Source organism: Parasteatoda tepidariorum, chromosome 3 (genome assembly GCF_982258835.1).
Source record: "Parasteatoda tepidariorum strain Cologne lab strain chromosome 3, Ptep-v5.0, whole genome shotgun sequence".
Classification (NCBI taxonomy): Eukaryota; Metazoa; Arthropoda; class Arachnida; order Araneae; family Theridiidae; genus Parasteatoda; species Parasteatoda tepidariorum.
The window spans coordinates 83909081-85031179 of NC_141757.1; the positions used below are offsets into that span (position 1 = coordinate 83909081).

At 28.7% G+C, this 1122099-nt stretch overlaps 10 protein-coding genes and 3 long non-coding RNA genes across 30 annotated transcripts; 6 read left to right on the forward strand and 7 right to left on the reverse strand.

Annotated features, from left to right (window-relative positions):
• Positions 1–10797: 10797 nt before the first annotated feature.
• Positions 10798–18557, reverse strand: LOC147813930 (uncharacterized). Its single transcript, XR_015432620.1, has 3 exons — positions 15343–18557; positions 14670–14714; positions 10798–10967 (listed from the first exon to the last, which is right to left on the reverse strand). It is a non-coding gene; the product is annotated as an uncharacterized LOC147813930 (long non-coding RNA).
• A 66848-nt stretch (positions 18558–85405) lies between these two features.
• LOC107449157 (P-selectin) lies at positions 85406–125119 on the forward strand. 8 transcript variants are annotated; one of them, XM_087159718.1, is made up of 11 exons: positions 85406–85513; positions 87356–87394; positions 97262–97519; positions 99450–99620; positions 102274–102471; positions 103214–103390; positions 105009–105197; positions 111559–111741; positions 113751–113939; positions 116153–116424; positions 124905–125119. In XM_087159718.1, exons 1-10 carry the CDS (start codon positions 85462–85464, stop codon positions 116413–116415), a joined length of 1719 nt encoding a protein of 572 aa, XP_087015844.1. In that variant the 5' UTR covers positions 85406–85461; the 3' UTR covers positions 116416–116424; positions 124905–125119. The 8 variants fall into 8 exon arrangements, with proteins under 8 accessions (XP_087015844.1, XP_087015845.1, XP_087015846.1 ...); XM_087159719.1 differs by having other exon boundaries at positions 124908–125119; XM_087159720.1 differs by lacking the exon at positions 111559–111741.
• A 98223-nt stretch (positions 125120–223342) lies between these two features.
• Tmtc2 (Transmembrane O-mannosyltransferase targeting cadherins 2) lies at positions 223343–574101 on the reverse strand. Of its 2 annotated transcripts, XM_087159729.1 has the most exons (16): positions 573946–574101; positions 474164–474267; positions 412814–413059; positions 253773–254334; positions 249817–250738; positions 244401–244515; positions 243396–243481; positions 240670–240731; positions 240069–240191; positions 237892–237970; positions 235355–235476; positions 234570–234651; positions 233504–233618; positions 232623–232686; positions 226267–226439; positions 224682–225687 (listed from the first exon to the last, which is right to left on the reverse strand). In XM_087159729.1, the coding sequence occupies exons 3-16, from the start codon at positions 413032–413034 to the stop codon at positions 225681–225683; spliced, it is 2733 nt and encodes a 910-aa protein (XP_087015855.1). In that variant the 5' UTR covers positions 413035–413059; positions 474164–474267; positions 573946–574101; the 3' UTR covers positions 224682–225680. The 2 variants fall into 2 exon arrangements, with proteins under 2 accessions (XP_087015856.1, XP_087015855.1); XM_087159730.1 differs by lacking the exon at positions 226267–226439 and having other exon boundaries at positions 223343–225687.
• LOC122268859 (uncharacterized) lies at positions 412981–815105 on the forward strand. Of its 3 annotated transcripts, none has more exons than XR_015432628.1 (3): positions 412981–413113; positions 809157–809267; positions 814969–815105. It is a non-coding gene; the product is annotated as an uncharacterized LOC122268859 (long non-coding RNA). The 3 variants fall into 3 exon arrangements; XR_006224727.3 differs by lacking the exon at positions 412981–413113 and adding an exon at positions 756561–756682; XR_015432629.1 differs by lacking the exon at positions 412981–413113 and adding an exon at positions 770235–770360.
• Positions 815106–848182: 33077 nt separating this feature from the next.
• LOC122268860 (uncharacterized) lies at positions 848183–851466 on the forward strand. 3 transcript variants are annotated; one of them, XR_011637034.2, is made up of 3 exons: positions 848183–848604; positions 849587–849637; positions 850925–851466. It is a non-coding gene; the product is annotated as an uncharacterized LOC122268860 (long non-coding RNA). The 3 variants fall into 3 exon arrangements; XR_015432630.1 differs by lacking the exon at positions 849587–849637 and having other exon boundaries at positions 848337–848604; XR_006224728.3 differs by lacking the exon at positions 848183–848604 and having other exon boundaries at positions 848615–849637.
• Positions 851467–855321: 3855 nt separating this feature from the next.
• LOC107449162 (uncharacterized) lies at positions 855322–858745 on the forward strand. The gene is made up of 2 exons (XM_087159731.1): positions 855322–855462; positions 858313–858745. Exon 2 carries the CDS (start codon positions 858313–858315, stop codon positions 858622–858624), a length of 312 nt encoding a protein of 103 aa, XP_087015857.1. The 5' UTR covers positions 855322–855462; the 3' UTR covers positions 858625–858745.
• A 2538-nt stretch (positions 858746–861283) lies between these two features.
• LOC107449170 (uncharacterized) lies at positions 861284–901365 on the reverse strand. The gene is made up of 23 exons (XM_087159732.1): positions 901230–901365; positions 897671–897799; positions 896322–896388; positions 894291–894373; positions 892580–892678; positions 891475–891618; positions 890179–890256; positions 889391–889470; positions 889213–889318; positions 887751–887831; positions 886591–886677; positions 886290–886415; positions 880850–881121; positions 878497–878546; positions 877501–877573; positions 876769–876850; positions 870369–870613; positions 867980–868094; positions 865575–865763; positions 863913–864012; positions 862672–862778; positions 862319–862442; positions 861284–861479 (listed from the first exon to the last, which is right to left on the reverse strand). The coding sequence occupies exons 2-23, from the start codon at positions 897794–897796 to the stop codon at positions 861358–861360; spliced, it is 2556 nt and encodes an 851-aa protein (XP_087015858.1). The 5' UTR covers positions 897797–897799; positions 901230–901365; the 3' UTR covers positions 861284–861357.
• Positions 901366–906964: 5599 nt separating this feature from the next.
• On the reverse strand, positions 906965–963254 carry LOC107449158 (uncharacterized). Its single transcript, XM_087159735.1, has 22 exons — positions 963126–963254; positions 953541–953607; positions 952324–952406; positions 951649–951747; positions 949314–949460; positions 947870–947947; positions 946514–946593; positions 946323–946428; positions 945227–945307; positions 942147–942233; positions 940474–940599; positions 929371–929642; positions 927317–927366; positions 925910–925982; positions 925219–925300; positions 921997–922241; positions 919966–920080; positions 917978–918166; positions 917036–917135; positions 914724–914830; positions 912221–912344; positions 906965–909984 (listed from the first exon to the last, which is right to left on the reverse strand). Exons 1-22 carry the CDS (start codon positions 963249–963251, stop codon positions 909863–909865), a joined length of 2559 nt encoding a protein of 852 aa, XP_087015861.1. The 5' UTR covers positions 963252–963254; the 3' UTR covers positions 906965–909862.
• Positions 963255–969208: 5954 nt separating this feature from the next.
• Positions 969209–1012622, reverse strand: LOC107444258 (uncharacterized). Of its 2 annotated transcripts, XM_087159733.1 has the most exons (23): positions 1012454–1012622; positions 1010759–1010887; positions 1007193–1007259; positions 1006514–1006596; positions 1005566–1005664; positions 1004374–1004520; positions 1002969–1003046; positions 999527–999606; positions 999332–999437; positions 999023–999103; positions 998044–998130; positions 991679–991804; positions 988884–989155; positions 986046–986095; positions 984673–984745; positions 981634–981715; positions 979647–979891; positions 978410–978524; positions 978097–978285; positions 976013–976112; positions 974745–974851; positions 973669–973792; positions 969209–971475 (listed from the first exon to the last, which is right to left on the reverse strand). In XM_087159733.1, exons 2-23 carry the CDS (start codon positions 1010882–1010884, stop codon positions 971354–971356), a joined length of 2559 nt encoding a protein of 852 aa, XP_087015859.1. In that variant the 5' UTR covers positions 1010885–1010887; positions 1012454–1012622; the 3' UTR covers positions 969209–971353. The 2 variants fall into 2 exon arrangements, with proteins under 2 accessions (XP_087015859.1, XP_087015860.1); XM_087159734.1 differs by lacking the exon at positions 1005566–1005664 and having other exon boundaries at positions 1012454–1012584.
• A 2613-nt stretch (positions 1012623–1015235) lies between these two features.
• Positions 1015236–1028266, forward strand: LOC107444265 (noggin-2). Of its 3 annotated transcripts, XR_015432631.1 has the most exons (5): positions 1015236–1015554; positions 1017097–1017302; positions 1021971–1022279; positions 1025865–1026573; positions 1026638–1028266. XR_015432631.1 is itself a non-coding variant. In XM_071182435.2 (4 exons), the coding sequence occupies exons 3-4, from the start codon at positions 1021995–1021997 to the stop codon at positions 1026429–1026431; spliced, it is 852 nt and encodes a 283-aa protein (XP_071038536.1). In that variant the 5' UTR covers positions 1015281–1015554; positions 1017097–1017239; positions 1021971–1021994; the 3' UTR covers positions 1026432–1028266. The 3 variants fall into 3 exon arrangements, 2 of the variants coding, with proteins under 2 accessions (XP_071038536.1, XP_071038534.1); XM_071182435.2 differs by having other exon boundaries at positions 1015281–1015554; positions 1017097–1017239; positions 1025865–1028266; XM_071182433.2 differs by having other exon boundaries at positions 1015416–1015554; positions 1025865–1028266.
• Positions 1028267–1035088: 6822 nt separating this feature from the next.
• Positions 1035089–1061751, reverse strand: LOC107437902 (A disintegrin and metalloproteinase with thrombospondin motifs adt-1). Its single transcript, XM_043054803.3, has 17 exons — positions 1061599–1061751; positions 1059756–1059833; positions 1059077–1059152; positions 1056316–1056635; positions 1054266–1054443; positions 1052143–1052435; positions 1051078–1051161; positions 1050872–1050999; positions 1049790–1049839; positions 1048378–1048519; positions 1047361–1047492; positions 1046497–1046656; positions 1043374–1043469; positions 1042631–1042785; positions 1039539–1039605; positions 1037748–1037859; positions 1035089–1035533 (listed from the first exon to the last, which is right to left on the reverse strand). Exons 2-17 carry the CDS (start codon positions 1059813–1059815, stop codon positions 1035124–1035126), a joined length of 2463 nt encoding a protein of 820 aa, XP_042910737.1. The 5' UTR covers positions 1059816–1059833; positions 1061599–1061751; the 3' UTR covers positions 1035089–1035123.
• A 6408-nt stretch (positions 1061752–1068159) lies between these two features.
• LOC107444261 (uncharacterized) lies at positions 1068160–1092542 on the forward strand. 3 transcript variants are annotated; one of them, XM_071182453.2, is made up of 15 exons: positions 1068160–1068450; positions 1069817–1070096; positions 1072447–1072656; positions 1073686–1073937; positions 1074410–1074581; positions 1075916–1076538; positions 1076934–1077020; positions 1077869–1078061; positions 1080396–1080796; positions 1082775–1082856; positions 1083661–1083873; positions 1084602–1084643; positions 1087488–1087576; positions 1088953–1089186; positions 1091577–1092542. In XM_071182453.2, the coding sequence occupies exons 2-15, from the start codon at positions 1069845–1069847 to the stop codon at positions 1091775–1091777; spliced, it is 3051 nt and encodes a 1016-aa protein (XP_071038554.2). In that variant the 5' UTR covers positions 1068160–1068450; positions 1069817–1069844; the 3' UTR covers positions 1091778–1092542. The 3 variants fall into 3 exon arrangements, with proteins under 3 accessions (XP_071038554.2, XP_071038558.2, XP_071038557.2); XM_071182457.2 differs by having other exon boundaries at positions 1068164–1068223; XM_071182456.2 differs by having other exon boundaries at positions 1068174–1068454.
• Positions 1092543–1105414: 12872 nt separating this feature from the next.
• LOC147813931 (uncharacterized) lies at positions 1105415–1118536 on the reverse strand. The gene is made up of 2 exons (XM_087159736.1): positions 1117829–1118536; positions 1105415–1105798 (listed from the first exon to the last, which is right to left on the reverse strand). The coding sequence occupies exon 1, from the start codon at positions 1118494–1118496 to the stop codon at positions 1118155–1118157; it is 342 nt and encodes a 113-aa protein (XP_087015862.1). The 5' UTR covers positions 1118497–1118536; the 3' UTR covers positions 1105415–1105798; positions 1117829–1118154.
• Between the last annotated feature and the right edge of the window lie 3563 nt (positions 1118537–1122099).

Sequence of the window (1122099 nt, forward strand, 5' to 3'; positions counted from 1 at the left end):
TTCCACGCTTGTGACTGCGCTAGTTTGTCGCCTACTGAAATATTTGTAACATAGAAAATTGATTTGGTGTTAATTTTCCAGTTTGAAGCACCAGTTATTTCATATCTAATATTTTAGCTTTAACTTGATTTGAATGGTTTTGTGCTTATGATCGCAAATATTCTATTGTTTACGTTTATGAGTATCAGTGTTTACATTACAGTATCAGTTTTATCAGTATTTACATTTATTATGAGTAATTTATTACATTGTACATTTAGTTTTGTAGGCATGCGAAGTGGCAAAAAAGTCTCCTCACAGTCAAAACGTTGTAACTGATTTTTTTTCTGTATTCTCTCTGTATTTTTCGTTGTTGTTTGTTGTTTTCGTATGCCTGTTTAGGCAGAGGGGTGCGAGTGTTTTCGTTTTCCAGTGGCGCCATCTATGCACAGGAATTCAACTTCTGCCACACCCATGCGTCACACCCGTTTATAAGGCGAACCCATTCATACATCCATTCATTCATCCACAGATCGTACTTTTGATTTGAATCAGAGAACGATCGATCTCCAATCCAGTACCCAAAGAGGTATTGATTTGTTATGGGAACTTGGAGGACTTTAGCGACTCGACAAATTTAACGCGCATCAGTAACCATTTACTGCACGGGGCCGGCTGAGTTCGAACCCACTAACTCTCAGACATGGGCCCAGCGCCTTACCAACCAGGCTATCCCGACCCTGTATTTTTCGATCAATCCATTAAATTGAAGATATCGTTATTCACTTAAGTATGGAGTGAAGGTTTAAGATTTCATACGTTAAAAGAAACAAAAAATAGTAGGATCCCCCATAAATAATGCACGTAATGAAGAAAAAAAAACAGCAGTTAGTGATTATATGAAGCAAGAATAAAATTATTACCGATTTATTGCCCTTCTAAATAGTTTCCAAATGTCTTTAGGTATTTTTCCTAAAGATTGGGTTCTTTTCCCTCAGTGAGAAACTCTCGGTTGCAGAGAACTCCATCAATCGCAACTGTTTAGGTACGTAGCCAGAAAAAAACTTTCTTGCCGTAAATTAGCTACGAGGTAACCTTTAAGCAAAATTAAACAACATTGCAAAGAAATGTTGTAATAAATTACCAAATAAATGGTTAAATAGATAATAGTTCTGGAGAAGATTTTGGTAGTTTTATTGTTGTATTTAAGAGCGTTTCCTAAAAACCATTTATTCTGTTAAATTTACTTTTAACTTTTATATTTTTATTAAATGTGCAGTAGTAAGAGCGATATTTTTAAAAAACAATTCTGGAAAACCATTACTATACCGGGTAAAATAATTACGAAATTAAAAGTTAAAATACCGTAAAAATGTCTTTTGCCATAATTTTACTTCCTTTTTTTAAATATATTTTACCAGAAATGCTTTTACAATACTAGTATATTAATTTTGCCAGAATTTTTTTACTCAGTGCATAATGTAAAAAAAAAAAAAAAAAAAAAAGCAGCTAATGATAATATGAAACAAAAATGAAAACTTTACCGACTTATTACTTTATTTCCCAAGCATGTTCAGGTGGCAGTCCCAAAAATGTGTTAGTTTGAAGCTTCATGTCTTATAAAACTTCAACCATAGACAATTTTTCAAGTTACACAGCCAAAATAAACTTTCTGCTAAAACTCAGCTACGAGAGAACACTTGAACCAGATTAAAGACCGATGCAAAGGAATGATACAGCTAGCAACATTTTTCATAGATCTGCCTAGGCCATGGATAATTAAAGGTAAATAAAAGTTAATTCTCACTAGGTTTAATAACAACAGTCTTCAGTATTATTAATTTTAGGAACATGATATTGATTTTTGAGTTTATTTTTATATAATTAAGAAATATTTATAATTATAATTAAGAAACATAATTATAATTATAATAAAGAAACATAATTATAATTATAATTAAGAAACATAATTATAATTAAGAAACATTATTATAATTAAGAAACATAATTATAATTAAGAAACATTATTATAATTAAGAAACATAATTATAATTATATAAAAAGTTACATATTTCATTTGCTTTCTAGATTTCGCTTGCTATGTAAGATTGAGTATGCATGACTTGAATTGAAGACTAAAAAGTAAAAAAACGCTAAAGTTACTAAAAGGTGATTTAATGAAAATTTGTCTTAAATGACAAGCTCAATAAACTGGAGAAAATGTGCAGTGTTAACTCTAGTAATAGTAAAAAGAAATGTCAAGAGTCGTCACTATAGCAAATTGTAAATTCAATGCTGTGAAAATACTGAAAGTTTTCTTGATGGACTTTCAGCTTTTCCCATTTTCGTCTTTATTTGTTGATTTCTTAACGGAAACGTGCTATTAATACTAAGAAATGTAACCCTAGATCTTATTCTTAATTTAGTCCTAATTTATTCCTAATAGATCATTTCCTAATTTCACCATTAATATGTTACAAGTTACCGAAATTTTTCGTTTTCAAAAATTTAGTCCTTATAACCACACATTTTGTAAAAAAATACAAAACTGAAAGGTAAATTTAAATAAAAAAATGGTTTTTCCGTCAAGTTTTTAGGTGTTCCCAAAGAGAAAAAACATGGTAAATTTTACTATTTTCTAGTAGTTTTGACCATATTTTTTTCCTCAGTAAATGAAAATAGCATATTTCATAACTTCCAAAGCGAAAAAATATTTTGCATAAGTCATTGATAATTGAATTATTTATTTTATAGCAACAAAAAGTAATGCTGAATTTAATCTGAAATTTTCTAAAGATTACTTTCAGATACAGGAGAAATTAAGAGTTGCTTTAGATTATTAATGTAATAAGTCTTCAGACATTCTATTTTATTTTTGATGTCTCATTGATAACCACAAAGTGTAACTTTTGTCACGCGAATTCGTAATGATTCATGGGCAAAAACCGTTTTTGTGAGAAAATTGTAAGGTGTAAAGAGGGGCGCAACTTTAATTTTGTCACGTCATCTTTCAAAGAATAGATTAACTCCTAACCTATTTTAAAAGAAAAGAAAGCTGGTTAAGTTCGCTAACCAACAGTTTGGTTATTAGAATAGTTATATCCATGTTATCTTCAATTTTGAAAATTTGCATAACAAAAGAAGTATAAAATTTTGTGATAAAGTTAAAATGTATAACGGAAAGAAATGGTGATATTACTAAATGCTAATAAATTTCATAGAGTGGTTGGGTAATTTTCTTTTAATGTCATACTAGTCGTTCTTTGATATGGGGTGAATAAAAAGTTAAAGAATCAATATATCAGTGCTGAGAAACACTACGAAATCATGAACTAAACTGAAAGGCATATGCTGACACAATTAAAGAACTTGATGGAAGAACAAGGTAAGTGAAATTTTTAGAGGAATTAAGGTAACAGAGAAAATAACAAAAAGTGGCTGTATCAATATGAGTACGTTTAATGTAACAGACCTGTTTTTGCCTTCACTTTAGTATTATAATAACTAAGCGCAGCAGTTTTAATTTAAAATTAAAAAAAAATGGCTTAAAATAGTTGCAAAATGTCTTAATTCAAACATATAATTTAAAACAATGGCTAACGTTTAACCAATCAGAAAATTTCATTTCGTTTTTATCTCATCCAGCTTGAATGGTATGCCGTAGAATGTGCTTCAAACTATCTGTATTTCAAATTCCATCAATTTTGGTTTTATGGCTTAGGAGCCTATAGAGAACACACCCACCCACTTACAGAAATACAAACAGAAATTCATTCTTGAACTAAAAAGAAAATTACAGTTAGTTCCATAATCATTATCTTATTAACATTTTAGATATTTAAAGAGCTATATCTATATTATCTAGGATTTTATAAGGGTGCTTTATAAAATGAATCTATGATTATGCAATAAAATTGAAATGTATATCGAAATGATATAGTGATAACAATTATAGTTAATTGTTGCTGTTGTTGAAATTCATTTACGTCACACTAGAGCTGCACAATTGGCTATTGGCGACGGTCTGGGAAACATCCCTGAGGACGATCCGAAGATATGCCATCGCAATTTTGATCCTCTGCACAGGAGATGGCACCCCCGCTTCGGTAGCCCAACGACCTGCACGCGAAATCGAGCACTTTACGGTAGCAAAGTTTAACGAGGACCAATACCACACACCCTCAGTCCCTACTATTATTGTTAATAGTTTTGTAAATACAGTTTTTAGGTACAGTGGTTTTGTCATATATTTTCCAAATTTTGAGTTTAAAAAAGGCCATTTAGAAGTACACCCTGACTAAAGTATGGTCAAATATATCAAATATGGTAAAATTTACCGTCTTTCTAGCACTAAGGAAACACCAAAAAGCTCGTTAATTTGTATAAAAGCAGTTTGGAAATGATTTTGGTAAAATTAACCATAAAATATGTGATAAAGTTAAATAAAATTTTGCAAAATTTCATCATGATGCCTTAGAGCTAGACATAGGAACCATTTATTCAGTTAAATCTATTTTTCAGTTTCGTAATTTTCACTAAATTTGTGGTAATATGGACTATAATTTTAAAAACCTGAAATTCACTTTCTCAGATTTTCCAGTAAATTGTTGCCATACGAAAGGAAAAATACCAAATGAATGGTTTAAATATTGTACATTTTGGTTTTATGTTTTTTTTTTGAATTATGGTTTTTGTTACTAGAAATGTCTTATTACTGGAATACTAGGCTTGGACCATATTATCGTGTAATAAAATTTTAAAAGGCTCAATTTGAGGATAATATGCGTTAAATTTGGCATCCAATAAGATTACAGCAAATTTGAACAAGCTGTGGTTCATCAACCCCCAAGATTTTTAAAAGATGTAGATAATCAAATAATAGAAATATCATGAATACGAAAATTTTTTAATCTGAAGAGAAATCAATAACTTATTTTTACATATAAAATTAACAACAGAAAATATTATGAGCTTGTAAGCAATATTCAATTTTCTTTTCAACTTAACTTTTTAATGCTTACAATGTTTCTTTAATGTTACCTTCCCATGCTTGAATGAAATGTTAATTTGAATTTTTAATGCATGCACGCAATAAAATACAAGTTATGCTGAGATAAAATGTAAGTTTATACACAATGAAATACAAGTGTACTATAAAATACAAGTTTGCATCCGTTCGCTTGTTACATAATATTGTTGATCTAATACGAAATAAACAGCTACATTTCGTATTAAACCAAAATTGGGAAACAAAGAAAAGGAAGCAATTTGTATAATTATACTATTAAGTTTACTCAATACAAATTCCAAATTCTCATAATACTAAGCACCAAAAATATGAAAAATCCCTTTTAAAGTATTTTTGTACTCAAGTAGAAATCCCCACGCTTTATTAAAAGCTTAATATAAAATCAAAACTAAATAAAGTATGTGAATAACATATAATTTTGACAAAATCTTGAAATGGTAAAACGAGGTAATGGGTCATGCTTTATGGGATATAAATCACTTAAATCAGACACTATTTTTATTCGAAAAAAATTAATTTCCTGACATCTAGGCAAAGGTCAAAAAATAATATCATTTCATTAGCGAACAAACTTGCTTGAAGAAATAATTACGAAAAAGCATAATTGGATTTTGCTTGTTGAAACTAATTAATTTTCGGTGGAAAATTAAATGTATCTAATATTGCTTAGAGAAACAATATTTTTCCCCGATGCACTTTTATCGCCTGTTTGGCGGTATCCTTTGCGAATCGATTCTTTTTCTTCTGCAACTTTCTCTAAATATCCTCTGGAGTTAACCGGAACAGGAAACGATAGAAAGTTGAGCCACGTTCCCGGAATCCTTTGCAAATTATCGGCGATTTGTCGTTGATAAACCAGAGCCAAATATCCCGAAGAGACTACGAGAAAATTTATGTTTTTCCTAAAAATAAAGTATTTTTTTTTGTGATAAGAGGTTACATTGAAGTCCAGATTCTTTTAAAGCTAGTAGAAGACAAGATATCAGGAGGGTAATATTTTTCTCTTTTAAGGTTTTTATATCATTCTGAAGTTCTTATCAAATAGGAATTTACGGAAACGTTGAAAATCGTGTTGCTTTCTATATTTACTTTTAGTGTTTATGAAAAGGAAAGTGGTTGAAAAAAAAGAAAAATTGAAATAAAGTAATCTTTTTTTCTATACCAAGAAGTTTGCAGTAGAATAGCCATAAAAACCATCAATTCGAGACTTTTTTTTACCACGTTTATATTAACTTGCCTTCGTGTATGTCTGTTCGTGTGGAATTTTGTAATTGATTTTAAACTAACTTCCCGACTAGCTACAGACTTCGAATTTGGCACATAGTTCAGGAATTGGATGACAATGCATGAAAATGAGGAGAAAAAAGACATACAAAGTAAAATAAAATTAAAATCAAAGACAAATTAATATTTTCGCGATTGTCTTTTGTTGCCGATTCGATTATTTCAAATTAGTGTCACATGTCAGTTGAAAAGTTTTGTGTACAGTTAGTGAAAAAATTGAGAGTTTGGAAGTGAGTACAAAAAAAAAAAATCAAAATAAAATAATATTTTTAAAAACCACGTTTTTGTAGTGGAGAATAATAATTAAAAACAAAAACTTGAAAAACGAAAAATGTGGGGCGCATGAAATACATAAAAGTACATATACACATTTTCTTACGCATACACATGCACAACCACATATACATCCACAAACACATGCATATACACAAACATATTCCATATACACACCAACATTCAGATACAATTACAGATATACATACACGTATTCTCATGAGCACACATACTGCTACTGTTATGTATTTCATGCGCCCCACGTTTTTCGTTCTTCAAATTTTTGTTTTTTAATTATTATTCTCCACTACAAAAACGTGGTTTTTAAAAATATTATTTTTATTTTCATTTTTTAATTATTATTTTTTTCGTAAATTTAAAATAATTTCTTTTAGGTACATAGATATAAAAGTTCGGTAAAATAATGTGCTCAAATAATTTCAGGATAATCCTTACTGACATTTAAATTATTTAAATGCAAGTACCTTTTTCTACCCGATTTTTAACTAAGTAATAGTAGTTTCTCATGGAAAATTGGTTTCCTCGGATAGTTATTAAAAGTGGGCAGTGCTTTGGAAAAATAGTTCCTGTCCATGCTCAAAATATTTTTTTCCTCAAAATCAATATGAATGTAAATAAAATCAAAATGAACCTCTTGATCTTTTTTAAAAGGTTTTTTCTTCTTAAAAGTCAATAATAATGATAATTTTTTTAATAAAATATATAATTATTATTAATTTTATGTAAGCACATTTGATTATATGTCAATCGTCGTCTGGATTTAAAAAATAATCAAGTTTACTTGAAAAGAAAAACTTAGGAACACTTACAACACATTAAGAAGAAAGAAATAAAAAGTAATTTTACTTGTTAACAATGCATTATGGTAACCTTATATCATATAATATTTTGCATCGGAAACAGTTTTTATCTTTCTTCCGTCTGAACGTTTTTAAAAACTCTGATACAAATGTTGAAATTTAAATCTGGCAACATCTGATTTCCCCCTTAAAATTTATTTATTCGTTTTTTCTTTTTCTTTGTTATTGTTACTTTTGATATCGAGTCAAGAGATTCTTTGTGGTGCGGCACGTATGATGCTTTTCGAACTGGTTTAACAATTAATAATTCTCTAATTAATTGCACCAGGGTACAATTTTTCATTGATTTCTGTTGCATACATTTTTTAACAAATCTTAGATACGTTTCTATCGCTTTTTTCCAATCTGCAATCGGTTTCTCTCTCTAAGTTCCAGTTTTTGTAAATTTTTCTTATGGAAATGTACAAGTTTAAGAACGTTATAGATAACAAAGTTCGCATAAATGCTGCAAAAAACTTCTAAGAGTGTTAAGGCACATCACCAGGATTGAAATTGCATTGAAACCCATACCTGAAAATATCATTATACGCGACTAGGGGCGCTTCTCTGTTATGAACTGTTTCTTCGTGTGTATCTGAATAGATCATAATAGGGAAGCACTCCTAACCGTGTATAATGATAAAATTAAATAGATTTCTCTGCAATTTTAATTCTGATGATGTGCTCTAACTTCTTTAGAAGTTTATCGCAACATTTATACTAAATCCTGTTAACTACAACGTTTTTGAATTTGCACATTTCGAATTAAAATGAACTAAAAATTTCATTATAAAAAATTCTGTAGTTTTAGAAGCAAAACTGATTTCTGATTTGAAATCTCCATACTTGATTTAGGCAAAGTATTAGCATAAATGCAACAAAAAATTTGTCCCCTAGTGTTATCGAAAGTTTATTTTTTTCCATCGTAACGCCTGTAAATGTTTCTGCGAAACTTAGTAATTTCACGTTTCTACGTTTAAACTATTGCTGCGCAAATGTATGAAACAGTACAAAGCAAGCATTGGTTTAAGTATCGTAGATAATAAGATAGTATTGTAAATAATATTTAACGAGCTGTTAAAAATTTAAAAATAAACACAGTTGTCATGATTTTTGGGTGGTAATTAGTAACTTGGTGTGAATTGTACGTAATCAACGAATATGTGTTTCCATGAGACTAATTACTTAGAAATCTAATGGTTAGTAGAAAAAAGAAGATGATTTGAAGAGTTATTTATTATCATTATAGTTCTCTAATGCATAAAATCTCGTTATCGATGTATCTATCTATAATTTATCCTTTCGATCGATTTTTTTTCAAAAAGTGAAATTGTGTGATGAATCAAATCATAGGCACATAAACGTAAAATCATATGTTAATAAGTATTTAACACTTAGAACACTTTAAATTTGAATAGTATTTACTGCATCCATATATACGTACAATGAAAAGACAGTTTGTCTGCTCTCTAACACTGTAAAAGAAAATGCTTCTCAAAATTGTGCAAAAATGCACAAAAATAGTTCCAAAATAAATAATAGTCGAATTTGAAAACTTTGTGTATTCGAATTTGAAACAGCATATACTCATTTTCGAGCTTGTCGGGAAAAATGTTTGAGTGGAAAATGTTTGAAAGGGATGTTGGTTGGCTTCCGGCTGGATCCAAACCAAGCAGCTCCGGAATTTTCGTTGTAGGATGTTACAATCACCATCGTTGTACAGAGTCCAAAATAAATACATAAATATATAAGATATCCACTCTGAATAACTTTTAATCCTAATGAACGGATCTTCACGTTCTAGGACTCAATCTTAAGGGCTTTAAGGGGTAACCTCAAATATATTTACTAATTAGGGCAGACGATATTTTAAGTTTCGAAATCAGACACAAAACATACTTCTTTCGAATAAAATCTCCTTTTTTTGACGGATTTGGATTTCTTACTCCCATAATGGAGGGAATAGCTGCAATCTAGAAAACATGGTCACGATAGCCTGGCCAGGAAAGTGGTCCAAAGTTTGGTTCCCTTTATGTTAATTTTATTTTTTGCGTATTTCGCGCATAATAATTAAATTCGTTTATCCAAAAATAATTCCAAGAAAAAAGTAACTTTTAGTAAATCATTATTATTTTTCTATTATATTATTTAGCAAAAGTCGAAATTTTTTTTTAAATGTATCATTACTATTTTTTACAGAATTTAAAAGAATGAAATTTTTACTTAAAAAAATGCAAACTTTGTAAGAAATCGGTCCGAGAAATCAAATTTTAAAAATACGACTCTTAAAAATACGAATCTTGCCAGAAGCCAACGAACAGACAGCTCTCTCATGCATTTCTCCCTCCACTTGCATTTCGTTCAATCCCAGCAAAAACAAATCTGTAGGTCCAGCTCCACAAAACTGCTGTTTGCCACCAGCTAAAGCGACGGGTCTGTGCCGGCAAAAGTCACTTTCAACTGTACTAAAGTGAATGGCTGGCCTTCTGTCGAGCCAACAATACCGGCCTATCGATGGCCGGTAGTACCTAACCCAGCAGTTACTGTCTAAAACGCGCTGGGTGAGTGATTGCCCGACATTTTCCAGTAGAGGGTAATCAATGAATCAATAATTGAGGGCCAGCAATTTATATACACCCAGCAGCATCCCTTTAGTTTATAGAGGTTTACGAGAGGTCATTGACCTAGTTACAGGAGTAATTAAAACCCACAAACCTAATTTTTATTTAATTCAATTAGCTAAATAAATATCTAGCTATCTAATACATTTCTGAATAAATTATTAATATATGAACTAAGAAAATATTTCTAGGTTAATTTTTTCATTTAAATTGTTTTATGCAAAGAATATTTTTTACACAGCTCAACCCCTTAGTCCTAAAGATTTGCTGTGCACAATCTATGCTTCCACTTATCAATACATTTTTAAACTAGGTAAACATATGTAATAATCTTTTCTTTACAGTGATATTCTACTTAAAAGCAGAATAATAAAACTGCTGTCCAGAATTATGAAAATTCTGTATCTCACAAGTAATTTTTCAAGTTTTAACTTGAAGTCAATATATATGTCTATAATAGCTTGTAGTCAGTATATATATGTTTTAAAATAAAAGCTGTGTTCTTAAGGAATCTAGTGATACTATTGTACCCTATACAAAAATAAATACAACCTACAGCCGATAATATTAAGAGGCTGTCCAGAGGTGATCATTTAGTGCGATACTGATCATGAATTCATGTGTTACTGATTATATTTAGTCTTGCAGCAAATTTAACAAAAAATAGGTGTATTGGACAAAAATGTACTAATGTAGCCAGTCATGTAATGAATTGAATGTACCCTGAAATTAGTTAAATGAATAATCAACATTGTCTCTTGCAAACATTTTATTATACAAAGACATATAAATACAAAGACATAACCTTAATCAATACAAATATTACACAAATTTCAATTTAATTTTAAAAATAATAAAAACAACAGAGAAATCATATCTTTGTCTACATAGAATCATTTGGAATAGCACAGAAGAGTTCTCCTGAAAGAGAGGATAATAAAATAAAAATTATGCAAATCGTATATTTTAAAAACATAAGTATTTTTGTGAAAATGAGCTTTTAAAACTAAAATTTCTATCGAAAAGTTTTTGCTTTTATCATTTCATTGATAAATTTTGACTCATCAAATTAGTCTTCAAATTAGTAACACCATGCAAAACATACACCTGTCTTATAATTTAGAAAGATTTTGAACATAAAATTCCTTTCTGAATGAAATTATTGAATATTGACCCACGAACCCATTAAGATTGACAACTAGTACATGAAAATCTAACTGTTAAATGAAAAGTTATTCAGGGTGTTTAATTTTGTGCTCACCTTTTCTCAGAAAATATTTAATTTTAAAAAACATGCAGTTTTTTCTTCATTAATTTTATGGTGCTCAATTTTATTGCATTTAATATTTAAAACAATTATGATATTCTAATGTAAATTATTGTTTCAAGGAAAGGTATAGAAGAAAAATTACTTTTAAATATATATTACTTACATGCACGAATGTATCAATAGTATTTCTTTTTCGCTTTACTTTTATGATTAAATTTTTAATTGTATACCCTTGACAAAAAAAATTTCAAAATTTACAACATTTTTCATATTAAAATAGGCATCAAAACAATAATATGTATTGAATTGAAACCAGAATTGAAACCATATGAAAAAAGGTTGCTCAAAATTTGCTAGTTAAAAAGGAAGATAATTTTACAATTCTGTAATAACTTTATAAATCAATAAATTCTTAAATTACTTTAATGGTGATGCTTTGTGAAATTAATGTTTTCCTCATATAAAAAACACAAGAACTAGATAAGAATAACGACAGATTTGACCAATGTCACGATTTCCGTAATGTCTTTATATAACTGGTATAGATGTAAGACAAAAAATGAAAAGTTTACATAAATATTAATAACATTGTTTACATCTCTGATGAAATTTCTTTTCTTCAAATTTTTTTATTAATTTAGTTCCTTCTTTTAACAAAAAATATTTGTTAAATACTCCATTACTATGCCTAGGAATAAAAAAGGGAAAGGTGCTTCCTAAAAAAAAAGGGTACACCGAGTTTTTAAAGGGCTTTTAATTAACACCGTAAATAGTTAACAAAATGTGTACTATTATGTAACAGCTGAATTCGATTCTTAACAACTGTAAAATTACCATCCTATACCTACTATTTTACATGTATATTTCAAAAAGTAGTTCTCACCCATTATCAAAATGAGAAAAATTTGTAGCTTACAAAGAAAAAAAACATGCTAATAGAAAATCATTGTGCAATAGAAAAAAATATTGTTAAACTTGAAGGCTTTTTCCATAATTTAAACTATTAACTAATAAACGATTAATTAAAAATAAATATTGAAAGGTACATATTTTTAAAAAAAATATTCATTTCAAATTTTTTAAAAAAATCTTTTAATGAACTTATTGATACTAAAAAAATCTTTTTAAAATTTAACCAGTTGAGAATTAACAAAGTAAATATTTGTAATGGTATCTGAATCAAACTTATTAACACGAATAATTTTAAAAGTGTGTAATCATCATTTACACATTAAATTTTTTAAAAGGAATATTATCAGACAGTGTCGTCAAAGGGCAGTGAGGACGGTTGGCCCTTCTCGAGGAGGTACACTGCATTTTTATTTGATACAGAAAAATTAGTTGTCATTTTCTGTAGATTAGAATAGCAGGAGTTGCACATTAACCACTTTCAACATATACTTTTCGAATTCTAGCAAATAAACTCTGTAATAGGATACACACATTATGGGCCACAAATAAAAAGAAACAAAACTTATTTAAATCTAATGAATAATTCAGAGAAAAATTAGACTGAAAACATTTAAACCTGTTTGATTGCCCAAGGACAGGAGCGTTACAATGGGCGTTTCCTTATTATAGACTTTTTTCCCTTTTTTTTTTAAATTGCAGGCATTGGGGGTTGTCCCATTGGCCACAGGAATGCCAGAACTACTACTTTCTTCTCGTTACCCAGTGGGCACCTGTGGTGAAGCAGGGTCGCCCACGTCACACAACCACAACCCGTTTATAGGGCGGAAAGTTAAAAAAGAATCTTTAAAAACTTCAACATTTCAATATGCAATTAAACTGGTTCTGATGTTTTTCATCTCGTTTAACTCATAAAATCGTAAGATTTCTATAATCTTTTTGCTTCTGTCGCACTTAAATGTTAGTTTAGAGATTCCTAATGTGTTTACATTTTAAACTTCTGTTTCAAGAAAACTTTTTTGTTTTTAAAAAGGTAGGTGTATATATTTTTGCCAAATAAAAATATTTTGTACTATTGAAGAATAGATAAATAAGTGAAATGTAGGTGTTATTAACATTATTTCTTAGTTACCATAAATTAAATTTACTTACACATTTTATTAAGAATTTTTTAACTTTTACGGGGCATTTTATTTGCTTGGACTAAAAAATTGTTCTTATCGCAAAAATTTTTTCTACCAAATAATGTCTTAGAAGGCATTCAATATTGTACAGGTTAGTTTCAAGATGCTTCAAATCAGTACTTTGTCGTTACTTTTTTTTCTTCTCTTTAACCTACACGTTTTTAAGCTATGTTAACAAGGTAGGTTTTTAAATATGATTGTGTTTTCACAATCAAAATCTTACTGTACTTAATAAAATTTTTAAAAAAATATTTTATATACATCAATAAAATTTATAAATATAACACTTTTTTTCATTGAATAGGGAAGTGAACGATTAAAATGAAAATTAATAACCATTATTAAAATATAAAACTACATACAGTGACCAATCACTTCTGCGCCACCTCTTTTATGTGCCTTTTGCATATATACAAAGGTTTTCAAAGGCCCTTGATCATTATATAGGAAAATAATAATAATTATAATTCTTTATGCATCATTCAGAAAATAAATATTTCAATTCAGCACACAATTTTTTTTTAAAAGTCTAAAATTTTGATTTTATTTTTTGTTTAAATAGAAAAAAATAATCCCATTTTTTAGAAAAAGTTTTCAGTTTAAAGCAAATAAACAATCTTCGTTACAGATAAAAGGAAATAAGTTACTGGATCTAGTAATACAGTTCATTTTTCTTCCCTATGGGATTTTTTTCACCTTTATTGTTTCTAGGAAGACATTTTTTTTATATGAATTTGAATAAGGTGTCTTATCTATCATACCACCCACATTGAAACCACCATATATACCACCCATATGCTTTCAAAATTTATCTAGCAGTGTCTTTCCCACCACCAATTAAAACGTTAGTTTTTGGTCAAGGAATGTAAAGCTATAGCGATTACTATTACTCAGTTTACGCGAAAACAGAGATGACAAAAACATTACTCAAAATCATTAAAAACAATTAGAAGGTTTAGCCGCTATTCACGACTATTTGTAGTTTTATTCAGCTATTGAAACTTTTCTATCTAGCTTTTCTTATTTGTATGAACTTACTGTTTTTAAAATCTTATGGACTTTTTCTCTTGGTCCCAAAGACTGAAGCATAATGAGAATTCACTGTATTTTATAAATGAATTCGCTTAATACATTAAAATGTCCCTAATCCTTCTTTAAAATCATAATTCAAATAATAATAATTAAAATAATACTTCTCAAAATAATAAATTATTTATGCACATCAAAGATTCTGCAGATGATAAAAGTAATAAAACTTACAGAAATTCATGGTGGACTGGCACAGGTTTACCAACATTTGAAGAGCTAAAAGGGAAAAAAAAGGGTCTTATTTTTATGTAAATATTAACTTGAGATATACAGTAAAAACTTTTTTCAGTAAACTTTTAGCAGAAATTTAAAAAACATTATACAACGGACACCCAGAAAGATTAAGTAAAAATTAGAATAATATTTTTTAGAAATTTGAATGAGAAAAATAACTTGCAGGCTACGAAATTTTATTAACAGAATCGTCATCAATAAAACAACAAAATTTTCTAAGTTCGCCTCTAGGATCACAAAATATAAGGTCAGCGTTTAAAATCTTCCAAAGAGTTAATTGAAATTTATTTTTTTATTTCCACTTAAAGATTCTCCACAAAAAATTATTGTAAATTTAGCTTTCGCTGAATCTGGAGCTTTTCTTATGTGCATGAACTTACTGTTTTTAAAATCTTATACACTTTTTCTCTTGGTCCCAAAAACTGATGCATAAGGGAGAATTCACTGCACTTTATAAATAAATTTGCTTTATACATTAAAATGTCCCTAATTCTTCTTTAAAATCATAATTCAAGTAATAATAATTAAAATACTACTTCTCAAAGTACCTAATATTAAATTAATTATGTACATCCAAGATTCTGCATATGATAAAAGTTAAAAAACTTACTGAAATTCATGGTGGACTGGCACAGGTTGAAAAGCTAAAAGGAAAAAAAAGGTCATATTTTTATGTAAATATTACCTTGTATACAGTAAAAATATTTTACGGTAAACTCTTAGCAGAAATTTAAAAAGTATTACCCAATGGACACCCAGAAAGATTAAATAAAAATTAAAATATTTTTTAGAAATTAGAATGAGAAAAATAACTTGTAGGCCAGGAAATTTAGAATGAGAAAAATAACTTTTCGACCAGGAAATTTTATTAACAGAATTGTCAACAATAAAAAAAAAACACAAAATATAAGGTTAGCATTGAAAATCTTCCTAAGAGTTAATTGAAATTAATTTTTTTATTCCCACTAATAGATTCTCGGCAAAAAATTATTGTAAATTTAGCTTTTGCTGAATCTGAAGCTTTTCTTATTTGCATGAACTTACTGTTTTTTAAATCTTATACGCTTTTTCTCTTGGTCCCAAAGACTGGTGCATAAGTGAGAATTCACTGTACTTTATAAATGAATTCGCTTAATACATTAAAATGTCCTTAATCCTTCTTTAAAATCATAATTCAAATAATAATAATTAAAATATTACTTCTCAAAATAATATTAAATTATTTATGCACATCAAAGATTCTGCAGATGATGAAAAAAAAAAAAGTTAATTGATAAATCATTTTAACTATTAATAAATTTAAAAATTTGTATCAGGGGAATTGGTTGGTAATAGTTGCTTTTCTCAATTTAATTTATGTAAAATAGAACAGTTTCACATAAAAGTCATTTTTGAAATTTAATTTATTTTGAAAAAAACTTTTCAAATTGATTATAATCAAATTTTTGTCGTTTCCATATGGTTCGCCCCCTAGTACAATAATTTAAAATATGTGCGTTTAAACCCTCACTTTGCTGTGGTCAGACTGACAGGCAAACAACAACTATTTTGCTCAAGCCAAAACAGATTATGAAAATAAAATAAGAAAATTATCAATAAAAAAAAGCGGCTAGATTTTTTCGTTAAGCCGTGTTTCAAACTACTCGTAAATTTACGTTTAAATTAGTGTTCAATGGAATCTAATATTAAAGCATATTGTGTCTAATAAACTATTATTAATAATTATATTAGTCTAGTACTTCCATACAAAGCTCAATATAAGGATTTGATATTTAGTTTAAGAAAAAAAAAATTCCTTTAAGTGATAAGATGTAAGTTGTCAATGGAATAAGAGTTGAATTTGGAGCACTTCAGCTACTTGGAAAGTGAAGTTGATGAGAACAGAGGCGCAGTACTTCACCCAGTTGGAAAATAGTAGAAATTTCAATTGCAAGTTACCATTGTTACAAACATGAAAGCGAGATAATTCAATAAATAATAAATACATTAAGTAATAAAACTTACAGAAATTCATGGAGGACTGGCACAGGTTTTCTAACATTTAAAGAGGTAAAAGAAAAAAAAAGGTCTTACTTTCATGTGAATATTAACTTGAGATATACAGTAAAAAAAATTTCGCTTAACTTTCAGCAAAAATTTAAAAAGCATTACACAACGGGCACTCAAAACGTTTGAATGAAAATTAGAATAATATTTTTCAGAAATTAGAATGAGAAAAATAACTTGTAGGTCAGGAAATTTTCTTAACAGAATTGTCAACAATAAAACAACAAAATTTTCTAAGTTCGGCTCTAGGATCACAAAATATAAGGTTAGCATTGAAAATCTTTCAAGGAGTTAATTGAAAAACTTTTATTTCCACTGAAAGATTCTCTGCAAAAAATTATTATAAATTTAGCTTTCAGTGATTTGGAAGCAGTTATAACTTGTTTTCTCAATAGAATACAAGTTAAATTTGAAGCACCTCGGCTACTTCGAAAGTGGTCAAACATCCTTTTAAGAAGTTGTACTTGTAAATAAAATGGTATTATATTCTGTCTATAGCGGTCAGGAAATGATTGTAATTTAAATTGTCAACAAGTACAGAGCTCCTGTAGATTTTAGTACTCTAACTAGTCGAAAAGTAGAAATTTTGATCGCATGTTACCAATACAAGTGCGAGTTCATTAAATTAATAATAAACACAGCAAGAAATAAGAAAACCTATAGAAATTCATGGAGAGCGCTAACAGGTTTTCTAACATTTTTAAAACTAATAGAAAAAGAGTTGTTTGTTATTTTTATTGAGTATGAATTTTGTTTTCATATTGTATTGAACTTTTATATATTTTTGTAATCCCTATAAAAATCGGGCATTATTTTATATGAATATTAACTTGAAATTCACAATAAAAACATTATTCACTTAACTCTTAACAAAAATTATGAAGTAACTTAACATTGATTTCAAAATATAAAAGAATTTTGTAATATTTTTTTTTTGTATAAGTGGGGTTAGCCAATATACAATTAAGTATGAGCAACTGCGTGCTAAAAAACTTTCCATAATCTATATTTTTTTTAGGTTGTTTAAGAATTCACAGCACGATTCTTCGCAATTATTTATATTAACATGTACAAATAAATTTTTCATCTTAATTTAAACTATTTAGTATAAATTATTAAACCTTTACCTATTTTTACACTTGAATTTAGCTCAAAAATTTCATTAAAATGAAATACATATAACAGAAACAATTTTTAATATTACTAACAGCAATTAGTTAACTAAAATCTAAATATTATTTAACATAAAGAAATAAGTTTTAATGAAAATTCTTGATTATTATACAAACCTATTTTCATAATATACTTAGATAAACCTGATTTATATCATATGCTACAACATATTATGAATTGCACTTAAAGAGTCATCATACAACAGAATTTATATTTGTTTTTGGCGTGCTACTGCTCGATTGTCGCTAAAAATTTGGCGGCGATCTTGGTGTTGATAAAACATTTGTCTGTACATTTTCATTGAATTGAATTTAATATTTTTTATTATTCTATCTTAGAAAGGTGTTAATTATGATGTATTAATTGAATAAAGATGATTGCCAATCTAAAACATAGCGCCAAAACAGCACTTCAAACGCGGTTCTTTGTAAACCGAAATCTGCACGTCGTAAACATATTTGAACAATAGTAAATCAAAAATGATTAAAATAATAACTTCAATGTAATAGAAAAAAATAAAACCTTACCTTTTTTGAAAATTATAAGAATCCAACGTGCTTCTTTTTCTAAACAATAAATTCACAGTTACTCGCTCGACCGCTTCACTGGCGGCAGCAGACAACTTTAACTTGGTGGCCCATTAGGTAGATACAGACTGACGGGATGCGGCTGTTTGTAATGTACAGGCCCAACACTTCCTACAATGTTGGCAAAAGTTCATAGGGTGGCCCAGCAATCAACCCAGCTGACAGTAATTTGCACCTTCACTTTTCAATCAGTACCGTCAGTAATTTCGAAGATGGCCAGAACTTATGTTTTTGCTGGGATGTGTATGTTCTGTTTTAATTTTGAATAGACAGGACTTTCAGAATTCGACTTTATTTCGAAGGTATTTTGACATATTTTTTCTGAATTTTGAGAAAGATTTTTTTTTATCGTGTAATAGCTCAAAGTTAGATACATCCATTGCTATAACCTCTTTCTCTTGAGCAATATTTTTTTGTTTTGTACATTTTAATGAAGTTTGGTTTAGATTATTCCTAACGCTACCCGTTATTATATTATGACGTGCGTATCGACAACAACTGTTATTATTTTTTTTCAAAGTTACAAATTACTATCCTTTTTAAAGATATGTATATTTAATCCCAAATCTATAGCGATACTTCAATTACCAGCTCAGAGCTCGTTAAGCTCAAAAATCAATTGTAAAGTTTCCTGCGAGTGTCTTTTCAAAAATAATTCCTTTTCCTTTACATTTCTTAGTTTGCAATGAAGAAGTTTCAAATTGTGAGGATAGAAATAATTATTTTAACTCATACTCACTATTATTCAGTAATGTTCAGTATTATTCATTCATTTCAAATAAAAGAATAGATATATAGACAATTGCATATCGACAATGGCATATCGACAGAATGAAGTAAAACAGATTAAAAAAACGCATCGAGATCAGTGAAATCCTGATGTGTTGGATATTAACTGGTTTAAATTCTACAAAGTAAGTTAAAAATCTAGGTAACACGTAATGGAAATATAATGAATTACCTAATTTAAACCTCATAAACATTATTTAAGCTATAAATAATGTTGTAATAGCAACATAATAATACCATCATGTGTCGTTTTCACCAAGACTATAAAAATGCACATACTATATCATTTATTTTAACGTTAACGATGATAGATTTAGTTTATGATATAATATAGTCAAGAATGAATATTCCTGTCTAATATAGTTAATAATCGTAAATACGAAACTCATCATTTAACCGGTAAAGAGTTAAACGTTTTGCCAAGTTTGTATATAATTCCTTATGCTTGCTAGTTTATAGTTAGTATATATTTTTTAGTTTGTATATAATTCCTTATTTTCTAAGTGGATGAAAACTGTTTTGCTTTGCAGATAAGCAACCAAGTTAAACAGAGTTAATATCAAAGAGCTTTAATAGTACTATTTATTTTAAATTAAAAGTTATATTTTATTATATTACAATACAATCACTTTAAAATTTTGTAATATTTCACATTTTTAAAATAGGAAAAGAAAAAAGGCATTGCAAATTGTAATTCTGCTTGACTTATATATAAATTATTAAAAACAATATTTTATATGATTTATATTTTAAAGCATCTAGTGTTTAAATATTTTTAATTTAAGTGTAATTAAATGTAGTTTTAGAAATTGTATTTCAAATAACTGTAAAAAAAATTTCTACTAAATGAACTGTTTTAAGATTATTTTCCTCACCGTACATAGAAAATGAAGTCTTTATCGATCTGAGCTTAAATAACCTATCTGTTAGCATTTTTTTTTATCAAACATTCACTGTATGACTTTTACAAGTTTGATTTATAGCTTTCATTTCGTTTGCTGCTCACCTTTTACAGCGATATTTAAATTGGAAGCGAGAAAATATATTTTTTCTTCTGGATTTCATTACTTCCTGACACTGATGATTGATTGCTTACAAATGGAAGATCATTTTATTCTCATTTAAAATCTGAAAAATATGCTTGATTGTTCGAGAAATAAATTTCATTACATGCTTTTACAAAATTAATATTAATATTTCAAAAGCAAATCGATATGATTTCTAAGAAGTAGTATAACTTTTCTGTTTTAAAATAATTGTTGAAAGTCTTAAGGTTGTGTTCATGTTTTTAGTAGAAACTAATTTTCTAAAAATAAAATATATTTAATGTTTTTTATTTAGAAACGGAAGTTACACAGAAAAAAAGGATGGTCAAAACTACCAGGACAAGGCAAAATTTACCATCTTTCTGGCTCTATGGGAACACCAAAAAGCTCGGTAATTATTGCCGAAACGTTGGGGTAACGATTTTTGGGAAATCAACAATAAAATATGATTTAATAGTGTGAGATAAAATTTGGTAAATGTGGATGTTTGAAAGTATTTAAAAGAGACCCATGAAATTATTTCACTACTTTTTGAAAAATTCACTAACACGAACTGAAACTATAACTTCATGAGCCTCAACTTAATGTGAAGCAGTGGTATGATAACTTTACCACTGTCAATAAATGACATACGAGGGACAGTTTTGTTTCCTTGCAGCATTATAATTCTGATTGGCCAACTAGATTATGCAGTAGTGCTTACTATCTAAAGTGTCCCATTCTCGAACAATACAGCAGTACTAAGTGTACCCTTTCTACATTCCCTTAAGAATGGCCATAGCTTTTAAAACAACACAGATGTATACATCTGTGAAATGAGAATTGTGTATACATCTGTGGTGTTTTAAAAGTTATGATCTTTCTTAAGGGAACGTAGAAAGGGTACACTTAGTACTGTTGTTTTGTTCGAGAATGGGACAGCATAGATGGTAAACACTACTGCATAATCTAGTCGGCCAATTAGAATTATAATGCAGCAATGAAATAAAATTGTCCTTCGTATGTCATTATTTGACAGTGGCAAAGTCATCATGCCACTGCTTCACAATAAGTTGAGGCTCATGACGACCTTCATGACTGCACTAGACAATGACTCAGACATGACAATTTGAACTAGGGCCCAGTTAGGCTCAAAATTGGCTCAATATGTGTCCTATAAGAACATGCTCAGAGGAACCAACATTGAGATTTCTAGATTTTTCAATATTGATCCTAGAATGACTTTAAATATTGGGCAATAACAATTCCATATATGGTCAAGATTGGCCGAATGATGGATGTAAAATATTAGGTTAATCTAATAACATATATAGGGCAAATATCGACCCTTTGCACCCTTATTGAGTCAAGATTAATGAATATTGGCCCAATGAGGGATCAAGTGTTTTTGCTGCGAGGTGTTTTTGGGTGCCTCTACGGTAAGTTTCCAGAGTTAAGCAATTCTTAAAGTAAAAAAAGGTGCGTTCATAGAAGGTGCTAAGAGCAGCAATTATAATAAAGACTTACAGAATGTTAGCTGAAAGAAAGGCAAGAGATGGTATTTTAATCAGTCGCAGTTAACTTCCTTGAAAATTATGAAACTAACGGCAATGTAAATGTTGTGCATTGAGAAAAAAAGAACTTGGCGTAATTATCTCTTGGGCTCAACATCTTGGCCTATTCCTCGGAAAACTTAATTCAGTTAGTATTGAGCATGGTGAACGTTTTCATCAAGATATCGGTATTAGGGCCGGGATAGCCTGGTCGGTAGGGCGCTGGGCCCATATCCAAGAGGTCGTGGGTTCGATCCTCGCCGGCCGAAGACTCCCCGTGTAGTAAATGGTGACTGATGCACGTTAAATCTGTCGAGTCTCAAAGTCCTCCATGTTCCCACAACAAATCAATACCTCTGGGGGTACTGATCCAGAAGTTTCCTTGTCTTCTGGATTGGTTCAAAATTACAAGGCTACGGAGTTGAACGTAAGTAGTCGTAAGCCCATGAAATTGGGTCGGCTGTTCAACGACGGTTATAAAATAAAAATAAAAAGATATCGGTATTAGAGTCACGGTATAAGAGTCAATGGAGTGCAGTCATGTTGGCCGATTACTGCTGGACACTTTAGCGAGTCATGTCCTAACGCAAACATACAGAAGACAAAAAATTCGAATCGAATACATCTTAGAACAAGGAAGTTTTTTCAGCGTGTATAAAAATGATAAAAGCTAAGTTAAAACTAGCAGCTTTAAAGAAAAAATTAACAGATATCTAATATAAAAAAAATATTTGTAACGTTTTCAAAGAAAAACTCACCTTGTAAGTGGTAGAATACAAACAGAAGCTCACCCTTTGAGAGGTAGGACAAAACAAAGGCTGAACTAATCAGTTTTCACTAGAATTCTGTAAAAAATTAAAAATAGTGCAAATGATATGATAATCGTTATACAAAATCCTGAATAATTGCGTTAAAAATATACAATTGATAGTTTTGCAGTTAATGAATGAGTTGTGTTTTTTAAGTAGATGGAAAAAAAAGAGAAAATAATAAAATTTTTCGCAGGCCTAAAACAAAAAAACTCGGAGTATTTCATTTTAGAAAGGGGTCAGAGAATTTTTAGAGGTGATAATGCCGGTGATGCACCATTCTCTTTTCATTTTTTAAATGATAAAAGCAAACTTATTCTCTCTTTTTGTATCCACTTAAAAAAGTAACTATCACTTCTATTACTTTCTTCTCTATAGTTCCATGTTTTTTAATTTGATTGTTTCTTCTTCTTAATTAGGCTGTTTACATCGGAAGTTCTGGATGGGAATAAAATGGTAACCAAATTTGCTTGTGTTATTCAGGCGATAATATATAACTTGAATTACATGAGGCAAAAAATTTCAATTGAAATATGAGTACTGTATTTCGTCGGAAAATGGTCAATTGGTAAACTGCATATGGTTTTAAAATAAATGTGATACTGTATATGACAGTCAGAAAACGATTAAAACTTATATTGTCGTCAGAAACGGAGCTTCAATAGAGATTTGATTGCTCTAGCTAGTTAGAAAGCGATTAAAATTTTAATTACAAGTGCACACATCGGCAAATCAAGATAAAATTAAACAAAAAAGTACTGTTTTTTTTTGTTCGTGCAAAACAATCGACCCTTTTATTTCAAAATGATGAGACATATTCTTAATAATTATTTTCAAAATAATCTTTATGATTTGTTCTAAAAAATATTATCCTTAAAAAATTACACAGCATTATAATGTATTATTCTTTTCTTTTTTCCCTTCACATTTCATGACAATTAAATAACAGTTCAAATTGCAATTGTGATTGTTAAGGGAATCAAACATATCTATCACTGAAAGAAAGTTATAAATAAGAAAAAAAAAACCTGCAGCAAAAAAGACAAAATATCAGAAACAAGAAACATCGGGGTTAAGCTTTTAGATATCATTGTCCATCTTGTCCATTCCAATATCGGTCCAAGAATGTGACTTAGTGTCCTAGAGCGGGGAAGTGGATACTTACGTTTTCTCATTGCTCGCTCATAAAAAAAAAAGAGAAGAGGATAAAGAAATTTCTCTGTGGAGCGGGTTATCAGAAGATGATATGAAAGATGTCTGACTGCCACCGCTGACGGCGACTGAAATTCATTCTTATATTTCCTTAGAATTCTTCTCTTTCACTACTTTTACGCCTTTTTTTTATATTTATTTGTCTCGCTAGAGAGAGAGAGAGGAAAGTATCGCGTGAAATATGATCAAAATTTTGGCGGCAAAATGACTGAAGATATTTTTAGATGAGAGATGCGTTTATGTCTTCTCGCCAAAAAGAGGTATTATAAACGATGTTATTGCCTTTTTCGAACTGCAAATGAGAGTTATATAAATTTTGAAGTTGACGTAAGACCTACCAAGTTATCATGCATCCAGTAGTGTGCAGTGATATTGTTTTATTTCTGAATCCTTTCGATCTCAATATTTCATTTTGATATGCAGAAATATCTTTAAACTTTCTAAATATCTTTGATATTTAATAATGATCTAAGAGAGTAGTTTCAACAAGTATATATCAATCACCGAAAAAAAGTAATTTTTTTCTTTTTAAAAGTGCAACACAGATGTATTTTTTAGTAACAAATATTTTTGTGGAAATAAAATTAGTCAATAAGTAACCAAACCCCATTATATTAAACATTTTCTTTTTTTGTAAAAAATTTTTTTTAAAAATTTTATATTTTTTCAACTATTTTTATATAATCTGTCTGTAAAATAAACTGGTGTAAGAAATTTAGAGAATTTTCAGACTTGGTCTATTATCTCTAGAACTACTGGACCGATTTAAATGAAATGTGATCTGTACATACATTGATACAATACAAAACAACTAACCATTCAACAATTGTAAGACACACGCATGATCGTGCGCAATACTTGTTGGAGTCTAAAGGTATAAAACAGCGGTAGCAGAATAAACAAAAAAAATGGGTTAATATGGGGTATGGTCCCCTCTTACAGATATACAAGCCTTGCAGCGTGATTTCATACTTGGAATAAGGCAGTTTATCATTTCCTGTGGCGATCGGTCCCACTAGTACAACAACGGTGTCTTCATTCCCTGGATGGTTCTCGGAAGGGTGTAGCGAGTTGCAATTGCCCTCCCCAGAGCGTCCCAGACATGCTCTATAAGGTTGAGGTCTGGAGATCTGGCTGACCAATCCATCTGGCGAATATCCTCACTCTCTAGAAATTTATCGACCAGAAGATTCGTCTATGTGTCTTCGCGTTATCGTCCCTCAAAATAAACTCAAGGTAAATTGAACCTCTGAAAAAGCGACCATAGGGCTCCAAGACCTCATCCCTATACCTCACACCAGTCACAGGCCCTCTTTCAAAGGTATGAAGAGGTGATCGGCCATTCAACATGATAACTGCCCAGACCATTGAGCCTGCTCCACCATAATGGTCTATTTCGTGGCTATTGGGGGGTAGGTAATGAGTCCTTGGTTCTCTCCATTTGTACGCACGGCGAGAATCGGTGTTTAGGTTGAACCGGGATTAATGAGTGAAGAGAACGGCCCCCAACTGATCCATACTACAATCTCTATGCTCTCTGCACCATGCTGAACGGACTCTCCTGTTCGCAGAAGTGAGCGGGACGCAAACAGTGCGTCTTCTTGCAATCAACCCTCTCTCATGAAGTCGTTTGGAAACAGTCACCCTTGATACACGGATTTCTGTAGCTTCATATAAGTCACGAGAGAGCTAAGAATCTGCAGCCCCTCTGTTACGCCTCGCTATGATGGACAAATGGCTGTCTTCCCTGGCCGTCGTGGCTCTTGGACGACCTAGCCCAGGCTTTCTTTCGATGGATCCGGTATCGAGGAGCTGTTTCCATAAGTTACACATGACTCTAGGCGTTAAATTGAACTCTCTACTAATCTGGACCTGAGATTGAACTCCTTCTAGCCTCCCCACAATTCGCCACCTCATTCCATCTTCGAAATGTTGGTGGTTACTCATTTTTACTGTTACAATTTGAATTTAACCTATGTATGCAAAATAACACCAAGAAACTCACCGAGCTGTGCTAGCGAACGAAATGCGTCTTAACTTATGCGCACTCATTAAGCCCGTCTCTCTACTGGCTCCGCCTGCACACAAGTGTACGCTTACGTATTTGATGTACAAGATTTGCATTTTTGTCTAGAAGCAGTGGTTTTACATTCAGTTAAGTTCCTTCCATGAAATTCGATAAAATATGCAAATTCTCTTAAATTATTTCACCAGTGAAATTAAAATAATAGTAGCTATATATTTTTAAAAAAAGGTTTGTGAGTTTCAAGTTTCATTACGTATTTTTTATCGTTAACTTTTAGAAATAAAAAAAATGAATCATAAAACCTTCATAAAATAATGAAGCATTCACTGAACTGTAATCTTAATATATTGCATATTATAAATTCTAATTAAAAGTTCGCTTGATATAAATATCTTTTTTTTAAACTTGCTATATTTTCTCTTTTATATTTTAGCTAACACATATAGGCTTTAAAATGCTGCGGAGATCACAAAAAACTATGCCTTTAATTTTGAAGCCCACTGTCCCACTGAGAGAAAAATATGGTCAAAACTAGCAGGATATAGTTAAATGTACAGCGTTTCTGACTCGATGAACTCGACACCGAAAAGCTGGATTTTTTTTGCCGAAATGCTTCAGTAATGATTTTTGGGAAAATTAATAGTAAAATATAGCTTTATAATACGTAACAAAATATGAACCTTAATTTTAAAAACTTGAATTTCCGTTAAACCATTATACATCAACGAAGAAAGTTCCAAATGAATGGTTTAAATACTATAAATTTTTTTGGTTTTTATTGCTAATAATTCTTCTTCTTTTGCATATATATATATATATATATATATATATATATATATATATATATATATATATATATATATATATATATATATATATATATATATATATATATAGATAGATAGATAGATAGATAGATAGATAGGTAGATCTATCTATCTACCTATCTATCTATCCATCTATCTATCTATCTATGGTAAGATAGATAGATAGATAGATGGATAGATAGATAGGTAGATAGATAGATATTGTAAATCAAGTTATTCACGAAAGAATGGTCTAATAAATAAAGTTATTTCCAGACTTCCTTCCCTCCATGTAAAACTATAATCAATAGATTCTGTGAAGTGTATTTCCACTTCTAGTACTATCTTGGAAGCTTTCAATTGTGCAGTGTAAGTTGAAATAAAAATCTGTAACTTTAAATATCCTGATCTGATTATCTGCTCAAAAAGATTTGCAACTTAGAGAATTTCTGCTTAGTCTTCAAACTTACTGTAAATATTTACACGGAAGTATTTGCGCATGCCAGACGGTATTAGTTTTAGTTGCGATTTGCATAGAATACGAATGTGAAAGAAAAACTTTTGATGCCAAAGGATATACATTCAAAATGTTAAACCTTTAGAAAAAAGTTGGTAGCTTTAGTGTCACTGCATGTAACATAGTTATCGAGATACGGGATACCGGTTATAGTTAATGATTAGATAACAGTTATAAATTTCTTAAAAAGAATAAAAGAAACATTTTCTTGTAGATTTAACATGGAGTGATTGACAAGGTATCTTAACCTATGAAAAATAAAACTTATTTATGTACTAGTTAGTGTTTTGGCTTATACAAATCAAAGTACCTATTGCGTGCAATAGAATGTATTATATAATAATATATTTTGATAAATAATTAGATTTTTAAAATATGATAGCTATACTCTGCATATTTATTCAGTTTAATATGCTATCATACGTCAAAAAACAGCTATTTTTTCATGAAACGTTAGTTTTATTGCGAAAAAGAAAATGCTACAAAGGAACTGAAAGTAATTTTATTTTTGTATTTGAAGAAATAAATCAGTTTATAATTTGGTGTTGTTTGGAGTGTCTTTTGGAGTTGATGAAAAAATCAAATGAACTACACATTAAAGACTACACATTTGAACGCTCTGTTGACGCATAAAATAGCGTTCTTCATCGAATAATATGCTGTTTTCTTTAACTGATGTGAATTTGTAATAGTTATTTATGACTGTTAAGTTAAGTGTTGTCCTTCTTTAGCCAGAATATTCTACGCTAAATACGAAAATGGTGCAAAAATATCACTTGCTTTGTGAAAATGAAAAACGTTTGTCGTCTACTTCTTTAAAAAGCTACTTAAACGCAGTACTGTCTAGGATATAAAAATAATTTCAGATTTATTTATTTATGTTATTGATTTTTATTAATAAAAAATATCAATACATTTTTATTTCATTATTAACTATGTGTGAAGGCTACAGTTATGGTAGTCAAATAAATTTGGCCTTTTCACCATGCCGCATGGAAGTTACCAAGTTGTACAAAATGCTATAAACACTTTTACTGAAATTTGTATATACAACTGGTAGTTCAAGCAAGATTTTCAAGCCTCAATTTACGTCAAAAAACTTTCACAGTGTTGGTTTTTGAATGATGGGTGTTTGTTATGAATGACATGTCTTTTCCCTTAAGTTCAATCCTCAAGAAAACTGAAGTTTCTATCCTCAGTACAGCTGTATATACAAAAACAGGCAGTCTTAATCTGTGGCTGTATTGCAGACGATTAGCATTGAAACCCATGCTACTATCCTCAAGGTATTGGTTAATGGTAAGCAAAATCGTATATTTCGCGTATTATATAAATGTGGTGGTTATTTTGGTTATAATCAGAAGTGCTTTATTTTGATAGGACACTCCCTCTACTTTTTTATTTATTTGCTTTTTTCACTGACTAAATAGAGCTGGGAGCCAATAACTTTTTTTTATAAACGCGTGCTTTATAAAAATTATACAATTGTTACAATAATTATAAATTTTTGTCACTATTTTTAAAGTAAATATAACATGTTTTCTGTTTAGTAATTGTTTAATATAAGTTAAAATGTGTTTATCATAAAATGCTTTGTAGGAAGATAATATCATAGGATTACTTTGTAATAACGGAACACTGAGTTCAATGTTAAGCCTTTATAATTATCAAATAATAATCGAATAATTATCGTAATAATAAGCAGAAAATACAAAAGGGTGATATATAAATAACATAGGTAAATAGTTTGAATGAAGAAGAAAGAAATATTTTACGGGTACACAATACCTTTATAACGGACCGGTATAAAATACCTTTATAATGCTGTGCAGCCCTTCAGAATGACAACTCAGTGGTTAAATGTAGGTATGTACTATACCAGGTATCAGAGCATATTTTTATTACCCAGGCATAGCAAAAGGCTTTCGTTATCCGTTTCATTACTCTCATGCAAAATTTGATTTCAGCAAATGAGTCTATGCAATAGTATGTTTGTATTACTTGGGTTTGTTGACTTTTACAGAAGTTGCAAACAATACGTCAATATTTTCTTTCAAATGCCACGTTAGTTATTCTAATGTTTTTAATAATCATTGAAGATTAATTGATCAAGGAACATATTTAAATCAAGATCATTATTTTAAGAAAAATTGATAAAACTTTTTGAATGTAGATTTTAGAAGCAAAAATTGATAAAACTTTTCGAGTGTAGATTTTAGAAACAAAAATAATATTTTTACATATCTCAACAAAAAATTATTTTGGAAGCATTTAATTACATTCTCAATGGAAGTTTATTTATTCCTAGTATTGAAAGAAAGCCAGTATGAATAAAATTGAGCCATCGGAAAAGTTTGCCAAAATTTTTACTAAAAAGCATGTTTTCGTTTAGAAAGTATTCCATATACGTTGGCTCAATAAATTCGCTTTCTAACTAGTCCAGTTAAAGTTTTCTACCGTCGGACTAACCAAGAAAGGTTTTTGAGGTTTTTTCCCCCTGTAATGCAAGAACGGGTTAGTAACACAAATAAAGTTTTTCATGAACCTAAATTTTCCTATTGTTTGCTGCTTGATCAAGGAATTACTTTATATTTTGGGATTTTAAAATTACTATAGCATACGGTGATAGAATAGAATGATAAATTAAAGACAGAAAATCCACTGTTGATATTTTCTATTCAGCATTGGTAAAAAGATAAAACATCACGCCGAGTATCGAAAAGTTTAAGATATTGTGCAAACATAGATGGCATAGTACGTTAAATATGTTCATATAAATCACGTGATTATAAATTAAACCCCGATTTCAAAAACTTTTTCCATTTTATATATTGTGTGCATTTTTATAAACATAATTTTAAAATATATTTTGTTTAACAGAATATATGCCTTAGAAAGTAAACTGCATGAAAAGTTAATTAATGATAAATATGGCCTATTACTAACAGATTCTTCCTACTTCATATTGTCCTACATATACATTCGGAAGATTCAAAATGCAAAAATGCATGCAAAAACAGGTATATATATATATATATATATATATATATATATATATATATATATATATATATATATATATATATATATATATATATATATATATATATATATATATATATATATATATATATATATGGTGTTTTGGAGAAGAATGACAGTTTTTCTCGATGATGGAAACATTTTTTGAAAAAGAGCTCAATTCTCACAAATTAATTCCGTGATCATAGTTTTGAAATTATGCCATGCAAATATTTTCCCCTTACGTGTTATGATACTGCATAATTTAAAAAATTGGTGATGATTGGATTTTTCCTTGCATGCAATGTTTATACTAACTGTAAATTCTAAAATTATAACTGAATTTAAAGCATATAAAAATAAACAAATGAAACTTAAACATATGTTAAATATTTGACGTTTGAAATTTCAAATGGAAATTGAGATTGAAAAATATTTAGATCCTTCTGAAATCCGACGCTGTTTATTGCGCAAAGTAAGCTTATTTTGTTATCAACTAACGACACCAGTCATTAAATAAACATTATTGATATCTAAATCGGCGTGTTTCCTGCGAATACTAAATAGTTCTCTAAGAAAAATTGCCTTTGAACTGATTTTAAGCAAATGAATGGCTTACTACATTTGCATATCAGAATTTATTTCGCGTTTTATACAATAGCGTACGATTATCTTATCCCGTTGATGCAGATGGTACACCTCTGTTCATTTATATCTATATGTTTTTCTGATGCTCTAATTACGAGGAAAAATATATTTCGGTATTTTTTAATAATAAAAAATAACCTAATAGTTAATGAAAATATCTGTTAGATAATCGGAATTACGTTTGTACTAAAATATGAAATTTGAAAAAATTATCTTTTCATTCGCATTCAAAAATTTATCATTAACTGTTTTTGTAAATTATAGAAATTGCAATGATAAATAACTGTTTCACTTCGATCTAAAATAACTGTAATTGTGAGAAATTATTGTTTGGAATTGAACCGTGTTTGGAAGATTTTAGCTTTAACGCAGAAACAGATGCCGGTGTTTCAAGCTGTATTTCATAATCATAAATTATTAAAATGCTAAATATAACATTTCCCCCTTATTTTGACCTAAACTAATGCACGATACTGAAATAAGTAAGAAAAATATGCTTAATAAAAAATCTGCGTCGAAGAGTTATTAAAATGAATTACATATAGGGCCACCTAATGGAAACGTTATAGACGCTTCTATCCCTTTCCGCCACCTTCGAAAAGCATTTCAAATATTTAAAAAAACTGTCTTAAATTTTAAAGTTGAACTTCATAGACTCTATATACTAAAATTTGAAAGAGTTGGTTTCAGAAAACTTACTTTGTTAGAAATTTTAGAATGTGCTGAGTAATAATATGGTCCAAATTTGTTGCATACTTAATAAGTTGCTCCATAATATTTTTCAAATTTACTGCATCCTTAACAGAAGTCAAAATTTATCCATAATATCGTTTACATTTACTGCATTCTTAATATAGGGCAAAGTTGATCCATAACTTTATTCAAATTTACTACATATAGGGCACAGTTGATCCTTATAATATTGTTCAAATTTACTGCATTCTCAGTATAGTGCAAATTTAAAGCATATTATTGTCCAGATCATCATCATTAATAAAGCAAAGTTGAATCATGACATTTTCTCAAATTTACTACATAATTTATATAGGATAAAGTTGTTCCATAACTTTTCATAAAGTTACTGTTTCCTTAGAATACAGCAAAGTTGAAGCATAGTATTTTTCAAATTTACTGCATTCTTAATGATGTGCAAATTTAAGTCTAATTATTCTACTTCTTAAACTTGATTACTCTATATTATGTTAAACAATTGTTTAACTTATTTTAAATTATTATTAAAATTGCTTAACTTATTATAATATTTTAACTTATTATTAAAATTGCAGATAACTTGCGACATACTATGGTGAAAAATACATATAATATTGTTCAATGTTGAGTCAAGATTTCTATAAAAAAAAATTTTTAAATTTATCTATTTTATTTTGGTATTTTCCGATTTTACCAATCAAAAAGTAATAATGCAAAAGTTAAATTTTATTTTATGAGAGGGTTATATTCATGATTGCTTCCATTGCAAGAACATAAATTAAGATCATAAAAGCTTGTTCAGCTATGACTTGATAACAGTTTTTTTTTTCTAAATTGTTGGAATGACTAACAGAAGTGATAGCCCTTCAAAGTTGTGGTTTTATTCAAAGAATAAAAAAAACAACATTCATTTCAATCTGTGGTTACTATACGCGTTTATGCTTTTTTCATCCCCACTTTCATTTTCTTTGTCTTATTCCACTTTCATTTTCTTACGTTCTTCCAAGACATCAGTAATATCAAAAAGAGTATGTAATATACTTACTAAAATTTCGTTTCTTGCATGACTGAAATTTCTTATTTTGTGTAATAAGTTAAATCAAAAATATATTACAATTTCTAGATATGAATGTATATTGAGACAGGAAAATAACTTGATAATTTTATTTGTAAATAACCTAAAAAGAGTTCGATTTAAAAAAAAAAGGTGATAATGATTTTTCAATGGACGATTTCAACATATTTTAATATTATGAAAAGAGAAATCTTATGTTTACATGATAATGATGACATGACAAATTTTATATTTTCTTTCGCAGACCAAATTTAATTCCAAATTTAATTTTTAAAAAAAACGGTGATATTAACTTGTTTTGGCTTTGTAATAATTTGGTTTTTAAAGATTTGGCTCTAAACAGAGAATTTATAATTAAGGGTCTTATATCATAGTTATTCGCTGTATTATTTTTTCAAACCGAAGATTTTAATGTAAAACAAGGATAAGCCACAGAAATTTTATGAAAGTCCAATCTAACTCCTCTTGGTTAAATAACCACATTTCCAATTAAACAATGTTTAAAACTTTCCTAGTCAGTCCCTCAAAAGTTTAGGCAAACCCCTTTAACAAGTAAAGAAAATATAATATATTCAGATGAATATATAAACTAGATCCAAATCTGCAAAAATTTAGCTGGATGCAAGAGTATGGGTAAAGTTACTTTGGCGCCACTGGAAATTATTATTATTCATTCTTTAAAAATTTGTAGTAGTTGTAAGTAAAAATGTTTTTCCTGAGAGTCTAAGTTAATTGTATCAATTCATTCCTATGTAACAGAGCTTAAGATTTGACTGGAGATACCCATTTTGTACTCATAGGTTAAAGATCTTTTCGAGTTCAATTTCCAATTTCTATATCCATGGACGAACGAGTAGAAAGGGAAAAAGTGGAAGTAAAAGAGAAGGTAAAAAATATATCCTTCCTCTTTTTCAGTAATGGTTTTGTAGTGGGAAAGAGATGAAAATCCATTTATGGTGTTCATTTCATTGGTAGAAAATTTCACTGCCATCATCCACTTGAGGGTGAAATGCGGCCACAATATCTTACTGGCTCTCGCACTATTTCTTTACGCTGAAGTGCTCTGAGTTAGAGTATTCCACCACATTTGGCTTTTTATCGGACATATCAAATTCAGTAAATTTGATGTATGAAAAATACGCAATTTTCGAACTGCTCAAGTTTGGAATTTACTAGAGTAAAAAAAAAAATAAAAAAAACTTTGAGAACTTGAAAATGTTCTAAGACACTAAGTATGAAGAATTGTAAAGGGTTGTAAGTATTTTAAGAAATTGCCGCAGTTATTTTAGAAACATTTTATTCAGTTGAATAGAAAACGAAACAAAGGAAACTCAACTTTTGAACTAAAACTCACAGAGAAGTGCTATTTATATACAACAAATGAAATTTCTCAGAAGTAAATAACTATATTACAGAGATACTAAATTATAAACCATAGAGATTCAATTATTCAAATCTACAGTACAATTAACGGTTTCCTTTTAATGTTGCTGAAGAGCGCTGAGGCCTGTTGAGCGAAAAGAAACTTTAAGAAAAGCGTTGTGGTGTAAAGTGTTATCGTTCAAAAACGTAGCTGTAAAGAAAATAATAACGGGATTTCGGATAGTTCTCGTATTATTAGTTCCTTGACTCATACCTGATTCATATTGCTTGAGCGTACCTGTTATAAAGATTTAAAATAAATAATTACTGAAGAACAGGAACGTCGGCTTTTGATTGAACAGAGCTGTAAGTTAGTAAATATCACTAATAATATATTTGCTGTTGTTGACGTATGCCTGTTTTAGGCAAAGGGGTGGCGATTGTTCTCGTTTTTCAGTCAATGTCTTTTAAATAAATGAAAAGAAGAAACGACTACAATTTAATTTGTAACAATGCCTGATGTTAAACCTATGCAAGCAATTCATTTCCACAGCGTCTCTCCCGGATCGATTAATATAATTTTATTTTATAGCCGACTGTGAACAACCAACAAAATTCAGAGCTTACAACTATCAATACTTAACTCCATAGCCTTTAAATTTTGAACCCAATTCAAAAGACAAGAGAACTCCTGAATCAAGCATTTCTAGAAATTTGCCTTCGTTGAGGACTTTTTGATGGAACTAACCCGTATTTCCTCTACTTGGAGAGGAAAGTCACGAAAGCCTCCCATGGCTAGCCCGACTCCAAGGGGACTCCAGCCTTCAATCAATCTCTGAGGATATTTTACGTTAGCATTGTGGTCGGTCCAAACTGGGTTCAGAGAATGAGTTAATTGAAATTCTTGAGCACTTTTTAAGGGTCAGGAGATAAAATTGCTGCTTGTGCCCTTTGGTCAAATTTTAGAGAGCTTCACACAAACAGCTCAGAAGTTCATTGGAAAAACTCTCATACCCAAACTTTTTTTTTATTATTATAGACTATATGACAGTAATAAAATACTTTGACAGTACCATTTGACTGCAATAAAATATCATCTGAAATATATCGAACAGAACTAAAGAGGTAATTTAAAATTTTAGAGGATTGCAAGTCTTAAAAAAAATCACAATTTGGGTGAAAAGTTTAGAGCTGTTTTTCAAGAAAGTAAGAGTAGTAGAGCTAGTCTTATTTATCTTGAGAAGATAGTCACCATGAAATGTGCGCATCTTTCAGTTAAATAATTTTTTTTAAAGAATCATGAAAAAAAAACGTGAATTTTGTGTATATATAGAGACGACAGACATTATAAAATGTGCACCTTTCTTAGAGAAGATAGATTTTATATAATGTGCACAACAATTAACGAAATTCGCTAATTTTGAGTTTTCTTGAATAGCTTTAAAAATTAATTAGCTTTGAAAAATCCGTAAAAATTTTTTTTAATTTCTGGTGCACTTGCACTGTAATTATCACGAAATTCTTTTCTTTTTTGACGAAACTGTGCCTTGGTAAATGCTCCAAGAAAAAATTTCCTCAGAGTGACAAAATAACTATCATTACTTTTTCGAGGAAACGAATTTTGTCGAAATTAAAGAAATATTTCATCATTCCATTTTTTTTCCAAAAAAAAATGTAACGTCTAATGTATCCAACTTTTTAGTAATCACTTTAAGGTGGGCACCATATAGACTACACGATACAACAAAAACGTTTAGATAAATTATATATATGCCCGAAGAGGGATTTGAACTCCAGATCTTCCTGATAGAAAGGCATGTTCTTGAACACCATGCAAACCGGCCAGCGTAGTTCAGTAGTTTATTTTCGATTTTTTGGTCTTTATTCTAATTTCATTATTCTAGTTAATTATCTCCAACAATGCACTACGAGGAGGTTTCGATTTGAAACATTTTCTTCATTTGAGAATTCGCGTTTTGTCCCAAATAACGTGATTTCGTGACGAAATGATTCTCAAAATTAATGAAACACTGCTCAAGGATTGCTGAATAGGAAGAGTTTTAATTCTGAGAGTTTGGAAAAAACAAGAATCACGAAATGTACTAATTTTCTTAAAATTTACTAATTTAAAAAAAGTTATAAGACAGTCTCGAATTTTGTGTTTATATAGAGGTCGGTAAATAAGAACTTTATATACGTTATATAGTATGTTTGTTTACAACAAAATGACAATTATTTCATTCGCGAATTAATGAATTCGTGAATTAATGAATTCGCGAGCCGTGATAGTTCAGGGAATAGAGCGTTCGCCTTCCAATGAGGTGAACCGGGTTCGAATCTCAGCCATGGCTGGTCCATCTGAATTCCGCATCCGGCTTGCACTGACCACAGTGTTGACGTAAAATATCCTCAGTGGTAAACCTCATCCTTAGTAAATTGAATTTAGAATGCTCAGAAATATTAAAAATGCATAATATTGAAAACAGCATTAAAATATTTCATAGAATAATTTTTTGTTCTATACCATTGTTCAATTTTAAATTTGAAAAGTTGAAAATTTTCATATTGTCACTTAACATGATTTTTCAATATACTCTTAAATTTTTTAGAGCTAAGAGAAAGAAAATTCTAAGAATTAAAATTTTTTTTTTCTTCTTTCAAATTTCTTTCTTCGAAAAAAAAAGAACAGTCGAGAGAAATATTTATACTACACAAAAATGATTTGCTTTGGCTAATTTCTGACAATGTTTGACTGTTTTGGGAATGGAAGAAGGTTTCTAATGATTTTTGGCATCAAACAGCCGACGACAATCTAAATAAGTCCACATTTTGACAGAATACATACTAAAGCGCCAATAGTAGAAACGGTAAGATTTGAGCAAGTGTTTAAGATTGAACTTTTATGGAATTTTAAGATTTCACCAATTCAAAACAAAAGCAAGGCATAATTTTTCAAACATAAAAAACCAAACTAATCTTGTTGTTGTAGTTAATTTACGTCTCACTAGGGCTGCACAATGGGCTATTGGAGGTGGTCTGGTAAATATCCCTGAGGATGATCCGAAGATATGACATAAGAATTTTGATCCTCTGCAGAGGGGATTGCTCTCCCTTTTTGGTAACCCGAAGAACTGCACACGAAGTCGAGCACTTTCAACACCTCCTAGAAGAAGAAAGGCCTCAGTACGGATCAATTTAGTAGTCCGATGTGACGAAGTTAACTGCGCAGTAGACGAAAAATAAGAAAGATGTCATTACGTTAGGGTAACTAAGCTGCGCAGTGGTTGAAAATACAAAATATGTCATTACGTTTGGACTACTAAGGGATATTAATGGTAACCCGTGCTGAGGCCTGTTCTTTCTAGGAGGTGTTGGCACTTTACGGAACTGACGCAGGCTGATCGAAGTGGCCACCCACCCACTAACTGACAGCAGTCAGTGATGTTTGACTTCGATGTTCCACGTGGAACCGTGTCCTTACGTTCAGTCCACTGCGGGACTTGTTTATGTAGAGAAGATAGACATTATAAAATGTAAACAATCGTTTAAAAAATTCAAAAAATTCACAGAAAATTGTTTTGAGTTTACCTAAAGAAGAAGGGCATTACAAAGTGTGCAAATTTTTTAATTATTAGATTTGAAAAATCCATTAAAAAAATCGTTAATTTCATATGTACCCGGAGAAAACAGAAAACACAAAAGACACAAATTTTTTTGAATTAACTAGTTTTTAGAAAATCATAAGTATTCCCCAAGATAAAATAGTTGTTTTTAACAAAATATGTAGTTGATATTTAAAAACTTGAAAAAAAATAAAAGTATTTTAAAGTTTTGGCTTTAATATAAAGATTGACTCTTAATACAAATTGCATCACATTTCTGAGGCGAGATTTCACAACCTGAACCTAAAAACCACCGGTTACAAAGCCTTGGCGTCCATTTCAAGTAGCCTCTGAAACTAGGAAGCTCTTAGACTCTAAGTAACCCTGAGAAATTTGCTGTGGGGGTTTTGATGCGTCAGTGTCATTTGCAGTTGAGGAAATCCCGCGGCTAGTCTACTTCCCTACAAAACACCAGAGCTTTTCAAAATCCCTCTCACCAAAAATTTCTTTTCACTATTCCCTCACTTCATCATCCCCCTTTTACATTGAATATCTCTCAGCATAGATTCCACTCGGTGAGATTCTCGAATCAGAAGACATTTATCCCCATTCAAGAAAAGAGAAAAGTGCATTTAAGTGAAGAGTTTTTTTTCTTTCCCTTCATACTCTTCCTCTTCCCGATTCCAGATGTGAGTGCTGTTTTCGAAATCAATGGAGCTTGATTTTTATCTTTTCATCTAAACTATTTCTCTCGCAGAAATTGTAATTGATAATCATCAAAGTTTTGAGGGTGTAAATGATGCGTTGATGTATATAACAAATCATTCTTTTATTTTTGTTTAAATAATGTGTAAACAAGTATATTTTTGGTAAAAATTAGCAGAGCAGATAAGGGGACAATAATGTAATATAGATACAATAAATTAAAAGCATAGAAGGGAATAAATTAAAAATGTTGAGTGGGGAATAAAAAAATGCGAATATCAAAAGAAAGAAAAGAAATGATTTCTGTGTGCTATTTTTAGGTGATTTATGTCATGACTAAAATTTTTTATTGCTTGTCTCTTTTTAGCAAAGCAGGATTTAGAAAGGAGGATTTTTTAGAACAAACTTATTAAGGGAATGTAGAATTAGACTTCTTATAAAATGTTTTGAGCAAATGAAATTTTAATATTTCTTATAGGGATGTAAATATTGCTTTTGTTAAACATGGAGTAGAAATTTATGATTTTCAAGATTTAAAAAAAATAATGCATTTTTTATTGTTACAAAAAGCATTTTATTACATTTAATGAAATGATATTAAATTTTTTCGAAAATTGTTTTTGCCCCCAAACAAGCACAGAATACATCTTCCTGATATCAAAGAAAATATAGTACACATATGGGAAATGTTTGCCTGTAAAAAAATTGCTGAACTCGATTGAGTTAGATGATTGAGTTAGTTTTTCTTGTAACATTTTTTAAAAGATAAATTTTAAAATTGATACATTTTAATTATCAGGATGAATTAACGTACTGTAGATTAGTTTTCTATCAAGAGGTTTTGGAAAATACAGAATGGACAGTTAATCATTTCAATCAAAGCTGAACTAAATCAATTCATTCAATCTACTGGGCAACTGGATGAATATGCAAATTCTTGAGTTTATAAGCCATTTCCATCGCCATAATCCGCCATTTCCAACAAATCAAAATTACAAGAGTAACACATGCAACAAAATCAATAACACTGCCAAATATAAACGTGAATTTTCAAGTGGACAGGAATTTTTTTTGATGCATCTAAATTATAAAATGTAAGACGCATCCCTACGCATTAAAGTTCTATCAAGAACTAAAATTCTATCACACTCATTCGAAAATGCTTCGGTTTAATTTTTTCTTCACTATATGTGTTAGTGTGAAAAAAGAAAAAGTTTCAAAGCATGAAAACGTCTATTTAACACTAAATCGGAAAAATTTTTTAAAAACGTACAGGTGTCTGTTAGACTTTTTGTTTCAAACAATTTATTTCAAGAAAACAGGTAAGGTTAAAGGAAAACAATTCATGAAAAAATAAGACAAAGCATAAAAATTCTCGTCCACAGGTTCCTCTTTGAGTTTTTTGTTCAAACATTTTCAGACAAATAGCGATATAAGTTAGGTATTAAAATTTTTCTTTTCCAAACAGAATGTGGTTTATGGTGGACAATTTGAAACTACTGTATTTTAATTTTAATTTATTGAAAAATATAAAAAAAAATAGTGATTACATATTCAGTTATTTTCCTTCGAAGCTTATTACTTTAAGTGCCCTCTGTTGAAGAATTTTTGAACCAAAAACAGGATATCTGGGAGTATATATTTATGCCCTGTCACATAAATTTGCTGCAGGACTCATTTTTGATTCAAACCCTTATACCGTTTTCCTGTTATAAATTTCCGAAACCCATCAATATAGCTCAAGTCCTGGTTTCTTAGAACTAGCGCCTTATCTGGGCGTCAGCGGAAAGTTGACGTAGAGCTGACGCCAAAAAAATACTTTTTTGTTAGATCAGCGTGAGCAGTCGGTTCAACGCAGATATTATCTCTCATTGCGCATGCGTTAATAACGTAAACAAATATTTATTTTGAATTTGTATTGATTTTGTTATTGTCGACCAGTGTTTTAGAGAACAAATAATGACTTTGTCCAAGAAAAAACATATTATAGCTGAGCTAAATGAAGAGTGCTATGTTTAATGAAGAAGCTATGTTTAATGTCAAAATCAAAGTCTTGGCTGATTTCAATGTACTGTTGGATGTTGTCCGCCATTGCTTCTGTGGTTAACGTCACGTTGTAATCCAACTGCAGTTGAGTTGGACGGCAATTGTAGTTCAAGATGAGCGTTCGATGACGTATACTATCAAACTCACAAATGGACCAATCAGAGGTTAGCGCTGATTTCCAGCTGACGGCGTCCTGTCCTAAGAAACCAGGCCTTTAGGAGAGCCGCGATGGCTCAGGGGATAGAGCGTTCACCTTCCATTAAGACGAACCGGGTTTGAATCCCAGTCGATACGAATTCTGCATCCGGCTTGCACCTACCCCAGTGCTGACGTGAAATATCCTCAGTGGTATACGGATCATGGGTTAGAGTCTCCTTGTCGCCAGGCTAACCGTGGGAGGCTCTCGTGATCTTCCTCTCCATGTAACGCAAATACTGGTTAGCTTCATCAAAAAGTCCTCCACGCAGGCAAAATTTCTCTCAATACTTGATCCAGGAATTCCCTTGTCTTCAAAATTGGGTTCAAAATTACAAGGCTACGGAGTTGAACATTAGTAGTCGTAAACCCATAAAATTGGGTCGGCTGTTCAACGACGGTTATAAAATAAAATTATGAAATATAACTTAGGACCCCATTGTTTTACATATGTTAAAAATGCATTTAACCATCGATTGGGATGTTAGGGAAATATTAAGGGGCATTACGTAGGGGAGTGATCACCCCTATTCGTTAAAAAAACAATGTGTACGAATAATCTTTTTTTTTAAATATATATTTAGAACTTAACATATATTTGTACTAATTCGTTTGAACAAATCTGCAACAAACTAATTTGAAATAGCAAAACTCAGCACAGAATTTTTGCCTAGAAAACTTTTTTTTTACGTTAGGAAAGTTTAGGAATCTAAACCAATACTTCAAAATGAATCCAATAACCTTGTTACTTTCTTTCTGAAGGGCAAAAAAATATAAAAAAAGGGGGATTTTGAAATCCAGCTACTACTTTATTTTATCTCTTAGCCTGAGGTGGTTCTAAAGACGTCGATATTTTTTGATTCCTTAAAACTTCCGTATTTACTTTTGCTTCAAGAGTTTCATGAGTTAAAAGTCGCAAGGACATCGTCTGTATCTCGCATCTTTGGGCCATCAAAAGGCCCAAACTCATCAGATCTCGTATTAGGAGCACTCGAAAGATTAATATATATATATATACGGCTCTGTATCTGCTGATTTTAACTCTTTTTGTTTTGTTTTTTTGAAACACGAGACGATTCGGCAAGAAAAAATTGATTTTTATAAAAAGAATTTAAGTGAAAAAATGAATAGAAATATGAAGTGAAGATGCTAGAAATTTATGTATTGTTAGAGGAGGTTTTTATCAGTCACCTGCCAGAATAGTTATACAACTAATGTGTTAACCAATAGGCTTTAGAATTGTTCTGTAGGCAAAAGAAATAAAAGATGAAAATGTATTATTATTTATTTACCATATCAAAAAGCTAACTATTGATGGATAATAGTGACTCAGAAGGTCTCTTCTTTCATAATAATACATCACAAAGATCTAACCACCTTAAGGGGAAAAAATGAAAGTTAAAAGCCAAAAATTTGAAGGTTTGGAACGATATTGTTCAGCAAGCCAAGGCTCACAGCGGGCAGTAGTGCTGTATGTTGCCAAAAGTTTAAAAATATTTTTAGCCAACATTACTAAAAATATTAAAGAAATTAAGTTTCCTTGATGACGCTGATGGAATGTAAAATAACTATACGAATTGAAAAAAATTCTAGTGTTTTAAAAAAAAATTATAATAATCAAAGCTAGATAATGTGTTACCGAATCAGTATGTTAAGATTCACGCTTCAGAACCTGAAGTAGTGAAACGTTATGAGAATTCTTTTGTTCGGTGGCTCCTATCAATATTGAAGCCAGAGGCTCAACTATATCATTTGACAATTATCATGTAATCATTTGGTCTAATATTGTGGCTGTTATGGGCCACCAGTTGTTTACGCTATTTTTACTTTAAAAATGAAACATATAATAAATGATTGCCAATTGCAATTCATTAATCACTGACGAAATTTTCGTAGACTGGTAAATAAAAAGGTTTCAGCTTAGACATCTCTATTACTTTCACAATATTTTAAAGCAAATGCCATGCTTTGGTCATCAATCTTGTAAAAGTAACGTAATGCATTTAAATTTTTGAACGTGATAATTTTAAACGTGGTACGTTACAAAAAATGGCAACTCCAACTTTGTTAGATTACAAAGTTATTCTGCTCTATATTCTTTATGTAGGATAGATGTAGATATTCTAGAGGATAGATCACCGGACGTATTTTTAAAATATGGGAGTAATATTTAAAGAGCATTTGGGTGGAAATCCCATTTTCCGTTGCGATAATTGTGAGACTTACTTAACAAACCGTCAACAATTGGTTAGTACAAGGTTTACAAGCCCTCTTGGATCCGCTTGGTTATTTCGAAAAGTTGTTAACGTTCATCAAACAGAAGTGGTTACCCGCAATATGGTAACAGGAAAACACAAGGTGAGGGATGTATTTTGCAATGTTTGTTATGTACGACTTGGATGGTATTATGAATTTGCTTACAACAACTCCCAACGTTACAAGGAAGGATGTACTATTTTAGAAGCTGACCTTCTGAAAGAGGAAACGAGTTTTGATTACAACTGTTAAAACTAACACTAACGGTTTTCAGATTTTGAATTATGTATTTTTCTTAAAACTTGCTTTCACCCAAACTATATTCAAACATCAAATGTAGAAGTTAAAACTGTTGTAACAAAGACAATGCTTAATAAAAAGCCATTAAAGGGTTTACTTGTACAAAAACTGGTACATGGGTTATTTTTGTTTTATTAAAAGTTCGTATTGTAATGCATCGAAAATTATATTTCCAAGAGAGCTGTATTGTTGTTTAAGAAACAAAATGTATAGTACATAGTCTATATTGGTCTAGTTAGAGTTTTGCGTTAAGTTTACTATTTATTTTCCTTTTTAAAAATGAATATATTGTCAAATAGTTTTTTTTAATAAATGTAAATATTTAAAGGAATATTTTGACGGAATTCTTGCTCATGCTGTAAAAAAATCGTGGTAAAATTACTATACTCTATGGTACTATATTTCTCTTAAAACAAAATATATATAATTCTAGTTAATAAAACTAAAGTATACGGTATTTAAACCATTTATTTAATAATTTTTTCGTTCCTATGGCAACGGTTTAGCGGAAATTTTGCATTCAAAACTGTAGTTCTTATAACCACACACACTGAAAATTACAAAATAAAAAGTAAATTTAACCAAACAAATGATTTTTAAGCCAAGCTCTAAGACATTATGACTTTTCCCTAATTTTTATCAATCATTATAAAATTATATTCTATTGTTAATTTTATCAAAATCCTTATCAAAGCACTTGAGTAAAAATTACTGAGCTTTTTAATGCTCCCATAAGAATCAGAGGCACGGTATATTTAACAACATACTCTGGTAATTTTGACCATACTTTTTACTCAGTGCTGTACAAGTCTTGAAGCAGTTTTGATTATTATTGCTAATACCAAAATGCTTGCGCATTCTCTAAGGGAAATAAGGAAATGTTTTTTATTATTTTTTATTTTGCTTTACAAAGATAATAAAGTTTTATATAGATAATAACACAGTGGAATAAATAATACTAGGAGGCTCCGCCCCCTGCTCGCTAACTCTCGCCAACCCCCGAGAATTGCTACGCAATCCTATGTGGTTCACGCCGTGAACCATGACTCGCTGCGCTCGCTCGCCAATGAACACAATGTTCTAGCACAAAGACATAGTATATTATCATGAAAGACTTAGTATTTTATCATCAAAGACATAGTATTGTACTTATGTAGAAGAATTCTATCAATGTTCTTATTGGCTTTTAAAAAAGTATATTAGCTACTTAGATTGTACATGGTGAAAAAATCAAAAAATTAGCTAAATGAGAAACATATTAGCAAAATAAATTATCAAATATTGCAGTTACTCACCTAAATTCAACTAAATGTGTATAATAAATTAGTTAATGCTAGAAATTCTGAAAGTTTTAGAAAATTTTTTTATTATTTAAAAATATAAACTTTAAACCCTAAATTTTCCTTGTGAGATAATAACCCTCAAAAAGTCTTTCATTTTCAAGAACACAAAAATTTGTTTTATCGCCAAATGAAATATTTTTTGGTGATCAGCATTATTGCAATCAATTTCTATATTAATTAACATTTGTGATAAAGTACATAACATTTTAGAAAAAAATAAGGATGTTTTACATACAATAAATTAAAATGCATGACTTTTAGCATTACCCGAGAAATACCACGTGGAGGTCGCCATGCTGCATTTCTAATCGGGGAGTTTTGATTTTGGCAGTTCCCCTTGCCTACTGCCAATAGAAGTTCCAATTAAATTTTTTCCAAAAAACATTTTTTTCTGCAAAGCTCTAAGAAATTAACACTAAGCATTTAGAATTTCTTTGAAAACACAATTATAGATTTGGCATCTTGGAGCAATTACTGAAAGGCTGTCAAATGACTTAAATCTTGACAGGCCAACATAAAGTTGTCCATGACTAAAAACTTGTCTTGTTGAAGTCAATACTAAACTGATTTTCTCAAAAGTCTGACCTTGTGACTTATTTATAGTCACGGAGAAGGCCAGCCTAATTAATTCCTAATTGAGTTTAAATTAAATATTGAGTATTGAGTATAGTAAAGTGCGGCGTGCTCTCTGCTTTCGCTTATAGCACTGCGTTTCAATAAATTAAATATTATCATGTTTTTAGGGCATGAATCTGAATTGAACAACCTGATAATGCTCACTCTGGTTATTGTTTCCGTTTTTAAAAGCGCTATATGTTGAGCCAGCTTAAATTAAATATTATCATTTTTTTAGGGCATGAATCTGAATTGAACAACCTGATAATGCTCACTCTGGTTATTGTTTCTGTTTTTAAATGCGCTATATGTTGAGCCAGCTCATGTGACATTTGCCATGTGACATTTTCAGCAGTAATCATTGGTCGATTTTCTAACGTTGCCATTCGGGGAGTTGTAATGAGGCTTTTTTTTGGTGCCGTGTAAGAGAAATATATATATAGATTGGATTATGAAAAACCATACATTTCGCTAAATCCTGTCTGTAGCTTTATTTTTGCATTTATATTAATTAAATTTATCAGCGAAGTAAAGAAATTCAAAAGAAATTCATAGGAAATTCAAAAACATGAATTAATTTTTTGCACTTAAATATATGAATAATTTAATTTTACTACTCGATAAACACAACGTAAATTTTTGCTTAAGCAAACTTTGTTAATTAAACACATTTTGCACAAAATATTTTTAATAAATAATAATAAAAGTTATAAATACAGTTGATTTTTTTAACATCGGCTGACGGAAAAGAACCATTTTCTTTACCTTGTTTAATATTTAAGCATAAATAAAAAATTAAAACAATTGTTGTTTTGAGAGGAGAACAGTTAATTTCAAAATAAATAAATTCATGTTTCTAAATTTTAATTTAAAATGAACTCTTTTCTCATATTGCCAAGTAGCATTCACAGTTTCTAGTGCCTTATTTGTTTGGCTACAACACAAGAAATCATTTGTTCACTAAAATTATGACACTATGTGACATCAAAACTACAACAGGTTTGACACATCATACAATACAACAACAATTCAATTAAATAGGTATAACTCATGCATTATTCCCATTTTATTATTATTTACAATAGAAACTAGATAAAAAATAAATGTTTAAGCTTGGTTTCAGTTTACTAAAATATCTTTGGCGAAGGAGCAGAGAAACGTTTTTGGTTACCAAATTAGGTAGAAAATGAAAGGCACGCGGTCTCTATAATGATGCGCTATTAGTCCGGCATACGTATGATGCTTTTTAATAAATAATCATTCTATAACGCTATACTCTGGAGAATTTAATAACGAAAATCCAATCTGACTTCCCTGTAAAAATTTTCCGATCAAATTATAACATAAAGCACCGGCACTTTGGGTGACTCATCTGTAAAATCCATATTTACTGTAAAATGTTATTCCGTAAATTTTACAGTAATATTTCTTTATTAGAGTGAATCAATAATTTTAAGATAATCGTTATTCTGGAAATTACGGTATATTTTATCATTTGTTCCGTACTAATTTCCGACAAAAAATGGATTTTACTGTAAAATGTTTCGACATTCCGAAAGCCGGTATTGTTCACCGTATTTTGATCCGGAATTTTTTACAACATACAGTTGTATATTGCTTAAAAACATGCTTCGCCACGAATTAGTTTTTTTTTTCTAGCATGCTTTCTAACGGCATGCTTATTTCTTGCGAAGTGAACTCTGTTACATTACCATATTATTTCAAAATTAGAAGAAAAAAAATTAATTTGAAAGGTTTTATAAGTCAAACTAATTTATCTAATTTCTCTTTGAAACCTTGCATCTTTTGAAGCTCAAATTCAAATTAATATTTTGAAATTTTTTCAGTGAAATTTCTTTGCAAGTAAGTATACAAAAATCAGCTAATCTTATAAAAAAAAGTAGCTTATTGATTTAGATATTTTTTTAATCAAATAGTACCAACTTGCTGAAAAATTAATGCAATTCATTTTATTTCACAACATTTTTTAATGTAAAAAAAAGCATAATATTTCTCCGAACATATTGAAATTGAATTTTTAAAAAATAGAATTTATTCGCTTTTGAATAGGTATCTATTAATAAGAGCGAGTTTTCTGACATCATTCATGAAAGAATAGCTCGTTATTAAATTATTCAATTAAATATCAACTGATGAGTTGAAAGCGATGAAGCATTTTTAAAATTTATGAAAATTGCTTAATTTAGAATTTGTTTATCTACTTGTATTTACACTCGCATATACTTGTAGCAATGTTTTTAAAAAATACTAATGCTTTAGGATAAATATCATTTAATAAGTATTTATTTACGTGATATTTTTAATTAGTTAAATTAAAATAAACTCTATTTATTTAGGCTGCATTAATCCATTTAATTAAAAAATTATTTTCATATTTTAAAAGAAATATGGTGTAAGAATTTTCATAATTAAACTAATTATCGTTTAATATAATATAATAATAGTATTAAAATAGTTAAAATTGCATTTTGTAGACAATATCTCATTATATGTCTTATAAACTTTTGTGAAACAATATTTAAAATATTTATTATATTTTTAATTTGATGTTAGAAGGTATATTACTTTAGCTTTGGTTTAGTATTTTTAGCAATTAACTTTTTGTTGCAGCTAGATGAAGGGTAAAATTCATTTATGAGATTTATAGTCACCTACATTTTATTAATTTCAGACAAATTCATTCTTTTAACTTAAAAAGGCAAAGAAATTATGAAATGCATTAATTTTGTAAAAAGTTTTAAAGAGAATGTTTTATATATGAAATATTTTTTTATCTCAATTTGATTAGTCAAATATAAAATCTTTCTTAAGGACCAAAGCTTAATCTATTTATGTGGTTCATTGAAGATTCGCTGAAACAACAATCAAAAGTTTACATTATTATGAAGGAAAATAAATGAAAAGAGAATGAGAAATTCGAAATGAATTTCTAAATAGGTTTAAAATACAAAAATATTCAAACAATGATTTATAACCGAGTACTATCGAACAAGGGGAGAAAACGCTAGTGAATTATCAGTGACATCTTAATATGCAATTGAAATTATAATGAAAACTATTGGAATATAACCAAATTCTGAAATCTTACTTATTCTTAATCAACTTTGTTCAGCGTATACCAGTTTTCTTTATGCATAATCTTGTATTTCAAAATTTTATAAACAATATTACTTCTTTTAAGGATTTTCGTTTGCCTATATCTTTTTTAAAAATTAGACTAAATATACAAAAATGGAACTTTGAGAAACAGGATTGTAAAAATCGTTTGCTTTAATTTTAATTTTATTTTTTCAATCGTCTGATAACATTTTAAAATCATTCTCCAGTAGCATTAAATTATAAGAAAACTATTTGTTTCCTCTTTTCTGAGTAAACTATGATAAACCTTAAATTATGCAAAGTTTGTTTGATATTAGTCATAGCTATAAGCTTATGCTAGAGCATATAAAGTACATGCTTGATCATATAAACTCATACTAGAGAGAGCAAATCTTATAGCGTTTTTTTTTCTTCAAAGATTGATAAAATGGCAACACTCTTGCGCAAACGGTTTCAGCGCCAAGCTACGGGGAAAAGCTTAACTGCTAGTTAGATTGGTGAGTATATCGTTTTCTTTTATTATTTTTAGTTGAATTTAGGAAGTTTCTTATAATCGTTTGGTTATTTCTTTCATTTTAGTTCCACAAACTGCTTAGATGATAATTCTTTATGGATGTCGTATTTTAATGAGTAAGTGCATTAATAAGTACACGATTAGAAAAGTACATTTGGTAATGTAAATTACAATTTATTTTATATATTTTCTCGCGCCACTTTTCCTGTCTTTAAATTTATTTCAATGTTGAATACTTACATGAATGGTAATTAATTGTCATTCATATACTTATTTGTTGAATTCCAAGCGCAACAGAGGAGAAATCACACAAGTATTTTATTCTAAAATATATGTTAAATATGTATGAAAACAAACAATTCTGCTAAGAATAAGCTTCTTTGGGGTGCAATGGTTAATTAATTGGCATAAAATAATAAAAGAGCCTCTTAATTAGATTGCAAGTTAATTAAAAGTACTTGTAACAGAGGTAATTAATATAATGTATTTCTTGGGGAAAATATTGAAAACAAACTCAAATTAAACTAATATTCTTATATTTAGAGCTAAAAAATCTATTATATATAATTCTCTTACGTGGCTCCCAAATTTTGGTTGTATTTCTTTTCCGCCGGTGGCAACGTTTGCTTTGTTTTGAAAACACCAAAGCATTCTGCCTTTTAATGATGTGTTTCTGATATAATATATATAATTCTCTTACGTGGCTCCCAAATTTTGGCTGAAGTACTTTGCACAACTAAATAAGACTCCTTTCACAACAGTTAAATATTTACTTTATTTTCTTCATTCATAGAGAAAACAGTCGGCAAAGAATTCTGTTAGGTTAAAAAACATTTCGCTAAAAAAATAACGAATTCTAAAAGAAATAAAAATAAACAACTGAAAAAATTAAAATGCTGCTGCCAGCCATAGAATTTTTTGAAAGTTAACTTAGCAATATAAGTCAAAATGACATAGAAGCGCAACTAGATCAAAATTATAATACCTGAGCGCTTGACGTAACAAATCCTTCAATTCTAAAAGTGTTGTATCGCCATATGCCCAAATTAACAATTGTGTTCTTAAAGAAATTCTACAAAAACTTTTAAATAAAAAACCTACTTCTACAACTGCTTCTTGAAGAAATTGGCTCATTGATTAAAAATATTGTTTTAATTTTACAGTACTTACTTTACTTCTACTTTCATTATTGCTATGACCCTCTTTCATTACATTTTACAACTTCATGCTAAATTTGAGGACTTTACGTTGTTTTGTGTTTGAATACTGACATTTAGAAATGTGTACATAAAAAAATAATATTTAGAGGTGAAGAGTTGCCTCAGAAAAATTTGAATTGTTGACATTGAACTTAACAATGGAAACAATCGTTTTTGTGAAAAATTGAATTGTATTGTTGACATCAAAACTAAAAATATTGTGTTTCAACTTAACAATACTACCTTAATTTATACTTTAGAATTGCCTCGGAGAAATTTGAATTGTTTGTAATGACTTAAACAAAAAGTTTTATTTTAACTGACAAATACTATATTAGAATTTTAACTTTTTCTATGACTATACTCATTTTCTTACTCTTTTCTTTGTTTTTTATACATTTCATTTTTTGTGATAAAATAAAAAACTTATAGTTGTTCTGCTTCTGAACACTGATGAAAACACAAAATGATGGTATTCATCAGCAATCAAAAATATATACATTTATTTTACAAATTCCATATTATTAAGGTGGCGCCCTTCAGAGAATAAAAATACAAAATTATCTTCATCAACGCCGATGCTTTACATCTGGCGTTCAGTGGCAGACTACTATTTCATATTGTTTTACAACACATGGCTTTAGCCCTCTGGTGAGAAAGACTTTAAAACAAAGCTTACAACAGTTACTTTTCTCAACAACTAAAATTTAGAATAGTGTGATTAAGAAAAATATGTGAACTGTTTGCAATTTCAAATTAATATTGAAATGTACAGGTTTAGAATTTTCTACAGTGAAAAGTTTTCCGAACTTCAGTATTCAAAAAAATATACAAAAACTAGACGTTAAGAACGTATCCAATGAGCGAGCAAAGCGAGCATTGGATTGCGAAGCAATCCAAAATGAACTGTGAAAGCAGTTCCGGGGGTTGGTGAGCGCCAGCGATCAGGGGGCGAAGCCTCCTAGTATAATAAATAATTTATGAAACTGTAGCATATTCCTAGTCTGGGAGGAAAACCTAATGTATGAGGATAAAAACTATAATTTTGAAAACTAGAATTTTCGGTAAACTGTTACCATATGACCGGAAAAATAATCAAAGGGGGATGGTTTAAAAAGAATGTATTTTAGATTTTATTAACCAAAATTACGTTTTTTATGAGAAATGGCAATACCGTACAATTCAGCAATTTTACCAATTTTTTCGTAAAAGATAAAATTTGTTTCTGTTCCAAACTTAAATTAAATACCTATTTATTGAATTAACTAAAAACAATATTAGAACAATGATATTAACTTAAAACTTGATAAATTCTGAGCCACTAGTTTAATCAAAAAATATTAGTTCTCTTGAATGACTATTAGCTGTAAATCTGCAAAAAAGATAGGTTTATATTTTTTTTGTCATGCTTCATTAATTTTACTCCCATTTCTTTCTTTTTAATTCTTTCGGTCATATTATATTTTTAGTAACTGATATCTCAAATATTATTTTTAAATCTTTTTATTACTTTGTTCCCGTTTATAAACTTAAACTGAACTATATCAATAGGAAATAAATCTATTGCAGTTTATTTTAAACTTGAGAACCCGTTTCAGTAAAATTCGTGAAAACCTATTTGGGTGCAAAGCTTGGTTTCGAAACATTGATTTCTTACTGCGTTTTTTTCATTAACTAGCATTACGTTTCAGTGCTAGTGGAATTTTTCAATTATAACGTTTTTCGACTAGCTAAAATAGTCAAAACTGATCTGATGTTTTGTACTGAATAATAATAATACAAGTTTGAATTGTTTTATGATTGCTACAAGCATAATTCAACACCAAAAGGAATTTATCGTTATTCACAATTTTGAACACTTTCTGATCAACAATAGTGTTAGAATTGCTTGTAGAGCTTTAATCCTGATACCAATAAAATGTCCTTTTTTTTCTTTGAAAAGATTAAAAAAAATTGTGTCAATTAAATTTTCGATCACTTTCCGAATTTTACGAAAAAAAATAACATAACTAAATTAATAAAATAAAAAAATTGTTCAAACCTTTATTTAAAAAGTAAACTAAAATGAAGTAGCTAATTTCATTTTAACATATCTATAATAAAAACCATTTTTTTACAAACTTCTATCTCCAACGAAAAGTTTCTTTATGTCATTCTAAAATGATACGGCCTAAATTAGATATGTTAAAAATTATTTCACAATTCAGTTTATTTAGAACACGTGGTTTCCCTGCTTTATATTTGATACTTAAAAAAAATCAAAATAATTAAGAAAAAATCATTTTGAAACAGATTTCTACTTCTAAAACAGATTTTCTAAAGCCGATTAATTTTTAAGTCATTAGAATACGTATTATCTAACAGATTGTTTGAACTATAAAAAATTAATTTCTTCAAAACCATATGCCATAAGTAGATATAAGAAGATTGGTTTTTCGTCTTTCTTGCTTCATATAATCTTTAATTTCAGTCCTGTCTTTTCTTTTTTCGTCCTTTTTTCTTTATTGCTCTTCTTCGTAATTGTCGTCTCAAATGATTATATCAGATTATTTCTTTTTTTCATTTTTTTTAGTGGAGCCAATCGAAAGGGCTTGTCACGTGATGTCTTCTTAAGAGATGGCGCATTTTTATTTTTTTTTCTCCCAAATTTTTCTTCGAACAGAAGCCAAGACATGCTTTTAACTTTATTGAAATCAATGTCATGCTTGCCTTTGGCGATCAAGCCAAAATGATGTGTTTTTATAGTAATGGATTTCAAGAACCGAAGAATTAGTGTCTTTAGGTCGGATCCTCTGGAACGAAATTCTTTGACTAATTATCTTTACTTTCTTTTCGATCAAAGGAAATATATTTTTTTTTTCTGGAATGATCTGTATTGGATAAAAACATTTTTGTTTACTCAAAGTTTTTGGATGAAATCTATTTATAAAATTAAGTTGCCAACAGCACTTTTTTGAAATTTATTCTTTTCAATCAATTAACTAAATGCAAACTCCCATTAAATATTCAAATTGTTGCTTTGACAAAAGGCCTAGTCAACAGAAATTATTTCTGACATAACCCACTTTTTTTAATAATCCTACTTTAAATTTTCTGAAATGATTTTTTTATAAATATTATAAAACTTTTAGTTTGGAATTTGTAAAGTCATTGCCCTATGCTATTATTATTAAATTCTAAAATTTAGTTGCTTTATGATCTAGATATACTGCATTATGTCACACTAAATGAACCTAAATTAATATAAAATATCGTTAATTTAATGGATCTATTAGGCATTCCAAAAAATATCCGTTATTCTGGAAAATTTATAGATAAATTAATGTTTAATCGGATGGTTTTATCCAAGCAGCTTAATGGATGTTATTTTTTTTGTAAGTTTAAAAATTTTATAAAAGTTTGAAATGACTATTAAATATATTCAATCATTTGTAATATATATATATATATATATATATATATATATATATATATATATATATATATATATATATATATATATATATATATATATATATATATATATATATATATATATATATATATATATATATATATATATATATATATATATATATATATATATATATATATATATATATATATATATATATATATATATATATATATATATATATATATATATATATATATATATATATATATATATATATATATACGCAAATTTTTCACCCAAGATTATTTTTCAGAGAATATGCATTTAAAGAATCTAGTCAATTCTTTAGAAGCCCAGAAGCTAAAAGACTAATTGAATCAAATCTATGATAAATATCTTAATTTCCAGATTTTTCAAGATAAGACATGTTCTAGATTTCGTAATTTAGACTAATGAAGATAAACTTTTCGACGCATTTCATAATTAATCATTTGCGAATTGACGATCTAAGTAGACTTTTCGAAGAATATAGCCATTAGTGTAATTATTTATAAACAAATTTATTCCTTGAAGATTTCAAATTAATCTTTTTTGAAATATTAAATCTACTTTAAGTTACAATTTTGTTTTTGCTATAAGTTACAGTTATTATATTTTATAAAAACATAATTCATTTCAATTGTCAAAACTTTGCTTATATGCTCCGAAATGTAATGAATTTTCTCTAATTCTGATTACTCGTTAAATAATCTCAAAGTTGTAGGGATGCTAAAAAAATTTTGAGATAGTGAGTTTTCGAGATAACATGATCAAAATTAAATATGATCTAAAAAGTAGAAAAATGTATTCCAAAATATTACTCTTAAAAAGGGCGTCATGAAACAAAAGAATAACTATTAAATATGTATGCAATGATAGTTGACTATAAGACTAAATAACAACAATGATAATTTTATTTTTAAAAGTAAGACAAAAACAATTATGCAATAAATAGAAACGAATTACATCGGTTTGAACTTACTTTGTAATTTTTTCGAAAAAATTCAAATTTTATTTCGAAAGAAAAATCGACATAACAAGGTTTTGAGATGAAACTCTTCAACATAGGAATTAAAATTTATGTTAGGTAGATATACAATGCCTAGGGGAAAAATATTTTTTTGACAAAACATGGTTTTCAAGATATCGAGAGTGTCATCATCATCAGCAGCATTGGCACGACAGCCCTTTGTGAGCCTGGGCCTTCCTCAGAAGCTTTTCCCATTCTGCCCTTCTCCCAGCAATTGTTTTCCAGTTCTTTACTTTTAGGATGGCAAAATCCTCCTCCACACAGTCCTTCCATCTCTTTTTGGGCCTTCCTCTTGTCATTTTATTGGAGGGGGTTGCATTAGAGACTCTCAATGCTGTTCGTTCTGGGCTCATTCTCACTACATGCCCGGCCCATCTCATTCTACTTAATTTAATAGATTTAATGATATCATCGCCATCAAAGATTCTATATATTTCAAAATTATATCTTTTCCTCCAGTTGTCGTTATCGAGTATAGGACCAAAGATGGTTCGTAGGACCTTCCTTTCGAAGGTTGAGAGTGTGCTTAGTACCATTTGTATAGACAACTTCTTGACATAGGAAATTTCAAATTTTCAAATTGTCACCATAATAGTTCCCTCTAACAGTTTTATGCACATAAACCATAAACATGATTATAATGACTTATCCCTCATTTGAAACAGAAAGATATGTTTGTTCACACTTATCCTTAATACTTATCGATACTATTCGAACGCTTCAGTAGAGTACAATAAATCGCTATATTTTGGATCTTGGGCATGTATTTATATCCAATAATGCCATAAATCTTTTCCCTCTTGACACATAGGCTAGCCTAGAGCACATTGTTTCATTCATATGAATGCCAATTCTTTAATAAATGTACCCAGTTTCATCAGGTCCTACATTTTGCATGGAACTATAACCTGCCTTGAATTGCCTTCTTCAGCCACCGTGGATTTTCTTGAGTTGTTCCAGTTTTCTTTCCCATTTTTTTATAGGCAACTGGGCCTTTATTTACTTATAGTCAGTTTTGCCAGTTCTGTTTTCATCATTTACGTGGTGTTAGTTTGAAAAAGAGCATCAAAATTTAACACGCTTCAAAAAGAATAGAAGTAGAATCGAAACGAGTCCTAATCATATAGTTGAATCAAAAAGTGTTCTAAACAAAGCATACCTTAAAAATTTAATCTAACATTTCGAAGGAAAAAAGCGAATCTTTTCTTGTATGTCGTAAGCAGATATTTTAGATTTTTTTTTTTTAAAGTCTTCATTTTCAAAGCAAGAAGCTCAGTGGGGGTTGTTTGAATAATTTTTTTGTCATTTCTCATGTTAATTTTGAAGATACGCAAGAGCTCCAAAGCTCATATTTTCTTAATCTTCCTAAATTTTTTCCAAGCATACTATGTAAAAATTTCATTCCTTTCTGTTGATTAGTAAGAAAAATTATTATTAGTGAAAATAATTATTATTAAAATACCTAAAACAGCCAAAAAGGGTAATTTTGGCTCTCATAAGAAAAACTTTCATTTTTGAAACTTTCATCTTTGAAACTCTCATTTTTAAAGTTTTATGTTTGTTTTTAATTTTTCAGAACTGCAGACATTATGAAGATGAATTGTAGAACAGAAATTTGGGTCCAACGCTTAAAAAAAATGTCACGCGCAAGAGTTTTCGTGAAATTACACTGTATCTTAGATACGATTTCCGAAGTTGCTTATTTGAGTTCTTATTGAATTATAATTACCATGTACTGCACGCTGATTATAAGCAGTTACGTTTGTTATCGTCTATTCTGAATAGTATTCACACGAATGTGTTTCCAGACGATAGCATAGAGTAGAAGCCAAGCACTGACACTTACTGCTATAGTATGTAGTAGGCTCAGTAGACTAGGTGCTGAAAAATAATTCCATAAGGGGTGAAAGTTGTATTTTTTCAGACATTGTTGTCCTCAATCCTTGAATTGTTTCAAGGAATCTTTTGACACCCAATTACTTTGAGAATTCATTCTTGAGTTTCTCGTAGAACGACAAATTAATATACTTTGTACATTAGTTTGCCCCTACTTGATAAAATTTTGGTCTCTAAAATATAAAAAGCAAACCTTTTAACATCGTAAAGAACAGAGCGAATATTAGCTATAAGAGAAGCTAGAAAGCAATCTGTTGATTTCTTTCACGTCACGCGATTATAGGGGAGAGTCGGGTAGCCCCACCCAGCGGGTACCCCCACCCACAGTCAATTTCATATGTATAGAATATTTTTTCAAGTCAATGAGCCATCGGACATTAATTGTTATATTAAAAAAAGATTATTTTCGAAGTTTCAAGTATTTATGCAGCTGGTAACATGGTAAACAATAGTTTTGAAAATATGTTGAATACAGTAGTCATGAAATTAAGAAACATTGGTTGAATGTTTCGATTAAACTTCATTTTAATACTAAAAAAATAATTTTTTCTATACATACAGCATTAAAGTATGTAGTCTTAAATTTAATTTGCACAAAGAAGGAAGTTTGTATGTAAAAAATTGTTCGAGTAATTACAAATTTACAAAAAAATTGGATTTCGGGTAGCCCCGCTCTCATGAATGTCGGGTATCACCGCCCAATTTTATTTCGTCGATAAATGTACGGTTGCAAAGATAATTATTTTATTGCTTCAAATTTGAATGTTATATGCATTTTTAACAACAAATATATGTTTTAATATTACATGAAACATAAATTTATGTATTTAAAAATGAAAAATTAAATATTTTTAAAATGTAATTGATGTATCCAAATTAAATTTAATATCAAGAAATCATAAATACTATTATGATAAGCCATCTGCTTACTTATTTATTTTCACTTATTTGTGAACGAATCAATCTACAGAAGCATTTGAATGCAATCAAAATACAAAGCGAATTTGTAATTTTATAAGAAATATTTTATATTAAGTTTATAAGAAGAGATCAACCAAATAAGTTTATATTGAAAAACAATGTTATTAATTATTGTTACTTAAATTAAATTATTTTCGTTAAATATTTAATATAAATATGTATTAATATTATAATATATTAATATACATTAATAATGATAAAAAGTATGACATTTGTTGTTATTAAATAATAGAATTCACTAAAAGTATATAAATATGTAATAAATAAAATAATTTTGTGATAAAAATGATAAATGAGGTTTATCTATTGTCAATACATTGGTCATTCTCATTTACACCTGAAAAAATAGCCAAAAAACACAATTTTTGTAACTGGGCGGGGCTACCCGACGCATTTTGAAAAGAGCTGAAAAATATGTTTTTTTTAATTTCTATTTTTTTTAAGTTTAACTATTCTTTTTTTGGTTTATTCCTTTTGCATTATTTAATTAGATGATAAAACAATAGAAACATACAAAAATGTTGATTATTACTCAGTATTATACAGAAATATAAGCAATACTCCTTAAGTGAGCGGGGCTACCCGACTCTCCCCTACTGTACGCGCCGTCACTAATGATGGAACTTGAAATATATGCTGTGTGGTAAAGTATATTATTTATATTCATGCAGTTTGCTTATTTATGTAATACTGCACTTCTGTGGAATAATGATCTGCAATACAATATTACATTATATTGCGGCAATAATAAATAAATAATAATCTTTAAAAACTCTTACATATTGTATTTTTAACGATATCGTTAGAGAAATCATTTACTTTGAAAAAATATCAATATCTTATGAGCTTATGAGGGTCGAATTTCCCTCAAATGGCGGTTTAACCATTGGGTAAAAATCTGATTTTTCTAGTGTTAATAAAATCACTCTTTTCATAGAACTTTTTTTTTGACTAAAGATTTTACTAAAATTTCCTGCAAAAGGTAAAGTACTCATTTCGAGCATAAATTAGAAAATAAAATAAATAAAAACCAAAAAAGCTCTAAAAAGAAGTTTACGGTTAATAATAGTAAAATAAATGTATATTCTTGAAAATACAAAGAAAAGAAAGATTACTGAAGAGAAAAAGAGTTTTTTTAACTTTCCGTGAGACTATTTCACTATTTGTGAAGTTTATAAAAAACTTAAAAAATCGAGTTAATACAAAAATTGTTTGTTAGAGTCTTACAAATAGAATAATGGAACAAACAGATATTTCTTTTAGTGCAAAATTGACCAAGAACAGAATTTATTTGAAATAGATTTTGTGAATTCAAATAATTCGAAATGAAATGGAAGCAAACTACGATATTCATTTACGGAAATATTGATTGCATTAATTCATCCATTAATCACGTATCCATTAAAGTATCTATTAATGTATCTGTTGCATTGATGTTTCCATTATTAATTGCATTCATGTATCCATTTTCACAGTACAGATTTAAAAGAAATGCATAAATTTCACTAAAGTAGCAAATTTTGAGAAATGAAAAATATCACAGAATCAAATTAAAATCTCCATTTTTTTCAAACCTAAATATGTCAAAACTGGTGAAAAAAATCTTAGTTTTTAAAAGAAAATAATTTTTTCAGAATAATGTAATTTCCATGTTGTATATGATGTAAAAGAATTGAATTAATTATTAATCGGACTATCTAATCTATGAATACTTACTTTCTTATAGTTTGGTTATTATTTCTGATTGTGAATGCTTTCGGGCCCCTCTCAACAATGCTTTCCATTTCCTCTGCTGTGATGAGTCACATGCAACTACCATTCACAAGGATTCCTAAAGAGAGGTTTCCTTCTTTTGTGTAATTCACTTATTTCCTCTGCTAATTGGGACAGCAAGTATAATCCACTTATTTATTATGGAATTTCTTATGAATTTCTGCCTAAATAAATATGTACTGATATAATGCATAAGAGATCTTCATATATTTACGGAGATAAGAATTCTGTTGAAATTACATACTGTATGGTAATGACATTTCCAGTAAGAAAAAACATAATTCTGGCTCAATAAAATCAAAGTGTACGGTATTTAAAACATACATTTGGTTATATTTCCTTTCTTATTGGAAATTCAGGTTTTCAAAATTATTGTTCTTATTAGAACACATTTCGTAAAAAGAAAAAAAATCGAATTAATGGTTCTTTTTTACCATGATATGAAATATAATAATAAAATTACCAAATTTTATCCCATGTTATAAATCCATATTTTATTGCTAATTTAACTTTACTAAAATCATTGCTTAAATTTAGGTTTTTTGGTACTCCTATAGAACCAGAAGCTTGTTAAGTTGCATCAAATTCTCCATGCTTTTATCTCAGTATACATATATATACAAATTTGTCAGATACACCATATTTAATATTATTTTTAATTTTTGAATCATTTTCAACAATAATTTGGACATTTATTTGCATTCTGGTTTATATCTGAAATTAACAAGTTATCTAGTTTTTTCTCAAAATTTTTTTACAAGAGGTAATTTTTGTCTATACTAGATCCACTATAAGGAGCTAGTGTGGACAAATTTGATAACTTATTAAGTAGTTGCTTATTGCAACTCAGAAAGTTACACTGTACAAAAATTCCGGGTCAAAATATGGTAAAAAGTGCTGACTCCTTGAGTGTAACATCCGTAAAATCCATTTTATTAAAAATTCCTTTTCTGCCATAAAATGTCATACCATATTTTTTAAATTAATATTTATTTATTCAAAGTAATTTAGTAATTTTATGGAAAATATTATTGTAAATATTACTGCAAAAAGTACAGTATGTCAGATTTTTTGTTCAATAAAATTTTACTTTAAAATTTGGATTTTATTTAAAAAAAGTACTGATACCCTCAGTGCCGGTATTTTTACACCATAATTTGATCTTAAATTTTTTACAGTGTATATCCAAAGCATAAAGGAAATTAATTTCAGTCTAAGATTTATTGGAAAAAGAATGTAGACATATTTGAGTTAAAATTGGTTACATGCTTTTAAATAAATAAAATCGAATAATGGTTTTCAAATGCATTGATTTATATTCAAAAAGACTTCCTTAGTATAGTGAAAAAGGCTCTCAAGCAAATTAATATTTTAAGTTGATTCAATTTTAATAACCATAGCTTAAATTTGATAATGAAATGGTCCGAATGGACAACACTGGAGCAATGTTGTCCCATGCTTCACTGCAACAATGTAAACAATTCGCAGATAAGAAGATCAGATCATTCATTGATGATCTTATTTTAGTTTAATGTAGGGAATGAAACAAATAAATATTCAAAAACTTTGCTTTCTTATTTAATTCATCTTTAAAGAAACGTGATAAAACAACACCTTAAATTTTTTTAAATGTTTAAAAAATGGATTAATATAAGGGTGTCGTGCTAAGTTTGTTTACTTGAAATCGAAATCACTATTGCAAAGGTGTTTCATTTTACAAAACCATTCTGCAATTTAGAAAATAAGTAGCATCAAATATGTTAAATTTGTAACCGACTCATATTTTTTCCATTGAAAATAAATGGGGCAGTGTAGACTTGTCCACACTAGCCCCACTACCATGTAGCTGCCACCACTAAGTGGCTTCACTTAGACATATGCTTTTTTATGACAAATCCTACTTTATTTAAACTATAAAGAGCAAAAGTTAATATCGAACTGAGTAAAAAGAAAACCTTATAAATGATAATATATTATTACCTTTCGTTGAAATTTTGAAAACAAAATAAGTTAATAAAAGAGTAAAGAGAGAATTTGAAAATTACTTTAGCAACTTAAAACCGTCTACTACAAATTTCTAAGTATTCACAGTGTAATAATGCAACTGCACTCGAAAGTGTATGCCAGTGATGCCAGTCTGCGAACTATCTTGTTCAGATTGTATTTTGATATGGCTAAAGCAATACATAAAGAAATACTTAAATAATTTTTAAAAAAATATGATGACGTTTCCTTAGTTTCGTATAATAAGTTATGAAATTAAAAAAAAAATTTTGCTTCTACTTATATTCATATATGTATTAAAGATATTTTCACACTAAATTTTAATGTGTGACTTGTATAAAAAACAATAAGATTAGTATAACACATGTACATTGATATTTAAAATAAAATGTATACTTTCAACTATGGATACAAAAAATATCATTTGTTAAACTCTTTACAGCCTAAGAGCATGGAAAGGCATTTTTGCAAAAGTTAAAGATCTTTTTAATAGTTCTTGGACTTTTAAAATTTTAGTAAAGTTTAGGCTGTTTTTTTTTTAATTTGAAACTTCGAATGTCCTTAGAAAAAAAAAGATTTTTCAAAATGTAACATTAAACCAGAATATTTTACCTTTCCTGTCAATTGGAAAAACTTTTGTACTACGAATCACATTTTTTTATAATTAGCTATTGCAATTTTAATAAAACTTTGCAAAACCCTATGTCCAACTAATATATACTCTATCCTCCACATGGAAGTGCATAAGCCGCATTAATATGTTTATTTTAATTAGTTTACTTCTTTTATCTTTCTTGTTTTGGCAACACGATTAGATATTGTTTTATATTTGTTGACAGTTTGTATGATTAAAGTTTTGTTCTATGTTATGATTTAAAGAGTGTTGTATATAATTAAGAACACATACGCTTATGTACCACACACTATATATTCACCCAAAAATCACCAATTATTTTAAGAAAACTCAATAAACAGCTATTTATTGCATGTAAATTTCTAAGAAATGTATAAGCAACACTATAAAGTATCTCAGTTTTTAACTTAGAAACTAAATTTAAATAACGGAACTCTGACGTGTGTTTTCTGAAAAATCCAACAAGGCTTTATATGTAACAAAAAGCTAATTTTGAAACGAAAAATACGCATTGTATAAGAATCAATTTTTTGAAAGAAGCACCATTTGAACGAGAAAAAATTGAGGCTTACATTGTAAGATTTCTCTTTTTAAAATAGACATTGCAGGAAATAAAACATTTGAAGAAATAAGATTAAGTTGAAAAAAGACGAAATAAATTGGAATTGCTTTTTGCAATTTGTTGCTTGAAATTTAGAAAATAAGGAAATGAAGAACAATTTTAAAGCTTCATAAAAGGAAGAAAAAAAAGAAATATTTTGTGTAAGCCTAAAAAACTAGTTTCGTTTGAATTATAGTATACGTGCACTTTTATTATAATAAGTATTTTCTGAAGGATTTTAAATTGAAACAAAATTTCAATTGTGTTATTTTATATTGAATAAAGTCTTAAAGAAGTTTATAATTTTGCTTGTTTTCCAATGTTTATGAGATGTTCAAAATAGAAAAAGATTATTTGATGTGCTCTTATGTTCAACCATGCTTTACCTTTTCTTAGTGCTTCAGACAGCGCCGTTGCTTTGCAACTTTACAAGGGCACTTAGGGCTTTAAAAATTGCAGAAAAAATGAATCAAGAAACAAGCATAGACACTTTTTTTAAAAATTTTATTTGATATAAGTACTCTACCAATAGAAATAGTGAATATATTTTTATATTCCAAGTATTTCAAAAATCATTAACAATAACAGTATGTTTGTATTATAAAATAATTAATTGAAATAAAATTTAAATTGCTTTGGAAGTAGAATTTTGCTGTTAATAGAAGTTATTTTGGTCAGTTAAAGTTCTGTAAAAGAAACCTGTAAGTAAAATTTGCTATTTTAAGTTAATAAGTATATTAAATTAGTTGAAATTAAAAGCTAAGATATTGATAATTGTCCTTTTAAAATAATTTTTGAAATCTATTTGATGTTCCGAAATTTTTTAAAACAACGTAATATTTTACACCTATCTTTTTTATTACAGTGTTACAAAATTTTCATAAATAGATTAAATGAATACTCGTTCTTCGTACGGGGTGGGAAAAATAAAATAAAATTATAAATCAAGTCATGGATAAAACTGACAGGCTTAAATCGACACAAATGACATAGCTAAAATAATTTCAATCTTTTTGTTTAGTATTATTTTTTCCCTACCCGGTTATTAAATTAAGCAGAATCATAGTACTGAACTATTGTTTTCTATGCCTATTCTAAATTCTTTATGCTGATTTTTTTCCTTTTAATCTTTTAGGCTATTTAATACGTTATCTTTTTCAATAATTTTTTATTCTACTCACACAGTACCTATCTTAACTACACTTGAGTTGCAGAACACACAACTTCAACACTTTAGTTTTGTGCAAAGTACAATTATCACTGGTAGCAAACTAAAGCCGAAAGTTTAAAAACAAATAAAATTTACAAATAAAATTGTTATAAGACCTTGATAGGGGCTTCAGAGCATGACCATTTTTCAGTTTGACCTATAATATACTGTTTAAAACATTTTGAGTAGTAGTGTAAAAGTCTTTTTTTGATATATTTATATCCTGTCTTTGCTACAACGAGAAAAAATATTTTCAGAAACTACGTAAAATATGTTGTAGAATTGTGATTAAAACTGCACCGATCGCCATAATACGATTACCAGAATTAATTAAGCGTCAAATGCGTTTGGCTATTTTTTATGATTGCCCTAGTGAATAAGTACCTTTTCTTCGTTAAATTTATTTTTTTTGTACATAGCTTATTTCTTTTATTTTAATCAAGACATATTACCGAAATTCATCATAAGTGGCAATAGTATGGCATCGGTAAACAGTGTTTTTTCATTTCTTTGTAAACCCTCTATGCCAAACTTAGTGCAGAAAAAATTATAACAGTATAACTAGAAGTATATTTTAGCTTTATTAACTTAGTATATTAAACTTTTTCATTGTTTAGGTTTGATATTGAAAGTAAATATTTTTTTTCGCCTCAACAATACTCAAATTTCATTAATAGTAATTCTAGAGTAATAAGGAAACGTAACTTGCTTTGTTTCTGTCATTTCCATTTTGATTATGATATAATCAACTTGTTCTGTTTAAGCTCTTATGGAAAAAGTGTTTTTTTTTATCCACCGGCAATGAAGTAGCAAGATCTGCATTTTTGATAGTCTTATTTTCTTAATTTCCTCTGTACTTACGAGTATTTAAACTGAATAGTGTATTAACAATATTTGTATTATACCATTTGTCTTCTCATTCAAGTTTTTACTTATATTTTTACGCCAGACATATTGTATTGTATGGTTTAATTTTGCACTGTCGCATACGAATGTACCCAAATTAGTCAACCATTACTTGCTGCAGTTTTATATGTTTATAACACAAAGGCGGTAACCGGAACACAATTTACTTCAGTCGTTTAATTTTTCAAACATTTTTCGCTGTCCTTTGCTAAATTCCATCGATTACTTGCTAAAAGCCTAAAATTAAATTTTTACGAAACACTTTTTACTTCAAAAATGTTTATTGCATCACATTTTTTTTTCGTTCTAAAAGCTAGGATATGAGATTTCTTTAGAAAGTGAGCCCACTTTTATATCTAGCATTTCTGATTCTTCGCCATCTAATACGCCAGCAACCTTTTAAGTAAATCAATTGAATATCGCTTAGAGCTAGCTTCCAGAAGACATTTCAACTCAAATGCAACTAAACTCGTTCATAACTGGTATTTGATCATTTCGTTCTTCAGGCATTAAGAAGACTTTTCCTTATGCACCCTCACTTCCGCTGCCCCCCCCCTCCCACACCCATTTCACAGTTTACATCCTTTTGGCCTAAGATGAAGACATAAAACGCTTCAACTAGAAACTGTCTTTTCCTATATTTTTTTTATTTTATACCTTTTTCTTTGTTTATCTTTTTCCTGCGTGGGGGGAGGGGGATATGCGACGTGAGAGCAAAGATGAATTTGCTTTTCAGGCTTTAAATTCTTCGGAGTTTTTGTGCAAAATAAAAACGAGTTTTTGTCTCCTAGGGAATATGCAGTCGTCTATTATTTTTTGTATACTTTATTTTTCTTTTGTGTAAAAGTAAATAATACCATTCTTTTCTTAAAAAAAAGGAGGTAATGTCTTAAAAGGAGAAGAATTCTCATAAGGGGTTTGTTACGTATTATTTTTAGCGCGGTATTAAAAAGTATCCGGTAAATGTGCTTTCAATTTAAAAATGCGTATTTGCTTGTGTATTTCTTAACGTTTGTTAGAAAGGAAACTCGAGGATTTATACCTTTAAGCAAACTGAAAACAACGTTGGAATTATACTCGACAAGTAACCTTAAAAAGAAATAAACGCTGTAAGTATGATGATATTTTCTTTTCAAAATCTCTCGAATATTTTAATATGGATTTAAACCATAATGTTGTGTTTAGTAAGAATCAAATAAAACTATATTTTTTATGGATCCCATCTTATGTGCATCATGAATATTGAAAATTAAATATTAGGTTTGAAAGTAATTTTTTTTGAATGAAGTATAACTTTTTTTCTATACACTTCCAGAAATAAAGCTCTCACATTGGACGATTCAGCAATCTTTGAACTATATTTCATTAATTTTAAGAATAATTTCGAAACAAAATCACGTGATTTGTGATGAGACGTGAACTTTGAAATATATGACGGAAATATTTCCTCAAGTCAAAACCTCATCGTAGTGCATTGTCTAAGACTGTTAACTAGAATTATGAAACTAGAATTAAGACTAGACAAACGAAAATAAAGTGACCAAGTAAATCGGCTGGCCTGTATGGTGGTTGAGAAGTTGACCGCTATGGCTCAGGGGATAGAGCACCTTCCATTGAGGCGAACCGGGTTCGAATCCCAGTCGATATTAATTCTGCATCCGACTTGGACCGACCACAGTGCTGACATGAAAATATCCTCAGTGGTAGACGGATCATGGGTTAGAGTCCCCTTGCCGTCAGGCTAACCGTGGGAGGTTCTCGTGGTCTTTCTCTCCATGTAACGCAAATGCGCAAAGAAAAAAAAATTCGGTTTTATTTCACACTTAAAAACCAAAATTGCTTTTTTGATTGATTTTTTTAAACTCAATTAAATGAATATTTGATATTACCCACAAATGTTTTCATTTGCGAACAATTCCCTTAACTATGCATATACATAAACTTTAAAATTAGCTAAATATCAGTCAAATACAAATAATTCTGAAATTAAAATAACCTTAGCAATTTTACTATTTTTCTTTAAAAAATTCTTAATTTAAAAATGTTTCAAAATGGGTAAAAAAAGGAATATATAGATACTGTGTTGAGTTTCAAATAACAATTGAATAAAAACCATTAACACCTTTTTATAGAGCTCAACGTATGAGTTCTAATTGTAAATAAAAGTATTATAGTACGCCTCTATTGTGTTCTAAATGTATATAAAAATTTTATAGTTCTACAGTATACATAAATTTACTATAAAAACAACTAAACATTAAAAATAATGTACCTCGGAAAAGTATTTTAAAAATCAATAAATGCAGTTATTGTAATATTATTTTTAAAAATGTCTCGATTGTAATTATTAGGAAAAGAACACCCATCGAAAATTTCATTTTATTTTTAAAATACGAATTAAAAATAAGTATATGGGAATTTTATGATTTTTTTTTATGATTGTTAAGTCTGGTGGCTAATTAAGTGTAAGCGTTAAAACTGGGAATTTCAAAATGTGCTAATTTAATGAACTTTGATATCTCTAATAGAAACTAGAAAAATTATATCTATGACAATTCAAATTTAAAAATTTACATGAGAAGCATAAGCTACAAATTTACTTAAAAGAAATAATAGCTGCAGTTTAACCCTTCCTGTATTTAGATGATACTTAATAAAAACTGTTGAGAGAATTGACAAATTACTCTGAGGGCTTGAAAAAACAATTGTCTGATGTTTTGAAAAAACAATTATAAAAAATTCCAATTTTCGGAATTCTGTTGAGAAAACCAAATTTTTCTTCTCACCAAGATTCAAAATTAGTTAACAATGTCTTTAAAAGATGGCGCTGTTAGTAAAAACTACGAATCAATGTTTTCTATTGAATGCAAGACTATTCCAATTTAATATGTGCACTTGCGTTAGTTTTTTTTTTCCCGTCCTTAATCTGTGTTATGTTTTCGTTGCAAAAATGAGAGAATTTTTTAGAAAAAAAACATCCTTTCAGACTTTTTTTGAGTCATTTGTTAATGAATTTGTAATCAGTTTTGAACGCGTGTATGTAGACGTTGCTGGATTTCCTAAGCAAAACACATTGAATTAAATATGTCTATTTCTTTCTGTTTGTCTTAAATTGATTTTTCTCAAATCACAGTATATTTTTAGAATTCTTTTTATTTTTTTACGTTCGTGCATAGTTTAATTTTTTCAAGTGTTACATCTAAAACATATAGTTATAACAATAATCTGAGGTGCAAGATTTTTAGACTAAATTAAAAGCAATTTAATCAGACTTATTTTACTAATACTTCAAATAAAGCAATAAATATACCACATATTTATTGCATTTAAAAAAATAATTTCGATAAGCATTTTTTTTTTATTGTTGCTTTGTTTCAAATATTCTCTTGAATACTAGCCTCTAATATAGTGAACTACATTTGAAAAATTTTATCATTCAAAAATTTTGCAGAGTAATAGTTTATATATAAAAAAATCGGTTTTACTCTATTTGGTCTCAATTTTTTATTAGTGTTAAAAAAAGATTTTGTTTAATGACAAAATGTGAAGAAACGTACCAGAAAAGTATACCGGAAAATTAAAGAAATCAAAAAATTAGGAATTATCTTTTTTATGAAATAATCAAAATTAATTGAAAAATAATAATTAAGATTAATTAATTGAACTTAATTAAATTTTTATAAGTTGCTTATAAAGTAAAAGTCACATTTTCTACTATTAATTTAAGCACCAGTCTCGAGTGATTACATAATATATTGCTTGGAAATACAGCAGATATTTATCTATTTAAATTCTTTGAAATTTCATCGAATGAAACTAATACTATTTTTCAATAATCTTTATCCCCGTAATAAGTTAATTTCCATAAGCCATTCTGAATTTATATTCATATTTGTATTAAACTAATGCAAAATATTCAGTTTGAAAAATCAACCTTTATTTCAAAACTCTTAATCTTTCATTTTCTCTCGGCTTAGCAATTTAATTTTCGAAAATACGCGGAGCTATACGCTTTAATTTTATAAAACGAATTAATTTGCGTTTTGAAAGGCTACGCTTTATTTTGTACCATTTAACGTTTAATTCGCTTTAGGTTCATTAATTTAATTTCCTAAACAAAGAGAAAAGAATAAGTATATTCATTGTCGAATTTTTCTGTTATAAGTATTTCTTAACAAACTTTTAATTTTCATAATATTTAATTTGAGCTCATCACAGAATATGTTATGCCTTTAACTCATATTTGAAATAATACTAAAGTCTGTTTCAACAGCTGCTGATCATTGATACATAATTTGTTTATGAACAATTGTAAGTACTTTTTGTAAAATGCTAAGCATTGTCTATATATGATATAAATAACGAATGGAGAATCAAATTGAATCATTTTTTGATCATCATGTCTAAGATATATTTGTAGATTCTTGATCAAAAATGAAACAAAAGATACATACAGGATGATTATAAAATAATTTTGCCTTCATACCGATTGAAGAAACGGAATAGAACATACCGATTGAGGAAATGGAATAGAACATACCGATTGAAGGAACGGAATAGAACATACCGATTGATTGAACGGAATAGAACATACGATTGATTGAACGGAATAGAACATACCGATTGATTGAACGGAATAGAACATACCGATGGAGGAAATGGAATAGAACATACCGATTGAGGAAACGGAATAGAACATACCGATTGAGGAGACGAAATAGAACATGCCGATTGAGGTAACGGAATAGAACATACCGATTGAGGGAACGGAATAAATAGAATTTTGTACATAGGTATTAGGATGTATGCGCTCAAGAATGATGTTTAAAACGATTGCGTAGCTATCACGGTTACAGTTACAGTGAAAGAAAATCGAAATTTTCAAATGGAAAAACCCACTTTTCATGCTTGAAACGTAATCCCTACAGTAAAAAACCTAAAATTGAGTTTAAAAAATATTTTTAGCGCAGCAAGCTCGGCTTTTGCCAAGCATCGCCATTTTTTGCGACCAGTAATGAGAAAAAAGTGTGATAAAAACCATTAAAACAGAAAAAAAATTGCAAAATGTTTTTCATATCCCTCCTCTCATGTTTGACATGTCCATAGTTTCTTCACTGTTTTAAATGTTCTTATCACACTTTCTTCTTGTTAGTGATTACGAATAATTGCGGTGTTTGGTAAAAGCTAGTGACACAAATTGCTCAGCTAAAATTATCGTTCCGACTCTATGTTGGTTTTTTTTACCGTAAAGATTACGTTTCAATCATAACAAATGGGTGTTTCAAAATGTTGTCACTGTAACTATAACCGTAAGAGCGACGCAATCGTGTTTAGCATCATTTTTGAGAGCAATAATCAGAATACCTATGTACAAAATATTATTCCGTTCACTCAAATGTTATGCTCTCCAAATGGTCATATGCTGGAAAAAGTATTTTATAATCACCTTGCGTATTAGGAATTACAAAGTAATATTTAAGTGTGAAAAAACTTTATTAAAATTTGACTAAAAAGTAAAAAGAGTAGTTTGTGGTGCAAACGGAGTTTTAACAACTTAATTGTTAAAAGAAAGGACAAGGTGTTTAAGGTAATAGCTTTTGACCTCCTTTCACCATCTCATAAATTCGTCCGACAGTTAAACTGGTTTTGATATTTCTTATCCCGCTTTTATAATAGCTTTCATCTATTAAGACTCTAGTTAGACATTTACAATGTTCGTTTTTTTTTTTATTCAAACAATAATTGGCAACCCTGCGAGCACACCTTTTAGAAAATATTTTAAAAGAAAAATATGCAAAACACATCTGGTGCTTCTTAAACATAAATTTTTTAAAATAATTTCCTTTTATAACATTTGTTTTTGTTACATATTGAATTAATGATCTTTTCTTTATTGATCTTGAGTCACCAAATCTTCACAGTTGAATTTCTTTACAAATCACAAATTCAACTATTTGAACTGTTATAAAAACGTTATCCCTGACCTTGAGTTTCCGAGATCTTACAATTGCATTTCATTAATGATCATAAATTCAACTTGTTGAGCTGCTGAAAAGAAATGAGCAATTATTGGCCTTAAATTTCCGAGATCTCATAATTGAATAAAATTAAAGATCACATATTTAACTAGTTGAGCAGTTAAGATGCAATGTAGCACTGTAGTTTAGAAAATGATGAAGATTGTGATAGTAATTATATATGCTGCGTGAAAAATATCTTTTAACGTTCTTTCTACCAAAATTAAATACGAGGTAAATAACATCGAGGAACAAATTTTTGTTGTACTTATACGAATTCGGGGGTGGGGATTTCAAATCTGAAATTAGTTTCGCTCCTAAATGTTTTTAATGGCATTTTCAGTCTATTTTTGCGAAACGTTAAAGTTTAAAAACGTTATATGTAACAGTAGGTTACATAAATGTTGCAAAAAATTTCTAGGGGTGTTAGGACGCACTATCAGGATTAAAATTCAGGAGATCTACTCAGAAGCTCACGAAGAAATAGTTCAGAATTGGGGGAGCACCTCTAGCGACGTATGACGACATTTCAGGGTATTGATTTCTTTGAAATTTTAATCCTGATAACATGCCCTAACTCCCCAAGAAGTTTGTTTCAAAATTTACTAGACCCTCTTTTACACGTTGTAAAAAAAATTGATTAAAAATGTTTGAAGTAAAAACTGTAACTAGGAGAGTGAAACAGTCTGTAAGACTGGAAATCAGCGATAAGAAGGTATCTAAGATATTTAAAAAAAAACTCGTATGCAACGCAAAACAAAACAAAAAAATTCTCCCTCGAAATTATTTCTTTTTCTCAAAAGTTGTGAAGTAGTTTATGTGAGTATTTCTTCTGACAAGTATTACATCATATATTTGTTTTAACTATGTAATTTATTTATTTTTTGGGTCGAACACGAAAAAATTAGATTCCCTTCAACAGCCATTCGTGTATTATTCCTATTTTTTAACAGTGATATTTTGAAAAGTGCAAAAACATATTTTGCAATGTTGCTCTAGTTAAAGTATTATTTTTTCAATTGCATAGTTTTCCAGCATTATTTGAATAAATGTATACTATTATCTTAATTTATTTAATGAAAAATTCCATATCTGTGACGTATTTGCTATAATGAAATTTTAATTTTCAAATAAAATTTTACTATTACAAATATATATGCTTTCCTTTCTGTCCTTTTTTTTCTTTTGCAGTATTAAAAAATATATTCAAAATAAACTACTTTAACGATTATCTTCTCATTTATAAAACAAACTACTACAATGAAATAACATTATTGCATAAAATAGAGCAAGAAAACAAATTTTGCGCACATTTTGACATTACATAATCCGATATTTTACATTATTTTAAATAATTCCAAATTTAATTCGTCCAATTCATACTGTCTTGGTTATTTTTCCCAATAGAATAGATTTAGCAAAGTTTTATAAAAACAGTATGTGTTCTAGTTTTAATTAAATTATATATTTTTCTACTTTTGCTTATAATCCACTTTAAAAATATAGTTCTATTTCTAGTAAACCTTTTTCTTGGCTGTTAGGTTAGTTAAAAGTATTTTCCTTATTAAAATTTTCCGTCAAAAGTATTTGGATTGCTGACAGCCATATGGAGAATTTTCTAATTTATAAAGATCGTAATATGAAGCCATTTTGTTTTTTTTACCAAAAACTAATTACAAAAAATTAAAATAAAAATCAATTTATTAAAATTAAATTTTATTTTAAAATCGATGCTTAATTTTTAAAGTTTATTTAATTGAAGTGTGGTAAAAACTCAGTAATACACCAATAGATGGCACCACAATTGAAAAAGTTCTTTAATCTTCAAACTAATGTTTCTGTCTGGAGTGTTGGGAAAATATAAATTGTTATAATAAATAAAATAAAAAATTGCAAACACTTAATCTATTTTCTTACATTTATTTTTTTCAGCCCATTTTTTTGGCTTGCAAAAAACGTGCTATTTAAGAGGGAAAAAACATATTTTAATACTGATTTTCTCAACAAAAAAAAAAAGTAAAAAATTTTACGTTTTTTTTTTCCTTCACTAGCGTATTAACTTTTAAGTTCTAAAATTTCTAAAATAATAAAAATTCTAAAATTTCTGAAAAAAATACAAACGTAGCAGTTTGGAAAATCAATTCTAAGTACTATGTGATCGATACTTAATGATAGACCAATAATGATTGAGAATATTGAGCATGGAGTGAGAGTTGTGAATTTGGATCATTATCATAAACAAAATATAAATTTACTAATATATAATTAATTTTTATAATGCACCTACATTAAGTTAACTATTTAAAAAGCTGAAACAATTTCTAATGTTGATTATCTCGAAAAAAAGCATAATTTTGTAATTCATATAATGTATATCATAGCTTATCATATTTTATTCAAAGTCAACTAATTTTAGAAAAAAAAATTTAAATACAAAATTTAAAGTATCCAATTCCAGAAGTACTTTGGGTTTCCATAATTTTTTCAAGGTTTGAATTGCGATCACCTTTTGTAGTTACCGCTTTCTATAGAATTTTATTTTTGCAGTTAGAGATATTTTAAGATAAACACAGATAAACTTCGATAAAACATCAGACATAGTTTACAGCACCATATTTGTACACGATATAAGTATTTTGCCTTGATTTTGATCACAAGAATGAAAAACTATTATAATATATGCATACAACTATTCTAAAATCTACACGGGAAAAATATTTTTGGTGAAATATCCGTACTGTATGATAATGACACTTCTGATTAAAAAGAAAAAAATAAAATAAATAAAACATAGTTTGTAAAATAATATGGTAAGTTAATAAAACCAAAATATATGGTATTTAAACCATTAGTAATTCGACTATTCACATGCTAACGGTTTACCGGAAATTCAGGTTTTCAAAATCATCTCTAATACACATTTAGTAAAAAATACCAACTGAAAAGTAAATATAACCAATTAAATGATTTTTATGCAATGTTCAAAGGTATCATGATAAAATTATCAAATTTTACCACATTTATCTAATTTTACTACAGCTACCAAATTTTATCGCGTCCCTTAAAACCATATTTTATTGTTAGTCAAACTAAAATAATTGCCAAAGCTCTTCGGTAAAAATTGCATTGAATTTTGGTATTCCTTTAGAATCAGAAACACGGTAAATTTTATCATATCCTGGAAGTTTTTCTTAGTTATCAACCTCTAAAAACATAGTTTTAAGTAGAATTTATCGTAGAATCTTTTTCAGCAAATAATTAACTAATTGTAGGATTTCGTAATCAGTATTTAATTTTAAATTTTTTTCTGTTTTTAAATTTAGTAAAATGACATAAAGCATTATACAACAAATTTTAGTAAAAAGTCATAGTTTGTTGCTTTTTATTCTTAGAAATTAAAATATAAGATTTTTCGTCAATTTTCTTACGATGCAGCAAAATATTAATTTTGTTGCTTTCATGGCATTTTTCAAATTATTAAAAATATTTATAAATGTTCTCCTGAACTTCAAAAAGTTTTTTGTTAATAGTAAGACTACCCGAGATTGTGTTGCCATAGAATCTGAAACATGGTAAATTTTACCATATTATGATAGTTTTGACCGCACTTTTTTACAGTGCATATTGAGGGCGTCATGAATAAGACACGACATCAATATAGTGCATCAATATAATGCATCTCGATTGTAAAAGCATTGTAAGTTCATGGGTTTTTAAAAGATAAGCTAACGGTAACTATTGTTTACTATAAAAAATTAAGTCCTGTACAATGTGAAATTTAAGGGAGAAAAAGAAGAATTATAGTATCATTAATAAGTAGTTAAGTTTCAACGATACTGTAAAACAGTATTTGTTGTACCATTTCGTTTTACTCCATCAAGCTTCTTATTAAGTAATTTAATTTAATTTTATAACCGGTGTTAAGCAGCCGACCATTTTATGAGTTTACGACAACCAATGTTCATCTCCATAGCCTTGTAATTTTGAATCTAGTCCAGATGACAAATAACTCCTGGGTCAAGTATTTGAACAAACGAGGCTTTGTGGAGGACATTTTGATGGAACTTACCAACATTTGCATCCTACGGAGAGGTGAGCCACGAAAACCTCTCACGGTTAGCTCATTCTAACCTATGATTCGTCTATCGCTGAGAATATTTTAAGTCGGTCGGTGCGAATCAGCAGCAGAATTCGCAATAACCAACCACCTCTAGGATTCGACATTGGGTCACCTTTGTTGCGACATCAATCACGAGAATGGAGAGTTAGTTTAAATAATTGTATTAGCACGAAAGTGTAACAACTCTGGCTAATTGCTAGGCAACCAAACGACTTTTTCTTATTTTTTTTTGTTATTAATGTTTTTGTATATCGTTTGTGCGCGTCAGTGGAAATAAAGGAAAATGGTTTTTATAGGATTGCTGTAAAGCTAGCAACCTTATTGGGACAGGAACGTTTTATATCCTGATCCACAGCGGCTCGCTACTAAGTAGTTTTTATTTTGATTTATATTCGTCGTTGAACAACCAACCCTATTTTGAGTTTACGACTACCAGTGTTCAATTCGTATCCTTGTAATTTTGAACCCAATCCAGAAGACAAGAGAACTCCTGGATCAGATATTGGGAGAAATTTGCCTTTGTGGAGGACTTTCTTTATTTGCGTTACGTGGGGATAAAAACCACGAAAACCTTTCAAGCTAAGCCTAAAGACAAAGGGGACTCTAAACCAAAATCTGTCGACCGCGGAGAATATTTTACGTCAGCACTGAGGTCTGTACCGACAACCCGTGTTACTTCATTGGGAGGCGAGCTCTCCATCCTCTGAGCCACCATGGTTCATTATGGCTTACGATATCATTCGAGATCATTAAGCATATATTTCGAGAATCACATACTGTTCTTATAGTTTAGTTAATCAATGATGTAGTTTTCCATAACTAGGTCAATCAGAAGGCTCAACAGCAAGTTGTAAATGAGAATGATTGAAAAATAAATTTTCGCTGAGTACAATGATAAAATATAAAAAAGGTATCCTTTAAAACGTTATCTTTACAATATTAGAAACACAGTGACCTTTCTAGTTCCTTTTTTTGCATACCGGAACGGGAAGTATACAGTAATATGCTTTTTCATATTTTATCCTTTCTCTTTTTTTTTTTTTTTTACAAACTTCAGCATTATTTTTAAAGTTACTCATAACATAAATATTACGCAATGCTTTATTTCATGAAGGTCACATCAAGGTTAATGCTCAAAACATTGACTCAAGCTCATAGATATTTTAACAAATCAAATTTTTTTTTCTTCTTAATATTACAGCTTCGAAGGTAAACTAATTATGGAAATAACCATTTAATATTCGTTTTGACACGCCAATCTAAAATTCACAATCCAGACATTTCATACAAAAATTACTTCTAATATTTAAATAACCTAACCTTGCTCCTACTAACAGAATTAGGTGTCGGTCGATTCATCTGTCTATCTTCGTTGACAACTATATTCCTATTTTAAAAAACTCATTTGAGAAGAGAACAAACGTTTCCAACAGAATTACAACGCTCATAGACATATAATAAAGAGCACCTGTTTCACCACAATTGTCCAGTCGAAGGGATAGGGCGTGGTATTGCAAAAGGACGTCCAAGGGATTTTGTTTCCTTGACTTTTGATACATAATAGATTTTCAGATTTGGGATTTATTTCACGAAATAATTACATTTGTTATATTTTTTGAAATTCTATTAATTAAGGTGCAGCGTTATAATTTTTATTATGCTTTTATAACACTTTATTATTACTATTATCATTCTAAAAAATAACTTTCAAAACTATAAATAAAATGTTTTTTTTTAAATATATTCATTTTTGTTATAACATTTTTCAAAAAAATTTTTTTTTGCATAATCTGTTTCATGACGTTGATATAATATTTTATTTCTATTTTTATTATTTTTATTAATGATTATTATTTTATTGATTATTATTTATATTGATATTTTTTTAATTATTGATTTTTTTTTAAAAAAAATGGCAAGTCAATATATAATATGTTTTATGACAACACCATAATATTTTATTTATATTATTAAAATTAATAATTAAATACAGTGAAACCTCTCGGTAAGGGCCACCTGTCCTTCCATTGAAAATTGGCCCTTATGGGGGATGGCCCTTAAATGGGGGTGACCAAAAAATAAAATGAGGAAATCAAAATTTATGTAGAAAAAAACTGTTTATTAACATTTTAAGTTTTCATACATGTTTAAAAAATTTTTCAATTGAAGTTTGTTTACTTTTTACAATTTTTTCGCAAACAATTTTAGTTTCTAATGATTCCTTAACTCTATAAAACAAATTAGTTAAATTCGCATCACTTATTAATGCCTTGGATTGGGATATCAGTTTATTTACTTCTATTAGCGTTTCTTGGTTTGATACATATGGCACGGGGGACTCATGGGACGGGGGAAAAATGGCCTTTATTGGAGGTAGTCAGGAAAATGTGGCCCTCTAATGGGAGGAAAATTAACATTATGTCTATGGGGAAAATTTTCGTTTCTCAAAATATTGGCCCTTAATAGAGGTGGCCCTTAAGTAGAGGTGGCCTTTAGGAGAAGTTTCACTGTATTGTTTTTTTTTAATAATAAAAATTATACTTTAAATGTTTAATGACACTGCAATATAATTTAATTTCTATTGTAATTTAATTACTGATTTTTTAAAAAAAATCTTTACATAATATGTTTTATGACACTGCCATAATATTTCATTTCTATTAATATTATCATGAATTTAATTATTGATTTTGTATTATAAAATTTCTATATGTATTACGTTTTATGACACTAAAATATTATTTTATTTCTATTATTACTAATAATTTAATTATTGATTTTTTTTAAATTCTATATATTAAAAGTTTTATTTCACATTATAAGAATTTAGTTTCTTTTTATTACTTTTGCTATTATTTTTATTATTATTATTTAAAATTAGTTATAACAAATTTCGCAAATTCACACTAACGTTTTTAAAAATATTAATATTTTTTGTTTTGTTTTGCAATAGTAATTTCTGGCATAAAACAATATTTTCTCAGGAAACTTGAAAGAGTTTCTTTAGGTAATGTGTTTTATGCGACATTGTTTTTTTTATTCCTATTATTATTAATATTATTCATACTAAATTAATGAGTGATTCTTTACAAAAAATATTTATATATAATATCTTTTATAACACAAACGTAATATTTTAATATAATTATTGTAATCAGTAATAATATCTCTCAAAATTAATAATAATAATTTTTACAAATTTCATATGTATATATAACCGCTGTTGAACAGCCTACTCACTTATGAGTTTACAGCTACCAATGTTCACCTCCGTAACCTTGTAATTTTGAAACCAATCCAGATGACAAGGGAACTCATGTATCAAGTATTGGGAGAAATTTGCCTTCGTGGAGGACTTTTTTAATTTAACTTACCCGGAGAGGAAAACCCCCTACGATTAGCCTGACGGCGAGGGGACTCTAACTCATGATTTGTCAACCACCAAGTATATTTTTCTTCGGCACTGTGGTCGATGCGAGCCGGGTTTGGAATTTGTATCGACTAGCCATCGCTGGTATTCGAACCCGGTTCACCTCATTATTAGACGAGTGCTCTATCCCCTAAGCCACCACAGCTCTTTACAAAATCGTAGTTACTTTTATAAATTCATAAAAGTAAGAAAATATTAATAATAATGCTTTGAAAAAAAAATTCTTTGAGTAATCGACGCTCTGTTACTTTATTTTCACTATTACTATTATTATTGTATAATAAACTGCTTTTTATGGAGATTAATCAAAAGAATTCTATAATATTAATTAAAAGGATTCTGTATATGTTTTATGGCACAAATATATTATTTTATTATTGTTTTTGCTTATAATAATATCTTTTAAAATTTGTTACAATAATTTTTACGAATTCATAGTAACGTTCATATGTTCATTTCTGTCAAAGAGTGACACTTCTAGTACTTTTCGTATAATGTGCTCCACTCAAAGTTAATATTTTCTTTTTTGTTTGATTGGTTGTTATAGCAAGTGTCCGAATAACTTATTGCTTGTCATCGATACAAAAGTAGGTTAGAGTTTCCAATACTTCTTCTGTGACCTTCTACCTTGCTTTATGATATTCGTGAAAGTCATGATGCCAATAAACCAGAGATAACCTCAAATCCTATTCATTGTAAAACTATTGTCAATAATCAATGAGGGAATTTATCAAACTAACTAAAACTGCAATCTAATGTCATTTTTTCTGGAAAATTTGCTTGTTTAGCATTCTTCACAATCATCCACTTTCTTTAAAAAAAAAAGCAGGTTTGATCTATATCTTACAAAAGCTTCATTTTTACACTTTTAATATTTTTAGGATGCTTAATTTTTATAATTTCAAGAAATAATGAATAACATGAAGAGAAAAAAATTCTGGTAAAATTACCTTACTGATGGTAAATACATTCTTGGAAGAAAAAAAACTAATGTATTATATTTATAAACCATTCATTTAGTAATTTTTCCTTTCATATAGTAACTAATCAACAGTAATTCTGGGTTTCAAAATTATACTTCTTATTGCCAAACATTTAACAAAAACTCTGTAAAGTAAATTTAACCAAATAAACGTTTTTTATCCCATGATTTAAGAAATCATGAAGTTCTGCGAAAGTTACTCAATTTTATCGCACATTATAGCACTATATTTTAGGGCAAATTTAACCGAAATCATTACCAAAGCACTTCTGTAAAAATTATCGAGCTTTTTGGTGTTTCCATGGAATCGGGAAGACTATAAATTTAACCACATTCTGGTAGTTTTAAAGATACTTTTCTTTATCGGTGTACCTTAATATCGTTACAAGTACCAAGTTTAACTTTCAGTTTGATATACTTCTTAAAAAATAAAATGAATAAAAATGTTAAATTAGCATAAATTGTAAAATATCAGCAATCATTTTCAAAAATAATGTTTAATTCAGAAAAGTTTAAAAAATTTAAATTTTTCTTTATAACTAAAGAAGTGATGAATATCGATGCGCAAACTTCTGCCAGTAGCACATTAAATCAAAGTTTAATTGCAACATTAAACAAAACAAAAGAAGTCCTATTCAACCACAAATAATGAAAAGAAATTGTACAATGCTGCAAAAAAGAAAAGAAAACTGACCATCCTGAATAACTTTTGATTTAATGATGGGATCTTCACCTTCTAGGATTTAAACTTAATGGTTCAAGGAGGTGACCTCAAATATGCTAATTAGTGCAAGTGCAGATGATATTTTAGGTTACGAAATAAAACACAAAAACCCAATTTCTCTAAATAAACGCATTTTTTTTCTCAATGTATTCAGATTTCTGACCCCCAAAATATAGGGGGTAGCTGCAATCTAAGAGACATGGTCTCCATAGTTTGGTCAGCAGAGTGTTTGGACCCCTTAATGTTTATTTTACTTTTTTAGTATATCTCTATATCTCGAGAACTTTTCAAGCGAATTTAAAAAAATTTTGCACACAATTACAAAATTCGTTTATCCAAAGACAATTCCACACAAAAGAGGAATTTTATTTAACATTAATTATTTTTTTACTTATTTTGTTTCATAATGGGTGAAAAATTTTTTAATTGTACGGTATAAAATATTTTGCATCATTTCAAGGAATGTAATTTTACATGGCAAAATACGAACTTTGAACAAAATCAGCTGAATATTTCCTAAGAAATTTAATTTCAATAAAGATAGAAATTTATCAACCGATTATTCAATCAATTTCGATTAAATTTTGTATTCTGCCATGTAATATTACACATCTTAAAAAGATGTAAAAAATTGTGCAATTCATAAATTTTTCGAATGCTATTTTATAAAATAGTAAATATTCACTAAAATTTATTTTTCGCGTGGAATCATCTTTGAAGAAACAAATTTTATAACTGCAAAATTTTTTCAATTTGCTTAAGTTCTCGAGATGCGTCGAAATACGCAAAACGTAAAATTAACATTAAGGGGTCTAAGCTCTGCATCGCTCTCCTGACTAAACTATGCTGACCATATTTCTCAGATTACGGCAACCCCCTATATTATGAGGGTCAGAAATTCCAATTCATTTGAAAAAAGGTATGTTTATTCAGCGAAAGTTAAATTTTTAGGTCTAATTTCGTAACTTAGAATATTGTCTGCTCTAATTAATTGGCATATTTATGGTCAACCTCACAACTGAGTGTTTTAGAACGTGAAGAATTCAGGGTAAATTTTTTTGGGGGCATTGTACAATTTTGTGCGTTGTGTTTTGTTGGGGATAGAAAGGGGAAGTAAATTGGAGAACTTAAACATTTCTATCTAGATAAATGAGAAATTACTTCTAATGTATATATTTCTTTTAATATATCAAAGACGACAATGTGCAACAACCATATATGGCAGTACTTTTACTTTCGTTACTTGTACCACCGGTACAAGTAAAAAGCACGTACTTTTACTTGTACTTCGTTATTTTTTAAATTTAGTACTTTTACTTGCACTTTCGCTACTTTTTTAGGGAAAAAGTACAAGTATTTGTAACGGAAATGTCGAATGAAATCGTTACTTTTTTCTAAAACTCGGTAAGCTTTCTAAAAAAAAATTAATTAAAAAAAATGCTGATGTTTTTTTAATTTATAAAATTAATGTGCAATATATATGTAATTCACAGCTAACTTCGTGCTTCAATACCTTGACCTTTTAAAATTGTCATTCCTGAAAGGGAAAAGACGACTCTTTTGATGTTGGAAAAAATGTTGGATTTTGTTATTACGTTTTTCAGTTTTCTTTTTGAACTCACTAATAATACATTTTTGTTTTAATACATTTTTTACTAAATACATTTTTACCTAGCACATTTTTTACTAAAATTATGTTTATGCCCGACCTCGTCAAACAACGCCCAGTAAGAACTTCAGAACTATTTGCGCAATTGAAAACTATTATAATAACTATTTTGACTCTGGAAAACTCGAAGGTATTAATTTAACCGCTGATACTAAAATTCGTTTACAAATTTTAATTATTCCGTTAGGCAGAAATGTTCGGAAAATGATTTTCTCGCATGACTTCAGCATTAGCCATTGCTACAAATAAAACTGTAGACTGTTCTGTTTCAACTTATACTGCACATTCAATTATTTTTTACTAACTCAAAGATCATAAAGCTATCTGAAATCACGTGTTTGCTTTGTTTATGTTTGTTTTTTTAAAACGCGTTTCTATAGAATAAAACAATTTTAAATCAATGGTAATTTAAATAAATAAAAATAATAAACTAAAAATTACAATCAATAGATAAAATTTCTTTTTCGTGCAAATTAATAAAAAGTTTGATATTAAAATTATGTTTGATTTTAAAATTATGTTATATGATTATATTATAAAATTATATTATAATATTCTTCCGAATTTAAAAAGAAATTAATGTCCATAACTTTCAAAATTAAAAATAATTAAATAAATAACAACAATTATGCAAAAACATTAAAGAACATAAGAATATTATTCAATAAAATTTTAGATTACCTTGAATTTTCGATTTCCGAGAAATGTACTTTTAAACCGTTACTTTTTTCGTTTAGTACTTGTACTTTTACTTGTACTCTTTACTCGTTACTTTTTTTTAAAAATACTTGTAATTTTACTCGTTACTTTTTAAAAGTAACGTTGCCATATATGGCATCAACTGATGATTTCTCGAATTCTTGATAACGAACGTATCAATCATGTTCTTTAAGTTTAAATTTTAAAGCGCGTTTACTTTGCCCGCTATTGCCTGAGTTGAATTAACAAGGGAAATGGATAACCCCTGCCATTATCAAAGCTAATAGAATCTTTAAGAAACTTAAGTTTGATTTTGTTTACCGGCCTAAAAATGACTTTAAAAAATGGGAGAGGATATTTTAACGAACGGGAGAAAAAAAAAAGGTTAAGCTGTAAGTTCTCTGTAATTATTAGAAGAAGGGGGATGTTTGGTTCCAGTGAGTTTAGTAAGAGTTAAATCAAATACAGAAGGGTTGGCATGAAAATGTCGCAAAGAATGGGAGAGAGGGGATTGCTCATGGGTAGACCCTTAATTTGTTTATAGAAATTGCCCTTGAATTGAATGCTGAATGCAGAAATTGACAAGGGATATAATATCATCAATTTCAATGAAGGATTAGCGAAATTCTTGCAATCATAATTTTAGGTAATCAATAGCAGGAGAAAAGGGGAAATTAGTGAAAATAGAAACTACATAAAGAGAGAGCATAGTTTAATTAGAGATTGGAAAGTTGTGCGAATTGGGAAAATAATTCATGGGAATTTTTAACAGTATGGATATTGTTGGAAATTAGAGGTGAGATGATATGCGCTAAATAGCGGGAAATGTGATAGCATGGGGAAAAAATTTTCGACCTATATATACTAATATATGATAATACCTCCTCCCGTTTTAAATTCAATGTCATTTCTAGGCCTGTAAGCAAAACCAAATTTAATTAATCTCTTAAAGATCCTATTAACTTTGATAATCACTGAGGTATTTATCACATTCCATGCTAGTGCGACCTTGGCTACACATCGGGCAATGTAAATGCGCTTCAAAATTTAGACTTAAGGAACACAATAGATTCATCCGTCATCAAGAATTCGGAAAATCATCAATCGCTGCACATTGTTGGAATCTTGGACACAAATTCAAATTCAATAATGCCAAAATTCTTTTCACCACTGTCACCTCTGCTTATCTTGATGCCTTGAAATCTTGTTTTGTTCGTATGCTGATTCTCTTGTTAACAGCAATAGTCCCTCCCCAGCCCTCCATGGTGTGTGGAAATGCATTTCACCTTGATTTGCCCTTCTCGACTACTGCGGTTCTTCTTGTTCTGTTTTTAATCTTTTTCCTCTCGGCTACTGTGGTTTTTCTAGTTTTGTTTTTCTTCTTAATTTTTCCATTTTTTGTTGCTAACTTTACGTTTTTATTTCAAATCCTTTTTGTTTCTTCACATTCATGGCTGGCAAGTCTAGAAAATGGGCTCCTATTTTTGAAGGGCTTGAAACATGACGACTGTTATTTCCTATTTGCATATGTTTGAAACGAATGAAGTTTTAAATTAGGTAATAGGACTGATAATTTAGGTAATAAAATCATTAGTTCACCATCTTTTGACTTAGAATTTTTTAAAAATGCTTCAATTCCCCATAAAATAGAATATTAATGCTATGGTATTTAGCAGCGTTAATAATTCTATCAGAAATGACTAAAGCCATGGTATTTAACAGCATAAATGTTTCTACCGGAAATAATTAATCACATGATATTTTCAACATAAATATTTTAATCAGAACATACTATCCAGAAACAGCTTGAAATATAAATATATTATAGCTATAAATAGTTCGAATAGTTAATATTGAATTTAATTAATTAACTTAGAGAAAAAAAATTGCTTTATCCAATGCTACTAATTAAAGTAACGTAAATTTGTAGCAATTTCTTTTTTGCTTTGATAATAAAAGCGAAGAGCAAAAACGATCATGGAAACAAATCGTGTGTTCTGCATTGCACATTCCTGTTTAGATCAGGCAAATTTTCCTTCTTCGAAAAATTTTACTCTAATGTTTTACATTTTTCTTTAATTACTGAATAAGAACATATTGTAGATATATTTAAAGAGAAGATGATTTGAAATGCAAAATATTTTTCCAATGGAGAAAAAAGAATGGAAATATATTGGTTAAATAGAAAAAGTTGAAAACTATAAAATTTACTTTAAAAATTGATATCAAATAAACAGAATTGAATTAAACCGATTCTTTTATATTATTTCCTGGGGTTCAACTTAAGGTCTTTGAAGACATAAAAAATAAAATTAATATGAATTTTGGGTTCAGAGAGATTTCGGAGGAAAATGGCACATTAAGAAAAGAATTATCTCCCCATTTTTAAGGAAATATAATTTCTTGAATTTTTATTTTATAACTATGAAAGTATTATATCTTGTCCAGTTTTTGGTTTTACGCATAATTAAATTAAAAATATTAAAAGAATTTTTTTTATCTATTGAGGTTATCATCAATACCTTGTTTAGTTTTAATGAAAAATATGTTCTCAATAGATAAAAAAATAAAAATTTTATATTGATTATTTAAATATTGTTTTAATATATAATTATATTGAAGCACTTATAACGATTTAAAGAGTACTTCCATTTTTTGATAATTTAAAATTTTTTTTGGTCGAATTTGAGGAATTGTCTATTGAGTTTCACTCACTACTTTTTCAAACATTTCCGGTTGAAAATCCTCTTGAAATATTTATTTGTCTGTCATGTAAATTTACTTTTATGTAGTATATATATACAATCACTTACTACTAACACGAAGTTTCATACTCTTGAATTTTTTACTTTGTAAGGTCTTCCAAATAATGTTAAAATGAAAGTTTATTCATGAAAAAACGCTTGTTTCATAAAAAAAGACTTATTTTATTATAATGGTTTTTTGATTATTCAGATCTGAGTTCTATTTTTAAATCGGAAGCGTACATTTTCAACTGAATTACCTAATGTAATCGTAATATTATTTGTATCACATGCAATATTTTCTTTGATTAGTTTAAAGGCCACTCGTGCGGCTAAAACTCGACGGAATTTCTTTCTTTTTTTTCACAAATGACATGAAAGATTCAAAAGGGAAAACTGTCCCTCTCAAACTAAAGCATTCATAGTATCCTGAGAACAATGCGTGCTCGTACACTTAGAAAAATGAAAAGATGAAAAAGATAAATAAAAAAAAAGTGGGGAGCCCCGACAAAAAATGAGATGATTTTCCTTTCTATTTTTTGTTATTGACTTTTGTTGACATATTAAAGTATCATGAATGTTGCCATTCACTTTCACTCTGACTGTTGAAGCTCACAGATGGATTCAACTGCCCTCCTTTCCTCTTTCATCACACTTTTTCTATTTTTTGGTAAGTTTCAAAAGTTTTTTTTCATGTTACTTTTTAATTTTTAATATTTTAATTGGATTTTTATTGCTTCTGGGTAATTTTTTAACCTTCCCCATTTAGTGTTATTTTCATGTTCCATGATTTCGTCGAGTTCCAGGAAATTTTCTGATACTGAATTTTTTCTTAAGAGAGATTTTTGTTTAGATTTTAAATTAGTATGGCAGTTTATTTTAATATTTAGATTATTTGTTTATATTTTTATCAGCTTCAATTAATTGTTGGGTATTTTTTTTATTGATATAACTTCATTAATTTAAAACTAATTGCGATTTAAGAATCTGAAGAAGATATGTAACATAAATTTAAACATAATTTTTATGAAAATGTGGTAAAAGAATTATTTAGAATTAAAGTTGAAAAAAGTTGCGTATTTTTTTTTTTTACTAAACAATTAAGTTTAAATCTTGAACATTTTTTTAGAAAAAATAAGATTAAGATTCTAAAATCATACAAACCTTATGCTGTTAAGCAACTAAAGGCAAGGTTATTTATTTATGAGCATGTTATATTTAACTGTTTTTAAAAGCTTATAAGCACCAACTAATTTTTTCAGTAATAATGAATTTTTGATGAAAAAGTAATATCTCATTTTCAATTTATTTATTTTTTTCTACTTAATTTTCGATACTTTTATTATATTTCCTTGTAAAATAAGATCACCTAATATATATTTTTTAAAATCCTTATCAATAATTAAGAATGAAATCTATGCCCATTTCGCGGAAAAAAGTTGGTTTAATTACAGTACTACATGATAATAAAAGTTTTGGTAAAAAAAACTGTATTTCTCTTAATAATAACCGAAATTTACGGTATTTGAACTATTTATTTAGTAATTTTTCCGTTTATATGAAACGGCTTATCGGAAATTCTGGTTAATTATGGTTCTTATTACTGCACATTTACTAAAAAATACAAACTAAAAACTAAATTTAAGTGAATAAATGGTTTTCATGCCATCACCTAAGGTATCATGATAAAATTACTAAATTTTATCACATATTATAAAAATACATTGTATTGTTCATTTTTCCAATACCATTACCAAAGTGCTTCGATAGAAATTATTGAGGATTTTAGTGTTGCCATTGAGCCGGAAGCACGGTAAATTGTGGCATGTTCCAGTAGCTTATATAAAAAAAAATTTCTCAATGTGAGAATCGTAAATTAATATTTACGCTAGGAAAAACAAAAATGCTGTCAAAATCTGAAAAATCAAAGTACGGCATGGTGAATGCAATAAACAACAAGTCAGGTTTGCTTATTGAGGAAATAGAGAAGAGTTGCAAAATTTTTCAATTTTTGATTCGAAACAATTTCAATTTCAACATCCAGTTAAACCTGTTTTGTTGCATAGTAGATATGCCTTCCTCTATTGTAATTTTCCAAATTTCGGTTGTGCTTTGTTTTTTACTCATTTAAATATGAATTTATGACAGTCAATCTGCATACTTTTTTGTTTTAATTTTTGAGAAGTTTAATAATTTGACGTAATAAAGGATATCTTTACGGAGCACATATACTTATATGCTATAAACTTTAATTGATTTTTTTTAAAAATTTAAATGATTAATTATTTTAAATAAGTACAGTTATGGTTCTCACGATTTTGTTAATATATCTAATGCAGTTAACGTTTATGATGAATAATAGTTACTAAGTCACTATTTCAATCTAGTCAATTGACTTAAAAACATTGTTTCTCAGCTAGAAAATAATGCGAATAGAATTTAAATATAATTAAGATTTAGATTCTGAAATATTATATTTTACTTTCGTGATGTGTTTTCATTTTGTTTTTAGGAATTCCTGGAAACGTTAAACTGACAAGAGCAAATCCTCGTAAGTAAATTAATTTCTTATTTATTTTCATAACCATAACTACAAAGCTTACAGATATTAGTTTATATAAGACTGTATATCATCAGGGCTAAAGAGAATAGAAGGACTGGCTCATTCCTTTGAAGTATCTCTCGCCGCGCCGATCCTCCGACGTCACTCTAGTGACGTCACTTTGGCGCAAAGCTCGCACTTTTACTTCAAGAACGGAGCGTATGGCCTTACTAGCTCTAACTAATATTCGATCATTTCTTGTTGCGAGATATTCTAAGACATTTGTTATTTTCTATAATGACTTTCCTCAGTTTTTGCAGTGAATTTACAAGAATTTAAAACTATTATCTAAATGCCAGTTTGCGCGATTGCAACTTGCAAAAATTCTGATACAAAAACAAAAGGAAAAAGTATAATTCTTCGCGTGTTCCCTAAAGTAAATGAAGAACTATGTAAAGAATGGATTCCGAAATGACACAGTTAATATAAAACAGCAATACATTTATTCTGTCGTAAAGAACTTTTATAAAAATTCATTATCTAAATAGAAACCGCCTCGTTACTTCATAAAGAAAGGCAGGTGAAAAGAATTAAAAAATGGATAAAGTCAAAGAAAATTAAAATGTAAATAAAAAGTATAAATAAAATATATAGTATATAGTTGAAATTCTCCTAATTTCATAACATATTTTTAATGTAGTTATTCTAAATATTTATGATTTTTTTTAAAAATTATATTCTCTTCAATTTAAATATCTATAAATTATATCATCGTAAATTTAAATGTCTATAAACAATTGTAAAATTTCTAATGTCATTATGAACCTAAATTATTATTTTGTTTCAGTAATTAGCGTTTAAGGTTGATGTTTCCTAATGATTAAGTATGAACAAATTGCTATTAACGACATATTTTAAAATCAGGGATTCTAAATTTAACTTAACTTATCGTTATAAAGGAATATGTAGATAAAAAAAGTGTCGATATATGCCTTCATTTTTCTTAATAGTTAAAGTTAAAACTGAACTTTTTAAAATAAAGTATTTATCGTGACATTTTCACCAACTAGCAAAACATTTTTATAAGTTTAAAATGGTATTTTTTTTTAATATAATAACCAAGAAAGTTTTTTTGAACTATGTTTATGAACGGAAATAATGTGTTAATTACGTAAAGTTTGAAGGCTAATAACCAGAAAAAGTCTAACTTATTTTTACAAAGAGAAAGATACAAAGTTATCATATCTTTGCTTGCGATCTCCGAGATCTGTGGACACAGTGACGTCATGAGGAGGGAAATCGTAGCTTCAGCTCTAAGAGCGGAGTGAACTAGCCCTTCTATTCTCTTTAGCCCTGGTATATCATAGCGTAGAATTTATTTTTATCAATTCAGAAATAATATGACAGAAATAGTGTCACTTATTCTACAGGAAAATAACAGAATATAGAACTAATAAAAAAGAAATATGTTTGCATAAGGGATACATATTAAAAATATGTCTTTTGAACTGCGTATTATTCTAAATAGGATAGTGTTACGAGTAAAATTTATTTACCATTTTTTTCTTTAATCTCTTAAAGAAAATTTTTTTAGTCATTCAAAAAATGTTATTATATCCCTATTGGCACTATTAAAAGATGAAACAAAAGCTGCAAGGGAATGTAAAACTAGAAGGGAAAAAATTATGGTCTTTCATATAAATCACGTTGTTGTCCGAGAACACACAGTTGATGTTGAGTGAATATGGCAACTGACATGATGAAACTTCTCGATTTAAATATCATTTATTAAATACAGTACCATTTCAATACACCAAACAACTGAAATAATTACTTAAAATACAGCATAAATATATAAGGGCAACATCGTACATCACCCGGACACAACGACATAGTAACGTAAATTAGTAACAAATAATTAGTAAAGTAACAACTACTTTCAGCCTGCCTTTTAAACAAATTCTGTAATGACATGTATATAGAATGACTTCTATATGCAGCGTGTTAGTGATAATTACTAACACGAAATTACAAACTAATAAATTAAATATAGTTCATTTTGATTCCACCTTTATCATAAATATTGCTTATTTTTGAATTTCATATTTGATTTATTATTTTACAATAAGACGATTGGCGTTTATAAGTTATTATATAGTTTTCCTTTTTATATTAACTCATTCCATGCCGAACGGGTGAAAATGTACGTTTTTGTGTATTGTTGCGAAAGGAATCTTTAAGAAAAAAGTGGAAAAGTACGTGAGTTCAAATTATAGTATAGAATAGATAATTACAGTGCCAACTACCAATTTAGTTTTTAATAATTTGGTATAATACAATGTCAGATTACGAAATAAATGAATAAATAAATACAAAAATATTATCTTATTAATATAGATATGGTAGACACAAATTTTCTGTTTATCTAAAATAAATTTTAAGAATTAAATATTCAAAATTACAAGTCTTTATCATTTTGAAAAAAATGGCATGATCCCAAAATGGGAGTCTCGGTGCTTTATGGACTTCATGGTGCTTCATGGTCTATCATTTTAAAGTCCTTCTGAACCTTTCACGCGAATCTGGTTAATTATAGTTTCACAATCATCATTATATTCTTTTTTGATAGTTTCATTAAAAAGTGTTCCTGTTATTGAGTTTAAACATAAAATGCAGATTTCATTAGAAGGATTTGTAAACAGGCTCAACATTTGTTTAACAAAAGCTGCAACTTTATTGGAACTTACTCTGAAAAAAAGTAGGGTCCTAACTGTCAAAATAAGACAAAATTTACGGTTTCTTGCTGTTTGGGAACACCAAAAAGCTTTGTAATTTTTACCAAAGATCCTTGGTATTGATTTTGGTATAGTAAACAATAGATATTGTTTAATAATAGGTTATAAAATTTGGTAATTTTTTTATCATACCTTAGAGCATGGCATTAAAATCCTTTATTTGGTAAAAATTTAATTTTCAGTTTTGTATTTTTTATTAAATAGGTGGTGATAAAAACTATAATTTTGAAAGCCAGAATTTCCGGTAAACCGTTACTGTAGAAACTAAACAATTACCGACTGATAAGTTTAAACACAATATATTTCGGTTTTTATTACCAAATTTATTTATTTTTTACATTTTTATTTTTATTAATTTTTTTTAATTTTTCATTTATTTATTTCTTGCCAGAAATATTATTGCAGAACGGTAATTTTACCACAACTTTTTTTCTCCTAGTCTACTTAACATGTAAAACAAATATAGCCAATATAAACAATAATGTAAATTAACTTCAATCTGTTCATAGTAGATAGTGTATTTGTTAAAGGGGCCCATATAAGGTTTACTCCAATTTCTCACAATAAAAATCGCGTGTTTAATCAAGGTCGATTTTTAGAGTAAAATTTTCACATTGTATACCATCATAGCGCTTCCGTGATTAAGTTCGATGCCTTTCTAGGTCAATGTATGAAACATTTTATGAATAAACAGTTATTAAATGCTGCATAACACATCAAAATTCATCACAATAAATAAAATTACATAACAAAAGTTGAAACTTTATAGCGGAAATAAAAGTAAGAGGACATCTTTATTTAGGCGAATTCTAAAAGTTCTATCTCGTTTTGTTTCAAACAATTGAAGCGTGCCAGTTTTTTTATTAGTTTTTGAAATGTATTTTTTATATATCTTAATGATTTTCTGAAATAATCTTTCTATAAAATATATATATATATATATATATATAGTACCGCTCAAAAGTATCAGTACACCTAGAAACTTATTAAAAAAATGGCAAAATTCAAAGTGTCATAACTTCTTCAAAAATGATTAAAAATGCTTCTGCTTTAGCTCATTTTGAAGCTTAAAATCTCTACTTTTATGTACTTGATATGTTTTTAATTAATATATTTTGCAACTATGTACAATTACACTCTAAACAATCATAGAAAATTGTATTAATTTTTTGTAAAGTTTGACGCGATGTACGGGCACAAAAAGGTTAGATATTGTTAATTTTTATTATACCATTGAAAAATTTGGACTTTTAGGTTTCATTTAAAAAAAAATTCCAAAAAAACATGTTTTTGACGAAGTTATTGTCAAATAAAAAAAAAGGCTTCTTTTCAGAATTTAATGATTTTTCAGCTATTATAATGAATTTTAGTGTAATTATAATATGATAATTATAGTGTAATTATGATAGTGTAATTAGATAATATAAATAGTGTAATTATAATAAGAAAAAATTTGAAAGCAAAAACGTACATACATTTTTGTTTTCAAATTTTTTCTGAGAAAAATACGAAAAAATAAATTTAAAAATATTAAATTGTAAACGTTGATTCTTATTACATTATTATATTTTCCAAAAAAAAAAGTTAAAATTTTTATAATAAATTATGAAATAATATTATCGAGAAATATTAAATTTTAATTTATTTTAATTAAAAAATTTTCATATCATATTATAATTACACTAAAATTCATTATAATTGCTGAAAAATCATTAAATTCTGAAAAAAAAAACCTTTTTTTTTATTTGACAATAACTTTGTTAAAAAGCATTTTTTTTCGGTATTTTTTTTTAAATAAAAGCTAAAAGTCCAAATTTTTCAATGGTATAATAAAAATTAACAATATCTAACCTTTTTGTGCCCGTACATCGCGTCAAAGTTCACAAAAAATTAATACAATTTTCTATGATTGTTTAGAGTGTAATTGTACATAGTTGCACAATATATTAATTAAAAACAATTCAAGTACATAAAAGTAGAGATTTTAAGCTTCAAAATGAGCTAAAGCAGAAGCATTTTTGATCATTTTTAAAGAAGTTATGACACATTGAATTTTGCCATTTTTTTATAAGTTTCTAGGTGTACTGATACTTTTGAGCGGTACTGTATATATATATATATATATATATATATATATATATATATATATATATATATATATATATATATATATATATATATATATATATATATATATATATATAATATATATATATATATATAAGTACTACGGAATAATATATATATATACGAAGTACTACGGATAGAGATGCAAGATATGTTTCCTTTCCAAAGCACAGGAGACAGAATAATCTCGCTTTTAAATACGAATTACTAGCTTCTAAGTTAGTTGAGCTTTTTAATTTTAAAATCATTAAGTTTTTATTTTTAACTTATGCGAATAAGAGTAATTTACCTTTCAAATTCTGCACAATAATTTATCAAAATGCAGTCTTCATTATATAAGCTACTATAAATTACGGGATTGAAATGAAAAAAGGAACACATCTTTTTTTTTGTTGCACAATTTTAACATTATCCGTTATTCGATAACAGCTATTCAGAATAATTCATTTATTATTATTGTTATTTCATTAATTCTAGGAGCATATTAATTAAACAATCCAACTTACATATATGAACTTTGAAATTTTTAATCACCGGTTTAATTTTTTTCTGATTTGTTCGGTGTCTTAAATACAAAAAGAAAGAAAGAGAAAAAAGCGCTAAGCATTTTAATATTTTAAAAATTTATGAAAAAATCTGAAGTCTTTATTTAATTACTGTTATTAAATATAAGGGCAGCACTATATTATGTATCCCTATCTATGATTTTTCTCTATCTCTGAAGATTTTATAAGGAATTAAGAATTAACGAAAATATGTAAATTAATTGTTATAAATTAATTACAAATTGATATAACAGATCGTAATTATTTGTATTGAATTCTTACGTCATTTTATTTTAATATGGGAATTTTAGTTCAGAATAATCAGGAGCTTATTAAATTACTATTTTGCTGTAAGTAAAATAATGATTATTCTTCAAATGTAATCTTACTTTAGCTTAATTTTTTTAATGAGAGTCATTTATTTCTAAATTGTCTTCAATTGCAAGCAGCGTTTTTTTAAAAACTATATGATGTATGTTAAATTTCAAACTTTAAATGCGTAAATTAGTTGCCTTTATTTTTTATTCTGTCTGAAATAAGCATAACAGTATCTGTTATAAGTATAGTTTGCTGACCTTATATTTTTTAATCAAAGGTGATTCGCAGTTAGATAGTTTATTTGTTATAGTTTGTTGAAATTCTATTTTTTCTTAAATAAAATGGGATCTTTTACAATATAGCTAAGATACATCAAATATTACTTTCATTAGGTATCTTAAAAAAATTAAAACATTTGTTTAAGGGCACAATTTCAAATTTGCCATAAGTGCTATTCTTCTTATATACGCCTTATCACGGAAAACAGCACATTGTTCAAATTAATTCCTGCATCTGCTGTAATATATTAAAAAATATAGGAAATATTTAAACTGGTCATCTCTCTTATATGGTCATCTAACCAACAATTACCTAATAGCTTCACGATTTTTTGAAGTCATTTTATATTCTGCTTAAAGCATATTTTGTATCGAAATCTTTTTTTCACCTGTAAAATGTAAAATCTCAGTTGCGTTTTAAACCGCAATATGGTTTACGTTTTCTATCACCTCATTGGAGTGATTATAACCATGTATGGTGTAGGTTTAAACACGGATGTAATGCCATTAAAAAAAATTGATATTGAGATCAAGATAAATCATCAAATTCTCAAAATTAACTCAAATAGGAAAATTTATAATATTATTGTTAGACTAAGAACCACATTATGAATTTAAATGAAGATGGTAGCAAAAAGTCCGACAGGATTTGTAGGAAATTCCCAGAAGAAGAACTTGAACTCTTCGTCCAGCAAAAATCTGGGTACTGCATTTTCGGGGTTAGTTTTATCGTGATTATTGATTTGAATAGAGAGATCCAGGTCCATGGACACGTTTAATATTAAAATGGACACGGCACCAACCAGGTGGAAGAATTTTATCGTACAACTGAAACTTTGTCACACGATAATAGTTCAATTTGAACGGATATAGGGTTCAATTTAACGCATTATTAAGGCTGCGGCAAATTTGGTACAAGGTTAAGTTACTCTTGATTTTTCTGACAGAGACAGTTTCACTGCCCAACTAGTATTTTACTTGGAGGGAGGGGGTCTATTCTTTTATTTTAATGTTTCATACAATACCTACTAAACAGTATTAAGCTGCAACATTTTATTTGAACAGAATCACTTTGTGTGATTGTTTGCACATGAACAGATTGAGACTGTGTCATTTCACTTTCTTTACTATTTAATACGTCTTTTACAATAAAATGCATAAACGTAAATACTTTTAGAAAGAGTTGACACATTCTATTTTTTTTCTCCAAACAATTTCGAATGACTAAATTTTATTCATGCCAGGAAAAAACCAACTTCCATTTTTTCTATGAACAATTAAAGAACATTCTCTTAATGTAAATCCATTTGGTATACTCAGATATGCATTATGTGTTGAATGAAATCTTTTATTTTTAATATTGTTTAGGAATTGTATTCTAATTTTAGAACATTATTACTGTGAAATGCGTGTTGAATTGTGTTCGCTATAATTACAATAAGCGGTTTCCCTTTCAGCAAAAATTCCTTTTTCCTCATTTTTTTTTCTTCCTACTTTCAAGGTTTAATTAAAAAATAGGTTACATTATATTAGAATTTATTACATAATAGTTGACTGTCACAAGTCTTGTGCATGGAATAATAAAAAAGTTGTGAAAATTTTTTATGTTTTCCTGCGATTTGCAAATTGATATTTTGTCATGACTTCTTTCAAAAAGCCACCATCAAAATATTTATTTTTAATTTATTAAACTGCATATTAAATGTAACTAGAGAATACGTAAGAAAAAACCCTTATGTATATTTTCTGAATTAAAATAACTATGCACGACATGAATAATATCTAATCGAGGGAGATAAGTACTTCATGTATATTTTTGGCTGAAAATAACGAATCGACTTTTGTTGTTTGCCTACAGCACACCATTTCCCCTAAAATCTACATTTTATCTTTTTACATATTTTACTTGACTCATGGCACTCAATAACAACTTATAAACGGTAAAAAGGTGGAAGATCGTCGCTAATTCTACGATCTTCGTGACCTTTGGGATATTTTTGGCGGCAAAAGCCTATCTTACCATTCAAAATTACATGAACATTCGAACAATTAATTTAAAACAGTAATACTAGCAATGGAGGAGAAAGTAAATAAAACATTCTGACTTTGACAACGCTTTATCTTCTTAAAGTGCAGCAATTACATTGACAATTTTTAAAATAGATACCTTTAAAGATGGAACACCTAGGGAGCCATTGTGACCCATTGTTGCCAACTCAACGGAAATAATTTAAAACAATAATTAAGGTATCAGAGTTGGTATCAATTCAATAAGTTAAATAATCTTCTAGTTTAAATGCAGTTAAAAGAAGAAAAAAAAATGAAAGCTGGGGCACAGCAATTGATTTAATTATATCTGACATATTAAAAACTTACTAGGCATATACTATTTTTAAAAAAATAATTTCTATGAATCTACGTTTACTAAAAGCATATAGTAAATTAATTTGTATTCTTATAAAAGTTATTTGGAATTTTATTTCAGTATTGAAAATTACTTAAAGCCATGAGAAATCAAATGTTCAAGTTTTTTTCTTTCTGATGACCCAGATATTGGAGAATTCATTAGAAGTTGGCGTTTTTTTTTTTTTTTTTTTTTTTTTTAAGCTAAGCATTTCACCATAAGTTCCCTTCGCCAAAGCCTTATAAACCTAAATTTGGTCGTGCGCGTGAACAATTATGGTTTTAGTTTATGAATCACGCTTCTGAATTCTCAAATTTGTATGAATCAGAAAATAACACTTCGGAAGTATTTTTTGTTTTTAGAAGAAAAAAACTTCTTTTATTTTATTCAAGATATTGACACAGAAATTCAATAAATGAAAAAGTGCTTTTACTAAATAATAGTGTAATATATAATTTCTTATTTGTTTCAAATAATTGCGCTTTGTGAGAAATTTGGTCCATTAATATATATATATATATATATATATATATATATATATATATATATATATATATATATATATATATATATATATATATATATATATATATATATATATATATATATATATATATATATATATATATATATATATATATATACATAATATATATACATGTATATATATACATGTATATATATATATATATATATATATATATATACATATATATATATATATATATATATATATATATATATATATATATATATATATATATATATATATATATATATATATATATATATATATATATATATATATACATAATGCAAAAACAAGTTGGTAACCAATTTTTATTAAATTCTCTATGAGGAAAATTTGCAATGGGTTTGTCAAAAAAAGTAGCTTCAGGGAATAAATTTACAAAATGTAGAATTCCTTCACGAAGAACATTTTTTAAAAAAGCAAAAAAGATTTGTATTATGTCAACTTTTCTTTTTCTACACGGAGAAAAAAATTCAGGTAAAATTTTTTTCAAAATTAAAGTTCTTATTACCACATATTTAGTAAGATTACAAAACTGAAAGCTAAAGTTAACTGAATAAATAGTTTTTAGGCCATGTTTTAATGTATCATGATAAAATTACCAAATTTTATCACATTTACTAAATTTTATCGCATATTATAAAACCATATTTTATAGTTAATTTTACCAAACTAATTGCCAAAGTTCTTCGGTAAAAACTACCAAGAATTTTATTGTTCAAATAAAGTCAGAAACGCGGTATATTTTACCATATTCTGGTAGTTCTGACTATACTTTTTCCCTCAGTGTACTATTCAATCTTCCTGTTAAAATTGTAATGACACATAGTTGTACACATGACGCACATATATAAACATAGTTGCGATTTATTTACAGAATATGGTGGAGGTAGCAATTCGTGTGCAAGAAATTGCAACACTAGAACATGCTGCGATTTAGGAGATTCAACATGCCCATCTATCTACGATGCTATGGACAATGGTTATACAGAGGGTCAGTGTGTCCCTGGGGTTGTCAGCCAGAGCTGTTACTTCCGTTGCAATCCTGGTTATGTTCTAGAAGGGCAAACACGCATAACTTGTTTGCCAAATGGAGAGTGGAGCTCAAGCATTCCTTACTGCACCAGAAGGATTGGTAAAACAAATTATCATTTTTCAATTTAAAAAATTTTACCCATATTGCGAAAATGATGTCAGATTACTTATCACACATTCAGAATCAGAACTCTCATTTTCGACTGTTACAGAAATTCTTGAGCAGTGATTTTTTTTTATTTTTGGTAATCATTTCGGCATCGTATCACCCGACTTCTGACAATACGAGAAATCTTAAATATTTGATGAAACTACTTCTTCTTTCGAGTATCATCTCAGAACATTTTTGATAGCCTTCTGAAAAATTCCATCTGTTTCTTAGACTGCTTGCGCTGGAAGATGGGAAGGCACAAGGATTAGTGCACGTGGGTGACAGGCAAGGAGTCCTGCTGCACTATAAATATTGCGGTAAAAAGTAGCGGCACTCAGGATGCCGGTAATTTTTATCGTAGTCCATTTTTACCGGAACATGTTACGGTACAAAAAATTAAATATCGTAATTTTTATAGCAATAATTGCCATAATTTCTAATTTTAACTTTATAACATGCAATAATCCACAAATTACTTTTTTAGGATGTCGCATGTTACTAGTATAAGTATTTCTAAGTATTCTTCCCATAAGTATTTATTGCTTTAAGTTTGAATCATAATAATTTGAGAGGAACTAACACATAATGACTGTCATTTTAAACAGTCTTCCTACTTAGCAAATCTAAACGGTTATCTTCAGTCTAATGTCAAACTGCGATGCATTTAGGATTAAAATGTAGAAAATTCAAAAACATTTGTGTCATGGTTGAAGAGGAAATGCAATTAATTAAAATTATCCTCTCGTTGGAAGTTTTTTTGTAAGATTTCGGTATTTAAAAATGGCTAAAATTTTCGATATTTAATTTATATTCTCCCGTGATAATTTAAAATATTCTAAAGTAGTGGTAAACACAGAGAACAGGCACGGAAAAATTTGTTCAATTTTGAACCATAGAACCATAATATTGGTACCTCCAACTACAGCACAAATTTCTGGCAACTTTTCTAGGATTTTAAATTGAACCATTTTTCGTTTAAGTTGAACCCTACTATCGAATAATCAAGTACGATATGTTTAAAATTCGCACCCTGTTAAGGATTATAGTAAATTTTAACAATATTATGGTTTAAAACCCTCCAAAACTTTAAACTCTATAGGAGTTGTTTATCATCACATTAATAAAAATAATGGCTGCCCAAAAAAAGGAAATTATCTTAGGTATTTTATTGGTCTTATATTGTTTTCTCTCAATATTCAACTATGTCATATTATTAGGATATCAACAAAAGAATTTTCACTTTTCTTTCATATACTTTATTACATATATTCATATAAAATTTTTATTATAATCTCAAATGTTAAAGAAAATTATTTACGAATTTATTCATTTTTCTTAAACTTCATTACATTTAGGCTTGGATTAATTTTTGAAATACTTTTTTTTATCATTCTTTGAACCATAAAAAAAGTAGTGGAGTGTTAGAATACCTTTTATTTTATTTTTATTACAATCAAATAGCTATGCTTGAAAATGAGAATTCATTTGCATAACTTTTTAAATTTATCATAATATTTAAAAATTGTATAACAGATTAGAGAATTTACTTACTTTTGTGAAAACTCTAAATGGTCACAATTGTATTATTCGTTTTTATACATTTTTTTTACTGTAAAAAAGCTGTGAAAAATCTATATTTTATGGCTATAAATATTTCTGAATAAGGTAAAACAACTAGAAAGGCACAAATAAAGAAACAAAAATGGACATAAATATTAATGTTCCTTTCTGTGCCTTTATTTGCGCTTTATAAGCGTTTTTTCTGTCCAAGTCACTAGAAATTTCTCATATTTGCAGACTCCTGGTTATAAATAACATTTTAAAAAGCAAATGATAATTTTTTTTCCTCCATATTCTTGCTTCTTTCAATCAAAATTAGGTGCTTTGTGTGATCCCTTTCTTCTGCCTAATGGAAATGTTGACTGCGACAATGAAGGAGGTCTGACTGTTTGCAGAGCCTCTTGTGCATATGGTTACATGCTTGTAGGTTCTTCTGTCATTACGTGTTCTTCATCTGGAGAATGGAGTGACCAGTTGCCTACTTGCCGGAGTAAGCAGAACATTGTGTTATCTTCTTAGGAAATTTTGATATTGTCTCCTTTTTTTCATAAATTTGTATCTTACTAAAAGTGGAGCTGCTCCATCTTGTTTACAGTACAGGTCATGTAAAATTTTTCATGGTGATTGCAATTTTTTCTACGCGTTGTTCGAAAATTAGCAATGCTCGAAATACCAAAAAACATGAATGTGTCAGCAAAGTAAGGGTTTGCAGGTTCATAACCTATGTAGGTTTATTAATAATATCTTTAGTTAACTAATATTACATTTCAAATGTAATGATCTAATACTAGTCACTAAGAGTGTTGGTTATTATAGGGGAGAATTGATCATTATTCATTGCAGATAAGATCATATCATTTAGATAAAAATTTAAATTTTTATAGAAAAAAATGCATTTTTGTTTATTTTGTTGTAATACCTTTTCATTATTATAATTTAAAATTTTTAAACGTTGAAAATTATTTTTCAAGCGTAATAGATTTTCAATTAAATTAGTAAAATTTAAATTAATCTTTTTTGCTTTAATCATTATATTTTACTCAAGTTAAAATTCTTCAATTATTTCAACACTGGTGGCATATTCGAAATACTGTTTATCAAAATAAATGAGTAAATAAATAAAATAATAAGTAAATAAAATCATAAATAAGTTAAATAATAGATAAATAAATTAAATAATAAATAACTTAAATAATAAATAAATTAAATAATAAATAAAGTAAATAATAAATAAATTAAATAATAAATAAATTAAATAATAAATAAACAAAATAATAAATAAATTTTAATGAACTTTAAACAACTTTCTTAATTCGCATCGGCAGCACGAAAACTAAAATTATCTTTCATGCACTGGATAATTGCCAGATTAAAATACTATGGAGTGCAACGTAAGCTAATCACACTTAGTTCACCCTAATTTTTCAATATTTTTAATTTATTAAGCAATATGCCAATAGCTTTGCTTGTAAAAAAGGATGCATCTCAAGTTGATCACAGTTTGTGAACCCCTATTTTTCTATTATTTTTTTTCATTATTACTTGTTGATTTTATGCTAATCTTGTAAAGAATGGTCCAAACTTTGCAGAATCGAAGATTGGAACATGTCCCTCATTAAGTCCACCCCTTAACGGAGGGAATTCTGGATCATGCGCAAAGGCCACCAGTGGCCAAAACTGTTTATTTACATGTAAAGAAGGTTATACACTTATAGGACAATCCACATTATTTTGTCAAAAAAGTGGTAAATGGTCCGCCGCACCTCCTACTTGTATTGGTAAGCAAAATAAAATAACAACATGGTGGATGACATAACTCACTAATTATGCTAATAAATAATACGTCTGGGGTGATATAATTCATGTTTTTATCATTTTTGACCTCTGCTTTCTTTTTATTAATGTTATTATTTCTCTTGTAATTATATTTATTCTTTTTCAAGGAACTTAACACAAATATAATTTTTATTTTATTAATCTTGCATATTACTGTTGTATTTAATTTTTGAACTGCATTCGAATTAACTTTTAATTTTTAATGTGATTTTGAATTTTTATCTTGTAATTCTAATTTATACTAACTAAAGTTAACAATCTTACAAATCAAGTTTGAACGTTGGATCTGTGTCATCTAAATCAACCTGTATATAATCTGCATTTTTTAGTTAATTTAATAATGTCATTCGATTAATTAAGAATCATAGATCAGTTAGTTTTCATCTTCTTTTTAAAATTAGACAAATTTTGCTCTCTTCTCTTTGTCTTTTCTGACATGACGTGAAGAAGAGAACAATAATGCCTTTTTACTTAAAAAATTAACAAGTTCCAAAAATATTATAATTGTATGATGCTGCCATCTATGAGAAAATTACTTAACCAGTTCTGTCAAGACAAAAAAAGGGTGAAAAGAACTTTATATTTATTTTAAATGAAATAAATACTGCTCTCTTGTCTCTTCTGAAGTAGGTCTACATCTATTGCCATCTATGTATACCAAACTTCAGACATTACGTAAAGGAGAGAACAATTATGCTACATTAGTGCAAAATTTAACAAGTTTCAAAAATATTATAATTTTATGTTGCTGCCATCTATAAGAAAATCACTACACTAATTCTATCAGGAAATAAAAGAAAAACTTTTTACTTACATAAGGTGTTAAAATAATTGATATAAGAATTTTCTGTTGTTTAAATAATACTCAAAACACCTTATGGAGAATAAATGAAAAGTATGTATCATTAATGTGCATTAATTAAGTAAATAATTTCTAAATGTAAAATGTGTATCATAGATTGTCACCGCAATTGGAAATGCATTGTTAACATTGAAAATTGTAAATAATTAGCCTATTTATAAGAAAAACGCTTAATATAATTCATATAATCCATAACTCTTATGATTATATTTATTTCTTAGTACTAAACTTTTATGAATAACATAAAGTATTACGAATAATATAGGAAGCAAAATAATGGAGTTTTATTCCGAGCAAAGTTCATATAATAAATATAACATTCAGGAAACAAATTTAAATAATAAATCTATATGTTTATCCTGTTTTGTTCTAAATTTTGAAATCGAGTGTTAGTATTAGTAAATTTCAAACATTATTTTTTAAATTACGTTTATTCTAAATGTAGGAGGGACAACAGAAGTGACGAATATCTGCCCCACACTGAATGCTCCAGATGGTGGACGATTAGTGGGCAGTTGTGTATCCGCTAATGCAGGAGATACTTGTCAGCTGGTGTGTATTAGTGGATATAGGCCATCAGACACAAGAATTTTAATATGCCAAACAGATGGAAGATGGTCAAACAATCTGCCACGATGCATTTGTAAGATTTTTTTTTATTATAGTTACGTAAACTTTCTTCCAATAACAAAACAAAGGAATCAGAAATTTTTAGCAAGTAATCATTTATTCTTGAGGCAGGAAAAAAATTGATAATGTGAGCAGGAATTTCGAAGTCATTATTTTTAATTTAATATAATAATTTGTATTAATCAACAATTTTTGCTGATAATATGTCCAAAAATTACACTGCTTCGCAATAATGGAAGATCTGTTTTTTTGCATTTTCTTAAAAATTTCTCTAGAAATACTCAGAGGATTATTTTATAACTTCAAAGTTGTTTAGTTCATGAGATTATTCAAACTTTGCAAAAAGATTTAAAGCTTTTAGATATTTAAGGGACCGATAATAAATAATGAAAGAAATCAAGTTTTTTGAACACCCTAAGCCAGTAAAACAAGCTATAAGTTTGCAGCTTGTATCGATTACTTTGGTTTTCGACGACGAAAACAATTCGACGTTGAATCATATTATCGAAACCTTGAACGATAATATGGTGTTAATTAGTTGCAACCTTGATAATGTGTAAATCATGTTTAAACATCGTGTTAATTAATCGATGTTGCAACGAATTTGAATGATATAATGTCTTCACGAGCTAATAGTATAGTTATTTTACTAATTTATTTTGCTTAAATTGATGAGTTTTAATCAAAATATTTCAATTTAATAAATTTAAACATGGTGTGAATTATAATAATCCATTTGCTTCATTATTTCATAGCAAGTGGATGTCCACCAGTTCAAGTGATACGTGGTATACTATCTGGATCCTGTAACGCTGCTACTACTGGTCAAACTTGTTCTGTAACATGTGAGTCTGGATATTCGTTGAGCGGAACATCCACACTGGTATGTCAGTCTAATGGAGAATGGTCTTCTGTCTACCCTAATTGCAATGGTATGTCCAAAGATTACTAGGAATGTTTCAAAGCAAAATCAGTTCTGCAGAGTAATTGTATTATAGAACACAGACATGCTTATTTTTAAATTAGTTTTTAATCTTTATTTTTAGTACAGTTTTCTCTTAGATTAATTGTTTGTAACCTGGATTAATTGTTTGTTGATCGACTTTAAATAATTTTTGAAGATTTCTGAACATGAGATTGTGACATATCAGAAAGATTATTTTCATAGAATTCGAATTTACAAGATGCTCCCTAGTGACCATATAATGTTTCCTAGTGACCACAAGATGTTCCCTAGTGACTATATGATGTTCCCTAGTTCATATTTAAATACTTGAAAATGAAGTAAAGTAATTATGCACTTTTGTTGTCACAAAATTGCATATTGCTGAAAAAGTTCTAGGAACTTCTCTCCCATTAACCATTTACTGTTATTAGAATTAATAGCAGTAAAATGAAGATAAAAATAATACAAAACCAGTTTATTTGAGGATGAAGCTGAGCTTAAAGATTGTTCTTAAGGATAGCTATTACAAATTTAACAATTAAATTGTTTTTTGATGTTTAAAAGACTTCTTATTCTTAATCACTTGCACTGATGGCTAGAATTTTCAGATTCTCTTCAACAGTCGAAGGCGACTCACTGCTGCGAGGCGTTTGCTGCTTTATAGAAATTGGAGAAATCTTTTCTTTCATTTGTAATTTTGCGGTGATATGAACCATGAACGTCATTTTTATTTCTGTGATAGCTGCCTTTTGACGTCTACAGCACGTTGTTGGTTATTTTATGTCAAAATCAGCTAGACGTGCTTGGGCCGTCTTTCCATCGATAGCAGTTAATCCCTCTTCATGACCTTAATAATTATTTTAAGAGTCTAAATTTTTTTCCCCTCTCTTAAAAGCTAAATTGAGAAAGAATAATGATTTAATTAATTTTTTAGGACATCATCACCTCTGGTCCATCATTCTAGTTTGGGCTCTCCAGAGATCTCTTCTTGATGATGCAATGACTCTTCATTTTTGAACAATTAGAGGAAGTCATTTTAAACGTCTTTAAATCAAATAACGGCGATGAGGGTGTCAGTACTTTTCGATACTTTTACTTTTATCGGTACTTTTATCGCAAAATTCATTTTTCCCGGAACATGATACGGAAACAATAAATCTGATTTACAGCAATAATTATTGTGAAATCACTCTAATTAAATAAATATTACTGTAATACTTTGCGGTTAAATTGGATTTTACGGAAGAAGCACTCAAAGTGCCGGTGCTTTATTCCATAATTTGATTCATAATTATTACAGTGTAGAAGTCAAAGTCTATCTCTGCGTCAGGTCGCAAATAGCTTAATCATAAAAATCAGTTTGAACGAGCAGTTGACCTTAATCTTTCTTGTAGGAGCCCTCCATAAGGTTTCTTAAAATATACAATAATCTGCCATCTCAAATAAGCTTGCATAGTTTTAATTATAAATAATTTTAAATTATGAAATCCCTCACTTAACACTAAATGCTGTATTTTTATAAAAATAAACCGATCGCAGCAATTTGTAGCATAATTTCGTTAGAAACATCATTTATAATATATTATTTCAAAATATTCTTGCAGCGGTACAGTCTCGTTCTTGTCCTGCACTACCATCTCCAGCCAACGGAGGAAATTCTGGATCATGTAATACAGGAGCAGTTGGACAAAGTTGCAATTTTTATTGTTTTCCTGGATTTAGACTTATTGGACAACCCACTCTCGTATGCGGTAGTGATGGAAGATGGTCAGATGGACCTCCGCAATGCATAGGTAGAGTTGATTATTAATCGTTTAAGGATGGTCCAAACTTTGTTCATTATTATAAAATGTCAAATATAAGTCTTTACTTAAAAGGGAAAGACTTATTAAAACTAAATAACAGCGATCAAATATTGTTTTTAAGCAGTTTAATAAGAAAATTTAAGTAAACCGATATATTTCAAATGTTTTCCCCATTTCTCCTGCGCATTACTCTTCTTTTAATATGAAGTTATTAATTAGAACATTATTTTGTAATAATCTCTTTCCTATATTACTTAGATTTAAATTTTAATGCAAATTAGTATAGTTATTTCCATTAAGAATTAGTTCATATAAAATAAATACGATTTATATTAAACCAGTTATATTTTGTAACATTTATATTAATCCGTTATATAAAAGTCAACATAAACAGCGTAGTCTTTTTAACGAAAAGTTATCAACGTGAGTTACTTAAGATTATATTTCATCATTCAGTCAATTAGAAGAAAGTTCTATTAGCTCAGAAACAGAACATTTAAAAATAAAGGTAAAATATGCCTAAAAAATAAAAATTAATCATAAAATATCTTATAAATACATTTCAACAGTCAATATTTGCATTTGATTACGATGTCATATCAATTTTATTTATTACACTTACTAGAAGATATTAATTGGCTTTGTTTAAGCAAATGGTTAATTCCTTTATTGCAAGTTTGGAAAATTCAATAGGAGCCAATTTCCATATCCATGAATTATATTTTTAAGCGTTTTTCCGATAAATTTTAATACTTATATCAATACATTTAATTTACATTCTATTCGTGTGCCGTTTCTAGGAAGAGGTTGTTTTGCACTAAATCCTCCCCTTAACGGGGCGAATTCTGGATCATGCACAAAGGCCTCTGTTGGCCATACTTGTTCATTTTCTTGCCAAAAGGGATACACTCTTAATGGTCCGCCTGTACTATATTGTCAAAAGGACGGTACATGGTCCTCACCTCCACCTATTTGTACTGGTAAGCTGTTGCACGATAACGCATGTTTAGAAAATTAACAATTCAACTCTCAAAGGTTTAATAGGACTGTATATTAATCGATTAATAATCTAACTAAATTTAATTAACACCCTGCACTGTCAAGAAGTTCACAAACGCGCTGACCATATTAGTCTGCTTCAGCTCGTTACTACGTACTAAGAATTCGATGCCCTTGTAAAAATCAGACCAATCTTTTTTGCTTCTGTGATACAAACCAGGGTTCGTGATTTTTTTGATTTTTTAAAAAAAATTCAAAAAAGTCAGATTTTTTTGATTTAATACAGATTTTTTTTTATTTAAATCAGATTTTTTTTATTTGTATTCAAATGCACTGTAAGAACTTTAATTTATGATTAAAAAATTTTTATAAATGTCAAAATCAAAATTAAATTAATATTAAAACTATATCATAACAATATTTTAGAAGCTCTAACTTACTAAAATAATTTTTCATTATAATGCGTAGCTTTGAATGCATAGCAACCATTTGGAAACAAATGCATGATTGAAATTTAAGGACTAGATGAAAATAAATAAATATTTAATCTATATATTTTTATATTAAAATATTCATTTTTAATTCTATATCAAAATAGATAAGTTAAGCTAAAAAAAATGTTTTAAAAAATCTATGTACTCTTTGGAATTTTTTTTCGCAAAATTTCTTTATAGAAAATCACATAATGTCAAAGATACTGTAAACATATTAAGAGAAAAAAAATACCAGTTAATAACCCCATTGCTTCAAATTGAGTTTGAAAGGGAAGAATGACACTATATCAGGAAAAAAATATCTGAATTCATCAGCCTTTTTCTTTTTTTGGCATATTAGGGTAATTTCTTTTTAATATAACCTCAAGCTTCAGAAATATGCATTTTCCACCAACGAAATATAATGTAAATTTTAATTCCACGCTTCATTCAAAAGGTGGAATTTTAATTAACATTATTTGCATAATTTTTTGAAAAAATTCATGTTTATTAATTACTTTCTATAGTTATGCAAGTCTATATTAAGACAGTATTAAATGTTTACTTTAATCTGTATTTTCAATCTCAAGAATCAAAAGATTTTTAAAAATGTAACTTCAAATTTGCTGGAATTTAACACACACCAAGAAAGAAAGTAATTTCGTTAACTAAAATTAATTAGTGCTGCAATTTATTTAAAATAAATTTTGAAACTAAGAAAAAAAAACAATAAGAGCATCAATAATTTAAAACACTGTTTTTTAACATTCAAAATCAATATATACATTTAAAAAAATTAGTTGATTTAAATCAGCATATGACCACCGAAGCCAACGTCTTCAGCCGACGTTCTCCCTAAAGAATACCCCTTGAAGGCGTCGGCTTCGGTGGTCATATTTTTATTTTTATTTCCTTCGTTTCCTTTATTGCTACTTTTATTCTTTTTTTGAAATGTCTGCTCCTTTAAGCGTTTTTTTTTTTTTCAAAGAAGTTTTATCGATTTAGAATTTTTGAATTTAAAATTCTATTTTGCTTTCTTTTAGTATTGATTTAAATCAATGATTTTTTTAAAAAAATCATTTGATTTAAATCAGGATTTAAATTGTGATTTAAATCAAGCTGATTTAAATCAACAAACCCTGCTTACTTCAACAATCAACAAACCCTGCTTTTTGCTTACTTCAGTACTTTTTTTTTTACTTTGTACTTCTGTACTTAACTTTGTACTTCTGTACTTTACTTTGTACTTCTGTACTTTACTTTGTACTTCTGTACTCTACTTTGTACTTCTGTATTTTTACTTTATGTCATCCTACATTTTGTTGAATTGTCCTTATTTTTTTACTTCTATTTGTACGCCGACGAGTACAGCGTGACATTTGCAATTTTTCGAACAAAATTTATTGACGTGTGTGGCATCTTCTTCCAGTGCAAATGATTAATTCTAAAAGTTCAGAATTCTGAAATTCTGAATAATATTACTAAACGCATTAATCATACTAATAGGTTAAAGAAAGCTTTTAAAGAAAAACTATTTATATTTTTAATAACTATTTTTAGTTGTAGTTGGGTTCAAATAACTACAAAGGTAAAATGACTAATTATAGTGCTAAAATTTATAAAGAAATTGGAGCTGGGGATAACGAGATCTGTAACATTTACTACTTTTAATAACACTATAACACAATTTAATTTATTAATTGATATGTTTATTAAATATACTTACTATATGATTTTATGATCTAGTTTAGCTTAGTGGTACACATTATTTCTTAGTCTAAAGTTTTGAAATTGTATTAAAACATAACTTGTGTCTTTAAATAATTATTAATAATAGTTTCTTCGAATGATAAATTCTATAGTAATGACTGTGTTTCATCCATTCAGAAATAATCCATGAATATATTCGACTAAAGTTAGCATAACAAGCTAATTAACCAAAATCAAATTTTAAAGAAGCAGACAGAAGACCTTTTTTGTGTAACTTACTTTTTCTATTTTAGCAATACTTGCACGTTCACTTTAATATGGCTGATTAAATTTCGTTTATTGGGCATAAAAAATGTAGGATAAAAAATTTGAACATAAAAAAAAATCAAATTTTATTATTAACTCTTAAAAGAAAGATAGTAATAGTAATTTCATTTTTAAATATACTTTTTCAATATTTGTTTGCTTTTTTTAATATCATCGTGAAAAGATTAATTTTTACGATTTCAGAAGACATAATTCAGTTATGATTGAACGCCTTATCAATAAACTCTACATGTATGACACACTTTTTTTAAATGTATTCTATTTTCATTGCTTTCTTGTTAAATTGCCATAAGTTTTACAATTTCAAGGCGTATTTACCGTAAAACTAAACTAACTACATCTTGGCAGTTCTTATTTACATTGAAAGTGTCTTTTAATTTTGCAGATTAGCTAAAATTATTGTATTCTAAAAATTTCTTTCTTTTCTTTAGCTGAAAGACCTTAAAAGACGTTAAAAGTTTTATCAATTAAGTTATTTAGCCTCATAAAAATGCAAAAAAAAAGTATTTTTAAAATTATTATTGTAATGACTGGCACTACACAGTTTTGTATATGTAATACTAGAAATCTAACTTAATTTAGAATTAAAATGTACGGGTATTATTAGCTTTAATTTATAAGCTATTTATGCCAAGTGACATGATTTTAGGAGGACATTGCTCCCCCTTAAATCCACCATTAAATGGGGCTGTTTCGGGATCATATACAAAGGCTGTCAATGGCGATAGTTGCTCTTTTTCTTGTAAGAATGGTTATGTTCTTAGAGGCTCCGCCACTATACACTGCCAAAAAGATGGCAAGTGGTCAACTACACCACCAGCGTGCATTGGTAAGATTTTTAAGGTAGCATGCTGTTAAAATCCTCTGGAATGGTGAATGAAAAGGTGGTTTGTGCTAATGCTAACAAATAACTTCTATGAAACATAAGTTAAGTATCACAAGTCTTAACAAAATTTTTATGATGATTATTTATTTTTTTTAAAAATTATTTAACGCTTTTTTTAAAAATATATAGAGAGTGCTCGATTTTCAAAAATTTATAATAAGACAAAAAAACAAAAAAATCTTGCAACAAAATTATGTGACACTGTATATCTATTTTCTCCACGAGTTCCTGGTTTTAGTTCAAAAATATTACAACGGATGTCGCAACCGAAATGAGGGTAACAGAAATAATAATATTAATAAAATCACAGCTCACTTTTTTTTAAATTTAATTTGAGCATCACATTTCAATACTTCCTAAATATCCTCCATCAGTTTCAATAACATCTTGTATTGTTACATGTTGAGATATGATTTTAAAAAAATTTTTATTGCATGATTTTTTATTATTTTTCATTGAGACATGATTTTTAATTATTAACCATGCGCCTAGAGAAGAATCTGATGGATTTTCGCGTTATAAATCATACTGTATGAATATTTAATTCATTTAGAAACTGGATTTATTAGAGAAGTACATTATTACTATTCATTTATTTTTTCTATTTTACTTCTTTTGACATTTGTTACAGTTTAAAAAAAATTTTTAAATGGTGCAATAAATAAGATTTTTTTCTCTAAAAACGTAATATGGCTTAACAAACTTCATGTATTTGTTGTGTTTAACATGGTATTAAAAAATGGTATTAAACATGGTATTAAAAATTTAACATGGTATTAAATTTTTTTTTCCAATGCTAATAAAAACGTCAGTCTAAAAATTCGAAAAAATAACACACTTAACATTGAGATGCATTTAACAAATTATATTTTAATACTAATTTAACACTATTTCTAAAACTATAGACCATTCTCATACAATGTCACAATATTGACTTTGAAATTATGTAGATAATAATAATTTGTGATTTATAGTAAAATGGTAGCTTAAAAGTTCAATTACTTTCAAAAAACTAGAGAAGTGCAAAATAAAAAACCAGAATGCTGTGAACATCATAAAAATTTAATACCCCCGTCTACCTATTAAATCTAAAATTAATCCCGAAATCGATGAATGACCCCTGTTAGAAATACCCTCAACTTGAAGAAAAAAAAATACACTAAATTTTAGTATTAATTTAAAGTTAAAAACAAATTACTATGTCTTCCTCAAGTATCGTACATTGTTTGTAGAAACATTAATATTTAAAAAAAAAAAAAAAAATCTGATAATAGCTATTTCTGCAATTAAACAGCATAATGATTTATTTTGGGAAAACTGAAGAACAGCAAGACGTTCACCCCATTGAGAATCTATTGCCTATAACAACTAAAATATCGAAGTAATATATTAAAATGACTTCATACTAGCTTTTGCACATAATGATACCCATGCACTCGTTTCTGTGTCTCCTTTGACGTTTAAGTATATGTGAGTAAATAAATGTAATTTAATTTGTACTTTGCGTGCCACTGAAATACCTTGGGGTACACGTACCATAAATTCACAATCTGTGGCATTAGAATGTTAGGGATGTTAATACTTCACAATACAATTTCAAGACCAACGGCATTGAGGTCAGCGTTCCAAACAAGCTATATTCTACTTCCTACATGGGCTGGTACCATCGGGACATCATCGGGGTTGAAACCCGGTTCTCTCCAACGATAGCTGAGTGCTTTAGCCACAGTGCACTTCAAATTCTCTTCTCCACATTATTCAATTATTACTTTGAATAATAGTTCAACTAATAGATTGATTTATATGTATCAACTAAAAAATGCATATAATTTTTTAGAATAAAACTACCTTATTTTTGACATTATTTGAGAATGTTCTATATAGTTTTAAGTGCAGAGACAGAAAACAATAAAATAAAACAATTTTTCTAACACTGTGAGTAATTGGTTTTCAGCGAATCCAAGTTGCCCTTCGCTGAATCCACCAACAAATGGAGGTCAATCCGGTAATTGCAGGGGAGCAACGGCAGGACAAAGTTGCTCTTTCTCATGTCAAGCTGGATATATCTTGACTGGTCAGTCTATTATCTATTGCGAAGCTGACGGGAGATGGTCGGCGGTGCCACCCATTTGCTCAAGTATGTTTGTCATTTTTGCTGAAACGATGATGTGCTTCTAACCTTTTCCTTCTCGATTTTGAACAAAACATTTTGTTCGATAATTCATTTGTGTTCAATTCGTGAATATTGTTTAAAATGCGACAAATATTTGAAAGTAAACGGGCATTTTTATGCAATAGTGCGGAAGCCATATTGCAAGTCAATTAAAAGAAGTTTGCAATTAAGATTCATCTCTGTACAGCGGAAGGAAAGGGTTAAGCCATTCTACCATTTGTGGTGTTTATCACCTTGGCATTATACTTATATTCACTTGCAGACGTTTTTGCTTTTAAAGCATCATACTAAATATCACCTCATACTAAGTAAAACTAATATATTCACTCAAGTTCATTGTAAAGTCTGTACTTATCCGTTAGCTGGGTAGCAGACGAAGCTTGAGAAAATCCACCAATTTTCGTCATAAATGCATTAACAATATGTTAATGCATTCGTAATACACCAGCTGGCTATTTATTTGAGCCTGGTTATTTGGCTCTCTATAAAAATAAAATAAAACGTATGCAAGAGCATAATAAAGAGAAATAAATCTTTGAGTCCCATTCATTTGGAAAAACTGAGAGCTTGCTTCTTCGTCTCAAATAATTGACAAATTGCAAGCATATAGCACTTCGTACAAGCCATAGTTGTTTCAACCCCGAGCTCTTTCCAATGTCTTTCATCCGTCATGACTACACTCCAATTTTTAGTTCTTAAAGTTTTTTTAATGTCTTTTTTGGTGTTATTCAAGCAAGTTGTGGGTGTCTTCCACTAGCTTTAGATCCCTAAGGTTTTCTGAATGTCAAAATCTTAGTGGGATTATCCTCTCAGCTCCGTCAAACACAGCCAACTTAATCTATTGCTACGGAGGACTTATGTTATTTGTGGTAGCCATGTACAGCTCAAAGTTGTATCTTGTTTTCCAACGTCCTTCCTCTTGCACTAAGGTATTTCTGAAAATTTGTTTTTCTGAAACAAACTCAGTAAGCTAAACATACATAAGAGTATGCTTTTTTTTTGTTATAAAAGGTGCAGATAGATAATTTTGATTTTTTATCTTTTTGAATTTCCAACCACTTTCCAAATTCCCTTCCACTTTCCGAATTCCCTACCACTTTCCAAATTCCCTACCACTTTCAGAATTCCCTACCACTTTCCCACTCACAAATTCATTAAATAATTTTAGGTGTAACCATCGTTTCTTGCAAGGATTTTTGATTGGTATTAATGCTTAAGTACTTGACAAATAAACTATTCATCGACGACTACTCATTAGAAAAATAGTTAAGTTATGAGCTCGTGAAAACAGTTTGTTCTTTTTTTATTTACGTGTACATAAACAACAGCCATGTTAGAAGTGTAAAGACAATCAATGTTAGATGTGTCGTTGATTAATGACCGAAATTAACTCTCAAGGCTGGTGGACTTAGAATTATTTATATCAGCAGATACAAAAAAGTTAATCATTTGTTGACGACAGATTTTGAAGTTACGTTAGTTAGTACAAAAAATAATTGACTGCAAATACCACAATATCGCTGTCGTTATTTCGTACACATGACGTTTTACCAGCCTAGTAATGTGATAAAAAAAATTCTGTGGCTTAATTATTTTCATTTTTTTAATGTTTTTACAATTAAAATTTTTTTTTCCATTTGCTTTATAATAAATCAATTACTTAGAATCAATTGCTAATAAATCAATTACTAATAAATCAAACATAGTAAATCAATTACTAATAATTGCTAGATTATTTCTGATAAAATAACAATTGCTTGCTTAAGCTTAAGAAGATTTGTTCTGTATTTTGAGTACTGACAATCGGTACTTCATACTATTTTGAACTACTTAAAATTACTTTAAACTAATCAACTGAAAACTTGCCTATGTCGTAGAATTTTTAAAGTTTGGGGATAAGGTAATCGTTCAGTAATCCTCATTTTTAATTCTCACCTTTTAATATTTTCCATTTAAAAAAAAAAAAAAAATAGGAGAGACTCCAGCTAGCTGTCCTAGTTTGTACACCCCCTCTAATGGATATATGCTTGGAACTTGTGCACCTGGCAGAGTAGGAGAAACCTGCGTATTTGGCTGTGATGAAAACTACGTACTAAGAGGACAAAGAACTTTGACATGTGAAGCAGGAGGTCGTTGGTCTTCAGCTTTACCTCGTTGTGATAGTAAGAATAATGTTGCATTTTAATGAGATCTATATAACAAAAATAATCTATTACAGATATAGTATAATTCGAAATTCATAGATGGCAGCACTATGTATGATAAATGTTTAAGTTTTTGCAAAGAATGTTTCCTGTTCCTAATATTACCTTTTTTTTCAAAAAAATTCTTAAATTTTTATTATTTCCTTTTTGGTTAGCTTACAGCGGTTTCTTTACGAGTTTATTTACTTAAAACTTTTGCTATCAAAACTGTTTAAACTAAAATCAAATTTACATACTTCATACTTGCTTTGTTTAATAATAATTAGGCAGTTTATTTTGCAGATCTTTTCTTAAGTTTAATAAAATAGGAGATATTTTATTTTCTTAACCTGTTATTGTGATTTTTGAAATTATTATTCCACAGTTTCATTTCTAAACTAATAAAACCTCACTTACCTACAATATGTTAGCTTGCCCTTGGTGGCGACATCTGTAGGACAAGTTTCCACTTACTTCACATAATCCTTATAGTAATGATCCCGAAATTTGAACCAGATTTTTTTGTTCTGCAGTAATAAAATAAAACAATCTATATGTTTTACAAAGAATTTGTAAACTCATTGTATTAAGATATGATGTTTAATAACAATATGTTTTTAATAACAATATTTTTTTAATAATAATACTTAAATATAATGTTTCATAAAAGGTTTAATTTGATTTGATGTTTTTATTTAATTTTTTTTTCATAGGCTAAGCATCATTGGGATAAACATTAATACTTTAACCCACAAATATTTCCCAGAATATTAAGTTCTTCATCATTCCATCCTTAATTTTAATTTCTATTGCTTCAAAATTCTGTTTTTATTTAATATTTTTCATTATAGTTTAAAAAATTCAGAGCATAAATTTCAATCCTTGTTCTCCTCTTTTTGTTTTTTTTTTTATCAATGAAAATTCAGATTCTCATGCATATAAACACATATATTAATATTTTAAGGCTTTTTATATTTATTGGATAATTTATTTTATAAATTAAATAAACTTTGTGTGTAAAGGAATTCTTATCACTAATATTAGCTAAAATGATTGCTATTGATTTCTGATTTGAGAACATGCATTGAACATTTAGATTTAAACTAAAAGATCAAATTTTAGAATTGTTTTGCAACACAACTAACAAATTGTACCGCTTTTAGCTATTATGCTGTAATAAGCCTTATAATATTTAGCTTAACTTTTTACTTTTGGTAAATAATTCAGAAAATCCTGAAACTGTTAAAAGTATTTCCTTTGCCAATTTCTTTTATGACTTAGAGAAAGTAAATATTATGTAAATATTATGATTTCTGTGATTATTATGGCTGTAATATTTTGATTACGTAAATATTACGACCACTTGTCACTGACGAAAAAGTCACCTATACACTAGTCATTGGTAAAAAAGTCACTCAACTAAAGTCACTGAATATTTGATTAAAGAACTTTACTGTTACAAACGTCAATCTATTGACAATTTTTATAATATTCTCACTTTTACTGTCTTCATGATAGACAACTAATAGGACCAAAAAATTAAAAAGATCCGTAGCATCTCAAAAAAGTTAGTTTAGTGTATCCTCATAATATTTTACTGGATATTTCAAAAATGATCGACGATTTGAAAATATTAAAGGGGTAATAAAAGAAATGAAAGAAGTTGGGAAAAGTATTCGTTGCTTCATTCTACACAGGAATGCACCTAAGCTTTAAAATAAATTACAAAGTTCGTCAACAGATGGCACAGATAATTGAAAAATATAGAACAATGTTTCTGAAGTCTTAGAACAGAATAAGCAGACGTTAGTTAGGTTGGAATGCTCAGGCATGCAGCAGAAAATATTATTTTGTAGTTTTTATAGTGAAAAAAAAAAAAAGAAAAACTAGAAGAAAATATTGTATTAAAGTTTCTCTGGTCAATTGATGCCTTCTGTAGTTGAATTTTTTTTAACTAATTTTGAAATTTGCTGAAAATAAATTCTTTAGTTTCCTAATCGGAACAGCAAACCATACACTTCCAACTACATCCGCTTTTCCTCAAATTCATTTTCTAATCATGTCAGTATCTTTTGTGTCAACCGATATTTTTTTTTGTTGCGTATCTAGTCCAATTTTTTTTAATTCTTTAAAATGCAAATAAAAAAAGCAGAACCATCTTTTCAAGTATTAATTTTCATACATTTTTCTAGGAATAGGCACCGGAGAGTTGACAGGCACATGTCCAATTCTGAACCCTCCTCCCAATGGAGATTTCACAGAATGTGATAATCGTCCTGGAGGTCGTTGCGTCCTAGTTTGCAATCCAGGATACCTAAGAACTGGCTCCCGAGTTCGAACATGTCTGTCTCAAGGAATTTGGTCTGGATATGCGCCATTATGCACTAGAAGAGTTGGGTACACGACTACTTACACTTATAAAGTCGTACCACTTTGGAGTCTCGTATTCGGATAAAATTGTCTAGTTAGTATCATTCAAGGAATCTATTAATCTATTCAGGAAAAGTAAACTAATTATTTTAATACTTTTCGGACTCGAATCTGGATATTTTATTATAAGGAAATGTAAATTAAATATTTCACATCTTTGGAGTCTCGTATTTAGGATAAGGACATTTTAATAACCTCGAAATATCGCTAATCTATGGGTTGTTAGCTGCAATATTTATTTTAAAAAAAGTTACCTGGTTTCATATCTCTATTAAATGTTTTTGAGTAAATATATTATAATGATGCTGGACAAAAATGTACGTTATGATTTATAAATAATTTTCTTGATTAAATAAATGAATGACATACAAGAATGAATATTTTGAAAATATATTATAAAACATTAAATAATTCTTAAACTTAAACAGAAAAAGTACGGAGTGTTACAACCCATTTGCAGCCTAGGGTATTTAAAAAAAAAAAAAATTTAAATGAATTTCTTGCGTGTTTCAGAGAGTAGAATCAAACTTCGGCCACTTTCTGACTAAATTGAGCATTTAAATTTTTAATCCGGATGACAATGCAAATTTCACTCGTTTCTGAACAACTTTTAGTAAAATTTACTCTCTTCTTATTCCGACCACTTTCCGACAAACTAGAGGGCTCAAAACTCGTTTGGAGATCTGTTCCTGATTACAATATAAGTCTCTTTTCTTTACCACTACAAGCAAAATTTATGTATCAAAACAGAACTCATCGTCAATAGAAATTTGGACCACTTTTCGATGAACTAGAGTATTCAAATCAGATTCAGACTCTTGGCTTCAGGGCAAAGTAAGTTACAATTGTTTCCTAAAATTTTCAAACAAAGTTGATCACCAATCAAAATTTTGTTCACTTTCAGACACAGATTAATAAACACAAAAGCAAGAAGGAAAAAAAATAAAATGAAATAAAAATTGTACATGTTACGTTTTTAAAGCATGCTAAAGGGGAGAAATTGTTTATAGTTTTTTATCAGACTTAAAAAGAAAAACTGAAAATGCTTTACTTTAGTAATAAAGTTTCGTTTCGTTTTAGATCTGAAAACAATTTAATCATTTTCTCAGTTTTGGTATACTTTAACAACATTATTTTTAAAATTTTATATTTGTTTTATTACAAACGTCATGAATAAACAAAATACTAAAAGTACCATATTTCCTTGCTGCATGTATCACAACTTTAAAACTAAAAATGGACAATCGTAACTTTATAAAATTTAATTTTCTTCTTCTACTTGAGGTATTAAAAGAAGCAATAAATAAAAAGAAAAGTATTTAAACATAACTGCTACAAAATATTATTTCCATGTTCTAACTTTCTAAATTGTAGTCTCAAAACTTTATTAATCATCGCCTACTTCATTGTCCTCTTCATGTCTGAAGTAAATAATATGAGAGCACAGTTTCATTGAAAACATCTCGCGCGATGCAATTTATAAGGTTCTGTAACAAAAGCACTTTGTTAAAGAAGTTATTTCCAGTTTGTCAACTTCTTAGAAGCGACTTGAGAAAATACTTAATTTTTCTCTATTGAATCTAAGAGAAGATAAGTTCCTTGAGGACAATTACTAATTAATATTCGGTTCAAATGTTAAAGTAAACTTAGAGTTCTAAGACAACCACAATGATTTAATATATTAGAAAATTTAATCATTTTATAGTGTATGGTCTTAACCCTTTGTCGCAGAATTTTTATTAAACATATTTTTCATACTTTTTTCATTATTTTGTATTTATTTAGGTCAAAATACGTGAAAAATATTATATTCAGCATTTTAATAATTTATGGTTATGATATATAGTATGAAACGTTGGAGACTTTTTCTGCATTAAAGGTAAAATCTTCCAAACAGGGCTCACTTACAAACAATAATTTGTGAACTTTGCATTTATTTGCAATTATTCAGATCTAAGACTGACAGTTATTGATCTCTGAAATTTCTCTTCAATTTACGAAATAAATTATTGATAAATTTTTGAATATGAATTAATTTCTTTTCAAACTGCTTTTGTTTTTTTATTTTTATTTTAGTACAATCATAATTCCGATAATTTGACAATTTTTTTAAAATAATTATTAGGTGATTTATTAAAATTAAAAAATGTCCAATGTATATTTCTACTTTTAATTAGAGCAAAAGCAAAATATGAAAGGGATACCATCTGCGTCAAAAGTAAAATAACTAGGATGCATTTTCTTGGTTCATTTTAGTATTATTATCAATTGTTTGAAATTTTGGTTCTATTTGATTTTTAAACAATCAACTCTAAAATTCTAAAATTGATTTAAATTTCAATGATCATAAAATATTTTATGTTTCATTACAAGCAGTAGTTTTTTGATAAAAGTGAATATTTTCTCTACACTTATGAACTTTACATTCATTTATACATTTTTGATTTCACAAATTTTATAACAGGCGCACAGAAGTGGGCCTGCAGACGTGAGTAAAACAGCACAGATACAAGTTTGCTAGATTTTCGAAGCAATTCTTAGTTTTACGTAATGATAGTACTCAGTGATATGCAGATACGTAGCAATTCTGGTAAAATTATCTAAACATATGTTAATGATATTTCTGGTAAAAAAAATAAATATAAGAAAAGAACATAATTCTATATCAATGATAGTATTTAAACCATTCATTTGGGAATTACTTCGTTCATGTGGTAACGTTTTACCGAAAACTATTACTTCTAAATTATTGTTCCTATTATCACACATTTAGAAAAGTATGTAATACTGAGAAGTTAATTAAGCGGAATCATTGGATTTTTATGCCATGCTCTAAGATATCATGACAAACTCTCCAAATTTTACCTCATTTATCAAATTTTATCACATACTATAAAATTATATTTTTTTCGTTAATTTCACCAAAATCATTAACAAAACGCTTCTGCAATAATTACAGAACTTTTTGATGTTCCTAGAGAGTCAGAAACACTGTAAATTTTACCATATATTCCAGTGGTTTTAACCATACTTTTTTTCTCAGGGTACGTCTTAAACATATTTCTAATACGTAACTGAACCATTAAATTCATTTCAGCTATTTCATTTGTTTGTGAAATATTTTTACATTAAAATAGTTTAGCTTTACATCATTTTGAAAAATACAATCATGTGAGAGAACATTATTTTAATCATTAGCTAAAATTGGTTCTAATTATTCTCATCTTCTTTTTGTCCAAATATTACTTAAGTGGAATGTAATTCAGAGTTGATCAAATTACGAGAGAAAAAAATACCTGCCTACAAAAATATTAATAGAAAACGAACGAAAATACGAAGCTACATTTTAGAACAATTTACAAAACTTGATCTGTTTTCTTTTTTTTTTGCCTCAAAAAGCAATAAATTCGTTAGGTACACTGAACAAACTACGTTACTTTACTATAAATTACATTATAGCTAAACTAAGATACATTTTTTATCGCCAAAATCCCATCTCATAACTCATTCTAGAGTTATTAAGGTCAAAACAGGCAGATAAAATCTAAATCTCGCCAACTTAATGGTACAGTAGCACAAAATTTAAGAAATTTTTTTTATTATTATTTTGCAAACAATATGTTTTTATCACACTGCAACTTTGAAAAAACTTTTGGCAAAGTGACAATTCCGGAACATTAATAAGACATCACATACAAAGCAGAAAAAGATTGCCCTTTTTAAGATAAAAATATTTTTGAATAGAAGGCAAATTTTTCTTTTTGTTAGTGAATCAGGGAGAAAAACTGTTATTTGTTGAGATCATTTAGCATTATATCACATTATTTTTTTTTTCCGCGAAAGTCTGAATTTTTTTTTCCCTCCGTACAAATCACTTTGGATGATGATGACTTTGACTTTTTCTGCGTTGATGATACAACTTGAATCTTGATATTGTACAGGAAAAGTTATGAAGATCAAGATTTTACTTGATTTTTGAGTCATTTACGATTTTTTTATTTTATTTTATTTTGCTAACGCAGTGATCTGTAAAATCGCTTTCGCCATTTTCTTTTTTAAGTGAGGATAAATTTGTAACAAGGTGTCAATTTTAGAGTAGCACCTGCTCAAACTCAAAGAAAAATATAGATTTTTCCTTGGAAATAAAGTTTATTCCGAAAATATGAGTGGCAAGTAGTCAGTTTATGAAAAAGCTACCTAAAATGTTACGCTCAGTGTGAAAATATAAGGAAACTGACCTACTCTAAATAACTTTTGATCTAATGATCGGATCTTTTAGTTCAAGTTCTAGGATTCAATCTTCATGATTCGAGAGGGTGGCCTCAAATATGCTAATTAATTAGTGCAGCTGATATTTTAAGTTACGAAATCAAACACAAAGACGTATTTTCTTTGAGTGAACGCAGTTATTAGTCGTTAGATAATGACCCAGTGAGCAAAAAAAAAATGATAACACATTGAATAACTTTTGTTTTAATGATCGGATTTTCACGTACCAAGTGTCAATTTTACTTGTTTCTGGGGGTGGTATTGAATATGCTAATTATGCAGTGATAACTATTAATTAAGGTATGAAATCAGAAACAAAGACGCACTTTCCCTGAATAAACAATTTTTTTTTTTTTTTTTACATATTTGGATTTCTGCTTCCAAGAATATAGGGAGTAGCCGCAATCTAGGAAATCTGGTCCCTTATAGTTTGGCCTAGCAATCCGAAGTTTTGTCCCCTTAATGAAATTTGCTTTTTTACGCATTTCGAATCTTATTATTATCTTGAGAACTTCTTAAGTGAATTGAAATTTTTTTAATACAATTATTAAATTTGTTTATCTATTGATAATTCTATTCAAAATACAACTCTTATAGTAAATATTTATTATTTTATTTAATAATAATCGAAAAAATTTTGAATTGTAAGGTATACAATTTTGTGCACTATTTTGAAGAATGCAAATTTAAATGGCACTATGCAACATTTGAGGGAAATCGGTTTAAAAGTTCCTGAGAAAAATTCGATTTCTCGATGAAACTCAAGGAAAAGTATAGATTTTTCGTTTGAAACAATTTTAATGCAAAAATATGAGTGTCAAGCAGTCACTTTATGAGAATACTACCTAACATTTTATGTATCTTTTGTTTGAAGCGTATTGTCTCCTCTAATATGGTTTGATTTAAATGAATTTGAATTAAAATGAGTAACTCGAGTAATAAATGATGAAAATATGTATTGGAAGGCTACGGAAATAAAAAGTGATAACTTACTAACTTAAATTTTTAAAAAATTTCATTTTTTGATTGTCAACAAACTGTACACACGGTAGTAGAAATTCTCCAGCTCGGCAGAAGGTTCTGCAGATTACTGCAGCATATGCAGTTTTTCTTCTTCTTCTTTTGTAACTCAAACAAATGGGGGGAAATCTTCTGAGACTCTTATTTAAAATACATCTTAGCTTGTTCCTGATTTAAAAAAAATATCTGTACTACGAGAACACAGCAAAAATTACTGTTATTTGTTTACAGACTTGACTTTATAGGGATTTATTCTATTTTTTAATATTGTATAAAACTCAAATATAAACATCGTAAAGTTTCTACGTATAATTTTTATGGACCTTATATTTTCAAATTTCGCTACATGTGTGTTAAATTAAGGTGAATTTTTATTATAATAATCTCGAGTTAGCTACGTTAAGATTGCAGACTAATTTGCATTTATGCGCAGTTATTAGCGCTGTAGATTCACTTCGAAAATTCTGCTTCCGGGATTATATCTAACAAGTGTATTCATTATTTTCAAGTAATTTTTAATAAGCACTATAGTAATAGATATTTCGAAATAACTTTTACAATTTGAAATATTTTTCATAAAATACATTTTATAAAAGCATCTATCAGTTTATGTTTAAATTTCTAATGTTTAAAAATTTGATTAAAATTTTATTTTCCAGTGTTCTTTTTGACAATATTCATTTTATACCTTACGATTTATTAGTAATACCAGCATTGGCTGAGTTAGTGTTGTTTATTTCAAATTACGAATGAGAAATTATCTAGTTGCTGTGCACGGAGAAAACAATTCTGGTAAAATTACCGTAATGCATGGTAATGATATTTCTAGTATAAAAAAAGAAAAAAAAGAACATTATTTTAGTTAATAAAACCAAAGTATGCTGTATTTAAACTATCCATTTGGTAACGTTTTCGTTCATATAGTAACAATTTCCCCAAAAATCTGATTTTCAAAGTTATAGTTGTTATTACCTCACTTTTAGTAAAAAATACATTTTTATCGAGTAAATGGCTTTTATGACCTGCTCTAAGGAATCATAATAAATTATCTAATTTTACCGAATTTGATAAATTTTCTCACGTTGTATAAATCATATTTTATTGTTAATTTTATCAAAATCATTACCAAAAGTTAATTTTACCAATCATTACTTCGGTAAAAACTATCGACCCATAGAACAAGAAACACGGTAACTTTTACCGTATTCTGGAAGTTTTGGTCATACTTTTTTTCCCAATGTAGGCATTAATTTATTTTCTTGGAAAAAGCGAAGGAGATTTTTATTTGATTTGTTTTCAAAGAGAATTTATTTAAAATCCTTATCAAAAATGCCAACAAGTATGCGCATGGTCACAGAATAAATTAAAACCAGGAAAAATGCTGACACTATTGAGATCTGACAAATTACAATAGAAGACGACAATAATTATCAAAACAGATTTTTATAGTGTTTGAAATTTGGATGGGTTTCTAATAATCATTTTTAAACTCCTCTCTCGTTCTTCTCGCAATCAAACCTGTCTTGTTATTTATATCTCCCACTTTCCTCTTACGTGATTTGTCACATTTCAAAAGCAAATTTGTTTATTCCTTAAGTAATATTAGCAACCCTCAATGTACATATTTTTTCACTTTAATTTTTGTTAACGATTTCAAAATGAATATTAATGCCAGGCTTTACGGAGGATCCTTTATCTAAATAATTTTAACTTAAGTATTTAAACTTAAGTTAAAATTATTTATGATATTATTATTAATTATTATTATTAAATAATTTTAAATTTATAATAAGTATTATTTTTAAATAATCTTAAATTATTAATAAATATTATTATTAAATAATCTTAAATTAGTAATAAATATTATTATTAAATAATTATAAATTATTAATAAATATTAATATTAAATAATTTTAAATTAATAATAAATAATTATTATTACGTATTATTAATTATTTATTATTAATTTAAGATTATTTACTTATTATTAGTATTTAAATTCAAGTATTTATACTTAATTTTTCTGGGGTGTTGTTTTATTAAATTCCAAATATGGCTGACGAAAATAACTATGTATATTAACAGTGGTGTAGTTTTTTAAACGTTAGTAGAACATAATAAAACAAACACTTTTCATACTACATCTTGAGGTATACGATGCAAAAAGGTAGTTCCCACCAAAAAATTTCATTGGTAAATAGTAATAAAAATAATACAAAATAAAGCATGCGAAAGTATTTCAGTTTCTTAAATATGCTTTTTTTGTAGAATTCCATGCTGAAAGATAAAATTTACAGCTGAACTTTTAAAACATTTTCGGGATAATAATTTAATAAATATTTGATTTAAAAATTTAAAAATATTATTTTTTACTATTGAGACTTCTTTTTAATAATTTTGTTAAACTATTATATTACAAGAATTAATGCGTCAATTTTCTTTAAATTTTCTCTTTTAGTATAAACAGCCACAAAAATAAGTAAAAGCACCACATTACTTTTTCTTAAAATTATTTTTTTTATTTAATGACATGCAGCCTTCATACAGAAATTGTTCCTTTCCTTTAGATTCCATTGTTCTATGGTGTGGAATGTTTATTTTAATCAGTTCTCTCATCCTTTAAATCACTATTAACTAGACACTCTGAACTGATTACATCGGAGAACAAATTGCTTTATGTTTTCTGATGTATCTGATGTTGTTTTGATTTTTTGTTAACTGATCTTGGATATTTTCACTAATTTCAAATCTGCAATAGGTTTCCAAGCTACAGTTTTTTTTTTAAAAAACTACATTTTTAGTCTATTTTTTCATCGAAATGTACAACTATAAAAAAGTTTTATATAGCAGTGTGTTATATATAGCAGCAAATGCTGCCACAAATTTCTAGTGAAGGTAGGGCAAGTCATGAGAATTAAAACTGCATGGGAGCCCATGCCTGGAAATATCGTCATACGTGACTAGGGGTGCTTCTTCATTGTGATCTGCTCTGTAGCTCATTGAGAAACAGTTCATAATAAGTTCTAAAAATATCATTTTTAAAAAAATCTATTGCTTTAGGAGCAAAATTAATTTCAAATTTGAAATTATTACATCCGAATTTGACAAGATAAGTTTTATTAATGCAACAAGAAATTTGTTCCCTAGTGTAATTGATCTTGTTTATAATGGATAATCTACTATATTTAAAAATTTCAACAATCTAAAATAAACTTTCTCTTTTAGCAGATTATTTTAGTTTACGTTCCAAAAGATTCTGATGTGGATATCATCGTCATCAAGCTCTAAGCACAATATTTTCATCAACATATTCCACCGCAGATAAAATTGTGTACAACTGTAAATGTGCTTCTTATTTTAATGGGGATACAACAAATGTATTATATTAAATTATTTATGTTACGTTTTGTATAAAAGTTACATTAAAATGAAATAAGTTACATGTTTTCGTCATTGTTTTGGTGTGATACACAAATAAACAATATTGTATTGTGCATTTTGTAAGCCTTTTTCCCATCTAATCTTTGTTTTTTGCTCTTTTTGTGAAATTTTGGAAGAAATTTCAATCAACGTTTAGATACCAAATGGAAGAATATAATAATATTAATTTATAAAAAAATAATATAAATAAATAATATAAATAAAATTAATATTACAATATCAGAATATAAATTGATATTTGGTAATTACGGGATGCCCAGCGGACTGATTTTGAAATTAAAAAAATGGTTTGTAGCGTCATCTGCTGGTAATTTTTGCAAATAATTTTCAAACCTTTTGCATGATATATTTATAACTTTAGCAATAAGCTATAGTTTGTTTCCTCGATTAAATTTTTTCTCTTGATTTTTAATTTAAAAATCATTTAGTGTCCCACTGGACATCCTGTAAATGGATTTTTTTAGCAACTTTATGTTAGTATAATTATGCTAATCCCATTGTAGTAGTAACATCCAAAAGGTATTTGACGCATTGTGAATTACTTAAAAGTTGTCAGGCTGTTACTTTTTAGATGTTATCAACTGATTAAAACAAATTATACAGCCAGGCTGTGAGAAGATAAGGCATCATATTTGTCATGCGAATATTGATCTATATCGTGCGTTTTGCTAGTGATGATTTGTTGATGCCAAAGCAATGGTTACAGATATTCGAGCCCTATCATTCACCAACTATAATTAGTTAACATCGTGTTAATCCTGCACGCGATAGTTGATTGAAGTCATCTTACACCATCAATGAATTATGATAATGGATTCATTAATAAATTTTAAGCTGATTAAACGTAAACTTAACTCAAGCATTAGTTAAATGTATGCATGATGGTTTAAAGAATTTATATAATAGATAGTGGTTTGTAATTACGGATCCATGTATAAAATTTAACTCTTTCATAGTCTTTAAAATTTTATTTTTCTGTATCCATTAAATTAATTATAATTAACGAAACATTCCGTTAAACATTTGCTACCATTAAGATCAAAATGAATTAAATAAAGGGTGTAAAAAATTTCGTTTTTGATAAAGAAAAATAACCTTTTATTTGAAAATATTTTGTCAGAATTTTAATAATTTTCTTTTGGAGTGATATTGACTGTGTGATTGAAACATTTCTTCGTCGTCTAAAAGCTAAATTTTATGGGGTGCTAAACATTGAAATAAAAAGATGCGCTTGAACCTGAATATGGTAAAATTTATCTTGTTTCTGGCTCTGTGGGAACAAGCTCAGCAATTTCCATCAATTATTTTAGTAAAACAATAAAACAATAAATAATTAACAATAAAATATCTTTTTATAATGAGTTATAAATTTCGGTAAATATGATAGAATTTGGTAATTTTATCATAATTCCTTAGAGCATGACGTAAAGACCATTGTTTTAGTTAATTTTTTTCTTTTTTGTATTTTTTACTAAACGTGTGGTAAGAATTATATTTGAGAAAACTGGAATTTCCGTTCAACCGTTAAAATATGAATAGAAAAATTACAATATTTTCAATACCGTATATTTGGTTTTATTAAACAAAATTTCAGTTCATTTATTTATTTATAATCATCTAGATCATCTAGAATGCTTTCTTCGTGAACAAATTAAAATTCAAAAAGAAGGATATCTTTTCTACTGTATTTAACTATTACACTACTTTTTCATAGAAAAATATATTAATTTATTGTTGCAAGCACATATTACATTAATCTATCATATGAGTTTTTACTTTAGTTAATCAGATTCAAATAACACACTGAACTATTATATACAAACATTTGATTATCCATCAGATGTAAATATAAAATAAATGTTCATCTCCCATATACAAATAATTACAGCATGTGATTAGTTGTCGGCACAAAATACTGCCCCTCAAATTTTTTTTACCCTAGTTTTTGGAATTGCGATAATTATGTACCTAGAGTGTTTGCCCTCGTTCATATTAGTTAACGAGATTTTGATTGTAAATTGAAAAATTTCGATTTGCACATACACTGTAAAAAATTCAGTATCAAATTACGATAAACCGGCACTTTGGGTGCATTATCTGTAAAATCGATTTTTATCGTAAATTATTTTACCGTAATTTTTACTGCAATATTTATTTAATTAGAGTGATGCAGTAATTTTACGGTTATTTTTACAGAAAAATTACGGTGTATCAGATTTTTGTTCTGTAGCATGGTCCGGTAAAAATGAATTTTACGGAGAAAAACACCGTCTCCCTGGGAGTCGGTACTTTTTACAGTAATTTGATTCTGAATTTTTAACAGGGCATAACCAACTTGTATTTTTTTTTTTTTGAAATTGTGTAGTATTAGCAATAAGTGTTTTAAAGCATTCAACGTAAAATGTTTTTCTTTCTTTTAAGTTTTATAAGTCGAAGCTCCCAGGAAAATTTAAATGCTTAACATTAGTTTTTAGTTTTAGTTATACGTTTTAATTTTCAATTTAATTTTATCTTATTTCAGTTTTTTCTATTAAATAATCAATACCTACTCATAAACATGGGGAAAAAAACTCAGTTTCACAATATGAGTTTTGTACGATTTCATATAGTGTCTCAATTCTATATATTTCCAATTTTATTGTATGCTGTAATTTAATTTAAGAAAAGCAGTAAATATAGTTGATTCTCCTTAAGAAACTATGAAAACTCGTATGTTATTTTTACAGCTAAATGTCAAAAGGAATTTCGTTTTTAATCCTTGTAGAATGAAGCTGTTATGTAGGATTATGCCGTGAGTCGAAACAAGATTATATTTAGCGAACCGATAAATTTTTCCTTCATCTAATAAAATTTTTTTTCTAACAGTGCTTAAGTTTTCTGTTAGTTGGTAAATAGGATGATTTGAATGATTTATAGATTTTTCTCTATAACCTTTAGCAATAAGTTTCCTTTTTAGAATAAAGTTGGGGGAAATTTAATCGAAGAGAGACATTTTTTAAAATAAATGGAGACAATTTAAACGGCATAATTATAGTTATAGTACTATAATTTCATGTTTTAAATATTGATAAATTTATTGATTTTCAAATTTTTGAATTTCTTTTCTTCAGAATTAAAATAGATTTAAAATTCTGCTTTTTAAAAATTATGAGTAAGTTGAGTCCTTTTATTTGTTCCATATTTTTTTCTGAAATTGTTTTCGCTGATTTTATCGGTTGTTTCTAGATACCTTATATTTAACAACATTCAATTATTTTACTTGAAATCATGAATAACTTTAAATTTACTCAAAACGGGAAAAAACTTATTTTTTTTAATGATTTTTCTACAATTAAACATCATTTAATCAATTTTTATATTGCAACTTTCATATACGCAAGTACTTTTATACTTTTATTTCGGATAAAACAGAAGTTTATTTCTTAAGAAGCCGACCGGCCTGTGTAGGGGACAGGGAACTGTACTTGCATCAGAAAGGTACTGGGTTCGAATCCCGGGCAAGGCATGGATGTTTCTTTTTCTCTATCTGTGTTCTATGTCCTTTCTACTTTGTGTGTGAATGTGACCCGCCCTATAAACGGGTTGTGGTAGTGTGACGAGGGCGACGCTGCTTCACCGCCGTAGCTTCGCCACTGGTGTCCACTGTGTAACGAAAAGAGAGTTAGCAGTTCTGGCACTTTCTGTGGCCAATGGACAATAGTTCCAAGAGCCCGCCATTAAAAAAAATTAAATAAAAAAAAATTAAGAAAAGGTTACTAGATTATTCAGGAAATAATATTTAATGAATAACTTTTTTATTTATTACCTTTTAACATTTATTTTAATGAAAATATGAAATACTTTCCTAACCTTTATTAAGGGAGATTTTCTTGGTTTCAAGCTAGCGTCATTTTACAATGGCACGAAATACCAATCTAAAGATTTATTAAAAAAAACAAATTCCATTTATGACTCGATTTCTTAAAGGTAAAAGGTAATTTTTTAAAGGCTGCCAAAAAAAGTATCTTAAAAGTGAACAGATGCATGCCAAAATAGCTCCGAGCAATTTAAAAATCGCATGTACTCATTATTGAGCATAGTAACATGTATTGAAATAGCTCTAATTATCCATTCTCATTTGTAAATAAACATGGCTGCACGATAGTCAGTTAGAATTTTCATTCTAAAATTACGGTAAAATAACTGGCATAATCGTACAGTTTACGGTAAAGAACATTTTTTACTTTTACGGTTTTGCAGCCGTTTGCATCTAGTATGGTTAAAAAAAACCTAAATACAAAGCTATACGGTATTTTAATCGTTTACAACTAGCATGGTTCCATAACCGTAAAAGGAAAAGAAATCTAATTGGACATTTAAGGAAAGGCTTTTTGTTAGGTAATGGATATTGGATGAAGTAGTGGTTGAATTGTGCTTTTTCAAATGAAGCACAGAATGTGATTGAATTAGTTTATCTGTTTTTTTTTCACCTATCGTAATACTAGACTTCTTTGTGTTAAGCAGCTTTATGGCACTGTTCTCTCTACGTAAATTAGAGCATTATATTCTAAAAGTACAAAGTCACAAATTGGGGAGTGCAGGACGATGAAAAACCCTCATGTGTTGAAGGGAATGGAGGAAATATTGTGGTGTCAACGTTGAAACTCGAACCCCCATTTTGTCGGTTACGAGACTGACAGATTAGCTTTCTAGGTTATAATATGCACCCGTCTGCAAGGAACTAAGTGGTTTCTGTAGGTAAGCTTAGTTAGAGCCATAAAATTCTAGTTATTAGGTGAAAGCAGTTAATAAACGGTTTTCTTACAGTTAACAGTTTGTTTGAATATCAGCTTATTTATGCTTATCTGACTGTTTTGTTTGAGTATGGTAAAATAACAATTAATTAAACTGTTATTCAACCATTTTTTCTTAGAAATTTCTAACAGTGTTGGAAAGTGTTGATTACCGATCTGAAAACATTCTATACTTGTGAAATAAGTTATGTATAAAGACAAGCGAAATTAAATTGTATCTAAGTAGATTTATTTAAAGATTTAATCTTTATATACTAATAAAGTTTTATCATTGTCACATTGATGAGTCATTTTGACATGATGCGTCAGTTTGTTATGATGTGCCATTTTTTAGACAAGTTAATTTTCAGCATGTGCTTGACGCGTTCGAGATTTATTATTTTTCTTAGGAAATTCAATAAGTTTAATTCAAATTCAATCATATTTGTTTCGGAGCTATTTTGACGCATTTTTTGCTCAGTTTTGATGAGCCCCATATTTTTAATGTTGTCTGTAATGTTTGTGCTCATAAAATGTGCAAACATTAATTAGTATATTGCTGCATTAATTTAGTTTCAAACAATTTAAAAACAGTTTAAATTCATATTATAAAAACTCAAAAATCACAAAAATTTAATATATATATAAATGTAGCAGAAAGTTAATATATAAAAATAAATTATTAAATCAGAAAAAAAATTCTTATAATCTTAAAATATTTTATGTTTTCCTCGAAATTCTCAAACTTCAAGCAACGAAATTTTGGAATAAATTAATTACTTAAGATATCCAATCAGTTTCAACAGGATTTTTTAAAAATATTAATGTAAACTTTTAAATAAAACTAGTTTATTTATTTTATTATGTATAACTCATCATTTGTTTTATTATATATTATGTATAACACATTATGTATAACATAGTAACGGTTCACCGGAAATTTTTTTCAAAATTATACTTCTTCTTACCACTCATTTGGAAAAAAAATACAAAATCTAAAATTAAATTTAACCATTTAGTGGTTTAGTAATAAATGGTTTTTATACCATGCTCTAAAGTATCATGATAAATTACCAAATTTTACCACATTTACCAAATTATATGACATATTTTAAAGTCATATTTTATTGTTAATTTCACCAAAGTCATTACCAAGTGCTTCAATAACAACTACTGATATTTTCGGTGTTTTTTATTCTAAAATTAAATTTTTTAATCAAAGCTTAAGTGTCACAAACTTTAATAGAAACCCTAATGACTCTCAAAGTATTAAAATTTAAATAAAAGTTTAAGAAAATTAATATTTGAAAGGACATTAACAAATAATATGTAAAATTCCCGGTGTGCTTGAATATTTTATGTGTTCTCTATATTCAAACACTTTCGCAACGAATATTCCGAGCAAATTAATTTCTTAAGAAAGATACACTTGAAGAAGTCCATAAGCAGGAGCTGAGCCGGATTTTTCTGAAACTAATATCCAGTGATAAATAAAGTCTAGGATTTCCAGATAAACACAAAACAATTCAGATTATCCTCTTATAAATAAAAAAGCTTTAAAAATTAAACAATGGCTATGCTTTTAGTTTGTTAATTCAAATCAATATCAGGCAATGAATCATAAAACTTAAATTTAAAGTAAAAGCTCTTGCTTTACTTATAAGAAATCCAAACAAATTAAAGCTAATAAGCAAAAGCAAATATTTAAAATTCAAGCAAAAGTTACAGGTTAATTACAAATTCAAAAATTCAAAAGGTAAGATGTAATTATCGTACTTGTAAATTCCAATAAATTAAAAATAATGAATCATAAACTTTTAAATTTAAAACGTGAAAATTAGAATAATTTAAAATAAATAAACTCTTACATATTTAATAAATAAGCTAATGGCTCTTAAAATATTAAAATTTATATAAAAGTTTAAAAAAGGTTATATTATACAAAATTCCTAGCCTGTTCGAATATTTTGCGAGTTCTCTATACTCACACACTTTCCGCCACGAATATTTCGAATAAATGAATTTCTTAAAAAAGATACGGTCGAAGTAGTTCATATGCAGGAGCTGAGCAGGGCTTTCCTGAAACTAATGGTCCGAATCCAGCCTGTGATAAATAAAGCCTAGGACTTTCAGATAAGAACGGAGCCGCTTCCCTTCTGTTTATTTTTCTTCGCGTCCTTTAACTAATGGTGAAAAGTTCTGCTTATCTCCCAAATTCTATCTCGACAAGTTGAGGGAGGTCTTCTTTTTTCCTCTTTTATCTTAGTTTACTTTTTAGAAAGAAAAGTGATAATTAGTTTCAATCTTCTTTTATTTGGCTCCAAAGCGAAATTTTGTAGTTTAACTGTGTTTATCTTTACATTGTTTAGGTTGGAAATTAGGCATATTTTTGAAAGCGTAGTAAAATAGTTACTTAAACGCGTTGAAGGATAAAAAAAAATTAAATAAAAGCCTGTTTTGAGTATAAATAAAAGTTTTATCTTGCTGTGTTTTCTTAACTGGGTAATTTTGCGCATCTAACTCAGCTTTGATTATAGTGCAATGAGGCTAAATGCTAGGAAATTAAATTTTTAGCAAAAACGTTTCGCTTTTAAGTGTTGAAATTGAACTAATGTATAATTGATAATTAAATGCTAGGGAATTAAATTATTAGCAAAACGGTTTCGGTTTTAAGCTTTGAAATTGAACTAATTTATAAGTGATAAGTAAATGCTAGAGAATTAAATTTTTTGCAAACTCCGTTTATGTTTTAAGTGTTGAAATTGAACTAAGGTATAATTGATATTAAAATGTTTGGGAATTAAATATTTCGCAAAAAAGTTCACATTTTAAGCATTAAAATTGAACTAATGTATAATTGTTAAGTAAGTGATAGAGAATTAAAATTCTAGCAGAAATGTTCAGTTTTTAAAATTTAAAATTGAATTAAGGTATGACTGATAGTTAAAATTTTAGAAAAAAAAGCGTTTAGGTTTTAAGCTTGAAAATTGAATTAATGTCTAATTCATAATTGAATGTTATGAAATTAAATTTTTAGCAAAAATATTTAGGCTTTAAGCATTAAAATTGAATTAACGTATAATTCATAGTTAAATGCTCCGAAATTAAATTTTCAGCATAAACGTTTAGGTTTTAGGCATTAAAACTGAACCAATAAAAAATCTAGAATTAATGCAAGGGAAATAAATTTTTAGCAAACATTTTTATGATTTAAAAGTTAAGTGTTAAAAAGCGTAACTGATTACCACAAAGCATTTTAAACAACTTCCACCTTAGAAGAAATTAAAATTAAATTTGGTTCGCTAAAAGCATTTTAACTTAACTAAAGTGGTGGTATTTGAAGTATTTTAACTTAAATTAATATGGCTGATAATATGATAATTAAGGTGGTGATTAAATGTATGATGAGTTTTTGAAATTCAAAATTATTTTTAAAAAATACATTTAGTTGAAAAAGTTCTGGCAAAATTTGTAAATCAGAGGTTCGTAATTAGGATACAGTGTTCAGGTGTGACGCAGACGTCTTAGGTTCTCTTCTATTAATATGCTGTCTTAAAAAATGCCATTGGGAGAAGAATCATACATTAAAAACATATTCGCATCATACATCGAGATTAAGCCAAGCATCAAAAGTCTTTATGATTTGCTTCCCAACGAACAAAATGGTTATGATTGCAAACATGATTACATGGAGAAAAAAAAGTTCTATTAAAATTACTGTATTGTATGGTAATCTCATTTCCGATTAAAAAAATTAGTTAATAAAACCAAAACATATGGTATTTAATCCATTCATATGGTAACGGTTTCTGTTCATATAGTAACAGTTTACTAGAAATTTTAGTTTTCAAAATAATAGTTGCTATAACCATTCATTTTGTAAAAAATACAAATTTGGAAAGAAAATTCAACTGAATAAATTATTTTTTTGATAAAATTACCTATTTTTGTTCACATTTTCAAAATTATATCGCATACTATAAACCATATTTTAATGCTACTTTACCAAAATCATTACAAAAATGCTTCGGTAAAAATGACTGAGTTTTTTTGATGTTCCAATAAAACCAGAAACACGGTAAATCTTAACTATATTCAGGGCTTTTTTTTTTCTCAGTGTAGCTCAACCCAATTTCTTGAATAGGCTGTTCATCATTGGTCATAATAAATAATGTGGGTAATATATTTTTATTTTGCAACCGTTGTTGAACAGCCGACCCAATTTTTTTGGGTTTACGACTACTAATATTCAACTCCAAAGCTTTGTAATTTCAAACCCAATCAAGAAGACAAGACCATTCCTGGATCTAGTATTGGGAGAAGTTTTACCTTCGTATAGGATTTTTTGGTGGAACTAACCCGCATTTGTTTTACATGGATAAGAAAACCACCCACGGTTAGCTTGTCTGCATGGGGACTCTAACCCATGATCCGTTTACCCCTGATGATATTTTGCGTCAGCCCTGTGGTCGGTGTGAGCCGGGTGTGGAATTCGTATCGACCAGTCATCTGTGGGATTCGAACCCGGCTTACCTCTCTGGAAGGTAAACGCTCTATCCTCTGAGCCTGGGGGTAATATATGAAAGATTTAAGGAACAAACATTATTTACGTCAAATAAAATATTAATGCCTATATTATCAGAAAACCAATTAAATTTCTGTCTTTGTGCTATTAACTTTAATTAATCAATTAAAAAAAGCTTAATTAATAAGTTTAATTAATTAAGTTTAATCTTAATTAAAATTAAAATCTTAAACAAATTGAGCTATTAGTTAGGCTGATATTGATGCTTAAGAGAGTGCAGTTTGCATAATCAAATTGTTCCGTAGTTTTCTTTTAATTTTACTAATTATTTTACGCAAATTACATATTTTAAAACTATATTTAATTTCAATAGACAGAAAAGGATTAACTTTTTTTAATTAAACTGTAAAATATCAGTAACAGCAAAGATTTCCTAAAAATGATTGATTCAACTTAAATTTTATTGAAAATTTCATTAATTCAGCGTTTGAATGTTGGTTTCATCATTGGTGTATTACATCCTTTTTATCTAATGTGACTCTCCCCCCCCCCTTTTATTCCTTACTTTTCTTTGATTTTTGGACATTTTTTGAATTTAAATTAAAATAAAGGACATGAAACAGTTGGCTTCAAGCACTGAAGTTTGAGATTTGACAATATAGGTAAATTCTATGAATTATTCTCTTCAAATTATTCCAAGTGGAATTGAAATGAATATAAATGAACTTCTAATGTTTATAAATTTAATAAAATGTTTATAATTAAAAATAAACCCATCTTGTATGTGTTGCATATTTTTAGAAATTTCCTTTAAATAATAACAGCATACATATAAATCAAAACTTAAGTACCTAAGTATTCAATGCGTTAGCGAAGTGAAATAGAATTTTGAAGTTGCTCGAACGGAACATGGTTGAAACATGGTCGAACGGAGCTGACAGGAGATAGGGTACCCGTTAATATTAATAAAAAAAATACTTTAGAATCTTTTAAGGACATAATATATTTAGGGACATAATATATCAACTCTTCCAACTTTCTTAGATATACATTCTGAGCAACCACTTTATACAAATCAGCTATTGAGACACGAGGTTACCGGTCGAGGCTTTAAAATGTTTTCATGACTAACAGCTTTTCCTGACACAACAAGGTATTTTAGCTTTCAAGCAATTAAAGTAGAAACTTGAACTTCTAATTTGTGTATTTTCAACGATTTTAAAAGCCTCGTAAGCAGCAGAGCTTCGCTATGTTTCCTTTTTAATTCCAAATGAACTCAGGATGAGGTTTACGCCCTCAGAGATGCCACAAATTATTTCTGAAATTTTTACGTTTAAAAAATATATGGGTTATGGATACTGTTGGTGAAGCATGATTAGTGAAAGATTGTTGATTATGGTTATTGTTGGTTTTGGGGGGATTTAGATATTTATTGCATGTTAGAATTTATATATTTATTGCATATTCGGAAATTTAATTTTGTCGACAAATTTGGAGATATTTGGTAAAAGCCGCTGTTTTTTGTTGTCAAATTGTGCCAAATCTGAAGCTTAGTAGATTGCTTTCGACATAATAAAATAATAGATTGTTTTTACATTATTAATAATATTATTAATAAAAATTCCAACTCAACATAAACATTGTTCTTAGAAATTCCAATATAACAAAAGTATTGTTCTTATAAATTCCAACATAAAATAATTAATATATATAGAAACGGCTTTAAAACATTGATTTAAACTCTTAATTAAAAAATGCTTGCAAAAAGAAAAATTTATAACAATATTAACTTCCTGTTGTTTAAGATTACTTTAAGAATTCAGATAACCATTTTATAAAAGTAAATGACAAAATTAAAAAACTGCGATAAAATTCCTGGAGCTCTAATGCAAATCTGGGCATACGAAACAATTAAAACAGAAAATTAAAACCTTTTCAACAACAAAATACCTTTAAATAAATTGCTTGTTCATTTTTAGAGAAAACAAGTGTGATTTATAAAAGCATCAACCACTTATTTTAACTTTTACCAATAACATTCTAATGACTTCGTAAAAGTTTCAATTACAGGTATAATTGCAGTTTTCCCCTTAAGCACTTAACTCCCTTCACGAAGGCAGCAATTTAAATAACTAAATACGACTTTTTGAAAAAGTTCTCTAGAGAAATCTGTCAAATTACAGAATTTATGAAACTGCTGTCATTTCTAACGCTTTCAGGCGCGACTTATTCTAGCTCTAAGCAGTTGTCTTTATTACTTCAACGCAACCCTTCAATGAATAATGATATCTCGAGATGTCACTAAAGAGAGACAAACAGTAGAATAAAAACACAACTAAACATGCAATGTTTTGCCGACTGTCACCACAAATACAGCAAAAGAAACGAAAATAAAAAGTTAGACTCTTTTGCAGACGGAAGTGTTCTATTTATTTTTGTCCCATCTTTTGCCTGTTCTAAAATTTATTAGCTCATATTGGATTCCTCCCAGTTGCAAAACAAAACGTGCTTCTGCAAGATAAGCTCTTTAAAAAATTCATAGCCTTATTACTCTAGCACAAAACTCTTTTTTTTCAGTCCCCTGTTTTCTTTCTTTTATATGGGAAAAACTAGAAAGCAGACGATCAAGACGGCAGGAGAAAATATGGTATTTCAAACGATCAATATGCAGATAGTGTTACCTAATACACCATGAAGGATGCTGATGCTTTCTTTCACCCTTTTACGATGGTGTTTGCGCCAATTTTATTTTGATTATATTCTTGTAGAGGTGATCGAGTTTTGAAGAGGAATTTTTAATGTTGCCACAAGGGGGAAAGAAATTTTGTACGCCAGTTTGAGTTTTGAAAAGTTTATTGATTTAATCCCCATCCCTTATAAGTGTTAGTTCTTAAAAACTTCTATAGCATAAATTTTAGTTTAGCATTTGAGTGCTTAAAAATTAATGAATGAAAAGTTTACAGGAAGCAGGAATAAAAACGCTTCGAATGTGTATTAATCATGCAATTGCTCATAATCTGCGAATTGTAAAAATAATTTTTTTGAAGCATAGAAATTTGTCCAATTAAAGTAATTCCAACATGATGATAGCGTAAAACTAGTATGTCAAATATAATTTTTAGTAGTGCTAAAATTCAAAGAAAAGTATTGATATCTAAAATCAATAAGTAATTTCTGCTAGATAACTAAGAATACTCCTTTAAATTTCACGAGAGTAAAGTTTTTGAATTTGTTTTACACGTATCAAAAACTCTTCAACATGGAAACTCTTTGAATGTCAATTATCAAATTATGTATAAATGTATCACATTTATAACAAAGTTCAATTTCTGTAAATAATTAGAAATTTTTAAATAGACAACTACATAAAATAACTAAATATAGAAAGCATTTCTTAAGAATTTAATAATAATAAAATTCTTAACTACACAATATAAATTTAAATTATAGAAAGTAATTTTCACGACTCAACAATAATTTAAACTATCGAAACTGCGTCATAATTTAAGACATAAAACTTCTTGAACACCTTGTATTTATTGAATAATCAATTTAATTAATTCAGTTTCTATTGTGTTTAATTAAAAATGACACACTTTTCCTCTCAGAAGAAAATTAAAATTTCAGCCAGTATTTTTTACACAAATAAATAGATAAATACTAATCACTAATACTTAAAAAATATTATCAATTCTAAACAAACACTCAAAGGAACTTTATTTATATCCTTATATAAACTCATAGCATAGAGTTTTATTTATATCCGAATATATCCTGATATAAACAACTATGTTTGTTTTAACAGTTAACACTTCACTGCTTTGATCCTTTCTGTAGAATAAGCACTGCTATAATTGTTATGTGTATTCTAAAATTAATGCATGTTTTAATGCACTTTCAAAAATTTCCTTTTCCTCTTGGGTGAAAATTACTATTTTAACCAGTATTTTTATTATTTCTCATTAAATTTCACAAGAGTTTTGCTCATATCCTAACATAAAAAATCTAAGCAACACATCTTACCATAACTGAGTTTATTTTTAATTTTAAGGCCTAATAGAATTAATACTTTCTATAGAAAAAAGTATTGTTGCAATTGACGCATTTTTTTATAATTAATGTAATTAAAAATTTTAATGCAATGAATTATTTCCTTATAAATTCTTAAATGAGTTTTATTCATGTCCTACCATAAATTCAAGAGATAAAAGTAACGGTGCTTATGTTTAACTGTTAATACCTCATTGATTCCATAGAACAAATATTGCTGTAGACTTATATTATTGGCACATCAAATATTTTGAAAGCTATAAAAGGAGCAAAGAGCATGAAATCCCATTGGATTTATTTCACACTTTTCCATCACAGCTGCGAAACACAGATAGGCCGATATCACTCCCTATAGGTAATTCACTCTCAAACTACTTTTTGAAACTTTGGGAAGAATATAGACTCTTAAGTGTTATCGCTAAGTTTTCAAGAACTTAGGAATTCCCAATACTCTCAATGACCTTTTCCGATAGCTGATTAAACATTTCTGTTCATGTCAAAAAGCAATTTTTAAAACTGAAAGAACCTTTTGCTTTAGAACCCACTTGAGGTTGCCAAATCCCTTTAAAGATAGCTTCTAAGAACGTTAAATTATAACGAGAGAGAAAATTTTCTTCAAAAGGCAGACGATATTTGAAATGAAGTTAAGCAATTTTGCTGACGGCAGACGATTTTAATGACTCCACTCAACTTCACTCATGAAGGCGAGAACAATGCGTCTTCTAAATATTCATTTTGGAAATGAGTTGCATTATCACTTTGAGAGAAATACCGATGGCACAAAAGCTGCTTTTTAAACGATCTATTTATGCGGAAAATTTAGATCCATTAATTTCTTGACTGAAACAAGTCCCTTTTCTATTTTCTCCCTTTGTGATCTACTAAATGATGGCACCAATTTATAGCGATAGAAATCATTTAATTTTAGTTGAAATTAATGATAGAAAGAAAGAATGAAACTGCTTTGTTATTTTTCGAGAATATTATTATTTTGAGAACGATAATTAATCTGATAATTAATAGAAAAATTTTTTTTTGCCATTATTCTTGGGTAAAAAAAAAAAAAAAAAAAAAAAAAAAAAAAAAAACTTTGTGTTATTCGATTTATGTTTGATATGAAACTGTAGTATATGCATAATTAAAGCAATCTAATAGTTATAAAATTATTAAATTTCATAAGCACTGCAACTTGAAAAATATCTCATATATCTTATTGAATTTAATTTGAGGAATTTTCAAAATTTTAATTTAATAAATTCGCTATCACAACGCTTGAGTACGCCCTCTAGCGGAGCCTGAATTTATCAGGCATTTATTTATTAAGTTTTATTTAGTTCTATCCTAATCATTGGCAGAATCGGACGTCATTTTCTTAGTAGCAAATAAGAAGCAAAAGGATTCCTAAGGAAAAGGCAGAAGAACTTGGAAAAAAATAACCGGAACATTGTTAAATCTTTTTGAAACAGAACACGCCAAACATTTGAAGAACAATTTATCAATAATTTTTACCTTTCTATTATTAACAAGCTTGCTACCTATAACTTCCGATTTCGTGATTGCATACTGTTATAGATGTGTGTATTACGATAAAATCCATTATTTTTTTGTCTTCAATTCATTACAAATTAAAGTGAAGTCAACATTGCTTACTTCATTCTAATGAATAAATGTAATTTCAGAACATGCAGAACTGTAATAGTTATAGAATAGTATATATTTCTGAATCTGTGTAATTCGGAAAACAACAATAACGAATCATCCGAATTACTTGAAATAATATCATTTATGTTGATTATTAATAAATTTTTATCGTTTTCTTGGTAAGTATTTTTTTAATTTTGAATGATAACTTTCAGCTATTATGTTTTTAAGTTACATAATGAAATTCATATCGAGATCTTGCAATTATGAAATTTTATTGTGTGGATAATCTATGTATATATTATTAGAGAATAAAGTTTTCAAATGAAGAACATGTAATTTTGGAATTCTCCGGATTTATAAATCAGGTAAGTGTTACGATTTTTATAATAAAAAATTTACTTGCAAATATTTTTTTTCTAATTTGACGATAGTTCTCTGTAGAATGGTTTTCTACGTCCGATTAATATTAAAAGAAAATATGAAAGTTTTTTATTTCAATTTGAGGAATTTTCAGAATCGTTTTTTTCCGTAAGCATTCTTTATTTTGCGTTTTTCAGTTTATAAATAATGATTTTCATTGAAGCTTAAAAATTTTTTATAAAAATTGTTGTCAAAAAACTTTTTTTGCAAAATTAACTGATATAAAATTATTGGCTTATGTATGCTTTTTGCATACCTTAATGTTTGAAGTAATATGATTCATAAAACTATGGTATGTAAAGTTTGAATAGGCCTTTCAATGTAATATCATTAAACGATTATTTATATTAGATTTCGCAGGCATTAGGTTTTAACTCTAAGAAGATACATATTTTTTGTCCTGTTTATTTAGAAATATTTTTTCGATGTGCTTTGGATGTTCCTTCTCTAAAAAAAAAAAGAGATACCATTTTGTTTTCCCTTGCTTAAGAAGAATATCAAACATTTTTCTTTTTTAAATTTAATAAGCCACAATAAAGAAAGAACGTTACAATGCTACACACTACATTAAAGACGTCACCAGAGCAACTGACTGACTGTTCATATAGAAATAACAGGAATTCGTCTCATACTACTACGCCCCCTATAGCTCGCTGTGATCACGAATAGTAGAAAGATCTAATCACATTTCAGTTAAATAAAAATGATAGTTAAATAAAAATGAAATATCTTTAGTTTTACTTTAAAAGAGTATTTTCACCCATAATTTATAAACATTCTCTAGCTACTACTACTGAGTCTAATAAACTAACGGGATGCAATGTTGAAGGACGAAAAGTAAGTACTATTTAACTTAAAGCTTGAGTGGTGATGACTTATGGTTAGGATACTTTTATTTACAATAAAATAAAAAGTATATAACTTGAAAATTGTTGAAATAACTATTTATAAATTTTCCTTATTGAAAAATCTAAAGGCTTTATCTTTAGTTTAACTCTGTAGAGCATATTTTTACCTAAAAGTTGAAGAAAAACATTTCAATAACTTTAATTTCATGGTTATTTCTAGTTTCTGCGATGGATTCAAATTAGCTAACTGCGAAATATAGGAAGGAAAAATAAACACAATTTGCAGTGAAGCTTGAGTGAGAATGACTTATAAAGGATAATTTTAGTTACGATAAATTAAAAAAGATATAAATTGAAAAATTGCTGTAAATAACTATTTTTAAATTTTAGCTATTGAAAAAAAGCCTTAATCATTTTATACTTTATCTTGAATTTAACTATGTCGTACAAATTTTTACTAAAATTTGTAAAAAAGAAAAATGAAAAAAGTTAAAGACCTTTAGTTCTATTACAATCTCTAGCTTCTACAATAGAATTGAGAAAACATGATTCATAACATAGAACTGAAAAAAATAAGCACTATTTTCTGTGAAATTTGAGTAGGAGACGTTTATATACAAGAAACAGAAATTCCTTGCATAGCTGCTGGTACAGCTACAATGCATTTTAAGTATAGTTCATTGTGGAACATTAATGCAATAAAGTCTAGGGAAGGAATGTAATTTTACTCATTCTTCCAGCTATTTATGTCGCAATTTAATAAAAGCAACTGTTTTCCTTTTCTCATAACTGTTTCTGTCATTTCAGGCTAGAACATTAAGCATGGTATCCGATTATGAATGAAGAAGAATTCTACTTTCATATTTTCTATAAAAATTGTATTTAAATATTTCATTTTTGTCAAAATGGGAAAATAGCGGAGCGGAAATGAACATTAAATGACTACGGATTATTTATTTAAAGACTGAATTATTATACAAGCATAAAAATTGCCCTACTGTTTGGTAAAGAAATTTATGGTAAAAAGGAAAAAATGCATAGTTTGGGTTCAAAATATACGGTTTTTAAAGAATTTATATGGTAACGGTTTCCATTCATATGATACCGGTTCACCAGAAATTCTGGTTTTCTACATTATAGTTCTTATTACCACCCATCCAGTTAAAAATACAAAGGTGAAGAGTAAATTGAACCGAATAAATGGTTTTTATGCCATACTCTAAAGTATCATGATAAAATCATCAAATTTTACCACATTTATCAAATTTTATCATACATTATAAAACCATAATTTATTGTTAATTCTACCAAAATCATTACCAAATTTCTTTGGTAAAAATTATCGTGCTTTTTGGCGTTCCCATAGATCCAGAAAATGGTAAATTTTACCATTTTCTGACAGTTGTGATGAAACTTTTTACCTCAGTATGTAAGATATCTGCTATTATAAAAGTACACTTTTGAATTTTATTTTAAAACTAATTTCATCGAAATTTCTTAAAGCTTTGAATGCTGAATTATTTGATAGTCACTTAGATTGAAGAAAAAGACTTATGGAAGAATCAGGAACTTTAAAACTTTGCTTATTTCTTTTATCATTAAAAAATATTAATTTTATTCCGATTTTACCTGATTGTTAATTTTTCCAGCGTGGAAAAATCAACTTGTTGTATGGCAATATACCCCTTTCATATGTTCGAGAAAGGTACTAAGACTGTAGTCAAATAGACCTTTATTTAAATTTTCAAGTGTATACTTTTAGCTCTGATTTTCATAAAAATGCACTACAACATGCAGCCACAAAGATCTAGTGTGGAAGGAAAGTAAAGATATTCTCGGGGTGAATTGACCAGTTAAATCTCCAGACCTTAAGCTTATGCCTGGGATGTCCCAGAGAGGCCGATTGCAACCCTCTCAATAACCCTCCAAAAACAGAAAATAGTATTTCCTTAGCGGGTGCAATTGCTACAGTAAGTAGCTAATTGTCTCATTTCCAGCATAAAATCATATAAGTCTAAACTATTAAAGAATTTTTAGATCAATCCTATTACCACATTTCTATGTCTTACAGTTTCAATGAGTGAGTGTTATGCATAATCAAGTGTGTTTTTTTATAATTATTGAATGGCAGATTTTAACGAAAATGCTGAAACCAAATTTCCATAAAAACTTTTCAGTTATTCTGATAATTATCTATAAAATTCTTTTCATTTCGTATAGTGTCCTGAAAAGAAGAAGAAAAAAGAAAACAATCACTTTGAATAACTTGCTATCTACTGATTAAAAGTTATTCACGTACTTTAACTCAATCTTAATGGTTCAAGGTAATGACCACAAACATACTAATTAGTAAGTGCAGACGCATTTTAAAGTTATGAAATTAGACACACAAACGTACTTTCGCTAAATATTTATCCATTTTTTTCACGAATTGTGATTTTTATACTATATAAATATAGGGAATAGTCTGGAAAATATGGTTCCAATAGTTTGGCCGAGAGAGCGGTCGAATGTTAATGTTAATTTTACTTTTTACGTATTTCGAAACATCTCGAGAAATTTTTAAACGAAATTAAAAAATTTTGCACACGATCATAAAATTGGATTGTCTAAAGGTAATTCTATGAGAAAAATAATTTATTATAAATATTTATTATTTCTTATTATTTCATTTATTAATGTCGAAAAATTTTTAAATCGCAATATATAAAATTTTCTACTTAATGGTAAAGAATGTAATTTTATATTGTAAAATGCAAAGTTTGAACGAAATCGGTTAAATAGTTCCTGAGAAATTCGATTTTGAATATTTGAAATTTTTCGTATTTTGCCATATCAAGTACGTTTTTGTATCTTATTTCGTAACTTAAAAAATCGTCTATACGAACTAGTTAACATTTTTGCGATCACCCTCATTAAAACATTAAATTGAGTTCTTCACGCCTATACCTGTTCTCCATGTTCTATCTTCCTTCGTTCCTACAAGGATTGTGAACAGAATGTGTTCCCAGTGAAGATCAACAGTGAATTTTATCACGAAACTACCATCAGAGGATTTCGTAGTTTTCCTCTCTATGCAACTAAAATGTAGTTTTATTTCAATATGCTTAATTGAAATATTTACTTTTATTTATTTATTTATTTTATTATTTATTTTATTTATTCATCTTATTATTTTAGTGTTAAAATTCAGGTACAGACAGATGAACTGCCACGTGCCAATACTGATAAATATTGTGTTCATATTCTACCACGTGATTGTTTATGAACATTATTGTTTCTATTCAGAAACGCGAATACAGATTAATATTGAGCACATATTCCGCCACGTGATTATTTGTAAACATCATTGTTCCGATTCCGCCATGTGAGTGTTGGTGAACGGTATTGTTGCTTTAATTCCAATGCATGATTGTTGGTGAGCTTTGTTGCTCCAATTTAATCACATAATTGTCAGTGAAAATTTGGCTCAGATTCCACCTAGTGATTACTTGTAAACGTTGCTCTTTCAATTCCGCCCTGTGATTGTTGGTGAACAATATTGTATTTCCAATTCCCATCTTCAAATTGTTTGTGAACGATGTAGTTCCAATTCCATCACCTAGCAGTTTTCCAATTACGTCACGTATTTGCTAGTGGACATTTCAGTTCCAATCTCACCTCGTGGTAAATCAAGTGTGCTTTTGTACGTAATTATTATAATTAATTTTATTTCTGTACGTATTTTATACGTAATTATAAGCCTTCCCCCCTTGGATCTTAGGGAACCGTGTCTTTAGGATTAGTTCTGCAAGCGAAGTCCTCTACAATCACGTAGAGGACTTCGCGTAGAGGTTGATGAAAACCTCTACGCGAAGTTCTCTACGTGATTGTTCCTAAGCGATATTCATATTTAGCTATGTAGGTATATAGATACATAGATACTTTATTTACGTAACACAAGAGCTGCATAATGGGATATTGGAGACGGTTTGGGAAACATTCCTGAGGATTATCCAAAGACATGTCATCGCGATTTTGATCCTCTACAGAGGGGATGGCTCTTCCGTTTTGGTAGCCCGACGACCAGCGAGTGCAATCGAACACTTTAAGGTAGAACAGCTTAACCCCTTTTCCTTTCATTAATGCTTGAATCCACAGTACAACTCTGTTTTGTTTAAAACTTGAACCCACTATCTTTACATGGGTACTCGAACCCCTTCTCCTTTAATCAGTGCGGCACAACAGATACAGCACAACCTCGGTCCCTGCGCAGGCTGATCAAAGTGGTCACCCACCCGCATACTGACAGCAGCCAGTGAAGGTTAAATCCAGTGTTCTACTGGGAACCGAGTCTTTATGATTAGTCCACTGCGAGACACTTCACTATGTGATTGTTGGTAAATGTAGTTGACTGTTTGAAAAAGCTGCTCATCGACTGTAGTAAAATATATTTAATAAAGTTGCTTTTATTTAAAACATTCCATTCAAAATAGAATGCTCTTTTGTTAGTCAAAGCTTTAAATTTAACTTAATGCAATGTTTTATTGTCGTTGAAAAAGAAAATACAATAAAACTATAAGCCTTCCTCCCCTTGGATCTATTAATGGAACAAGAAAAAATAAATTAAATTGGAAGAAAATAAGGTTTGGTTGCCATTCAAAAAGCAAACCATTCTAGGAAGAAAAAAAAATCTTATGCGCGTGGGGAAAAAAAAATAAAGGCAAAAAAGTTTTCAATGTTTCTTCTTTATAAAACAGTGGTTTTACCTTAACAATGAAATTCTTGGTATTAGATTGATTCCAAAGAAAATAAAAGTTGGAATAAGCTGTTTTATTGGTCCTTTATTAGTTTCCGAACCGTTGAGCAAGCAATGGCGTAAAAAGAAAAAGATTCGGGGGGCCCTGCTACGAAAATGAAACAATGTCATGAACGTCGCTAAGATGGAGAATTATTGTCGTCTTTCTTCTTGGCGTTATTAATCCAGGGATTTTATTCTTTTATTTCTTCCTCTTCAATCAATATAGGCTTAGAAATTGATCGATATTTACTTAACTGTATCAATGCTTTGGACTGCGATGATAATGCCAACATTTAATGAATTTCTTTTTGTAAGATATTCGACTATAGATTTTTTTTTACTCAATGGTTGTAGTTGTCGATTTAAATTTACCTTTTGAGAGAATATTTGTAATATGCATAATCTTAAAAAACACCTTTGAAAACAAAATAATAACATGACATCATTTTATTATTAAGTTCCATTAAGTGTATTATATTTTTTATCAATTTTTATCAAGGCTTCTTCATCAATGATGTCGACTGCAATGAAAATACTAATATTTAATGATTCTTTTTTGTTAGATATTATAAATTTATTCAATGAAAGTAATGAACATAAATTTAATTAAAAATTTACAACACGCTTAAGGAGGCATGTAAATTAGCATACGAATTTCAAATAGTTGAAAATTGTAATTTTTAAAAAATTTATATCTAGCTGCATAACAGTATGAATAGCAGGTTAAAATTAACTTATAAAATATTGAATAACTTTCAAATTATTGCAAATAATTGCATGCAAATTTATCGATAAAAATTAACATTAAATTTACAACACATTTAAAGAAGCAAGTAAATTAACATTCAAATTTCATTTAGTTGCAAATTGTAATTATTAAAAGCTTTATATCTAGCTGCATAATACTACGAATAACAGATTGAAATTAATTTATAAAATTTTAATTGACTTTCGATTTGGTGCAAATATTTTGTTTTTAGAAAAGTAATGTTAATCTAAAAAAGTTAAAACCATCATGCAAATTTCTTAAACTTACAAACTTACGTGCAAATTAAAATTGCAGTTGAATTAGAAATTAATTGCTGCTGTAAAAAAAAACTAACTATGGAAAAATAAAAAATTGGCTAAAATTAACTTTCAAAATTTTAAATAACATACATACAATTCATTGAAAAAAAATTTTATTGAAAAAAATTTTCGGAAATGCAACCTGCTCTTATTTACCTCTAATTTCTAGTTTTGATAAGCACCTTTACTTTATTTCCTATTTTTTGATGGCTACTTTGTTTTTTCTTATTCAAATATACATTTTTCTTAATTCACGTCTGGTGAGTCTTGAGAAAATGTGCCTATTTTTGAGCGCTCGAAGCATGTCAACTTTTCACACTTAAAAATTTTTGAAGTAAATGTAGTTTTTACATTATCAAGCATATGGATGAACTGCATTTATCATATGCCTACTTTTTGTTTTTACAAAATTTAACAGTTTATAAAATTTATAAATACAACTATCTTCTAGATTCAGAATACAAAAGTCGATTACAAATAATCATTTAGTTATAAATATTTATTTTTTGTCTTGTTTTGAATACTGAACAGTGTATATTAATACTACTATTCTTTTAAGAAAAATAAAAGTTAATTCGCAGGTAATTGATGGTTTATATTTATTATTTGTGTATTGTTTCAAAAATCATGCCTAATTGAGATCAAAATTGGTTTCGTGAACTAGGAAAACAAAAATCGAGAAATAGACATTTTTACTTTGATTTAATTAGTTCACTGATCAATATGAAAATTAAACGATTTTTCAGCAAATTATAATTGGTTTTTATTAATTAAAAAAGAAATATGCGTATATTTTTCTGGCATCCAGTAAAAAACTAAACTAACGACTAAACTGTCTTTAAAGCTTAAATTCCACGTAATAGATGAATTCAAATATATTCAACAGTTAAACATATTTAACAATATCCTTCAATATTAATATTTTTTCGAATGAAGTAAACAAATGTCGAGTTGAAGATTAGTATTAATTAGGTTGTATTTATTAGCTTACTGCTCAGTATGAGAATGATGAAATATATATTCAAAACATTTATATATTTTTTTTAATATTTTTTAAAAAATGTGAATATTTCATCAGTTTGCATAAAGGAATTAAATAACACTTAAATCGTTGGTAAAAGCTTCATAATAGATAAGTTTCAATACATTTAACAGTTAAACATATTTAACGATATCTATCAATGTTAATATGTTCTCGAATGAGGTAAACAAAAGTCGAATAAAATATTATCGTTACACTGGTCAATGTTGAACAACAATATCGACACTTTGAGCTTTATTACAAGCAAAATTACTGCGACCTAAATCATATGTTAAACATCATCATCATCATAGTTGGCCAGACAGCCCAATGTGAGCCAATGCCTTCCTCTGAACATTTCTCCATGACGACTCATATGTTAAACTAAGTCTTTTTTTTTTGTTCATGTTGAACACTATTGAAAATCTTCGGAAAAAAGTTGTTAAATAGCAATTTATTTAAATTGTTATTTTACCATATTTAAACAAATAACCTTAAATAAGATTGTAATAAAACTATTAACTGTAAGGAAAACCATTTATAACTGCCTTCACCTAATACGGTTAAGCATGGATAATTTTATCCCACCAACTAAACCCACCTAAAGAAGCTTCTTAGTTTTTGCAGCTGAGTACATATTATAGCCAAGAGGACTAATCTGCAAAACTCTTGATCGACAGAATGAAGGTTCAAGTCCCAGCTTTGATGCCACAATTTTCTCCATTCTCTTCAACACATGAAGAATTTCCAGCTTCGTGCATTCCCCAATCTGTTATCTTGGATTATTATAAGACGATACTCTCATTCACGCATACATGCCAGCACCATAAAGCTACAAAACACAAAAAAGTCTATTAGTCTTACGGTAGGTGAAACAAGCAAATAAACTAATTAAACCACATCCCACGATTCATTTGATAAAACACAACTCAACCATAACCTAATTTCAATGTCCAGTAAAATTTATTTTTTACTGTTTTGAAACCATGTTAGTCGTAAATGGTTAAAAGCCCGTGCAGTTTTGAAATTATGGTCTTTTATCCATACTAGTTGCCAAACTGTTTCAAAACCGTAAAGGTAAAAAATGATCTTTACCGTAAACTTTACTGCTTCTTACATTTAATTTGATAAAACACAGCTCAACCATAACCTAATTCCAATGTCCAGTAAAATTTATTTTTTACTGTTTTGAAACTATATTAGTCGTAAATGGTTACAAACCCGTGCAGTTTTGAAATTATGGTCTTTTATCCATACTAGTTGCCAAACTGTTTCAAAACCGTAAAGGTAAAAAATTATCTTTACCGTAAACCTTACTGTTATTGGGATGGACAGACTGCTGCCGATTATTTTACTGTAATTTTAGAATAAAAATTCTAGCAGTGTAGGTTGCAATTATTAATTCATTGATCAATATGAGAACAATCAAATATGTATTCAAAAAATTTAAATTTGTTTTTATAATTAAGAAGAAATGTAAAAAAGAAATAAATAACCACTAAATTGTCTCTAAGGGAAAATTCAATCTACGTAATAGATAAAATCAGACGAAAAAAACATCTTCGAACAAACGATTCTCTCTTGAGAAAAGAATGAAATAAGAAAAACGAGAGAAATGACATCCCAACTGCAACCTAAAGAATAAAATGTCAAGTAAGAAAACTATTTTTCGGATACAAATAATAGAAGCGGACATGTACCTTGAAAGACCTCCCACAAATCTATTCATGTTTTGTTTGCTTTGGGGGGAGGTGGAGAATAGAGGGGATGAGAAACATCCTGCATACATCATAGAAAATGATGGGGGGAAGCATCTTGGGGGAGAAGAGAGTTAAATGATTAATAATAATCTGTGTCATAAAGTTGTCATCAGATTTGTTGGGTGTTCCTTTAAAAATGAATGCGAATGCAATGGCAACCTGATTCTACAGTTGTGTGCTGAGGGGTCTTTCTTAAAGTGAAAATATTACAATTTTTGATGGTTTTAGAAGAAGAAAAGAAATGGAAATTTTACCATGAAAATGTTAAATAAAAAAAAAACTAAAACAAAACAAAAATAAAATAACAAATATCAAAAGCAACAAAAAAGTAAACAAAACAATAATTTTACAAAAAAAACTTATGAAGATGGTAAAAATCGACATCTTTCGAGAGCTCAAAAATAGGCGCCCATTCTCAAGACTCGCTAAACGTGAAAGCCCTCCCTCACGTATTACGAATTCAAAACAGGCGTCTGTTTTTTAGAGCTCGAAACATGTCGACTTTCGCAACTTTCATAAGTTCTTTTGCAGCAGATGAAGTTTTTATATTTTTAAGCCTATCTTTCAGCATCAGTTTTTTGGCATTATTCGTTTAATCGTTCAAAATAATTATCAGGCATATGAGTTCATTTTCGAAACTATGTAATTCTGCCAGTTAAAAACTTTAATTAATTAAACATTTTTGTGGGAATAATGAGTGCTTTTGTAGTGATTAAACCTCTTAAATATTTTGCACTTTTTATGTGAAAAGCAAAATATGAGATCAAAATTATTTCATTAGTATCCCTTTTCTTAGATTTTATGACAGTTGAAAGAAAACTATGTATCAAAAGATGACTATAGATTTTTGTATCGAAAAGAGTTTGATTGGTTAAAAATTTTTAAGTAAAAAAAAAAAGGAGCTAGAGCAAGAAAATTTCACCCAAAGTATTCCTTCTTAATTGTAAAATCAAATATATTAAGGGATAAAAAATACACACAGAAAATGTTTACATTTTTAACTCTGAATAAACTTATCAGTACATTTTTATAAGAATACGAGTTTATGTTATAATTAGCAACAACAAAAAAACTATAAACACAAACCAAAAAAATTTTTAATGCAACGAAACTAATTTGTTATGAATATTATTAAATGTTTAAGCATATAGTTGAAAGGAAGAAAAATTGGCGTATTTGCAAGAGTGAAACACACTCTTTGGAAATAACTCTATAAAGATTTTGAACACTTAGATTCATGCATTAATGGACACATTGTAAGAAATGCCTCATTTTTCTCCTCTTGTATGTAAGTCCCAACACACTTTAATGAGAGAAAAACGCATTTTATTAACTCGTTAGAAATTTTGGAATGTATTGAACTATAATATCGTTCTAAATTGCTGCCCGTTTAATATGGTGCTCTACGATAATTGAACTATATGTTATCGTACACTGTGGAAAGTTTTGGTGTAGAGTGTCTGCCATTTTTTTATGTAAATTTATTAATTTTTATTAATTTATTAATTTATTTATATATAGTTTTATTAATTATTTATTTTTTAATTTATTTTATTAATTTAATTATATATAGTTTTATTAATTTATTTAGCAATTGCTTTGTTTGTTTACTGACAACACATATTTGTATGCACCTTTGAATCAATTTGTGAATTCAATGTTTTAACATTGACATTCGGTTTAAAAAAAACATTGTTAAAACATTTCGTTTTTTAGTAGTATATTTGCAATTATTTTGTCAGTTTCATATACAGTTTTGCAGGATGACTACTGTCCTGTTAAATGTTAGAAATTTCTCGGAAAAAAATGGTTAAATAACAATTTATTTAACTGTTATATTCAAACAAGACAGTTAAATGACCATAAATAAGATGGTATTCAAACTGTTAACTGTGATAAAAACCGTTTATTAACTGTTTTTACCAATTGCATGATAATATGATTCAACTTAAAGGGAAACTCTCAGTTTAACGCGTTATTAAGCAGGCAGTAAATTTTAAAGCTCTTATGAGTCTTAATACCAATATTATGATCCATAAATAAATCCCTTGATGAGAGTGTAGAAATATTTTTGAAAATATTCACTGGGAAAAAAGGGTTTGGTCAAAACTAAACTTAAATTTACAGTGCTTCTGGCTCTATAAGAACACAAAAAAGCTGTTTATTTTTTACGAAAGTAATTTGGTAATTATGTTGGTAAAATTTACTTTAAAATATAGTGTTATAATGAGTGAAAAATTTAATAAATTTGGCAAAGTTTGTTAATTTTATCAGGATTTTTTAGAGAATGGCATAAAAACCAGCACAATTTATTTTTCCGTGCAGCATTTGAAACTAAATATTTTGTAATAAGAACTATGATTTGGAAAGCCAGAATTTTCGGTAAATTGTTACTATATGAACGGAAAAATTAGCGGAGGAATGGTTAATAAGTACCATGTATTTTAGTTTTACGACCAGAAATATTATTATTATTATATGTCATTACCATAAAATGAGATAATTTTACCAGAATTGTTTTCTCCGTATAGGATTAAACCACGTTTATTTTAGCAATATGTTACATTTTTTGTAATATGTTTCGAAATACGTTTACAATTTAACTAATAATGCTACTTTTCGTAAAATACTTGTTTACTCATATAAATGTTTATCCTAATAACGCCTGAATTAATTTGTGTTTATAACTCATGTTATTATTTTTTTATAAAATAACCGAGTGTAGTTAAAATTTATAACTGATTTAATACTTACCAGTAATTATAGTGTTTGGTTTCTTCGTTTTTTAGTTCTTAAACACCATTTTAATGGAATAATATTTTAAAACTCACATTCTCTTGATAGCATGCCAAAACGTTTAAAAGCTTTAAGCGCATATTAAGGGTTTTATTCTATGTGCTTATTGTTTAAGAAAATATATTTTTTATGCTAAAAAGTTATAAGGCCGTAAATTTTGAAAAGAAGAAGCAAAACCGAAACACCTTCGCTATCTCTAAAAAGATGTATACAATTAACATACTTCTGAAAAATGTTAAGTCTTCCTTTGGGCATGGTATTACTTTTTTTCCACTTTAAATGTCTAAAGCATAAAAATTAGGAGTTTGTTTTCAAAGAATGGAAATTTTGGCCATTAATTTATCATTTAAAGAGAAAAACGTTAATGATATTCTTTGTACACATAACAGCAAGTTAAGCCTCAGTTTACCTTGTGATTTATCTATTAAACATCTCTTGCATAAGTTATTAGGAGGGGTTAGATTTTTTTACTCTGTTTTTCTATTGTATGCATATTTTAAGATAGGGACTGCTACGTGCATAGATAGACGTAAAAATTAGAATTTTAAAATTGACATTATACGAAGGAATACAATAAAAAATTCATTTAATCTTCTTTGGATAAAAATTAGGCATTTAATTTAAATGTGCATCTTTTATCATAAATAAGCAATATTTCTTTGTGTTCATAAATGAATATATCTTTTCATGCCAAGTTTTTTTATGATTCAACAAAGAAAGGAGATGAATTTATGCATTTTTCATTATGATTAAATGTTATTTTTATAAATACATATTTATCTATTAAATATAATAAGATTGATTAAAGTATAATTGAAATTAAGGGATTTGAATTTATTTTATTTTCATGGAAGTATTTATATAATTTAAAATGAGTTTGGATCCATTCGTTAGTAACTCATTTATGGAGGTTCCAACCCTAGTTCAAACTGATTGGAAAAAAAAACTAAATTTGAGGTACTTTATTTTATTTCATGACCGCTGGGATTCGAACCAGAATCACATCAATGGGTAGTAAACACTCCATCACCTGAGCCACCACGGTTCCGAATTTGAGGTATCTCAGTTTCAGCAAACGTCAGTGACGGCTTGAAACCTACTCAATTTCAGATCAATGGGTAACAGCTTGTCTGTGAAGTAAAGGTGGCCTAAGCACAAGGCTTGCCATATTGCCATGATGATGTCATTGTTCACGAAATTATAGAGTTTTAACCTCCGTGACCCCCAATCTTACAACAGGCTGTTGCTTGAATGCTTTACACAACTTTAACAAACTCTTATGAAGTGAGAAACACGTTTACTATTTGCTGTTGCTATTTTTGAACTCCAGCGAAGAATTTTTTCAAATTAAAGTTATTTTCACTAAGAAATTTAATTTCAATTTAATTTTTTTCTTTTTGTAAAATACCCTCTCTTAATTTAGATAAATTTAAATGCATTAATGATAAGTTGTGATTATATATATAAGATTAAGTTGGTATAAAAAAATATAGTTAGTATAATTATGTTCAAATCTGTATTTATACATCCTTATCTCTAATTTATTTAATCATTAACATGGTTTAGTTAAAAACAATTTGTAGTATTAGATATGTCTCAATTATCTTGTTCTTCTTTTATGCGGAAACGTCTCATAAGAAGAATTTTTCTGTTTTGTCAATTCCTTCCTTGCAAATATGTAGTTTTTTCTAAAAATCAGAAATAAAAGAAGAGACTAAAACAAAATTAACATAGCTTTTAAAAATCAATTATAAATTAAAATTTCTTAAATAATTTAAACTAGAACTGAAGATTAAATAAATAATCCCCAGAAACTAAAGCGGGAAGATATTACTTGATTAAAAAGTTTATTCACTTTAAAAATATACGAATTGGAAATGACGGTCGACATGTTTAAAGTGCTCAAAAACAATGCATTTTCCCCCAGTTTTCTTGCTATACATTTTGCCCTGATTTGCCTAGGCCACTGAGGCTTTCTTTGTACTGTTTTTCATCTTTTTTTCTCTCGCGTCTACTGTGGTCTCCCTAGTTTTGTTTCTCACCTTTATTTTTACATTTTACTTAACTTTACTTTTAACTTTACATTTTTTTATATTTTAAATTATCTATAATTCTTCTCATTCTCGTCTGGCAAGTCTTGAAAATGGGCACCTGTTTTTGAGCTCTTGATGCATGTCTACTGTTATTATAAACAGTACCGTCTTTACGTATAGACACACTAGGGCAATGCCCGGGGGCCCCATTTACTCAGGGGGCCCTTGAGAATCTTACTTTTTATTAAAATTGCATTATAAAAAAGCTAAGGATAAAATCATTGCCTTGTATATTTTTCTAAAGTAAATTTTTATAGAATATGCATTTTTTTCTACAAATAGTGATTGATTTTCAAGCACAAATAATTTGAATAGTTTATCACCAAGAAAACTTAAAAAGTAAACCGAAATCTATTTTTCTTCGCTCCAATGAAAATTTTAGATACTTGGGCATTGTAAGATGCTTCAATAGCTTGTAGTGTGTCACCCTCTACAAAAATACAATTCCAAATCACTAGTATATAAGACATGTTAACTCGATTCTATGTTAAAGTACCTTTTCATAGTTGAAGGTTGACATTGTCGATAACTACTATCCCCACATTGGTGACCTTCGGACGTGATGTGAACATGCCTACCTTGACAGAAACTCCCGTTTCGATATGAACACGCCTATCAGAGAAACATTTTCTGATTATTTTGTTTGAGTTTCTTTTCTAAATTTGTTATTTGTATTTCCTGTTTTTTCCTGGACTTCTATACAAAACCATCGGGGTACTGAGGGAGTTAATTTAGGCATTTGCTTCTCCCTCAATTAGAAATGGTTTTGCTTTATGGCTACCGGGGCCAGTACACCCTGATTTCTTTTAGTATTTTATTTGTGCTTTCTTTTAGTATTTGATATGAGCACACCTACTTCGATGGATGGTTCACATTGAACAGTTGACTTACTACTTGTGACAGCGACATTACCCACCTCCTTACGGTGTTGCTACTCAGTCTCGATCACACACAGCGAACAACGTATACACTCGACTGCTAAAGCAACACAGGAGCGACCACGACCGTGAACTTAATACAGTTCTCATGATCAGCACTCAAAAGTACGGTGACTTTAATACAGCTTTCCCGACTTTTCACGAAAACAGCAGTGAATCAACTAGTAGTATCCATTCATCGAATTCTATCGTAGCTATAATTCTGGTGGTGGAGTACTGTAGTGTGTCTGTCATTACAAAAATACAATTCCAATTCACTAGAATATAAGACATATTAACTTGATTCTGTGTCGAGGTACCTTTTCATAGATGAAGATTGACATTATCGATATCTACCATCCCCACAAAGTGTTTAGTTTGACAGAATAATTCATACCTTTTGACCTTTTTTTTACGATTTGTTATACCTTTATGTTTATTAAGTTGAATTATTTTAATTTACTTCCATAGTTTTGAAAATTATTTTATTAAATGAGGATTACGACTGGTTAATCATCTCAGTTTTTATTTTATTTTTAAATTATGCATAGCTTAAAAATGCTTTGAGTTTTTATGGTAATCAAAATGAGTTACAATTATTGCATCCGATCTTAAAAATGATTTATTTTATGTATGTGAAGTTTTTTAGTTTGTTTTTAAGCATTATGGCTAGTTGTAGGTCTGAAATATTTTTGTGCCCGGGGGCACTGCATGCTATTAAGACTGCTCTGATTATAAATTTATTTTTGAAGCGAATTAAGTTTTTAATGAAGTAATAGAACTAAAAATTTTACATTTCAGTTCTTATTTCTGAGTGTTGAACAGCTCACAATTGCTACGTTATATGAAGAAAAAAAATATCTTCTCCATAAATTATCATCCGTTACCTACTTCCTTCGTCAGATATAATCGCAGCGTTCATGCAAGCTTATGAAATCTTATTTATTTCATTGAGTCTCTTCACATCCTAATTGCTCTACCATCAATAATTCGGTCTCTTTTAAACAATGATCGACTATGGATCAACTGTGAGAGTTTCCAAACATGTTTAATTAGTTTTAATTAGTAATATTTTTAATTGCAATTTTGCAAGCGTAGAAAAGAGAATTCTGGTAAAATTGCCGTAATGTATGGTAATAATGTTCCTCGTAAAAATTAAAATTTAAAAACACAATAATTTTATTCCTTAAAACCAAAATATACGGTGTTCAAACCATTCATCTGTTAATTTTTTGGATCATTTAGCAAAGACTTTCCGCTTAATTTAGTTTCCAAAATTATAGTTTTTTTATCATCCCACATTCAATAAAAAATACAAAATTGAAAAGAAAATGTAACCAAAGAATTGATTTTTATGCCATAATCTTCGATATCACAATTAAAAAAAATTACAAACATTTTATCACATTTAGCAAATTTTATCACAAATCATAAAACCATATTTTATTGTTAATTTTACCAAAGTCATTACCAAATTAGAGCTAATAAAAAATTAAGAATTAGAGCTTTACAGTCTTCTTATTGAGCCGATAAATTGGGCAAAATCTAGTAGTTTTGGCTACACTATTTTTCTCAGTGTATAAATATTAAAAAGAAAGTTTGATATACATTCAGGAAATTTATTTAATTCATGTTTTACTTAGGGTATGGTTTTTGAAGTCACTAAAATGTATTGTTCATAAATTTTAAGAAAAATGTTGCTTTCGAACAGTACATACAGTAATCTGAATGTATACAGTATATACGGTAGTAAAATTGGTACTTATCTTAAATAAAGACTAGAGAGCATCTCTTTCTGCTCGCTTCAGCTCTTCAACTCCCGGAACTGTTTCTGATCATTTCGCAACCTATGCTTGCTTCCCTAGTTCAATTAACTTCATCTTCCCCAGATCTTTTCACCTCTGATGATGACGTGTTCACAAGAATTACGAAAATGCCGTAGTTTAATTTAAATTACATCATAAACTTAATTTCACAAATTGTGTTATCAAATAAAATTTTCAATTTATCAGAAAATGCAAGGATTCGAATCTTGTTGAAATAAAGGCATGCGATTCTAGTACGTCTTTCTTTAGACTGTTTCTCAATTGTCATAATAAGATTGAAAATATATCTCTCAATTAAATCCATTGTTGATATCAACAATGCATTTAAATAAAAAGAAAATTAAAACGGGAGCACCTTGGTGAAAGGGCTCGATATTTGCACATCTAAATTAAGTCTCGATATTTGTATATGTAAATAAAAAATATCTCGATGTTTGTATACGTAAATTAAATTAATATCAAGCTAATTCTAATAATCCATTTTTTAGAAAGGCTAAAGATTTGGCTTCTACTATGTTCAAATGGCACAAAAATGTTTTTTTTTTTGTTAGCTTATTGGAATAACAGAAAACCGAACACTATAACTTCAAAACTAATTCGAAACTTTAAAAAAAAGTCAAATTTTTTTTCTTTATCCACAGAATTGTGAGGCTAGGAAAAATTAAAATTAGTTTTGCAGTTTTTTTTTTCTTCATTTATATCGAAAAATCCAAATAATCTTCAATTAAAACTCTTTAATTACTCAAAAACCAGTTTGAAATTTAAACAAAGTGAGTTATTTTGTCATTTTTCTAATTTTCCAAAAAAAAAAAAATCACAAAAAAATATATATATTGCAACACAAAGATAACCCTCTAACCTCACTGACGTGATTCTTAGGCCACTAGGCTGAAAGTAAAAAAGTCTGTAGTTCTATTCCCGCTAACTGCCTTAAGCCTATTCAATTTCTGATCAACCTGTTCCAGTTGTTACGTTGGTCTGAAAATTGTGGAGTCTTCATCTCCATGGTCACGGTTCCACTCTAAGCTAACAATTGACTGCAGCAAGAGTTCTTTGCTTTAAAAAGATAACTTTATTTGGTCTTTTCATTTATTCGAATCATTAATTTAACACACATTAATTTATCATACAATTCTGATTTTAATAGAAATTGCATGTTTGAAATTTGAATAAACCCTTAGGGATTTAAAATCTAGACTTCGCAAATAAAGCTAGAGTATGGAATGCTATTCATATTTGATGAGGATCATACATTCGAGTACATCTAATCTCAATTGAATATCATTCAAAAGATACGGCGTTCAAGGAGCTGTTGGGACGTATAGATATTATGAAATGGAATATTATTTATTCTAGTGGATCTATTTGTAATTATCCAACTGTACCATCGAAATATAGAATAACTTCAAAGTGTCACTGATTTTAGAATGATTTGTTACATCTCAATTCCTGAATTAATTCTGACAATTTTCTTATTAATCAATAAATTTTCCTAAAGTAAAATTTAAAATTAAAGTAAATGAATGAATTAAAAGAATTAATGTTTATGAATCCAGATATTCAAATCCTGATTATATAGATAAGTTTTTTTTAAATGTATCTTAGTTCTGAGCGTCAAAATTAATATTACAATCGATCGTATTGGCCACACATAAATTTCTATCTTAAAAGATACCATTTCTGATGTCGTTTATAATTATTGCTAAAATATAAAGAAAAACTTTTCCATTTCAGCACAGAGCAAGGATCATAATCTCTGAAGAAAATAGTGGCAGGTGGTGCTTACAATGATGCTAACAAAGGGCAAAATATATTTTCCATTTATAAGAAAGAAAAATCTTTGATATATTTTTCATAGCCACACTTAGGAAATCGGTTTCTTCAGCGTTTAGTTTTGGACTGGTTAGTTTTTACACTTCTGATGGTAAGCACGCACAATAATAGTCAAATTGTGGATAATGTAAAGAGGAAAACTTGAAATGTGCTGTTTTAGAAAGAAAATCATGAAGCTGACTACAATTGAAAGAAAATCATCTAACTGGCCAGGCTTTACTTGAAGGAAAATATGAAACAGACTTTAATAAAGGAAATCATTAAACAGGCTTTATTTGAAGAAATGAATGAAACAGGCTTTATTTGAAGGAAAACGGGAAACTTTTGATACTTTCAATTTTACGGAGAAGTATGTGATCAGTTTATTGAAAACGTGGACTAACATATAACAGAGCTGTGGACAAATAAACACAACATCAAGGGGGAATTTTTTTTCTTTTTTGATTAATTTTTTTATAGCTGAAATTGCTATGAATAATTATTTCTTTTCATTTTGTTTGATAACATTTTAGATTTCTCTGAAATTAATCAATTATCTATTTATTTATTGTTTATCTACTAGTGCACTTTCATTCAAGACTTGATAAAAAATGCATGATTTTTGTTCTTAATTTTAATATGTATGTTAATTTACGTTTAAATAGTGTTAAATTTTATTCCGTGACCCACTACACGGTAAGAAACTTTCGTAACTGGAACAGCGTTCCGGATTATCATTAGATCCCTGTGAAAAATACAATTCTCTATAAGATTCTTTTGTTAACTATATGATTCTTTTGTTAACTAATTTATTGTTTTTCATGTGGTAATAAATATTCGCCGTCGAGTGCTTAAGTTTCTGCTCTGTTGAGACTTGGAGATTTTATCCGCCCGAGGAATCAGAAACTGTAAATGTGAATATACGCAACTTATGGCTTTACTTATTATTTAATTATCTTCTAAAAGTATCTAGAACATTCCATTGCTTCATTTTCTTATTTTAGGTTTCATGCGTTTCCAAGTAGAAACGTTATTTGCTCTGTAATCTGTATGCTGGAAATGCTCCAATAAATCTTTTCTATTGACTGGATTTATCTTGATTATTTACACACACAACAATTTAGAATAGACTTATGCGTTAATTTGTTGGATTTAATTAATAGTTAAACCGTTGATATTAAGATGATATTATTAATTACTTTTTCAAATTCTATGATGAAGCCCTATGATACTACTCAGCTGCTTGAAACTGGGTGCATACAATAGCTGGGAAGGCTAAACTGTTATTTGTAATAACTGTCAAGGCTCTCATTATATAAAATACACGAGGAATTTTGCTTCATAAACTCCTTAATTAGGAAACCTGGAAAACAAGAGCATGCAACCATCTCAAGCAGTCATAAATGGCTGTACCACAGGCTATTTTAATCCAATTGACTGGATTAAAAACTCTAATACTATCCATCTCTCACACTAGATGACACCTCTAGATCAACTTATTAAGCTTCACTTATAGTCTGTAGATGGTTAACCGTATAAATGTAAGTAGTAGTTAAAATTCTCTTGCTTCCTGGTTATTATTTTTGATTTATTGTTACGTCTAAGCTTAAAAAAGTGTTCGTCCTATAATGTTATTATAAATTTCCTGAAACCTATTTATAACTCATGACATTTTGTAATTTATAAAATACGGAAAAATCTAATGAATGGCAAAATTACCTGTAAATTTAAGAATAATCTTAATAATAAAACTTTCCGGAATTTCATGTCTTTTCTCACATTATCACTTAACCCAACACGACAGGAATATTCTGGAAACTTGTAAGATTCTGATCTGGTTTTAGAATCTTTTAATTGTTTACTCTCATTTTAACCAACTGTAGCTAATTTGAAACAGAACAACTCTAAGTTGCTAATTTTTTTTCCTGCTACTGGAATGAATCCTGGCTTATAAATTCTCCAGAAAGGTTTCAGGTTAATTCCAGTTATGTATTTGACTCAAAAGGGAAATTTTTCTGAATTTTTCTAATGTTCCTGTTTTTGCCATAAATGCTACAGACATAAATTTGTCACAAGTGCTACTCGGCATTTTCCCAGAACATACCTGAATTTTTCTATAGTATCGTTTATAACATTCCCAGTGTACTGTTAAAAAATAACATCCGTATGCGTTATAGTAGAGTCAATAAGAGAGTAGTATTCATAAGGAGTACAACACTGAAATTGAATAAATATTTTGTGGGATTGCCACACTTCGTATACTTGTTATTCAAATTGCGTATTGTAAGTAATGTTATTCAAATTCTGTATTATTATTTTTCTTTTTTGGTTGGAAAATAAATTAGTGTTTAAAAGTTTCCCAATTACAAATATATACGATCAATTTCTTTTCTTCATGTAATTGTAATCAGAACTCGCCCCATAAGAACCTACAACTCTAAATCCCGGTAATTTCTACTCTATCCCCCGGAATTAAGGGAAAGAAAAAAGAAAGTCATTGTCGAAAAATCGAGAATCAATTTGAAAACAAGGGATTTCCAGATTGTTTCGTTTTTAATGATACTGTAGTCCCTACCACATGAAACCATTAGAGCAAAGGGGATCGCCAAGTTGCTCCTTCTTCTTGTAGTTGATGACTCATTCCCCTTACCCCAATACCCCTATCCCTTAAACTCTTACAACTTTTCAGGATCGATCTGTTCTCCCGAAGGCAAAAAGGAAGGCAGGGAAGGTAGAAGCCCTCGTGGGTGGACGTAATACGTTCCCTAATCCATTGTCAGAACAATCTTGTTACTGAAAACAGAACCAATGATTTTGGCGAAAAAGATGCCAAAGATGCAATGTACTTTTTCAATATAGGGAATATGGAAAACATTTTTATTTAAATTTGCAGCTTGAGACGCCCTTATGATCCTCATAATCTTGTTTTCTCGCAGGCTTATACGCTTTATGAAATTTTATTGGGATTGTCATAATTGGGAAATAATTTTAGGGAAATTCAATACCTGAGCAATTGATTTTGTGCTTCTACTTCTTGTTATGCTTCACTTTTGCTCCAGGCTTATCTGGCATTTGTTAGTTTTAGTAGCATTTACATTGTTAGAAAAACTTTTTCTGCTCCCGGAAAGTCTTAAAATATTCTTAGAGTTGAAATATTTAAGCTTTACCTAAACGCGTGGATTTTGTTGCAGATTTATAGAAATAGGAGACGAAACAAATTGTCTTTTTTTTTTTTAATATATTTTCTTTAAAAAAAAAGTATGTGTTTCGACATACTGTATTGACAAAATATTATATTTGTTATTGAATGATAAATTTAAGTAGGAATGGAAAAATGACTTGGCATCGATAAATTTTGGTTCATGGTAGAAATTTTGTATTTCTTTCTTCTTTTTCCTTTTTTTCAATTATTAAAAATGTTTTTCAAGAATTTTTATGCATTTACATTAAATGAATATTTTGCTAATGAACTGCCGTCAGTGAGATCATTATTCTAAAATTTGAATTTCGAATTTAAAGATTTGTTATTAAAATGCTATTTTTGGAGCTTAGAATTGGGTACTTGAAGGCACTTCACGAAAAATAAGATCTCGGGTACTCACACACGTGACCTATGACATCAGTGCCAGCTGATAGTTATAAGAAAAATGGAATGTTTAAGTTGATCTAACTCTCTCCACTTAAGTTAAAATGTAAATTAACGTGGAATTAATTAAATGCAGCGTCATGTCACACCTCGAATTTGTTGAAATATAATTCTTTCTTGTCTGCATCTTTTACTTAGCTTAGATTTATTATTTGTTAATGTATTTTATTGTCACCGTGATATATTTTTGTTTTGTGTACCAGGCGACTTCGAGGCATAATTAGTTTGTTTATGTTCCACGTGGCTTGTGTCTGTCTTTGTGTTAAATAGGAAATATGTAGTGAAAGAATAGTAATTTTCGGGAAAAAATCTTTGTGAACAAATATAGATTATGTCACTGAAGAGAATTGACGGGCTTGGCTTACTCGAAATAGATCGGAAAGAACAGTTGCTAACGTAAACAAATGCAACTTATCAACAACCAATCAGGATCGAGATACCCACACTACGTTACTTGCAGGTATCCCATTAAAAATGTTGGAAACACGACGAAGTGAAAAACATCGTCTGAAGTGAAAAAGATCGTTTGAATTTTGTTTAATTTTTAGAACTAGAAAATAATGTTTATTTTTATTAATTTTTCTCTTTATTTTGTGAAAAACATTTGCGATAGTTAATAAATGCTTTTTTATTAAATTTACACACAGTTTGAGTATTATTTCAATTTAAACATCAAGACAAAGAAACATTCAGCTCTTCGTTAGAAGTCGAACTTGGTTTATTCGAACTTATGAAAATAGTTTATCTGGTATCAAAATAGAACAGGTATTTCCTTTTTGAACCTTTATAAAATATTAAATATTTCAGAAGATGTTATTTTCTTGAGAGATAAATATTTATATTTTTAATTTGAAGGACATAATTAAATGAAACACTGTTGAAAAAATTCACAGGTAGCAATCTTTCTTCTGCTTCATTTGTTTATTACATTGCTAGCATAATGATTTCGAAACTGCAAAGCCTTAACATTATTGATGAACAATGTAGATGTAGAAGAAGTGCTTTTTTATAACATAATACCCTCTTCTTAGACAAATATTTAAGTAATTAAGGAACATAGTAAACACAGTAATTAAGGAAGCGCAATATTAATTTCCACTCTGTTCCAACTAAAATGCAAATCATATACGGAGAAAAAATACTGTTAAATTTATAGTACTTATATAGTAATGGCATTTCTTTTTTAAGAAAAATAAATAAAAAATAAACAATAATTCTGGTAACAGAAACAAACAAAGTATACTGTATTAAATTATTCATTTGATATATTTTTTCCTTTTTCTGTGAGGACTTTTTTTCGGAAATTCTGGTTTTCAAAATTTTGTTGTTGGTTCTTATGCAACCAGCAAGCCACCATGGGAATCAAGAGATTTTTTGCAATAATTTTGCATCTGCAAAATTCACAAAAGCTAAATGCAAATCATATAAGGAGAAAAAAATACTGTTAAATTTACCATACTTTATATGGTAATGACATTTCTTTTAAAAAAGTAAATAAAAAATAAACAATAATTCTGGTTACGAAAACAAAATATACTGTATTAAACTATTCATTTAGGAAGTTTTTCGTTTGTATGTTGACTTTTTTCTCGGAAACTCTATTTTTCAAAATTATGTTGTCGTTCTTTCTGGCATTTTCTAATACCAGCAAGCTGCTATGGGAACCAAAATTTTTTTTTTCAAATATCTAGCTCTTGTTACTACACATTTACTAAAAATACAAAACAGAAAAGTAAATTTAATTGAATAAGTAGTTTTTGTGTCCTTTTCTGAGGCATCATGAAAAAATTGTCAAAAAAGTTCTTCAGAACTGCCATTTATTTAGTAATTATAACCTTTTCATTTTCATGAGGCTTATTTTTTTAGTTGTTTTTATTTTTATTATTTTTTTTTGTTGAGAAAAACAATTTACTGACGAAAAACTATGTTACAAATACTAGTACTAAAAATTTGTTGTTTAGATATTGTTTAAGCACTTACTGTTTAAATTTCTGAACTTTTGGTTAAAATCACCAAATTTTACCACATTTACTTCCGAGCAGCATGGTAATAAAACCATATTTCATTGTTAATTTACCTAAAGTCGCTGTTAGAGAGCAATTACCATTACCCATGCTTTTGGTGTTCCCATAGAGCCATAAACGCATTAAATTTCCCCATATTCTGGTAGTGTTTACCTTTTGTTCTCAGTGTCTCAGGACAGTTAAGAAAATTTAAGTGGCATAATTTTTTTTATTTGTTGCCTTTTCAAGTGGCTTTATATTTTTGGACTTAGAAAACTTCTTTGTTAAAAGTTCTGTTCTATTCATCAAATAGAACTAAATTCAGCATTATTCGGCACCAAAAAGGATCGTAATGATTATTTGTCGCCACTAATACATGATAGTCAAAATTTACCGCAATCATGAACTAGCTTAATTTTTTTCAGTTTCAATTACTATTGACGCGGCATTATTTAACATCATAGAAATACGCTTCAAAATCTAAGCAATAACCAAAATAAATACAAGATTTCAGGCAACTTACAAAAAAAATAGGGACAATACATCAATTCTGTACGCCTGGCATGATAAATTAAAGATAAATAATTATTTATTAAAGAAAGTGCAAAATATTAATTGGCAACTCGCTTTTGATTAAATAGAGATCTAAACTAGCAAACATAACTAATGTTACATTTTGAATAATTAAAAAAAAATTGTCTGTAATAAATTGCTACAATGCATGAAAAAAATTTAAATTATTGAACAAATTTTAGATAGATTAGTCTAACGTAATCATTTTAAATGGATTTCGTAGCCCAAGGATAGTTTTACGTTTGTGCAAAAGATCATCAATATCAATTTTGTTGAGTCTGTTATTTTTATTTTTTTTATCATCACTGAAGTACTTATATGATTGTAGGATTGATATTCCTAGAGAAAAAAATTAAGCAGCAAGTTTTCAAAATTTTCATCTATCTTATAGCTTTTTTACTACTTAAAAAGGAAAGATAAAACATTTTACAAATATTTTGATCTTGGGAAATTGACGATTGCAAATAGGCAGTTTGTCTATTTGTATTTAAGCAAAAAAAATTCATTAAACTCATAACATAGAAATGAAATAATGCACTCTGTAGTTTTAAATAAAAATTATACTGAGTTGAATAAAATTTCATAGAAATGCGTCGATAGCGCACATATCTAGCTATAAAACAGTTTGAAATGAAATTGTAATTATCAAAAAAATTCTCAATTTATAAAAAGTAACTCAATAACTGCTTTATATTGAAGAAAAGCATGAATTTAATTGAAATTATGAGCTAAATTAATACACATTATGAATAAGTTTTATGTTTATCAAGGTTTATTGTAAGTACACTTTACAAGAGAAAGTCAATAATAACTGTATACCAACAGTGTACCGGAACATGATTAGGCACGATGACATATTCAAAAATGATACTGAAAGTATGTAGAAAAAATAATACGAATGTAGATGGTTCCTTTGAATGTATCTAGTATCAGGGCCCTTTTATTCCCTCTTCAACAAGACTATTTTCAGCGCATTTAATGTATTTTTCGGATTCGATCATTTTTGACAGCTGAGCTTTTTGAGCAAAGAACACTTCAAATGAGCTTATATGAACAGAAAAATGTGTACTGCTATTATTTGTGAAATATATCTGTTTAAATTTTTCTGGATAGATAAAAAATTTTGTACTTTTTTAGAAAAATAACAGGATCATTTTTCAAATTTTTTACAGATGTACGAATGTTATATTTATATACATATATATGTATTCTAAGAATTTTTATTTATTTATTTACTTTATTTTTTTAAGAAAAAGTATAAAAAGAAAAATTACAATTAAGCAATTAAACTTATTTCGGTATTGGAAAAAAATGTTAGAAATTCCAAATTAAAGAATAAGTTCATTTGACCTAAAAATAGATAATCATTACATCATTTAATAGTTATTTTTTTTACGTATGAATTAATGTATTATTTTACTCAACGTTATATTATGCATAATTTTACTTAAGCAAATTGTGCTCAATATCTCATACAAAATCTTTTGAATCAACCGAAATATAAAACTAAAAGCAATACGACAGTGTTGCTTGCTTTAACTCATTTTTATAGGAATTAAGTCAGTATAATTTGTGTTTGCAGAAGTGATATGTGACCAGACTATCCTATAAGAACTGATAAACTGTTTCGATTATTTATTTAGTTTATAGTAATTGCTTTCCAGGAGTTTATTAATTTTCTAATTTAAAGCTCTAAGTTGATTTCTAAGTTCTAGTGTTTATTAAATCTAAGGAATTACTGTACTCTGTTGCAAGTTAAGAAAAAAGCCATCATCCTTTTGAAGAGAGCCTGTATGCAGCTAAGTGCACGCCAAATGGATGCTAAGCTCTCAATACGAACGTATATCAACATCGCCAACTCTTGAAATGACGTTTTCGTAAATCGTGTGAAATAAAGAAAATAGCAATTATTGTATAAAAACTATTGTTTTGTTCAAACGAATTAATAATAATTATATCTGAAAATCGTAACAAATACGTTTCTCTCGGTCCATATTTTGAAAAACTAATGAAAGAATAATAAATATTGTTTCTTGCAGACGATTTTCTTCGATAGTGAAGCAAGAGTTAAAATAAAAAATTATTTCTCATGTTATTTGTTAACAGCATGTCGGAATAAGGCATGCCACTTTCAGTGATCCAATCAAATCCAATGGTCCTGCACAATCATACAGTTGTAACTTTTTCAAGAACGAATATTCTCCTTCTTTATCGAAATACGTGGCGAAGTCTAGGATCCCAGTAAGATTACGAAACTATAAAACCCTTTTTTAATAATTCTATTATATAAATCGTAAAAGATGGCATGAACTAAGTTTCTGACTTATGAGTTTAACTTTTAATTGTTTTGAAATTGTAGTTTTTATATTGTTTTGAAAGCATATTTATATAATTTGATAACTAAATAAAACAAAACTATTTGCAGTCGTGGATGATAACTTAAATCCTAGACCGCAATGATGTATATAGGATTTCTGTCATCCATATAGGATTTCCGTGAACAAGCAGCAATCAAAACTGATTTCAATGAAATGTTATTTTCTGATACTTATTAAAAATGTTGCAGACGATAGTGAAAAATTTAAATACTGTTGCGCACAATTTTTTCCCATCTTTTAGTTGAAATATATTTTACAAGCGATTTTTAAAACATTATTTCTGCCTTTAATTTCGAAAAAAAAATCCTTTTAACACTTATATAAGTTGCTTTAATATGTGCTTCCTATTAGACGCTATTTTTTCACATTTATGTTAAGCGTCATAGTTTCTGCATTCATTACATACTATTCGCGATCGCAACGCTCGAGTACGCCGTCTAGCGGGAGCCTGTAAATATCAGACATTAATTTATCACGTTTTCATTTAGTTCCATCAAAGTCATTGACAGAATCAGACGCCATTTTTTAGCAGCAAATAAGAAACAAAATTTCCCTAAGGAAAAGGCCGAAGAACTTGAAAAAAATCTCCAGAATATTAGTAAATCTTTCAGGAACAGAACACGCCAAACATTTGAAGAAAAATTCCAAATAATTTTTAATTTCTATTATCAACAAACTTGCAACTGATGACTTCCGATTTCGGATACTGTTACAGATGTGTGTATTAAGGTAAAATGAATTTCTTCTGTCTTCAATTCATTACGAATTAAAGTGAAATCAACATTGCTTTCGTCATTCCAGTGAATAAATATGAATTCAGAACATACAGAATTGTAATAGTTATAGCATATTCTTCTTCGTTATAGAATAGTATATATTTCTGTATCCATATAATTCGGAAAACAACAATAAAAAATTATCCAAGTTACTTGAAATAGTGCCATTTGTGCTGATTCTTAATTAATTTAAATCGTTTTCTTGGTAAGTTTTTTTTAATTTTGAAAGAATAAGTTCAACTAGAATTCAGCTATTCTGCTTTTAGCTACATATTCAAATTCATATCAATTATAAAATTTTGCTGTGTAGTATGTTATCTAAAAGTAATGAAGGGTAAACTATGTATCTATTATTTGAGAATAAAGTTTTCAAACAAGGAACTTATCATTTTGGAATTCTCCGGGAATTATAAATCAGGTAAGTGCAATGATTTTTACAATAAAAAATTTGCTTGTAAATATTTTTTTTTCATTTGATGATGGTTCTCTACAGAATGGTTTTTTACGTCTGATTAAGAACTATAAGAATAATAAAAAAATAAACAATATGAAAGTTTTTATTTCAATGTAAAGAATTCTTAAAATCGTTTTTTTTATCCTAAGAATTCTTTATTTTCCGTTTTTTAGTTTATAATTTTTTGATAAAAATTGTTTTCAAAATACTTTTTTTGAAAAATTAAATGGTATAACATTATGTGTTTATGTATACTTCTTGTATATTCCAATGTTTGAAGTAATATGATTCAGAAAAGTATGGAATAAAAATTCGATACTTACGTATTAACGCCACCGCCGCTACAGATTTGGCGGTTTTTAATTGCCGCCAATCTACACTTGAAATTTTTGCGACAATTCATAAAATAAAACACTTTATTTAAAATAAAAATAGTCAATCGGATTTCGGTGGAAAATGAGCCGATATAGAGTTTAGCATAGATTCAAAACAATCATATCGCCATATGAACTCTGATAAATAAGATTCCAAATGAAATAACATTACCAAAACGTACGTTTACCAAGATAAAGTTTCATGTTGTGGGAATTGGTACATTTTCGTTTTTTCGGTAAAATATTTCCCTCCTGAAAAAATAAAATTGCATCTTGTTTTGTTTTTGGCAAATCCCAAAGACGAATTTTCGTAGCACTAAAAATGGCGACAAAAAAGAATTGTTTTTTTGTTTTTGTTTCGTCAGCATTCTTTATTTTACGTTTCTTAGTTTCTAAATAATGATTTTTATTGAAACTTGAAATTTTTTGATAAAAATTGTTGTCAAAAAACTTTGTTTACAAAATTAAATTTCATAAAATTATGAGGCTTATGTATACTTTTTTGTTCATTTTAATTTTTGAAGTAATATGATTCTTAAAACTATAGAATGTAAAGTTTAAATGGGCCTTTCATGTTATATCATTAAATTTAGTAATACTATTTCTCGGGCATTAGGTTTTAACTCTTATAAGAATATACATATTTTTTTCTGTTAATGTGCAAATATTTTTCCGATGTGTTTTGGATATTCCTTCTCTAATAAAAAGAGATACCATTTTGTTTTCAGTTGTACAAGAAAGAATATCAAGCATTTTTCTTTTTTAAATTTAATAAGCCACATTAAAGAAGTAACGTTGCAATGCTACACGCTACATTAACGACGTCTCCAGAGTAACTGAATGACGGTTCATATAGAATCGCAGGTATGCGTCTCATACAACAACGCTCCCTATAGTTCGTTGCGATCGCGAATAATTTAACTTATTTTTAAAATAAATTGTTTAATTATAGTTTTCACTTTAATTGTATAGCTGCATTATATCTTCTTTGAAGAATTTTTGTGGCAACTTTATTTGTTCCATTTTTCAAATTTTATAATGTGCTTTATCATGTGTATTAACGTGTATAGAATATAAATGATTCATTTACGGTTTTGACCAATTTCCCTCCTCATACCAATTTTGACGTAAGTATTTTTTCAAAATTCTCACGATATAAATAATAAAACGATTAAACTAAGAGGCAAAGTACGCGATTTAATTTAACTTTATTTTAATATTTCCTAGCTATTTTATATCCTTAAATTAAGACCTAAGCATATGAGAAATTTTTTTAAAGTTACTTTTATATCACATGAAATTACTCTTAGCTAATTTATAGGTCTTCAAAATCAATATCAGTTTAAATATATTACAACTAGTCCAGAAGGTTGCCATTGTTTTGGTAAATTTTACTTATTTAATTAGGATTACGTTAATATTTAACTCAAAGAAGAAAATATGTAATTCAAAAAGGAAAAGTAAACTTCTCTTAAAGTATTAAAAGACTGTAGCATTCTAAGTTTATATAGTAGAGCAAGTTTCAATGATATTTAGCCATTTTGCAGGATTAGTTAACTTCTTTTTATATTGAAATGTAAATACACTTAAGTTATTCAAATATTTGAAAGGTTCTTGTTAAGTTGAAAATTTAATTAAAAATTATGTTGGCCGTTGAAAAGCGAGATAACAAAAATGATTTATGCGTGCTTCGCAGAAAATATTTCGAGAACAATTTAGTTAGTTTTTGGAAATTTTTCATTAAGCCTTGGAAGTATAATTTCCGGTTTATTTGATCTCAGGTTTTCTGTTAATCGTTTATGTTTTTTTTCGAATACTTTATTTTGTTTGTTAATTTTCTTTCATGCCTATTTGCAATTCAAATTTTAATCCCAAATTTAAAACATTAAATACTCGAGGCGTAATCTTTGTAGAAAGAAAGGGGAAAACTTACGCTGATTATAATTGTTAATTTCAAAATAATTATACATTTTAGAAGAAATATTTAAATGTTAAAATTTACATGCAGAGTATTTAGTCAGTTTTACTTTGTATATTTTTATATTCCATATTAGTATTTTATTTTAAATATAAATTGGAAGGTTTTAATATTTTTCTAGATATAAAATCTTTTTTGAGATATATATTCCGGTATCAGATTTCACGATAAATAATCAAAGCACGGTATAACTAAATGCGTAAATAAATTTGCCATTGAATTAAATACTTGTTTCCAAGATCTAAATGCATGTTAGATATAATACAAGCATATATAAATACCTATGTCTTACAAAAATACTTATTTAACTTTTTCAGCCGATTTAGTATCTTGGACGGATATATGCAATAGCCACGCTTCTTCTCTTCTATATCACACCAACTGTTATTAGCAATAAACGTTTTGCTTCTTCAGTATCTTCTTCTTTTCAGCAAATTATGTTTCAATAAAATATCAATAAAACCAAACTGACTGCCCCTGCACAAGTACAAAGCACTTAATGTGCTTCAATTTAAATCATGAAAATTAGGCTTAATGATAAAAAGTAATAGATATGCACAATAAAACCTGTCATATTTGTCAAATGAGAACTGAAATAGTATATTTTAATTAAATCAGATCGAACATTAAATTTATATCTTGATTAAAGGATCATTTTATCCAATATGATTAAAATCCTTATCTTATTTTCTATATACTAGGATTTGTGAATTCAGTTCCACTACAAAATAAATTTGATTGTTAGGATAATATGTGCATGCACTTAAATACCTAAAGCATACACTGCAATGCAATATGCTACTGTACATGCAATTTAGCATACACTGTAAAAAATTCCGGTTCAAATTCCGCTTGGTATATAGTACCGGCACTTTGGGTGCAACATCCGTAAAATCCTCTTCACCGTAAAATATTAAACTGTAATTTTTACAATAATATTTATTTAATTCGAGTGTCGGTGACTTTACGCTAATTATTACTGAAAAATTAAGGCTTATAAGATTTTTTGTCTTGTAATGTGTTCTAGTAAAAGTGAATTTAACGGTAAAAAGTATCGGTACCCCGAGTGCTGGTACTTTTCACCGTAATTTATTTTACAGTGTACTTTTTGCAGAAAGTTTATTGTTGCGCAGTAAACAATTGATGTAAGCGTATGTGTATGGTGTAAATAATAACTTTTTTCTGGTTAATTGCCCCAGCCAGGTTAAATTTTAATGTGTTAGGTCTTAGTACATGCTTTTGTTTCTGAATAAATTGTCGGAATAAATATTAAAAGTAAAACGTCTGTGCAATTAAAAGCAGTTTTGCATGTCATTACATTTACAAGCAAATTGCATAATTTCTATATCTAGGATAAAATAAACATTACAAATAAATAAAATGCAATATAATAAAATTTAATTATTTCATAGTTTTTAGTTAATAAGAAATGATTGAAATTAAAAATTATGTTAAAGTTTAAGGATTTAAGAAATAATTAATGTTAAAGTTTAATGATTTTTCCTAGATAGAGGCTATGAACAGTGTCTCTTCTATTTGCAAGCATTCAATAATCAAATGTGTCAAAAGGTTAATATCGAAATAAAAAATTACACCACATCTTATATTTATGTTATTTCAGGGAAATAAAAGTCCCCGTTTTTCCACATGACTCCACTTTAGCAACATACGTAATCTTTTTAAGATAAACATCTTCCAAATACGAATTCTGCGCCGTTTTCATTAATTCATGTATTCATGTGTAATATTTATACTCAAATACATGGACGTTTTTAAAAGATTTTCGGCATGTTTGGCGGAAATCTTCATGAATAATTCATATTACTAAAATGAAACCTAACATTTGATAGCTACCATATTCAGAAGAAGACAGCATTTAAAAGCAGACGTAAATATTCACATGTCCTGACATTTATTACGATTCAAATCGTTAAACCCGTCTCCTCTATTCCCTCCATAGACTCCCTCTTTTGTATACTTTAGTCCTTTATAACGAATCTCTCATATGGTAAACGATACAAGGCACTGCGAAATGATTTCGGCAAAGTGATTGCAAGCCAGTGGCGGACGTAGTTATACGATATTCGGGGGAGTTGTAAAAGGATTACAGTCGCATAGATGTTGCGAAAGGGTTGGCAGGGATTGGAACTAACAAGCGCCAGTTGCTTTAGTAATGTGTATTAAATCCCAAACAACCCGTCGTCGGGAAATTTTCCAACAGAAATATGTATGAGTGTAAGCCAAATTAAAATGAATCCGAAAGCCTGGTTTCAGATCATAAAAGTGAGTGAAAGGGGAAATGTAAATTGAAATTGCGGATCACTATTTCAGTGCTTTAAGCTTACATAAAATTTCTGTTACGATAGCGTCGTAATAAGAGATACTTGTTCGCGATTACAAGCCAAGACGAGAAAGCTGGAAAGACCGGGGATATTACTCTGATTCGCACAAAACATTTTCTTGCAAATTTGAAAGGGGATTTTTTTTCTGAATAAAACGACATTGTTAACGTTTTCTACATAAAGTTAATGGCTGCGTATAAAATCTTACCTTTTAGCATTTTCTTGACATTTGTCTGCATAAAAAATTTAATTTATTGTTGAGTTGCAAATAGATTATACAGATTTGAGTCAGTGGTCACATTTTACCCCATTCTATATACCACACTCAAATTTGGAGTAGAAAAAATTTAAAACGATTTGAAACTCATACTCTTATGAGGTTCAGCATCACAAAACAAAAAAGTCCTAACTTTTTGATTGGGTGTTTCATCCTCTTAGTTTCATGGTAATTTATAAAAGAAATTTTAATGCATATCTAATATTAATTTTTTAAGCGAATAAGAACTGGGAAATAACTCATATAAACACTAATAATTAAAAAAACATTTTTTTAAATATTCCCTGAGAAGAACATACTCCCCTCCCCCCGAAAACCATGAGTTTTAGGTTCATACCAAATTATGTCTCTTAGCATATATTTTTTCCAACTTCTAAGCAATTAAATGTTTAAATACACTCTATAACAAAAAAATCGACGCACCAAGAGGAAGTTGTCCGATTCAAACGAAAATTGGTGGATAGGAAGACAATGCGCAGAATAGTAAATGATTATAATTTCAGAACAATTAAATAATTTATTGCAGAGTTACAGTAACAAGTTCAATAAGGTGTTGACCCGCTTCTAGCCTGGATACAAGCTGCCACACGGCGTGGCATAGACCGATAAAGCTCCCGGATGGTCTCTTACGGTATTTCCTGCCAAATTCGATGAAATTGTCGAACGAGGTCATCAACATTCCGTACCAGATGCAATCGCCTTCTCATCATATCCCAGACATGCTCGATGGGAGAGAGATCTGGTGATCTGGCAGGCCAAGGAAGAGTTTGACAAGCTTGCAGACAGCTCATGGCAACACGTGCCGTATGTGGTCTGGCATTGCCTGCTGAAAAACCAGCCCAGGGTGCTGCAAAAGGAACGGTAGCAAAACAGGTCTTAGGATGTCGTCGACGTACCACTGTGCAGTAAGTGTACCTCTAATGACGACCAAAGGGGTCCGGCTGTCAAAGGAAATGGCACCCCAGACCATAATGCCTTGTTGAGGGCCGGTGTGGCGTGCAATAGTAAAGTTAGGATCCCCCCTCTGCCCTGTGCGTCTCCAAACGCGTCTTCGATGATCGTCAGGACACAGTTGGAAGCGGGATTCGTCGCTAAAGACTATTCGTCCCCAGTCGGCATCATTCCAGCCTGATCGAGCCAAAACGTTCATGCATACGAAATTTCAGAGCTATCGGATGATTGCTTCTTGGTGCGTCGATTTTTTTGTTATAGACTGTATAACATGGCTTGACCTTAGTAATGATTAAAAAGAATTCCCATGCATTGAGTATGACATTACACCTCCCCCTGTAAAATCATATTTAAATGACTCGAAAACTACCTTTTTACAATGTTATTTTTATTTTTAAACAATTATTGGAATAAAATGAATTCTAGTAATCAATGAAAAAATATTTCATATTACCTGAGAATAACATTACCCTCACCAGAAAAAAACACCAAAAATTAGTTTACATTTTATTAAAAAATTTTACGTTTATTTATTTACTTACTTTTTAATTTTTAAGCAATTAAATGTTGGAATTAAATTTATATTTATCTTAGTAAAAATAATTTTCCTTACTATAAGAATGACATTTTCGCTCCTTTCTATAAATTCTTAACAAAGTTATAGCGCAGATTTTTATTTAGACTTTTAAGCAATTAAAAGGTACAACAAAATTTATAGGAATTTAAATATTGTAAAAAATTAATCTTGTTTCCTAAAGATGACATTATCCCCCCCCCCAAAGCCTTAAATTTTAAGTACTTTCTGAATTCCAACATTACGCATATTCTCATTTTATTTTGTTAGCAATAATCTGTTAGAATATTATTTATCTAGAATCTATTAATGAAAAAGAAAGCATTTCTCATTCCGTGAGAATTAAATTTTAGGTTCTATTTAAAAAAGTTTCTTACAGAGATTGTTTTGATTTTTAAGCAATTAAGTAAGGGAATATAAAAGAAATGCATATTTTTAAAGAAAAAATTCCATTTTCCTTTAGAATTAAATTCGATCCCCTCCCTTCTTAAATTCTAAATATATGAAACTTACCTGTTTGAATTTTTATATTTATTTTCGTTGTCAATTTTCAAGTAATCAGTCGAACACTGAGGTGACCCAGGTTAAATAACTGAATTGCTGGCACTTTAATTTTTGAAATATCGATGTAATCGTATCACAACCACTCAATTCCTAAAGGAATACGGTTAAATCCTTTTCCTTTTTTAAATTAGTTTCCAAAACCATTCCTTCTGTTCAATATCATACATAAAATATTATTTTACTCCTAGTTTTATTTTATTTACACCTACTTTTATAAGGGAATGTTCATATTCCTCAATCATACTTCAAGCTTTATTCGTATCATATTTAAAGACATCAAATATTGAGGTATAGCAATTTTCTGTATTTGTATTCAAACTGTTAAAGTGCATTTATTTTCCCTGTGCAGTTTTTGACCAGTAATCATGCAAGTGTTTTTGATGTTGCAATAGTAGCGTCGCATTTTAATGCTACAATCGTATTCATTTTCCTTAAAACTTTTATGCATATAATTAGGAGTGATTGCACAGAACAATTTCATTCCCTATGAAGATACTTGATCTTTCAATCCAGAATCACGCAGATTCCTGATCCCGCAAAGACAAATCTAGCAATACTCTGATTTACAAACTTAACAACAGTACGAGACTAATCTTCTTCAAATTGCGTTTCCATAATTGAAATCAAACAACTGCATTCCCTAGGCTCATGCAAAAGGTCCACCCTAATTTATCATGCTACATATTGTCTTAATCAGCAAAGGTTCCACGTGTCCTCATTAACATTACGTGTTTCAGAGATCTTCCCTTTGCCCATTTACCACCAAAATGGCCCCTTCATTTCAAGGACAAACAAAGAGTTCCCCATTCTGCCTTACCAATTAAACCAGTACAGAGAGTTGGATCTAGGGGATGTCCGGTCTCTGCACTTCCTTCCGTTCTTACCCCAAAACTTAGTATCTGCATTCACCCCGGGACTAGGCTTCCCTTTTATGCAGGGATGTAGGGGACACGTGTCAGATACAGGGAATTAGTTGTGTTCTCTTTAAAGGGGATGCTCATATGAGACTTCATTGTTTCGATTTTAGGAGTTTCGCAGATTAAATTTAAATTAAATTGTTCTCTTTTCAGGAGAGGACTTGATGATACCGTCATTGTTTGTTAGAAGAATGGGTGGAAGATCTGAATGTTAGTTTTTATCACATGCTAATTTACAGTTGTGACGCGTAGTTATTTTTGTACGTAAAGACGAATTACAACAAAATTATTGAAATTGAAGGTCAGTTGTCTGACTGTATGGTTTAAATATATGTTTAAAATGTGTCGAGAAGTAGAATTAAATTTATGAAAATTGCAATATTAGTATATTACCTTTACATTCTACCAGAGAAATTTATTTTATGCTTTCTGCCTTATAAATTTCACTTGTATTAACCGGTGAGCATTTATAAAGCATCAAATTTTAAGCATTAAACTATGAGAACTGTTAGAAATTAATGGCAATTTAATTTAGCTTATAGCTGATAAAGATGCTGAACTGGGAAGCGGAAATGAAACGGATTACTGATATGAAAGAGTTTAAGTTATTCAATTCTTCATAAACGTGAATTTTTCAGTGCATCTACGGTTGAAGATGTTTCACATCAGCACTCAGTATGTGCCACAAGAAGAGTTCACATCAGAAAGCCTTCGTTTGGGTTCCAGCCTGGGTCACCTCATTGGAAGGCTTGCGTTCTATCGCTTAAACTTTCATAGCTCTCTCAGAAACAGTTTTATTTTATCTTATAATCGGTGTTGAACAGTCGACCCAAATCTGAGATTTTAACTTTCAATGTTCAACTCCGTAGCCTTTTAATTTTGAACTCAAGACAAGGGAACTCCTGAATCAAGAATTAGAGCAAACTAGCCTTAGTTCTTTTTGATGGAACTAACCCGCGTTTACGCTACGGGGAAGAAAAAAAAATTACTAAATCCTCTAACCTATGATCCGTCTACCAGTGAAGATAATTTTTCCCAAAAACAGTTACTAGTTTTTCCATGCGCATTTTTTTGAAGAAAATTTATTTCTGATATTCCATTACATTGTTATTTACTTCATAGGTAAGTAGCCGCCAATTTGGAGTAATACGTAGAGTCATTGTCTAATACGACTTCGGCCGCTTTTTGATTTCCTGCATCAAAACGTCACATTAATTTGTTCTCCATCGCCAGATCAATCAATTCGTCAATTGCGTCTCATCATTTTGTCTTTAAAACTCTTCATGTTGACGAGCCGTGAAAAAATCTACTGAGTTATGTTTACTTTATAACATATAATTACTGAGTTTCCAATAAATATTTTTATAATTATTTTTCATTTTTTTGTAATTATTTTTATAATATTATTTTTATAAAAATGTTCCTTTTTAATTTTCTGTAATTTCACTTAAGACTACTGTTTAACGATTTCCAGTAGGTTTTGTATATAACAGCAGAATTTCAATACACAAAAATGCAAATTTGTTTTATAAGACATTTATACGCATTCATATACAATTTCTTATAGAAAATACACGAGGTAGGAAAAGTATTTCCCAAGGCAGGATTTGAACATACGCAAAGTGCGTTGCTGCACATATGTTACGATTATCAGATTAGTATCACCAGGTAAGTGAATTTAATGCAATATTGCATCCTTTTTTCCACCCATCAAATTGTGTTTACTTGAATTAAAAGCACATATGATGATTATATTGATTGTCGGAATCATTTAAAATGTACTTGTATTAAATTATTCAAGTTTCTACCTAAACTATCATTTTTTACTTATTCGAATCAGATCCTTAAATATTTAGTAAATTTGTCTCATGTGATATTCTCCATTAAGGGATAATTTCTCATATGATTCCATAAAAGTATCTCATTAATAGTTCATCAGCACGTGATGAAAATGGTTTATATATTTTTAATTCGATTAGCGTCAAATTTTGGCAAATGGAGACATTTATCAATATTTCCCACTTAAACTAATCGGTAAACTCAAAGGAGTTGAATATTAAACTAAGGTATAAATTTGCGGAAAATTAAATGCTTACGTGGCATACTTGTAATACATATATGTTTCAATTTATAATGAATCAGAAATTTCAGTCATTGCTTTTTCATTCAGAAAGCGATTAGAAGTAAGGAATTTGTAAGAATAGAAAGTTAGCATATTGTGTGTATACTAAGAAAACGTAGATATTAAATATTTATTTATTTACTTTCATGCAAAAAAAATTTTAGCATTGTGATCTATGCCAGTTTTGTTAAGTTTTTTGTTGGATTTTATGCTAAATGAATTTTAATTCTTTTAATGTCTATTAAATATTTAAATAAAAATAATATATATATATATATATATATTTTTCTTACAAAATTTTTGGGTGTTCAAATGAGTTTATATATCATATTACTGCAGCGCAATAAAGTAATCAACCTAAGCGACGAAAAACTAAAAATATTGAGATTTTTATATGTATGCCATTTTTGTGAAATAATTTTTTTACTAGTTTCCGAAATTCTATTCTAGCATTGATAGAATTAGCAAGGGAAGGAAAATAATATCTAGGCTGCTTTTCTCGAACTTAATCGTATTGCACAGACGCTATTTTTTTTAACTTCAAGCAGATTAAATTTTTAAAGACTTACAATAATTTTATACTATTTACTGATAGTTTCTTAAATTTTTGTAGTAATCAAACTATTAGTTGTTTCTTTTTTACAGTATCGCTTTTACTTCTAAACCTTCTCTGGTATTCAAAACAGCTTTGAAATTTATTTAGCATCCTTCTTATTTACACAGAGAAAAAAATTCGGTTAAAACTTTCCATACGGTGGTTTCTGGTACAAAGAAAAAAAAAAGATGGCAAGACTTCGGATTATAAAACCGATATATACGGAAAATAAACCATTGATAAGGAAATTTTTCTGTTAATATGGTAACGGTTCAATCGAAAATTCTGGTTTTCAAAATTATAGTTCTTATAACCATAGATTTTGTAAAAAATGCAAAACTGAAAAATAATTTTAACCTAATAAAGGGTTTTCATGCCATTTTATCATGAAAAAAATTACCAAATTTTACCAGATTTACCAAAAATTATCGCATATTATAAAACTTTATTTTCTTTTAAATTTTAACAAAAGCATTAACAAATATATTCAGTGCAAATTACCAAGATTCTTGGTGCTCCCGTAGAACCAGAAACACGATAAATATTACCATATTCTGGTAATTTTGACCATACTTTTATCTCAGTGTACCAAGCTACTAATTCAGTTCTCTTAACAATTGATTTTCATGTTTATTAACTTGGATTGTTATCAATAAAAATTGATAATAGAAACCTGATTATGCGTTAAATAGTAGATTGAAGCAATTAATTCAATTATTATTGATAACAATCCAAGTTAATAAACATGAAAATCAATTGTTAAGAGAACTGAATTTGATTTCTGTTAATTATTTTACTAATAATAAATTTAGCGAACTGTTGTTACTTCATTCCGGATGTTAAGAAGTCCAATAACCATTTATGAATTTTTTAAAACCTGTTTTTCGCATAAATTGAACTTTTAACCATAGGTAAAGGTTTATATCTCTAGTAAAGGAACAATAAGTAAAACAATTTTAAACCATTTTTCAAGGTCTTTTATTTTATTAAATAAAGTTCCCATACATACACTGTAATAATGGTAATATTTTGGTAATAGCGGCCATTTCTTTTTCCTTTGGCAATTATTGGCTTATTAATATTAAAATTGTTTCATTTTTATGCTGTAGCTTTAAAAGTAATCAGATAAAAACCATTATTATCGACTACTAAGTTTACAATCAATAAAGCAACACTTGCATCGCACAACGGCCATATGTTAGATTACTGTTATTTAAAAATATTTCGTTCATATTCGTATCTTTCATTTGCAGTGGAGGACAGCTATTAGAAAAAATAATTATGTGCAATAAAGGGAAAAAAGCTGTTATTAGCTTCACTTTGTTGGAAGTTCGCTATAATTTTTATTTTACGAAAATTTCTTGTTCGACTCAATAGACTCGATATTGTCAGTTTTCGATCTTCCTTAATGATACTCATATCATATATATATGTTTTCAAATGTATGTTCTAAAGCATATTGCTGCAAAAATCTAAAAATATGTATGTATGGAATCTGTCATAAAGTAATCAATGCATCATAAAATGTACAGTATTAAAGTAAAATATATTTGTTGTTAGATCTAAAACTAGTTATTTAAAATGCAAAAATCGAATTGTTTATCACTTTTTCATTCATATCTCAAAACCAATAAACTTATAAATAGAAATATTACTGTAACACAAATCACAAATGTAGAATATTTAAACATATTTCGCGAATATGAAATTCATTTACTGCAGAAATCATCAATAAATTATTCCTTTCAAAACATGATACTGCTTATGAATAATACAACCATTTTATGTTCAACAAATCTCCTTTAAACGCATTGGGGACATTAGATCAAAAGGAAGCTCTAATGTAAACGTCAAACTGAATCGAGCATGAATCATTAACATTCAAAGAATTTTCTCTTAATAATAAAATCGATTGTCAAGATATGTTTACAAGATTTCACAGCTCTTGAATAACGGCTAAATTCAATTAAATATGTAAATCCTTTAACTATTAGTCAGAGTGTATGATATTTGTATATTCATTGGCATTTCTATGGATTTAACTATCTATTATTTAATATGTTTGGATTTGAGTTATTCGGGAATTAAAAAATTTTTTTATAGTATAGTTTTATGAGCTTTATTTGAGCTATTGGTTAAGTGTTGTTTTATATTCATAAAAATTTATAGTTTTGATAACCTTTCTAAGAAGTCTTTTTTAATCCAAACATCATATATTATTTTAAAATCAAATATCATATTATAAAATTCGCAGAATAATATACATTTTAGTCGTAAGATTTTAATATAGCATTGCTATTGTGGCGTTCTTGTTCGCGGAACAGGATGCTTAAATATGAAATTCCAAGCCAATAAAATTTTGTTGTTTATAATATATAGAAAAATTACTATGATAATATTATATGATTTTATCACGGGTAAAACAGTGCATGTAGTTTTTGCGTTAAAGATACTCTGTAAAAACTGTAATGAAATATCTCTTTGAATTTGGAATTGAACAATCCCAAAAATATTTTTATGAATGAACGAACATTTTATTTCAAGTTAACACCGAGTGAATCATTCTTATACATTTAAAGGGAACTATAACTAAACTAAAACTATACAATATATTAGCTATTTATTAAACTATTCAGATAGCAATAGCTAGATTGTTTATAATGGAGAAAGTTAGTTTATTAGTTGGAAAATAAGGATAAATATATAGATATATATTCAAAATTACAAGAATCGAAATTACAAGGCTACGGAGTTAAGCATTAGTAGTCGTAAACCCAAAATTGGATCGGCTGTTCAACGACGGTTATAAAATACTATTAAATATTACATATTGTCAGCACTAATTGGCATACATGAGATACTTGAGCCATTGAGTTCTTGTACGTGAAAAACCGATTATTAGTAAAAATTATTCAATGTCTTCTAAAAATTTATTTATTCCCATATATATATATATATATATATATATATATATATATATATATATATATATATATATATATATATAAATATATATATATATATATATATATATATATATTAATATATTATATATATATATATATATATATATATATATATATATATATATATATATATATATATATATATATATATATATATATATATATATATATATATATATATATATATTATTGGAATCATATAATTTGTCAGGCATCGAGTAGCTCGGTTCGGGCAAGTTGGGGGGTAGGAGGAAGTAAGAGCTTGATTATTTTAGCATATTAATAATTTATTTACAAACAATATTTACAGACATCAGTAATTGTATCATTCTTTACATCAGGCTCATTTCGCGCGCACCTCTACGCTCTCTCTACACATAATTGCTACTGCCATCTAGTGGCCAATCATTTTCTTTTTAAACTTTAATAAAATTAAAACTTAGTGCTAACATTCGGCCAGACTGACCGATTAATCTCCTGATTAATACAAACAATATTAATAACTAAACACAACACAATACATACAAGTTATTTCAAAATATGACAAAAAATAAAGAAAAATGGATACTTACAATTCTTCTAACTATTTCAATTTCACAGTTTACAAAATTTTAGAAATTAAAAACAACTTTCTTACTTTTGCTAACCTACTTATAAAAATAAAAAGAAATTATTAGTACACGGTGATACACTACATTTATACTGTAAAACGATTTTTTTTTAAAGTTCAATTTAGTATAATAAAAGTTAAATTAAATGAAAGTTCATAAAGTTCAAAATTCTTGTTCAGTGTCACTGGAATCACTAGAGTCTGGATGAATTCTCCAAGGTTTTAATTGACTCACATGAGCGGTAGTTGTGAAAAAGTGTCCCTTTTCCTTTTCTTGTAACTGAGTTACTCTGTAGGTGTCACCTGGTAATACTTGTGTTATTATCAATGGCCCCCTGTATTTTGGCTGAGTTTTCAAAGGTTGACCTGTTGCTTGAGGTGTTTTCCTCATGACCACTATTTCACCTTTAACGTAGTTGATTGTTTTACATCTTTTTTTGTCATAATATGATTTCATCTTTTTCTGCTTTTCTTCTATTATCTGAATCGCCTTTTCACGCACTTCTTCAGGATCCTTATATTCCTTAGCTTCGTCATCTGCTAATTTACTTATAAGTCCATCATAAAATCTAGGTGAGTAACCATGTAGCATTTGGAATGGAGTTTTGTTGGTTGTTTTATTAACTGCATTATTTAAATTACGTTCGGCCTCTTTCACCTTCAAGTCCCAATCTTTGTGTTTTGGATCTTCCATACTTGTAGAAATCGTAGATAGTAAGGTTCTGTGACTTCGTTCAACCATACCATTCCCTTGAGGATGCTTTGTAGAGTTTAGAGTATGCTTAATTCCATTCGTGGCACAAAACTCTTCAAATTGATGCGAAGTAAAGCATGACCCTCGATCACTTATCAACCTATCAGGTAATCCAAATTCGTTGATGAAATTCTGTAAAGCTTTCAGCACATTTTGAGTTGAAGTACTTCTCACTGGTGTAACTCTGACAAATCTGGTTAGATTATCTATTATTACTAATAGTTCTTGATTTCCTCTACAAGTTTTAACAAAAGGTCCTAAATGATCAACGTGAATGATAGAGAACGGACGTTTCCCTGGTGCAATTAGGTTCAAAAATCCCTGTTGTTTCCCTCCTGGTACTTTATTCAGCAAACACTCAAAACACATTGAAATATGTCTTCTTACGTAACGCTTCATCGAGGCAAACCAATATAATTCTTTTATTTTACTAACAGTTCGATCAACTGAAAAATGTCCCATGAGATCGTGGGATCTGACTACTATACTTTTCCTCATTGCCTTGGGTATTACATATAATAAAATTTCTTTATCTTTAACCTTGTGTTTTCTATAAATCTTATTCTGCTTGTAAACATATCCTTCGATCATTCTTTTTTCAGCTTCGGATCTATCATCACAATTTTTCTTGCATATCTCTATTAATTTACGCAGTTCAATGTCTGAATTTTGCATCATCAAAACTTGCTCGTCTGTAGTCAAGGTAACACAAACTTCAAATTTTCTCTCAATAAGAGTGTTCAAAGTGTCTTCTGGCTCTTCAACAGCTGCTCTGCTTAGCGCATCAACGTGCTTCATTCGTTCACCTGATCTGTGTCGGATCTCAAAATCATATTCTTGCATTAGGTTAAACCATCTTGCCATTTGAGGATTTGATGACTTTTTAGCGTTTAAATACACTATTGCTTGACAGTCTGTAACGATTGTAAACTTTATTCCTATCAAAAACTGCCTTAATCTGTCTAATGTCCACACAATTGACATCAACTCTAATTTACTTGAATGATATTTTTGTTCAGTTTCCGTAGTTTTCTTACTAACGCAATACACCATTCTCCAATTCTTTTTACTATCTCGCTGAAACAATATTCCGGCCAATCCAATAGAACTAGCGTCGCAATGTACTTCAGTTTCACTTTGTGGATCATAATGAGCTAGAATAGGCGCTTTAATAAGATTACTTTTAAGTTCCTCGAAAGCCTCGCTTTGCTTTTTTGTCCAAACAAACTTTGCATCCTTTTTTGTAAGTTCAGATAATGGTGCTGCTTTGAGAGAATACTTTGGAACAAATCTTCTAAAGAAACTAGTAAGTCCTAAAAATCTTTGGATGTCATGCATATTTTTTGGAACTGGGAATTTTTCAATAGCTGCTACTTTACGTGGTCCAGGTTTCAAACCATCTCTACTAAGTATAAAACCAAGAAATTCAGTCTGTAACTTTCCAAATTCACATTTTGGTAGTTTTAAAGTCAAATTGGCTCTTCTTAAGCACTCAAATACTTCAGTAAGTTTCTGTATCATTTCAATCCATGTTTTGGCTGGAATCAAGATATCATCTAAATAACAGAGTACTTTTTTGTTGAACAATGGACCCAAAACAATATTCATTAGTCTTTGGAACTCTGCTGGTGCATTTGCCAATCCGAAAATCATTCGCTCAAATTGACCAGTATCGTCTGGAGTTATGAAAGCCGTTTTCAATTTTGCTTCTTCTGTTAATGGCAATTGTAGATATCCACTAGCTAAATCTAAAGTCGTGTAAAACTGGCTTCCTCCAAGACATTCTAAAATGTCATCAATTTTGGGTAAAGGAAATTTATCCTTAACTGTCTGAGAGTTCAATTTCCTAAAATCTATAACTAATCGTTGTTCTCCTGTTTTTTTCTTAACTAATAATACAGGACTGGAATATGGCGATCTTGTGTCTGACACTATTCCATACTTCTTCCATTCAGAGACTATTTCTTTTATTTGTTTTCTTTCTTCGGAATTGGTTTTATATGGTTTCTGAAAAATTGGCTTACTGCCCTCTATTTCTTTAATGTCCATTTTGCATAAATTCGTGCAGCCTAACTCACTTACGTTTAAAGCAAAACAGTCACGATATTTATTTAATAAACTTAAAAGTTCAAATCTTTTAATACTTTCCAAGGATTCGTCAAAATTAATGTCTGTCATTAAAATAGGAGACTTCTCATTGTTAATTGTATTTACTTCTACTTTTTGACTATCAATTTCCACTTTATTAGACAGCATTAAGCTTTCCTCACTTACCTCCATTCCCCTACCTAAGCACTGATCTTTCCTAATTTTTAAGTTAAATTCTTCCTTATTTACAACCGGTACAATCGTTTCACCGTTAACTACCTCAAGAATTGAATCAAAATTCTGGCCTATACTTTTTACTAAAATTGTCCCATTAAGAATCGAGTTTTCGCTTTCTTCGACTCTTGCCCTAATTAAATTAATTGATTTATTTTCGATTTCTGTTTCGTTTACTGTTTTCAATTTAACCGCATTTTTATTCATATCTACTTGAATTTCAGAAAAAACGTCATTATATGCGTATCCAAATTTTAAATTACCTCCAATACGCACAAAAGCAATGTAAGGTAAGTCTAGCCATGTTCTTCCTAAAATTAAATCACACGGTTGTGAATCATCCTTAACAATTAATAAAGTAATACATTTCCCTATTACGTCATCCACCCGAATATTTACTACAGCTTTACCTATAGCTTTCGTAACTGGATTATTTTGATTACCAAAACCAAATAAATCACTGTTATCTGGTTGCAAGTCCAGATTCATTTTTAAAGCGATACTTTCTTTCAAAAGACAACTACTACTTCCTGTATCAATTAAAGCCGTCATCTTATTACCATAAATATAAGCATCTTTCAAATAATTCGTAGGCGCCAATGATGCACTTGAATCAGAGTTGTTTTGACTAACGGATAAATTATTCCCTTCTCGCTTTTGTTCGGTTTCAAATTTACACGTTCGAAGAGAATGACCTTGCTTTTTACATTTCTTACAATAAGCAATAGTTTTAGGTGCCGGGCAATCACGAGATATATGGCCATAATCATTACAGTTGAAACATTTATATTCCCCTTTCTCATTTCGGATATCCGAGCTTACATACTTTTTTCGATTTATACTTTTGTTTTCATTAAACGGAATTGATTTCTTTTCCGCCTGAAATTTATCACCACGAGAATAAAAATTTGATGAGTTTCTTAATTTATAACTGTTAATCGATCGCACATTATCATAATTATCTAATTTATCTGCTAATTGATCTGGTTTATTAAATTTAGGCCATTCGTCCACAAAATGTTCCCGCGTTGTTGAATTTATTTGTTTTTTCAATTGTTCAGTAATAATCAAATTCTTTAAACTATTGAAGTCCGATATTTCGAGACCCGTTATCCACTCTTCAAAATAGTTTTGTAATTCAAAAGAATAATCCTTCCATGTACCTTCTGGATTTTTAACATGATTTAAAAATTTAAATCTGAACTTATCAGCGCTTAACTTATATCTCTTAAGCAATAATGATTTCACATACTTATAATTATTTGCATTATCTTCGTTTTCACGCGCGATTAGTTGCGTAATTTCATAAGGGAGTAGTCCCAATAATTGTGATACCCAATACTCTTCACTTAAACCAATACGTCGCGCCTGCCGTTCAAATAAAACTAAATAAAAATTTATATCTCCATCTTTGATCTTATATTCGTGCATTAACTTTCTAAAATCTGTGTTTACGTTTTTACTTTCCTCGTTACTACTTAAATCCGAAATATTTACGTTTTGAGCCCTACTTTCTATGCGTAGACGTTCAAGATCATACTCGCGGTCTGCCAATGTTTTGGCTGCTATTTCTGATGCTACTCTATCTTCCGAAATTCTACTTAGTAAGCTCTTACTAAATTCTTCATCGTATGATTCCGATTCGGTTATAATACGTTTTAAATCAATTATTTTAGCATCTTCTGGTACCGAAAGACCTAACTCCGATGCTAATTCTATTAAATCTACTTTTTTTGCCTTCCCCCAAAAGGCCATGCTTCGTAAATTATGATACTTAAATACTTAATACATAGAAATACTTTATCAAAAACGAAATTTTAGTACTTATATCCTCGAAAACGAAATTACTTCTATTTAATTACTTCGTTGAAACGAAATTAAGAAAATACTTTATACTTATAATTCTCAAAATCGTTTACTACTTAACAATACGTTTTTTATACTACACATTTGAATACTTAAAACGAAATAATTCAAAAATCGCCTACCTGATAGCGTTGCGGGAAATCCCGGTTTGTGGTAATCCCACTTCTGAATTTATTGGAATCATATAATTTGTCAGGCATCGAGTAGCTCGGTTCGGGCAAGTTGGGGGGTAGGAGGAAGTAAGAGCTTGATTATTTTAGCATATTAATAATTTATTTACAAACAATATTTACAGACATCAGTAATTGTATCATTCTTTACATCAGGCTCATTTCGCGCGCACCTCTACGCTCTCTCTACACATAATTGCTACTGCCATCTAGTGGCCAATCATTTTCTTTTTAAACTTTAATAAAATTAAAACTTAGTGCTAACATTATATATATATATATATATATATATATATATATATATATATATATATATATATATATATATATATATATATATATATATATATATATATATATATATATATATATATATATATATATATATATATATATATATATATATATATATATATATATATATATATATATATATATATATATATATATATATATATATATATATATACACATAGTTATTAAATATCTGTCAATTGTATTAAATAATTTTACAATACGATGAGCTTCTGTTCTGTTAAGAATAATTCAAATTATGCCTTATTGTTCTCTTTGTTTTTGTGAGTTTGATTTGCAAAATAATTTTATTTTAAAAAGTAATTCAAAATTCTAATTCTAAAATAATTGTTCTGCATTCTTAAATAATTGTTCGTACTTTAAATTTGATCGTTAAGATAATTTTGTTTTTCATATCTTATTGTATCTCTCATCCTATTGTATCTTTTGGAGTATCTCAACAGTAAAAATGTTGACAACTATTTTATTCTCCCTTTGCATTGCTTTTAGTGTAAAGTAGTTGCCACCATTTTTGAAATTAAGATACGTTTAATTTTTTACAGAGTATATTTAAAAAAAATTCAGATATTTCATATTTACCATTGTTCTTGCAAATAAATTAGTATACTTATTAATTTTAATAGGAATGATGTTTTAATTAACTTTATATTCATATTGAAAGCAATAAACTACTATTTTGAAAATCCTAATTTCTTTAAAAAAATTATGATGATTTTTTGCGCAATATATAATTAGGACAATATTTATAAAATATTTTATTGTTGATGTTTACTAAATATTTTATTAAAAAAATTAAGTCTTTAATTATAAAGGAATTACTTCTTTGCTGACTTTTCAACACTTTGTATTTAATACACAAATCTTTTGTTTAATATACGAACTAATAAAGCAAAAAATTGGCTTAAAATAAGAATCATTGTTAGACATTGACGATTAAAACTATATTAAAAACATATTATTCAAATAAAATCCTCATGCTGCGACCTTTTCAATGATAAGTGATTAAAAAGTTTTTTTTTTCATAAGAAAGTGCCTAACATCGCAATTTTAATTAATCAAAACATTGTGATGGTAGTTCCTTTATTTAATTTACTTCATCACGAAATGAAAAGAGTTTTTTTATGCTAACGCAGTAGTTTTTTTCGTGAATTGCAGCCTTCTTTCTGATTGAGATTTAATTGCATTTAAAATTCTGCTGGGAACTGATTGGGGTAAAAAGGATACGAAATATATTAACATTTAAATTAGTTCTGGAAATTTACTGATTGAATCTCTAATTCTGGAATTTTTTTTTTTACTTATAAGAACCTGAGAGGTCTTGTCCTAAAGCCTGCTATCTTTTTTTTTTCTTACTTTTTAAGTTCACGCTTAAGATATAGTCATGGAAGTTAAAGTAAGAATTATTAAAAGCAATGAGGAAAAAAAAGTATTTTTCGCACGCATCGTTAAATTATAGAAATTTTACCGTTAAGGAAGCTTCGCAGTTGAAACTCAAAATAATTTTTTTTCTTAAAAATAGTGTTTCAGTTTCTTACTGGAGAAATAAATTAATTTTGCTACGAGTTCAAAAAAAATGTTTTAAAAAAAAATAAATTAAAGGAAAACTTTAGTTTTGCAAAGCTAAATTTTTATGTTAGTTTTGAAAAAAAAGGATACAGACTTAAAACTTTTAAAATTATAGGGGAGGAATTAGCTGAAAAAATTGAAAACGGAATAAATGTAAAATTATTGCGACAGTTTTAAATCAGATTCTTCAAATAGTTTTTGGTCGAATCGAAACTTTTCACAAAAAAAGTACATTTCTGACGTTTCAAAATAAAAAGGAATATATAAAAATATTTTTGGAGGATTTCCAATAAATACAGCCTTGATTCGAATAACGGAAAATGTAATTTTGAACTAGTATTTATTCTTGATCATGTATATAGTTAGTTATAGTTTGCAGTAATTATATTAAAACAAAATACCGAAACTGCTTTTATTCAAATCTACAAAATATTGGTTTTCCCCCCATTTCCTTCAGATCAACTGAAATTTTGAATATTAAATTTTAGACATTTTTGTAAAAAAATTCTCACCTTATACGTCTGTTCCTTTAGATTTTGCGTTTTCAACTGCCAATAAACAGCTTTTCTGATGTAATCATATACTTTTGTACCATGCAGCTTTATTGAATTACGATAATAGTATTGGTCATAATATACACTCTATAACAAAAAAATCGACGCACCAGGAAGCAATCATCCGATTGCTTCTTGGTGTCAGATTACAGTGGTGCATATCTTGAACAGGCTGGAATGATGCCGACTGGGGACGTATAGTCTTTAGCGACGAATCCCGCTTCCAACTGTGTCTTGACGATCATCGAAGACGTGTTTGGAGACGTACAGGGCAGAGGGGGGATCCTGCCTTCACTATTGCGAGCCACACCGGCCCTCAACAAGGCATTATGGTCTGGGGTGCCATTTCCTTTGACGGCCGGACCCCTTTGGTCGTTGTAAGGTTTGCCACCACTAGATGGCGCTGCGAGATATGAACAAAACTTAAGAATTAATTAAAAAAGAATCTCTCTTCTATTAGTGTGGTGTAAAAAGGATTAGTACGTGGGAGGAAGGAGCGAAGCGCGTTTTGACGATGTGATTTGTAAATATTTCTATATACTTAATTTTATGTTTGTGATGTGGCATAGTAGGTGTTTAAATAAATTTGTTTTATGCCAAGAAAAGTTTAGTGTGAAAATCATTTCACATTATGAAAATTTGAAAAAGAACCTGCAAAGTTTTAGTGGCGTAGTCGTGCTAGGATGGAATTCTAGATGAAATTAGCTAATTAATTAGCAATTAGCTGAAACAGAAATATGGTTTCCAATCAAGGAAATGAAGGATTCCATTAGAAACCAGGTAAGAGGAGTCCACACTCACTAGTAAAATTTTAGTTAAATTTAAAATAATGGTAAGAGTGCATTATTATTAGCCTTGATTACTTTTGGAACTGTGAATAATTGGTATTAATTGTATGAAAATAATAAGTTACAGTTTAACTTATTGGGTTGATTCATCAGAATCGTATAGTTTTGATTCATCAGAATCGTATTAAATATTCGTTGTAGAAGGAATAATTTTGGTTTTCTGCCATAGAAAACATATTTTCATTTAGGTTTTCTGCCATAGAAAACATATTTTCATTTAGGTTTTCTGCCATAGAAAACGCATTTTTGTTTTGGTTGAAGAAAGAACGCTTTGTTCTAAATATATCATTGTTTCCAAAAGTTTTCAAAGGAGTATTTATGTACGAAAATTTAAAGAATTTAATATTTAGTTCATAGTTTCTTTGACATCAGTTCAATTTATGTGGTGGAACTTTTGTTTTCAAAACAAAACAAAAAGAATAGATGCGTCAATCCAAGACGATAAGTAGTTTTTATATTTAGTTTACTAAATATAAATTTGATCAATCCTGATCATAAATAAATATAGATTTTAACCATCCCGGTTAAAACGTTTAATATTATCGTTCGTTCAGAGACCGTCCTGGTCATTTCAAAACCTTTTGATCAACCTGATCACTTTATTGTGTTTTAATGTGTAAAGATTATCCTAATCTTAAGAAAACTTATTTTTTTTCAACGAAAATATATATTTACTGTGTTTATATCTGTATAAAAGCATAAAGTTGCAGTTTATTCTAAAATCTACTGCTTTTTAAAGATTTTAAAAAAGAAAGTTAAGCATACAAAGTGAAACTTATTTTCCGAAAGCGGAAGTAATGGATTAATTCGTTTCTTAGTTGAAGAAATGTTTATACTTTATAAGAGTTATTTATGACTTTGGAATTAGTAATTCTGAAATATTGTATAACTGCTTTTAATGATGGTAGATGTTTAAATGAAATCTTTTCCTTATGGTTTATTGAATATTAAATTATATATCAGTAAAGTTTATATGTTTTCTGATTTGATATTTGGCATTCTGTTTTATGATTAATGAAAAAAAAGGAAGTCTAGTAAGTGAAATGCTGTTTTGTTTTGGTGAATTCTTATTCATTCTTTAAAAAAAAAAAGGAAAGTGATGACTCTGAAAAAGAATAATAAATATACGATTGAATGTTTATATTTAAAGTGATAGATTTTATTAGTTTGTTTTGAAAAGTAATTTGATGTGGTGATTAAGAGAAATATTTTGTCAAAAGTATTCACTTCATTCACTCATATAAGATATACATTTATTCTGTTGCTAGAAATTTTATCTAGTGATTTATTATTATTACTGTGTTCTTGAGGTCTAATGCTTTTTGATTTTTTTTATGTTCTCATCAGTGATTTTGATTTGATTTTAAGAAGTAGTTTGCTATTATTTTACAAAGTGCTTTGGTATTATTTTAAGGTTGCGTTTTAATAAAATGTTGATTTATGCTTCGAGAATTTTGTAGTTCTGTTTTAGGATTGCATTTTAATAAGTTGTTTGTTTTAAGTAGAATTCTAATTTAAAAAGACCTTTTGTTATTGCATTTGAAGAGATTTTTTTTTGTGTGGTATTGCGTGTATACATTACAATAGGATATTACTAATTTTTTTTTATTATAATAGCATATGGCTGAATTTAAATTTAATCAGATATATGTAAATAAAGTTTAAAATTTTATTATTTTTCTTTTACATATCAAACTTTTAGATTTTTTTTTTACGTAATGTAAACGTAACGTAAGGTAAACGTAACGTGTTTACGTAAGGTAAAGTAATTAGTTTAAGTTAATTATAATAAGGTACGAGATGGCGTTTTTAGGAAAAGGCTTAAAAATAGACTTGCAATTCATGGCAATAGAAATGGGGGTTGAAAATGTTACTAATCTAAGAGTGTTTGAGTTGAAAGAGCTCATCTTGAAGAATGAAAATTTCGATGAAGATTTTTGTAAAGAACTGTTGAACACTATTATAGACGATCGTAAAGGAAAAGAAGCACTCGAAGTAAATGAACGCATAAGAAAAGAAGAACTTGAAATTGAAGAACGTAAAAGAAAAGAAGAATTTGAAATGGCGGAACGAAAGAGGCAAGATGAAGTTGAAGAAAAGAAAAGGAAGGATGAAATGGAATTCGAGCTTCGGAAGAAACAAATCGAGATGAAAACAGGAGATGAAAATGAGGTGAAAGAATCTGGACAATTCAAGATTGATTTACATAAGTTAATTCCAAAATTTGATTCAAAAAATGATGATATCAGTTTATTCTTAGTTTCGTTCGAACGTCAAGCAAAAATCTTAAATTTACCGAAGGAATGCTGGGTGACGCATCTTATGAGTATTATACCGTCAGATATCGTATGCCTTATTGCTCGTGAACCAGAAAAAGATGCGGCTGATTATGAATATGTGAAAAAATTATTACTTCAAAGATTTAAAATGAGCCCTGAAAAATTTCGCCAAATGTTTGTCACACATCAAAAGAACCCCGAAGGAACCTGGAAAGATTTCTTTTATGAAATTAGAAATTTTTGCGAGGAATGGCTTAATGGGTTAAATATTCAAACCTTTGATGAACTTAAAGATCTTCTCATAACGGACCAAATGAAAAAGAAGGTGCCCACCGAGATACGTGAACATTTCATAGATGACTGGTCTAAAATAAAAACTCCAAAGGTGCTTGTGGAAAAACTTGATGAATATGAGGACATTCATCGGAAAACCAAGAAACCAGCTGTGCCATTGAACAGTAAAGAGAAATCTTTTCACAGGACCTTTCCTTCGAATAAATGGAATCAACCACGCCATAAAGAAGAAATGAATATAGGAAATAAAGATAATGTGACAAGTCACAAATACAATAATTTTTATTCTAATAACAGCCATGAAACTCAATATAATCGATCACGTTTTGTACCTACGTGTTTTTCTTGCGGCAAAGAAGGTCATTATTCGAGAGAATGCAGGGATAGGAACATAAGTAAACAGAGTTCTCAAAGAAACAAACTTCTACCAGTCAAAGCCCAAAGTAATGCAGTGCAGACTAAGGATAATACGAAAAATATTATGACAGTACAGATGTCTACTCCCAAATCCACCTGTAACTTCTTAGCACAGAATATTGATGAATTGAAGACTGTAAAAGTCAAATGTGGTGATGTTGTCTTCAAAGGAACTGTAGACTCTGGAGCACAAATCTCTGTTGTGCGAGCGGACTTAGTAAAAGACATTGAACGTGCTGGAGAAGGACAAATCCAATTAGTATCAGCCTTTGGTGATAGTGAAATTGTTCCCTTGAGAATATTCAATATAAAAATGGATGATGGATGGCATGATTCAGTACCAATTACATTTGCTGTTTCCAAGAAGCTGGTGAATGATATGCTAATTTGTCAAACTGCATATGAGGCTCTCCTAGAACATGTACAGTTATACAGTGTTAATGCAAGACAAGTCATTAATGATGATGAATCCCAAATAATCAAAGTCGCAAATGTCGAGGCCAATGAAGATCAAACACCTGAATCCTGTTCAGAAAGAGAGTTGTTTGCAGAACCGGTCAACCTAGAAAACAAAGTTGATTCTAATCTTGACAGTGAGACGAGAAAGGAATTTATCAAACTTCAGAAAGAGGACGTAACGTTACAAGATGCATGGGAAAAAGCAACTAAGAAGGAAAGATCATTCGAAGTAGAAGATTGCTTGCTGATGCATAATGATGTTGTTTGTGGGGAGAAGGTAAAACAAGTTGTTCTGCCTAGTTGCAAAAGAAAGGAAGTTTTACAGATGGCTCATGAAATTCCTTTAGCTGGACACTTGGGAGAACAGAAAACTAAGCAACGCATTAAATATTCATTTTTCTGGCCTTCAATAAAAAGTGACGTGAAAACATTTTGTGAAGCATGCAAGCCATGTCAGTTACGAAGAACTACAACATATAGAGATAGAATTCCTATACAGCCAATTGTAAGGCCTAATAATCCATTTGAGGTTTGGAGCGTGGATTGTATTGGACCTTTAGAGCCCCGATCTAAAAGAGGACACTCGTACATCATATGCGCTATTGATTTGTGTTCAAGATGGGCGGAAGCCATACCGGTCAAACATATTACTGCAAAGACTACTTGCGATGTGCTGATGAAGATTTTCTGTCAAACTGGTTTCCCCAAGACTATATGTACGGACCAAGGTACAAATTTTACAGCCCAGTTAACTCAAGCTTTCCATGACATATTGGGAGTCTCTCCTAGATTTTCCACTCCGGGTCATCCTGAGAGTATGGGAGCAGTTGAAAGATGGAACAGAACTTTGAAAAACATGTTGAACAAAAACATCCAAGAACATGGGAATGAATGGGACGCTCACCTTCCTTATTTACTTTTTGCATATAGGGAAATACCTCATGCAATCACTGGAGTGTCACCATATCAATTGGTTTATGGAAGATTACCTGCTGGACCATTAGCCATTTTGAAAGAATTTTGGACTGGTGAAAGAGGAATTCCAACTAATGCTGCTCGTCCTGTTGAAGATTACTTGAAACAATTGCAACAGAAACTGCAAGATGCCCACTTAATAGCATCAGAAAATAGTTCTAAAAATCAGGAACGTATGATTTCACACTACAATATGAGATCCCGAGAAAAGAGTTTTTCTGTTGGCGATGAAGTGCTGATTCTTAGGCCTTCCTCAACTCACAAATTGCTTAATACCTGGATAGGACCAGCCAAAGTAGTAAAGCTCACTAGACCCCACTCCTGTTTAGTAGAAATGGAGGATGGTAGTACAAGAGAATTACATGTAAATAAATTGAGACCTTATATCGCTAGAGTTGAACAAGTTGGAATTATATTTGATCAAGATAGTGATTTTGGGGAATTGTATTATGCTCCAACGGACAAAGAAGCCACATGGAATAAAAATAATGACATTGAATTAAAACGAATGACTAATACCTTGAATGACCAACAGGAATACCAGTTGAAAAGTCTACTACAACGATATAAAGATATATTTTGTAAACGTCCTGGAAAAGCCAAAGTGAGGGGACACTCTGTTAAAGTTACTGCAGATTGTTCACCGAAGCAATTACAACCATATAGAGTGCCGATTGCCCTCCAGAAAGAAGTTGATCGTCAAATTAAAGAATTATTGGAAATGGACTTGATGGAACCGAGTGATAGTGATTGGGCGCATCCTCTGGTGTGTGTTGCGAAGAAAGATGGAAGCATTAGGTTGTGCATAGACTTCAGACTCTTGAACAGTTATACAATACCTGATGCATATCCAATGAAACATGCGATGGATTTAATATACGAGATAGGCAAAGCTCATTTTATATCAAACTTGACTAAGAAGAAGGTAGCTAACAAGATTCCTTGGGACAATAACGCCGAAAAATCTTTTCAATTATTAAAGAAAAATTTAGTTGAAATGCCAACTCTCTATACCCCTGTGCTGAATCGCCCATTTCAGCTGTATACCGATGCTTCAGCTACTATCGTTGGAGCTTGTCTTGCACAAAATGACGAGAATGGCACAGAACATCCAATTGCTTTCTTCAGCAAAAAATTAACACTGTGCCAAATAAACTGGTCCACGATAGAGCGGGAAGCCTATGCTGTGCTAAGTGCATTGAAAAAGTTTGATTGTTGGATCTTTGGATCTCAGATACAGGTTGTCTCTGACCACAACCCACTAACATTTTTGACTAAAGGATTACCTCATGGTACAAAATTGGCTAGATGGGCTCTAGCCTTACAACGTTATGATATACGCATCATATATCGAAAGGGAGCTCACCATGGTAATGCAGACGCCCTCTCTCGCTTACCTTTTGAAGATTAGTTAATTTTTTTAGTACTTATTTTCATTTCATATTTTAGTACATTTATGCATATGTATAGTAAAACTTTCTAGTTATAATAAATGTAATCATTAATAATCGTATATCATGTATTTTATCTGATTTGTTGTATTTGTTTCAATTTTGTGTGTATATGCTAAAGAGCTTGGTTAGTCATTTATATTTACTATATCAAATAGTGCACTCTTCAACTAGAAATTAGATATTCATTTCAGGAACCGGACTCCGGTGAGTGTGTGACTAACCTCTTTCTTTCAGCACCTGGTCATTGAAGATGACGCATGTGCTTCCCTTGGTGGGAGGTGTAAGGTTTGCCACCACTAGATGGCGCTGCGAGATATGAACAAAACTTAAGAATTAATTAAAAAAGAATCTCTCTTCTATTAGTGTGGTGTAAAAAGGATTAGTACGTGGGAGGAAGGAGCGAAGCGCGTTTTGACGATGTGATTTGTAAATATTTCTATATACTTAATTTTATGTTTGTGATGTGGCATAGTAGGTGTTTAAATAAATTTGTTTTATGCCAAGAAAAGTTTAGTGTGAAAATCATTTCACATTATGAAAATTTGAAAAAGAACCTGCAAGTTTTAGTCATTAGAGGTACACTTACTGCACAGCGGTACGTCGACGACATCCTAAGACCTGTTTTGCTACCGTTCCTTTTGCAGCGCCCTAAGCTGGTTTTTCAGCATGACAATGCCAGACCACATACGGCACGTGTTGCTATGAGCTGTCTGAAAGCTTGTCAAACTCTCCCTTGGCCTGCCAGATCACCAGATCTCTCTCCCATCGAGCATGTCTGGGATATGATGGGAAGGCGATTGCATCTGGCACGGAATGTTGATGACCTCGTTCGACAATTGCATTGAATTTGGCAGGAAATACCGCAAGGGACCATCCGGGAGCTTTATCGGTCTATGCCACGCCGTGTGGCAGCTTGTATCCATGCTAGAAGCGGGTCAACACCTTATTGAGCTTGTTACTGTAACTCTGCAACAAATTATTAAATTGTTCTGAAATTTTAATCATTTACTATTCTGTACATCGTTTTTCTATTCACCAGTTTTCGTTTTAATCGGACAACTCCTTCTTGGTGCGTCGATTTTTTTGTTATAGAGTGTATTTATACAGATAAAATATAATGAACCATACACATCCTGCAATGTTTTATTTATTTTTTATTTGAATAAGTACTTATTTAAGATGAGCTGATTAACAACAGCCGTAATTTAATGTTTTTCTCCACCCCAAATCTTGACAGTAGGACTGAGCGATTAATCGTTGCATCAAAAAATATCGATTCTACGCAATCATCGCCGATCCAATGTCTGGATTCCCAATTTTTCGAATCATCGGAAATTGTGATTTACTGAGATGTGTACCTTATTTCCCGATATTTCGTTGGCATCGATGTCTACAAGCGCGATGTTGATCATTATTCCGTACAAGCGATTGAAAAATGAGTGGTAAGTAAAATAACGATAGAAATATAAGTAATAAAAAACGTACTACTAATTTCAACCAATGTATTCGAGACAGAATAAATGCATTTTATTGCAGCAATCCGAAAGCAAATTTATAAATACCCTAAATCGATGCAGAATATTAGCATATAGATATTTTTTTTTCTATAGTGAAGAGAAGACAAAGAAAAGGAAACCTCTTAATCAGGAAGTCAAAATTGACGTTACTAAATTTAAACAAATAAGTTCGTTTGCATATTAAAATAAAAGAGAAAGATAATTTTCCAAGTAGGATTTTTATAAAGCTCATAATAAGATATGCTACAAATATAAATTATCTTTTCCAATTTTGAATTAGGTTGTTAATTGGGTACTAATTGTTTCAATTTTAAAATACAAACTTGAAAAAAAGCTTGTTATGTGTAACTGATAAACTGATGATGTGGTTGCCATTTATGACCACATTTGTTTTGAAAATTTTATTAAAAAGAAATAAAAAGAGAATCAGAATATAATTACAATCTAATTAAAGAGGAAAAAATAATTACAAAAGAGACTAATTGAAAGTTTATAAATAATGATAATTAAATTATTCCTAATGCTCACTGAAAGAACAAATCTATTAATTTCAAAAAAAGAAAACAAGGAAAATGAATAATTATTTAGCAGCTCAAAGAAAACAACAAGATCGTTGGAATTTGTGGTTAAAATTTTCCTAGTCCGTTCCCCTATTTGAAAAATGAACAAAGGCTTAGAATTGCGCATCACGGATGAAAACAGCTAAAATATCAATAACTATCGCACTTAACTGTAATTTACCTCTTTTTATAATATAATTCTTTGTGCAAGAAACAAAATTTAAATTAATCCGCCATATTTTGAACTTTTTTTTCACAAGTAAAAGGTATTTTAAGAGTTTATTACAGAATTTTTACAAAATGTATATTAGGATAACGATGTATTAGAATGTTTATAAATTCTTTAAATAAGAAAAAAAACTAATATTATTTTAACTACATAAAATGTAACTATTATATCAGTTTTTACAAAAGTTTATTTATAAAAAAGTTTATAAAAAGTTTATAAAAAAGTTTATATAGTTTATATAGTTTTGTTTCTTTATGAAAGAAACAAAAGTTTAATTAATCCGCCATATTTTGAACTTTTTTTTCACAAGTAAAAGGTATTTTAAGAGTTTATTACAGAATTTTTACAAAATGTATATTAGGATAACGATGCATTAGAATGTTTATAAATTCTTTAAATAAGAAAAAAAACTTATATTATTTTAACTATACAAAATGTAACTATTAAATCAGTTTTTACAAAAGTTTATATAGATTTACTTAATTTTGTGCGCTTTCTTTCATTGTTTCTTTTGTTGCTTTTTTATCCTTAAAACAAACAAGAATGATAAAAAAAGAGTATTATTTTATTAATGGCTGTAGTGTTTGTTTCAAAATCATCATTAGAATTTAATATAATAAACAAGAAAATATTAATATTGCAATTTAGTATGATATTGGGAATTGCATTTCAAAAAATTAGTTTATATTAGCTCATTATTTTTGTATGAGTAATTATTATATATGAAGAATATATAAAAATGAATAATTTAATTATCAAGAGTTCTTCAGAAGTATTACGTTCTTACCCCTCATTATCGTTTATCTAATTAACTCCTAATTCTCTAATTGAATCTCGAAAAATCCATTCACCCTTAGGCTTTTGTATTCATATTAAGTGGTTAAGACTTCAAATTAATCCCAAAATAATTAACGTTTAATTAACTTTAGAAATATGAAAAATGTTTTATATAAACATCACAAAAGAATTTAGTTTTATTTATCAGGGTATTAGATTATGAAGAAAAGACTTTGCTATAGGTTATTTTTATTATGAAATCTTAGTACTTATTAATAAATGCATTTTTAATTATAAGTATTATGAATTAAAATTTAGATGCTTTCAATCGTAAATCTTTTTAAGCTTGAACAATTTCATCTTCTATTAATGACTAAAGTTTAAAAGTAAAATTATGTTGTTAATTTTTTTTAAAGATGCATTTGTATTAAGAATTTAATGATGCGCATGACAATGGCGGTTAATTTGTGCTTGATAATATATTTCTCTTTTTCTCAACTATTTTTTTGTTTTATTTAAATTGCGTCTTATTTCAATGAAATATAAATTGAAAGATTAAAAATAGTAATGAGGAAATCACGTGCTTGTGAATATAGTTAGTAGGTAGCATTGTCTTTAAATATTTTGGTAGTGCAACAATAAAATATATTTTATAATGTGATAAAATTTGGAAAATACGGTAAAATTTATTAAATTTATCATGGCGTCTTACAGCAATGTATATAAACTATCTATTCGGTTGCATTTACTTTTCAGTTTTGTGTGTTTTACTAAATTGGGAATTATATAATTTTGAAAACTAGAATTTCTGATAAACCGTTTTCATATTAACAGAAAAATGACTAAATAAATGGTTTAAATACCGTATATTTCAGTTTTTATTAACACAATTATGACTTTTTTTCCAGAATTGTCATTTCCATGAAGTATGGTAATTTTACCATAATTTATTTTCTCCATGCAGGGCACGAAGCAACCAGTTTTAGACGTTTTTTCTCATGTATGACTCTTAAACTTCTATAAGTATAGGGGCACATTTTAAGGAAAATGTAAAAATATTTTTTTTAAAAAATAATTTTCTTTTTCATTTTTCTTTGCATGTTCTGCATGTAACTAATGCCAAAAGTTTCAACTATTAATAAATATTTTTTTGACAAAATTTATTATTGTTTGATTAAAAAGTTATGTTACAAAAATCATATTATTTTTATTTTTTATTATTGTATAAGTGAATTATTCTACATTACTTCTTCTACCCAGAAAATGTATTAAAATGAAATATCTAAACATGTAAAAAAATACTGATTTTTTTCTGTCCTTTGCTATTATCCTGGATGCGTAAAAAGCTCTTGTGTTTTCTTTGTAATTTCTTTGTATATTAGAGAGTTCAAAGCTCTTTTGTTAACAAAACTGTCTACTCTGTTTTTTCTCTCAATCATAAACGAATTAAAACCACAATTATTTTTCGGTTTTGAGCATCATATAAATGAAGCTGCGTATCGATTTTATTGTCGAAAGGATACTCTACCGGATTATTATATTTATTTAGCTATAATTTTTTGTCAAGTAAAGTTGATAGATAATTTTATAAAGGTGGGGGGTCACTATAATTATAAGTATTTCTACAATTAAATACGATTTTAATAAGACTTTTAAAATGAAGACAGTTTTAGATTTTTCTTCATAATGAAAGGTGCACCCGCCTTAAGATTAGGTGACCCAGGTTCGAATCCGAGCATTGATGGGTGGTGCAGAGTCTGCTCCAGCTTTCTCCGAATAGAGTGCTGATATAGTTATTTTATATAGTTTTTATTTCTGTTTAAATAACAGATTTTTAGTTAAACTAACAAAGTTGTTTTACTAAAATAGTAGAATTTGCTTTTTAAAATAACAGTACTTTTCTGTTTAAAAAACAGGTATCCCTTTCTAAATATGGGTATTTTTCTGTAAAATAAACGGTTTTTATAATGGCACACCAGCTGACAATTTTTTTTTTGCGGTATACTAGTATTTTTAGACTTACTTTTAAAGCGTTATGGTACCAAAAGCAGTGTTCTAAATACCTTTGGAAACATAAAATTGTAAGCTTAATGAAAACATAAATTATTTGACATAAAAATTTCTAGAAAACATCTATATTTGATCTAATTATAAAACAAGTACATAATAATAGTAGCTGTATCTTTTCTTTTATTTATGATAGAAATTTATGAAAAGTTGAAAATTCAGTTTTTTTCCTGCATTTTATCTCAACTATTTAGAGATTTAAAAAAAAAAACAGTTTCAATAAAACAAAAGAAATATATTTATTTGTGTAACGTATATATTTGTATATTTTTGTATTATGAAATGTATAAATTTGTATACTTAGTAGAAAGTTATATTAGGGTTTTTCGAAATTTTCTTCCATCTGCGCTTATCGGTTTATTTCATTGTCCGATAGTTTTAACAACATCAACTAAAAATAATTAAATATGTGTCGGAAGTTTAAAATTATTAGCAAAACAATAGTTTCGAAGTTTTTAATTGCATCTAATTAATGAGAGGCATTATTATACATGTTCCGGTAAATAATACAAAAAGTATAAAATAACGGATTAAAATATAATTTTTAAAGTTTTAGTTGCGGAGGTGTCAAATAACATCAACTTACCGCTTAGACTAAAAACTTTAATTTTTCATCATATGTGGTCAGAAATGTCTGTCATTTCTTTACCTATATGTCTCAAAGGTTAAGTTGTCGCCACATAAAAGCCTCAATACTAATCATGATTCATAGCATACCTAAAGTTATGAGATTGTTTTCCTTTTCTTGGCTCTCTTAATCCTGGACTCGGCGTCATAAGATTAAATACTGCTCCAGGGGATTTTAATGATGATGAATAACGTGGATGAGGGTACTGGATGGTGTGGGGTGGCATTAGTGAGTAGGCGGTGGCGAGTAATTTGCTCATTTTGAAGGTAAAGTCGATTTGTGCTACGACCCTAGTACTTGTGATTGGAAAGGGATTTAAAAGAAGGGAGATTACTTTTCATCCCCCGCAGAACTCTTTTCTGACTTTGAAGGGTCCTCTAAACTCTTTTCAGCGTTGATGAACAAACAAATTATAAAAGGTCTTAAGTGGCGGTAAAGTACCAGCGACGGCAAATCTAAGACTCTTCAGGCACTCTTCTTTTATTTAGAGGTTGAAGATGGCAATATTTTTAGCCCTCGGCACAAATAATAATTAAGCTTCCATAAATGAAAGCTTAAAGTGCAGATTTTAAGCTAAGTCAAATGCACATTTGTTCATAAATTGAAGACTGGAATAAAAAAAAATAATTATAATATTTTTATTGCTTATGAAGAGGAGTTTGGTATTTAGGAAATGATTTATAATACTATTAATTTGACATAGTTTATGATTAAAATCGTAATTTAAATATACGTGAAAAGTATTCAGGTTTAACTAATTCATAAAAAAAAACATATTTGCAATTTTTTAAAAATACTTTCACGTGTTTACATTTCATCATTCATAGAAAATAACAACTCTTTTAAAAGATGCGTTAAATAGCAACATTTGCTACTATCATCAATTAACAATGATATCACCACACTGAGAAAAACTACCAGAATATGGTAAAATTTACCGCATTTCTGCCTCCATCGGAACACCAAAAAGCTCGGTAATGTTTACCGTATTGGTTTTTGTAAAATTAACAATAAAGCATAGTTTAAATTTACAATAAAACATGGTTATAAAATATGATAAATGTAGTAAATATTGGTAATTTTATCATGATACCTTAGAGCAAGTTCGTAAACTTTCTATAATTAGAGGTTTCCATTCTGAAGTCAAAGCACAAACTTATACTTGAGTCAGATTCTGCAAACCTGACATTTTTTTCAACGCAGAAATACTTTTGTCACAATATAAAACTAATGATTTTGTTTTTAAAATTCAAAACATTTCTGAAACAACAATAAAGTTTTTTTGTGCCCTAGGACTATTCAAACTTTGCGCGAAGCTATTGAAAAATAAGTAACTACTGAATAATTTTCATTCAAATATTAAAATCAATAAAAACTAATACCTAAGTACAGCCTTCAATAAAAATATTCTTCTATTGAAAAAATAATTTATGTAAATATGTATATGTCATATAATATGTTCGATGAAATTACTTTCTATGGCTTAAAAATGGAGTGGTAATTTCATGAAATTATCTAGCATGATTTCGAAATATGCACTTTTTTAAAACAAACTTTGAATGAGAGTAAAAAATATGAAGCTGTCAATATCAGATATTTTTTCTTCCGCTTATTCTTTTATAAGGTTTTCCATGATGGATGACGAATGCGTCCTTAATATCTTTGATATGGAGAATCACTTTATGGTTTGAGGGAGTAATTAAGCAAAGAAAAAAAAAACATTTGATGCGCCATCAAAAAATCATAAGACTAGAACTTTCTTCGAATTTTTAAAGCGAAGTCTTTTTTTAAAGTTGAATATTTCTGAAAATCAATTTAACGCTTCTTAATAACTTTGATAAAACATGATGCACGGCGGAAAAAAAAATTGGCAAAATTACCATATCGTATGGTAATGAGATGTCTGGTATAGAAAACCATAATTTTGTTAACAAAATCAAAATATACGACATTTTCTACTCATATGGTAACGGTTAACAGATTATATCAAAATTATATCTCTTACTACCACACACATAAGTGAATAATACTAAACTGAAAAGTAAATTTAATCGAACAAATGTTTTTTTTGCCAGGCACTAAAGTATTATGATAATATCAACAAATTTTACCACATTTACCAAATTTTATAGCATATTATAAACCATATTTTATAGTTAATTTTTCCAACATCACTATCAAAGAACTCCTGTAAAAATTACCGTGCTTTTCGGTGTTCCCATAGAGCCAGAAATAAAATAAATTTTCTCATATTCTGGTAGTTTTAACCATACTTTTTTTCTCAGCATGATTTGCTGTTTCTATTTGGCCAATTATTTTAGCAATCACTTAAAGGATTTGCTGGGAAACTGTATGCGTTTGGTTTCAAAATAATTTTAATGCTTCATTAATCAAATTTTCTAGCATATTCAGAAACATTTCAGGTAAAACGCTAAACAGTTTTTTTTTTTGCTGTTAATTGAACCCGGATTAATTGCTTTGGTAATTTTCGTGTTAATTTTGATATTTTGTTTCCAAATTTTTTAAGTTTTTTCGTGAATATTATTATGCCGATTTTTACATCAACCGTGGGCTTATTTTCAATCTGTACAATAATTAGCAACAGCCGCACAACAGTATTGTTATTGTTAATTATTAATTCAAAATCTGTATCATCATTGTATATCAGTCTTGTATGAGATTAATCAGCTGTATGAGATTAATCAGTATTTTAATCACTAATGATAAAAGAAAATCTGTAAAGAAAAACTAATTAAAACGTTTTAACACTTTTTTCAGAATTTTATGTGTTACGTTCTCAATATAACATATAAAGGTAATAGGTTACCGATCCAATGATAAAAAACAGTTAGGACAATTTGTTAATAGAATCTATTTGTTAATTTGCCGATATGCCTTAGAATCTATTTGTTAATTTAAACACTTTAGTACTGGTTCATTCAGTTAAATATATCCCCATTGATTATCACGTTAAGAACTAAATAGTTAAGTTGCATATTTTCTTTCCTCTGCTGTATTCTAACATGTTCTATGTTGAAATACACTTGATGAAGAACATTCATTTTATCTGAGAAGGCTTTATTTTAAGCAAATAAACTAACAAAGAATTCTTTACAATCAGAATTTCAAAGAGGCTTAAAAGCAAGCATATAAATTCCACACAAAAAATGTAAGAAAGATTATTATTCCAAAGAAAAACGCTAATTTAAAATATTTGTGACTCAAAAATCAAAATAGATTGTTCAAGAAGAAAAAGAACAGTTTCCGGAAAAAACGCAGTTCGATATAAGTTTGAACATAAATTTTTACTATATTCTCTCCAAGACTTTTTTGAAGAATACGTAGTACATAGTTAAAAATGTATAGCTACCTTTTATCTCATTAAGATAGTGATTTTGAAGCTCCTTGTATGGGTATGGGTAATGGTGTGCCAATTTTTTTAAGCATTCGTAAAAACAAGAAGCAACTAAATCGAGTTATTTAAGTATTGTACTGCTATTTCGAGCTTCTTTGTCTAAAGTTTACTAAAAACTTTCTCACAAGAACAGGTTTTTTTTGCAGCTCTTTATCTATTTCATTTTATTTATTTATTTTTTGAAAAAAAATAACGAATATTTTTTTTTAAAGTGGAGTTACTGAACTAACTAGAAAATTTGTTATGGCTTTTATATTTCAAATTTCTCTTACGGATCTAGTGAGATGAAATTCTTCTTTCATTTAAATTTGCAGTCAAAAAAACCTAAAAATTTTCAAAACTGCATACTTTAATTTTTTACCCGAAAGTGATTTTTTCTTTCATAGTTTAAGTGTGACAGCTTATTTTTTCCTTAATACAGAGATTTTACAAGATAAATATGCTTCTTTTAAAAAAGAAAAATCTATTTTAATTCCAGATAATTTTTCCTGCTTGCACTTTTTTTTTAAATCGAGCTTTTTTTAAAAAACATTTGAAAGTAAACTCTTAAAAATTAAACTTGCTTTCTTAAAATCAGAATTTCAGTTTCACAAATTAATTATTTTTATTTTTAACGATAGAGTTACTTGTGTGGATTTATACAAAAATATAATAACGAACACTACTTCCTCTTTATGTAGTAAAATGAATTACCAGTTAAGTGAGCAAAAAAAGCATCTTTGTTCGAGAACAAAATTTCTAAAATCTCAAACGATTGAACTAGAACAAAGATTTTTCTCTACATTTTGTTTGAATTACAATACTTCAAGTATGATCTACGTAACATTTTTTTGAATTTCCAATATAATAATACGTAGGCCATGCGTAAAATATTGCTGTATTTTGTAATCCTATCAAATATCTTTATCTTATTATTGAAATCTTACAAAACTTATTGGTTGTTCTAATTGCTTTCACTATGGGAGGATCATTTATTAAATAAAATTTTGCTCAAGCATGAGCATAGTTGTCAAAAGCATTTCGTAATTTTAAAGAACGTGACTTAGTGATTATATACAGTCAGGTACATAGGACTTAGAACCAAGCACGTCGACAAAAAGTTTCATCATGGGCGTACAACCGGGAAAAATATTCTAATATCATGAAACTAATACAGAAGAAAGTTGCCATAATTCGTACCTCCTCTGATTTCTGAAAAAGCATGATACGGAGAACTCTCTGCCGAATAAATTATGAAGCTTTTTTTACATGGAGATCCATGCAGAAGAAACAAGACACTGTGTACTTGCCTTAATTTTTTATTTAAGTTAATCGGTTTTACAAGTTTTCATTGTTATTTTTGAGCATCTTATGTATGAATATCGCAAAACTACGGCAATGTATCAATTATTTAATGCATCATATAATTGATAAACAATTTACTCTATCGTGATATGCTTGTTTCTTTGTCGGCTAACAATTGTTTCTGGTTTTAAGTAACATTTTGTTTAAAACGTTACCTGGTTGTCGAAATCGATACCTCAAGGGCCTTCTTAAATCGAACCGGTACGATTTAGAAGCAATGTGGCAACTTTAATTACTGTAACGGTAGAATTTCCAGCCATTTAAACCGTAATTCACCTAGACTGTAAAAAAGTGATTGAGAACTATTCTTGAATTAACTTTCGAACGTTACCCAATTTACATCTCGTGGCAATTGAGAACAATGTTTAAAAGAATTTAGCTATTCAGATGCATCCATCTTTAATTATTATGACTTTTTGACAACGGAAATCTTCAATCTCTCCGTGAATCAGTTGGAAAGAAGCAAAACTATTTTGGTAAATCTAATGACTTTTAATATTGTTTTAATGTGATTTATCTTCTCTATTCCAAGGAGGGAAAAAGTAATGAAAAACATCTAAGTGATAAATCTTTTGGATAGTCAAGTATTCATTTAGTAATTATTGGTTAGTAATGCGATTCGATAGACCGATCTGTCCCAGTACCTTCTATGTTAAAGGCTTCACCTAATCCACCCAATTTCTAAAGCCTAAAAATTATAGATCCCGAAAAGATACAGTCTTAAAAACAAGACATATGGAAGTCACAATTGAAATTTGTAGCACGTAACATCATGTTTCCATTAACATCTTACAGACTTTTAATACTGTTACTATACTTTTAACAGTTTAAAAATTTAATATCACATTTTTTATTAAGCTATTAAACAAGCGTTTTGCGTTACACATGATCCACTTGTTTAATTAATCAAAAATATTCAATACACTTAAGGGCACTACGATTTAGGGAACAGGTGGTGAGAATTTGGCAACCGGTTTTCTAAATCCTACTACTTGCAGATCTTATAAAAACAATTAATTTTCAGTTTTTATTGCACAAATATTATGATCAAAAACTTTAATATAAGTTGTTGAATGTCTGTATGTTATTATTAAAATACAGATGTAATTGTCAGTGGTTTGTGATAGATAAAAATTTGAATGTGAATAGTATCATGATCTCTTCTCTACAGAATAATTTTTGAATAAATAAAAATATGTTTATGTATCCAGCTGAATTGCCTCATATCAATTTTACTTCAAGCTCCTGATAATTCATACTTTTCCTCATTTTATGCATGTTACATCATGCAAAAAATATTAGTTTAGCTTATCATTTAATGATTAATTAAGAGGACCCCATACCAGGGAAGAAAATTTTCGTCACAAATTCTCTTTCTCCTTTATTATTTGTGCGATCGGTTTTATGCGATTTTATTTTTGAGCGATTTTTTTGTGCGAATTATTTTTATGCTGTATATGAATCTTAACGGCGTTAGCACCAGTTTAATGTTTCCTATCAATGTGCATATGCATGTTGTGGACGAGCTCTGATTTCGTGGTCTCCTTGACAACGATGTATCTGAACTTCGCGATGCTCTGTTTATTTACTTTCATTAGTTCATTTATTATCGTCAACTCCATTTTCTCTTCTGTTTAAAATTTATTCTGCGCTGAACAAGTTGAAGTAAATCAGTAAAAAATCGTTTGCTGTGTTAAAATACTTAGTATTTTAAAATTAAACCGTTATTTTTTTTTTGTAAATTCTCTTCTGCGTGTATCTCAAATACTGTACGCTTCGTATTCAGAGTTTTATACACGATTCATTAGATTAAAGATTCATTTTATAGTGAGATTAAAGGTAAAAAAAATGATTACTTTTGTTTCTATTTATATGTAGTTTTTATGATTTTTATTTTATTTTATCTGATCACTGACTTTATGGTAACAAAAAACATATAATTTGAAAACTTCTACATGTATATGTACAATGAAGAATTAAATATTTTTAAAATTTCTTTAGGTCTAATTTAATTATTTAATTTTATTGAAAGCATTCTCTTATCTATTTCATAAATCACTGATGTATTTTCTGAGTCCGACTTTTTTTATGCGGTCCCTATCCACCGCACAAAAAAAGGTTTTACTGTAATTACTTTTGTACTATTTAATTGGTTTTAAAATCACTCTTTTAAAATGTTATACTATATTGTTCTTTTGTAAATTTTGCACGTTTATCTTTTAAATTGTTCTTTTAATTGACACTTTTAATATATTGCTGTTTTATTGTTTTATTACCTTACAAGATTTTTGCTACTCTGCGCCCGTCATGTTCATGGGCTGTTGCCATGTCTGATGTGCATTTTATGTATTTTTTGTTTGTACTGTTTTCTGGATTTTTTTTAATTTTAATAAACATTTACCCGTATGCCCTAAATAAGGGCGGGCCGGGGAAAATTTTTCTATTAGTACTTGTAAACCCAAAAATGGCTGGGCTGTGCAACGAAGGTTATAAAAAAAAGTATTCGTCATTAATATTCTTTAATAACTATTCTTTACTTAGCTCCTATTAATGTTAATGGTAAAATTTCAGAAAATTGTAGCATCCATTTAAAAGGGGATTTCGAATAAATTCATGATAATGCAATTTAACCTGCTTTTGGGGGATATTAATACCCTTTCTTTTGGTTCAATTCCTTTTCGTAACGATATTTTGATATGTTCAGCAATATTCGTTTTTTTGCGCACATTTCTCGGAATTTCCGCTTTCTTAGGCAAAATGTTTTAGACAGAGAATCCCGGGGGGAATTATTCATGGCTGGGAAACAGGCCGAATAAAACATTTCAAGCGCAAATCAAGCGAAAAAGGCAGTTTTCTCCCAACATACCCCGGCGTCAGCTGTACGTAATCGCATACATAGCTGTATTTTCCCCTTCAATGAAAATCCAAATTCCTTTTCGTGTGGTTGAAGACTGGACTAACAAGACTTCTCGGTTGTGGTGGACAAAAAAATGAAAGATAAATTTCACGGCGCCTTCATTCATCTGCAGCTGCCAGATTCCTTTTTCAGATGGCATTCTTATTCTAATATTTTGATCGAAGTCTGAATCTATGCCAAAAGTGCAGCTGCTTTATTTGACAAAGTTCCGTGGAAGGCGGAAGCCTGTCTGTCTTTGCCACAAAGTTAAAACTTCTTGCAGAGATTTGACAGCATTCATTTGGCTGGATTCACACCGGGAGATATATGATTGGGGTCTGTACGGGGCTGTGCGGAGTCGTTAATGCCATAAAAACAATATTACGAGGAGGCGTTGGAGATGATTTGTTAGTCCCCACAAAACCTTTGCTAAAGAAAATATATATATTATTATGGTCTTGTATTTTTTCTCCTTCTATCAACATGGTTCTGTTTGATGAATGGTTATGCAAGAAAATGTCATTAATAATAAGATTGCTAACTTAATTTACATGCATCTATTTTGGGGAGCAAATAGTTTCGACTTCACTGATTGAAATTTCAAGGAAAGTTCGCTTCTCCCGTATTTTTTGACAGATTTTTTCTATAAAAATATTTTTATTGAGTTAAAAGGGAAGTATTGTGAGTTGTATTTATATATAAAACGAAGTTGTATTGATATAATTATACTTCAAATCCTACATATGAATAATAAGTATGTGCGATTACTTCTAATTCTTTCGTTCTTTTCCATATTTTAAATATGCTGGCTGAGGTTTGGCCTAAATATATCTCAAGCAGTGTTTGGTTCTTAGCTTTTAAGCTAGAGTGCTGTTAGAAAATTTTAAAATTTTCCTTGATTTTCGTGGTTTTTCTAATTTGATGTTCAATTCAGTATTCAAAAGATGCTTCTTTCAACAGAAATGCTGTTAAACTAGTTTCCTTTAGTCACTTTAGTTTAAACATAGATAGTAAATTTTTCCTCATGCTCTCTATAACCAGCTATTTCTTGACTTGCATTTAAAGAATTAGCAATTGTTTAAAAGCAAAACAACTCAGCAATTATTTTGCTCTTATCAACTGCTTAGTCTGTCTGATAAGTCTGAAATGGAAAACCTGCTTTTTTGATATTTAATTTTCAAAAAAATTTCCTGTAATTCATAATTAATAAGAGATCATAGTGTCACTAGAAACACACCCATTCAAGAATTTTCAGATTTAACATGCAAGAGCCAGGTGGATCCAAATAGAAAATAATTTGCTGCAGCGCCCCGGTTATTAAGTAAGGAAAACTTCGATATCCGCCTGGGGAAAAAAAAACTCTAGCTTTAGACGATTGTCTCGCCTTACCATTGACAGCATTCTCGACGCACGGAGGAGTAAATATATGGCAAAAGGAATTCCGGATCAAATTACGATAAAAATTACGGGCACTTTATACCGTAAAATCCATTTTACCGGAACATATTACGGAACCAAAAAAAAAAATGATATACCGAAATTTTTACAGTGATAATTACAGTAAAATCACTGAATCACTCTAATTAAATAAATAATTCTGCAAAGATTATAGCATAATATTTAACGGTAAAAATAGACAGGATGCTCGCAAAGAGCTGGTACTTAAAACAGTAATTTGATCCGGAACTTTTCACAGTGCAGGTCAGAGGAGGTATCGTTGTAATGCTTTTTATTCTATTAATTTGGAATTGGAAAAAGAAATAAAAATAAATATAATTAAGCATGTAATTATATTAAATCAATTTTGTAATTATGTTAAACTACTTATGTTGAATTAATTAGATGGATAAAATATTAAGTTATGTATTAAAAAAATAATTTTCTTAATCTTGATGTAATGAATGAAAGGAAAAAAAAAGCTTTATTCTGTTGTTATAATTTAGACGAACTTTTTTAAGTAATTTGCGTCTCTTTTAAACAAAAACTCAAAGAAATTGGACAAGTGAAAATTATATATTTTTTATATTTCTTTCATCTATTTAGATTTTCAACATCCTGACTTCAATGTTCATTTAAGAAGAATATCTAATAACAGAGCTCTATTCATTTACGGGTTGATGTCCAAGCATAGATCGCATATATTTCTTGCATCACCTCTACAGCAGGTAGGTTCATATTTTGTATCTCATATTCTCAGTTCACGTGTATTACATACCAATTATGGCTTTTATTTCTTAGGAGGCACTTTTGTAGTGACATTTAAATTTTAGAAAATCTTTTAATTTCTAGGTTGAAACAAAATTAAATTAAATTAAATTAAATTAAATTAAATTAAATTAAATTAAATTAAATTAAATTAAATTAAATTAAATTAAATTAAATTAAATTAAATTAAATTAAATTAAATTAAATTAAATTAAATTAAATTAAATTAAATTAAATTAAATTAAGCTTAGAATCTGCGTTTTTAAAGTGGACGCAAAAGGGGGAAATATTTTGATTATTCACGCATAAAACATAGAATTTAGAGTACATAATTTCTGAACGTTCTGAGAAATTTTCAGTGGTGATAGAAATATCACCGTGGAATAGTGGTCCAATATCACCATAGAATAGTGGTCCACCCTACGTTAAAATGGAGTTATTTTCTTCTTTTTTTCAACTTGAAGAAAATAGTTTTTAAATTTTTCATTTCATTTTCCTTTTATTCCTTTCCTTTTTTTTTTTTTAGTTTTGTGTTTGTTAGTTTGCTTATGTCAGAAATTAGTCGATATTTTGATTGATGATATAAAATACACATTGACTCTAATATTTAGAAAGCAATCGTAACATTTCTATCATACGCAGATCTCCAGTTGAATTTATAGCACTCAAGCTAATCGGACAATGATCAAAAGTTTCATTTACGATAAATTCTTTTTGGAGATTTACTTGTAGTAATTAGAAAGAAATTGAAATTTTTTATTATGAACATTCATAAAGTTCTAGTTGAGATTTCTCTACTCTAGATTAGCTGTGATCAGAAATTTTGACAGTAAATTTATTTGATTATAAGATCTTAAATCTGACAAATCGGACCATTTTGAATAACTCTTGATCTATTCATCGGATCTTCATGTATTAAGACTCATTGTTAATGACTTGAAGGTGTGACCTCAAATTTGCTTATTAATTAGCGAAGACGATATTTGAGCTGCAAACTCAGGCACTAAAACGCATTTTATTTGAATAAACGTATGTTTTTTTTTTTTTGGTGATTCTAATTTCTGATTCCAAAAATATAGGGGATAGCCACAACCTGGGAAATATGATCCCAGTAGTTTGATCAGAAGAGGGGTACAAAATTTGGACTACTTTATGTTAATTTTACTTTTTGCTTATTCCGCCGCATCTTGAGATATTTTTAAACAATTTGAAAAATTTTTGCATACAATCATAAAATTTGTTTTTATAAAGATCGTTCAATGCAAAAAAATAACTTTTAGTTAACATTTGTTATGTTTTATCATTTTATTTAATAATAGTCGAAACAAATTTGAATTTTAAGGTATAAATTTTTATACGCCATTTTAAAGAATGTAACTTTACATGGCAAAAACAAAGTTTGTGCGAAATTGGTCGAATAGTTCCTGAAAAATCGAATTTTAAAAATGCGACTTTGTGTCTGATTTCGTAACTTAAATTATCGTGTGTACTAATATATTAGCATATTTGAGTATACTCCCTCGAACCTTTAAGATTCAGTACTAGAACGTGAAAATATACTTCTTTCTTTCTGACAACAGGAATTAACATAAATTAGTGCAAGGGCTTTCTATAAATTGCAAAGCATATCCTACTAGGACCTTGTGCTAAACATTACCTGCGAATCTTAAAAGTCGCCAAAATGCATGAAATTATAAATTTAATAAACTGCAGAGAATTCGTCGGACATTTTCATCTATCCACACACATGATTTAAGAGAAAATTACAGGTTTTGACAATGACATATTAAAATATTTTTAATGAATGAATTGGCGTTTATCAATGAGGAGGAAAATAATACAAAGTTATGTCAGCCAAACTTGCCATATGGCAATTAATGAAATGCTCCTTTAATACTTTATTATCTGTACTCACAAATTATTCGAGTTGGGAAATGTTTCATTCTTATCTCAGTACCCGCACCATTGGGAATAATTTTACCAATGATTTATTATTATCATTTAAGTTCGTATAATGGTTTTATTGTGCTAATGGGAATGAAGCTAATGCTTTTAAGATTGAATTTGGGGGCAAATTAACTAATTGATTATGATAAAATTAACGGTACGGGATGAGTGTAAGCTACCCTATGGATAATGACCATAGAATTGTTGCTAAAAAAATCCAATATTTTATTAATTTAGGCTCTAAAACGAATTTACGATGATACAATTAAAACAAATGGTACAATTAAAACGAAATGTAACACTTGTGTTCGAAAAAAAAAAGATTACAGAGGTTAATGAATGTGAAAGTATAAGCTTATTTCTGAGCATTAATTTTAAATTAGTTTTTTTTCGTTTCTTAATGATAACTTGGAGAATATTTGTCACTGATTATTTAATGATTTTTTCCTCATGGTATAATTTTAATTCATCAAAGTTTCATTTGTTGAAGAAAGGGTTATAAAGGCTGTCTGAAATCTTGTGCCACATACGGAATCATTTTTTTTCTTTTTTAAATATTGCAGTTTTGTTTAATTTACAAAATATTGTCGTTTTGTTTATCTAATATAATTTACTTTCATGTTTGTGCACCAAATAGACTTTAAATAAATATTTTAAGAGAAATATTTTTTTCTTGACTCAGAATGTTTTGTTCTTGACTCGGCTAAAATAACTTGAGCACATAAAACACATTTCGATAATTTGTTTAATGATTAATGCTATTGACGTCTGTGGCACAATTGAAAGAATATTCGCAGTGAAGGGCGTTAAAATTTTATTTCTTAGTGAAATTGATAAATATTAGTAAACCGTGCCTTTCTCGAGCGATAAACCACATCATTCTATCCTTATTGTTCGGTCTGACAGGAAGAATATTTTCCCCATATACACTGCTTCTTTACTACTGACATGGAAAGAAATGGTGTGCTATGTAGAGAAGAATACATGTATGAATGGGACCTATAAAGGGTTAATTCCACGCTTTATGAGTGTTGTATTAATAGGGAAAAGTCAAAATAAATAAAGGAATTGTTAAAACTGAGTGTCACGATAAAAACTAGCAATTAGACAAAACAATTTAAACTCATAAAAATTTATAAATATATGGATTAAGTGTAATTGACTCCAAGAGTTAGTTTAACAGAAATATTAGAACTGATTGATTTTTATTAAATGAGTTAAATGAATTTAATGTCTATAAATGTGACATTCGTAAATGAAGGAATTGCCCTAAGAGAGTGACTTTGTGGCAACCAAATTTGCTAAATGTAAGTAGTAATGATTTTTCAACTTAGAAATTGAAATCGATAGATCTTGAAATGTAATTTAATATGAAGCAAAAAAAACTGCGTATTATTACTCATTTATTTATTTTGTTGAAGAAAAAATCTTAATCCGGATCTTTGCGAGGATCAATTAAAATAATGATATGTAAGATAATCAAAACTTGATTCAAATAAAAAATTATCTTTTAATATTACACAGGGAAAAAAATTCTAGTAAAACTACCGTACTCTATGGTAAAAACATTTTTGATTTAAAAAAAAAAAACAATAATTTTGAAGAAGAATTTTTTTTTATTATTATTATTCATTCCAGGAAAGTTAAATGGGACACTAATTCGGTACAACTGTCAGTCTGAACTAATTCGGTCAGCGATACTAACCAAACGATTCAGAGCTCACCACGAATGCGCTTTGAGATTCTCAACTTTACTAACCGAACAAACCAATTACATGTAGGACCAGCTTAACTAATATAAATAACAGTATTCTCTCATATTTGTCACAAATTGGAATTTTGATTGCAAATTTTGTAGATCTTGCTGATAAAGTTAAGTCGATCTCATGATACCGCATACGCATACAGCCACATAACTCAAACGTTGCCTCCACGACCAACAGCACTGTCAACTAACATAAGTAAACACAATTATTTAAAAAAAATTCGGGCTGAGGAAAAAAAATAGAGAATAAGTTTTTTTACTTAGCTTTTTCGAATTGCAGTAAACAGAGCTAAAGTATTTTTACATACAGCAATTCAGTTTTGATTCTCGCAATACTGCCAGTAAATTAACGTTTGCCTATGAGTTATTCGTTTAAATTAATTCTTCAATTTGATCCTTAGTACTGGCGCTACAATAATAAACCCTAGAGTGCTTCCCAATCGAATCCTTTCTGTATAATCCTTCGCTTCAAAGTTCATTCGTGGAATGTTATAATGAATGGAATGACACTGATTCACACCTCGTTTTGTCGAACGCTAAGAATCTCATTAAGCGCATCTTGACAAGAAGCATGTTAGAAATCGTCCATCCTGACGCGAACATTTGGTGGGAGTGCGAAACGCATCTTTCACTGAATTAAGAATGGACTAGGACAGATATCTCTTGGTAAATATTAAGACCTATAAATGATATCAAACACGTTAACACTGTCTCCAAGAATATTTCTTTGGATTCTTAGTTGCTATGTACAACGCACCAGGAAAAAAAAAAAACCAGACCACATTGAATAATTTTAACTGAATAACACTGAATAAATTATCAGATCTTCACGTTCTAGGACTTATTCTTAATGGTTCGAGGGGGTGATCTCAAATTATAGTTAGTGCAGACTATAATTGAAGTTGCGAAATCAAACACAAAAACGTACTTTCTCTGAATAAGCACATCCTTTTTTTTCAACAGATTCCAATTTCTGACCCCGAAAATATAGGAGGTAGCCTAAATCTGAGAAATATGGTCCCCATAGATTGATCAGGAGAGCGATGCAAAGTTTTCACCCCTTAATGTTAATTTTGCTTTTTGCGTATTTCACTATATCTCGGGAAATTTTTAGGTGATTTGAAATTTTTTTTTGCATACAATTGTAAAGTTTATCTGTTCAAAGATATTTATTATTTTTTAAAATAATAGTTGAAACACTTCCGAATTTTAAAGTAAACAATTTTTCGATCATTTTAAAGTATGTAATTTTGCTTGGCAAAATACAAAATTGGAGCGAAATTGGTCGAATAGTTTCTGAGAAATCGAATTTTAAATATACGACTTTTTTAAAATTCAATACCTCAGGAACTATTCAACCGATATCGCAAAAATGTATTTTGCTAAGTAAATTACATACTTTAAAGTGATGTTAAAAATTATATACCTAATAATTTGCAATTTTTCGTCTACTATATTATAAAATAATAAAAAATTATAAATACTGACTAAAATTTATTTTATGCATGAAATTATCTTTGGATAACCGAATTTTATAATTGTGTGCAAAATTTTTCAATTCACTTCAAGATGTCTCGAGACATGTCGGAATACGCATAAAGTACAATTAACACTAAGGGGTCCAAACTTTAGATCTCTCTCCTGACCAAATTACGGAGACCACATTTACCAGTTTGCTATAACCCATTTATTTGTTGGGTCAGAAATCCGAATCAGTTGAAAAAAGTGTATGTTTATCCAGGCAAAGTACATTTTTGTGTCTGATTCCGAAACTTGAATTATCGTCTGCACTATATTAACATATTTGAAGTCATCCCCACGAACCATTAAGAATAAGTCCTAAAACGTGAAAATCCTATCACTAGATAAAAAGTTACTCAGAATGGTTCATTTTTTGGCACACTGTACAGTCTGTTTGCACTAGTCAACCAGCTTATTTTGTTCAATCCGTAAGTGTGATCGAAGCAAGAGCTCTTGGTATTTTCTGAGTTTAATGGTCTAAGATATCTAGAGCAATTCCTTGTGGTTGTTATCCTTAAATCCTGACTTCTGGATAATCATGAAGACATCTTGTCCAATGCTGGACTACATCTCTCCAACGCTGACTAGAATGCGTCTCTTCACGTCTAAATATTTAGCAAGGAATATGGCATGGTCCATTCAGACAAATAGTTACTTTTCCCACCCAGAATAAATCAATTTCGCCAGGATGACTGATTTGCAGCGAATAACTTTTAAAACTCTTTTACAAGACGAGTATTATAATCAACATCGCTCCACAGCTGAACTTTGAAGTGAAAAATTTCGCAAATATGATTTCAGGTCACCACACGAAGCATTAAGATAAAGTACTAGTACGTAAAAATCCTATCATTAGATCAAAGAGCCGCGATGGCTCAGGGGGTAGAGCGTTCGCCTTCCAATGAGGTGAACCGGGTTCGAATCCCAGCGACGGCTGATCGTTACGAATCCGCATCCGGCTTGCACTGAACATAGTGCTGACGTGAAATATCCACAGGGGCAGATGGATCCTGGGTTAGAGTCCCTTTGCCATCAGGCTAACCATGGGAGGTTCTCGTCGTCTTCCTCTCCATGTAACGCAAATGCGGGTTAGTTGCATCTAAAAGTCCTCCACGAAGGCAAAATTCTCCCAATACTTGATCCAGGAGTTTCCTTGTCTTCCGGATTGGGTTCAAAATTACAAGGCTGCCGAGTTGAAAATTAGTAGTCGTAAACCCAAAAATTGGCTCGGTTGTTTAACGACGGTTATAAAATGAAAATCATTAGATCAAAAATTATTCAGGGTGATTGGTTTATTTTTTTTCGCTATGAGCATTTGTTTAAAATCATGTAGTTAAATAGATTTTTTTTAAAAAATCTTTCAGATCACTCAAGTTAATTAATGATGACATTTTTACTATTGTGAAATAATATATTTTGTTGTGTCAATAGCAATATTATTGCTTCCTTTCTTTTCAATAAAGACACACACACAGAGAGATATCAATATCATGTACATATTTATTCATTTATTCTGAAGAGCCGTACTCTTTGCATATACCATCACAGCAAGAAGTACTTCAATACAGAAGAAAGTACGAAATAAATTAGGAAAAATTACAAACATTTTGGAGTTGTGAATTTACAATTTTCCTTCACAAGGTAAAAGATCTTCCGAAAAGATTTAGTATCAGTGAATTTCAAACCGGTGAATAAACATAATTTGTATTATTGGATTCCTTAATGGTTATATTTGACCACAAAAAGTCACTGTGTGCTTAAGTTCGGTTCACATATTTGATAGTGTTAGCAATGCTAAAGGCTAAATTTCTTTGAAATTAGCTCCATTATATATAACTACCTACATCTAATTCCCTAACTTCGAAATTTATTTTAACTACTGATTGTGCAGAGTTTGCTTAGCGCAACAACACTAAAAAGTATTGAAATCAAAAGTGCAATGGCTAAAAAAAAGGGATATTTTAAAGATAGAGAGAGTGACGTTTTAATAGTACAATTAAGAACTTGGCTTAAAAAATTTGTAACAGTTTGATAAATTAGTATTATTGCGCTAAGAATTATGAATTTATGTACGATGTTCTATCTTATTTTACATATTAAAAAAGACGAGTGCTCAAAAGGCAGCCAATTCTAATTTATAGCTATTTACAACAGTGGCTGTGAAAGTCTAAATTTGAAAATTTACGTAAATTCTTTTTAGAACATAAATTTTATTTTCAAGATGAATTTGTAGAGATATTATAAATTTCGAATGCATTTTAAATTAAAAATTGAATTTTAAAATGCACCATAAAGCTCTAATTGATATATGTACAAGTAAAAGGATAACTTTATCATTTGAGATAGATCGCAAAGATATTTATATAGAGAGAAATTTATAGTTTAAAGTGTCACTTTTTGTGTTAGAAACTGGCTCATGTTATTAAAATTATACACAAATTCTTACAAATGTAAGTAATTTTTAAAATAATATAAATTACAATACAAGCATTACAAGAAAGAATAATAAAATTTTTACTATTTTTAAATTTCTATTATTGCCATATAAAATTTTTTCATTAAATAAAAAAACTGCTCAATAAATTGTATGATACAATTTTTTCATTAGTAACTTTAAAAAGAAAGAAATCATATTCCTCCAAAATATCAACCAAATAAGCATATATAATTTATTACATGAAATATAACCCTGTCATTGCTTAAAACATATCAATCAAGCATTGCTAGCATATAATAGTGCTCAATCATTACAAATATTCAGACAAACATACACGCAACACTAGCTTACAATCACTTTTTGTTTATACATGGAAAAATTGTAGCGCCAAAAAAATATGGCATACTCTGCAGGTTTTCAAAACATAAAACACTTGCATACGTGGACGAATACATACACATGAAGGTAAAAAAATACGTTTTATTCTAACGATGACAGCTTTAGCGATTGCTATGTTCCTGCAATGTCTGGTATAGTACAGCTCACAGAGTAACTAGGGAAATATAACAACTGACTAACAACATCTTGTGTAAATGTTTAAGCGAAAAGAAATCATTGATTACGAAAACGATTATGTTAGAAAGAAAAAAGTTTCCTTTTTTTTTACACAGGGTGTACTTTTTTTTAATATTTGGTCTATGAAGCATTTTTATAAAGAAAAAAAATTACACATTATATTTTTTAAGCCTCTAAAATATTTCATTTAATTGATTTTGCTTGATTAGTGATTAGATTTAATTATTAAATAACAGGAATTAAATAAAGATTCAATTAAGAAGGAATTTCTGTTTTGTGATGTTGATATGCATATTACACATTTAATTTAGTTATGAACTACAGTTTAGTTATTTAAAGAGGTAAGAAATTTAGTTTAGTTATCAACATTTACACTGAATCATCAATAAGGAAAAAATATGCATTTTATAAAATAAAAAAACAAACAAATTGTTTTATATTTATGTTTTAGCCTGAAAAAATCACATCGAAAATTATGCACATTGAAACAAAAACAATTTAAGAGCATGTAAAAAAAAATTTCTTTTCACCTAATTTTCACAAAGATGATGTTTTTAATCACCTGAAACATCAATATAATAGACATATTTTTACACAGTGAACCCAGACCAAACCTATGCAAATTGATCCCAGGTGTAATCCTTCTTTATTTCATTCGTACAATATCACACGAACTGTTTTGATTTCGCTGACACGGTTTTATTCGAGTGGTCTCTGAGAAATTTCAATCACAAATACGAGTATAGTATAAAATTTAAATAGCATCTCCCGACTTAATGTACTTGAAACGCAATGAGAACTCAATATGGAAAGTCCTTTTGAAAATCTTGTTCCTAAAATCTGGTATTTATGTTAATTTGTAAAAAGTGTAATTTATACAAAAAAATTTACAAAATCAATTTTTCTGATTATTCACAATATTTAATTTTAGATACTTGGTAAAATTTTTATTATATGTGAAAATAACCACACAATTAATATAAATAAAGGAAAAGATTGGTCATAACGGTAAACAATCTTTCACAGGTTGTGCTATGAGATGAATTGCTTTTTAATTACGTATTGAAGCTTGCAGGTATTAGTGAATAGTTTTGCAAGATATAATGCCGTTATTGAAGTAAAACTTAAACAATCCGTATTCAAACAAAACTTAAAATAATGTAGATCTGAGAGAGTATTGTTTGCATAATATATCTATGGTAAGCGGATCTTTTCGAAAAGCACTCATTTTTGCGGATATAATCGTGTGAGCTGATGAAAAGATTATATCGTTTATTTTTCGGATTTTTTTCGGTTTCTTGTTATTTTAATTTTTATGATTATTTTTCCTTTTTCCCCTTTTTTCATTGTTCTGTAATTTTTTCCATGTTTTCTCCACATTTCGAAATTATTTTATGAGTTCTATTTACTTGCAGCTTATGAGCAGTAAATAAAACCTATTGTTTTTCTTAATTTTCTTCGTATTTTTTTAAATTTTTTTATTTATTTATTATGCTATATATATATATATATATATATATATATATATATATATATATATATATATATATATATATATATATATATATATATATATATATATATATATATATATATATATATATATATATATATATATATATATATATATATATTATAATTTTTGTATGGAACAAAGCTGAATTATGAATCTGTAGAAGTGCTTAATATATTTTTTAAAAAAAAAATAATACTTTCGCAGAATTCCGTTCTTGCTTTACCAATAAAACCGTAAATTTGAAATCAACTGTCCGATACTCATTCATTCTTAACTCTTTTCCTTTTAACATCACAGGTAACCATCAGGCACGGATCATGTTTATAAGTGGAAGAACTTTATTTAGAGTGCCAATGACTTTAATAATTCCAAATAACTACAATATTCTACAAATCACCAGGCATTAATTAAACAATTATGTGACTAGATTAGCAATTTTTTTAATCATAATTATCGATTAGAAAAATTTACCCAACATTCATATTTTCTTGTGTAAAGGAATATTTGAACCCTGCAAATGAAGCTAAAAACTAAGCAGAGCTTTATGTTTTGTCACGGAAAGTGGCTACTTAGGACTCTCTGGTATTCTAATAAAGCAATTATATTTATTTTTCTAAGCAAATTCATTTGATTAATTTCGATTTTTATGATTATATTAAAAATTTAAAAAAACGAGATTTAGTTAACATATTTAAACAAGTCTCAGAAATATTTTATAATTTTAACTAAGAGAAAGAATAAATTTGAAATCAATGAGCAACAAATACATATTAAATGCACTGTCTTACTTTATCGACACGAATCTTACACGGAGAAAAATATTCAGGTAAAATTACCGTACTGTATGATAATGACGTTTCTGGTAAAGAAAACCATAATTTTGGTTAATGAAACCAAAATATACGGTATTTAAACCATTCATTTGGTAATATTTCTATTCATATGGTAACAGTTTACCTGGAAATTCTTGTTTTCAAAACTTTAGTTCTTATTACCACACATTTAGCGAAAAAAACAAATGTGAAAAGCAAATTTAACCGAATCAATGGTTTTTATGCCCTGATCGCAGGTATCATGTTGAAATTACCACATTTTACAGTATTGGCCAAATTTTATTACATAGTATCGAACCATAGTTTATTGTTAATTTTACCGAAACCATTATCAAAGCTTCTCGATGAAAATTATCAACCTTTTTGGTGTTTCCCATGGAGTCAGAAGCACGGTAAATTTTACCATATTCTGGTAGTTTCGACCATACTTTTTTTCTCAGTGTAGAGAGCCCAAGTAAAAAAGACTAAAAAGAATCAAATTTACAATCAATATTTCAATATTGATTTACCTTTTTTACATTAAAAAATGAGGATAATACCACACGAAAATTTTTGAATTATTGAGTTAATTATTGAAAAGTATGTTAAATATTGAAAATTATGTTAAATATAAAAAATATGCATGATTAAGAAGAATTTTATAGACAACTTTAAACTATATTCTACATGAAAGTTCAAATTGCATTGGTCCACGAAATGTATAAGGAAACATAAACAAATTATACGTATAAGCATTAATATCACTAGTGACAAAAATATCAAACAGCATTTTCATATTGCATTTGTTTTCACCTGAAAATGCTTTCAAAGTGCAATAATTATAAGATCACATGTAGTGACACAAACAAAATAAAAGTCAAAAATCTTAATAAATGTTCTCACTAAATCAGATCTTTTTTTTTTCACTATAAATACAATTATGTACAATGATTACAACTTATATAAACTGTATCTTCGGTACAGAGCAGTTCCATAATATGCATTCTTCTTTTTGAAAGCCAAAGGTTTCGCCGAAGCTTCGAATTCTGCCAGGTGCAACAAAAGGATTTATATATTGCACTAGCCATGAATATTTTACCGAGTGCAAAAAAGTCTGAGCAAAATGAAGCTTCAGGAAATATGTTTTTTTAACATTCATCTTGCATGTTAAAAATTATTGGATGGTAGTTAGCTTGTCAGTACATACATCTGTTTATGGAGCTCTCTTGGCGAATTTTGGCGCCAAACATTTCTCTTGTGAGAAAAATGACGTTAGGTCACATCAGCGTTGGTGAATATAATTCGAATCGCACCAGTGGAACGCTTCATTCCATGGCTAATAATATTAAGGTGTAAACTTAATTTATAAAAAGAAGCCACGTCTTTAAATAACAAAGACTTATTTTATAAAAATTGTGGACAAAATAAAATAGAATTCCAGTTCTTCATTGCTATTTGGAAAAATACATTTTGCTACCTTCGTCTGTGTGTCCTTTTTTGATTTAATAGTGTCCTAAGTTTTTGCAAGTTGTTTTGAGTAATAGGATCATCTGGTTTTAGTTTAAGGGCTTCTAAATAGGCATTTTCAGCTTCTGAAAGTTTTCCATTAACATGTAGCATAGCTCCTAAATTAATGTGACTGGTCACCTCCTGCAAGTAAGAAAGAAATGCTCCAATTAAAACTAAATTTATATTATTTAAGAATTAAACAAGACTGTTGCACAAGAATGATTTTATTTATGAAGAAAATGTGAAAAATATATTAGAAAGTGTAAATAAATTTATGAAATATTTGAGCATAAAATGTACTTTTTTTGCACTTACACATTTGAAACTCTTATAACATTTAAACTGTTAGTGAACTGACGCGTTTCTATCGATTGCATAAAAAATAGATGTATACCTCACTTGTCTGGATAGCAATGTCAGACGCATCATTATGAATGAGTCAGAAATTACTTTTTTTTCTATAAAACTTAACTTCTTACTTATCAGATATAGTGACTTGAGTGCTATTTCATTCAATTCAACATAAAAAATTACATCGATATTACAATTACATTACATTATTTGCCTAGATATCAGTAAGTTGCCTCCCCCCTCATCGGCTATCAAGGATCGAAATGACTCTATAACTGCTTTCTTGAATACAAGTTCACAGTATAATTATCATTTTATGGTTTTCAAAAATGTGTGTAAAATTGCTAGCAATTTTAAATTCATTCTAACCTCTGAATGAGAATGCCTTTCTGTTTCATCAAATTCCGCAGCTTTTGCAAGTTGTTCTCGGTCATTTGGTCATTCGGTCTTAGTTTAAGCGCTTCTAAGTAGGCATTTTCCGCTTCAACAAGTTTGCCATTAACGTGAAGCATTGCGCCAAGGTTCATGTGGCTCGCCACCTCCTGTAAAACAGGAAAATGCTTTTCTCATAAACTGTTGCTGTGGATATTTTATAGAGAGAGATGGTTAGGATTAAAAAAAATTGCTAGCAACTTTTCATAGATATTTAATTATACCTTAAAACCTTATTTATAATTAATGAATAAGTAACTATATTTTCATAATAGCTTTAAATATTTAATTTAATTGAAGATTAAAGATAAATTGGGTCACAAAATTTGAAAGTTAGAACAGCTATAAAATAAAAATTCAAAATTTTTTTTACAATACAGTTATTAAAATGCCAAAAAAAGAAAGAGAAAAAATTTAAAGAATATAATGGAAATAAAAAGTTATCGTGATATGAATTTTATGAATACAGTTGTGTATTAACAACTTGTTTTTTAAAATTTCTTTATTCGAATAAACATGTAAGAAATAATAATGCGAAGAATGTAAATTTGAAAAATTCTTAAGATCATATGATCATATCAATAAAATATTTGAGAAATATACTATATAATATTTGCCTTTGATCTTGAATGGAGATAATTTTTATTGGTAATTGAAAGCATTGTCTATCATTAGGTATTTAAAACCACTTCTGTAAACAGTGTAACTAAAAGGAAACCACTTCTATAAACTAACTACAACGGCACCTTTAAAAAATGAATATTTTGAATAAAGCATAAAGTTATTTTAAACAATCTTTAATTAAAAACAAATAAGATTTGAATAGTTTTAAATTTACCAAATTTACAATAATAGCTGGAGGATCATGATTTGTCAACAATGCTTTTAAGGTGTGTCAGTCGTAACCTTTTACAAAAGAAATAACGCAAAATTCTACAAAAACTAATTCACCATTTTTATTATTCTTTTTCATCCATCGTCCAAAAACCAAAACAAAAAAAAAATGATCATATCTATAATATCAAGCTTTTAGCTCGCAACATCAGAAAATGCGTGTTATTACATCACGTGACCCTGACACCTTCCCCCCAGAGTCATATTAGATCCAAAGATCGAATATGGCAAATAATTTAAGGGTCACACTTTACACATAAACAAACTATGTTTCACATTCACCCAAATATTCACTGAATCTTAGGTTTAACTTAACACTAGGTATTTACTTTAATCACCTAATAATAATAATAGGAAAAAATGTTCAGAGTCTTATTTTAGTTTATATTTACAGTCTGGACAATGCATCTGCATTACTAAGTTTCGATCCTTTGATGTGACTTGCCTCAATATCATGGCGTTGAATGGCTAACGTCCATCTCTGCAACCTCGGGCTTTGGGGTGTCGCACTCGTCAGAAATACTAGGGGATTATGATCAGTTAATAAAATAATCTTAGCACCACAGAGTAAGGTTTCAAATCTCTGCAAAGCCCAAATAATAGCATAAGCTTCCCTTTCAATTGTAGACCATTTCTGTTGAGTTGAATTCAGCTTCTGGCTACCGAAAGCTATGGGACGAATATTTCCTTCTTCATCTAACTGACCTAAACAACATCCGACCGCATTTTGAGATGCATCCGTATGCAAGTAGTATGGTTTCTCTATGTCTGGGACTTGTAACTCTGCGATCTTACATAGCGACGTCTTCAATTCCTTGAATGCCTTCTCAGCTTCTTCGCTCCAAGGAATCTCATTAGGAACTTTCTTTTTAGTAAGCTCTGTTAGTGGAAGAGCAATCTTTGCGAAGTTTGGAATATACTGCCTGTAAAAGTTGCATAATCCCAAAGCACTTCTCAGTTGTTTTTTGGTTTTGGGTGCCTCTAATTTCTGTATTACTCTTATTCGTTCTTTGTCAGGAGCATGTTTACCTGAACCAATAATATGTCCTAAGTATTTAACCTTTTGTCTAGCAAATTCGCACTTTCTCAAGTTCACGGAGAAATTAAAATATTCCAATCTCTTAAAAACTTCTTCAAGATGAATCAAATGTTCCTCCCACGTATCAGAAAATACTGCTAAATCATCGATATAAGCACAAGTGAAATCAGACATGGACTGAACCACTTTAGACATAGCTCTTTGGTAGGTTGCAGCAGCATTTCTTAATCCAAAGGGTAATACATTCCATTGGTACTGGCCTCGGTGAGTTCGGAATGCTGTGAGGTGTTTGCTGCCGTTCTCCATCGGTATAGCCCAATATCCCTTCAACATATCTAGCACAGTAATGAATTTCTTCTTTCCTACTAAGAAATTCAACTCCATCATATTTTGCATTGGATATGCATCCGGAACGGTAAGAGCATTCAAACTTCTGAAATCAATGCATAACCTGATTGTTCCGTCTTTCTTATGAACACATACTACCGGGTGTGCTATCTCACTTACCACCGGTTCAATCAGTCCTAACGCTAGCAATTCATTGATCTGTGCATCCACTTTCCCCTTTAAGTTTTCTGGTATCTTATACGTTTTTGGTTTCATCGTATCCTCCTCAGCTTTCAGCTTTATCGCATGTTTCCCAACTTTAGCTATCCTTATCTTCCCCGAAAACAACGTTTTGCGTCTATGTAAAAGATCTTTCAATTGATTTTGCTGCATTTTGGGTAAGTAATCCAAATTTAATCCTTTCAATGCTTCATAGCTTTCCACATCTGTAGGAAGAGTTGGTGTTTCGTATATTTCACCAAATTCATCATCAATATCATAGACAACTCCAACTGTTTGAATTCTCGCTTTGTATTCTCTCATTTTGTTAACATGCAATAATCTTAAATTTCCTTCAGGCATTTGCAAATAATACGAATTCGGTTTCACTCTTCTAATTACCTTTACTGGACCTATCCATCTGGCATATAATGAATTGGATGAATCATGCATTAGCACAAGTACTTGATCTCCTGGCGCAAATTCCCGGTATTTTTTCCTTCTATTGTAATATTTGGCATAATTACTTTGTTGCACATCACTTGTTAACCTTGCCTTTTCGGTTGCTATTTCTAATTTTCCTTTTAACTCTTTTAAATATTCCTCCGCTGATCCTTTCATATTCAAAGGTAAAAACATATCTCCGGCCCAAATTGACTTCAAGATAGATAACGGGCCTTTCGGTTCTCTCCCGTACATTAGCAGAAAAGGTGGTACTCCTGTAGTTGCATTTGGAACTTCTCGATAAGCCCATAGTACAAATGGTATGTGTCGATGCCAATTTCTTCCTACTTCTCTAATAATGTGATGTAGCATATTTTTGAAAGTTTGGTTCCATCTTTCAATCAATCCGTTCCCTTCCGGATGGTATGGCGTTGAAAATCGCGGACAAGCTCCTAAAACCTTCAAAAACTCTTGCGTTAAACTTGCCGTAAAATTTGTCGCATTATCCACCACGATTACTTCTGGAATTCCTGTCCTACAGAATATTTCGAGCAGTGCTTCACATGTATTCCTTGCCGTTAACGATTTGAGCGGGACTGCTTCAGGCCATCTTGAATGTTGGTCCATCAAACAAAGGATATATTTATGTCCTTGTGCTGATACTGGATCTAGAGGACCAATTAGATCTACGTTCACCACTTGGAATGGAAGTTCAGGACGTGACACAGGTGTTATCGGAATTTTGTCTACTGAACGAACAACTCTTCTACCTTGGCACCCATGACATGAGCTACAATAAGCTTTAATTTCCTTGACCATCCCTGGCCAATAAAAGGAAAATTTAATTCTTTGAATTGTTTTACGAGCTCCTAGATGTGCTCCGAATACTGACTCGTGGGCAATTTCTAGTATTTTACCTTTTCTAATTTCGGGAATTACTAATTGTTGTATTCTATTCCCGTCCAACAGCTCTTCATGGCATAGTATATTATTTTGTATCACATACCCTCCTTTATTTTGCTTCCCCAATTTCCATGCTTCTTGGAGAGTATCGCAACTTTGTTGTTGTATCTTGAATCGTTCGGTTTCATTTCCATTCTTTTTATCACCGCATTCACCTACTGTTGGCTCCTGCTGCTCTTCTCCGTCACTTGCACTCATATATAACTGCTCCTTTCGGGAATCTGATCTTAGCTTCATAGCAGCAGTAAAACTGGGATTGTATACTCTTTTTTGTTCTAATAATGCCTCATAAGTTTCAGCATCCAACAAAATGTCAGCATTTAACCCATTGACGGCTGCTATCATCGTTTTAATTATAGGCGTAATATATCCTTCCGTTACCAAAGCGATTTCCACTTCTTTTAACTCAGCTTTTAGACTTTCGCCAAACGCAGGTTGTAATATTATATGCCCTTTGTAATCCACTTCCTTACCCACTATATCGTTTTTAAATACACTTATTTGTGCACCAGAATCTACTACAGCTTCGTATTCATTTCCATTATATGAAATTCTAACTTTCTTAAGGGCAGCTATTTTTGGTTGAACGCCTTTACATTTTTTGTTTCCTATCATGACTTCACCGTTAAATCTTGCAGTGACTACTTTGCTTTCGATATTTCCATTTCTGAGTACCTTAACTTCGGATACTTGCCCTTCCGATACTTGAACCTCGGCCACTTTGCCTTCAATGTTTCTTCTCCTCTCTTTATTATCTCGACAAAATCGTGCCAAGTGTCCTACTCGTCCACAATTAAAACATGTGACTGGATTTTGGGAAGAACTCCGCTTATCAATTCTGCCATGGTTGTTATGCTCATGTTTATATCCTTCACCAAATGTATGATATCTTCTACTAACCATGTTTGGTTTTTCCCGGTATAAGTTCCTATATGGTTGAGAAGCAATGAATTTAGTAGTTTGGTTATATTTCCTTGCATTCTCGTACTCATCTAACTTCTCAGCAAGTGTGTCAACTGAGCAAATTCTACTCCACTCATCAATAAAATGATTTTGTATGTCTCCAGGTACTCGTTCTTTTATCTGTTCGACAATGACAAGTTGTTTCAGGCTGTCGAAATCATTAATTTTTAGTCCCGAAACCCATTCGTTAAAATAGTTCGCCAATTCAAATCCAAAATCTCGCCAAGTGCTCTCAGCCGCTTTACAATGTCTCTTAAACTTTATTTTAAATGCTTCTGGGCTCAATTTAAACCTTTTCAATAACATACATTTTACATGTTTATAATCATTTGCTTTTTCTTCAGGCTCCCTTGCAATTAAATTCGCCATTTCTAGAGGCAATAATCCAACAAGATGCGTTACCCAATCTTCTTCTTTTATATGGACTCTTCGTGCTTGTCTTTCAAACAATATTAGATAAAAACTTATATCACCTTCTTTTGGATCAAAAGTACGCATTAATTTTTGCAATCCACCAGGTACATGTTCTCTTGTTTCTTCATTTCGAGAGCTGCTCGTCTCTCCTATAGTACCAGTATGTACCAATGAAGCTTCTATCTTCAACCTCTCCAATTCATATTCCTTTTCTTGCCGCTTTAATTCATCTTCCCTTTCCTGTTCTCGCCGCTTTAATTCACCTTCCCTTTCCTGTTCTCGCCTCTTTAATTCATCTTCCCTTTCCTGTTCTCGCCGCTTTAATTCGTCTTCCCTTTCCTGTTGCTTAATTTCATATTCTTGTCGCCTAATTTCATCTTCTTTTTGTTGGCGCTTTATTTCTTCTCTTCCACTAACTATTCTTTTTAATAATTCCTTCACAAACTCCTCTTCGTACTCCGTACTTGCCAATATAATCTTCTTTAATTCGGTAACTCTCATGTCTTCCGTTGCCGTTTCTCCTAACTCTTCCGCCAAACACTTCAAATCTACTTTTAAAGCTCTTCCTAAAAATGCCATTTTTCACCTACTACTTTCTAAACTGCACCTTCTTACAAAAAAAAATGCCACTTCCTAAACCAATTTCAAGACAATCTAAATAACTCACTATCTTCCATCAAACAACTTGGAATTCATAGAACAAACAACTACCAATCTTTTATTTTGAAATCCATTGGGGTTTCCCCGCGCATTTGTCAGTCGTAACCTTTTACAAAAGAAATAACGCAAAATTCTACAAAAACTAATTCACCATTTTTATTATTCTTTTTCATCCATCGTCCAAAAACCAAAACAAAAAAAAAATGATCATATCTATAATATCAAGCTTTTAGCTCGCAACATCAGAAAATGCGTGTTATTACATCACGTGACCCTGACAAGGTGAATCATAAAAAACAAATAAATAGAAATATGTTTCGAAGCAGTGTTTAGACTTGGAATCAATATAAATTTCGTATAGCATACTTACTTGAGGTCTTAGTTTTACAGCGATTTGATAATAATGTTCAGCATCCTCATTTCGACCAGCTTGCCTGCAAAGTTAACATTTTATATTTTATTTTCTAAACAATTCTAAGAATTTATAATTTGTCATTAAATTTGTAATTGAGTTTATAATGAAAATTCTCAACGAACTTATTTGTCAGAAAAATTGCTTGAAAAATTAAAATATTGACTTTATGCAGAAAAGTGAGATACTGGGGATTTTAAATAACACTAGAAAAAAAAAAATTTTCTTCCAATTTTTTGCTGCATGAGATTTTTGAACAAAATCTTAGATACCTAAGCATCGCAATAGCAAAACTAATTTCATATTTGAAATTTCCACATCCGATCTAGGTAATATCAAGTATTTGTATAAACGTAATAAAAAATTTGTCCTCTAGTGTAATCTTTAACATGTTAAATGTATTTAAAAAGAATTTGGAAAATTAAAATATTAACTGGAGTAAAAAAAAAAAAAAGGATGCCAAAAAAATTTATATAAAATGTTTAAATAGAGATTACGAGAAATTCCGAATTTTGCATCAGCAAAATTTCGGTAGCAAGTAATGTACAAAAACTAATAAAGTACAATAAAAAAAAAGATTTTTTTTTAAATAAAATATTCTACATTGTCTTAAATTTTAGAAAACTTAATCTGACTTTAATTATATTGCGGAAAACATTTGGGCTAAAAAAAATACTTTCTAGCATTTCAAAGCTTAATAATGTTTAAAATAAAATTATTTGGTACTAAGAAAAGATCAATTTAAATTTGTTTTGAAACATACTACTACAGAAACGTGAATATATTCTTATTCTTTTGAAATTGATTGAACTAAAATTAAATATATATATATCAGTTACCTAAGGGTATTAGCAGCATTGAAAATTATTTCGTATTCATCAGGAGCCAATTCTGCAGCTCTCAAGTACACCTCTGCTGCCTCTAGATGGCGCTCACTTTCGGATAGAAATTGACCTACAAGCGAAAGAAAAATTATTCAGCTGTAAAGAATTATTTGTTTGTTTTCGAAAAGCTTTGACATTTTGGAACATTTCGTATTCTTTATTTACCTATTTATTTCTTTTCTGAATTTTTTACAAAGATTTAGGATATAATTTATGAAATATGTTGAGGTTGTTTTGTTTTAATTTGTATAAAACTATATCAACTCCGCTCGTTTATTTTAAAATGTTTGTTTCAAAAGATAATTTTTCCGAATTCTAGATGTTTGGTTTCATTTTAGTGATAAAAATTTATATTTACTAAAAGTTTTATTTTGAATGGAATTATCTCTGAATAAGCGAATTTTATAGTTGCATACAAAAAATTTTCAATTCGCTTAACAAGTTCACGAGATTTGGCGAAATACGCAAAAAAAAAAAAAAAAAAAAATTAACTTTAAATAGGTCAAAACTTTGGACCGATCTCTTGACCTGACTATGGGAACCATATTTTCCAGATTTCTGCTACCCCTTAAATTTGGGTCAGAAATCCGAATCAGTCGAGAAAAAAAAGTTACGTTTATTTAGAAAAAGTGCGTTTTTGTTTCTGATTTCGTAACTTGAAATATCGTTTGCTCTATTTGATTAGTGCAAACGATAGTTAGTTTGAGTCTTAGAAAGCGAAAATCCTATCATTAGTTCGAAAGTTATTCTGGATGGTAAGTTTTTTTTATTTTGAGCACTATACATAAAAATAAGCATTTTAAAGTATGTCGTTTCTCCATAGCAAACTAATTGCTACTACTAGACTTTATAGTTCACAGTCTATATCGTGAACTGAAATGATTTATTGCAACGGATTATAATAACCATGTTTTTTCTTAAATAGTTGACTGACGACGCTATAATATTCATTAAAATTATGCATTCTTTAGAAATTCCGCGTGTTTGGAATATAAAAAGAAAATATATAGAAAATATTTACCATAGTGTTGGTAGACGCTTGAATCATTGGGAGCAATAACCTTTGCTTTCAAAAACCATTGCTCAGCTTCTCTCTGACGTCCCTGAAATTAAATAACATTTTATAAGATACACAAAGACATATTCATTCAACAAGGCAATAAAAACTTTTAAGTAAGGTTGTTCGTTTTTTTCGTAATGTGCCATTTGCGGGTTAAGTCGATTTCAAAAATATCTTTATAAACAATCATAGTAGCACTTTTAATTGTGGCTACACTTCTGCAAGTAAAGTTAAGGTTTATATAGTTTGTGTTAGTTCATATTTATTTTTATAAATAGTATTCGCTAAATTCAATAGATACAGTAACTAATATAGTTTTTAAGTTTGAATTGGAATTATCATTTGCTTAAAAATCTATTTTAACTTAATATATAGTATGACGAAACGTTTCTTACTTTTTATAATAAACAAAATCATTTAAATATATATATATACCTTAACCTATATTTCAAGTAATAATAAATAACTTGTTACAAAAACAAATATAATATTTATTTCATTAAAAAAAAAGATTAAAAAAAGTTTCTTTCCCTAATTGATGCATGCACAATAACATGCGCTCAAATGTATAGAAGCTTTATTAGAAACATGATAATTTACTGTTTGAATATCAAACCCTAAAATAAACTTTAAAAACGAAAAGAAATGAATTATGTGATTTAATAAAATCAAATTATTTTAGCTATTCGTAATTCTTATTATTTGCTGTCAACTATATCAACATAAATTGCTTCATAAATACTAACCCATTTCGATAAAAGCTTTGCATAAGTAAGATGGGCCGGTATATGATCTGCTTTCGCACGCAAAGCCTGTTGATACCATCGTTCGGCTTCTTCAAATTGCTTAAGTTTGAAAAACGCCTCGCCTGCAATAAAATGAATTGAATTATAATTCAGTGACAAGAGAAAGTATTTGTATTGATAACACACATTCAACAATACTTTAATGCAAATCTAAGATTATCATAATCAAGCCGAAGTCCTCGTACAATGCGAAAACAATTATAGTGGTTTAGATTTAATAAGTGATATTAATTCAGTTCATAAGAATCAGTAGCTCAGGTCAGTTGATTCAAACAGCCTAAATTAATGCATTTTATTTTATTTAAATGCTTTGATAATTGTTGGGTTTAATAGACGGATAGATTTAGTGACACTTTAAAAATATTAAGTTTTTCAAATCAGAGACCAAAAACTACTAGTTAAAGCACTGGGACTAACTCGCTATTTTGATGGAATAAACTCGCACTTGTGTGAGATTTTATTTTTTAAAAAAAAAAATTTGAAATTTTATAACCAACGTTGAACAGCCGACCCAATTCTGAGTTTGCGACTATCAATACTCAACTCCGTGTCCTTGTAATTTTAAACCCAACCCAGAAGACAAGGAAATCATTGAATCAAAAGCACTGGAACAAACTAACTTTCGTGGAGAACAGTTTGATGGAACTAATCCTCATTTATGTTACATGGAGAGGTGGGAAATCCTGAGAACCAGATGGCAAAAGGTTCGAACCCATGAATCGGCACTATGATTTGTGCGAGAGAAGTACAACATACCAAATTGAAAAACTATCACTAGGATTCAAACTCGGATCGATTCATTGAGAGCTAAGCACATTATAAAAACTGAGTCTACCTGGATTAAATGTTTTTTTACAAATACAGAACACAAATTTATTTCGCTCAGTTTCACAATTAGGATTGTGCCAGGGAATTACATATTTTTTTAACAGTGCCCAAAGCTTTTCCGCTTTTCATACTTTATTTGTTGTTCATAATTTTTTTGTCTAAATTATAACTGAGTAATGAAATGGAGATTCAAATCATACGAATCAATTAAGCACTAAATTGAATCACAGATTCAACTCATGGTTCGAATTTCTTTTAAAAAAATGATTCCTTATATTCTAATCACTTTGTTAATAACTTTGGAGATTCGACGATAATTTCAATAGATACTTTAAAACACGCAACCAATTGGAATCAATCTAACTACTATCGATGGAATATCTTCGTTGTAGAACGATAGAGGGTAAACGTAAAACACGAGTAAGCTCATACCTTATTCATTTATTCGCACTCTGAGACTTACCATCTCACAAAAGGTGAAGTCTACGCAACGAGGATGAGCATAAATTTCTGCTCACAAATGCAGTGTTTTCTGACAAAGAACTTCTCAAGGGAATTTGTCCACGTACATGAGACGTAACATCTTTCACTCTGAGTGTTTTGCATAAAAGTTTTACGAACAATCTCTTCAATTACATCTCTAGAGTAATATTTTGAAAATTCGTCGTTTGTATCAGAGCGAATTTGTAGGCATTACATACTAATCTGATGCACAAAGTTTCAATTTATCTATTATAATAGATGCATGTTTGACACCTTACTATAACTAGGTAATTCAGTTGGTTAAAAATTAATTCAAAACGTTAATCAGAGAGTATGACTGAAACTTAAAAGTGATGGACAAAAAATCCATTATCCAAAAAGCGAAAAAGAGTATGGTAAAAATTACTAGAATTTATCGGGTTTCTGGCTCTATGGGATCACCAAAAACTCGGTAATTTTTAACAAATCGTCTTGATAATTATTTTGGTGAAATTAACAATATAATCTGATTTTATAACATGTGATGAAATTTGGTAAACTTGGTAAAATTTGGTAATGTTATCATGATGGCTTGAAAACAATATATTTCATTAAATTAACTTTTCTGTTTTTTATTTTTTTCTAAATGACTGGTAATAAAAACTATAATTTTGAAACCAAAATTTCCAGTAATCCGATACCATGTTAACGGAAAAATCGGCAAATGAATGGTTTAAAGACATATATTTTGGTTTATTATCAAAATTATTTTTTTTAAAAACTTGAAATGTCATTATTATGGTTTTTTAATATGTGATAGATATATTATTTCAAACAGTAATTTTATCAGAATATTTCTTATCCCTATAAAATGCATAAAAGTTCTTGATATTATTTTTTCAAGAATTATAAAAATATTGCTTTTAAAATTTCGAATTCTAAACAGGAATTTGGTCTTGTAAGATATAGTTTGTTATATTTTAAATAATTTCTCTGATAAAGTGATATGTAATTAGATTGATAAAAAGTAATTTTTATAAATATTTATAAACTTTTTGAAAACAATAATAAACATTTAACTTATCCTTTAAAAGATTTTAAATATTGAAAGGTGACACATTTTATCATGCAAGTAACATAAATGATAAAAATTAAATCGTATGTTATCAAAAATTTTCCTTACTTACCCATCATATTATACAAAGACTGGGGTTGATAATGATGCGGCATTTTGTGAACAGCTTCCTGATAAACTTGAATTGCTTGCTAAAAATGCAAATAAAAAAATATATTATTTCAAAATTTTTAAACTCTGTTTCATAAGCAATTTAAATACTCGATATTTGCATTCAACAGATTATTCTTTGTTTGAAATATAATGATTTCAGTTGCATTAAGGCTAACATCAGTTACCATAAGTTTGTGTGAAAAATATGGTATCAAAAAAACTGTTTATTTAATTAATGTAGTTTTATTAATAAAAATACTTTTTTCTAGTAAGTTAAATGCAAAATTCTTTATACTAAGTTTTTATAGTAATTTCTTATAGTAGTTCGTCCACGATTCAATAATTTTGAATTTCTGTTTATATATATTTTAATTTTTCAAGTACAAAACCGGGATCTCGGGAATATTTTAAAGAAATATAAAATAGTCAAAATAAGAAAAGGGCGATTAGTTTCGAGTTTATAATAAGCAGTATTTTTTTTAAATAAAAATAATGTAGTTTGTAAAATTATCCAACTATGTTTAAAAAATGAATAACAGTCTGTTTAAATCAGGGGTCACCAAAGTAGTCTATGTGGACCCCTTGGGGGTCAATATGGCATAATTAGGGGTCGATGAATAAATACCAGCCAATGTCATTCAATCGCAAAGATTTTAAAAATTAACCGATGATTTTAAGCTATGCTTTGTAGATATTGAAAATACGGATATCTCTGCACCACTTTCTGTTCAATTTGAACGCATCGAGAGTCATTTGCAATATTAAGTCAGTTAATTAGTAGTTGACTTTGAAGTAATGATGCTTTTCAATAGTTTAACTGTTAATAAATTTTTAGATAAATATAAATGTTACGCAAAAATATCCAAAACTTTGTATATTTTCCCTTTTCCCATCGGCATTTTAATAGCATACTGGCTTCAGTAATATTAATTTTATTTTAAAGAGGCGGAGAAAAATTTGGATGTGGAGCTAAGTGATTTAAAACTGAAAATAACAAATTTCGAATCAAACATAGCTTTGCTTATCTATCCAAGCTTCATCAAACACGTACTTCTCATTGATTAGCGTAAAAATGTGATTTTGGGAAAATAAAATAAAAGATTTAAAAGACAGGTAATTTCTTTATCTTAGTTTATAGAAGGGTTTGATAAGATAATTATAACATTTTTGGGGGTTGATGATCGAAAAAGTTTGGTGTCCCCTTATTTAAATCATAAGTCGTATAAAGATCTACAAATAAAAATTTTGGCATATTTCTCCGTATTTTTCAACGCAAACTTGAGTATATTTGCTAGATATTCAAATGTGCGAAATAATATGTGTCAAAAAATATTTTTATCATTATTTACACAATTTCATAATTTTCGAATTCAATTAAATGTATAGGCTGTGTAATTTTGTGACAAATTCAAATATCGATAAAATGAACACTATAACATGTCGACATTAAACTATACATTTAATCATACTTTATAAACATTTAATCAATTAAAACAATTTATTTGATAACATAGCTATTGCTTCGTTTAAATACGCATGTAAGGATTAAATTTATCATTAAATCCGATTAGTTGAAGTAAATTTTAATTATAAAAAGAAAATATTTCTTAATATTTTCTTTTTATAATTTAATATATTATGATAATTACAATTATATAATAATTTTAATAATATAACAATAATTATAATATTAATTATAATGATATAATAATAATTATTATAATAATTATAACAATAATCATAATAATATAATAATAATTATTATAATAATATAATAATAATTATAATAATATAATAATAATTATAATAATATAATAATAATTATAATAATATAATAATAATTATAATAATATAATAATAATTATGTATACATTTATTTTACAGAATTTTTTATCATTCATATTTTAAAGTTATTCTTGTTACATTAAGTTAAAAAGGGAAAAATTAAATAATGATTAATTAAATATTTTGAGATTTTTACTATGTTTTTGTAATTCTTACTTGTTTTAGATTTGTTCAGATTTGTTGTTTTCTTGTTTTATTGTTTTCTTGTTTAGATTTGTTGTTTGATTGATTTAGATTTAGATTTGTTCTTTAAAATTGCTCTTTTTATTTCAATTTATTGAAAAATATTACCTTATATGAACCATCGTCAGCGTACAGTCTACCTAAGTTGAAGAGAGCTGATATTTTTGTTGTCTCGTGCATTTTCGGATCTTTCAACCCACTGCTATCTAATTCAGCACAATGTCGGTATACCTAAACAAGAAATAAGAATTAATCAATAACTACATTTTATTTTTAAAAAGAAAATACACATAGAATAACCCTTAATATCATAAAACAAATGTGAACGTAAAAGTAAGCATCATAAATTGTAGAAAAACCACGTGAAGAAAAACAATGCAGAAAAACATTTACTTAATATTTCTCAAAATGCTTGTTTCATAATCAGTAAAACAAGCTTGTAAAGTTGCATAGCGAGTTTTAGTTACATAGGAGTTTATAAACATTTCGAAAAGCAACAACAGGCAGTACGGGGAAAAGTAAAAATTTGTTTTCCAGTAATACTTTAATAGTAATAGATTTCGAAATAATTGATTAAAATTTGCAAGAAAATAGAACAAATTTTATGAATAGAATTGTTATCAAAACGTATTCATAATTTTGTAATCGGTTCTAAAATACATTGATCTAATGGAAACTTAGTTTATAAGTTCAAAGAATAAAAACTTACTTCAGCAGCTTCTTCTTTTCTTCCTAAAATTCCCAGAACCAAACCCAAATTCAAATGAGCCACTAAAAAAAACAAAAAAAAAAAAAACAAGGTTAAACATTTTATAAAAAAAAATTAAAATTTTCAACTGTTTGTATAATTTTTATCATTTTTATTACAATAATTTGTTAAAATTGAGAACTTGCAACCCAAAAAGATGTGAAGTGATTATGCCTAACCATGTAATTTAAATCAGGTTTAATTGGATACCTGTAACTGACGTCACGTGCGTCTATGGAATCTGAGCCTAGTTTCTGAATCCACAAATGTCACGACTTACCAACGATGACGTCACTTGCAGGCATCCAATAGTTTCTTACGTACATATTAAAAATTATGATTATAATTTTACAATTTTACAAATATGCTTATTGTAAGATACAGTTTAAAATTAAACTTTAAAAAAAATATTATTTTGCTAATTTTTTAAAACAACTGATCGATGATATAAAAATAAATGTTTTTCGTGAATTTATTAATTGCAATGAAACAATTTTTTATTTAAATTCAATCAAATTAGTATAAATGTATGAAATAGAGTCAACCAAAGAAGTTTTTTTTTCCCAATTTTTATTTTTTAAGTTTTCTTTTCTCTCCGAAAATGATTTATCCGTAGTTTATTTGTTCCAGGATTGGCAGATAATAGTTGAGGCTGCAAAATGAGCCATTCATCTCTGATTTGCAGATCGTCACTACCAAGAAAGGTAAGAGACTTTGCGATTTGACTAGCGTAATTCATGCTTTTTGGTTGGGCAATTTGGTTGGGCATGCTTTTTGGTTATGAAAAAAAAAACTCATCAAATCCTTTAAATATTCGCTCAGAGCATTTCTCGGGAAATTGTTTTGTCTGAAACGAGGAAAGTTTCGAGAATTTTGAGTGCCTGATTTTTACTGCGATTTCGATCCATAAGGCGAAGAAAATAACACACAACAAATTATCTCCTATGCCACACATGAATCATGTAAACTAAAAAATTTAAAAATAAATGACACACCAAGAAAAATATATTCCATCGAGAGAAACAAAATCGAAGGATACGTTGCCCATAACCCTTCCAACAATCTATACTTCTCTTGCAGCTTTTAATAACCAAATCAATTTCAAGCCATATTTTATCCATCTAAAACATTACCCTTTCCCACAGTTCTCAGCGGAAACCTCGCAATATTTTGCAGCCATAAAAAGGGTAAAATGAAGTCCCCAAGCCCTTATCACCAATTCAGCATTTCCTTATTTTTTAAGAGTCCCAGAGTTGTATACTTTTTTTTTACGATATCTGCAAACTGAAGGCGATGGACATACCATCAGGGAAAACACTAGGGACCGTAATAAAAATATTCTTCAGTAGTAATTACGGGTTAGAAGTGGTCCGTAGAGGGCAGAACATTATGAGAGACCAGCGTTCAAATTTCGGTGTTTTATGAGGCATAAAAAGTATTGCTTCAAGGATCGTAAAAAGACAACCTATTCTGTAGGCAAAAACACATTTTGTGATACTCCTTATCTGTTTTCTTTTTTAGAAATAGCCTATTTCGAGAACACTTTTAAAATAAATAGTTTTCAAAAACAAAGACTGTTATATAGCATCCTACTGTAATTATAAAAGATATTTAATGAAAAGTTCGTAAATAGATACAGAAATATATTTCAAGTATCATGTTTATAAATAACACATTGATTTTCATAGATTACTTGTTGAAATGTCTATTTGTATTGTTTTGTAAAACATTTATAAAAATTTAAAAAGCAGTCATTCTGAATTCATGAAATTTTCTTCGTTTTTGTCGAAACCGTTCGAAACCGAAAGAAATGATCCTAGAGAATAATTCTTCTCATTGAGAAAATTACGATTTTCACTTGTTTGAGAATGTTAATTTCGTCAAAATAACTAAGCTTAATGATACATATCGATCAAGAAATACAAAGTAAAATAAAAGAAATATTAGTGAATGAGTTTACCACGGATTGAATACGAGCACCGTAAGCATTTTTAAAACAAGATTAAAAAAAGGTTTAATAACTTCCCGAGAGTACAGAGATGAGACACGAGTGAGAAAGTAGTTTCGTCAAGGATTTAAGATTTCATGTTTCGTCAAAATTCATGTGATTTTGTTTCCAAATAATGATTAAAAAAAAGAAACAAAATAAAGCTAAAGGATTGCTAAACTATTTAAAATATGGATTTTTATTTCTGAAATAAGAAAAATATGATCTTAGAAATGTGTTTAACATTAATGTGGATCCTCAAGTTTCAGTTTAAGCAGTTTTCTTTCTGAAATATATGACAAGTCACCTTTCTGTCAGATTATTTGGTCTCAACTAAAAAAACTATTTCATAAATTATGAAAATTGTATTAAAAAGTAAATTTTTGATATAATATACTATATAAAAAAACTATTAAAAAAGCTAATATAAAAATACTTTTTTATAATACTGGGAAGAACTTAGACCTAATTAATTAGGTTTAAAATAAATCATGTAGATAAAACAAAAGCAAAACATATAACATAAATAGAGAGAGTTTTAAATTGAAATTTAAAATGAAATTTTCTCGGTTCATGCAATATATTTATTTTATCCAAAAAGGAGACTACGTGATAAGATGAATTGTTTTGCTAATATATATATACATATAATCAAGTATTAAATTCCTTTGTGTTACAAAGTATAACAGCGGTTGCATACTTGCAAGTCTGGGACGGAATTGTATTGCTAATTTATAGCTGATTAAGGCCTCTTCATATCTCCCTTGTTCTTGCTGAAGTATTCCTCTGTAAAAGAAAAGAACATGCTGATTAGAGTGTTAGTTTTCTCATTTCAACAATCATGAAATTACAAATATCACAACAGAATCTATAAAAATAATAGATTTTCAAAAACAATTGATGCTTTTTTTCTACATGAAAAAAACATGCATCATTTAGTCAATAAGTCCAACGTTTCTATTGTTTTAGCGTTGCATTTAATTTAATCTCAACTGCTACTATTATATTATTTCTAAAGAGAATGCTATTAATAATTAGTTAAATTTAAGTAAGTAGAAAAATATAGCTTCGTTTTTTGCATTCTTTATTGTGTTGTTTTGTAATCAGATAAATCTCTTTTTCCCCAGAAAAAGCTAAAGTATTGTTTAGTTTTATTTCAATAACAAAATGTATTATTTTAATAACAAATAGTACGATTGTAGAGTGCAAAATTAACCTTTTTATGCGAAAACAATATAGTTTCATAAATGTATTGTTACGTATTATTTAGAATTAAAAAATTAATTTAATTGTAATTATAAGCTCTAATGTTATCATATTAATTATTTTCCATTGAATTATTCTGTTTCAAATTTTGATAACAAATTATAAAACAATAAAAGTTGGATGCGTTAATTGAAATCAAAGTGATTTCGTAAGTAGACTGTTATAAAAATTTTAATTTACACTGAACTCATAAATTAATTGAAATTTTAAGTTTTATCATTATCAATGAAATTAACTATAATAAATTGCATAAGAATGATAAAAGCTCGATATATTTTGAAATTTTAGTAAAATTATCTATAGTGACTCGTCTTTCTTTCATATTAAGTCAGATATTTATTTGTGTTTAATGAAAATATTAAAATTTATTACAATGTAGTTAAAGACATATACAGTCTTGGCTTGTAGTAGGCATTTGAAGAAGAAGATATATACTCACAAGTTGTAATGAACATCAGCCATATTAGATCGATAGGATAGAGCTTTCTTGTAAGCCCATTCGGCTTCAGATTTCTTTCCCTGAGCGCTCAGAATGTTCGCTAAATTCCCATACGCTAAAACAGAAACAGGAAAATTTATTAAAATCACTAAAAACATTTAATAAAAGCTTTGTTATTTAAAATTATTTAGCAATCACTTTTCTGTATAAAAAGTTTAATTCTTTTCAGTCTTCAAATAATCACACTTTAAAAATGCTAAGTAATCGATAATTTTTTTGTTATAATTCAATCGAACATTCTTGTTTATAAGAGTTTTTAATATAATGTTGAGGTGAATATTTATGTTATTTTACATGACTTTTTTGTCCTTGCAAACTTACTTCTTTTTATTTTACATTCAATTTAAAAGCAATATTTAAAGATCAACATTCTCAGTAAACTCACACAGACTCAATAGATGGTGTACATCAACTAACTATTTCGCGCAGAATTTATTGTTAGAATTCAATTTTATGAAAGTTTAATAATTTCTTTTTGTTATTTTTTTTTTAAGATTTAGAGATAAAAAAAAAATACCATAAAAGAATGTTTAGACACATTCCTTTATGATATTATAAAAAAAATACCAAAAAGGAATGCTTAACATGAAAATTAAACTCAATTTTTAATTAAAAAATACTATTAGTAGAACATGCTCAAACATTTTTCCATTTTTCCCATATCTCGTATTTGTAAAAAAATTTATATAAAAATTTCCATTTTTTTGTATGTGCTTTCTTGTAAATTGTCGACAATATTTTTACTTGCATTTGTCAACTAAATCGCCTCATATAGAAAAATAAATCGATATAGCAAAGCAAAATGTTTGATCAAAAAAAAAAAAAACTTTTTCATACTTCTTCAAACTAAATCCTTATTTATTTGGATATAGAAAGATATTTAAATTATGTTAGCATTCTCTAAGCATGATTTAGCAAATATATTTTTTTCGATAATTAACTTCATAAATAAAACTTTAAAATCTGAAATTTTATTTATCAAGTACAGATTCTTAATAAAGAAAATAAACTTCAAATTTATTTCTTTAATATAAATCTTAAGTTTAAAACCTTCTTTTGTAAACTAAAAGTAATATCAAAAAACAAAAATACAAGTATTTAAATCTGTTGAGATTTAGTTCCAAAACAAAAAATACTAATAGCAAATTTTGGATTCGTCACTATTCTTTTTATTTTAAAATGTGAATCCTCACCATCTAAAATCTATTTAAATTGGTTGTCTATAAGTCAGAAACAGGTATATTTTCTTCTAGGCTCATTAGACTAGAATTTCGACGAGCACGTGAAATTGAAATAGTGAAGATAAAGCATTTTATGTTTCTCAATAATTATTTTTATTGTGAAAGTTTCCTATTTTAATGAAGCCGATGGCAACTATACATAAGAAATAAAAAGTTACGAGTGTCTGAAATGTTTTCTATTCGCAAAAAGATTGAAAATCTAAAAAGGCACTCCATAATATTCTAGTTATTTTCAAGAGTTTTTCTATTACTTCCAAGGCAAAATAAAATCATAGTTTCAAATTTATACGCAGTTGACAAAATACGCATTTTCGATATTCGGAACGGAGGTCTTATGGGAGACGAGAGTTCTTTGATTTAAATAAAAATTTGCTTTTCTTTATATTAAACTACAAAAATGTTGAATTATTTCTTTGAAAAGTCTGTATCGTTTACTGATTGTATTCAACACAATTTTCTTTGTGTTAAAAATTCGAAGACTAAACTCTTACATTTCTTAAAGTTTTACGAAACTATAAAATTTTTTGAAAAATATATCTTTTAATAAACAATAATAATTTTTTTTTTATCTTTAAATCGAAATTCCCACTAAGAAGGCTATTTTGTAATTTCTTTTTATTTTCAAATAATATTGGCACAGTTAGATTATATATTTATGACAATGATCAATTCATTGAGTACTTTGCCCTTATAGGATATATGTAGACACTGTCTAACCATTTGAACGCATACCGCAATCATTTGTTAACGCTTTTCTATGGAATGACCTGAAACATCTTGAAAATAAACTGATTGAATCTGGTTCGCTTATAACGAAAATCTCATAAACATATCGTAATATAGCTCATAAACCAACTGAATAGTGTATAATGCACCAATAATTTTCCTTTACTTACTTAAGTTTAATTTTAAAAAAACATATAACTCGTTAATCTTGCATTACCCATAATTCTCATAAGAGGAATAGCTTCTACACTATAGCTACTTTCTAACTCCTTAATCAAGTCAGGATTCATCAAAATTACTTTATATTAATATTCGACATAATATTAACCTACATATTGATCAATCGAAGTACGCAATTTAAATACATATTCCTTAAAATACTAAGATATAAACTTTAAATTTCCAAACACATAAGAAATTATAAACTTTTGTGTATAGTCATCGTATGTAAGTATAGACATTAAAAGCTCTTAACTAATGCAATCACATTAAGACGTTTGATTTAATAGTTCCCTTGTCTTTTGGGTTGAGTTCCCATTAACAAAGCTAAAAATATAAGTATATTTTTATTTTATGAATTGTAGCTATAAATCTGCTAATTTAATTTTATAGAAATGGTCATACAATAAAGAGTTCCAAAAATAATAAATGCTTTTACTGAATTTGATATGTATTATAGATAAATACTTACAGATGGAGATAGATACATAAATATTAAGTATAGTTTTTTTTTCTTTTTCTCTTAAATTATAAACTTTATCCCGCTTCTCTTCTAAGGGAAACTTCCATAAAGAATTCCAAGAAAAAAAAAATCCCTCACCTTAAAAAATGAAAAGTTAATTAAATCCCTTATGACAAAAAATTACGTAAGCGAATGTAAAAAAAATAATCTTTTGGGTAAAAAATTAAAAAAATTTTTGTAAAAGAAATAAATGAAAAAAGAAATAAATAACATGGAAACCACAGCAAGCCATTAAAAGAGTGTACAAAAAAGTGCTCCCCGTTTTTCTCTTTTATCTTTTAAGGAAACGTGCACTCTAAAATCATAACATCTAAGAAATTTCTTCTTCACTCTGGAAGAAATATTCCCTAATAAGTACATTAGGGACTTTTTTTCCCCTTTCAACATTACAATAAAAACAACTTAGTGAACGTTTAAAATTAATGAAGGAGTGTTTTTATTTTCATTCGAGGGAGTTTTTAAGCTTAAGAAAAAATAATATTTAATTTTTACCTTAAGTAGAGTGTGAAATTACCAGCAATGGTGATTATAAATTATTATTTGTAAACAACCTCTTTACACAACCAACATCAAGCAAAATTGCTACATTAAGTAAAGAAGAAATGAAATGAAATTCGTGAAATATCTCAATTTTTTCTTCTTTTTCTTAATATTAAAGGGATAGAGCTCTAAGTTGGACAACTTATCAAACTTATTTTAATATCCCGCGATTATATTTAATGAACTTAGTTACTTGTTTATAGAAACATGATCCAAGGTTATTTTTTTATATACGCCAGTGTTTTTTAAAAAAAATATTGTCTTTCAGTTTCATGTACTACTGATCTAAGGCACTATAAGAAAAATTAGTTTTCATTATCATATATAGTATCAAGTTTTCCTAATCGATGTATAAATTATTTTTGGTGTAAATTAATTTTTTATCAGTAAATATATATATTGAAATGTTACAGTCAAAATACATTTTCTAGCATTTTTCAAACTGATATATGCTTTAGAAAACTTTCTAACGTAACTCATCAAAAAGAATGAATAAATAAATAAACAAATGAAATAAGTAAAACAATATGCAAGGATAAAAAGATTTACAAGTGGCTGCTTACTTCAAGGATTCGCTTTGTAATTTCAATTTTAAACTTGTATTTTTAAACGAAATGAACTTTTATGGGATGAAAATTACTTTACAACAATCGGAACATTTTCATAATATTTATAATCGAAAATATATAAATACAATACATTGTCTAAAATATATATTTATCTTACTTTTTTTCTCTTTTTGTGTGTTTAATGTAATATTCCAGAAACTAAATGTTATAATCTTGTTCTCTTGTGGACCTCTACTGGGAGGCTTAGGACCTTCTGTATTCATAGATCATCGCTTCAACTTCTTTTTTGTACTCTGTGTTTTTTTTCTCTCTCTACGCATGATCACTGTATAGTTAGTTCTACGTATGGTTTGTGTTTATTGCTGTAATTGTCATTTAATTTTGCCGTTAGAAATAATGAAAAAACTAAATGCTAGCAAATTATGGTTCATAGTTAGGTGGGATAAGTTAGTCATTCCTTGAATGTTAGAACTTTTAATTTTCAATAATCATTGGATTTGATGACAGTTTATGTCATTACTCTATCTTGTAATAATTCTGAACAAAGTTAGCAGTATTTTGTTTCTTATCTATTATGGTTTGTTAGATTGTTGCCTCTTCCGGGTACTTAAAATTATTAAATTAGGCAAAATGCATTTTTAAACGTTCAACTCTTTAAAATAAATCTTAACTGTACTTAAGTATCATTCAACACCAAAAAAAGGAGAAGAAAATGCAACGTATTGCAAACAAAATTTGCCACAATTAAAAAAAAATTTCCATTAATTTTTCTTCTTAGTATGCAATTTTTCTTTCAATTTTATATATCGCTGAGTTTTAATTACGTAGTTTTACAGAAACACGTTTCAAAAACGTAACTATAGACTATAAAATATAGTTTCCAATAGCTTTAAAAATACTAATTCGGTAACGTAGCCGTTACATGCCATCCGCGTTGATTCGGGCATAACAGAAAAAATATTTATTTAAGAATGTGTTATAAACTATATTCTGATTAAAAGTTATAAAAGCTAGTAAACATCTCTGGTGTTATTTTTCAGAAAATTGAAAAAACAGAATCGTCTATAGCTTAATTTATAACAATACCTAATTTTCAATTTATGAGGAAAAATTAGCTTTCCAAACGGCCTTCCCAAACGTAACAGTTGAATTTATTGAATGATTTTTAGTATCGAGGTTAAAATTTTCCCTAGCACCCGCTTTCCAAATCTAAGAACTTAAATACTAATTGTTCTGAAGTTATCAGAGAGACGCATACACAAATTCTTCCTTTTATTGTTATAGATAATGGAGCGTTTGTCCTGTTAATTGTGTGGAGTAAAAAAACCTCCTTCAGTAGTAATGTATTTGCAATGTTTATAAAAATTTTCGTAAGTCAAAATGTTGAAATGCGGGGCATCTCTACGATTATTCACTCGATATAACGAATGCTTAAAACTGAATAATTAGTCAATTTAAATTTTGTCTCAAACGTCTGGTACAGATCTAATTTTGATAATTATCATTTCTGTATCAAATATACATTCACAATGACTTACCTTTAGGGGGATTAATAGGAATTCCTGATCTATATAAATTTTCTTCACTCCACCAGTCTCTATTTCGACGCACTGTTCTCACAGACATAACAAGTAATAGGACTAAAATAATGCCTAAAACTATTCTTTTCTTTAAAAGTCTATCTTGCCTCCTGTACAGTCTGTCAAGTCCAACTGCGACGAGAAGGCAAAAACCCATACTCGGTATATACAGTACTCTTTCGGCCACAACAAAGCCAACATAGAAGAACAAGTTCGTGGCCGGCACGAAAGGAAAGGCCAGAAGACTCACGGCCAATATCACAGCATTCCAGTGGTTGTGCACAGCACTAATATAATTGCAGTCCGTCTTATAGGCTGCTGAGTTAAAGTTTGATGGACATCCATTGGCCACTCCATTACTGTAAGACGACCTGTGATGCCCATTCGTGCAAGAATTATTGTTATTGTTGTTGATCACACAACTATAGTTCTTGCTCCTGCCGTATTGCTTGCCTAGCTGGAGCTTGTTCGTCCACGTGTAGTACGAGGAGCAATTGCAAGAGCTGTGACTGCCGCACAAGGCACAGGACTTTGGTGAAGACAAGGTGCGTGAGATGTGCACGACAAAGTGGAGGACAGTCAGATAGAAACAGGCACTGAAGATGTTCCTTGGGTCTGCGGGGTGAGTCAGCAAGGGTATAGACTCCATGGACCAATCAAAACTGAGCCATCTCGGACACATTAATAACCAGAAGTTGAATGCGGGAAGGTAGAGGAATGTGAGGACTCTGGTGAGCAGGGAATTATTGTCTGAAGCTGGATTGTCCGCTGGAGCAAAATCTGGCGCTTTACTACCCATTAGGTGAACGCGCAGAACAAGCAATGTGGTTGCTGTACCTCCAAGATACATCAGTCCTTCTCGCAGGAAGCTGTATTTTTTCTGAAAACAAAGTATACAATATTGATAAGTATAACCATGTTTTAGTAATCAACTCTAATCACAAATCAGATCAACAACTTTAATCAGAAATTATGTCGTTACATAGCTTGCATATGAGTCAAAATGAAAAATAAATATAAATGCAAAATAAATAATAACGCATAATAAATATAAATATAATTACAATCAATGACTTTAAATGAAATTTCACGAATGTGTGCTGTGTGGTTTATTCAATACTACATATAGATTTTCGTTAATGCCAGTCTTGTCTGGTCAATACCATAAAATTGATATTGAGTTTTAATTATTTCCATTGGGGTACTTACTACTAATCACCTGATTCTGTCTAATCACGTGGTTGAGCATGGCTAGTTCACATTACAGCTTTAAGGCTTGAGCTTATTAAGCACACTGGATTAATTATCGGATCATATTTAACCTGCAAGCGACGTCGCGCATTTGTGTCGAAACTGACTTACGCGTGACATCCCCAATTATCAGCCACTTTTCTAATTAAAAAAACATATCTAGAGAAAAATGGTTGAAATAATTTTTCTAGCTGCAAAAAAAACTGAACATTTCACGAAAAAATTCCACGAAACAATTTCACGAAAAGTGCATTTTTGGCGCAAAATATGTGAACAAATACTTGATTTAAAATATTTTACCCTGATAAAAATAATCTTGCTATCTCTTGCATAACTTAACCCTAACTTAAAATTAGTTGTTCAAAAGTTGATCAAAAAAATTTTATCGTGAAAAGATTAAACTAGTTGCCGGGAAACAAGGTACAGGATTTATATTTCATGTATTCTAATATTAACACTGTATGATTAAAATATATTTAATCTTTTACAATTCCGTATAAAACGCGTAAAAAAATTTATAACGATTACTTTATGTAAACACTTTAATAACAAGCTAAATTAATAGCATTTTTCAATTTCAAGAACTCCAATTTAATGTTATAAGTAAATTAAAGAATAGAAAAAAAAAATTTTTTTTTTGAAATATGTCTTAATTCTTAAATCTCAACGCCATTTGAAAATCTTTAAGAGTTTAAAAACTTTTTAAAAATATAATACTTTTGCTTGTTTTTTATTTTAAACTACACCCAATATAGCACAACAAATATTTGGAGCCAAATATTTCTACAGCAAATTTAATCCATAAAAAAGGGAGCCGCGTTATTAAATTGCAAAGTAATCTTATTTTACGGACTTTAATTAAAAAATTTCTTTATTAATAGATTGAAGAAGAACGGAAACAATTAACTTTATTTCTAAATTAAAAAAAAAAAAAGAATTGTTGGCGTTTTTACCACATAATTTCTCTGCCAGATAATGTGACACTTGATATTCTCTCTTTAAACCCCTCTCTAGAAAATATCACCCATACATTGAGACGTAATTGAGGTAAGGGCGTTTAATGAGGTGAGCTCCACCCGCGCCCCGAAAGGTGGGCATGCTACAAAAGGGCGAGGTAAAAAGGAACAAAGCTACAGATCACATTAATAACCTCCCCGCCATCGGAGAACGGCGATCCAATTTCCGGACTAAAAAGGCCATTAAAGATTCTTAATTTAATGGGAAATTAGGAAACTTCGATAAATGATTGCTATGTCTGTTTGACATATTGTTTTAACTGTCGTCATTGTCTAGGCCATGTCTTACATAATAGGAAATCATCTGTTCGATGTCATGCTTACGCTTTATTGGTACTTAAAATAAGAGCTTCAGTTTTCCAGCAATTGACAATTCAAATGCCTTTAATTTGTTGGCTCAATATTTATAACATTTATTCTTAAATTAAGCAATTCCAATAGTTGTAGAGCAAGGATATAACGAGTTCCTCTACTTAATTGTTACATTGATAAAACTAGGTGGATTCTCCTTTTGAGATGCATAAAAATTTTAAAACTCTCAATTAGGCTAGTAATTTAACTTCGATGCATGTCTCTCTAAAACACGTGATCTTATAAATAAATGAAATCCTGTTTCGCGCATTCCTTTCGAGCTACAAATCTGAGCGATTTTGTAGGTTTAAATAACTACTAAAAATGATTTGCAATCATGATTATAATACTTTGTTGAACAGGATGAGAAGTTCAATTTACTTAAGAGCCTGTTTTGACATTTTCAAACTAACACTGTAAAGTAAGTTGCCAACCTAACTAATACAAAGTGTCTAATCATTTCCGTGAGGCAAAAATTTAAACCCAATGGAATAAACATTGTTTAAAAAAAGATTAAAATACAATTTTTTTTTAATAAAAATACTATGTAACTAAGAATAAATTTTGATAAATTATTTTGATATTAGAAAACTATATATTTATATAGTATAAGAAGAAATAAATAAAATAATTCACATTGATTTCCCAAACTATTATCATTTCCACACTGTAAAAATCGGTGAAAAGGGGTGACATCATCCATAAAACTTATTTTACCGTAAAATTCCTTTTCATACAGTATATTTTACAAAAATAATTATTTAACTGCAGTCCTTCAGTGATTTTACAATTAATATTACTGCAAAAATTACGGCATATTAGATTTTTTGCTCCGCAAGTTTTACGGAAAAAATAGATTTTACGGTAAAAAGTTCCGGCATCCTGAGTGCCGATACATTTTACCGTTATTTTATCTGGAACTATTTACAGTGTAAAATATTATTAAACTTTTAATTTAAATAGAAAAATTTTACCATTTAATTTAAAAAGGTAAACTTTTTTTTAATGCATTTTACTTGGGATACTCCTCTACATATATCAATGAATGAACTAAACCATTAATCAATAATAGAATAAGACATAACAAATCTAAGCAAATTAAAATCAATAAAGCAAACTTTACATTTATTTTTCTCTCTATGTATAAAATATGATAAAACCCCGGAAATGGTTTTGGCTTCCCAAATGCAGGTATTTTTTAAATTGAAGAGGTAATATTACGGACATAACAATAACCATTTGGAAACATTTCGAATGAAGATCTATAATAATTAATTGTGCAAAAGACAACCTTACCTGACTCAAAACGAGCAGAATATCTTTTGGGTGCAGCCTGTGTATAATGAGCATATCATATACAGCGCATAGGATCAAAACAGTAACGCCATGCTCTTTTGTGAGCATAGACGCAGCTGATAACAAAAGACACAAATACAAATACTGTTTTTTGTCTCTATATTTACAATATCTCATGTAAGACAGTAGAGCTAACAGAAAGAAAAAGGCAGCTCCGACATCAGCACGTCCCACTACTCCGGCCACAGCTTCCGTGTGGATGGGATGCACGGCAAAAAGCAGTCCTGCCGTCAGTGTGGGCAATATACTTCTGCAGAATATGATGGAGGCAAAATGCGTGAAGAGGCCACACACCATGGTGTGCAGCAGCACGTTGAAAAAGTGGTAGCTCCATGGATCCATACCTCCCAAGGCATAATTTAGCCTGAAGGAGAGAACACACAGCGGTCGGTATGACTTGTGAGATCCACTATGGGTAAGTGGTGTACCCCAGAAATCGTTGTAGAACAGCTGGCTGACTGGAGTGCTTGGCAAGAGATCTTGGTTCGTCTTGATGGCACGGCTGTAATAAAAAAAAAGATATTTCAGAAATAGCAAAATATTTACATATTATGCGTGCTAAAAGCTGGTACTATCTTCTTTTGCGCAATTTCATTAACTGATTGTGGATGTGGCTAAATCACATCGCCTTTGAATTATCCAACTGTTCAACAAACTTTTTAGACGTACCTTGTATTTATTAATCTTATTTAATAATTATCACATCTTAAATCTGAGCTACTAAAATTCATAAAATATTGTTTTATTCGATAGATTCGATAGATTTCATAAAATATTGTTTTAATTCTATCAATTACATAGTGTTGAATCTATACCTTTTGTTTTGCGAAGTATATTTGTTTTACAACGCATTTGCAATTACAACTACATGATATTAATGCTTATATATTTTTTTTCGTTCAATAATATTTTCAACTAAGAGAACACAACTTTGTACAGTATTTTTATTTTAATTCAAACTTTTTAAATGAAAGGAACAAAAGTTTTGTTAAAAAGAATAATTTTCTAAATATATTTCTTTAATTAAATGAACCCCAGAACACAATAGTCCATATATCTTTCGTCATTCTAATTCATATATTCTAAAATTATAATTAGTAATTAGAAAAAAGGACTCTGAAGTAGTGGGTAATTTTCAAAGGTGTATAATTAGATGCATTATCTGAAATCCATCAATATTTAAGAAAAAATTCTCTCTGAAAGAAATCATTCTTGTGGCGTTTTTATAAGAGAATTGTTATTTTTTACTTGCTTATTTATTTATTTTTGCAACAAGATGTTTCCCCGCTAATTCAAAACAGTACTATTTTATATTGATGTGTGTTGAATAAATGAAAAAAAAAAACTTTTTCTATTTTCTTGCACAATGCAATTTCTTAAAGGGGTCGTATACTGAATCGCCCATAGCCCAAACCATTCTTAACGAACATGATGCACGCGTCGCATCTTTGTGATGGTTTCTAATATCAATGTGTTCCGCAATCAAAGGGTTGCGGAAACATCACTGGAAACAAAAGCAGAATATTCTTTTGTTTGAATTATATACATTCAAAATCAATATATATATACTTAAAGTTAAAAAATGTTTTGTTTGAAATGTTTCATGCAAATCCGATATAATTACAATATGAGTGAATTAATTCCTTTTTGGCCTCTCAGAAGTTTGAATAATTTTCCCAAATTAATTTCAAAGGAACGATTTTTGAAAACAAAATAACTCAATTAGTAAAATCAATGAAAAGACTCCCTAAATGAACTTGCAAGCAAATGCTACCTTGTAGCAAACTTCCTCCATTTTCAATTTCAGAATTCACAACCTCTCATGTTCAAAAATAACACTCAGCAATAAACGACACTCATAGTGGAGCCAAACGTGAATCAATCCCCAATTATACAATTCCTTTCCCAATAGCTCAAGTATTTCTGCAATAATTAAAAATTTTTCTCCGACAATACAAAGAAACCTCTTTAGAAATTCTTTTCTATGCCATCTTTTCAACGAGCCTAAACATCCGAAACTCTCATTAAAATATTTTCCCAGATAACCAATCCCGTGTCGTCTCCGCAACCTTTTACTTCACCGTACCATAGGAATATTGAAGATACTCTGATTTCAATGGCTTGCACAAAAATGACTTTTCGCGGACGAGCACAAGCCTTTAATTAAACGAGCACTTATGGTGGGAGCGTAGATTATTAAATCTCCTTTGGCTGATAAATATCTACAGAGAAAAGAGTTTTGCGAGTTGAATTAATTTAATAATATACCCGCAGCTGGAAAATGATTCACCATAAAGAAACGGAAAGCTTCGCTAATTAGGTGAACCGTCTGACGCTTTAAACTGTTTTACAGAGTTTGCTTCAGTAGTAGTTCTTATTTTCAAATAGAAACAATGACAGATTCAGTTTAAGTTTTTGAAACAAATGTAAAATATCAAACAAAATTGATTAAACGAACTTAAAATTTTTATTTTGATGAAAAAATGTTGAAAATGTGACGAGACTAATATTTATCACACAATTTTGCGATGGTGAAATCATCTCTTTATGGCAGAACTGAATATAAAGGTCCCATTAGAAAATAAATGTAAGTTTCATGACATTATAATAAATTTCATATAATTTGTGAGGGCATGTAAGAACTTGGTTTTACAAATTGTACTTAATAAAAAAAAATTGCTTAAGACTGAATTGAATAGAAAATAAATCAAATTGTTACATTTTAATGTAAGTTCGAGAGTTACGACAGAATTATATTTTTTTTTATTGTGCCATGAAAAAAACTACTCATAAGAATAAACAATAATTTCTGCTCATAAGAATAGACAATAATTATTCTATTTCATTCATTAGAAACGCGTCGTTTTAAAATTTAAGTTGTGTTTTTTTAAATATTTTGCACGAACAGGTAAATGTTTTTTTTTACTAATTACTTCCCTTTAAAAGAGTAAAGAACAGTTTTTTTTAACAGCTTTAAAGCATGAAGATAACTATAAATTTCTAACAAAGTAAATCCATAGTACAAACTTTATCGGAAATGTAATATACCTATAATATTTTGAGCGCTTTCAGATTGCGAAGAAAAAAAACCTTTCATAAAGTTTCAATCCATTATAATTTATTCCCAAAAATGTAAAATTGCTTAAATTTTTTGCATTCATTAATAAAACTGTGAATTTATTTCATTCCTTTCATTAAACCCATTCATTTGCGATACTGAAATATTTCGAGTTCGTTTCAAAGGATATGACATAGCTAATCTATTTGTCAGAAAAAAATGAATTCATTAAAGAGCACAATAAATTTATTAATTAAAAAATTAATTTTAAACTCAGTTACGTTTAGCAAAATCTAACACCTTCTTTATAACCTCTTTGTAAAATCTATTACTTTTACAACGTAATTCCGAAGCTATTCACTCTACCTCCGGGATTTAAGTATGGCACAGTAAAATGCGCCAACAATTTGGATGAGAATTAGATCCCATTGTCATCGTGAAAGCAGACAATCCTATTTCAATGCTATGCATAAAAATGAATATGAGTTTGGATGTTATATTTAAGAGAAATATTATTTAATTTGTATGCTATATTTATCCAGTCAAGTTTGCCCACATTCGAAAACATAAAAATAAATTGGAAAGAATGACTAATTCAAGTGAATGAAAATATTTAATTATTCAAATGCATGTGATTTATTAAAGATCAAACAAATGATCCTTGAGTTTCGATTAAATAAATTCATTGATAACTTTTTTTAAATTAAGATGTTAAAGAAATAAAGCTTATTTATTTACTCCTTATAATATAGAATAATTTCTGATGAATAATGTAATACGTAGTATACATTATTCATCAGAATATATTCATCAGAATATCATTTAATACGTAGTATTAAATGATATTTCATAAGTGCGTGGATTATTTACATTCAACCATAAACTATAAACACCATGCCCGTAAATTTAGACTTGAATAAAGACTTATTTTTTATTATAGTGATTTACATTTCCTCGATAATAAATTATTTGAAATTCAGTCATGACTTTCACAGTCACATAATTGTTCTTATTGATAAGTTTGTTTTCTTCAAACATACTTACTTGTGATGATAATGTGTTACCATTTTTCTGTAAGAAATTACTTCCCATTTACTCATATCATAGTTCTTTAGTCATTAAGATTGTTAATTTTTATCAGTAGGATATTCACTTTTGATGATAATATTTTGCTAATAAGAAATTTTCTATTAAATCTATTAAAAATTTTTATAGATTCTCTTATAACTATCACAATCGTTATAACTATTTCAATAAATTTAAATAAATTAACCCTTGACGATAATGTTTAGTTATTTTTCTTTTTACAAAAATTTCAGATTTGCTCATAACAATGATAGTCTTGATTATTAATTTTTAGTCACATAAATAAGTTTATTTTCTAAGAAAGTGCTTTGAAATTTTTTTACAGACATTGATTTTAAATCATTTATATCTCTTGTAAAAATAGATAGACCATTCAACAATTTTAAGTTTATTAAAAATACTTCTTTAATGATAATATTTTTGCAGCTACATAAAAGAGTATTAAATTAGAATAAATCGTTTTATTTTAATGTCTTTCTCTCAATTCATGTTAGGAATAAGAATTCTATTCTCATGTAAAAAGTATCATTTAAAGAAAACATTTGTTCGAAAAAATATTTGAATAGAAATGATTGCAATATCAATAATCATAGACTAGAATAGTGCTTTTATATGTATGCTTGGTTACTATTCAATTCCCTTTCAAGAACAACTTGGAAGTAATCCAAATATAAAGTATAAGCGATCAAAAGACGTTTTATGTTCAGGAGTCATAGCAAATATTTATCTCTCCAAATATTTTCTTTATTTGTCATTTAAAGGCTTGGTATTGAGCCAACTCTTTATATTTTTAGTGTTTGATGTTTATTAATAACAAACTTTGAAGCATAGACATTTCTGACATTTTCTTGACACAATTGTACTTTCCAAGAATACTTTCAGTTTCTATTCTATAAGAAATGCTACACATATTTAAGATTTTATGTCAAAAATCAAGTACAATTTAAATTTCGCTTAGAAAACCATTGAAAAAAAAATTGAAGCAAATAACGTTAAATTAAAAGTTTTACGAATTTTTACACTTCCTTAATAAAGATTGATTTTGAATATTTTCAAAGAAAGAGCTAATGTTTAAAGGCTTATAAAATAATATTTGTTTTTTTACCTTTTCTTTCCTAGAGCATTTAGCTGAAGTGGACTAAAAAATTATTCAAATATTTTAAATATCTTTTAAAAATCTTCAAAAAACAATTGTGACTGCATGACGTGAGGGGTCGTTAAAATATTTACACAAATAAAAATAAGCATTCATAACTAGCAATAGGAACAGAAATCAAATATTTATTATTAAATTATTTGAAACATTTAATAACTACTTATAGTTATAATCCTGAAAAAATGTTATCTTAATTAGATTTAATTGAATCTAATTTTATTTGAAAAATTTAGATGAATCTAATTTACAGTTTGAAATAATTTATAAATAATTAAAACGCTGTTTTCAATTCCAGATTAAACTGAAAGTATTAATGTAGTTTTAGAATTTAGAATGATTCCAAGATTAATTCGAAATACTTGTCGTTTAAGAACTCCCATGTAGTTACTGAATGATGCTGTAGGCTTGCAACTATTTTTTTATTGGTTTATTTAAATATTTTACATTCAAACTTTAAACATCTATTACGATTTTAACGATTGCATCCAAACTTTTGACCAAGCTTTGAAAAAGAAGGAGTAAAAACATCGAAAAAAGGAACAATATCACTGTTGCCGCTTCAGTCGAAACAAATATGTAGAACAGTCATATTAAAATGCATGTTTACCTTCAGTTAAAATCGAAGCTGGGAAAATGTCTCGATTTTGTGTTATTTATTTATAAATTTTATAAAACCAAAATATAGTGACAACCGAACATGAAAAACAAGATACCTTGTAAGAGTATAAACTAAGTACCATGTGTTCTTTCTGAATGCATTAAATGCCAATTCTTTACATTTAAATGTGCTGAAAATTTTAAAAACAAATATATTATATCTGAAACATTTGCAGTTTAACGTTCCATAATGAATGAGAAAAGTTTTTATTTGATTCTAAAAACGTAAAAAAAAATAAAATGCTTTTCCTTGAACATTTATAAAGTTTCTAGTTAACATTTTCTTGGTGTCTGGCAAATATTAAAGATATTTTTCAAATGGTTATGTGTTCTCTGAATTAGAAAATATCGTGCTTCCCATTACTTATCAGAATCCAACTTATTCTGTAGGAGAGATAAGGGCTATTAGATCGGGGTTAATATCTTTTCGTTTAACAAAGTCTGGATCACAATTAATTAAAAAATAGACAACATAACATAACACTCCTTCAAATGCTATATTCTTACATGCATTATTACTTCAGCTATAAATAGTGATCTCATTACATATTTTATCCATAAATATTATTCAATCCAACAATGCAAGCTGTCAAAAAATAAAACTCTGTAAAAAGGAATACATAGTAAAATATTTTAATTATTTTATAAATGAAGAGTTTTACATTAAAGATACGATTATTTATGAGGAAGGCTAATTTAAACTTCAATTTAACCTCCCACGGAAAGTTTCCAATTAAGCTTATAAGTTCATATTATATCATATAAATAATTATCTTTTCAATTAAATTTTTTTAGCGAATTAATGAATATTACTTATTTTTTCATAAAAAAGTGATTCTCATTAAGCAATGGAGAACGAAATCATGAATTTTTTAAATAATTACCGTAGCCATTTTATCGTCAGAATGCTTATTTGATATTAGTAATATGAATAATGCATGAAATGTTTGCTTTCTCAAAAAGTAAAAGGAAAAAGAAAGAAGAAAAAAAGAGAGAATGAAATAAGTATAATATAGTGTATTGAATTTTTTTTTAGATGGATAAAAAACGAGACTATGTTTGTCTTAAATAAATAAATACAATAAAGTCTTCCCTTTCTTCGTGCTTTACAACAATCTACAAAGAAAGCTCAGAGGCTATGTCTAAGCTATTTCAAACAATTTCTTTGTTAAATAGCTTATATTATTTGCTTTATCGAGCTGGGAGTAATAAATGGCACTAACTCAATAAATGTTATGTAAAGATTGAAGCAGAGAAATCTACCTTTCCAATCTTAAATGCATGCTCATGTTTGCTCAAACCGTTAAAACGACGATTTTCCGCCATTAGCATTTAGACTACTCTCCTCCACTCGAACACGTTTCATGCATCTGCGCCATCTATTGAGTCGTAGGAAAAAGAAAAAGAAGATAATGGCTCGGAAGAGAAAGAAATAGCACCGCATCCAACAAATGTACGGAGATAACGGCTGAATATTATTTACATTAACTTGCAAATCTAAGCGCAAAAAGAAAACGAGTCTGTAAAAAAAAGGGGGCTATTTTGAATTTATTTACAGTTCTGCATGCGTACGGCAGGAATTTAAATTTCTTCTCTGTCTCTTAATCTCAAAAATAATCCAACAAAAATGGGTAATAACCCAGAAATGTGACATTTGTAAGTTTCAAAATGATTTACAGATAAGAGAGGAATAAATTTTGCATACAAAATAAAAATAAATTTTCTTCAGTAAATGTGGAAGAAATATTTTAAAAGAAATATAACGGATAAATGCTAGTATCTTTTGCGTTAAATCAAATGTATAAATCTGCAAAAGATTACAAAAATAAATATAAAAGTTTTTTCCAATATTTTTTAAACATGAAATTTTCTTAAAGCAAAAATGAAATAAACTTATGCGGAAAAATATATTGTTAGTGCAATATATATATAAAAAAATCGCTATATCGAGTTTTCAAAATTATTTAATCAATTCAATTCGAAATTCCTTTTATATTTTAAGCACAATCATCTTCTGATTGATTAAGTGATTCGCTTGTTATTGGCTACTATGATATGCTTGATTCAGAAATTCCATCCAAATTACTTCCCGAATGTGGACTGTTTGTTTTTTAAATTTTATGCTACTAGGGGGAATTCAAATGGAGAACATTTAATCTGTCATAGAACTCAGTCATAGATATGAATTTCAAGAATTAAACTCATAATAGCGCTAATTGAAACAGATTTTAGAAAAATTTGGGTAAATGTAACTTTATAATCTAAGATTTGTTAACATTACAGGTATTTCCGTATACATTAAATAGGATATTTATGTATTATATTCAGAATCGTCTCAAATAATAAAATTGTTTAAATATTGATAATTATCTCAAATTTTAAATTTTTATAAATATTTTGAAAATTTGCTAGGAAGCAATTTAAGTAAGCCTTCTTCGTCTATAGGTCTGCAGCCCTTTGCGGCTTGTTTCACAATTATATTCTCTACAGCCCTCTGCTTTGACTTCTACTCCTATTCCACTTAGAAATCTGCATTGCTTCAAAGTCGTCCACCTTTTCCTTTGGCGGTCTCTAGGTTCTCATAGGTGTCCAGTTGATGATCTTTTTCAAGACGTAATTATTGTCTCTCTCTCGTCTCTATGTGTCGAAGCCATGAGAGTCGCTGGGATTTCATAAAGCGGACAATATTTTTTCCTTTTATGATATTCTCGATTTCTAGGTTCGACCTAATTCGCCTTTATCATTAATAGGTCCTATTATTCTCTTCAGGACCTTTCGTTCAAATACCAGCAAGTTATATTCCTCTTTTTTGGTCATTGTCCAGGTCTTACTTCCATATGTCACAATTATTCGAATAATAGTTTTATAAAGTCGCATTTTTAAAGATTTCGAAAAGCAATTTATTTTTCAAAAAGTAACTGTATAAAAAGTATGACCGGTTTCCTTCAAGAATTTTTGCATGTATTTTTTTTTTTTTTTTGCTACTTCCTGAATTGGTGATGATGGAGCCAAGGTAGGTGAAACTATGCTCTCTTTCAAAATGAAAATGATAATTATACTAAAATAAGTAATTAAACTAAATACACGCGACTATTTTAATGTAAATTCACTTAATTTTAAGGACATTTTAACGAAAGAGTTTCAATTCTTAGAACCATTTGTTTTATTAAGTAAGAAAAAATTTAAAAAAAACGAATATTAATAACTAAAAACATGAAGCGGTCATATTTATGCACAGAGCATTCTTCTTAATTTTTCAAAGTAAGTCCACTGTAAAATGAAACACAAATCATTTTAATTTTTAGGTAGTTTTTTTCTTCCAGCCCCATGGCTCGAAAAGCAAAACACGGAAAAAATATGTTTATGAAAAAGAAAATCTTTTACTTAACTGCTCTTAATGGAATAACAGAAGCTAAATACCCGAAAGTTTTGTAAAACTTTTCAGAAATTAAAAGGGGGGAACACTTTGCCTCTTATGCTAATATTTAATAATAAATCTTTCTCAAGTGTTTTTTTTTTTTTTAATCTTCTTTTTTTGCTTCCCTACCCAACCATCTACAGAGGAAGAGAAAAAAATCTGAAAACCTTTTTTTCCCCTTACTTTTGAGCCCTCTTTTGGTTTTTCCACTCTTGCAAAATTCCAAGCACGTTACACACGAATGGTTGCTTAATGAGAGTAGCACGCGGAAGAATAAAATTTCCCCACTGACGTTGGCAACAGTGGTATATCGTGCCCCTGGTGGGGTTGCCGGTAATTAAGCCCACGGAAGAATGATAATAGAGCCATGGTTCAATAGCAGCGCATCCTTTTTAGTATTCAGGCGATTCACAGTCACCAACACATTTTGAAGTGGCAACATTTGCTTAAAAGGAATTTTTAATCAATGAATTCTTTGCTCAAAAGTCAAATAAAATAAGAAAATATTTAAAATTCTTTTTCAAAGTAGCTTCTGAGGTTATAAGTTAATCGCTAGAATTTGATAGGTAAATTAAGCACCTTAGGTGAGAAAAGCTACCGAATATCTCTAATTAAGAGATATTTATTTGGATAGAATATTGATTAGTAGAAGTGCAATCTTTGCTTTAAATTTGTTTTTAATGAGATTGATGGTATAGTTGAACTATGCCATTTGAAATAAATATTGTAAATAATCTGTGGTATACATTTATATTGACAGGAGTTTTAATGGATCGCTAAGCCTTTTTATAGAAACATTTAATTTTGCTTGGATGCATACTTAACATTCTTTTCTATTTTTTTCCCCATACGATTATAAACTGTAAGCATAACTTAAGCGATCGATTGAGTTGTATAGATAAAAAAAAACTTTTTCCTTCAAGAAAAATGTTTGGTGATTCGTTGAAGCCTTTTAAAAGCTGTGACGGACTAGCAACTTGAAATAGGTACATCAATTAAATTACTACATTAGAATAACTAAATTTGGTATAAATTTAAAAATAAACTTCATTAAATTAACATTTAAAAATTAAAAGTATGGAAATATTTTCGCGTGTCGCATTTATTGGGTAAAACAAGAACTGGTTGTTGTTTTACTGTGAGAGATTCTCTCACTCAAAAATTTTCTTTCTTAGGTTATTTGTACAGAAAATTCCATGGGTCTTATAGATGGGTTTACAGATAATTTCATGGTCCCGAGGTCTTATTTTGCAAACAGAATTCTTCATAATTATGTTACAATTCCAAAAACTTTTCTCAAGAATTTGAAGGTAAACTGACTTCTTTTTCGATTGTTAAATCAAATAATTGGTTTTAGTCAAATGTTTAACTGACGAATCAGGAAAAATATCCAAATGAAAGCCGAATTAAGAGCGTCTAACTTATGCTAAATAAGGGAACAAAAAGTGAAACGAATAAATTTTGAAATATTATCAAACAAATTTCTTCATCATCAAAACATCATCTGAAATTAACAGAAAATATGAGCACTGCAGTTTCATGCAAATTTCATGATATGGTGGCAATTTCAAAGAAGAAAAAAACATATGTCTGCATTTGTTGCTAACCCAATATTTTACTGCCATATTTTATTGAAATAATAAATTAAACATTTTTTTGACATAATAATATTCAGAAAGTAGCAGAAATCCTTAAAAATAAATATTGGGAAACTTTTTTGCAAAACATTAAAATTAGAGCTCGGAGTTTATTTCTAGAATTCTTTTATTTCTAGAAGAATATAGAATTCTATCATTTTCATTAATTAAATGTAAAGAATTTTTTTAGAAAATACAAATCACTGATTGCAATTCTTCAATATTTCAACAAAAGTATTATGCTAGAGATAGTACAAAAAAATTTTTAATATAAAATTAATAATTTTTAATAAGAATTTTTCATGAGCCAAACTTTTTGCAAGCCGAATCTTGGAGAAAGAGGCGAAAATTTGAGGTATTTTATTAATTATTTAATATTTGCAATTTGATTATTTATTTAATACTTTAAACACAAATAAATTATTTTATACTTGAAGAATAATACACCCAAACAAATTATGAAATAAATATTTAAATTTTTTTACCGATGCCCATCCGATTTATATTCGTCATTCAGGTGTTAGTACGACAGGTTTACTCGTTACTCTTTCAGATATATCATATTAGGTGGACCAGCGTTGTTTCCACAGTAAGGACAGATAGGGCAAAGAAGGAAAGAACATCCATGCCGTGTCCGGAATTCGAACCCAAAACCTTTCTGAGGTGAGGTCAGCTCACTGAATACTACACAATCCGATCAGCTAGTTAGCTTAAAATATATCACTTTAAGAAAGCTTCCATAACCCAGAAAAAACATTCCATGCTTTCATATCCAAGGAATTTTCTGATGGATACGAAAACTTTGAAGAAATTTACATTTCCTTTTTTTTAAGACCTGATTCAGAATATTTTCCCATACTGTAGGAACGCTTTCAAAGAGAATTCAAAGAAAAAAAAGAGAGAAAATAATTTTTCCACATACTTTTTTAAAAGCAAACTTTTTTTATAAGCAGAAATAAGCAGAGAAATATATCAAAAATTATCATTCCCTAAAGTAAAAATTTTTAAAAAAAACATAGAATGAAATAAAATCTGAAAATTGGAACTAATTGCAAAAGAAACTTAAATTTTCTATAAATAATTCACAAACTTCCAGTGAATATGAACTTTTTCCGGAAAGAGAGATTGATGACGGAAACTACTTTTATCTATTTTAGTTGTAAAATAATTCATATAAATTGAAAAATTTCAAGAATAGTTGTATATAGTTTAGAATGAAAAATATATCTTAGATAGATTTTATTGAAAAGAATGACAGTATTGTGTGCTTTTGGGAAAAATATCTATTTCGAGATTATGGGTATTCAATATTTTTTTCAATATTCTGCAGAAATAATCTGGAGTCGAAATTTATTTATCAGAAAGAAACGACCTTGTACTGAATATATTATCACGATAAAATAATGATTTTATTTTTACGATAACGATTTCTAAGAATCGGGAAAGGGAAGAAACATCATGATTAAAAACAAATTTTTTACCAATCTTTCTTCGCAACCAAGTTCAAATATTTACAATATTACATTTAATAATTTACAATATTACAAATATTACATTCAAATACGACCGCCGCGACTCTTAAGCACATAGCTTGAACTGGGAACCTCACGTTTCTTTTCTATCAGTTCAATTCATGAATGAATAATCTTAAAAAGTCCACATTGAATGTGCTTCCTGGCTTAGGCATGTTTTTTCTTGATTATGTTGGGGGAATACCACAGAACTAAGAGAAATCGAATGTGTTTACGAAATAAAACTATTTTGAGATTGTAAGTCGATTTTGAATCAATATTTTAATCCTGAGTAAAAATTTTATTGATCAAAAGAAACGGCCTTGGACTGCATATACCATCCGATAAAATTATGATTTTATTTTTACGATAACAATTTCTAAAAATTGGGCAAGGGAAAAAAAACCTATAATGATCGGAAACAAAATTATTGCTGGAGTCTCTTTCTTCGTAACCTAGTTCAAATATTTACAACATTCAAATTCAACCGCGACTCGTATCACATAGCCTGAAATGGGCAGACAGACCTCACGTTTCTTTTCTATCAATTCAATTCATGAATAAATAATCTTAAAAAAGTCCGCCTCGAATGTGTTTCCTAGCTTGGGTATGTTTTTTTTTCTCCTGATGACGTTGAGGGAATATCGCAGAGAAACGGAGGGAAAAGTTCTTGGCATTGTGCCGAAATGTTTCTTTTTCCTGTCAGCTCAGGGATTTTGGGAAGAGGTGGGACAAGGAAGCATTTCCCTAATGGATCACGTGACCTCCTTCTGTGCCCAATGACGCAGAATGATTGGCATTTGAGATCATCGGGAGCTCTTACTTTTTGCCTATCCACTGACGAGATCGTGTAAAGGTGATATTTTATTCTTAGGTGTATGTGGGGGTGGCTTGGAATAAAGAACTCGGATACTGGACCGAGAGATTCTTAAAAATGACCTCTTACAGCAGCTTATGAATATGAGAGAGGAAGAATTGATGCCTTTTCTACGTGGTTTACTTGAAAATGAGGTCAAAGTTTTCATATATATATTGGTGGATACGTTTTTTGTTATTTACTTTTCTATCTGAAATTGGAGTTTCATAAAATATTTTATTATTTTATACGATGGTATATTCTGGAGAGCGAAAAACAACAGCATTGATTTCGCATTCTTCCAGGAACCTTTTTAGTTCTTGCCTGCTTAAAGGACATTTTATATTTATAAGCAATGAAACTTTTTACTTCTAAACGCATATTTTAGCATGGTGTAATTTTATTTAAGAACAATAAAATTATGAAAAACAAAGTCACAAATCGCTCGTTGTACAATTGAGTTTACAGTGCTCATATTAAGCCCTAAATCAACAAAATGCTCTTAAAACTTAAAATAGAATGATCCATTTAAAATTTATTTTTATAACACAGCTACTTAATGCAAAAAGAAAAAAAAAGCAATATTTAAGATTTAAACATTAATCGAGAAGGAAAAGACAGAATTTTAAACTAAAAGTAACATATTGTTCCGCCCTTTGGCGGCAATTTTTACAAGTGCTTTGTAGTAAAAGAAAAGAAAGAACTATACTACATTTTGTACTTTCAATTAAAAATAATTTTCCAAATGTTCTAAGTTCAAATATTTTAATCAACTTAATAATATTTTTGTGACATTATGTCTATAGCATATTCGTTATTTTATTTACAAATTATTTTAGTAAGAAATTTCAAAAATGGATAATATTTTTATCATGAATAAATCATATAGTTTGATAAAACAAAAGTCATGTCTAAGTTAAATACCAATGTGATAATCAGTAATATAGTATAGCATACTTTGTTTTCCAACTACGACAACATAAAAAAACAATCCGAATTTTTGAAATAAAAATACTTATTATGTACTTTAAAGGTAATTAACATTTCAAAAGGATAGGATGTTTAATACGAAATGAAATAAAGTTTCATTGCATCGATGAATATGGACGATATTTGTGACATCTAATATAAAAAAAAACACAATTTATTATTCAAATTTCAAAAATTAAAGGTCAGGAAAGTTTCCATTAAAGTTATTTTAAAGCACACGCCGAAAAAAATAAATAAATATTTTCCGCTGAAGAAACGTTCATGAGTTGCCCCTGACAGTTAGCTTCCCAACTGAAAGGGAAGAACTGGCTGAAAAACAACTTTTACAGAATTTCTTCTCCTCGCTGATGGAAGAAAGTTGCTGCTCACTATCAGCTTGTAGTGTTAGCGTAATTTTTTAATGGTAATTTCATGACTGATACATTTGAAAAAGCATTTTTTATTTTTATTTATCAAAGATATGTCCCTAAACTCTGGGTGTTTTAATTGATTTACTTTTCAGTTTATGTAAAATTTAACTTTTATTAAACTATCTTATTAAAAGAAGTTATTTGATTCTGAGGGACAATGAAAATAATATCAAAATTGGAAAAAATTAATGTAAAAGATCTTATTATTTACTAGCAATTATTTATGATGTCATTCTTTTATATTTTCATTTAAACTGATCAATGCTTTTCACTTTAGAAAATTTAATAATATTCTAAAATTTAGTAATTAGATGGTGATAAAATTTTTATGAAATGTGTTATAAAGTTTCAACTGTTTTTAAAGTGTTAAAAAGCATAAATACTAACTTGATTAAATAAAATTTGAATAAAAATTGTTTTTCATTATAAACTGGAAATAACTGCACAGAAAAAATAGGTATTTTGTATTTAAAAAAATTTATAATATATTTATGTGAAAATTTATGTCCTTTTATTAAAATGTATTATTTATTTAAGCTTTTAATTCATTTTACAAAGATCGCTAACAATGTAGAAATATTCATAAGTAAAACTGTTAGCCACTTATACTAGAATATGGTAAATGAACAACAACATAGTGATAGTTAGGTAATGTATAAAAAAAACGAAAAGAAAAAAAAAAGAAAACCACCACTGTTACTTTTTTTAAATGGCTGAAGTCCTAATTTCATAAATAAAAATGCAATTATAACGCTATTTCTATATCTGTAACGTACAATATTATTTATTTCTCTAAGAAATTAAGTTTGAATATTCCTCATTATACTAAGAAAAAAATATATAAAATAGTATAACATCCCTATCATTTTAATTATGTAGTACAATTAAATAAATTAATTCCAAAGGAGCATGACATAAAGAGTTTCAAATTTACGAGGGTTAAATGCTTTTACAACCTATAATTTTTAGTAGTTCTCGTGGACTAATAAAACAGCCTAGAGCAGAAAAAATGTCAAGAAAACAATGCTTCAAATGCTCATTTAAAACATTAAAAAAAATTGAAACAAAAAAAAAAATTTTTTTTTGCATACAGATGACACAAATTTTTTTGATATTCTAATTTAAAATATAATAAAAATTTAAACAAAAAATCATATTAATGTGATACAAATAATGAAATTATTGCAATATTCCAAATGCTCATTTGAAATAATAATAAAAATTAAAACAAATAAAAGCACATTAATGTGAAGCAAAACTTTTTAATACTTAAAATGCTCGTTTATAACAATTAAAATGCAAAACTTTTCAATTAGAGGTCTGAAGACTAATCACTCTCTCACTTAGTATCTATTCCCTCAATCGAGATGAAAGATTCGAATTAGAAGCTTCTACGGCTAAAACTTTAATTTATCAATCAAGTAACTTTTCCGCCTTTAAAATCTAAAAGCGGCTTTGTGCCGATGGCAGTCAGCCCGTGTAGCAACCTTTTCAAATCTAATTTTTGCCGCTTCACAGGGTTGCTATAGAAACGGGCATCCTATTTATTACGCAATGGAGTATAAAGAATTTTATTGCCGACATAGAGGATGCTCCTCCAACAAATAAGGGAGGCTGCGGGGGTGAATGATAGGGAGGGGAGGGATTGGTTTGCGGGTGAGTTAAGCAACTGAAAGATTCAAATGATGTTGAGAAGTTTATTAAAGAAATCACGGCTCACCCAACCCTTTTTATAAGGATTATCAAGAAATTGAGTCATTTCTGAGATTTCAAATTCGGCAAAAAATATATATATATGAGGCTCAGAAAAGATGTTAAATATAGAGTCATTGACGGGTAATATGCGTATTTAAATGAAGGGCTTTTCAATTTTCGTTTGCTGCTTATTTTAAAAGACAGTTCACTTGAGGAAGAAGAAAAAAATGAAACGAGATGTCGGATATTTTATTTTTCGTTGCATTGCACTTTGAAAAGAATTTAAAAAAAAAAAAAGGAGAAGTGGAAATTCGAAAATTATAATGGGTTTATGGATAAAATAATTAGTAGTTTGGGAAAAAAATATAATTAGAATGGATGAGAATGTGGTATTATTGTGTGAATGGATGGTATTTTGAAGACAGTGAAGATTTGAATTTTACTTCGATTTTCTGATATACGGGATTATATGGGTTGCGAAATTTCAAAAGAAGAAAGTACATGGTTTTTTGATCAGCAGACAATACTACATATGAAGAATGATTTTCGAAGTTTTAAACCCATGAGAATATAATTCTAGAACAGAGAGACATTGGATCTCGTGTAGCGATGTAACTGAAATTTTGCATACTTCTTCTAAGTAAAACTAAATCGACATTAGAAAAATGATATTTTTTTTATTTAAGGGCATCTTGTTTTACAAGGCGATGGATTAGATGAAAATATAAGGATTTCCCAACTCTTGTTTTTTGCATAAAACTTTTTTTTAAACAAAATTATCTATATAAATATATATAATTTTACACATAATGCATGTATATATATATATATATTTATTGTATATATATATATATATATATATATATATATATATATATATATATATATATATATATATATATATATATATATATATATATATATATATATATATATATATATATATATATATATAAAAACATATTCTATGTGCGTGTGCAAATTTTCAGCAAGACCGATGTATTAGTTCATGAGAAATAGATTCCCCCACGAATATACTTTTTTTCCCCTAATAGTCTCCTAAAATCATAAGAACGGTTAAGTTTTCAAAATGTTTGCATGAAAATATTATAAAATATTATTCTTTCTTGTGCTTAAAATTCGAAAGAATTAATTCTTTTGTTTTTATGAAAACAGCTTTAAAAAATGCGTTTTTTTTTTCTTTTTGCCTCTGAAAACCCGTATAACCTCTTAAACATAAAATATTATGGCACGAGAAAATATTAATCTTGGCTATCTTTAAGACTTGATTGCTAAAAAGGCTACAATTTACAATTCAATATTACAAAATCTATGATAATAGATTAGAAGGAAAAAAAAATTACGACCTAAAAGATATAAGGTAAGTCTATCCCTACTTTAGCATTTTAAAGACGACAGTAATGAGAATGATAATTTTTCACGAATTCATTTTCAATCAGGAAAGATACAAAGAAATGTATCTTTATAACGACTTAAAGATAATTTTTGAGGAAAATATTACACGGAAAAGAGTAAAACGTGAGACATTTTTCCTTATTTCTGGCATCAGTATAGAAAAGTGAAAATGAACAACATTTCACCTTCTTTCCTTCATATAAACTTGTCATTTATGTTAATAAAGCAAACATGTGAGCTGCCACAGCTCAAGTTATCTTCATTCACTCACAAAGAAATTTCATCTACTAATCGTAGAAGAACTTCAACGCATTTCAGGAAAATACACCCTTTGTAAACCACATATCCACCCTATCCCTTCAGTCATTCATTTAACATTCAGTGCTATTAGTGACTTAAACCAGTGGTTCTTAACCTTTTTAAGCCGCTACCCAAATTTTAGAAATATGTTCATGTCGCGACCCAAAAAAAAGTCAAAATTAGGCTGAGTAAGACACAATGACTTCTTCTAGGAGGTGTTGGTATTACTTATTATTTGGTGTATTACTAACTTTTTTGGTTCGACTCAGCGCGACCCAAGAAATATGTTTCGCGACCCAATTTTGGGTCGCGACCCATAGGTTAAGAACCGCTGACTTAAACTACCGCTGCAATTCGTTTTAACTTTATTTTCCCCTTGCTACTTTAACATTAAATAAATTTATTTGCATACAACAATAAACTCGCCGAAACGGTAATTCTATTAGTTATTAGGAATTTTCTTTCATTGTATGTTGAATTAATAATGAGTGTTAAAGAAAACATCTTAGTTGTTTAAATGATGCTTGAAATTTCTCCTCCCATATTTCTAATTTTATATGTTTTCTTCTATCATTTCCAATTTTATATGTATTTACAATTACTTTAAGAGTATTTCCTTGCATCAATGGCACAATCATTGCAAAATCTTAAGTACTTTTAATAATAATTACTTTCTTCTCCTCCCATTAATTAGCACTGTCTTCAGGATTTACTGAGCTGATATTTTAAAATCTTTTCTTAGTATAGAACAGGGATGGCCAATCTGCGACTCGCGAGCCACTTGCGGCTCTTTGAAGGATTATATGTGGCTCTTGATAAATGTACCCGAGTTCCTTTTTCATTTTTGTGCTATTATATTTAAAAAAATTATTATCATTCAGTATGTGTTTCAAAATGTCTTTTAAATTACTGAGAACAAATATGAAAGACTAAGTGCAACGTTGTTCAGTTCAAGGTGAGTTTTCCATTTCTAATATAATTATGACACAAAAAGCATCTGGAGAATTAGAATTAATAGAGATGCAAGAAGATCAAGCTCTACAATGAAAATATAAGTCGACGTCGATTACTGAATTTTGGAAATTTGTACCAGAATCGAAGTATCCAGAATTAAAAAAGGCTGCCCGTCGAATTATTTCAATATTCGGAACAACGTACTTATGTGAATCATTTTATTCCACTTTAAAATTCGTGAAATCCAAACACCGATCAGTATAAACTAACCAGCATCTCAAAGAATTACTGAGAAGTGCTGTCCCCAATTATTCAATAAATTTTAAAGAATTATCAAGAGAAGTAAAATGAATGTGTTTAATATTTAAATTCAATACACATATTTTGTACTTTCTTTTTCTTTTACATGTTTTCAATAAATATAATTTATGTAAAAAAAAAAATTTAATACCTTTTTGCATACCTTTTAAATACGTATTTATTTGCGGCTCGCGAAAAATTTCAAATTTTGAAAAATGGCTCGACTATCAAGGAGCTTGGCCACCCCTGGTATAGAACATAGTCACGGATTTTTTATTTATGTCTAAAAACATTTTTTATTGACAATACTTACTCTCTGTTCTCGGTTCAGCATTAACGAGTACTTACCGAAAAATAATTGACAATTTGAAAAATCAATAAAAACGGAGGAAGATAAGAACATAAGAACTGCTTTCTGCTTAGAGAAAAAGAAAGTAAATTCTTATCAAGTTTCAAAATTGATTTCGAAAATTCATCAACAGATAGCGCTGAAAAAACTAACCACCAATAAAATGCTCATTATAATCATCCTTTGCAGTCTTAAAATAAAGTTGAACGGTGCTCGTATATTTTAACTGAAATTATTTCATGCAGTAGAAAAGTTTGCTTTATTATTCTGCTTCAGTTAGCAGCGCCATCTGGTTAACAAACTTTTTAAAATTTAAAGCTTGTTGAGAACAAGAAGATAGTTTCCTAAGCAAAATCATAATCTCTAACTATTTTTCAATAATATAATTTTCAAATCGTCAGCCATTTTGAGGACGCTTTTTATTTCTTAAATAAATATTTCGAGTTACTTCTTTTGAGCTATTCACATTTCTTCTTAATACCAGACTATTATTACTTCTTATACGTTTTAGTTCTTATGAAGCAATATATCCTTAACATTAAATGCAAACTAAAGTAAATTTACCATGTACAAATATTTCCTAATGAAAATTCCCTTCCCAAGTCTTATAAATATTGAAGACATTTATTTTTCTTCCTGGAAAGAGTAATATAAATCAAATTCAAGCCACTCGATAGAAAAATATAAGATAAATACTCCTCAACTCAAAATAAAGAGGGAAAAAACATACCTAATTTTCCCTAAACTTATACCGACTAAAGTGAAGCAACTAATAAGAAAAATAAAAAGTTCGCGAACAAGAACAGATTGATTCAGTAATTAAGAAAGAATTTCCGATCGGGGTCTCCACCGATTCCGGAAGAGTTCTGGAAGGCTTTTCTGGTGACAACACTGAGAGGGATTTTAATAGGGAAAAAGAGGAGTAGGTAGGAGTCAGTCTATCGTTCAATAATTACGTCAAGCAATTACTGAGCGGCACGGTTCCCTATGTCACGTGACCGCAGGCAGCTAAAAATATCTGCCAAAGTGGATCGATCGAATCAAACATCATAGAGAGAACGTTCGTTTAGCTCGACAGAGGAGAAAATGATTTATTTGATGAATTAGAGATGGGGATTTTTTTTCTCCTTCTAGGGATTGTTTTCTATTTCAGAGTAAATCCTTTAACTCGAATAAGAATTTAATGGCAATGTCAATAGGGGAAAAAATGAAGAAAAAAAAATATTAGTATTGATAGATGAATTTTGTCGTAAAATTTAAAGGTTAAAAGTTTCAATTTTAAAGATGTCAATGACATTAATAGATCTTAGATTAAGATCGTGTTAGATGATAATTAGAAAAACAAACAATCTAAGTTGCTCAGTACTCATTACAACTAGGTGAAAGCATAGAGTGGCAAAATTTAAAACTAAGACGGATTTTAAGGGAAAATATATTTTGTAAACACGTTCATGATAATTTTATATATTAGGAATCTAATTTTCTCAAACTTTTTATTACATGCTCTTATAGAAAGCTCTTCATTTATACAAATCCATTAATCAATTTTTATTGATTTATGCATTATTTTATATGATTAACGAAATTTAATTTTTTTTTCAAAAATGATTCATTAACTATATTTTTGTGAATGTACTTATTAACACAAAATTATTTTCTACTCCAAATGGTGGAAATTATTAATAGAAAAGTGAACTAAATCAGATTTTTTTTTCAAATTTAATAAAACAGCACATAGCATGTCCTTTCATTATGTGTATTATTTAGTACGAACAACATACGTAATCTATCAATAAGTACACTATCCAAACTAAATAACACATTTGTACTTTGAAATATCAGATTTATAAACTGGAGAGAAAAATAATTTGGTTTGACAAAATTTAGCAAAACAACACATAACTTAAACCCATAATACCCGTATATTTTATAATCTGCACAACACACATAATGTATCATTATGCACGCCATATTAAGTACATTACATTTTATAGAGAGATTCACTCTTTTTGTAACCAGTAATGTGTAACAAAGTTTAGTAATTTGCAAACTTTACTAGCTCTTTTTCTTACCAGCGATATGTCTTGGCATTGTTTACTAGCTCAAGATATGATGGACAGAGTTTACACATCCATAAAGATTACGAAGTTACATTTTCAAAGTTTACTAGCTCTTTTTGTAAACAGCAATATGTGTTTGCATTGTTTACTAGCTCAAGGTATGGTGGAAAGAGTTTAGACATCTATAAAGATTACAAAGTTACATTTGCAAAGTTTACTAGCTCTTTTTGTAAACAGCAATATGTGTTTGCATTGTTTACTAGCTCAAGATATAGTGGAAAGAGTTTAGACATCTATAAAGATTACAAAGTCAAAGTTTACTAGCTCCTTTTGTAACCAGCAATATGTGATTGCATTGTTTACTAGCTCAAGGTATGGTGGAAAGAATTTAGACATCTATAAAGATTACAAAGTTGTATTTGCAAAGTTTACTAGCTCAAGATACGATGGTATGAGTTAACACATTTGCAAAGTTCGAGCGAAGGTGTTAATAAAGAATGCTAAAGAAAATGTGATCCGAGTAAAAATGTTTCAATACTACCTCATACATTTTCCTGTTTTTGTAGGTTTAAATACATCACAGTAATTCTGAAGATCGTAAAATCTCTAAAATGATTGAAAAAAAATTCCAACTTGAACCAGTGTTTTGGAGAAACAGAATCTGCTTTCTGATGAATACTTTGATATGGCTTTATGATTTATTTCCTACTTAACTATTTTAAAATATTTTATGAGTTTTCAAATCTACGTGGCCAAATAAACTTTATCGCTCAATTGCAAAAATTTCTAATTGAAGAATTTCATAATTTAGCACAAAAATTAATTTAAACCACGTATAAAGCAAAATAGAAAACCACGTTTATGTTTACTTATCGTGTTTTTATTATTATTGTTGTTATTTTACTATGTTTTACAAAAGAAAAACATCAATTTAGATACATTTTTTTTTAAATTTTCTAAAACTTTTTTTCCTTTGATAACAATTTTGGAACGCTTGTCAAAATTTAACAATGAGGTTATTCTATTAAAGCAGAAAAGAAAATAGAAAGGTCCACTTTTTTGTCCATGGCGGTTGATAAAATAAATTAATTTATCTTCTTAAAACTAACACATTTACATTTACTTATGTAGGTTACATTTACTTATTTAGGAAGATTACGCAAGATCGTATGCTTTGCGAAAAACTAATTTTATTCCCATTCATTCCTTTAATATTTATTTATATAGTTTTGCAATTTCATTATTATTTATGGAAACTTTTGCTCTAATCTATTTATTTATTTTGCTTGAAGATTTTATTTAATTATGATTTTACTTATTTTTGTTGTATTTTTTTCAGAACTAAAAAAATTGAAGGGACAAAAAATTCGTGTTTCGGATTGATATTTCCGGATTGCCGAGTCGTTCGTAAACTAATATTTGAACACTTTCTATCATAGGCGGCTTAAGTATATAGTCTTATCCATGGTAGAACTCATCCCTCAATTGATAAATTGCACAATCGGCACCCATAAAATATTCCAAGACCTTCACATCAATTCTCTTAAAAGCCCTTCAATTCTAATTTCACAATATGGCCTCCCATCCCAACAGTTCAAATAGTGCCAATATCATGAGTCATCTTTCAATTGCTCGGGGAAGAGAAGGAGAAAAAAACTGATTGAACGAAGGAATACCCCAAAAGTGATGCATGAAGTCAGGGCGGTGAGAGTGTCCGAGGAACCGGGGGCGTGCAGAGGGGTTTGACAAACGACCTGGGCACGCGACACGCATCCCCTACAGACATAATCTATCAAGCGATGCGGTTTTGTCGCCGTGGTTTCTGCTCATCCCTCGATGCTCATCTGCCAGAAGAAAAGGAAATCAGAACAGACAGCTTCCCTTGATAAGTTTCCCTTTTGCCAATGTTGCGACAAGGGTAAAAGAATCAGATAAAGGAAATCTTTTCACTATCTAGGTTTGTTTAACTTCTTCTTGTGTGGATCGGAAATTTTCTTCTTGCCACCAAAGAAAAACTTTAAAAAGAACTTGTATCCAACGGATAAAGTCTTCTTATCAAAGTTTTTCTTTTTTTTTGGGAAGAAGGAGAAAAAATATAGATGATAAACTGTTTCTTTAACTTGTATTAAGTTTTTTTTTCTTTCTATATATACACATTATTTCTTTATTTTTTTTTATTTTTAGACTTGGAGAACTTATTTTAGGCGTTATCGTAATCTGCGAGTATATTTCAGTGTGTTAACTGTCTAAATGTCCTTGTCTAGAATAAAGTTTTATCACTTCAAAAAAATTTATTTCTTTGAAAGATTTACTAAGTGATTTATATTCTTTTTATTTGTGTATGTAAAATGAAGTCTTCTATTTTTTTTTTTTTTTTTTTTTTATGTATTAATGAATTTATTTATTGATCGATAAACTTTTCTAGTGTATATTGATACTTAAAAGAAGCTGCAAACATTCAAATACAGATTATTTTCACCATTACATGCAGTAGTTTATACACGAACTATACGCATTCAAATAATTTCATTTCACAAAATAATTTCGATTTTTTTTTCCTTCTCATTTTAATTCATGTTTGTGGCGTGTATGCACGTTGACATTGTATTAAAAAAATGGTCAAATTTTGAATTACTTGTGTTAAATTCAATAAACACAATTTAAAAATTGTTATTATTTTATTTTATCCCTAACATAAAACAAATTCCAACACCATAAATTTTTGCGATAAATGCATTATAAAAAAAAAACTGACAAATTGGATCGAAATCGAAGTGAATCGAAAATCTATATATTAAGTACTTATAATATTACAATAGTATTACATTACCTGAAAAAATAACTAAAAGAATTTTAAATTTTAAAAAAAATTTCTGAAGATCATTAAAAAAAATTCTCCGGAACCTAATTCTTTTCTTTTGTTTACATTTTACGAACCCAGTGGACTAAAAAGCTCAGAGTATGAATTTCGATAAAGGAATGCATACATTATCGAAAGGTGTGTAAGACATTGGTAAGCAAATTATAAGTAGCAATAATAAATTCAAAAAAATTTAATTTTTTGTAATATGTCAATTTGATCTTTATTAAGTTGACGGCAGCACAATATTTTCTACTTCAAAGCACTTGAAACCCTATAAAATACCTTTGAAATATTTATGTGACATTTATTATGAATTTTTTCTTAGGAATATTGAAAAGTTTCGGACATCAAATTTTTACTTATTTATTTTTTAGCAATTATTGGTCATTATTATTACAAAAATTTTTTAATCCTACACAAGCATGGGGAGCATGCCTCAATAATAATATACCTCAGTTTTATGACAAAAAAATGGAATCGCATAGTGCTGAAATTTTATGTTATTAGAAACTATAAGCAGTGTATTTCGTAATAAAACTTGCCTTGATTTCAAGAGGAAACAGGAGAGGAGTTGAAAGACAGCAATAGAAACACTTTCAGGTTTTTTCTGCAATCAAACAGTTTACGCACTGACCACAGTGCTGACTTAAAATATCCTCAGTTGTAGAAAGAAATTGTGTTAGAGTCCCCTTGCCGTCAGGCTAACTTTGGGAGATTTTCGTGGTTTTCCTCTCCATGTAACGCAAATGCTGGCTAGTTCCATCAAAAAGTCCTCCGCGAAGGCAAATTTCTCCCAATACTTGATCCAGGAGTTCCCCTGTTTTCTGAATTAGGTTCAAAATTACAAGGCTACGGAATTGAACTTCAGCAAAGCTGCCAACTTTCTACTCTTTAGGGGGGGGGGAGGGATTCGATTCGTTTTAATGTATGGTTCTTTGATATGTATATTGGATTTAAATTTATTTTTCACTCCACTACATGTAAATTATTCAAAAGCTCATATATAAAGCCACTTTGTTCCAACTCTCTGGTGGTGAGACTATTAGAATGTTGGTAAAATTAACTAAACTTCTGAAAGCTAAGTTTTTAATGGCTTACCACTCTATAAAACAATTAGCAAAAAGCGTAGTACTTGGCAGTCCTGCATTAGTAGTCGTAAACCCAAAAAGTTAAGTCGGTTGTGCAAGGACGTTTATAAAATAAAATAAAATCAAACAGATTCTGATGTTTCCAGTCTCACTTTCCTTACTATACTTCGTTGCAAGTTAAGAAAAGACCATTGCGGAATTAAGTAATTTACGTAATGATCCAGTAATTTATGTAATCAGGATTTAAGTAATCATCCGCGACTGCATCTAGTTCCGTTTTAATTAACTATCAAATTATAAAATTATGCTTTCAAAACAATATAAAAACTTTTAAAAGTTAAACTTGACGAACAGAAATTTAATTCGAGCTATTCTTTATAAGCAAAAAGATGGCCGCCGTTCCATGTCGTTTCAAGAGTTGGCGATGTTGATATTCGTTCACACTTGGAGCTTGGCATCCATTTAGCGTGCACTTTGATGCAAACAGGCATTCTCCATAAGGAAAATGGTTTTTTCTTAAATTACAACAGAGTATGGTGATTCCTTAGATTTTGATAGCTTATTTGCTTTTCTTTCAGGCTCAAAAAATGAATTTGCGGTCCCTATTGTGTGCACTTTTATATTTAATTTTTGACAAGAATTCTAAAAGTACATGTTAGTATAAGAAATACCACGTTTATAATACGCTTTAAAATAAATAAATAAAAATTATTATTTTCATTACAAATTAATGTATCTTGTATTTTGGAGTATTTCCCATTAGAGTCAAAAATCAAAACAATAAATCTACCGTGTTTCTGCAAGTGGACATTACTTGGTCTACAACAACCAGTTGGGTTTGTTTTTCTAGAATAGCGAGAGAAAAAACATTCCCTGAGAATGCTATAAAGGTGAATAATTGATGTTACAATGTATGCGGTCTAGAGCATATCGAGCTACCAGCCAACTAGACATGAATATTTTATACTCCAGCCCTTCTCTGTGATTAGCTAGCGAGGAAAAGGGTTCATTTATAGAAGAGCCTTAACTGAGCCACGCCCGAAACCCTTCATTGGAAATGCAGCGATAGAATAAGTCACATACAGAGTAAACTAATATTATCAAAAGATGTCTGGGGAATCACACACACCCAAATGGTATATTTCTTCCTATTCAGATATCATTTGTGCTCTGCAAAAGGGCGCGGTTGTGATGCAAACAATTGACTTTTACAACTTGCTAATGAGAAATGTAAAATATTTGCACCTAAAACTATTTTTGAACACTTTAAATATACATAATGTATCTTATCTGCAAACTGAATAAGGAATTAACTTTGTCTCTTTATTTAACCTATCTTTTTAAGCTTTTCTGCAAAATACAAGGTGTTTGTTCTTATTTTTAGGCAATTTAAATGTACATAACGAATCTTATCTGCAAATTAAATAAGGATTTACCGATTAGAGATGCTTTTAACCGTTTTCTTTTCTTTCTTTCTTTTTTTTTTACCGCAAAACAGAAGAAGAGTGTTATTTACGTAAAATATTTGTTATTATTTCGGTCCGAAATTAATGAAAAACTGATGAGACAATTCGTTATAAGGTAATAATTGAAATTACAGGTATGTAATAAATTGAATAATGCTGTAAGCAGTACTCGATAATATTATAAATGAAGGATACATTAAAATAATTATTATTATAAATTCTATTATAAAGGAAGGTTAAATTTAAGAGATTATTCTTATAAATATTATTATAAGGGAAGGATTACATATAAGGAATCACATTAAAAAATATGGTTATTCTGAAAATCGCTGAGATGATTAGAATTCCCACTCGCAAATTAAACTTGCATTAGAATTTAAATTAGGTAATAAATTGGATAATGTAGTAATTAATATTTAATAAACGATTATTATGTATGAGGGATTATTATAGACAAATAAAATTGATTGCCCGAATAATTGGCAAGATCACTAGAATTCACATTCTCAATTATATCTTGTAAAAATTTTTGTCATTCCAGAGAACAAATTTTGTTCAAATTTCAAATCTACAAGCACGATTAAAAGTTCTGTAATCTGATTTTTCTGTGAAATCAAAGCAAACAAAGTGTAGCCCGGTCGTTGATTAAAATACTCGACACCTTTTAAAGAATGAATATTAGTAGAAAACATTGGTTATAATGATGAATATATTGAAAAATTTAAATTGTTTGATATGATATAAAATAATAATTGTATATTTTAGTTCATGCGCAGTGTCACTAAAATAAAAGGTCAAATTTTTAAAATTCGTAGAAAAAATATTTTTTTTTTTTTTTCAAATATAATTTAACACAGAAATTTATAAAATCATATTATGCATTTTGTTTAAAGGATTTTGTCCATATGTTTAGATTTAAGCGAAAAAATTTTGTGTACTTTGAATTAGAACAGTGTTTCCCAAAGTGTGGTACGCGTACCCCCATGGTACGGGAACAGTTTAGCGGGGGTACGCTTTTTTAAGCAAAATATCTTGCAACAAACGAATCTAGCAAAATTTTTATTTAAAAACAAAGCTAGCCCTGAAAATTTACAATAACGTATTTTTCTCTATCGGCTATTCTTTGCCAAGTTAACAGTTAATATTTAGTGGTGTCAACAGTTGTGATTTTTAACTTTTGTGAATTTTTTTTTATAGTAAAAAATACATTCATTTTTTTATTAGTGGTACACAGCGTTACGAAAAATTTAGAAAGGGTACACAAAAGTCATAAGTTTGGGAAACACTGAATTAGAAGTTATACAGAAGTAATAAAATTAAATTAGTTATTTTTTCATCATTATAATTCACATTTACCATAACTTTTGAACTCACCATAACTTTTCAGCTCACCATAAGTGGAGTCATTATTTTTTTCATAAGTAAGATCATACGATACACTTACCTGAAAGCAAAAAAATTACATTTATAATACACGTTTAATAAAAAAAAAAAAGCAATTTCAAATCATTCTATGTGCATAGAGGTAACAACATATTCTGAGCAACTTTTTGCATATGTAACTATCAAAGTTAAACTTATGTATATTTTTCCGTTGGCTTTCTAATAAGAAAATATAAATAATAAAATATAAATATTAAAAACACATCAAAACACTCAAAATATAAATATTAAAAAAAAACACATTAAATAAACACAAATTATTAATCGATTGTTATTGATTGACAATATCAAATTTAAAATATATATATATTGAAACCTTTCATAAATAAATTGACTGTTTAAATACTTTAAATTTTATCTTAGTAATACTGCTAAAACACAATAAACGAAAAATCAAACGTTTCTTTCTTTGTATAGCACCCTCTTATAATTTTAAAAAACAATTATTAATATTCATAAACACATATATAAAATATATTTATTAAAATGTTCCTATTATGTAGTATAAATGTAAATTACTAACATGCATAAAATTAAATTTCATCAAAAATATGTTTTAATTAAAAAGAAAAAAAAGGCTTATTGAAGTACTAGAAGTTTTTATAACAATATTTATTAGTAAAGGCATAATTGTTTTTCAATAAATAAATGCTAAATAGCAATAGAGTAAAAATGGATAAAGAATTAATGAACTTGAAATTAAAAATATTTAATATTGTAAACTTTTATAAAAAGAAAAAATCATTTTTAAATACGTTTTTACAGTAGAAATTAGTCAACCGAAAGAAAAATGTAAATCTTTAGTTTATTTACCATTATTATTTTCTGAAACACTTATTTCATTTGATGATGAAAAAGTAACTTAATCGTTTCAAAGAAGCAATAATGAGGGGAGGGGAGGGGGGGGGTAAGAAAACAAGTTGAATGAAACATCTTCATTGGGATGTAACTATATATATCCACCCAGAGAGTATGTCTATTGGTTGTAGAGTAACCGATCTCAGGGCTACCGTGAGGAACCGGTAGCAAGTTGTTGAACCACTGAACACTTGCAACCACGCCTATAACGTCTTGAGAGACGCCCCATTCTCATGAAAAAGGCGGAGCTTAGAAAAGTTTATTTATTACTTTTGTGTTTTATTTTTATGATATTTTTTTAGTTTTACTGGTCTCATAAGAAGGCCGAAAGTGCAGACCTCCCGTGAGGGGTTGTTAGATCTTGTCTTAATCAAGTCGTTTGCAATGGGTCGTAAACGTCTTCAAAAGACACTTAAGAGGCTTACAACTTAATATCATTTTATTCCTCGTTTTCACAATATTTTTTTTATTTATTTTCGAAGTGGATCCTTTTATAAGCGCTTTAAACAGCTCGTTCCATTGCAGATTTTTTTAAAAAAAAAGGGAATTATGTGAACTCTTAATTGAACCAATAATATTATTCAATGAACTCGATATGAATTACATGAAAATAAAAATAGTTTATTAACACTAGGATGCCTAAAGGACGATTAACACTAGGATGCCACTTTGACTGCCTTTTAACTCCTTTTTCACTTTCAAAAAATTTACAAATAGTAATGAATAAATTAATATTCTCTTTCCAAGTGAGGTAAATTTTTTATTGTTAATATTTACTATTAACTGTAAACAATATAAAAATATTAAAAATTAATTAAACTAATTTCTTTACACATTCTTACTATTCTTTCAAAATGCAGTCATTTTGACTGCTTTTGGGCAATATAGGTATATACTAAGTTTCAGTCTTTTTAGTGTTAAAAATATAAACCATATTTACTGAAAATGTTTTTTCAACAATATTTGTCGCTACATCAAACGAATATTTGATGTACTACTATCTTTATTTATCGAAACTGAGAGTTATTTTTTTTTTAAATATAAAATTAGAAATTATTTACTATGGGATGATCCATAAGACCTGCCCCATAACAACACTTCGTCATATTTATCATACGTACCAATACCCTAACACCATGAAAGTCCGATTTTATATAAATATAAACGAGAAAAAAATAATAAATAATTCTTCGTTAGCATCAAAAAATGGTGGGGCGATGAACTTTTATGCCATTAAGAATACCCCTTTCTTATTGTTCAATTTTCTAATAACGTTGGATATCTTTCCCCTCTTTCTCCGAAAATCTATTTATGAATAATTCCAATCGGAATTTTTCTTTTAAAGCATGAAATACTGAAATCAAATAAAGGGAAAATTCAGAATAAAAATTCTAGTTAGAAGAATACAGCAAATTTTTATCGCAATAATTCCTCACGTTATTCAAACAAAAGTTTTCAGCGAAAAAAATTAACGTTTAGTGAGTATCGAATTTCAAATGGTTTGTTGTGAAAGATTGCTGATCAGGGATTAGTGTTTCACAAAATTCGATTAACCGCTATTGTGATACGGACAACTCGATTTGCTTAAAAAGAAAACCAGGCAATGACGCTTGCATAATGAAAAAGGATACTTGCATAATAATTTTACATAGTCGCAGGGTTAACGAAACATTAAAGTAATAAAATTTAGAAATCAAACTGAAAATGAGGCCGAGAATATGGTTATTACAACAAAATACTTTTAATGCCCTATATATAAGTCGATATAAAAAGAAAATAGCTTTTATACTGAATGCAGTGATAGGTAATAATTTAAACATTGATTGCTTCAACAAAATAACTAAGGGAGAAAGCATTAAAACAGAAAAATGTACTTTTTTCCTTACAACCCACTTGGTTGCAATAAGTTATGCAATTTTCAATTTCATCAGAAAGATTCAAATTAAAGTGAGAAAAAAATTGCGTTTATTTAAAAAATAAAATAATAAAAAGCTAGTACCAAAAAATCAGAACTTCCTAATTTAGTGTGTTGTTCATAATTGAAAAATATCAGCTTAATTAACTTATTCCCAAAGGCTCTTTTCCCATCGAAAATCTCCAAAGAAAACTATTTTTTGAGACGAAAATATATTTTAGGATATACTTTTTTAAAAGCTTAACGTTGTTCTATACAAAAAGCAGAATACATATTTTTCCTTCAACCCCCAGCAAATCCATCATAACAACGGTGTACAAAATATTATTAATAAAATTCACTCTCTTAATATCATTAACTAAAGTTAATTATGAGTAGAACGCCAAATAAGTCACATCACCGTAAAAGAACCGCCATCGTCTTCGCGCTATGCTTTGTTTTACGTTCATGAAGAAATTAGATTAAGAACATGTCACTCTACTCTAAATAAGTTTCTTGGGGAACAAGAAAGAATTTGGCGACAATTTCTCTTTACTGTTATAGCGCTGATAAGGAGAGAATATATACTGAACGAAAGAAACTTTAAAAAATTTTCGTCCGTGTAATTGTTAATTAAAGAGGTCTTTTTAATGTATTTAACCTGATTGTATCCACTTAACGATGAAATTCTCGTTTCCAGTATACGATACAGATTCGGTACCAAGAAAAAGGGTTGTTTTTCTTAAAGATACTGTAAAAAAAGGAAGAGAAGAATCTTAACTGGCTGTGTCGTTGTAACCGTAACTTATTGGACAGTTAAGGTAAAGCGAAAAGTAGCTGTCTCATAGCAGGAAGACAACAACAAAAATAATTCACAGAATGGGAAAAGGAATTTCATCCAGAAGTAAAGAAGAAAAACGAAGAATCTTTCTTTCTTTCTTAACTTATATTATTACAGCTACAAAAGAATTATTATTTTTTTTTTAAAAAAAAGCTTGTTAGTTTGCTTTAGTAAATATTTATGTAGTGGTAGAACCAACTAACATAATTAGATTTCTTAAGAAAATTGTCAAGTCAGAATGTATTGTTACAAACTATGCAACAAAAAAGTTAACAATTTATGTAAGCAATCAGGACTATAGTAAAAGTTGCTAAAATAGAAAAAAAGCAACTACATTTATGTACATTTTATCCACATAATGGTATGATCGGTAAACATTTGATTGAATTTGTAAACATTTAAAGTGCTAAGTTGAAAACTATGATAAAATACATTTTGAAAACATTCTAAATTTCGGGGATTAAGATATGTTATAGTTTACTGTAAATAAATAGCTTCCTTAATTCTACTGAGTTAAATAAATTAGTTTACAATGAAAAATTATGTTTTGCAAAAAGTTTTCTTATGCTTTTAGACATTTTAATTTTCAATCATAAGAATTCGATGATTTTAAAAAATGCATATGTATTAAATGCACTCCATTAAATGTATTAAATGGAGTGTAGAAAATTTAATTTTTCAATAAATTAATTAAAGCAATCGGATAAAAAATTATACAAATCGCAACTCAAATACGCGAATTTTGAACAAATCAAAACGATCCTTCTTCTCTTTTTTAAGAAAAAAAACTGAACAATACTTTAGTTTATGGTTTTGAAAATATTAAAACCTTCACCTTCACCTAATGGAATGGAAGCCTGCGAATTAAAACTATTCTATAAAGAGGCAGCACATATAGTTTTTCACTAGCAATAATAATAATAATAACAATAATAACAAACATCAATGGTATTTATATTATCTCACGTAATATACAATAAATTGTGTTTATTTTTACACTCATTTTAAACATATACTAAAATTTAGTATTGCTGTTCCTAATTGAGCTATAAATGCAAGTTTGATACATCAATTACCATGGGCGTCTTTGGTACCGATGTAACACCCGATGTGCATAATTAAAAATTAGAAATCTGAAAAAGTCTCAACAAAAATTTCAGAAGGTTAAAAATTCATGAACCATCATCCAGGTATATTCAGCTAAGTTAAAAATAAGCAAAAAGTTTTATAAATTTAAACATTCTGCAGTGGGAAAAAATCTGAATTCATATTTTTTCAAAGGGCGAAAGGTTTTAAAAAATATTTTAAATATGTATATTTATTTCGTTCTCATCAAAATTAGACACCCGAGACCCGCATTTTACCAAATCGTTTTGTTTTCGCGAACTGCAAAAAATTTTAGGAAATGGAACATCATTGCCAATGAAGGGAAACAATGCTTAAAAATGTATTTGAATCTTAAAACTAATACGATTTGATGATCTTACTCTATTTGAAAAATAATACGAAAAGGACAAAATGCAATCCCTCTACCCCTTGCAGAGATAATCCATTCCACCGATTCCAAAGACGATAAAAGCGAAAAACTCCAAACAAATCCCAACTCGTCAACGTTTCAGCCTACGATTATGCAAAGATAACAAAACTTCCAAACTCCATTGATAGAATAGAGGAGATGCAAAACGAAACAACCTTATTAAGCGGCGGCATACATTATTATCCCCACTGAGTTTGACATAATAAAAAAAAAAATAATAATAAAAAGCTAGGACAACAATGACACCGGTGCAATGCACCCCAAAACGAAATTACGTGGTTTCGAATATCAGTTGTCAACCTTTCAATCCTTTCTTTCGTTGGACCGTGACTACCAATATGACACCGCAGAGAGAGGGTGACAGGCACCATTCAGAGACAGATGGCTGGTTAGTTGCCTATTCACAAAAGGACACTTCAGAGGGACAATTGACTCAGAAGCATATGCTGCTGCAGTTGGGGAATCTCATTTTCTTAGTTGGCTCACATTTACATACATATATTCCGAAGAAGTTGTTTTCATGGTTCCAGGGCAAAATGTTGGGAGGGGGAAATCGTTTTGTAAGACAGGAATTACCAAATGAAACTCAACCTGCAAAATTCTCGTATCTTACAAGAATGTTTAAAAGCATAATTGATGAAATATAAGAATTCCTTTTACTTCAAATATCATTTATCTAATCAAAGCATAATTAAGTACTCATTAAGATTACATACGTAACGACTGTTACAATTTAACTAACTTATATAATAATTTAATTAATATCATAATATATTTACTTAATAATTTAACAAAGATAGTAATAGCAATTTAATTATTATAATAATACATTTATTTAAATATTTAATTGATATATTAATAATAATTTAGTTAATATAATAATATATTTACTTAATAATTTAATAAATATATTTACTTAATAATTTATCAGATATTAATAACAATTTAATTATTATAATAATACATTTATTTAAATATTTAATTCATATATTAACAATAATTAAATTAATATAATAACATATTTACTTAAAAAATTTAATAAATATATTTACTTAATAATTTAATAAATATATTTACTTAATAATTTAACAAATATATTAATAAAATTTAATTATTATAACAATATATTCATTTAAATATTTAATTAATTCATTAATAATAATTTTATTAAAACTAATTTAATAAATATAATAATATATTTACTTAAAAATATGATTGATCTATTCATAATAATTTAATTAATGCTATAATTTCTTTATGTATGATATTAATATACATAGTATTAAGGGAAAAAAATAATTAAAATAATTTTTTTATTCTAAAATTTATTTAACTCGCGTTATAACTTAATATTACTTAAAAATGAAATAAAATATAAAATGCTAAAAAAATCACTATTTTTATTAATTTGAATTAAAAAAAAATTTTAAAAAAGTGAAGGGGAGATATGATGGCATCTCTCTAAAAATGAAATCTGTTACTAAGCAAAAGACATCACAGCGAAATTTAGCAATCAAAACGTATTATTTAATTTAGAAAATTGAATAAACGTATTTATTTTTTGATAATCATGAAGCGCGAAAAAGATCGAAACTCATCTCTCCCCTACGTTCCATAAATAATAGAATGGAATATTTTATGGGAACGGGGGGGATGAATTACGTAAGGGGAAATTGGGAAGGGAGTCTCTGAATAAATATTTCAGCTTGTAAAATCTACCTGAAAAGAATTGCGGGACTATCTCATGAATCTGTAATGGGATCGTGGTGGATGCACCATGATAAAGCAAAAATGAAACACATGGAATCCAATATAATTTAATGCAATACAACATATGCAGTTCTAATCTTATGTGACTCATAAAAAAACATTTTTTTTTTCAGGGAAAAAAGTAACTTATATGATTTTACTGATAGACTGAACGTACCTTGAGACAATACATCAAAAATGCATCAAGTTATGGTAAACATTATGTTCTTATGTTATGTATAATAATGTATTAAATATTCATTAATTAAGTTAGAAATAACATGTTTTCAAAATATTTAAAAACATCATTTTCTTTTTCTTCCAATGCCCACCTGTGTTAACATCCGTCAATTCAGGCATTTACAGGGCGATTTTGTTGGCCTCTCTTTCAGGGGCACCATATTAGGTGGGCCAGCTTCGCTCCCACAGTGAGGACAGATAGTACAGAGAAGGAAAGAACATCCATGCCTTGCCCGAGATTCGAACCCAGAACCTTTTTGATGCAAGGACAGTTCACTGCCCCCTACACAGGCCGGTCGGCTTTTAAAAATATCATTATAAATAAATAAAAAAATTCATTATGACCGGATGGGGCTAGAAATATACATTCTTCAGAGCATATGAAAAGGTATTTTATGTTAAATTTGATGTTATGAATTTTTAGTATATTGTTTGAAAAGTACGCTGAAAAAAAATTTGGATCAAATTACCGTGAAAAGTACTGGCACCTTGAGTCCACAAAATCCATTTTACCGTAAAATTCATTTTTTCCATAAAATTTTATACCGTAGTTTTTACAGTCATATTTATTTAATTCTAGTGATACAAAGATATTTCAGTACATATAACTGTAAAAATTACGATTTTTAGATTTTTTTGTTCAGTAAAAAAAGATTTTAAGGTAAAAAGTACCGGCACTCCGAGTGCCGATACTTTTTACCGTAATTCAATCCAGAATTATTTACTGTGCATGTAATGTGATAATAAAGCTCGCAATAGTTATATCATAATAAAACCCTTTAAAAATTCTGAAACCCAATTAAAGCTCTGAGATCAAAACGTAAGCAGTAGAATATAATTATATACAGGATTTATGTTCTGAAAAAAAAAACTGCTAAACTTCACGTAATTTCCCATAAGAAAACAAAATAAGCTCTAAGAGGATTGTAATATTTCTTAAGTAAGTTAAATTGCAGAGGTTATTCCACCAACAGAATCCTAGGGTGACCGCACCCCCAGCCGCAGGTATGAAACTTTGTTTTTAGGTATTTTAACCCCTGGCAAAGAGACCACAGAAAATTGTAGGTGCTCTCCTTCAAGTAGTCCTAATTATAGACCTTCCCCAGATGCCTTGAAACCTTCACGAACAATGGTTAAACTTCCATACGAATATCTTTTTTTCCTTATTGCCCGTCCCATCATGTGAACCCCTTATTTCTTCAGAGCCAACAGACTGGTTGTTGTCTATAAACTCATCTAATATCTTTCATAAACATACACAGCAAGAAACGTTTTCAAAATGTTTCTTTCAGATGTTACCTAAAAACAGATATCAGAGAAAATTACTTGCTTGTCCCTTGATGTTGTGTAAGGTATTATTCAAAGCGATATTTTGCATTTTAACTGCACTGAGAAATTTTTTTCTTCTTCCAAATAGAGATTTAAAGAATGATGGTGTACAGTGCAACAAAATAAAAAGCGAATCTTCATGTTCTGGGACTCAGTCTTAATATTTTGAGGGGGTGACCTTAAATTTGCTAATTAATTAGTGTAGACGATATTTCAAGTTACGAAATCAAACTCAAAAACGTATTTTCTCTGACTAAACATACCTTTCTTGGCGACGGATTCGGATTTCTGACCCCCAAAATACCACAATCTGGGAAATATGGGCTCAATAGTTTGATCAGGAGTGTGGGCCAAAGTTTGAACCCCTTAATGTTAGTTCTACTTTTGCCTATTTTGCCATAATAACATTATAAGACAATCGAAACTTTTTCGCACATTATTATAAAATTCACTTAGGCAAAATATAGTAATTTTAATATGCCATTTAGTGATTTTAATGTGCCAAAATTCCATTTAGGGCAATTCCATATGTGACGGAATGACATTTTGACTTGCAAAATAACAATAAATTAAAGTTTCTACGTATCTAATTTCAAATTAAAAAAAAATTTCTCATGCATATCATTATTATTGGCATAATGCGCTTCATAAACTAAAAAAGCAGGATTTTCTATCTTTTTAACTTTTAATTTTACGAACTTTTTATTTGCGCGACGGAATGACATTTTGGCAACCAAGCTTTTGGCATGCCGCTTAGAACTGGTAGTTTCTGCGAATTTTGCAGCTATTATTTTTCTGAACTATTTTATACTTTTAGTATAATGTGTAAGCAATGTAAAATGTGAATTTAGAAAATTAACCTCAGGTTGGCTAGCAGTTATTAACATCTACTTGCTGTGACGGAATGACAAAAAGTTTAGTAGAAGAAAGCCTTCATTTAAAAAATGTTTTATTAATATGTAAATGATAAACAGAATGTAACAGATAAACAGGATTAATATTTATGTAAGAATTAGTAAAAATTTCAACATTTTGAAAATTAGGTTGTCTCTGAAGAGGTTTTATATCTAACTTGCCAATGCACATCTCATCTTCGTTCTCAGGAAATTTATGCATTATTAAGACATGTGACGGAATGACGTGAAAGAAGTTACTTTTATTTTATATACTAAACTTAAAATGTTTAATTTTGTTCTATATGCATATTTTTATCAAAATATTGCAAAAGAAAGATACATTTCTTTTATTTTAAAAGTATTTTTCAAGAAAACAATTTGAGCACAAATGTGAACAATTCATTTGTCAGCCATGTGATTACTTTAGAATGCTGCCAGATTCAAAAAATTTAAAATTATCAAAAATGAAACGACAATATGTAGACTTTGGCTATTTTTGAATATATTTTTAAAATTAAAATATTCAATTCATAAAAAAAAAAAATTTCACTTAAAAGTTGACACTTCCGTGGAATTGCCCTTTAGTAAATATTTATTATTTTTTATCGTCTTATTTAATAAAAGTCGAAAAATTTTTGAATTGTAAGGTATAAAGTTTTTCACATAATTTTAAAGAATGCTATTTTAAATAGCAAACTACGAAATTGGAGCGAAATCGGTCGAATAGTTTCTGAGAAATCGAAATGTAAAAAAAGTCGTATTTATAAATTTCGATGCAATTTTTTTTAAAGCATTGAGGAAGAGGTTACATTTATGTGGTTAATCTATTTTTTAATTTAAATAATCTTTTTTACACACAAAAAAAAATAAATTTTACTGATATTTAAATTTTGTATTTTTTCTTGTTTTTTAAACTATTTTTATTAATTTTTGGGGTTTCATCTTGTTTTCTATTCTCAGTCAGTAATCATTCAAGTTTGAGATAATATACGTAACCAGAAATCAAGATGCGGACAGTTGGAAAAGAAAAAAGAAAAAGAAAAAGGGAAAAAAAAATAATTTCAAAATGATTGTGAATATAAAACATATATTTTATAACCTCCATGTAAAAAAAAAAAATAAATAAAATTATTCGAATTAATTTCTTCAAAGACAATTAAATTTTCAAAATAATGCTAATACACTAAATAATCCTTAAATAGCAATTTTCTATCGTTGCATCCAAAAGCAATCATTTTCAACGAAAAAAAAATTTCTTTTTTTAAGAAAAAAAATAACCTATCAACGTCAACAAGCTCTTTTTATGAAAAATATAATCTTTCGATCGAATTAAATTTTCAGTAGACTATAAATCAGAGTAAGATTTTCTCATTGAATGTAAATTTTTCAGGTGCATATCATTGGTCAAAATTTTTTTTATCAAAGTTTATGACATTGAACTGCAAAGAGATAATTTTGTTTTATTATTTTTCATCAATCCTCAATAGACGATACTCATGAATCAATGTCATGACACAAAGAATAATAATGATCATTAGATCCGGTAATTATTTTTCAACATATCTGCAAGCAATGAATAGTTTTCGTATCATATTATTTTTGTTTCATTTTTCTTTTTTTATATATATCGACGTTTTTTTTCTATTTATCCATATAAAAGACGAGACTTATCATTTCGGTCAACACGATCTTATTGTTTTCCGTTTGATAGAGGATGTTTGGCAGGGTAGATTGATTTCCAAGAAAGATTGGAGACAGAAAAAAAATCATGGAATAAGTAGGGTTGATCCGGTTGAGAAGTAAGTAAACATTCGTTGTTGGGGAGATATCATCACTAATCTATTAATTTATACATTACCTCGAAAAATAATTGAGTATTTTTTCTATTATTTTTTCTTAGTTAGGGTATGAAGCAAAAACATCGATTTCTCTAAAACTCTGTCTCGAAATTCATATTAAAATCTTACAGAGAATCAAAGCTTTCAAACAAATAATTAAAATCAAGGGATTAATATAGTGATTTTGGTAACAACTTTAAAAAAAAAAAAATTCTGAAAAAAAAATTTTTTTATTTAAATCATTGAAAAGGTAAACATGTTAAGATAATTTGTCATGTTAGTAAAAGAAGCTTGAATAGTTAAAATATAAAAATGAATAACTTAGAAAAGAAACTAAACAAATAAAATGAAAAAAATTATAATAACAATATATCATCTTTAGCCACGATAGCACCATTGTGAAGAATTGGGTTATAGTCTCACTGGCTGTATAAAGCTCAACCAATTACAGATCGAAGCACAGAGAAAACAATTCTGGTAAAATTACCGTACTGTATGATAAAGATATTTCTGGCAAACAAAACCATTTTTCTGGTAACAAAACCAGAATACATCATATTTAAACCATTCATAAGGTAATATCGGAAATTCTGGTTTTTAAAATTATAATTCTTATTACCTCAGACCATACATTTAGTAAAAATACAAAATTGAAAAGTAAATTTAACCGAATAAATGGTTTTTAAATTATGGCTTAAGGTATTATGATAAAATTAAAAAATTTTACCACATTTACCAAATTTTGACACATATTATAAAACAATATTTTGTTTTTAGTTTCACCAACGTCATTAACAAAACAATTTGGTAAAAAATTACTGTACTTTTTGGTGTTCTCACAGAGCCAGAAACAGTGTATATTTTACCATATTTCGGTAGTATTGACCCTACTTTTTCTTCTCAGCATGGATAAAAACAAGCCTGGCAAATAAAGGTGGTCGTGCGCAATGATTATCATGGTACCTTCATTATGGCATTGGTCCTTAAATTAAGGAGCCTGAACACCCATTAATTCCTAGGCCAATAACTAGATGTGGCAGGAATGTTTTACTCATTATGCATTGACTTCCCAAGTATTAGTTACAATAGGGAGCAAATAGAAAAACTATGAACTTTTTCTAAGTAAAAATATTCTGATGACAAGTAATTAGTACCCTTATTCATATTTACTCTTAGAAGTCGTTTGACGAAAGGAGTTTTTTTTCTTTTAGTTATTAATTTTATTTGCCAAAACATTATCGTGGCTCTGACTCTAGATTCGAACCTATGACCTCTCTTTTCGAATCAACTACGTTTCAAACGCCTTCATCTACGAGGGTATAAGTTCATCAAAATTAATAACCTAACTTCCTTCGATATTTTTAAATGTATAACTGAATTTTCATCAACTTAGCGATAAATATTTGACGAATGTTTAGGCATGGTGAAAGCAAACAATATCCTGATACAAGTATTTGTCTGTTTAATAAGAATGCAAATATAAAGGTAACTTGTCTTTAACGAGAGTTGAAAACAAAATTAGTTGAGTTTATACTGGAAAAACACAAATATTTATGTTAAGTATGCATTACCCAAGCATTAGCAAAATAGATTTAGAAAATCATTTATTTATTTATTTATTGTTTTAAGCTGTGTTTTTCAACCCATTTTAGGTCAATCATAGATGTTTTATAAAATGTGGTACTATTTTCAATCAAATATGCTTAAATTGCATTCGTTAAGCACAAAAAATGTACGAAAAATAATATTTTGTTTAAGAAATGAAAAGCTGCGTACATGCATCATTGGCCAAATCATTTAGTTGAGCACCAGTTTTTTCCTTATTTATTTTTTTAATTTTTTAAATTTTCTTTTATGAAATTTGATTTATTTATGTTTTATCTACAAAACTTGCGACTTTAATCCACCATAAAAAAAAATAGGATTAATCTCTAATGGAATAATTAAACAATTTCAAAACGTCGACTTTGTCAATAACCGTTTCAAGTTGAGGGCGTAGTTTAAAAATTTTTGAACGGGAAGTGTTTACTCCAAGTTGAATTATTAATATTTCTAGGATATCCTCAAAACCTTTGACAATAGCAGGAAAATAAAAATAGCGAAAAATATACGTTACAGTTTCAATTAAAAAAAATAGTAATTGAAATGGCGCGTTTACACATTTTTGGCCTAAAATTGTTTAAGTGTACCCTAGCGAGTGACAATTGTAGTTTTTTTTCTTGTGATTGCAAACTTGGTACATAAATAACCTTTATTGAAAATAAAATGGCAGAAATAGCATTAAAATTTAAATAGAGTATATATTTTTTTTCTTACCGGGTCAGGTGTTTTTTCATGGTTGTGAATTATTAAAGCAAAACTTCCTCTCTATTTGTCCAAAAAATAAATAAATAAATAAAAAATAAACTTACAAATGATGAAGGAAAAAAAAGATGAAATAAGAAAAAGTGTAATTCTCTTTTCACAATCCAGTAGTAATGGCGAAAAAATAAATAAAAATCCCGACTAAATAAATTGAAAATATTTATACAGACGATCAGACCATTGGTGGCTCGTATCCAATCATTATAATACAGCAGACGAAACAGGCATTCAAAGACAAGGAATAGACAAGTTTTGAGATGGAAAGAATCAGAAAAGAAAAAAAGTAAGAGAGAAAGAAAGAAAAACCCTCGAAATAAAGAAAGAAAACTGAAAGAAAAAGGAAAATTATACGGTCTCTCATAATATAAGAAGAAGTTCATCATTATATGTTGTTTTATTATTTTTATTTTGCACATCCTCGCTCTCTTTTCAATAATATATATATTTTTTATATTTTTATTATTATTTTTTTCTTAGCTTCCTCCTTCCTATCCTGGTCGTTGAAGCTTTGCCAAATGGTCGAAAATTACGGACCGGTGTAAAGTCGACCTCTTACCTGCCCTTGGCATCACTGCGCACCACGGCGATAGACTTTATTTTTTTCAACGCCAATATCACAAAAAATAAAATTGATGTTTACAGTGACATATACGCTTAAAACTGTTGATTTAAAAGCGTTTAACTTGCAAATGCAATTGTCTTTTCAAGAAATTTGTTTTATATATTTTTTTCCTGTTTATTTCAAAGGGAAGTAGGATTGATATTTATTATACCATACTAGATTTTAATGCCTGAAATAAATTATTTATATTCTTATTTGGTGACTTTTTTTGTGTTGATATTTTTATTTATTTCAGTTTAGTCATGAATTTTTGAAAATCAATCATAAGAATGCATTTGCGTAGAATTAATTTGATAATTTTAATAATTTTTCTTCTCTTGACTAACTAAAAAAAATAAAGATAAAGAATTCATATCTTCGGAATGAAAAATTTATTTCAAGCGAGTAATATACATTATAATAAGAGAAGAAGAGCGATTCATTTAACAAAAGAAAAAATAATAATAATAATAAGTTTTAAAGAGATGATCAGAGGGGGGGGGGAAATTAAGTAAGACGAATCTATTGCTAATAAAAGACTAAAGAAAATTTCCAAAAAATCTATTTATTGCTTACAGTTATCATTAATTCTGATATCCCAAACCTGGGATCCCCTACTCTATGTCTGCGAGCTCCTTAGCCCTCCCCGACTGTTTTAAGTTAGCCTGTCACATTGTGATTACGATAAGAATACTTCAGTTTTCAATTTAATGCCATATAAAGGCATAAACTAAACATTAAATACACCTTAGGAAAAAAATGGTGCCCGCTGTCCGAAACGTGTTTTAGACTGAGCACTTAGGCGCAGAAAGTTTGGAGACTCATGAACAAACTCTAACAGAAATTCTCAGCAACTTATTATTTCTTCATTTATCAAAATTTTCAGAATTGTTACTTTATTTTGTGACATAAAATTAGCTTTATTTTCCTCCTTTTTTTTTTTTTTTTTTTCAACGAAATGCGCATCGTTTCTAACAAGCATAAACTGATTGTGATTTATAGCCAGTAAATTTATTTCATAATAGAGTAGTCATAGACTGCTTCTCATTATGCTATTTATGGTAAAACTTGATTTTCATTGTAATTAGTAAAACAATTTTTACACATAATATGATATGATATAACATAATATAATATAATATAATATAATGTAATATAATATAATATAATATAATATAATATAATATAATATAATATAATATAATATAATATAATATAATATAATATAATATAATATAATATAATATAATATAATATAATATAATATAATATAATATTATATAATATAATATAATATAATACAATATAATTCGATACAGCGATGGCAAAAGTTATTAAAATACGTAACACGTATTCATCATTGTAAAAAAAAAAAAAAAAAAAAAAAAAGAAGAAGACAGATAGAAACAAAAATAATTTTGGCTATTTTCCTTATCGAACTCAAAAATATTTCCCAAAGAAAAAAAAATTATATCCCAACAAAACGGATTAGAAAAACACAAATTCACCTTTATCAAAACTGCATTATTTATTCCCAAGAGCGTTATGGGTAGAAAATTAACTGATACATGTAAAGAGGGGGGGGGGGACTGTATTCATAACAAACCCCTAGTTACAATGTTTTCAAGAGTGGAACAGGTTAAGGGTAAATTTAATTTGTGGACACACCCTCATTGAATTTCCAAAGACATCTTAGCCACCCCGTGACTTTTCCTAAATGTGTGTGTGTCTTTCTTTGGGCTTTAGATCGAGTTCTGCGAAGAGAGAGGAACAACTATAATTGCCCTTAATTGCAGGGCAAACTGCTACCTCACTTCTTTCCTTTTCGGAAAGATATTTCATTATTTATTTATTTATTTTATTTATATTTTTTTTTTTTTTTTGCCCTCAGTACCTACCCGTCTCGACTCTTCCGACTCTCTTCGTGTCTACGCGCTTTTCGATTTTTATAACGCTTTTCACCCCTCCCCCCCCTCATTTTTTTTATTATTTTTATTTTTTCAGGTTTTAATAAAGACCGAAATTTCCGCTAACAATGGGAGAAAACGATAGACAAATCTATCGGTTTTGGTTTGAGGGTGGAAAAAAAAAAGATAGGGCCTTTTGTAGATTTAGTCTAGCTGGTGTAGTAAAAAAAAAGAACTGAAATAAAATTAAAAAAAAGATAAAAAAATAATGCGTTTTTGCGCTACTGTTTTGGGAAAAGGTGGAAGAGGGGTTATGGAAAAATTTGCTTTAGAAAATGTAATTGCCCCATATTACACGATACGCTATTTCTTTCGTTTTTTTTTACTTATTATTTACTTTTTTATTGTTATTTCTAGTTTTTATTTTACGATTCCGTTAGTTGATTTTTTTTTCTTTGTCCAGTATTGTGAATGGAAAATTAATTATAAGAAAAAATTGGTCTGTAGGTTAACAATGGTGACTGGTTTGACTTGTTTTAAAAAGTTTGTTGTATTGTTCCGTCTTCGCCAATTTTAAACGGACAAAGAGCAAAACAATCTCTTATTTTATTTATTTATTTTTTTAAACCTTTCGGATTTTCAGGTCTATGCAATGAAAGAAACATTAAAAAATATACCACATAAGGATTTGCTTCATAGCTTCTAAGCAATAATGCCATTTTTGGAAATGGGTTATTACATAAAAGCTGATTAAGATACATAAAACTAATTAAGTTGCAGTGGAACTTGTTTTCTACGAACCTTGATGTATGGAGATGTATGTTATGTTATAATTTGTTATACATTCTAAAGACGAAAGAATTATTTAATTTAAAAAATATATTTTAAAAATGTTTCATAGTGGTTTTATCAAGATGTTTGTATAATTCAAAGAAATATCCTAACACCTTAATTAATAATATTATCAAAAGTTTTCAATGTTTCTGGAATATTTTTAAAAATAATGAAAATTTTTAACGCTCTGATTGTTTCCATTATTAAACAAATAAAATTTGAAATTCTAATGTATTTCGAATATCTATTGTTTGAAAGGAGAAATTTAATTGCAAAATGTAAAAAAAACGTGACGTAAATGTAACTGTAACGTAATTGAAATATAAATGTAATTGCAACGTAAATGTTTCTGGAACGTTTTTAATAGTAACTATTTTTTTAAAACTATGATTGTTGATAATATTGCGCAAATACAATTCAAAAAAACTAATGTATATTATTATTCCTAATCTTCATGATTCTTGTTTGTTTGAAAGGTGACATTTGGCTGCTAATAGAGCAAAAGAAAAGGTAATGTAAATGTAACTGCAACGTAATTAAAACGTAAATGTAACTGTAATTTAAATGTGATTTTTGTAATGTTTTGACTTATGTAACTATATTTATTTCTACGATTTAGTGAGGTCAAAAATAAGTGATTCAGTTAAAATTTATACTAATGGCAGTAAGAATGAATTAAATCACACTGGAGGAGACATTTTTATTGGAAATCACTCGATTTTTATTTCAAGACGCGGTCCAGATAATTGCTCGGTATTCAGAAGTGAATTGATGGCCATTCATGAAGGATTAAAGTCCATTTTTGAATTAAATGCTTCTGATGACATCTGGATCCTCCCTGACAGTCACAGCTCCTTATAAATACTTACAGGACTGAAATCGAGTCACTGACAGTGTGGGAACTGAAATAATCGACGAATATTAACAACTTTACCAAAACTCGATGTGTCCACTTACAATGGATCCCATCACATGTTGGTGTCCCTGGAAATGAAGTCGCAGATAGCCTGGCTAAAAGGGGTACCACTGAGGTTGCAACATCTGATTACTTCATCAAGAGATTTTTTCCCTGTTGAAAAGCTGCGACAGGCATCTATGGCTAACCCCTCCTGTTCGCGACTGATTTGTCAGAAAATGCCCTGGTGGTGCTCTAGAGATTTAAGGAGATAGATCGGATCAAATGGTAGTTTAATGATTCATCAGTGACCATTTAAAATGCTCAATTTTTAAATTTGGGATCAAAGTCTTCCCAACAGCAAGTGCAAGTTGAAACCAGCTTCTCATGAACAAATCCTAAATTGGGAACCCATCCTCCTTAGGGAACATTCTCTTGCAACCAATTTTGGTGTGAGAATTTGAAAGAACGTTTGGACTCACGGATTTGATATAACTGAGACTATATTGTGAAGGATTGGAAACAATAATAACAATCTCCATAATAGCAAAAATACGATTCCAAGACCTAAGGCGTAAAATTTTTAATCTTCATAATTGTTGGTAGTATGTTTTATATATGTGTTATATATGTATGTTTTATATGTGTGTTATATATGTATGTTTTATATGTGTGTTATATATGTATGTTTTATATATGTGTTATATATGTATGTTTCATATATGTGTTATATATGTATGTTTTAAATATGTGTTGGTAGTATGTGTTATGCATGTTGGTAGTATTCCTGGAACTTGCTTCAAAATGTAATTCAAATATATTCTCATTGCATTTTTGGTAAACAAAAAAATTGTCCTCTCGTGTTTCAAGGCTAATTTTCGATTTTGGGAATTCCAATAATAAATATTTGTACACAAAAATAGACATTAAAAAGATTCCGTTCTTAAGAATAAAAGGAGATTATAGGTTGCTTCAGAAAGGAGATAAGGAGATACATAGAAAAAGGAAAAAAAGAAGATTTTAAACGTTACACGTTAGTTTAAAAACGTAACGTGTAACATTTGAAATTGTGGGTTGCATGAAAGTATATTTCATTGTTTGGAAACATGTATAAAAATGCTCAAAATGTAACACAGAAATTTTTTCGTAACATTTTTGAAAACACCCGTATTGCTGTTTCTGTAATTTATTTTAGGAATTCCACTAATAAAAACTATATTTTCTGAAACTCTGTACAAACATTGCCTACTTAAAAAGCAGGTGAACTTCCAAGCAAAACACTACAGAAAATATGGAACAGCAACAGCTGAAAAATCTCTCTAAGTCCCCGTTCCAATGAATCGAATTATCTGTCCCGTTACCATGGCAACAGCATCTTTCCTTTGCAACTTGACTCTAGAACTTCCTTTTACTCTTTTGCTGATAAACGTCGGACCATACTTTCTCCTGCCACCGAAGGTATCGTGTGGCGATGGCACTTTGCAAAGCAACGCAATTTCCTTTTTATCTTTCAACTGAAAATGGATGCAATTTAAGTTTACTTCTTTTTCATTTTTTTATTTTCTTTTTGATACATTGCCTGATGTCGAGAAAAGATTTCGCTTCGCTTACGAATTCTATCGCCAAGATACGATCGCTGGTCTTTTGGTGATAATGTTGTTGAAAATAAAATCAGTTAGGAGTAGAGTGAATTGTTTGTAATTAATTCTTTGGATGCATGTGTTTACCCTTTTAAGCAAGATGGTGTTTTGTGTTCTTTCTTTTCTTGATTTTATCGGGGTGTTTTTAAAATTTACAGCTTGTGGTATTTTTTTGTTACTAATTAAACTTTAATACAATTTTAGAAATTCAATTATTTGTTTAAACTATAAATTGGTGACTGATGCTTTTTTCAAGTTCATTTAATTTTACCTGTTGACAAAGCAAAGGATATATTTTTTAAAAATTACAAAGGCATCAAAGTAGTAATTATTTAGATTAATGGGAAATATGTTTAATTCTATAATATAATATAATGTAATATGATATAATATAATATAATATAATATGATATAATATAATATAATATAATATAATATAATATAATATAATATAATATAATATAATATAATATAATATAATATAATATAATATAATATAATATAATATAATATAATATAATATAATATAATATAATATAATAAAATATAATATAATATAATATTGTATAATATAATATAATATAATATAATATAAAAAAAAATAATATAATATAATATTGTATAATATAATATAATATAATATAATATAATATAAAAAAAAATAACATAATATAATATAATGGGAAATATTCTTATAACGTAATTTAGTTTAAATATTATTAAAATCTGTAATCTCTATGCTTTTTAAAAATTTTAAAGATTTGTAATTTTATTCAAACTTTTACAATTTAGTTTCTAAAAAAATGCTAAGTAAATTTTGTAGTATAATCACTGCAATTATTACTTTCAAAAACTTTCAAAAATCATTTACCACTAGTATGATTAAGACACCATGAACACAAAATTATATGGACTTTTAACCATTTGCAATTAGCATGGTTTTAAAACCGTAAAAAAGAAGCTAGACTTTGTGTTAGGTAAGAGGCATTGGGAAGTACGTGGAACAAATTAGGGACTGCAGGACACTGAAGGAAATGGAGAATATATTGAAACGTCAACGACTCGAACTCTAGTTCTGCCTGTCACGAGACTGACAGTTTAGTCCTCTCGGCTATAATCTGTAAGCAGTTGATAGGAAATAAGTGGCTTAGTTGGTGCGATAAAATTCCGGTTGTTTAACAGTATTAGGAAAAAGCAGTTAATAAACTGTTTTTCTCGCAGTTAACAATTTTATTTATGCTTACTTGACTGTTTTGTTTGAATATGGTAAAATAACAAATAAATAAATGTTATTTACTCAAAACTTACTCATCGGAAAAGATTCCTAATTTTTGAATGAAACAGATTTGAAAAATTTCATCAAAATTCGCAACTTTGAATCACTAAAAGATTAATAAAAAGTAGCAAATGGAAATTATAAATCATGACCTTGTTCACCAGTCGTGTAATATTATGAGAGCGGTTTTGAGTTATCTCATTTGATATATGCTAATGACAGTCACATGACTAAAACCGTGACAAAAACCTTGGCGCAGACATAGATGGTTGATATTGTGTATTTCTAAGACCATAAATAAATAATGAGACTAGGAAGTTCTCTCCAATGTTCCCCTACTACAGTTTCTCGTATTAAAATTCATTTTTCAGTTCTAGCACTCTTTGATATTAATCGAAAAAACTATTCTTTTATTAATTCTGTTTACGCCTTCTTCCAATTATCTCCCAACTCTTTAGTATAACTGAATTCGATACGCACTGCCTATATGAAAATATGCACACAAATATGAACAGTGCGCACACATGCATGCACATTTTACTTCTGAGATTTTACATCATACAAATGACAATCATGAAGCAATCGCAATAAAAACGAATAAATGGAGAGGTAGGTAAAAAAAATCAGTATAACGTGTATGGACATGCATAATTACGGTGAATTTTCAGACGTCATCTATTACGTTAAATGTTCCTAATATTTAGAGATGGGGAAGAAGACACCATCATACGCAGAAACACACACCTGAACGAATCGTTATCCGTCAAATGACAAACGAAAGAAAACTTTCCTCTCCAGAAGGAAAAACAAAATAAAACAAAACAAGTTTTTTTTTTTCTTTCTCTTCATACCAGAGAGAAAAATTTAAAATAAGCATACATATATGTACAGTACGCATGCATGCACGCACATTTTACATTTGCGATTTTACATCCTACAAATACCAATCATGAAGCAATCGTTATAAAAACGAAAAAAATGGTGAGGTAGGTACAATAACGTGTATGGACATGCATAATCACGGCGAATTTTCAGACGTCACTTATTGCGTTCAATAATGTTCTAAATATTTAGAGATGGTAAATAAAGAAAACACCACCATCCACAGAAATACACACCTGAATGAATCGTTATCCATCAAGTGACAAACGAAAGAAGAAAAAGAAAACTTTCTTCTTCAGAAAAGAAAAATAAAAGAAAACAAGTTTTTTTTCTTCTTCTTCTTTTCATATAAGAGAAAGAAAACAAAAACAAATATAATATAAAAACCTCCAGTCGCGCTTCTGCCAAAACTTGTCTCGCCTACCATCCACACGAAAACAAGATCTCACCAGAGATGTGCTGTGTATAAATATGTAGCTTACATCTTTCTTCACGCTGGCCAAATCGCCAGATTGTTCGCGGAAATAAAAACATAAAAGAAGTCCCGGCGCACTTGAGAAAACTGCAACCGCGGTGCTTAATATCGTGTGATTATGCAACACCCCCAATCAAGGTTTGGCCTCATACATATTCCATCCATTAAATCCTGATTCTTTTAACTGAGTCCAAATGAGCAAATTTTCTTTTTTTCATTATTATTTTCAATCTTCGTTTAAAGAGCCTGGGTGTGCCTCCTACATCTAAATTAGCCACCGCTAAATTTGTTGAGTAGTTATAAAACTACTGTATTTCCCCTCCAAAAATGAGTAGACGCGTGCCCTAATTTGAAAATAGCTTGAGGTTCACCCTTTAAAGAAATTAAGTAGCATCTTTTCTTTTCTTTTTCTGAGCAAGGGGGGAGGAAGGTGTGGTTCAATGGGCACTCCCTGGTTTGTTAAGACTTTATTGATGACTATAAAAAACGCCTATCCAGTTAGAAGTGTTGAATGCTTTTAATTCGCTAAACAGTCAGAAGCTGAGCAGTTCATATTTTTCTTTGCTCACCATAAAGAGGCGCGGCATTTGTTTCATTCATAAACTCAAACAAGCAGGCACTCAGAAAATCAAAGAAATGTGCTGCAATTTTTCTTTTTCTCAAAATGAAAAATTCAATTTCCTTTTTTTCTTTTTTTTTTTTTTTTTGAGTAAGATGATTTTTTAAGTTATTTAAATTTTTTAAAAAAGCAAAAAAATATACTGTACGCTTTTAAATAAAATTGTAAGTCTATATTAATAAATTTTTTTAGTCAATATTACTAAATAACCAAATAATAAATTATTAGAAATTTTTACTAAAATAAATTTTTTATTACACGCTAGATAATTATTTCAACTATTTTAATAATTGTCAGGTTACGCAAAAAATTTGTATCAGATTGAAAATATGCGAAAAAAAATTCACCAGAATATGCAAAGTACAGTTGTTGTCATATATTTCAATCGAATCAGATAATCGAATAATCCGCTTATACGAATTAAATTTAGTGTAATCAAGTAATTTTCTATGAAATAAATGTTAAATTTACTCATTTAAACGATTATTTACGGTTTACCAAGCATAATTTTTACGCATAACCAAGGCAGGGAAAAGCATGAATAGATTATTTTTTTTAAAGTTAATATTAATGTTTATGATAAAGACATGTTCAGAAGACCTATCTTATTAGTACTCTGAACAATCAGAGTTTCAATTTTTATTTTTTTCTAGCATACGAACACCAATTTTACGAAAATATTATAAATCGTAATAACTACGTTATGGTGCATTCAGTTTCCACAAAATAGACGCTAGTTTCTTAGAATCAAAACAGGAAAAAAGAGCCAGAAAAACACTCAAGTGCACTTTAATGCTATTTTGATTTTCACACTAACTATACTGACTCACCAAAAAACAAGACAATGGGGGTAAAATGAGCCACTCCATTTCACAAGACGAAGTTCAAGTTGTCTAGTCGGTAACTTTTCCAGGAATAAATTCTCTTTCTTTTAATGGTCAGCAAATAGTTCTTCGGTCGGATAACCAAAGTTTTGGAAAAGAGTTGGCGTAACGAGCGGGGCAAGCAGACTGGATCGTTAACTGTAACAGCGCAGCTCTTCCATTTGGCTTCTTTTCTGTTGCGCCAGTTTGTCCCAGAGGATGATATTTTGGAAAACACTTTTGCAAGGGGGACAGGAAACTGCTGGGAATTTTTTCTTGGGGTATTATTCTAGTGGTTCTCTTATCCCGAAGCGTAGCGGTTATATTGAGGGTATTGGTTTGGTAAAATGAGAATCAATGTTAAGATTGATTCTCATTTTACATATTCTCATTTAATGCGCATAAGCAAAAACTCGAAAAAGTTGCGCAATTTTTAAGCACCATACAAACAAGTAGTACATAAATGTTTCACTCTAAATTACTCCTAGTTTTTTTTAGAACTCACCAAGTTGAGAACTTAGAGTAGTTGGCTTATTTAATTTTATTAACTATTTAACAATGCCTCGTTAACCTTAAACAGACTTTTAACGTTGGGCATTTTTATTATGAAAATCTAAGTATGTATACATATTTAATCTAAGTACTCAGGCAATGAAGTTTAAACGGTAGTTAAGAGTAGAAACGAACCAATATAAGCTTGCATTAAGAGTTTTTTGTTGACCTTTAAGTACTAATTTAGGGTTTCATGTTAGTTATTTATCTTAAGCACTGGCGTTTCATCTTCATCACATGAATCTGTTTAATAAATATTATTTAAACCTCTTTTTCTTTTTACTCTCAATCTGATTTACCATGCAAATGATTCGTTAGAGTTAGTTAGCGTTTATTCTCACTAAAGTAAGAATTTCCGAAGCTAACAATTTTTTGATTTCGTATTTGGCAAGAAATCTTAAAGAAGGAGATGACGTTCTACAAAATTCACTAGCTATTTCAATCAACGCACACTGAGAATATTCTCAGCAAAAATTTCAATAATTGAAATTCTGTTATTGTATTTCGAAATTAAAATTTCTGTGATAAATATGCTTAATATTACTTTTATTAATAACAAGAATGTATTTATGTTACTGCATGTTAATAATAGAAAAGTACAAATATTACTGTTTATTAGTAACAAAGATTTATTATAGTTACTTTATTCTAATAATTGCACACTACATACAGGAGTTCGTTTATTTAATTTTATTAGTCTTCTGAAAACTTGTTAATAGGACTTTTTGTTTTATCACTGAGTAGAAGTTCCTGTTGTAGTCGAAGTTACCTCACATGTACTGAGGTAGATATTTAAATACCGAGACCGGTTACTTTTTAAAGCAAAAATTTACTCTTTATTGTATAATAAAGTAATTATATTATATATTTTATATATTAATTTATAAAGAATTTGTTTGCTGATTCAGATTATATTCCTGTCTTCTTTGTATTCCCATTTCATATGGAACTTAATAATTTTTGAAGATTCCACGGAGAATAGGGGATTTTGTTCCCACTAAAATATTATTTTCAAATATTTTGTCAAGAAATAAAAAAATAAGTCTACATAAAACATATTTTAATTATGCTATTGAACTACCGTATATACTATTATTCCAGACAACTACTGCAAACACAGAAAACTACCCCAAAATAGATTCACAAAATTTGTATATAATTATAAACTGAAATTAATATTCCCTCTCATAGATGTAGCATAAAAATAAATAAATAATTCGGCAACGCTTCCTGGTGAATAATTTCCCATCATCCTAATTAAACTTCAAGATAGTCGTAAGAAATTTTTTTTCGTTCCATCAGTTTTCTCAAAATAGTTTTAGAGTTTGGCCCTTTTCTATTTATTTATTAGTCTGATCAACAACAGGAAATGGGGGAAGTTTAGCGTGCCAAGATAATGTTCAAAAAATGAGCGTCCAATTCCAGTTTTGAGTCACGTATTTTCTACAAAGACACATACAGCAGTAATTACTCGTAGCAGGACAGACGCCTTAGTGTATCAATCAAAGGTCACTATTGTATTATTTCATTCACGTTTCTTACATTTCATCTTCAAACAGTCACTATAGCTTTGCAAAGTGTTATTGGAAAGATGACAAGTGAAATCTAAAGCTTCCCGGGTCACAGACTTTTCAGGCAGAAACAATTAATTTGTAACAATTGGCTTGTTCCCTAAATTTAAATTTCAGGTGGCTGTTTCCTAATGTTGAAGTTAAGATACCGCGAAGTTCAATGATGATGAAAGTTGTGACGGTTATTCCTAATGTTGAAGTTAAGATTGTTGTTCAATAATTTTAAAGTATGGTGGTTATTCAATAATAAGATGATTGGTTAATTATATTAAAGTTAAGATTGTTGTTCAATAATGTTACAGTATGGTGGTTATTCAATAATAAGGTGATTGATGAATTATATTAAAGTTAAGATTGTTGTTTAATAATGCTAAAGTATCAGGGTTGGGTTTTGGCTGTCAAAAACTGGTTTTTGACATGACAGTGGTAAAAACCGTGTTTTTACCGGTAAAAGCCGTCAAAAATCTACTGTTTTCTTTCATCTATGGCATATAGCGGACAATATATTATTTTCACATAATTGCCTTTACAAATGAATGTTGTAAGTGATTGCTATTGATTTTGCAACTGTATACATGTATTCTTATAGAAGGATATACATTCATACAGAAATATTGTAATATACTTATTGAAAATAGTGATACTTACTTTTATTATTATAGCTTGATTTGCAAAGGATTCAAAATTTTGCACTTCTTAATTGTTAGAAATAAGCAAACAAACAAAAAAGCTTGGAACTATTAATAAATTAAAGAACTAAAAAGAAGAATTTAAAATTTGGCATTTCTTAAATATTAGAAATAAGCTAAACAAAACTTTCAAAACTTGTAACTGCTAACAAACCCTAAGTCAAGAATTGCTGCTATTTTGTCAAGTTAAAAACTTTTATTCAGTTGAAAAAGCACATTAAACAAAACTTAATTACAAACAAAATTACATGTTCAGTAGTCGGGGTCACTGTGCCGAAGCATACGATAGCAAGTGACTAATTTTGCGCAAACTCAAATAAAAATACAGTTTGACCAAAACTGCGGGTTTTTGACAGTTTTTGACGTTTTTGACAGAGGGTTTTTTGACATGACGGTAAAAACCATGGTAAAAACCGTCATGTGTCAAAAACTTGCCAACCCTGTAAAGTATGGTGGTTATTGAATAATAAGGTGATTGATTAATTATATTAAAGTTAAGTTTGCTGTTCAATAATGTTAAAGTATGGTGGTTATTCAATAATAAGGTGATTGATTAATTATATTAAAGTTAAGGGGTATGTTTCCTAATGTTAAAGATAAGATAGTTGGTAAATTACATAAATATAAGGGAGTTGATCCATTATGTTGAATTATATATCTGTACATCTCAATAACACTCAACAAACTACATATTTTTCCATTACCACATGACTTTTGTTATTGAAACTCACAAAAGTCACAATAAGAAAAATCGTCAAATGTGTTTAACATTGTCTGCAACAAAAACAATCCATACATCACACCAAACGCTGATCATACAACTTATACTATTCATCACACACACAATCATTTTGGGTAGTTAACGATATCTTTATACATTGTTTCTTTGTATCTTTCTCTCAAATGGATAAAGTTAAAGGGTAAAATAATTCAAGAAATATAGGAGAGAGAAGTAAGAGCTGCAATACAAGAAATCTTATCCAATGCTTTATGACTCTTTTCAACACCATTAGAATTCTTGTGGCACTGCTTAACCTTGACAGAGGTCAGCGGCCATTAAAGTTCAAACGGTAATCATGACATTAGAGTATTATCGTCAACTATTCCTATAATACCTGCGAAGTTGAAGAAAAAATCGTGCCACCTCTGTACAAGTCTAGATTTATCGGCATGTCTAGGATTCCCATTAGTGGCATTCAGAATTACTATTCTTGTTTTTGTCTTTACTGCAGCCATGAAAGTTACATAAATGGAATTGATTTAGATGTTTAAAAAAGGAACTGGGTTGAAAAAAAAAGTTGTTTTGGTTAAAGTTGAAAGATTCTGAGAAAAATATAATCTTTGTGCTTTTTTTTTTCCATGGAAAAGAATGTTTTAGTTGAAAAACGTTAGTTGCGTGTGAATCGAAATTCACTAAGCCTATCGTAAAGAATCTCAAGATAAAGAGGCTTAAAATAATATCCCTTACGAGTAATTTCAATGAACTCAAAAAGTAAGAGATTTCATAGAATAAATTTTGCTTATTCTATGAAATCTTGTTATTAACAAGTTTAAATTAATAACATAGATTATTAACGTCGTGTCGTATTTTTCGTAACCAACAACGTGCAAGCTCATTCCAAAATGCTGCTTGGCGCAAGCGAAGTGCTGATTTAGGTAAGCGAATGGTCGTAGCAGATCAGATGTGGAAAAACCCTCGTATCACAACTAAAAATCTTGTTGGACAGATTTTGATTCGTTTTTCATGAATTATAGAATGTCAAAATTAGCATTTAATTTTTCCACACACGCTTGGAATATAGCCAATAAGAAATTTCATAGAAGCTAATTAAAATTTCAAACACATCACGACAGACAAGTTTTAGTTAAACATGCTCATCACTTAAAAAAATAAAATAAAAATCTGAATAGATAGTACAGTAGACGAAGTACAAAAAGAAGTAATATTTTAAGTAAAAATGAAAATCGAGAGTGAATAAACTTGTGGAGATACCTTGACGTTAATAGTCAGTTTACAATTATTGTGATTTCCTATAAATACGAAAAGTAGGACTTTCAAGTGTGGAACTTATATTTTTCTCTGAAAAGCCTATGTTGTAAGATTATTTTATGTCAAATTATTATTATTAAATACAAATCAATTATACTATTACGCTTGCAATACTTCCAAAACACTACAATAATGTCAAGTACAGAATGTGACTTAAATTTTTTTTCCCATTTACTCGTAACTTACAGAAAACATATAGCAGCAAAATATTTTATTGATAGTCAACAATACTAAATTTCATAGTGGAAAGGTTATCAGAAAAAGTCCGAGCCGACTTATTAAAAATTTGGGTAATGTGAAATGTACTGATTTTTTAAAAGCTAAAATTCAGACAGTTCGGGATTTCATTTTCATTCACAAATTTCCAAGCATTCCATTGAAACTGATCCCTTATTTCCGAGAAATTTGCTAGAAACTCAATGAGAAGCTTGTATTTTTCCCATAAACTTAACATAGTAGCTTATTTCAAAATCGAAGGTGTTGAGTCCCCTCTAATATTTAAAAGAATAATCCTTTACGGTTAAATGTATAAAAAAATACTTGCCATTAGCTTAACGTTCTCAATGTCCCTAGTCAGTGTGAAGCCTAGTCAATTCTCAATATCCCTAGTCGGGAAATGTCCCTTGTCTGAGCAAAGTAAAATACTACAAATACAGGACCATCACATTCAATAAATATTGGCATAAAAAGTTTACTTATACCACCAAACGACCTCCCTACGCCTAAAATAATGAACGTCGACACCTCTTATAGGAATTCTTACACTATTTTCTCATTATGTAATTGTAACAAGATTATCGAGGACTCATAAGTTTTATAAAAATCAAAAATGCTTACACCGGGTATTCAACAGTATAATAAATCTAGGCTTGCAAGAGAGCCACAAATTCAATGCGCATGCTGGATTGATAGTTTACACATTCCATACGTATGGTAAGCCCACATTATAACAAGTTATAATATTCTATTTCGTTCACAAATTAGTTAAATTTCATAGCGAAAATGCTTTAAAAAATAGGCTGAGTTAAGGAGGGATCGAATCGAAAATTGTTGAACCATAAAGGCTTAAGGGACAGTCTGCACTTCTGCGAAACACGTGACAAAGTTCGAATCTCGATCATAGCTGATTGTTTTGTACACTGCTTATGGTTTAAATAAACTACAATATTGAAACAAAACCGTCAGAGTGGCAGGTGTGTTATGGGTTTTATTCCTATTAGCGTCAGGATAATTGTAGAAGATTTTTGAAAAATTGAATAATTGTTTGGAGTTTTATTTTTTTTCTTTCTCCATAGATGTAAATTTTAGAAAAAAAGTTTTTCGCTAAAGTTAGATTGTCCTGATACTTAAATCCGAAATCCACTGGTCCTATAGTAGGGTTCCAAATTACAAGCATTACGAGCTAGACATCCGAAATAGAAATCAGCTGTTCAATGACTGTGTTAAAAAATGTAAATTATTTTTGGTCTTCATTTTCATTAACCTCAAGGACTCAAGGAAAACACTACAGAGCTGTTCTAATATATGTTAAAGTATTCTGTTAAAGAATTTACCACAGCCTTAAAGAATTTGCTAACCAAAACACCTTTTTATTTCTAATAATGTTGTGGAAGCCGGGATAGTCTGGTTGGTAGGGCACTGGGCACATGTCCAAGAGTTCAGGGGTTGATCCCAGTCTACCGAAGACTCCCCGCGTAGTAAATGGTGACTGATGCATGTTAAATCTGTCGATTTGCAAAGTCCTCCATGTTCCCATAACAAATCAATACCTCCGGTGGTACTGATCCAGGAGTTTCCTTGGCTACTGGATTGGTTCAAAATTGCAATGTTACGGAGTTGAACATTAGTAGTCGTAAACCCAAAATTGGGTCGGCTGCTCAACGACGGATATAAAATAAAATAAAATAACAATGTTATGGTGCACGCAAACATAACTATGGTGCTGGATTTGAAGTTTTAGTCGAGGTAAAAGAGAGACACTCAGAAAGTCCTCAATGAAGGTGAGTTTGTCCTGATTATTTAGAAATTGATTGAGAAATTCATTAGTTTTCTAGAAGGAATTTAGAAGTTTAAGCATTAGAAGTATTGCAAACATTGAGCATTTAAGGGTATAACCAAAACATGAAACGGTTTTCATACGACTGTTGTCAAATAATGAAGTTTCTTCGTCAATATTTTCAATAACCTAAAGCACACAATAGCGCTGTCAAAATATTCTCTTAACACCATTGAAGAACCCAAACACCTTCTTCTTTATAACAATGTTATCAAGCACTCAAAAATAAGTACGGGGGTGGATTTGAAGTTTAAGTCAGACAAATTGCGACATCAACACTCTGCCGAAAATAGATGTGACCGGAGAAAAGCTAGAGCATCAAGTAGTTCGGGAAAAGGATTACTCCATGCCGACATTTAAGAGATCTACTCCCCTCTTCCATCCAAACTCGTCAATTCGAAAAGCCTCCCTTTACTTAATCCTCAAACTCTCCACTCAATCCATACCCATTTGTCAATCCTCAGAGCAGACACTCAAGAGCGCATATTGCTTGACTCATCCACGGGATTAAACTCCCTCCCCCCTTCACTTATGCCCCCCGCACCCTCAAACTTACTTCTATTCCACCCCTACGAATTTTTTCTTTTTTACGGGGAATTTTGTAAATGCATTTTATCGTCAATGAAAAATTTTTTCCCTCAGGTCGACGAATAGTGGTTTAAGAAATTGGAAGTTTTCGCGTTGCTTAGAGCAAAAATGAGAAATAAATCTTTCGAATGTTCATACTGATCCACTAGCAGTTAATTCTGTTGTTTTTAATTTTTTTAAAAAAATATTAAGAGAAAAATTAAAAAGTTTAAAAAATAAATAACATTTTTTAATAATGTGAAAAAATAGTTACTTTAAAATCTTAAAATGTTTCGAAATTTTCAATCTTGCAACTATAAAATACAAAAAAGCTAGTGAACTACATCATCTTTCAATTAAATTACACATTACCTTAGTTGAGTCCAAACTTATTCTTCAGTAATCCGTGTGGCTCCATAACGAATCCACAATCTCAAAAAAAATCATGTTTTGTTTTATAGTCAATACAATTATAATTTATTCAAAATAAATTTTATTTCCAGAAAGAAAAAAGATTTTGAAAAAATTTTTGTTTCCAATCGAGAAAAATATTTGATATAATGTGTAATTTAATATACATTCAGTCAACTTGTAAAAATCAAAAGTCATTCTCACCTTAGCAAGTGAAATTTTAAATATGTATGTATCTCATCAAAAAGTGTTTATCTTACCTGAAAAAAAAGAAAGCAATCATTAGTATGTGAATAATATATAAATGATATTTATATTAAATACATTAAATAAAACAATAGTAATTGAATAAGGGATTATAACTATGTATTTCAACAGAATTAAAGTTGACGTTTTGATAATAGATTTTACAGATTGTATTTAACCTAACAATGTTCAATTAAAATAATGTATAGATGAGGATTTCAATATCAAAACTAGCTGAATATTTACAACAACAACAAAAAATGTACACATAAAAATATATTTTAACAAGTTTCCTTCACGGGCTCAAATACTGTTACTATATATAGGAAAAACTTAAGAGGCTTGACCAGTTTTTTTTAAAAAAAAATATTTTTCGATTTTTAACATCTTAAAATTTTGATTATTTGAAAGCTTGTAGTGTTTGTCATCCCTTTATTTGATAATTTTGAAATTCAGAATTTCTGGTGATCCGTTACCATTAGAACGGGAAAAAAATACTAGAAGAATGGTTTAAATAACGTATATTTTGGTTTTAATTGCCAGAATTATGTTTTATTATTATTATTACTATTATTATTAATAGAATATCACTGAAATGTACTGTAATTTTACCCAAATTTCCTTCTCTGTGTAGCAATTAAATTTATCTGCAAAAGAAATGTTACGGATAACGATTTCGTTAGCGGAAAATCGTATAACTATTTGTTGATTAAAAATAACATAATGATTAATAATAATTTACTGATTAATAAATAAATATTAACTGATATATGAATAAAAATTGCTAAAAGAATTTAATTTAATTCAATATATTAATATATCTGATGTTAATTTTATCATTCGCTTCCTTGGTTGTTCTTAATATTTCCAAAAGTATTTTTCTTCGATATTATGTTTTATTTCGAATCCATTTTTCACATTCGTTATAATTCTTGCTTTGATAGGTAATCTCCATTAGCAGTCATTTAAAAATAATAATAAAAAGAACATTAAAATAGAAAGTAATAGTAAAAATGGTTCATTATCTTTTGATATATTAATAAAACATAAAAAATATTCCTATTTATTTTTATTTTTCGATAGATGTTAGTGGCAAATGGCATAAAAGTTTAAAAATTGGATGAAAGCTTTATTACACTCGATTTATGTTTGATTTCACTACGTGATATTTTGCTGCTAGATAAAACTAGTTTGTTGTTCGGAATGAATAATCTCAAGAAACTGAAGCGAAAAGATAGATTTGATAATAAATTTCATTTTTTTCAAAATATTATGAAGGTAGTAACAATCGACATGTTTCGAGCTCACAAAATAGGCACCCATTCATAAGACTCGCTAGCTGCAAATGAGGAGCACTTTATTGCATTTGTTTTCCTCATCGACATCTAGCCAGTCTTGAATGGACGCCTATTCTTGAGCCCTAGAAACGTGCCAACTTTTACCACCATCAAGAGTTTTCGAAGCAGATGAAGTTTTTATTTTATCAAACATGCTATTCTGATTGATAATATGATAAATAAATGAACAATTGTGAAAAAGATAGATGTTATCAAATTTCCTGTGCATAATGTGGACCAAATAACGTATTTATTTGTATTTATTTATTCATTCATTTATTTATTTATTTTTGAGAAATATTCTTATTCTCTAGAGATAAAAAAGCAAATCAAAAAGAGAGGAAAAGAAACAAAAAGAAACAAAAAAAAAATCTACCAACTAAAGGATACACTACTGACTCATTTCATTTTCCTACTGAATTTCATTAGGACACCAAGTGGCTTTCAAGTATTTTGCATAATCTGCAGAATGGGAAATTCTTGATGGCTTGCTCTTTAGCGAGATATTCGCTGACTCATTCTGAAGAGAATGGAAGTTTGATTAAAAAATACCCCCACTGGACGGCTTTTTTTTTTATCTTATTTAATACACCACAGAATAAGGAGGAGAAGGTAAAATGGGATATAAAACAGAATGGATTAAAGAAATAAGTCTCATTAAAGAAGAAAAAATGGAAACGTTAATTTGATTTTGGAATGCCTAAATGTTAAACTGATATGAAATTCATCATTTATACAAAAAATGCTTAACAAATCTGCATAATCATGTTCTGTTAATATGTTGCACTCTTTTAGTAATTTATTGTTGACAATGACATGACAGTCTTTAAATTTATTGGTACAAAAGAGCTATATGCTTGCTACGTTTGACTTACAGATGTGAGGGAAAAATTCTTATCAATATAAAGGTTCAAAATATTCTTATATATAAAACATTCTTAATGTATAAATGTTCAAAAGATCCTTTATACATTATTTTACTTTGAAACTTAATTTTCATTTTTGTAATTGGGAATTTTGTTAACAGTTACTAAACTACACTTAAATTTCTTTTATATTTTACAAAAATAAACAAATCATGAAATATAGTTAATAGGGAAAATATAATATATATTGTAAAAATAATGAGAAAAAAAAGAATAACATTGAAAATAAAAAAGAATGGATTAATGGAGCAAATTTTATTTTAAAAAACAAAGAAAATAGTAGTAACCTTGAATTGGTGAATACTGTTTAAAATATAATTTGACTGGTCTGGGACAACCACTCGAAATTCGGCTTTTAGACCACTCGCTTTCCCGTCTTTTACGCTTGCTTTTTTCATTTGACCAACAAAAAAAAAAAAAAAAAAAAAAAAAAAAAAAAAACATGACGAAAGCTTTAATTGATTGACGAATACAATTAATAAAGAGAATTGATCAAAATAATCATTAATTTTCTTAAATACCACCAAATAAATAAATTATCAATCACGAAGTAGTCAATATAAATAAATTTTGTAATCCATAGGGAGCAAAACATTTTGTAAACGATAGCAAAAATAGGAAAAAACTATGGTGATCAATAATTAAAAAATATTTATGAAAAAGAAACTTTCAATAATTCTGGAAGGTCTTAAGTCAAAATTCAAGTAGAGGTCAAATTTACAACCTATACATAAATAGTCATTAAATCTCGCTTGTCATAAGAAGCCTAACCCAATTGGAGAGGTCAAATTATTGCCAGCAGAAAAAAAAACATGCATTTTCTTCCAAACATCTACCTATCTGCTGGAAAAATGCACAGTGCGTAAAAAAGGAACAATTTTGTCAAACTGACTAACTATTGATCCAACTATCATATTTTGACATTCTAGAACTCAATATTAATGGTTCGATGGGATGATCTTAAATATGATAAATAATTAGTGCAGATGATATTTTAAATAACGAAATCAGACTCAGAAACGTACTTTCAAAGAATAAACGTACCTTTTATCGTTGGATACCTTTTTTATGATGGATTCGGATTTTTAACCTCCAAAATATACGGACAAACAGCAATTCGGCAATTAAACACATTTTTGTCTAAAATTTGCTTTAATAATGTAACTTTATAAAAAGAAATATAACTTGTCAACCGTTTAGTAATTTAAATACAGTGACGAAGTAACTTTATCATAAAGTATGCACATTAAGGTAATAGCATGCAATTAATTTGTTAAATATATATATAATCAAAATAGGAAAGAATAAAAATACCACCAAATAAGGTTATATACACTCCAATTTCAAGCTAACTATTAGCTAATGTCAACCAAAGTTTTCAGGACCTTATTCGTTAATTAAGAATTCTATCGTGGGATTTCTTAAGCCGATAAGAATGAAAATGGCTTTGGATCGTTATATTTTTATAGTATGTACAGAAGTATTTTACCTACTTGAAGTAAATATTTAAACAGTCCCCGTTTTTTCCCTCTTTTTGCAAAATACTGGTTTTAATTTTCCAAAGCACGAACATCCTGCGTCGCGGCTTCATAGAAATTTGAAAAATTATACCTTCAAAACACTGCAGGAAGATGGCGAAGCGAGAAATGATTACCATCTTGGCTACGCTACTGGAAAAAAACCTAAAATTTCTGTAACGGGCTATGCAATTAGGATAGCAAATTCTTATCCTCTAAGTTACCGCAGGGGCTGCAAAAAAAGGGGAATCACGTTGTTGTTTTGGCATCAGCTGCACTACTACTGTTGCATCTGCTGCAAAACAGCGTAAGAAAATGTAAGACACTTAAGGTAAAAAACAGACCGGTTCACGCCGGAAATAACTATTTTTTTTAACAATGTTTATCATAGGGTGGTAATTATACGCTTTTGTCAGTTAAGAGGTATAAAAACAAACTAGTATAAATACTCTGAATATCCTGTTCGAAATTGATTTAACGAAAATAAACATACTAACAAGTTTATGAAAAATTTCGTTTTTTCAATGATACAAAAAAAGGAGCCCAGTTATAAAAAATTTGTTAAAGTGACTAAAAGTTTTTTTTTCTGAAATACGTATTCATTACATGAAAGGGAAATGCAAGTCACGTGATATATTGCAATCCAGATTGCGTAATGAAAATGCAGTTTTCTAATTTGAACATTCAACATGCAGTTCATATTACTTCAATAAAATGTTTAAAATAAATTCTTTCACAAAAAATTTTGGATTTCGTAAAGTACATGTTGGACTTTTCTTTTTACTTAAACAATTCTTATCGAGATAAGAACGAAAAAAAGCATAGTTAATAAAAACTTTCTTAAGTGTCTGTACTACAATAAAGGCGAATGTAAATTAAGTGATATATTATAATCCATATCGCTTGAACATGAACGAAAATGTAGAATTTAAGTTTAAGGAACGCGACCACTGGAAATCGAACTAAAGTTTCCAAAGAATACGACAAAATAAATATATTTTTCTGAGACATTAAAAAAGAAGTCCAAAGAAAGAATCCAAAGAACACAAAGCCCAGACTGGAGATTTAAGACCCAATTTATCAAATATTATGCAGAAATGTCGGAAGATCTTCCTGAGAAAAGAAGCAGCATTTCCTTTTTCTTCCCCTTTGCTTCAAAATACATCTTCCAAAGCCATGGTAGGTCTTTTAGAGCTGGAAGCTAACTCTACTTCCGTTTTGCTCAGAAAAATGCATTTCATTCAGATTAATATTTCACAAGGAAGTTGAAGGGAGTTTTGGGGAAGAGAAAAAAGCCAGAATAAAATAAACTTCTGAAACTAACGACAAAAGTCGGGGTTTTCTATCAAAGGGCGCCGGCAAACAGAAACAGTAAAAGAAAAGTGCTTCGACCGAAGTCACTTAGTAAATGAAATTTCCTGTAGTACTTTTGTCTACCAACCTTTGAGAAATATCGAAAGAAATAGTCCCGTCCCAGGAGATAAAACAGCGAACCAGCCATGTTTGTTAACTACTAAACATAAATATATGTATACGAAGAGAAAATATAAAGCAAAGGTGAAAGTGAATGGAAAAGTAATATTGGAATAGATAGTTGAAAATATTTTTGGCTTTGTTCCGAAGTTTCAAGAATAAATTCCAGCAATGGAACGGAATGCAGATTAAGCTTGCTGTGATATTCGTGTTATGTAACGTAACATAAGACAAATATCGTAACATAATATATGTATAACATATCTTCGCAAACATAAATATATGTACACGTAGAAAAGAATAAAGCAAAGGTGAAACTGAACGGAAAAGCAATATTGTATTATATAGTTGAAAATATTTTTTTTCTTTGTCCCGAGGTTTCAAGAATAAATTCAAACAATGGAATGAAATACTGAGCATGCTTGCTTTAATATTCGTATTATTACGTAACATAACACGAATATCGAAATATTACATATAAATAACATATTTTCGTAAACATAAATATATATGTACACGTAGAGTAAAATATAAAGCAAAGGTGAAACTGAACGGAAAAGCAATATTGGATTAGATCGTTGTAAATATTTTTGGTTTTGTTCCGAGGTTTCAAGAATAAATTCTAGTAATAGAATAGAATACAGAGTATGCTTGCTATGATAGTCGAGTTACTTTACGTTGGGAAAAAAACCAAGATTCTTAGCTTAAAACTTTGATAAATGAGTGAACAAAAGTGTTTGATTAAATTAGTAAATTTGAAACGGCTGTCATTGGTAAAGATATTTCAGAAAAATGAAAAATTCTGATTTCAGGTGACAGATGAGAAAAGTTAACATTGCTTTATTTCTTATTCAATTTGTTAGAGACAGATGTCAGAAAAAAAGAAATAATGTATCGAACGCAGCAAACACAGAGAATTATGAACGCGTTTTCTTTAGAAAACAAAATTTAAAAAAATTTCTTAATCTATACACAATCGTGTAATCTTAAAATGAAGAAATAGTCATGCTATTTACATTAATTTACTTTTATATAATTCGTTTAATACTATACTTGTACATTTAACTGGTAATTAGGTGTTAAAATACCATTGAATTAAAAACTTATTGTTTAATACAGAAAGTAAAATTTCAATAATCTGTATCGATTTCTAAATTTTTTAAAAATTAAAGTTTTAAGCAACATTTTAAAAAATGCATAAAATATCGATAGATAGCATAGTTAAGTCAAAAAATATTTAACATTTGTCTTTTCGACAAAGGGAAATCTAATTAAGCTTATAATAGAAGAATTTAAATAAATTATGTAAAATAATTTGCTCATTGTATTGCTCAGTTAAATTTTAATTTCTAAATAAGTATAAACGCACATGTAACGTTTTATTTAATGTTTAAAAAAAATAAGTGCATTTAGTATTATAAGAGTAAAGTAGATATCTTATAAGGTTATTTTAATATTTAAATTCATATTTGAAATTGTAAAAAATACATTAAATATTAATTTATGCTGTAGCAAGTAAAATTTTCAAAATAATAAACTTGAGTTAAGAAGCCCGTCAACTATAAAATATTTTCTCAAAAATTAAAAGCAAATGTTGATAAAAGAAATCTAGTAAAATAAAGGGGGGGAAAAAACTACTTTTTCTGGAATCTTCCCTTCAGAGTTCCCCGTTTCTTATTCGGACACGTTCTTCCAAATACACTTCTCCTCAACTTCTGTCAACAGACACAAAAATCTCATCCAACTTTTCTTGCGCGTTTTCCCTCTTCACAAACTATTTTTTTCCCCTCTTCTTTTCTTTCACTCAATTCTTCTCTCTATCTCTCTCTTCTTCATTCCATGGCCGAAGCAAAGATTTCTTCACCTATAATGTTTGGTGTTGTATAACTTATTTCTTTCTTTCTTTAAGCGGGAAGCACGCGAAAAATGTTTCCGCAATTGCTGTTTGCAGTGGATTTTCTTCTTGCTAGGTTGTATTTCTCTCTCTCCCCTTTTTTAATATTTTTTTTTCACTCGAAGTTATCTTTTTTTCTTTCCTTTTTAGGTATATATTTTTGCTTTTCTACTGCCTTTTGATAAAAAAGAACATAGAGATGCTATCTCGTCTCAATCCCACATTTCCTCCTCACCCTTCTGTTTTCATTTTGGTCTTCATATAAAGAAAGACAGGAACTATTTCAACGGTGAATAAATTATTTTTGTAGTTGAATGAATATTTACGAGCAGATGCAAAGAATATATTAGTTGCAGTGAAATACCGACAGAAAAGATCAAAGTTTCATGGATATTTTTCAAAGCTGGATGTAAAATATGAAAAAGAAGTATTACTACTCTTCAACACTATTTTAAAATATGGAAGTTTTACTATTTATTTTTTTTTAATATCAAAAACCGATTGGGTGAATTATTTTTTAGCAAAACATTAATATAAAGCTAATATTTGAGTTTACATTACAAATAATAAATCATTCCGGTCCGTATATCAAAGCAGAAACTGCTTCAATGATTGTGTTTGAATGGAAATTCACAAGCAAATGCAAAGGTAAACGTACAAGCATCAGTGGTGCAGGAAATTTGCAGAAAAGTTAAAAGTTTGATGGAAGTTTTTAAAATTAGTAAGAAATTGGGGCAAACAAATCTTGTAACTCATAAGCTAGCTTAAATAATTTAAAATAGTATACAAATATTTTTTTTTTTTTTAATATCAAACAAGTATCACTTGTTTTGGCATATTTCGTCTATTTTTGCACAATTTTGAAAAACTGTTTTTCACTGCGATTATATGTCTTTTTTTCAGCATCAAAAATAGATTAAAGTAATTTATTTTATATAAGTCTAACAATAAGATTCTTTTAGTTTTAAATTACTCTAATCGGTATGTAAACATAGACCTATTTTGGCAGCTGTTTTTAAATAACTATTTACAAGAAGGTGCAGACAGCACATTATTTGCAGCGAAAATGGGAAAAAAAGATAACTGCATTTTGCAGTTTTCGTTTTCTTTTTTTAGAAGCTACAAGAAAAATTTGAAAAAAGAAGTGCTATTAATCTTCAATGCAATTTTTAATATCTGAAATAGACAATAAGAGTTTTTTTTTTATCAATATTCCGGTTAAAAAAATTTTTTTAGTTTTTTACCGTTGAAAAAATTTTTTTAGAGTAAAAATCTAAAATTTAAATGATAAATAATAAATTATTTTGGCCAACATGTAACGACAGAAAAGATTTCAATGGCTATACTTGAACAAAAATTACGAAAAGAGGCATAAAACAGCTCAAAGTTATAAAAGCTCTTATTTTTTTAAAACTCATATTAAATTGTTTTAAAAGAACTGAGCTACTTTAAAATATAAAAAAATAAGCATCTTTAAACATTTTTTAAATAACAAACACTAAATAATTAACCATATTTGACAAATTGAATAACACGTCATTCTTAAAAATGCTTTTAAACCCATTCTTAGGAAAAGAAAACTGAAACATGTATCATAATGTATTCAGTTTACTTGATTCTTTGACGTAAAATATAAAAATAAGAAATACTACTCTCAGAAATCTATCAAAAAAGAATCAAAATAATAATAAAAATGTATGCCCGATTTTTGTAAAAAAAAAAAATCCTAATTTAAATACTGCATGTAGGAGGGAAGAATTTGTTTTAACTGCTGCAATATTTTAACATGCAAAATTGTAAGAAAACTTTGTATATAATTCAAAGCAATATAACACGCAATAGAGTATTTAACAACAAAAATTATACAATTAATGATAAAACAAATGCGTGATTTCTTACCATCTGGATTCCTTTTTACAAAAAAACAAATTAGAATACGGGAAAAATCTTAATGAAGAAAGTGTAGAAGGAAAATAACAAATGGTTATTTTAAGAGCGTGTAGTTTTAGTATCCGAAAATATTCAGTTTTCATCCCTGCTGGAAAGTTGTATTTTGCGAAGAAACAAATAGCCGGCTATATTTTTTCCCTCCATTTTAACGTAAGGTAAAAGAGTTTATTAAATTGCAGAAAAATCGATGTTAACTGCCTTAGCTGTCCGAGAAAAGAGAAAATGATATTTATGTTTTCCTTTCATCTAGAAGGGAAAAATGGGAGAATTTTTAATTGAAAGTTGTTGAGAGATTTCGGGAAATAGATGAAGTGCTTATAGAGTTTGGAGGGGAGGGGGTCTAAAATGGAAACGAGAGCTAAGATTTAAATGCAACGCAGAAACCATTAGTAGACGATTAAATAAAGTATTCGTCGAATGAGTTGAAGAGTAAAATTTGTTGAAGTTGTTATTAATTTTTAGCTCTCTTCTAAAGCCACATATTAATCTTTCAATATTTTGAATAAAAGTAAAAACTGCAATGGTTTCGGTTTTATTTATTGCAAAGGATTTTGTTTACACACACACACACACACATATATATATATATATATATATATATATATATATATATATATATATATATATATATATATATATATATATATATATATATATATATATATATATATATATATATATATATATATATATATATATATATATAACACAAATAATAAAATAAAAATTAATATAAAGAGAAACTAAAAATGGGAAAACCAATAGTCGTTATCAAGACACATCTATTGGTATAAATTAATGCGATAATGAATAATGAATTTCGGATAATGAATAATTATTCCAAGATAAAAATTATTCTTTATATATATATATATATATATATATATATATATATATATATATATATATATATATATATATATATATATATATATATATATATATATATATATATACGTAAATAAATTCCACTAACTAATAAAAGATGGATAATATATCTGATGTATGATATATCTGAGTTTAGTATCTTTATAACACTTCAATATTAAACATTTTAAGTCACCATTCTCATCCCTTTAACCCTTGTTATAATTGAGAAATTATGTTAGAATAAGAAATAATTAATAGTCAACTAACTCTTATCAACCACTCAAATTAACTTCCTTTTTAAATATGCCATAGAAATGTGAACAGATTTTTACCATTCTATTTGATAAGAGGCAAATGCATCAAAAGGTAAAATTACCAAATAAATGGTGATAAAAACCATTTATGGTTTTTATTTTCTATCAAAATAGATGGCATAAAAACCATTTATTTGGTTACTTTTACTTTTGAGAATCGTATTTGTTACTAAATATATCGTAAAAGAACTATAATTTTGAAGAACAGAATTTTCAGTTAAATATAACTGCAGGGAACGGTAAAATTACCGTATGAATGGTTTAAATACGGCATGTTTTGGTTTAATTCTTAGAAATGTGGTTTCTTTCACCAGAAATGTCTTTACCCTACATGTATGGTGATTTTGTCAGAATTCTTTTCTCTCCGTGTAGTAAAAATACAGAACTGAAAAATAAATGTAACCAAATAAATGTTTTTTTTTCCACAATGCTTTTAGTTATCATAGTAAAATTACTAAATTTTACATTATTTAACAAATTTTAACACATATATTATAAAACGTTATTTTACTGTTCATTTTACCGAAAGCACTTATGAATACACTTTGGTAAAGGTACTCTGCTTTCTGGTGTTCCCATAGAGCCAGAATCACGGTAAATTTTTACCATATTCTGATAGTTTTGATCACACTTATTTTTTTAAGTGATCGACATCCAAAACTACAGTTTTAAGTAGAATTTATAATAGAATAATTATAATAGAAATAATTAAATAATTTGTTTTTGTTATCGGTTATGAGTTTTAAATTTTTTCTATTTCCAAATTTATTAAAATGAAATTAATCATATCAAGATAAATTTGAGTAAAAATTTGTAGTTTGTAAGTTTCTAGTCTTTGAAATTAAAAGGTGAGAATTTTCTTTAATTTTCTTACGATACAGCAATATTTATTCTTTTGTTTTCATGGCAGTTTTCAAATTATTGAAAATATTTATAAATGTATTCTCAAACTTCAGAACACTTTTGATTGGTAGATTTTTTTTTGAGGTTTCATACTCCGAAGCTAAACTATTTCGTTGAACAAATTAAGGCCATCTCTCGAACTAATGAAATTCTTTTCATTTGAATTTAAATGGCGGAGAAAATGTTCTCTAGGATATTATCAGCATTCCATTATGGTTTGGTGAAATTCTTTTGCAGCTTTCCTAAAATACTTGCGCGACTTCGAATGTGGAAACTTGCGATTGTTCATTTGAAATAGTTTTTCCTCCTTTTTTTTCTTTTATCCTTTGTATATAAACGTGCGGAAATGCTCTCTCTCTACCTTTTATTGTTTTTCTCTTTCGAAAAAGTATCGAAAAGCATGAAATAAATCTTCGAACTAAGAAGCGAGTTAGTTTTCCCGAACTTTCTTTCTCGCCTTTTAAAAATCGAGAAGAAAAGAAAGTTAAAATTGAGAAGAAAAAAGATAAATCTTTTAAGTTTCCACCGGAAATTCTTTGTTACTTCTTGAAATTATATCACCTTACTTCTGGGAAAGATTTCTTTTCTTTTTCTCCTTCTTTTTTTTATTTTTGGTTTTATCTATTCACCGAGATCTTATTGATGTTCTGTTGATTTTTGTTGTTTGCAAAAGTTCGTGGTAAGCCTTCAAATGATTAGAAAAATACTGTGAAATAAATTGTTTGTGATATTTGGACATGTAGTGTTGTTTTCATTGCCAGCTGTTCCCCATTACATTGCCAAAAGAAAAAGAGGGTGATTTTTTAAAATACCCCTGTTTGATTCTTTTAAATTTAAAAAAAACAAAAAAGCATTTCAAATTAAAAGCGTTCTATTAAATTATATGTAACACTTATCTTATTTTTAAAGCTTTGACTAATGTTACAATTTTATTTTTAGAAATTGTTTAAGGGTATAAAATGTAATGTTGTTTGCATATGCAAAATGTAAAAAAAAAAAAAAGTAACACAAGAAATTTTCCTATTAGCTGACGACTTATACATTGTCATCTTATTTTATCAAGTTCAATAAATTTGAATAGAAATAAGATAACAATTAAATAAAAGGTGAAATATTGATAAACATGCTGTTAAAAATTTACGTTGCTTTACTTGCATTAATGTGTAATTTTAAAACGTCAAGTAGTAATTTTAAATCCACAACTTTTGCAGTTTTGTGTAAGAATATTTTGTTAATGTGTTTATTGTAACAAAACGGACGATTACATAGATCTGAAAAATAATCCTCTGTTTTGGAAAAAAAAAAAACTAACCAAATGAGTACAGATTGTGAGACTCAATAATAAGATAAAAAAGAGAAGTAATTTTATTTGTCAAAGAGGGCTGACACCAATTGAATTAACTAACGGTTTTCATCGATATTTAAAATTTTTTTTCTTCTTATTTTTTAAATTTTTATTACGAATGCTAAACTTTATGATGTATGGAAACATGCAATCTCTCTCTCTCTCTCTCTCTCTCTCTCTCTCTCTCTCGTCACTTTAGATTGACGTCTTGAATGAAAGCGAGCTTATTAAACAAAGAAATAAAAATCATGTGAGTAAAACCAATAAATTTTTTACAACAATGGATCGTCTATATTAAATTGAAAAGGCTGAAAAAATTCGCGAAAAGCTCTCAAACTTGTAATAACTTTTGAACAAATAGGAATTTCGAAAAAACTCTCCTTAAAATTATAATACAGAAAGGTCCAATATGCACGTCAAATTTCAACTCAGCAGGTGCATTTCGGCTAGAAGTCAATCAGCCAACACACGTTTATTATTATTGTTATGATTTTTTTAAACTACAAGTTTAACAGTTAATAATTCTCGAACTTGATCGAGTTTCAACAAATGTTTCCCTTTCAGCATGCCAAATTTTAACTCTGTAGTAGCATTTCTGTGATTTGTAGAGCGGTCCGTAAGGTGTTTTTTCTAACAAGTTTAGCAGATAAGGATTTTTGAACAATTAATTGAATGTTAATTTTTCTTTATTTCATCATAATGTGCGTACACTTTTTTTTCATAACCATTAGTAATTTCAAGTTCCTAAGTCGTATACATTTTGCAAGGGGAAATTAAATCGTAAAGTTAATACAATCAACCACAACCCAACGTTAAAAACCCAAAACAACAGCGTCGGCAGCCCCGACGATATTTTTGTATAGAGATATATATATTAAAAAAATACTATTATTATAACATCATGAGATAAAGAAAAAACATTGCATCATTCCATTAATTTCAATAGAAAACGGGGAGAAATGTTATTTCAACAAATTCCACAAATCACATTCATTATCACAGTTTGTTTAATTTTACATGACGACCAATGTTGATTTTACAAGGTGGCGTAATTCGCCATTAATTGAAGACTCTAACAGGTTATATTGCTTTTAAGAAGGCAGTATAAATTTAGTATAAATTAGCACATATTTTGTTATTTAAGAGGTAATTATCTCTTAATTTGTAAAAAGTAGGAAAAATTATTTTTTACTTTATTTTAAAATTTTAAAACTAGAATAACTAACGTTCGGAGATACAAAACTATTAATACAATGAGCGGCTTTTTTTTTAAACGGTGAAGACTAAAACCTAATCCTTTTGTCGCCTCGTGAAATAAAAATCACTCATAAATAAGGTTGAATCATAATGAACTTCAAGTCGAGACGAAATTAATTCCAGAGAGACCATATTAGTTTAATTTATGGTATTTCCCTTATTTGACTGGGTTTTAATATCACCATCATTGAAGAAAGCGGCAGTAGCAGCAGCTGCTTCAGAAACTGGAACGTCAGCTGTCAATAGTCTTTGTACCATTTCATTAATTTTAACCGAAGACGGTGCGAGACGCTAGTTCAACAACTGTCATGGCGATGATTTATCTTTTTGACCACGAGCTGGAATATGAAGGTTTGTTCAATTCTATCAACAGTGCCTGGTTAATTATTGATGTGTATTTAATTAAAATGTTATTGTCCACCTTTATTTAATCGATTTTTTTTTCTTCTTCTTCTCTTTCCGGGAGACAGAAATTTCATAACGGATGATGTGCTTTGATGATAAATGGAATTATAATTAAATTATGCCGAATTGATTTAGTTTTGAAAGGATTTGGGAGGAATTGTTTGGGAAAGAACTAACAAAAAACTTGAAACTAGGTTTAATATATTTGATTATGTTCTTATCGCTTTTGAGTATTACTTACGAAAATAAATACTTCATTTAAATATTATTATAAGATTAGAATTATTCTGTATTATTAAAATGAAACTGTCAATTTCACAATATTTTGAAAAAATCTATATTAAAATATTGTACTAAAAAAAAACGTAGCAATTAAAAAATTTAAAAAAAAAAATTATGAAATTTTTTTTAATTAAGATTTATTAATTAATTTTTTAATAAGAAATTTTTAGTTTTTACTAAGAAATTTTTAGTTTTTAATAAGAAATTTTTAGTTTTTAATAATAAATTTATAATTAATAATTTTTAATAATAATTTTTAATAAGAAGAAATTTTTAATAGGAATTTTTTAATATTAATAATTTTTTAATTAAGAAACACCTGTAAAAATTTCTTCATTCAATATTTTGGATAATATTTTGAAACAAGCTTAGTTAATTACACTTTTATTTCGTAATAAATGAATAAATTCAATATCTGAAAAAACAAACACGTTAACAAACTTCATAAATATTTTTTAATTTATTTAAAAATGAAGGAAATTTACGAAAATGTTTGCAAATAACTAAATAACTATATCATAATACTTTCATTTAGGTCCAATATTTGTTCAAACAAACTTAAAAGTGATCGATTATGGCGGCAAAGTATGAAATGAACTGTGTAATAGGAAGAAGAAAAATATCTAGTAAAACTTTGAGCCGGTATCAAATTAACTTTTCTTGTGTACTAGAAAAAATGTTCAATTGTTAGATAATACCAAAGGAGAATTTTATTGCTATTTCCTTTTTAAAATAATTCTTTATGTAACGGGGGGGGGAATTTAATAATTGGAAAAAAAATTCTTTTTTTTTTCTATTTATTTATTAGTCTATTTATTTATCTTCAAAAAGAATCATTAACTCCGACAAGTAGTTGTTAAATCGCCAAAATATTTACAAAAGAGAGCTATTGATTGTTTTTAACATCAAAGCCTTTTGCCCAAAGAAAAAGAAATAATAAATAGGTTTTTTGACAGAAGTTTTCAAAACTTTGGAATTAAAAGAAGCCACTGATAAGATAAAAATTTCTCAAAATTTTGTGAAAGTCCATTCAAAATTTCACAAACGTACTTTTGGCAATCTTACAAGTTGGATTTAATATTCCTTTTTGAAATAGTATTTATAATTATGGATATAAAACTTATACTTTGGATTATCATTTTGAAAAATAACTAAATTTTATAATGATATAATATTATAGAAAAATCTGTTAATTAATAAAAATGGGATTATTTCTTTTCAAATATTTCGAATATTTCATTTGAAATAGCAAATAAAATAAACATCATAAGCAGAATATTTCTTTAGACAAATGTAACAAAAGTAAAACGTTATACATTGTAAAAAAAATTCATACAATTTACGGCTTTCAGCCGATAGCTGGGCTGGTTCAGCAAAACCATAAAGCTTACGACGTAAATCCGTAGTCTAAAAGTTTTTTTGCCACACAAGTGCAAGTTTTTTCCGTAATATTACGAAGGAAATCGATTATCAGACAAGTTTTTTATCGTAACAAAATAAGTTTTTACAACAAAAAATAAATCTGTTGTCTCAATTGACTTTTACCATATGGGAACAAGTTTTCTCTGTGAATATTACGAAATAAATCTGTATTCGCACTGATGAGAATATTTTTTCATGTTGGCGGAATTTGTACCGACAATCCATTGCTAGGAATCGAACTTGGGTTACTTCATTGAAAGGCGCGCAGCTCAAATGTTATTATGGAAAATTATGATAGTGCGAATTTCACTTCAATATTATATCAATTTAACAATAAAGTCGAATCACAATTTCATTCATACGATGTTGAGAACCATAAAGTAATTGCTAAAAAGTAAAGGCAAGTATGGAAAATAACCGTAAATGTTAGGGGAATAGGTTCAGTTATAATACGGAATGCAAAACTGCTTGGCAAAAACTAGAATTTGAACTAACGGTTTTAATTCATTTGTGATTAGGGTGAAAAACGGAGGAAACTGTTTTCCCAACGAAACGGCTTTAAACCACTAAATATACGGCGAAATTCCAAAAAAATACAACGGGTAATTTTACAATATAGCAAAAGTAAAGAATGTTGCAAAAGTAAATAATAACAATAATTTAAAAATAACAATAATTTAATAATAACAATAATTTAATAATAACAATAATTTAATAATAACAATAATTTAATAATAACAATATTATACGGGAAGATACATTATCAGTATCAGTAGCCCTTTGATAGCTTCTACACTGACATTCAATTCGTACTGCAAATTACCATTGTTCAAAAGTTTTTTTTTTATAATATTTTTGGTGAATGACAGACTCTAATATAAATAAAGAATGATTACAAAGGTAAAGACCATAAACAAATTTAAGAAACAAAATTCGAATAAATCAAACAAAAATTAGTTTTGTTCAGAATAATTTCATAAGTTTATAAATTCCTCTTGCGTTTCCCAAACTAGCAGAAACTCGGTGAAACTTGACTCATATGAAGTCATTGACATCAATTGACATAATGGCGTTAAGCCATGTTATGTGCTTAGTAAAGGTCATTGTGTTGTGAGAAACATTGTAAAATTATAGCGTTTTCCTAGTCTAGAGGAACTAGAATCTGTTATTACAGGTCCAGATGCAAGCCGGGCCATTTGATGAAAGGATATATTCGACTGTATTTCAGATATGGGCATATGCATAGCTGTCATTATTGCACATACAGGGAGCACGCAATGCTTATTTCCTGATTTGATATATTTTATGATTCACGAAGAGAACTGCGTATTTTATTCGTTAATTTAGACATTTAAATTTATATAAAATTGCAATTAGAAGTAGTTAAAATATTTATGGAATGTATAAATAATTTGATAACACTAGGAGAAACTTTTAAAAAAAGACAATCGTTTGAAATCGATGTATTTGTTTGAATATATTGAAGTAAGTTAAAAGGCTTTGAAATAATTTACCATAAAGCAAATACTTCATAAAGGGTAAAAAAATATTTATTTATTTATTAAAAGGATTTTCTGTTTTTAAAGTTTAAAAAAAATCGCTTTACTGCAATAATTCCTTGGTTTTATGTATTTATTTTTGTTTAAGATATTCAAAACAGTATGGCAGCCGTGATAACCACGTCACACCTGGAGCTAGTTTAAATTGTTAGAAACAGCAACAACTTCAAACTTTAAGTTTGCGAATATCGTTAAGCCACAGTTTAAGAACTTAATCTGGCTTATCAGATCAATTTACATTAAACTTTTATCAAGGTTTTATTAACACCGAACAAGGAGAACCAGCGTGAACAACGAGAATTTTTTTTCTCGTAAATTAAAAATATGTTTGAGAGGTGAAACGGTCACAATTTTGCTATTATTAATCTTTAAGTTGTATTTTTTGTTAATCAAACGCAATTTAAACAACACTGATAATTTTTTTATGATTGTTTTCTTTTGTGATCAGCCGAACAATATCAGATTTAGGAATAATCTTTTAGTGACGGTTCTCGCTATATGCTTCTAAATACAAGGCAGCGAGATTTATCTCTATTTCAATATTAAATTTTGTAGCCTTGTTGATTTTGACCTTAATCCAGAGGACAAAAGAAATCCTGGATCAAGCACTGGTACAAACTCACATTCGTCAGGGAATTGGGTAAAGCTACCGTGCCAGTAACCCTCATTTGGGTTACAAGGAGTGAAAAACCATGAAAACCACAATGGTGAGCCTGATGACAAGAGAACTCTAACTTATCGGGAAAGTCTTCTAAATCAGGGATATTTTTGAAATAGCAGCGTACAAATTGACCAACCACCCCCGGGGATTCCAATTAAGGAGATTAGCACTCCATCTCCAAACCTGTGTCTCGAGCACTTACGAATGAAGTTATAGTGTCATCGGCATGTCTCAAACGTTGGCCACAGCTCCCAAATATTCATTACACGTTTTCCTTGTTAAATTTTAAATGCAGTTTAAATTTGTTCAATAGGATAACTCAAGATCTGCTTCTTTTCTAAAAATAAACAATAACAATTTACCCAAAAACTCTATATACAAATCGATGGTACGAAGCAGTTTGATACGAGAAAAAGAGAGCAGTGTTTGCTTCTTCGATTTCGAGAAAAAACGTACATCGTTCTCGCTTTTTCAATCTCCCAATCTTGAACCCACTTTGAACTGAAATAAGAGTCCTCCATCGAAAAAGCTGAGAGAAAATACACGATATCTCTTTCTTCTGAGTTTCGATCCCGAACTCCCGGGAGGAAATCCTCACACTGTCAATTCCGCATTTGGTTCCTTAACATTCAAAGAACCATCTCCCTGCGCGCTCAGAAATCCCGAATTCCTGAACTTTTCAACCCAACTTCCTTCGCCATTTTGTTTTATTTTGTTGTTGCCACTTCACACGTAGAAAAAAATACTCTTTTTTTCCCCTCTTACTTCGGGCTTTTTTCTTTCTTTTATGTATTTTTTAAATATAAAAATTTATCTTTTTCGAAGTGGAGGGTGGCAGTAGGCAATGTGGATTACTAGTGGGAGAAAAGTTTCAGTGTGCCTGGATCAACCCACATTTCAAAAGAGGAACTTGAAACAGTAGATATCGTTTTATTTATTTACTTTTTTTTGTTTTGTTTTGTGCGTTTGCTTTTTCAGTACGTGATCTTTTCTTAAGACACTAGAGTCGATTCTAAATTGAAGATTTCTTCCTCTTCCCTCTTATTTCTTATACACGCTCCATCTCTATCTGATCCCGAATGCCGGTGAAGATTTGTCTTGAGTGAAATTTAGTTTCCGAATTCAGCTGGAAATCTTTATGGGATTGAACGCAATTTTTTTATAACAGCGAACTTGACCAGCAATGTCCACATTTAACTTTAAAAAGAAAATGATAAAAAATAAATGGGATAAGAAGACAGTAAATTTAAAAAAAAAAAGCAAAATTAAATCTTAAATTTAAGAGGAATAAATTTATCTATGTTCAAATACTGAGAAATAGGTCGAAAGAATGGTAAGTTATTTTAGGAACCCTTATTGAAAATATACTATAGACAATTACACCTACTATCTCAGACTCTTAAAACAAGCAACGAAAAACGAGATTTTTCCATTACAAAAAATATTACTAAATAATTTTCAAAAAAAAAAATTGAGAAAAAAAAAGGGAAAACATTTGCATTGTTTGAATATTAAGTGTAAAATGTAATTTTATGTCAGTGAAATCTATAGCAATGTCGACGTTGAAAACAATGTTCACGTTGTCCTTTAAAAAGATAAACAGTTCGAGTCATATATTAAAGGTATTAGTAGTAAGGTAAATTAAAAAGAGATAAATTTTAGTATATTCAAAGTATACTAAAAAGCTTGTTATTTAGAGATTATTAATTAGAAAAATACCATATATAACTACTATATATGGTATTTATATATATTGCTGAAATAAACAAAGAAAGACGAGATTTTTAAATAAAACTGTCTTGATGTTTTTCCAATTTTTTTTTATATTTATTTTTATTTTTTATTTTTTAAAAGCATCTATAAGTATGAAACGCACTTTCATAATTTTGAAAACGATAGTAATATCAAAGTTGATTTTTAAAAAGACAAATACGAGAAAAAAAATAAGGGTAAATTATAGGAGAATAGATTTTTTTATGTCCAAATGCTCAAAAGATTACAAGAAGGTAATCAATTAGTAATTTAGAAAACTATCAGAATGCTGCCATTGCATATCAACACTTGATATCTCACACTCTTAAACCAAACAAAGGAATCAAGATTAAAAGAAAAGAATTAAATGTTTTAAAAACATATAAAAGAAAAAACTGTGAATTTTTTGATATTTTTAATAAGTATAAAACACACTTTTATATTAGTAAAATCAATAGATTCCCATGAAAACAATCATAACGAAATCTAAACAAAGTTAAAGTCAAGAAAAACTTCGCAACTTTATTATAATAGATGCATGTAGTGGCCATACAAGATAAATATATATTCTGTGAAATATTCACAATACAATAGAATGAATTATTCACACAAAAAATTTTAATGTGTGAAGGAACCTTTCAATTTGAATTCTTTGTTTTACATAACTTTAAAAATGACAGTTGTCTCCTATTTCAAAGTGATGCCATATTGAGCATATTTTATAATGTGTATCATAAATACGCTTATTTATTATTAGTTTATTTAAGGCTGTAAAAAATAATGTGCAGTCATGATTCTCACGTGCATTGTTGGAAATAAATGTGGTATTGTTGTATTTTCCATTTATATGTTAATAAAAATAAGATGAAGAAAACAAACGAACAAAAATTTAAAAAAAAAAGCGCAATAATAGCATAGAATAATATTAAGACAGATTATGTAAATACTCCCTGCAAATATGATTAAGTACGGGTATATATGAAATTTACAATTAAATACCGTTATATCTTTTATTAATTTTGTATTGATTACAATAAAAAGTATCTGGATCTTCTCTGTTTATTAGCAGTCATATCATGTCCAGCATATCAGCAGTCCAATGAGAGTATACGAAACGTTACGAAGGCAATTATCATTTTTTTACTCCATTGAGAAATCGAACCAATTAGTCATTTATATAGCTTAAAAGTCTATTGCAAATTCTAATTCTGAAAACCTTATTTATACATCAATGAAATTAAATACACATCGTACTGCTCACAATATTCTTTTGCTATGTAGATAGTTTCTTTTTAATTTTAATCTTTAAAGCTTAATTCCTAACAAGTCAAACATATCAACAGGACTAGAAATTTAAAGGAAGAAATTGAAAAGCAAGAGCTCTTTTCTAGCAGCTGTACATTAGGAAGCAGTCAATATTTGGTTTTACGAAATACTTTTCTGCAATTTGTTGGAGAAATATTTACCGTAGTTGATAAATATTTGAACCAATTTCCTACAAGCAAAATCTTGTTTGAAATCAGGCATTAGTTTCAATCACATAAAGGTTCTGAGATTTCGATTGGTAAAAATAGCTCACAAATTAATATAGAGAATTTTAGAAACAGTTAATTTGAAATGAAGTTAGTATTAGAGAAAAATTAATGTAAAATATTTGTTCTTTAAATTACATATATTTCGTTTTAAATAAATGTATTATGAGTTTATATATTTAAAAATTATTGCTGCGTTCTACTCTAATCGGTCCAAAATTTTACCGTAGAATCTATGAGTAAAATAATATCAATCAGAAAAGTATGCAAGCGTTATTAATAAATATTCAGCAATTGAATTTCTTTGAACGCAATTGAATTGAAGAATGTCTAATCAATACTAATTAAGAAAATGATAATAATAACAGACTGCAAAAAAAAGAAAAATTTTTTAAAATTTAATTTTGTTTCGTACAATTTCTTCTGTTTTTTTTAAATGTATAATTATAAATATACGATTATAAATAAAAGCATGAAACTATTAAAAGAAATATTAATTTCTTTGTCTTCGTTTCATTGCGTTCACATTCATTTTATTCAACAATTAACATAAATTCAGCATATAATTTCTGTAGATTCGGTTGAAATAATTAACATAATGTAGAATCAAATTGGCTGGATATTCATTAATGCATGCAATTCCATTTCAGCGATGCTTGAAATTGAATTTATTGGAATCAAAAAATGATTTATAATTGTATGTGAAACAGTTGTTTTTTGTTCAAAGAAAACTTGGCAACCAATTATAGCATAATTATAGTAATTGACGTACCTTAAATAAATTCTTTTAGGAATTTTTTATTTTTATTATTTTTATTTTACGTTTTATTTCTATAATATCTTGATTTATTTTGAGCTGTGGGCCGAGTATTCATAATCATTTAAAAAAGATGTTGCATTTCAATCACTTAAGAGCAATAATGAAGTTTGTTCAAATAATTTATATATTTATGGATGCAATAAGAATTTAAAAATTTCGAACTATGCACAAATATTGCATGCTGAAGATTACTTTTTTCTTCTCTTTTTTTACAATTGTTGTTTCTAGCATGGCTTAAATTTATTAAACTAGCCCTATCGCACAAAAAAAAAAATGCTCACTGCGAACTTCTAAGTGCAGCATAAAATAACTTTTAAACACATTATTTTAAGAATCCCAAGTTATTGTTACATTATGTTGACGATGAACAAAAAAATATCGAAATAATTTGTTAAATATTCAAAAAGAACAATTTGAAAAGAACAGAAAAAAAAAATGTTACTTCAAACTTCCAAGAGTAAAAAGCCTTTATGTAGAATAGGACGCAAAGTATCATTTTCATATTAAAATAGGTGAGCAATTTTTTTTTTTTTCAAAAAATTTCTGAATTAATGATTGAGTTAATAACTCATAATTTACGCAGATTTAATTATGTATTCGCTCTTCAATACAAAGTAAAATATTAATTTCAAAATGTTCTCTATATTAAAAGAAATAAATCCTTTGCATATATGATTTTACTCATTTTCTACAAAATCCCAACGTTCCCTAAGAGACAATAGCGCCCACGTTGGGATTCCATCACCTAATTCAATGAATCACAATCTAAATTCTAATAACCAAATTCTAAATATTTTCCCGATATATTCTCCACAATACATTGAGTTTGTTTGTCTCGGCGAATGACAATCAATTCAAAATATGTTCCTTTTACTGTTTCCGAAATATTTATATAATCATTCATTTTGTTATCATGTAACATAAATAATGCAAAATCTTTACTGCCGATATTTCATTCAAATCGGGTATAGTTTTCCAATGTCAAAAAGTTAATAAATAAAATCCATCAGGAAAAATTAACTCCTTTCCTGGCTACTTACAACTTTAAATACTTAATAAAGGTCTTTTTCTGGCATAAAATAATTGACAATAATGTATAGGTGAGTCATAAAGTTGATAGGAAAAGACATTGAAAAATGTTTTTTTTTTAGAACAAGCCCAATTAGGGTCGTGATGGAATGAAGCTCAGTTTAAAAGAGAAAAATGAAAGTCGAGTAAAAAAAATAAAAAATAAAGTACTCTAGCACCATAAACGTCAGAAGCGTCATATATGATTATGGCGATGATAGAGATAAAGACACATCGTAATCGTCATCGAATCGCCGATAGGAGAGTTCATCTTGGAATTTAATGATTTGTTGCCCAAGCCTGGTGTTAATGGGTTTTTGCGGAGCTAATTGTTCTCATAATTACGACCGTAACTTTTTATAGTAGAAGTGGAATGGCAGCCTATGGAGTAAGTATTCGAATTTTCTACGCAAAGCTAAAAAAGGACTTAAGCCTTTTGCGTCCCCAGTGTATTCCCATCATCACGTAAAGAGTTTTTAAAATATTTTACAATTGATATTTAATTTGAAATTAAATTCAGACGTCTTAAGCACACTAAAGAATTCATTAAGTTTTGCAAAGGAAAAATGTTTTTCTTTTTTTGTTACTTTAGGTTATTTAAAACTTAAAGTAGATATTATTTGTGTGGAATCATTGCATAAGCTGAATCTTTGCATTTTTTTAAATATTTTTTATCGCAACGTTACCAGATTCAGTGAGAAATTAAAAAAAAAAAAACTTAAATAATTTTGAGCTATCGGGTTATTATAAATCTATCTGATAAAAGTAAAACTTCTTAAAATAGGGAAGATTCAGTATTGGTGAAAAATTAATAACAAAGAATTAATAACTAATATAGGTTAATATGAGTAATAGCAAGAGATTATTTATTAGAAACGAAATGAATTTTAAGTGCCCTTTTAGTTTACATAGCAAATAAATTTAGAGCTCTTACCGTTCATTTTATTAAGGTTCATTCTTATATGAAGTAAAGTTTTTCTTACCTAAAAGAAAGAAGAAGAAAAACTATTAGTTAACAATTTATATGCAAATTTTTAGATTTATGAAAACGTTAAGAATTCGTACATAAATAAAATTTTCATATTAATAAAAGCAGTCAACACATAAAAAAACGTGGCATAAAAAAATGAAGTATGATTTATATTAATATTGAAAACAAAACATACAGATAATCAAAATACAATCGGTACAGTGCGCAAATAAATAAACTAACAATCCTAAATAGCTTTAATCTAATGATCAGATTTTCACGTTCTAGGTCTCAATCTTAATGGTTCGAAAGGATGTCTTCAAATATGCTAATTAATTAGTGCAGACTATATTTTAAAGTTCAAAATTAGACACAAAAACGTGTTTTCTCTAAATAAACATACATTTTTTACGATGGATTCGGATTTTCGACAGTTAAAAATGTAGGAGGTCTTTGAAATATGGTCCCAATAGTTTGGTCGAGAGAGCGGTCCAAAATTTGGAAACCCTAATGTTAAATTTACCATTTGTGTATTTAAACATATCTCAAAATTTTCTAAGCGAATTGAAGTTTTTTTCCACATAATTATAAAATTCATCTATCAAAAGACAATTTCATGCAAAAATAATGTTTTATAATTATTTATTATTTTTTAATATTTTACTTAAATAGTTGACAATTTTTTGAATTATATGACATACAAATGTTTACATCATTTTAAAGAATGTAATTTTATAAGGAAAAATACAAAATTTAAATGAATTTAATCGAATAGTTCCTGAGAAATCAAATTTTGAACATAAAACTTCGTTAAACTTCAAGAACTAATATACAACTTCTTTAAGGAAACATATTTTGATGTTAATATTTTTGAGTATTATTTTGACACTAAGTTACAAATTTAATGAAAACAGTACTAGTATCTTTATGGTGTCATATTTCTTAAAAAATACGTTATAAGATGTGCTTATAAGTGTTAGAATGCACATAAGAGTTGCCCATGTAGAATCACAAAGGTAAAATTAGCTAAAATGCAAAACGAACATACCTGACCGCTTCAGAAATACAGCAGCGTAATCACAGTTAAACTTCCAGATTTATTATGGTAACCTCTCAGCATATTACGTATAACTGATTAAACAGTTTGATTGAGGAGCATTTGAAGTGAATGTAAAGTCGTGCTAAGATGGATGCGCTCAGACACACTAATATGGTTTTTAGGAACAGAAGGTGAGTTCAATGCAAATATTTATCTAAGAACGTTTTCTGTTTGTGGCAAACATTGTCTAAGACGAACGGCAGCAATTAAATTGGGTAAGAGTTTTCGTGAAGGTGAAGAACATAACTCAATATCGGATCTACCGAGACTCATACAAAGCAAACGTTATGATTTTTTTTTATAAATCTATGGCTGCGTTTTAGGAAACGTATAAAGGGAAACAAATAGTTAAGACTAGTGACATGCGTGCAGCAGTTTGTATGACCAGATTAGAAGAATGGTGCAATCATCGTCTGCTAATAAAAATCATATTTCTTCACACCGTTCTATTCTGGAAGCTTATATCTTAGCTCAGATAAGAGATTCCCAAACTTATGACTTTTGTGTACCCTTTCTAAATTTTTCGTAGCGCTGTGTACCATTAATTAAAAAATGAATGTATTTTTTACTATAAAAAAAATTGCGCAAAAGTTGAAAATCACAACTGGCTGTTAACACCACTAATTATTTAACTGTTAACTCTGCAAAAAATAGTCAATTGAAAAATACGTAATCGTAAATTTTCATGACTACCTTTGTTTTTTTTTTTTTTAAAAATTAAAAAAACTGAAATTTTCGTTTGCTGCAAGATATTTCGCGTAAGAACGCGTACCGCCGCTGAACTGTTCCCGTACCGCTGGGGGAACGCGTACCACACTTTTGGAAACACTGTCTTAGCTGGGCTATACATTTATTTTAAATGCTCTCCTCATCAGAATTAGTTGATCATTTATCAGAATTGCACATGTATCACATTCTCTTAGAAACCAGAATGTTGGCGCTGCCACACGCGTTCTGACGCTATCACACGCTTTCACTTTTTATTTGAGCAGCCTTTAAATTTACTGAGTTGAAAATGATTTCATAAAATTCAACATCAATGTGGGTAGTGGAAAAAAAGATAATAAAAGCTATACTGCTTTAAAAAAAAAAAAAAAAAAAAAAAAAAAAAAAAAAAAAAAAAAAAACGTTCTTGATTAGCTGTGTAAAAATTTTGTTAAAAGAAGCCACAGAACAGCTTTTAGTTAATATTATTCCACAATCTAATCTTAAATTAAAGCTTATTTAATCGGCGTATTCGTAGAAAAAAAAACATTATAAACAGAAACATATAAACATATAAGGAATTTTTCCTCAGCAGATAGATATTTAACTTTTCGATTGGAAACATAAAAGCTATTTTTAGATGTACCTCGGAAACTGACAAAAACTGAATTACATAGTTTTAAACTAACAATAGCCAAAATAATTTAATTTCCTTAAAAACTTCTAAATAAATATTTTAATTTCAGCAATATAATCCATACCAGATTTAATTAAGAATTTGCTTACATAATGAAACATATAAAAAAAATTTTTGATTTTATTTTCAACTAAAAAACAAACAAAAAAACACTGATCAATGTGATAAAATATACGTAAGTTACGAAAAATGTAAAAATACTTTTATTTATAGTACTTTTCTTTTCAAATAGTACTTTTCTTTTCAAAAAGAACTTAATTGAAATGAGAAGAAGGGAGAAAAAAAAAGAATCAAAATTTTCCACTTAAATTATTAACTGTATGAAATGCTATTTAACGAACTGAAAAACGGAGTATATGTTTTTTTTCTGGTACGATTGAAAAGATTTAAATAAATAAATTACTTACAATGGAATGGAATTTTAACATTATAATAAAAGAAAATAAATTATTTTATTTAAATTTGCCTTTAGAATTTTTATTATTTATATTTTTTTGGGGCATGATTACTTTAAATCAATTAAAAAGTAATACGAGATAAAATCTCTAAATAAAATTAAAAATCACGATATTTACACAAAACGAAAGTAATACAAATAACTGTATTTATTTAGCATTTAATTTTTTGCATCTAACTATATTATTACATAATTCATATTTATAATAATAATAACGTTCAAATTCTACGCTTTAAACTATTATAAGCCTAATTTTAAAGCTATTTTATCAAGTTCAACACATTATTTTTTACATACAGCATTATTAACAAAATTTTTATATGAAAATATATGTATTAATCGCCAAAGGACATAAAAGAGCTTTGAAAATGATTTTAGCATGAAGAATATTAGGTGATTAAAGGTGATATTAGGTACATAGACATAATATTATCTTCAGATTAAACTACTTAGAAAAATCTGCTGAACATTGAACCATAGTATCGGGTATCTTGAACCATAATACGGCATTAAACTTTAATAAGGTATAAAAATAAACCATGTTTTCGACCATAATACGGCATTAAACTTTAATAAGGTATAAAAATAAACCATGTTTTCGATGAAGTTGAAACACATTATCGCGTGATAAAGTTTAAGAAGTTCGAGAATATGGGTGAACTTAGCACCATAAATTTGCAGCAAAGTTAAATTTAATTATTAATTTATAACAGCTTACGTAGTACTTGATCTTAATAGAAACAAAAGTTGAAATTAAATCTAACATTTACAATTCGGCTATTACATAAAACAAACTTGTCTAATTTTGTTGTGTTTCTTAAAAATATGTTTATGCATGAGGGCACTATTTTAGCATAAAGCATGCATTCTTTTTCAAATATCTTAAACTAATAGTGACAATCACATAATTAAAGATGCATTTTTCTTCTTTAAATGACTTAAACTAACAATTATAACAATTATATACACATAACCAAGTATCTATATTCAGAAGTTTCCAGTACCAACTTAACATCGTGCAAGATTGGTTCAACCTTATGCCGTAAAGTTACAGCAAAATTTAACTTAATTTTAAGGTAGTACTAGATCTCAATAAAAATAAAAGTTGAGATTAAATATAACATTTAAAATTTCACTTTTAAATAAAACAAAATTGTTTACTTTTGATGTGTTTCCTAATAATAATATGTTTATGATAGGTATGATGGCACTATATTTAACATACAACATGATTTATTTATTTATTTATTCTGCTACCTTAAACTAACAGTGATTTCACCTTTATAACCAAGTATATAGTATAAGTTTTCAGCAAAAACCTATCTTGTTTCACGGATGAAAACGCGTAAAAATGCAGGAAATAGTAATAATGAAAGAAGAAAAAAGAGAGAAAATAAATGATCAAAACTAACACGATTTTATCATGTTAGGAATACATAGCAATCGTTTGGGGAACTGTTTCGAAGGAAACGGCAATAAATCTCAGTTAAGACAATCTGTGTTTAGTGCATGTCATGCGAGTTTAGGACGTGTATTTCTCTAGTGAGGTCTTTGAACAGGGGGGTGAGCTAGAGTTCGTATCGTCGCCCATACGTAGGCGGCCTAGTACCTACTTGCATTATTCAAGTCTCATATTCATAAGAGCAGCTTTTGCCAAAATGAGTTTTTCCGAGGGTACTTTGTTTATATCCTCGTTGCTCTTGGCGATGGTTTCCATGGAAACAGTGAGTTTTCCAGATTGCGTCACAGTGAGAGATTTTTGATAGAATATAGAAAACAAAATAAACTATAAAATGCGCCTGTTTGGAGCATTTTTATTTTCGCCTGTGTGTACAAGAGATGTACAGTATAAAATATTTTAAAAACATTTCCAAATACACTACTACCAACACTTGATTATTCCTAGGAGACTTCATTCCTGCTTCGTTATTTTATTTTCGATACCATGAATGTTATTAAAAATCGATTGACAACCATAATATGCAATTAATTTGAAACTTTATATAAAAAGTCTGATAATCATTTAATGCTGCTCAAGATGATGACGGAATTAAAATAAAAATCAACTTTTAAACTTCTAATGCAGTTTTCATTTTGCTACTTCTAGGAGGGGGGAGGTAAAAATTGCAAAGGTACCCCTAAAAAATGCAAATGTTTGCAGGTATGTTAATATGCTTAAAATAAGCATTTTGACGAAGCTGATGCTAATAAAGTGAATAACAATAATGTATACTGCGTCGCAAGTTAAGAAAAGACCATTGCGGTATAGGATTTAAGTTATCATCCACCACTGTAGTAGATAGTTCCGGTTTATTTAGCAATCAAATTATATAGTTATGCTTTTAAAACAATATAAAAGCAATGAAAAGTTAAAACTCACTCGACCAAAATTTAATTCATGCTATCTTTTACGATATGTATAGTACAATTATTAAAAAACGATTATAGTTTCAGTCTTAATGGAATCCTAGATTTGGCCACACATTTCGATAAATAAGGAGAACATTGGTTGTTGAAAATAAAATATGATGTTGACGAATATATATGACGTTGCAAGAGCATTGGATTTCATTGGACCACTAAAAATGGCGCCTCTTATGCTGACGTGCCCTGAACAAATCAAATGCGAGATGAAGAATTCTTTCTTGTATTTCGCTGAAGAAGAAAATCGTCTGCAAGGAACAATATTTATTATTATTTCATTAATGTCTTTAAATGCGAAAGGAAAGGTGTATATTTGTTAGGATATATAGATTTTATTTTTATTAATTCTTATTACTAGTTAATTTATTATTCAATAAGTTTTGTTTTCCTCATTTCACACGATTTAAGAAAGCAAGCAAAAAGAAAGCTGTGCAAGTTTCAAGAGTTGGCGATGTTGATATTTGTATCGCATCCATTTAGCGTGCATTTAGATGTAAACAGGCTCGCTCTATAGGGCAAATGGTTTTTTATTAACTTGCAACAGTCTATAGTTATGAATTTAATTTCAAGAAATTAATTAATATGTTAGATTCTAAAATATTATTTTGTCTTAAAACTAGGTTTACTCAATTATACCGTTTCTAATAATTTTAAATTTTTCATTTCTGGTAAAACCTCAAAAAAAAAAAAAATTTGTTAAACCATAGCAATTAAAGCCGTCGAAAAGCATTTTAATTTCTGTGTGACACGACTAACATAACTCGGTAATTTACAGACAATATTTTACAAGCTACAGTAAAATTTAATATCTCTGTACTCTTATTTTATAAAACTTTAATGTTTTTATGATGTTTCTCAAATGACAATCCTCTTTTAAAAAGTAATCAGAAATAGATTATAAATGTGTCACTTGCAAGAAAATATTGAGAAGAAGCGAAATAAGATAAAATCGGGAATAAAGATTTAAATAATAATATTATAACTTTATCAAAATATTTCCTTGTCAGATTCTTTATTATACGATACATCAATTTATCCTAATTTTCTTAAACTTAAAATTTATGAAGTAAAAACCATTAAGATCAATCATTACATTCAATCCAATGTATTACATACTTGTATTTTTTTTTTTTTTTTTAATACTTTATGTCCTTAACACTCAAAATAATTTAAGATTTAGATTAGCTAAGGAGTTTTTTATTCAGAAATATAAAAATATTTTGCTTATTTTTCAAATTATGGAATTTTTAATTATGATTGTAGAGTTTAATACCCCATATGATTTCTTAAAATATTTTAACTAAATAAAAAATTGCATGTAATGTGTAAACAATAAAATATATTTAAAAAATAATATTGCGTATTAAATTTTTAAAATATTTATTAAAGCTTTATTTTTTATTTATTTAATTTTTCTTAATTTATAAAAATTCTTCAAAGTAGGAGAAAAGAAATTAAATCATATCTTCTAATTTAAAGCTGTCATTATCTCAAAGATTTCTTCAAAAGCAAAAGTTATCACCTTTCCTCGATTTCTAAAATAAAACTCAATTACCTTAAAGATTTTAGAAAATGATTGAGATAAAAATAAATTTAGAGATTAAAGAAACATAACTCTAGCCTTATATCAGTGCTATCAACATTATTTATACATTTAAAATTCTCAACTGTCCTCGCCCGCTCATTTTTAAGCAAAAAAGAACGTTTAAATAGGTAAAAATAATAACTACAAAAGCGCCCTCATACGGAGAAACAGGGAAATCCTGCTTTCTTCAGACGGTACCTACTAATTAAAGTAATAGCTTCGGCTAAGTATTTAATTAGCAGAACTTAATGATGACGTATGGTCGAGAAACTGTCCAATTAAATGCAAATGCCTCCTTTTCAAAAGGTCTGTCTTCCACGCAAAAGTACAAAATTAAGTTTCGAAAGACGACTCATCATGCTTGCTATCTCTGCTTAAATGGCAAAATGCAATTTATGCTCGCCGTTTTCGAAATGATCTTCCGTTTTGCATTGTCTCGTCGAAACGGAATGGAATAAAATGGCGAGCAGAACAAAACAAAAAAAATTTGTTCGATACCCTAACGTTTTTAATTCTAAGCTTTTCACTAAACAAATGGAGGCTAGTTAAAATTTAAAGGTGACTTTATAGGGAGGAACGTCTTATTTTATTGCGCAATGATTGTTATTTTAGTGGAAATTAACGACGGAGCGTTATAGCTTTACGATCGGAAAGTACTTAATTGACTATATGCATCGGGCTAATTTCATCCGACATAAATTATTTTGCTTGACTCGTCATTCACTTGGAAATTGAACAGCGCTTAATTTTATGTAGCTCATTTTCTCTCGAGAATTACATGCTTTTTTATTGTTGAACATACTTTTTATATCAATTGGAAAAGCTAATTTCGAATACATATATTGATTGGAATTCAAAAGTGAAATCTTAAACTTAGAAGAAAAATTATGCAGTGTTCAAAACTTTATTGTACGATGCATTAAAAAATGTGTAACCGTAACTTTTGAGGAAAACGCCCCATTCTTTCCGTCCCCATAAAGCATCATTGAGTAGATATTATTTTATAAGCTTTGTAAACATGGATTAAAAGAAACTCTTATGTATTTGCGTCCATTTATGACACTTAATTTTTTTATTTAATACTGGATGTTAATTTTAACTTATCTGTAATGGTTATTTTTACGTAAATATGAAGCCTTCGAAACATTGAAAGTTTAAAGGAGAGAAAAAACTGCGCGTTTTTGATACATTTTCAGAGCATATTTATTAAATAAAGCAGAAAGTGAATAAAAACAGTGAACTATAAAAAATGATAGAATGAAATTTCATAAGATAAAAAAGTTGATAAGATAAGTAAATACAATAATATAATAAAAAAAATTATATTAGATTGATCGCTTGAATATAAAATCCAATGGGAAGTGGCTATAGAGCTCCTTTCAATACATTACTATTAATTCGATGTAATGAAGTCTAACGGTTTTATAAGCTACATCTGGCAAGATTTCAACGTATTAAAATGCAATTTATAATGCAAATTATTTGAAAGATCAAAAGTTAGATGTCGCACATTAATTTTCTCTGATAAATAACATACTTCTAAATTCTTTAGCAAAACTTGTTTTTCTTTAATTAAAAAAAAAATATTTAAAAAAAATTTTTAAAAACAATGAAAAATGTAAAGAACAACATTTTCCGGCATGGGTTCCAATGCAACTTTAATCCTGATGATACGACCCTAAAACTCCCCTTAAAGTTTGATGCAATATTTAAGCTACCTGTTGCTGTATATAACGCTCTTAAGCTTCTACATTGAGACAAAAAATAGACTAAAAAGGTAATTTTAATATATATATATATATATATATATATATATATATATATATATATATATATATATATATATATATATATATATATATATATATATATATATATATATATATATATATATATATACACACAGCAGATTTAAAATTATAACCGATGCGAAAGTATCTAAAATCTCATACTACAGGGAAAAAATGTCCCTAGTGTTATTGATAAGCGCAATAAATAACTATTTAATAACGATATATAACGATTAATATTCTAATCGCTATAAAATAGTCCTCCGGTATAACGGCCTTAAAAAAATATATTTTTTAAAGAAGGGTTAGACAACGTAATACCATGGTGCACCAGATGCAGCTGGCTCCAATGTACTCGTATGTCTAATCTACAGTTTTTAAGAAACTTTGCAAATATACTATACGAATTGCCATTCAACAATTAATGTAATCCCACAAGAGACATATATCTAGACAATGGACGTCACAGACGGCAATAAAAGAGAAAAAAGCAATCGATCACCAAGTTCCACGCGTGCGCTGCAGAAAAAAACAATTCGAATGCATATTGATATCAATTGATATAACTGTCACGCAATATATAGTTCAAACCATGCGTGACTATCATCATAATTTTCACCTTAAAATCACGTGAAAAACTGAAACTACAGAATGTTCAATTATGTTTCTGAATGGTAAATTTAGATTGATTATGATGGGTAGAAAACATTTATTATGATATTTTAAAGAGGAGGAAAAAATTTAAATATTTCTTAAACTATATTTTAATTAAATATATTTTTAAGAACAAATGTCCTTCATCTAATAGGGAAAGATTTTTGTCTGCTTACGCATGGAGGTACAGATTTCATAATTGACTAAGTCTGATATAAGAATCACAGGATCAGTTTGGCCAAATATGAGGATTAAATTTGCTTGTATGAGAAAAAATATTCACTGTTAATCTGAACAAAAAATAAATGCACCATAATCTCATCTGTATTTTATTTTGTCTGTAAAATTTCACTGTTAAATATTACTTGCTTAATCTGAACTATAAAAAAAAGGAAAATCTGTAAAAATCTTTATTTTATTTGTGAAGTTTAATTATTGAATACTGTTTGTCAAATCCGAGTTAAAATAAAATGAACAACATTCTTATTTTATAAGCATTCACTTTTAAATATTATTTGTTCAATATGAACTAAATCAAAAAATAGTACTGTAACTGTGAATGACCGAAATTGGTGATTGTTAACTTCCACCTTACACGGATATTTCGGACATTCACAAAAGCGACTATGTGATTGTTGACATTCATCAATAAAAATTCGACATTCTCTTGATTTCGATCATTCATGGTAATAGTACCACAATCCTTATTTATCTGTAAATGGATGAAAAAATTTAATGAACTAAAAATAAAACAACTAATTAAATCAAATTCTTGCCTCATATTATCTCCAAAGAATAATTTACATTATCTCAAAATTCCATAACAACCCCAGTACTTAATGGTCTGTAGCTTTCTAATATATTAGCATTTGTAATGAATATAAATATGTACACTCCATAAAAATATCTGATTTTCCAACGTGTTTCATATATGCCTCATTACTTTGATCGTTTGATATTACCAATTCACTAGTCAGATTCATCCTAAAAACCGATATCACTAGCAATGAGCTTACCCTTACTTCTGTAGGTTTAAGCCTTAAGATTCTAAATGCAATCCCGAGAATTATACGCGTTTTGATTAAGGCTATAATTCGTGTGGCTTTTCATCTTGTAGTCAAATGCATCCTGGTAGTAGAGTGTTTATGAACTATAATAAGAAACCCTATGAATATTGGGAGCTCACGCCTCCAAGATTTTTTTGAATAAGCTCCAGTCCGTCCAAACACAGGCTATAACAAGGTCAGATAACGCTGAAATTCGGTAAGAGAAAACGTCGATTCACACTGAGAACAAAATTCTGGTAAAACATATTGGTTAATAAAAGCAAAATATACGGTATTTAAACAATTCATATGGTCACGGTTTAGCCAGATGCATACTCATTGTAGAGTTTTTGCATTGCAGAGGAGCTCATGCTCACTGATGCAGATTAAAACTAGCAATTTAAGCCCGAGATCTATGGTAAAAATTGCCCTGCTTTTTGGTATTTCCAAAGAGCCAGAAGCGTGGTAAATGTTACCAGATTCTAGTAGTTTTGACCATATTTGTTCCCTCAGTTTAGGAAACCTAAGATAAATAATTCACCAGAACGTGACATTAAAGTAATTTTTGATTGATCGCAGCTGTAAGCTGGAAAATTACTCCTATACCTAAATATTTCTCAAATCCTATGGAAAACTCTTCATTTGGAATGTAGCGCGCGAACTAGAGGTCAGAGAAAGTGTTAAAGTAGACAAATAGGTCCGATGTGTGTTTGAACGAAATTTAGTGAATATCGGTTCAGAATTGCGGATTTTTATAAGGTACTAGCATACACATACACATACAAACATTCTGCTTGATTTATATAGATTCAATAAACATATTGTCTGCATCGTCAGGAATTATGACAAATTTATTTATCATTTTTCAATACTGAGAACGGTAAATTTCTTTAAAGAACACGATTCTAAAATACTGGTGATCAGAGCTTCAAAAAACATTTTCTTCAATGAAAAGTACGAAAAAGTGAAGGAATATAATTGAAAAATAAGCAACTCTTGTGAAACAGTCTCATAATTTAAAACATGACATGCTGCTTGTAACAAAAATTCACTCCACGGGATTTGTACAGTAAGAAAGACTGATAAAAAAAACTGCTGAGAGGCAAAAGACGTTATATCTTAGATGCAACGGCATAAAATTCCGCCAATCAAAAAAATGTGCCAAATAAGCGAAGACTTCTCAGTATAATCACATACCAGACGCCATTCGCTCTAAAGACGAAAGTATAATTTATAAATTAAAATAAAAATTGAGTACTTAACTTAAACTTGCATTTAAAGCAAATGACCGATAACATCAGAATGATTCATTAAAAATTCTACTCGTATCACGGGTTAGGATAGAAAAAAAAATCTAAAAATAATCGTACATTTCTTCAGAAGTTAGTCAAAGAATAATGAGTTTTGTACACGATTATACCATTACGCTTTTTTATTACAAGACAACTATCAATATTAACAGCGCTAATGAATGGAATATTTCGATTTTAATTCACACCACAATTTGCCTGGAAAGACAAATAGACGACACTAGGATTTCATAACCTTTTCAGAGAATGTGTCCGGCTATCAGAAGCAATAAATTTTCCTTCATTGCTGGACAGCTTTTTACAAACGATATGGCGGAAAATCACATTGTAAATATCTTTACTAATAACGCTGTCTGCATTTTTGACAGTAGTATAAGATGTTGCTGTTATTGTTTCATCCCTCATGGTCTAAACAAGATAACAGTACGAGTTACTCGATTTTACTATTCATGATGCATAACAAGAGGCAGGGTGTGTCACCCGTATGTTACGTTTTTTTCAAATGGAAGTTCTATGTTCTTATCTAATACTTGGTTTGAATGGGTGGAGGAAGTGAAGATGTTCTTTTTCGAACATTTCTTTTTTTTTTCATTTCATTTGTGAGAATTTTGCACTCACTCCTCTAATGGGTTATATTTATTTATTTATTATTTCATTTTAACTGAACTTTAAAAATGACATGCAACCATGTCTTATACCGCTTTAAAAACTCCTTTCAATTCATAATCCTAACATGACTGTAGCTTGTAGGATAGTGACGGTAGTAATAGCCGAACCTTAGACATTTTAAAGATAGTTGTTACTCAAATACTTACTAATTTAGGTTTTTCTATCAATATAATCTTACGGAATGTAAATGGATAATTTAGTAAGTCTATTTGTCTAAATTAAACTTATATTAAATTAAGATTATCAACAATTTAATATGAAGCTAGACTGTAAATTTTTTATTTATATACTTTTTTATTTATTTATTTACTATTATTTATTTATTTATTTATTTATTTATTTATTTGAGATTTGGGTCTTACACCATTTTTTGTAACAATGGACGTGCCAGTTAACATTATAAATGGAAAGTTATTAGCCAACAATTCGAATTCAATAAAATAATCAGTCCATTCAGATCTGATTAAACCATTCAGCAAATTATCTTAATAAAATATTAAAAACCAATGATAATACAAGATATTAAGGACTTGAAAATTAACCATTATTTCTTCTACTGGAATATTATTCTAATCCAGCAAAAATTATTACAGAATAGCAATAAGAATTCTTTTTAAGCAGTTTTTCAGCAGACTTGTAATGTTTTTAAACCCGATATTTTTAAAGTCCTTGAGCATTTTCACTAAAAAAAAAAAAAAAAAAAAAAAAAAAAAAAAAAAAAAAGAAGAAGAAGAAGAAGAAACAACTTTTTTTTTTAATATATCCTACACGAAAAAAACGGACATGTGACATTTTTAATGGAAAAAAGAAAGAAAAAAAAAAACATAATTCTGGTTAATAAAATTTAAGTATACGGTATTTAAACTAAAATATTGATATTTCTTCCTTTCATTTGGTTTACCGGAAATTCCTATTTTCAAAATTACAGTTCTTATTACCACATATTTACTAAAAAATTCAAAATTGAAAAATATATTTAACCGTATAAATTTTTTTTATGCCATGCTCTAAAGATATCATGAAGAAATTACCAAATTTTGCCACATCTAAAAAGTTTTATCACATAATACCATACTTTATTGTTAATTTTACCAAAATCAATACCAAAGGGCTTTCGCAGCATTTACCAACTTTTTTGATGTTCCTATAGAGCCAGAAACACGGTAAATTTTATCATTTTCTGGTGGTTTTGACTATACTTTTTTGCTCAGTATAGCTTTTAGTTTACTATATTGTTTCAAATCCGATAAAACGAAAAAAAAATTTAATGAAATATACTTAAAATTTTTTATTATTATTATTATTATTTCAAATTTTTTAGCTCCACCAAATATTTCAGTTCGTTTTTCAATAAAAGCTAAGGGTTATAACTTAAAGAATTATTAATGGAAGTTTATTTATTTATACAAATAACATGAATTGATAAAGCGATAACTTCGCCAAAACTGGACATAGATCTTTAATGTCGGCAAGAATCTTGCAAGAGCTGGCGTAAAACAGTTATTAGTCGGCTTTGGGAATGACAAAGGGGGCCCGGGTACTTGGTGGGTCGGGGGGATTCACCCCACGACACATCGCTCCAAGGCCCTATTATTACACGTCTCCATCGGCTTCCCTTCCTTACCTCAAGTGACTGAAGTTTTTCACCTGTCATTGCCGACCCCCTAATTGAAGGGTCGGGAGTAATTCCCCCCTCTCAGGTTTAGAAAAAGTGCCGAAATGATGGCACAAAGATATTTTTTTTTCCTTCTTTTTCATCTATTATGGTACTTTTAGTTTGTAGCATTTGTTCTCAGTTGGGGTTTTTTCATTGTATTCTGTGTCACGATTTGTGACAAGGAGAGAAGAAAAAAAGAATTGAATAGAAATTAATATTGCCAAAACAAATTCCAAATAGTGAAAAACTTCGAATCTGAGATCCTTTGAAAGCAGTAATTTAGATATGTGTCTCAATCGAAACCGATGATTGGAAATGGTGTGGTAGAACATTAAAAATCGCAGATAAGGAATGTTTTTAGAGACCATGTTTTGTTGTTATTTCAGAATTTAATTGCAAAATAATAAATGTAATATTTGAGGAAGACTGTTGAAAACCAGAATTTTATTAGATTTATTATAGGTATTTTGCATTGCGTTTGTTTTATGTAAATCATAAGCTAACCTTATTTTCTAACTCTGCGATTTGTAGGAGAATTTTCACGCATGCGCACAGAGAGCTCAAAAAATCATTAGAGATAGGGGAAACCGTAAAATTTTTCAAAATCTCTCGACTGTCATTAGAATGTTTCATTAAATTCAGTACATCGTAATTTAGAGAGGAAAATAAACTACACTAATTCACCTACGCTAGAACTAAAACTGAATTAATTGGAAAATAAGTAAACTGATAAATATTAAGGATTATGTTTAGTTTAGAAATACGCTAATAATAAGTAATAAACTTTTGTTAAAGCCTAAATTGACTTCTTGTAAAAGAGCTTCTTTTGTAAAAGAACTTGTGAATGAAACTGACTAAAATTGTTTCAAGTAAAAAGTGTGAAGAAAACTGTGCACCATTTACTGAAAAGTCATTAAAATATAATAAGCACATGTTCCAATTCAAGCTGGAACATGTATAGAATCATTAGAATAAGCAGGTATGATGTTTGATGGATTTCGAGCATTACCTTATTTATTATTGATATACTTAGCTGCTAAGCATTAGAAGTGGCATTTAATAAGCAAAGTTTTGAATTAAAAATATCCTATAAAGGAAAAACAGTTATTTACAAACAAACTATAAGTAAATTAATAAATAAAAGTATCGTACAATCATATTCACTTTGATTTATTTTCGAATACTACTAATTATATAGTGAAAAAAATCTCCAGTACTTTATGATAATTATCATTTTCATTAATATTATGGCTTAAATTTTAAATTAGAACTTGAAACGAAAGTTTTATTAATATTGATTTCAATTTCGAAGTCTTAACAGAATATATGTGATTATATGATGAATGTAATTTCAGAGTATTTCAATTACGACTATAACTTGTTCAAATATTTTATTAAAAAAAGAAATTTAAAAATCCTACTTAGTACTTTTTATCTTCAGCATTCATTTTATTTTTCAAAATAGTAGACTTCTTATTGATACAGATATATCAAATCTGGCAATAAAAGGATCAACTTCACTTTATCTCAGGGAAAAATTTTTCAAGTAGCTTCCAGTGGCGGAGCTATACTTAAAACTACTTTCATCCATTTAATCTAATCAATCATCGATTTTCTTACATGGACTACCACAATCTTCAAGAGAAGGTTTCTGTCAAGAAGTTTCCGTTTCCGTTTAAATCCAAAGTTGATGGCAATTCTATCAAAAATCATACCTGGAGTGACATTAAGCAATAACACCCCTAAGGGTTTGAAGCTTTTAGAAAAAGAAAATGAACTTATACAACAAAGAGTCCATTCCTCTTCATTATTATTATTTTTTTCTTTTTTACAGCCAAGAAAATTGGTAGCCGTGGAAAAATGTACTCTTTCTCTTCTCATTGCCAAGAACGGAAGAAAAGATTCTACTCATGTGTGAGTGGGAGGAAGTTCAGATCGATCGGTTTTTGCGCGACTTCCGATCGATGATTCAAGTAGCCATGCAAGATGGATTCAATGCTCGCCAAGAGATAGGGGGGTGCAACCGGGAGGTGGACAGCAATTCCGATGGGGAAAAGTATCAGGAAAAGGATTGAAGTTTTCTGGATAAAATTCTTAGAAAGAGCAGCCAACAATTCTTTGTCTCTACTCCCTTCAGTGTCTTTTTGGAACCTCTTGGGATTCAAATGAAGTGCCATTCTGCTTTATTAAATTGCTTTCTTTCGGGTTACCTCCTATATTCCGGTATTTCTTTTTTTTACCCCCCTCGAAACGTTTCGGAAACTTCTACTGACTTTTTCTGAGCTACCACATTACACATAAAACGCATGTTGAATAACAAAAAGGAAGTTCTGAAGCTTTAGAACTTTATCAGATATATAGTACTGTACTATGGAAGGTAAGTTTTAAACAGATTATAAGAGGAGAAACAATTTGTTTTATAGCAACTACATATATTCAACTTTACCAATTTTTTGGCAATTTTTGAGTTGCAACTACATATATCTTCGACGTATATTGAATGATTAAAAAGGATGATTCTGAAGCTTTAGAACTTTATCAAATATATAGTACTATACTATGGAAGCTATAAGTTTTAAACAGATTATAAAAGGAGAAACAATTTGTTTTATTTCAACGACATATATTCAATTTTACCAATTTTTTGGCAATTTTTGAATTGCAACTACATATACCGAGCTTTTATCTCCGACATGCATTGAATGATTTAAAAAGATGATTCCGAAGCTTTAGAAATTTATCAAGTGTATTGCCATACAGTAATAAGAAATAAGTTTGAATCAGAATCAAAAAAAATTCTTGCAACTATATATATTCAATTTTCCCAAATTTTTTGATATTTCTCTTGGTTGTTTGTAACAGAACTGAAACTCAATACAAATTATTCGATGAAGATTAAGGATAAACTTGTCAAAATAAATATATAAATGTTTTTTTATTTAAATTAATTTAATAGTTTTCGGGCTTATCATTCAAAAACATGATATTTATTTAGGCTATTATTTCTCGAACACCACCAGAGCTCTAAATTAAATTATTGAACTCGTAAAAATTAATTAGAGCATGAAGTATACACAAAAAGAATGTAAATAAACAAGAAAAAAAAGACCGAAAAAAGAAAAGACTTCTAGACCGATGGTTAAAAAAGAATTCTGGTGTATTGAACTGCCGACAAAATTCATAAATTAAATCGATTTAGGAGACAATGGGTCGATATACCGGGATTGTACCGATTAGACACGAACGTATTATGCTGAAGGCGCCAAATATATTCGTGAATTCATGTTAAATTGTATTTGGACTTAAACAAATCTAGACGACAAATAAATTACAGTTTATTCTACAATACATTTTATAGTAAGAACCCTTTCGTTCACATTTTATTCCAACCATAATTTATCTTATTTCATTACAAAATTTTGAAACTTTGTCTCAAAATAACAGTGACTTATTAAAAATTAGCATAAATTTTACAGCAATTTAGATACCCAGACAAAAATAAATCCCTTGTTAAGAGAGATTGGATTTAATTAATTGTAAAACATTTCAGATAACTTTCTGCCCCCAGTTAATACATTAATTATATTTTTAAAACTCTACAGTCAACACAAAATATTAGTAAACCAACTAATAAAAATGCAAAATAAAATCATTTATCTTGTGTAATTTCAAAGTGATAGTTAAAGCAAACTTATATATTATTCAACATAATTTGCAGCTGAACTATTAACACAATCAGCAAATACATATGAATGGAGTTCTACAGTATTAATTTTCCACACTAGTTCCAAAAATTGCTTTTTGAAAACTACAAATGTGTTAAACTTAAATTTGACACACAAAATGTTTTTCAGTGAATACAAAAGTTTTGTTTTGCTCTCGTTAAAACAAATGTCCTCGCAGCACAGTCCATAACAAAATTATCTTCAACACGAATTTCAGGCTAAATTACCATCATCAAATCCATTAATTATAATCCCGAAAGAACTGCTTTATTTTCAAAATTCGATAATGGGAAATTGTAAGAAAGTATCGAACTCCATCGTGATACCGAACCGCCTCATAAACAGCTAAAATATCGACAAAGAAACATTTCACCGAACAGAAAATCATTAACTATACATCGAAATTGAATTCCTCTTCATTCCCAACTTCGCTTTAAATTCTAAAAGGAAAAGGACGAACCAACCAAAAAATAAGCATAACAAAATCAATTATCCCACTGAGGATCTAAAACTCAGTTCACCGGACCCATTGCTTGCTCATAAATCTTGCAAAAGGTGTCCTCTGTATGTTGTGCAACACCTCACAGCAAACAATAAGTTCCGATTCAAACGTTTCTGTTCGAAAGAAGCTGTTTTAATATTTATTTATTCGATCGCCAAGTCGCGTGCGACCGCTGTCTTAAAGAAAAGCAGGGGGGAGAGGGGTCCTCAAGAAATTAGTTCAACGAAAGGGGGTGAAGAGATGTGATACAATCCCGGTGGGTTTAGTTTTTTTTATTTGTTCTAGAACAGATATGAAGATGAGCGAACCACTTTTGTTTCCGATAAAGCTCTCATTTGCATCGAAAATCGATGGGGATATGAATCTGAGATGCATCAGATTGTCTCCTCCATTTATATTCACGTAAAGTAATCGAGTGCAGTGAAAAAGGCAGGAACGATGGTGGGATTTGCTGTAAAGGAATGGCGTATGGAGAAAAACCGTTTAATTCAGCTGTGTCTTTCGTTGGTTGCATTGCTAAACAATTTAAATATTATTTATAAGAGGAACTAGGGTGATTCGCGATCCTGTTCGTATAGTAATATAAATTATATTTTCAACAAGCGAAATTTTATAAGATTTGTTTTAAAAGGATATGTAGGTTTTACATAGTTTATTTACATCTACAATGATCCCAGAAGGAAACTATTTAGCTAACTTAAATTGCTTGAATACCTTAAAATCACGCAAAATCATCCATGTCTTTCATTTCTTCTTGAAGAAATTTAATAATATTTGTGAGGGGAACTCTGGTGATTTGCGATCCTGTTCCTATAACTGTTGTTCAAATCAAAATTCTATTCTCAACAAGCAAAATTTAAAAAGACTTGTTCTACATAGGATGAATGAGAGTTATAATAGTACATCTACAATGATCCATGAAAGAAACTATTTAGTTAATTTATATTGTTTAAGCGCCACAAAATATCATATAAATAGCTTACAGAAACCTACAACAACCTGTGAAATTTACGAACATCATAGAAAAATTATAAAAAGGGTGAAAACCATGAAATAGACAATAAAATATGAATTGATGCATTAAAATAGATGAACATGTTTAGATGGGGGAAAATTACTTGTTGACGTAGTTAATGTGAGTGTTCTTTGTCAACTTTAGTTAAATAACTGAGCAACTTTCAAGAAAAGGGTGTCAAATGACGTATGAGAAAACGGTCAAAAATTGGAATGAAGGAGGGGGTAATGATATGGTCAGGTAATAAATATAAAACATTAATATTTTCCGCCTAGTCAACGATAATAAGAAAAGTATTTTGTAAGCAGTTTCCAATAGTTGTTATTCTATTTTCTAAAACAGGTATTCCTAAATTCAATGCAATGTCACATAGCATTTTCTTCCACTGAACTGTTCATTCTCACGCAATCTGTATTTAATACATGAAAACGGCCCCCAATGTAGTCTGTGTTTACGACCACCTGAGGAGTCGTTGCCGAGATAAAGCTACGATTAAGTAGCGCAGGCACCCGTAAAGTCTATTTTTACCGCAAAATCCTTTTTTACAGTTAAACCCATTTTTCCGTAAAATTTCAGAGAAATATTTATTTAATTATTTAATCACAGTGATTCAGGGGTTTTATTGAAAATATTGCTGTCAAAATTACGGTACATCAGATTCTCTGTTCATAAATTTTTGCGATAAAAATGAACTTGACGATTAAAGAGGCTTCATGGTACCATTGCTTTTTACCGTAATTTGATCCGGAATTTTTTAGAGCGTAGGACACCGGTATTCAAAGTTTTGAAGGAAAAAAACAGAATCGTAATGCAGGGTTATTCATAATTCCCTCCGGGCAGGAACTGGACTATCGCATTGATGTATGCCGTGTGACCAAGGGTTCACACATAGAACACCTGTAACGCATGTAAGTAAAACTTTAATAGTTTCGGAATAATTTCATCTTTTTTATATTCGTCTTCTTTTTTTTACTATAATGCTTCGAAACCCCGGAGGGAATTATGAATAACCCTGTATATTGGTTGTTTATTTAAATAATAGTTTTCGCTTTTGAAAATAAAATTAGTACACTTACCTTTTTGTGAAAATCATTAAATTTTTTATTTGAATGAAATTAGATAATTTTCTTACCTGCAAAGACAGAAAAACAAATAATTAATCATATGGGTAAAAGTATTACAAAAAATATTCATTGCAAAAATTCAATGTGCTAACTTTATAGGAATTAGAAATAGAATTAAGTAATTAAAAGCTTGATCTAGGTTTAATTAAATAATCATTTTTAATTTGTATGCGGTTAACAAACTATGAATTATAATATCCTGGTCAATAAGAAAATTTTTTTCTTTAATGGAGTAGTAATTAGAGAGTGGAGAAAGAGTAGTAATTAGAAAACTTCATTTCAAAAAATACAATTAAACATAATAAATAATTCTTCATTTCATTTTAAATTTGTATTCCAGCAAGTATTTTTGCTACTTTCTTTTTCGTGTATTTATTTAGGTATTATAATAATCTTTGATTTATTTTCAAAATAAACCCATTTTAACCCAGAAAAGGCTGAAGAAATATCTGTAAAAACAGGCGATTTTAAGCCGAGAAATTTTTTTTCTTTTTTAATTTCTTAACACTGTATAATAATAATATTTCCAGATGTTTTATTTATTATTTTTCTTAAAAAATTATTCTGGTTAAACGAACATATATGGTGTTTAAAGCATTCACATTGTAATTTTCCGTTCATATGGTAATGGTATAATAAATGACAATTTTCAAAATGATAGTTCTTATTACCATACATTTAGTAAAAAATACAATATTGAAAACTAAATTTAACCGAATAAATGGTTTTTATGCCATGTTCTAAGGTATCATGATAAAATTACCAAATTTTAACACATTTACTAAATTTTATCACTGATTACAAAACCTTATTTAATTTTGAATTTTACCCAAAATCATTTCCAAAACGCTACAATAAAAATTACCGAGTTTTTGGTGCTCTCATATAAAAAGAAACACGGTAAATATTTCCCTATTCTAGTACTTTTGAGGCTATTTTTTTCTCAGTGTACATAAAAATTTAAAATTAAATTTAAAAATTTTTAATTCCGTAACTTATTGAATATTGTATGCACTCTTAATATCGTCGGTTCAAAGTTGAAAACCAAACCATTATGTCAATGTGATATCGGTTCTAATAATGGTAATTTTAAAAACTTCTTAACTTTATAAAAGCTAAATAAGTTGCTAAGTTGAGACTTTCTTCAATTCAAATTGGTATAAGAATGTTTAAACGGTGTGGTAATATCATTCAAGCTAATCTTCAGCAGGTTGCAGAAAATTTTCATAATGTAAAGATTCAACATTAAATAACCAATGCTTTTCACAAAGTTGTAAAAGTTTTAAGTTCAAAATTGTTAACATAAAAAATTAGAAAAATAATTCAAAAATGCATCTTCATATAATCGTTTGCTTAAAAAATATGCTTCCGATGTAAATGTGAAACGTTACTATATTGTAAAAAATACCGGATCAAATTATGGTATAATGTACTCGCGATTTGAGTGCATTATTCGTAAAATCTATTTTTACCGTAAAATATTACACCGTAATTTTTAAAGTAATATTTACTTAATTAGAGTGATTTAGTGATTTTACTATATTTATTACTGTAAAAATTAAGATACATCAGGGTTTTTTAACCGGATTTTTTTGAGTGCTGAGTAGGACTGGGTGATATTAGAAATTATATATCGTGATATATCGTCAGTTTTGCATCGCGATATAGCGATGTATATAGTATTTTTGAATTTCATTTACTTTAAGGCACAGAATGTCAGATTTCTATCAAGACTTCATACGCATATTGATTTAAATCAATTTATAAATTTAAAAATATATATGTTTTGCTAAAGAAAGATATTAAATAAATTGACTAAGATGTACAAATCTTACTTAAAATATTTATTGAAAAAATGTGTGTAGATACAGAATGAAATATTTGCACTTCTTTATCGTTTATAAGGTATAAGCAGTCTTGATTTAAGTTAACCCCTAAAACACCCTTAATGAAAAAAAATATTGTTATTAAACAAAAGCTGATTTTAAAATTTCAAAATATATTTTAATTAAAATAAAAGTTAGATTGACTAAAAGCCGAAGTTTAAAATTAAAAATGTTCGAATTTTAAACTGAAAAGTAAACATAAGAATTGTAATAATTTCTTAAAATTTTCGTTCTCTGAAAGATTTCTCAGTTTAAAAATAAAAAGGGAATTTTATAAAGATATCTAGCAGAAATTATTGAAAGAAAATTTAAAAAATTAAAAAAAAAGTTTGTTAAGAAATTCATTATACACTTAAAACAAAGTGTTAAAAAATTTTTATTTTTTTTTAAAAAAAGAAACTTTTTTTAACAAATCAATATTTGCTTGTACTATTATGCGTAAATAATTACAGAATTATTAAGTTCGATCGTAATGTTCAAATTCTTAATGAAGAAGTAAACACAAGTTTTGTTATATTTTCTAAAAATGATCACGCAAATAACAAAAGATTTCTTAGTTTAAAAATAAAAAAATAAATAAAAGTGAAATTTATCAATATATTTACCTAACAGCATAGGAACAAAATTTAAAAAATAAGTTCGTTAAAAAATTATTTGTATGCTTAAAACAAAGAGCTAAATAAATTTTAGAAAAAAAAATGCTTCTTAAACACTATTTTTATTATTATTTCATATAAATAATTAAATTAAATTAAATAATGAACGAACGAAAAACAAAGTAAGGCAAAGTTTCTTAATTAAATTCTTAAAAATAAAAACAAAAGAATTGTGATATTCGGTAATATATTTAGCTAATTAACTAATAATATAAAACGAAAATTAAAAAAAAATGATGATTTTACTCTCTAATAAAACGAAGTAGTAATTGATAAAAAAAAAAAAAAAAGAAATGAATAAAATTCGCAAACTTTTCAAATTCTTTTGAACAAATAAAGTTTATTGACTTATGTCCAAAAAATAAGTTTTGTTTTAACTTTATTTCTAAAAATAAAAACAACTCAAGATTTATAAATTTAAAATCAGTAATAGAAGCCCATTAAATTATTAGAAGTTTTATGCGAAAGGTTTTTAATAAATTAAAAGAAGTAAAAAAATAACCTAACAAATTTATTTACTTTGTAATTTAATTCCTTATGGGTGCCTTAAATTAGATTTCCGATAATTTTCACATTTAAAAATAAAAAAAAAGTTTTGTCAGAAAATAAATAAAAAACTTATCTAATTAATGAAGAAACTTTTCTTTATAAATTCTTTTCAATAATAGATTGCGTTCAGAACAAGGTTACGACGGCGATCACGAAGTTAATCCCATTGAAAATAATCTACAAGAAACGATTTCAAATCACGAAGGTGCGAAAACGAACATGTGATATAACGATATAAAGTCTCAAAAGTGATTCTGATTCTACCGCTCATCAGTCAAGGCCGTCTCAACATAACGAAACAATATCGTCTTCCACAGCGCGAGTTGGCATCGGAACGTAAGAGAAAGTCCTTGCGTGTATCGCTATATCGTTATATCGTCTTCTTCACTCGACGGCTTAAATCAGATTTCTGATGCATCGCTTGGAATGAAAGTTGCTGTATCGGTTTGCCGATATAGGCGTTAAATCGATATGTCGCGATATATCGATTTATAGCCCAGTCCTAGTGCTGAGACTTTTTACCGTAATTTGATCCTACATTTTTTACTGTATAGAAATGAATATGCACGCCGCAATATAATACTGTTTAAGTAATTCTATTACTATAATAATTTGAAAAATAATCCAAATTGAAGAGCTAGTCTTGGAATAAAAAGGGTTTTTTTTTTCTTCATTCTTTAACATAACAAAAAAGAAGACTTAAAAGATTTATATTAGTGGAGCTTCGCACCATAGGAAATAGTCTTCTTAAAACATTACATCTTATTATTTCTAGTTTCGTGACGGTACTTCACCTTATTTTTATAGTCACATAAATCGAAAGTTCAGCAAATACAATAGATGGTGTGTTGCATCAGCGCTTAAGTGTGACTGATTCCAAAATTCGAATAAAAACAGATAAAGCCATTCTAAAGGGAGAGGAAAAACAGCATAGAAATGCACTCATGGTGAAATCCTGGATATATCTAAAAACTTGCTCCCCATTTCATGGAAAATGAAACATAATTATTTTCAGTTCGTAAAATCCTTTCTCTCTGCCTACTCGACCCACAAAATTTTATTTTTCAGAAGAAAAAAAATTGTTAAAGAATTTTCAAATCTTTTTCAGAAATCTGGCAAAGTACCCAGTTAGTTGGCTGACAACAGGTTTTGGGTTTTACCTAGTTCATTTGGAGGAAATTTAATAAAATTCTCCAATGACTTCTGTCTGTTATTCGGAAGACAACGGAAACTAGTTCGTTTTCTTCGCCCTTTTTTTAAAACTAAATAAATAAAACAGAAACATGTTTAGTTTTGTTACTTTTAAGAATTTATTTTAATAGCGTTTTCGAACATTTTTGAAAACAAAAGTGGAAAATAGAATTTGAATAAGAGAATTAAGTAGTTATCTAAGTAAAATTATTTATAAACGTCCTAAACCCAAAACACATATGTTGGAATTATTATTTGTAAAAATTCTTTAAAGATAAAAAAAAAAAAAAAAAAAAAAATTTAAAAAAAAATCTATAGAGCAAATGAAGTACTACCGTTAGAAAGAAATTTTGTCATAAAATCTCAATTTTACTGAAATAAGAAAAGGCAGCAATGTTTTTACAATTTAAACCCTTATATAAAGTTCAATCCTTAGAAAACATTTTAAATATTTTTTTCAACTTAGCTTTATAACGCTTAGTATAATTAAACATTTTTTTCCCTTTCTGTGTTGCCTGAATACTTCAACTCAACAGTTACCTCAATGTTACCTTTCTACACTAAGCAATTTAAATAGTTCTCAAACTTTTAAAATAGATTAATAAAATACGGTTTGTATTGTCATAAATACTTAATAATATATTTAGAAATATGAATAATCATTCTAGCCATATTATACATCATCATCTACATGTACATCATCCTCGAAATAAGAATTGTAAATCGAAGATTCGACTCAATTCAAGTTAACAACAAAGGACAATTAGAATATGATATATATGGTATATCAAATAATATTTATTTTAAGGTTGCTTTTGCTAAAAATGAGCTATAATATAAAACGTTGGCATGTCATTCTAATATTAATCTTTACGAAACGGTATATTCAATTATAACAGAAATAAAGTTTTTATATTTTAGAAGGTTGATGATAAAAAAAAACACCATATAATTGGTAATTTGATCATTTCAGGTACAACACGGTATCTGGTCATTTCAGGTATTATGCATTTTTATTTCAAAGCTCCTTTCCCTAAATATGTATTCATATATAATGTGATACGTTCTATGTTAATCTTTATAAAATGGTATTGTCGATTACAATGGAAATAAGATTTCTAAACCTTAGGTGGTCGGGAAAAAAAAAAAGTAGAACTGATTATTTTGACGATTATACAATGTGCAAGTAGAGCAAATAATGGAAAGAGGGATGTGGAGTTGGAAACATGACTCCATCCTTTTTAAATATAGTACAGTAGGGGAACCCACTGGTAAATTAGCCCTTGACACTGCACCCCTGCAGGTCATGGGTAACTGAAAACCACCACATGGGTAAATATAGGCTTTTTCCTTTTTCTTCTTTTATGGGACTTGGAAAGTAAACTTGAGTATTTTGAAGTACCGCAATCATTCATAAGTGCTCTCCTAGAGAAATATAGGCTGCCAATATCATTTTTTTTTTCATGGCGGCCTCTTTTTTTTCTGAAGATCAGATTAAAAAAATTCTTCATATTGGAATACCGCACTCGTAAAGGTATTTCCGAACTGCCTCATGCATTTTTATCTTAACTGAATATTTTACTGCACAATATTTATCGCATATATACGATGATTCCATGATATATCACCTAGTTGTAGAATTGTATCTCTATTTTTGCAAGTATTGTATCTCTATTTTTTTAATACGCATGAATTTTGCTGTCAGAAATAATAGGTTTTAAAAAGAAGGAAAAAAATTAAATAGTTGTTTTAATAGTATCAAAACATGTAGTAAATTTAAAATAATTTCTATGAAAATAGAAATGAGACACTTAACAGGTATGAACTGTACAGGTATGAACTAAAATCCAATAAAATTACGTACAGCTTAAATGATTAAAACATTTCAACATTTCTCTTGTACAACCTTAATAACTTAACATTTTAATGCAGCAGTTCATATGAGAGGTAATTGTCAACAATTTAGCCTAATTTAATTGGATTTTTAGAGCTATTATACCATTATACTTGATAACATTCACATTTTTTTACAGATAATTTATCTGCAAAAAGAATTAACCATATATTCTGGCAAAAGTGTTGAATTATATGCGCGTAGGTATAGTGGAAATTAAATGATTCCTGTTTCCAGTATTTTTACTAAATTAAATGATGTTTACACGTTTGGTTTTTGTGTGAAAAATACCTACTTTTATCACTATATTATTAATAGATAATAATCTACCAATACAACAACATAAATGTCGGAAAATTAAAAAGCATTGCAATTGAACTATTTTAACGAATTAATAAAAGTTTTTGAATGGAAAATAATGTCATTACTTAATTATTTTTTAGAATTAAGTGAGGGTTAACAGAACTTAACATCCTTAATAAACATCCTTAGACACTGGCACTGATAATCGAAATATTTAAAAGTTCAACCTTATTTCTTAACACGCCGTCTTACTAATTCACGTTTATTCTATAAAATGCTGTTGCCTCTAAAAAATGAGGTTTTTAAAAATTTGAAACATTTTGTCCTTGATAACTTAGAACCACTCCTTACGATCTACATCGATGACAGCATAATCCATTACCTACTCTAAATCTGTCCTTTGTTTAGTTTAAAAGAGTTCTTCGAAACAATTTCACAAAGGAAAATAAATAAATAAAACCGAAGCAAAGCTATAATTTTAAACACCGTGCTATACTTTAAGGTTATAAACATTTCTGATTAAAAAAAACAGCAACAACTTAATTTTGGTATTAAAAGACATAATATTTAAACCATTCATTTGTTAATTTTTCTATTCATATGGATAAATTCTGGTTTTCAAATTACCACACATGCTGATTTATTCTGGTTTCTTATTACCACACATTTAGTAAAAAATGCAAAATTGAAAAGTAAATTTTACTGAATAAATGGCTTTTTGGCATGGTCTAAGGCAGCAGCGGCTATGAAACCTTAAATGATCACATTTCTTTCGGCGGAACCCGACTTTATAAACATTAAATGTATATAGAAATAATTACATACATAAAAACAATTGTATATAGAAACAATTGCGAGCGTATTAGCATAGGCCTACATCTATGGAAGTCTCGAATCCTTGTACGTAAAGGTATTATCCATTAAAAGACTACTTTATTTAGAAAATATTTAATATGAGGAATCTAATCTTTTATAAAGTTTGTTTCCTTAGTACTCTTACATTAGATTTTATATCCGACACTTGAATTCGCACTCTTGGAGCCGTTTTTAAATAAGCTAAATTATTGTTTTTGTTCAAATGAAATCTAAAAAAACTGCTATAAACTTTGAAATGGTTACCAGGGAAACATATTCCTTTATTAACGAATTTAGCTTTTTAAATTTGATTTCAAAAGTGCGATGGGAATACAGTTTTTCATAAATGCAGGTCTATTCAAGATATTGTTATTAGGAAAAATAAGAAATTTAAATTTAAAAAAAGATTAAAAAATTTCTATTTTTTTCATTACCATTTAAATTAAATTTCATAAAGAGAAACTATAAATAAACAATAGATTATTACTTTGACGTAATTATAAATTCGAATTTCAAAATCAATACTGTGAGGTAAAAAGAGTCCTTACTCTCGGAATTTAGCAACAACTACTCTAAGGTACAATAAAATTAACAAATTTTATCACATATTACATAGCGCTTCGATAAAAATTGCCGAGCTTTTGTTGTTCTCATAGAGCCAGAAACTCGGAAAATTTTACCCTATTCTGGTATTTTTATTCATACTTTTTTTCTCTCAGTGTATGTACTATCTGACCACAGGGAATCAACTAGGTTTTAAAATATATAAATAGCTTGAACGTTTAAAAAATATATAAAATATTACGAGATTTATCATGTCAAAGAAAATTATTTAAATCAATGAATATATCTTAATTTTTAATATCTTTACGAATCCAAACAATTCTACGTTAGAGTAACTTTTTAAGCATTAAAAAACTTTTCTTTTTCACAAAACTGTTGCCAATATTCAAATTGATACCTTGCTCCATGTTCATAATTAAAATGTAGGACTTGATAAACAAACTGCTAGAGATAAACAAAATTCATGCTCATAATTAACATGGAGGACTTGACAAACAAACTACTAAAGATAAAAAAAAATCATCACAATAAATTCATAAATAACTCTTACAAACTCATAACAGCAGATATTCGATAAAAGGCGCACAATGCTTATTTTTCTATATTTGAAATTAAATAAGAAAGATAAATAAAATGATATGGTTTTCATCATTTATTTATTTATTTATTATTTTTTTTTATCAATTTATAAAATTAAACGAAACGAACAAACAGTCTTGGTTTGTCTTGGAGAATTACGCGTCATACGAAATTACACATTTACCGAAAATGAATTTATCTCTTATATATTTAACTGCGAAACAAAACGTCTTCATTGCTTTTTCTCGGCATTATAATCATCTCTCATCTGGCATTGCTAAGTGATGTGCTAAGATAATGGTCCATTGTTCGTTGGTGGTGATCTTAAAAAACAAAAAAAAAGTTACAACTTCAAGACACGCTGCTTGGATTCGGAGTGCTATTTTCATCATACAACGGAAAGAGAGGAAATTACACGAACGTCACGACCTTTTAAAATTATGTTTAATTCGAATTAAATTAGGCCTTATAAATATCAGACATAAAGTATACCGTGAAAAGTTAAGAGCAAAAGCTATGGCACCCCCCTTCCCTTTCTCTGTTAGCAACAGCACGTGGCTGCGAAATTACCTACGGATGAACTATGACAAAGAATTGACTTTAACTGGTTTTTGTGTTAAGAAAGTTGGCGTTTGAGTTGTTCCGCCTCTGCGGGTGGTTTCGACTGTTAATATGGAGTTCTTCTTGGCGCATTTATTATTATTGTTATTATTTATTTTTTTTAATTCTTCTCCCAGTAAGGATTGTAATTGTTACGTAAAAATGCTTTGTGTACAATGATGTAATATTTGCGTACCTTTAAACATTAGATACATTTTAACAAAGGTATGACAATGGACTTTTTTTAATAAATAACGGGAAGGGTTTTATGGAACTAGGTAAATATTTATGATTTTTAGATGCATATTTTTCGAATTATTTGAGTTTTGCAATAAAGAATTATTTCAGCCATTATAAATTAAACATTCCTAAAAGTTTAAATTTATTAAATGTGATTAAGACACATTCATTAAACAAAGTTTTGAATAAAAACATCGGCGATTCTAGCGAGAATAACTTGACCTTACATTTCTATAAACAAACTTTATATGATAATGCAGTTTAAAACACTAGTTGTTTATCGAAAAGAAATATTTCATCCATGTACTTTAAAGATGAGCTAATCAATTTACTTCATGAGTGCTTTAAAAACTTGCGATTTGTCATTCACATTGTTAATGTTAGAAATAAAAAATTATTAAATGTTTAATATCATTTTGCACATTTTCTGAGCATTTATGGGGTAAATTTAGAGATAGTTTGCACTCTTAAATTGCAGGAAAGTGCAGGGATGCATCTACTAACCTACTTGATCGAGTCATTTAACAAGAAAAAAAAACAAGTAATAATGTACTTTTTCAAGTGCATTAACTAAAAATACCCATAAAAGTTGGCAACAATACATAACTTTAAGTTGGAAGATAAATGGACAAGAAAAACAAAGGAAAAAAAATTCACAGTATAATAAATCTTCGGAAATTTAAAAATAGGCTAATATTTTTTTTTATTTTTAATTTCCGGAATTGGCGATTGTAATGGCGATCGTCTGGAACTTCTTCACGAAGAATACAAGTGTCGTTTGGTGTTTCACGTGTTGCCAGATGCCTTGATTGATAATGACAGATTACATGTTGTACCCAGAGTAATGAAAGGATCTTGTAATAAAGTGCCACTCACCCTGTCTGGGACTCTGGGTGTATTTTTTTCCCTCTAGGGTTGCCAATTTATGAGAATTTATGCTCCGATCAAACATTTTCTTAAAAAGAAATATTAATGAAAACATATCGGATTCTGAAACTAAAAACAAATTTACAATAAAATTCTATGAACAACAATAGTAAAAAAGAAAATTTTAATTTAGTTTCCAGTGGCTTATACTGTTTATATTTATTTGTTGCAAACAAATTTATAAAATTAAACTTTTTATTACTTAAGTGATATTCAACAAAGCACTGAAATGTGATGGAATATATCTAGATAAGATACGAAATAAAACAAGTAATATTTATTTATAAAATACTTCTAAGAGAAAAAATTAACACACATTTCAGAATGTAATAATACAGTCAAAAACTTGGTGGAAAAAAACAATAAAATAACTTCGTAATTGTTACCGGAATCTGCGATAACGAAAAGGTAAATAGAAGGAAAAAAATGGTAGGAAAATTTGCCTAAGGGGTAGATGCTTCTCTGGCAATTCTCTGAATGTAATAAAAACGAGAATTTATAATGATATTTCAGATTTCTAAAAGGGTGAGAACACTGGCATCACAGAAAGTTATGAGTTTGCTTTAAAAGATACTAGAAGACTCGAAAACCTTTTCATCACAAAAGGAAGCACGGAAGTTTTAATCTCCAGACCATTTTAGGAGAAATTTGAGTCCGTAAACTAACCCTTTGCAAAAATTTCATTACAAAAACAACTTTTTTTTTTTCAAATTCACAACTTTAAAATAGAAACTCCTAAGGGGAAAAAAAAACCTTACATTCACTTATTCGCAAAATTAAGAATTGATATTTTCACAAAAAGTTTTAACAAACCAATTTTTATCAAATTGTTTATTTTAATGTGAGAGAATTTTAAGATCTTTCCTTTTATAAAAAATGCATCGTTACTTATGGTGAAAAACTGTCTTAAACAAAATTTCTGTGAGACACCGATAGATTCAGCCTTAGAGATACAGTTTACTGTAATTTTAAACTAATTTTTTTCAGGGAAAAATTTTACTTTAATGTATTCTTAAAGAATTCTCCTCGCTGTAAAAATTGTAATGCATTTTTCTTTCCTGTCGAAAAATAGACTGCTGAGTGAATGGTTAATGCTTCCTGATGTGACGCTTGAATTATTCACCACAGTACGATTCCTTTTTTATATCATGAATACAAAGAATATTTTTATGGAACAAAAAAAATTCTCTCACATTTTTCGATGAGAGAGGCACTTTTACCATATTCCGCACACCTGCGGTTGAATTGAAAATGAAGTATAAAAACGAAAGAAGAAAAAAAAAAAGTTTTACTGTACAAAAGGTATGCTCAATATTCGACGCGCCAACATTCAAAAGAGCCAACTCAGAATGCATCAACAAGCAAGAAGATGGTGGAAACGGTAGGACAATACAGAGACAATTTTTTCTTTTCGAATTCTTTTTATCGTGTTTTTCATTTATTTTTCCAAAGCTGGGGTGATCGAATAAAATAAATGCCGAATGTCCAATTTATTAGAGTCCGAAAGTAATTGTGCAGCGCTTCGGGGTGAACCACCCAAGCTCCACGTCCAATTTGTCTTTGTCTCTTTTGTACATTCAATGTTATGAAAGAGAAAAGAACAAAAAAATAGTCTAAAAAAAACTATGTCATCTCATTTTAGTTATCTATTTTTCAAAATTGAGTTGTTATCGTATTTTATGTCCTCTTAAGTTATTTTTCATTATAGATTTGTCATCATCCCGAACTTTGACAAATACGAACATTCTTTTTATCAATTTTGTTCTTTATTTTAATCCGAACAAAAAAGTCGTCTGAACCAATCAGTGAGTAATACAATAATATCGTGCGCCTTTAATTAATAATGTTCGAAATATCTAAGGACATGTCGTCACGAAATATTCCAAGCCATTCTTTAGAGACTACTTAAATTTTATTTGATTGAAAAAGTGTATGAGATAAAGATAAAGAGCCTTCCATGATAAAAGTAGCTGCCAAAGATAATTTAATAACTAGGAAAATTCACCTTAATTACAATTGAAAATTTAGTTATAATAACAGAAAAAATGAAAGAAATACTGGCCATCTATTGGAAAGTGGAAAATAGAACAATCACAGAAAAAATTAATAACAGACCTGAGAAGAATAATTTGATTTTAAAAATTATGAAGTAATTATAAGCACGCAGGATATACTATTACACCACTTCAACCTAATTTTTTCATAGATTTTATTAATACATCCCGGTGTATTTCTTATAAAATAAAATATTATTTTAATTTTATGGTTGAGAAATTAATTTGTATAACAAGTAAGACATTTAATCTAAAAATAAATTTCTCCACATATATATTTTGGGGTATACGTAGTTGTAGAAAGTAATTTTATATCAATGTTCTATGAAAAGAATAAAATGAATCAATAGTTACAGAAAATGTCATAATGATTTAGAAGAAAGAGCTAATTATTTTATTTGAGAAATTATAAAATACTTACAAATTCTGAAATATAATGTTTTTAATAGAGGCCTGTCAAATTTTATTTTAATATAAAAAAAGTGAATTCTTGAGTGTTAGTAGCTGCAGTTAATTTCAAAACGAGGCTTAAATTACCATCGACATTGTAAGTTATAAACACAATGCAGCATAAAAGTTTCATTGATAATTTATTGGACGGTATAAAAAGCACCACTGATCATAAAAAGACCTGGTGGCTCAGGGGATGGAGCGCTCGCCTCCTAATAAGATGGCCTGGATACGAATCCCAACGATGACTGGTCGATACCGATTCCGCACCCGATTCGCAGTAACCACAGTGTTAACAAAAAATATCCTCAGTGGTAGAAGAATCATGGCTTAGAGTCGCCTTGCCTTCGGCCTAACCGCGGAAGGTGTTCGTGGTTTTCCTTTCCATGTAAAGCAAATGCGGGTTAGTTCCATCAAAAAGTCATCCACGAAGCAAATTTCTCCCAATACTTGATCCAGGAGTTCCCTTGTCTTCTGGATTGGGTTCAAAATTTCAAGGCGGCGTAGTTTAACATTGATAGTCGTAAACCCAAAACCGGGTCGGCTGTTCAACGTCGGTTATAAATGTTCGCATAAATACATGGTACAAGAGAAGAAAAAAAAAATTCTGCGTCCTTTTCTTAAACTAAAAATGTATTTAAAACGCAGATCTAATTACTAACGCTAGCATAGGTCATAAACTGTAATTCGATGTCTATTTGTTCAGTATCTAGTTAACAGTTATTTAACAAATCAACCCATATCAACTATATTCAGTAAATTGAAACATATATTTCCGACAGCCTCTTTTTACATAATTGTAAAATATTTCTATAACATAATTAGTTAAAAATAACAAACTAAATTACTATAACTATAAATGGTAAGACAAAATAAGTGGAATTCTGATTTTCTTTTAAAAAAAGAAAGAAAGACTGCTATTGTTAGAGCATCACGTAAGACAGAAGCTGTAATTCGGTATTTAATTTGTTCTCTTTCCAATTCAAAAAAAAAAGAAGAAAAAGACAACTTGTGGGAAACTAGACTAATTTTGGAGCATTGTTGTTGGAGCTTGTACACTTGAGCCTTTTGTTTCCCAAAGTTAAGCGAAAACAACCCCAGAAGTTATTCACATAAATAGAAACGCAGCAAAAGCAGTTTATTTACGAATGCAAAAATAAACAAGCGATCTTATTCCAGCTGAACACTGCTCCTTTCATTCTCATTGAATGCAGTCAAATTACTTTGAAATCGAAGAATAATATAATTTAAGACCTCAAACGCATTAAATAAGACGCCACTTCAGATGAACAATCGGAGTCTAAAGAAAATAAATGATTAAATCTTAAATTGTTTGCATTGTGAAAAATTTTAAAAATTAGGAGTATGTCTGACACACAATGCAAGAACAAATTAAAAAAAAATAGAAATGGAATTAGTCTTTTTAAACTTTTAATTCAACTAAATTAAAAACTTTTAAAAAAGTAACTCATTATTTTGGTTCACTACTCATAATTTTGGTGATTTATAATTTAGGTATAATGCAATGAATTTCTCCAGTTTTGTAACCTCAGAAAACATAATTTTTTAAAAATACATTCCTGTTCTGAGCCTATAAATAAATATGTTTGGTTTAACTTTTGTATGAAAAATTTAACTGCAATTGAATAAATTTATAGCGTTGTTTTTATAATTGTTTAAAAATTTCGATCTACATAAAGGTAATAATTGTTAAAAACAAATGCGCGTGTCGTCTAATGTAAAATTATAAATAACGATAAAATAAAAAGTAAGTATTTGTATATCATATTACGTATATCATAATTGTAATTTAAAAATTTTGTAGATTAAAAGTGAAAAATACCGTATTAATACAAAGCCAAAAAAATCAGTTCAGTTTGCTGTTTAGTCTAAAGTATTTCTTTAAAAAAACTAACAAAACTCGTAAACTAGCAAGGTTTGAGAAGGTTTTGCAACCATTGAAATTTCAGTTATCAGTTTAGATTTAATTAATTATAACAATTGATTTCACACTCGAAAATTCAAAAGAAATTCAATCAAATAGAAAACTGTATATGTATGACATTGTTTAATAAAATTTAAATTTTTAGAATCTTTTGACACGATTTTTTTTAAAAATAAAAATCTAATGGAAAAAATGGTGTAATACCTCAACTGTAAATTCTAATAGTAGCTTATTACTGTACACGAAAAATTATACTATAACTTCAAGTATGATTGTCCGCGTGTGATACAGAATGAACCCATATGCTCATATACCATATTGTAATGACATTGTTAAAAAAAACAACAACATTATTTTGGTTTGTAAAGCAAAAAAATAAATTATTTAAAACATTCATTTGGTATTTTTTCCGTTCATATGGTGACGGCTTACCGGAAATTCTGGTTTTAGAAATTATAGTTCTTGTTTCCAAACATTAAATAACAAAATACAAAACTGAAAATAAAATTTAACCAAATAAATGGGAGTTTTTTCCCGTGCTCTAAATTATTATGATAAAATTTCCAAATTTACAAAATTGTATCACATGTTACAACACCATATTTAATTGTTAATTTAACTAAAATCATTGCTAAAACGCTACAATAAAAATTACTGAGCTTTCGTGTGTTCCCATAGAGCCAGAAACACATTAAATTTTACCATATTCTGATAATTTTGACCACACTTTTTTTTTCAATGACACCTAGGAGAAAATATAAATAATGCAAAAAGTGGCATTGAAGCATTGGTAGTATTTGGTAGCTTTTAATATAGGTCGTTTCCGCAGACTCTTCCTAGAATTATTTCAAAACTGCTATTTAAATTTAATGATAATGATGGTAATTTTAATAAACAACAAATTTTAAAAAATTCCAAAGATAATTTCATGTATAAGAATTTGCTCACTTTGCATTATTATAAGTTGCTTTATTTGACTGTCAACTATGTCAACTGAATGAATACCCCACAAATCGAACAACGCACCAAGTGAGGAGTTTTAGGTAAACAGGGTAAACAGTAAAAGGGGAGGGGGAATATATCCCCTGTACTACATAGAGGCCATTGTACTGAAAGAAACGGCTTTTTATCGCCACAAAGATAGCCGCAAAGTCAACTGTAACTTCGGTCTCTATATAAATCAGATACGACAAGGGGCTTTTTGATACGACGTATACGCATGCCACTATTATCTCTCTTCTAGAAGTTGTTTTGGTAGAAGAAACTGCTAACTGCCTAGTTAAAGGAAAATATGTAGAAGATGTTATGATATTGTGGCATAAGCAAGTGCTTTATTTGATAAATTATTCTAATAATACTTTCTGATGATACACATTAGAATTTCCGAGATAGGGAAAGAGGAAGTCATTTTTATATGTCCTCTATGAATTCACGTAATAATTACTGGATAAGATTGAGAGCAGAATTTCAAAACTATGTAACATTTTTTGAGCAATTTTTGCTATATTATTATAAACATCTTTAAATTGTTTGCCTATTTAATAATTTTTACGTACTAATAAAAAAAATTTATATTCTTTAAATTATTCACATATTCAAGTTTTTTTTTTCTTCACTTTGGTACATCTTGTATTAATTACAATTAAGCAATAATTATTAAATTAAGATTAGATTATTCCGAACTGAAAAAAAAAAGGAAAATACGATTCCTATATGATTTTAAATTGCTATATTTAGTATTACTTTACATCAAAAAATAATGGTTAAATCAAATTGAGAAAATTCGGGATATGAAAACAAACTATCATTTGTGTCCAATTTTTTTATACAATATATGCTTGAATTACTTACATATTTAACAGATTTCACATATTTTCAATTGGTATTTTTGATATTAGTTTCTTTTACTTTAAATAATTTCATAAAAGTATTTATGCATAAGAAACTATTGCATTAATATTTTCGCTTTGTACTAGGACAAATTGAATTTTTGAAGTGTGCACATCTTACATTCTTTTTTCTATAGAATCAAACAAACAAACAAACAAAGAAGTCATATTTTGTTTAAAAAGGAAATTATAAAGTGAGAAGAATTACACGTTTTGTTGCACGAAAGATCCTATCGATGTTTTTTCAGAATCAAATTTAATTTTCAAATTTACGCATTTGTTGTTGACTAAAATAAAATCATTCTTTACGTTAGTGTTATTATTTTATACCTAGGAAATTACAGAAGATTTAGATGAATGTATATTTTGAGTAAGTAAATAATTCCAGACCAAAATTCGGTATAAAGCAGCAGCACTAAGGGTGCTGGTAAAGGTGCCGTAAGAGTTTACGGAACAAAAAAGATCTGACGTATTGCAATTTTTGTAAAATCATTATAAGTAAATAAATATTATTGTAAAAATTACGACATAAATTTTTACTGTCAAAAAGGATTTTACGGATACTGTGCCAGGGCAGCAAGAACCGGAATTTATTTACGGTGCATACGTATTTAGTTCATATTATTTACTCATTTATTTTTAGATATTATAAGAATATATTCAATAATTCACGTTTTGCTACAGTGTTAGAAATTTTGAAACGTGTTTAACCATAATTTTTTCAAATTTGCTTTATTGCAAATATGGTTCAACATGGTACTAAGTTGATCCATATCATCGTATTTTTTAAGCATGAACTCGTATTTTTGAAATGTTGACATGCTTCGATTTTGACTCATTATTAAGCTTGGAACCATTATGATTCAAGGAAAGATTACTAGATTCAGTGTTAAATTCATTTATTTCCGAATTAATCCGATTCAAATTTACTTGCATTATGATTCAAGGAAACGATTATTATGATTCAGTGTTGAATTCATTTATATCTAATTTCGTCAGCAGACCGGAAAAAAAACATCAAAATAATGAAATACCTTGAACTAGTATCAAAACACTAGTAAACTATTTATAAATAATTTTGAAAAAAGCTCAAATTCTTCTTTTTTCTTAACAAAAATGAGAATGGAAAAAAAAAATTGACATCAGCATATTCTTGTTGCAAAAAAATTTCCCACGGGGCTCAGAATATAATGCTATATGTAGTTTTTTTTTTTTTTATCAGATAAAGTCGAAACGAAATTTTAAAAATAAATGTGTTTTCTCGATTTTTTTATTCTTTACAGTTCGTGTTCTTAAAAGATTAAATAGGAAGGCGATAATAAGTTCTAGAAGCAGTGTATAAGTTGAAAATGTTGTTAATACCCGAGAGACAGGAGAAGATGTGTCTGAAATTGGAAAAGGGATTACATTTTGTAATTGTAGAGTTAGAAATTCTATTCTGACGCATTGAAATTCACGACTTTTTCGCTGAATAAAAGGGTTGAAATTACTGCAGAACGGAAAGTCGAGAATAGCCCTTATTCTAAAATAAATTCCCTTCGCACCTATGATAATTCCATACATACTCATCCAAAATATTATCTTCGAAGAAATTTCAATAGAAAAAAAAAATGCAAGTGGTTTTATTCTAAGTCGTTGTTTTTTGAAAAGCATAACTCTGATTTACATAATTTATTTTTTTATTATAGCATTCCAAATTCAATTTCGGAAGAGAAAAAAATATTTTTGAAATTCACTTTAAGAATGTTAGAGCATTTGTCTCATTTCATAACTTTTATAATTCACTGACTTTTTTACCCCTCCAAAACGTTAAATCAATTCTAGTACAATTTTTCTAATTCAATTATGTATTTTATAAAACTTTCTTTATCTGGTTAACTTTTTTATATAAAAAAAATCACAACTCTCTCTTATTTATTCAGCATTTTCTTTTCATTTATATATTAGCAATTTAAAAACTTTATTTGTAAACATTCATATTTTTTACTGTGTTTCATAAGGTAATTTTTTTTTTCTCTTACCACAATAGTATGCAATGCCTTTTTTTAAATCGAAATTTCTGAATTTTTTCTTCGTCATAAAGCATTTTATATACAAGAGCATTAAAACTGCGCTTGAATCCAAATACATATTTGTTGTTAAAATAAATTTACTTAATTTGCGCAAGGAGTTAACTTACAAAAAGAAAAGGTTTTTACTGTACTGAAAAAAATTTTAAATCAGTTTATGTGACGTGTTCATTTTAAATCTTAATAGATTATAGTAAATAGCGAAAATACAAAACATTAGCATATTCATTTCATTCAGTGAACTCGCATTTGTTATTGAAGGTTGTTATAATCTATATAAAGTTTTTGTTTAAATCATATGGTAGAATCCAGTTTTCCCACACTAATTTCTGTTTTTTTTTTCGGTGGTCATCAGCTTTAAATTACTATAAGTTAGTTTTTCGATCAAAAATTTTTGCATCCCTTATTTTTAAACGGAGTGACTATTGCACCGATTAGTCAGTTCACTAAAATTCATTTAGCCATTGCACCGAAGCGGATTTTAATCCATCTCAGAACAATATATTTCAGAAGACTTTTCGTTCTCTTTTTTTTTTTTAAATTTTTGATGATGATGATGTTTTTGATGATGTATATAATTTAAGGTTAAGTGCTATTTTCCACTTTGTCCAACACCGATGTTTTTTTTAAAGTTAAATGCTTGGATTAATTCTCGTTAACTGGCGCTGCTGACTAAAGAAAGCGGTAGAGACATTTACAGAAGATTGGTGATATTACCGATTAATACCGATATAACCGATAAATACAAATTAGCCACTGCCTAATTTGTATTTATCTGTCATTTTTTTTATTCCACTCTGCTATTAGTAAGTTTTTGATTTTAACTGTTTTCTTAATTAAGAGTTAAAAACTAAAAGATTTTTTTTTAATTACTAAAAAGGAACTTTTTAATATTAACTTATTACGTTACTTTTTAAGATAAATTTTATCGAATTAATGAACTTATAATCAGTTTTACAGTTTGAATTATTTTTTAATGTCAATTTCATTAATATTCTATTATAAATTGTGGTAAGAGAGAACTTAGAATTTAATGATCCGTTTCATGCATGCACAAATTGTAAGTAAAACATCAGCGTATTTGGTATGTGAAAATATTATATGACGGCTGTGAACTCATAAAGTTATCATCATATTGTTATTCTAACAATAAACCTTTAATTTTAAATGTTTTTTAAAAAATGATTACTGAGCAAAATTATTCATGTTCACTATATAGATCTTAATAGTATCCAAAAGAGAAATAAAATCATACGAGAACTTTTATATTGTTTACCAACTCAAAATAAACATTTAACTTAGAGAAATAAATATTGGACGCGGAAAGTGAAAGCACGAGCGTAAGCAAGCAGATTTCATTACAGTACATACGTATATATTTTTAGTGAATACTTTCAACTTTCTTGTCAAAACAACAGTTTTATACTAAGAAACGAAAATGTTTGGACGTGGAAAACTTAAGCAAACGCAATTCACTGTAGCACAAAGTGATTAGTATCAGTTCTCAGAAGAAGAAAAAGTTTTATGCTAACACAGTAAAAAATTAAAGTAGAAATAATAAAATTAAGACAGAAATAAGATACAATAAAATTAAAATACTGGCACACTGTATGCCGCTACTTTTTACTGTAAAATCCATTTTTGCCGTTAAATTTTATGAAACAATAAATCTGTTTTTGCGTAATTTTTATATATACAGTAAGATTTACTGCAAAATCACTAAACTACTGTAATTAAATAACTATTACTGTAAAAACTACGGTATGAAATGATACGACAAAAAAGGATTTTAAAGTGAAATGGATTTTTATGGATTCTGCATTCAAGGTACATTTTACTATAATTTTATGTGAAATTTCTTATAGTAACGAAGCAATAATTACTGCTCAGCAGGATTAATGAGTAACAGCGAAAAGGGGGCTTGTATCCGATTTTTTATGTTCACTTATAGATTTTAATAGTGAAATGTTTGGACGAAGGAAGAGTAAGTAAACACCATTCATTTTAGTTCATATTGACGGAAAAAAAATCCCAACACCACAAGAAGTTGCGTTAGATAAATTAAATTTGGTAGGCTTGTTTATACAACAAAATGATGATGTCTATTTAAATTTCGCGCTTGGCGCTAGTAGCGTCACTGTGATCATGCAAATCAGGTTTGCTTTAAATACGTGTTCGACAGCTCGTGTTATTTTTTGTTAAACTTTGACAGAGTGAGTTGCTGTTAGTCAAGAATGTCTTTAAGAAGACAAGACAAAGAAGCCATTATCAACAGCTCACTGACTTTGAACGTGGTCGTGTGAATAGGGCTGCGAGAAGGTGGATTTCCTTTCCACGATATTGCAGAAAGGCTGAGGAGAAATGTATCCACTCTGCGAATGATTTTATTTAATTTTTTAACCGTCATTGAACAGCCGACTGAATTTTGTTTTGGTATTTTTTTTTCCAACTCCGTAGCCTTGCAATTTTGAATCTTATCTAGAAGACAAGGGAACTCCTGTATCAAGTATTCGGAGAAATTCGCCTTCGTGGAGGACTTTTTGATGGAACTACCCCGCATTTGTGTTTCACGGAGAGGAAAAATACGAAAACCTCCCATGGTAAGCCTGACGGCAAGGGGACTCTAACTCATGATCCGTCAACACTGGGGATATTTTACGTCAGCGCTGTGGTCGGTGCAAGCCGCATGCGGAATTCGTATCGACCAGCCATCGCTGGGATTCAAACCCGGTTGGAAGGCGAGGCCAGGGTTGGATGGCCCCTGAGCCATCACGGCTTACTGTGCATGCTTGTTGACAGCAGTGACTACTTCAAGAAGATCGGGTTCTGGGAGGCCACGCGCCATGACTCAGACGGATGACCACCGTGTACAGCCTATGGCTGTGGCCCACCGTACTGCATCTGCATCAGAAATTCGAACAGCAGTTGGTACTGCAGTGACACAATGAACTGTTACAAATCGGCTACTTCAAGTACAGCTCCGAGCGATACGCCTTGTAGCTTGCTCTCCACTCACTCCAAGCCACTGCCGTTTACGATGTGAGTGCTGGTGTCGAGTTAGAGCTCACTGACTGAAGGACAGAGAGGAGATCTATTGTTGGTGCCAGTGATAGCCGTATATTGGTTATAAGAAGGCCAGGTGAGCGCCTGCTACCTGCCTGCCTTCGGCCTAGGGCTTCTATTCCTGGAGTTATGGCCTGGGGAGCAATTTTCTATGACAGCAGGAGTGGTTATTCCACGCACCATGACTGCAAATTTGTAAGTCAACCTGGTGATTCAACCTGTTTTGTTGCCATTCATGAACAGCATTTAAGGGGGTATTTTCCAACAACGGGACAACGCTCGCCCTCATACTGCTGTTGAAACCCAACATGCCCTACAGGATGTCGACACGACTAGATCTGCAGATCTTTCATCAATCGAACACGTATGGGACAGCAACTTCCGCGTCATCCACAATCAGTATTAACTATCCCCGTATTGGCTGACCAAAATGCATCAAGCATGGAACTGCATCCCACAAAATGACAATTTTGTATCCTTGCATTTAAAATTCTGGTGGTTACACCGGTTATCAATGTACCAGTATTTCGAATTTGGAATGGTTTTTCTCGTAATTGCATTAACTTATGATTTTGAAACTTTAATCAATTTAAGTATGTTACTCAGACAAACGCATTGCCGAAATTTTATTACTCTACAATAATTTGTTCTTGGTGTTGGGATTTTTTTTTTCCTATTAGTGTATAAGTGAATCGCTTATACTTAAGTAGGAAAAAAATTTTTCACTGTCAACAAAAGAAAAAAATCGTGATTTTTTTATTTACAATAAAGTTTGGAAAATTTGAGAAGAAAACAAAAAAATAATTTGCGTAGTAATTATTGGGGTTTGCCCAGCCACAGCGAGAAGGGAGCAAAGCCTAAATCAAATTTATTGATGTCCGAAATTAATTTATATAACTTTGTAAAGTCAAATTGTGAAAACTAAAATATAATATCCAGAAAATTTTCAGTCTATAAACTAAGAAAAATTACAAAATCGTATAATTTTTTGACAACTTTCTTTTTTTTTAATTAATCTCGTTTACTTAATTTAACGCATCCTACGATCCGTCTCTAAATTTAAATTACCCCACTTTCACCTTTATATCGAAAATCATTTATTAATATTAAATTTGAAGAAAAAAAATTTGAAAGTTTCTGAACAAACTTAACTTGATGCAACGGTTATTCACAAATATGAAACATATTTTTCTATAAAGTAACAACTTAATTAACGAAAAGAAAAAAACTCTTTCCATAAGGAACTCGCACAAGATGTTTACCATCGTAATTCATCTTGACTTTTCTTACTAAACTCATTAGAATGAATGCCTGCGTAATAAAACTGCGTTCTTCCTTACCCCGGAGGCAATGATTTTCAGTAAAAAGGTTGCATGTGTAGGCTTTTATATGTAGCTATTTGCACATTTATAGTTTATTTCACCCTTTTCATTCCATTTTATTACCGTTTACTAGCAGGTGAAAATGAATTGTCGTTCACTTCTTCCATTTTATTCGTGTTATATGATCTTGATAATTGGTTTTTAACTTTATGACCTTGTTTTGTATAGCGAAAATTCTGCATTTTATGTAATGTGAGTAGTAATAAGCCGACTTGTTTCTCTTATGTCGATGTTAAATGTTTGTTAAGTAATTTAAGTTTTTAAAATTTGTTACACGAAAAAACACTTTTTAATAAAGATGTTATGTTAAATTATTTAAAAAAAATTTTTTTTTCTTGTTTTTGCTGCTTTTAGATCTAATTCTGTAACGAAAACTTTAAAGAAAGAATGTACGAGCATTCAGAATTTTTTTCGACATAACGTAAAAGATTATGAATATCTTGTCTGATACATTCATTCGAGTACTCAACTATAAAAAAAGTACAATAAATATCTGTAAAATGTACTTAAAAAAGCAAAATGAAGAGTTATTTAAAACAAATGCAACAATGTGCAAAAATACATTCATACATCCATTCATTCACCCACAGATCGTAATTTTGATCTGAACCAGACAAGGATCAATCTCCAATTCAGTACCCACAGAGGTTTAATTTGTTATGGGAGCACACAGTGACTCCGCAGATTCAACATGCACCAGTCACCATTTACTGCACTGAGAGTCTTTGGTCAGCTGCCTTCGCCTTGCGAACCAGGCTATCCCAACAAAATGTCTTGAATAAATATAGGTTTTGGAAAATTAACGATTTACAAATCTATTCTAAATCTTTTAAATACATATCTTTTTTCAATGGGGATGACGACCTTAAGTCATCCAAAAAGTTGCTTAATAAACGGCGCTGAAAATATTTCATAAAAATTTTAATGAATATATTAAAAGAAAAAAGAAATATATCTCCATTGTATAAGTCAACGTTAAGTTAACAGGAGACGCTCATTGAATATTTTTGTGCCTTAATATGCAACTATTTTGCTTTCTGTTTTGTGCCTTAATATCTCAAGAATTAAAACTCTCATGAAATAGTACTGAAAATTTAGAGTAAGGACTTTTATATACAATGATCTAATTTTTATTATTTTTTGTAATCGTAACTGACCAACGTATAGAATTCCTGAGTACTTTTTGTTTTGTTTTATGAAATGTAACACATTGAGAATTCATCTATTAGAAGCTCATTGGCTTCATTCACTTAATCAGATCTTCTTTTTCGGCGTCCAACTATTTTGCTTCAAAATTTCATACATTAATATCCTGATCTTCCTTAAGAAAATTCAAAAACTTTGATTTGTATGGGAGTCTTACAGAAACCCAAAGAATTTTCTTTTTGTTTCATAAAATGCGATATTATGAGAAGATTAAAATAGATAAAATTACGTAAACAGAAGCTAACTTTAGTTCCGAATTTTATCTCATCGAAGACTATCAGCGTTCATTGGCTACATTTTTTACTCTGATCTTCTTTTTCGACTCGTATTTTGCTTTGAAGTTTCATATATTAGTGTCTTGATCCTCTTTAATAATGTTCAAAATATTTAATTCATAATATTAAAAAACATTGATTTATATTGTATCTTTGTATTGGTAAAAAAAATTCTAACAAAAACTTCTAGTACTTTCTCTTCCGTAAAATACAATGTTGTGAGAATCCATCTTTCAAATAAATATTCCGCACACAAACAGAAGCTAACAATAACTACCTGAGTTTTATCTCATCAAATACTTGAAGCGTCCATTGGCTGCATTTACCTACGCCGATCATCTTTTCGGCGGCCAACTATTTTGCCTTCGATCAATTTACAACGACACTTCTAGTAAAGAAGGTCTCTTATTTTTTGCCTTCTACATGTGACTACCGCACGCATAGCACGCAAAACTCAAATAAGTGGAATCCTCGAAACCGGTGTGAAAGAGCGTGATTCAGGTAGGAAAACCGATTCAAAGCATCCAGAACGGCTCATTTAAAAAGACTAATTGAGTCGGGGTGCCGTCCGGCCGGCTTCCTGTGACGTATTTCCGGCCCGTCTTCTTTGCCAGTTGACTGGCGCCGACAGGTCGAAGAAACAATCTACAATTATATACCCGTTAACCTATGTTCTGTGTCTCTGTGGTTTGAGGGACTTAATACCCATGTATGATTCTTCTCCTTCCTAGCTTTCAACTTTGTCAGTTTTTTTTATTTTTTATTTTCTCAATCATCGATGGAATTAATTCTTACAGTCTGGTTCTTTGTCCTCAACGGCCCTTTTGATTATAGGTCAGGGAATACTTTTTTTTCTTATATCAGTAGGGATGCGAAAAAAAATTTTGTGGTGAAATTTGTAAAGGTATTTTGAAATTCTCTACTGATATTGTAAGTTAATTTAATTTATTTTTTCGTGGAATATTTGACAGGTGTATATTTTATTATGGTATTTAGATATAATTGGCTATATTCGACTGTTTGTAAGGAAGGAAAAGAGGTTTTCTCTGAAGAAAATTTTATTTATAAAAAAAAGTGAGAAAAAGAAGGAAAAAAAATTAAACAAAACATAGTTGACATTTTTCTGAATTTTTTTTTCTAAATTAAAATTGCATTAGAAGCTGTTGTATAAGAAAAGTTTGCACTTTGTATTTTATTTATTTATTTTATTTTATTTATTTTATTTATTTTATTTATTTTATTTATTTTATTTATTTTATTTATTTTATTTATTTATTTTATTTATTTATTTTATTTATTTTATTTATTTTATTTATTTATTTATTTATTTATTTATTTTACTTTTTGTATTTTTTTCTTCGGAAAGCAATCCTATGCGTCTTCTGCTGAAGGTTCAAGAAATATTAATGCATCAATTTTTTTTGGAATTGAATGAGATAATATTTTAAGCATATGTTTTTATTAGAAGAACAAGATTTTTCTGAATAAAAAAACGATTTTAATCTTAAAAACTGTATTTTTGAAAAATGTTAAAGTATATATTTAAATTTTAATTAGAATCAAATTTTAGGTGTATTTTATGCAAACAAAATTATATGTCTTTTTTTTTTTTTTTTTTTTTTAGCCGTTTGAATCATAAGCAAAGATATAAGATTAAAAATAATTCATTATATAAGACTAAAAATAACTTAAACATGTAATTAAAAGAAATAAGGAATTTTCCTTCCTTCAAATTATTGATTATTAAATATTTTTTGTAAATTAATTTTGTTAAATTATTTAATTAATTAATTTATTTATTTTTAAAAAACATTTTTCCTAAGAATTGACACATTGAACCTGCTCCATTTCAGTCAATTTCCGGTTTTATTATTTATAATAACGAAGAGTTAAAGGAATTAGGGTATAACTGAATCTGAATATTAAAACTGTCAAATGACAGATCAGAAAAAAAGCTATACTAATTGAAGTGTTAGGCATTAAAAATAGAATAAAAAATAATTAGAAAATTCCCCAAAAGAAGTGCTGAAAAAATCCTTTAAAAATAATAAATAAATGCATCGCTTTATTATATATATAATCTGTAAATTATCTTATGAGTATGCTCAATAAGTTTCAATATTTTTTTTAATTAAAAATATATACTCGTAAAATTCTTTCTAAATTACATCTTTTTCTTTTTTCTTTTTAAAAAACAATTCCATGGATAATCCATAGACAGACTAGAATATAACTAGAATAATTCTTATAGGAAATATTATTATGTTTTAAAATAATTGTTTATAATGATTTTTCTAGTGAAATAAGCTATACAATCTAAAATGCTCCACAAAGGATATTGTATTTTAATTTTTAATAAATCATAAATCGAAAAATACATAAATTAATATTAAGTTAAAAAGTAATATTTAGGGTAATAAATGTATGAGTTAACAATTTTTTTCAAAAAATGTCGTAGCTTTTTAGTAAAAGTAATGAATATAGAAAGATTTTAATTAAAATTAAATAAAAAATCAAAACATTCATTTTATTTAAAACAAAATACTTAATTAAAAAATGCAGAGAATAATGGAACAAACATTTTCGGTTGTGTTTTTCACTAAAATTACTTTTAGCGCCTTTTGGGCATTGAAAAAAATTGGACATATCTTTATAGTGTCCTAAACACTTCAAATAACTAGTTTAATATAAATTGTTTATTTTTATATGAGTAATTTGCTTTTATATAATTTTAAAACATAAAATTTTTTCAAGTTTCCAAATCGTGTTCTTAATTCAATACAGTCCAATTTTATGAGTATAATGGGTGTTTACATCTGCAATATAAAAAAAAAAAAAAAATAAAGTTCTAAAAGAATTTTGTTTACTGATATAAAATTATTTACTCGAATAAATTGAAATATTTATAATAATTGAAATATCCTCGAATAAATTGAACGAACGCAGTTTTTTTTTAATTAAAATTAAATTGTAAGCTAAATCATTTCGTTCAACACACACTATTATTTTGCTTCCAGTAATCATTGTTATTTCAACGAAAATTACACAGTAACGTTGAATTGTTTACTGTAGATTTCAAAATGGAATTAATTTTGTTCCCCGTTTTGATAAGTACTGCATTCGTAACTTTAAATAATAATTTTCGTCCCTTATTTCGCCATCCATAAATAAAAGAATGATAAATTAATATTTATCAGTTCAGTTACCTTTAGAGGAAAATAAAAGTGATTAATTAGTTCAGTGAAATACAGGGTTTAAAAAAAAATCGACAGAAAAGTAAATGCCGGAATGTCTTTCCACAATCGTGTTTTTGTATTCGAAGAAACAACTACAGTTTTCTGCATTCTTTCTGTACTTTTACATTGTACGAACTACATCACAAAACACGCGAAGACTTTTTATTCTCACTTTATGTCACCGAAAACATGGCTGACTTTTTTTTCTTCTTGGTAATTTGCAAATGATTACAAAGCTATTCACGTTCAAAGGCGGCTGAAAACCAACATTAACGGACAACATCATTGCTTCTTTCTTTCTAGCATTTCTTTTCCTTTCTATTTTGCAGGCACGAAATATAATTAAATCAATCGCAAGACAGATAAACGACCCTGTTCCAAGTTTTTCTAAAAGAAAAGGAAAAAAAAAATCGTGTGAAAGAAGGAAAAAAAAAATAGTCATCTCCTTACATTTTGACGAATGCTTTTGCCCTGATGGCCGCAGTGACACCATACTAGGCAAACTGCTTACGCTTTTATCGGTTCTCTGCTGCAAAAAGTAACTTTTTGAATGAAAAAAATGGGTCTTGCAGAAAGAGAGCTCTGGAGACACCTCTTTATGTTATCAGTGAAGGAACTGATATCAGTAGGGTCTTCCCTCATCAGGAGCGCTTAAGACACTTTCTCATGTCCCAACCTCCGGGGCACTGCTTTTTTATCTAGACAAGTTTGGCTCGTACCATCCTCTTTTGAAATGGAAAACGCTCTCTGTATGTTCTGTCACTCATTTATGAGAGATTTGTTTTTCTTTCTGATTTTTTTTGGAGTGAAGTTTTCTTGCCAATATCACACTTGATGCTAAAGTGCTTTCGAAAAAAAATTTTTTTTTCCCTTCAGTATTTGCATAATAGCGGAAAGAGAAACACTTTTGTTGTATAAGAGTTTTGTTAATAACACCAACGATTTTTAGTTTTGTAACGATGTGACACTATCAGGAAAACCGGACCAACGTTGAATCATAATATCGGTAGATTGAACCATAATACTAATCATTAAGATGTTAAAATGAACCATGCGGCCCTTTTAAAGTTGAATATGTATTATGTTATTAAATTATGCTGATTTAGTTCAACTTAACTTCTAATGGAAGAAAACCAACGATAGTGCGATAAAACAATCATGCCACTTGATATCATAGAGGGGAAAAAAAAAAGAAGAAAAAAACATGAAGCGTTTGATGACAAATGATACACTTGTTTAATACTCTTTCTCTTAATAATAAAGAAATATGTTTCAATATTGTACCATATTAAGGATATGCATTTGAATTATATTATGGTTGAATTTGTGCCAAAAATTCTGAAAGAGCAAGAATTAGTGAAAAAAAGAAACTGCAATCATAAATAAATATGAAGAGAAGGTTTTGTATAAATAAAGTTATCTTATCGTAAGTTTAGAATGTTACTTTAAAATAAATGAATCCAACTAAATTTAAAATGTGAGTAAATATATAAATAAAAATGATTTTTTTTCTTTTCTTTACATTACTGAAATTGAATTCGTTTAAGTTTTATTTGGTACAATATGAATAACAAGTTAATAGTTAGTTCTTAATTAAAGTATCCATAACATTATGCTGCTGAAGAATGTTTTTTCAGTTTTAAGTAACGTTAAAAAATTTATCTAATAAGTTCCTTTAACATTTAATAATATAAATGTCTTTGAAACATTCTATGTTTTTTATAAATTAGTGTAAAAAAATATAAAATGGTTTTCTTAAAATGTGAACAAGAATGCATTATTTTAAGAAAAAACATATCCACTTTCATTTCAGTTGTCAAGTGTAAAGTATAGTGAATAGAAATAATAGTAAAAGAAGTAAAATTTGTTTAGTTTGATAATGCATTCGTTAAAAAATAATAAATGTATTTAACATGTATTTTAAACAAAAAGAATGAATACTTATATTAGAAAATTAAAATAATAAATATATTTCAGCTTATTAACCTCTCAAAAATCTTTAGAATGATGAATCATAGTTTGTATACCGTAAAACATAAACCGATGCAAATTTCCAGTAATCGTAATAAGGTTTTAATTTGAACCATGTATCCTTTTAAGTTGAATTATACTTAATTTTAAGAAATACGATAATATGGTTTAACTTTATACCATATAATTTGCTGAAAATTATCACGATTCATAACGCTCCATAAATCTCTAAGATTATAATTTTAATAATTCACTTTTACCTTTCGTTGAAACTGGAATGTGTTTATGGCAAATTAGAACTGTAGATGCATTGAGAAAAAAAACTATAGTCAAAACGACTAGAATATGGTAATATTTACAGCGTTCCTGGCTCTCTGGGATGAACGAAATGCTTTAATAAAATTAACAATAAAATATAGTTTTATAAAAGTGATAAAATTTGGTAATTTTATCATTGTATCTTAGAGCAGGGCATAAAAACCATTTACTCGATAAAATTTACTTTTCAGTTTTGCATTTTTCAACTAAATGTATGGTAAAAAGAACTGTAATTTTGAAACGAAAATTTTCGATAAAGCGTTACTGTATGAACGAAAGAATAACCAAATGAAGTGGTTTAAATACCTTGTGGCTTGGTTTTTTAATACCAATATTATTTATCCTATTTTTTTAAACCAGAAATGTCATCACCATACAATAAGGTAATTTTACAAATTTTTTTCTTTCCGCTGAGTGTTTAAGCCTTCTAATAAACTAAACAGAATGTTTACTTTACGCACTGTAGGTTAAAAACTATATGGTATCTGCAAAAATTATCAGCTTAAGAAATATTATAATATTTTTCATAAGTCTACCATATTGAATTATAGATCAAATGTTATAGTTCAATAATTAATTTAGGCAGCATTTCATGTTTTGAGCTTAGCACGCAAATTCTAAATTATTATTACTTAAAAATGACGAAAAACTTTCTATTATAGAATAAACTCTAAGTACGGATACATTTTTACATATAAAACCAACATATATAAGCACGTGGATGGCATAAAGCGCTTAAATTCAAGCCATTATCCTCACTGGAAAAGATGCAAATAAAATAAATATTAGACTGTTTACTTTATTGTGCCAGTCTCAAGCCATATCAGTGACTTCTTACAGATGATTTCATCTTTAAAAGTCTATTCCATCAGTCGAAAATAAGCTTCTTATCCCTGCAGTCCTTCCCCTATTTTCTTCTTTTTGACATGCATGTTTTTTTCTTTTTTAGTTCTTGGAACAAATTCTAACACACTCTTTTTCGACCCCCTCCCATGTATATAGACAGCATCGTAACGCGCGTAACTGTGTCGTCTTTTGTGGTAGCAATTCAACATTGAACCGTAACCCTCATGTTTAAAAAAGCTTATAAAAAAAATTAAAGTTTGACGATGCATTGTTGTGCCGTCAAAAGAAAAGAAAAATAATATCTACATATTTCCTGGCGAAAGGTTTTTTTTTTTGAAGAGATTGTCATTGTTGACTAGTATTTTTTTCTCAGACAAATTTTTTTTTCATTGTAAAAGAAGAAAAGAACCGTTTTGCAAGCAAGTACCACAAAACTTGGTCCACTACTTTTTCTTACTTTTTTTTTTATTATTATTCTATTCTATTCCAATTTTTAAAGATATTGAACGATATTTAGATCAATTCGAAGCAAATTACTGTTCAAAATTGGAATATATTGACAAAATGCGTCATAAAAAACCGAAGCCGTTAGTGGAAAAAATACTTAACGTATTAGATAAAACTTCGAAAGTTTAGCGCCCCTTATTATGGAATAAAATCATTATGTAGATAAACTTTGTAAATTATGTAAACAACTTTATCATTTAAACTTTCACCATTACCTATAGACCAATATTTTATGAATCGATATTTAGAGATCATTTTGAAACAAATTTGCTGTACAAAATGAAATACGTATATATATATATATAAATATATATATATATATATATATATATATATATATATATATATATATATATATATATATATATATATATATATATATATATATATATATATATATATATATATATATATATATATATATATATATATATATATATATATATATAAAGTCCATTTAGGAGAAAAGTTTGTCACGGGCCTTTCACCTTCAAAATGGACTATTTGCAAAATATTTTATTTTAAAAACGAATCCTTCACAATATTTTTCATTTTAAAAAATCTCAAAATTCTTCCCTTGAAAAAGTTTGAATTATTTAAAAAAAGCTACAACCTTTTAAGACATGATTTTTTGTGTTTTATCACTAAAATAAAGGACTTATTTTTTATACTATCACAAAACAGGATCTTGACAAAAAGAGCTCGATTAAATATTTCAGAAAATTGCAAATGGAGTTTGTTAACTAATTCACGAAAATAGGGTCTTTCACTAGAAAACTGGATATTTCTACTACAGCATAAAAAAGGGTATCTCCAAATTGAGCAAACATGTGTCAAAATACCTCCGAAACAAATATAGTCGAAATTGAAAATCCCATGTATTTATTATTGAAAATAGTGGCAAGCTTAAAGTAGCATATAATCATTTTTGACAAAATGTATAGTCTCAAAAATATCACAGTACTCAGTTTGTATTAGCATTTAGTACTCAGTTTGAGTAATTAGCCATTTAAAAGAAAGTTGGCATTGTCTCACAGATGAGTATATGTTGTTTTGAGCACGTCACTGTACTCAATGAGTACAGTGAGGAAATTCAACTGATTCAGTGTTTTCAAATTCAACTATATTTGGTTCGGAGCTATTTTAATACATTTTTACTCAATTCTGAGAAACCCATTTTTTAACAATGAAGTTTTATTCATCACTAAAAATGCGGTCAATTTTCACTGATTCTCAAAATGAGTAGATTTCATAATGCATAACCACATTCCACATAACTATTTCATGAAAACTGGATTCCACATAACTATTTCATAAAAACTGGAGCTTTCACAAAAAGTTAGGATCGATCTCAAGGGATAGATTTGTATCAGTTGAACCATGACTGATAAAAAAAGAAGTAAAAACATCGAAAGGTTTTCCCTAGGTATGTGTTTTGCCAATACTTTATTCTCGCCATATTTTTCAAGTTCATATTTCTCTAACATAAGCGAACGTTTAAATCAGTTGGGAACAAACCAGCGACAAGTCGACAAAAATGCATCATAAAAATTGGAGTCATAGAGGGAAAAATCTGTCACGTAATAGATAAGACTGGGCAGGTTTAGTACCGGCTATTATCAGGTAAAAACTATGGTTTTCGGTATGTTATTAGTGCGAGATATCATCCAGTTTATATGACCTTTATTTTTTTCCCCTTTCATGATTTAGTTACTGACTCTAAGTGTTTCACTTGGGAAAATCAACATTTATCAAGATTATTTCAGTCATATTTCGCCTTACAAAAAAGCTCCGAATGCATAAAAATTTATCATAAGAGTAATTTTGGCCGACAGTATGGATGTTTTTTCATTAAAATTATGCTTTATCTTCTTTAGCAGATAATTAATATCATATTAAATCATTTCTTTTTCCAAGAAAGGAAGTGCGCAGTTTCTTCCAGCAGTTTTATAGCCTCTTTTTTAAAGCAAAAATTTCATATTTCTGTAATGCTTTATTATCTATATTCTTGTTAAACTTGAAATATTAGCAACTTTGCTTCAAATTTTATCAAAGTCATAAAATTACCTCTTAATTTATATATTGTTAGTAATTGACAAATATCATGCAATTTCATTACTTCCTTGCAGCATTTTAAAGAAAAAAAAAAAAACTTTTTTTTTTTTCTTTAAATAGTATTTATTTATAAAAATAATGTGGATTACCGTATTTTTATAACTTTTTCTCAACATTTTACATTTCCTGAATATCTTTTTTAATAAAAATTTCATGGTTGTTCTTTATGAAGAAAAAAAAAAATGTCGCAGAGATATTTTCTACGAAAATTACTTGCAGGGGTCAAAATGTATGAAAATCTAAATTGATAACAGGCGTGAGAAGAGAGGATTTCTTCCTTCTTTCGTTTCTTTTTTTCCTTCATTTGTTTTAAGATAAGTTTCTTTCATTATATATTGAACAAAATATGGGAAAAGAATATGCATTTTTAACTGACCAATTCGAAACATTTTGCATAAAATTCAAAATTAGTTAAGTGCTCAGATATACTTTTTAGATTTTACGACTATCAATGTTTAACTTCCAAACCTTGTAATTTTGAGCCACTCCATAAAAAAAGGGAAATCCTGGATCAATCCTTTGTTTAAACTAGTTTTCCTGAAGGACTTTTTGATATAACTAACCCGCACTTGTGATATATGGAAAGGTAAACCATGAAAACCTCTCATAGTTAGCTTGACGGCAAGGACATTTTAACCCATGAACCGTCTACCATTAAGTATTTCTTATTTCAGCACACTGGTCGGTTCGAGACGGAAGCAGATTTCGTATTGAGTAACCAACACTGGGATACGAACTTGGGTCACCTTATTCGGAGGCGAGTGCTCAATCCCCTGAGTATAATCCTCTATCCTTGACTCAAGTAATTTCGCCACGATTTCTCATTTGTCTTAGCACTTTTTTATACAATTTAAATCTGACACGAATTTTTGAAATCAACTAACATAACGTGACGCTCACTTATTTCAAAATTATGATTCTATTTACAGCCTTTGTTAATAATGAGCAGCACAATTTAATTGCACGTAACTGAACTAAACAAAAAGACATATCTACATTATATTAGCTTTAAAGAAAAAAATTAAAATATCAAATTGATAAAATTATAATATAAATTGTTTGGAAGAATATTAGTCTTTTTTTTTTTCGCCAGCCAATAAAGTTATTAATCAGATTAAAATCTCATTAACATTATTGGCTTTTAACTCATCGTTCTTATACATTATTTATTTAGTAAAACTTCATATTTTATTCATAACTAATGCATATGAATGAGTTAATGAGTGGAATAAATCAATGCATATTTTTCATAGCTAAAACTATAATAAATGTTAAATAAGTAAGCTGGACAATATTTAACAATATGATTTAACATTTTTATACACATTTACTAAAGATAATTTCTATTATTAAAATATGAATCAAAAGTAACAAAAGAATCATCTTGAGAGAATATAATATTAGTAATGAAAATGAAATACGGAATTTCCAAAATAATATAATACTTTCGATAGTCTATCAACGGAAAAGTCCTTTGCTATATTTGTTTTTTCAAATGTTCTTTAAACTTGATTTCTTAAAATAACAGGAAAAGCATTTGGAATAAAATCGACTCAAATTTGATCCAAAAATGTCATGGTTCGTAGTCATAATTTTGAAAATAAGGCAGATCGCAATGTTGAGAGTTCTAGAATAACTGTAACTGAAAAAAACTAGAAAAATTAAAAAAATGCAAATAAGTCTAAAAAATATACTCTATTAAGAACTTTTTTTTAAAAAGTAAACATCAAAATTTCGAGCCTGAATTGCTTAGCCTACACCAGATCAATAATAACCAGTATCTCAACATAAACAGTGTACTTGAAAAGCAGAAAAAAAAGGAGCTAAAATAAATTCTGAATGCTTGAGAACAAACCTCCGGGGTCTTAGCTTTTTTCGTTTTCTTTTAAGTTTTCACGCAACATCTCCTTTCGAAGAGTTATTAAGGGGGAAGGTGAAAAACCTTACTTAACCTCTAAACTCAATCGGAAAAAAAAAGGCACCCTCAAAAGATAGTAGAAAATTCTCGAAATGGGAATATTGTGTCATTGGTTATCTATGGTTTGGAATGCTTTTTAAGCATACAGGTGGTTAGGTTTTTCTGCTCTGTTATTCTATTAAATGGATTCGATTCCTAAATGGATCTCTCTGTTCCGAAGTTTTATCAGAAAGAGTGGTTTGTTTCTGGTCCTTTAATTTCCCTTATTTCGTCTGAATGAGTGGCACATTAAGAGACCGATAGGATGGATTGGTGGTCTCCAATTGGCGTGGTTTTTAGACGTCGATAACACGCTGTCACATCAACATAATCTTAAAAGGAACAAAATGATCATTTTATACTTTTAGATTTGACGATCGAAGACAGGAATGGGATATAATGAATGCAGTTTAGAAACAATTAGGAGTGTTTATCTTTGTTTCATCAAAAAGTGTTTCGTCCGTCATATAAATTTATGAAACAGGGAACGGGAATGTTAGGAATATTGTTGGATGGTTTTTAAAGGAAGTTGTGTGGTTTTTAGATGTCAATAATATCTTTGCAAAGAAACTTAAAATCAGCATTAATAAACTTAGAAGGCATCGCATTCGGGGTTACTTATGCTACCTTTCTGCTTAAAGATATCAAATAATTTAAAAGCCTCTACCTAATTGTTGCTAAAGACTAATCAATTGTTGTAAAACTTAAATCTACAGTTGCACTCTATGTTTACTAGCATGAAAGTATTCTAAAACACATGTGTTAAAGACAAAGAAAAAAGTTTCGGGGTTTTAGATACCCTAAATATGGGTTTGCCATTCCGTGGCGCAATCAATGGTTGATTACAAGCAAGGAATCAATTATTATTACCGAAAGCCTTTGTTCCTTTTTAGTTTTTATCAAGTATTTTTAAATCTACTTTTTAGAATCCAACTTTCATCTTCTCTATGTAACACAAATGCAGGTTAGTTACATCACAAAGACTACCACGAAGGCCAGTTTGTCCCAATGCTTAATCCAATAGTTCCCTTATCTTCTGAATTTGGTTCAAAATTACAAGTCTGCGGAGTTGAACATTGACAGTCGTAGTCTCAGAATTGGTTTGGCTGTTCAACGCCGGCTATGAAATTAAAATAAAAAATATATCCACTTCTGGATTAGAGCTTAACCATAATTTCACATATTGACAGCATTGAATAAGTCGAATTATAATATGGTTCAAAATTGCTCCATTTCCACCATAATATGGTTCTAAGTTAAACAATTTTATTGCACAACTTAAACTAGACTACACGATACTATGATTCAAAGTAAAATTTTCCAATTAACTTTGCTCCGTATCGCAGTTCAAAGTACGGGTATTTTAGATCAGCATTGAATATAATTTTCTGAAAGCCTTTAAGCAAAAAATTTATTTGATTGCAAAATTAAATTTTTTTTTACAAATCACTAATTAACAGTTAAAAAATTAAAAAAGGGAAAAAACAATTTAAAAATCTTTATTTCAATTAACACTCTATAAAGTAAGGAAAGAAAAGAAAAACGATGGCTATTAAAACATAAGATATGTCAAGTTAAGTGATAAAAGCAATAAAACAACATTTTTATATTTTTCATTGCTTCAACATTTCTAGCTCAAATAATGTCATTTTTCTCACTCATTCTCTTATTTCTCTAGTAATAAATAAATAAATCAGCTACGCAAATCACAGCCGAAGATTAATAAGCCGCAAGTGGCACATTTCTCATACTTAATCGCATTTGTAGAGGGGAAGTCAGCAGCTCTGATTGAAGAAAGGAAGGAAAGAAAAAGAAGAATAAGAAAGAAAAAAAAAAGGGAAGGGGGGTAAAAAAAAGCAACTGACAACAACCAAATCGTTTTGATGATGAACTGAGAAAAATCGGTGGTACAGAAAATATACAACCGCGTTTAATAATTCATCGATCGGGAAGGAACGTTTTAATAATTCATTGCCCCAATGTGAGTGTAGTATATCCGCGGGCGAGAACTGCTACTACCAAAATGAAACTGTTACGTGAAATATGATAACTGATCGGGAGGGTATGAAATGGAGCAGGGTAAAGAAAATTCAATAATTTCTCCCTCATTTCTTTTAGTTTTTTTTCATCAGATCCCTAAAATGATAATTCTCAGTTTTGTATTGCAAGATCGACTTTCTTACAAAAAGAATGATTTTACTTTCATTAAGTTATTGCATTGTTTATTTCTGTTAATAAAGAACTGACATAATTAATAAGTTTACTATATTAGGTGTTCCATTCAATAATTTCTCCTTTGTTTCTTTTATTTTTATCAAATCACTGAAAGCATAATTCTCAACTCAGTGTTGCAGGATAGACTTTCTCTCAAAAAGAATGATTTTGTTTACTTTAAATTATTGCTGTGTACATGCGTCTGTTTGTCTCTGTTAATAAAGAACTGACACAATTAATAATTTTACTATAACAAATGCTCCATTCAATAATTTCTCATATTCAATAACTTCTTTATTTTTTATGAAATCACTAAAATGATAATTCTCAAGTCTGTGTTGCATGATTGACTTACTCTCAAAAAGAATGATTTTGTTTTCTTTAAATTATTGCATTGTATATGCATCGGTTTGTTTCTGTTTAGAATAAAACTGATGTATTTAATAGTTTTGCTATATTTGATGTTCCATCTGAGGTATTTAATGGTAAGAAACGAAGTAGAGAAAGAAAATTCCCAAATTTCAAAACGCTAAAATGATAGCATAGAGTTTGGACTTTCTTTAAAAATGAATAATTATTTATATAAACTTTCTTTTAAAATGAATAATTATTTATATGAACTTTCTTTCAAAAAGCATAGAGTTGAGACTTTCTTTTAAAATGAATAATTATTTATATGAACTTTCTTTTAAAATGAATAACTATTTTTTAAAAAAATGTTGCATTGATTATATGCATCTGTATAAACAGAGGAAAAAAATTCCGATAAAAATACCGTACTGTATATAAATGACATTAGTAGCGGAGAAAACCATAATTCTGGCAAATAAAATCAAAATATACTGTATCCATTTTTCTTCTCATATGGTGACGTTTCACCGGAAATTCTGGTTTTCAAAACTATAGTTCTTATTATCACGCATTTAGAAAAGTTAAAATTTTGAAAAATAAATTTAACGGAATGAATGGTTTTATGCCATTTTCTAAGGTACCATGATAAAATTACCAAATTTTACCGCAATTACCAAATTTTATCACTTATTTCAAAATCATATTTTATTGGTAATTGTGCCAAAATCATTACCGAAGCGCTTCGATAAAAATTACCGAGCTTCTTGGTGTTCTCATAGTGTCAAAAATCACGGTAGTTTTTGTACCATATTTTTTTTCGGTGTACTCTTGTTCGTAAAAGTCATATAAAGTAATGTATTTTAGCACAATAGACGTTCTCTGAAGTTTCATAATTTTGATCTGAACTCACAGCACAAAATAAGTTTAATAAAATTTGAGGTAGAGTTTTGTAAAGTAAATAAAATCAAGAGCAAAATTGCAGAGATAAAAAGCTAAAATGTTGTTATGGTTAAGTAAGATTACCGGGCAAAAAATTAGGCACCCCTAAAAAAATTGTGAAAAGCTTCATTTTATCGAGATGGGTCAGTGATGTTTTAGAGTGTTTTTATCATTACTGATTGGGTCAGCTCACGGAGGTGACCACTAATATAAACCAGCATGTTTTTAACATTCCGGTTGATTACGCGTTGCCTTTTAGTCAGCATCATCCAAATGACTATTTTTCAAGACAGCAACACTAATCTGCTGAAAGAACATTTATGATTATTTTCATGAAAACTTTCACACTATATTACATAGAAATTGAGTCATTGCAACTCTTCCTCTTCATGTAATGCAAATGCGAATTAGTTCCATCAAAATGTCCTTCGCGAAGACTAGTTTGTCCCAATGCTTGATCCAGGAGTTCTCTTGTCTTTTGGGGTGGGTCCGAAATTATAAACCTATGGAGTTGAACATCGATAATCAGATTTCAGAACTCAGAATTGGGTCTGCTGTTTAACAGTAGTTATAAAATAAAATTATGCCTAACCATGTGATTTAAATCATCAGATTTAATTGGATAATGAAGCAAAATCACGCTTGTGTGTCGAACCTGATTGAATTGACAAAGGCCACGATTTACCTATGATGACGTTACTTGCAGGTATTCAATTTACCCCGAAATTCAGTTGATTTGATCCTCATTAAAAATTTCGGACATGTTTGATTAGGGGGCAAAGTGATGAAATCAGCATCTTTGCAATTTGGTGAATTCTCGCTTCAGCGAAAAGCTAAAACTCGATGCGAAACTGCTGTAAAACCTTATGAAATCATTTCCTAGCTAAGTCCAGGCGATTATTAAGTCCAGAGGCCGAGTTACTCAGTTGATATTAAATTAAGCGTTTCCCGAACAGTTTTAAGAGTTACTGGAAAGAACTCAGATACTTTTATGAGTGAATATATAATTCATTCCTGAATTAGCCTGATTTATTTCAGGCCGTAAAAAATGAGAGCAGATAATATATTCCTAAATAAATTCCAGCTGGTCAGTAAATATTTGTACAGTAATTACCATAAAAGTACATGGGTCAATTGATTAAACTGAATAGTATACTATTGGTAAATGAACAGTATATTGAATAACATACTATTGATAGAACTAAATACTACACTATTGTGTGAAAAATAGTTTACTAAATAATATACTATTGGTAGAACTATTTGTAGATGAATGATACTACAGGATTTTTTTTCAATGATCCTGGTGCACTGCAAAACTATGGCCAGATACTAGATCTAAGTCAGTCTAGATCTATGGCCAGAACTATGACTAAGATCTAGATTTTTCAATTAACTTATGGCAAACTTACAATTCGAAACATTTATGACAAATCTTATGGAGAAAATATCGTTAATGAAAATACCATAAAATGATGATTCGGAAAGCTTCCTGCAAAATATATATTCTAGAAAGAAAAAAAAAGAAGCACGTGATTATCGAGGAACATTAGTTTGTGACGATGCTTTACTAATTATTATGGCTGGGTTCTCGTATCGCTGGATAGCTTACGTCTTTATTTTGAATAAGAGAAGAAGCATTAAGCAGTATTATTTTTTCACCTGACCAGTCACCATCGAATTAGCATTTGTTTTCTTGCCGGGATTGATTTCTGTCTGGGAAACGGTTCAACAAGCAGAAAAAGATTTCTTCGCATCCCAGCTACTCGACTATTTTTGATTCGGAATCATTCCCACGCAAAAAAATTATCAAGAAGTGCACAGATCAGTTACAGCTATAAAAAAAAAAGGTGACGATCCTTCGCCGGACGCAATTTTCCAATCTAGTGGCTTTTAACGACTCGCTTTCCAGTGTAAAATTTTTTTAAATAAAATAAAAAACTCCATTCGGAATTTTTATTATAGTTAAGGCAACAAATTTTACAATAAATAAAAGCTTGCATTATAATTGCGGCCTATTGTAGCCAAAACAAGAGAGCTAGTCGTCAAAGGCAGGTGAATTCTAAATTCATGTACCGTGCATTTCCTTTGAACACATCCTAATATTTGTGATACTAATTTTAAAAAGACGACCTACTTGTGATACTAATTTAAAAGAAGTGGCGAAACTAGTAAGCTTTAAATTTACATGAATAAATTATAACTTCGATTGATTTCAGAATAATTTATATTAAAGGGGGAAAAAAGAAAGAAAATAATGCAATATTTCACTAATATGCATCAAAAAAAATTTTTTTTAAGTTAAACAAATTAATCCATTCAATGATATGTTACTATTGCAGGGAACGTTTAAAAATTGAAATAAAAAATAATGACCTGAGAATTTGCAATTGATTAATGAGACTATGTAAATTATAAAACAATGCATATTAAAATGTTAAAAATTATAAAAACTTGGTTTAGTTCTCAATCTTCACAAGTTACTGAAATTTAATTACGTTTATTATATAAATGTATGATACTTATGTAAGCAATCTGCGTTTTAATAGTACAGTTTACAAAATGTTAACATTCTTATTAAGTTTTATGAAATTTTGTGACGCTTATTACGTAAATGTATAATTAAGTAAACATAACTTAATCTGTCCTGAATAAATAACAGTTAAGATAATAAAATTAAAATGCTGTTAGCCTGATTCATATTATTAATGTCTTTTCCAAATTCTAATGTCCGCTATTTTCCTTAAACTATTACCTTACTTTACTTCAAGAAAAATACATTAGACCCCAGTTTAAAATAATCACTTGAAAGAATTTTTTTTTTAAATCGATATAACTATTTCTAAACAGCGAGTAAAGATATATATTTTAAAATACACGTATGCGGCTGTAATTTACGTTGAGTTATTGAAAAATAAAATAAAAAGTGCTGAATCATTAAATAAGAAAATAAAGGTTTATTTTTGATAGGTATTTTAAAGAAATTTTTTTTTATGCTTTTAAAGTTTCAATCAAAAGGCTCATTTATTCTCCTTCTGGCTTGTAAATTGCGAAACTATTTTTCTTAAAAGGATAAAAACAAACAAAATAATAAACTTCATCAGTAAAATTTTTTATTTCTTTGCCTGAAATATTTGTTTGCATTTTAATGACATTTTATACTCTAGAATCAAGGATTATTCCGAGAAACTTCATTAATAAAATTCTACTTCCCTTTTTGTTTACATTTTTCATATTTGATTTCCTAGTGTCAGAAGCTTAATTTATGTTAGAAATTTCATTATTAAATTTCTATTTTTTACCTATCAATTTTGTTTACATTTCTCATGATTTTGATTCCGTAGAATCAGAAACTAAATTAGCCCTAAGAATTACATTGATATAAATTTTTACCAATAATTTTTTTACATGGTGAAAAAAATTCTGCTAAAGTCACCGTTCTAAACGGTAATAACAATTCTGGTAAAAAAAATTATAATTGTGGTAATAAAAACCAAAATATACAGTATTTCAACCCCTCAGCTGGTAATGAAAACTGTTTACTGGAAATTCTGATTTTTAAAGTTATAGTTCCTATTTATATCCTATCCACATATTTAAAAAAAACTAGAAAACTGAAAAGTAAATTTAACCGAATAAATAGTTTTTATAATAGTTTGCTCTAAGGTATCATGATATGTTTACCAAATTTTATCACGTATTATAAAGCCACATTTTATCATTAATTTAACCAAAATCATTAGTTTACCATTAATTTAACCAAAGCTCTTCGGTGAAAATAGCGATATTTTTGATGTTCCCATAGAGCCAGAAACAAGGTAAATCTTACCATATTCTGCTACTTTTGACTTGATCATACTTTTTTTTCGTCAGTGAACATTTCTTATAGCACTTGTTTTCTCTAGTATCAGAAACTAAATTAATCCTAAAAACTCCATCAATGAAATTCTCCTTTTTACTTATCATTTTTGTTTGATTAATTTGTGATATTTTATATTCAAGAATATTAATTATAAAGTTACTCCTATAACTATTTCAATTTATATGCTACATAATAAATATGCTTTTATATAATAAACTAAATGTATCAATATATTAATTCTTATTTTTTTCGGTAACTTGCTTTTTAATTTAATATCTAATCATGTCATTTATTTTATTCATTTTTTAACTTAACGTGAAAGTAATAATTTCAATAGCATTAATTTTTACTTAAAAGTGAAGTTTTAAATAAGACAATTAGTGAATTTTATGATCCTTTTACATGAATTTCTATTTTTATACTACATTGTTATTAGTCTATTATTTAAATATCTAACACATTAAACATTTTGCGCAATCGAAATCAATATTTTTAATAATACGTTAAATTTTAATTAATAATTTAGTAGGAATATTTAGTAAATACTACATAATAAATATGCTTAAAACAAAGTGTATCAATGTATCAACTCTTTTTCGTTTAGTTGTTTTTTGATAGTTGTTTTTTAATTTAATATCTAATCATGTCGTTTATTTTATTCATTTGTTTAATTTAACGTGAGTGTAATAATTTCATTTGAATTAATTTTTACTTAAAACTGTAGTTTTAAATAAGACAATAAGGGAATTTTATGATCTTTTTCTATGAATTTTTATTTGTATAATGCATTGTTATTATTTCATTGTTTAAATAATAAAATTATTTAATTAAAAAATATCTAACTGATTAATAAACATTTTGTGCAATCGAAATCAATATTTTTAATAATATGTTAAATTTCAACTAATAATCTAGTAGGAATATCAAAATTGTTTTGTATTTGTAGCCTAATCTAAATTTAAAGTATTCTGATATAAACCTTTTGCTTTTAAAGGTATACATATATCAAACAATAAAATTTACGCATGTATACAGATTTTGTTTTTTACTCAAGGTAGCAGTAATTTTTGATGTGAATAGACACGTTTGAATTTTTTAGCACCGAATTCATTGATATAATTAATATTAATTAACGCAAAGCGTAGTTGGTATTTTACAAACGTTTAAAAAAACCTAAAAAATAATATTATTTTTCATTAATTGATAGAGTAAACCATTTTTTTTTTCATTTTAAATTAAAACGGTTAAAAGTGGTTTTAAAATGTTATTGTCAACAACAAACATTTTGTTAAAGAAGCTTTTTATTTTATGATGAATAAAGCAATTTGTTGAAATTAAAAAATTATTAAAAAAAACGTATTAAACATCATTTTAATTTTGTTTGTTTATTAACTACAAAATTATTCACGCTAAATTACAATGTTTTTATTCTTCTTAACTTCAAATGTTCTTCAATTACTATTTTTATTTTAAAAAATTTTAAAAAAATATTTGATATTTGATAAATATCTTTTTTTTAAGAAATGAACGATAAAAGTTCTATTATTTTCATTATTGATAGAGTAAATTATTAAACCATTTTTTTCATATCAGAGTGAAATGTTTATGCATGGTTTAAAAAGATTATTGACATCAAGAAACATTTTATTAGTTAAATAAGTTTTTTAATTTATAATGAAAAAGCAATATGTTGGAATAAAAAAAATTATTAAAAAACATTCAAATATTTTTTTTAAACTACAAAATTGCTTATTCCAAATAAAACGTTTTTATTTTTAAACTTTAAATATGCTTCACACATCACTGCTAAATTATAATTTTTATATAAAAATTAAATTTTATAATAACATTTAAAATAAAAGCCAATTCGCAAAGAAAGAAAAGAAAAAAATTAATATCAATTGCACTTCTCAGAGGACGGAAATCTCTTAAATTGAGCTAAGCCTACTTTGAGTTGTGGGGACGAGAGCATAAAAAATCGATACGGTCACTCAGTCGACAATCGGCCGGTCCTCTCCCTTATCGCTGTCGTTGGATCAATAAGCGGACAGCTCCGGTAAATGCACTTATTTAATCGTTATGTAGGCGAGCTGGCTGCTGGTAGTTATTATCGGAAATAATATCCTGGAACTGATTTTCTGGCACAATCCCGACAAGAGGTCTTGTCTCACTTAATACCAATTGAGCCCAGTCAACTGAAATAAGCTTCGTGTTTCCCCCCCGATCATTACGGGTGTTTGATTGGAGTAGGGGTGCACTGTAAACAAGGTCATTTTATAACTCTTGTTTTAAATATTTGATTCAGTGTTTCTTTTTATTTGATGTACATGGTGTTATTAAAAATGCTAATGCTTTTTTTTTATTTATCATTCAAGCGGGAATAACTTCAAATTTATTTAATGTAGTTCATATTCATCTGTATCATCTTTTAAGCAATTTTAAAAACTAATTATAAAGCAAGTATTAAGATAAATTTATCTTTGAAGACTAGTTGGTAACAATATTTGACGTTTGAAAAGTCAAACAGCATCTCTCCGTTACAAGGAGTGGAAAAACATGAAAATTTTGCATCCTTTTTCAATGGTATAAGGACAATCAAGAACACTTCTTCTGATGGTCCTGTTATTGCGTCTTCCTTCAAATTAACTATCGTTGAAGATGGTTTTTATTTGAAGTTTAGTATTATGTAAACTGTTTTTTTGTTTGTTTGTTTCGTTTTTTAAATTTATGGTAGCACAATTTTTGTTGAAATTTTTTTTTTCAGAAACTCACTTGAATGCTACTTTCGCAAATAGAGAATTTAATCCTAGTATTTCATTTGCTTTTTGTATTTATCCCTTTTCTTTTCCTTTCAACAAAGAAAAAAGAGCTTATATAAAAAAATATAAAATAAAATAAATATAAAATATATTAATATAAAATAAATATCTCAAGAGGTAAATAAATTTAACTATTACTCATTGCAACAATAGAGTTATGGCCGTTGTAGAAAATGAGAAAAAATTCTCCAAAAAAAAATGCATAAAATTGCAATAACTTTCAAACAAATTAGAATTTTGAAGGAAAAAAAAAAGTTTAGTTCACAAATAAAAATAGCTCTTTCAACACATCAAATTTTAACTTTATAGTAGTAATTTTGCGGCCGCAAAGCAGTCCGAGTGGTATTTTTTACGAACGTTAAACAATTTATAGTTCTCTTAACAATTGCTAAATTTTTCATTCCATTGTATTCAATGCGCATTTTCCTATATATATATATTTTATTTTCTACTTTTTAAATCGTACAAGTTGCGCGCAGGAAAGTAAAATGTGTTGGAAAAATGGAATACAAACACAGTGACGGAATCTTGCGGTTTTTTAATAGAGAGAGAAAAATGCTTATTGGTTAGACCGTAGCAGACAGCGCAGGTAGAAAAGATTCAATTTCAAGTCAACTTTAATTCTCTTTCAATTGCAGTCCCTTAAAATCTCACTTTGTAAAATAATCTTGCTTCGTTTTTATTTATTTATTTATTTATTTTACAAATAAAAAATATTTTTGTGTAAATAAAACAAAATAAAAATAAAAACAAAGTTACTTTCATATTTTTTCGCTCTAAAATATAGTTGAGAATAAATTAACACAGACTAATATCGATCTGGGGAAAGAAAGAAAAAAAAACTCGTTTATTTAAAGAGAAGTTTTACAACATTAGCGAAAAGTTCGTTTAAGAAGAAAATGCGAAAAACCAGCAAATACAAGAAAACACTTATTTTTTTAGTCAAAACAAAGCGAAATTTTATTGTTAACATTCCGTCACACTAGATGGATTTCAATTTTCTTTTCTGAGAAAAACCAAAAAAGAGTAAAATAAAATTGCCAGAACTTTCAACATCATTTAGAAGAGAGTCTGCGGAAGAAATTATAAATCATTTTCGAACTATTTTTGTTTCGGATTGAGGAAAAAATAAATAAATATCAAAAAGTGATCCAACGGCTTATTAACTATAATAAGTACCAATAAAAAATTTAAGTAAAAATGGTAATAATAATAAGAAAAAAATAAAACAAAACATTGCACGTATAAATAAAGAGTAAAGAGAAGAATATTTTATAACGCATCATCTTTTTTTATTTTTTCCAATTGATTCTTTCTCACAACTTCACAACAGTATCTGTATATATACAACACATCCGATTTTTTTTTTTTTTTTAAAACGAGAAGAAACTTAGCGTGATTTTGTTTCTTGATCAAAAAGTTCTGAAAAGATTTCCCTGAGAAATTCTCAAAGAAAATAAAGGCATCTGTTGTAAGAGTTCTCTACAAAAACTCTGTAGTAGCTGAAAAGCTGAAGCAATGTTTTATAGCGAATAATATGCCATTTTCAAAAACTTTTGAAGCTTTATAAGAGTTATTGATGGCAGTTCGGTTAAATTTTGTCCATCATTATTCAGCGCCCTCTACTCTTACTAATAATGAAAATGTCGCAAAATGAAGAAATAACGTTGATTTGTAGAAACGAAAAGCGATTTTAATCTCATATTTTAAAAGTTATTCCAGTGCCCGCATTGTATTTTTAAAGGCTCATAAAATGTGCAAAAATCAAGAATCATTCATTGATTTTAAGAATTTTATTTTGGGTGTAAAAATCTAGTAAAATTGGTGATTTTTTAGAACTTTTCGAATATTCTATCTAGCTATTTGCCCATTTAAAATCCAAATAATTCTCTACCGTATACGTTAGCATATATAGTTTAAATTACATACTCTAGCCTAAATTATATACTAGTTTAAAAAACTCATAACTGTGGCTCTTTTATTTTGCGTGGTGAAAGAGCTTGGTTTGGCTTGGTTCGGTTGTTAACGTCTCATTAGAGCTACAGCAATGAGCTATTGTCGATGGTAAGGGATTCATCATCCATGATGACCGGTACACTGTGAAAAATTACGAATTAAATTACAGTAAAAAGTACCGGCACTCAGGGTGCCGGTACTTTCTACCGTGAAATCCATTTTTATTGGAACATGCTACGGAACAAAATATGACGTAACGTAATTTTTACAGTAATAATTGCCGTAAAATCACTGAATCACTCTTTTTCAATAAATATTGCAGCAAAAATTACGGAATAGTATTTTACGGTAAAAATAGATTTTACGGATGATTCACCCAAAGTACATATGCTTAATACAGTAATTTGATCCGGAATTTTTTACAGTGAAATAGTACTGGCACACGTCCACACTACACTGCCACAATTCAGATCTGAGAACATAGATTAGTTGCAATGACTCGGCTTCCGCATCTACACTCTCCAATCGCCCGACCGTTCGAAGATCCGAACTCAATAGAGCTTCTAAGAACACCGTTATGAATTATGAAAATAAGAGGATAAAAATTATTTTAACTTGTAATAATGCTGCGATTAGATTTAGCTTTCTTTTTAAAAACAAGTAAAATATATTTTTCTCTTAAGCTGGGCTTTAAAAAAAGAAAATTACTTAAATTAGAACCTGCAAAAAGAACAAAAATAAAGAATAAAATACAAAAGCACTCTGTTTTGTTTAGTCAAAATTAGAGGAAGCATTTCAAAAACGAAGCGTAAATTAAATTCAATCGCATCCTTTTGAAGTTTATGAAAAGAAGGAAAGAAAAAAAAACGAATAAACAAAGCAATTTTTGGAGAAGAATCTTATCGAATATCATACCTCGTTCGTATATCAATTTAGAGCTCCATTTACTCATATGAAGTTAATTCTGACGGCGCTAAAATAAAAATATCCTTCACTTCTAGTTTCTCATAATGCATATTTAAATAAAAAATTCTTTTAATACATCTAAATATAAGAAAAGAGGGAAAAACTTTTTAATGCGAATTCGCCTAAATTTTTATAAAAGAGAAAATACCATAAATAATTACTATATTTTTGTGCTTATAGTAGCTACTAAATTATTATTAAAAGAATTTTTTTTCCGCATTAATAAGACCTGAGTTCTTTAATTTCTCTCAAGATATAAAATGCATATTGTTTGAAGGTTGCGGATGTGTTTACATGAAAATAGGCAAAGAGCTTTCCACAATCCATCAGCAGTTTGAATTCAAAATTCAAAGTCGATTCACGCCTTAATAATTAGTTAACAGTTTATCTTACGAATGTCAGATACGATTTAAAGAGCTAATAAACTTTGTGTTTTAGTTTATAAGTTTTAAGATTTACAGTAATTTAAGTCCGTAAAAGTTCGCAGTATGCAAAGTATATTGTACTTTATATATATTAAAGTTAAAGTATACTATAAATGTATATTTTACTTTTCGTAGTATTAACTAAAAAGTAGAAAATAGTGAGACCAAAGAATTTAGTAAATATGTAAATTAAAGAATTTTGTTTAACATTTATTCTAATTATTATAGTTAAAGAAGTTATAATTATATAAGTTATAGTATTGATTTCTCCAATTAAGTCATTCGGAAACATAAAAGTATAAAATAAAAGAAGAAATTGTAGAACGCTTAACTGTCCACATTAAAAATCGATATTTTTTATATTTAATAAAAAAGAGGAAGAAGAAACTATTCAGAAACAAAATCTCGTTTTTATTTAATTTAAAAGAATTTTTATGAGAAACTATTTTAAATATTACCTTTTAATCATATCAGTTATATTGTAACGAATCTTAAAAACTCAGGAATTAAATTAAACAAACAAAATAAAGTTTAATGACAAATTATACTAAACCTATATAATGTATAAGATAGTACTTAAATCTTAATCTAAAACTTTCTCACAAAATTTAATGGAATAGTTATGAACAGGAGGATAAATAACTTTCAAACTTTACAATTGCAATGTTGGACGAAAAAATGAAAATCATCGTAGTATTATGTTATTATGTAACTGTAATTATTTGATATAATGAATGTCTTTTTTTTTTTTAGAGAATTTTAAATTTTGACTTCACATTCTGTTTACAACTAAATGCTAGGACCACACAGTAAGAAAATAACGGACAAAATTCAAACATTAACTGCATAATTTATGTTACAACTACTCATCCAAATTATTTTTTGTTAGTAATGGCATAATTGCTTCATAAAAAAGGACGTACTACAATAGGTATTTAATAATTATTTTGCTGTAAGAAAAGCCTAAAGTTATTGCATTACTTTTCTACTGGTTATAGGTATGAATTACCTCATTTTTTTTCTCCGTATTTGTCTAATCTCCCCTGTTCAACTACTAATTAAAAACAGATCCAATACGATTGCAGGAATTTTTATTTATTAAAGTTTCTTTCGCTGCATAGCGAAGGATGAGTCATTAAAAACACATTAGGTTCTCATTTTCCCAAAAGAGTCAGCTTTTTAAGTTTTTTAAGGGACCAAAAAAACAAATGTAAAGACGCATATTATAAGAAAAACAAAAGTGAGAAAGAAACGAGGAATAAAAAAATAAATGAAAGTTTTGAATATGAAACTAATGTGACTCTTTATTTTATTAGTGGATTGGCTACTTAGAATCAGGAGGAACACTCACAATTTTTAAAACTTCTTTGTAGCAAAGCCGTACAATAAAAAGTATACATGAAGAGCTTGATATCCGAATAATAAATCACATTTTGAAAATGTTCAGAAAAGCTTTTTCAAAAAGAGTTTTTGTTGAATTAAAATCGCATTTGGTGCACGGAGAAAAAAATTCTGATAAAAGTACTAAACTTAAGGACAGTGACACTACAAATTACAAAGAAAAAAAAATCTGGTTTTAAAACACGAAATATACGGTATTTGAACCATTCATTTGGTAATTTTTTCGTTTATTTTTTCGGTCTACCAGATATCCTTGTTTTCAAAATTATAGCTTTTATTACCAAGCATTTAGTAATTTAACCGGTAATTGCAAATATAACCGAATAAATGGTTCTTATGCCATATCGAGATAGATTTTCACCACATCTCACCATATTTTCAAAACTGTATCACACATTATTAAACCATATTTCGTATTATATTTATTTATTACGTATATTATATTTATATATTTATTATTCATTACTAAAGCGCTTCGGTCAAAAGTACCGAGCTTTTTGGTGTTCCCACAGATCCAAAAACACGGTAAATATTACCATATTCTGGTAGCTTTTACCACACATTTTTTCTTTAATGTAAAGCTGTGTACTATCCTTCTCAGACTCGATATTTAAACAATGGCAGAAAAAGAGATATTTACTTGAAAATGCGTATCTTAAAAAGTAGACTAATAAATTAAAAAAATATTTCTTCTTTTTTTAAAAAAAAAGAAAAAAGAAAGAAAACTTAATAAATTTAAATAGGTGTCAATTAACATTTAAGATAATTTTAATAATTACACAAAACTGATAAAATGTAAGTTTAGCATTTTGTTTTACACATTTAGCAATAAGATAATTCTATACACAGAAAAACCAGAATATGGTAAAGTGAACCATATGGAAATATCAAACAGAAGCGCTTTCTTACCGAAGTGTTTTGGATTTTGGAAAAATTTGCCATAAAATACGGCTTTATAATATGTGATACCTTAGCATGATACAAAAAACACTTATTCGGTACAAATTACTTTTTAATTTTGTATATTTTACTAAATGTGTGGTAATAAGAATTAAAATTTTGAATACAAGAATTTGCGGTAAACCGTTACCATATGAATAGAAAAGTTAGCAAATGAATGGTTTAAATACGGCATATTTTGGTTTTATTAACCAAAATTATTATTATTAATATTATTATTATTTTATTATAGTCATTTTATGTCAAAAATGCCATTACTATACAGTACGTAAATTTTATCAGAATTTTTTTCTCCGTCTAGTGCATCTCTTCATATTCTGGCCATAAAAAAGCCCCTAGACTAAAACAGTAAGATATTTATTTATCTTGAAACTGTCCAAGCGATTACTCGAATTGAATTTGTAATCATTGCAATTAAAAATAATCATTGCAATTAAAAACTCAAACGGAGATAAATTTTATTGTATTCTTACATATGCAATCACCTTATAAAGGCATGCAAAATGAAAGAAAAAGAAAATCAAAACTGTACTATAAAAGTGAAGTAAATGTTGTTCAATATTTTAAACCTTATTTGATTCTCCGCCTACATTGCAAGAAAAAATATTTTTAACGCCCCTTTAAAAAATTTCGTAACAAACATTATTAAACAATTTAAAAAACACTTTTTTTAGATTCGTTATTTGTGACATGGAACACTTTTAATCATACTTTTAATTTATTGAAAATCCTACTGGATAATAATTTTACATTTGAGCATTTTTTAGCGATTTTTTTTTTAAAATAAAATTTGCCTTTTCAAAAAATCAAAATATTTGCAGCCAACATTTTAATACTAAAAACATAGAGCGTAAAATAACTTTCAAAAAAATAATTTTAAAACCTCCAAATTATTATGATCAATAAAAAAACATTACAATAATTTTTATCAAAAACATAAATTACGTTTCACATTGCAAATATTTTGTAAATATGTTTATGGTGTATACAATTATTAAAAAGGGAATAGAATTTCAATTTTTTACAAACTTATGTCGCTTAAATTATTTTTATAAAATTTAATACCTTCAACTCTGATCACGATGACAAATTAGATCTTTTTTCAACATATTAGTCATTATTTATGAATCCAAATTTAGAATATTAATTATTTGTTTACAGATTTTTATCAAAGAATATTAAACTGTTTATGAGTATTAATTGTGGTGCAGATTAAAATTATTGTAAAAATAAGAAAATGGATTGCACATAAAAATTCTTATAAAACCTGCCATAATTTTTTTTATAAACATCGGAAATATTGCCTATAATCCTCTTAGCAGTGATAAATCAGACCTCATAAATCATATTGTTTCAGCAATGGTGTAACTGTTTCTAATATTTACACTAAGCTTTACATATTTTATCAATAACATTAATTTTTATAAATACTACAGGTATATAAATATTTATTGTTGACGAAAATTAATTGCTTACAATAATTGTAGGAAAAAATACACTGTGTGTTTACTTTTGGAATTTTTTTCCTTCTTATAATCATTAGTTAATGTCTCACTTTGCAACGATTAATCAACACAACCATAAATCATATTGTTTCTATTTCAAAGTTATCATTAATCTCAGTTTAGGCATCAATATTATCATTAAACCTAACGTATTGTTTATATGGCATTATTACAAATTTATAAATTCAAGTTTTACATATTTTTAGATAAATTTAACTTCTATAAAAACTTTGATAAATAGATCGATTAAAGTTAATAAATAATAATGCTAATGAATAGATCTATTAAAGTGTTGGTACATTAGGATTGCTTGCAATGATTATAGAAAAAAATACAGGTTGAGTATTAATTTTTGTATGAGAATTTGTAGCTCATATTTCTATAATCACTAGGAGTTCTCCGTCACTCACTTTTCAAAAATAAATCTATTTAATCATAAAACATATGTCACTCAGTGTATAGAATAGTTTATATCCCAGTTTATGGAATTTATGTCCAAATAATATCTCAATGAATTAACGTGCTTAAAAATATTAATTATTGCATACAAAAGGATTGCTTGCATTAAATTAAAAAAAAAGTTTTTTATTTTTATTTTAACTTGTCATGAAAATCTTTTAATAAAATTTTTGTAAACATTAGAAAGGAGTTGTTCTCCACATGATAAATCAGACCTCATAAATCAATGTAAGCTTAAAGCCAGCTGCTGTCAGTCTATTTACACTGGAAGTGAAAATATCCTTCAACCTGTCAAAACGAAGCAGGTTCTTTAAAATAATTCAAACTACACCTGTCTACATCTAAGCCTATTTCTGGACTACCCTGTCCCCATTGATCGTCGTCAACAAAACCGGGAGCCATGCGAAATTTTGGCACCGGCCCACAACAGAGCCGATGTCGAGCATCAAAACAAACAGAAGAACCCTTTAAAAAAATGTGTTGCTTACCTGTCATCGTAGGCGAAGTCCGCACCCAGGGTGTTCCAATAGAGTACCAGAGACAACCCAGAGACGGTAGCCACTATGAAATAGTGATAGTAGTATTCCATACTCTGCGCTCCCATGTTATTTGAAGAGCGGATGAGCTTGTGACTTCGAATGCCCGCTGTGCAAGTCTCCCGACAGCCACCGCCACGGTGGGATGGCGCACGCGCACTACGTCCCGCCATCTCTCAACCAATCACTAATGATCACCTGCGGGAAGGAATTAGAAGATGTTACTGCCTTAGCCGTGAAACATGGATGGTGGTATAATTGTTTATATTTTTTTTCTTTCATTATTATGTCTATAGATTTATTTAGTTTTTGTTTATGCACTCATGAACAAAAATATATATTTTCACGTATTTTGATTACAATAGGCTATTCGTCGATACGCATATTATTTATTTTAAATAATTGTTGTTTTATATTTACATATATATATTTGATCAAACACTGTTTGTACAATATTAAATGCAATATTTAATAACTTTTAGAAAATAATAATATTTTTTGTTGTATTTAGAATTTTATTTATATGGCAATTTTTATATTCGGAATTTGATAAAATTTCCAACAAGATTTATGAAATATCTCATTTTTTATTACTTTTCTAAATTTATATAAAGCTAAAAATATTTATATAATTGTTAAGAAAATACTTATACCAATTTATAAATATTATGCATTACAAAACTAGTTTCAAAAAGGTCTTTTTGTTTGCTGTTATAAAATTGATATTTTGCAATAATAATGATGGCAAATAAATTTTAATGATATGAAATTATGTATCAAAATATATTATGCAATTTAATGCTACATTTTTAAATGTTATTCTTCGTGCTAAAGTAACATTCAAGTAGTTTTTGTTATATTTTTTAAATTGTTGTACAACAAATTCGAAATATGAAATGATTTAGAAATAATTTGCAAAACTAATGTATGTAATAATAATAATGGCATATATATTTTCATGCAAATTTATGTGATATTCTTATATATTATTAATAAAGTTGTATAATAAAATAAAGTTGTATAATAAAATAAAGTTGTGTTAATATTGTCGAAAATAGTTTCGAACTTGATAATATGCGGGTCATATTTACATCGTTACTTAATACCTGTTGCGATTAATAACTGCAATTTAGGTACATTGCATAGACATATCCGTTACATAGACATAACCATTGCATGGACATATTCGTTATATAGATATAAACGTTATGTCTCTGTCCAACGTAAAAAGATAATGGCCTAAAACCGTTTCTCATTGTTGTCAGTCTTAATGGTGCAATAGGCTTAAGAAAACAACACACAAAGGAATTAACAAAGTAAATCTTTTGTTTTCAGGAACTTAAATTTAATGAAAATTATAACGGAATTTAATAGCAAATAATTGAATTAAATTATGTTTAACTGTATTCTTATTCTCATTGATTTTGATTGTATACATATTTAATACAGTAAAAGTTTAAAAGTGAAAGTGATATTACTTAATTATGTTATAAAGTGATCACATAATTATGTTATAAAATAATCACATAATTATGCAACGTTTGAAAAAAATCTTTTATTCAGTTTTACATTTATTAAACGGTTATAAATTAGAATGCCTTTTTAATAAGTTATATTTTCATTTAAAATAGATTTTATGTATAACTGTGTTCAGTCAAAAAATTCAATTAAAATTATGAATATAAAAAAAATAACTAGTTAAAATTCTAAAGCAATATTAAGAATTAACTCTTCACGCTATTGCCAAATAATTTTTAAAAAAACACTTAAAAATAGTAAATATAACAATAAAAGAAAAGTCTTTCCGGTAATCAAAAATTGAATAAGAATTAAAAAATAAAATAAAATCAGGCTTGTGGATAAAGTTGTTAGGATAACCGAGCGAAAATGGTTAGATTTAAATTTTATCGTTTTGGAATTGCAAACTTAATTTGTAGAACCAATTCGATGAAAATACTATAAAGTTTTAAATCTTTTGAAAGAATAATTTTAATTATGATGTAACATTTTGTTTAAAAAAAAAAAGGAATTTATTGTTTAAAAAAAAAAAAAGGAATTCCCCCTCCCCTCCTAAGTAAGTTTATCATGACTACATTACAACATAATTTTAAAACTGTAAGTAAGTATAACACGTTTTTTATCTTTTTCTTTTCATTCTTCTTTTTTTTTCTTTCTTTTTTTTAAAGTTTTTTACATGTATATAGTATAAGTAAAAAGATTCTGAAAATTATGTTCTTGTAATTTCAGTTATTGAGAAATAAAAATTTGAATCAATATTTCATTTTATATTAGCACCTTTAAAAGAATGACAGTTTAATGGAAATTAGAATAATAATTTCGATTTCTTTTCATGGAATAAATAAAATAATAAAGATGTTGCAAAGATAATTTTAGAAATGTTAGACAATAATTTTTATTTTGGCAATGTATTACAGATACATAAAATTTTTTTCCAATTCACTATATTAATTAACACATAAATTGACTTTCGGCAAACATTCATGTCAGAAAATTTGTAATTTAATAATACCCAGGCTTAAAAAAAATTAAACCGGAAGAATAAAAGATAATATTCCACGAAAATGTCATAGAAAATATCGGTAGTTTGTATTATTAACAAGCAACAATTGGGTCATAAAAGAACATCTGTAGATCAAGAGGGGACAACGGTTTTTGTCCATGAAGGCTGAGTCTGAAAAAACGAATTTAAAGGTTTGAGAATTTTCAGGAGCAAGCATTCGATTGAAATCATTCCCTAAAAATTTCAAAACAAAGTTTACAATTTTACAAAGTTTACAAGTTGAAAAAAAAAATGAAAATAGAGTTGAACAAGGACCGTTTTCCCACCCTAATCAATACTTCTTCGCTTTACTTTTCTTTGTTCTCCTTGTCTAAGACAGAAACCTCACAACCCACCTTCACTGTATGACAACTCTCGGAGACAACTGATTTTTTACACGTTTTTGATTTGTCAAACCTTAGTAATCCTCACCATGCAACAAATGGCTATCTAATCGTCATTTTTTATTAAAAAATATGGACATAAACTGTTTTTCCACTTGATTTTCATACGTCAATCAATTCAGAAAAGTGCTTTTGAAGACTCATAAATGAGGAGAAAAAAACGTTTTGATCTAACGTTGAAACATATTATCGGTAGCTTGAACCGTAATATGACGCAAATATTCTACAACCTAGATTTTTGTCCCTTAGTTTTCTATCAATAGTATCGTACAATCCACAGTATCGTAAGAACAATATTATGGTTTCAATTGTATAGTAATAATTTAAATAGCACCGTATAATTAATATTATGGTTCAAAATTTTCAACAGTAAAGAAAAAGAATATTTAACTGTTTAAAGATTGTTTAAAATAATACTTAAGAAACACGAAATTTTTTCCAAATGTTTATAACTTTATCGTATGCTGATTAAATATACTGTTGGACCCCAAGTAGAAGTTACAATTTAAAAGAGAAAATCCTGTTTTATTTATGATCAAATTACTTGTCCTATTCTTTGACTGCATAAACTATTACGCTTATAGTTTGAGCGCGCGCGTTGGGGCTTTCGTTCGACCTGTGCGTTTGTTGATTTTAGATGGTTAGTAAGTGGGCTTTCAGATTCAGAATGTGTAGTTCCTTCTAATATCACTTTCAATTTCTTTTGGGATTTTCTTGGCACGAACGCGCTTACCTTAACGTTCAGTGTAATTTCCAGCATTAAATGTTGAAAAATTATGTCGATAATTATTCTTTTGCTTAATTTACGATTTTGCAATAAATGGTTTAATTTTACTATTGAAGTAAATTAAAGTTTTACTATTGAAGTCATTGTAATTTATCACATGATTTTTCACCCTTCAACATAAAATAAAACCTATCAAGTTGGCTACCTATCTAAGTTGACCTCTATTGTGAAAAAAGGAATGTATCCCGTATAACGAAAAGGTACAAAACATTTGTAATCTAACCTTGGGTATATCTTGTTTGTTGACCACTGAAATAAATAAAAATTTTTAGGTGTGTAATTAAATTCTATTCATAAGATGACCCGAAAAAAAATATTGTATATATTTTAAGGAAATTTAATGTATCAGAATGTCGTCGAACGGGTAAAATAATTTAAAAAGCTAAATTAAATCCCTTTGTGAATTGATCAAAACTATTAAGGTCTATTATTGATTAACTATTATGGATTGACAAAACTATTATTGTTCCAAAATCATTTACGATTTCTTGAAAGCATAACAAAATAAATTTTATTGTTGAAATTAATATTAATGTTAGGTTTTCTAAATGCATAGATGTTCCTGGGAACTGACATTTTAAGAAATAAATAATAAATGGCATGCATCACTAATTCATAATATATAAGAAAAGTAGGAATGACATAATGTATGAAATGATAACAACAAAAAGAATGACATAAGTTGACCACTTATTTCGCGCATGTTACGTTTTTAAATATCTTATACTTCTGGAAAAAACTGACCCTTATGGTTAAATATGAATAACTAATTTTTGAATATTTTTCGAAGTGTAAATGATTTCTTAGAAGTTAGATGAAAGGCTTCGACACACGCACTGTAAAAGTAAAAAGTACCACCAAAGGTAAAAAGTATTGGAACTCATGGTGCCGGTACTTTTTACTGCTGAAATCCATTTTTATTGAGACATGTTAAGGAACAAAAAAATCTGATATACCGTAATTTTTTACAGTAATAATTACCGAAAAATCACTGAATCACACTAATTAAATAAATATTACGCTATGACATTTTACGTAATGTTATTACGTAAGCATTACGCTATAACATTTTACGATGGATTTTACGGATGATGCTTAAAAATTGCCGGTACTTTTACAATGCTCAAAAGTGTTTACCCTGTATGAAAACTACATTAAAGCAGCTAAAATTGAATAAGAATGTCCCTTAATTCATCCACAGGCTATTTTAAAAAGTAATCTTTATTTACAAAATAGTTTATCACAGTTCTGAAACAAGGCTTCAAAGAACCAAGGCTTTATAACTCAGAAAAATTAAAATTTTAAAGTCGCGAAGCGAAGTTACTTCATTCCGCATTGAGATCGGCTCAGTTCCGTTTGAATAGTTATGTCAATATATTTTAAACATGATTGAACAGAAATTAGTAATTAAATCTCTTACAAAAGTTATATTTTTATTTTCAGGTATGAATTTCATTTTAATGAAAAGGGCAGACTTATTAAAATACAGTAATTAAAGATTTAAAAAAATGCTTATCTCTAAAGCTATGATGCAAATTAAAATTTAAATAAATTAGAAAGCTTAATGAAGTTTGATTTCAGAGTTACATTTTTAAAAGAACATTATTTCGCAAACAGTGGAATTTGAAAGGATATTATGACATTTATTTAAAATTAAGTTTATATAAGTTTAGTCGCGATTAGAAAAATTTCCTAAATTTGAACAGTGGAATTACTATTTCTTTAATCTCAACTACTTTAATTGAAATAAAACTTGCTTAACTTGAATATGAAAGTTCAATTTAGTTATAATGCATATCAAGGAAAGGGGTACTATTTGATTATTTATTTTCTAACTTTCGCTATTTACTTAACTTTTGTTTCAGGTAATTAGTCTTAATCAAATATATAATAAATGGCAAATGTTTATTCAATTTCGCAATTCTTAATAATTATTTAATTGGATTCATTAAAAAGAAACTGTTCTCTATTAAAATATATATTTCTCTTGTCGAGGTTTGCTGAATGGTAATTATTAATTTCTTATAGTATCAAGAAATATATTTGGTTCCGAAAATTATAAAAAATTATAAGAGGAAATGATAAATAGTACTTTCTTAGAACTATTGATGGCTTTGCAAATTATAAAAAATGCATAAATTATTTGATTTAAATAGGATTTTTTAAATTGGATTCATTAAATTGTCAGCATTTGGCATAATATATATTAAGTATCATGGCGTTTGTGCAAGAAATGCTATTTGTCTTATGTATTTATTGTACCCAGATAAAGTTTTTAACCAGTTTGTTTGACCATGTTTATTGCAATGTCGTATAAAGTGCAGCATAAAAAAATAGAGTCATTGTAACATTTAATATGAATTATCAATCAAACTTTTAGAACATTATAAATGGCTGAAGCACGAATTAAAATTGTGAGAAAAATAGTATTAAAATTGAAAGGAAAATAAGAGTTATTTTCTATGATATGAAGAAAAAAAGAATTGTAATATACTCTACCCTTCATTAATAGGGCATGTTTGTGAAGAAAACAAAAATTGGCATCATAATTGACTGCATAATTTTATAGATTTGGTTCTTCTTGAAATTTATTTATTTGGTTGGTTTTTCCAAGTTTAGAGGCGTGATGAAAATTACAGTAGAATCGCTGGTTGTGATGCGTAAAAATTGCGTAGAATTCATGCAAGTTTGGACATGACGCTGAAAAGCAACTATGAAAAATACTAAAAACTTGCTAACAACAAAAAAACATTTATTTGAATTATTATTAGTAGAAATGTTCTGACAGGCGTTGGCTGACACTTTTAAACAGACTTAAAAGAAGCCAAGAATTCTTTTGATGTCGGACAAAGCGATAACAAGCCGTGCTATGACATTATCCAATGTAAAATACTCAGTGATATTTTCAGTTAAAAAATGGCTTTTTTACTTTCTTAAGCTCTGGCCAGTGTCCAGGTCTCTGAGTCACCAAAAACTATTGGTTTGTTTAATATTTTATAGTTAAAATTTTGTATTTGAGAGAATTTAGTGAATCGTTTTGATCCGCATAATGGTTCACTTGCATACATTGAATAGCTATTGGTTTGTCTAATAATTCATAGTTAAAATTTTGTATTTGAAAGAATTTAATGAATCGTTTTAATCCGCGTAATAGTTCACTTGCATACATTGAATAACTATTGGTTTGTTTAATATTTTGTGGTTAAAATTTTGTATTTGAGAGAATTTAATGAATCGTTTTAATCCGCATAATGGTTCACTTGCATACATTGAATAACTATTGGTTTGTCTAATAATTCATAGTTAAAATTTTGTATTTTAGAGAACTTAATGAATCGTTTTAATCCGCATAATGGTTCACTTGCATACATTGAATAACTATTGGTTTGTCAAATATTTTATAGCTAAAATTTTGTATTTGAAAGAATTTAATGAATCGTTATAATCCGCGTAATAGTTCACTTGCATACATTGAATAACTATTGGTTTGTTTAATATTTTGTGGTTAAAATTTTGTATTCGAGAGAATTTAATGAATCGATTTAATCCGCATAATGGTTCACTTGCATACATTGAATAACTATTGGTTTGTCTAATAATTCATAGTTAAAATTTTGTATTTGAGAGAATTTAATGAATCGTTTTAATTCGCCTAATGGTTCACTTGCATACATTGAATAACTATTGGTTTGTCTAATATTTTATTGTTAAAATTTTGTGTTTGAGAGAATTTAATGAATCGTTTTAATCCGCATAATGATTCACTTGCATACATTGAATAACTATTGGTTTGTCTAATATTTTATTGTTAAAATTTTGTATTTGAGAGAATTTAATGAATCGTTTTAATCCGCCTAATGGTTCACTTGCATACATTGAATAACTATTGGTTTGTCTAATATTTTATTGTTAAAATTTTGTGTTTGAGAGAATTTAATGAATCGTTTTAATCCGCATAATGATTCACTTGCATACATTGAATAACTATTGGTTTGTCTAATATTTTATTGTTAAAATTTTTTATTTGAGAGAATTTAATGAATCGTTTTAATCCGCCTAATGGTTCACTTGCATACATTGAATAACTATTGGTTTGTCTAATATTTTATTGTTAAAATTTTGTGTTTGAGAGAATTTAATGAATCGTTTTAATCCGCCTTATGGTTCACTTACATACATTAAAAGATTTAGAATATCTTTGAAATCTTCTATATATTTTATTCGACGTGGTAACCCAAGTAAATGAAACTGTGTAAAACCTGAAATTTGCGTAAATTGATTTACAGATGGTATTTTTAGCAGATTGCCGTACTCAGTACGGGCAAAGATTTGGTATTTTTACTGCATATGATAAATCCCATGCGATTATCAGCATGCTCCAAAGAAAGAAAAACGTGAGGATAGCTACTAAAATTATGAACAATACCCTCCACATGGATCAAAAAATTTAAGTAATTTTACGAATATATTGTTTCTTATGTTAATTTTTACGTATCTTATTTAGCAGCAGGTATCACCGTCAAAGGTACCAAATGCAACGTCAAAAGTTACGCAAGAATAATTTCAACAAACATTTTTACTATCGAAATTTAAAACGTTTTAGGGGTTTCATAATTTACTCATTAATTCTAGTTTGGATTATTATCCTGACAAATCCTGATACGAAAAGAAATTTAAATTATAAAAGAATGCCCATGAAATTTTTTTTTATTCGATTCAAGCTCTCAGCAAACTTTTTGATTATTATTTTTATTTAGGGCAACTATAGTAATAGTTAGCTGTATGCAACCATAATTAATATTATCAATAATTGTTTCAACACTTTTTGCAATTTGATGGTAATTTTATGATATTTTTATGAAAAATACCTTTAGAAGTTTCAAATATCTCAAAGCGTAAAAACAAATAAAATTTTTATGATTCAATTAAACTTACATGCATATCAAAGTATTTTAAGTGTTTTGATACTAAATTGTTTAAATTAAACAAATTATTAAAAAGTTTTTCATTGCATATGCCTTCGATTTTGAAATATTTTTTAAAAATCGAGATAGATACATTTTTTCCCACGATTTTCATTTTTGTATATTTTTTTCCAGATTTACACTGTGCTTTGAGTTAATAAACAAAATTAATTATTCAAAATTCTGTAATTTTTAATGAGTACGTATTCTTGCGTGGAATATATTGTAATGCATAAAAAATTTATTTTACGAAACAATACTTACACACAATAATTCATTAACAAGAACAATATCAGAGCGCTTTTTAATTATTTGATTAAAATTTAAAATTATTTTTTGAGTAAGCAAATGGCTTTGAATAAAATTATTGGAATGACTTTAACAGTATAATTAATTATTTTTTTTGTTGAAAATTCTTATAGAATAGAATTTTTATTATTAATACAGCCTTTATATATTTCGCTTATACGATATATTTCTTACAGATATTATATATTTTGCGTATTCGTTGAAAATTCGTATAGATATGTTATAAATATAACCTTTATATATTTCGCTCATAAGTATACTGTAAAAACTTCCGAATCAAATTACCGTATATAATACCGAAACTCACAATGTCGGTACTTTGTACCATAAAATCCATTTTTATAGGAATATGTAACGGAACAATAAAATCAGACACACCGTAATTATTCCAACAATAAAGACTGTAGAATTAGTCTAATTAAATAAATGTACCGCCCGTCGGTGTTCCCACCTTATCGTGGTGGTGTGGTTTGTGTGTGTTGTCGATCCCGAGAGCTATGCCGGCGGTAGCTTAGCTACTGGCAGGGTCACCCAAGCCGGACAGGTCGGAGGGGAGACACCAGACAAAGAGGAACACCCTGGTCCTCCAGGTTGGGGGTTGGGCGTAGGGCTAACAACTCTACCCTGTAAAAAAATCTTGTTGCGAAGTCTCAAGTCAATGAATCCGGACCGAAATTTAGTAGACGACCTGGCAAATCTTACATGGAACTGAGAATCGGAACTTGGAACATTCGCTCTTTGTATAAAAGCAAAGGGCTGCAACTCTTAACGGAACAGCTGGATAATTACAGAGCTGATGTAATGGCTCTGCAAGAGATGAGGTGGCTTAACGATGGAATAATCGAGAAGAGAAATCACACAATCTTCTATAGCTGTGATAAGAAGAGGCATTTTTTTGGAACGGGTTTTGTTGTGGGCAAACACATTCGTCATCTTGTCGTGGATTTCGTGCCAAAGTCTCCAAGGTTATGTAAAATTAGGCTAAGAGGAAAATTCTTTAATTACAGTCTTATAAATGCCCACGCACCTACTGAAGACAAGGATGAAGACGAGAAAGAACTTTTCTATGAGAACCTGCATTCTCTATATAACTCCTGTCCACAAAACGACATCAAAATTATTTTGGGTGACTTAAATGCTAAAATTGGAAAGGAAGCTGAGCACAGGCCCACTATTGGAAAATACAGCCTGCACGAAACAACAAATGACAATGGACAGAGGCTCATTCACTTCGCTGCAGAACATAGCATGGTCATATCCAGCACCTTTTTCCAACACAAGAGAATTCACCAAACGACCTGGAGATCACCAGATGGAGATACCTCCAACCAGATCGACCATATATTGATAGACTCCAGACATATGACGGACATACAAGATATTAGAACCTATCGTGGGGCCAACTTTGACTCAGACCATTACATGGTAATGAGCAGGATCAAGGCCAAACTATCTAATGCACGTAAATGTCATGGGAAACGTCTTGAGAAATTTGACTGCGAACAATTAAAGACCCCTAGAGTCAGGGATGACTTTCAGTCACAACTAACTATGAAGCTTGATGAAAAAGCAATCGAAAATATTGATTGCATAGATGGAAAGTGGACTTCTTTCAAAGAAGCCCTATTGGACACATGTGATAATGTAATAAGCAAAATAAAAAGAGCTGAGAAAAAGGATTGGTTTGATACAGAATGTCGCAACGCGACCCAAAGAAAAAACGATGCATATAATATGATGCTCAGTAAAAAACACTCAAGAGCATCAGTAGAGAAATACAAAACTGCAAGAAGAGAAGAAAAGAAAGTTCATAGGTTGAAGAAAAAGTTTTTTCACGAAGACCTCTTTAAGGATGTCGAACATCTCCGAGGGTCTAATGAGAGCAGAGCTTTCTTTCGTGGCATTAACTTTGGTCGTCAAGAGTTCAAACCTAGAACTAACCTTTGCAGAAATAAAGATGGAGATATTTTAAGCGATAAAACAGACATTCTCAACAGGTGGAATGAACACTTCGACAACCTACTTAATGTAGAGTGCGTTCAGACAGAGTCCTGTTCACCAAACGTTAACCAAGAGTGTATAGCACCTCTTTCAATGATTGAGGTTGAAGAAGCAGTTCAAAAACTTAAGAACAACAAGGCTCCTGACCCAGATTTGATATCACCAGAATTCTTAAAAAACTCAGGACCAGATGGGTTAAAGGCCATACATAATATTCTAACATCAGTATGGGAAAAAGAGATACTCCCGGAAGAATGGAAACACAGCACTGTTTGTCTTATACACAAAAAAGGAGACATTCTTGAATGTTCAAACTACCGGGGTATCAGCATGCTCTGCACTGCATATAAAGTCTTTTCAAAAATTCTATTTAACAGACTTAGCCCCTATGTAGAAAACACCATTGGTGAATACCAGTGCGGCTTTAGGAGGGGCAGGTCTACAACTGACCAAATATTTTGCATAAGACAGATTCTGGAAAAGACCAGGGAATTTGGAATTGGTACCCACCACCTATTTGTGGATTTCAAAACTGCTTACGACAGTGTAAACCGGAAGCGACTCATTGAAGCTATGCGAGAATTCAATATCCCGGACAAGCTTGTACGACTCACCACACTTACACTGTGTAAGACCATGCAGAAAGTTAAAATCCAAAATGACTTCTCGGAACCAATGGAGGTAAAAAATGGTGTAAGGCAAGGCGATGCTTTGGCATGCCTACTCTTCAATTTGGCATTAGAAAAAATTATCAGAGATTCAGGAATCAATACCAGAGGACATATCTTTCATAAGTCTGTCCAAATTTTCGCTTTTGCCGATGACATTGACATCATAGCTCGAACACAATCTGACTTAAAGCAAGCCTTTCTATCCATGGAAAAAGAGGCAGAAAAAATGCATCTCACTATTAACCAGGAGAAAACCAAGTACATGCAATGCACCAAAATAACTGATTCTACAACTCACTTGCAAATTGGTGAATACAAGTTTGAAAAAGTAAACAGTTTTGTTTATCTTGGTTCTGAAGTCAACGTTAATGGCAATATCGCACCCGAAATACAAAGAAGAATCAATAGTGCAAGTAAATGTTTCTATGGATTAAAAAAATATTTAAACTCAAACCTACTAAAAAGAGATACTAAACTGTTAATTTATAAATGCTTGATCAGACCTATCCTAACATATGCCTCAGAAACTTGGACAACAACACAGAAAGATGAGAATTCCTTGGGAATCTTCGAACGTCGGATCCTAAGATCCATTTTTGGGGGCAAACAAGTTGATGGTACTTGGTACAGACGTTCAAACTCACAACTCTATCGGGCCCTTAGAGAGCCTGAAGTTGTCAAGTACGTAAAAATTCAAAGAATTAAATGGGCTGGTCACATCATTCGGATGAACAGAGAGCGTCCGACAAACATAATCTTTTCGGCTCAGCCCATCGGATCAAGGCCCAGAGGTCGACCAAAGCTGAGATGGGCCGACTGCGTGGAAAGAGACTTTTCAGTCTTAAAAGTCTCAAACTGGAAGACAACTGCCAGGCAGAGACAGGCCTGGAGGAAGTTGATTGAGAAGGCCAGGGCCCACCCGGGGTTGTCGTGCCATTGAGGAAGGAAGGAAATAAATGTTACTTTAAAAAATGCGGTATAATATTTTACAGTAAAAATAGATTTTACGGATAATGTATCCAAAATGCCGGTACTTTATACAGTAATTTGATCTAGAATTTTTTACAGAGTAGTGCTCAAATCAAACTGTATTTTAGAGTTACCATTGGCTAGTTGGCAACAACTATTAGTTATTTTGTGATCAATCGCACACTCGGTTTCTATTACCGGACATTCAATATTGACATATAAATGAAACAATAATTTTGCTATATATTTATTATAATCAGACAATTCCTCATGCATTTGATTTAAATTATACCTTCAATTTTTATACATGCAAATAGTCTAAATAATTCTATGCTTTAATGCTGCTTTTGATTAACTCTCGTTTGTTCAGCAAAGATTTTATGTTCGACAAAATAATTTTTATTCGATTAGTTTTAAAAACTACTGTGATATATATGATAGCATTAAACATTCATTAAAACATAATAAGTACTGAACTTAACGAAAAGAAAAAATTACAATTTTGAAACTTTTTGATTGCAATTTCGCAAGAACCTTTCTGCAGTTAGAGGTTCAATTACTGTTCATTCTTTGAATAAAGATAAATAAATAAGTAAATCAGATTTACTTTGTTAACTTCTTTTAAATTAATCTTTCATTTTTTCTAATTTTTTTAAAATAGAATAATAAATATTTTCTATTTCTAGTAATTCATCTTATTTATTTCTTTAAATAGAATAATAAATATTTTCTATTTCTTGTAATTTATCTTTTTTTTTTCTTTAAATAGAATAATAAATATTTTCTATTTCTTGCAATTTATCTTTTTTTTTTCTTTAAATAGAATAATAAATATTTTCTATTTCTTGTGATTTATATATTTTTTCTTTAAATAGAACAGTAAATATTTTCTATTTCTTGTAATTTATCTTTTTTTCTTTCTATCTCTTCCAATTTATCTAACTAACATGTTTGCATGAAAGTCAATTTCTTACATGTTAATCGGTACGATTCTTCTTCAACTGTAATTTGCTGCTGTTTGTTATATCATTATATTTTATTATACGTGTTAATCTTCTGCTGTTTGTAATATCATTATAATTTATTAAATAATTTAGATTTATTTTGTTAACAAATCAAATATGAGTTTTAGATTGATGTCCCATAATTATGACTTAAAATAATAATATTGATAACAGAATACAATAACATATAATAGTATTTCCCTATCATTCTTCATCTTATTATTATTATAAAATATAGTAACATGCACCGAATAACATATTATTATTATAAGAAGAAGTAGAGACTATAAAACACTAATTTTCACGATAATATGAATAAATATGTTCTTTATGAGGTTTGAAATATACCAGCATAAGAAAATGTACGATTTCAAGATTTTTTTTAAAAAAATAAATAAACAAAAATTTTAAAATATTTCTCATTCTATTTTGCAGCTGGCTCGGTAACATTATGCGCTTTCATCACAAAAAAAAAAAATCTTTTTTAATTTCGCTCTCATTTATTGAAAGCTCGAAATATCATAATTACCTCACTCACGCTATTGTATTTTTTTCGGCTGAAATTACAGGTTGCAATCTCAATTTTGATGTCTTCTTTCACCTAATTCCAAAATTTAAAAAAGAAATAAAATAAAATAGTAAAAAAATAAGTGAAAACTTACCATGAAGGAAATGAAGAAAAACGTGAAAAAGTATTATAATAAAAACTTTCTATAACCAGTTCCTCCCCTCGTCCTTCTTACTACCCCCCCCTCATCATTTAAAAAATAGTTTGGCGGTCTCTCTAGTCCACAAAAGAAAAAAAAAGTCAACTTTTCAAAATGGCCTTTCACTGGTCCTTTACGTCACTAATATTTCTTAACTTATAGTGATTATAGCATACTTTCTCTCACTGTACAAAGAAGAAAAGTGATAGGGGAGGTGGGGGGTTAATTATTTTATAATATTCCTTAGGAGACTCACAGGACACCCCCCTACTATTTTCACCCCTACCTTGCCGCCTCTCGGAGCCTGTGAGGCAAAATTATAATGATAGTGTTGTCGCAGTTATTTATTTATATATGACGGCTACTAGACTGCGGCTGGCGGCTGCAAAGATGCTCAGGTGAAAAAGAAAAAAAAGGTAAAAGAGTAGGAAAAAAAAAGTCATTTGTGAAAAAGGAAGTTATAGAGGTAGGTGACGCCTAAAAGACAAACACTTTTTTTTTTTTTTTTTTTTAATTGAAATAAGTTCAATTTAGAGTTTTAAACAGGGGTGGAAAAAACTCATTAAACTAAAATTGAATTTCTTCGGTTTAAATTAGATTTATTTGATTTTTTTTTTACTAATGTCAATCAAAACTCTGATACTATTTAAAAACAATATAACTAAAGTACTTCGTATTATGTATTTATTTAAACTATTTTAGCTAGGGAAACTAGCTAAAATAGTTTAAATAAATACATATATATTATAAACTAATCACTGAAAAAAATTTATTTATTTATTTTTTTCTTTTCTTGTGAGCTTAATATTTGCAGAAATTTGCAAATACAAAGACCCTATTTGTTCATTAAATATAAAATAAAGAATAAATTATTGAAAAAAAATCTAACAAATATTCAATATTGCTTTTGGCAGAACAAGTTTTTTATTCGTATTTATGTATACCAACCACTTGAGAAGTTTTGAAAGCATTTGTAGTTATATAAACATAAAGCAAAATTCGTATGATTGAAATATTCTTTTAAAATAACAAATTATTTTGAAAACAACTAATGGAAATGTATAATTTAAAAGTTTCACATCACATTAAACCACATTTAGTCTTTTTACTTATTTTCTTAAATGTTTTATTTACAACGTTAAACAATAATTTAAATGCATCACTTTCTCATAATTTTTACGGTAATTTCACTTTGGTAATGATTTTCGTAAAAGTAACAATTAAATATGGTTTTATAATAAATGATAAAATTTAGTAATATTCGCATAACATCTTCGCATGGCATCAAAATAATTTTTCTTTTGGTTAAATTTACTTTTCAGTTTCGTATTTTTTACTAAGTGTGTGATAGGAAGAACTATAATTTTGGAAACCAGCATTTTCGGTAGGCTATTGCCATATGAACGGAAACGTTTCTAATGAATGGTTTAAGTACCGTGTATTTTGGGTTTTATCACCAAAATTAGTTTGATTAAATTTTTTTTTATTTGAAATGTCATTACCATACAGTACGGTAATTTTACCAGAATTTTTGTTCTCCATTTTCTCTAGATCGAAGCTTCAATGTCATGTCCAAAAAAAAAAAAAAAAAAAAAACTCAAGAGCTGATTTCAAAATTATCCTAAATAAAAAATATTTCTGATTTAAATAATTTTTTTTTTCATAAAAAAATCAGTTCACTTAAATCAGTGATCTTTATTAATCAGATAGTCTTAATTTACCATCAAAGACAGGTTTTTTTTTTTTTTTTTTGCGTTAAAAAAATGAACAGATGGATATAAAAGGAATTTGGAAAAAAGGATATAGATGGAAAAATAAAAGGAAAAGATGGAAGAAAGTATTCCTGCTCCGACATAAGCTGAGAGTTCATTCATCAGTATAAGAATTTAACCATTCAGGCTCAAGGTAGAGGATATTAACTGCAAGGATTCTTCAGCTGTTTTGAAGAAATTGATTCTAAAGAAGTTGGTAGTTATTTCGACATGGTTCACAGGGTTAGGGAATTTTAGGAAACGCTGGTAAATTTCATCATCAAATTCCAGATCTACTCTTAATTCTAGAATTCTCTGTAGTTTAAGTCTTAGTACATTCTGTACTGTAGTTTAGTACAGTAGTTTAGGTGCATTTCAGTTACATTCCCAAACCATTTCATTAGTTCCATTAGAACCATTTCATAACAGAAATGAAAACTTCGCAACAATAAGTGATAACAGCCAAGATAAATGTTTTGTAAGTCTATAGACTAACAGAGGTTTGTAAACTTAAAAAAAAAAATAATAATTATTTATGTGAAAATGAAAGAAAAACTCAAGTTCTCCCCTTAACTTATAAAAACTTTCAAATAACTAAAAGGTTTATAAAAAAATATTTTATTGAAATATCTTAAACCCTGTTGGTTTAAATATGGCAGAGAAAATTCTTATTTCTTTAAAACTTTTTTTTCAGATTTTTCTCCATATTTGCATTGATTAGAGACAAGAGAGAGCATTTTGACTTTTGATCCAACGATCAGATTTTTATTCAGTTATTTAGTAGAACTCAATCTTAATGGCTCAAGGGCCTAATCTTAAACATTCTAATTAAATTTTGCAGACGATATTTTAAGTTATGAAATGAGACAAAAGAATACACTTTCTCTGAATAAACATTCATTTTTTCCACAAATTTGTATTCTTGACTCTCAAAAAAAGGTGGGGGTTTGTTGCTATTTGGAAAATATGATCTTATTAGCTTAAACGGGGAGCAGTCAAAATTAATGTAAAGATACTTTATGTTAATTTTAACTTTATGTGCATTTCTCCATTGCAAATAAGTCATTTTTCAAGTTTTTATTTCTCAAGAACTATTCAGCTAATTTCCTTTAAATTTTGAATTTTGGCAAATCAAATCGGTACAAAAATGTGTTAACCTTTTAGTTCAAATATTTTTTCTACCATTAGCAAATTGAAATAAATAATGATGAAAATATTTTTTATATGGAATTATCTTTGAGCAAGTTCTATGATTATCAACAAAAATTTTTTGATTCACTTCATTAGTTTCGGAGTTATGGGGAAACACACAAAAAGTGATTCCTTGACTGAACTATCGGGATCGTATTTTCCATATTGCGGCTATACCCTGTCCCATATTTTGAGGATCAATAATTTAAACCCTTCAAAGGAAAAAAAGTATGGTTATTCACAGACAATCCGTTGGGAGATCATCAAGATTGAGTTCTAGTAGGGGAAAATGCAATCATTAGATCAAAAGTTATTGAAAAAAATTGCAATTTTTTTTTTACTTTGTTGTTTTTTCTTCTTATGTACCCTACACATCAGTTTCTAAAACTAATTTAAATGCAGTCGTTAAAAAGTTAAATTGGTTAAAATGGATTTTGTAATGAAAGATTTACATAATTTTTTTGGCCACAACCATTTCCAGTTTCATATATGTTTAATATACATCAACTTATAGATGAAGAATAATCCTTCACGTGGTATTATATATCAGCACAATTTGAGTATGTTAACATACTTGGTTTGTAATGGTTTAAAATGGTATAGTGGGCAACGCATTTGTCTTAATACCTTCGCAAATAAATTGACAGGCTCATTCAACATTCAGTTGTAAGTAATATGATTTGTTTGATTCAACCCTCTATTTCGTTGAGTTGTTATGCAAAAAAAAAATCTCTCATCTATCTAAATATACTTTTTATACAATCTTATTCCATAGTATTTAAGCAAAAAATTTCTCAGAACGTCTTCGCAGGTAGAAATTTAAAGAAATCAATGAAGAAAAAAAAGAAGAAAAAAAAAATCCGAGAATTTCGAAGCTATTCTTGGAACAGTTCTCATAATCCATTGGGAAATAGAGGGAAAACGGAGTCCGGAATTCTTAAAAAATAAAAATAAAAAACGGAAAGAAAAACGTAAGCTTATGAGACTGTTTGGGAAAATGGGGAAGGCTGAAAAAAAAAAAGGATTTTTTCTTGTCCTGTTTTTACCCCTATTCCCATCCGCTTTTTCTTTTCGTACGCTTTATTGAGAAACAAATAGCCTATAGCAAGAGGAAGGGCGTAAAATAACCGAAAAATGATTCGAAAATCCTGCTCCGGAAAAGTATGGGGATTTCTTAGGGTGCCCGTTCCTATTTTTAAAGTCTTATTTTAGTTTTATTATTTTATTTATAGTTTGTGTATGGAGGTATCTCTAGGGAAGTGCCTTAGTGACGAAAAAGTTTTATGCCGAAGAAAATTAGTCATTTTTTTCCCTCTCTTCTTTTAATTTCCCCCCCTTTTTTACTGGTAAGATTAGGAACAGTAAAAAAATAAATAAAAGGGAAGAAAAAAAAGTATCATTGGATAGTAAAAAGCTTCTTCTCTCTTTTTATTTAAGCAGTTTGCTCCCACTAGATGGGTTTATATGGGAACGGGTCTATATATTACGTGTCGAGTGTCAAAAGCTCTTAGGGTATTATTTTCTTAAAAATAATAAATAAGCTTTTTGTGAAAGAACCCTTATTAAGCAAAAATAATCCTTAATCTTATTAAATTATTCATTAATGTCAATGGATTATGTGTTAGTAAAATTTAAGCTTATTTTTGAAATGTTTATTTGACAACGAAACAGATAATCTGCTTATAAGCAAAGAATGCATTAAATAATTTATAACGTTTTCAATTAAACATTTTTTAAACGGATTAAGTGTAAGTTAGAAACAATAGGGGAAAATTGTACGTAAAAAATTGCTCAATGTTTTTACATCATTATTTTCAATGCAAAAAAAAAAAAATCATTTTTTTATTTATTTATTATTTTTTTTACTATAAGTTATGGTTTATTAATCTTCTACCTTTTAAACTTAACAACAAGTAATTTTTCAGGCGATATAAACATTAATGCAAGAACTAATAAACAACAGAAAATCAATTGAATGAAAAGCAGACAGACGTCATGTCCGCTACCATTTTTAAAATTTTGGAAAATTAACTGTCCGAAACAAAATAAAAAAGTTTCTAATTTCACGAAACAAAGTAAAGAACTTTATATTAAAATAATTATAATTTTTAGTTAGTTAGGTGAAGCTAACTTCCTTAAGCTGTCTTGTCAGTCATAATTCCTTGTCATGTCTGTCATGCGAGTATATATTTTTTAAAGAGGTATTTCTTTTAAGATTTAATGTTATCTAAATTATTAAGTTTTTCTTTTCTAAAAATATTGTTTGTTTGATAGATATACCTAAAGGTTTTTTTTAAAATTATTTGTTCTTAAATTAACTTTTTTTATAATTAAAGTTCCTTCTGCAAATGCTTCACTAAAGATGAAAAGGAAAGTGCGTAGAAGAAAAACCACTTGTTTGACGTAGAAGTTCCACATTATCCATGAAGGATCTCATCTCTGAACCATTCGTTAAGCCATAGCTGAGGGGGCATTGCTTTAAGTTTCACGTTTAAGTTTAACATTGCTTTAAGTTAAGTGAATAAGCAAGTAACAACGAGGCATCAATACAACAGAGAATTTATTTGTAGACGAGTGAATGAGTTTATAAATTCGTAAAAAATATTTATAAACCTAAAATTGTTATTCGACGACTGCAATTGTTATTCGACGACTACATTTTAAATATTTTTTTAACAGCAGTGGGATATATTGAGTGAAAAAAACAACAACTTACATTACTTAAATAAGTACAACTATAATAAGCGTGATTTAAAGCATCTCGCGTACACAGGAAATTAGGTTAAGAATGAAAATGTTATGAAGTTTCACCAAATCAAATGAATATTCCTTAAACTTTCGAGTTCGAAAAACTTTGTTTAAAAAAAATACCATTTAAAATTTGCAAAGCTGATTAAATGCGCATTTTGCAATGCAGGTCAAAATGTGCCAATGTTTCTCATTAATATGTGTTAACTTAAAACACATTGTCAACTTAAACCCACGACACTTAAAACACGCGTTCAATTAATATCAGAAAATTTATGTAAAAAAATAATCAATACTTATCGGTTACCATGAAGGTAAGTTTGCCAACATGTAGAACAACGCCAGGTTCTGATTTACATAGGTCACCGGCTGCGATCATGCACATAGTCATACGATATTCTCAAATATGACAATATCATGAGTTTTATACAAAGTGATAATTGACATTAATGTAGAAATTAGATTAATTGGGAAAATATCGTGATATATTTCTGACAGCCGCGATGGCGTTCCTTCTCCAATGAGGTAACACAGGTTCCAATCTCAGCAATGGCTGGTCGATACGAATTTGCATCCTGCTTGCATCGACCACTGTGCTGACGTGAAATATCCTCAGTGGTAGACGGATCACGGGCTAGAGTCCTTTGGCCGTCAAGCTAACCGTGGAAGGTTCTCGTGGTCTTTCAATTCATGTAACGCAAATGCGGGTTAGTTCCCTCAAAAATTCCTCCACGAAGGCAAATGTCTCCCAATACTTGATCCAGGAGTTTCCTTGTCTTCTTAATTGGGTTCAAAATTACAAAGCTGTGGAGTTGAACATTAGTAGTCGTAAAACCAAAAATTGGGTCGGCTGTTCAACGACGGATATGTTTTTGAGAATTCATGACGTTTGGGATGTGTGGAAGATGAGAGGTTGGGTACCAACCTCCATATATTTATGTATATTATATATATCATATATATATACATATTTATATATCAGATGTAATTTGAGTATACACATGTAAGACTTCGATCAGTTAAGTCTCAAATACCTGTTCTCAATATTCAGAAAAGAAATGTTATTAATGGCAAAAATGTTTCGTTACGACTTAAAAAGTTAAATAAAATTAGTTGGTAAGCCACAGTCCATTTTAATTACCAATTTAACCTGACAAATAAATGTAAAGACCGATTTTATTGGTTCCGCTTCTTTTAGTTTTTGAACAGTGCCGTAATTACAAATTAAATTGTAACAGTAATTACAAATTAACTAACAAATTAAACAGTGCTATTAAACTAAATTATTTTTAAAGTTTATTTTTGCTTTAAAATGTATTCTTTACTGTTTTCTCATTACCGTGTATTCTTTTAACTTGTTTCGTTTTAGCTAAGAAGTCCCTTACAATGAAATCCATTGACTCATAATTAAACAAGTGCACACAAAGTTGCTAATTATCCATCAAATACAGTGAAGTGATGAAAGAGGGCAAAATATAAATATTGCTCTAAGACATCTCTCAATCCCACTACACAATGACACATGGGATGCAAAATTCCTTGGCTTTTATCGAACATGCAACTGTTTGCCGTCTGCACGAAAAAATAAATTTGCTTGTTTACATTTGTTTGTCTTAAATGATTATGATCATTAAAAATAATACGTAGAATAGATAGTTATTCTAGAATACTTGAGGTCTCATTAATTAAACTAAAATTCTATTTCCAAAAGGCGCTCTTTTCAGCATCGTCCGGGGTGCGAAAACGACTTTCGCCAGTACTGTAGGTCATATTGTTAAGACATTCCGTTTTTTGTCACATCTGTTATGGCATATTCTTATTTTATTAAATAAAATGTTTTTCCACCTAAGGAAAATCTATCGCGTTGTCTTTAATAGAGAGAAATATAAATTGTTACACAGCAAAATTTGTGAAGATATCTTAATATGTAGTAGCTAAAATAGGGCAAAAAAAGTTGTCTGGTGTTTTGCCTGCTACCATGGAATTGATCAGAGACAATTATCTCTATTGTTAAGTTAAAATATTTGTAAGTAAGTTCATGAAAAGGAATATATATTGAAGTAATTTCGTGAGAAAAAAAATTAGGATGTAACTTTATGAAAAGGAAAATTTATAAGTGGTTTTATGTTAGGTAGAATTTTGAAGTTTGGTTTCATGTAAGGAACATTTAAAAGTAATTTCACGGTAATTCATGGTACGGAAAATGCAAAAGTAATTTTTTGTAAGAGAGCATTTGAAAGTAATTCTTTGTAAGAGAGTATTTAAAAGTAATTTCATATAAGGGAACATTTATAAGTGAATTTTAAGAGAACATTTAAAAGTAATTTTATATAAGAGAACATCTCATAGTTATTTTAGGATTTTTATGGAGAAAAACATCTAAAAGTAATTTTATTATTTGAATGGAATGGATATTTTAAAAATTATTTAATGAAAGGAATAGATAATTTGATTTTATATATAGGATATGAAAGAACTTTTATAGTAAAAGTAAAAATATCATACTTGAGAATTTTGCAAGGAGAATTAAAGAAGAAACAGAATGAATTATAGATTTTTATTTCTATTTAAAAACATATTTTGATAAAAAATACTTTTTTCACGTTTTATTACATATTAAAAACGATTTAAATTTTTCTATAACGTTGTTAGTTTTCAGCAAGTAAAAATATAAAGATTTATTTAATATGGAAATTATACAATATAAAACTAAATAAAAAGCACCGACTTCGGAAATTGCTCTTCATAATTTGGAGAGCAAATTTGTCTTTGTCTCGCTTCAAACAAAATACACGTTTTCTATATCTTTGAAAAAACCATTTCGCTACGTAGTGAATAAAAGCAAATGTGATTTTTATTAACGCTGAGCAGAAGCAACTAATTAAAATTGATACTTAAAACAAACTAGAAAATTCGATTTGGCATAGCGGTGAATTTGTACAATACCGAAACTAATAAACAAGGGGCAAAAGTAAAATAAAAGAATCATATTCTATTTCTTTAAAAATTCCCAATTCGTTTCACTGAGATGGAACATAAATAATATTAACACTGAGCAGAGCTGCCAATTATAACTGATACTTCAAACGGACGAATTAATTTGATTGATTCGCGAAATGAACTTATACAATACAAAAATTAATAAACAACACGACTGCGAAAAATATTTATTGGATTTCCAACACAAAAGACATGACAAAATGACACGACACATGACAAAATAAATAAATGAATGAAGCATGTTCTCTTTCTTAAAAAAAATTCTATCTAGCTGTACAGGGATGGAATTAAAATATACTAATTTTACTAACACTGAGCAGATGCAGTCAATTATAAGTGATACTTCAAACGGACGAATTAATTTGATTGGTCTTCGAATTGAATTTCTACAATACAAAGACAATGAACAGCACGACTTCGGAAAATGCTTTTTGCAATTCCAACACCAAAACATGACGCAAGGATCTGACACATGACAAAAGTAAAATAAAAGAAAGGCATATTCGGTCTCTTTTAAAATGCTAACTTGCTTTCTACAAACACTGAGCAGATGCAGTCGATTATAAATGATACTTCAAACGGATGAATTAATTTGATTGGTCCTCGAAATGAACTTATGCAATACAAAAATTAATAAACAACACGACTGCGAAAAATATTTATTGGAATTCCAACACAAAAAACATGACAAAATGACACGACACATGACAAAATAAATAAATAAATGAAGCATGTTCTCTTTCTTAAAAAAAATTCTATCTAGCTATACAGAGATGGAATTAAAATATACTAATTTTACTAACACTGAGCAGATGCAGTCAATTATAAATGATACTTCAAGCGGACGAATTAATTTGATTGGTCCTCGAATTGAACTTCTACAGTACAAAAACTAACAAACAACACGACTTCGGAAAATGCTTTTTGGAATTCCAACACCAAATCATGACACAAGGATATGACACAAAAGTAAAATTAAAAAAAAGCATATTCGATCTCTTTTTAAAATGCTAACTTGCTTTTTACTAATGCTGAAGAAAAGCAGCCAATTATAACTGATACTTCAAAAGGATGAACTAATTTGATTGGTTCTCGAATTGAACTTATATAGTACAAAAACTTAAATGCTCTTCGGGATTTGGCGTGCCAGCATACCTCGTTGCATAGTTAAGTTTCCCTTTTGAATCGTGGTTTATCGGAAGCGTGAGAATAATGCGTGGGAATCTTTGCGAGGCATCTGTCGATTATAAAGTTGCAAGATTAGAGCTCAGGGAAATATGGTCTGACCTTAAATATGCTATAATTTGAGGAAAGTTCACAGGAGGGTTTTGCGGGCACAAGCAGATGGAGTCTGCAACTTAATAAACTTGAAAATTGGATTTTAATAGCTTCACATCATGCTCAAAGTGGTTTTTAACAACTCCGAACACAACTTTTTTTTCTTTTTTACAGCACGTTCGTTTTTGTTTTTCTTGTTTGAAATAAAATATACCGATAAATTATTTTCTTAAGAGTTTGTAATAGATATTATAATTGATAGCTGATTGATATTCATTGAATTAAAAGTTAAACATAAGTTTGACTGATCATAGTTAAAACATAAATTTGAGAAAACATATTAATAATATGTAAATTGCTATATCAGCCATGTATCTTCTTTCTTACCAAACTAATATCGGCCCCAGTAAGGCTTAATTAAATGTGGTGATAAATACAACTGCTATTTTATAACCGTCGTTGAGCAGCAGACCCAATTTCGAGTTTACGACTACCAATGTTCAACTCCGTAGCCTTGTAATTGTGAACCAATTCAGAAGATAACAAAACTCCTTGATCAGTACCCTCAAAGGTATGATTTGTAATGGGAACATGGAGGACTTTGCGACTCGACACAATAAACTTGCATCAGTCACCATTAACTACACAGGGAGTCTTCGGCCCTTGGGGATAGAACCCACAACCTCTTGGACATGGGCCCAGTGCCCTACCAACCAGGTTATCCCGGTCATCACAAATATTTATTAAATCCAATGGAAAATTCTTTCTTTGGGATGTAGCACCTGATCAGAGGGAGTTTTAAATCAGGTGAACCGTGTCTTTGAACTTATGTACGTCAAATTTAATGCGGATCCGTTCAGAATTGTGGATTTGCATGCACACATACAATAAATATTCTGCTTTATTTATGTACATTTTCTTGCCTAATACTAGGGGGAAGGAGTAATGTTGTTGTTACACACTTCAATTTTTTTAATCATCATTTTGCACTTCAAAGTTTCGACAAGAACTTTTTAGACTTGAAAAGTGTCTTGTTTACTCGTAAATAACATAATTTTTATTTGTGATTTTGAGATCTAATGCAGTTTTGAGATCTTGAATAATCTTTATCCAGACAAATACTACCAGAAGGGACTTACACGGCATTGTATGCTTTTTGAATTTCACAAGGATAGCAACGGAAGAGTTGCTATAAAAAGCATTTGTAATGTTTATTCAAATCTATACGCCCGTAAATGCCAAAGGTGGTCTTTTAAGTTTAAATCCGGCTATTTTGTTTAAGATGATAGATTTCTATTGATTAGAAAGAAGTAACCTTGACAAAAATCTATGAATTGAAGAGAAACTGCCTCACCCATCATACTTACCTGACATTGCACCACCGTATTTCCATTTGTTCTAATCACCACAACGCTTTTCATGTGACAAAAATTTTGATGTTATACAAAATGTCTTCTTCAGAAATTTGCTCAGAAGTTTGTAGATTTTTATCAACACCTCATTAAAAATATGAACACTAGGTGGCCGAAGATTGTTCGTTATGAGGGCAATTCCTTCATTGATTCAAAATCGACAATTTCTTTCATATATATATGAAAAGTGGCTCTGTTATATCTAATATTTTCTTGGCGATATTATATAAATATTATTTTTGATTGCCTCGAAAAGAACGATTTACTAAAGCTTTAAAAAATTTTTTTCACTTCCCACAAATAAGAATAAAAGCATCTAAAGAACAACCTCATTTGATTATGCGTGACGGTGTATATTTCATCCATGAAACCAGACGAAAATAGAGAGCTACTGCCGCCTATACAAACATTATCTCAAAGTTGACAAAGAAATGCTTCTAAATATCCATTAAAGAAGCAAAACGAGAAAAAAGTCGTATCAGAATGAATACTTTAGAGACAAAAAAAAAAAAAAAAAAAAATTCGAAACCTCCTATCATTTGCCATTTGCGTCTTCTAAAAAATAAATAAATAAAAAGACGGAAATAAAAAAACAAGCTTCAATTGATTGGACAACGGCGGCAATAGCTAGGTGGTAGAGGTCAAACGTCAAGGTCGTATCCATAGCAACATGACCAGTGTCGTCTGCCACAACCCTAACATTGCTGTCAACACCGCCACCTAATCACAGTCGAATGGGTCACAACTGCTCCTTAAAAGAAAATTTATTTCAAACAGAGCTCTTCGGGATTTCGCTTACTTTTTTATTGGGCAATTTATTCGTTAAATATGAAAGGTGTTCCTGTGTTTTTTCGGGAGTGTGCAAAAGTACGCAGGTGGTCTGACAATTACTTAGTGAGACGGACCATGCGAAATGAAATATTGCAAATTCTGTCTTCCTTTCTTTTAAAGCCAATAAACAATGTTTCGAATGCTCACTTTGTCATCAGATATTAGGAATTGATGGCTTTTTTATGCCGGGGCCTCTTGCTCCTAATAGAATACGGACCCGATCTTCTTATGTTACCTGCTGGTGATAAATGGATTGTTTCTCAAGATTTATTTCATCTAATGCTCAACAACCGTTTAAATAACTGAACATGATATTTAACTGCCAAATTGTGTATTGTAAAACTGCTCTTACTTTGATGATCGGGGAGTAATTAATAAGGATTTGCTCAATTGTATAGATTCAGTTCAGAAATTCATCAAAGTAAGGAACTTTTTTTATTTAGAAATAGCATGTGTTTATTTGATCAGTAAAATGTAATAATTGGTGAATTATTAATGTGAATTACCTTTTTATACTCACAATTAATGTATTCAGTTCAGAAATTCATCAAAATAAAGAACTTTTTTTATTTAGAAATAGCATGTGTTTATTTGATCAGTAAAATGTAATGATTGGTAAATTATTAATGTGAATTACATTTTTATACTCACAATAAATGTATTCAGTTCAGAAATTCATCGAAATAAAGAACTTTTTTTATTTAGAAATAGTATGTCTTTATTTGATCAGTAAAATGTAATGAGCTACTCTATGATTGGTGAGTTATTAATGTGAATTATATTTTTATGCTCACTATAAATGTATTCAGCTCAGAAATTCATCGAAATAAAGTACTTTTTGTGAGAAATGGCGTGTGTTTATTTGGAGTAAAATGTAATTTAGTACTCGTGACTTGGTTAGACGCAAAATTCTGCTTTCATTTCATTTTATTTATTATTTAGTTTTTTTTATGTTTTTATTTTTTGACGTTTATAATAACAGTAAAATTATATTAACTTTTTCTGCATGCACAGCAAATATGCTATTTTATTAAACATGGCTGCTACTATCTTATCGATTTTTAAAAAAAACTTAACTATTAAAGAGATAAAATAAAAAGGTGTTTATGTAAAAGAAACATTAATGCTAGCTTTTTATATATTTGAATGAATGAATGTACGATGATAACACATATGACGTACGAGGCATTATAAAAAGGTTTGAAGTCACAAATATTTAAACTAACATGACATTTTTTAATTTGATTAATTAGGGGGTCATACCCCCTATTCACTGCTATTGTTGTTTCCTGTTGTTTCAATTGTTGTTTCTTGTCATTTTTTGTAACATTGAAAATGGCATTATAATTTTTTTTTTCTTTTTTTTTTTTATAAAGGTAAACAATTTACTATTTTAAAGCAGGGTTCATGAGGTATTTTTGAAAGCTGCTGATTATTTGATCTGGTAAAAGTATTTTTTATTAATTACTAAATTATGTCCACAAATAAAAAATGTGTATAATTTTAAATTATTAAAAAGAAAAAACGAAGAAGAAGTTCTCGCTGCAACTGTTTTAGCAGTACCAGTTATTTTTTTTTACAAAAATTACTGGTACTGCTGATTTGCACGCCCAAAATTGAAGTATTTTCAATTTTTTTTTTATAAACATACCTGATTTAATCAAGTCATTTGCATTAATATTTCAAAACTAATACCAAAATTGCAAAGTAAATCGTGTAATTCGATGATGTAAATTATAAAATACAAAAATAAAAAGAATAATCGTTAAAAAGTGAATATCATTAGTAAAGAAAGAATAAATAATAATAATCTTTCCAATAAAGCTTTTATTTACTTTCCAACTGTACTTTTTTTATTTGAAATATTCATCCGAATACAATATTTCCATAGCACTGTCTGTTTGAGCACTTGTATGATGTTTATTTAAATTACTTAAAAGTGTATCTGGTTCCATAGAAGGTACAATTTATATTAAAAGAAGACTGACTATTGAAACTAGTTTTAGGGATTGGTTAGTATGCGCGGCATAGAACAGATTTTAATTAATAACTACTGTTGTTCCTTACGAATTTAAGTAATGAAATTTTAAGGAAACAATTTTATAAAATCACCGGTTTTGAGAAAAATGGTTTGAACTTTTCGAACAAATTGAAAGTTTCATAAGCTTCGGCAAACATTTGATACACTTATAAATTTTCAATAAACTCTTTTAATGAAAGAGAAGTTTTAATTAGGAATCTGGAAACAATTGGTAATGGGAAAGGGCATTCAGGTTTTACCGTTTTGTAAATTGGTTTGCTTCACAAATAGAAAACGAAAATTTCCTACACATGTGTTTCAATTAGTTTTGACAAACATAATTAGGTGAAAGTATTTGACATTGCTGAGTCTAATTTTTAGAGAAAAGATAGGAAGACATAACAGCAAAACGATAAATTGCTCTAAATTCAGAATATGAAGACAAAGAATTAAAGTAAACTCAACAGCGTGTGTTTACGCAGTGCACTTTAATTAGGCAAAATAAATCTGAATATTTATTTTAAAGATCGGTATTTGAAGTAAAAATTAGATTCCAGACTCTAAATTGGAACGAAAATTAGATTTGAAGATGTACAGAAATGAAATGTTCTTTGTAGAGTTTGATCTGTATCAAACGTTTTCTAACTTTCGATCCTCGATATTTAAATCCAATTATAAATTTAGAAAGTTAAAATTATTAGGAAAAGTTGCATGAGAGGAATGCCTTCTACATTTTAAAATTTGTTCAAAAAATGGTCCCTTATTAATCTAATTTGGTATGCGTTTATTACGAAAATTTGTTTTGCTGTGTTTTAGATTTTTTTTAAAAATTAGGCAACATTAAAAACATTGCTGCTCTACTTACACTAATTTTTGTGTACTGATGTTTATATATTTAAAAAAAATATTTTTTAAGTACTTTTATCAATTTTTTTTCGTATTTTGCTCAGTGTTTTACTTTAAGTACTTTTATTTTTGATGCTTCTAGTTTTGGATGAATCATTTTAACTTCCTTCGCTGTGGAAAATGCTACAAATGAAACCAGTATTGGAAAAAAAATCTTGATTCTGCTTATAATCTATTATAATAACAGGTTTAATAAGAAAATAAGCGATTTTTGTTACACCTTTTGCTCATTTAAAATTTGTTTTATTTTTGTTTGTTAATTTTTAAAAAAAATTAAAATTGATTTTGTGTCAAAATATTTGAATTTCAAGGGACAAATTTTTATTAAAAAATGGAAATAAGAAAAATGCGTATCTCTTTCTTATCTGTTACTAAAAGTGGACCATTAAGTGAAGTGTAACTAATGTTTGTAAAGAACTCCGATTGTTTTTTTTAATTTCTTGACGGACAAATGTAATACAATTATCGAACAATTAATTTGCAAGAAATACAGATTTTTAAATAATTTACATGACAAAGTACAAAATTTGATAAAAATCGTTTCAACAGTTCCTAAGAAATCAAAATTGTTATAATAATAAAATAATTATCATAGTAATAAAATAATTATTAAAATTATTATACTTTTTGAATATGCCGAAATGATACGGTGAAAACATACGCAGGAAAAAAAATTAACATTAAAGGAGACCTAACTTTGGATAGCTCTCCTGACCAAATTATTAGGATCCTATGTGGTCAACCCCTATATTTTGCGGGTCAGAAATCATGATCCGTCGAAAAAAAGGCATGTTTGTTCAGGGAAAGTAAATTTTTCTGTCTATTAAAAGAAAGCAAACTGTCATCGTTAATAGGCTAAACAACGGTGGCTATTAAACATAGTTTTAAATATTATCAGCAACTTTTGAAATATGGCTAACGTCTCACTGATATCATCGAAAAATGTGAAGAAATGTTCTAAATTTGTACTTTGTTGTATAGGGAATCCGTTCGAACGTGAATTAACTTTCGGTGAAAATGGCGGTTTCCAATCTCCGTTAAGTTATAGTAAACAGTCAACAAGGAACTCCTGCTGCCAATAACTACAAAATAATGGATGTGGCTGGCCCAACGAAGGATCCGACCTCATGATAGCAACTTTCCTCCATATACATGAAGGGAGATAGTTTGGCATATGGTTTAAGGGAATACCGAGTCACATTGCTATCTTACTTGCCAAACTGTAGTATGTTTCCAGAAATCCAGTCATTGATCCTTATCTATTTTTCGTTTAACAAAAATAGTGTCCAACAAGGTTAATTGTCTTTTTATTATTTAATTATTCTAGTTCATAGTTGTAATGTTGGCTTTTCTTCGTATTAATAAAGTGTAACAAAAAGGTTTTCATCTTGTTTCAACAGGTAAGAAACTTATGCCCGCTGAAGAAGGGAAAGATTGTAAATATTCACTGTTTTACTCGATTAAAAACTTTATTCGTTTCAAACATATACGAATTGGAAAAATTAGTAAACATGTTTTAAGCACTCAAAAACAGACGCCCATTTTCAAGACTTGCCAGACGTGATTGAAACAAAAGTGATTTAAAATATAAATTTGCCCAACGAAAAGTGGAAAAATAAAGTTAAGAAACAAGACTAGAAGAAGATGATAGAAAACAGTAGATGATAGAGAAAAAAAGATGAAAAACAGAACTAGAAAAACCACAGTGGCCGAGATAAGCAAATCAGGGAAATTGCATTTCCAAGTGTCATGGAGAGGTGGTGAGGAACTAATGTCGTTAATATAGGAATCAGCATTCATATGAATAAAACAAGATTCTCAGGCATTAAGATGAACAGATGTGACTGGGGGGGGGGATAATTTTAGCACTGTCAAAATTGAATTTACCAAAGATTCAAACAATGTGCAGCAACTAATGATATCTCGCAGTCTTGATGAGTTATTTAGTTATTTTATTCACTGTTTTGTTATACTTGAGACGAAAAAAAAACAAATTAAAAGTTAATATTTCTAATAATAAAACTTAATTAAATGTGAGATTAAATTCAATAGTTATAATTAGTAATTGTTTTGAGAACAACTGTGAGAGGAAAAAAGAACTTTTAAGCCTTTTACGAAAGGTAATATTCCCCTACTATTTCAAAATTTGTTTTTGTTTTAAATATTGAGTTTAAAATTTTGCATCACGTTGCTGAAACTCGGAAAATATGATTCACACGTAGAATTTAAATTGACTTTTCAAAGAACGTATTTTATAAACGACATTGTTGTGTACTTTAAGGAAACTTGGCAACTTTTGGGTTCATAATTTGCAAAGTTTTTTATTAGAAATTTTCATTGCGCTTCTAAAGCAGATATGATTGTTGAAAAATATACTGTTGTGACAAAACTTCCGATATTACAAAACATCTCTAACGACAACTCCGAAATATCCTCTTTTTGATAACATTTCATCATCAAATCCAGCTATTGAAAAATACTCCTTAAGGAAAGAAGACAAGTTGAGAGGTTTGTTTCCTGCTACAATCTCTTTCATTCTAATCTTAATAATGTCAAACTGGGAATCGCAAAAAAAAAAAGTTTGCGCGCCGGTCTTTCTCCTGGTATCTGTAGCTAAATGAAACTTCTGGGAACATTTTTCTTTTCCTTATACTCAATTTATACAAGATCTACCTTAGTTCTTTTCATCACTACAATAAATAAACAACAAAGGCAGATCTTTATAAAAGGAAAGGAGAAAGAAATAAGGAATACCTCAAGCGACGACGTTATATTCTCTTGCAAGAGTATATTGTCTCAATCCAAATTGAGACGGAAGGACCTCTGGGAAGAAAAAGTGCAAAGGTTGGGCATATTTGATCGATAGGCCTCGTGCCCCAGGCACACCAAATCGAATGAAAAAGAGAACTTGAGTTACAGTAATACCAACAAAAATAAAAAGTAGAACATGTGAATTTTATATATTTGTACGCATATTATCTGTCAAGTACTCAAGGGGAGATTGATGTATAGCAGTAAAGAAATATTTTTTTTTTCATCTCTCCTTACATGTGTTTTGCGTTGTCTGTTAAGGTTATGATTATTTTAGACGTTTTTCAGGAGTTTTCCAATAATTTAGTCAGTTTTTTTTTTCCTTCTGAATTCGTGAGCTCCTGTTGTTGGGCAAAATATCTTTGAGTCAAATCTTAACAAATGTTCATAGATTTAGCAAATAATTATCGTAAGAACGACTTAGTAATGAAATTGCAATCGCTAGATTTTGAATGTGTGAGCTCGTGTTGTTGGCCAAAAGATGTTTGAATCAATTAGCAAATCTTAACAAATCTTCTCAGATTCAACAAATTATGCATCTTAAGAATAACTTAGTATCGAAATTGTAATCGCTATATTTTGAATTTGTGAGCTCGTGTTGTTGGCCAAAAGATGTTGGAGTCGAATAGTAAAGCTTAACAAATATTCTCAGATTTAACAAATTATGTATCTTAAGAATAACTTAGTATAGAAATTGCAATCGCTATATTTTGAATTTGTGAGCTCGTGTTGTTTGCCAAAAGTTGTTTGAGTCGAATAGCAAATCGTAACAAATCTTTAAATATTTAACAAATAATTATCTTAAGAATGCCTGAGTAATGAAATTGCTATATTTTGAATTCGTAATTGCTATGATCTTGTTGTTTGCCGAAAGATGTTTGAGTCAAATAACAAATCTCTCATATTTAAAAAATCTTATCTTAAGAATGACACAGTAATAAAATTGTAATCGCAATTATTTGTTTATTTTTTTATAAAACAATTTGCTAAAATAAGACGATTAATTTTTGAAGTTTTCGACTTGCTCTAATTTATATCAAAATATATGTATATTTTTCTCCACAAAAAGCTTTTTGTTTTAACATGGTAAAACATTATATTAATCCACACTTATATTCAGAAAGTGAAAAAAACACAGTTGTGGCTAAACAAACAAATTAAAAATGAGATCTTTTAACTGCGTAATAGCAATCTTTTAAAAATGAATTGATCCATTTCTTGCAAGATTAGAATTTCGACGACGTAAACATTGCAGTGAACTTAATATGTAATCAAAATTTTTCTCTGAATGGTACAATATAAAAGGAAATGGCAAGAACATCTAATGACTATTGCATATAATTTTTAGCGTAAAATAATGCTTTTGTACCCTAGCTTTTGAATTATGTCCCAAAAATATAAGATTCTGTTATATAATTTCAAGAAAACAGTAAAATACCAGATTTTTTATTTTTCCCATTTCAAAAACATTTTAAGAAAACTACAAATATCAAACAGATATCATATTCTACTTATTTTTTTGGATTAACTATTTAAATTAGATTTTAATATTTTAAAAGATGGAGCATCGATATTTAAATAATTAGTTTTTTAATAAAATTGTTTAACGAACTATAATCTAATATATATAATTCTCTTACGTGGCTCTCAAATTTTGGCTGTATTTCTTTTCCGCCGGTGGCAACGTTTGCTTTGTTTTGTTTACGTTACTATTTCTCTTACAACGCGAATCGACCAATGATTGCCGCTGAAAATGTCACATGCCAAATCTATCTGAGGTGGCTCAACATGTAGCGCTTCTAAAAACGGAAACTGAAATAACCAGAGAGCATTAGCTGCGGCAATCTCATACTATTAAACTAGGCAGAAGTGAGTAGTCTTTGTCGATAGATCTCTATTTTAGTATTTTGTCGAAAGCGCTTTTTTTCACGAATTTATATATTACGAATTTATTTGATGATTTTTTGATTTATATTACGAATTATACTATAGCACATTTCTAATAGGCTTAACGAATTACATGTCATTTATTTGAATTCAAATTTATTTTAAAAAAAAGTTTTTATATGGACTTGAATGATTGTTTAGAATTCTTAGAATTTTGTGCATTTGCAATGTACCTAAGCTAGTAGCGAGCGAAGCGAGCTTGGTTTGCGAATCAAACCATATAAGAATGCGTAGCAATTTTCGGGGGTTGGCGAGCGTCAGCGAGCAGGGGGTGCAGTTCACTGGTTAATTAAATTTCATAATTATTGAAACAGCATTTTAAATTTTAGTTTAATTTATACAGGTGTATTGGTGCAATAAATATACCTATAAAAAATCTACTTCGAGACCTGCCATTAATACGTTGACCATTCAGATAAAACACTATTAATACTTAACCATAGTCATCGAACTCTTTAAAAAAAAAGGTCTGCAATTTAGAGAATATTCTCTACCTAACCAAACAGACAGTCGTTGGACGATTCATTTTTATCGCTCTTCTTCTATACGATTGGAGGGAATGAAAATCAAATTTTTTCCGCTCCTCATGAAAATTTCAATTTCGTGGAGTCAGAATCGATTGAAAAAAAAAAACGAGAAAAAAGAGAAAAAAAAGAAAAAAAACTAGAAATACTAAGCGAACAGCCGTGCATTTCTAAAATAGGACTCTTATAATATATTCATATAGTCATCGTTACTTCTTTTTTTTATCTTCTTTTACTTCTTCAATCTTTTCCGATATATTTACATACGCATATATCTATATAGAATGAAGACCCCGTGGTTCATTTTCTAAGCTATTCAGTTTCGCTTACAGAACGCACTGCTACGAGTGTCCCTTTTTGTTTCATATGTATTTCCCTTTTATTTCAGTAGCTTTTGAGGTTGGTTTCGGTTTCAAACGAAAACCAGTAATCTAATGTGCTGTATAAAAATGGTTTACTACTCGGATACGGTAGAGGGAAGGCAAGTACATGACTTTAATGCGATTTGTTTTTGCATGGGTGGTAATGGGAGCTGGAAGGTGGAAGATATGGTTTGAGAAAGAAACATGGTGGAACATTTTTGAATTTATGCATCTATTGCGTTAGAGATTTTTTTATTTTATTCTACTGTCGCTTCTGGCGTAATTCTAACGTATAAAAAATATTATAGAACAGCAATTGTTTCCTTGATTTCAATGATTGTTCGATAAATCTCCAATAATTTTAAAATCTTAAACATTACTTTTCCTTTTGAAGATTTATTTAGAATATTTTATATGAAGATAATTTCGTTCGTGCTGGTTCAATTATTAAAAGTTTCGAATATCTCTTACTGCTTCATCTACACTGAAAAAAATATGGTTAAAACTACCAGAATATGGTTAAATTTACCGAAGTGTGAAAAAATTTGGTAATTTTATCATAATACCTAAGAACATGAGATAAAAACTATTTATTCGGTTAAATTTATTTTTTAGTTCTGTATTTTTAACTAAATTTGTGGTAATAAGAACTATAATTTTGCAATGCAGAATTTCTGGCTAACCGTTACCATATGAATAGAAAACTTACCAAATGAATAGTTTAAATATCGTACAGTTTTTTATTTTATTAACCAGAATTAAGTTTTTTGTAATTTTTTTATTTTTATTTTTTTACTCGATAGGTTATTAATATACAGTACGGTAATTTTACCACAGTCATTAAGATATTTAAAAATCTGTAATCAAATAAGAGAAATTGACTTATTTTTTGTGTGGTTTTATTGTCATTCTCTATTTTCTATCAATTAAGGTAGCACTTTGTTAAGTAAATACTGTTCTTAATTATATTTTGAATACTAAGTTTTTGCTAAGCATAAATAAAATTATATTTTAAGTATAAACATAAAAACAATTGCAAAAAGTCGTCTTCAATCGTTTGATAAAATACTTCCTTACGCATTAAAATATGAGTATTTTTTTGAAAAATACAATATAATAAAAGTATGGCTTTAAAGATAGTATTGATTTTGGGTAAAAACAATTGCAGTAATTGGCAAATTCTAAAAAATTTCATAGGTGGGCAATTTGAAAACCAAATGTTGAATATCTTTTATTACGAAACAATCTGAATTGAAAATATATTTCAACTAACCAACTTTAGTGACCAAATTGGTCACCGTTCAAAACTATTTTGCACAACGTATAAAATTTAATGTAAGCAAAGCAAATGCACATGGACAGCACTTATTTAAATATTATAACTACTATTTAATATTTTAATCAACAACTTACTTAAATATTTTAATTCTTCAACTCTTCCTCCAATCCTAATTCTTTAATTAGTTTTAAACAATATACTCATCAAATTTTTTTTACCGTTTTGCTGTTGCATGTGTGGGAGTATTTTGATATCAATTTTAACTATTTTCAAGAAATGTCCGAGATGTTGTCAAAGTTCTTGATGCATGGAATTTTAGTTAAAATTTAAAATCTGCTCCTATTAAATCACACGAACCACCATAAGTATGACATTTTAGCAATGTAGGTAGCAGAAGTATAAAAATTATTTCCATCTTTGCCGTGAAATATCGAAAACTCATCACAATGCTTCATTATATGTTGTACTACTTCCTCACTCACCTCTCCATCCATAACTTGAATATCGTATAATATATATATATATATATATATATATATATATATATATATATATGTACGCTATTTCTTGAATAAAGCCAATGTGGTCACAATAAATTGGTATGACAGTATGCGACACCAAAGCGCACCATTTATGTTTGAAATTTCTACTGCCATTTTTTAGGAAGGATCAAAAATAAATCCAAATAATTACTTCATAACTTTATTTTTTTAAAAATACAAAATTATTTTAAACCAATAATTATAGTATATTATATATTATTATAGTTAAATTATCGCTTAAGATAACCTAAAAAACAATTATAACGCTATTTTCATTGTTATTCTTACGGAAAGATTTTTTTAAAAGAAATAGTTTTTTTCAAAATTACTCTTTTATACAAGCAAAAAATATTCAAAAAATCAATTGAAAATGTTAAAAGAAATAATCAATGTTTATATTTGTTCTCGATAAGTCAAAATATACCTAACAATTCATAATATAATCGAAATCTTTTATTTCAATCACCTCACTATGCGAATTTTCAGTCCTTTTTTTATTCTGCTAGGTTCTTTGCGCATTCTTAATTAAAACAAAAATCTTTTATTTATTGCATAAAAAAGTGAAAAAGAAATTAAACGAAGGAAAAAAAAAGTCTCGTGCATTCAGCTTTCAGCATTTTTAATTAACAGCCACGAAGAATTAATTTTGATATATCATGCTTATGATTAATTTCCTTTTCGTTCAAATCAAATTTATTTATACTAATTGCTTTCTTAGTGATTTCTTTCAATAAATAACATAATTATTACCGAAAATTTAATAATCTACGAAAATCTTAATTCTGATCTCGTGAAATTTTTTTTCTCTCTAGCGAAAATAATAGATAAATAAATCTAAACAACATGAAAACACGGCGAAACAAATTGTGGTTAGATTACCGTACTATATGGTAATGACATTTCTGGAAAAATAAACCATACTTCTGGTTAATAAAACCAGAATGCACTCTATTTGAATCATTCATTTGGTGATTTTTCCGTTCATATGTAACAGTTGACCGAGATTTCTGGTTTTTAAAACTATAGTTCTTATTACAGCTCTTTTAATAAAAAATACAAAACCGAAAATTAAATTTAACTGGATAAATCGTTTTTATGTAATGCTTTTAAGTATCATAATAAAAATTGCAAAATTTACCTCATTCACCAAATTTTATCACAAATTATAAAACTATATTTCAATGTTAATTTTATCAAACCCATTACCAAAGCGCTTCGGTAAAATTTACTGAGAATTTTTAGGTTCTCATCAAGCCAGAATATTTATTACATCGAGCCATAATTTTTTACTTAGTGTAAAGTACAAATAAGGCTACAAAAAGTTTGTTTTGTGGCATTATTTGTGCGTTATTTTCTCCGTTATAGTTTTATATTTACTTCATAATGTGGCTTATTCGTTTCTTTGATGTTTTTTATTTGTTTCGTCATGTGCTTCGATCACTTAATCATGCTTTGTTCACTTTATTAACGTGCTTTAATTACATTGTGCTATATACACTTTCTTTTTTTAATTATTAGCAAAGAATGTTGCATTTTAGTGTTGTTGTTGTTTCTAGCCCTCAATTGACACCAGTCCATGACACCAGTAACTCTGAACATAGAGCGGATCCACAAAGAGATCTCCTCTAGAAAGTCCAAGGAAGTTGAGGATATGTTCGGGTTTAGCCTGACAGGCAGTATACTTGTAGGGAAAGTCTTTACTTTGTTTTTGTATGTCATAGATTTAAGATGACCACTGCGAAAAACGAGAAATAGTAGTCTGCTCTTGTCTGCTGCACTGGAGGTACAGGAAACCCCATGGTGATTTATCTGACACCAGTGGTGAGCATGAGGGACAGTAGGACCATATAGATTGATAAAGCGGGAATACACTTCTAAAAAAGTCAGAAATGCCTGAGAAAACAATAGCAGATCTGCACTAGTTTTAGCAAGGATTTCTGCAGACTCATTGCCAGCAATGTTGACATGGGAAGGACATGATCCCTCCCGTCATGCCAATATGAAAGATGTTGGATGGCTCTCCAGCTATCACTTAAAATCCAGATGTCTTTCAAAGTAGGAAGTGTAAGTACTCTATTGAGTTCAGCTTCTAACTGCGAAAGACGGAGAAGCCGTCAGGATTTTTCGAATGGATATGGTAAGAGGTGTTATTGGATCTAATATATGCTCCACTACCAGAAGTATTTTCATTCCTGCTACTATAAATAAGAGTAGCCTCTTTTGGAATATTATTGATTAATTCGAGGGCAATCTGCCTCATGTGTGCTGGGATGGCTGATGATTTGTTGGCATGAGTAAGAAGGTTTAAATGGAAAAACACACTGGGAAGACCTTCAGATGGATCAATAAAGGAATTCAAGTAGTATGGCTCTACAGCAATGTAAATCAAATTCTCACCAACCACCTTGCTAACGGAGCTATTTTTCCTGAGTTTCTGATTGTTATACCATCCCCGAAGAAAGGCAAACGTTCGAACCAAAGCTGAGTCATTTGTTCTAATATTTTATTAGATTTGAGTTCTTTCGAGAGACTGTGTAGTTGCTAATCGGCCTCTATGAGGAAAATCACATTAGAGCAGCTGTTACAATCCGAGCAGCACTAAGCTGGACCCCCTCGAGCTGTTAGAGTTTAGTCTTTGATGCACAACAGTAGACCGGGTAGCCATATTCCAGGATCGGTCTATTACGAAGATTAGTAGAGTCGGGACCCCAGTCAAAGATGTATTTTAAAATGTTCAGACGTTTTTTGTGCTAGTGTTTAAAGTAAGTGTTAGTCTTCTAACCAAACTACAAAATTTCAATCACATTTATAATTGTCATAAGGTCCGTCCCTGCATGTACGAGATTATACAAAATCGAGATTTTAACAAAATGCTGATTAGTTTTATAGATACTTTTTTTTTAATAATGAAGACAATCAGACAAATTTAAATTTAATTAATGCTTAATATAACTTGCTATATTCCAATATGCTACAGGAAAAAAAAATCAACAAAAAATCACAAGATTTTTAAAAAAATAAACTATAATTTTAAGCGATTTAAAAGTGATATCAAGTTCCAAAGAAAAGAACATAACTATTTTCTTCTAAGTCATTCTAAGCTCAAAGTTATATCGAATGAAGTATTTAATATGGTTTCTCACGGAGAAAGAAGGAAAAGTAATTAAATTAAGGAAAGGCATTTCTTGTGTTTTCATCTTATGATTAATCATTAGGAATGACTTTTGATGGGTCGCGTTTATAAAATATTCCCTTTTCATACCAATCAATTTATTTGACACTAATTGATTTCCGCTGACGCTCTCTCAACAGCTAATAATCTAAGAAAAGTGAAGTTCTCTGATTTTTAAAGGAGCGAGAAATGTCGATAATGCATAGAAGTGATTAATTGCAGAGTGGAAAAATCTACAGGAATCCATATTTTCTGTTGAAGTGCCCGAAGATGGAGTTTAAATAACTCCACTTCCACGGGAATTCATAGTTTTAATTATATGGAATTCACTGTGAATTGAGAATCTGCTGAATATACTCGAGATTTCTTGGGAGAAAAGGTTTGAAGTTGTTAGAGATTTGTAAATTAAAAAGTTACTCATACTTCTCACAAGGTACTTAATAAGTTATGAAACATTTGTAGTTTTCATCTAACAGAACGGAAACGCTTCAGGAATGTTTCTTCAAAATATTTTATAGGGGTATTTCTTTAGAACATTTTATATTTGGATCTCAGGGATAACAATGCAATAAGTTAAGGACAATAATGCTGTTTTTAATAATGCATGAAAGTGATTAATTTTTATATAAAAGAACCTACAGAAATCTCTATTTCCTGTTGGAGTGCTCGATGATGGAGATTGAATAATTTCACTTCCATGGACATTCATAGTTTCAATTCTATGGAATTCATAATGAATTGAGAATCATCCGAATATATTTGGGATTTTTCTTGGGATTAAAATTGTTAGAGATTTATGAATTAAAAAGTCACTCATACTTTTCACAAAAGAAACGTGAAACTTAATAAGTTATGAAACATTTCTAGTTTCCGATTAACAGAATGGAAGTGTTGCTGGAATGTTTTCTTTGAAGCATTTTATATGGATCAAGGTGACAATATTTTTGCCAATGCAATAAATTAAAGACAATAATGGAGTTTTTAATAATGTACAGAAGTTATTAATTTCTATTGGCAAAAATCTACAGAAATATAAATTTTCAAATATATCTAAAGAATAAATCTAAATATATCTAAATATCTAAAGAAATTCTTATATATCTGAAGAAATATATTTCTCCCGAAAATATCGTAGAAAAAGTTAATATAACTGTTTGTATTACTTGCATGGAAATGCATGATTTTATTTATATGTAAGCATAATGTTTCTGTGTTTCTTAAACATTTTGTGTTAATTTGAGATATAATTTTTTTAAAAGCCCTTTTGTTGATGTAAAAGATTTCAAACAAGAATGCAAATTTGTTTAATAATCAGTAGGGATTCCTTTTGTGAGTGAAATTCGATCCTGCTGCTTGGGTTAAAAGGAATTTTTCTCTTACTTATTGTGATGTAAAGATATCCATTCATATGTAAAGATGAGTTTTGCTAAGTGATTATTGAGATAAAGTATTTAAAAAAGAATTTTTATCTTTGATACTTTCATAATTTTTCAACCTTTTCCAACTGATTTTTTTCACAAGAAAGCGTATTTATTGAAATTTTTTCTGTGAAACTTGTTATACATAATGTTTTGTATATCAAAACTTTTAATATCTTAAACTATTTAAGTGAATATTCGTTTAGAAAGTAAAGACTTGTTCTTTCTGAGAACTTATATCTCAAACAGCATCAAAACATGACTTCATAAAGCAGAAAAACTATATATTTACACGTACCATAAAAATTTATAGTTTACTAGACACAGCCTAGGAAACTGTAGTCACGTAGGCTCTATAATATTCTTTAGTACTATGGATCCTCTTTGAATTTTGAATAAGATAATGAAGGTGTAACTCTAGACGTAAAAGTGTGAAAGTTTTCCCAATGCATTAATAAATTCCAACATGCCTTATGCATTATTTAATGGATGGCATATGTCAATGCTGTAAATGCTCATCTTCTGCCAGAGAATTTTCGGTATTGTCTTATTTTCCTCCAAGCTCCCTTTCCAACGGCCATAAAGGATATTCACGAGCCAGAATTCTCTTCTTTCTGGAGAAAACTAACAGCAGTGAAAAAATTCCAACCCATCTCCGCCACTTTTACGTGGAAAAAAAAGTTCTCCTTTTACGTGAGCATTACCGGTATGGCTCTGGGCCACAGAAACAAAACGGTAGTTCCAGGAGGCGGTAAGGCGCATTCTTTTATGTGGTTATTTTACGGATACTGCAGTCCCCAAGAATTACCGCCTCGAACAAAAAGAAGTCGTAAAAAATGGGCCCTTAAGAAAACGGGACCCTTGTTGCGGAAGGCCCATGTTCTGAGTGTTCGACTAACACTCCAAACGTTCTTTTTTTTCTTTTGCTTTTATCTTTCGCTCAATTTTTTATAAGCCGAGTTAAGTATTCTCTGTACAGGTTTTTATTGCTTTTTTTTAAGAATTATGTATCGATTCGTCTCGTAATATGATTGGATTAAAATGATTCGAAAAATGTTCTTTAAGAAAAAGGTATAAAGGAGATTTGTTAACGAGTGAAACATAGATTTGTGATTATTTATTTATTATATAAGTGATTGTTTTTTATAAATACGAGATGAATAAATTAAAGAAGTTGAATAAGAAAAAATCTAAATATTTTTACTTGCATGCTTTTTGATGAAATGGGAGTATTTTGTAAAATTCTTAGCAAATGTAAGTTAGATAGTAACCAAAATAGACTTTGTTTAGAAAAATTTTTTTTCTTCATATTTTTAAACATTAACGTTTTGATTATGTGAATCAATTTGAAAAGATAAAAAAAAATATTTTATTTAAGCTCTAGCATTAAATTGTCAGATAAAAAGTTTACAAGGAAATAACTATGTGATATACAACTCTTTAAATTAAAAAAAAAATTAATATTACTTCATCTGGCACAAATGATCACATTGAAGCTATAAATAGCATATGTAACAAATTTAGAGTACAAAAACTATTCATAATGTCTCAGAACGTTTTATTTAATCATTAAAATAATAAAAAGTTTTTTTTTCTAACTTTTAAAAACAAACAAACAAAAAATATTTCAATTTACGTTTTTGGAAATTTAAAAAAAAAACATTTACAAAACATCATCAGTATATATCATTCGGTTCAAAATATTTCAAATAGAAAAATTAAATTCAGTTTTAAGAACAAATGTTCAAAAAATGTTATTATTTTATAAATATTAAAAATGTTCGTATTTACTAATTCGAATATAACTTCGAAATGACATTTTTTAACAATCGCTAAAATAATTGTTTTTTGTTCTTGTTGTGTATAAATAAAACTTTAAGACTTCACAAAGAAGTGATCTAATGAACCTATGAAAATCGACTAATCTCATTGTGTTTTTTGAACGCCTGAATGAATGTCCAAAATTTTACAAAAATATTTTAGATTCTTCACACATCACACATAGCAACCCACGGTAGGAAATGTCTTCGTTCACAGCTAGATGGTGTGGTGGACTGGTTCCATGGCCACCACGGTCTCCTGATTTAAGCAGTAACAGTTTCTTTCTTTAGGGTGCACTAAAAAGTGCTGTGTTTGCAACACCTGTGGATTTCGAAATGAATCTGGTTGCAAAAATCGTCTCTGCTACAGCGGTTATCCAACAAAATCCAGGTGTATTTGAGTGAGTCTGCCTATCCATGATCCAACGGTGTAACGTAGTAATGGCAGAAGCTTTGAACATCCTTATGAAATTTTTACTATATAATTTGCCAGATCACATGTAATATCTTTGTCCTATAAATATTTCAGATGATCTCAGTCTTGTGCATTTCTTTGTTTCTTGTACCTGTCGTACTACTTTCCCCCTACTTTTCCGATCATGAGTTGATATGCAATTCTGAACCTTTGCGATGCCCCTTACATCCCCTTAAAGTTTGTTCCAATAATTCTAGGACACCCTTGTAGAAACATTTCTAAAATATAAATAAGACGCTATCTAGAAAATAATCTAATATAATAAAATAATCTAAAAAGAAATGGCTGTTTTAGAGATGATAATAAAAAGTAAGAACTAAATTCTTCGTTAAAATTTGTGAAAAAAAGTCTTTTAATTGTTGAAGTCTTAGATTTTCTTAACTACAAAAAATAATTCAAAACCATAACTTTAAACTAAAAGTAAATTACTTTCGCATAAGTATCCATTTAATCGCAAAAGCCTCATACCCTTTAATCAAATGAAATTAATGAAAATCTTACAGTTTCATGGTATCTGTCTTTAATCCAAACCCCAATTTCTAACGTTAATTAAAAGTTTAATATACATTTAATCTTTTTCCTTTCAACTTTCTCCGAATACAGCGAGTTTGCGAACGCGCCTAGTCTTTTATTAAATTTGATATCAGCGACTTGGAAATGACTACCTGCTATCGACAACAAATTCAAGGTGATTGCCCCTTTTCTCATGGCATTTACTTTTAATTTAAAGGAACTATTTTCCAAGTTCTCATTCATTTATTTTTCAATCTAAAACTCAGAATAGTGTCTGGAGGAAAAAAAAGTAAATAAAACGAACAGTGAAAATCGATTGTTATTTGAAAGTCTGCAAGTTGCACATGTATCAGTTGACAAATATAATATTGCACTAGATTTATTCAAAATGATCAAACTTCTCTACTTTTGAAATTGTATAGGTTTTATTTGCAGATATGAATTAGAAGTTTAGAAAGTGCTATTTACATTTAAGAGAATATCCAAATTCGTTTATTCCCCAGATTTTGGAAATATCATTTCAAATTATAAAATATAATAGAAGTTTAAGCAAAGTATAGATAATAGTTCTCATTTTTAAGCTGAAATGACAGTAAATTTAAACATTTTCAGCTTTAAGCAAATGTAATATTTTTCGAGATTTATGAAAATGATCAACTTTTTCTGCATTTAATATTTTGAGGCTATTATTTGCAGGTATTAATTATAGTTTAAAAACCGGTATTTAAATTAATGAAAAAGTCCAAATTATACATACAGAACATGCTAAAAACTGAAATTTAAATATCCTTATTATGCAACTAAAAACATACAAAATAACACAATAAAAACATGTATATATTGCAAAAAAATTAAAGGGTATCTTTACACCAAAAATGGTGGCAACTATTTTGCACCGAAATGGTGCAGTGAAACTCAACGCATAAAACTTGGATCAAAGTGTCACAATTTTTTTAAATTCAATATCAATAAAAATTTTAATTCCCATAAGATAAGAGTAAGTAAAACTATTTTTACAATATAATATATAGTACGAATCATTGATTTAGAACAGTGTTTCCCTAACTTTTGACTTTTGTGTACCCTTTTTAAATTTTCGTAACGCTATGTACCACTAATACAAAATGAATGCATTTTTAACTGTAAAAAAATTGCCCAAAAGTTAAAAATCACAACTGGCTGTTGATACCCCTAATTATTAACTGTTAACTCTGCAAAAAATAGCCAGTAGAAAAATGCGTAATCGTAAATTTTTATGGCAAGCTTTGCTTTTAAATAAAATTTTGTGAAATTTTTGTTTGTTGCAAGATATTTCGCATAAGAACGCGTACCCCCGCTAAACTGTTCTCGTACCCCTGAGGGTACGCGTACCACATTTTGGGAAACACTGATTTGGAATGTTTAAATACAACAATTCTTAAAATAAATTGAATTTGTTAATCAAACATCTGCTTAGAACAGATAGAATCTTAAGACGAATTCGAACTAGGCTTGACAGATCGGTAAAGAATTGAAATTATACATAATAAAATTAGCTAATGCAGTTCTTAGAAATTTAAAGATTGAAATATAATTATTCTTATTTCACTACTAAAAGCTTGCTTACATATTTAACGGTGAATTTTGTTTCTGTTGATTAATAACAGCGTTAAAAATAACAAGCTTTAACCAACTATTTCGGATTGTAAACTAACAACTCGCGATATTTTACTTGACGTTTCTTGAATTTTTGATATTAAAAGCGTGCCAATCGTGTTTTTGGAAGTGGAAATAATTCTAGTTTGGTGTGAAAGCGTGAGATTTTGATGAAAGATTATTAATTTTAAGCGTTTAGGTTTAAATTACACCCCTTAAATCATAATTGAACACTCGATTTGGTATTACGCTGCAGTAAAATATTTTCTGGTACTATTAGTTTGGTACTACATTGGTACTATTGGTTTGGTACTACATTGGCACTATATTTGGTTTGGTACTTTGTATACTACTATTTTTTGGGATGTTCAATATAATATTCGGAGAGACATTACACCGTAGTTTTTATTATGTAGCAGCATTGAACACACCGTTAAATTCTCACGAACTTGAATTTAAATGTAAACAATCTACAGACAATAACTAAACTTTTCCAACCCTGGTGTTTTAAGAAGTAAAAATATTTCACTTATATTGTGAAAGTGCGTGATCATAGTGTAAACTTTTACCACTGTAAAAGCTTCAGATTTATTTATACCCTTTTAACTCTATATAGAAGCACGATTTGGTGTTAACTTGAAGAAAAAAAAGTATTTCTTCACATAATTTATTGGGTTGTTCAATATTAAATTAGGAAGGATAGTAAACCACTGTTTTTACAGTATACAGAACACAGGACAGTACACATTTAATTAAGAGTTATTCTCCTTAAGAAGATGTATTATATATAAGTAAAAACGATTTAAAAGCTTTCTATTTAAAAACAAATGACTGAAAACTGAAAATATACTAAGATATTTTTAGTATATTTTTAGTATACTAAAAATATCCCTCTATACTAATCCCTCTACTTTAGTATGCTAAAAATATACCCCTAGGGATATATATATATATACTAAAAATATCCCTATGATTCTAAGATATTTTTAGTATATTTGTTACGTTTTTTGAAACGTTTAAGAAGTTTCTCAAGACACCCAAGACATCGATTGTCACTCACATTTGCTTAATTCTGAAAAGACAGCTAGATTATTCAATGAAGATTGATTATTTTTTAATAGTTTTGATGTAGTTTAAAAATAAATACTTACAGCCATAGCCTTGATAATAAATTTTTAGTATTTTAAAATATCATTTTAGTCATTTTGCTTTCGTTTATATAAAGTATCAATTTAGGCAGGTGTTTTAATTTAAACACTGAATTTTGCTACAAACAAAACAAATATTTAAATAAATTGTCAATTAAACAAAACAAATCTTCTCATCCCTGGACTTATTCTCAACTGGAAAATAATTCTGAGATACTTTATCATTAGTTATAGACATCTAAGGTTTTGTAATTTCATATTTCATTGTAACATTCTTGAAAGTAAATTTTTTTTATTACAGCATATTAAGAAGAGAAATTTTTATTTTATTTTATGAGAAATACAAAATTGCTTGTGATACATTTCACTTAGAATGAACATTTATTGGTACAATTATAATTTAAATAAATGTCACAAAACCCGAAAATTTCAGATATTTTTAAAACATTATTAAATCTTGTTTTATACTTCTTTTGACTTAGTAGAATACGCAAAAATAAATCTATTTAAGAAGTTTTTTTAATGATCTAAATTCTAATTAAAAAAATCCATGGTGAAAGAAAGTAATACAATTATATACTTTAATAATTAAACGGAAAAAAAACAGCAAAATGTTTGATATTTGTTTTTTTAACATATTAAATATGCATTCAACTTTTTCTAATTAACATAAAAGCAAAACGAGTAGGAAAAATCTATGCCTTATTACTCATATTTCTCATATTTCTTCAGAAGTTCAAGCATTACTATCAAAAACTATTATAAAAATACAAAACATAAAATAAGTTATGTAAAAAAAAGATTGAAAAATAAAATAAAAATGGGTTTCTGTAGTTCACAAGAAAATAAGACAGCACGGAATTTGGTCTTGAGATATGAAAGTAATAAAGAAAAAAAAATAGTACAACAGCTAATTTCGTAAGAAGCTTATGATAATATTCGGGGTTTCTTTTCCTAATCCTATCAACATTACGAACACGGAATGTCGGAAATGGATGCTTTTTCAGAATTCTTTCAGACGAAAAGTATTGTGTTTTTTTTATTTTTAAAAAAAATGTTTTAGAAATATTTTGGGCATTGTAAGAAATGAATTTCGCATAAAATAAAATGTCTAGTGGTTTCAAAAATGTTTATAAAGAAGGTTAAATTAAATTAAAATAATATTCTGAGGTTTTTGAATATATTAAATAATTATGTACTAATAGATATGTTAAATAACCCAGCATGAATAATTTCTTTGAATGAACAAACATATTAAACAAATTCAACTTTCCAAGATTTATAAGTATATTAAAAAAATATGAAATAATAAAAAGATTGCATAATTCAGCTTTAATAGATACGTTAGATAATCTAGCATTGAAAACTGTGTTAAATAATACAGTACTAATAACTATGTTGAATGATCCAGAATAATAGTTATTAATAAAAAAATAAATTTCTTTTTTCTTATGAATATGAATTATAATATGGTAAAAAATTTTTTTAATGGTAATATGAAGTTAGACACATAAAGGTTTACTAAAAAGTAACTGTCAGCATTTGGAGCGTTGTCTGAGGGAAAATGATATTGACTTTGTGATATAAAAGCCATAGTTTTGAAGTCAAACAAATAAAATTTAGATATGGAAAAAATTTGATTTACGAAAAGTGATTCACGAATTTTGATTCACGAATTTAATTCACGGAACTACCCATCAGTTCAATTCATACATTTCTAATGAAAATTTGTTTCAAGCAAAGTTTAGAAAAGCCCATCAGTTCAATTAATACATTTCTAATGAGAATTTGATTCAAATAAAGTTTGGAACAGGCCATTATTTAATTAATATGTGTCTTGTCTAAATTTGATTCAAATAAAGTTTGGAACAGTTGATCATTCAGTTAATATATTTCATGTCCAAATTTGATTCAAGCAAAATTTGGAATAATCCAATTATTTAATTATTTTGTCACAAGCACAGGTGCTTAAAGATGCATGACAAAATAATTTTTTGTTATATTCTATCAAACATCTATTATTACGCAATATAATTTTAAAAAGGTTTTATGTAGTTGGAAGCAAAAGTTAAATGTAATATACCAAAATAATTAGGACTAGCGCTAGCGCAAACATCAAATTATATAAATAAGTGCACTTTTATAAGCACAAACCGAATTTAAAGTTTGAACTATTTGAACTTAAAAGTTTTGTTTAAGCTAGACCTGGCTTTGAATGCGAATCGAAATTCTGCAAATAATTCTCCAGCAGAATCACCAAAAGCGGCTAACTCAGTCAACTCAATGTTGAATAAAAAGTCCATGTTTGCTGTTATTTCAAACTTTAGAAATGCAAAAATCTTTAATCTCTTGCATATTCTATATTATGTAAATATTTATTGTAGAGTTTTCCACTAAAAATTCTTCCACATATCCTTTAAAGGGCACGTAGTATACACCAAAGTTCTATAAACTTTCCAAGAAAGAAAGAGATTCAAAGTCAATTTTCTTAAGTGTTGTTCTAGAAGGGAACACACGGAATTACTTCCACTGTTAGTATACTTCTGTTTTCCTTTTCGTAATGTTTATGTCTTTTCCCGGTTCCCTTTAGAAACTGTGACTGCAACCGGAGAAATAAGTGTTAAAAAGAGTATACACAGCGAATCCCAATTGGTAGCAGAGTAATGTTTGTTTACGCCTTATTGCACAAAAGTGTTTAAATAAAAAAAATACTTTTCAAGTAAGAACTTTTCTACAAAACATGTAGAAGTTTAACATTTAAGAGTATATAAATGAAAAAACGTTAAATGAAATTTAAAAAAAATATTATGTGGTCTGGGTGGAGAATTTAATTCAAAAATATTAAATCATTGAATGCATGCATAGTGAACATGGATGAATGAGGGAAAAAGCATGCTTTTAAAATAATTAACTACAAAATTAGATTTTTCGATAACATATATTTTTTATAATGTATATTTCGATAATATATATTTTTAATTATAATTTTCTACAAACATAACTATGTTCGAGATTTTTTAAGCAGAGTAGCATAGAACAGTTAGATAGAAAAGTATTGGTCTTGTATTTATATTATGGGTTACATGTGGGGACATTAATGTTATCAAAATGCAATTTTATGATATATCATTTTAATTAATTTTTTTTAAAGAAAGACGAAAACCATTTCCTGTGAGGACTGTAAATATTATCAGGCAAACAAGTTTTAGTAGCAATATTTTCTACTTTCAAAGAGCGTTTAAAACTTTTAAGCAGTATAGAACTTTTTGAAAGTTTGTTTAAATATGGTAGTATATAGTGGTGTATGGTTGATTAAATTGTTATTTTACAATTTTTTTCGAGAAATTTCTAACAGTGGTAAGTCATTAAAATTGATCAGTGGAAAGTTTGATTCATGGTATCAAACGTAATTAACTATTGAAAAATGATTCTACTCACTACTGTTGCCTGTAAGTAAAATGAAAAAAAAAAGTGAATAAAATTGGAATGGGCTCAAAGTTAACCATTACTATTTGACTTTAAACATTCCCACAACAGCCCATTTTGGGGCAAGGGGTCACTGAGTTAAAAGCTTCACAATTTTCAGACGAACAACATAATTGTGGCAGTGTGATTAGTACTGTGCACAGGCCGCCTTTATTTCCAGACAAGCTGGTATCCCTCGATCTGAAGCTGAGTGGGCTTCAAGCTGTCTCCGGTGGTCGAGCCATAGTTCTTCACTACGGCAGTTCAGGACCTTAACCACTGATCTAACGCTGCTTACTATTAAATTGATCTTATTTAAAAATAAATTTTAATTACGACGGAATTAAATTTTGTTTATCAGTATAACTAATTGAAATACTTTTGGTAGAGATTTTTTTTCAATAATCAGTAACGCAAGCTTTAACGCAAGTGTAATATTTAAAGTTTAAAAAGTGAATACTTTTTCCATTAAACAATAAAAAGCTAAAAGTATTTACGAACCAAAGTTAAAAAATATTATCTTATATATTATATTATTACGAATAAAATTATTAATGTAGGTTCACATAAATTAAAAAGTTTTAATATATACGGAAAAATATTCTATGAAGAAAAAAAAAAATGCGCAGAAAAATGACAGATTGCATGACTCTTAAACAAAAAGTCGCTGTTTCCTTAATTAATTTGTATTAAACATTCTATATATTAAACAAGTATTAAATAAATAAATAAAAATTAGTTAATGACAGACATGCGCAAGCAATGGTAGGTATTAGTTTCATTATGCTGTTTTCGAGTATAACATAATTCATAGTTTCATGCTTAGATATAAATTGCAAAACAACAAAAAATAACAATTTTTTTAACAAAACAAAGTAACTAAGTTGTTAATAACAAAAAGGTACGTATAGATAATAATATTTCAATACATAAGAAAATGTACTATTAAGAAGAAAAAATTTGCAAAAGAATAACAGATTGTATGATTCTCAAGCAAAAAATTGCTGTTTCTTTAATTAATATGTAATAAACATTCTGTATGTTATGCGAGTATTTAGAAAAAAAAAACTAAAAAGAATTAATTACACCTGACTATGGCTGGTATTTGTTCCTTTATGCTGCGTTCAAGCACAATATAAATTATATTTTCTTGCTTGGATATTAGTTGTTAAGTAACAAAAAATAACAATTTTGTTAACAAAACAAAGTACTTAGTAACAAAATGATTCCTATAAATTCTAATGTTTCAATGCATAAAAAACTGCACTACGAAGAAAAAAAATTGTTTGAGTTAATAACCGATAGTATGATTCGCAAACAAAAAATCATTGTTTATTTAATAAGTAATAAACATTAAATTAATAATAGAAGTATTAAATAAATAAAAAAAGATTAAAAATAATTAAGAGCACATGGCAATAGCAGGTATTAGTTTCTCTATGCTGGTTTCAAACCTAACATCAATTATAGTTTTATGCTTAGATATTATAATTGTGAAGTGACCAAAAAAATAACAATTTTGTATAGAATGCAAAATTCCTTTCTTATCAAAGGATCAATTTTAATGAAGATAAAATTAGTTTTAGTACATTGGCATAACTTATCGATAGGAGTGTGTCGTTAGCCGGGAATGAATTTTTTATGATCAGCGACAAAAGCTTTTACGCTCAACTTCACTAGAGATTTCAAGCTCAAAAAGTCAAGAGATTAAGTTGCGTAAACTTTGCGTAAAGTGATCCTTAAAACTGTTTTTCCAATAAATAATAGAAAAAGCAACTGCAAATTACATCACGAAGAGCTGAAAAAAAGTGCTGAAAAAGAAAAAAGATGATGAATTAAAAAATGTTTAAAAATGCTTCAACTTTCAGATAATTACACGTCAGAAGCATTTATTCCCCGTATTTAAACATCGATTTTCTTTGCTTAATTTTTAACGAAAATAAGCCAGAGCCATTTCATAAGCATTTTTTTTTTCCTTTCACGAATAATCATAATCTGATGTTCGACAAAAACAGGAAAAGCGAAACATAGAAGAAAGAAGAACTGGAAAAAAAAAATGAACGACAACAACGTGCGAAGAAGAATCGATTATTGCTTGGCGGGAAAAAAAGTAAAAAGAAGAAACACAAGTAAAACGATAAAAGAGCCACGTAAATGTGAAAACGAAAGAACGAATAAATGAAATAGAATATTAAGAAAAAAGAAGAAAAAAAAAATACAAACTTGGAGACGTTATTCATCACACACAACTTGGAAAAGTTAACAATGCCATTTCGACGACTATTTAACAGACTGTCTTTGGCAACAACTGAAAAAGAAAAATCTTTTGCAGTGTTAGAAATAGTTCTTTCTCCGTGTCTGAAGTCATTCTTTTCAGAATGTTGCCAGATTATTTGGGAATAAATGTGTCTTTTTAATTGGGGAGAATGAACGATAATGACATTTTTTACATTTTACTTTTGACGCTATCAGAAAACGATTTAAGAATATCGGCTGCATTGTTGTGGGTGTTATTACTTACGATAAAGATTCTCAGGCTATCAAGTGTTAAATCTATATACCAGAAAATGTTAACTGGCAGTTATAAAAAATTATAGCCTAAAACTTTTGTCTCGGCATACGAAAGTTCGAAAGTCTAACAACAACTAAAAAAAAGTCATTTCTGAGTCACAATGACAGCTATATAATTATTTCAGGAATGGATAAAAAAATGAGAGGGAACTTTTTTTTGGTTGATAGATCGTTAGGTTAGGTGTTTTGCTTATAAAAAATAAAAAGTCCATAATGAAATGAAGACGAAAAAAACATTATTTTTGTAACGCATGAAAACATTACAAAAGAAAATTTGCGATTCATTATTTCTGAGAGGAATATCAGCTTATATTAAGATTTTAAAAATTTAGGTTTTATTTAGGAATTTTTTTCACCTCTCTAAAGACACGTTATTTCTTAGATTATATGGAATTTATTTCTAATAAATATGAAATTAATCAATAATGATTTTATAAATATTGCTTATAGCAACTGAAATGGTAAAAGAAATTAAACTAATCTTATATAAAAGACACGTAAGAAACGCTTAATAAGCCCATACGTGCCATGAACTCTATTCTCTTGACATACGTAAATCCTTAAATACTTAGTAATAGTTAGTAATTTCTTTCTAAAATTAAGTATCAAGATGTTAATTTTCTTAAATTTGTTATCAGTTTTTAACTAAAATTTATATAATATTAAAAACTAAGAACTTTAATTTTTTTCCTATTTCAAATTCGTAAAAGTCTGCGCTCATAGTCTAAACAAAAATTAAAATATCTTATTTAATCGCTCATTTAAACCTTTTCAAACCTCATTCACATTTAATTTTTGTAGTTACTTGTTAAAAAAGATTTTCATAGTTTGTGTTTTAACTGTCTACGTCAGTGATTCTCAACCATTGTGCCGCCAAATTCTTAAAAATGTGCCGCCAAATATTGGAAATGATACAACAAAAATTATAATGCTTTTTTTATTACGAGTAAAGTTTTAATTAAGAAAAAGTATATCCACGCCTTAACCGCGTGAACATCTTTGTCGGTGTTTGTCTTGTCTCAGACAATCTTAAAATAAGTTAGAATAAGAAGGAAGTGTTTAAGTTGTCTCTGACAATTTTAAAAAATGCTGAAATTATAAGTAGGAAATTTAATCACTATTAAAATTATTAATTAACAAAGGAAAGCAAGCTAAATATTAACTTTCAAACTGATATAAAAACTAATCATTAAAGTAAGCTACGCAATAAATAGGTATAAAAATAAATTTACAAAGGATAACTAACAAAAAATAAGCTAACAATTAATAATTAGCAAAAATACTAGTTTACAGGAAATCACAAAAAAAATAAGAATTAATGTAAAGAAATGAACAGATAATAACTATAGAAAACAAGCTAACAATTAATACCTAGCAAAAAATTAAATAATTGTTGCTAACTAACAAAACATTAGTAAGAAGAAATAATTAATCCCTTAATAAACGTGCTTTTGTAGTACATATTATTTTATTTCACATTCGAAACTATTATCACAAACTATTTAACACAGTGTATTATAGGTAAGTAAACAACTTTTAAACTAATTTTTTTCATTTTGTGCCGTCAAATTTCGAAATCGTTAAAAGTGTGCCGCCAAAAAAGGTTGAGAATCACTGGTCAACGTTATTCGCTGAATATCGACAATCGAAATAGTATATAAATATCGAATATCGTAGAACGTCCGAAATATCTGATAAACATCATTATTTCTCATTTACCCTGGAAACGTCGATAGTCAGTAGGTACCTACTGAAAATTGAAAGTCAGTTTTTCAGATTTTGAATTTACACCGGCAGATGTTGACATTACCCTGCACTGATTATGAAAGTTGAATGTTTGTTTTTCCGATTTCGTATTTACATTGGCAAGTGTCGACAATCAATATGCACTGATTGCGAAAATGGAATTTTATTTTATATATGTTTTCCTTTCATTTTGGGACCTGTTAACATTTAGCATGCTCTCATGGGAGAACTTGAATATTTGTTATTCATATTTTTAATTTACTTTGGCAAATAATTTTATTCAGCATAAACTAACGATGGAAGGAGATTTTTTAAATTAAATATCATTACTTTTTACTTATATTAGCAACTATCGACATGGTGAAACGATGAGGAAGACTGAATGTAATTTTCAGTTAAAGTGTTAATATTCTATAGTATTTACACTAACATATGTCGTCATTTTGATGATGATCACTGACTGCAGGTATGTAAATAAAAAAAATGATGCGAACAATTTTTTATACCATATATAGCAACGCAGCAGAGAGTCAACATTTGCAGATGTTTGTAAAAATTAATACTACTTGAAAAATATGTCTGATCTATGGAAAAGTATATATGTAGTTTTTGACTTTTGCGGGAAAATGTCGGCATTCATATAATTTATAGCTTCCACAGTAACGTACGGAATTCTGGATACATTATTCAGATAGTCGGAATAAAAATTTATAATGATATGAATAAAAAAGAGAACCTACCATAAAAATTTTATCATGCGATATTTGCTTTTGGAATTTTATGACTCGCAAGCTAAATCAACGATTCGGCTCAAATTTTGAAATCTGCAATGTATAGAGCTATAATGTATGGAAAACTATGTATGGAGCACCGAAAAAAAAACGGGCTACCCTGAATAACTTTTTATCAAATGATCAAATCTTCACGAACTCGGACTCCATCTAAGTAGTTCGAGGGGGTGAATTCAAATATGTTAATTAATTAGTGCAGAGGATATTTAAAGTTGAAAGATCAGACACAAAAACGTATTTTCTCCGAATAAACATACCTTTTTTTTCGACGAATTCAAATTTAGGATTCTCAAAATTTAGGGGTAGCCGCAAACTGGGAAATTTGATCCTAATTTTGTACGGAGAGTGGACCCCCTAATGTTAATTTTACTATTTGCGTATTTCGCCATGTCTCAAGAATTTTTCAAGCGAATAAAACTTTTTTGAACCATGTAAACATTTCAGTAAATATTTATTACTTTTTACTATTTTAATTAATAATAATAATAAAAAAATTAATTGTTAGATATAATTTTTGACATCATTTCTAAGTATCAAATTTTACATGGCCAAATATAAAATTTGAGCGAAATCGGTTGAATTGTTCCTGAGAAATCGAATTTTAAATATATGACTTTTTTAAAATTCGATTTTCGCATGACCCTTCTTCATTCAACCAATTTTGCTCAAATTGTGTATTTTGCCATGTAAAATTAAGGATTTTAAAGCGATGTAAAAAAACTGTACTATAATTAATGTATATAAACTATTGTATACCTTACAATTTAAAAGTTTTTCAACTATTATTAAATAAAATGCTAAAAAAGGCAATTTATTTTTTGCATGGAATTATAAATATATTTGAATAAAAGAATTCGATAACAGTGCGCAAAAATTTTCAGCTCTCGTAAAATATTCTCGGGATATAGCGAAATACCCAAAAAGTAAAATTCCTACTAAAGGGACATAATTATGGATCGTTTCCTTAACCCAGGGGTCGCTTAACTTTTTTGATCATCGACCCCTATATAATTTTTCGAGATCTCCATCGACCCCCACAAAAGTAATTTTCTGTTAATTAAAATAAAACTCTATTAGATACTGTGTTTGTACAGATATTTTATGATTTTAAACATTTATTAAAGTAATAGTACATTGTGTAACAATAGTTTTATGAAAAATATATTAATATTGAAATTTAAATACCTTATTATTAATAATAAGTAATTATGCATAAGTAGATATAATAAGTAAAGTAACTAAAGATTTACTGCTTCTTGATCAATGAGATGGGTGTGCCTGGTGTTTTTTTGCAAGGTTCGCTATATTGGGTTCAAAATTGGTCAATTTTAATTTTCGTCAAAATTGGTCAATTTTGTAATTTTCGTAAAAAAAATACAAAGTGTGCTATAGTTTTGTCGCGGGCTGTACGAATCCATATTATTAATGCTTATCTTCTTTTTTGGGCGTTGATAATTAAAATTGATATCTAAACCAAACGAATGGTTCTATCGAAACAATAATTATCCAAAACTATAAAAGTTTTAATAATGACACTGCAAATATTCAACACAGTTTGCAAAGATAGCTAAAACTGCGTATGATATTTGCATTTGTAACGTCAATGCTCGTCACACGTGACATTTGGACAAACGCACATATGCATATGACTTATAAACTGCGCTGTGTTCGAGTCACTGCGCGGTGGTACGTAAATACTTGTTTCACCTCAATAAATATACGTTTATTAATCTATGTTTTATAAAGAAACTGATATTGAGTCAATCATTAAAAAAAAAGTCACAAATTTTACATTCTTAATTAGGTATGTGTGATTTGCGTATTGAGAACTGATTTTTTTCGAACCACAATCGACCCTACCGATTCGATTCGGATAGCCCCCCATTCGCCCCCCTGTCTCAGATCGACTCCCACTTTCGTTAAATAGACCCCTGGGGGTCTATATAGACCACTTTGGCGACCTCTTAACCAAACTATTAGGACCTTATTTCCTAGATTACGGTTAACTCCTGTATTTTTGAGGGAGAAAAATCCAAATCCATCGATAAAAAGTTATGTTCATTCGGAGAAAGTGCGATTTCGTGACTGATTTCGTAACTTAAAATATCGTCAGATCTCAATAATTTTGCATATTTCAAGTCACCCTCTCAAACCATTAAGATTGAGTCCTAAGCGTAAAGATCCGATCATTAGATCAATAGTTATTCGTTTTTTTTTTAGTACTGCACATTCGATAAATATTTTCTTAGCATAAATTCAAAAAAAAAATTAACCATTTTGAAATATGATAATAAAAGAATTCTGAATGATTATATATATTTTTTTAAATTATTGAACTTTATAATTGATTGGGAAAAAACTTCGATTCGATAATTGTGAAACACGCAAAATGAGATATCCAACAATAAGGAGTCTAAGCTTTCGACCGATTTTCTTTTTTAGCTATTGGGATTGTATATTTCGAAATGCAATTACCCCCAGACTTACTCTGAGAGTCAACGATAAAATAAATTTAAAAAAAGGCAAATTGATTTAGAGAAAGGTTGTTTCTGTGTCTGGGTCTCGGCAGCATTGATTAATTAGCCTATTTAAGGTTTACCCTTTGAAGATTGGCACTGAATACGAGAAAATCCGATCATTAGAACAAAAGTTATATAAGCTGTTCTATTTTTCTTTCATTTTTGTCTTGGATTTCAGAAAGATGCAATCTTTAGGTGTCTTCTTTTTAGGAGGAAATGCATTAAGTAGACATTGTTTGCCCATATAAACGATAAGATGGTAACAGCTGTGATCAATAATGTCAATCATTTAGATTGGTAATCTATGACAACTGTCTCCATTTGTTCGATTCATGTTAATGTTTTCATATATCTAACTTGGTTATAGACATAATTCGGATAAATAGGCAATATCTTAATGCAAGCAACGCAGATGAGCCAAATGGCAACCATTTCGCTCATTGCGGTTACTTTTCATAGAAATCATTACATATTATTTGGAATGTTGAGGTTTAATTTAGTATTTCCTTAAATATCTATTTCTACTACACAATCAATCTTGTGGCTGTTAAAGAAACCTTTAAAAAATAAACCACAAAACTTTTATTTATTATTTTCTTTAGACACTTCGGATAAAGATTGACAATTAGTCCTTCAGTCATCTCACTTTCCCCGTTGTTCAACTTATAAAAAAACCAAGTTCTACCTTTTTATCGATTATCTGCCACCAGTCTATCAAATGGAGTATTTTTTTAAATATTTTCTTTCGTTTATATCTTTTGAATTCTATTAAAAAAAATCAATTTTACGGCACTTTGTGACAAAGGTTTAATTTTGAGGTTTTAAGCCTGCTTTAAACCTTGTAATACTTTACGCAACATACTAATAATAACTTTGAAAAATAAAACATTAAAGTAATAAATATTAAGATTTGATCTCTGAATTCAATAAAATATATCATAATATTTATTTGTGATTTTATGAGGAGAAAAGTGGCGTCTATAGATTATAAGAAATTCCGGATCAAATTACGGAATAAAGTACCTGCACTATTAGGCCCATATTCCGTATCATCTATTTTACCGTAAAACCCATTTTGCAATAAAACTCATTTCCCCGTAAAATATTATACCGTAAATTTAAAAGTAATATTTATTTGATTAAAAGGATTCAGTGATTTTACGGTAATTATTACTGTTTAAATAGCGGTATATCAGATTTTTTGTTCCGAAACATGCTCCGGTAAGAATGAATTTTACGTTAAAAAGTACCGGCTACCTGAGAGTCGATAGTTTTTACCACAGTATGATCCGGTATTTCTTTACAGTGTTATTAAATGAGTTAAAAGATTAAGTGACTTCATAAGTTATTAAATGAGTTAACGGAATGTCTCTACTCTGCAAGATATGTCTCACATGAATGCGATGCCTAAAATAAATTACTTTATCAAATGCAGAATATTTTAAAAAAAATGTAATTAAAATTTCTTATTTTATTTAAGCTGTTTCTTAAAAATACATTTATTGTAAATCTTCTGAGTTCAGAGACACCGTTTTTTCTATAAATCTACAAAATTCAAAGTTTTATTGCAATTTTTGTCTTAAAGAAACAATACAAGTTTGCGATAGTAGCTGCACTTCTCCAAAGATGGGAACAATACTGTTAACTGAAGTTAATTTGCAATTTTACTGATAATTAAGCACTATATATTAATTATTTAAGTAAGCTAATTTTTCATTTAAAAAAATGACAACAGAATTACATTTTTGTTGAATTTTAAAACATCAGATTATCGTAAACATTAAATCTACTCCAGGGGAGAAATATGGACTTAGCACTGATTACTCGGTCTGAACTACCCTCTCGTATACGCTGTTAAAAATTTTTCTAGAAAAATGGTTAAATAACAATCTATTTTATTATTTTATTACCACTTTCAAACAACGCAGTCAAATTACTATAAATAAGATGGTAATCAAACTGTTAACTGTGAGAACAACTGCTCATTAAATCATTTTAAAGCTTAAATTACGTCATCAATTTTCGGTAAAACAAAATAGTGTCGTTCAATCGTTACATTTTGACATTATATTAAAACAATGTAGACTATTTATTCCAAAAAATCTATCACTTAGTAAAATATAACTTATTTGAGAAGTTATTTGACCCAGTGCCATTATTAAGCAAGCCTCCAATCGAAACTTAATTATTTTATTTTTATTTTTCATTGTAATGGAAATATATATATATATATATATATATATATATATATATATATATATATATATATATATATATATATATATATATATATATATTATAACTTATCCTAGAATAATTACAGTGAATTAAATTTATACTAAACTATTGTCAGAGTTTAAAGTTTAAGTCTATGTTATACTCTCATAGTACTTGTTATGTACTTTTTTGAGTAAATAATTTTTCAATAAACTGGACTGGATCTAGAACCATTGAAATTATTGCAAATTTATTCTGGGATTATTACTGTGAATTAAATTTCAATTAAATTATTGCCAGTGTTCAAAGTTCAGATTTGTGCTATGCATCCATCGTATATGTACTTTCTTCTTTAATTGACAATTTTTTCAACAAACCGGATTCAGAACCATCAAAATTGAATTGGTAGTTTGAAAAAACTTAGTCTTTTGGGAGAGATGTTAAAATTTGTTTAAATAATATTGTTTTTAATTTCAGCATTTTTGGCAGCATCACTTTAATAAATTGCTCAAATTTTAAATTTCTGTTTATAACTTGAAATTTTTGCTGTTAAGAGAATTGCAGCACGAATTTGTTTTGTCTTGTAAAAAAAATCTTTTATGTGATTCCGTTGAAATGTAAAATAGCTCATTAGTCACCAAACAATCAATTTGTTATTAGTTCGACGTTAATCAATTGGTATACGCATGTTTTAACTATGTGTACGATTTATATAAATATAGTTCGTAAAACGAGAAGTCACACTTTTACCTATAATTCGTCTTTCATTAGTGAGTTGAACTTAAAAACATTTTTCAAAACTTAAACTAATTAAAATATTAAATAATAACTTACCTTAGAAATGAAGTAGTTAGTTTTAGTTACATAAATGAATTCATATCCAATGATTTTCTCATTTTCTACTTCAATTTAAATATCTACTTTTCCTCAACTCTTTCCTGCAACAAAATATTAAAATCATTATTAAACTATTAATAAATCACCTAATGCACATGGTGTTTTTCTTAAATAGGACATTCGAAAATGTTCATGACATTAAATGAGAATCAGTTTGAGTGATACAAAATGAGAAACAATTTCATTTAATAAAAAAATAAATGTATAGAGAATTACCAACTAATATATATATATATATATATATATATATATATATATATATATATATATATATATATATATATATATATATATATATATATATATATATATATATATATATATATTTGTCACCACTATCCTTGTCTTTACTTGTTTTGTTTCAAAAATAGACTAAAAAGTGATTAAACAATAAAGATAAGTAATTTGAGTCTTGGCAATTAATATAGACTATGTATTAGGGCTTGAAAAATGTTCAGTTCATATTAATAAATATTAATCAAAAAAATATTTATACACATGAAAAAGATCTTTAAAAGAGTATTATTAGAAAAATGTGCATAAAATATCCAGATTCGGAGCTCATTTTTTCATTTATAATGCAAATTCTAGCACAAAATATGCAAAAACTCAGAGCGTCGGAAAAATAAACGCATCGAAACAAAAATCTTGCACCATTATTTTTTAACACCTATAGCTACAGATTAACAAAATTCCACAGTTATTCAAAATATACGATTTAAAATATTTTCCTCATTGAAAAAATCACCTTTTCAAAACTTTTACCGAAATTTAATTTCATAAGGCTCTTTAAATGAACTTATTAAAAAAAAAATTCAGCACGATTATCACTTATCATTCAATTCATTTGCAATAATCTAAGGAATATTAAACTATAAAATATTTGGAATTCTGAAACAGCACATTATTTAATCTTTAATAAACTAAAACTGTAATAGTTTACATTAATGTTTAATGGCATATTTTTTGCATAAAAAATAAACACACTATTCTTGTTTCGATGATTTATGACGTTAAAACCGAGAAGTAATACTATCCTAAAAAATATTTCTCGATTATTTTTTTCCTTCATATCTTATCGAAAGTTCTCCAAGGACTTGGCATCATTTTAATAAGCAAGTTGACCTCGCCACTTGATCTTGTGAACCACCTGTCGCAAAATCTTCCTCCAGAGTCCATAAATGAACCCATTAATGTGACAACATGTTTTAGAGAAGATACAATGAAATCCTAATGCATGCTTTATCTTAATGCACACAAAAAAACCCTGGCAGGGAAAACTATTTAAAGTGTTTTGTTTCGGATTTTATTATTTTTTTTTCTTCGTGTGTTTTCGTCAGATAGCTGTTAGAATTATGATTGTTTTTAATCTGTATATTCGACTTATCCGTTTTTATTCTGCAAGTAGATATGTCATATATTTCGGCTAAATGACCAGACGTAAGAACTGCTGTAGAATTTTTATTGGTATTTAATAGTTTTGATTTATAGATTGAATTAAACTTGCAGTGAAATTTTTATCGTTATCTTTACCAAGCTCTTATATTGTTCTTTAATGGACAAAGTGTCAAAAAAGTTTGGAAGCGGTCACAAATATCTTAAGAAATATATATCACATTGAAAAAGTAGTATCCAGTTTTATTTAAAATCTATACAATGATACCAAACTTGATCCTCAAACCCTTTGCAAAAACCCCTTAAATATAAACCCTTCAACCTTTAAATATGATCCCTTATTTTTTAATATTTTTTAATATGTTTAGAAAAAAAAACATCGAAGCACTTGTTTATTTATATGATGGGTCACGAGATACAGCTATTTTAAAAAGCTTGAACCATGCTTAATTTTTCTCGGTAGTTTTGAAATTTTGAAAAAGGGAGCTCTGACCATGTTGGTCAATGCTTCCATTATATATATATATATATATATATATACGAAGTGAAGCTTCAAATAAAAAACAATTATTATAATAATTTATAAATTAAATATAACATATTAATTGGTTAAATAGTAATCGACCTCTTTTAGAAAAGAAAATTAGAGATTTAATTCAACCGTCCCAACTGGGATTTGATCTCCGGACCTCTTTAATAGAAGACGGACACCCAAACCGTTACACCTCGAATGCTAACCGTTACACCTCGAATAGTTTTATAAAGTAAATGAACTAAAACTTTAATTGGGCATATTTAACCTAAGTGAGGATTAAGTGGCTAGTATATACCCTAGCTAAGGTTATTAAACAGGCTCTTTAATTTAAGCTTAACTTTGCTTTAATAGGAATTTTTGAGGTGCGTACTTTTCATGTTAGTACATTGCTTCAATTTAAAATTTCTAAGGATTTGGTCATTTATTGTCTTTAGAAATTCTTCTTTACAGTATTACATTGGCATTTCAATATTTCTGCAATGCCAGTTGTAAGCATACAAGCATGTACGCATTATTCATATGCGCGTACCACAAATAATGCGAGAGAAGTACACTATTTTGTACGCACTTCTTTTGCTAGATTCGGAATTTAGCTACTTATGCTAGCTCGAAATGTGCCTTAAAAAACAATAATTAGGTAACATTTTCATTAAAAGTAAGAAATAAAACTGAATGATGCATTCTAATTCTCTTTAAGCCAGCTTTGAATTCGTTTTGTTCTATTTTAATTTCCAAAAAATTAAATAAAATCAATTTAAGTATGCAGTACAACAAACTTTACAGCTATGATTGAAAATAAAATAATTCTCTTTGATGTCCCTGTTTTTCACTTCAATTTTTGTATTTGCTATTCCTTGATAATTTGATTAGCCATAGTTCTTCAATAGAAGTTTCATTTATTGCAGTATATTTTTTATATCATTATGAACAATCTATATTTCTTGCTGAAAAAAGTTTTATTTATCACATATTTAAAAGTATTAACTCTTTATATTATATTTTGAATATACCATTAATTCATCGAAATACTTTGTCACTCTTTTTTAATAGCAAAAAAGTTTTTGTTAAATATTTTTTCATAATAAAGGCTTTAAATATCTTCCTCTATAAAAAAAAAATTGAGTTGAAAATTGTAATCCGACTTAAACTCTTAACGAGCTCCTAAATCCAATAAAAAAGCTTATTCATGCATGGAACTTTAGAACAAAAAAAAAAGGACAAAAATTACACTTTATCGTCGTAATATTTGATGCTTTGGAACATAATCAAAAGATTTGGGGAACAATAAAAACTAAATCTTCCTCTTCATTGGCTGATATTTTTTTTAAACATTTTTCACTAAAGAATACGATAACGGTTTGTAGATTAAGATAACATCACTGAAGAAAATGTAAAAGTAATCCATGATTACACAATGTTAAAGCGTCATTAGTTGGCGCTTCTTAAAAAATTTCTCTTTTATCTTTTAGAATATTTACTTAGTTTTACCGAAATTAATGAATATATTTGCTGTATCTGGAACTGAAAGCTCCCTTAATTAATTGTCTGTGATGATTAATACATGTTTTAATTATTTAATTACTCATTAATAGGAAGTAATGAGTTTTCAAGCGGACCGTTTACTCAGAATATTGGGGATTAAATGATAAATGATGAAACTAGATGATTATCTCGCTTAATTTAGTGGAAAGGTTACAGTTTTAGAATGTCGTACACCCCAAGTAAACCACTTTACTGAATTTTTAAATTGATAAAAGGGTATTATTTTTACGAAATTGGGTAATTTGAAAGTTTGCATTGCATGTAGTTCAAATATTTTTCGAAGTCATTTACGTCGCTAAATGAAACGTGTGTCTATTATAAAGATTCAAGAGAAGTTTTTTCTTCATTGTAAAAAATGGATACTCAAATATTCAAGAAACATTGTTTTTGATGAAACCGTTTCCTGGGAAACACTTTGAACAAACATTTAGAAAAATAGAAGAAATTGTTATTTTCATTTGTTTGAGTATATGAGTTTTTCTATGTGCATAGGCTTAATGTTACACATCAATCATCTTTAGGAACTGCTGCAAAAAATAAAACGGGTATGAGTGAATAAGTTCCCCGCCATCATGTAGACTCGAACCCGGAACAACTGTTTGTAAAGAGAGTTCGCATCCCACTTTAACAAACCGTTACACTGGGAAAAGGAGAGGTAACACACGAATTCAGCACAATTTCGGCAAAAGAAGTTTAAAATATTTTTGATTTTTCATTTCGTCAATAATTATATGACATAATCATTGAATATAGCATATGAAATAGTAATTAAAGTAACAAAATATAGCTCAAAAGTTGCAGAATTGTCGAACAATAAGAATTTTATTTATGAGAGAGCCTAAGAGATTTCAATTAAAAAATTGAAAATTTACAAAATTGTAAACAAAGTTACTTCTTACACGATAAAACAATTTCGTCAATAAAAAACAGCGCAAATATAATTTTATTTCATTTTAAAGCCCGTCTCTGAACAGCAGACCCAATTTTAGGGTTTACGATTACCAATGTTCAACTCCGTAGCATTGTAATTTTGAACCCAATCCAGAAGACAAGGGAACTCCTGGATCGAGTATTGGGAGAAATTTGCCTCCGTGAAGGACTATTTGATGAAACTAACCCGTATTTCCGTTACATGGGGAGGAACACCACGAGAACCTTACACGATTATCCTGACGGCATGGAGACTCTAACCCATGATCCGACTACCAATGAAGATAATTTACGTCAGTACTGTGGTCGATGCAAGCTGGATGCGGAATTCATTTTGACCAGCCATAGTTGAGATTCGAACCCGGTACACCTCATTGGTAGGAGAAAGCTCTATCCCCTAAGCCATCATGGTTCACGCAAATATGATTATCACAGTTGTAAATTTTAAACTAAAATTAATTAAATACAATTAAATTAACTGCTAATACAAGTACAATATTTGTTACTTAGCATGCCAAAGAAACAACTTTTAGTTATACATAAAGGTCTATTCTGATCTCGTATTTCTGGTTCTGTTGCTCCAACATCTTAAAATATTCGGAGAAAATAATTCTCGCAAAATTATACTATCATAAAGTAATGATATTTAAGGTAAAAAAAATAATTCTGCTTAATGAAATCAAAATAGACGATACTGAATACAAATCATTTCGTAATTCTTCTATTCATATGGTAACAGTTTACTGAAGATTCTTGCTTTCAAAACTACATTTCTTATTACCACAAACAGAGTGAAAAAAATACAAAACTGAAAAATAAATTTAACCGAAAAAGTAGTTTTATTAAATGCTGTAAATTTTCATGATAAAATACCAAATTTTATCACATGTACAAAATTTTATCATTTATTATAAAGCCAAATTTAATTGTTAACTTTACTAAAATCATTACCAAAGCACTTCGGTAAAAATTACCAAGCTTTATGTATCATCATAAAACCAGAAATATGGTTAACTTCACCATATTCTGGTAGTTTTGATCTTTTTTCTCAGTGCACAAAGCAATCATCTAAAATTTTTTAATTAATAATTCTTCGGTCATCATAAGGTTTGAATCAAATCAATTTTTTAATTTATAAAGGTTAAGTTTATATCAATTTCGGATGAAATATTTTTTTTAATATTATCATTATAATTTTAAAAAAAAGTTTTCATGGTCTTGAAATATGCCGGAATACCCACTGTCACAAAAAAAAAAAAAAAAAAAAAAAAAAAAAAAAAATGAGGGATTACTTTAATTGATTGAACCACTGCTTTTACCGTATTGTTACAGAATGATTTGAAATAAACAGCAGTGACGGGCACCCTAATGTTACGATTGGTGGTTGTACCAACTTTTTCAAACAGCATAATCTGAAACACAAATTTAAGTCAGTTTCACTGATCTTTGGTCAATTAAATCATGTCTTGCATAAATATAGTAGAAGTTCTACTTCTAAACCGTTAAACGTCTAAAATTTGTACTACATACTTATAAAAGAGATATGCTCAAAATAATTAATGTATCCTTTTTTCAGTAAGTATATTTAGAATCACTATATCTATTTAAGTAAGTATATTTAGAATCACTATATCTATTTAAGTAAGTATATTTAGAATCACTATATCTATTTAAGTAAGTATATTTAGAATCACTATATCTATTTAAGTAAGTATATTTAGAATCACTATATCTATTTAAGTAAAGTCTTGTCATCAATTTCATTATTGCTGATATCGTCGCAAATTATCTCAATCTAGTTATGTATATAAAAATTTTAGTCAATGAGATTGCTGTGTTTATAATTTCTTTAATGAAGGTTTGGCGTTACGGAATAACTCATCATCAGAAATAAAAATGTCTGACGATTCAGAATTCCTTAAAATGCGTTTAGCTGTTTTGTATATTCATATTTTTCTTAACGAAATCAAATGATATTTGACGAAATGTGAACTCTCAAATATTTTTTGAAACTGCTTTCATACTCGCGTGTTAAATCAATAAAAAGTCAGGAATTTTCAAATTTTTTTTTAATACCAGATTTGAAAGTTATTAGTTCTGTATGGTTGTTTTAAAATGGCAGAAAGGTTAGTGCACTCACATCACAAACATGTTTCACAGATTCGCATTCAGGCAAATATACTGAGAAATCATTTTACTTTGACGATATTTTAATTTTGAGTTGAAGTTTATTGTTCTCTGTTTTATATATAATATTAAGCCTAATGTATTTGAAGAAATTCGTATCTTCTAATAATGAACAAAGAGAAAGGACAGTAAATTCTTAAATTTGACGAAATATTCACTCGAAATATATATATATATATATATATATATATATATATATATATATATATATATATATATATATATATATATATATATATATATATATATATTTACCCAATACACTTTTACTGAGAGAAAAAAATTTTCTATCGGAATTTATTTCAATGGTTTAAAATCTAAACATGTTTTTTTCTATATAATAAATTTAATAAAACACCAATAACTTGCTCAATCAAAACACAATCCGCAGTAAATATAATATAGTATTAACTTAAACGTATCAAATCTCTAAAATAATAAGTAATTGCAGTATTCGTTTGTAACTTACTCTGTAACTTTCAAAAATCAATATACGTTATTTTTAACAAATAAAATTGATTACCGTTAAACTGTTTTTACATCGTTATTTAATTTCGTGCAAGTATAAAAATGAAAATAATATTACGCTCATTAAATTATTTATTTTTGCTTGCATTTTCTGTTGATTTTTATCCCGTTAAAAAGTAATCCTATCACTATGGAACAGCCACATCAAATCGCATTTTCCTGCAGAGAAATTTTGCAGACACTAACAACTTGAAAGCTCAGACTAGACATCCAATAAAAAGTCTATATAATGGCTTTTTATGTAGCCGGCTACATTTTCAGAGGTCCCTTGTTTCGAAATCTGGCAAATTGAAATGGGATATTTAGTTATATTATTTAATTTTTCATTTAATGGAACCTATTTCTTTTACAATACTAGAATAAATAAAACAGTTTGATTGTTAAATAAAATTCTAAGACTTCACTGCATGAATTTTTTAAGCTTTTACGAGTTAAAAATCTTTTTTCTTTTCGCGAACGTTATAATGCCATTTATGCTTTTTATAGTTAAGAGGATACGCATTATCCCGTTATGCTAAATCTGAAGATAAATTTGGAAATGATTCAAACTTCTATATTATTATCTCATTTTTTGCATACGTTAAGTTATATTTGTATTTCTTTCTAATTAGTTTAAATTTGAAAGATACCAAAGTGACTTTGGCACAATGTTGGCGAATACGGTCGATAGGAAAAAGAATTACAATAATTTTTTTTCGATATAATAAAATATGTATTGCTTACAAATGTTTAGTCTTAAAAGTCACCATAACTCATTTTAGTGCTAAGTTAAAAATTTTTGTTTGTATTTCATTAATTTTCCAAGCCTGACGAATAGCTTTTCTTAACTCATTTAATTTACGATTTACAGTTCTGTGCGTAACAATACATATGAATTATAAAAATTATTTCGAATAGTATGCTAATTTAATTCGTAAAATTGAGAGATACATATAATTTTGTCCAGAATTTCAGTTATCAATAACTCACACAATACAGAAATTCGTTAAAAATGTTTTCAGTTATCTCAGTAAGTCAAATAATTGAAACTCTTTTTCTTGACCGGATGCCGTAATTTTGCAAATGAAAGTTATGTTTCATATATATGAACTTTGACTGAAAATTGTGAAGTGATTAAATAATTGTAGTTTTAAACTAGGTTATTGATAAATATTGACTAAGCATAAAAAATAATTTTAATTTTTAAGCGAATATTACAATCAGTTATGCACAAAGTTTCATTGCTTAAAAGTTCTATCATTTTTTTTAAAAATAATTTCTTAACATACAGTGTTTTAGACCTTTTCTGCATCAAAATTTATATTTATCACTCAAAAATTCCATATCAAATTACGGTAAAAAGTACTACTGATAGCCCGAGTGCTGTTCCATAAATTTTCACGGTAAAAGTGTATGGAACAAAAAAAATTCTGATTTACAGTAATATTTACTGCAACATTTGTAGTAAAATAACTTCTGTAATTGAATAAATGATACAGCAAAAATTACGGTATAAAATATCACGGTGAAGATAAATGAATTTTACTGTGAAATATATTTTACAGATACTGCCCTTAGGGCGGCAGTACTTTTATTTAAACCGAATTTTTTTCCAATGTACTTTTAGGATTTGCAGTTTACTTATAGCTATTTAATACTTCACTTATAGCTTTTTATTAATTATTAATTTTCTTTTGCCTTAGAGGTGACATAGAATTAAAAAAAATAAATAAAAAATTTAAGACTGCAAGAAAAATCTATTTATATGAATATCTTTTTTGTGGTTTTGTGGAAAATTGAAGAAAATTGTGCTTGATGACGCAATAATATGGTTGAATAAGAACCAATTTTTTAACGTTGTGAATCATTTTGAGCGTTTTTAAATGAGTTATAACCCTTAGGATAACAAACGGAACTTGTGAGATTTTTTAATTTATTCATGAAAAACTCTTCCAATTTCCTATAAAGTCTATCTTGTTTCCACACTAATAAAAAATTCCAGACAATTGTTTTTGAATTAATGTTAAAAATAACGTTGCACGCTTTAAATGATAATATAAATTAGGATTTTTACTTATATTTTGATGCATACGAAAAAAAATTAAAAAAAGTTAGAACTTAAAATTTTTATTTGTTTCAGGAAAGGTAAAATTAGAAACTTTTTTCCATTAAATTCATTCTAATTTATAAAATATAAAGATGAGTAGAGTAAAACATATATTGAAAACGTTCAACTATTTCACTGGAAGGAAACTTTCAAATTATAATTTTTTTTGTAAGTAAAGAAACAATATTTTCTTGATTAAAATTCCTTTTCCAACTTTCCTTGCTTAAAAGTATTCACGCTTGCATTACTTTTTTACTTTGCCAACTGGAAATTTCCCCATAGTAGAGTACGGCACAAGCCTTGCCACCATCCCATACCTAGACCCTGATACAATCACCCGAACACTCTGAAGAAGTGAAACGAAGCGAGCACGTATTCAACACCGTTACTAACAAAGATTTCGGTTCTTAGCAAACATTCTACAAGAGAAAATTCCACTTCACTCAACTTGACAACATTCGGTTCCATTATCGTCATGATTAAAATGTAGGTCCATCCGTTTTCAACGTAGGCATTTTATCTCTTCAAGTATTAAAGCGAAAAGCAGGGTGGTAGGTTTTCCATCCTTAGGAAGGCCATCATAAATTTCTAGCTAAAGCAGCTTTTCTTAATAGTGATGTTTGCTTTTAAGCATTATGGCGGAAACGACTGATTATGCAGAGGCACGATTTTCGCATAAAAGGGGTCCATCCATCCAGTCTCACGGGCAGAATTGTGACTCAACAAGCGTCTTAATGAAGCATGCTAGAAGTGTAGAGTAGAAGCCATATTGCGGTCCGTTTGTTATTTTTGTTAGTTAAAGGTTACAAGTGGGTGATGATCGGTTATCGAATAAAACTTGCGTAGAATATGTTATTAACTTTACTATCACGAAATCACTTATTGCATCTGTCAGGGTAGAGAAAGCAAAAAGGAAATGTAAATCTATTTGACTAGGTTATATTTATGAATTAATGGTCATATTTTGCATACATGTCAGGAATGTTAAGAACAGGATTAAATTGACAACAAGTCATAGGGAAAGAGGGGAAATATATTTTGAAGTTTTGAAATTTTGTTGACTTGAGTTATTATCGTAAGCTTCAAATTGCTCAGAAAAGATTTCTCGGAGAAAAACATCATAATATCCATTTAGATAATTAGATGTTTCTGTGTATTGGGCTCTTATCTTATTGTGAATTCCAGATACTTGTAAAGCACCTATCTGAAAACCACACAAAGGAATAGTTTGATTAAAAAATGTCCCATTTAATAATAGAGTTTCTCGTCAATATACTGTTCAGAAGGTGTATAGCAAATAGAAATTCTTTCTTCTCTTCTAAATATTTATTAAATAAATATTGTTTTTTTTTTTAAAGTTTAAATGAATGTAACAATTAAAGAATAAAAACTTTTTTAATACTTTAAGGTTTCGAAGAATTGTAAGAATATCCTGTTTTAACTAATAAGACACGTTGAAACATTGACGTTATTTTACCCCATTTTTAAAATATTGGAAACAAAAATATGGTGACCCTATAATTTCGAAATTTTAACTCTCTCATAGTCCTGCACATAAAAAGTCGTATTTCAATACATCGAGTTTTGTTGCAACTGTCAATTTTTATTACAAATAAGAAAGACGCAGACTTTTTTACCCCGTTGGGAAATAATTGAGAAAAAAAAATGATAAAAAAATTTGTCAGGAGATTTTTTAGGAACATCAGATTTTAAACTTTGAGCTCTTTGATGGTTTTTGTAGAAAGTACCGAACCTCTGAATGTCGAACCCTCTGAAAAACGTGGGCACCTAGTGCATAGTTAAAAGTTCATTCAGAGTTATATTCTGAGTTATTTTGTGGACCCTCCGAATTAATTCCAAATTTAAAAACTCGTTTTTGAAAAAAAAAATTAAAGAACAAGTCTGTGGTGAACATATAGCACGGAGAAAAAAAAATCTGATCAAATAATAGCTTTGTATGGTAATGATATTTGTTGCGAAAAAACATAATTCTGGTTATTAAAGCCAAAATATACAATTTTTAAATCATTAATTTTTCGTTGATATGGTAACGATTTAACGGAAATTTCGAATTTTAAAATTACAGTTCTAATTACCATATATTTAGTAAAAAATCTGAAATTTAACCGAAAAATGCTTTTAATGTTATGCTCTAAAAAATCATGATAAAATTATCGAATTCCCTCACATTTTGTCAAATTTTATCATATATTATAAAACCCATTTTTATTATTCATTTTGCTAAAATTATTGCCGAAGTACTTCGGTATAAATTACTAAGTATTTTGGTGTTCTTATAAGACCGTACAAACATGGTTAATTTTACCATGCTTACTTTGACCACGCTTTTTTTCCCAGTGAGGAAAGGACAAAATGCATAAGAAAAATCTTTTGTTATTCCGTGAAATAATTCAAACCGGAGTTAAAATGCAGTTTTTCATATTGATAGCTCAGTGTGCGATTTACTCCTTGGCGTCGGCATTGAAGCATTTTAAAGTACATTTTAAATTCAGTTAAAAAGTCATATATTTTGCATATTCAGGTTAGGATAATTACCAATAAGAATAAGTTATATTTGAAAAATGCATCGAATTTACAAAATTAAATGAAATATTGTATTAAAAAGATACAAAATTTATTTAAAATTAGATAAATTTCAAAAATACAAATGTCATCGCTTATACATACTTGAAACTAGTATGGAAAACTGGTGTGATGGAACAGTCACTTTAAATTAATTGTCGTTGTATAATTAAAGAAATATTTCTGAAACACTTGGGAATTAAATTGGAAGATGAATTAAATGCGTAATTTTAGTATTTCTTACAGATTATTTCTTTTTAATTGAATTGATACTTAGTTTTTCTTTTCTTTTCATTTTGTGTTAAAATTTGCATTAATGAGATTTAAACAAGATTAATTACAGTTTTATTTAAAATGGCAAGTGGATAGGTAATCAATTTTTTTATAATCATTTTACGAATACGATATTTAATTACTATTCTTCAATTAGTGTCAATTCTTGTTTTAATTCCGCAAATTTATATCAGTCATTGAATTAAAAAAAATATTTATCCTGAGTTAAGCTGCTAAATTGCTGGTACTATTAAAATATATCAAGCAAAATTCTATAGAACATTTTGAAACAATACAAATTCATTAACTGAAATTAAAAAAATAGTAAGATTTTTTTAACAAAAAAAAAATGATAAGACTGGGAAACAATTTTTTGGTTGTATTTATACAAATATTTGATTTTGCAAAAGTTTTTAAATTTGAAATTAGTTTTGCTCCTGGGATTTAGAGTTTCGTAAATGAAATTTTATAGAATGAATACTAATTAGAATTTCGAAATGCACAGTGCGTAAAAAAGGAGAACTACTCTGAATAATTTTTGATCTAATGATCAGATCTTCGGGTTCTAGTACTCAATCTTAATGGCTCGAAGTGTTGACCTCAAATATGGTAATTAATAAGTGCAGATGATATTTTAAGTTACGAAATAAATCACAAAAACGTAATTTCTCTAAATAATCATATCTTTTTGTTTCAATATATTCGAATTTCTGACCCCCTTAATATGGGGGGTAGCTGCAATCTGGGAAATATGGTCCCAATTGTTTGGTCAGGAGAGCGCTCCAAAGCTTGGGCCCCTCAATGTTGGTTTTACTTTCTGCGTATTTCGTTAGATTTCGAGAACTTTTTAAGCGAATTGAAAAATTTTTACACACAATTATGAAATTCGTTTAGCCAAAGATAATTCCACGCAAAAAATTACTTTCAGTAAATATTTATTCCTTTTTAATTATTTTATTTAATAAAGGTTGAAAAATTTATGTATGGAATACAATCTTTTACATAATTTTAAAGAATATAATTTTGCATGGGAAATTACAAAGTTTGGGCAAAACCCGGTTAAAAAGTTCCTGAGAATGTGAATTTCAAAAAAGTCAGACGATATTTCATGAACTATTCACTAGATTTCGCGCAAATTTTGTATTTTGCTATGTACATCTATATTCCTCAAACTAATGTAAAAAAATTGCGACTACCCTCTATATTTTTGGGGTCAGAAATCGGAATCCGTCGAAAAAAAGCTATACTTATTCAGAGAAAGTACGTTTTGCTATCAGATTTTGCATCTTGAAATAAGGTCTGCACTTATTAATTAGTATATTTGAATTTATCCCCCTCGAGCCATTAAGATTGAGTCCTAGTACGTGGAGTTCCGATCATTACTAGATCAAAAGTTATTCGGGGCTGTCCGTTTTTTATTTTTGGCCCTGTATAAGTTTAAAAAAGTTGCGTGCAACAGGTGGTCTTGCAAATCGACAAATTCTAGGGAAGTTGGAGCACATCATCAGGATTAAAATTGCACAGGGACCCACACTCGGAAATGTTGTTGTACACGGCTAAGAGCGCTTCCTATGATGACCTGTTCAGAAGCACACGAATGACCCTTTAGGTGTATGACGACATTTCCGGCATGGGTTCCTGCGAAATTTTAAACCTGATGATGTGCTCTAAGAATCCTAGAAGATTGACGCAACCTATACGTGACCCTCTGTTCTATACTCTGAGATGACAAAAGTCATGGGATGCATTTTAATAATATGTCAGTTCTACGAAGTGCACTAAATCGACGTCGCAAGGACTCATGAGCAATTGGAAGTCTCTTTCAGGACTATTCAAGTATGCAGCCTCAATAGATGTTCATAATTGAGAAAGTGTTGAGGATGTAGGGATTTGTGCACAAGTTGACCGCTCATGCTCATTTCGGACTGTTTAGATGGCCAAATCATCCTCTGGAATCGTCCAGAATGCTCTCTGAACCAGTCATAGACAATTAAGGGCCGGTAACATGAAGCATTATCACCGGGCCTTCATAAAAATTCCATTATTGTTTCGGTATACGAAGTTCATGAATGGTTGCAAATGGTCTCCAAGTAGCTGAGCACAGCCATTTCCAGTCATTTATCAGTGCAATCAGACCATGGGACCTTGTCCATACCATGAAAAATCAACTCACACCATTATGGAGCCACGACTGGATTTCACAGTGCCTTGTTCACAATAGGTCCATGCCTTCGTGAATTTTGCGTCCCGTAGTGGATTGATCGTTAAGACACGGTTCCCGCCAGATCACCGAAGTCAAGCATCACTGGCTGCGGTCAGTGTACGGGTGGGTGACCACTTGGATCAGTCTGCGTAGGGACCGAGGGTGTGCGGTATTGGTCCTCGTTAAACTGTTCTACCGTAAAGTGCTTGACTTCGCGTGCAGGTCGTCGGGCTACCAAAGCAGGGGAGCCATCCCTTCTGTAGAGGATCAAAATTGTGATGATATGTCTCCGGATCATCCTCAGGGATGTTTCCCAGACCGTCGCCAATAGCCCATTGTGCAGCTCTAGTGCGACGTAAATGAACTACAACTCGTGAATTTTGCTTCAAACTCAAAGGCTACCCATTAGCATTGACCAGCTGAAATCGTGACTCATCTGACAAAGTTACAGTTTTTCAGTCATCTAGGCTCCAATCAATGTTGTCACGAACCCAGGAGAAGGGCTGGACGTGATATCGAGCAGTTAAGTAAAGGGACTCAAGTCGGTCTTCTGCTGCCATATCTCATTACAGCCTAATTTCGCCACACTGTCCTAACAGAAACGTCAATTTAACGTTCCGCATCGATGCTAGAAGTTATTTTATGCAATTTTACTTGCTTGTTAATACTGACAATTCTACCCACATGTCGGCGGTCTCAGTCATTAAGTACAGGCGGTCGGCTATTACATTGTACATGGTGAGAGATTATGCCTGAAATTAGGTATTTTGGGCACACCTTTGACACTGTAGATGTAGGAATGTTGAATTCCCTCATAATTTCGACATGTAATGTCACATGCGGCTACACCAACTATCATTCCACGTTCAAAGATTGTTAATTCTCGCATTACCATCATAATTACATCAGAAACACTCTTAGATGAATAACTTGAAGACACATAAACCCTAATAAAAACAATACCCTTATGTAGATACTTTTGCGATAATACTGCCATTTTTATATTTGTATAATGCTATCCTAGGATTTTTGCCACCTCAGTGTGAAACTTTTTTAAACTTGTACATTTCAACGAAAATAGACTAAAACGTTATTTAAAATTTTTTTTGCCTTACGACCAAAGCTAATTTCAGATTAGAAATCAGTGACTTAAAAGTATCCGAAATCCGTTAAAAAACTAACATGCAACAGAAATTTTTTTTCCCATTGTAACACAATTTTGATTAAGTAGCACTCTCAAAAACTCAGCGCAATTGTCAGACAAAGTTTATTTTTAAATTTAAAGGAAATAATACGAAAGATTGATTTGATGGATGAAGAGAAACTATAGTATGTTCAATTTTTCATCAAGTTAATTCTACAATAAAGTAAAGTAAAGTTTTTAAAAAAACTGAATTTAGAGTAGTATTTGATGTTAATACATTTAGTATATTTTCCAATTAACAAGAAATATTAAAGTATGGTAACCATTGTACTTGAGAAACACAATATTCATTAAGATAATTAATACCTCTGCATATAATAAATAATGAACTTGTCTGGCTGGACGTGTGCGCGTTGTTTTGTGAACAATTAGAGGTGTTTAAACTTGAAGACCTCTAACAGCAACCAGTTGTTGGCCAAGTGAGTCGTAGAGCGTCATATTTTTGAGGTCGTTGACATTAGGATGTGATTTGCTCAGCATTTCGCATTGATAGTCCTGATATCCCTGACAAGATGCTTTCCATTGATATAAATCTTGGTGGGATTCCAACCCTGAACCTACACAAAGGCAACTCTGTGTCTTAACCACTGAATCAGTTGCACTCATAGAAAAAAAAATTGAACAGACTGGTAGATTTAAATTCTTGTTTACACCGTAAAAAAAAAAAAAAACAGTTTTCGGTTTTTTATGAAAATTTTTGCATTTTCAAAACTCTTTGTGAATTTAATAGTAGACGCTGACTAGAATTGACACAGCTTCCCCCCAAATCGGACAAGCTGTTTAAATTAAATTGAGTAGTGAAATAATAGGGTAAAATTAAGGGAAAAAATTGTAATTATGCATAGATTTTTAAAATTAAAAAAAAATAGCATAAGCATAGCATAGATTTTTAAAATTAAAAAAAAAAATAGCATAAGCATAGCATAGATTTTTAAAATTAAAAAAAAAATAGCATAAGCATAGCATAGATTTTTAAAATTAAAAAAAAAAATAGCATAAGCATAGCATAGATTTTTAAAATTAAAAAAAAAATGGCACAGAATGAAAAAACGAAGTAGGAAGTCAATTTTTAAACAAACATTCTTAGTGATTCATAATCTATATATATATTTCTTTTACACAGCGACAAAAAAAGCCTCATTGCAACTCCCCGAATGGCAACGCTAGAAAATCGACTAATGATCACCGCTAAAAATGTCACATGCCGAATCTAGTGAGGTGGCTCAGCATATAGCTCTTTTAAAAACGGAAACTGAAATAACCTTAAGCTAGGCAGAAGTGAGTAGTCTTTGTCGATAGATCTCTATTTTAGTATTTTGTCGAAAGCGCTTTTTTTTCACGAATTTATATATTACGAATTTATTTGACGATTTTTGATTTATGTCACGAATTTATTTGTTTTATTATTGTTATTAGTTATTCATTGAAAAATGAGTCTCAGTCGTGCTGTTACGCTTTAAGATTTTATATAGCACATTTCTAATAGGTTTAACGAATTACATGCCATTTATTTGAATTCAAATTTATTTTAATGACTTAGTATTTACTAAAAGGATTAAAATTGATTTTTTTAGAAAAAAGTGCTGTTATATGAATTTGAATGATTGTTTTGAATTCTTAGAATTTGTGTATTTGCAATGTACCTAAGTCAGTAGCGAGCGAAGCGAGCTTGGTTTGCGAAGCAAACCATATATGATTGCGTCGCAATTTTCGGGGGTTGGCGAGCGTTAGCGAGCAGGGGGCGCAGCCCACTAGTTTATATTATTTTATAGATTCAGGAATTACTATTCAATTGTTCATTAGCTGTAAAACAATTATCGGAGGTTGATGTTCATTTTGAGTTTCAAGTGAAACTGGTGGCCATTGTTCCATGTTTCACATTGAAGTAAATACTATGATTTCGAGTTTAACTTATTAATCTAGCATCAGCTTATTACAGTGAAGATTCTTGTGATACAGTGAAGCATATTGAATTCCTTGTACACTATTTATTATGTGCTGCTTAAATAATAAGTTCTAATGCCTCTTATATAATATTTTATGAGTACTTTAGTTAGATTCTAAAAATACTTTAGACGAAAATATTTCGCTGATTTTTTTATAAAAATTTATCATCTTTTTACTTAAGAAAAAAAAATAACAAGAGGACTTTAATTTTGATGAACATGAAGAAAAATGAACCTTTACACGCTTTATCATCATGACGATCCTAATGCTCTATTCATTATCATAGACAATGACTCAACATTCCCTTTGGGCCCTGACTTTCTTCAAAAGTTTTACCTAGTCTACCTTCGAGCCGGAAATTGAACTTCTATTTTTTGTTTTTAGAGTAATAAAAATATTCACCCAAGTGTTCAGCTGCAGGCGGTATTACAAATTTCTGCCTCAACAACAGAAGGTGTTGTGATCGATCAAAATTTTTATTATTATGTATCACTTGTGTGAAAGCCAACTGAACGGAATTGAATTTTTTTTGGGAAGCCTTACAATTATTACCTGTTACATACCATTTGTTTTGTTGTTTATTTATTTTTTAAATTTGGCCTTTTATTTGTTGTTACATTCTACATTTACCACTACCGTGACAGATGCTACTATTACTAATTAATGTTACTAATTAAAGTTACTGACTAATGTTACTAATTAATATTACTAATTAATACTGTTCTAATGAATTCTTTTGTTTAGTAAAAAGTGTCCCAAGCAGATGTTAACAAATTGCAAAATAAATCCAAAGCTCAAAATTATGGCATTCAAGTGTTTTTAGCTTAAGGATTTAATTATCTTAAGTTCTCGTTCGCTTAAGGGTTTAATTATCCCTCTAAACTTTTAACTATAGGGATTTATATTCATACATACCCATAACAGAATTTTACTAATTTAAAATATTTTGAAGTTGTATTCTTAAACATAATACTCGGAATAATTTTTTAGAAGCATCGTTTTAACGAAAACTGAAAGCAATTTTAAAAGAAGCAGATATCATTTTTTTTAATTTGAAAATAAATAACTGAAATTTCAACAAATTTATTTTTTCATCACCATTAATGAACATAATTTTTAAAATGAATTAATAATTGCTTAAATTAATGAATAATTTATCTTAATGTGAAATTATTTTTGGGCTGTGCTTAAACCTTCCTTTTCCTATAGTGCTTCATGCTAAATGTGTAAAGTTAAGTTTTCATTTCTAATTTTTAAGGGAATGAAGTCAAAATTATACGCAAGCTACTAATGGCACAAACATGAAAATAGCACATTTAGAAGCAAAAGCTATTTTTTAAATGAACATCACTAGAGCAAAATTTCGTATAAAGCAATAAAAACTAATGAAGGAGGATGTTTTTTGAATTAAGGAACTAGCAATCAGAATGAAACGTAATAAGCAGCTACCGCTTCTTAAAAAAAAATTTTTTTTTCAACGTTCCCAAAGCGGCGTCATTTCTATTTCATTATTATTGTCCCCGCAGCGTTGGAAAAGCGCCGGATTTTAAAGTGCAAATTATGATATTACGTATCTGACGTTTTCCATCCCAACACAACACTTATGTATAAATTATTTCCTAAAAAAAAAAAATTGTCTAAAAAAATGATTAGAAATAAGTCTCAGGTACTGAACAAAAGAAGGGAAAGAAAAACTGAATTTATCAAGGTATTTTATTTCGTTTTTTGGTGTGACAGTAGTTTTTTTTCGCACTAGAAAATAAGTAGCTTTCTCTCCGCAACTAACGTTCTTTTATTTTTCCTCATCTCCTCTATCATTACCTAACACATTTTCTTTGACTTTCGCTGGCAGCAGTTATACTCCCTTACTATAGCGCCTCCTATTGTGAAGGAAGGAAACTTTTATTTATGCAGTTTTCTTTGATCTTGCTCGATATATAGAAAGTTTTTCTCGCGTAGTTGTTTTGTATACGCTTCCATTGCTTCATGTTTTTTTTCTTCTTTATTCACTTTTCTTACAGGTGTGTAACTGTAATTTTGTCAGAAAAGACTTCCTTTTTCACCCCACAAACAAAATTGTAAGGCATACGAAAATGCATGGCCTTCAATTGAACGGGCATTAATTGATTTGTAAGAGCTTCAATTTTCCTTTGCATAATGCAATTGGTTGATTTAATAATAATATTTTCTTTAACTTTTATTTGAAGAGGTGCTATATGGATTTTAAATTTAAAGATTTGCTAGCCACTTTTTCACGATTGAAACTATTATTAAAAAAAAAAAGGAAAAAAAAACATTCAGATTTCTTGGGCAAAAAGTTTTTTTTTTTACTTTTTATTTATTTATTTATTTTTTTACTTTTTCATTTATTGGCGTGCAACTGCAGCTGCAGTTTTATTTAATAAAGTTTCTTCCCCATATTCATCTACAGCGGTCTTTTCAATATAAATTCTGAGCAATTTTATTTTCGTGTTAAGGAAATACTTTAAAAAAGAACAGAAAAGAAAACCAAATGGTGTTAAAAAGACTGACTTCACAATTTATATGGATTGAAAAGAAAATACTATTCGGACAAAATCAAACACTTGATTTGACTTTAGTTTAAAATTATTAAATGATTGGGGTTGATTTTATTCTGAAAAATTTCTTTCTCTTTTTTTCTGAGATCAGCAAGGATTTGTTTTTTTTCCTACTGAGACTTCTCTGAAATTAGAAATAAGTTTTAATTTTCATGCCTTTAATTTACCACACTATCTCAATCATAATAATTCTATTTATTATGATTGAGAATTAAAACTTATTCAAAGCTTAATCAATATTCCAGTACATTGAAAAATACTATAGAATATATTTTCTAAATTGGACCAGGTTTTCGTTATCAATAAACCACATCATTGTCTTATTTAGATCAAGAAGGTTCAGTTTGCGCGATCATAGGGTTTAACTTGGCAGCGTGTAATGATTGCTGTAAATTTGAGCAAACAAGTTAAATGGAAAATTGTATTGTTAAATTATGTAAAATATAATACTGTAATGTAAAGCGCAATGTTAAATGTAAAATTTCAACTCTGTTTTAATAAAAGTTTTGCACATTAGGTTTAGACTTACCCACCTTTTAGTTTATGCTTCCACTTTTAGGAAAAAGTTAAATAAGCTTATAAAATACTTATACATCAATTTTACAATATTGTGAATGTTTAAATGAAACTATACTATTTAATGAAATAAATAAGCGAAGCAAACTATCGGTATGGTTATAAGACAGATATTTAACGCAAAACACAAAATAATATAAATTTTTATCTGATTTGCACCCAATTTTAATACATTCACTTAAGATAAATGTTGCATCCGTTGCAAATAAGTACATTTTTTAGCAAAATGGTGGCATTTAGGCAAAAACAATTTCCCCAAAACTGCAAAAAGAAACATTTTGCGAAATAGAGTAACGCTGTTTAGAGAAAACGGCATTTCAATGCTGTGAATGATTATTTCATCCAATTAACAAGTTTTGCACACACACAATACAAACTTCAAATTCGAAATAGGCTGTGTAATTCCTTTCCATATTTGCTTTGACTTAATTATTTATGACGTGTATTTAGGACGTGTTCTCACGTGTATCCAAATGAATTAGCAGGACAACATTACAGAAATACTGCAGTGCTAACTCTATTGACATGCTACATTTTTTTAAAAGTTTTGTACGTAAAAATTGTTAGCCATAATCAAAGTTTTGAAATATGGTGATATTGTTAGGTATTTGGATTTTTTACCGACCAAATAGAGAGGAGAATTTCGAAAGGTTTGTCCTTTTTCGAAAAACATTATAGACTGTAAAACATTCCAGATCAAATTACAGTATAGAGCATCGGCACTTTGGATGTATCATTCATATTTACCGTAAAATAGTATACCGTAATTTTTACAGTAATATTTGTTTACTTAGAGTAATTTAATAATTTTACAGCAATTATGGCTGTAAAAATTACGGTAAAGAGATTTTTTGTCTCGTAACATATTCCGGTGGAAATGGATTTTACGGTAAAAAGTATCTGCATTCTGAGTGTCGGTACTTTTAACCGTAATTTCACCTGGAAATTTTTACAGGTGTACCGTAAAAATTCTTTCGTCGACTAATGCAGTAGAGATTTAATTACACATATTTTTGTTTATAATACTTGAATTAAGTCAATGCTCATTTAGTGGATGCATTAATTTAGTGTAATGAATGTGTCTATTATTGTTTGTTTTAAAATAATAAATAAATACTTCACATTTCTTTGCCTACTACATATAAATTCCGAAAGGGTAAAAATAACACCATTTAAGCATTCTTCAAAATGTCCACCTTCTGTATGAGGAAATTAAGCAAGTTCGAAAAAGCGCTTCAAATAATTTTCTGTCTCATCAAAAAAGCTCATACGCGTGATTATGTTTCAAAATAAATCAATTAAAAGAAGTCATTTGAATCGAAATGAATTTTATAAGCTTCATTACGGTAAATGACACTAGCTGCTGAACGTTTTCAAGAGCAAAACAGAAAAATAGTCTACTCTAAAATTACTTTACTTAAAGGAAATCACGAAAATGATGGAAATGAAAAACATTTTTTTCAAAGAAATTTAAGATTTTGTTCCGACCATGTTGTAAGGGTAACTTTTTTTAAATTATCTTCCTTGGAGTAATTGGAAAGTTTTCGATGGCAGGTTGCGATTTTGCGCTGATAAATGAAACAGTATTTTACATTTTTTAGATCTAAAAATTCTAAAAAAATGATAACCTGATAAATAGTTTGTATAAATTTAAAAATTGAGGCCTAGTTGTTTTCTAGAAATAAAAGACATCTCTGCATTTTTAAACGAGGAAATTAGTATCAACAAAAAGCATAGAAAAGACACACAAAAAAAGAGATTCCCTTGTCTCTTGAAAAAAGTGAGTGACAAATAAAGTTTATGATTTATTACCTTGATTTAGCGTAATTAATAATAAAATTTACTTCTACTAGTCTACTAATACTCTACTATTAATATTTTCTATTAGTTTTCCTTCTCATACTAGTCGATTTATAACACCAATTTTATTTCATCAGAAATATGCTATTATTTCTTCGGATTAAATACATTAAATAAACAGTTTGGAAATTCATACCTTTATTATTTTTAATGTTTTTACCGATAGTTTTTTATGCACTACACTAAAGTTTGGAAAAACAATTATATTGAATAAACAAGCAAATACATTCAGCACTTTTCAATATTTGCTAAAGTGATTGATGACACAATCATGCAAAGTTGATTTTCAATTATCTTGTCTCAATTCTATGTTTATTTATTTATATCTAGGAATTTTAAACAGACAGATGTAACCTAGTATTTTTTTAATTGAATATATTTTAAAATAAAATGATTAATAAAAGAAGGGCATTCACCATCGATATTTTTTTATCAGAAATTGGAGAAAATAAGAGCTAAATCCTGAACTATTTCTTTTAAAGATTAAACATAAATATTTTGCGAAACAAAATTTAATCAAATTGCCAACACAGCCTTAGTTTTGAAATGAAAGTTTATTTTACATTAAGTATGCATTTTGCTTATTTGAATTTTTTTTGAATAGGTCTCCCTATAATGTAGTTAAGAAAATGAATAAATAACAGGTTAATTTATTTATTGATTTGCAAATAAATTAACAGCTAAAATGCACACAAAATTAGTAACATTTGATATAAAAATGCAATATTTTACAAAATATTGAACAGTTTCTGTAGTTTAAAAGGCATGGATAAAATAATTTCGCAAAAAAAAAATCTTTTTTTATCAATTATTTATTATTTTCCCTCGCTTATTAAGATCATCAATTTTTTTTAATTATAAGAGTGCAATAAATTTAATTTCAATTAAACCGCTGAACTTGGTAATGGTAAATGACAAAACCAAAAAGATTGAAAGAAATTCGGTGAATATATTTAGCGCATTTTTAAATAATTTTCTAACTTCTAAAATTTTAATTTCTTATAATGAATGAACTAATGCTTTAAAACAATTAAAATAATCATGCAACCAAATTTGTTGATATTAAATTTATTTTAAAATTTTCACACTTATTAAACTAATGATGGCTGCTTGCTAGAAAAAAGAGCAGATAAAATTATTCATACTAACTTCGTTTACTCAAGTAGTAAAATATATCAGCTTATCAAGATTTATTAATAGTTCAAACCTATATATAGGACTATTTTTCATCTGAGAAAACTAGAATAGTGGTGAATAGTTTATAATTAGAAATGGTTAAGGCTTTGACTTTATTTTTTAAGGAAGGAAAATGGAGAAAAACTCTATTACTTGTATGATTATGACATTTCTGCTAAGAAAGATATATTTCTAGTAAAGAAAACCGAAATATGTACGGTATTTAGAACATTAATTTGGTATTTTTTCTGTTTACATGGTAACGGTTTATCGAAAATTCCGGCTTTCAAAATTATAGTTCCTATTACCACACATTTTGCAAAAAATACAACTGAAAAGTAAATTTAATCGAATAAATTGTTTTTATGGCATGCACTAAGGTATCATGATAAAATTACAGAATTATACAACCATATTTTATTGTTAATTTTACCAAAATCATTACCAAATGCTTGTGTAAAATTAATGAGCTTTTTGGTGCTCCCATACACATGTTCCCAGAAACATGGTAAATTTTATCACATTCTGGTAGTTTTGACCATATTATATTTTCAGTGTAAGAAAGAAATGGTTTTACTACCAGTTTTAAATTTTTTACGGTATTCAAACAGTCTTGCATGATGTTGCAGACAATATTATACAACGGTTTGACTTTCGAAATATAATATTTCATTGAAAAATCAATTTCAATTTTACGATTTTCAGTGGGAATCAATTTCAGTAAATCTTTTGCCTAAATAGTTTTCTCCCTTTTTTTAGTTTCATCACTTTTTACAATTTTGAAACGTAAGTAGTTTGTAAGTTACGCAAAATTGTTTTGACTTGAAATTTCTTGTTAGTCTTATTTATATTAACTTTATATAGAGTAGCTGAAAAAATTAAACACAAAAAAAAAATTCTGAGAAAAATAGAATTCATGACTTATGGCGTCTGAAAGATTGGTTACAATTATTATCTCTAATTCTTGTTGAAGTGAACAAAAATGTCACTGAATAATTTAATTTTTAACTTTTATTTAAAAGCATTAAAATTAATGCACCGTGAAAGTTGAAGTTTCGATACTTATTAAATTTTACAAAATTAGTTTTTATGGGTCGTTCTTTGAATTCTTGTCTTATAATTTTTCCTTAAATCTTGTATACTAACTTGGACTTAATTTCATTTTTCCCGTATGCTTTTAACGCAAGAATTTCGGCTTAAATCAGGACAAAATGCTTTATAGGAAAGCATAATGAAAGAATACCTAGACTTAGCATTCTTTTATGTGCTCCGTTATTTTCGAAGTGATATTGCATTCCAGGCCCCATCTCTTGGTGCAAACTTGGGTGCATATTTTCTCCTTTTTCTTCCCTTTATTCTTCGAAGATTCTTCATCTGAGAAGAATACGAATATCTTGACTTTTTTCTTCTTTTTTGTGAGTTTTCTCTGGTATTTATTATAACTATTTTTTCTTTATTATTATTTCTCAGAAAAAAGGGAGAAAAAACTGTGTTTTGATGGAAGAAAGGAGAAAAGAAAATTTTTGCCTTTCATCAAGAAGCTCGTAATTGCTCTGAATGTCATATCAGTTCCGGACGAGGAAAAAAATGATGTATTTTGTTGTTGCAAAAAGTTGAAATTATTAAAAGACGTTAAATTTTTATTTTCCTATCTGCACTATTCAGAAAGAAGATTTTAATCATAAAGTATAAAAATTGATGTATAGTATTTGAAATAATATATGCGTTTTTGTTATCAAAAGTAAGTAATTAAAAAGAATAAAGGACGAGGTATCTAACTGAACTCCTTTCATTTGTGTAAAAATTTTAGAAAGTCTCAAAACAGATGACACTTATTTCTTTGCCAAGTTCTATTTAGATCTCTATAGAACAATATATTGTTTTAAATGCAAATGTTCTTCTACCATTCAATGTTTTTTACCACCAAATGTTCCATTTTGTACATCGCGCAAAATAAAAAGCAGATCATTATGAATAACTTTTGATCTAATGATCTGATCTTCACCTTCTAGGACACAAACTTAATGGTTCGACAGGGTAATTTCAAATATGTTAATTTATCCGAGCAACGACTAAATATGATTGTGATGATGCTATCACAGTGCACCCAAATTCCAACATTTTAGCTTTCATCTAAATTTATAATGTTACTTTTGTAACGGTGCCTTCCACCTAGTTTTTTCTAACTGCAACAGTGAACTTGGCTAAGCCGGTTGCCCGGATGGACGCTATCATTTGATTGTTATTGGAGCTCTGAGTAAGTGAACCAGAGATTCAAATTTCGCTTTCCTTCTCTACATGCTCAGGAGATAAGGTTATTATATATATTATTATTATTCTTGTCTTATTAAAGTCACGCATTTTATGCGAATCCAATAAGTCGAATAGGCTTACATTTTGGTATTTTGATTTTTTTTTTTTTGAAAAACTAACAATTGAGCATGAAGAGAAGGAGACACGTGTCATTCGTTCGAAAGAAATAGCAGTATGAGTCTGTTCCAGTGCTTCTTTCTAAAGTGTTGCGCTACTAAATTATGATGTTTTCCTGAAATAAAGGAATAACTGATCCAGAAAACATGTCTTTATTTCCATTCTTATCTGACCCGTAATCATGAAGTTTAACACTAGACGACACGTACCAGAATCAGCCCCATCTCAATGATTTTTTCAAAATTCGATTTCTTAACGACTGTTCAACCGATTTCTGATTGGATCAAAAGTTATTCAGAGGGTGATTCATTGTTTTTCTTGATTGTTCACAATCCTTTCATGTGTCTGAAATCATTGATCAATACTGATTTGAAGTGTCACTGTGGTTAAAGCACATATCTGTCATAAAGGAGGACAAGGGATTTCTCCCAAGTTGCGACTTGAGTGTGTCCAGTTACAGATCATTGTGTATCAGATTGCATGGGAAATAAAAGCAGCTGGTGCACAACACTGATCTCATTGCCTACAATCACACGCTTCTCTCGAAATTACGAAACCTTTATTTCCATGATCCCTATGGCCAAAAACAGGCTGTTGCAGGAGTCATTAACTTCATTTTCTATTATTCGATTTTCATACTCTATTATTTGATTTTTTATTAGTTACTGAGTCAGTATACTGTATTCAGATTTAATCTATAATTCATTCGTTTGGAACAAGAATTAAAAATGTGCTTCTCAAAATTTTTCAATAAAAGCAAATCCCAGTTGAAATCCAACAAAAGTGCAAGTTTGTATAAAATTTTACATTTAAAAAAAATGGGATCAAAAGTACGTAAATATATCGTGTTTCGGATTCAGTGAGAACACCAGAAAGTACCGTAATTTTTACAGTAGCTAATGAGTTTGGTAAAATTAACAATAAAATATAGTTTTATAATGTGTGATAAAATTTGGCAACTACGGTAAAATTTTAAGCCAGAAAATACGGTAGCAATTTTATGGTATAAAAGCTATTTATTCGGATAAATTTTGCTATTCACTTTTGTATCTTTTACTAAGAATGTGGTAAGAAGAATTATAATTTTATATATTCGAATTTCCGGTGAATCGTTATTACACGAGCAGAAAAATTACAAAAGAATGTTTTAAATAACGTATATTTTGGTTTGATTGACTAGACTTAAGATTCTTTTTACCAGAAATGTCATAAAATAACTTGATTATACACTATAAGTACTTTCAAGCTAACTTGGTTTTAATTACAGTAATAGCAAAATAAAAGAAAAAGTATAAACAGCGTCTTAAACCGATGAGTGGACATGTACGAGAAACAAAGTATTTTATTTTTTGAACTTATATCCAAAGCAAAATAAATGCGCTAAAATTCTCAAGAGAATATAATACATCAAAACTCGGCTACATTACCTTCGATGGCTTTATTCAAGGCGATAACAAATACTTTGGCCTATTTTTATCTTAAAAAAAAAATCACGCATTCCTTGTAGACCAAGTGCCCTTTTTTCTGGCACCGAAATATTCACCCAGAACGAATACTGCCGACGTGGCAGGTTTCCTGAAAATTCAGCTGTGTCGACAACAAATACATTTTCGGCATCAGCAAACCGGAGAAAAGATCGCTGTCACTCTAGCCTGATCCTGAGAAGAACACGAAACAATTTTCGAAAAAAAATAAAGCAAAAATAAAAGAAGAATCTTACCGCGGGTTTGAGATGGTTGAATTTTTCTAAATCGGGGCATGGTGTGGCGAAATTTTCTCTGGCATGAAGATTTAATGCGCTGCGAAAATTTTTTCAGCCGCTACACAATCTTCTAGAGTCGAGAAATTTTTCGGTTGTTGTTATATCATACACAGCGACTACATCTGGCTGCGTCTTCATTGACGTATCGGCTGCTGAATTTGAAAGTTTTGATTTGGAATTTTTTGAAGGAGGTGGAAAGATATCCTTTCGCATGTCTTTTCTTTGCTTCGTTTTTTTTATTCCCTTTTTCGCTTTTCTTATATTTTCCCCTTTGCGGTTTTATATTCTTTTGCTTCCTTTTCTTTTCCCAAAGTGAAACACCTTTCAATTCTTTATGAGGTATTGGCAGTTGAAAATATCGGTTAACAATTAAAATAATTTTACTTTTTAATTTCTAATTCTTGATGCAAATATTTTTACTTCATTTTAAATAATGTAATTTCATATAGGAAAATACGAAACATGAATTAAATGGGTCCAATAGCTCTCGAGAAATCGAATTTTAAAAAAGTTAAATATTCAAAGTTCGATTTTTCAGGAACTAATTAACCGATTTCGTTCGAATTTTGTATTTTGCCATATAAAATTAAATTCTGTAACATGATGTAAAACTTTCTATACATCATGATTCAAATTTTTTTTCACTATCATTAAACATAAAAATCCTTATTAATTTTTTTTCTTGGAATTATCTTTGAATAAACAGTTTTTGTAAATGCGGGGAAAAATGTTTTCAAATCTCTTGAAAAGCTCTCGAGATATGGAAAAATACACAAAAAATGAAGAGTTCCTTTCTATTAGGATCACATTACCAAGACTGAAAATATCCTCCAACTTTTGAAGGGCCAAAATCATAATCCGTCAAAAAAAAAAGAGAAAAAAAAGAGCATGTTTATGCAGAGAAAGTACGCTTTTGTATCTTTCGTAACTTAAAATACCGTCTCCAGTAACTAAATAGCGTATTTCAGTACACCCACACAAACCATCAAGATTGAGACCTAGTGAGTGAAAATTCAATTTTTAGATCAAAAGTTATCCAGAGTGTTTATTTTTTTTTATTTTTTAGAACACTGTAAAACAAACTAAATGCATTTCGCATGCAAAATCTATTCGGAAAGTGAAATATTTTTGTCCTCTCTAAATTAAGTGATAAATTTTGTCTTATGGTTGGAGCTATTTGTCTCTTAATGGAGTGATGTAAGAGTAGAATACTATGTCAGCTGAGACCGTTATTTATTTATAAATATAAAAGTGAAACATCGATAAAATAGCAATTTCGTATCATTTACTTGGAATCTGCTTTATTATAACAAACTTCAAATACGTTACTGTTAAAATAAGAGAAAAATCTTTCTCTGCTATCATAGAAGAAATATTTCCAATTTTAAATGTAAACAAACAAAAGTAAACTATTTTTTTATTTTCTACTGTATATCTTTTAATTTCTGTTTATTTTCCATAAACAAGAAAAGATTCACCAATGCAGAAAACAACATAATGAATAAGAATATGGTAAAAAGAAGGACTTATTCAATCACGTATCTGATTAAAAATTAATGCGTGTAGGATATTTGATTATAAACTGAATACCTTTCCAAAATATTGTGTTACAATAATTTTCGAAGAGAAACACTGAAATCACTAGTATTAACAAAACAAAATCAATCATTATTTTGAAATACATTAAGTCATATAGTACTCTTACATTCTTCGCTTAAACGCAAAAAACATAAATAAAGCCTAAAAAATAAGTGTTATTACCTGAAACAATTTAATATTTATTTTTATACATGAAGTGGAGAAATATCTAACTTTAAATTAATGTTTTTATATCACTTCTGAAATAACAAAAAATAAAATGCTTATGAATTATTCCAAGGATTACGGTAATTTAAGATTATTTGAATTCAAAAGTTTACCACAATATTAGGATTCTATTTATAGTTTTAATTTTTATTTTAATTATTTATGAAATAGCTCCAAACTTTTAAAAAAATAACACTAAATTTGTAACGTTATTTTAAATAGCATTGAACGTTATAGAGGTCAATAATCAGTTGTAGTAACTTACGTTATTTAGAGAAATAATATATACAATGCAACATCTGGAGCGCATTAATTAAAAGTAACATCCATTATCTTCAACTAATTTCAATTCTCGTACATTTTATTCAATTTATTTTCATTTAGTTAATATAATAAAGTAATACATGTTACATGGAAAATATTCAGAACTGAATACATAAAGAGTAAATTAAGAGAAAGAAACAAACTTTAATTAAAAGATGTTTAGATAGACGTTAATAACATTCTTATGATATGATTTATCTTATGGGATTTTGCAGTTTGTGCGATATCAACCCAATTTGTTATTTCACTCTTTAATATTTAGTATTGCATAAGACGTTTTCAAAATATCCTTTTTTTATCTCCATAAATGAATATTGCGATTTTAAATCTAAAATAAAGTTATTTTTCTAACTTTCACTGGCAGTTATTTTCATTTGGGTTCTTGTTGAAAGAAGGAAATGAACTTGTTAATAACGAAACGATAACTTAACACAAGTATAGAGCCTGCAAAATGTCTGAAATAAAATATGCAGAATGATAAACAATAACGTATGCATTAAAAAATTAGGAAAATAAGAATATTGAAAAAACAATAACAATAAAAAGAAGAGCATGCAAGAGTAAAAATTAGTACAAGAAGGACAATGTAACCAGCAAAATATAAATTGTAAACTGTTAACAAATATCAAATAAGCTAAACTGGTTTAAATAAAATCCTATAAAAAAATTCTACTAAAGAATTATTAAACATCCCGTAACATTTGCCTATTTGACACACAGCATGCAAAAAAAGAAACCATTCCCGCAACAGCCCGTTGTGGGTCAGGGAGAGTCATTGATGTCAAGGTTCTACAATTTCATAACCAACGGCCAAATTGTGGCTATGTTGTCACCGCGATGCAACTTTTACTTCCCAGACAAGTTGGTAATCATCAAGTTGGTAGCTGCATCGGTTTAAAGCGCCTCTGGAAATTGAATCCCAGCCCTTTACAATGAAAACTCAGAGTATCAAAATAAATAAATAAAGAAAAAGATAGGTGGCTAAGTAATAGTAAATGAAAATTTATTGCCATCATTGAGGAATAAAGAGAATTTTTGAAAAATATTCAATATGTTCATGAATTGCAATTTATCTAAACTGACTGAAAAACAATCAAACAACAACCCACATAGAGCATTTCGATGCAAAATTGTATGGAATTTACTGAACTACAAACGGTTGCAAGAAAGCTGCTGGAATTGAAATACATTTGAAGTTAACAAGTGTATTTATTTTTGATGCTATAATAGAACAGGGTAATAGAACATACCAAGACAAAAACATGCTAAGAATCGAATACGTCGAATATGTTTAAAAAATCGAATATGTTTAAAAAATACTATGAAACAACAAGATCAATGAGCAATAAAAGGTCAAAAGGGAATGCTAAGATGAATAATGCATGTCATAAGAATTAAGACAATTTAAGGATATTGCCAAAAAAGGAAGCTTGGGAATCGTTTCAGTTCCATAGGATTAAAAATTAGTAATATTACATTCGGTTACAAGGTAGTTGTAGAAATTGAAATAGAATTATATTGAACAATTGTAATGAATTCTGGTATTTCAATGCAACAAGGTAGAAGAACATGTTAAAAAGAAATATATGCTAAATCAATAAAATAAGTGAAAAGAATAATACAACAAGATTCAAAAAAAAAAAAAAAAAAAAAAAAAAAAAAAAAAAAAACATGCTAAGAAAAGAATACACGGCAGAAAAGCAAGTGCAATTTATGCTTTTTGCTGTTCATGAAAAGTGATTAAATAAAAGCCTCTTAATCACTTTAGTTACAAACTGATAAAAATTTATTAAATAATGAATATTTGCTAGCTGCCTTCTGAAATTGAAATATAATAGTACTGAGTCGTTGTATTGATTTTTTATGCTTCAACGCAACACGCAAGTGCCTTCAATACCATATGAAGAGCAGTTTCGCTCAAGATTCCAACCTAAACATTACAGCAACAAGATCGTGCTAGAATCCTAATCTCTTCCCAGCTTTCGTCAATCTCAGAGAAAGCCTTCTTCAATAGAAAGTAAAATAATAATGTTAAAATGGGGAATGGGGGCCTTCAGCGTAGGCCCACACTGCAAGATGACCCCTCACGTACTTTGGTAACACAGTAATTGTCCTCTTATACTTCTTTCCCCCCTGCCTAAACATTGTTGATAACCGAAAATTATTGGATACGTGAAAACCAAAATGGTACTAATAGTATTTTGTTCATTGGTTGAGAACCGACCAATGAGGCTATTATTATTTTCAGATATTCCTTAAGGCTTTGCCATTTTTTTCCTTCATTTTTTATGATTTAATGTTTCCCCGCGTTGAGATCCTTCTTATTTTTCTTACTTCGTTGTTTATTTTTGTATTTTTGTTGCTGTGGTTAGTTTTTCTTTTTACTTTTTGGTTCATGAACAGAAGCTTTTTTGCTTTGAATAAGATTGGAGGGGAAAGTGTTTGCAATAATTTGTAGCATTCAAATTGTTTTTTGATTCTATAAAACAGTAGTACTTTTAAAGGTATGATTTAGCTATGAATTTGAAAATAAGATTTAATTTCGGAAGGAAGGTAAAAATAAATATATTTTGTTCCCCTCTTCCTATTAGTTGTTACAATGTAGAACGTTATTATTATTGTTATTTTTTTGTGGTAAAACTTTAATATTCTGTACTTTTCTTAAATGTGGCATTAACACGATATTATTTTATATTACAACAGAAGGAGTTTACAAGTTTGCACTCGAGTTTCCGGGATTAAAATTTCTTTTATTTCTCAAGCTGCATTTTTTAGACATTTTCTTAAAAAAAAATCTTGCGTCGAATTTTCAAATGCTGGTTTTCAGTCGTCATATCATATTTAAGCACTTTATGATATTCTTTCTGGTTAATCGTACATGAAATGTACTTATCTGTGCAAATGAAGGACATGGAGTTGATGATATAATGATAAGCAGCTTTTTTTCAAAAGGTGACACTTTTACTCTAAAATATTCCTTTTTAAATAATATTATGTTAGCAAATTTCAGGAATTTCTACTTGAAAATAGCTCATAGTCACACTGAGAAACAAAAAGATATGATGAAAACTATAAGAATATTGTAAAATTTACTGCGTCTCTGGGACTATCAGAACAAAAAGTACGATAATTTTAATCGAAGTGCTTTAGAAAAATTTTGTAATATTTTCAATAAAATATTGTTTTATAGTATGTATTAAACTTTGTTAAATGTGGTAAAACTTGCTGTGCTGTTGGCATAGGGAGGTAGCTGGTGTAAACATGATTTGATCTCCGGGGCAAGCTCAGACAGATGAAACTTTAACAAACAAAGTTTCGCATCATTACAATACATAGAGGGGCAAAATGGCAAAATTTCCCATTTCTAGTCAAAAAGTCACCTAGTCACCTATCATATTGGCGTGTTGCTGTTTATTTAGTCTCGGTGTCTGTATAGATAAGTTTGTTTTACTATGTGAACTCTCTAATGTTTATTGTTTTTAAAATATCCTTATTTATTTGTCATGACAGTTATAAAAATTATTTTTAGCTCATCTTATTATAGATTTACTAAAAATTCATAACCTAACCAACAATAAGGTTTTAATCCAATTGTATCACTGTGCTGTTTTGTTTCAATAACTTCTGCTCACGGAATAAGACTGAGTGTTGCTTGGTCTTATCTCCCCCACATCTTGATGTGTTTTGATGCTGGGCCAACGAATCCTGATGTGCAATGGAGGAAGCAGGTATTTACAACATATGCAAATTGCATGCATAATATTCTTAAATTGCAATATGAAAATGCCTGCAACTTTTTCACTAAAATTTTAGTATTTTTAAATTTCCCAACATGAGCTCCCGTTCGTACTCCGCTAGTGTGGTAAGACCGGGCTACTTGGCTTTTTCTAGAAATGAATCATTTATTGAAAAAAGTATATCATCTATGATTTTTAAAGAATAATATATTGTGCACTTCTAAACAATGGATAACATGATTAAATCTGACAATTTCCAGATCGAATGACTTAGCTCCAGCAGGACTTCGAAACTTTTCTTACCCGGTCTTCCCCTACATAATTGAAGTGCTGCTTAAAATTTGTTCTGATAAGGGAATAGGAGAAGAGGTCAACTTTCATACAAATATAGTTGGAAGAAATGTGGATTAAATGTCAAACATGTAGTTTTTATTGGTTTCAGAAATCGTGAACTGATAATCAAGACGACACGTTTTTAAGTTGAGATTTACTTGCGTACCCATCTTTCCCAAACATCATGCTCATCTTTCCCATATTGCACCTCTTCCAATTAAAGGCCATCAGAAATATCTTTGTTTTTATAGTGAACATATAATTTTTTTTTATACAATTCAAAAAATATGTAAATAGTATCATTTAGGCATGGATTGTTTTTATTTTTATTTTGTTATGGAAACATAACGTACTTTTAAAATTTGCTGTTTGATCTCAAAACAAATCTAAAATAATTTTATAATTAATTTTAGGATCTTAGGCAATAAGGAAATTTATGGAATTTGCATCAAACTATGACGAATGCTAAGATTAGGTCCATCATTAAGTTTAAAAACTAACTTCCATGTTTATTTCAATAATTTATATTTTTAAATATTTAATATTTACATAACATACTTTCAAATAAATTTTAAATTGTCATTGAATTATTGATATATACACAGTAAGCTATAACTTTATTAAATTGTGATTTTTATGGAAATTAAATAGAGTAAAAGTCTCAAAAGTAAAAACACATTTTATGTATCGATTAAAACTTTCGATCAGTTGAGTTTCATATGAAGTAATTTGAAAGTCACCAAATGATAAAGTTTAAAAAATATCTTGCAATTCAAGCATTATTTTCTTGAATTATTGACGCCTTAAAACAATACTAATATAAATAGATGTTATCCCAAAATCAATAAATTGCACTAATCACTAAACAAAATTAAGTGATAATAGTTCTGTTATGTATCATTTTAAAACATATTTAAAATCTAACTCATTTCAAAGCATTTTTACATCATTAAACCATGCAAAGCAATTATAAAAGAGTCATAAAGTGGACAAAACTACCAGAATGTGGTACGATTTACCGTGTTTATGACTCTATGGGAACACCTAAATACTTGATAATTTTTGCCGAAGCGCTTTGGTTATGATTTTAGTAAAATTAACAATAAAGTATGGCTTTAAAATACGTCATAAAATTTGATTGATGATAAAATTTGGTAGATAAGGATTTGGTACATTAAAGCATGACATAAAAATAATTTATTCAGTTAAATTTACTTATTAGTTTTGTATTTTTTACTAAATTCGGGGTAATAAAAATTATTATTTTCAAAACGTCCGGTGACCATTACCATATGAACAGAAATATTAGCGAATGATTAGTTTTAATACCGTAATTTTATTTTATTAATCAGAACTAAGTTTATTATATCAAAAATGGTCGTTACCATTTAGTATGGTAATTTTACCAGAATTTATTTCTCACTATAATTTACTAAAATTTTAGATTTTTCTAAAATTAAATTTTACCAGTAATAATTTAGCATAAATCAAAATTTCCGAAATGAACAATTTAACGTATTTAATAATTTATTACTTTAAAAATAGATTATATTAAAATTACACCATACTATTTATAAGAAAAGCTAAAAAGGCTCAGTTTCAACAAAAATTAAATATAATTGAAAGCAACTACAAATTCAGATTCATTTTTCAGAAACTAATTGAACAAAAGCTTTTAATATTTTCTTAGTTGATTATAAATAAATAAAATTAAAAATTATTCAGTAATTTAAATACTTCAGTAGTTTCTCTGGGAGATGATTGTACAGAAACTTGATTTCAAAATAATGAAAACATTTTTTGCCAAGAATATTGTTGAAAGAGCAACGTTGAAAACTCTAAGGGATTCTCCTGTTTATCAATTAATTAAAACTATGTTAAAGCTTTTAACCTCATCTTTTTAAATATTTCTCGGCAATCAAAAATAAAGCAAACGAAAATAAACATTATTTAAAGTTATTAAGATTTAAGTAATTATTAGAATAATATTAAGGGAAAAAATAACGTGCTCTGATATTTTGAGAATATTCAATTTAAAATTTTAGTTACTAAACCAGAAATGTTAATTGGATTAAATTTTATAATAATTTTTTTTTTAAAATACTTTGCTTTTCAATTACATCTCAGCAAGATTTTACCAAGCGTAAGTTTCTAAAACCATATTTAGTTAGAAGCTTCTTTCAATTTCATGCATTAGTGTTTAAAATCATGATAAATAGCTTCGATAATTTTATAAATAAATGAACAAGTGGTTAATATGGATTAGTTTTCTAAAGAGCCATATAGATTTTCATTAATTTGCTTTTGTAAAATTTATTATTTCTTTCAGCAATTTATAAAGAAAATGCAAAATTGTACAATTTTACAAAATAATATTTTTTACATAAATTATGATTTTGAAATTTAGAGACTCATAAATAAAACGTAAGTCATTTTATGTGATTAAATAGAATTAGCTTATGCCACAATGAATCTATCTATAGAAGATTCTCAGATTTCTATTTAAAGGGCTTCTAACTCAGAGTGCATGTATTATTATTATTATCCACATTGACGTCCTTGTAAATTTGAAACCAATTCAGAAGACAAGGGAACTCTTGGTACGAATCGGGATAATTTATCTTCTTGCGGAATTTTTGATGGAACATACGGAGTATACGTTGGAGAAGAAGGCCACAGAAACCTCCCTCGTTTAGCTCGACGGTAAGGGTATTACTGTAATTTTTTTTTCAAAAAAAAAAACTTTTCTTTTTTAACATTCACTTTCCCTTAACCTATAGAGGGCCACGCGTTTTCAGTTTGTCAGCAAAAATGTAAAAGTATTATTCCGTCATCTTTGTAACTATCAAGTGAATTATTGCCCTAATTTCGAGAATAAATGCACCAGATATTATTTTAATTTTTCCTACTTAGGAGCTACAACGCTTGCATTCACGTATCTTGATAAAGTATGAAATGGCTTAGCGTAAATTATAATCTTATGTAGCGGTCAACCATTAATTTAAAACTGAAGTTTCCGCCTCGTATAAGCTAAAATTGCGAAAGGACGAACATTTGTTTACATTAAATTTAGAATACTTGTATATCTTCGTTGAAGGTGTGAAGATGTGTCGAATTAAATTCTCAGACTTAATCAAAGGTTTTAAGCATTTGTCTGTAGGCGTTTTAAACAAATTTTCATGTGCAAATTGTGGACATTTTATAAAAATTAGGTTGTTTTGGCCGTTTTTCATAATGGTTTTTCGTTAGTATCCTTTTTCTTGGTCCATAAATCTGTGAAATAAATATATACGATCAACATATTCATATGTTTATGGTATGTATATATTTATAAATATTAAATAATAGATATCCAATTTTTCTCTAAAACTTTATATAGCATTTATTTAGTTAAATTATATTATGTACTCATTTTTAACGTGATATACGACTTTATTCTTCTTTCTCTGCACTACAGCCTGCTACTGACCAAGGCTGATTGAATTTTGCCTGTTACTGACACAAAGTTTCTCATTCATACTACTCTTGCGTCATTACTTTTTTTTCAATATTATCTATCCATCTGATACAAGATCTTTCGCTTTTCTTTTTCTATTTTTTGGAATGCAACTTTCTTTAACATGTTTGGGTCCTTATATCTGTATGTACTCTAAAAATCTTTTAATATAATGATCGATTTTCGTGTACTACATGCGTACTTTAATTTATTCATGCAGATGATATTTTAAGTTACAAAATCATACACAAATAATACTTTCTCTGAATTAAAATAACCCATTTTTCAGCCTCAAAATACCTGAAATCTGAAAAATGCATTCCGGTAGTTTAGGCAGGAGAGCTTTTTACGTAAATTTCATTTTTTATGTATTTTGTCGCACTGTAAAAAACTTGTTTATAAGCTTATTTTAATTAAATTTGGTGTAAGTATTTGTGTACATATTTGCTAACATTTTCGATTTTTCCTAAATAAGTAATAAGTTTCAAATTAAAGCAGAAAATTTTTTAAATTTTAGTAAATGACCAGTTTTTACAAATTAAAAAAGGTTTCAAAAACTGTTTTTGAATAGGATATTAATTTCTTTTTTATTTCCTTAAAGAAATAGAATATGCATATATTAAGTCATTTTTCAAAAATATTTACTAAAAAATCTTGTTGAAATATATTTTTATGGAAATGATACCCGTTTGCTTTTTTTTCTCTTTTCGTGAAACACATTTATTGAAATTCAATTTATTTACACAACATACTTCTTTTTAAGCAAGTTTTTTTTTATGTCTTTTTCTCAGATTTAATATTTAAAGGCATCAATTCAAAACGAAAAGAAAAGCCAAATAATAAAAAGGCAAATTTGTGAATTCTATATGCAGATATCCCCCCTCTCCCTTTTTTTCCATAGATGAATATAAGTGAGTGTCAGACGTGTATGTATGAAATATTAAAAGAATTTTCGCAGCCGGAAGAACTTATTTGAGTGTTTCATCGAGGCAAATAAAGAAATCAAAATATTTCCCTTTCGATTACAATCAGGATCAAAAGGAGATTTTTTGGCGATAATTTTAAAGGGTAAAAAGTGGTTAAAATGGAATATCAAATAGAGATTTTACGAACTGTAATTTGGCGTTCTTTATCGACGGCAGATTTAAAGTGACTTCAATTTAGCATCTTAACTTTTTTCACTAAAGTTTAATTTCGATCATTACCCAAGATGGTCTCGAGTGGGTTTATTTGATGTCCTGTGTTATCGTTTGTAGAAAGAAGATATAGCTTCGAAAAAAGAACAAACGCTCGGAAATAAGGATATAAGCATAATTTTTATTTAAAATATTCCTTCCCTTTACTTCATTTGAACAAAGAAGATATAACTAAAGCATTTTATCTTTTTTTGTTGCAATATTTTCCGGAGCTACTTTTAAGATTCTGCATAATCATTTAGCATTAAATCCGTCTGGTTAAACCTAAAGTATCAAGAAAAAAATTTCAGCGTTAAAATGGAATTTTTTTTTCTTTGTTTGAATGAGTTCTTAGGGATGTTTCAAGTTATATTTTTAGAGTTTCTTTAAAAATTGATATCCTAATGTTTAATTTTATGCTTATCGTGCTTACTTGTTGTTATTTCAAGCACTCCTAAAGTTATTGATTTATTTCTGAAGAGTATTAATAAGTAAAACCTAAGACTATGACGATTTTTATTTTCTCAAAATTTATATTTTTAACTTTCGTGCATGATATATTTAATACTATTGTCGATAAAACATAAAAAGTCAATTTACTCTTAAAGTATGTTGGAAGGTAATTACTTGCTTAAGAAAATTTTGCATTGAAGAAAAAATTACTAAAGCATTCTGTGAATTATTTTCAAATTTAAAAATATGGTAATTGATTAAGATTTGGGTCATTTTTTGGTCATTGAAAGTTGTTTTAAACTTTTAGAGGAAAAAAAAACATAAAATAGTTTAATTTATGAGTGATGCTACAATCTAATTTACTGATCAGAAACCAAATATTTTTCTTCTCAATTAGCATTCGATATTTTTTTTACAGATTTATAACTTACCTTTATAATTAAGTAAGAATGACAATTCCAAAAATTTAGAAAATTTAGACCAGAAGTGTAGAGAGGTAAATAATTAAAAATTGAAGCTTTCAAAAGTTAGTTTAATTTTTTGTACATTCCATAGATAAAGAACACACTTTAAAATCTAGAATTTCACTCCTTTGTTGAATTTAGCATATCAAATATTTATACAAAATTTTACAACTGCTTTTCTCCCACACTTTTGAATAAAAGTCTTCCTTGTGTCACGACTTGCTTAAATGTAGAAGCATCCATAGTTATAAAATTTCGTGTTCCGTAAATAGTTGTTCCGAGAGAAAAATTATTCAAACACGTTATTTTTGATAGATAAGCATCATCTAATAAAATTTTCTGTCTGAAAAGTCCTATTTCAATCTTGGCCAAATACTTCACTGTTAGAAACTTTGGAGCTTGTAAAACTTAAATGTTGTTTAAGTTTGTTCCAAGCTTGATATCAAGCTAAATTGGATGATATTATTGTCATTCTTAAACCTTATGTGCATAGCGATGTAGATCTGCTTCGTATGTTTTAAATTTTTTTTTTCGTGTTTCAAGCTTTGCATAGTTTTTTTTTCTTAATTTTAGTTTTACCATAACTATTTTATCGTTGCCACGCAATTAGAATCTTTGACAGTTTATATTTTCATTTTTTACAATTTTCATTGTTGATGTGCTATCTTAGTACAATTTCATTTAAATGAGTTTTAGCAATTAAGATTATTTATATATAAAGTTAGTAATGTTTGAAAACGATTATTTATATAAAACTTTTCATTTATGATATTATTATATAGTACTCACAAGGGAAACTAGGGAAGTGTGACTCGCCAATTTTGAAATAAACTTGTGGGATGTCTGCCTTATGAGAAATAATTTTAGGAGGCAACATTCGTTTCGGCCCATAGAAGGTCCTGAGAGAGATAAAAAATAATTCAATATATAGAAAAATCGATATTTTATTACTTCAATGCAGACTATTAGTTATTGTAATTATGGAAATTAATATACTCCAATTAATTTTGTGGTACTTACTTTCGCATGCTATATAATGCATATTTATTCTCAAAATTGATTTTGAAAATTTTATATATCTGTAGTTTTTCAGAAAAACCTGTTAGGTTAATTTAAAAAAAAAAATTGACATCAAATTTTTTTACTCTTTTTTTTCAAAAATTTTCCAAATTAATTGGAGTATGTAATTGCAAATCAATCAATTAATTAATAATTAATTAATATTTAATTAATTAATTAATTTGTTAATTGATTTATTAATTAGAAAATTAATTAATTAACCAATTAATTACAAATTAATTGGAGTATGAGACAATTACAATAACTAATAGTCTGCATTGAAGTAATAAAATACCGATTTTTCTATATATTGAATTATTTTTTATCTCTCACAGGACCTTCTATGGGCCGAAACGAATGTTGCCCCCTAAAATTATTCCTGATAAGGCATACATCTCACACGTTTATTTTAAAATTGGCGAGTCACACTTCCCTAGTTTCCCTTGTCAGTAGTTTTGTAGTATGTTCTGAAATGATTGTTCTTAATGATACAGAAATCAATATTTTTTTCCCATTTCTTTTTGAAAACTAAAATAAAATTCTTATAAGTTTCATTTTCGGTATTTTTCTTATTAACAACAATCATTTTTCGTATTACATTATTTATCAAAAATAAAAATTCATGAATTTAAGGGTTAAAACTGATTGCAAGATGCCAATGTTCAACTTAAATTAAAGAAAATTTCAATGTGAGAGCTATTGGTGGCGTTTTTGGAAGCATCCTTGTGGATGATCCGAAGACATGCCATCATAATTTTGATCCTCTACAGAGGAGATAGCACCCCGCTCCGGTAGCCCGATGACATGCGCGTGAGGTTCAGCACTTTACAGTAGCACAGTTTAATGAGGACCAATACTGCACACTCTCAGTTCCATTGCAGGCTGATAAAAACTGTCACCCCCTCCCACACTGACCTTTGCCACTGATGCTTGACGTCGGTGATCTGCTGGGAACCATGTCTTAACGATTAGTCCATTGCGGGTCGTGAGAACTTAAGGGGTCTCTATATTACGAGAGAAATTTTTCATTACAAATAATCTTTCACCTCTAAGAGTTGCCTAAAATTTAAAGCATAGAAAAAGTGAGTTCAGGCAAACCTAGAGTTAGTAGTGAAGTTTCAAATGCTGAAAGGAAATTTTCGAAATCTCAAAATGAAAACAAATTATGAGAAGATAACTTCTCTTCCAATAATTTGTTTGCTTTTTGATATTTCCATGTTTTATTTTCAACAATTGAAACTTCCTGGCTTACTCTAGGTTTGCTTGATTTCACTTTTTCTATACTTTAAATTTTTAAATAGTTATGGAGGTGAAACAGAATTTGCGATGAAAAGTTTCTCCTGTAGAAAAGCGTCCTCTACAGTACTGTATTATGGTATTTTTGAACAGCATTATGGCTTAAAGTACTGATGTCATGGTTCAACCATGAATTCATTTCTCTAGGACTGTAGTATTGCACGAATTGCATGTAAAACAAAGATAACATCTCAGTGTCATGGGATTAGCTTAGCAGCTGTTCTGCCATGATCGCTCACACGAAAGCAGCCAATCGATTAAAAAAAAAAAAAAAACGAATAAAAATTTGCGAGGGGTAAAAACACGTCGCTTTCTCGTCTCCACCCACAGGATCCACCCTCACACCCCACAGCTTGCGAGGTCGTCATGCTGATTTTCACGAAATCCCTTAATCCAGACCAAAGCTCTTACATATTGCCAATGCAAATCGGCGACAGTGAGTCAGCAAAGAATCGCAGCTAAGTTGGGAATAGCTCTTAAAATGAAATCACTGACATCTGAATCATCCCGGAACGGATCTTCTACCAAATGATAGGGCAGGGTGCTTAGATCGCTCTTGAGCATCTTTCACCCATTTTCTAAATGGGGAAGAATTTCAGCATCCCCCACTAGGGAGCAATCACAGAGTAATATGCGAGAGTGCGTTTTCGTGTGTCTGGGGATAGCCTGGAGCGCATATGCAGATTTCAAATACATGCGCTTATCCGTTGCGGACATTTTATTCCCAAAATCCATTATTTCACCCCCGTTTTATCCTAAAAAGTAGGATAAAATGCTTAGTAGATGAAATTGAACATTCGGTTGGTAGGTTCGTTTTCGAAGTAAAATAGTAGATTTTGATATGTAGGTATATTTTTTACAAAAGAATCGGGGGAAAAGCTTTTGAGGGAAGGGAAAAGAAGGTTAAGTCCCAAACATAAATCGATCAATGCTATTTGCCTCGTTCAACTGGACCAATATCAGTGCACTGAGAAAAAAAAAAGATAAACAATACCAAAATTTGGTCAAATTTATGGGCCAAATTTATTCAATGGGCCAAAAACATGGTAACCAAAAGACACGGTAATTTTTATCGAAGCATTTTGGTAATGATTTTGGTGAGATAAACAATAAAATATGGTTTTCTGAAGAATAATGTGATAAAATTTGGTAATTTTATGATGATGATATTTTATGATATCATAGAGCATGGCGCAAGAATCATCTATTCGAATAAAATTACTTTTCAGTCTTGTATTTTTTCCAAAATGTGTGGATATAAGATTTATAATTTTGAAAACCAGAATCTCCGATAAACAGTTAGCCTATGAACGGAAAAATTATCTACTAAATTATTTAAATATTGTACTTTTTTGTTCGGTTAACCAGACTTATAATTTTATTTTCCGGAAACGCCATTACCATATACTACAGTAATTTTATCAGAATTTTTTTCTTCGTGTGCTTTTAAGTTTTATTAATTGGCTATTCCTTTAAATTGAAATTCTTCGTATTTTAACCAAGTCAATAAACTAATGATCTACAAAATGGAACGTATGTACGAATGTTTTATGTTGCAATATGCCAGCACTCTCCTTTGCCTTATAAAGAAGGGATTTTCTATGGCAATGATTAAAACAAATCAATTTTCCTTCTGAGAAAAATTTATTTGCAATATATGGGTAGGATATAGAAAATAATTTTATTGTTAATCTCATTACATGTCTCGTGTCAAATGTTAGAAAATAATTAACTCAACGGATAAGCACATGCATAGCGTTATATATAATCAAATATGTCATTAGTGTAACCAGTTAGAATTGCTAAATTTGAGCTAAGTATCGATATTTTTGAACATTAATATACGCAGATGCTCAACTAATATAATAAATTGATTCATGAAAACTAAGCGTATTTTTTATTCCTATACACTCATGAAAAACTTTTTTTGTAAAAACTATTGAGCATAGTAAACTTTCTAATATAAAAGACAAAAACTAGAAATCAAATATAAAGTAATATTTATCATTAATTTCACAAGTAAACTACTCTTATTTTTTTTTCTTTTTCTCTCCATAATTTATGCAATTTAGTTTTTTTTAGCGTTAGGATACAGTGCTATAACCAACTCGATAAATATTGAAAAGAAAATAACTTTTTTTTTTAAATCTGAAGCTTTAAAATCAATTTAAAAATGAAGTTTTAACAAAATGAACAAGTAATGAGAATTTTAAAATCCGGTTTTATTTCCCTTTAATTTGCAAGACGAAATCCCCGTTTGTATTTTATACTTCTATCTCAAATATTACAAAAAAAAAACCCTAATTACTTAGTCTCGATAAATTCCCGGTTGAATGAGCTGCTTCAGCCCGGTTGGGTAAGTTGATTGCCAACATAAATGCATAAACAACGTCTAAATAAACAACTCGTAAATTTACGCATAGGAAAAAGAAATTCACCTTTGCTCTGACCTTATGCTTCTCGTAAACATCTCTATCTCATCCATAAGTGCTTACATAAATGCAAAGCCCGATAATTAGGGGTACTTAAGCTTAATGAATAACTGATTATCCTGAACCTAGACGATGATCACGCAACACTCTTCTATGATAATTTCCTAGCCCTGATACTTCAATTAGAGCAGGAAAATAAAATAAATATCAATCCGTGGTGTTTATTAACACATGAGTGATTCGAGATAGATATGTTTTGAATTCCGTTTTGAGTGTTTCGGTAAATAAACAGTGAGATGAAGGAACATTTTTATTCCTGTTTCTTTATTGTTAGTGAAGCGTTTAACGAATTGTTAAGCAGTTTCGTTATTGAATTGATTTTGGAATGGTTTCATGTTCGGTAAAAGTCAGTTATAACGGAAATTTATAACAGCAGATGAAATTTTCGTTATAATGAGTTTGTCGTAATAAAAAAATGCACTTATTTAAAGTAAAAATAGCTATAAAGCGACTAAAAAATAAACAACTATTTTGTTTAAAAATGTATATCTAGAGTAAACTGTTTTTGCTTACATATACGACTAACGAGAAATATTACAAATAAAAATTATTAAATTTGAGTTTTCCGAATTATTGTAGAAGGAATGACGTGAAATGCAGAAATCTAGACCGAACAGTTAGAACAACAACCTCACAAATAACAGAAATTTTTTGCCAGAAGAAAATTAAATTTAGTTTAATGACTTTAAACGTAGCAGTGAATTTTAATTTTAACAGCAAGTTCTCAGCACAAGAAATAAGAGGGCATTATAGATATGTGATAAATGAACAACACATCCTTATGAAATGCATGGCAGAATTTCTGAAAATAGTGGTTAAAAAAAATTAGACAGTGGTCACTCACGTATAGCATAATAAGAAATGAAGGATTTTCATTGGAAGAAGATAACTATGAGCGTTTTTTGCTTTTTTATAATGGTACAGGAAGTAAATAAAAAGGTTTTCCGCTTAAAAATTTTTCGTATAATATTGAGAAAGGTATTTCCCTTGAAATATTTTATCGCAATAGCGAAAGGTAAAATCAATTAATTCGTTATAAACATATATTGTTTTATACCTTAAATATTATAATTTTCAAGGTGACCTGAGAATTCGTCGTAATAGAAAACTTTTCGTATTATGTTCCACTCGTTATATCGAGTTTTTACTGTGTTTACGAGAAAAATAACGTATTGCTAATTTCGTAACTTTTAAGTAAGGAATAACATGGAAAAATGTGTTGGAACTAACTTTAAAAGTGAAAAGCAGTGTTTCTCAAAGGGGCCGATTGTTCGCAGGGGGCAATTTGATTGTCGAAAGGGGGATTCAAATATGGACTGTTTATTTCATCACTCATTGCTAAATCTGGGAAAAACCATAATTTATCCAAATGTAACCATGTTTGGATAAATATATAATTTTTCCCTGATTTAGCGGTCATCACTAAATTTAAGTAATAAAAGAGTACTAGTAATTAAAATAATATAAAAAAAAACTAAGATTAAAATTATTTTTCACATGAATTCCAATTCTTTATTATACGTTTGGTAAATTTACTTACTATCAGTTTTGTCAATAATTTCCTAGCGATTTCTCCCCAAAACCTATTATTCAAGCTTTTTTAGGGAACATTTCAATTTTGAATCATAATTACGTGTACGTTATTGGGAGAAATAAAATTAATGACAGCTTTAGGTGGTGCATATCTCAAAAAAAAAAAAAAAAAAAAAAAACGTTGGGAAATATTGGTGTAAAGAGTACCTATACAAGCTTTCCCACAGAGAATGAAATAATCTGACGTTAAATTAGTTTCGGAAAATTTTACGGTTTGATTAAATAGATAAACGCGAAACTCTTGATAAACGTGTTATTATGACCAGAAATATATCTCTTACTTAACTCAACTTTTCCTTTTTTCTATATCGTTTTATAATGATATAAGTTTGTATTGTCCAGTTCTCCGGTTTCGCTCGAAAGTTTATATTGTATTTTTAATTTTTTGTCATTCAATTACCATCGTCTATCGCAACCTAAATCTTAATTATGTGCTATTTTAATATTTTTGCATATTATGTGATTCATAAAAACAAGTCCTTTTAAATGAATGAATTAACAATAGTTAGAGCTCCTAGAAAATAACTCACAATCATTTAATGTGTTTGCTTTAAAATTTAAACGTTATTACGCATGGTTATAAATACAGCACTACGCAACATTATATTACTCATTTTGAAAAAGTAAATTATCCTTCTTTTTTAAGAAAAATCACTTGCCTAACTGACATAAGAAAATCAAAACACTAATTTAAATAACATCGTCAAAAAATCTTTAAATGGTGTTACTTAAACATGAATTATGAAGTTAATTTTGTTTATCGACTATGTAATTAACTCTTTCACTCTTACTGTGCTACTTTCAATGCTTATTCTAATTCTTTCGTTAAAAAAAAAAATACCAGAAAATAAAATATTTAATTTAACGATGTTTCTTTAAACACCGAAGGAACAAGAGTGAAACGACATTTGTTTAATTTGCTGCACAAGTCATTGCGGATTACTCCGATCATACATATTTATAAAGTTTACTTTACGAGAGCACAAATGTGTGCCTCTGGCGTAGTTTGGCGACCTCAATCTCCGACCCATCATTTATTTACGCCAAGGCCCTGAGAGGATGGAGATACAATTGATATCTAATGCGACTTAACGACGGATGGCTTTCCCTAGCTCTTGTCTGCCCCCCCCCCCATTTTACAGTAGCGAAACTATATCATTTTGGCGATTATATTCTAGAGAAAATTGTTCTAATCGTTCTTCCGGATAAAGAAGACGACGGTGCTGATGAGAAATTAAAATCCTTCAGCAAGGATAAAGGCTGTAGAAAAAAAGGAGGGAAAAAAATAAGAAAAATGGAAGTTAAAGGGGTTTGAAGTATCGTACTAAGCCGGTGTTATGAGGGCCCCTTAATTTGGACAATTATGCTTCTACGGTAGTCAGAAAGCTGATGTAATGACACGTCATAAATTTTGCTACCAGCATAATATTGCGTCACCTGTACATAGGAAGAACACGAACGTAAATGAAAAAGAAGAAAAAAATTTATTATTTCTGATTATTTTTATTTCGTTATAACTTTGAAATAATATGCGTGTATGTAATATCGTAGATTGGCTTAATATTTCTGGATTTGGAGTAATTTTTAAATTTAAAGAAACTTTTTAATTTATGTGAAATGTTATTTTTATCAAAATAACATATTCATTGTCTTTTTTTCACTTAATTTTTAGGCACCTTTTATTAATATCATGCAAAAACTGCGACTTATTAAATGTGATCTGTTGATACAAGTAATGGAACTATGCAAAATCGATGTTCGTTATTTAGCACAAAATAATAAACTCATAAATGTTTTCACAATTTCGCAATCCATTTCGGGCCCATCCTTGGTAACTAACAAATCAATGCACAGAATAACAAATCACTTCAGCAGTGCAGTAAGAACAGCACTTTAAAACCCTCTAGTTACCCTCAATTTGCGCTTTTGTTTTCATATTTTGTAATCTGGAAATTTTTCTGCGAAAACATTTTTGAATCATTCTTGAAAATTTTCCCGTCCATGTAAGTAGATCTGATTTCGCTACTCGCTTTATAGTCCCTTTTTTATACTGTTTTTTCCTTTTATTTTATTTTATTTTCTGTTTTTACATGTTATTCTTACTTATTTTTACTTTTTGTGTTCTATTTTATTTGCAGTAATTTTTGTAAAAAATTTTTTTGAGTGATCCTCACACTATTGTATTAATATATTTTGCTTTGGCTTTATTGATACAATATCAGAAAGCACTCTGTTTTGTGGATATAATCGTGTGGGCTGATGAGAACATTATATCTTTTTTTTGTTTCTTTCCCGGCTTTTTAAATAAACTTTCATCTTTTTTTTAAGACACGTTTATTTTTTTATTTAATTGCATTGATATTTAATGACAGGGTGACATGAAAGTTAGTAAGTATTGCACAATATGCGTACAAAGATATTTCTTAATTCAATTTGTCAAAAAATATTACATTATAGTATTTTGATTCGCAAAAGGTGAGAAGTTAGGATCGAAGTTTTATATTTCTTTGCATAATACACTCGTCTCAAGAGATTCACTATTATTTTAATCGTGGAAAAAATAACGATACCAAATTGTCACTGAAAAAATGCGCTGATTAACCTTAAACTGCTTAGAGTTTTTCTTATGCAAATATAGCAGTACTTTATGTACTGTTGATTTCGAAAAAATAAAATATGCCCATTATTTTTACGGTATTACAGAAATATGCTCTTTCTTAAATTTGAATTTTGAAAAACTGCTATTAAAAAGAATTTAAAAACAAGTTGTTTTCCTGCAAAATAATCATATAAGGTTTACAAGTTTAAAACTTTTTAATAAATTATCGTGAATGTCTTATTTGAAGTTCAACAGTTTCATGCAATTCGCACAATTGAGTTACGTATTTCTATTATTTTTAATTGATATTTAGACCTTGAAGGCGTGAAAATCTGTTGAATATCACATAACATGTATCAAACGATGCTTCCAGCTTCATATACTTATAAAGTAAGGTACTTTAAATTCTTCAAATACCTATGAAGTAAGGTATTAGAAGTATAGGTACTTCAAATGAATTGAGTATTTTATAACATTTATGTTTGATGTGAGTTAGATTGATTTTATTATGACTGCCGTTCCTTCATATTTTTAGAAATAATAATGTTCAAAGGCATTTTTTTGAAATTACGTTTTCCTAAAATTGTAGACTGACTTTTTTTACGGTAAATTAGTGTTAAGTGTATTTTCCCCCCAAACTGTTATGATTTTTCTTGAATTAAATAAAAAATATTCAACTCTGCTTACTACTACATCTAATTTAAATGGTAGAGATTAATTTAATCATCGAACTCGTTTCCGTTTATCTACTATTGTTAATTAAATTAAACTCCAGACAGATTAAATAGAAAATAAGGCAAAGAATTCTTTCATCAACAAACTAACACTAATTTAATTGTAGAGAAAATGGCCATACCAAACTAACAGAGGAAACTCTAAATTAAACCAATATTTGTATGATGAGCTTGAGAAAGTAATTAACAATTCAATCAACAGTTCGTAATTTGTTTCTGAAAACAAACTGTTGCGGTAAATTGCAACTATATGTTGTAAATAAAGCAATAAATGAAAACGTTCATCTTTTAATGTATATTACTGTCCTGGAGAAGTTAAATATTTTGAAATTAGTATTTATTAAACAGGCTAGGCATAGATATTTTTGAAAATGTGGTATTATTTTAATATAAATATGCTTAAATTGCATTAAGACAAAAAAGATTTGCCCGCATAGTTTATTTGGGAAATAAAATAGTGCATATATGCAGCATTGGCCAAATTAATGGTCAAATCGTTTATTTGAACACTAGTTTTTTTTTAATACTCGCTTTATTTTCCTCTTTACAGAACTTGCAACTATAATCTATCATAAAGACATATGATTTTCAGTGGGTTGAATAATTGATATATAAATAACTCAGGGTCTTATAATAATTATTTTTAGTCTGAACCCAAAGAGAAGCTATTTCTGCTCATTAAAATATTGACTTTGATATACTTTTGCGTATAATTAGTACATAATTGCCAAAAGCTTGAACAAAATACTCGCATTAGTTCCAATAATAATTGTGTAAAAGATAATTACTTTTATTCGATTTATAACTAGTTTCCACTCCTGATTCTAAAGTCAAACTGTCAATGATTTCTTTGTTTTTATCACGTAGGATTTTTAATTTTTAACTTTTATTTCTTTTTAGAATTGATTAAAAAGGGTAAAAATTACTTGTTAAACAAGTAGTAACATGATAATTAAATAAAATTTATCTGAGAAATCATATTATCATGATAACGAAAAAAATTGTGTAATATAGTATAGTTCTAATGTCTTGAATTCGGATCGATACAAAATTATTTTACTAAGATTTTTCTTCCGATGCCGGTAATTGACTGCTTGTTTTAAAGGGATAATACTTATTTCGAGCTTAATTCCAAGTGCTCGATTCCGGGAAAGAGGTTCTCCTTTTCTTTTAAGTTTCTTAGATCACAAAACCCTACTTAAGACTGATGAATAATATTTAAAACAGATTCAACCAAGTTTCCAAATATATTTTTGAAACAAGTAAAAAAAAAAAAAAAAAAAAAAATCAAGGAAATTAAGACGCTGTTAGAATTTTCGTAGTAATTTTAATTAATGGTAAGGATAATGACAGTTTAGCCTTGTATCTGAATTCCCTCTCGGAATTAAGTAATGAATTTCTTTGGAATTATTTCATTCTTGAAAGGAAAAAAAAAACAATCTTAAGCGTAACATTCTGATTTGTATGTTCCAAAGAAAAGTTTCGTCAAATTAAAGACTCTAATTTGGATTTAGTATATTTATTTGAAATCAGTTTAATGTTATTTTTTTTTTTTTAAATTCAGGAAGTTTAAAATATCACTACTGCATTACCACTCAATACATGATTTAATTTTTTAAAACTTCTTTGGAGGACTTATTAGAGATTTTTTTTTAAAAAAAGGCTAAATGGTTTTTAGCAGAAAAGAACAAATAAGAAAAAATGTAGTTCAAATGACCTTGGGTTTGAGATTTTCCTAGAAGAGAAGTATTCTAACGATTCACTTTTAATGGTTCTAAAATGTGCGAATTTCTCCGGTACTTGATTCCATGTGTTCAGAAGTAGAAAGATAAGCTATCTTAGCTTTCGAATCTCAAATCACCTTACACATGATAGCAGGGTAAAAAGTAAAAGAAAAAATCTAATAATCTTAAAAGGTGCACGAATCAAAAAGAGAGGAACTTCTATCCGGGCTGCTAAGGCGAAGAAACAATTTTTCTTGCTTGATTCTTATTGGTCCTTGTCACTCTTTTAGCAGAGAAAAAATAGAAAGTAAGATTTTTCGAAGATATCAGAAGATAATGAAGGTTAGAACTATATAATGATGCTACTGGCGGAGGTAGACAAGATGGCTGCGGCGTGATGCGGCGCGTAATCGTTCTGAAATTGCCTCTCGTCTCGTAATTGGCGAGATATCACGTGACCCACGGCTAACGAGCCAATTATCACTGAGCGCTGATGTAACGCGGGAGCTGCCATTTTTCTTTTTACTTCGATATACATGGATGAAGTGGAACATTAAATGATTTTTTATTACTTTTTCTACTTTTTTTTTCTCTATGGTGTTAGAATTTTGCATTGAGATCTTTTATAAATCGCTTAGAATTTAACGTGACTTTTTCATAAATTGAAACTCTCCTTAAGTCAAATTTGCTACTCCATCATTTATATCAAATACATATATCTTTTTATTGGTATAATAGTAATAATTATACTTCAATAAAGAGATTTACTTTATGTTTTGAGTCACATATAATAGAATTACTCATATTTTTTAAATTATACTTTCTTAGCCTGTAATTTTGTTTTGGAATCTAATTACTTTTGTTTTTTATATAAAAAAATAAATAAAAAGTTCTGAAAGCTAGGTATATTACATTTGTATCATTATTTTTTTTATATCTATAACTTTTAGTTGTCTGTATTATCAGAAAATCCAATTTGAAGTATAAAGTTTTGGAAAGTTTAAAATTTTTTTTACGTGTTTACAAGATGAAAAAAAAAGGTTAGTAATAATACAAAAACTAAATTTACAATCACTTGTTAGTACTATTACAAAAACTAAAATTACAGTAGTCAAATTATTAAGATAGTAGAGGGGATATTCCATTAATTACAAACCACATTTCACGATTTATTAATAAACACACTTTTCATATCCACCAAGTTTTCTATAAGGCCAATATAATACTTTGCATAGATTCAAAAAAGGGTTAGCCGATGAAAGAAAAATATTCTAATTCTATTTATTTATCAATTATTCATTATTATATTTGAATCATATGCATTAAGTGTAAGTCAAGGAAAAGAAAAAAGGCATATCTGACTGAGCGATTTTTCTTATGATATGACTAGTTTTATTATAAATGTATTAATAATGAAAGAAAACCAGTTAATCAAAATACTAAATCGACTGTTGCTGTAATACAACTATTGTTATGTTTTCAAATTTCTAGTTTATTCTGACTTTAGGAAGTTAAAAAATATTGTGCTAACTATAAATCGTCCTCATAAATTAAAAGGCCCTAACTTCTTTCTAAAAGCTTTCTTATTGCGTTTCCAAATCAGCTAAGAAAAGAAGGGATATTATTTCTATAAAATGGTCAGTAATGTTGGAGTTTATATTGTAATATTGTTAGATCTGTGAGAAATTTGTTTTATTTATTTCCAGCAAATTGTTTTCTTCACAGCTAGGCTATTTTAACTAATGGATGTAGTATGAAGAGTTCCTGTTAATTTGGCAATTATAGCTAAAATTTTTAGTGCAGACTAAAAGATTTTAATATTATTGTTATTTCTATCCTTTTAAAAATTATAATAACGATGATTACAATTCACCAGAAAACTTTTGTTATCGTGGGAAGTTATTATTTTTTAGTGAAATGTCATGGATCTAGTCAATATATATGTGTCACTTAGTGAAAATGTATCGTTTTTGTTTCAAGTATGCTGTGTGACTGGTCAAAATTAACTTAAAAAAGTCAGATAATTGTGGGTTACTATTGGAATTGTTTTAAAATAAGATGGTTGCAAAAAAGATGGAACAATGAAATCCATCGAAAATCTCATACTGTATACAGTTACCTTACAGCATGTACTATCATTCACTGTGAATTCAAATTTATTCAAAGCATAATTAGATTGCGAGTCAACGAAGTGAATTTTGCGGAGTTGTTTTTATTGATGCTGAGTACAAAATGTATGAACAGTTGACACCACGTTCATCAGGCGTCCATGCATTTTCATGAAAAAATGGCTTTGTGCTGGAACAGAAGCAACCAGTTGTGCATTTGTTAGCGTAAAACAATACAAACAGAAGTTTTCGCAGCGAATGTTAACGCTAATTTTGCGAATGTTAGCACTAAGTTAGACTTTTATAAAATTGCATTGCCTTCTTTGCCTACAGTAGACATAAGAGAATCCTAATAAAGGCAATGAATAGGGGGATATATTTAGCTGGTTGGATGGATGGAAATTTTTGATTCATCACTTTGATGGCTGGTGTCAGAATATCACAAATCATAAACAGGCTGGTGGCAGTTATTAGGTTTACAAGAAGTTATGATGGGCTAATGTAAGGCATCGGTAGTGGTAGAGAACACTGTTACAGCAACGCCCTGTGTTCTACTACCGCTATCGCATACTACTATCACTATAGCAACAGTTCCATTTTTCTGTGGATGTGTCTTCCTCGGCAGAATTAGAGTCATCTTATAGGACGATACACCATGACAAGGACAAGGTTAGGATATTACCACAGCGGTTTGAAGAGCTGGATTATAAAGTCTTGCCGAAGCATTGGCTGTTTATTCTACCGGTTTCTAAGCCTACACGGCGCATTTGGAAGAAGATGAAATAGCAGGTTATAGTTTAAACACCATCGCGTGAAAGACCATTAAAACCAGTGAGTTCTGCTTGAGCATTTAGTTCTAGATCTAAACATACAATAACGATGGCTTGTAATTATTCTCAGTGAATATTTAAACATATTTTGTAAGTGGTGAGAAAAAAACATGAAAAAGGCGAAATAAAACAGATCAGAGGTATGCAGGCGTATTAAATGTATAGGAATTTCACGGAAAAAGATTAGAAAGGTCGTGTAAGTAATATGAAAATATATTTTGAATTTTTAAATTTAAAATAATATCTGTTGGAGTAAGATCTTAAGATTTAAAAAAAAAAAAATAGTTCACTTCAATTAGTGCTATACAATAGAAAAAGAGCTGATCTTTCTTTAAAATTATAAAAAACTAAAGCATTTAATTGGTTGTTAAAAGAGTCTGTTGATTGGTTGTTGTTAAGAGTCGTTTCGAGCTATCATGAAAGTAATTAACGTGTAAAGTTTTTCTACGGCATAATTTTTCACCGACATCCTTTCTAACATGTGTCTCATATGTTGATTGAAAATTATACCCAACATTGTTTTGTTTTGTTTTAATAAAACATGAAATATTCAAATTTATAACAAGCCAAAACTCTTCTTGGAAATGTCTATAAAAACATATAAAAATTAGTCAAAGAACTTAATAAAGCTTCATTTAATTTAACTGATTAATTATTTTAAGGCGTCATACTATCAAATACCATTTACGTATTCCTAATTTTTTCAGATATGAATATAAAATAATGCTTAGCTAGCAAATAAAATATTCATAAATATTTAGTAATATTAAGTACTTTGTTTTAGTTAGTTGAAATTCTGCAGTAAAAAGCATTTATATAAAAAAAACCAATAACTGTGAAATGATTAAATATACAAACCAAAAGGAAGACCATATTCTTACTAAACTAAATTATGGATTTTTACCAAGCATTTAAAGGTGCTTACCTGTAAAAGAGAAAAAAGTGCTGTACTCTTTAAATTGTATGAATAATTTAAAATGATTTTTTAAGAGGAATAGAATTTTAAACCATTATTATAAAATAATATAAAACAATAAATACAATTTACACACACAAAATACAATACATATATTTTATTAAAGGGAATCTCAGTCAGTATCAATATATAAATTGGACTATAAGTCTTAGTTGGTATGCAAGCCTTATTTATACGAAGTTTCAGTTGCTCACAATGAGTAAAAAGAAAGTCAATAAACAATTCTTTCATTAATATTGTGCAGCCATACACAATACTCAGACGCATACACAGACTCGATTGAAAAGATTAAAAAAAATTTTTATAACTGTTTATTGACCCTCACAGTTATTTTACATTATTAGATCAAGCAATACACGTTTTTCAGAGTTCAATTAACCAAACAAAAGATTAGGATCGTCCAGTTAACTCATTTTTTGATAAAATAGATTTTTAAGAAATTTAACATTATCGATATTAGTTTTAAAATGATTAATGAAATAGAATCTTCTTCAACTTAATTATATTTTTCTTTAATATATTATAACAACTATGTGTTATAATATATTAAAGAAAAGTTTTTTTTTCCGCAAGTCTCCCTGAAATTTTTGTACGATTTTTAAGACCAGGTGAAAGCATTGATCTTGCCTCCACTTTTTGCATTCCAGGTCCCAAGTACAAAGAGTTCAAATGTCATACAAGAGACACTCACTAATTCTTCCGAATATTATTAAGTATTACTTTCTGCCGCATGATACTGATACACAAGAACTGGTTGGTTTTGCGCTATGTTAAAGCCAAGGTTTACATTCAAGGTATACATCCATATAAAACATGAAAAAAAGGACAAAGTAATAAACATAAAATAAGAAAGGGTCACTGGAGAATTTTGGGGCAGTAGTTATTAAATTGGTCTTTGCATTTTTTAACCATTTTAATTTCATGCTTCTCCTAAACCCGGTAGCAAAATTAATAGAATTAATTTGTAGCACAATCTTTATGAATTCATCGTTCATAAACTAATTTTCTTTATTATTTTCTTCCTTTTTAATCAATTGGTATGTAGATCACAATGCAGATTGTATTGTTTTGCTTATTATCCTGATTAAATAAATTTTACATTTGATTCATAAAGTGTTGAATGATATCACAAACAAAGAAATTTACCACGCTTTTTTACACAGATCACGGCAATTCACGACGAATTTCAGAATTATGAGTAGATAAAAACTGTAGCAGATGAAACATTTAAAAAAAAAAAAAAAGAAAAAAGAAAGAAAGCGAATCATTCTTATCACGTTTTGGTACATTGAGTTATCTCTATACGAATGTTTCCGTGGCCAATTCACGAACTCTCTCCGGTTCCGAAATGTACCTCTGAAAGTAATAATTTAACACTCAGATCTTTCCAACCTTAGGTATGGACAACAATGAAGGGCATAAAAAAAGTGTTTCTAAGTTGCGCAACCTTTTTTGTGCTGATATTCTATAGCAGACGTCCTTGGACGCTACAGAGTCCAACAACACCAAATTCAGAAGAAATTTTATTTCTTCTTTCTTGAAAATAGACCCTTGCAGACTTCAAGACACGCAATTTCGGCAGAACAGCCCAATGGTAAAACAGTGATGGCGATAGTCATCGGTCCCGCCCCACGCCTTGATCAAAAATCCGCCCTCTCTCGTATAAAGGGCCACCTGGCCAGGTTCAACCTCCATACCTTGATTATAGGGCCAACGTTTTCTTTTTTCAGAAACTTTGTAGCCTGAACGTGTTGACAGCATAACGAAAAGTTAAATACACGCAATGAGATATTGCAAAATTATTATTAAAATTTTTGAAAAATTATTATTATTATTTTTTTTTGCAACATTGTTTATTTTGTTTGTCACAACATGTGCTCAGGGTTTTATAGTTTAATGCTGCATGAAGCATGTTCAAAACAATTGTTTATACGTTGCGGTTGTTTCAAAGCTGTTATGTTGCTTTTATGTTGTTTGGTTTATGGAAATTTAAATGCTACTTCATAATATAAGAGTTGTATTTCTTATATTTGTTTGATTATCATTGTTATTTAAAAAAAAAAAAAAAAAAAAAAAAAAACCTCTTAGAGATTAGAATGGTTTGTACAATGGAACTATAAATTGCGCGCAATTATGTTTCGCTTATTTGCTCCAGACTGCCATTAAATTCTTTTTATTTGCAAAATTTGAAATTTTTTTCTTTTTTTTAAAGTTTAAAAGCGAAATAGTAAAACTTTTTTAGAAATTAAGTTCCGACAATTTATGATTGGATCTCTCTGCGTCCATTCTGAAAGTTGAACAACTTCATTTCCTTTCATTTTTTAAAATTTTTTTCTAAATGATTACTTAAAATCTTGCAAATTATCTTTTATTCTTAATGAGGGGTCTGAAATATAGAATCGGGTTTTTTTTTTAAGTTTAAAAGCGAAATAGTAAAACTTTTTTAGAAATTAAGTTCCGACAATTTATGATTGGATCTCTCTGCGTCCATTCTGAAAGTTAAACAACTTCATTTCCTTTCATTTTTTAAAATTTTTTTCTAAATGATTACTTAAAATCTTGCAAATTATCTTTTATTCTTAACTAGCCACCTAAGGCGGCCAGCTGTCCGCCACTCTGAAGGTTTTCACAAATAAAGTTTTTTAAAACATAGCAGGAAATCTGAAGATTAGTGGACAATTAAAGTGTTCCTGTCCAGCAATTTTGTCTTCATATCCAGTTCTGCTGCAGATGTGTTATAGCTCTTGAGGATGTTTGAAATTATATAGCTACAACGCTTAAGAAAAAAAAAAACTAAAATGCTAAATACATGAAAAGAACACGAAAACGAATAAATTTTTTATGGTATCAATTTCTATTTCTATATAATTTTTTATGGTATCAAATTCTATTTCTATATCTGTTACGTCAAGCACTCAGGTATTATAATTTGATCTAGTTGAGCTTGTATAATTTTGATCTAGTTGCGCTTTCTACGTCATTTTGTTAACATCGTTTGGTTTGTTATTTAACATCGTTTGGTTTGTTATTTCTAAGTTAACTTTCAAAAAATTGGCTGGCATCAGCATTTTTATTCTTTAAGTTGTTTATTTTTTCTTTTGGAATTCGTTCCTTTTTAGCGAAATGTTTTTCAACCTAATCGAATTCTTTGCCGACTGTTCTCTGTATATATAAAGAAAAAAAAGTAAATATTTTTAAAGTGTTGTGAAAAGAATTTTTAGTTGTACAAAGTACAACAATATCGCTATAAAAATTATCGTCTTCGCTTAAGAAAAAAAAAAATAGAGCGTGGAAAGAAGAAGAAAAACTTATTATAACAATTATGAACAGCGACAAATATATCAAAGCGAAGCGTTCTATTTACGTATCGAATATGTTGCCACATTTTTAATACAAAAGTTAAACTTTTCTCCACTTTAATAAATGTAAACTAATGCGAACTTTATAATTAAATTATTAATTCCTTCGTATATTATTGGTTTAAGTTGTCGAAAATTAATATTTCAATTGTGAGGTTCGCATTAGCATACATTTATAAGAGTGGGGAAAAGTATATGCATTTTTTAATAGTTTTTTGAATATGGCTCTTTGAAGACGAAAAAGCAGACGAAAAGCATAGACTTACAAAATGACTGATAACTAAATAACTAATCAAAATTTTTGAAAAAGAAAGAAAATACTTCTTCATTATGTCAAAACACAATTATGGGCCGAGTTTCGTGCCCGGGCGAGGCTTCTGGGGCGATATATTGTGATTACAGACACACACACACACACACACACACACACACACACACAGCCGCGTTTATTATTATGTATAGATGTATAGATGATGGGTCTGAAATATAGAATCGGGTTTTTTTTTAAGTTTAAAAGCGAAATAGTAAAACTTTTTTAGAAATTAAGTTCCGACAATTTATGATTGGATCTCTCTACGTCCTTTCTGAAAGTTGAACAATTTCATTTCCTTTCATTTTTTAAAATTTTTTTGTAAATGATTACTTAAAATCTTGCAAATTATCTTTTATTCTTAATGAGGGATCTGAAAAATAGAATCGGTTTTTTTTTTAAAGTTTAAAAGCGAAATAGTAAAACTTTTTTAGAAAATAAGTTCCGACAATTTATGATTGGATCTCTTTACGTCCTTTCTGAAAGTTGAACAACTTCATTTCCTTTCATTTTTTAAAATTTTTTTGTAAATGATTACTTAAAATCTTGCAAATTATCTTTTATTCTTAATGAGGGGTCTGAAAAATAGAATCGGGGTTTTTCATCTCACGTGATAACACATTGGTTAAAGCAGGTAAAACATACATGACGGATATCTTGAACGAGAATGTTACTCTACACAGAAATAGGTAGCCCCAAAAAGTATCAAAATAATAAAAAAAGGACCAGTATTTAAACTTTTAATACTGTTTTGGATTATGTAGTTTAAAGACATTCCAAGCACAAATAATAATAGGCATTTATCATTGAGTAATGGAGTATTATACATAAACTTTGGTAACAATTAAATAGTTCCATCTAAAATATTGTTTTCATTAAAATTAATTGATCAATGGGTATCAACTTGTGCGTGATGTAAAGGTGGACAGTGTGCAATTCCGACCACGTTGCAGGTTATAACTTGTTTTGAACACATATTTTCATCTTGCGGTTGGTCTTGAAATTATGGAGACTTAGCATTGAATTAGTGGGTAACAACAGGTTGTTGCGGAAATGTTACACTTCATGCTGAGATTGTAAATAAGCATGGCAATCATGAATTATTTTTGTTTATTGCGTTGAACACATATTTTCATTATTTAAATAATCAGCTTGGTCTGAAAACTCTCTCGATATGAGGAATTCTTTTAAAGTCTATTTTATTATCTGAATAAATTTTTATATAATAACTTCATTTTTGTAAATTTTATGTAAATCAATGTTCTAGTTCTTCTTTCCGTAATTCCATCTATTTGACTTTTTTTGCTTTGTTATTGCTCATGTTTTAAATGCAAAAGTTAAGATAAGCTGAATTAATTATTTATGAGTCATTTATTTGATTCCTCTTTGATAAGTAGGTTATTAACAAATATTTTAATGCTCTAAATATTACATACGTTCATTTTTCAATCTTTGATAACTCGTTATGGAGATTTTTTCTCACATCTATTTTCTATGATAAATGATGAAATTAGATTTCAAAATAAGCACAATTTGAATGCTACTAATGCTTTTTAAATGTGTATTTTAGTAAATTATGAATTGGAGCTTTATAAAAAGACTTTTATAACAAACGTACAATACTTATCTGAGACATATTTTTTGTATAATTAGCAATTGCCGACATTTAATTTAATATTTACAGATTATATAATACAAGTTATATAATGTCATGTAAAATTTATTGTAGAGTGTCATTGTAGTCAAACTGATTTGTAAAACATTATGTCTTTAATATATATCTTGCATATTACGTCCTTTATTTTAAAAATTATTCATCAGACACAGTTCCAAATATAGAAGAAAAAAATTAAAAAATGTGAATGCTTTTTTTTTTTTTTGGAATGCTTAAGCTTAAGGAAAAGCTTTAACAGAAAGATAAAATATACTGTACCCTAGCAAATTTTTTTCAACTTATTTGTTATATAAGGTAAAAAAAATGTTAGACATTTTCCACCTACCCTTCATCATAAAATAAGTAAACAAACGAAAATAAATAATAATAACACAACATATATATTAACATTGAAAATCATTTTTTCTCACTTTGGATCAACAACTCTCTTATTTTCAGATCAACAAATATAATTTAAAATATGTATTATAATAGCAATCAAATAGAAAATACCACAATTTTTCTTCTCATAATCTCTTTTTCTAGAAAGAATACGCATTGTTTCGTGGAATAAGACATATTTCGTGTTTAGGAATACTTATCAGTGTAGATTTTCCGTGGGAAATATTGCGGAGACGCCTTGAAACCACTGAAGTGTTCAGTCGGAACATCTAATATATATCATGGCTCATGAGATTCAGATGGCTACTCTGTTGTCACTCAAATCTTTCAGAAAGTGGAATACAGGATATTGAGTGTGCAGATGTTTTTCTTAACTACTAAGTCGTGTGAGAAAAGAAAATAATGGTTTTCACTATACGTATCAAGTTTCCGATCCGTTGAAAATTGACGGCATTTCAGTTATTCTACTTTAAGTCTTTTATTTTACAAATTAGCAAGACGTTAATTTGATTATGAATTAACAAGGAATTTTCAGCTTTTTTGAGTTCTTGGGAATTGTCTACAGCAGTGATTCTAAACCACTAGGGATGCCTGAACAATGGCCAATAGTGGAGCACATGTACTAAAATATAGGAAAACCTAAATAGTATAAACCCAGGTCTACTGCATATTAATAAAACCAATGAGATTCACCCCCTGTTTGCTGACACTCCCTAACACTCGAAGATTGCTTCTCTCGCTACTAAATTAGACTCATTTGGAATATATTCTAATGTAAAATCTAAAGAATTTAAATAAATTATTTAAATTTTCAAAATTAATTACTCTTGAAAAAAATTTGAATTCTTGGTCAATAATAAATTATTGAAATAAAATAAACTTAATTAAAATATATAACATGCAATAGAAAAACTAAACCTTAAGTATAATTTAAAATATAAAGCATGCAATATAATAATAAAAAAAAAACAGATTAGCACGATTAATACTCATTTTTCAGTAACTAACTTTGAGTAATCAATTTACAAATGGGAAAAGTACTATGTTCTATTACACTGCACAATATTAATTTTGAATATTTATATAAAGCTCACTTATTGTTGCTAAATTTCACAAAACTGTTGCAGAGAAGAAGTATAATTGCGTAATTGCAAAGTTAAATTATTAATAATAGGTTGTGCTCTCAAAAAACAGAAAATTTTCACAAACATCTAAACGTTATTAATAATGGAAATTTTTTCCTAAATTTATGAACTGGAAACTGTTTCGGACTTACAACTTTCTCACACATAAGAAGTATGATAGTTTATTTTTACTAATAAGTGAAAACTAATAAAAATATTTTATTTTAAATTTAGTATATGTTATTGTACTAGATTAGTAAATCGCGTGTGTTTTTATATTCTCTATAATCAGTCATGAGAATTAGATAATTATTTCATATTTATAATAACTTGCAACCCTTAATATTTTCAACTGCTTCCTTAAAGGTTTGTAAAGATGTATGTAATAACCTTTGCAAAAATTTTATCCTGCCTTAAAACGACAGGATAATTACAGAGTATTTAACTTTCACGAAATATTAAAAAAAAATTGTTTAAAAAGACTTAAATAGTAGAAGCAATGTATAATTATTTTATAAATCTACTATAATTATGATTTATTTCAGTAAATAACTTTTAATTTTGCTTGTGTTTACATTCTTAATTATTCTGTCCTATAAAACCACAGGAATAGCTTTAACAGCATTTCCGTATCTCTTAACTAATCTTAACTAATCTTAACTTAATGTATTTTGTAGCATTAACTGGGAATGCCGTAAGAATCGTAACCAATCTTCTGCCATTGAACACAGAATAAAACGAAACTCATAACCAATCTTTCAGTTTCTATAATTTAACTACCCTTAAACTAAAAGTCAATGATGCTGTTGTATCAAGCCGATTATTTTCTATACAATCCCAATCCAGACTTTTAATATACAGGGTGATTATAAGTTACGATTTCAAAAATCGATAATTTTAAAACTACTTGTCAGAATGACCAGATATTTTAGCAGAATAATTGTGGTTGAAAAATTGAAAAAAAATCATCCACTGAATTATCTTGCTTGAATGTTGTGCGATCCTCACACTGACGCTGCTGAAGTGCTGGAAGGACATGATTACGCAAAAATGCGTCATACTACCAGATAGCAACGGTGTAGGTAACGGGACCAGCAGGTATGATCTCCTCGAAGAAAAACGGACCGACGATAAATGCTACCATTATTCCACACCACACAGTGACCTTTTCAGAGTGAAGAGATAATGGCTATAGCTGAAACGAATTCTTGGTAGCCCATATCCTACAATTTTGCTTATTTACAGGACCTTGCAAATGGAAGTGGGCTTCATCAGACCACAGAATGATCCATGGCCATTCACTGTCACCTTCCATTCGGACAAGCAATAGTGGTGCAAAAGATTCACGTGCTTGCAGGTCAGTAGGCAGCAACTGCTGCACATGAGTTATCTTGTACGGGTAATAGCTCAAGATGTTCCGTAGGACATTACGCACCATGCTGATCACCATATTCAGCATTCGGCCAATTCCCCATGCACTGCTGATACCATCATCACTTTTCGTCTGTTTTTGTATTACTGTGGCCACATCTTCCACTATCGCAGCCAAAAGGATTTTCTTTCCTCTACCCCGTTTCACGTCAAATGAACCGGTTTCTTCGAATTTAGCAATCATTTTTGCAGACCATTTGCGATTATTGGACCCAATTTTATGGATTTTAATGTCCGAAATTTCCGAATAACTGTAAGCTCACACTCATCAGTTTTATAAAAAAAGCTTAAAGAGCAGTACAGGATCCTTCATAGTTAAAGTCATGATGAAGCATTCAAGCAAAGAGTTGGTGCTCTGCATTTTTATATCAGAGTAATTTGCATATCTCCAGACTAGGTAAACCCTGGCAGTGCCATCTATCCTCAGATTTTGGAACTATTTCTTTCCTTTGCCAAATAAAATTCCATTGCCTCATGATTGTTCTGATAAAATATCAGGTCATTCTAATGAATAGTTTTAAAATTATTGATTTTCGAAATCGTAATTTTAATTATAATCACCCTGTATTTAAGTGACTTATTTTGTTTTTAATATTCAACGAAAAACACATGGCATGGTTATGTTAAACTTTGCTCCTATTTTGATAATGGAATGCTTTGGGGGAAGTGTCGTTGGTGACATTGTAAAGTGACATAGTACTGACCCAGTTTATTACTACTGACTAATAATATAATAATTATTTTTTGCTCTTTTTTTCAGTGAGAAGAGATAACTCAAATGAATTACTGCTTCAAGTTATGGAAACGAGGTTTTCTTTCGTTTATATTCTTGAAGGCTAACCACCATATTCTAATAATAATGATCAAAACTTAAAGCATGATTAAATAAAATAAATCGGTCAAATAGTTTCTAAGAAATAAAACTTCAAAAACTCGTACTTTTAACAATTCCTTTCTCACAAACTGATCAACATTTATTTTCGTGATATTTCTTTTGTTTGATAGCATGAATGTAATTGGTAATTTATTATTTCACTAATTATTGCAAAAGTAGAAAAGAATATTAAAAAATTATTAACAAGCAATGTACAAAATATCAAAACAGAATGGAAATAATGAAGTAATAAAAATTTATCATTGGCGTCACAGGAAGTTTGAATACGTAAATTCAAAATAATATAACATCAGCTGAGAAACGGCAACTGATATTGACACGTTAGTTAAAAAAATGCCGTTTTTCTTCTCAAAACTGATCATTTTTCAAAAATTACAATAGGCAAGAAAAAAAAAATCTTTTTTTTTTAGTGATAGAATATCAGATTGCAACAGCTGTAGGAATGTCTTTGTTTCAAAAGAAATTTTCAAGCCTGAAAAGGAAGGCTCTTCAATAAAACACTACGCGAACACGCCCAAAATTATCGCGGAGTTCAATAATACTACTTACTAATAATATAATAATTATTTTTTTTATTCTTTTTCAATGAAAAGGGATAACCCGATTGGTTAACTTCTTCAGTCACGATGTCAAAGTTCCTTTCTCTTATCTCCTTCACGACCAACTGTTGTATTCCAATAATAATGATGATGAAAACTCAAGTTATTATCGAGCGGACCTCGCCTATTGGTTGGAAAAGAAAAGAAAATATAATGAGAGGTTCATCTGTCCCTTTTTTTTATTTTCTGGAATGATGATCACTAATTTGACGTTAAGGCGCTCCTGTGTGTAAGTAACATTCGTATTCTTACCGCGGGCGGTTAGAGAAATTAAAAGTAGATAACTACCGAAAAAAATTAAAATAAAGAAAAAAAAAATACATACTGGTCATGGTTTGAACTGAGGGAAATTAAATGCCGAAGGGATGGTATTTTTTTTCTTCGTTATCTCCGCTTGTACCTTTTCCATTATTATTTTCGTTATTAATGGTTATTATCATTACTATTTTATGTTTTGTATTTCGGGCGTAAACTGGTTAATTATTTAAAAATATCGTGGTTGTGCTTCAGTTTTATCGAGTTTTCTGATCTCCTTCGAAGTTTTTAGAATTTTTATACGTGATAAAGTTGTTAGCTCTGTAATAAGATGCCAGAAATAGGTAATTACTTTGCAATCAATCAGATGGGAAAATATTAAACTTTTTTTGAGTTTTTTGTTACGTGCGTTTGCACTGGTTTCAGGTAAATATATTTTGAAGACGAACACAGTTTATTTTGTTTCTAATTAGGCACATAATTTCTAATTAGAAAATATTTATAAAAAATAATAATGAAAAATAATTTTAGAAACAAAGATTGAAAAATATAAATTCGATAGAGAATTAATTTTTTGAAAAAAATTCTTAGAAAAAAATGTTAAGAAAAATTCTTTGGCTTTACCAGATAAAAATAGTTCAAAAATATAGAATTCAAAATTATTCAACTCTTATTTTTCAATTTTTTCTACACTTTCTAAAATTGAAGCTTTCCAAAATATTTTCTTTCTGGTTTTGTCTGCTTTTTCTATTATTGTCGTTATAAATGGTTATTACTATTTGGTATTTTGTATTTCTGACTGAAACCAGTTAAATATTTAAAATTATCTATGTTATGCGACGGTCTTATCGAGTTTTCTGATCTCTTTTAAAAGTTAAGATTTTTCATTACAAATAAAGTTATTATCTGTAATCAGTTGCCAAAAATTGGGAAGTTGCTTTACAATTAATTTGTTGGGAAAATATTTAAAATGTTTTGAGTGTTCTGAAATACACGTTTAAAATAGGTCAAAATATTTTGAAGACTAACACAATTTATTTTGTTTCTAATTAGACGTAATAACAGAATAAAATTATGGAAACAAAATTTTAAAAAAATAAGGATATAAGCTTAAAGAAAACAATGGGTTTAGTTGTTTTTTACTTGCATTTTTATTTATTATTCATAAAATTTAGTACTTTAGTATTTTTTAATATTAATTTCAGGAAGAAAAAAATATTTAGCATTACCATAGTCTAAAACTGCTCCCATTTTTCCTTTCTGCTTACAACTTCTAAAATATAAATTCCCAAAATATATTTTGTGTGATGTAATTTTTCCGACATTATTATTCGGTGTGATGTAATTTTCATTATTATTCTTCTATTAATAGCTTCCGAATTAGGTTAATTATATAAATTATTGATGTTATGGGTGAGTCTTATCGAGCTTTTAGACATCGTTCGAGATTTTGGAATCTTCACTTGATTAGCTGTTTTAGCTGTAATCTGTTTCTAGAAAATTGAAAATTATTTTACGTTTTTATACCTGGAGAACTTTTCAATTTGTTTTGGTTCCTTTGCTAAATATTTTCAGATAAAAATTTTTTTTGGTGACCAATTGTGTTTGGATAGACGCCATTACAGAATGTAATTATAGGAACGAATTTTAAATTGTGAATTACGTTTTCAATATTAATTTAAGATGAATATTCTGTAAAACTTCCATAGTTCAAAATTTCAAGCCATAGTTAAAAAACAGTTTATTTTTAATTTTACACTGTTAGAATTTTCATTCTAAAATTATGGTAAAATAACCAGCAGCAGTATGTTTATCCGTAAATTTTACGACAAAGAACATTTTTTACCTCGCGGATTTAAAACTATTTACAACTAGAATGGTTAAAAAAATATAAACACAAAAATAATTACCATTCACAAACCATTTAACCACTTAATTTTCAACCATTCACAACCAACCATTCACGACCAACATTCACAATCAGCATGGTTCCAAAATAAGAAATTCAATTAGAAAATATATTCAATTAGACATTGGACCTAGGAATTTTGTTAGGTAATGGTCATTGAAGTTCGGAGTGCAGGATACAGTAAACTCGCAATGTGCTGAAGAGAATGAAGGAGTTAATTGTGAAGTCAGTCCTGGGATTCGAACCTTCGTTCCATCGGTTAGATTAATAAATTAAGCCGCTCGGCTATAATAAGAACAAAGTTGCAAAGAACTAAATGACTTCATTAAGTGGGTCGAGTTGGTGTGATAAAATTTCGGTTGTTTAACCGTATTAAGTAAAAGCAGTTAATAAACAGTTTTTTCCTCAATCAACAGTTTGAATGCCATCTTATTTACGGTTATTTGACTTTTCTTGTTTAAATATGTTAAAATACCACTTAAACATATTGTTATTTCCATTTTTCTGAGAAATTTCCAACAGTGCACCTTTGAAAAATTTTTACTTAAAAACAAAGGCGTGCATATTATTTTCAAAATTGATCCGAAAATCATGTAGATTTTTTTTGTGAAATACACATACCACTGACTGTAAATTAACGTTATGCTCATAAAAGTCTTGACCATGATGTTGTTTGAGAGTCAAGCGATTTGTTTGACAAAGCGAGTCCAATTATGGAAAGTGGCGAAACGGTACAGTGCTGCCATCTTTAGTGAATTTAAAGAGTTAAAGTTATTGTCCATAGTCATCCATGTAGAGATATTGCGAGAGAGATATTATTTGGCCCCAGATTGAATCCGGAACCTTTGTCCGCATCACCATGGAAAGTAATGAAAATCCCCGAATTGAATTGAGAAATATTCGCTATGTAAGAGCCGTGTAAGTAAGAGAGCTATGTAAGAGCCCGAATTGAATATTCGCTATGTAAGAGGTGGCTCAGGAGAGGTGAACCGGCTTTCCAATGAGGAGAACCGGGCTCGATGGCTGGTCGATACGAATTCCGCTCCCAGCTAGCATTGAACCCAGTGCTGACGCAAAATATCCTCAATGGTAGACGGATCCTGGGTTGAGTCCTCTGCAATCAGGCTAACCAAGGAAGGTTAACATGGTTTTCCTCACCATGTAACGCAAATGCGGGTTAATTCCATCAAAAAGTCCTCCACGAAGACAAATTTCTCCCAATGCTTAATCCAGGAGTTCGCTTGTCTTCTGGATTGGGTTTAAAATAACAAGGAAGTGTAGGTATTTTTTAGGTGGTAAAGGTATTTTTTAGAGTGTAAATTGTTACACCAGGTTTATAAAAGTTTGCGAACAGTAACGCGTTTAAAAATTTAAACTTTTAAAATTTTGAAATATCATTACTATAACCAGTACTAAAGAACTTGCTCTCCATTTAATAATGTTACAATAGCTTCATGTATTGATATAAATAACAGAAAAGTACACTTTAAGAAAATATTTTTGCAATGATTCAAAAAAAAAAAAAAAATTACACAATAAACCTAAAAAGAACGCTTGATTCAAGTAAAGATGAGATTGTTTGCTAGCTCTAACAGCAGGAATTAGTTCTAGTTGTTCCGTTGATTTACAAATTTAATTTGCAAATTTACTGGAAAATTAGTTCTTTACGAGCATTAAATTTAAAATTGAGGGAAAAAAAAGCTGTGATAGATTTATTCGTAGTTCCAGTTAATATTAGCATAATCAAGATGAAAATAGTTGTACCAAGATTGATTTGAACCAAACACTATTCAAACGCAAAGTAAAAATAAATTTTTTTCAATTTTTAAGAATAGAAAATAAAACATTTTGGCATCAAGCATTTTTTCTAAAAAACATTTTTATCTAACTTATGAGCTTTGTATTGAGCGAAACAACAATAAATGAAGTTAAAATAAAAACTTCAAAGAGGGATATTACGAGTTTAAACTAATTGAACTTTAAAGGAAAGATATAAACAAATCTATTCTCAAATCTTTATGGAACTTAATAGAGCGCCATAAACGAAACACACAGTTTAAATGGAAATAATTTTCTAAAGTTTTATTGTCTCGTATTTCTTTGCAGGTCTCAAGTTCTTTTGTAACTCTCAAATTTTGTCGGAGTCGAGAGCCTGATCTTCCACAAAAAGCAAAAAGAAACTTTTTTTCTTTAACAATTGTGAATATCAGTCTTTATTATTTCATATTTCAATGCCCCAGGCTAAAAGAGTCATTTACTATCATCCACTGAATGATAGTATTTAATTCTTTTTTTTGTTGCTATAAAATGTACTTTTTTTTTTTCTCACTCCGATCAGTGAACCTCAGAGCTGATGATTTATTATTACTAATAAAATTATGTTGAAAAGAACAAACGTAGAATAAATATAAACAACTTCTACTGATATAGAGCATTTAAAGAAAAATATGGTTTTTTAAATCGCAATTTTGTTTGAGAAAAATGTTAGTTTGGTAAGTATATTATACCATAATGATTAATCATGGCTTTAGGATTTTGTTTGTTAATAAGATGACATTTGAATCAGAACATCGTTTCGTTATTTGAGTAAATAAACTCAAATAGTCTGATGAAAAAGTAAGAGCTTAATAGTTTATTAGATAAAAAAATAACTTTCTTCCATACACTAAAAAATGTAATAACTATTTGAGAGTAATTGAAAAAATTCGTTCTTTTTCAAACCAATTATGCTCTTATTCATACAATGTCTTTGTATATAATATTGAGAGGATACAAGGTCTAATATAAGAATATATTATAATATTATAACCGTCGTTGAACAGCCGACCCAATTGTTTTTGGGTTTATGACTACTAATGTTCAACTCCGTAGCCTTGTAATTTTGAACCCAATCCAGAAGACAAGAGAATTCCTGGATCAAGTATTGGGAGAAATATGCCTTCGTGGAGGACTTTTTGATGGAACTAACCCTTATTCGCGTTACATGGAGAGGAAGACCACGAGAACCTCCTACGGTTAGCCTGAGGGCAAAAGGGACACTAACCCATGATCTGTCTACCACTGAGGATATTTCACGTCAGCACTGTGGTCGGTGCAAGTCGAATGCGGATTCGTATCAACCAGCCATAGGCGGGATTCGAACCCGGTTCACCTCATTGGAAGGCGCACGCTCTATCCCCTGAGCCATCGTGGCTCAATATAAGAATATAAGAAAAATTGGGCTCTTTACAAATTTCGCCATAATTTTGCAACGTACTAGGCTAATTGGAGAAGCATCCTGTATTTCATATTTAGCCCAATGCATTTTAGAATAATTACAATAAGCTCATGTGAATTTATGTTAATTAGAAATTGTACGAAAAATTATTCAATTAGCCTGAATTAACTTAGGCTCATTATTATTTCTTCATAATATTATTACGATTCACATTTGTGTTGGGTTTTGAGTGTAGTCTTCCTTTGGAGACCTCATACTGTTCTTGGAAACAACACCAAGAGGGCGGTCATCTGGTTGATGGAAGATTCAAGAATGAAGTGTAAATCTGATATTTAGTTTATTTATTTTGAGGAATATATTACATTTCTAGAAAAGTTGGTATTATTTCATATCTTCTTTTAGCTTATAAATATTCGAGTGAAAGATTCAAAGATTTCAGTTTTTCCGTGATTGAAATTAAATTGTAAAATATATCACAAAAATATATGAACTCACTTGGGAGCCAGGACACCAATGTTTGACGACTATACTGGACAAAAACTTGAAAAATAAACTATTACAACACAATCAATATATATATATATAAATAAATAGGTTTGTAGCATATCTAAATTTTTTTTCGAACTTGAATTAAAAAATCACGCATGAGAGAGCCAATATTAACTTGTGTTTTAATATATTGCAAATGATTTGACATAAATCAGGATGATACAATTTTAATCAGCATAAAGGTAAATGACAATGAGTTTACCAACTTTCGGGATAATTAAAAAACACCGGAGTCTTTTATAATTAACCTGCACTGCGAAATGACATTGCCGGTTTGCAAAGAGCCTACTTTTTCAATTAGCCTACGTGATGGATACATTGATGACTGCAGCATGTTTTCATTTAGTAGCAATTAACTCTTGGAGACGCTGTGTCATTGACTCGATAGATCAAATCATACATTCTACATTTTCGTTTATATTTTGTCTACATTATATTCTAAATTTTTGTAAGAACAAAACTAAAACGCTTCTTAACGAATTTTATTTAGAACATAAAATAAATCAACTTTAATGTTAGACAAGAAACTGACTTCAACATTTTATTTCTGTCATATATTTCTACGGTCTTGTCTACACTTTCAATATAACCGCATATAGTTTGTGTATTTGTGGTATACGTGTATATTGCATATATTATAACATTTTATGCCCATGTCCAAATATATTAATAATACCTTATGAAAGCGAGTTCGCATAGATGTCTCTTGTATTCTGGGCTGTGTTGAAAACTACAAACCCCGGTAATGTATCAAATTTTATGAGACACAAATATTTTATGAAACTAATTAAAGCATTGTTCAAAGGGTATATCATGTTATAAAGCACCGATGATAAAACTTGTAAGGTTTTAGTTTTAACAGTTTTTGTTAAATTCTGAAAAATATTTTTGAATTGATTTTATGCGCTTTTATTGTATGCTAGATTTTAATTTTCATATTTTTTTTTTGAATTAAAAGTGGTACTAAGAATTTTTTAAAGAACAAAACTATGTTTTTACTTACGTTTTTTAAAATAGATGGCATTTTTCATTTCAACAATATTCGATATTTTGACATTTCATAATGATTTTAACAAATGCGTTTAATTTTTTCGTCGTGATAGGTCTAGTTTGAAAAAAAAAACAGCAATAGATCGCATTACGAAAAAGTTAGATATGGTGCAATCTCAAAAAATGAGCAAGAAGTATTAGGCAGATTAAGAGATTACGATTAGTTTAAGAAACGCAGATTAAAAAATTATCAAGGTATCAGTTAAAAAATTATTTAGCTTAAATACAGGAAACTAGAGAAAACATTTTATTTGTAAATAAATGTTCCTAATAATTTGCAAATAATTAATAGTTAAGCCGGAACTGTTAAGTATTAAAGTTCACAGAAAATTAAAACATATGTTTTACATATTAAACGAATTCATTGAGAACAATTGTTTAAAAATATTCGCAACTTTAAATGCTGAACTAAAATAAGTTAAAACTTTTAATGCTAAACAAAAAAAAGAAAAAAAAAATACAGTAAAAATAAACAAAATCTTTTACAATTATGACTTAAAATGGGAGAATGAGAAATATTCTTCTTCAAAGCAATGCTTATATTCTTATTTTTTACTCAATCCTTTTGACTGAAGAAACTGTTTACTAAATTTCTTCTTAGCTATTCCAAATATTCCTTTCTGTTTAGGCAAATAGAGCTGTCACTGGATGCAAACTGGTTTGAAGGGTGAAAATAAAACTCCCCTGTAACCGCACAACAAACACAAGCAAAACGAGCAGGCAGTCTATCTTCTTGGCGTAGCAAAAGAAAACCATCCAAAACCAAAAGTGCCTTTATTTTGTGGGCGAAAAGGAAAAGAATAAAAATAAAGTGAAAAACTTCTAGAAGACACGATTTCCCAACCCCTTCCTCTCCTTTGCAAAAGAAGAATGATTCGGGGTATAAATCACACCATCTCCCACGTGACGCGTCAGTCCTGAAAGAATGACTCCGATCAACACGTGGCCTGAAAAAAAAGTCGATAAAGCTACTCCATCCTCTTCAGCATCCCTTCTCGCATCCTCATCTTCAGCCATCCTTTGCCCAATCTGCATGCAAGGCTATTTTGAAGGAAGAATCGGACAGGGTCCTCTCTTCCTTCTTGATCTTCCGCATCCGTCATGGATGTCCCTTATGCATCCCTAGGTTCTTTTTCTGCTCTTGCTCTCCCACCAAGATAACAGTACGGTTTAAGAAGTTGGGATTGTGCGTAGCGTTGTCGATGCTAAAGAGAGAGAGATTTCTTCTCAATTTTCTTTACTCTTCTTTTTTTTCTTCTTTCGATATCAGAATTTGTATGTTTTTCGAATGATGTATGTTTCTTGCATATACTTTTCTATTTTCACTTTCGTAAGATAAGGTCTCTCGTAAAAGTTTTTGAGCTTTTCTGTGATGTATATATTATGTTCGTGATTTAGAAGAGATGAATATTATAAAAAAAATATATATTAAAGAATTTATAGGTTCTGTCGAAGTGCTCTACGAAATATAAATATTAAAGCGTGTGAATATGATTTATTCTTCATATCATAAATAAATGAAAAATTTTTATGATAAAAAGGAAATAAAAATTAAGTCATCATAGAAAAAAGTTTTTAATATTTTAGGTATAATATTAGTATTTTTAATTTAATTAAAGAAAGCGTGTGCTGCACACCAAAAAGTGAAACTTTTCCTTTTCTATCATACATCTCACTTTGCAATATTGGAATAAGAAAAAAATATGCTCAGGGTGTTTTCTTGTAATGGCTTAAGTACAAAGCGCAAAACAAGAAAACACTTTAGCAACCTTTGATTTAATTAGCGGATTTTCCTGTAAAAGATATGTTCTTAATAATTCAAGGAGTTAATTTTAAATATGGTAATTTGTGTGCTTAAATAAGCTTTTTTTCCTAAAAAATTACTTCTATTTTATTATGTCAGATTGCTACCAGAGTTTGAATATTTAATTTTTGGGAGAATTTTATTGCCTGCCATATTTTTTTGAAAAATTGATGCAGCGAAAAAGAAAAATCATTAATTTATAACAGTAGCGAAACGTAATTGTTTTCTAAACTTCATTAAATTTCAATTACCACAGCTATATTACGTTCTCATAAATAAAGAAAAGCTGTACGGCTGTATAATAGCGCTTTTTATTTATGTCTTATATTTTATTGATGATATCAAAATTATCGGAACTGGGATCCATACACGAATCACCGCAAGCGAGTTATTATTATATCTCACTTTTATGCTGCTATTTTAAAAAAAAATGTTTTTGTAATATTATTTAATACGCGTTGATACACTTGAAGTCTGTTTGAAAGATTTTAATAAGTTTAAATGGTATGCATTACTTAATAATGGAATACCTATCGTGGATGTACATTGTTGGAAATTTCTTGGTAAAAATAATTAAATAGCAATTCATTTAATTGACATTTTACCATTAAACAAACAAATCTGTCAAATAATCATGAAAAAGATGATATTTCAAACTATTTAAGTGTGAGAAAAAACATTTATTGATTTCCAATGTCCGTTTAGGTTTATATTTTTACGGTTTAGAAACTATGCTAGTTGTAAATGGTAACAAAACAGTACAATTTTTTATTCATGGATTTTTAACAATACCAATTGTAAACAATTTCAAAACCCTAAACGTAAACACATGCTCCTTACCTTAAATTTTAGAGTTAATCAGATGGACAGACTGCTGACGGTTATTTTACTGTAATTTCAGAATGAAAATTCTAACAGAATATTATATAGATATTATGTAAATGACATACCTATATATCTAATTGGAAGTGTTACAATTTAACTAATTATCCGACAGATGGACTACAGACTAAAAATATGTACACTATTTTAAACAAACCAGCATAATTTGCCCAAGTATTTTTGAAATAAATATCGAAAAGTGATGAAAATTTATGCCCGTTATCTTGTGAGCTGTTTAGTTGACGAGTTTTTAGTTATCTAGAGTGGTAAAACTGTTAAATGTTTTTGATTAAAAGTAAGGTATCTAGCATACACCGAAGAGCCATTACTTTATGACCACCCTGCTAATAACATGTAGGACCACCCTCAAAACTGCTAGCACCCGCCGTTACATTGACTCCACAAGGTGCTGATAGGTAGTCTGAGGTATCTGGTACCAAGCTCTACTGGATTAAGGTCAGGTGAATTTGGGGTCCAAGAGATGACTTGAAAGTCACTGGAATGTTCCTCGAAACAATCCATGACGATTCGACCCTTATGACAGGGTGCATTATCCTCCTGTTGGTAAACACCATCTCCCGCAGAAAAAACTGTTGCCATGAATGGGTGAACCTGGTCTGCAACTATGTTCAAGTAGCTTACAGACGTCAGGGATTGCTCTATGAGGATTATGGGTCCTAATGTGCCCCATGAAAACATTGTTCCTGGGTGAGAAACCATGAAAGCCAGGGCGAGCACATTGTTATAGATGGAGGGTGGTCATAAGGTAATGGCTCTTCGGTGTATATAAATGTATTTTCGAACATGTGCGATATTTTAATAACATGTTCAGAAAAAAAGAAATTCAATTATTCCAAAATTAAATCTTGAACCTTTCCCTTGATGCATTCAAAAGAAAAAAAATCACTCGATTTATCATTCGTTCAATCACGATTCTTAATAATGGTTGGTTATATTTCGGACAGATGAAACGAAATAATAACTTAATCCATTCACCGAATTCATTCCCTCTCTCAAGATATTTAAATTTCAAACAAGATAAAATCATCGAAACGCGTCTTTTAAAGCGAGATACAACAACCAGAAACTAAAGTTTTTATTAACATAAACTTCAGTGTGCATTATTCTGTATCAATTCATCGTAGTGATTATCGTGGATTCCAATGCATTAATACACACATTCACGCTGCTGTGTTGGTCACTGACAGACCAGTGATCACGACCAACTAATCAAGTGAAGAGGCAAATGCCGATTAACCAGGAATCGTGTAAGCCAGGAAACAAGCGTCCCTCAAGGAAATTACTCCTGATTACAGTTAATGATTACTCACGAAGAGAGATTACAAGCGTGAAACACGGTATCTCTCAGCAGAGTTCGGGATAGGTAGCGAGCAAATAATACTGTAGTTTAGACCAGAACGGATGATTGATGGCCTTTCCTTCATCAAGTCTGGATCAATTGAATTTTTTCTTTTTACAACAGGTATTTAAATACTTCGACTTTTTCTGGTAATGAAAAATAAAAAAGGAAGTTTTTATAAAAAAAAAGAAGGAAACATGGAGCCGCTTGTAACACTTAATTTTTTTTTTTTTTAACTTCCTTTTTTAAAAGCTATTTTTTTAAATTGCAGTTTTGATTTTAAAATTTACATAATGAAGAAATGGAATTAAATCTTCTAAATATTGATATACTGAAGAAATTATAAACTTATTATAAGTTTATAAGCAATTATAGTTTTTAAATATACAAATTTAAAAATATTTTATAAATTAAAGAAATGGCGATCAATATTTTGTGTACGTTATTTAATTTTTTTTTACCATAATGTAATTACATAATAACCTTCCGACGATATCCTCTTCATTTTTGCACGAAAAAAGTATATATTTTAAAATTTGTTTTAATTTTTTAACTTAAAATTTAAAAGTGTAAGAATCGTTTCGAGTTAAGGTGTCCTTCCTCTCCCGACTGAAAAATACTGTTTAAATAGTGGAGATGGGGAGGAAAAATTGTACCTATTTTCTTATATCCTCTTTATTTATTTTTTACAAGTAAACTGACGATGAATATTTACTCTATTTGGCAGTATCTTTCGATATATGTAAAATACATAGTTGCCACCAAATCAGAATTTGAGATGCAAGGTGTATTGTATTTTGAATTTTGTATAAAATTTTTTTGACAAAATTATGTCAATACAATCCTGAAATCAACAGTTTTAATTAGGTAGTTAAAAAGCACATAATTTCCTGTTTTTAGATTTCTGATAAGAATCTTTTTCATGCAACTAACATTGAAAGACATTTTTAGCGTCATACAAATCTGTTTTCATCAGTTTAAGCAGTAATAAGATTAAGTTTTAAGAAATCTAAAAGATGAGAAACGTGAAGTTTTAAATTACTTACTCAAAACCGTATATCGCATCATTTTATTTTTTTAAAATTTTGAGGATAAAATCATAGAAGTTCTAAAAACTATCATAAGCTGCCTTTTTGAATAGGTATTTTGGTGTCTAATAACAATATATAATCAAAAATTTTCTAAATGCAAAAAACACCAAGAAAACACAAATCAAAAATTAACCTAAAATCCCAGATGTGAGATGTTGAAAATTAACCTAAAAATCCCCCTCTTACGCATATGAGTTAGGGCTAGATACTTAATTAAATAAAGTTAAGATTTTCCACTTTTTCAAATATCGTAAAAAAGTTAAAGGAAAAATATGTAATAAAAACCCAATTAATTAAAAAATAATTCTATGGGAAGCTTTTTCACTATTCACGTACCAATTTTTATTCCTTTCAAATAAGTTTATTAAAAAAGGATCACTGTAATTTCTTTATATTTTACGAAATGTAAATTGTATACACAACAGACTACATACTAATAAACGAAATAGTGTATTGGGGTGAAACATTCTTCCAATATTACCCGTTTGCTAAACCGTCTGTGGGTTGAGAATGACATTAAATATTATTCTAATGTTATATGAATAATTTTTATTACCACCAAATATACCAACGAGGTTTAAAGTTTTTGAAATAATCTTTAAATTTATTTGAAGACAGTAAATTTTGACATTTCTGAATTATTAAAGTTATTTATTAAGTCTTTTTGATAAACATTACTAGAAACAATTCATCTTCAATTCAAACTCATAATCACAAAGTCGATCATTAAATTTTTTTCTAAATCCAGTTTTGAATAAAATAAAATGCTCTCGTATATTTCTGAAATCTCTTATGCAATTTATTATTTACCATTTAGATTATATATTCGCACAATAAACATATAAAGATAAATAACAGTTTTAAATTCAAGCCTAAAATATTAATATAGGCTATTTATTTTATTAATCTAGGATAATTCTTCTCATATTCTTTTAAAAATAATGAAATATCGAATAAAATATTTATATTCAAACAAAAATTGTATTATATTATTCTTAATTTAAATATTTATAAAGAAAGAAGTTTCAGAGTTTTATGTATTTCTAAAAAATTCGGAAACCAAGAATGAATATTTTATGAATAAATTTCTAATCACGATACTATATTCCCCTAAAAAAGAACTCTCGAAACTAATTTAATAGAATCATAAGAAAGCTCTATTATAATCAGAAATATTTAATTCTTAACATGTGAAATTCTGGAGTAAAAAAAATAGTGAAGTTCGCTTAATGTTTTTTTTTTAAATTTTATTAATTTAGTTTTTGATTAAAACAAACACGCGAGTAAAATTTCATGATTCAAAAATTACTTCACAAAAATTACTTATTATTCATAAACGTGATATAATAATATATTTTCAAATATTTTATATTCAACCTCAATTTCATTAAATTATAACAGCTATTGCAAATATTGCACTCAGAAATGAAATAAATTATTTATAAATTTGTGACCTTGCAAACACAACTAAAGTTAAATTTTATCTAAGTATAAATAAAGCAAATGTGTGTTATTTATTTGAGGCTATATGTTTTTAGTAAAAATAATATCCCTTTATAATAAAATAAAAAAAATCCTAAATGGATGCTAAATCTAAAAACAAAGTCATTTTTTCCCACTGTGTTTAACACTGTGGGAAAATTTGACTTTGAATTTGATATTTTTTCCCACAGTGTTAATGTTCACACTTTTTAACAATTAACAGTTTTTGCTGTTCATTTCATTACTCCAGTTTGCTCACCAGTTACTAAAATAGATTAATCTAGTATTAACTGCAATGATTTAAATACCTTAAATGCAAAACTAAAGGCATGGTTTCAAAACTAGCTCAAGGTTCAAGCTAACTAGGTTCAAGGCAAAATTAGCTCAAGGTTCAAGATGACTAGGTTCAAGACAAAACTAGCACGGTTTCAAACCATACAAAAGAAATCCAACTGGTTTTTGGAGCTATGCTTTTCGTTAGGTAATGAGTATTAGAGTTAAGTTTTGGTTGAGTTGTAATTTTTAACAAATGAACAGTGAAATGTGGTTTAATTAGTTTACATGGTTATTTCACCTACTGAAGGGGTGAGGAATGCTAGACCTTTTGTGTTAAACAACTTTATGAATCTGTCATCTATGTGTGAATGAGAGTATCGTGTTCTAATAGTCCAGGGTCACAAATTTGGGAGTGCGGTACACTGGGTGCTCTTAATGTATTGAAGAGAATAGGGAAAATATTGTGATGTCAATGTGGGACTCGAACCCCGTACTGTTGATCATGAGATTCACAGATAGCCTTATCTGATAATATTTACCCGTCTGTAAGGAACTAAGTGAGTTCATTAGGTAAACCTTGTCACCTCGATGAAATTTCGACTGTTTAACCGTATTAGTTGAGAGCAGTAAAGAAACGTTTTTCTTTTCTTAAAAAAAGGAACAATTACATTTAAGTCTAGTAAATTTTTATAATTATTGGAAGCAAATTATTGCAATATGTTATATGTATGCGCTTTTGTTTGTTATTAAATAAATTAAAATTGAAAATGATGATTAGCATTAACAATTCATGATTAGGCACTATTTATATCATAAATATCATGCGTTGAATTTGAAAAGAAAATCGCTATGTACTCGAAGAAATATTTTTTTTCTTAATTTTGAAAACTCATGTATCCAATATATAAGATTCAAAATGAAAATTGAAAGTCATAAGAAATGTGTTACTTTTATATCTTTCCTTAAGTACGCATATTTCAATCATCTATTTTCTATTGATTTAAATGAAAGTAGAGTATCAAATTCTACACGCATTTAAGTTTGTAAAATTTATTCAAATATTGTCATTTCTTTTCGTTGCCAACAAAACACAGAAGCAAAAAAAAAAAAAAAAAAAAAAAAAAAAAAAAAAAAAAAAAAAAGAAAAGAAAAACTTAATTATTCTAGCGTCTTGCAACTTTATGTCTAAACATTATTCGTTGGGTTATTGCTGCATAACGTACTGCTTATATTTCAAGAGTGCCGACCAAGTGGTCGAGTGGTTAGCGTGCCTGACTGCGGAGCCGATGGTTGAGGGTTACCCGCTCAGGGCATGGATGTTTCTTTCTCTCTGTGTTCTATGTCCTTTCTTCTATGTGAATGTGACCCGCCCTATAAACAGGTTTGTGGTTGCACGACGTGGGTGAGGCTACTCCACAGCCGTGGCTTGGCCATAGGTGCTCACTGGGTAACGAGAAGAGAGCAGCAGTTGTGGCATTTCTGAGGCCAATGGGAAATAGATCCAAGTGCCCGCCATTAACCAAGAAAAAAAAATATTTCAAGAGTTATCGAAATATTTACTTTTGAAGTTGACAATTGAAGCATTGCTGTTGTTAACGGGATGAAGCAAATTCAACTCTTGATTGCAATACTTATTTCATTTATTTTATTCATATTGTAACTAACTATTCAAAGAATTTTATTTTTAACATGATTATTTTAGTTTCATTTCCCAAATTCAAGTTTCAGGTACTAGGTGAAAGCTATTAGATCATGCCTAAGACAAATTTTTCAAATTGTTGTTGTTAATTTACGTCGTACTAGAGCTGCACAATGGGATATTGGCGACGGTCTGGAAAACATCCCGGAGGATGATCCGAAGACATGCCATCACAATTTTGATCCTCTGCGGAGGGGATGGCACCCCCGCTTCGGTAGCCCGACGACCTGCGCGCGAAGTCGAGCACTTTACGGTAGCACAGTTTAACGAGGACCAATACCGCACACCCTCGGTCCCTACGCAGACTGATCCAAGTGGTCACCCACCCGCGTACTGACCGTAGCCAGTGATGCTTGACTTCGGTGATCTGCTGGGAACCGTGTCTTAACGATCAGTCCACTGCGGGACCAAATTTTTCAAATATCATTTTTCGAAAAGTATCTTAACATCATTAATACGGAACACAATTTACTTCTTCAATGTATATTGGTTATAAGATAGTTGGCATAAATATAGACTGAAATGAAAAAAACCCAACAAGTAAGAGCATATTTTTATTGGGGTCAGGGAATTGTATGATACACGGACAGCCAATTCGATGACTGAAATGGAAAATTATAGACCAGTGAATGACTCAATATTGCTTAGAATACTGCTCAACAATTGAAAACTTTTTTTGTTGTTGCATTTTTATAACTCTGAACTATCAACTGTCCCGCAAGTATTTTTTTTGGCAGCAAATAACTATACAAATAGTGCAAAACCCATGACCCTTTATAGGTCAGCATATTAAGCATACTATATCGTCTCTAGACTTTTCAATCTTTTTTTTAATATTAATATAATACATGCTAATTATTAATTATACGTCATTCACAGATGGGATAACAAACGAAAACAATATGTTTCGATGTGTAACTAATGTAATTTAATAATTATTATTTTAAAACTATGTATGCATATTTAAAATTTGCGTTTATTCTTAAGAATTTAAAAGCGCTAATTAATTGCAAGATTAATACTTTTCCGGAAAAATAATGATTGTAGAATTTTAAAACTCTAATTTAAAAGACATCAATTGACAATGCATCATTAATTAATTTTAATGCGAAAAGATAAAGTTTCATAAGTAATTAGAGAAATTCATCATTACTGTGGCATCGAAAAACTAAAAAGTGAAATAATGATGTTAACAATTATAAATGCCCATCCTTAGCTAAATCCTGACTTACCTGGTAGAAACAGATAAGCGAAAATGTTCAACTTAAATTCTTTGCATAAAATGTTGAAGGGGGAAAAAATAACGTTTATCGTGTCATTTACTGAAGTTTTGTAATTTATGAACCTAAAATTGTTTCAAAAATAATGTGTTGATTAAAAAAAAAAAGCTTTAATCAGGATTCAACTTTCTTCTTCCTGGAATTTATAATTATTTTTTTCCGATTTACATTCTTTAGAATGAAATGAAAATCTGATGAGGGTTGAAAAATTTTCTCCTCGATTACCCGCTTTTCTCCTATCCGATGTTAATGAAAAGGAAAACTTGCAAACGTTCCAATTTCGCACCTGACTTCGTTAAAAGCATAACTTTTCGACGTAGCGTCACTTTTTTCCCCCCTTATCATTTCCCTCTTTCATTCCCCCCTTTTCTCCCCACCCAATCATTTTTAAAGGTAACTTGGCGAGATTTTAATTTTTGAAAGCTAAAATCAAAAACACTGGAGGGAGTAACGGTGCCGATCAATAGTTGCCGAGGATTGTTTTTGGCACTTGGCGAGATGTTCGAAACAGTTGCAAACATTTTAATTTTATGGATAAATATTTCCAGTAAAAGATGATTCAAAGAATTCTTCATATTCATTCTTCTCTTTGCATCAAATTTTCAGCTTTCTTGATAAACTCGTTAAAATGTGTACCAGAGCTCAAACTCTAATATTAGCATACAAATTAAGAATTCTGACATTGCATCTTCTGCCTCGGTGAACATACCAACCTTCGAAAGCAAGCTTAGCGCTCTATATATCCCCCCCGGGGACTGGTTTAGAAAGTGAACTTATTATGCGCCAAGGTACAGCAATTTAAATTAAAAGCCTTTGACAAAATTTGAGATTAATGTTTCTCAGTGGTCCCAGAAGAACATGCATCTTGCACAAGAGTTTATTTTTAGATGGTATGCATACTTGCATTTTAGCATTATTACTCTTCAAATTCATCCAGCATATTATATCTCATGTTTGCTTATAAAGATTTAATTTAATTCTCGGTTGTTTATTTAATTAATTCAAATATATTACTTTGGGAATTAACGTCTTTGTACTAACTGAATGTTTTAAAACGAAGCAATATTTAATTTTATAAATATTGTTTTCTTTTGTTGGTAGCTTTAAAACAAAAACACATTATGAGTTTAGATGATATGTAAGGAAAAGTAGTTGCTGCTAAGGAATTTAAACAAAATTGCAAAATTTTAAACTCCGGATATAATCTTTTAAATGCAAAAATTTAATATTTGTAGATAAGGAGTTTCACACACGCAAGCTTGTTTTAAAGTTTTACGCTATCATTTGTGTCTAATGCTTTCTTTAAGTTAACGCAGTGTTTTCAGCTTTGGTATTTCATAAAGGGTGTCTTCGACTTGTGGATCATAAGTGATTTGCCAATAACTACTGGAGCACCAAGACTCCTGGGCTGAGAAAAAAATTCTAGAATAATTACCGGACTCTAGGGTAATGACATTTCTGGTAAAAAAAAACAACACAATTCAAGTTAATAAAACCGGAATTTACGGTATTTAAAGCATTAATTTAGTAATTTTTCAGTTCATATGCTAAAGGTTTAATGGATATTCAGTTTTTCAAAATTGTGGTTCAAATTTTAGCTCTCATTTAAGAAAAGATACAAAACTAAAAAGCAAATTTAGCCGAATAAATGGTTTTCATGAAATGCTCTAAAGTATCATCATAAAAACCTAATCTTACCATAATTATCCAATTTTATTGCATATTATAAAACCGTATTTTATTGTTACTTTTACTAAATCGCTTCAGTAAAACACAGTATAAAAATTTAGGTATAATCCTTTAAATACAAAAAATGTTAACGATCTTTTTGGTGTTCTCATAGACCAAAAAACAGGGTAAATTTTACTATATTTAGTAGTTTTGATCAATATTTTTTCTTTCAGTGTGGAACTAAATTTACAAAACTCTATTTGTAAAATTAAAATTTTTTGGGGTGCTCTCAAGTACAATTAGCGTACACATGAGTGGATTAGTGTTGTTTGAGCTTATATTCTGAAATTTGTGTTATCCAAATAATATGCCATTATGAGTTTTTCAACGGCAGTTGCCTGTGAGTTGGTAAGGTTTAATTTTAAAACACTACGCAAAAAAGAAATTGAAAAAATTTAATCTTAACCTCGTCTCCAAAAATTAAGAATTTTACTGAATATAATAATTTAAAATCTGTGGTAAATAAGAAAAATTGAAAATGATAAGAATGAAAATGAGATAAATTTAAAAAATTATAAATCTGGAAATATCGATCAATATTTATGGCATTTTTTTAATTTATAGGTACTTCAAAAGTACTGTAAGTAATTTTTATAGTGCACTTTATATCAATTTGCTAAAATATGTATCAGGAATAATTGAAAGAATCAGATCCGCTCATTTTCCCGACATTTGGTTGCCCAATAACTCAAATGTCCGATTCCGTTCTCCCAACAGGCACTTTTGCCCGAGAACTCATTTTCCCGACATGTACATTTTCCCGACAGTTCATTCCTTCTGCAGATACGCCTGCCTGATAGGGCTGACAAGTAAGGAAAATAAGTATAAGATCCTTTGCTGGCAACTGTTTAACCTTTGAAACACGGCTGGGTTACTAATGCCAAGAAAGTGCAAGCGATAACTAATGACTGTTCAGATCGTAGCTGTTTATGTTGTAAACATTTCCTTTTATATAGTAAAGGACTTGGGACCTTCCAGAATTATAGTTTGAACAGTCAAGTGATATTTAATGACTGCTTATGACGTAAACTTCTCCCCCTACTTAAAAAAGGACTTGAGATCTTCCAAAATCATAGTTAATTCTGTGTAGCATGAGATGGTTGGCAAAGGCACAGTCGAAGAAATGAGTTTCGGGCAAACGAAACTGTCTGACAAACGTTCTTGTCGGGAAAATGAGCTGTTGAGCAAACGTACCTGGCGGACAATAGAGCTGTCGGGCAACCGATTGTCACGAAAATATGCCATATCCCCCAAAAATACTCAGAGAGTTATTTTTATGTAGAACAGTGAAAACGAAACGATGTCAGGAAATGAGAAAATGAAATAAAATAATTAATAAAAGTTTTACATCTGAAGATGAATAATCACGAGAGTTAAATCAGAATGTTAATTTTTCTGCACGCTTTCAAATTTTAAGGAGCATGATTTCTTTTTGCATCATTTTAAACTATGAGGTTTTAAATGGCAATGTATGAAATTTAACCAGAATTAGTAGCAGAATCCTCGAGAGGTATCAATCAAATTTGATGTTTAGTAACTAAAATTTACACGGTGTAAAATGTGTAACACAAATAACTCAAATTAAAAAAAAATCATTAAATTTTAAAAAAATAGTGATTTTGCTTCTTTATCTTTAGAAAAACGAGTCTTTTAATTATGTAAAAACATTTTGTATTCGTTTAAGCAGTTGCAGAACGTTAACAAAATATGAAATGTTTTATTTTTTATTTTTTTTTGTCCAATCATCATCCATACAAAATTATTCAAGAGTTATAGTGCTACGTGTTTTCTTTTTTCGCTTTATACATTTTGACATAAATAAGTATTAAAGTTCGTTCTAAACAATAGAGCATCATCTATTTACTTAATTTACAAAGAAAACTTTCTTTTCTTATAAATTTAATTCCTGAATTTTTCTAAATGCGTTTAATTTTAGAATATTTCAATATAACAAGTATAATTTATTTACTTGAATACATAAAGGAAATAGACTCGAAAATTACACGCCATTTCATGTATTGAGTTTTAGAAAGATGAGTTAAAAAAATTTATTAAGTTTTCTTGAAAATTTCATAGAAATTATCTTACTTGAAGAATACATGTTTTATTTATTTATGCAAAAAATGCAAAACAAAACAAAAATCAAGTTTTGAATTACGTGTGGAGGATCTCAGAACATTGGAACCTTTCCAAGAAAGGAATTTAATTTGGAATTTTTTTCATAACTTTAATAAAGAATGGGTGCAGCTTTTTATTTTCATGCCTTCATTTAAATTCATAAGCACTCTTATAAAAACAAATTCATGTTTACATAATCCATTAGGAACCGCACAAAAACACCAGCAGCACAAAAAATCTTTTTTTTACTATCTTAAAGTAATTGTACAAAGTTAATTTAAGTTTTTAAATCTGAAAATGAAGTTTAAGGGTTTTTCAGTTCCCCACGAATTATTTTATACCAGGAACCTAAATTAAAACAGACTTGTCTTACAATTATTTGTAATAAGGCAGATTTATCAGTAACTAAGTGTTTTTAAGTTATTATTTAATCGATTTAATGTATTTATTAACTTGTAAGATGATGTAAATGTCACTTATCATTTAAATAATAATCCGGAAAATTTTTGAGAAAATAGTTAAAATTTGTAAAAACAATGTGTTGCAGCTAAATATCGGCTTTCCAAAAATGCCGGAGGATTTGAAAAAAATCAACTTAATGAAAAACGGAAGGAAGGAGAAATATATGGTTTTATACGTTCTGCTTAGAGGTTTATTCCAACCAAATTTCAGAATTTGTTTTATAGTCCTTCAATAGATGGTTTTGCTAAAATAATAAAATAAAGTTTTCAAATAAACAGCTGTTTGGAGCAAAAACTTGATGCAATCTAAGAGCAACAACTCATTTCTGTGCAAATAATAAAGTTGAAATGATTTGACTCACATCAGAAAACGTTATTTTGTAGTTTCCAAAGTCAGAAGCGCCATCTTTTGACTAACTTACTAAGTGGATTTACGAATCTGAAAGAAGTGGTTTTGTAAATAAAGATCTAGTTTCCTAAACGGAACGCAGCAAATTGCACATCTCTATTTTCTTTAGTTTCCTTTTAAATGATTTATGAAATCATTTTTTTTGGGGGGGGGGGTCGCCATAACTGTTACCAAATTAGCTTTCTTGGAATGAATGTTTTAGATTTTTTTTTAATTTTGTAAGTTTGTTTCATAGTTTTGTGGCGTAATCAAAATACTAGGTACAAGTGCGAAAGTTAATGACTTGGCGAACCTGTAAACTTCTATGTATATTCAATGTATTCTCTGTAATCGTCTTCCTGAAGTATAATGAACTTAACTGAATTTCAATTGAATGAGATGTATATATACCACCGTAAAATTTTGCTATTTCTCCCTTTTGCGCTTTGCTTTACGTCGATTCTTTTGTTCTACGTGTTTGATTATAATTCTGGATGTTTTTAATTTAGTTGCAAAAAGTGTTATTAAAGTTATGTTTAAATTTCGCCCTTCTCCTTTTTTTTATTTTTGACGATTGACTTATCTAAAATGCAGAATTTAATACACGCAACCTATCTCGCCAAAGTTTTACCTGCTTCAATTGCATTGGCAATAATGCCTTAAAATACAACAATACAATAATGGACTAACTTATATAGCTGTTCCCTTACAGCCTTTTTATTTAAAAGTTTACAGTACAAGCACACATACGACTTTTTTATTAAAATGTTTAATAAAAACCGGAGTTTTTAGCAGCAAAAAGAAAATGGATTTTAAATTTGTATTGAACTTGTTAGCTTAGATATAAAGTTGTTCCTTCATTAAAATAACTTATATGTGTGTGTGTGTTTTTTTTAAAAATTTACTAAAAGAATTGTTCTATTAAACATGCTCAAAACCATAAGAAGATTCAAATTCAAATAATGTAATTCATGAAGTAGAATTTGAAACTTAAATTCTCAATTTGAGGAAAATTTTTTTTGAGTAAGAATTGTTTATTGGTACAACATACATTTGCAGGCTTGTGTGCTCAATTACGGCTTATAAACCTTTGTCAAGTAGAAGAACAGATAGCACATTAGGGCAGGACATCACAAAGAATACATCCAGGGATACGGCGGGATTCGAACCCGTTGAGTAAGAATATCTGATGATAAGTGTAAGATAAGAAGGATATTGTTAGAAACTTGGTAGTCATTTTTCTTACAATGACGAAAACGAAACATAAATAAATATTAATTAAGCTACAACAAAGTAAAATAAAAAATTAAAATTAAAAAATTTATCTGACAAGTAATTAAATTAAATATTCAATTTAAAATTTTCTTGAGGAAAAATTCTGCAAAAAAAAGAAATTTATCTATTTTAACTCTTCTTTTTTCAGTATAGAATTATTATAACTATTATTATAAGCTTTCTTTTAGAATTCTTAGATGTCACGAAAGCAAATTCTTGAAATTCTTAAGCCTGTTAGTCAAAAGTGCTGAAGTTTTTAATCAAATCTTACTGAAAGCTTAAAAATATTAATGCCCTTAGGCAGAAGACAAAAGTACTTGCAAATAGAATATCGCATTTGCGAATCTTCTTTATCGCTCTCAACTCTTCTAAATCTTAATATATCAAGAGAAAATTTTTACCCTCTGCCACGCTATAAGAAGGAAATTGTTAAAATCTCGGGGATCATTTTTACACCATGATGAAAACAAAACATAAATAATTATTAATTAAACTGCAGCAAAATGAAAAATAATTAAAATCTAAACGAATAAATTTATTTGATAAATAATTAAATAAAATACTCAATTTCGGTTTTTAGATAAAATATTCCCCTTAAAAATAAATTTAACTAACACTTATAGTAAACAAAAAAAATTAAAAAATCCTCTTTTATTAAGAAGCAAATAATTCAAAAATAATGCCAATTAAATAATTTTTATAAAATTCCAGGAATATTGAGGATTAAATCTCTTTCAGTACAGCATAATTACAACTATTATTATAATAATTTAACTAACACTTATAGTAAACAAAAAAAAATTAAAAAATCCTCTTTTATTAAGAAGCAAATAATTCAAAAATAATGCCAATTAAATCATTTTTATAAAATTCCAGGAATATTGAGGATTAAATCTCTTTCAGTACAGCATAATTACAACTATTATTATAATAATTTAACTAACACTTATAGTAAACAAAAAAAAATTAAAAAATCCTCTTTTATTAAGAAGCAAATAATTCAAAAATAATGCCAATTAAATAATTTTTATAAACTTCCAGGAATATTGAGGATTAAATCTCTTTCAGTACAGCATAATTACAACTATTATTATAATAATTTAACTAACACTTATAGTAAACAAAAAAAAATTAAAAAATCCTCTTTTATTAAGAAGCAAATAATTCAAAAATAATGCCAATTAAATAATTTTTATAAAATTCCAGGAATATTGAGGATTAAATCTCTTCCAGTACAGCATAATTACAACTATTATTATAATAATTTAACTAACACTTATAGTAAACAAAAAAAATTAAAAAATCCTCTTTTATTAAGAAGCAAATAATTCAAAAATAATGCCAATTAAATAATTTTTATAAAATTCCAGGAATATTGAGGATTAAATCTCTTTCAGTACAGCATAATTACAACTATTATTATAAGCACTCTTTAGAATTGTAATAAAAATCAAATTTTTAAAATTCTCAAGTCTGTTAGTCAAAAGTGCTGTAATTGTTATTCAAATCTTTCTAAAAGCTTAACATTAAATGCCTTTGGACAGAAGACAACATTTCGTGCAAATAGAATATTGCATTTGCGATAAATCTTCTTTATCGCCCTCAACTCTTCCAACTCTTATTAATATCAAGAGAACATTTTTGCGCACTGCGACGAGAGATAAATATCAGAAAACTCATTTAAAATAATCATTGCGTAAAATTAGGGCAATTAAAATCTACTTAATGTATTAAGAGTAGCAGAAATAACCGAACATAAGTCAACGAACTCCCACGCTCTCTTGACACATTCTTATTGATGTTGATAGAAGGTTTTTAAATGCACTTCGCAGGCACACTTCCCCAGAGAGTAACCTTGATGCAATGCTACTTTCCACAAATTGCAAACGTAAATAAGGACCTCCAGTACACTAATTCCCCCAAGCCGGAAATCTCATTCAAAAATGTGTTCTCTCCAACCTTCATCCACAAGCCTTCAACAAGGCAATATTTTCTCCATCTTCAAGTTGCCTCCTCTACTACAGGAGGGCAGCCCGGTTTCTCCACACAAGCGTTGAGGAGCCTTGTTAAAATTACCTCAACACGGGCTCCAACTCCCCGAAGCTCCTCTTGAATCCGGGAATCTTAATGAAGCGTTCGTGCGACCTGAGGTACAGAAACTCCCTTTTCCCTTCTTTTCGACTGCTGTTCTAATTAAAAAATAATCATGAGGAGCGAAGTTGCGTTAAAGTAGAACATTGCCCAGCGAGTGTGGGGTGCCCAGGGACTTATTCCAAAACCGAACTCATAACCACACAGAATTCGTACACGCGGCGGCCCTTCTGCGTTAAATATGTCATCACAGGGGCATTTTACGCTTAATTTATTTGGGGGGTTGCTTAAATCTGTGGGGGAGCGAAAACTATGGGGGAATGCTTACACCATTTTCTGCTGGATGAAGAGAACTGGTTTGCAATAGAATGGTAGTTATTTTAATACTTTTGCCCTTTCACTAAAAGTGGTTATTTTAATAATGGTGACCAAAAAGGAATGTGTAGGCAGAATTAATTTGTACAAACTATAAGATCACGGCAATGATTTCACATTCAATAATTGTGATTTACTTGATGGATTATTTCTAAATCAACACCAAAAGATATTGAAACAAAAAATTTAACATTTAAGCAAACAAGAGTTTTAAATTTAAATTCATACAAACGCAACCATACTTATTACACGAAACTTTTTTAATAAGTATTAATTAATGAATTAGTTATTTGAAAAGCTATATTAAAATGTATATAATAACAGAAGTTAACTTTTCTTATTTGACACAAATTGTTTTTTAAATGGCACTAGAGGTAATGTTAAGGAAAATGTAAGGAAATGATATTGAATGGATTGAAATCTTATACAAAATTGAATTCGACTTAAATTTTATACTAAATTAAACATAAAGTTATTTTAGAATAAAATACATTTAAATATTATTTAGCGCAATTAGTCGATGCATAGGGAAGAATTGGCAAAAATCGTGGAAGTGGATAAAACAAGGATCGAGCCATTTGGATTGAATTATTGCTGTCATACATTAGTAATAATATGAAACTAGTTACAGACTCTTGACACATTAATTGGAGATGAATGGTAGACAGCAAAGGCTATTTGTTGTCAACACCAGAGTTTTAAAAAATTCGATTACAAAAGCTTTGATTTGCACTTCAACGCGCTTACTCTTTAGTTTCTTATAGCTTGAAGATTTTAGATAAGTTTCACATAAAATAAAACCACTTTTAACTATATTTTTAAACTATTATAAGAGGTTTTATAACAAGTTTGAAGTATGCTATGTTTCCTGTTCTGTTAAATGACATTGCCGGATAAAACTAAGACCGTGTCAGAGAGACACAACCCCGGATATTACGATAGGCTAAGTTATAGGTCTAAAACTCAGGTACTCAGGTATACAATGTCAGATATAAGTTACAGGGTCTTAAAACCAAAAACTATGCAATGCTATATAATATATATATATATATATATATATATATATATATATATATATATATATATATATATATATATATATATATATATATATATATATATATATATATATATATATACATTTTGGGACAACGACTGCGCTGAGTTACGTGGCTTTATTTTCAATATATGCATATTAAAAGCATTATTTATCAAAAACATAATTTTAATGATATCGTAAAACTTTAAGCCAAGAATAATTTGGTTATTTAGACACGTCGATACAGTAAACTGTAAAAGTGTAAAAATAAATGACTAATACTAAAACTAAGCACTCGTGCATTTCTCTATCTGAACTTTTCCATAAAACGGTTTTCTTGCTTCAAAATATAGCTTAGTTTAAAATATGAAAAGGTAATTTTATTTCAAAAAATCTTAAAAATTAAGATTAAATTTATAAGAAATAGATACAGTATTTTCTTCACCATAGACTAACGGAATAGCCTCTCATAAAGGTATGAGAATATCAAACAAGTAATATCAAGCATTCTAAATATTAGGCAACTCCACGTATGTGAACATTAAATTAGAACATTGATGATGCCCATCTGAAACTCAGGCTGAAGGATCTATGACATCCATGCTCAGGACTTGTGCAATTAGTGACCACTTGCAAAGCAATTTCATCCAAAACAATCACCAGTGCCTAGCATGAGCTCCACCCAATAAATGCTTTTACAGTTGAAGTAGACTCAGCGAGTGCATTTCTCGTGCTAATTCTCATAACGGATGTAGGATGGTAGCCTACTGAGATATCAGAATTTAATTATTACGTAGGTTTACACACTCCATCGATTATGTTACTGATCCAATGCTCTTGTAATTGGATATTGAGTTATTTTAATGTGAAGTGGTGGTTTCGAATTTAATTTCTAAATTTTAGGATTGAAGCAATTCAATTATAGATTAAAGAATACGAAAAGACAATTCTAAATACATTAATTAAATACATGTTATATATCTGTATTTCTTATATATATATATATATATATATATATAAATATATATATATATATATATATATAAAAAATGAAGATAAAACAAACGAAAATTATGGACATATGAAAAAAAAGGGGGGGAGGGAATAATAATGAAAAAAAAAAGAAACAACTGATAAAAAAAAAGAAAAAAAGGATGAATTTTTTTTTTAAAAAAAAGGAGAATAAACGATATAATCTTTTCATCAGCCCACACGATTATGTCCGCAAAAAAGAGTGCTTTCTGATATTGTATCAATATAGCCAAAGCAAAATATATTAATACAATAGTGTGAGGAGAACTAAAAATTTTTTTTTCACAATAAGTAAAAATAACACGTAAAAACAGAAAATAAAATAAAATAAACTAAAATAAAAAGAAAAAACAGTATAAAACAAAAACTTTTTGTTTCTGTTTTATACTGTTTTTATTCACTTTTCAGGTGGTTGACATGAGTTTAAGTTATATTATTAATTATTGCTTTAATTTAAGAAGTATTAAAAATAAATTTCATGTCAAGTATTTATTTTGATTCACTTGCTTGTTTATCTTAAGAAATCATTTAAGCAGTGTTGAATAGTTATTGATACCTAAAGTATTTATTCAGAATAATTTTGTATTCTTATGAAAATAAAAAACAAAAACTTAGCAACGAAATAATTATTTAGATTTATTTTAGAACGTTAAATAAACACGGTGCTATGGTGTGCCTCTTGCTGCCGTACAAATTATTGTTGTTAGAGCTATGTTTGAACAATAGCATATATATATATATAATTATAAATATATTATAAGATGTATGGCAGAAGGGGTGAGTGAGGAAGTGCTACAGCACATACGAAATAGAGCATTGGGATGAGTTTTCTATCTTATCTCCGGACAGAGATGGAAATAATTTTAAAACCTTTGCTGTCTACTAGGCTAAAATATCCCGAACTCGTGCTTACGGTGGTTTTAATAGCTGCCGGACACGTTTTAAATTATAACTAAAATTGAACACACGAAGAACTTTGACTATATCACGGACATCTCTTGAAAATAGATAAAAATTTAAATTTAAGTGCTTCCGCTTGGGAAAAACCACGGAGAACAGTTGGATTGTGAGAAAAAAATTTATTAATATGTTTTTTTTTAAAAACAAAACTCAGGTCTTAATTTTGATGGAGGAATTAGAATATTTAAATAAAGTTGCTCGTTCAGCGTTTGGTTACAATTAAAGTTCATAGGTTGTAAAAGATAACTTTGAAAGGTGACCAACCTGTGCTCAAAAAAGACGGCTAGTATTGATAATTTATTTACAAAATAAAGTGTCACGTTACATAATATTATGTATTTCTTAATATATTATATTACATTATATTATACTATATAATATATTATATTATATTATATTATATTATATTATATTATATTATATTATATTATATTATATTATATTATATTATATTATATTATATATAATATAGTATAGTATAGTATAGTACAGTATAGTTTAATATAGTATACAGTACTGCATAGTATTATAGTATAGCATAGTATAATACATTCATATAATTTATACTGAACAAAACTTCATAAAATTTGTGATGATTCGACAATTCATGGAATTTAAACTGATAACACAAATCGATTTGGTTTTTTTTCGGAGAAAACTTTGAGAAGACCGAAAAATTATAATCCATAAATTATATTACTTTACTTAATTTGTTAAAAGTTATCACATTATGCCAAATAAAGATAATTTATGATGTCTTCTTATTAACTTTCCATTATTTACTAAATGGCCAAGAATTCTTTCTTTGTGCAAGTATATTGCGAACAATTCAGCATTCATCTACTATTTACAGTGGCTTACCTTCCAAAAAATTTATGCGAATCCAAATGTATTTGTCTAACTGCGCGTAGAGAAAAAGATGAAGAAAAAAAATCCTCACAAAAAATACATGATTTATTCTTTCCGTATGCCAAAAATGTTTTGAAAATATGAGAAACGTTCAAGATAAATGGATGTAACCACAAAGGAGTATGGATATCATCCAAAACAACATAGACTCTATGTATGAATAATTTATTTACTGTTCTCTTAAAGAGGAAAGGAGTATCACTAGGGGATTCCAAGAGAATCTCTAAAAATCTCCTATTTGCTCGTATTACGCAGCAAGATATTGTTTACTTCGTAATCAAAGAAATAGTCTATTATTACTTTCCTGTTATGGTGATGCGAGATTTTCTGTACAAATGTTCTAAGAAGGGGATTATTTTCTTTCATCATACTCTTACTCTTTATTTATGAGAATGTTTTGAGCAAAGCTACTTAAAAGTATTTCCTATAAATAATTATGATTCGCAAAGTTTCAAAATTTAGAATAATAATTGTTCATGTAAATAAGGGAGTATAATTTTACATTCGGTCTTTAGTTGAATTTGCTTGCCTTAGTGTGAGTTTTTATCTTGCATTAAATAAAATATTATTAGAGGTATCATGATTTTAATTTTAACTTATCCAAAATTATTTACTTCTTTAATTAAAATAGGTTCTGCCTGATAAGAAAATATGAGCAGAATAAAGTGCTATTTAATGAGCTAATAAACTATTAGAAGGAAATCAATAAATTATGATTCTTGAGATCAACACTTTATTTTAACGCGTATCTAAATAGTTATATCTTTAATTGAGTTAGAACCACATTTATTTTATACTTTTATCTTCATCACAATATAAGCAACGTAGTGTAAATAGCTGTTGTAAAGTTTTACAAAGAGCTATACAAAGAGCTGTTGTATAAGTTTTTGTGGTTCACATGCAAATTCTCGGTCATCAAAGGTATCTTTGATAGTACAAAAAATATACAACTTACAAAGAAATAGAAGTTAACAGTGAAACGATTTCCAAAAAATAAATGTGGTTCATAGAGAATATGCTTAGTGTTAACAATTCAAAACGGGAAAATAACAAGAAAACAAACTTACTTTGCAACATTTTTTGGCACCCCTTTTATTATAAATGAATTTTTTGGTCAAATATGGGTTTAGAAATAGCGAAAAATGCCATAATTCTATTAGTAATACGAAAGCAGATAGAAACTAACTGATGAAAAAGGTTCATACAAAAATCACACGTTTTTTTTATCAGGTACACAACTTCGTATTTAGAAATATAAATTATTGCAGGCAAGATAATCATCACACAAGATGTAGCAACACAGAAAACACTCTGAAAATGCTTTTATAAATAAGAACGTCTTTTTGTCAGTTGCTCAACTTTCAGCTCAAAAATGCATCATAAGTTTGAATATCCTCCTTCCAGTTGCGAATTTTGCAACTCAAAAATGTAAAGAGAATTCGCATCAATACAGCATAAACATTGAAATAAATAGAAATATAGAAATTTTCACAAGAATGTATTTTAAATTTATGCGTCGCCCTATAACATACTTAGTTTTAATGTGTAGTTAGTTAATGGTATAAATCACATGAAGTTACTACGAAGACGGAAATATGCAGTGACTAGAACATAAATTCTTTCTGTGACCACTGCATGCTCCAACATTTATTGTGCTCAGGTACTGATTACAATTATTTGGAAAATATTACTAAATAACTTTCAAGATTTTGAAAATTATCTTCTATTTTTATCAAAATTGAGTGTTACTAGCATGTTATAACATTTAGATTTAATGTTAGTAACGTGACTCTCAGTTCATTAATATGCTAACGAAACATTGGAAACCGACATGAAAATAATAAGACTATAAGCTATAGTTACAGTTTACATATTTGTTGGTATATTTTTATCAAGTACATGGAACTCTGCTTCATATATCGTACACAATTAACATGAAAACATAAAAAAAAAAACTAAACTATCACCTAACGCAGAACATATCAGAATGCATGTAATAATATTGGCAGGTGCTTTTATTTGATTTGAAAAATTTAAAAATTACTTTTATATCTTCTGCAGAATATTAATTTTGAAATACTTAATAAGTTATGATGTCGAAAGGAAAATATCACAATGCTTTGCTTTTTCATGTTTAGAACGAGTTTGTTCTGTATTGATCGTATTTATTTAGATTTCGAACGTTTTGAAAATAATATTCCATTTCAATCGAAATGGGATTGAAAGCAAAAATGGTTTAGGGATTGGAGATAAATTAGGAAATATTTTAGATTATATATTTTCATAAAAAAGGAATTGGCATAATTTATCCGGATAATATAAAAAAAAAACTCAAATGGTTTTAGGATAATTTTTTTCATTTTATAATAAATAAGTTTTATTGCTTCTCTAAAACCTGAACAAATGTTTTGATAAGAGATAGAAATCCTTAAGATTTCGACATTTAATAAGAGATTTCGATCCATACAACAGGTTTTATCCCAATATATTTTAAAGAAAACTACCATTTATACTTTTTTTTAAAATTTTGTAATCCGTTTCTGTGTATTTTTATATTTTTCAATAAATAAATAAACAGATAAATAAATAAATTAGGAGCGAGTTATGAATAGATGACCTCTGCGAGTTTTGATCCACGATGAAATAATTCAGTTTAATATTTTGAGAAACTTGGAGATTCTTGGAACGCTTCTTTTTAAACAGTTAAGAGTCATATTTTTGATAATATGTACAAATTTTTAAGTACAAAGATTATTGGTCAAAAATTAAAAGAATATAGTTAAGTTAGTTATACATAATTGTCTAAAAATTCAAATACGAAAGTATATTAAAAATGGAATGTTAAATTAAATAATACTTCATACAAATGAATGTTATTAATTAGAAAATAAATAATAGTCGCTGTTAGAATTGACTAATCTAATTGCATGAAAGCATAAGCAAATAATTTTATGTTTAGATCTAAATATTTACACATATATGAAACTGGTTTAATTATTCTGGAAATAAATTTATTTCAATATTGATTGTTTCATGCAATCTAGTATCTGTATCATTTATGTTTAGAAATATCATATCAAAAAAATACTGGAGAGGATAAGTTTCAAGCGTTATTTTTAAAGAAATGCTATCAATTTAAAACTACTGATATCGTTTCAATTACTTTATTTTCCCACAGTTTCTTTTAATATTTTTTTAGAATAAATTCTTTTTTTCCGTCATTTCTACCGAAATATATTTATTATGGGGGATTAGAAAAGCGTTAGACCCACAAAACATGTGGCAGTTTTAACATCAAGAAACCATTAGTTCTGTGTTGCGCTAAGCCGATTACGAAAACGCAACGCATCGCTCGTTCCACAAAATAAATTATATATGTCTATTTCATAGTCCAACAAACAAGAATAGATGGTAGCAACGCAGACGACTTGCAAACATTACGCTAATTGAAAATGGCTAATGTTCAGCGGTACGATCGTGTTAAAGAATTGTGTAATGAAGAAATAAATTGGTTTATTGTAGGACATTTTTGTGTAGGTAGTTATTAGAGAACGTATCACAAAATTTATGCTTATATTCACAGAAATGGAATAACTGTTGTTTGGTGATATACTGTTAATGACTCAAAAAGATAAGTGTTCAAATATGACGTGCTTCTGGTATAAGTCTCATGGAAATTTAATCTATTGATTGGCATATTTTTCTTGTAAATCTCGTGGCAACTTAAATGGTAGAAAATTTCGATTGGAAAATAAATGGGTACATTATCTGTATTACATTTAGTTATCGATCGAATTTTTATTGCTGCCGGGAACCTTCGCTGCACATTTTTTGAATATAATTATGTGCTAAATTGTTGGTTATGATATGTCACATTATAAATTAAAAATCTTATCATTAATTCTCAGGGGTTAACATAAAATCGTTGTTATTGAAAAATGATTATTAAAGAAACATTGCGAGTTGTCTATTACTTAATGGTGCTATTTATATTTCGTATTGGATGTATTTACGATTATAATAAATTATAGGGTTCCTTTAGAAAATTACTCAATTTATTTAAAGTAGTTTTGCATTTGGCGATTTCCCAACTTGACATTAAGAAGATAATTAATGCATATTTGGAAATACGTGTATCTATATTTTGCAATATTTTGGACTTGTATTAATGTACTTGTATTTTGGACTAGTATTAATATTTATTAATTAATAATAGATCAATGAAAGTCGATATTTTTTGTTGTTGCTTCTCTTAGCATATTGTAAAAATAATATTTACTTGGAGTTGAATATATCCATTGCTTAACTTCGAAAATTATATTAGTTGTCTGATAAATTCGATTGAAGATCATGAATTATAAAAAGCGCATTTCAAATACTTTGTTTACAAAAAAAAGGCATCTAACAGAAAAAAGTAAAAATTAGAAAATGCAAAATTTTTACAAAAAGATGCTATTTATTGATAATGAATATGTAATGTCAATAAATTTTGTTTTAAGTTCACACCGCAATCTTTGCAATTGACATAAGAAATTATTATTTAAAGTGGTATCGTTAAATCTATGCTTATTTTTCATTTATGTAAACTTAAAGTTATTGTTAATTTATATGAAATTATGAAAAAAAACATTTGTTTAAAATAATTATCTTTTTTATTTATGTCAAGCAATACTTATTTTCTGTTAATGCCAACTCACGATAATGTTCACGACAAGTATGTTATTATTTTTCTTATTGAAATAAAATAAAAGTTTTTAGCTTCGCAATCAGCGTGTTTTCTTTTATAATGCAAATATCAATTAATATTTATGTGAACTATAAGTTATTTTTAACTTTTGCCAATTTCTGGTAGTTATCTGTCTGTTTTTGTAATTATTATTCGTCATTTTTCGATTATGCATAGTTCGCGTTATTTACTTTAACATTTTATTTTCTAATTTCAAATAAAAACTACTATTTTTGCAATGAGAATGTTATCACGTATAACGGTAGTGTCATTCTTAAGATGAAATATTTTCGATTTTAAGGAAAAAAATGTCGTTAGGTAAAAATTTGTCCGTTTTATGATATTTTTTAATTGTGGTAATGTGCCAGAAATTTCTATTTTTGCTTCTCAATTTCGGAAAAAATGGAATTTCAGAAATGTATTTTTTTGTATTAAACATTTAATTGAATTCACAGAAATTTACGATTCCTGAATTCAGAGCATTCAAAATTGCATTTATATGTTCAGAAGTTATTATTTTTCCTATTACTAATTTCGAAAAAAATTTAAATGTATTTTCTCAGTAAACATATAACATCAATCATAAAAAGTGAAGTTTTATGAATTCGGAAGCCTTTCCTCCCAGCATTCCAAATTACGTCATTATTTCCAAACACAGTCTACCTTTACTGCTTCTTTCAATAAACTCGATATTGAAACCTAGTGAAGTGTAATAAAATCCTTCAGACTAAAAGCAATTTCAAAGTAAAATTGGAATTCGATAAGAAATCAAATAGAGTTCGAATAAGTCGACCACGTGCTCTCATTTTAAAGTTTCTGGCTGAATCTCAGTCCAGATCTGCCTTTATTCCTGCTGGAATAAGTGGAATACACAATCGTCTGCGAAAAAAGGACGAATAAAATTCCTCCTTTTTCTCTGGTTTTTCGCAAAAGGCGGGAAGGAAGAGGGAAAAAAGATACTATGAGAATGCAAAATAGAGGGATAACTCACCTGCGATTACTTCACGTATTCTTTAGGAGTAGCCGACAAGGAGAGAGTGAGAGTGAGAAAGGAACGAGAAGAGAAAAGAGAGATCCAAATGGGGGTGTCAACTCTGGGAGGTGAGCCCTCAGTCGCCTGCAGCGATCGGCGGCATTCTATAACATGGAAGGTAGTTCGGAATGGCATCGGTAGCATCCTTCTATCCTGGTGGCGCCCTCCTGCGGAGAGGGGAGGCGACTTAACTTTGACGGTAATCGCGTGTTGGTTATTTGTCTTGTTTATGATTCCTGTCAGCGCGAAAGGAGCGTTTTGCAAGCGATATTGCAGTGAGTGGAATAGTGTGATTTATATCGTTCGAACTTCGAAGCTTTTAACTTTAAATTACGAAATATATGATATATTGCCGCAAGGGAAGAAAAAGCTACCCTTTTTTCTTATCTTTTTAAATTTTGCGGTGAAATTTTAAAAGCTATTATTATATAAAAGAAGGTTTCCAGGCTTCTTTATTAAGTAATTAATTTGCATAAATAAGTTGTTTAAGACTTAAAATATGAGCTTAGTTTCGAAAAAAAAAATCCAATTTGATTAGTGTGTGGAAGGAAAAAAAAATTTCTTATAAATATTTTAAGGCATTAATTAGGCTGTCTACTCTTATTATTAAGAAATTGCAGTGAATGCGTTAATCATGAGTGGTGCCAAATTGGAAATTCAATTTAGATCGTAACGTGCTTTATGCATGATTAAGGCTTAAAAAAACATATTTTGAATTGTGTTTAGTTTAATATATTGTTAAATCACATTTTGGTTGTGTTATGTTCCATTAAATCTTAATGATACTTATTTCAAACACTTTGTATTTTTTAAAATTGTTTTTAGCATGAATTTTAGGCAATTAAGGTATCAATTCACATTACTAATTTTATGATATTACATTGACAGAAAATAAGTTATTTATATCATCCTTAAATTTATAGAAAGTATGACATACCGTTGAAAATTAGAAAATGCATGAATTTTCTTCCCTTTTTTTTAAAATCTTTATTGTAATTAGTCACTTTTATAAATTTCTTTTCAAGACTTAAAATTTAAACTTACTACGAGTAATGTTGAAAGTAAATGTGAAGCACTAGACCAGGGATGGGCGAACTTTTTTAGTCGAGGGCCAAAAATCGGGAAAAAAAAGTTTGGTGGACCGAGTAAAAACTTGTAAAATAAAAATAATAAAAAAACGATATACAAGTTTTTATTCAAATATTTAATGAGATGAATGAAATTGTTATTTCATTTTTAAAAGCTCCTTATATTGAGGTTCAAAGTGAGATGTGCTTATTTTAAGGAACCAGGTTAAATGGTTTTCTGTTAGTCTACTTCTGAAATGATTTTTTCTAAGGTTCATAGTTGAAAACACTTGTTCACATATATAAGATGAAGCAAACATAGCACTGATTTTCTGGGCATGAGATATTAAATTTTGGAAACTAGCTTTTAGTAATGATTTGCAAAACTCAAACACCTCTAGAGGCAACACTAATGTGCAATCTTTACATACTCAATAAATAATGTTAGAACTCGCACCGGCAGGAAAATCAGCTCGTTGGAGCTTAAAATGCGCTGTCTGCCACACGTGAAGCACAATTCACCGATGTTAGATTTCATATGTCTGATCCTCGAGAGAGACAAACGCTAGTTGGAGCTAATCTGCGGCTATTCTATAAAGAACTTCTGCGTTCAAAATTTTGCCAATTGAAGCTGTCTGAAGCTGTCTATTTCAATCAATTCCACCAATAGAGAAAGTAAAAAGATCATCAGTACTTTGTTAAAAAGGAAAGAGATAAAATAGCTTTATGCAAAGTAGACAAAATAATGGATGTAAAATGTAACTTGTTTATATTCGCTAAGGATCGGCAAGTTAGAATTCTATCCGCGGGCCGGATAAAACCTTCCGGCGGGCCACAGTTGGCTCGCGGGCCGTAGTTTGCCCATCCCTGCACTAGACAGATTAACGAATGCTTGAATCTTTATGAACTGCTTGAATTGTGTAAACAAATAATGTTGTCATTATTACATAGTTCGAAAATTTAGTTTAATTTCAATGTTCAACCTAATCGCAAACACTGTACAGTAAGGTGATCAGGCGTCTTCGAATCTTGAGAATAGTCCTCAAATTTCATTGATTGCCCTCAAAGCAAGAACAAAAATCAGAAATGCGCATTTTTTTTAAAAAACGAGATAGCTTTGTCTTACAGAGAAAACAAACGAAAAACAAGAAAGCACCAAGCTAAAACTAACAGATGAAAACTCCACACTCGTCTTCAAATAATTTCATCAAAAATAAACAAATTTTAATAATCATGTACTCATTCATTCTACAAGTGTTGAAATTCAGAACATTATGTGATGTTTCAAAACTGATCAGTAATTAAATCAAGTTTGATAAATATGGTTAGACATCTCATATTAGTTATCAATTTAAAAACAAAAATCCTTGCACGTAAAAATAAATATTTTCCATAAATACATGGTTGTCTTAATCGATGTTTCGAGATCGCTCTGCTGATGAGTCCTAAAATCATGGTTTTTGAAATCTGGTCTCTTACTGCACAGGTCAAATAGAATAATTTTTTCCCTCCCCAATGCTATGACGTTTCTACAAAAAGACTTTTTTCAAGGAATATTTCTCCCCCTGTCATTGTATATATGAAAGAAACGGGTGAACGATTGTCGGATATAACGAAATATGATTTTTAAGGAAAGCAGGATGGACAAGGGAATAAACTTTAAAGGCGAAGGACAGTACTTTTAACTTAACTTACTTTCGATGCAATAATAATTAATATAAAGTTACCAGCTTTCAAATTTTTTCAAATTGTTCTTCCAGATTTCAAATTTTTCCCATTTTAATTTGTTTAAAGAAACATTTAGATATGCGTTAAAGATGGGTTTCATTTAATCCGTTCTTCTGACAGTTTCTGAATTCTTTTCATTTTTATAATTTTGTAACGTAATAAAGTATGCAATTTTTAAAAAATAAATATAGATATAATGAACCCCAAGTTTTTATCTCTGATTTTACTGAAACTACGAAAGCATTTAATGATTTAGAGTAAATTCAAATAAATATTATTCAGAAATATATTTAAAAAAAATTCTTGACAAAATATTATTATAAAAAAAATACATTTCGCATGGAGAGATGTTATTTTAATTCCATTTATCATAAAATATTGATTTTTATCGACTCTTTAAATTTATGAGATCCAAAGGGATGAAGATACTAAGTGACTATCATTGAGTATTTTTTAAATAAATATAGATTCTAAAGACGATCTGCTAAAAAAACATTTGACAAAAATTAAGAAAACTATCTGTTGGTAGAATAATACGACGCAAACGTTTAGTGAGGGTTAGAGATTATAAATATTTTCAATTGGCAGCTTTTGAACAAGAAACAAAGGTAAAGCTTGATAATTGAATCCTCACACACTTTCAAATTTATCTATCAAAGTTTACCATCTTTTTCATAATTTTCTTCTCTTGTTCTGTAACTCTGGTTAGATCTCTTCATTTTCATATGGCAGGGTCAAAAAATTTGAATTTATTAAAAACAAATGGATGGTAAGTAATTATAATTTATTGAATAGGTGCCTCGTAGGTTGTAAAGTGCAGCATGGTATATGGATATCTAATCATTGTACTGAAAATTATTCATACTGTTTGACACTTATTTTGACAACTTTAGACAACTGAACTACACTTTTAAGTTTCGGTATGTCACTTATTATGACATTTGTGGACATCTGAATTGCACTTTCAAGTAACAGCATGATATATGACGCTTATTCTGACAAATGTAGACACCTGAAATAAACTTTTAAGTGTCGGTATGATATATGACACTTATTTTGATGATTTTAGACTCCTAAATTACAATTTTAAACGTCGGTATGATATATATTTTGTTGGTATCCACACCTTTTTTGATCCAAATAACGATTAATTTTAGCTTGTTCGAGTTGAAGCAGATACTATGAGATTTTTATTTTTTTAATAAAAAGCAAATTATGTTAAAACGATGTACTTATTAATTTAAGGTAAAATGTAAATCTAGGTCACATTCCTTATTAATGGTCTGCTGTAAACAATAGGAATTTGCAAAATGGTCACCTCTTAGAATGCAACAGAAAACATGGAAATTAAACGAAAAAATATTTATTCTGCTTTGTATTAATATTGCCAGCTGTAAATATCGGTACCTTACTGAACTCCTTTTTCCGTCCTAAAAATGAATAAGTTTTACTTGCGGATTCAGTAGAAGAAGATGCTATTTACAAAAATACAATACAAAAATCATAAAACCATTTTAACCGGAATACTTCACGTAACAAAAGAAATCCGAAATACAGTAATTTTTACAGCAATTAGTACCATAAAATCACTGAATCTAATTAAATAAATATTACGCCATTATATTTTACGGTAAAAAAGGAAATGGATTTTGCTGTAAAATGGGGTATGTTTGAAATGATTTTTATTTTATTATTTTTCTCATAGACATATTTAACTGGATTTTTTGAAATATAAATTTATTGTGATGAACTTATATTTTAAAAGACCCAGTTGGTTAAAAATATGAAAGAGAAAAAAAGAACACTTTGTAGATGAATATAAAAATTACCTTTCTTTCTCGTAGTTATCTTTAATGTCCTTTCCAACATTTTTTTTTCTTTTCACGAATATGATATTATGCTTACTGAATCTTGCATTAATCATGAAGAAATTTATTTTTAAAACCAGCTCGAATGCTTTCTGCAAGCGTGTTTTCTGATTCAGCCTTTTGCAAGAATATTTTCTGATAAATTCCCTTTAAAATAACTGTTAATGCAATTTTCGTCCATGACATTCTAAAAAGAAAAAAAAACTGAACAATTTACAAACCCTTTTAAATAATTAAAAATTGCCTCTTTAATCAACAATTTTAAATAACTTAAGCGATATTCGTTTCTCAGCATTCTATTAAATGACAACTATTCAGTAAAAACTATTAAACATTTATGACATTTGCCCAAAGAAAACTGAAAATTTATTAAGTTAAAGGGAACTTTTAAATTTCGACAGTAGAATTTAATTCGGTGATGGAAATAAGCACTAAATACACATAAAAAGTTTTACATCTCTGTTTATAATTTCAGTTGTTAAAATTATTGATATATTTAAAACAAATGAATTAATTACTTTACAATGCTTACAGAAAATTCGAGGACACAACAGTAAACATTTAGAGAAAGCATCAGTAATTTTAATCTATAGTTTGTTACCGGAGGAGAGTGTTATGTGGATAAAAGCTCGCATTTCTTACAACACTATAATAGAGCAATTACTTTTTTTATACGTTGAAAATTATTTACTGTGTTAAAAATCAAACATTGCATTATATCAACAGAATAGATTTCCCAAAAAATTTAGCTCTTGTTGGAAACAAGGAAACAAAAATGAAATTTTAAGTTGATGTCCTTTTATTAATGATTAATCTATTTAGTAAAAAAGTTTTAAATTGCGATTTCAAAATTTAAATTCCAATTTAAAATATTAAACTCGTGCAGATGTCGATGCAAGCATCGATCCCTAGATGCAAATCTTGGTACTGAGTGATAATCAGGCAATGGCAACTTTGCAATCACTTTTCAACTGCTTGAATAAAGTACAGTTTAAAGGGCTCTAAAAACGACCTGTCCAGCAGCTAGAATAGATGTGTTGCGTGTCCTGGTAGCTGCAATGCAATTATTCCACCATTCTTTAGGCCAACTCCAAAGCGTTTACATTTTTTAAATGAATCAAGCGACCATACAAAACCTGTATTATACTAGAAGAAGTTGGCAAGTTTGCATTTCATTAAATGAGTAATCAAAAGTGTCATTTAATTTCATAAATTTCGAGTACAAATGGTGTGATTTTTTTATTGTTAGTCAAATTATTGTAATAAATCAAAATAATACTAAAAAATATTAAATTTATATAGTAGATGTGAACTCTGCCATAGACCCTAAATCGTACTGGTACGGTTTAGATTCCCACAATAGGTACAATTTAGGCAAGTGCGTCCCTTTTTAAACAAACCGTTATTCCCAGCCTAAATAGAATTAAGAAAACAAGCAGAATAGGACTGAATAAGTCTGAATAGGACTGAACAATTATCTAATGCATTTAATAATTTGAACTTAACATTAGATGACACAGAATGAACAAAAATTACATAGAAAAATTGTAAAACCAATAAACTTAAATAAAAAAACAAAATGGCGTGTACACAGTGACTTGATTCTTCAACCCAGATCTCCACGAGAAAAGAACTTCCTAATTTATCTGCAAATTTATTCTGCCTTCAATACTTCTTTAGAAAACAAATGTGGTATATTTTAATAAATGTACAATTTAGGAAACTTTCCTCTATTTTGTTAATAAAAATCAGAACTTACAGTATTTATACCATTAATTTTGTAATTTTTCCGTTCATCCGGGGACGATTTAACAGATATTCTGGTTTTCAAAATTATAGTTCGTATCATTATACATTTAGTAAGAAATGCGAAACTGAAAAGTAAATGTAAACGAACAAATGGATTTTTATGCCATGATTTAAAGTATCGTGATGAAATTAATAAATTTTACCACATTTTCCAAATTTTATCATACATTATAAAACCATACTATTTTGTTAATTTTGCCAAAATCATTATCAAAGCACTTTGGAAAAATTACAGATCTTTTTGGTATTTCCATATCTAGAAACAAGGTAAATGTTACCACTTTATGGTTGTTTCATACTTTTTACTCAATTTAATGAAACAAATTTTTAGTTTGGTTTTTCCTCTTCAAATCTCCAGATTTTGTTTTAAAAAAGCATTTGAAAATCTTAAAAGGAAACAGTTTCTTTATGAAAATTATCTTAAATGATGCTGTTTTCAGTACAGATATAAACACATAACAAACGCAGAAAAATGATTTATTTCAGTAAAGGAATGCACTTTTAACAAATACCGGATCAAATTGCTGTAAAAAATACCGGGTCTCAGGATTACTTTTACCAGTACTTTTTTTCGTGTAATCCATTTTTACCGGAATATGTTACGTAACAAAAAATATGACTGTATTCTGATATACTGATTGATCTGACATACTGCCTTTTTTTGCAGTAATAATTACCATAAAATCACTAAGTCACTCTAATTAAATAATATTTATTGTAACGGAACGGTGTATGGTAAAAATATACACTGGTGTGCGAAACTTAAGCAACTAGTGGTTTTTCGGCCACAGCTCCCCAACAAAGTATAAGATAGCCATGAAATTGCAGTATAATATGCACGTAATTCAGTAAAAAGACTATTTGTAGGCAAATTTTAGAAATAAAACGTCGTAGGTGATGTAAGTGTACGTAAACCTTGTGGGTCGGCACGCGCAGGTCAAAGCTGTGATAAAAGGATGAAGAGCACCGTAGTTAAACACATTAGCTGCAAGTGCAAGTGATTTGTTTTGAGAAACATTTCTTCAAGAAATCATTTAGACGACTTTACTCGAGGAAGAATGATTGGGAAGCTTGAGGAGGGGCGTAGTGTGACCAGTGTTGCCTAAGAGTTCGGGATCAACAAAAGTGTTGTTTCTCGTGCTTGGAATGCCTTTAAAACTACTGGTACAGCTGTTCGGAAGGTTGGTGGTGGCCGTCCAAGGAAAACAACACCAAGAGATGACCGTTACAGGCGAAAAGAAACCGTTTTCAGTCAGCGAGTGCCATATCTCAGCAACTGTGCACAGCCACAGGACGACAAGTATCATGATTTACAGTGGCCAGATGCCTCCACAAAGGTGGCTTATTTGCTAGACGTCCTGAATGCTGCATACCTTTAAAAGTTAGCCATCGGCGGCACCGTTTACAGTGGTGCAGAGAACACGAAACCTGGACAATTCATCAATGGAGTCGCGTCCTCTTCACAGATGAGAGTCGTTTTAGTGCTACAAGCGATTCTCAACGTCAGTTGATCTGAAGAGAGGTAGGAGCTCGATTTCATCCCAATAACATCGCGGAAAGAAATCGTTACGGTGGTCCTGGAGTTGTCGTCTGGGGTGGCATTATGTTGAGCGGGCGGACTGAGCTTCAGATCTTCGACCGAAGTTCTGTAACTGGAGACCACTACTGCCCCAATCCTACCCCATGTGCGTCTGTTCCGAGGGGCCATTGGACCAAACTTCATTTTTATGGATGACAATGCCCGGCCACACCGTACTGCTAATGTTCAAGAGCTACTGGAAAGTGAAGATATCACACGAATGGATTGGCCAGCTTACTCTCCAGATCTAAATCCCATAGAGCATGTGTGGGATGCATTAAGGAGACGTCTTGCGACACGACACTATCCTCCTGGTAACACTCATCAGCTGAAAGATTCGTTAAAGGAGGAATGGAGACGTTTACCCCAAGAACTCCTGGATAATCTGGTCCTTAGCATGGAGAGATGATGCCAAGCAACAATTGCAGTAAGGGGAGGGCATATCCCATACTAGGGAACATCTACCAGTTGTACTTATGCTTCTTCAGGCAATCATGTGTAACGCCACTATATGTCAAATAAAGCCTTTTTTTTGTTCCATACCCTACTTTAAGCTTTATATTCATTTCTGCGCCATTATTCTTTTACCATCGTTTAAGTACAAAATAATGTACATCATATTCAAATTTCATGATAATCGGATGATTTCTTGTAGAGTTATGACAAAAAACGCACTTGTTGCTTAAGTTTTGAACACCAGTGTATTTTATAGTAAAATGTATTTTACGGATGATGCACCTGGATGATATGGATGCACTTTATACGGTAATTTTTTCGAGTATACGCATGCTTACTTAAAATAATTGCAATATTTAAAGAATTTAATCCTCTAAATATTAGAAGCAGAATTTTTTGCGGAGTTCTGTGAAATATTTATTGAAAATTAAAAAAAAAATATTTATTTGATATTAATAGAAAATTAAAAAAAAAAAAAATGGAAATATATCTGTTATTGTTTTTAAATTTTTTTTTTATTTTTTCATATTAAAATTTTATGTTAAAGGAAATGAAATATAGAAAGATATTTTTGCGGTATAGATCAATACACGGGTTCAAAACCACTTTATAACAATAGTTTATAAGTTTTGCGTGATACGGAAACCTATTTTGAACGGAAAATATGCTTATTACTAAGCAACCTCTCACAACACTCAAAACCGAATGGAAGAATGGAAGAAGCTGTTGCCCTAACTGAAGTAGAAATGCAGTTTTAAAGAATTTCTTTACTTCAAAATTTATTTAAAAAAATGAATATTTTAATTTCTTAGGTTTTATATCTATCTGTTAATTTTGTTTTTAGTTATTTGCAAAAATTTAGATCAGGAAATAATTTGAATACCTTCCAGTCCAAAAATTTTTAATCATTATAACATTGATGCAAAATATCCTCGGTGGTAGACGGATTATGAGTTAGAGTCTTCTTGCCGTTATGCTAACCGCGGGAGGTTTTCGCGGTTTTCTCCTAAATGTAACGCAAATGCGGGTTAGTTCCTTCAAAGAGTCAGCCGCGAAGGCAAACTTCTCCCCAATATTTGATCTAGAAATTTCCTTGTCTTCTGGATTGAATTGGGTTCAAATTCTCTGTTCGCGACAGTTATAAAATAAAATAAAATCATAGAAAGTAATAAATAATAATAAATTATCATTTTCATGCAATTAAATTTACATAAACGGGTATTACTACTGCGTTAAAATACTTTTTTAAATTACTATTTTGAAGCAGTTGTGGATAAAGGGCACAAAAAAAGTGAAATTAACATTTAAAAACTTTTTTAAATTCTTATTTTATAACCGTAAATGAACAGTCGACCCAAATTTGACTTTACGACTACCAATGTTCAACTCAAAAGCTTTGTAATTTTGAAATCTATCAAGATAAAAGAGCTTCTGGATCAAGTATTGAAAGAAATTGGCTTCTGGAGGAGGACTTTTTTGATCGAATTAGCCCGCAATTGCGATACGTGGAGAGGAAAACCACGAAACCTCCCACTGTTAGCTCGACAGCAAGGGGTCTCTAACCCATGATACGTCAACCATTGAGGCTATTCTACGTCACTGTGGGTAGTGTGAGCCGGGAGCAGTATTTGTATTAATCAACCACAGCTGGGATCCGAACCCGGTTCAAGTCATTCGGAGATGTATGCTCTATCCCCTAAGCGTAGCGGATTCCGAAAAAATTTTGATCTCAAGTCGAATTTAACAATTGGAACCCTATTTTTCAGATTGTGGCTATCCCCAATAGTTTCCGAGCCAAGAATCTAAGTACGCCTTCTCCCCAAATAGGAAAAAAGATATTTTACTTATATAAATACTGCTTTGCGCTTTATTTAGTAAATTACAATATTGTCAGCATAAGTTGATTGTCCTATTTAATGTTAGCTGCTTGAACCATTTAAATTGCACCTTAGTACATGAAAAGTTTATTAAATTACAAATTGTTAAGGTCTTCAATTTTTTTTATTTTGTGCATTTTACGTAACAGTCTTTAAATATACATTTCTCAGAAATCGCACTTTTTCTGACAAGAAAAAGATAAAGTTTGATATTTTTTAAAAACTTTGAAAATATTTCTTTTTTCATATTTTAAATATTGTACGCGTCATTCTCTAAATAAAGAATTAGCACAAGTGAGTAAAGCTTTTCCATAGATTAAAAATTTTTTTTTTTTTTTTTGGTGTTTTCGGTGATTTTCCCTTCTGGAAATGTAAATTAAAAAATAACTGAATTTTTATCATAGTTATTGAAAATCCATGTTTATTTAAATAATATAGCTGATACAGATTATGAAGCTATATAACAAGGTTAAATTTCTTAGGATGTTGAAAGAAAAAATAATAGCAAACTTGTCTCATTTGACATTTTATTTTTTTATAAATTAAGTATGAAGTTTTCAATTTTGAACTAAGCTGAATAATGTTAATTAAAAGGATTATAAATAAGTAAAGATGAGTCATATAATAAAAACTAATGTTTGTTTTAAAGATTTAATTTTTCATGTCAAGTGTTGCTCCTATTCAATTCCTCTAAAATAATGTTTAACAGACTCGTTGAATATTTTTAATAAGAATATTATGAAGAAAATTTATCATAAATTTCATACAAAAAATGCTTTGAAAGCAAGATAATTAATCTAAAAATTAAAAAAGGGAAAATTAGAAAATGTTAAAGAACAATAAAGTATGATTTAAAAAAAGTTATTATGTAAATGAAGGGAAAAGCGATAGCTTTTAAAAAGCGGTCCAATTTTTTTTAATGGAAAGTGATTAAGAACCTTTTCCTTTGAAAACAAAATTTGCATGAAAACTAATTTTCTAAAATCTAATATCATAACATCGTATCGACCAAATTTAATATCGAATATATAGTGGTCGGTCTTAAGAAGTTTATGTTATTTTTCGTTAAAATTTTTCTTCCTTTTTGACAACATATTAATTTAAAGTAGACATAGTGCCACCAATTCCATCAGTGTTATCTTAATATATCCATACACCAAAAAAAAGAAGAAAAAATCACCGTAATTTTTCTTGAAAAATATTTAATTGATTGCATGTTTGTCTATTTCTTTTATAATATCAAAAACAATACTTTTAAATTTATTTGAAACTTGGTGATTTGCAAATTAGAACGATTGAGTAGTGCAAAAGATTAACTTATAACATTTCACATGGTTCAAGAATTACATTGCGTAACATGTACACATTTTTGCACTTAATATTACTAGTTAACCGATTAAAGTATTATTTTCTGCATATTTTTCTCACCGAACCGAATAAATCAGTGAAATTAGTAGTTCAGAAGATGCAAGAGTATTTGTAGATAAAAATACTATTTTGAGTTTGCATTTATTGCATTTGGCAAACACGGAGAAAAAACTTTTGATAAAATTACCGTATTGAAGGGTAGCATCACTTCCAGTAAAAAAAATTTAAAAAACAGTATTTTACAGTATTTAATTCCTTCAATTGGTAGTTTTTCTGTTAATATGATGGTAATTGTTTACCAGAAATTCTGGTTTTCAAAATTATAATTTTTATTACTACACATTTAATAAATACAAAACTGAAATGCAAATTTAACCGAATAAATAGGTTTCATGCCATGCTAAGGGATCATGATAAAATTATCAAACTTTACCATATTTTTATAAAACCATATTTTATTGTTAATTTACTCAAAGTCATTACCGAAACGCTTCAGTTAAAATTACCGAGCTTTTCGGTATTCTCGTAAGAACAAAGTAAGGAACAAACAAGGTAACAAGGTTAAATTTTACCATATTCTGGTAGTTTTTACCATGTTTTTTTTTCAGCGTAGAGACTATTTGGATAAGTGAGTTATTTTTTATGTTTTCTTTTACGCTGAATCTAACGAGAAGTTATGGGCAATATGTGATAAGATATAATGGCTTTATGCGCAAGAAATATAATGCAGTAATTATTTTAGAACTCCGAATACTGTTAATACAGAACTTTCGAGTTCGTAGCTTGATCTTAATTTAAAGATGAATTCATATGTTAGATATAAACATTTTAGATTAGTCATGTTTATATACAAAGTTTTCTTAAATTCTGTATTACATAAGTAAATAATGATATATTAGTAAATTTAAGCTTATATTTATTTCAAATTATTTAAACTAATTCTCTCTTTATTTGTAATACCTCTTTATTAGTGATGTCACCTGAATTAATATTGAAAATGATCCAGTTTGAATTGCTGGTGAGAATTTCTGATTCTTAATTAAAAAATTCTCTTTTATTTACAACTCAAGTATTTATGTGATATCTCTGGTCCCATATCTCAAAAAATAAACTCACCAACTTAATGCATAACAAAATTAAAAGTGAAGAAAAGAATTCTAAAAAAATTTTTCAAACAGCAACGGTCGCCATAGCAGCGCAAGCGCACTGTTTACTATTACTCTTGATTATTGTAGTTAAAAAAGTGTGTGGATGCCATCAAATCCAAACCAAGACCCATTTTACCACTGGATAATAAAGTATTTAGGTTCCTCAATATTAATCACACCAACAGCTAACACAAAGGCACCACTGCCTGATTTTTATCGACATACTAACTAAATACCAGCTCTTTGTACAGGGTGACGAAAGAAAGAAAACAATTAATAAATCGAAGAACTAAGAACGCTACAAAATCACACAAGAAATTAAAAGGCATATACCGACACTATTAATAAAACTAAAGTAATTCAAATTATTTATTTATTTAATGTTTATTTTTGCCCTTTTTAGTAATTTTACGTTGTTAAATCAAGCAACACCCTTTTTTTGCAGTTCATCCCATCAGAGTGAAGATTAACTGTATTCTGTAACTGCTCACGGCCAGCTAATTATGGTTAGAACTTATCCCAATCAAATAATTTTCTCTAGTAGGGGAGAGTGGGGTCAATTGTAACAGGGTACGATTGTAACAGAGCAAAAATTTCGAGTGTCGGGTTCAATATTTGGTTCCTAGGTGGCGCACAAGGTGTATTTAATAAATCTACATGTACACCCCTGATGGCAACCATTTTTATGTACTTTTGAAAGAGTTACATCACAAAAGATATTTTCACGCCACGCAAGTACTTTTTTTGGTATTAGAATATTATATTGTAACAAAGTAATTTTGTTTAAACAAATAAAAATTAGTAACCGAATATGTAAGTGGACACTTTAATTAACATTTCAATAAAAAAAAAGATTAGTTTTGCTAATTAACTAGCATTGTTTTTAACAAAGCTGAAATGGCGTCTTGGGGACAATTGTAACAATAAGTAAAGGGACGATTGTAACAGCTGAAAATAAATAATCTTATGCTTACAAACCATTACTTAACTCTTTAAGAAACACCAATAGTTTCCTATATCATTTATATTATGTTGCATGTGCATTATTTTATTTGTCACCTTTCACAGCATAAATTAAATTTTTTAACCCCTTAAAGTTAAAAGTTTAACCCTTTAGGTTTCTGCTCATAATTATTTTTACTCCTAAAATATCACTACTATTTTGATCAATAAAAAATATATCACAACTATGATAATATGTATAATTAACTATGTTTTAGTTGAATTTATGAACTGTTACAATTGACCCCGTAAGTGGGGACAATTGTAACAACTGCACGACTGTCAAAAATTGTTAATAACTAATATAATAATATTTAAAATCAGGTATTTATTTTTTTTCTAGTAGAGGATAGTCTACTTTATTCGTCTGTCAATTAATACTAATAATATATTGGATTTTTTGTTAGTTAAAAATAGTTAAGTAAAAAATGTTACAATTGACCCCACTCTCCCCTTCTTATCCCTTTTAAGGAGCCATAAGATACCTATTTTCCCAATAATTGTTTTAAAACAGCTCGATGCTAGTGTTGTTGTAAAAATTATCAAATATATCAATATAATACTTTGTACCTATATTAGCAGATTTGGTATCTATTAAATATGAGTTTTGAGAGAAATGCATTTAATTAAAAAAAATATTTATTTCTTTAATGTAAAAGAATTTTATTTAAAAATACAACTCTTATAAGACCTTGATAAGGACTTTAGAGCAAGACAATTCTCATGACCTTTAATATACTTCTTAAAATATTTATAAGAGTGGTGGAAAAATTTTTCTGATTCTAATTCAGTCAAATATTTATATACTATCTTTAGTAACAATGGAAAAGTATTTTCTAAACCTACGGGAAATATGTATCAGAATTCCTGGTCAAAGCTGTACCAATTACCATAATATCAGTAATAAGTATAATCAAAATTAATTAAGCGTCATCTCTATCAATATTAGTACAGAGATTTTCTATGGTCCTCCTAAGCGAATAAGTATTTTTCTCCATTACATTTGCTTTTTCGGACATAGCTAATTTTTTATATTTCAATTAATACACATTAACAATACTAATTAAGTATCATTGATGACGGAAATATTATGCGATTTCTTACGGGTCCTTTAAAAGAATCAGTTCTACATTTCCATTAATTTTGCTTTTATATACCTGACTATTTTTTCCCGTCATTTACCATTATTACCGCACATATTATTTTGAAAATTTAACAAATAAATAATAATGAATGATAAAAATAAATAATGTACTTGAAAACTGCATTTTTTAAATAATTATGCATTTATAAATCTAGATGCATTTTTTTAGCTACTTATACAAGTAAAATTACATTCTTGAAGATTATAACTCAATTTGTAGTATAAATGTGCTTTTCATTTAATATTATAGTAACTATAAAAAAAAGAATCACGCTTAAATCAATTAATTCATCAAGATTTACGTTTAATTTTTCACAATATGCAGATAGCTACCGTTAAAAGTGTTCTAAATTAATAATTAAAAGGTAAATAATTTTAACATATCCAGAAAAGAAACAGCAAAATTTTTAATAAAAACGAAAACATACGATTTATATAAATTTGACTTACGTGTTTCTTACCTTTTTAACTTGAAATAGATCGAGAATTAAATGATTTAAAATCTGAATAAATAATAGCACAAATGAGATTACTATAACGAAATGGTTTGAAGCAATATTCTTTTACGAATATGAAAGTCATAGTGACTATTTATCAATAAAATAATTTTAAATAATCGTTTGGTTTCATTTTTTAACTGCATCATTTTGAATAATATTTTTGTCAGACGATTTTATATTCCCTGTTTTAAAACAAATTTTTGGAAATTTTATGAAGAAATATTTTAAGGACTTTGGAATTATGCATATATGCATACATCTATCTTGAAACGAAATTAACATTATCTAATTTTTAAACAATTTTAGAAGATAATTTGAATAGTGTCGTCATTTCCCAGAAATGCTTTGGAATTCGCGATCGCAACGCTCGAGTACGCCATCTAGCGGGAGCCTGTAAATATCAGACATTAATTTATCACGTTTTCATTTAGTTCCATAAAAGTCCTTGGCCATGACGGACGCCATTTTCTTAGCAGCAAATAAAAATAAAAATTTCCCTAAGGAAAAGCTGAAGAACTTGGAAAACTAAACAGAACATGCCAAACATTGAAGCAGAACACGTCAAGCATTTGAAGAACAATTTCTCCATAATTTTTACCTTTCTATTACCAACAACATAGCTTACACTTTGATGGTCACTTGCTGTTACAGATGTGTATATTACGGTAAAATGATTTTTTCTGTCTTCAATTCATTACAAATTAAAATGAAGTCAACATTGCTTTCGTCATTCCAATAAATAAATGTGAATTCAGAACGTCAAGAACTGCAATAGTTATAGAATATTCTTCTTTGTTATAGAACAGTATATATTTCTGTATCTATATAATTCGGAAAACAACAATAAAGAATCAACCAAATTACTTGAAATAGTGTCATTTGTGCTGATGATTAATAAATTTTTTTATCGTTTTCTTGGTAAGTATTTTTTAGTTTTGAAAGAATAGATAATTTCAACTAGAATTCAGCTGTTCTGATTTTAAGCTACATATTCAAATTCATATCGAGATCTTACAATTATAAAATTTTGATGTGTGGTACGTTATCTAAAAGTAATAAAGGGATAATCTATGTACATATTATTTGAAAATAAAACTTTCAAACGAAGAACATTTCACTTGGAACTCTGCGGATTTATAAAGAAGGTAAGTGTTATGATTTTTATAATAAAAAATTAGCTTGTAAATTTTTTTTTCTTATTTGATGATAGTTCTCTACAGAATGGTTTTTACGTCTGGTTAAGAACTATAAGAATAATAAGAAAAGAAACAGTATGAAAGTTTTTATTTCAATGTAAAAAACTCTTAAAATCGTTTTTTATCCAAAGAATTCTTTATTTTCCGTTTTATAGTTTATAAGTTTTGGATGAAAATAGTTGTCAAAATACTTTTTTTTAAAACATAAATGGTATAACATTATGTGTTTATGTATACTTCTTGCATATTCTAATGTTTCAAGTAATATGATTCAGAAAAGTATGAATAAAAATTTGGTACTTATGTATTAACGCTACAGCAGCTACAGATTTGGCGGTTTTTAAGTGCCGCCTATCTACACCTAAAATTTTTGTGTCAAATCATAAAATGAAACACTTTATTTAAAATCAAAGTAGTTTATCGGATTTCGGTGGACAATGGGCAAAATATTTCGCTCCTGAAAAAATAAAATTGCATCTTGTTCTATTTTTGGCAAATCCCAAAGACGCATTTTCGTAGCACTAAAAAATGGTAACAAAAATCGAAGAACAAATCATTTTGGAATTCTTCTGACTTATAAAGCAAGTTAGTGTTAATTTTTAAAAAGTAAAAATTTTTACTTTTAAGTAGTTTTTTCTTATTTGATGATAGTTTTCTATAGAATGGTTTTCTGAGTCCGATTATGAATCAAAAAAGAAAAAACATGAAAGCTGTTTATTTTAATGTAAGGAATTTTTAGAATTGGTTTTTTCTTTCTTGCTTTGTATCGTAAGCATTCTTTATTTTACGTTTTTTAGTTTCTAAATAATGATTTTTATTGAAACTTGAAATTTTTTGATAAAAATTGTTGTCAAAAATTTTTTTTTGCTAAATTAAATTTCCTAAAATTGTGAGGCTTATGTATACTTTTTGTTCATTTTAATTTTTGAAGTAATATGATTCTTAAAACTATGGAATGTAAAGTTTAAATAGGCCTTTCATGTTATATCATTAAATTTAGCAAAACTATTTCTCGGGCATTAGGTTTTAACTCTTATAAGAATATACATATTTTTTTCTGTTTACGTGCAAATATTTTTCCGATATGTTTTGGATGTTCCTTCTCTAAAAAAAAGAGATACCATTTTGTTTTCGTTTGCATAAGAAAGGATATTAAACATTTTTCTTTTTTAAATTTAATTAGCCACGATGAAGAAGGAACGTTGCAATGCTACACGCTACATTAAAGACGTCTTTAGAGTAAATGAATGACTGTTCATATAGAAATCGCAGGTATTAGTCTCATACAACAACGCCCCCTATAGTTCGTTGCGATCGCGAATTGTGATCTAGTTTATTATATTCATCTGCAGTTTATTATATTTATTTTATTCAAACAAAATATATAATTTCATACAGTACTAGATCTTTTATTCCTCAATCTTTCACTTATTGCATTGTCAAATAAATCTTCCGACCGTTCAGCAATTTAAATCATAACATAATAGAAATCTTCTTTAAAGTTAATAACTTGTTAAAGTGAATCGTGTTTCCCTTCAAGTTGAATCATAAAAACAAGTAATCAAGTTTAACAATAACTAATTTAACAATGATGTGGTTCAACTTAATATTATAGTATTATTTAAATTTGTTTCGCCTTACGGTATAATTTTTTTTAATTATATTACTATGGTACAATACGCAGCTTTCTCTAAACCACATGCTGCAGAAAAGGCTATTGCTTAAAGGACTTTACACCTTAATATTATTTGAATGCACTTTAACATTACAGTTTAAACAATTTTAAATGATATCCCGGTACAATAAGCAGTATCTAGCTTTGTCTCTGCACACATTATAGAGGTTCTAAGGCTATTATTTGAATAACCTGACACGTTAATACTATGATAATACTTAAATTATCTTCAACATTATGGTTTAAACAATTTTAAGTGATATATTATGGTACAGCACATAGTAGTCTGATTTCGATATAAGAAATAATAGCGGATCTAAAGCTACGGATTGAATAGCTTATGACAGATTAATATTATTTTAAATTCTTTTATCCTTATATTTTAAGCAATTTTAAATGATATGATTGTACAAACACATAGTAGTCAACTTTCTCTCTATCACTTATTAATGTCTCTAATGCTATGGTATGAATAATATGTCTACCATATGCATAAAATCTTGTTACAGGTTTTGTTCATATGGGATGTTATATTTTTGAAAAGATATCACTGTTCATGTGAATAATAGTTAATGTTCACACATGAATGACTAGTGAATATGGAATTTTTGTTCGATTGATCTGTTATGTGAGAATCAGAGATTTGTTAAAGATTTCAATTGCATGATGTGTGAGGTTTCTGATAAGATATCACTTAAGACGTGTCTAAAGGGATGTAAATAGTAATCAACTTTGTTTCTGATATACACTAGAGGGTTTGAAACTTTTGTTCAACTTATTTGAGTTGTTGAAGAAGCAGAAATGTTGAAATAAAATAGATATTCTGCTTATTCTCTATGACTATTTAAGATAATTATTTTGCAACCATAAAAGATACAAGAGTGGGTGCAGAAAAATCTTTACCTTTCTTAGACATTAAAATAACTGCTTGATCAAAAATTCCAGATTCAATTTTGTCAGTTACATAAAACGCAAGAAGAGAATAGATTTCGATGCTTGATATTTATATTCAGGTTCTTTTTTCTATCACAGAATAATTTTAGGTTTACTGCTCGTAAAAAATATTTTCTCAGAAAGGTAGAAACATTTGGCTTTAGTGAAAGACACAAATTGAATTCTCGTTCGTTTGAGTTTCGTTGAGTTGAGTTTGTTGAGTATCTTATATTTAGTCTTCAATAGGAAATCATTTCAGGAAAGAACATGGAAACATGGAATAAAAATAAAATTCGTATCGATTCAAATAATTAGTTTCGGTTTGTACAAAGCAAAATCTCGAAAATGAAGCCGCGAGCAGGGAAACTCATTAAAATTCTGAATCCATACTTTCACGAATAACATCATCTCTTACTTTTTAAAAGGCTTAAAATACCATCTTTAAAAGTCAAAAACTTGAAACTTGGAAATAATTAACCTTTATATCTTGGCCAATTAAGCATTCTCTATCAGTTATTATTATTTTCTGAGAACAATTCTTCGATAAAAGATTGTTAATATTCTCAGCATGGCCTTAATTCGCTGCAGAAGTTATTAATATTTCGCGTCAGTTGCAAAGCTCTTTGAATGCAAAGTCAGATCGATTTCAAATTAAATAAGCAACTCTCTCAGATGCAATCAAAAATTAGAAAATGGTAATGGAAAAAGAAAAGAAAATGCAGGAAATAATTACTTTCGTGTAAAGCAAAGAGCGTCGATATGTGTGTTTCGATCGACAAATGACGGAGGGAGTTATGCTAACTGAATTTTAGAAAACAACTGAAATTTCAGTCAGAAAACTTAAGCCTGATTCTTGGAGCAGCATTCTGAATTGGCGAGTACCCAAGACTGAGTTCCTAACTATTGAATTATATGAGCTTCACGAATGAAAATTAAGATTCCAAATGAAACAACTATTTTTGTCAGAGCATTGTGAAATTGGTTTGACGCTTTAATGGAAAAGTAATCATTCTTGCATCTGGAAATTTGAATAAGATCGATATTTTAGACTTCTTTTTTTATTTATCAGCATCGTCTGGCTTCTCATTTTCACACCCCTTAATAAAATTAACAAGAAGAGGGATTGATGGCTTGAACATTTTGTAAATCAAATATATATATATATATATATTTCCTATGATTTTGTTCAACTTAAATTTTTTATAATTTTCTCAGAAGCGTTTGCTTCTTATTTTAGGAGTATATATATATATACATTCTTCTTCTCTTCTCATTGGCACGACAGCCCAGGATGGGCCTTGGCCTTCTCAACAAGTCTATGCCAGGACATTCTTCCCTTAGCCAAGGTTCTCCAGCTTATTATCTTTAAAACTTGTAGGTCTTTTTCAAGGCAGTCTAAAAATCTTAGGTTTGGTCATCCTCTTTTTCTTGTATCTGTTGGCCTGGCACTGAAAACTTTTTTGGTTGTCCTGCTATCCTCCATTCTCACAATGTGGCCTGCCCATTTAATCCTTTGAAAGCGTAAAGTAAACTAAAATATAAAGGAACGCTTAAAGTAAATTTAAGTAAATTATAAACTTCAAGTAAAATGCATAATATAAAGTAACGCATAAAATAACGCGTAAAATAAAATAAAACGTAAACGGCAAGTATAAAGTAAGGCAGAAAATAAAGCTTAAAGTAAAGCGTAAAAGCATAAAGTGAATCATAAGATATAAAGTATAGTAAGGCATGAAGTATCAACTAAAGTGAAACATTGGAATGTAAATTAGAGTGTAAATAACAGAAAAGTGTAATGTAAATTGGGAAGTATAAAGTGTAAAGCATAATATAAAGTATTATGTAATATAAAGAAAATAGAGTGCAAAGTATAAAGTAAAATTTAAAGTAAAGTTTAACACGAAGCAAAATGCAAAGTAGGTAAATGAGTGTTTGTTCTCTCCAACGAAAGAAAGGTATATTTGTTCAATTCAAACCACAAACTTAACTTTTTCTCACCTCATTCCACTATTATCTTTTTGACTCTTTGCGAGAACGTTGAAAGAAAAGAAGACGAAATGTATGTCATATAGTAAAATTGAGCCAGAATTTCTATTAACATTGTAAATATTCGGAAATTTTATAAAAATAATTACTTAAAAACTGGCTATTTTTCATTAAAACAATTCGGCAGTTTCAAAATATTTGAAGAGTGCTATTGTGACCAATGTCATTATAGTTAAACGTAAGAGTTATAAGTAAACGCCAGTTCTTAGGATGAGTTTGCAAATTCGATGAGTTTCATTTCTACCGTTTATGCTCGCCTCGTATTAGTAATCCAGTAACATAGAGAGATCAGTGTTTCATATGATTTCAGAGGAAATCTGTTACTAAAATGTTCAGACGTATGCTAAGAATAAAAAAAAAACTAATTATTTCAAGTGTTCAACTTTTTAAAAATAAAATTATGCACTGGTTGTTGTCGACCATTAAAGCAGAGGGGTGCTATTGTACTAGTTTTACAGTAGCGCCATCTATGGCCCAGAATTTGACATACGTCACACCTGTGTATAGGGCGGACCCATTCATACATCCGTTCATTCATCCACAGATCATAATTTTGACCTGAATTAGAGTGCGACCAATCTCCAATTCAGTTCTCCCAGAAGTATAAATTGTTATGGGAACATGGAGAACTTTGTGATCCGAGAGATTTAACGTGCACCAGTCACAATTTACTACACAGGAAGTCTTAGGCCGGCTGGATTCGAACTCCCGTTCTCGCGAACATGAGTTCAGCAAACTGCCAATCCTTTTAACCAGGCCGAATTGTGCACTTGTTTGCTATTGTTAATTATGCGAGTACATGAATTTCATTTAAGGTTTTTTTCCCGTCAAAACGAAACTAACTTTAACTGTTATAAATTTCTATAACGTAAAAAAAACACAGATATACATTGCATTTTAAAATACATAGATATACATTACATACAAAAATACGCATTAAGCAATACATTGCATTTTAAAGCACAAAATAAATTTTAGAAAATATAGCTCAATGGCCCCGTTAAAGAATTAAAAGACAGAATTACTAAGTAAATGAGTATTTAAGTTAAAAAGTTAAAATCAGTTTTTCTATCCGTATGAAATGTTTAAATGTCAACTAAAATGGTTCTTGATTGCCATCAATTTTATTTAAATTTTTAGTCCCAGACGAAGTATTTTTTGCTGTTAAATTTTTTTTATTTCCATACTATTTAAATCCAGGGTTAAAGCCTTGTAAGTGAGCACATAAATTTATAAATTTACGTTTAATACATCTAGTCGCTGTTGGTGCCCAACCTACAGCAATTAAGGATTTTTAAAACCAATTTTTTTTCCATTTTAAGATATTATCCTATGATATCTCGTATATTTGAAATTTTATTCCACGAGATTACCCATGATTTTATCCTTTCTAAGATTTTATCCTGTCATAAAATCTTACTAACTTTTATAGTTTTCAAATTTTTATTATTTTCAGTTCTCTATTCACCTGCTGTTCTCGTAAGAAACGACTGCTTGTTCTTTAATTTTCAGCTATTTTTAAACTGACATCCAGGTTTTCACACGAGATTCCTTTTCGCCGAAATGGAATGTTTACTACCTTTGTGATATTATGTATTACAATACGATAATCAGCGATATTCCTGAGATGTCAACGTTATGATAAATTTTAGGTTTGTCTTTTTCAGCTTTTTGTAACCTTAAACTGCAAAGTGTCTTGTACAGAAAACATTTAATTTCTTCCCATTCAAATATTTCTAAATTGCTAACTCAGAAAAGCAAAACGCCAAATCCTCATGCGGTATAAAAGAAGGGAAAAGTATTGAAAGAAATGAAAACTTTTCTCGAAACCTTTCTCTGTAATTGATACCCTAAAATACACACTCTAGTGAGTGAGTAAAAAGCGTATCAATTATCGACCGTCGAACTTTCACTGCGGAGTGATGGAACAAGGAAACAAAAACTAAGATTCTGAATTACATTGGCGCCAGATCTCTGACGTCGAAGTAATTCCGTCTTATTGGTGGAGATAAGATCAAAAACTTTTTCAACAAAAGAAGGGCCGAGCTTATAACTGAAACCTGCACCTCATTATATTTCTTCCTACGGCTTCATCACTTTGATCACAATTAGGGCTGGTCCCAAAGGGTTAAAATTAACATAATTATTTTTATGATTTTTACTACTCACCTGTTGTTCTCGTAAGAGAAGATCGTTTGCTTTTTTTTATTTTTGCGCATATTTTTCTTTAAGCTCGTTTGGCATCCGGTTTTACGCACGAGATGATTAATGCTCGCCAGAAGAGAATGTTAATATTAGAAATTCTGTGTAATGGTTGCTGTGTTTTTAATGACTGCATCACAATTATTATCTTACTTATAAGCGTTGATTGTACAATAAATATATACTTGTGGGGTGAATTATTCTGTGAGATGTCCATTTTCTTCGTTTATAGGGGGGAAATGATCATCCGAGGAATTAAGTGAATTACGAAACTGAAATCTAAGGAAATTAGCCTGTTTTACATTCTGGCGCTGGAGTAACAACGGAATAATAATTGGGGTAAAAATTTATGACTGCAATTTGGAAAGACCATCATTTTGCATGGCTAAAAATTTTCGGTACTTGTTGCAGCACTTTTTAAATTTTTATGTCGTAATTCCAAATGGTTCATTAACTTGGTAATGACTTTGTATAATTATGTTTTTAGAGAGTTAGGAAGAGTTCGAATTTTTAAAATCAACGCATTGTGAAGCTGTTTCTCAGAAACTGCAATCAGGTTAGATTATTCTCTAAATCGATAGACGTTATGCTTTTTTAAATTTTTTTTTGTTATGCCAGAAGTTTGGAACAAAAGCATAGGTGATTCAGGACATGAAAATTATTAAATTAAAAATCTTGATTAATTTGAAAGAATCTTGTGAATTACTATATTTAGAGTAAATACTATCAAAAAGATTTATCAATGAAATTGAAATAATTAGGCACAGTGAAATGCTCTAGTGTCACTAATTTTTTTTTTTTTTAATAACCGTTGTTGAACAGCCAATCCAATTTTGGGTTTACGACTACTAATGTTCAACTCCGTAGCCTTGTGATTTTGAACCAATCCAGAAGACAGGGAAACTCCTGGATCAGTACCCCCAGAGGTATGATATGTTATGGGAACATGGAGGACTTTTCAATACGACAGATTTAACGCGCATCAGTCCCCATTTACTACAAGGGGAGTCTTCGGCCGGTGGGGATCGAACCCGCGACCTCTTGGACATAAGCCCAGTGACCTACCGATCAGACTATCCCTGCCCTGACTATTTGTAATTATTGTACTTAGTTCACAGTTGGCATTTTTTGATCAGTTGCAGTAAAATAAGCAGTAGATTGCAATATTACCGATAAGAGCCACGGTGTTTAACGCGATAAAGTGTTTGCCCACCCCAATGAGGTGATCCAGGTTTGAATCCTTACTGTGGCTAGTTGTTACGAACTCTGCTTCCTGTTCACACCAACACAAGTGCTGCTCATTAAAATCTCCTAGCCATCGAACAAACCTCGGGATGTTTTTTTCTCTCCATGTAATAAAAATGTGGGTCAATTCCTTCGAAATGTCCATCCAAATAAATTAAAAATTTTAAGAAAAATCCTAAATGTCCAAATACCGAAAATTCCATGAACAGCGAATTTTCTGCTAAGTAAAGCAACACCAGATGGGTTGAAAGCAGTTATGTAAGTCATGAAAGTAGTCGTATTTTATTGTCGACTCTGGTAGAAATAAATTGTAGCTCCACTCAATATAAAATATCTGTTACATTAAAAAAATTATAAAATAAAATTATGCCTTTAATAATTTTTTTTATAAAGAAACGAAATACGTTGTGGATAATAGTTGTAGAAGTGTATGCATTCTATTTAAGTATTATTTTTCAAAAAAAAAAAGTATTAAGGATATTTTAATAATAAGAAGAAATTCAAGAGTTCAACTGGTCAGTTTTCTATGATTTTGTTCAACTTAAGTTTTTTATAATTTTCTCAGAAGCGTCTGCTTTCTATTTTAGAAGTATATATATATATATATATATATATAATATATATATATATATATATATATATATATATATATATATATATATATATATATATATATATATATATATATATATATATATATATATATATATATATATATATATATATATATATATATATATATATATATATATATTTTTTTTTTTTTTTTTTTTTTTTTTTTTTGAACTATGCTGCAAAGAGAGCTTTATAAACTGTTTGATACACACACTTTATAACTTTTAAGTAAATGAAAGGGAGAAAATTTGGAGTGGAAAATATTGACATGGCACCATTATTCTAATTTCTATTTAACTTGAATTTTAAAGTTACTTGAGTTCAAATTTGCGTTTATTAAGTGCTTATAGTGTTCCATTTCTATTGATTGAATATTATTTGTAAATATTCAAAAATGTACTTGGTTTCTTAAAATTCAATTATTGATTAAATACGTCATTTTTAAATACATAACAGACATTATAAAATACAAAAAAATGTCAGCACGTTTGAAGTAATAAATAAAAACTATAGACACAAATAAAGAAATTTAGGCTGAGTATACAGACGCGTAAGGCATGATATTTACATAATAGTATTTACTAATTTTCAGTAGCAATATTTAAGTTTTAAAATTTCGATAACAAGCTCAAATTCAACTTAAAAGCTATGGGCTTTTTGTCACAATTTTTGTTTAATTTTATAATTTTTGAAGATAGAATAAATAATACAGATTACAAATACTTTATATTATACAAACGTAAGAAGAATTTTCAGGATAATAATATGAAATGAATATTCAAATAATATTTACATAAAGCTGTTTTTTTGCTATCGTGGAAATAAGTTTTCAATACTCATGGATATAAAAAGTTGTGTTGGAGAAAATAAATTACATACACCCAAAAAATAAAAACACATCAAGAGCTTCACCAATTGCACTCCAAAGTTCTTATTCTTATCCGTGATATCAAAACAGGATTTAATAAACTTATTTTGTATACATCAACAATTCTCAAACATAATAATACATTGAGTTTCGTAAGCAAAATATTACCGCTATTGTTGAAGTCATCAAAATGAGATATTTAAAAAAAAATCCAACCCATTTAATGAAATTATTTCAAAATAAGCAAATTAATCATAAATAATATGCGTAGGATTTTTTTATATTCTACTCTTCTTTAGATTGCAGAACTAAAAAACGCAATGCATATAAACTGTTTTCAAAATGTAAGTACAAATACGAACCATTTTTTAACTAGAAAAAAATATGCAAAATAAAAGAACTTACAGTATTTAATAATAAAAATAAATCATATAAAAAATAAAATATCGGCTTGCAGTTTTAAATTTTGCCGTCATTTTATGATACATGTCATATGTATATGTTAACATTTAAATTGCGATGCATTAAAGAAATTCTTAATCCAATACGATGAAATTAGGTACTCATAATTTGACTGAAAAACATTACAAACTGATATTCAGTATAGCTTATATAAGAAGAGTTTTAAAATATAAATTTAGAAAAAAGCAAAAACTGTGAGACTTATTGCAAGATGTCTTTAAATATCAGCCTAATGGTATGAATTTAATGCTAACATGAAAAATTAAATGCGTTTCGTACAGTTTCAGTGTTTTTTATGTTAGTTTTACAGTTATATGATAATGAAATTAAAGAAAAATATTAAGAAAAAAAAGCATGAAGTAAAAGTTTGGTCAAAGATTCGTTTTCGAAAAAGCTCAACGTTTTTGTTTGTAGTTTTTCAAACTACAGGATAAACTTTTATTAAAATACTTTCTATGAAATAAATTTGCGCTCACTCCTGAAATTTATTTTTTAAAAATAAAAATGTCATGGCTAGTGTTACTAATTTATTTTACTATAAGACATTTCAGATACAGATAAAACAACAAAATTTTCCTGTTTAGCTTCATAAAAGTGACATATGCACGTTTTCTTTGTGCGTTACGAGTAAATGAATAATATAGATTTGACTTCTAATTTCATAGAAGACATTATTCTAATATAATGCATAAATGACACTGAAAATAAAATTACAAATTGCGTATTGTTCTCTATATCAGTAATATACAGTGTGTTTCTTAATAATCCAACTCATTCATAAGAATTTTTGGAATTCTTGTCAAAAAATTTTAAATATCGGGGTTCGATAATGTTTAAATAAAGAAAAATAACAAAAACGCAATTGAAATCTAATGAATTTCACCTAAGGAAGACTGGAATGAGCATTGAATCCTGGATGAAGGAAAAAAATCTACGGTATTTAAGCCCTTAATTTGGTAATGTTTCCGATCTTATAACAGAAATTCTAGTTTTCAAAATTATAAGTCTGATTGCCACACATTTAATAAAAAAATACACAACTAAAAAGTAAATTTAACCAAATAAAAGATTTTTTTGCCATGCTTCAAGGTATGATGATAAAATTACCAAAATTTGCCACATGTACCAAATTTTATTACATATTATTTAATAAAATTTGTAATAAAATTTTATTACAAATTTTATTACAAATTTTATTACATTATATTTATTACATATTACATAGTTATTACCAAAACACCCCTACAAAAATTTCTGAGCTTTTATTGTTCTCATAGGGCCAGAAACACGGTAAATTTTACCATATTCTGGTAGTTTGTTTCCATCATAAATTTTCTTTCACAGTGTGCTTGATCCTCAGGGAAAAGCAAGAGAATTAGAAAGGTGACTATTAGAACAATAAATAAGTTTCATAATGCAAATAATTATTGATATTTTCCCTCCTGCTTAAATATTAATTAACAGCAGATAATGTGTATACATTTAGACTTCAATCTGGAAAAAGGATTAAATATATATATATATGATGCACACTATATGTATATATTTTCAGGATGGTCATTATGAAATACCGTGTAAAGCGTTAGAACTCTTTTGTTAGACAAAAAAACATTGGCAGATGAGTGTTATATCTTTAGACTTAGACTTTGTGGTTGGGTAGCTCCAAAGAGCAGGACACATCGATCAGAGGTTTATTGTACCCAAACTCTAAATCACGATTAACAAGAAATCCTTATAGCTGAAATAAAGTTCATCGAACATCTGACAGGAATATTTCGCAAATCCCGGACCTTATTGCAATGTTGCCCTAAATGCTCAAATCTTTGAGCAGAAGAGACCTCACAATCACAAAGTATATTTCGTGAAGTCTTATTTGGTAATGTCACCCTCGACAATGAGAATAGGATACAACACCCATTATGTTTGGGTGTTTTCTGAGGGTGCAGTGTCCAGTGAGAAGACCAATCATCCTCTTCAAACTGTTCCTGCTTAGCTCAAGAAGCTCTTTCTTACGCACACTAAGGCAGTCACGATCCAGCTCTTAGACTTATTTCTGACCATCCAAGTTACACCATTGCTCATGAGCAATTTTGCCATAGAGCTTGAATATAGATGCCTTGAATGATATGAGAGAGATTCCCAAAGCTGGTCCAGGGACAAAGAAAATCTCACTGGAGCCAGCCCACGCTACTTATGTCCATATGTCCAGGTACCCAATGTTGGTTTACCTTGTTACTAGTTGAAAGGTCACAGAAGACCGAGAAGCACTTCTACACTAGTGAAGAGGTGAATTTATACCTTAATAGTGATAGGAGAGCAGCCTGACTGTCAGAACAGATGGGGATAGGTATATTTAGAACCCCTGTCTAAGCTCATCTTGCAGCACAAGATGATAGCATAGACTCCAGCCTGAAAACCAGTGGCATAACTACCTAGAGGAATGTGGAGTTTGGTACCATCATTGGAGTGGTAGATTCCTGCCCTGATTTAATACCAAACCTTGATCCATCAGTATACCATACTAGACTATTGCCATTGAACCATTGAGGAGATTTAAGCCATTCATCTCCAGTAGGAAAGTGAATCTTGATGGGCTTATGAAAAGTCAATCTTAGAGACACATAATCACTTGGCATAATAAAACAAGGAATATCTGACACCTACAAAACAAGGTGATCCCATAACAAGTGCTTAGAATATTCTTGACAAGGCTATGCAGACAATTCTTTGCAGTCTGTGTTATATATCATGCTACGCCATGTAAAAATATTGCTTTGCTTTACATTTCTGTGTTGTTACAATGAATGTAACTGTTCTCATGATTATAAACTTGAAATTTCATCTTTAAAAACCATAACTTCTACTTACTGGGAAAAACTGCACTATAGTATTACAGAAATCAGTTGATAATTTCACTTGACTTATAGTCTTATTAAAACTATAACAGTTAAAATATTGGGATGGTCATATACCAAGAATATATGGGAAATCTTTTACTTAATCTACGTAATGATGACTAAATCGAGTTTTAAAAGGAAAATTTATTGCATTAAATTGTGAGTAGACTCTTTCAATGAAGAAAAATAAATTTTATATATTTTTTTATTTCTGTCAATAAAAAAAACATGTACATAAATATTTAAGAATAATCTATTATATATAATTCTCTTACGTGGCTCCCAAATTTTAGCTGTATTTCTTTTCCGCCGGTGGCAACGTTTGCTTTGTTTTGAAAACACCAAAGCATTCTGCCTTTTAATGATGTGTTTCTGATCTAATATATATAATTCTCCCAAATTTTGGCTCAAAATTGAAGTACTTTGTACAACTAAATAAGATTCTTTTCACAACAGTTAAATATTTACTTTATTTTCTTCATTCATAGAGAAAACAGTCGGCAAACAATTCTGTTAGGTTAAAAAACATTTCGCTAAAAAAAAAACGAATTCTAAAGGAAATAAAAATAAACAACTTAAAAAATATAAATGCTGTTGTCAGCCATAGAATTTTTTGAAAGTTAACTTAGCAACATAAATCAAAATGACATAGAAGCGCAACTAGATCAAAATTATGATACCTGAGCGCTTGACGTAACAAATCCTTCAATTCTAAAAGTGTTGTATCGCCAAATGCCCAAAAATAACAATTGTGTTCTTAAAGAAATTCTATAAAAAGTTTTAAATAAACAACCTACTTCTACAACTGCTTCTTGAAGAACTTGGTTCATTGATTAAAAATATTGTTTTAATTTTACAGTACTAACTTTACTTCTACTTTCATTACTGCTACGACCCTCTTTCATTACATTTTACAACTTCATGCTAAATTTGAGGACTTTAAGTTGTTTTGTGGTTGAATACTGACATTTAGAAATGCGTACATAAAAAAATAATATTTAGAGGTTAAGAGTAGCCTCAGAAAAATTTGAATTGTTGACATTAAACTTAGCAATGGAAACAATCCTTTTTGAGAAAAATTGAATTGTATTGTTGACATCAAAACTAAAAATATTGCGTTTCAACTTAACAATACTACCTTAATTTATACTTTAGAATTGCCTCGGAGAAATTTGAATTGTTAGCAATGACTTAAACAAAAAATTTTATTTTAACTGACAAATGCTATATTATAATTTTAACTTTTTCTATGACTATACTCATTTTCTTACTCTTTTCTTTGTTTTTTATACATTTTATTTTTTTGTGATAAAATAGAAAAACTTATAGTTGTTCTGCTTCTGAACACTGATGAAAACACAAAATGATGGGCTTCATCAACAATCAAAAATATATACATTTATTTTACAAATTCCATATTATTAAGGTGGCGCCCTTCAGAGAATTAAAAATACAAAATTATCTTCATCAAAGCCGATGCTTTACTTCCGGCGTTCAGTGGCAGACTACTATTTCATATTGTTTTACAACACATGGCTTTAGCCCTCTGGTGGAAAAGACTTTAAAACAAAACTTACAACATTTACTTTTCTCAGCAACTGAAATTTAGAATAGTGTGATTAAAAAAAATATGTGAACTGTTTGCAATTTCAAATTATTACTGAAATGTACAGGCTTAGAATTTTCTACAGTGAAAAGTTTTCGGAACTTCAGTATTCAAAAAAGTATACAAAAACTAGACGTTAAGAACGTATCCAATAAGCGAGCAAAGCGAGCATTGGATTGCGAAGCAATCCGAAATGAACTGCGAAAACAGTTCCGGGGGTTGGTGAGCGCCAGCGAGCAGGGGACTAAGCTTCCTAGTTACTATATAATTCTGTTAGGATAAGAGTGAAAGAGATAAAAATATAAGCATAATAAACTTAAAAACTGTTAACTATCATATGTAATAGTAAGCTAACTGATACAAATTTTATTCGGTGCAAGTATTTACTGATGTCAATTAAGTTGCTGTAAATTAAGCGTCAATCAAGTTTAGTGTCTCTTCCCTTTACTACAAAATAATCCAAATTTTAGTGTGTATTTTAAAATACGACCTAGATTTAACTACATTTAGATTATAATAAATAATTAATTGCTGAGAAAAACTTAAATATGAGAAAACTCTTACCTCGTATTATGCTTTTTTAATCATCTTATTTTCTGCAATAAATAAGCTATATTGTTTTTCTATTATTATTCGAAATTTTGCTTTCGTTGCACATAATTCTTATGGATATTTTTGACATCTTGAAATATTTAATACTTACCTTAATTTTGTTTTTGTAGATTTTAAAAACACAGCTAAATTGTCGTTTAACAAATTGTTTATTGTTTTAAACCGTATTTTAGATTGCATAGTGTACATTATGTGATAAACTCATAGAATCAGTTTAAAGTTAAACAAAATTGCAAATAGGAATTTAACTTTCAAATTACAGCAATAATCAATTGAAACTTTCAGTTTAGGGCAATTTATTCTACAAAACATTTATTCCACAAACAACATTCTGTTTCAGGGTAACTCAGCCAAACTGCAAATACATAATAGAAAAATTTGTTCTAAATCAAAAGCCAATATTTTCTTCATAATATGCAGCAGAACAAAGCCAAAACATTACCCGAGATTGAAAAATATGGAATTCAAATAGGAAGATTGTAAATCTGTGTTCGCTTATAGTTCTATTATATTTTCCATTATTTCTTGAAAAAAGTCGTTATCCTGTTCCAAATCGAAGAAACATTTGAAGTCAATTTTCTTTATGAGAATGAAGCCTACTGCCAACCCTAGTAAATAGTTTTCCCTTGACTTACATTAGAAATAACTGAACGAAAATAGAAAATCTGTAATAAGAACTTCCTATTACATTTTCTTTGATGTTATTATCGAAAGACTTAAGTTTTCATTTCCTTTTTTAATTCAACTTCTCTCAATAATAGCTTAATGCACGAAAATGAACAGTGGACAAATAACCTTATAAGGAGGATCAAGTTTTTCTTAGTTGCGTTTTGAAGTTTTATCAGGATTTGTAAAGATTTTGACATTTTTATGATATTTTACTGTGAAAATTTTTATTGCTTTAAGATGTAATTAACTGAATTTTATTACGTAAATAAGGTTCAATCGGTGTATGTTTTTGAGTTTTATGATTAAGTTTTAACTTTTCCTTTTGTGAAATACGAAGAAAGTTTGTATTATTTTATTACTAATTGAGAAAATTGCTATTTTTTAATAGAACTAAACCTAATTGAAATAACCACTTCAAGTAATCGATATGAAGTCTGAGGAAATAAACTCCTAAAATGCGTTCGCCTTTTTTGTTTTACAAGAAATTTTGCATCTAGAGAAATGTATAAAGTTTCAGTTCAATTTTGTGAAATCGGGCATGGTAACAAATTCTGGATCAAATGACGGTTAAATGTACCGGCACTCAGGGTGTGGATACTTTTTACCGTAAAATCCATTTTTGGCGGAACCATGTTAAAAAACAAAAATTATGATAAACAGGAAATTTTATATTTATGGGTCATTCTCGCAAAAACAGTCATTTTCATGTCCCCAGTATATTTTATGTTTGTTTTACAACTTCCGAAAATTTTTTTTTCAGGGAAAGTGTCCTTCAGAATGCAAGCTAACAAAAGAATAAAAATAAAATTATCAATATTTACTTTTTATTAATTTTAGGTAATTAAAATATACCAATATGTCATTCCCTCACTTGTCCCCACTGCTGATTTAAAAAAAAGAAAAAAATTGTTTCTGAAATAAAATTTGTTTTTTTTACAAATTTGTGCTTTTTATTTGAGAATACTGAAATATAGAATTCAGAAAATCAATTTTAAATTTAATTTCTGATAAAAATATTAACACAGCACTATTTTAAACTTTGTCAACAGTGTTTCGCGTCATTCCCTCACAACAATGTTCTTATCACCTGCAATCATCTTAGAATAAAAATATTTTAATAAAAACTTCAGAAGTTAACAACTGGCATCATAGAACAAAATTGCAGCATGTTTCCATCTTCAACTTAAAGAAGCTTTGCTGTGGAATAAATTTGAATGAATCAAACCAGGTAAAATTTTTTACATTTGTCATTCCCTCATGTCGTTTTTTAGAGTAAAATAAAATACAACTTCATCGAGAAAGTGGATAATTATATGTTGCTTTCTTGTATGAATATAATTGTATGTGATTGACTTCAGAAATTAATTAGGCCTAACTGTTATTTTTAAATTTTATTGAATTCGTCATTCCCTCACTAATGTATAAAGTGAGGGAATGACGCTGAAGTGAGGGAATGATTCAAGATGAGTATATTATTAAATTTTTTTTTGCTCAATCGTGCCAGCCAATTTTATTTCCCAAACCTGTAAAAACTATTAAATATATAAGACTAAATTATAATAAATATTAGATATACTTAGTATGTTATCATTTTCAAACTTTAGGTAGATGTAACTTAGATAAAAACATGTATTAAAATAAAATATCATTCCCTCACTATTAGTGTCAGTCCTTCACTTTTTAAATAGTGAAAATAATTAATTTTCTTATTAATTAATTTGAAAAATAAATTAAAAAATTAATAAATTAATTTATTAAACTAATTAATTTATTTATTAAATTAATTAATTAATTATTAATTATTATAAATTAATAATTATAAATTAATTATTTAAAAAATTAATTAATTTAAATATTAAGTATAATTTATAGGATATATACTTTCTTTATAATGCCATTACATATTTCTATTAATATAGAAAGTTTCAGAGCTTTTAATTCACTTTACTTTTTTGGGATTTTATGAACTGAAAAATGACAGTTTTCGTGAGAATGACCCTTATAATAATTGTAAAATCACTGAATCACGTTAATTAAATAAATATTAATGTAAAAACTATTATTGTAAAAACTATTTTATGGTAGAATAGGATTTTACAGTAAAACGGAGTTTACTGTAAAATGGATTTTGGGAATGAAAGGGGATGATTGAGAAACACCCTGTATATAACGTATTATATAGAAAACAATGCTCAAATTTCCCTTTTTAATTAAATTTTCAGTGTCATTTATGTATTATATTTGCATAATGTTGATAATAATATTAGAAGTCTGATCTATATTATTCATTTACACGAAACGTACAAAAATTAGTGCATGTCTCTTTTATGTTGCTAAACTTAGTTGTTTTTTCTATATATAAAATATCTCATAATAAAAAAGTGGCACTAGCTATAAATTTTTACTTTTAAAAATAAAATTTTAGTTGCTCATTTAGTAATTTATTGTACAAAAAGTATCTTAACAAAAGTTTATAGAGTATTTTAAAAACTAGAAACTAAAACGTGAACGTTTTTGAAAATGAATCTTAGACCAAAGTGACGGTACTTTATACCCTAATTTGAACCTGAATTTTTTACAGTGTGCTCACCTATTAAAAAAATGGAGTTTTTAGAGAACTCTAATTTTTCATATTTTTCATAATTAGAATAGTTTCTAAAGGTTTTTATTAGGAATTTAATTTTGATTATCTTAAAACAATGAAAAAAATATTTGTGACTTGTATAAATAGGTAGATAATTTAAAAAAAAAAATAAGAAGAACAATTGTTTTAAATTTTAAAACCCATTAAACCCTGATATTGATAATATGTTCTTAGTACACCCATATTAAAAATTGTTAATTAAATTTTTTTTTCAGATTTCAAAACAAGTATTCAAATATATATTTAAATTTTATAAAAATTAAATCATTTCACCTCGGGTTAAGCTATTCAGTTGCATGCTGAGAAAAAAATAATTAAATGATTTTAATTATTTAATACTTTAATTTTAAAACAAAGGCATGCATTCAAATCCATATAAAAGTCCCATAAGTTTGAAATATTGGATTACAAATTTGTAAAATCAATAATTTTGATTTAAATAAAGATGCTTTTATAAATGTATATGAGGCAGATTGCTTACTTTATCTACATTATGCAACACAGTCTTCTAAAGTAAAGTTTCACGGCTCTTTGAAAGTCAATAAAGTGATTACTCCAGAGGAAAGAATATATATTTTCGTATCGAAATTCATTACATACTCAGGTTTTAAGAATGTTTAAATGACAAAAGCATGTTTGCATTAAGTAATTATGCAGGTTTTCTGACATTTAATGCAAATTTTTTGATTAAATTGTAAATTCCTTTGTGGAAATCAGAATAAAACCTCTCGTACTCTGAATTAAGCAAACTGATTTAATTATAATAATAATGATGCTTGTTTGAATTATTTTCATTCAAACTAATCAAATAATAAATTCTAGTTGCGTTAATATAATTTTTACTTAGAAAATGTTTGCGAGTTTCCATTCCCTGGAATCTGTGAACGAATTTTAATCAAAAGCATCTTTGTTCAGTCACAGTTGCGGGGAAAAAACTGTTTATAAATATTTTCTCATGTTTATCCATTTGAATAAGTAAAGTACCAAATGGAAATGGTGTAATTTATCAATTGGACAGATACTTTATTTTTCATGCATGAGTATCGTTGGACACGTTAACGATGAAAGCTTAAGGCATGTTTTATGTAAAAAAAGTAAAAGAGATGTTTATATAGTTACAGAGTGTCACAATGTTAAAAAGTTCAAATTAATTATAAAATATATAAAAATGAACCAAGACACAGTTTATTACTAATCGCATAATTAATACCTTTTTTAAAACAAATACTTTTGCAACTTTTTAGATTTATTGCCCCTTTTGTTATTGCATACATGGTGATAATTAACTTAATAGTACTTAGTATGGCTTTATGGTTATAATAAATGCTTTAACTAATGTATATTGCAAAGTTTTGTTTACATTCAAATCATTTTGTAATAAATTTATTCTGCACTGCTAATTATTAAAAATTTTTATATACAATCAACCAAAATGTGACCTATATGGTTACAAAATGTTTTTTGTTTCAACCAATTATTGTAAAACCAATTATTGTAGTTTAATCTAAGAAAATTTTATTAACTACAATGAAATTCTAATTGTTAGCTATAACAAAATAATAACTGTTTACTCTGACGAAATATTAACTATTAACTGTTAAAAAATAATCACCTGAACTCGAAAAAAATAATCTGAGAAAACAGATTACTTGACTCATGAGAAGAAATAAATGCGAAGTAATTTTGCAAGTTTTAGAGACTTTAACTTTTTAAATAGTTTTTATCTTTCTTGCATTAACTATTTTATATTTTTAAAAAATTAATCAGAAATATTAAGATTTCTATTTGGCAACATCTAATTAACTTTTCCTTTTTGTTACTTTTGACATCAATCCAAGAGCGAGCTTATAAAATAGAGATCTCGAGGGAGAAAAATAAATGATTGAAATGATGAAAATTTTTATGCACCAATGAGTAAATAGTGAATATTAAAAAATGGGATAAATTAGAGTCTTAACAAAAATCGTCTTAACAAATAAAAAAGGCTCTTTCAGCATGTCAAATTTCAACTCTGTTGTTGAATTTCAGAAGTAGGAAGATCTGTTAGCTTGGTATTTTTTTACTACAAGTTTTACAATTAATAATTCCCAATCCAGAGTCCAACTACAGAAGGTTAGTTTTTATTCTAGATACATTTTTCTGCTGCCTATCATAATTTCAAGTTTTTAAGTTTTATAATTTTTTAACAACAAAACAAAATGCAACATAAAAAAGTGTGGAATAAAATCGCGAAAATATAGCTGTCCAACAAATTTGAATTTAAAAATTGCGTTTAGTTTAATAAAAAACTTGTCCATTTCACTAAGTGAATTTCACTTTTCTAGTTGCATTTCTGTATTTTCTTGACCGGTCCACATGTTTTTTAAACTAAAAGTTTAACAATCAATAATTCTCGAACAAATTACTGAAATCTACATCTTTTAAATTCTTCATACTCCTTGTACATATTTGTATAAGGCATCTAAGTCAAAGAAGAATTCCTAAGTCAAGTAGATTTTGCGGAGCAAAACAAAATTTAATTTAAAATGTGTCTGCAGTGTAAATGCAATGTAGATGTTATGAACACAAAAAGCAATGGCAGCGTCTACTACAAATTCTTAATAAAGAGATTTAATAAACACACTAATAAACTTTAAGAAATAAATAAGCTTTATGAAAGGATATAAAAAATTTTATTCCTAGTATACATACCTTTAAAACCACTAACTTTTAACACAAAAGTTTTTATTTTTGATGCATGTAAAAATGTGATTTAGTTTTTGCTTCTCAGTCCATATTTAAATTGAAATAAAGTGTATTAAATATAAATTCTTTTTCAAATATTCATTCGAGAACTCTTTCTCTATATAGGGTATATATATATATATATATATATATATATATATATATATATATATATATATATATATATATATATATATATATATATATATATATATATATATATATATATATATATATATATATATATATATATATATATATATATATATATATATATATATATATATATATATATATATATATATATAGGGTAACCTAACCAGTGAAGGAACACTTAAACTTCGCTTGCCTTTTAAAAAGTTATATTAATTTCAAAATTCGTAATTTAAGTTAAATGTCAGTGTCAACATATTTGTCACTAATTGTAAATTATGTAAAAAAATTGTAGATAACTTATATTGTTTTCAGGCTTTGGAGGTTCAAATAACAAGTAGTAAGAAGACCAAGTAAAGGAACAGCTCTTACCAGTAAATGAACACCCAGTAAAGGAACACTTAATTTTGGTTATTTTTTAATGCTCTTTATAAATTTATAAGCCATACAAATATTTGAAAACAAGCCTATTCTTGAAATTATAACATATATATACTTGGAAAATGATAACTTTTTTTTGTAATCATGAATTGAAAATTAAAGTGTCAACATATTAACACATACTGTTCATTCACTGGGAAATCTATGCTCAGTAAAGAAACACGCTTGTTCCTTCACCGGTTAGAAGTTGTTTTTCTTATTTTTAACATACTTTTGATGCGGAACATCACTAAAGGTACAAGAAAATTAAAGTTAATCTTTTATTTTCATTAACTCAGAAAAAAACTTGTTCCTTCACTGGTTTTTCATCGTTTGGTGATCCAGTGAATAAACACCCCCTTATCTCAGTACTTTATTATGCTATGATGCTCAAAAAATAAAATAAAACGTAACTTCAATAACTGTATTATGAATTCTCTTTTTCACAGTGAGAAAAATAAAACTATTACATGCAATTAATTCCACTTCAAACATATAAATACAAACACTCACCTTATAATTTTTCCAAAGAAACAAGGTGTTGCATTGATAATAACAAATTCATAAATTTTTCCAAAGTCTATTTGACCAGGTAATCCAAAACATTGCTAGATGACTTTCTATTGTCTGGCAGTAAGCTATTGTTACCAATCAATCTCAAGAAAAACTTTCAAATTCTTATTTTTAATCAATATATATGAAATGTTCCTTCACTGGTTGGTTCACCCTATGTATATAAGCTCAAAAATTAGCACAAAGTTCACAACAAAATAAATAAAATTAAATAAAGAAAATTAAGAAAAACAATTAAGAAAAACAATAAGTTTCATTAGATAAGTTCAAAATGAAGATAAAACAAAGGAAAATTACAGATATATGAATAAAGGGGGGGGGGACGAAAAATAATAATAATAAAAAAAAACAAGCAACTGGAAAAAAAAGGATAATTTTTTTTTTAAAATCCGGAAAATAAAAGATATAATCTTTTCATCAGCCCACACGATTATATCCGCAAAAAAGAGTGCTTTCTGATATTGTATCAATATAGCCAAAGCAAAATATATTAATACAATAGTGTGAGGAGCACTCAAAAAAATTTTTTTAAATAAAAATTACAACAAATAAAGTAAAAAATAAAAGAAAAAGAAAATAATAAAATAAAAGAAAAAGAAAAAACAGAATAAAACAAAATCAATAAAGCGAGTTTAAATGTACTTACTTGAACGGGAAATACTTCAAGAATGATTTAAGAAATATTTTCGTAACAAGATTGCCAGATTGCAATATATGAAAACAAAAGCGCAAATTGAGCGTAACTAGAGGAGTTTTGTTTTAAAGTGCCGTTCTTACTGCATTGCTGAAGTGCGTTCGATTTGTTAGTTATCAATGATGGGCTTGAAATGGATGTGCGCAAGGTAATGTTATACTGGATAATTTAAAGAAGTTGACCATAAATAATTTTAGAAAATAAATATTCATTTAAGAAAAAAATATAAATTTTTTAAATTTGTTAAAAAATATAAATGAAAAAATAATTATTTGTTACGCATAATTTCTATTCTTTAAAATAAAATGAGAAAAATATTGTTAAACATTGTTTAAAATACAATAATTTGTATGTCCGAATTCCAAGCATTTACAATTACAATAAATACTAATATCTGTATTTTAATCTCCGATTTTAAAATTGTAGCTACTGTTGTATAAAAAGCTGAAGATATTTTTCTTATACATCTAGCTTTGTCTGTGTTTTATAACACATAAAAATATGAAGTTTAGTATACAAAAAACGCTTTTATGGTAAAATTTCAAAGATTCACATTTATATTATGTAATAAAATATACAATTTAATTTTTAATACAAAATTGTAGCTACTGCTTTCAAAAAAGCGTTAAAAATTCTCCTTCTGGTGCTAGTTTAGTCTTTTATTTGCTACACATAAAAATGTAAAGTTTAAAACATAAAAAAAGATTTTTTATGGCGAAATTCCAAACGAAACTTCCTTTTCTTTGTTTTTCTGTACACAGAACCATACAATGGCAGTAATTATTATCGGTTGAACTTTAAGGGGGGACAAATTTTGCCGTCCAAGCAAAATTAGTTTAACGACGACAGTCGGACTTGCGTCCTTTATCACACGAGAACAATCGAATTAGAGCTGGACTTGCCGGATGGAGATCTTGTATCATTCGATGGCGCCGCAGGGCTCAGGAGAACTGAGCTGGAACAAAAGAACGTTTTCTAAGCCGCCAATAGAATTTAAAAATGATCTCTTGTTTAAAAAGTTTGGGCGGTTATATTTTATTCTTTTGTTCTACCGGGAAAATTAATTGCAAATTAAAAGAAATTTCGTAAAATGTAAAAACTTAGAGAATGTATGCAGTTTTGGAATGATGTTCTGACAAATAAGCAATGCTTTGAATTTTCTATTAAATAACAGTAATTTTTTTTTTTTTTAAAGAATTCTAAATTAAATATTTTTAAGTTGAACTTTCAAGTTTTAAATATTTATTTGGAATACGTTAGGAAAACAATTTGAACAATAAAAATTATTTTACCTACGTAAGTTAAATTATTTGATTTTTATTCTAATGAAATTCTCGGCTCTTTATATACTAATATAATACAATAAATTCTGATTTATATTAAATTATAACAATAAATTTCATTTTTTCACTTAGTTCAAACGTTTAAAAACCATTTATGAAACAAATAACTACAGTTTTAGGCTCTTTCTAAAATTATATTTTTAATTGAAAGTTTAAAAAAAAGTTTCTTTCTTTATAAACACGCAAAATTATTTTGAAAATTCTACAATTATACTTACTACGCTCATTACGGTTTATAGATACAAAAAAAGAGTTTATCTACTTTCCTCTCACATTTTAAGCATGCTGTTTCATCTATCAGAATCAGGAAATCTATATTGGGAAAATAGAAAATATTAATTTTAAGAAACAGTAGAAATACTGACAAGCACTTGTGGTGAAAGTAATAGCGTACAATTATTTTAACAATAGCAACATATTTTTTTTCAATTTCAGATGTTTATATCATAATAAAAATTTTTTAGAATTGAATTAATAAAAGCTAAGAATCGTACTTTTATACATTTGCACTTTAAATATTAATATCTTAAATTATAATCATATGAATAAATTATATTTTAATGCATCTCTTTCTCTCTCCTTATAAAAAAATTTCCGACAGTAAACTGCATACTGCTCAGATAATTCAGAAATATTTTGCAATTTTTACAATGCTATTTTGATGACTTGATTCTTACAGTGCATTATAAAGTAATGTAATCCTAATCATTAAGGAAAACTAGTTTATTTTTAATTTTTAATTAAATTTATACGTGAACATTAATGTTTAATACACACAATAAATTTATTTGGAAATTATTCCAGTTAGAGATAATTCTCTATCTGAAGTAAATAATCTTACAGCGCACATATTCTATCTCACCTTACGATAACATTTTAAATATACTTTTAAACATTTTTGCAATAATAATGGATATTCTATCCAATTTTTTCTCATTCTACAGAAAGAAATGTTGATGAAAAAGTTCCTTGTTCAATAGGAGGAATTCTCAAACAACCATTGGTCTGAAAATAATATTTAATATTTTGGTATTCAAATATTATGAGTTCGATTATTCAAAATAATGTTATTTAGCATATTATAATGTTATTTATAATATCAAAACAATAATAATAAAAAGTTAATTCTGTTTCATCGAGTTAGGTTTTACAGCTCTTTGTACGCTATTTTAATTATCATTAATTTAACCTGTTTACCTCTCTTTTTTCTAAAATTAAATTCATTAGTAATCTTTACTATTTGGAGAATATTCACAGACAATTTAATAATAAATTACCTTCTTTCAATAAAATTTTATTTCTAAAGAAGACTTGTCTCAACCGTGTGTGGATTTCATTTAATTTCTTTAATTACCTGTAGATAACATCTCAAATATGTTTTCAACTTTTCTGTTCTAACAATGAAGATTTAATCCGATTTTCTTCTCATTTCAACAACAAAAATAACAGGAAATGAAAAAGCACCTTTTTCACATTTTTTTTCTTCATTAGGTTTAAATCTTCAAAGAATTAGTAATTTCAAAATCTCATTTAGTATTTTGACATTCAAACAGTATGAGTTTCTAACAAACAATTTATCTTATAAATATATATAGGAAAAAAAACTCAAACTTTTATACTCTTTCTGTTATCAACACTTTTGAACAGAAACTCATTCCATTGGAAAAAAATAGAAAATAAAAATGTCATTGCTTACATTTTTTCATTAGGTTAAAATCTTTAAGCAATCATGCTGCAGTATCAATATTGGTGATCAGTTAATGTTTTGGCTTTAAAACTTTATAAGTTCTGTTACTTACATTATTGTCATTTAGGTTACAAGTATATGTTAATGCTGTTTCATCAAATTTGTTTTCACTGCACAATGTTAAGTAGTGTAATCCTGCATAATTAACAACAGATTTAATATTAATATCTTTTGCAAAATTGAAACTATTAATATCTTTTGCAAAATTGAAACTATGTGTGAATTTAAAAGAGCTTATTCAATGGCAATTTAATCAGAAATTACTTCCTTTCAATTCAATTTTATTTCTAACGAAGAATGGTCTGAGTATTGTGCGGATTCCATTTTATTTCTTTAATTAACTGCGGATAACATCTCAAATATGTTTTAAACTTTTTCGTTACAACAATGGAGATTTAATCCAATTTTTTTCTCATTCTATCGAAGAAAAAAAAACAGGAAATGAAAAAGGCCCTTGTTCACATTTTTTCATTAGGATAAAATCTTCAAACAATCATCGATCCTAAAATCTCATTCAGTATTTTGGCCTTCAAACATTATGAGTTTCTAACGAACAATCTTATAAAATATATGTAGGAAAAAAAAGCTTTGATACTCTTTCAGTTATCAACACCTTTGAACAGGAACTTTTCAAAGGGATACAAAAAAATTTATCCCGAAATAAAATCTTTTGTGACAACTTTTTTTCCTGATTCTTTCCGAGTTTTCTGGGGAGTTTGAGACTGAACTCTTTCTAGAAAAATAACACCGGAATACTTTTCAGCCCGCTGGTTCCAATTGAATTCTAGATCTTTAACCCCTTTAATCATTACACACTTGATCGAACAGCGTTTTCAAATTAAAGCTTTGCCTATTACACTTTTGAGAGCCTAAAAAGACATTTCGAACGGTGTTTTTTACAACGTGTTTAATTCGTTTTTTTATTTCATTTTAATTTTCCTTTTTTTCTTTCTTTCCCGAGAGTCTTATAACAAATATCTTTTCTCATCACTGTTCTTTTGATCGTAGGAAATAAGATAACACTTGTGAGGAAATATTTTTTTCAATAAAAGAGAAATTAATTACTTTGCAGTTAGAGTTAAAACGATATTGCTAAGAAATTTGGAAAATTTTGATGAAGAAGAATTGAAACATAAATTTAGAATTTTGTTAAAAAATTGTATTTTGAAATTGAAATGTTTTCGAGGTAAAACTTGATTTAAATAAATTTATCAGCTGATTTTTTTCAATAAAGCATAACTTCGAAGAATTTAAAATAAAGAATAACGAGTAAAATTTGTTAATTCCATAAATATGTAAAAACAAATTTATATAAATATAACAAATATTTCTTATATACAAAAATTTAAATATCAGTTAATTAAATTGAAAAATATCTCGATAAAAACAGAAAGTATGATCAAATCTGTCAGAATATTGTAAAATTTAACAAGATTTTGGCTCTATGAGAATACTAAAAAGCTTGACAATTTTTTAACGAAGCTCTATTTTTCAAAATAATTTGGTGAAATTGACGATATTATATGATTTTATAATCTGTGATGAAATTCGGTAATTGTTTAGTAATTTTTGTCTATTACAAAATTTGCGTGTAGACATCCATATTTATATTATTTTTCTTAATTATATTTGTACATATTCCTTCCCTAGAGATATTCATAAAATATTCCAAATTTTATATCCTCGTTATTTTTTGAATCTCCATATTAAAATATTTACTTTTTTGGGTGGCCAGAAATACTCCATTTCCTTAGAAACCCTCTTTTTAATTTTAATTTATTTGAATATTTATTTAAATATCTACTGGTTCTAATTAAATTTTTTTATCTGGTACATAATTTTTATTGTGTATACACTTATTTTGTCGTATATCTTGTTTACGTCATGACAATAAGCTACATCAGTGTCATTTTTTAAATTTGTGTTCAAAGCATAATTTACTCCAATAGACTAATAAAGAAAAATTTACGTTTCTTACCATCATACCTTATTCCCTTCATAAAAGGAAGCATTTTAAATTAGTATAACCTATGCAATATTATTAAGTTTTCACTAAGTTAAAAAAATTAACAGATATAAATTAAATTTATTATTATTAGATATTCAAGTAATAAATTAAAACAAATACATTTCTTATAGCGGAATGTTTTAATGTAAATAAGCTTTTTACTTAAATACTAATTTTTGAATTTTTTATTTGCATTTTGCTTTGCTTAAAAGTTATTATTGCGGAGTTCTTTTTTATTTTTTCAGGGGTTTATATAATTTCAAATAACATGCAAAATAAAATATTAAATTCAATCGTAAAAAACTACTGTTTATAAGAAAAAAGATTGGGTGTTTTTTAAAGCTGTAAACTTAAATAAAACACTGCAAAAATATTTATAAAATATTTTGCAAAATTCTAATTTAAATTATGTTTTACATAATGTATTAGATACTCACGGATTACAAATAAGTGCACTTTTGTCGTTAACTTTCAAATACAATTATAAAAATCATAAATTGATCGAAGTAGAACAGTGAAATTTCATGATTACCATGTTCAAATAAATTCCAACAAAATTTTTACTTCTTTAATGTATCAAAAATTAATATATTTTGCTTCAACAATTTTAGCTGAACACTAACTTGTCTTTCGGAAATGGTCGCTCGACTATTAAATAAATTTTAAATTCTCAAACGAATTTTGAAAAATTTTATGAATTTAAGAATATTGAAATGTGCATATTTAAACATTTAAAAATGTTAAAAAAATTTCTTTATGCAATTTTTAAAATGCACAATTTTAAACTGAAAACATTCTGGAATTTACATTTTTTCTGAAAAACAAAATAAAAGCTGAAGCATGTTTAAATTTAAACAAATTCTGCAAAATTTAAACAATGTTTTTTTTCTGACAAAAACTATTTTTGTAGTTGAGAAATTTCGAGTTTATTTAAAAGAAAGTAAACAGGCAATTATTTTTAAATTTCTTGTAAATAATTAAATACTATTTGTTGCATTGTTACTCTTTTATCCTTATTTTTTCCAATTATTTTCTTTAACAAGTTAAAATATGAGTTTTTTTGGGTAGTCTGAGAAGTATTTACTGTAACTTTAAAATTTTAAATAAATTCTTATTTTAAAATAGTCTTTATTTTTATTTTCTAAAAAGTTAAATTATTGTTTAGCATGTTTCCGTTAATTTATCATCGTTTATGTTAAACTATCACTTTTGTAAAATTCATTTGGGATTCATAAATATTTGATTAATTACTTTTAGCATTTAACTATTATGTCGAATCATAAAATTTTTAAGCATTTTATTGTCATGTTAGTTGTTGTTTTAGTAATGAGTTTTGAAATGTATGCATTTAATTCAATCGTTTAGCGAATAAAATATTTCATTAAAATGGAAAATTATGCATTTTAAATGAACAATGTGAAAAATGCATTCAGGATCATAATGGATTTAAACTTTAATTCATCATAATGTATTTTACTTTTCCAAAATTTTCAATAAATTAGACTATTATAAATGCAAAGATACGTTTTAAGCCATATAAGGAACAAAGATTAAAGAAAAATCTCTAATCTTTTATTTTACATTAAATAGTTTACTTCAAAATATTACTTTTCTGAAATCAAGACATCTGGGCTTCATAAATACTTTAAGAGATGACTTTAAACATTAAACATATTTATTCAAATCGCAAAATTCTTATAAAAGTATGATATAACACATAGCAATGAGGTGCTAGACTTGCAGTTGTTTTGAATAGGATTTTGAATAGTCTAGTTCTATACATAAATTGTTTGAATATTGTCATTTACATTTGAATATTTATGACATGTTTAGGAAATGTTCAAAATTCTATTAATAAAGTTAATGAACTTCATATTTTATTGTAATGATACATATAGTTCTTAACATCTTTAATTTTAATGCAAATTTTGAATTTAAATTTTGAATTTAAATTGTATACTGTATCAGGCATGAAAAGTAATCATGAAATAAAAGTGAAATAATTTTGTCACAAAACTACAAATTTTGATTTAAAAAATTATAATATATTGCATCAAATTCTAAAGTTATTCCTAAGTAAAAAATTAAAGTAATGACGTCGAGAAAAAAAGTATGGCTATAATTACCGGAATGCGGTAAGATTTGCCGTGTTCCTGGCTCTAGAGGAGCAACCAAAAAGCACGGTAATGTTTATCAAAATGCTTTGGTAATGATTGTGATGAAATTCACAATAGAATATGGTTTTATAAATCATGGAGAAATTTGGTAAATATTGAAAAGTTTGGTAATTATGTCAGAATACTTTAATGGAGGGTTTCTTAAACTCTTGAAAGGGGGAATCAATAATATTTGTGGAACTTCCTTAGCATTGCGCAAATCTGACAAACGCGTAGTTGAAACTGTCAATTTCTTCACTTCTAATACACTACTGCAGTTTTAAGTCTTTAACTTTAATTTTTTTTACTTTGAAATATAAATTAATCTGAAATTATTAAATAAGTAACAAACTTAAAAATATTATGCAATAATGAAAATGCGTCGAAACGTTTTCGTTTCTTTGTCAGCTTTGTCTTATTTTTTATCTATTTTCAAATTCATTGCGTAAAAATACTTAATAAGTGCAAAATTATTGGAATAAGTTAAAAATATATCAAAATTTCTAAACTATTTAGCAATTTCATTTAGCTGCAAGTCCACCGACAAGAAGTCAAAACCCCACAGTTAAGGAAATTGTGCCTTAGAGCATGGCAAAGAAACCATTTATTTGGTTAAGTTAATTTTTTAGTTTTGTATTTTTTATTAAATGTGTGATAGTAAAAGCTATAATTTTGAAAACCAGAGTTTCCGGTATACCATTACAATATGAACCTCAAAATGACAAAATAAATGGTTTAAATACAGTAAATTTTGTATTATTACCATAATTATGTTTTTTAAACATAAATGTCCTTACCATACAATACTGTAATTTTATCAGAATTGTTTTCGTCATGACAGGTATTCGAATTATGTCTAAAAAATAATCACATCAAATTTTTCAAAAATATTGATTTATTTTACTAGTGATAAAACAAAGCATTCAAATGGTTTTATTATTAAAACAAGGAATACATTTGAAAACAGGTATTTTAAACATTTCTAAAAATTTAAATACTTTTGAAATAAAATTTTTATTCTGCATAGTATATATAAAAACAAAAAGTCATCGCGTTTCATGTAAACCATAAAAGCTAAAGCATGATTGAATTTAAACAAAATCTACATACTTTTCAAAAATATTTACTTCTTACAAAAAAATACTTTGTTTGTAGTCGAAGAGTTTCTGGTTAATTTAATAAAAAGAAAAATGAGAAAGTAATTATTTTGCTGTGTCTTAGAAATAATTGAATAGTATTTCTTGCATTGGTGCGCTTCTCTTTTCTGCTGTTGCTGTTTCAACTCTTTTTTCTTTATCAACTGAAAATGGGAAGAATTTCACCTTTTTTTGTGGTCCACAGAGAATTCTTTACAGCAACTTAAATAAATACTTACTTTTAAATAGCGTTTATTTTTATTTTCAAACGCAGAAAAATAGCTGTTTTGTGCATTTTTTCTAATTTCTCTTGAAAATTTTACTACAAATTATCACTTGTATAAAATCAATTCATTCGGGATTAGTAAAAGTTTAAACAGTCAACTATTTTACTAGGTTGTAAACATTTTTAATCATTATAACGATTTATTGCTGTTAGGACAGTGACTTTTAAAATTGATTCATGCTTTATATGTTTAAAATAGTTTATTAGAATGGAATTTTTTATTTTTAAATAAATAAATACTTTAAGTAATCATTTATTTTTAAATAAATATTTTAAATAAACATTTATTTTTAAATAAATATTTTAAATAAACATTTATTTTTAAATAAACATTTCAAAATAAAATATTTTAAATACTATTTTATTTTCAAATATTTTTTTTTCTGAATAATCACAGTCGTTGAATATGTCTATTTATGAAATTTAATTTCATCATAAATAATGTAAAAATATTCTGTTTCTTCTGTTTTTAAGGAATTTTGCACCCAAAAATAAAAATATGGAATTAGTTGACTAGTTTCTGAGTCATAAATTTTCAAAAAAGTAATTTTTTTATTATCATTACTCCAAAACTACTTGGCATATATCGTTCAAATGCATTACTTCAGTTATTATTTCATAATTTCCAAATTTAATATGTTGTAAAAATGATTACAATTTTTTGATTACAATGAAATAAAATAATAAATAACAAATGTAAGTCAGTTTTTGTGCAGATTTATTTTTATGGAAAGCGGATTTTATAACAGTGTGCAAAATTTTTCGATGTGCTTGAAAAATTTCTGGGTTATGGCAAAGTGGTGAAAGTACGTAAAATTAAGGGAAAGTTAAATTTAAAAAAAGTTTAAATTCATTAATTAATTCATTTCTCCAGAACTATTTGATCGATATCGCTCAAATACATTACTTCGGTTGTTACTTCATAATTTCCAAATTTAAAATGTAATGCGCATCTTAAAACACAGAATGTTTTTGATTGCAATGAAGTAAAATAATAAATAACAAACATAAATTAATTTGTGTGCAGAGTTATTTTTAAGAAAAACGGATTTTATAATAATGTCCAAAAATTTTTCGATATGCTTGAAAAGTTTCTGGGTTAAGGCAAAGTGATGAAAGTACGTAACATTAAGCGGACTTGACTTTCGAAAACTCTTCTGCACATTAAAAAAATACAAAAACGTTTGAATATATGGGGAAGCAACGGTGCATGCAGTTTTCAAAAAAGTTTCTAAACATTTCGGAAACCCCTTGTGGTTCTAGGCTATCAACAATGTTAACCGTCTTTTATCAAAGGATACCTCAAGATGGAATCGAGTTACCATATTTTCTATACTAGTAAATTGGAATTTAACAGTTGTAGTGGTAGCTAAGCTACACTCTGACAATGGATCGCTGTCAATGCTATTGAGTTTCCTATCACTGAAAATAAAAGTTTCTCAATTGAACAGAAGCATGACATTAAACGAAGTTATCTGAGGTTTTCGGATACGTTTTTGTCGAGTCAAAATTAGTTTCTGAAATTTGTTTACAGTGTTGTTGTTAAACTATTGAAACCAAATATTGCTAGTTTATTCGTAATTTGAAGGTCAAAAATACAAATATGGAAGAAAATAATCTTGTTCATTCTTAAGAAAATGCGTTTAAATATTGTATTAGTTATTACAATGCAAAAAATGTTGATGCCTCTGAACGTCAAAAATGGTGGCAAATAATTTACACTAAAGAGGTGTTTCACTATGCCAAGAAATAATAATAGCTCCTGCTGAACCATCTGGAATGTTCTTTTAATTTTATTTGGTGTAACGTGGACACTACCAAACACCACGTTTGTTATTCAACAACACTAAAATTTATAATTACAGTTTGATACGATACACATAAGTGTCAATCGAGTTATTTTTTACAAGGCGACATAAAGTGAGAATCAGTAATTTAGGTTGCGCACAAACACTAATTCTTGAAATAAAATTATTTTGTAATTAAAAAAATAGCGTAGTACATACTCTAAAAACTGTGGTGTATCTGAAAAGTGTGCTGAAAGGGTGCAGTTAAATCTTAACACCAATAATTGACAAAGTTTACACAAATCCGCAGCTCGTGAGAGAAGGATGTAGCTTTTTTTCGGAACTTCGTAAGTTTGGAGAAAAATTAGTGTATATTTAACTACAGTCTAAAAAATTTCTGCGTTAAATTACTGTAAGCAGTTCCGGCGCTTAGGTTGCCATTGCTTTTTACCGTAAAATCCAGTTTTACCGGAAAAAATCTGATATACCGTAATTTTTACACTAATAATTACCGTAAAATCACTAAATCACTCGAATTAAATAGTATTGTAAAAATTGGGGTATAATACTCCAGAACTCGCTATCTCAACGCTTTAGAATGTTTAGGGGAAGAACAATGCCCTTCGACAACAGAAGCTTTAGTATTGTATGGCTATTTTGCTTGCAATAAATGCTATAAGCCTTCATGCCGTATCGATGATCCACCTTCCTCCGTGACACGTGGAATGCAATGTTGTTATAACACTGGATGTATATTCTTGTGGTCTTTCTGAAACTTGTGCTATCTGTTTTAAAACTAAAAAGAGGTTTTAAGTTTTCATTGTATATACAAACTAACGCATACATGTATGCGAATAAATAAATTAATTAAACAAAAAAAAAATAGCTTGATCTATCCGAATTTAGTACTTTTAAAATAAATGAAAGCATTGTTTAGGGCTGTCTGATCTATAAATATATTAGGAAAATGAATAATTAACGGCCACCTAACTCATATCAGCCATTAAAACAAATTGACATTTTAAGCAAACCATAGAAATATAAACTTTTTAGTACTATTATATTTGAAAAAATGCGCGTGCATTAAAAGACAATCATTACCAAATAAATGCAAGAATAAGTGACAGTCCTGAAGAACCTTTTGGCGATTTTATCATAACTTAGAGTATTGAATAAAAACCATTTATTCGGCTAAATTTAGATTTCATCTATGTATTATTACTAGATGTGTGGCAATGAGAACTATGAATTTGAAAACCAGAATTTCATTCAAACCGTTATACGAAAGAAAAAATTTACTAAATAAATGGTTTAAGTACCGTATATTTTGGTTTTATTACCAAAATTATGTTTTTTTTTTACTATAAAAATTATTACCATACAAGTAGGGTACTTCAGACTTTTTTTCATCAGACTTTTTTTCTCAGTGTAAATATTTATTATTTATAAGAAAAGAGGTGTAAGTATTGCTTATGGTCAATTCATTACAGTAGTTACAGCAGTTAAAATTTTGAAAACTTCTCTCCTCTTGCCATAAAAAATGGTCCTAAAAATCAAGTTAATTTTAGGTAATAAACAAAAAAAATTTCTTTTTACAAAAAAATCTAAATCCAAAAAAAATTTACATAACATTACTAGAACAAAATGTCCTTATAAAGGGAAAACATATTATTCTAAGCCAGACAAAAGACATTTTTTGTCACCAAAATCAAAATATTAAAATAGGATTGAATAATTTAAATAGGATAGCAGTTTAACATTTAAGCTCCTTATTGCTAAACTCTTAAATATTGTCTTAATATTTTCTTATTCCAACCCAACATATAAAATTGTCGCGAAGTCTTAATATCTCCGAGTCATGTTTTAAAGTAGATTCATAAAACAAATAACCTTTTCTAAGACTTTAAAAAATCTAATCTAAACTTTCTTGGAAATTATTTTATATTTAATACTCTAGATATATATTCTAGAAATAGTCAAACTTATGATGATCTCCGAAATATGGTGGAATATCACGTGATGTCCGGATGTCATGTTGATCCGGCATATCCGAATCCGGGCACTTGCCTTTTTTATTGCTGCTGATTCTTGCACGAAATTTTCGTCCGCATATAGTCGTTCAATACTAATTATTTCCGATTTGGTGGAGTAACTTGTAACACAACTCTGGAACTTATTTTTTCATTTGGTTTTTATTTCTTTCTTTGAACAGAATCTAAAAATAGTGCTGAAATGGTATTTTTACTGTTGAATATATGCATAAATTTAGTTTAACAGGAAACGAATTAAAAGTTGAAAAGATAGAATAGTACATAAAAAGGAATATTATTGGAGACCGGAATAATATTAGAAAGAATTTTTTTAAAATTTAATGCTAATAAGTCATTTATCATTTTTCGTCCATTAAAATTCTTATTTTTAATTTTAATGCTAATACATCATTTATCATTCGTTATCCATTTTTTTTAATTGGGAATAGTTTATTCAAGATAATGACAACCCAAAACTTGTAAATCATAATAGTCATCAATAATTTTATGAAAGAGATTTTAGATATATTCCACATTCTTAATTATGCTCTTTTAAGTTAATTACCATTTTAAGGAAATAAATTATTTTCTTTCAAAAGACATTTTTCTATTGAAGAAAACATAAATAAAGTTTAAAATAAATATGATTTATAATATTTATTTACTTTCTAGTTTGTAACAAAATGCAAAATCTGAGAAAATTTACTCGTAAAAAGAGAATTAAAACAGAAACATAATTAGGAGATAATTAAATAATATTTATATAATACAAAAAATAACTGAACATTTTAAAGGTATGTTTAGTAATTTTGAAGACTTCATAGTAAAATTTACTATAATTTTGTTAGACCAGAAATAAAATGAAAAATAGTACGCGGAGTCCCTCCGTGCGGAAGAAGTTAAACTTCGTAACCTGCGACGTTAATTGTAGAAGAATCGGCAGTCGTAGAAGGATCACTAGTTCTATTCAACGACTCAATTTCCTGCTCCACTCGCTTCCGTGCTCTGTAATAACGGTAATATTGCGCATTTTTCCCTCGTGGACCTCTTGAACCAGTGGAAGTGCTTGTGGTTGCCTCATCGTCTCGCCATGGAAAATGTATTTGTATTAATAATGTATGTGACGTATTAATAACGTATTAATAATGTAATGTGCGCATTGTCCGTGGGATTGTTTTCACTCATTTTTTACAATTGTTATCCACTAAATTTGAAAATTAAAAATACTATCCTATTAAATTATATATGTATCAAAACAAACTAAAAAAATATTTATAGAAAAGCAATACTTTTATTATTTTTATGCTAGTGAGAACCAAAACAATATGGAAATGAATGAGGGAAAACTGGATCCTACCACGTGATTTCCCGGCCAATAAAAATGTAGTGTTAAACGTTTAACGCAACCTTGTTGGAAGTCACATAAGGAGTATAACTTCAAAAAGCATCCTTTTTGAAAGACGTAGAGGGAATTTTTCGTGGTAATAAAAATTGAGAAAGAGATGCACTACAGCTTTTAATTTTAGATCTGATAAAAATAAAATTATTCTGTACATTTTAATTAACTTGAAAGATACAGTTTTTTATTTTTATTTTCTTTCATTATTTTCTTAGTTCTGTTTTGTATTTGTTTAAGTCGGAAAGTGTACAATGTTTCGATTAGCAATGAGAATGGTGGAAAAGTTTGATTGCAACATTTAAAATATAATTGCAACAAGTATTTGTACCTAGCGCAGGGATTCACAAGACCTTTGAGATTCCTCTAGCTGATCCAAACATAGTCAAAATTGCGGTTATAGAAGTAGCAATAAAAGGAGATAACATATATAGCTTTTATTTACATTAATGGAAAAAATCGTAAGATTTATTTACAAACTAAATTTTCTGTCCTTAACTTTGAACTGTGCAAGATTTATAAACAACCTGATATTAGTAAATATATAAAAAAAATAAAAATAGAATGAATTGAATGGCCCACGTGATTCGAATGAGTAATGATACAATAAAAAACATACTGCTTTTTAGATCCAATGGAACGAGAAAGCGGGGAAGGCCGCGGTTCAGATGGGCTGACTCAGTGAAGTCTGATTTTCTCGCAATTAATTAAAAGAATTAGAGATCAAAGGTGAATCAGAAGTCGTCGTGGAGAAATCTTCAGAGGAAGGCATTGGCTCACATTGGGCAGTCTGGCCAACTATGATGATGATGAAATTTTTTTGTCTTTTTCGTCAAATGTTTAATACTTAGTTCCCATGGCGCTATGCAGGAAATGGTAGATTAAAACCAAATTAAAATTATTAGAATAAATGGCAAAACTCAGATTCGTGTTGAAATTGAGTGTGGTGAAAGTGGATAAGTGAAAGATGTGGAAAATTTTACTTCATTTGGTGCAATAGTTGATATGAAAGGAGGAACAAAGATTTCGAAAGCGCACTATTGCTTCAAAAAGTTGGGAAAATTTGGATATCTAATGATTTACTGCTAAACCTTAAAATTAATGTTTTTAATTCAATGGTAAGGATTGTACTATTACATGGCTAAGAAGCATGGAAACTAACAAAACTATGGAATAGATAACTAAGCAGTTGGCAAAACAGATGTTAAATGAAATATTTCAACAATATTCCGGCCTCAAATTGCACCTAATGCAGTGCTCTACAGTCAAACCAATCACTCTTAATATAAAAATTAAGAGATGGAAATGAATAGGACCCATTTTGATAATGCCTTCAACAAGATTACCATCAGTAGCTTTAATATGGGCGCCAGAAGGCCAATGAAAAAGAGGTTGACCTATGCTTACAGAGAGCAGACAAGTGAACAAAGAACGAAAGCAGGTGAACTGGACAAACTGATCTAAGGTGAGATCGTTTTGTGCTGACCGAGTGATCTGGAACAGGAAGCTAAGGCTCTTAGATGCCATTGAGTTCGAAGAAGGATAAGTAAATAATAAAAAAGCAATTTTTCTTGTTTCGCAAATTTTGATTTTTTTTAAAAATTACTAGTTGTTAGATAGTAAAATTTTGTAAAAATAATAATAATTCAGAGAGTTATTATTAATTGTCTAGGCCTCTATTTTAGAGAGTTATTATTGATCCCATATTTTGATTTTTTTTATATATTTAAACAACATATTCATTCTTTTGTGAATACTTAAGCTTGCAAAAAGAATGCACATGTGTAATGAAAATATTAATAAATATTCTGATTAATATATTTAAACTAATTTAAATTCCCTATCAATTTCATAATCATGAATCAAGAGTTATTTAAATTTATAATAATTATATTTAACTAAAAATTGCATTCTGCACTTATTTCCTCCTCTTCCCTTATGCAATAATAACAGGTATATGATAAATATTTTCCTTTGAAATATAAAGCTTTAACTAAAAGTATAATTTTTTTGTAATTAAACAGAATTCACATAAATAGATTAAAGTCTTAATTAAATTTAAATTTCAAATTTTTCGTATGCTTTACTCATCAATTAAATCTGAATAAAGTGTTAACGTTTTTACAAAAATAGTTAACTATTGCAAATGAGAAATTTAATATAAATGTAAAAATGACAATTAGCAAGATAATTTGTTATTAGAAAATTGAACAAAAATGCCATTTCTTTATTTTTTAATTTTATTTAAAATGTTCTTAACACCGCAGATAAAGTTTCCACGAAGTGTTTAATTGATCATTTCTAACAACAAATTAATATTACGTTTTTCTTTTCTTTTTACATTTAAATGAGACTTTGAATAACTGTTTTGCTATTTTAAGATAGTTAAACTAATTGTGGTTTTGTGTATTGAAACTAATTGCTTAATAAAATATCTCGATAAATAAATTAAATTTTAACTAGACATTAGGATATAATCAGAAAAATTCTAAATCTACAGAACATCTGCAAAAAGTATAAATAGGAAAATGGTACATCACACTGCGAAAGAAATATGATCAAAACTAGTGGAGGAAGGTAAAATTTATCGGCTCTCTAATTCTATGGGTAAACCAAAAATTTCGCTAATTTTTATCGAAGCCCTTTGATAATGATTTTGGTAAAATTACAATAAAGTACGGTTTAATAATATCCCATAAAATTTGATTAACGTGGTAAAGTTTGATTAATTTATCATAATATCTTATAGCATGGTATGAAAACTATTTATTGGACTAAATTTACTTTTCAATTTTGTATTTTTTACTAAATGCTTGGTAATAAGAACTAAAATTTTTAAAAGCAGAATTTCCGATAAACCGTTATCATAAGAACGAGAAAATTACCAAATGAATAGTTTAATGAATAACATATGTGGTATTTTTTATACGGTTTTAACGCATATAGTGGTTTTTTTTGTATGGTTTTAACGTATATTGTGTTTTTTTACCAGTATTATAATGTTTTTTACCCAAAAATGTCCTTTCCACATTTACTAAAAAATTTAGGTCCGTGCCCGAGTTGACAAAAAAGGAAATTGAAAGAAATTTACATACCAGCTTTTACTGTTTTACTTACCTTAGTTTACCAACATACAAACTAATTTTATTCTTTCAAAAACAACTAAAACCATTTTTCAAGTTAGAATACCAAGTAACACAAATGGAAAACTAGTGCAAAAGAGAAAGTCAACATGTATCAGAAAATTATTATTCTGAAAATAACTTGTAGTTAGAAAATTGAAAAAAAAAAAAAAAAAACTTACTTTCTTTAATTTTACATTATTACTCAAAATTTCCAGAAATTACAGTAAACATCAGAAAAAAAAACAACTTCCTAATTGATCATTTCTTACAATAAATTTATATTTACACTTTTTAAATTACCGTCTGAAAAGTTATTTTTTGTTATTTAAATGGATGATGATTTCCAGAGCAAAATTAATTCCTTATTAAAACATCTGATAAAATAAATTAAATTTCAGTCACACCTTTGAAGTCGACTCGAAAGAAAAAAATGGCTGACAAATATTAATTCCCATTCCGTAACGTCTGTAAAAAAGGAAAACTCCAGCAGCAAGATTTGACAGAAAAAGAACGAAAAAAGAATTTCGCTCATTCCAAACCAACATACAAACTAATATTTTTCTTTCAACCACAGCCAAAACCATTTTTCAAATTACAAGCCAAGCTATGAAATTCAGCTTAACAAATTTAACGTGGTTGTTCTTTTACAACTCCGTCTTATTTTAGGGTTACGACGAAAGGAGCCATTTTGCAATAGAGTTTTTATATGTGTGGAATGGCAACGATTTCGCCGTCGTTAATTTGTGTCTCGTCGTTTTGACCCGCACGAACGACTTTCGCTAACGAAGCGCCTAATTGCAAAAAGTTTTTTCGTCTTAGTCTTCGTTCATTTAAATCGAGCTTTACAAGGTGATTTGGGGATTTGTGCTTGATTATAAGACGATTTAGGATTCGTAAAATGAGAATTATGTTTTTTATTTTTTTAATTAGAGGTAGAAGCAAATTATTTAGAAGTGTTATACTGTACTTTAGATGAAGGTATTTTTTTTTTAACCTTTGAAGAAACGCACTGTAGTAATTTTTTTGCGTGGATTTAATTATTATTTAATACTCACATGGGGAAAACTCTTCGGCGTACTTTTGCTAATGAGTTTTAACATGAGTTTATTTTCTAATGAATTATGAAATAATTAACTGTAAATTTTTCAACTGCAGTTATCGATTTTAAATTTTTTTTTTCAATTTTAAAGCTGACGTTTTTTTACTTGAATCATAACAAAAAATGAATTAAAATAAAAAAAAAAGCATTTTTTCAGTATTTTTAATATGAAATGAAATCTATTCTCAATTGATTATTCAAATATTTATTTCTAACAAATCAAGTTTTGTTAAAGCATAAAAACAAGGATTTATGTTATTGTTTACTTAATATCTTGAAATCTCTAAATCAGAGTGTTTTATTTTCATTATCCTCTATATTAAACATACTGTACAATAGAAAACACTGCTAGTTGTGTACATACTCACAAAATTGAAAACAAATTACTGAGAAAACGAAATAAACTAACCCTGAAAGTTGTTTAATAACTTTTCAAATATCTATTATTAATACACCGAGTATCAACGAAGCATAGGAATAAGGATTCATATTTTTGTTTAGTTAGTATCCCCATCTCTGATATAGAGTAATTTATTTGTGATAATAACTTATCATATATAGAACAAATAGGTATGTATATAAAACGCATGAAACTAATGAAATTTCTTTTCTCGAGTTGGCAACGAATTGCTGAAGCTTACTGAGTGACGGAACGATAACTGATAAAATTGACATAGAACTGTTCTTATCAGTGAAGTCAGCTAAAGTTCTATGTACTAATGTTTTGTTTCCAATCTCTCAAATGCATCAGAAGTGCGTAAATTAAATCATAAAGTAAAATATATAATAAAACTTGTATAAATTAAAGTATAATCGAGTACAAACAAGATTTGGCAATATTTATATGTCTCATATTTTTAGAATTTTATTTGTTTCTATTCTGTATCTTGACGAAGGGCACAAAAATGGGTGTGAAAATGGAAAGATTATGCCAATTACCACCAATTACGTTAAAATAATTGTGGCAATCGTTTTAACTGGCATTGGGGTAATAGGAATGGCGTAATAAATATATAAAATTGGCACAGTGGTAATAGGTTTCTTTCAGCCCCCAAAATGGAATATTACTTTTTATTTTAATAATGACTTTCACCATTCATATGAAGTTTAAAAAAAATTGCCTTAGAATCCAATGAGCGTGAAAAGCAAGCTTTAAATGCGGAGCAATCCGAGAAGAACTGCGTAAGCAGTTCCAGGTATTGGTAAGCGCAGCAAGCCTGGGTAGATCCCACTATTGTTGTTATAAATATGTAAATATTAATAGTTTTTTTTAAAAATTAAGCAATTAATTCATTTCATTTCCAAATAATTTCACGAAGAACATTTTAATAAAAGAAATTATTTTTAAATATTTATTTACAAAAAACGAAGATATCTTTATAAATGTAGAAGTTTATAGTTTCAAAGGAAAAACAAAGTATAAGACTCGTAAGATTCATAAAATCAAAAATATTTTTATAAAGTAAAAAAAAGAAGTAAATATATACATTAGAATTATACTCAAATTACTGCTCTTGAACTTGAATTTTAATTCTTTCAAAATAGAATTTAAGAAGTTCAAAGAAACTGAACTTATTCAGTTAAAATCTGGTTCAACTGATATTTCTCATATTTTGAAAAGAGTACAAATAGAAATATTATTTTCCTCTATAAATCCACTATTAAAAATTTCATAAGCCATTCAAGATATTAAAAAGAAAAAAACCTAACTACAAATAGTCTATTTTTTTTCCGTATAGACTATTATTTTAACTTCCTACTCATCAAAAATATTTTTGGTAAGGTTTGGTTTCTTTTAGCAGAAATACTTATTTTTCTCCATTGAAACCCAAAACTTCTTTCAAAACATTTAAAAAATGATAGCTATAAATATTTTTAGAAGAAAACATACATAATCTATGCTTTATACATTTGAGAATTCATAGCGATTCTCAAATATACTCCAAAAATAACGTAATAAAATGTTTCAAAAATGTTCGTAATATTAAGTCTATTTTTGAAATGGTCTACATAAAAGAATATTTTTAATTTCAATAACCAAAATAAATTAACTAACAACAATGTTTATTAACAACTTAGCGCAATTTAGTTTATATTAAACGTAAATGTACCAAAAAATAAGCGTCTTTGCTGTAGGAGTTCTTGAAAATAGCAGACTTGTATCTTTAAACAAAAACATATTATTTTCTAAATCACCAATTTTGTTCAAATGTTCAATTTGTGTGTTTTCTTTCCCACAGTAGGTCCCCTAATTAGTTTGTGTAAACACCAAATTGTTAAGTCAAAGAGAAAAAGGGAACCAGAAAACGAAATATCGAAGCACTTTTACAATTCCTCAGGGAACAAGTAGTAAAAAAAAATATATATATGGGATTCCAAAAGAGTCCTTTTCTCTTCGAGAACCGGCAGAGGTCGCAAATAGGAGGACTGAAGCTAGTTGAGTTAGCCCTTAACCGCAGCAGATCAAATTAAGATCGAATTTGGAGAATGGTGACCTAGTCTTTTCGACAAACTTTCTGGACTTTCCTGTTTGATCTTAAACAATGAACTACGAAATCGATGATAATCAGTTATTACGAAAGGAACCAAGAAAGAAACAGTAGATTGGGAATCTACAGAGAAAAAAAAAGACGATTTAAAATCATTACAAGTGAAATTACAGAACGTAATTGGTTTTTAAGTACCTCGATGTCATAAGTACCTTTTTTATGATTTTTAGATTTTTAGCAAGTGATGTACATTTGCATGAAACCAGTTGCGGGTAAAAAATGTGCAATGCATTTTATTATCTTTGGAGAATTTTTAGTGCATATTTTTTAGCAACAGAAATCAATGTAAATGTGTTAATGATTATTTAATTAGCATCAAGGAGGCTTAGCTTAAGGGGAAGGAATAAAGGAAAAATTCTAGAAAAACTTTTTTTTAAACAAAAAAATATTAATTATTGTAGATTCTTTATTATAGAGTATTATATGTTTCTTTAAAATCTATATATATATTTCTCTTACACAAAAAAGCCCCATTACAACTCCCCGAATGGCAACGCTAGAAAATCGACCAATGATTGCCGCTAAAAATGTCACAAGCCAAATTTGGCTGAGATGGCTCAACATATAGCGCTTTTAAAATCGGAAACTGAAATAACCAGAGAGAGCACAAGCTAGGCAGAAGTGAGTAGTCTTTGTCGATAGATCTCTATTTTGGTATTTTGTCGAAAGTGCTTTTTTCACGAATTTATATATTACGAATTTATTTGACAATTTTTGATTTATATCATGAATTTATTTGTTTTACTCGAATTTATTTGTTCATGCAGGTTTTTTCATCGCAATTCACTTATTTCAATTTTTAATCGACTTAATTATAGCCAAAGTTTAACCTTTTTAAAGAGATATCAGTTTTTGAAATTTTATCTTAAGATTTTATACTATAGCACATTTCCAATAGGTTTAACGAATTACATGTCATTTATTTGAATTCAAATTTATTTTAATGACTTAGTATTGACTAAAAACATGTAATTTTTCCTTAAAAAAAAGAGTTGTTATATGGATTTGAATGATTGTTTTGAATTTTTAGAATTCTGTGCATTTGCAATGTACCTAAGTTAGTAGCGAGCGAAGTGAGTTTGGTTTGCGAAGCAAACCATATAAGATTGCGTAGCAATTTTCGGGGGTTGGCGAGCGTTAGCGAGCAGGTGGCGCAGCCCACTAGTACTAAAAAATACACGGTTCACGAAGAACTTCACGAAGATTTTCACGGGCCAAATACACTGATGAGCTTACCAAAACGTCGGTTATAATTCACTAAAAGGCGTTAAGTGTTCAATACCTTATAAAAAATGAAGTAATCTTTTTTATTTCTGTGATGCGAATCACTATGTTCCTTTTTATTTAGCTAATAATTGTCTGTTGCATAATATGTGACGTTGTTAGCGATTTAGTACTACAAGGCATTAATTGTTTAATACCTTATGGAAATTGAATCAATCTTCACTATTTCTATGATATGAATCACGATGGTTTTTTTTATTTCTGAAATAAATGTCTTCTGTCGTGTACAATGCGTTGTTGTTAATTTTGGAACAGAAGACTCTTTACGTAAAGTGAGAGTGCTCAATGCCTTACAGAAATCGAATGAATCTTTTCTGAACTACGTTTTTTTTCTTTCTATAATAATTGTCTTTCGTCTTGATACGAGATGTTGATGATTATTTTGTGACAAAAAATCTTGACGTACTACGAGGTGTTAAGTGTTCAGCATTATATAGAAATTGAAATAATCTTTTGTATTTCTATGATATGAATCATGATGGTCTTTTTTATTTCTGAAATAATTGTCTTCCATTGTGTACAATGCGCTGATGATAATTTTGTGATAGAAGAATTTTGCAGCAATGTGAGGTGCTGAGTATTCAATACCTTTTAGATATAGGAGCAATCTACTCTATTTCTATGATACGATCCACGGCGGTCTATTTAATTTTTGTTATAACTGTCTACTGTAGAATGCAGCACGTTGTTGGCTATTTAGTAACGAAATAACCTTGACTTATTGCGAAGCGTCAAGTGTTAAGTATATTAAATCTATTGGAATAATCTTTTCTCTATCAGTGATACGAGACACGAATGTCTTTTCTATTTCACTTATAATTATCTGAGGTTGAACGTTGTTGGGAATTTTGTAGCAAAAGTATCTTGACGTGCGAGATGCGTCTTACCAGTGCAAGTGGTTAAAAATGTAACCAAAAACGAAAGTAAAATAGAACTCTTACTTCGTATTTGTTTTATAATTTTTTTCATCTCTGTTCTACAAACACCCGATTCTTAAAAAATATCTCTACTTTAAATTAAGAGCAAAACTCATTTGGTTTTTACCAACAATTTGTAAATCTGAATTTACCTTGTTCTTGCACAAAACCTTACAGTTTAAGGTCAAAGTCACATAGTTTTGATGGAAAACTTGATCGTAAGAAGGATTTTTATGCAATTATTGCTTATCTTTAAAGAAAACAATTTATCTGTTTCGCAAATAATTTTTTTTGTTTATATATATATATACACAAAAAGCACACTTTTTTCGTATATCCATCAAATTTAAGATGGACTGTATTCAGTATCATCTGTCATAAGGCTGTTGCTCGAGGCCAAGTCATGAAATTTTAAAATTACCACAACCAAGCAATTTTCTCTTGCACGTATATCTTCGAGGGACAGTAATAAACCTATTTATATAGTATCTATACATCTATACATAATAATAAAAGCGGCTGTGTGTCTGTCTGTAATCACAATATATCACCCCAGAAGCCTCGCCCAGGCACGAAACTTGACACAAAATTATGTTTTGACATAATGAAGAAGTATTTTTTTTCTTTTTCAAAAATTTGGATTAGTTTTTTAGTTATCAGTCATTTTGTAAGAAAATCTATGCTTTTTCGTCTTCAAATAAGAGCCATATTAAAAAAACTATTAAAAAATGCATATCTCTTATAAATGTATGCTAATGCCAGCCTTACAATTGAAATATTAAATTTCGACAACTTAAACCAATAATATACGAAGGAATTAATAATTTAATTGTAAGGTTCGCATTTGTTTACATTTATCAAAGTGGAGAAAAGTTTAACTTTTGTATTAAAAATGTGGCAACATATTCCATACGTAAATAGAACGCTTTGCTTTGATTTATTTGTCGCTGTTCATAATTGTTATAAAAAGTTTTTCTTCTTCTTTCCACGCTCTATTTTTTTTTTCTTAAGCGAAAACGATAATTTTTGTAGCAATGTAGAAATAGAAATTGATACCATAAAAAATTATATAGAAATAGAAATTGATACCATAAAAAATTAATTCGTTTTTGGGGTAGACTATATTTGAGGGTGCCCCCGCCAAGTTGTGATCGAGGTTGATCGCCAAGCTGGGCGATGTTGAAAACCAATCGTTATTCTGATTGGTTTAGATTTTAATCGTGATTCTGATTGGTTAAGAATTTAGCGTTGTTTTTAAATGTAATTTCAGAGATCCGTTAGTTCTACTTTGGATACTGGCTGGTAAGGTTACTTTTGCTTCTGGTACTAAAAATGAATACTGTCAATAAGACAAATCTTAAGTTTGTGTACGATTTGAATAACAAAGGAAAAAAAGTAGTGATTGACTGGTGTATGAATGAAGGTTTAATTAGTAATAGATATAAATGTCCTGTTTGTGGGAAAGATGTCTGGTTGAACGTAAAGATTGATCAGATGGATTTGAATGGGTCGTGTGAAAGGTTCAAATGCTCCCATCATAAAAAGATCTATTAGAAAGGAATCGTAGTTTAGACAGTACCTAACTGCAATTAGAGAATTCTGTGCACCAAAATCTGAAGATATTCAAGCTTAATGAAGAAGTGAGTTATTTTTCTCTTTTTCTTTCTGTGCTTACTCCATTTATTTTTGCTTCGATTCAAAATGCATTTTAGTGGGTTTATTAATTTTGATTCTATTCTGTTCCCTGCTATTTTAAAAAGCTTTGTTTAAATTTTCAATTGTTTCATTGAAATATCACTATGTTTTGGCCGCTATTCCTGTTACCACGGAGTTCTGGCAACCAAATAAGACGCCAAACATAAGTCGCCGATTTTGCCAAGGGGCACCCTCAAGTATATTTTTCCCCGTTTTTGTGTTCTTTTCATGTATTTAGCATTTTAGTTTTTTTCCTTAAGCGTTGTAGCCATATAATATATAAAATAGGAATTAAATTGTTTTTGAAGGAACGATCACACTTACCTTGGATCTCTTTGGTTTTTCTATTCTTTATTTTAACAGTTTTTATTAAATGTAATTAGTTATTTCAGAAAGTTTCCGTTTGCAGGTAAGCACTTAGATTTTAATACTGAAGTTTCATGATTGGCTTTCATAGTATGTTCTAAAGTATTCGTTGACTTCTTAAAAACCCGATTACTGACATGATGGCAGAACCGCCTTCCAAACAACTTTGTATTTTATCAAAGAAAAGGATATTAAGAGATTCTCAAAGAAGAAGAAGGGTAGACACCTGATAGTTATATTATAGGTTAGATTACCATAGGCCTTACGTTACCATAGGCCTTATGTTACCATACCAAAGTTACATCTCCAAACATCCTCAAGAGCTATAACACATCTGCAACAGAACTGGATATGAAGACAAAATTGCAGGACAGGAACACTTTAATTGTCCACTAATTTTCAGATTTTCTGCTATGTTTTAAAAAACTTTATTTGTGAAAACCGTTAGCGTGGCGGACAGCTGGCCGCCTTTAGCGGCTAGTCTATAGTCGGCAAAAAAAAAAAGATATCACCCTGAATAACTTTTGTTCTAATGATCGGATTTTCACGATTTAAGTGTCAATCTTAATGGTTCCTGGGGGTGACCTCAAATATGCTAATTAATTAGTGCTAACTATTAATTAAGTTACGAAATCAGACACAAAAACGTACTTTCTTTGAATAAACATGCATTTTTTTTTACATATTTGGAATCCTGACCCTTAAAATAGGGGGGGTAGACAAAATTTCGAAAAAAATGGGTTGTAAATTAGGTCGCAATAAGGATTTATATATCTGGCGATGGTTTAAAAATATGCCAAATTACCTCGCCATAGAAGGGGAAATAATTTATAACAACCATAAAGAAACTGAATGAATGACAAGATGGGAAAAGATAGTGCTTCTCGTTGCTAAGCAACCAAAAGAATTTTTCGCGTTGCTTTCTGGGCTTTTTTTTTTTTTTTTAAATCTCCTTTAAAAAGGAAATTTAAATAAATTAATAAATTATTTTTGATTCTCCAAGATTATAGAATCTTTGACTTTTTATCTGACATTATTTATTTTTTTAAAGCTGTTTTAATGTAATTTGTAGGACAGTTTTGAATTAAAACCAATTTTCATAAGTTATCATAAATTTATGAAGAGTTGTAGGGTTAAATGCTTTTGCCCCTCACTTCGAGTTTCTTAGGAAAGGAAAAAAAAGTGATCAAGCAAAGGTGGACCTGAAAAAAGATAGCTATTCTGATGCATAATCGCAAAATTTTATAGAAATCACGGTATTTATTTTCGATAAAATTGTAAAACTTAATAAAGTTTATATGGCATTTTAAAAGCATTTTGATATATATATATATATATATATATATATATATATATATATATATATATATATATATATATATATATATATATATATATATATATATATATATATCAATATTATAATAAATAAAAACAAAAAAAAACACGAAGAAAATTACGAGTTGATGTTATTTACACACTCCTTTCGTTAGTTCTATAAAAAAATGATTAAAAGAAAATTAGGTTTATAATACCCTTAATTAAACGAGAGTAACAATTGTTACAGTTTTTACAATACTTTTTCAACTCTGACACTCTTTTCATGAGATAACTTCTTTTGCCAACGATTTTGTCCCTTTTTTTTGTTAATTGAAACCAGCTTACGCATTCTTGTAATTTTTACATTTTATCTTTGAAATTTCAATCTCGAAAGACATGCATGAAGTGACGCCTAGTCCAAAGAATCTAAGTTAAATAGTTGTAAGGCCGATTATTACGAAAACAATTAACTACTCTGGTTCAATGAAACAATTACAGTAAAACTTGTGTAAGTTGATCACTTCATGTGCATTGTTTTTGTGGCCAACGTAGGCAAGTGGTCAACTTATAGAAGGGGTGGGACATTGTTTACTTTTTCGTTTCCTACATGTTGCTATACATTTAAATTTTTTTTTTACTTGACTTAAAAATTTGATTTAGCAAATGGCCAAATGAATATCTCAAGAAATGTGTTTAAACCTAAACGAACTTCAATTTGTTACACAGAAATAATTTTAATATTTAACTAACTTTTTAAAAAAAATTATTTTGTTAGTTATGCATGTGAAGTGTTTAATAAAAATAATTTCTTAAAATATCAGAACACGAAAACATTGAAAACTTTAACAAAACAAAATTATTTTAACACTTCAAAATTTATTCTGATATTACTACACATATAAGCCTATTTGCTCACTATTGCAACTGGAAGAGCAACTTTTCAACTAACACACCTGTTTTCAATGAATGGTCAAAAGCTGAGTCCGTACAGTTTCCCCAGATGGTCAACTCACAAAAGGGTTTAGATTAGCTTTTTACACTATTTCACCAAACAAGTGAAATATTAACATACATTGCAAAATGACAGAAACTTTTCTGAATTTTTTTTTCTGGTCAACTTATGAGGTTTTTAGAATAGAATTTCATAATACTCCTAGATAAAATTAACTTATTTCAGTGGTCAACATACAAGATAGACAGGTGGTCAAGTTACAAAGGTTTTGCTTCTTTATTATGTAGGAAAATTTCCGTTCTTGATAATTGAGGTCAACTTATTCAGATGTAAAACTTACAAGTGTGGTCAACTTGGCAGGTTTCACTGTATAAATAAATCATTAATATTCTTGTTTTTTTATTACGAAATATTAGGAATTCGTTTACATAATTTCTTCAAAACGTGTGTTAAAACTATGATTATAAGTTATTTAAGAAGAAGAAAGTCAAATGGAGTAAAAGAACAATTTTTGAGATGATGATTCTAAAAATAGCACGTTTTTCTAATCTTTTTACAATTTTTTATTTTAGTAGTTGTTTAACAAAACAAGGCATATCAAACATTTTCCTGATATAGCAATATTTTTTTGAACTGTGCTAAAGTTGAGAAATCATACAAACAACTTTTAAAGCAAATATTTTCAACTTTTTACGACAAAAGGGTTAGCGCACAAGATTTTCTTTGAATGTTGAATTAAAATTGCATGCCCATAGTTTTTTTGTTCATTTAAAAAACAAAACAATCTGTTAAATTTTTCCCCTGTGCGCACATACGCATTTACTTTTCATTACTCGAATAAATAAGAAGCAATAAAAAAAATAAAATTAATAATTTATCTTCATTTTTCGTAAACAATAGTATTTTTAGTAAATAGTCAGCTGTTCTGCTTCGAATGATATTGTGTGTGATCAGTAGAATATTTTTAATTTCTTAACAAGATTTAATTCTCAGATAGCTGGCAATAATTCTAAGTTTTCTTTCAATAAGAACTTAGCAATAATTTAAAAAGTAATTTTATTTTAAAAAAAAACATAAATTAAAGTACTTAAACGATTGATTAATATATTATTGGACAAAAATATACATAATAGAATTTAAAAAAAATTGCATTAAAATTCAATAAAAAAGTTAGAAAAATAATTCTGCGAAACACGCACAGACAGGTAATTTACAAATTTATTTTAAGATTAAGGCGATATATAAGATGTAAAGAAGTTTTAAAAAAACTCTACTCTAAACTCAGCTGCACGACAGCCCATGGAGGGCCAAGGCCTACTGTGCCCATCTCAGTTTTCTGGACCTAGGGCTCTGGGGTGCAGGAGCAGATGTTCCGTTCAGGTGGTCAGCCGAACGCGGAACCCCCAGTGTTTAGTTCCCAATCATGCTTGGTACTTATTTATCGACCCACTGAAGGGATGAAAGGCTGAGTCAGCCTTGCCCGTCCCGAGGAACGACAGCGCGAAGCGCTACCGCTCAGCCACCGGGCGAAGTTTTAAGATGATTAAAAATGTTGACTACGCATTCGTATTAATAATTATAAAATATATATTCAAGAAATTGATACATATATTATTCCAAATCTATGCATACGTATGTATATTATTGAAATTGTATCAGTTATTGAAAAAGAAAATCAAAAATTAAAAAATAATCACATTAAGTAAGCACAATCTGGTGCATAATCATATTCTATCAGAAGCACGCCTTTATAAAACTAGACATTCGTTGAATAAAGTGTTTTTTATTCAAAATGCTTTATTTATAATTTCTTTACTAAATTACAAACAAATTATTAAATGACTAAAAAGAAACATCGTATTTTATAGTTTGAAAGAAATAAAAATAAAAGGATTAGCAGACGATTATTAGCGAAAAAAATATGAATGAAATTTTACACTACGCGCGAGAAGTCAAGTTCCTCGCAAGTTTATCACATTTTAATATTAATCACCCCATTTAATCATTTTTTTATTGTCGCCAAATTATTTTTTCAAAAATAATTAATTTTAATTTTTTTCAGCTTCTAATTAATAAAAACAGTTGAAACTTTAGATTTTTGTATTGAAAAATATGTAGATTATTATGGTATAAAAAAATTCATACCTTATAATTCAAAATTTTTTCATCCTCAATTTAATTAATTAATAAAAAATAATTAATAATTACTAAAAATTATTTTTTTCATGAAATTATCTTTGGGTAAATGAGTTTTATGAGTGGGCGCAATTTTCTTCAAATTGCTTCATTAGTTTTGAAAATATGACTAAAAACGTAAAAAGTGAAATTAACATTAACGGGTACGAACTTTGGATCGCTCTCCTGACCAAACTATGGGGACTATATTTCCCAGATTGCGGCTACCCCCTATATTTTGAAGCTTAGAAATCCAAATATGTAAAAAAAAAATACATGTTTATTCAGAGAAAGTACGTTTTTGTGTCTGATTTCGTAACTTAATTAATAGTTAGCACTAATTAATTAGCATATTTGAGGTCACCCCCGGGAACCATTAAGATCGACGCTTAGATCGTGAAAATCCGATCATTAGAACAAAAGTTATTCAGGGTGATATCTTTTTTTTTTTGCGGACTGTACAGTATCGATGCAGTTTTAACGTGCATTAAATTTTCTTCAACAATGCGTATTTGGTACCTATTAGAACTGCCCCTATTACAATAATATAAGTAGTTACGAAAAATAATTAAGCATCAATAGCCTCCATAATAGTTTGGAAGCTTTTTTTACATCTTTACTAAAGGATTAATACCATTTCTTCATCAGTTTGACTTTTTAATGTGTAGCTTACTTCTAAATTTCAGTTAGTACTTATTAACAAAAATATCTGAGTATAATTGTTGTTAAAAATGGTGTGACGATTTTTTTACTTTTCTCCTTAATAAATTTGTACTATTTTCCCATTTATTTGGTTTTTAATACAACAGCTTATTGTCTTTCTTAAATTAGTACCTATTATCAAAATTGATAAAGCATCATTGGTCTCGAAAGTGAATGGCATGGAGATTTTTTACTTTTCTCTGACACGAATTAATACCATTTCTATTTTTGTTTTGTTTTTTAGAATGTAGCTTATAGTTTTGCTTCACCTAATACCAGAATTAAGTAAGGATCATTGGGATAGGTAATAGTTTGAAGATTTTTTACGTTCCTCTTAGTGAATTAGTACGATTTCTCTATTAATTTGACTTTTAGCACCAACAGCTTACGCTTTTTTTTAATTTTTTTAAAAAAAAAAAAAGAAATTTTTTTTAAAATAAAAAAAAGAAACTCGCAATATTAAAATTCAGGTGCTGTAGTTTTTTCCGAACTTTTTACGTCTGTACGACTGTTAAGATAATCTAACACCTTGTATAAGGGTTCTGGTAAAACAGTATAATAGTATATATAAACTGTTAGTGTATCTGACAAAAATAAATAAATTAATAAATAAAGCTAATTAAAAAATAACTTAACAGAATCACTTGGGTACCTTTACAGAGGTTGCAATAAATAGTTATGGTATTATATTACATTTGTTAAATGCAATTTATATGTTATTATTTCTGTATATGCGATAAACATTATTTGTATAAAAGTGTTTAATAAATTTAAATCTCCAAGAATTTTTTCAACTATATAATGTTACCTATTTCAGTAATAAAATCATTATAATTTAGACAAAGTAGCAAACATATCTAAGTATTATTGTCAGTATTTTCTAACAAATAAAAATTCATTCTTGTTTAAATTGTAAAGAAATTCGTAAAATTAATCACATGCACATGAAACTGTAACAACGACTTTAACAATGCTTTCTAATTTTTTTAAACAATAAACTTAAATGTTACTTCTATTATTATATTGTCAAGTCATTTATTCTTCTGAAGTCAAGCTAGTTGGTGACTTCGAAGTCACCCAAAAAAATGTAAGTTATTTAAGTTCAATTTTTGTATTCAATATATTTCGTTTGACGTAATATTGGAAAATTTCTCAATCTAAATTCTTCGTAGGGTTTATTTTTCTTCGTAACAGATGCTTAATCAATAGTTATGCTAAATTTTTATAACTAGCAAAGATATTTTTGGCGAATTAGTAAATATTAAAGCTGATAGGGAAATTAATGTTACAATTAACTACAATTTTAAAGCCATCCCTGGAAAACCTTCGAAATTCAATTTAATAATCAAATAATTTTATGGTTGAGATTAAAAAGTAGTTTTCTCACATTTTTATTACCAATTTAAATACCAAATTTACTTCTATTGAATATGGCAAAAGCATTATTTTAAGGACTAATAAGTTAAATTAACCAAAAAAATAATCCTTTTGAAAAATAGAAAGTTAACAACAAAAACAATTTAAAGAATAATAATTTATATGAAATTGAATAATTTTAAGCATAAGAATTAATTAGTAATCAAAGATTATAGTACCATTAAATACTTTTTTTTATATAAATCTAATTTAATAAAAAAATTAGTGTACTAAATAAATTAAATTAATTAAAATTATAATTTTATTATATTTGAAATAAATCAAAACTGTAGCAATCATTATCTCATATTATTATTTAAAGGTTACTTAATATTTGGCTTCGAAGACTACTAGTATTATCGCCAAAACTTATTATCGTATTAAATGTATTATCACTAAAATAAAATTTTAATTAAACCAATATAAATGATGGTTTCAATAGTTGGTGTATTAAAGTTATAAAATTTTACATTGTATTTATAAATCAGTATTAAATCATTTAATAAGATAGGTTAAAACCTGTTTTAGTTATATTAAGCTATATTAATGTACATTAGCTACATTAAGTACCTTCATTAGTATATTAGGAACCTTTCACTATCATGTTTATTATTTATTACTTCAATACGAATAGTGCCAACTATCACAATACATTATGCATAACCGATTATACAATAAGCCACTAATAGTTTGGTGATTTAGTACATATAGATATTAGTATATTAATACTGATAGGGGAATACATTTACGAATTAGCAGCAATTTTAAAGTCATATGTGGAAAAGCTTTGAAACTCTCTGTAATATCCAAATAATTTCGTCATTCCTGTTAAAAAATACTTTCCTCACATTTTTGTTACCAATTTTAGTACCGAATTTACATCTATCGAATATTACAAAGCAGTTTTTTCAAAGAATAATAAGCTAAATTAACTTAAAAAACATCCTTTTAAAGAATAAGAAGTTAACTACAAAAGCTTCATTTTAAGGAATAATAATTCACTTGAAAATGAATTATTTTTAATATTAGAAGTAAGTAGTAATCAATGACTAGTACCGTTAAATATTTTATTTATATAAATCACATTAAATAAAAAAACATTGCTCAAAATGAATTAAATTAATTAAAATTTAATTATAATTTAATTGTATTAGACATAAATTAAAACTGTAGCGATCATTATTTCGTTACATTATTAAGGTTACTTATAATTTGGCTTCGAATACTACTAGTATTATCGCCAAAACGTATTATCAACAAAATAAAGTTTTATTTTGATGTATATAAATGATGGTTTCAACAGTTTATGTACTAAATTTAAAAAATTTACGATATATTAATAATCAGTACTAACTCATTTGGGAAGAGAGGGTAAAACCTATTTTCATATTAGCCATATTACCCATACAGCACATTGACTTCGTTATGACATCCTAAAGTTGTCATCTTTAGGATTCTGTGACTTCCAGAGGAAGTCCTATATTTACCGCTAAATGTCCTACGGATGTCATCTGCGTGTTAGAATGTCCCACCTGCAGATATCTTAATGATGTCATAACTAGGACAGTTTCAGGATACCTTTAGAACGCTTTAGGATGACATTAGGACATAATAAGACCTGTTTAGTAAGGATTGAGGTAACTTGTGGGATGCAATGTTGGAAATGGTATGATAGTAATAGGAGGGTGTCTTATTTTGGAAATAAATTTCATCTTTGAAATTTTTATTAATTTTAGCAACTTAAATAAGGTTTTTCTTTTAAATTTACTGAATTAGAGGTCAGAAAAATGTTTTCTAAATGAAAAAAAAAGGTGATAGTTTTTAATTTGTATACCACTCTATTTTTCCAGAAAAATGGGCTATTCCTCTACTTTTTACATATATACAATCTTATAAGTACCTACATTGGTATATTAGGAACCTTTCAGCACAATGTTTATCCCCTCAATATAAATAGTGCCTATTATCGCAATACATTCTGCATGACTGATTATACAATGCGACTACAACAGTTTCGCCAATTTTTAAGGCCCTCCAAAACGGATAAGTACCTAATAACCATTACATAAGGTGCGAGACAATGGGAAAGTAACCATTGGAACAGTTAACTGGATCAAGGAATTTAACCCTTTTTGTGGCTAGTTGGATTAAAGGATGATCCTTTTTCCGAAAATTTCACCTTTCAGATATTGCTCATTTTCTAAATCAAACAAAGCTATAATAATACATTTATTTCTGGATATTTGAAACTTTTCTCAGTAAGATCGAGGCATCTAATTCGTACCATCACTAAGCAATAAAAAATAAAGTCAAAAGGAAATTTTATTTATATACTAAAAAGGCAACATTACTTGGAATTTCAATTCGTTTACTTCAATTCTATCATCAAATCTAAATGCTACGAATTTATATGCTTTAAAAAACGAGTTGAAATGCTTAAAAAAATTTAATTTCAATTTTTATTTAAAAACTGCCACAATGAAATAAAGCGTTTGTTTTAACACCGATGTCTACTATAATGCGAAACTAAGTTGATGTTAAACATAGATAAAGATGTTTAGTGAAAAAGAGGTTGTTTTTGTACTAGAATACTTCAATGGTGAGAATTCATTATTCTGATATAATTCAACGTGCTAACATGAGTTTCTATATTATTTAAATACAGCATTATAAAGCAAAATATTAAAAGTTAAAAAAAAGCGTTCTGAATATACATTCTATTAATTCCTTTCGAATTTATATCTTTAATCATATAATCTACCTCATTTAAATATTAAATTAACTATTATTTGAACAAAAAACATCCAAATATTGTTGTCAATATTTCTTTAACAAAGGAGAATTCACTTTTGCATAAAAATTTAAAACAGATTGTAGTTATTCTAACAATGCAATGAAATACTTCAACAATTAAGAACATAATTTTTCTTTCAATTATTTGCAAATTTGGTAAATTATTCTTTAAAGTTTTAATCGCCATTGAAATCCGCAAGAAAAACGTAAGTTGTTTTACTTTAATAACTTTTTAAAAATTTTTTTACTATTTTTTGTTTTGCGTTGAAAATATTTTTATTTGCATCTTATTTATAAATACTTAAGTTATAGAAACCTTAGTATCAATCTCTATACAACTTCTCGAAATTTTATCGTTTAGTTTCGTACAAAGCGGATGCATAGTTTTATTCAAACAGGATTCATCGTGACTCATCAAACAGGATTCATCGTAATTCTGAAATTTTTAAAAAATAAAATCATTAATAATAAAATAATTGAAGCATCTAAACAAATTTGATTAGTATTAATCATATTAAAAAAGCAATGTCAAACTAGTTTATATAACTAGTCAAAAAAACAATTACATATAAATCAAACAATTTCAGTAACATATAAGCTAAAATGAAAAGATTTTTACGAACCAAAGGAAAAAAACTAAATACATGATACCATTTTAATGATGATTTCTGTAGTTGGCAAAATCTTTAACTACATGTTGACTTAGTCGAAACACAAATGTGCTAAATTTAGCTGATTTTTTTTCTAAAGTCAAAATTTCAGAATTAATATAAAATTCCTCATGCACATTAATCGAACTTAAATATTTTACATAAATCTTTTAAAAAATTAATTTTGGATATCAATTGCTATAGTTTGCGAACTACTAAACATATCTGAAACATACGAAAGGCTAAAATGTTTCCTTTTAAATTATAAATTTTATATTGCAACTTTTCAAGATACATCTTAAAACTAGTAAAAATATTAGTTTGTTAAATCTGTGAATATTACGAAGAAACAAAAAATGTACACTGAGAAAAAAAAAGTTCAAAACTACCAGAATATGAAAAAAAATTACTGTGTTTGGCTCCATTAGGACACCAAAATCTCGATAATGCTTAGCAAGGCTCATTTTGGTATGATTTTGGAAAAAATTCATAATGAGGATTATGAGAATAATGATTTGGTTGACAATTTTTCCTAAATGTGGGGTAATAAAAATTAGTATTTTGAAAACCAGAATTTCCATTATACCATTGCCACATGATGGAAAAAAGTACCAAATAAATTGTTTAAGCAGCGTATATTTTGGTTTTATTAAAAAGAATTATGTTTCATTTTTTGCTAGAAATGTACACCAGTTTGCAATTTTAGCAGATTCTTTTTCTCCCCCTAATAGCTAGTATTAACTTTAATGACTTGAAAAGTACGAAATTGCCAATTATTACCCTCAATACAGAAATTTGATCAAGATATTTTTTCTTGTATACTGTAAAAAGTTTTTGTGTATCTAAATAGCAAAAATGGCGGCAACTACTGTGCGCAAAAACGGTGTTTCACCAAATTCTCTCCAACACACTAAAAACATGTAGAAATTTTGCTTCTCACTTTTTTTAAACAAATTTTATTTCAACCTAGAAATTATGGTATTTCATATTCTGTGTAATAATGCATTTAACTAATTTAATTTTGCGTTTTCCCAATTTATAAGAATGACATTTAATAAAATAATAAGCTACGAATATCTATGTTACGATACTCATTTTGAAAAATGTAGAATGAACATTGAAGGTTAACCAGAAGCATTTTATATCCTGATAGTAAATTATATTATAAGAACCAAGATTAATAGAACCAAAACTAACAGTCACTGCCATGCTTAACAATTACTTGCGCATTTACCGCCCACGTTTTCAATGCTTCCTTGGCTACATTGAGTTAAATAAATGAGGTGAAAATTTTAAATTTAAATAACACAAATATGACCGTTAACGAGATTTCAAAAAATCGTCGAATTCCGCACCTTGTTTATTAATTTCACACAGATTAACTTTTTTGTCTAACGCACTATGTAGAAACAGCTCTACTAAATGAACTTTACTCTAGTTTAATACATGTGGAAGCAAATTTTCTCGTTAATCATATCATTCTTGACCACATTCCTTTTTGGAAATGTATTTTGTCCTGATTTGCCTCTTCCGGCTATCTCTGTTTTACTTATCCATTATTTTCCATCCAATTCTTTATTTGGCAACCTTTATTACTTCTAATATATTTTATTATCATTAATAACTTATTATTGTTATTAGGATAGCGTCATGTTCGAGCACTCTAAGTAAGTTTTATCAGTGGAGTTTTTATTCACAATTATATTTTAAAAATTAGTTTAAATACAGTAGAATATTATGTTGCTAAGTAGACAAAAATATTTATCATAATAAATATTTTCGTTAACTCACAATTTTAAAATCTAATTGCTATAATTTTTTGTCGTACTTCTTACTGCTACAACACTGCTAAGATAATCTAATAAGATAATCTTTGTATAAAGGTGCTGGTTAAACAGTATAATTTATCTAAACAGTTAATATATCAGACGAAAAATATAAATTAATAAATAAATCTAATAAAAAAATATCTAAAAGGGTCATTTAGGCACCTTTTAAGAGGTTGGAATAAATATTTATTTAAAAATACATATATATTTGTCAGAAGTGATTTGCATGTAATTATTTCAGTATATAAGTTAAACATTATTTGCTTAAAAATATTACATAAATTTAAATACCCCAGCCTTTTTTCAAATATATAATTCTACATATTTTAATATTAAAATCGTTATAATTTAGACACGGTAGCAAATTTATCGAAGTATTGTTGTCATGTATCGAAGTATTGTGTTCCAACAAATAAAAATTAATTCTTGTGTAAAACTTTAAACCAAACTTTAAACTTAATCGTATGCAATTGAAACTGTAAACAATGATTTCAACAATGGTTTTAAGGAAAAAAATTATTTTAACATTAACATACTTGAATGTTACTTCGATTAATAAGGTTGTCAAGTCATTTATTCTTCAGAAGTCAAGCTTATTTTATTTATTTTCATAACATTATGTAGAAATAATTTATTTCAGTTATAAATTCTTGTCAAATAGCTGTGCTACATTTTTAAAACTAGCAAAGAAGATAATTTGGTGAAAAAGTATATATGACTGAAAGAGAAATAAATTTAAGAATTAACAGCAATTTTAAAGCCACATGAGGTAAATTTTAAACCCCCAGTAAAAATCAAATAATTTTGTCGCTCCCGTTAAAAACTCTTTTTCTCACATTATAGTTACCAATTTTAATAACGAATTTACTTCTATCGAATATAACAAAAGCATTATTTTAAAGGATAATAAGTTAAATTAACTTAAAAAGCATCATTTTAAAGAGTAATAATTTACTTGAAAATCAATTATTTTTTACCGTAAGGAGTAAGTACTAATCGAAGCTTAGAACCGTTATATGTTTTACTTATAAAAACCATATTTAATAAAAAATGTTCTAAAAAATACAGATTAATTTAAGTTAAATTATAATTAAATTGTATTAGACACAAATTAGAACTTTATATAGTTATTTCATAATATAATTAAAGTTATTTGCGACATGGCTCCGCAGACTTCCTTCTAGTATTATCGCCAAATCGTGTGATACTACTAAGCATATAATCACCAAAATAAAATTTTACTTTGTCCAATATAAATGATGATTTCAATACTTTAAGTAATAAAGTTAAAAATTTTACGATATTTAGAAATAAAATACATTACTAACTAATTTTGAAGATAGGTCACAAACTTTTACACTATAGTTATAAAAAGCACCTGCATTTTGGAATATTATGAGCCTTGCACCACAGTGTTTATTACATACTACATAATTATGAATAGAGCCTATTATCACAATGCATTATGCATGAATGATTATTCAATACGTCAGCCTAGTTCCGAGAGTTTTTAGGGCTCACCGAAACGGAAGAGTACCGAAAAATCATCACATATGGTGTGAACAAATCTTGAAATTGGTTGTTTGAAGAGATATGAGATCCCTTAAAGACAGCGAAGTTAATTGAATTCTAAATTTTAAATTAAAAAATATTTGTGGGTGGTTAGAGAACTAAAGGCTACTGAAGAAAAGCTAAGTTTCATTGAATTCTTAATTTGAAATTGAAATTTTTTTTTCAACTGATGGTCATTCTAGGAGAATATTTTTTATACAAAAGTTTGCATGTTGACGATAATTAAAGTGTTTTTCATTATCTAATATTCATTTGCTTGCTTAGCTTTTTGCCTTAAAAGTTTAGTAATTTTTAAGTGTAGTTTGAATTTTTATTAAATTATATTAAACGAACGTCTTCCCCTTTTCGTAGCATTCAAGAGGTTTTTTTTGTCTTAATATTTAAAGAGCATCCAGATATCCGAAATTTGTGCTAGAGACGTGCCAGGGGAAGGTTTAATCGAAGTTCGGAATAGTACATGACCTAACAGCTAATATGCTGATCTGAGATTTGTGAAAAACAACATGGTTCTAGTGCTTCCTATTTTGGAATACTGGCTCTCTCCGTATCTTAAATAACGTTAAAACATTCGTTTCGAGAAAAGTCTAAAAAAAATGAAGATTAGTGTTTGTTAAGGGTATCTTTATTTTCATAAAACATTTCCCTTCAACTTGAAATTTTCTTAGTAATAAAGAAAAATTTCACTTTTTATCGGTCCTTTTAAATAGTTCCCTATTAGTTTATTATTTTATGCCAAGAAGTAAAATCGTTTGTTTAAATAAATTGTTATTTAGGAAAGATACAAGACATCGCAAAATTTGTATTAGAGACATGCCAGGTAAAGGTTTAATTGGATTTCGGGATACATGGCCTAACAGCTAGTACTCTGGTCTTTGATTTGTAAAAAACAACATGGTTCTAGTGCTGATTATTTTGGGATTCTTGTTATCTCCATACCAGAATGAAAATAAAGATAGTAGTTTTGAGAAAAGTTTTAGAAATGTACTAAATTAAATTTTTAGAGAATATATGACCATATTTATTCGTATATCTTTCTCCTTAATTTTTTATTTATAAATTGAATAATCATTTTTTTCAATTTGTTGATTTAATTAGAAAACTTCATACATGAAATTTTTTATTTTTCCTGCAGCAATATCACCTTTAAGGCAGCACCTGGCGAGCGAATTCCTGAAATCACACAAAAGTAGTGGATGTTTAAAATAGCATTTTGGAATGAAGATGTAGAGAGTGGGTCTTTAAAAAACTATAGTTTACCGAAAAAAAGCTAAGTTTCTTTGAATTCTTAGTTTTTAAATTGAAAAAAGTTATTATTTTATTAACTGATGGTCATTCCAGGAGAATATTTTTTATACAAAAATTTACGTGGCGAATATAATTGTTTTATTTCAATTAATATTGCATTTTCAATAATAATCATTATTATTTAATAACCATTTCTATAATAGCCATTAATCTATTATATATAACTAGGAGGCTTTCGCCTCCTGCTCGCTGGCGCTCACCAACCCCCGGAACTGCCTTCACAGTTCATTTCGGATTGCTTCGCAATCCAATGCTCGCTTTGCTCGCTCATTGGATACGTTCTTAGCGTCTAGTTTTTGTACATTTTTTTGAATACTGAAGTTCCGAAAACTTTTCACTTTAGAAAATTTTAAACCTCTACATTTCAATATTAGTTTGAAATTGCAAACAGTTCACATGTTTTTCTTAATCAAACTATTCTAAATTTCAGTTGTTGAGAAAAGTAACTGTTGTAAGTTTTGTTTTAAAGTCTTTCCCACCAGAGGGCTAAAGCCATGTGTTGTAAAACAATATGAAATAGTAGTCTGCCACTGAACGCCGGATGTAAAGCATCGGCTTTGATGAAGATAATTTTGTATTTTTAATTCTCTGAAGGGCGCCACCTTAATAATATGGAATTTGCAAAATAAATGTATATATTTTTGATTGTTGATGAAGCCCATCATTTTGTGTTTTCATTAGTGTTCAGAAGCAGAACAACTATAAGTTTTTTATTTTATCACAAAAAAATAAAATGTATAAAAAAGAAAGAAAAGAGTAAGAAAATGAGTATAGTCATAGAAAAAGTTAAAATTATAATATAGTATTTGTCAGTTAAAATAAAATTTTTTGTTTAAGTCATTGCTAACAATTCAAATTTCTCCGAGACAATTTTAAAGTATAAATTAAGGTAGTATTGTTAAGTTGAAACACAATATTTTTAGTTTTGATGTCAACAATACAATTCAATTTTTCACAAAAACGATTGCTTCCATTGTTAAGTTCAATGTCAACAATTCAAGTTTTTCTGACGCAACTCTTAACCTGTAAATATTATTTTTTATGTACACATTTCTAAATGTCAGTATTCAACCACAAAACAACTTAAAGTCCTCAAATTTAGCATGAAGTTGTAAAATGTAATAAAAGAGGGTCATAGCAATAATGAAAGTAGAAGTAAAGAATACTGTAAAATTAAAACAATATTTTTAATCAATGAGCCAAGTTCTTCAAGAAGCAGTTGTAGAAGTAGGTTGTTTATTTAAAACTTTTTATAGAATTTCTTTAAGAACACAATTGTTAATTTGGGCATTTGGCGATACAACACTTTTAGAATTGAAGGATTTGTTACGTCAAGCGCTCAGGTATCATAATTTTGATCCAGTTGCGCTTCTATGTCATTTTGATTTATGTTGCTTAGTTAACTTTCAAAAAATTCTATGGCTGGCAACAGCATTTTTATTTTTTAAGTTGTTTATTTTTATTTCTTTCAGAATCCGTTATTCTTTTAGCGAAATGTTTTTTAACCTAATAGAATTCTTTGCCGACTGTTTTCTCTATGAATGCAGAAAATAAAGTAAATATTTAACTGTTGGGAAAAGAATCTTATTTAGTTGTACAAAGTACTTCAGCCAAAATTTGGGAGCCACGTAGGAGAATTATATATATTAGATCAGAAACACATCATTAAAAGGCAGAATGCTTTGGTGTTTTCATAACAAAGCAAACGATGCCACCGGCGGAAAAGAAATGCAGCCAAAATTTGGGAGCCACGTAAGAGAATTATATATAATAGATTAGAATTAGATAAATTTTGGATAAAGTACTTTGTACAACTAAATAAGATTCTTTTCACAACACTTAAATATTTACTTTATTTTCTTCATTTATAAAGAAAACAGTCGGCAAAGAATTCTGTTAGGTTAAAAAAACATTTCGCTAAAAAAATAACGAATTCTAAAAGAAATAAAAATAAACAACTTATAAAATAAAAATGCTGATGCCAGCCATAGAATTTTTTGAAAGTTAACTTAGCAACATAAATCAAAATGACTTAGAAGCGCAACTAGATCAAAATTATGATACCTGAGCGCTTGACGTAACAAATCCATCAATTCTATAAGTGTTGTATCGCCAAATGCCCAAAATAACAATTGAGTTTTTAAAGAAATTCTATAGACAGTTTTAAATAAACAACCTACTTCTACAACTGCTTCTTGAAGAACTTGGCTCATTGATTAAAAATATTGTTTTAATTTTACAGTACTAACTTTACTTCTACTTTCATTATTGTTATGACCCTCTTTCAATACATTTTACAACTTCATGCTAAATTTGAGGACTTTAAGCTGTTTAGTGGTTGAATACTGACATTTAGAAATGTGTACATAAAAAAATAATATTTAGAGGTTAAGAGTTGCCACAGAAAAATTTGAATTGTTGAAATTGAATTTAAGAATGGAAACAATCGTTTTTGTGAAAAATTGAACTGTATTGCTGACATCAAAACTAAAAATATTGTGTTTCAACTTAACAATACTACCTTAATTTATACTTTAGAATTGCCTCGGAGAAATTTGAATTGTTAGCAATGACTTAAGCAAAAAGTTTTATTTTAACTGACAAATACTATATTATAATTTTAACTTTTTCTATGACTATACTCCTTTTCTTACTCTTTTCTTTGCTTTTTGCATTTATATTTTTGTGATAAAATAAAAAACTTATAGTTGTTCTGCTTCTGAACACAGATGAAAACACAAAATGATGGGCTTTATCAACAATCAAAAATATATACATTTATTTTACAAATTCCATATTATTAGGGTGGCGCCCTTCAGAGAATTAAAAATACATCTTCATCAAAGCCGATGCTTTACATCCGGCGTTCAGTGGCAGACTACTATTTCATATTTTTTTACAACACATTGTTTTAGTCCTCTGTTGGGAAAGACTTTAAAACAAGATAATCACGTGATTTCTTAATCACGTGAATAGTGTGATTAAGAAAAATATGTGAACTGTTTGCAATTTCAAATTAATATTGAAATGCACAGGTTTAGAATTGTCTACAGTGAGAAGTTTTCGGAACTTCAGTATTCAAAAAAGTATACAAAAGGTAGACGCTAAGAATGTATCCAATGAGCGAGCAAAGCGAGCATTGGATTGCGAAGCAATGCGAATTGAACTGCGAAAGCTGTTCCGGGGGTTGGCGAGCGCCAGCGAGCAGGGGGCGAAGCCTCCTAGTATATCAATAATAACCATTTACGAAATTGGTTGAGCGCCATTGGTGTCGAAAACTGTATGACAATTTTTTACTTTTTCACGAATTCGCATTATTTTCCTATTAAATTATCCATCAAGTAAAGAGCTTATTTTTTTATTTCAAATAGCTCTTACTTTCAGAAGAAATCAAACATCATTAACGTCAATAATTATATGGTAACGTTTATTGTTTCCTGAAACAAATTAATACTATTTTTCCATTAATTTTATTATCCAGTGTATATTTCAATTACCATTGATTTTAAATGATTTAGTTTTATAGAAACAATTTTTAGAATCGTAGCTATAAACAAAGCTAACTCATAAATAGCTTCAGAGGCACTAATTTAGCAACCTTGTCTATCTCTACTACCACGTTGATCATTAACTTTATCTTTTACACAACGAATAAAAAATAAAGTGCAATAAATCTCTTAGAGCTATAAGCTACCAATCTTCACTGAAGTTACATTAAAAAATATTTATAAGTAGTTTAATTTTAATTAGTGACAATTTCTAAGCCAATGAAAAATTATCTATTTCTTAAACGTCTCTTTCAAACGATCTCATTGAAATTTTTGAATAATTTTTTACCATCGAAATCGAAAACTACACCTTTAATCCATGGTCCTAATTTCAGGACGTAATCTAAAATTGTTCTAGAATTACAAAAGTCACACAAATAAACTCCTTATTTTTATTAAAGATACTTAACTAGTCTATGCCAATTTTTTAAAGCTTTAAATTTGAATTTCAAAAGTTTAGTTTTTTTAATTTAAAAAAAAACTCTTGCTAAAACATTCTGGATAATAAGCATAATATCCTATATTTATCCTTGTTACCAGCCACATAGTACATGCTTATAAGTACACTATTTTAGGATCTAATTTTATGAAGCTATCAAACTATATGATGAGGTCATAAAGCTGGTATTCTCTAATGGCCTATGACGCTTTGCGAAATCCTTTCTCTGCAATAAATATCATATGTAATAAACCTCATGACTTATATATAGTGATGTCGTCCAATATCTTCTATGCTAAAGATAAAAACTTCCAAACATTAGAACTATATTCTTTTTATTACAATTCAGCTATATCCTCTTATTGCTAAAGAGTTCACAGGGATGGTATTTTTCAAAAATTCCTTACAGGGAAAGAGTTAAGTTAAAAAAAGAAAGGAAAATTTTGTAGCAAATTCGTGTGACACGACAAAAATGCTCTCTTCTGGAGTTTCTAGTCTTAGTTCAAAAGGTTTTCGATAGAGGGTGGTGCAGACAGTAAAAGGGATATTTTAAAGAAAAATAATTGAAAATCACGACAACGTTTGAAGTATACCAATTAATGAATACTATTCCATAGCTGCATTTTTAAAATACTAACCATCAATCAAAATATGAAACGTAATTACTTAAATGTGATTTAATATTTTTTTCTTCGCTTTATTATCTGTAAGATCATTTAAAGAAAACTTTTGAACTAAAACTAGGATTACTGGAAACAAAAAAGTATGTTCTCTAACGTGAATTTTTTGCAAGTTTATTTCTTTTAAACTCAACTATTTTTCTGCTAAAAATTTTTGAAAACTATTAGACATGTAAACTGAAATTTAAGATCTTATCTGTTTCCATTATCTTAAAAATTTTGATTCAATCTTCGTAGAGATAATGTTAATGCAAGTTAAAACATAATTAAGTAAAAAAAAAGTAATTATTAAACGATTGAAAAACGCTACAGAGAGGAAAAAATATTAACATAATAAAATTGCCGTACTGTATGGTAATGACATTTATGGCAAAAAATACAACGATTCTGGTAATGCCCTTAAAGCTGATGTAAAGCTTAAAGCATATTTTGCCCTTAAAGCATTGAGTTTATTTTTAATGGAATATCTGGTTTTTAAAATTTTTGTTCTTATTACGGCATATTTAGTACAAAATAAAATATTGGGAAGTATTTTTAACCAAATAAATGATTGTTCTAATGTATCACGACGAAATTAACAAATTTTATCACATAAACCAAATTTTATCACATATTATAAAACTGCCCTTTATTGTTAGTTTTACCTAAATTATTACCAAAGCACTTCGATAAAAATTACCAAGCTTAAATTTTACCATATTTTGGTTGTTTTTAGAATACCTTTTTTCTTAATTGAAGGGATTGATTTAAATTGAGTGTAAAAGAAGTTTGCCTAACCTTTCATGGTATTAAGAAATAAAGTTTTTTTTTACAATAACTCTTTTTGTTCGAAAAACATTCGAACTAGATTCTCTATTTATAAGTTTATAATTTCAAACATCATGTTTTTATCTTTCATGAAGAAAGCTATCATAACTTCTACAAAGAAAGGGTCAGACAGTAAAAAAAATTTATGAAATAATATGTTAAATAAATGCCTTTATTTTAATTAAATTATTACATAACATGGAGTTTTGAGAGAAAGTGCTAAGAATTTTATTTTCATTGCAAAAAAGTTAATTTAGTTATGAATTTTACATGTGATTTGAATCTACAATAAATAAATCATGCACTGCAATAGTATGAACACACACCAGCATCCTATTAAGGGCATTTATTTGAAATAATGGCCTTGACAAAAAGACAGAACTCCAATAAACTAAAATCGATAAAATGGGATATCCCTGACTCGATTAGCCAGTTTTTGCTTGTATTTTATTCTAATGTAAGTTTCAGATCAAAATGATTATTAATACTGACATAAATAATATAAATAACTAATAAATAATAATATAAATAACTAATAGAAATATAAATAACTGATAAATAATATAATATAAATAACAGCACAAATGAAGCTACTTAAACGTGCTGAAACACGAAATCAAAATAGGGAAACACAGAGACACAGAAACAAAATACGAAAAAGTGAAAAATAAATATAAAAGTTTAGGTTATTCAGTAGAGATAAGGGGGAGATTAAGATTGAACAAAATAAACGGATGAAGAAATCTGATAAAACTGTGGTAGGTGTAGGTCGACACAGATCAAGTTCAGAGTCAATTTTAAGTAGTTTAGAAGGCAAACTGTATGTTTTCAATTGTTTTTATTTTTAGAAAAAATTACAGACAATTTTATTAATTAATATAGCAAAAAAAGGAGGCACAAATGAACGATTACTTGCACTCCACCATGAAAAACCACAAATTTATTCTTAACAAGTTCTAAAATTATTCATAAATTTTATCAGAAGATAATTGAAAATAACTGTAAACAATATCTAAATTAACATCATTTGCTGACACTAAGTGACACTTTCTCAGGCCCAAACAAGCAGTAACCCGCGCAAATATGTCTGTTGAAATGATCTCATATGCTGCAAAAAAGCAATATTTTATTTTTGGAAGAATCAGAAGTTGCCATTTATTGAAGAACTTTCTAACTAATTTTGAAAATTGTTGAAATTAAATTGTCTAATTTCCTACGTAGAATGCAGAAAAGCTTACATTTTAAAGCCTTCTACTTTTTAATTAAATTTTCAAATTATCGGTCATTTTTGGTGAATTGTATTTTTCTCTAATAGATTTTTCAAAATTATCTGTCATTTTGGCACACCTTCTAAGAACGGCGAACTTAAATGATTTCAATTTTGAAATTTTTTCTATTAGATGTTTAGAAAAAATTGAGATACTAATGAAATATATTCCAGCGTACTTTAAAATTGCCTTTCGAATGATAAATACTAACGCCTTGTGCCATTATTAAAGCTAAGGTTTCATCCTCGAAAGATAATATTCGAAATATTCCAGTGGCAGAAATAGAGCAAGTTACATAAAATCTGATTCTACCATCTCTATCTAGATCGAAATCCCTTTGCTTTAGCATAAATATAGATCTAGATAAATATGTGTATAATCGGGGCCTCGAAGGATTACTTCTACTGCAGATTCGCTGCTATCAGCGAATTTTGTCCACCAAACGATAATTGAAGATCAGGCTGAATCGAATAAAATTTGTGATATCACCGCCCACTATTCGATTCTGGGGAATGGCCGATATGATTCGATTCTGGGGAATGGCCAAAGTTTGGAAATCATTTGATCGGAGAACATTGGTGTTTTAATTATATTAATAAACAGAACTTAAACTCCGATTTTGATTCCATTCGATAAAGCATTGTTTCTATTGCTGACTATGAAGTAAGGCAGGTTACTCTTAATTTATTATAAATGAGTAATATGGCGTATAAACGCATGAATTATTTTAAAACAAACAACGAATGCGTATTTGTTTACAATGTATCGAAGTGAGATTTATCAGATCTAACTTAATCAGATTGTACGTTGTTGCGCAAGTCACTAGCATATCCTAATTATGCATCTGTTGTTATTTCCAAACAGAAAGCTTTTCGGAAATGATTCTCTCATACAAATAAATCCGATTTGATTGCATTATTTAGTTTGAAACAGCTTTGCTGCTATTTTAAATCAGCATATTTTGATAATACCGGATGTTTGAGTAAAACTTGAAATAAATTTAATATCTAGTAAGAGAATTGATTGATTTCTGTGTATTGGTGCTAATATTTGAAAGATTGAATTCAAATAGAGAGAGTTAAATATTACGAAGACCTTTTGATAGTAAAATGTTTACATTTTTATTCTAAAGCTATCTTCAAAATATTTATTAACCTCTGATAATATTATTTACATGATGAAGTTTTAACGCATTTACTGAATTAGGAGTAGTTAAATGTAGTTAAATTAATGAAATTTAACAGAAAATTTTTAAACAATGAAGAAAAATCGTAAAATAGAATTTGAAATAAACATGTTTTCATTTTGTTTATTTTAATTTCGTTCCCTTTTCCAGTTTTTAAGCTATTTAGCTTTTTTGATTCTGCCCCATTCCATATTTCATTTCATTTAATCACATCAGATTTCATTTTATATACTCGTATCATTTTCAAATATTTTGTACAAGTAAAAAAAATAAAAGGAAATTCATGTTTTGGAGTTATAAAACCAAGTATCACTTCTTGACTAGACACGTTATTTTACGGATGTGTTTAGCATTGTTCGACAAATTGGATAGTTTTAATGGTAGTAGTTTCAATATTATGATGTAAAACCATAAAATGATACAAGATGCTATTGTACAAACAACATCCTTCGTTTAATTTTGGAAAATGATGCTAGACAAATTAATTGAACGACATAAAAAAATGAAGATTTTGAATTTTCAACTAAATGTGACCTTAAAATTAACTTTTCGACACAACGAATGCTGGAAAACAAGAGATATTCAGTAAAATTGTAGAAAAATTTTATAAATTCAGAATAGTTAAGGACGTATTTTTAAAAAAATAATTGATGATTACAAGGTTATATAAAGAAATAATACTATAACCATGGTCTTGGTTTGGATTTGATGGTGTCCTTACACTTTTCAACTACAATAATCAAGAGTAATAGTAAACAGTGCGCATGCGTTGCTATGGCGACAACAGCTGTTTGATAATTTTTTTAGAATTGGGTATAATATAAAAAAAACACAACTACTTCCACTTAGTAGGAATAACATTTACCATGACGCAATGCTAAATTCTATGCCACTATCCACATAAATGCCACTATCCACATAAATCAATTATTAATCAAAAATCGAATATCAATTACTTTTCTTTATAATGCAATAAAATATGGCGAGCAACTATTTAAACGATCAAACACTTCGTTTGTTTATTTGTGGCTTGAAGTTAGGCTCGCAGAAAATGCCATTCATGGGTTAAATTTAGTAGGAATAACACAACCTGTGACGTAGGCTATAGTTATACCCAATTCTCTTTTTCACTTTTAATTTTGTTACGCATTAAGTTGATGAGTTTATTTTTCTATGTTCTTTTTATTATTAACTTTTAATTACTGTCTTAAGAAGATTTTAATATAAATATGAGTACTGAAGAAGGAAAAGTATTTTGTGACGTCTTGAAAAATGTATATAGCCAGGATTTGAAAACCAATCCGACGACAAGCATCAATTGAACGTGACAAAGCGATTGTAAAGCGATCGTAAGCGATCAAAGTATTCGTAACAAAGCGATCACGTATTTTCCCTTTTGATTTTTTTTAGTTTTATTTGCTTGAGAAAACAAGTGAGTAACAAAACAAATATCAAATGCAGCAGCTGATAATACGTATTAAAATATGTTTTAAGTTTTAAACTAATCTAAATAACTGTTTACAAAAATTGTATTATGGCAAGTAGATCTGAAAACTTAAACTCACAATTGCACAAGGGCACAAAAATTGATCGCTTACACGTCACATAGTGCTATGTAACAAAACTTAATGGGACGGGATAGCCTGGTCGGTAGGGCGCTGGGACCATGTCCGAGAGTTCGTGGGTTCGAACCCCGTTGGCCGAAGACTCCCCGTGTAGTAAAGTGACTGATGCACGTTAAATCTGTCTAGTCGCAAAAGTCCTCCATGTTCCCATGACAAATCAATACCTCTGGGAGTACTGGATTGGAGATCGATCGTTCCCTGATTCAGGTCAAAATTACGATCTGTGGATGAAAGAATAGATGTATGAATGTGTCCGCCCTATAAACGGGTCCGACGTATGGTGTGGCAGAAAATAGATGGCGCCACTGGAAAACAAGAACAATCGCACCCCCTCTGCCTAAACAGACATACGTCAACAACAAAACTTAATGGTTTGGAGGTGATAAAATTTGAAAAAAGCTTTAATCTTAAACATACTGATATTTAGAAAGAAAAGTTAGTAGTTGCCTCGTAAATATAGTAAATATGCGTTATATATATATATATATATATATTTTTTGCGAATAATTGATAGAGTTACCTAAATTGTTTTTTAAAACTGAAGTTTGGAATTGAAAAGAAAATTCAAATCTATATTATAAAAAACGTGAGTTATTTTTCTCCTAATAGAAGAATAGAATCTAGTTGAAATATATTTAGGAGTTAAAAAATATTTCTAAAATAGTATCTATATTTTTCTTTAAAAACAGATAACAAACGAAAATCGAAAAAAAGGCAACTGGGGAAATGGCTGACACATTGCTCTGTATCAAATTCGAGCACCCCTTAAGCCAAACTCACTTCCTATTTTTACCATTTACACAGAGTAATCCTAGTTGACTGTGTTCCAAAATAAAAATGGCATAACTTGCTCTCAATGGCTTACCTATTACTAAAAAATGACAGATGAGAACTATGAAGAAAAATCGATTTTTCTTTTCGAATATAAAATTTCGAGCCAATTTCACTGTTATAAATTGAAGCCATTCTTTTTCATTTACGAAGTTTCAAAATTTCGTATTAAGTGTTCTTTTTTCCCCCTTTTTCTTTCTATTTGAACCTGGAAGAGAATATTTGTATGTGATAGAATAGTCTGGTTGATAAATTTCATTATTCAAGTGACTCAATTTCTCAGTTGCGTTTTCAGTTATTATATTTCATATACTTTTCCATTTAAGATAATTTTTCATATCTTCCTATGAATAGGGTCTACACCAGCTTCATTTACTAAATTGAGTAAACTTCGGATTCAATTTTATTTTTCATATTACATTTTTATTAGTTTATATCAATCATCAAGTTATAATAGAGCAAAATTCTTAATGGTTCTTCACTTGCGGCAAATCAAATCATGAAAAAAATAACTCATATTTCTTCTATTTTTAGATTTCTTTAAATATTAAATTTTTCTTAGAAAACCTGTTGTAAAGAGCTTACAAATATTATTTTTTAAATTTGTACTCAACACGCATATATTGATCTATCAAATATTAATCACGTGTTTACAATTTATATAAGTGCTGTTTCAAAGAATAAATCAGGCAAAACTTAAAGGGAGTTAATTGAGAAACAGTTTACATTTTCAAAAGCATTGCATCAACCATTTTCTTAGAGATATTGTTAAAATTATTGATATTTTCGTAATAGATAAATGAGATAAAAGTGTGATTATTTGTTCAAAGAATTGTTGTTAAATTTCTTTGTTGTATTTGTTAGTATATTTACGATGATGTGCGTAAATATTGTGTATACATTTATTTAAAAAATTGCTAGGTTTCAAAAAATATATTTGTTAATATAGATTGTAATATATATTCTTAAGAGTATATTTATAGTCTATTACATATGATTTGTTTCAAAGTCGGATTTGAATGATATTGGAGATTATGTCAAGCGAAACAATGACAGAAAGTTGTTATTTGATATTCAAAATAGACTAATTAAAAAAAATGTGAGTAACAATAGATGCAACTGTTGTAAAACTTTAATTGTTTTGAATATTATAATTTTCCTTAATTAATAAAGATAGTTTTGCTCTATAATGAACATATTTCAATCATACACATTTAGTTTTATGTTAATTTCGATACCTGTACTTCTAAGATTAGTAAAATATGTAGTTTGTGTTTATAACTAATAAAAAAAGATTTGTTCTGTCTTAAGAAATATTCATGTATTTTTTTTTAATGTTTCTAGACCTAAATTATTTTATTCTTCACTTGATATAAAACAGATTTGATATTTAAAAAAAAAAAACTCTTTAATTTTACTAAAATTGCACAAAGAAAAATGTGTGGTTCAAACTACCAGAATATGGTAGAATTCACCATGTTTCTGGCTCTTTGGAAACACCAAAAAACTCAGTAATTTTTACCGAAGAGCTTTGCTAATAATTTTGGTCAACTGAACAATGAATTAAGGTTTTATAATGTGGGATAAAATTTGATAAGTGTGGTAAAATTTCGTTCTTTTATCACGATGGATTAGACCATTTTCAATTTAATAACTTTGTTAAACAAAATTTTCACTAAACCGTTATAATACCACAGAATAAAATACTACAATGAGGGTTTAAATGCCATATATTGTGGTTCATTACCCAGAATTATAGGTCTTTTCACCAGAAATGGCATTGTCATACAGTATGGTTACATTACCAGAATTATTTTCTCCGTATGGTGAAGATTCATCCATAATGTACTAATATAAAGGCTAAGCAGTTAACATTGCGAATCTTTCAAATCACGTAGATCAATAGACTATTTTCCGTAATATTGAGTTTGCAATCAGTCCAAGAAACAATAGCGCACGTTTGGTTACCATAAAATTTAAGTAGATCCAGATTGCTTAGTAAAATTAAAACACTGCGACAACAGTGTTCTGACAGAAGTTCTAACAGAGAGATTCTAAAGGATAAAACTAAAGGTTAAAAGCTACAGTGTGATTGACATTCCGCGTCAAACATCTTTACATTCCGGAGAAGCTGGCACCCATCAATCTGAAGAGGGGCGGATTCGTACCATCACCAAGGATCGAGCCTTGATCCCATACAGCAGTAGATCAATGATTTTAACGATGTTCCATTGCGCAGCCAGTTATTAAAGTAATATTTATTAACAAAAACAGCATATCACTAAAAAAAATCACCAATGGCATTGCAAATCTAAATTTAAAATTATTCTGTTTTGAATTTTAGTTCTTATTCAAATCTAAAGCAAAAAGGGCATTTTATATTTTTAATAATTTTCTCATCAAATTTGATATAAAATCCTTAATTATTTGATTAATATGAGGCTTATCTTTTACATCTGCAAGATTGTATTTACTTCTTTAACGAAATTGCGCAAGTGCTGTGACCAGCATACATATATCTGATCAAGCTGATTGGTGTATATAAACAAGACTTAGAATCCCTATTTCCGTCTCACATGTTGGCGTCACGTGACAGGGTAGAGTTGAGTCGAAAATGGCATGGGAGGAGTAAAAGACAAGATCCAGAACAATGGATAATTGGGGGATGCGGATAAATCCAATAAATGGAAAACGCCGCGGCTTTTATTTTTATTTTCTCATGTCCATTTAGTGATGGAATTTTCCCGCCACGTTACCATCGCAACGCCAGCCACACATTAATACGTAATCGACTGTGGTCGCCCACACAAAAAGACAAAAAGAGAATTGAAGTAGGAGATGCCGGGAATAATCCTGGAAAAACCCCCATCACCCTCAGAACCCTTCCACTCCTCATGCCATTTCCAAACGCAATGAATATAATAGACACGCTGGAATTATATCCTTTTCTTTATTCCTAAAGCAAATAAATTCTCTCCTTAAAATTTGGCTCCCTATCGCCAAGTTTCGCGCTGTTTTGGAGAGATTAATCCGTAAGTATCAGTTTCTGAAGGAACGGCAATATTTAGAGATGGGAGTAAGAAAATATACCACAGTTAAAGAGACCCCACTAAATCTGCTAAGAGGCTTAAATAGTTTTCATATAATCGCCAAAGGTGCCGGATAATTCAGAGGACAGGAGATTATTCGACACTGTAGGTGATAGAGACGAACATTCTGGATGAAGTAGATAGTTTGAAGGATGCCTTTAAAGTGAACTGTTAAATGAACTTCAAGTTTGATGAAAAGAATAAGTTTAATAGTTAATTTAATGAATCAACTTAAAGTCAAATGAATATTTTGCGTTAAATTAGAATATTATTAAACAAGATAACACTGGAGAACACATTGTTTGTTGCATTTATACAAATACTTGATCTTGCTTAACATGGGTTTATGACTTCAAATTTTAAATCAGTTTTGCTCTTAAAGCTATAAATTTTTTTAATGAAATTTTTTGTCGAAATGTACAAGTTTAAAAAATATGTATCAAAGGGTTGTGTAAATGTTGCAATATACTTCCAGAGGAGTTAGGGCACTTCCCCTTCCATAGGAACCCATGCGGAGAAATATCATTGTACGCGGCTAGGGGTGCTTCCTTATTATGCCTATTCAAATGCACTTAAAGAAACAGCTCATAATAGGCAAGTGCCTCTAGCAGCGATTCTTCGCAATTTTAATACTCTCGGAGCTTGTCGTAACTTTTATGAGACCCCCTGTTATATACATCGTTCGTTTTTAAACTTGCACATTTCGACAAAAAAAATTGACTAAATGTCCTTTTTAGAAGGAAAAAAACTGTAGCTTGAACTGTAGCTAAGAAATATAATGCAATTAATAAAAATCCCCAGTGTAATCTATGTAAACATACTTATAATGTTACTTTTAGAATATAGATCATGTTTCAATATTGCATATTATTTACAGTCTTTTACCCGATATGAATTCCATCGAACATTTATGGGAGATAATCGGGAGATCAGTATGTGCACGAAATCCTGTTCTTGCAACACTTTTGCAATTATGAACATCTATGCAGACTGCATGTCTGAATATTCTTGCTAGATGCTTCCAACTTCTTGCCATGTTGCTCTAATTCGTAGAGTTAGAGGAGGTCCGACATGATATTAAGAGGTATCCTGTGACTTTTGTCACATCTGTGTGCTTTAACGGAGGGTTGGCAAATCTCCCTCTCTACAAAATATTAACTTACTTTTGGTTGAATTTTGACTTATGCGGAAGTTAGACTTTGGGGTTTTGTTTTTAAGAGAATTATGGATTTTAAAGCGAATGAAAAGATAACCGGAGTTTATATAAAATTATTTAAAATCGAAAGTTAACAGGGCAACATAATAGAAAAATCTTAATGATAGTAAATTTGTCTCTTTTAACTACTCAAATCAATCTCTTGGTAATTTATTTGAAAAAAACTAATAAATAAATAAATGAAAAAATAAATTTATTTAGCTTACTGAGGAACTAACTAACTAATTGACTAAGTAACTAGCTAACTAAGTAAATAAATAAATAAATAAATTTAATTTGATAAACTCATTTACAGATCCGATATGTTATTTTCAGTTTTAAAAAGCTAATGATTACTAGTATTTTATTCAGTTTCAGTTTTTTTACACTTAACGTAGTAAATTATCTCACAACAGTTTTTTTTTTTACACTTAACTTAGTAAATTATCTCACAACAATAACCATGATGGAAAACAGCAATCAAATTCATGCAGAGTTCCCCAATGTGAATGTATTACTGTTGTTTCACACTTTAATCCCAAGAAAAATAATCCCATTTCCTCTAAATTAACGTTATAAGCTCTAGTAGCTAACTCACGAAGAGGGAGAGAAACTCGCCTTAGACATATTTAGAATATCATTCAACGCCCAGCTAGGAACTTGTGTAACGGCTTTCCGGCTTCTGGCAGGTCGGATATAAAGCTACTAACTACTCACCATTCCTCCAGGCTTGGTAGTGTCTGTACCAGCTTAAGATATTGCGAGAGCGCTATTTGCACCTACTTTAAATACCCCCTTGAATATTATAATCCCTACCAAAATTCATAACCCTGCTTTCAAGATGTATTGGGTAAATCTCTCAGTTAAACTTGATGGTCTGTTTACCAAAGTTGTAAATTTTAGAGGAGTAGTGAGTTAAGTTTGTTGGCAAAGGTAGGTAGGAAAAGAGAGATAGTTTTCATGTATCGTTTAAATAAAAGATTGTAATGCTTCTGAACTTAAATGACATGCGATTTCAGTTTCTGTAATAGTGTTTATTACATTTTTAGTGTTGTGAAAGTAAAGGGGTATTATAATTATGGAAAGTTATGAAATAATTAAAAAATGTGGGTAGGGAAAGAAAGATACATCTGATTTTATTCAGGTGGTCAAATGCAAATTTTGTTTTGGTAGTGAGATAGAACATTATGAATATTTGCATTTAAAACAAACTGTACCAACAAAACAAGGACAATTCGATTCGTTCGATACTATTTCTACATAACAATCTACAGATCATAGTAAAAAGAAAGTATTAAATGAATTTTATTAAATACAAATTTTAAAAAATTGTTGATTAATTTGATTGCTGATTAATTGTTGATAAATTTTGTTGATTTTGTATTTTCATTCTTGGATAAAAAATGTGTTATTCATTCATTAATGTGCTATTGACTCATTAAAGTATCAATTCGTAAAGTATAATTACTCTTTACAATATTCCTATTGGCCTAGTATTAAATATTTTTTATCAACTCTTTCTATTCTCAATGGTTATCAATTTAACTTCATTTCCTTCAATCTCAATTTTCTTAAAATATTTTGGACTCTTGGAATTATATAGTCTAATACTGTTGTTTTAAAACACTATCTAAATTGTGCTTACATTAAAGAGGGAACAAAACAATGCAAAATGCACAATACATTTAAATTAGTTATTTTATTTATTTAATTTTCAAATAAATTCTTTAAAAACATTTTTAGATAAACAGACAAAACTATAAAATAAAACTAATGCAATTTTTTTCGTTTAATCTCAAACGTAATTACACTAAACCATAGTTTAAAAAAAGATAAGGAAAGAGATTAAAAGATTTCAAAAATTGAAATTTTTGCTTCATTAAGTGCCCGAAAGTAAATTATTGTGATATTCAAACGCATTTCTTAAAACACTCTTTACATAAAAGGATAAAACAAAGCAAAACTATTACAATGCGATTTTGATCGATCAAAAACGAAATCTTACTATTCAGAATTTATTAAAGATTAAAGAAATAGTTGAAAATAATATTTTCAAACTTCAAAAATCTCACTTCAGTAAGTGCCCTAAAGTAAATTCCACTCATTTAATCTTCAAACACATTTCGTAAAACACCTCTTAGATAAAAAGGACAAAGCAATTGAAAAACAAAACGATTGCAATTCGTTTTCGCTCGATCTGAAACGAAATCATACTATGCATAACTTAATAAAGATTAAAGAAATAGTTCAAAATAATATTTTCAAACATCAGAAATCTCGCTTCAGTAAGTGCTCTAAAGTAAATTCCACTCATTTAATCTTCAAACACATTTCGTAAAACACCTCTTAGATAAAAAGGACAAAGCAATTGAAAAAACGATTGCAATTCGTTTTCGCTCGATCTGAAACGAAATCACACTATGCATAACTTAATAAAGATTAAAGAAATAGTTCAAAATAATATTTTCAAACATCAGAAATCTCGCTTCAGTAAGTGCTCTAAAGTAAAATCCACTCATTTAATCTTCAAACACCTCTTAGATAAAAAGGACAAAGCAATAAAAAAAAAACTATTGCAATTCGTTTTTGCTCGATCTAAAACGAAATCACACTATGCATAATTTAATAAAGATTAAAGAAATAGTTCAAAATATTATTTTCAAACATCAGAAATCGCGCTTCAGTAAGTGCTCTAAAGTAAATTCCACTCATTTAATCTTCAAACACATTTCTTAAAACACCTCTTAGATAAAAAGGACAAAGCAATAAAAAAAAAACTATTGCAATTCGTTTTTGCTCGATCTAAAACGAAATCAATAGAGAAAAGATTCTCGTGTCTGAAATGTGAATTTATCGGTCTATCTTGTAGAGTCATAATGCTGCATCTATTCAGTGATCCAGAAACTAGATCCATGACATAAAAAAACTGGTGCGTTTCCTTTACAAGACGTTTGATCTCTGTGAAACCTCTTGATCGATGTTTGTCGCGCGAATTCAATATTTCAGAGAGATGCAGTGCAGCTAGATGGATCTCTCCGTCTCCCTCCCTTCAACCTACCCCCCGTTATTTTCAAGCCAGTTTCGATTTCCTACAAAAAGGAAAATAGTGTAATGTTTTCTGAATTCTTGATATATATACTTTTCACGTTCTGAATCTAACGTTCCTCTTACAATGGCAGAAAATAAAATAGTTTTTACATGATTTGAATTCTGCACTATATTTAGGAAGATTTCCCATGACAATACGCTGTATCTTATTTACTTCATCTCGTATATACAATAAACTCTTATATATAACACTAACTTGTTTTTTCCAACTTGACCCTCTCAGTAAGAGTCAAAAGTCAAAATCTGATATGATTCTATGAAAAAGTTAAAATATGGTATTCAATCTCTTGATTCTCATTAAAATAATCAAATAAAACTATGCTTTAGTCAATATTTATTTATTTATTTTGTTTATTTATGTATTTTGTTTATTTATGTATTTTGTTTATTAAAAACTAACTGCTGCCGATGACCGGCAGATCTGTGGTAAACACGTTGACATTCGCTTCACAGCTTCACTTTCCCCAGTCCAAAAGTGGACTGATCGTAAGACGGAATCACAGAATGCAGGCATTACTGGATGTGGTCAGCGAGCGGGCAGGTGACCGCTTTGATTGTACTATTCTGCCGTTAATAGTTCGAATTGACTCGCATATCGTTGGGTTACCTAAGTGAGGGATAGAACTCAAAAAGTCCAAGAAAGCTGTATACGGAGGAAGTTTATTGGATAAATAATTTCCGAAAATTGAGAAAATTGTCTTTGAACATAACATTGGTGCAGATTTCTTATCAATTCAAAATTTTGACAAACAGACTATTCTTTTGATTGATATAAAAACAAGATTTTTTTTAATAAAGAAAAAACGATTTTTAGTAAGTTATTAAAAATATAAACCATGTCTTACATTTTCGATTTCTATATATATTTTGTTTTTCAAACTTCTCCCGCTTTAATTTCGGTTCTTTAAATAAGACTATTTCAACTTTTAGAAATAAGCAACTTTCCAAAACTTCCTACCGCATTTAGAAATTATTCTGACCATATATCACATCGAAAACTATTTCACTAAATATTAATAGTTCCAATGTCTATTAAATCTTACATTCCTTAGACATACCAGATTTTAACCCTCATCTGTTTCCCCAATCATATAACCACAGAATTTCTGTAAGTGAAGAGTTAGGGCGCAAACTACCCCTTAGCCAGTAATTGTGAGAGGGTTGCTGGAAGCAGGGATGTAAAAGAGGGAGGAAACGACGGCACAACCCATCGAGGAGAGATTAGAACTAATTAGAAATCGGTATCTGGCAGGGCTCTCATTACAGACTGCGGGAATCTCGGGCACTAAATGGAAATTGGAAACAGTACAATGTGTGGTACTACTCGTTGCGTCCAAAGGTATCCTCCCCATACCTTGACGGATCCATCGATAGTTGCTGCCGGAAGCGGAAGTCCATGGCAAAGCGAAAGGGGTAGAGATTAACTTTTAAAGGGGACTGAATCGAGGGGGGGGGGAGTCGTCGAGTCATTAAAATCGACCTGAGGGGATGGTTTATAGAAATGGCTTTTCCATCTTATGCTGAGTTAGGAAGAACGTTGGAATGGAATTTTCTGTGGCATAGAATTCCGGAACATAACGGATTTCAAAAGCGATATTTGAGTTGGGGTGTGGTTAAACCATTAGTATTTAACATCGAATAGAAAGGTTTAAAGTTGTTTGGTTTTTATATTGTAGCTTAGTGATTTATTGAATAGATTTCCTTTCGGACTTTTAATTATGTGCTTTTGCGTTGCATGACTAGTTAATTCGGGTTTTTTTTTCTATACCGAGGTAAAATGTATGATCAAAACTACCAGGACATAATTATAAATCTACTGTGTTTCTGATGCTATGGGAACTCTAAAAACTTGGTAATATTTACTTAAACGCATTGGTAATGATTTTGGCTAAATTAACAATAAAATAAGGTTTTATAATATTTGATAAAATTTGGTAAATATGTTGAAATTTATTAATTTATCATGATACCCTAGAGCATGTCATAAACAAAAAATTTTTTTTGTTAAATTTACTTTTCCGTTTTGTAATAGTTTTTTAGTTTCAATAAATGTGCGGAAATATGAGTTATCATTTTAAAGAACAGAACTTTTGGTAAACAGTATAACATGAACGGAGAAGTTACCAAATGAATGGTTTAAACACCATATTGTCTTTTTTTAATTTTTTTTTATTTTTATTTTACTAGAACTGTCTTTTTTTCTTTTTTAATCGGAAATGTCATTATCGTACAGTATATTAATTTTATCAAATTTTCTTCTCCGGTGGTAATGGAAATTTGCATTTCCATATTTTTTTTCATATTATCGATTTATGCATATTTTTTTACTATAATCTATCATGTTATCTATCGATAAATAACCATATCTATCGATATATGTGTAATCTGTCTATAAATGATTTTTTACCATAATTCATTTTATTCATAATCTATATTTTTATCTGTATCAGTGATTTCAAATTTAATTTGAATATGAAATTCAAAATGATCAACTTTCATACTGTAGAACTCCGCATTTACAAACAAATTTCTTTAGCACGTGAACATATTAATCAAAGAAAGAGTACAAATTACATATTTTGTAAAGATTTAATGTCAAGAAATAAATTTTCTTCATTCATTAATTTTTGTCCAGAAATTGTATTTGATGTGAGGCAGTTGGATTTGCAGGACTGGAGTAGCGTCTAGACTAATTCTGAATCCGCTCAGTGCATATTACTTTTAAGTTTAAAAGTTCAAGGTGAAATATCAATGTAATTTTTTTAAAGGCATATATTTTTCATAATTTTATTGTAATTAGGAAAACATTATTTTTTAACATTCTCGCATTTCCTTTTTTTACTTATATTTTACTTAAATGAGTTCAAAAAAATAACCGAAATATTAAATAATGGATTTACTGAGTAAAAATGGTCAATTTTTGGAACCTTTGTGACCATTACTCGAAACCCTAGGAACACCTTTTGGGAACCACCGATTGAAAAGTAGGACTATATTTGTATTGTTAATAAAAGTATGTAAACGCAGCGCATTCTCTATAATTACTATACTCTATACTCTATAATTCATATAATGATGCTTCTATTCATTTTCAATGTAAAAAATTGATACTCAAAGAATAGAAATTTTATTTGTTTCTAATGAAATAATTTCCTTGGGAATGCTTCGGGCAAACGCTTCGTCAAATAAACAAAATACTTTAGGAAGTGCAACACAAAATGACAGAAGCTTGAGTAAATAAATATTCTGTTATTTCCAGGAATCAAACCCGAAAAAGTTGTTTGACGAACAAGTGCACTAGTTTATGTATCATCTTGTTATAGAGTATAAATGGTTTTAAAACCAGAGGACAAATTGTTGATGAGTTTATGAATGTGATAACAAATGTGTGAGGATCCAGTTTTGTAAATATTTGATAGTTCGCTTCTTTTAGAAAATTAGAAGCTATTACGTGGAGTAATAATTGTTAAAACTAAGATATACTTATCTATGAGATACAATCTGTAATGACATGTATATCTATCATGTATATTACGTATAAGATATAAATAAAAATCACAACTACGAATAAGACGCTAAAAATAATAAAGAAACAAAATAAAGTTAGAAACAAAATATTTGAATCAAAATGAAGTTAGTGGTAGTTAAACTTAAATAATATTTTACTTCATTATGCATGAAATAGTTTTATTCCATTTTTGTAAGAGATTTAAGAAAATAAACCTTTCTCGTTGTCATTAATGTTGTTTGAAAAATGAGATTACTTTTTTGATAAGATTATTTCGTTTTAAATTCAATTATGATATGCTATTATGATACGATTTGGCATTTATAATAATAACTATAATCCAAACAGGAAGCTTTTTAAGAAATGAAACTGATATACTAAGCTGTCTATCAAAAGAAAGTTAAAGAAATATCAATAATGCTAAATGTTAAAAAGTACATTATATTGCTTTAAATAATTTTAATAAAAAGAAATATTTCACAATGGAAATTTGTTTATTTGAATAGCTTATTTATTGCATGGCTTCTGTTATACAAAAGATTTTTAACATAATTATTTCCAAACAATATATTATTTAATAATATGTCTTTTTACAAAGCACTGATTGTTTGATAAAATTTCATTTCAATAAATTGTAATAGTTAGTTTCTAGAAAAATATTTCAAATATTATAAATAATTAACGTAATTGTATATTATACGGAAAAGGATAACAATGCATGATTGTTTGGAATTTAATTTGCATTTTTTTAAAATTTATTTCAGTGTTTTTATTTGGTTTTTAAACACTTAATTTAATTTTACTATTGCAGATTATTTATATCAAAGTACTAAATTTGTTTTGTAAACAAAATAAATGAATTCAAAGGAAAAAATGTTGACATTTTTATGAAATTCATTATTTCTTCTCAATGTTAGTTTCTAGTTTATTTGATTAAAGTATAATAACTTTTAAAAATTTATATTTAACTTATTAACTTGTATTTAACTTTAAAATTTATATTTAACTAAAGATAAAAATATTAATTCATACATTGCAAATCCAATTCGAATACTTTTTTCACTATAAGATAAATTTGAGAAATCAAATTAAAGAATTTTTTGAACACTAGTTTACTTTATGTATTTAAGAAAATTTTTTTAGAAAAATAAAAAAAAAATTCTTCGAATTTCTGTTTAAATAAATTTTATGAATTTTACGTAAAATAAGTGTTAGCATAAAGAAGCTTAAATTAGAAACTCCGCTTTTGAATGTCTTTTTTTTATTTTGCTTCACATAATTTGCTTTATTTATCTCACCCTGTTAGTAAAATAAGCTTCTACACTGAGGAAGAAACATGGTCAAAACTACCAGAATATGATAAATTTTCCCGTACTTTAAGCTCAATGGGAACACCAAAAAGCTCTTTAATTTTAAAGCGAAGCACTTTAGTAATGACTTATAATTAGCAATAAAATATGATTATATAATATGTGATAAAATTTGGTAAAAGAGATACAATTTGCCAGTTTCATCATTATAACTAAAATCATGGCATAAAAACCATTGATTCGGTTACATTTATTATTAACTTTCGCATGTTTTACTAAATGTGTGAGAATAAGAACTATAATTTTGAAAACCAGACATTCCCGGTATAAACTAAAAAATACAAATAAATGATTTAAATATCGTATATATATTTTTTTTTAAGACAAATTAATGTGTTGTTTTCTTTTTACCAGAAATGTCATTACTACGCAGTACAGTATTTTGTACAAGTGATTTAATCCGCCTTAATTTTATGTGTTTATTTATCATGAAAAAACAATATAATTTTATGAAAGTCCCACGTGACCTCTATATTAAACAGGAATGAGATCACATTTGCAATGCAATAGCCGATGTTTTATAATAGTCAATCAATCAATTAATCAAACATTTGAACTCGAATGCAAAGGAAAGTTTGTTTTGTTTGCATTCCATTTTAATTTCTAGAATATCGAAATGGATTAGTATTCTCATCAAATAGAGAGATTAAACTGAACTCGGAGAGAAACAATAGAGAAACAATAGTGAAACAATAGAGAAACAATAGTGAAACAATAGTGAAACAATAGTAAAACAATAGAGAAACAATAGAGAAGCAATAGTGAAATAAGAGCGAACTCAATTTACAGTCGAAGCATGAAAACACCAGTGCAAAAACACGCGAACGTGTTATCACAGCATCTTTCATTTCTTAAAAAGAATGCTTATACATACTGATTTATTTGCACTATGTTGTCTTTATATAAATTTTGCGCAATTCAAAAAAGTTTATGTATTTTCTCATATATTTCTCTCATGAAAAATTGAAATATTTTGCATCACACTGCTCTTACTATTTCTTGTAAAAACAATACCTGAAAAAAAAAACATGAAATAACCTTTTTGCTTTAAAGGGTAATTTTTTACTTTTCATTTTCAGGATACAACACTAACTTTTATGTTAACTAGATATTTTTTAGAATTCCCGTGTTCAGTTGCATAAAAACAAACATTCAGAGAAAAATTATAGTCAAAATGTTCTTTGATATCAAAATAAGTCATTTTTAATTATTTATTATACAATCTTGTGCATTCTTGACTTATGTCTGAGAAATTAAGAATATAATTTACCCTTATAAATTAACTTAAAAAAAGAACTTTTTTAGGTAAAAAACCTACTCACGTTGCTTATAAGTAATAATGTTGTCTTTGCACTATTAAGTGGAAATTAATACGAAACGGAAGTTCGTGACATACACGAAATAAATTTCATTAAAATATTAAGGGCACTTTCAATGTAAATTAAAAGGTACGGTTTTTTAATAAATTATAAATAAATTAATACCAATTTTGTGTTTACTTATTTGATAAATGTGTAAAAGATAATGGAATTTATTGCATAAAAGCGCCAAAAAAATAGAATGTAGTTAGAAAGAATTTACCAAAAACCATGTAATGAATTGAATCACTATGACTGATTGGAAAGATAATTGTATGATTACTCAAATTGAAAACATGATATAACATGCATTTGAGTTTTTAAGACAATACATATCTTTTTAAAAATCAAAACTTAATTTTCTTTTAACTATGTAAAGCAAAATCTGAATTTTTAAGACACTTTTAGCTAGTATCTTAAAATGAAGATTTCTTAAAAAATTTTCTTTAACAATAATTGTATTTTTCCTTATTTGTATTTTTTTGACATTGGATAATTTTTTATTTATTTATAATACTATCTTGTGCATTGTTGTCTTAAAAAGTTAGATATAATGTATCTTTGCAAATTAAATTTAAAAAATGAACTTTACTTAGGTTAAAATCTGACATACTTTGCTTTTAATTTTCTAATGTTGTTTTTTGCACTATTAAATTAAATTTTACCACTCGCACTTTCAGATGGAAATTAATATGAAACGTAAATTAAGGACTCATTCAAGATAAATATCAACATGAATGTTAAAGGCACTTTCAATGTAAACTAAAAGTTCAGTTATGTAAATAATTAGAAATATATTGATGTGGATTATAGTGCTTGCTAATTTGATAAATAAATAAAAAAAATAGGTCATGAAATTTATTTTTCAAGAACGTCTAAAAGTTGAATATAATTAGAAATAATTTAGGAATAACCATAAAAGGAATTAAATCGTTACGATTGATTGAAAAGAAAATTGTTCTATTACTAAATTTTTACTATTTTATTTAACTGGCTCCCTCAATTGAAAATTTGTTTTTATTCTCCTTGACCTACAATGATATTTTTCCTTATTTGTTATTTTAATTGATGCAGCTATATCTTAAAGAATGGCTCTCGCGTTTTTTGCTTTAAATGGCTGTTTAATTTTATCGTGTATCATTTTTTATTAGATATATTTCAAGTTTAATCTGAACTCACATTTAAAAGATACCAAAAAGCTTAGATACCCTTTATTTCCGAATATACAGTACTCCTCGACAAAAACAAGAATGGGATTTAAAGTAATCCCCAAGCAGCAATTAACGTAATTCAAATAAAAGAGGCTTTTAATCCAAAGAAATTTATTTTTTCTTCCAATCTGAAAAAATAGAAGTTTATTCGTTTTAGATAATGTATGTAAATCGATCGGAGAGTTATTTCGTTGGAGAATTGAAATGGTCTAATATTTTAGTAGCTGCAAAATATGGTTAAGCAACTAGCTTAATCCCGCCCCGGCAAGGGGGCATCCGGGGACTCAACTAATAAAATATACCTTGCTGTCATGCTATTTTTTTAATCAAAGATTCTGTCTCGTGTTATGTATTATCATTTTTGGAATTAGCCCTAACACTAGAATTTTAATTGAAAATAACATATGCTTTATCAAAAGCTAGTTTCAACCCGACCATGATGTTAAAAATTGTAAAAATGCACTTTTATCAAAAATATTAAAAAGAACATCGAATTTTTTTTTCAAAAATGCAAAAAAAAAAAAAAAAAAAAAAAAAGAAAAAAAGAAAAAAAAAACACGAATGAAAGGAAAACGAATAAATGAGCACCCAAACACGCTTATAATAAGAATGTAAAAACTGAGGCAATTCACTCGCTTAGTCAGGGTGTTGCTTAAACTAAAAGGTAAAAAAATTATTGTGAACAAAAATAAACTAGAAAATATTTAAAAACTGGTCATTTCTTAAAATGTTTTTCTTTGCACTGATTCGAATGATGTTTAGTTCTTTAATCATTGAACCTCGTCAATTCTTCGACTAACCGTTTAAATTATTCTAATTTCATACCACAAACACCAATTGATTTTAGAAAAATTTAAAATTTCCGGTGAAACTCAATGAAGATAGTACGAATTTGTTTTTTCCCCCATCATTTTCAAATGCTAATTAGAGTGATTCATTAATTTTACGGTAATTACTGTAAAAACTACGATAGAATATTTTACGGTAAAAATGGATTTTACGGTAAAATGGGCTTTAATAATATGCCCAAAGTGTCCGTAATTTTATACGGAATTTTTCACAATGTTGTAAAATCAGAGTTTGGAGTTAGGAAGTACTTCTAATAACTGGATTTTATGCAATTTTTTTATATAAACCATACATGTCAAAGTTTTTGTTAAACACTCTGTCCAGTAAAATAAGAGTTTGTATTAAATGGGCTTAACTAATTTCAAAAATAATACAAATACTATAAATATACTGTACAAATACTATAAATACTGTAAAATACAAATACTATAAATACTATAAAATACAAATACTATAAATACTATAAAATACAAGTACTATAAATACTATAAAATACAAATACTATAAATACTGTAAAATACAAATACTATGAAATACAAATACTATAAATACTATAAAATTCAAATACTATAAATATTATAAAATATAAATACTATAAAACACAAATACTATAAAATACAAATACTATAAAATGCAAATACTATAAAATACAAATACTATAAAACACAAATACTATAAAATACAAATACTATAAAATGCAAATACTATAAAATACAAATACTGTAAATACCATAAGATACTATAAACAATCAGCGTCACACCTGTTATCACAAAACGAGCACAATTTTAGAAGAAGTTCACGTCTTGTTCTTTCAACAACAACAACAAAAAAAAGTTTTATTTTTCTTGTAATCAGCTCAACAACCAGATTTAATGGAAAACGAGAATCTATTTCGTGCTAACATGATTAATAGCGGCTTTTCAACAAATACTTGGTTAAATGCTGGTGCCACTTTATCACCTCAAATTAAATGGTTTCAGAAATTCGTTCTCTTGTTTGTCAATTTGGGTGCATGTTAAAAAATCTGATATACCGTAATTTTTACAGTAGTGGTTATTTAATTCGAGTGATTAATTGATTTTACGATAATTATTACTGTAGAAACTACTGTATAACACTTTACGGTAAATTTTACTGTAAAATGGGCTTTATGTATAATGCACTCAAACTGTCCGTAATTTTTTACAGTGTAGTGAAATCAGAATTTGATGTAAGCGAGTACTTCTAATAATTGGATTTTATGCAGATTTTTTTAATATTAACAATAAATGTCAAGTTTCTTGTTAAACACTCTGTCTAGTAAATTGAGAGTTTATATTAAACGGGTTCAACTAAATGCAAAAAATAATACAAATACTATAAATTGTTTTTTTTACAATAGCTGCAAAAAAGTCAATGTCATACCTGTTATCACAAGCAAAGCGAGCCCAATTTTCTAAGAAGCTCACATCTATTCTTTCAACAACAACAAAAAAGTTTTATTTTTCTTGTAATCAGCTCAACAACCAGATTTAATGGAAAACGAGAATCTATTTTTTGTTAACATGATTAATAGCGTCTTTCCGACAAATACTTGGTTAAACGCGGGTGCCACTTTATCGTCTCAAAATAAATGGTTTCAGAAATTCGTTCTCACGTTTGTCACGGTGACAGATAAACATTTATTCTAAATCCTTTGGAAGAAAGGGTAGAGAAGAAAAAGAAAATATATATATATCCGATGCTATTAGCAAATTAAAGGAGAAAGCAAACGCCAACATAAAGAATTCTCTTGTATTTTATCTAAAGCTGTCACAATTTCTCTATTTTTCTAATTGCAAAGATACCAAACTATTTATACTCTTATACGTTGTTCTTTTCGTGTTATTTAAAACAACTTGAAGTTATTTAAAATGATAAGAAGTGAATAAAGTGTATATAAAGTTTATGTTCAATCATGATATGCGACGTTATGATAATTCTTTTTTCCTGTTAAGCCTATTTTGGCAAAATAAACTTTTCATGAAAAAATTACTAAAGCTATTTGTTTGAAAAACTTTATGTCTCATTGTTAAAATGCGATCGTTACACATTCAAGAGGAAAATTTAAACCGTTTTTTTTTGTGGTTATTTTTACACGGGAAAAAATTCTGGCAAAATAATGAAAAAGAAACGTAATTCTGGTGAATAAAATCAACATATACGGTATTTAAATCATTCATTTGATAAATATCCGTACATATGGTAATAGTTTGCAGGAAATTCTGGTATTCCAAACTATAGTTCTTATTACCACACATTTAATAAAAAACGAAAAGTAAACTTAAAAGAATAAATGGTTTTTATGCGATGCTCTGAGGTATAAAGAAATTACTAAATTTTATCGTCGATTATAAAACCATATTATATTGTTAACATCGATACCAAGGCGTTTCGTTAAAAATTATACAGCTTTTTTAAAGTTCCTACAGAGCCAGAAGCATGCTAAATTGGTACCAGAAGCACGTTATTCTAGTAGCTTTGACAATACTTTTTTCTTTAGTACTTACTTATCCTCTTCGTGGCAAACTGGCACATAGAGGAAACATAAAGTTGACTTGAAAAAAGACTCGAGGCGCATAAAGGCCTCGAGTCTTCTTCTCCACACACTCCTGCCTTGGGCCAGGCGACGCCCTTCTTCCCATCTAGTTAATCCTGCTCCACTAAGATCTTCTTTAATGCAATTTTGCCCTTTTAGTCTCGGTCTCCCTCTTTTTCTCTTTCCATCAGGCCCCCATGAGCTTGCAACATTTGTAGGATTGTTTCTATCTGTTCTTAGTATTTGGGGGAGACATTTCCATCTTTGTTTTAAAATTCCTTCATAACTGATGGGGTATTATCTTTTATTAAAAGGTCTTTATTTGTTGCACGATTGAGCCAGACGATTTTTTCAATTATTTTTAAGCATCTATTTCGTCAAGTTTCAAGTTTTTCTTTTTCTGATGACTCCAGCAGTCGGCGCCATACAGACGAATGGAACGCACGGTAGCTTTATAGACATATATTTTTAATTTAATTTTATATTTGAGGCTCTCCAAAAATTGTTCAGACCACTAAAACAGGATTTAGCTTTTCTGATTGTCTGGAAAATATCATCGTTACTTCCGCCCTGTTTATTAACAATAGCTCCGAGATAAACAAAAGAATCAACCTCTCCGATCTTTTCGGAGTTGATTTCTATGCTTCTATTAGATTTCTCATTTATTCTCATTATTTTTGTTTTACTTTTGTTAATTTTTTCCTTAGTACTTGCTGTTATATATTGCTTTTTTATCTCTAGCAATAAGAAAAGGAGAATATTTATTTATATTTTGAGCTTCAGTTCAAATATTAGAATAGAAAGTTTAAAAGAAGGTCATTTTTAACAATTTTCATCTTTCAGCGTTTTCAATTTCATATTTATATTATTTAAAAATATTTTTATTTTCTGATAGATGAATACTCTCAAGGCACAGTCATACAAAGATTTTAGTCCATCATTTAAGAAAAAGTTCTTCACGAAAAGTTCTTAACATTTTCCGAAACTAGATTTAAATCATATGAGCGATTTTTTTTTCTTTTTGTTTAAGCAAGAAGAGCATTGTCAGCGTTTATTTCGTGCAGTTTTTGGTAAGCCAGTTTGAGATGCAAGTAACACCTTTGATGAAATATTGGCTACGTCAATTCGTTGGCGAAGTTCAAATTGAAGAACTTATAAGAAATCTGCGAATATTTAGGAGCTGGAAAAAATTCAGGATTCTATAGCGTATATGTTATACAAATGAAAATTGGTTATGTACTAGAAGCCACTTGTGTCGATACATTCGCTAGATGGAACGTATCTACACAACAATTTCAGAAGTAGAAAAGGGGAGATTTTTAAGGTTATCAACTATGCTAACACTCACTCTCGTTTATGGTACTCAAGATGCAAAATTTTTTTGGCTTGCATCTCAAATAACAATGGCTTTATGACGCATCTCAAGAACTTTTGATATTTCTTCTTTTTCACGACTAAGCCATCTCTACCACCTTACATCTCTAATAGCAATAGTTTTATGATCCATCTCAAGAGCTTTTGATATTTCTTCTTTTTTAAGATTAAGCCGTATTGTAGCAACGGGTGAAATTCCTTCCGCTCTTTAGAAAGTGCAGAAGTTAAGACATTTTTGGTTTTATAAGTAGTTTTATGAATGAATTGGTTTTATGATACATGTTCACCAAGATGCATAAATTTGTTTCAGCGTCCATTTTTTCCTACACTGAGAAAAAAAAGCATGGTCAAAACTACTAGAATGTGGTAAAAATTCACCTTGTTTTTGGCTCTATAGGAACTGCAAAGAATTTTTACCAAAGCGTTTCGCTAATGATTTTGATGAAATTAACAAAAAAACATAGTTTTAATTATAGGTGATAAATTCAGTAATTATGAAATTCAGAAATTTTATCATGATACTTTAAAGCATAGTTTTAAGACAATTTATTCGGTCGAATTTACTCTTCATATTTGTAATGTTCTCTATATGTATTAAGAACATTAGTCTTGAAAACAAGAATTTCCGATAAACCATTACTATATGAACGAGAAAATTACCAAATGAGTGGTCTAAATCAGGGGTTTCCACCTTACATGAGACCGGGGGCTGGAATTGAAAGCACCAGTCAAATGTCGGAACGCAACTTTATAAAAATTTTATATATGACTCTTTTACGTTTGAAGGAACATTAAATATTAATGTCAGATTTTTATCAAGTTGCACAAAACAAAATTATGGAATTACAAATTAAAATGAGAAGTAGATTCTTAAAAGCATTTCATTGCATATTAAAAAATTCTGGCTACAATAACTTTAATGTGCACCTATGTATTAAACGATTAATGTGCAACAGATATCAAATTCTAAGATATAAAACTTAAAAGTATTTAAGACCTATATAAATTTTCTACGAAAATTGTCCACAAAAAATGACAACTAATATATTTTGGTTCGCAGGTCACAAAAAAATGACTTCTCGGGCCGCCAGTTTGTAATCACTGGTCTAAATACCTCACATTTTTACCAGAAACTTCATTACTGACATTAACCAATTTAACCAATCATTCATGTTTTAAAATTGAAAAGTTTTAGTAATAGAACTGGTAATAATAGTAAAAAAGAACAGGAAAATACATTTCAAGGAACACTATTTGGAAGGTTGCCATCATGCGTGATTTTGCCAAGCAGAAGAATTGTTCAGGACAGACTTTGACAAATGGGAGTTCGTTTTCTAGTTTTTCTTACATATCGTGACAAGGGGTGTTGTTTATCATAAGTTGACTTCTACTTCACACAATATGTCAGGAATAGATACTTTTTTTTATTTGTGACATTATGTTGAATTATGGTTGAAAGCTCATGCAAATATGACTTTTAGGTTGGAGGCAAACAAAAACTGTTTTAACTTTTTTTCGAATCAATAAGATGAGAATTACGTGACAAAGTATGCGTTGAATATTCTTGATAGATTCTTTCGACACATGTCAGTCGATGTAAAAATAAATGTTTTTTTTCAAATTCGTGAAGCTTAATTTCTGTTACATTGATAAAAAAATATCGATGGATAAGTAAAAGTATAAAAAAAAAACTCAAAAACCCAAAAAAATTATTTGCTCTTCTTGGAAATTCTAAAAATGCGTATTTTGTAAATTGTAAGAATTAATTTCAAAATTTGCTTGAGGTACAAATCTTGTCAAATGCAATTGGCCAAGCCTCGGTGGCTCATGGGATAAAGCGCTCGCCTCCAATGAGGTAACCCAGGTTCGAATCACAGCGGTAGCTGATTGATGCGAATTCTGATTCCGACTCGCACTAACCACAGTGCTGACATAATATATCCTCAGTGGTATAGGGATCATCTGTTAGAATCCCCTTGCCATCGGGCTAACCACGGGAGGCTAACTGTTTCTATGTAACGCAAATGCGGGTTGGTTCTATTAAAAAGTCCTCCGTGAAGGTTAGGTTGGTGCAATTGTTGATCCATGAGTCCCCAAGACTTCTGGGTTGGGTTAAAAATTGCAAGGGGATGGAGATGAACATTGATAATCGTAATTTCAGAATTGGATAGGGTGTTAAATACCGATTATAAAATAAAACAGAATGCAATTGAATGAGGATTGGTAGGCTTCGAGGATAAAGCGCTTACCTCTAATGGGATGACTCGAATTCGAATCCCAGCGTTGACTGGTCGATATGGATTTTGTTCCTAGCTCACACCGACAGCGTACTGGCATAAAATATCCACATTGGTAGATCATGGGTAAGCTAGCTGTGGGAGGGTATTGTAGTTTTTCTTTCCATGTAATGTAACTGCGAGTATGTTTCATCAAGAAGTCCTCCACGAAGGCTAGCTTTTCCTATTGTTTAATCCAGGAGTTTCTTTGTTTTCTGGATTGTTTTCGAAATTACAAGGCAACGGAGTTTAAATATGACTGTCGTAAACTTAAAGTTCGGGCTCAACTCCAGCAATAAAATAAAACAAGTGTGGCATTAGAACGTATCCTTAATATGGAAAACACCGTAATAAGGAAACAGTAGAAGCGAATGAGATGATCGAAACCGAGAAACTTGTTTGACGAGTGAGAACTCTGAACTCTTTACCATCCCGCTTTATTTCTGAAACGATTTAAAATTAGAATATAAAATATTGAAGTACTCCAAAAATTCACTTAGATTATCTACAGAAAGTAGTGCCGTTAAGCAATTGAAATTTCTTATTTCGTAAAAAACCACGTGATTTCATGACAAAATGATTGTTCAAAATAAGGAGATAGCTTCAACTACAGAAAGTCGAAAATTGGAATTTTAATATTGAGAATTTATGTTTCTTTCTATATTTTCCATTTCGTTCCTTCGATGTAAGTGTTTAAAACTTCAATTTTTATTATTTTTTTGAATTAATAGAAATTGTTTTATAGTGTATACAATGAATGAAAAACAAACCAGAATTTATACAGCTATTAAAAATGTTTCTGCATATTATGTTTGTTAATTTTTTAGATAAATAATAAGTCATTAAATTTTATGTTCTAGTTAATAAGCCATGCTATGGGAATATGTCATAAATTGGGAGGTTTTATTTGAGGATATTTTTCTTATTTGTTTATTTTACATTGAAAATAGTTTCTGCTATGCACTGTAAAAATCTTATATATTGATCTACTAATTATAATAGAAGCTTTTTCTTCAAAAAAATAGTAATAGCAATTCATTGGGTTCTTTTCTAATTGACAAAACCAGTTGTCTATATAGAATAACAGTAATGAAATGTTGATTTTCAATAAAAATTTTTTTATTGATTCATTATAGAACTTCCCAGAAAATTTAACATAAAAAGAAACTTAAGTTTAAAAACAAACTTTGATTGAAGGAAAATTAAATTTCATTAAAAAAAGTCAATTTCTACAACTGAGCTCTTTTTTTTTAAAATTATTTTTTACATTCCATTTTTAATCTTTCATTTAATTCTTATCTTGATATAGTATGTTAAATACTTCTAATCAGGACTTGTTAAATAAATCGTAAAAAATACTTAGATGCATCATATTTTCGTTAATTATATCTATAAAGTGCTATCATCAATATACCCAATATTACCATAAAGTCGAATTTTTATGGAATAACTCGTCACTATACAGATCACCAGACGTTTTTAAGCAAAGTTTGAAATATGAGAACGACAACGAACTTTTTTTTATCATTGTACATAATTCGTACAGATTTTCCAATAATCATTCTGTTGAATGTAAGTGATGTGCAAAAAAATTAACAATTTTCTAGTTAATTGATCAATTACAGGCATTACATATATGGATATCATACATTAACGGTAGCTAATGACGGTAATGAATTATTATAATAGTTACATTAAATAATTTGTTTTTATGTTTAGATTATTTTTCAAATCTATTGTTATAAATATAAAATAAGGGAAATAAAAGTTTATCAAAGCTTATAATCAGTACATCTTATCAATAAGAATGTAGCTAGCATTTGATATAAAGTTTAATTAAACATTTCAGAACATTAAACCTCTTACGCATCTAATGTATTTTTCGTATGTACGGGAATTTATCTATTAAAGCACACAATGCATTTATGTTTGAACTAAAAAATTTACATAAATGCAAAATGCGTCCAATTTTTTTTTTTTAAAGTTTTATATAATAGATTTATTTTACCTATTTCAGAAATAAATAAAATTAAATATTTAAATTAAACTAAAATAAATTTCCCGTAATTCAGTTTACTCACTCTTTTGCAAATAAGCAGAGAAATAACACTAAATTAATTCGTCAGATTATAAAGAAAATTTCAAAAAAATATTCTAATTATAAAAAACAAATTAATAATCATAACTGTTGGTTGTTTACTAGAAAATGCATTTATATTTTTGTTTGCATTATTAATGCATTTAAATAACAGACTTAGTTTAATTTGTTTTTAAAAGAAATATTTTAAAATTGTATTTTTCTTTATCAACATTAAAATTCTTTCAAAATAATAACACTTAAAAATAAATAAGCGAAATATAAAAGTGACAATTGGAAGAAAATTACAAAATATACATATAAAAGCAGTTTGAATTAAATTTAATTTTCTTCATAGAATCATTTTAATCTCTCTCGCAGAAATGTTTTTATCTTCTTTTTTCTTGTACTTTTCTAATTCCAATTATGTAATATAATTTATTTAAAGAATCAAATAATAGTTATAATTATCAAAGTTATAATTGTAAAAAAAAATTTTTTTTTAATCATACTATCACCTTAACTTCCAAAGAAAATTGTCCCGCAGTGGACTGATCGTCAAGATATGGTTCCCGGTAGATCACCGAAGTCAAGCGTCATTGGCTGCGGTCAGTGTGCGGGTGGGTGACCGCTTGGATCAATCTGCGTAGGGACCGATGGTGTGAGGTATTAGTCCTCGTTAAACTGTTCTACAGTAAAGTGCTCGACTTCGTGTTCCAGGTCTTCGGGCTACCGAAGCGGGGGTGCCATCCCCTCTGCAGAGGATCAAAATTGTGATGGTATGTTTTCGGATCATCATCAGGGATGTTTCCCAGACCGTTGCCAATAGCCCATTGTGCAGCTCTAGTGCGACGTAAATGAACTACAACTCCAAAGAAAATTATTATGACGCCATTAATAGACACGGTTATTTTGTAACAACATAGTTTGTTATTAAATTTAAATTACTAATCATTGAATAAATATTTTTGATTTTAAATATCATAATCCTTCAGAAACCATGATTTCAAAATTAAGAAAAAGATGATCTGAAAATGAAGTAACACAAAATATAAAAATAGAAATACGTTTGAAGAAATACGAAATTTATTGTAATGAATGTAATTGTTAATCATAATAGCTCATTAACATCGTGGAAAGTTATTATGTCATTATATGCATGATTCATTTAAATAACAGACACGGTTATTTAATATTAACGTGGTTTATTATTAAATTCAAATTACTAATTATTGAGTAGTTATTTCTTATTTCAAATATCCTAATCCTTTCCAAACAGCAAATTAAAAAAGGAAAAAAGATATAAATAAAAAGTAAGACAAAAATTTTAAAGAAAATAGAAGTTACAAGAAATACAGAATACAATAAGTTCACCCAAACCATTCCACACAATCTTTCGCATTTAATCACAGAAATGCTTCTAAATTGCTTTCATAGGATTATTTTGGTTGCAATGATACTCAGTTTTTTTCTCATTTTCTTGTTTCTTACAACATTTGATTTCCGTGTGTCAGCTGTTTCAGGCATTTCTCGTGTTTGCTTGGAAATTGAAAAATCCCCTTTTTTTTCTACTTTATGGTTCGGTGCGTTTGACTAGGCAATTCATTTTTTTCAGTGTTTACATCCCATCTTACGACTCAAGTAAAATGCTTTCTAAGATATTATTCATGTATTCTTACAAACCTGTATTTTTGATTTGACGCAAATAGTTTAACCACAATTGCCATAAATAGATTTATTTGCTTGTAGTTGAAACATTTATTGAAAAAATATTTCCTTCAAAACATATATATATATATATATATATATATATATATATATATATATATATATATATATATATATATATATATATATATATATATATATATATATATATATATATATATATATATATATATATATATATATATATATATATATATATATATATATATATATATATATATATATATATATATATATATATATATATATATATATATATATATATATATATATATATATATATATATATATATATATATATATATATATATATATATATATATATATATATATATATATATATATATATATATATATATATATATATATATATTCTATCGAAACTAATTTTTATTTCCTTTTTCTTAATTTATGCAAAGACAAAAGACATTAAAATAACTAAAATTTTATAAAAAAGAAAAAAAAATTAAAAAGCCAGAAAGCAAAATAATGAAAAAATATATTCTCTTCATCTTCTCACACGATTATAATCGCACATTAGAGTGCTTTTTTAATATTGCATTAATATAGATCAAAGCAAAATATATCAATATAATATAGTGAGAAGCGCTTGTAAAAATCAATACAAAATTAAAATTAAAATGTGTCATGCAAAAGCGCAAAAATACAATAAGTTAGCGTATGTAACAAAAATTCAAGAAATATGCAAACCTTTTAAATATGATTAAATCTTGAAACAAATTCTTTAAATTGTCAAACCTTTTATGAAACTTAAGCATTTCAAAGATAGCGTTTTGAAAACCATTAGCAAAATATAAATTACTCCAAATTTTATTTTTATTCGGACAAATTTTACTCATTTGAGCTTTTGCAAGTTTGGAATAAGGAGGAATTATAAAGTGTAGTAAAAGAAAAGTTATCCGATGGCAACACAGGAGCTTCCATGACTGTGAACTTAGAGCAGGCCTCACGATCAGCACGAAAAGTCCAGTGATTTTAATACAGCTCTTCCGGCTTCTCCCAAAACAGCATTGAATCAACTAGTGGTATCCGCTGATTCTAATTTTATCACAGATAAAATTCTAGTGGGGGAGCACTGTAGGGTGTCTACCACTACAATTATTCAATTCCAATTCACTAGTATATGAGACATGTTAACTCGATTCTATGTTGGGGTACTTTTTCCTAGTTGAAGGTTGACATTGTCTGTCTTCTCCCACACGCTTATCCTTTTAAGAAAAAGTGAAAAAAATGTGAAGGAGTTATTAAAGTTATAATGTGCATGTTAGAAGCTATCATTTATCCCACATGGCAAAATTCTTTTATGTAAAAGCATGTAGTAGTTCTCATTTTAGTTTCAAAGCAAAATCCTCTGCAATTTCAAAAATATTAAGTTTACCACTGTTAAAATCATTTATTTCAAATTGATTGAATTCGAGGTTGCAAATAATTTTATTGCTATGTTGGTTAATTCGAATGCTAAGAGAGTTACTAGTTTCTCTAATATGTTTCATGTGGCAGAAACCACAAGTTAACATATGAATGACATTATTAAGTTTGCATATAGATTTACAACGATCGTTGTTTTGAATTATATGTTTTTATAAACTACTACTACAGTTTTGAAATTGATAATTATTTAAAAATTTAATAATTAACACTGGTTACATTTTTTATAAAGTAACCTTATGATAATACATTGTTCGTCAATATTCTGCGATGATCGCTCTAAATAAATTATGCTTGTTTCAATTATAAATTGATGTAAAAATGCTTTGAGGCAGCATAATTTGCAATTAAAGAAATAAAAGCAAAATAAATACTTAAAACTGTACCACAACAGGTTGAAACACAAAGTTGTAAAACAATAAAATGCTTGAACAGTTTAAATTAACAAATAATTAAGAAAAGATATTGTGGAGTAATTATGCACCGTTAGAATTTTCATTGTAAAATTATGGTAATATAACCTATAGCAGTCTCTCCATTCAATTAATCATGAAATCCAATTTACTGTCGAAATCCAATTTACTACTATGTATTTTCTTACGGTTTTTAAAACGTTTAGAACTAGCATTGTGAAAAAAACTTAAATACAAAACTATACCATTTTTAGCCATTTACAGCTACTATGGTTTCAAAACAATAAAAAGAAATTTAACTGGGGATAGGAGATAATTTAGCAACTTTATGGTGGTGCCATGCATCCGTGAATCTGAGTAGCGTATTCCAATAGCCAAGGGTTACAGATTAGGAAGTGTAGATCTCTGGAAACCCTTCATGTGTTGAAGGGAAAGTTCGTGGAAATATTGTGGTGTGAACGCTGGGACTCCAATCATCGTTCTGTCTGCCACGAGATTGACAGATTACGGCTATAATATCTGCAAGGAGCTAAGGGGCTTTTTTAACTGCTTTTTGATGGCGCGATAAAATTTTGATTGTTTAACAGTATTAAGTGAAAGCAGTTAATAAACGGTTATTCTTACAATTAACAATTTGAATAGCATTTTATTTATGGTTATTTGACTGTGGTAAAATAATAATTAAAATAATAATTAAAATAATTGTTATTTAAGCATTTTTCTGTAAAATTTCTAACAGTGTGGGTGCGGTGAGTGAAGCGAACAGAAGTGGATCCCCCTGTTGTAATGTAAAAAAATACATCAAGTTGAAGAAAGAAAATTTAAGAACACCCTAATTTTGAGCCTGACTACTCTATCAAAAAGCAAACACGTTTCACAACTAAACGATAAAGTTAGAAAATATTATTTAAAACAAATACAATAATTCGATATCTGTTTTGAATATGACGGATTGAAAAGCACGCGTTTAATGTTTTCAATGTAATCTGGGTATTTTGGTTTTTATTTTAGTAAATTTATTTTATAGTTTGTTCGGATTTCTCATTCTTTCAAAAGATATAAATTATTCATGAGTTGCTTTTTCATTTAACGGAGATGTGATTTTTGTTATTCATTAATTTCTACAAAACGGAGTTCTTCAGATACCTGTATAAATAATGACTTTACATGGAAGGTGAATTGCTGAATTAAATTGGAGAATTTTATAGATCGATGGATTTAAGAATTTTTTTTTCTTGGTAAATCCTGAAATGTTAGAGTAAATGCTTACTGGATCGAAATTTGAATCTCATTCTTATTCAGATTCAATAAATTTTATGTATTTATTGTTTCTGCTGTGTAAACTTTTTTATGAAATTCTATAGATTGAATATTTTAACGCTCAATGCCACTCTATCTAGAGTTAAATTTGTGAAAAATACTGTGTGTGTCACTGTGTCAAAATTTTAAAGATTTTTTTTTTCAATGAATTTATTTCATTATTTTTAATGAAATATATTTTATGATTCATTTCATAATCAGTGTTGAGCATCCGAGATACTTTCAAGTTCATGCCGTAGACTTGTAATCGTGAAGCCAACCAAGAAATACATGTGTGATTTGTCTTGGCTTCAACAATGGGGCAAACTAAACTAAATTTCATAGAACGAACTCACATTTAGTTTATATCAGGAGAAAAAAAAAACGAAAATCTCTCAGGGCTAGCGCAACATTTACCACGATTCTTCTACCGCTCGGTATATTTTAAGCCAACACTGTGGTCGGTACAGGACAGGAACAGAATTTATATTTTCAAGCAATAGCTAAGATTCAAACCTGATTTACTTTTTTTGGTGAACTCTCTCTCTCTCTCTCCAGTGAGCCAAAGTGGCTGATATAAGAAAAACATTATCATTTCATAACAACGTTACCAAATATTTTTTTTCAGGATACTATCATTAAAAAACTGAATTACCTTTTAATTCAATAATTCTTAACCTTCTGTAGATAAAACATCAAATACTAAATTATTTTTTTGCGCATTTTGATTTATTACTTTAATCAAGAAGTTGCGTTGGTCAATCAATGAATAATCCTGATATTAATTTTATCCAATAATTACTTTAATTAAGGAGTTAAACTGATTAAGCAATGGATGATTCTGAAATTACCCTTATCCAAAACCTACTTCAATCAAGAAGTTAAATTTATCAAGTAATGGATGATTATGAAATTAATCTTATCCAACAATTATTTTGATCAAGGGTTTAAATTGCTTAAAAAATTAATGATCTTGAAATTACTTTTATCCATGAATTACTTCACCAATAAGTAAAATAGATCAATAAATGGATTTTTCTGAAATTATTTTTATCCAAAAATTACTTTGATAAAGGAGTTAAATGAATCAGGTGATGGATGATCCAGAAAGGATTGATCAACGAGTTAAATTGATCAAGCAACAGATGATCCAGAAATTACTTTTATCCATGAATTATTACGGTCGAGCAGTTAAAATACTAAAGTAATGGATGATCTTGAAAAATTAGGCATAAAAGTAACTTTATCCAAGAATTAATTTCATCAACGAGTTAAAATGATCACTCAATAATACGATCCCAAAATTATTTTTATCTAAGAATTTTGATAAAAGAGTTAAACTAATCAAGCAATGGGTTGATCCTGATATTAATTTTATTCATAAATTATTTTGAACAATCACTTAAATTGATCAAGCATTAGTTAATCTTGAAGTCACTTCGCTCCAAAATTTATTTTGATCAAGACTTTATGGTATCTTTCGGGAATAGTTTAAGATTTATTTTAAAATTAGTAGTCGGGGGAATGCAATAAATGTATTTTGCTTAAAGCTGGTTATAAAATAAAATAATGAACTATTCGGCATGAATTAGTTTACATTATTTTATTGTAGCTCTTATAAATGTATAAAATGAAATCGAAGTAGAAAGCAATAACACAACATAGCATAAAAGCCATTTCTTCAGTTAAATTTACTTTCCAATTTTATATTTTTTACTACATATAAGGTAATAAAAACCACTGTTTTGAAAATCAGAATTTACGATAAATCATTATCATATTAAAGGAAAAAATATCAAATGAATTGTTTAAATACCGTCATTAACCGAAATTATGTTTTTTTACGAGAATTAGTATTATTATGCAGTACGATAATTTTACAAGAATTGTTTTTCTCCGAGAATAAGATTTTTTATAGTTTTAAAGTTCATTCAACAATGATATAATTTGATTGTAAATGTAATGTTAAGTTTTTTGTGGAAACCTTATTAAAACATAATAAAAATAATGGTTATGCAATGAAACTTTGATTCAAAATTTTTTTATTTTCTTTACTAAGAAGTAAGAAAGATTTTCTAAATCAACCATGTCTTACATTTAAAAAGAGTAAGTTTTTATAAGAATTTTCGAAAATTTATTTTTAACTCAAATTATCAAATACATAAATAAAATTTTCTTCTGAGTTAAGTTAACATTTAAGTTTAAAAAAATTAAATAAGACGTGTTGCTGGAAAAATTAGTATTTAGATTTACAGAGAAAACAAATATAAAGCTTGTAATTCATTTAATTGAGTTTTCTACTTTAAAACTAGTTCTCACATTTGAAGAACTGAACTTTAAGAACTTTTTACGTTGATTGCAAATTATAAACTTGAATGCTTTCATATTTAATAAACAATATATCAATAACAAAATGCAACAAGACAAAATCTTTTAACTTTAGGTTTGAATTTGAACTATTTGTTATTATGTTTTGCATTATCAGAGAATTACATTCAACAAAAAAATGTTTCAGCGAAAGTAATCGAGAGTAATTTCATCCGATTAAATTAAGATTCTGATTAAATTTCCGATAGTTTAAAAACCTCAGAAAATTGCATCACACATAATCTTGAAAAGTTCATTCTGATTTTTTTTGTGTAGGGGTATGTCGGGTATCCCCGTCCAGTAGGTACCCCCGCCCACTGTCAAAGTCATATCTATAGAATATTTTTTCAAGTCAATTGGCCATCGGACACTAATTGTTATATTAAAAAAAGATTATTTTCAAAGTTTCAAGTATTTATGCAGCTGGTAACACGGTAAGCAATAGTTTTGAAAATATGTTGAATACAGTAGTCATGAAATTAAGAAAAATTGGTTGAATGTTTCGATTAAACTTCATTTTAATACTAAAAAAATAATTTTTTCTATAACTAACTCAGTGGCGCGACAGCCCATTAAGAGGGCCAAGGCCGACTGTGCCCATCTCAGTTTTCTTGACCTTTGGGCTCTGGGGTGCAGGAGCATATGTTCCGGTCAAGTGGTCAGCCGAACGCGAAACCCCCAGTGTTAGTTCCCAAGCATGCTTGGTACTCATTTTATCGACCCACTGAAGGGATGAAAGGCTGAGTGAACCTTGCCCGGCCCGAGGATCGAACCAGGGACCTGTGGCACAACAGCGCGAAGCGCTACCGCTCAGCCACCGGGCGTCAATTTTTTCTATACATACAGCAATAAAGTAAGTAGTCTTAAGTTTAATTTGCACAAAGAAAGAAGTATATGTGTGAAAAATTGTTCGAGCTAGTAATTACAAATTTACAAAAGAATTGGATTTCAGGTAGCCCCGCTCACATGAATGTCGGGTATCACCGCCCAATTTTATTTCGTCGATAAATGTACGGTTGCAAAGATTATTATTTTATTGCTTCAATTTTGAATGTTATATGCATTTTTAACAACAAATATTGTTGTTATTAAGTGATAGAATTTACTAAAAGTATATAAATATGTAATAAATAAAATAATTTTGTGATAAAAATGATAAATGAGGTTTATCTATTGTCAATACATTGGTCATTTTCATTTACCTGAAAAAACAGTCAAAAAAACATATTTTTTGTAACTGGACGGGGCTACCCGACACATTTTGAAAAGAGAAACATGTTTTTTTAAATTTCAATTTTTTTAAGTTAAACTAGACTTTTTTTGATTTATTCTTTTTGCATTATTTAATTAGATGATAAAACAATAGAAACATACAAAAATATTGATTATTATTCAATATTATACAGAAATATAAGCAATACTCCTTAAGTGGACTGGGCTACCCGACTCTCCCCTACATGTTTAACGAGTAAAATTTTGCACTGTAATAATAATAGTTTTTATTACCACACTATTAGTAAGAAATACAAAACAAAAAATTAAATTTAACCATATAAATAGTTTTTATGTCCGGCTCTATGGTATAATCAAATAACCAACTTTTACCACTTTTATCACATGATATAAAACCATATCGTATTGTTAATTTTACCAAAATCGTTACCAAAGCATTTCGGCCGGACTTTTTTAATGTTCCTATTGAGCCAGAAACACGGCAAATTTTACTACATTTTAGTAGTTTTGACCGTGTTTTTGTAGTGCAGTAATATCAATTTGAGTTGAAATTAGATACCAGAAAAAATAATGCGAATTAAGAAAACGCTGTTCATTTTTTGTTCATTTAGAAATATATAATACTGATCATATTTATTGCTAGCATATTCAAAATATAAAAAGAAAAACGTTATAAACATACATATAAATAAATTTAACTTTTATTTTTACTTATTTTTTAATTTTCTTATAAGGAAATGTTTTTGTTAGACTTTAAAATTGTAAACTACCAACATTTAAATAATAATTCAGAAAAAACCAAATGTGGTATAGATTAGATTCTAAGAATAAATAAAACAACCTAAGAATATATTAACTAAAATAATAGGCAACACTGAAAAAGAATGCAGTGCTTAACACAGGAAATGGTACTAACTACTATACACGGAAAGTGAGTAAGGTAATGAAACAACACAGATAGTTCCTTGATATTTCGTGTTGTAAAATCTATTAACTCAAACGCTTGAAAACGTTGTACAAAAAAAAAAAACTAATAAAATTTCCTTTAGATTTAAATCCACGTTAGTTTGAAAGGAATTAGAATTCTTTGATTTTAAGAGGAAAATACCTAATATAATTCCTAATTACAAACTAACTATACTTTTCTTCATTTTGTTTTTCGTTTTTGTTTTTCGATTTATTTTCATGCACATGACATTAAGAAGAGACAAGACATCAAAAGTCGTTTTTCACTTCGACGCATTAGTTGATGCATTTTTCTGAATTTTTTGAACGAATATATTATTAACCACAATATTGTAAATTATATATCTGAGTTAATTTCATTCAAATCGATGATTTTGCAATTGTATTATTTATTTATATATTTTCTTTAATAACTTGTGGTGCAAAACTCGCATTAATCTTTAAGTCAAATTATACATTTCATACTTGTACCTTTTCGCTTTAAAATTATTATACTCTGAAGAGCATTGGAAACTTTTTAATATTATATTCCACCCCCAAATACAAAATTACTCTACCTTTCATTTTTGTAACCAATTTTCCCTCCTTGTCGTTTCTGTCTTTTGATTTATTGTCATCTACAAGACATCAAAAAGTCGTTTTTCACTGTGACGTATTAATCCAGTTCAAATCGGAAAGGGGGCTTTGTCATTACTGTTTGTTCCTGACTACTCACTGCACTAAACCCATTTCTTTTCCCAATCCTTTCTTTTTTTTTCTTCTGCTAACCCTCCATTTTGGCAGTCATAAGTCTCTGAATTCTACTCTTATTGTAACTTTTATTCTTAGTTTAAGAACGAAAATTACATTTTTTTATATCGTTTATCGATTAAAAGAACAAAAAGGGATAAAATAATGTTCTTTATAAATTTTTGGATGACTATTTTTTTTGACCCGTGTCTTCAAATGACTCTACAAATGAAGAGATTCTGTAAATTATTGTTATTAAAAAACCCTTTTTCCGCCTCCAAGAAAAGTAAAAAAACAAATGCTTTGTATTTGGAAATAAATGGGGATAAATATTTTTTGATGAGAGTGTGTATTTAGGTTGTGTAAAGTACTGTGACAAAAGCTTTTCAGTACATTAATAAACTTGGATTGCATAGATCGTGCAATTTGTTTTGTAATTGAGAAAAGATATTGTAAAAAGGCAGTTTATTTCACTTAATTTTTAAAATCTATACTGTACGAAGATTATAAAATTTTTAAAGTAGAATTTTTAATTTAAAAAAAATTAGCTTTATTAAGGTACTAAAATTAAATATAAAGGTTTCGGAATGATGAAATTTGAACTTTACTTAACTAAAATGGTTCTTGTTTTTCTCGTTCTATTTTTATCTTTTTTTCTCTCTCGGCTATTGTGATTTTTCAAGTTTTGTTTCTTACCTTTATTTTTCCATTTTTCATTGGCAACTCCACATTTTATGTTTCAAATCCCTTTTGTTTCCTCTCATTCATGTCTGGCAAGTCTTGAAATTGAGCGCCTGTATTTGATCTCTTCAAACATGCGAATGTTATTTCCATTTATATATTTTTGAAGCGAATGAAGTTTTTATCAAGTGACCATTTACTAAAGAATTACAAAAACAAGTGACACTTTGTAATAACGTGTAATTAATTACTAAAGGAAATAATATTATTTTGCTACTGAAAATGTTTTTAAGCATCATCATTTGACTAGGTTTACATTTATCATATTAATTTTATTGCCTTGTTTTGCTTTTGTGTTAGGTAAACTTTCTTACAGCACGTACAGCTCATTAAATTTATACTTTCTGTAACACGTGATTCCGCATATTAGTGAGAGTGAGATCATATTAGTGATTAAATTGATTATTTTGAGCATTTAATTTTATATTCATTAATCATAATACATCAAATAATTACCGAACCTTCAATATACATGTTTAAATTATTTGTATATGAAGATGCTACAATATCTGTCACTGTTATCTCTTTCTTTTAAAGCATATTAAAACTTTTTAATTATATTTTATGTCGAAAGATCTCCAATGCTTGTGTTTTTGTATTTTTTGCTCTTATCACTGTAAAGCTGCATTAAAACTCTTAATTTTTTTTCCTGTATGAAAATCGCATCTACGCACATAGCATTTACATTTTCATGGATGGTACACTTTTCACTGTAAAATTCCAAAAACACTCTTATTCTTAATTTCAATAAGTAAATTTTACCTACGTGTACAAATTATAAATTTTGTTCATTTTATACTCGTTATTAATAACTCTTACTGATAAATTGTGATAAAACTTACCATTCTTAATTTCTTTAGGAAGATCACACAAGATCTTTGTAGATTATTCTATCACGCTTTTAAACTATATTGAAACTACCTTTTCATGTTTTATTCACAAAAAGATCCAACTTGGAACCATAACATCCACTTATTTTGTAGCTATGTTATTATTGATAGATTAAGAGGTTAAACATTATTAAAACTTTCTATTCATATTTTCATAGGAAAAGTACTAAAATAAGGTTTCTCTTGTCTCAATATTTTAAACCATTTTAACATTTAAAACATGAGAAATAATTAAACTTATATTTCCTTAATTCTGCTGGAAAATGTAATTTTTTTAAAACTTCAGTAATTTCAAATTTTAATGATTTCGATGAGATGCTATTTTGATATGCTTATCTTTCACTTCAGTAATTTTGGAAAATCTGTATTTAATGAATGAAAAACAAATATTGTCAAGGTACTTCAGCTTCGTTCGAGAAATTTAAAATAAAAAAAAAAGTAACGAAAACAGTATATCAAGATAGCAACATTTCAAGTCGAATGATATAGCATTTTTTACTTTACTTTATATAAATAAAGTTTCTTCAAAACGAGAACAGTTCTTCCATATTATAATAAGAAATTCCCACTTGAAAAATTCACTCCCTTTTATTTTGAATATTTGTTTTTTAATGGTATTAAGCAGCTTTCAATCTTAGAGGTATTATTACAAATCAACGCTATTTATTAATTCTAAGAAATGTTTTCTCTCAAAAACACTGTTTTTCAATATATTACAACATCATAAACAATTAACATAGTATCTGTACTTAACTTTATTATATTGTAGGGAAAAAATCATATTTGCAGCAATTTAATTAGTGAGTTTCAATTAAAATAAGAAATTTCCGTAAAAAGGACATTCTTTTTTAGCTATTTGCAGCTTTTGTTTACGAATAATATTATTATACGAAAGAAAAGTTCTTTTTGATCAAGTATAAGAATCAAGTTTGATTCAAATTTCTTGAAAAATGAAGTATAATTTAATTATGAAATTAAAAACGAATTTGTGGTATTATTTTTAAATCTGTGCAGCATAACAATGTATTTTTGTTATCAGTAAAAATTCTAATACAAAAAATTAAGGTTTTTTTTTTTGTAAAAGTTGTATTGTGTTGAAATGCTTATTTCAAGACAATGTGTTTACTTTACTTTTTTTAAGCTTTTACTTTTCGTTAATATTTAAACAGCAGTTACCGCGCTTTCTTAAAAGAACTTGTTTTAGTTAAAACATTTTTTAAAGTTTTTATAGTATTGGTTTTTATAGGTCCTTAGAGTTCGTAATGAAAGTATGCATTTTATTCCATTAAAAATATTTCCAAATGCGAACGAGTATCGCAATTTTTCTTTCAGGATCTCTTCTGCAACGATATGAATTCTCATATTTTTTGTCATCCAAAACATTTAATTCAATTACAGCCATGAGAAAACCTTTCTTTTTGTTTTAAAACACATTCTTCTGGTAATTGAAAAGGAGTAAAATATTTTTTTTAAAAATAAAGATGAAGGAAAAAAAAAAGAAATTTTTCAATCTCATAAAGTTTGAAAATCGCACTTCATACCTTTTCACGATTTCAAAAAGCGCTTTGAAGGTTTAGAAGGTTTTTGAAGGTTTAGAAAAAGAGGACTGTTTTTGCGTGATCGCCGTTAACAAGATTTCTCTTTCCGTGGTTAAATTTCATCGTAACTTCTGGGAAAATATGCGAATTGCACGGAAGAAATGAATCAAAACTTGGGAAATTTTTTAAAGAATCAAGATTTGGTAACTAAGAGAAACTTGGAAAGGAGAAAACGAATGAAAAAATACAACATTAAAGTGAAAGAGAAATGATTTTTTTTCATTCTTTTTTTGAAAGAAGAAGTCATTTGGTTTTGGATGTTCGTATCTTTCTATTTAAACTGCGAATTCATTTTGTGTGAAATCTGCCGTCTGCATGGCAAAAAATCATTAATGACGCATAACGGTATTTCTCCATTCTTTGCATAGGAATAAACCTTTGCGACTTGGCTAATATTGTCATGTACTGTGTACTAAGTTTGGCTCGTTAAATTTTAAAAATGACAATGGTTATGCAGCATATTGGACAACAATATGGTTGAAAATTGTTTCAACTTAAAAAATATGGTACTAAATTGAACCATATGATCGTAATGGATTACATAATATCATGATTCAACTTGAAGAGAGGCATGGTTCAACTCATATTAATATTAGGTTCAGTAATTTGAAATCATAAAAAAATTATAGTACAAGTTATTATCTCTATTTTGGTTCTGTATCCTATCAAAAACAACAGTTTCGGAAATTGCTTTATAAATCGCTTTGAAAAAAATAAACAACCCGTTTATTTTTTGTTTTTTTTTAATCCACAACTGAATATTATATAAAATTATCAATTATCAAATTACTCCCTCTTGTGAAACAAAGGGAGTGATCTGTTAAAGCATATCTACTGTGCTTGTTTTTCATACTACTTTAAGGGGACACTGGATTTTCAGAATGAGAAAACCCTTCAAAAAACAATGATTTGGTTTTTGAGATATTAAAAAAATTACACTTTTCTTACCCATGAGATTAAAATTAGAGTATTTCTTACCCAGTTATAAGATTATGAATTTGGAAAAGTCCAATAGTAGTTCTTGTCGACGAAGTTGCTTCTTTTCGTTAATGAATATTTCTATGTTCTTACAACTTGAAATGCTCCTTGATCATCAGTTTTTGTTTTATTGTTATTAAAAAAATTTCAGATGCTCTTCGATGTGTCTTGTTTTAGTATAAATGCATTTGATTAACTCAATATCTTAATATAATTTTTGAATAATTGAGCAAATATAATTGAAGCATGTTTTTTTGAAGAAATTTTCGGTGACAAAATAATAGTTTAATGCCTAGTTACGCTATATTTTTACAAGGTTACCATAACCACTTAAACTTATTTAAATACCCATGAATAATGTATTTGGGTCAACATTCAATTGAAAAAAAAATTGCTTGCAAGAAACTTTTTAATTACCAACAGTTAAAAAAATACTTTTAGCTATAAATTTGAAGCTAATTATTATTTTTCATAAAGTTTTGTTCACATACTTCAATTAATTCTACCAATATTCTGTTAAAATTTGAAAATGGTTGATTACATTTTTTGTTTTGAACGTCTTGTGTCACCGTAAATGCATAATTTGCATACTTTATGAGCACTAGTGGTGTATATATCCGAACTTGATGTTTAATAACCCTACCCTAAAAATTGGGTAAAATAACCATTTTTTTTTCAAATTAACACCAAATCTAAATTTATATGGTATATGAAAGCTCTTAACACCAAAAATGCAAAAAGTTTACACCAAAATCACTCCTCTTTACACCATATGTTAAACATTTTCGCCCCTGAAAACTTCAACGTTGGCACGTTCTAGTTTCGTCTGTAATTGAGTAGAAATTAAAGTTCACCAACTAAAGTAATTGTCCAGAAATTAAAGTTCGTCGGTAAAAATATGTATAAGTTTTTAGTTGTGCAGTGAGGATATTTATACTCGAATTTTCAAGTCTCTGTACACTGCGTTAAATAATTTTATAATGTATAATTTCTATCTGCTTCTGTTCTGTTAAGCCTAGTTTGAATTTGACCCTGCTACGCGTATATTTGATTTGCAAACTCATTTTACTTGAAGAATTAGTGTATGTTTGCAAGCTAAATTACTAATTCTAACTTTATATTGTTTCGTAATAACAACTTTACTGATTCTTATGTGCCTCATATCTTAGTGTAATTGTAAATTGTGCTATTGCTAACATGGTAGTTTTTACAACTACTTCACACCAAATACAGTAAAAGAACATTCCATGTGTTTCTCAGTATCTGGAAGTATCCTTGGGTTTTGGTGTCACGGTACACTTTGTAGAACTCCATTTTGGTGCAAGTAGTTGCCACCATTTTTTGGTGCTAAGATACACAAATTTTCTTTACAGTGAAGTTAATCAGGTTAAAAGGAAATATAAATTATATGAGTCTAGTGACTTTTAAATGAATACTTAGTTGAAAGAAAAATGATCTTTCAACCCTGTTTACATTAAACTGAAACTTTAAGACAAAATTTAAAATGCACAATTCATTTAATTACTTAAATGTGTCTAAAATTTACACGGTAATATATTTTGGTGTATATTTGCCACCGTTTTTGGTCTCGAGGTAAACTAAATACATTTTTAAGTACGGGATTTCAGTTAGTTTGCAAGAAATTATTAAAAATCGGCAAAATAACAATTATTTGAAAAAAGTAATAAAAATTTCCCAAGTTTTGTGTCTTTTAAATAAAAACTTTATCAACAGAAAAATTATCCTTTATTCTTGTTTACTTAAACAGAAGCTTTAACGTAAGTGTTTAAAATTCTGAATTTAATTAGATTTAGTTAATTAATTAACTAAACCTAATTAACTGTGTCTAATATCTAACTAGTTCTAATCATAAATATAAATGAACGTTTCGCAGAATTTTGAAATACATAATTTATGTGAATTTTATCTGGTAAAAATAAATCTAAATGTTAGAAATTTTCTGAATTTTAAATAAGCAATTTGAAAGAAATATTATTGCTCAACCTTGTTTACTTTAAACAGAAGCTTTTACGTAAAAGTTTAAAAAGCAGAGTTTAATTAATATTTAAATGGGAAGCGTTTAACTTTTATAAGGTACTAAAACATGATTTTTTTATACTTTATCTTGAAGTGCTTTTAAAAAATCAATTATCCAATTAAGTAAGTTCCTTGTCATAATTAGAGTTAAATTGAAGCGGGTTGCATCTTAATTTATAAATAAACTTAATATTTATATTTAAGTAAGTATATTATATTACACTGCTCTTCACTTAAATGACATTACCCTATATCCTATTCAGATATGGTTTCATAGCCATAGTGAATTTTTAATGAATGCATTCTTTATCGGTTATAGCAAAAAAGAAGTTTTTATAAATTTTGAATGCCTCAATATTTCAATTCCCTTTTTCTTTACATTCTTAAGTATGTTGAAAAAAACTTTTTAATTTTCTAAATTAACTTATGTATTAATATGTATTTATTTTACTGATTTAATAACAATCAGAATATTCTTTATAACAAATCAGGACATATTTTAGCTAGCATTTTTTTACTATATTAGATTGAATTTTATTTCCAATTAAAATTAATAATTTAATTATTATTAATTTGACGAGTTTAAATATAAATTTCATTTAAATAACTTTATCAATTAAGTCTTTTATTTTGATCCCATTTTCAGTTCCAGATCAGGTTTCCCATTTTTTTTTAAAAAATTTATATTACATAAGAAAAAAAAATTCAATTTAGAACATACATCATGGAGATCTTATTTTTTATTAAAAATTATAATTACCCCACATTTTTACTGCCATAACAGTAACATCTTTATGAATGAGCCGGAGAAAAAACTTATTTATATTACCACAATTATTTTCCTTTTTAATAGGATATTCAATCCTATAAGCAACATGGTCAATATAGAAGTAAAATTTTAATTACGCTCAAAGATTCTTTAAAAGATAAAGTTTAATACTTATATCTGTTGAGTATTATTATTTTCGGCTGATAGGTGTAGTTCTTCTAATTGCATTTTTTTACGAAATATCACATTCTCTGAAATTAATAATATATCAGTAACTAGGTAGTTAATTACAAAAATATTTGGGAGAACGCATAGAACTAACTGGAAAATCATAACAATAAGAATATCTGAATTTTTCATTCTACACAATTATCTACATTTCAGATCGCACTCGATTTAGCATAAAAATGTTTAGAGTAATCAATGCAGCACTTGCTCCATTTTGCACTGGAATTTTGGACGAGTAAACAGGTAAGGTCAAAAATCGTATTTTTTTAATACATTATACACACTATGGCTATTATATATTCGTAACGACGCATTGACATTGCTACATTCCCGACTTGATTTTAGTTTGAGTAGATTCTTCATAAAACAATGTATTAGAGCTATACATAACTTGCCTGGATTTTAATGCTTAAGTTTATCCCTCTTTTGATCCTTTGCATTGCATTAAATTCAAAATGACGGCAAAAATTCACCTTGGAGGCTACGGCAAACTCAAGATATTCTTATGGAACTTATATCAAAACTTTTAAAAGAATTTCCAGCCTTTCCTTAATATTTTCTGCATTGAGCTTCTTTTATTGCTGGAGTAATTGGCCCACAAGCTACAAGCAAAAAGAAATAGTGGAAATCTTTGAACAGGAAGGTTTTTTTTTTGTAAGAAAAAATTAACTTGTATTTATGGCCGAATTACAGATATCGATTTTTTTGTCAAGTTTTAAGTCAACTGCTTATATGTCTTACTTACATATGTTCTACATACAGTTTTTTCACACTAAAGGCCAAGCCAAATACAACATTTTCTATGTAGAATAATAAAATCATTAATGAATAACATTTATTAAGGTAACACTTTTGGGTAATTTTTGGTTAGCCAAGCGCAAGTGAAAAGTCGCCAAAAAATGTGAACATGCGTCGACTTTTACTTTTTTTAAACACATAAAAAAAATTTTAAAAAATAATATAAAGTAACAATTTAAAAAAAAGTAATTGAATTTCTGTGAACTCAGCTAACCTTAAAGTATCAGCATTTTAAATTGAAAAAAAAAAATACAACACAAGGCTAACACTGAAAGAATTATGTCTTAAAAATTTAAAAACAATACTTTAAGATAAAATATCTCAATTTTCTTAAAAAAGTAATAAATCTCATACTTTTAATAATTTAATGTAAACTTTTAAGAAAAAATTTGAATTTCATGCTACAGTGTATCTTGATCCATGCTTCGTAACATTTCGCCTAGATGTCTCTCATTTACCCGTTCTTTTTATTTTAGCAAAAAGAGATCGTTCCTTTGTTTGAAAAAAAAAGTTTAAAATTAACTCGTTTCGTTATTCTACCAAAACAATGCAGGGGGGAGAACATGCCCCTCCCCACTGCGAAAGCGTGCCGAGATTGTAGCGATAAATTAACCGCTATGACGTTCCTTTGCCATACAAAACTCTAAAAAGACTCCTTTTGAATACTTTTGCCTCGCTGTACACAAACTAGGTTTTGGTAACGAATTTTCATCAAAAGCGTAGGATCTCTAAAAGCTCTTCCTCTAAAAAAGAATCATAAATTTATGCCAACGCTGTTAATCCGGCAATCTTACACAATGGATGTTGGCGACGCGAAAATGGCGGAAAGGAAAACTAATTTTTAAAGTCGAAAGATGGGGTTTAATTTGCTGTTGTATGTATCTTTACCACATCCGGTTGGTGGCGGAGGAGAGATGCAACGCGTGATTTACTCGCTGTTGAACAGTATTTAAAAGGAAGTTTTCGGAAGCGGTAGTCTTTTCTAACAATAGATTTTGTTCCGGTAACCATAGAAACTGGTAGTTAAATACAACCTTTGGCGAAAGCCATTTTGGAATAAAGTCAAATTGCTTTACAATCAAGAAATTCCTCACTGGAAAAGCAAATATTACAATCATTGTTTTTTTAAAAGGTTTAGAAGAGTTTTGAATGAAGTAAAATATTCAAGGAGCTCTGCCGCTTCGAAATCTGTCAGCTATAGTTCCTAGGAATCAAAAAGATATCTGACTTTTGTTAAGATCCGTTGGATAGATATTTAACTAAACCTGTGTTTTTTTTTATAACTTCTGATAGTTAAAAAATTATTAATATTGTTGATATTAAAAAATATTTAATATTGTTGAGCTAAAAAGTGTGTAAAAAAAGCATTAAAAAAACTTAAAAATTATTCATGGACAATTGTCACGGCCACATGCTAAAAAAGTGCGGGTATTTATAATAACTTTTTATAGCTTCTTAAAAAGAAATTTTCTTTTTACATGGTGCAATTACAGAAAAAAGAAAGAAATTTTCATTTCTGGTAACCCTAGTAATGGCGTAGAAAATCCTCTTTGAGAATAATACGCACACACGCTCGCATATATATATATATATATATATATATATATATATATATATATATATATATATATATATATATAAAAACATATATTTGATTAAAAAATTTAAAACTTCGCATCGAAACACACATAACCTCTAATTTATTTTGAATAAAATCACAGTGGATTCACATCAAACAAAGATTTCTTATATTTTCCTTATTGCTAAAGATAACAATTTTAAACTAAGAGGGATGACTAAAGTGGCGCTACTCACTTACCTGATGCTGGAAATCCATAACTGATCAATCAGTTCCAAATGTAACCAATAGGAATTAGTTTCTATTGGAAGAGGAATATGAATTCTTCAATGAGAATAGTACAAAGGGAAATTGATTGAATGATAGTGGAACACTGATCTAGTTCATCTTCTGACTTGGGCATCTCTATAGATGCTTTTTTTTTTTTTTTTTTGTATTTAAAGTGAGTATGTATATGTACATTTATGTTTATTGTGCATTTATACAAATTATCGAGTAGTAAAAGGAACAAAAATTTTATTGTATCAAAATTGCTCTGATTTTGAATCCCGTTACTATCTTTGAGTTTACTAAACTAATAAAGACAATATTTAGTTCTTATATTTTGCCATAAATAGGCGTTTCTTATTATAATCAATATCATTCTTATTATTATTTTAAGAACGTCAGTTAGCTGATTACACTGGGAATTTTTTGTTGCATTTATGCAAGTACTTGATCTTGAGCCGCTGTGGCTCAGAGGGATAGAGCGCTTCACTTCTAGTGCATTAACCCAGGTTCGAATCCCAGAGATGACTTGTCGATACGAATTCCACACACAGACAGCACCCCTACAGTGCTGACTTAAAATAGGGTCAGTGAATTACAGTCTCCTTGACGTGAGGTTAACCGTGGAAGGTTTTCGTGGTTTCCCACTCCATGCAACGTAAACGCGAATTAGTTCCCTCGAAAAGTTCTCCATGAAGGCGAATTTCGCTCAATACTTGAGTCAGGAGTTCTCCTGTCTTATGGATTGGGTTCAAAATATAAGTATTAGTTCCCATATATAGTCTTAGTATAGTAATCCTTTTTTCTAAGAACGCTAGTTGAAAAATGATCAAAGTAGCATATTGGAAAGTAACAAAGATTTAATTCTGTCATTTATTGCTGTTACCTTTACTTTATTCCTAACTTAAACAATATCACAACTACTAAATGCAATGCCTAATTTTTATATCTAAAAAGTGCAAGTAGACAGATTAGCTATGTTCTTTATTGGAAATATGTTAGATTTTTTAATCAAACAAAATTAAAATGCTTTACTGCAAGTACATAAAATATTATCATTCTATGATTTATCCTAATCATAATATTATCATCAATGTTTTATCCTTCCGGGGGAAAAAACAAATTTCGAGAGAAATCGAATTTATGTAGTTTTCTACCTTAGGGAATATATAAAACCAAATTTTATGCTCTACATAATATTAATTAATTAACATCAGAGACAAAGACAAATTAATAATAATACCAACGGTAAAATCCTCTCCACCCATTCAATAGGATCCCTAACTACAAGATAATTTCTCATAACGATATCAAGGTACATAAAACAGATGAACAAATGTTTATTTATATCCCAAATCTAATTTTGTAAGTAATATAACATTCTCATCCCAAGGACCAACAATAGTGCTACCCCACCCCCCACACTAGTACACTCCAGTACCCAGACTCCAGGGTTCTGGCTTCTACAAAGCAAGCTCCAGGATACCAATCTAATTAAATCCTCTTTTATGGTGAATGCATGCTTGAGGGGTGGGGTAAAAAGGGTTTGGGGGGGGCAAGAAAGACGTACAGCCATCGAAATTGAAATCCCTTTTTCGGTAGACTAACTGGCAAGACAGTTCAGAATGGAAGATAAAGCGAGATTATCTTCAACCAATAGGCTTTGTATGGAATGTGAGTTGAAGGCATTTGAAAGATTCTGCTCCACCCCTTCGATAGCAGCAATAAAGCTTTTATATTTGGTTGGCAATATAGCTTATGGCACGGATTTTCAATTTTGAAAAAAAAGTTTGTCTTTGAAGTATTCCAGACTATTAATTTAGCAATTGATAAAGAATGTGCATTGTCATTTTTCACAAACGTCTCCTTTTTATGCTGAGAGTTTCAATATTGTTTGAGAGATTTTATTGCATGCACATAAGTTTGATTTTTTTCTTTTGAATTTTGTTTAACATACTAAAATGTTAAAGTGATAGAGGCAGTTGAAATTTGCTCTTTTTGGTGATTTTTTTTACCTTGCCTCGATATAAATGTTGCTTTACGTTTTTATTTTATTTTTAGAAAATTTGCGTTTTATTTTATTTTTCTTGCTACTATATAAATGTTATATTCTGTTTTATTTTATTTCATCTTTATAAGGAAAATTACACAAAAAGAAAAATTGAAGTTCTCGTTTCGTCGTCTATGTAATAAAATGTTAAAATTTAGCATTGATAGAATTTATAAATTTTTTTTTATTCATTGTTATAAATTTTTGTAATGTCTCACAAATTTACTTTCATTTGAGTCATGATAGTTATGTCTTCAAAAAAGTACAAGCCATAATTTTACAAGATAAGAAAGTTGCAATTTGTTTTAATATTAACCAAAAACTTACTTAATTTTTCTGTTTATTTTACCAATATTCTAATTGACTTCATTTTATATTAAAAAATACAAAATATAAAAATATATTATACATTTATGATTTGTTATATTGAAAAATAATAAGAATACTTTATTTATAGAAACCGAAGGAAGCGTCTGAAATATGCTTAACTATCAATGCAGTTAAATACAATTAAATCTACGGATAAGAGACGTATGTTATTAAACAAATCTTTGAGGTACTATTAAGATATTACTTATCAAAAAAAACTTCCTCGTCTTCCAAAATATGCAGAGGGGTATAAAATTTGACGCGTCGTGAGCACTCAAAAATAGGTATCCATTTTCAAGACTTGCCAGGCGTGAATGAGAAGAAGCAAGAGTGATTTGAAATATAAACGTGAAGTTAACAACAAAAAATACGACGAATATTTTCTTTCCAGTCACATCAGCCCATCTTGATGCCCTAGAATCTTGTTTCATTTATACGAATGCTGATTCCTCATCACCTCTCTTTAGTGCATGGAAATGCTTTTTACCCTATTAGCCACTCTCCGCCACAATGGTTTTTCATGTTGTATTTTAAAATTTATTTTTGCTTTACTCTCGGCTACTGCGGTTTTTCTAGTTTTGTTATTTTGCCTTTATTTTCCTTTTTTGTAGTTAACTTTATGTATTATATTTCAAATAACTTTTGTTTCTCATTATACACTCCTGGCAAATCTTGAGAATAGGCATATATTTTTGAGCTCTTGAAACGCATCGTCTTTTATTTTCATAAGCATATTCTTTAAGCAAATAAAATTATTTTAATAAAAAATATCTTACCTCTTCAGTCTCTTGTGATTATTTAATTAATGGTAATAATATGTTTTATATTATTAAAACATATTTAAAGTAGAATCGTTGAACTAAGAAGTAATCATTTATCATTAAGAGAATAATGCTTTTTAAAATTTTATTTATAATTTTACAACAGTAGCTGAAATTTGTAACAACGTAAAATTTTTAAAGTAATCGAGAATTAAAAAAAAATTATTTTCTTTAGAGTTTTTATTTAAAATAAGACTGTTTCGTCCAAAAAACCTATATTATTGGAAGCAAGTGAAAAATTGCTAAATTTCAAAAGAAATGAAATGAAAGTAAAATTGCTCTATGCTTTTACTTTAATAACTTGTTACGGAAAGTGGAATTACTACCATGTACCATCTCACCAGTTTTTTTTCTGTATTTCTACCAAATTTAACAATTAATTTGTAAAATACGTAAACAAAACGCATTAAAGAGCATTCCTTTATTGATCTCTTTAGCGCCATCTGTCGAGAAACTCTGCAACTAATGTTGGAACTTTGAGAGAATGAGTTCTTTGGTTTCTCAAGCAGAAAGCTTCAAAAAACTAAATGTCTCTAAATCTCTTAGCATTTCTTTATTAATTTTTTTTTTTAAATTCTGAAGTTTTTTTTTTCTCTTTTATTTACTAGGGGTAAATATCAAATCATTATTTACTTCTCATATTTTTCTTTATTTTTTGTAATTATTTTCTTTATTCGTTGAAAAGCCTTCTGAAAAGAAAATATTTCTGATTTTAGAGCAATATTTAAGATAAATAGTTCATATATTAGTACTAACTTTTTTATTTGTTCATAGTCATTATTACATTGTTTATTAAAATATATTGTTTCTTAAAATACATTCTTTATTAAAATACATCTTTGTTCACCATAAAATAGTTTAGAATCTTCGCATCAGTTTTTGTTTTGCTTTTTCCTCTTATAATTTTAGAAATTTTTAAATAAAACATTTTAACTCTCATTAAAGAAACAACTCTAATTTATTTTATTATAAAATAAATTAAACAATACTTTTTTTAAAAAAAACATAAACAAATGCTTATATTTGCATGAAATAATTAGTTATTAGATTTTTTTATAATATTCATAACAGATAAAATATTTGCAGTCATTAGAATCCAAGAAAACTTTCTTGCATATACTTCTTTTTATAATATATTCTGTAATCATTCAATAAATATAGATCATGAGAAATAAGATAAGTTTAAAAAAAAGCAATAAGACAAAAACATTCATTACAGGAATATTTATTTATTTTTATACAAACAAAACAAATCTACCTTTCCTAGTGCTGTAGGAAATCAAATGTACTCTACATAAGCTTCTTTAGTGAAAAAATCATGGAAAAAAAAAGATTTCTGAAATTCTAATGATGCCTCATCATTTTATTATAAAGATAAAATGAAAGCCGATGTTTTTCAAATATCTCTAATAAGGCTTTCATCTACGCATATTTGCTTACGTCATTATTTCTCCACTGTTGCCAGCTATTGAAACCGAAATATTCAAAAATACTTTCAGAGTCAGATATGCAGTCTAATGAATATCATTATCAATTTTTCCGCTCCATACAAAAGTGGATTTAAATAATTTCTCCCAACTTTTCGGCTCCCTGCGTTCTAAGAGCAATTACAAATATTTCCGATTTTCTCTAATTAATGGCTTAATGATATCGGTTTTTCAATCATTTCTGATGACTGGAAACACTCATTAGTTTTCCCGGATATTTTCTGGAAATGACGATCCGAAAATATCTAAGCCGGAAAATGAGGAGAAAAAAAAAGAAAATGTTCGGGATAAAAAATACGTTTTCTGAATGCATTGCGTTTTTTGTTGTTTCTTACTATACTAAACTTGCGTAAAAATATTATTATTGATTATGATTTGCTTTGAAACGCCGCATTAATTAAATTAATTGATTTGGCTTCTTCAAAAACACATTATTATTATTTTTTGTAACTTTTGCAAATGATTATTTTTCTTTATTTCTCCATTCGAAACATCTATACAAAATTCGACAAACACCAATCTTTTCCAGATATAAAAGACCAAAAAAAAAGCATTCAAAAAAATACTTTCTTTTAAATTAAAGCAAAGAAAATACATCATTAGTTTGTTTCCTAGATGTGGTTAATGGCTTGAAAATTTAATGGTGTTGTAACAAAATCACAAATAGTTTTGAAAAATTAGTTGATGTCTCAATTTTGATTTAGTTTTTAGCGAATAATTACTGCTTTTACAATTTATAAATCTTTCCTGGATTTAATTTTTTTTTTTTTGAAATACTTTTAGAAAATTGGAAATCTAATAAAAATCTTAAACTGCTAATTTTTTCACTACTCTTCCTTTTCTTAAAAAATCAAATTTTGGAGCCATAATTTAAAATAAGTGACTTTTCTGTTTTAGTACAAATTGAATAAAATATGACATTATAATTAAGATACAATCCTAACAAGTACTACTTGCATTCAATTTTAACACGAAGTTTTTTAACATAAAGTTTTAATTACTTTAATTAATAGATAGTTTTAAAAGCTGTATTTTCGTTCCTGTTTTCTAAGTCATCGAACATTTTTCATAATTTATGAAATACATTTCTTCAAACAAATCGATGTGTTACAAAATAAATTTTTCAAATTCGTATTTCATAAAATACTCTTTAAAAATAAAATGACTTCATATTACACTTTCTTAACTACTGCTTTTGCATGTAATATTGATAATGTAGCTTCTTGAAATACATATATTTATAATACACTTTCTGATTACCTCGAAAAAGGAATTTCTAAATTACATTTGTTGTTTGTCATTATTAAAGTTTAACACAAATTAAAAAAGGGCTATGTAGCACTACGTTAAAAAACATATGTTAAAAATCATAAATCAAAAAAATCTATTAAAAACGTTTAGTAAAAAACATTTAACTAAAATCAGATATTAAAAAACATTTATTAAATGGCATATATTAAGAAATATATATAAAAAAATATAAAATAATGCTTTTGTTCGTTTTTGTTTTGTATAAAAAATTATACTTTTTCTTGTCAAAAATAAGCATGTACTTCAATACAAAAGAAAAGAATGTATGGCTAATTAATGATTAGATTTGAATTAGTCCTTGGTTATAAATTTAATATGGTCATAAATTTAATACTAGTAAATTTACAGATTTAATAATATCAAATTAAATATTCTGAAATTGATCCATAAATTAATGTAATTATATAAATTAGTATAAATAAATTTTTTTATAAATTGCTGAACTGCAAAATTAAAGTAGTTCTTTAAAGGGAAATACATGGAAGTCGTATAGTAAGTTCATAGAGTAGTATGATATTGTAGGACGAATAGATATGATCTATGAATAATTATGATAATTTATAATATTAAAATGCTGACTATCAATCCTGTTTACGATATCTTAAGGCAAATTTTATTTTTATTTTTGTCTTATTTTATATTCTATCTTAAATAATATTTTTGAAAACATTTTTTTTTTATAATATGATATACCACTTTTAAATTATTGTTCTATGTATTGTTATGAATTAAAAACAAGAGTTAAACGTTTCTTCAACAATGTTTTTCTTCAAGTAAATGTGAGAAAAGTAAAAAATATGCATCTACTGATAACACAGTACGCTTCTTGATGCAGAGACAAGAATTGACTTTATGTTAACTATGACGAAAATGACACTTTCGGTCAAATTTTTCTGTGTCTCTTTTAGTCATCTAAATTCATGCCAAAACAACCTGATTTTAATTTTCATCCAGTAGCATCCCATGTGAAAGAAATAGCTTAATAATAAATACTTATTTTTAATAATATAAAATGATGAATAGTAATGTCACATTCATGTCAGTAAAAAATACTGTAAATTTCTGACACGCATTGTTATGATAGCTTTCCCTGCTGAGGCTTCGCTCACACCGTTGGTCGAGAGCTTGAGGTAGTGGGTTGAATCCTTACAGCTGACAAAACAACTGGCTAATATACGCCCGTTAATTCCGCGGTGGTGGAAAGTCGACACATACTTAAGAAGTATAGAGAGAGAGGTATCTACTCAGGCATTGTCAACGTCATCTGAACAGGGTATCAAGCTATGTCACCTTCCATCCATAGACATCAAAAGATAGCTCACTTAAGAATGGGATTGGACGCATGACTATGATGCGCGCGTTGCTTTCAGCATTATTTCACATACGTTAATATGTTTTTTTTAAAACAATAGTTTGTATAATATTTTCTTGAATTATTAATAGGAAAAAGTTGTATTATAGGTACTCTGATGGAGATGGAGACTGTGAATAGCACAACGAATAAAAATTTAAGAGACCATAATCATAAAGGAAAAATCTGCCCTAAATACCTGTTTTAAAAGAAAGACCAGCTAATGTGAAAAAAGCAGACTTATTCGCTTTCAGTGCTAGTTAATATCACATTTAAAGCATCTTTCTGATTTATCAAGATGGAGGTACCCTGTAAAGAATTCCGGATCAAATTGCAGTAAAAAAAGACAAGCACTCAGTGTGCCAGCACTTTTCTAACAGCAAAATGCATTTTTACTGGAACATAATGTTACGGAACAAAAAATCTGATAAGCCTTTACTTTTACAGTTATAATAACCGTAAAATCACTGTATATGAAAGCATATATTGCAAATATATGAAAATTTTGCTTAAATAAAGTAAGTATTTTGAAAATGTGCTAATCAATGGAGCAAATGCCAGGACCATCTCAGGGATAATTTATATTTTAGATTGCATCTAGAACTTTTCGAATTGCTTAAGGAACTAAATTCAGTATTTATTGAAAATATTTATATGTGTTTACACATTTTTCTCTATAAATTTCTCATGTTCTAATTCATTATTAGTTTATCGTCCAGATGATACTTTTCTGACACTATTAATAAATTTGTAAATAATATAAGTAATTTGTAACATGATTGGTGGCTATTACCTAAAATCATGAAATTCAATTGCATAATTAATTTGGATTCTCATTAGTTCTCGCTGCGTTATGAATGTGTAATTTGATATATCGTAAATTTTAGGGTATTTATCAGCAAGACACATCAATAACTTTAGGTCCTAAAAAGGTCAAAGATGTCCATTGCATTCGATTTAATATTAATACAAAAATGATGAAAGGCCTTAATATTTAAAATATTCAGTTAGAAAGTAAACAATATATCAAAGATATACTTTCTATTATCACAGTATGACCGAGTGTTTGACTTAAGATTCTGAGGACCAGCACACAGCAAATGTCATTTCTTGCCTTGTCTGCCGAAGACCACACCCATTTACTCTGTCATCGTTTCTTTCCTCTTTCAACAAAGGAAAAAAAACACAATAAAAAAAATTCTTTAATAATAAAACGAAAATACAAGCAGAAAAAAAAGGTGTACACCTCTCATACTGAAAAAGGAACTATCACTCTCTTCAAAATGGTTGAAGGATCGCGTGCTTACTGGCCCGTTCGTGTCGAAAATGAAGGTTCCAGAAAGGGAGTGGCTATCCGTGTATACAACGCTCAATGATCAACCCGATGCCGGATCTGGAAATAAAAAATAAAAAACTACCGATATCATCAACTGATATTAAAGAATGCTGAGTTATTTTGTTATATTCTTTTCCCACTTTAAATGATTAATACGTCTCAGCATAATGGCGGTTTGGAATGACTGGGAATTAACGAATTCTTTTAGTGTATTGTTTGCGCATCTGTCGTGGTGTGAAAATATCACTTTGATGGTACACAAAACAGTTCCATTGTCTTCCATGTGCGTGATCCTGGCAATGAAGGAGGTAAAAGAAAGTCGTAACCTTTTACGAGCCATCGACCAATCGTTATGTAGTTAGCAGAAATAAATTAACATTAAGATAATTAGCTGTCTAATCATAGAGGACACTGCTGATGTAATGACTGTGCTTAAATAGAGGGTGTTTCTTAAATGTTGGCTATAGAATAACAATAATAGTTTGAGTTTGGGATAGAGCTGACGTAATTCTAAATTGCTATCATTAAGCAATATTACTTCCTTTCTAAAACTGATTTTTTTTCGAAGATAAAAATTAAGAAGTTGGGATTTTTTAGTCTTTCAAGAAAGAGCTTCTAAAATTAGTGTTAAAAATGTTTGAATTTCATGCAAGCCAAGTGACCTAAATTCGACTGACTATTCTTAAATGGAAAACTGTTAATATTAAAAAAAAAATAATATCTACAGCAAATTTATCTGACAATCCATAATGTTTTTCTCCCGGAATTCAAGGTTTTACTTCGAAATCCGTTTCATAGGTGACGCTTCATATGAAGGAATAATATTGGAAGTTTAATAATTAGTAAATTTCGAAATCTTTCAAGAATAAAAATTATGTTCTATTGTACGCCATCGGTCACATTCACATTTTGTAATCGGATGACAAAGACATTTTCTGTTAAATGGCTAATGTAGCAGCTTTACATTAATTATTTTTTCGCCAAACTACGCACATATTTCAATTGATCCCTATGAAAAAAATGACACAGATTCAAATCCAGTGAACATGGTGGGCAGTATATTCTTGTACAGCAAGGGGAATTAAAAGCAATTACACAGTTGCCAAAGCATTTCTTTAAGAAGCTGAAAACTCAGTACTCGGATGAGACCATGCACCACCATCCATAAATTAGAATAGTGGGGAAGATTCGACAAAAAGCAATTTTAATGGCCACGTAATCAAGCAAATTTTGAACATATTAAGTTGATTGAATATATCGTATTATTTAGAAAAAATGATCCAATTACACTTCGACTGGAAACAGCTACCTATATCGCCACACTATGAAAATAAATTAAGTGTTAAACTATTTCTTTACTTTAACCATTTTGCGATACCAAATGTTTGGAAACCACCGTTATAATTTAGGATATCTAGTATATTCTGGTGCTAACTATTTTCTTCAGAGTTTTTGCCATAATTTCAGCTTGAAACCAACAAATTTAATTTTTAATACTAAATAGGATCTCTTTAGATTTTGATTGATGAACATTAAAATGAACAAACCCCTAAAAAATCTAAATATAACAGATCGCTGATCTAAATAGGCTAATTTTATTTTATTTTATATCCGTCGTTGAACAGCAGACCGAATTTTCGGGTTTACAACTACTAATTCTCAACTCCGTAGCCTTGTAATTTTGAACTCAATACAGAAGACAATGGAACTCTAGGATCAAATATTCGAGGAAATCTGCCTTCATGAAGGACTTTTAGATGGAACTAACCCGTATTTGTGTTAAATGAATAGGAAAACCAGGAAAACTTTCCACTATTACTCCAACGACAAGGGGACTTTAACTCATGATTCTGTCTACAACTGAGGATATTTTACGTCATGCAGGCACCCTCTATATCCTTTACGTATTCTGACGTTTTTAGAGTATATTTAGTGAGACATAATAGTCAATTTATTAATAATAGTCAAATATATCGGAAGATGCCTTGTCAACTAATGACTACTTCATATAAGTTTCGATAGACAAACAAAATGGTGATCAGAAAGCGCAACAGTGACTAGAACAATAATTCCCTTTATAAACACCAGGTTTACAATATCTTTTCAAATACTTTCATGTTCCGGCAACACAATTGCCCTTCCTTTTAAGTACTAATCCAATCGTGAATAATAGAATTTATCTTGATTTTGTTTATAATTATGCGCAGAATTTGTCAACCTTTACAAAATGATCGTAAAACAAGTCCTTATTAAGTTTTTTTCAGAAACTTTGCTTAAAGCAGAAAGCAGGGATAAGTGCAGACAGTAGTGGCTTCATTTTGGGGAGACACTTTCCCCCTTTTTTAAGAAAAAAGTTAAATTTTTCCTGTCCACATGTGGCAGAAATTAAATTAGTTGTTGTAATTATGTATTTAATGAATTGCTTTGTGTCTAGCTACTGCACATAATATAGGTGACTGTATTTCAGTCGGACACGCCTCATAAGTACGAAGGTAGGTAGGTACTTTATTTACGCCATACTAGAGCTGCACAATGAGTCATTGACCACGGTCTAGGAAACATCACTGAGGAGGAAGCGAATACATGCCATCACAATTTCGATCTATGTTAGATTTGATATAGCTTAAAAAAACTTTGCAATTTATGTTTGGATTTGGTTGCATAAATAAAGAATATTTTGATTGAACCTTTCATTTTGTTTTGCAGTTATTTATATAAAAACACCATTCTAAGAAAAGGGTACAGCAGTTAGTTACGTAAAAACCAAATAACCACGAAGCTAACACACAATTCTTTTAATCGCTTGTGTCGTATAAATTTGCCTTTTATTCTATATAGTTTAGCTCTACCTTTAGTGGCATGGTATAAGTCAAGTAAGATAAAATATGGTGTGGATTACTCTTAAATGTGTCCCAAAATTGAATTTATAAGTTCTTAGAGACATTATTTCAGTACACTTTTGAATAAGTTCATCGGAAATGTGGTTGCAGTGAAATGTCTAAATTATAAGTGCCATTGAAGTTAGGAGTTATTGTTTCAAACCACTTGTTTTCCTTTTGAAATTTGTTTAGTATAAAATAATAATGAATGCCTTTTCAACCCAAAGACCATGTTTTCTCTGGTTATAACCCGTACTTATTTAAATAGTAGTATAAGAACTCGTACTGTGAAAATAGAAATCCACAATATTTTCACCACTTAATAATAATACCTAATAGATAAAACTATTCTTAAAGTCAATATCAGGATTTTAATTAAGATTAAAGCTCAGGATTTTAATTAAGATTAAAGTACGAATATTATTAACCTGAAATAGTTACTTCCATAAATATTTCACATAAATTACTTACATAAAAATATTTAACAAAATCTAAATTAAGCAGTTCAAAAAATATAATTTGCATTTTAGTAATTATTTAATTAATATTCACTTTCATTGAAATAAAAATTAAGTGTATTTTGCAGTAAAAGTGTTAAAAGATATACTAATTATTACCACTTCAAGTAAGACTCCATCATTAAGAAAATTGCTCATCTAATTAAGAAAATCAATGGATCTAATTGGTTATTATAAAACAAGATTTGTTGGAAAAAGAAAGATTCATTGCACGTAGTTGGAAAAGTAATATTGTATTAGATATTATAGCAATACTCTTCTGTCTTGAACTACTAGCTTCCCTTACGCTATTGTTTGGCATTTCTAGATTAATTGTGGTTCTATAAGGGCCTGATTTAATGGAAGCTATTCAGAATTCTTTCAAACTTAAATACGCTCATTCATACGTTTTCTCAATTCAATAGCAATTTAGCCGTTATAACAAAAATTGTTTTAACTCGGAATTGCAAAATTTTAATGAAATGGAGTAATGTTGAAATTTGGGGGTGAATGCTGGTCATAGTTGAACTCTGAATATTGAATTTGAAGTCATTTTTAGATGTAAAACATATAAATTGCTTTAGACAATATTGAGATAAATCATCAAAAATATCAAGTCATCGATATATCTTTCGGAAGGACTCCTTTTTACATTAAACTTCTTTGCATTGTTCTGGATAGGCACGCTATAAGTTTCTAAAATACTCACTAGGTAGCACCACAATACAAAAACATCTTTTATTGCTATTTTGAGTTTTGTGGTGACTCTCAGCAAAACAAATTGATAAATTTGGCTCATCATATGTCTCACTCCTTTCACATTAATTCATTTAAAACCTACTGATGGTTCTGCGCGTAAAAATTTGTATTTCAAACTGCAGTCTTCTCCGCATAGCAAAACTGGTTTTTCCATATACTTCAAAAGAGAAATGTATCGGGTGAAAACATTCTACCAATATTGCCCTTTCGCTTAACCATCAGTGGGTTGTAGGACAAATCCTCATTATTTAGTGTGGTTTCTTCAACTACAAAGCTTACGAATTCCCGTACGCTTACTACTTGCAAGTTCCATTTGCGTAATACGTAAATTTGAAATGGTTCTTTCTGTATATAAGGATCATTTCAATCTACCATATTAATTAATTAAGAGCGAGGATTTTTGCTTCCAGTAAAATTTTAATTTTTTTCATTCATATATTCAGAATTTATTTCCTCAGAGGAAACTGTCTAATTTAACCTATGTTATTGATTGCTAAAAGCTTAAAAGAAATTAGAATATATTCTGTTTCTCATTCTTAGCTCCCAAATGTACATTTGGGTCGGGGTGTGGTCAATTTGCGTGCAGATAGGATTTTCCTGAACTTTGTAATTTCCCAGACTCGAGCTCTTGCAAATTGGAAAATAATTTCTATCGCACTCCATAATTCATGCGATACGTTTTAAGTACCAGGAGGTTTAGAAAGCGAACACCATAGCTATAAATCGCCTGGATGGATAACAAAGTGCTACCATGAGTGATATGAACACTGCACGTAGGTGTGGAATATTTTTAACTTTAAAAAAGAATGAAACACATCAAACTATAATTGCTACTTTTGTTGCTCGTTAAAGAGAATAAAAAAACGCGAAATACAAAACTGATTTATTATGAGTGTTATTGAGAAACTGTATTGAAATATTGCACTACATCTAGAGATTAATAAAGAGCTTAGTTTGCATAAGCAAACACTATAGCTATAAATCGACTGGATGAATAACAAAGTGATACCGTGAGTGATTTGAACACTGCACGTAGGTGTGGAAAAATAGGTGTATATATATATATATATATATATATATATATATATATATATATATATATTTTATGGTGCCCCTTACACTATTATATTGATATATTTCGCTTTGTTCAAATTTTATGTTTGTAAAAATTTTATGCATTGTTCGAAGAAGTTTTTGCACAATCTGAAATATATCGTAAATAACAACAAAGAAGAGATGATATTTTTTTAAAAAAATATTTGAAAAATGCATTTGATTTCATTTAAAGTTTCTTTAATTCCTTAATAAGACGAAAGAATTATCTTAGTTTAATGATAACATGAATTAATTTATCGTGTTTATTAAAACATGTCTCATTCAACACTATAATTATCATCTGTTATGAATGAAAGCCTAAGTTACAGAAAATATACTTCTAATAAGGCAGAAATTTTTTTTAAATAAATTATCTTTCGTCATGCTTTCAATTACACCTTATTCCTTTCATTATAATGCAGTTATTTCAAGAAGTTCTAAAAGAAATATTTTAAAAGAAATATTTTAAAAGTTTTCAAATTAGCTTTTATGATATACTGAGGAATGTTTTTTGGACTTATTTGGATTTGGAAGAATTTATTTCACATGATGAAGTTAATTTGGGAAAATTAACTACACAAGGAAATTAACTCAAACGAAAAGATTAATTATTAATTAAGATTAAATAGTGAAAAAATATATTTGGATGTCAAGGAATTAAATTAGTTTTCAGGTATTTATATTAAAGTTGTTTTGAAAACTTAATTAAATAATTAAGTCCTTTTGCTCAAATTTCTTTTTAAAACTCCCTTTAGAAAAATGTAATTAACTTTGTTTTTTTATTGTTTAAGCTGTTAATGTGAACGAATTGATTGAAAATTATAATTAGTATTATTGCTTGTGGTATTTTAATACTTGGATAAAGTATAATTTTCTTATTATCTGGTAAGCTTAAAATCTTAATAACGAAATCTTCAACGTAAACAGTGCATACCTGTACATCAACGATGATTTAAATAGGAATATTATTACGATTTTTCAGACAAGCTTTATTTTTTTTAAATAATTAATTTCTGCATAATAAGGAAATATAAGTATAAATAAAGTTATTTTTTTATTTAGATTTTTACACTTAGTTTTTAGTTCATAGTTTTTTATAAAGTTTCTTTAAGTAAAAAGTAATTCATCACAATACAATACAAAATATGTAATAATGCATAAACTATTTCTCAGCATTGCGTATTTGAATATTCTTATAACTGAGTTATTCCAATGTATAATTTTCAAAATATTTAAGGATACATTAAATATTGTTTGCTTTGGATTTTCTACATTCGTTTTTAATGCTTCGAAAATTCTATTACATAGCATGCAACGTAGTTTTTTTTAAGAATAGCGAAAGTTAAAATCTCTATTCTTAATTTATTCTGGAAGTGTTAATGGATTATATACGCAAATCTAAAAGTACTTTTTTATTTTCGATCACACAATATTTTAGTGACATTTAATCGAGATTTCGCGTGACGTTCTTTCGTGATTAACTGCAGTTACAGTTATCTTTATTTACAACAAGATCATTCTATTTACTACCTGCTCATTTTTTCCCGTTCATGTTTACACAAGTAGCAACGGTCCAACTTTTTGAGAAAACGATATTACCCAGAAAATACTTGAATAAATATTTAATAAGTTGAAAAATAATAGAGATCTGAAACGACATTTCTTTTGCTCATAGACTATGAAAGAATCAAAAACTGTTGACGTATTAATTTAAAATAATTAATTCATTATTAATTTAACTTGTTAATAAATGGTTGCAAATAATAAGTGAAAGAAAACATCGGCAACAACACCATCATAAAATATATGATTTGAAATAAAACTTTCCATCATGGCTTACAGGCTTATTGAGAAAGAACTATAAAGCTAAAATTGTATGTGATGTTTCGAATTTCATTTTAAGAATAATACTATTCCGAGAAAAAATGTCACAACTACTAGAATATGGTAAAATTTATCTTGTTTCTGTCTCCATAGGTACACCAAAAAGCTCGATAGCTTTTACTGAAGCGCTTTGGTAATGATTTTGGTTAAATTAACAATGAAATAAAGTTTTATAATATGTGATAAAATATGGTAAATGAGGAAAAATGGTGGAAAAATGTGGTAATTTTACTATGCTTCCTTAGAGCATGGCATAAGAAACATTTATCCTGTTATACCTTTCAGTTTCATATTTTTCACAAAATTTCATAAAATTCATAAAATTTCAATTTCATAAAATTTATACCAAATGTGTAGTAATAATAACTACAATTTTAAGAACCAGAATTTCCCGTAAAAGATTAACATAAGGAAAAAATTATTATATAGATTGTTTAAATACAGTGTATTTTGGTTTTATTAATTACAATGATGGTGCTTTACCAAAAATATTATTACCATAATGCTTTAACAGAATTCTTTGCTTGGAAAGAAGTAATTTTTCTCTTCTAAGACAAGGAAGTAATTTCTCTCTCTTTCTTTCAATAAAGTATACAAAATACAACTTTAATGGTTATAATGATCAAACAAAAAATACCTTTTATTATTAAAAAAATATTTCAACTGATAATTTAATTTTTGTTTAAATGTAACTTTGTCTAAAAAAGACAGACTAATCCTCAAGTTTCAGTTAAAGACGTGGCAGAAATTCCCTATTACAGCGGACATTTTTGAACATTATTTAATAAATTTGAAAAACAAACATTCGTCAGTTTATATTATTTTAATAAATTTACGTATAAATTTATTTTAAATAAATGTTAACGTTCGCTTCGGACTATGTATTCGGAATATTTACTACATTTCATATGAAATTGTAGAAATTAATTTCTAAGCTTTGAACAAATACGTTTGGTGAATTCAAACAAAAAAACATTTTCTTAAAAATATTATCATACTGCTCTTAGATGTTGAATTATATTTTTTTCTTTCTAAAAATGGAAGTTGAGACTTGAAGCTCTAATGACAGATATTTAATCTTGCAAGGTGCATTTTAGACATAATTTTTACATATTTTAGAATTTTCAATTAATTGATCTGTGATTTCAACAATAATTTTAGAAGAACAGAGTATGTATACCAGTTACGTATAGTGTACAACATAAAAAAATGGATCACCCTAAAAAAATTTGATATAATGATAAGATCTTTACGTTTTGGAACTCAATATTAATGGTTTGAGTGGGTGATGACTTCAAATATGCTACTTAATTACTGGTGACCATATTTTAAGTTACGAACATTCTCTGAATATGTCATAAACGTACTTTCTCTTATTAAACATAACTTTTTTTCAATGGGTTCGGATTTTCGTCCCCAAAATATAGGGGGTAGAGCCAATCTAGAAAAGATGGTCCCCATAGATTGGTCGGAAGAGCGATCCGAAGTTTGGACCCCTTAATGTTAATTTCATTTACTTCGTGTTTCGGCATATCTCGAGAAGTTTTTTTAACATATTGAAAATTTTTTACTCGCAATTATAAAACACTAGTGGGGTGCTCCCCTTGCTCGCTAACGGTCACCAACCCCCGAAAATTGCTACCCAATTTTATATGGTTTGATTCGCAAACCAAGCTTGCTTCTAACTTAGGTACATTGCAAATGCACAAAATTCTAAGAATTCAAAACAATCATTCAAATCCATATAACAACTCTTTTTTTTTTAAAAAAATTACATCTTTTTAGTAAATACTAAGTCATTAAAATAAATTTGAATTCAAATAAATGACATGTAATTCGTTAAACCTATTAGAAATGTGCTATAGTATAAAATCTTAAAAAAGATTAAAATCTGCACGTCTGAGACTCATTTTTTAATGAATAACTAATAACAATAATAAAACAAATAAATTCCTGATATAAATTAAAAATCGTCAAATAAATTCGTAATATATAAATTCTTGAAAAAAAGTGCTTTCGACAAAATACTAAAATAGAGATCTATCGACAAAGACTACTCACTTCTGCCTAGCTTAATAGTATGAGATTGCCGCAGCTGATAGGGTGAATTTCGGAAGCGATCACATTTGATGAGAATGCTCTCTCTGGTTATTTCAGTTTCCGATTTTAAAAGTGCTATATGTTGAGCCACCTCAGCTAGATTTAGCATGGGACATTTTTAGAGGCAATCATTGGTCGATTTTCTAGCGTTGCCATTCGGGGAGTTGTAATGAGGCCTTTTTTGTCACCGTGTAAGAGAAATATATATATATAGATATTTATAAAAAAATTTCATTCATAAAATAACTTCTAATAAAAATTTAGTGTTTTTTTATTATTCTTTTATAAAGTATTTGTTGAAAACATTTTGGATTCTATGGTATACGATTTGTAAATGGCAAAATACAAAATTTGAGTGAATTCGGTCGAATTGTTCCTGAGAAATTGAATTTCAAATAAGTCGTATTTTGAAAATTCGATTTCTCAGGAACTATTCGACCGATTTCATTTTCAATTTCGAGCACTGCACGCTTGTCTTAAAATAGAAGTCATAGCGTTTTAAAAGTTTCAGGTGAAAAATGACTAAATTCTACAATCGCACACTTCGGGACACTTCGAAATTAATTTAAAATTTTTAATTCTGAAACCAAGTTTTCTTTGTACTTTAAATTTTTTTTATTAGTCGTTTATTAAGGAAGTAGGAGACATTCTCTTAATCTGATACACTAATTTTAAAATTAAAATTAGAACACAACAATTGCTGTGACGATCCTTATTGTGTAATAGTATATAACCTATGTAAATTGTTACGTATCCGCATGTGATGACCTTATAGACATTACACATTTCCTAGCTTTTAAAATGTCTCTAATTTCATAAATTATTTTATTTGAATCATTCTTAATCCTGTTATAATTAATTAAACCATTTATTTAATTTTTATGGCATTTTATAAAAAAGAAATATTTCATTCTTTTCTTGACAATGAATGTAACAGCTAACTTTTTAATTCAATATAACTCGACAGTGTCTCTATTAAATAGAATATTAATTATTTTTAATTCTATTTTTCTTTAAGGTACTTTATTTCCCAAACCACAAAAATGTTTTGTTTACAGGGTTATATTAAATTTTAACGACTTTTTCGATAATTAAGCTGTAGCCAGATTATTTAAAATTTAATATTAATAATGCGAGACTGGTTTTACTTTTGGTTATTTATCTATCGATAATTAACCAAAATTTGGCGATAATTTGCACAATTTGGCGATAATTCAGCAAATTGTGGATCTCTTCCCATGATGTTAGCAAACATTTATTTACTGGGAATTTAAGCTTCTTGGCTTTTGAACTGATGGGGGGCGGGGAACCTCAACCCAACCGTTGAAAATGACGCAAAATTTTTATATAAAAATTAATCGCTGCTGGTCTTTGTAAATATATGACTTAACATATTATTTTACTTTCTATATTTAATTACTTTATTATTCGATAATTAATTATTCGGTATCTATTATCGTAAAATCCTTTATTATCATAATATATTACGGAACTATTCATCTGATATACCATGATTTTTGCAGTAATAATAACAGCAAAATCACTGAATCACTCTAATTAAATTAATAATGCAGTAATATTTACGGTATAATATTTTACAGTGGAAATGGATTTTTTGGATGATGCACCCAAAGTGCCGGTACTTTATACATTACAGTATTTTTTTACAGTGCATTTTAAGTAGTAAATAAATATCCTAAAGAAAAGGTAATGAAAAATGTTTGTAATGAAAAACAAAAATATCTCCCATTAGAAAAATTTAGTTATTATTTAATACATACATGCTAACTCTCATGACTTTTATGAGAGATATTTTTAAGCCAACCTTAGTTTTTAATATATTCTTCAGGGCTTACAAATTTTACATTAAAGTCACTTCAATTATTACAACGTAAAGATTTAAAAAAAAAACGTATATAAGAACCTTGTAAATTATGCCTTGTATGCGTAAAATCCTGACGAAATTTTAAAAAAAATTGCTGGCAACTTTAATGTAGGATTTTTTCCGATGGCCGCTAAGAAAATCTTTGAAAAACAATCGTAAATTTTGAACTATGATTCAATAAATGACACATAATATTATCTAGTCTATATATTTTTATACAATTTATTCCGTATTTACTGATAATTTATCTTACTAAGTGTTAAATAAATTTCTATATCAAGTATTGGTTTGGAAAGGGGGGGGGGAATTTACAAAGGGAAAAAAATTCTGGTGAAATAGTTATACTCTATAGTAATGAAAAAAACAGCATTATAATTCAGCTTAATAAAACCAAAATGTACGGTTTTTGCAGCATTCATTTGAAAATCTTTTCCGTTCATGCGGCAATGCTTTATCGGAAATTCCAGTTTTCGAAATTATGGTTCGTATTATCAGATATTTAATAAAAAAGACAAAACTGAAAAGTAAAGGTAACCGAAATTTTTTTTTATAACAGGCTCTAAGATATCATGATAAAATTACAAAACTTTACCACAATTTTTTTAAATTTTTTTTCACTCATTATTAGACCATATTTATTGTTAATTTTATCAAAATAAAAGCTTCAATAAAAATTACCAAGCTTTTTGAGTATCTATAGAGCTAGAAACACGGTAAATTTTACGATTCTCTGGAAGTTTCGGCTATACTTTTTTTTCAATGTAGAGATATTTTTGCTTATGTAATAATATTATTTCATAAAGCAATGGTGAAAGATAATTAACAACGAAAATCAGTATTTATTTGGTCAATTATGATAAATGTTTGTCAACCAGATACATTGTAAACTAAATAAATTGTTTGTCATTGTTTTACGAAACTAAAATATATTCTCATACAACACACTGCGATAATAGCGGAAAATATCGAATAACCATTAATCATATTCTTATGTAACAGTTATAGCTTAAGTCTGTGGACTAGTTTGGTGGCTTACGAAATTGCCATATTTTCTCCTTTAATATTTCATTAGTGTTCCACATTCCATTCTGTAATTGTTCCTTGTTCAGGAGAATGTTAATTTTTTACCAACATACTTTGCATTCTTGCAAAAGTTAATTAAAATACTGAATCTTGTAGAGAAAGTATTTTTTTCATTGATCTTATTCAATAATGAAGCAGCAATTTTATGCTTAGGCTTTATTTATAAAGAATTTCTAAAATGACGTGAATGTCGCATTAATTTATTTGCATCGTCTTATGCAAGTTGATGTTTTGCTGTCAAAACAAATGCTTTTAATTTTATAATTACTTATTCTAATGCGCTAAAAATTAGCAATTCGTATTATATGGAAAGCAATCTTTTGATAAGACGATGTCTTTTAATCTGTTTATGTTGAATATTATTTAAAAAATATTAAAATTTTTCAGAACATTAGTTAAATTATGAAAAAAATAGTGATTTCAATTTCTTCTCACTGTTATTTAAATAGTCAATATTTAGTTTAAATTTTATTTTCTCTTTTAATCACTATTTGAATGCTGTTTACGCAGAATGTTGTTTAAAAATATATTATTTGGTTTTTTTGGAATATTGGATAAATTATGAAAAACAAAAACTCTAATTTCCATTTCTTCTCACTTTGAAATAAATAACCAACAATTAATTTAAATTATTACTTAATGCTTTTAATCTCTTTTTATATGCTGGTTCTGCTGAATAATATTTAAAAATAAAAAAATATTTTTCTGAATATACGAAAAATTATAAAACATAAAATTGTAAAATGCTTTTGTAAATATTAAATTTTACACCTGACAACAGAACCTTTGAAAAACACCAAATAAAGAAAAATAAAATACCCAGTGAGAAAAAAAAAACGACTGGAAAATCTCAAAATATGTTACCACGTTTTCAGCTGTTATGCTTGGCAGAAAGAATAAAAAAGACAGCGTTTAAGTATGCAGTGCATAAAAAAAGTTCATTGGACAAGGGGGGGGGGGTAGCAACCTTGTATTTTCAAAGTTTAATAAATAAACAACATTTTTTTTGCTTGTTTTTGTTTTATGTTTTATAGTCACGTGGAGAATTTGAAAGTCAAATTTTAAAATTGATTGAAAAGTTTCCTGCAAAAGTTCGGGGCAAGAGTTTTCCAAATTTCGGCCCATTAAAAGCAAGTTTAAAGATAAAATGAACTGTACTTTTGTTATGTTTCTAGATCCATTCAATTATAAAATCTAATAGTATGTTTTGATGAAGCGTGGAAGATTGTTATAATGCAATGATGATTTGTATAACAAATCACAATAACAAGAACTTTCTGTTAAAAAATTTTTTATTAAATTATTATGAGAATTAAAATAAAGAAACTTTCATAATGAAACTAAAAAAAAACCTGGATTTCGAAAATATTTATCCCCCATAAATCAGGTTTTGCATCTAGTTTACTTAATTTTGTTGATATATAAATTTTGGAATTTATATTTTTCCTTATTTTTCTTTATACAGAGCAAACAAGTGCAATATTTCTTATGTTTCTTCAAAGAAAATTTTTTTTTACTAAGTAGTCTCAGTTTACGATTGAATGTAAAATATGTATATATGTATTACCTCCAATATTATATGATAACATTTTTCTGCTCAGAAGATAACATCTAAATTTTTATAGAAATTTTTGAGATGTCTAGAAAATTTTAAAAGTCTCCAGGGCAAAGAAAATGTTAAAAATATTCACGACACATTCCTCTTTATCTCATGGAAGCAAGAAAAGAATTAGAAATGTGCTTTTCTTTTATTATTTCGTGATCTTTTTAACTCCGTAGAAAAATTTTACTTTCGTTTCCTTTAAAAACACAAAATGTAACTTAATAAAATATTAAAACAATTTTATTATCAAAAAACAATAATTTTATGATATGCAAGGCACTCCGAAATGATAGCCCTAAATATATATATATATATATATATATATATATATTTATATATATAGTTAAAACCCTCGTCACAAAGGGAGACACACAAGGGGTATTAATTATTATATAAGGAAGAAAAAAACAGTTTTTAAAATCTGATAAATCATTTAAGAGAAAGACAAGACTAAAAATAGGAAAATCAGCTTAATTGCCGATTTGTACAGATAACATTCAAAATAACTTTGCATTTTCTGGGGCAATAAAAATGGTTTTGGATTCTGACTATCTTAATAGTAATTCGTTAGACTCTAATTATAATTTTTTTTCACTGGGTGAAATTTCTCAGATAGCGATGAAACTTACGGCAAACAATATTATTTTTTTTATTAATTAAGATTGAATTAAGAAAAGCATAAAACTTTACAAAAAATTTAATTTTTCAGCTTTTATTGCAGGTGTTGTTTTTTAAACTTTTTTTTCATTAGTAGGTATATTGTTTTCAAACGCAATGTGTAATTGTTTTAAATTTATTCTCAAGTAACTGCTTACGCAAGTTTCAAGCAAACCTGCAAGTTTAATGCATTGCGTGTAAACTAGCGTAGTTAAATTTAACGTTTTTTCAAACTTGCATCGTTCCCCCCCCCCCCCAATTATTTGGATATTTTTGCGGGGTTTTGTGTTTAAAGTTAATGCTACATTGAAATCACGTTTACAATGCTATCTGTGAATTATCTTGGTGTTAATTTCTAAATTTCCAAAACTAATATATAAAATATATGTAATATATATGTTTATATATGTTTTCTTAAAAAAATATTAAAATATTTAGAAAGAAATTACTCAAAAAAATGTTTCATTACTTTTAATTCAAAAGTCATTTTTTGTTTTTGTAAGGCAGGGATAGCGTTAAAAACAACCACAAAAATGTTCTGCAAAGAATCAGAGTAGATTCTCTTTCAACTCATTAAAAGTAAGTCCAAAGATGAGAAACGTGCTTTTTTCTTATTTCTTGGTCTTTTCAATTTCGAAGCGTTGTTCACTTGAAAATCTGTTTCTTCACTTTTTCTTTCTTATTGCAATCTTTATTCTTCTTAAAAGGGATTTAAAAAAAAAAAAACGGTTAGTTTTCTTTTATTTTTAGAATAGAAATATCAACGCTATTTTCTTTAAGCTGATTATTGCTCAGGAAATTTTAATCCTCGAAACGTGCTTTAAAACTATTTTCATCGACACGTTCGTAAGGCCTTGAGAGCGATTTAAACTATTTTATTTTATTTTACTTTTCGTACTCAGTCTAAATATTTACTAGAAAAGCGAATTGGGAATATTTAAATTGGTAATAAACAAGACGTGTGACAGAATAAGGAGCAAAAAAAATTCCTTCAATTCTCAAGTGATATTTGTTTTTTTTTTCCTTTGCTGACTTATTAGACGCAAAATATTCTGATTTTTTGAAAAGATTATTTCTTCATTATTGGATGTACTTATAAATATTCAAAGAGTAATAAAAACACTATTCTTATTACTAAAATGTCACAGATGAACTTTATTAGTATCAATAAAAATAAGAATTTTTTCAAAGAAAATGTTTTAAAGTATGCAAAACATATTTTAGGTAACGATGTTTATAAATATGTTCTTTCTAAACTGTAGTTTAATCTTTATAATTACGTAAAATAAATCTAATTAAAACTGCTCAAGAATAAAGCGCAAGGCAATTTTTATAAATATATGTTAATATGAATACCCATAACATAATTTCTATTAGCAAAGCCAAAAAAAATACATAGCCTTTATCTGAACAAATAAAAAAGTTAATGAAAGAAAAACTATTAGTAATCTTGGTATAATTTTGCATTAAAAAAGCTTCCTTTGTTAAGATGGATAAATTCGCATTACATTTTCTTCGAATCATAAAATTATGGATCTTTTACTGTGTCACATAAATTTTCCTGAACTCAGTAACATAAATTTTAGAAATAATTTGTTTAAAATAAAAATATGTTTTTTTATACTTAGTTCTTCAAAAAATAATTAAGTATGACATGCAACAAAACCTTAAAATTATTAAGTTTAATATTAGTGCAGAATAAATTTACCCAATGATTTAATTTATTTTATGTTTTCTATGCAAAAATATAACAAGTTTTTCTAAAAGATATAATGAAAATTCTCTTTCATCGTGTCATTCCCAAACACAGTAGTTTGGATAACTGCATTTTTTTTAATTTTACAATTTTATTAACATTTCATATTTGATTTTAGATTAGGCTTTTTCGCTTGAAATTATAAAATCTTTCTCAAAATTCAAAAGTAGGTTTCTGACATAGATGTTTTTTTCCCTAGTTCATAAGGAAAATTTCAAGAGAACATTCATTTTTGCTTTGTTTTCTTTCTTTTCTAGTTGTTGAATATGATGAGTCAATAGATTTGGATGGAAAGAAAAATCTTTACAACAGTCCCGCATTTAAAGTATCCTCTAAGAAATCTCCACAAAATTTTTTCTTGAGTTGACCAGTAACCGATACGGCTAGTTTGCTTTTTGAGACAAAAGCTCAGTACCTGAAAGTTCAGTAACAAACTTATTATACATTAGAAAAGTTGACTATTAATTTATAAAGCCAGCTTCCTTCTTTGATAGAAAAAGCTTTATGTCTATAAATATACAAACTTCAGCAAAATTAGTAGATATTGACCGTTATTTTATACGAGTTTTGAATGAAGCTTCTTTATTCTGGGATGAACGCCCTTAACCTTGGTGTTTACTGCATCAAGCTATGACTATGAAAGTCTTGGGTTCCATCACAACCATAAAACATATCGACCAAACTCCCTCTACATTAGTGACGGTGGAATACGCAACGCTCCCAATCCTTGACAGATGATAGCACTACACTATTTCGCCTCGTTCCACTGCTGATTTTAATTTGACAACAAAAAAAAATTGTCTGCGTTCCTGAGATCATCAAAACTTTAACTGGTGATAACTTTTACATGCACAAAACTTACTTACGGCCAGTGTTCATACTTTCTTTTTTTTTGAAAGAATAATTCACCGCCATACTTGTATTTTATGGTCGTATTGACCTTAAGGTTAAAAATTTTTGGTGGTCACTGACTGGAGCATATTTTGCCGATCACTAACCATTATCTTTCGGGGAAATTTCTTATAGTTTATTAATAAATTCGCTTTCAATAAAATTTTTATGACACACAATAGAGAGACTGGATTTATCATTAATTGCGAAATTTTTTCGCTGTATTTCTTTCAACCATCTTCCTCTTTCCTTATTTAGTTAACTCATAGAATGATATACATTTCCCTTCATTCTTCTTTCTTTACTACTTCGAGTAGGTAAGAACATACAGCATAGGACAGCTGTATTACATTCAAAGGCTGTTAAATGGGCATAATGTCTAGTATGCATCATCTACAGCCTCGTAACATCATGCAAAATTACTATTTTTTCCCATTAAGCAGACATTATAGTCAAATTACTGTATTTTACAGCATTAAAATATCTGTTAACTTAAATACCGGATATGTTTTCTATTCTTTTTTCGTTCCCATGGTAGCTAGAAAACATTTCTTAATGTCTAAATCTAATAAGTTATCTAACATAAAGGATTAGTTTGACATTAGCGCTCCTTAGAACACTAGTGTTAAGAGGTTTAGATTATAAGCAAGAAGCTGTTACAATCAAGTTAAGTCTTGGAAATACTAAGTCTATTATAGAGCCGCGAAGGCTGAGGGGACAGAGAGTTCGCCTTCCAATGAGGTGAACCGGGTTCGAATCCCTGTCGATACGAATTCTGCATCAGGCTTGCACGGACCACAGTGCTGACATGAAATATTCTCAGTGGTAGACGGACCATGGGTTAGAGTTCCCTTGCCATTTGGTTAACCATGGAAAGTTCTCGTGGTCTTCCTCTCCATGTAACGCAAATGCGGGTTAGTTCCATCAAAAAGTCCTCCACGAAGACAAATTTCCCCCGATACTTGATTCCGGAGTTCCTTTGTCTTCTGGATTGGGTTCAAAATTACAAGGCTACGGAGTTTATCATTAGTCGTCGTAAACCCAAAATTGGGTCGGCTGTTCAGTGATGGTTATGTAAAAGTCTATTATAATAATCGCACTCTTAACTAATCTAATTAAACTTTTAACTAGAGGGATGTAAGATAACATCATGTTGATTTGATTTGCAGTATTATTCTAAAATATCGTAAGTTATTTCATTTAATTTTGCACAATTTAATTTGCAAAATTTTTTAAATTTTCTCTTTTTCAATACAGTAAATGACTGAAATTTATTGGCCAAAAGGTGGTGCAAAACCCATAAAATAGACAGAAACTTTAATAACAATTTATATTTTTTGTTTAAGACCCATTTATATTTTTTCGAGATAATACGAAAATATATTGATGGTATTTAATAAAGTACATGAAACAATAAGTTAATAATTAAAATGCTAAATTTTAAATTCATGTAAAATTAACTAATTGCGATAATAAATTTATTACGATTCAAATAGTGCATTCTGCATTCTTAATCATAATCATATCTTCGTTCCTAATCACAATTTCTTTGTTAAAGATGTTTTACGTAGATGCATGCTAAAAACTGCACTATTATATTTTTTATTATTCATTGAAACAATCTATTTTTTTTTATAATTGATAGCACGAAAAGTCGTAGTAAATCATTTATTTATCTTTTTCAATGTATGATAAAATAGGAAAACTGTAAGAATGTCTGAATGTGAGAACTACAAGAACTAAAAAAACCGTAATAATGTAATAAAATTAATTTTCCTACAGCAAAAATCTTATTTTTCAATATTTAAAACTTGTTTTCAAAACAGTGCAGCTAAAAGACTTTTAATTAAAAAAATCATCAAAGTTAAATTAGGAACAGCCTAATCTATAAATTGTTACTCAGAATACAGAAAATCATCATTTCCCTTTTTTTCTAGAATCACACAATTATAAGATAATTCTTTTTTTACTGCAAAAATCTAAATTATTTTTAAATATTTAAATAATTTTAAGCATTTAGTTTTAAAACAATGCAGTCAAATAACTTTTAATACGGAAAAAAAACATCAATGTCAAATTGGAAAAAGTCCAATCTAAAAGATGTTACTTAGAAAGCAGAAAAATATATTTCCTTTTTTTTTCTAGAGTTACATACATAAGGAAATTCTTTCTTATACTGCAAAAATTTAAATTATTATTCCCTTTTTCACCACATTCCTCACTGAGAAATACCAGTAATATTTTTTCCCCAAAATAGTCACAAAAATTCCCCAGATGAGATGCAATTGGAAAGTTTCGCGGGGAAGATTCAGACAGGTAGTAGAGTAAATTTTGAAAAATGAGTACCAGGTGAAGTGGACCGACGGTGTAATAACATCAAATGCACGTATATATAGATATAAAGCGGGAAATATTAAACCCCTCTGAACACCTTCCAAAAAGTGTAGATTACGTCATACATGGACCGTCAATTTCTACAGGATGACAGGCTGACTGCAATTGGGTTTTCAAAGAAATTCGAAAAAAGGGAAAAAATTGAAGAAAAAAAAATTCTTAACTTCTGTGAGCAAATGTCGTCATTTTTCTTCGAAAGAGGAATTCGAATAAGAATCGAAAACTTTAGTGGAAAAGTTTTATTCCATTTTTTTTTTCGTTTTGTAGTAAAAAGAAAAAATCTGTTTCTTACTTCTAACTTTAACCGATACTTTAAAAGCAAATATATAAAAAAAACTTAAATTTAAACAACAAGCCTTTTTTGAGAATTTTAAGAAAAACTCTAATAGAACTCTTACATTAACTGTATATTTCTACGAAAGTTCTTAATTTAGAATTTTACCAATGGAATTCATTTAAACTTTATATTTTTCTTATTTTTTAAATTTATTATAAATACAAAACATACATTTAAGCAACTTGCTTTTATTTGAGAGTTTTAAGAAAAACTCCAATAGAACAGTTAAATTAAATGTATATTTCTATAAAAATTCTTAATTCAGAATTTTACCTATGAAATTAATTTAAAATTGATACATATTTTTTATTTCAATTATTGAAGTGTAATTCTTACTGCTAGCTTTACGAGATACTTTAAAGACAAAACATGCAATAAATATAATAATTATAATAAATATTATAATAAATATTATAATAATAATATATATAATAATTATAAAAAATATAATAATTATAATAAAAAATTAATAAATATAATAATTGTAACCAAAAGTATACTTATAAATATAATAATTATAATAAATAAATATTTGTTATCAATACAAAACACATAGTTAAGCAACTTGCTTTTGTTTGCGGGTTTTAAGAAAAACTCTAATAGAACAGTTAAATTAAATATATATTTCTATAAAATTCTAATTTAGAATTTTGCCTATATAGTTTATTTAAACTTGATATATATTTCTTATTTTAAAAATCGAAACCTATTTCTTACTGCTAACTTTACCAGATACTTTAAAGACAAAAAAAATATTTTTAAGATATGAAGAAATATGTAAAAAAGTAACATTAGCATTAAGGGGTCCAAAATAGTGACCACTCTCCCTGCCAAACTATTGGAACCATGTTATGATGCAAAGGTCAGGAAGCCAAGTCTGGAAAATTTATGTCTATTTTTTTTTCCAGAAAAAGTACGTTTTTGTGTCTGATTTCCCAGCTTAAATTATTAATAGATTGAGATGGAAAAAAATTCAAATACAATTATATTTAATGTTGACTCCAGGAGACATCAAACAATAAAATTATTTTTTGACATTCCGATTCCTAAATCAAAAGTGATTGAGGTATCGAGTTTTTTTTTAATTTAGCACGTGTACATTAATATATTTTGAATGAGCCGACCTGGTGGCCGAGTGGTTAGCGTGTCTGACTGCGGAGCCGCTGGTCGCGGGTTTGAATCCAGCTCAAGGCATGGATGTTTCTTTCTCTCTGTGTTCTATGTCCTTTCTCCTTTGTGTGTGATTGTGTGAATGTGACCGGCCCTATAAACGGGTTTGTGGTTGTGTGACGTGGGCAACGCTGCTCCACCACCGTGGCTTCGCCACAGGTGCCCATTGGGTAACGAGAAGAGAGTAGCAGATCTGGCATTTCTGTGGCCAATTGGACAGCCCCCAAGTGCCCGCCATTAATATATATATATATATATATATATATATATATATATATATATATATATATATATATATATTGAATGAAATAATGTTTAATGAATGCAAAAGTGACTACCGTCGCAGATTCAAAACTAATAATAGGTTTCAGAAGCATATAATCTTTCATAAATTCACTTTAAACAAAAAATATTAATTTAACTTTCTTAACGAAAAGAATTACAATATGTAAATAAAGGTTGCACAATATATGGAGAAAGAAAAGAGCCTTTTTAAATCTTTGCGAAGAAGAAAAATAATGCAAATGCTTTTTGAAGAAAGAAATTAAAAGTATCTCTTCTTTCATAAAAATATGAGGAAGAAAAGATGCAAATTTTAATAACCCTTCTGTATTTAATACACGCAGTGGTGTTGTATGTTTAAAAATATCATATTAGACTTTAAAGCTTTTGAAATCTTTTATACGAACTTTTTTTAACGTTTCTATGAGAAAAAAAAATATTAAAAAAACAATAAAAACCCAGCATCCATAGAGTTAATCTCAAATCTTTCTTGCATTCATTTCAATAATAGTAAATAGAACTTGGAAGTTATTATCTAAGAAAGAAGCTTAATGTATTTGTGTTTTTCTTCCTTCGCACTGAGAACGTCAAAGCCGGGGAAGTATTGAAAAGTTTCAACATCTGCTACAGCACCAAACAATAGCAACTAGTGCTATATCTTAGTTAAACATTTCAAATTTGCCTTGCTTCGTCTTCTAAACTTAATTTTGTTTTTGGAAGCGGGGGAAAACTTTTTCTGCCGTTTTCTTCTTTCTTTTATCTTCTTACCAAACAAAGTTTTATAAATAGACGGAATTGTTCCAAGCTAAGACATTTTTTATTATTTTTATTTTAAAGCAAACCGTAATGGAATTGTTAGTTTTTTTTTTCTTTTTGGAATCTCAATTTTCTTTTATCCTATCATATTCCAACATCAAAGACTACTATTTTTACTTTCACATAATGCACAGAGACGGAAATTTCTATATATATATAGATATTTTTATTTTTTAACTTTGAGCTGCATATTTTCTTTTTTGTTTCGCCAGTCTTTTGTTTTGAAAATTATTTTAGTAAAATTTATTCAAGATGGAAAGTTTTTTTCAGTATTTAACTTTTTTTTGAACCAGCGTGTTGGATAACACAATTTTAGTTTAGTCTACAAGATAAAGAAGAAAAAAAAAGGAAAAACATTGCGGAAAAGGGACAAAATATTTTTAAAACTAAGAAACACATCACTATCAAACCATGACATATCTCCAGCAGTTTGTTAGAGAGTCACAATTGCAAACAAGTGTTTTTTCCTTTTCACAACAAAATTATTTGAAGTTTAATTTCATCAGCAGAAAAAACCGAACTACTGACATACCAAACATGATTAGGCTCATTTTCAGACGCGCTGTTTGAACATAGGCATTAACTAAGAAAAAGAGACTGGCATTATTTAAGAAAAGAATTTCAAGAAGCATATTTGGAAGGATAAAATTTGATAATCACTGGCAAAGAAGAGCCAACTTTTAAATTTACAAATGACAGTTTAACTTGAAAAAATTCCTTTAGACGAAAATATATTTTTCTGTATATTTTTTTACTAAAAATAATGAATTTGTAGTCATTTATTACCCATGGACTGTATTCTCTAATGTTCACATTTTATCTAGGCGAGTTGCGTGCATTGTTGCGTGCTGTTAAAATAGAAAGCAATAACAGCTTACAAGCAAAGAAACGCACTACCATTGACATCGGGATCAACTCTGGCTTGTCAATCGATTTGGCGAGTCTGTCGACTTTGGAGATTTCTTAGGAAGCGAGATACCCTAGAATTCATCAGAAACTTGGCGACTATTCTCCTACAAGAATTATAAGTGATGGACCATTTTGCTTTTGATGTATAAATGAAGCAATTTTTGTTTACATAAAATTGCATAATTTTAGTTTAATTCCCGAAAAAGAGATGAAATTTGTTGTTGTTGAAATTTGTAGTGTTACATGAATTACCATGCAGTATGAAATTTAAGCACTGAGTAAGATTGGATGATAATAGAGCATCCGTTACCCGAAAACGAGGGAGACAAAACTTCGATGAAACGATCGGTAAAATAAGCTTAATTCGTTGACAATTTAAAAAACAGTTTCATATTCCAGTCTGCAGGTCTGCCCAATATAATCTTGAAGTTTGCGGAAGACAGAATTCCTCCAGGGCTTTCGCTTCACTAAAGAAAATATATCAAATGCATTATGTAGTAACAAAGTTGATTTGACTAGCATAAATTAATAAATTCCAATATTTTAAAGTTTTTGCTGTTGTAGTTGTAGTTACTTTATGTCGCACTCGAGCTGCACAATGGGCTATTGGAGACGGTCTAGGAAACATCCCTGAGGATGATCCGAAGACAAGCCATCACAATTTTGATCCTCTGCAGAGGAGATGGCACCCCTGCTTCGGTAGCCCAACGACCTGCACTTAAAGTTTTTGCAATTGCAGCAAATATATGTAAGATACCCTCTAGTAAAATAACATAAATTGAAATCATTTCATATCATGTTCTTTTTTTACATATATTGTTCGTGCAAAATGATGTTCTGTTAGATAGCCTTTAATTCAGAAATTTTTAGCTGTCTATTTGGAAATTCGAGGAAATCAGTTTGGCAGGTATAAAATTACCTGAGAATCAAGTTTTGTAAAAATTAGGTATTTAGGTGAAACTAAAATTTTTTAACTGATTTGCAACAATACCTGTTTTTGTGAACTATAGCATTTTTGGTTACATAAAAATAATACTATTATATATTTTTCTAAGGAAAAAGTAATAATGATGTATGTGTTTTTAATTCCTTTATAATAGACATTTAAATTGTTTAAGATTGCATGCATTAATGAAATCTCTTAGATAAAATTATCGCATCCATTTTATTTAACTGACTTAATTTAAATGAATTTATTTAGTAATTGAAATTCACCATCAATCTACAAAAAAAGTAATTGAAAACCATTAGTAAAAATACAGCTAATCTCGATATCTCTTTCTGAATTAAGCATTTGGCCATACTACTTTTATTTGCTGGATCATAAAATACTCTATTGAAAATTAAACCTAATTTACTTCTGCAATGTCCCATAAACCTTATCTATATCTAAAGAAAGCTCTTCGCCTTAAGGGGAATTAGTTTAATTATCGGCATAATTACTAATAGAAACACCTATCGAAATATATTGAGCGAAGAATGTTTCTAAATCCCGTCGTCTACCTTCATCTGATAAAAGAAAATCCACTTAGCCACTCAGCAAAGAACGAATCCAGATATATTCTTCCAATCACCTTCATCCCATACCCCTCCTCAACCAATGGATGCAAGGCCTTCTTCTTATACGGAAACAATAATGAAATAAACCTAATGGCCCATCACCGGTGTAACACCACTACATATTTTTTTTATTTTTATTATTATTATTTTTGGTCTTCTTTAGCTGTCAGTATATGGAAGTATATGTCCTTCTTAGACTGGAATTTCTTTCTCTTAGTTTATTACTTAGGGGGTATGTTTTGTTTCCCTCTGCTTGTATATCTGTATGTATTGGAAGATTTCCAAAAAGTTGTCTTGGACTTCCACTTCGCGTAATGGAGTGAGTTTTTTGTTGTTTTATCATTTTTGCCTCCGTATTTGCCGTAGAAATAAGGAAAAGAAATCGATTGAAAAAGATGGAATGCCTATTCCTCCTGTACATACGATATTTCACCGTGATTGAAGCGTTATTGAGAACCTCAACTCTGGCGATTGGATAAAACTCCAAAACGGCACGTAGCGATAAATTCATTATAATTATAAGCAATCCTAAAGCTTAGATCTGAATGGAAAACATGAGATAAATTCAAGTACTTCATTTCATTTGGGCATGAAAGAGAAAAAATTTGTATCTCAATTTCAATTAGAGATTTTTTTTTGCAGATTTTATCTTGAATTGATTACAGCTTAGCGTTTAAATAGCAAGTAAGCATTAAATTAAAGTGTGTTTCTTTATTCTAGCGGAATTCAAACTTAAAATAAAATCCATCATACAGTAAATTTGACATTAAAGTGAACAATTAGCTATATGTTTAATGAATACACAAGTGGGCGACCTTTGTGCAAAATACGAACTAAGGTAGACAACGTTAAAGAGCACAAAAATATTATAATATTTTTGTGCTCTTTAACGTTGTCTACCTTAGTTCGTATATTTTTAATGTTTTAATTTTAATTTTGTGTGTATTATCGCACATACATTTCAAGTTTTACCGTATATAATAAGACACTTTTACAATTTACTCCAAGTTTAATAACTTATACTCATGTGGAGTAAATCCACGCATCATAATGATTTAAAAAGACGGGAAGTATAAAAGATATTAATTACCTACTTATTTAATAAAATCAAAATAAAGTATTATTAAGTAAAGGTGTAATAAGATAATAATTAGATTCTAGTATGAAAGAAATTAATATGCAATTAAATATATATCAGAACAACTTGAGAAATAAGTCATTCTAAGTCAGTGGGCAACTTTAAGTTTCAACTCTCTAGCTAATTAAATTTATAATTTTTAATTAAAAATCTCATTCAGATAGATAATTTCAAAACAAATTTTAAAAAAAGGATTCATAATTAACAGCTAACTAATCGTAGTTGGTAAGTATTTAAAAAATTTTATTTACAATATCGTCTGATATCCTATCTGAAAAACCTGCGTGTTTAAAATTGTCACAGACGTTGCCCATCTACATCATTTTAAAATAACTAAATTTTTCTTATGTTTAGATAATTTTTCCGATGAAAAATTTAGAATACATTGTTTACCATACACAAATACATTTTATGATAATTATATTTAAATTCCTTTCCTTTGAACATTTTAATAAAACACTTATGATACATTGCTCAAAACAATTAAAGTATTTTGTAAGTCTTGTATAAAATAACGGTATAAGCAGTTTTTTTTGTTGCATAAAATGGAAGAAGATAGTCACAAATGCAAATTTTTCTTATTTTCAAACTTCGCAGTATGCAAATTTTTTGTTTAACATCGAAGCGAAGACGACGCTTTAGCTACATCGAATTTGACTTGGCTTTCTACTGATTGTAAGACAAAGCTGAAAAGAATGATAGACGTTCAGTAAGGACGTTGTTTCGATAAGGACGAGGTCTCAACGAAGTCATTTAACAGAACCAGAAGCTTGGATAGTTGTTGGCCTGTTAGAAGGGGACCAAAGACAAGCCGAAGTAGCAGAAGCCGTTGTAGTTTCACAAAGTGTGATTTCTAGGATCTGGAACAGTGTTTTGGAGACTGGAAATGCAGGCCGAAGATCAAGACAAGGTGTGGAGACAATGAATTATGAATGCCACTCTTCTTCAACAACACCTTCGCCCGGCTACTGGCACAACTGTTTTGACACAAACTGTCCGAAACCGCCTTCGCACTGTTGGTCCGTATGCTTGCTGACCAATGATATATGTCACGTTAACAGCAAGGCACCGTCGTGCCCAGAGGGAGTATGCAACAAGCGCATGTGAGCTGGAGAAGAAATGAATGGCGCAATATCCTTTTCTCTGACGAGGCCTGATTTTCTGTTCATCCTGATAATGGGCGTGTTTTAATCTAGAAGGAACGTGGCCCTAGAAACAATCTTGAGTTTGTGCCCGAAAGTGTAAGGTTTGGCGGGGAGGGTGGGCGATGGTCTATGTTGGCATCTCTTTGATGGACACACAGATTTCCATATCATTTGAAATGGAGCCCTGACTGGTCGCTGATATAGGGATGAGATCTTAAAGCCTTTTGTAGTCCCTTACGCTGCAGATATTGGAGATGAATTCATGTTAATGAGCGAGGATTGCTGGCCAAATCATGCTAACTTGGTGAATGATTTCCTTTTAGAGGAAGGAATCATTCTAATGAGTTGGCCAGCATGTTCTCCGGTCGTGAACCCAATCTATCATGGTCAATACATTATAGGCAGAGGAATTTATGGGCACCTACCATCCCCGCAAACTCTCCAAAATCTGGAAAGAGCTCTGCTGGAGAAGTGGGACAGAATACCCCAATCCCTCATTAATAGCCTCAAGCGTATAAATAACAGATACCTGAAAGGTGTTCAACGTTGCTGGAAGTACAGGGTAACCCTACCTCCTACTAAAAACGATTTCTTTTAAGAAAACACCTTTTTTTAATTTGCTCTTCTCATATGCACAAATTGTGTTTTTTTCCCTTTATCCAAATATTTAATAAAACGCATTTTTTTCCTACCAAACAGGTGTCATTTTAATCTCATACAGCCTACTAAATCTGTCGATAATGTATATCAATCATTTAAACAATTTACCAAGTGCAAGATCAACCCACAACCTCAATATCCTTTAATTGTTTTGAGCAGTATATATCGATGTATATAATGATGGATGATAAGAACAAACGTTTTATTACAACACTTTAATATAATAAAACAGTCATTTTGTAAGACTCAAACGCCCACAACCAGTCAGGTAAACTAATGCAGATCAAAACCTACAAAGTGAAATAAAGAAAATTTGATAATATCTTTATTATGCTTCCTGTAGAAATACAAAGAATCCTTATTTTACAACTCCTCATTCACAATAAAATAAACCAGTTTTTATTTTTATACAGTTTTTCTGTGAGCATTCCATGACAGATTACTCCATGTAATTATTCCATGTTCGGGCTGCCTGGGAGTCTCAAACATATTTACCTATCTACTCTCTCAGTTATATTGCCAAGCTAACATCGCGCACTGTATTTCACCATCATTACTGTTGTTGCTGTTGTTACTTATCTCTAAAGGTCTGACGGCGTCAGACCAGATCCATGAATCCGTAGACGAGTAAAAAGTCGGAGACAAGGAGGGGTGTAAATTTCCTCCCGAAGAAGTCACAGGCAGCTTAATATATGTTCAGCTGAAGCCTGATGTTGGTGGCATTTTGGACAAAGACGGTAGAATTTTATACCCTGAGAAAAAGTAAGACATTTTAGATGTCCACTGGCGAGGCGTGAAAGGCAAATATTAGTTTTTCTGTCCCATGAATAATCAATGACTGTCCCGTCTTACTAGCCCTATACCAATCATGAGTTGGAGGCACCGGCCAAATCCTCCTATTTAAGTTTTTCATATGAGAAAAAAGTTCTAGGTAGGTAAGTTCATCAGGTGCAGAAGTTGGCATGCGGCAACTGTCATTTGCTAGACAGTCTGCTTTCTCGTTACCAAATAGATCCACATGGGATGGGATCCACTAGAAATGAATATTATGTTGAAGTGAGATGCACTTCACCTTGTGAAGGATACCATCATTACTGACCTAAATAATCATTCTGTGTAACCATACTGTTATAAATACTTATAACCTAAATAATTAAATTCACAATCAAACCTTTCAACTTGGGCACATTTTTGCAGAATTTTTTTTAGATTTGATAGAAAAGCAGATATTATGCTGCAAGTAAGCTACTTGTTTAAACCTCAGCTACAAGCTATGGCAGCTTGAGAGTTCCTGCTATAGAATTCGAAAATTGATAGCTATTGTTCACCATTAGCACTAATATAAAATCTCAGTTAATACTAAGGTTAAAATAATTTGTAGTACATTCCCAATGCTTAGACATTTTTTAATTTTCTTTTAATGCAACCATCACGGAGAAAAAACTATTGTAAAATCGCACAAATGCATGGTAGTGGCATTTATAATCTAAAAGAAAAAAATTCCAGAAATTAAAACGAAAATGTGCGATATTTAATGCTTATAAATGTAATTTTTACCTTCATTATGACCCTTCCCATTCCTTCATGTCATTCCCTTCATCGTTTCCCTTCATAACGACTCACTGGAAGTTCTGGCTTTCAAAATTAGACTCCTTATTGCCACACATATAGTAATCAATACAAAACTGAAAAGTAAATTTATCCAAATAAAAGGTTTTTATGCCATATTCTAAGAAAAAGTGACAAAATTTTTAACACATATTATTAATATATATATATGTTATAAACCATATTTTATTTTTAATTTTACCAAAAATCATTACCATAACGATTCGGTAAAAAATATTGAGCCTTTTGGTGTACCAATAGAGCCAGAAACAAGGTTTATTTTACCATATTCTGATAGTTCTTTTCTCAATCCATGTAAAGTTTCTTAATGTCACAGAAAATAGTTAAAATTAATTGTACTGTATAATCTAGTACTACTAATCATAACACTTTTCTGGTAACATGGCACATCGAACAATATTTATCGAAGTAAACATTCAGGCCTAGAAATTTGACTTTAGTTGCAAGGTAAAAGTTAGTTAATATACTAAACATGAGAATGCGATACATTTCCAAAAACTGAGAAAACTAGATATTGTGGTACTCGTAAATTTGCACGCCCACGCTTCATCGATTACAAATGTTTGGTCAATAAATGAGTGGGTGTTTTGGAGCAGCTAGGAGCCGATTGCTCTTCAAATCCCTAAGAAAGAATTAATTGGTTTCTCTAGCAAGCAGAGTTAACAAATATTAGGTCAATTGCCAATGAAATTACGAATTTCGAATACCTTATATATTTTTTATGCAACATAAAATTGTTTAATCAAATTTATTAACAATATAGAATTAAAAAATATTCTTATAAGGAAAAAAAATATATTCAGTGGCCGTTAACTGTCAATATTGGTTATTTTAAGATAAAAATACTCATTTTGAGAAAGTTAAAAATGAAAGGTGTGGTAGAATTTTATAATCTTAATGACATTAGAAGAATCATTTACTATTCAACAACGTTTTACAGTGAAAAAAAATAAAACTAACAAACGATGGAGAAAAACACTGTCAATATGGCATGATTAATAGACGCTGAAAAAATTCTGAAAGAAAATTACAGTACTTTATGGTTTCATTTCCAGTGAAAATCAAGCGTAATTCTGGTATTAAAAGTCAAAATATATTGTATTTAAACGATAAAAATTCATAATTCATTTCATAATTTTTCTCTCATATGGTGACAGTTTACTAGAAGTTCAGGTTTTCAAAATATTATTTTTAATACATAAGTAAAAAATTGTAAAATTACTCAATAATTGTAAAAAAATTGTAAAATTACTCAATAATTGTAAAAAAATTGTACAATTGTACAATTTTTTTACAATTATTGAATAATTTTACAATTTTTAAATAAAAAATAAGTAAAAAATACAAAACGGAAAATTAAATTTAACTACATAAATAGCTTTTATGCCCGGCTCTAAGGTATAATCAAATTATCAACTTTGAAACTTTTATCAAATTTTATCACATATTATAGAACCATATTGCATTCTTAATTTCTGCAAAATCATTACCAAAGCGCTTCGGCGAAAATTACTGGTCTTTTTTGGACTATTGAGCCATAGACACGGCAAATTTTTCGAGAAAAAAAATATATCTGCATCGTATGAGTATTAAAGTTATTTTATTTTATTGCTATAAATATAATTGTTTGCACTCTAAGAGAGAATAGTTAGAATGTTAGATAGACTAGTTATGAAATGTTTCGGAAAAAAGGCCTATTACGGACACCTTTCGTTTGGTCAAACGTTTACATTATTTGTATTATTTTTTGTCACTAAATTTTTTAAACCTTTATTTAAAAATTATTTATTAAATTAATTTATTTTCAATTTATTTGCTTAATTTTTATTACATTTCCTTTTTTGTTTTGATTTCTTCATTACTGTCAATTGTGCTGACTTTACCATTCATTATTTTGTTGTTACCAATGTAATATGTATTAAATGTGTTTTCATATTAAGACTTTTTCGAATATCGACTTAGGCAAGTCAAAATAATTCTCTGATTTAGTATTTAGTATTTTGTATTTAGTATTCTCGTCAATACACTACTTTTTCATAACAATGTAGTTGTTCTTTGCCCAAAAACAAATAACAAGAGCGAAAAATAAATCTAGTCTTTAGGATTCGCTACATTTCAATTTTTTATATATTCCAGCTCATAGATCATCCTCATATTTTTATGATTTCTTAGTTCTTGAGAAATTCAAGTTTCATTCGATACTTAAAAGCTGCTTTCAAGAACTTTTAAAGCAGTTTTTAACCCTCAAAACTATTTTTGCTTCAATTTGACACAAAACGACACCTTTCATTAAATTTTGTTTAAATCCAGACAATATATGTTTTAATAGGTGTGGGAGATATGTTTTCAAAAAGCAACAGATAAAATTACAGAGTTTTTAACAAATTTAAAATAGATTTTTTTTATTTCTTTTAAGTGTTTACATTTATTTATTTTTAAATAATGCTAATTGAATATGTTTATTGCAAAATCTAAAAGATTTACGTGTAATAAAAACCTTGAGAAAAGCTGTTTTTGATCAGAATTAATAAACAAGAATGCAGATTAGGGATGGAATATATAAATTTCAAAAGAAAATAACTCATTAGAAAAAGTAGATTTCGTTTTTTTTCCTTTTTTTTTAATAAATCCCTTGAATATTTTCTATTTCTTCTTATTTTTTAACTCAATTTTATTCAAACTTTGTAAGATGGTTTGAATATTTTCAATAAAATCCTTAATCTTATTAATAAATATTTCTGCAAAATCGATTGATTTTTAATGAAATTATTATTATGCAATGAAATATTTTAGGAATTTATTGTTAACAATATTAAATATATACATTTTTATAGGAAATACTTTAGAAACTTATTTAAAGCTATGAAACAATTCCTTGATCCTACATATGAGCCTTGATTACACATAAGAGGTCATATTTATTAAAAGATTTGGAAATTTAAATCAGGACGAATTTACGACATTGTTTTTGTTACAATATAATATAAGATTATGTTTAATAAATAATTTAGAAGCTTATTAAATTTATAATGAACGTAACGTTTAATGTTATAAAGTTCTTTCTTAAACTTATCCATTATGCATGCCTACAAAACATTTTTTTAAATTAAATTGATGTTAAAAAAAACATTTGAAGTATTTTTTATTTACAATATTCATCGTACTGTAAGAAAATTCCGTATCAAATTGCGGTTAAAAAACGGCACTCAGAGATCAGGTACTTATATACCGGAGAATAATTTTTATATATAAAAGATCTTATGTACAAAAGATCTTATATACAGAAAAATTTTATATACAAAAGATCTTATATACAAAAGATCTTATGTACAAAAGATCTTATATACAAAAGATCTTAGATACAAAAAAGTCTTATATACCGTAACTGACAAAGTATCGATTACCGCAGCGTTTTCCAAAGTGTAGTACGCGTACCCCCAGGGGTACGGGAACATTTTAGCGGGGGTACGCGTTCTTATGCGAAATATCTTGCAACAAACCAAAATTTCAATTTTTTTTATTTAAAAACAAAGCTAGCTATGAAAATTTACGATTACATAATTTTCTACTGGCTGTTTTTTGCGCAGTTAACAGTTAATACTTAGTGGTGTCAACAGCCAGTTGGGATTTTTAACGTTTGTGCAATTTTTTATAGTAAAAAATAAATTTTCTTTTATTAGTGGTACACAGCGTTACGAAAAATTTAGAAAGGGTACACAAAAGTCATAAGTTTGGGAAACACTGCATTACCGTATAACCACTGAATCACTTCATTAAAAAAAATATAATTATAGAAAATACGATATAATATTTTACGATAAAAATGAATTTTACGGCAAAATTGATTTTACGCTAAATTGGATTTTATGGATGATGCACCCAAAGTTATTAAGCAATTTATACTGTAATTTAATCCGGAATTTTTTATACTGTGCACATGATACGGACATATATTCACAGAATTCTTTTTAACTTAAATTGTTTTACTTTCAATAGCATTATTGCGTATAATGTAGAGTAACTGTTTAAGAAATAAAGAGAATTTCAACTTAAAAGTTTTCTATTGTACCAAAATAATTTTTTAGGGTCATAATAATTGTAAGGAGCGAAAATATAAAATAGTTAGTTTTTATTTTATGTTGACTTTCACATTTATATCTATCATAATACTTTATACATATTTATTTTTAAAAATAAGTTTTCCCAAAACTGTATTTGAAACTATACTTCTGAATTGTGCTTTAGATAATTGTTTTTTTTCACCATTAATCCCCAGTAAACATAATTATTTCAGTCTCTCTGGTCGCAATCATGACGCACAGAAAAAAAAATAACAAAACAATTTTTCTCGGTGAAAATGATATTGGAAGTAAAGGAGAACAATAGAAATCTAATGAAAAAGATTTTGTACCATTAGACAAGGAAAGAAATGTTGCTTAATAATGTAATTCTTAGACACGGAGAAGAAACTATTAAAATAATGGCTTTTTTTAATGAAATCGATTTCTTTCAATCCTTTTAGTTATTTCAGTTGAAATTGTTACAACGACAAATAATTGAAGTGAAAAACATTTAAAATTTTCTTTAATCAAATCTTTTGTTCAGAAACGTTTTAAATGGAGTAGATGAAAAGAGTATTTTTATTTGAAATTCAATCCGTCGGAGAATCGTATCTGTTTTGTTAATTGAAATAAAACTTTCCTTTCTTTAATATCTTGGAAAATGGGGAAAACTGAAAGAACCGTTTCCAAAATTTACTTTAGATTCAATCTAGGAAAAAAATAAACACAAAGGAAAATGTGTTTCGAATATTTTCAAAAAAAGTGAAATCCGCTTTTAAATTAAATGAGTATTTTTTATGAATTATAACCACAATCAAGTTCTTAATTTATATAAGTTACAAAAATATTTATTTTTTAAAAAATAATTTTTTTATTTACGTTTACTATTTTTAGATTGTTATCAGCGTGAAGTATTCTTTTTTACGCAGCACTTTCAATTTAAATGAATTCCCTGCAATCTAATATTTGAACAATGAAAGTTCATCGAAATATTTTATATCTTTTAATCTGGCAATTTTTAAGGCTCAGTTTCAAAAATTAAAGATTTAAAAAGTTTCACTTTTTCCATAATAAAAGTAATTAGTTTTTGTACTGAAATATTTTTCTTACTTTTGATTTGGAATATTTTCAAGATTGAAATTTTTAACTTTAATTATTTAAGAAACAAATTTTAACAATTAATCTGGAATACTTTTGAATGCCAATTAATATTTCCGGGACAATTGTTCTTATATTCCCGCTTCCTTTTCTACTGCCTAGACTACAACACACTTAAATTGCACGCATTATTTTCTTAAGTTGTAATTGTCATGAAAAATATTAAAGTCTGCTACCTTTTAGAAAGATGACAAAGTAAAACAAATTTAGCACACGCGCTATGAATTAATCAAGACACCAAAATAGTCACCAAGAGCAACTTGCCAATATGTAGCCATATGTATGTATGTCTTGCTCAAGGGAATAATCCATAATGACATATAGTTCAAAAATTACAATTATAAAAGGTCGAATTCAAAAAGCAACATTTTATAGAAATTATAACATTCCATAGAATTATTAAATTATTACATAAAATTTATTATTTAATTGAGTTATAAAATTTCGAGCTATTTCAGAAAAGTACACACCTATTTAAAATTTGGTTGTATATATATATATATATATCTTTTTTCCGGTTTTTTAAATAAAATTTAATCCCCCCCTTTTTTTTTTCTTTTTAACTGTTTGTTATTTCTTTACTTATTATTTCCCCCCCTTTTTTTTCTTCATATGTCTATAATCTTTCTTTGTTTTATTCTTCATTTTGAACTTATATATATATATATATATATATATATATATATATATATATATATATATATATATATATATATATATATATATATATATATATATATATATATATATATATATATATATATATATATATATATATATATATATATATATATATATTGTGTGGGCTGAAGAAAAGATTATATCTTTTTTTTCCGGCTTTTTTTCCGGTTTTTTAATTAACATTTCACTTTTTTTTTTTTTTTTTTTTTTTTTTTTATAAAATGTTGTTTGTTGTTTTTTTTACTTATTATTTCCCACCCCTTTTTTCATATGTCTATAATTTTTCTTTGTTTTATTCTTCATTTTGAACTTATATATATATATATTACAGACATATGAAAAAAAGGGGAAAAAAGAAAAATAATAATAAAAATTACAAAAAACTGGGGGGGGGGAATAAATAAATAAAGAAGAAGAAAAAGGATAAATTTTTTTTGAAGTCCAGTATAATATTACCTTGCGCACATCCAGTTTCGCACTTCAGTAATGCAGTAAGAACGCACTTTAAAACAAAACTCCTCTAGTTACGCTCAATTCGCGCTTTTGTTTTCATATTTTGCAAGCTGGCAATCTTATTACGAAAATATTTTAAAGTCATTCTTGAAAAATTTCCCGTTCATGTAAGTTCATTTGAATTCGCTACTCGCCTTATAGATTATGTTTTAAGTTTTATTCTGTTTTCTCTTTATGTTTTATTTTCTGTTATAACGTGTTATATTTACTTATTGTTTTCTATTTAATTTGTTGTATTTTTTGTAAATATTTTTTTAGTGCTCCTCACACTATTGTATTGATATATTTTGATTTGGCTATATTGATACAGTATTAGAAAGCACTAATGTTTGCGGATATAATCGTGTGGGCTGATGAAAAATTTATATCTTTCATATCCGGATTTTTTAAAAAAATTGTATCATTTTTCTTTCCTGAATTTTTTTCTTCTTCTTTCTTTTCTTTTACTATTTACTCCCTCCCCCCAGTTTTTTGTTATTTTTATCATTATTTTTCTTTCTCCCCCTTTTTTCGTATGTCTGTAATAATTTTCCTTTGTTTTATCTTCAGATTGAACTTATTTTATGAGTTCTGTTTACTTGCAGCTTATGCGCAATAAATGAAACTTATTGTTTTTCTAAATTTTCGTCGTGTTTTTTTGTATTTAGTTATTTTGCTACATATATATATATATATATATATATATATATATATATATATATATATATATATATATATATATATATATATATATATATATATATATATATATATATATATATATATATATATATATATATATACATTATATTTTATTGAATTAAATACACAATTAACTTTATTCTCTAGGAGAATTTAATTACAGTTGTTGGATAAGGGTTCTTTATAGTCAAATTGTTCTGGAAAGTATGCCTATTTCTTTAAATAAATAAGCATTACTACAAATTTTTCTGACTAAAAATAGTTATATAATACTGTTATGTAATAACAAACTGTTTATATATATTACTTAAACAATATTTTTTTTCTTCAGAGCAAAGCTGTTTTCAGCAGCTAATTTTAAATGAACTTTAAGTTTTATTCCACATTTAAAATCTCTTTCTTTTTTAAAAGCAATTTTAAAATAATTTACTAGACTAACTATAAACAATTACAAACTTTTAACTACAGCTACATGGCAAGACACAAACATGAAATTGGATCATAATAAGAGCAAACTTTAATTTTCTGGAGATTCCTACAATCCAGTGGCACTGAATATAATTTAAATATAACTTGAACCCACGGAAAGATGGCATTTCAATCTGAGTTTCTACATCAAAACCCATTCCTCACATTCTCTCAACAAGCCTTATCGCCGTCAAAGGTATACGACAAGAATTCCAGCCCATTCTCATCAAAACGAAGTCTTCCAATTCCAGGGGAGCAAAATTAAATTTCCCTCGATTACTCAGAATTAAATCTCCTCGCTCTACAACCCTTAATTCGTCGTGGGCTAAATGTTTCCCCGTTAGCTTGTTCTGCCGAAGAATTCCAGAGACCAAATAGAGTTTGATTGGCATGCAAACAAGTCTCTCTCTGCTTGAAGACGTCCGCTTTTGGGTAAAGACTTCCTGGAAGGGGAACAACCATTTTCCCAATTACTTTATGTTGATAAAATTTAGATATCTGATTTGGGTTTTGTTACCAACTACTGTTAAGGCAATGATATTTAAATGATATATATATATATATATATATATATATATATATATATATATATATATATATATATATATATATATATATATACGAAAATTGAATATTTGTCTTTAAGTACTGATAGGATTTTTTTTAAATAAATAATGTTGTGATTATATTTGAATTAAAATACTATTTTGAAATATATTAAAATTTCGATACTTAGCTTAGTATTGGAATTATATTAGTTGAATAATTTTTCAAATTATACTTCTTAAAATACTAAAAGAAATATATGGTACGTTTTAACACATATCAAAATGGTATTGCATATATATATATATATATATGCAATAATATTTTGAAATATTTTAAAGCTTCGATACTTAGTTTAGCATACGAAGTATACTAAACTAAGTATACTAAGTATACTAGTATATTATACTAAACTAAGTATACTGAACTAAACTAAGTATACAAAGTATACTAACATATTATACTAAACTAAGCATACTAAACTAAGTATACTAATAATTTTTCAAACAATACTTATTAAAATATTAAAAGAAATATACTGCAGGACATTTAAATACTGTTGTAGTGTTTTGTTATCTAAATATTATTGCAGTTATATTCCTTTTTTTGAACCATATTATGTAATCACTATTTTAAAGCCTATTGGTTTTGCAATACATTATCATTTCGCATATCTAATTCAGTATTTTAAAAATATTATAATTAAATAGCATATTTAAGTTATCTAAAATATTTTTTTTGTTTTATATGTTTATAAGTTTTGACATTTGTTAAAATTAATTCATTGTTTTCATAGTATATTAGGAATTTGGATTATATATCAAAGTCAAATATTTCTAGCAATATAAAAAAATTAGAGAAGATAACGTTTATAACGGATAATAATTGTTGAAAAGATCTACATCTATATTAGATGCAAGAGCAAGCAAATAAAATAAATACGAAAAGAATAGATAAGCTAAAAGCGTTTTTATAAAAAGCATACATGTAAAAAAAATTTATATTTCTGTATTCTGACATTATAAGACCAAGTTTTCTGACGTTATAAAATTTTCTTTTAATATTGGTCAGTAATCGGAACAATTTTTGTTTTCCTGACATTACAGTAGTTTTCTCAATTTTAGAGATAGTTGTTTTTCTTTTAATTAAAAAGAGTGATAATGAGTAATTTTATTTAAATAATAAATTTTAGAAAACATATAGTAAAGTTACATTCCTATCATTGTACAAGAAATTTTGAAGTGGTCCTAAAAAACCCATTCTTTATATGTTTTTTATTTTAAGTAAAACACACGAAAGAGTTTCATACTCATTTTTAAGCTTATAAAATTTTGATATTAAATAAGTAAAATCTAAGTAAGGTTGCAATTAGGAAAAAAGCAAAAAGCTTTAATTATTTTATAAAATTATTCAAATTACTTGCAAAGCCTTTCTGAACATCTAAACATTTACATTTATTGCTGTTTCGAATGATCGTGCAATATTCTTGCAATGATGCGCGCTGAACCGAAATAAATGTCAATAAAATAAATAATCAATGTCGAAATAAATGTCAAAAATCAGGATCAATAGTCGAATAAAATTCTGTTTTTATCATATTTCGGTAGTTTTCTCTTTTTTTTTTTAAAAGAACTGTCTTTATCTTAAATGATTTTCGCATCGCATTCTAAGCTACAGCGACGTCACACGAATTGCTAGAATTCATCTTATCTGAAACAGGACTGTTTTCTCATGAAGCAAAAGTTTCGTGCTCCTTTCAAAAATCAAGTGGTAGTTAACAGAATAAGACATTTATTTAGCTAAAACAAATAACCACTTTTTTAATAGGAGTTTTTTTTGTGTCGTGATATATAAATTCAGGCGTTAATGGGAAGGAAAGCACATTAAAAAGCTTTAGACTCTTTTTAAAGCTTGTAAAATTTCGATATTAAATAAACAAAACCTAAATAAGGTAGCTATTACTGAAAAAGGCAATAAACATTTCTTTATTTTTCAAAATCATTTGATTTACTCGTAATCATATATTAAAAAAAAATAACGGAGATTTTCTTCGTAGACTAAAGCATCAAAACATTTACATTTATTGCTGCTTCGAATGATCCAGCAATATTATTGCAATGATGTCTGCTTAGTCGAAATAAATGTCAATAAAACAACAGTCAATCACAGCGAGGAGAGAGAAATTGCTGTAATTTAAAAGACGACATTTTTAACAGGACAATCAGCCATTTTTCACTCGGTCATTTCACCCGAATCATTTATTTAAACTGTACATTTTCAAAATGATGACATCATAATGAGATTGAAAAAGCGAAAGAGATACGAAAAAAAAGGAGCCAAAAAGCGCCATTCGTTAAAATGGCATGAAATAATCCCAAATGTCTTTTTTCCCTGCAATAAAAAGATGTGAGAGAGTGAAAGCATTCAAAACGTTCTTTTCTCAAAAAATTTTATATCACCAGCAGCTTAAGATACAGGGATATAAACTACAATATTACTTGGCGCTTTAGTTGGCGCTTCCTTATATGTTTACGTGCATCGTTTGGATGAGTATTTTTATGTGTTTTTAAAGTTTGATGGTTGAATATTATATCATATAAGAAAAATTCTAAATCCTGAAGTTTTAACTTCAAATATATTTATGATGTACATTAAATGGAGATCGTAGAGCTAAGTGAAGTACTTTTGATAATGTGGTATGACGTGAAGTTTTTGAAGAACAACGCAACGTCAAATCAAAACAACAATGCTTAAGTTATCGCTTTTTTTCTAGTTTTTGCTTGAAATGGAAGTTTTTAAATGAATTACTTTCTTAGTATCATCTCTAATTTTCCTCTGTGGTATCAGAGTACTTCTTTGAAAAAAATCCTCAAATACTGCAGTTAATAAGTAAGTAAATGTGAAAATAAAAGTGCTTTTGTTTCGAATTTGTTTTTATTATTAAGAGAACTATTATTAATAATATTGTGGTAAACACATTACAGTATTATATTATTAACAATAATATCGCGGATATGGCTGAATATGACATTTTAAATGATATGTTGTTATTACCAAAACAGCATTTTATATAAATTTCAATAATAAAGATTAATAAACAATACAATATGAATAATGAACTATAATAAAGAAGCATATTAAACAAAGCAAAGTTTATTGCATTGTTTATTAAGCTATTAAGTTATACGTAATTCAAAGTGCGTCATTTGTTTATATGTTACATTTAAAGAGTAGTTCTATTTGTATTTAACGTATTTTTAAGAAGAATTTTTAGAGTAATGTAAAGCACGTTTAAACATAAGTAATATTTATGACGAACTAATCATCGACAAATGAAAATAACTATACTAATTATATCAATTTAAATTATCACCTTTATTATTATATTTCAGAACAAAATGAAGTTTTTTAATATTTTGATCGATACATAAATACCTAAATATTTCGCAAAAATTCCTATGTTTAACAAAACTATGAAATCCTCCATGGGAAAAAATTGCAGTCAAAACTACCAAACTCAAAATATGGCGAAATTTACCATGTTTTTCGGATTATGGGAAACTTTTCTGGCACTGAGTAAATTTTACCTCAGCACTTTGGTAATGATTTTGATAAAATTTACAATAAAGTATGAGTTTATAATATGTGATAATATTGTATAAATATGGTAAAATTTGGTAATTTTACCATGATAATTAAGAGTATGGCGTAAAAACTATTTATTCAGTGGAATTAAACTTCCGTTCGGCTTACTAAATGTATGTAATTTCGAAAATCAAATGAATGGTTTAAATACCATAAATTTTAGTTTCATTAACCAGAATTATGTTTTTTTCTGTCATAAGTGTTATTAGTATACTGTGTACGGTAATTTTACTAAAATTTCTTTCTCCGTGTTTGTAAGTGAATATAATTCTAAATTAAATTTTTGATTTCCCGGTTGGGATTTGGAGTATTTGCTGCTCATTACAACGACAAGAAATTCCCTTATAATGGACTATAAGACATAAAAGGTAAATGATAATAAAAAATAATAAACAATGCAATCAAAATGTCATACTACAGTAATAAAAATATGAGAATCAATATTAAAAATACTGTCTAAACATGAAGATTTAAAAGATTTTACAGTTGATAGATACATATCTCCAATAATCTGTTAATTTCTTATCTTTAGAATGTTTTACTTTCTTTTAGAATTTATCATTTAAAATATATATTGAAAGTAAACTTTTATCGTCATATGTTATTATCTTTTAAAATAGTTTATTTATACATTTCCCTTTACTTATTTTCTCTAATTAAGTTCGAAATATTTTTTTAAAAGTAAATTTTGTACCAAAATAAAGCTTGTTAAATTTAGAAATGTGCTCAGTGTTTATTTTATAAAAATCCTTTGTTTTTAGAAGAACTAGTTATCGTATTTCGCTGTACTTATTTTAGAGGAAATAAGAAACTAAATAAAATCATATTTAGAGAGACTTTACGATTTTCTCTTTCAATTTCTTAATATTTTTAGCGAAGTTTGAATTATACGCATTAAAACTGAACAACCTTGAGATATTTATTACTTTTTTTAATATTTTATTGTATTTTAAAATAATATATATATAAAAATATATTCCTGTTCATATAAGTTTTTTCAGCTGTTTTTTATAATAAATAAAATCTAACTGTTTATGAGAGACAATTGTTATAATTATTATATAAATATAATTTAACATTTAATTATTCTTTTGAATAATTATTGTTTCTTTTTCATCTAAAATGTGATTATTGTTTGAAAAATATGTAGCCAGTTTTATGATTGTAATTGCGTCAAGAAATTTTGCATATTGACAAATAATGTTCAATTTTAGAATGCAAATATTACACAAATTTATTTGAAACCTTGCATAAAAATATAATTTTGGAATGGGTTTTATTAAAACATTTACAATGAAGTTATTGCGGTAAAACAAAAGCAATAAAACATTAATTGTATTAATATATTTTAAAATGTTCCTTCCGAAATCTCTATAAATCGCATAATGTCTAAATAGGTCATTGATCTATATGCTTGCTTGTCATAGTTTTCTCAATGTTCATACATTCGTATATGTTTTCTATACATTTGAAACATATTAACTAAGCATAATTACATCTTTTTTTCATTAATAGCATTGGACAGAACAAATTCATGAAATTATTATATTTCTCTTATATGTTTGTATCTAGACTTAAATGCCATCAATCAAACTTTTCTAGCAAATTTCATGTTAAACTTTTTTTCAGAAATTAGCTATTATCAGTTAATAACAACATGTCATACAACTAAAAGAATGACTTTAAATGGCATATTTCATTGATTTTCTTGAATAAGCATTTATATTCGTAATTGTCAGTTTGAAAATGAAAATAATCTGTCAAAACATGGATTTTGATAATTTTTACAAGATTTTTATTGAAAACACTGAAGTATAATTTTTAAAATTTTATTTTTAATTTTGCTATATAAATATATAATAAGTGACAGATAAATAGTGATTCCGTTTCTAATTAAAAAAAAATACTATAATAACTATGAAAAGAAATTTATTCTTGCATTAAAAAAAGTTGTAATTTATCAAATGTTTGGTATTTCTTATGAAACCTTTACCCTTTAAGAACAAATCTGGGTATTAAGTAAAAACTACTAGTCAAAAAAATATATTTATTAGAATTCCAATTAATAATTAAGCAATGAAAAGATAAAAACAATAGGAATATTAGGATATGTATTCTTAAAAGGATAATTCAATTAAAAATGTGATTTAAGAAAGCAGTTTATTTAATGACTATATATATAACTTTTATTTTACAACTTTTATTCACTTGACTCAATGTTTATTTGACTTTAGTTAAATTTCGACCCCCTTCCTCAGATAGTGTCATAACGCATAGAAATCTTAAAAATAATGGAATAATTTAACTCCTTAAATGAAATTACAGTTACGTGATTTAATAATTCAATTTTTTCCCGATAATAAAGCTGCTTCCTTGGAGTATTATAGGAAAATGATTTCAATTCTACTTGATCTATTTAACTGCGACAGAAAAAATAAAAAATATATAAAATTCAAATCTATAACTGCATTAAAAAATTGTATTGCTGTACTTCTAGCATTTTTTGCGATAAAATACATTTTATTCATAAAATTCATTTGTACATTTTTTTTATTAACATTTTATTTTAAGCGTATTTTTGTTCTTACTTTCAATTTGATTTCTTCATTCTGATTTGATTTTTTGAAAAGTCACTAAATCATCATTCAAATTATTCTTAAAATATATTACTTTAAACGCTAAATATTTGAATTAGTTTTTTACTTATAAAATTCCTTATTAAATAAATAAGAAAAGTTCTTTTAGTTCATAACCTAACGCAACGTTTTCTGCTGTTTAGTTTTCTAATAAAAAATTCTTCATGAGTTGTTTCAATCATTTCAAATTGACAAAAAAAGATAAAATTTAAGACATTTAATAAATTTCAAAATTTTCTAGCATTGTTCAAGAAAAATATGTCTCTAAATTTTTCCTCAAAATTACATTACATTCAATAATTAGTTACATAAGTCAAATTTCCATGAAAAACTGGGAAAATAATAATTATAATGATGAAAATATTAATCTATCATGCTTTATTACAAGTATTACTATCCGCAATTATGCTAGTTAAGTAATCTTATGTAATCTTATTATTTGTAATCTCATTTTGTATTCTTAAGTATTTTCTGCTTTTCTTTTGTAATCTTTCTTATTCTTTTTCTGTTTTCTTAGTAAGTTTAGAAACGCAAAATGCAGATTTTTTACAGATACTAGTCTTTTTTCTATAACTTAAATTAATGTCATTTTAAACATTTAGTTTACTTTCTATGACTTTTATAATGAAAAAGCATTTTTATGAACTTAACTGGTTAGGAAGCTATCTTGAATATTTTCATTATAAACTGTTTACAAACAAAAATTTATTTTTAACTCATCTATCCGTTAGAAAATCTAACAATATTACTAAATCTACTTTTAGATATATATTTTTGAATTCAATTGTTAAATACATCAATTGGTATAATATATCACAATTTATATGTTTATTTATACGTTTATTTGATTGTATTTTTGCAATACTATACAGCATTATATTTATGAAAGTGGTGTAGAATTGCATTATTGCTTACTATTTCATTGATATAAATAAAGAAAAGAATAAGCATATTAAAATATCGAATTTTACTTATATGTAGAAATAATATATTTGAGTACAGTCTAGTTATTAAAATTAGATGAACAGAGACTGAAAAATTCATATCTTAAATTATACTTATACAAAATGTATTTACGCAAAATTTTATTTTTAAATTGGCTTTAAACAAGTATATATAGGCTCGTATTTTAAGTTTCACTTTGGTGTCAATAAATAGTGTGGATAACATTTTATAAATAAAACTGAAATAAGAAAGTATAAGAGGGATAGATTCTTAAATCCTTCTTATATGTAATTACATAATGTGGTTGCTTAAGATTTTATGAATAAAAAGTAAATAAGATAAGTATTGGTAATATTTACGTGCTTTATGATTTACTTATAAAAATAAGAAATAATTCGTAAAATAAAATCCATATTTTAAATCTCACTTATTCAGAAACATAAAATGTATTTGGGTGGTAAAAGTTGAAGAAATTAACTTTAGTAAGATTCCTTTTTCGGCATTTTATTTATTAAAAATTATGTAGAATGAACATGGAAAATTGGCATCATACATTGATTGCAAGTATATAAAAGATTCCACGAGAATAATCTCTTTATATATAAATACTTAATGTATGTGAGTAACATTTTATTTTTAAAAATTAAAAACGAAATTGTGCAGTAATATTCTTTATCTAAATCACACGGATATGTAAATATGGCAAATCTAATGGTATAAAGCCGCACAGTAATATACAAAAAAAAAAAAAAATAAATAAAGGTTATATATTAGATGCTATGATGCTAATCTTTGGGTACTTATCTGGAGGACAGTAAAAAACCTATTATCACTCGACCTATATTAAGTACCTTGCTATAATAGGTTCTTTTTACTGCAGTACTTATAACAGCAATATCAGACGTATTTTATAACACATTTAATTAAGCATTACTGGAGTTTGGTGCTTTTTTACTGTATTCAGATTAAGTACCGATATTACTTTGATAAATATGATTACAAAAATATTAATGTCGTTGACAATTGTTTTCGGGAGTATACTTAACTAATTTTTGTGTGTGTGGTAAAAATTTAAGTTTTTAAAAAATAAACTTTTTTATTTATAAGCAAAATGTAAGGTGGAAAGATACTTAGTTATCTACACATTCGAACACCTTGTTATTATTAATTCCACTGATGCTTAATTAATTGTGCTACTGGGTACTGCTACTATTACGTTAATTTGTGTTTTTTTAATAAATACTACACCTTTTAATTATGGTTCACAGAATACTTCTTTGGAAATAGGTTTTTATAGCCCACTGAAAGGGATATCTACTGAATAAAATAGGTGACTATGGTAATTTTTAACTATCAGCAGTTGACCACGATCATTAGCATGATGCCAAATGACACTAAATGTAATTATCTTTATTTTAAAGGGATGGACTTCTAAAAACATTATTTGTGTAATATCATAACATAAAGTTATCGATGAGGGCATAAATAATGGATAAGTACCTGTGCTGACTATGGTAATTTTTGCTGATCAATAGTTGACCTTAAGCAAAGTCAGCATACCAAATGATACTGATTGTAATTAATCTCTATTTTCAATGGGATGAACTTCTAAAAACATACTTTGCTTAATCTGATAACATAAAGCCACCGAGAAATAATTTTGAAAAATGGAATTGTTTCAACTCAATTAATTGTAGTGCTATATGTCTTTATATTTTCTGCATGATTTTCTATTGTTGATTTATATCGATTTATTGATTATTTACTTTTTTCCCGTAGTAGGCATTCAGCTAGTTTTATTTATTAAAGGAAAAGACTAAGTATATAACGAATTCTATACTAAAAAATCAGTTGTATATGCTAATATACATTTCTAAAAAGATTATTAAAGATATTAAATTCTCCAGAAAGCGAAAAAAGAAGTTCGCAAATAAATCTGCCGTTAAATTAAAGTCTTCTTTTTCCTGTTATGTCAAATAACTCGAAAACATTAAATCTAACGTTACAATTTCCGATGCAAATCCAGATGTATTATTTAATAACTCAATTGTTTCCTCGATATTAAAATTGCTTCTTTCGAGTGTTATTGGAAAAGAATTTCAGCCCTACCTGACAAATTTCACTGCATCCGAAACGAAGAGGGGGGGGGGGGAGAAATCGAAATTATGACAGCGAATAAGAAAAGAAGGTCATCCTCGCTTACTCCCGGAATTTTTCCAGAAAAGAAAAACGGGAGAGCGTGACGTGTACTAGACAACGACGCAGCAATAAAAAATTTCCAAAATAATAAAAAAAAGGAAGAAAAAAAAAGAATTGAGGAAGAAAGAAGATGGAGGAGTAAAAAAGCGACAACTGGCTGGAGCGTAAAAATGTAATTCAAAAATCAGTCTCTCGTATCGAAACTCAATTTCGGAGTACACCTGGTCTACAAAAAATAAATAAAATCTCCAACTTAGAATTGCTTCATCTCGAATAAGTTTCCAGAGTCTGAAGCTGAATTGACTGAGAAATATTTTTTCACATTTAGTTTTGACCTTCTCGCATTTTTTTTTATTTTTTTAATTTTACTTTTAAAAGTGAACGAGTTATTTGAAACGATGCATATATGATATCTCTTAGTCTTTTGACATATATTATGCATGAATTTATTGATAAAAAAAAACAAAAACATAAGAGTAAATCTTCATGAATTCATTTTATGTAAAGTACTTAATATGTTTAGTTCGGGTGGAGGGGATTTGACATTCGATGAATTTTAAAAAGGAAGCATTTGCATTTTTTCTCACACACAAATAGAAGAAAAAAATCAGGAGAAAGTTTTATTTTTTGTAACAATTTAACTCGTAAAAAGAGTTATTTACTTAAGCTCTTTCCTCAACTTTATCAAATAAAAATAAAAAATGTTAGCGCGTTACGTAAATTAAGATTAATTGATAGACATGCTATGAAAACTAATAAAAACTTTCTGTTTAATAAAAAAGCCTAATAGCCATAATTTTCTGTAGTGTGAAATCATTATCATAATATTAAAAATATAGTGATAATTATTGCACACTGCAGAAAATTTTATGAAAAGTTTCACATAAATATAGAAAAAATACTCCCCTGTTATCCTAAATATAACTATAAAGTGCCTTTTATGCAATTCAATTCCTTTGTTTAAAGAATTACGTTAATAGGAAGTCATTGTAAATTCCTTTTTATCCAATATCTGTCATGACCGATTTACTAGAACAATATTTTTTTAAAATTTTTTTTTAACCAATTACCCCCTTTTAACCCGTTAAACCCATTTGCATTACATGATGAAATTTTCAAGGAAATTCTCGGTCACAGTTAAATTCCCTTTTATTCATAAATTTCCTATGGATTATTTTTTACGGTAAATATTGTATTTATGGTAAAAAATACTGGCATTTTGAGTGTCTAGTGCCTATACTTTTTATCATAAGTCATTCATTTCATAAAAGAAAACGCAGCAAATATTTCTTTGAAGCATGGTTTTATCATGCTTATTCTTCTTGTATATTTATTTTTTAAGGTTTAACCTATTTTAGTCTAAACATAACATATCAAATTTGTAACTGTTACTGTTATCAAATTTGTAACTGTTCTAGACGGAATAAGTTTGAAATTGTAATTTTATTACATGGTTTTTTTATTTCCCAAGAGGTAAGTAACATAATTCAGTCAGCAAAAGTATGATTCATAATAAAAGATAGCAAATAAATATTGAAGTATGGTTTTACAATGTTTAATTTACCTTTTAATATTTGTGTTTTAAAGTTTTAACCTGCATAAGTCTGAACTTTATACCAAGTTTGCAATTATTACTTGTTCTAGAAGGAATAAATTTACAATATGATGCTTTATAAAATTGCTTCTCTATTTTCTATGAGATTAGTAACATAATTCAATCTTAAAATTTTGATCCATGATAAAAAATAGCGAATAATTATTTAAAGCATGGTTTTATAAAGTTTAATTTACCTTTGAATATTTATGTTTTAAAGTTTTAACCTTCTTTAGTCTGAACTTAACATACCAAGTTTGTAATCATTACTTGTTCCAGATGGAATAAATTTGCAAAATGATATTTTATAAGATTTCATCTCTATATTCTTTGAGATTAGTAACATAATTCAATCTCAAGACTTGATTCATCATAAAAAATAACGAATAATTATAAAAAGCATAGTTTTATAATGTTTAATTTACCTTTGAATATTTATGTCTTAAAGTTTTAACCTCCTTTAGTCTGAACTTGACAAACCAAGTTTGTAATTATTACTTGTTTTAGACAGAATAAATTTATCAAATATAATTTTATTAGATGGTTTTTGCATTTTCTAAGAGGTAGGATGTAATTCAGTCGGCAAAAATATGATTCATCTTAAAAGACACCAAATAATTATTTAAAGCACAGTTTTATAAGGTTTAGTCTACCTTTTAGTAATTTTGTTTCAAAGTTTAAACCTACTTTAGACTAAAATTTGCGTACCGAGTTTGTAAATGTTACTTTTTTTAGACATAATAAATTTATGAAATGTAATTTTATTATATGATTTCTCTATTTTCTCTGTGGTTACTAACGTCATTTAGTCAGGAAAAGTATGGTTTAGCAAGAAAAAATTAGCAAATAATTGTTTAAAATATTATTATGTAGTTAAAATCAAATAATTATTATTTTTAATTATTAATAAATAATTATATATTTTATCATGTTCAGTCTACATTGTCACATTCATGTTTCAAAGGTTTAACCCACGTATGTCGGGATTTTAAATACCTACCAAAGGTAAAAAGTGTGTAATCGTTACTATTTCTAGACTGTGAATATAATAAAATAATTTAGAGTATGCACCTTAATAAAATACGAAAAATTCATGTCATAGAAAATAGATATTATGGTATCGATTTCTTGTAATGTTAGTATTATAATTCGGTATTTAAGTTATATAAATGTAATATAAATTATAAAAGAACATTTCCCTTAGAAGAAACCTAGATCTGAATAGAGAGTAATAAAAGTAATGAGGGGAGAGTAAAAAGGTTTAGTCTTGATTCAGAATACTTTTTCTTCTTTTTTTTAAGAAATCATGACTTAAATAATTAACGATAACATTTAGAACTGAAAACGCCCTTATAATAAATAATTCATATTTGTACAAAGAAGGGCGTAAAAAGATTTTGATTGATTTGGAGCCTAAATTTTGTAAATTCATCTGTGCTAATATTAGAAAGCATATTTTACCAAACCGTTTGGTTATCATGACGCAATTCTTAATAATCTTTAGCCACGGCGAACTCGCACTCAGATGAAGAACAAAATAATTCTCTTTTGTCCCTATTTCTTGACTGTATAGTAATTTCAGATGCATTTGTGCAAATTTACAAGATGATAAAACGTATTTTTCTAGATAATTTGTCCATTAAATTTCATTTTTTAAAAATATTTCATCAGGAAATTAATTCTAAATGCAAAAATATTCAGAATTTTTTTTTTCCGGGGTGATATCATTTCATATTAAAGAGAAATTCAACATTTCAAAAAAATGAGAAAGAAACTACAGTTATGTACTTAAAAACGTTTAAGTACTCAGAATTTTAAAATAAGTGTATCGTGAGATGATTAATTCAATCAATTAATATCATTTAATTTCTTAATTTCCAATTAATAGCAAATTTCTGAAATATAAAGTTCATAAAAATAAACTTTTTAAGGAATATAAACTTGATCCAATGTATTCAGTCAGAAAGAGAAAAAACCACAAAAAAATTATTATTCATCTGTAAAAAATTTATTTTATGATAGTTGCATCCTGTTTAAATTCCTAGGTTTATTATATTTTTATTATTTTATTGAAAATTACGGTAGTGAAAAATATTAAATGTAAAATTATTTTTACATTTTTTTAAGTTAACCCCAGTTTCATATCATAAAGAAAAATTATTCTTAAATATCCTGTATTGATGTATATAACACTCCATTATTGCTATTTTAATTATAGAATAACTTTCCACCAATAACGCGTACATGTTTTAGGAGTAAGTGTAAATGTTAGATTGTAAAACTTTTTACACTGAATAATATCAGTTAAATTTTGATAAATTATTTGCTTCTTTTCCACCTTATTCCACAATATAAATTGTTTTTATTGGTATGTAATAATATTTCCTTATTACTTTTATTGCTAGATAACAATACTTACTCACAGTTACAGAAACTTTTATATTAACTTAAGTACACATTGTCTGGTTTAATCAAATAAACTTGGAACAGCAGTACTTAAAACCCAAAATAATGTTGGTTAATATCCTCCCAGAGAGCAACTTTAAACTAACTTTAAATAAGCATCTCCGCACTATCTTCTGGCTCTTAAATAAATCTGCGTCTCATTTTACTTAGAACGAAGTACATTATATTGATGGTAATTTCTAAGTCAAGTCAGCTATCATCCTAATTTCCCGCCCTTTATCCGGAGCACATTCACAAATCCAGCCATACACGAAAATCCCGGAGGCCGCTTCATGGACGCTATAAATAGAGCCAGCCACCGTAAATCACTCTTGTAAGAATCCCATAATCACGGGTGTTAAGCGGCCAGATGACATACAAGGCCCTTGTATCTGTGTTCCAGCAACACTGTTTTCTCCAGGTCTCCTTACACTCCCCGCCACCCCCAAGAAGCACCCGATGGATTGAGTAATTTGTGTCCAATTATTGGGAGTTATCCGGCAAAGCGGAAGAGAGTCCGGGCGCGTCCCATTTAAATACTGATTCTCCCTGATTGTGATAGATGACTTGGCAGGAGGTTTAATTGCGCCCCGCCTCGACCTCTACTTGATTTCAGTGGATGGCAAAAGGATTAGGAAGCACCAGAAGAGATTAAGTGGCACGGCAAAAGCACTCTTTGATGCTTTTAACCAGGAGTTGTCTCAAGAACAAAGCTAAGCTTTTAGCTCTGATTAAACTGGCAGATCAAGTGATGATCAAGGTTTCCAACTTTTGATGCGTGGGGTAACTAAATGGCCGTCTTTTCATTTGGAAGAGTATGCGAATCTACTTAGTATGATTTAGATCTATTTCATGCGAGATTTCGGTCTTTCCGGCAATTAATTGCACTTTTGAAAGAAGGTGCTGAAGCTTAATTCGATTTAAGTCAGTTTTATGCTTGGTCATACAATAGTTAGTCAATGATAAGCTGTATTTTCAACTAATATATTGGCGTATTAAAAATGTAAAGCTATCCCTAGTAGAAAATTAAAAAAAAACATTGTGTTACGCAGTGGGTAGTATGGGTAGTATATTTAAAACAATTTTTACAAGAATGAAACAAACCTTTTAATTTTAATTGAAATGGGAGATTAAGAGATGGCTAAGAACCTTAACTTTTAGTGTGTACGGTAGCTAAGTGGTTGTCTTTTTCATTTTTTTTTCTTTTTTGAAAGGGTATGCAGGCTTTTTCCTCATGATTTGGTACAACATGGTGTTGTTCCTTAAACCACTGTATGTTGTACCTTAGATCATTGAATTTACCTCTTGGATAACACCTTTTTGGAGTATTTTTCGTCTAACCTTATCAATTTATTGAATATTCGTGCAATTAAGGCTTAGTGTTTATGTAGTCTGCACAACCTGAAATAAATCAAAATACTCATACATGTAATATCAAATAATATTCTATTGGAATAATTTTAAGAAAATCCATAGCTTTACTAATAAAATTTAAATCTTTATAATTTTGTGAGTAGTAAAGTCTACTTAGAAAGATATTTGTGATAAATAAAACAATTGCCCAAATTTTTGATCTGTACCTTGGACAGCACCAAAGTACAATACTAAGACAAGCTCAAAGTACGACGAACATACTTTTTTCTGCTAGACATTACAAAATAAAGTTATGTCTTAAAAGGCATTTTTTCTAACAGAGAATGGCATCTTGATATTTAAATTTGTTCTGTTTTGAAACGAAAGAACTCTATAGTTTTATTTTTTAAACAAATTTATTAAAAAAAAATACTCATTAATTAAAAAATACCTAAGAAACATGAAAGGGTTACCAACAGTTCAAAGAAATTTATTAAGAAAATTACTCAAAAGTTGAAAATATGAAAGTCCAAATTCTGCTGGAAAATGCCAAGGAAGCCTTAAATAGTAACAACTAACAGTAGTCGGTTTGTTACCTATTGTTATACACGTAGTATTGATATTACTCACTAGATTAAAAACTTCATTTGCTTTAAATATATACAAATTGGAAATAACAGTCGAAATATTTCAAACGTTCAAAAATAAGCACCCATTTTCAAGATTAGCCAGACGTGAATGAGAAAAAACTCAAATAATTTGCAAAAAGAAACACAAAGTTGCCAACAAACTTTAGACTACTAGACTAAAACTTTAGAACTGCACTATTTTTTACTGATGCGTATGTTGTAAACTGTCTCAAATACTTACATTTAATGCAGTAGTTCTCATCTAATGAACGTAAATGTGTACACTGGTCCAAAGTGCAAAGATAAGTTGTCTCTCACTATCTCCATCAAGAAAATGAAACAAAGCTTGAAAGTGTACCAACAGTTTAATTCACAGTATTTTTTAACATAATATAGTTAACAGTTTCATTACTTTGTTGAATAGCACATATTTTCATAATACCATGATAGTTAACAGTTACGATTAAAATGTACAATTTTTAAGCTTTTTCATATTGTGCTCTGCTTAATTTTATACTGCATCCCAAAGATATCCAATATTTTTTAAATAGATTAGACTATTTTCGTCGTCAAGATAGCCGAATATACTTATAAAATAATATAATTAACTTTATAATAGACTTTTTAAACTAATTAATATTACGGAATCTAATTTTGATAAAAGAAATTTCTCTCGAAAGAGAAACTATAATCTTTATTTTGTTTTTTACCAAATTAATCTTTGTTGAATGGTATATTTTGAAAGGAGATCTTACATTACTCGTGTATGACATTATAATTCTACGAGACAGACGGATATATCGATCTGAACTATTCAGACAGTGGATTTTTTTTTTGCTAGGCGTAATAGTTTATCTTCAGAAACAATAAACATTGAAATAATAGCTCTTCAACTTATCTGCTGAATAAAAGATTTAATAATAAAATCGGTTTTATCTTATCAATAAAATCAATTCATTCTTCCCTGAAAATGTCATGATTTTCTATTTGGATTATATAATTCAGAAATAATTTTAAATTTAGGAATCATTCCGTTAGTAGTGTTTCAAAAATCCTCAGTGATTTAAAAAAATATTTTAAAATCAGTCAAAAAGTTTGCTTCATTCAGATTGGTAAACAAGGTAACTACTTTTCACTAAGTTTTAAAATAAGTCACACATTTTTCTTAACTGATGGTATTGTAAATAGAGAAGAAAAACTACAAAATTTTGTTTTTAAATTAAGGAAATGTCGCAGTAAAATGATGTTGTAGTCAGAGGCAAAAATTAACGTTCATTCGTGGATATATTTCAGTTTTAACTGTCTGATATATGCAGAATAAAATGTTTTTTTTAAAGTTTTTACAGACAACAACGACATTTGTGGTTGAACATTTGAACTAATATTTAAATTTGAGTAAATAATTTCGCTTTCTAAGCAGAACGCAGCTAACCGAATATTTCTACCTGATTCTTTATTTTTTTGTTTATTTCTAACTCTTTTTGTTCATGTTTTTATGTTTAATAATTTTACACCTGGTATTAAATGTAATATCTATCATTTAGCGCCATTTTCAGAATAAATAATATTCTAAGTGAAAAGCATTGTAACGTATTTAATTGCAAATTACTTTAATCATTTACTTATACAAAATGAGAGTGTTTCAGTAATTGGGCGGTTAATTAAAGATGAAAACTTAGAAAAGTAAACAACTTCCAAATTTGGCAATTTAACTGTACTGGCAGTGGTCTATGTTTATCAGATAATATTAATAAGAGCCGTAGAGGCTCTTATTAATTTTGTAGGGATGTAACATTTGCCTCCCAATGAGATGACCCAAGTTCAAATCAAAGCGACGGCTGCTCGATGCGAATTTCCGACTTGGTTCACAGTACTAACGTTAAATATTCCCAGTTGTTGAAAAATCATGGGTTAGAGTTCCCTTGCCGTCAAGTTACAGGGGAGGTTTTCGTTTTTTTCCTCGCCATGTAACGCAAATGCTGGTTAATTTCATCAAAATGTCCCCCTCGAATTCAATCTTCTCCCAATATTTGATCGAGGTGTTCACTTGTCTTCTGGATCGAGTTCAAGATTACGAGGCTACGGAGCTTAACATTGGTATTCGTACACTCAAAATTGAGTTGGCAGCTCGACGATGGTTATAAAAAATAATATTAACAAGAATCTCACTTTTATTAAGAGTTTAGATTTACCAAACCTATTAACAAATTATAAATTTAAAAAAAATAACGTTCGGAAAAAAGAACTTAGAAACTAATATTAGGAAAACACACAAATCCCCAGGCTTAGGTAAGTGCTTCTTTCAAAACGCTAAAAAAACTGGTTCAATGTTTAAACTGTAATACCGACACCAAATTTATTTCTGCCTAAATAAATTGTTAAATTGAGCCATTTTCTTTTTCAAACTGAACCACAGTAGCGTGCAAAAAATTTTATAAGTTCTATTTAATTTAGTTTAGCACAATATTCAAGTTGCAGATAATTTTTAAAAGATATTAAAGTTCAAACAACTTGAAAATTTCAAATAAAACAAAATACATACATTTTCATTTTGAACATTTTGAACATATATTTTCATTTAGAATTTTCATTTAGAATTTTCATTTTGAAATTACGATAAAATAACCGGCAGAAGTCAGTCGAACCAATTAACAGTACAGTTTAAGGCAAAGAACATTTTTTTGCATTTACTGTTACGAAACCGTTTACAACTAGTAAGTTTTTTAACCATTTACAACTAGCATGGTTTCAAAACTGCAAAAAAGAAATTTAACTCAAAATTAGAGCTAGACTTTTAGTTCGGTAATAGACATTTGAGTAAAGTTGTGGTTGAGTTGTGTTGTATCAAGTGAACAGTGGAATGTCGTTCATTTAGTTTCTTTGATTGCTTAACCTATCGTAAGAGATGAGAAACACTTGACTTTTCTGTTAAGCCGCTATATGGTACTGTCAACTATACCAGAATAAGAGTACCGTATTTTAATAGTCCAGCGTCACAAATTGGGGAGTGCAGGACACTGGAAACTCTTCATTTGTTGAAGGAAATAGGGAAAATGTTATGGTGCCATCGTTGAGACTCGAATCCCTGTTCAGTCGGTCATGAGATTGACAGATCCACCGTTTCAGCTACAATACATACCCAGCTGAAAGAAACTGAGTGGCTGTATTGAATGGACCAAGTTGGTGTGATAAAATTCTGGTTGTTTAACCTTATTAAGTGAAGGCAGTCAATAAGCGGCTTTTTCTCGTAGTTAACAGTTTGCATAATATCTTAATTATGGCTATTCAAACTGTTTTGTTTGAATATAATAAAATAACAATTAAATAAATTATTTAACCATTTCTTCAAGAAATTTCTAATAGTGTAGCTATCTTTCAAATGTTCAAGAAATGTTCTTTAAGATAGTTAAATGTACAATTGCTATTTGCTTATTTATATATATTTTCATACACGTCATTGCATATTTATAAATATTCTATTTGATATATTTTCGCAAGAGAAATTTATAATTCGAATATAAAAGATTCATTCTATACTTCATTTAACTAAACTAACTGGATAACCGACATGAAAGAGTCTAAACTAGAACGGATTTTTAAATTAATTTTAACGCATTTGAATGAAGCATAATCACGAGAAAAAAATTTAACTTTATAGTTTACAAATTAAATGTCATATATTTTTAGATCTTTATTTCAAAGGTAACTTGCAAACTTTGAATTCTTTTAAGAAAATATTTCTATCGTTAATTACGTAGAATAATATCTGCTGCTTTAAAGATATTTTATAAAAAAAAACATTAATTAATGATATTGTACTTTTTTTTTAAATCGAAATATTTAATACGCATATTGTGCATCTATAATTATATTTAAACACATTCATTTTTTTAATATTTGAATCAATTTAATTGAACTTAGTCAAAATTTATTATAAATTATAAAACAATATTCAATATTCGAAAGCTCAGGTTATTCTATACACTATGTACTATATAGCTACTAGTTTCTTCAGAAGATTACATAAATAAAAAAAGATTATTATATATTCCGTGTTATTCTTCATGTTTTGTATCACAAAAATACTATAGTTTCTTCAGAAGATTACATAAATGAAAAAGATTATTATATATTCCATGTTATTCTTCATGTTTTGGATTACAAAAATACTATAGTTTCTTCAGAAGATTACATAAATGAAAAAGATTATTATATATTCCATGCTATTCTTCATGTTTTGGATAAAAAAATACTATAGTTTCTTCAGAAGATTACATAAATGAAAAAGATTATTATATATTCCATGTTATTCTATATGCTTTGGATTAAATTAGAACTACTGGTTTATAACATAAATTATAAAAAACTAACAGAACGTTTCGCGGCTAATGTTAAACTCTGTGGAGACTATTGAAAATACCATTCTCAATAACTCCGCCAATTTTATCCAAAATGCGTAACAGCTTGCAATATAGATATAGTTTTTGTTGTTGTTTGAATGTTTATTTTATTTTTTTATACATAAACACAAAATTTCGAATAATAAATGTTAAGTGAATACGCAAGGTGCTACTTAGTCAACGCCCTTAATATATATTTTGAGACTCCTAATCCAAAAATGAAATATGCCAATTAGGTGTTGCAAACTAATATTGGAACGAAGAAAAACATAAATGCTATATAACTTTATTAGGAATTCAAAATGAAAAGCAACAAAACCAGTTTGACAGCTTTTAAAACTTTGAAGTTTCTGAAAAGCATTTTTAAATTTATTCTTGTTTCCTTTGGCAGTTTAATAAATTTGATTATTTCAGTCTGGCCTTTCTCAATAGTGATTTGTAGGATTATGATAGATTTTTATTTTTTATTCTCCTTCGCCCAACTATAGGTTCAAGAGTCCAAAGCATATGCTTATTTAAACACAGTTTTGACAAGAACTTTTAAAATATAAACTAAGGGTGCTCATAAAAAACAAAAAAAAAGCATCATTCTTTCATTAAGATATCGAAATTTTTAAGCAAATATTTTAGTTTGAAAAACAAGTTTCTTCGAATGAGCGTTTTGAAATAAAAATTCTAAAAACAGGAGCTACAATGCTTTTTTTAAAAACTTCTTTTGATTGCGCAGCTATCCCCAAATGAGATATCGGAAAATAATAACGAGATATTTCATAAAATAAAAACAAAACCTCAAACCCATTTCCCAGAACCAAACAAAATTGCGCATCCACTCCAAAAATAGCTGTTTCTTTTCAAGAATTATAACAAATTTATTTTTCCTTAACTTCTCTGTCCATATTTTAAACCAGGATCAACCTACTACCCTCCCCCAAAAACCATTAAAAGGGATATATATGTATAAGTCCCATCATTCCACACTGGCACTTGTCCGATTATCAGTCGGGAGGGGGGCTGGATTTCCGAAAGTTTTAACGGATGAAGTCAGGAACATTCGAAATCGGAAACCAATCAATGCAAATCGTCCGTAGCTTGGTGTAGTGAGGGTTGGAGACTCCATTTCATTCCTAATGGTTTACGGGATGCCCATTTCGAATGAAATCGTTATTTTCCCTACTTGCACCATTTTCTACTAGTTGTGTGGTGGTGCGTGTTTTTGGCATCGGGGGGAGGCTGATCGGGAAAAGTAATTGAAAATTTTCGAGACACTTGGTCCTCGGTTATTATTTATGTACCAGTCGGAACCATAAACACGTAACACTCGAAACGTTACAGAATTGGATTGCATTTGAAGGATGTGATTTTGCAAAAGTGGAAAACGATAAGAATGATAGGAAGTGTGTAAGTGCCTCTGACCCGAACGTTTTATTGATTGTTACCAGAAATGAGTTTCTCCTTTTTAAATATTTAATAATGAACTGATATTGATATCGTAACTCATATGCTTAATGATTTTTCTTTGCAATAGAGCGTTGTGTGGAGACTCTACTCCAATATATTGGAAATAAAATATAGATACTTGCTAAAAAGAATTTTATTTCGGGTAAAGGTTTTATGCTCTGAACCGCTTACAATAATAAATCTAAAAATATTGTTTTCAAGTTTGAAATAATGAACCACAAACAGAAAAGAGATTTATTCGTGCAAATAATGTTGCCTTTAATTTAAAGTGATCAACAACGAGTTTTGAATGATGACCAATCGCTAGAATGGATAGCCGAAAGAAAAATCTAGAAATGCTTCTATGGAGAATACTTTAAGTTTTACATTGTTATAAGTAATAATAAAATGGAATTTTAATAGTATAAATTAAATAAAGACTTTTTTGGGCTTGTTTTATTCTTCATCATTTATAATGGCTCTCTGACCCGAACATTTTATTGGTTGTTACCGGAAATGAGTTTCTCCTTTATAAATATTTAATAATGAACTGATATTGACATCGTAACTCATATGCTTAATGATTTTTCTTTGCAATAGAGCGTTGTGTGGAGACTCTACTCCAATATATTGGAAATAAAATATAGATACTTGCTAAAAAGAGTTTTATTTCGCGTAAAAGTTTTATGCTCTGCACTGTTTACAATAATAAATCTAAAAATATTGTTTTCAGTTTGAAATAATGAACCACAAACAGAAAAGAGGTTTATTCGTGCAAATAATGTTGCCTTTAATTTAAAATGATCAACAACGAGTTTTGAATGATGACCAATCGCTAGAATGGATAGCCGAAAGAAAAATCTAGAAATGCTTCTATGGAGAATACTTTAAATTTTACATTGTTATAAGTAATAATAAAATGGAATTTTAATAGTATAAATTAAATAAAGACTTTTTTGGGCTTGTTTTATTCTTCATCATTTATAATGGCTCTCTGACCCGAACATTTTATTGGTTGTTACCGGAAATGAGTTTCTCCTTTATAAATATTTAATAATGAACTGATATTGACATCGTAACTCATATGCTTAATGATTTTTCTTTGCAATAGAGCGTTGTGTGGAGACTCTACTCCAATATATTGGAAATAAAATATAGATACTTGCTAAAAAGAGTTTTATTTCGCGTAAAAGTTTTATGCTCTGCACTGTTTACAATAATAAATCTAAAAATATTGTTTTCAAGTTTGAAATAATGGACCACAAACAGAAAAGAGTTTTATCTTTAGTCCTTAATTCAAAGTGACATGATCAACAGTGAGTTTTAAATGATGACCAATCACTATAATAGATAGACAAAAGAAAAATCGAGAGATGCTTGTATGGAGAATACTTTAAATATTACATTATTATGAACAATAATAAAATGGAATAACGTTTTATATTATAAATTAAATAAATTTTGGGCTTGTTTTATTCCTTATCATTTATAATGGCTCTCTGACGCGTAAGTTTTACTGATTGTTACACGGAAAGGAGTTTCTCTTTTTAAATATTTAATTATAAACTGATACTAACATCGCAACTCATATGCATGTATTATACATCATAAAATATAATAGATAGATCATAGATTTAACATATCATAGAAATTTCTCGGGAAAAAATGGTTAAATAGCAATTTATATAATTGTTATTTTACCATATTCAAAGCAAAAACAGTCAAATAACCATAAATTAGATGGTATTCAAACTGTTAACTGTAAGAAAAACCGTTTATTAAATATTTTAATTTAACTACCGAGGAAGCAAGTCTGTCAATCTCATATCTGGCAGAATAAGGGTTCGATTTTTACCGTTGACACCACAAAATTTCTCTATTCCTTTCAATACATAAAGAGTTTTCAGTGCCCTGCGGTCCCCAATTTGTGACCCTGAACTATAAAAATACGATACTTTCATTTACGCATAGATGGCAGCACCGTAAAGCTGATGAACACAAAATAAGCCTAGACTCCCTATCTGTTAAGATGGATGAAACAACGAGATAAACTAATTAAATTACATTCCAGGGTTCACTTGATAAAAAACAATTCAACCACAACCTAACTTCAGTGCTCAGTACGTAACGAAAAGTCTAGCTGCAAAATTCAGTTAAGTTTTGCATTCATGGTATTTGAAACCCATTAGTTGTAAATGGTTTTAAAACAATAAAGGTAAAAACTGTTCTTTACAGTAACTTCAAGGTTAATTGACTGGACAGACATATTTTATCGTACTCTTGAACATGAAAATTTTAACAACACGCTTAATGATTTTTTTCTTGAAATTGAGTGTTTAATGCTACCTTTTGCTCTATTATATTGTAAATTAAATACAAATACATACTTGCTGAAAAGATTTTCATTTTTGAGTAAATTTCTCTGCAGAATTTACGATAATAAATTAAAAGTATTGTTTACAAGCTTTAAATTATGAGAATTTTAAAAATAAGAATTTTATTTTTCAAAAAACATTTTGCTCTAAATTTACAGTGCTCATAAATTTAGAGCAAAATGCTTAGAAATATAAATTTAGAGATTAATTTAGATCATACCTTTTGCTCTATATTTATTATTAAAATAATAATAAATTTTAAATGTTTACAATTATAATTTAAATGTATATAAAGGAGATTTGTAATAAAAGGATCTGTAAACACAAATAATACTTTGTAAATAAATAGAATTATCTTTAAAATTCAAAATTATTTTATTTTAATTTCATTAACAAAATAGTTAACTATCCTTAAGATTGTATAAAATTTTATTTCTTTAATAAATCTTATATTACGCAAATTTTTTTTAACTGCAGTGAGCTTATAATATGACAGGCATATTCAATTATGCAATCAGATATAATAGTTATCGAATTTTACTTGAAATTCATTAACAAAATATTCAATCTTATTTTTCAACTCGTATTTCAATTACCGACGGATTACAAAAGGTATTGGTGTTATATGTCTTAAAATTCTGATATTATGCAAATTTATCTTAAAATGCGTTTGACATTGTCTCAAAAATAAATTTTTAGAAATGTTATTGGAATTTCATTAACAAAATCTCGAATTTCTATTTGCAGTTTATAAAATTTGTATGCATTTTACTGCTTATGCATCCTATTTTAATATATTAATATATTATATATTTAGTTGAACTGCCAAGTTTAAAAAGAAATTATAATAAGAAATACTTTTCGAATTTTACTAGAAGTTCTTTAATGAAATATTAAACTGTTCACTACATCACATGACATATTTTGTCTTTTCATGCCTTTAACATTAAGTATTTAAGTTTTATTACTTCAATATATGATTAAAAAAAGAAATAAAACACTTCCTTATATCAAAGTTAGAAAAACATAACACTTGAATCGAGTTATGTTTTCTATCTAACATTAAGAACATACGCTTTTCTTAAATATTCAATTAAGCATTCACTTTAAATATATTTTTTCAATATACTTTCAATTTTCGCAAAACCAATGCAGCCAAAATTTTTGACATAATAAATACATTAATTGTGCTCTCACCATATTTACTTCGTCATTACTTTTCATAATATTTAGTGGCTTGCACCATAAACATTGAACAATTCGCAACATTTTATAACATATTTTACTTTTTTCATGCATTTTGCTTCAAGTATTTAAATTTTTATACGACAATAAATGTATAAAAATAAGAGACAATATATTCCCTTATATTAATAAGATTAGTAAAACAAAACATTTGGATTTTTTAATGATTTTTCTCTAACTTTACAGGCAGTATAATTTTCAATTTTCTGAAAAGCAAGGCACCTAAAATTTTCACCATAATGAATAGGTAAATTGCTCTAAGCAAATTCCCTTAGGCGTGATGACTTTTCAAAATATTTAATGCCATACACCGTAAATACTAAAATATTGAACTATTTACAGCATTTTATTAGATATTTTCTTTTCATGCATTTTGCTTTGAGTATTTAAATTTTCATCTGGCAATAAATTTATAAAAATAAGAGACAATATATTCCCTTATATTAATAAGTTTAGTAAAACATAATATTTGAGTTTTGTAATGCTTTTTCTCTGACCTTATGCGCAGCATAACTTTCAATTTTCGAAAAAGCAATGCAGTCAGAATTTTTGCCATAATGAATAGGTAAATTGCTCTGACCACATTCACTTTGGCGTGATTACTTTTCAAAATATTTAGTGACTTGCACCGTTGCACTCATATATTTCTGTGGAGCGTCTACGGAAAGGAATGTGAAATGACGTCCAGTGAACGTTTCGTCATTACGTCTCACTGAAGTAGATCCAATTAGGTAAAGCGTAAGTTTCTGTCTTGTAATTAGATTGAGAGAGAATTTGCGCTTAGCTGGATTCCCTCTAATTTAGATTGCGTTAAATCCCTCTTTTGTTTTGAGGACTGGTCGCTTGGTCATTCTAGTCCAGTTCCCACTTCTTGACACTCTATGGGGATTTTATGTGTGCATCAGGCCTTTTAGATTGAAAGGTTGCAATCCGTTGGGATTTTGAAATCACGTCTCCTTCAATTATTTCCTTAAATGAACTTTGCAGAATACCGAAGGATATTGACAATTAAAAGGCATTTCCATATTCAATTCTGAGTTTATAGTTTAGACGAATCATTGGTGCTTAGTTAGATTTTTAAATACCCTTAGAAGAAGATAATAAGGATAAAAATAAGATATAGGGCTTTAAGGAATTGAATATATAGGAAAATATACTTTGACTCTATTTTCTGAAATTTATGATAGAACATTTCTTGGGCTCTCGCAACATTCGTTTGATTACAAAAGCAACAAACTTCAATTCCATAAGTACTTTAATCAAATATCAAGTTCACAAAACAATATATTTCTTGAAACTTTAAAAACATATTTTATAGTCATTTTTTTATTAATTTTTGATCTTGCCGATTTTTTAATAATGTGTTTTTTTAAATTGCAAAATAATAAAGATATTTTTATGGCTTGATTTAAAAAAACATTTAACTTCTGCTTTAAAATAAATTTGCACGTAAAACAGATATAAAAATATGATATTTGTCTTAATCTAAGATCTTCTTCCTTGTCAGCGCAACAGCCCCTTGCAGGCCTTGGCTGCCTCAACAACTGACAAACGCCAGTGCCTACTATCCATGTCAATCCCCTTCCAATTTCTAATCATTTGGGTTTACAGGTCATTTTTGATGTCATTGAGGAATTTAGTAGGGGGTCTACATCCTGGGCGTGACTTCTCTGGGTATTTGAAGGTAACGATTCTCATGGCACTGTCTTCAGGGTTTCCCCATAGATGGCCCAACCATCTCAGCCTATTCCTGCTGATTATTTGTGTAATGTGGGGCTTATAGAGTCAAAGTTACATCTGGTTAGCCAGCATGCCATTTCTTGAATTGCGCCAAAGATGGCACTGAGGCTCTTTCTGTCGAAGGTCTCCAGTGTATATCTGAATTTAGGATCCAAGTTTCGCTTCCATAAAGCAGTACAGGAGGCATCAGCGCTTTATGGAGTTTCAGCTTTGCTTTTCGGCTGAGAAGGTAGCAAAAATCAAAGATAGTAGCAAAAACAATTCCTGATATTGATGTACCATGGATCCCAGATTTAGCGGCAAAATCATCTTTAGTTACATGAATTCTACTATGTACGTAAAGGCTGGAGAAATTCGCTACCTGCTTTTAGACCCACAAATATTTCATATACAATTATAGTTTTGTATATTCAGACTAAACTCAATGCACCAAGTGCAAAAAAACAAATTCAATGCGTTATATCACTTTCATTCATTTTATTCAGACTCATAAGAAAAAGTTAAGTAATCTTATACCGAATTTTGTCTAATACTAATCTTAAAATAACGAGTTTTTAATTAGATAAGTAGATGAAAATATCGAATACAACCAGCTAATAGAAAATTTTTGTTGATATAAATAATAATAAAATTTATTTTAAAGATTAAATTATATCTTGTTAACTTAATTTTAGTGGTAGAACAGATCTAAAATAGAAAAAAAATATGTTGAATACTTCCAATCAATATGTCAATTAAAAGAGTTATTGTTATTTATTTTAATCGGCATATTTTTTAAAATGTTATTATTCAGTAAGTTTGACATCTATACGCAAACAATAAGTTTAAAAAATCAGTCGGTTTACAATTGAAAAGGATCTCATTTCTTAATCACATATACTATGCATAAATTATTATTATTGTTATTCGTAATAATCTGTCGACTCTTTCATAATTTTTATTCTCTCAGCTAATAATCGTTTAATTAAGTTCTTTCGGTAGAGAATTTTGTGCAACTACTAAATCCTAAAATAGTAATTGCAGAAAATTTTTAAATTCTAAATTATCTTGCATCTAATTTTTCTTACCAAGAATTAAATTTTTCATTAAAAAATTGCTTAAACCTACATTCTATTAAATTCTATTAAATCTCATGTTTCAATTTTGATTGGTAACATCTAAGAAAAAAGTTAAAGACTATTCAAGGAAAAAGTAATAGCTAGATTATTTTAAAACTGCCCTATCTCTTACATTATCACTATTCGATAGCTATGCATCTCATTATTTTTACCAAATATTAAATTTTTCAATAAAATTACTTAAGATTATCTATCGTTAAAATTGCATTAAATTAGAGATTTACATTTTGATTGCTATCTTATAACTTACATTTTATCTGGTTGACTCCAAAAAATAATAAGCTAATAAGATGTTTGAATTTTTTTATAAAATATATAGATTTTCTATTAATTACTCGATGTGGTTATACATCCAATTTTTTAAATATTAATTCTGTATATTAAAAAGTGTTAAAATTTATACGTTGTTAAAATTCCTTTAAGACTGTGATTTATATTGTGACTGTTAACTTGTAATTTTTTTAAATTTAATAACTAAATAATTATCATCTTTCATTTTTACAACTTCGTTGCTTGTTTCTTTATATTCTGGAAGATCTTGAAATCTGTATCTCTTTAATTTGTTTCCATCCTATAATGAAACTCACCATATCCTACAATTTAAAATACAATAAAATATTCAAAATATTTAAGATAAGAATATATATATATATATATATATATATATATATATATATATATATATATATATATATATATATATATATATATATATATATATATATATATACACTGAAGAGCCATCATCACATTATGACCTCCCTCCATCTATAACAATGGGCTCGCCCAGGTTTTCTTGGTTTCTCGCCCAGGAACAATGTTTTCATGGGGCACATTAGGACCCATAATCCTTATAGAACAGTCCCTAGCGTCTGTATGCTACTCTTGAACATAGTTGCAGACCAGGTTCACCCATTCATGGCAACAGTTTTTCCTGCAGGAGATGGTGTTTACCAACAGGATAATGCACCATGACATAAGGGTCGAATCGTCATGGATTAGTTCAAGGAACATTCCGGCGACTTTCGAGTCATGTCTCAGCCCCACAAATTCATCTGACCTTAATACAATAGAGCAAATGTGGTCCTACTTTGAAAACCAAATTCGTGCTGTCACGCTACCCCCTCGCAATGTGAGGGAATTGCAGGACCAGTTGGTGAACGCTTGGTACCAGATACCTCAGACTACCTATCAGCACCTTGTGGAATCAATGCCACGGCGGGTGCTAGCAGTTTTGAGGGCTAAAGGTGGTCCTACATGTTATTATCAGGGTGGTCATAATGTAATGGGTCTTCGGTTTATTTATATATATATATATATATATATATATATATATATATATATATATATATATATATATATATATATCATTTATTTCATTTAGCCTTCTAATTATTGTATAAAATAATGAAATATTCCATTTAATTCTCTATTTTTTTCATGATATTTTTTTTAACTTTCCAAAATTTTTATATTTATATTTTAAAAATATATATATTTCTTACCAATAAGCCAAGTATTAAAAATTATAATCCCCTATAAACAATACTATTACAGCAATAATTTAAAACTTAAATAATAGATAATTTTAATAGCTAAATGCTTTTGGATTTATTTTGCATTAAATGTATATTCGTTAAATAATTATTTCCCATTAAATTGTTAAAAGTAGTTAAAAATCAAATCTTAAATTTTCCCCTTCAGTATTTGATCTTCTAAAAGAAAAATGGAGTTTTCAAAAGTTATCTTCTCGTCATAAAACATCCCAGAAGGCACCATCAAAAGTTAAGGCGACAAGGGGCTTTCAAATTTCTTTTTTGTAATTATGAAGGGATTTGCTTGAAATTTTCAGAATACATTTATATTGTTAAAAACAACTTTTATACAAAATTTCAAAGAAATATTTCAAAATTTAAGAAATTAAAAAATTAAAATTTTTGAATTTTTTATGTTTTTTTATATTACTCCTCGCGTTTGAAATTTTGTCAAAATGACAAAATTCTTTTAAAATATTACATATTAGGTAATATTGAAAAAATTGTTGGGAGCACTTTTTTTATTTTTTATTATAGAAACAAATAACATTAAAAAAACTGTAAAAAACCTACATTTTTAGGAAAAAATCATCATACCTCTATAAAATATCATGTATAAAAAAAATTCTATTCACTTAATTCAAAAAACTTTTCCAACAAAATGTTAATAATATTCATCAATATATAGCATTAAATTCTCAGGTCAATAGAACGAAAATTCATTACGCTGGAACAGTTTGAAATTTATAAATTTGTCAAAAAAGACATTTTGAGAAAAATGACATTTACTACTTTTTCATTGCAAATTTTACTTCTGAACAAATATTTCTTGTTTTTAATATAAATACCTATAAATATTGTCTAATGAAATAGTTTAATAATTATAGACTTTAAATTTCTTTAAAAAAATTAACAAAATATTTAACTAATTTAAAATTAATTTTAAACTAAACTAATTTTAACAGTTACCTGCATTCAATAAAAGGTAAACAAAGGGGTGTGGTCAAAACTGAAATGTTCATAACTTCATCAGTTTTGCTCTTATTCCAGAATTTTTTTTTTTAAAATGTTCAGTTAAATGCCAAGATTTCAGAAATATAAAATGTAAAATATCGATTTTTTGACAAATTTTTGCTTCTTTGAAAGTCCCTTGTCACCTTAAAGGGAAATGAGGTTTATAATTAGAAGCGTTAGCACCTGTACTGATAACGTAGACCGCTCCAAAAATGGCTAGAATAATACGTTCTTTTCTATCATAACATGTTTCCCAGCTTGACATTAAAAATTATTGTTTCTCTCTCAACATGCTTATCGTTCCATCATAAAATTCTTACGTCGAAACAGTTTGAAGCTTCTGCTAATGTTTAAGAATTCTTTAAAAAAAAACATGATAGGTTTTATACATTTAAATTTTGACACAGGGAAATATTTTTAAATAATAATAAAATCTCTATTTTGCTATTTAAATTTTATTATTAAGAAAGATAAAAGCTAATTAAAAGATTGTGGTTTATTGGGACATTAGATTGAAATAATAAATTGTGATTGTAAAATGGAATTTATCAGGTAGAACAGTGTATTGAAAAAAATCAAAATTCTAAACGAAAGAAAACTTATATGATTAAGTACTATACCATTGCCGCAGTTAGGACAGCGAATTTGCCGCACTTTGCCACAATTCCTTTAATATACATATTTTTTAAGTTCTAATTACAAACAAAAATGTATTTTGGGGGCGGGTAAGCTTCCTGGAGGTGTAGTTATCTGACAATTTATTCATTTATTATAAGGCCAGTAGCTGAAGAGGAAAAACTACGCTTCATTAAGTACCTTTTATAAATGTGTGCATGCACCATTATGGAAGTATCATATATATGTACAATATGGATTATTTTTAATTATAACAAGCAGTCGAATAATTACTAAAAAATCCCGATTATGGGGATTATATACGGATTTAAATATAAAATCAAAAAAAGTAGATTAATTTTTTTTTCCATTCAAATTCAAAAATTTATCAATAATTGATTATGTAAATTAAAGAACTTTCAGTAATGAATATTTGCTTCTCTTAGATCTAAATAATTGCAAATAAGTGTAAATTTGTAAAATTATTTTATTCAAGTGAGTTGTGTTTGGAAGATTTTATCTTTAACTCAGAAAAAGACAACGGTGTCTCAAGTTATTCCTCGTATAAAAAGACAAATATGACGTTTTTCATTTATTTTGATCTAAATTGACATAAAATAATGAATAAATATGAAAAATGTGTTTAATAAAAATTCTGCGTCAAAGCGTTAATAAGATAGAAGAACAGAACAATTATATCATTTAAATAGAAATGTATAATAGAATTTTATGATACAAATATCATATAATATGATATAAACTCACCTGATAAAAACTTATTCACCCCTTTTGATGTGCAAAGTCATGTTTAAGTTAAGGTTATGTTTGTGATTATTTTTTTTAGTTTGTTCTACCCATTTATTTTTTAATGGGTTGGAATTTGCTAACTGAAGTGACCAGTGACCACCAATATAAACCACCATGTTTATTTCAACATTTTGTACGATTGCCTTTCTGAAAAAATTTTCATGACTAAAAAATTCCGAATCAAATTACGATTAAAAGTACCAGCTTTCAGGGTGCCAGTACTTCTCGCCATAAAATCAATTTTTACCGTATAATTTGATGGATCAAAAGACCTGATAAATTGTAATTTTTACTGTAAAAGTTATTATAAAATCTCCGAATCACAATAATTAAATTCATATTACAGTAAAAATTAAGTCAAAAAATTTTACAGTAAAATGGAACTTATTGTACCATGGATTTTACGAAAAACGGACCCAAGGTACCGGATCATAATTCGATCCAGAATTTTTAACAGTGTATGTTATTGACGTTAAAATTTGCATATTGAACAACTACACAGATCATTGGGTTGTGACAAAGTTTAGTTGATTTTCTGAACATTCGCAACCCTTTATATATCTTGATTAGTCAGCAAAGTTACCCGACTCGAATATCATGAATATCATAAAAATCTAAATGACATGTTGCGGATTAACTGACAACGGGTTAAACTGAAATTTATGGAATTTTGAGGATCGAATATTTAGCGAGGGGCTGAAATACCTACTAAATTTTTATTCTTATCTAACCAAATCCAGACAACAATCAAGTCCAGAAAAGATATTACACTGTTAAATTATGATTTTTGATTTACCAAGGGGTGGCTAATTTTTTGATTCATATCTTATATGATGTCATACATCATATCATATTTCAATTATTAACATAGCACAAAGCAAATACAAAAATGGCTTATCAATGTTTTAAAAAATATTAATTAGAGTTACTTTTTTTCAAAGAGAAACTGCAATAAAACTCTTACTATCTTACTATTTCGGGTGTCTTAATATTTATAGACACCCGAAATAAAAGGAATTTGAAATAAAAAATAGGAAATAGTATAAAGCAGCATTACTTCGCTAAAATGCATGAAAAAGCGAAAATATTTTTGAAAAATGACGAATTTGTTTTGAGGTTATATGCTGGGTCAAATTCAAATATTTTAATTCGATAATAGTAAAGTGTATGTCTTGATTTATAATAGTAGGGTAACATTTATGAGCTTAATATTAACTCCAGACATAATAATTTAACAGCTTAACTTTTTGGTAAATTTCTAGCTCTTCCATAACAAAAATAATGATTTTTTCTAAAATATGAATTTTAGTCTAATTTATTAAATTTTCAATATTTATGCATCGCATTAATGCACTAATTATATTAGTTACTTTACGTACCCTAATATGATGACTTAAGAGGGTTAATTTAACCCAAAACGATTCATTGATAAAAGTCCCCTCTGGAATTGTTTAAATAAAGTAATTGACTTGGTTTTGTATCAGAAGCCAAGTTTAGAATCAAGCAACAATCAATCAGAAGCAACACTTTGGAGTCAGCTTTAGGAGATACGATCAAAAGAAATTATGTGATTACTTTTTCTCGACAGCCAACTTTTATATTCTATGCTAATGATCCCAAGCAAGTAATAGGGCTGTCAAAGTGGGAGAACCATCCCCTCGGCAAAGAATTAATATTGTGATGACAAGTCTTAGGATTATCTTCAGAGATGCTCCTCAGACCGTCGCCAATATCCTATCGTACAACTCTAGCGCAACATAAAGTACTACAATACTAATGAGTCGTAATTTCTACAAGATTGCTCGTGCTATCTTGATGGAAAAAAAATTGACTGGTAACCGTTTTACTCATGAACAATTTTAACAATGCGTAAAAAATATTAATTAATTAAAACATTATTAACTTCTCCAAAATTTTGCTCAATGTTTTAAAGGGAGATGAATCTCATACGGGATATTCATTCATGACAAATTTATTCATTGCTATTACTCATTCAAATAGCTCTAAGGGCAAACTTGAAACAAATAATAATTATTATTTATTTATTTTAAAGTGTAAAAATACAGTCAGAACTGCAAAAAAAATGAAAACATAGGGGAGAGGGGGGCACTTGTGAACAGGGGGCACATGTAAACATGGTATGTTTTACCAATATGATTTGAAATAAAAAATCTTGAAAAATTTTCAATTGATGGCAGTACTAGTCCTACCTCTCTGCGAAACTTTCAGTACAATGAGACATTTTGTTGTTCTATTCTGACAATTTCTTTGTATCAGTTGGTGTTGTATATATTATAATCACTAGCTTCTTCAAGTGAAAGCATAGTATAAATCAACTAATAAACTGAAATTAACTATTGCAGACCATTATATGAACATTCAGGTAAGTTTATGACAATTAATTATTTTTTTTACTCAATTAAAAGTTCTTTATTTTTCAAGTAAGGTTTAAGAAGGATGATGGGGCACTTGTGAACAAATCATCTGGGGCAGATGTGAACAGTTCACATGTGCCCCTACATAGTATTAAGATTATTATCCTCATGATATTATAAGTTTAAAAAATATGTATGCATTTAAAATTATTATTATTTAATTTTCCATAATTAATTTATTATTTTTTTTCTTTAAAAATTTTTTTATTTTTATTAAATGGTTGATCGCGCATCACGCATATTAACTGATACACCTGAGAAAGATAGAATTGCTAAACTACAGATGAAAAGATAGAAAAATGAAAAAAAAGCATGAAAGAGTATCAGAGAGGAAAGAAAAAGGCCCATTACAACTCCTGAGGAACATGAAGTTGCGAAAAACCCAACAGTGAAAAAATTATTGTACAGCTGAAAAATTATTTTCTTATTGACAGTACTGTTGTACAGTTTAAATTCGCATAGTAAGCTACAACCCCTTCAGTATAATACGTATCTATATCTGTCATATTAAAGATTTTTTCCCCTTGAAATATGATGATTGCTTTGCGTTTTTAATCTTGTTCATATGTGCCCCAGGCATGTTCACATGTGCCCCCAATAGGGGCACATGTGAACAATTGAGGTCATTTTTTTAAAATATCATAAAGTAAAAAAATATTTTATTAAAAAATCTCAAAAAATTCCATAAGACGAAGAAAAGACTACTTAAACATATGAACTTCTTTACTGTGAGAAATTTATGATATTTTTTGAAAAATGAAGAAATAAAAAAAATTGTTCACATGTGCCCCCCTCTCCCCTAATTGTTTTAGATTGTGAAAAAAAATGCTTTACTTAATCAGGAAATTTTCCTATTAATTTTAAAAAGAAATACACTGAAAAATCTAAATAAAAAATCACGCTCCAAGTATTACAGATTTATGGTTTTTCAATATTAACTACTACTGAAACAGAACTAAATTTAAAGGTTCAAAACTCTTTTTTGCATGAAGTTCTTAAATTTATTTGACTAATATTTAATGCACTCAACAAAAAAAATAGCAACATAATAACAACATAAAGTTCTTAAAAAAGTATTTTTATTTTATTAACATAGGACATATAAATTTACTTTATTAAATTTTTACAATCACATACACAATTTTAAAGAACAGAATCTAAAATTCACTAAGAAACATTTTTAATGTTTAGAAGTCTAAAGACCTTTGCAAATTATAATTTATAAGCTTCAACTGCACTAAATATGCTGTTTTTAAAGCTTTTATTATAAACCTCTGAAACTTAAATAAAGAATGGCATAGACCAAGTAAAATCTTCCATAATGGTGCATGCACACATTTATAAAAGGTACTTGTGGAAATGAAGCGTAGTTTTTCCTCTCCGGTTACTGGGCCTCATAATAAATGAACAAATTGTCACATGACTACACCTCGAGGAAGCCATTCCACCACCAATACCATCTCCGAAGAGCCATTCCCATAATCAACTGTGAGGGCCATCCTCTACGTCTCGTCTTCTGGCAGGGTGGCCAACGTCGCGTGAGACGGCCATAAGAACAGATTTGTAGCCCACTACCTCTGAGTGCTCGTATATTAGACGCTTGCCTCATTGCTTTCCTTCTCAAACCCACTTTTGCTTTCCAGGCTCAAATGAAAGTTGAAGTAGATGTTCTGTAAACGCCATTTTGTGGCTTTTCATGGTATATGTTTGGTTGTTAGGTGAGATGGTTTAAACAATAAATGAGTTTTGTATAAATATGCATTTAAATTTATTTTTCTACCCCTTTTCCTACATAATGATAAAATATGAGAAAATAATGTTCTTATATTTTTAATTACTGACAATTTAAACTGAGTTGATGTGATTTGACTTAAACTGATTGATGAAGTTCTAGCAAATAAAAACTTTAGTTATGAAACCTTAATGATGGAGGAAAATAACACTATTTTTATTACATAATGGTTATTTATTGGGAAATTCTGTGTTAATATTTTTAATCATAAATACATTAAAAATATGAACGCTTAATTTTACCATTAAGTAAATGGGATATTTTCTATTTATATATAAAGGTAAAATGCAGGAAAATTCTGCTTTCATATTCTTAAATGTAAATACATGAAAATAATTTAAAATTTTTAGGAATTAAAAACTTTAGTTGCTAAATTCTAATGGGTGATAAGAATTCTTAATGTTTCTTGATTGTTTTATTTGTATCGATTTCAAAATGATGATTAATTGACTAATATTTAATATTTAGTTAAACTTATTATTGCTTAATTTTTTGAGATATAATTATATGTTCTTTCCATTTCTCTTTTTTTGGTTTTTAGCAGTTTCCTTAACAAACCTCTTGGCTCTTTTTTACGTAATATTCGTATCAGTGGATGAAAACTACACATGACAATTTAAAACAATGAAAAATTCTACAAAATGTCAATTGCTGCAATGATTTTAGACTTCAATTAGAACTATTACGATAATTTTCTTAACTATCTCTAAATTAAAATAAGTTACAGACCACTATAACATAGTGAAATAAAAGCATCTTGGAGAAGAACTATATTTTAGTATTTGAATATCTGATTGAAGAAGATGTTTTATTTAATACATTATTTTTCGATTTTAGTGTTTGTCTGAAACATAAAAAGGCCAAAACATGGAAATTCACATAAATTATACGGTTTATTCCAGAGAACATTTAAAACAAACTAACGTACTACAATGTTACATTATTATATGTTAATTGCAAACAACAAGCAACATTTCCTTGCAAAATTTTACATTCCTTCTTCCAAATATTTCATGTAATATTTCATCTTGTTTAGAAGAGTAAACAAATATTTTTTTTTCAAGGCAAAGTTTTTCTTCTTAAATCTTGCGAACACATTGGCATCTATTGACATATCGATTCCTGCTAACATATACTTTTCTTAAATAGAGTCAACATATCAAAATTTTATTATTTTTATTTTCCATTTCTCATTTTTTTTATCTTTATTATCAAGTGAATTTATCATTGCCTCTTGTCAACCTTTTTATCATATATTGACATTAAGTTTCGTAACTTATCACCATATATTGTCATTGATATTACTTCATTGATATTACATTTATATTACTACACGTTGTGATTAAACCATGCCATAATACCGTTGACATGCAATAGACATGTCAATATTTAACACATTATTGTGTTAACATTTTGAAACAATTATTCTCAATTTTTATTGATGATTCATGGATTCAGTTGATATTAAATGTTATGAAATGCGCATAGTAAACATGCTTGATATTAACTATAAGATGTGAATTCTAGTAAATCTTTTATTGTAAACAAAAGGATAGGCTGCCCACTTTTTTCCAAAAATGACCTGCTCTGTTACTTTTGACATTGGTTCTTAAGATGTGCTTTTTTTCCAGTTTTAAAAGTAAACATTTTGGTAAATCTTTCATTTTAAATTACCTTAAATTAACATCATAAATGCAAAATATTTATATGATCACATTTTGTTACAACAGCAGATTTTTTATTTTTATTTGCAATGATATTCTTACGCAGTTAGTAATATTATTTTAAATTGAAATAGTGGGATTTGTAAAGAAATTTAATAAATTAAGAACTGAACTGACGGCAGTTATTTATATTTATTTATAACATACCTTTTGGCAATCACAAAATTTCCACTAAAGTTATTTACATTATTAATTTGTAAAGACATGGATTCTTTCTAGCATTTTTAGCTTAGAAGAGAGACAATTATTGTTCCCAATACAAGATCTTAGGCAGTAGTTAAGGATCAAATACAATGTCAGACACAGATTGAGTTTTCTCACTGTCTTCTGGATTTTATATTTAGCACATTATAGTGTTAATATTATTTTGAAACAATTATTCTCAATTTTTATTGATGATTAATGGATTCAGTTGATATTAAATGTTATGAAATGCGCATAGTAAACATACTTGATATTAATTATAAGATGTGAATTCTAGTAAATCCTTTTTTGTAAACAAAAGGATAGGCTATCCACTTTTTTCCAAAAATGACCTGCTCTGTTACTTTTGACATTGGTTCTTAAGATGTGCTTTTTTTCCAGTTTTAAAAGTAAACATTTTGGTAAATCTTTCATTTTAAATTACCTTAAATTAACATCATAAATGCAAAATATTTATATGATCACATTTTGTTACAACAGCAGATTTTTTATTTTTATTTGCAATGATATTCTTACGCAGTTAGTAATATTATTTTAAATTGAAATAGTGGGATTTGTAAAGAAATTTAATAAATTAAGAACTGAACTGACGGCAGTTATCTATATTTATTTATAACATACCTTTTGGCAATCACAAAATTTCCACTAAAGTTATTTACATTATTAATTTGTAAAGACATGGATTCTTTCTAGCATTTTTAGCTTAGAAGAGAGACAATTATTGTTCCCAATACAAGATCTTAGGCAGTAGTTAAGGATCAAATACAATGTCAGACACAGATTGAGTTTTCTCACTGTCTTCTGGATTTTATATTTAGCACATTATAGTGTTAATATTATTTTGAAACAATTATTCTCAATTTTTATTGATGATTAATGGATTCAGTTGATATTAAATGTTATGAAATGCGCATAGTAAACATACTTGATATTAATTATAAGATGTGAATTCTAGTAAATCTTTTTTTGTAAACAAAAGGATAGGCTATCCACTTTTTTCCAAAAATGACCTGCTCTGTTACTTTTGACATTGGTTCTTAAGATGTGCTTTTTTTCCAGTTTTAAAAGTAAACATTTTGGTAAATCTTTCATTTTAAATTACCTTAAATTAACATCATAAATGCAAAATATTTATATGATCACATTTTGTTACAACAGCAGATTTTTTATTTTTATTTGCAATGATATTCTTACGCAGTTAGTAATATTATTTTAAATTGAAATAGTGGGATTTGTAAAGAAATTTAATAAATTAAGAACTGAACTGACGGCAGTTATTTATATTTATTTATAACATACCTTTTGGCAATCACAAAATTTCCACTAAAGTTATTTACATTATTAATTTGTAAAGACATGGATTCTTTCTAGCATTTTTAGCTTAGAAGAGAGACAATTATTGTTCCCAATACAAGATCTTAGGCAGTAGTTAAGGATCAAATACAATGTCAGACACAGATTGAGTTTTCTCACTGTCTTCTGGATTTTATATTTAGCACATTATAGTGTTAATATTATTTTGAAACAATTATTCTCAATATTTATTGATGATTAATGGATTCAGTTGATATTAAATGTTATGAAATGCGCATAGTAAACATACTTGATATTAATTATAAGATGTGAATTCTAGTAAATCTTTTTTTGTAAACAAAAAGATAGGCTATCCACTTTTTTCCAAAAATGACCTGCTCTGTTACTTTTGACATTGGTTCTTAAGATGTGCTTTTTTTCCAGTTTTAAAAGTAAACATTTTGGTAAATCTTTCATTTTAAATTACCTTAAATTAACATCATAAATGCAAAATATTTATATGATCACATTTTGTTACAACAGCAGATTTTTTATTTTTATTTGCAATGATATTCTTACGCAGTTAGTAATATTATTTTAAATTGAAATAGTGGGATTTGTAAAGAAATTTAATAAATTAAGAACTGAACTGACGACAGTTATTTATATTTATTTATAACATACCTTTTGGCAATCACAAAATTTCCACTAAAGTTATTTACATTATTAATTTGTAAAGACATGGATTCTTTCTAGCATTTTTAGCTTAGAAGAGAGACAATTATTGTTCCCAATACAAGATCTTAGGCAGTAGTTAAGGATCAAATACAATGTCAGACACAGATTGAGTTTTCTCACTGTCTTCTGGATTTTATATTTAGCACATTATAGTGTTAATATTATTTTGAAACAATTATTCTCAATTTTTATTGATGATTAATGGATTCAGTTGATATTAAATGTTATGAAATGCGCATAGTAAACATACTTGATATTAATTATAAGATGTGAATTCTAGTAAATCCTTTTTTGTAAACAAAAGGATAGGCTATCCACTTTTTTCCAAAAATGACCTGCTCTGTTACTTTTGACATTGGTTCTTAAGATGTGCTTTTTTTCCAGTTTTAAAAGTAAACATTTTGGTAAATCTTTCATTTTAAATTACCTTAAATTAACATCATAAATGCAAAATATTTATATGATCACATTTTGTTACAACAGCAGATTTTTTATTTTTATTTGCAATGATATTCTTACGCAGTTAGTAATATTATTTTAAATTGAAATAGTGGGATTTGTAAAGAAATTTAATAAATTAAGAACTGAACTGACGGCAGTTATTTATATTTATTTATAACATACCTTTTGGCAATCACAAAATTTCCACTAAAGTTATTTACATTATTAATTTGTAAAGACATGGATTCTTTCTAACACATGGATTCTTCTTTTAGCTTAGAAGAGAGACAATTATTGTTCCCAATACAAGATCTTAGGCAGTAGTTAAGGATCAAATACAATGTCAGACACAGATTGAGTTTTCTCACTGTCTTCTGGATTTTATATTTAGCACATTATAGTGTTAATATTATTTTGAAACAATTATTCTCAATTTTTATTGATGATTAATGGATTCAGTTGATATTAAATGTTATGAAATGCGCATAGTAAACATACTTGATATTAATTATAAGATGTGAATTCTAGTAAATCCTTTTTTGTAAACAAAAGGATAGGCTATCCACTTTTTTCCAAAAATGACCTGCTCTGTTACTTTTGACATTGGTTCTTAAGATGTGCTTTTTTTCCAGTTTTAAAAGTAAACATTTTGGTAAATCTTTCATTTTAAATTACCTTAAATTAACATCATAAATGCAAAATATTTATATGATCACATTTTGTTACAACAGCAGATTTTTTATTTTTATTTGCAATGATATTCTTACGCAGTTAGTAATATTATTTTAAATTGAAATAGTGGGATTTGTAAAGAAATTTAATAAATTAAGAACTGAACTGACGGCAGTTATTTATATTTATTTATAACATACCTTTTGGCAATCACAAAATTTCCACTAAAGTTATTTACATTATTAATTTGTAAAGACATGGATTCTTTCTAACACATGGATTCTTCTTTTAGCTTAGAAGAGAGACAATTATTGTTCCCAATACAAGATCTTAGGCAGTAGTTAAGGATCAAATACAATGTCAGACACAGATTGAGTTTTCTCACTGTCTTCTGGATTTTATATTTAGCACATTATAGTGTTAATATTATTTTGAAACAATTATTCTCAATTTTTATTGATGATTAATGGATTCAGTTGATATTAAATGTTATGAAATGCGCATAGTAAACATACTTGATATTAATTATAAGATGTGAATTCTAGTAAATCCTTTTTTGTAAACAAAAGGATAGGCTATCCACTTTTTTCCAAAAATGACCTGCTCTGTTACTTTTGACATTGGTTCTTAAGATGTGCTTTTTTTCCAGTTTTAAAAGTAAACATTTTGGTAAATCTTTCATTTTAAATTACCTTAAATTAACATCATAAATGCAAAATATTTATATGATCACATTTTGTTACAACAGCAGATTTTTTATTTTTATTTGCAATGATATTCTTACGCAGTTAGTAATATTATTTTAAATTGAAATAGTGGGATTTGTAAAGAAATTTAATAAATTAAGAACTGAACTGACGGCAGTTATTTATATTTATTTATAACATACCTTTTGGCAATCACAAAATTTCCACTAAAGTTATTTACATTATTAATTTGTAAAGACATGGATTCTTTCTAACACATGGATTCTTCTTTTAGCTTAGAAGAGAGACAATTATTGTTCCCAATACAAGATCTTAGGCAGTAGTTAAGGATCAAATACAATGTCAGACACAGATTGAGTTTTCTCACTGTCTTCTGGATTTTATATTTAGCACATTATAGTGTTAATATTATTTTGAAACAATTATTCTCAATTTTTATTGATGATTAATGGATTCAGTTGATATTAAATGTTATGAAATGCGCATAGTAAACATACTTGATATTAATTATAAGATGTGAATTCTAGTAAATCCTTTTTTGTAAACAAAAGGATAGGCTATCCACTTTTTTCCAAAAATGACCTGCTCTGTTACTTTTGACATTGGTTCTTAAGATGTGCTTTTTTTCCAGTTTTAAAAGTAAACATTTTGGTAAATCTTTCATTTTAAATTACCTTAAATTAACATCATAAATGCAAAATATTTATATGATCACATTTTGTTACAACAGCAGATTTTTTATTTTTATTTGCAATGATATTCTTACGCAGTTAGTAATATTATTTTAAATTGAAATAGTGGGATTTGTAAAGAAATTTAATAAATTAAGAACTGAACTGACGGCAGTTATTTATATTTATTTATAACATACCTTTTGGCAATCACAAAATTTCCACTAAAGTTATTTACATTATTAATTTGTAAAGACATGGATTCTTTCTAACACATGGATTCTTCTTTTAGCTTAGAAGAGAGACAATTATTGTTCCCAATACAAGATCTTAGGCAGTAGTTAAGGATCAAATACAATGTCAGACACAGATTGAGTTTTCTCACTGTCTTCTGGATTTTATATTTAGCACATTATAGTGTTAATATTATTTTGAAACAATTATTCTCAATTTTTATTGATGATTAATGGATTCAGTTGATATTAAATGTTATGAAATGCGCATAGTAAACATACTTGATATTAATTATAAGATGTGAATTCTAGTAAATCCTTTTTTGTAAACAAAAGGATAGGCTATCCACTTTTTTCCAAAAATGACCTGCTCTGTTACTTTTGACATTGGTTCTTAAGATGTGCTTTTTTTCCAGTTTTAAAAGTAAACATTTTGGTAAATCTTTCATTTTAAATTACCTTAAATTAACATCATAAATGCAAAATATTTATATGATCACATTTTGTTACAACAGCAGATTTTTTATTTTTATTTGCAATGATATTCTTACGCAGTTAGTAATATTATTTTAAATTGAAATAGTGGGATTTGTAAAGAAATTTAATAAATTAAGAACTGAACTGACGGCAGTTATTTATATTTATTTATAACATACCTTTTGGCAATCACAAAATTTCCACTAAAGTTATTTACATTATTAATTTGTAAAGACATGGATTCTTTCTAACACATGGATTCTTCTTTTAGCTTAGAAGAGAGACAATTATTGTTCCCAATACAAGATCTTAGGCAGTAGTTAAGGATCAAATACAATGTCAGACACAGATTGAGTTTTCTCACTGTCTTCTGGATTTTATATTTAGCACATTATAGTGTTAATATTATTTTGAAACAATTATTCTCAATTTTTATTGATGATTAATGGATTCAGTTGATATTAAATGTTATGAAATGCGCATAGTAAACATACTTGATATTAATTATAAGATGTGAATTCTAGTAAATCCTTTTTTGTAAACAAAAGGATAGGCTATCCACTTTTTTCCAAAAATGACCTGCTCTGTTACTTTTGACATTGGTTCTTAAGATGTGCTTTTTTTCCAGTTTTAAAAGTAAACATTTTGGTAAATCTTTCATTTTAAATTACCTTAAATTAACATCATAAATGCAAAATATTTATATGATCACATTTTGTTACAACAGCAGATTTTTTATTTTTATTTGCAATGATATTCTTACGCAGTTAGTAATATTATTTTAAATTGAAATAGTGGGATTTGTAAAGAAATTTAATAAATTAAGAACTGAACTGACGGCAGTTATTTATATTTATTTATAACATACCTTTTGGCAATCACAAAATTTCCACTAAAGTTATTTACATTATTAATTTGTAAAGACATGGATTCTTTCTAACACATGGATTCTTCTTTTAGCTTAGAAGAGAGACAATTATTGTTCCCAATACAAGATCTTAGGCAGTAGTTAAGGATCAAATACAATGTCAGACACAGATTGAGTTTTCTCACTGTCTTCTGGATTTTATATTTAGCACATTATAGTGTTAATATTATTTTGAAACAATTATTCTCAATTTTTATTGATGATTAATGGATTCAGTTGATATTAAATGTTATGAAATGCGCATAGTAAACATACTTGATATTAATTATAAGATGTGAATTCTAGTAAATCCTTTTTTGTAAACAAAAGGATAGGCTATCCACTTTTTTCCAAAAATGACCTGCTCTGTTACTTTTGACATTGGTTCTTAAGATGTGCTTTTTTTCCAGTTTTAAAAGTAAACATTTTGGTAAATCTTTCATTTTAAATTACCTTAAATTAACATCATAAATGCAAAATATTTATATGATCACATTTTGTTACAACAGCAGATTTTTTATTTTTATTTGCAATGATATTCTTACGCAGTTAGTAATATTATTTTAAATTGAAATAGTGGGATTTGTAAAGAAATTTAATAAATTAAGAACTGAACTGACGGCAGTTATTTATATTTATTTATAACATACCTTTTGGCAATCACAAAATTTCCACTAAAGTTATTTACATTATTAATTTGTAAAGACATGGATTCTTTCTAACACATGGATTCTTCTTTTAGCTTAGAAGAGAGACAATTATTGTTCCCAATACAAGATCTTAGGCAGTAGTTAAGGATCAAATACAATGTCAGACACAGATTGAGTTTTCTCACTGTCTTCTGGATTTTATATTTAGCACATTATAGTGTTAATATTATTTTGAAACAATTATTCTCAATTTTTATTGATGATTAATGGATTCAGTTGATATTAAATGTTATGAAATGCGCATAGTAAACATACTTGATATTAATTATAAGATGTGAATTCTAGTAAATCTTTTTTTGTAAACAAAAGGATAGGCTATTCACTTTTTTCCAAAAATGACCTGCTCTGTTACTTTTGACATTGGTTTTTAAGCTGGGCTTTTTTTCCAGTTTTAAAAGTAAGCATTTTGGTAAATCTTTCATTTTAAATTGCCTTAAATTTACATCATAAATACAAAATATTTATATGATCACATTTTGACGTTATTTATGTGACCTCGCTTCACATAGGTAGCCAAATAAACTGAACATATAGAATAATGGCTGAGGAATATATGAAAGTGATTACATATACGAACTGATTACATTAAACAGATTACATTTTAAGACAATAATAGCTTAATAATAGATTCACTTTAATTAAATTTAGCTAAAATGTATTGTACTAGAAACCTTCTGTAGAATATATTTATATATATATATAAAAAACAGCCAGTACACCAATAATTGTTAAGACAGTCTACAGCCATTTTATAGAGGATCAAAATCAATAATAATTCTAAATAAATACTTAACGTCTAGCTAACTATTTAACACTACTTAAGAAATAACTAATGTATTAAAAAATTAGTTATACGTTGAGTATTTATTTAGATTCTGGTTGTTAGGCTGCCTTAAATAATAATTTAAGACAATCTAACAAAATGAATAATGACTATAGTGTTGCCAATAGAAAGAGAAATACCCAAATTTATGGTGCCACATAAGTGAAATATATATAAACTGGGAGGCTCCGCCCCCTGCTCGCTAACGCTCGCCAACCCCCGAGAATTGCTACGCAATCCTATGTGGTTCACGCCGTAAACCATGGCTCGCTGCGCTCGCTCGTCAATGAACACAATGTTCATTGGTGAGCAAAAAGCACAAGCACATGTTGGTCAAGCACAAAGACATAATATATTATCATCAAAGACATAGTATTTTATCATCAAAGACATAGTATTGTACTTATGTAGAAGAATTCTACCAATGTTCTTATTGGCTTTTAAAAAAGTATATTAGCTATTTAGATTGTACATGGTGAAAAATTCAAAACATTAGCTAAATAAGAAACATATTAGCAAAATAAATTATCAAATATTGCTTCGCTAATATTCTGCATTTTAAAGCGTGAAAATTCAATGCATAAATAAACGCAAAATATAAAAAAATTCAATGCATTCAATACAAACACTTAAACGTTTTTTAGACGTTTAGGTAGCTCCCAGTAGAAAAATATCAATTCAACAGCGGCCTTTTAAAGCATTCTCACTTCAATTAATTAATTCCTAATTGAGTTTAAATTAAATATTGTCATGTTTTTAGTGCATGAATCTGAATTGAACAACCTGATAATGCTCACTCTGGTTATTGTTATCTGGTTGCTCACTACGTGCTCTTGCGCGCCGAATCCAATCAATTAAAAATGAAAACTGTTGCCAGCGCGAGAAAAGAAATATCATCGGTTTTATTGATACATACATACATACGTACGTATTAGCGTTTTATATAATATAGATAGATACGTTTTAGCTAATTTGGCATTTCTTTATAGTTTCTTTGACTTTTTGAACTCTCACACAGATTATATTTCTTCAGAATTACCAGTTCCTCCTGTTTGAAGATTCATAATCATCTTTCACAGTTCCCCCATTTCATTTTCCTACCAGGATTGACTTATAGTATTGTCTGATTTTGCTATCTTGAGTACGCCAAAATTCTATGCATATGTTTGAAACTATATAACCAATTCTGGAAATCTTGCACCAATAAGCTCTGAATACAATATTATAAATGTTTTGGTAATTATTTATATATTCTTGCTTATTGTTGGATACACTTCACAACTTTGTAAAGATTAGAATCGTCTGACTGTTATTTTACATTAAAACATTGAACTAAAACCAAATACATACATTGTAAAAAATTCAAGAATCAGCGTACGGTAAAAAGCAATGGCTGCCTAAGTGTCAATAACATCCATGAAATCCAGTTTTACCTTACAATTTTATACCCTAATTTGTACAGTAATATTTATTTAAATACAGTGATTTCACTGTAAATGTTACTGTAAAACTTACTGTACATCAGGTTTTTTGTTCCGTAAAACTTTACGATAAAAACGAATTTTAGGGGAAAAAATCACTGGCACCCTGAGTGTCAGTACTACTTACCATAATTTGTTTCAAAATTTTTCACAGTGTGCGATACACTAAAAAACGCCTTACAAGAAGCATATTATTCGTTCAGCATGCATATTAAACCTATTACTTCTCTTACATATTATTCCATCAGCTGTAACTAAACAAATTCCAAGTGACCAAACATGTCTGACACTCTAGTTAAGTATTTCTCAAGAATGTGTAAAAGAGTTAGAACTGACCAACGCTTTACAAGACAGGAATCTGGACTTCTTTCTTTTGAGGGACAGTTTGCCATTACCACTGGCTGTAGTTGACAAATTGAGATCCATTTGGAGGCGCGATTTGTGTAGCTCTTTTTTACTGCTTCCCAACATCGTTACTTCATTTCCTCTTTCGCTTCTTCTAGTCGAGTAGCTTAAGGAGAGACGTAATTATTGCTCCCTATACAAGAACTTATGTAGTAGTTAGGGATAAAAGACAACATCAGACACCAATTGAGTTTTCTCACTCGCTTTTATTCTCGGATTGTTGACCATATATTACACACTTTTTTCTTCTTCCCTTTTTGAATTCTCATATTTTTTACCGTTTGAGTAAATTTAGTTTTTTTTTTTCTTGGTTGGTTGAAAAATGTTTTTCGAATAAAGTTTTTTAAGGTTCAATCTATTAATTTCCTGTCAAAAAGATTTTGCTTTATGTTATTGAGAAGAAGTGTACAGAGCTTTATTTAATGGCATATTTGTCATATTACAGTTACAACAGCAGATTTTTTTTCATTTGCAATGATATTTTTATGTAGTTAGTAATATTATTTTAAATTGAAATAGTGGGATTTGTAAGGAAATTTAATAAATTGGGAACTAAACTGACAGAAGTTATTTATATTTATTTATAACATACTTTTGGGCAATCACTAAATTTCCACTAGAGTTATTTACATTATTAATTTGTAAAGTCATGGATTCCTTTTAGCATTTTTAGCTTAGACAATTATTGTTCCTTATATAAGATCTTAAGCAGTAGTTAAAGATCAAAGACAATGTCAGACACAAATTGAGTTTTCTCACTGTCTTCGGGATTTTATTCTCGAATTGTTGACCATAAATTAAACATATTTCTGTTGTTCCCTTTTCAAATTCTCCTATTTTCTACCGTTTGAGTAAATTTAATTTTTATTTTTGATTTTTGATTGTTGTGAAAATGTTTTTCGTACAGAGTTTTAGAGTTTAATCTATTTATCCCTTGTCAAAATGTAACTACAAAAAGATTTTAGTTTATGTTATGATGAAGTTGTGTAACATATTTTTCATATGACAATTATAATTGCAATTTTTTTTACTTCTTATTTTATTATTTGTAATTATATTTTAACGCAGTCAGTGAATTCAAATTAAAATAGTGAGATTTGTAAGGAACTGACTGTGGTTATTTATATTTATCTATAAAATACATTTGTTATCACAAAATTGAAACTAAAGTTATTTAAATTAATCTTATTTAAAGTCATGGATTCCTTTGAACGTTTTTTTAATTTAAAAAATTAATATTTTCCTAAAACAATTATAATTAGAAATTTTTTTAACTTCTTATTTTATTATTTTAAATTATATTTTAACATAGTTAGGGAATATTTATTGAAATTGAAATAGTGAGATTTGTAAGGAGCTTTACTGAATTAGTAATTAAACTGGCTGAGGTTATGAGGTTATCTGTTTAATTTAGACTAAAGTTATTAAAATTAATCATTTGTAAAGTTTCCTTTAAAAGTTTTTTTAATTCAAAAAATTATTATTTACACTATATAAGAATGTTTTAGATCAGCCGCTTTAGTGATTTGAAAAGAAAATCTTTGGCAAGTAGACAATTTTTTTTCATATTATAAGCATACAATGTAAAAAATTCCAGATCAAAAAACAGTATAAAGTATACCGGGACTTTGGAAACATTATCCATGAAGTCTCTTTTAGCAGTAAAAATTATACCGTAATTTTTGCAATCATATTTATCTAATTAGATTGATTCAGTGAGTTTACGGTAATAATTCATGTAAAAATTACTGAAAATTCTCCCGGAAGACGTCAGCTTTGGTTGTCATATTTATCCGTTTTTTAATATTTCATTGTTTCTTATGTTACATTGGAAGTAATATTTTAAATGCTTTCAAAATTTGAATTCTTTGCTTTACTTAAAATCAATTCTTTTCGTCCGCAACATGTTCCGATAAAAACGGATAATATGATATAAAATACTGACATCCTGAGTGCCGATACTTTTCACCGTAATTTGGTTCAAAATGTTTTTCATTGCATAGTTACATTTTACAATAAATGCAGGAATGCTGATTACTCAACTTATGGCAAATAATTTTAGAATTAAAAACTGGTACAGAATTAAAAACTAAAACTTGTAAAACTTTGTTTTATTTCGACAAAATTTAAAATGCTCCCTACGAAAAAATTGGAATAAAATAGCATGTTTTATGAATTTTTGAATTACTTAAATAGCAGTAGCTCTCTTTAAATTACAAAATAGTTTTAAATGAAATCTACTGTATCAACATTAATTTTTCTGCGATGAGAAAAACTGTTTTCACATAGCGAAGCGAGTTCGTCCTCCTGATAAGTGTTAAAATTTTAGCAAATTATGAATTTGTTTTTATTTATGACAAAAACAAATAAATCGAAAAAGTATGTACTTAAAAACAATTTGACAACAATTATTATTTTTTACGATTAATGTATGAATTTATTCATCATTAAAATTATTAATTAAAAGATTTGATTATTTAAAACTGGATCAAAACTGTGCAAAATAAAAAATGATAAATAAAAATGAAAAAAATTGAAAAATGTTTATTTTTTTATCTAATCGTTTGAGTTTTATGAAATTAGGATTACTGATTATAAAAGAAAAATGATTCTAAAAAAGATTTAAATGTTTCAGTTTGATAGTGTAGATGATATATATTAACTTACAATATAAGACACAAAAATAAAAATTTAAAAGTATACTTATTTTAAGTTTCAATGCTCAGAAACTATATTCAATCATCATTTGTTCAAATGGTAAGATTTTATCATTTAAAATTACACATATTAATTTTACGCAAATAATTAATATCCTGAAATTCAAAATAATTCTATCAATATAAATTAACAAAAAAATTACAACATATTATTTTCTGGATGAAATCTTCGCTAGATAAATGTAATTTATAATTGTATGATAAATTGTTTAACCTTATAAGCCAGGGAGGACGTTTGCCTCCTGAGCAGGCATTATGACTCGTAGAGGTCATAGAATGCTCCCAAATTAAATTCATTCATAAATTTATAATTTTTATTGTTTATATAAAAAAAAATTAATCTTAGGAATTGAATATTTATTTCTTGGCTATTTAAAGACTTTTGCTATTCTTTTCCTCATTAAAATTTTATAGGGCAGACTGTTATAAATTTCTTGGAAGAAATGGTAAAATAACAATTAATTTAATTTTAATTTTACTATACTCACCCATAATAGTTCAATAACCATAAAAATGGAGGTATTCAGACTGTTAACTGAGGGAATATTCATTTCTTGACTGTTTTCTACTAGACCGGTTTAACCAACAAATTTTTTGCTGCCAACTTATGGAGCCACTTTATTCTTTGCAGTAAGGTAAATACTAGAACCAAGAAAGCTAATCCTTCATTATCATGACAGCTTGAACGGGGGTTCGATTCCCAGCGTTGACATCACAATATGCCTTTCATTCTTTCAACACTGGAAGTGTTTCCATTGCCCTTCACCCCTTCATTGATACACCCTGGACTAGTGGAATATGAAATTCTCATTCATGCTTAAATGGTTGCAACAAGACACAAAACACAAAACTTAACACAAAAAGTCTAGAATTTTCCATCTCTCCCGATAAATGACATCACCAGATTAAAATCCACCTTATGAATCTCCAATGTCTATTACCTGACGAAAAGCCTAGCATAACACATTGTGTTTTTGAAACACAGACAATTGTTAAGGTTAATTCTATTTTGACCGTTTATAAATTACAAAAACAATGTTTAGTGATTCTTTAAACCTTTCTTTTTCATTTTGCAAGTCTTCAAAAGGAAAAGTTCTCAAACCTAAGCGATTCTTATGGTGTTTGGTATCTGAGGCAAAATACATTAAATCACGTTATAGATCACAGAGAGCGGGCATTCGATGGTAAACGTAAAAGAGGAAGGCCGAGACTTATTTAGAAAAGATGCATGCACCAACATCTGTGCAAAGCAAAACAAAATGGCCTGGTTCAGAGCAGAGGTATCTGGATGCCTTAAAAGTCAGCTGGCTCGAAAGGGACAGGTAGGAATGTAGAATTAAAATGCATGGATACCTGAAATATAATTTATAAACATTTGGGGGGGGGGGGAATTAATCTCATGTCTTACAAAAAAGTAGTTATTTTTCAACTGACTGAAATTTTTAAATAATGATCATACTCCAAAAAACTTATTGCAAAATAAAAAATTAACTACATCTTTCAGTATGGATTTATACAACGTATAACATTTGTTTCAAAAGTAACTTCATTTCTCATTTATCTGTTATTATGTGTGTCTGTTGTACAAACATTTGTAACTAAGCATAATGTAATATAAAAGGCATACATATAAACAATTGGAACAAATCTGGCTCCTGTCCCACAAATGGAAATTTATCTTTGAAGCAACTAAAAATCTTCAACCAATCCATTCGAAAGAGAAACTATTCTAATGACGAATGACTCCTGAATCCGGAAAATGTACCAACGTATATTTTTCTCTGAACATTGTCTCAAAGACGTAACATTTCTAAGAAAAATTTATGTGCAATCTTTTTGTAAATTTTTTTTCTCAAAAACGTAGTCAACAAATAAAAGAAAGGACAATATTTACGACTAAGTGAAATTATAGTGGTTTGTGTCGCTGTGGTTTGATCTACGTTCAGATGTGTAATCGTATTTCATTCTCTTATCCAAAGGAATACACCAACATTCACTTCTTGTATTTCTATGCAAGATTTATTATGTTTTCCTCTTCTTTTTGGCTTAATTTTATGGGAGGAAATGAAGAATAGCGTTGAATAGAAAGATATTATTTAGAAGCATAAAGTTATTTATGTTAGAATTCTGAAAATTGCAAACATTATATCATTTTTCTAAGAATGTATTCTTTGATGTAGAAATAGAAGATGAGAATCAAGGTTTAATGTCAACTTGCTGTTAATGCTGCTGTAACAATAATCTTGTTCTTTTTCATCATTTTATAGGACGAAACAAACAGTAACATATTGTATACAATGTTTCAAACCATAAATTAGTTAAGGTAAGGTTTTTGTTAACTTATACAATAGACTTTTGATAAAAGAAGCGGAAAAAATACTCATAATCATAACTTAAATCCCCGAGCGTTTGACGTTTAATTTGTTCAACACTAGAACATTTGTTCGATACCAAGGAAGACATTTATAGACTAATTGCATAGATAAAATTTTAAAATATGGTCAAAGTTTATTCAATAGAAGTACAGCATAGATTCATGGTAGATCATCAGAATTTCATGGTGTTTTATATTATTCAGTTCATGAAAATATTTGGCAAGATGGAAGGCTAGGAATTTTTCAATGATGTTTATATAGTGATTTTTCATATATATGAGTTTCTACTCCTTATAAAAAATTAACAACAGATTTGAAAAATAATATGGTGAAATACTGTTAGATTTCACATAGGTCACTAATGTAGAATATTGGAATATATTTCTAATATATTTATCAATAGAACATTGGGATTCAATGAAAGATTATTTTGACGTTAATAATATTTACTACTAATAGTTACTATTAAACTTTATTCCAGAATTTTTAAAAATTAAAGTTTTCCTTCGACATCCAGTTATCATCTAAAAGAGTCATGAGGTTTAAGGCACCACAAATTTGAGATTTACCACAAGATGATGACAATTTTGTCAGCACTACACACTGGGATACCTCCTCTTTTTACAACTTTTTTTTCCCAAAGCAAAAATTTAATACCCGGTGAAAAAGTCAATCTACATTACAAATACAAGTTTTTTTTCAAATCAAATAATATCATCTATCAGAAGTATTGCCTTAAAATTTTGAATCTTCAGACCGGCCGGGTCAGACTGATTGGTAGGGCATTGGGCCCATGTCCAAGAGGTCGTGAGTTTGATCCCTGCAAGCTGAAAACTCCTCGTGTAGTAAATGGTGACTGGTGCACGTTAAATTTGTCGGATCACAAAGCCCTCCAAGTTCCCATATCAAATAAATACCTCTGGGGTACTGAATTGATTGCTCTCTGGTTCAGGTCAAAATTACGATCTGTGGGTGAATGAATAAGTCCTCCCTTTTAAATGAACTGTGACTTGTGTGTGTGGATGAAGTCGTATTCGTGTTCATAGATGGCGCGTCTGCAAAACAAAAAACGCACCATTTCCCTTAAATTCACTCGGTTTCACCAAGCAGGCTTGCTGATATTGGCAGATGGCATTAGAAACAACAACAACTCTAAAGTTACCACTAAATTTAGTTAGGTTGAAATGGTAATTTTTGTGTTAAAAAATACGCTTGCGTTAAAAACGACTTTTAATGCGCAAAGTGCAAGATAAATACCCTTAAGAGAACAGTAATGCTTCCCCAAGAATTTGAAATTTAGCACAAATCAGGTACAACTGCAAGTTCTTAATTATTTAAGCAGTGATGCTAATCAAGCGACTTATCACGTATAAATAATTGCAGCTAGATACCCTCATCTATCCTTACCCAACAAACTGCTTGTAGCTCCGATTTAAATAATATAAATATCAGTATTCTGGAAAATTTGTCAGAAATTAGAATTTTGGTTGTAATATAGATAGAGCTTGCCGATGAAGATAAGTCGGTCTCATGATACCGCATACACATGTTGTTCGTTTTGATGGGGTGCACACACAACCGTATACTCGATGGCTGTTTCTGCAACCAACTTCTCCAACTTTGGAATTGTGGCAAGGAGAGGGGCAGTGAAAAGCACTTGAATCACTGTTTGCTAAAAGGGCTCCAGTTCTAATTATTCCTTCTCAAAAAAGCTGAAAAGAAAACCATTTCCTACTTTTGATTACATTTTTAAATCTGAAGAAGAAAAACTGTGTTTATAGACTTGCCATTACATCATATGATTAATTATTTTAGAAATTTTTGCACAGAAATTATATTATTTTATTATATTAGAAATTATATTATATTATTTTAGAAATTTTTGAAAAGATTAAACCATTTTCTTATGTTAAAATTTTTCAAAGGTAGTAAAGACCGCTGTCTTTCTACTTTAAGAGATTCAATTCTGGTTCTTCCAATACTGTCTGTACATTAAATTAGTCTTTAAGCTCTTCGTTTAGTTTAATTCCTCCATTTGGCTCAGAGAACTGGTGGTACGATAATAAACACGAGATAACTTTCCAACATAATTATTTTTGAATAATCCTTCACTTCAAAATTTAGTTCTTGGAATAATATTATATTAAATGGAATGACACTAATTTTCACCCTCGTCTTGTCGAGCGTTAGGAATTTCATTAAGCTCATCTTGATGAGCAGCCCATTGAAAATCATCCATCCTGACGAGATCATTTTGCAAAATAAACCTTTTTTGAACATAAAAAATAGACCCGACCAGATGATCTCGTTTTAAATATTTGGACTTATGCTCAAAACTGAAAGTTTATGTTCACCAAGACAGCAAAAATCAAAAACTGGTAAAAAAATCTTTTAATTAAAAAAAATTTTTCTCCAAAAAAAGTAAAATATCCATGGCTGCCAAGATTTTTTAACAGGTGCGACACATTCATATATGACTGCTTCGTAATAGAGATCAGAGAAAATGTGAATAAGTGAATAGTTCAAGATTAAGAATAATAATTGGTAAATTTACACTTCTTTAAGTCAGCTGTAATTAAAATGGTTTTACTACTAGTTCTTTCTCTTTTTCATCTTCTTTTGAAGCCTGTAAATGATCTCAAATATGTTTACAGAAACAATAGCTACCATGGACGGCGCCTTGACCCTATCTTACATTATTTTATGGACCCTATTTGTAAGGAATGTCACTGTCTAAGAGAATATTTCTTTGGATTCTTAGTTATTTATTTAAGATAATTTTTTTGTTATTAGTGTTATGAATTATCTCAATGTTTTTATTTTTAGTATTCAAAGCAAATGATGATGTAAATTTGCTAGGATTGCACACGAGCCCCCTTTATTGCTCAGAAAAGCCTGTGTTCATCGATCTGAAGCTAGGTTTCAAGCCATCACCAGGTACGGAACCAGGGATTTTCACAAAAAGAGAATGACATATAACCTTTGTACCATAGCGACTTGATGTATTTACTGTTCTTTTATTAGTATTTTATATAATTAAGTACATTTTTTATTCACCTAGAATTTACAAAAAAAAATGCTACAAAAAAGTACTAAATGCAGGAAAACTTAAGTGTTCAAGGAGAAATAGAATTAAAAGCATTATGATTACTAGGTGACAAGAAAGGGTAATGAAAATTATACGAACTTCTTAATCACCAAAAATCAAACTAAAACTAATTAATTAATTAAAAATATTAAGAGTAATTAAAGTATTATTATAGGTGTGTAACAGTTATTTTATAAGCATTCTTCAATATTAATCATCATCTAGAAAGCTGAAGTTTATCGCAGAACTATCCTCCATTTGTTTCATTTCTTTAAAAGAATCGAATAACCTATTGAATGAGAAGTTCATTAAGTTGCAGTGATTTCCACTGTCGTCGCTCAACATTCTATCTACTATTTGTAACCGACATCACATTGGTCAAGTGATCTATGGCGCAATTACTCTAACAGACAACTAAAATATCCATTCATCACTATATTGATGGATTAACTGTAACTCTGACACCCCATCCAGTGTTTTCTTACAGTAATAGTAGTCCGCCAACAGCAATTTATTAGCGAGTGGACTATATTAATTTCTGAGAAAGATTTAATTCAATAAAGTTCAGGAAGACTTGCTTTGATCGTATGTTTTATTGGTAAGTTAATTGCATATTAGTTTATTTTAAGTTTTCAGCGTTAAATAAGTAATATTTAATAGTATAGGGTTGAATCAATGGATGTAGGTGGTTGGATTAATGTATCTAGGTGATTTTGATGTCCTCGAGTAGGTATTAATGCATAACTTTTTGACTTTACATGACTTATTTAAATATTAACTTCAGATTCCGAATTTTTTACAGCAGTTTAATTTAAGTACAGACTTTTTATGCAAGAGTAAACACTTTTGTGAAACAATACTAAAAATGTTTCAAAAACAATACAATTTTGAAAACAGGCATACATCATTTTCTGCTTTCAGTGAGCATGATTCGCTATTTTTGAGAGTATGATTCCTATTTTCATCATAATGAGATTTTTGAGTATCTTAGTGTCAAATTATTAAGAACGAAAAAAGACATGTTATTTATATTATTTTCAGTTTTCTTTCGGCAAACCCTTTAGGCTTATTAAAAGCACGCAAGGCAATTGTACCACACTGTAAAGAATATACCTGTATCTTATACTAAAAATGTGGGTAACTACTTTACAGTAAAGTGGTGCTCCATTTCACCACAACCCAAGTAAAGATCCTTGTGCTGTGAAATACCTTGAATTTTCTTTTACATTACTTGGTGCAAAGTAATCACCCCCAATCACCATATTTGTTATTTAGTAAAATTTATAATAGCAGTTAGATATAATGCATTTAGGAATCAGTAAAATTTCTTTTACGAAACATTTTAAAGTAAGAATCAGTAATTTAGCTTGCATACATACACTAATTTTTAAAATAAAATTAGTTTAAAAATCAAGTATACACGTAGCAGGAGGAATATCAAGATGAATTTGAACTAGGCTTAACAGAGTAGGATATAATACATAGATATAATAATTAGATATAATACATTTTAGAATCAGTAAAGTTTCTTTTACGACACATTATAAAGTAAGAATCAGTAATTTAGGTTGCATACATATACTAATTTTTAAAATAAAATTAGTTTAAAAGTCAAGCATACGCGTAGCAGAAAGAATCTCAAGATGAATTTGAACTAGGCTTAACAGAGTAGGATATAATACATAGATATAATAATTAGATATAATACATTTTAGAATCAGTAAAGTTTCTTTTACGACACATTATAAAGTAAGAATCAGTAATTTAGATTGCATACATATACTAATTTTTAAAATAAAATTAGTTTAAAAATCAGGCATACGCGTAGCAGAAAGAATATCAAAATGAATTTGAACTAGGCTTAACAGAGTAGGATATAATACATAGATATAATAATTAGATATAATACATTTAAGAATCAGTAAAGTTTTTTTACGAAACATTATAGAGTAAGAATCGGTAATTTAGGTTGCATACATACATTAATTTTTAAAATAAAATTAGTTTAAAAATCAAGCATACGCGTGGCAAAAAGAATATCAAAATGGATTTGAACTAGGCTTAACAGAGTAGGACTGGATAGAAATTATACTTTATAAAATTTTTTAATACAGTTTGCAGAGGCTTGAAAATTAAAATATAAACATTCTTATTACCCAACTTCAAACATATATACGTCCTTTTATCACTGAACTTTAGATTCCGGAGAAGAAAAACAACATTAAAGACAACTGAAAATGCTCACCAAATCGTTATGGATAGTAAACAATTACAGACGAAATCAAAACACGCCAACATTGGGGTTTTCGGAAGTGAAAATTCGCATTTCAGTGCTTAGAGATCTATATGCCAGTTATATTGAATGTAAAAGCCGAATTTGGCAAAAAATTTTAAAAAAAGTATTAGTTCTCGCAACTTTTAGGGTTGTTGAACATCAAATTTGCAGAGATATTACACAATAGTTTTCGCAGATTAGAATAAGCAAACTTTTGCGGCATAAAATATGTTTCTTTATTCTGAATAAAGCAGAAATGCATTAAAAACATTTCTATAAAATGATACATATAATAAACAAAACCATGTGTTGCTGTTTTCACATTATTATACATAATTAAATCTTTTCTCTAAATGATTAATAAAAATATGTTCCATAAACTATAAGTTTGCTTGGTATAATATAACGTATCTTTGCTTTTTAATATTAACTTCAGCACTTTTATCAGGGTCCATTTAATTTATTGTTGCATTTAATTATTTATTATTGATAAAATTTAAGTGTGTTTTAAAAATTTGCTTTTTACCAAAGTAGCTGTAAAGTGAATGAAATCTAAAACTCACATTTTATCATTAAAATACTACAAATTATATTTTAAATGAGAGTTTTCAAAATTTTTGAAGCTAATCAAATAAATTTTAAAGAGACTATAGAAAGCGAAAATGAAAAATTGCGTTAAGGATAAAATATTTAGTGTTAAAAAAGTTTTTTTCAATAATATATTCACTAATAAAAGTAAGTTAGATCTCTCCAACTTGCATGAGTTTTAATAATTATTTTAAGAATGGTTTCTATAACTTCAACTGACGTCAGATATTTTGCTACTTCAGAAATATGCAATAAACTTCATTAAAAAATAATTTCAGCAATTTTAAATTTCCTTTACTTTCATAATTATGTTATCTTTTCATTATTTCTCAATTGTTATAATTAAAATGATATTCTATTTTAAAATATTTTTCATTCCTTTTAAATGGCTATCATTTCCAAAGTAATCACCGAGTCTGTAAATGTTTGAATTATTTTTGCTCATTTGAATAAATGACAATAATTAAGCGCAAAGTTATTATATTTTTCGACACTTTTAAAATCTCTGAAGAAGAAATGTTTGATTTTACTTTATCGTTTAAAAACTACTCTCATTTCCTATGATTGAGTCTTGTTTTCGATTCATTATATTCTTCTTAAATTTCTGCTGTTCTAGGACAATTAACAGCAAACATTTTTACTCTTTCTTTGAAAGAATTGAATATTCTAATGGTTTCAATTTCATTTATTTCCCATTTGACCTAGGAAAATATTTTGTTAATTAAAATGAAAACAAAAGCTTATTTAAAAAATATGTGAAGATTATAAATGATTTCAATAAAAATTTTCTCTTGTTTAACTGTAAAGGAAGAAGTAAAATAAAAATTTAAAATTAAAACAATTTGTTATACAGAATTATTATAATATAATAATTCCGTATATAATATATAAAATATATTATTCTACACTTGTATATTATAATCTGTATTTAATATATAATGTGTTTAATATATATTAAAATAATATTATGTGTATTATATGATATACAAAATTATTATTATAAATGAATAAAAAAGTATTAATGAAATAATAAAATTATACCTTTAAATTATATTAATAAGAGAATGAGTCATTATAATATATCAAAAAATATTATTAAATATTGATGTATATCATTCTAAATAGTATACTTTCTGACTTTATTTCTAACAAGGATTAAAAAAATGTATTGAAATGGATTATAAGGCAGCATCATGTATAAATTGAAATGCCGATTTTAAAATATTTTATCTTTAGATTGATTTACTACTCACACTATAATCAATAAAGGTAGAAATAAAGAAAATTTTCCTAATAAGTAAACATTTTGAGGGTTTCTAAAGCGCAATAAATATTTTATTAAACGTTTTTTGTTCGATTTTTAATTTTTTTTGTCTCGTTTAGTAAATTAAATTTTAAAAGCAGTAATACAAAAAGGAAAAGTTTGTTCGTTTTCTGTATATCTCTTTTATAACTGAAAATCCATTGTTTTATCTTTCTTGAATTTGAATAGCTGGCACAAGAAACAATTTTGGACCCAGATTCTAAAATTCGTTCAAGAATTTTAATTAAGAGTGGCGTTAAATCATGAATTTTTTCCCATTGATTTATCAAGACTCATTTTTATATATTCAGCTGTAGACGATTGTGTTTTTTTTCTTTATTTTATATATTCAAAACACAACAGTGATAATTGCATGCGTACAACTTACAGTGACAATGGCATGATAATTGCATGTTGAAAGTTTTCGATTCAGTTAAAATGTTCTCGAGATATGAAGAAATACGCAAAAAATTAAATTAACATAAAGGGTCCAAACTTTGAACCTCTCTTCCGACCAAATTAATGGGACCACATTTCCTAGATTGCGGCTGCACCCTATATTTTGAGGGTCAAATATCCGAATCTGAGTATCCAGAAGGGTATGCTTATTCAGATAAAGTACGTTTTTGTGTCTGATTTCGCAGCTTAAAGTATTGTCTGCACTAATTAATTATCAAATTTGAAGTCACCAGCTCGAACCATTAAGATTGAGTCTCAGAATGCGAAGATCCGATCATTAGGGCATAAATTTTTCGAGATGGTCGGTTTCTTATTTTATGCACTGTACATAAAAATAAAATTAAGTTAAGTTACTTATTCGTTACGAGAGACCGTGAAAGTTTATACTGTTAGTAACACCAATGATACTTAATTAAATTTGGTAATAGGTACTATTGATATTGGTGCAGCTTTAGTTAGTGGTAGCTCAAAGAACTGTGAGTGAAGTCGTACATTTTACGATAGAATAGTTTAACGCGGGCCAATACCGCACACCATAGGTCCCTACACAGGCTGAGAAAAGTGGCTACCCACTCGCTAAATGGCCGCGGTAATTTTCGACTTCGACTTTTGACAGTAATTTTTTACTTCGGTGTTCTACTGGGAACCGTGTCTCAACGAGTCTACCGAGCCTTGTCTACTGCGGGACCTGTTTTAATGGATTATATAAGTGAAGGCTTTTATTAAGTAATTGATTGCAGTAAATTTTGAGTATTGTTAGTTGGTCTCGAGCAATGGAATCATGCTACATGGTACTGAATATCGAAGAATTAATTTCTTATTTTTATGTGATGAGCTTTTAAAAGCGTTTTTTGCTTACAATAATAACAAGTGAAAATAATTTTTAAATTATTAAGCTTTAATTATGTCATTATATACCTTTCAGATGTGTAAAAATTTCCGAGAATGGCGTAGATCAATACCAGATCTACTAAAAGTCAAGGAAAGAAATATCCGGGAACTCTGAAGCAATTGCAGCTGTTGAAAGAATGCAGTTTATTCATAAATTCGGTTGTAATCTAAGGTTTATGATTCGTGGAATCTGTGCAGCATTTTGCCTTAATAAAGCAACTATTAAAATGCTTTGTGCCACTAAAATGCGTATTATTTCACATTGCTCCATTCTGGACACATCCTGCTCGCAACTTTACATTCACTATCAATGCTATCATATTAACTGATGAATTAGATGCACGCATTCTGTAATTCCGTGACAGCCCATAGAGGGCCAAGGCCTACTGTGCCCATCTCAGTTTTCTTGACCTTGGGTTCTGGGGTGCAGGAGGAGATGTTCCGGTAAGGTGGTCAGCCTAACGCGGAACCCCCAGTGTTTAGTTTCCAAGCATGCTTGGTACTCATTTATCGACCCACTGAAGGGATGAAAGGCTGAATCAACCTCGTCCGGTCCGAGGATTGAACCCAGGACCTGTGGCATGGCAGCGCTTTGCGCTCCCATGCCGGGCCACCGGGCGTCCTCTCCTCTTTCTATATAACACTAAATAGTGGTATCGTCACTGTATTTTTGACACTAACACAACTCTTATACTAATCTAATTATCGGTACGTTAATTAAGGAACCAGAAAATACTACATTGAGCAAAATGCAAACTTAATTACCAGCATAATAAAAACACACACACAACTTTGAAAGTTACTTTTGATACAGAAATTTTTTTCTTCAATCTTCAGAAAAAAAAAATTAGTTTGTTGTAGAAACTGCATTCAATTATGCATCAAATAATTGAGCTTCTAAACATTTCTTGGCCTCTTTACCGTGTTGTTTAACATTCAATATATTTCCTAGACTACTTGAAAATATTCTTAGAATACGAAAAGAAAGATATCAGTTTACCTTAACTCCATAAAACTATTTTCTTGCTGTTTGATTAAAATAGATTACTTTATTTAAGGGAGGTATATCAAGAAATAGTTTCCGGTCTCAATTTACGTTAACATATTATTTATGACTTAATTTTGACAGAAATGGGTTATGTTTAACATCATCCTTCACTTATACGATTTGACACTAACATCTGATCGAAAATACTTCCTTAAATTAAATTATGAACTGGAAATCATAAGAATAATCAATATTGACTCGACGAAACTCACCTTACGGCATAAGCCGAATACAAAATAAATGATACCGTTTTCATTGTGAAAAGAAATGACATAATTAAAAAAAAATGCGAATTGAAGTTTCATTCTAAATATTTATTTTTCTCTTTATTTTTGTATTTTTTATTTAAGCTCGATTTCAAGCTAAGTGTAAAATCATAAAAAATAATCGCTAGAAAAATATTATTTTTATTAAAAAGATTTACAAATATATGTGAAGGATTTACAACTATGATTTACCCATTATGATATCATAAAATATTTTATGTTAATTAAATAAATAATTTCTTGATTATCTGAATTTCGATTAAAAATCATACAATTGCTTTTACTTCCAGTTTTCGAGTTAGAAAGTTAAAATCAAAACTAAAACCAAAGCGATTAAATACACAATGTTTATTTCTCAGAAATATTGAAGTATTTTAAGAAAAATCTAAAAGGAAAATAAAACAGCACTTAAATAGTTTTTTTTTTCTTCACATTTCCATTATTTTCTAAGTTTTTGTATTTATTGTTAAAATATAATAGTACATTATTACAGAAAAACAATTCTAGGATTGCTTTACATTTATACAACGAAAATATCACTTCCTCAATTAAAATAAATAAGTTAAATTAGGAAATATATGCTTTTAAATAGTAAGCAAAAATATTAACGCCGACCGGCCTGTGTAGGGGGCAGGGAACTGTCATTGCATCAGAAAGGACCTGGGTTCGAATCCCAGGCAAGGCATGGATGTTTCTTTCTCCCTCTGTGTGTTCTATGTCCTTTCTCCTTTGTGTGTGAATGAGACCCGCCCTATACACGGGTTGTGGTTGTGTGAATGGCGTGGTAGAATAATGGCGAATTCCTGGCCATAGATGGCGCCACTGAAGAACAGGAACAATCGCACCCCTACTGCCTAAACAGGCATACGACAAATGAAATATATATATATATATATATATATATATATATATATATATATATATATATATATATATATATTAACACAGTATTACATTAACAAGAATAAACCACTTAAAAATATCTGAAAGTTTCGACATTGTTTTATTAATGAGATGCTTTTGAAACAATGATTTTAACTTTTTGCCTCATGTTTAATGGTATATAAACTTAGAAATTAAGTATCCCTTACATAAAGTGCTTATTCATATTAAATATAATACGCTTCGTATCGTGGCTAAAAAACCATTGTAATTTCTCTAATAGCGGTGACAACATAATAAATTTTCTACACAACATTTAAAAGTTTTCAAGTTAAATGAAATTTACAAAAAAGTTTATTACATTATTTCATTACTGAGAGGAACTTAAAAGGAAAAAAAAAAACAACTGATTACCTACTACCTTCGACCTGATTCCCTAAATTCTTAAAAATGTAAAAGCGCCTTTTAGCATTTTTTTCTGTTTTTTCTAAAAATTCTTTTTATTTTCCAAAAGAAAAATATAAAAAAAACGAGGTTCTTCAAGGCCAAGCTACTTAATTCAATTTAACATGTTCCTCTTTCTAAAAGTAACTCAATATGATAGAACGAAAGAAACCGCACCAAACCTTCCACCTAAGCCAACAGAATAAAAGAAGGATTTGTAATCATTTCTAAGTCAATATTAGAAAGACATTTCAAACTAACATTTATTCGAAGTCAAACATCTGCCGCGGTTTCCACAAAATCCGAAAAGACTTCTAACCATCTTTAAGTCCTAAGAATAAATTAAGGGTTTTTATGTCTTCTAACTCTTTTTCGTCATTATTGCTGAACTTACTTTTTCATATAGATAACACGAACGCCAACTTCAAAGAAATTTTTTTATAAGAATAGTATTAATAACCATTACTGTTAGAAGTTTGAAAAACATTATGTTTTATTGGTAAAAATAATTTTTCTACTGGTCATAAAAAAGGTCATAACTGTGATGTTAAAAATGATTTATTCACCAATATGTTATCTAATTTATTGAATTTCTGTAATGTTTTTTTATAGGCTGATTTACTAAGAGGTTTATTAAAATATTTATCACAAAATTCAGCAATAATTTTCAATATCTAAAATATATTTAGTAAATAGTATCGTGAACATTTGGCTCCTATTTAACGATTTTTTAAAATTAATTTTAGGCCAGTAAAATAAAATTTGATACTGTTAGCCTTTAAAAATTATTATTTGTCTATGTATAGAAGTTCTTAGTAAATATATGTAATATTTATTTAAAGATTTAAAACCCATTAAAAACAAAGTATTTAATGATATTATTTTGGCGACATTTTAATAAATTGCATGGGGGTACCTGCTCTGAGAACAAAAGTATAATTAAAACTACCAGGATATGTTAAAATTTACTGTGTTCACCAAAAAGATTAGTAATTTTTATTTCTGATTAATTCACCAAAAAGCTCAGTAATTTTTATTGCTGAGTAATTCCCCAAAAAGCTCAGTAATTTTTATTGCTGAGTTATTCATCAAAAAGCTTAGTCAATTTTATTGCTGAGAAATTCACCACAAAGCTCAGTAATTTTAAACTGTTGAGTAATTCACCAAAGAGCTTAGTAATGACGTGGAACAAAATGGCTTTACAATGAGTTTAACATTGATAGACTTAAACTTGAAATTGTGTTGGCAGTTTAACGAAGGTTATGAAAAAAACTATTATAGATAAAACATGAATTAAAATGTCATATACATTAAAAAATTTGATGTACCAAACTTATTGACGAATTGTATATTACAAAAAAAAATTCTCGAAAGCATTTAGAAAAAGAAATTCGAGACTAGAATTAGAAAAACACTCAAATTTCCAAGTTTAAGTAGGTGTCTCCATTTAAACTCTCAAGAAAACTGATTCAATGCTGAACTATAATATCGATACCAAATTTATTGCATCAGTCTAAATAAAATTTTATTCTTAACAATTTTCTTATTCAAGTTGAAACGCAGTAGAATGTAAACAATTTTAAAAGTTCTATATGGTTCAGTTTATAGCCATATGTAGATTGCAGATAATTTGCAAGATACTGTGATAGCGTGAACATATCAAGTAATCTATATATATATTTCTCTTACACGGCAACAAAAAAAGCCTCATTAGAACTCCCCGAATGGCAACGCTAGAAAATCGACCAACGATTGCCGCTAAAAATGTCACATGCCAAATCTAGCTGAGATGGCTCAACATATAGCGCTTTTAAAAACGGAAACTGAAATAACCAGAGAGAACATTAGCTAGGCAGAAGTGAGTAGTCTTTGTCGATAGATCTCTGTTTTAGAATTTTGTCGAAAGCGCTTTTTTTCACGAATTTATATACTACGAATTTATTTGACGATTTTTGATTTATATTACGAATTTATTTGTTTAACTATAATTTATTTGTTTATGCAGGTTTTTCCAATGCAATTCACTTATTTCAATTTTTAATAGAATTAATTATAGCCAAAATTTTAACCTTTTTTAAGAGATATCAGTTTTGGAAATTTAATCTTAAGATTTTATACTATAGCACATTTCTAATAGGTTTAACGAATTACATGTCATTTATTTGAATTCAAATTTATTTTAGTGATTTAGTATTTACTAAAAAGATTTAATTTTTTTAAAAAAAAACGTTGTTATATAGATTTGAATGATTGTTTTGAATTCTTAGAATTTTGTGCATTTGCAATGTACCTAAGTTAGTAGTGAGCGAAACGAGCTTGGTTTGCGAAGCAAACCATATAGCATTGCATAGCAATTTTCGGGGGTTGGCGAGCGTTAGCTAGCAGGGGGGGGGGCAGCCCACTAGTTAAAAAAAACTATATACACTGTTAGAAATTTCATTCTGAAATTACGGTATAATAACCGGCAGATGTCTGTCCAACGAATTAACCGTAAAATTTACGGTAGAGAAATTTTTTTACTTTTACTGTTTCGAAACCGTTTTCAATTGGCATGGTTAAAAAACCATGAATACAGAACTATACGGTTTCTTAACCAATTACATCCTGCATGGTTTCAAAGCTATAAGAAAGAAACTTAACAGAAAATTGAAGCTTGACGACTTTTCGTTAGGTAACAAACACAGTAGTCAGGTCGTGGTTGAGTTGTGTTTTATCAAATGAACCGTAGAATGTGGTTCAATTAAATTATATGGCTGCTTCACTTATTGAAAGAGAGGAGAAATGATTGACCTTTTTGTGGTTAGCATCTATATGGTGCTCTCATCGATGCGTGAAGGAGAGTATCGTATTGTAATAGGCCAGAGTCACAAATTAGGAAATGTAGGGAAACTGGAAACTCTTCATGTGTTGAAGGAATGGAGTAAATATTATGGTGTCAATGCTGCAATCCCCGTTCTGTCGGCCATAAAATTGACAGACTAGCCCTTTCGACTATAAAATGTGCCCAGCTGCAAGAAACTAAGTGGCTTTATTCGGTTGGCTTACTTTCCGTACATAGAATTCTGGTCGTTAAACCGTATTAGTTAAAAAACAATAAATAAAAGCTTTTTTCTGTTAATTCGACTGCTTTGTATCAAATAATAATTAAGTAAATTGTCATTTAACCATTTTTCCGAGAAATTTCTCTAACAGTGTATTATTACCTCTTTTAACTATTCAAATAGTTAGAACAATATTGGATTAAACACGGAAAAAAATTTATTCCGAGAAATAAAGTTCAGTAATGTAATAGAAACAATGTCTAAATTTAGGTAAAAAATTATCCAAGCACGATCTGCTTAAGCTCAGACTGTAAAACCCTAGTAAGTAAATCAGATTAAATTATAATTAGTTTTCGAAGAACTTTCCCGAAATATATGAAGTTATCGAAGTAAAAAATTACCATATAATTTTAACTCTTTACAAAAAGCTCATTAGCTAAGTTTAAAAATTTAATTCTAGTCGATGGTTTAAAAAAAAAACCTTGATTGTTTCTGAAATTTTTTTGTCCTTTTTTTGCCATCTACATAAGAAAACCAGCTGTTCATCACAGTTTTAATTTATTTTTTTATCTTAAGTGCAAGCTTTGTTTTCCACCTTAATTTGTAAGTTCATAGCAACGCTTCATAAATATTCAAGAATGGTAACAGTTTTGTGGCCGCCTGTCGATTACTCCAGAAAAAAAGTTGAGCAAAGAACTGCATAATATTAGAGATGATTCAAATATGCCGCAGGCTACGCCATTTCGCCAATAAAGATTAGAAGCAATTTATTTCCAAAGAAATTAATTATCTTTAATACATGACTCTGAGTTTTAATTTGTATTTTAACATAGTCTTTCAGCCAGTTTTTGTTTCTAGAATTTTTTAAACCCCAAATTCGTGGAAAAAATTCAATTAATTAAAAATCTAATTATGGAACAACTATTAAAAACTATGGCGCTTTGTAAATAATTATTTGTCTTAAACTGCGAAAAAGGATAATTTTGAGAAAAAAAACTATTGTTTGAGAAAAGCATCAAGAGCATTATGGAAAAAAACAGATCTCGCTATTTGCTTTTCATACGTTTAATTTAAAAAGTTATAAATATTTAAATGAAATGAATACAGCAAAAGTTGTTCAATTAAAGTCAATAAACGAGATGAATTAAAAGAAGAATTAATTTCTTTCCAATAAAGAAGTAAAGCCTTTGTTTTGTAATTAATAAAAGTTATGGGAAATCTTTGCTTTGAAGTGAAAGCAATTTGCGATCTTTATTGGATTTTATAACGAAAATTTTTACACTTTTTTTCTGTTTATGAAATGGGTATAAAGGTACCGCACAAACTCTCGTATTTAATTAATTTATGAAATAAAATCTTTATTAAATACATATATGATGAATTTCAATTCAGTTATTGGATCTGGTAAAAAGAATTTGGAAAAAATATCTTTAGCAAAATTATTTGAAAGATTTTTTTAAATCTCAATCGTAGGTAATATATTTAGTTGTTCTTGTTATTTAATGCATGAATTTATAGAACCATTGTAGAAAAGATTTTTCAACAGTTTTAGTTTAGTAATAAGACTGATGAGAAGATTTCGTTTTGAAAATTATTTGACAAAAAATTTGCAAATTCACTTGATAAATTTTTACTAGTAAAATAATGAGGAATATTCAAAGAAGTTAAATTACTTATTGTAAGAGTATAAATGATTTGTTGTGTCCAAAAAAAATTCTCAAAACATTAAATACACAAGCTCCAATATTTAAAACTCTGGTTAAAATCATAATAATGGAAAATTTTATGATCATTAAAAATGTATAAGACTTAAGTAAAATGTATTAAACATAAAGAAAAAAAGTTGCATAAAAATTAGTAAAACTCATTGAAGTAAGGGTAAATGAAGGTTTAAAATAATTATAAGAAAAAGTTTAAGTAAAAAAACGTAATTGTAAAACAACAATAAAAGTGTAACTGTAACTAATATGCAAGCACCAATCTTTATAAACATGGTCAAAATTATAATAAAGGAAAAAAGTTTTAACCAAAGAGAGTATATAAAATTTAAGAATATACTTACTCAAATTTGACTTATATATGCTTCAATGACGAACTTAAATATTCGACAAAGGAATTTTTTGCTGAAACACACTGTCAGAAATTTTTTTTTCGAAAAAATGGTTAAATAACAATTACTTAATTGTTATTTTACCATATTCAAGCGAAACAGTCAAATAACCCTGAATAAGATGTTAATCAAACTGTTAACTGAAAAAAACGCTTATGAACTGCGTTCACCTAATACGGCTAATCAACCAGAATTTTATCTCACCAACTAAACCCTCCTAATGAAGCCACTTAGTTCTTTGCAACTCCGAACATATTAAGGTCGAGAGAGCTAATCTGTCAGTCGCAACACCTAGAGTTTGAGTCCCAATGGCGTCAGCATGATATTTCCTCCATTCCCTGTAACACAAGAAAAGTTTCCTGTGTCCTGCACTCCCCAATTTGTATCCTGCCCCATCCAATGTCCATTACCCAACGAAATTCCTTACTCTTATGCCCAGTTAAATTTCTTTTTTACGAGTTTGAAACAGCGATAGTTGTAGATGGTTAAGAACAGGTTTTATGGTTTTATAACTATACGAGTTATAAGCGGTTTCGAAATCGTAAAGGTAAAAAATGTTCCGTAAACTTTTTCGTTTAACAGATGGGCATGCTGCCGTCATTTTATCATAGTCTTGGAAATTTATTTTGGTTGAGTCCACCATCTTCTATAGCTGCAAGAATGTTGATAAAGATTTACTAAAGTATCGCGTATTACTCAACAACTTTCCTCAATAACAATACTGGTCTACCATATATATATATATATATATATATATATATATATATATATATATATATATATATATATATATATATATATATATATATATATATATATATATATATATATATATATATATATATATATATATATATATATATATATGTAATACCGGTGTATCCACACCGATATTTTTTAGTTAATTATGTGTCAAAACAGCATGATTAAAGAGTCCAGTTTCGGCATAATCTTTTATTTTACTAAACGATGGTGAAATAACAGTTTCACCCCTCTCCAGCCGGAGAGGGCGAGGCAGAGTTTCAGTCAGATCTGACTGAGTTTAATTTGTAAGCATGAAATACCAAAAAGCAGGCAAAAATTATTGCTCCTCTGTTTTATACGATAATTAAACTGTGTGAAGAGCCCAGTCATATTGCCTTCCTTGTGTATTCTTATGCCTGATTAAATTATTTATTACTCATAGAAAATCGTTTCATCTTTCCTTATATGGAAGTTAAAGCTCTTAAAATAACTTCTCTTTTGAAATATAAATCTAATTATTATTCATTGGTATGTCTTCAAACTTGAAGTCCCAAAATAGAATTTCTACACTTATCCTTTACCAACGATATTTTATGAAAACGAAAGAGTTTTAATGCTTTTATTAATACAAAAGTATTTATAATTTTTGTATTAAAAAAAAATTGGTAAGTCAAAAAAAAAAAACATTTAGAATACTACGAATTTATAAAATTTATGTTGGCATGACTGTCCTCTTTCCTACTATAAATAACATATTTCCAATATGTGAAAAAAATTATTTACAGCAACAACAATAGAAACATAATAATACACTTTATCTGTTTAGTGAACTAAACAGGAAGAAAAAAAATGAAACATTTTTATATAACTATTCTAATAAACTTTTCAAAATTTTTCAATAAAAAAATTTTTGTGCAACACGACCTGGACAACAAGTGTCATTTAATTTGAATTTAAGATCCTGTATGGTTAAAAAAAATATTCACAATTTTTATGTGAAAGAGGTGGACAACTAAGTGTCATTTAATCAGAATTTAAGATTCTGTGTGGTTAATGGGGTTATTTACTTGATGAAATTCTGTATTCCCCGTTGAAAAAGAGGAAAACAGAATTTCATGAAGCGCATTGAAATTGAGAGATCCAGACTGGACAATACAAAAATAGTTTAGAAAATTTTTTCTCACTGTGTTGAGAAAATATTTTTTTTTTCAAGCTTCCTCGCCAAACATCTCCACACGCGATTCGGATCTCTCAAAAATATAGGGATTACTTCTTCCCTTGAAGAAAGTAAAAGAAATTTATTTTGGACATTATTCATGATTTAATTTTAACATTTGTAGGTTGTGATATTTCCTAAGTTTTGATACGAGTACTATTTCGAAATTTTGCCTACTTACATTTTTATTTATTATTTATTTTGTGATCAGTTTCTTGGTCATTCTTTCTTTTTCCTATTTTTTCTTTTCTTTTTGTTACCCTTCACCCTATTTTTTTCAATGTTTACTTTTATTGAAACATCTTCAACTTTTATTTTTTCGATGTTTACTTTTACTGAAACATCTTTAACTTTTTCGATGCTTACTTTTACTGAAACTTCTTTAACTTTTATTTTTTCGATGTTTACTTTTATTGAAACATCCTCAACTTTTTTTTTTCGATGTTTACTTTTACTGAAACATCAAACTTTTTTTTTCCACAATTTTTAACCTTAACATTTTGGGAAGTTTGCTGTCTAATGTGCAAAGTTAAGTTGTCATTGTTAGAATTAGCAAAGGTAACATCTCATACCAAATTGAGTAACAACTGGCTCGACACAATCAATAAACAAACAAAAATCTTTGCAAGTTTACAACCCTAAGGTTTTTTAAGAAAACGATATACATCCCGGAGTTAAAGATTTAGTAAGATACGAAATACTTTGTATCATTTAGTTTGTTCTCATGCATGTTAGCTAAATTCCTAATTCATCATATGTTTTTAAATCTTTAAGAAGCTCCCTTTAAACATTTCACTGATACGCTAAAACTCGTGAGAATTTCATGCAAAGGCAGGTATTTTGAAACTTATAAATACATTTATTTACTTCTAAAAGCATATTTTTTACATCTTTGGTAGTCATGCTCATAGGAGGACGTGTTACAACCTGTTATTTTGCCCACATCACACTACACATTTTTTCATGCTATAGCTGTTTTGCATAGGCTCTGTCGCCACACTAAAAGTTATTGCTTTGCAAATAGTATGCTATTTTCCACTATTATTAGACAGATGCCATCCCCCATATTTACCCATTTGTATTATTAAGAAGTTAAAAAAAAACATGGCTGTTTCTAAAAATTAATTAAATTTGAAGATATTTTGTTTCCTTAATTCATTATTTTTATCTAAAACCTCCTCCTTCGTATAAGACTCACATAGCTATATTCATTCCCTTTGAATTTAATTGTAAGATAGATAAATTTTATCCTGATCAATTCTTCGATCAAATTTACAATTTCTCATGGGAATAAATTTCTAGAAATCATTCACTCTCATAAAATAAAATCCAATGCTTTAATCATAAAGCTCAAAATGTATTAATACGATATTTCAAAATAAAATAAAAATTCTAAATATAGGCTATGAATTGCACTTAAAGCGTTTTTATCAGAATATAACATTTTCGGAAGATAAAATCTTACTTTTTTTGACTAATGTACCATCAAGTAATTTAAATAACTTTGGCGAAAACGTTATTCTAATGGATAGGCTCTCGAGGGTATTTTGTCTTTTATTAACTCAGACTTGAGTGAGTTTAAGTGCTTGATTTCAATCTCATTTTAGAAGCAAAAACACGGAAATATATCATTTTTATTTGTGACATTTGAAATAAGAATCTGATATGATAGTAAAAAAAATATTATAATGGATACGCCGTGCTTTAATAACAATTGCTTAAATGACTTGCATTAAATATTCTTTTATATGCATATTAATTCTAATAACAGCCTTTTCTTATGACAATTTAGTATTTTCTTCCACAAAATTGTCTTTGTGCGATAGCTTAGTTATAAATCCTAATGCATCTTAAGTCTTAAATAATAAACTAAAAAAATTTAGATTTTAAAAATGTATTCTATTATAATTACTTTTACTTATGTTTTAAGTGTAAGATTTGCGCAATGCATTTCTGCATAGTAAACAATACTTATGTTTTAATTGCATAATTTACATAAATCGTGAATATACAGAAAATATTAGAGAAGCATTGTTGAAAATACATTTTTCAAATCAAATTTTATTTATTGATACACGTTTTGTCTCGAAATTTAAAAGTAGAAAAAAATAAATTTTTCTTGTTTTCTTGGATTCATTAATTGAAAGATAAATCAGAAAATGTATGTTATCTATTGCATTTTTCTATGAAAATCTTTGATTTCAATTTATTATTATTCAACACATCATCAGCACTTCAAAAACCACGAATATAGAAGAAATTACTTTTGAGAAAAACGCATTTGAACGTTTGGTTTAAAGACTTAAAAGATTATATTCGGAGTACAAATTAGTTTGATCCTTTTTCTTGTGGTTAATTAATCTGTTCATTCATTTTGTTCTGAAATAAATGAACAGATTAATCAAAACATTGTTCATGTTCGAATTCCATCTCGAAAAAATGTCTCGTCTTTTGAGGCGATCCAAGTTAGGAGTCAATTTTTTATTTATGTGAAAGAAGTGAACCGGGGATCTGCAAAATCATGCTGCATCCATCGGAACAACCAGTAATCGAAAGGAGCAATGTCCGACGAATACAGCGGGTGCGGTAAAATATCCCACTTGAGCAATTCCAAATCATTTTTCACGATTTTTGCGACATGAGGCCGACCGTTATCATGCAGAAGATTAACTTTATCATATCTATGCTCCTCGTATTCCGGCTGTTTTTCTCGTAATTCACGATATACCGAATGGAATCGGCAGGTTGTAGCAGCTCATAGTATATAACACCATTCACCATTCTTGAAAGTGTAGAAACCATTCCCTACATGATTTATCAGTTGGAACATTGTCACCATAAACTTCTACAAGCATTTGATGGGCTTCAGCTGCACTTTTCCTAAAATTAAAGCAGAAACATAAAACCTCCCGCAAATGCTGCTTAGTTACCATAAAATTTGACAAATTAAAAAACAGGGTTTTTGTATGAAACTTAAAGCGGTATAAACTGAATATTATTGACACATGTCTAACCTCTCTGAAACCAGCAAAGCCAGCTGTCACTATGAAAGAATTATAATAGCCAGAGCCATCTTTTGAAACGAACTGAACTAATTTTTACTCCTAATAAGTGAAAAAGCAAATGCTATTCTAAACCACTTAAATGTGACAGCTACACCCGTATCTCGACATACTGCAATTCACAAGGAAACGAATAAAAAAAGTACCCTTTTAAGTACGATGATTCTTCATTTGGATTATCATCTACTAACTGAATTAAATATTTATAACTAATTTCTTTTACATTTGCAATCCATCGATGACTTTCGGAGTAAGATGGTATTCTACAATGGAATCTCAACTTTTATAAAAAATACTTTATTTTTACTACGTTTTTTATTAACATGTTATTGCGTGTCTTATAATGAAATTCTACAATTGAAATTCTGACCACACTTTGTCAAAGTACGATGCTCACCTTTCAACTGTATCTATGTACCTGATGGCACTATAAGTTTCAATAATTTCCGGGCTGCTGCAAAAAAGAATTTAATTTCATTTTATAGCTGAATAAAATTTATCTTCAATCAAAGTTCAGACCATTTTCCAATAGTTAGAGAGCTAATAAGTAAGATATTATAAATCAGCTTCAGTAATACCTGATGGCCATTAAAGATTCAATCGAATCTTAACCACTACAATCAGAATTCATAGCCCTTTTATCACTAAATAGAATTAATTTATGATTTAAAACCAAGTAGATTTATTTGTTATTGAAATTCCGACTACAGTTCTAATAACTAGAGTTTGTCTAATAAGTGCAGCTGTACCCAACCCTGATGACACTAAAAAGTTCAATAGTCTCCTGACCACTTCAAACATGTATTATAATCATATTATTCCTAAAAATAATTTATCGTGACTTTAAAACCAAATTGATTTATCATAATTAATATTCAGACCACTTTTCTGAAAGTTAGAAATATGAAAGTCCCACTGTACCACGATTCCGCTTAATAACAATAAGAATTTCAATCGTTTCCTGACCCCTAATGCAGTTTAGTGCCAGCTGTTGATAATGAAAAAAAAGGTACAATTGTCTCCTGACCACAACAAACAGATTAAAAATGCGGCAAAAAAATAGATAAAAATGGAGAAAACCCTGAGATAAAAATTAATATTGGTTGTCCGATATTTTTTTTGTACCTTGTATGGCCATTTTATCTCAAAATAGAAATCATCTTCACTTTAAAACCAAATGAATTGATCGAAATTAATATTTTGACCACTTTTTCAATAGGAGGGCCAAAAGTCCAATGCTGCTTAAAACAATAGAAGTTCCAATCCTCTCATGACCCCTACATTCAGAATTTATGGCTATTTTTATTTTTAAATGGAATTTATGGTAACTATAAAGCCAAATAGATTTATCATCACTAAAAATTCCCAACACTTTTCCAATGGCTAGCTCAAATCGAGCTCAAACTTCAACAAAGTTTTTATTCGTAAGTTTCAATCGTTTCATCATCAATGCAAGCAGATCATATCACCAAATCATATCGCCAAAAGGAATTTATCGACATTAAGGAGATGAAGAAAAGTGCGCCAATATCAGTCTCCAGATGATACATTCTCTCTTGTAACTAAATTGTTCTTTCTCGTTACAAATTCCAAGTTGACATCATTTTTTGTTGTTCTACGCTAACTTTAAGTATTTTTGTAATTTTGCACATTTGTTCTACACATTGGATGAATACTCGCAAGCATTTTGTGTCATTTTTTTAACATTTATATCTCTAAGGAATGGGCATTTTTTTAAAAAATAAAAGCCTTATCATAACATTTTAATACTTTGCCTGAATAGAAATAGTTATTGTAATAGAATGCTAGGTATTTATAACCTAATTTTGAGCCCAATCCACATGACAAGGGAACTCCTGGATCAGAACAGCTTTTGATGGAACTAACCAGTTTTTATGTTATTGTGAGGAAAACAGTAAAAACATCCCATGGTACCCTGACGGCGAAAGGACTCTAACCCATGATCCGTCTACCATTGAGGATATTTTTACGTCAGCATTGTGGTTGGTGTGAGCGTGGAGCTCTTATTAATCGACCATTGCTCTGATTTGAACACGGGCCACCTTAATGGGAGACAAGCGCTCTATCCCTTGAGCCACCTCGACTTACAACATAAGTATATACGATTTATATTTGGATTCAAAACGCCAACCGTGCTATAAGATGCTTATGCATTTTATATTACATATTTTATTTATATTTTATATTTTATTACGGAATTTTATTTATATGCATAATAGACCTCCTTTATCACAGATTTTATTTATTATACAATGACGGTATCCTATTTACATGCATAATAGACCTCTCTCCTTAATGACAGTTTTTAATTAGATTTTTTTATTATACAATGACGGTATCCTATTTATATACATAATAGAGCTCGTTAACGGCAATTTTTTTAATTATTATTATAATAAAGAATGACGGTATTCTATTGGTATGAATAATCGACCTGCTTAATGACAGTTTTTAATTAATTTTTTTAATATAGAAGGACGGTCTTTTATTCATATGCATAATAGACTTCTTTAATGGCAGCTTTTAATTAGTTTATTAATATAGAAAGAAGATATCGTATTTATATGCATAATAAGGCAATAATTATTTTTTTTTCGAAATATCATTTGCTTTTATACGGAATAAACATATTTCAATTAAGAAACATCTTTCCTTTTTTTTTACTTTGTTTAAAGAGCAATTGCTATTCTATCAAACAGCTAGGTATGATACATAATTCCGAGGTATTACGAATAGTATTTGGGCAATTTTTGTAATGATTCCCATATTTCATACTTTGCCCCAAAACACCTTTCATTCTATCGCGAGTTGGTGCTTCATAGATCGCCGGTAACATATATAAGGGTGAATTGTACCTCAGCTCTTTTGATATCAAGATGTTACGTGACTGTCATTCCAAAATTCTAAAAAAAAAAGAAAAAAATATAAAGAATGAGACTCGAGTCATGAAACTTGCTCCCAAACCGATTTCATATCACCAAAGAAGCAAAATCAAAATTTGTTCTGCCCTCACGGTCCCGAAAAAAATTTAGCAGCTGATTTTGATCTCAATAATTATTCACATCCCGGTGGAAAGTCGTGATAACGTAAGGAAATTTTCGCTAATTTTTAAGATCATCTAATATTTTTGTACCTCAACTTATTTCTCAGATATGCATCACGAGCGGTCGGTGAGACATAAGACCAAAATAGGGTGGTCTTAGTCACGATCTAGTGATTAACTTCTGTGTAATTGAACCAGCACGTTGTCATTGGTGATCAAGATGATCACTGACGTTCCTCTCTTCCAGTGAACCCATTCCCTTCGTGTCTGGACTTGTCTTAGTGTGGGAATATGGTTCAATCTTTGATTGATAGTTGACGGAAAATTGCTGACGTAAAATTCACGTGCCTACTCCAAAATATGTTATAAGCGATTAAGTTGGATTATTTTTCTTTGTGATATCCACGCACTAATAAGGGTGTTCGTTTTATTTTTTGGATAATTACAGGATAATAAATTTTGGAAAGTGAAGTTTTAGTCTGTTAACAGGATGTTATTAGGAGTTAGTTTTAAATCTTGTTTGTAACAGGATAATTATGCAAATTTCTTCATGTGGGATTTTTGATTTCATTTTTAATAAATTGCTTTGTTTTTAACTCTTTGCTCCTTCAGTTTGCAAGATGAAATCTTGTAATTCATAGCTATAATTGCGATTTCTGGATTTTTTTAATCTAAGGTTTCCGAATGGGCTCGGCGCATTTTTTGAGCAGCCTTAATTAGAATTTTAATTCTATTTTTCGTAAGCAGAGGTTCTAAAATTTTAAATCTAAAGTAAATTTTAAATATTTATGAAATATTTTCTTTTTAAATAAAAGCAAATTTATTCATTAAAACTGCATTTTTTTTCTTCTTATGTCTAACAGCTCTACAGTGAATTGTGATGCATAAATATCACAAATATTTCTTTCTCGATGAAAAATATGGTTACCTGTGTTTTAAACTAAAGTCTGAATGAAATTTTAAATGAGCAATGAAATAGAACGAAAAATTGTTCAATATTGATTTTTTAAAGCTCTTTCGATTTTTTAAAAAATAATAAATTCGCCCTTAGACTGTAGCTTTAAGTTAAAAACATAGCTTATATTATTCGAAAGCTACGTATGAAGTTTCAAAGAAATGTGTAAGAAACTATTTTTGCAATGGAAGTTAGCGTAAAGACATTTTTTCCATTTAAAAGTATTTCAAGTACTAATTGTCAAAACTTTAAAAAATATTTCATATGAATAAAATAATTCGAAATGATTAAACTCATTTTCAATTTAAATGGATTTAGAACGGTACACAAGGAATAAAAAAAAGACTATCAAAAAAATAATTGAAACTTTCTTCAAAATTGCTGATTTTTTCTCAGTATTACCTATATTTGTCAGTGGCACTTAACCTTAAATTAAAAGAATTGTGCAGGGAATGCCGAACAAATATATACTGAATAATGCGATTAAGGATAATTTTTTCATAAAAAAAATTTATAATTTCTTAAACTAACATTCAAAAATCTAATAATAAGTATTTTATAACCTATCACACAAAATATATTTTTTTTAGGAGATTTTTTCCCGGTCTCGTTATGGTTTGTTGCCATTTAACTCCAGAGAGCATGAGCACATCCCAAAATCAACACAGTTTACAATATTTATAATTTTCAAATTTTAACTTTTTAACTTATGTTATTTTCATATTCATAAAATATTTTGACACCATATATAAAGAAACAATAATTGTTAATTTCAATTATTTTTCTTTTGTCCAAATATACAAACGTAACTTAAAGTTTGGAAAAGTATTTGTGTGCATTCAAATATAGATATAATAGGTAGATATATTCGTGTAAGCTGACGATAAGACTATATTCGTTATTGTTTTTTCTGGCTTTTCAATCATTTTTTAATTTCTACACAAATTTAATTTTTTTAAAAATAGTTTTAATAATTTTTCTTCTTTTCCTTAAAAAAAATGTTCTGCTTTTTATTTTGCTCCTTGCTTTCTCTGAATATATATACAGTCGGACTTCTATTTAACGAATTTCCATTTTGCGAATTTCTCTATTTTGCGATTTTTTTTCGAGGAACCAAGAACATTTCGGAAATTACGTCGTAATATAACTTTCAAATAGTGAAGTTAAATTTCTACTTAGAGAACTTTTCTTTGAGACCCACTTCCCAAAAATATGTAGAAACATTTCAAACTTGTTAACGCATGTTATGGGGGAAGCCACTTAACTATTAACTTATTTTCGAAGCCATTAACTTTTAGAGAAAGCAGTAAAATCCCTTTCCCTTTTTACTTGCATTTTAAACGAAAAACTTAGACAAAATGAACGAATTTTGTTAGTAATTATTAACCTTAAGAACGCATGTGGTAAAATTACTTTTATAATAAACGCAGCTATAATTTTATACATAAATTTAGCTTTTTTTTTTAGTTGAAAATGTATGTAGCATGATAGTGTAACACTGGATAATGTTTTGCTCTATTCTTGCTTTCCATACAGATCTCCTTTATGATTAAGATTTATAAATAAATAGTAGATACTAGTTTACAAGATAAAGATGTATCAATTGCTATTTCAATTACATCTAGGGTTTAAGAATTTAAAACCTGTTTTGGTGTTGTTTAAGTATTTCAAAAGGTGATTTTCAGTTTAATGAATTTTCCATGTAATGAACTTATCATCGGGATTTAGCAAATTCGTTATATATATATATATATATATATATATAAATTCATTTAGGCGCATAAGCTTTTATAAAACACTTGAAAAAAAGTAATGAAAAACCTGCAGTGCGAAGTTTAATTTACTTTAGAAGAGGGAATTAAAATCTATCATAGTCCCCATCCTTTTCTCGTGTATATTCAAGCAAGTTGCTATTACACCATGTAAAAACCTTCCAAATCCAACGAATGAAATTCAGTGGGTCGTGAACTTATAGCAGGTGTTGGTATCATTTTTTCCCTTTCTTTTACGGCACAAAAAAAAAGTTTCATTATTGCAGCAGTTGAATTTATATACGGTAAGTAAACTCCTTTAAATAGATTTTCGAAGCTACGGAAGTTTCAAAACTTTTTAGATGAGATGAGAATTTTTTTTTCTAACATTGAAATTCGTGGATGAGTGATTCGTTACCATGAGTGGTACTTTCTGTACCATTTATACGGTTCGTCTGGCTAGAAAGAGGAGAAAAATAATGTGAGTCTCCTCGCCGGTTCGAAGGTTTTAATTAACAATGAGGCATTGCTGTTGATTACCAATTTTTTTGCAAAAACTGTTATCTTGTTAATATTTTCCTTTGGTATTTATGTCATTAAAAATACTTCAGCCTTTTTTTTCCTTTTAATAAATGCTTGTATTTTTTGTATTAGAAAGGCTTTTTAGTTATGTATAATTATTTTTGTTTCAACTTAGAGCGTTCACAAAAAATTGTCTACAGAAAAAGTAATAATAATAATCTTTATGAAATGAAAATAATTGAACCATAAAAATTGAAGGAAAGAATTAAAAAATAGAGTATGTGCATGAGTTTTATTAATGCATCATAATTTTAAGAAAAAGATTTGGTTATAATTTTTGTTCTATGAATTTTGATAAGAGAAAGAAGTAGACAAAAATTTATTTATTTATGCAATTATAAAAGTTTATTTAGCTCAAAATGAGGAAATCTGAGAGATTATTTAGTTCAAAATGTAGAGAAAACATGGAAAAAATTACATAATAATAAAAAAATAAGAAAATAATTATTTAAAGAAAAAAAGATCTCATCATTAGCTTACACGATTATATTAGCAAAAAGAAGTGCTTTCCAATATTGTATCAATATATCCAAAGCAAAATAATAGTGTAAAGAGCACTCAAAAACCTTTATGAAATAGAATAGAATAGAACACATTATTTATTAAGTATAACATAAAAATCCATAATTTTCTAAATTCAATAAAGTTGTATAATTAAATATCAACCTCACTATTTTTTTTAATATCCGTCATTGAACAGCCGATCCAATTTTGGGTTTACAACTATTACTGTTCAACTCCGTAGCCTTGTAATTTTTAACTAATCCAGAAGACAAGGAAACTCCTGTATCAGTACCCCCAGAGGTTTTGATTTGTTACGAAAGCATGGAGAACTTTGCGACTCGACAGATTTAACATGCATCAGTCACCAGTACACGCTGAGTCTACGGCCTGCGGGGATCGAACCCACAAACTCTTGGACATGGACCCAGTACTTTAAATTATCCAATATAATATTTCCTTGCGCACATCCATTTTCAGGCCGATCCTTGGTAATTAACAAATCAAACGCTCTTCAGTACTGCAGTATAAGAGCGCGCTATAAAACAAAATCCCTCTATTTACGCTTTTGTCTCAATCTGCGCTAATGTTTTCATATTTTCTAATCTGGCAATCTTTTTACGAAAATATTTTAAATCATTCTTGAAAATTTTCCCGTTCATGTAAGTTCATTTGAATTCGCTTCTCGCGTTATACATTATAGATTTCGTTTTATGTTTTGTTCTGTTTTTTCCTCACATTTTATTTTCTGTTTTTTACGTGATATTTATTACTTAATAATCTCGCACACCTCTGCAATTTTTCTCCTTTTTTTTGATAGTTAATTAATAAGAGTTGACTTTTTAGTGATTGTTTTTAAAACAAAATCGACACGTTTCAGAAATTTTAAAAAGAAAGTACGAATTAAAAAAGTTACTTAAAGTGTTAAGTTTTCAAAATACATGTTTTCAGTGAAAATTTTCGTTCACATAGTCTCTAAAAATATGTAACAAATCACTAGCTGATCAAGATTGATAAAAGTTTACTTAATAATAATAATTACAAGGTATGGAATAATTATCAAGCAGTATGACTACTCGACAGTGGGATGTTTAAAATTTTGACTTTAACCAAAGCAAAAATCCTTGTGTATTCACAATTCTTTTGCAGGCGTAAACAATTATTTTGCAGACAACCGTTTGGCGACCAATATGTTAGTTCACTGAATCACTTAACCAATCAATAAATTTAAATCACTGGATTTTGTTTAAATCAAGTGATTCAAATCAACTGGTTGAAATAATTTATTTTAGTTAGTGGAAAATGTGTCCAAGGATTCTATTTTCCATGTAAATTAACATATTCAAAAACCTATTTTATAAACATACACATCCACCAATATGTTCCAAAAAAATGTAAACGGACGCAGTGTTTTTAAAAGATATATGTCTAATCGATATCCCATAGATGTTGAATTCTAAACCTGCTCTCCTTATTATCCGACTTGAGGCTATCGATTTTTTAAAGTTTAAACCAAATTTAGAATAACAACTATTACAGGGAGGAGAATAATACCACAACAATTACTTTTTAATCTAAACATCAAGTTATTAATCAAATAAAGAATTTAATGAAGTAAAAGCTCAAAGCCAGCTTATCGGAGGAGTGCAATCGATTCTAACTTAATCCTTTGGTTGAAGTTACACTTGAAATAAATAAAAGTTAAAAAGAAAATAATCTTATTTCTGTAAATACGACATACTTTCTTACTTCTTTTTCATTTTCAAGATAATACTTTAGAATTTCAACAAAAGAAAAATAATCTTCTGATTACGGACTCAAATGAAGTTATTGTTAGAGATTAACATGACATTAAGTTAAGGAAGCACAGCATTAAAATAATTTATCATAAACTCCCGTATGTCAGTGTCCTTTCTTTTTTTTTCAGGCACCTGTTTAGAATTTCTCAATTCTAACGGAATTTGTTAAATGACTCTGCTCGAGGCGAAATTATTCCAATTATTTAACGAACTTTCTGTAAATATTTGCTGCATCAGGAACAACGACAAACCTCAAAAATTATTCAAACCGTTCTGAATTCAAAAAATAAAAAGTTGGCGACTGGTTTTTTTTCCGTAAAAATGTGATGCATGATGAAAATTCTTCTTCGTCGCAACTTTAACATTTATCTTCAAATTGAAAACTCTTTTCATTTTGTCTTGGCGTCCGAATAACGAAAAGGATTTTCATAAATACCTGCTTCTTCTTTAAAATGAACGGAACTCCTTGAGTTAATTAAAGGAATGAATGGGCGGTTGGCGAGGGGTGGCTACAACAAAAGCCCTGCAGGCGGCATTATGGGAGAGAAGAGGACAATGAATTTTCGAAACAGAATTAAAAACGCCAAATCTGCGCTTTGAGAAATGAGAGCAGGGTATGGCAGAAGTGGTCGTTAATCAGAAACGAGCAACGACAACACTCTTGTTTTTCCATGTTTCTAATTTTCTGAAAAGGAATTCTAATTAATATCTTCAGACGGACTACGAAGGTAATTGCTCTTTTATGGGACTAAGTACAAGAAAAATGAAAGTACTTGTGTCGATGACTTTGTGCTGCCATCTGTTGCAGATGTTGTAAGCTATTTATTACGGGAATTGAATTCGATAAATTAAAATTTCTGTCCGAGTTGCGTTCTACGTTGTGTTAGTTGGAAAAGAAAGAGAAGAATTTATGTTCTTGTCATTTATAACTAGTAACATAGTACATGCAAATATTCATCTCATCGGGGATTTATATTTGTATGTAATAGGTTGCAATTAAACTGCAAACTATTATGAAAATCAATAATAATAATAAAAATATTGGTTTAGCATTTCGAAAGTATTTTTAATGCTGTAAAAATCCGTGGAAAGTTATAGATATAATTAAAGCAATAACAATTGCAAAGAAATCCTAGCTTACAAACCATTTATTAATATCAGCATTCTAAAAGATATACGAGATTAAATTTAAAGATGTAATGAGTTGTGAGAAGATATCCAAACTGCAAATTAGTATCTGTTTCAGATGATGTAAGCTATTTATTACGGGAATTGAATTCGATACATTAAAATTTCTGATTTAGTTATGTTCTACGTTGTGTCTAAGGGTAAGAAAGGAGGAAAAATAATTAATGTTCTAGTTAATTACATCTAGTTATATAGTACTTACAGATATTCATCTCATAGGCGATTTATATTTGTATGTAATTTGTTGCAATTAAACTGTAAACTATTATGAAAATTGAATAATAATAATGGTTTAACATTTAAAAACTATTTTTACAGCTTAAAAAATTGTAAAATTATGTAGATGTAATGAAAACGATCGTAATTGTAAATAAATCCAAGCTTGCTGAGACTGTATTGATATTAGCATTCTAAATGATAAATGTGATTAATTTTATTGATATTATGAATTGTAAGATATCGCAAGGCAAATTAGTATTATGAAACCACGACCTGTATTGAGTTTTGTGCTTCATAAATATTTTCGAAAAAAAAAAACTGAAAATAATGAAGTTTTCAATAATTCTTATTACTATGTACTATATGTACTATAACCATATCCTGTATTTATCTAAAATAACATCTTGCTTTGATTAACATCTTCTCAAATAAAGTTTAAAAAAATAGTTCTCAGGGTAGTATTACTTACATGCATAAATTTATAGATTTCAAATTTGAGTCTTATTTAAAATGAATTTAAATTTGTTTGTTTTTTAAATTTATAATTATAATGAGTTCGATTTAATATTAATATTATGAATAATAATTTATATTTATTAGGCAACATTTGATTGCATTCTACGTTTGCTATATCTCAGAATTTGAAAACGAGGAATATTTTCGAATCTTCTAACTTCCAACCTTCAAGATTGGGTTTTGTCAATCGCTCTTACTGTATTAGGGGGACTGGAAAGTAATGTCGTTTTGGTGCATTTGATATTTGTTATCAAGATTTTATTTTTAATCAATAATGTATTCACCCTCGTTAGCAACAACCTTTCAATGACGGATTGAAAATGAATCGAAATGGATCGAAAAAAAATGAATTGGTTTTTAAGATTAACGAATATTTAATGCGTCGAAACGACATAACTTTACGGTCTCCTTAATATATATTTGAGTCCTTTATAAAAATTAAAGGCATTTCTTTTGTTAGAGAGGTAATTCTAATATCGTTTTTAAGAAGATGCGCCACCAGCACAAGCATAATGTTTGGTGACATCGTAGTAACGTTTTACGAAATTAATATTTTGCGTCAGCATTTTCGTATTACTGTTTAATCAATTATATTTGTCCTTTATTTTTCTTATTTCTTTAATTATTTTGTAAGTAGACATAAACTATAGACTAATACGAACTGAACTTTTCTCATTAAATCAATTGGTAATCACCCAGTAAATCTCACTCTTGTACTATAGAAATGTCTAAGTTTGACTTATCTGTCCACTGGTAAACAATCAATGGTCAATCAGTTGCAGATGGACCAGTAGGAATACGTTTCTACTGGAATGAGAATACGAATCCCCCAATAGGAATAGGGCAAAACAATTAGTTGCGATTCACAAATTATTTGATGTATTCCACTCAGTGATATAGTTCAGCCTCTGACTTAGACATCTCTATTTGTAAATATTGATCAAGAAATATAAATTTATTAGGTTCACTTAAGCATGATATTCATTAGAAGCTCTAAGGTTTTTGCTGAAAAGTATTTAATTACAAATATTTTGCCTACAGAAGTGAAATGAGTGAAATATTTTGTGGTGATATTTGACGATAAAATGTATTCCTTTTCAAAAAGATTGCTGAAAGGTGTCTCAAATACGATTAATAAATCTTTTGAAAAGTGGATTGCACCAGCTGAAATTAATCTATTCGAACCGGAAGAAAGTATAAGTGATGAATATGAAATAGATGGCGGAACTGACAGATATTCAAATTGTAGCAGCCAAGAAGAAGATTGTTTAAATGAGACGAATCCATTCTTAAAGTCAAATATATTTTTACCAAACGATGAAACTAAGGAATGGGAGAATGATTATTCTAATATCAGTCCTTCTCATAAACGTATTGACAGTTTTGAAAATAGCTCATTACCGGGAAATGAAATAAATAAAGGGGAACTGTTTAAGGATACTACAGAAGTGGAAACTATAAAAACATCACAAAATGACTTTGGCAGTGATCTATTGCCAATTAAATCGTCTGCTAGAGAATTTTGTTCAAACAAACGTTCATTTTCGATTGGCGATGGTCCCAGCGTCTTGGATGAGAGGCAAGTAGAATCGGTTAAAAATAATAGTTTAATTCATGAAATGGCAGACGTTAAGGCAGGCGAGACAGTTGGCGCTTTAACTTTGGCCTTGTCAAATTTTTGGATGTTAAATGCTAACAAAACTGAATTTACTTTCAACAAATATGAGTCATCAAGCGATGACAAGGTTGATTTTCGAGAAGGCTTCGGGTTAAATGATTATGTGCGTGCATTTTGGCATTTCAATACTTTGGAAAATATTTTTAGAATGCAGAGTAATTGGAAATTTGCAATAGATAATGTATCACATTATTTAAAAAGTTTCGCTGATTTAGTTTTAGAATTCTGTTTTCGGCCAATGTATTCAATGTTTGAAGGCCTTTTAGAAATTTTCTTGTTTGCAGTTTTCTTGACAATAGCCTATATTTACAATTTACTTAGAAAGTATTTAAAACGTCTATTCCAAGTATTTATTTCTTTATGGTTAAATGATAATATTCCCGATTCTGTGAAACTGTATGTTCAAAAGGAAATTCATAAAGCTTTAGAAAGGGACAAAATCCAGAGAGAAATTAACTGCAATTCTAATCAACCACTTATGGCATTCGGTAGTCCAAAGAGCTCAACGCCAAAGCAAACTCGAGTCAAAAGGCAAAAATATAAATATCCGCATAAATTCGGCTCTGCAATGAAGAAATCCCAAACGAAACTAAATGTGCCAAGTTCTAGAATGCAAAAGATAGTTAAATTATGGGAAATTTATAACAAAAAGAGACAAGATAAGGCTATCAAGGATAATCTGAACAACGCAAATTTTGGTTTGAGTCACAGTTTCAGCCAAAACGATACATCATTTCATAATAATGAAAAATACAGAATATTGTCTCCAATAAAGGCTTACGCCAAGACAGGAGAGTCAACTAACTCTGATAACAGTTTATTCGCTCAAGTTGGTTCACTTATGTCTGCTCTTTCTTATTCTGAAATCGAATGTTTTGATAATAGCGATTTTGAGTCATATTTTTCCGACAAAAATACGGAACCAAGAAAAAATTATATGAGCGTTTTGAAAAACACAAATGAAAATAAATTTGAGTTGGATAGTTCTGGTATGCATTCCGATTCAAAACATTTCGATGATAGTTATTCCAAAAATAAACAATACGATTTCAACGAACTTGAGTCCTGTATTCTCGATGTGAATTATAGTAAAGAGGGTGACTGTGACAAGGTTACAACTAAGACTGGGAACGATATGAGTTGTTATAAAAATCAGAACAATGAAATCAAAAGTTGTGAATCTTATAATTCCAGCTTGCATGACATTCAGCTTGCATCTGAAATCACATGCCATGATAACTCAGATGATTTTGATATTTTTGATCTACAAATCCCGCCAAGAGAAGATAGTAAGAGCAATGAGTTTTCAAGTTTCTTAATTGGCTGCCTTGACAGATGGGAAAGTATCGCCAAATCAAATAATGGGGATGAAACAATTTCAAGCAATGCATCTTTTTTGGATACGCCGAACAAACTTACCGATAAGAGTTCGCCAGATAATGACGAAGTGAAAAAGCTAACAAAAACAAACACATTTGAAAAAGGAACAATTTCTAGCTCAGACACTTTAGAAAACGAGATTAAATCAAATAAATCATCAAAAATGCCTCACAAAGAAGTGTATGAGATTGAAAACTATTTCACCCCTTTGAAGAAATTTCCTGGCCAAACTTCCCCCGAAAAACAGTTTTCGTGCAAAACTTTTGATGATCAAACTAATGACGTCCTACCAAATTCTGTTTCTATGCAATCAAACGAGATAAACATTTTAGACTCGTTATTGGAAGAAATGCCATCTTCCGCGAATAAACTTGATGCCATTAACTTGTCCACAAATTTGGAAGACGGTACTCAATCACAGCTAACGCTAAATTGTTGCAGTAATGTTGAGGAGGAATCAAACGCCATCTACAATTGCTTCGATTCTTTAGAATCTGCTGAATCGATTGATTCAGATTTTTCCCCATATGATGGCAAAGAAAACCTCTCATTCTTCTCTAAAAACAAATCGATTTCTGCAAAAATGATTCTTAAAGGATGTAAAAGCAAATCTAGCTTGACTCAGAGAGTGCCGTTCATCTTCAGAAACTGGAAAAAACTACAGTCATGTAAATCTCATGTTTTAAAAAGGGTAAATCCATATGAGAAACATCACTCTGAAGGTTAAAGGATTCGTTGTATCCATATACTGTTTTTTTTCAGTTAATAAAAGAATAATAATTACAAGCACAAAATTACATGAAAAATGGTAGATGAGTTAAAATTTTAAATAAAGCCTTTTTCAGTACAGTGTATAACAATTATGTATTTTTCTCATTTCCATAATTATTATTTAAATCATAAAGCACAGTGATTGCATATGCATGAATGGCATTAAATATTTACTATATATACATGCATGTTAGTTATTGGTAATTTACGCTTGGAGGAAAAGAACATTGGAAACTTGGTGAAAACAAAACAAATTGGTGAAAACAAATACACTTGTTAGAATCACTAAGATTCTTTAAAGTGCAATAATAATAATATATATTCAGATAAAAATTTAAAATAAATTTAAAAAAACATTTTTATTAGGCTGCTTTAGTATAGAATCAGGGGCCCCCTTGGTTTGGCGATGATTTTCGTTCAGTTTTGCTGACATCCCATTTCTGGTTACTATGATATACTTTGCAGTCTTTGCTTTCAATGACGTCATCTTCGAGTTACAGCAGCTTTTGTTCACCGTTATGTGACTGGTTCTTGTTTTAATGACATATATATTCGCTTATTTGCAAATCGTCAAAAATGAGAAGGGCCCTCGATTGTATACCAAGGCTATTGTTATTTAAATAACTGAATTATGCAACATCTATGAAAAAACTTAAAACATAGAATTTTAAGTTTATTCTTTAGGTTTTAGCCATTTTGAAAGCAAATAGTGGATAAAACTTGATGTATTTAATATAAATAACGTAGTTTTCGATTCTTTTCCTTTCATTTTTCGTTATTTATTCTAGTTCTGATTCTTCGAAACAAACAAAATTAAATTTATATATTTCTAGCAGAATACCCGTTTTCGTACGGGGTAAAAAAAAGGAATCAATAAATCTAAATCAGTACTGAACAACATTAAAAAATCATGCACACAACTGAAAAAATATCTGATACAATTTACTAAGGCAAAATAAGTCGAGTGTTCCTTTTAATTTATTAATATTCATTGCCCTTACTGGTGACTTCACGTCAATAGATTTAACGAAACACATTTTTAGTAGCTCATCCAATCAAAATAAAAGTAGATTCAGTATCAACAGGCATAATGCTGTTGCTCGAAGCCAACTCATATTTCAAATTTACCACAATCATGCAATTTTCATCTGTACTTATACCTTCGAGAGGAGGTAATAAAATCAACTTCCATATCATTTAAAATAATAGGCACCAAATTTATTCAAAAAATACTTTGTATTTATATTAGTATATTTGATACCTATTAATACTGCAAAATTTGTTTAATGCCACTAGTGCATAGTACCAAAAATAAATAAAATGTGAAAGAAAGACTTTTTATGAGTGATTGAACTGAAATCTAATATAAGCTTAGGTATAAATACGATTCACTACAAAATGAAGAAAACTGTGATCACTGCAAGGCGATCACAATTTTCCCATTGCTTACCTACTGATTACCATTTGCAAAATGGTTGTTGTCTTTTTCCTTTTTTTTTTTTTTTTTTTTTTTTTTTGGAAAAGAAACTTTATTGTGTTTTCATCTTGGACATCTTTAACTGCTAATCCTAAAACTTCTCGGTACACAATTTCGCAGACATATTTAAATGCTGCTTAGACAAATTCTGTGTAAATCTTTTTGATGCCTGAATAGACATTGAACAGCCACTCGAGATTAATATTAGCACTTTCAGACTAGTACAATGGGGTTTGATGGAGATTGTAAGCTGCATCATACACCCGTTTCGGATTCACAAGTTCATACATGAAATATGATTTGAAAGCTAGGCTTTTTTTCAGTTTCACATGAATAGTGAATGAATAATTTATATTGCTTGGAAGACAGTTTACGGTCTTTAGCAAGTTATTGGGTACGTTGACAATGAATCCTTTTATCTCTAACTGGTGATCAGCTCACAGTTTTCGTATTTGCTTGAAAGGGGTTCGGCGAGTCACCATTCGCTCTTCGGTAGGGTTCAAATCTCTCAGCCACTTTGGAACTTCATGCTTGCTTTTACGAACAGAATCCTTTCGTTTTTCCGTTTGTGTGTAACATTCTAGGTATTCCCGTTCACTCTGTTTGGCCTTTTCAGGCTTGGTAAGTTTAGGCCTTGGCACCGTTTTTTTTTCTTGCTTCAACTCTAACTTTTGGGTCCGTGTCAATCAGTTTTTGACCCTCTTTATTTGTGATATTCACCTGAATTAGTATTGAAAACGATCCAGTTTGAACTGTAGGTTAGAATTTCTGATTCTTAGTTAAAATAATAGAAACAAAAATGTCGTTCAAGTGATGAAATTCTCTTTTATTCACAGTTCAAGAAGTATTTATGGGATCTCTCTGGTCCCATATCTCAAAAATAAACTCACCAACCTAATCCATAAGAAAATTAAAAGTGTAAAAAAGGAATTCTAAAAAAATTATCAAACAGCAGCGGTTGCCATAGCAACGCATGCGCACTGTTTACTATTACTCTTGATTATTGTAGTTGAAAAGTGAGAACGCCATGAAATCAAAATCAAGACCCATTTTGCCAATGGGCAATAAGCATCATTGACGTTAATTAGAGTATGGTAATTTTTTACGTGTTTCATAAACAAATTAATATCTTTTCCCCTCCATTGTGGATTTTTAATACATTACTTACTTTTATTTACTAAGAAAGTTTTTTTTTTATTTCCAATGAGCTGCACAATCGGTCTTGCCGATGAGCAGACCTAGTGCGTTCTCCAGATGTGGTATCCACTCTTTCAGGACCACCACAATGGGTGAGATGCCGTTGATCACGTTATTTTGGACGTCTAGTTTCTGCCACACTAGATGGCAGCACCGAGACTCTATTTGGATGCTAAAGTGCACTAGGAATTTAATTTTGCCGGAAATGCCAAGAGCCAATAAGGCACTCCAGGGATCTTTTACATGCCGCATAATCATACGACATGGCCGCTGAGGATTTTCTGCATCACGAAAATCCCGTGTCTGGGCCGGGGATCGAACCCGCAGACTTGGGCTCAGAAAGCCGACGACAAACCAACTGCGACTAAGAAAGTTATTTGAGCATTATTGTCTTCAAAAATGGTATGGCGTTTTTTACTTTGCTCTAAAATAATACATTCTTAAATAGTACAGTCACTTCATTAATTTCTTTATAGTACGAAACTTATAGATTTATTTTTTAATTTTAGTTAGTTCTTATTAGCAAAATAAATTGAAATAAGAGTTTGGCGAATTTTTTAGCCTTTCTTAAATGAATTAGTACTATTTCTCTATTCATACCATACTACGAAATCGCTGTCATACTACGAAAATTTGTATTGAAAAACCTGGCTTACTGAATTTATCCCATTTCCATATACAGAAACAAAAGAAAAACAGTTTTTCCTAACAAAACGTCTATTAGAATTCATAATTTATCTGCTTTTTGTATTGTTTTGTCATTTCATAGTAAATATAAAAATAAAATCCAGCTCTTAGAATTTTGTTAATTAATGAAATTCATATCAAAAATATAATAAACACTTAACAAACATCTTGAAAACAAGTAAGCATATTTTTGGAAAAAATCTGCTTTTGCAGCTATTAGAAACTACTTTAATGACATGTCTCATTAAATGGTGAAACCAAAACTAAACTGATAATCCAAGAATCATAAGAATTTTCCGTCTCATTAAACTTCAGTATCAATGTGCACTAATTGCTTAGAAAAATAATGAGTTATTAAACTCTTACAATAAACAGAATTTCTGATAAGCAGAAGAGTGAGAAGGACGAATCATTCTTTTTATAACAATAAGTCATTGATTTTGGGCAAGTATATAATGAATATCAAATCATTATTTATGAAAAAAAGTTAATAAAAGCATGTAAACATAGAGAAAAAGTCATAAAAATGCTTTTGTACAACGTGTCATAAGCAGTTCTCATTGTTATTGAAATACCGAGTTAGAAATAGGACATTACAAAAAAAAAACCTTTGAATGTTTTATATTCAAATTTTTTTAATGATTTTTATAACCTTGCAGTTTAAAAACATGCAACTGAATTATTAATTTAAAAGAATTATTTCACTAATAAGGAGAGAAAAAACAGTAAAATAACAAATAAACAAGAAATTTTGTCAAGAGTAAGAAAACATAATCATTAAGGCTCGTTAATTAATATTTAAGCAAGTAAATACAAAAATACTATAATGATGAAGGAATCCACTGAATAATGTAGGATTAAAAACATAAAAACCTGTTTGATTGATGAATGAATAAAGAGATGAGATGAAAGGTGATTTTTAATAACAAATCCCAGTTTTATTAGACAATCAAACTGATTATGATGTTTATCACTTCACCTTCATACTAACATCCATTCATAAGTTGCTATTTTAGAGTTTGAAAGGAAACGTAACAAAATTTTTTTCTGAAGGAGTGCGAAATTAAAGTTTTCACAAAGTCAAAATATTGTTGATGTTGTCGCCAGCCATTAAGGCAGAAGGGATGCGATTGCTCTTGTTTTCTAGTGGTTTAACTTATGGCCAAGAATTTGACTTCTGCCACGCAGAGAAATTGACTTATTCTATCACAATCTAAGATCTTAGGCTTTCGACCATTCCTGTCTATATGAATAATGTACTTAATTCTTAAAGTTTTATCTACTTCAGGTCGAATTTTTTTATTTGTTTTCATTGTTAACGCTACTATGCTAATGTGTTAACTTGAGCTACACTAATGTTTTAGTAGTAATAGTTTGGTCTTCATTCGGATTCTAAACATTCAACTAATCACCTGAAGCAGCTAACGGCTGAAAGTTTAGAATTAACCTTTAACGATGATCCCCAAAGCAGTACTGGGGCATGCAAGCACTACAATTTAGATTAGTGAGCAGATGGTAGTAGAAATCACCCAGCTTTCACTCTACACTTCCCAACCACCCAACCGTGAGTGAATTTTTCTTACTCTGAAACTACCGAATACTTTATATTACAGTGGATTTCGATTCATGACGACAAAATTTGAAAAAGTACATTCCGATGACATAACCAACCTCTAACATTAAGAATCGAGCCTCGGTCGAAGATGTGCTAGGCGCATGCTTTACCCACCAAATCTACTAAGCTTGTTTACGTGCTATTATGCTTTTATGGCTGAGATTTTTCAATTACTTTATTTCATGTACCACAGACTTTCTCTGTCGCAGTCCACAACTTATAGTCTCAAGGCCAAATCGACCTAACGATATTATCTATTTTCATACGTAAAACTGCACTCTTCTGTACATAAGCAACTTAAAAGCTCTTGTCAAATTAAAGCAGGGTATCGAACCTGCGTATTTATATGCTTCATTGCATTCGAAAAAAGGATTGGGCCTCCCTGGCTGAGCGGTATTGCCCGCCAAACGCTGTGGATCATGGAGATAGTGGATTCGAATCCCACTGTTACCCTAGATGTATCTTTGTGCTATTTTTTTCTGTATTGTGCTATCTATCCTTCGACTTGACAAAGGTTTATAAGCCTGATTCAGCACGCAAGCCTGCAAATGTATGTTGTACCACTAAATAAAAGAAAAAGGTAATATCCTTTGGCCACCGAGTTTAAAGATTATTAATTTGTCTGTGTTCAACTATTTTTTATGGATCTTAAAGGAAGTGAATAACATGGTTTTCTATAAAGGTAGTCGAAAGAGCGCTATTGTGAACTGTTTATTCTTCTTCTTCATAAGCGCAACAGCCTTTCACAGGCCAAGGCTGACTCGCAGATTTTCCTCCATCTGGCCCTGTCCGGTGCGACGGCCCGCCATCTGTTGACTCCCAATAGCTTGATGTCCTTTTCAACGTCGTCTATCCATCTTGTAGGTGGTCGTCCCCTACGTCTCGTCCCTTCAATTGTGGAAAAAGTCACTTTTTTGGCAGGGACGGCATCAGAATTTCTGAAGAGGTGGCCCAGCCACCTAATGCGTGATGCTTTAATAGTTCTCACAATGTCGGTCCCACCGAATTTGTCATATTTTTTGTAAATTTTGTGGTTGTAAAGAATTCTCCATACGTTATTCTCTTGAAGAGATCCAAAGATTTTCCTCAAAATTTTTCTTTCAAAAATTAGCAGTTTTTCCTCCTCTGTTTTGCTTAGGGTCCAGCACTCACTTCCATACGTAGCTATAGGCCTGATTAAAGTTTTGTAGATGTTTAACTTTGTCTGAACTGTTTATTACTTTTTTTAAATTTGTTTTAATTGTTTAGTCTGGGGCCTCCTGGCCGAGCGGTATCGTCGGTCCAAACGCTCTGTTAAGCGTGGAGGTAGCGGGTTCGAATCCCGCCGTAATTCTTTGTGATGTCTTTCTCTGAATTGTTCTATCTGTACTTTCTACTTGACAATGACTTATAAGACTATATTGAGCACACAAGTCAACAAATGTATGTAATTTCAATAATAAAAACCTTGTTTAGTCTCTTGTTTTTACCAAAAAAGGTTAGTTCGGTTTAGTTTATATAAGACCTGAGAATTGTCATTGATAAATATTTTAAGGAGTTTTTTTCCTAGAAAATTATAAAGAAATGAACTTCAGTGTCATAGTAATTAGTATTAATAATATATATTCCAGTTAATATTAATGGAAATAAATTCTGTAATTCTATTTTTGTTAAAAATGTATATTTAATATCATTAGAGCTTACTAATTTATCAATATTTTACTATCAGAAACCTCAATTTAACTGAATTATTAAACATATTGATTTAAGTTTGCATTTTATTTTTAAAACATGGTCTTATTATTAATTCATATATTCCTACAATATGAATATAATCTTCTTTAAATAATGGCAGAAATTCTGTTTTTACTGAAAAGAAAATGCTTTTAAAAGTAGTTAACTCATATATCAGCTATAAAATTATTCCCTAAAAAAATTTAAGCCTATTTATTTTTTTAATTCTTTTAATAGTTCATTCAATTTTGAATTTGAATTTTTAGAATTTTGCGTTTATTCCCCATTTATCTACTGAAATAAAATTCATTAGACTAAAATAGTGAGATTTATTTGCTAGAAAACTATCTACAAATTTACTTCAATAAAATTTCGCACTTTTTTTTATAATTTTTAATTTTAATTACGAGTCTAGCAACAAAAATACCATTTATACTTTTACATAGACAATCGCTTTATAATAGTGTAAAAGAATTTTTCAAGTAATATATTTACTATATATTATGCAATATATTGGAAACTGGGTCTCTGGGAAATATTTATCAATTGACAATTCTTTTAAATAATTATAAAACTTGACGATTCTCAATTATCATGTGAATCTTTATCAATATGTAAATTTAACATTTTAAGCTTTTCTTAAAGAGTGTTAAGTAGAAAGGTTATAAGATTTAAATATTGCAATTTTTGAAGATGTTATAGCTACGTATCGATTTCTTAAAATTTAGAATTCTTTCAACAATTAGATAAATGGTGAAGGTTTAATCCAGGCTGATGCATGAAATTATCCAATTAAGGTAATACCCTACTTCTGTTACTCTACTAGTGTGACGTTTACAATTAAATCAATCACTTTACGCAAGTTTATTTTTATATATTTTTGCATTAATAAATTTATATTAAAACGTGGAAGTTTATTAGCATATTTGTCTTACGTTTGACAAAGATATAAAATTTTCTAGTTTTTTTTCGCTCCTGTTTTAAATTCAGTTTCAGTTTCCGCACTAAATTTTAACTTTTTAGGTAAATTACACTAAAATAAATTATTGAATCTTAAGAAAAAACTAATATATCGACTAGAGAATTATTATAATAAATGCTGAACATTACTGCTAAAAATTAATATATTTTAATAAATCACTAGGCTTCTGAAGCCACGCTTTAAAAACGATTTTATTTTAAAAGTAACAAATTAGTGTCCAAGAAAAAAAAGAATTTTCGAATTTAAAGAATTTTCGTGTACATTCACTCGAAGTAAAAAAAAAAAGAACAGCCAAGCTTTTTTTATAAAAAAAACTTCTAATATTTTCTTATTACCAAACAAGATTATAAAATATTGTTGAAAATAAAAGATTCCGAAATTTCCAGAAATGTTCTTACTTTGTTGCTGCAAAGTATACAGGGTGGCCGAAAAATAAGGAAATGATAAAATATCTCATTATAAATCTGATAAAAATCTCATTAAACATTAATCTAAATAAAAGAACATTTTTTCGTTGCAGATAAGTATACGCTGTGGAAAAATTTTTAATTTTTAAATTCGGGACTTTTGTAGTTAAAAAAAACTACCCCCAAAACGAAATGAAAAATCTCATCAAACAACTCAATAAAATAAATATGAGATAGAAAACCTATTTTACAACATGCATGTCTCATGATGCGAGGGGGTTAGTTCCGTGTCCTTAAATTTTTTTCAAAATGTCAATCAAGTCTATTTTTTTTTCGATTCTCCAAGTAATTCTTGAGACCTCTGATTTAAACAGTAGGTACCTATCTAATTTTCAATTTTGCGATTAAAGCACCCCTATGCATTAAAATGCAAAAGCTTGTAGGTAAAACGGCAAGGGTATTCCTATCCATGGTCATCAACTATTAAAGATATTTTAATTGAGTACGATATTTTAATGTTGAGTAAGATATTTTAATTCCGGTCTATGCGATCCGGAATCAAAATTCGCATCGACCAGCTTTCGCTGGGATTCAAACTTGGATCATCAAACTGGAAGATAATCGTTCTATCTGCTTGGTTGAATCTTTACCACAATTGTTTTTTTTTTTAAATTTTAAATTAATTTATTTTTTAGGTAATGGACAAACCTGGATCTTCTGCTTCTTCCGCTGATGAAGAAAAGAAAATAAATCCTGAAGAAAATAAATCTGCTGAAGCATCTAAACTGGATGAAAACAAAGTTAACCCCTAAGCAGAAAGCAAACCTGGCCCGTCATCTCAACGAGTTGGAGCCGAGCTGGAACAATTTTCTGAACTCATAAACCCTCTTCAAGCACAGCATACTGTAGAAAACTCAGAATCTGCAACTTCTGAAGACGCATCGGCTAGTTTCGGAATTCCAACTACTAGTCAAGTAGCACATAGTTCTGAACCATTGACTTTTCGGCAATTTTTCAATCGAAGCTGTCTTGTAGCTCTTGATTTGTTTAAACTTGGTATTTCTTTATATATAATCACAGTGCTCTGTATCCCATATGTACTATACAGTTTGTTTAAATATGCAACTGGGTTTGGCAAAAGATCCTAATCGTAGCATGTACTATCTATTTCGTGTTTTGTTACATAAACTTATATACTTTGATGTGTTTATAAATAAATTCCTGATTTTGTTAGTTATCTGAGTATGCCATATTTAATTGTTCAGAAGATCTTTATGCATACCACTAGTTGATTAGGTAACAAAAGTCTGAACGCGAAAATTAAAAAAAAAGTTTTGAAATTTGTTTAAAATATTATTTCGAGGAAAGTTCCTGGATGACACATTAAAATTCTCGATGGTTTAGTTTTGTAAAGCACGTGTGGTATATTTTATATTTTAAAAGTTATATTTTTTCGGTAGTTAATATCAAAAACCTACTGGTTATATCGATAAAACTAAATTTCGAATCCCAGTAGTGGCTTGTAGATTTGAAATCTGCTCCTGGCTCGCATCGACCACAGCGCTGACATAAATTATCTTCAGTGTAGAACTGTTCTACTTTGATTTAAAAAACCTTTTACCCCTTCGTTGCTGGGCTAATCAGGGGAGATTTTCGTGGTTTTCTTTTCCATGTAACGTAAATGCTGGTTAGTTCATCAAAGAGTCCTAATGCTAGTTTGTCCCAATGCTTGATCCAGAATTTCCCTTGTATTCTGGGTAGAGTTCAAAATTACATGGCTACGGAGTTGAACATTAGTAGTCGTAAAAAATAAATTTGGTCTGTTGTTTGGTTTGATTGTCGTAAAATCAAAAATGATTGACTGTTCAATGTCTCTAATAAAATAAAATTTCTACCAGAAAAATTTTAATTTTCTGTTGAATTAATAGTTTAAGCAATACTAAGAGCTGTAAAGGAATATGATAGCGAAAAATAAATATGGCTTAAAATATATGTACCAAATAAACAAAGAACTGCTTTCTTACGAAAATAAGAATCATTTTTTCGGAATATTTTAAAATTAGAGGGTTTGAACAACGAATTTCTAAAAAATTTTCTTTAGCAGTTCCACAATTAATATAGCACTTACTGAAATTAGTTTTTCAAGAATATAATTTTAAGCACATTTATGTCCAAAACTTTTTTTGAAACCAAACAGTTGCATGCCATTCTTATAGGATGCCTGCTTCGTTTTGTGTAGTTCACTGTTTACTGAGATTATAGCCATGTTGTTTGAATTTTTTTTCTCTAAATTTTATTGTTTTTGCAGTATTAAATTAAAACATAAAAACTAAGCAAAATAACTTTAATTATCCTCAGCATAACTATCACTATAATTTATTAGACTTCAATTTTATTCTATTTCCTCCAAAGAATATCAGAGTTCTTAAAAAAACTTCTATTCATTTATTTTGTGGACTATAAAAAATTATTTCTCAATCACACTTTAATTTCTAAGCTATCAATCTAAGGATGGTGTCTACTGATTTCTACTTGGTATTATATATTTTCAGAAAAATCTGACAAGTATGAAAAAAATGTAATCGTAGACTGTTTCGAGGCCGATAAATTTTTAAACCTGTTTATGAATTGATTTGCTGAATTGCCAACTTTACCCAATTCACCGCATCTCAGATCAATTTCACTAATATCTCTCATTGACTCTTATGACTTAATGATTAAATTAATCGAAAAATTTAAATGCTTAATTGTTAAAATTTCTCTCGCTGCCTGAAAAGATATGAAGTAAAATTATAACTACAATTTAAAAAACGTTAAAGAATTTGAATTTTGAAACCTAAACAACGCATCTAAAATTAAGAATTGGGTGCCTATCCTATTATATGTAAACTCTCGAAAACACATTGAAATATATAAAATAAAATTTAAGAACAGTTATGAAAAAAACTTTTCAGTTATAGGCTTTTAAAATCAGGAGTAAATAATTATCATAACCAACCATGTGTGAATATCTAAAAATTGAACAAGCAATTAAAAAATTACATTTAAAAACACTAAAACAAGTTCGTCAGAATAATGCTTACGGCGATTTACACATGCTACTTTTTGACGCGTTGATCAACATTAGGATTTCCTATCTCCAGAATAACATACCAGCCTCCGGTACCATGGTTTAGGTGAATCTTGCAATTTTTCCCTGTCCCAAAATGTCTCTTAAGAAGTGGGAATATACTGGATTGGGAAAAAGGTATGATTTCAAAATACCTTTGTAACGATGAAGGGGAAAGTAAAGAGATGGAGGAAATTGAGTAACTTAGAGACGACTATTCTGTTTGTTAAGAGCGTAGTTCTATAACTAGAATATTCATTTATGATTTTTAGGAACTTCAAATTACGGTCCTATAACTTTTTTTGTCACTTAAAAATCTTAAATTTTGTTTTATTATAATATTTCCTTCCAGTCATATTCCAATAAAGCACCCGTATGATACTCGCTTACAAGCTTTGAGATTCCTTGTTGATTTAAAAAAGAACCTGTCATCTTCAATCTTTCTTTAAAAAATCTGTATCTCGATCACCAAAACTATTAAATCCTTTATTAGTATTCCCCTTCAGATCTATGTCTAAATTGAGGAAGTAGCCTAAGAAAAATTGCGATAACATTTCTTCAGATCATCCTCATTCTTTATTCAAATTACATACATTTGCTGGCTTGTGTGCTCAATTTTAGACTTATAACCCTTTGTCAACTAGAAGGACAGATAGCACAATTCAGAGAAAGACACCACGAAGATACAGCCAAGGTAACAACGGGATTCGAACCCGCTACCCCCACGCTTTGCACAGAGTTTTGCGGGTGATACCGCTGGGCCAGGGAGGCCCCGGATCATCCTCAGGGATGTTTCTCAGATCATCGCCAATAGCCCATTGTACACTTCTAGTGAGAAGTAAGTAAGCTACCTACCTACCTTTATTAGCATAAATTAGATCCACAGAGGACTGATCGTAAAGACACGGTTTCTAGTAGAACACGAAAGTCAAGCATCACTGGCTGCGGTCAGTAAGTGGATGGGTGACAACTTTCATCAGCCTGCGTAGGGACTGAGTGTGTGCGGTATCGGACCTCATTAAACTGTTTTGGATCATCCTTAGAGATGTTTACCAGACCATCGCCACTAGCATACTGTGCAGCTCTAGTGCGACGCGAAAAAAGTGCCTACCTACCAACCTAGTATAAATTATCCCCTATTTCTATTAAGAGCTTAAGTGCTATTTACTTGCAAACGTTGCTTTCAATTTCACTAGAGGTTCTTTGGTGTCTCCTATGTACGAAAGTACAAACTTCTCTGTCATGATCGCACATATAATTGTCTTAACATCTTCGTCCCGCAGTGGACTGATCGTTAAGACACGGTTCCCAGCAGATCACCGAATCAAGCATCACTGACTGCAGTCAGTGTGCTGGTGGATGACCACTTGGATCAGCCTGCTTTGTTCCCGAGGGTGTGTGATATCGGTCCTCTTTAAACTGTTTTACAGAAAAGTGCTCAACTTCGCGTGCAGATCGCCGGGCTACCAAAACGGAGGAGCCATCCCCTCTGCAGAGGATCAAAATTGTGATGGCATGTCTTCGTATCATCCTTAGCGATGTTTCCCAAACTGTCGCCAATAGCCCATTATGCAGTTCTAGTGTTGGACCGCACAACCGTCCCGCAGTGGACTGATCGTTAAGACACGGTTCCCAGCAGATCACCGAAGTCAAGCATCACTGACTGAGGTCAGTGTGCGGGTGGGTGACCACTTGGATCAGTCTGCGTAGGGACCGAGGGTGTGCGGTATTGGCCCTCGTTAAACTGTTCTACCGTAAAGTGCTCGACTTCGCGTGCAGGTCGTTGGGCTACCGAAGCGGGGGTGCCATCCGCTCTGCAGAGGATCAAAATTGTGATGGCATGTCTTCGGATCATCCTCAGGGATGTTTCCCAGACCGTCGCCAATAGCCCATTGGGCAGCTCTAGTGCGACGTAAATGAACAAATCAAATCAAATCAAATTGACCGCACAACCAGGAAAGTCTCTCCAACTTCAAGCTCTACATTTTTCTTGCAAATTGAAGGGAAGTGAAAATTATGATTCACTATTATAAATAAGCAGAAAAACACTTTTGAACTCCGAAATTATTTTATGACCTTGTAATTTTGTTTTTACAATTTTAGATTTTTACCTTTATAGCCAGGGTAAGTTAATATTTAGTTCAAAATTATTATCGTACAATAATAAGTAGAAATTAAAGATTCAATAATTAGCTTTTTGCAAGAAATTAAAGTTATAGTTGAAATTGTAAGCAGTAAATAAAATCAGTGCTATCAAACTATTTATGTTGATGTATCAGATAAACAATTTAATAGTGTCTTGAGCTGTATGTGGTGCTTTCCAAACATGCAAAGAAAATAGTTAATGAAATGCAAAATTTTATTCTGCAAAAAATATATATCATTGAAATATCATAATTCTCAAATTTAAATTGCTATTCACGTGCATGTAAATCAATGGTTTCTCTAATATTATGCCTTAAATAGTTAATTAGAATAATAATTTTTACTAAATTGTAGAAAAACTTGTTACAATGCCAGTTTTTTTACGTTCATAACATGCAATCTCTAAAAAAAGTGTTTCATCAATACATTAAATGCTATAATCTTCGAGTATTATTGAAAATTCTAATAAGTATTTTTATGGCAAAAAGTAAAACACTTTAAATTCCAGTATAAATATTTTAAAGCTTGTTATGTATTTTCCAGACACTTGTACCTCTAACTAAATAGTACCTCTAATCTATTTTTTTTTCAATTTTAAATTGCTATTAAACTAGTTTAAATTATAATGTAATATTACAGTCTTGCAACTGCTTTGCGAATCATTTATTCAAAATGTTTTGGAAGTCACAATTTCAAATTAGATTTTAGTAAAGTTGAGGTTTTCCTAGTTTTCTTTCTATATTTGAGCTTTATACGTATTGAAGATTGACTATGATCTCTTAAAGACTCAAAGTAGCTCATTCATCCATAGAAACGGTTTTCGATGTTTGTTGTCCTTAGATTACTCTGATACGTTCATTTACTTTGTATGGCGCCTTGAATAATATTTATAGATGTATTGGAGTAAATACAATTTATGATGTTAAATAAATCAATTATTTTTAACTTTATTGCGTATTCTATGCTAATTGATGTGTAATACAGATTTAAGTAATTTCTCTCTGCTAAAAAGGAAGCGTTTACATCGACATAATGTATCTTTTGTAGAAAATCTTTTTATACATAACTGCTTTTAAAATTTTAAAATATTTGATTAATCTGCTATTTTTTCGTTTAAATTAAGAACTGGATTTTAGAAAATCTTCAAATTAATATAAGTTATTTAAATGAATTAATAATTCTGAAAATCATGTAAAAATGTTTATACTACACTTGTTGTAAACAGTCCTTTCATATTTTTCTAATTAAAGTAAACTCACTTTGAATGCAGGATGAATCTAAATGCTCATGCATATTGCATTTATTTTCGGAAACTCTTAAGTGTTTAATGTAAAATTTTTAACGAGAATAAACTTCATAATATCAAAACCATTTAAGGTATTCTATGCAATACAACTTATTTCACATAAATATAACGCGTAGTGTAAAAATACAATAAGTGATATTTCGGAGAATTATTTAAAGCAAAAAAAAATTATTGAAAAGCAGTATACAACATACTTTAAATTTAAATTTATTAGATTTTTATTCAGTCATTTTGTTTTTATTTTTTTAAATATCATGTGTGCAAATTGTGCATTAATTAGTAAGGATCTTACTTTTGTCCTAAAAGTAGATTGGAAAAACTGCAGAATTCTCAGTAGAACTTTTTTTTCCCTCTAACTGAAGGAAAATTTAAATTTTCTTAGTACATATATCCCAGTTATTAGACTATTCTGTCTTATTTGATTTTTCAATTTGGAAATTTCGGTAAGATGTCTTAGTTGATAAAATATTAAAATCTCTAAGAAAAAACAGCTTTATTTCGTTACATTGAATTTCCAAACATTGATGTAAATATACAGGGCTGAATGCGAGTCTCCTATCCTGTATATTTGCATTAGCCAACCGGCTTGTGTAGGGGTTAGGGAACTGCCCTTGAATCAGAAAGGTTCTTGGTTCGAATCCCGGGCAAGGCATGGATGTTCTTTCTCTCCCTGTACTATCTGTCCTTACTGAGGGAGCAGCATTGGCCCGCCTAATATGGTGCCCCTGAAACAGTGGCCAACAAATCTGACCTTCAGATACCTGTATGACCTATCCTGTATGACTGTATGGTCATTCTCCAGGTGGGCATTGGAAAGAAAAACATTTGTACCATTCTCTCTTTAAGCAGGTCATTCAGTAGGAACAGATACAATCTGAAAGGCTTAAGAAATTTTAGCTCTCTCGCAGATTGCAGTAAATTTTGAAGGCTTATACTTATCGTAGCCTTAAGATCAAGTTTCTACGTAAATGTACCAAGTGGCACAGATGTTTAATTTTAACCTAGCTCAATTCACTAAAAACGCAGGTTAGTTTCAGTCCTCCAAGAATGAGATTGGTAAAGAAATTCACTTGTTTTCTAGCCAACAACAAGTCTATGGAAAAAAATATCTGCAAGTGTTGGCTATTCGAGTGTCTTCCGAATATCATATTCCCTACCCATTAGCCATTACGGTATGGGATGAAACAAGGTTGGTCTATCAGGTTTATAACTTCTGATCTAATACATTATCTAATACATTCTTATATCATCCACGCAACTGGCTTTTTGTATCAATATGTTTCACTATAAGGAATCATTTCAGCAAAAATTTATTTCAAGAAATCAGAACGTAAAAGGCCTTTCCAACGCTATTTTTAAAGTCTCAAAATTTGAATTTTATCACATCGGACAACGTATTGATTCGGTCAAAACTACCTGAACGCCAAATGTCTCACTTTCGCTAAATTGCGGTATTGGCAATTTAAGTAAATTCATGGGTTTTCCTAGCACATGTACTTTAATGGTCTTAATTTAATTTCCAGATGAACCAATCCGATGCACCTGCTGCTGATGAATTTAACAGCATTGAACCTGTAGATCCAGACGATCCTTTAGCGGTTGAAGTAAACGTCGATGGTGAATCTCTTCCTGCTAGCCCTCGACGTAGAAGATATGCCGAAGCAAGTCCAAGGCCATCAGCTACCAGAAGATTTTTTGATTTTAGTCACGCCACCCGGGGACAGATTTGTCTTAGAGTCGCACAATTGAATGGAATCTTAATCATCCTACTGTTTGCAGGATATGGATTCTACAATTTCGTTATGGTGTTAATCAGCTATTTCGCTAAGCCCTAAATACGTCTTCATGTCAACTTCCGGGACAGCAATGTAAAGAAATCTTTTGTATTTTAACATTTTACTCTCGGCATTGTTTGATTTTTGTATTTAGTTCCTAATAAACGTTTTTGATTTTCAATTTCTTTCATTACGTAGAATTTTGGAGGTAATTGACTGAACTTGCCAATCTTTATTCAGCATAATAATTTGCCAATTATTGCCAGAATATTTTGCCAATTATTATTCAGCATAAATAATTGGCATCATTCTAAAGTGTTCTTGTATTATGGTCTCATAATTTTGAACAAGACAGTCGAGTGCCATATTTTTATTCGGGAAAATTGCATAAAACTAGGTGTATTTACAATACATGTATTTATTAACAATGTTTGGGTAAATGTTCACCTTGTATGTTGATGTGCTGACGCCTAAAAAAACTATTTCTATACACATTACAAATAGTCCAGTACTACAATCTAGTACAAAAAATAAACATGATTCCGGGAATAAGAAATAGATTGAAGTCGTTTTGGTACGCTAGTTTCAAACACTCCAGCCCGGAAGTATCATGGGCACCAGAAATAGAAGGCGGAAATTCCCCCTTTTTGATGGGAGAGAGAAGGAAGGGGTGGATAATAGCTTAACATTTTTAAATTAAAATGTTAATTTTGAAAACTGCATGATTTTTTAAAAATTAGATTTGTAAAATTTTGTAAAAATATTAAAGTTCAGAAAAATCTAATTTCTGTAATTTTAATATTATAAATATTTACATATTCATCTAAATTTTTAAATATTTACATTATCAATTAAAATAAAATAAAATTTAAATTTTTCTAAACACATTTTGAGTTTAGTGAATTTCGATACAAGCAAAATCCGGTTTGCATTTTAAAAATTTATATCCATTGCTTGAGTTACTTTAAGGTATTCCGATCTTAAGGTATTCCGAAATAATTGAACGTTTTAAAGATTTTGAATGAAATCTTTAGAGCTTAATACAGTGATAGTCTTGACTCATTAGTATATCTAATATCTTCGCCAATGTCTTATCAAAATATTTTGCAGTTGCAATTACACTTTAGATTTAACTTTCTTTTTCAAGGGATTTACTTTTTGCATTGAAGAATAACAAGAATTTCATAAAAACTTTGAAGTACCCTTCGAAAGTTTATAGAAGTTTCCAGTCATAAGTTTATTTTTGGTACACTTTTTGTGGGTTTTTTCGTGACTTCATTCTAAATAATTAAATTAAAGATTTGAATAAATCTTTTGTGAATTTCGTGTTAATTGAAACCAAAACAGAGTCAAACAGTTTTTCCTTCTGCTAAAAATATTTATCTGTTCAAGTTACATCATTACTTAATTAAAATAGTTATGCTTTTAGGTGAACAAAAATTTTGAAATTCACTTTACTAGTCACGATAAAAGACCCACCATATTTCCGTGTTTTGGTTCATTAATTCCCTGCATCTGTGTTCATTTTACTACTAATGTTTTTTCGTTTTTAAACTAGCCTTGTTTATTGGTCATTATAATTACTGAAACTATTTTTAGTCCAGCTTATTATGCATTTACTAACGATTCATACCTTAACAAGCAATAAGGATTTAGTCTAAAAATTGTACTATTCTATTGCATTTTAATACTGCCTGCTCTCTGGATAAGACCAGGCGCTACCCGGGTTTGCTCTCACCCCCATGATACGAGTCTATGCTGGACTCTCAAAAGTTGCAGTGCAGCGGTGAAATAAGAAAATTATCTGACATGTAAATTACATACATAATTTTCTCAAATTGTAGCATAAACTAGAAATGCCTGCTACTTTTTCATTTGAAATTCCAGTACGTCTAAATTTGCTGTTGTAAAATAAGTACCCGGTTACCTCACTAGTGGGATAACACAGGGTTTATATGTAACTTTGGGGAGGGGGTAATTTTACTTTTTCTAGGAAAAAAATCTTTTATTAAAAAAAGTTAATTCATCGCCGAATTTATACTGTAATGAATGATATGCTGTACACAACTAAACGATGAATATAGTGTTTAAATCTGACAATTTCTAGCTCTACACAAGAGAGGGATCTTTCTATTTTAATTTTGCCTGCATTTCTTCTAAATGTTTGATTAATTTTGACTGCATGGACAGAATGAATCTTTGGTTACTCGACGCCATGCCATGATAGTTCTGCTGCTGGGTTCTTCCGTTATAGTACGGTGCAAAATTAGAAAATTTTACTACAAGTACTAGTTATTGGCCTGTAGTAAAATTTTTAAGAGTTTCCACTTTTTTTCAATAATTGAAAAAAATAAGCTATAAATAAAATGTTGTAAGGCTTTAGAAGTATTTCTCAAAATATGTTAATCATTACGAGGTTCATTTCTAAAATTAGAAAAAATTTAAGAAACAAGAGTGAAATAAAGTAGTTTTCAAAATATTATCAAATATTCATATAAAATATCTCTATTCATTAAAAATAATAATGTGCACATGAAGCGCATTGTCAATGAAAAAAATATTGATATGTAGGTGACTGGCAGAAAATCTTTTAATCACCAATTGTTATATTTTATTGCCCTATGAACAGTGACGACCTATGCGTTATAGCACATAGGAATGCACAATAAATTCGAAACTCTGGATACTTTTAAAAATAGTGTAAAAAATAAAGACTATAGCAACGGCAAAACTTTATTACTTTATTATTATATCATAGAAGTCACAACTTTTTTCAAACAAAATATAATAACACTAGAACAAATAATATTTTTGAGCAAGTGGTAATACTTCCGATGGTTCGCAAGTCAAGTGTGACCACACTTTTTTTCCATTTCGGTTCTCTGCAGCATAAACCTTAAATGTTTCTGGATCAACTATGAAAACAAAATAATTGCTATTAAAAAATGCAACCTAATGAGTCTACGTTTCCTTAACTTTTGAAAATACAACGTGCAGTTTAACGCATCTGTTCATCTCTTTCTCAATTTATTAGAATTCGAAATCTTATGGTTATCCAAACTAATGATCCTCCAAGCCTTAAAAAAAACTTTACTTGTGCTTTTTATCAACCTTAGGAGTTCTAAGACTCAGACGGGAAAACGATATAACTTTTAAGGATTAATATGTTCTTTGGAAAATTATATTCTATTGTATTAAGGCATATAATCACGTTCATTGTAGTGTATAATAACGTTAATAAATTAATACTGTTAATTTTGTTGTAGATTAATTAATAGTTTTAATTTTGTTGTTTTTGATAACAATTGGACAAGCCAATCTCATCATCAACCATTGGCCTTATGAGAATTTAGTAACGAACATGCTCCTTTCTCTTGATAAGAGAGCACCCCAAGGATGAAAGTACGTTTTAACTCAGGTATCCCACCGATAGATGGCAGCCTTCCTCATTTGTGAAGACAAATCCCTGTACCCATGGTACTTCTCAGTGACCAACCACAGGATTTTTGATTCCACAGATTTTTCAAATACGTATATTCGGACCGGAGTACGAACCGCCGGCTACCACTGCACGTTAATTTCATTATGTATCTACACAAAACTTGCTCAACTGCTACAATCATAAATGGTTACTGGTATGAAAAAAATCTTTAATGTAATATATATGGAATACCGTTGCAGCTTTTGAAATATAGTAGATTGGTATTATTAATTATAAAAAAAAATATCTGATATTTAAAGGAAAAACTATTACCTTTCAGTTTGGGCAGCGTATCATTCAAAACCATATCAGCTTTTCCAATTTTCCTGCAATTTTCAATTGCTATAGGAGTTTTCCCAATGCTGTATTTTTGGACGATTTTCTTTTCAAGAGAAGCCTAAAAATATTTATTTATCATAAACCAACACGAATACACACAGTTTTACGTACTTATAGAAAAGTTGTTATAGAATAATTAAAGATGTAACTAAACAGTAATATAGCCATTTTTATACAACCTAACATAGAAATATTGTAAAAATTTTGATGTATCCATACTTTATATGGTTAAGTAGAAGAATTTACTAACTATATACAAATCAACATAGACAATAAGCTTTTCATACCTTGGAAACGAACACACATGAGTTTCTCTTTGGTGCATGACCATGCGCACCATACATTTCTCTCTGTATTATAGGCTCAACTGTAGGAATTGAGCCACTCGGCAAACCTATAATGTACAAAATAATAAAAGTACTATTTAATACTACTACTGTCAAGCGAAGTCAAAAGGGGCGCCTTCAATATCAACTTAAAATTATTCTCCAAATTTAATCATCCCGGGAACTGTTTTTTTTTTTTTTAATTTTCCACAATATAGCTGCTATAAATTAGTGATAACATTCTTCCTCTTAGTTTGAGTATAAAAAAGTGCGAATGATATTGAGAAGTCTAAACTATCGTCACTTCACTTACATGTTCACTGGCAATTCATAAATGAGCAATCAGCTACAGAAAGCAATTAATAAGAATACGTTTCCATTGGGATGAGAACATGCATCATCCAATAGAAATGGTGTAAATGACGATTGATTAATTTATTCCACTCATTGATATAATTCAAGCTCCAGCTTCAACATAGCTCTATACCTATTTTTACCAAATGATGTGGGCTGAGATAGCCTGGTGGGAAGGGCGTTGGGCCCATGTCCAAGAGGTCGCGAGTTCAATCCGCCAGCCGAAGATTCCCGGTGTAGTAAAAGGAGACTTTTGCACGTTGGATCTGACGGATCACAAAGTCCTCCCCGTTCTTAAAACAAATCATACCTCAGGGGGTAATTAGTTGGAGATTGATCATTCTCTGATTCGGTTCAAAATTGCGATCTGTGAATAAATAAATAGATGTATGAATGGGTCTGTCCTAGAAGCGGGTTGTGATGTAATTACGTGCGGCGGAAGTCGAATTCCTGGCCATAGATGGCGCCACTGGAAAACAAGAAGAAGCGCATCCCCTTTGCCTTCATGGCATACGACAACAACAACCAAACGGTGTCTCATTCACAGTCTAATTTATTCGGATAATTGTTCATCAGATTTTCATGTATATTTCGTTCCTTCTTAAATATTAAGATGGGACCACTAACGCTTATGTATTTCTTATTACATTTTTACGATGGACTTTTCACCTAACCTAATTTTCTGCTTTCAATGTTTATACAAAAATTGTCACTGATGAAAGACATTTTTCTGCCGATTCAAAAACCAACCTACTTCAAAAGGATAATTTATAATATGATTAAATGATTTTGATTAATAATAAATGTTAATTAAAAAGTTTTAATGAACGGTATAGATTCCAACTTACCCATATCAGACCAAGCTACGTCTCCTCCTTTAATAATCATATCTGGCTTAACACCGAAGAATGCAGGTTTCCAAAGAACTAAATCAGCCATCTTACCAACCTACAGACAATTGAGAGAAAAAAATTATCCATATAAATAAATTTGCATACCAATTGAAATCTTTGTTTGCATGAAAGGATAGATTAAAAAAAATGGTTTTTAACTAAATTTTAAACAATAAATAAGTTTTCAAGGGAAGATTTTAAGTATGAAAAATACGCTAAATGGATGGTTTGAGCTCAACTACTGTTTGCTAAATTTACTCCGTGTTACCTTCTATATTGTTTGTTAATTTTATGTTTAGATCGTTATTTATATGGTAAGAAGTATACCGCCGAGCAATTGAAAAAAGCAATATAAATGCCTCCAAATAGATTTCGAACAAAATGGTTTGACAAGACAACTATTTTTATTCTCGTGCCAATGCTATCAGCGCCAAAATAGAATTTTAGAAATCTGATTTTAAAAAATTTAATTTTCGGGAAAAAACTATTTTTGCAATAGCTATCAAATAAATCTTATTATTCAAAAATACAAAAATACCAAATGCCAAATAATACGAAAATGCAAGCATGTAAAAAAATTGTGTGGTAGTATACGCAATATCCATGACTGAACTGGTAAAAGAATGAATTAATTGCTGATTCTACTATTGAAAGAATTGTTTTAAACCGCTTTGAAGATTTTCCAAAAAATGAATAAATTTAATACGAGTAAAATTATTTGACTTCCTTTTTTTAGTTTCTCTACTTATTCGTGATATTTTTTGTAGTATTGTTTCGTTGATTTGTGAATTTGTTTGTTTTTTTAACTTTTTGCTAAGTTTTTTGTTTGTGTGCTTTTCGCATGGGTTAATTTTAAATATTTAGTGATACAACGGTGAAAAGGTGAATAAATTTTCACTGGGTTGAAAATATGGTGAAAAATACACAGGAGTATTTAAATTACGTTGAATTAAAAACGTAATTTGTATCTTAAAATGTAAGATTTTTCAAAGCATGACATTTGATTTAATTTCTATAAATACAAATTCTGATACGAGACTTGACATGAAATTTACATAGCTAAATTTCTACGAAATAAATTAACTTTACAGCCAAATAATGACTTGAAAAAGCATTTATTAAACAAAAATTTTATTGGATAAAAAATCTTTCAAGCTAATGTTTCGAAAGATATTTTAACTTTAAATTAATTTTCGTTAATTTTCGGAAAACTAAAATATACTTTGTAGTTAATTGAACAATGGATTCAATACAGTTCTTGACTGAGAGACAGGTTAAATTCCACAGTAGTTAATTAGTTTGTAGACTAACTTACAGAGCCTCGCCTACATAGGTCACAAAATCATTAAATAACCTAAATCCGTAAAGCGTTTAAGAAAACACTAAACTAAGATATTTTAGATGAAGCAAAATGGGAGTATAGTTTACAATAAGAAAGAGCTTCTAGCTGCATTCAACGAAATTTTCAGACATGCAATTCTTAATTCTTACGTTGTGACTTATCTCACCTTAAAGTAAAGAAGGTTGCAGTTAAAAATCATTCTGCACTTTCTCTTAGAAGATGTAGGTTGATACTGAAAAACTTATATTACGAACGTATTAATGTATATCACTTACTTCAATGGATCCAATAACATGAGACAAACCATGTGCTATGGCAGGATTTATAGTGTACTTGGCTATATATCGCTTTACTCTGAAATTGTCATTATTTGTTGAATCTTCTGGTAGAGGACCCCGGACTTTTTTCATCTTATCTGCTGTCTGCCACGTACGAATTAGAACCTCGGCCATTCTTCCACTTGCCTAATTAAAATTTTCATTTATAGTTTACTTAACTGTTTATATGTTTATTTAACACAAAATAATGATGAAATTGAATCCTAGAAACCAACATTAATAACATAAGATTAATTAAAAACTTCCTTAGCTCTAAAAATATGCAGAAGAAAATAAAAATCGACGTGTGTCAAGTGTTTAAAACTAGGCGCTCATTCTCAAGACTTACCAGACTTGGATAAAAAGAAACAAGAGTGATTTGAATTATAAAACGAAAGTTTCTAGAAAAAAGATGAAAATAAAGGGGAAAATCAGATTTGATTCTCACCTTTCCCACCGTTGATTCTCTCCAATTGGCAACTCTATAATGGCAGCTTTACGTTTTATTTTTCAAATCAATTTGGTTTCTTCTCATTCACACCTAATTCAAGTCTTGAGACATGTCAGATCTATTTTCATCAACATATTTTTGAAGCCAATGAAGTTTTTTAATACAGTAGTGTCGTACCACCTTAGTTTCATGCGATTATTTTTTTAAAAATAATATTGTGTTATTCATTTTGCTTAAAATATGACATTAGTTTTCTCTTCATATTTATTTTAATTTAAATTTCTGAACTTCAACATTGAAAGGCAAAGATTTTTGTACGTGTAAATCCAACAAATATATTAATAAAATTACACTTTGTAAGTTATTTTGTTATTAAATAGTTATTTAATTATTTATGTGCCCAAATAATATGGTAGAATTGTATAAAGATTACGATAGTACTAAACAAAACAGATTAACAAGTTCAAATATCGTTTATAGCTAGAAAAAAGATAAATTTTCAAGCGTTTATTTGTTTATTTATAAATCTATTTAAAAATCCTTCTCTTTTTCTTTTGAACTCATCATTTCTTCACAAATACATTGTAATAAACCATGCTCAACAACAATCTAGATAGGCGTTCGGTGATGCAGTTGCAAACACCGTAAAAGGAGTTAACTTTAGGTTAAGGGAGATTAATTTCTGTCGCACGCCATTTTTCTTTTTTCTTTTTTGGAGTTCTATGGCATTTAGTGATAGTTGTGAGCAGTTGTGAAACAGATGTTCTTTCTTTAAATGCAAATTCGTGTTGATCTACAAAAATTGTCGTTTGATGGTATTTATTTTACTGTTTGAGCTTAATATCGAAAAATCTAATCTGGATTACATATATGTGTGGTATTATTGATTTTTTAAGATTCCCAGTATAATGAGCGTATATTTTCAAAGAGAAGTTTTTATATCATTTTTATTACACATATAATGATCACTTTGGCGATGATTTTGTGCTAGTTTTTAGTTATGCGTTGAATAATCATGACTGAGAAGGCAAATTGTTTTGGATTGTTTTCGTTCTGAAATCCCAATACCAGAAGTAAAGGTTAGTACAATAAAGCACTCTGAGTCAATTAATAAACCCCAGAATCCCATCAAGCAAACATCCAGAAAACATTATGCACAACTGTTACATAATAGGACAGTAACCATTGAGAGTGATGAAGTACCAATTCCTATTCTGAAATCAAATAAAAGCAATATATTGACACTTGGTCAGACTATCAAGTAATGTCTAGTATAAGAAAAATTAAATAAAAATAGATTCCGTGGACAAGAAATATTTTTTAATAATTTGTTTGATCTTGATTTAAATGTTTCAATACAACTGATAACGATATAATTTGTAATAATGAAATTAATAACAATTAGTAGATTTAATAAGTAATTGTTTACTTTATAATAACAAATTCAATACGTTTATGACAAGTTATTTTTTTCTTCCAACAGAAAAACTAATAAAAAGATCGAATATTGAAAAATCGATAATATTTTTAAAAATATATTCACAAATTGAATAGAATAAAATTTATTTCGTAAAATAATTGTAAACTCCATAGTCTATTATGTTCTAGAACAAAGTTTTATTCCATTTTAAGACAACAAAGTAGGTAGCTCTAAGTCACCTCACCCTATTTGGTGGTTTTGCCCCCCAAAAAATTAAATTCTCCCTTACCATATTGAAAGAATCAGCCTCACATTTAAAAGAAAATTGGACCTAAAATGTAAAATATGTTTTGTGAAGTATGGAAATGTCTACGTAGCAAAAGTCACCCCATTTTACTGTGTTCATAGGAATAAAATCTCTTAGGAACTCTTCGTAAAGTTGTACAATTTTAATAGGTAGATATAAAAAAACGTATGTCAGCAAAAATTTACCTGTGCATCAGATGACATTATGCTCATTGCTCCCATATCATGAAGAATATCTTCGGAAGCCATAGTTTCTCCTCTAATTCTAGACTCAGTTATCAGCAAATCCTCTTTGTTGTTCCTGCGAACGATATTCAAAAGGTCAAAGAATATTTCAAACAGTAAATATTATTCCCAATATTTTGAATGATATATGTTTATAAATCTGCATTGATTTGCTAATTATAATAAACGTGAACGAAATTTATGAAAAAATTATAATGATCTATTTACTTCATGGTGACGCATGGAAAAGGGGATACTCTCAACTTTAGAAAAAAAGACCACTAATTCACTAACACAGGACGGTATGACCTCAGGCTGGCTAAAATCAAGTTAAGTTCCTCCACATAAGTTAGGATGTTAATTAACGGGAAGTTAGTCAAATTAATGCCGTATCGCATATTGAATTTGTTAAATATAATTTTTTTTCTTGTCTACATCTTTTATTTCTCCTTGATTAATTATTTGCTTATGTATTTTATTTTAACTGTGATTACTTTTATTTTGTATACCATGTAACTTTGTTAATTATTTGTTTGCTTTTTTATGTTCTGCTTGACTTCATGCTTGTCTCTTTATTAAGCAAAAAATAAATCAAACATTTCAATGTGGAATAATATAGACTGTGCTTCTTAAGAGAAATCATGCTTGATATGTCAGGCTTACACGAAATAAAATGGAAAAAAATAACTGCTAACATAAGCAAATGCAGATTTCCAACAGCTAATCAGGGTCCATATCCATGATAACGTCACTTGCAGGTATCCAATTATGTGAACGTAATTCGATATATATTCGATTCAGGTCGTCATCGTAGGTAAATCTTGGCCTTATTTTGATTCAGAAGCCAATCAGGTTCGACACAAACACGTGACGCAGCTTACATGTATCCAATTAAATCTAATTTAAATCCCCTCGCTTATTCTCGAGTATTAAGTTCCCAGTTACCTTATTTATTAAACAACTAATATTCACGATAAAGCTAACTTTTGGCATTAACAATGCTACCTAATGGGTTTGCCAAACAATGCTGCATATCATTTAAATCGGGAGGCTTTTTAAAATTGAAATAAAGGAAGCACACCAAATATGCTTTAGAAAATAAGGCTTTTACTATACAATTGACAAATATATATCAATATTCACCACTTACATTTTTTTCAATGCAATGAGGATTTCACTTTTTATATAATGTCAAATTAAACGAAGATATAGTTAAAAGTAATTTGAGAATCTGAACTACAATTACTATCCGTATTACAATCATCCATTGTAAAAATAATGAAAATATAGCAACGCGATTCAATGGTTCTTAGTTCTGAAAAATACTAAACTGGAAATGGGAAAAAATAGCTTGTGAAAAAGTTTAATGTCATAAAAAAGAAAATGTTTCCTCAAAATGTTTACTTAAACACCACGCCAGCATATGCAAAGCTTAAAATTATAGTAAAAAATCATTATTCGTTTATTGTTCATGTTATTGGTATCATAATTACTACTCTTAAAAATTAAAAAAAAAGTAGTAAAATAAAGAGTTTAAATATTTCGATTCGTGAAATAATTATCGAATATTCATGAGTGAGGTATCACACAGGGATGGCATTTTCCGGAATTTTCAATTATAAAAATATTTATACATTTTCTTTAACGGATAAAATTAGAAATATTTGTAGACTGGGAGAAAACAAAATCAGAAATATGAAGAAGATTTGAAACAAAAATGTTCGAAACTTACCACAGAACAAGCCGTTTTTTTTATTTTCTTTAACAGCTATCAAAAATCTAAAAATCAATCTGTGAAGTATTTTCAATTGCAGCTGTTTCAGCTTCACTGGGTGCAACAGAGTCAAAATTAGTGACTTTAAATAGATTTTTAACAGTATCGAAAGTGACTAATTTAATATATTTATTTATTTATTTACTTATTTATTTACTTACTTAATTATTTATTTATTTACTTAATTTCTTATTTTTCTAATCTGATACGAATTTCTTAAGATATCTCTATTTTAAAGAATGCATGCCCCATTTTCATTTTGCGAACACAGCGATAGTGTACGAAAATACAAATATTTGAGTGCAAAATTGGATTACTTTTTCTGTGAAACCAAATTTGCAATAAATATTAGGTTCTTATTTAAGATTTTGAAATTGACTCCAACCGAACCCCAGGAAATGGTGTGGAGATGAAGAGACTTATCTCTTCGTCTATCTTTTAAAAATATTTCATTCGTGCATTTTTAGATTTTTAATCTAACGCATATTTCGTGAGAGACTTATCTATTTCTATTCTTTTGGGCTCTCTATAAACTTCCTCGTAAGAAATAAAAGAATCACCAAAACGGTAACCTACTTATCTAAGTTATGGCAAACAAGAAGCATATCCAAAAATTCATCAATAGTGTTCTTTGTAAATGGTTTAGTCGGAGCAGTTGAGGATGGTATAACGTTAGGCTCACTACACACTCGCAGAATATCAGGTGCATGGCCACCCCCAGCCCCTTCGGAGTGGTAGGTATGGATTGTTCTACCTTTGAAAGCTTCGATTGTCTCCTCCACGCATGCAGATTCATTCAGCGTATCTGAATGTATGGTTATCTACAGAAAATATAATAGTTTATAAATTTAATTCTTAATGTTTCAAGATATTACGGGATATTCTTTTCAAAATTGGAAAATATGTAACAGGTGTATGAACAGGTAAATATATAGCTGGAAAAACAACATGATGTAAAAATTAAGCAAATTTAGAAGAAAAAAAAGTGCTGAAAGAAAAGTATGCAGGGTTTTCTGTAACCACCTCCTTCAATATACATTATTAAGGATTCTTCTCAAGAAAGAAGCAAAAAAGTACAGATCTATACATTTTAAGGAGCGTAAATTAATGTTTAATTGAAAAGAAAAACAAAAATGCTATCGATATCTAACAAATTACAGCTAAGCTAAGCTGAACTAAAAGATTTATTCTACTGAGCCTTAGTCCCGTTGTTTTCCAAACTTTCAACTGCAGGTTTTCATGCAAAAAAAGTTTTTCTCACGATTTTAACGTGAAGGCAGTCAGAGAAATTACTGTACAATTTTACAGTGTGGCTCAAAGCTTAGAGAACTAAAAAAGCTGTCATATTTCTGGAAGAAACAATGGGGAAAAAAGAGGATTATTTAAAACACAAGTACAATTAGTCAATCAAGTTGTTTTCGGTGTTTCTTCACTGGAGATTCAAAAGATTTCGATGGTATTTTCATGGCTTAAGTACTTCCAAATCCCACTGTACAAATTTTTATGACTTTTCTTTGGCTTGGAAAATTATATGTGAAAAGTAGTGTTTAAGAAGCACCATACATAATTCTTTTCCTCTAAATTTCATTTTTAATGCTTTTTTTTTTAAAAAAAAATTCCAATCCTACGTGAAGGATACTTAATAGCAGAGATAAGATAAATTTTAAAAATACTCGATGGATTTCTATTCTTACTAAGGAAGCATAACTCTCAATTGGAATCAAAAAGAAAAAATTTCCCATGGAAATCATAATTTTTCTAAGAACATAATAAATTTTAAAACACCATCATTCTTAAATATAAAAGTATATATAGTTATGTATTTTATATCCTTTTTTCTGTCTGTTATGAAAATTGTAAAAAAAAAAAAAATTCAGAGTTTTACATCATTTGAAAAATGAATTATACTGTGAGATAAATTAAATATTATTATTATTGTGTTTATTAAAATAGTTTCTAAATGCAAATGTCACACATCTTATGTGCTCAACTAAATGTTAAAATTGAGAAATACTATTTTCGGATTATTTACTTTGGGTAAAAAAATCTACATTATCAATCAAAATGCTTAATAGGGCTTGTCATTAAAATTCGAAAAAAATGAATTTAAAAAATGCGTCATGTTATGTAAACTCGAAAAATTAGTTACTTTTATGCTTATAATGAGATTTTTAAACCAGCCATAAAAATAGGCACTTGAAAATAATTCGAAAACAAAATAAAACTTAACAAAAAAGTCTCTTTTTTGAAACAACTTATGCTTTTACGCATTCTAAGATAGAGATAAGAGAACTTAACAGCACCAATATTTCCACCAATTTTATTTTAGTATACTATTTGTAATTAACTTTAACTCAAATGACATACATTTGTTTGAAATTGGTAACAATATGTCAGTTTTTAAGGAATGTATGGAAAGTTACAATATTTAATTCCATTTTCAGTTTGGAGCCTTTAAAAAAGTTATTTTATAAATGAAAGGAAATAAAAGTCATTACTTTTCTTACTTTATTTATAGCACCTAATGGGTAGCGGTAAACAAACTTACCACAGAAAAACGGTGCAAAAATCCATATTAATTTATATCAAATAAGTTAATAGACTACTTTTTTATCTAAATTTTACAAATATTTTAATGTACCCTTGCTTAAAATAAATGACTCGTCAAGGGGTTGAATAACATTTTAACCTTTACAGTCAACAATCTCAGGAAGTTTGTGTTTATACTTCTCAAAATGGGAAAATGACATCACCCAACCCCGTTTTTCAGTGCTCTACTTTTGAACTGCCATGGGGCAACTCTTTCTAGAGGAGAAAAGGCCTTCACACAATTCAATTAGGTAGTTCAACGTAACGAACATAAACTGCGCAGTAGGGTCCCGAAGACAGATATCACATCGGTTAGACCACTAGGGGATAGAATTCCTAGTTTATGGTAACCAGTGCGAAGTCCTTATCTCTTCTAGGAGTTGATGCATGGGGTCAGGGCTACATAATTTTGACCTCAGCGCATGAGCTGGTATTCCTATTTCTAAAACTGTCACACCAAAATTAGCGAGAGGACCTTCAGTTGTAAGCCTTAATGTGTATACACACCAGTTGTTTTTTTGATTTCCAGGATTATACTCACGACCCCTAAGCTCTCATCCTGTGATGGGAAAGTTGCCTTAATAGACTGCACCGGACAAAAATGTGTAGTTATTATAAAAATTAGAACGTGTCAAAAACGTATTGACTTATCATCATCATCAGCATTGGCACGACAGCTCTTTGTGAGCCTGGGCCTTCCTCAGAAGCTTTTCCCATTCTGTCCTTCTCCCAGCAATTGTTTTCCAGTTCTTTACTTTTAGGATGGCAAAATCCTCATCTACACAGTCCTTCCATCTCTTTTTGGGCCTTCCTCTTGGCCTTTTATTGGAGGGGGTTGCATTAGAGACTCTCAATGCTGTTCGTTCTGGGCTCATTCTCACTACATGCCCGGCCCATCTCATTCTACTTAATTTAATAGATTTAATGATATCATCGCCATCAAAGATCCTATATATTTCAAAATTATATCTTTTCCTCCAGTTGTCGTTATCGAGTATAGGGCTAAAGATGGTTCGTAGGACCTTCCTTTCGAAGGTTGCTAATAACTTTTCTTCCCTTTTTGTTAAAGTCCATGTCTCTGAAGTATAAGCCAAAACTGACTTGATTAATACCTTATAAAGTAAGATCTTAGTCTTTCTTTTTATTAAGCGAGATTTCAATAATGATCTTAAACCATAGAAGCAGCGATTGGCTGCGATTATTCTTTTTCTATTTTCAGGATTGATGTCATTTTGATAGTTTATTTCTGATCCTAGATAAGTAAAATTTTTTACAGATTCAAATTTAAAAGAATCTATTTTAAACAATTTAGGGATGGTTTCCTTTGTACCACAATACATATATTTTGTTTTCTCTACATTCACTCTTAAGTTAATTTTTCTAGCTGATTTTTCCAGTGCCAAAAAATTTTCACTCAGTGCTGTTCTAGATCTTGCGATGATATCTACATCATCGGCGTATGCCAAAATCTGCACTGATTTATTAAATATAGTACATGTAGTATTTATGCCAGCATCTCTAATAACTTTTTCTAAGGCTATGTTGAACAGAAGACATGCTAATGCATCTCCCTGTCTAACTCCATTATGAATTTCAAAAGAAGTGGATAGTTCCCCTTGAATTCGTACTGTTGAAATGGTTTCAGTGAGTGTGAGCATTACAAGTCTGATTAATTTTGATGGAATATTAAAGTCATATAGGGTCCTTAATAGCTCAGTCCTCCTATATACTATCATATGCCGCCTTAAAATCCACAAATAAATGATGGGTCTCTATTCCACATTCTCTACATTTCTCCAAAGTTTGTCGTAGGGTGAAGATTTGGTCAACTGTGGACCTTTCTTTGCGGAAGCCACACTGATAGTCACCAATGACGCTGTCTACAATGGGAGACAGACGTTCAAATAGGATATTTGAGAAGACCTTATAGGCAACGCATAACAGACTTATTCCTCTATAGTTGTGACAGTCCAATACATCCCGTATTGACTTATACAAAATATATTTTCGAGGTTCATCAAACAGATTTTTCCATTAATACTAACTACGAGCAATAACATTCGAGAATTACAAACAATGAACTTCGGGTTCGAATCCCTGGGATGAATGATTGATACGAACTCCGCATCCGGCTTGTACCAACCACAGTGCTGACATGAAATATAATCAGTGGTGGACGGATCATGGGTCAATAACATTCGAGAATTACAAACCATGAATAAGAGCCGTGATGGCTCAAGGGATAGAGCGTTCGCCTTCAGATGAGGTGAACCGGGTTCGAATCCCACCAATGGCTCGTCGATACGAATCCGCATCTGGCTTGCACCGACCACTGTGCTGAAGGGAAATATCCTCAGTGGTAGACGGATCACGGGTTAGAGTCTCTTTACCGTCAGACTAACTTTGGGAGGTTCTCATGATCTTCTTCTCCATGTAACGCAAATGTGGGTTAGTTCCATCAAAAAGTCCTCCACGAAGACAAAATTTCTTCCAATGCTTGATCCAGAAGTTCCCTTGTCTTCGGGATTGGGTTTAAAATTACAAGGCTACGGAATTGAAGATTAGAAGTCATAAGCTCAAAAAAAATTGGGTCGGCTGTTCAACGACGTTTATTAAAAAAAAACAATTATTAGGAGCCGCAAAGGTTCAGGGGAGAGAGCGTTCGACTTCCAATAAGGTGAACTGAGTTCGAATCCCTGAGATGAATGTTGATACGAACTCAGCATCCAGCTTGCGCCGACCGCAGTGCTGACGTGAAATATAATCAGTGGTAGACGGATCATGGGTTACAGTCCTCTTGCCGTCAGGCTTACCGTGGGAGATTTTCGTGGTTTTCCCCTCCATGTAAAGCAAATGCGAGTTAGTTCCATCAAAAAAATGTCCTCTCCCAATACTTGAATCAGGAGCTCTCTTGTCCTCTGTATTGGGATCAAAACTACCAGTCTGCGGCGTTGTACATTAGTAGTCATAAACTCGAAATTGGGGAGACTTTTCAATGACGATTATAAAATAAAATAAAAACAATGGTTTAACACCTTTCTCTGACCGATCTAATTTAATGCTCTATTCACTTTCGATAATAACAAAACGCAAGAGACACATTCCACATCAATATTTCCAACTATGCAAAGTAATTTTGTAACTAGAAAAGGAAAACAATGCTGTCGTTCCGATTCATTGAGTTTCTGACAGTGTGTTACGGTTACACGGTAATCGTGTAGTTGGCATTCAAAAGGAACGTAGAGTGAAAAAAAAACGAAGAGTTTGAAACCCCCAAAACACTAGTACGATTTCGAAAGTAATCCTGTTAAATATTCATGCTTCACTAATGACTTCACTTCGCAATTAGCATTTCCTCCAATTTGTAGCTATCTAACATACAATGAAATAAGTCGACAGTTTCTTTGGAAACGTTAAATTAGAGTTCAACACTAATTAAGCTTAATTTAGCAATTTCTCTTTCAATACTTCTGAGAATCGCCTTCAAAGATAATTAAAATAGACATACAGATAGGTATTTGTGAATTGCTTATAGTTTTGGAATATTTATAATTAAGATGAACATTTAAGGAAGGTTTCATAAAATCTTAATTAAACTCCAATTATTTTGCGGGGGTGATAACAAATCAGAAAAGAATTGTATGTTTTGCATTATTCAGGTGACTTATTAACATAAATACCTCATTACGTTATATTTTATAGATGTTCCGCACGTTAATTAACCTTGAAATGCTTAAAAATTTTACAGAAGCATTTCTATTTACTTCTTAGAAGTATAAATGAAATTACATTTTTAATTGGAGGAAGATTGTGTAATCTATTAATTAGAGATAAAGCAATCAGATTATAAAAATAAACCAAATCTAATATTATATACAATCACTGCAGAAACATTTTGTTTTGAGTAGAGGTTGCAATGACGTTTTAAATAGTTTCAAGAATTACGTTTTAAATGCCCTCTAGTTTGTTATGTTTGAGTTAAATGTTTGAGATGCGCTCTACAAGAGAGGAAATTCCTAGAAAATTAAAACTAAACAAGCTAGATTAGAAATGTTTCTAAGAGTTTTATTTCGCTTAAACTGATTCAGTAGACATTTAATGAATAGATTTATTATGTCTTCATTCTTATTGTTCATTTTCGGTGATTCCAACCTCGGACTCATTTCGTGGTTTCACTGTTATTGAGTAAACTTAATGAAAAATCCCACCTATTGTTTCTAGTTATGGAAAGTTTACATTTTAATTACTTAAACGTGGATGATTTTCAATTTTCCAGTATTTTGTTAGAGGTATGTATTACAATAAATGTTTTTGAAATATACTCAAAAGTTTTGCTTCAGAAAAATTACTCTAAATTAAAAAATCACTTGAATTTAAAAATCATTACTTGAACATCAAAAGCATCTGCAACTTTTAAGGCACTGTCAATAGCTGATGGTGTGGAACCATAGTCTTCATGAACTTTAAATCTGGAACAATACAAAATTAAAAAGATACATTTCTAAAATAATGTATGTGTATTTTAACAAATGCAATAATTAAATTCAATGAGCTAATTTTCGTCTCTTTTAAAAATGATTCAATTATTAAATATTTTAGACATCATTTATAATTTCTTTGGAAATAATGAAAAATTGATCCATAAATTCCAAAATCGTAGGGTGTAGTTATTTAGTTATAAAGCAATTTATGTAGAATTTATTTTTGAGTAAGAATTTCTAAATTTGTTCTACCACCGCAAAGAATAGATTATAAGAAAATATTTGAATTTTTCTTATATATTTTATGAAATTTTATAAATAATATTAAAACATTTAATTCGCTGAAAGGTCACATTAATTCTGCAATAATTCTGAAATTATGTTTCAGTAAGTCAAATACAATGATTTAGATGATATTGTGCTGCCATCAATTCAGAGAGAAAATATATTGTGGCTAGCTTGACAAAGGAAAACTGTCACTATTATAGTACATATATCATATTATAATAATATGATGTAATTATATCATATTATAGTACGTTTTGAAAATAATATCTTCTTTTCTTTTGATGAGTTGCGTCTTTTTGAAGTTTTAAAAAAAAATAATTCTCAAAAACAAGTGCGAATAAAAATATTACCCTACTGCACCTGCTTCAATTTGTTCTACAAGCCCTTTTGATAAATTTTGAGTGTCAGTTGTGTTCCCTTTGCCTAAAATGAATAAAATACAATCGATAATCAGTTAAACGAATAACAACTTTTAAAGGAAGTATAAACTACACTGAAGAGTAAAAAAAAACTGGTATACCTGCCTAATATCGTATAGGGCCCCCGCGAGCTCGCAGAAGTGCCGCAGCACAACGTGGCATGGATTCGATCAATGTGTGAGGTAGTGCTGGAGATAATTGACACCATGAATCCTGCAGGGCTGTCCATAAACCAGTGGGAGTAAGAGGGGGTGGGGATATCTTCTGAACATCACGTTGCAAGGCATCCCAAATATGTTCAATAATGTTCATGTCTGGGGATTTTGGTGGATTTCCGATACTCACGGTATACTCGTGAAGTGGTCGTACGTGAAAATCCAAATTTCATTGCTATCTCGGAGATGCTATGTCCCATCTCACGTACGCCGACTATAACACCACGTTCAAACTCACTTAAATCTGTATAACCTGGCATTGTAGCAGCAGTAACCGAACCGAAGAACTGTGCTAGACACTCGTTGTCTTATATACGCGTTGCCGATCGCAGCGCTGTACTTTGATTGGCTCCATACCATTTTATCTGCATACTCATGCCTGAACCAGTTTTTTTGGCTCTTCAGTGTATAAATATTTAGAGACTGAGAAAGATTTAAGGAAGAGGTATTTAACGAAACAATCCAAATTAAAGGTCTAAAAAAGCATCAAATAGAAATATAAAACTTTAAACATAGATTTTAAGAGTGATTTATCGAACTCCCTGCTAAGTAGTTCAATTATTTAACAAGAATTCAAAAAAATATATAATTACCTTTATACAGAAATATCTTTTTTACAAATAAAGAATCGTTAATTTTCATAGCATTAAAATAACCCGCAAATAGATTTTAGGTATTCAGAGTTATTAATAATAAGTAAGTTTTTACGAACCTGTGAAACCAAAGTTCAATGGAAAATCATCTGTTGCTTCCATGATAAATCTAAAAAAAAAATGCTTAAATAAAATATGCAATATTTATCACTTAAAGTTAAAATCGAAGACGTTCTGTAGGTTTCGTAACTATATTCCAAATTGTACTTAATAATTCTCTGAAGCTTCAACTAAAAAATTTTTCGAATAACATTTGAAAAAGTCAAGGTAAATTAAATTGTTTTTTTTTTTCCTTTCTTTTTTTTTTGTATTTTTTTTTTTTTTTAGACATTTTTAACAAAATTTTTAAGCATTAAAATATTTTTAAAATTCATAGATACCTAGAGTTTAGTTTTTTTTTTCTTACGCTGGATAAGTATGAAGAGAATTCAAAATTCATATACATCATATTTTTTTAAATTCAGATGTAAGTTTTATTTAATAAATTAGAATAGCATATATTCATTGCTACCACATACATTCATTTATCTAATAAAGTTTAATACAAAAGCATATTAGTGTATATAAGTTTAATAACTACTTTCAAATTGTTCTTACTTATGTTTTAAAGCTTCAACTGAAATTTTTATCGAAGAACATTTAAAAAATGGAGCTTAAATTTACTTAGAAAAATAATTTCTTTACAAAAAACTTTCCCTTTTAGGAAATTTTCAACTAAATTTTGCAGCTTTAAAATGCTTTCAAAGCTTATACATACTTAAAATTTATCTTTTTCCTTACACTATACATTTATTAGATAAACTCAAAATTCATTTATATCCATGATTTTTTTGAAATTCAAATGTAATTTTTATTTAATAAATTAGAATCATATACATTGCTAATCAAAATGAAACCTCTCATTAAACTTACAACTTATGTAGAAACAACCATTTTTATACATTTTTATGCATTCAATGATATTAAATAAAGATACTATTATCTTAGAAAAATTTAAAATAATTAATCGAAACTAAGTCAAACTCACCTATTTAATAATAACAATAATTTTACTTATGATTGCTTTATTAATTTTTTGTCAAGTTTTTGTTTAATATGAACCATCAAATTTGCTTAAATAAATCAGAAGGACATGTATAAATGCTTAGCATGATTTTAAAACTAAACTTTTGAGATACTTTTATATGGTTGGAAGCATCATTTAATTAAACTGATACAGGATCACACACATTAAAAATAACATTGAATACTCATGATTGTTTTATTAAAATAGAGCATTGTCATGTTTTCATTTCATTCTGAAACGTTCACGTTTATCTTCAATCGATAAATTCTATGTTTAATACAATGGACACACATAGCGATCAGCTGAAACAAGTTGAATCTCCAATTAATGCCAAACTGGATACAATGCAAACGCTCCGTAATGGAATTAAATCTTTAATCAATTGATTGAAATTGGTGGCTAAACATCGAATGTCTCTGGTTGGTTACATTTCAAATTTAGAAACTCCCTATTGGTCAAAGGCTTAACCAAAGGGTACTTTGAGCTTGAATTATCTAAATAGTTCAGCCAGAAAGCAGTTTACAAAATTTGATTATATTCAGGGGAATATAAGAGAATAGGTCATTGTAGTAAATTTACTATTTTAAGCCTCTTTTATAGTATACCGTAAATAAAACTATTTGTATAATTATTTCAAATAACTGCCAAATAAAGCAGTTTTGAAAACAGCAACTTCAGAAAATTTTCCTTTTTCTTTAGTTTAAGTTATAAACACGAATAAAAATATGTAGGAATTAAAACTTAAATTATTTTTAGAAAAGTATTTTAGAAAAAAAACTGCAACAGACTGAAACTTGATTATTTGCTCCAAGTGGAAATAATTTTAAAGTATCTTAGTCAACCATAAGATAAATAAAGAAACTCGAAAAAACATCATACGTAACATTTCATTCAATTTTTTCTTCCCACAAGACTTAATTTTATTAATTTTGTTAATTAGTTACGATTTTTTTCACTTTGAAATTTTTCATTTTAGAGTGCGTTGCCATGTTTTGTTGAATGATTTTATGTTTACAATTACGTGGAATGTTATTACCTTTCCAACAGGTTACGCCGTCAAGAGGTCAAGCATGTAATATTCACAAATAGTTAAGCTTTTTGCCGTAGTGTGGCCTCTAAAATCGTTTGGGACTGATTGTTGTCAATTTACCTCGCATCGCAATGTCTATAATTCGTCAAGGTTTTTACTGAAAAAATTTCGAAATATCAAAATTTACTAGCTAATTCTCTTAAAATATAAAAATTGTAATAGTAGCTTAAAACTCGTGCTCTTCACAAAAAATATTAATGATCAAACGAGACATTAACAGAATGTAACTTAATACTAAATTTAATTAAGTACGTACTTGATACTTTGTGGTCCCGCACTGCATGTTGTTGCCCGAGTACCTGTTGTTGGTCCTACACCACCACCGACTACCGTTGTAATTCCAGAAGTGATAGCATCTTTTAATAGTTGAGGACATATGTAATGGACGTGAGAATCTATGGCTCCGGGTGTTAGGATTTGACCCTCTGCTGAAATAATTTCTGTTGTCACACCAATCACCATATTTGGATCGACTCCGTCCATCATATCTGGATTACCCGCTTTTCCAATGCCATGAATTTTATTTCCCTGAATTTTTCAATAAATAGTGGGAAGTTAATACGGTTCTTTAAATTCTATGTTATACAAGAAATTGTTAGTATTAAGTACTGACCCGTGAAGGCTAAGGGGATAGAACACTCATGTCTAGAGTATGAATCCCAACCATGACCGTTCGATACGAATTCCGCACCAAGTTTGCACCGACAGGACTGACGGAAAATATCCTCATTGGTATACGGATCATGGGTTGGAATCCCTTTACCGTCAGGCTAAGCATGGGAGATTTTCGTGGTTTTCCACTTCGTGTAACGAAATACGTGTAAGTTCCCTCCAAACGTCCTCCTATAAGGCAAATTTTCCCAATTCTTGAGCTAGAAGTTCCCTTGGATCGGGTTGATGATAGTCATAAGCTGAGAATTGGGTCAGCTGTTCAGCGTCGGTTATAAAATTATAAAATAAAATGAGTGAACTGAGATTGGAGAGCTCGCTGCAATATTGAATGACCAAGCTACAGCTGATAAATTAGCTTACCATTTCCAGCTCGTATATATTGGTTGTCGTAAACTATATTGCTACAAGTTACATTGGTAGTCAAGAACTCAAAATTGAGTCTGCTGTTCACAGGCGATTGTAAAATATAAAATAAAGTAATAAGCACGGTCTGTTATCATAAAACTTAAATAAATTTTTGAAATAAATCTCTAAATTGAAAACTATTATTAGCTTGAGCATTAAATTTATGTTGATTAATGCAACACTTCATTTATTTACTACATTAGCAATACTACAACAATAAATACTGAATTTAATTAAAAATCACTAATATCTACTAGAAATTTGAAACTCTGATTCAGTATTTCATTAAAAAGTATCGGCTGCACATAAAACCATCGTTAAAACCTAATCAATCAGTCTGAAAATAAATTACAAGAAAGGTAATGAAATCAAAAATAAATAAATAAATAAAACTCAATTCATTTCATTTTCTAACAATCAAACTGATTTTAATGTTGTTAATTTTACTTTAAATATACCTTAATAACAATTTTTCTGTTTTTAATGATATTTGTTTTCCTCTATGAAAGATTATTATTCAATCTTAACTATATATTCCAACATTATTTTTTTCTAGGATCGCTAAAATATATTATAAAGTCGGTTTCAGAGAAATATTATGTCATAAAATAAGTAGAAACTGAACTAAAAAAAAAGCATTTTTCGAATATTTAATGAGCTAAATAAGATTATAAGGGAATATTTTTTAAGAATAAAAAAAAATTCCCCAACATATGATTTATTAATTTGGTCATTGAGTCACACAATTACTTTTAGGCTTACACAGTTTTGAAGAATAATTAAGAAGGAATAATATTGTTATGCAAAATATTGTAATAATAAGTAAATATTTCAACAGAAACTATTTTTTCGATGGTCTGTAAAGAAAGATAGAAGAAAGAAGCTAATTACTGCAGGCAATATTTGTTATTATGTTTTTTATTTTGCCAAAACTCTGGAGAATTCTTGAAATGATACTTCATCAATATTTGTTTCGATATTTTCACAATTATAATTTGTAAAAGTTTTTTGAAACATCATTTAACTAGAAAATAAGCATTCGCATATTTTCTCTAAATTAATTTCAGATTAGTTTCATCTCTGTCATGCGATTTTAAAAAAATATGTAGGAACTGTTCGACTTATTTTTTTCACTTCTTCCTTGATTTCTCTTTTAATTTCTTTTTTGATTTATTTTTGGTTCATTCTTATTTAGACGTATAAATGAGATAAATGTAATTAATTATAGCCATTAATTGAAACTAAACACAAGCGCATTTTAATAAAATACTAAAACTTGCACTTGATTGAAGAAATTCAGCTAAGCTTATATCTATTGCTAATGTAAAATTAATTTCTTTCACTTTAAATTAAGACAATAAAAAAACTATTCTTCTTAAAATAACAAAATTATCACGTAATATAATTTGATACCTTGATATTTCCATTTCAACATTTATGATTGAATTTTCATCAATTTATGATCAATTTATCAATAGATCAATTTATGATCTAAACTAATGCTTGCATTCAACCAAATTAGAACAAAACAGATTCCAGATTATTTAATGACAATAATATGGAGGTTAAACAAGCCTATTTACGCTTGATACTTTTTGTTCTTCATTTTTGTTTCAAAGATACTTTTCAATAATAAAAACACAATTTTTTTAAAAATCAGGATGCTTCTCCCTCTGCTCTCTCCGCTCACTGAACATCGAAATTTCTTCGTATTAATCATTTTTTTATTTTTTCCCTTAAACGTTTATATTTTCACAAAAAAAAAAAAATATTTTGTTTGAATAATATACAATTACTGTGGCTTTATGTAAGACCATTTTCTTATTAATCATAACGGAATAGACAATTACTTTTTGATCAAAATTGAACAAAACAAAATTTAACACGACAATTACTTTTTGATCAAAATTAAACATTACAAAATTTAACGTGACAATGACTTTTTAATAATCGAATGAACTTGAAAAAAAAATTTTAACCTAAGGAATACAAAATGTGTGACTGAATAAAAATAAATTAATGAGTTGTTTATTAATGAGTAATTTTACTCATGAGCAGATCTTATAAAAATTCAAATAGGGAACGGCTTTTATCACTCTTTATTAAGCTTTTTTAATTTATTTTTAAAATTTCACTAACTATAATTTGTGCCTGGAAACTCATGATTTCTCTCTCCCTCTCTTTCTCTCTTTATACTTTTGATTGACGTCTACTCGAGCTTATAAAATAAAGATGTAAAAATTTCGTGAGAAACAAATAAATTTCTATGACACTGGATAAGTAGATAATATTTGAAACTAAAAAGCTGAAAAATAATCATGAAAAAGCACTTAAATTTGCAATAACTATTAGAATTTTGAAATGAATTCGTGTTAAGTTCTCAAATGAAAGCGGCTTTTTCATCACGCTTTTTAGCATGTTTTAACTCCATAAATGCATTTCAGCGGGGAACAGATTGGCCAATCCCCCCAAGTTTAACAGTTAATAATTCTCGAACTAACTGTCGAATCTTAATTATTTTATTCCGTAGTACTCACAGTACTCTTTTCCACATAACACATTCATGCATAGTTCATAATACATTCCTGTACTTTTTACATTGTAATTTCAAGTTTTTAAATCTTATAGATTTTGTACAGCAAAGCGAAATGTAGCGTGAAGCAAAAATAAGAACTTAAAATTTCAATAATTTTCGAAAAAAATAACTATGTGTTAAGTTAATAATATGTACAACCAGTTCAGCATACCAAAATTAAATTCTGCATTTTAATTCTGGTGGTCTGTACAGCGTTAATAATTTCCTGTAGAGCCTCTATAGTTGACCTTTATATTTTTTTAATATAGAAAGACATAAATATAGTTTGATATGGGAATAAACTGAAGTTATTTCCCAAAACAATCCTTTATTATGCTAAATTGGCTTTAATTCTACTTTTATTCAAGTCTTCTATCTTAAAAACAATTCCTACGCCATAATAAACATTTTCTAAAGTTGCTGAAGCAATAAGAAAAAAAGGAAAGGAAAGAAAAAAACAATTAAATTACACAACTCGGAAGATTAACAATTAGTTTATTTCAAAAAGTGTGTGCATCTCTGTAGTTTCCTTCCTTTGGAAACGAAAAAAAAAATATTTTCCATTTTAAACTAAGCTCTATTTAATTATTTCATAATTTTTTAACGAATTGCAAAACGATTATAAAAATAAAAACTCAAAAATGCTTTGTGTTCGACACGAGTATTGCAGCATTTAAATAGGATTATACAATTAAGCTTTTGATCTAATTAATGATTTTTTTTTACTTTTTACTTAAAGGAAGAACAATTTCTTATATCCCTTTTGTCTAGAAGAGTAAAATAAATAAACAATCTCTGATATAATTTTATTTGAGAATAATACACTGAGAAATTTTTCCTAATTCCTAAAAAGGCAGCAATATTTTTGAAAACTACAATTTTAGGTTATCAATGTTGTTTTTGGAATAATAATTAAGCCACATGTCTGCAAAAATTCCCTTTCTACTTTACAATAGTTTCATACCTATTTTTTCTTCTAAAGCAACAAAATGTTATGTCACCTTTTTCAGTGATATACTTACAATAAGATAAAAAGTTATCTTTTATTTTATGATTTTTGGTTACAGTTTTAAGCAGCCAGAGTTTCACAGAATATTTCAATGCATTGCAAACTTTTTATAGATGTGTAGTTAATAACTGCATAAAAAAAACCATACTATAGATTATAAGGGTTATCAAATGAAAAGTGGATCGGTCTCATAGAGTTAGCAATAGAAGCGCGATCATTCAGGTTTATAACAGAACATATGAAAAGTGCGTCTCAAACTGCACATAATTAATTAACCAGTTCTCGTGTGAACATTTAAAGCGAATGTAAATTCGTGCTAAATGTGGATGCATCTAACCGAAAAACAATCCGAAAAGCAAGCTATAGTACACTTTTTATTGCCAGAATGTGAGCCTATTTTCAATATGCATTAGCAATTATTGACGAGATGCAGAAGTTCTGTTTTGGACTGATTGTCGTAAGCAAATGGTACAGAAGTTTTCATGAAGGGATGCCATTAACAATGGATCTTCCGAAACTAGAATAAGAAGACATCTCCAACAGATCCATTGCTGCTATTGATAAAACGATTCGAATTAATAGAAGAGTTGCTATTTTTTCTCTTTTGGGATGAAAGAAATGGTCAAATCACCATTTCTTTCTCTTTCTAATCTGCCTTTCTTCTCTTTCTAATCTCTAATATTTCTAATCTGCCTCTAATAAGAAATGGTGCGATCACCTTTTGTTTTGTTCTGGGTGCATCCATATTTATCACAACTTTACATTCTCTTCAAAGGCTCTCATGAGGCATAGTTACCAGTTATAGAAAATCTGCGCTGATTTCCCCTGCATTTTTTTCTGAACTTGATTGGTAGCGTTACTATAGATGATGTATTTCTGAAGTGAATTTAACTCATGTCAAATTTTTATTTGCTTTGTGTTTTAATGCCTGCATTGTATTAAAAGAGTTTTAATTGGAATTAATAATACAATAATATACAAAGTAGAGTAATTGATCATTCTAAAACATATGAAATAAAATTTTATTTTGCTTACCTTAATGCCGATATCTGCTTTCAGTATTCCTAATTTAGCATCGATGATAACGCAATTTGTTATCACAGTATCCAAAACATCACGAGCTCCAAGCAACGCAGCCTGTCCCATTCCATCTCTTATAACCTGGTTGGTTTAGAAATGTTCATTTAATAAAACAATTTGTACATAAGTTTCGTTGAAAACAATAAGGGAGAATTAAGTCTCTGATTTCACAATTGTTTTCTTAGTTATTTTTAAGCATGAATTATGGAGAGAAAAAAATTTATAAAAGAAAACTTTTCTTGCAAAGATTACATACTTTTCCTCCTCCAAATGTGCATTCATCGCCATATACTGTAAAGTCTCGTTCTATTTCAATTATTAAATTCATGTCCCCAAGGCGAACCTTAAAAAGAATGCATAGAAATATTAAGTTTGCAATAAAATATGTTGTAACAATGTTGTAGCAATGTTATATCAATGTTGTAACAGCGCATACTTACGCATATTTTATATTTGTTAACCGATTTGGAATAAGTAATTTGAAAACCCATACCATATGGAAATTGCCATACTATATGGTAATGACATGATAATAAAAACCAAATCTGTGGTATTTAAACAATTCATTTAGCAATTTTTCCGTTTATACAGTAATGGTTTAACGGAAGTTTTGGCTCTCAAAGTTATAGTTCTTATTACCACACATTTAGAAAGGAATACAAAATTGAAAAGTAAATTTAACCAAAGAAATGATTTTTATACTATGATCTAAAGTATCATGATAAAATAACCAAATTTTAACACTTTAACCAAACTTTATCACATATTATAAAACCATATTCGTTTGTTAATTTTTCCAAAATCATAACTTAGTACTTCGATAAAAAATATGCGAGAATTTTGGCGTTCCTACAGAGACAGAAACACAGTTATTTATACCATATTCTGATAGTTTTGTTCATACTTTACTCAGTGTATTTAATAAAATAGCTTCAAACACATGACAATAAAATGATTAACAGCTTTCATTTTGCCATATCTTATTTTCGACAGTATTTTTTTCTCAGTGATGGATGCTCTTTCATTAATTTTCGGTTGACCTTTTTTCCTGCTTGTGTGCGAAAGATTGGTAGAATAGAATAACACATCCTTAATTCACATTTTGTTTAAAAAGTTAAATTTCACTCCCTTCTACTCATGCCTCAAAGGAAAATATTAAATTCTATTTCTCAAAAATTCATCCAAAATTGCGCCAAATCGAGATTAAAAAAATACATCAACAAAGTGCAAACAGGCTGTCTAAACTAAGAAGAGCATTACCAAATGTGTTCTATAAATATCATAGTTATAACATGCATACTAATGAAAAATTAAACATTTCGTTATTTCTTAAAAAACGAAACTGTGACAAATGAACTTTTAATTTTTTTTCACTCGTTAAGGGATTTTTATAGGTATTTATTTATAAATTCTTACTTTATCTCCAACAGTTGGTCCATACATATTCATATAGTTATATCGTGAGAGAAGATAAGAGTCAACTGGTAAAAATGTATCCTAAAAATAAAATTTTTATTAGAATATTACTTTAGTTATAAAATTAATTTCTTCTTAAACGGCTTCTTCAATCTCTTAACAAATTCAACACGTGATACTTATCTCAAAATAATATATGACAACGTGATAACTGACATTAAAAGTAAACATAATAGCTGTTATTTACAGCTTCGTAATCTGTTAGCAACTAATTGAAAATGATTAACGATTTCTTGAAATATATATTTTGGTATGCTATTTCTATAACGTTGACCTTTACAGCATCTGAGATGGTGAGCGGTCAAAAGTTTTTGAAAAATAAATAAATATTTTTCTTGAACTTGCTTTTTAATGTAGTAAAGCAAGAAAATATTTATCTAGATTTAGATTATTTCCTGTTCTTATTTATTTTATCAATACTACTATCAAATAGTATATTAATCATTTTTTTAATTAGGTTATCAATCATATTATTTTGTGTTTATTAATTTTATTATTATTTAATTTTTTTAAATTCAATTATTCTAGATATGCACTTGTTATTCTAAATAACGTGAATCCTATGCACTTTCTTTGATACGTGGTACGTTTGATTTCCTAGATACGTGGTTCTGTGCTTTAGATTACGCCGATATTAACGCTTATCCAATGGGTGCTCAAGTTCAGAAGCTTTTTTTTATATTACTCATGGTCTGTTAAACAACATTAATTTTAATTTATGTGTTTAGGTCCTGAAGTTTTGTCGCTACAGTAAATATTTTGTAAACACCAATTTGCATAGAATATAACATATACCATATTTTAAGAGCCTCCCGAAGCAAATAAAATGTTAACTTAATTTGTAATTTTTCATTACTGAGAAAAATTTTATTAATAAGAATTTCAAAGCTTAGTCGCGATTTTTATGATTAAACTTTCATATATTTGTGGTAATTCTAGTTAAGTTTTAAAACAAAATTACGAACACATTATTATTGTATTTAAAGTATCCACTTAGTAAATACTGTTATCAATATTTGCAAAAGGTTTCCTGAAATTCTCCGATAATCATTTGCACGATATTCTCGAACACCGATAGTTTTTTTTTCCTTTTTTTAAGTTTATGATCATCGCCTGTTATATTCTTAACTGCTATTCCATACTCTAATGTTTTCCTAATCCTGTTGAATAAGAAGGCAATTTTCAGATCGATTGTAAAGCAATGCGGAAAACCAGATACCGAAATTTGAAATCAGATCCTAAGATGCGAAGATAAGAAAAATTCTTATTACGCCATGTTTAAAAAGAAATTTTATCAATTAAGTACAAATAATTACACTGTTTTTTTCCCTTAAAATGCACTAAATTATGCACTAAAATTCCTTTAATATGCACTAAACATAATATGCAGCCGCATAGTTACCTGCTTTTTATTTCCAAAACCTAGATTTTTGATTTTCTTCATAATGTTGGGTAAGTTGGAACTCAACATCGGTCCATCGCAAAGGTTGTTCCCACCGTAAATTTTCCTGGAAAAATATTTTATGACACAAGCTATTTTTTTTAATAAAGCATCGTTGAGACATTAAATCTCAACTTACTTTGCTCCTCCTATTTCTACAAGTGTAACAATTTTGCTTTCACCTGGTTCAAATCTTACAGCACTACCAGAAGGAATATCCTATTAAAAGTAGATTCAAAAAGTATAGAAGCATAAATAATTGTATATAATATATATATATATATATATATATATATATATATATATATATATATATATATATATATATATATATATATATATCATTAAGAAAGAAATGTAACTTGGAGAAAAAACTGATTGCAAACTTGAAAAAAGCGCATAAATATCCGTTAAAAAATCTCATGAAACAGAAAACAAAAACAAAAAATCGTTCCCCAGTATTTTTAATCATTCAATGGTATAATGCTCCACAGACATTGCTATTTCTTAAGAAGTTAATAAAATTCCGACATTATTTTATGTTAGGAAACATTTAAAATATTTGTAGACTTTTATATACTGCGTAATAGAACCAAAAATTTGTCTCTAGATAATTGAAATTCTTAAAATACAATAACATTTGTCTGTCAAGTGACTGCATAAATTTCGGGAATAAAGTTTTTATTAAATTATACAAAACTTAAGTTGATTGACTTCGACTCATTGATTTTTTATTAAACCTTTAAAATTTTAATGACTCGATATAAAACATTTTAAAATTTAGTTTGGCATTTTGTTCAAAATTTAGCATTTTGTTAATTTTCTTTTTTTTTTCTTTCATCTTCGAATCTAAGAATTAATCCAATTAATATGAAATGATGAAAAAATGAACATGAAATGAAAAAATCAATACGAAATGATAAATACCAGCCTCATTCCATACGACTGAGCCCTGTCAAAGATTAAACGCTTGTTAAGTTCTATGAAATGATAATGACTTCCAACCTGAAACAAAGGGGAAAGTGTGTAGTAAAATTTAAGAACAAAATCATATTAATAATATTTTACAAAATTTTAAGCTTTAAAACACATATAATTTCTTTTAATACTAAGCATTTCCTATAATGTTCGTTTTTATTGGCAAAAGAGCAATAATATAAATAGACAGCTAAATCTCCTTTAATATTAACATGCATACCATACTAAAATATTATTACTTGAGGATAAATTGAAATCCTTTACCAGGATTCCATTAAATAATTCAACGAAATTAAAAAGTTTCTGCGAAAACATAAAAAAATATTTACAGAAAACTGAGTAATTTTACAATGATAAAAATGAGTAAAGTTTTAAAATGTAATTTTCTGGCTCATGGACAATATTCTTTTTACTGCTCTTATATTTTGCATTGCAAGAAATTCCGGATCAAATTACTGTACAAAATACAGACACTCAAGGTGCCAGTCTTTTTTACCGTAAAAGGCATTTTTATCGCTAAGTTAAGGGGAACAAAAATCTGATTTACCGATATTTTCTCAGTAATATTTACTACAAAATCATTGAATCACTGTAACTAAATAAATATTGTGGTAAAAGTCGCGGTTCAAAATGTTGCGGTTAAAATGCATTTTATGCCACACTCAGGTGGCAGTACTTTTTACCATAATTTAATCCGGGTATCTTTTACAGTGTGGGGACTTTATATTAAAGTTAAATCCACCCCTAAGACATTATCAAAAACGTGCAACTCAATCAGACACCCAGTCTGATTGAATTGGTAACTAATGAGCGTCATAGTTAACAGAGACCCTAACCACCACACCGGATGGGATGGTCATCGACATACGAAGTATGAATAAATAAAAATTACATTGAAATATCTGTAGAGAATTTCAAAGAAAATACCGGTATTTTCAGCAAACTAGATTTTTGCAAACTTTTAACTAGAGACTTCTCTGTATGAATTTGAGCAAGCACAACTCTAATTAATTTACTTGAAATTCATGTTTTTCTCTCTATGCTCTAACAGAAATTTTTTAGCATATGTACGTAAGAACATATAAAATCGCATAATGTCATGAAACAGAAATACTAAAATAATCGTTTTAGAGCAATATTTTCAAAAATCATGATTATTTCTTAAAAAAAAAACTATATATTTTTATCATTCATGTTTGACTAATAAAATTGAATTTCGTGAACATGTATATTAAATAAAATTACCTGAATGGGTCTGTCACAGGAACTAGCAACTTTCAAGGCTATTCTTTTTCGGTCTTTGTTTATATGAATTTTTTCATCTCCTTCCTTTGGATAATAGCAACCAGGTATAATCCCTTTCGTTTCCTTCTCATATTCGGTTTCTTCCTAAAATAAAATTTTAAGAAATTGCAATTAAAAAATAACTATCGTCACTTTTTTTCGTATGCTACTTACAAACCATCACCTGAAAAACCTAAATGAGACAAATTATGAGTTACACATAGAATGAGCTTTACAAATATCTCCGTAAATGCAATACCGACTTTTTATCAAATCTTATCACTGCTTTGTTAACTACTAAATGGTATATAACACTGTAAAAATTTCGGATCAAATTATGGTTTGAAAAATCGGCAATTAGGTTACACCATAGAAATATCCATTTTTACAGTCGAATATTATATCGTTATTTTTACAAATTGTAATTTTTACTATATTTATTTAAATATTGCAAAAATTACGATTATAAAATTTTGCAATATTTATTTAAATATTATAAATATTTATTTGAAATTAATCATTGATTTAAAGGTAATTATAAATTAAAAAATTACGTCATATAAGATTTTTTGTCCCGTAACATGTTCCGGTAAAAATGAATTTCACGGTAAAAAAACCGGCACCCTGAAAACCGGCACCCGGTATACTTTTTAATGCAATTTCATACGACATTTTTTAACCTGCATTTCGGTGTAATATTTTACAATGCTGGTTTTTATCAAACCCTATTAATGTTATATTAACAAGTAAGATGAATATGTTCACACTGTTATTATTTAATATGGATCAATGAACTATTAATTTTATCAACAAACTATTTACTGCTATGGAGTTACAATGTGATATTTCAGTGTAATGTATTTTATCAAATCCGATAAGTTTACTATTAACCGTCAAATAGTATAAACTCAGAATAAAATAGTGATATATGCTAAAAAAGAACAAAAATTATTGAAGATATTTAGATAAAGCATTTTTTCATGAATTCGAATTAAGAATTACTTAAAAAATAATCTGATTTTTTTGAAATAAACGTCGTAGGGATAATTAAAGTAAAGTGTCTTACTTTCTGGAAGACGTTAGTATCAGGAATTGGTAAGAAACTTCCATATAGAGCAAAAGATAAATTTCCATCTTCTCTGCAAATAGGATAAGAGACCGTTACCTACGATAATAAGAAAAATCAATTAATATATTAGATGATTTTGACTCTTAAATACATAAGCTATTGCATATTCAAACTGTTATTTCAACAATTTATTTCAGTATTTAAGTATAGAACTTTAATTTTACAAAGATAGATTGAGCACAATAATCAGTTGAAATAATTTGTACGTAAATAGAATATAATCTTAATATTTCAAATTTATAGGAAAATTATTTTTAATAATTTTTAATTTCCTATTAAGGAATTTCTTTATGTTACAATCCTTCAGAAGCATTAAACAATTTAAGCAATGGTAACAACAAGCAATAAATATATTAGATGATTATGACTCTTAAATACATAATTCATTACATATTCAATTTATTTCAGTATTCAAAAATACGAATATGAATTCACTGAGGCAGATAGTGCAAAATAATCAGTTGAAATAATTTTTATGCAAACAGAATAGTGCCTTGATAATTCAAATTCATAGAAAAAATTGCTATTAATAATTGCGATTTTCTTATTGGAGAATTTCTATGCAAAGATGTTACATTTAACAATCGTTTTAACTATTTTAGCCATTAAAACAATTTAGTGGCTAATTCCTTAAATTAAAGAAAATGACAGACGAAAGCAACTTCTAAAGTAATATATCTGTGAGTTAGCTCACTTATTTCCATATGTCGTTCTATTCACTAAGTAGGAAAAGTTTTTGAGTAAATACTTTTATTTTTCCTTTTAAATATGATATAATGATATGGTGAACTGAAATTTTTTAAAAATGATACATTGATTAACTAAAAATGCTATAATAATTTGTTAAAATTAAATAAAAAAATTAATTTTTGTTGATCAATTTACTGACACCAATCTGCCGATATCCAAAGTTGGCAGACTTTTGTGAACGGATAAGTACAAATGAGAATATTTTAAAATACTTAGTATGTCGTTCAAATTTATAGTTGGTTAAAATACTGTAGAATACCTTTTGCCTGTATAAAATAAACGTCTTCTTTCTGGATACATTTTTTCTTAAATATTTTATCAAATATCTCATAATTGGTAAAAAAAATTTTTACCTGTAAATTTATTTGAATGCTCTACACAGAACAGATGTTTAATTAAATCGAAGGCTTAGATCATTTGGTTTTTAAAATTATTCAGATTCATTTATTATTTTGCATTAAATGCTTTGTAAGTTTAAAATCAGTTTAAGAAACTGTGCAAAATTAGAAACTGCATTTAACTACTTACTATGAAATATATTTAACTAAAAATACATTAAACTAGATACTTTAGTCATGAGTAGACAATTAAAGTATCTTATTAAATAAATATTAGAGTACTAGTAAATATTTTGTAAAGTAATCTCGTATTCAATGATTCTTTATTTTCTGATCCAGTTTTTTATATCTACTCAATTTTGTTAGATCCCTTCATTAAATCAATAATAGTCTTTACAGAGATACTTTTCAATAAAATAGCAGACATTACATTTTGTTTTTCAAAATACTCTCAAGAACATTTGTATCTACGTATAATACAAATTATACTTTAATAAAATGAAATTAAAGTAAAGAATTTAACAAATTTGAATAATTCTAAAAAAATAAGAAATTGTAACCATTTTTGTTCCATCAGGAAAAGTGCCTTCAACTTGAACTTCTTTAATCATATCAGCTACCCCATTCATAACTTGTCTCTGCCCTATTTAAAAATAAAAATTACATCTGAATTTTGCCTATCATTTTTTAATATTTTTAAAGAAAATCATTTTGTGCTTAATACTACTTTTTTTTCTTCAGCTTTAAATTATTTTTAACGAAACTTTACAAGGAGACAAAAATTCTGGGAAAATTACCTGATAAAATTACCCAAAAACGACTTTTCCGGTAAAAAAATAATACTTAATTCTGGTAAATGAAAATGAAATAAAGGGCATTTATGCCATTCATTTGGTACTTTTCAGTTCATATTCAAACAGTTTTAAGAATTTTCGGTTTTCAAAATAATAGTTCTTATTATACACACATTTAGTAAAAAATACAAAATTTAAAAGTAAATTTAACAGAAAAAATGCCATGCTCATGTTCAAAATGCCATGTTCTTCATTTTTTTCCATGCTTATCATGTATAATATATCAGATATTACCTTATTGACCAAATTTTATCACATATTTTAAAACCATATTATATTCTTAATTTTGTCAAAGTGCTGCGGTAAAAAATAATTAGCACCTTGGTGCTCCCATGGTGCCAAAACACGGTGACCGTAGTTTTTCTCAGTATAACATGAAAACAATGTCAAAATATTTTAGTTATGAAATTTTAATCTGTATATTTTCATCTGTAAAGGAAATTTATGACTGAGACAAAATAGCCAAACTGATATTAAATCCGTATTTTGTTCTGAAAGCGTTTTGATTTCGTTTTGCGAAATATTGCATTACGTATTTGAACGCAAATATAATTCAAGTTTCATATTTTGGTACATCTTTATTAACATTCTTAAATGGAATAGTTTTAAGTACAGAACATTAGTTTCATATTTTCTATCTAAACTTTTTATTATAGAATGATACATCACAAATTTGTATAAAAAATGCAAATTAGAAATGCCAGACGAAATCTCTATTATACTTAAAAATTATTGACAGAATTTATTTAATGTTGATAAATGTTAAAATTTATTTAATATTTATTTAATGTAAAAAAAAAAAAGTTTTAACGTTAATAAAAATATTTTATCTACAGCTTATTTATTTTTTTATCGTGTCCATGGACAATTAAATGGCCTCGTGTGCCTTCAAAACAGCATCCGCAAGCTCCAATACATCATTACTGTAAAGGATCTCACGAAGTTCTGAATCCAGTGGCACCATACCCAGTTGTAAAACATGTGGGGTAAGGACTGGACACTCGAGAATGTGATCCGGGATAAGTTGGACATCGGTGCAGTTCTTGCAGGGAATATAAGTTCTTATTTCGTCGGGAAGAATTTTCAGCCCTTTAAAGTGGTTTGTTCATAGTCTAGTAATTGTTGATGTTAAGATTCGGGAACAATCAAAGTCAGTAATGAGGGGTTTCCTGAAGAAATGGAGCAGAAGTCAGCTTATTTATTATTTATTTGAAATCACTCATGTACGTAAATCTGTTTTGCATATTCATAAAAATACAAATAGATTTCATATATAGCCTGTAGTTTAAATTCTTATAATTCGGTTAGATTTGGCAACTTTTTAATGAAAAATACAACTTCGCAACAAGTTCAATAAATAAATCATATAATTTTTTTTTTTTACTTTTCATTATAATTAGAGGTGTATAAACAAAAGTTTACAAATATTACATTTAAAAACAACTCAACTCCATACTTAACTTGGAAATGCTAAGAAAAACATTTTATAAGTGTCATATTTGATTATCAAATAACTATAAAAATATAGTTCCATAGCTGAATTATATTACAGAAACAAATATTTACTTATCTCTCTCTATAAAAAATTAAACGAATCAAATTAAAAAGGGTGGAAATTCACGTCAACCGATATTATAAAATATGAGACGACTATTTTTCGCTAAACATTTGACATTCGTCCATTCTTTCCCATATGAAAGAAAAAATGATTTAAAAAAAATATTACTCATAACTTACCCAATAATTGTTTTCCTTTATTCATCAAATCTGCAACGGTTTCTCCGTTTCTTATGAATTCCAGCAACTAAAAGAATTGAACTGTGTACTAATATTCTTTAAAAGCCAGACAAGAATTAAAAAAATTATCTTTTGTAAAAGCCAGAATGTCTTGCATTCTTTAGCTTGAATATTTAAACAAAAAGTCTCGATTAATTTTTTTAACGTTAAATAAATATTACATTTAAAGTTTTCTTTCCTTCCTGCAGAATATGAAGTGCAGAAATATGAAGCACACCGCTGTAAAATATTTAATTCTTTTATTATTTTGCTTTTTTTGCAGATAAATAAATATATGGTTTTTGCTAATTAATTCGCAGAAACTTATTAATTTATAATTTAAGTAACTAATTTAAAATTTTTAGCGATGCTTATTTTTTATTTTATTTCAAATTTGAAGTTTGAAAACAATCAGTCGAATAGATTCCTGTAAACGAGCAATTAAATCTTTAAATTTTTTTTATTAATTTTTTTAATTCTAATTTTCAATAATTATTTTTTAATTAATTTTAATTATTTTAATTTTAGTAATAATTTGGTAATATATATTTTTGTCGAAATTAACTGATTTTTAATTTATTATTTTTTAGTTTTATAATTAATAATAATTTTTAATTACAATTAATTAATTAATAAGTTAATTAATTAATAAGTTAATTAATTCATTTATTATATAAATTTTCAAATTAATTAATAATTTAAAAATTATCAAATGACAAAATGCTAGTTGATTATTTATTTTAATTATCAACTAAAATCAATTTTAATTATTAACTAAAACTAATTTTAATTTTAGTAGTTTTATGGAGGTGGTGCATGTAAGTTACAGCATCTTGGATTAGAAACAGTAACAAAATTTGTTATACAATTGTTTGTTCAAATATGCACAGTATGCATATTAATGCATTCTGAAAAATCATGCTTCATTAAAGAATATTAACTATAATTAAAGATAGCAGACTAGTATTTATCATTTATAGTACCACAAAATGTATATTTTACATTTATAATTTACAATATTTTCTGAACTAAACTCTTCGAATATAAAAAGCAAAAAAAAACCTTTTTTAAAGAATATATCTGATCGACGTACTAGTTTTGAGTGAGCACAGAAATTTTTTTTTAAGTTTGAGTACTAAAAGAAAGTCAAAAAGCATATTGAAAGTTTAAAATATTCACGTTTCGTTAATGAAAATAGTTTAAAGTATAATCTTGAATACAAAAAATGCGCATTAAAATTCAACAATTTTATAGCTAATTTGTTTCAAGCACATTGTTAAAACTTTTAAAAAAGTTTTAAAAATTAATACTTGACAAGAAATCAGAGCCACTGCCTCGGGATGATTGAGTTTGCAACCCCTGGCGAGTCTTTTTTGAGCCACATAACCAGCTTGATGAATTAGTAAATTTTCTTGTTCACGTGGGCAGAGCTTCATTTTCTGTAAAGTAAAAGTGATTTTCTTGCTTACGTTATTAATTAGCTTTATTCATGAAATGTAAATTAGACTTTGTTAAGAATTCTACTTGAAATACATTTTTTTAGTAATTTTATTTTGAACCAAAAAACATTAAAAAATTATTTTTTTTTTATTTTTCGTCAAGAGAACTAATTTTCTTTTCTTTGATTATACCTATGCAATTATTATGTAACTTAGTATTGAATGCCTACATATATATATATATATATATATATATATATATATATATATATATATATATATATATATATATATATATATATATATATATATATATATATATATATATATATATATATATATATATATATATATATATATATATATATATATGTAGGCATTCAACTGCTTATAATTAATGCTAAGCTATTATTATTTTGACTGTTACAGCAATCATATTAAGTTATCATAATAACATGCTGTCATCATGATTGTTACTAATCATAACCAGCGTTGAACAACTGACCCAATTCTTGTTTTCTGACTATACCTTTGCATTGTAATTTTGAACTCAAACCAGAAGACAAGGGAACTCCTAGATCAAGCGCATTGAAGCAAACTAGCTTTCGTGGGGGACTTTCTGGTGGAACTAACTCACATTTGCGTTACATGGAGAGGAAACCACGAAAATCTCACATCGTTAGCTCTAAAGCAATGAGATTCTATCCTAAAATCGGTTTACCATTCAAGATATTTTACATCAGCACTGTGGTCGGCGTCAAACAGGAGCAAAATTCATATCAACCAGCCACCATTGGGATTCGAACCAACGTGGGTCACCTCATTGAGAGGCATTTTATTTTATTGATTTTGTCTTTGAATTGTGCTCAATTTGTGATACTTCTTTATTTCCGTACATAAAGTTCTTAATTATATTTTGCTTGGCTTTCATGCCATTATATTCTGTATTCAACTAATTGAACTAAATACTTTTTCAAATTTGGCCACGAGACATTCTGTATTGATTTAAATAGTACTTTATATCTCGAGAAATTCAATTCGCCATTGAACCATAGCATCGGTATATCGGTGCAAAGTTCTTGCAACTTTAATAAAGTGCTAATTTAAACTATATTTTCCTTCAAGCTAAAGCTCAGTATCATCTAATCAAGTTTAATAAATAGGTAAATAAATTGCAAGCAGGCAATTTGTTAATGTTTGTAGCAAACTTGAACGATATTACGATTCAATACATCTCAAAATTTCAATCAGTATACTTATACAAAATTTCATCATTTGAAAAACTCAGTATTCAGTCAAACAAGTTACGCTGTTTCAAAAATAAAGAATTTCCCACCCTACTGACAAGAAATGATCACTGATAAACATAACAGTTGTTCCTTAACTGATTGCTTTGAAAATTTCAAATTCCCTTCTAATAATTAATTTGAAATTTTGAAAAATAATCTGTATATGAAAAATAATCTGTATAATCTGTATCCATAGTTGACGATATGTTTCTATAAGTGAAACTGGTAGGGAAAAAATTATAACATTACAAATCATTTTGCTCTTATTTAGGTTAGAAGGGGTACTTAACAAAGAAATAAACTTAATATCTTATTCTATTGCTATCTATCTCTTTCTTGGGGCTTCTTGGCTTTCTCTTACCGATGGAAGAAAACGCTAAGCATAAAAAATTAATTTTTTGAATAGACTTTCTGCTGTAGTTTCGTTTTTAAGTTAGGGAAACTAATGATATTGCAAATTATAACGCTGGGGAAAAAATTGTTTTTTTATATTTACACTTGATCTTGCCTGATTCAGATGCGGGTATTTCAAATCTGAAATTAGTTTTAATCCTAAAACTAAAAAGATTTTGAAATGAAATTTCATTCAATTTATTTTTGAAATGTACAAGTTTAAGGACGTTATATATGATAAGGGGGATCAGTAAATATTGAGAAAAACTGATGGAGGTAAGACATATTATCAGGACTAAAACTGCATTGGAACCCACTACCGAAAATGTCGTCGCACGTAATGTACTAGTGAGTACTTCTCTATGATGTACTTCTCTATTATGATATGTTTGAAGCACACAAAGAAACAATTCATAATAGGAAAGCGCCCCTAGTGGTTTATGACTACATTTTCGGGCATGAATCTAGCGGCAATTTTAATCCTGACAATGTGCCCTAACTCTGACAGAGATTTTCGCAATATTTACGCAATCCCCTGTTATTTATAACATCTTTAAACTTTTATATTTCGGCAAAAAAAATAGATTAAAAATGTCATTAAAAAACTGTAGTTTATAGAGAGAAACCGATTGCAAATTTGAAATCAGTGCTGAGAAAAAAATTAAGATCTGTTAAGAAAATCATATGCAATAGAAAACAAAAACAAAACTAAATATGTTCCCTAGTGAATAGCTCATTAAAATTTATATGATTTATTTTAACTAAATAACTATAGTATGAGTGAAATTAATGCAACAATAAGAAATTTATTTCAATAGTAATTGAAAAATCATGCTTGAAATTCAGCATTAGTTGAAAAAAAATAAGTAAGTTGAAAAATTATCAATTTTTGCTTTAGGTCATCATATTTATCATTGATAAAGATTTGATGAAGTAACTCGTGAAAATGTTATTTATCTAAATATTCAAATTTACGAACAAAAAGGTTTAAAAGGAAAAAATTGGAAAAAAAAGAATATATGCAAACAAAAATATTTATTTAATTCATTTAGTAATTTTTCTGCTCGTATGGTAACAATTTACCTGAAATTCTGGTTTTTTTTAAGTGCTCGTCCACACATTTGATTAAAAAAATATACAAAACTGGAAAGAAAATTTAACCGGATTAATAGTTTTTACGACATGCTCTAAGAAGTTATGATAAAATTACTAAATTTTAATGAATTTTATCCCATATTTCAAAACAATATTTTTAGAACAATTCCTAATTTTACCCAAACTATTACCAAAGGTTTTTGGAAAAAATTACCGAGCTTTTTGGTAATAACAAAGAGCCAGAAAGCCTTTAAATTTGTTAACATATTCTGATAGTTTTAATCTTACTTTTTTTCCTCAGTGCATGATTAAAAACCCTTTCATTTGATTGAAGTATGAATTTAAAAAGTCCAAACTGCTGAAACGAAATTTTTGGCAACAAGAAAATTTCGAAATGAATAATAAAGAAAGTAATTGATTTTTATTGATAATCATAAATTTTGTCGCTTTAAGAAGTTTCTAAATGATAGATAAATATAAAACTAGTTCATTGCTTCCTTTTTTTCATTATTTATTGCTATTTCATAGGAAAGAAATGTCACAAGTCTGAAAGATTAAACACATTTTTTTGATCAATACCTAAGGAATATTCATTGATAAAAGTCAACATAATCGGGAACAACAGTACTTAAAGTCAATTTCGCATACTTTACCTTTGTGTAAAAAAGTACATCTACAACAATCAAGTACAGCTAATCAATAACTCAAATTTTATAAATCTTTTTTCGTTCGATTGTACAGTTACAATTTATTTTTGTTTACTTATCAAGGCTATCATAAGTTAGATGGAACTTATGATTAGATGGAGCTTAAGAGTTGGATGGAACTTCATACATTTTTCAACAACTTAATCAAATGCATGGCAATAATTTTTTTTTTGACCTTGATTGATTCCAAGTGACCATTTAAGAAAAAAGATAATTAAATTATATCTAATTTGATATCAAAGAAGAATTTTCTCTGAATATAGATGAATAATATAAATTTTTATTACTTTTTATTTGTTCTTTTTATTCATAATATCGTTTCATGATAAAAAATCGCTTTATATTTTTGATAAATTTCAAATCAAAGAGTTTATTTTAAGTTTTTATAAAAATTGAATTTTCTTATTACTATGGTAATTCTTTATAACATATATTAATTTTTTAAAATACTTGAACTCGATTAATTATTTTTCATAATGTCTACTATGGATAACCAAATTTTACTATGATGCTTAATAAAGTCTGCTTCTAAAACCCATGTTTTGCTCATGCTTTGTAACCATAATACTTAAGTATTTTTCTTTTGATAATAACTTTCTTTGACTGCAACAAAATATAATAAAAATAATCTAGTACAAAAAAAAATCTTTTATAAGATATTAAAAATCTAAAATAATAATGATTTTGAAAACTATTTTCTTACCAGTGAATTTTGATGCGATTCGTAAAGGCGATCATATGAATCAATTAATAAATTTCACAAAGAATTTTGAGAAAATTGTATATAAATACTGCTTAAATACACAGATATATACTTACAAAACAGTAACAATAAGCGTAAAAATTCTGAGCACATGATTCTGAGCTAAAATCCTGAGCACTGAGCTCTGAGCATCTGATAAACAATAAAACTTGGTGTAATTAAATCTTAGCTCCTTTAAGTAGCCGCTTTTTTTGAAAAAAAGTTTTACTCTAAATAATGCAATGAAGCAACTTCTTTATAAACAAAGTTTCCAAAAAAATTTTAATTAATTTTTATTTTTATTTACTTTTTGTGTTTTAATTACAATATCTTTTCTTTACAACCTCATATAAAAGATAACACCAACTGCAGCAATCTCAAAGGAGTCCCTATAATGTTCCAAATCTTAAGTAACTGCAAAAATATTCTATGCAAACAATGTTGCTTGTTTAAATCTAGGCTGAAACATCTGCGAAGCACATTTCCACAGACGTTACATTTTAAGATCATTTATTTTCAATCATTTTCCAGAGTGTATTTAGTAAATATACATTAGAATTTTAATTATTCAGTGCTGAGGTATAGATAAAAAATATAACATGTTAAGAAAGAAGTCAGAACTATTTTACTCTGTTTGATTTTTATGCATAATATTAATTTAATTTATTTTTCAGTTAAATTATGCTAAATTGTCTTTTATTTTCTCAAATTTACTACAAAGTGTTACAGTCAGGTTTACATAAAATTCTTCACGGATTATCAGCAAAAGCTTTCTAAACTCATAAACTGAGTTAAAGCACTGAGTAAAAAAATGTGGCCAAAACAACCATAATATGGCAACATTTACAGTGATTTTGGCTCTATGGGAATACCAAACTGCTGCATAGTTTTTACAGAAGTTGTTTTGCAATGATTTCGTTAAATTCAACAATGAAATATGGTTTTATAATAAGTGATAAAATTTTGTAAATATGATAAATTTAAGTAATTTGATAATGGAATGGAAATGGGGTGGATCTTTGGAATGGAATGGAATGGATAATGGAATGAAATGGTAAGGAAATGGCATAAAAACCATTTTCTGTTTAGTAATTTTCCTTAAATGTGTAGTATTTGGAACTATAATTCTGAGAATAAGAATTTCTGGTGACTCTCTACCATATGTGCAGAAAAATTATGAAATGGATAGTTTAAATACTATATATTCTGGGTTTAATTAACCAGAATTATAGGGTTTCTTACGAGATATGTCACTACCATACAATAGGGTAATTGTAACGAAATTTATTTCTCCGTGAAACTTTACCCTCATACAAAAAAAAACGTTACAGCGCAGCATTTTTTTTTTATTTGTACAAAACAATCCAAACATCAGTTTTGAAGATAGATAAGTTTGAGAAAATTTGCACGCACCTTACTTCCTTCGAAAGAATGAGTTATTTAAAATTTTTATATTTTTTCAAAGCATAGAAAGTTGCATATTGATAGTATTAAGTAAAATTACTCGTACTCTCTTAAAATGAAATAGTTATTTCCCCTACTCAAAAAAGAGTTAAATTTTTTTAACTCAACTTGAGTGAAACACATTCTTATTTGAGCGAAATTCTTACCTTGAGTTTACTCAAACTTGAGTGGTATTTATTAAGCAATATTTGAGTGCTTTTAGCTCAAACTTGAGTGATTTATTTAATATTTAATTGCGTGCGAAATATAAGCTGGAATTTCTATCGCTTTATTTTAAAAAGCAAACAATAATAAATCTAAATAAAATTGTTATGTTCTGTGATCTAAATAGATTATGTCTTTGTTTTTATTTTACGTTTAATTTTTTTTTCTGGAGAATATGTCATTTAATATTTTGAATTAAGAAGAATTAAAACAACTTTTAGTTCACAGCGGTATTTCTGAAGAAGACGCTATTTTACTTTTTAGTATACCTTGTTGCTTTAATTTTGAAAATACTTTTATTTTGAATGTGTTATATACACATTCCATTTAAATTAGCTGTTTTTCAGCGTTTTTTAATAAAATACTATTCATTTAAATTATTTGTCAAAAAAAATTTTTGACATTGAAAGAGTTAAATGTGGATGATTATGGAATATTAAAAAAATCAGATTCCATGCTAGAATCTTTGTCAAAGCATGTGGGAATATATTATATCTGATAAGAGTTCTAGAATTTTTTCAGATTTCATATTAAAGTTTTAACATTTTATTTTAATATAATAAATTTATATCCATGTTTTAGTTTTTTTTATGTTTAATTTTGGTACAAAACGTTTCTGGATAATTATTTTCATATCATTCTACACTTCTTTTATAAAAGATATTTACGAAATTATTGTTCATACAGACTATAACTGCTGTTATTTAAATTGCTTTCTATTAATAAAGTTGACTGTCTTTAATTTATGAAAGTTCACATTTGCAACATCCATTCATTCAAATCAGAATCTTCAGATGTTCAATGCATTTTATTATAAATATATCATACAAAGAAAAAGTGGAAAATGTTATATTTAAAAAAATTAAGCAGTATTTTGAATTTTTCTGTTTTTATCCTGCTTTTAGCTTTTATATGATTGGAATTCAGAATTAATACTATCTTCGTATCTCATAAAGTATTTATCACTTTATACAAACTATTTTTCCCTTGTTGCTAGCATAAAAGTTCTTACCACTTTTCTACAAGTTCAATTTTCGAGGCCAAATTGAAAATGCAGGATTAATATTTAATTAAAAGTACAATGCTAATTAAAGTTCTTGAAAATGCAAATAAATGAGAATTTTACAACAGTTATAGATTAATAGTAAAAAAATATGAGCAGAATTAAAAATAATATTTACTATGAGACATAGTTTAATTTGAATTTATATACCTATACCCAGCTGAAAATAAATTGCAGTTTTTCTACAGAACTGAAGTAATTTCGTAGTTTTTTTAGAGTTAACTGCAAGTTTTCTGTAGTGCGATCTTAACTGTAAAAACACTGCAGTTATTTTGCAGTTAATGCGAAGTAATTTCTCAGTAATTTATTTCGAAAAAACTTTTAGCTATTGTCTACAAAATTACTGTAGCTTAAGTGAGGTCACTTTATTTCGAAGAAACTGAAACTTTAAATCCGTGGTCATTCTGCAGTAAATTTGAAGAAATTATGCAGTCATTGTTTCAGAAGTATACTTTCTGATGAATTTGCTGAAAAACTGCAGCTATTTCGCATTGTTGTAAAATTGAAAGAGTTTGATGTCTTCAATCTTGCTTTCCTGGCTGGTATATTAAATTTTTATAATGTTTTTTCTTTTTTTTTCTTTTTGACTACATATTAATTTCTTACAATTTGGTAAAAATTCAATACATATATATTGATAACGGAAATAACATACACTATCTATATTCATAATAGTTAAAATTCATAAAATACATACTTGATTTAATTGTAATTATTTATAATTCAGAAGCGATACAATTTAATTAGTTTAAAATATGCCTAAAATTAGGTATTTAAATATTTCTGTATTTTAGTAATTTTAATAAAAATGTCGTTTTTATTAATTTTTATTATTTATTTCTTTTTGACTTAAGAAAACTATGTTTGAGCAAAGTTTATGGTAAAAACAATATTAAAGTAAAGTCAAGTAGTTAATGTTAATTAGTTAATTTTTTTATTCGAATTCATACTAAGGTAGGATTATTGCGGAACAAAAATTACACTTATTTTTTTCTAATCAAAACAAATATATAGTTTGGATTTTAAACAAATTTATATCTAAAGAGTTTGCAAAATTGAGTTTGAAAAAGGGTATTTAATCCAGATTTTTAAGCTTCAAACGTCTTTTTCAAAAATTTATTAATTTCAGTTAGTTTCAGAAATTTGGCTTAAAAAAATTTAGGCAATTTAAAATAATATACCTATTTTATTGCTTGAAAATAAACCTTTATAAATTAAACGAATAAACTTGTTCGAGAAAAAATAACTCATAGTATTTTCAATTGAACCTAAATGAGCATAATATTTATTAAACTGCTTACTTTAAAAATTCGTTCAGAGTTCCTTACTTTTAAAAATTAAACTTAAAAGAAAAATGACAAAACATAGGAGAAGGGAAAAAAACTAAAATCTACAGTGGTTAGGAATTTTTCCTAAAAAAAAAACTCTTAAGTGATAATTCATTTAATTGTTGTTTTACCGTATACAATCAAAACAATTGGATAACCATAAAATGCTGCTATTCAAACTGTTAACTCTGAAAATTTTTTTTAACTGTGTTTACACCTTATTTGATTTAACAAATATAAGCTTTATCCTCGCCAACCAGACCCAGCTCATGAAAGTAATTAGTTCTTTGTAGCAGTCTTGACACAGGACTGTAGCCGAGAGTGTTAATTGGTGAATCTCACAACAGACGGGAAGCGAGTCACAGAGTTGTTATGCTCACAGCGAAAACTTTCACAAGTACCATACTATCTAATTCGATATTTAAATTCAGCAAAAGTTATGATAAAAAAAATTCCTGTCTAAGGCTTTCCACTCAAAAGGAAATTTTTTAAACAAAAACTATAGTATTTTCTATCGCTTACGATAGATGGCACCACTAAAAACAAACGTTTTGTATATTAATAAAAAAAATTTTGACTGCAATTTACAAACTGAAATACTGAAAATCACTCAAACACGAGTTAAAATCACTCAAGTTTGAGGGAAAACGATCCACTCAGGTAATACTGAAAATCACTCAAGCTCGAGTGAAAATAACTCAAGTTTGAGTGAAATTTTTTTCATTCAAATTGAGCTATTTCCATATAACTCTTTCACTTGAGTGATTTTAACTCAAGATGAGAAGGTCGGTTTTTTCTAGATGAAAGAGTTGAATAGCACTCAAGTTGAGTTATTTTCACTCGTTCATTTTAAGAGAGTAAGCAAATATACAAAATTAAGTGATTTTGTCTGCTTGTTTTATTGAGTACATTTGCAATTGTAAAATACAAAATAAATAGCTATATATACAGTTACTCGTACAAATTAGAGAACTGTTTACAAACATATGTTATTTAAGATCAACATATACATAATTCTCTATTATTACAAGATATAAAATTTATAAAACTAGTATCTTTACATAAAGTTACTAAAAAAAACCCTGAATGAGAAGCAAGTCTTTAAAATGAGGTAGTGACTTTGTCTATTTATCAGTGCCGCCCATATAAAATAGCAGTTAAAATAATGCTTTAGATAAATATATATACAAGACTAGATAAAAATAGTCTCATCTTTGAATACATATGTAACTAAGACAGTTAACATTGTTTTTACTACAAGTTAGTTATTAAAGATTAAATAGTTAACCAAGAATTTTGCTACTTTGTTTTATACAAAGAGTTTTAAGTTACACTTTCAGTGTAATTTAATTTATCTTAATATATCATCTCTTCTACAAATGCCTCGGCATTGCACAAAACACAAATTTGTAAATTAAGGTAATTAGTCCTTCGACCTTGTTCAACACAAAACAGATAAAGTAGTTGTTTACTGGTATGTTTTATGAAAGCTTCATATATAAAATAATAGTTCAAATGATGGTTTGAATAAATATATAGACAAGACTTGATCTAACTAGTCTTATCTTTAAAAATACATAGAACTAAAGATAGCTAGCATTGTTTTTGCGCACACGAATCCCTATTTTAAAAGCAATAAAACAAAGAATTTTTCAATTTTGTTTTATGCCAAACGTTTTAAGATAAGATGGAGTTATATTCAAAGGATTGCACAGAACACAAATTTAAGAATCAGGTAATTATTTCTTTGACCAAGTTTACACAAAACACTTAAAGTAGTTGTTTGCAATGTAGTTAGCCTTGAATATGGTTATTTATGTAGTTCAAAGTAAAAGCAATAACTTAAAATGATGCATTTAACTCTAAGTTCTTATGCAAAACATTTCAGATAGTATTTAACATAAGAGTAAAACATAATACTACTTTTATATTGCTTGTTTTTGAGAAAAAAATTATCAATTTACTAAATACATAACTACAGATAGAATTTGTCTTTTCTTATTGTTAAACAAATTTATGCCTAAAGTACATTTTTTCAGCAGTTCTGAAAATGCACCATAGACTTGTAGAAAACCTTTTTGGACAAAAATAATTAATCTAGGTATGCTTTTCTTATATATTTTTTTCAATTAAGTATTCTGATAACATTGTAGCCTCTTTTGTTTGAAATTACAAATTACAATAAATAGTTTTTTGAAATGTTATGAGAAAATAGTTTCAAATTAAATGTCATATATTTTAATAATTAATTAATTTGTGTCTTAAAAACATTATTATTATTGAAATCTTAGATATGTTTGGATTTTGAAAAGCATTTTTGCACTTAGCATTGTATTTTAAAATATTAGAAGCATTTTCCTTTGCATATGAAACAAAAACTATTTGCGCAGGATTTTTCAATATTATCCTATTTGCTGATTCCATAACATAAAATATGCAAAATACTATTACAAACTCATTACTGGGAGAAGGATTGATTACAAACTGAATGTTCTAATTGTGATAGATATCCTTCTCTTTTCATTATACGAAACATTAAAATCTTCAGTTTATACTTTTAACTGAAGTTATTAATGCAGAATTGCTTAAAAATGAATGTATGATGCATGACATAAGATATTTAACAGTTTAATTCAATTTATACAAATTCACAAGATAAGTAGTTTTGACTGGTGTTACTTATTCAAAACTGCATTAATTCAGAATAGCATTTTAATTTTTAAACAAAATAACCTAATATGGAAGACTTTTAAAAACTAAATAATGCAAAATAAGTAGTTTTGACTGGTGGTACTTATTCAGAACTGCATAGCATTTGATGTTTATTCAATACTTATACTTAATTGAGCGATGAAATTAAAAGACAGGTTTACAAAACATAAGAAATGTTTTCGTATATTATTGGCTTCACAATAACGTTAACAAGAGGATATTTAAATTATGTCTTATATTTTTATATACTACTTGAAAATGATTAATTTAAATTATTAATTTGCGCAAAACAAAGTTACATTTTTAATTACTTACACCAAACAAATAAATTATATTTAGATCCATTTCAACATAAAACAAATTGAATTTTTTAAAATTTGTGAAAAATGCATATTAACTAGATTTACAAGTAATAAATGATTGCTGCAGGTTAGGTAACTGCTATTAACTAAATAATAATACAATAGTTCTTAAAAGAAAACTGATACTAAAAGCGGAATAATTGGCACTTAAGTATACTATATAAAAAAACTGTAATATAATAACTTTAACGGCAATTTTTTTATTCTACTGTAATCAGTATTTTTTAATATTCTTAATACCTTTTTTTAGTATTCTATTCTAAATGAAATTCGTTAATTAGTATTCGATTAATGTTAAACTTTAGATTCCTTCTCAATAACAGTATTTTTTCAACATTCCAGCCAAAATATATAAACTTTAAAAGGAAATCAAAGTTATTCATAAATATTTCCTATCTTGTGCCAAAAATATCACTCAAATGATCATAAAAATTGCCTTTAAAATATAAATATTGAATATAATTAAGCTTTCGTCCTTTTCAAAGCACCTGAAAAATTACCTCAAATTCAATTGGCAAGATGACCTCGTTCTTTTGCCTCTATGAAGATATCTGACTATCGTTTGAACTTATTTTGAGCCAAATTCTCAGTATATAAATAAAAGTTTAAATTTGTTGAAAAACACACAATCAAAATATAGTAATAACGTTTTTACATCCTGATAATGTATTAATAATATTTTATTTCTAATAAGAACGTCTAATTTAGAATAAAAAATATTTCTGTGCTAGTGGCAACACTTCTGATGGTTCGCAAGTCAAATGCGTCCATGTTTCTTTACCGTCAACCATCTCAGCTGCATACACTTTATAAGTTTCTGGATCAACTGAAATTTCAAATAATATCTATATTATAATAAACCCTAAAAAAGTCAATTCTATGGTAAATTAAATCACTTATTTAAATTTTAGGATCGTTATTTTGATTAAATATTAGACCAACTAATTTGTAATAAGTTATAAAAATTTTGATTCTTGACTTTAAGTTACATAAAGAACTTCGACAATTGAGGAATATTTACAAGAGACTGAAATAAATGGCTTTGGAGTGGCAACAGTACCACAATATTTTCTAGTCAAAGCACACTATTTTAGAAAATAAACTTAATTCTTTAAAGAATCTGATGATGTAACTAATAAATTAATACAAAATTTATATACGTATTATAATAATCATTATTCATAAATTTAAAACTGCGTTTCATAAAATAAAAAACATACATAGTTGCACGAAGTATACACCTCTACTATTGTTATTAATAATACTTTTAAAAAAATTCCATCGGGGTGTGCAGTATATTTTAATCTGACGGATAAATACAAAAATAATTTAAAAGTTATCTTTTTTGCTTGGTTTTTTTAAATTATTTCAATAGCAAAACAGGAACAAATAAAATTTTTAAAAAACCTATCTGCTTCGCTTTTCTTATTTCGGTAATCAAATATGTTTTGATATTTTCTTCAGTCAAACATTTCTCAGTTAATGTTTATCTTGCATTCTGACTTAATGCACTGAAAAATTATATGGTCAAGACTACCAGAATGTGGTAAAATTTGGTGTTTCTACCTCTATAAGGACATTAAAAAGCTCGGTAAATTTTACTGAAGAGCTTTGATAATAATTTTAAGAAAAATAAATATATGAAGTAATAAAATATGGTTTTATAATACATAATAAAAAGTTGGTAAATATGGTGAAATTTAGTAATTTTTATGGAACCTGAGAGCTTGTCAAAAAATATTTGATTTAAAAAATTTACATTGCAATTTTATATTTTTTTACTAAATGTGCGGTTATATGAACTATAAATTTGAAAAAGAGAATTTCCGGTAACCGGTACCTTGGTAATAGAAAAATTACAATGGTTAAAATGCCGTATACTTTATTTCCAAAATAATGATTATTTATTACCAGATTTTAAACAGAATTCAATTCTCCATGAGTGTATCTTACGCTAGCGTTATTGACTTATCTAACTCAAACAATAATTTTCAATACCAAACAAGGACTCTAAAATATAAATATTAAAGACGGTCCTAACACAAGAAGAAAAAAAGTTTGAAAAATACTCTTAATGACATTTGCTTAAAAAAATTATTATGATAATAAAACCAAAATACGCTGTAATTTACCGGAAATTTTGATTTTCAAAATAATAGTTCTTTTTATCACACATTAAGTAAAAGATACAAAACTGAAAAATAAATTTAACGGCATAAATAGTCTTTATGCCGTGCTCTTTAGGTATCATAAGAAAATTACTAAATTTTAATCAAATTTATTACATCAATATAGCAATAAAATATGGTTTCAAAACCATATTTTATTGCTAATTTTACTGAAATTATTACAAAAGGTCTTCGATAAAAATTACCGAGCTCTTTAGTAATCCCAAAGATCCAGAAAAATTTTAATTTTTTGCCCTATTCTGATAGTTTTGAAAATGCATTTTTCTTTGTGAAGAGCTTAAATATTAATTTTAGATCCCTAACTATTTGTTTCATACTATTAACAAGTATTCTAAAAATAAATAAAGACGATCCTTATGGAACTTCTTTTATCGTGCTTATGTAACATCCATGGAAAGCTACATTAGAAATTAAAACAAAAAACAATTCTAAGTCAAAGGGATGAGCAAAAGTTTGATACTTTTTTTTTTCCTTTCAAGTTTGAAAATTACAATTCTTTTACAATACACCCTTCTTCTAAATTTAAAAATATTAAAACAGCTCTTAAACTTAATTCTACTAAGCAAATAATAATTTTCTAATCATAATTTTGTATAAATCAAAATTTTTTAAAAAAAAGTTTGATACGTGATAGCGATTCAAAAAATGACTCTTTTCATCATTTTACATCTTTTTTAAAAACGCAAATATCAAATTCAGGTAATAAACAATAATCACAATTACGTTTGAGTCGTAAACTAAATTTAGGTAGAAATAACATGTTTGATAGTACTTATGTAATTATAAATTCAATATTATTAGCCTAAAGCTATTTATGTATGTAAGCATATTAAAATTACAAAAACAAATTTTTAAAATTTAAATAGCTCATACCTTTCAACTTTGGTAAAGCATCATTCAAAACCATATTTTTCTTTCCTATATTTCTGCACTTTTCAACAGCAATAACTCTTTTTCCTATGTTGTATTTTTGAACTATATTTTTATCCATAGACACCTGAAAGAAATAATTTATGTATACAAATACATATATATAGTACGTCTCAAAATTCCGTCATAAAATTTCAATTGCAGAGCAAAAAATTGAAAGGTAAAATAAATAAATTCTGAGAGCAATTTTTATTGAAAGTGCAGTTTAGCTAATATAATTATTCAATACATCGAATAACTTAAACAAACTTCACCATTTGTTTCATATATACAAAATTAGCATTTAGTGAATTACAAAAGCACCGTTTTTAATATCTTCCATAAAAATATAGATCAAATAACCATAGCATTTTAATTTTAAAACAAAGTAACTAATATGGAAGACTTTTAAAAACTAAAGAATGTAACATCTTTAAAATTAAATAGTTCAGTGGAAAATGAAGGCGAAATTTAAAAAACAAAATTTTTAACCAAGCTTAATTTGTAAATCAATTTTTTTTTAAATCCATTCACTGAGTAGAAAAATAAATTCTCAATAATAGTGATACATTTTAACTAAAATCACCATTATTCGCATATTACTATCATGGCAATATTAATTTTTACTAAATAATCTTTTGATATAGAGCTATAATATATACTAAAATTTCACCTATAATGTCTAACACCGCAATATGATACATGTAATATATATATGTGTGTGTGTGTGTGTGCGTGATGCCACAATTGGCATAACATATTTATTTCCTATCTTTTAAAATATTCTTCATTACTTAAGTTTATTTTTATTAATAGAAGAATTATATTTAAAATAAATCAAAGACTTAATCTTTTAAAACGAACATAAAATATTTATTTCTTCTCTTCTAGATCAATGTAACGGATACTTTTTATTTCATTACTAGGCAGACTTATTAATTCACTGTCGCCTCTAATCGAAAACAAAAATCTATTTATAACTTTTTATTCTAAATTTCCAACCGCTAAATGTTTCAGTTGCATGGTTGTAATAATTCTCATAAATTTGTTGGCGACTCGTGATCGCCAAGGTGTTCTTTTAAACCCATATTGATATGCTGGTTGGCTTTGTTTTGGCTATGATATATTATGATAAATTGCCAATTATGGATCTCCTACCCACACTTTCTACGTGCGTTGGGAATAATTATATGGACTTGGAATTCAAAATTTGTGGGGACCAGGAGTCCCCTTTGGGGCATTCCTGTCCCAGTCATCCTAACGGTTTAAAAAAAATCTATGCAATCATAACGAAATGCTAACGAAAACTTTTATATGTGGAGGTTATATTTCCTTGATCCCTTCAAGGGATTTATTTTTGATAATTGGTAATTATTATGATGATTTGTATTGATGGCCATTCTCTATAATCTTCAAGAAATATTGCTTAATAAATTGGATTTTCATATTCACGATTCATATTCATTTTCTGGAGACTTTCATTTTGTTTCATCCATTTACTTTTATTAACGGCCAATACGAACAATAATGAATTAAAATGAATTTCATTCACCTTCATTATTAAAGTATAAAAAATCAACAATGTGCTTCCACATTTATTTACTCGTTATTCGTGTGTACTATATGGCAGGACTATTGTGTATATTCGCTCTTTTCATTTACATTCATCACTTTTAACTTAGATTAGATTACATTTTTGGATTTTTATTTCGTACGTAATTGTCTTTTAATTGTTTTAATTTAATTTCTAAATATATAAATAATATTCCCAAAACATCTACAAGAAGATCCAAAGAATATAGGAACAGGATAAAGTTAGATCCATTTTTGTATACAGCACAGAAGGAAAAAGAAAGATGACATTTTTAAACCAGTTACTTCAAAATAAGAATAAGCTTTATGAACAAAAAAAAACGTAGTACAGAGTAAAAATACAGGCACTCAGAGTGCTAAATCTTTTTACTGTAAAATTCTACTTAACAAAAAATCTCATAAACCGCAATATTTACAGTAATATTTACTGCAAAATCACTGATTCACAGTAACTAAATAAATATTACTGTAAAGATAGCGGTATAAAACTTCGCGATAAAAATGGCTTTTACAGTTGCTGCATTAAGGGAGTAAGTATTTTTTATACAAGTTTAAACAGTGAATTTTTACAGTGTTCCCTCTTTCTTTAAATAAAAGAATTGACTTATTCTAACAGCGCAAAATTCACATTGATGATAATCATGTACACTATTGAAAATGAAAGTTTAAAAAAGTCATAAATGTAATAAAGTTCTAACATTACAATGACATTAAAAGCTAATAAATACTGAATTATTTGTAATTTTACTTGAATATTATAAAATGCAGATCTTTTAACTGGTAAAAAAAATTCATAATGAAATATAAATTACGTGACCAATGCAACTGCAATGAATCACTTAAAAATAAAGTGTTAGTAGTATATACCGCATACCTTAGAAACAAATACGCATGAATTTCTTCTAGTAGCAGTTCCACAGGCTCCATACATTTTTCTTTGCATTACGGGCTCAACTGTTGGTATGGAACCATTTGGCATTCCTAATAAGATACAAAATGAAAAAAAATTGAATTTTAATTTAATATCATTTTATAGAGCTCACGTAGTTATCAGATTCAGTAAATACGATATCTTCAATTAATAACACTAGGTTTATAACATTTAAAACTTGGTTGCAATTTAAAAATGTGCTTCAAATATTTGTTTAAAAATTAGTATACTGATAAGGGCAATTTTTTATGAGAGAAAAGATATTAATTAAGTTTATTGTCTTTTTGTGACCTTTTTTATGTGCTGTGCGCACAAAGAAAAAACGGACCACCTTAAATTACTTTTGATCAAATGACAGGATCTTCACATTCTTAGATCCAATCTTAATGCTTTGCAAGGGTGACCTCAATCATGCTTATTAGTTCGTGCAGACGATTTAAGTTACGAAATCAAACGCAAAATTATGCTTTCTCTGAATAAACATAACTTTTTTTCGATGGATTTGAATTCGAATAGTTACTGAGAAATCGAATTTTAAAGTATAACGTTTTTAAAATTTGATTTCGCAGAAACTATTCGACCGATTTCGATCAAAGTTTTTATTTTACCCTGACGTTGCATTTTTTTAAAATTATGTGTATAAATTGTACACTTTACAATTTGAAATTATTTAGACATTTATTAAATAAATTAATATAAAATAATATATATATTCACTTAAAGTTATCTTGCGTCTGTAATTATCTCTGAAAAAAGGAATTTTATAATAGTCTGTAAAAAGTTTTCAATTAGCTTGAAAAATTCTTGAAATATGGAGAAATACGCGAAACGAAAAAATAACATTAATGGGTCAAAACTTCGGGCCACCCTCCTGAACATATTGGGACTATATTTATATATTGAGACCCATTTTCGGGATTGCTTATTGAGACCACATTTCCCCGGTTGCAGCTACTCCCTATATTTTGGTGGTCAAAAGTCCAAGTCCGAAAAAAAGTTATGTTTATTCAAAGAAATCACACTGTTATAATTTTCATTCTAAAATTACGGTAAAATAAGCAGCAGTAGTCTATCCATTCGAATAATTATAAAGTTTACGGCTTAGGAGATTTTTTTAACTTTACAGTTAAGCCGTTTAGAACTGATACTGTCAAAAAAAAAATGTGATTACAAAACTATACGGTTTTGTACTTACAACTAGTATATTTTAGAACAATAAAAATAAGACTTAAACTAACACTGGATCTCAGTGGATGCTGCGTCATTTATGTGTGAGTGACAGTTTCGTATTCTAATAGTCTGGGGTTGAAGAGTGCAGGATACTAGAAACTTTTCCTGTATTGAAGGAATGGGAGAAATACTGTGGAATCAACTCTGGGATTCGAACCAAATGAGAATGACAAATTAGCCCTCTCAACTTCATTATGTACCCAGCTGCCCGGAACAAATGGCTGCCTTAGGTGAATAGAATTCTTTTTCTTAAATCGTATTAGGAGAAATGATCAATAAACGTTTTTCGTCATACTTAACAGTTTAAATATAATTTTTTTATGATTATTCCACTGTTTTGGCTGTGTATGAAAAAATAACAATTAAAAAAATTGATGTTTAACTATTTGTTCAGAGAAATTTCTAACAGTGTACGTTTTTGCCGACTGATTTCGTAACTTAAAAAATCGTTTGTACTAACTAATTAGGATATATGAGGTCACCCTTTCGAACAATTGATATTGAGTCCTAGAACGTTACTCTGGGTGGAGAACGTTATTCTTCTCGTTGTACAGCCTCAAATAAAAGAATTGGTTAAATTGTAGTAATGAACAAAGCTAATTGAGTATTTTAATAACGATGAAAACCATACTTACTGCCATGTTCATAGGATAGCCGTAATAAATATGAATTTTAAAGTCATTTTTACTTTTGAATCGAAATAAATAGACAAAACACTTTTTTACCATTATTCCTGATGGAGTTGAGATACTAGTATCGTAATATGTAGCAACTCTTGTTACTACATATTCCGATAATTGTATTTTTTCACCATACTTCAAATATTTCACCATACTTTAAAATTTTTTTAGTTTATAAATTGCATATCTCAGGCGATCTCTGAGAACATAATTTGAAATAAAGCTACTGACTTTCATTTAGTGCGAACTCTGTTATCAACAAGATTAATTTTTATATGTATTACTCTATCTACATGCGTTATATACACATATAACAATTTCTTTCATAAATAGTATTATACAAACCCATATCAGTCCAAGCAATGTCCCCGCCTTTAATAATCATATCAGGTTTTGCCCCGAAAAATGCTGGATTCCATAAGACGAGATCAGCCATTTTTCCAACCTAGAAGTAAGAGCACTCATTTTGTCAAAAGCTTTTGAAGTTATTTAATTTAATTGCGTCAAGATAAATATTTTACTTTTTATGTCTCGAATAACAATTATAGACTAAATGAATAACTATTTACAACTATATTGTAAAACACTTGCGTTTGAAAAATTCTAAATACTTTGAAAGCGCTATGAACTTTAAAGGAGAACTATATAGATGTAATTTCATTAGGATTATAGTGTTGCACTCAATATAATATAAAAAAAATCTTAACAACCTGTTTGACGTAATTATTTTGCTACAGTGCGAATAAAACCTTTTAGTATCTCTAAGTGGTTTTCATAGATAATTTTTATTTTGAGAGAACCAATACATAGTTTTAAAAATTAAATCCAACAAACAAGTAGGGCGTTATTAATTTTGTTTAAAACGGTATATGTTTATCAATTTGTGATTCTATAATACATCTTAAAGAAATCGTTAGGATTCAGCTAGACACGGATTAGCTATTCAAAGCTTCAGCAAATTGCATGGAATTATGGTTCAAGTTTGAATCAAGCTTTCAAAGCATTTATAATTGCCTATTTCCGATAAGATTTTAAGAGAAATGTTTAATCCATGCACTGATAATATTAATAAAATTATTCTATAGTTTGCCTTTGGTATCATGGAAGATTCTTAGGAAAACCAATAACATTTATTCGTCCATGTAAACATATAGATTGCATTCATTTTGAATGGGATATTCCACTTTCGCTCAAGACAAGAGCTATTTTTACAAAAAGAGAGAATCTCTTATTGAAAAATCTTGTCTATACAAGGATTTTTAATGAGTAATTTGCGAATAAACTTACTTCAACCGACCCAGTAACGTGCGAGAATCCTTGTGCTATGGCTGGATTTATTGTATATTTGGCTATATATCTTCTCACTCTGAAATTATCGTTTTCGCTAGAATCTTCTGGTAGAGGACCTCTTATATTCTTCATTTTATCAGCTGTTTGCCATGTTCGACAAACTACTTCAGCGACTCTACCCACAGCCTGAAATGAATTAAAATTATTTTTAGATAAATTTAGATAATTCACGGTTTAAACATCAGTCACGAAATAACCTGGCGTTGGGTCCATGTCCGACAGATCGTGAGTACCGCAGAATCGAAAACTCCGCGAGTGTAAAATGGTGACTGGTGCACGCTAAATTCGTCGGTGTCACAAAGTCCTTCAAGTTATTATAACAAATTAATAACTCTAGGGGTACTGGATTAGAGACTGGTCACTCGCTGGTTGAGATCGAAATTACGAACAGCGGATAAATGAATGGAGTGTGAAATGAATGCTTCTTGTAAAACGTACTATGGCGTAAGTGTGGATCAGAAGTAGAATTCTTGACTATAAACGGCGCCACTGGAAAGCAAGAAAAAGTTTATTGTTTTTAATGCTTTTCAAAATATTTATTTTTAAATAAATAAAAAGTTTATTGTCAAGAGGTTTTTAAAAATTGAACAGTTAACATCTCGATATCTAATATTGATGTACAAAAAATTTAAATATTTGGGAATTAATGAATGAACTATTCATTTTTTTCACGCATTATACTCAGAGAACTATTGATGACAATACTACGTTTTTGTATCTATTCTAAGATGAAGTTAATAGAATACTAATAATGGTATAGAATATGAAGTATTGTATGGCATCATTGTAATCAGCAAAACCAATATGACGTCATGCATTGTAGTATTCTTGAGTACTACAATTCATTTGCGGGGGTCCTTTGAAACCCGTATAACAGAAAACAAAAATAATAGGAGAAACGAATATCTTTAAAAACTTGAAATTAATTATTATTATTATCGCTTTGAGAAAATCCTAGATTCTGAAAAAAATGCCTGGCAATTTTTAAGCTGATTATATCATTAATTCATGCGAGTCTGTAATAATATGTTATAATAAGATTGCTATAAACAGTAATAAAAATATAAAGTTAGTAAAAAGGTATATAGATGATATTTAGTGGTTATATTAATGTTGAACTCTAAAATTACTGTAACCTTCGTATTACAATTAACGTTGATTATTATTTTTAAGATTTAAAAAAATAAGTTTACTAGATTTTATGCATTAGTCTTCGTTTGTCGTATGGCATTTAGTAGCTACTGCAATTCTTTTATACTTATTTTAACAGCCAAAGCATTAAACATATTTTATTTTTCTACACGGAGGAAAAAAGTATGGTCTAAACTACCAGAATATGGTAAAATTGACCATGTTTCTGACTCCGTGGAAACACCGTCAGAAATCTCGGTAATTTTTACCGAAACGATTTGGTAAAGATTTTAATAAAATTAACTGAAAAATAAAGGTTTTGAAATTAAATTTGATAAAATTTGATAAATGTGGTAAAATTTGGTATTATGATATCTCGGAGAATGGCATAAACTCCATTTATTCGGTACAATTCACTTTTCAGTTTTGTATATTTTATTAAATGTATAGTAATAGGAGCTATTATTTTGAAAACCAGAATTTCCGGAAGATCGTCACCATATGAAAGTAAATATTACCAAATGAAGGATTTCGATGCCATATATTTTAGTTTTTATTAGCAGAAAAATGGCTTTTTTTACCATAAATTTCATTACTATACAGTACGGAAATTTTACCAGAATTTCCTCGTTTATTCAGATATTTTAAATAGTAAACGCAGTTTCCTTCAGTTGGAAACTGTAATTTCAGCTGTATATAAATTTATTATGCATTTATTTTGCTTAAAAAGTTACAAATAATTTATTTTATTGGTATAATTTGTTTCAATGTATAATAAGCAAAATGTATAATACCTGTGAATCAGATGACATGATGCTTATAGCTCCTAAATCATGTAAAACATCCTCGGCTACCATTGTTTCAGCACGAATTCTTGACTGAGTGAATGCCAAATCTTCTTTAATATTTCTAGAAATTATTTTTGGCATAATATTTAGTTTTAATTTAAAAAACAGGTGGTTCGAAAACATTTACGATACTAGAAAACTGATGCTTCGTTATTAAAAAATAATTTTTTTAAAGAAATTTCAGAAAAATATATTAATTTCTCACAGCTTTTTCCCCAAAGTCTTATTTTTCCCCTTAGAAATTTAATATCCACACTCATTTTGAAAAAAAAATACTGTAATGTTTAATGAATTCTAGAGAAACTACAAAATTAAAAACCTAACTAGTTATAATCCAGATAAATTATCACTAGAAAGAGCTTTAAAAAATATAGCTAGTCAGTTACTGCCTGAAAGAAGCAGTAATTTATAAATCTGAAAAATTAGAAAACGTCTGGTGTTATAATAGATTTTCTATGGTAGATAAAAAAAATTAGCTTGTCCCAAAAGCTGAAAAAATAATGTGCTACAATTTTGAAATGAGAAAAGCCACGAGAAAAATTTGAGAAATTGTCTCGCAAGTGTCTGAAAAAAAGTGCATCATTATTTGTAATTGCACTTATTATTTCATAATTTTTTTAACAAAAAATTATAAAATATTTCTATTTTATTTTCTAATTTTACAAAAATAATCATAAAATAATGAGGGCAGTGTCCTTATTATTTCAATTTTTTTATATTTATTGCTCGGAAAAAATACGTAGATCGAAAAATATAGAAATAATAGCTGTTAAAATTAATTTAAAACTTTGTCTTCCGCAATTGCTGTGAAAAATAGATTTTGTAACTGATTAAAGCAAGAAATTTCGCTACCTGTTACCCATACAAAGTGAACTTTGCCATTCTGTTTGCTTATGGACTATGTTTTTACTGAATTGTATCTAAGATAAAGTATGCTTGTAATAATTTTCATTTTCAATTTATTGCATGTAGTTACATATTGCGTTTAGCATGAATTTCACTTTCAAATTTTACCTATGATGAATTTCACTTGCAATGAATTATACTCAAAATAGACTTATATTATGTCATATATCACTCCATCTAAGTAAATAATCACAAAACATGCAATTAACACTCTTACCATTAGACATATAAAAATAAAATAAAACATATAGAATAAACATATTTAGTGACTTTTATAATCTCACAATTGAATCGTAATATCGTTACTATGAATAATAAATATTGTAAAAATTTTTTGCTACCTAACTAGGGTGTTAAATTGAACTGTGTTTCTGTTTAGGTTGAATTAGTATCATGTAATCAAAAATAAGGATTCTTAATTAGCACTATAATGCGTTTAAGATTGCACAATATTGAGATTTCCCCAAAATTAAATGGTATTATGAAATGAGAAAAACAATTTGGTCAAAAAAAACCAGAATACAGTTCAATTTACCGTGTTTTTGCCTCTATGGGAACCTCGGTAGTTTTTACCGAAGAGATTTGAGGATGGCTTCGGTAAAATTAATAATAAAATATAGTTTTATAATATGTGACAAATTTTAGTAAGTGTGGCATAAATTTGATAGTTTTAGCATAGTACCTAAGAACATGGCATAAAAACTATTTACTCGATTAAATTTTCTTTTCAATTTTGTATTGTTTACTAAATGTGTGGAAAGAAGAACTATAATTTTCAGTAAACCTTTACAATAAGTTTAATCACCAAACGAATAGTTTAAACATCTTATATTTTTGTTTTATTAACCAGAATTATAGATCTTTTTATCAGAAATGCCATTACCATGTATTACGGTAATTTAACCAGAATTTTTTCCTCATGTTTTCTTAATAAATTTTCAACTCTAATTTAAAAATATATCTGAATAAATTAATGTAAAAATCCAGAAATCTTCCATAACATTGTAAAAAATTCTAAAATTAAAATCATTTAACGCGTTCTATCAATGTGATTTTTGAATGACAACTCACTTGTCCAAATGGTGACAAACAAGAAGCATGTCGAGAGTTTCATCAATTGTGTTTATCGTAAAAGGTCTGCTCGGATTTGTGGATGAAGGAATTACATTTGGCTCACTGCAGACTCTAATAATGTCCGGTGCGTGACCACCTCCGGCACCTTCCGTATGATAGACATGAATTGTCCTGCCTCCAAAGGTTTCTATAGTTTCTTCAACGCAAGAAGACTCATTTAAGGTATCTCCATGGATCAGAATCTAATGAGCAAAGAATTTTTAACTTAGAAACATTTTCAGGTAAACGAAATTATAGTTTTTAATTGGGATCTTACAAGTGATTTAATAAATTTTTCATTATAAAAATCGTATTTAATTAAGAAGAATAAAATTTAATACCGCATTAAAATGTATTTTAAATATGTGTGGGTATGTTCGTGAATCAGAGCAGAAACAATTCTTAAGTTTTTATATTTGTCGTGTTGAAGTCCTAAGAAATAACTGAGGAAGTGATTTGAGAAATATAAACGTCAAACATTTATTGATAATATGAGGAGAGAAAAAAAAATGGGAAAAAAAGAAAAATACAAAACTCCTGAATAAGTTTAGATCTAATGGTCGACTAATCATGTACTAAAATGAAATTTTAATATTTCTGGTATATAGACCTTAAATAAACTATTTAGTTAAAGTATATTTAATTTTAAGTTACGGAATCACATACAAAACGTACTTTCTCTGAATACTGAGGAAAAATATCTCGGCACCATATAATACCTTTTCTCTCAAAACATGGAGGACAGGCTATATTTGGAAAATATTGTCGCAACATATTAGTCAGGAAAGCGATGGGAAATCAAATTAGTCAACTGCTATACCATGATGTAAATAACGGTTCTCGTCTGTTCACAAAAGTATGAAAGAATTAATTAAATAAAGAATTTCGTGTCTTTTCCTAGTAATGAATTAGCCTATTCTGTTATTCTCTTCAACACGAAAAATGATAAGAATAACAAAATTTTTCACTATTATTCTTTTATTCTTATTTAATTTGAAGTATTAAATTATGCATTAGAATTTTATATTCTCCTTATGCACATCTTAAAAATATAAAGGTTTTTTACAGCATAGTTTGTAATTAAAGATAAGATTAAGAATGTCACACAATGGCAAATTATTTATAATAAAATTAAATTTTTGCGAATTTGCGATTTGCATTTTTTTTTCTGTATACTCACTTCAAGGAATTATTGAGTACTGATGACCTCTCTCATTGAAAATTACATTATGAAGCTCTTACTTTTCCAAGTAACAAACGAGATTAAAGGCCTTATTGGATAAGTGGTCCATTTACACGTATTAAAAAATCGGATTCAGCTTCATTTTCATGTCGCCAGCATAAAAGAAAAAAAAACCTTACAAACTTCTGATCTAATAGTCAAATTTAAACAACTAAGATGTGATCTCATTGGTTCAAGGGTATATCTCATATATATACTAATTATTTTATGTATAATATTCTAATATACTAAATTATACTTAAATATACTTAACTAAACTTTAATAGTTAATACTTAATACTTTAATATACTTAAATATACTAATTAACTAATGTTGACAATATTTTAAATTACAAAATTTGGCATCAAAGCATACTTTTCATGAATAAAAATACCTGTTTTTCGGAGGATTTGAAATCTTGACTTTCAAAGTATGGGGGAAGGGTGGATGCGTTATCAAAATATGGTCCCACTAGCTAAACAGGAGAGCTGCCAAAAGTTCGGACTCTTTAAGGTTAATTTTAATTGTTTAGAATTTTTATAGTTCCGCATTTCTAAAAAACTTTATAGTAAAGAATTGTAAAACTCCTTCATTCAATAATGATTGAGCGTAATAAATTATTTCATATTTTTTTTAATCAAGGCCAAAAGAAGTCTGAATTGTAAGGCATACAGATTTTTACATAATTCTAATCAAAGCAGCTTTCAATGACAAAATACAAAATTAAAAGAGAAGCAGCCAAATATTTTTTTAAGAAATTAAAATTTTAGGATACGATCTCTTTCAGATAGTGAAATATGTAAAAAGAGAGATTAACATAAAGCGTTCAAACTTCCAACCGCTCTCCTAACCAAATAATTGGGATCATATTTCCTAGATTGCGATATCTATATTTTAAAATCGGTTGAAAAACATAAATATTTAAACAGAGAAATTAGGATTTACTTTTGTCTCTAATATATATTTTATATTATATTTTATTCATTTTTTCATATTTTGTTGCTATATTTTGCTTATTTTCATAACTTAAATTATGATATGCACTTATTATTTAGCATATATCAAACATGGTCCTCAAACAAGTAAGATCGCATCTAAAGTACGATAAAATCTGACCATTATATCAAAAGTTATTAAAGTGCTTCCCATTTTTGCTTGGTGCAACTTACATACACTGAGAAAAAGGTACGGCCAAGACTGCAGGAATATGGTAAAATTTACCGCGTTTCCTGCTCTATAGGAACACCAGAAAGCTTGGTAAATTTAAGCGAGGCTCTTTTGTAATGATTTTGGTAAAATTATCAATCAAATATGGCTTTATAACATGTGACAAAAGTTGGTACATTTTGAATAAATTGCATAACTTTATCATGTTACCTTAGAGCGTAGCATGAAAACCGACTTTTCAGTTTTGTATTTTTTACTAAAGGAGAGGTAATAAGAACTATAAACTTTCAAAAACCCGAATTTCCGGTAAACCGTGACCATACGAACAGAAAAAAATACCAAATGAATGGTTTTAATACCGTATATTTTGGTTTTATTAACCAGAATTATATTTGTTTTTACCAGTCTTTAACTAGTCAGTATCATACAGGACGGTGTTTTTACTAGAACTTTTTTCGACGCTTACAAGTCTTTTCTGTCGTTTTTTAGAAACAATTACGTTTTCAGTTTATTTCCACTGTCAACACATTAACTAGGCTTTAAAAAAATCTTCCCAAAAAGATCAAGAGCAGTGTTGGTCCACAAATTCAAAAAAAAGCTTTTAAATCTAGTCTCAAGTTTTAATAATTGTCGGAGGATTATTAAAAATTAAATTTTAAATCTAAAATAATAATAATACTTATTTCACTTACTATTAAATTAATAAAATTATTTAAACTTGTTTTTCAAAAATCAATCATTTATAACTCTTCTTTTAAAGAAAAATTTATTTTTAATGTAAAAATTTTACTTGAACGTCTAAACTTTCAGCGACATTTAAACTACAATCAATTGCTGCTATAGTCGTTCCCCAGTCTTCATGAAGTTTCAATCTGAAAGATAAAAAATATTTGTTTTCAGATGATACGTCTTAATTAGAAGAAAATTTCTAAATTTTAAACAGCTTCTTGATGTACAAATGAAATTAAAAACGTTCTAATTTTTAACTTCGATAGTTTTGGAAAAAATACACAATACTTGTAATCATAATCAGTCGTAATCAATGGTAAATCATGAGACACATTCATTACTTAATAAAAACAATGTTATTGGCAGCAGTTTCAGAATAGAATTTTAAAAACATTTTCAATCTAATAACTAAAAGAAAGATCAAAAAATTATGTCAACTGAAATTTTAAAATAATTAAGTCAAAAACAAACTTTTATTGTCTAATTCCTACAGGTACACTTTTTCTAAAAAAAAAAGTTAATTAAAAATTAAAATCAGATCAGACTTCAAATATTTCTCTAATTTCGGAAATAGTTTACTGAAACTCCTGATAATAATGCCTTAATAACCTAAACATAAAATCAATTCAATAATTCCTTTAAGTTTGCAAAAGAACTGACTAGAACTGATGCTTAAAGGAAAAAAAATCTGTCTTTTCGCAATGATTACCGTCTTTTTGTTAATAATTAAGGATTAATTTTATTGTATTTACCCAATAGCTCCAGCTTCAATTTGCTCTACAAGTCCGTAAGATAAATTATCTACATCAGATGTGTTTCCTTTACCTATAAAATGTTTCAAATCATTTTTACAAATAAAAATGGATAAAAATCATTAATTTGCTGAATTATAATTGAGTCTCTGTATAACTATTAATTCTTACGACTCAATACATCAACACAGTTCTCTAAAGGTAGACAACTCAAACTATAAATAAAATATTTCAAATCATTTTTGTGAATAAAAATAGAGAAAAATGCTGAATTGTAATTGAGTCTCTGTATAATTATTAATTCTTACTACTTAATGCATCAGCACGGCTTTTTAAAGGTCGACAACTCAAACTAACTGAAATATTATCCACTTTGCGCATGTAACAACGACTATTATAGCCTACTTGAAACTTATCTGACATCATTGTTTAAATAACTGATATATCTATATGGGATGGTTAAAAAATTCCATTTTATTTTCCAACTTTTATGATGTTATAATTGCAAATATTTTATATATTTTTATTTTTAAGTGAATTTGTATAAAATTTGGGTAATGTACAAAATAGTTTACATTTTTAACTACTAAACTATTTTAAGAATTTGTGTAAATTCTTTCAATTGTAAGAGATTCACATATAAGCCATAGAATAGAATTTTTTATTTGAACACTGGTAACATAAGTTTGAATTCCAATGAAAGCTTGCTGATTCGTAGAATTATCACGACTAGCCCTGATTAATGTGAAATATTCTTTAAACAAAATATCAGATGATTTTACTGCAATTATACTCATCTTTTAAAATAGTTTTTCAAATTATTTTAAAAAATTTGCTAGATAACTTTATTTTTAGATTTATGATGCAGTAATATTTAATCCAGCTTTTGCAAATATTCATAAAAATATTTTATTTTAAACAAGATTTCTCAGATTCAGCTATTCAATTTCATTGTAATTGATCCGTTGCTTTTTTGTAAAAAAATACATGAAACAACTAGTACTACCAGATGTTTTATGATTTCTTTCTCAGACTTTATTTTTAAATACCAATTACGCTTCTAAAGTAATTTTGTAAAAATTAACAATAGTAGTTTTCTGCCAAAAATTTATCGTTTTTTGAACTAATTAAATTTGCGATTGCTTTATTATTAAAACTAATTTATTTTTTAATATTACGATGCTCTCTAACTTTTAATATAATACTTGCAGAATTTTACAAAAATAATGACCAGTAAAAACTTTTGCATAGTTTGACAGGTTTCGCTACTAAGTTTCATTATGTTCATTTCAATAATTTTCTACTGATGCGGTGCCACGTACCTAAGGATATTTCCTTAGCTCTTTGTCGTACGTTAATTTTAAATACCAATTATTGTATTTGTTAAATGAATGAAAATCAACGCACCAGTGAACCCAAAATTCAAAGGATATTCATCAGTTGCTTCAATAATAAATCTGGAAAACAAATGAAAATTCATATGTGAAAAATTTACTATGTCAATAAAATCCAAGAAATGAGAATAAAGTAAGACAATGTCGAATTTCAAAACATTGCTTTTAAAAGATAGAAATAATTGGTAATAAAGAAGATAAAAATAATTGGAATCTAGATAAGTCAAAGAAAAAAATTTTCTTTATATTTATTTTTTTAAGGAATCAAATTAAATTGCTCTATATGTATAGTATATAAATTCAAAGTATTGCTCGATAAAAAATAGTGAAAACACTACTATATAATATATAATTGAGTTATTGTTTTATAATATGAAAAAAAAATGTTACCTTAAACTGCGTTATAGAAAGATTGCTGTATAATAAGTTACAATTTACGTTCAATTTCATTTTAAAATTAATCAATTTAATTTACGTTAAAATTTATTTTATTAAAATAATTTGCTCAATAATTTGCTAAATTAGCTTAATTTGTAATATAGAGAAGAGAAGAATGTTGAAAATTGTTTGCAGTAATGAAAACCTTGATGTGATTAATAAATTTAAAATAACTTATTCGAAAATTCTTCTTCAGGTTTCAGGCAGTTATTTATGACTAAATTTACGCTTTTACTTGTTAATTTAATTAAAAAAAAGTTCATTATTTCTTCCCAAATTAATTACATTGTTTTTTTTTTATTTTAATGAATTTTCTTTGAATTTAATGAAATGTTTACACTAAATAACTCGAAATATCAACTCAATAACTAAAATAAATAAAGTTGTGAAAAATTTAAAATAAATTAACTTTTTTTACACCAAATAAAATCTTTCGTGATTATGTGTAGAAAAATACAGTTAATTCCTTAGCCTAGTTGAACTATAAACATTAAATGCTCGGATCGCTTTAAACAAAGAAATAACATCGTCATGGAGGGAAACTTCTTTTATTTCAAAACACAAAACGTAATTTACAATCTCTCTGATCCTACATTTCTAGCCCGGGCAGCATTTCACTGTAACATTGCTTTGAAAATAAGATACTATTGCTACCATTATAATAATTTAAATCACTTGCATTTTTCAAAAATTTCATTGATTTTTGCAACAAGTTGGATATATGCTACTCGAAAGAAGTTGTTTTTGGTTCTTAGCTCAAATAAAAAGAAAATAGCTCTGAAAAAATCCCAGCTCCCGCATTTTACCTTAAAGCTTGGTTTAACGCAGTCTCCAGTGCTGTGATCTGAGCCTAACTGCATGTTATAAGTGCTTCGGAGAAATACGTCAAAACAGGCTTAATATGCATATTGTAAGTCAGATCTTGGGTATCACTACCACAGCCCCTTTTTGCTCTTGCAAACCTTTTCAGAACCGACGTTTTCTTTCTAACATTTCTTGTTATTTCTTCGATATGATTTTTCAAGTTAGCTTCATATCAAAAGTAACACCCAAATATTTTGTGGTTTTGACATGAACTTAGTTTAAAGAAATAATAATCTTTCAAAGAGCATTTTAAAAAAAAATTATGAATTGTTTGTTAAGATTCACGAAACAAAACCCTGTTTACTAAGAAATAATATGTTATATCTGTAGTAACCTTTGACTTTCTCAAATATGGTATAATTTTAACTTTATTTGTTATTGGTATAGCAGTTTTCGGTTAATTCCATATTTTTTAATCTATAGTACCTATGCTTTTCATATTAATTATATTAATTAATCAAATTAATTTCGACGTAATTTTAAAAATTATTTAAAAAAAGATACGTGTGTTTTTTTTTTTTTTTTTTTTTTTTTTTTTTTTTTTTAAATCAATGCGTGACGTTTCATTCCGGCATTATGCTTTTACAAAATAGGAATTACAAAAGTATGGTGATTTTCAATGCTACGTAGATTTCTTCTTAATTCTTCAAAAATTCTACAAAACTAAGGCAAACCATTTACTTTGTCTTTATTAAAAAAATGCAAATGTAGTGCTAACGTAATGTTTCCCACCTTTTAAGAAAAATACGATTTTAAATTTTATACCTTATATGATATGGTCCTGGACTGCATGTTGTAGCTCGGGTACCAGTAGCAGGTCCTGTTCCACCTCCAACTAGCGTAGTAATACCAGATGCAATGGCATCTTCAATTAATTGAGGACAGATGAAATGAACATGGGTATCAATTGCTCCAGCAGTCAGAATTGAACCTTCACCAGCAATTACTTCCGTTGATACTCCTACCACCATGTTAGCATGAACACCATCCATGACATCGGGATTTCCTGCTTTTCCAATGCCTCTGATCAATCCATCCTGAAGTTAATTAAAAATTTATTTCGTAAAATTAAGGAAAAATGATACAAATTGGATTTTTTGGAACTGTAACAGAGAAAAATGGCAAACATTATATAAATTGACAATGTAAACCCAATTTGATGCCACATATGAAATTAATTATGTAAAATATAACAAATCTAAAAGTTGATCTCAAGCAAGCCAAACTGCTTAAATTTTTCATATTTACCGTTATCTACTAATGATGTGTTGTAGGAAATTGTGACAGAGAAAATACTCTTGCAAAATTAAATGATCGGCTTTATGCTACGAAATATTTAAGAGAAGTAAGAATTAAAATTCATACTTTTATTTCTCCATTTATTAAATCAGTGTCAGTTTTAAGCTTGTTTTTCAGCTTCAACAAATCTTGTCATAAATTATTTAGTTACAATTGTTTCTATTTCGATAATCTGCATTAGAGAAGTTATAAAAAAGCGCCATTAAAAAAAGTTTAATAATTTTTCTTTTCAAAATGATTTTTTAAAGCAAATTTTGGTGGTTTACGAGAAATTGACCTAAAGCTTTAAATATGATATCAGTATCGTGACAGCCCTATGGTGGCCAAAGCCTACTACGCCCATCCCAGTTTTCGTCACCTTGGGCTTTAGGATGCAGGTGCAGATGTTCCGTTTGAGTGGTCAGCCGAACGTGGGGTGTGTTTAATTCCCCAAACATGCGTATTGCCTATTTTATCCAGCCACTAAGGGGATAAAAGGTTGAATCAACCTTCCCAGTCCAGGAATAGAACCCCTGAACCCTGTGGTGCGAGAGCAGGAATAGCTACCACTCAGTCACTGGAACTATATGAGATATTTTAAAACCATATTTTAAAAATCAGTTTTCAATTCAAATCTTCGATCAAGAAGAAATATTACCCTGGATGGCCACAATCCGAAACAATTTCAAAGTGATGACAAATGATACATAAGGTTTGTTAACAATTTCAAAAGTTTTATTTTCAAATTATCACATACACTATCTAGCCATTAATGACCGGACACTGTGAAGTTCGGCGGTAGAGGAATTATGGTGTGGTCCTGTTTCTCATGGTTTGGCCTTGGACCCTTGGTGTTAGTGCGTCGAACCCTGAACGCAGAAGGGTATAGAGACATCCTGGACAATTCGGTGCTTCCCACCCTGTGGCAACAGTTCGGTAATGGCCCGTTTGTGTTTCAACACGATAACGCTGCCATTCATAAAGCATATGCCATCACGAACTGGTTTGATGAAATGGGGGTGCAAGAGCTTGACTGGCCATCCCAAAGTCCCGACATCAATCCAATTGAGCATCTCTGGGATGAGTCGGAGCGCCGGTTTAGGGCCAGACCACAACGCCCCAAAACCACCACTCAACTCTTCGCCATGTTCCAGGAGGAATGGCGGGCAATACCTGCCGCCGTGTACCAACACATAGTGGATAGCCTCCCTAGAAGGGTTAAAGCTGTGATTCGGGCGCATGGCGGACCTACTGACTTGATACTAGCACCTCATGTATCCTAAATGAGAGTTGTCCGGTCATTAATGGCCAGATAGTGTATATCTAATTTACCAATATTTTCGATAGGTAAAGAATTAGTTAAAACATATCACGTCCACAATCTTTCTCTACTATTTTGCTTCCCAAAGGCAGTGAAAAATCCTTTAATCCAAAAAATAATCGTAATTCAAAAATATAAAAACAATTTAACGTTAAACGAAAAATTCAATTTTTCATTGTATTTTTTAGAGTATATATATATTTTCAACATTATTTGTAGTCAAATATGGTCAAAATAGTCTCATAATTGCCTATTTTAGCTGCTTTGAGCTGCTTTCTTAATTCAACAACAAATTAATTTATCACAAGTCCCTAATTCTACACTGAGAAAAAAGTATGATCAAAAGTAACAGAATATCGTAAAATTTACCGTGAAATTATCTGGGTTTTTTTTACTCCAAAAATCTCGATAATTTTTACCAAAGTGTTTCGATAATGGTTTCATTAAAATTAACAATAAAATATAGCTTTATAATATTTGATAAAATGTTGTAAAATTTGGTAATTTTATCTGGATACATTAGAAAAAGGTATAAAAACCATTCACTGGGTTAAATTTATTTTTCAGTTTTGCATTTTTTACTAAATATTTGGCAATAAGAACTATAATTTAGAATATCAGAATTTCCGGTTAGCCTTTACCATATGAACTGAAAAATTACCAAATGAATGGTTTAAATATCGTATATTTTGGTTTTTAATATAAGAATTATGTTGCTGTAATTTTTACCATAAATATCATTACCATACAGTACAGTAATTTTACCAGAATTTTTTCCGAGAAAATGAACTAGCCTTACCTCTTTAAATTATTAAAACAAATGAAACTCTCAAATATACTTAACTTTTCTATAATTTAGAATGAATAATTTTCATTGCCAGCCCTAAACCTATTACGCAATAAATTTAAAAATATTATTTTCTGATAAACTGGAAAAATATTTGATTAATTAATTTAATCTACATCTTCTTGACGGAAACATGTCAAATCAATAAAATTTAATAGAAGAAAATGCACATAAATTTATGAATATGAAGATACCAGAATAAATTAATGGAAATATCATTCGTTCGAACTCGTTTAATGAAACAATGTCTTAAATAAACCTAATGAAAATCAAACTAGCGAAATTATAGTCAATTGAACTAAAATATACAATCGATACGATGGAGTTATTTATCAAATTAACAGAATCATAATCAGGCGAATATCAATATAATCAATTAACTGAAATATCGGATTTTTTTAATCAAAGTATGTTATTATTTTAACAGTATAAAGTAATTATAATTAATCTAACGAAAATATCGAAATCTAAAAATAAAATATTGCTTCTAAACTTATTTCATCATAAATGAAGCTCAATTGTCTTAGAAAGAAAAATATTTATAATTGTTATCTCAATATTTATAACAACTAATATATAATTAGTCTCTAAAAATATTTTTTCTAGTAGACAGGAAAATTCTCGAGAGATTCGATTTCAATAATTTCCTTTCTGTAGAAGAGTATTGTAAATATTTAACATTTGAAATATATCTAACAGAAATACAAGTTAATTTAACAGAAATATCTATTCAACTTAAGACAAATTTAACATAAATATTTCTTATCACAATCTCAAAAACTATTCCGACCAATATACAATAAGTCTCTAAATATATATTTCTGTTACTTTGGAAGAATTCGTGGAGGATTAGATTCAGATAGAAGTTTCTGATGAAGAACGTTGTAAACGTTTAACATTTGAAATCTCCTTAATAGAAGTAGTAATTAATTTGACAGAAATATATACTCTACTTAAGACAAATTTAAGACAAATATTTCTTTTTACAATTAATATATAATATAAGCCTTTAAATATATTTGTCCCTGTGAGCTGGAAGAATTCTCATGAGATTCGATTCAGATTATATATTTTTGGATGAAGAACATTGTAAATGTTTTATATTTGAAATCTATCTAACAGATGTACAAATTAATGTAACAGAAATTTATACTCAACTTAAGAAAAAGACAAAATCAAAAGGAATATACAAATTTTATGAAGCTATCCAACAATTTACCGCATTTAAAATCAACCAAATTATGCAACTATAACTAAGCAGGAATGAACAATCAAATATGCAATTAAAGTCAAGTGAATGCAATTATAGTCAAATGAATACAATAAATTATAGTGAATTTGCCGGCCAGTTGGCCGAGCGGTTAGCGTGCCTGCCTGCGGAGCCAGTGGATGCGGGTTCGAATCCCTCTTTGGGCATGGATGTTTCTTTCTCTCTCTTTGTGTTCTATGTCCTTTCTCCTTTGTGTGTGTAATTGTGTGAATGTGACCCGCCCTATAAACGGGTTGTTGTTGTGTGACGTGGGCGGCGCTGCTCCACCATCGTGGCTTCGCCGCAGGTGCCCACTGGGTAACGAGAAAAAGGTAGCAGTTCTGGCACTTTCTGAGGCCAATAGAAAATAGTTCCAAGTGCCCGCCATTTAAAAAAAATGAATTTAGAAATATTACAATCAAGAAAACAGAATCATAACCATTTGAACAGCAATATATAATTAATTTACGGAAATGTATAATCCTTTTAACAGAATTATATATCAATTTGAAGTAATTATAATCAAATTAGCGATCCTATAAAATTCTAAAAAAATATATTGTTTCTTAAATTATTTAAGCATAAATTAAACTATAACAATCACAACTTCGTATAATTTAAAACTTCTATTTATTTTAACTATTCTAAAAACTATTACAACAAAATGCAATAAGCTTGTAAGTATAGATTTTTCCGGTAGATTCGAAGAACCTTTGAGGGATTAGATTCCGATAGATCTTCTTGATGAAGAGCTTTGTTAACGTTAGACATTTCAAATCAATTTTCCGAACGAAGTAGAATTATAAAAAAGACTAAGCAATGAGAAAATAATCCGGAGTTTCACAATCACTTAATCCAATTATAAGTTTTCTATTGAAAACTTCCGACTACCTTGTCATATTATTTATCTTGCTAAGAAATTATTTTCTCGTGAAACTCTTAAAATAAGTTTAACATTTATTATTTTTTTAAGGAATTTTCATCAATGCGTTTGAGATTTTTAATTTCTGGAGAATTGATTGTTTGCGTTGGGTAAATTTAAAGGCCTTAATTTTATTTTCAATTTATTTTTAAAATTAATTAAACTTTTGTATTGTAGTAAGAGAATACTTGCGGTGGTAGAACTTTGAATATTAATTTTAAAGATTCAATTTTAAAACTATAAAGGTAAGATTTGTGATCAATTACAGTAAAGTTTTAAGACATTAGATGATTTAATTAGTATTTGGATAAATAACTGCTCCAGTACTAATCATGAGTAGTGAGGTAGTTTATTTCGTTAAAAATGTACTTTGTGGACAAGTTGTTATACAAGCACACTCGACGACAGGCTGAATACTTACATCAACATCAGCAGGTATAATATGCTATGTAACACGTGTACTTATGTGCTAGTAAACATAACTGATAATTAATGTCTATCTGTATAATCTCAAGAGGCAATAACTAAACCTTTAGAACCGAACAACAACCATAAAACCATGGGGTTGGTATTCTACCAACTTGGAAATGGATGTTCAGGTGTCAAATTCTATTGGTTCCTTGTGTTTATAAACTGAGAAAAAATTTATGGTCAAAACTTCCAGAAGATGGTAAAATTCAGTGTTTTTGGGAACACCAAAAACCTCGGTAATTTTTACCAAACCGCTTCAGTAATAATTTTGGTAAAACTTACCGTAAAATATGGTTTTATACTATATGATAAAACTTGGTAAAATTATCATCCTAACTTTAAGCATAATCATGAAAACTATTTATTCGGTTAAGTTTCTTACTAAGAACTATAGCTTTGAAAACCAGAATCGGGAAAACCGTTACCATATAAGCGGGTAAATAACGAAATGAATTGCTTAAATATCATATATTTCGGTTTTATTAGAAAGAATCATTTTCTTTTTACCAGAAATGTTTTTACCATGCAGTACGATAATCTTAGCAGAATTTTTTTCTCCGAGAATATAGAGAAATTTATTGAACCTGATTCCCCATTCTTTAAGTTACTATTAATACGTCGGAATATTTTTTGCTTCATTTTATTTACTTATCAACATATCATGGAACTTAGTCAAAATTTAGTATTTAGGACTTTCTTGAAAACTAGTATATTTTTGGTAAAATTTGAGAAAATTTAAAAAATGTTGAACACCTTAAAAAAATAATTTTCGGCAACTTATTTCCATCAAAGACATTAAAATGCATATTAGGAAAAAATTCTAAATAGCAAGTTCTAATTTATACCTAGAAATCAAAGACTTATGCTTCGAAATTCTTAGACTCTTATATACTTGAATTATAATATGGAACAAATTTTCTACTACCTTAATATGATACTAAGCTTGAACCGTACTTCTTAAAGTTTGTAATTTGAAAAAAATTTCAAACCGAATTTGGAAAGCAAATGTTATTCAAGCCAACGATTCAATAAATAACCGTTGAACCAATTTTTCTTAAAATATTCATTTTATGTACCTTCCAAATCTCATTCAATTTTAAATAAAACATCAGCTTTATTTTGAGGGAATATTTCGCAACCAGTTAAATATTTTGAACAAAATACGTTCTTAAATTATACTTGTATTCTTAGTCTTGCATATTCATTCTTAATATTTGATTTATTAAATTAAAATTGAAGATAATATTTCTTAAGAAAATAATTTACATTTATCAATATATCTTAGTTAACAGGTATGCAGTCGATAAAAATGTACACTGTAAAAAAACCGGAGCAAGTTATAGTAAAAATATATCAGCACTCAGGATGCCAATATTTTTTACCGTGTAAACCATTTTTACCGGAACATGCTATAAAACAAAAAATCTGATATACCGTAATTTTTACAGCAAATGCAGTTAAGTCATGGAACCACTCTAATTAAATAAATACTGCTTTTAAAAGTATGGCATAATATTTTACAGTAAAAATTAATTTTTCGGTATAATAGATGTTATGGATGATGCACCCTAATTTCCAGTACTTTTTTTTGTTACAAAATGCTGGAAATAGATTAACCAACGGCTGGTTACTGCCGACTACAGTCTGAACGAATTCCCAAAGAGATTTCCTTTTCTAATAAATGGTTTCGAAATTACAAAACAATAAACTTATATATTTTCGGTATGAACAATATTTTTATAATTAAAGTAGAAATTTTAAGCTGTTTACTTTTTATTCCAATTGACTTACTTTTTATTTAAGATTTGAAACAATTCACTTCCCATATCACTATTTATATTTAAATTTATTTTAAAGTAAGACACTGAATTAAAAATTATCTCAGTTTGCACTTAATTTAATTCAGAATTAAAATTCAATTAAAATAATGCACGAATAATTTGTTATTTTAGCTTTTTCCATTATATTATATAAACAGCTTGCTTCAGCCGTTTGCCTGCTGGTAGTACTACGGAGAATTTCAAATCTAGTTAACAATATTTTTTACTGTAATCGCACTGGTTTTGATGCTATAAATCTTACATTCCTCTGTAGCAATTATTTTGATTTTTATAGTGCTTTGTTAATTTGTTTTTTCCTCGCCTAAAAGTTAATTTCAATACATATACTTGTTTTAAACTTTGCAGTCTGTGAGCCAGAATTTTTAGCAGTAAGAATTTATTGAAGGAGTGCAGTTGGAATAATATAGGAGAAAAGCGTCTTGCGTTTCCTATGGTTAGGAAATAAACATTTAAGTAGAAAAATTTTAACAAACGTGGTTTACCATTATAGCCGCCCTTATTATGATAAATTTTTAGAAACCTTGCAAAAAAAAATTTTAAAAAAATATACGCAATAAGTGTCACAAATTAATATGCAATTTAGGAAAAAAAAGTATCGAAGTTAAATGAATTGCAACTGAAGGAGGCGAGACGAAAAGCATCAAATCTATTTTGATTGCTTGTTGAAACTAAAAGTTCACGAGTCATAAACTAAAAGCCTGTCTAAACTATTAATCTTAGCTTTTCAACTTCACTATATTTTTTGCTGCATTTATTCTAGTTTTGCTATTTTCAGTCTTATAATCTTTAGTAGTGAATCAGTTGGTTTCCAAAGAGTTTTGGTATTTTTCCTCACTTAAAAACTTAATGGTGACTTCTCATGCACACATTTTTTACTTCTGTTTTGTCAAGGATTCCTAATATATATATTAAAGTTGGCCATTGTAGAATTCCCTGTCTACCCAAATGTTTTAAAATTACAATATGTTTCATAAGCTCAGAAATAATAATAAAAAATAATAATAAAATTTTTTCCCTCCAATTCCTCCAAACAGCCACGTCGCTATTATGGTTAAATAAAGAATATTAACTGATCATGTTTTTATTACTTGATTAAAAACGATTCACTTCTAAAATATACAAAATGGAAATAACATTCGACTTGTTTCAAGTGCTCAAAAATAGGCACCCATTTGCAAGACTTATCAGACTTGCATTCTCGGGCATAAATTCCATTTTGGCAATGCTAAAATTACTTCCACCTTAGTCAAATCAGCTCATTATGATGCCTTGAGAATTATTTTATTCATATAATTGCTGATTTCCTTGCTAACGATATTAGCTCTCCATAACGCGTGAAAATGCATTTTACTTTGACTTACCCCCTCGCCAATAATGGTTTTTCCTGTTTTGTTTTTACTCTCTTTTTTTTTCTCTTTCGGCTATTGTGGTTTTCGTATCCATTTTTCGTTCGCAACTTTACGCTTCCTATTTCAAAATCAGTTTTGTTTCTTCTCATTCATACCTGGCAAGTCTTAAAAATAGACACCTGTTTCATAATACATGAAACATGTCGATTGTTATTTCCATTTTCTTACATTTTTGAAGGGAATGAAGTGTTAATAAAGTAATATCTTAACGCTTTTAATATCTTAACACTCTAATATCTGAGTGCTTTATTTACTTAATCATGTTTTTCTTCATAACTAAATTTAATTTATTAAATTATTAAACTTGTAATGAACTCTAAATTTAATATAATTTTAAAAACAAACGAAAGAAACTCGCATCTGTAAACAATAACAATTAAATTTTACAGCCTTAAGCTTTATAGCCAAGATAAGTTTACCTCCTTTTCCTAACATAAATAACTATTAAAGTAATAGTTAACTAGGATTTTATTTTCGGTAGAACAAGCACTTAATGTTCAAGTACCGAAATCAAAGATAAATAATAAAAAAAGAAAAGTAATTGTTTTGGTTAATGAACCAAGTGTAAGGTCGAATCAACTTTTTATAGCAATACATAGAAATAAATCGTGGGGGTTCGGTTTGGATCTAAAACATTAATGTCACAATAAAAAGAATTTCTGCAAAGAACTTAGTCTGAAGATATCGTAATAAATATTTATTTTCGATGTAGGATAGCATATGGTTTATCTTTTGTGAACATATAAAGCATTATTAGTTTATAGTTAATTAAATTTAATGTTAAACTTGCTCAGAACAATACGGAAAAGTTAAGTATATACATTAAATACACGATGATATTAATTATGAGAATATTTTCAGATCGAAAGTTGTGAATTTTGAATTAAAATAATGAAATAAATTTATTTTAATACAATTTTCCTTAACTTTAATTATGTTTTCTATGATTCTCTATTATAGTTCTCAAGTAAAAGAAAATATAACTCGTAATTAGATGTGTAACAGTAACACTAGCAAAAAACAGCAATACAAAAATAATCTTTTCAATTATTCGTCAATGTAAAAACACACCTTATAAATTAAACCACACATATTACAGGTAATGAGCTTTGTTAAAAATTGACATAAATTTTGCGGATTTTTATGCTCAATTACGGTTATAAATTAACACTCCTAAAAAAAACAGTGAAATTTTTTTCAAGTTAGATTTTATGTCTTTTCCTTCGTGTAAAATTTTTCTGGGAAAACTATCGTAACGTTGGGTAATGTATTAAAGCCATTCATTAGATAATTTTTCTGTTCATATGGAACCTGGTTTACCGGAAATACTGTTTTTTAAAACTATAGTTCTTATTAACACACATTTAGTAGAATACACAAAACTTAAAAGTAAATTTAACCGAATAAAGGACTTTTTTAACCATGCTTCAAGGTATCATGATAAAAATACCAAATTCTACTTCATTTACCAAATTCTCTTCTCACAAAACCATATTTTATTGTTATTTTTACAAAAATGCTTCAGTAAAAATTACTGAATTTTTCGGTGTTCCCATAAAGTCATAAGCACTCTGTTAGTTTTGACCATATTTTTTTCTCTGAGTAATAATGGAATGAATATAATTTCATTCAAAATAATTATTTCATTTAAGAAACAACATTCAAGGTATCATGATAAAAATACCAAATTCTACTTCATTTACCAAATTCTCTTCTCACAAAACCATATTTTATTGTTATTTTTACAAAAATGCTTCAGTAAAAATTACTGAAGTTTTCGGTGTTCCCATAAAGTCATAAGCACTCTGTTAGTTTTGACCATATTTTTTTCTCTGAGTAATAATGGAATGAATATAATTTCATTCAAAATAATTATTTCATTTAAGAAACAACATTCAAGGTATCATGATAAAAATACCAAATTCTACTTCATTTACCAAATTCTCTTCTCACAAAACCATATTTTATTGTTATTTTTACAAAAATGCTTCAGTAAAAATTACTGAAGTTTTCGGTGTTCCCATAAAGTCATAAGCACTCTGTTAGTTTTGACCATATTTTTTTCTCTGAGTAATAATGGAATGAATATAATTTCATTCAAAATAATTACTTCATTTAAGAAACAACATACTATTTTAAGAAATTACCAACATTGATTATTAGAAATAATGTAGGGATTTATAGCACTGCATACCCAGCAGTCGGTTGCTTCTTAAATGTTATTATGAATGTTCATAAATCTTTATTTGCTTAAAACCAGTACTTTATCAATTATTTTTATCCATCACGTAATGTCTAAAACATTCCCAATTAAATTACTCATTTTTTATTACAAATTCTGAATCAAAGACAAGACGTCTTTAATATTTGTAAGAGTTTAATGCTCTAAAAAAAACAGCAGTAAACAACATATTCGAAACAAATTATTCCAAAAAACTAAAATAGAAGATATACTTTAAAATAAAAACATTTTTTATTACAAAGGAACTAAATTAGAAAGATTGACAAGTTTTGCAACTTTTTAACGTACCTTAATTCCAATATCAGCTTTGATGATTCCTTGGATAGCATCAATAATTAAGCAATTTGTTATGACAGTGTCTAAAACTTCATGACTACTTCTCAATGATGCTTGTCCCATTCCTTCTCGAATAACCTGATAAAATCAAGCAAAAGTTAAAACTTATTGTTATTTATAAAATCTGAAAAGTTATCCTAATAAAAAAATTATCTAATTTTTGAGAAAGCTTGACTTTTATTAAACGTGTCCATCAAACCAATGCCCACTTTCCCTAAAAATAAATAGACCATCTGTTACTATGACGTGTTGGAGACTTATCTCGTGTTTGTAAGAGAGCATGCCATTTGTATATTTACAAAATTATATAGGTTATACTATATAGGTTACGCGATTTTTTTTTTTATATGTTATGTGATATTGACCTACCTTACGTGATTTTTTTAAAAGATTATCTACTTTAAATGAATTATTAATGAATACTAAAGGTCTGGTTTCTTAGGACAAGCGCCTTATCTGGGCGTCAGCGGGACGTCAACGTCACGCTGACGCCAACAAAATACTGGTTTGTTAGCTCAAAGCCTGGTTTCTTAAAACTAGCGCCTTATCTGGGCGTCAGCGGAAAGTTGACGTAGAGCTGACGCCAAAAAAATACTTTTTTGTTAGCTCAGCGTGAGCAGTCGGCCCAACGCAGACATTATCTCTCATTGCGCATGCGTTAATAACGTAAACATATATTTATTTTGAATTTGTATTGATTTTGTTATCGTCGACCAGTGTTTTAGAGAACAAATAATGACTTTGTCCAAGAAAAAACACATTATAGCTGAGCTAAATGAAGAGTGCTATGTTTAATGAAGAAGATATATTTAATGTCAAAATCAAAATCTTGGCTGATTTCAATGTGCAACAGAATGTTGTCCGCCATTGCTTTTGTGGTTAACGTCACGTTGTAATCCAACTGCAGTTGAGTTGGACGGTAATTGCAGTTCAAGATGAGCGTTCGATGACGTATACTATCAAACTCACAAATGGACCAATCAGAGGTTAGCGCTGATTCTCAGCTGACGGCGTCCTGTCCTAAGAAACCAAGCCTTTAAGGCTTGGTTTCTTAGGACAGGACAACATATCTTAATGGATAACTTCAAGTAGAAAGGTTTAACACAGGTCAAGCATTTCTATCTTGCATCCGTGAAGAAGTAACATATTTAGCTCTCTAAACTAGTAAAATTATTCTCTAAAAGTGAGTATAATAAAAGAAAAATTTTGAAAATTGTGAAAAAATCGAAACTATTTCTCAGAAGTAAAATAAGAAACTATTTTAAACTTGATGCTATCTAATAATGATAAAATTGAGTTTAACAAATTCAAAGATTTCAAACTGAATATTTTGTATTCAGAGTTTTAATTTGAAACACACTCTACAGTTTTTCATTCTATTAAATAAGTTAATTTTCATGAAAAATTCATTTATACAAGTGTGCTAATATTATAACAATATACGAGTATTCCCCTTGTTTACTAGCACATCTTATGGCTGGATATGTTATAATTGAATCGGCTTAAATAATTTCGTAATTTGATTCTGATGTTTCTGATCATAAAAACTTTTAATGCTGCCAAATGTTAAAAATTAAAATGATGCCAAATTAGTTGGAGCGAAACATTGAAATTTTAATTCGTACCTTACCACCTCCAAATTTCAACTCGTCTCCATAAAAGGTGAAATCTTTTTCAATCTCAACAATAAGATTCATGTCACCTAGACGAACCTATTGAAAAAATGAAAATAATTCGTTAATAAATCTTGCACTTATATTTATCAACATTGCTTACTCATACCTCTTGTTGACATTTGCATTTTTACAGTCCGTTTTTAATAAAAGAGTTAGATCTTAAATATTGTATAATTCAGTGACGAAATTATTAGGAATCTTTCTAAAACTTCGAAATTTTTCTTAGAATATTTGAAATTCCTTTTACTTTATTCTGTGTATGTCTCCAGAAATATTCGAAAGTAAACCTATTGCATGGTTTTTAACGGATTCATTACTTCGTCAGAATCAAAATTCTGACTATTAATGTTTTCTCTAGCTTTCAATAACGAAACCTTATTAAGTATTTACATAAACTGATAACAAACACAGACATTTAAAAATTGTATACAATAAGAGAATAGAAAGTATAAGAGCAGAGTTTCAATTATTGTATTTTCAATTAAAAGAATGATTCCTAAGAATTATAATTTCTATTATTATTACAGGCATTACTATTATGCGAATAACTATTATAAGAATTTTAGTTATTTCTTTTACTTTCCGGTTGATGAATTTTAAAATTACTTTAAAATACTGGGTGCATTTTCTGGAATAATTAATTAAATACCTTACTGTAAAACCATACGTAAGATTCAATTTCGATGCTTTCACGTTTAAAAAAATAAAAATAAAATAAAAGGTGGTAAAATGAGTGATTGACTGAAAGTATTTACAATGTTAAAAAATACTTATTTTAATTTGAAATTTTTTCCTCGCACTATAAATTCAATATATTTACTAGCTAAAACATGTAACCATCAGCAGTTAATTCTGAACTTGCCGTTATTTTAATTATTGATTCAATAGGTCTTTCTGAGATAATATGAATTAGATTTTGTTCGATGCTAAGTTATTAATAGTTATAGTTATTATGTTAATATTAGGCCTCCCCCTAAAGTGCATATGGTGCTGCCATCTAAAAAAAAAATTTAATACTAACAGGTATAAAAAAAATTTAACATTTCAACTGAAGGAATTATCTTAACGATACTAACAAATTTATGCATGTATATTTACAAAATATTCTAGTACATTTCTGGATGCTTGTAAAGATTTGAAAATTTAATTGCACTCAATAATAGTCAAGTTTTTAAAATAATAGCATATTGAGTAAGATTTAAGTACATATATGTCTAACTAGATGGCGGCGTGGGTATCAAGTCATTTGAGCATCATCTCCAGAAACCAGACACATATATAGAAAATAAACCACTCCAGCCAAAAAAGGCTAAAAATAAGAAAGCGATGTGCCATTGCAACAAATCTGAGTCTTTCCTCCTTCTCCTCTTACTAGTGCCACAGCATTTTTTGCGATATTTTCACATTCTTATCATAGCAATTAAAGACTCGTACTGCTTAATTTCTACATTTGAAGTACAAGAAAATATTATTTGAGCTGAAAACTCTTAAATGTACATTTTCAAAAGTGTTCATTTTCTAAAAATACAAAAATAAGCTCTATTTTTCGAAGTAAAGTAAATGATGAACATTTACTTTTTATTTACATCAATAGATGGCGGTACCAGTTACTATAGTTCTAAAAACTCATTGAAATCAAAGATATCGATTTACTATGCTATAAAATTTTCTTTTTTTCAAAGTGGGCTCTCTTTGGTTCCGTGAAAAAAGGTGAGAACTATTTTAATGCCTCGTGAATAGCATAAAAAGCGAGTTTTGTACATTTTATTCCTGAAAGGAATAATGAAAAACTTTCATTTTCATTTTGACATTTCATCCACTAGATAGCAGCAGCATCAAAATATAATTTTTCATTACTCACTCATATAAATTTTATATACGGTTTTAAAAGTGAAGCGCTGCCTCGTATTTTCCCTTTACTCGAAGCATTGATAAAAAAAAATTTAATGTAGGATGATTAAAAGTTTTCTACAGAATATTTCAAGATGTGAAGACATATTGTCTGTGGAATACTTTTTAAACAATATTCACAAATAAAATTATCTTTCCCTAACGCATTGAATTCGTTACATTTCTCATTAAATAACAAATGTCTTTTTTTTTTCTTATCCTCATAACGTTTGAAATAGATGTGAAACAGAGTGGGTTTCAGAAAAAGAAATTAAGTGAGTTATTTGTTTATTTATTTATTTATTTTAACTGACTTGCGATCAAAATTTTCATTAAAAACTTGTTAAAATTTATCTACCTGTCGTTTACAATTAATGTATTACAATTAGAATGCAAGAGAATTACAAGAGAACTTATAAATAAAAACATCATATTGCCTATAAAATAATTCGCAGAACGTAGTCAATATCTGTAGTCAAAATGTAACTGCAACTCTGCAAGATTTTAACAACCAAAGCAAGTAAATAAATTCAATTTAAAAATGTTTATCTCAATTTTTTCATAAAGTTAAAAATAACAGATATTTCTTTATACAAAAAGAAGCATCAGACATCATTTGTAAAATTAATTTCAAGTTCATTCATTTTCAAATAATTTTTTTTCTACAATAATCAGAATGTAATATAAATCTAAAAAGTAATTTTCGAAAGATAATTTTTTGAAAATCACTCTTTCAACTAAATTTAATATAAACTCAGTTATACAATTTTTTTCCTTAAATCAATGAAATCTTTTAGTTAACATTTTATACATCTGGATCATTAGTTATTAGAAGATTTCACAAAAAATTACAGTAATGAAAAAAAAAACTTAAAGTAAATTTCAGAAAAGATAATTATTTTAATAAAGTATCCATCAACAATAATGAAAACTTTTTTAGAATTAAGAAATCACAGAATATTATTAAAAAGAAAATTGTAGCTGTGTATATTTTTATAATTTTTTAAATCAAAGAAATTAGTACCGTACCTACTTTACGACTATCAAATAAACACTAATAAAAAATGAATATTTTTGAAAGAAACCACCCTCAAACTTTGATTACTGTAATAAATGAATTAAAAGAATTCAGCACTTGCCTTGTCTCCAGTAGTTGGACCATAATTACTCATGTAGGAAAATCTTGTAATTTGGCATGGCTCCACGGGCAAAACATTGTTCTAAAAATAACAATATATTTAATTTTATATTAATTTATTCAATTAAAATTCCTAAAACTCAAATTACTAAATTCATTAAGTTGCTGTGAGTTAATCTTTGCTGTTTCTTTACTATTTATGCATAAATAGTTAATATTTCTGTTTCAAGAAGAAAAATATTTATCAAAAATATTCGTTATATATATATATATATATATATATATATATATATATATATATATATATATATATATATATATATATATATATATATATATATATATATATATATATATATATATATATATATATATATATATATATATATATATATATATATATATATATATATATATATATATATATATATATATATATATATATATATATATATATACATATATATATATATATATATATATATATATATATATATATATATATATATATATATATATATATATATATACAAAAATCTTAGAATACTCTATTCTTTTCGCAAAATAATAAATGAAAATAATTTTACGACAACAAATTTAAAATTGCTACTCCATTATAAAATTGTCTAGAATGCATTGGCTTGTTTTTATACTACGAAACTAATATTACACGCAGCTGTTTTTTTTCTTCTTTTCTTTTTTTTTAACTGTTCAACGTACATACAAAACATTCAAAGAAAGACAAGCAATAATCGAATATATTATATATTTAGAATATACAGAATTTTTAGATCATATTTGTCTATTTTTTATTTAAAAAAAATATTTGGACTTGCACTTTAGAATTAGAAATTCATTTTTAAATGAGAGAGGGAAAAATTATCAAATTCTGGGGAATTATAATCAAGAATAAATGGAACTAAAATTATAAATACTTTTTTACAACTTCTATTTTAGACATTTGCTATTTTATTGTTTATTTCTTGTTTCTCATCCTACACTTTGGATTTTCATTTAAATTTGTGTTTGAGCAGCATTTCAAAGGTTTACAATTAGGGTGGTGTTTAAAAAATACCCTGCAGAAAAAAATTTATTACCTGAATTTTGTGTCCGAAACCAAGTGTTATAACTTTCTGCATAATGTTTGGTAAGAATCGTTTATTCATAGGACCATTGCAAAGATTATTGCCACCAGTAATAATTCTATCGGAAAATAGAAAAGATAAGTTTCATAGTCCTGTAATGCTGTAAGGTTAAACTTCATTTGCAAAATAAAATATAGTTTTACTTAGCACCCCCTATTTCCACTAAAGTAACGTTTTTACTTTCTCCTGGTTCGAATCTCACAGAACATCCAGCTGGAATATCCTGAAAGAAATAAAACTTATAAATCATTGTTATTGAAAAATAAATGTTGCCAAAATTTTCTCAATCAAACTACTTTAACTTAAATATAAAAACTATTCGATTCTGGTTGTTGTTGTTGACGTATGTCTGTTAAGGCAGAGGGGTGCGATTGTTCTTGTTTTCCAATGGCGCCATCTGTGGCCAAGAATTCGACTTCTGCCACGCCCATACGTCACGCCCGTTTATAGGGCTGACCCTATAACGGGCACAGATCACAATTTTGAGCTGAATCAGAGAACGATCAATCTCCAATTCAGTATCCCCAGAGGTATTGATTTGTTTTGGGAACATGGAGGACTTTGCGCTTCGACAGATTTAAGGTGCATCAGTCCCCATTTTACTACCCGGGGAGTCTTTGGCTGTCTGAGTTCGAACCCACGAACTCTCGAACATGGGCCCAGCGCCCTACCGACCAGGCTATCTCAGCCCTATTCGACTCTTAATGTTTTTATTCGAGTTATCTAGCAAAAAAAAATGTGATGCTCAAATTTCGCAAAAATTTCTACCGGACCAGAAACGAAACAGTTTTCTGGTATTATGCTTCGAGCGATATGCAGGGCAGATGTGCGGTATATGCTGGGCAGATGTGCTGACTAGTCTTTCAGGGGTACCATATTAGGCGAATCCATGTTGCTCCCGTAGTAAGGACAGATAGTGCAAAGAGAAGAAAGATAAATCCTCCATTCTTCAGACTGGGATTCTAATCCAATACCTTTTTTGCATGAGGTCAGTTCCCTGACAACCATACAAGCCGGTTGACAAAGTGACAAAAGTAAAACAATCAGGGAATTACTCATTGGAAAGATCTCTCACAATGCATTGTGATGAGATTCCAATTTGAGGAATCATTTTCGTCTCATATTTGAAAGTGATTTAGATCACGTGATTCAGTGACGAAATACATCTCAGTGATTGCTGGATAGTCAAAGTGAGGCATTTATTTTCGAGACTGTAAAAAGGCTCAATCTAAGTATATTTTGTAACAATTTAAAGAGAATTGCAAATTTGCAATCAAGTTATATTATAGTCCTATATAAAATCTTACAAATCACCTCTAATTATTTAAATTTTTTAACTGAGAAAGTAAAATTTTAACTTAGACTTTCTCTTCTATTTCGGGGATAACAATACATGAGAACACACAATTATTTCCTTATTTTTTCATACCCTGACTAAGAATTTCCTCCAAACAAAAAATTCATTAAATTAAGCATAATAATATTCTACTTCAAATTACCAGTCTCATTCCGTAGGACTTTTCTCTGTCAAAAATTAGACGTTTGTTGGTCTCTATAAAATGATAATGGCTCCCAACCTAAAAATATAAAAAACGGTTATCTATATTTATAAACAAATGTCTAAATAACTTACTTTACTTATAAATATTAAATATAATTTTTTGTCTTACAGAGATAAAATAAACACTCATAAGAGAAGTTACGCTTACAATTGTGATGCATGTTAAACATGTTCACTTATATTGATTATATTTCATGTTATTCAATCAGTTTAATAACAAGCATTTATTATTTTAACTACATTTCTTTAATACGTTTAAGAATAAATTAATATGCTTAGATCACGAAAATGCACTTATCAGAAATAAATAAATCTTACATAATATGCATATGTATAACAAATACGAAAATATGTCTCAGCTTGTAAACGTTGAAGAAAAAATTACTTTACTTAAACGGGCTGAGTTGTTTTAAATATACATTAGTGGCCAGTAGGAAAAAAAATTGTATCGAGTTAAAATTACTAACAAAAATTTTAATAATTCGTATGGTATTTCTTCAAATAATATCTTTTAGTACCTCCAAAAATCAAAACATTAATTCTCATATATTGTTGATGTTATAAAAATCTATTTAAGCAAAAAAATGATAATATATTTTGTCAAAATGAAAAAAAAATTAATTCGTACATTTGTATCAAATTTAATTCTCTTTCAAATAGATTTTAAAGAGCTATATTTCTGACCATGGAGCCAATTTGAATAAAAGATTTATCTGCCACAAATATAATTGTAATTGTAACAAATATAATTTATAAATTTTAAAAAAGTAGCACTGTAATTTGTTATTTAATGGATATATCTTTTGTACAATAGCTTGAATAAACTAAGTATTGGTAATCATAAATCAATATATAGCTTTTTAACCAAAAAAATAAACTCTTTGGAATTCTTCCATAAATAAAGATCATATAATTGTTACTAAAAAAATTTAAGGACTATTTAAAGATTATTAACGACTATATAAGAATTTTGAAGTAGTTATTAATACTTCTCTAACAGATATATTTGTCTCAAAATTCTCAAATATGTAAAACATTATATTTAACACCATACACAACTGATGCATCAAAGTTTTTGTAACGAAACAAATCGTCAAAAAACAAATTTTAGAGATAAATTTCCTCTATTGCTGTGATTGTAGATTCTGAAGTGTTTTAAAGTGAAATTTTTAATTTCCTTAACTTGTCAAAATTAGTTATTTGATAGTTATTGCAAGCATTTGTTTATTAAAACTAATTCACTTTATTCAATATAACCGGACCAATACATGGAGCCTTCTTATCTGCATTCATGCTTCTGAGTTCCTATTTTCATTAAATTATATTTTTCTAACATTCTTTCTGCTACGAGAAATACGAACAGGCATATATTAAGTAATTACTTGGATTGGTCTATCGCAGATGCTAGTAACTTTCAGTGTAATCCTCCTTCGATTCTTGTTGATTCGAATTTTTTCCTCCCCTTTTTTAGGATAAAAGCAACCAGGTGGGCTTTTCATTAATCTGCCATTTTCAGATTCAATATTCTCCTATAATATAATTGAAATTAATTAAATGAAATATCACTGTCTTCAGAAAAATAGTTTCCTTAAAATATCTCTCATATTAAAAAAAACTGCACAATTCAAAAGAAAAAAAAGATTCAAATATTTTTTAATTACAAATGCAAAAACATTAAAAAAAAATAGTATGTGAAAAGACTAAGCTGCCAAGAATAATATGTACAGTTTTTAAAACTAAATCTTTCTATCCAGCACCGAGGTTTCAAAATGTCCTTTATTAATTATTATTCTATGTCAAAAATTACTTTAAGAACGCATCGAAGCATACATATGAAAACTTATTGTGTTATCCATTATGATCTTCCATCATACAGGAACTAAAAACCCTGAAGAATGGAAAGAAGCACATTTTTCCTGACTCTTATACAGCAAAAGATTCACCATCTTGGAAATGTCCCGAAAAGACTTATAGTAAGTTCATTAGATCTCCGAAGATAAATGCCATTGACTGAAGTCATCATCTAGGAAATGTCCCAGCGAGAACTTATAGTAAGTTCAATAGATCTCCGAAGATAAATGCCATTGACTGAAGTCATCATCTTGGAAATTTTCAAGAGAGGACTTATAGTAAGTCCAGTAATTCAGCAGACCAAAGTTCAGCGAGAGTTGCGATTCAAAACAGAACATCAGAACATCCTTTGACACTTTTGCAGTTTTATATTATGACCATGAGTGGTCACTGAGGAGTTTTCTTCTTTAAAAAAATTTTAAGGTAACGTTTTTTATTTATTTATTTATTTTTTATTTTAATTTATTTTAATTTATTTATTTATTTTCTATTTTAATTTATTTATTTTTTACTTTTATTTATTTATATATATATATATATATATATATATATATATATATATATATATATATATATATATATATATATATATATATATATATATATATATATATATATATATATATATATATATATATATATATATATATATATATATATATATATATATATATATATATATATATATATTTTTTTTTTTTTTTTTTTTTTTTTTGAAAACTTGGTTACGATATTTTACAAAGCATTATAATTATAAATAATAGTGTATATGTGTCCAAGATGTCCCATCCCATATTAAAATCTCCTATATAAGCTACATTTTCAAGTTGCGTTTTTACTGAACTAAATCATTTCCATGTAGACTGTAAGGTGGTTCTGTGTGTCAGAATGTTGCGTAGAGAAGATTTCAAAAGCTCGGAAAATACACTCTATAACAAAAAAATCGACTCACCAAGAAGGAGTAATCCGATTGAAACGAAAATTGGTGGATAGGAAGACAATGTACAGAATAGTAAATGATTGAAATTTCAGAACAATTGAATAATTTATAGCTGAATTACAATAACAAGTTCAATAAGGTGCTGACCCGCCTCTAGCCTAGATACAAGCTGCCACACGGCGTGGCATAGACCGATAAAGCTCCCGGATGGTCTCTTGCGGTATTTTCTGCCAAATTCGATCCAATTGTCGAACGAGGTCATCAACATTCCGTGCCAGATGCAATCGCCTTCCCATCATATCCCAGACATGCTCGATGGGAGAGAGATCTGATGATCTGGCAGGCCAAGAAAGAGTTTGACAAGCTTGCAGACAGTTCATAGCAACACGTGCCGTATGTGGTCTGGCATTGTCCTGCTGAAAAACCAGCCCAGAGTGCTGCAAAAGGAACGGTAGTAAAACAAGTCTTAGGATGTCGTCGACGTACCGCTGTGCAGTAAGTGTACTCTAATGACGAACAAAGGGGTCCGGCTGTCAAAGGAAATGGTACCCCAGACCATAATGCCTTGTTGAGGGCTGGTGTGGCGTGCAATAGTGAAGGCAGGATCCCCCCTCTGCCCTGTGCGTCTCCAAACACGTCTTCGGTGATCGTCAGGACACAGTTGGAAGCGGGATTCGTCGCTAAAGACTATACGTCCCCAGTCGGCATCATTCCAGTCTGATCGAGCCATGCACCACAGTAATCTGGCACCAAGAAGCAATCGGGTGATTGCTTCTTGGTGCGTCGATTTTTTTGTTATAGAATGTACCTAGAAACGGTAATAACAACAATTTCGAAAGGTCACCGTTGGAAAAGGCAAGCTTATCACGGTAGTTCAAAGTCCTTTTATTATTTGATTAATAAATTTGAAAGAAAATTTAACTTACATTCTGAAAGACACTTAGATCAGGTACAGGTAGAAAACTGCCATATAGCGCTTCTTCTATATTTCCGTTATCACTGCATATGGGATGGGAAACAGCTACCTAAACAAAAACAATGTTTTCTTTAAAAAAAAAACAATTAACACATATTGAATACTATGCTAAAAGAAATGACAGAATAATGAGGATTAGTAGTTCCCATCCGCAAATATAAACCAACTCCAATTAAATGTAAATATTGATTGGCAGGATTTACAAACTATCTAGAACTAAATTATTGAAAGTAACTGACAATAAAGAAAAATTATAGCCCCCACAGTATCTTGAAAAACAATAGAAAGCATACATAAAAACGATAAATAAACAGAAAAATTTAAGACTTTGTCTCCCTTTCTGAAATGGCTATAATTTTATCTTAAGTTATTGTAGTTAAAATTTATAATTTTATGGCAAATTATCATAACTTAATTTATTATTTTCAATGAAGTTAGTATAATTACTATAAATTTATTATACATAATTTTTCTTTAAAATGCTTGAATAGATTTTTAAAAAAAATATGCGAAATATTTTTCTATATTCAAATTTAAATTATTGTTCACATTCCTATATTTTCATTAAATCCTAGATATTTGAGATAATTTATAGAGACTGAATATTCAAAAATGTTGTATCAACCATTTTCGTTCCATCTGGAAAAGTGGCTTCAACTTGTATGTCAGATATCATATCACCAACTCCATCCATCAACTGTTTTCTACCTATAACATGCAAGAAATTATCAATTAAAATTCAAGATTGAAGAGTTGGTGATTTTTTCTCTTTTTGAAAGTTCACTAATTACATTGGGAACTAACATGAAATACACTGTAAAAAATTCTGGATCAAATTACGATAAAAGATGCGGCACTCCAAGTGTCGGTACCTTTTACCGTAAAATTCATCTTTACCGGAACATGTTAAGGAACAAAAAATATGACCTATCCAGCGTGCCTTATCTTTCTCCTGTTTGGAAATCTATGATTACACCAAACTAACCACCTTTTTGTTCCTTACTTCCAATTCGTCGTCATCCATTCACCCTTCCCTCCTATTGGCCGTTGCTCTAAACCCTCTTGTGACGTCACCTTTCTTGACATATTTACCATGTTTTCTCTTATTTCTTTCTGTTGCACTGATGAAGGTTGCCCTTTGAGCATCCGAAACAGCTGTTATAAATATTTTGGTGCTCTTTAGCGTTGTTTCGCTTAGTTTGCATATAAATATTACTGTAAAAATCATGGTACAATATTTTACGATAGAAATTGATCTTTTGGTAAAATGGATTTTACAGATTATGCACCCGATGTGTTGGTACTTTATATTCTAATTTGATCCGAAATTTTTTTTATAGAATATGATTATAGACACTATATTCAATTAAATATCTATGCCACAGTATGTCAAGATAATAAAAAATAACAAACTAGATGATTTTTTTTAAAAAAATATTTGCTAAGACGCTTGTTAATTCTGACAGCTTCACGTTGGTGCTAAAAATAATGGTTATTTTGAAAACATTGTTTCACAGTTTTCCTCAGTTGGCAACGCTATCTTTTGAAGAGCTCAAAAATTAATTTTTAAATTTTCAAATTGTTCAATTTTTTTCTGTTTTTCTTTGTAGAATACTGCGCATTTCTAATTCCTTCCAATCGTCAAATCAACCGTGCTTTTAGGGATATCCGGTACAAAATTTTATAATATTTTAAAACATATTATAATTAACCTTTATGCAAGGAGATTAGATTTTGCATTAAAAATAATTGCAGCTTATTATTATACGAAGATTTTACGTTGAAAAACTTTAAAAATATTAAAAAGAATTTCTTACTACACACAAAATTAGAATTGCTTACCTAATATATGACGCCCCTTCTCCATGAGATCTGCCACTGTTTCTCCATTCCTAGCGAATTCTTGTAACTAAAAGAGTATGGGATTTAATTTAGTTTTAAAGGCATTTAATTTCAAAAAAGTAGAAGCATTTCGCACTTTTACGTTGCATCATACACAAATATTCTATACAGCGCACCTATTTCAATACATTTTCTGAACTCCTCAGAGCTTGCGCAGAACATATGTACACGGACATGGGCGCAGAACATTTGCGCACAGAAGCTACGAGAAATTGCTAAATCTCTTTAATTTTCTTAATAATGTAGTACAATAAAGTTGAAAACAACGTGAATAACGCAGATAAAGAAGTCGAAAACGCAGAAGATATCGGATTAGGTAAAAGTCAGCGGATTCGACGAAAACTGCGATTGTTTTTCGTTTTTTTTCATAATCATGTTTGAATTTTAGTACATTAGCTCTGTAAAACTCCTTGAATTTTTTATCTCTCATTTTTAGAAATTTTTTACCTCTCATTTAAATTTCTTATCTCTCATCATTATAATTTTTTTTTTCTATGTTGACAGACGAAATACGAAAGTAAACTCCCGAAAACGAAACTAAAATGTTTTTTGTTTCTTTTTGAGTATTTCAAACTTCTTTTATTTTAATAAATTATTTTTTAAGACAAATAAAATTAATTTTAGAGATTAATTTTTTAATTACTAATTCTTTTTGCAGTCGGATTGTTTTTACATTTCAGAATTTGCTCATATCTTAAATGCATTGTCTGATGAACGCTGATTTTGAGATGGTAACACACATTGCAAAAATGACACGCTTTACGCTTAAAACACGTCTTACGCTAACGCATAATACCAAAAAGAAATTGTCATAGAATTCTTCGAAATTTTGTATGTAGGTTTTGTATAATGTAATGTTTTGAACTAAAATCTAAGGTCTAAGACATTTGTTATTTTTTATCAAGTTTTAAGTAAAAATATTTAGAATTTTTCTTCAAAAATCAAATTTTAAATAATATATTTAGTTCTATTTTTCACTTTCAGTCCATCGTAATACAATCTTTCTGTATAATGAGGCAAAACCTCTAAAGCTTCATTACATTTAATTAAATAATGTGTCTAGTCATCCTTTTAGAATATAAAACTAGAAATGAATAGTTTTCTTTCAAAATGAAAGTGCGTATTATTTTTAATTATGTACGTCTTTTAGGGAATCACATATCTTCAGCACCATTTCAAGCAACATTTATTATGTAGGTTATATTTTTCTTTTTTTTTTCCATGTCAATCATTTCTTTCCTCCAAATAATTCTTTCATTAGAGATAAGAGATCATAAGAAATGGTCTGACATTTTTTACATAAGAGTTTAAAAGACTTGCATAAAAGAATGAATTTATCGTGCTAATGTTACAACAAACCTCTGAAAATATTTTTAAGAAACAAGGGTGAAAGTTGAGGGACGGACTGTCAACATAGCCGCCATAAAACTAATAAGTGTTAATGATAATAAGGTAATAGGGGAAAATGGGCAGGAAAATGAATATATTTTGATGTTTTTCTTATTACTAAAATAGTTAATTAAAATTTAAAAAAATGTATATTCCTAAGCAAAAGGATAAAATGTATTTTAATGTAAAAAATTTGTATAAATCTGTATTTTCATGAAAACATTTTTCCTAAAATGTTATATCCTGCATTTCCACTGAACAAATAGCATTAAAAATTTTAGTAAATTAACAATTTTCGTAAAGTACTAATATTCGAAAAAATCTTCAGACAATTTATTTATGACGCTCAATTTAATCAGTGACAGGATTAAATAATCATGATTTCAAACAATAATGAGAAACAACAATAAAATAACTAAGCAATAATGTGAGTAAACAATGATGGAATTAATATAATAAGTTCAAGAAATGATAACAGAATTAACACAATAAATAAAATTAATAACAATGAAATCAGCGCAATGAATGAAATGAACAATAATGGAATAATCGCAATAAATGAAATAATAATGGAATAAAGACAAAGAATTGTATAAACATTTCCACAAACAATTGAGTTCGAGCTAATCCTTGGTATAAAACCAAGATTTTGTGGTTTTTCAAAGTATTTTTCTTTTTTTCATTTCATTGTTTGGCAATAATCAGATGATTTATGGTGGGTAAATGGTTCTTAATGTTCAACTAACTAGTTTTGATGCATGCAGCAAATTCTACAAAGTGAATTCTTCTCGTCAACAAACATACTGTGTCAACAAACATACCATATCAGCCGAATGGCTGGACATGCGCAGTCTGATTATTTAATTTATTTTATGGTTTTAAACAGCTGTGAGTTTACGACTGCCAATGTTCAACTTTATAGCCTTGTAATTTCGAACCCAATCCAGAAAACAAAGGAACGCCTGAATCAAGTATTGGTAAAATTTGTCTTCGTGGAGGACATTTTTATGGAACTAACCCGCATTTACATTACACGGACAGGAAAACTGCGAAAACCACTCATGGTTAGTCTGATGGCAAGGGAACTCTAAACCATAATGCGTCTACGACTAAGGCTGTTTACGTCAGTACCGTGGGAAGAAATTGACACAGGAGAAACAACAAGCAGGGTAAGACCCTGGCAGTGGAGTATGCAATAGCACAGCAGCACGGAACAACAGACACCTGGTTTGCATGGCTGTAATGATCCGTACAGCTTCTTCTCATGTGCTAGCGCAATATTTAATTATGGCTACAAGTGTTTCGTTGTCTAGCCACAAGGCTCGTCGCCGTCTGCTGCAACATCAACCGCGTGCAAGGGTTCCTCAAAGCAAGATTCCTGCCTCGAATCACAGACGTCTCCAACTTTAATGGGCTCAGCAGCACAGTGCTTGGCGTGTCCGATTGCAACACGCTCTGATGACACTTGCTTTTCTGATGACACTTGCTACAATCTGGAGTAAAATGATGGGAACGTACGCGTCAGATTTTACTGCAGGGAAAGTCTGCTCTTACAGTGTATTATCCAGCGCCATACTGCAGAAATACCTAACATCAAATAACCATGGTATGAGGCGCTACTAGGTAGAATGATCAATCCTATCGTGTGTAAATTGCGAGCAACATCAACAGCGACTGCTACATAAGGAAAATTGTGGAACCATAAGTCTTCCATGCATTCCGGGGGCCTAATTTCAGCAAGATAATGCTCGTGCACATGTTCCTAAATCTGTTCAAGCCTTTTTGAGAACGTATCTTTTTTCGCTTTCTTCCATGGCCTGCTTATTCCCAGGATATCTCAGTCATTGATCATGTCAGGTATGTCATCGGTCGACGACTCGCCCATGCAGTAAAACTGAACTTTGGCATTAAGTCAAAGCCACATTAAACGCCATTCTCCAAAATTACATTCGGAAACCGTATTATTTAATACCATGACATGTACAGTCCGCAAAAAAAAAAACGAATCACCCTGAATAACTTTCGCTCTAATGATCGGATTTTCACGAACTAAGTGTCAATCTTAATGGTTCTTGGGGGTGACCTCAAATATGCTAATTAATTAGTGCTAACTATTAATTAAGTTACGAAATCAGACACAAAAACGTACTTTCTCTGAATAAACATATATTTTTTTTTACATATTTGGAATCTAGACACTTGAATTAGGGGGGGTAGACAAAATTTTAAAAAAATTGGGTGGTAAATTGGGTTGCAATAAAGGTTTATATATTTGGCGATAGTCCAGAAAACCGCCAAAAAAAGTCGCCTGCGCAAATGAATATATTAAGATAACCCATTGACTAATTCAAAAGAGGAATGCGTAATTTTACTAGGTTGCTAGGCAACCACGCTCTGACTGTAAAAAAAATTGAAATAATGTTTGTGACTGATGTGAGAGGTTTAATTATTTGTTAATAGTAAATATCTCGAAGTTTCTAGGCAATAGACAATTTTTAAGCTGATTTCTGTCCAAAAAGCAAAAAAAAAATAATAATAATAATAATATTTTAATCCCCTTTGAAAAGAAAATTTGTATCGATTTATAAATTATTTATGATTTTCTAAGTTTTTAGAATTTAAATACATGAACTTTTTATCTGATATTATATAGATTATGCTGTTTTTGCTATATTTATTCGAGGATTTCATACTAAAATTAAATTAACATAACTTATTATAGCTGAATACAAAATTTTAGGGATAATCATTTTTACAGCTTTAATCGAGTCTTCTAAGCAAGAAAGTTTGAAGAAAAAAAAGTACTTGAAAAATAAAATTAAAGATTGTATAGTAATTCTAATGCACATTTACAAGGTTTTCTATAATTTAAGATGTTTCCTTTTTCTATAACTCAAGGAATTGCTGAATGTTTAGTGCCATTTTAAAAACATTGAAATACGTTATGTTTAAGAATAAGATATTGAAATAATATGTTGCACATTGTATGATTCATTTTTTAAAAAATCGCTTCATTCTGCTAGATATTTAGTTTACATGGTTTTCTTTGGATAAAAATGATTAGCAAATAGCATCCTTACGTTTCGATACATTCTGAAACTTACGTTCGCAAATTCACCATAAAATGTCGCACAGTATATTCTTCAATTACGATACGCTACATTTACCACCAAATACTGCTACTATGATTAATTTGTTTTCTTACATATATCTGATACTTTCTTTTTAAACAGAGCTCGTACAAGATACTGAAATGGGGGCACAAAAACTTAAAAGATAAAATATTTAATTTCATTAACTCAAAATATCTGGTCTCAAAATTTTAACTTTTAAAGTTAAATATAACTTTTACAATATTGATGCTCTTACATTTTTAAGACCACATAAATCCTGTTAAAATATTAAAATGCATATGCTTACTTTAACGAGTGTAAAATCCTTATCAAAAGAATGATCAAGACCCAAATGTAAAACAGTATAATTGACGATAAAAACTCAACTGGCTTCAAAACATATGAAGAGGGAAGCAAAAGTCAACATGTTTCGAGCGTTCAAATATAATCGCTCATACTCAAGACTTGTCAGGCTTGAATAACTTGTGACTTTTATTATTGGAAGCTCAAAACATGCCTATTTTTATTATCATCCATTATTTTTTTAAAGCAATGACGTTATTATATTTTCGATTCCGTTTCTTGGGATTATCCATTTAGTTACACAACATATTAAATTATTTCACTCTATGTTAAAATAAGTTTAAAATAAGTTAGAGACACAGGTTCTTAGATGGAAAAAATAACAATTCACTACTTTGTAAAAAAATCAATGCAGTATTTTTTTTTTATTGCTACAAGCCTGCGGCGACTGAACTTAACTTAATCGTAACCGCGACAGTTACGATCAGTAACTGTCTGTGTCATTCCGCGCGAAGAAAAAGCCTAACCGCCATTGTAGACGCACTGCTCTAACTTTCATGTTTTCCCTTGTGTTCGTTATAATTAAATATAAAAATAAATACTAATTAAAATGTAAGCTCCGTCTATTCATCTCCTGGACACAACCAACCACCACAAGCCTTAACATTTTAATTTAAGGACATCAAAAAATTCCGTTTAAAATTGAAATTTATCTTTATATTATTTATTATCTTTGTAAATGTAGTGAATAATTATTACATCATACCTTAGACACCTTAATAAACTATGTTTACTGACTAAAAATAATAATAAAAGCTTGAATGGAAAATTTCTTTGCATGCTTTTGTGCCAATAATTAGCCAAATTTTTATCTTATTGCTGTCTTTAATGTCCAAACGGGAACTGGTAGGAAAAATCCATTTAAAGACAATCATCCAGGTAAAGGGTTTTTAAGGCGACATCCACCGATGACTCAGTGCAATGCGAAGATAATTTCAAAAAGCAAAACTTCCCTTAGAGAATAATATTCGAAATACTGATTTTAAGAACTTTAGAAGAATCTTTAGGAGGGAAGTAGCCCTGGCATCCTTTTAGAAAGTGATTGCATTTACAATGCGGACGAAGTAAGAGTTGAATACTGCCCTTAAACGGGAAAAAATTTTGGCCCTAAAAATTATAAGGATTTATATTCTAAAGTACCCAGAAAAGAAAAAGTACCTCCCTTGGTAGTTTTTCCTTACTGAAGAATTCTTTGAGGTATTACAGAATCAGTCCCTGCTATATATTTCATTGGAAAAAGCGATTCATGAAATGAAACGATGACGGCAGCAACATTTTACAAATATATTGTAAATGCTTCTACTCATGGCTAATTAAAAATGATATCAAATTCCCTATTTCGCTTGTTCTGGATAGGTATAAATCTCACATCAATTTGAAACTGAGCAAGTTTTGTTTATCAAAACAAATTTTCTGGTTCAATTTTCTACCTAATTCATTGAAATCTCCCGTTAGATCTTGAAAACAAAAGAATTGTAAAACAATATGTCGAGAAAATTTTTACATCCATTTTTAAATAAGATTTTGAGGCATCAACTGATGAAGTTAAAATGCTTTTATGAAATGTGATATTTTTCCATTTGATGTAGAAAACGTTGAGTTTAACGAATGCATGCAAAACAGACACCAAGAGTTAATGAGCGAGACAGCTTATCAACAAAACACATGCTTCGAGAGTAACGATGCACTATTTCTTCAGAAGCTTGAGATGGAAATCTCACAAGTTATGTGGCAAATTTTTAAAGGAACACTGACAGAATAGTTTAATCTCCCAAATATCCAATAGCCTGTGCTTTTCTCAATATTGAAGAATTTATTTCTAAAAGAACATTTGGTTAATTAAATTTTGGCACTGAAGCTGAGACAACTAACATTGATAATGAAAGTATCTTGAAAATTGATTTTGAGATAAGTCCTCTTGAGGCATTGTTAGTTTGCAAAAACAATCGGTTCCACAAGTAAATGGTAAGTACTGCTGATGACCCACTAGATATAAGTCAATGAGAGATGGATTTTACACAAACTTCGAAACTCCTTTTTCTAATTTATTATCCAGTGAGAAATTCTAGAAATGGTACTGGAAAATCAAAAGAAATTTGGAAGACACATTTACAGTGGCCAAAAATTTGGAAAAAAGAGGAAGGTTAAATCAAAAGAAAAATAAATAAATTACTTTTTTGCATTAACTTCAGAAAAAGAACGAAAATTTAAAGAGATTGAAAGAGCTGAAAAAAAGTTAAAGCAGAAAGTATGAGGAAGAGAAAAAAAATACTTAAGATAAAAAACAAGTTCAAAAAATATGGGGAAAAGAGTAAACAAAAAAGTGATCTAATTATAATAATAATAAAAGCTTTATCGGATTACACAATAATAAACATTCATAATTTAGAATTGACTATTAAACTGTGAGGAAAAAAATTTAAAAAAAAATTTTTAAATTATGTATTTAAACATATTTTACTTTCCATTCCATGACTGAAAAAAAGTAACATTTTCCAAGTTAACTGTGGTTAAATGTTGCAATTCCAAGAAAAATCTTGTTTTTAGACATTTGTGTGGCCTATGGATTCCTAACGAGCATCAAACATTCTCAAAATTAAGTATTCATTCACTTGAAAATTTAGTGTTTATTCACTGGTAAGAACTGTTCCTTCACTTGGTTATCTTACTACTTATTATTTAAACCACCAAAAGCTTAAAACAATTGCATTTAATAACAAATTTAGAAATTTTTATGATTTTTTTTAAAGGCAAGCTAAGCTTAAGTGTTTCTTCATTGGTTAGTTTACCCTATAAGATGTTGAGAAATTTGCGATGTTGTGTTGTGAGAGATGCTAAAAAATGTTGACTACGTATTTTTATTAATATTTATGAAATATATATTCAAAAAATTGATAAATATATTACTCCACATCTAGGCATACGTATGTATATTATTGAAATTGTATCAGTTATTGAAAAACAAAATCAAAAAATAAAAAATAATCACATTAAATTAGCACAATCTGGTGTATAATCATATTCTATCAGAAGCACGCTTTTATAAAACTAGACATTCGTTGAATAAAGTGTTTTTTATTCAAATTTCTTTACTAAATAGAAAAATAAAATATTAAACGACTAAAAAAGAAATATCCTATTATATAGTTTGAAAGAAATAAAAATAAAAAGATTAGCAAACGATTATTAGCGAAAAAAATATGAATGAAATTTTACGCTGCGCGCGCGAAGTCAAGTTCCTCGCAAGTTTATCACATTTTAATATTAATCGCCCCATTTAATTATTTCTTTACTGTCGCCAAATTATTTTTTTAAAAATAATTAGTTTTAATTTTTCTCAGCTTCTAATAAATAAAAACGGTTGAAACTTTAGATTTTTCAATTGAAAAACATGTAGATTAATATGGTATAAAAAAATTCATACCTTATAATTCAAAATTTTTTCATCCTCAATTTAATTAAATAATAAAAAATAATTAATAATTATTAAAAATTATTTTTTTCATGAAATTATCTTTGGGTAATCGAGTTTTATGAGTGGGTGCAATTTTCTTTGAATTGCTTTAATAGTTTTAAAAATATGACTAAAAACGTAAAAAGTGAAATTAACATTAAGGGGTACGAACTTTGGATCGCTCTCCTGACCAAACTATGGGAACCATATTTCCCAGATTGCGGCTACCCCCTATATTTTGAAGGTTAGTAATCCAAATATGTAAAAAAAAATATATGTTTATTCAGAGAAAGTACGTTTTTGTGTCTGATTTCGTAACTTAATTAATAGTTAGCACTAATTAATTAGCATATTTGAGGTCACCCCCCGGAACCATTAAGATTGACACTTAGTTCGTGAAAATCCGATCATTAGAACGAAAGTTATTCAGGGTGATTCGTTTTTTTTTTTGCGGACTGTACATCCTTTCATTGCTCAGCGCGGCGGCCACACAAAGTACTTATTTCCGACATTTTTTTTCCTTGTAAATTCGATTGTGATAGATATACCAGTATCAGTAACATATGGAATAAATTTGATTGCTTTCTCAAGATTTCTTCATAATGTTTCAATTTTCACTAACTTTAGTGAATATTGTTTTTTAGGATACAAACATTTTATTTGATTAATATAATCATAATATTTAGATAACGATCGATGCGGGGAATTACCTATTCACCGTCCTTAATATTAATAACTTCTGGTTAAAAACGAAGTTAAAATTAAGAAAAAAAATTATGCAATAGGGTGGGTTAGCCAACTATCATTTAAGTTAGTCAAAATTTTATCAAAATCTATCAAATCATTGAAGGAAGAAGATGAGTATAAATACAAGGAAATTCGATTTATTTCCCGGGAAGAGTAAGCGAATAGCGACTTTTTATAAATACATTCTATAGTTTCCTTGGGTTCAAGCTGAAGTACTTAAGCTGCTTTTGATTCTTAAATAATGATTCCTATAATTCTGATAAGTTTTTGTTTCTTTCTTACTTTATTTATTAATTTAACCATCTTTATAAAAAGATTGTTTACTTCTGACTACGGTTTTAAAAATATAGTTTAAAAGTATATTTACATAACACTTTGTATGAATACTTTATATCAATAACCAAAAGCAATCAATCATTTAAAAACAATGCTTCATTTTCAAAAAAAAAAAAGAGTCACCTGGCTTGAAATGAGTGCAACTGCTTCAGGATGGTTTAGCTTACAACCTCTAGCCAGTCTCTTTTGGGCAATGTAACCAGCATAATGAATCAGCAACGATTCCAACTCTCGAGGACAAAGCTTCATTTTCTACTTAAATCAAATATAATTGAATGAACTTAGAGAAAAAAATTATTTCCTTTTAATGAGAGTATTGTATATTCCGTAACTGACGAACTTAATATATGAACAGGTTAAACGATATTTTTAGACATTTGTAAAAATCACGTTTATGAGGCTCAAAAAATTATTTACAAAACATACAGCCGACCATAAGTTGCTTATAATTTAAGTACTTAAGGTACTTTGTGCTTAATATATTCTCCTTTTAATATTCCATCAAAATTAATCAGACTTGTAATGCTCACACTCATTGAAACCATTTCAACAGTACGAATTCAAGGGGAACTATCCACTTCTTTTGAAATTCATAATGGAGTTAGACAGGGAGATGCATTAGCATGTCTTTTGTTCAACATAGCCTTAGAAAAAGTTATTAGAGATGCTGGCATAAATACTACAGGTACTATATTTAATAAATCAGTGCAGATTTTGGCATACGCCGATGATGTAGATATCATAGTAAGATCTAGGACAGCACTGAGTGAAAATTTTAAAATCAGCTAGAAAAATTGACTTAAGAGTGAATGTAAAGAAAACAAAATATATGTATTGTGGTACAAAAGAAACCATCCCTAAATTGTTTAAAATAGATTCTTTTGAATTCGAATCTGTAAAAAATTTTACTTATCTAGGATCAGAAATAAACTATCAAAATGACATCAATCCTGAAATTAGAAAAAGAATAATCGCAGCCAATCGCTGCTTCTATGGTTTAAGATCATTATTGAAATCTCACTTAATAAAAAGAAAGACTAAGATCTTACTTTATAAGGTATTAATCAAGTCATTTTTGACTTATGCTTCAGAGACATGGACTTTAACAAAAAGGGAAGAAAAGTTATTAGCAACCTTCGAAAGGAAGGTCCTACGAACCATCCTTGGCCCGATACTCGATAACGACAACTGGAGGAAAAGATATAATTTTGAAATATATAGGATCTTTGATGGCGATGATATCATTAAATCGATTAAATTAAGTAGAATGAGATGGGCCGGGCATGTAGTGAGAATGAGCCCAGAACGAACAGCATTGAGAGTCTCTAATGCAACCCCCTCCAATAAAAGGCCAAGAGGAAGGCCCAAAAAGAGATGGAAGGACTGTGTAGATGAAGATTTTGCCATCCTAAAAGTAAAGAACTGGAAAACAATTGCTGGGAGAAGGGTAGAATGGGAAAAGCTTCTGAGGAAGGCCCAGGCCCACAAAGGGCTGTCGTGCCAATGCTGATGATGATGATATTTTCCTTATTGGATTCTATCTAAAGATTTAGCTGAAAAAAATTAATATTTCAGACCTTGAAAGAAAAAGTCGTATTTTTAAAATTCGATTTCGCTCAAACGTTGTAGTTTGACATTTAAAATTACATTCTTTAAAATGATGTAGAAAAATTGTGAACTTTAAAATTTTCAACTATTATTAAATGAAATTAAAACAAATAATAAATATTTACTAAAAAATTATATTCTGCATGGAATTATATTTGGATAAAGAAACTTTATGATTGCGTGCAAAAATATTTCAATGCGCTTAAAAATTTTATGAGATATTTTGAAGTACACAAAAAGTAAAATTAACATCAAGGGGTCCCAAATTTTGACCAAACTATAAGAACCATATTTCTCAGATTCCGGCTACGCCACTATATTTTGGGGATCAAAAATCCGAATATGTCGAGAAAAAAATATGTTTATTCAGAGAAATAACGTTTTAGTGTCTGATTTCAAAATCTCAAATATCGTATGGTCTAATAAATTAGCATATTTGAAGCCACCCCCACCGACTATTAAGATTAATTCCTAAATCGTAAAGATCCGATCATTAGATCAAAAATTATTCTTTTGTTTCTCATCTTTCTCTCAATTAAATAAGAAAATTACAATATGAATTACAAAGTGTGGCAAATATTGTATTTTTAAGTAACTTGTAAAATTACTTGATATAAAAAATTTCAAACTTTAAACTTAACAGAACTTGTATCCTAAGTGCAAAATTATTTATATTACATATTTCATATTCATACAAGGCCATATTTAATTTTTTTTTCATATTAATTTCTTCGTATTCATTTTTTGAGCATTTGTAAAGATTAATTCTAAACTATTTAAACATCTATTTTGTAGCATTTATTTCAGCTACATAAGTGTAATAGGCATAATTTTATATATCTATTAAAGTCAAGCATGAATGCCTTGTTAATAGTAATAAAAATATTAGAAATATCTCTATATTATAATGATATAAAGACCATTTAATGATACTATAATAATATAAAATATTAAAAATATTCTTAAACATTATATAATAAAAATGTAAAATACCTTTTGTAGTGTTATGCTATCTTCACTTATAAACGAAATCGAAAATAATAACCATAAACTTTTTTTTCTTATTGATAAGACCTGAAGATATCTATTGAAGATCTTCTAAGTTTGTCAGGTGATTTATTCGTCCAATAATAGCGAATCATTTGATATTTTGGAACCAAGAAAGACCACGTTTGTCACTTAAATATATTAGTGATATGTTCTTGTTATTGTTATGTGTGCGTTCTTGTGTCCCTTTGGAAATGACTAACACTGCAAAAGAGTATTACATACACACATATATTAAGTAGCAATTATTTAACAAGTAAAAATCACTTTTACAAATATTTAGTAAGTACACTGTAAAAAAAAAAATTAAAAAATCGATGAAATTACGATAAAAAGTACCGGCACTCCGTAAAAATTCATTTTTACCCGAACATGTTACGGAACAAAAAATCTGATATACCATAAATTTTACATTAATAATTACTGCAAAATCACTGAAACACTAATTAAGTAAATATTATCGTATAATGGATATTGCGGATGATACACTCTAAGTGCCGTTACTTTATACTGTAATTTGATTCGGAATTTTTTACAGTGTACTGAGTACTTTGAAAATACGGAACGTTTGTGCATTTATTCTTGTAGAAACAATGATGAATATATTTTAAGCTATTAATTAGATTTTATTTATTTTTTATTTGCTCATTAAAAATGCGTTACGAATAATAACGCAAACCACAGAGATTCAAGATTAATCATAAAATCGTATCAGTCAGCTCAGTTACTCCATCACTTATAAAAATAGAATAGAAAACCACTAATTTTTTTTAAATTTAATCGAAAATTAAATGCGTAAAAAGTAGTTTTTTTCTTCCAATTTTAGTTTAAAGACTACCAAACATAACAACTAACAAACGTTTTGTACAAAAAAAAATCAAACTCTTGAAACTAAACAAAAAAAAAGCAGTAATTGTGGTTGCAAAAAAACTTTCAGAAAACGCAGAAAAAAAGTTTCAAATTTCAGAAGAGCTCAATGCGGTATCAATCTTCAGCAACAGATTTTAAAACTTTTTATTTGTAACATTTAAGAATATTTTCGACAAGATATTCTGAACTTCTCAGATATTCGCGAATTTTAAACGTCATTAAACTCCAGTCAACTTAATGTAAAACTTAACACTCAATCAAAATTGAAATGTGATCTGCCTCTAATTTTTAAATTATCAGAACTTTTCCTCGATGTCATCTTGAAATTACGCTAATATACTTAATCATATTGAAAAAAAAAATTCAAATTATACAATTAAATTGTAATGACAAAAGCGTAATTAAAATGTAATAATAAACTTACTTTATTTTTCTTAAAAAAAAAATTTAAAAAAAATTAACTCTGTAAGCTTAAACTGTACCTACACTACCGCAAATCTACACTACATAGTACATTACGCCCTTGACCTTACGTATATCACAAATCGATCTATTTGTTCTAATTCTACAGAATATAATCATTAATCAGTATAAACATTCGAAATGTTTACATTAACTTCACTCCATTTTTTTTACGAACAAATTTTTTGTAATGGTAAATATCAGATACTCCATAAAAAAAAAAGATCTGTTAGATAACTATTGAAAACAACATTTACGAGATTTTGTTAAAAAAAAATTATTTTCTGCATTTGTTTATTCCGTTAAAGAAGTAAAATTATTTTTGAAATATACTAGCAGGGTATGGTAACGCAGTTAAAATATGCTAATAAAATATGCAGTTAAAACATGTTAACAATTAATTTTTAAAGATCTGAACCTACCGTACTGTTTTTAAGGTAATCATGTATTTTCAAAAACTTAGTTGTCATCCCTATCATTTTGTAATATTATTTTGCTTTATTTAAATTTTTTTTGGTAAGAAAAAGTTTCTGGGCTGCCTTGTCAAGAAAATTATTAATTTCTTTATTTTTTGCAAGGGTAACCTTGATTGTGTGGGGAGAGTAGTTATCGACAATGTCAACCTTCTTCTATGAAAAGGTACCTAAACATAGAATCGAGTTAACACATCTAATATACTAGTGAATTGGAATTGTATTTTTGTAGTCGTAGATATGCTACAGTACTCCCCGACCAGAATTATATCCGTGATAGAATTCGATGAACTGATACCACTAGTTGATTCATTGCTGTTTTTGTGAGAAGCCGGGAGAGCTGAAATAAGATCACCGTATTTTCGAGTGCTGATCGTAAGAGCTGTATTAAGATCACGGTCATGGTTGCTCCCTGTGTTGCCATTAGCAATCGAGTGCATGCAAGCTAACGTTGTGTGTGATCGATGCGAGACTGAGTAGCAAAAGTGCGAGGAGGGGGATAATGTTGCAGTCACAAGTCAACTGTTTAATGTGCATAATCCATCGAAGTAGGCGTGTTCAGATCGAAGTGGGCGTTACTGTAAGGACAGACGTGTTCATATCGAAGTGGGCGTTTCTGCCAACATAGGCGTATTCACATCACGTCCGAAGGTCAACAATGTGGGGAGAGTAGTTATCGACAATGTCAACCTTCATCTATGAAAAGGTACCTCACAATAGAATACGAGTTAACATGTCTTATATACTAGAGAATTGGAATTGTATTTTTGTAGTGGTAGATAAGCTACAATTGAAGCAATAGATGCATGCAAAAAGCTTTTGATCTCATTCTTTTACGTGTTTCAACCCAATATACCGATATCTATAATAAATTTCCGTGAATATGGTCTCCAATCAGCCCCACAAAAATGTGAAGTTTTTGAGAATTTTCTTTGTTATAAAAAAAAATTGAAAAAATAAATAAAAAGATGTTCAAGCATTTTACCAAAACTTGTGAACACCAAGAATAATATCTTACGAAATAAAATAGTCCTTTTCGGTCTCCATGAAGAAATTTTCACCCAGAATCGACATGATTGTTATATTAGAGTAAATAATGGCAAAGCACTTAATAAAATTGCTGTATTAAGCAAAACTTCGAATCCAAGCTTATAAAAACACTTAAATGTATAATGTAGTAAAATGCTATGCTCTCGAAGGTTTAAAAAAGAAGTTAATTCCTTATTCACCCCGAAAAAATAATTTGAATCCAAATCAATTCCGTTTTTATTTTTTCCTCATATAAAGTGGATTATTTCTGAAATTATTACCAGAAACACTTCCGCTAGACTAAATATTTCGGTCAGATGTGGTGCGAAATTGTTTTCGTTTTTAGAAAAACATTCCTCATTTTTGTGAAATATGGGCTCAAATTGACTGAGATGTATATAACAAGATATTTTGAATAATGTGGTACAAATGCAGCTTATAAGATCTGCGCAGCTTACAAGATTTCAGATTTCATCACACTTGAGAAATGAATACAGGACTTTATGTATTTCTACCCAATATACTGATATTTCTCAATTTTTGAGACTAAACTCGCCAATTTTGAAGACACTGAGTATTTTATTCCTCTATCAGTGAGACAAAATCATTCCACGAAGCTGTGATAAATTGATCAAAACATTTTTTGAATTCTTATTTTACACTTTTTTAGAAACATTGCTTGAATTTAATATGAACTACAAAAATAAAACATAAACAGTCATTTTAAAGGTTTTATTAGTTAAAATAATTTTAAAAAACACAAATTAACGCATTAAAAGAAATTTCTAACACACAGTGTTATAATAACAGTATTTGTATATTCAAACCACTGGTAAATTTGTATATTCAGAACACTGAACAAACTATGAGGCTTAATATGAGCTTAATTGTACATAATATGTACTGATGAATGCGTAATGTATGCTTAACATGTGCTTATATATGTATATAAGCACATATTAAGAATGCATTACATTAATAGGGCATTGATATGTAATTATAGTAAATGTATAGTCAATTATATGTTATCAAAGTTAAAGCACACAAAAAATGTCTTGAAACATATCCTACATTTTAAACAGTAAATGTGCATTTGATGCATTCAAATCAATACTAAAAATGTAAATCAAATATTAAATATGTTCTCAAGCTTTTCATACAAGCTTTCAAGTTACACGACCACCTAGGCTGCAACAAAATATAATTGCACTAACTTACAGTAAAAATTCTCTTCAAATCAAGGAAACTCTAAAGATGATTTTACTGACTGACATTTTTATTTTTTATATAAGTTCAAGCAGGAAAAAAAAATTCTGAAAAATTACCATACTCTATGGCAATGACATTATTGATAAAAAAAAATACAGTTATGTATGATAAAACAGAAATATACGTTAATTAAACTAAAAAATTGGTATTTTTTTCCGTTTATATGACAATTATTTACCGGAATTCATGATTTTTACAATTATAGTTCTTATTACCACACATTTAGTAAAAAATACAAAACTGAAAACTAAATTTAAGAGAATAAATGGTTTTTATGCTACCTGTGATCTAAGATATCATTACAAATTTACCAAGTTTTATCACATAGTATGAAACCATATTTTATTATAAATTTTGCAAAAGTCGTTATGAAAATTCTTCGGTAAAAAATACCCAGATTTTGGTATACCCATAGAGTCAGAGATACGGTAAATTTTATTATACTCTGGTACTTTTAGTATCATACTTTTTTCTCAGCGTACTAAATTATGTTTAAGTACTTTTTCTCTCAGTAGATTTATTAAATTGGTCTGTATGCGTTATGGCAGGGACTATGGCTATATAGCCTTTATATCTATATCTATAATTATAGGTTTCGAGCCAGTATTTTCCTAAGTGAAAAGTGCATACTTTTCTCTGAACCACTGGTAACTTGCATAAGTTTTATGACTCTCGTCCTTTTTTTAAAAAATTGAATATTAATTTTGTTTGGAATAAATTACGCAGCAGCATTCAACTGGTCTTAAAACATATGATTTACTTAGATAGTAAAAATTATTTACACATGAAAATGTTATACAACTCTTTGCGCCATTTCCGTGTTCCGTCATCAGTGTTCAAGAATCATGTCTAGAAAGTTATAAATGAGGTAACGTTTGATATAATTTATGATAAGTATTTATAAATATCTTATATTCAGTTTACGGTAAAGTATTGTGGCAGCAACATTCATATATATTAAGAACTTGAAACACGTAAGCAGAACACTTCTGTATCTAAAGTAGGTTTCGTCAAATTTACTTCAATTCAAAATTAAATACCTTAAATATTTTTTTATTGGAAGAAGCATTTTTCTAATTTTATTTTAACAAAATGGTTGCATATAGCACGAAAAATGTAACCAAAAAAGATTCGTTAACTAATAAATAAGATATTATCAAAACACTATTGCATGTTACTTCAGATACATAGCTGCTGAAACTACATTCATTAGTTTTATATACGCTCTGAAACTTTCAAGTAAGATGGTAGAAAATTTGAAAAAGTTAAGAAATAAAATTTTGTTTCAAGTAAACACAATTCCATCTATATTTTATTCGCATAGGTTTTAATTTAAATATTCTCATATTTATATACAGTAGAAATATCTAAAAACTAAAAAAAAAAAGAAAGAATAATAGTTTCACTATTTTACTGTGATGACGTTTCACAGTCTCGGTCTCAGTCCATTACAGTTCTAGTTTTATTTCTTTCTGGATTTATGTTTTTATATTCTATAAAAAATGTCATAATAAAAATAAATAAAATAACAATGAATTCTTGAAACTGAAGTGACTGGAATCAGGTTAATTTCTACTAAAAAAAACTTCTAATTTAGAATAAGAAATATTTCTGTGCTAGGGGCAACACTTCTGCTGGTTCGCAAGTCAAATGCGTCCATGTTTCCTTACCGTCAACCATCTCAGCTGCATACACTTTATAAGTTTCTGGATCAACTGAAATTCCAAAATAAATCTACTTTATAATAAAATTATGACAGTAATATTCTGCCTTTTATTTTCGTCACAATGAACCTATTTTCTAAAGATTAATATGCTTAAAATATTCATATTACATATTTTAGTTTCAGTTCTCTTTATTAACATTTTTGAAATTTTAATTTGTGGTTCCATGCAAATTTGAAGAAAAAAAATAAAAACATACGAAAAGTTTAAGGCAATAAAATGATGAGCCACAATTTTTTTCAAATGTACTATTTTTACGTCAAACTGTTTCTAGGTATTGTTTATGGATATATAATTTATAAGTTTCTGAAACGTTCACTATATAGCAACAGAGTACATAAAATATCACTGTGTCTATGAAAAATTGTCATGTTGTTTTCATTAAAACGGCTCTTAAAAAATAAGCTGGCTTATCATTGTTTTATCTCAATCACTTCTTATAAATTATTTATGTTAATTGAATTAAACACAAAAAAATAAGAATTCATGGGTTCAATTAGGGTAACGTTATCAAGCCTTCACATACCTTTTTATTCTTACATTAAAATTTTCATTTTACTATAATAATTCTAATCATTACGATTTTATATAATTATAGATAATATTATATGTAGAAATTAAACTTTAGCCGTAACCATTCAAATCATATAATCGCTTTGTTTTACAGAGAAATTAAATTAAACTTGAATTAAATTGAAAACTATTTTAATTCTAAATAATAAATAAATTTAAAATTAAATATTTATGGCAAAGCTTAAAAATATTAACGTTAACGTCATTAGATGAAATGCGAAGCTTAAAAAAACATAAATACAAGGATATAAAATTCAGAGATGGAGCTATATTTCAATTACAATGGTTATATTTTTTTAAAACTCATTTAAGCATAACATTTAAACAACATTATTAAGCATAATAATTTAACTAATTTTAAATAACATTTCATGTTTAATTTACGTAATTTTTATCCAAAAAAACGAGTTAACTTTGTATAATATATCTCCTACTAATGGCATGGCAGCCCTTTGTGGGCCAGAAACTTCCCTAGAACCTTCCTCCATTCTGCACTTTTTTTTTGCGATTGTTCTAAATTTAATAATTCTTAGGATTTCAAAATCCTCTTCCACACTGTCAAGCCATCTGATCTTAGGCCTAACTCTAACCCTAATTCTCATTGGTTTGTAATTGAAGATCTTAAATGTCTAGGAAGAAGGGTCCATTCGACAGATGTGACCCGCAAGCTTCAATCGACTTATTTTGATGCATTTGTTAATATTAGCTTCCTTGAATAGCCTACATTGTTCAAAATTACGTCGTTGTCTCCATAAGCCATCCACTTTTGTAGCAACGAAAATTTTTCTCAAGACTTTTCTCTCAAGAATAGCAAGCGTGTCTGCTTGTAATTTAGTTAAAGACCATATTTCCTATCCATGACTTAAGACAGATCAAATGATTGTTTAATAAAGCATTATTTTTGTTAGTCTTTAACTTATCTTGACTATAGAAATGTTCTTAATCTTTTAAGGCATCGATTAGCTGCTATAAGGCGTCTCTTTATTTCTGTGCTTATATCGTTTAAAGCAGTATTGCTTGAATCAAGATAAGCGAAATTGTCAACAAGTTCGAATCTAGAATTTCCAGTTTCTAAAAATTTGTAATTTGCAAGCGTTTTAATAATTGCCATGTATTTGATCCTCTCTTTCGAACAATACTCCTTTTATCCGTTCAATTATTTCCAAATCATCAGCATAAGCCGTAATTTGCACTGTCTTAGTGAATATTGTGCCTTGAATGTTAACACCGGAATCAAGAATCACCCATTCCAGCGCCAAGTTGAAAAGAAGACAGGCAAGAGCCTCGCCCTGTCTCACATCATTTACAATTTCAAAACATAGTGTGAGTTTGCATTAAAATGACTTACAAAGAACAGATAATTCTACAATTTCTCAGTTGATTTGATTTTTGTGTTATATATGAACTATTGCAATTGCTTTAAGAATAAAATTAACTTGTAAAATATCCCTCTCTTATGTTAAAAGTCATATAAGAGAGGATTAAAACTAACAAGGACATTAAACATAACTTAGTTCATTGTTTGTTTTACTTATAACATATTTTATAATTGCTAGGAATTTAATATGTAATTAATCCGCAGATAATTAAATATAAAAATGATGTCAATACCTTTTAACTTTGGTAAAGTGTTATTTAAGACCATATTTTTCTTTCCTATATTTCTACAATTTCGTACAGCAATGATTCTTTTACCTATATCGTAATTTTGTACTATCTTTTTTTCCATAGAAACCTGAAAATATTGAAACAAAAAACATATCAAATGTGAAATACTCAATTACGAAGCAACAGCTGTAATAAATATTTCTAAAAATCCTATACAAAAAGGTTTAAGAAGTCTACAAAAAATATTTAGTTTCGTAATTACTAATTTCTTCATTATTTCAGAATTTTTTCAGTTATTGCATAATGTCTCTTTTTTCTACAATCGATCTCGCTAACGATTCATCAAAATTTGTAACAATTCTTTCTTTTTGTTTTCCTCTATTGGACACTAACTGTAAAGTCAAAAGACAATAATTGTGAAAGAAAAGTAAAAAAAAAATATTACAAATTATTATGAACTTACGAAGTTTCAAAAAATATATAATGAGAGCTGTTCTCAAAATATTTGCAGCAGTACGAGTATATCTTTAAATCGAAAATTAATGTCATAACTAATATTAAGAGGATTTTTTTTCAAATAAGTCAGCTGTGAATTATAATTGAAATATTATAATTGTATTAACATACAAAAATAAAAGCACTTATTTTAAATTATTATAATATTATTGTTATACTATGTTGCAATATCACATTCTAGTAGATTTTTTTATATTACAGTTTTATTATATTACTATTATATTATATTATATAGTTTTATTATATTACAGAGTCACATTCTGCAAAATTGTAATTAAAATACTTTTATTCTAATAGTATACGAAAAAAGAACTTTTTTTTTAAAATTATCATAAAAATGTTGTTTTATTATGTTGCAGTAACACATTCTACTGGATTTTATGTCGCATTTTACTGCATTACAGGGTCAAGATCCCCAATATTACAGTAGTCACCTTTTACTATATTGTATCACATTTTACTGCATTACTATGCCATATTCCACTACATTACATTGTAATGAATATTACCCCCGAAACTTATAATTGATAACCTAGAACAAATTACTTTTGTGTACTTCCTACCTTTGATACAAATATGCAGGAATTTCTCTTGTGAGAGCTCCCATAGCCTCCAAACATTTTTCTTTGTCTTACTGGCTCAACTGTTGGAATCGAAGCATTTGGCATTCCTAATCAAATACAAAGTTTAATTAAAAAAAGTTACACGTAGTTCAATATAGTTTTGTGTCACCAAATTTCTTTAAAAGTAAATTAATTAATTAAATATTGTTCATTATAATAATAACAACAAAATAATACTTATATTACTATTAGTTTATTAAAAAGCCGATTTCTTTCTGAACTTTTTGTACTATTAAAATTCTAACTAGATATTTAATGCATTAGTCAAATGTTTATAACTACATTAAGTTCCTTACAGTGAACTTTGTATTTTCTTCTTCGTTTGGTTTGTGTAAAAATGTTGATTAATTAATCCTTTTTTTAAACGTGATAGAAATATTAGTAAGCCAAGCTTGTTTCCTAAAAAAAATTGATAAAGGTATGCATAATTTTAACAAAACTCTAATTTTTTAGTTTTTATTGTAATCCTTGTTTTTGCCTTTTTTTCATTCTAGCTTTGAATGAAACTCTTTGACTCTTAAATGCAGCATTTTGTTTGTGTCGAAAGCTTAATGATCACGCAATTATCTTCCTTTTTAAAATCTTAAAGAAAGTACATAACAGCCAGAGAAAATAAACATTGATCAAGTAATGGTCATAAAATCTTAAATAAACCTTGCTAAGGCGAATTTATCCTCAGGTTGAGAGCGCTTTCTACTCTTGATTTGTGAATGAGGATTTATCCTTGATTTCGGAAAGTTTTTCTTGCCTTGTTTTGTAAAGGAAGATTCAATTTCGATATGAAAGGAGTGTTTATGAAAGTTTAATGTGAAATTCATAGCGCGTAAATGAGCATATTGTCATATTTAGCATTATTTCAAGCTTGAATAGTTTAAGTGCCTTGAATAGTTAAGTGCATATATAAACCTTGTTGGGCTTAGTAATAATGGTTGTCGTTGACATTAAAATTAACTTTACACTGCTATCTGGAATTCTTTTACCAAAAATGAAACTTTTCAGACTACCAAAAATTTTTGTTATAAAGGAATGAGAAATCTGTTATATGTTTGATTCTAGATAAGCAAATTAAAATATTAATTTTTTTAAGAGAAGAGAAGAACTCGAAATAGCTCCATTTTAAATTCATAAAATTTTGCCCAAAAGAGTATTTATATTTTTAGACACGTATATTCAAATGAGTTTACTTTTCTAATAAAAAAAATACAAACCCATATCAGTCCAAGCAATGTCTCCCCCTTTGATAATGATATCGGGTTTCGCTCCAAAAAATGCCGGATTCCACAAAACAAGATCAGCCATTTTCCCAACCTAGAGGTAGCAATACTTATAAAAAGAGAGACTTAAGATTTTATATTTTTATTGTGTTATTAAATTAATATCCTTTTATTCAAATATGGATATTCATAAATATGTAAATATTTTTAACACCACAAATTCGTATCTCAATAAGTATCTCCTTAGTATAAAAGTATCAATCTATGATACTTTAAAAAAATATATCTAGATTATTTGAGTCAATAGGTATTGAGCACATACCTGTTTTGAGTTAAATTTTTAATTAAAAAAATAAAGAATTATACAGAAACAAATCAGATATTGAAGAAGCTTGTAGGGAACTAAATTTAATTTCTTGTTATGGTAAAAAATGCATTGCAATGCGCAATATTTGAAGGGTTTGGGGTAATACTGGCAAGTCACGTTTTCAAATTTTACATTACAGTGCATAAGGTGAAAAGCTCTTAGATTTACTTGTAAGAAAAAAGTTGTTTCAATGTATTGCGCTGTTATCTCGTATTAATTCCAAAAACTCTTAAATTACTTATCTGAAACAATACTATGGAATCTAAAAAAAGCCATATTTTCAAAAGTGTTCACCTTTGCAAATTTCATTCACACTTCTTTCTTTATATGCAGAATAAAATATACTTTTATGCCTTTTTTCTCATATCTATCTACCTTTTATTACATTAATAAATACTTTCTTTAGCATTCATAAATAATACACTGTGTAAAACAATATTAAATACAATAAATTATTCATTTATAAGTCCCTACAACTGGATTTTGGTAAATCTAAATGATGAAAACTTTACTAGGATTATTGAAATTGTTTCGTGTTAATAATGTTTTAACGTTTAGTCTTAATATTCCTGCTGAAAAAAAACTTTTAGATACGATTTATTTCAATAATTTTAAAAATGATTTTACGATATTTTATAACTAATTATTTTGCAATTCAAGCAGTTTTCAATACTTGAAACTTTGGATTTTGTATAAATTCTCAGGATATGTTTTTTTTATATAAAACTATTAGGCACGTATTTTCATATTTTTGAGAGAAAAAAAGGTTTTAAGATTTTGAAGAATTAAAACCAAAGATCCTCTGGAGTTTTGAGAAAAAAACAATATATTGGTAATACTTTTTGAAAATAGTGAACCACAGTACAAACCATTATTATATGTTCTACTACTTCCGCAGAAACAATTAATACATAAATACGGTCATTTGCATTGAAGATTAAAGATCATTCGGAAATTTTCGAAATAATGCTATTTTCTTAGACTTTGACAGTAACATTTTCTTGAGTTTTGGTCGTCAAAATCTTCTTGTTAACAGTAAAACAGTAAACTACAAATTTATATATTTCTGTAAGCACATACTGATGAGTAATATCTGAAAATATTAACATATGTGTGGGTAGCCAAAAACTGAAATTTTGCTCTCTTTGAAGGTCACTAGTGCCTTCACTAGACAAGTATAAAATTTGCTGAAAAAGAGGCTTTAACCAAAGTGGAAACAAAATCAATTTACAGATGCATGGTTACTGATTGAACTTTTATATAATATGGCCCTGAATTGAAACCCGTACCTGAGTAATTTAATGCAGAAATAGTTATGAAAAAGCTGTAAATTATTTTAAAATATGTAATTTAAGTTCAATATGAATATCTAAAACTCACACCTTCACCCGTAGTATCTTGTGAAGTAGTTTTTGACACTGAATAGAATGAAAGCATACTCAAGTCAGTATATCTTGTGATATACCTACTAGTTAAGAAGTTTCTAACATTTTATTTAGAAATAGAACAAATTCTGACTTATATATATTGATGTATCTGAAATTGCTATTCAGACAAATGAGGCATTGATTTCAAAGAATTTTTTAAGTTATCGATAGGAACACTTCTGTTCACTGACAGTTTAGTTATAAAAAATACTTTGTATAAAAATACAGCTATGCACTTTTTCACCTTTTTTTTTAATTACGTACCTAAAACTTTTGTAACTTACTTCAACCGAACCTATCACATGGGACAATCCTTGTGCTATAGCTGGATTAATTGTATATTTTGCTACATATCTTTTCACTCGAAAATTATCAATTTCGCTAGAATCTTCAGATAAAGGACCCCTAACTTTCTTCATTTTGTCAGCTGTCTGCCATGTTCGACAGATTACCTCAGCAATTCTACCCATTGCCTGAAACACGAATTAAACATAATTTTATTCGAGAAAAATAATATTTAACTTTATTTTAAAACAAAAATTTCAGTATAACTTGTCAATGATAATTCATTATCATTAGAAATCTTATATTATTTACTTGTGAATCAGACGACATGATACTAATGGCTCCCAAATCATGTAAAACATCTTCAGCTGCTATAGTTTCAGCACGAATTCTTGATTCAGCAAATGCTATATCTTCTTTTATATTCCTAAAAGGTAAATTTTAATGAACACTAATTTTAATAATGTTTCGTATTAAATATAAATATTTTAGAAATTACATTATTATAAGAGGTTGAAAATTTCTGAATGTCTAGAACATGTGTGGAAGAATAGGGAGTAGAATAGAAGTGGCTAACATTTTCGTTTAAATAAGTAAATATTGAATAGACAATTTACTTAACATAAAATCCAACCTTTAAATGCGATTTACCTTGCTACATCTTTCTAATGGGTGACGTCAGTTTTCAGTAATAGAAGATTGATCAATTTCAGTGGTTTAACTACCACTAACGTTTCGTTAGGTTGTCATAAATGATGATTAAAGTAGTGTTGAATAGTACGTTAAGCATTTATGTAGAATAATTTTGAATTCTAAGAGAAATAAATACTTAGTTGCGAAGTAATTATTTAGATTTATTTTTTTATCCTTTCTAAAAAATGGGGTTGTAGAAGTTTTAAACATATACGATGCTATGGTGCCGCATACTATCACATCAATTCAATTATTGGTGACGGAGCTTGCCTTTTTCAAGCAATAGTATGAGTATATTATACGATACTCAAGTTGTGGTTCGAAAAGTGCGTGACGAAGTTGTACAGCACATGGAGCATTGGGAATAAGTTTACCATCTTATTTCACTACAGAGATGGAAATAATTTTAATTCTTCTGCTGCCTACTATGTTGAAATGTCCTAAACTCATGCTTGCGGTGATTTGTGCGTATATATAAGGAATATGTATAAATAAAAAAGTGTATATGTATAAAGAGCTTTGACAATATAAAATACATCTCTTGAAAATAGTCAAAGTTCAAATCAAAGTACTTCTGGATTAAGTTGAAGTATAAAGTACTGGCACTTTGGGTGCATCACCCGTAAAAAAGTTTTATCGTAAAATTAACTTTTACCGTAAAATATTATACTGTAGTTCTTACAGCAATATTTATTTAATTAGAGTGATACAGTAATTGTACAGTAGTTATTATTGTAAAAATTATGGTTTATTAGATTTGTTTCGCCGTAAAATGTTCTGGTAAAAATGGATTTTAAGGGACCGTAACTTTTTTCCCTAATTTTATTTTAAGATTTTTTCCGTGTGTAGTACTTACTTGTCCAGGTGGTGACAAACAAGAAGCATGTCAAGATGTTCGTCAATTGTGTTCTTTGTAAAAGGTCTAGTTGGGTTTGTTGATGATGGAATTACATTTGGCTCACTACATACTCGAATGATGTCTGGCGCGTGACCACCACCCGCACCTTCTGTATGATAGGAATGAATTGTTCTTCCTTTAAAGGCCTCGATGGTTTCTTCTACACAAGCAGACTCATTTAAGGTATCTGTATGGATTAAAATCTACAAAAGTAAGATAAAATGAGTTACTTATAATAGTGAATTGTTATAAAGACTGGTTTTTCTTTAGTATTTTAGGTTTGTTAGTATAATTGAGTTGTAATGTGCATATAATATCTCTTTGAATTTGATGTCAAACAACCCAAAAGTTTTGTGAAGGATGACTTTATTTAAAGTTAACAACAGATAGAGCGTTCATATATACACCGAAGAGCCATTACATTATGACCACCCTGCTAATAACATGTAGGACCACCTTTAGCCCTCAAAACTGCCAGCACCCGCAGCGGTATTGATTCCACAAGGTGCTGATAGGTAGTTTGAGATATCTGATACCAAGCGCTCACCAACTGGTCCTGCAATTCCCTCACATTGCGAGGGGGTAGCGTGGCAGCACGAATTTGGTTTTCCAAGTAGGACCACAAATGCTCTATTGGATTAAGGTCAGGTGAATTTGGGGGCCAGGGCATGACTTGAAAGTCACTAGAATGTTCCTCGAACCAATCCATGACGATTCGACCCTTATGACATGGTGCATTATCCTGTTGGTAAACACCATTCCCCGCGGGAAAAACTGTTGCCATGAATGGGTGAATCTGGTCTGCAACTATGTTCAAGTAGCTTACAGACGTCAGGAATTGTTCTATGAGGATTATGGGTCCTAATGTGCCCCATGAAAACATTGTTCCTGGGCGGGAAACCATGAAAACCTGGGCGAGCCCATTGTTATACATGGAGGGTGGTCATAATGTAATGACTCTTCGGTGTACATTTTAATGTGAGTAATTAAATCTAAACTAATTATTGAAAATTTTAGACGAAACGCGCTCGCGTTCACTTTACTTGTGAATAATTTCGCTTCAGAGAAATCCAATTTTGGCCTATTTTAGATATAATAGAATGTTTCTATCAAGTACGAAATGGCGTGCGTTTGTTATTGTTTTACACGTTGACATACAAAAGATCATCGTTAGAAAAATTCATATATATCTTTAACCATATCTTGGTTTTTAAATACTTGCCACTAATTTAAATATTTATATAGCATTTAATTTCTACTCACTTCTGTTCTGTTAGGACTAATTTGAATTTGTCTTAATATTCTCTTTGCGCTGTACGTATGTTTGATTCAAAAACGAATTTTATTTTTAGAATTAATGTCGGTATGCATCTTATGCTAACTCTTCTTACTTTAAATTGTTTTCGAAAATTCAATTTACTGGGCTCTTATTTGTATTATACCTTATTACGACCAAAAGTTTCAGTATTGTTGAGCACATAAGTCGTGTACTTTACACTATACACAAGTAGTAAAGAGGAAGGTATCTGGTGTTTTACCACACTAAACACAAATGAATTATTTATAGTGCTCCACTACACCACTTTTGAAGTAAAGAAGTTGACATTATTTTTAAAATTATAGCTACAACAAAACTTTTTTCACTGTAAGAAGTATTTGATCATTGTATTATTATTATTATTATTATTATTATTATAGTTATGCCTTGATTATAAATATTGTTTATGATTTATAAGTATTAGGTAATGATATTGTAAATGAGTTATGAAGATTTCCTGTGTTAAAATTTAACTTTTTATCTAAAATATCAAACCATTAATAATTTGCATTACAAACCATCTCAAAGGATACAGTTATTTGCTTTATAAATTTTCGCTATCCGATCATGTTTTAATCGTTTATATTTTTCTAGAAAAATGTTTTTGATGTTCAAAAATTAATTTACCTGAACATCTAAAGAATCGGCAACGCTTAAACTGCAATCAATGGCTGCAGGAGTTGTTCCCCAATCTTCGTGAAGCTTTAAACTGTTAAATTAATAATAAATTTAGTGTAATTAGTTTGAAAAAAAAGAACTATTTGTTTAAGATAGTATTAAAAATAACATCAAAACTTTAGAAATTTCTATGCTAGTTGCCATTCTACTTGAACCATAATCTTGTAGAACAACCTGTTATGGTCCGATTAGACTACTCTCAATAGTAATTTTTCAACATTTCATTATCACGAGCATCAATAAAAGTTGACAAATTGTGTATACGTAAAAATAGAGTAATCGCATTTAATAAAAGAACATATTTAATCATCGCCTACGATTTATGCAGAAATTTCATTTTTGCTAATTAATTTTAACTAATATCTTTACTCAATAATGTAACTAATAATCATTTATTAACAATATGTCAATAAAAAAAATTAAAAAAACAATAAAAAGACAATACAATAAAGAAAAGGTAGGTGCTGAGTGTGCTGCCCATTTATTTATTTTTTTTATCACAACTAATTCTCAATTAAAGTGATCACTCAAAAATTTTAATTTTGTAATACTTATCTTAATCTCCTTCAAATTTGGATTATTTTGTATTGTGGCTGTGCATGGCCATTTTGCCCAGTTTAACGGTGTAGCAAGGACTGTGATCTATCACTTAAGAGCAATTAATCCTTTAGAGTTAATCCTTTAGATGTTAATCAAACAGCACCAAAGCAATTAATTATAATACTGATTATTATATAAATATAATCCAGATTCTACCAGTTACATAAAAGTGCGCATGGGATAAATGTGTTTAAAAACATAAGCATTTAGACACGCTTTTTGAAGCTACAGACAACACTGACATCCATGTTAACTTCTTTTTTCAGCAACACTGCAGTAAAAGGAGGGGAAAACTCCCATTGCCACTTTACTATCCTCTTCACTAGAAAAATTAATAAAAAAATTTGCTAAATTTCCGGTTTTTTAAAATGTTCATTTTATAACTCACTATTTTTCCAAAAAAGTAAACTGCAAAAACATTTTAATAAACTGGATTTCAGTATACATTCACAAATTCAGAAAAACTCTATTACATACACGAATAATACACGAGCATATGCATAATGGATTTGGTACAGTTATTGATTTCAAGCATGCTTTTGCTACATTAATAAAGTACAAATAAAGGTAGAGAAATAGACATGCTCTAAATTATATTCTATTAACAAAATTCATCTTCAGTGTCTAAACACAAATTCTCAATAAAAAAAAATAGCGAATCAAACATGTGCAAAGGGGTTTAAGTTATAGTGGTTTAGCGTTGCATGCTTTTGCTTCGTGAATAAAGCACAAATAGAGGTAGAGAAATGGACATGCTCTAAATTATATTCTATAAACAAGATTCAGCTTCAGTGTCTAAACACAAAATCTTCTTAAAAAAATAGCGAAACAAACATGTGCAAAGGGGTTTAAATTATAGTGGTTTAACGTTGCATGCTTTTGCTACATAAATAAAGCACAAATAAAGGTAGAGAAATGGACATGCTCTAAATAATGTTCGATAAACAAGATTCATCTTCCGTGTCTAAACACAAAATCTCAGAAGAAAATCTCATCTAAAAGAATCTAAGAAAAGAATCTAAAAGAATTAACGAAACAAACATGTGCAGAGTGGTTTAACCATTTGGGGAAGAAGTAGAAGCTTGAACAGGAACATAAAAAAGGGAGACAAAAAAAAGGCGTTTGCCAGAAACCTACAGGGTGTAAAATGCAGAAAATAAATTTAAATAGATTTCCAAAAATTGGGAAAAGATGGGTTAGAAAGATCATTAAGTAAATTATTATAATTTTCTCAAAATATGGAATGATACCCAGAAAGTAAGAAAGTTAGATGCAACGCTGTGTTAAAAGATTTTAGCAGAGGAAAGCTCAAACCTATGATTTGAATTCCAGCTAAGCAGGATGATGGAGTATCATATCCTGATTTTGGACATGGGTTTAATCTGTTTTAAGTTAAAAGTTATGAAAACCCCTTAGTTTGTACTGATAGCTGAATAGTAGAACTTAGTTTGTTTGAACTGATAAAAAATTTGATAAATTCCCCACTTATTGCTATCAGCAATAGGTCGGAGAAATTAAGTTTCTTTACTGGAGACAAAAATGATTAAAACTCGAATTTATTCAAAATATTAGCAATTTGGGGACTAATTTTCAGGTAATAAGGTAAAACAACCAAATTGTTAAAATTCTAATTAGAGAATCCGTTAGATTCCGTGATTAATTTTCAATAAATGGAATCAATAATATTAAAAAGAAATTCACAGACAACATCGGTAGCCTTAAGATGAAGAAGGTCTACTTTAAGCAAAATTACTATTAGAACTAATTCTTAATTTCTGGGAATCATTCCATATTTTGAAAACTTCTAATAATTTAATTAATGATCTATCTAGCATCCCATTCTTCATCAATATTCAAAAATCTATTCTAATTTAGTTTCTACATTTTGTTCCCTGTTGTTCCCTGTTGTTCCTACAAGAACTCCTTCACCACCTGTTTTTTCTTTTTTTTTACCGCTCTTTTTTATTTTCTTTCAATCTTCGTTATCTTCCCCTACTGTTTAAAGCAATGTGTACATGCTTGTCCCGTTGCGTTTCTACTGTCATTTTGTGTTTTGACACTAAGGAAGGTTCTTGTTTATAGAACCAAAACTATAGTATGTCCATTTCCATGCTTTTATTTGTGCTTTATTCACATTGTTTTACTTTATTCTTACGTAGCACAATCCTATCTTCATATGGATTTTTTTTACTACTTCATTTTTTTAAATTAATCGTGTAAGAATTAATTTTAATTTTGTAAGAATTTTAACAGCTATATTTTGGATGTTCCAAGTACTAAACATTAAAAAATTGAAATCCGTAATAATTATTTTTTTTTAAATCCTAAAATTATCTGCATTAAAGTAGAATTTATATGCATACTATGATAAAATAGACCTTCCATTACCCGATTGCTCCAGATTCAATTTGCTCAACAAGACCATTTGATAAATCTTTCTCATCAGAAGTATTTCCTTTCCCTATGAAAAATATTTCAGATCAAATTTTAAAGAATATCCAGGAAAAAAAGGACATAACTTTTTAAACTAACTTAATTAACGTTCTTCGTAACAATAATAGTAATAATAGTAAATAATTAATGACTCAGTATCATCAGTGCAACACTCTTTCCAAATACCGAGACACATAGACACAATTAAAAAATTAAAACTATTTCCATAATATTATTTGCTTCCCTTCCCAGTGACTTTACTTTATCAATTTAAAAGAAACGCGTTTTCATAAGTTCAACTCATCGAAAGAGAGATTAACTGTAATTGGACAAAGTTTAAATCTTAGCTAATTAAGTACGGAAAATAAGGCTATTGCTAGAAAAGAGCACTTAAAATATTTCCCAGTAAAATAGCACTTTAGTATCTGCTTAGCTTTTCTGTTTTACTTTAATCACCGTTCACTTAACGTTATTTAGATTAATCGAAACACGCTTCAAAAACGTCATTGTAATCAAATAAACACATGCTTTTAATAGTTTTCAAAGCACTAATTATGGAAGTTGAGGTGCATGCCTTCCACGTTAATTTTACTTGTGCTTACCTGACATAATGAATCCAAAATAAGTCGAAATAATTCATAAGAATATGCAATAAACTCCTATTTAAACTCGTTTTTGATTAAGTAGAACCATAGGCTGGCATACATTACTGGAGTTATCTTTTAAATAGTTGAAAAGGGAAAAGAAAAAAGAAGAGTTATCTGTAGTTTACATTGCAACAATGCTTAGTGCTATTCCATTACGAAAAATTCATTTTTCTCACATCCTAAACGAATGAGCTAATTAAATTTATAGTAATGATTAGTAGCATTGAAGGTTAAAATCTTCAAAATAAATCTTTGACTAGGTGTATTATGTCATGACTCCAGTACAAATAATTCTGATGTTGTAAAAGAGGCAATCAGGCGGACAAACACACACAAACTCTTTCTTTGGCTATTGCAGATTTTATACCTCGCGTAAGTTCTATTTTTTATTGTAATTATTCCTATCGCTGAAAAGATAGTAGCACTTTTACCAGTTTCATTTCTAAAGTCGCATATTCGAAACTTAGGAAAAGGTCGCGTTTTAACCCAAGGTTTTCGAGCACCATAAAAAAAGAACAAAACAAATGTGAAAAAGTCTTGTAAAAAATCAATAAAATGTTTCCTGAGGAAAAAAAAATCTTCAAAAGTAAATAACAGTGATTTAGCAAAACAGTCATCTTTAAATATTTCAAAATCAGAATCAATCTGCAAAAGTATTAAAATTGAGAAAATTTAACGTACCCGTAAATCCGAAATTCATTGGAAATTCATCTGTTGATTCTATCATAAACCTGAAACCCAAACAAAATTATTTGAAAAACGTTCTTTGAATGAATTTGAAATCAATGAATACAACATCTTACTAGTGTAAGTATAGTAAATTATAATATAATATTTGCCATTCTAATATTTGTAACTGTATCATCAGTATAATTTATTGCAATATTGTAAGTGAAGTATGCCTTAGCAACATATAAAACAAGTTACAAAAATATTTATTTTATCATTTTTGTGTAATTTGTTACTTACCATCTGAAAATATTAGTTTTAAATCTCGTTTTTATTAGTTGTACATTGGTTTTCATTTTATAACTCCACATATCGAAATGAAAATCATTTTTTCATTCGTATCTGCGATCTTTTTGGTTGTCCAATAATCCTGCATAGATTAAAAATAAGCTACAGATGTAACTAACATCCTATAGTTACCAAACTAACAAAAGAAGTTTTTTTATTTTATTTTTTTCATGTATATATCATCAGTATAATTTATTGCAATATTGTAAGTGAAGTATGCCTTAGCAACATATAAAACAAGTTACAAAAATATTTATTTTATCATTTTTGTGTAATTTGTTACTTACCATCTGAAAATATTAGTTTTAAATCTCGTTTTTATTAGTTGTACATTGGTTTTCATTTTATAACTCCACATATCGAAATGAAAATCATTTTTTCATTCGTATCTGCGATCTTTTTGGTTGTCCAATAATCCTGCATAGATTAAAAATAAGCTACAGATGTAACTAACATCCTATAGTTACCAAACTAACAAAAGAAGTTTTTTTATTTTATTTTATAACCGTCGTTGAACAGCCGACCCAATTTCATGGGCTTACGACTACTTACGTTCAACTCCGTAGCCTTGTAATTTTGAACCAATCCAGAAGACAAGGAAACTCCTGGAACAGTACCCCCAGAGGTATTGATTTGTTGTGGGAACATGGAGGACTTTGAGACTCGACAGATTTAACGTGCATCAGTCACCATTTACTACACGGGGAGTCTTCGACCGGTGAGGATCGAACCCACGACCTCTTGGATGTGAGCCCAGCGCCCTACCGACCAGGCTATCCCGACCCAACAAAAGAAGTTTGACAAAAGTCATCTATATATAAAGCAATAGTTTGGAATATAAAGCAGAATTATTTGAACTTAAATAATAAGCAATAGTTTTTCTCGCGCAATAGTAATATTTTTACAGTGAATGAAGCTGTAGATAAGTTAGGTTTCTCAAAATTTTTCAGTTTCAAAAATTTATAAAATTTCTCTTTCTAAACAGCTTGAAATTTTCTACCCACTTTTTCAAAAAGCATCGATATCATATTAAGAAGTGAGAAAATTTAATAATTTTATTCTTCCAATTATATATTCCCAATTCTTTTTAAATAAATTGTATTCATTCCAAAGATTTAATGGTAGAATTTCATTGTAATTCGAAATCTATCATGTATATAAATTTATCTGCCTTTGAATAAATAAATTAAAGTAATAATTGTTCTGAAGAAATAGCCCTATGATAAGCTAAGCATTGATTACATTTGTGTGGTGTTTTGTTTCGCTGACCTGTGAGCCAATATAAGTTACTGAGATAGTGTACAACAAAGATAGGCTATCAGCTAACTACCAAAAAAAGAATATGGATTGCATAAAATCCCGAATACTTGATTGCCTCTCTGAATCCTAGCCCTAAATCATATGTCTGAATCATAGTCCTGAATATAAGACTGTTTCTCTGAATACTGGCCTTATATCCTTAGTGCAGGTCTGAACATAACAGTTAGTCAATTCAATTTCAATGGTTAATTCAATTTGCTGTCAATTTCAAGAATGAATGGTAAAGTGCTCGACTTCGCATGCAAGTCGTCGGGCTACCAAAGCAGGGGAGAAATCCCCTCTGCAGAGGATCAAAATTGTGATGGTATGTCTTCGGATCATCCTCGGGGATGTTTCCCAGACCGTCGCCAATAGCCCATTGCGCAGCTCTAGTGCGACGTAAATAAACTACAACAACATCAAGAATGAATGAGCATGGAACAATTTTGGAACCTGTCAATATTTAGAACAGATCGAGGATTAAACAGTTAGTTACCCGTCTCTTCCTAGAACAGATAAAGGCTGAATAACAAGTTCTTGTTAGTATTTAGAGAAGATCGGGGATTGAGCAATAAGTTACCATAGATCGAGGATTGTTGTTGTTGTCTTGTCTATATCAGTGATCAATATTTCCAAAAGTTTGTGGGGTGTGTTAGATAGGATTGAACAGTTAAACTGCCAACCTTTGGGACATATTGAATAATGAATTAGATTAGCATTCCCTAATTTTAAGGTTTAATTGGAGTCTAAACTGTCAACAATAAGTTTTCAAGGACAATTAAAGATAGGTGACTGAACAATGATTCGTCAGTTTTCATGGCAGATCGAGTACTAAATAACTTTGAAAACAGATAAAATACTTTTTTTCCAATGCCCACCTGGAGAAAGACTTTTTCGTCATGCAGGCATCTGAAGGGCAGATTTGTAGGCCACACTTTCAGGGGCACCATAATAGGTGGGCCAACGTTGCTCCCCCAGTAAGAACAGATTGTACAGGGAATGAAAGAACATCCATGCCCTGCCCGGGATTCGAACCTAGAACCTTTCTGATGTAAGGCCAGTTCCCAGCCCGTACACAGGCCGGTAGGAGCAGATAGGAGACTACTCCTGGTTTACTGTTGCATAACTCTTTTAAATTATGAAATATAAAAGCTTTGAAAAGTTAGTAATTATTTAAATCATTGGTCGAAAAAGCTTGTATACCTTATGTGATATGGCCCGGGACTACATGTTGTAGCACGAGTCCCAGTAGCTGGTCCTGTTCCACCTCCAACTAACGTAGTAATACCAGATGCGATAGCATGTTCAACAAGTTGAGGACAGATGAAATGAACATGAGAGTCAATTGCTCCAGCAGTCAGGATTGAACCTTCACCAGCAATGACCTCCGTTGATACCCCTACCACCATGTTTGCATGAACTCCATCCATGACATCGGGGTTTCCTGCTTTTCCAATGCCTCTAATCAAGCCATCCTGAAATGGATTCATTTCAGATCAATAAATAAAATACAAGTTTTATTCAAAAATTGAGAAATGAGTCACGGTATTAAAATTAGAGAAGAGTTCTAGTAGTTTCTTAAGAATACAGTCAGAAACTTACTTCAAAAAAGAAATTATTGAAAACTTGAAACATTTTGCACTGTTACTATTTGAAGCATGTTAACAATTCTGCGGATTTATTTTATGTTATTAAAAAACCTTTTTATGACGTATATTACGCATATATAATGCTTTAATTATGTTTATGAATTGAAAAAATGCAAGGTTATAATCCTGGCAACAATAAAAGGCATTTATCATTTATTATTTTTAAGCGTCCCACACACATAGAAGGACCACAATTTTCAACATTACTTGCATTATTACATGCATATTTCAATAATACTTGCACTTATACTTTCAATTTTTTACTATACATACATGCATTATTGAAATTTTAATTTCAACAATACTTGTATTACAAAATTTTTATACGATGCTCTCATTGTTATTTGGAATTTTAGTGATCTTTGCATTATTATTTACAATTTTCCACAATGCTTGTCTTGTTCCTTCCAATTTCTCTGTATATACATTATTTCTTATAATTTTTAACAATACTTGCATTATTACTTACAGTTTTCAACAATACTTGCACTCAAAATTACGATTTTCAGCAAGTCTTGAAATATTAACGAAAATTTTTCGCAATACTTAAACTGTTAATTGCAATTTTTAATGTTACTATTTGAATTGAAAAAATTTTGCAATGTTACAATGTGAATCGAATTAACAATTCTTCGGATTTATTTTATGTTTGTATATTAAGGCTTTTTGTGATGTATATTACGAATATATAATACTTTTATCATGTTCTTTAATTAAGAAATAACAAGGTTACAATCCTAACAACAATTAAAGTCATTTATCATTTATTATTCAAACGCATCCTACATACTTAGAAGGATGTAACAGCAATTTTCATCAATATTTGCTTTATTACACGCATACAAACTTAAATTTTTAAAATTTTTATTTCACCAATACTCGTATGGTAACAGTTTTCTACGATGCTTGCTTAACGATGTTTTCGTTATTATTATACCCAACTTCAACAATTCGTGCATTATTTACAATTTTCAACAAAGCTTGTCTTGCTGCTTCCAATTTTTCTCATGCAGATGCGATAGCATTAATAGAAAATTAATGGAGAAATAATTTTAATGCTTATCAAAAAATGAAAAACTAAACTATAGAGGACTATTTATTCGTGGAGATAAATTCTAATTACTTGGTGTTCCCTAAAGACCACCTTTAATATTTATTTACAGAATCTTAAACAAATACAAATCCCCATGCACATTGAAAGGAATTCGAAATAATATTTAAAAGAGGAATAAACAAAAAGCACCATCGAAATCTGAGAAATCGTAATATTGAAAGGCAATCTGTATCAATAAATCTGTTTTGATGTTTATTGAACTCATATTGAATTTTGATAGAATTTTTATTTTTATTTTAGATTAAATATTAATTTGTGACCCCTTAACATGTGTATACGTTTTTGTTTTTTGAAAAGGATTATGAAAATACATATTAAGGTTGGTTCTTACAGAACATCCTGTATATATAGCGCGAGAAAGGAGCTCCTTGGAAGGAGTGCTCTTAGTTTTTTCAAATCATTGACGCAAATGTTCTTGAAATTATATTCCAAATTTTAAGTAAATTAACATCAAAAGAGAAAGTGCCTTTATATCAATTCAGTCGACTCTTTTTTTAACAAATTTTATATACGCCAACAAAAAATAATTGTTATTTTAAGCAACGCATTAATCGCATTATTTTAAGCAGCGCATTACTCACATTATTTTAAGCTACGTGTTAATCGTATTATTTTAAGCAACGCATTATTCACATTATTTTAAGCAACGCGTTAATTGTATTATTATAAGCAACGCATTATTTTAAGCAACGCAATCAGAATTAACTGTTTGTTTTGTTTCGCTCAAAATTATCAAATATCAGTTTGCTTGTTTTTTCTATTAAATACATTTTTGCGATCATTTTAAGGCCAGTTTAACCTAATTCTGATCGGTTGTTTAGTTGCTAGATTAATTTTTATGCATCAATATCACGATGTTTGCAAAACAAGAAATTGACACAAACGTTCCGAACACATAGGCTTGAAACATTCAACAATGTTGATAACATAGGTTTCGTACACAGCTGGAAAGAATTAATAATTGGCATCAATTTTGTTATAAAAAAGCTAAAAATTTCCTAATGTTAACTTTCACTATCAAAATAAAAATTCATATCTGCTACCTTCAGATCTAGATATATTTACTTAGAGAAAATAAAATATTCAGGTTTGCTACAAATAACAAAATAAAATAAAACATTTATATTAATATTACTACCACTTTTTAATTTTTTCCAGGTGCATATGAACCATGTAATAGTTTAACTCAAAATTAGCCATTGATTGCCAAGATACAAGAAGCAACCTTAAAGTACCTTAATTCCAACATCCGCTTTGACAATCCCTTGGATAGCATCAATAATTATGCAATTTGTTATGACAGTGTCTAACACTTCATGACTACTTCTCAATGATGCTTGGCCCATTCCTTCTCGAAGTACCTAAAAAGAAGTCAAACATAGTGAACATTCAATAAAAAGGAAATTTAAAATGATAATTCTTACCCATATAAAACATTACATGAAATCTCCTAATGCTTTAAGATAATGTTTCATGACAAGTTATTAAGAAATTGAATTTTGGAGAAATTTTTTACATAGTTTTTAGTGCTACTTATAGAGTTTTAAGTATTTGAAAATGAAGGCGGTGACATATTTATCAGTTTTGCTTTTTAATGCGTTATACGCATAAGAGCACTGCTTCTTGTGCTTTATTTGTTACTTATTCTTTCTTGACTAGAGCCTAGTAACGATAAAAAGTGAAGCAAAAATTGTCCTAGACAATTGGACAAACATTAATTCTTTCTTTCTTTCTTTTTTTACAGATTTGCACGGAAAAAAATTTCTTCTTTATTCTTATTATGGGATTCTTTATTTTATTACCTTTCAACCATTACAAATTAAGATTTCTAGTTTGCAAAGTTGAAATACAGAAAAGGGTACAGCTCTATCCATCCTCGGAAGTTCCTACCTGGGTTTAACCCCATAATTATCTCACACCACCTGCCTTCGATTAATGACCTGCCTACCAGTTCAAATCGACGGCGCATAAAAATTTTAAGCGTGTGCGCCAGAAAAGCGAAATAAAGCCAAATCTGGATGGATGAAACTGATGGCCGCCTTCTTATGAATGACTTGTAAAATAGTCGTCTTCAATGATTTGTAATTACAAAAATGTTGCAGCTAAGAACATGCGAAAAAAATGGCGATGCCGAATGGCGATGCCAAGTACCAGTCAAAATATCTGTACATAAAAAATATTTCTTAATGTGTGTGTGTTTTTTTAAAATTCAGAGCTGCAATGTAAAAATTATTTTGACAATTAAAAATTTTCTTCATACATTTCTAATATGATTAATTATTAATTTTATAGGATGGTCGAATTCTGCTAATTAGCTTCGTGAAAGTTTTCATAAATAATTTTTCTGAATTTAAAGAATTAATTTTTGAAAATTTTAATGTTGAAGTTATAAATGCTGTAAAAAATTAATCCGATATAGGATAAAAAATTAATCCGATCAAAACTATTGTAATTTATCATTTCTTAAAAATGTGAATATTTCTCTTTATCAATAGAATATTTTTATTTTCCGTTTTAAAAATGACAATTTCGATATAAATCTAGATAAATTAAACTGCAACAGGATGAGAAAAATACTATACATAAAGCTGCTTAAATTTTATTTATTTTTTCCCATTTTTCACTTTATTTTTCACTATTTTATTTTTCACTTTAAAAATTCGAAGCAAATAAAATTTAGCGTCAAGAAAATAAAATTTATTGTCAAGACAAGACATTAAAAAGAGCTTTTATTTAGTAAAAAATTGTATGCTTTTTTCCTAGATATGATATTTGCTTGGGAATTTCAAAGAAAAAAAAATCTTGTGTCATGATTGTTTAGTCATATATAACTGCATGAAGTTGTGAATACATATATTTACATGTCATTCTGATCAGAAGTTTCAATAGGCAAAATTTTCCGAATTGAATCTTTTTTAAAATATTGTCATATTTAAGGACCCTGCACACACTAGAGTAATGCAACTTTATTTTTACCTCGACGTTAAAGATATAACTGTGAAATTTTTTTTTAATAATGACTTTTTTAAAAGGCGCGCACATTTGATGCATAAAGGCCTAAAATGTCATCCAATTTCTATACCACGTGTTGAAAACTTTCGATTTGAAACCAATAAGTGATTTCATTTTTTATAACAATATATTAACCAGATTCAAGAAGTTTTATAAAATTGACACTTCATGACTTGTTTTATTACTACTTTATACTTTTTATGATTACTTTATTTATTCAATTTTAAGTTAGATGCTTCCATTGCACACAAGTGATATACGAGTATGTGCCTGTATTATAAATTTTTAAAACAATTTAACAATACAGATATTTACCAAAATTGTCTGAAAAATTAAGTTAAAAAATAATAGTAATAATTAAAAACTTTATGAATTGAATCAGCTCCAAATGTTATTACTTCCTTTTAATTTTGATATATCATTTTACATCATATGTCATATGGTAACCAAATTATATATAGACAGAGCAATATTTTCATCAAAGTCTTAATTTTATATTAAATCCATTTTTTGATGTTATAAAACCTACGAAATACAATTTTCAGTGTCTGACTTAATTCCATCATACCTGCCGTTCTATATACCGGATAATAATAATAATAATAATATGAATAGAAATATTTTGGTTTTATTTGATGACCTATATTCTTAATAGCTTCTTTTAATATTTTTTCTTTGATAGACAATATCAATAGAACTCTTTTGGTGTTAAGATTGTTGTTTTTATCATTAATTAACTTAAATAACGAATGAGGCATGTTTTATCATCAATTTTCAAATTCATCATATCCAATTTTAAAAGTTCTATAATTAATTTGTTCTTGTTTAGTTTAAGTAAAATGATAAAACTATATTATTTAGTCAATAAAAAATTTATTTAAGTAAATTTTTTAGAAATTTAAAATGTATGTACGAAAAACAAGTTATTTCTTAAAAATAATTTCTGAAAGCTAAAAATATGCAAAAATTATATTAATCATAAAAGTATACACAAAAAATTATATTTTCTTTTAAGATTATGACTGAAAGAGAAAATAGAAGTCCCTGGGCAAAGAAGAACAGGCGATATTTTAAATCAGAAATTTTATTATATTAAATTAAGAAAGACCTCAAGCATAAAAATATACTTCCTCTGAATAAACATTTTTAGTGTTAACCAATTTGGATTTTTAATCCTTAAAATATCACAATGTACTACTATCATAATGTTGAAGTGATCGCCATGTCAAAAACATTGTTCCAATTGTTTAGTCAAAGTTCCAGTCCTTTTATTTTTCTTTTCTCTTTTTTTTTTTCATTTTTCGGTGTATCTGGAACTGTTCAGGGCGGATAAAAAATTCCACTAATTGTAAAACTCTTTCTCCAAAAATTTCATGCGAAACATACTATTATAGATAAGTCATTATTATTTATTATTTAATTTATGCTGGGAAAAGTTTTGTACTGCTGAGCATAAAAAATTTCATGTCATTTTAAATGATGTAATTTCAGGTAACAAAATTTGAACAAAAGCGTCTGAACTGTTACTGAGGACAGAAAATTCATATCGGGATTTTCAGAATATCGGGCTTTGGAAATATTCCCAAACTATTTTGCCGATTTTCGCAATTTTTTTTTTTTCATTTAATAATATAGTTTAAAATAAGATGAATGCTTGCATATTTTACTCTTCTATACATTTGTGACTATTATTAATTAAAATTTAGTAATTATATTTTTTCTTACAAAGTTATATTTTCGATTAAATTTTCTTTGTATAAACCAGTCTTATAACTGTGTGTACAATTTTTTTCAACGTATTAACAACAGTCAACATATTACTTTCAAACCATTAAAATTGAAACGTAATGAAATTCCAATTACTAAAATCAAAGTTGTGTAGGGTGTTTCGCTTTGCTTTCATTTTACAAAAATAGCATTTATACGAAAAGTAATATATAATCTAGGTTTAGAGCTTTAATTCACAGGAAGTAACGCCTACAAAATTGTTTATTATAGATATGTTATTAAACTAAAAACTTAAATTAGTTTATTCTCTAGTTTTTATTTATTAATTTTAAGTGAATGAGGGGCAAAAAATATTTTTACTTGGGCTTGGAAATTAGCTTATATAAATCTTGAACGATTTTTTTCCACTTCAAATAATAGTTTCATGGTTTGAAAAATGACACATTTTGGATTCTCCTAAGATTATTTGTACACTTTATTAGCCTTTAAGTATAACTCTGTAACTACTTGTGCACACTCAATTATTATAAAATTGTTCACGAGAAAATTGATGTTACGCACATAAAAAATTTATAAACATTAATTATTTCTCTAATTTAAATGGGAAAACTATGAAACAGATATATTTAATAATAACAATATATACAACTAATTTGAAAATATTAAATAGGACAATCGGGACTTGGCATCCCCCCCCCCTAGTCATAAAAAAGTTTGCACGCCACTGATTATTAATCTTGTTCAAATGTATTCTTAATATAAAAAGTAAACAGTCTCTCTTTTTTACTGTGGTAATTTATCTTTCCTGAAAATTAAAATTACATCAATATTGTTTCAAAATGAAATATTCTACAACAATCATGCATACTAATTAATTACAATTATATATTTTTTTTTATGTAATTCTGTACACTGATAATGTTTTTAAAACACAATATTTTACTGTCAAATTTAAACAGTCATATTGTATAAAATTGAGTAGTTTAAAAAATGAAGTAATATTAAAAGTCTACTAAATTATTGTTCCCAAAAATTTGATTGAACTTATATTTTTTAAATATTAATCTTATTAACTATGTTTTATCTTAATTAATTTTAAAAATAGTATGGTGTATGTATACTGTTTCCAAAAAAAAAGACACGATCTTTTTTTCTTTGATGGACTACGAGGCCTGAATTGCTTGAAACTTTTTGAATTTATAAAATCAGATCAGGTTTTTTTAAATTCGTTTTTAGCGCATGCGCAGCCTAAAAGAACTACTTGAAATACTCATATCTTGCGCAGTTTTTGCAATTTTTTTAAAATTTTAAATCAATACATTTGTAATTAATTTTAAATTGCAACAAAAAGTTTGTTTAATTCCATTGAATATTTTTAAAGTTATAGCAAAAAACCATAAAACAAATAATTAGCTTTTTTTTAATAAAAAAACCCATCATATTTCCAGTAATATTTATGCTAGGTTTACGAAATGTTATGCAGTTACTAAAAACAACAATTTAAGTAATTGGTACAAGTTCCAAGCTTATTGCTTGATTTTCTGGCATCTGGCATAGGGTGTTAAAAAACTTGTTATTTTTCATTACTTATTATAGGCTTCTAAAGCCTCCGAAGGCTAAATTTTATTTTTATTTAATTTAAAATTATATCCATGCTTTTTTTTTCTTCTTTTTCTCGAAATTTTCATTTTGGACGCGAGTACTAACACTTGATTTCATGTCAAAAGGTACAAAAACTGAAACATTTTAATAGAACACTGATTTGATGCTGTTAAAAGTTAATATTTGTATCGAAACCGTTTAAAAATATAAACGGTTCAAAAGAAATTTAAACATTTAGTAATTTTAATAGTTTTTTGATAGAAAGTTTAATTTATAAATTTTTCACAAATGAAATTAAATCTTAACAAAATGTGCCGAAAAGAGTAACGAGAATTTTAAAAACAAAATCTTTTTTTTAATCGATTTTTAGGAGGAAACAAAACTAAAATGATTCAGATAGATGCATAGGAGTTGTTAAACGAAGTGATAGTGTAATGAACCATCCAGTAATTAACAAAAAATTGCTGTTTTATGCTCTACACCCGTTTTCTATTCTGATACAAGACCAAGCTGTCTTGTTCTTCAATTCCTCATAAAAATAATAGAGGTACTTTTCATGTTTCAGGATTTTTTTCTCCAAATTTTGAATAATGAAAAAATATCTCCATCTTGATTGCTAAAAATACTATAGTGACAACACGTGGTGGTGTAATCTTTAATGGTTGCTAAAGAAATGTTTCATTCGCCAAATGTTTGGCGATGGACATTTGTTAAAATTCAAGAGTCCCCACTTCCAAGATCTATTCATAACAATACATTTTCCCCTTTGACACATTGATGGATCATATCTATTGTTATGACCCTCTACCTCACCTTCAGGTTGGAAAATCCTAGGATGGACAGAGCACAGCCCACAGAAAAACAGTAGAAAGGCCTTTGTTTTGAAGTAGTATATCCTTAAATTCTGTTTTGTTATAATTATTATCATTATTATTATTATTATTATTGTTATTATTATAAGTTAAATTCAACTCTTTAAGAGGGAAATTCATTTTCCAAACTCATTCACTTAACACAATTTACTAGGCTGTGTATTGCTAAACAACAATTTTATTATAAATTGCTGTATGCTCGCCATTTTAAGTCAATATCACAAACACAACTTAATTTATTTTAACATTGTCAAGGAAAATGTCTACTCAGGTGATAAAAGGAAATGTAGAAAAAAAGAAAAAGTTTCACTTTTTTTACGTGAAATTATTGCACATGCAGTTTTTTTTTTCTTTCTTTTCTTTTTTTCTGAAAGCAATACGGTTACCTTTCCTCCACCAAATTTACACTCATCTCCATAAACGGTGAAATCTTTTTCAATCTTTATAATAAGACTCATGTCTCCTAATCGAACCTATTAAAAGAATGAAATCAAATTTTAACCAATTGACTTTTTGCGATAATAAAAACTAATACATTTATTAAAAACGATCTTTGGGAAGTAACCTGACAAAACCTAAACGTAATACGTTGATTGTAGATGTTAATGATTTTACTAAAAAAATTTGACGATTACATGTTTGTAATGATTAACGACAAAAGCGAAAGGATTGAAAGGTAAGTAAGAGTAGCGTACTTTCCTCAAATTGGTTACGTGATGATCGGATCTCTCAAAACTTATTAAAGAATTAATAAATCAAATGCAACTCTTTTTTAAATTTAGATTTTACATAAAAATTTCAAAATATTTTATTTTTTAAAATTTCAAATGTATTTCATCATACATACAATTTTTTTAAAAAAAATAAGAAGAATTTTTTTTTGAGTTTTCCGTGCTTTAATGCTGCCATCTATGATAAGAATATAGCATTATTTTCTGAAAAAATTTTATTTCTTATTTATTTATTCATTAAAGATTAACCTATTGAAAGAATACCTTATTATATGAATGAATATACATTTACATTTATATAGTACATTTATATAAACGTTGCTGATCTTTATAAATTGTACACATATTTTTATGCATGTTTGATTAAAAGGGAATATATTTTTAGTTCAAACATGGTTTACTAGATGGCAGCAGAAGAAAATGCTTCATTGACTTAAATATATTTACAAACTTCTACTTTTGATGCATTTTCACGATTTCTCACTTAATTCGAATGAGAATGACTTTCAAAAGTTTTCGCTATAGTCAATCTTCAATTCAATACATTACACAAAAAAAAATTTCTGCAAAATAAAAATCATTGAAATTAATTTAATTGATACAAACTATTTCAACTTAAAACCTTAAAACTTACCTTATCTCCGGTCGTCGGACCATAATTACTTAAATAAGAATATCTTGTAATTTGACAAGGTTCCACAGGTAAAATAATGTCCTAAAAATATAGATATCAGTAAGATATATTCAGGTATTAGTAATATGTATAGCAATAATATATAATTTTAAATAAAATTTTATTATATTGAGATTTTTTTAGAGTTTGCCTATAGCAATATATATGATACCCAACATTATCGGTAAATATGATTAACAACAGAAAACAATTTATCTGTTTGATTTGTATAATTTCCAATAAAATATGAATATGATAATCACTATTTACTTGAACTTTGTGTCCAAAACCACGACTTATAACATGCTGCATAATATTAGGCAAAGCGCATTCCTTCATGGGACCATTGCAAAGACTATTGCCTCCAGTAATGATTCTATGAAAATAAAACGTGTTAAAAATTAGTTCCATAATTTCAAAATATTAAAAAAAACTTAGTTATTAATTCAAAAAAGAGAGCTATACTTAGCTCCTCCTATTTCCACTAAAGTGACAGTTTTTGTTTCTCCCGGTTCAAATCTTATTGAAAATCCAGCTGGAATGTCCTAAAACAAAAATTTTAAAAAATTTATGTAAATGTTTAAATTCTTTAAAAAAAACCGAAAGAAAAATTAAGTCTAACTTATAATTAGAAAATCTGATTAACAATTAGAAAATTTTAAAAAATTACATTTTTAGTCATTGAAAAAAAAAATAAATAAAAAATAAGAACTAATAAATGCTAAAAGTTAATCAATTTCTTTTTTTTTTCCTTAGGACTAAAAATCTGAAATCTTTTGGAAAACTTTTAGGACAATTTTTTACGAATGACAGAAAAGACTGTATTTTCGCTTTAATAATAAACTTTCAACTTGAAATAAATAAATATACTTCATCCGTATGTTTTCCATAAAATGCTCGATAACAACAAATCATTTATGAGTAATTTATTTAATTAGCAATTTTTGTTAAAAACAATTAATTCTCACATTTTCTTAATTTAACTTACTTGAGTAATAATAATTATATTTAAATTTTATTTTATTTGTGATAAGTAGGGGAGAGTGGGGTCAATTGTAACAGGGTACGATTGTAACAGAGCAAAAATTTCGAGTGTCGGGTTTTAGATTTGGTTCTTAGGTGGCGCACAAGGTGTATTTAATAAATCTACATGTACACCCCTGCTGGCAACCATTTCTAGGTACTTTTGAAAGAGTTACATCACAAAAGATATTTTCACGCTACGTAAGTAATTTTTTTGGTTTTAGAATATTATATTGTAAAAAAGTAATTTTGTTTAAATAAATAAAAATTATTAACCGAATATGTAAGTGGACACCTTAATTAACATTTCAGAAAAGAAAAGATTAGTTAAGTTAATTAACTAGCATTGTTTTTAACAAATGAAGCTGAAATGGCGTCTTGGGGACAATTGTAACAATAAGTAAAGGGACGATTGTAACAGCTGAAAATAAATAATCTTATGCTTACAAACAATTACTTAACTCTTAAAGAACCACCAATAGTTTCCTATATCATTTATATTATGTTGCATGTGCATTATTTTATTTGTCACCTTTCACAGCATAAATTAAAATTTTTAACCCCTTAAAGTTAAAAGTTTAACCCTTTAGGTCTCTGCTCATTATTATTTTTACTCCTAAAATATCACTACTATTTTGATCAATAAAAAAATATATCACAACTATGATACTATGTATAATTAACTATGTTTTAGTTGAATTTATGAACTGTTACAATTGACCCCGTAAGTGGGGACAATTGTAACAAGTGCACGACTGTCGAAAATTGTTAATTACTAATATAATAACATTTAAAATAAGGTATTTATTTTTTTTCTAGTAGAGAATAGTCTACTTTACTCGTCTGTCAATTAATACTGATAATATATTGGATTTTTTGTTAGTTAAAAATAGTTAAGTAAAAAATGTTACAATTGACCCCACTCTCCCCTACTTAGTAAATGATGGCGGTAAGCGTGAACTAAAACTTTAAATTTCCTAACACCAGATTCAATTTTTAGAATCCAACAGCCAAAAAAAATTCAAGCTTTAGATTTAAGAGGAAAAAAAAGAGAGAGAAAGAGAAAATGGTAGTTAAATTTTACTATATTATTGGGAGCTAGCTACGATTTTCAGATGTCCTGGCAATCAACATTTGTAGATCCCCCCCCCCATCCCCGGTGGATAAAAATAATTTCACGTGCATATCATAATCCAATTCATGTTGTATAGAAGTTTCGACATTCAATTTTGAAACGAATTGACGGTAATGAAAGTTTTTACTTTCATGTCAATAAAAAATTTGATAATTTTCTGTCGGTATATGCATGGATAGCTATGTATAAAATGAAATGGCTTTATAGATAGCTTTATGTTGGTATATAGACATAAGATAGCTACTAATCAATTATCTCTATCGATAGTTTTATGTGGGACTAGCCAAGATTTATTGTAATATTTAGAAACAAATTCTTCATGTCCAAAAAGCAACAGACGATATTAAAATTTAATTGAAATAAAACGGAAGGAGATATAAATGTACAGAGCGCAAAATAAAAAACGGACCATCCTGAATAACTTTTGATCTAATGATCGCATCTTCACGTTCTAGGACTCAATTTTAATGGTTAAGAGGGGTGACCTCAAATACGCTAATTAATAAGAGCAATCGATATTTTAAATTACGGAATCAGACACAAAAACGTACTTTCTCAGAATAAACATACCTTTTTCTTCGACGGATTCGGATTTCTGACTCCCAAATCTGGGTAATATGACCCCAATAGTTGGAGAGGGGTCAAAAATTTGGGACCCTTAATGATAATTTGATTTTCCACGTCTTTATCTTTATCTCAAGAAGCGAATTGAAAAACGTTTGCAAATAATTATAAAATTCAGTTGTATAAAGATAATTCCATGCAAAAAATAAATATTAAAAAATATTTATTATTTTTCATTATTTTATTTAATAACAATCGAAACTTTTTTAATTGTAAGGTGTAAAATTTTTTTACATCCAGTAATTTTAAAGTACATAATTTTGAAAGGTGAAATACAAAATTTGTGCGAAATCGGTCGAATTGTTCATGCGAAATCAAACTTTGAAAAAGTCGTATATTAAAAACTCGACTTATCAGGAACTATTCGAACAATTTCGCTCAAATTTTGTATTTTGCCATTTAAAATTGTATGCTTTAAAATGATGTAAAAAGTTGTATATCTTGCAATTCAAAAATGCTTCGGTTGTTATTAAATGAAATTTTAAAAAATTATAAATATTTACTAAATTTTATGTTTTGCATGGAATTACGTTTGGACAAATTAGTTTTATAATTATATGCAAATAAAATTTCAACTCGTTTTAAAAGTTTTCGAGATATAACGAAATACGCAAAAAATCAAATTAACATTAAGTGCTCCAAATTTTGGATCTCTCTCTTGACCAAACTATTGGGACCATATTTTCCAGATAACGGCTACCTCCTATGTTTTTGGAATCAGAAATCTGAATTCCTTGCTAAAAAAAGCGTAACTCAACGAAAGTACGTTTTTGCGTAACTTAAAATATCGTATGAACTTATTAATTAGCATAGTTGAGGTCACTCCCTCAAACCATAAAGATTGAGTCTTAGCTCGTGAAAATCCGATCAATAGATCAAAAGTTATTCAGGATTATCTGTTTCTTATTTTGCGCTCTGTACGTTCGGATTGCTACATTCTGCTTAAGAAACCAGAAAATTTTTCTCTCAAAAAATTTCAAAATTTAAAACTAGCTACTAAATTCGACAACAGATTGCTCTTCTGAGTTGGAAAACTACACAGCAATATTTTCTGTTGTATGTTAGTGTTATTGCAATTTTTGATTATTTTGAGAAATGAAGTTCAAATTAAGGATTTTAAATTACCAATCTCATTCCGTAGGATTTTTCTCTGTCGAATATAAGATTCTTGTTTGTCTCTATAAAGTGATAATGACTTCCAATCTGAAAAATGAAATTATACAAAAATAAGTACTTGCATTCAAAATATAAGTTTAAAATATGCACTAAAAATTCATATTAAATCTTTTTAAAAGTATACTTTACTTAACAGTATATTTCCCGCACCAGACTTGCACCGACCACAGAACTGGCATAAAATATCCTCAGTGGTAACATCAGTCCTCTTCCATATTATGGGAGGTTTTCGCGATTTTCCCCTCGATGTAACGCAAATGCGGGTTAGTACCATCAAAAAGTCCTCCATGGAGGCAAATTTCTCACAATACTTGATCAAGGAGTTCCCTTGTCTTCTATATTGGATTCAAAATTACAAGGCTACGGAGTTAAACATTAGTGAGCGTAAACCCAAAATTGAGTCGGCTGTTAAACGAGATTTATAAAATAAAACAAAATAAGAAAATGATTAGCCGTGGTGGCTCAGGGGATAGAGCGCTCGCCTCCCAATGGGATTCGAGCCCCAGCGATATCTGGTTGATAGGAATTCCGCTCCCGCGCCGCACTGACCACATTTCTCACGCAAAATATCCTGAGGTTTATAGGTTAGAGTCTCTTTCCCTTCAGGCTAAAAATGGGAGGATTCCGTGGTTTTCTTCCCCGTGTAACGGTCCTTCCCTCAAATACAGGTTAGTCCCATCAAACAATTCTCCACGGAGACGAATTCCTCCCAATAATTAATTCAAAAGTTCCCTTGCCTTTTGGAATGGGTTCAAAATTACAAGGCTACACAGTAGAACATTGGAAGTGGTAAACTCAAAATTAGGTCGGGTGCATTCAACGACGGTTATAAAATAAAATAAAAATATAATAATAAGATAACGAAAAGTATTTTACAGATAAATAAAAGACAGATATCACAAGTAATGATAAATAAAATAGGAATAAGATGGTTTCCAAAAAAAATTTTTTTTCAATTAACATATTTTATTTCAAACCATAACTGATATCAGTACACTAAATTCATAAAAATATCTGATATTTGTTAATTTAATCAATTTGTTCCTAATTTATTTAATAACTTAAATAATAATTTTGCAGTCGGAAAAGTACCGTTTTTCCTTATGCTGGAAAAGCACATAGAGAAAGAAAAGAAAATATGCTTAATTAATTTACAGGCATTTTGCTATAAGATTTTTAAAATCATCATTATTTTGTCATTGATCAATTGTAAATTGCGTGGTTTCTATGATTGCTACTTATAATTAGATTTTTATTCTATTTTATTGCAGCGAAGTGTTTAAAAATACTTTTAATTTGCATTATAGAATCGCAATAGAAAGAAAAATGCAGTAATAATACATAGGATCAATACCTGAATCGGTCTGTCGCAGACGCTTGTAACCTTCAATGCTATCCGTCTTCTATTTTTGTTGATTTGAATCTTTTCATCTGTCTTTTTTGGATAAAAACATCCGGGTGGACTTTTTAATAATATATCTTTCCCAGATTCATTTTTTTCCTAAAAAATGTATTTTATTAGGTTAAAATAGCGATTCCAAATGAAAAACGTCTCATAAAATATCATTCTATACAAAACATTATCATAACAAATTACACTCTATAACAAGTCCGGAGTTGTCCGATTGAAACGAAAATTGGTGGACAGGAAGACAATGTACAGAATAGTAAATGATTAAAATTTCAGAACAATTGAATAATTTATTGCAAAGTTACAGTAACAAGTTCAATAAGGTGTTGACCCGCCTCTAGCCTGGATACAAGCTGCCACACGGCGTGGCATAGACCGATAAAGCTCCCGGATGGTCTCTTGCAGTACTTCTTGCCAAATTTGATCCAATTGTCAAACGAGGTCATCAACATTCCGTGCCAGATGCAATCGCCTTCCCATCATATCCCAGACATGCTCGATGGGAGAGAGATCTGGTGATCTGGCAGGCCAAGGATGAGCTTGACAAGCTTGCAGATAGTTCATAGCAACACGTGCCGTATGTGGTCTGGCATTGTCCTGCTGAAAAACCAGCCCAGGGCTCTGCGAAAGGAACGGTAGCAAAGCAGGTCTTAGGATGTCGTCGACGTACCGTTGTGCAGTAAGTGTACCTCTAATGACGACCAAAGGGGTCCGGCTGTCAAAGGAAATGGCACCCCAGATCATAATGCCTTGCTAAGGGCCGGTGTGGCGTGCAATAGTGAAGACAGGATCCCCCCTCTGCCCTGTGCGTCTCCAAACTCGTCTTCGATGATCGTCAGGACACAGTTGGAAGCGGGATTCGTCGCTAAAGACTATACGTTCCCAGTCGGCATCATTCCAGCCATATCTTTTCAAAACAATCATGCATGCGAAATTTCAAAGCAATCGGATGATTGCTTCTTGGTGCGTCGATTCTTTTGTTATAGAGTGTAGAAAGAATGAACAAGTTAAGAAAGTTTCTAAAATTGCATTAAAAACCATATTTATGTTTGAGTTTATACAAAAAAGAAAAAATTTCACAATAACAATATATTGTAATTAGTTCAATTAAAAACTTTTGAAAATGTCAACTTACACTTTGAAAGACACATATGTCAGGCACGGGTAAGAAACTACCATATAATGCTTGAACTAGATTTCCATTTTCTCTACATATGGGATGGGAAACAGTTACCTATCAAAACCAATTTTAAAAAAGCAATAAATTGTATAATATATCAAACAATTTTCTTATTAAACAGACACAACTAAAAGTTTTTGAGAATAGTTATATTTAAAAGAAATATTAGTATACGCAAATTGACTGCCACTAGCATCCTGCAAATCCGTTGCAACCGTGAAAAATAATATTATGGCAACTGGTTGCATTAAAACTTAATAAAAGATTATTCGAATTATTTTGCTTTCGTGTTTAAACTTTTGGATGTTTAAAAATTGAAAATTCTTATTGTTCAATATAAATCGTGTTATGATCTAAATTTATGTTAAAAATATAAAAGATCAAATATGTGACAGTGATTAAATGTTTAACGCCTAAAAATGGCAGCACATTTACCTCATTAGTTGACGTAATTCTTGAACTATTTCTTGAAAAAGTGTCCATTTTTTGCATTATAGAATGCTATATGCTTAATTTGATTTTGGTGTAAAATTAGGTCGATGAAACAATCAAATATCCAAGTTCACCATAAACATAGACTCTCAATTAACTAAGATTCAAACATGTTACAAAAAATTTGTGTATTTTTAAACTACTCCTTGTTATTCAAATATTCCGAAATTAGATTTTAAGGTATTGAATGTATTTAATTAAAAAACTGATTTTTTTTTTAATCCTCCATTCACAATTTTATTTTCTGCTTTATGTTCAATTTATCCCTGCACTTAGCATACAAATAATCAAATTGTGTCACATTGTGTTTTAAACATAAAATTTGAAACACATGTTTCAAATAAATATTCTATGAATTAATTATTGTGGTACAAAGTCTATGCATACAATAAATTTAAATTTTATTTTAACCATTTTTGTTCCATCTGGAAAAGTGGCTTCAACTTGTATGTCAGATATCATGTCACCAATTCCATCCATCAACTGTTTTCTGCCTGTAAAATGCAATAAATTATCAATTTATTTCACGCTAAGATTTATATTTATAAATAAATCTTAGTATTTAAACTGTTTTGAAAATAGTTGAATTTAAAAAGAGAAAAAATTAATAGTAATTCATTTTTCTTTTTATAAAGTTTTTGATACAGTTCAGATAATGAAGTATGAACAAAATATTATTCAGTGGTAACTTAAGTAAATAAGTAAAATATAGTTTCATTATTATAATCATTATTTTGTAGAGAAGTGAATCTTATTGATATCTGATTATTAACGAATGGTAATTTTTCGATAATGAAATTTTTGATAAAATTTTTTGGATTTGGATTTAAAATAATACTAATCAGAAATCGAATATAACTTACACTTATTTTTAATTATATTACTTTGTGTAAAAAATAAGTTTTTTGCGAAAAAAAATAATTTTATTGTTATTATTGCTTCAAAGTAAAAAGTTTTAAATTTGGAAATTTAAGAATCATTTTTAGTAATTTTTTTAAAATTTTTCTGTCTGAAAAATTATATTAAAAATATTGATAGAGGAAAGTATTTAATTTAAAGATTGGGCAAGTTTTTTATTAAAACAACTTACCTAAAAATTGACGCCCTTTATTCATAAGTTCTGATACTGTTTCACCATTTCTCGCAAATTCCTGTATCTAAAAATATTAATTTTGCAAATTTATTTTCACTTAATATTAAGATTATTAATTTTTACAATTCGATAATACAATAGTCTCTCAAAAACTATGCTTTAAGACTAAAAATATAATTTTTATTTTCCATTTCACGTATATGATTTGATTTTATTACCGTAAAAACAGCCGAAACTGATCTTATTTTATAGACCTAAAAGCAATGTAGTTGAACAACCGATGCAATTTTAGATTTACGACTACTAATGTTCAACTCTCCGTAGCCTTGTAATTTTTAACACAATCCAGAAGAGAAAGGAACTCTTGCATCAAGCATTGGGAGAAATATACCTTCTTGGAGGATTTTTTTGATAAAAACTAACCATGCGGCATGGAGACACATGGACACATGGAGAGGAAAACCTCGAAAACCTCCCGTGGTTAGCCAGGCTGTAAAGGGACTCTAACCCAGTATCTGTCTACCTCTGAGGATATTTTACATCGGCCCCGTGAACGGTGCTAGCCGGTTGCGGAATTCACCTCAACCAGCCATCGCTGTGATTCAAACCTGGTTCACCTCACTAGAAAGCAAACGCTCTATCCCCTGAGCCACCACGGCTTCAAGTATACGGTTTTACAACCGAGGCTGGAATATCCGGGTTGGCAGGGTGTTGGGCCGATGTCCAAGAGGTCGAGAGTTGTGATGTGTGTGTGACTAAAGTCGTACTCTTGGCCATCGATGGCGCCACTAAAAAATAAAAAACGTACCCTCTGCCTTAAACTCGCTTTGTTTTACCAAGCAAGCTTGCTCGTAATGGCAAGTGACATTAGAATCAACAACCTAAAGAAAGTGAAAAGGATTTTTTTTCTTAAATGTGATTATTTCTCATTAAATTTATTTACTTTGCACTATTTTTTATTGCTGGATAAGAAAAACGCTTTTAACCCTTTTTTTTAATAGATTGACAAAGAAAATTTCAAAATCAAACCCAATGATTCAAGTTTTTTATATAAACGCTAAAATAACAAATATAATCCATTGAACAAAAATTAATTTATTCAATAATAGTACAACTACGCAAAATAAATAACTAATCCAAAAAGATTTTTAAAAAAATATAGCGTAATATTTATGTGTATTTTTTTCCCTCATATTTTTAAGTCAATGAAATTGTATACATACATTGTGAATTATCACTAACATATTTTCATATAATTTATTAATTTTTTGAAAAAAGGGTCTATTTTATTCTCTCCTGTATCTTTTTTTACCAATATACTAATTTGTTGCTTTTTAAAACATAGGTGGATCCCGTATCTCTTTTTTATACTATAATATTATTTAAGAAAAAAAAAATAGAATCCTTTACCTCTTTTTTGCTCAGATACTATTCCTTCGATTTTTTAAAACCAAGTAAAATTCATTATCTATATTTTGCTGCTATTCTATTTTGTATTGCTTTAAAGGTACATGGAATCATTGGACACTTTTTTTCTAATATAGTATTTTTATTTATTTATTTGTTTTAAGCAAAAGAGAATCTATGCTTTCACTCAAAATGGAATCTAATGTCTCCTTTTCGCTGAAATACTACTATGATGTTTTTTTTAAAAAAACATTTAGAATAGAATATATCTTTTCCCTAATTTACTTTTTGCGTTGTTTTTTTTTAAACTAAGTTGAACTCAATATCTCTTTTTCATTTACATACTATTAAAAAAAAGGGGAAATTTAAAATTTTCCTTCTGACAAACTATTTGCTGTTTTTTAAAACAAATTAGAACCCATACTGTGAAAAAAGTATGGCCAACGATAAAAATTAACCCTATTTTTGACTCTATAGGAACACTAAAAAGTTCAGTAATTTTTACTGAATCTCTTTGATAATAATTTTGGTGAAATTAGCAATAAAATATGATTTTATAAAAATGTGATAAAATTGAGTAAATGTGGTAAATGTGGATTGATTAAATGTGTAATTTTACAATATTATGATGCCTTAGATCATGGCATAAAAACAATTTCATCGTTTAAATTTACTTTTCAAGTTTGCATTTTTTACTATATGTGTGGTAATAAAAGTTATAATTTAGAATTTCTGGCAAACCTTTTCCATATAAACGAAATAATTTTCAAATGAATCTTTTAAATACCGTATATTTCGGCTTTATTACAGGAATTAAGATTTTTTTCCCCGAAATGTCATTACCATACAGTATGGTAATTTTACCAAACTTTTTTTCACCGTGCAATATCTGTTTTCTGCTGACATACTATTTTGTAGTTTTTTAAAAAAGGTAAAATTCAATAACTCTTTTTTTTGACATGCTATCATTTGCAGAGATGTTTTCCGAGAAGTGAACGTTGCCATATTTGTACGAAATAATAGTCAGAAGCATCTCAGTAAAGAAGCGTGAACGAGAATGGACAGTCTGGCGATAACATATGCGGCAGACTGGCAACCTGTACGGGGTGCTCGGCTAACCAACAAATCGGCTGTCTTTATGAAGAAAAGAGCAGAAAGAGTTGAAGATTAATGAGAAATACCTAAACACAGATTGTGAATAGAAAATATAAATTCTAATGGGAAATGTGTTATTTACATAGATAAGAATTGAAATATAGTTTAGATAAAATGCCTTTTTCCTAGAAAATTTTTCAAAGGTAGACTCTGCTTACAAAAAGCACATATACTTTAGGTTTAGCCATTTTTTCTGCTCACTGCTAGAAATGCATAATTTCTCTTTTTTATCAAGGAAAATGCTATCTACAAAGAGAGAGTATTTTCATTGGAAGAAATATTCGAAATAGTTTTATGAATAAAGTAGATAAGAATGGTTAATAACTGGATAACACTGGCAGATAACTGGGAACAAATTTTTTGTTGCATTTATGCAAATACTTCGAGTGTGGGCATTTAATTTGAGAAATTAGTTTTGCTCCTAAAGCAACAGAATTTTTTTAAATGTCATTCGGGACGTCAGTTTAAAATCGCTATATGTAACCGGGAATTGCATAAATGTTGAGACAAATTTCTAAGGGAGCACATAATCAGGATTAAAATTTCTTTGGAAATCATGCAAGGAAATATCATCGTACCTGACTAGGGGTCTGTTCAAAATTACACGAAAAAAACAGTTTGTAATAGGGAAACACTACAAGGAAAAATTGTTCCCTAGTGTAATTTAAAGCAGATTTTGCATCTGGAATTTTTTTAAGCAGTTTATTATATTTTAGCCTCTTGTGCATAATTCCCTCGGTCTGTTCCCCTTTCGCTCATTCATTATAATTTTCACTGACTCTGATTTTCACAAGACAAAATACAATACGCAGAATCATTCCACTACTAACATAGAAATCAGAGCGTTTTACATCAAAAGCACTTATCTAATCAACTTAAAAATTTGGCATATCAACATAATGATAGTTATGATAATGAATACACAATGATTGTTGATGTTTAAAAATGTATCATATCGAAAAAAAAGAAAGAAAAAAGAAACAATAAGACATGACATATACCTGACTTGAAATGAGTGCAACGGCTTCAGGATGGTTTAACTTGCATCCCCTTGCTAGTCTCTTTTGGGCAATGTAACCAGTGTAATGAATCAGTAATGATTCCAATTCACGGGGACAGAGCTTCATGTTCTGTATAAATCAGAATGAGCTGTATAAATAATATTAATTTGTAAAACATACTTAAAAATCTAGCTGGAGAGGAAGAATTTTTTCTTGAATACTCGGAATAAGCAAATACACAAAAACTAATTTTTTGTCTTCAAAAACTTCAAAATTTAAACACTGTTTAAAACATATAAAATTTGTCGTTAAAATTTTTTATTAAAATTACAATGAATCAAATAATAATTTTCAAAATTGACTCAATTTTAATAACATGAATCTAATCAATATTTTGTATTTAAGCGTTTTTATTTTTCTTATTATTTTTTGTGAATTTTTTTTCCGGAATTGATGTTTATAAATTTTTTTTTTTACATTTAAAAATGTTAACTGTCAAAAAGTTATGCTACTCCTAAAATTAACACTCAATATTCTTAAAACAGTCTTCAGACACATTTTTATTTGGCCACTGAAATTTTTGAATTCTCGGATTCTTACTTAGCAAAATTTTTTGACAGATCTAGGCACACGAGTATCTGATTTAATTAAAAATAGAATGGTTTATTGAGGAAGAGATACAATAACTGATAAATAAAAAAAATTCGAAGAAACAAATATTTGATTCCCTATAGTTAAGTTCATTGTAAAAGCTCTGCACAACACAATCATAATTATTAATAAAAATTTAAATGTAAAAAATAAATTAGCTTTTTGGATTTTGGACCAAATTTTTCCTATTTACACACCAAAAATATTAAATTTACATTATTATTCATAAAATAGTTACACTGAGAAAAAAAAGTATGGTCGAAATTACCAGAATTTGGTCAAATGTAGCATGCTTCTGGCTCTATGGGAGCATTAAAAACCTTACTAATTTTTACCTAGGCACTTCAGTAAAATCAGTTATTTTGTTACATCTTAGTGTATCACGTATAAACCATTTATTCAGTTAAATTTAGTTTTCAGTTTTGAATTTTTTACGATTTCTGTGAGGTAATAAGAACTACAGTTTTGAAAACCAGAATTTCTGGTTAACCGCTATTATATGAATGAAAAAATTACCAAACGAATGGCTTTATTACTTCATATTTTGGTTTTATTAACAGATTTGTAAACAGAATTACGATTCTTTTAGAAGAAATATCATTGCCATACAGTACGGTAATTTTACCAGAAATTTTTTCTCCGCGCAATATTTTTATTCGCATAAGATAAGAAAATGCTACAAGTTGAAGACAAGTTTATTTATGCACCAAAATATGTACATTTTCACGATAGAGAAATTTACACTAGTATGAACAAAAATGTATGATCTTTGTTATGCACTAAAAATAAGGTAATATTAAACCAATTATTTTATTTTTATGCTGGATTCAAACAGCAAAAATAAAGTACTGAAAAATTTTAAGAAAATGGCACCTAAGATTTAATTTTAAGATCTTAGCTATAATTGTAACATCAAGTTCAATATTTCATGTTATTTTGAAAAAATATATATAGATTCTACGTTAAAAATAAGTAGTTAATATAAAAAGTATAAATGTATGAATATATGTATAAATAAATTGCTTTAAAATAAAAAATACTTACTTTATATTTCGTAACAAAAGTAGTTTTATTCTTAAAAGAGTTTATCCACCTTTAAAGTAGCCACAGTTTAATAATATTAATAACTTCGTATGGAAAATAAGTATTTCTGAAAACTTTGAACTTCAGGATATCAAAAATAAAACTTTCTCACTCCGTATGACCAATCAAAGTGTTTAAATTTGTTTTACTGCATTTTTGATTTACAGTTTTCTATCATGACCAAAATGTGATAAGAACAAACTGATAGCGCGTGTTGTGGTGGAAAAAATACTAAATCGAGTGGTCATTTTCTTATTGTGATCTATTAATCAACATAAAATGCCTGATTTGAATTGATTTCTTAGTTTTCAGATTTGAGCCAGTTCTGAATTTCACTAAGAAAATAATTGTTTGTTTGTTTTCTTTAATAATTCATGCAGATTTTCTTACATTATTTTTTTCCTTTTCAGTTATGACTATTTATGATATTAAAAATACAATATTACTTCCGCACCTACTCATTCGATATTATATATGTTGTTTTAGCAATAATTTTATAAACAGATTCATATTTTGTTCAGTGACAAAATCATACTTTGTCGTTAATTCTAGGATTAATTAGTTTTCAACATACGTGACTTCAACTCAAGCTGATTTAAAAATTTATTAACCAATTCCTACACGGAAAAAAAAATTCTCGTAAAATTACCGTACTATATGTTAATGATATTTCTGCTAAAAAAAAACAGTAATTCTGGTTACTAAATAAAATCTTATAACTTCTTTTAAGAATTTATAATATATTAATTTATAAATAAATTCTTATAATAATAATCATTTTGGTAAATAAAAAATTGAATAAAAAATAAATAAATAAACAATGCTGGTTAATAAAACCGAAATATAGTATTTAAATTATTCTTTTGGTAAATTATCTGTTCGTATAGTAACATTTTACCGGGGATTCGGGTTTTCAAAATTGCATAGTTTCTAATACCGCTCATTTAATTAAAAATACATAACTGAAAAACAAATTTAATCAACAAAATGTTTCCTATACCATGCTCCCCGTTATTAAAATTCGTTCGAAATTTTCAATTAGTTCGGTAGAGCCGTTTAAAAAAAATGACATTTTCTCTATGGCTAAGCATTAGTCATTGTTTCAAATTAGATTACAGACGACTCTGTTTTGTTAAGTACTTTAAAGATAACGTAAGTGTTTTTTGGCTTGTAGCTTTGGTCAAAAAAGGAGCTTACTGCATGTTCTTAAATATTTAGTTATTTTTATACCTTATGCCAGGTACATTAAGTGAACGATCGGGTTCTTACAACTCGAGAAAGAGAATGCGTGTTTAGGCTTAATCATGTAATTTAAATCACATATAGTTGCGCCGCATCACGTGGTTGTGCTTGACAGATAAACGCTATAGCAGTTAAGCTTGGATTATTATCACGCTGAATCAATAATCGGATCAGATTTAATTGGTTACCTGTAATTGACGTCACGCGTGTGTGTGTCGCTACTAATAAGCCTCTGAATCCTCACATAAGCAAAAGCCACTATTTAATCAAGATGACGTCGCTTGCAGGTATCCAATTTTAACGTGGTAGCAAAAGCGGACTACATCACCATAATAGTATTCCTAAAATTATCTGAAAACATGTGCTATGCTTTTGAAACGTGTTTCTATAAAAAATAACTTAAAATTAACAGAATTTGAATTTTTTAAAAAAAAGATTGTACAGAAAAGCAAATTTAATGGAGGAAGGGATAATTTGCATAGAACATTAAAAAATTGTTAATTTTTTTTTATTTCAATAATGCTTGATTAATATTGTTAATACGTAATAATTGAAATAAAAATTAAACTATGCACTAAATAACAAAATTAATGGAGAAAGGAACTTATTCACTTAGGGGAGCCGTAAAAAACCGTCATACTATTATTGACGATAATTCTGATTAATTTCAGTAATATGTACTACTATTTAAAATAAAAAATAGCTGCGTACTAAAAAGAAAAATTAATGAAAAAAATTTTACAATTTTGTTTGGAAGAAATATGAGAAATAGCCATACTCTTTTTAAAGTCAATGATGCTTAATTAATTTTGGTAATTGGTACTAATTGAAATTTTAAAGAAAATAAGCTATGAAAAAGAAATTATTAATGCCGAAATAGTAATAATTCGCTTAAGAGAAACGTAAAAAATTGCCATGTCGCCAATGATTCCTATTTAATTTTGGTAATAGCCCCTAACTTGTGTTATGCCAATTGGCGCAGTTTTAAAACATTTTAAATACCCTAATACGAATACAAAATATTATTATATAGTATGTTTGGTACCCATTAAAACTTACATAACCTTTTACATAACTCTTTATTAATTGTTGATATAAAATTAATGAACTCTTCCCACAATTGGATTTGTAATCAATCAAAAACAGTAATTTCTTCCATAGAGTGTAAAAATTAATTAATTATATTATTTTCAATATTTAACAGTCATCTATTTAACAGTCTTCATAAACAGTTAACAATGATCTATTGTCATCATTATGTCCAACAGTACTGTAGTCATATCCTAAAAAAAAAAAAAAATTCGAACAGAACCACCGTTTATAGAGAACTTATTGGTCGATCCGCAGACGTCTGTATATAGACAATTATTCCAAATTCAAAGTAACCCGCTTTCTAAAAAGTGGATTCCGAAACTAAATGAGGCTTTAACGTCGTGGGAAAAAAGAAAAAGGTAGACATTGGCGAGTTTTTACGGCAAGGTGTCCACAGGTAAAGCTATTTACCTGAAAGCAACCCCTGGGAGTTAACATCTTGAAAATAGTTGATAATGATCTTCCGTTTCTTATTTGATACCCTTTGGCACTTTGAATGATGGATGGGGTTTGGATTCTACGTGAGGATTTCGTAGAAAGTTGGCGACGACCCCCAAAATCCTTTCTAAATCGCTGGGATATTTTGAGTACCTGTCGCCTCCTAAAAATTCCTTTTTTCGCACCGAAATAAGGTTTTCACTGTCATATTTTCCTTTTACATATCGCTTAGTTTTTGAAATATTCCTGCTTTTTTCAAAGAACTGCTATAAAGAATCTTCAACTAAAAGGTATGTATATTGATTAGATTTCTAATTTTAGTTATCTGCTTTTCTTTTGAGTGTATAATTAAAATTATCAAATTAGAAATGATTTATTTATTTATATATTTATTTATTATTTATATATTTATTTATTATTTATGTATTTATTTATTATTTATTTATTTATTTATTTATTATCTATATTTATCTATTTATTATTTATATTATTTCAAAACTCTTTTATTAGTTTTTTTTTTCATTATTATTTTTACTAAGTTGTACCGAAGGTTCAAATACAGGTATTTATAAATATTTTTAATATTTCAAATTCTGAATTAGTTACATTCATAAAAACTGATACTGGATATAAAAATAATAATTATAAACAGTGTTTATCTTAGTTGTAGTGGTTTAAAGTTTCAAATAGTCGCATTTAATAAATATTAATCAATTTGATGCAAAAAATGAATAAAATGCTTAATTAACACTCTTAAAGATTAATATTGAAAATAGAAAAGTTTTACTTATCAGCATTACTTACAAGTTTTCACATAGCCGCATTTTTGAAGTATCTTCAATTTGTGAAAAAATAATTAATAAATTTTAAAAATTATACTCTTAAAAACTGTTAATGGAAATAGTAAACAGTTTTTTGGATAAATTATGAAAACCCACAGTGAGATATTTAAGTTTAACTAATATAAATAAAAGTAATTAATTAAATGTTCACAATAGTATAAATAAGACATTGCTTTAAAAAAGAATTGAACACGTCGCTTTTTTGATTTTTTTCTACATTGCATCATATTTTAATTTATAACATTTCAAAGTTATTATAATATAAATGTATAGTTTTACATTTAAATAAAAAGTATTAAAATTTTATATTGTATGGTTCGAAACAAAGAATTATTCATAGTATATAATTACTTATCTCTAGTGTTATTTTTTAAATATTAAAATTATTACAATATATTTTACTAATTATAATAATAGTATTATTTATTAAAAGCTATTTAATTACTTTTCATCTTGTAATATCAATTTGCGTTTTTAAGAATTGAAACTATAACATGCAAATAATTAATATGAATTTAAATTTAGCAGTTTTATGAGGTTCAATTGTGTAAAAAATTTTATTGGAATTACGATATGAATCATGATCAATTAGGGAAAAGAGCATAATATGAACAGATGTGTCCCGATTTTCATAAATCCACACTGCGAAAATATTTTTTAAAAAAATTGCTAGAGTAAAGCTATCATAAAACTTCTGTTTTAGACGATTACCTGTGTAGAACAGCAATTTATTTTACAGCAAGAAAAAAGATTTTTAAAGGTAAGAAGACAATTGTCAAATAGAGAAAAATTGAATTCGAGTGAAATTCGGAACAATTTTTAGCACATTTTAATCACTTTTCCATAAAAAAAAAAATTTTTTTTTTTAAATTATTGCATCCCTCAACATTAATGGCCCATGAAAACAAAATTGATCATCCGTTCACCCACATAAAAAATCCCCAATGAATTTCAGAATTTTTTCTCATAAAAATATATTTTTCTCTATAGGTCCATTGAATTGTCACTTGAATCGTTGAAGAATGATTCATAGAAATGTCCACCAAAGTATACCCTCATAATCATCTATTGTGTATTGGTGCCCTGTCTAGACGACAAAGGGACAACCGCATCTTACCCTGATCTTTACCCAGGTAAGATCATCCCTCACTTCACATCTGTTTGCGAAACTAGTTGGACTACCACAATCCCCACAGGTAAGTGTTTACATTTTCTTGACTCCCCTTTCATACCGTGTTTGCCTAGTTATGATCAGTTAATATTATGGATTTGAAAGACTGGTACTATAGTACATAATAACTATCGTTGTATTATATAATAACTATCTTTGTATTTTGTATCCTGTATCAATTTATTTTAGGTATGATGTGTGTTTTACATTAAATTGTGATGAAATTTAAATGATATAATGTAATATATTAAATTATTTAAACCTGTAATTTATTAATTAAAAGACCTATATTAAGACAAATTTAATTTAAAAAAAACTTTACTTTTAAATTATCTTATTTACGATAGCTGTTTTCTTTTTATTTCATTTTGTAAAAATGTAAAGTAAGCTTATCAATACCTATGTTGCCACCCTAGAGGGAGAATAGGGAAAACCTGGAAAATAACTGGAATTTAAAAATTATCAGAAATAACAGGGAATTTTAAAGTTTTCCTTAGAAACTAGGAAAATAAAGGGAATTTCATTTCTTATTTTCGTTTTTAAAAAGTGTCGACCTCTCAAAGCACATTTTATGCTATATTTAAAGATGATAGTTAGCTATACTATGCAATTTCGTTTACTATAGCCTTATTTTATGCATTAAGTTATTAAAGTTTCATTTATGCAACATTTAAATATGTTGAGATATTCCCTATAATTCTAAGTTTTCCAGTATTTAAAATTAATATAGAATCCTAATATAGCTCATACAAGAGCACAATGATTATGTGTTTCCTCCTAATATATTGTGTATAAAAGGTATACGAAAAACAAAAAAGATTTTTTTTTCAAAGATTTTAGTGACAATTCTGGAGACATTTGATACCTAATTCTGTTTTGTTGCATTGACTCGAATATAAAGTAATAATATAAAGTCTAGTTTTAACTATAAAATGACTGATGGTCAATAAATTCTCTTAAAACACTTAGATTCATTTAAAAATTTAACTAACAAAGCAACTAAGTAAAGAAGAATGAACTCTAAGAAATTAACAAAATATATTTCGGTCTAATATTTTTTTATTATTCCTTGCTAACTTGTCATGCTATAATAGACAGTAGACATTTCCTAGTTTTTTAATTTCGCATCATAATTGAATTAATATTTAATTCTTCAATCCCTTTCTCAAAAAGTATAACAGCTTACTTATTAATCAAATATTCAACAGGTTTTTTTTTTAATTATTATATAATACTAAAACTTTATCTGATTCACTTTGTAGAAAAAAATAGTTTATTGTGAATAAGTGATATTTATAATCCGTCAATAATATGGATTGCATACCAAAAAATTTACAATTCTTTTATCAAAATAAATTTCGTGAAAGATATTAAAGCATTGTTCATAAATCTAAGAAAATATAATAAAATTATGATCTATATTTTTAGTTATTTAAACAATTAAGACATAGATAAATTGTGATAATAATTTAAAACAGTTGTGTCATAAAATTTTAATAAAATGTCAGACTGGATAATATCGATTTAAATTGATTAAAAAACTTGTTAAAATTAATGATTTTCGAACTTTTGATTTCATCTGAATTTAATTTTTAAAGTTTTAAACAGCTGTATCTGATTTTTTTTTCTGTTTTTAGATCCAGTAATTTTAAAATTTTGTCTCAGTGGTCTGTTCCTACTTACGCCCTAAAAATAGCTTAAATTCTGGAAACTAGTATGCTTCTATAAATATTATTAATATATTTACCTAATATTATTATCGTATGTATGTATTATATCATTCAGCGCATAGAAAGTTCAGATGTGTATTTTGAAAACTTCTTCGTAAAATAACATTCACAAAGTGATATGAATTTTTTAATTAAGAAACTTTTTCTCTTGTGATAAAAAATACTTTTTTATTTCTATATCTCAAAATATTTCTAAACAATTTAAACTTATTCTTTGCTGTACCCTGCCAAAAATTCCGGATCAAATTACAGTATAAAGTACCCGGCACTTTGAGAGCATCATTCGCAAAATCTATTTTACCGTAAAATCCATTTTAACTGTAAAATATCATACCGTAATTTTTGCAGTAATATTTATTTAATTCGAATAATTCGGTGATCTTACGGTAATTATTACTGTAAAAGTTGCGTTTTATCAGGTTTTTTGTTCCGTAACATGTTTAGGTAAAAATGGATTTTACAGTAAAAAATACCGGCATCCTGAGTACTAATACTTTTACTGTAATTTGATTTGGAACGATTTACAATGTAACACATTTTATGGTGGACAATGACTGAATTTGCTTAACCAGACGACCTCTCCAAAAACAAAAAAAAACCTGTCATTTTTTGGCATTTCCAGATAGTGCGACCATTATGCTATTTACAAGAAGCTTTTTGATGTTGAAGATGTGTAAAATAAATAGATAGTAATTTTACACGCCTATAATCAATCACTTTTTTTGTTTATTTCAAGTCGAAGTAATTTTAAACTTTTTTGTGTTGATTAAAGTTTTTTTAAAAATCGAATTTCTATTTAACGAATTTTCCACATAACGAACTTTTTTGGGGAAATTAAGAACTTCGATAAGTGCAAATCCAACTGCGTATATTTTTAAATATTTGTTGCTTGGAATAAAAAATATTAATCTACGAAATTTAATTATTTATAAAATTTTAACGCGTTCTCACAGTTAGGTTGAAATTGCTGCTTATTTCTCCATAATATTTAAACACGTTTAGGATAATCCAGTTTGTTAATTAATAACAAAGAGGGATGAATATTAGATTTTTAATCTTTCTCCGTTCAGCCAGGAAATGGGCGTTTGAAATCATAGCTGTTATATTCATTTACTACTTCTTGCACTTAAACATCAAGATTAAGGACAGGGAGTCGCCTACCTGTCAAAATCTATTCAATGATTAAAAGAGATTTCAGGGGTCGGGAATTAAGGGTGAAGTTGGTCAGAACAAGTTCGTACTTGAATAGGATAAAATGTTTAGGTATTAAACTATGAAGGAAACTTAGAGTAGTAATTTTATTTCTACTTTAAGGAGCGAATATGCGAAAAAGAATTGAGGTCATTTCTTTGACACTCTGTCTTTCTTAAACTGTTGAAAAACATTAGGTAAGTTTTAATTTGCGAGAATAGTTGCCTTCTAGAATATAGTAAAATTTATCGTGTTTCTGGCTCCATGGGAGCACCATCAATCTCGATAATTTTTAAAGAAGCGCTTTGGTAATGACTTTTGGTAAAATTAACTATAAAATATAGTTTCATAATGTGTGATAAAATCCGGTAAAGGTGGTAAAATTTGGTATTTCTGTCATGATACTTTATAGCATGGCATAAAAACCATTTATTTATTTATTTGGTTGGTTGGTTGGTTGGTTGGTGTCGTATCCTCTATTGAATCATATTTCATGGTGTGCTTGAATAGTTTTTGTTATTTCCATGGCATTAAAAGAATACAAATCCTCTTCTGTGGGGTAGTTTAAGAGGTGAAGGCCTGCAGCGACTGCAGGGCAGTTAAAAACATGATATGGTGATTTATCTATTTATTTTTACGAAATGAGTCGTAATAAAAACTATAATATAGAAAATCAGAATTTCCGGTTAACCGCTACCACATGAGCGGAAAAATTACTGAATGAATGGTTTAAATACCGTATATTTTGGTTTTATTCACTTGAATTTCTGTTTTTTCGTTTGTTTGTTTTTTTATTTTACCAAAAATGTAATTACCATACAGTAGGTTAATTTTTATTACAAGTATTAATTTTATTGTTCTTAAATATTTTTACTTGTATTAATTTTATTATTCTTAAATTTTTTCTTCATGGAAAAACAAGAAATTTTGTGCTAAATAAACCATTTTTTAACATTTTTTCAATTGTAATTAAAAATATTCTCTAACTCTGAGCCGAATGCATTTTTTATTGTAGCTATTTCATAAAATGAAAATTTATTTAATTGGGAAATTGAGAATCTGATTGATGTATTTTAGGTTGGACAGACGAATCAGATCCAATAAGAATCTAGAACCCAAATTTTCTGAAAATTATGAATTTATATATTATAATCCCTTGAAATTTTAACATTTTGTTGCAGTTTGCTCATCTGACAGAATAATTCGAAATATTGATAAGAGAATTATTATTAACTGAATAATTATGACATTGCGTAAAAAGCGGACCACCCGGGCAAAATACAAAATTTGAAGGAAATATCGGTTGAATTGTTCCTGAGAAATCAAATTTTAAATATCTGACGTTTTTGAAATTCAATTTCTCAGGACCTATTCACTATTTTGCACAAATTTTGTACTTTGCCATGTAAAATTACATTCTTTAAGATGATGCAAAAAGTTTTACATCTTAAAACTCAAAATTTTTCCATTTCACTCAATTTCGTTCAAATCCGAGTATTTTTCATGATATTTGAAAAAAAAATTCGAAATTTTGTTTCATAAATCAATTTTAAATTTTTTAAAGTGTTTTAGTTACTTTAGGATTTTCAAAAATACATAGCACAAATCTATTACTTTTTGGTGCTAGTCTTGGTGTTAAAAAAGAGAAAAACATTTCTCGAAAAAAAGAAGGGCACCCCATCGCAAATTTTGACCATGCTCTGCCTTATCTAAATAAAAAATATTTCTATTGCAATCGGGTAAAAATTTCATTGCAGAATTTCTTATTCCAGATTCTGCTCGACAAAACTACAGCCATGAAATCTCAAATATACTTGCTGTACCTCATCTATCTCTTTGTTCCTACCATTTTGAGTTCAGCCATTAAAGACGATTCTAGGCAACTTCCCTCCCATGCTAGTACAGAAAATAAACATGAAAGACATTCAAAAAGTCAACATCAAGACGAACAGCTTAGAAAGAGTAAGAATAAAAAGAATGGTCAGCAGGTCAACATTGGAAGTCGGTATCTGAAAAAACGTCCTACCAGGAGGCGCCTGGACAAATCCTCTCTTTTGGAAATACTTGGAGAAGATTATGAGGTAAACTTATATTAATATATTTTTATTTATATCTATTAGTAACATTTTTTTTAAATTTTAATACATCGTTAGAACTGTATGCAAATACTTTAGCAATGATGATTATAATCATCATTGCTATATTAATTGAACTAGAGTTAGTGAAATTTTTAAAATCGATACATTTTAAACACTTCTTGTTTCATTATAAAATAAATAAATAAAATTGTGAGAACAAATGAAAGGATATAAACAAATAAATTTGTGTAAGCAAATTGTGACTGAAAAGAAAGAGCCTTTTGTACCAAAATTAACTTTTCCTTAAATTTTAAGAGTTTAACAAAATTATCTTCAGAGAAAAAGCTTTTGTTCTTGACTAAATGCTTAATACTAGTAGGCTTCACCCCTCGCTCGTTTACTTTGCCCAAACCCCAAAGATTAGTTTACAAACTTATATGGTTTGTTTTGTAAACCATGCCCTCTTATCTCGCTACTAAGCTAATCAATTTGAAATGAGTTCTACAGTAAAATCTTAAGAATTTAAATCAACTACTAAAATCTTTAAAACTAATTCCCCCTTAAAAAGTTTTAAAATTTTTATCAATGGAAAGTTATTGAAATAAAAAATTTTAAATTGAAATAAATGATCTGCACCAGAAAAATTACAAAAAACAAAACAATAATTATGCTTTTAGAAAACAATGTGTATGGCGGCACGCCTCCTACGCATTCTTTATAGTTAAGTTTTTCATAACTTTCATCAACGCTTTCTTCTGCTTTTCCAGCAGACTTATTTTTATTACACTTAAAAAGCGTAACAGCTCGACTAACACTCATCATAGCAATAACAGTAAATTAAATTATTATTATTATTAAACCTGCACAATTATAACTAAAGCATAATATGGAACACTTTATTGTTTATTGATATGAGCTTTTCACCATTCAATTCTTCCCAACTGACAACTCAGTTTGTTTCAGCCTTTCTTTGTCCACACGAGAAAAGAATTTTCCTTCAGAAATTTGTAAACATGCTTGTTTACGCTTTCGTGCCTATGATAGCTCCTAAGATTGATATTTAAATTTTTTGTTCCCAACGCGAAAACGAAATGAGGACTTTCGTGGTCACCGCGTAAGATATATATATATGTATATATATAATAATAAAAATTATTTAGTAATAACAAAAGCTGAAGAAATAGAAACCTGAAAGTGCAAAAATACATTTGAATCATTTCTAAATTAGTAACTAACTGTTTCATTCTTAATGTTTCATGCTTATAAAAAAATGTCTAAAATTTATTTAAAATTTTATAAGAGTACTGCATTAAAATTTTTCTTGAGCTAAAATTATTTTTATTTCCTATAATACATATATTTTATGTAACAAGCAGTGTTGTAATGTCCATTTTTTCAGTCGCGAAACGTGTAAGCTTCAACATTCTTCCTCTGTAGAAAGATTATTATAAACTTATGTTTGTAACTACATTTCTCCAAATTAAAAAAAAAATAAAAATAATCCCAAATTCCAAAAAAATATATATATATAATCTCATTTAGTTTAAATTCATTGGACGAATTAATGCTGACATTTAAAAACAAATAACTAAAAATATAAATAGAAAAGTTATTAAAGAATACACGCGAAAGTTAATTATGGCGTGTGGTTACGATATTTCGTGCCAAATATGTTTGCATCAAAAACAGCAGCAGGAAGAAATTTTGTGATTAACAAAATCTTTACGTAACCAACTTTAAAAGAACAAAAATAATATTTTACAGAACATAATTGAAGAACTAAGCAAATTTTACAATAAATCTAAAAAACTTGAAAAAGTATCTTATGCTTTATTTATTTTACTGTCAAATACATTAATGATCAAATTTGATTACACTTATTTATTGCTACCCAATTAGAACGTATGGTGAGTTACAATACAATTTTACCATATAGTAACAGCGCATTTATAGTAAAAAAAATTTCTGACCTAATTTGATTAGTCATTCTTTTTCCCGATGTTAAAACTACTATGTTTTCGAAACATGTTTGCTTTATGCATCAGGAAATTTTATTTTCTTGTCTTAAAAACTATAGACATTCTAAAATATTTTAGTACAGTACATCCTTTTTTTGCATGAAAAGGGTTTCGTAATTATATATAATCGTGTTATATATATAATTATACATATTTCGTAATTATATATGACAATAATTAATTATATATTTATTTATCATATATTTATTTATTATATATTTATGACAATTTCTTTTGTACTGCTTGTGAAAAGTCTTAGGCAATGTACAGCGAGATTTATTTTAAAATACAAAAGCAAATAATGGATTATACCTTTGTTCAACAAAATATTTATGTCTGAACGAACGTAAGGAGCCATTCAAATATTACATAAACACAGTTCTGGAAATTTAGAACTCCCGTCACTCCGTGTCACCAAAAACATGCAAATCACAAAGCCCCTTCACACTAACATAAGAAAATCGCAATGTCCTCTTCGTTTCGGGTTTTAACTTAGACGTTTATTGTATGAAACTAACTTTAGAGTTAAATTAAAATAAAAGATGTAACTTTGCACAAAACAAACTTTGCGCCCTCATTTGTTTTATAAAATTTTCAGTAGAATATTCTTTCGATTCTCTGTAATCTCTGTAATCTTCTTCCTGAAGTATAACAAACTGAACTGAATTTTAAATGGATGAAATGTGTATAAACCATTAAAAATTTTGTTTTTTCTCTCTTTCTGCGCTTCGCTTTATACTTTTTCCTCATGTTCTGCGTATTTGATTATAATCCTGGATGCTTTTAATTTAATTGTGAAAATGTTATTAAAGTTATGTTTAAATTTCGCATTTCTCCTTTGTTATCTTTAAGGGTTCATCTATTTAAGATGCAGAATTTAATACATGCAACCTAAAAATAGATCAAATCTCTCCTTGGCAGAAAAAATAAACAAATCACAAATCGCCTCCTTTCATTAGGCGTTTATAGACTCAGGCTCAAATTGCACGGCTGCTAATAACAAAAGTAGTACATACTTTGCATTAATACAAGCCACCATTAGTTGTTAGTTGGCTCCAGTTTCAAATTTACCTGCCAATAGTGCGTATACTCCACTTTTCGCTTACTGCAATTTTTGGGACACCCGATATTTATTTATTTTTTATTCCCAATGGCAGAGAACTTGACGTAAAGGGGAAAAAAGACATGAACAAAAAAAAAGAAAACAAAAAAAAGTCATTGTCTCATTCGGTCTCGAGTCTCCCAATAACGCTCGACCAAGGAACTCCCACGAAGCGCTCTGCAGTGGTAAAAGTGATGACCATCCATGATGACGTGATCCCCACAGAAGTAACAAAAGGGGTCAGGGAGGACACCAATAGAAAATAGATGTCCAGCCAAACACCCGATATAATTAATATTAGTTTTGGGGATGCGATATTGAAATAAAATTTCATAGATTTTTATTAACATAAATAAAATATGTCATTAGTTCTTGAAAACGATACAAAAAAGTAACAATATATTGGATTTTATAATTTTTAAATTTTTTTTTTTATATTCTTTATTTAATTTTATCTTTCTTCTTCAGCCAAATTTGATGACTGCTGATAGACCTAAGAGAACCGTCATTTCCATCCCCTCCCACGAAGTCAATGTCGACAAGCTAAACAACAGATGGTCTCAAGAAGAACTGATGAAGCAGATGAGCAAATTAAACCTGACCGAAGAACTCAGCAGTGTGGATCCCAGTCTCGTCCCTCTTGAAGACAAGATACGCCAATGGATGATGCGGAGATCTTCCTGTCCAATTCACTTCTCGTGGAAAGACTTGGGAAAGAAATACTGGCCACGATGGGTGAGAGAAGGAGTCTGCCTTAAGAGGGATGGTTATTGTTCTTTTCCAGCTGGGATGAACTGTGTACCAGGCGCCACTACCTCAGTTCAGCTTCTAAATTGGCAATGCGAGTTGAAAGAGTTTGAGCCATTGCCAAGGCATAAAAGAAGTCCGATTAAGGATTCTGATAGAGAAACTTCTGTTTTATATAAAAGACCTCCGGTGCCGCCCCTTCCCACAGAAAGAAGGCGCTTGAAAAGAAACTGTTCCTGGGTTAAAGTTCCCTTTCCTATTACCATTGACTGCTTCTGTACCTGTTGAGAAAATTGTTGAACTATTTGATACAAGAAACAAAAACTACCATTTCCGTAAAAAAAAAATCAGTTGAACTCGCAATGAGAAATGGTGTTTAGGTTAAACTATTGTTCTCTGTTACGAATTACTGTTTTTTCAACTTTTGGATGTTCATAAATTGAAATAAACATTACGCTTTGAACACTATGATCGAATCACAGTTACTATATGAGTGATAATCAGCCTAACAATAAATGTATCTGTAATTATGTCCATGCATGCCAAAGTTCTGCAACTAGTGAAAGTATCGACATAAATTTTTAAAATTGTTAGGTTTTTATAATGGAGCATATCGCAGCGATGATTTGTCTCACAAAAGAATAGCAGAGGATAAGCATCTCACAGCATTATGTATTTATGGTAATCATTGTAAAAACTGTGGATTTTTAAATTATAGTTGACATTTTTATATTTTTAGTTTGAATCTTTTTAACTCTCATAATTATTTTTGACTCTCATAATCTCACATTGGTATAAATTGTTTTTTATTGGTATTATTTGCTTCATTGGTATAATTTGTTTTATTAGCATTATTTGTTTTTTATTAGTAATATTGATTGAACTGGTTTTTAAGCTAACTTAGCTTCTTAAGAAAAAGTTAGTTAAAACAAAGGTTTTTTCCTGTAATTAAACAAACTCATAACCAAGTGATTAAGAAACTCGTGTAATTAATTTTTTATTTACGAGTGATCCTCAAAAATTTTATTAAATAAACTCCCCAGTAAAATGTTATTACTTTACTTCAAAATTTTAATTTTAACAACTATTTTAATTTTCAAAACTATTATTTTGAAACTAAATGCCAAGTATTATTTTTAATTGTTATTTAAACTATTTTGATACTTCTTTTACCGTATCTATGAATTTAATGATTTAAGTTTCTTTCTTGGGAATATGCAAACTTAATTACACATTTTTACGCAATTTATTTGTAAAATACTTACAACTAACAATATATCCTATTTTCCAAGATTGAAATCAAGAGTGAATTTTTTTCAGTTTTACTCACTGTTTATTCATATTGTTTTATACGTATTTTCTGTATATAGTTTTTAAAACATTCCAAGATGTAAATATGTAAATATTACGTACTAGATTTTTGTACATATTTTATTATTTATCTCACAACAGCATTTTCCTCTAGATTGATGTTAACTAAATGTTGCTATAAACTGAATTCTACGCATTGAGCTGGATGTGTATAATCGAAGAGATTGGCGAAAATAGTTTTTAAGTGGCATTTTTTTAAATTTAGGTATACCAGCTTTAGAAAATATACAAATGACTGAAAGCTGCTTTTTCATTCCTAATTCACAGTAAAACTCGTTTAGTTTTAATGAATTAAACAAAATCATGCTCTTTACATGCAGCTGAACATATTAATATGTTTCACTGTTCAATATGTTGCCCTTTTTCAGAATTTCACATGATACCTTTTTCAAATATGCTAAGTAGTGGCCGTAATCATAAAATAAACATGTATTAAATGTTCTGAAATATTTTCCTTTTGTTTAGTAGCTCAACATGTTGCCTCTTTTCAGCATGTCACTTGATTACCTCCTTTAATAGGCTCTTCAATTTTGCTAAATAGTAGCTTCAATGTTGAAACAAACATGTATTAAATGCCATCAAGTATTTCCATTATGTTTAATAGCTAAACATGTTGCCCTGTGTTTAATTTCTCAACATGTATTAGATCAGTCTGTTTAGACTATATGCATACAATGTATTGATAGTCTAATCTATTATTGTTAAAATTGTGTATACCAAAAAAATTATTAATAAAACTTTGTTAAAATAAATTATTTACTGTGTTAATTTTGTATTAAGTAAACAACCGTATCAACTTTTTAGCAATCCACCATATTTTTTAATAAGCTTATTCAAATAATAATTAAATATGACATTATTTTTGTGCATGCATCATCTTAAAATAATAGTAAATTTAAAATCAACGAATGATATAGATAATTGCTTAAATATATCGTTCTTTTTAAAGAATGATGTATAATTTCCGAATTAATTTGTGTTTCTCCATACGTTTTCATTTTAATGCAAAAAATAATACATAACTTTAAAAAACATTTACCAAAATTCTGAAAACAATCAAGGCTTTCATGAAAATAATGAGTAAAGAAAAAACATACATATGATGTAGAAAAAAAACGTCACCTCATCTTTCATTATCTTTAAGTTACATAATGTTATTTTGTACTGCAATTCTTATTAAATCTGATTTTTTTTGTTACAGAAAAGTCTTTATCTTCTGAAAATCTCGAAGATCGTTCAAAGCAATTATAAACCTTGATAAACGTCATCTGCTGCCAAAATGCCGTTTAAACTGTGCGAAATACCATTTGAAAGAGGGAAAAACCTCTAATAGGATAAAATAAAATATTTTTGATCAATCTATCAGAATTTTCTAAAGCATAGAAGCATTAAACTTTCGAGCTAAAGATTATTAACTAATTAGTTTAATGTTTTTTTAACTATTTTTGCTCTATTTAAATAATAGATAGATTATTTTTTATTTTTCAGAAAAAAATTAATCTCAAAAATTGCTGCTCCATTCATAAAAATTAATAATAAATGCAATACAATACAATAACAATGAAAAATTGCCGAATTTTTTTTTCCATCCTGAATCAGTTAGACTTCAAAAGAATATAACTTTAGATTTATTTTTATCGTCATAGTCGAAATAATTTTTTTTCTCCAAATAGTTTATGATTGCATTCACAAAAACTAATTCACGAGACCGGTTATAAATTACTAATGCAATAAACATTTTGGTACAGTTTTTAATATCTTATTATGAAAAGGAGAAACACTTAATCCAAAAAAAAATTTCCGTCTGTACCTTCACAACCATAATTGATTCTATTCCTTATTAGCATTTTGAATTTTAATTGCAAATTGAATTCCAGTAAAACACGCGTTAAACTGATAAATAATTCGCTAATTTTTTTGTGTTTCTCAGATGCTTATGGACAATGCTTATGGCTTCTTTTTTTTTACGCACACACTTAAAGAAAAGAAATGCCATTGTCTTCCTGGAAATAAAATCAATATTCATTGACGAAATTATTCGAAACTGAGTTTCAAAACGATATATTTATGCACGCAATATTCAAATGTCCCTTAGAGTTCAAAGTATTCAAAATATTAACATACGACTCAGCAAATAATATCTTAAATAATACGATAAAATCGCTCTGACTTAAGGGATAGAGTGTTCACCACCCAATGAAGTGAACCAGGTTCAATTCCTAGCGGTGGTTGGTATAAGAATTCTGTACTCGACAAGTACCGACTGTCGTAAAGTGTCCTCCGTGGTAGACGGATAATGTAATGTTACAATCCCCTGCCATGAGCCGCGATGGCTCAGGGGATTGAGCGTTCGCCTTCCAATGAGGCGAACCGGGATAGAATCCCAGTCGATACAAATTCCGCATGCGGCTTGCACCGACCACAGTTCTGACGTGAAATATACTCAGTGGTAGACGGATCATTGGTTAGAGTCCCCTTGCCGTCAGGCTAATCGTAGAAGGTTCTCGTGGTCTCCCTCTCCATGTAACGCCAATGCGGGTTAGCTCCATCAAATAGTCCTCCACGAAGGCAAAATTTCTCCCAATACTCGATCCGGGAGTTCCCTTTTTTTCTGGACTGGGTTCAAAATTACAAGGCTACGGAATTGAACATTAGTAGTCGTAAACCCAAAAGTTGGGTCTGCTGTTCAGCGATGGTTGTAAAATAAAATAAAAAACCCTTGCCTTCGGACTAATTGTTGGAGGGTTTCGTAATTTTTTCTCTGAATAACGCAAATGATGGTTAGTAACACAAAAGCCCTCACGAAGGCTAGTTTAGTCCAATACTTGATCCAAGAGTTCCCCTGTTTTCTGGGAGTGGTTCAGCATTACAAGGCTACGAAATTGAATATTGATAGTAGGAAACTCAAAATTGGATCGGCTGTTCAACGTTGGTTGTGAAATAAATTAACATATTATGATTGATATGTTAAGTATTATTGTAGAATACAGCTATGAAAATATTCTTATGTGTAAGTGCATTTAACATTTATTATCAATAAGTAGGGTAAACCAACCAGTGAAGGAACACTACCCAGTGATGGAACATATCATATATATTGATTAAAAATAAGAATTTGAAGGTTTTTCCTTAGATTGATTGGTAACAATAGCTTACTGTCAAACAATAGGAAGTCATCTAGCACTGTTTTGAATTACCTGGTCAAATAGAATTCCCTGGAAAAAATTTTGAATTTGTTATTATCTCTGCAACACCTTCTTTCTTTGAAAAAATTATAAGGTGAGTGTTTGTATTTATATGTTTGAAGTGGAATTAATTGCATGCAATAGTTTCATTTTTCCCACTGTGAAAAGGAGAATTCAAAATATAGTTATTGAAGTTACGTTTTATTTTTTTTAAGCATCATAGCATAATAAAGTACTGAAATAAAGGGATGTTTATTCACTGGATCACCAAATGATAAGAAACCAGTGAAGGAACGAGTGTTCCTTTACTGGGTTTTTTTCTAAGTTAATGAAAATAAAAGATAAACTTTAATTTTCTTGTACCTTTAGTGATGTTCCGCATCAAAAGTATGTTAAAAATCGAAAAACAACTTCTAACCAGTGAGGGAACAGGCATGTTCCTTTACTGGGCATAGATTTCCCAGTGAATGAACAGTATGTGTTAATATGTTGACACTTTAATTTTCAATTCATGATTACAAAAAAAAGTTAACATTTTCCAAGTGTTTATATGTTATAATTTCAAGAATATGCTTGTTTTTAAATATTTGAGTGGCTTGTAAATTCATAAAGAGCATTAAAAAATAGCCAAAATTAAGTGTTCCTTTACCGTGTGCTCATTCACTGGTAAGAGCTGTTCCTTCACTTGGTCTTCTTACTACTTGTTATTTGAACCTCCAAAACTTAAAACAATATTATATAAGTTCTCTACAATTTTTTTACATAATTTGCAATTAGTAACAAATATGTTGACACTGACATTTAACTAAAAATACGAATTTTGAAATTAATATGATTTTTTTAAAAGGCAAACGAAGCTTAAGTGCTCCTTCACTGGTTAGTTTACCCTATAACCATGAAATCTGAGTTTTATTTAAAAAATATCTTAAACGAAATAGAAATTTCTTGTATAAAAAGAACCTCCATTTTGGCAGTTCAAGTTGTTGGAACTCAGCTCAGCGAGATAATAAATCGCCAAGTATGAATTCTCGGGAGTTCGACAACAGGTATGGCGCCGACACCCTGCTAGTTTAACAATGACCTAAACAAAGTTCCGGAACAGGTAAGGGGACGACGACTAGATGGGGAGGCCGATTACCCAGTGGGAGAAAAAAAATAACTTCCATAGGTGGTCCTTGACCGCGGGTTCCTGAAAAGACCCTAGAACAACATTTTTGTCATAGACACCTAGACGATAACATCATTTTTCTACCCAGTTAAATAAAGATTAAATGCCTCTTACTATCATTTAACAAAAGCTGAAAATTCCTTTAGATTGTAGTTAGAAATGTTTAGTGCTTTTTGGATATTACCTAGAAGTAAAAGGGTCATTCTATAGGTATCGGCTATTAAGTTAAAGAGTGTAAGAGGAGTGAGAGAAAAAGGGGGAAATATGTTATTCTTTTATCTTAGCTTCGGAGTTCATGCTTCTTGTTATTTTTGTAATGATTATTACAAACTTCTCACTAAATATTCCATCAATATTTTTTTCAATGAAATATATATACACTGAGCAAAAAGTATGGTCAAAACTATTTGATTATGGTAAAATTCAGCGCGCTTCTGGCTATATAGGGACCTCGAAAAGCTATGTAATTTTTACTGAAGCACTTTGATAATGACTTTGGTAAAATTAACAATAAAATATGCTTTTATAATATGGATGATAAAATTTGGTAATAGTGGTAAAATTCGGTAATTTTATCATGATACCTTGAACTATGCATGAAAACTATTTATATGGTTAAATTTTCTTTCCAGTTTTATATTTTACTTCTAAATTTGTGGTAATAAAAACTAATTTTAAAAACCAGAATTTCCGGAAAACCGTTATCATACAAACAGAAAAATTACCAAATGAATGATTTAAGTAACGTATATTTTGGTTTTATAAACAGAATTGCGATTGTTTTTTTGCCAGAAATGTCATTACTATACAGTGCGGTAATTTTACCAGAATTTTTTCTCCAAAACATGAAGTATAATACAACTATGGTTTTAAGACAAAATTATAAAAATATTTGTATTCTGTATTTATAAAAAAAATGTGAATTTCAACGTAAAAGTGTTTCAATTAATTTTTAAAATTGATTTTATAACTAAGTGAACTTTATTGCTGAGCATTGATTAAGTTAAATATAGATAAGTAATTCAAAAAGTTCTTCAATTACTTGAATTTTTTTTCTTCGAGTTCTTGATTTTATATTTCTTGAGTGCAATGTAAACAATTTTGACCTTAAAAATGCATATTAAAAAAAATATATAAACATGCAATTCAATACTTCTTCCATAAGTGTTTTATTTTATTATACAATAAAAATTATCATTATTATGATTTGTGTGACGCTACCTTTGGGTGTTCGTGTGCCAAACGATATAATAAAAAATATTTTATTTCAGCTGCCCGACCAATCTAATCAAACAATAACAAAAAGTGTAAGAAGTGAAAATAGTATTCAGAGGAAAATTCAGGGAAAGAGTCCTTCAGAATGCAAGCTAACAAAAGAATAAAAATAAAATTATCAATTTTTATTTTTTATTTATTTTAGGTAATTAAAATATACCAATATGTCATTCCCTCACTTGTCCCCACTGCTGATTTAAAAAAAGAAAAAAATTGTTTCTGAAATAAAATAAAAAATTTTACAAATTCGTGTTTTTTATTTCAGAATACTGAAATATAGAATTCAGAAAATCAATTTTAAATTTAATTTCTGTTAAAAATATTAACACAGCACTATTTTAAACTTTGTCCCCAGTGTTTCGCGTCATTCCCTCACAACAATGTTCTTATCACCTGCAATCGTCTTAGAATAAAAATATTTTAATAAAAACTTCAGAAGTTAACAATTGGCATCATAGAACAAAATTGCAGTATGTTTCCATCTTCAACTTAAAGAAGCCTTGCTGTGGAATAAATCTGAATGAATCAAACCAGGTAAAATTTTTTACATTTGTCATTCCCTCATGTCATTTTTTAGAGTAAAATAAAATACAACTTCATGGAGAAAGTGGATAATTATATGTTGCTTTCTTGTATGAATATAATTGTATGTGATTGACTTCAGAAATTAATTAGGCCTAACTGTTATTTTTAAATTTTATTGAATTCGTCATTCCCTCACTGGTGTATAAAGTGAGGGAATGACGCTGAAGTGAGGGAATGATTCAAGATGAGTATATTATGACATTTTTTCTTGTTCAATCGTGCCAGCCAATTTTATTTCCCAAACCTGTAAAAACTATTAAATATATAAGAGTAAATTATAATAAATATCAGATATCCTTAGTATGTTATCATTTTCAAACTTTAGGTAGATGTAACTTAGATAAAAACATGTATTAAAATAAAATATCATTCCCTCACTATTAGTGTCATTCCCTCACATTTTAAATAGCGAAAATAATTTATTTACTTATTAATTAATTTGAAAAATAAATTAAAAAATTTATAAATTTACTTATTAAATTAATTAATTAATTATTAATTATTATAAATTAATTAATTTAAATATTAAGTATATTTTATAGGATATATACTTTCTTTATAATGTCATTACATATTTCTATTAATATAAAAATATTCAGAGCTTTTTATTCACTTTACTTTTTCGGGATTTTATGAACTGAAAAATGACAGTTTTCGTGAGAATGACCCATATATGCTCTTTACGAAGCATGGTTTGAACGAAACAAATGCTTCTTGAAAAATTTAGATCCTTGTTTCTTCATATCTGTGGGTATTTTTAGAAAATTTGACACTTTCTTTGTAATCTGAAATAAGTTTCAAATGAATTCTTCCTTTCCAAAAATTATAAAAAAATTATCAAAGTGTCTTCCAATATGTAAATGTAGGATAATGGCAGCTGCCATATATCCTACGTTGCAATAAGAGGAATAAATTTTTATTTATCGTTTGAAATATTTATCCCACATAAGCTCACTCTTTCTCTTTTGCTAAAGTTTAAAGAAGAAAGAAATGAGTTGCTATAAAATCACTGAGGTTATTACAATTCTCTTTTTTTGGATTCATTTAACCCGAAAAAAAAAATTGGAAAAGGTTTTTTTTTTTTTTCTAAATTCCAAATTTTGGCAAACTATTATTTTAAGTGCTTTTGTCCGAAAAATTTTCTCGCTTCTTTTTATTTATATAACTTTTCTTTACTTTTTGAATTGCTGTGAAAAAATAGTAAGACTCAGAAACTTGGAAATTACATAGGGATGTATACAAAATTTTTGTTCGGTTACTTTTTCCTTTAGAGTTAGAAAGAAAGCTTAGAAAAACACCCTCAACCGCAATGAATTTGAACAAACAATTATCAAATTTAAAAATATATACTCAACTACAAATTTATAGAAAAACGATGAATGAATTTAATAAAAAATCATATGGGTGATACATAATCAATGATATCATAGTCTTCTTCCTTTGGCCTTCTTAAATCTTCAGGTTTTGGTATGGGAGGAACAAGTCCCTCTTTATACTGGAAGTACTCTTGAAGTTTCTTTGGCGATCTGTTATCCCCTTTTGGGTGGGCATTATTCAGTACTGGTACTTCAACTTCCGGGCCCAAACCCCTGGATGGAAAAACTCCAGGATCAAAAGCTCTCCCTTTCACTGGTGGTGGTTGACAAAGTCTGTTTTGGCAATAATAATCTGTTCTCCCGTCGTTATGACACCAAGTACCTTCTGGAAAGAAGGTATCAATCCCCATGTCATTGAATTCTTGTCTAGGAGTGTACCAGGTACCTGTTTTCATCTTGCAGTACACAGCACATGATTGCCATTGCCGCTCTAATAATAACAAAAATTATTAAAAATTAATAAAATGAACTTGGAGATTAAATCAAAGAGGAGAAAAAAAATTTTTGTATTAAATTTGTTTTTATAACTTTTACAGTGATACATTGCGTCCAAAATTTCAAAAAGTTGGCACATTTAATCAGCAGGTCAGAATTAAAATTGAACTCAGATGCATAAGGATTGACGAAAACTGAAGCTTATCATTTCCAGCACTGTTATATTGAATTTGGTGTACAAGTTTCTTAAGAAACAAAACTGATTTCAGCAAAGTTTCAAGTTGAGTAACTGAAAGAAATTTAAATTTTCTTACTAAAATCTTTGTAATTCATTGTATCGTGTTTGAAAACTAATGATAAAAGCTTTATTTGAATATCTTAAAAATTTAAAAGGTTTCGAGCAACTTTTTAAGTGGTTTTTGTATTTTTAAAAGAAAGCTCGAAACTATAAGGGGTTATCCGCAAATTTCATCTTGTACTATTAAACAAGATTTATTAAAAAGGAAACCGGCACTATGGAGGATCACCCTTAATAAAAGTATGCTTTATTTTACATGCCTTCTTTCTGTATACCATTTTATTTATTTTTTTCGATTATTTACGATTGTTGCAAGGTTATTTGTTATAAAATTTTGTCTTAAGATACAAAATAAAATTTGGGAAAATTCCTTGGTCGAATTGAGGTCCCTGGTAAAAAGTGCAAGAACTTCTTAGAAAATAGATTGAAACTTTTTAAATTTTTAAGATATTCAAATCTATTTTATTTTCTTAGTTGCCAAATACGATTCACTACAAAATTAGGAAAAACTTTTTAAATTTTTTTCAATACAGGTGCAGTATAAAAGAATTAGCTTAAATACTCATAACTTGAGCTGTTTTTAACGGTTTTTCTTTTAAATTTTAAATCGACAATTTTGTAATTAATTTTAAATTGCTCCAAATATTTTGTTCAATTTCATTGAATATCTATTAAGTTATAACAAAGAAACATAAGGCGAAAAAAATAACTTTTTATAAAATGTCCATATCTCCATAAATATGCAGTTATTAAAAAAAAACTAAAATAATCGATACAAGTTAGAAACTTACTGCTTGATTTTTTGGCATAGGGTGTTCAAAAATACTTACTTTCTTTCATAATGTATTGTAGGACTCTCAAACCTTTGAAAGCTTTAAATTTTATTGCCACGTATGAAAAATCGCAAGAACTAAACAACTCTAAATTTACAAAATAATCTTTTAGGTACTTCTTGAAAAATTTTAAAGAATGTCAAAAACTGAAAGTGTCTCTTCTATTATTGTAGGGTATATATATGTATATATATATATATATATATATATATATATATATATCACCCTAGATTATGAAGGTGTTCTGCTGTAAATGTTTTCTTTATGAAGGTATCTCCTAACTGTAATTGTTGACACTGGAGAATCCAGACGCTGATTGAGCTCTGTGGTCACTTTGGCTGCAGTTGTTTTCTTTTTAGACATTACAATCCGCTTCACTACCCGTCGGTCTCTTTCTCCTTTCGTCCACTATTTTGCTTTGCTGAGCTTGTCTTTCCACGCTGTGTGTATGCTGTCATGACTTTAGACACCGTACCTCTAGAAACGCCTAATAACTGGGATGTTTCGGTCACTGTTGCTCCAACTAGCCGGGCTCCTACAATTTGGCGACTCCGAAAATCTGTGAGGTCTGACATTTTACGCTTCTGACAGAAAATCAAAACGTAGACAACTCTGCTAAAGCTCTCTCATACCACCTAATATATTTACTTTTTATATTAAAAAAAACTGATATGTGAGATTATATTTTAATGCTTATGAAGCGAATTCTCAAATGTCGCTTTTATTCACAAGTGCTTCCATTATTTTGATAACCACCTGTATATATATATCTTTTATGATACGATAAATGTTTTAAAAAGATAAAACACTAACTTATTTCTGTTTTAAAAAAAATTAAAGCACAACCCGTGAAGCGCGAAACAAAATTGAAAATGAAACGTTTGACATAAACTGTCTAAAATATAACTAATAAATATAATTTGTATATTCAAACCTTAAAGGCATTTTTAAATGAGGCAATGCAATCATAAATTTTTGAGAGTGCAGGTTAATAACTTTACCTTCACAAAAAATTACTCATAATTGTTAGCTAATTACGGAAAATTTATTTCAAAAAATTTACTAAAAAAAGACTTACTTTCATTATATTTAACTTGAACACCCAGTGGAGTGACATCGGGAAGATGTTTTGAAAAAGCTTGACATCTTTGTTTTGCAAACTCCGCCGGAGCAATATATTTCTTGCAGATCTAAAGTCATGAAAACATTTTAGTACAATAATTAAGAAATATCACCTGTGATTTATGGCCCTGTAATAAGCATACATCGAAATATATACATTAAATCAGATCGAATGTGATAAGTTAAATACATTCTAGCACCAATTTTAGAGGGTCTAAGATTTCATAGAAAATAAAACACGCAAGCAACACAGGGCTAATTCTTTTTAGCCCTGCAAGCAACAGGCAGTTTCAGGCGTTCATGAATGTTAAAACTTTGCAAAATTCGTTATCAACGGTACGACGGTGTTTTCAGTTTTTCCAATCGACTTCCTTTACAGACAAGCTGATACCTATCAATCTGAATCTGAGCGACTTAACCTCCCAATAAACCTCCCAAGGGAATAAAACTTCGGTCCATTGTGTTGATATCTCTGTACCTGTGCTATTGCGTCTTTCAATTAAGATATCTGATTTTATGTATAAGTTAAGTGAAAAGTACCTTGCATTACACTTATTCAACAGTTATTTCCTCACAACTATAAGTATTTTTTGAAAAAATTGACTTTAACTTTTTATTCTGAAATAAGTTTCTAATAAATTCCGCATTACAAAAAATATATATATAAATTCGCAAGGTCTCCATTATGTTAAATATATATTCGCTTTTAACGTAGCATGGTTTGGACTAAACAAATGCATTTTTAAAATTTCCGATGATTATTTCTTCACAGATATAGATATTTTTGAAACAATTGGCCCCCACTTTTTAATCTGAAAAAAGTAACATAAAATCATCACCACATCACATAAAATTCCCAATATGTTCTCCTTTATTTTAATATATATACTCTTAACGTAGTACTGTAGGGACTGAAAACTGCTTTTTAAAGGTTTTAAATACATATTTCTAGACAAAAAGGGATATTTTTGAAAAAATTTAATCTCAAAATTTAATCTTAAATAAGTTTAAATAGAATTCCTCATTTCAAAAAATTTTCAAAAATTCGCAAATTGTTCTTCATTATCTCAACTATATATGCACTATTACTTTTAAACTTTGTCGAACTTCTAATTTTTATATTTTTTAGAGCTAAAATAATGGAAAAAGAATTAATATGTAATAATAATATAAAGAATTTCGGTCAATCCTGGTCTTTTCATTATAGATAAACTAAATTATTCATCTCAGAAAAAAGAAAGCTAATAATTTATTAATTTTAAAATACGTATATATAATTATTGAAAACGAATCTTTCAACTGATTAAATCATCGTTGGGATTTTTTTACTTTCTCTGAAGCCATACTCATAAATAATTTCCAAATACTATTATAATAAGAATTTATAGTTTTACCTTTTAGTTGCTGCTCGGAATTATTATTAGAGTCGCCACAAAAGGAAGTTAATTATAAATTTCTTAATAATTATTTACAGCATCTTAAAATGGCAACGCTATACTTTGATAAACAGTGAATATAAATAGTAACAGTTCAAGAGCTGGAAACTAATAAATGCCTTAACAACAGTAACACAACAAAGGAAAAAAATTTAGGGAGGGGGAAAGAAGAATCAGATTAAGGTTGAAGAAAAACAAAAAACGCAAGAGAAGAAAAGAATAGCGAAACAAATTATTCTTTTAAAATCCTTATTTTAAAGTAAAGTAAACATTAATAAAAATGTAAATAATAATAATAATGAATTACTTACTTTTGAGTCATCACAAAAATGAATTCTCAAATTTTCACCTTCACATAACTTTTCTGTATTTCGGGGTCTACAATTTAAAAGAGAAAAAAAAGTATTAGTATGATTATTTTGAAGGAAAAATTGCATTGAAATTCTTATATAAATTGATGAATTAAAAATCGTGATTGATGAAAAATAATCGGGAGAAAATCGTGACAATAAATAACATATAGTTTTATCAATAAACAATTTTATAAATATTAAATGAATTTTTTAAAAAAATTCGTTTTTTTAATTCCTGTTTGTAATCTATGTTGTTAAACCCTGAGTTCAATCCATTACAATTGCTTTAAATCTATTTTGTTTTTCATAATTTGAGCAGTATAACAGAAAATGTAAAAATCTGATTTTCTGTTAACTTATCACAGAATCGGGAAAAACAATCCGAAAGGAATTATTCGATTATTTTAGTTCGGGCTTCAACGGTATTTCTGCATTTGGAGGAAGAAAAAAAATGGGGAATTTTTCTTTTATACTATCTTAAGGGGGGACCCCACCCTGAGATGGTAAAATATTAAGGTTTTTCTTGAATTTTTTTTAAGTAATAGAGACAATGCAGAGACTCCTTGTTTTTTAATGTTATTTAGCTACAATTTAAGTCTATTTAAAAAAAAAATTCTTTTACAAAATAATAAAAAATAAGTAGGTGACAGCTCTGTGTGTGGCAGGTCATCAAAAAGTAGCACCTCACTGGCCTCATGGATTTAGAAGTCCTGAAGCATAGAAAAACGATTTTGCTTAGATTTTCTGAAACATAAAGACATTATCTAAAAAGAAGCATGGCGTTTTTTTGATATTCGCAAAATTACCAAAATGGCGGCAACTTAAAAAAAAAGTTAAGCTTTTCATTAAAAAAGTATTCATTAAAATACTAATATAAAATCGAAATACAAAAATATAAAAATTATCCTATGCTACTTTCTAAAGAATATATTTTTACGTAATTCAAAATAAAGAACAGCTTGTTTCGTTGTATAGATCATGAGAAAAACGTTAGGCCAGGTCAAAAGACAGCGTTTTGAGAAGACCGTGTTTAAAGTTTTGACTTATGGTAGGGGAAAACGTTTAATTTCATATATATAATGATCGATAAATGAAATGCCTGCAATAAGTTTCTATATACAGTCAACAGAATGGATGAGACACAAAAAGAATGAGGCCCCTCCTAATCCGGCCGAACGGGCCTTTCTACTTTCTTAGCGACGACTCTCTATTTTCCTGTATAACTTCCAAATGAAGTTAGGTACCTAGAAATCGTTTTAGACAGACATTACAAAGGGTACAAAGATTCGAAAAATGCAATAAAATTTTTTTCGAATTTTTGAAATATTCAGGGTGGGGGTCCCCCCTTAATCCGGCAGTTACAGACTCAAATTGATTCGAATTATTTTAGTTTTTACTATAACAGTAATATTGCATATCGGAAGAATAGGACGAAATCTTTTTCTCCAGCTGCTTGATCCGACAGTCATAAATACTATTTAATCTGAATTATTTTAGTTTGAGTTATAACGGTACTTCCGCACTTTGGAAAAATGAGAAAATTATCTTTTTCTCCAGTACTTTGATCCGACTGTCTTTAGCACTATTTGATTTATATTACTTTAGTTAGGATTATAACGGTATTTCAGCACATTGGAAAATAGGGAAGTAATTTGTTTTCTTGTTTCTTGACCCAGCAGACAGAGACACAAACTGAATAGAAATATTTTAATTTGGGATTGGTAATTATAGGCATTAAATAATGATAAAAACTAATAAAAGAATGAAGGTATTTGATAATTACTTTATTAAATATTTGATTTTAGAAATCATTAAATATGAATAGCATGTAATGCGTATAATTAAATGCGTTTATTTGAAATTATTGACTACTAATTATAATTTTTAAATACTAAAATAACAAGGAAAAAAACTTTAAAACCACGATTTTGAAAGTAAGTACGTTTACTTAATTTATGATGGATCACTTAGAAATATTTCTACCCAAAGTCGAAGCTTTTTTTTTTTTTTAAATTATTGTACTATACTGATAATAACAATAAAAAAAATGGGGGGAAAGACCGAACTTTTTGAGTGGGTAGGGCATGATTATTCTTCTCTATTAAATAGAGAATAATTGATTAGTTTATCACCACAATTTTCTCGTTTCATAAGCAAAACACCTTTAATGAACTTAAATGTTTAAACATCGTATGTATTTAATCGGCATCATAACATACACGTCCTGTTTATTACAATGCACAGGGAAGTCATATTAAAGGTGTTTAAAGACAGACAGCATAAAAACTACAATTCCAAACTCAGGAGTCGTAGTGGCTCAGGGGATAGAGCGTTCGCCGTGAAATGGGATGAACCGGTTTCGAATCCCAGTGATGGTTGGGTTGATAGGAAGTCCGCACGCGGCTAGTACCGATCACAGTGGAGACTTAAAATATCCTCAATGGTAGATAGATCATTGAGCTAACCGTGGGAAGTTTTCGTGGTTTTCCCCTCCATGCGCGGGTCAGTTAAATGAGAAAGTCCTTCACGACAGAAAATTTCTACCAACACTTGATCCAAGAGTTCCCTGGTCTTCTGGATTGATTTCACAATTACAAAGCTACGGTAGTCGTAACCTTGATAGTGGTAAACTTAAAATTTGGCTGTTCAACGACGGATATAAAATGAAATAAAATTCACCAAAATCAACTTATGCAGTATTTGCTATTCAGACCTTTCGAAATTGTGATGCAAAACCATTTTTTCTTAAGATCGGCATTACAAGTCTAGTAAAAAAACATTTTTATGTATTTTAGCATTGACACTGCTGTAAAAAAAAAAAAAAAAAAAAAAACTTATTAGAATGATATCTATTGCAAATGTGGTAAAGTTTGGCTCCACAGTTTTCTCACTTTTTGTATTTAAACAACTGGGATTAAATTATTTCAAAAGTGTATTTTTAGGTTTAGCTCTTTAATAAAAATTGCTAAGAAATAAACTGCATTTTACCATCAATTTAAAAAGAGAATTTTAATTAAAATATTAATTAATCATAAAGTAAGGTTACTAACTTAGGATTATTGCAGTATCGTTTGTCTGTCGTGTGAGCTCTGGATTTCTCTAAGCATCCACTTTGACATTTTCCCTTACTCCAGTCTGACCATCCACCTTTGACTACTTTAAACTTCTGCGATCCCCACGAAATACATTCACCATTTTTGCACCACTGAAATAAAGAAGTGCGTTTATTTAATACAAATTTCTACAACAGAATTATGACATGAAAGGATTTTTTAAGAAGTAGTGAGTGTTCCGTACATCTAACCTAATATTTACTTTTGGAATCTTTTTTTAATAGAGTCATATGTGTGAATCTACGCATTAATAAAATAAAATTAATGAATAAGTGTAAAAGAATCATTATCAAAATCTGGCGAATCAATATCGAGGTCATAAAAATCCATGCATAATTTAATAGTTAAATATAAAATCCTAAAGTTAGCGTGATATATTTTTTCAGTTTCATCATTTTAAATATACGAAATTATTATGTGTTAAGTGGCCTTACAAATTGGAGATTTAAAATAGAAGGTAAATAATTACAACAAAAAAATTAGTTAAGACTTCATACACAAATCTGATATCTTCATAAAATAATTAAAATTCGTCTCCTTTTTTTTAATGTCTACTCATATTTTTTTAAATATTATTAATACTTTTGTTCTCGTTGCTATCACATTGTGAAAGAGACAATTAAAAAGTAGGAAATTTTTTTTGACAAAAAATAATTTCTGCTTAAAAATGTAAAACATACTTTTTTTCCTCCACAAAACGTTCCTTCTAAAGCTGGACCAGCTGCGTAATATCCTATTCTTGAAGGAGTCTTGCATAAGGTCTCCTGGCACACCATCTATGTAAGTATATCAATATGCAAAGACGCAAATTTATGCATTATAGTTACACATACAGAGTGCAATAATATTAATAATTACATTTTGACACTATTGAAACATAATACGAAATGCAAATAACAACTTAATTGTTTCAGGGGACCAGCACAAATTTGTGGAAAGTCTAAGTAGATGAAATCAAGTAAGAACTGGTGATGAGTTTAAGGTAGAGTACGGTACTAAATGTGACTATTGGTCTTAGGGAGTGATCTAATAATAATAATGTAAATAATTATCATTAGATATTACATGTTAGATATAATATAATTTGGATTGCATAGCAATTTAATGTGTCTCAAAGTAGTTTCTACCAGCCGTAACGTACTTTCGAAAAATTTTAAGAAACTACTTTCAAAGTCCTCCTGTGGTTAAACATTTTGCTTCTGCGATAGAGAGATGAATCATTCATCTTACTCCTTAGACAAATGAATGATTCATCTCCTCCTCTCCGAAACCAAAAAATTCACTTAAATACAAGGTTTAAGGAAGTCGAAGACATTAAAAGTGTCAGAATTGAGGAACATTCCGTAAGAGGACTTGGAATTTTATGAAGAATTTATTACAGCCAAGTATCGAAAGGCATTGTGGTAGATGATATTTCGAAGCCTATTATAATCTTTGTAAATAAAATAGGAGTCTCAAGGTTACGCGCCTTCCCTGCTCTCCATACTTTTCCCCTCAATGTTACCAGGGAATCAGAAATTCTTGCTTTTTCCCCACTCTATTATATTCCAAATTCTAACTGAAACGTACTGGCCGAATTTGAAGAAATCATGAGCACAAAAAGTTGAAAAGTGTAGACTGGGAGGTATGCACGCAACTTGAGTATAAATGGGTATGGGTTTTATATATTTATTGAGCTGTTGCGTCAGTCCTGAAAATTAATAACCACATCTCGGATCTCATATGCGATTATTTATTTTATCTGCCTCTTTCATTTTAAAAATTCATAATTTTTTAGATGCTGCCACCTCCGTTATGTAATACTTTGTTGAAATAATCATTGCGTTTCATCTACACTTCAAAAATTGTGATGGCAGGTCTTCGGATCATTCTCAGGGATGTTTCCCAGACCATCGCCAATAGCCCATTGTGCAGCTCTAGTGCGACGTAAATGAACTACAACAATCATCTACACTTCAATGGAAACAGATTAAAAACGAAAAGGTTTCACCCTCCCAGTGTTAAATTTGACAATTTTTTTAGACATGAATTATGCCGCTATTATTAAACTATTTCTTAAAATATATAACACTAAAATAAATAAAACTTAAAAATATCAAATTGCATTCTTTTATTTTATGATTACATATAAAATTTTATGAATAAGTATTTATTATTATAAATAAATATGCATTTTTAGCAGAAGTAATAATAATTGGAGGAAAAAATATCATCATTGAATCATTGCTGCTTTCAAGAATGGGTACAGTTTCTTCCAATTCATATATCCCGGAATTTGAAGGGTTGCCGAAATCCATGCCGCACATATCTGTGGACAAATAGGGCAGTTGTCACCAACTGTTTATGTTTATTAAAAAATTCAATAAAAGCCTGTTCTTGACTTCAAATTAAATGAAATTCTTGATTTCAAATTAAATTTTTAAAAAAAAAAACATTTTTAAATCTCTTAAGCAACTATTGCATGCCAGCTACGATTTAAATTATAAAAATCTCGGAAATTAGTTTTATTATTCTTAATCTGCATAAATGTATTTCAATGTATAATCAATGAAATTTTTTATTTGCGAAATAACTCTCCTTAGTTTTCGTGCTGCCATCTAGTTTACTCTGGAAGAAGCAGACATAGGAGTCAACAAATTAAAATGTTGGTTCCTGTACCTGCTTTTCACGTGCGAAAATGTGAAATTAAATTAAAATATGAATTTGTTTTGAAGAGTTTTGAAAAATCTAATGTGAGAAAATGGTGAGATTTATGAACACATCGCTGTTACAGGCGAATTTGTTAGGGGCTTCTATGATCTTGAAAATTAGGATATTAATGGATTAGGATTTTAATATCTTCGATATTAAACGTACTCAATATTCTTCTCGTACAACTATGCCAATGCTCTCCAAAGAAATGAGAATACATTTTTCTCTTCACAGCATAACATTCTAGCCACGATTCAATTTTAAAACATTAGCTTTATGCTAATGCATAATCTAAACCTCTTTATTTAATGGTTTAAAATACAAATTATTCTTATCTTGGAAATTAGGATTTTTATAACAATTTGAAAATAGTTTTTATCATAAAAATCAGCATTGTAAATAATTTGCGAAAAAATCTTAGCATTTTGATAAACTCTATTTTTCAGATAATAGTGCTTTTCGATGGTCTTTGAAATTTTTTAAAAAAAGAGCATTTTAAGTGTCTTACACTTGATAGAAAACCATAAATTTAAACTATAAAAACCTTTTCGTCGTAAAATCCTATCAAGGCAAATTTGGAATGGACATATATTTTCAAAACTATTAAACTGTTTCAAAAATTTTCAATTTTTAATGAGATAAAAATCATAAAAATAAATTAAAAATTCTTAATTTTTGAGAATTTTAATATAAATGAAGCATTTGAGTAACTTCTTAAACTTTTAAAAATTAAATCACAAACGGTTTTTTATTTTTAAAGGACTATTTCTTCAAATTGACGTTAGCGCCCTTTTCTGACAACGCACTGGCTAAATATGAATTAAACTTAACCTAAAAGCCACGAACCACTGTAGCAAACTCGCAGGAATTATAAAATTTGCAAATTATAAATTTTAAAAAATTATAATAAAAAAAAGCCATTTTATATCATGCGGCCACAGAGACTTCGAAACGCAATCTAAAGATAAAAATCATCACTATAAATATGCGGTATTTGCTGCCAGATAATAATTAATTCATTTCAAATCCAATATCATCAAATAAAATCTAGAAATTGTAAAGATCTAGTAATTTTTGTAGCAGCAATAGAAAGGTAATAAATTTTTACGTACCGATACAACTGTATCATTGTACAATGTGGCGTCATCATCACGCAGGAAAATTTTGCATTGATCATGAGCGTCCCAAGTTTGTCCAGGTATCTCATCATATTTCGAATGATCTGTTCCTTTTGTTGATTTCATTTGAGGAGCATCAAATAGACATTTCTTGCTGTAGGGATTTAAAAAAAATAATTTAAGCTTCTATTCAACTCGACATTTCACCAGCTGTAAGAATATGCACCTGATATTACTGGAAGTGGCTTAAATAACCTATAATATAAAATATCTAACTAAAAATGAAAGAAAGAAAGTAGATAAAAATGTGAAAGTCTCATCATTTTCAAAATTATTTACTAAGGTCAGCGACAGATGGCACTGTTAAATAAAATAATCATAAAACATAGTTGGCTGTGCATGCAAGATCATTCCAAGTGAATATTTGCACTGGCCGCTGTTAATTTTGTTTTCGGATTGTTCCTTGTTACTGAAAATATTGATTGTTTTGAAAAGAATGCTTTTTAGTTTTAGTTTTTCTCAGCATGCATCACCGACTGTCGAATTAATTGCGAAACTCGGTAGGAAGACCTCTTGCTTCCCTAAGCGGAATGCAACAAGCCTGTATGTTTCAATTTTCTTCTGTTTTTTTTTCATTGATTTTTAAAATTTTCCCTCATTTTTTGACACTCGGCACGACACGGAATTCTTTATTTGTTTTAATAAATGATAATAAGACGGATGTATCACTCTGTTTCGCGCAATTGCCTATAAACATTGAGTTTTGACATAATCGACCTCATGAGTGCATGTTTTTTTGTTTACAAAATTTTGGAATGCCTTAAAAAAGATAAATTCTAGAAATTTAAACTTGCTTACTCTGTTTTTTCAAGAACTTGAGAACTGCAACTGGACCATGTTGTTTCACCCTTTGTTCCTCTACTTGGAGACATCACGTGACCATTAGAAGGACATTTATTATTTGGAGCGCCATCATGGTACATTCCTAGACTGGAATTGAAACATTAATGTTAGCCAAACCAGTCTAAGCCTAACTAGATACTCGTTTTAAAAAATTTGATGACTATTAATAACATATGTTTACTCTTTTGTTTACTTATTTATTATTATTACTATTATTACTACCATTATTATTATCACTATTATTATTATTAATATTATTTTTACTACTATTATTATTATTACTATTATTATTATATTTATACAGAAAAATTCGATTTCACTTCAATTAACACAGTACAAAGAGCATAAATATGGCGTTTTATTTCATTAGAAGTTCTCTGCCAACTTGTAAATACAAAATGAAAAATTTAACATAACTTCAGTATTGAAAACTTTCTTACTACCCATACATCGTTACGAAATATACGTATGATATGAAAGATTCGAAAGAAGGATTAGGGTTAGTCCAAAACTAGGAAACTGTGGAAGTTACTTTGTAGATTTACTTTGTGTTTAATCATATTTTTCAGATTTCCTCCTGCATATTATTATTAATGCTGAGAAGCTATTTAAGAAACCGATCCAATTTCTATGATGAAGATTTGATAATGATTTAAAAACCAATGTACCACATTGTTTTAAGAAATAGTTTTTTCGCCTGTCACAGAGTGCTAACTATGATACTATATTATAGAGACGATTTTTATTTTGGAAATTTTTCTCTAAATTTGAAAACAAGAAAGCAGTCTAATATTTAAAAATTGAAAATCACATCAATACATCCCAGTTAAATGAAGCAATTTTAGCGAATGCGCAAATTAATTAGAATAACATACCATTAAATTAGCCACTTTCAATCAATCACATCGAACATACTAAATAAAAATCATAATGACATTTAATTTCCTATTTAGTAAGATGATAAGTACATACTTATGTCCTATCTCATGAGCAGCTACATATGTAGACAAGAGACCAGCGGAGGGATAGGGACGTCCATCATCACTTGTTACTCCGAATTCCACTATGACGCAAGAATGCTTCTTCATACATACTCCTCCCACTGGTGCCAAACCTGATTAAGACAGTGAAATAAAATGTAAATGATCGTCATAAAAAGTACTATGATTGAGAAAATCAACCTTTTGCACCAGAGTGCCACATTAATAAATTTGGGAAATTTCAACTTGTTAAATAATTTAAAAATTAAATTTAAAATAATCAATCAATTAAATTTTAAATAAAATTTCAAGTAAGTCTGCCAAATGTATTATATTCTTTGTAAATAGTGTTGGTTTTTGGAGGTTACGCGATTGCCCCACTCCCAACACTTTCCCTCTCTTCGTTATCATGGTTTCGGAAAAATCTTGCTTTTTCCCTAAGCCAGTATATTTAGACTGTCTAACTGGAATTAAAAAGTATGATTTATTGAAACCATGGTAATGTAGAGGGGACAAGTGTGGTGAGTGGGGAAATCGAGTAAACATGAGACGCCCTTTCTACTCAGAAATATATTTTGTAATTTTTCTTATTATTATCTTATTCTTTTTTTTTTTTTTTTAAATCAGTTTAAAATCAATTTATTTCATCCTTTTTTGTCATTGTCTGAAATAGTCAAAATATGATTGAACCAACACCTCCTAGAAAAGAGCAGGTCTCAGCACGGCTTACCATAAATATCCTTTAGTAGTCCAAACGTAATGACATATTTCATATTTTCAACCACTGCGCAGCTTAGTACCCCGAACGTAATGACATCTTTCTTAATTTTCGTCAACTGCGCAGTTAACTTCGTCACATCGGACTACTAAATTGATCCGTGCTGAGGCCTTCCTTCTTTTCGGAGGTGTTGATTGAACTCGTGTAATAAACATACCTACATTACTTCAGTGCAAAAAACGTAACAAAAGAGGTAAATATCATTTAGATTTAACGTGGAGTCTGACAAAGGTTTTGCTTAACAAACGCATGAATATCATAGAAATGTTTATAGTCTTAGTTTCCAAAGTATCCTCTAAAAATGCTGAAAGGTTACAAAAGAGAAGACTATCTTGTCATCTCTTTTGTAACCTTCAGCTAATAATTTTGCATTTCTAGATATCCTATAGTTACCATAATTTCATTCTTCCGCATTTTCCATTTTGTTATCGAACTACTGTTTTAAACCGAATGGGCAAATTGAGAGGGATACTAAAATGTTATCGGTCATGTCGACTAGTCGACAGTGGGAGCGGGACACGAATTAAAAACTACTATCTGATAGCATAAAACATAATAAATCTTCATACAAAAAAGAATAAAATAACTGAACTCTTCAAAATTTTATAAATTGAAAGATTTCTTACCCATTGTTATGCCATTCTTTTTCCCTTTTTCCATTGAGAAAAAATTTAACCTTTAAACAAAATAAAATTATGTTAATCAGTTATTAAATAAACAACATCAGCGCAACAAAAAAACTTTCGTAATATTAGTCATTTCATTTCCTAGTTTGAGTTGAGTAATTAACTCAAAGCTTTTAATTAGTGAACATCATTTTACTAAGTTTTACTTAAATCGCTTTCAAGTTTGTGAGGAGGTAATCTTGGAACTGAAATTTTGATCACTTTCTGACTAGGTGAAGCTCTCAAATCTTTATTGGAGTTGAAAAATGATAAAAATGCAAATTACTATCATTTCCAGAATATATAGTCATTTCTTTACCAAAATGAAAGTCATTGTGAGTCGAAATTCTGACCGAATTCCGACAGGAAAGAGTTCTTAAATCTCCACTGCAGCTCCGTTCTGATGACAATACAGGCTACAGTCATTTTATAACTGCTACAAACAAATTCTCTTTCCATATTATCCCTAAATGGAATTTATCGGCAGTCCAATAGAGCATTTTGATCGCTTTCCGACTAGCTAGAATGCCCAAACTTTAACTGAAGCTGAGCTGACAAAACATACGTAAGTGGGTTTTTGACCTTTAAAAGCAGAATTTATATTGACAAAAAAAAAAAATTTGCGAATATTATCCACTTTCCAGTATAAAGAAATAAGTAAATAATTAACTAAAACAAGAAAATAATAAAATATTTGAAAATTGCGTTTTTACAAGCAGGATAAAAAAAAAAGAGAGAAAATTATTTTTGCTAAACGGAAATCGGAAAACTTATTGCTCACCACCACCCTCACATCTATCAAAAGTGATGCGCTCTTACACTTTTCGTTTTAGATTTGACAAAAATGCCTTCTTTGTCTACTAAAGGAAATTTTTTTTAAATGTTTATTTTATTGTTATTAGGCAATATAGTGTCTAATAACAACGGATAAAACATTTTTTTTTTAAATTTTCAAGCAAATATGTGGGGTTTTTTTAAGACTTAAGATTTATCGATATAAAAATGCATTAATGTTACTGCATAATAAATTGATTCATCCTTACCCAGATACATAAAGAGCTAAGTCCCAATGATTTGGATCATTATCGGAATCTGGATTCTTTTTAGCTTGATAATTACAAAAGGAATCTAATAACTGATCTCTCTCTCCATCTTTATGCGGAAGATCACTCTAAAATTAAAGAAAAAAAGCATGTTTATAAAAATAAATATACCTTAAAAAAAGACGTAACAATTTTAAAATACTCACTGGTTGTTTCTTCATAACATCCAATCGAACTAAACTGATCTGAAGCTTTTTGCGTAAAGAAGGTTGCTGATAAAGAGCTTGCATCTGAGGAATAAAATTTTATCATTTTATTGATTCTGCAACTAAAAATAACGATTTTAACGATTTTAGTTACAATTTTTGAATGATAGATTTTAGTCATTGGGGAGAAGGTTCCAAATTTTTATTAATTAAAATTGGTTTTATTTTATTCTCTCTTGGTTTCCTACACATTAAAAAGACTTTCAAACATTTTTATTCTAATATAAATTGAAAAAAAATATTATTAATGTGAATATAGTATTGATTGTTTCTTTTTCTTTCTAAACAATTGAAAATATTAACTTTTCATCCTTTTCGTGCAAAAAAAAAAATAAGTAAAGTACTTATGAAAAATTACAATATTCAGAAAAACTGTTTTTTTTTTATGTATTAAAAAAACTATATCTAATATGAAGAAATAAAATTTGTTGTTGTTGCTGTTACTTAGCTCCCATAGACTCCGTCAGACCAGAGCTAAGAAACCATTGCATTCAAAGAAACATATGCAAGAAGAAGAGATGAATGAATTTCCTCCCAAATGAGTTCTAGTCTAATATGTGTTCAGGCGAAGCCTGTTGTTGCCTGTACGCTCGGGGCAAAACTCCTCAGAAAAACGTAAACTCTTGAGATGGTCGCTGGCGAGGTGCGAAATTTACCAATATATGAAAGGGTCAAGGCTAGGCCTGACCTACTGCACCGATACCAATCGTGAGTTGGAGGTATCAACCAATCCTTCTTAATTTGAGATTGTTTCTTTGAGAAAAGTTCAAGATACGTTAACTCTGGAGAAAAAGCAATGGAGGGAGCTCTTGCAAGACTATTTGCCAAGAGAATTTCCATATAAATTCACTCAGGAACTAAAGTTTATGATACATGTGACCAATTAATGATACAATACGCTTACAATAGATTAAGACAATCGTATTCCTTATTATTTAAAAATGTGCTCTGACTTTTACATTAATTTTTTTTTATGACGAATGTTAATTTACATTCACACCTTACCTGATTAACATATCCCAGAAGTAAATCTACTAGATTTTCATCAGATTTAGCATGCGATTGAAAAAGTTGGTATCCCTTTTCGTCAAAGAACAGAGCAAGTTCCAGGTGTAAATCTTTATCTTTAGCGTATTCTGTTTGCCGTTTTGATTCCTTATTTGGCTTCTCATCATTATCAATTTCATTCGAAATTGGACCAAGATCCTCAAAATCTAAATATTTGACAATGTCATCATCATCGACTTCATACTCAGAACGAGGTGAGGAAGGTACGTAATGTTCATCATCCCATTCATCTATGAAGTTTTGAAAAATAATTAAACAGATTAAAATCCGTTTAACAAAACTTTTTAAAATGAGTTAATAATTTTGCAAATAACTTAAATGGTAAAAATTTATCGTATGTACTAATTTAATTTTAGATCTGACAAAAATGACATTACTTTCCGCGTTGATTTCGAAAATAGCATCTGCTATATTTCTAATTGCACAGAGTCCCTATTAATCTCTCCAAATCAAATAAGTAAATAAATAAAGATAAAAAATTGAGGAAAAGTGGAATAGCAACATTCTTACAGCTGTAACATTTTTACAATTGCAACATTTTTACATCCTTTTATGTGATATTTTTAGTTCAAAATAAATTAAAAATTTTAAAAATCTTCGATAGGCCAGCTTGTATAGTAGTTGAAAAAAATTTCTTTCTTGAGATTTAAGGCTTTTTTTAAGGTTTTGTCGTCTCATGAAACGGTGCTTTTCTGCAAATTATATTTAACACTGACTGTTTCGTGACTGAAAGGTCAAGTTTAGCTTATCTTTAGCCAGCACTTTCTCTGTTAATTCTGAAAATGGCACAAAACGTCATCATGAAGAAAAGTCACAGTCTTAGAAAAAAGAAAAGCTTTTGTTCTCAAATTTCTTAATATTAAAAGCAACTAACTCTAATGCTGCATTGTTTCGGCTCCTAGAAATTTGCAAAAAATGAGAATGAAGCATTAATTTTGATAGTTTTCATCGTGGTGGAAAAATGTCGCAAAATTGGCAAGAAAGTTTAATAACTTTTAAAATATTTAAATTATTTTGCCTGTTGTAAAGCCTAGATAATTCTTTACAACAAGATGGCATGTATATTTTAAAATTATAGTTTCGCCTTAAGTGGAAGACACTTAAACTATGGATTTTTATTTTCCTTGGCGAAAGAGCTTCGAAACACCATGCTAAGTTCGTTATCGAAGAGTATTATTTTCAGCCAAATGCGACTGAGACATGATATCGCATATTAATAACCATTTCTTCAATTCTATATAACAATTAGAGTTGAATTTACTTATTTAATATTCTTATTATTACCTCTACACTATCCCACACGGAGAATATTATTTTTAGAATTTGCTAACATTTTTATTTTTTGAAATAACACTATCGTATTTTTGAGATTTACAAATTTGGCCTAACCCTGATTATTTACACCGTTCACATCAGAATAATTGCTATGTTCTAATCTTAATTATGGACTGGCTGTTCGATTAAATTTTAACCGGTACTTTTATTATCTAAACTAACTTAATTTTATGTTATTTTCATAATAATTATTGTAATATATTCAATTGTATTATTTTACTATTAATTATTGTCGAAATTGTCAAATAATCCCCAAAGTAGCTGTTTTTTATCTACTTCTTTATTTGACTACTAAGTTAGCGAGCCCAGCAAGTCATGTGCCAAATCAAGGAATTATGATTGATTATCTATATCTAGGCCTATTTGACATCAATTTTCGACAATGATTACAAGAAATCACAAAATTAACGTACAATTATGATGATTGAAATAAATGAAAAAGTTGATTTAACTGCTCATGAACAGCCACTCCATAATAGGAAAGCGGCGTATGATAGTATTTATGGTCAGAGTTTGCTATTTAATTCTCATTCCTTGGGAAGTAATTGCCTCACCTCCAAATTTATAAACATTGTACTGAATTACCCTGTATAGTAATTGCTGAAAAACGTGGCATGGTTAGAAGTAAAATTGCTCACATCTAAAGTGTCTTACAATATTTTTAACAGAAATGGCTCCAGAGCGAGGAAACAACATCACAAAATAATTAGGTTTATAAAACATACCATCTGGAACTGACAATCTCTTTTGTTTTGGAGGTTTGAAAACGAGATGTAAAACACCGTCATCAACTTCAGAATGAGAGCGCTTTTCAGGAACTGAATCGAATCCAATAATTTCCTGTAGGTCCGCATCAACCGGCTGTAACTGCAAACTTCCACTTGGTATCAATATCATGCCCGACTAAAAAGTAGTTTCTATAGTTAGCTATATAAACTACAAATAACAAGAATTAATTTAGGGAGAGAGAAAAAAAACAGTGATTCTGCGAATAAGCAATGTTTCATTGTTATGGAATATAAAAAACCTAATTTTCATACCCTGCTTTGATCATTATTCTTATATAGGATATTCAAAAGCAGACTGACAGTTTTAAAAAAAATTTAAAGCAAGAAAATGATCAAGGTGATTAAAACAATTAATGCAACATATTCATGTAACAAAACATACGATTTATTAGCAAAGTTTCTGTATAAAGTTTGATAAATTTCCGTCAGATGGCGTCCTTAAATAGATCTTTCCTTCTACTGTTCCTTCCGTTGCATTTGCTTATTTCATCAAATTTAGGGAGCGAATGGGAAGCAAGAAGCATGCGAGAGGTGTATTTTCATTATTTTCAAGCGTTTGTATAAGTGTGTGCACATCACATCAACGCTACCTAATACAAACATATGGTATTTCACCTCCAATCTGCTTCTTGCTTCCAACCCAAATCCTATGTGTCTTAGACTGACTGTTTTATAAAATTTTATATCAGGAAAACGACGTTATTAAGGTTAAAAATAAAATTCGTGCTGAAAAATTATGTGACAAGGTTATACCTAGAGCTATTGGTTTAGTTATTAATTTAGTTAAAAAATATTCTGACAGGTGGCACTAAATTTACCGAATGTTTATCACTTGCTTAGTCATAGAATATAGAATATGTAGAATATAAGAATAAAGTTAGTAATAATACTTATTTTTTGCTTAGATGGCTAAAAATTTTATTTACTAATATGATTATTTACTATGGTTATTTTTCATGCTTATTAATTAGCAATATTGTGTTAATGCCCATTTATGGGATGTCCAAAAACGACTGATGATTTCAAAATCCAATTTTAAGAAATTGAAAAGCGATTAAAAAATGCGCTATTAACCGAATTCTGCACTAGAAACAAAATATTGTCTGTGTAACTTAAGCCCCACTGCTATGTAATCTCAGTCAAAAATAGAATTTGTTCCCTTTTACAATGTTACACAGCAGCATCAGAACTGTCTTAAAAAAAAATCAGTTTTATTAAGGAAAAATCTAGGCATTATATTATTCTATGTATTTTCCTTATTTTAAATCCTAAAACTTCTGTTTATTTATAATTAATTTTAATCTCGACTTGATTCAATTAAGTTTAAGAGAAATATGTTTTATAGGAAAAAAATTGTTCGGATAGCACTTTATTTCTATCGGAATAAATATGCTCCAGTCTAAAATTTAAGTAACTAATTTTTTCTTAGAAATATTAAACATAGACTAACTAATAAACTTTAAAAAATTCTAAAGTGCATATTTAATTAACAATTTTGGAAAACGTCTAAATAAGAAAGATATGCAAATATGAAATACTTTTACATAAATGAGAAAAAAAGAAATTCTTTTAAAAATTTAATTCTTAAAAATTATGAAAGTTCAAACTATTTATTTTTGTAAAGATTTTACAGCTAAAATATAGAAAAATCTAATTTTTTTTTTCAATGTCAAAGTATATAGCATAAAAAACCTTCCATAAAAATAATAAAAAGTAACTTTATAAAACATTATATAGCATAAAAAGAAATTCTATATCGTTTGCTCTGATAGTTCGAACTTAGCCCTCTCAGCTATGGGACAGATATATTATATTATATTATATTATATTATATTATATTATATTATATTATATTATATTATATTATATTATATTATATTATATTATATTATATTATATTATATTATATTATATTATATTATATTATATTATATTATATTATATTATATTATATTATATTATATTATATAATATATGTAATACTTACCAATCCTTTTGATGGTGTGTTTTGGCATGTGCTTACAGCTGCTGCGTAGCTGCCGTTAGAACCCAGGTAGTGGCAAAGTGGATAGTAACTTCCATCTAATTCGTTTATTTCATCGCCTTCTGTAGTAAATGCTTTAAAAGATGGTGCAAGAAGTCGATCATTCCTTTGAAGTTGCATTTGTACAACATGACCAAACAATGATTCCGTGACCATCATTAAATTTTTAGGCTGTGCTTCTTTTCTTCGAACTAAATGGTGATCGGAATTTTGTTCTAAATCAGTTCTCCTTATTCGAATGTTAGTTAGTGTGTAATCTGGAACTATAGAAAAAGAATATTGAAAAATATGTTCTGTATTTAATGATATTACTAATTGAATTGACGAATTTACTCATATATTGTATAAAGCTATTTGTTTACTGTTGCATAAAATTAATATAAAATTTATTTCTAACAAGGGCAATAACAATAGCAACCATAATCCATATTTTGTAAGTGAATCGACTAAAATTTTTTCCTAATTCGTTAATTTCATTTTCTGAAATTTTAATATTTTGTCATCGGTTGTTTTTACATTAAGCCGACGTTACGTGAGAGGCCTTTTATGCAATTTAAGAAAACGTGCTTTTAATTTAACTAGCCTTTTTCTTAAAACCTATTTAACTTTTTAAATAAATCGAACATTTTATTCGTGCGAAATGAAATTTATGACACTTATCAACAGCTCTTTTTAAGAAACGACTCACCTTCACTGTTAACAAGATATTCCCCTTTTACAAGAAACAGTAAAGAAAAATATTTTTGTAGCTAGCGCAGAAACTTATAGTTTTTTGAACAAAAAATACTCGGAGATAAATTTTTAAATCAATCTAGCTAGAAAATAATATTTTATGAATTACACTCTTTCTGTTTCTAAATTAATAGTATTTAAAAAATTCAGATTTTTGTAATAAAACAAAGGTATAAACATTTTCTTCCTTAAAAAGTTTTTCCTTTTTCACTTATAAACATTTTAATTCTTAAGTAAATAGTTAATTGATAATATTTCATTACTTGATTTTGCTGAATTAAACCAGTTTGTGATCTTTGTTCCACCTTCCCAAAATTACGTAAAAGTTCCTTATAATTTTTAGCTCTATATTTAATAGTTTTTTTTTTTAAGTTTTAAATCTATTTTTAACTTAAGTAGCAGCATTATTTTTTACTCTGTTAAACAAAATCTGACAGAAATAACCGCCTTTGGCATCCAGCCTGGTCACCTTTCGAAATTTTCTTGTACAACGAATAATTTTTAATAGTAGCCAAGCCGATTGACTTACACAACTGCATTTTAATATTCTAATTCCTCTCCTCCAATTCTAACACCTTAATTTATTTCAAGCAATATAATAACCAAATTTTTCCCCGTATGTTAGAATTTTTATTCTAAAATTACTGTAAATAACCGGAAACTGTCTGTTCATTTAATTAACTGCAAAGTTTACGGTAAAGAACATTTTTAACTTTACAGTTTTGAAACCATTTACAACTAGTATGGTTAAAAAACCGTGAATACAAAACTGTCTTGTTTTTGTAACCAACTAGTATGATTTCAAAACCGTAAAAAAATTGGACATTAGGGCTGGACTTTTCGTTAGGTTGTGGTAAAGTTGTGCTTAATTAAATGAACCGTGGAATGTGGTTCAGTTTATCTGATTGTTTCACCTATTTTAATATGTGGGAAATACTAAACTTTTTTATGTTAAGCAGATTTATGACGCTGCCATCTGTGCGATAATGAGAGTATCCTATTCTATTATCCTATGGTCACAATTTGGGGAGGGGGGTGCAAGACTCGGTAAACTTTTCATGTGGTGAAGGGAATGTAGGAAATATTCATTCTAGTGTCAACGTTTAGACTCTAGCCCCTATTCTGTTGATCAGGAGATTAGCAGATTAGCCCTCTCGGCTATATTGCATGTACACAACTGCAAGGAACTTACGTGGGTCTAATTGGCACGATAAAATTCTGGTTGTTTAACAATATTCGGTGAAAGCATTCAGTAAACGGTTTTTCTCACAGTTGGCCTTTTGAATATTATCTTATTTACGGTTATTTGACTGCTTTGTTTGAATATCGTGAAATAACAATTAAATAAACTGTTACGTAACTATTTTTTCAGAGAGATTTTTAACAGTGCAGTTGCCTGCGAAGAAGTACATAGATTTCAATTTTAACCATTTTCAAAAGATGTCCGGGATGTTTTCAAAGCTCTTTATGTATTGAATTTCAGAAATAATTTAAAACCTGTCCCGCAGAAATTAAATCAAACAAGCCAACTTAAAGTACGAGTTCAGGATATTTCAGCATAGTAGTCAGCAGGAGTATTGGTATAAGTTCACCAAAGAGTATTGGAATAAGAGTATTGGTAAAAGCTCACCAAAAACTTCGAAAAATATTTTTTTTCAAGGATGGTCTGACACACTGTAGAAAAACTTTATTTCATTCTTTTATATAAACGGCAGATCTATTCGATGATTAATACTGCAAATAATTTTAAAATTTATTGCAAATAAGTCCATAGTTTCCTATGTAGACCACAGAAAAACATACGTTTCTCTCTCCTTTCGTTTTTATGTAATTGATTTTACAAATTGCCAAACTTCTTCATCTAGTAATACATTGAAACTTATGAAAATACCTACCTATGAAAACACATTAATTAAACATTAATTAAACTCAAAGGTTAGAATCAATAAAATAAGCAAAACTTATTACATACCATCATCGTGATTCTCAACAGAAAAATATTTCCGCAACTGATCCTTATTTAATCGCTTATGAAATTTCGGTTGAGGCTGAAATGAAAAAAATTCTGAAAATTATAAAAATAAAAAAAAACTACACTTAAGAAAACACTGTAAAAGAAAAAATATATTTATAATGTAATAAGAAAAGAGTTTTACCTTATTAACAAATTATTAAACCTAATTGATGAAGTACTTAGTGTAAAGTTTATTAAATAATTAAAATATCGGTCTATCATATTTTTTTTCGAATTCAGATAGGAAAGTAATAAAAAACAAACTTAGAGGTTCATTTATTCAAAATAACAAATGTTGCACTAAAGATTTTTTTCATTTATCAATAAAGCACTTATTCACTAAACTAAAAAATGCATCTTTGAATAATTGTCCTTGCTTTTACAGCTGAATTCGCCAATTATTTCTGGTTCAGAATAAGAGAAAAAAATAAAGAGTTCTTAAATTAATTATTTTTTTTTATTATTTAATATTTCTTTTTTATGTCGCGAGTTCTATTTATATACAAAATTACCGGGCTGCGTTAATTTAATTTCTCTCAACATATGAACTGTTGTGTAACTTAACTTATCCAAAAAATTGATATATTGCTAGCTAGATATAGATAGATAGATAGATATAGTGACATAATATACTTACAAATGAAAACGTGGGCATGGCCAGTATGTTCAAGATAAATATGCAAAAATTGATCTTCATTATGATGAGTGGATGTTTCTAAAAAAATATTAACTAATATCTTAAATATTCTCATTTTGAAACTAACATACACTAAACTAAATGAAAATTATTTAATTTATTTCATAAAAGTAATTATTAAAAATTGAGTCTCATTATGCACATTCATAAGAAGATAAAAATCTAAAACTTTTGAAAATGTTTTTATTTAAAACACTGTTTTATACTAAGCATTATTCGAAAATTGTCATTTATTTCGAACTTATTTAATTATTCCTTTTAATATGATTATAAATTTCTTACATTTTTCATTTTCAGTATTTATTTCCCGTCTATTCCTATATAAATTATAATAACTTCTATGAAAATGAATAATATCCCAAGATTTAGCAAGTTATCCTCTTCATATATTTTAAATGCTAAAAAAGTAAAAATGAGAAACACTATGCGTCATTTGATGCAAGGAAAAACTTAATGATCTAGAAAATTATGTAATTTTTATTATCCAAAAATTTGAGGATAAAGCGGAATACTTGGAAATAAAGAACACAGGCATAATTTTGTATATTGCCATCGGAAAAAATAGCTGCTTTTTAGCACCGATCAAAATTTGGTTAAAGCTATTTTTCGAAGAGACTGATGTCATATGAAGTAACGCTTTTTAGCATATAGTATGCTTTTCCTAAAACTGTTGAGAATTTTTAGCAGTTACTTATCACTGTTATGTTAGGTTTCGTCTACAATTAGTCAGCACCTTCTATGCTAATTATGAAAATAGTCAAGATGAAGAAAATTAACAGTTTTTAAAAACTGAAAGGAGTTTTTGATCTAACTTTTTTTTTAATTCCCTGGGCTCATAAAAATTTGCGAAAATTGAAATTTATTAATTAGTTTAAGTGATTTTCATCTAGGTGAAAAATCTCGCTGAAGTGGCGAACTTCAAAACAAAAAGTATTTATACAAGGACTAATTTTCTTTAAACAATTAAGCTATTTGCTTGTTCCAAAGTCCAAATAATTCTATATTTAAGGATAGAGTCGGTGGCTTAAAGGACAGAGCTCTCGCCTCTCAATGAAGTGACCCGGGTTCGAATCCCAGAGAAGGCTTATCTTTACGAATTCCGAAACCAGGTCGCACTAACGTGAAACATCCTCAGTAGTAGACGGATCACGGGTTAGAGTTCCCTTGCCGTCTGGCTAACCGTGGGAAATTTATTGTGGTTAATTCTGTCAAAACGTCCTCTACGAAAGCATATTTCTCCCGATACTTGATCCAGGAATTGCTTTCTTTAGTCTTCTGGATTGGGTTTGAAATTACTAGGCTGCGGAGTTAAACATTGGTAATCATGAACTCAAAATTAGATTGACTGTATAATGATGGCTATAAAATATAAAATACATGGAAAGACGGAATACATACATAAATTATAGCTTTGCTTCGAGTTTAAAGCCTCTCAGGTTAATTGTAGATCTTTTTTTTCTCGGTGGGGAATTTTTGAGAAAAAAACTTGACGTCACACTAGAGTTACTCTAACCTTCTTGCAAGTATGCGTGCTCACCCAATGCATTGATATTATTATTATTGTTATTATTATTATTTCTAAATATTACGATGAAGGAATTCAAAAGTTTACGAAAGGAGTCCGAAAATTTCAAAACATCAAAGTTCCAAACAAACGTTTAAACACTAGAAAAGAGTGAAAAATCAAATGTCAGTACTACACAGACTAATCCTAAAACAACCTGCAACTATATACAAACATATTTAAATACAAAACATCTCAAGACAACTAAAAAAAAATTACCAATCAGATATGATGAATTTATATTTCACGAAGTTGAAACTCTCGTCTGAAAACGAACTTTTCACACCATTCTACAGAAAAATGGTTTCGAACGAATCATTGTGCTTCAGCAGGTGGCAATGTAACCGACTCCCAAAAGATTCCCTCTAATATACATAAGTGTCCCTAGAAGGTGCGGTCATTACAAAAAATACAATGCGGGTAAAAACTATTTGTCTTATTTAAGAGTTTGGCGACTTTTTTTTGTCCCTCCGCCTTCATTATTACCACTATGATTTGAAAATGTCTGCTCTTAAGATTTCCCCCATTGGGTACGAAAATGGTGTATATCAGACCGCTAACTATTGTAACCTTGAAGAAATTTCCAATTCATGAGGGATAATGAAATTTAATTACGAACATTAAGGCTGTTGATCTTTACAATTAAATATATAAAACTCATCATTCTTATTTTTAATAAAAAATAAAAATAAAAAAACACTTTCAGAAAAATCAGTTCACACCACAGTATTGGAAGATCACAAAGCCTCACAAGAAACAAACAATATATGGTACCATATGTTTCATAACTTCCTATTAAATCCCATAATAATAAAATCAATTTCAAAATAAATGTACCTTATAGTAAATAACTGTTGGTTTCTCTTGGAATGTTCAGGAAACTTTATTTATAGATTTGAAAGGATAATTACTTTAATAACTTTTGATCTAATTCTCGAAAGTTGTTCCATTAAGCTACAATTCCAATGCCTTGGAAAGTCAATCCAAATTAAGATAATGAAAGTTGAAATTTAAAAAAAAAAAAGATCCTACTTTCGATTTTCTTGCCAATTATAAAAATAGTCCTAATTTCTTTTCATACACATTCTTCTCTGTACAGATATAAACTTAGTGCCTTCAAATATTAGAACTTATGTATAAAATAAAGGCCTTATTTGAGTAAGGAACAACTCACTTATAAATAGTCTCACTTTCACATTCAAGCAAGTCTTTTGTACCTTATTTTAAAATTCGTTAACCTCTAGTTCAAATCTGATGACAAAGAAATCTCACCAAAAATCAGAGAAGATAGGTAAAACAATACGATCATTAATTTTAAGGATTCGACTCTATGCCAAAATGAAAAAAAGTGAAGTTTTCCCAATTCAAAAAAGGAAAAAGCAAAAAAATTTAGAAAGTTTTATTTTTCTACATCAATTATTATGAAAGATAAAATACGATATCTGCAATATTATAAGGTAACTGAAAGAAATTTTTATGTAACACAGTATATACTTTTATGAATTTAAATAGCTTTTTCACTGTGTTCGAAAAATAAATTTTTAATTCAATTTCGAACTATTGTACCAATGAACTTTCTCTTTTCTACATCGAATAGTTGAAAACAGCTAATAACAGAGATTAATAACTTTTTTTATTAATTTTGCAAAATAACTTTGGAAATAATAAAGAATCCATTATTATACAAAGTTTCGTAATACAGTACAGAACCCGTTATCCGGAAATCAGAAAACCGGAAAACCAAAAAACCGGAACGAAATTCGATAGATTTTCCCGCCATTTTGAAAAGAAAAGAAAAATTTTTTTCCTCATAAGATCTTAGGATTTTTCTTTCTTTTTGAAAAGATGTTTACCTTACTATCATTTTGTAAATAATCATTAGTGTATTACTTCGTTTTTTCTTCTTTTTAAGATTATTTCCAAATATAATTTTTTTTAGTTGGGTTTAATAATTAAAAAAAAAACGGCTTTTTGTAGCTATTCAGAAAACCGGAAAAATCAGTTATCCGGAATAGCGATGGTCCCGATCGTTCCGGATAATCGGTTCCCTACTGTAGTTTGTTTATTAGTTTGGCTTAGTTCATAAGAATTTATGTTATGCCGGTTGCTTGTTTTTTTTAGTATTTTATTTATTACACAAGAAAACCACTTTTTGTGATTAATTCACTTATGCATCACTTAATAATTAGTTTTAAATCAGCAAATGTACTTAATTAGAAACAAATTGTAATTGTATCTAAGATAAAGAAATGAGTATTAGTTAATAGTGTGTGTCTGCAAATGTGAATTAAAACCAATATGCCTAATGTTATTATTTTTATTTATAGGAATAACATTTTTATGTTTTCCAAATCGGTATTTCAAAGATATTTATTCCACAAAAGTCACTCAAAAATTTTTGAGATACAGCTAAATAGCTCAAGAAATTCATACTCGGTCAAGATTTTCTTTCACGAGGGGCATCCTTTGTCTTCAGGTGGAGCACGCCATCATCCCCCATAGCTGGAAAGCATTTTATTTTCGATAACTATCTTCTCAAGATATGTTTATTTATTTGATATACCACCTATATATATTTATTTTATGTGAAATATATGTATCTATATATATTATATGTGAAATATATTATAGTTATTTTTAAAATTAAAATTAATAAAATTTTCCTCTGTGAACCTACAGTTTTCTGGTAGGAGTTTTTAAAGTATTTGGCAGTTTTTGTCGTAAAACATGCTTGAGAATTAACACTGTTAAATCTGGTGCATAACATATAAATTTAAAGATCTAAAAAAGAGTTAAAATTAAGGAAAATTTCGGGAAAACTATAATTTTGAGTAATTGTGTAGAACTAATTACGCTAATAAAATTTAAAAAATTTCTTCAGATTTAAAAATTGTCACAGCAAAAATAATTCAATAATTATTTCCGTTTTTACTTTCTCAATAAAAGATTCTTTATGAACTTCATACTTTTTTCAAAGTCAAAAAGAAACATGAAGTAAAATAAATAGTTAATGCATTTTAAAAAAGCGCACCAGTTATCAATATCAAATTGATACCAGAAGAAAAGCAACCACATTGAAATTTCATTTGGACTTTTTCAAAATCTACTTTTTTTCCTTATTACTTCACTTATTACTTTCCTTAGAACTTCACTTATTATATTAATTATTTTCTTAAGCACTTAAGAAAAAAAGAAAAGGAGTATAAAAAAGAAAGAGCAAAAGAAAAGGAAAGAGCTATTCTCGATAAACCTATCATTATTTTAATACTTATAACTTAACTTTGGATTATATAATAGAGAAAAGAAAAGAAATGTAAAAGAGGAGGTGCCTAATCAAATAAAAACTATTATTGTTTTAATGCCTATCATTTAATACTGAACTATATAATTATTTGTTCTCTACGTTACAATAAAAACTTTGTATGAAATAAATGCGTTAATAGGTACGTTATAAACATTATTCGATCACAATTAAATATCGATCAAAAAACTTTTAATTCCATATGTAGAGGAACTGTCACGTGAGTTGACGACCGTCACCTTCAACTCTCAACGCATTTGTTTTTGTCATTCAACTAAAGCAAAGGGGAAAAAAATCGACACATAAGATTACGATTACGATGCAAATGACACCTTTATTTATTAGGAATGAAACAGATGCTTACATTAATTACTTTCAGGGTTAATAAAAAAGAAAGTGATTTATAACATCGTATGGGAATACTTCATTAATAATGGAATAAATATAGGTGAGTAGGATTAAGTCTTTTATTATTTCTTACATGTCTTTATTATACACAAAATGATCATTTGTTAGGTAAAAATCTTACAAAGAATTGAAAAAACTGTTACATCGAATATCACACCCAAAATATTTTATGAATGAATCGAATATCAATAAAATATTTTTCTTCTCAAAACTTACAAGAAAGAAACTATCTGGGTTTAAATTTGAATAAAAATTTTTTTAAAGCATGAAACCAATTTTTGAAAAGTGAAATAAAAAAATTTCGATCGTCGATTTCTTAACCATAATAAGTTAACAAAATTTTATTTATTTGAAAAACACCTTTGCTCATTCACTGATTCTCAGCCTAAGCCCGAAAGCGAGAGCCCGGGGCCGACCTGACGCAGGTTCGTGGTCGGATTCATAATGGAATTTTCATAAACTTTTGCAGAACTCTAAAAGTAATCATAGACAAAGTTAAAATAAAATAATATGAAATGAAAAATTTTAAAATCATAATAATTCTCAAAAAGATTTCAGATAATAAAAAAAAAAACTAATTCTGCTCTTAAATGTTACTCTTTGATTTTACTACAGCCATGCTCAGTTTTATTTAATATATAAATGTTAACAAACAACACTGAAAAAGAAATTCTTACTGAATGCAGTATGCGGTAAACGAAGTAGAGTGAAGGAAAATAAATTCTTATTACAGTGTGAGGGATTTTGATTAGGAATCTTACAAACGTTAAAAAAAAAATCGAATGTTTGCAGTTGTCGACAATTCCTCTTCTACATTTCTCTGTCTCATTCAAATCTAGATTTTTCACCTTATTCTTTGTTTTACATAGGAGTAATAAAAAAGGTTTCAATGACTAATTTCCTTACTTAGACATCAAAGGCCAAGTGGGAGGACAGCAAAAGTTGGCCTTTATCCAACGTATATCTCGGACTAAGGCTGTAAGAAATCCCAAGTATCTCAGATTATAATTCTTTGGACCTGCAAAAGCGAGCTCGAAATCATCTCTAGCCGTATTTGCTCAGGGGACAAAGCGCTCATCTAACAATGAGATGACCCACGCTCAAATCCCACCGAAGGCTCTCGTTATGAATTCTGTACCCAGTTCGCACCGACCACAGTGCTGACGTAAAGTATTCCCAATGGTAGACGGGTCATGGATTAGAGTTCACTTGAAGTCCGTCTTACCGTGGGAGTTTTTGCGGTTTTCCTCTCCTTGTAACAAAAAAGCGAGTTAGTTCCATCTAAAAATCTTCCACCAAGGGTAGTTTCTCTCAATGCTTAACGAGGACTACCTTTGTCTTCAGGATATGATTCAAAATTACGGAGATACGGAGTTAAATATTGATAGTTGTAAGCTGTTCAACACCGGTTATAAAATAAAATAGAATAAAATAAAATAAAATAAAATAAAATAAAATAAAATAAAATAAAATAAAATAAAATAAAATAAAATAAAATAAAATAAAATAAAATAAAATAAAATAAAAAATCCGTAACACGCATACTTCGTCATTCATCTATCCATCGGTTTGCAAGTTTTTTTATTCGCCTATTCACATGAATTTTTCCCACGTTCCTTACCTTCTTTATTTAATTATTTTTTTTCAAGAAACATTTATAGTAATAGATTACTATAAATGCATGGTGACGAGAATCTTTAATAATATGCTTTTAAAATAAATTCAAACAGTTTGTCATGACACAAAACATACATAAATGACATAAAGCCGAAAGAAACATAATTACTAACTTAAATAGTTATCACATTAAATTTTTTTGTATAATTTGCCAAAATAAAAAGTTAACAAATTTTGGTATATTTGGTATAGTTAACAAATTTTGGTTCATGATGTCGCTCACACTAAGGGTAACAAAATGAAATTAGATCATTTTTACCCCCTCCGTTAAATGATCCAAGGAGCAATATAAAAATTAACCTTTCTCAAATCTACAACCCACAGGAAAGTTTTAAAAAATTAATGTTGGTTACATTTGATATTTTCGCACTTAGAAACTTTAGCTTACATAGTAACTAAAGTCTATATCTGCTGAGACTAAGTGTGTGCTATGGAATTATCATTTCAGTCATGCTATGGAAAAGTTGATAGAATAAACACATTTATCTTTAAAAATACGTCTTAAATAAATTTAATAATTATTATTATTATAAGAATTATTATAAGATTTATTATAAGAATTATATTAATATTAAAATGATACTTTTAATTGTTTTCCGTATTATCTTATGAAAAATTTGTTCTCAAGAACACAATATCATAAATAAAATAAAATGTTACATTTTGAAAGACGAAAAGATTAGTGCAAAAAATTGCAACAAATAACTTATTTTATTATAATTTAAAGACTATTAATTATTGCCTTTTAATAAGATGTATTCAAGTTTAAATAAGTAAAAAGTATTTTAAAATTGTAATTTGTTTGAGCTTTTCTCTTAAATAGGTTGAATTAATTTTCAAATAAATAAAACTTCATGCGTCTATCTAAATGTTTAACTGTCTTTAAAAAAATTGATAAAATAAAAATTTTAAGAATTTCCATTTCCTCACAAAATTTGGTGGTTCCATCTACCGTTCAAGGTTCCTACTAGAACTGTAAAATGATGAAATTCTTAATCTTTTCCCTCTTCGCTTGCAAATAATTACAAACTTTTTCTTTAAAGGGAAGAGAAGATAAACAAATTTATACATAAAGAGTATAGGTCATTTCTAAAAAGGAAATCGAAGAAGTATTGAAATAAGAATCTCTTAAAAACTGTCGCATGTCTGCCGAAAATTAAAAAAAAAAAAGAAATATGCAAGTATGAAGAAGAAAGAAATGATTCTTATTTAAGTTACCGAGATCTTTGTAAGAATTTTATTATATTTTTAAAAAGCAAAACGGAAAAAGAGGTAATAATGAATAATTCATGAAAAATGGGAGTAAGATTACTCTATAAGCATTACGCAACTTTGCTTATAGCTCGCTTTGAGTAACGTAGTCCTTGACTGAATATTTGGAAACAACTCAACTTACCGGTGCAAATTTGGTTTTGGAGTCGAGTTCGGCTGCTAGGGTGTTTGGAGTAGATTTGATTTGTAATAATATTTTTTTCATATTAACTTTACATCAGAAATATGATCTGCATATAATGACATTTCTTAAAAATAATTTAAAGCATTCAAATAGCTTTCTAAACCTTAATCTTTTTACAGAAACAATTAATTTTTGTAGCGATTAATGCCAATCTTGTGATGGCGTCTCTGCTGTAATTATAATTAATTCTAAGAAGCGATCTTAACTAGGGATGGCTTTATTTGTGTTGGTAGGTAATAAATGTCATTTAATTATTTAAAATTTGACATATATTTAATTTCTTATAAAAAAAGTGTATAATTTCGTAAAATAAAAAACAAATAGATCCGCAAATGCTTGAAGACTATAGAGTGCACTTAGGATTTGAAAAGTGTTCTTGCCAAATTTTGTCTTGTGTGTAATCAGTATATAAATTGCGAACTAATAATTCTGTTGAATCAAATATTTCAAAGAGAAATATTCTCACTCATATTTAATTATAATGCCTTGTAAACATACAATTAAGTTATTGTGTAAAGCATTCTTTTTTTTATTTACACTAGTTAAAGGTTTCTTTTTTGAGTACAATATTTAAAAAAGTTTCAATTGATGTTAATTTATTAAAATTATGTTATTAAATTTTGAAAACAAATGCTGGAATATTGTGCAATTCTGAATTACATGACAGCACTAATGCTATAACAATATGCATTCTATAGTATTTTTTGCACTTTTCATTTTATATTTGTTCATTTGTATATTGAGATTAGGGCTTGATTTATCAAAAAAAGAAAAGAAAAAAAACATAGGACTCTGGTTCTAGTTGTCCCTCTAATTTTTAAAATAAATTTTTTCTCTAAGAATTATCTAGTGGAATTATTAGTTTACAAAAATTGAAATGAATGTTAACTTAAATTTTTTTAATGAATCAGAATTTTCTTAAATTATAAATCATTAAAAAGAATTTTTTTCCCAAGCATGTGTATTTAGCTTAAGATTTAATTCCATGATCCCTAGATCTCTAAATAAAACTCTGATAGTAATTGTTGCTTGGAAAAAAAAGTTTTAAAAAATTCATGAGATTGTAAGATTAAGCTGTTTTTTTTTTTATTTGTTAATTTTTTAACTTAGAACATCCATTGCAATTCTTTAAAACAATTGTTTTTGCAAAATGTAATTCTAGGAAGTTCTCTAAAGAATTATCGAGTTTTTTTTTTTTTGGTAGTTTAATTGTTCTATTCTTAAGTAATTGCATTTCATTGCAAGCGCTTAACCCATTTCCTTAACTGAATTCTCATTTTTATGCTGTGCATGGCTGAAATAAAATTTATGTTTTTTTTTTGTTTTTTTTTCTTTTAAATTTCTATTAATATATTAGACAATTCAAGGATCAAGTTAAAAGACTTTGTGGGCCACATTTGGTGCGCATATCATAGGTTGGTTGTGCACCCCTGATGATTATTACAGGGAAAAGATTACAAATATTTAAAAATTACCTGATCAAAAATAATAAAGACAAAATAATTTTCTGAAATTAAACTGTTGATCTTTTTATTTTGCGTATAGGACACCTATATTTTTTGTTAATCAGTTGTGTGTGTCACATTTAATTGTAGGAGGGTCTCAAAGGAGTTATATCTGAGAATGGGATCTGAAGATGCAGAAGTGCAGTGTCAAACTCAGTCAGCATCAGCTAGTGTACCTTGTGAATCTGCAGCATCATATGGCATTGCTACTGTGCCATTTGTAGCTTCAGTTTCTGTAGCTCCCAATAGATCTGCTAGTGGAACCCCAGTATCAGCAAGTGCAGTCATGTTAGCTCACTCAGCAGCCTCGCATACCCCTCCCCAAAACGTAGCTGTTCAACCCTCTGTTGCAGCTTCTCCTTTACCTCATGTAAGTAATTATTCAATTTCAAATGTGTTTCATTATTTGAGTTGTATTCTGTTTGTCAATTTTAAGTATATTTTAGTTAGTATTTAATGAGTTTAGAGCCGTAAGGACCTGGTTAAAGGCAGTGAGTTATCATTTTATCTGACTAAGGTTTAATCCGAAGTTTACCCAGTTTCAAAAAGCTAATCTGGGAAGTAAAGGTGGCCTGTGCATAATACTGACCAGATTATCACTATCATTCCATTGGTCTTAAAATGATGCCTTAACTTCCATGAATCCCCTGGCTCACATCAGACTGTTTTAATTGTAATTTCGTAAATATCAATTTTTATTGTTTTAACTGTGCACTAAATCATTGATAAATGCAGAGTAATCATTGATAATGCAAAATAAAGAGAAAATCATGTTTTTTTCAAATTTACGTTTAAATTAACTACAACTCAGTAACATGATTGCTGCTTACTACAAAAGTGTACCAAACCAGTTTTTTTTTTTTTTATACATAAATTTGTTTTATTCTGCATCATTTATTTGTGAACTAAATCTTTGATAAAGGCAAAGTAATGTCTTATGCGTAAAAAGAAATTCATGTTTTTACATTTTTTATTCTTCAAATTTATATTTAAATTAACTACAACTCAGTAACATGATTGCTGCTCACTACAATAGTGTAGATATGCATAAATTTGTTTTGTTTTACTTGAGTTATATTTTATATTGTTCAAACAGATAACATTACTAATTTCCTCTAAAAAAGATATTTATTTTCGATAAAATTTTTATTAAACTTATCTTGTCTAAAAATTAATTATGTTATAATAAAGGGAAATCTAATAATTTCAGTATAGTATGCACTGTGCAATTATTAATTTTTCAGGAAAAATTTATATTTCTGATTGTGATTCTAGCTAGAGCAAAATTATTACATCAAATCTGTAAAACTTGTCTGTTCAAAGTGTAACAATTGTTGTTTGGATTATGATGGAAAAAATATATATATACTGTTTTGAATTTTACCAGAAGACTACTGCAAGTTACTATCTATTCATTTCACTTGATAAATTAAAAATATAGGAAGTATTTATTTATAGTGAGAGTAATTAGTAATTAGCCATCTAAAACTAGGCATGTTTATTAGTTTTTAGTTTTATATCAAAAAATGTTTCGTTGCATTTATTAGCTACCACAAACTATTTGTGTATTTCAAATTTGCCCGCACATACACACAATGTGAAAGTTATACTGTTAATCGGTATTAAAGGAATTTTAAAAAATAGTTGAGCAGACTGATTTGTTTTATAGGAATTACTGTTATTTGAAAGGATTTCTAACAAAATATAGTTTAAGTGTGCTCTCAAATAAGCCATAGTTTTTAAAAATATAATAAATATTTTACTTAGTGGCCTATATATATAATCAATTTTTCATTTTGATTTTAAGTATTTTTCAACACAAATTTTATTAGTTTAAAACTATATTTTAAGTTCTTTATAACCTTTATCACATGTATTGTGATAAGCATTATAAAGAGCTTTCATTAAATTTCAATTATGCTTTTTATTCATGTCTGGTTTAATTGATTTCTAGTTGTACTGTACAGAAATACTATGGATTAAATTGTACTTTAGTTCATTTTTAACTGAAATCTTTTCCATTTATAAAAGTTATATTTTTAAATTCAATTATTCACTATTACTATTATTCTGTACACAATTTTATTTTATAAAATCATAATTTCAATTTTTTTAAAAGAATGTCAAAAGAAAACACTAAAATGTTATGAAAATTTTGAGGGAGAAAGAAGACACAACAATTTTACCAAAAGCTTGAAGCGTTAAAAAATATTCTAAAATTTGAGCAAAAATTGAAAAACTGAAAATTGATTTCGGAAGAGCATAATATTATTCTCATAAGAGCAGCAAATCGCAGAAATATTTTGAAAGTAATAAAAATTAATCAGGCAAGAATTGGAATTTGTGCTATAAAATATTGCAAAAATCAAAAAAAAAAAAAAAAAAAATTGAGGCACAGTGACAGCTAATAGTTAAAGGTCATTAAAAAATAAATGAAAGGCTACACTAGATAAAAAAAAAAACCTTTTTTAATTGTCGAGCTATATTTTAGCCATTTATTTTTGTATCATGGATATCAAAATTGGCTATCCAATAGCTATATGACTCAACACAGTCTTAGGTTTATGTAAAGAATCTTGCAATGCAAAATTACTTTGTGTATGAATTTAGAGACCCAAACATGTAACATATTTTATAATCATCATCAGTTTTTTAAATGAAGAGGAATGTAGCTTTATATTAAATGATGCACTGTAAATTAATTCTTCAAATTTTATTAGGTTCAAGTTATTCAGCAACCTTTGCAGAATCAGTATTTACAACATGTGTATGCACCGCAGCAACAACACATGTTTCTTCCAGGCAACTTGACAATACAACCTGCCATACAAAGTATTGGTGCTACTCCAGGTATAAGCCTACAGTTGCAAGGAAAAGCTATGGAAAATAAAGCAGCCACTCCAACAATAATTTCAGCTCCCATGCAGTCGGTGAGTTTTACAATCTGTCAATTTACAAACACTGATATACCTTATTTTTCAATCTCAGGCTATCTGAAAATACATGCAATGGATAGATTAGCATTAAGCTAACAATATATTTTGATTATACTTTTAATTTACAATCAGTTTCCTTAGATGGATAAGGAAGGCTTTTATTTTCAGTATTTTAAGATTCTGAGGTGGTTTTTCTTTTTTAAGGGAGCGCAACTTTCTGCTATATCAAAAGTTTGACAAATTATATGTTGTCATCACTTTTTGTTAATTTTCTCCCTCCATTCAAATATTATTTTCAATGACGAATCATTTTACTTGTAAATATGAAACATTACTCTCTGGTTTTCTAGATAATTTCATTAAGGAAGTTTAGTCAAACATTAGAGATTCTCTCTTTGATATTTTTATCATGGTCATTAAGCAATTGTGAGCGAAAGTTTACCTAAATACTGAAAAACATTTACTTTTCATCTTTAGTTATTAATAATTATTAATATTATTAATAATTATTAATATTATTACTAATTATTAATATTATTACTAGTTATTACTAATAATTAATATTATTACTAGTTATTACTAATAATTAATATTATTACTAATTATTAATATTATTACTAGTTATTACTAATTATTTATATATATATTAGTACTAATTATTAATTTAACAATTGTATTTTTTGTCAAAATACCTTAATTTCAGTTATGCATTTTAATTATTAAAAATTGTATTGTGAGAAATATTTTAACTTGATACTTGACAATTGTTGCTTACCTTTAAAAGAAGCTTATTTTCAACAATTTATTCTTTTAGCAAAGAATTTTTCATGATAAAATACAAATGGGTCGATGGATAGAAAAAAATGTGAAATTTCATACTAAATAGATTCTTGTTTTCAAACATGAAATATAAAATCACACAGATATTAATAAAATAAATAGTACTTAATGAGTTTTGCTATTGTTGCTTTAAACTAACTAATTTAAAGAAATACAAATGGTTTTTGAATTTGATGTTTTCAGGTTGGAGCCTTTGGTGCCCAAAACCTAATACCAGCTGGCAATCAAATTGCTGGGGCGAAAGCGTGTATATCTGGACAAATGTTAGCTACTTCTAAATCAACTGCTGTAATTCAAGGTCAGTCTGGTTTCATTCCTGCTACAACTGCTAATCAGACTGTTGTCATTGGTCAACTTGGCGTTTTATCAAATCCTCAATCAGTCATTCCTCATCAAGCTAAAGCAATAACTGATGGTCAAAAAGGAAAATCTTATGTAAGTTTCTGCAATAAATTTTGTATATTTCAAAAAATCTATTTTTGATCATGCTTTTTGTTGTATCTTATTAATATGAATGTTATACAAAGTAATTAAAATGGGTTAACTAAATTTTTTTCTCTATAATTTCAGTATTATTATGGTAATTTTTGTACTTGTAATTCTGATAATTTTGTGCATATTTGTACTTGTAAGCTCCATATCTTTCTTGCTACTGCTCATCAATTAGAAAATATGTGTCCACTAAATTTATTTATTGTTTAGTTGCTTAAATTTAACAGATATTATCATACTAGCTTCTTTAATTGTGAGTTTTATCAATTTTTTTATTAACTTCATATATTTTTTACTACTGTTCCTCAAAAGCCTTGATTGCTTCAGAATTTTCTCCCTCAATTATTAAAAACCTCTTAAAGTCCTGAAAATCCAGTAATTTCAGCTCTTACTTCATGAGTTTAAATGATTTCAGCTTATCTCTCAACCTGCCACTCTTCATCCCAAATCACCCATTCTACCATCTCCCAGTGTCTCGTGTGCTGGTCAAATGATTGCAACAAGTCAATTAAAACAGATACCATCAGCTCCTCATATCATAACTACTCAAGCTCCAACCATGATTGCTAGCCAGGCTCAAATTTTAGGTACAGATTTTTTTTTATTGGTTTAAAACAAAAGGCACAGATTTTCTGTGACACAATATATTTTATCGAGAAAGGAAATCTCTTCATTAAACAAATATATTTAATAAACAAATATTAGTTTGAAGTTTTTTAAAATTGATTTTGATTGTATTTAAATCTATTTCAAATATCAAAACAGTTTTGTTCTCTGTTAGCTCCACATTTAGAAATTCCATGTAAAGTATATTTGATATAAATATGTTTATTTATTTCATCTTAGACTTTGTTGGCTATTTTGACTATTTTTAGGCTGAATTCAAAACTAAAAAAAAAAAAAAAAAAAAGGCACTATTTTTGGAGATTTTGTTTGTGAAATACCTAAACTCAAAGTCTTCAAGAAAAAAAAATGTATGTGTGGTTATGTTCACCAACTAAAAAAATACTGTTTAATTGATTTTATTAATTACGCACAGTTTAAAATTGTTATGGAACTTTCACACAACATATGCTTAGTTATTAAGGGGAAGATTATAAATTTTGCTAATTATACATACTTAATTTTGTCATTTTTAAAATAAATTTTTATTTTATTTAACTTCAAATTTGAAATTTTTTAAAAAAAAATAATGTACCAATTTCTTAAGACATGTATTTGATGAAAAAAAGACAAAGTTGCATAAGGAATTCAGACCTGAGTTTTTAAAATTAAAATTGTAAAACAGGAATAATCCTGTGTATGTAAATATAAAAGTAAAATTACATAGTTTATATCAATTTTTATTGTATCGTTATAATAAAGAAACAATTTTCTTTTATAGTCGCTTGAAGTTTTTAATACATTGGTTACTAACAGCTTTTTAAATTCTAGGTGAATTCTAAAATGGAATTTTGAATTCTAAAAATGTTTTTTTTTATGACTGTCACTGTTTAAAATTACTACTTTAAAGTTTAAATGCTTTTTTCTATCCATCCATTTAAGAAATTGTGTTAAAAGAAAACAAGAGAAAGAAAGAAATTGACTGTTCTTTACTATGGAAAAAATAGACAGTCATTTGTTTCATTAAGCCCTGCTTATTCTGATTAATGCACATTTCTCTGACTACATTATTTTTTTCAAGTGAAAATTAACTATCATGCAAAAAAAAATTTTTTTTAAATTCATTAATGAAAATTCATACAAAAATAAATCATTTTTGAAAAAAGAAAATTTTTATTATTTCTTACTAACAAACAAGTATATTTTCTGCAAAACATAAATCAGAACATAAACAATCTAACACTCTGTGAAAAGAAACATATAATAACTTATATGGGTATGAATTAATTTTGCTAATTTTGAATATTTGCCATTTCAGGATCTTTACAAGCATTGGGTGCATCTCTTCCTCCTGGACTTACCTGGGCTACACCCGGTTCTTTACATTCCCCTGCATTATTTGGACAGAATCCTATATTCATTCGAAGCCAACAGTCAGATATGTTCATTCAATCACCTCCACCCCAAGCTACTATCCATGCTGTACCTGTTGCATCTGCTGCTCAATTGCAACAGCCTCAGCAGCAAGCCCAACAAATACAGCAACAGTCTCAACAAACTTTGCAACAGCAAACAACTCAGCAGCAACTTCAAGTTCAACAAGTACAGCAATCTCAACTACAACAACAACAACAATCTCAACAGCAATCTCAAGCACTGCAACAACAGCAGCAGACTCAGCAAGCACAACAGCAGCAGCAACAAATACAGCCTATTCAACCACCTCAACAAGTTCAGCAGTCACAACAAACAGTACAGCAGCAAACTCAACAACATCAGCCTGCTCCTCAACCACAACCAATCCAACAGCATCAACAAACAGCACTTCAGGCTATTCAGCCACATCAGCCTACACAACAAATTCAAATACAACCTGCTCCCCAACCCATTGCACCAACTCCAGCTGCCACCCCTGCACCACAAGTTTTTAAGGTTAAAACTGTAAGTGAAGTTTTTAAATTTAAAAAAAATTAACACTTTTTGTTCCAAAATAATTTAATAAACCAATATGTTATTTTAACTTTTGTCACATTTTTTATTAATTATAATTATCCAAAGGTATTTAACTTTAAATATATCATACATTAAAAGAAACTTAAAACTAATATAATTTTGCTTGTGTTATTTTGAATATGTAGAAAAATAAAAATTGTTTGTTTAGTATTTTTCCAGTTTATTAATAAAAATTATTAGCCGCCAAAGATAACGTAAAGTTCTTAAATTATTTTGTGTCTGTGGGTCCATAAATTCTATTGTTAAAAAAGTTAAGTATTAAAAAATTTAAACTATTTTTGTTAATATTTTAAATTTGCCTTAATTTATTGTATTTATTTTAGGCTTCACGTCCTGGTTGTTCTATTGCAACTCAAACTGTAGTTTCTACAGCAAGTCCAGGAATAAGTTCCACTGTAACCAAAACATTGGTAAATTAATTTTACTGCACATTAAGAAAATAATTATCTTATTTGTACAGAAATTTATATGCACGTTTAGTTAATTATTATATTTCCATTCTTATTTATGGTTGAATTTTCTATGACTTTAGCAAAACCTGAAATTTGAATGAAATATTCTTTTTCTGACAATTCTTGTTATTATTATGTTTAAATTATTATTTTCTTTTTACTAATAAATAAATAATATTAATATGACTTTTCTTAAACAAAGAGTATACCATTTGTGTTATCTAGTAGTTTTTTTAATTTTAAATATAAAATATTGTTCATAGATTTGATTGAAAACTTTTATCACAACATTCAATATTAATTTTGCTTTTAAATTTAATATTTTTTTGTTATTAAAACATAAATAATAATTATAAAATAGTCTTAAAAATTTCTTCATTATCTTAAATTTTTTAGAGAATTTATAAAAACACTTTTATATTTATTTGAGTTTTTAAAGATATTTTTAATTAAAAGTATCATAAAAATTGTACATTGCATATTAAAAAGACATTATGTACAGTATGTGAGTTGCAAAATTAACATTTTATTTTATAGTCGCATTTTTTAATTTTTATTCTAAATAGAAATTACCCCAGAAGTTAAGCTATTTTACTAATGAATGAAAATCATTATTAATCTGTTTATTAATTTTAATATTTTATTTACAGATAATACTGCACTCATTTATTTTATTTTTCTTATTTAAGCTTCTCTTTTACCCTAATTCACTGTCAATAAGTTGAAATAATCTTAACCTGACACATGTAATACCAAAAGTATAGAAAAACGCTTGTGAAAAATTTAATAATTTTTTAATATTGCAGGGTAAACATAAATCTCGTTTTCTTCATTATCGAACTTCTGTTGCCTCTTCAGGATCTAATAGTTCAAACTTAACGACAGCAACTACACAGACTCAAACTCAACCTCCACCAAGTCAGAAAGCAGATGCTGCAAATCAGACAAAGCCTGCTGCAGCTGAAGTAAAACTTGCTGCCACTTACAACAAAATATTAGGTAATGAATTAAAAATCTTGTTTTACATTATAGTGCATAAGTTTATAATATTTAAAAATTTATTGCTTAGAGGTCTGACCAGATATATTGCAAAATAGTTTGTCAATGTTAGTTAATGTCAGTTAGAGCAATGTCAGCATTAAAAGGAACATGTTTTCCCTTAAATTTGACCAGTAATTTCCATTAGAAATGCTGCACCATCATACTCATTCCATCAGCGAAAACATTAGGTACATTTTTAATTATTGTCGTATTTGTCCCTTCTATTTTTATTCAATGTAATTGTTAAACTATATTTTCCATTTGGAGACTGCTTGTACAACAGTTGTTCCCTAAGACTTGCTTTTTTTTAAATAAAGATGTATTTGATATATAAGAGACATATGTTGATGGACATATTGTGTTGAAGACAAAACAAATATGGTATCGCAAAACATTAATGTTTGTCTCTCATATAGCAAATACTTTTATGACACAAAAGACTTAGGGCACAATTGTACCAGTTCTGTACAAAAGATAAAAGAAAGTAAGGACTTTAAAGTACCGAAAACCCGAATTTGGCAAATGTGTATAGCCATTTCTTTTTCCCAAGCCTGTTTATTTAATTCTGGAGAGCATTTATGCATGTATCGTGGTAAGAAGTGAGTCACTTTTTGTCCCTTTTTTTCATATGTTGTCACCTTTTATCACTTTTTTGCAAAGTTTTAGTAATAAAAATTTTACTTTTTAAATTTTTTTTCTACGTGGATTGTCATTTTGCAAACCTCAGTTTTAAGTTGCTGAAAATCTTGTCTCATTCCTAGGTAAATAGCTTTTACTTTTTCTGATTATCTTATGAAGATTATTTGAAGAACAACTAATAATATATGTTGTTTTAGTTAATCAGAGCATGTTAATTTAATAGTTTGTAGTAACAGAGGGTAACTGCAATGTGGCTGAATCTGTGATATTGGTAGAAATGAATTAGTAACTGCATTGTCTACTTAACTCCTTTCTAGCTAATCAATTGTTATCAGGAATATATTTGAAAGTTCTAGTACCTGGTTTATGTTTCTAACTTTATCTGTTTAATTTCTCTGTTTTTAATAAAACATGGTTACGAAACATGGTTAAAGAAATCCATTTTAATAAACTTAATCTTCCGCAGCCAAGTTTCTAAAGCATGTAGTTATAAGGTGCTATTAGAATTCTGGAACACACAGATGATGTGTTTAATTATTTTATAAAAAATATTTCTTTGTAAAAATCGGATTTAATTAAAAGGAACTGATGTAAAAATATTGTAAGTCTCCTAAAACAACCAACCATAAAAGCTGAGCTCAGTTTCATATCTGCATGGACTAAAATGTTCATAGAAATTCACGAAATTATTTCAGTATCAAGAATCTCTAACAAATGAACTGTAGTATTAAACTTTTCAAGTGCTTTGCATTTTGATGGAGCATTTCTTGAAAACTTCTGTTTTAAAGGGAATTAAAGATTTGTCTAATTTAAAAAATTTAGGAAGTTAGTTAGGTTGTGAATCTTCTTCCATTTTAGTTAGTTGCCCTTAGAGAAGTCCTGGGAGAAATTGTGAAAGAATCAAATGCAGGCATAAAACTGTTTTTATGTAAAGTTTGAAACCATTATATTGCAGCTGCTACACATATTATTTTTAAAAAAACATGCTTGGTAAAAGAATTCCAAGTGAATTCCAGAGACAAAGAAGTTTCAAGCAAAGATTTAGTTATGGATGCTTAATTAATACCTTTTAATGTGCTTGAAGGTATTTTATTTGATGAGTAAAAATTCAATTCGAAAAAATGACCTTAGTGAAAATATAAAGATCGATACATATTGACATCATTACATTTCCGAGTAAAGCACTTCTGAGGATTACACATTTTCAAATGTTGGCAAAATTGTATAAGCAGCTCTGACTTTGTCGCATGGCAATATAGGGCAGTGATTTTCCGTTTCAAAGAAAGCTTTAAGTGAAGGAAAAATTGCCATGACAAAAAAAATAATTGAATACAGTTTTGACTATAAAAGATACTTTAAAAGAGTACTTTAATACTCATTTTGTACCTATAACTGACAAATTCATTGAATATGGATTACAAGCTCATCAAAAATATGCAACCTACATGGAAAAATGAAAAAGTAAAATACTGAAAGTAATTTTAACAAATATCTGATCTCAACTATAAATGTGTCAAGTACTTCTATTCTTTAAAATGTGGAAAGATAATGCCTTTTTTTTTAGAGATGAAGAATTTATTAATTAAATTCATTTTATTTTAACAACATAATAATATCATAATGACTGCATATTTTTAATTGTATTATTTTTAGAACCATTTAAATCTTCTGCGACTGAATCTGCATTTTCACCTGCTGCTCAAGAACCCATTGACATTGATGTACCGCAGTCATCTGAAATAATCGAAGCCGCTTCGGTACCGGATGTCGCCATTGTTACCCCTTCTCCAGCTGTCCCTCTTGTTGATGAGGGAGTTCAGATGGAAATGGACGAACCTGTTCCATCTTCTTCTCCAGCCTTGCCGAGTCCAGTGCCTGTAGAAAAAGTTGCTCCAAGTAGAAAAGAAGTGGAGCCAGACAATATTGGAATAGTTATGCCCATGACAGAGGTTTCAGTCACTGTGAAGCAACCACAAAAAGCAATAGTTAAGCCACATGTTCTCACTCATGTAATTGAAGGTTTTGTCATTCAGGAAGGATCAGAACCATTTCCTGTAAGCTCCTAACTTATTTTTCTTATGAATTAGAAAATGATTCTCTCTCTCTCTCTCTCTCTCTCTCTATATATATATATATATATATATATATATATATATATATATATATATATATATATATATATATATATAGATATAGATATAGATATATGTATATATATATATATATATATATATATATATATATATATATATATATATATATATATAGATATAGATATATGTATATATATATATATATATATATATATATATATATATATATATATATATATATATATATATATATATAATTATGCCTATAGGGATTTTTATCTACTTCACTCTGATTATGGAAGTACATGAAAGAAAGAGCCATTTCGGTAAAAAAATTAATTATATCCAGTTTAAATCATAACCCTAAGTTCTTACGTTGATGTAAAAAAAGTTAGTTAGCTATAAAACTTGGCGCTATTGTACTTAAATAGTGTAAATTATACTTTTTGTTTACCCTTTTTAACACGCTCATTGCAGTATTATGGGATATCATGTGACAAAATATTTTCTATAGTTTGTGTAAAAAAAAAAACAGATCAAGATGTAGCAAGAGGCATATTATCATCCAACTGTTTAGCAGAAAGATGCCCGGCGGTTGAATGGTAACGCTAGGCTCTCTCATGCCTCAGGTCCTGAGTTCGATCCTCGGGCCGAGCAAGGTTGACTCAGCCTTTCATCCCTTCACTGAGTCGATAAAATGAGTACAAAGCATGCTATACTTAGGTACTAAGCACTGGTGGCTCCGTGTTCGGTTGACCACACAGCCGGAACATCTGCCCCTCAGAGCCCAAGGTCAAGAAAACTGAGATGGGCATAGTAGGCCTTGGCCCTCTATGGGCTGTTGCACCACTGAGTTTAGTTTATTTTAACTGAAAATGTTGTATTTCCTCATGACAATAACATATTGTTTATCACAATTAACTTCTTATAAAAATTTAAAAATTAAAATGGTTACTAAAATAAGAAAAGTTAATTTTGATATTATCCTTATAGATAAACAGTTCCATGATGAATATAGTATAGCCCTTGGCTGGTAATGAGCGTGTTAAAAGTAGTCTAGTATTTATATAGTGTACAGAAAGAGGTCTTAATTTTTTTTCTTTGGTCCACTATGAGGCTTGAATTTATTATTTATTTCGATTTTATAGCATTCTTTAAAAATAACATTATTTTTTTATTGAATATTATAAAAAATCACCGTGGGAGCAAATTTTTTTTTTGTTTTCTGTTGCATGAGATTTTTTTAACAGATCTTGGATACTTTTCTATGACTGATTTCAAATTTGCAATTAGTTTGTCTCTCCGATCTATAGTTTTTTTCTTTCTTTTCAAAATGTACAAGTTTAAAAACATTATACATAACAAAGGTTCGCGTAAATGTTGGAGTTAGGGTACATCCTCAGGATTAATATTGCATAGGTACCTATGTCCAAAAATGTCATACACCACTAGGAGTGTTTCCCTATTATGAGCTGTTTCTTCTTGAGCTACTGAACACATTATTATATAAAAGCTCTGCTGGAGGCATACTAGGGCATTTCTGAACATGGTTTCTTATGCCATTTCAATCCAGATTGTGTGTCTCTACTCTCCCAAAAAAATTTTCAGCTTTTACCCAACCCTCTATTATACATAACATTACAAAAGAGGGTTGGGTAATATGCGTAACATTTCAACAACAAAAAAGTGCTAAAAATGTAGTTAGTTTTTAAAAAAAATCTATAGTTTTAGGAGCAAAACTAATTTAAGATTTGAAATCCACACACCTGAAATAGACAAGGTTAATTAACATTTGTATAAATACAACAAAAACTTTATTCCCCAGTGTTATTTAACCTTAGTGAATTATTACATACCAGAAACTGTAATTAAATTTTTAGAATCATTTTCCAGATTATTCCACAATATTTTTCACATATATATGCATATATTTTTTCAGGTTACAATGCCCTCATATAGTATTACCGACAAAGACGATGATTCTGATAAACATGCAGAACCTTACAACAATTCAAATTCAGGTAATTGTTAGTTTAGTAACTTTTAACATTGATTCTTTTTATTTATATAAGCTTTTTTATTTAAAACATCTGCATTGTATTAATATTGTATAACTCATCTCTATATTTTTCATATTATTTACGCTTGTTTTATTCAATGCATAAGAAAATTACTACTTTTTGTTATTTTACTCATGGTTCATCTTTAAAAACACAAGCTTATTTCAGAGCTTTTGTTTCTTTTCAGTTTGTGTGCAGGTATTATTTTAAACAACTCTTATAATGCTGAAAAATATTTAAACACTTTATCTGTTATTTAATATTTTGTAAAAATGTTCTTATTTACTTTACAAATATATTAATATATTTTAACTATTTCATATGTGACTCTATTTATACATGTCTCTATCTGGATTTTCTAGTTTTACTTACCTGCTGCTTTCTAATGTTTTTTAAACCTATCATTCACTGAAAAATCATATGAGTTTTATTTAGTACTTACCCGAAATACTTAAAATGTAACCTTTCTTTTGATCATTCAATAACATTTTCAAATGTTTAATTTATTGTTAAAATGAAGGAAAAGTATTTTTTTTTTTCATTCTGTTACCATTTCAGCTATATCTCTATAAAGTTTTGTAACTATTTACTTTTTAAAATAATAAAAGTTTATTCACAGTGAGGCAGAATTCTGAAAAGAAAAGACTATGATTTTGGCTTTGATAAATCTCATCCCTAGAAAATAATTTTATTTATTCTAAATATTTTTTTTTTCTTTTTTTAAGTTTCACAGTCATTCTAAATGTTTTTACTTGTATTTCACAGATATTTCTGCTACAATAAAGAAAAAAGACAAGATCTTGAAAATTAGAGGTGGCCCAATTGAGTTAGCTAAATGTGAATTCTGTGGAAAATTAGGTCCCAAAGCCAAATTCAAACGTTCAAAACGTTTTTGTTCTACTTCATGTGCTAAACGTTTTAATGCTGGCTCTTCAAAACGGTTAGCTATAATTTTACCAGAGCAAGAATCTAAAACAGGTTTGATTTACTTTTTATTTAAAATGTAATTGAAGTTATCTAACTTGTAACATACTTTCAATATTGACAGCATAACTAATCTTTTAGGGCATTGAATTATTTTCCTTAAAGGAATATTCCTATATTAACTTCTATTATACATAAAACTTTTGAATTAAAATGTAAGGTTGCTATTCTGCTTTTAGATTATTATGAGCATTCTTTGTGAAGTCACTTTACTTTGGCTGTATCATTAAATAAACTGTCAATTTGTTTGTTTGTTTTTTCATCACAAAAAATTATAAATATCTAAAAAATATGCTTCTTATTTAAAAACTAAAAAATATAAGTTTATTTTCTGAAAACTATTTGGTAATTCTAATATTAATTTACTTACCTGTCCTTTTTTGGAGTCAAATAAGAGCTGAAGGGAAAATAAGTTGGCATCATTGAATTGGATTTTGAAAAATATTAAATCTGTATCTTGTAGTTTATTAATTAAGTTTATTATTTTGTGAAACTTGTTCTTTTCACTTGTGTAATTACTGATTGGATAAGTAAATTAATTTGTCTGCAATAAAATTAAACAAATGTTTAATTTATATGTAAAACAAAACTAACTCAAAACTAACAATTTAACAATAAAATTGTTGAATGAAGTTGTAAAATTAGTTTCATTGTCAAACTTACTTTATTCATAGAAATTAAGTTATTTAGTTTATTATTTAGAAATTAAATTTTTTTTTCAGGTGACGAGCTTCGGAAACATAAAAAGAAAGGCAGCAAAAAAGGTCATTATAAATTATTTTGAGTTGTATTGAAAAATTTATAATTTAAATGTCTATTTAAAATAGTTTTAATTTTCTGATTTACTGGTCCTTATATTTTTTAACTAATTTACGAGCTTTAATGTTTTAATTTTATCTGTACTATTATTTAACTATTTTGAATGATTTTTGTGTTATTTGTTTTGAATGTAAATTATACCGAGACAAAAAGAGGAAATCGGAACGTAAATACATGAAATGACCTTAGAAATAAAGTTTTCTTTTTTTATTTATAAATACTTTTATATCTCCTGCAAATAAAGTGATATTAAACAGTTTCATTATCATATGATCGCTTCCCACCCATTAAATAAATATAAAGAGCATATAACTATTTATTTATGAGTGCAGAATTTTTTTTTTTTTAAATAAATCAAAATTATAAAATATATTTTGGTTTATATTAAAATTATTTGAATGATAATCTTTTTATTTGCTTGTTATGACAGTAAAAAAGTAATGTAAAACATTTCAAAAATACTAATTAAAGTTAATACTAAACTGACTTAGACATTACTTATACTACATAATAATTAGAAGATTTTATATTTTCGGTATCAAATTTACCTTTAATTACACTTTAATTTTTTAATTGGAAATTATTTAATGTTACATGTTTAAAAACTAAAAATGATAATTTTATATAATACAAAAATTAACATGTTTTAGGATTCAAAATCTCCATTTAGCACATTTTAGTGTCTTTTACCAAATGATATGCAATTTTCAAAATAAAAACCACATAAATCACATTTTCCTTTGATTTTTATGCCTCTTATTTTATGCCTCTTATTTTATGTATATTTTAATATGACAATCTTGTTGTTTTTTCTAGTTAATTTAAATATTTTTGCCTTTTCATTTTGTTTAATATTGTTTACCTTCCCATGTTTATGTAGAGTTGTTTTTTTAGCATATTTTTGTTATCATGATAAAAATGATAGAAAACAAATATAAAATGGAAATTATGGAGAAACTATGTTCAATTAGTACTCATAAAGTAACTTTATTAAACCACTTTTAAAAATCAGATTATGTAAGACTTTCCGATTGCTTAACTTCTTAATTAAAATATTAATATTTACTGAAATACTCCAATATTATTCGAACATGGGGTCATTCCACAAAAATTGAAAAATAATAAACATCCCCGTGGCAGAAACACGGCGACACAGCGACATTGTCGCAGAAAGCGACTGAGTTCTTACAGAAAGATTTTTTTTATTTGGGAAATAAAAATTTTTGGTTTGCCACAAACAAAAGTTCTCAAAACAATTCTGCAGAAGCAGAGGCTGTTTTACCAAAAAAAAAAAAAAAACATTTTCTACAGAAACAAAAAATTTCTGCAGAAGCAATAATGGTTCTGCAAAAAAATTTTCTTACAGAATTGTTTTAAATATTTTTTTTTCTAGCGTACCGCGGAAGGAGAAAGATATCTCACTATCTACGATTTTTTGGCATGCGAATGAAAACCAGATTGGTGGTAAATATTTACTGGTGAAACACTTTCAACCAGGTTTCCATACGCATGCGAAAAAAATCGCATCCAATGAGTATGGCTCTAATACCGATGTTTCAGTACTGATAAGGACTATTTCGTTTCGAGATGTTGAATAGACTTGAGAGCATATTGAGTCGGAAACCGCTTCTGCATACTTCGTGTGGAATCAATGCTATATATTTACACAAAACAGTGCGAAATCACAAGCGCTGTGTATTTTTTTTCGTTCTGAACTTAATCTGATCACGAAAAAGTTTTATTTACCTCCTTTTTTAAAAAAAAATATCTTTCAATAAGTCAGTACAATATTAATCGAATCTAATTAATCTATAATTAATTAGATAAAATTAATTAGATGTAGAAAAAATTTAAACAAACATTGCTTTAATTTTTTTGCTTTTAGAATTCGGTTATAGTCAATTCTATTTTATTACTTTGATTACTCAACTTCAATATTAATTTTTTCACCTGATTTGTTTCTGTACCTGATATAACTACTATAATGAAACATTAAATCATACTTTTTTAAACTGTTTTAATAATTTAATTTTGATACTGTTTTAAACTGATACTTCAAATTCAGTTATCTTGTTTTATAACTTTATTCTTTTTGTTCATTCTTAGCTATTTCTATAAGTTCTATCTTATTACAGGTTCTGGGTAATCTTTATTTATGCTCTAGTAAGCATTTTTGTCTGCAGATCTATACATTTATAACTTTTCGTTATTATCGAAGATTATGCAAATTTATACTTAAACAATTTAAACTTATTAAGAAATGAAAACTTATATTATGAAATTAAGAAAAAAAATCTACACAGTTTTATTCTATGCATGTAGACTTATTGTATAAACACGAATTTCATCTATTATTATAAATTCATTACACATACATTTATAACGATAAAAATATCTTGCAGAAAGATATTGGTTCTAGTTAGGTTTGTCGCAGAAAGTCAGAAAAAATTCTGCCACAGGGATAAACATACTGTTCAACTTATAGGAGTAGTGAATGAAATTGTAATAAACCAAATTTGTAATATGTTCTGAATAGGTTTCAAAGTTTAGTGTTAATGAATTAAATTATCAAACTTTATTAAAATAAAGTACAATGCTCTTCTATTTTAATAATTATTTGCTGGAAATTCCTTAATGTTTTGTTATTAGAGTAAAAATCTTTTTTTTTTTTTTAAATAATATTGGTGAAGAATTTAAGGCAGAATAAGCTTTCTACAAAATATCTTAATAAATAAGTTTTATAATTTAATGATGTAAGAGATGTAATAAATTTATAATTTTTTTCACAGGTGGTAAATCAAAAAAGAAGAAACTGGGCTTAAAATCAAAAAAGAGTTGGAAAAGGTCTGAGTCTGTTATGTATGAAGAAAAAGAATGGGTAAGAAATAATTTTAAAAATAAGAAAAGGACATTTTTATATTTTAAGCCAGCCTAATTGTTTAAGTATTTGTCTTTATCAATTCCTTTAGAACACTTCTTTTAGATGAAAAAAAAATTGTTCGCACATAATTTGTTTCTTCCATTTGCATCATCTTGTTTTAAACTTCTCCTCATAAATGCTATTCTTATAATGTTAATAATACCCATTTTGACTGTCTTTAAAATGTAGTTTCCTCCAACATCCAGCATTCAGAAGTTCAACGGACATTTCAAAAAATATGCAAGTTATTTCATTTTGAGAAGAAAAACAGTAGTTCTAAGGATACTAATGATGAAGGGCAAAATGAGGATTTGGAGTTTTTTTAATTTTTGCTATTATAAAATTTTATTTAATTTTCTTAAAGTAATATATTTGGGTTGTACAGAGAGTATTTTTGTTTTTCTCAAACAGGGGACTTAATTATATTTTTTAACAGCTAACTTCACTCCTAAACTGCATAATCATATATTTTGCAGGTCTTACTTGAAAAAAAGTTTGATTGATTCTATACTGTACTTTTTGGTTGGTGCCCTTTCAAAAATAGAAGATAAAAACCAGCATTTAGAGCATAACTTACTTTTTTACTATACGAGAGCTAAAAATGCTGTTCAAGCAAGAAAGAATTATCCAATGTATATGGAAAAGATGTATTGACAGTATGTCAATGCCAAAACTGGTTTGCAAAATTTTGATTAAAATGCAGGAAGATGCACTATGCCAGTTTAAGCTGATGAAAACACAATAAAAGCATTAATTTTTTAAAACCAGTAAATAACAATTTGTGAGATCTCTGAAAGATGAAATTTTTTAAATTTTACTGCTCGTGATCATTTGTAAAGCTTTGAGTTTAATCTCAAATCTGGACATATGGATTCCTCATGCTCAGATATAAAAAGTCATCGCATCAACTTCTCTAATATGCTTCTCAAACGTCAAAAAAATTGTTCATTTTTGATGCACATCATCACTGGGGGCAAGAAATAGGTTCTCTATAACAATGTTCTACACTTTACAAAATTTTTTAGTCGGTGAAACCTTTGCAAAAGTCAAAAATCACCTGGATTATTTTTTTTTAGCAATGAAAAAAACAGTTTATGCATGTGAAGTCATGACACTGCCATAAAGATGGCAAAAGATAGTGGACTGGGAATGGACAATGTATGATGGAATAAATATTTATTCTGTCTAAGAAAATCTCCTCTCAGTTTCATTAAAAAAATATTACTTTCCCAACAACCCAATAAGTGATTTCAAAATGAGTTAGTATAACAGTTATTGATTCCTGGTGTATAATATCTATTATTTTCTTGACCCTCTCTAACTTTTTGGTTTAGACTATTGCCGTGGATCGTGAAATGCCTGAAGAAACAGAAGAAGAGAAAGCAGAAGTTACTTTGGAGCAGAATGAAGAAGAACAACAAATGGAAATAGAAGGTGATTCAAATGAAGCTGTTATACCAGAAGAAGAAGAAAGCCGTCCCCCTTCACCGACTTTTGAAGTGGAAGAGGGAGAACAAACTTCTAATTCTCAAGGAGAATTCGCCACCAAATCTCCTTTAAAATGGACTGTGAGTATTGTCACTGTTTTCTATATCTGATATTTTATCTAGTATTTTAAAATTGCTTCTTTTTAAGATTCTGTCTCTGTTTCAATATCACAATAGTGATATTGAAGATGGGATTATGTAGTTCAATGAACAAATTCGATAATGTTGTGAATTTTATCAAGAATTAAAGACGATAATATGGTGATCATTATTAAGAGGTTTTATTGGATATCTAATCAAATACAATACTATTGTGTATACAGTAATATATGTATTTAACAAGAAGGCTTGTGAAATGTGCTAATGCTTGTTAAATCCTTTTGCTTGTTAAATTTTTTCTAAAATTATTAAATACAATGATAATGAGATCATTATCAAAAGGAGCAGTTAGATCCTGTTGCTCACTAAATTCTACTTTGCTAAAAATTTAAACACAGAAAGCAGTTTGCAGGAAATGCTTCAGGATAATTTTTTTTGAGAAGTGAAAATATATTTATCTAATGTTGATTGTTTAGTTTTTATAAAGTTTATCATTTGATTTTTTTTCTCATGAGTCACTCAATGTTTTAAAGGTTTCATCTTGCATTTTCTATAGTTTCTAAAATGTGTTCAAGATTTTGTTGTAACTGTAGTACATCTCAATCCATGTTTTAAGTAAAATTTAGTTACTTAAAGTCTGTGTATGTAAGTGGTTGCTGAATGCAGAGAGACTTTAAGTACTTTAAACAATTAATCAAGCATTGTGTATTTTTTGTTTTTAATTATGTCTGATATTATTTAATTTTTCTAAATTTATTTCCCTTGTTAAATAAGAGAAAAACTGAAATAAATTGCTTACTGAAAATACACTCTAATACATTTTTAATATTGTATTATTACTTGTGTAATATTGTACAAAATGCTCGATTTTCCTCATTAAATGCTTCATTGTTCTAACTGCGTCTTACTGTAAAAATAAAGTTTATTAGTTCAACTGGAATATATTGAGAAATATGGATATTTTAAATTATCAATATATATCAAAATATTAACACTTTATTGGCCAGCAATTTTACACAGAAACTATGTTATGTCACCGGCTATTTTTTTTAAAAATTGAATATGGTATTAAAGTAAAATATTCTAAATAATGATCTTAACCCCAAACGCTGTCGACCAATGAGTTCATTCGACATTGAAAGTGCAATAATAGTTAACTCATCCTGGGTCAACAGTGTTTGGGCATTAAAAGATGAGTTGACTTGTTACCTGTGAACAATATGTTAAAATTCCTGTATCACCCAGCTCTTCTCTTTAAACTATTTTATTATAATTAATCGGTTAAAAAAGCATAAGTAAGAAGAAGAAGAAAATTAATAATTGCTTTTATTTTGCATTATCTCATTTAAAAAAAAATTTTAAATAAATTTCTGTAGATTTCTTTCATTAGCTTTGCTTTATTTTTTCTTGCATTCAAGTTATTTGTTAACTTTTATAAAATTTGAAAAACAAGAGTAATCTTCATTTTATGCCTTTTTTATTTTATCATATTTAATTACAATCATTCTTTTTCTTGTTATTTGCTTTTATTGTATCATCTTTTTTTATTACCTATTATTCATTTCTAAGAATCTTCATATGTTTTTTTTTCTTTCTGTTTGAGTTGCAAACAGCATTTGGTAACAAACAGCATTTCAACGCGGAGTAAGCGATTTACTGCCCATTTCTTAAAATTCTACTGGAATGCAAATTCTACTGGAATTCCTACAAAGCAAAAAAATAGCTGCCACTGTGTGACTAGTTTTTCTTAAAACATTTCTCTAACACCTCTCTCTTTCTGTCAGTGTCCTGTGATTATCTCTGCTAGTGATAGTTGGAAATATTTATTTTCAGGATTTGGTGAAACTAGTTAATAACAGTGTGTTTGAGCTAATAGTTTCTTGATAATTTTATTTATCATAGAGTAAAAACTTGCTATAGTTTTCTAACTCTAAACTCTCTCTCTCTCTTTTTTTAATTTTAAATATTAAGCTACGCTTGATAAGTACTTTAAGTGTTGTATAATTTGCAACCAAAAATAATTTATTGTCTAACATCAAATTATCTTTTATTTTTAAATTTTATAATTTCCTTTAAAAAGATTGCCTTTTAAAAGATTTTACTAAAAAAAAATTTTTTTAACTACAGTAATAAAGATTTACTTTTGAAATGTTTAAAATAATTAACTAATAACTGAACTTTTTTTATGCATTTGAGCCGAATATTAAACATATTTCATCTAGAAAAGTTAACACTTAGTAAATATTTTTTGAAGCATCAGACTGTTTTAAAATAGTAAGTAATAGGTAACACTAATTTAAACCTTGCCAGATATATAATGAAAATAATAATATTGCACTTCTAATAAATGAATAATATTTTTAATGTTAAAGGTTACTGATGTTGTGGATTTTGTTCGAGATTTACCCGGTTGTTCAGATTATGCTGATGAATTCAGAGCACAAGAAATTGATGGCCAAGCTCTTCTCTTACTGAAAGAAGATCATTTGATGAGTTTAATGAGTATGAAGCTTGGACCTGCTTTAAAAGTATGTGCCCGTATTAGTTCCATACGAGATGAAGTTAGTCATTAAAAAGTGAACTAAGCACACCATTTTATTAAGATTTCATTTGTGGGTTGCAATTGATTTTATAAACTACTATGCGGAATTTGAGTATCAAAAGTGCAATGGAACCTAAATCCGAGTGCCATTAAATTTGTACGTTAACACTTAAAAGCAAATTATGCGTGTTTTTTGTAGTGGAAAGAAAGTGGGAAATATTTCTAAGGTAACATTTCTTTGGCTAATTTGCTTATTGATTGAAATGTAATTTTTAATGGAAATATTTCCCTTATGCGACAGTAATAAAAAAGGTGCTTTCATCTAAGTATTAACTATTACTTCAAGTCTTTTGATGTGCAATTACAACCATATATATATATATTGAAGTGACTTTGTTTATAGGTCACACTCCATTATTTATGTTTCAGTGGATGTTTATGATTTGTATTGTTAGGGAGAGACATTTGATATTTTTCCCGTATTAACTTTTACCACTTGCAAAAAATATGTTCTTATTTCAATTCTTAACCACTTCATGCAATATGATTCTATCTTTAGCATTAGATGTGTGTAAATGGTGGCTCGTTTTGCCACTGAACTACGCATCTTGAATTTTTATATTAATTTTATTTTACTGCTATTATTTAGTGATAAGAACTTATGCTATTACACACTTATAATTTTTACATTCCAAAAGCAAAATTTTTCTAGATATGAATGCAGCTAAACCTTTTTATATCGAACCTCGATTTACAAATTCAGGCAAAAAAGCAAGAGGCCTTGGTAAAAAAGAAATTGCAAATAAGTTTCAAATTTCAAGCAGCAAATTATTAACGATTCCAAAACATGAAGTAATATACAATCATTTTTGCTGTGGTTACTTTGAGGAAATATGTAAAAAGCCAGACATTGGTTTTTAGAAAACAAAGATGAAATCTTCATTTAAATTATAATTTCTTGTACAAATTGTTTAGTGTAATATAAAATGAATTTCTTTTTAAAATGTATGTAAAAAAGAAGATATATTTTCTTTATTCTACTACTGATTTTTAACGATTCTCGAATCTGGACATTAGGAAATTTTTCTTTTCTCCCTTCAAGTTTGATATATCGAGGTTTGATTGTGCTTGTGTATATGTATTTGTTTTTACAATATCTTTAACAAAATAGCAGTTTTTCAACTTATAAATTGTTTCAGTGCTATTTGCTTAAATAGCATATATAAAAATTTAGAAAAATCTTTTTTTTTTTATTTAATAACATTATTTTGACTTCCAAATGAGTGATATAAAATCCTTTATTCAAACGCGTGGGGCATTAAATTTATAACAATCAAAATACTATCATCAAGGAATAAAAACTTGGTTAAATTGGTTACCTTTCAAGTGGTTAATTATAAAACTATGATGAGATTTGATAGTGAACAAATTTTTTTTTGTTGAAATTTTCATTCATTGAGTGTTTTTCTTATCATTTTTTTAAAGTTAGAAGAAATATTTTAAATTGAAGGGTATTTAGTTAGCTTGTAAAGGTATTGCAAAAGTTGGGAATAATAAAGTTATTTCTTCTTTGTTTATTTAAATTAACCATTTTTTATACAAAATTTATAAAAACTCACTTAAAAATTATTTTCTAATTTGTTTACATATTTCTCTAAATTTATTGTTTTAAAATGTTTTTCATGAAATAGTTACAAAAAATGTGAAAAATGAAAATGAGCGTGTTTTATCAATAGTATAATGAATATTTTTATATCATATTTGTATTTTTTAACCTAAAATTTGTATCTAAATTATAATTTTCTTTTAAAACTTGACCTAATTAGCATTCTCTACTTAAGTCATATATATGTACTTTTTAATGAAAAATATATCATGTTAAATCTGCAACTTAATGAAACATATGGTGTTTATTTACAAAAGTTTAAATTATTTCGAAATATGTTCTATGTATCTTATACTGTAAACTTATTTCATTGTATTCTAGTCAACTAGTCTATGATTAGTAATGACTACATGACGCAGACAAAACAATGTCATTTCTTTTTTTTTTTGTTGAGAGAATTAGAGTATATTATTTGTTCTCTATTTATGTCATAAAATTTTTCATACCAATCAAAATATTTTTATATGATTATGTTCTTTTTTTTTTAGTTTTACATATAAAATACATACTTATAAAAATTTGCTGTTTTTGTTAAGCTATATTTGAAAAAAAGAAGTTTGTTGCTTGGGGCGCGTTATGTGTAATATTTTTGTTCAGTATTTGTTTTGTCTAAAAGTTCATATGTGTTAATGAATGTTAGAGAATTTTTAATATCTGTTAAATTTTCAATTTAGGTTATAGTTACTTTATAAATGTTGGTTTATATCACTTTTTTCTCATTGGAGACTGCTTGTTTGTTCATTTTTAATATTGGTGATTGGTGTGCAATATTTAGTTAAGTTATCAACTTCACTAAAAACCACACATCGCACTAGTTATCTCACATTTGTTTCACTAATGTCATGTAGTGAATAGTGATATAGTATTGCAATTTCACTTTCTTTTTCCTTTTATAGCCTATATATATCAAATATCATGTTAAGATATTTGTTTACCAAAAAGTGTGTTTCTGAGAGAATCAAACTCCTTTGAAAGATATTTTGCTGATTTTGAAAGATATTTTTTTGATGAGTTTAAAATTAAGAGGCCTCTTACCTCCCCTCCTTGGGTTTTAGGTTTATTTATTTATTTTTATTTCTGTGTTTTTCATGTTTTTAACAAACTTTTGATAATTAATATTATTTAACAGCTCTATTTATATCTTATAAAAAGGGTTAAATACAATGTTCACGCTATATTAGATAAGGAGAAAAAGCACTTGATAATATTTAAAACTCTAATGGATATTTTTCCAAAAACATAAAGGAATAAAATTGTGCTGTTACTTTTCTTTTAAAGTAATATATTTGCCTGCTCTTATTATTATTTAAACAGAGGAAAATTGATTCGAAAGATGCTGAAAAAATTCTTTTATCGTAAATTTGCAAAAACAAAGGTATTATCACAAATCTAAGAGCAGAAAATTGTGTGATACTCTACCTTTTCTATGGTCACAGTATTGTATTAATCTAATTTTGTCAGAAATATTTATGTAAAATTCAAGAACAAAGTCAGCTACATTTATTACATTAAAAGATGATCTTGTATTTTACAAGTCTCAAAAAATATCGTCAAACAGAGTAAATATCCAGCATCAGTTTATTTGTGACAACCAAATAAAGATGATTAAAACACATTCGGAATTTTCCCCTCACAGTTTATATCCCTCTGACCTTTGAGTTTGAGCAGAAGGAAAGAGGCCTTTTAAGTTATTAAATTATCTTCCTTAATGATATTTCAGTATTGAGAAATAATTATTAAATTACTTTATACTTAATCATTGTACATATATTACCTTTTATCCCATAACAATTGTGAATACGTATAATGAGCTACAGTAATATGTATTCAATTATGGTTGTAGTACATCTAAATATCTGCTTTGTTGTAGTGTTGTCACGTGAGCTATCTTGTAATTCGCAAGCTGTCTGTTATCAATATTTGACTATTTTAAAGTTTACTTTATTTTTTGTTTGATACATTTAAGTTAAAGTTAGTTGTTTTCCATTCTTTTAAATTATAGGCGTACGAGTCTTTCTGAATTTTTTATATTATATACATTTGGGATTTTTATTTATTTCTAAAAATCTGAGAAATTATATTAAGCATTTATGTACATATCTTGTTAAATTACTATTTTATTTGTTATTTTATTTATTAATATTTTTGAGCATTTAAAAAAAAAGTTTTGAATTTGTTACATTAAAATTTCTGTTGATGCTATGAAATTCTTTCAAGCTGTTAGTAAGCATTTGTATCATTAATTAAATATTATTACGAATAAAATATACAATTATTTATACCACTGATGTTATGGTTCGGTGTTAACATTCAACAGAAAGGAACTTTTTACAAGTGCTTAATCGTTTTTAGATTATTTAATGTAAAAGTTTTATAATATTTTATGCATAGTATTCTTCTTGCGATTTTAAATTAATTTTTTTACAAAATGAAAATTAAAAGATTTTACTTTTGTTGCACTTTATGTTTTTCTACTTAAAAAATGATTTCAGTTACATAGATGGAATTTTTTCTCTTCATAAAGACTATACTTATTGGAATTTTAATTACTTATTTTATCACTGCCAATGTATTCTTATTTGAAGAATTTAGTATTTTGAAAAAAATTACATCTGTAAAAACGTTTTCTTTTTATAGATGTTGTGTGTGTAATAAATAATCTAGTCAAAATTCACTGTTTACTATTTTATTTTTAATTATACACATTTCTTATACAATACTTCAGATCAAGATGAAACACCTAAGATTCAGCAGACTGTATAATCGATAGGGATAGTTACAAACTAAAGAAATTTGAAGATGAAATAATGAACTCTGTACAGAACAAAGAAAAAAGAACACCTTATTAACTTTTGAGCTAATGATCATATTTTCCTGCACTAAATGCAGCCGAATTTAAAATATGCTAATTAATTTGTGCAGATGATATTTTAAGTGACAAAATCAAATAGAAAAGTACACTTTTTCTGAATAAATATACTTTTTTTCTGACAAATTTGGATTCCTGACCTTCAAAGAATGAAGAAGGGAAAACGAATATCTCTGTAAAATAAGATCCTGATAGTATACTTAAAAGGGAGCACCAAAGTTTTCGATCCCTTATTGTACATTTTTTTTTTTTTGAATTTAGCCTTATTTTTGTAACTATATTTATATATTTACTTACAATTGTAAAATTTGTTTAGTGAAAGAAAATTGTCCCTTAGTGGACTGATTATAAGATTAATCCAAGGCGATCATCAAAGTCACTAGCAGCGGTCAGTGAGCGGGTGGGTGACCACTTTGATATGATTATGAAAAGAGCGAAGATGTGAGGTATCGGCCCTCCTTAAAACTCTTCTACCGTAAATTGCTGCATTTCATGCACAGGTGATGAGCTATCAAAGTAGGTGAGCCATCCCCTCCGCAGAGGAACCAAATTGTGATGGTGTGTCTTTGGATCATCTTCAAGGATGGTCTAATTGACCATTGTAATAAAGAATATTGACTTCGAATTTTCTCATTTTAACGCTTTCAGCACACTATTATATATATACATACATAGTAACCTATAGGGTCGCATTGTGGACCCCCTATTAGGCCTATAATTATTTCCTCTGGTAGGGTACACTATTGCCTGGTAATATAACACCTGGCCCAATATGAAAATTAAGGGGAAATATAGAGCCATGTTGTAATACAGAATATTAATTTCGAATTTCCTCATTTTAGCGCTTTCAGCACACTATTATATATATACATAGTAAACTATAGGGTCGCATTGTGGACCCCCTATTAGGCCTATAATTATTTCCTCTGGTTGGGTACACTATTACCTGGTAATATAACACCTGGCCCAACATGAAAATTATGGGGAAATATAAGGCCATGTTGTAATACAGAATATTAATTTCGAATTTCCTCATTTTAACGCTTTCAACATACTATTATTTATATACATGCATGGTAACCTATAGGGTCGCATTGTGAGCCCCCTATTAGACCTATAATTATTACCTCTTGTAGGGAACACAGCACCCTGCTGCTCCAGTGCAACATAAATAAATTATACTACCTTACAACAATGGAAGATACTCTCAGTTTTTGATATTATTTTGAATTTCTCAACAAGTACTTAAGAGGACTATTTTGTAACTTTAGAAGCATTCAGTTCATGCGGATTCTTCATACTTTGCAATTAAGTTCAGAGGTTTGAGAGACAGACAATAAATTACGAAAGACAGCAAGTATTTTTGAGAAACCTATACCAAAAAATCAATCAAATAAGATTGTAACTTTTATCAATTATCTTGGTTGTTATTTGCATAAAAATTTCGTAAATAGCTTATATATTTATGGAATTATGAACATTTTTATAAAAAAACTAATTTTTTTGCCTTTTTTTTTTAGCTATAACTTTAAAAATATTCAGTAAAATTATACAACAGTTTTGAAGCAATTTGAAATTAATTACAAAATAATTATTTTAAAATTTGAAGTAAATTTGTTAAAAAATGTGAGTATTTAAAATAGTTTTTTTGAACTGCATGTGCTCGGAATTTTTTTAAAACTTTTTTTTAATAATTTTAGTAGTGAAACTAATAAAAATAACTTTGGTAGTATTTAGTAACTAATGGAAAAATCTGATTTAAATTCCTTAAAAACGTAAAAAGTATGGAGCAATTTTTAATATCAGGTAATCTCAAAATAATCAGGAGTTTTCCAAATTTTATTATGTAGTATTGCAAATTACACTGCCTCATAATTATCAAACAGCAAGAACATAAACTACTTAAAAAATTGCTTGAAACTTTTTACGTGTTTAAGTTATTTGAATCAAATTTTTTCCATTAATTGCTAAATACGATTAACTATAAATAATTTTAATTTTTTTTCCGCGCAAGCACAGTACAAAAGAACAACTTTAAATACAAAAGAACAACTTTAAAATAATAATTTTGTAATTAATTTTGAATTGCACCAAAAATTTAGTTTAATTTTACTGAATGGTTTTTAGAGCAAAAAGCATAAGACAAAAAAATTAGTTTCGAAGTAATTGATACAAGTTACCAGCTTATTGCTTGATTTTCTGGCATAGGGAATTCGAGCATACTTGTTTTCTTTCATAATTTATTGCCAGTCCCTCAAACCTTTGACAGCCTTAAACTTTACTAAGTAGAAGAAATCGCAAGAACTTAACATTTCTAAAATTACAAAAAAGTCTAAGTATTTATTGAGAAATTCAAAAAAATATTAAAACTGAAATTGTCTCTTCCATCATTGTAGGGTAGTGTATGTAACTACTGAAGGATAATTACTTTAAAAGTGTAAACCTTTAAAGTAATTTATTATTATTTAACTAAATAATGCTTTAAGGTTGACGTAATTTAAAACTATGAAATATTAAATGGCAAACTTTTGTAAATTTTATTCAAATTTTGTATTTTGCCATTTAAAGTTACAGAGTTTGATATAAAGTTAAAAATTCGTCTACATGACAATTTGAAATTTTTTCAAGTACTATTTAATTTAATAATAAATAATATTAACAAAATCATACTTTTATATGAAATTATCTTTAGGCAAGCCAATGTTACAAGGAGTAAGTAGTTTTTGATGTGCTCAAATTGCTTTAGAGATATATTTAAATAAGTAGGAAATTAAATTAACATTAAGGTGACCAAACTTTCCACCCCTTGCTTGACTAAACTATTGGGAACATATTTTCATAATAGCGGTTTTCTCTAATCCTTAAATGGCCAAGAATTTAAATAAATCTGAAACAGGTAAGTTGTTTTACAGGAAGCTTAACTTGAAAATAGTGTCTGAGCAAATTAATTAGTCTTTTTAAAATTAGCTTATGGAATTATTAAAACTGCATTATGAAACTAAGCTATAGATATTCCGTGAGTCATGTGGCCATTCTTTACATTAGGGTACAATTTTTTTGTTTCCGTTTGTACAAATATATGATATCACCTAATTCGAGTGTGGGGGTTTCAACTTTGTACTATAGATTTGCACTACAGATTTTTTAATAACGTTTAACGTTTTTGGTCTATTTTTTTTTTCGAACTGTACAAGTCTAAAAGCATTTTATGTAACAGAGAGTTGTGCAAATATGAGAAAATTTTAGTAGAGTTAAGACACATTGTCAGGGTTAAAATTGCATAGGAAACCATGCTTGAAAATGTCGTCATACGCGGCTTGAGGAGCCCCCCCCCCCTGTTAAGAATCACACGAAGAAACAGCTCATAATATAGAAGTGTACCTATCGGTGTGTGACGACATTTACAGGCAATAGTTACTACGCAATTTTAATTTTGTTGATGCGCCCTAACTCACCAAGAAGTTAGCTGCAACATTTATGCAACCCCCTGTTATAACGTTTATAAACTCGTACAGTTCGGCAAAAAATAGACTATAATGCTATTCAAAAAAATGTAGCTTTTGAGGGAGAAACCGATTGAAGATTGCAACGATACGAAAATGTCTAAAATCTGTATTAAAAAAAATCTCATATAACAGAATAAAAAGAAATCCTCAGTGTTATTATAGTTAAGAAAAAACGGACTTCGTTTTTAATAACATTTATTGATACCATGATAAAGAAAAAGTCTTTCTGATCATAAATATACTATAATGATTTTCCGAAAAATTAGTTTTTATTCTAAATATATAATGCATTTCTTTTCTTTTTACCATCAAAATATAGAGTACAGTATTCAAGACACGTATCTACTAAACTTAGAATATTGCATAATTAAGTCACTGCAAATAACTTATGATCTAATGTTCAGAATTTTAGATTAATCATTCTATTATAAGGATTCAAAAGAAACTCCTAAGACATATAAATTAATAGTTTATAACTACAATGCGTGAATTTTTCTTTTAAATTGAAGGATTTCTTGAATTATATTTTAAATACTATGTACTAGTTATACTTACTATACTATGTACTAGTATTTGAGAACAGCCTTGAGAAAAATTTTCGTAGCTATAAATGTGGATGGTTTATGAAGACATGACATAATTTTGAACAATATAGGCTATTCAAGGAATCTGATATCAACAAATACATCAAAATAAGTCGATTAAACCTTGCGGGTCACATTTGTCGAATGGACCCTTCTTCCTCGACATTTAAGATCTTCAATTACAAACCAATGGGAATTAGAGTTAGGCCTAAGGTCAGATGGCTTGACTGTGTGGAAGAGGATTTTAAAATCCTAAGAATTATCAACTTGAGAACAATCGCAAAGAAAAGAGCAGAATAGAGCTTCTAGGAAAGGCTCTGACCCACAAAGGGTTGTCATGCCAATAGAATTAGGAGAAGAGTTTGAAATACTTTCGAATTTTCTGACTTCTCCCCCACAAAAATTGCATCCGAAATTTGAAATTCAACTGGAAAAAAAGCTAATAAGGTGTAAAAGAAAACGAATAAAAAGAGTCATCACTACGCATGTGCTTAGCTTTATGGAGATGCGTTACAAAATTACATAGAAAAAAAGTATTCTCTTAATAATAGAATTATTAGCCTCTTTTCTCAGCTTTATGTCTATAATACTTAAGAGGATGTATTATAAAACGCTATGAAGAAATTCTTAAACTACATTTAAAAACAATGTTGTTGTTGCCTTATACCATACGCCGTTGTCTTATGATACGCTACTTCTTGTTTTCCATGGCCAACAATTTGACTTTTGCTACACACATACGTCACGTTCCGTTTATACCCATTCATACATCGATTCACTTACCCACAGATCGTAATTTTGATCAATCTCCACTTTAGTGCCTGCAGAAGAATAATTTGACTTTTTAATCCTACAGATTTAACGTGCATCAGTTCTATTACTACAGTCTTCAGCCCGCGAGGATCGAACTCACGACTGCTTGGACATGGGATCAACGCCCTACCAACCAGGCTATCCCGGTCCACTTCAAAACAATGCAATTTGTATCGTCATCAGACTAAGAGCTCCTGTTGAAATTAGAACACTCTAGTTTGCGGGAAAGTGATTAAAGTTTCGATTTACTATAAAATGTGTTTTGTGATAACTTCTGCTTCTAACATAAAAAGATTAAGACTTAAAACGGCAAGCAGAACTCTAAAGTCCAATTAAACTTCAAGTGTTCTCACTTTTCTTAAAGTGTTTGGAATTTTGATTATCATTAATATCGCAATGAATTATTCTTGCAGTGATCAACAAAAAAAGTGTAATATTGTCCAGCACAAAGCTCCCAGTTGAAGTTTGAGGGGTCCTGCTACCCGGATAGTGACCGAAAATTTGATAGACGATAAATTTCTTTTGGCTATCTATTATATCATGACACGCTCGCTGTGATTAAAGTGGGAATGATTTAAAATTGTATTGTCCTCCATCAGCACGGTATCTGAATGCTCTAGCGCTTCGGAGAGGTAAAGTTTTGATTATCGATAAACCTCTGATAGCGATAATATCGAAATAGATTCTGCTTGCAGCGGTCAGGAAAATATTTAAACTTGTATAGTTATTCAGCACAAAGCACCATTTTTCCATTTAAAATCTTAGTGCTCTAACTAAGGCGGTCGATATATTTAGGCTATATTATCGCGATAAATGTATATAGAGATATAAAAACAATTGGAATTTGTATTGTTAATAGCTCTTTCGGTGCTCTAGCCAGTCAAAATTTTTATTGCAAGATTCCGTCGTTGAAAACAAGTTAATAAAAACATTTTCATGATAAATTATTCCTACAAAATGTAATTTTTCTTAATTAAAGCTGCAGTGCAACAATTTCTGTGATAGTTTCGCCCATCGCCCTTGTCACCTCTGTTTTTACGTTAAATTTTTATTTTCGCCCTCTTTGTTCTTGGAATGTTGATGACTGATTATTATTTTGACATAGCTCAATCTCTTTAGAAAGAAAAAATAAATAATGCAATTTGCTATAATAGAATTTGAGAAATAACACAATTATTTTAAGAATTTATTTCCATTCATCGCTATCTTAATTTAAATAAATTTTAATTACCTTTACAGTTTGAAAGTTTTTTTTTATTTATTTCGAGACATTCTTCAATTAAAACGTGCAACATAAATTTTTTTGTAACAATTTTAGTTTTATGTTTTTAGAATGATTTACCTTATTTTTCTGCAATTACCAAATTAAAAACCAAACCAGATTCGTTTTCATGTCCACAGTCGTTTTGGGGCAATGCTTATTTCCGCTTTAATTGGTATATAAAAGAATTTCCAAGTTAGCTGATAACATTAGAAATCACGATTTTTTTTCTCCTCCAAAATTGGGAAAATAATAAACACAGAATTTATTTCCATGCCTACGACTATTTGTCGTTTGGACGAGTTGTGCTCATGAAAAAGTGTCAAAACGGCGAGTTGTGCTCACGATAAATTGTCGTTACGACAAATTGTACTCACCACGGATTGTCCCTCGACGAATTTTCGCTACGGTATTGTGTGCGACAAATAGACGCAAGAGTAGACGCATAAGTAGGTCTTAGGTCTATCAGTCTCTCTATGTCTTCTATTTCAACTCGTTTCAATCAGGCTTTCTATGTATTTCTAGGACAAATTCTTCTGTTTTTGTGATCCTTTAAATAAGTGTATGTAGGGAAATAACTAAGTATTCAGGATAGCTCACTTTCATGCCTTTTACGTTAAATGTTTTTCTTCAATTCAACTTAAAATGTTGCTTTCCCAGAAGTGAAGGCTACTTTTTGTTAATTGGACAACATTTAAAGCACTAAAGGAAGGAAGACGAAACTGGCTATCTATGCAAGCAAAATATTGGTACCGATATATTTGTTTTTTAGAAACTAAGTCGAATGAAACCCTAAACAGGTTGATATGGCAAAAAGTTTATTTAAGCATAACAAGGATAATTTCGTACTTATACCCATTTACCCGTCTGACATTCCTATATAAACAAGTGAAGTATTGTTTTATGCGCATCTTCTTTTGTTAAATCAAATTGAATCAAAATTAAGTTAATAGATTTGCTAGTCTTAAAAATATAAGAGTTACATGCAGAAAAAAAGAGGACCGAAAATTATAGTTTTTAAGTACGAAATCCTCTAAACTTATAAACTATTAGTTTTATTGACTTGGCTTTGATCTCATTAGATTCAACGATAAACAGTTCATAATGTCCAATTACATAGGGATATCCAATGTATCTAATATTATATATATAATATATTGATAGCAATTTCATACCTGTGAGCAGGTAAGAGAATAAAACTGTATATAATTTCACACCAAAAAAAGTTTACTGACTTATGAAATATTAAGTATTTATATTTGATTTCATTTAGTAACACACACACACCTGAAACAATATCTCATGTTCCCTGATAACAATGAGTTACGCCCGCTTCTGTGATATTTTTAAATACCGATATTCGGTCGGTCTTAACAGCAACTAGCCGACAATTTCAAACGCTCACAATTTTTTCCCCTCTTTAATTACTCAGGAGCAAACCTCAAGGTGAACCTAAAAGTTACCATAAAAATACGTTACGTTCGTTACAATAAGTTACCGTCCCGCAGTGGACTGATCGTTAAGACACGGTTCCCAGCAGATCACCGAAGTCAAGCATCACTGGCTACGGTCAGTGTGCGGGTGGGTGACCACTTGGATCAGTCTGCGTAGGGACCGAGGGTGTGCGGTATTGGTCCTCGTTAAACTGTGCTACTCGTTAAAAAGTGCTCGACTTCGCGCAGGTCGTCGGGCTACCGAAGCGGGGTGCCATCCCTTCCGCAGAGGATCAAAATTGTGATGGCACGTCTTCGGATCATCCTCCGGGATGTTTTCCAGACCGTCGCCAATAGCCCATTGTGCAGCTCCAGTGCGACGTAAAGTAACAACAACAACAACAACAATAAGTTACCGTAAATCTGTGGATTGATTTTGCTTCTGCTATATTTATAAAGCTTTTTTTCCTGTACATAAGGTCACATGTTACAAAGTGTATAGCCATTATGTAAATTGATGTTTTCTTAAAATACCAAATGACTTTCCATATTGACTACTAATTTTTTTTTATTTATTTATATAATTTTACAAAAATAAAAAAATCTCGAGTTTTAGCAAACACGCTCTTTTCACAGTTTCAACAAAATCAAAAATGCCAACCATTCAAATCTGATAAACTTTGTAAGTCAGTTTGATATGTTCCACGTTCGCATAGTATTTTATTTTCTGCTTTGTTTCGTGACCATTTTTGTTTTGTAACGGAAACGCTTTCAGAGACGCTGTCATTTGTTGAAATAGTTTCTAGAATTTCCAAATCATATTTCATTAAATTTCTGGATCTTGCCAAGCCCCTTTGATTTGCCCTACCTGTTTTCCCAAAGTATCTGGAACTGGTAAAATCATTGTTGTTTGTTGAACTTATTTTTTCAAATTCTCTGTGACTCGCAAAATCACTGTTATTCATAGACTCTGTCTCTCCAAAATTTCTGGAACTTGACAAATCACTACTTCTTGAGCCTTTTTTACTAAAGCTTCTGGAACTCACAAAATCACTGTTATTTGTTGAGATTATTTTTCGAAAATTTCTGGAACTCGCAAAATCACTGTTATTCAAAGAAATCACTATTACTCGTTAGATCTGTTTTTCGAAAACTTCTGGATCTCGAAAAATCACTGATACTTATTGAGCTTACGTTTCCCAAATTACTGGAATTCACAAAATCCCTGTTAATTGTAAGATCTTTTTTTCCAATGTTTCTAGAACTCGCAAAACCACTATTTTTTGTGGATAATATTTTCCCAAAATTTCTGGAATTTTCAAAATCAAAGTGATTTGATGAATGTGAGTTGCCTATTTCGAGATCAGCTGTCTTAACATTTCTGGAACTTACAAATTCACTGACATTTTTTGAGTCTACGTTCTGTTTTTCAAAAGCATTTTTTTCAAAATGCTTGGAACTTAACATTTTTTTTCGGAAACCATTATATGATTTCACTTTGAAGGCAGGGTTAAATCTTTTATTTATTAGTTTATTAACAAGCGAGCTATATTGTTTCATTTTTTGAAAAAGATCTTCCCTTTCTTTATCAGTTGGTCTCATCCAACATGGTGGTGGACTATCGCATAGTTCCCTGCGGATGTATTTTCTTTTTTCTTTAATCCTTGGTTTTTGCCAGGTACTTACACAAAAAAACAGGAACGTCTTGCAGATTAGTCTGTAAAAATGTTTAGTGTACAGGTCGAGAAAACTTTTCACAGATTCTATGGTAAGAGTGTGAAGTTCTTCAATTAAAGGCCCATATATTTGTAGCATTACATTTCTCTTTTCTGCTGCTTTGTTCAAAATTTCATAACATTCATCTTTAGCTGAATCAAGAAAAAACACGAAAGCTTCCTTCTTCATTAACAACGTAATTCTCTGAAAAATAAAACGCAATTATCAACTGAAATGTATGTTTCTTAAATAAATGCTTTAAAATTTTTTTAAAAAAATATATCGAAAGCCTAAAACAAGACGCTTTTCTTTAGGATGACACATGAATGATGAAAAGTTTTGTTCCACCACTGCATTCACCATGGAAACGTTTTCTGTCCCGATTTGCAATAAAATTGATACTGGTTTTTCCTTGTTACCTCGCTCCCATAAATTATTCCTTGTGCTTTTATTGGCAGTTTTGCTTTTTTTTTATGTCGTAATTTTCACCATTCACGTGTTGTCACAGTGTCGTGTTACGATTTTTTTTATGTCAGGAATTTAAATTTAATTTAATCGTTCATTGTTTATAATATTTGTACTTTTCCTTTTTTTATTTCTCTTCATTTTTTTTCTGTGAAGAGAATTGGAAATGTCTCTTTTTACTTTTACGTTAACAACGCATTTTTGTGTCTTTCACCTTTTGCAATTCAAGGTTGTCTGACCCCACCGTTCTTCAAGGACGACATTCTTTTCTCTCACATTCTAATTTACGTCACCACTTAACTTCTTTTCCCATCACTTTCAAGTAACCTTCAAATTTTGCACGTGGTGATTCTTCCGGTTGGTTTTTCTAGATTTTTCCAGAATTTTTAGCGTGTTCACGCCTTTTTTTGTATGTGTGGGAGTACTATTGGCACTGATTGGTGTTGACGTAATCGTCTAGTATCCCCCATCCAATGACAGTCGTTTTCTCTCCTGTTTGACAACTGGTATTTTTCCCGCGCTGAAGGGACGTTGTCATCACTTCTCTTGGGTCATCGCTCGGCAACAGTTTGACAATTTTCTTGTCTTGCCAGCGTCATCGCCGGCGCCATCTTGGTTAGATGGACTCCTATCTTTTTACTTGGCCTTTCATGTAAAGGTTTACTGCTTTTTTGCCGATGATGGAACTTTCATCATTTTAAGTCTAAAGACTTCCATTATTCTGAGTTTTGAGAATATATATATATATTTCGTTTTTCTTATCTCTACAAAAAATATGTGGTAAAAGTATCTCGGATATGTCCTTTTAAAAAGAAGGTATTCGAGTTAGAACTAAAATCGTTTTTTTTCGTTCTCCCTAACCTCCTCTTTCGCAGCACCTACTGCAAAAAAAAATCTTTTTAAGAAGTTGGAACTCTATTTTTTTTACGTCTCAGTGGCGATAAGCCGTAGAAAAACTACGGATCTTTAGTGACTGTCGACATCCACGACTCTACGTCGGAAGTAGAAGCTTTTCCTTTGTTTCCCCCCTCCGATCTCCCGATGGTGCTTTCTTTGTAAGACGAGATGGAATTTGAATAAATATCTGTGTTTGAAGATGAAAAGTGTCCGAGGACTTCTTTGTGTCTTTTTTCGTATGCCATAGTCACTTGTGTTCTGCAGACTTCACCCATGAAGGTATCTCGTAAGGGTGAGTAACTCTCTTTTTCATTCCTTCCTATTGTTTAGTCTGCCTGGGCTATGTCACGTACACAACATATCTGTATATAATGTTATTAAGGTTATCCTCAATCTTATTGATCCAGTGGGTTTCCCATGAACAGTGTTTTTTTTAATCAATAATAATATCACCGCTTGTCAATAATATGTGTTATCTCTTTTATAAAAGAAATATGATCTGAGTTCATGACCAACGGATCTCAAAATTATGTTGGGTGATTGTGGTTTTACACAAACGCTTATGTCACTGACCATTCGGCCTTCAGGGGTTTCCTCTGTTTAATCCTTTTCATGCATTGTATTGATATCCTTTTTTTTTCAATCTAATCAGTATATATATATGATAGATATTATCGAATATATGTATATACATATCTATACTTCCCTGGATCAATAGTTTGAGCGAAATGACATACCCTTCCTTCTTTTACTCATGATGTAATGACATTTACTTTGCCACCCTGTACAATTAATTACCCTTGCTTCAGGTTTCATTTTATCTCGTGATTTTTCTTATGTACTTACCATTTAATTTCTCCTTAGCCGGTATCATAACTAAGGTGCACCAAAAAAAACTACGGTACACAGTGTACCGTAGTTTTTTTTGGTATAAGAAAAATTGACATAAGAAAAATCACGAGATAAAATGAAACCTGAAGCCAGTGGCGTAGCGAGGGGTGGGCAAGGGGGGGCATCATGCCCCGGGCGCTACTCACAAAGGGGCGCCAAATGGTCCGCAAAACAAAAAATTGATGGATAATTTTTTTTTATTATAATTGATTTCTGGAAAATATATTTTAAATTAGTGCCAGTGTAATATAATAAATGTTAATTCATAAATATTATTCATAATATTTAATTCATATTATATTTAATTCATATTATATTAAATTCATATTAAATGTATTTTAATATTTAATTCACGTCCTTGTCATCGCGCTCTGCTTAGAATAAAAATGAAATGTTATTAAATGTTGTATATAAGTTTAATGTCAGCATAAATTATATTGTTTATTTCACTATGTTATTATCTTTCAAGTTCAAAGCATTCTTGGTAAGTAATAAATCAAATAAGATTACTTACTACATCTATTCGACGATTCTATTATTAAGTGAATAGAGTATGAAAAAATTTATTAACAGGAAAATTTGTTGTTCTCATATTTGTCACCACAAATGAATTCATTCATCTTCTGGCGTCCCGCAGAGGACTGATCGTTAAGACACAGTTCCCAGCAGATCACCGATGTCAAGCATCACTGGCTGCGGTCAGTGTGCGGGTGGGTGATCCACTTGGGTCAGTCTGCGCAGGGACCGAGGGTGTGCGGTATTGGTCCTCGTTAAACTGTGCTACCGTAAAGTGCTCGACTTCGCGTGCAGGTCGTTGGGCTACCGCAGCGGAGGTGCCATCCCCTCCGCAGAAGATCAAAATTGTGATGGCATGTCTTCGGATCATCCTCAGGGATGTTTCCCAGACCGTCGCCAATAGCCCATTGTGCAGCTCTAGTGCGATGTAAATGAACTACAACAACAACATCATCTTCTGGCATCTACAGTTCGAAATCAACTAATAAACGATATCAAACGAAATAAGTATTATGGACTTTTGTTTGATTCAACTCCTGATATCTCTCATCGAGAACAAATGTCCCAAGTCGCTAGGTATGTAGATGCTGATTTTATCAATAAGAAAGTTTCCATCGAAGAATCTTTTTTGAGTTTTATTGAAATACATGCTAAAGATGCAGCCTCGATCGAAAATACAATTTTCGAGAAATTAAATTACGATGAAATTTCATTAACAAACTGCAGATCACAATGTTGCGATAATGCTGCCGTGATGGCAGGTCACACATCTGAAACGCGATGGAGCGCCACCGGAGCGGTTATCGTTATCATCTATGGGCTATAGAATATAAAAGAACTAATAGAAAAATTAGCAGAGCACACTACCACTACAAGTGACAACAGAAGTGAAGCTACAATTCTGTTGTAAAATATACTAACCTTTAGTTTTGTAACTTTAGTTCATTTCTGGTACGAAATCTTAAGAAGGATTGATCGTGTGCAGCTCAGATTACAAGATCCTAGAATGAATTTTAGAGAAGTGTTCCATGATCTTGAATCATTGGCGACTGAACTAGCCGAAATTTGAGACGAGCTCTGTAAGGAGGCAATAGAAAAAGCAGTCTCTTTGTGAAAAATGGGATATGGATACAACAATACGTGCCTGGAGAATTGGCTATGGTGGTCATTCAGCAGAAAGTGAAATTTCCCCGCGTTATGGAAGGAAAGCACTTTTGATCGTCTCCATCAAGAAATGTGTAAACGATTAAGTGACTTTAATTTCAAATTTGGATTTCTACAAGACGTTGAAAATTTATTAAACAAGGATAATGTTGATAACGACATTGAAAAAAAATTGTAAAAATCCGGGTGAATTTTATAATACAGATTTCAATGTAATAGAACTTATTATCAAAATATATGACAGCAAAATGTTACTCCGCAGTAGAAAAGAAATTAAACATAAAACTCCATTAGAATTTCTTACTTTTATAATCAATCTCGCATGGAGAAGATGTTTTTCCAAATCTGAGAACGGCATTTCAAATACTCCTGACTATCTCAGTACCAATTGCTAGCTGCGAACGTTCATTCAGCAAATTAAAATTAATTTTGACAGATCGCCTAAGTGACCTAGCATTTCTTCATCAAAAACACGGAAAATTTAGACATAGTAATTAGTTTTATTAATGTATTATAATCATATGATTATTAAATATATGTATCTCCTTAGAGATAATAAATATTTACTTTTTTATTGTTTTAAAACTGCGTGTTTCTAAAATATTTCTTTATAAATATGAAAAATAAATAATAGATATCTTTTGAACTAATTCTAGATGATCATATACATTTCAAAATCTAGTCTTGTTCTCTCAACTACATTTTTTGTCTCAAATTTAAAGCCTAGCTTGAGTCTATGACTTTATTTATTTTACTATGTTTATTTATCTATTTGCGAGTATATTTTACATATAATATTATATGGTTTTCGAATGGGAGGGGGGGGGGCGCTAAAAGGGTATTGTACCCCGGGCGCGAGTTAAGCTCGCTACGCCACTGCCTGAAGCAAGGGTAATTAATTGTACAGGGTGGCAAAGTAAATGTCATTACATCATGAGTAAAAGAAGGAAGGGTATGTCATTTCGCTCAAACTATTGATCCAGGGAAGTATAGATATGTATATACATATATTCGATAATATCTATCATATATATATACTGATTAGATTGAAAAAAAAAGGATATCAATACAATGCATGAAAAGGATTAAACAGAGGAAACCCCTGAAGGCCGAATGGTCAGTGACATAAGCGTTTGTGTAAAACCACAATCACCCAACATAATTTTGAGATCCGTTGGTCATGAACTCAGATCATATTTCTTTTATAAAAGAGATAACACATATTATTGACAAGCGGTGATATTATTATTGATTTAAAAAAACACTGTTCATGGGAAACCCACTGGATCAATAAGATTGAGGATAACCTTAATAACATAATATACAGATATGTTGTGTACGTGACATAGCCCAGGCAGACTAAACAATAGGAAGGAATGAAAAAGAGAGTTACTCACCCTTACGAGATACCTTCATGGGTGAAGTCTGCAGAACACAAGTGACTATGGCATACGAAAAAAGACACAAAGAAGTCCTCGGACACTTTTCATCTTCAAACACAGATATTTATTCAAATTCCATCTCGTCTTACAAAGAAAGCACCATCGGGAGATCGGAGGGGGGAAACAAAGGAAAAGCTTCTACTTCCGACGTAGAGTCGTGGATGTCGACAGTCACTAAAGATCCGTAGCTTTTCTACGGCTTATCGCCACTGAGACGTAAAAAAAATAGAGTTCCAACTTCTTAAAAAGATTTTTTTTTTGCAGTAGGTGCTGCGAAAGAGGAGGTTAGGGAGAACGAAAAAAAACGATTTTAGTTCTAACTCGAAGACCTTCTTTTTAAAAGGACATATCCGAGATACTTTTACCACATATTTTTTGTAGAGATAAGAAAAACGAAATATATATATATATTCTCAAAACTCAGAATAATGGAAGTCTTTAGACTTAAAATGATGAAAGTTCCATCATCGGCAAAAAAGCAGTAAACCTTTACATGAAAGGCCAAGTAAAAAGATAGGAGTCCATCTAACCAAGATGGCGCCGGCGATGACGCTGGCAAGACAAGAAAATTGTCAAACTGTTGCCGAGCGATGACCCAAGGGAAGTGATGACAACGTCCCTTCAGCGCGGGAAAAATACCAGTTGTCAAGCAGGAGAGAAAACGACTGTCATTGGATGGGGGATACTAGACGATTACGTCAACACCAATCAGTGCCAATAGTACTCCCACACATACAAAAAAAGGCGTGAACACGCTAAAAATTCTGGAAAAATCTAGAAAAACCAACCGGAAGAATCACCACGTGCAAAATTTGAAGGTTACTTGAAAGTGATGGGAAAAGAAGTTAAGTGGTGACGTAAATTAGAATGTGAGGGAAAAGAATGTCGTCCTTGAAGGACGGTGGGGTCAGACGACCTTGAATTGCAAAAGGTGAAAGACACAAAAATGCGTTGTTAACGTAAAAGTAAAAAGAGACATTTCCAATTCTCTTCACAGAAAAAAAATGAAGAGAAATAAAAAAAGGAAAAGTACAAATATTATAAACAATGAACGATTAAATTAAATTTAAATTCCTGACATAAAAAAAATCGTAACACGACACTGTGACACGTGTCATCATGTTTTGGGGTCCAGAAACATGAGTCTTTCTTCCATTTCAACAATAAGAAAATAGAGGAAGTGTTTTTTGATTTTCAAATGTTTTTTTTGTAATTTTTTGTTTTGCAACAAATATGTTATTCAGTCAATTTTGTCAACTAAATACAAGTTTTAGTTAGTCAATTCTCGTAATTAACCCCTTCAAGACCAGTAGAAAGAGAAAGAAGCGCTTCCCTAGGACTGCACACTCCGAGTTAATCACATATACCTGATAGCCTGATTATCCTTTCACCAGCCCACTGTAATATATGAATGAAACAAACTGCGACGTTTTTCCTTTTTTGATTTTGCTTTTTGTAATTTTTTGTTTTGCAACAAATATGTTATTCAGTCAATTTTATCAACTAAATACAAGTTTTAGTTAGTCAATTCTCGTAATTAACCCCTTCAAGACCAGTAGAAAGAGAAAGAAGCGCTTCCCTAGGACTGCACACTCCGAGTTAATCACATATACCTGATAGCCTGATTATCCTTTCACCAGCCCACTGTAATATATGAATGAAACAAACTGCGACGTTTTTCTTTTTTTGTTTTTGTTTTTTATAATTTTTTTGCAACAAATATGTTATTCCGTCAATTTTATCAACTAAATACAAGTTTTAGTTAGTCAATTCTCGTAATTAACCCCTTCAAGACCAGTAGAAAGAGAAAGAAGCGCTTCCCTAGGACTGCACACTCCGAGTTAATCACATATACCTGATAGCCTGATTATCCTTTCACCAGCCCACTGTAATATATGAATGAAACAAACCGCGACGTTTTTCTTTTTTTGATTTTGTTTTTTGTAATTTTTTTGCAACAAATATGTTATTCAGTCAATTTTGTCAACTAAATACAAGTTTTAGTTACTCAATTCTCGTAATTAACCCCTTCAAGACCAGTCGAAAGAGAAAGAAGCGCTTCCCTAGGACTACACACTCCGAGTTAATCACATATACCTGACAGCCTGATTATCCTTTCACCAGCCCATTGTAATATATGAATGAAACAAACTGCGACGTTTTTCTTTTTTTGATTTTGTTTTTTGTAATTTTTTGTTTTGCAACAAATATGTTATTCCGTCAATTTTATCAACTAAATACAAGTTTTAGTTAGTCAATTCTCGTAATTAACCCCTTCAAGACCAGTAGAAAGAGAAAGAAGCGCTTCCCTAGGACTGCACACTCCGAGTTAATCACATATACCTGATAGCCTGATTATCCTTTCACCAGCCCACTGTAATATATGAATGAAACAAACTGCGACGTTTTTCTTTTTTTGTTTTTTATAATTTTTTTGCAACAAATATGTTATTCCGTCAATTTTATCAACTAAATACAAGTTTTAGTTAGTCAATTCTCGTAATTAACCCCTTCAAGACCAGTAGAAAGAGAAAGAAGCGCTTCCCTAGGACTGCACACTCCGAGTTAATCACATATACCTGATAGCCTGATTATCCTTTCACCAGCCCACTGTAATATGAATGAAACAAACTACGACGTTTTTCTTTTTTTGATTTTGTTTTTTGTAATTTTTTGTTTTGCAACAAATATGTTATTCAGTCAATTTTATCAACTAAATACAAGTTTTAGTTAGTCAATTCTCGTAATTAACCCCTTCAAGACCAGTAGAAGGAGAAAGAAGCGCTTCCATAGGACTGCACACTCCGAGTTAGCGCGTACTAACGAGTCGAATGCGTACTGATACGAGAGTGTCGTATTGAGATCACGTCCGTTCGATCTTGGACCGCTATACTCAGAAAGACTCGTTTCATACGTATGCTACAGTGGACTGGTGAAAGGATAATCAGGCTATCAGGTATATGTGATCACAATCCTGAAAGGGTTAAAGAACTTTATAGTTAATCAATTCTCGTAACTAAACAACTTTAGTTAGTAAATTTTTTCAAAGGAAGGAATTAAAATCAGCTCTACAGAGCTGTAGAATACTAATGCAAATACATGCATGATATTAATAAGGAAAGCTTAGCTAGATATTCTGCCATAACTCGTACGTATATTAACCTTTTTGCATTGACGAAGCACCCATTAGAAATATATCTTTGTATATGATTTAAATATTCACTAAAACTTCAAAAACTTTTATTCAAGATATTAAGATATCATTGAATAATTTTTATTTGAAATAATAATTAAGTTCAGTTTTCCTTCAGTTGCTGTTTAAAGTTTTGAAATGAATATTGTTCAAAAGCTCAAATGAAAATTGTTAAATGAATGAATAATTCATGAACTAAAACTGAAAATTCAAATTAAAGTAAAACTGTTTCGCATCATCAAAAATTAAAAAATCGAAACGTATTGATCAGACTGTTCAATAAAAATGTAAAAAATTTTTTCATACTGGAAATAAACAAACATACTGTATCTAAATTATCCATCTATCGATTTTATTTATTTTTTCAATATATTATCAATACTTTGCATGAGAGTTAAATTTTCATTCTATTTAAGGAACAATTATAAATTTAATAATGGAAAAATTTTATTAGCTTTAAAAATTATCAAAGTTAAAAAATTCGACTATTTTTAAAACCTGAAAAACTGGCGCCGATTTTCAAGACAAGCTGACATGAATAATGATAACTAATATTTTTAAAAAAACCTAAACTTCTCAGCGAACACATGGAAAATCATGTAATAGGAAAGCCAAACAAGAAAAGCCCTGGTAACCTAGAGAATATCAGGATGTAAATCAGGACAAGATGAATTTCCTAGAGTTTTGGAGAATCCGTGAGGAAATCATATGAAAGAAACAAGACTCCGAAGTAGGACGACGAGCTGATGTGAAATCATAATAATTTCTGCGTAATCAAAGATAAACTTATGGCCAAGGTACCAGCAATATGCAGCAATACATGTTTTATTGAAATTTTGATGACGGGCGTATCTATCGTGTTCCCTTAATCTAAATTTTAAACCAGGTATATATATATATATATATATATATATATATATATATATATATATATATATATATATATATATATATATATATATATATATGAAATAACGGTGTAACCACACCGTTATTTTTTAGTTAATTAGTGTCAAAGCAGCATGATTAACGAGTCCATGTTGTGCACAATCTTTTATTTTACTAAACGATGGTGAAATAGCAGTTTCACCCCTCTCCAGACGGAGATGGGGGGAGACCCATATCCCGTCTAAGCTGACGGATTTTATTTAAGCATGATAAACAACAAAAAGCCACGCAAAAACATTCGGTCCTGCGTTTTATAGGATGATTACAAGTTGTGAAGAGACCAGTCACTATTGCTTTTTCTGTATTCTTACGCCTCATCAATTTATTCATTACTCATAGCAAATCGTGTAATCTTTCCTTATATGGAAGTGAAAGATCTTAAAATAACTTCTCTTTTGAACTATAAATCTAATTATTATTCATTGGCATGAAGTCCCAAAATAGAATTTCTACCCTTATCCTTTACTAAAGATATTTTATGAAAAGGAATGAAGTTTTAATGCTTTTATTAATACAAAAGTATTTAATTTTTGTATTACATCCCCCCCCAAAAAAAATTTTGGTAAGCCAAAAAAAAATAATAATAAAATTTTGAATACTATGAATTTATAAAATTTATGTTTTTATTGTTGTTGCTGTAAATGATATTTTTCACATTTTGGAAAAATGTTATTTATAGTAGGACGGTGTATCCACACCGTTATTTTTTTGTTAATTAGTAGTCAAAGCAGCATGATTAACGAGTCCATGTTGTGCACAATCTTTTATTTTACTAAACGATGGTGAAATAGCAGTTTCACCCCTCTCCAGACGGAGATGGGGGGAGACCCATATCCCGTCTAAGCTGACGGATTTTATTTAAGCATGATAAACAACAAAAAGCCACGCAAAAACATTCGGTCCTGCGTTTTATAGGATGATTACAAGTTGTGAAGAGACCAGTCACTATTGCTTTTTCTGTATTCTTACGCCTCATCAATTTATTTATTACTCATAGCAAATCGTTTAATCTTTCCTTATATGGAAGTGAGATCTTAAAATAACTTCTCTTTTGAATTATAAATCTAATTATTATTCATTGGCATGTTTTTAGCCTTGAAGTCCCAAAATAGAATTTCTACCCTTATCCTTTACTAAAGATATTTTATGAAAAGGAATGAAGTTTTAATGCTTTTATTAATACAAAAGTATTTAATTTTTGTATTACATATATATATATATATATATATATATATATATATATATATATATATATGGCTGCAAACATCAGAAACTGTTTGAAGGTCAGAAAAAATCGTAGAAGTGCTGTAAGTTGATTGTTTTTATTTTATTTTATAATCGTCGCTGAACAGCTGATCCAAATTTGAGTTAACGACTACTAATGTTCAACTCCGTAGCCTTGTAATTATATTTTATTGTGGGACTTCTAATGTGTACAGTTTCTTAATTTCTTTTTTTGACAAGGATTCTGAAAAAATATATTTTTAGGGCAAATTTTATGGAAAACTCAGCCACTGAGGAAAATCCGATTCTAAGAGTTGTAAGAGTGTAGATGCATTCGCTAATAGCTTTCATTTGCTTGCCAGTTCATCCTCAATACAGTGCAATTTTTTCTTTCTTCAACAGTGTCCAAGAAGACTACATTTGCCGTTTCAGAATTCAACAATTTTGTATTCAAAATTAATAAACAATTGCACTTTTTAAATGATATCTGTAACAAAAATTCTTGCGACTCGGCAAAACATTGGCATTTACGGCATTAATAAATTTTAGTCATCAACTCGTTAATTCTAAATTATTCCATGATGCCTAAGGATGAGTTACTGTGCCAAAGTGGCGTAAATTATTGATAGACTGATTCAACCATTTAAATATAAAAGTATAACTTTATTTTTAGCTTGTTTGCAAATTTTTCTACTAAAAATAACTTTTTTGAAAGAAACCAGATGTTTCCTTTGAAAAATATTAGTTTTAACTTCACAAAATATTACTTTTTGATATAAAAATATCCAAGTCAGAAGTTGAATTACATCAGTGTTCCACTATCATATGTACAATTTTCCTTTGAGTTTTTTTCTCGTTAAAACCCCGGGTATTATAAGTAAAGTTTCTTAATAGCTGTGAATATACTGACAGAAAAAATATTTTTTTTAATAAAATATTTAATGTGAAGATTGAAACGTTTTAAATTATGAGCTTTTTCTTTGTGTATGCATATTCTGAAAATAAATAAAAATATGATTTTCTAAAAAAAAGTATTGTTATAAAAGTTGAAAACAGTTCCTTTGGTAGGGTATTCTTTTCTTAGGGTAATCTTTTTTTCTTAAATGAAGTTATTTTACATCGAATTAAAAAGTTCGATTGGAAACACTTATGAACTTTTTCATAATTGCATATCCTTTCCATGACTTATTCAATTTATTGTTATTGAAAAAAAAAAACCTATATATATATATTTTTATTTTTTACTTTTTTATCATTTTATTTTATATAAATAATTTCATATAAGCAATCAAAATATTACCTTATTTATGGATTATTGATTGAATATAAATATTATTAATTGCAAAAATTCTAACTCTCGGAATCCCTGTTATCCTTCCGCGTAACACCTTTTTGAAACTATTGCTCTAAACTATGCTTAGATACAAAAAAATCCTGTTGAAATTATAAAAGATGAGAGAAAATTTTTTTAAAGAAAAATTAATCTGATTTTACCTCAACCATATTTTCACTCGTTTCTCACCCCCTCGTGCCAATAACTGCCGATAAAAAATAAATCATAGTTACAATATCAGCTGATCTTATAGCCCTCATCAAGACCTTGCTCCTTTTTTTCGTTAAATCAGCAGTTAGAAAATCATAGGTCAGTGTTAGTTCATCATTTCCAAAGAACTCAGGAGTAATTTGAAGACATTCTAATACGTTTCTTGCAGTTTTTTTCCATTCTTCACTTATGTCCACTACAGTGATACTTATTTTCAAAGTTTTGCGATATTTCCGCCAATAAGGTTCATACAGATATCGAATTATATGAACTAAGGCTACTGCATCAGTCGCTGGTCCACCAATTCACCATTTTTAAATGCATTTTCAATAAGATCTTGGCGTCCGCTCACTAAACTGTGGAAGTATTTGGCGACAGCACTGGTAAGGCAAGGACCATACATGAGTAAATAAGCACAACGTCGGGAAGCAGTATCGAAACGAACATCAGATTTACGTCTAAAACGTTCCTGGTGCTTTTTAATTTCTATCAAAGCTCGACGTATAGAGTGAGCTTTCCACATGATATTTAAATCCACTTCCTTAGCAATGACGTCATGGTAAAATTGCTGTAATTTTTCATCAAAATTTTTTAGCGGACAAATTTCAGAATTATCCATTTTACGAATTTAAAATGCCAAACACATAGCACAATTCAAAATTCAAACGAAAAGAGATCGATTAGTTTTTGTTAAAGTTTAGAAACTGGTTTCGAATTGATAAGTTAAGATAACAACTAGAAAATTGTCTAGGTGATAATAATAATAATAATACAAATTGATACCATTCGCTTATCTTCCAAATAGGATATTGCTTACTAATTAATTATTGAAGTATCGGAATTAAGAAGAAAAAAAATGATCTTATTTTATCTTATGAGAAGAATTATCACGAAAATTATTCAAATGATACATTATATCTCTGATAAGCTAGTACATTCTTTATTGTTTTACCCCCTATCGAAATGATAAAAATCTACGTAGTTTAATGATAAAAATACTTCGCTCTATTAAGTAGACGAATTGCATTTAAATTTTCACAGTCAGGGAGTGATTTACGAATGGATTTTTAAGGATAAAAGTAAGGGATCGTACTCAGGGAAGAAAAGTTAATTATCCTACAACTACTGACAGTTCGGTTGCTTTCCTTGCAAAATAGGAAGTATTTTTTAATGAGATAGCTGCTAGTAACGTAGTGTGGTTATCTTGATTTTTATTGGTTGTTGAAACGTGGTATTTGCTTACGTCAGCAACTGTTCTCTCTATTTTATTTCGAGTAAACCGCCCATCAAGTATCAATTCTCTTAAGCGACACATTCTATATTCTTTCATAAAATTTAAATTTCTTTCACTTCATATTTCTTACAGTCAATCATGAAGCCATGTTGGACATACACAAAGTAATTATGCATCGAAGTACATAAAAAAATACAACGGTTATAATAAAATACATAAACAAATAATAAATCTAAATTAAGTAGAAAATGTAGACGAGAAAGAATCATATTTTAACAAATTCGATGAGGGATACGGCGTTGTATTTAATTAACTTTACGTTAAGTAGTATTCCAACTTATGTGGAAAAATTTAGCTTTACTTTAACACGTCCTCTTGTATGTAAACGATCAGTTGATGCAGAGGTCATAGGTCACGTGTCTTTGTACCAGTGATTGTCTTCTTCTCGAGTTGCAAGTACCCAAATGATGCTAAAAAAAACAAAAACGCATTGCATACAGTTTTATAATATTCAGGTGATATAAACCAGTATAATAGCTTTCAGAAGAAATAAGCACTAAAACACAATTATGTTTTTAAAAAAAATGTTTCTGAATTAGATATCAGCAAGTGACGTAGTGTTTCTCGATTTTGATTGGTTGTTAAAAAGTGGCATTTGTTTAAGTTAGCAACTGTTCTTTTCATTCTATTTCTAATTAAAAAAAAACAGTCAAGTATCAATTATCTCAAGTGACACATTCTACATTCTTTCACAAATATTTCAATTTTTTCACTATATCTTTCACAAATTTTTCACTTACTTAACATAAAGACAGACGCGAAGCCATGTAGAGCATAAACAAACTAATTATGCATCTAAGTTGTCAAGTATAAAAATGTATACCAGGGTAACAATACGCCGTATTCAATATGTAAGCAAATAACAAATCTAAGTTGAGTAAAAGACATAGACAAAAAAGAACTATGTTTCAGCAATTTCGATGAGCACTGCAGCGCCGTATTCAATTAACTTTATGTTAATTGACATTTTAACTTATGTAGAGTTACTTAGATCAACTTCAACTCACCATTTTGCTCATAAGCAATCAGCTCATTAACAATCAGCATACGCAATTGAAATGCAAATCAAAATTTTTTAAAAAGGTTTTCAAAATTTTTACAATTAAGTAGCAAAAAACTTTCAGACCCTCATATAAATAAATAGTGTCCAAGGGCTCATACTATTTTTGTCCTGCCCAGAAGCTGTTAAGTTAATAGATTTCTTAGATGAAAAAATTGTATGATTTTTTTCAATTTTTAATTCATAAAAAGAATAGACTCAAACGATTTTGAAACTATTTTAAATTCTTATTGCCGTTGCATCTGAAATAATATTATGCTCTTTTTATTTAAAAATACGGACCACCCTGAATAAGTTTTAATCTAATAATCGGATCTTCACGTTCTAATCTTAATTTCTCAAGGGGATGACTTCAGATATGCTAATAAAAAAGTGCAGACGATAATTCAAGTTACGAAATCAGACAGAAGAAGATATTTTCTCTTAATAACACCTTTTCTCGACGGATTCAGACTTCTGACCCCCCAAATATAGGGGATAGCAGCTATCTGGAAGATATGGTGTCAATAGTTTGGTCGGGAAAGCCCTCCAAAGTTTAAATCTCTTAATGTTAATTTTACTTTCTGTGTATTTGAAAAATGTTCGCTCATAATTATGAAATTCGTTTATCCAAAGATAATTCCATGCAAAAAATAACTTTTAGTAATCATTTATTATTATTTTTTTTGTTATTTTATTTAATAATGGTTTAAAGAAATTTGAATTATAAGGTATACAATTTGTTGCATCTTTTTGAAGAATATATTTTTACATTTCAAATCATAAAATGTGAGCAAAACCTGTTGAAAAGTTCCTGAGAAACTGAATTTCAAATTTCTGATTTTCAAAATTCGGTTTCACTTGAAATATTTGACAGATTTTGCTCAAATTTTGTATTTTCCCATGTAAAATTATATTCTTTAAAGTGACACAATAACTTGTGTACCTTGCAATACAAATTTTTTTTCCACCTTTATTAAATGAAATAATAAATATTTACTTAAAGTTATTTTTTGCATGAAATTATCTTTGGGTAAACGAATTTTATAATTGCATTTAAAATTTTTTTAACTCGCTTAAAAATTTCTCGAAGTATAGCGAAATACACATAAAATTAACATTAAGGGATCCAAACTTTGGAGCGCTCCCTTGATCAAACTATTAGGACCATATTTCCCAGATTGCGGTTACCCTCTATATTTTGGAGATCAGAAATCCGATTCCGTCGAAAATAATACCTGTTTACTCAGAGAAAGTACGTTTTCGTGTCTGATTTCATAACTTAAAACATCGTTTGTACTTATTAATGAGTATACTTCAAATAATATATAATATTTATTATATATTATTGGCCGGGATAACCTGGTTTGGGAGAATGGGAGTTCCAATCCAGCCGGCCGAGGACTCCCCGAGTAGAAAGTGGTTACTGGTGCACGCTAAATTTGTCGAGTCACAAATTCCTCACAAAGTGCTCCCATATTAAATTAATACCTCTGGGGGTACTGAATTGGAGATTGATCGTTCTCTTGTTCAAGTCAAAATTACGATCTGTGGATGAATGTATGAATGGGCCCGCCCTATAAACGGGTGTGGCAGAAGACGAATTATTGGCCATAGATGGCGCCACTGGAAAACAAGAGCAATCGCACCCCCTCCACCTTAATGGTCGACATCAAAAACATTATGTATTATTTGAATTCACCTCTTCGAGTCATTAATATTGAGTCCTAGAACATGCAGATCCAATTATTAGATCAAAAGTTATTCAGGGGGTCCGGGTCTTTTTTGTGCGCACTATACTTGAAAAGGATTAATATACCTTTCCACCTTAAGAAAACTCTCTGCGAACATCCATGCTAATTCTAAAATACTATAATTTCACTTTTCTT

What these genes read in the sequence shown, in the direction of transcription:
- LOC107444261 (XM_071182453.2), top strand. Translation starts at nt 1,069,845, where the DNA reads ATGGGATCTGAAGATGCAGAAGTGCAGTGTCAAACTCAGTCAGCATCA. An exon ending in TAGCCAGGCTCAAATTTTAG is followed by an intron (nt 1,074,582 to 1,075,915) that starts GTACAGATTTTT and finishes TTGCCATTTCAG; the next exon opens with GATCTTTACAAGCATTGGGT. An exon ending in TGTATGAAGAAAAAGAATGG is followed by an intron (nt 1,087,577 to 1,088,952) that starts GTAAGAAATAAT and finishes TTTTTGGTTTAG; the next exon opens with ACTATTGCCGTGGATCGTGA.
- Tmtc2 (XM_087159729.1), bottom strand. Translation starts at nt 413,034, where the DNA reads ATGGCGGGACGTAGTGCGCGTGCGCCATCCCACCGTGGCGGTGGCTGT. An exon ending in GACTTCGCCTACGATGACAG is followed by an intron (nt 254,335 to 412,813) that starts GTAAGCAACACA and finishes TTTTTATTACAG; the next exon opens with CCGTGCCATCAAGACGAACC. An exon ending in GTCTTTGTATAATATGATGG is followed by an intron (nt 235,477 to 237,891) that starts GTAAGTAAGGAA and finishes ATTTTATTGCAG; the next exon opens with GCGAGGCGTTTTTCAAACTT.
- LOC107437902 (XM_043054803.3), bottom strand. Translation starts at nt 1,059,815, where the DNA reads ATGAAGATCAATTTTTGCATATTTATCTTGAACATACTGGCCATGCCC. An exon ending in TTCTGGGATATGTTAATCAG is followed by an intron (nt 1,051,162 to 1,052,142) that starts GTAAGGTGTGAA and finishes TTTATTCCTCAG; the next exon opens with ATGCAAGCTCTTTATCAGCA. An exon ending in CAAGTTCTTGAAAAAACAGA is followed by an intron (nt 1,046,657 to 1,047,360) that starts GTAAGCAAGTTT and finishes AAATCCCTACAG; the next exon opens with CAAGAAATGTCTATTTGATG.
- LOC107444265 (XM_071182435.2), top strand. Translation starts at nt 1,021,995, where the DNA reads ATGAAATCTCAAATATACTTGCTGTACCTCATCTATCTCTTTGTTCCT. An exon ending in TACTTGGAGAAGATTATGAG is followed by an intron (nt 1,022,280 to 1,025,864) that starts GTAAACTTATAT and finishes TTTCTTCTTCAG; the next exon opens with CCAAATTTGATGACTGCTGA.
- LOC107449157 (XM_087159718.1), top strand. Translation starts at nt 85,462, where the DNA reads ATGGATTCAACTGCCCTCCTTTCCTCTTTCATCACACTTTTTCTATTT. An exon ending in CACACTTTTTCTATTTTTTG is followed by an intron (nt 85,514 to 87,355) that starts GTAAGTTTCAAA and finishes TTTTGTTTTTAG; the next exon opens with GAATTCCTGGAAACGTTAAA. An exon ending in TTACTGCACCAGAAGGATTG is followed by an intron (nt 97,520 to 99,449) that starts GTAAAACAAATT and finishes AATCAAAATTAG; the next exon opens with GTGCTTTGTGTGATCCCTTT.
- LOC107449170 (XM_087159732.1), bottom strand. Translation starts at nt 897,796, where the DNA reads ATGAAGCTCTGCCCACGTGAACAAGAAAATTTACTAATTCATCAAGCT. An exon ending in TTCCTGATGGAACAAAAATG is followed by an intron (nt 892,679 to 894,290) that starts GTTACAATTTCT and finishes TTATTATCGTAG; the next exon opens with GTAACGGTCTCTTATCCTAT. An exon ending in TAATGTCATCTGATGCACAG is followed by an intron (nt 865,764 to 867,979) that starts GTAAATTTTTGC and finishes AATTTTAATTAG; the next exon opens with GCAAGTGGAAGAATGGCCGA.
- LOC107444258 (XM_087159733.1), bottom strand. Translation starts at nt 1,010,884, where the DNA reads ATGAAGCTCTGTCCCCGTGAATTGGAATCATTACTGATTCATTACACT. An exon ending in CCCGGGCCATATCACATAAG is followed by an intron (nt 986,096 to 988,883) that starts GTATACAAGCTT and finishes TTTGGGTTTCAG; the next exon opens with GTTTATGATAGAATCAACAG. An exon ending in ATGTGATAGGTTCGGTTGAA is followed by an intron (nt 976,113 to 978,096) that starts GTAAGTTACAAA and finishes TGCTACCTCTAG; the next exon opens with GTTGGGAAAATGGCTGATCT.
- LOC107449162 (XM_087159731.1), top strand. Translation starts at nt 858,313, where the DNA reads ATGAACCAATCCGATGCACCTGCTGCTGATGAATTTAACAGCATTGAA.
- LOC107449158 (XM_087159735.1), bottom strand. Translation starts at nt 963,251, where the DNA reads ATGAAGCTTTGTCCTCGAGAGTTGGAATCGTTGCTGATTCATTATGCT. An exon ending in GTGGAAATAGGGGGTGCTAA is followed by an intron (nt 946,429 to 946,513) that starts GTAAAACTATAT and finishes ATTTTCCGATAG; the next exon opens with AATTATTACTGGTGGCAATA. An exon ending in CATTGCTTGGACTGATATGG is followed by an intron (nt 914,831 to 917,035) that starts GTTTGTATAATA and finishes GTATCTTATTAG; the next exon opens with GAATGCCAAATGGTTCCATA.
- LOC147813931 (XM_087159736.1), bottom strand. Translation starts at nt 1,118,496, where the DNA reads ATGGATAATTCTGAAATTTGTCCGCTAAAAAATTTTGATGAAAAATTA.